At 46.4% G+C, this 1,153,433-nt stretch overlaps 1 protein-coding gene across 1 annotated transcript; it reads right to left on the bottom strand.

Annotated features, from left to right (window-relative positions):
• Positions 1–248,378: 248,378 nt before the first annotated feature.
• On the bottom strand, positions 248,379–696,722 carry LOC147708403 (presenilin-2-like). Its single transcript, XM_086927117.1, has 11 exons — positions 696,567–696,722; positions 630,870–631,021; positions 594,613–594,842; positions 543,680–543,821; positions 438,701–438,768; positions 401,433–401,653; positions 398,342–398,440; positions 355,728–355,805; positions 292,145–292,258; positions 261,890–262,008; positions 248,379–249,603 (listed from the first exon to the last, which is right to left on the bottom strand). Exons 2-11 carry the CDS (start codon positions 630,987–630,989, stop codon positions 249,448–249,450), a joined length of 1,347 nt encoding a protein of 448 aa, XP_086783243.1. The 5' UTR covers positions 630,990–631,021; positions 696,567–696,722; the 3' UTR covers positions 248,379–249,447.
• Positions 696,723–1,153,433: the final 456,711 nt, after the last annotated feature.

Raw genomic sequence — 1,153,433 nt, 5'->3', positions numbered from 1 at the left:
AAAAGAAATATTGAAGAACTAGAATCAGAGGAAATGAATAGCCAGATTTATAAAAAATTGAAAAATTCTCATCCGACTAGAAACAATGAGAAAAAGCAGAATAAAAGGTTTGAAGAGATTGAAATGGGTGAAATGTGAAAAGTTGGCATCTGTTTCATTAATTGGTGAAGAATATAAAATATCATCAAAGAGGGGATTGATGGAGCAAGGATTCGCATACGAAGCGACTTGCTCGTACTCATGAACCTCGAATAACCCTAACTATGTAATCAACATGTTTGTCTTACTAATTTACCCTTTCTTCATCTATACTGGGAAGCCGAGAAAAGCTTGCTTATGCGTTTTCTAATCCTAATAAGCTTGCATATAAAATGGCTGCTGCTACGCGTGAATTTCTACTGCGCATGCGTCTGTCATACTCACGTGACATGACGTACTCGCAGTTCTGGAGGGAACCTTGTTGCATCTGCGCACTAGTGCTAAAAAGGCTGTTCTGTGTTCTCACATGCGAGAAGTTTGCATTGCTGCTTTCGCTAAGCTGCTCGTTCTGCTTAATCATAATGCTATAGTTATTATTAAGGTAATGGGTATAGCATAGAAATTCATGGTATACAGTGAAATCATTTATGACTGTGTTCTAAATTGTTTCTTTTTACCTTTCATGTATCATACTCTTTGGGCCGGGGAGATGCTTACTACTCCATTTTGGAAGTCCCTTCTACACATGACAGCCAAGGAGGGAAAATGAACTTCGCAGCATTGGAACACAGCCAGATGGCAGCAACAGCCAAGATGCGCCTGGGAGCCCGAACTGTGACCCAGCTAGAAGAAGCTGAATGGTACTGAAAATTGTTTCAATTGTATTCAATGTTATATTCACCATTGTTAACCAAAGGCATATGTCATGAGAACCTGGAATTTAAGGTGCGTGAACGGAATCTGAATAAAGAGCCTGAGAAAGTCTAAAAAAATATGTGGTGTGATGACCTGTCCTCCTCCTTTGTCCAATCAAAATTGGGGATCCTTACACTTGCAACATTGGGGGGTGGTACACTGACCTGAAAACTGTATAAGTAGCGTAGGTTTAGCTAGAGAAATTGTCCGACTTGTCTGAATAGCTGACCTGTCACTGACCCAACTCACTCAATAGGTGACTGAAAGCAGAGAGCTTGCAGAGCACTCTGTTGGGAGGTTCGAGAACCCAATCGGGGTTTTTGGGAAGTGAAAGTGCTGGCGAAGCACTTTGCTGATAAAATTTATAACTCAATCGGGGTTTTGGCAGATTCCTTGCAGAGAGGGAGTAGCGCAGGTGTTGCAACCGAAGCTGCGGTGTTGGTCTTAACCTTTGGTGAACCAGTCCTGATCCAAATCCTGGGGTTATCCTGTCCTGATTGTCCATGAGCTGCACCTGCTCGCCTACTGGCACTGAAGTCCTTGGGGTTCCTCCTGTCTTTTCCAACTGACCCGTGGCCAGGGTTGGTCTTCACTCTATCCTAGGTAAATATAAGTCTGTGTGGGTGTTTGTAGATAAAATTTCATTCCTTTTCTCCACATCCTGAATTTGCAAAGCTTGATTGCATATATGTCCTTTTCTTTCCAGTCCCTTGGTAAATGAGATATTCATGTATTACTGACTATTAGCATGTTCCAGTTTTCAACCCACCTTTAGTCAATGTTAAATCGTTTCTATATAGTATATGTTCAATTTTTCACCCTCCCTTTTGGAGATAAGTTGAATCTATAGAATGTTCCAACGCTTCCCTTCCCTATAGTTTAATTGTGCTGAAACCGAATTCTCAACTTACATAGTTGCATTTCTCCTTTTTCAAACTGTTAGAGTATTGCGAAAGTCTTTGGGTTTAGTATGTTCCTTTTTTTTACCCTCCTTTAATCAAGTTACGAAAGATTTGTCTTCTAAAATTAGCATGTTCCTTGTTTTTCCCCTGCCCTTTACTTTAAGTCTCTAAATGCTTAGCATACTCTATCTTATTCATAGCTATACACTGTTTCTGATTTTAGTTATTGATAGTCTTATTGCCTACAACCTTTTGCTCATGACATATGATGATGATGATGATTAGATAAAGAGTTTGAACCTACCCTGACTCTGTGGTTATTTTATAATAAAAAAAGTTATGATATTTTGAGTGCCTTACCCATAACTCAACTCCCTGATCCATTGTGTGAAGGTAACTAGTTTCAAAAAATTGTAGGATACTGGTATAGGAATTAGTAATAAAAATCATAATATACTGGTAGTAGAGCATGAGTTACCCAAATAAAGGTTAAGGTATTTGATTTTGGAAATATGGGCCCAGGTGAGTATCCGTATAAATTCTAGTTGGGTGACCTGCACGCTCTATAAATGCCTAGAGCGAAGTCCAGCAAACTCCAGAGAGCCCAGACAGTTGAAGAAGTGATGTCTTGAAATGAATCTTGTCCCGCGACGAATCAAGGGACCCACCCTCAGGTAAGCCCTTAAGTACCCTAAAGAAAGGGTTGGGATGATTCAGTGTTTCCTCCCAGGGGAGGGGTCGGACAGTGGGGAGGATAATCCTATGTTCTTTGTCTAGTTTCACCCTAGAGCAGGAGCCAAAGGCTCCCTGAGCTGGGTTGAACTGGACTTTTCAAGCAGGGCCCTAAATGTGCCCCTCAAGCAGCCTGAGTGGCGCCAAACTCTGTCTGGGAGGTGGTCACACCTTCCTGTAACAGGATACCTATTGTTCTGCCTTCCTCTGCTCGAGCTTAACACAGTAGCAGGAGGGCAGAAACGTGTCTCTGGTTGGCAGCAGCCAGGATGTGCTGTCCGGGTCTGGAAGACTGGTACTGGGAGCACTGAGGGCCTTCTGGAGGAGCTTTACAGTGCATGTAATCATACCTCTCAAACAGTTTACAGTGTAGGGGTATGATTCCAACATGTTTGATACCAAACATGACATGGTTCGATACAGCTAGTTTAGAGATGGTCATCCCGTAATGATGCAGGGCCACATTATGTATCGTAATGGCTGATGCACTTACAACCCGGGAGAATGGACTCCGAAGGCTGTAGGGGTGCCCTGCTCATACAGGGGCACCTTCACACTTAGAAGTGATCCCCTGCCTCCTGGATTGAAAGGCCTGCTTTAGGGGTGACATATAGTTTTTAAGGGAAGTGGCCTTAAATATAGGGAAACCTATATCTTTCGTAAGTGGTGCTAGCACCAGCTTACAAAGGCTGCAATGGCAGGCAAGTAGTTATAGTTTGAGTGGTCTCCCATGGGTGGCATAATACATGCTTCAGCCCATGGGGGACCCCTGGTGTACTTATGCACTGGGTACCTCAGTACCTTATACTATGGACTGATAACAATACAACAGTGTCCAATCTAGGATGTATCGAAGTACTTACCATACCAATTTTGGGGAGAAAGCACAGAGACTGGAGTCCTGGTTAGCAGGATCCCAGTCAGACTAGTCAGAAACAGCATAGCACCAGGCAAAAAGTGGGGGGTAACCATAAAAGCAGATCCTACTTTCCTACACAACTCCCCCACCAAACGTAAGGAGATGAGACTAACCTTGCCCAGTTGAGTCTTCATTTTCTGAGTGGAAATACCTGGAGAGTCCATCTGCATTGGCATTGTTACTCCCAGGTCTATGTTCCGCTGTATAGTCCATCCCCTCTAGGGAAATGGACCACCTCAAAGGTTTGGGGTTTTCACCCTTCATCTGTTTTAGCCGTAGGAGGGGCTTATGGTCCGTCTGAACAATGAAGTGAGTGCCAAACAGGTATGGCCTCAGCTTCTTCAGGGCCCCGACCAACGTTTCTCCCTGGGGGTCAACCTTCTGCTGATAAAAGCTACTGGTTGGTCCGGACCCTCTGCATTAAGTTGTGACAACTCAGCCCCTACCCCCAACTCAGATGCATCTATTTGGACCAACAATTACTTGTAGTACTCAGGACTTTGCAGAATGGGAGCAGTGCACATGGCCTGATTGAGATAATCAAATGCCTTCTGACAGCTAACTGTCCACTGAACCTTCTTGGGCATTCTTTTTGATGTAATATCATTCAAGAGAGTCACTATAGACACATATCCTTTCACAAATCTTCTGTGGTATCCAGTCAGGCCTAAGAAAGCTCTGACCTGAGTCTGGGTAGTGGGAGCTAGCCAGTCCATGATGGTCTGGATTTTGCTCTGTAATGGTGGAACATGGCTTCCACCCACAAGGTGGCCCAGGTACACAACCTTGCTCTGCCCTATCTGGCACTTAGTAGCCTTGATAGTGATGCCTGCTTTCTACAGAGCCCCTAAAACATTTTTTAGGTGGGCCAGGTGATCCTCCCAGGTGGAGCTAAAGACAGATATATCATCAAGATATGCTGCACTATAGGCTTCCAGGCCCGTAAGGACTTTATTCACCTGCCTTTGGAATGTGGCAGGTGCATTCTTCAAACCAAAGAGCATTACAATAAATTGATAATGCCCACTGGGGGTTGACATTGTTGTTTTTGGTTTGGAGTCCTTTGCTAGTCTGATTTGCAATATCCAGCAGTGAGGTCAAATGTGCTCAAGAACTTGGCTGAGGCCAAATGGTCAATAAGCTCATCTGCCCTAGAAATTGGATGAGCATCAGTCCTAGTGACTGCATTGAGTCCCCTGTAGTCAACACAAACCTCGTCTCTCTTTTACCACCCGGGTGTGAGGTTTTGGTACCAAGACCACTGGACTAGTACAAGGGCTATCTGGGGGCTCAATAACTCTCAACTCTAGCATCCTTTGGACCTCAGTCCTGATGCAATCTCTGAAATGGGCAGGCTTCCTTTAAATCTTATTTATAAAAGGTAGACTCTCACCTGTGTCCACTTCATGGGTACACCAGGTGATCTGACTAGGAGTCAGAGAGAAAATGTGCCAATATTGATTGAGGACCTTCCTGCAATCAATCTTCTGTTGGTCAGTGAGACTGCCTGCCACAGCTACACGATCAACTGACCCATCATCAGGGTTCTGAGAGAGGAAATCAGGGAGAGGGTTACTCTCTTCTCCCCTCCCTTGTCAGTTGCCATGAGCAAGCCCATGTCAGCCCTGTCTATGTATGGCTTGAGACAGTTCACATGGATCACCTTGTGGGGGCTCCTGGGAATATCAAGGTCCACCAAGTAGGTAACCACTCCCTTCTGCTCAAGAATGGTATGGGGTCCACTCCACTTGTCCTGGTGAGCTGCTGGAGCCACAGGCTCCAACACCCAAACCTTCTGTCCTGGCCGATAAACAGTCAGCACAGCCTTTTGATCATGCCAATCTTTTTGCATGTCTTGACTTGCCTCAAGGTTTTTACAGGCCTTCTTCATGTACTCAGCCATCCTGGAGCGGAGACCAAGTACATAGCCCACTATATTTTGTCTAGGAGTTTTGAGAGGTAACTCCCATTCATCCTTCACCAAACAGAAGGGACCCCTAACCGGATGCCCAAACAGAAGTTCTAAAGGGATGTTGCCAACCTCCTTCTATGGGACCTCTCTGTAGGCAAAGAGAAGGCAGGACAATGGGGCATCCCATTTTTGCCTAAGCTTTTCTGGAAGGCCCATGATTATGCCCTTGAGGGTTTTGTTGAACCTTTCAACAAACCCATTACATTGTGGGTGATAGGGCAGTGATGTAACCTGCCATGACATTTGTACCAGTTAAGACCTCCTTAGGGAAACCCACTCTGGAAAAGATTCTCAAGAGGGCCCTGGCCACCACCGAAGCTGTGGTGGTTCTAAGGGGTATGGCCTCTGGATACCTAGTGGCATGGTCCACTACCACTAGTATGTAACTGTGTCCGGATGCTGAAGGAGGGTTCATGGGACCAATGATATCAATCCCAACCCTCTCAAAGGGAACCCCAACCACAGGTAGTGGTATGAGGGGGGCCTTTGTGGTACCAGCTGACTTTCTACTGGCTTGACAGGCGGTACAGGAGCAACACAATTCCTTTGTGTCCTCTGACATGTGAGGCCAGTGAAAGTGAGGGACAAGCATGTCCCAAGTCTTACTTTGGCCTAAGTGTCCTGCTAAGGAAATGTCATGTGCCAAGGTGAGTAGGAAACTTGTAAACATCAGAGGTATGACCAACCTCCTGGTGGCACCAGGCTTGGGGTCTCTACTCTCTGAGTACTGGAGTCCCTCATCTCAATAGATCCTGTGGGATTCACTGACACTCGCATCAGCCTCAACAGCAGCTTGCTGTCTGAGGGGTTCAAGAAAGGGGCAGGTTTGCTGCTCCAAACTCAGGTCTGCCCTGGAAGGGCCCCCTGTCCCCAAGAACTCAACCTGATCAGGTTCCAGTTCATCTGAGACAGTTCCTTCATAGGGACAGAGATCATCTGAGTCTGGGGGGGGAGACACAGTCTTACCCCTCCTGCTCTTTCTCTTGGAAGACCCTTGGTCCATTGTTGCAGGCTCCAGGGCCTGCAACAATGTTTGGCCTGTTACCTGGTCCCAGCAAACACATCTGCAGTGATGCCCAGCATTGCTCCATGAGTCCTTAGTTCCATCTCAGCCCAAGCTGAAGTTTCCAAATCATTGCCCAACAAACACTCCACTGGAAGGTCTTAGCTAACCACAACTTTCTTAGGGCCAGTTACCCCTCCCTTGCTGAAATTAACAAATGCCAAGGAATGGTCAGTCCTGACATGGTTACCATTGGTCACTTGGTATATTTCTCAATGTATGATGTTGTCCTGTGTCCCTGTATGCCATGGCCTCCTTATCATTGATCAAAGGCTGCTGTCTGTATTTGCCCAGGCTACTAAGACTGACAAATAAGGTGGCAAGATCCATGCCACTATCACAGACAAGCACAGCCTGAGCTGGAGTTCTGACTAGGCCAAAACCCATCTCAGAGCCCAAGGTTATTCCTACTAATCCCTTGTTCCCTGTATCACCACCTGTACTTGTGCTAGGGAGCGCAGTTGCGTTAGAGGCAATGTTGGTTGGAGGATTTTCCTTGGTTTTTGGACAGTCAGCATCTCTTGTCCAATGTGTCTTCTGTTTACAGAGATAACACCAAGGTTTATTTTTACCTTTACTTTTGTAAGATTGGGACTCCCCCCAGATGCAGGTTTTTGGGACCCTGATGAAGACTTCTGATCTTAACCCTTGTCACCACCATTGTTCTGGTTTTTCTGCTTCACCCTAGTTCTGACCCACTTATCTGCCTTCTTTCCCAATTGTTGCGGAGAAGTAATATCAGAGTCAACCAGTTACTGATGCAACAACTGATTTTGGCAATTATCAAGGATCTGCTCCTTTATAATCAAATTGTACAATCCCTTGAAATCATTCACTCTGCTGCCAAGCAACCAGCCTTCCAGAGCCTTAATGGCACTATCCACAAAGTCTACCCAATCCTGATTCTGTGTCTTCTGGGTGTCTCTGAACGTAATCTTATACTGTTCAGTGGTTGAGCCAAAACCATCAATGAGAGCACTCTTCAAGATTGAGTAGTTGTCAGCATCCTCTCCTCTATCAGTGAGGAGGTTGGTATATCTACCTTTGTCAGCAAATGAGAGCCACAAGATAGCTGCCCACTGCTCTTGACGGACCTCTGAACTTTACAGGCACTCTACAAAGCAGTTGTCCACTTATGGATGTCATCTCCAATATGGTATGGAGGGAAAATCTTGCTCAGGTTCTTATTATCAAAGGAATGTTTCTTAATTCTAGGGACACTGTTGCTGCTACCATGGGACTCTAGTCTAGCTCTCTAGACTTCTAGGGACGTTTTATCAAGGGCCAATTGCTCTTGCCTAAGCCTAAGCTTAGCTTTCTCAAGTTCATGCGATTTGTACTCCCTATCATGAGTGGTCCCTCTTGCTGGATACAGAGGTCCCTATAGACTGTGATTAGACTCAGCAGAGGAAGATCTAGATCTCCTTGGTAAACTCTGCACTATTCCAGGAGGAGTAAAGAGAAGCCCTTCCTGGCCTACTCCATCATCCTTTTGAAGATCGGAGTTATCCCGTTGAGAACTATCAGGTTCTCCCTGGTCAGGGTTAGATTCCAGGTCATAAAATGTGTCACCTCCTGACCTGTCCTCATTTCCTGTCCCACCAACTCTGTCCTGCTCATCTGACCCAGGAGTCTTCCTTAGGTCATCTAACAGTAACATCTCTATCAGATGTTGAGTGTTGCCACTTCTCCCTGTTTTCAACTTTCTAGAGGCACACGGGGCTTTCAATTCTTGGAATGAGATCTCACTGTATCTAGAAGGCAGAGAGCCACTGGCATCTTCTTTAGTAGACATACTAAGTGTGGTGAGGTGTTGTAGCTACCTACCTTAGTGGGAAATAAACTCTTTGAGGTTCGAGAAAGGGTGTGCTAACCCTTGACTTACCCAACCCTAAATTCAGTAGAACTTCCTTATTCTAACCTAGTATTATATGTACCTAGTACTTAGTGGTTTTCAGTTAATCAATACAAAGATTTATCTGGTACAGCAATGCAGGCTTGGCACCTTGCACCAGTCCAAACAACCCTTGTGGTGATTTTAGAGGTCAAAGATAACCTTAGAAAGCTATCCAAGTGGTAGCTGTGGAGCAGCATTCAGGCTTAGTCTTGAAGGAATGTTAAGCAGCTTGTTTTACCAGAATGCAACCTTGTAGAATCAGTTAAATGAAAGTAGAACCACACAGTAGATATAAAAATATGTATCTATTAATATAACACTCTCTAGTACGACACAGTATCTTCTACACAAGGATAATCACAAAGCACACAGTACTGTAGTACAGAAACAATAGTAAATATCACTAATACACAGTGGGCTCCAGGGGGAGACCAAACCATATACTAAAATAGTGGTACAAGAACCACGACTTCAGTCAAGACAGTATCTAGACAATGTAGAATCACTGGGACCCCAAAGAACAACCCAAGGTGAGTAAGTAGGGGCCCCACGGAGGACGGGTGCAGTGTGGGGACACTACTGTGTGCTCCATACCATTCTATGTAGAAGTCGCAATTGAAGTTTTAAAGTTTAAGGACCCTTCACAGTGGACTTTGAAAAACCCAGTGGAACTTAGGAGGTTGGAGAGCCACCCCACCTGTGGCTACCATAGTACCAGAGTTACTTATCCCAGGGAAGCCGGGTGCATAGGTCTGAAGTTGCGTCGGAAACCGCTGTCGAACCCAGTGGAGGACTTTGAAGAAGAGCTGCTGCTGGAAGGAAGAAAAGTGTCAGTTGGAATCCAAAGGTGGACTCTTGTTGTAGAGAACCTGAAAGCCCTGAGACATAGTCTGAGTCACTCAGGAGTGACCAGGGGCTTGGTAGACGAATGCCCACCGATGTCGGGTGCTTCAGGTGCGTTGAGGGGGTTCTGGACTCTGCAGCCACAGGGATCAGGAGACGTCTAGGATGACCAGGAGCCGGATGCGAGCTGTCCCAGGAAGGCTGTTGAGGGCTGAGGGATCGGTGTCTGGTGGTAACACCAACAAGCCTTGGCAACAGCAACCCTCGCAGAAGGTTACAGCTCAGACCAGCAAGGTGCAGGAGACTCACCAAACACAGGAGAGTCAGGGCAAGCCTGGAGCAAACAGGGGAGACCAAGAAAAGCAGTTTTGACCCTCAAGTGTACCCACAGGCCGGAGGCACAGGATTTGCGAGTGGACCTTGAGCAATTTCCCAAAGCAGCAGCCCACGGAGCATTCGCAGTAAGGAGGCCAGTGTTCTTTGTAGGAAATGGTGCCAGAGGTTGGGGCTACTTGGAGCCCAGTACACTTGTTCGGGAGATGCCAACAAGCATATGCACTTAAAAAATGAACACATTGCACAGAGGCACTGGTATTGCAGCCCCCACAAGGGATTCTGGCCTCAAACTTGGTGAGAGAGCAGAGTGGACCTTTGAGGGACTTGGAAACCCACCTCCTGTGTTGCCGGGGCCTTCGAAGTCTGTAGGAGCTCAGGGGCAGCAGACCGGTCAGTCGAGATGTGGTGCTTGCAGTTGTAGGGAAGTGACTCCTTCACTCCAAGGGAGATATCTTCGGTTGTCCTTGGTGCTCCACAGATCCTGCATGGAGCCTGTATGGTTTACAGGCACAGACGATGCTTCATACTGAGAGGGAGACTAAGTCAGGCCCAAACAAAGTCCAGCGAAGTCCAGAGTGTCCAGCCGGTCGAAGTTTGGTGGTTTCTGGTTCAGAATCTTGTCCACATCTAATCTAGGGTCCTACTGCCAGGTAATCCCTTTTTTACCCACTGAAGAGTGTTGGATCTATTCAGGAGACCCTCCCAGGGCAGGATGTGGACAGTGGGGCGGTTACTCCCATGTCCTTTGTCCAGTGTCGGTCCAGAACAGGAGCCAAAGGTTCCCAGGACTGGTTGGAACTGGACTATGCACAGGGACATCAAATGTGCCCCTCATGCAGACTTTTAGTCGCTGGCAAGCGCACCCACCCAGCCGTAATACACTAAATCCTGTCTGGGAGGTGGTAACACCTCCCTGTGACAAAATTCCTAGTGTTCCATCTTCCTCTGCTCAAGCTTGGCTCAGCAGCAGGAGGGCATAAATGTGTCTCTGGTCGACTGCATCCATTTTGTGGTGCCAGGCACTAGAAGGCTAGTACCGGGAACACCAGGGACCGGCGAAGCTCGCTTCTGAGGGGTGGAATCATACCTCCCACACCGGTTACACTGTGGGGGTATGATTCCACAATGTTTGACACCAAACATGATAGGGCTACTTTCGGTCGTTTTAGAGTCGGTCATCACGCGGTCGCATGATGCCACTCTATTTGTCGTAAAAGGCTGCTGCACTAACAACCCGGGAGAATGGACTCCGTAGGTTGCAGGGGTGTCCTGCTCATAGGTTCTAAGTGTAGTGATCCTAAACCTATATCTTAAGTAAGTGCTGCAGGCACCACCTTACACAGGCTGCAATAGCAGCCTGGAGTTACATTTTGCATGGCCTCTCATGGATGGCATAATACATGCTTCATCCCATGGGAGGTCTCCAGGGTACCTATGCCCAGGGTACATGGATACCATATACTAGGGACTGACAGGCTACCCCAGTATCCAATCTGGAGTGTACCTAAGTACATGACATAACAGTTTAGGGAGAAAACAGATAGGCTGGGGTCCTGTTTAGCAGGATCCCAATCAGAATAGTAAAAAACAGTATCACATCAAGCAAAAAGTGGGGGTAACCATAAGAAGCAGATCCTACTTTCCTACACTGGTCATTTTTCTTAAATAACTGGAAGCCAATAAAAATCTGCTGACACCAAATACAATAGGTTGTGAGCAATCCGATTTCTGAATTCGCAATGCCTCTAGATAATTGCTAATTTTAAAATTGTTACATAACGGTGTAATCCATTTTCTTCTAGGCCTTACGTATGCTGGGCAAACAAATTAAAAAATTGCAATATCTTCATTTGCGCCTAATGAACATAAAGTAAACTTGGAGTCCCTTCCCAAAACCTGACAATTGGACCACTTAGAAGTCAAAGAATTAATCTGCTGCGTCTCGTATCTGAATTTCAGGTAAAGCATCTTTCGTAGTTGGGGTTCAATCTCATTCAGGAATGGTTCAAAACCTGGGGTCATTTCAAAGGACAGAAATTGTGTGGTAAGTTTCCCAGACGCCCAACTTAAAGTGATTTTGTGCAAAATGAAATTCCAATAAGTATACTTAATCTCTCTCTTTGATTCTGGCGTCCGTAGGCTGTGATTTACCCAAAACCTACTCAAGCCCAGGCCCAGGAGCCATTTTCGGATGTGGTGTGAACCAGCGTAAAGTGAGATTTACATCAAGTTCCAATAACTCACACAGGCTTTGCCTGTATATTACCAATTTTTCAGTGATCCAAATTCTGACCCAATAGGACAGGCATCTCCATATTGCTAAGTGTTCCAATCTTTTTATACCAATATCATATGTTAGCGGGTCACTGGGGTATTTTTGGGGAGGGAAGTAAACATTTTCAAAATGTTGTTTTCCCCAGCAATTAAGGGCTGTTCACTACCCCATAGTTCTGATCAATAAAGGGTAGCAGTTTGGGCCCTAAATTTGTAGACTTACAGGTCAGGGGAGATGGCCTTGGATACAGTAGAATGTTGTTTCTTTACAATAGGAATAGAATTTTGAATTAAAATTGTCTTCGACTTGTTTAATTGTGGCTTCCATGACAATTTTGAGCCAAGCATAACCCCCAGATACACAAAATTAGAAACACACTCCAATGGCACTTCGTTCAAGACAATTTTTTTATTTAAGCTTTAATTTGGTCTGATGGCCCTATATTTGGTCTTAGCAGGGTTTATCTCAAGGCCCTTTGTCTACAATAGTGGCTAAAGCTATAAAGTAGGTTTTGTAGCCCCTTTGGTGTTTGGGACATCCGCAAATGTTAAGGCACAGGTGTGGGTCCCTCCGAGTTTTTGGTGCATCACAAGAGGATTTTTGCAGATGTTGGACCAAATCATTTACATATAATAAGAACATAAGCACCAGGACGCAGCCCTGGCGCACGCTCCTCATGATCAGGATCTCGTTTGTAAGCTCCCCTCCTATGCCCCAAGGTACCTTAGCGAAGTTACCCTTGTGGAGACTCACAATCTGTTTTATAATCTCTTCTGGCACTCCCTGCTGGGGTAAAGTTCCCCATATAATATCTCTCGGAATTGAATCAAAAGCTGCTTTCAAATCTATGAAATCAACATATAAGTATCCAAATTATACATTTGTGTACTTTCAGGCTAGGCTTAGGAGTCTAAAAATGTGGTTGTTAGTACTTGTTATTACTTTAAAGCAGGCCTGGCAGGGTGAAAGTATGTCATTCTCCACTATCCAATTGTTTAGTTTGACCAAAATTTGTTTGGCATAGACTTTTTGCAGGGTGTATATCAGGCTTTTCGGCCTGCAGTTTGCAGGGTCATCCCTTCTGCCCTTTTTGTAAATGGGGACTATCTCTGCCCCTTTCCAGGATTCTAAGATGGGCTCTCCCCTAGCTATTGCATTACTCAAAAGATTAACATATGGCACTCATACTTCTGGGGCATGTTTCAGAAGGTCCCCTGGTATTTTATCTGTACCGGGCACCTTTGCTGGCTTGATGTCGGCTACAGCTAGTGTAGTATCCTCGATGCTAAAGTGAGAAGTGCATTTTGTGTTGGCGACAGGGGCCGCTCAGTAAAGACAGTAGTGTCTTGGGCAGAGGCACCGGGTGGCATATAAAACGGAAAAATGTTTGTGCCAAGTACAAGGGTCCAGAAAATGGTCTGTAGGCGTCTTGCTTAATTTGCCACCATGTGCTATTATTCTCCAGAACATACCCTGATCCCTAGTTTTTGCAACTGTTATGAGATCACTCCAGCTAGCGTCCTCCCAATTCCTTAGTGCAGTCTTCTGCATTTTTCTGTATTCTGCTCTTTCGGGTCTAACCTCGGTTATGTTTTTAGACTTAAGGACTTAAGGGCCCATTGGAGTCGTCGTTTGGCTAAGACACATTCTTTGTCAAACCAGGGATTGGGTGACGGGATCTTGGATCTAGATTTATGTACTCCCACCTGGGGTTTGGTTAGGAACATTTTTATTTTCTCTGCCAGTCTGTGGTGGATTTACATAATCGTTAAAGGCTCTGGGCCTAAATTCGTAAAAGGGATTAGATCTTCACAAAAGGCATTATAGATATTGGTGAGGGGCTCGATTTGGTCCACTATGAAATGAATTACTATAAGTAATTAGAATGAGAATATGTTCTAAATGTTCAATATACTTTTGATTTGAGAATCTAAGACCATCATAGGGAGTACACTGGCACAAGATAGAGGATAAGTTTTTGCTTGATACATAAGTATTTTGAGGTTTTGTCTCTGTATTCTGTATAATATAACTGGAAGGAGTGAAAGAGCTGAAAGATCAATGCTCAAAAGATACTTGAGAGTGATAAATAAATACAGCCCTCCTCGCAGTAAAAGTAAGTCCCGTACCAAGACAAATATTAGAGGAATATTTTTAAACTAGACAAAGAAACAGCCTTTCTTTAGAGATTAAGCGTCCATAGACCAACAGTCAAAATTCAGATGGGGATGCAACGTTAAATAGAGGGACACATTAGTGTTCAGCATAAAGTTTAGCGTCATGGTTACAAATTCCCCTCAGAATTGAAAAGTCTCTGTGGTCCTATGCAATAACTAAAAATCCCAGCGGTCTTCTCCAAAAATATCTGCTGGCATCTAAATCATATAGGGTAGAGGATAGCTACAAGGGATTTTGTTTGTCAACTACTTCAGTTGATTTACGAATGAATATTGGAGGTTAGTTGTCAACAATCTACCTCAAATGTATCCATAGGATAACCACAATCAATGGCGAAGTACATAACAATAAATGAGAGATCAAAAGACAAAGTTATTGAAGAAGCACACGGAAGATCCTATTTGTATGAAAATATATTTGTATTATTTCAGTCAGGAAAAGTTCAAGGGGATACAGCAAACAATTCGATGTAAGCAATAATTGTCATGAACAGATGTATGGACAAATCAGCAAATCAGTTCATAACAGATCAACTCCTTAAAATTAGGAAGAATAACTGAGTTCAACAATGTACAAAAGTTACTCATGAAGAAGTAAAATGCTTTGGAGTTGATGACAAAATCGACGTTTCGGTCTTTCTTGCAATTGTCTATAAGACCATCATAAGGACAATTGTATATTGCAGAGGAAGCCCCCTATGTGGAAACAATATAATAAAATTACCAACTTATTCTGTGTGTCAAATAAATCTAGTGACATCAACCAACAAACTGATATATTTACATAGGATAACCGTGTGCACAACACCAAAATTACAATTCTAAGGTGTTCGATAATACATGTTTCAAACAATTCAGTCACTTATTGCGATATGGTCTCGATATCTCGGACTCAATATTGACATATTCATATGATACATATTTCAAAAAAATGCAGTCACTTATTGCGATATGATCTCGATGTTTCGGACTCCATATTACCATAGTCATATAACTTGTCTATTTTCAGGGAGGATCCCACCAACGTTCATTATACCATTTTTTTAAAAGGTTTGGACTTACTGGCCAATGGAGAAGGATTTTTAACGGAAATGAGCCGCTAAAGGATAGATGTAATTCGTTGCAGGGATCTGTCAAGTATAAAAGAAGGTATTCTATCATATTGTGTTTGTATGGCTGTCAACTAACTAAAACACAAGCTCGGGTGTTCTCATACCTGCAGTTTTTTTGAAAGTCGATAATTGTTAGATTTTAGTCCGCGATCCAGCATAAATGAAGGAAAGCTCTTCAGGTCGCAGATAGTCTCTGTTGCTACAAATAAATCAAAACAAAAATTGTGGCTTGCTTTAGATGAAAATTTGGTCTAAATAAAGATTCTTTTAAGTGTTAGACTAAATAATTGTTTATTAAAATAAGCTAAATTGGGCACCTTTATTTTATAGCATGAAAACTGAGTCCTATGTCACTGTCCAGGAAAAAAGATAGCAGTCAGACACCATCTTGAGGTTTCTCATTACCAAAAGAATTCACAGAGAGATCCCATATTTGAGATCAGATAAATATTTTATACTATTCTGAGCAACTTCAAAGATTCCAAAGAAAAATTGAACTAAAGGACAGTTCTGGTAAAAACTGATAATAAAAAAAAACTGATAAAACAAAAGTTAAATGTTAATATTCTAGACCGATAGGTAAGGTAGTTTAGTGGGCACCATCTTAGGTGTATTATAGGTAACGATCGATATTGGTTACTAAAATAATTTTTAGAGTGATGGGAAAGGTTGGGAAATTAAAAAAGAGACTCAACAACATTATGTAGGCTAAGCGCCATATTGACTACCTGCTTGCTTATGTTCATGTCAAGGCTGATCCATTAAGGTATTGCCCTTCAATAAGTACAAAAAGACGTAATGAAGCAAAACAGGGAACGGAAGTTTGAGAACACAGAGAAACTATGGTACAAACAGTAAATGAGGAATTAATGCATTTGATCATGCAACCAAAAGTAAAAACCATGAGGCTCTATATTTCCAAAGGCAACAAGACCAGACGCAAGCACAAGAAATCAAGCATGCAAATATCATTCCAAGCTGTAACAAGCGCAGTCAACAAATTTACACAGTTTTACCATTTTGACAAACTATAACATAGCTGTAAAGAACATATAATTGTAAAGGGAAAGGCAAAAATGCCCAAAACAGATTGTTATTTAGCAAAGTGGTATGTCCTCTTCATAGTAACCAATTATGCAGTTCTGCGTCTTTGTTAGGCCCATGACTAACAGTTTCCAGTCTCAATATCAATTTTCTTTCTCTTTTATGAAGGGTCAATTCCCAATGTTCTCCTCATGGAATCATTTTAAGTTTCTCAATCCAATAAAAAAAAAAAAACGATGGGGCCAATTCACAGAACTAATCTGAGACAAAATCCTAAACTTACTACTTTTGGTATTCACAGAAGGCATTTAGTAGTAGTAAAGTTAGGATTTTGTCTTAAGTCTTAGCCCGCCAACGTGGTCAGTGCCCGCACCTGCAGTGCTTCAGACCCCCCACCCCCCCCTCGGGCCAACAGCCGTCACCCGACCCGACCGGCGAGATAAGGGGCCTCGCTGCTTTGTCTGAGTAAGTGAAAGCGAAACTGAAGACCCCAGCGGAGGCGGCCATTTTAACAAAGGAAGTGGAGCGAGAGAGAAGAGCAAAAAAAAAATGGTGTGCAGAGCTAATTGAAGGCACCCTCCAGCACTTTCGCTTCACCCCCTCAGAGAGCAGAAAACTCAAGCGTTACGGCAAGAGATGCCTGCAGGAACCTCGAAATCGCCGTCGACAAAACAGACGAAAGCAAAACTAATACGGGAGCAGCCATCTTAACCTGAAGGGGGCGGATCAGAGAGGAAAAGAGAAAAGCAAAAAATCAACCGGGAGGAACAGGGAAAAAAGGGGAGAAGCCCCCAACAAAAAGACCAATAAAGAGCCGGTCATCCCCCACAAAACCATATCCCCGACTCCGAAACGGGCAGCCATCTTAACTGGGAAAAAAGAGGGTGGAGCAGAAAGGAAAAGCGGGAAAAAAAATCGGCAAAAGAGCAGGGGGCGTAAAGCGAAGCAGCCAACATTAAAGAACTGACACGCAACAGGCCATTTGCACAATAATACACGGTTCTCAGGGGCAGCGAAGGGGAGCAAAAAATACAGCCCCGGTTAATAACACCCGCATAAAGACCCCATCAAAAGCAAGCAGTCAACAAAGAGACAGGCGGAGAGTGCAGGCACAATAAAGATCTGACACACTGAGCAGATCACGAGCAGACCAGCCGAGCGAAGTCGCGGAGAACGAACAAGCTGTAAGCTATCACGGGGCAGCGTGCAAGGAATAACTGCCACTGACAATAACAACCCCACAGAGACACAAAGACACAAAGACACAAAGGCTAAAAAAAAAGGGAACACAAAAACCATAAGATAGATAGCGCCTAACAAGCTCACACAGAGAGAGAGAGCACAGTGTGAGAGTAAATATGCCAAGACACACCACAAAAGCCGGGCAATACGGCGGAGAGAAGGCACTTAAGAAACACAGTGCACAAGATAGCTTACAGCCCAGAGAGTACGAAAGAAAGCAAGCAGAAGAGCCCAAACCCAAAACCAGCTCTAAAACCAAACAAGGGGAGCAAAACTGGCCAACTGGAGCAGGCAACACAGCTCATATCACTGGGCAACAACTAAAGATATACGGCCCGATGTAGGAGCCCTAATACCGGTCGGAAACGGCCGAATTTGGCCGTTTCCGACCGGTATTACGGTTTTCTTATGTAGGGGGCTACATAAGTACAGATTCTGTAATTTTACCGATTCTGTACATTTACCAATTCGGTAAAATACTGAATCGGTAAATGTACAGAATCTGTAAATAGAGATGTAGGTGGCACTCTGAAGAGTGCCACAGGCCTTCAGGAGCCGATATTTTACCACCCAATCAAATTGGGTGGTAAAATACCGAATCCAGGTGTGCATGCACATCTGTGCATGCACACCTATGCCATGTGACACACAGACATGCCCTTAGGGCATGTATGTGTGCCACATGGCACACAAGCCTGTGATTGGGGTGCTAGAGGGTGTCAAAGTGACACCCCCTGCACCCTTGCAAGAATAGGTAATTACCGAATCGTATTCCACATTGATTCCTATGGGCTTCAAGGCCCATAGGAATCAATGGGGGATACCGATTCGGTATTTACAGAATCGGTAAATACCGAATCTTACTGATTCGGTATTTACCGAATCAGAATTACCTACATTTCCCCCCTCTAATTTACCACTTCTTAAATACCGAATTGGTATAATTCGGTATTTTAGAAGTGGTAAATTAGATTTACCTACATCGGGCCCTTGAACTCTTAACAGCTAAAAGAGGTCTAGAAAAAATGGCAGAAAATGAGGGAAAGCTGTCGTAACAACCTAAGAAAACCAAACCTGATGGACACCCATAATCCCCTTTCAAACAGAAGGCGGACATCAGCAGCACGCTGGATAGCATACCTAAAAAACTAGCTCAAATCCATGATCTGGCCAAATCGACGAAAAAACCTATTGACGCCATACAACTCAAACTAGCAGCAGTCAGGGCTGACATCCACACAGCCAACAATAGAATATCAACAGTGGAACAAAGAGTTAGTGACATAGAAGACAGGTCACAGCTCACTAGCAAGGCGATTGGCAACATTGCCAAGGCAACAACAGACCTCCGAAGGCAAGCATCAGATTTTGAAGACCGACAGAGAAAAGGTAACATAAGAATTCTGGGAGTACCGGAAGGAGAAGAGGATAAAGCCGGCTCCTGCGTTGCATTGGCTAAGGACCTTATGCCGAAGCTGACGAATCTCAAATTCGAAAACCCCTTCGAGCTGGACAAAGCCAACAGAGTCCCGGCCTTCAAACAAACTAACAGATCAGGGCCAAGACCAATAATATGTACACCACTACGGTCGCATCAAATGGCGCCATCTTTGAAGTAGCGAGGAAGAACCCCAATCTATACTGGAATGGAAACAAGATTATCCTCAAGCAGGACTACTCAAAGACAACTGTTGACATCAGAAAAGGGTTCCTGGCCCAAAGAGAAAGGCTAAGGAAAGAAAACATCAGCTTCCCCTTCAGCGGCCCATCAAGGTTCAGGATAAACAACAAGGGAACCATGATAACCTTCGAAGACCCAGCTGAACTATCACAATACCTATCGGGCCCACAGAACAAGAAATGGAAATGACAGCCTCGTCAAGCAAAAGGAGAGCCTCACCAGACCATCATAACGAAGCGGTCTAGATCAGAATACACTACTGTCAACGGAAGAAAGAAAAGCTTCCAACAGACCACAAGATTACACCTCACGGAAAAGAGGAAGACAAAGTAAAAGATCAACTCAGACACTAAACCAACGAACTCTACCTCAAGAGCACACAAGCTCAACCAAAGCTTACAACAGAATCTACCTCATAGAAGACCTAGAAGAACTACCTCACGATAGCACAAGACAAAAGGTCGCTACAGACACCAAACAAGAAGAGCAAAAACAAGGACTCCAAGAAAGAAAGTCTACCCAGATGATACAAAAAAAGGAGCTTTCTATATCCTTTGAAACTCTATTCAGACTATCTGTTACTGCTCGGGGAGGGGTTTTAGACTTATCCATCAACATATCGAGACAAGAGCAGCATAGCAGTACAAGACTAAAGTATTAAGAAGTCCCGGGGTTGTAGGGGAGCGGGAGGGACCTTGCTATCTCACGTCTACAGTTTGACACATCGGTAGGGGAGGGGAGGGGAGGAGAGGTGGGGTGGGAGAACGGGAGAAGTTACTCTGTACCGTCTGTCATGTGTGTCCTGTTTGTCAAGTTTGTCTAGTATGTCATGTCCACGTCTTTACCACACACTCAGCCAGAAACTACGGAACAGTGCGCAGACCATTTCCTACTAATATCACATACATAGAAAGAGCAATGGCATCCCGGAAACTCAGTAAAGTTATGATGCTAAGACAGCGATCCGCTTGCCAATACAATGAGTAGCAATAATGCATTGCTGTCCGATCTAAAGATTATCTGTCTCAACGTCAAGGGTCTGAACCACCCAATTAAGAGGAAAAAAATATTAGACTACCTGGCAAAGACTAAGGGTGACATTATTCTCCTACAAGAAACCAAGCTCTCCTTGGAAGACACGAGTAGGCTTAGAGCAAATTGGATTGGCCAGCTAGCCTGCTCACCAGCGGTTGGCAAAAAACGTGGTGTAATCACCAGAGTTAACACTAAGTCAAAGTTAACCATTGAGAGAGAACAGCATGACAGTGAAGGTAGACTTCTGATCGCCCAACTCAAAAGATGAGAAGGACCCATTCTAGTAACAAACATATATGCGCCAAACACAGATGACACTACATACTGGGAAGGGGTGACAAGGGAGCTAGAAGCAAACCAGGCAAACAAAATGAGCATTGTGGCTGGCGACTTCAACCTAGCCCTAGACCACACCCTGGACAGACAATCAGGCTCGCAAACACGTCCCCCAGCATCCTACAACACTCTGCAAAACCTGTGCAACAGATTCGACCTACAAGACCCATGGCGACTACAACACCCAGACACTAGAGACTACACATTCTACTCTAATCCACACAACTCCTACCGCAGAATAGATTACATCCTTATCACAGGCACACACACACACCTGATAGAACACACGGATATTGCAGCAAGGACGGTCTCAGACCACTCATGCATCAGCCTACAGCTAACAGGCCCACATAATGAGCACATCACTCGCAGATGGAGGTTCAACAAGATAACGTTAGCCAAACAGGAGGACAAAAACAAAATTGAGAAGGCCATCAAGGATTACATAAAAGAAAATGACACACCAGACATAGATCCTAAAAGTCTATGGGAAGCCCTCAAGGCAACCATCAGAGGATTGCTGATAGAAATAAAGGCCAGAAGAGACAGAGAAGCAAGAGAACAGCTAGGCTACCTAGAAATAGATATTAAACAACTGGAAACTAAGCACATCGGAGACACCTCAAACACAGCTATTCTGGGTGAATTCACAAAGAAGAAATACAAGTTTAACAGGATTCTCAGCAAAAGGGCAGGTCAGTGGATAAGAAAATACAAACAAATCAACCTATGCGAAGCTAAAAAAGCAGGCAGAATACTAGCATCATACCTCAAACGCAGGCAGAGACAACACTGTATCTCCACAATCACAGATTCGAACAAGACACACAGCCGTCACAAAGACATCCTACATACGTTTATGGAATTTTACAAAGACCTATACACAAAAGATGACAATAGTGACCAAGAGGGAAGCGCAGCCTACCTAGACAAGCTAAACCTACCCAAAATAACGGAAGAGGAAGCCAAGACACAAGGTCAAGACATAAAACTGAGTGAGATTGCCACAGCTATGAAGTCACTAAAAGATAATAAAGCACCCTTCTACAAAACGTTCCAAGACCATCTTCTCCTAGTCCTGACTAAAACCTTCAACCACTGTGCCAAGGAGGGGGTAGTAACGGAAACTATGTCACAGGCCAAGGTAATTGTCATACCTAAAGAAGGCAAAGATCCACAATGGCCAAAAAACTACGGCCCCATCTCACCAATAAACTTAGACTGCAAGTTATATGCCAAAGTGTTAGCCACAAGACTAAACAAAATACTACCACAACTAATTGGAAATTTACAGATAGGCTACATGAAATCACGCATGTCTCACGATAACACAAGACTCCTCTGCCATGTCATAGAGCACTCCTCAAAATCACTCGACTCCGTGGTAGCAATCACGCTTGACGCAGAAAAGGCCTTCAACAGAGTATCCTGACATCTTTTAGAGAAATGCATGCAGCCATACAACCTAGGCGACAGATACACGAAGAAAGTCATGGCACTGTACAAAAACCCTAAAGCACAGATAGCTATTAACGGTAGTTCTTCAGCCCAATTCAACCTTGAAAGTGGGACAAGACAGGGCTGCCCGTTATCCCCGCTACTTTTCCTATTAGCACTCGAACCACTGATTAGAGATACTTTCGAGAACAGCGATATAGCTGGTGTAACGATCAACAACACCACAGCCAAACTTGCGGCCTATGCGGATTACTTACTCATATTAACGGAGAAACCAGGCCTGTCCATACCAGCACTCATGCAAACAATTGAAACCTACGCCAACCACTCAGGGTACAAACTCAATAGAGACAAATCAGAATGCATGTCCCTCAACATACACACAACCAGAGAGGTAATGGGGACCTTGGGGCTGTCTTGGCAACCGGGATGTGTCAAATACCTGGGTATTCAATTTGGGAAAACCCTAAGAAGCACCTTAGAACAAAATGACTAAACAACTCTTGGAAAGATCAAGGTACTACTGGAAACCTGGTCATCCAGATTCATTACCTGGTGGGGCAGAATTGACACTGTTAAGATGATGATCACTCCCATAGCTAATTATCTGGCAGGCATGCTAACGATGGCTCTCACAGACGACTTTCACAGAAAGATAGACCAAATGCTAAACAAATTTATATGGAGGGATAAGAAACCCAGAATAAGCCTCGAAAAAATTAGACTAGAGAAGAAACTAGGTGGGCTCAACATAGCGGACCTGAGAACATTCCAACTAGTCTCCATAGCCAGACATGGGATGCACTGGGTGCTCCCGAAACAGCAATACAAGCCGACATGGCTCACCTTAGAGGAGGCCATTCTAAATAACACAAACCCACTAACACTCCTCACCTCCAACCAACAAGCACTTGAGAACAACCCGATCTTTAGGATCACAAGGTATGCGCTGCTCAAAGTAGATCAGAAACTCAAAAATAGTATAAAGAACTCGCACTGGGAAACACTCTGGGCAAACCCCAGGATCAAATACAAGGGGAAGCCACTCAACAAAGAGTGATGGACGAAAACAGGAATTTCAGTCCCAGCTCAACTTGAGGCTAAAGGAAAACCCTACACCTTCAACAGCCTGAAAACAAGACATGACATCCCCGATATAGAGCTATACAATTTCCTGGCAATCAAAACAGCCTTAACAAAGTCAAAAATAGCCAAACACAAACCTTCAATCTTTCACTACATAGAAATCATAAACAAAACAGGGCACCAAATCTCACTCATACACAAACTCCTCCGTCCTGTATCCACCAAGCTCAACGCAAAAAATACCAATTACCGGGAAACCCAAATAGGCCCCAAACTCACAGAAAAGGAGCTACAATCCCTCTGGGCCTCCCCATCCAAAAATATGATATCCCCAGTGCTGGCACAAACTAAATTCTGGTTACTCCACCAGGCACACTGGACACCAGCCCGCCTCGCTTCGATAGGCCTAAGAGACAGCGATTCCTGTTGGAACTGCGCCATGGAAAGGGGAGACCTAGCTCACCTAATCTTTCACTGCACTAAGGTCAAAACCCCTGGAACAAGGTGCTCGACATCATATACAAAACACTAGAATGCAACTTAAAACAAACATTTGCCACAACAATCACAGCACACATTACACCATACTTAGCCACAAATGACAACAGTAACCTGCTAGACTTCCTCCTCACAACAGCAGTCAAAATACTACGAACCAAATGGAAGGACACCTCCAAAGACACTTTCAATGGGTGGCTGAACTGAGTGACTTTTCTCAGAGGAGCCGAAATCACTTCACTTAGGCACACACCTTGGAGGGACCCGAACAGAGGGATGTGGTCGAAGCTGGACAAATTCCTAGACACCTACAAACCCCCATAGACTGATAGACTGCAGGCCTGATAAACTGGCCAAGGACAATGGATTATGAGTTCTGTAGCCAAATAGCCACCATTTCCTTCTATGTTTTATGTAACAATGAGACACGCGCCACATCGCAACATACTAAGTGTTTCTTTTGTTTTATGTTAGATGTGAACTAAGCCATGGGGGGCCGATAAGCAAAAGACTGATTAAACAACCACTGCGGCCCTATACGAACAACTGCGAAACCGGATATATGTTATTTGTTAATGTGTCTTGGGCATTATGTAATGTTAAATACCAATAAAAATATTATTAAAATATATATATATATATATTTTCTGATTGAGTGTTTCCTGGTTTTATATTATTGAATTTTTTTTCAAAAGTATAAACAGGTCTTAGTTGGTAATCAACTTGGTCATGTCTGAATTTGTGATTTTTTTCTCTTGATTATGTAGTGTAGTTCCTATATTCCCAATAGGCTCTGCGCATAGGAATAATATATGCTATAGATTAGACGTAGGACTGAGGTCAACTAGGTCTCTATTAAATATACTAAACTTAATAGTGAGTGCTAGCTAGCTTATAGGTCACTAGAAACTTTCTCAAATTCACAAGAAGGGATTCGTTTCTGACAACTGCATAAACATGACAACTTTGTTTCCCAAGTATAAGAATATATCTCTCAGAGTTGCAGAAACAATAGAAAAGTATTTCACTCAGTCAATCGTGCATGCTTCGTTTCAACAGAGTTGCAGAGAAATAGTCGTCTATAACTTTATCTAGGATTTCATATTTTTTCTTTGTGATATTTCCCCAATTTGCTTCCTCAATAATTTTTCTAGTTCATTTATCTACTTCTTCTCTATATCTTTCATAGTCTTCTTGAACAATATCTATGAGTTGCCTAAGCATATTATTAGCTGCAGTGTGTAAGTTGTCCTCCCATTTGTTAAGTGTTTTCGGTGATGTGGTATTAACTGGAGGAAAGATAAGAATTCTTAGACCTCTTGGAATGCTCTCTGCTTCTAAGTATTATTTTAGGGAAGCACCTTCTCATCACCTTGATGTTTCCTTTTTCAGTGCTTTTTCTAATCCCTGAAAAGTACTCTTTGCTGATGTATGTTCAGGTTGATTTTGTTTAGATGTGCCAGTGCTTGTAGTGACAAAGACTTCATCCACTCTATTACTTCTTTGTTCACTACAATTCCTAAACTCTGCCATTGAAAATATTCATTAGAACATTTAGGTGCAGGTTCAAGAGGGTGTGTGTAAAGTGCGTAGTCAATTCTTGATGCCTTACACACTCCAGAACCCACTGTGAATACCGAGGTTCTGTGTATGGGATTCAATTCAGATGGGTTGTTCGACACTCATGTAAGGGTTGAGTCAACAGCACCTCTCAAATAATAGTTAATACATTTCAGTAAGTGTATGATTTGTACAGCAAAAACATATATTTGTACTGATTGTGAAAAATAATAGAGTCTCTTCAATAGAGAATTTGGATGTATTTTTTTCTTTTTTATCCTCCTAACTTTGTTGAAAACTTAGATTATAGTCCTAAGTACGTTATTGGTTTACTTGAAACAAGCATCATATATTATTGTGTTATTAACTCCTTTAAACCCTTCGCTGCTAGGCCTTTTCCCCCGTGCTAAGCCTTTTTTTTTACTATTTCGGGTAGTTCACTCTTAGGCCCTCATAACATTTTGTCTACATAAGGGATCCTTGCCAAATTTGAGTCCTTTTTTTCCAAAATCCTGAGGATTCCAATGGCATCCAGGGTTTGTGGATTCCTCTGTAGGGGACTGAGAAATTAGCCAAAATATAAGTAAACTTTAGGTATTTGGGAAAAAATAGAAAGATAGTGTTGTAGAAGAAAGCGTCTGTTTTTTTTCCTGGACATGGTATCAATGAAGGGTTTGCGGTGCTAAATTTACCATCTTCCCAGCTTTCAAGAACAGGCAGACTTTTGTCAGAAACCCAATTTTTTTCTGTACAGTTTTGCCATTTTACTGAGACATTGCCTATTTTTCCTATTTTTGTGCCTTTAACCTCTTTCCAGTTAGTGGTAGAAATGAGTGATAAACCAACAATGGGTCCTAGAAGGCTATACATTTCTGATTAATAGGCAAAATTCTGAATTCAGCAAGGGGTCATTGTTGTAGATCCTTTAAGGTTTTCCTACAAAAAGTAACAGTTAAAATAAAAACATATTGAAATTGAGTTGAGAAAAACAGCCATATGTGCGTACATTTTCACCTATAACTTCTAACTATGGCAGATTTTTTGAAGCCATTTTTTGTTACATCTGCAGGACCCTTATGGTTACAGGAATATATAGGGCTTGGAGGTTCACCAAGAACCCGAGGAACTCAGAGCCAATAACTGAGCTGCACCTTGCAATGGTTTTTCATTGTGTCTCGGAGATACAGCAAATAATTTGGTAAAATTTAAAGAGTGAAAAAGAGGTATCATGAAAACGTATGTATTTTCTAAATGGGAAAACAGATTTGGAGTTCAGAAGCAGTGGTTATTTGCACATCTCCGAATATGTGGGTACCCATACTAGCATGTGAATTAGACGCCATTTTTCAAAATGACTTCTTTTTTACATACTGTCTTACATTTGGAAGGCAGAAATGCATAGAAAAACAATTGGTATTAACACTTGTTCTACTATTCTGTGATCCCCTGACCCTCTCAATAAAAATGGTACCTCACTTTTTTGGGTAGGCCTCGTGCCTGCAACATGAAACAGCCCAAAATGCAACGTGGACACATTAAATGTTTCCATTGAAAACGTACCCTTTTTTTGCAATGTGCATAGCTGTGGATTTTGGACCCTAGCTCAGCTGAAACCTATGGAAATCTAGCACACCTGTACATTTTTTAAAACTAGACATGCGGGGGAATCCAGGATAGGGTGACTTATTTGGCTCTCACCAGGTTCTGTTACAGAGAATCCCTTGCAAACCTCGCAAATTGTCTAAAAAAACACTTTTGCCGCACATTTCTGTGATGGAAAGCTCTAGAATCTGAGGGGAGCCACAAACTTCCTTCCATCCAACATTCCCCTAAGTCTCCTGATAAAAATGGTACCTCACTTATGTTGGTAGGCCTAGTAGCCGTGACATGAAACGGCCCAAAACGCTACCTGGACACATTACATTTTTCCACTGAAAACAGACTCTTTTTTGGTAATGTGCCTAGTTGTGGATTGTGGGCCCTAGCTTAGTCGGCACATAGGGAAACCTAGCAAACCTGTACACTCTTTAAACCAAGACACCCAGGGGAATCCAGGATGGGGTGACTTGCATCGCACTTACCATGTTCTGTTACCCTTTCAAACCTCAAACCTCAAACCTCAAAATGTGTCTAAAAAATCACACTTGCCTCACATTTCTGTGATGTGAAGTTCTGGAATCTGTGGGTAGCCACAAACGTCCATGCACCTAGCATTCCTTCAAGTCTCCCGATAAAAATGCTACCTCACTTGTGTTGGTAGGCCTAGAGCCTGAGACATTAAACGGCCCAAAACGCTACATGGACGCATTACGTTTTTCCACTGAAAACGGACACTTTTATTTTTGCAATGTGTCTAGCTGTGGATTTTGGGCCTTAGCTCAAACGGCACTTAGGGAAAACTAGCAAACCTGTACATTTTTTTGAAAACTAGACACCCAGGGAAACCCAGGATAGGGTGACTTGTGGGGCCCATCCTGGATTCCCCTGGGTGTCTAATTTTCTGAAATGTACAGGTTTGCTAGGTTTCCTAGGTGTTGGCTGAGCTAGGGCCCAAAATCTATGGCTAGACACATTGCAAAAAAGGAAGCGGGATTCAATGGAAAAATGTGATGTGTCCACGTTGAGTTTTGGGCCGTTCCCTGTTGCGGGACTAGTATTACCCACACATGTGAGATATCATTTTTATTGGGAGACTTGGGGAATGCTGGGTGGGTGGAAGTTTGTGGCTCCCTGTAGATTCCATAACTTCCCATCACATAAATGTGAAGCAAATGTGTTTTTGAAACAGACTTTGAGGTTTGCAAATCATTCTTGGATAACAGAGCCTGGTGAGAGCCACACAAGTTATCCCATCCTGGATTTCCCTGGGTGTCTAGCTTTAAAAAATGTATAGGGTTGCTAGGTTTCCCTGAGTGTCGGTTGAGCTAGGGCCCAAAATCCACAGCTAGGTACATTGCGAAAAATGGATCAATTTTAATTGGAAAAATGTGATGTGTCCATGTTGTTTTTTGGGCTGTTTCCTGCCGTGAGCACTTGGCCTACCCACACATGTGAGGTACCAATTTTATCTGGAGACTTTTGGGAATGCTGGGTGCGTGGAAGCGTGTGGCTCCCCGCAGTTTCCAGAACTTTACATCACAGAAATGTGAGGCAAATGTGTTTTTGTAAACAAATGTTGAGGTTTGCACGTGATTCTGGGTAACAGAACGTGATGAGAGCCACACAACTTCCCCCATCCTGGATTCATGTGGGTGTCTAGCTTCCAAAAATGTACAGGTTTGCTAGGTGTTCCTTGGTGCCGGCTGAGCTTGGGCCCAATATCCACAGCTAGGTACTTTGCAAAAAAAGGGTCCGTTTAAAAAACAAAAATTTTATAAACTTTATTTCGGTTAGTTTTAACCATAAAAGTACATCAAATATACATTTTCACTTTTCCACAGTTCATTTGTAAGTATAAGAATTAAAATACATCATATGCGATCGGAGGGGAGAAGACAGATTATTAAAACGTTAAAAATGTAAATATTTTTAAAATTCTTTTTAAAAAAAAGTTAACATTTGTTGATCCAAAATAGTTCTCACGTCTCAGCAAATAAAAACATAGAGTGCCATGTTATATGAGTGATTTCCTTCGAATAGACCACATAGAAAACAGAAATTTGGTTATAGGAGACACTATCTAGGGATTCGTGTCAGACTTCAAAATCCTAAAGAAGACTTGATAGTCCCTTATGCCCAAATTATTACATAATTGTATTATCCACTTTCTTCGTATGTGTGAATAGGCTGGACAGAAAAGAATAACATGCAAAGTGGTTTCATTTTCGGTTCTACAGCCGGGGCATAAATGTACTGGACCCCCCGTCCACCTGTCTATCATAGAGTAAAGGGGCAGCGTTCCAAATCTAAACTGTAAGTACAGCTTCTTTGCTAAAGTAGGTTGGATTGCATCTATTTCTTGTTCAAAGCTGTATATGGACTTATGGCTCAGGAAGGCACCAGTCAGGCTCGTTGATGATACTGAGCTAATGGTCCTCCCGAGACTAAAGTCCTTCACAGCATCGGACAATGTTTTCTTAGAAATAGTTAAGGATGTGACCTCAGGATTTAGCCACAGATTTTCGTATCCAATTTGAGCAGGAGACTGTCTTACAAAACGTAGCCATGGAATTCTACCTGCTCCTGGGGAGGCTAGGACCACCTTTAATTCCCTTTTGTAGTTTTCCAGGTATGGGGTGCTCCACAGCCTCCTCCAATAAAGAAGGGGGCGTGAGGCAATAGCTTCGGCTATAGGCCTAATATTCAGATCTAGCCTGAGTGGGACTAGAGGAGTGCTTCTGGGCAGAATTAGAATCTGCCTAATGAAGTTGTTTTCTGTAATGGTTAGGTCGGTAGAAGGAACATGTCCCCAAAGTTCCGCCCCATAAAGGGAAGAAGATCTTGCTTGAACTTTGAAGATTTCCAATGGGGCACTTATAGTTTTGTTCGCACAGTTTTTTTGAACTTTTAAGATTCTCCCAGTTGACTGTACTAATGTTAGGTTTGCCTTAGCCATTTGTGCTCCCCCCCCATTTTGTCAGTTAGAGTCAACCCTAGATAGTCAAATGTTGGGACTCTTTCTAACGGTCTACCTTCCATCATGGGGTGAGGGCAGTTGGTAGTATTGGCATTAAATACCATATACTTAGTCTTGTCGATGTTAACTACTAAATTTCTATGTTTGCAGAATTTAATAAACTGGTTTAAAACCCTCTGCATGCCCATAGGGGATTTTGAGAGAAGCAGAGTATCATCTGCAAACATTAATGCAGGAAAGCTCAGCGAGGCTAATTTTGGGGAATTGATATCTTTGATTGATAGTAGGTCTTCAATGAGCCCATTAAGACAAAGGGAGAAGAGGGTGGGGGCTAGGACACAGCCCTGCCTAACCCCTTTCTCAACCGGAAAGGGCCCTGTTAGCTGACCATACTTCCCGAAGCGCACTCTGGCATAGGTGCCATCATGTAGGTGTTTGAATTGGTGGCACAAATAGGCTGGCACCCCCATTGATGATAAAATTGCCCAGAGTTGGTTACGATCCACCATATCGAACGCTGACTTTAGGTCCACAAACGTTAGATATAAACTTCCCCGGTCCAGGAAAACGTGCTTCCAATAAAGAACTTGGAGCCGGAAGAGTTGATCAATGGTAGACGTTTTGGGCCTAAAGCCTGCCTGGAGGGGAGTCAGTATATTGTTATTGTTTACCCAGTCCTGTAGGCGTTGTAAAAGTAGTCTCGCATAGATTTTTTGATTGACACCGATAAGGCTAATGGGCCTGTAATTTGATGGTTCTAACGGGGAACCCTTCCTAAAAATGGGAATTATCTCCCCCCCTCAACCATGTGGCTGGCAGAGGTAGGCCCTGCAAAATTGCATTGAAGAGTAATAAAAGATAGGGAGCCGAGACTATTGCTTCTTCTTTGAAGAGGTCGCCTGGGATCCTATCTAACCCAGGGGCTTTGTTTGATTGCAGGGAATGCACTGCAATAAGAACCTCATCCAAGGTAAAAAGTGGTATGGGGCAATTAGGGTCCATATCCGTCAAAACAGTATGGATTAAACTATTTGATGTTGGGGGGTAGAATATAGCTCTTTAAAATGTAGGGACCAAGATTCTTCGGGTATATTTGGATCAATTGAGGTCCTACCTTCTGGTTTCCCTGTGTGAACTAGATTCCAGAAGGACCGTGTATCTTTGGCCTCAAGTGCAAATCTGATGGCGTACCATCGTTCTTCTTCCCACTCTTTTTTTGCATTAAAAATCATTAATTTATAGGCACGCCTAGCTTTAGTCCCGGCGGCCGGGGAGCCTTGTTTCAGTGCCGTAAGAAGCCCCTGCTTCATTTCTTTACAAACCCTGTTAAACCAGGGGTGTTTAGTAACAAAAGGCTTGGGTTTGATAGGGGTTGTCTTGTAAAAGGAGTTCACCAATAAGATAGTTAGTTCCTCATGCAACCCTGACAGGGACCTTTGTACACTGTTACCAAATGGATGAGTAATGATTAGGTTTGCCCTTTCTAGGAGGGGGATTATGCTCAGGTACAATTTACCCAAATCTTCAGTGGATTTCTTCATGTTAGCCCATCTGATTCTCCTCCCACCTTGAATTATTCTGAGGTTTTGTTGGCCTCAGTTATCAAGTCAAAGTTAATCGCAGTTGACAGGGGATTGTGGTCGCTTTCCGTATGACTAGAGATTTGGAAGTTGAGGATCCTAGGCCATAGGGGCATACTAACCATGAAATAATCAATTACAGAGGTATGACCCCTTCCACTGTAGGTTGGTTGCCCTGGCCTGGCCTCCTTAAAACGCCCATTACATGCTCTAATAGAAAAAGAATAGGTTATGGAGATTAGCTGAAGTACAGTGGATGACCACTGTTTAGCTGGATACATATTTGGGTAGGGGATTGACCATATTTCATCCTCATCTGTTGAGGTGTGGTGGACTCCAATAAGTGGTTCGTAATGACAATTGAAGTCACCACCAAACATCAACTCAACATCTCCCGGGAGGGAGTGCAAAAGAGAGGACAAAGAGTCTAGGGTTTTGGAGATGCCCCCCTGTCCTACTGGCCTCGAGTAGATATTAATAAGTGCCAGTTTAGTTTTTTTTTAGGTATGTAACTATATAATACAGGTTATATCAGGGCTGTTGGTGTCTATTCTTTTTACAGCAAACCCAAGATGAGCACCTATCCAAATACATAATCCCCCCGATGGTCTACCTCTAGGACCTTTCAAAGCTGGCTCCATAAACGTGACATAACCCAGTCTATGTATAGGGCTAAGAGCCCATGTTTCCTGGAATATACATATCCAGTGGAGGTCTACAAAAGCACACCAGTCAAGATTATCCTGGTTGGTGGCGAGACCTGCTATGTTCCAGGTTAGAATTTTTAGGGTTGAGTTTTGGTTATGGATTCTAAGTAGCTGAATACCACAATTAGCCAAGTTATTTGAACCATCAGGAGCATTCGTAGGCTCTTTTCATACTATGTTGGATGGAACAGGGGTAGGGACAGTAATGTGGGCTGTTGGTAAGGTTAATGGCGATCCTTTTGGTGATTAATCCCTATCCAGGGAGAGTTCATCAGTAGAGGATAGCAGGTCAGTAAGATCTTCTGCACCCGTCAGCTCCAGTCTAACATCTAGTGGTGGCTGGGCAAAATCTTGTCCAGATCCCTTTTCCACAGATCCTCCGATATTTAAAGATATACTATTCTGTACTGACGTTTGGGGCACAGAGCGTCAGTCGCAGTCCCCCAGGCCTGAAAGGGCATCAAATCCATTGAAAAGCATGATGTTCTATAAGGGGCATGTGTTCGACAAATCGTCCTGTGGGAATAGGTCTCTTGCAGTTGGGTACCGGGGTTCATAAAAGTGAGACAGTGGCAGTGTAAGAATTCCAGGCAACAGAATATTTTGGGGCCAATTACAAATAAATTCGACGCACCTCCAGTCTGAAATTAATAATAACACAGTCCCCCACTGTGGTTTTGGTGCTCTTGCCAATCCAGTTCACTCTCCTAGCAAATAGAATTTCTGCTGTAATATTTGTTGGGAGTGGTCGTTTCTGGTTGAGCCAGAAGGTGCACTTATTTTTGAGTTCTGCGTAAATCTCCCTTTTTCCCTGTGCCAGAACGGGGACCCCCGCCAAAACCACCACATAGGGCGCTGATTGTGGTGGAAGATCGATGTTGGGCAGGGGATCAGTGTTCTGGACCAAGGGGGGTTTTTGAAATCTTGGTGCAGTGCTGTCTGCAGCTGTTTGATGGGGTTTGTCCCTTGTAGCAGTATTTGCACCTGGTGGCAAACTGGGAACTAAGGCATCAACAGAGGTTAGGGCAGGGCATCTTTGGGTAGGGACAGTAGGACTTTTTGATGCTACAGCAGCGTTGAGATCGATTGGCCTTGGGCCTGGAGTTTTAGTCTGCCTAAGAGTAGAGTCATTAGCCCTCAGACCCACTTGCTTCTGGAGTGATGCGACTGAGAGTTCAAGGCAGACTAATCTATTCTCAATTGAATCCAGTCATGTGGTAATTGGGGTACAGAATTTTTTAAACGTACTTTCCAGTTTCTTCCAAAACAATGGGCCCATATCAGGTTGGACTTCTCCCCCCAGAATGTTTTTTGGTCCACTATGCTCTTCTATGGCAATCGTTGGTAGATGGGGTGGACTAGATGGAAGTCTGACAGCTGGGGCTTCGTTGGTCACGTCCATTTTACCAGTTTTGGCTTTTTGCCTCCTAGAGTGGTTTGTACGCCAGTGCGCTTCCTTTTAGCAGCCTCTCCCACATCTCGCTGAGGAAGACATGATTTTGCATTGGAGGCTGAGCGGGTTTTAATATTAGGGGAGAGTATAGCCTTGGCGGCATTATGGACAACCGTCCCAGTAGGGGAGTATGAACTAATATCATGGATAACAACCAGCTGTGATGTGTCACTTCGCTGTACAACTCCCGAGGGAGGCAGTGTATCCTGAGAGTTAGATAGATGGCAAATTGGTGATCTTGCCCTCGCCAGGCTTCCCAATGAAGATCTTTTATCAAATGGGGTTTCCAAGGAAAGTCTCTGTTTGGTGAGTTCGATATCCTTGGCCAGGGCTGACGATACCCTAACTAGAAAGTTATCCAGGGTGCCTAATAATGAACCCCGGGTTGATTTCCTAGAATTTGGGGCTTCAGATGGTACAGTTGTCATGATTTTTTTTTAAGGGCCTGTCGGTTAAACTCCTTGATAAGAAGGGCCAGTTACAGTAAAACAGAAGGAAAGAAGACTGACCTTTATTCGCAGGGGCAAATGGAAGAGGGGTGGCCCGTCCCGTCCTTGAACGGGCTTAAACTGGCCCGCCCTTGGCCCCGGCTTCGCCCGGCTCGTCCCGCGAAGCGGGTCTCCGGTGTGGTTTTAAGCCCCCGTGACTCCTGGCGGTGGCGGCATGGTCCCAAGTATAGTGGAGCAAGGTTGCAGCATCCACGGTAAGTCTATATTAGCAGGTTGCTCTGTCCCCCAGCTCCGCTGGTCTCCGGTGTGGTTTTAAGCGCCTTCTGGTGCTGTCGCACCGTCAGCTGAGTGCGCCACCGCTGAGGCTGCCGTGATTCGTGGGCCAGGGGCGGCGGCGCAGCTTCGACACCCCCGTGACTCCTGGCGGTGGCGGCGTGGTCCAAAGTATAGTGGAGCAAGGTTGCAGCATCCAAGGTAAGTCTATATTAGCAGGTTGCTCTGTCCCCCAGCTCCACCGGTCTCCGGTGTGGTTTTAAGCGCCTTCTGGCACTGTCGCGGTGTCAGCGGAGCGCGCCGCCGCTGAGGCGGCCGGGATTCGTAGTCCCGGGGCGGCGGCGCAGCTTCGACACCCCCGTGACTCCTGGCGGTGGCGGCGTGGTCCCAAGTATAGTGGAGCAAGGTTGCGGCATCCAAGGTAAGTCTATATTAGCAGGTTGCTCTGTCCCCCAGCTCCGCCGGTCTCCGGTGTGGTTTTAAGCACCATCTGGCGCTGTCGCGGCGTCAGCTGAGCGCACCGCCGCTGAGGCTGCCGGGATTCGTAGTCCCGGGACGGCGGCGCAGCTTCGACACCCCCGTGACTCCTGGCGGTGGCGGCGTGGTCCCAAGTATAGTGGAGCAAGGTTGCGGCGTCCAAGGTAAGTCTATATTAGCAGGTTGCTCTGTCCCCCAGCTCCGCCGGTCTCTGGTGTGGTTTTAAGCGCCTTCTGGCACTGTCGCGGTGTCAGCTGAGCGCCCCGCCGCTGAGGCTGCCGGGATTCGTAGTCCCGGGGCGGCGGCGCAGCTCCGACACCCCCGTGACTTTTGGCGGTGGTGGCGTGGTCCCAAGTATAGTGGAGCAAGGTTGCGGCGTCCAAGGTAAGTCTATATTAGCAGGTTGCTCTGTCCCCCTGCTCCGCCGGTCTCCGGTGTGGTTTTAAGCGCCTTCTGGCGCTGTCGCGGCGTCAGCTGAGCGCGCCGCTGCTGAGGCTGCCGGGATTCGTAGTCCCGGGGCGGCGGCGCAGCTTCGACACCCCCGTGACTCCTGACGGTGGCGGCGTGGCCCCAAATATAGTGGAGCAAGGTTGCGGCGTCCAAGGTAAGTCTATATTAGCAGGTTGCTCTGTCCCCCAGCTCCGCCGGTCTCCGGTGTGGTTTTAAGCGCCTTCTGGCGCTGTCGCGGTGTCAGCAGAGCGCGCCGCCGCTGAGGCTGCCGGGATTTGTAGTCCGGGGAGGCGGCGCAGCTTCGACACCCCCGTGACTCCTGGCGGTGGTGGCGTGGTCCCAAGTATAGTGGAGCAAGGTTGCGGCATCCAAGGTAAGTCTATATTAGCAGGTTGCTCTGTCCCCCAGCTCCGCCGGTCTCCGGTGTTGTTTTAAGCGCCTTCTGGCGCTGTCGCGTGTCAGCTGAGCGCGCCGCCACTGAGGCTGCCGGGATTCGTAGTCCCGGGGAGGCGGCGCAGCTTCGACACCCCCGTGACTCCTGGCGGTGGCGGCGTGGTCCCAAGTATAGTAGAGCAAGGTTGCGGCGTCCAAGGTAAGTCTATATTAGCAGGTTGCTCTGTCCCCCAGCTCCGCCGGTCTCCGGTGTGGTTTTAAGCACCATCTGGCGCTGTTGCGGCGTCAGCTGAGCGCGCCGCCGCTGAGGCTGCCGGGATTCGTAGTCCCGGGACGGCGGCACAGGTTCGACACCCCCGTGACTCCTGGCGGTGGCGGCGTGGTCCCAAGTATAGTGGAGCAAGGTTGCGGCGTCCAAGGTAAGTCTATATTAGCAGGTTGATCTGTCCCCCAGGTCCGCCGGTCTCTGGTGTGGTTTTAAGCGCCTTCTGGCACTGTCGTGGTGTCAGCTGAGCAACCCGCCGCTGAGGCTGCCGGGATTCGTAGTCCCGGGGCGGCGGCGCAGCTTCGACACCCCCGTGACTCCTGGCGGTGGCGGCGTGGTCCCAAGTATAGTGGAGCAAGGTTGCGGCGTCCAAGGTAAGTCTACATTAGCAGGTTGCTCTGTCCCCCAGCTCCGCCGGTCTCCGGTGTGGTTTTAAGCGCCTTCTGGCGCTGTCGCGGTGTCAGCAGAGTGCGCCGCCGCTGAGGCTGCCGGGATTCGTAGTCCGGGGAGGCGGCGCAGCTTCGACACCCCCGTGACTCCTGGCGGTGGTGGCGTGGTCCCAAGTATAGTGGAGCAAGGTTGCGGCATCCAAGGTAAGTCTATATTAGCAGGTTGCTCTGTCCCCCAGCTCCGCCGGTCTCCGGTGTTGTTTTAAGCGCCTTCTGGCGCTGTCGCGGTGTCAGCTGAGCGCGCCGCCGCTGAGGCTGCCGGGATTCGTAGTCCCGGGGAGGCGGCGCAGCTTCGACACCCCCGTGACTCCTGGCGGTGGCGGCGTGGTCCCAAGTATAGTAGAGCAAGGTTGCGGCGTCCAAGGTAAGTCTATATTAGCAGGTTGCTCTGTCCCCCAGCTCCGCCGGTCTCCGGTGTGGTTTTAAGCACCATCTGGCGCTGTTGCAGCGTCAGCTGAGCGCGCCGCCGCTGAGGCTGCCGGGATTCGTAGTCCCGGGACGGCGGCACAGGTTCAACACCCCCGTGACTCCTGGCGGTGGCGGCGTGGTCCCAAGTATAGTGGAGCAAGGTTGCGGCATCCAAGGTAAGTCTATATTAGCAGGTTGCTCTGTACCCCAGCTCCGCCGGTCTCTGGTGTGGTTTTAAGCCCCTTCTGGCACTGTCGTGGTGTCAGCTGAGCACCCCGCCGCTGAGGCTGCCGGGATTCGTAGTCCCGGGGCGGCGGCGCAGCTTCGACACCCCCGTGACTCCTGGCGGTGGCGGCGTGGTCCCAAGTATAGTGGAGCAAGGTTGCGGCGTCCAAGGTAAGTCTACATTAGCAGGTTGCTCTGTCCCCCAGCTCCGCCGGTCTCCGGTGTGGTTTTAAGCGCCTTCTGGCGCTGTCGCAGCGTCAGCTGAGTGCGCCGCTGCTGAGGCTGCCGGGATTCGTAGTCCCGGGGAGGCGGCGCAGCTTCGACACCCCGTGACTCCTGACGGTGGCGGCGTGGTCCCAAGTATAGTGGAGCAAGGTTGCAGCGTCCAAGGTAAGTCTATATTAGCAGGTTGCTCTGTCAGTTTTCAGTCTTAACCTAAACTGCAATAAATGCCCACTTGCAGCACCACTCTCAGTGAGAGGTAGGCCGAACTTTAGCAGATGTGGATTTTGTGGCTATACAATACCACACCCCTCACTCAGTGGGTTCAACTCTCTACCCTCTAATACCCCTTCCCACCCTCACACCCAGCCAACGCACTGCCGATCCATACCTAACAGCAAGTCTCTAAAAAACATACTCCTAAACGTTAGGTCAATGCCCAGGCACAAACATGAAATTGAATCTCTCATCGTGGACAACGAGGTTGATCTGGCCTTTTTAACCGAAACATGGGCAACAGACTCTTCTGGGCCGGACTGGAATACCGCAGTACCCTCAGACTATTCTGTAGCACATGTAGACAGACAAGGAAATATGGGGGGTGGTGTAGCTATCATTCACCGCTCAACCTTTAAAGTACATATTCTCCATCAGCTAGGACTGGAATCAGAGACAATATCCTTTTCGGTCAAACTTAACAACCAACTAATATTTAATGGCCTCCTGTTATACCGACCCCCAGGACCTAGAGGTCCATTTACCAACGCTCTTTTAACCTTCCTGGAGACCATGTCAGATCACCCTACCTTCACAATATTGGGAGATTTTAACTTTCACCTCGAAGACAACAACTCGAGTGACTCTACCACCCTAATAGACAACTTTAGTAGCTATGGACTAACCCAACTAACGACAGGACCCACTCACACAGCAGGGCACACTCTGGACTCTATCTTTACTAATAATCGCCATATTAAAGTCACCTCCACCACACCTCTTCCTTGGTCTGACCATGCCGCCATAAATTTCAGCCTAGTAATCACGCTGTCCAATGCAAGGAGAAAACACCTTGTACTTCCGAATAAATTCCGTCCATGGAAAAAATTAGAAGCTATTTCATTAGCAAACCTTCTTAGCAAGGACGCACCCATCAACGTCAGCTCTGACAGCAATGATGGTGCCCACAAATTTAACTCCTGGCTCCTACAAGCAATGGACAAGTTAGCCCCGGAAGAATTAAAAAAACCCAAGATCCGCTCTGCATCCGCACAATGGTACACCCCAGAGGTTAAATTGATAAAATTGAAATGCAGGAGGGCCGAGAGAATTTGGCGAAACGACTATAACCCTCAGTCCAAAAAGGAGTACAAGGCTGTCTTACATGAATACAAGCTCGCTATAGAGCAAGCCAAGACCATTTTCTTCACTAAGAAAATCCAAGAGTCCTCAAACTCCTCAAAGGAACTATTTAAAACCGTGACTCACTTAGCTAAAAGTCCAAGAGAAATCACATTCCAACCTCACCAAGAATTTGTGGAAAACATTGCCCAATTCTTTCAACTGAAAGTTCATTCAGTGTATAATGACCTTCAATCACTACCCCCGTGCGAAACGGTCTCCCATGATTCACATCCACAGACACCAACTCCGGAATTTCCCAGATTTTCCCAGCTCAGCTGTGACCATGTTGCCACGCTGCTTCTTCAAACTAAGTCCGGCTCGCCACTGGACCCATGCCCCCTTATGTCCTACATATGGTCCCTGAGACCATTAGTCAAGTTTTAACCCCCCTTCTTAATACTGCAATATACTCCGGACAATTCCCCAGCAGCTGGAGGAAGGCGTGTATCAGGCCTATACTCAAAAAGGAGTCCCTCGACCCCAAGGAACCCAAGAATTACCGCCCTATATCATGCTTGCCCCTACCTGCCAAAATTCTAGAAAATGCAATGAACCAGGAACTAACAAAACACCTTGAGGACAACCATCTATTAGACCCCACGCAGCATGGCTTCAGGGCCTGTCACTCAACTGAAACTGCCCTGATCATTGCATCCGATGACATCCGTCAATCCATGGATAGAGGAGGCAGAGCCGCTCTGATCCTACTAGATTTGACTGCGGCGTTTGACACCGTGAACCACAATGTCCTTTTGAATAGACTAATAACGCTGGGCATTTCACATACCGCCCTAAAACTGCTCCAGACCTTTCTGCAGGCACGCATCCATCAAATCCACTGGGACGGATTGCTGTCCGAGGAATTCCTCCTGCCCTGCGGAGTTCCCCAGGGGTCGGCTTTGTCACCAACCCTTTTTAATCTGTATGTCACACCCCTAGCTGCACTGATTAAATCCCATGGCCTACATTTAGTTTCGTACGCTGATGACACGCAACTGGTGATCTCAATGGCTCACTCTGTAGATGCCACTGCCACCAGTTTCAGACACTGTCTGTCAGATGTCAAGGCATGGATGAACTCCCATTTCCTCAAACTCAACACCGAAAAAACGGAGGTGATTGAGTTTGGCCAAAAACCTTCCGTTTGGAACGAGCTCTGGTGGCCCCCAGAAGCTGGCGTTTGTCCCACCCCGGCAAACAAGGTCAGAAACCTTGGTTTCATAATGGACAAGGACCTCTCTTGCACAGCCCAAATTAACCAGGTCACTTCTTCACTCTAAAGGTTCTCAGAAAAATCTTGCCTCACATCCCATTCGCCCTGAGGAAAACTGTCGTAGGTGCTCTGATTATGTCTAGGGTAGACTATTGCAATGCCCTATACATAGGTGCCGGCGAAAAACAACTTAACCGACTCCAGTCCATCCAAAACGCGGCGGCCAGAGTTCTGCTTAATCTTCCTAAACGACACCCCACCTCCAAAGCAATAAGCGAACTACACTGGCTCCCGGTTAGGAAAAGAATCCAATTCAAGGTCTTGTGTTTGGCCCACAAATCCCTATATGGACAAACCGCTAAACAGCTCTCCAACCTTCTCTCCCCATATGTTCCTGAGCGCTCACTTAGATCCAGTTCCCAAAATCTAATCTACACCTCCAGGATCAAGAGAGTCCGTTGGGGCGGCAGATCATTTTCCCATCAAGTCCCTAAGCTCTGGAACAGTCTACCTTCCTCACTCCGCTCCGAAAAGAGCTTAGCCAAGTTTAGGAAAGAGCTGAAAACCTGGCTATTTGGGCTACCCTAACTCTGCCACCTCTATCTCTCTGTCTCTCAGCGCCAAGACGCCTCGGCATAAGAGCGCTCTAAAAATAACTCAGTCAGTCAGTCAGTGGATAAATGTGATGTGTTCATGTTGAGTTTTAGGCCGTTTGATGTCGTGGGCACTATGCCTACCAACACAAGTGAGGTACCACTTTGATCTGGAGATTTGGGGGAATTCTGTGTGGAATGAAGTTTGTGGCTCCCCGTAGATGCCCGCGACAGGAAACATCTCAAAACGTATTGTGGAGACATCAAAATGAGCTATTACAAAACAACCTGGTTTTCTAACAGGCAACCTGTGTTTTTGGTCCTGGGTCAGCGGCTATCTAGGGAAACCTACCAAACCCAGACATTTCTGAAAACTACACAACCGGGGAATCCAGGGAGGCTTGGGGAATGGTGGGTGGCTGGAAGTTTGTGGCTCCCTGTAGATTCCTTAACTGTCCATCACATAAATGTGAAGCAAATGTGTTTTCGAGACAGATTTTGAGGTTTGCAAATCATTCTTGGATAACAGAGCCTGGTGAGAGCCACACAAGTCACCCCATCCTGGATTTCCCTGGGTGTCTAGCTTTAAAAAATGTAAAGGTTTGCTAGGTTTCCCTGAGTGTCGGTTCAGCTAGGGCCCAAAATCCACAGCTAGGCACATTGCGAAAATTGGATCAATTTTCATTGGAAAAATGTGGTGTCCATGTTGTTTTTTGGGCTGTTTCCTGCCGTGAGCACTAGGCCTACCCACACATGTGAGGTACCATTTTTATCTGGAGACTTTTGGGAATGCTGTGTGCGTGGAAGTATGTGGCTCCCCACAGTTTCCAGAACTTTATATCACAGAAATGTGAGGCAAATGTGTTTTTGTAAACAAATGTTGAGGTTTGCACGGGATTCTGGGTAACAGAACATGGTGAGAGCCACACAACTCCCCCCATCCTGGATTCATGTGGGTGTCTAGCTACTAAAAATGTACAGGTTTGCTAGGTGTTCCTTGGTGCTGGCTGAGCTACGGCCCAACATCCACAGCTAGGTACATTGCAAAAAAAGGGTCAGTTTTTAGAGGAAAAATGTGATGTGTTCATGTTGCGTTTTGGGCCGTTTAATGTTGTGGGCACTATGCCTACCAACACAAGTGAGGTACCATTTTTATCTGGAGATTTGGGGGAATGCTGTGTGGAATGAAGTTTGTGGCTCCCCTCAGATGACCGCGACAGGAAACATCTCAAAACGTACTGTGAAGACATAAAAATGAGCTATTATAAAACAACCTGTTTTTCCAACGGGTAACCTGTGTTTTTGGTCCTGGGTCAGCGGCTATCTAGGAAAACCTACCAAACCCAGACATTTCTGAAAACCACACAACCAGGGAATCCAGGGAGGTATGGCTTGAATGGATCCCCCAACATTTTCTTACCCAGAATGCCCTGCAAACCTCAAATTTAGCTAAACAAATCACGTTTTACTCACATTTCTATGTGGAAAAGTTGTGAGATCACTGGGCCAGCACAAATTTCCTACCACCCAGCATTCCCCAGGTCTCCTGCTAAAGATGATAACCCACATGTGTGGGTGGCAAAAGTGCCCACGACAGGTTAGGGCCCAAAACGTTTGGTGGAGGCATCAAAAGAATAGATCACAAAATGACCTGTTTTTCCAAGCGGGTCACCTGCATTTTTAGTCCTGGCTCGGCAGCCATCTAGGCAAACCTACTAAACCCAGACATTTCTGAAAACTAGACCTACGGTAAAGTCTTGGGAGGTTCAGCTTGTGTGGATCCCCCAATGTTTTCTTAACCAGAATCCCCTGCAAATCTAGTGTCTAGTTTTCACAACTGTCTAGGTTTTAATAGGTTTCCCTACATGGCTGCCAATCCCAGGACCAAAACCAAGTCATTTCGTGATCGATAATTTTGATGCCTCCAGAATACGTTTTGGGCCTCTCCAAGTTGTCGCAGGTACTTGGCCTGTCCACACAAGTAAAGTAGCATTTTCATCAGGAGACCTGGGGGAATGCTAGTGTCTAGTTTTCACAACTGTCTAGGTTTTAGTAGGTTTCCCTAGATGGCTGCCAAGCCCAGGACCAAAACCAAGTCATTTCATGATCGATAATTTTGATGCCTCCAGAATACGTTTTGGGCCTCTCGAAGTTGTCGCAGGTACTTGGCCTGGCCACACAAGTAAAGTAGCATTTTTATCAGGAGACATGTGGGAACGCTGGGTGGGAGGAAATGTTACCTGGCCCTGGGATCCCACAACTTTCCCACACAGAAATGTGAGGAAACCTTGATATTTGTAGGTAACTTTGAGTTTTGCAGGGGATTCTGGATAAGAAAACATTGGGGATCCATGCAAGCCTCACGTCCCCGAACTCTCCTGGGTATCTAGTTTTCCGAAATGTCTGGGTTTGGTAGGTTTCCCTCAATGGCCGCCGAGCCCAGGAACAAAAATGCAGATGTCCCTTTTGCAAAACCAGATCATTTTGTGATCTGTAATTTTGATACCTCCACAGTATGTTTTGGGCCCTTTCCTGTCATGGACACTTGCCCCACCCACACAAGTGAGAAGGCATTTTTAATCAGGAGACCTGAGGGAACGCTGGTGTTAGAAATGGGGGTCTCTAGTTGGCAATGGTTTGCACCTTTGTCCAAATAGGGACCCTTGCTTCTAGTCAGGGAAAGGGGGATACACTCCTAAAATAACCCCTGCTCACCTCCTTGGTACCTTGGCACAAGCAGACAGGCTTATCTCAGAGGCAATGTGTATAGAATTTGTGAACACATACAGTAATACAGTGAAAACACTACAAATGGACATCACACCAGTTTAGAAAAATAAGTAATCTTTATCTAGACTTAACACAAAACCAAACGACAAAAATCCACAATACAATATCAAGAATATGACTTTAAAATGATAGAAATAGTTTAGTTCAATTTAGATGGTAAATGTGACACTTTACTCTCAAAGTACCTTTGATGCTTAATGCAAAACAAACAAAAGGGTCGCAGGGAAGGTGATGTGTCCGTTCCTTGCTTCGGGGGAGGTGATGCGTCGGTTCCGTACTGCAGCGCAGGGGAGGTGATGAGTCGGTTCCTTACTGGAGAGGAGGTGATGCGTTGGTTTATTACTGTATTCCGGTTACGATGCGACAAGATGGTGCCTCGATGCGATGCGACGATCCGGTGCGATGTGACAAAATGGCATCTTTGATGAGATGCGACAACTTGGAATGCGATGCGTGCACACCCGATGGCCGTGCGGCGAACTCAGTGGACTCATGAGCCACGACAGGCCCTGGGACACGCTTCTCCGGCGATGCAAGATGCTTCTTCGGCGATGCGCCGGCAAACAGCTGCGACAGTGGAACGCTTCTTTGGCAATGAAACGGCAACAGCTAAGACAGTGACACACTTCTTCCTCGTTGCATTGCGCTTCCAGCTCCCAGCGACACGCAGTCTCTAGAGGTCCCAAAACAGCAGGAGGCACCTTTCTGCAGGTAGAATTCCCAGAAAGGAAATTCAGGGGAGCTAGTGGTGAAGTCTTTGTGTCCCTGAGACTTCGGAACAGGAGGCAAGCTCAACTTCAAGCCCTTGGAGATCTTCCTCAAGATGATAAAGTACACATAAAGTTCCACTTTTCCTTTCCTTGGCAAAGATTTACCACTGCAGGCCAACCCCAAACAGCACAGGGGCAGTGTCCTCCTTCAGATTTCTTGGTTTCTCTCCTTGGCAAAGGTTCGTCTTGATTCCCAGAAGTGATCTAAAGTTCTGGGGTCTGGGCCCCAATATTTATACTGCTAAATCCTTTGTTCTCTGAAGGCAGAGAGTGTCTGTACCTAGTCAAAGCCAGTTCTGTCCTCCCTGGTACAGCTTCCTGTCAGGAGGTGAAGACAGCATTGTTGAAATCATACCTGACCCAGGTAGCTGAAACGAAGTCTCCTCCCCCTACTCTCTATTCAATGTAGGCTCAGGCTAGTGAATTTAAATCTCCTCCCCCTTACTCTATATTCAACCCAGGTCCTATTCAGCCCAGCCCTGACTCATCAGACTACTGGAGCCAAAGCCCTCTCAATCCCCCTGCCACTCACAAACCAGACATGAAATACACAAACCTAACAGAGGCATACTGGATGGTTAGGCAAGAAAAGACCTACTTTCTAAAAGTGGTATTTTCAAACACAGAATGTAAAAATCACCCACACTAAAAGATGTATTTTAACATTCTGAGTTCAGGCATACTTAACTACTAAACTTGTTTTTCTACCTTAGTCCCTGGGTCAGTTAGGAGTATAAGATGTTATAATCAAGCTGTCTATTTTGGCCTATGGGAACAGATAGCCTTGCAATAGTGAAAAACGAAATTGCCTGTAATTCACATCAGGACATGCCACACACATCAGGGCATAGCCTACCTTTCACATATAATGCACCCTTCCCACAGGAGTACCTTGGGCCTACCTTGGGGGTAACTAACATGTAGAAAAGGGAAGATTTAGGGACTGGCAAGAGGGTGCACGTACCAAGTCAAAATGGCAGTCTCAGACTGCACACAGGCTCTGAAATGGCAGGCCTGAGTCATATTTTACAAGATGCTTCTGTGGGTGGCACAACCAGTGCTGCAAGCCCACCCGCAGAATTTGATTTACAGGCCCTGGGCACACATGGTGCACTGCACTAGGGTCTGACAAGAAAATCAAATAAGCCAATCATGGAGTCACTAATCCATTACAATTTACAATAGGGAGCACTTGCACTTTGGCACTGAACAGCAGTGGCAAAGTGCCCAAAGCATCTAGACCAGCAAAAACATAGCAAAAACACAGGAAGCAACAGCAAAAAATGGAAGGGAGATCCACACCAACGGTGCCAGGTCTAACGCATGTCCCCTCCAACTGAAATGTGGGGAGAACTACCCACCCTCCTGGGAGTTCTCTTCACTAAGGCGTAAAAATCTGGACAGACCATCAGCATTGGTGTGTTCTGTACCAGGGCGGTGTTCCACTGTGAAGTCCATCCGCTGTGGGAAAATGGACCCCCTCAACAGCTTTGGATTCTCACCCCTCATCTGCATCAATCATCTGAGGGGCAGGTGGTCTGTCTGAACCCGGAAGTGAATCCCAAACAGGTATGGTCTCAGCTTCTTCACTGCCCAGACCACAGCAAAAGCCTCACGCTCAATTGCACTCCACCTCTGTTCCCGTGGAAGTAACCTCCTACTAATGAAGGCTACAGGTTGGTCTAGGCCCTCCTCATTTATCTGTGAAAGTGCAGTCCCTACACCATGCTCTGAAGCGTCTGTCTGCACAATGAATTATTTCGAGAAGTTGGCCGCCTGAAGCACAGTCTCTGTGCACATTGCAGTCTTCAGGGCATCAAAAGATTTCTGACAGGTATCAGTCCAGTTCACTTTCTTGGGCTGCTTCCTGGAAGTCAGCTTTGTCAAACGTGCAACAATGCTGCCATACCCCATGACAAACCTCCTGTAGTACACTGTGAGTCCTAAAAAGGCTCTCACCTCTGTCTGGGTCTTAGGGGGTTCCCAAGCCAGGATGGTATCAATCTTGGGCTGTAGGGGCGCCACCTGGCCACTCCCAACCTGGTGTCCCAAGTACACCACGGAACCCCGCCTGATCTGGCACTTACTCGCCTTGATCGTGAGGCCTGCCCTCCACAGCGCCATCAACATTTCCCAAAGGTGGCACAAATGTTCTTCCCAACTGACTCTGAACACTGCGACGTCATCCAGGTAGGCAGCACTGAAATCTTCTAGTCCAGCCAACACCTGGTTGACCAACCTCTGAAAGGTGGCAGGGGCATTCTTCATTCCAAAGAGCATAACCTGGAATTGGTAGTGCCCATCTGGTGTGGAGAATGCTGACCTCTCTTTTGTCTCATCAGTTAAGGCGATCTGGGGGGCGTGGCTTGGAGGCCGATGGAGCTGGCTGCGTGAGCGCTGAGCTCCCAGTTGATCCCCATGAAATCCTGAATTAACGCGGCCCTTCGGACCACCCGGTGGCACCAAGAGTAGCAAGCGGGGGACGACCCTACCCTGGAGCCTGCCCGCCGACACATAAGGCATGGTGTGGGGGTTCTGGGCAGTTTTTCCGGCCCGGGTCTGGCGGCAGCGGAGAGGTACAAAATGGCGGCAGAGCTGGGGTGGACCGCCCAGGCCTCCGACTGAGGCGATACGGAGCTGCCTGATGTGAGAGCAGGAAACGGCCGGGGCTGGAGTGGAGCTGCAAGGAGGGGACCGTACCCACGTGGGACGTGAACTGTGGAGCTCTACGCTGCGGGCACTCTGTAAGGGGGCGACCTGTAGACGGCGAGAAGGCGGATTCAGAGTGAGTGCACCCTGCGGCCTGGAATTCCTGATACAGCACCCCGTGGATAGGAGGCTGTACGGCGGGGAGGAACCGCAGAACGACGAGTGGTGGAGCGCCGCTGCCTTCCTACCTGCCTCGGTGAGTGGGGTGCGGCCCTTGGCTGCAGAGGCGGTTGTGGGGCCGGGGGGCGGCTGCGGCCTGCGAACCACGGCGGGGATGGAGGGGGGCATGGGCGGAGAGCGGCGGCCCTGCTGGAGGAGGCTGCTGCAGGCCTGCTTGGCGGCTGGCGAGGAGGGATCTCAAGTTTGCATGAGGAGACCGCCTGGGTGAGACAGCCCAGCGAACCGGGACAAGGCAGTCAGAGGTGCACAGCTCACTGCGGAGGGGAGCTGGTGGCAGTGACTCGAGCCGAGGGAACGGCGGAATGAGGAGCAGAGGAGGTCGTGCATGCTACGGCTCCGCCGGGGGTGAGGGAGCCACGCTACCGGCACTTATCGCATGGCGGTGCACAGGCTTTCGAGGACTGAGTTTGGCCTAGCACCGTAGGAGGGGCATAGACTGAGCGATGTTGCACGGGGTGAAGCAGTACCGCATTGACTTCCAGGGAGGACCGGGTCATGGTTCCTCTGCCAACGCTGCAACTGCCAGGGGCAGGGGCGCACTATTGCGGATTGGGAACTTGGGAGGCCCGGGTTTGGTCAACACCGCTTGCCCTCAGAATGCGGAAGGGGGCTGATGAACTACATGCTGAGACACCGGGGCTGTTAAGGGAAGTCCTCCCTGACAATCGGGGCACCTGAACTCCTTTGAGGAAGAAGCGGGCGCTGGTGTTACTCTGGGAGCCTGGGACACAGCGGCAAGCACACTCACACCGGACCAGTGGCAGGAGACTTAAACCATGGGGAAACCGAGAGGAAAGCAGGGGGGAGCGGCCCAGCCGCCGGAAGGCGTGTTGCAATCCCAGGCTGAATCGAATGGGGTGGATGAGGCCCAGGACCCCCAGTTGCAAAAACAGTTCGACCATATACTAGCGGCGATTGCGGATTCGTGCACAGCCCTGCAACAGGACATTGTGCAAGTAGCGACGGGACTGGGACTACTGAGGGCAGACAAATCTAAGCTGGTGGATAGAGTGAAGCAGGTGGAAGTGACACTGCAGGAGGCGACACCGGCTCAAAAGGTATTGGAGAGCAAGATGGTAGATGTGTTGGATCGCATACAAGCGTTGGAGAAGCGAGCGGAGGATGCTGAAATCCGGAATAGGCGAAACAACATTCGCGTGGTGGGCCTACCTGAAAAAGTGGAAGGGTCAGATATGGTGCAATATCTGGAGCAATGGTTGAGGACAGTGGTGGCGGCGGAGGGTCTATCTTCCTTCTTCACATTTGAACGGGCACACAGGGTGCCTGCTAGGCCGCCGCAACCGGGACGTCCCCCACGCCCGGTGGTAGCTAGGCTCTTACATTATAAGGACAGGGACCTACTACTCCAGAAAGCGTGGACGGATGGGCCGTATCAGTGGAGATTCAGCGCTGTCGCACATCACTCCTGGCAGTAAAAAGAGAGCTGAGATCGGAAGGCCTTCAGTACTCGTTACTATTCCCAGAAAAATTGAAAACAATGCTGGATGGTGACACTCACTTCCATGACACCCCGGAAGATGCATGGGCATGGCTGGAAACTTACAGGTCCGGAACCGACCGGAAGGAGCGATGCTTGCGGGAGGCCTCTGAGGGGCTGCCGATGCCGGCAGACAAGGGGTGCGGAAACCGTTGCAGTCCCAAACGGAGTTGGAAAGACAGGACGCGTTAGAGGCAGTGACAGCGTTGTCTAGCAGCCAGATGTTGCAATCGCCAGGGAGCGCTGACACGGAGAAGGACAAAACACAGTCGGACACTGAGACCTTTGAGGTTGGGAGTGTTCGGATGCCGCAGGTCATCCCGGCCACAGTGGATGGACTCCTGGATGAGTGATAGGTCGAACTTCCGGAAGTTGGTGTTGGAGGGCTGCCGGGAGGGATGTACCCGGGCCATGTACTACACTGTAATTGAGTGCTGTTGGAGCGAGGTGGATTGAGAGGGTATTTTGGGAGGTTGCCCCGGGGCAGGGAAACACCTCAATGAACAGTGATTTGTTAAATTATTGACAAGTGCATGGGTGGGAGAAGTTAGCTGTGTTTTCTTGGGGGATTGCAGCGGGGTTACTATATGAGTGAAGGCGGTCACCCGTTGGCACTAGGCTCCCCCGTTGCCCTTAAGGCATGCCTGCAGTGGCTACTGCTGGGCTTAGATATGTGGTATGTGTTGGAATGGTTTGGATGGGGAATAACAGTTTTGTTTTAGGACCTGTTCTTGGTAGGGTGGAGGGAGGGGGAGTTGGGGGCCGGGTTGGGATATTGGGTTCACCGGTGTGTTAATTTTTGGACAAGGAGGGGAGAAGTGGTTGAACTGTGACGATGGGGGCAGTACCTGATTTGCGATGTATCACTTGGAATGTACGGGGACTACACACGATGACAAGGCGCCACAAGGTTCATGCATATCTGGTCAGGAGGGGGTGCATATAGCACTGCTCCATGAAACACACCTCACTAAATCGGAGGAACTAGCACTGCAGCGTAGATGGAGGGGACAGGTTTTTATTACATCTTATTCGGCGTTTGCGATGGGGGCGTTGATTTGGGTCAGGGCTGGGGTCCCCTTTCAGGCGACTAAACAAACAATAGACGTGAGGGCAGATTTGCTGCGGTTGAAGGGCGCTTGTATGGCAGGGAGGTAACTTTATGTAGTATTTATGGCCCGAATGTGGATCAGGCGCGATTTCTGGACCGGATGTCCGGCACTTTGGCACATTACTTGGCGGGCCCGATAGTATTGGGAGGAGATTTTAATTCAATAGCGGATACGGTCATGGACAGGTCTCACCCCCCTTACCAGATTCCCCAGTTCGTAGACTGTCCAAGTATAGGCTTGATTGGCAAACTAGATGGCATTTGGTAGATGTGTGGAGGTCACATCACCCGTAAGTTAGGGATTATTCTTATTTCGCAGCACTGCCCGAGCTTCATGTTCGGCTAGATGCCATACTGTGCTCCACGTTAGTGGTGCCTTCCGTAACCCACTCTGAGTATTTCACTAGGACCCTATCCGACCACAACCTGTTGCTGGTTACCATGCATTGGACAAGAGAAATTGCCGAAATCCCTACATGGCGATTGCGCCCCGAAACGTTAGATGATCAGTGTTCCATAGGGAGGTGGGAGAGGGAATAACGTACTACTTTAACGAGAACCCAGGGACTGCTTCTACTAGGGCAGTGGAATGGGATGCCTTTAAGGTGGCGGTAAGAGGACTATGCATAAGCAAGTATGCTGGAGTAAGGAAAACCCTGTTGCAAGACGTGGAAAAAGCAGAACAACGATTGAGGTTGGCGGAACAGGCGAGGCAGGGAGCACCCGGAGAACCAAAAGGAAGTAATAGAGGCTAAGGAGACGCTGTCCACGGAGGTAGAGAGGTTGTGCTGTTTTGATTACAGGAAATATCTTGAGAAGGCTCATGCGGATGGAGATAAAGCTGGAACGCTGCTGGCATGGCTGGCTAATCCTATACCGCGGGGCTCCCCGATTTCGGCACTAGGGGCGGGTAAGGGTACTACGATCTACACTCAAAGTGGGATCATGCATAGGTTCCGGGAGTATTATGAGAAGCTTTATGAGAGTACGTTAACGGAAGGTGAAACAGATATTGAGTTCTTCTTGAAGAGCGTAACACTTCCGCAGCTGGATGAAGAGCAGGCGAAACAACTGGGCCGGGACATTACGCTCGAAGAGATTAGGAGCGCCAATAAACATATGGCGCGGAATAAGACCCCGGGAGTAGATGGATTGCCTGTCGAATTTTATATGCAATATATAGACTTGTTGGCACCGAGGCTGCTAGAGGTCTATAGTGAGGCACGGGAATTGGGACAGCTCCAGATGACTATGCGAGAAGCCCTCATTGTCCCACTGCTAAAGCCGGGTCGAGATAGTACGGACACGGCCGCATACCGTCCATTGTCAATGCTGTCCACGGATTATAAGATCCTAAGTAGGATCCTGGTGTCGCGTCTGCTGCAACATATGACTAGCCTGCAACATATGACTAGCCTGATACATGAGGATCAGGCTGGGTTTATCCCAAACAGGAACACTGCCACCAATGTGAGGAGATTGGTGAGGGTTTTAGGAGACGCTTGCGTTTGCTCACCCATGGCTGCAATCCTCTCAGTGGACATAGAAAAGACCTTTGATAGCCTAGAATGGCCGTATTTGTATAAAACAATGGGGTACTTTGCGCTGGGCGAGGCATTTGTGGGGTGGACCCCAGTGCTGTATACCTCGGCAGTGGCTAGAGTAAAAATAGGGCAGATGATTTCCCCCCGCTATACGGTAGCCCGTGGGACGCAGCAGGGTTGCCCACTCTCCCCGTTATTATTCGCTCTGGCAATAGAACCTTTGGCAGCGCGGGCTCGGTTGGGACAGTGGTACAAGGGCTTAGCTTTTAGAGGGGAACAGCAATACATCCCGTTATATGTGGATGATTTGTTGATGTTTTTGGCAAATACGGACGATGCACTGGCGGGGGCAGCACAACTGTTGTCCAACTTTGGCAAAGTTTCAGGACTGAAGGTTAATTGGTCTAAAATATGTTTATTCCCAGTGCAGCCAGGGAGAGTGGCGCCTATGATGCCGAAGGCCGTGCAGTGGGAGCCGTCTTGTTTAGCGTACCTCGGGGTACATCTCTACCATGAAGCCAGTGATATACTAGAAGGCAATGTAGGGAGGTGTGTGCGAGCCCTAAAGGGGAGCATGGCATTATGGAATACCCTTCCGTTATCAGTGATGGGGAGGATAGCCTTGCTGAAGATGGTGGCACTCCCTTGGCTGCTGTACTTTTTCAGAACATTACCCATATGGGTACCATGCTCCGTGTTTACCCACTTGAAGTCCATGGTCGTGGGGTCCATTTGGCGGTCTGGGATGCGCAGAGTGGCTCTAAAAACACTGATGAGACCAAAGGTGGAGGGCGGACTGGCACTTCCTGACCTGGAACTAAATAAAATAGCGGCGCAACTCCAGGTTCTTACACAGGACGTAGCCATGGAATTCCAGGGCCCTGAATCCGCGAGAGGTGGTGGAATCCCGAGACATGTCCTGTCTTTTATAGTATTGCAACAGCGATTGGACCTTAGAGATCTCTCCTTGGAAGAGAAGACTCTGAGGTAGTGCTGGAATAGGAGTCAGCGGAGAGCAGGTGTGCAGCACCCTTATGCGCCTGAGATACCACTGGGGATGCTGACAGCATTACCCCACGGAGGAGACTGGACGTCGTTGTGGGAGTGGGAGCAAGCAGGGATCCAAGAGCTCGGGGACCTATACGAGGATGGAGAGTTGTTACCTTATCAGGTATTACAGGAGAGCTATGATCTCACTAGGGGAGGTTTTCTGGTACATGCTGCCCTGGTGCGTGCAATTCAGAAGCATTGATTTGTTGATGTTTTTGGCAAATACGGACGATGCACTGGCAGGGGCAGCACGACTGTTGTCCGACTTTGGCAAAGTTTCAGGCCTGCAGGTTAATTGGTCTAAAACATGTTTATTCCCAGTGCAGCCAGGGAGAGTGGCGCCTATGATGCCGAAGACCGTGCGATGGGAGCCGTCTTGTTTAGCGTACCTCGGGGTACATCTCTACCATGAAGCCAGTTATATACTAGAAGGCAATATAGGAAGGTGTGTGCGAGCCCTAAAGGGGAGCATACATTTTGGAATACCCTTCCATTATCAGTGATGGGGAGGATAGCCTTGCTGAAGATGGTGGCACTCCCTTGGCTGCTGTACTTTTTCAGAACATTACCCATATGGGTACCATGCTCCGTCTTTACCCACTTGAAGTCCATGGTCGTTGGGTTCATTTGGGGGTCTGGGAATCGCAGAGTGGCTCTAAAAACACTGATGAGACCAAAGGCGGAGGGCAGACTGGCACTTCCGGACCTGGAACTGTATTATATAGTGGCGCAACTCCAGGTTCTTACACAGGCGGTAGCCATGGAATTCCAGGGCCCTGAATCCGCGAAAGGTGGTGGAATCCCGAGACATGTCCTGTCTTTTATAGTATTGCAACAGCAATTGGACCTTAGAGATCTCTCATTGGAAGAGAAGACTCTGAGGTTGTGCTGGAATAGGAGTCAGCGGAGAGCGGGTGTGCAGCACCCTTATGTGCCTGAGATACCACTGGGGAGGGGATGCTGACAGCATTACCCCACGGAGGACACTGGACGTCGTTGTGGGAGTAGGAGCAGGCAGGGATCCAAGTGCTCGGGGACCTATATGAGGATGGAGAGTTGTTACCTTCTCAGGTATTACAAGAGAGGTATGATCTCCCTAGGGGAGGTTTTCTGGTACATGCTGCCCTGGTGCGTGCAATTCAGAAGCATTGGAAGGGGGGATTAATAGAGCCTAAAATAACGAAGGCGTGTCAATATGTGGTGATGGCAGCAGGTGCATTTAAAGCAGTTACATGCCTATGTTCGAGAATGCTGAATGAGGGATTGGCTCCGCTAGATGCGCTACAACTAAAATGGGAAGCGAGCACTGGGAAGTCCATACCAGAGGCCACATGGGGGCATATTCTGCGCAGGGCGTGGAAGGGCACCAGAAACGCACGATTCCAACTGGTGCATTTATTTATATTACAAAGAGCGTATTTGACAGCTGGTAAGATCATGAAATATTATAATGTTAGCAATGCAATGTGTCCTAGATGCGCTAGAGTGGGAGCAGATTTGGAGCACATGCTGTGGGGGTGCCCGAACTTGGGGAGCTATTGGGGAGAAGTGGGAGACCTATTAAATTTATTTACGGAGCGCCAATTGGACTACGATATGGCTACATGCCTATTACACTGGTTCCCTCATACTTCCAAGATGAAGGTAACAAGTAAGTTTGTATATATGGGACTGGTGCTGCCTAAAAGAGAAATAACGATGCGCTGGAAGTCGAAAGAGGGTCCCAGCAGTAAGAGATGGAGGGCTGAGCTGATTAAGTGGGCTAGTGGTGAGGGTGCTATTCGCTTTCAGCAGGGGCGACATCTGAATAATGAATAGGCACTGGACGCGGCAAGAGCGTGGGAGGAGCTGGTTCAAACACTGACAAACCAATCGTCTGGGGAAGACCGAGAATACAGTGATCGGGCACATGAAGGTCACTGTAACACTCAGTAAGGACATCCTGGCTTTCTGTCAACACAAGACCTATATATTGAACACACCGGTGGAAGGGAGGGGGGAGGGGAGCAAGGGGAGGGAGTTATCATTTGTTCATTTGATTAGAAATAGTATGTAAACGGTGTTGGTTGTCTGGCAGCAATGCCTGAGGATTGGCGGTACGGTGAAGTTTTTTTAATGTACTGCCAAGGGAATACCGGGCATGACCGTTAACTAGCAGAATAGTTGATATGTAATTGGGCCCACTGATAACTGAGTAATGGGTGGGGATACTACTTGTTAACTGCGATGATGATTACCTGATTGAGGAGATGAAAATCAAACAAAATATGTTTTAAAAATTAAAAAAATCAGTTAAGGCGATTTTCCAGTACCCAGACGTTAAATCAAACGTACTGATGTACTGTGCAGTCCCCAACCAATTGATGAGCTCATCAGCTCTGGGGATGGGGTACGTGTTAATCCTGTTGACTGAATTAAGCCCTCGGTAATCCACACAGAAACGGAGTTCTGGCGTGTGTAGGAAGGTGGATACCTGACTATGGTTACCCCAGATGTTTTGCCTTGTGTTTAGCTGGTTTTCGACTTAGTTGGCCTGGTTCCCTGCTAATCAGGGCCCCAGGCTATATGCTCTCTCCTTAAAATGGACTCCATGCACCCTAGGTGCATAACCAATTTGGTACTGGACACCTTGTCAGCCCCTATACAGTGCCCCATAGGTGCCAAGGGCATAGGTGCATCCAAGGCCTACCATGGGCTGCAGCATATCTTTTGCCACCCCTGGCTGGTTCTTAAATTGACACAACTGGCTGATCACTCAGCTGGGGCAAGTTGGTGTAATCACCCCTTGTTTAGATATTGTATACCTATATCTAAACCTATATCTGGACACATATAAACCTATAAGTCACTCCTATGGCAGGCCTTATCAATCCTGGAGACAGAGTGCTTGGTTTTACGTGAGATGGTGCTCGAGCATGAGCTGAGCCTGTCTGCAGCTGTCAGGAACAACTCCCTTAGCTGTTCCGGGATAATGCCGTACCATATACTCTTAAGTGCATTATAATCCATCGCGGTTATGTGCTAACTTTGGTTTGGCTTTATCAAAACATGTTGTGTAAGGTATCATACGATTTGGAATACTATCCCCTCGACAGTCTTGTCAACCGGGATAGCATCCCACCCTTCTAGAGGGAGAAGACATGTTACTTTACTAAAACGCGGTTAATCCTAACCAGAGCCTCAGCATCACAAAATGGATGCTGCTGCCACCGACACAAGTCTGACCTCCTGCTGGTGACCGAAACTTGGCAGAGGAGGCCTGGACAAAGGGTTTCCTGTCGCGGGGAGGTGCTACACCACCCCAGAGAGGAGATAGTGTATTGGGGCAGGGAGGGCTGAAAGAAACTAGACAGTGCCTGGGGCGCACAAGGCTTCCCCTTGCATAATCCGGTCAAACCGGTTTTGGGGCACACCAGCCCCAGTCCCAGCGCGACCCTGGACAAAGGGAAAGGGGTGTAACCACCCCCTTCCTGGGTCCCACCCATAGGAGGGACCTAACAGGTAATCCAGCCCCCTAGATTGGTATAAGAATGGGAGCAGTGCCAACGCACTCAGATTATCCTGACTGAAACTTATGAAACAAAACTCTGGACCCTTCGACATCCTACTCGACGTAGAAGACTGACGAATCTCCCTTGTGGTCAAGGAGTGACCACCCTGTGCAAACAGGCACCATCCAGCACCTCAACGTTTGCTTTGTTGCAGTTCCCGCCGGAACTCGAGCAACAGAGATCAACAAGACCCAGCGTGCCTGCCTTCTAACAGCCCAATCCACAGTCCCTGCAGAGCTGAGACCCGTGGAGGCGACCTGAAGCGTGGGGCCGGCCATCTTGGAAAGACCATGAGGCGCTGACCGTGCAGCTTCTGAGGCTCCCTCGAAGCTGTGCATTGGGGTTTGAGAAGCCCCAGCCCTGAGCCACTCTTGCACCGAAGCTCACCCCTCTACACTCACCGAGTGCTGCGTGGGGCCCTTCTGCATCTTTTGGCTCAACGCGTTGGTCCGGTTGCTTGCGCGTTGGCTAGAGGCCCCAGTACCAACGAACCTTCGAATTTGACTTGTGAGTCGGGTTGCTCCAGACTTGCCCTCGCTCCCTGAAAAGGAGCACCCGCTCTGACCCTCCTGGTCCGAGTAAGAAGCGATCTTTGAATCCTGCGTGGGTTGCGCTTGCCAAGGGTTGTTTGCTCCGATACGGAAGCCGACACCACCGACAGCGAGAGCCTTCATGGGACAGCTCGTGATCCACTCCTGGACATCATCGGTGCCCCAGAGTCCACGTGGCAGCAGAGACAAGCTTCACAACATCGACCTGATTGCGCCCGACATTGCCTGGTTTCTTCCTGGTTCCACCCTGGTCACTGCTGAGTAACCCAGACTCTGTCCCCTCTGCTTTCAGGTCATCTACATCTTCGATCCACCCTTGGATCACACCGGACACTTCTCTTCTCGACGCCTGCAGCATCTTCATCTTCAGGCACCATCGACCTGCATGACGAAACCCGACACTACTTGGCACCCGTGCACCCGCTTCCTGTGGGTGAGGTAACTCAGCAACGCCGGTGCTCCTGCACTGGTACACACCTCTAGTGTATATGTCTAAAGTTTCGTCCTTCTAGGTCAGTCGGAAGGTTCCTTTAACAGTAACTTTGTAACTTTTATGCACCATTGACTTTGCATTGGTGCATGTGTGTGCTTTAAGCGCTTCACCCGAATCCCGCGGGCTTTTCCCGCCTTCAGCATTGCTAGTCCCGACTGCTCCCAGTGATTCCCCAGGCCCTAGGCCTGACCACTGTGCGATTAGTGATACTTATACCACTTTTTTGATATATGGCCCCCTGGGCCTCATCCATAATTGTTTAACTTTTATATGTTTAACTGTGCTTTTGTTTAAACGCTTGTGCTTCTAGACTCATAAAGAGTATAGAGGATTATTCTAGTTATAAATACATATATTTTTATAATATATAACTTGTGTGGTGTCCTTTCATTTGATATTACAGGATTGTGATTGGTAAAACAGCTTGCTTAGCACAACCTCTTGAGTTAAGCCTTTAAGGCTGCTTAGTCCATGCTACCCTTAGGATAGCTTGTCTATAAGGTTGACTTACAACCTGACACCATAAGGGATTGTTTGGACTGATACAAGGTGCCCCCAGAATTGGAGACATCATATATCAGGCCAACTTCTCACAGCGTGGCACCCGGTGCGGCAGCCTTTGGGACCAATACCACTGGGCTGACCCAAGGACTGTTTGAGGACTCAATCACCCCTAACGCAAACATCTTGGAGGCCTCCTCCTTCATGGAATGCTCTCACCATGTCAGTCACTCTGTAAGTTTTGTGTTTACAGGAGGACTGTCCCCAGTGTCCACCACTCCATGACACCGGGAGTCAGGGAAAACAGATCAGGAAACTGTCCCAACACTTGGCGACAGTCATCTTGCTGCTCAGGGGTCAGGGAGAGAGACAGGTTCACACCGTCCACTGACTCATCTTGCTCTTTTGCAGACAGGAAGTCAGGAAGAGGCTCAGTCTCCTCCTCCATTCCATCATCCGTCGCTAGGAGCATGCCCCCTTTGGATCTCTCCAAGTGGGGCTTCAGGGGGTTAGCATGCAGGACCCGCAAAGGGTTCCTAGGAGATTGCAAGTCCACCAAGTAGGTGACATTACTTTTTCACTACACCACCTCAAATGGTCCGATCCACTTATCTTGGAGCGCACAAGGCTCCACGGAGGCCATGACCCACACTTTCTGTCCAGGCTAAAACTCGATCAGAGTGGTATTCTGATCATAACACCATTTCATCTCCCCCTGGCTAGATTCCAGATTTACCTGAGCAAGTTGTCCTAAATGCCTAGTTTGGTTTCTGAAGGCCAGCATGTAACTATATACATCCTGGGGAGGTTTACTGGGAGCTTCTCCCAGCCTTCCTTTACCAAACTCAGAGGTCCTCTTACAGGGTGACCATACAGCAGTTCAAAGGTACTGAATCCTAAGGACTTCTGTGGCACCTCTCTGTAAGCAAACAGAAGGCATGGCAAGAGGATGTCCCACTTATGCCTCATGGGTTCGTCAAGACCCATAATCATGCCCTTTAGGGTCCGGTTTTATCTCTCTACCAGCCCATTACCATGGGGGTGGTAAGGAATGGTGAACTTGTAGGTTACACCACACTCCTGCCACAGGGACTTCATATACTTAGATGTGAAGGGGGTATCACAGTCTGAAACCACCTCTCTGGGGAACCCCACATGGGAGAAAATCCCCATCAATGCACGTCCCACCAAGGGGGCTGTCACAGTTTGGAGAGGGATGGCTTCCGGATACCGGGTGGCATGGTCTGCCAAGACCAGGATGAACATGTTGCCCATGGCTGTCTTGGCATCCAGAGGCCCCACAATGTCAATACCCACCCTTTTAAAGTGGGTGCTTACCACAGGGTACGGTTGGAGAGGAGCCCTGTGTTTCCTCCCACTCTTACCACTTGCCTGGCAAGTCGGACAGGTCCTGCAATGAGTATCTGAACTCTTGCGCATTTGGAGCCAATAAAAATGGGTGACAAACCGTTTAAGGGTCTTGTCTTGCCCCAAATGTCCTGCTAAAGGCACAACATGAGCCAGACCCATTAGGAAGGCTCGGAAGCACTGAATACCACCAGCACACGGGTTGACCCAGGCTCAGCAAACTCAGGCTCAATATACAGGAGACCATTCTCCCAGTAGATCCAATGTAATCCAGACTAATTACCTGCTGCCTGGTTTGTGGCCTCTTGGTGCAAACCCATAAGAGAAGGGCACTTCTTCTGCTCCTCACAGAATTCTTCCCTGGAGGGTCCTCCTTCCTGCTGCCAATGGGTCAGCCCAGGCAGGTCCCCCAGTTCAGCTACTTACTCCCCTATAGATTCCAGGGCATCCCCCTCAAGGTCTTCCTTCTTCTGGACCCTGGGAACTCCGGGGGCTGGTTTCCCGCCCCCCTGCCTCTTCTCTTTAAGACAGGCACCTGGGCCACTCCGTCAGGCTCCATGTCCTCTTGAATACCCTTACTGGCTGCCATGGACCGAGTGGTCACAGACGTCCACTCAGGCAGACCCAACATCTCCAAATGAGACCTTCTCTCCAGCTTAGCCCAAGGGGAGCTTTCCAAATCATCAATGCCTAGCAGACAGTCAACAGGCATGACTGGCCTCACAGCTTCTTGAAAGGTATCTGAGACCCCCCCCTCCCAGACCTCCCACTTAAAGGAAACCTGAGCAACCTTGCAGTGGCTCTCTGAGTTGTCAGCAGCAACTACAGGGTAAAATGCATGAGGAATGACCTGCTCTTCAGACACCTGCCGACAACTGACAGCTGTCACACTGGCTCTGGTGTCTCTCAGAGCCTCCACCCTATGGCCATTGATGGTCACCCACTGTCTGTATTTTTTAGTGATATTAGGCAGCTGGGTCTTAGGGACCACCCCACAGTCTCCTGAAGAGACTAGAGACATATCTGTGGGTCTTGGGCACCCAACTCCTCCCAGAGGGCTACAATAGCCATCTGCCAGACCGGTGCATCAGTCGGTGCTGCATTCACTTTCATGGGATACTTAGGATCCCAGAAGCAGTGGCCCACCTGACCACAATTATAACATTTCCTGGGACCCTTTTGAACAGGCTTATCTGTCGGGCCCCTAGCTTCTTCTCAGCAGGAGGCTGGGAACCCTTCCCTTGGGGATTACTTTGGGCCCCTTTCTGGAACTCCATCTGTTTACCCTTGTCCCCCCCCACTCTTCTGCTGGGGACCCTGCCCACCTTTGGCGAAGTCTCCCACATGACCCTTGTAGACCCGGGTACTGACCCAGCGGTCCGCCTCCTCAGCAAGCTTCCTAGGATTAGTCATCTCAATCAGGTGCTGGCGTAGCTCTGAAAAACAATTACTGGACAAGTGCTTCCATGCAATCAAATCATGGAGCACTTCAAAATCATTCACTTTGCTACCCTTCACCCAACCATCCAATGCTCTGCAAAAAAGACACATATTCCACCCAAGTACTTGACTCAAGTTTCTTGCAATTTCTAAACCTTTGTCTATAAAGCTTTGGTGTCAACCCATAACTGGTCATTAAGGCTTCCTTCATGTGGACATAGGAATTATGGTCCCCAGAAGGCAAGTCTAACAAGGTGTCCCGCCCATCACTGAGAAACCGCCCCCACAACCCCGCTCCCCAATCTTTCTCAGGGACCCGGTAAGAGGACATTGCCATTTCATAGGCCTTAAACCATTGCCCAATATCTTCATGTTTGTGGAACCCCTTAATTACATCTTTGGGGATAATCATTTTGCTTCTACAGGCATGGATGGTGTGCTGCCACCAGAGGGAGTCATTTCTAAGCTCTTGGCTTTCAGCTCCAATTCCCTCAACATCCTCTCATGCTCTAAATGCATTCTCTTTTCTTTCAAGGCTAACTTCTTACTTTCTAATTCCATCTGACCATCCAGTTTGAGCTTGGCTAGCTCCATCTTATGCATTCTATCCCTCTCCCTGTCCTCCAGCTCTCCTGGGCACAGGCCCTTTGAAGAAACACTGCTGCCTCCCCTGGAAAGTGCTTTCTCTCCAGTCGGGCCCAATGGCCCGTCTAGCTGCCCATCTGTATTCTCTACCTCCTCCCTAGACTCTTCAGGATGCTCAACAGCCATTCTAGCTTCCAATCAGGCCCTCTGCGCATTTTGGAACTTCTCCTTCTTGGTGAGGCCTTTCACAGAGATTTTGAATTGTTTACAGATGGTTTTAAGCTGTGGCACAGTGTAGGTGTCCACCCTCTCTTCTTCAAATTGTTGATCCATAGATGCGTTGGATGCTGTTTTGCTCATGGTAACAAGGATTGGCAGTTCTTAGCAAAAATAGATGTCCCAAGGAAAAAATTCTACTGTTATGGTCTGCACTCACTAGTAGTGTACACCAATCACTGTATATGAGTTAGAAATGTAAGTCCAAATCCTCACCGCTGACTACCAGTGTTAGAAATGGGGGTCTCTAGTTGGCAATGGTTTGCACCTTTGTCCAAATAGGGACCCTTGCTTCTAGTCAGGGAAAGGGGATACACTCCTAAAATAACTCCTGCTCACACCTTGGTAGCTTGGCACGAGCAGACAGGCTTATCTCAGAGGCAGTGTGTAAAGCATTTGTGAACACATACAGTAATACAGTGAAAACACTACAAATGGACACCACACCAGTTTAGAAAAATAAGTAATCTTTATCTAGACTTAACACAAGACCAAACGACAAAAATCCCCAATACAATATCAAGAATATGACTTTAAAATTGTAGGAATAGCTTAGTTCAATGTAGATGGTAAATGCAACACTTTACTCTCAAAGTACCTTGGATGCGTAACACAAAACAAACAAAAGGGTTGTAGGGAAGGTGATGCTTTGGTTTCTTGCTTCTGGGGAGGTAATAAGTCGGTTCCTTACTGCAGCGCAGGGGAGGTGATGCATCGGTTCCTTACCCGAGAGGAGGTGATGCGTCGGTTTCTTACTGCGTTCTTGTTACAATGCGACAAGATGGTGCCTCAATGTGATGCGACGATCCAGTGCAATGCGACAAAATGGCGTTTTTGATGAGATGCAACAACTTGGATGCCATGTGTGCACGCCCGACGGCCGTGCGGCGAACTCGGTGGGCTCTTGAGCAGCGACAGGCCCTGTGACACGCTTCTCAGGTGATGCGACGGCAACCTCTGCGGCAGTGACACGTTCCTCCGGCAATGCGACACGCTTCTTCGGCGATGCGTCGCAAACAGCTGCGGTGGTGGCACGCTTCTTCGGTGATGCGACGGCAACAGCTACGGCGGCGACACGCTTCTTCCTCATTGAGTTGCGCTTTCTGCTCCCGGCGGCACCTTGTCTTTAGAGGTCCCAAAAACATTAGCAGGCGCCTCTCAGAAGGTAGAATTCACAGCAAGGAAATTCAGGGGAGCTGGTGGTGAAGTCTTTGTGTCCTGGAGATTTCATAACAGGAGCCTAGCTCAGCATCAAGCCCTTGGAAATCTTCCTCGATATGATAAAGTACACACAAAGTTCCTCTTCTCCTTTCCTTGGCAAAAAGTAACTACTGCAGGCCAACCCCAAACAACAAACAGCGCAGGGGCAGTCTCCTCCTTCAGCTTTCTTGGTTTCTCTCCTTGGCAAAGGTTCGTCTTGATTCCCAGAAGTGATCTAAAGTTCTGGGGACTGGGCCTCAATATTAATACTACTAAATTCTTTGTTCTCTGAAGGCCGAGAGTGACTGTACCTAGTCGAAACCAGCTCTGTCTTCCCTGGTGCAGCTTCCTGGCAGGAGGTGGACACAGCATTGTTGAAAGCAGACCTGGCCCAGATAGCTCAAGGAAGTCTCCTCCCCTACTCTCTATTCAATGTAGGCTCAGGCAAGTGAAAGAAAATCTCCTCCCCTACTCTCTATTCAACCCAGGTCCTATTCAGCCCAGCCCTCACTCATCAGACTGCTGGAGCCAAAGCCCTCTCCAGCCCCCTGTCACTCACAAACAAGACATGAAATACACAAACCTAGCAGAGGCATACTAGATGGTTAGGCAAGAAAATACATACTTTGTAAAAGTGGTATTTTCAAACATAGAATGTAAAAATCACCCACACTAAAAGATGTATTTTAACATTTTGAGTTCAGGCATACTAAACTCGTTTTTCTACCTTGTTCCCTGGGTCAGTTAGGATTATAAGATGTTTTAATCAAACTGCCCATTCTGGCCTATGGGAACAGGTAGCCTTGCAATAGTGAAAAAACTAAATTGGCTGTAATTTACTAGCAAGACATGCCACACACATCAGGGCATGTCCTACCTTTCACATACAATGCACTCTGCCCACAGGAGTACCTTGGGCCTACCTTAGGGATGACTAACATTTAGAAAAGGCAGGTTGACTAAAATGTAGAAAACGCAAGGTTCAGGGACTGGCAAGTGGGTGCACTTGCCAAGTCGACATGGCATTCCCAGACTGCACACAGGCTCTGCACTGGCAGGCCTGAGCCATATTTTACAAGCTGCTTCTGTTGGTGGCACAACCAGTGCTGCGAGCCCACCAGCAGCATTTGATTTACAGGCCCTGGGCACACACAGTGCACTGTACTAGGGCCTGACAAGTAAATCAAATAAGCCAATCATGGAGTCACTAATCCATTACAACAATTTACAATAGGGAGCACTTGTTCTTCGGCAGTGAACAGCAGTGGCAAAGTGCCCAAAGCATCTAAACCAGCAAAAACAGTGCAAAAACACAGGAGGAAACAGCAAAAAATGGAAGGGTGACCCACGCCAATGGTGTCAGGTCTAACAGCTGTGTGGTAGGAAATATGACCTGACCCAGTGATTCCACAACTTTCCCTCATAGAAATGTGAGGAAAACTTATATTTTTTAAGGTACATTTGAGTTTTGCAGGTGAATCTGGATAAGAACGTTGGGAGATCCACACAAGCCACACCTCCATGAACTCTCCTGGGTGTCTAGTTTTCAGAAATGTCTGAGTTTGGTAGGTTTCCCTCAATTGCTGTTGAGCCATGCTAACAAAAATGCAGATGTCCCCCTCTCAAAATAAGGTCATTTTGTGATCGATAATTTTGATGCGTCCACAGTACGTTTTGGGCCCTTCCCTGTTGTGGGCACTAGGCCCACCCACACAAATGAGGAGGAATATTTATTGGGAGAACAGGTTGAACACTGGCTAATAGGAAATTTATGTAGGGCCGGTGATCCCATAGCTATACCACTGAGGAATGTGAAGAAAATGTGCTTATTTATTTAGCTAAATTTGAGGTTTGCAGGGCATTCTGGGTAAGAAAACATTGGGGATTCACGTAGACCGCACCACTCTGTACTCCCCCGGGTATCTAGTTTTCAGAAATGTCTGGGTTTGGTAGATTTCCATAGATGGCCACCGAACTTGGGACCAAAACGCAGGAGCTCCCTTTGCAAGACCAGATTGTTTTATGATAGATATGGAGGCACCTGGGTTTTTGTTCCTGGGCTTATTTGCCATCTAGGTAAACCTACCAAACCCAGACATTTCTGGGAAAGTTTTGGGATCACAACACTGGCACACATTTCCTACCACTCAGCATTCCCTTTGCTCTACCGATAAAAATTATATTTCACTTGTGTGGGTGGGGCAGGTGCCTGTGACACAGAAGGGCCGAAAAAGTATAGAGCTTAAGGGGGAACAAAGCGCGTCCAAAAGGGCAGTTTTATATAATTTTTAGGCTGACTCTGCTTTGGGCACCGACACAAATGAGGTATAATTTTTATTGAGAGACCATGGGGAACCCTGGGTGGTAGGAAATGTGTGCCGCCGTGGTGATCCTACAACTTTCCCACACAGAAATGTGAAGAAAATGTGGCTTTTTGGCTAAATTTGATGTTTGCCGGGGATTCTGGGTAAGAAAACACTGGGGGATAGATGGAAGCCACACCACCAGTCCACGCACAACACCAGCCAAGCACCAGTCCATGCACACCGCCATTCAAGTGCCATCAACGCACATGCCAAACAAGCGCCATCCACGCACACCGCCAGCCAAACAACATCCACATACACCATCAGCCAAGCACCAGCCACGTACACTGCCAGCAAAGTGCCAGTCCACGCATACACCAGCCAAGCGCCAGTCTGCACACACCGCCACCAAGTGCTAATCCACACACACCGCCAGTCAAGCGGAAGTCCACACACACCGCCCGTAAAATGCCAGTACACAGCCAAACATCAATATACGCAGATTAGCCGAACTCCAGTTCACACACACACACAGACACAGAAACCTCCCTGGTATCTAGTGGTTTTCTGCTCCTGAGTGTGAAAATATCGCATATGGCCAAAATGTGTGCGCAAAAAACAAAATTGGAGATCAACCCTTTCCTATGGGGCCGCTCCCGGACATGCCAATAAACAAATCACTGGTGCCTAGTGGGCTTCCTGCCCCCCACTAGGAGGCAGATCAGGTGTAATACCCACCATCTGCCTTGGGGGCAGAAAGACTGTGCCCATTTTTGGGGAGGCGATGAGTGTATCAGCATTCCTGTTTTGGGCAGTCCCCACCCCTACTCTGGTGGAAAAAATGCTCCCTTGTGCCTAGTGGGCTTTCTGTCCCCTCAGGGGGTATATCATGGGCTATTGCCCCCATTTGGCCCCCAGAGGAGCAGAAAGACTGTGCTTACTATTTTTGTTGAGGGCTTAGCCAAGCCCATTCTGGGCAGCCCCCACCCCTACTCCGGCTGAAAAAATACTCCCTGGTGCCTAGTGGGCTTTTTGACCCCGGGGGCAGAAAGACTGGTCATTTTTTGGGAAGGTTGGGTGCATTGCCAACTCCAATCTGGGCAGCCCCCACCCCTAATCTGGCTAAATAAAATACTATCTGGGGCCTAGGGTGTTTTCTGCCCCCCAGGTGGGACAGAAAGATTGCACATTTTTCGGGAGGGGTCGGCCTGGGGCAGCACCCACCCCCACTCCGGCTAAAAAAAATCTCTCCGGGGCTAGATCGGGTTACTGCCCCCACTTGCTCCCCCGGGGGCAGAAAGACTGATTTGCTCAAAGAATATTGGTGGGAGCAAAAGATTTTGCCCAAGGGGTTGCTCCCCCCTCTTAGGTGTCTAGTGGTGGATCCCTGCTTGGGGATCGCCCTCCTGTGGCGATCCTCAAGCAACTATTCTCCCCTTTTTAATAATACCTCCCCAGTGTTTTTCGGTGCTCAGGGGGCTGATATAGCCCCGTGAGAGGAGAAGAGGGAAAGAATCGCCTCATTTCAGTTTTACTTTCAATGTAATGACGTCAGCACACCATACGCGCGATCGTCATCACCTTGAAAAAATACAAAATTGCATCCGCAGCTGGAGACGCTCTTCGCCAGCTCCTGAGGCTGAAAAACCAAAAGGAAACCCCTATGCTGTTCTGCTGTTAACCGCAGAGGGATTTCCTGGTTGTGTGCAGTGGTCGGAACCGTTCCATTCTAAGCACACAAACACCATGGCTGAGAACATAACTGTTCCATCATCAGCACGGAACGTGTTAAAGCTAATAAGTGTTTCGCCGCTTTAAATTGGAATGCAAGACTGGGCTTTTACTAAGGCTGAAAATACATAAAATAAAAATAAAATCAAAAGTACAATGAGCATTTAGAACATATTCTTCTCGTTCTATTTACTTATCGCAATCCATTTCCTTTTTTTCACTCTCACCTATCAAGTAACTATATACCATAAGGTTAAGGAGCACACAGTCACGTTTTATACATGGTGGTGGTGTTTTCTCACAGTGTGGCACCAATTTTCCAAATAGTTTGTTATTTTTAGGACAAATGGATGATAATGCCATGATTCGTTTTTCTTTCTGTTTATTTTATGTATTTTCAGCCTGATAAAGCCTCAGGCCTGCATGACCATTTAAAGGGGTGAAATAAGTGTTAGCTGCACAGGAGTTAATAACACAATATGATATGATAATGATAATAGTAATAATGTTAATATGATGCCTGTTTCAAGAAATCAAAATAACTTACTTAGGACTATAACGTAAGTTTTCTACAAATGTTTGGAGAATAAAAATGAAAAAAATACATCCAGATTCTATATTAAAGAGACTCCTTTCAAAATCACGGTACCAAAATAATACAATTTCAAACAGCAACTCTGACAATTTGAGAATGTGCTTGGAAAAAGCCGTACATTTACACCATTAAACCTATAATACAAACCCAAACCCCTCTACTAAGATCACCCCCTGGAATGCAACTGTGATTCCAAAATGTTGTCAATATATGTCAGGAATATTCAACACCATCAGCCCACGGAAAAAACATCTCTACTTACACCTGGCCAGTGATATGGTTCACCAAAAAGCTTGTGTCACCCAAAGGCAACAACAGCGCACACAAACACAGACGGAGGAAAACCATTGATCAGGACTGTAAAAATCGATACACCTATCAAGCAGCCATCTACAGAATAACTGAGAAAACAAAAAAATACTACTCGCTTCACTTTTGACAATGTCCACAATGATGGTTTAAGAAATATCTCAGAATTGAAGAACCCTACAGGATTATTCAATCTAAAAAGCTTTGTGTTGCTTTTACCACTCGTTCAGTACCAAAAAGTCAAAGACTCACCGTCCTCAACTCAAGGATACCAAGAAACAAAAAACACTTCCCTGAAGACACGCATACCCAAACAACTGAAAGAAGCAACGGAAAGGCCTTCTCCCCATGTCACATCAATCTTTAAGGAATCAATATCACACAGAAATTGTAGGCTACCAGCTGCTCATCCTGTCGCCCACATCTCCCCACCCCCCACTTTTATCCTCAAGTGTATCCTATCTACTGAATCTATCATTCATATCTATTCGAGAGAGGAGTTGGCCTAACGGCTAGGGCGGTCGACCTAGAATTTGGGGAACCAGGTTCGAGTCTTGGCAATGACGCTGAACATCCTGTGATTCTGGGCAAAGCACTTCATCTCCCGGTGCCTAACAAAAATGAACGTGTCCTCATGTAACGCAACTGGTGCTATGTAAAGCGCTCTGATACCCAATACCTCCGGTTCAAGTTTGCGCTATATAAAACTTCATTTAAAAAAATTTGAAAAAAATCATGGAAGCTGCGCAAATGATAACCAATATCTTGTTTATTAAGACAACGTGGCAAATAAGATCAAATGCTAATCAGCTAACCTCTTGTGAGAAGGATACCGGAATAGAAGAGGACTGTACCCGAGTAACTTCCTCTCGATACCCTGAAATTGGACTTCAGCAACCATGCTCCTTTGCTGTCTCTCCTCAGGCTCACGGACGCGATGACGGGAATGACCCGGAAGTGGTTGAGGCACAATCCGGAAGCGGTACGGCTAGACGAATGAGAGGCGGCTACAAAGAGGCGGGGGCAGAGAAAGTTGACACACATGCCGAAGACGGAAGCAGCAGTGTGCAGACGGAGAAAGAAGACGCAGGACCCGTAGAAGAGGCAGGAGCCATAGAAGACCACGTGGACCCTGTGAAGGAAGACGCGGGACCCGAGAAGTTGGAGACCGAGATGCCCACCAACCAGGACGTGGACGAAGACAGCTGGTGCGAGGACTGGTGGTGCCCGGTGGATGCTGGAGAGCGGCCGTGACTCTAGGAAGAGTTGCGGCGGGGTCGGTGAGTGACATCGGCTCGAGGGAGTTTTGGGGAAGCGGGTGGGAAAGGAAATTGGGAGGGATTGTTTAGGGTTGCTTTTTTTGGTTGTTTTATCGGTGCCGGCCGCGCGTTGACTATTGCAGGAAGAGGATTGATGCAAAATACTCGTGCCGCGCCTTTGTAGTGCTGTGTGGGCTGTGTAAGACTAAATTTACACCTAGTAAAGTGCATGGCGCGCTGTTGAAAACGCTCCTGTTTCCTTTCCATGATCCGTGAACTGTGAGCACTCTTTTTCCTCCTTCCTAGGCACAATAAAACATTGCTCCCTTTTCCCTAATTTCCAAGTCTGGATCTATCTTTACCTCGGTATTCACTAGTGTCTTGGATCTATCTTTACCTCGGTATTCACTAGTGTCTGCTTTTCCGTCACTCCCCTACTTATTATCACAAAACACCAAAGGTGTGGTGAAGGGAAGCTTAATTCTACATATTTGTTACTGCCATTCTCATGGTTCCCTCATTTATTCCCCCTTCACTTATGAGCCACCGGGGAGACCAACCAAGTCCTGAAGACAAGGTGAAGACCACCAGAGAACCTTCATCACCCTCCACCACATCCCCGGAGACATCAGAAGAAGAAGAAAATACCGAGGAACCTTTACCCCCTGTCACATCTTCATTTGTTTTCAATAAACCTTCGTCCTTTAAACCACCACTACCGCCTCCACGCCTGTTTATAAAACCCGCCCTCTTACACCTCTTCTAAGGGAATAAGATCTGGACATTCATAACTCTGCCAACTTCAGACCAATAACAAACAAATGCTCTTTGGCTCAATGAATAAAAAATGGTGGCTTACATTAGAATTGATATATCAAAAGATGAGAGGTACCCCTTAATACTGTCAAGGGAAATGAGGTTTCAAAGCCTAAACAAAATAGGTCCCCTTGAACAAGCAACACCTTTATGGCACTTAAATCTGTCAATCATAGAATGACAACTAGATTTAAAAAACATCAGTTTATTCAAATTACAGGTGAACATTTTGGGGGGGGAATATCAAGTTAAAAACACAATGCAAAGATAAAATATTGATAAACAGTACATTAAAATAAATTCAGAAAAAAATACAATTCAATTACAAGTTAATCACATATACCAAAGATTATGACCCGCATAATCACTTAAAAGGACAGAAAAAGGTAAGACATCAAAATTGTGCAATACAATAAGTACACTCAGTATCCTACTTCTCACCCCTAATACAACACACTACTAGATCTGTGCTAATATTAAGGTACTGGATTCTTTGAGTTGTACGAAAGAAGTGCGTCAACGCGTTTCGATGGAAAATACTGTTCACTCCATCTTTATCAAGACCAAAAATCTTTAGCTCTGCCCTATAGGCAGGGTCATGTACGATTATTCGCCCTCCTATTCGACGTAATAGAGCCGACGGTTCAACTCGGCACCCCACTCGTGAACACCAGACCAAGGTGGTAAAGAAACCCATTGGGATTTCATTTGGACCGGTAGATGCCAATTTACATAGAGCACTAGCCGCAGAGACCGTCATTTAAGGAAATTCGACCAATCCTTCTGACTCATGCTGGATGTTTCTCCAGACAATTGAATTTGATTACTAAAAAAAAAATCAACAACATTATAGAGAACACTGAGAACCGTCGGCTCTATTACGTCGAATAGGAGGGCGAATAATTGTACATGACCCTGCCTATAGGACAGAGCTAAAGATTTTTGGTCTTGATAAAGATGGAGTGAACAGTATTTTCCTTCGAAACGCGTCAACGCACTTCTTTCGTACAACTCAAAGAATTCAGTATCTTAATATTAGCACAGATCTAGTAGTGTGTTGTATTAGGGGTGAGAAGTAGGATACTGAGTGTACTTATTGTATTGCACAATTTTGATGTCTTACCTTTTTCTGTCCTTTTAAGTGATTATGCGGGTCATAATCTTTGGTATATGTGATTAACTTGTAATTGAATTGTATTATTTTCTGAATTTATTTTAATGTACTGTTTATCAATTTTTATCCTTGCATTGTGTTTTTTACTTTACATTAGAATTGCTCAAAACAGCAATATCACTTCAGATGCCAAGATCTACTTCTACCCCTGGAAAGGGTCAGAATCTACTGTAGTTGCTTGAGTGAACACATATTCTAACCCCGATCCCACTAGACTCTTGTACATTCGATATGTACTGCACCCAACACTATTAACTAGACTGTATGAAGTGGGCATCCAATGAAAAGCATTTGAAAGAATTTCCTCCTTCCTATAAAACAACATCACCCTACCTCCATGCACTCTGACTCTTGTTGTCTGCATCGTGCCAACCCTCAGTTATCACCCATCTCTCCTCTTCACGATCTAACTCAGCCCTCACCTAGATTGATTCAACCTTTCAGTCTGTCAGCTACAATTCCACAGATGGCACTAAGAGTCTCCTGAAGTTTATTAACCTTAACAACACCATGAAATTCAGGCTGGCACCATGCTTGAATACCTAGAGTATCCATGGGTCTACAGAGCTACTCCATACACTGCAAGAACTGCAGAGAAAACACACCACTGAGACACTCGCCGCAACTAATAAGGAAGAAATGTAAAAAAATATAAATGAAATTTATGGATTCCCATCACTCACCAAGATGGTGACATGCTTCATCATCTGGGTCTCCTCTTTATAGTCACACTGGTGACCCTAAGGGCTACAACCCTATCATAATGAAGGGGAGCCCGAGGATGTTTTCATATGAATCCTGGCAGATGAGAGTAGTGAAGTGTATGGGGACTAAGTGCAGTGCATAGGTGTAAAGTGAAAATTTAAATTGAGTTTATGAGAAACCACGGTTTTATTATTGTTTCTCACAATTCAAATTAAAAACTGTGCAGGAAAAGACAGTTTTACCAAATAGCTGTCTTAAGAATTTTTTTGTACAGTGGTCAACATGTTTCAGCACAGTCAGACAACATTCTGTCTAGTGCCTTCGTCAGGACCCACCTAAGATTGCTACTGCAAATTGTGAAACCAAAAAAGAAAAATAGTGATATTAAACCATAATGCAATTTAAATGGTTGAAAATGATACAACCAAATCACCTCTTTGTAGGTATGTACAGTTCTTCCTTTGCAATCACCAATTACATTAAACGGCGTCTATAAGAAATGAAAAATAAAGACTATAGAAATGGTGTGCATCTTTATGGGGTTAATCAGCAATTATTACAGATGTATTCAATTAATAAAAGAGTGGCATAGAACTATGCCAGCTACCATCACCCACGAATATGTAATAGACTTATTACTCTTACCTTGACATTGCATGGAAGCTGCCTCACCTCACCTGGCAACTGCTCAGGGTAAAAGGGAGAACAGCAAAACACACAAGATGATAGACGGAATGTTGCACAATGGCAAAACATTCACCCCCAGTCACAGATCTGGGTTTAGTCCATCGTTATTTAGCTCACCAAGCCACCCCAGTTCAGACATGGCCATATGCAAATCAGTCTTGACCCTGTGCTTCATAGGAACAGTCCAGACCGAAGTGCCAAGCCATGTCTTCCCTGGACCGGAATCAAGCATCCTAGGACCGGTTTCTGGCTATCAGCCGTCATTAGCCAGGATAGCTTGACTCCAGTGGCATAGTGAGCACGGGACCCACGTCTGGGCATACCCTTCCCACTTAGGGTGAACAGCAAAACACACAAGGGCCTGGACAGGGGGAGGTTACTTCATTGTCCTTTATCCAGTTTCGCACCAGAGAGGGAACCAGTGGCTCCCAGACCTGGTTTGAACTGGACTATCGAATGTCTGTGAATACTGAATGTGTTGACGAATGTTATCCTGGATAGTTCTCTTTTAGGTGCGCGCGGTTCCAAAAGTGCCTCTCTGTTGTTGTTGCGCGCATCTAAAGGAGAACTATCCAGGTTAACATTCATCAACACATTCAGTACATGGAAAATAGTTAATATCAGAGGAGAAAAATTCCTGAGCCACTCTTTTCCTTCAAAAGAGGCACTAACTTGTGTGACCAGTTGGTCCCTACCAGACCTAAGACGGGTCAAGAACACAACCAAGACACGTTATGGGGGCTCCCTAATGTTCAAGGACATTTTCCATGCGGCACTTGTGCTGTTTGTCCCCAGACCAGGAAATCCAAATCAATTTATATTGGAACAGAAAGACCATGGGCCCAAAAAAAGTTTACCAATTGTAACAGCGAATAAGTTGTGTATTTGATTACATGCCATGCCAACTCAATTATGTGGGTATGACAACCCGCAAGGTTCAATTGCGCATAATGGAACACAAAAGCACAGTAAGATGCAAAAGACAAGCCACTAGGCTAACTAGTCACTTCCTAGAAGCGAATCACCGCCCAACAGATTTCACTTGGATGGTTTTAGAGCAACCCTATATCCCTGGGCATGTGACAGACATCTCTAAGTTCCTTTTATTAAAGGAACAGAAATGGGTATTCAAGCTTAATAGTGACAAAATTGGCTTGAACGATGCTATACCATGGGTGATGATTCAGAAAGGGGGTGGTGATGAACAGAGCGTCTGAATTAAGCAGACCACTCTTACCCAGTCCAAAGATCAGGGCTTGATCCATCACCGTTTTTTAGCTCACTGCACCATCCCAGCTCAGAACCTGGCTACATGCAAATTAGTCTGTTCCTGTCCCAGTGCATGATGGGAACAGGGCAAACCAAACTACCAAGCCAATTCTTATACTGGAAAGGAAACAAGCTTCCGGGGACCGGTATCTGGCATTTCAGCCGTCGTCGGCCCGGCTTGCTTGAATCCTCATGGTGCAATGAGCAAGGGACTCACATCTGAGTATACCCTTCCACGCTTATGGTGGACAAAATGATTCAGAAAAGGGGGTGGTGATGAACAGAGTGTCTGAATTAAGCAGACCACTCTTACCCAGTCCAAAGATCAAGGCTTGATCCATCACCGTTTTTTAGCTCACTGCACCATCCCAGCTCAGAACCTGGCTACATGCAAATTAGTCTGTTCCTGTCCCAGTGCATGATGGGAACAGGGCAAACCAAACTACCAAGCCAATTCTTATACTGGGAAGGAAACAAGCTTCCGGGGTCCGGTTTCTGGCATTTCAGCCATCGTCGGCCCGGCTTGCTTGAATCCTGATGGTGCAATGAGCAAAGGACTCACATCTGAGTATACCCTTCCACGCTTATGGTGGACAAAATGATTCAGAAAAGGGGGTGGTGATGAACAGAGTGTCTGAATTAAGCAGACCACTCTTACCCAGTCCAAAGATCAGGGCTTGATCCATCACCGTTTTTTAGTTCACTGCACCATCCCAGCTCAGAACCTGGCTACATGCAAATTAGTCTGTTCCTGTCCCAGTGCATGATGGGAACAGGGCAAACCAAACTACCAAGCCAATTCTTATACTGGGAAGGAAACAAGCTTCCGGGGACCGGTTTCTGGCATTTCAGCCGTCGTCGGCCCGGCTTGCTTGAATCCTGATGGTGCAATGAGCAAGGGACTCATATCTGAGTATACCCTTCCACGCTTATGGTGGACAAAATGATTCAGAAAAGGGGGTGGTGATGAACAGAGTGTCTGAATTAAGCAGACTACTCTCACCCAGTCCAAAGATCAGGGCTTGATCCATCACCGTTTTTTAGCTCACTGCACCATCCCAGCTCAGAACCTGGCTACATGCAAATTAGTCTGTTCCTGTCCCAGTGCATAATGGGAAAAGGGCAAACCAAACTACCAAGCCAATTCTTATACTGGGAAGGAAACAAGCTTCCGGGGACCGGTTTCTGGCATTTCAGCCATCGTCGGCCCGGCTTGCTTGAATCCTGATGGTGCAATGAGCAAGGGACTCACATCTGAGTATACCCTTCCACGCTTATGGTGGACAAAATGATTCAGAAAAGGGGATGGTGATGAACAGAGTGTCTGAATTAAGCAGACCACTCTTACCCAGGCCAAAGATCAGGGCTTGATCCATCACCGTTTTTTAGCTCACTGCACCATCCCAGCTCAGAACCTGGCTACATGCAAATTAGTCTGTTCCTGTCCCAGTGCATGATGGGAACAGGGCAAACCAAACTACCAAGCCAATTCTTATACTGGGAAGGAAACAAGCTTCCGGGGACCGGTTTCTGGCATTTCAGCCGTCGTCGGCCCGGCTTGTTTGAATCCTGATGGTGCAATGAGCAAGGGACTCACATCTGAGTATACCCTTCCACGCGTATGGTGGACAAAATGATTCAGAAAAGGGGGTGGTGATGAACAAAGTGTCTGAATTAAGCAGACCACTCTTACCCAGTCCAAAGATCAGGGCTTGATCCATCACCGTTTTTTAGCTCACTGCACCATCCCAGCTCAGAACCTGGCTACATGCAAATTAGTATGTTCCTGTCCCAGTGCATGATGGGAACAGGGCAAACCAAACTACCAAGCCAATTCTTATACTGGGAGGGAAACAAGCTTCCGGGGACTGGTTTCTGGCATTTCAGCCGTCGTCGGCCCGGCTTGTTTGAATCCTGATGGTGCAATGAGCAAGGGACTCACATCTGAGTATACCCTTCCACGCTTATGGTGGACAAAATGATTCAGAAAAGAGGGTGGTGATGAAAAGAGTGTCTGAATTAAGCAGACCACTCTTACCCAGTCCAAAGATCAGGGCTTGATCCATCACCGTTTTTTAGCTCACTGCACCATCCCAGCTCAGAACCTGGGTACATGCAAATTAGTCTGTTCCTGTCCCAGTGCATGATGGGAACAGGGCAAACCAAACTACCAAGCCAATTCTTATACTGGGAAGGAAACAAGCTTCCGGGGACCGGTTTCTGGCATTTCAGCCATCGTCGGCCCGGCTTGCTTGAATCCTGATGGTGCAATGAGCAAGGGACTCACATCTGAGTATACCCTTCCACGCTTATGGTGGACAAAATGGTTCAGAAAAGGGTAGTGGTGATGAACAGAGTGTCTGAATTAAGCAGACCCATCTTACCCAGTCCAAAGATCAGGGCTTGATCCATCACCGTTTTTTAGCTCACTGCACCATCCCAGCTCAGAACCTGGCTACTTGTCAATTAGTCTTTTCCTGTCCCAGTGCATGATGGGAACAGGGCAAACCAAACTACCAAGCCAATTCTTATACTGGGAAGGAAACAAGCTTCCGGGGACTGGTTTCTGGCATTTCAGCCGTCGTCGGCCCAGCTTGCTTGAATCCTGATGGTGCAATGAGCAAGGGACGCACATCTGAGTATACCCTTCCATGCTTATGGTGGACAAAATGATTCAGAAAAGGGGGTGGTGATGAACAGAGTGTCTGAATTAAGCAGACCACTCTTACCCAGTCCAAAGATCTGGGCTTGATCCATCACCGTTTTTTAGCTCACTGCACCATCCCAGCTCAGAACCTGGCTCGTTTTGTCCAAGCAAGCCGGGCCGATGACGGCTGTAATGCCGGAAACTGGTCCCCGGAAGCTTGTTTCCTTCCCAGTGAAAGAATTGGCTTGGTAGTTTGGTTTGCCCTGTTCCCATGATGCACTGGGACAGGGACAGACTAATTTGCATGTAGCTAGGTTCTGAGCTGGGATGGTGCAGTGAGCTAAAAAACGGTGATGGATCAAGCCCTGATCTGTTGACTGGATAGGAGTATTCTGCTTAATTCAGAAACTCTGTCCATCACCACCCCCTTTTCTGAATCGTTTTGTCTACCATAAGCGTGAAAGGGTATACTCAGATGTGAGTCCCTTGCTCATTGCACCATCAGGATTCGAGCAAGCCGGGCCGATGACAGCTGTAATGCCAGAAACCGGTCCCTGGAAGCTTGTTTCCTTCCCAGTGAAAGAATTGGCTTGGTAGTTTGGTTTGCCCTGTTCCCATGATGCTCTGGGACAGGGACAGACTAATTTGCATGTAGCCAGGTTCTGAGCTGGGATGGTGCAGTGAGCTAAAAAACGGTGATGGATCAAGCCCTGATCTGTTGACTGGGTAGGAGTATTCTGCTTAATTCAGAAACTCTGTCCATCACCACCCCCTTTTCTGAATCGTTGTGTCCACCATAAGCTTTGTTTGCGCACTAGCTGCTCAGAGGCAGCTATTTAGGGCGGGCAAACATAGAACAATCTTGATTCAGGTGACGCTACAAACGCGAGTAGTGCTCTTTGCAGAAGGCACTTTACTGTTGGAGGGAAACCTCGTTTTTAAAAATACCAGTGTGTTAGATTAGCGTTTATTGCTGGAGGGAAAATCGTTTTTAAAATACTTGTGTGATATGTGCTTTGTTTAAACTGAATTTTACCCTTTTTAAAATTGAGCCTCATACTTACACACTAATTGTCACGACACCGCACTTTAGCGGGTCCCTGCAGCCCTTAGCTTTCACTCCTTGTTATTACCGGCGGCAGCCACATTGGGTGGAAAAGCGGGACGCTTGTTGGCGCCATCTTTGTTTGCGCACTAGCTGCTCAGAGGCAGCTATTTAAGACGGCCATGCAGGCGCGCAGCGTTCGCGCGCAGCGTGAGCACGCCGGAGTCACGCCAGAGTCGAGCCCATCTGTGCCCATCCGTGACCAAACGGGACCCGGGGCCACGACCCCTGGTCCGCGTCTCACTTACAATAGAGGTGAGTTATGGGAATGTAATCACAGCAAAATTGCTATTAGGCATGAGTGTGTTGCCATACTCGATCAGTTAGGACTGCTAAAAGCACCTAGGATAGAGCCGAGCCAACAACATGTGCATAAGGCTCATGGTCTGCATTATGGACTACTGAACACTCGCTCCCTTCAGAAACATAATTTGGAGGTATTTAGTTTACTGGAAGATGGGGAACTGGATGTTCTGGGAGTAACAGAGACGTGGTTAGAGGACTCCTCCATGCCAGATCTCATAGCATCTCTGCCAGCGCATTTTTCGGCGCTTCATCTAAATAGAGCGGATATGAAAAGAGGGGGTGGGGTGGCCCTTCTATATAGCTCACGCCTACAGGGTGAAAGTCTCCTAGCCGAAAATATAGGTGGCGCTGAGGTGTTGAGTGTTAGACTCAAGTTGGGGGCAGACAGTGTATAGTCTTTCTTTTGGTCTATCGCCCCCCGTGGGCATCGCCGGATTTTCCTGACTCATTCCTGAGATTAGCTCAGGATATGCGTTCAAGATACGATAAGGTGATTATCATGGGTGATTTTAACTATCACTGGGAGAAAGTACCAAAGGAAGTAAAAGGCTCGTCAGATTGATGAGGCATTGATGTCTTTGGAGTTTGTCCAACTAGTGAAGGGTCCTACACACGTCAAGGGTCACACCCTGGACTTGATTTGGACAACGCCTCCTGTACAGGATACGGTGGTGGCCAAGCCATGTGTTTGGTCTGATCACTTTCTGGTGAGAGGCGAGTTCCTGCTGGACAAACAAATAATGAAGCCTAGGGAAAGATGGAAAGCGGTTAGGAAATGGAAAAACATTAATGGAGATATAATGTTAGACCATCTCTGAGCCCATCCATCTCCCAACACGAAGACAGAAAACTCTGAGGTCCTCTGTAAAGAATTATTGGACAAACTTAGGAAGACTCTGGACCACGTGGCACCTATACGTAGGCTGAATGTAACAAGTAGAGGACACGGGGCCCCCTGGTACAACGAACTCCTTAGGGAGAGGAAACGAGGACTTCGGAAATTAGAAAGAGCCTGGCGGAAGCATTATGATTCCGACTCACGGATACAGTACATACAGGCACTCGCTCTATATAAACAGGCGATTGTAGCCAGAAAAGCAGAGTTCTTTGAGGAGAGAATAACTACTGCGAATAACCCTCAGAAAGAAGTATTTAAAGTCCTCACGGAACTCAGGAAAAACAAAGAACAAACTCTGGAGTTCATGCAAGAGGATTGCCAAAAATTTCAAGACTTCTTTGTCAATAAAATCTCCAACCTAGTAGCTGAAATTGGCACAACCCCCGAGTTTGACTGTCCCTTGTTGGATACACCCGACAGAACATCGGTGACTAGTCTGTTAACGGCCTTTTCCTTGATTACGAAGGAAAGGCTGCCAGCTCTGTTGAGCCGGGTTAAATCGGGTTCCTCGGCAGACCCGTGCCCACCAGAGGTGTTTAAACTAGCACTGCCAGGTATAGAGGACGAAATGTTGAATTTACTAAATACTTCTTTACTAACAGGCCAAGTCCCGTCCTTCTTTAAGGAAGCCCGGCTGATTCCTCTGCTGAAAAAAGCCGGGGCGGATGTGAAATGCTTAAAAAATTTCAGGCCCATATCTCAGCTGCCGTTTCTGACGAAGGTGGTTGAGCAATACGTACTCACTATCCTGTCGGAACATCTGGAAAATAACAATCTATTTGAGCCAAACCAAGCTGGGTTCCGTGCGAATCACAGCACGGAACTCGTTATGCTGTCTATTCTGGATGATTTGAGGAACAGGGCAGATAAGAAAACTCCAAGTGCCCTGGTGCTGTTAGACCTCTCCGCGGCATTTGATACTGTCTGTCATAAACAACTATTGTCGCGGATGATGGATTTCGGCATCGTGGGTACAACACATGCCTGGCTCTCCTCCTTTCTTGAAGGGAGGTCTCAGAGAGTACAGCTTGGTGACCTTCTTTCCACCACTACACCGATCACCTGCGGAGTGCCACAAGGGTCTGCCTTGTCGCCCCTATTTTTTAACATCTATTTACAACCCCTGATCAGATTGCTCAACCAGATGGACTGCCATGTATATAACTATGCGGATGACACCCAAATAGTGATCCAGCTTGACCAGGGTCCGGGTGGTCTCGTAAGACTACAGAACATCTTGAAGTACACAGCCAACTGGATGTCCAGAAATTCATTAAAAATCAATCCGGATAAGACCGAGGTACTGCCAATCACCATCGCAGGGAACCCATGGATTGAGGATTTCTGGCCAAGAGAATTAGGGTCACCATCTGGAACCAGCTGCTGTGGTCAAGAGTTTAGGCATCCAGGTGGACGGCAGGCTGTCTATGCAAAAGCAAGTGAGGACGGTGGTAGGGACCTGCACCGGCCTCCTTCGACAACTTAGGAAAGTTGCACCTTTGTTGTCCTTTTCCACCATGAGGCGGGCAGTCTCTGCCACGATCTTGGCTAGGCTAGATTATGGCAATTCGCTATATATAGGACTGCCACAGAAACTCTTGTATAAGCTGCAGGTTGTCATGAACGACGCTGCTAGGCTTATTTTTAAAAAACCAAGGAATACCCATGCATCCCCCCTTATGCAAGAACTGCACTGGCTGCCGGTTAAGCAGAGGGTGATGTTTAAAGGACTGTGCATTGTTCACAAAGCCCTGTACGGTAAGGCTCCAATGTACATAAAATCTCGTCTTGTTCCCTACAGCCCAGCACGGACACTTCGATCCGCTGACGCCTCTCTACTTATTCAGCCACGTTGTAGATTGGCCACAGTAGGTGGACGTGCCTTTTCATTTTTGCTTCCAACAGCCTGGAATAAGCTGCCAATTGAACTACGGAAGGAGACTAATTTGTTGGCCTTCCGAAAGAAACTAAAAACAGTGCTTTTCCAGCAAGCATGGGGTGTTCTGTAACTTTTTATTAACAGTTGTCCTTCACAGTACCTGATGTTTGGACCCTGACCCTGATAAAGTGCTTAGAGACCCCTGGGTTATAACGCGCTATATAAGTCGAATAAATAAATAAATAAAATAAGCGTGGAAGGGTATACTCAGATGTGAGTCCCTTGCTCATTGCACCATCAGGATTCAAGCAAGCCGGGCCGATGACGGCTGTAATGCCAGAAACCGGTCCCCGGAAGCTTGTTTCCTTCCCAGTATAAGAATTGGCTTGGTAGTTTGGTTTGCCCTGTTCCCATCATGCACTGGGACAGGAACAGACTAATTTGCATGTACCCAGGTTCTGAGCTGGGATGATGCAGTGAGCTAAAAAAGGGTGATGGATCAAGCCCTGATCTTTGGACTGGGAAAGATTGGTCTGCTTAATTCAGACACTCTGTTCATCACCACCCCCTTTTCTGAATCATTTTGTCCACCATAAGCGTGGAAGGGTATACTCAGATGTGAGTCCCTTGCTCATTGCACCATCAGGATTCAAGCAAGCCTGGCCGACGACGGCTGAAATGCCAGAAACCGGTCCCCGGAAGCTTGTTTCCTTCCCAGTATAAGAATTGGCTTGGTAGTTTGGTTTGCCCTGTTCCCATCATGCACTGGGACAGGAACAGACTAATTTGCATGTAGCCAGGTTCTGAGCTGGGATGGTGCAGTGAGCTAAAAAACGGTGATGGATCAAGCCCTGATCTTTGGACTGGGTAAGAGTGGTCTGCTTAATTCAGACACTCTGTTCATCACCACCCCCTTTTCTGAATCGTTTTGTCCACCATAAGCGTGGAAGGGTATACTCAGATGTGAGTCCCTTGCTCATTGCACCATCAGGATTCAAGCAAGCCGGGCCGATGACGGCTGTAATGCCAGAAACCGGTCCCCGGAAGCTTGTTTCCTTCCCAGTGAATGAATTGGCTTGGTAGTTTGGTTTGCCCTGTTCCCATGATGCACGGGGACAGGGACAGACTAATTTGCATGTAGTCAGGTTCTGAGCTGGGATGGTGCAGTGAGCTAAAAAACGGTGATGGATCAAGCCCTGATCTGTTGACTGGGTAGGAGTATTCTTCTTAATTCAGAAACTCTGTCCATCACCACCCCCTTTTCTGAATTGTTTTGTCCACCATAAGCGTGGAAGGGTATACTCAGATGTGAGTCCCTTGCTCATTGCACACTCAGGATTCAAGCAAGCCGGGCCGGTGACGGCTGTAATGCCAAAAACCGGTCCCCGGAAGCTTGTTTCCTTTCCAGCAAAAGAATTGGCTTGGTAGTTTGGTCTGCCCTGTTCCCATGATGCACTGGGCCAGGGTTAGACTAATTTGCATGTAGCCAGGTTCTGAACTGGGATGGTGCACTGAGCTAAAAAACGGTGATGGATCAAGCCCTGATCTGTTGACTGGGTAGGAGTGTTCTGCTTAATTCAGAAACTCTGTCCATCACCACCCCCTTTTTGAATCGTTTTGGCCACTACGAGTGTGGAAGGGTATGCTCAGACATGAGTCCCTTGCTCACTGCACCATCAGGATTCAAGCAAGCCGGGCCGAAGACGGCTGTAATGCCAGAAACCGGTCCCCGGAAGCTTGTTTCCTTTCCAGTAAAAAAATTGGCTTGGTAGTTTGGTCTGCCCTGTTCCCATGATGCACTGGGCCAGGGTTAGACTAATTTGCATGTAGCCAGGTGCTGAACTGGGATGGTGCAGTGAGCTAAAAAACGGTGATGGATCAAGCCCTGATCTGTTGACTGGGTAGGAGTGTTCTGCTTAATTCAGATACTCTGTCCATCACCACCCCCTTTTTGAATCGTTTTGGACACTACGAGTGTGGAAGGGTATGCTCAGACATGAGTCCCTTGCTCACTGCACCATCAGGATTCAAGCAAGCCGGGCCGAAGACGGCTGTAATGCCAGAAACCGGTCCCCGGAAGCTTGTTTCCTTTCCAGTAAAAGAATTGGCTTGGTAGTTTGGTCTGCCCTGTTCCCATGATGGACTGGGCCAGGGTTAGACTAATTTGCATGTAGCCAGGTTCTGAACTGGGATGGTGCAGTGAGCTAAAAAACGGTGATTGATCAAGCCCTGATCTGTTGACTGGGTAGGAGTGTTCTGCTTAATTCAGATACTCTGTCCATCACCACCCCCTTTTTGAATCGTTTTCCCACTACGAGTGTGGAAGGGTATGCTCAGACATGAGTCCCTTGCTCACTGCACCAGCAGGATTCAAGCAAGCCGGGCCGAAGACGGCTGTAATGCCAGAAACCGGTCCCCGGAAGCTTGTTTCCTTTCCAGTAAAAGAATTGGCTTGGTAGTTTGGTCTGCCCTGTTCCCATTAAGCATGGGCGAATTTTGCGAATCTGGCGTTCGCAAATTTGCGGATTTTTTTTTTTGTGTTCGCAAGGATTTCTGCCAGTTCGCAAGGATTTCTGCCAGTTCGCGAGGGTTTTGTACCAGTTCGCAATTGCGAACTTACATGTCGGCTCGCAACGGTCACGATTATGTTGTTTCTACGTCTGGTTCATCATCACAGGTTCCCAGAACCCTCTGTTTCACCCCTGCCACCCTCTGTTTCACCCATGCCATCCTCTGGTGCATCAATGCAACCCTCTGGTTCATCATCACTGTAGATTATGGGGGGGAAAAGCAAGCACACCTGCCTGCTTCAACTGACATGAATTAATTTGGGGTTGATTTATTAATGTGTCACTGTTTTAAAATTCCAGTCTGGCACCTGCTTCCTTATCTGTAATTTGCTTTCTGTTGCAGTGCAATTTTTTTTCCAGGACCTTTGTGGCCTACTTGTAGCTATTCTATGAGCCTGCTGTGAGGGTCAGAGCAGGGTCATATAATTGTTGCAACTAGCAACTGAACTCTGGAGGGGCCCTTGTCAGGAAGCACTACAGGGAATGGTTACTAATGATGAGTTTGAACTTTTGAACCTGCTGAATGCTTTTTTTGTGTTCGCAAGCATTTCTGCCAGTTCGCAAGGATTTCTGCCAGTTCGCGAGGGTTTTGTACCAGTTCGCAATTGCGAACTTACATGTCGGCTCGCAACGGTCACGATTATGTTGTTTCTATGTCTGGTTCATCATCACAGGTTCCCCGAACCCTCTGTTTCACCCCTGCCACCCTCTGTTTCACCCATACCATCCTCTGGTGCATCAATGCCACCCTCTGGTTCATCATCACTGTAGATTATGGGGGGGAAAAGCAAGCACACCTGCCTGCTTCAACTGACATGAATTAATTTGGGGTTGATTTATTAATGTGTCACTGTTTTAAAATTCCAGTCTGGCACCTGCTTCCTTATCTGTAATTTGCTTTCTGTTGCAGTGCAATTTTTTTTTCCAGGACCTTTGTGGCCTACTTGTAGCTATTCTATGAGCCTGCTGTGAGGGTCAGAGCAGGGTTATATAATTGTTGCAACTAGCAACTGAACTCTGGAGGGGCCCTTGTCAGGAAGCACTACAGGGAATGGTTACTAATGATGAGTTTGAACTTTTGAACCTGCTGAATGCTTTTTTTGTGTTCGCAAGCATTTCTGCCAGTTCGCAAGGATTTCTGCCAGTTCGCGAGGGTTTTGTACCAGTTCGCAATTGCGAACTTACACCGCACGCAGCAAAATTGTATCACCAAGAATAAAAAATCCCCTGCGTGCGAATTTGCGGATTTTGCGGGAAATTCGCGGATCTCGCGGATTGCGAATTTACCGAAAATCCGCAAAATCCGCGAGCGTAACGGATTTTCCGCCCATGCTTAGTTCCCATGATGCACTGGGCCAGGGTTAGACTAATTTGCATGTAGCCAGGTTCTGAACTGGGATGGTGCAGTGAGCTAAAAAACGGTGATGGATCAAGCCCTGATCTGTTGACTGGGTAGGAGTGTTCTGCTTAATTCAGATACTCTGTCCATCACCACCCCCTTTTTGAATCGTTTTGGCCACTACGAGTGTGGAAGGGTATGCTCAGACATGAGTCCCTTGCTCACTGCACCATCAGGATTCAAGCAAGCCGGGCCGAAGACGGCTGTAATGCCAGAAACCGGTCCCCGGAAGCTTGTTTCCTTTCCAGTAAAATAATTGGCTTGGTAGTTTGGTCTGCCCTGTTCCCATGATGCACTGGGCCAGGGTTAGACTAATTTGCATGTAGCCAGGTTCTGAACTGGGATGGTGCAGTGAGCTAAAAAACGGTGATGGATCAAGCCCTGATCTGTTGACTGGGTAGGAGTGTTCTGCTTAATTCAGATACTCTGTCCATCACCACCCCCTTTTTGAATCGTTTTGGCCACTACGAGTGTGGAAGGGTATGCTCAGACATGAGTCCCTTTCTCACTGCACCATCAGGATTCAAGCAAGCCGGGCCGAAGACGGCTGTAATGCCAGAAACCGGTCCCCGGAAGCTTGTTTCCTTTCCAGTAAAAGAATTGGCTTGGTAGTTTGGTCTGCCCTGTTCCCATGATGCACTGGGCCAGGGTTAGACTAATTTGCATGTAGCCAGGTTCTGAACTGGGATGGTGCAGTGAGCTAAAAAACGGTGATGGATCAAGCCCTGATCTGTTGACTGGGTAGGAGTGTTCTGCTTAATTCAGATACTCTGTCCATCACCACCCCCTTTTTGAATCGTTTTGGCCACTACGAGTGTGGAAGGGTATGCTCAGACATGAGTCCCTTGCTCACTGCACCATCAGGATTCAAGCAAGCCGGGCCGAAGACGGCTGTAATGCCAGAAACCGGTCCCCGGAAGCTTGTTTCCTTTCCAGTAAAAGAATTGGCTTGGTAGTTTGGTCTGCCCTGTTCCCATGATGCACTGGGCCAGGGTTAGACTAATTTGCATGTAGCCAGGTTCTGAACTGGGATGGTGCAGTGAGCTAAAAAACGGGGATGGATCAAGCCCTGATCTGTTGACTGGGTAGGAGTGTTCTGCTTAATTCAGATACTCTGTCCATCACCACCCCCTTTTTGAATCGTTTTGGCCACTACAAGTGTGGAAGGGTATGCTCAGACATGAGTCCCTTTCTCACTGCACCATCAGGATTCAAGCAAGCCGGGCCGAAGACGGCTGTAATGCCAGAAACCGGTCCCCGGAAGCTTGTTTCCTTTCCAGTAAAAGAATTGTCTTGGTAGTTTGGTCTGCCCTGTTCCCATGATGCACTGGGCCAGGGTTAGACTAATTTGCATGTAGCCAGGTTCTGAACTGGGATGGTGCAGTGAGCTAAAAAACGGTGATGGATCAAGCCCTGATCTGTTGACTGGGTAGGAGTGTTCTGCTTAATTCAGATACTCTGTCCATCACCGCCCCCTTTTTGAATCGTTTTGGCCACTACGAGTGTGGAAGGGTAAGCTCAGACATGAGTCCCTTGCTCACTGCACCATCAGGATTCAAGCAAGCCGGGCCGAAGACGGCTGTAATGCCAGAAACCGGTCCCCGGAAGCTTGTTTCCTTTCCAGTAAAAGAATTGGCTTGGTAGTTTGGTCTGCCCTGTTCCCATGATGCACTGGGCCAGGGTTAGACTAATTTGCATGTAGCCAGGTTCTGAACTGGGATGGTGCAGTGAGCTAAAAAACAGTGATGGATCAAGCCCTGATCTGTTGACTGGGTAGGAGTGTTCTGCTTAATTCAGATACTCTGTCCATCACCACCCCCTTTTTGAATCGTTTTGGCCACTACGAGTGTGGAAGGGTATGCTCAGACATGAGTCCCTTGCTCACTGCACCATCAGGATTCAAGCAAGCCGGGCCGAAGACGGCTGTAATGCCAGAAACCGGTCCCCGGAAGCTTGATTCCTTTCCAGTAAAAGAATTGGCTTGGTAGTTTGGTCTGCCCTGTTCCCATGATGCACTGGGCCAGGGTTAGACTAATTTGCATGTAGCCAGGTTCTGAACTGGGATGGTGCAGTGAGCTAAAAAACGGTGATGGATCAAGCCCTGATCTGTTGACTGGGTAGGAGTGTTCTGCTTAATTCAGATACTCTGTCCATCACCACCCCCTTTTTGAATCATACCATGAGTGATGTTATAAATCCGGGGGTCATGACATATACAGTTAATTATTCTTGACACCCCCAGGCTCCTTTCCGTAGTTCTAGGGAATGAGATTTGGCAGAATGTTAAACAGTACGAATTGCGAGTATGATGAATTACCCTTATCTTAATACAGTGTGAATCATTGTAAGTTGAGTGCCAAGCATATTGTTCACACTCTATTAGATACTCATACAAAAGACTTGAGGTAAGCTCCAGCACTAATCTTGGTTTGTGTCTCAAAGTAGATAGGTATTACTTTAGGTATAGACTGAAGGTGATAAGACATGTCCTCGAAATAGTTACCTAATTGAGTACTCATATGACAAAGCACAATGGCAGTGATCGTCATTGTTATTTATGTTAGGAGCACTGTACCAGCGCGTGTTTTGTACATCGTTGTTGAAGCGCACTGGTTTCATGAAAATAACTTGGAGCAAGGGAGAGTTCGTATTGGTCTATCGGACCACAGTTCCCATGGGCTTGCATGTTGCGCCGTGATGATGTCATCACGTTGCATTGCGACACGTAACTCAGGAAGCCGAAGGAATGGTGCTCAAAAGCGGGATGTTCACATCGCGTCGTTACCTCCCCGACGGCTCAGTTGACCGCCTTGAGGTACCGACGGAGAGGTAAGCCTGCTTTAGCATTTACGATTGTTGTTGCTCTAAACAAATATTTATTCGGTTTCTCACTGTTCTCCGGGATAGCTTTGATTTCCCTTTTGTGGTTGAAGGGGCACTGCTGTGGCAGGCCCGTCCTAGCATACACAAATGTTGCCGCTTTTGAAAAACATTTGAAAAACATTTATTTGGTTTCTCGTTGTGTGTGTGGGGTGTAGCTTGGATTTCCCTCTGTGATTGTTAGGGCACTGCTGTATAATGTGCCTGGATGTCGTGATGCAGGCGACAATCATTAGCAACATCTCTGCTGATGTTTTTTAGTGGTGGCAGATGTTAATTTAGTAGAACATACTGTAAGGAACAGCTTAGACATTTAATGTGGCACTCGCTAGAGGGAGATTAGTCCTCCAACTCTCTAAATCTTCTTGTTGTTCACTTAAGAAGGTGATGATAACATTTTAGATCTTTACTGTACCAAACGCAGATATGTAGTGAATGAGTGCAAGGGGGCTCCAATTTATGGAAGCTGTATTGTATTTGGCATTTTTGTGGACATCTGCTGCAATTTGAGCTAAGATGGTCATTACTATCTGAGATGAATTCCGGTTAATAAATAACGCGGCCCTTCAATTGTTGAAATGTTAGTAATGTCATAATTTTGTTCTTGTCCCCGTGAGAGTCTGGTGATAAGACAACAACTAATTGCAGTGAAATGTAGAGAGTGAAACAAGTATTCCTTACACCGCACTGCATGATACACTAGGGTTGATATTGCATATAACATCGGCAATATACATGATTTGACAGCCTGAGAATTTGGTATGAATGTTTAGGGCTACTTTATTAGTTTTTTCTGTGTGAGTAATTGGAGGACATATGCATAGATGAGCACAGCAGCATAAATATGGTTAGTTATGAAAGGCATTAGATCAACATAGTTGTGGTCATTTTTCTTTTTAGAGCGGGCCTCCTTTTTACCCAGAGCAGTTGCCAGGTGAGGTGAGGCAGCTTCCTTGCAATGTCAAGGTAAGAGTAATAAGTATTTTTCCTATTCGTGGGTGATGGTAGCTGGCATAGTTCTATGCCACTCTTTTATTAATTGAATACGTCTGTAATAATTGTTGATTAACCCCATAAAGAAGCACGCCATTTCTATATTCTTTATTTTTCATTTCTTACAGACGCCATTTAATGTAATTGGTGATTGCAAAGGAACAACTGTACATACCTTCAAAGAGGTGATTTGGTTGTATCATTTTCAACCATTTAAATTACATTATGGTTTAATATCACTATTTTTCTTTTTTGGTTTCACAATTTGCAGTAGCAATCTTAGGTGGGTCCTGACGAAGGCACTAGACAGAACGTTGTCTGACTGTGCTGAAACATGTTGACCACTGTACAAAAAAATTCTTAAGACAGCTTTTTGGTAAAACTGTCTTTTCCTGCACAGTTTTTAATTTGAATTGTGAGAAACAATAATAAAACCGTGGTTTCTCATAAACTCAATTTTAATTTTCACTTTACATCTATGCACTGCACTTAGTCCCCATACACTTCACTACTCTCATCTGCCAGGATTCATATGAAAACATCCTCGGGCTCCCCTTCATTATGATAGGGTTGTAGCCCTTAGGGTCACCAAGTGTGACTATAAAGAGGAGACCCAGATGATGAAGCATGTCACCATCTTGGTGAGTGATGGGAATCCGTAAATGTAATTTATATTTTTTTACATTACTTCCTTATTAGTTGCGGCGAGTGTCTCAGTGGTGTGTTTTCTCAGCAGTTCTTGCAGTGTAGGGAGTAGCTCTGTAGACCCATGGATACTCAAGGTATTTAAGTATTGTAATTTGGGGCGAGGTATCCAGGCCGGTCTTTAAATATTGCCTCAGACCCTCCATAAATATGTGTTGTTCCTTGGCAACATGCTTGGTCAATGTGAAAATCTAAAAGACTTCCAACAATCTTACACTGCACAAAAAAAACAGAAATATTTAAATGTGAAAAGAGGCCAACAGCATGAGAGATCCCACCCAGACATGTAAACTTTGAAGAAGCCTTCCATCAAACACAGAAAATAGCGTAGAAATCATCCAGATGCTGACTTTGCTCTAGAACTACAAAGACACATTTGCATGAGCAGGCAGGGAATTGCTCAACCAATATTCCGAATATACAAAAAAATATTCCTCTGCATATGCTGTCTTGAGTGGATTATACTGATGGTCTTTACCTAGGAGCCTGAAAATAAGTCTTACTCACCAAGTTGTAAAACTCCATAGTCAGGCTATCTATACATTTGAAATCTTGGATTCACATTACTACATCCCTTGTGTTCTTGCAAAGGTGTCCACTGTTTAGCCACATCACATTCAACGCGCCATGTGTCAGACTAACCAATGCATGGAATACACACTTGCCAACATTTCGAAAGAGGGAAATATGAGGAAATAAAATTGGAAGAATTTATTTTCCTAATTGACTAACATTGAAACAAAGGCAATTATAGTCAGGAAACAGCTCAAATGAAGCCGTTATTGGACTTACAAATCATGTTCCTGCCACCTTAACTGAGTCTGTTGCCATGCATGGGAGAACAAAACCTCCTTCAACAAAACATTTCAGACACACCTCTCTAAACTAAGCTCCCAAACCAGTAAACTCTTACAACTTATAGTGTCTTGCTCATTCTAATTCCAGGCTGACAAATTTGATCTACCTCCCATTCCAGTTATGGAAACTACATAAGCACCTCACTTTCCAGGACAATGCATAAGACTACACCACTAAACATTGAACTAACGGACCAGAAGAGAAAAGACAGGATGGGATACTTTCCATGTGATGACTCACCAAATTAGATAGGTTAAAAAAAATCTGCATGAAGCCCGATCTAATATTGCGTCTAACATATTACACAAACTGAACATGAATACATGCAAGAGCAAGTTTACCATAGCATGAGCAGGCCACATTACAAGAACTAACTCTCCTATCTCACCCAACTCTTTCCACATAGGTCCAACACATCCACACATCTCTCCAACTGAACATACATATCCATTTACAATAGTTCCTGAAACTTAGTGTGCACCAAGTGCCACACTAGTGACAGTTAGGCACTACCCAAATAACAGATATAAAATATCAAGAAAATTAGGAGATATTAAGTATTGAGAATAATCTTGACATTCCAAGAAAAGAATTAATAAAATATATATTCAATCCTTTCCACGAAAAGTATTAATAAACAATGTATACTAAATTAGAACATAATCTTACTGTTCATTTGTCTTATTTTGCAGCGCTGCGAGGATATTCGTAGCATACAGTGCTGAGTGAAAACTAAATTTAACATAAACTAAACAAATAAATTAGACATTGTGACAATGGGATAAAAAAGTCCATGGGACCTTCTTCCCTAACACACAGGAAATATATGTGTATCTAAGTGGGAATATACATATGCCTGACCTGCCAAGTATCACGCATCAGGGGTTACACTAAGGAATTTGAGTACGCACTAAAATGTATTAGTCAGGCATTTGAGCGCCCTGGAACCACCTAATGAGGAACGCCGTATAAAGAGCTGCATTTAAGTAGCGAGCATGCCGACAGTGAGTGTGTTGCACAGGTTAGACAGCATGCCCTGTTTCACAATTCATTGGTATCTCACTGTCTTGTTTAATTCTTTATTATTCATCATTCAATGGATCTTTATTTCAACGTTTTTTCAGTCATAAAAGATTACAGTAAAAAACAGTGTACATGACAAAAATGGATAAAATTATCATTTCATAAAAGCTGATTAACAATCAAATTATGCAATCACTGTGTAGATTCTCCCCTGGGTACCGCTGTGATAAGGGAACTTCTTTTGGACCACATTGCTAAAAGGAACTTAGAGAGTGCAAACACTATATGTGGTGATGTGTCAATCTTAAAGACTCTCATTGCAACAGAGCATTTATCAAATCCCATATTCTTGCATAGGGGTACCAGCCAATACTTTCTGGCCTTTCTATAAGCGGGACTGAAGAAGAGTCTGTGCAGTTCATCCTCCTTGGTCGCGCCACATCCAGGAGAGGATTTACACATGGAAGACGACCACTTATCCACAAATGCCCCTATTGGTAATGTACCATGCCTCCATTGGATATAAAGCTTCTTTGCTCCTACTGGATAAATGACATTCAAAAACTCCTCAAAGGCATAAGAGTGTTTGAGTGTTATAAAAGTTGTTGTCAAAGAGCCAGCTTTGGAGTCATGCAGCCATATATTCTGTTTGTAATCCATGAAGGTCTTTGCAAGCATTTTGCCAGAAAGCCCCCTCAATGCCCGTTCTGGATCATGCCAGAGGTCCGATAGTCCCATTTTCCCTAGTTCGTTTTTCACTAATACAAGCCAGGGAATTTTTGCTGCTCTACCATGACACAGCACATCGTTTAAATCAAGCCTGTACTTGGACAGATCTGGGGTTATCCATAACCTGCGACAAAACCTTAAAGGTTTCAGGGCTAGCTCATCCTGGATAAAACTCAGTCCTAAATCCAATCTCAATGGGAGGAGAGGAGTGCTTTGTGGGAGTGCAAATAACTGCCTCATAAACTTATTCTCCACATTAACAATTTCCGGTCAACAGGAGTGCCCCCAAAGTTCCCCACCGTAGAGGGCCGATGCCCTCGCCTTGACCTTGTAGATCTCCAGTGCGGGGCTCACTGGCTTGAAAGTGGATGTATTTGTCATTTTAAGAATACCACCCACTAATTGGGAGAGTTTGATTTGAGATTTCACCTGTTGGGGACCCCAGAAAAGATTTTCATTGATCGTCACCCCCAGGTATTGAAAAGTCTGTACCCTCTCCAATCTGACCGTGCCCAGGAGTGGTGTTGGGCGGGTGAGTGCCGGAGGACTAAAAATCATATATTTAGTCCTATCGGCGTTGACTTCCAGTCCGCGACAACGGCAAAAGTCGATAAATCCATCCAGCACACGCTGGATCCCCATAGGGGACTTGGAAAGCTGGAGGGTGTCATCGGCAAATATTATCGCTGGCACACTCCTGCCTGCCAATCTGGGTGCATTGTTGTCTGGAACTGCATCCAAGTGCGATATGACACCATTCACATAAAGGCAGAACAGGGTGGGTGCCAGAACGCACCCCTGCCTGACCCCCCTGGAAACTGGAAACCGGGACGACAGCACCCCGTCCCTCCCACATCTAACCTGTGCATAGTTTTGTGTATGCAGCTTCATCAGTACCACCAGTTCACTTCATCCCGCATCAACTCTCCAATAAGGTGCCGAAGGGGCGGGAATCACCTTCAGTTAGTCTGACTCTGTGAGTGGCCTTCTGTCAGCATGTTATCATGAAAAAGATTTAGAGTCAAACAGTGCCCTACACAGATCCGGGGGCAGCACCTCGACTGTTGTTGTTTTCTGGCAAAGTGCTGCCCCACTGACTATGCAGTGTGTGATTGGCTCCCAGAGGCTGACACTGAAGTGTCAGGCAGCAACTTTATTTTTCCAGAGAGGCACTTTGTCCACATACGACCATGGAGATTGTCTTGCTCCTTAGCAATGAGGTAGGACAGTTTTCCAAGTCCTGTGGTCTGGCCCACCTCAGCAGCCCAAGGAAGACATTGCTGCTGAGCATAGCTGACCTCAGTGGTGTAGCATGCGAGGGGCGTGGGGGCGGTCCGCCCCAGGCGGCACAAGTTTTGGAGGTGGCACGGCACCCCCCTCCTCCACTCTTACCTGCGCTGTCCCGGGGCGGCAGGCAGTAGGTACCATTGCCACCATCTTTCCCTCTCCCTCTCACCTGTGGCCATCGCAGGCAGCAAATGCCCCAACCGCTTAGGGTGCCAAAAGGTGTAGCTACGCCACTGGCTGGCCTATATTCAGAGAGCGCTCTGAGTGAGATCAAATTTGTCCACTTTAACATTGGCACGGATCAGGGTGGCGGGGAAGGGGGTGCAAAAAAAATAAAAAGACAAGGGAAAAAAACTTACCTTATCACTGCCGTGTCTCTCCTCCATCAGGACTGGGGAACAGGAAGCACCCAGGCTCCTCTAACCAATGACATCGCTGCAATGCAGCGTTGTGATTGGTAAGCACCCAGGCTCCCTTGACCACGCACAATGCTGCAATGGAACAGGGAGCCTGGGCATGTTCTCCACGTAGTCTGCAATGCAGCCTGTGTGGAGAACAGGGAAAGTGTGCATGACTGTTTGGCCGGCCCAAACAGTCAAGTGCACTTAGAAAGGGGCAAACCACTCCTCTTCTGGCCTGATCTTTCATCGTACCAGCCCAGCCCGCCCCAGCCGCAGGTACAAATAAAATGATAATAATGTTCAGTAATTATGTATATTTTTCCTTTGTTACACTGCTTAAAAGCTGTGGGGTGACGCTCCTCCGCCTTAGTGGAGGAGCCACGACTGGTAGAATGGAATGGAGGAAAGTGTTATAGAATGGAGTAGAGAGTCACAAAGTGGTGTGTCATGGCGTCAAGTAGAGTAGATTGGAGTGTTGTAGAGTTTAGTGTTGTAGAGTGGCCTAGAGTAAAGTGGCATAGAGTGGAGTGGAATGGAGTGTCACAGAGTAAGTATTGTAGAGTGGAGTGGCATAGAGTAGAGTGTCGTACATTGGAGTTGAGAGGCCTAGAGTGAAATGGCTTAGAGTGTCATGGAGTTGCATAAAGTGGAGTGTTGAGGAGTTGAGTGGCGTAGAATGAAGTATGGTGGAGTGTCGTAGTGTGTCACGGCAGAGAGTGTTGTACAGTGAACTGGTGTAGAGTGGAGTAGAGTGTCGTAGAGGGGAGTATGCATGGCTTTGTAGCGCACTTCCATTACAGACAACATATTTTTTATTGAAATGACAGTTACATATGCACAGACATACAGTTTTACTGATAAAACTATAAAGTGCACAAATGATAATGTGTGGCAGAATCATCACTAAGTGTATTGATTTATTTTTTGATTGTATTAAACTATTTTTTACACCATACTTCAGAATTACAAAAAAGTGCTGAAGTGTGCTCTCTTCAATAAAGTTGTACAGCAAACCACATACACCAGGAGTCTCCACAAGTGCTTAATTTGTGCTTTCTTTATTCTGATGTATTCTGGAATATTTGCACAGTTAATTTACAGACATTTAAATTTCGTTGTGTACTAGAAATCCTCTCACTTTGAAGTCAGAGAAAGAAAAGTAAACCTGTGCTCCCTCAGAAAACAGAACCTCAATTTGGACCTCTGTGTTTGCATGTACAGCAAACGTGACAAGATAAGAATCAAAATGTAAAGGCCTGTTTATAGAAAGTGAGAACTCCTGGAGGAATACAAGGAGTGATGGTGAACATGCTGTTCTTGTGAGGGATAAGGACATGTTGGACATAATAAACAAAGCCTAAAAATAGAAAAGAAGCAAATATGAGTTACAAACCACAAAGGTAATGGTAGGCAATGGGTGGATTGCATTTCCAGGGAAGCTTTCAGAATTTGCCCAAGATGTATATGCAAATCAGACAGCATAACTGTCTGGTAGGCTTCGACGTGATAAAAAGTGATTGCATTTTGAATGCAATGCACTTATGAGATAAATAGTCAAATGTGACAGAGGGTGTGATTGCGTGTAATTTACAGCTCTGGAAAAAGTCCAACATGCACTGCAATTGAACCACTACATAGGAAGCAGAAAGACCACCAAATACCCAGTAGCATGACTTATGGAGTACATAGCCTCTTAGCGGACATGGAAACACTAGGTCTGTATCAACGTATTTCTGCCCCTACCCATGACGCTGGTCACACTCTTGACGGCATTTTTACTAATATTGAGTTGCTACATATTGCAGATGTCCTCCCCCTGGCATGGACCGATCACCACGCCATTTTAAGTCATTTAGCTATCCCCGATGCCTCTAAGAGGAGGGCTGTTAACAATAGCCCCAAACAGGTGAGAGCATGGAAGGACATAAAGGCGGGGACATTGAACACATTCCTGGCTAGAACATCGCCATTGCTGTCAGATGACCCCACCGTTGCCATAAATCAGTTCAATACCTGGATCAATCAGGCCACACTTGAGCTAGCGCCCGTAAAATCTATCTCCCAGAATCGAGCCTCCCCCAGTGCTCCCTGGTTCTCGGATGATCTCAAAAAACAGAAACAATTAAATAAACAAAGAGAAAGACTTTGGCGGAAGCGCTATGACCCAGAAAGTAAATCATTATATAAAGACTCACTTGCCCGGTACAAACAGATGATCGCAGAGGCGAAAAGAGCCTATTATGCCGCACAAATTGAGACTGCCAAAAACTCGTGCAAAGAGTTATTCGACATCACTAAACGCTTGTCGGGTGGCACGCACGACCTCACACCACCTCCCTCACAACATCTTTGCGACGCCTTATCTGATTTTTTCTTCAAAAAAATTAACGACATCTATCAGGCTTTTTCTATAAACACGGACTCTACACCACTATCCTTGTCCTCCACCTCACGGGATAACACACTGACCCGATTTGTCGAGCTCACTATGGGTCAGACAAGGAGTATTATTTCTAGAATCAAATCAGGTTCTGCATTAGACCCGTGCCCGCTCAAAGTTCTTATGCCAGTTATGGACACGTTGATACCGGTTATTACTCATGTTTGCAACACTATGTTTAGCTCCGGAATTTTCCCGGCTTCTCTGAAACATACGTTGGTCAAACCCCTCTTAAAGAAAGCTAATTTGAATAAAGATGACCTGAAAAACTATCGTCCGATAGCCAGTCTTCCTTTCCTGGCTAAGGTAATAGAAAAAGCCATGAATCAGCAACTGTCGGAATTTGTGGAGCAGCACCAGTTGCTCGACAACACCCAGTTCGGATTCCGCAAATGTCATGGCACGGAAACTGCCCTTCTAAAGGCTGCGGATGACATCAGAGCCATACGAGACCAGGGGGGGACAGCACTCCTGGTACTGCTGGATCTTTCGGCGGCCTTCGACACGGTCAACCACAAGATCTTAGTCGACCGTGTCGAACGACTGGGGGTCCAGAAAACTGCTCTGGACCTGCTTGTATCGTTTCTGGCCAATAGATCACAAGCAGTATCTCTAGGACCCTACCAATCATCGAAGGTGTCTCTGCCGTGTGGGGTCCCTCAAGGCTCATCCCTGAGTCCGACACTATTTAATATCTACGTGTCGGACCTTGCAAATGTCATCAAAGCATTTGGGATGAGCCTGACCTCCTACGCCGATGACACCCAATTGGTACTGGCTATCAAAGGGGACGGGGAGGAAGTGGCCAATCGATTCACGAGAGGAATGATGGCAATAGGTGACTGGATGGCCACGAATTGTCTGAAACTCAATTCAGAAAAAACTGAAGTGGTCATCTTCGGTCACCTCTCCCCGGGCTGGTCACCTGTCTGGTGGCCACCATCTTTCGGTCCCCCGCCGAGTCCAGCTAGCAAAGTGAGAAATCTAGGCGTCATCTTCGATGCTGGCCTCAATTTTATGGCACATGCGAATAAAACTGCGGCTTCAGCTCATATGAAATTGAGAATGATTAGGAAAATACTACCTTTCCTACCGAACACGGCCGGGAAAACACTGGTCAGCTCACTAGTCCTGTCCTCCTTGGACTATTGTAACGCTCTATTCTTAAATGCCCAAGTCCGAGTGACAAATAAGATGCAGTCAATCCAAAATGCAGCCGCACGAATGCTGGCTCGGATCCCCAAGTTCGCACCAGTTACAAACATCATTAGGGATCTCCATTGGCTCCCGATACGCAGCCGTATCAAATTCAAATCGCTGTGTATTGTTTACAAGTCACTCAATAATCAAGGTCCCCACTTTCTCAAACAGAATCTTCTCCATCATGTCCCAACCCGATCTATTCGTTCCTCTATTCAGAACCTCTTGGCTGTGCCTCGCACTAGAACAGTCACCTGGGGCGACAGGCGTTTCCTGGTTGCCGCCCCTAGACTCTGGAACACCCTTCCTGCACATATCCGAGCAAGTCCCTCCCTGTTCACATTCCGCAAACAGCTAAAGACGTGGTTATTTGACCAATAGCCTTGTATATCCTCTTTACCCCAGTTGCTGATCCATCCCTTAATTAGCGCCGAGACGCCCACGGGTATTCGCCGCGCTCTACAAATGTCAATAAATAAATAAATAAATAAATAATCCTCTGAATTGATCAAAGATGTGATTGACGTCTCAAAGCAAAGGGGGCTGACAGAATGCTTTCTCTTTGTTTATTGTAAACAACAAGTCTTGCACACAGCTACGCTGGAAAGTCTGACCTAAAACATATGGCGCAGTCGGTGTTTGTTGCACATTAGGGATGGGGTTGTGTAGACTTTAATATTTAAGTTTTATAATATTGTGAGCTTCATTTCGATAAGAATGAACGTATCATTTGAAAATAGACAAACTTCAATGGTATCATGTGAAAATAGACAAACTTCAATTTCGCAATGGTTTCTATATAATTTAAAAGGTAAATATTCTGGAGAGATTATGCTGTGCTCATCAGTCTTTTCCCTTGCCCATGCCACTTTACAGGAAGTTAGGACAACACGTTTCACCTGTAAACTTTGTGTGGAATGCACTTTTTGAAGAATAAGGGAGGGGAAGATTAAATCAGTCAATCAATCAGGATTTATATAGGGTGGCTAATGAAACTCGAGGGTATCCAGGCGCTGAGGCCCTTGCTGCTACGGGTGGAATCAGTTAAATAGCCAGGTCTTTAGTACCTTTCTAAATTCTAGCAGTGAGGATGAGGTCCAGAGGTGAAGGGAAAGGTTGTTGCGGGACTTAGCAGCGAGGTAGGAGAAGGAGCGCCCCCACTGTTGCTTTGCGGTGTGTGCGTGCATGGGAGAGGGAAGTGGAGCCAGGTGTCTGGAGGGTTGGTGGAAGTACATGAGGTGGATGATATATGCAGGTCCTGGATTGTGAAGGGCTTTGTAGGTGCGGATCAGAATCATGAATTGGGAGCAGTGAAACAAGACTATTTTGAGTTTGCAAATGCACGCTATGTCGTAATTTTTTGGCTTCCAGTTCCCATTAGAGTTTAAAAGAAACATAATACATTTTGGTAAAATTAGGCCTCGTGGGTCTCTCACCCATTATTCAGTGAGGGTAGCAGGGAGGGATGGAGCAAGTCCACGAAGTAAATGTCAGGTGGTGCAAAACACTTGAGAGGGGGATTATGCTGCTAAAACCATTACACAGCAAAAAAACTGGTAATTTTCTATTATTCCTACTTTTGTTTTGCTAGTAAAAAGTGTCCCTCAAAGTGTCACACACATTCCATTCATTAAATGTCACATAGGCGTACTGAAAACCTGAAAATGCTACGCGCATACAAACTGAAAACTTGGCAGCTATGGCATACATGCCAGGAATGTGTCTCAGGTGTGTAATTTGTCAGACAAGGGGTTGAATCCCAGCTAGGATATCTCAATAGTTTATCCTTCCAGAATTCATAACAAACATGTGCATATCTCCAGTGGGAGGGGCAGTCTCGAGAACCAAAAGTTAATGGGGCTGGCATCTGAATTTTTTCCCTAAAATTGTTTCTTCGCAAAAAAATGATATACTTTCCAAGAGCCATTATGTCACGAATATTAGATTGGCTGAAGGGCGTGGAAAGCATTGCTCCGCATTTTCAATGCATTATAGACACAGCGCAGGACAATGGCGCTGCCTTGCCACGCGCAGCTACGCAGTGCGTTGCTGCTTCGGGGCTCCAGCTGGGGTGCGCGCGCTCGCCTCACTTACATTTACTGTTTGGAAGGTGCTTCTTCTTGTTGCGCGGCGCCGGACTGCAGCGGGAATAGGGGAGTCTGTAGAAGGAGGACGGGGCTGTGTAAAGGGGCGAGCGGGCTGAGGAGTGAGTGCTACAGCTCTACCCCACTCCCAGGCGCACGTCATAAAGGTGGCTCTGTGACACATAAGAGCTCGTAGAGGTCTCTGAGAGGGTTAGTGACGTCTGTGTCATAGAGTTGGTTCTGTGATACGCACCCTTCGGCAAGGAGAGTTCTGTTTTTTTTATACAGCGAGTTACTCAGTAAACGTAGAGCCATCGAATGGGCCTAGTGATCAGTACTTTCGAGAGGTTTTCGAACTGAAATATTTTGGAAAGTTCGAAACCAACACAATGATATGAAACAAATTAGTATTCTGCCTTGCAGACAAGATGTCGAACCGTGCAACCCTTTGTCTGTTTCTTAGAAAGAAATGAAGGCAGCAGACAATCCCATAACTGTGATTTGTTTATGTGGCATACTTGTGTTCAGGCCTAACCCTTACCATTTTTTGTTTAAATGTAAACAAAACATATCGCATTATTGAAAAGTTGACATTCTTGATATTGCATTTTATTAGGCACTAGCAAGTCACAGGTTTCCCGGCTACTTTGCAGAAAGATGACAAAGCAATATAGCACACATAGAAGTGGGAGCCTAAATCTTAAAAAGCCAAACCTTTTTTCATCAAGCAACAGAATTGAAGGGGAAAAGATGAGGTTACGCTTTTATGTGTCAATTGATTACACAAAATAAGATCAACATTGCAGACCGATGAAAGACACTATACTTGTTTGAAGAATAACACGCCATTTGACATTGAAGGGAAAATTAAGAAATCACATTGATTGATTTCTGTGCAATAATTACTGTACTAGGCCACTGTAGTATCCCTTTAAGTGTCTCGCTCTTACATGCTTGTATCCCTTTAACCGGTGCTCTATATTCTACAAGACACTGTTATGATTCTGTTATGTACCACTGTGTTCATTCTGTTATATGCCACTGAAGTACTTGGATGTGCTCTTTCTTATGGAATAAACCTTCAACTTAATTCTTCTACTGACCTCGTCTTTGAAAGGAAAATACTACATTAAATTGGCGACGTTTGGGATATTTTAAAAGAACCAACCTTTTGGATTTTTTTTTTACTATATTTTTTTTTCTTCGTGGATTTATGATTTCAGCCCTCAGTGGATTTCTTCGTTTACCATTCGTGATTTCTTCTTCTTCATGAACATTTTTATGGTTTGAACTACAATTGCTGCCAACACATTACTCTTCATTCATCATTTTTTTATCTGTTTTTTTTTTTGAATGTAAGAAATGTAGCCTACATTCTATTCTAATTACTTCTTATTATTCTGGAAAGGTTCAATCATCCTTCTTCTACATTCAATGGCTGCTTAAAACCGTGAGTACATCGATGGATTAAGTTTCTTATCTAAAGAAATAAACAGACTGCCTTCCATTTATATTTATTTCTTTGACATTCACTCAAAAGCATTTTTTTTAAAGACTTTGTGCATCTTAGAAAGGCTTTATGTACCTACAAAACACTTTATGTACCTTCAAAATTTCTTCGTTATTGTTGCACGCACCCTTGAGCTTCTCAACGCTTCAACACCTAGCAACATGTTTTTCACGAGCGCTCTGTGTTTCGTTGCTTAGCGACCTTGCGTATTGAAGAAGTAGCGCACGTCGGAGGTCGCGCTCCGTCACTTGCGTTTGAGCGTGATTCGTCATTCGTCTTTCGTCATTGCATCGTTTCCTGGCAACACCCATAATAATCAGCAACCTTCGGTGTCTCAACGCTTGATGCACACGCGTTATGGGAAACATATCTCATTGGATAAACAAAGGTCACGCTGCGTGACCCTACGTACCTCCATTTTGAATTCTTCATCTGATTTCAATACTCAATTGAATTTCTGAATACGAGCACATCAGTACTTCGTTCTTCTTCAAGCTTCTTTTCGTCAATTTCGTGGTTTTTACAGCATTCTTAAGAATTGGAAGCAGCATTGTAAGTTTATTCCATTTTATTTTCATTTTTTTTTTCTTCTTTCTTCATTTGATTTTTGTAATTTTTTTTTCTTCACTGGCAATATGAGCAACACTACTCCTGCGTCGGTTAGTAATTCTTCTAATAGTTCCACGTCTACATCTTCATGTATCAACATAAACATTAGCACACCTAAAGAGTTTTTAACATCTCCTGGTGAACCAGTCATAACATGGTCTGAATGGAAAGAATACTTTCTCAATTACATTGCCACTTTGGAGGATAATGTCGGATCCTTGTCTCCTGAACGCAAAATGCGTATGCTTTTACATAGCTTGGGTCCGGAATGTTTGAGAGTTTATAATCATATGCAGAAACCGGAGAGAACTGGTGACACTGATATCTTCAAAAATGCAATTTCTGATTTAACTGAGCATTATTCACCTACTGTTTGTATTGGTGTTACTAGACGTGCATTCTTTAAAAGAAAACAATTGGAAAATGAGTCTGTTGAGGAGTACGTTTCACAGTTAAAATTACTAGCCATGCATTGAAAATTTGGAGTACTACATGATGAACTTATTCGTGATCAAGTTGTTGTATGCTCTAGGAATAAGAGTATCCAGGATAGACTATGGATTGAAGGAGAATCTAGTCTTAACGATGTGATAACTTTGTTGAAAAAAGCTGAACTGTCTGATAGAAGCTCTAAGGCTTTAGCTGATCAGTCTGGAACTACTACTTCTACTTCTACAGTTAGCAGAATTTCAGAAAAAAAGGGTGATAAGAATTTTCAATCCAATAAGAATTTTCAGAAAAGATCTTTCACCAGGAAAACGTATAATAGGAATGATTCTTTTTCTTTTGCTTGTTATCGTTGTGGAGATAAGAAACACAATGCAGGTTTTGAGAAATGTCCCGCTAGATCTGTCAAATGTTCCAATTGTGGGGTTGTAGGGCATTATGCTAAAGTCTGTAATAGAAGTTCTTCACAGTCATTTAAAGTAGCCTGCATTAATGATACTGATTCTTCTGAATATGAGTCTGACATCGATACTTCTTCATCTTCTGTTCCTGAAAGGTTTCAATGCAATATGGTGATGGTTGTTGACGAAGATGTTAAAAGCTAGCCTTTGTGCATTGTTAAAAAAAAAAGGTTTCAGACGTTCTATCTGGAAGTTACACTAGGAACAAAATTAATATGTTAGGGTTTTGTTCTTTAATTTTTTAATTTTAAGGTCACATTTTGTAAATTGTATTTTGCTTTTGCGGTTCCTTCTGTTTTAGGGTGGAGGGATCAGAGATCTTTACATATCATACTTGATCCATACAGCCCTGAACAAGTTCTATTTATTAAAGTGAGTAAAGACACCAAAGATGGGTCCTAAGAAAGTTCCTAATGTGTTTTCAGGTAAGATTGGTAAATTCAAAGGATTTTTTCATCTTTTAACGTTGGAAGGTGGTGTGATTCGTAATGTTCCCAACATTTTTTTTTTTGTTCAAGTTTACACAAATTCATGAATAATTTTTCAGTTGCGAATATAATCTCTGTTAACAATGTTTTTACTTGCATTACTTTGGACCAATAGCTTAAAGCTGATTTTGAAGATAACATATTTAGTAGTGTTAAGTTTAAAGTAGTATCTGCTTGGGTTGATTTTAAATAAAAAACAAGGATGATAAATGTAAAGTTTTTAGGATAGGTTTGAGATGAATTTTTTGCATCCGATCATTTTCTTATTAGGGGTTGAACTTTCATGGGAGAGTGTAATAAGGAAAATGTTATGGGTATATTTAATAACGCCACATTCATTTGTAGGTTAAACTCAATTTCCTCTCATGAGACGTAAAATTCCGCTATCTAAAGCTAATCCTGTGTGGATGAACATAAATGTGATTTGTTTTTATGATTCGAATTAGATTAAACATAATTTATTTTTATCTCAGAAGTAAAACAAATTGTACCATGATGTGGAGGTTCCAATAAAATGCACTGGTATACTGCAGAATTGAAATGTCTTAAACGGAACTGTAAGAGGCTAGAGAGGAAGTGGAGAAAGAACTTCACCCCAGAGGATAAAGCGGAATACAGAGCTACTCTTAGGAACTATAAGACCCAACTAAAATTAACCCAAGCCTCTTTCTACCAGCTTGAGATATCTAAAGGCGCTAACTCCCCTAGGGAAATGTATAAAATCTTCAAGTCTCTGGTAACTCCGCCTAGTCCCCTGAATAAAGTGGCCGATCCTCTAAAACGGTGCGAGGAGTTAGCCAATTTTTTTAGCTCAAAGGTTGCTACCATCTACTCCTCCCTCTGTGTGAAGGAAGCTACAAATGATCTTGGACACTCCATTGAGCTCACCACTCGATTGGTCTCCTCACCTACTCTGGATGTTCTGCCCTTGATAGATCATTCCACAGTAGAAAAACTTCTGCAGACTCTGAAATCAGGCTCTCCTGCGGACATTGCCCCGCCCTCTGCCCTAAAACAAGTCCCTGAGGTGGTAGTACCAATTATAAAGGATGTAATCAACTCCTCCCTTTCCACTGGAGTGGTTCCCCCACTTTGGAAACAGGCCAGAGTCAAAGCTCTTTTAAAAAAAGCCAATCTCGACCCTGATGACTGGTCAAACTACCGCCCTATCTCCCTGTTGCCAGGGATTAGTAAAATTACAGAAAAGCATGTCAATCTTGCCTTATCCGCCTTTATTGAGAACGAGGCTGTACTTCACCCTACTCAAACTGGCTTCAGAACAAAACAGGGCACTGAGACCGCCCTGGTGGTGGTAGTGGAGGAAGCGAGGAAGATTGTAGATGCCGGAGGCTGCGCTGCGGTGGTCCTTCTGGACCTCAGCGCAGCCTTCGATACGGTCAACCACTCCTTGTTGATCAGCCGCCTCGACGAGGCTGGCGTTTCCGGTGTTGCCCTTAAATGGCTTCAATCTTTCCTAGCAGAAAGAACATTCTCTGTCTTTGAAGGGGAGTTTACCTCAAGACAGTTCCCCTTCACTACGGCGTTCCCCAGGGATCCTCATTAAGCCCCACATTATTTAATATCTATATGAGGCCCTTGGCTGAGGTGGTGCTTCCCTGGGGAATAAAATTGGTCACCTACGCCGATGACACCCAGTTGGTGGTCTCACTCACTAGGTCTGAAGACGGGACCTCTGGACCAAACAATCTGTCCCCCTGTCTCACTCAGGTCTGTGAATGGATGGAAGCCTCATTTTTGAAACTAAATGGGACTAAAACCGAGATCATGATCATGGGTTACAAGGCTCCTCTGAACCTTAACCCATGGTGGCCGAGCTGCCTGGGTCCCCCTCCGACCCCAAAGAAACAAATCAAGAGTTTGGGAGTCTGGCTTGATCCCTCTCTCGGCTTTCAAGTGCAGGCAAAGAAGGTAGCCGCAACATGCTTTGGCTTGATTAGGACATTAAGGAAGGTTCTCAACCTCCTTCCTTCTGATTCCAGACGGCTCCTGGTACAGTCCTTGATCATCTCCAGATTGGATTACTCCAATGCACTCTATCTTGGCGCCCCGCTAGGCACTATCAAAATTCTGCAGTCAGTCCAGAACTGCGCTGCTCGACTTCTGGTCAAAGTCCCTAGACACAGCTCGGTTAAGCCTGCTCTGCGCGCTCTTCACTGGCTTCCGATTCAAGAGAGGATAGGTTTTAAGGCCATGTGTATGGTCCACAAATCCATCACAAACAACGTTCCAGATATTCTTCGCCCTCTCTTCTGCCCATACCGACCCTCCAGAACCCTTAGGTCCAGTGAACTCAATCTTCTGACAGTCCCTAGGATCAAGAAATCCCGTACGGGGGGTCGGCGGTTTTCCTTGCAAGCGGCCAAATTCTGGAATAACCTTCCTGAGAGCATTCGACTCCTACCGAACCATCTCATGTTCCGGAAACAATTAAAAACCTTTCTTTTCCGATGAGTGAGGATGATGTTACCTGGGTCAAAGCGCTGGGATGCCCTAGGGTAGCCATGCGCTATACCAAGTATATTTTCATTCATTCATTCATGTGTAGCATGGGTTTAGACTTGTCAATTTGCTAGTAGATTAAGGTGTACTGTTATTCAAGTTGTATCTGTTGCTCATAAATCTTCTTTTTTGGAAATTTGTGTAGCAAGATTTATAATTAAAAGAATTTGTTATTTATAGGTAATTGCACTAGTTATACAAACTATTGGATTTTTTTTGTTATTTTAGAAAAAGGAGGATAGTGGGATTTTGTTATTTTAGAAAAAGGGAGGATATGTAGTATCCTGTAGTATCCTTTTAAGTGTCTCGCTCTTACATGCTTGTATCCCTTTAACCAGTGCTCTATATTCTACAAGACACTGTTATGATTCTGTTATGTACCACTGTGTCCATTCTGTTATATGCCACAGAAGTACTTGGATGTTCTCTTTCTTATGGAATAAACATTAAACTTAATTCTTCTACTGACCTCGTCTTTGAAAGGAAAATACTACAGCCACCCAACAAACATTGTTTATGTTCAGAAACCACACACTCGCCCCAACTTACCCTTATTTGGTAGGTGTCACCCTTGTTTCATTCATTCATCCTCTTGTGGGAGCCAAACCCCAATAATCATCTGATCCCTAATATTTTGAGTGCTCCGATTTTTACCTAATAAGTTCCACTTCAAAATCTCCAGTTGATCTAGTGGTTAGAAACTACACTCCTCATCAAAATACATAATTTAGCAGGGTAAAACAATATGGAAGTGATCCAGCGGGTCTAAAGAAATTCAGTCTCATATGCACAAACTCTACACCACAATACTCACCATTATTTATATAATTAACATTAGGCCCATTCTTGACTGAGACATGAATTATGACCTACTGAATCTTATGACCTAATTATTCAAACATAGTAAACACTTTAATTAAGTCACAAAAATAGGCAATAGATTAACTAATGGTAACTCAAGGAAATAAACAAGACCAGCTTGTCATTTCAAAATCTATTTTATTAATTTTATTTTAAAGCAAATGCATTTTTCGTGAAATCTCTTTTATTAGCAATTTTTATTTTAGCAAATTAATTCATTATAGGCACAACAGACTTAGCAAGTTCGAACCAAAATCAGCATGATTTAATGCTCAAACACTTAAATTATTCATTTCTCCATAGCCTATTTCCCTATTTCCCTAACTTAGCTAAAGGAAACCCTGTAAGGAAAAAGTAAAGTCTCTGAGTCTTACGTGAAAGGGAAATATGGCAGTGTCTCTGGAGCACAGGAACGAACGAGCGGTGCTCTTAGCAAGGGGGCAATTCTTATAGTATTTTCCTATCTAAAACTAACTAAAAGAATACAAATATTCGAGCAGGGCAAAATTCTATTGGTCAACGGATGTCTCCTGATGTGGTCATCCGACTCTCGCATAGCCAGAGTCACGTTCTTTCAAGAGCGGTATTGTCCATTATTTAATGTCACTAGCAGCTTACGAAGATAGTTACATTTGACAAATACCAAAATCATTTCCTTCGTCCGCTCAAGCTTTTCCGCCGCCGAACGACAAGTGCGGCCTTGACCATGAAGCAATCTGAACCAAATGTCCTAAGCTTCCACACAGCTTTTGTTTGCAAGCCTTCCTCCAAGAATTAATGTAGAAAAACATTTTTTTCACATTCCAACGTAGCTGTGCAAGGCCCACTTTGGTAAAGCTTTTCGGACATCCATTTAGAAGTAGGCCACAGGCCTTTTAGCGTGAGCGTGTGTCTAGTATGCAAGGAAATACAAGACAATAATTAATTCGAGAAATTATAATTATTCTGTTACCCACCCCCTTTGCTAAAATTAACCCATTAGCTATATTACCTAGTTTTGCATACAAACAAATAAGCAAACATAGACACATGAGAAGACAAAACATAATCAGAAGCACATTTAAAAGAATGCACATGCCATTATTTTAAAACAAACAACAGAAGATGCACGTGCTGCTAATGACTTGCCTGCCTTATTTTTGGTTAAACCAAAAATAAGGCAGGCAAGTCATTAGCAGCACGTGCATCTTCTGTTGTTTATTATTAGCTTGTGGCAAGCGGTGCTGTTGGGAGCCCAAACCCAGTAGTTTTTGTTTAAGGTTCTATTAGCAGACAGTTGTCTGTGTGGTCCCTGATCTCTCAAAATAGGAGACGTAAAAGTGGGATTGTTCCTTGTTGTTGTTTACCATTGAGCAGATTCTCCTGCTCATTGTTTGTGGTAGCCTATGTGGTAGAGTGACCTTGTGTGGAGTTAATTGTTAGGAGTATGAGTGAAAATGAAACTTTTGCGTACACTGAAGAACACATAAAAAACCTGCTCGCTGCCCCACCCCTATTCGCTTCTGCTTCCCTGAGCATCTCGGCCCAGAACCAGAATGAAATAGACAAATTAACACGCTTAAAGAAAAAACAAATTCGTACCGACCTGCATGGTCATTTTTTGCTCCAACATCTGAGAGGAGGGACCATTCCTGGAGGACTACAGATTAAAAACGTACCTGTAATTTTCACAGAAGATCCTATATATAAAAAGGGATATAGTTACATCGAGACGAAATGTAGTCGTGACTTAATGGTGTTAACAATTGAAACCGCCCAAAGACTTTCTAAAACACAATTGGAAGAAATTGAGGCACTAGAAACAGCAATCTCTACAAACCAACTAATCACAGATTCAAAATCGTTGTTAGATAAAGTTCAAAAAGATATTGGGGAATTTAAAGACTATACAATAAACCAAAAAACAGTACAATTTGAAAAAGATAAGAAAAATTTCAACTTGGAAAAAGTATATCCGTATCTACAATCGGACTTTTATACTAAACCTGATTCCAGAAAACACCTACAAGAATATCAGGGTAGGTCTTTCAATAAATTCATAACCTTTTCGGACACGTCGTCATCTGGAAGTGGGAGTGAAGGAGACGACCCCACTCCAAGGAGAAATAACAACAGGAGAGGAGGATTCCAACAAAATCAAGGATTCCAACAGCAGCAACAGGGTACTTTTTTAGGCAGGGGACAAACCAAACCACGTGGAAAAACTCGTTTTGCCCTCCAACCATGGAAGATGTCAACAAGACGACACAACTACAAAAATTAGTTCCGTCACCAATATTTAATCTGTCAAATAAAACCTTGACATTTGAAGAAGAAATGATCCTAACAAAAGGATTAACATTTGTTCCAACCAAACATACAGATTTCGTGAAACTCAAGACAGAGGTCATTGAATTCTGTCGAAAGATAAGACTGAAAACTTTCTTCACAGAACAGCCCTACCAACCTAGGCTCGAAATAACAGGACTACGGAATAAATCATCGTTCTGTCCACCAACAAATAAGATACCGAAGGAAGTAGTCACCTTTGAACAGACTTTACTATCAGCAGTCATGGAAATGGAGAAAAAGAAAAAAACATATCAAATTTAACTTATCAAAAGCAGAGTCACAGGTCTTAAACAATTTAAAAACAGACACCTCGGTTATTATAAAGCAGGCCGACAAAGGTGGATCCATTGTCATTTGGGACAAAGAATTGTATACGAAGGAAGGAAGTCAAAAGACAATTAAATGAAGAGACATGCTATCGGAAGGTTAATAAAGATCCGACCCTGGAATTGAAAAACGAACTACATAAAATCATTGATGATGGCTTCGAACAAGGATTCCTAGGCAAAAAAGAGTATGAGTATTTAAAAATAAAACATCCCAGGACACCCTTATTTTACGTATTGCCTAAAATACATAAAAATGAAAAAACACCCCCAGGACGCCCAATAGTGTCCGGTTGTGATTCCTTATTGGAACCTATCTCCAAGTTTGTAGATTTCTTTCTCAAACCTTTCCTATTGAAAGTCAAATCCCAAATACAAGATACTACGGACTTCATCAATAAGCTTATGACAATCAAGTTTGACAAAAATTCCCAACTAATGGTCACAATGGACATAACTTCACTTTACACTCAAATCCCGCAAGATGAAGGTATTTATGTCCTTAAAGCATTTTTGGAGGAAAGACCAAGACCTCACCCAATACCAACCGAATTCATTTTGAAACTTGCAGAATTCGCGTTGAAAAAGAATTATTTCAACTTTGACGGCGAGTTCTACTTCCAAGTCGGTGGCGTGGCAATGGGATGCCCATTTGCCCCTGAATTAGCTGTGTTATTTATGGCAAAATATGAGGAGGCATTCGTCTATAACAATAATCCCTACATACAATGGATATCCCATTGGTATCGTTATATAGACAATATTTTTTTCATCTGGTCTGGACCAAAAGAGGAACTTCAAAGATTCCATGAGTGGATCAACAATAGGGTACCAACTATTAAATTTAGCATGGAACATTCGCCGGAAAAAATGCCGTTCCTTGACGTGGAAGTGTACCCCTGTGAAGGTGAATTAATAACAACACTCCATAAAAAATCTACTGATCGTAACAGGGCACTCCACTTCCATAGCAATCATCCGCGTAGCCTAAAAGACAACCTCCCATATGGGCAATATTTACGGATAAGACGAAATTGCCAATGCAAGGAAGAATACTGGAAACATGCAAATAATCTTACAGCTAATTTACTGATACGTGGCTACCCGAAAAAACTACTAAGGAAGTCAGCAAAAAGAGCATGGTGGACTCCACGCGATTCCCTCTTAGAAAGAAGAGTAAAAAAAGACACAGACAGGTTGGTCTTTGTATCCACATTTTGTCCCAACTCAAATGCTTTGAAAAAAGTAGTGAAACAAAACTGGCATCTGTTACGCAATTTGGATCAAACCTTTAACAAAGAACCACTTTTTGCCTTCAAGAAGAATCATAGTGTCGCCAATCAATTGATCAGAGCTGCTTTGCTCAAAAAGATAAATCCAGATTTACGGACTATGTTAAACTTACCTCCAATCCAGGGACACCACAAATGTGGGACTTGCACATGTTGTGATACCACGGTAGAAGGAACAGTTTTCACATACAATCAAATTAGTTGGAAACATGAGAAGTTTTCCAACTGCAAATCGCGCTACGTGGTATATGGAATTCTATGCCCTTGTAATCTGGCATATATTGGAAAAACAAACCAAGAAGTCCGTCTCTGAATACAGCAACATAAATCAAGAATTCGGAATAATGGGGCCACAGCACCTCTAGTAAATCACTGGAATGAAAAACAACACAAAGACACTGATTTAATCTGGACAGTTATTGCTAAGGTAGAAAATGATGCCAGAGGTGGAAACCTAGACGCCAAATTAACAAAAATGGAAGCGATGTTAATTGTCAAATTTAATACAGCATTTTCCGGATTAAACGAAATGTCAGAAATGTTCAAACTTTGAGTCAACACCAGTATACTTAACAAAGGACACCACTTTGCCTTCCTCTGGTCATTTCTGAGGCCAATGCAAATAAGCTGAGCGACAACGATTATCACCTGCCCGCTGGAGACACCATTGGTCATGTGTGACACAAATTTATGTCTCATTAAGCATGCACACCGCAAATAATTGTAAAACAAATTAGCATCTGCGATCGGAATCCCGATATTACGTTATAATAAGACTGCCATCATCTGACGTCGCTTCAAACAGGGACACACTAAAACTCCCATAATCCATCATACATGAAAGCGAGCTTATTCACTTGCGCTTTGAAATTGCTCCTGACATAGTTGCAACTTATATAGTGAATCTTTTTTCAGAAAACTCCTAAGACACGTTGTGCATTTATATTTTTGATCATATGTTTGTTTTTTCGAACCAAACTTCACTCGTTCTTTAAGATATTTAAAGCGCATCACATTGCGCATCCACCACGGCTCCCAGGATCCTTTGCGGACCCTGAAGTATCGCACATTGAGGACGCCCGGCAGAGGCAACGAAATTCTGCTCCGCATTGACGCGACCCAGTTGAGGTAAGAACCGCTACTCGAGCTGATATGCAGAAACTCTATAACAGGCACACCGTTGTCAAAGTTCTGATAGGACTTTTTCGTCCCCTTTTTTCAGAAATAACATCGCTGACGGCTGTCCTGGTTACAAAGACTCATTGACTGTCTCTAAGGTGAGAGCACACCCGCCCACCTCACCCAATTTGATCACGCCCACCACCGCCGTGTAAACTTACAGGCTCCTTTGTTCCCACGGATAGACAGCACCCACCGGGCGGACTCTGCATTCAATCGTGGGACTCAGACTCGTTTGACTATGTAAGCATAATTGAGAGGTGCTTGCCTGCATGTGGTTTGAGAATTAGATATGTTTCAGTAGGTAATGGTGTTATACATTTCTTATGACAGATGGTTGATTTCCCGGACACGCCCACACTTTGTTCTGGTCTCCAATTGACTGAGAGGTAAGAGGCACTAGCTGGTAGTAGGAAAAGGCAGTGTAGCATTATAGTTGAAACAGCACACCAATAAGTTTCCCCTTTCTCTTTTACAGACCTTGGTCCTGACGAGAACTCACCAATTTGTTTGAGTTCGAAACGCGTAGACTTTATAAGCCTAAAACTGTGAAAAAATTCTCAAACGGTTTCTTGATAAAATACGAATGTTTTTTGGCTTTTTTGTAATCTAAGTGATTACATTGTTGAAATAATTTATATTGTTTCTTGTTGATGTGTTTGTATATATAGTGTAAATAGCGTGGTTTGAAAGTTGTATGACTGATCGTGTGTCACTTGTTTTGTCCAAAGTGTCCTAATTTCCTATTTGTAAAAAAATTGCTTATTTTGAATATATGCCATTTATTGTTTATGTTGTACATAAGGTCTTAAATAATGAACTTGAAAAAATCTGATTTCTTTTGAGATAAAAATAAATAAGTCCAATTTGAAATAAAATAAATAAATGACACATTGTGGTCAATAAAAACATTTGTTTCATCTCTGATGTTTAACCAAAAATAAGGCAGGCAAGTCATTAGCAGCACGTGCATCTTCTGTTGTTTACTATTAGCTTGTGGCAAGCGGTGTTGTTGGGAGCCCAAACCCAGTAGTTTTTGTTTAAGATTATTTTAAAACAGCCGCAGTTAATATATGACAAAACAAAAGACAAAGTAAATATATTATTCAAAGCAAAATGACAAACATGACAAGAGCACAAATGATTAAACCCGCGTGTTGGTGATGGTGTATACTATTCTAGGTTGAATCAGTAAACGTGCAAATCATGCAACACACATTAGTAAAAATAAAAATCATGAGAGTTTCATTTGTCACAAACTATTCAGAAATACTTCTGAAAGTCCGCTCCATCAACTCCCTCATCTGGTGATTTAAAAATCACCAAACAAAACCCAAAAATTTATACTAAATTTTATTTTTAGAAATGACATATAATGATCTCTCTCAGTATTAGTAAATCTAAACTCCTGTTTCATCAGTCTGTCTCTGTCTGGAACTATCATGTTGAGCCCTACGGAACTCATCCATTTCTATCTCCTTCTCCTCTGCTTTTCTGAGTTTATAAATCCTCTTCTTTTCCCTCACATGCTTCTTTCTTTTGTGAATCATGCAACTGATTTTTAACGAGAGCGTCACTATAACAATAACTATAACAGGGTAAAGCACTTTGTCAATGATTGAACTGCCAATGTCAGCAAACCATTCCTTGATTGCCCCAAATCTTTTTGCCAAACGTTCAGAAAAACTGTCACCTTCCATGGGTTCTATTTCAGTATGAAATTCTGTAATATTCTTAATTAATGATTCAATGTTCTGACTTTTATCTGGGATATATGTACAGCAGTGCTGAACATGCAAAATACCACAGACCCCTCCCTCTTTTGCTAAAAGGATATCTAAAGCTAGCCGGTTTTGCATAACCATGCTTCTGGTAGCAATGAGCTCTGTATTGACCAACTGGAAACCACCTGCAGTATCAGTGGACAATCTGTCAACAATTGTGGAAACCTTTCTGATCTTTATTTGCATTCAGGGTAATTCCTACCATAGGAATTATTGCGGCAAAAATATATCCCATAATTTCTGAAAAACTTTCTCTTTTCAACCTATTCAGGTGTTTGCCAATTTCAAATGATCCTTCTCCATTTCTGTCAACATGGAAAATTTTAGGAAAGACAAGACCAAGCTAACATGTGCCATACCAATGGTCAGGAAGACTGAAATATGCTTTATTTCCACAAACAAAATACATTCCTGGGAAAATTGGGTCCTTGCCACCTTTAAATCCCCAACCCCCAATAATTCGATAAGTGTCCTCACATTGGCTAGCACCAACAAAATAGTTGTCGTAAAGCGTATTATCTCTTCTAATACAAAGCTTTCCACTAACTGGTTCATCTATATGAATGGCAGCAAATCTGTTTTCACCATTAAGCTTCTCATCTTCAATCTGCCAAAACTTAGATTTAGTTTGTTTCAGCATTTCATTCCTCTTATAAATTGCTCTTCTCTCCTCAACCTGATCAAGGAAAGATCTTTCTTCATCCCTCATTTTGCAAGTTAAATTATTCTTGTATGCATACTCGTATGTTAGTTCATTTGTAACCAGGAAAAATTCCCTCATCTGCTTGGCAGGCTTAACTTTGTTAAGACTGTTCACAACTTTCAAATTAGCAAAGATCTCGTCAAAGTCAGAATAGTAGTATTCCAGACGACCAGTTTGATAGAACAAGCTTGATATAACACTGCATGTTATTCAATAAGTAAGAGGAAGCATATTATACTTAACCCCTTCAGAAACAGAAGTAGGAAGCTTAACACATACTTAACAATCCTTAACATCCATAACTCTAACATACTCCGAAAGAAGTCTGGAAAATGAATTAGTAGAGAAATCTCCAACTGATCTGTCCTGATGGACATCTGGTTTATGCTCAATGATTCTGTTAGTTTTGCCTGCAACATCATGATCAACTTGTTTTGATTCAGCTTTGCTTGTCATATTTATTTTATAATGCTCCTTATCAATTCCAAAAGGGAAAATGACTGCTAAAACTAACCAGACTAAAATAATTAAAATAACACAAATAGAAGACATTTTGCAACATCTTTTAAGAATTGCACACCTAGAATTATCAGCATTAGGCATTTTTGCTCAAACAAAACAAAAATTTTAAAATTTTACAAAATTATTATGTAACACACACACCCTCCCCTTTTAAATTTTTTTTTAGTAACCCTCTAACAGCTTTTCTTCGACCTTGCGTCCATAAAAGTATTCAGCTAACACAATTTATTCGACCTTGTGTCACCTAACACAATTTATTCAGCCTTATGCCAAAAAGGAAACCAACCCTTCTGCAACTAAACCTCAATCATTGTCACTATTTTCTTCTAAATCTTCCTGGCTACTGCTGCTCACTTCAACTATTGGTGGGATTATTAAATAGGCCCACTCTGGAGATTTATACTTTTGATTAGGCTTCAATGGTCTTTTATTTTTTCTGTTTATAACTTCAATTTTCTTTCCGACTTGTCCCTTTTTGTCTGCTTCACCTTTCTGACTAGTTATCTCATTGATCTGTTCTTTTAATTTGTTGACCAATTTGAATTTCAAATCTTCTTTAGGCCAGACATCCCCTTTTCTTAAGAGTCTCTTCTTAGGCTCAATTTCATTACTTTCAGCTTTCCAAGCTCTTTTTCTGAATTTTCTTATTTCTGACTCTTCATCACTGTCATCTGAGTCAGTTTCAGAGATTTCAATACTGTATCTAGGAACTTCTTTACTCGGCAGCTTTACTCCGTTAGGAACAACATCTCTGCTGGTACTTGGCAATTCGTCTTCTTCTTCTGGAATTACTTCTAACTTCCCAGTTTCAGATTTTCCATTCCTGCTTTCAGAGTTTTCAATCTGCTTTTCAATACTCTCCTGATCTTGAATCTCTTCTGACACAGTTTCCTTTTCAGTTATTTTTTCTAGAACATCTTCATCATTATCTGAATCAACAACAACGATGTCTAGTTCTTTTTCATCTGATGCTTGATTTGCTTTCGGTTTTACCAGATGTCGACCTCTCTGTCAATCTTCAGAATCTGGATTTTCAGGATCCTCTTCTTCCTCAGAATCTGAATCTGTTGTAGTTTTGTCACTATCTTCATCAGGGTTATCTGGTGCAGGTACACAAAGGGTATGGCGTGCATGCACCCACCTTTTCAAGCCCCTGCACTTGACAGCATTAGTTGTGACTAAAATCACTTGCCTTGCTTTCTGCCACCTGGGTACCAAACAGTTCCTTCTCCGATGAACCTTTGTTCTGACCCAGTCTCCTGGCAAAAGATCATGAGCTTGCTCGTTTTCCTTTGAAATCACATCTGTTCCCACCTGATGGAATACAGAGGTTACCACGTCAGAAAGTTGCTTACAGTAGTCTAAAATTGCACCGTCATTTATTGCTAGCAACTTTCCAACTGGAATATGAGCCTGCATCATTACTCTTCCCATAAGAATGTCATGAGGACTAAGACCTGTTTTCTTGTCTGGAGTACTTCTCAAAGACATTAAAACAAGCGGAAGAGCATCTGTCCACTTTATTCCTGTGGCTAGACACATTTTTTAAATTCTGTTTTTGATTGTCCCATTTATCTGTTCTACAACACCTGATGCTTCTGGTCTGTATGCACAGTGCAGTTTCTGTTTAATTCCAAATGCTTCACAAATTAGTTCAATTAGTCTGTGTTCAAAATGTCTTCCGCGATCACTTTCAATAGTCACTGGCAAACCATATCTAGGTATTATCTCCCTTAGAAGCAATTTTGCCACAGTGATTGAATCATTGTGACGAGTTGGGAAAGCTTCGACCCATCTTGAAAACAAACAGACAATTACAAGAACATATCTGAGCTTATTGTGTTGTGGCATATCAATGAAATCCATTTGCAACCTGGTAAAAGGACCACCCTCCCGACCTATGGTTCCCATGCTTACCACTGTTTTTCTGTTTGGATTGATTTGCTGACAGATCAAACAACGCTGGCAAAGTGACTCTGCAATAACCCTGAATTTTGGATTATACCAAGTCTCCCTGAACTGTCTAATCATTGTGTCTCTTCCTAAATGACCTGGTCCATGGTACATCCGTGCCATGTCAGCAATCATGCAATTAGGCATAACAGGTCTTCCATCTTTGTAAACCCAAATTCCATCTTCCTCTCGCTGTCTGCAATCCTCCTTGAGCCATGTATTTTTCTCCTCATCCTCAGCCTCATCTTGTAAGTCTTTTACTCCCTGCCATGTTTCTACCACAGATATTAGCATGAGAGAGTTCATTACATGTTCAATGTCCCTCTCCCGATTAAGTGAAAGATTGTTCTTTGCACAGTAACGTGCAGTCTCGTCTGCAAAAGTGTTTCCTTTAGTAATATAATCTTGACCTTTTTTATGTGCACCACATTTAACTACTGCTATTTTTTCTGGTAACTGAATGCCATCAATTAGTCTTTTAATCAATTTCACATTTCTGATTGGAGTCCCTGCAGAGGTTAAATAACCTCTTTGAGACCAGAGCTGCCCATAATCATGGACCACTCCATATCCATACTGACTGTCAGTCACTATGGTAACTTTTTTTCCTGCAGCTCTCTCACAGGCACGAATTAAAGCAACCAATTCTGCTATTTGTGCTGAACGAATCCCTTTAAGAGTTGAACCTTCAACTGTTTCAGAAACTGTGCAGATTGCATATGCTGCTCTCAAAATTCCCTCATCTGTTCTCAAACAAGAGCCATCAACAAAGTAAACAATATCTGACTCTGGTAAAGGTACATCTTTAATGTCCTTCCTGGGTTTGGTGCAGTATTCTAAAACATCCAGACACTCATGTTCCACATCATCATCGTCATCAGGAGTCACATCTGGCAAAAGTGTAGCTGGATTGAGATTCAGACATCTCGCAATAGATACATTATCTGATCCCAGAATAACTTTCTCATATTTCGTCAGTCTATTGCTAGACAGGTGTTGTGTCTTACTTCTGGTAAGAAGTGTTTCAACTGAATGAGGCACATATACCTTTACAGGAAATCCCATTATGATTCCTTCACTTTGCTCAAGACTCACACTTGTTGCAGCCACTGCTTTTAAGCAACCTGGCAAAGCCTTTGCAACAGGATCAAGGACAGCTGAAAAGTAAGCTATAGGTTTTCTCATGTTTCTATGTTTCTGAATTAAAACTGACAAAGCACATCCTTCTCTTTCACGGCAATACAGTTCAAATTCTTTATCATAATCTGGCATACCCAGCGCAGGTGCTTCACAAAGGCTTTTCTTTAGCTTTTCAAAAGCCTCTAATTCCGTTTTTGTCAAAACAATCGGGTCTTTAATGTCTGCTTTTGTTAATCTTTGTAAGGGGTTTGCTATAAATGAAAACCCACAAATCCATTGGCGACAATAACCAACCATTCCTAGAAACATTCTGATCTGTCTCTGAGTTGTTGGCGGCTGTATTGCTCGAATCATTTTTATTCTTTCAATTGTCACTTGTCTAATTCCTTTTGCAATCCTGTGACCTAGGTATTTAACCTCTTGTTTGCAAAACTGTAGTTTTGCAGGCGACACTTAATGCCCTTCATCTGCCAAACGATTCAGAAGTGTAATGGTGTCAGTCACACAATTTTCTCTTGTTTTTCCTGCAACCAGAAGGTCATCAATATACTGCACTAATGTTGACTCTCCGGGCAACTTTAGATCTTCCAGGGATTTTTTCAATAACTGATTAAAAATAGATGGACTCTCAGTATACCCTTGAGGGATACGACACCATGCTAATATGCGATCCTGGAACCGAAATGCAAAAATTTGCTGGCTATCTGGATGTAATGGAACTGTAAAGAAGGCATTACACAGGTCAATGACCGTGTACCATTCTGCATCATGTGGAATCTGATACAAAATTACCGCTGGATTTGGTACAACTGGACAGCAAGGAACAACTATCTTAATAATCCTTCTCAGATCCTGAACTATTCTGTATGTTCCGTTTGGCTTTTTAATACCCATAATCGGTGAATTACATGGACTGCTCTCAATTTCTTTCAAAACTCCTTGCTTAATGAATTTTTCAATAACAGGAATTACACCTTCAATTGTTTCAGGTTTCATTTTGTACTGAGGAGCATTTGGAAAATCTATTCCCTGCCTTACAGAAATTTTAACTGGGTCTACATGTTTCATTAAACCCATTTCATCACCTGTCAAATCCCATATTTTTGGATACATTGTTTCTTTTAATTCTTCTGGTAAATTGTTTTTATCAAAATCAGGAAACATTTTGTTATCTAATCAACCATTAACAATGTCAATTTATACAACCCATCTTCTTCTAAGGTTTGAAGCTCAATACCTTCAGGTGAACAGTAAATTTTACAGTTCATCTTACACAACAGATCCCGACCTAACAGGTTAACAGGACTGCTGTTACAGACAACAAATCTGTGTTTGTCTTTGTAATTTCCTATTTCTACATCTACAGGTTTTGTCAGATTTGTTTTAATATTCTGATTAGCTACACCAACAACCTGGATTGAATCACCCGAGAGAGGAAGATTTTCAATTTCCACTGACCTAACAGTAGAACGGGTAGCACCAGTGTCCACAAGAAAAGTGATATCTTTATCATTCACCTTACCGTTTACAAATGGACCTGACTGATCTACCTCAAGAGTGGCTCCAAGTAAACACTCTTCTTCCCCCCTCAGGCACCGTCATGAGTAATCTTCTGAATCACTGCTCTCGTTTTCCTTTAACCAAAATTGTTGAGAGACATTTGACACATTTACTCTTTGTGATCTTTTTACCTGCTCAGCTCCACAGAAACCCGTCTCCGGATTATATCTTTGTGTATTCATGCAATTTGGCAAAGGTGGCTGTGGAATTTGGTTTTGCTGAATCAATTGGTTCTGCTGATTCGCTAACTATCGCTGTAGCTGTTGCTGCTGACTTATTTTATTTAACTGTCGCTGAAGCTGTTGCTGTTGTTGCTGATTTATCTCACTCTGCATCTGTGGATTTAATGATGAATTCTTTAAATTTCTGGGCGGATTTTTACACTTGCGCTTCCAGTGTCCAATTTCCCCGCAATTAAAACAGGGCAGCTTTTGTTTTAACTCTTCAATGTTTATATTGAATTTTGGCTTATTTGTAAAATTCCCTTTAAACTTGCCTGGATTCTGGTTCTGCTGAAAATGTTTATTTTCTAAAGCTGCTATCTGTTGCTCGGCTACCTTCACTTGCGCCCACATTGCCTTTTCCTTGAGTTTCTTTTGTTTTGCATCTAGCTCATCACTGCAATATTTTGCCTTTCTCAGGATGTCATCAACTGAAAGTGCTTGCCAACCTACAATTCCAGTCCTAATCATGTCCCCTATTTCAGGTCTCAGGCCATAAACAAACCTGTAAATGAAGTGGCTCATGTCACTCTCACTTAATTTTTCATAGCCACTGTATTGTTTAAAAACCAGGAGCAATCTTTCATAATAAGAATGAACTGATTCTTTTGGTTCCTGATTAGTTCTGTCAATTTTAACCCAATCCACTTCTTTTGCAGGAATTTTGTCTTTCAGCCAGACAATTACTTTGTCATAGAAATCCATGACAGTGTCTGAAGGAGCACCTGTTACTCTATGCCGTTGTGGTTCCTCCTTCGGCCAACCCACAGAAATTTAGCATTCTGTCCAAAGATCTGACGGGACAACAATGTCAAAGAAACCATCAAGATCAATCCACAGAACTTTAGAAACTTTGATAAATCTGTCTACCTGTCGATACCATTCCACTGGCTTTTCTCTGAGTCATGGAAAATCATTTGTAAACAGTAATATATCTTGTCTTGTCCAGGGAACATGAACATAACCCCCACCAGCTATTTCTCTCATCGGAAATTCACCAAAAACTTCTCCCCTGTCTCTCTTTTCTTCTTCTCTCTTTTTTGTCCATTTAACTCTCCATTTGCTTAAATCACCTAATCTTTTTAAGAACACAATCAATTCTTTTATGTGAGTTATTCTTCCTTTAGTATTAAGATTTTCTATGTCCTTTTCAGAAAAATCCACTCTGTAATGCTTCTGTAATTGCTTCTGGCGAGTTAAATCTGTTTCCAATTCAGCAGCCACCTCTTCAAACTGTTCATGTTTATTCTTGGTTTTCCACTTAATACTCTTGCAAATAAAAAGCAGTTCATCATCCTGATATTGTTTCAAACAATCAGTACCAATTGTGCCAATAATCAATTCCTCTAAATCTGCTTTTAATTTAGCAACATCAAGCTGTTTCGATTCAGGAATTTGTGTTAACTCTGTTCTATTTACAGAGCCAGAATCTGATTCTGCAACTGATGGTGTGACATTTGACAATCCTTGATTTAAAGTTAAATTTGGCATTGTTTTATCTTTATGATTCTCTGTTAATTCAGAATAAAATTTCTCACCCACTTTTAGAATTTCTGCATTCAAAGGATTTGCTATCATTGACTGCCTGTTCTCATTTTGATCGAAAACTGGTACAACAGGACCAATTGTAACTGGAACTGTCACTGCTTCCATGCCTTTTGTCAGTTGTGGAATTAATTCTCCCTTTGCTTTAAAATAATCTGTTATATTTGGCATATCAGGTAATGTCTTTTTATCGTTTTTTGGGAAATTATTTCTAGAATTAGAATTTTCTCTTGGGGATTTTGTTTTACTTCTTGACCTCTCTCTATCAGGTAATCTCATAAACCTGGGTGAATCCTCAACTTCCCTAGGTGCAGAAGGAGAAACACCCGAAAAACTTCTTGGAGTAGAATGTGAACAACCTGGTTGATACGGCGGAGGACTGTTTAACATATCCTCTAAAACTGCATCAAATTCTTGATCTAATTCACCTTTCTCTTGAGAATTCTTTTGACCTGTTTCTACAACCATTTCTAATACTGGATATAATCCTTCCTGCATGTCACCTTTCCTCTAACGACGTACTTTATCCTGATGTGTTTCTTTATATAAACTTCTTGGTGTTCCCCAATTTTCTCGCTCAAGCTCCATCATTTCAATTTCCCATTCAACTAAAGCTTCAAATTGAGTCGGTCTGGGTCTTGGCGAAAGAGCCATCATTTTATCTCCTAAGTTTCTTAAAACCTTAACATTAAATGACCCATCCTCCGGCCAGGCTAAAACACCATCTCCCCTAGTGTATTGCATCCAATTTTCAAACCAGAGAACGGTATGATATCCGTATTCTCCTTCCATATATGCTGCGGGTGTTTTATACTTATGAAGTAATTTTCCACCACGCGCTTTAATTTTCTTGTCAGGATTAAATACATTTTTAATTTTCTGAAACCATGAAGGCTTTTTCTCTTCTTTATACCAATAACTCATGTTTAAAAAAATCAAATCGTATAATTTAGAAAAGATCGTAAATATTTTTCCGTTGTTCCGCTGCTCTGACCAATCCGTGCGCGAAACTCACCAACAAGCCAATCAAGTTAAGCTACGTCACCACCTTGCTCAACCAATGAGAAACCCGTTTTCAGAAATGACCAATCAGCTAACAGCTCGATTTGATCACATGAACCAATAAGCACGCTTGCTGTGACGTATGTCAACCAATCACAGCGCGAACCCTGTGATGTACACTGCCGCTGCAGCAAAGCTGCGCGTATCAATGTCACTCCTTAAACTCACCCCTCCTTCACAAAATATTTTCACAGCGCCATTTTAAGGAATTCTTTTCGAAGAATTTCAGTTAATAACTACATAAAAACAAACCATTTGTCCGTTTCGCTAAGAAAGTGATAGTTTTACCAAACATTCAAGAATTCACTCTCGTGAAATAGACAACGCTATTTTCACAAAAATACTTTTATAACTTTTACACGAGAAACCCTATTCATGCATACATGAAATCTACGGCAGGACTTTAACCAACCAATAGAAATCCAAAACACCAGTAAAATAGACAAAGCTATCTCACCGTTCACACAAGCTCGGAAAAATTCTACTACTCTTTTCACAGCGAGTTTTAAAACGGGCTCCAAGTCCCTATACTCAAAGTTACAATTTCATAGTCAATCCTCACTATTCATGCAAACTGCCATACCTAAATCCCTAAAACTTGTGTTGTACGACTACAACACTTAGTGATATTTCTGTACCACTAATTTGATTTGAAACGGAGCAAATGAACTGTGTGACTTCACCTGTCACACTACTCTGCCGGCACATAGGCTTTTCACACTGCTGGAAAAAACCTAACAACAACATATAACATCTAGACAAAACTTAACATATGTTAAACATGTATCCTATGTAATTACCATGTAACATGTATGTTACCATAGTAACCGAACTCTGCTACCAGGAATTTGATCCAGCAGGTCTAAAGAAATTCAGTCTCATATGCACAAACTCGACACCACAATACTCACCATTATTTATATAATTAACATTTGGCCCATTCTTGACTGAGACATGAATTATGACCTACTGAATCTTATGACCTAATTAATCAAACATAGTAAACACTTTAATTAAGTCACAAAAATAGGCAATGGATTAACTAATGGTAACTTAAGGAAATAAACAAGACCAGCTTGTAATTTCAAAATCTATTTTATTAATTTTATTTTAAAGCAAATGCATTTTTCGTGAAATCTCTTTTATTAGCAATTTTTATTTTAGCAAATTAATTCATTATAGGCACAACAGACTTAGCAAGTTCGAACCAAAATCAGCATGAGTTAATGCTCAAACACTTAAATTATTCATTTCTCCATAGCCTATTTCCCTATTTCCCTAACTTAGCTAAAGGAAACCCTGTAAGGAAAAAGTAAAGTCTCTGAGTCTTACGTGAAAGGGAAATCTGGCAGCGTCTCTGGAGCACAGGAACGAACGAGCGGTGCTCTTAGCAAGGGGGCAATTCTTATAGTATTTTCCTATCTAAAACTAACTAAAAGAATACAAATATTCGAGCAGGGCAAAATTCTATTGGTTAATGGATGTCTCCTGATGTGGTAATCCGACTCTTGCATAGCCAGAGTCACATTCTTTCAAGAGCGGTATTGTCCATTATTTAATGTCACTAGCAGCTTCCGAAGATAGTTACATTTGACAAATACCAAAATCATTTCCTTCGTCCGCTCAAGCTTTTCCGCCGCCGAACGACAAGTGCGGCCTTGACCATGAAGCAATCTGAACCAAATGTCCTAAGCTTCCACACAGCCTTTGTTTGCAAGCCTTTCTCCAAGAATTAATGTAGAAAAACATTTTTTTCACATTCCAACGTAGCTGTGCAAGGCCCACTTTGGTAAAGCTTTTCGCACATCCATTTAGAAGTAGGCCACAGGCCTTTTAGCGTGAGCGTGAGTCTAGTATGCAAGGAAACACAAGACAATAATTAATTCGAGATATGACAATTATTCTGTTACCCACCCCCTTTGCTAAAATTAACCCATTAGCTATATTACCTAGTTTTGCATACGAACAAATAAGCAAACATAGACACATGAGACGACAAAACATAAACAGAAGCACATTTAAAAGAATGCACATGCTATTATTTTAAAACAGCCGCAGTTAATATATGACAAAACAAAAGACAAAGTAAATATATTATTCAAAGCAAAATGACAAACATGACAAGAGCACAAATGATTAAACCCGCGTGTCGGTGATGGTGTATACTATTCTAGGTTGAATCAGTAAACGTGCAAATCATGCAACACACATTAGTAAAAATAAAAATCATGAGAGTTTCATTTGTCACAAACTATTCAGAAATAATTCTGAAAGTCCGCCGCTCCATCAGAAGCATTAATAACCGAGTTCTAGATCAAAAATTAATTTATTACAGAAATGTTAATAAATGTGGTGCAGAAGAATTGCATAATTGCCATGAAGGCCCAAACACAGAAGTCCGGAATCATAACACTTTGTAAAAATCCCTTATTAGGCCAGTCTAGTCCAAAACCTAAAAATCAAACTTATGAAGAGTACTGACAGCATTACAAATCTAGGAATAAAACATCTAGGAACTATTGGACCGAGTATCAAGAGGAAAATAAAATCCAATAGCCTGAGCCCACAGAAAATAAAGAAAAGAGCCCCCAGATCCCATTACTCAGAGGGTTTTATACAAAACTTATGCAAACTATTTATAGATTCGACAATTTCAGCATGGTATGATCATGATTAAGGTTGAATTGTGAAATCAGAAACAGCAACATAATGTTCTAAATCTTTAGTACTAACCTATTCCTTAAGGTAAAAAAAACCTCCACCTGCTCACTCAGCAACTACAGTCCGGAGATGTACAACACAAAATCTGGTGAGTCTTCATGCAAAGGTATTGAAAAGAATGCTTGACACAAGTTGATGACTATTTGCCATTGTGCTTCGGATGGAATCTGGAAATATAGTACTGCTAGATTTTTTACCACAGGTCAACAAGGAAACATGATTTTGTTTATTTTTTGGAGATCTTTTACAATTTTCCATTTGTCACTCAGCTTTTTAGTTTCCATCATTGGAGAATTGCAAGGATTTCCAAACGCTTTTCAAAGGATTCCCTGTTCAATCTTTTTCTAAATTTCTGGTTTCATTTCCTCTTCAACCTCATTAGTTAATCTATATTTCCTAGTTTTGAGAGATATTGTAGCTGGTTTGACCTTAATCTTTATTGGTTCTGTTGTTTTAATTAAACCAATGTCTTCCCCTGTAAAATCCTATACCTTTTCTTTGACAGTATGTCTTAAATCCAGAGGTGGTTTTTCTTTTGTCATAACTTGATACATTTCTACTCTCATGCATCCTGAACTTAATTTAAAAACGAACTACATTTCTGTAGGAAGGTGGATACCTGACTATGGTTACCCCAGATTTCTGCCTAGTGTTTAGCTGGTTTTCGACTTAGTTGGCCTGGGATCCTGCTAATCAGGGTCCCAGGCTATCTGCTCTCTCTGTAAAATGGACTCCATGTACCCTATGTACATCTCCAATTGGATATTGGGTCACTTTATCAGCCCCTGTACAGTGTACTATAGGTACCCAGGGCATAGGTGCATCCAAGGCCTAACAGGGGCTGCAGCATATCTTTTGCCACCCCTGGCTGGCCATCCAAACTGACACAACTGGCTGATCACTCATCTGGGCAAGGTGGTGTAATCACCCCTTGCTTAGATATAGTATACCTATATCTAAACCTATATCTGGACACATATGCACCTATAAGTCACTCCTATGGCAGGCCTTATCAATCCTGGAGGCAGAGTGCTTGGTTTTATGTGAGATGGTGCTCTAGCATGAGCTGAGCCTGTCTGCAGCTTTCGGGACCAACTCCCTTAGCTGTTCAGGGATATTGCCATACCATATACTCTTAAGTGCATTATAATCCTCACGGTTACTTGCTAACTTTGGTTTGGCTTTATCAAAACATGTCGTGTAAGGTGGCATACGCTTTGGAATACTACCCCCTCGCCAGTTCTGGTGACGTGGGTAGCATTCCACCCTTCCAGAGGGAGAAGACATGTTACTTTGCTTTAACATGGTTAAATCTAACCAGAGCCCCAGCATCACAAAATGGATGCTGCTGCCACAGACACAAGTCTGGCCTCCTGCTGCTGACCGAAACTCCGGCAGGGGAGGCCTGGACAAATGGAATCCTGTCACAGGGAGGTGTTACACCACCCCAGACAGGAGATAGTGGATTGTAGCAGGGAGGGTTGAATGAAACTAGACACTGCCTGGGGCGCACAAGGCGTCCCATGCATAGTCCAGTTCAAACCAGTGCTGGGGCACTCCAGCCCCAGCTCTGGCGCGAAACTGGACAAAGGGAAAGGGGTGTAAGCACCCCCTTCCTGAGTCCCACCCATAGGAGGGACCTAGCAGGTGATCCAGCTTCTTGATTTGGAATAAAGGTAGGAGCTGTGCCAATGCAATTTAGATCATCCTGACTGAAACTTTGAAATAAAACTCTGGACCCTTAGACATCCCACTCGGCGTGGAAGACTGAAGAATCTCCCTTGTGGTCAAGAAGTGGCCACCCTGTGCAAACAGGCACCATCAGCGCGACAAGACTCTCTTTGCCGTTGCTCCCGCCGGAGCTTGAACAACAGAGACTGACAAGACCCAGACTCCCAGACTTCCAACAGCCCAATCCACAGTCCTGGCAAAGCTGAGACCCGTGGAGGCGAAGTGAGACGTGGGATCGGCCATATTGAAAAGTTGATGAAGTGCTTCCTGTGCAGCTCCCGAGGCACCCTTGATGCTGTGCTTTGGGGTTAAAAAAGCCCAAACCCCGAGCAGCCTGTGCTCCAAAGATCACTCCTCCACACTCACCGAGTGCTGCGTGGGGCCCTTTTGCACTTTTCCTGCTCGACGCATTGTCCGGTCGCTTGCCCATTGGCTAGTGGCTCTGTGACGACGAAATCTTGAAACTACACTGCTGGTCTGATTGCTCCCGACTGGCCCCAGCTCCCTTGAAAAGGAGCCATCGATCTGACCTTCCCGGTCCGATCAAGAAGACATCTTTGAGTCCTGCGTGGGTTGCCTTTGCCAAGGCTTGGTGACTCCAAATCGAGTACCGACACCGCCGACAGCAAGAGCCTTTGTAGGACAGCTCGTGTTCACCAGCTGGTCATCCTCGATTCATCCTGGTCCACGGGGCAGTGGAGACAAACACCTCAACATCACCTGATTGCAACCCAACATCGCCTGGTTCCTTCCTGGTTCCTCACTGGTCACTGGCTAGTGACCTGAACTCTGTCTCCTCTGCTTTCAGGTACTCTACATCTTCGATCCACCCTTGGATCCAACCGGACTCTTCTCTCCTGGCCGCCTGCAGCATCTTTTCCTCCAGGCTCCATAGAACTTCACGACGAAACCCGACACACTTTGGCACCTATGCACCCGCTTCCTGTGGGTGAGGTAACAATATAACTCCCGTGCTCCTATAGTGGTTTACACCTCTAGTGTCCTAGTTTTAAGTGGCTAAGTTCTAGTCCAGTCGGAAGTCTCCGAAACCTATAACTTTCAGATTTTTACACACCATTGACTTGTATGGTAAACGCGGTTGCCTATAGACTCTGCACCCGTATCCTGTGGGCCTCTCCCGACCTAACCTTCGTTAGTCCAGTGTAGCCCCAGCGATTCCCAAGGCCCTAGGTCTGTTCATTGTTCGTGACGTGGTACTTATACCACTTTCTTAATATATGGTTTGAGTGGCCACCCGGCCTATCCACAATTGTGCAGCTTATTGTATGTTATACTGTGTTCTTTGTTTAACGCTTGTGCTCCTGTGCTCATAAAGAGTTAAGGAGATTATTCTAGAAATAAATACATATATTTTGTGATATATACCTTGTGTGGTGTCCTTTCATTTGGTATTTTAAAGGATTGCATATGGTAAAACAGCTGGCTTCACATGCCCTCTTGAGTTTAGCCTAAGACTACTTTTGTCCATGCTACCACTAGGATAGCTGGTCTATAAGGTTGACTTACAACCAATCACCATAAGGCTCGTTTGGACTGGTGCAAGGTGCTCACTAGAATAGGGAACACCATATACCAGGCCAACTTCTCACATTTTCACTGAACTTGAATCACATAATATAAACTGATGTTTATTTTTCATTTGACTTATTTTGACTGGAACATTTGCTGAAACTTGATTAACAATTTGTTTATTACTAATCGGTATAAATTGGACTTCTCTTCCAGAAAGGGATAGGTTTGGGACTTCCACAGAACAAACTGTAGAACAGGTAACCCCTGTATCAATCAACAATGGAACGGAATGGCCACTGCCTTCTCTGTCAACATATGGACCGATTTGTTCTACCTCCAGGACTGCTCCAAATTCGCAACCCTCTTCCTCCCCTAGGCACCGTCATTGTGACCTGCTTCCTGCCATTTCATCAATGAGAATCATAGCATTCTGTTGATAGCCTGTATTATATGGAATTTTATTTCTCAAGTTTTGCTGCATTACTAGGGCTGTTGGCATTGACATTCAAAATGTTTTCTGACTCTGCATATCCAATATCATATTATTTATCTACGCCAATTGATTTTGTTTTGAAGTTTCTTGAACCCTATCTGGATTTTGTCTACATTCTCTCTTTCAGTGCCTGACCCTCCCACAGTAATGACAAGCTGTACTCTTTTTTTAACTTTTCAACATTTCCAATCATACCATTTGCTCTACCCCTTTCACCAGTTGATTCAACCCATTTATACAGTTCCATACAAAATTATATTTGAACCCATTTGATTCTGTGATCCTTTCTCAAATTTTTTTGTTTGGGCAATCATCAGTTTTTCTTGCAATTTCTTTTTGTTCTTTTAAAGATAATTGTTAGACCTGGCATCTCTGGCATGATTTGCAGTGTCAGTGAGTGTAGTTTTAAACTGTCATTTCCACCTGACAAGTGCACCCACTTGCCAGGCCCAACTTTTCCCTTTCACTACATGTAACTCATCCCTAAGGTAAGCCAAAGGCAGCCCTATGGGCCGGGTGCAGTGTATTTAAAAGGTAGAACATGTACTGTTGTGTTTTATATGTTCAAATTGTGAAATACTGCCAATATTGTTTTTCACTATTGCTAAGTCTATCTCTTCCATCGGGTAACATGGGGATTGCCTTGAAATATCTTATAAGTGTAATTTCCCATTGAAATCCAGTGGCACAGCAAGCACTTGCTGTATTTCTTCCCACTTTGCATTCCTTGCCTTTCATCTTCCTTTTATTCACTGTCCTCTTTTTCCATTTTTCTCACTTATTTTTCAGATCATTCTAATCTTGGGTTTTCACAATCGAATCTTTAATATGGACCCTCAAAGTAATGAGACCCATTTCTTTAATTTCTTCATGTATTAAATCCATTTTGTAACTCTGTTTTACATTTTTCATTTTATTAATGTCCACTTCTAATTCATCTGCAAATTCTTCCATATTATTGTGTGCTTCATTAGTACATTTGGTGCTTCTTTGATCAAACATCTAATTTCTTAAGCACTATATGTTACTAATCTGTTCTGATCCACATTTCACTGAAGCATCTCTCCAAACTCGATTTTTAAAATTCCAATACAAACTTCTTTAAGAGGTGGTTCTACCACCACAGTCCTTTCAGGGATTACCTCTACCTGGTGCACACAGAAAAAAAGAGGGCCTAGAGGAGAGTTAAGGACCTGCATGGGCACACTCCCCATTAAACAGCATCTAAGCACAATAGAGCCCACAGGTCCAGATTAAATGGCTGAATAGAGAGTGGATTTAAGAGAACCAAGCTTTACATTGGGGTATCGATTAACAGGACGGTTCCCCTCACACACCATTGGTGTCATGCTTCATCATAGGGGTGCCTCCTCGCATCAGAACCTGGTTCTAACGCGGGCTATAACCCCCTCTATAAGGGGGAGGAGCTCAGGGATGTTTTGAGTGGGCAGCTGGGTTGTACTAAAACCCTATGTGATCTAGGTGTGTGAACAAATGATGATCAAAATTGCGGTGCTAAAATGAAGTGATAGTGAGTTTAAAACTGCCTGCAAGGCTAGCTAACAGTAAACTTTATTAAGCTGTTAAAATTGGTACTGCCATTACAAAAAAATTCTTTGAGAATGAGGGCTCAGTTGAAAGTACTGGCATGCTCTGGGAGGCTTTTAAACTAGCAATTAGGGGGAATGCATGGGAGCCCAGACTGGGGTTTTCAGAGATATTAGGAACAGATCGAGTGGCTTAGCAACTAAGATTAACCTATTAGAGCGTGAACATGAACATAACTCCTCAGCTGCAATTCTAGCGCAAATCAGGAACCTGGTATCCAAGTACAATAGTACAGCAGATCAGGAGATTCTAAATAAATCTTGGAGGTGCAAAGCGTGCTATTACGGGGAGGGAGAAAGATCTGGTCGCTCGCTGGCCCACAAGCTGGCGCTGCTTAAGAGGCAGGAATATATAGGCGAGCTGCTGGATGAGGAGTCTAATTCGCATCATTCCACCAAAGAGATTAGCAAGGTGTTAGAGAACTTCTTTACCAAACTCTATGGTGCAAAGCCGGGGGCTAGTAACGACTAAATAAATGGGTATATGGAGGATATAGCTCTAAGATGGCTTTCTCTAGGTCAGCGCGAATATCTGACTCAGCCCTTTGATGTTGAGGATGTCAAGGAAGCCATTATGGCACTCCCGACCTGCAAGGCGGCTGGGCTGGACCAACTGCCTAGTGAATTCTACAAGGCATGCTGCGATACCTTAGCTTCACAATATCTTAAGGTCTTTGCCGAAGCGTATGAAAAGGGCATTCTGCCCCCCTCTGCTAATAAGTGTGAATCTTATAGACCACTCTGCCTTATAAATATTAATACTAAAATCTTAGTGAAGCTAATTGCCACCCCACTGCAGCCCTTGATATCCCAATCTGATTTTGCCTGACCAGTCAGGATTTGTCCCAAAAAGATCAACTACGCATAATCTGCGCACTGTTTTTGTGGTGCTACACTACTTAGAACCCATGTTGCCTGCGGTTGCCGTGCTCTCGGGCGCGGGGAAAGCCTTTGATTCCCTACAATGAGGATATATGTTTGTCATGTTGCAAAGGATGGGTATGCCTCCAGGTTTCCTGAAATGGGTGCGTCTCCTGCACACTAACCCTCTGGCTCGGTTGTGTGTCAATGGTTGGTTTTCAGCTGCGTTTCCAATAAGTAGAGGTACGTGCCAGGGCTGCCCCTTTCCCCTATGTTATTTTCTTTGGCACTGGAACATTGGCCTGTAAATTGCGGCAGAAACATGCGGCGGCGGCCTTGAGGTTCCAACAACGGCCGTTAGTAGTCTCGCTGTACATGGATGATATGGTTATATGTGCGTGAGCCAGACAGGTATTTGCAACCTATATAGAGTGTAAATATGTGCAGTTTGAACGGCATTCGGGATTGGGGATAAATTGGGAAAAGTCTACAGTGTTCCCTCTGACGGACTGTACACCGGAGATGGACCTTGGTTATTCGCTTGCATGGTCAGCTGACCCTGTGAAGTATCTTGGGATATGGACACATAGTGATTTGGATACTGTTGTGAGTATGAATTATGGTTGATCTATAACTAAGATTACAGATCAAATTGCACATTGGACCTGGCTGCCATTATCCCTGGCAGATAGAGTAGCAGTGGTAAAAATGAGTATATTACCCAAATTGCTATATTTATTTGTGAATATCCCCATAAAATTGAATGCCGCCCTATTCAAAATGCTGCAGTCTTGTCTATTATCCCTGGTGTGAGCTGGGAAACAACCTAGATGTAGCTGGCACACTCTCACATTGACATTTGAGCGAGGGGAGGTTTGAAACACCGGATATATGGTTATATTAAATCTGTGCACAGGCGCAGTTTGCGCCTTATTGTTTTTTCCCCCAGAAGTTTCTGTCTCATCTGGCGGTGGAGACAGATGCTGCACACCCTGTGCCACTGACGGCTAGGATACTTCATAAAGAGGAAGGCTGCTTTAGGAAGGAGATCAACCCTGTTAACTGTACAGCCTGTGTGTGGCGTACACTTGCCCACCGCGCGGGACGGGAATGGATGTATGCACCAAGTATGCCTATTGCTGCGCACCCAGACATTTCTGCAGTGCGGGAGAGTGGGGTGCTGGGTATTATGCGAGACACTGGCATTACTACTATGGGAGATTTATATCAGAATGGGGTGGTCCTCTCTCTGTTGGAGTTTCAGGTGGGACAGCTATTTTAGGCAATGCATGGTTTCACTTACACTAGACTCCGTTTTGCAGTGCGCTCCATGTGCTCATATTTTCCAAAGGAGCCTCGTGCATTGGGGGCGCTACAGGTGATTTCAACCGTGAAGGAATGCAAGGGGCTGATTACTAGGTTGTACAGGGCCTCCCAACGTGAGAATGACTGGGTGGACTCACCCTCCTTTGATAGATGGAACAGAGTGATAGATGCACCTATGGCACGCGAAAATTGGGACTCTTGCTGCGTGCTAACTGGACGGGCAACTGCTAACTTTAACCTACGCGTTATACATTTAACATTTCTGCATGAGGTGTACTATACACCAGCACAACTGTTCAAGTTTCGATTGCGGGATGATGCAATGTGTCTTAGATGTGGGAGGGACATTGCAGATTTTATTCATTTAGCATGGGATTGTGATGGTATCTCTAAATTTTGGTAGAAGGTGGTTAATAGGCTAATAGATATTGTGCAAGCCAGGATTGAATGTAAACCAGAACTATGTTTGCTAGGGCTGCTGAAGTCGATCAAACCATGTAATAGACGACTTGTTGTGTATTTACCCACATCGCTGCTTGAGATATTCCTCTGCTGTGCTGGACAGCAATGAAAACGGGTGTGGTCATGACGAGCTCAGCTCGTCATGAGCACAGGAGCACTGTACTGCATGACGAGCTGAGCTCGTCATGAGCATTGAAGGGGTTATTCTCCATTCCAATCATTGAAACTTGAAATACTATGGGATTTTTGCCCTGCAGTATAGGGATTTCCCCTGGGGAGATTTCGACTAAATCCAAACAAAATATTCGGCTAGTTTTCCCCACAAACTCATAATGAGCTCCTAATTTCTAACATTCATTGGTCAATATTGAATATGTTTGGCTACGAAAACATCCTCACAGGAGTGTTGTCGCATGTCTGCATCTCACCACGGAATCTCTTGAATTTTTTTTTGTCAAATTGTGCTTTTTACAGCACCGTATTCTGGTAATCTGGACAAACCTAGCAAGGATTTTAGGATAACTTTACAGAGGGCAGGGAGGATGTAAAGATCCGCTTCAAGAAATGATTGGAAAAAACTGTGGGAAATGTGCATGTCTTAACAAAAACACCAATACAAACATACTAGATTCCCAAGACAATTCCAAAGAAGAATTCAGCTTCATAGATAAATAATGTCTGTAATTAGTATATCTGTGCCAACTCACCATTGTGGGATTAATGCTTTGTATTACAATCCACTGGTGAGCAGAGTCCTCCAAAGCCCTACATTATTAGTTGGAAGCATAGTGTACCAAATCATTAATAACATTCTCTCGATGGGTACAACAGCCTCAATGTAAAAAAAAAAATTCTCCACATAAAGCACAAAGGAATGTATATAAAGCCACCATATGCCAGAAGTTCCTTATACTTTTGGTACATACAAGGCACCAGCCTGATTGATAGAATATATCACAGGAATCCTGTGACAGGTAATTTCCCGGTCTACATAATGCACCCCCTGCCCATTGATAGTTGTCCCCAGAGTAAAGGCACTGACAGATTCCAGTTAGCCCACTCAAAACAGGTTTTGCCCAATAAAAAAAAATCCTAATAAAGAAACACTGATCATACAATGCACATTTTATCGATTTTACTTTCAACAAAACCTGGGTTATCACACTTTTTGGAGTTTCCGCAAATATACACGGTGATTTAAAATAATACCCCCCACTTATCTCTGACTGCCCATGCCCCACAATAACTAAATAAACATAGAGGCAGATGTAGGTAAAAAGATATTTGCGAGTTCTTAATAGCGATTTTTACCGAATCGCTATTAAAAACTCCATTCCGTATCTGTATTACTGATTCGGAATTTGCGAAATCGCAATTTAAAAAAATTGCAAATCAGCGAATCTGCCATTCAGGTGCACCCTGATGATATCACACACAGGAAGTGGCCACACCCATGCTGTTTCACTGTGCCCGAGGCTGTGGGAGAGGCAGAGAGCAGGAGCACACACCCAGGAGCTGCACTAGAGTTTCCAGGCAGACACCAAACCCCAGGATGGACTCACAAGGGAAAGGAGCCTGCAGAGAGGAACAGGAAGCATAAATGTAGCGAGAAGGAGCTGGAAGTTTTAATTGAAGAGCTGGTAAAGACCCACAACCAGTTGTTTTGGAAGAAATCTCTGCATGTTCCAGAATCCCAGAAAATAAAGATCTGGTTATAAAAACAGGGCAACATTAATGCCATTGGTGTCACCCAGCGCTCCATTGATGAGCTGAAGAAGCGCTGGTATGACCTCCACACCCGTGCGAAGGAGAGGGTGGCAGACAGGCTAAAACAGGCTAAGAAGACAGGTGGTGGACCTTCCACTGCGCCTGCAACCACACCCCTGGATGAATTGGTGGAGTCCACCCTCCAGCCTGAGACTGCCACTGGCATTGGAGACGTGGACAGCTTAGCCAGAGGCAACAACAGACAAGGTAAGATGCATGCACAGCATGGTCTGACCCCACCCCCATCCCCAAACCCCAATCTCCCATGAGCAAGTACAAATTCCACTTCAGTACATATTTTGCAAACAACCAGCAATGCATCATGGGAGATGTAGTCCCAAAACCCCAATAGCATACCAATGAGTGAACTGAACACAATTACAGGGACCCCACATCAGTCAATAAGCAAGTGGATGACTGTTAGTGTGAAAAGCAACTCATGTAATTTAATGTAACACAAATGCTGCAAGGCAAGTCAGTAAATGGGCATTCTGTATCAACAGGCAAACCTGTGCCCCAGACTGCTGAGAGGGAGACAGAATAGGGAACACCATATTCAGGATGAGGAGACCCTGTCACCCGCAGATGTAACACCACCACCACTCAGACCCAGGAGGTACACAGTGGGTAGCCTGCAGGAGATGGGTCAGAGGAGGAGAGCACAGGAGCCCCACAGACCATGCAGGAAGAGGTAGCACAGTCTCCTGTGACTCAGTCACCCATGCAGCAAAGCCACAGCAGTGGTCCCCGACGCAGCCCAAGGGCACACAGTCCAGATGCACAGGGTGATGGATCCAGTGTCTTCGCAGGTCTTGGGGGCACCATGGTGAAGGTGCAGCGGCTGCAAGGCAAGACAATGCAATCAATGCAACGTCAGTTGGTGTCCTTGAACAAGAACCTTAGGGACATCAAGGAGGGCATTGATGGTCTGAACAACACTGTTGCAGAGGGCATGAGGGACATGGCTAAGGCAGTAAGGCTGTTGTGCAGCAAAATGGACGGTGAACGTGGGACAAGGCGCAGGGAAAAACAGAGCATGGAGGGGATACACAAAGGCGGCGAACCACCTATGCAATGCCATCTCAGTCTTCAACAAATGCACAGTGGCCTTGCAGTTGGGAATGGCCCACTGCAGCCAGGATCTCGCTAGGGGATTGGTGCATGTCACCACTGTGGTAGAACTGCTCCAGACAGCCAACATCGCTGCCACAGGGTCTGGGGATGGTGGTGACAGTGAAGTGGTCACCAGCCACAGCAGCATTACACCACCCGTTGCTGAGCCCAGGAGGCGCAGTGCAAGACAAGGGACAGCAGCAGGACAGTCCTCAAGGGAGGGCAGTGTGCACACTGAGCGGGGCACTGCTGTGCATTGCCGCAGGAAATGAGTACATGCTGCTTCTGACATTCGCAGATGGGTGTGTTAACCTATGTAACCCACTGATAGGGGATGACAATGAGCATGCAGTGTATTAATGCCATGCTGGGCTACTGAAGGCACTCAGAAGCCAATATAGTGTGGCGGTGTGCATTCCTATTGCCTGATGTAAGGTCAATAAAACACTGTTACACAATTGTAATCAATAGCTTTGTCTCATTACTTACTCAGAAATAGTTGTGTGTGATCTCAGCACGTCTGTGTCTCCCATCTGCCGCTCCTACAACACCTGTGGCGCGGTGCAGTGGCCGTGGACATTCCTCAACCTCTGAGTGAGAATCAGTGATTTCAACTGGGGTTCCCTTCTGTGTGGCCAGGTTGTGTAGCACGGCACAGGTTGCAATGATTTTGCAGCATATCTCGGGGCGGTAATGCCGTGCACCTCCACTCTTGTGGAGGCAGCAGAACCTGCTCTTCAGGACTCAAAAGTCCGCTCCACCACATTCCGTGTGGACTTATGGACAGCATTGTATCTCCTCTTACTTGGGGTTGATAGGTTGAGGAATGGCGTGAGTATGAATGCCCCCACAGCATAGGCACTGTCACCTAAGTGGGAAAGGATAGAACATCAATCACAGGCAACAACAGATACAACCAGGGCATACGTCAGGGTGAATCACATGCATTTACCTAGCAGGTATCCTTCTCCAAATTCACCCCACCCAGACATGTATAGATTCCACTGTGCCTGGAGATGTAGGAGTCATGCGTGCTCCCTGGGAATTTTGCTACTATATCAGTTATGATGTGAGACGCATCACAAATGACCTGAACATTGATCGAATTATATGATTTCCTTTTCCGATATATGTACTCAGTAACAGGGGGGGCATATTGCGATATGTGTCCCATCGATGCACCCTATGACATGTGGGAACTGGGACATCTGATAAAAATCCATCATGGTCTTATGCAGTTCCATTTGCGTTGAGGGAAACCGGATGTAATGGTGCATTCTTTGAAGCATGGCATCCAGGAAGGTATTGAAGAAGCTTGACAGGCACCTCCAGCCACATCTATCACCCCCTGGTAACTACCTGATGCAAGTAGGTGGAGGGAACAAAGGACCTGCACAAGTGGTGGAATTGCGTGCGCCCTGCATGTCTGCTGCTCTGTGCAAACAAACGATGGATTTAGGCCCAGATCTTTGTACTGGGGTGAATGTAAGACATTGTTCTGCATTCTGTCCATCAACTGTGTTTTTTGCAATTTTCACCCTGAGTGGGCTGGGTATGCTCAGACGTGAGTCCCAGGCTCTCCACATCACTGGAGTCAAGCTATCCAGGCTGAAGAAGGCTGATAGCCAGAAACCGGTCCTTGGATGCTTGATTCCGGTCTAGGAAAGACATGGCTTGGTAGTTCGGGCTGGACTGTTCCCATGAGGCACAGTGTCAAGGCTGATTTGCATATAGCCAGTGTCTGACCTAGGGTGGTGTGGAGTGCAAAAAAACGATGGATTTAGGCCCAGATCTTTGTACTGGGGTGAATGTAAGACATTGTTCTGCATTCTGTCCATCAACTGTGTTTTTTGCAATTTTCACCCCAAGTGGGCTGAGTATGCTCAGACGTGAGTCCCAGGCTCTCCACATCACTGGAGTCAAGCTATCCAGGCTGAAGAAGGCTGATAGCCAGAAACCTGTCCTTGGATGCTTGATTCCGGTCTAGGAAAGACATGGCTTGGTAGTTCGGGCTGGACTGTTCCCATGAGGCACAGGGTCAAGGCTGATTTGCATATAGCCAGTGTCTGACCTAGGGTGGTGTGGAGTGCAAAAAAACGATGGATTTAGGCCCAGATCTTTGTACTGGGGTGAATGTAAGACATTGCTCTGCATTCTGTCCATCAACTGTGTTTTTTGCAAGCTCCAGGAAGGGGTGCAGGTCACGTATGAGGTCTAGGATGGTAGTGGGGTGAAGCCTGTACCTCTCATGTATTTCTTCTGTGAGTTCAAAAAGGATGATGCGCACTCTGTAAATGCGTTCCTGTCTTATCCTCACCCTCTGTGCAGCAGCTTGTATCCGCATCTGCCTTGCAATGACATAGAGGGCCGCCATTGTGTTCAGACTGATGCATTATGGGGCTGTTTATATGCAGGGCACCTGATTACCACCTACTTTGAGTTGGTGGTAATTTGCGACTCACAAATAGTGATTTTATGAGAAATCGCTATTTGTGATATTTATTACATTGGTCTGCAAATTATTTTTTGTGATTTCGCAATTTACGAGGCGCTACTTTTGAGTCGGTAGCTCAAATTAGCAAAATAGGGAACTGCTACCTGGTTTTGCTTTTTTTTAGCGATTCCTTATTTTGCGCTTGCCTTTTTCCTTCTCTACATTTCACATGGGTCTTTTGCGATCGCAAACATTGAAACTCTGTGAATTTCAGCATTTGCGATCGCAATCTGTCTTCCTACATCTGGTCCATAGATTGCTATTTTCCGCAGTTCCTCATAAATGCTCTCTAGGTATGACAATATGCCATTTATGACAGACTGTCAATTCACCACAGTAAACAAATAAGAACAAATTGCCAGTTCCCAAAATTCCCAGTAAAAACAGATTGATAGTGTGTAATATGCGTTCACTGTAAGAAGAATAGAGCAAACGTTTTCTTCTGCATATAAATTAGATCAGATTTAGAACTGCTTTAACTTCTTTTTTAGCAGATTTATTAATGGTTGCCTAAGACAATATTCAATTTACAGAGCAGTCAAGCAATATCATACTGACTAGCAAATCTCTGCATAATGCCATCTCTTCAGGAATAATAATTAGCCAATTCGACCAGATGAATGCTTCTCATATGAATAACCGGAACCACAATGGAGCTGCAGTAGTTGCTTCGGTCACACACAGAACACACAAACTGCAAGGAGAGAACAGACAACCTCTCTTTACACACAAAACAGATACAGAAGACGTACAGCGTACTCGGCTTTAGTACTGTCATTTCTTTCAAAGAAGCCACATTCAGCACAGGCAGTTCAAGCTTCCTCTAATAAAGAAACAGGCAGAACACAGGATGTAGCAGTAGAAGCTTTAGAGAGGAAAGCAGACCCCAGCAGTGCAAGCCTTCCTCACACAGAGAAAAGATACATCAATGCAGTTGCACAAGCCACCAGTAAAGCAAGTCTTTATTATAAACACAGCACAGCCCTGCAAACGTCTCTCACTCAAAGAAATTGTGCAGCACATGCTACAGCAGTGCATGCTTTCATTGGTATAGAAAGTGCAGCAGTAGCACAAGCCACCCAGACATATACAGCAAATATGGAATCCAAGTACAGAACAGGCAAACTCGACCAAGTATAAGTGTGAGAAGTTGGCCTGGTATATTCTGTCCACTAAATAAAGTGGGCACCCTGTACCAGTCCAAACAACACTTACATTGATTAAAGAGGTCAAAGATGACCTTAGAAAGCTATCCAAGTGGTATCTGTGGAGAGCAGCCTTCAGGCTTAGTCTTGAAGAAATGTTAAGCAGCTTGTTTTACCAGAATGTAACATTATGGTATTGGTTAAATGAAAGAACCACAAAGTAGTTATAAAAATATGTATTTATTGTTATAACACATTTTTTTTTATAAATCTGTTTTTATTGTTTATATTCCAAACAATGGCAAATATGACAATACAAAAAATGGCAATCATGATTATCAATATGCACATTAGTTTAAAAAAATTAGTAATAGCTCGCACATTTGCCCAGTCGGCGGTAAATAAGACCACATACATTTGATTCAACATTCCACCCCTATATTCCTCATAACTCTTCATCTGTGCTGTCATTATCATGGTCAGATATAGGCTCACATATGTTTCCACGATAAATGTTCCATGCTGCCCATATTTTGGTCCACTTTTGGGGACAGCCCCTGGCAATGTAGACCGTTCTTTCGGTCATCATGGCTGAGTCCATATCCTTACACCAGGTCGAGAGCATAGGCATAACGTTGGTTCCCCATTTTTGCGCTATATTGCGTTTTGCCACCATGAATCCCAGTGTCACCCAAGTTTGTGTCAAGCGTGTGAGGTCATTGGGCTCCCATATGTTTAGTAAGGATCTTCGGGGCTCTGGGGCCATTGAGAAACTGGTGACTTGTGATAATGTTCTCAGTATCCGCCTCCAGAAATCGGCTATACGGGGACAGTCCCACGGTGTGGGATAGAAGGACCCCTCCTCCCCACAGCCCCTGAGGCAGTATGGATGTTGTGACCTTCCCATTTTATGCAGGGTGCTTCCGGTATGGTATGTCCGGTGCAGGATTTTTAATTGAACTAGCCGCAGCCGTGCCGGTATCCCCACTTCTTTGGGAGAGGCCAATGCCTCCTGCCATTCTGTCTCGTCCATGTCCCCTATGTTGTCCACCCATTTGTCTCTCAGTGGTGTTGTGGGGTCCGGTAAGTTATTAATCAGTTTAACGGTTGGTAAATGATGTGGCGCGTTTCTATAAGAAGTCTGTTAACACCCTATCCTCCAGTGGGGAGGCTTCGGGGACCTCCGCACCCTGCGGCAGTGCCGCCAGCAGTGCATGCCTGATCTGTAGATATCGGAAGGTCTCAGAGAGGGCAAGGTCGTACTGCTGCAGAAGCTGGGCAAGCGGAATCACGTCTCCCTTGTCCCAAAGGTCGCCCACTGTGGAAATACCTTCGTCGTCCCACTGGTCGAATCCCTTACTACTGCGCAAGCGTCCCAATTTTTTGTTATCCCATAATGGGGTAAGGCGGGTCAAGGTCCCTTTCCACCCAAGTCGCGCCTGCGCTGCATGCCATAGGGTAGCCGTGTGCTTTGTTGGTCCTATTAATTTCGGGACCTGGTCCCTATTATAGAGCACCAAGAGCATAGTTCTCGTGCCTAGCTGGGCCCTGTCCGCCATATAGGCAGGGTCGTCCTGCAGGGCTTGTATCCGTTGATTCACAATTTTAGGTGAGCTGCCCAATAGTACAGCTGGACATTCGGGAGTGCTATCCCTCCGTCGTACCAGCTGCGATGCAGTTTGGCCTGTGCTATACGGGCCGGCTTGTTGCCCCACAGTAGCGTGGACACCAGTGCTGCTATCTGTTTAAAGTATTTCAAGGGCACTGGGTGCGGCGTATTTTCCAAAGCGTATAAGAAGCGGGGTAATGCCATCATTTTGAATAACGCTGCTTTTAATATAACCCTTTTTAAGTACGACACAGTACCCTCTACCCGAGGATACTCACAGAGCTCACAATACTGTAGTACAGAACCAATAGTAAATACACAGTGAGTTCCAGGGGGGAGACAAAACCATCTACTAAAATAGTGGTATAAGAACCACGACTCAAGTCTAGTCAAGACAGTGTCTAGAGGATGTATTATCGCTGGGACCCCAAGGACACCACCCAAGGTGAGCAAGTAGGGACCCCACGGAGGACGGGTTCAGTGTGGGAACACGACCGCGTGCTAGGTACTATTCTATGGGAGAGTTGCGGTTGAAGTTTTTAAGTTTAAGAACCCTTCTAGATGGACTTTGAAGAAACCCCGTGGAAGTTAGGAGTTTGGAGAGCCACCCCACCTGTGGATATTGCAGTACCAGTGTAGTGTAGTTCCTATTTTCCCAATAGGCTCTGCGCATTGGAATAACATAAACGATAGTTTAGACGTAGGACTGAGGTCGACTAGGTCTCTATTGAATATGTTTGACTTAATTTAGGTTTTCCAGCTAGCTCAGAGGTCGCTAGAAACTTTCTCGAATGAACAGGGAGGAGTGAACTTCCCTGTTTAGACAAGAAGGGATTCAGCTTCTGACAACCGCATAAACATGACAACTTTGCTCCCCCAGAATAAGGAGTATATCTCCAGAGTCGTGTGATTGTAATTCTATTAGAGATTTCAGGATCTCTTGGTGCCTCAGACCTAATCCCATGTGTGCTTCTTGTATCAAGAAGACTCTCCGGTTCGTGTTTGGAATTACTCTATCCCCCACTCCAGGGATTTGAGCAAACGGAACGGAGTTCCCATTAATTATGTATGTATTGCCGAGTGGATAGTTTAGAGGTAACGCTGCATAATTGCCTTCCATTGAGGCTTTTACAGCAAGCAGCGTTTCGCCATCTATTTGTTTTTTCGTACGCTTATTTGTAGCTACGGAAGCCGAGTGATCAGCTGCCGCTGTGGCTCTGTCAGCCAATGAATTCCCTGCAACGTGAACGCCATCACGTTGAAGACTCTGCATATGTATCACGTGAGTCTTTTGTAGTTCTTTCTGCAAAAGAACTACTTGTTCCCATAGTTTTTTATGCTTTATTGTGGCACCTGTCTCATCTTTGTAACCATTTTTTATCCAGGTCTGCATGGAATTATTGTAAGATCGGACGCAGTAATGCGAATCCCACACTATTAGTGTCGGGAATTCGCGATAAGCATTTTCAAGCGCCATCTTTAGAGATCTTATTTCAGCTCGCGGAGCTGTACAGTTTCTGAGAGATTCAGTTTTAGTGACCATCGGTCTGAATTTACCTAGGCGCCAGCGACCTTTAACAATCGTGCACGCTGCATTGTAAATCTGTTTTTCCACAACGTAATGTTGTGCAAATCTGTCCGTGTAGATTACACAGGTGTACTGTTCTAAAGGCAGAATTTCGATCGGCAGAGGACATTCATTTTCATATTCCAGATATTCTAGTTTTTTCATTTTCGGATCAAATGCGTGTGTCACGTCTTCTGTTGCAAGAGAAGTTTCCCATTTTATCCATTTTGGATCTAGAGCTTTAGCATTAGGATTGCCTGGTATTGTTACCGCCTCAAGGGCTGATACTGCTGTCAAAACAGATATCCTCTTCCCTTGGGCTAGGGCTCTTTCTTTTGCTACAGCAGTTTGAACCGCAGTTAGAATTTTTTCAGTTGAACTGAATTTCATTTCAGCTTGTGTGTACAAATGTGATTTATAAGCTATTGGTACCGTTTCTCCCTCATTAGAGGTGAGGTATGTGAATCCGCATCTTCCTTGGATGACTCGGATTACAAGGTTGCGTTCATTTGCGCGTGTTTGCAGTTTTGTTTTAGTTAACATATCTGTCTGTAATGATCTTTAAATTTCTGTGTGTTTTTGAGTCCAATTAATTGGTTTAAAATCAGGTTTTATTAGTTCGTAGAGAGGTTTAACCCTCACTGCATAATTTAGGATGTATGTTCTTCCGAAATTCAGGAAACCTAGTATTGATTGTACGTTTTTCAGCGTTTTTGGAGCTTGGAGTACTGCACACTTCTCTAAGAAGTTGTCTGCCAGGCTTTTGCCTTCACTTGATAATTCATATCCTAAAAATAGGACAGTTAGATGGGCAATTCGTGATTTTTTAAAGTTAAATTTGTACCCTTCAGCTGCGAACCCAAGTATTATGGTGTTCACTCTTTTCAAGTGAGTCTCCAGGTCATAGTCTGTAAGATAGATGTCATCGACATAGGATAATGCCTCATCATCATACATTTGTAGTAACTCTGTTACCCTTGCTGAAAATAAACCTGGGCTGTTCTTGAATCCCTGTGGGAGACGACAAAATTGTTTTTGGGTCCCTATACTGAAGAAAGCGGTCAAATATCTGCTTTCAGGTGCTATGTTTTGACAGAAGAAACCATTTGAAATATCTAATGTCTTTTTATATTTTTTGCGCACAATGTTATTCATTATTGCTGCACTGTGTGAATTTTGCACTGCAAAAGTTTTACAGCAGGAGTTTAGATGTCTGTAGTCCAAAACTAGACGATATGAATCGTCTGGCTTGGAGACAGGAAACAAAGGATTGTTCATTTGTGAGGTGCATGTTTCAATTAAGCATGAGCGAATTTTGCGGATCTCGCGTTCGCGAATTTTGCGGATTTGCGGATTCGCAATCCGCAAAATCCGCGAATTCCCGCGAATTTGCGGATTTTTTTTTTTTTTGTGTTTGCCCGTGTTTCTGGCAGTTCGCGAGGGTTTTGTACACTTTCGCAAATTGCGAACTTACCTGTCGGGTCGCAAGTTTCGCGAACTTGTTGTTTCTACGTGTCCAGCCTGTTTGGGACACTCTTCTTCATCACTGCCACTCTCTGTCACCACTGCCACTCTCTGACTACTCATGCCACCCTCTGGCCCACCCATGCCACCCTCTGTTTCATCACCACACCCTCTGGTTGTCCAGTGTACATTATTTTCGGCAAAGCAAAGCACACCTTCCCTGCCTCAAGTGACCTGAATTAATTTGGGGCTGATTCATGTGTCACAGAATATTTTTTTAGCTGGCACCTGCTTCCTTAGTGCGCCCTGATTAGTGATCTTTTGCACTTGCTAAGTGCTTTCATTGTTGCAAAATTAGTTACAACACCTGCCCTGCCCCAACTGACAATAATGAATTAGGGGCTGATTAATGGATTTTAACTTCCAGCCTGGCTCCTGCTTGTCTCCCTTAGCTGTAATTCAGGACCTTTGTGGCATATGTGTAACTATTCTGAGGTTCAGAGCAGGGTCACATACTAGTTTCAACTGGCAACTGAACTCTGGAGGGGCCCCTCAGGAAGCACTCCAGGAAATGGCTACTAATGATGAGCCTGAACTTTTGAACCTGGTAAGTAGTTACTTTCAGTTTTGCTAAGATCGTATTTCTGCAATTTTGCACTTATTCGCGGGGCGCGAACTCACGCGAACAGTGCGAGCAGTGCGAGCAAAATCCGCTGCTCGCGGATTTGCGGATTTTGCGGGAAATTCGCAAATCTCGCGGATTGCGGATTTCCCGAAAATCCGCAAAATCCGCGAGCGGAACGGATTTTCCGCCCACGCCTAGTTTCAATCACCCCCTGATATTCAAGTTGATCTAAAATTTCTTTTACTTGTTTTTTAGCTTCTTGCTTAACAGGATACTGCCTCTGTGCAGTAGGTTGATTCTTTAACTGGTGAGTAGAATCCTCCTCCCATCCTACATGATTTTTATATAATGCAGGGGCTTGGGCCACTGCCCATTTTCTAGCAAGTGTGTATTTTTTATGAATTGGAATGTGATTTGAGAAGCCAGGCATAATCATTTCTTCGCCATGTGGGCACTCCCTGACAAACTCTGGTGGCCAGTCTTTCTCTGCTAGAAGGATATCATAGCCTTTAGATAGATTCTCCCAAAAGAGACCTTTTATTTTCCTAGTTTTATCTCCCTCTATACGTAATGTTATTTCATATAGTTTATGGGGCACACTCACTCGGGTTTCTGCAGTTTCCACTTGAATGTATTCATTCGTGTCCACTGTCTCCAGAAGATTCATCAGGATCTTGCGAGCTATGCTCACTTCTGCTGCGCTGTCTAGCATTGTCTGGGCCCACTCTCAGTTTTTCAGTTGTGTCCTCAGGATTCTCGGCATGATTTATTTTAATACTCGCTACCTTCTTTCTTGGAAATCGTGATTTTTTACTTTGATGAGCAGGTTCTTTGTCTTTGGACTTGACGTGCTCTTCTTTGTGTTCTGACCGTCCTCTTCTTTCCGATTTCTTTGAGGAAGTCTAAAAAGATCGAGAGGAACGTGTATCAATATCTTGATATCTGTCAGGTTTTCTCAAATTGTCCCTATTACTAAGGTTGTATCTTTTTTCAGAGGGCTCCCTTTGGGGAGACTTGCCCCCCCGTTCTGGAGATTTATTTCTTCGTTGGGGAGACCTTCCTCTGGTCTGAAACTGTTTTTCTCTGGGAGTGGTTTGTTTGTTACCCTCCCACTTCTTCTTTTGAGAATTGAGATTATTTTTAATAATTCTTTTTCAGGGTTTTAAATTAGTTGATTTAGTCGGTAAGTTGTACCATCAATTGTTAATTGAACTAAATCCCTATATGCTCTTGTTAATTCTTTTATTTTAACTAAGAATTCTTCGCTTGACATTTCTTTAATGTCGGGATCTGGTGTGTAGCTGGCTAGAACCGGCCATGTGGCTCCTGGTCTACCTAGTCGACCGAGCCTGGTAATGTGATTTTGATGTTTTAGGGCGCCATTAAACAAGAGCAGGTGCTCCTGGTATGTTAGTGGAATTTCAACTTCCTCGAAAGGAGAGTATTCCTCTGGAGATTCCGCTATTTTGTAGTAGTGGAATTCATGTGTTATAGCATTTGCTGCTGGAAAATGTATCCAGGAATAGAATACCTCTGTCTGCCGAAATTCATGTGCCTCTACCACAAATATGACTGTACCACCTCTTGATGATACTCCATTTTCTATAAGTTTTATAGTTATGGTTTTTCTTATATTGACCGGGATGAGTATTGCATCATGGTCGTCTTCATTAAAACCTGTAAGGTCTGCACCCGGTTGATTCGCATTTACTGCGGCTGCACCCGTTTTGTTGTTGTTGCCGTGATTTGACATTGTTTAATGAAAGTTTTCTTGCAGAGCAAGTTTTTGAGGAAACAAAGATTAGGTGCACAATATTTTGGAACACTGTATACTTCAACGTTGACTATACCGTAAACTAATACATAGGATTCTCATCCTACTAAGTTTCGGCGGATATTAACCTTTCACCCACTCCAGACGTCTATTGGAGTTTTTACGGGAAAAAGGGGTCTGTCTGAAAAAGCACGACTGAGTTACTCTAGTATCTTGCGTTAGATTATCGCCTTACCAAACGTTGGGCGCCATGTAGTGTAGTTCCTATATTCCCAATAGGCTCTGCGCATTGGAATAACATAAACGATAGTTTAGACGTAGGACTGAGGTCGACTAGGTCTCTATTGAATATGTTTGACTTAATTTAGGTTTGCCAGCTAGCTCAGAGGTCGCTAGAAACTTTCTCGAGTGAACAGGGAGGAGTGAACTTCCCTGTTTAGACAAGAAGGGATTCAGCTTCTGACAACCGCATAAACATGACAACTTTTCTCCCCCAGAATAAGGAGTATATCTCCAGAGTCGTGTGAAAACAATAGATAGCTATTTCACTCAGCCAATTGTGCATACTTAGTTTCACCAGAGTGCAGAGAAATAGAGAGACAGGCGTTTTCAATAAAAGGTGTTATTTATTGAGCAGTCTTCTTCTCATGCAAGAGAAACGAATTGCCACAATTGCAATACTTGTTATAAAGTAAAGTGCGTACAGTAAAAGTAGTATTATGAAATAATACTGTAAAAGCATTGATATGGTTTCTGAGCCATATGATACTTAAAAGGTATAAAATATATACAGTTACATACAATAATAATAGTTTAACTAAACATACTCAACTGGTGCTTCTAAATACGCCTACCCCGGTGTACCTAACCTAAGCCTAGTACGTGGGAGGGAGTAAATGAGATACAGTTTAAGTTAAGTTAGTTTTAGCCAAGAATCTGACTCAATAATTCTCTAAGGGTCTAATCAGCTCTGTACCTTGGTTTTAGAATGGAGGAGGTCTTGTATCTCGCTCTCCGGACTTGATCTCCCAGCAGTGGCGGCTGGTGACATTTGAAAGTGGCAGGGCATAAAAGTTGGGGATGAAAGTTGCACAGAAGAGCGCGCAAGGCTCGAAAAAAGCCCGACCATCATAAGGAGGGTTCGAGGGTTCTGCCCCTGAAGAATTTTGAAAAAATAGTTAGCAAATAGTGCATTTTAAAGCAAATTTGATAAAGCAAGGTTTATGAAGCACAGTGATAGTGACGACTCAAACTATTTAAACATGTTGCCCTTAACAATGCCACTAGTACATATATATTAATTTACATTGGCTTTATAAGAACCCGTCTGACATTTTCTTAATGCAGTTTTGTTATGACATGTAATATGTTAATGATGGAGCTGCTCTGTAACAGCAGAGTATTTTGAATCATATATCTAAAACTAAACAGGTCTTTCCTTTTCCTAAAGACGGTAGGAAAACCTAAAGTTTAAGTGAGTAAAAATGTCATGCAACACCCTTACGGTGGCATTCAAACTACGCAATGCTGCGTCATAAATTTACCAGTGGGCTATCACTTTTTTTTTGCAAAGTCAAGCGCAACGCTGCAAACTGCACAAAAATTTGCAGGGCTTCCCAATTATATATTTAATTGCAGCGTGTTTAAACGAGCATGCCCATAAACCCGCTGCAGGCAAAAACATACCCCAATAGCTACGCTTATAGTAAATGATTGAAGACAAGGTTAATTTTAAAATTAATTTAAACATAATTCACAACTGCACTATAACCACTGCTGGCATGTCCCACAGTACCCTCGCCATGTTAAGTGTAGTGCTCTCTGTGGCTTGGCTGCGGCCCGGCCTCCCTCACCTTGTCCCCTGCTCTCTCAGGTGCAGTTGGGTTGGTGCTTGCTTGGCGTGGAATACTCCATGAAAAAAACCACACAGTGCCCCACAGATTACAGAACTGCAGGGCACACTGTGTTAATGGTACACTTGAATGTTTCCAACAAAATACATATTTGTTCCTGATCCATAAATGCATTCCATTCTCGTGGGCTTAATGGAATTTAGGAAGGAAAACATTTGCATTTGGTGACAGAGGTAAGGCATTAGTCATGTTTAGTTTAAAGGTGCCTGGGTGAAAAATAACATGTTTGAATAATTATGCATCCTTCCCGCGTTTGAATTGCCTGCGCGTTATTGTCCTGTACCTGGAACCTGCGCCCCTACTGTTTGGGGAGCCGGCGGCAGAAGGTGTGGTAGTTGGGCAAATGGATTGCTGATGACACCTTACGACCCACTGTTCTCTGGTTGTGGCGTGCACGCGAGTTGAAAGGAATCGGGACATGCGGTTTGCTTTTCAATCGCCTTTAGTGACTTAAAATCTGCTGTTCAGCTCGCGACGTACGTGACGTAACGGAAAATGTTGAGGCCCCGCTGCAGAATGTGCTGAGGGGCCCCCGAGACTCGCACAGTTTACAGAAATTCATTTAACATGAACTGAATGGGCATTGGGGGCCCCTTGAAGGATTGCTTACCTTGGCTTCCCGACTCTAGTCCCGAGACTGCTCCCGCCGTCCTGGACTTTGAATGCCGCCTCTTTCGTCACTGAAGGCTGCCTCCCTCCCCTCCATGGCAGCCGGCGCTGATTGGTTCGGCCGGCTGCCCTAACTTCGTCATTTCTCCGAGTCTGCATCCTGCAGAACGGAGAGTGGGAGGAGGCTTGGGGGAGCGGCTTGCCCACTGTTGCTAATACTGTCTGTTTGGACAGCCTCTCAGGCTGTCCAAACAGTCCGCATTCACAACAGTGGGCAAGCCACTCCCCCAAGCCACCTCCCCCCTGCCCTGAGGCTCGACTCGAGTAACCAGGAAGCAGTTCTAATCTGTTGACTGCTTTCTCGCCGTGCGAGAAGGGCAGGCAGAAACAAATGGTAGTTATAAATAAATAACTACCATTTGTTTCTGCCTTCTTCTCGCACGGCGAGAAAGCAGGGGGGGCGGCGCCCAAACGCCCCCATGTAGAAACCGCCACTGTCTCCCAGTAACCCGCAAGGGTGACTGGAAACACTGGAGCTGGATTTTCTCGGCAGGAGAAAAAGACAGTGTCTTTCTCAGTGCGTCAAATGGGAGGGACGGCTTCCTTCGGCACTCGCATCAGCTGGGCTTCGGATAAGTAGATAGCCGCTCTGTTCCACACCACCAAGTGTTGCTTAAGGCAAACGCTGGTATATTTATACCTGGAAGGTGCCGTGTTTGACGTAAGGTTGGACATAAGACGTCAATAAAAGATGTCACTAAGAACTGGCCGTTCTTTCAGTGCTCGCAGGAGATCTAGGACAAATCAAAACAAAAGCATGGGGAATTCCCATCCCAGGTTGCTGGAGGTTTGGTTTGTTGAAAGAACTCGTTGTGCTCTCTAGAAGTCTAAGGAAGTAGCCTTGCCGTATTTGGTTTGCATTGGCTATTACGATATAAGGATTTGATTCTTATCCCTTTATAAGGGTATGATTTGTTATAACCACACAAAGGCATAAATCCGGAATATTTAATTAGGGTCCTAGATAAGATCACACCAGAGTTACCTATTCCAGGGAAACCGGGTGCATAGGTCTGAAGTGACGTTTGAAACCGCTGTCGATCTCTATGAAGGATTTTGAAGAGGAGCCACTGATGGAAAGAAGGAAAGTGTCAGTCGGAATCCAAGGTGGATTCTTGGTGAAGAGTACATGAAAGCAGAGGGGACAGAGACTGGGTCACTCAAGAGTGACCAGGGGCTTGGTAGACGAATGCCCACCGATGTCGGGTGCTTCAGGTGCGTTGAGGGGGTTCTTGACTCTGCAGGCACAGGAGCAGGAGACATTGAGGATGACCAGGAGCCAGATAGGGGCTCTCTCATGAAGGGTGTCGAGTACTGAGGGGTCAGTTTCCAGCTGGAGCACCAACAAGCCTTGGTAACAGCAACCCATGCAGAAGGTCGTAGAAGGTGACAGGTTGGACCAGCAAGGTCCAGGAGACTCACCAAATACAAGGGAGTCAGGACAGGCCGGGAGGAACTAGGGGAGTCCAGGAAAAGCAGTGTTGATCCTCAAGAGGACCCACAGGCCAGAGGCACAGGATTCGCGAGGGGACCTATAGAAGTTTCACAAAGCAACAGCCCACGAAGCACTCGGTGCGAGGAGGCCGGAGTTCTTTGGTAGAAATGGTGCCAGAGGTTTGGGCTACTTAGAGCCCAGTGCACTTGTTTTGGAAACGCCAACAAGCGTATGCACTTGCAAAAGTACGCGGTGCACAAGGGTACAGGTATTGCAAGGATTGTGATCTCAAACTCGGTAAGGGGGCAGATCAGATCTTGAGGGAATAATTAACCCAACTCCTGTGTTGCTGGAGCCTTCAGAGTCCATAGGTGCTCAAGAGCAGCAGACCGGTGAGTTGAGATGTGGTGTCTGCGGGTGCAGGGGAGTGACTCCTTCACTCAAAGGGAGATATCTTCAGTTGTTCTTGATGCTGCACAGGTCCTACATGGAGCCTGTATGGGTCACGGGCACAGACAATGCTTTGGATGGAGAGGGAGACAAAGTCGGGCCCAAACGAAGTCCAGAGTATCCAGATAGTCGAAGGTCAGTGGTTTCATGATCAGAATCTTGTCCACATCGAATCTGGGGTCCTACAGCCAGGTAAGCCCTTTTGTACCCACGGTAGAGGTTTGGACAGATTCAGAGGACCCTCCCAGGGGAGGGTCTGGACAGGGGGGAGGTTACTCCCATATCCTTTGTCCAGTTTCAGGCACGAGCAGAAGCCAATGGCTTCCAGGACTGGTTTGAACTGGACTATGCCCAGGGACACCAAAAGTGCCCCTCATGCCGACTTTTGGTCGCTGGTATGCCTCACCCACCCAGGCCTAATACACTAAATCCTGCCTGGGAGGTGGTCACACCTCCTTGTGACAGGATGCCTAATGTTCTGCCTTACCCTGCTCGAGCTTGGCTCAGCAGCAGGAGGGCAGAAACATGTCTCTGGTCGGTAGCAACCCTTTTGGGCTGCCCGGGACTGGAAGGCCGGTACCGGGAACACCAGGGACCTCACAAAGCTCATTTCTGAGGGGTGGAATCATACCTCCCACACCGGTTACCGGTGTGGGGGTACGATTCCATAATATTTGACACCAAACACGATTGGGTTACTTTCAGCCGTTTTAGAGTTGGTTGTCACGCGGTCGCATAATGCCACTCTATATGTTGTAAATGGCTGAAGTACTAACAACCCGGGAGAATGGACTTTGTAGGCTGCAGGGGTATCCTGCTCATGCAGTGGCTCTCTCCCACTTAGAACCAAGCACCCTGCCTTCAGGATTGTTAAGGCCTGCTATATGGGTGACATAGGTTTTACGTGTAGTGACCCTTGGATATAGAAAACCTATATCTTAAGTAAGTGGTGCATGCACCAATGTACACAGGCTGCAATGGCAGGCCTGCAGTTCCATTTTGCAAGGCCTCTCATGGGTGGCATAATACATGCTTCAGCCCATGGGAGGCCTCTGGGGTACCTATGCCCTGGGTACATGGGTACCATATACTAGGGACTGACAAGGGTACCTCAGTATCTAATCTGGAGTGTACCTAAGTCCATACCATAACAGATGAGGGAGAAAACAGATAGACTGGGGTCCTGATTAGCAGGATCCCGGTCAGACTAGTCAAAAACAGTATAACATGACGTGTAAAGTGGGGTAACCATAAAAAGCAGATCCTAATTTCCTACATTAAGCAAGAACACTTTTGTCTCTAACTTATGCCCCAGCATTCTGGCTGATGAGTGGTAGTAACCCGAAACCGGTCCCCGTATACTTGTTTCCGGTCCAGGGAGGACCCAGCTTGGCAGTTTGGCTGGACTGTTCCCATGAGGGGAATGGTAAGAATGATTTGCATATGGCTGGGTCCAAACTAGGGTGGTGTTGTGAGCAAAAGAACAATTAGTTTAACGCAGATCTCTTGACTGGGGGTGAATGTTGAATGCATTCCATCCATCATTTGTTGCTGCAGCACTTATTGCCCCAACTGGGATGGGTATGCCCAGACGGGGGCCCCTTGCTCACTGTGCCACTGAATTCAAGCTAGCCTGGTCTTTGAGGGGTGTTATCACGGAACTGGCCACATGATGCTTGTTTACGGGATGCTTGTTTTGGTTCCAGGGAGGACCCAGCTTGGCAGTTCAGGCTGGACTCCCATGAGGAGCAGGGTCAAGACTGATTTGCATATGCTGGGTCCAAACTGGGGTGACGTAGTGTGCAAAACGAGGATGGAATCGACCCAGATCTCTTGACTGGGGGTGAATGTATGATTTATTCAGCATTTCATCCATCATTTCTTGCCACAGCACTCTATTATAACCACACCACAGCTCTGCAAACTTCTCTTACACAAAGACATTATGCAGCACATACTACAGCGGTGCATGCTTCCATTGGTATAGAAAGTGCAGCAATAGCACAAGCCACCCAGACATATAAAGTAAATATGGAATCCAAGTACAGATCTGGTAAACTCAAACCAAGTATAGGCAAAAATCCTTTTGTCTCTAATTTATGCCCCAGCATTCTAACATACTCACATAGCCTCTGTCTCTCTGAATCATCCTCAGGCTCCTCATAGTGCAACTAAAATACAGAGGTCCTAATTAATAAAGGTAAACTCACACTTTTGTGTAGGTCTACGATTGTTTACTATTCACAAGGATATTTAACTAGATGTATCTTCCCGGATGCAGAGTCTCTGCATATAAAAATATTATGTCCTTTTATGTGCGGAAACTTCATAGCCATAAAGATACTACTAGTAAAATACCTTTGTGAGAGGCAAACAATCGTAAACGTACACAAAAATGTACGTTTACCTTTGTGAATCAGGCCCTTAGATTAGGGTAGTTCAACTGGATCCAACACAGCTCGCTGTAAGCCCAACAAGTGTTCTCCATCTTTGGTTACACTGCAACCACACAGAAGTGCGAGGAGTCTTACCAGTTTTTCCGCCACTGCCAGGAGTCACAACAGGAGTCACTGGACACTGCTTGCCGCTCCGCCGCCCCGGGACTACAATACCCGGCTGCCCCTGCGGTGGCGCGCTCCACTGACGATGTAACAGCTCCAGGAGGCGCACTTAACCAGCGCAGCCCTTGGGGGAGCGGGGGAGTTTCACTGCAACCACACAGAAGTGCGAGGAGAATTACCAGTTTTTCCGCCACTGTCAGGAGTCACGTCAGGAGTCACTGGACACTGCTTGCCGCTCCGCCGCCCCGGGACTACAATACCCGGCTGCCCCTGCGGTGGCGCGCTCCACTGACGATGTAACAGCTCCAGGAGGCGCACTTAACCAGCGCAGCCCCCGGCGGAGCGGGGGAGTTTCACTGCAACCACACAGAAGTCCGAGGAGTCTTACCAGTTTTTCCGCCACTGCCAGGAGTCACGTCAGGAGTCACTGGACACTGCTTGCCGCGCTGCCGGCCCGGGACTACAATACCCAGCAGCCCCTGCGGCGGCGCGCTCCACTGATGACGTAACAGCGCCAGGAGGCGCACTTAACCAGCGCAGCCCCCCACTTTGCGGGACGCGCGTGGGCAAAGCCCGGGCCAAGGGCGGGCCCGTTTAAGCCCGTTGGAGCCCGGGGGAGACCGGACCGGGCCACCCCCCTTTCATCTCTGCATTTGGGATCTATTTTGTAAGTACTCTCTTTGTAATATTAAACTACCTGCCCTAAATATGGCCCAGAAGGAGGGCAGAAGTAAGGCGGTCAATGGAAATCTCACCGGGACTCTTGACAATTTTATCATCAGAGCTAACTCTGTAATAGATCAGGGGATCACGTTGATGGAGAGGCGGGTCTCACAAGACTTAACAATTGCCAGAAGGTCATCTATGGGGTATATCGCTAATGCACGGATACCCGAACACCATGGTCAAATTAGCGGTAATGGTGCCTCCGTGATCTCTGAATCCCTGAGTACTCAATTGGCAGCCTGTGACCTGGACCATTCTACTTTAGGGGAGCAGTCCACGGTCTCTGGTTCATTATTGTTGACACCCCACAAGTTACCCATAGTGGTTAGTCCTATTAAGGAGCCTAACACTAGGCAATTACGAGAGAGACGTCAAGGGGCGATTCCTACGTGTAAACAAGGGCAGGTTAATGATAATGGTGGTAAGAAAGGGAAGTCGTCTAATAATTTGCATAAAACTGGAGTAACATCCACTGCAAGGGAGCAGGTTGTCGCTAACACCCAGGTAACCTTAGCCGCACTCGTAGAAGATTCAACACTCACGAGAGCGCTACACCAGGTTGAGGGTAAGAGTGCAGTGGGACGGGCGATGATGGAGGACCCCATTTTGGCTAAAATGGGTGATTTAATTAGACTCCTTCTTCGCCCAGTAGAAGATAGATTAACCAAGATCGAACAGAAGCTTAACAAGATTGAGTTTGCATCATTGGAAATTGTTGACTCCTTAAAAAAGGAAATTATACCAAGGGTTATTGTACCATCAAATGGTCTCCGGGGAGGGAACGTTGTTACAGATCCTATAGCCTCATTAACTCCGACTATAGTTCTACCGGTCTAAGCTGCTCCTACAATTAAGATACCAATAGCAGCAGCAACCAAAAAACCAAGGTAGTGCAAACCATTTCAGCCGAATGAGGGAGACGGGGCTTCTATAGCTCAGGCCCCCAGGGGGGAAATTATCATCGATCTGCCCCCGGAAGCGACCCCATACTTGGTAGTTTTAACAGGGGTTCCTGTATTGAGTAAGCCCGGCCAAGAATCATTTATGGCCTTAAGGAACAAAGTTGCTGACTGGTTAAATAAATATAGACCACTACCCACGCACATTTCCAGTAAAATACTTATGGTACGGAGGGTGTCTTGGGTGGGACATTTGGCTAAGGATATTAGGGGGGACTGTGTCCTTGTTAACTTTAGGGACCCCAGGACTGTGGAGCATATTTGTAACTGGAAACACCACAGTCCAGGAGTTACCATACAATCTCTCCCATTGTCCTACTTTTATCCGCCCTACTATTCTTCAACTGTAGTAGATGAGTGGACAGCGAGGTGGGAGGGGAATCACCCATGGGGGTTGGCTTGAGCCCACATCTGTCTTGAGTCAAATTCCCATCCAAAATCGGTTCAGCGGACTGGAGGCCGTTGATTGACTACAGGCTCACGGGGGAGCACCCATGGGCATCTTTTCCCCACCAAGCACCAGTATTACTAGCCCTTGTGGAGTAGCCCAGTGTGTATGTCCCGAACCGCCAATTGCTGTCCCAGCAACTCTGGGGGGTAACAAAGAGAAAGGACGGGGTCCCGCCATATCCCCAGACGGTTTGACCTCCTGTAGTGGTCCTATTGGGACTCTTAAAATTGTCTCATGGAATATAGCGGGTCTACGTAATAAACTATCTCTACCGGACTGGAATACTTTCATTGACGATTATGATCTATGTATATTCCAGGAAACTTGGAGCTTAGAGCCATTGTATAAGTCTGGCTATTCTAGCTTCTGTATACCAGCAATCTCTTCTGGACGTGGACGTCCATCTGGGGGGCTTATGGTTTGGGTTACGATCGCCCTCAATTGTAAAATTACTCACCACTCTTGTCCAACACCAGACCTGATGAGATTAACCCTTAAGGGCACAAAGGGCGACAATACTTTAGAACATTTCAATATTTATGCCAGAGGCACACAAGGAGGGGCAAAATCATCAATTATTTCCATTTTGTCTGATGTGCTTCTTTCTTGTCCTACTGATTCTTTTATTTTGATCGCTGGTGACCTAAATTGTACATTTGAACCCTTGGCTACTGATGATTTTTTGGGAACAGATGATGAGGATGCTAGATGGGGTATACCATCCTTGTCGATATCGCCAGTTAAGAAATGGTCACCGGTGGTCATCCAATTAAATGCCCTAACACTTGAATTTGGATTAAGAGCTGTCAATGGGCGTACGCCCTCGGATGTCTTGGGAGCAAATACATATAATAGGGCATCGTGTTCCACTAGAATTGATTATACATTGGCTGACAAGAGGTTATGGAAATATGTGAGTGATATGATTATCATACCATCTACTGATAGTGATCATAACCCTCTATCCCTCTCCATGATGGAATTGTGGCTAAAAAAGCATTATCCCGGCACTGGACCCAGGATGTTAACAAAGGCAATCACACCATCTAACTGCAAAAGGTTTCTCAGGTGGCCAAAATTCCTCATGAATGAACAGAAAACAAGAGCTCTAGGGGAGATTTTAAGTGATCAGACTATTAAGCTTTCTGTAGTCTGTACGAACGAGGTTGGGTCCCGGTGGTTGAGTCAATTCATGTTGACACAATTGATCAGATGGGCTCTCTCTTTCTGGAGGCTCCTCCCTCTAATAAGCGCTCTACCATTTGTAAGCCAGTAGAGAAGTGGTATAACAAGGAATGCAGGAGGAAAAGGACCGCATTGATACTTGCCATCAAAACCCATAATACTGCTGAGGTACGTTTGGCCAGATTAGAGTATAGGGGAGTTATCATAGAGGCTAAAAGGGTATGGGAGGAATCATATTGGACTGACCTAAAGATTGCGAGGCAGTCTAAGAATGGTGAGCTTTTTTGGGGTTTGGTAAGAAGATCCAATGGTCGAGACCCCGACCAAATTCCGAATCATATCACCGATGGGGATTGGTTTGATCATTTTAAGAAACTTTATGCGGGAGATGAGGGCACGGAGAGATGCTGGTCCTCAAGTTGCTTTGTGATATCTACTCTGATTCCCCTGGTCCCCTTTGATCCCATAGCGAAAAATGAGGTGGTGGCTGCTATAAATAAGATCGTCCCAGCAAAAGCTCCGGGCCAAGATGGTCTACCGGGTGACTTGTTTCGAGCTAATGCCGAGCAATGGGCTACATATTTTGTATTTCTGATTAACACTCTGCTGGAAGGATCTCCGGTCCCAAACTCCTGGAAAGGGGCGGAAGTAATCCCCATTTATAAGAAGGGGTCCAGGGGGGATCCTGCCAACTATCGCCCAATAAGCCTTATTGATGCTGGTCAGAAGGTGGTTGGTAGGGTCCTCCTGGAGAGGATTCTTTCCTGGGCTGAGGAGAATAACATTATCTCGCAACTTCAGGCAGGGTTTAGGGGATGCACAAGCACAATAGACCAGGCCTTTAGGCTGGCACTTCTTCATTGGAAGGTGGTAACCATTGGCAAGGGCAGTCTTTATCTTGCACTCATAGACTTGAAGACTGCCTTTGACCTGGTCCCTCGAGACCGCCTATCGTTGGTTTTGCAGGAGATGGGGTTTCCCCCGCCCATCTTGAACCTCCTGGTCCGCATGCACAATGGAAATTACGGCCGCATTAGATGGGGTACGCAGGAACAAAAAACAGATAAAATTCCTGTTAATAGAGGTGTCTGCCAGGGATGCGTACTGGCTCCAACCCTTTTCTCGTTATTTGTGAATGGGGTGGTTTCCTTCTTATTGGAAATTAATGCCAATGCTCCTGTTCTGGCGGCTGACAAAGTCCCAGCCCTACTCTTTGCGGACGACACATTGTTAGTATCGAAAACTCCTGCAGGATTACAGAAACTACTTGATCGGTTCTGTCTCTTTTGCAAACTGAGGGGCTTAGTAATTAATACTTCTAAAACGAAGCTCCTTTATTTTAACCCTAGTAGGTCGGCCAAATCCACCCTCGTACTTGATGGGGCTCCCTTATAGCGTGTCAAAATATTTGACTATTTGGGGATTAGAATCTCTGACAATCTGAGATGGCAACCACATATTGACAAAATGGGTTTAAACTATAAGAGGTTTGTGGGGGTGATAGGGAGGGAACACTGTGCTTCAACCTCTAGGCCAATTGCCCCTGCCCTTGAGATCTACGCTGCAAGGGCCGTAGGCTGTGCACTATATGGAGCCGAACTCTGGGGCTTTGGCAGTGTAATTGTGCTTATTTCAGCAGAAAACAGGTTTTTTAGAGAGTTGACCTCACTTCCCAGGGGAACCCCCACTAAGCCACTCTTAATTTCAAATGTGTTTTATTGATTTTAAGAGCAGAAATAGGCATCACGATACAATGGAAAAGCATAAGGCGAGATACATATGCCAGAGCAGGGGTATGATACCAAGGAGGCAAATGATAAACAATGCAGGAGAGCAGAACTGTAAGAACAAAAACCAGAACCCCCCCTCCCGTTCCCAACCTACCTCTCCCTCCCCCACCCCAACCAGTGTGCCATGTGCCAAAAATAGTTTCAGAAGTAGTCAAGTAGTGGATAATGCAATCATGCAGGAGAACTCTGAGGTACATCCGAAGCTTCAGTAAGGCGCAGGATCCGAAGATATCTGGGGCATGTGATCTCATTGAATTCTTTGGACAAGAGGGATAGCAACGGAAGCCAAACCTTTTGAAATGCAGCAGTGGTATGCGTAAGTGTAGCCTGAATGCGTTCCATCCCCAAAGTGAACCAGAGTTTGTGTAGCCACCCCGTGTGCGTGGGCCTGGTGGTCGAGCCCCAGAGTGACAGGACATGTTGTGTAGCTGCTTGTATGGCGATCCCCATTTGGCGACCCCTTATAGATTTCAAGGGAAAAATAAAATAACACCTTTTATTGAAAACGCCTGTCTCTCTATTTCTCTGCACTCTGGTGAAATTAAGCATGCATGATTGACTGAGTGAAATAGCTGTCTATTGTTTTCACACGACTCTAGAGATACACTCTTTATTCTGAGGGAGCAAAGTTGTCATGTTTATGTGGTTGTCAGAAACTAATCCCGTCTTGTCTAAATCAGGACGGTTAACCCTTTCCTGAACATTCAAGAAAGTTTCTAGTGACCTCTGAGCTAGCTGGCAAAACTAATTAAGTCTAACATAGTCAGTAGAGACCTAGATGACCTCAGTCCTACGTCTTCACTGCTGTTTATGTTATTCCAATGCGCAGAGCCTATTGGGAATATAGGAACTACACTACATGGCGCCCAACGTTTGGTAAGGCGATAATCTAAGGCAAGACACTAGAGTAACTCAGTCGTGCTTTTCACACAGACCCCTTTCTCCCGTAAAAACTCCAATAGACGTCTGGAGTGGGTGAAAGGTTAATATCCGCAGGAAGTTAGTAGGATGAGAATCCTATGTATTAGTTTTTGGTTTAGTCAACGTTGAAGGATACAGTGTTCCAAAATATTGTGCACCTAATCTTTGTTTCCTTGAAACTTGATCTGCAACAAAAAAAAACCTTCTTTCAGTAAAATGGGGGAAAGTGAAGAAGAAAGAGATAGAGAAGCATTAGCAGCTCGACTCTTAGCGGATGACACAACCATCCAAGAAAATTACCCGGGTGCTATAATCATTCCGGTCAATATAAGAAGAATTATAACTCTTAAACTTATAGAGAATGGACTATCACCAAAAGGTGGTACGGTCATATTCGTGATAGAGGCACATGAGTATCGGCAGACAGAGGTATTCTATTCATGGATACATTTTCCAGCAGCACACGCTGTGACAAAAGATTTCCACTATTACAAAATAGAGGAACGTCCGGATGTATACACTCCTTTCGAGGATGTTGAAATCCCACTAACTTACCAAGAGCACCTGCTCTGGTTTAATGGCGCCCTAAAACATCAAAATCACATCACCAGGCACGGTCCACTAGGTAGACCAGGAGCCACGTGGACGGTTCTAGCCAGCTACACACCACACCCAGACATTGATAAAATGTCGGACTGGGAACTTTTAGCTCAGGTAAAACTTTTAATTAAAATACATAGACAATTGGTCCAATATGTCATGCGGACTTCAACAGTCCAACCAGCAATTAACATCCCACAACTGACCCCTCATCAGGGGAATACAAACAAAATTACACCACAGAACATACAATCATGTCTTGGTAAAACACCCATAAAACGGGAACAAATTCCATTCTGGTTAGCTCAAAAAATAACTCAAATAGAGGCAGTATTTCCTAATACTACACCTCATGAAAAACACAGAATTCTGACTATCTGCCTCCCAATGGGGGTCGCACCACATGTGGATGACTGTGACACTTGGGGCACAGTCTTTGCTTCCATCTACACAAAAACACATGGTGTTCCGTCTATGGCGGTCATACCAGATGTACTAAGACAAATTCAGAACGAATACGGTCCAGAACCCGCTTTAACTCTGGGTATGAAATTACTAAAAGACTTTAAGTAAGCAGGTCTCGGGTATATTATTAGCCAACATAAAAGGAGAAGCAGCATGTGTGGCAATCCGCCAGAAATTGAAGGAGACAGATATAACAGACCAACCATTTGAACTTGCCAGAATCATAGAAAAATCCTATGAAGAGCTAGGAAGAGATAGTTTGGGTGGGAAACCAATAACACCCCAATTAACTGAAAATCCTGAAAAAACATTTATTAAAAATAATCTAAATACTCCAAAAAAGAGTTGGGATGGTAATAAACAATCCACTCCCAAAGAAAAATGATTCCAGTCCAGAGGAAGGTCTCCTCAACGGAGAGAAAGATCTCCTGGCCGAGGAGGCAAGTCTCCCCAAAGGGAACCCTCTGAGAAAAGATACAGCCTTAGAGACAGTGATAAATTGAGAAAACCTGATAGATATCAAGATATTGATACACGTCTCTCTCGCTCTTTTCAGACTTCCTCACAGAAATCGGAAAGAAGAGGACGGTCAGAACACAAGGAAGAGCACGTCAAGTCCAAAGACAAAGAACCTGCTCATCAAAGTAAAAAATCACGATTTCCCAGAAAGAAGGTAGCAAGTATTAAAATTAAACATGCTGAGGATTCTGAGGACACAACTGAAAAATGGAGAGTGGGCCCAGACAATGCTAGACAGCGCAGCAGAAGTGACCATAGCTCGCAAGATCCTGATGAATCTTCTGGAGACAGTGGACACGAATGAATGCATTCAGGTGGAAACTGCGGACACACGAGTTAGCGTGCCCCATAAACTATATGAAATAACATTACGTATAGAGGGAGATAAAACTAGGAAAATAAAAGGTCTCTTTTGGGAGAATATTTCTAAAGGCTATGACATCCTGTTAGCTGAAAAAGACTGGCCACCAGAGTTTGACAGGGAGTGCCCTCATGGCTAAGAAATGATTACGCCTGCCTTCTCAAATCATATTCCAATTCATAAAAAATACACATTCGCAAGAAAATGGGCAGTGGCCCAAGCCCCTGCATTATACAAAAATCATGTAGGATGGGATGAGGATTGTCCTCACCACAAAATCCAGTTAAAAAATCAACCTACTGCACAAAGGCAGTACACAGTTAAACAAGAAGCTAAAAAAGGGTCAGGGAGATCTTAGATCAACTTGAATATCAAGGGGTGATTGAAACATGCACCTCACAAATGAACAATCCTTTGTTTTCTGTCTGCAAGCCAGACGATTCATATCGCCTAGTTTTGGACTACAGACATTTAAACTCCTGCTGCAAAACTTTTGCAGTACAAAACTCTCACAGTGCAGCACTAATGAACAACATTGTGCGCAAAAAATATAAAACGACATTAGATATCTCTAATGGATTCTTCTTTTAAAACATTGCACCTGAAAGCAGGTATTTGACTGCTTTCTCAATAATGGGGTCGCAAAAACAATTTTGCCGACTCCCACAGGGATTCAAGAATAGCCCAGGATTATTCTCAGCAAGGGTGACAGAATTACTACAAATATATGATGATGAGGCATTATCATATGTCGATGACATCTATCTTACAGACGATGACCTGGAGACTCACTTAAAAAGAGTGAACACCATAATTCTTGGGTTCGCATCAGAGGGTTACAAAATCAACTTTAAAAAGTCAAGAATTGCCCATCTAACAGTCCTATTTTTAGGATATGAATTATCAAGTGAAGGCAAAAGCCTGGCGGACAACTTCCTAGAGAAGTGTGCAGTATTTCAAGCACCGAAAACGCTGAAAAATTTACAATCAATACTAGGCTTCCTGAATTTCAGTAGAACATACATTCTAAATTATGCAGAGAGGGTTAAACCTCTCTATGAATTAATAAAACCTGATTTCAAACCAATACATTGGACTCAAAAACACACAGAAATTTTGAGATAATTACTGAGAGACATGTTAACTAAAACAAACTGCAAACACGCGCAAACGAACGCAACCTTGTAATCCGAGTCATCCCAGGAAGATGCGGATTCACATACCTGACCTCTAATGAGGGAGAAACGGTACCTAGAGCTTACAAATCACATTTGTACACTCAAGCTGAAATGAAATTCAGTTCTACAAAAAAAATTCTGACAGCGGTTCAAACTGCTATAGCAAGAGAAAGAGCCCTAGCCCAAGGCAAGAGAATAACTGTTTATACAGCAGAATCAGCTCTTGAGGTATTAACAAGTCCACGCAATCTGAATACAGTGGCATTAGATCCAAAATGGATACAATGGGAAAATTCTCTTGCTACAGAAGACGTAAAATACTATTTTGACCCGAAAATGAAAAAACTAGATGATCTAGAATACGAACAAGAATATCCTCTGCCAATCGAAATTCTGCCTCTCGAACAATATACCTGTGTAATCTATATGGACACTTTTGCACACCATTACGATGTAGAGAAAAAATCCTACAATGCAGCGTGCGCGATTGTTAAAGGTCACTGGCGCTCTGGTAAATTCAAACCGATGATTACCAAAACTGAATCACTCAGAAACTGTTCAGCTCAGCGAGCTGAAATAAGATCTTTAAAGATGGCGCTTGCAAATGCCGATCGCGAATTCCCCACACTAATAGTGTGCGATTCGCATTACTGCGTCAAGTCATACAACAGTGACATGCAGACATGGAGCAAAAACGGTTACAAAGATGACACAGGTGCCACAATAAAGCATAAAACGCTTTGGGAACAAGTCGTTCTTTTGCAGAAAGAACTACAAAAGACTCACGTGATACATACACTGAGTCATCAACGTGATGGCGTTCACGTTGCAGGGAATTTATTGGCTAACAGAGCCACAGCGGCAGCGGTTCAACCGGCTTCCGTAGAAAAAGCTTTCAAAAAAACACATAGATGGAGAAACCATGCTGGCGGTAAAAGCGTAGTTAAAAGGCGATTATGCAGCATTACCTCTCAACTATCCACTCAGTAATACATACATAATTGATGCAAACTCCGTTCCTTTTGCTCAAATCCCTGGAGTGGGGGATAGAGTAATTCCAAACATGAACCGGAGAGTTTTCTTGATTGAAGACGCACACATGGGACTGGGTCCGAGGCACCAAGATAACTTGAAATCTCTAATAGAATTATAATCAGAATACTGGTGACCGGGGATGAGCTTGCAGATTTACAAATTTGCAATGGGTTGTCCGTACTGCAACAGAGATCGCAGTTGTGAACCGGACCAGACTATTGCCAGGACACCTTTATTAAAAAGCATCAGGCGATCTATACGCAGAAATCCAGCCGGAGAAATGCGTCCCTTAATTATTAAGACTGAATTCACTTAAAAATGTGGCCCCAGCGCTCGGCTGACGCCAGAACTGTTATAAAAGATTTGCGAGTCTTTATCGGCACATACGCAATTGGCATGCTACATTCTAACCAGGGTCCTGCGTTTAGCTCTCGAGCTTACAAAGAGGCCATGACCAGCATGGGCATTGCATTGCGGTACTCTTCTCCCTTCCATCCTGAGGGAAATGCGGTAGTGGAAAGAAAAAACTGTGACATAAAGCAATCTATAACAGCGAGGGTATTAGGTTCGGGTGAAGTGTCCAACTTAGTCTTAATAACTAGCCAAGAAATTCTCTAGGAGGTATCAGTCCGTATAAACTTTTGTTTGGTACTAGAATGATTATCCAGGATCTGGATCGTCAAACTTCAGTGGTAGAAGAAAAAACTTTTGATATCAAAGATCGTTTGCCTGTTTTACATGACTTGAATGAAACAAGAAAGAGTCTAAGTAACATAAAGTTTAAGCCAACACAACTGAAGAACCACCTGTCCCAGCAAGACCTGTCTGGATTCCAAAGATTGGGGATCTGGTCAGAGAAAAGATCGCGGTGAAGAAGGAATTTGGGCCTTCTTACAGAAAAGCAGTTCCTGTCTTAGCTGTCAGCGGAACAAGATCAGTAGTACTACCGCCCCTTGCTGGTAAAAAGGAAAACAGAATTGTTTCCATTGACCTGGTGAAACCACAAACATGTGGCCGATAATAAATAGCAGGCCCAGTGGATTACCAAGAAATAGCAGAAGACCAAACTTTGCTACAATCCAAGAGGTTCAAACTGAGAGACTAATCACATTCGATAAACCTGCAGTAAATAAAAAAGGACTATGCAACAAAGCCATGGAACTTGTGCCTCTTGAAACCCAAATTGCAACAATTCCTGATGATACACCAATCTACAACTATGTAGCCTCAGACTGTACAAATGTAACAAAAGAAAATGCAAAGATCAATGGAAATCTGGAATCAATCCCACCAATTGACAGAACTGCATCTGGCTATTTTATCAACTTTGATGACTTTTCCGATGATCCAAGTGAACATGGAGACAAGCCAGCAACAAAAACTTTCAAAGGAAAAATAACCGAGCTTTTTCACCAACTAAAAGAAACATATCTGATTTCACCATGGATTGAATTTTGGACTATGTTAGGTGTACTTTTCCTCCTGCTTTGGCTCATCATGGTTTTATACTTGGGTAAATTCATTGATGAAAAATATAGTACAATGGACACAGCAAGTCAGAACATCAACTTGGTCCTAAAGTCTCACAGATCCTCTCACATCGAGAAAAGAGAACTATCATCAGTGAACATCACAGCCAATCCAATACCTGGGGGTATAACATAGGACAGAACTGACTATGAAATTTATGGCCCGATTGAGCTCTTGAAGTATCCACACCAGTTTAAGGTTTCCTTAAGTGATTTTGTGATACCAAGTTCTTTTTCTGATGATTGGGACTTTGAAAATATTAACAATATGATGTCCAATTTAGTAATGTCAGCTAAATTTACAGAACTTGATTATTTACAGGGTTCATCAAATTATGAAGAATTATACTGTTACAATCACTATGGTCATCACTATTTGCATAAATCTGCACAACCTAGAAATGTTTTTACTTATAATCAATGGGAACATTGTCCAACTCCACCAAAAGGAAGTTCGAAGACATTTTATGAGAAATTTCCATACTTCTCAGGGTTTAACAACAGTGATCCAGAAACGTTTTATTTTAAAATGTTAAATAAGACAGGAATGAAAACAATGTTGACAAATACTAAACTGATTTATTCTGAAAAATGTTATGACAAAATGTCTACATTTGGTTTTGAATTTTGGAAAAATAACATTGAAACAAAAACCATCTGGGGAACAAAAGACTGGCAGGTACAAGGTCTAGAATCATTATTTAGAGCCTGCATGATCCCAGAACAAATAATATTCCTGAATGATACCATTCAACAAACTACTTGTCTTGGTTTAGCTAAGATAAAAGACTTAAATAAACCGTCTATTCCGAAGCCCATACCTGATAGTAATAGTACTACGGATGTGGAAATAAACGTATCCCATATTTTTCCCCAAAACAGAACAAATCCTGATTGGAAAAAATGGTTGATCTGGTTGGTTTCCGGCTAACCCCAAGTTGTGCTGCACTCGGAGTGGTTTCCGGCTAACCCCAAGTTGTGCTGCACTCGGAGTGATTGAGCCGGGTGTGATCCTTGACTCCACCCCCCTGTAATGGCGCACTGGAGGTACCTGTCGGTGTGCAGCTCTCTGTAAGGGGGCTGTGAAGGGTTTCTTTACGGGGGATTTCTATGCGATTGTATGCGGAAATCGCTCCCTTTTCCGAGCCCTGCCTGCCAGTGAAGATTGAACTGCGGAATCCAGGCGACTCCCGTGGTGGACGCGAGCAAGGCGAGGCGAGGCAGCACTTTTTCGGCAGCATTCTTAGTGGAAGCAGAGCAGCGTGGCTGAACGGAGAGTGCGCCGGCATAGAGGGAGTTGACGGAGCGAAGCCAGTCTTCCGTCTCACTTGGTGGCCTCATCGTAGGCAGCGGCAACGGCAGACACGAAGGGAAGAAAAGACTGAAGAGCGAGAGGCTGCAAATCGTCCTGGAAACAGTAAAAAGTAAAAAAGAGGCAAAAGAGGAAAGTTAGCAAGGTGCCAGGAACTGAATGGGACTTGGTTGGATTTGGGCAACAATTTTTACAGTGTGTACAGAAAGGTACCTTCTGTGGAGGTAAGGAGGGACAGTGCCTCATACTTGTTTAATGATACAGCTGTGAACTCGAGGTGGGGGTTTTGGAATTAATAGCCAAAGGAAGATTCAAACTATTCCTCGATCACAGCATCCTGTACTGCTGTAATTGTGACTTGCAATCACTCGGGGGCACACCTTGCTGCTCGCGCGTACCCTTCCAGGGGGCCAATCTCCCAGTACAGCTACCCTCCAACGCCGCAAGTCAACACCAGCGGCCGCGAGGGGGGAAAAACTCCATTTCCCAGACGCCCTAGCAGCGCAACACCGGATTTCCGCCCAAGGAGGCGCAACAAAAGGACACCAGCCCCTGCGTCGCGGGGTCGCGCGCGGGTCGGTGACCGGGGCTAAGCCCGGGCAAAGGGCGGGCCCTCTGTGGCCCTCCGTGGACTGAAGGGGTCGGGACGGGCCCCCTCCCTTGACCCTACTGTGAGAGGAGGTAGAGTGATTCTAATTACTAATAGGCTATTTTTGTGGTTTGATTAATCCTATTCTAATAATGTCACGCAAGGGGGGAACAAACATTGCTTCTGGGAGGGGCCCGTGTCAAGGGCCACAAGAGCATCACATGATTTGTACCAGCACACTGCCCACTGTTCATGAGATAGACTATAACTCTCCTTGCTACTCTTTAATCAGTATGCAATCTCCCTTACAAACTTCAGTAAGAATGCAAAACCTGTCTTTGTGGGACGAATTAAACATCCTATGCAATACCAAGTACGCCGTAGTGGAATCACCTTCTCCTGTACTCCTCAAGTACTAACGGCAGTTTACGGGATCCTCCCTTTTCACCTAAGAAAGACAATATCCAAGATCTAGCCCTCCCTCGGCCTTTACCCACTAAAAGGAAGCATTACGAGGACAATCCCGAAGGGAATAATTCCAAATTACAAAAACTATCCGTAAATCCTATATTACCTGCCAACAACCTCCCTACTACCATGGAGTCTGCAGACAAATCAGACGATACAATACTCTACCCTCAGTTGACTCTACTGACCCAGATCGAGCATCTTGTCAAAGCCATCATTTCTCCACTAGTTGAAAAAATTAATTCCATAGGGGAAAGGCTCTCAGGACTAGAGAATACAATCACGACCATTGTGACACCTATCAATAATATGGTAACATCTAACCGCTCCCAGCCACTTACAACCTTGGAAACCTTAGAAACATCTAAGCCGACTGCTAAACGTATAAACGCCCAACTCACATGACAACCACTCAAAATCCCAGCCCCAATTGCACCCAAAGCCCCCTTCAAACCTGCTCCATCAAGGTTCACAGGGGTTAGAACAGAATCAAACAAACCACCTCGTATACACCTTCCTCCAGAAGCCGTGCCATATGTGTCCGTTCTTTCAGGAGTACCAGCACTTGCTCTCGGGAAAGCCGAAAGACAGCAGGACCTATTAAATAAGGTCATATTCTGGTTGGGGAAAAATAGACCCCTACCACCGGACCAAGATGGTGGAATCCTGAGCGTTAGAAGGGTGGGCTGGCTGGGCTCATTACCAAGAAACGTTCCCGGGGACTTGGTACTGGTTAAATTCAGGAACAGGAACATCGTCCCGTACCTGAGATCTTGCCCGCCTCAAGAAGGAGATGGCCCTATACGCACTTGGGATCTACTTGATTTTTATCCATGCACGCCAAACATCCCCCTGCTTAGACCAACAGTAGAGCAACACCATCCGCTGGGAAGGGGGGTTCGTGTATCCAGTGGCATTAGTTTCTCCGCTCCCAATAGATTCGAACCATTATACAACTGTCGTAACTTTTGAGTGCTCTATGTATTATCATAGTCGATAGTGATAAACTGTATGAATAACATGTCTTATTATGGAACCCTGAGGTTGGGCTTATGTCCTTTTAACTTGTAGTCATATTGTCATTGTATGTATGTATTCATTTGAAGACTGTTTTTATATGTACGCTTTTATGATTTTAAAACAAAATCGAATAAAGCATTATCGAATCGAAACGGTTGATCTGGCCCACAGACACAAATAACTGTCAAGATAGATTCCTGAACAAAAGACAGGGGTTCAACCTGACCAGGCCAGACCCAAGATATTCCCAGAGACAACATCCAGGGATAGTTACAACATACAGTGTAGAGAAATTATGCCTTGAGTGGCTACAGAAATCCACACTGGCTGAAATTAAGCAACACTTGACTTTACTTAAAGAAGGTGCTGACTTGCGAGATTTCAAACTGGGACCTCGCAAACAGCGTCAAAAACGTTTCATAGCGGACGGTATATACGCTGCATACAACAAAGCTTGGGAAATAATGCAAATTGAAACAGCAGAAAAAATACGAGAAATTGATCGTATAAATTTGGAAAAATCACTTTCTGTAGTGGACAATGGGTTAACAACTCTGTCTTCCAGAATATATTCACTGGACAGTATTGTATCATCTGCCTTTGATATAATAGAGCAAGACTTGCTAATGTTAGAACATGGTCAGTCCCAATTGCGTTCTATTGTACAGCTAGGCTAGACGTTGCAAACGTACGTTCAGGCTACGTGCCATGGCGTCTAATCAACATAACGTCATTATTTTCTATCTTTAACCTTACTGATAAACAAATCAGTTTGGCACAAAAAGGAGCAGACTATACGATTCTAAGCATTGAAAAACTTGAGAGATTACCATTGACAATGTCAGAGAGACCTGTCATTGAATGGATAATACACGGAACAATTACAATTCCGATAACAACTTTCCAGTTTAAATATTGCCAAGAATATATACCAGCAGGCCAGTATGAAAGGTTGGGTAAAGGATACATCAAATCAACCTGGGATTTACCTTACACACACAAATGTTATAGTGAAGGGAAAAAGGAGGTATTCCTTCGTGGCAATAATTGTAAAAAATCACTAAGCGGTACACTTCTGTGTTGAGGTATTAACTTGCATGGAGCCTGCGAAGGGTCTTCAAATAACCTTTCATGTCACCTGCAAGGCACTCCTGCAACACAGATAGAACCATTCTTCAGACAACTTTCCAACGGTAGCTACATTTTAATAAATGACCACAGCTGTTGTGGAATGGTGCCAGGCAGTGGCGGCTGGTGGATTTTCAAAGTGGTGGGGCGAAAAGTTCTGTACTATTCAGTGGCGGCTGGTAGATTTTCAAAGTGGTGACATGCTCCTATCACTCGAGAGTACTGCTCTGCTTCCGGAGATGTGTACCTGCCCCATAGAATAATACTGTGCGTGCCCCATGAGACGTGCACTGCCTGCCCCCCAGAGACTTCTACTGGCTCTCTCTCGGCCCCAGAGGTTTTTTTTTGCTCTGCTCCTACCCATGAGGTCACCATACCCTTTAGGGGGCTCCGCGCCAGTCACCAAAGCTCCTCACATCCAGAGAAACCCAGCTGCACGTGAAATGCTGCTTTACTCGTTGCCTGATTAATCGTAACAAATGGATATGCCCTAATACTCTTTTTGTGAATCGTACATTTCTCCCTGCTTCTTCAGTGAGAAAACTCAAGGTCAAAGAGGACAGGGGAATGAATACATGGCGATGATTCTGCCAGACGCAGTCGCGTGCAGACAGTATCCCCAGGGTTTCGTATACATTTATGGGCAATAAATTGGAGACAGCAGGGTCACAAGCTTATATTTCAAAAGGACCAAAGTGCATGGCGCATCGACTCATTACCGCGTTGCACAAATAACAGCTTGTTTGCATTCTGCTGGACAGAGATATATAATTTAGTTCCAGGACCATTACAGATGCGAACCCCAGGCTATATAGTTTACAAAGTTCGACCATTTTCTGTTACATAACACTCATTTGATCGCGACATCTGCTTTAGTTTGAGTGCGTACCTCGAGGACATATACATGTTTTTGAAGACTGTCCCATCACTTCTAAGACACCAACCACAATAGATCAGTCACGGCTCGCTCACAGGGGGGTGGGGATAAATAAAATAAAAAACTTACCTTGTCTTCACTTGACCGGGTCCGCACCATCTCTGCTCTGGGGTCCCGTTGGCGCCTAGACTGATGGCTGCCAACTTGCCGATGACGAGGGACAGTAGTAGCCAATCCTGATGCTGCTCTCTTTAGAGGAGAGCTGCTCTCTAAAGAAAGTAGCATCAGGATTGGGCTGAGCATTAAAAAAACGTCGTTCGTTTTTTGAGCAATGGGGTACGTTGCATTAGGCAGGCAAACCCCTAATCGGTGGTTTTTTTTAAAACCACATAGTTATCTAGTTAAAGAAGCCCTGCCGGGCAAACACCACATGCGCAGTGAGTGCGCACTGTGCCGGCACAGAGTCAGTCCAGCGCCACCCAGTGTCAGACAGTGCATACTGTCCAAGTCCATGACACACACCACGGCCGCAGGGCAATAATTATCGGGCAATTTATTCGAGCGGCGCGTTAATTTATAAAACTTTTACTAACGCGCCGCTCGAATAAATTGCCTGATAATTATAGGTGGGGCAACGCCCAAACGCCCTAATGGTAAAACCGCCACTGGTGCCAGGAGAATGCTATCTCGTAACCGTTATTTTCAGGGTCGTTTGCTGTATGCAAGTATTGTATCCAAACAGCAATCCAGACATGGAGGCGGCAATATGGCCTTATGTGAATATCTCTTCTATTCGAGTTGATACTTTAAGCAGAATGAAGTCTATTCTTTTACAGACTACTGTGCCGCTGACCTCGTCCAAAGAAACGTATGATCTGCAAGTTGCAAGGACAAAGTAGGAGATACATACCCTTTTATCGACAAATTTCCCCGTGCATTTTGTAGAAATGTTAAGTCAAATTTTAAACATGTCTGATACCAGTGGCATCGCACATGTATTTAAGACAATGTTTTTGGGACTGTTAACACCATTTGAAACAGTTCTGGGCATCTTCCCGAATTTTGGGACTCGTAGCAGGAATTTTATTTTTGTTCTTTCTGCTCCGATATGGCAAGCCAATCCACAGACAAGACTCCGGCAACGATGGAAGAAACGATCCTAGCAATACGATATCGAGACCGTATCACTAAGGTCCTCGTATTAGCCCGGCTAAGAGATATGAGTAAAACTTGGTTTCTTTCATTCAGACCAATCTGGCAGTATTGCATCTTACCTGTGCTACAGAAATCCACACTGGCTGAAATTAAGCAACACTTGACTTTACTTAAAGAAGGTGCTAACTTGCGAGATTTCATACTGGGACCTCGCAAACAGCGTCAAAAATGTTTCATAGCGGCCGGTATATACGCTGCATACAACAAAGCTTGGAAAGTAATGCAAATTGAAACAGCAGAAAAAATACGAGAAATTGATCGTATAAATTTGGAAAAATCACTTTCTGTAGTGGACAATGGGTTAACGACTCTGTCTTCCAGAATATATTCACTGGACAGTATTGTATCATCTGCCTTTGATATAATAGAGCAAGACTTGCTAATGTTACAACATGGTCAGTCCCAATTGCGTTCTATTGTACAGCTAGGCTGGACGTTGCAAAACCTATGTTCAGGCTACGTGCCATGGCGTCTAATCAACATAACGTCATTATTTTCTATCTTTAACCTTACTGATAAACAAATCAGTTTGGCACAAAAAGGAGCAGACTATACGATTCTGAGCATTGAAAAACTTGAGAGATTACCATTGACAATGTCAGAGAGACCTGTCATTGAATGGATAATACACGGAACAATTACAATTCCGATAACAACTTTCCAGTTTAAATATTGCCAAGAATATATACCAGCAGGCCAGATTCAAAGGTTGGGTAAAGGATACATCAAATAAACCTGGGATTTACCTTACACACACAAATGTTATAGTGAAGGGAAAAAGGAGGTATTCCTTCGTGGCCATAATTGTAAAAAATCACTAAGCGGTACACTTCTGTGTCAAGGTATTAACTTGCATGGAGCCTGCGAAGGGTCTTCAAATAACCTTTCATGTCACCTGCAAGGCACTCCTGCAACACAGATAGAACCATTCTTCAGACAACTTTCCAACGGTAGCTACGTTTTAATAAATGACCACAGCTGTTGTGGAATGGTGCCAGGAGAATGCTATCTCGTAACCGTTACTTCCAGGGTCGTTTGCTGTATGCAAGTATTGTATCCAAACAGCAATCCAGACATGGAGGCGGCAATATGGCCTTATGTGAATATCTCTTCTATTCGAGTTGATACTTTAAGCAGAATGAAGTCTATTCTTTTACAGACTACTGTGCTGCTGACCTCGTCCAAAGAAACGTATGATCTGCAAGTTGCAAGGACAACGTAGGAGATACATACCCTTTTATCGACAAATTTCCCCGTGCATTTTGTAGAAATGTTAAGTCAAATTTTAAACATGTCTGATACCAGTGGCATCGCACATGTATTTAACACAATGTTTTTGGGACTGTTAACACCATTTGAAACAGTTCTGGGCATCTTCCCGAATTTTGGGACTCGTGGCAGGAATTTTATTTTTGTTCTTTCTGCTCCGATATGGCAAGCCAATCCACAGACAAGACTCCGGCAACGATGGAAGAAACGATCCTAGCAATACGATATCGAGACCGTATCACTAAGGTCCTCGTATTAGCCCGGCTAAGAGATATGAGTAAAACTTGGTTTCTTTCATTCAGACCAATCTGGCAGTATTGCATCTTACCTGTGCTACAGAAATCCACACTGGCTGAAATTAAGCAACACTTGACTTTACTTAAAGAAGGTGCTAACTTGCGAGATTTCATACTGGGACCTCGCAAACAGCGTCAAAAACGTTTCATAGCGGCCGGTATATACGCTGCATACAACAAAGCTTGGAAAGTAATGCAAATTGAAACAGCAGAAAAAATACGAGAAATTGATCGTATAAATTTGGAAAAATCACTTTCTGTAGTGGACAATGGGTTAACGACTCTGTCTTCCAGAATATATTCACTGGACAGTATTGTATCATCTGCCTTTGATATAATAGAGCAAGACTTGCTAATGTTACAACATGGTCAGTCCCAATTGCGTTCTATTGTACAGCTAGGCTGGACGTTGCAGAACCTATGTTCAGGCTACGTGCCATGGCGTCTAATCAACATAACGTCATTATTTTCTATCTTTAACCTTACTGATAAACAAATCAGTTTGGCACAAAAAGGAGCAGACTATACGATTCTGAGCACTGAAAAACTTGAGAGATTACCATTGACAATGTCAGAGAGACCTGTCATTGAATGGATAATACACGGAACAATTACAATTCCGCTAACAACTTTCCAGTTTAAATATTGCCAAGAATATATACCAGCAGGCCAGATTCAAAGGTTGGGTAAAGGATACATCAAATAAACCTGGGATTTACCTTACACACACAAATGTTATAGTGAAGGGAAAAAGGAGGTATTCCTTCGTGGCAATAATTGTAAAAAATCACTAAGCGGTACACTTCTGTGTCAAGGTATTAACTTGCATGGAGCCTGCGAAGGGTCTTCAAATAACCTTTCATGTCACCTGCAAGGCACTCCTGCAACACAGATAGAACCATTCTTCAGACAAGTTTCCAACGGTAGCTACGTTTTAATAAATGACCACAGCTGTTGTGGAATGGTGCCAGGAGAATGCTATCTCGTAACCGTTACTTCCAGGGTTGTTTGCTGTATGCAAGTATTGTATCCAAACAGCAATCCAGACATGGAGGCGGCAATATGGCCTTATGTGAATATCTCTTCTATTCGAGTTGATACTTTAAGCAGAATGAAGTTTATTCTTTTACAGACTACTGTGCCGCTGACCTCGTCCAAAGAAACGTATGATCTGCAAGTTGCAAGGACAACGTAGGAGATACATACCCTTTTATCGACAAATTTCCCCGTGCATTTCGTAGAAATGTTAAGTCAAATTTTAAACATGTCTGATACCAGTGGCATCGCACATGTATTTAAGACAATTTTTTGGGGACTGTTAACACCATTTGAAACAGTTCTGGGCATCTTCCCGAATTTTGTCCATTTTGTCTTTGGCGGCCTACCTTTAATTTTGGGACTCGTAGCAGGAATTTTATTTTTGTTCCTTCTGCTCCGATATGGCAAGCCAGACAAGACTCCGGCAACAATGGAAGAAACGATCCTAGCAATACGATATCGAGACCGTATCACTAAGGTCCTCGGATTAGCCCGGCTAAGAGATCTGAGTACAACTTGGTTTCTTTCATTCAGACCAATCTGGCAGGATTGCATTTTACCTGTTTTTCGGTGTTTGCTATGCGGAGAAGAATGCGTGTTGGACGTCTGTCTTACACTACCATCAGCAGCACCAATGGATATCGATACTTTGCTTTGTCCGGTAAGGATTCATGCAACGTGTTGTCCCCAGCGGCTACCTATTCTGATGACGGCATTCGTTGAGACTTCACCATTACGAGTAGGTGGCGGTGAAGTACGAGAGGAAAGCAGCACCAAACAGGTACAACCTTCTGTGAGCATTGCTGATGCAAACATCGATGATAGCAATCACGCACAGAACTGCACAGTTACAGTATTTTCAAACTTGGTCGAACTTTCACCTGATGTTGTAGACCAATTTTTTGCGAGCCTGTCTAATATGATGTTCTCCCCTGAACAGCGAGAATAACTTTTAAAAACAACAAGCACACAGCGTTCCCTGAATTCTGAATTTGGCCTTCAGTTCTGTTAAACAAAGCAACTGAAAACATTTGGAACTATTTTTTCCCCTGAAAGCGAAATTATTTTTCTTTCGAATCAAAAATATTTACCATTTTTTCCGGCACATGGTACTTTGCTTAAAGTAGAACTATTCTTAGAGAACAGAGCTTCTATTTTTAGAGACATTAGAGACAATATTTTACCTCACCCTTTAGCAGATGTACATTATCGTATAAATATGTGATGAAATGGTCTCGACCTTCTCTTCTGTATACAGAGCCATTTCATGTGTAATTTTCGCAATTCATTCAGCTGATATATATGCATTTAACTGAATGATAACCTTGCTTGAAAAAAACGTACAGTACCAATACTCATTTTCGTGTATAAACCATACACCATTTCAAATGCAATTATGTATTTTGGGGTGGGTTGGAAAACACACATGCATCGTATGTTTAATATTGCTTATTTTTTAGTAATGATGGACATTAATACATGGAGTGGGTGTTGTATTTCTATCTAGGACCCTAATTCGATATTCCTGATTCATGCCCTTATGTGGTTATAAAAAATAGTATCCTTATAAAGGCATAAGAATCATATCCATATTTAGTAATAGCCCATGCAGTCCAAAACACGGCAAGGCTACTCCCATAGACTCCTAGAAAGTACATCGTGTTCTTTAAACAAACCAAGCCTCCAGCAGCCCGGGAATTCCCCCTGCTTTTGTTTTGATTTGCACAAGAACTCCTGGAGTCCAGAAAGAACTGTTAGTTCTTAGTGACGTCTTATATCCAACATTACGTCAAACCCGGCACCTTTCAGGTATAAATATACCAACGTTGCCTTAAGCAAACACACGGTGGTGGGGAGCAGAGCGACGTTCTACTTGCCTGAGAGCCCAGCTGTTGCCAGAGCCAAAGGAAAACGCCCCTCCCTTTGACGCACTGAGAGAGGCGCTGTCTTTTTCTCCAGCCGAGAAAATCCAGCTCCGGTGTTCCCAAGTCACCCTCGCGGGTTGCTGGGAGATCGAGTCCTGAGAAGCGAGATACAAGACCTCCTACATTCTATAACCAAGGTACGGAGCTGATTAAAACCTTAGAGAGAATTCTTGATTCCGATACTTGGCAAAAATCTAACTTAACTTAAAACTGCAACTTACTTACTCCTTCCCACGTATTAGGCTTAGGTCAGGTACACCGGGGTAGGCGTATCTTAGAAGCACCAGTTGAGTTTGTTAGTCAATGTTTTTATGTATGTATATATTTTATCCATTTTAAAGTATCATATGGCTAAGAAACCATATCAATGCTTTTACAGTATTATTTCGTAATACTACTTTTACTGTACGCACTTTACTTTATAATAAGTATTGAAATTGTGGCAATTCATTTCTCTTGCATGAGAAAGTAGACTGCTCAATAAAATAACACCTTTTATTGAGAACGCCCGTCTCTCTATTTCTCTGCACTTTGGTGAAATTAAGCATGCACGATTGACTGAGTGAAATAGCTGTCTATTGTTTTCACACGACTCTAGAGATACACTCTTTATTCTGAGGGAGCAAAGTTGTCATGTTTATGTGGTTGGCAGAAAATAATCCCTTCTTGTCTAAATCAGGACGGTTAACCCTGTCCTGAACATTCGAGAAAGTTTCTAGTGACCTCTGAGCTAGCTGGCAAAACTAATTAAGTCTAACATAGTCAGTAGAGACCTAGATGACCTCAGTCCTACGTCTACACTGCTGTTTGTGTTATTCCAATGCGCAGAGCCTATTGGGAATGTTATTCCAATGCGCAGAGCCTATTGGGAATATAGGAACCACCCACATTCCCACCCGTCGACCCCAACCCACCCCAACTGGCAGTCACCTCCCCCACCGGAGACCCACCTCCCGCCCCAACTGTGCCCCCCCCCAGTACCCTCTGTCCCACCCCCTCCCCCAACCCCAATATCAACTGGAACCCTAACATCATCATAGTCCTGGGCCTATCCTAAAACAATTCAGGCCCACAGAGTCTTCACGTGGAGGAGTGTGTGGCAGCGGCGACCCCGTCGGACCCCCCTGTTCCCCCCCACCTGCTGATCCTGAAGCAGATGAACCCCCGTACACAGTTTCAGCCAAGTCTGATGCTCCAGGGCACAGTACATAGCCCACGAGGCTATACTGATGCCGCTGTGTCTCTGGATACCTCTTGGACGGCTGCTGCCTGCTCCAGCGCCATCAGTTGAGGGTCCGGTTTCAGGGATCGCTTGGGTCCGTTCTGGCGTTTTACTCGTTGACAGCCATCGTCAGAGGTGCGCGGCGAAGGCCCGAGCGAGGGTCGTCCTGCGGGATCGCCCCCCTCAGATTCCTCGTCTAGAGTTATTCCCAGTAGTGCGCATGTAACCTGCAGGGATCGGAGCTGCTGCAGGGCCCCGTTCCATCTGAAGATTATCCGAAAGGGATGGCCCCACGAGTAAGGAATGCCTTTTTCCCGCAAGAAGGTGGTGGCCGGCTTAAAAGCCTTCCTCTTCTGCAGAGTGATGGCCGAAAGATCTTGGAATAATGCTACCGGGTGGCCTTGGTAGCGGAGGGGTTGCTTCTTACGGGCATCTTGCAGTATACGCTCCTTCAAGGGAAAGTCTGGAAGGAACGCCAGGTTGTCCGGGGGGGAGCAGGCGCTCGGTGCGCCAGGCCTACCCTATGCGCCCTGTCAATGCATATGTCGAAATCTTCTCCTTCCCCCAGAACGTCTCTAAATAGGCCCTGTAAGAAGAGAGTGATGTCTGTCCCCTCCGTTTTGAGTGGCACGCCCCGGATCCTTATGTTATTTCTTCTAGACCGATTTTCAAGGTCTTCCGCGTGTGCTTGTAAGTCTACCTGCTGCTCCCTGAGGCGCACCAACTCCTGCTGCAATTGTTCTATCTCCTCACCTCTGGACTGGTCGGCCTCCTCCACCGCGGCCACCCATTCCCCCAGGCCATCCACGTCTCTGCGTAACTCTCTGAATTCCCCGGCCATATCCTGCTTCAGTGTCTGGAAGTCCTCCCTCAAGGTGTTAAAAAGAGTTTCCAGGAAGGATTTGGTGATGGGGGCGCCTTCATCATCTGGTCCAGTGGCGTTCTTTGGCGTCGCCGAGGGTATAGGGCTTTTGTCTCCTTTGAAGGCGCTCTTCCCTAACATGTCCGGTATCGTGCGCCCTGTTCTGCGCTGCCACGTTGCCATGATGCCCGTGAATGCTGTCCGCGGAGGGCCTCAAGCCGCCCCGCTCCAGAGGAAGCAGAGCCTATGCGGTGTGCCTCAGTGGTAGCTGTGGTTGGGTCCCGGCCTCCGGGTCCAGACTTAAGGGTGGATGCAGACCGTTCTCCGCGCTGTGGAGAAGTGTGGCTCACTGGTTAGAGCAGGCAGACCTGGAAGCAGAGGTCAGACCCGGGACCAGGGTTCAATTCCCGACGCGGCAGGGTCTTGAGCTCAAATGTCCATGGACTCGATAATTCTCGCTTCGGTGCCTGACCTAATCATGGGTTCACACTCTGCAACTCTGGGCATTAAGCTTGCTTAATCTCCACAACGGCCCCCCCGCGGCGGGATGCCTGGCTTTCACCTTGGGGATGCCCTGTAGGGGCTATCTCACAGGGAAAAGCCAGGACGGGTTCCCAAGGCAAGCGCGGAGATACCCCTTCGGGGGTCGATTCTGGCGCTATATAAGAATATAATAATAATAATAATACTCTCCTAGGTGCCCCGGGCCAAAGCCCGCAGCGTGACGTTGAGCGGCGTCCCACGCCCCGGCTACGGGTCACCCCAGCTGGTCTCTCCCAGGGCCCCGGGCACCGCACGCCCCGCACCTCAGATGTCTCGGCTCCAGTCCCCGCCACAGCGCTGTGGGTATCTGCCGTCCTCAAATCTCGGGCCCTGGCGCAGCTCCTCCAGGCCTGTCCATGGGCGCACTCCCCGGGCTGCAGTTGTGATCTGTAGGGGGCACCGGGCCCCAGCGCTCCCACCGCTGCCGTCACAACAGCTGATCACACTCCGTCCTCGGTGCACAGTGAGGGGCGCACACCCCCCGCGGCCCCGGGCCCCAACATCAGGCCCACAAGCCGGGGGCTCGAGTGCCGCTAAGCAGGCGGCCAGGTGCGGCACTCAGCCCGGGCCAGTGCGCACTCACCGAGACGTTGGTACCAATCGCTGCCACGTCCTGCGCTGCCTCTCCAGCTGCCTCGCACACCGGGCCACCAGGGTGCTGTTGTTGTGGGGGGGGTCGCCGTTCGGGAGCATGTCCTGGCACCAGGCCCCAAAGCCGGGAGATCGATTTTTGTGCCGGTCCGGCGGCGATGCCTGTCACTCGCGGTCACTCTCCCCAGTGTCAGATGAACCCCCGGCGGCCGGGCCCTCTGATGCAGTCCGCCAGTGTCACCCAAGCAGTCGCTTCCTGGTATCCTGCTTCGCTCGCTTTCGGGAAACCACGGCTACTTCTGGCGGCAGCCGTCCACTTTGTCCGGCAAAATGACGGGTCGTGACTCCACCGGGGAGGAAAGTCTGCTCAGGGCTATTTCGGGTCCCCGTCGGCACCAGGAGAAAGCGGGGAACGACCTCCGGAGTCCCGGGTGTCAAGCGCTCTCGTTCTGGGGTTTGCTCTGGGGGGTAAAGGCTACCCTATGGATACAGTCGGGTTAGATTTGTCAGAACTAACTCTATAGACTTATGCCAGTAAATTAACCTAAATAAGTAAACAAACGAAATCCCTTGTAGCTTTTCTCTACCCTGAATTGTTCATTGCCAAAACCTACAAGGGTCAATTGGGTTACCCAGTATCTCTTTATGTTCTTCTGATTTCCAGCCTCTATGTTCTGCTTCAGCGCTGGGACACGTCTTTGCTGAGGCAGCTGCGCGCTATACAAAACATGCTAACATAACATAACATAGTAGAGACTTTAGGGGTTTCCTAGTGAGAGTGAGCATGGCTAACCACTGGGTGCCCTGTTCATAATAAGGTCCTGGCCACATTGTCCATTGCTTTGAAAAACCCTTCTGAAAACTCAAATGGAATGGTTTGTATGATGTAAAGAAATTTCGGCAGGTAGATCATCTTATAAAGCGTGGACCCTCCTAGCAGCGACAACAGGAGCTTCTGCCAATTACCCTATCCCCTCTGTAGTTGTCCAGGACCTGAGTGTTTCCCGGATAAATAGCTCCTTGTCCATGGTCACAAAGATGTTTAGGTACTTAAATCCAACTGATTCCCATCAAGGGGCATAGCACCAGTCTAGTTTCTGTCCATCTCGGGATAGCGGGTAGGCTATTGATTTGCACCAATTGAAGCAGAGTTCCGAGTAAGACCCAAAGATTACCAGAATCTGGAGGATTCGGGGCATGGAGTGGTCTGGGCCAGTTAGGTAAAGTAGTATGTCGTTGACCTAGAGGGATACAACATCTTCCCAACCAGGATCCCATCAGAGCCTTCTAAGGAATGAATCCCGGTGTATCCACATTACCAGTTGTTCAATTGCCGCAACAAAAAGTAAGGAGGATAGCGGGCACCTTTGGCGAGTCCCCCTGTTTAGTTCGAATTCCGCAGAGACCGTCTTGTTAACTTATACCCTAATGATAGGATCTTTATAGAGAACCCGCACCCAGGACAGATAGTTTGGGCCAAAGCCCATCTTTTGCAATAGTGCCCACAGATAGAGCCATTAAAGAGAGTCAAATGTCTTCTCGGCGTCTAGGGCTGATAGGATGGTTGGTTCAGCAATTCTATCCCTACGAACTAGGCGCCACGCCAGTCATCTCAGGCTGTGTCTTGTTGCTCTCTAGGGTATATATCCAGACTGGTTGGTCTCCAACAGGTAGTCTATCACTTGCATCAATTGATTTTTAAGGAGCTTTGCCAAGGTCTTAGTTTCTAGGTTGAGCAAGGAGATTGGCTGATAAGAGGCACACTTCCCAGGGGCTTCCCCGGTTTGTGAATTATAACTGTTGATGCCTTCCTCAGATCCCATGGGAGGGCCTCAGCCATTCTGGCTGGGTAAAACATATCTCACATTGAACCTGCCACATGAGATCAGACACAGTTGAAGAACTCGACAGGCAGACCACTGGGGTCTGGAGATTTCCACCCTTTAATTTGGCCTACAGCATCCGAGATTTCCATCTCTGTAATCTTGACTTCTAACCTGTCCTTCCCCAACCTAGGGGTTGGGAGGTCTGCTGCAAAGTCTTTCAGATCTTTTTCATCTCCTCCAGCCGGGGATTGGTATAGATCCTTCAAATTGGCGGCAAAAGTTGTGCCAGCACCACTGGAGTTTTCGCCATGTTGCCTGTAGGAGTCCTGACCACCGACACCCATCATTCCCCCTTCTCTCTGCGGAACAGCAAGGCCATAAGCTTCTTGGTTTGTTGCCCATGTCATATATCCTACCCTGTTGTGCCCAGAATCTTGCCCTCGCTTCTTGTTATGTGTGTGTGTCCATAGGTCTGCCCTCAGCCCCTCGATATTTTGGGCAAGTTCTGGAGAGGGGACTGACACATACTCCTTTTCCCAGGTTGTCAACGTAGCCTCCATCACTCCTGCCTTCCTGTCTATTTCCTTCCTTTTCCCTGACACATGTACAATTAATTAGCCCTTTGCTACTGCCTTAAATGCCTTCCTAAGGATCACATTAGAGTCAAACATTCCCTTGTTGTCTGAGAAGTAGTTAGTCATAGACTCAGTCACAAGTTTTCAAGTGTTCTAGTCCTTCAGTTCCCAAGGATCAAGTTTCCAAAACAAGGGCAAAACATATACTGTGCAACTTATCGTATGCTAATTAAGTTCCTTGTATTGTACTTTTATCTCTCGACAAAAAAGCCATGTAAACGAATCGTCCATGCTGGTGGTTTAGACCCGCAGGTCATCCAGCCTGGACACGGAGCGCATTGTCTTAGTAGCATAGGAGTATTGCCGTGTCTCTTTTCCTTCCTCCATAAATCAACTAGCCGCAATGCCTCTAGAATGGGACAGGTGGGGACCTGTTCATAGTCATAATCCCCTGTAGCCATCACATGATCCATTTCTGCACTGACCATTAGGTTTAGGTCTCCCCAATAACCAGGAGAGTTTCCAGGAGGCCCACTATTCAGTCACCCAATTTGCTTAGTCCTGCTAATTGCAGGCTCGGTGGCAGGTAACTGTAGGAGAGTAGGTCTGCTTCCTATGGTTACCCACACTTTTTGCTGTGAATCTCTGGTTTTTCCACTTTAGTGTGGCTGTGGACCTGCTAATCAGGCCCACAGCCCAGCTGTTCTCTCTCTAAATTGATACCATGTACTTTAGGTACATACCAGATTGGTTACTGGGTCACCCTTGTGAGCCCCTGTATAGTGTACCATAGGTACCCAGGGCATAGGTGCCCCCTAGGCCTAACAGGGGCTGCAGCATGTATTGTGCCACCCCTGGTTTGCCTTCCAAACTGACACCACAGGTGTGTTCACACAGCCCGGGTAAGGTGGTGTAATCACCCCTTACTTAGATATAGTATACCTATATCTATATAAATATATAGACATATATACACCTATAAGTCACTCCTATGGCAGGCCTTGACAATCCTGGAGGCGGAGTGCTTGGTTTTATGTGAGAGGGTACCCTAGCATGGGCTGAGCCCCTCTGCAGCTTTCGGAACCATCTCCTTCTAGCTGTTCTATGATATAGCCATACCATATACTCTTAAGTGCATTATAATCTTTGCGGTTAATGCTAACTTTTGTTTGGCTCTATTAAAACATATTGTGTAAGGTGTCAAATACTTTGGAATACTACCCCCCGCCAATCCTGGAGGCGGGGGTAGCATTCCACCCTTATAGAGGGAGAAGACATGTAGTTACTGGTTTACCCGGTTAAAGTTAAACAGAGCCTCAGCATGACAGCCCTCCTGCTGCTGGATGAAACTCTGGCAGGGGAGGCCTGGACAATAGGTTTCCTGCCCAGGGAGGTGCTGGCCCCTCCCCAGACAGGCTCTTTGTGTATTGGGGCAGGGAGGGATGCATTCAGTGAATGCTTTCCAGACACTGCCTGGGGCATACTAGGTGCTCCATGCATTTCCCAGTCCAACCCCTGAACTTAATATAAGTATAGAACCCCAGTCCCTAGGACTTTAGATTACTCTAGAGGAAACTCTGCAACATATAACTTTGAACCTTCGACATTCCATATCGACTGGAAGAAGAAATCTCCCTTGTGGTCAAGAAGTGACCACCCTGTCCAAACAGGTACCAACAGCATCTTTGCTAGTCTGCATTTTCGAGGCTCCCGCCAGACCCTGAAGAATCTGCGACACAGGACTCGGACTTCCAGACATCTCTGACCCGAGCTTTGCTCACAGCAAAGCTGAGACCCGTGGCGAAGGCGAGAGATGTGGGACCGGAACTCCTGGACATCCTGCATTTTGCTACCTGCATCGACTTCCCGAGGTATCCCGAAGTTGTGCATTGGGGTGCTTGAATCCCCAGACCTGAGCACCTTTTGCATCGAAGCTCAGAGCCCCACACTCCACGAGTGGCCCGTGGGCACCCTTTGTGCATTGGCTGTGTTTAAACACTGCACGCGTTTCCCGTGGGCCTCCTACATCCTAACCTTTGGTTGTCCTGAGTAGCCCCAGCGATTCCACAGGCCCCCGGCCTGCTTTCTATTTCTTTCGTGGTTCTTATACCACTATTTTAGTATATGGCTTGTGAGGCCCCTAGGGCAAAACATATACTGTGCAACTTATCGTATGCTAATTAAGTTCCTTGTATTGTACTTTTATCTCTGACCTCATAAAGAGTGCAGAGTGGTTGTGTTTAGAATAAATACACATATATTTGATATATACCTTGTGTGGTGTGCTTTCATTTGGTACTCAAGAGATTATAATTGGTAAAACAACTAGCTTAATTCGCTCTCTGAAGTCTTAGCCTGAAGATTGTTTGCCATTGCTACCCCTAGGATAGCTTTCTATAAGGTTTACTTTACAACCACCATCAATAAGGGTCGATTAGATTGGTGCAAGGTGCCCACTAGAACTAGTGGACATCATATGCCAGGCTAACTTCTCACAGTAACCAGATGCAATCATTAAGTCCTCCCCATTCCATTGTCCTCTGACCGTCGTCCGGCATCTCTGGTCATCTGCTTAAGTTTGGATAATCTGTAGCAGGAGGGGTCCGCATGCCAGGATTCCCACTCCTATGGACCCTCTTGAATACCCCACGTGGGTCAGTAGTTTGTATGTGCTTCAGCTCATGAACCCACAGCAGTTAGACACCAGGTGGGTTTTATTGTATGAGAATTATACCCGGGTCCTGCCTTGATAAATATTTCCAAACTAAACCTCTCTTGAGCTTGTTACCCAGTCCATTTACATTCCAGGAGATGATCTTCAGATACAATCCTTGGATCATTCATCAGGACAGGTGTCCTGTCTATGCAGTTTTATGATCCATGGTGGAATGTTTTTTCTAGTATAGTTACAATTGTATCCTGAGTCAGCATGCCTAGCGTAAACATCCCTCCCCCTGCCCACTACCTCACACCACAGGCTTTGAACTGCCTGCCTCCCCCAATGCCGAAGGAGTCTGTTGCCCCCAAAAAATAGATGTATGCTGCTTGTCAGCAAACATATACAGTCTAAAGATAAATTATTGATTTAGTACTTAAGTGTCCATAGTCGGGGGTACAGGGACCCACGGAACTAATACAGACCGCTGTTGGTCAAGCTCCTGCCCCTATGTCTTTCTGCTTAGAGCACTTTCAGCTCAACCCACATGGGCCTAGGGTTGGCCCCCAGCCCTCAGTGTCTGCAGTCATGGGGGTGACCACCCAGGGGCCTCATCTTCTAAATCTCCAGTAAAGGCCTCTGAGTCTTCTGTTGACTTCTCTGATTCTTTTGCCAGCGCAGCCGATTGTTTTCCCGGTTTCTGGCACTACTGCAGTTGAAAATCCGGCGCCACTCTAGCCCTTTTGCTCTTCGTCTGATCCTTTGAGAAGGTAGCCCACAGCCACCTTTGTGCCATCTCAGTAATGCCCTCTATCTCTCTACTCTGGGGTTGGATGCCCTTTCCTTTCCAATTTCTCACATACCTCCATTGCTGAGTTAAAGAAGTGGGATCTGTCGTAGTCAGTAATTCTCAGTTTTCGAAGGGAAGAACAGTGCGTATTTTAGAATCAGCGTTCCTAGGTGAAGTTTCACTGAAAGGAAAGTTTATTTTTCTGGTGTTGTACTGCATTAGAGTAGTCCAGGTATATGCTCACCGTGACTCCCTCCAATTCCCACAGACCTAGCACTCGGGCCACCTGAAGTATATGATCCTGGTCTCTGAAACTGAGAAGTCGTGCCACCGCCGGCCAACAGCGCACCTGGTGCTGGCAGTCGACCTGGCACTCGATGAGCCCATTACACTGTGAACAAGTTGGAAGCCCTGCCCCAGAGCACTGTTGATCTTTGCCATTCTTCCAGATACAGCTCGATGCTGGGGCCCTCTGCCCAGTCTTGGAGGCCCTCCAAACCCATGTTATTCAGTTGTGATCTGCCTTCAGTATCCACCAGTCATCCTGTAAGCTGGTCAATCATTTTTAGGTTGAGCCTATAGCGTTAGCGAGCATGCGCTGCTCACTCTGTGAGGCATGCAGTAATGGAGTACGCAGTGGAAGCTCCGCCCATGTTTTTAATTTGCTTGTGTCATTGTCTTTCATAAATGCTGCCTTCTGATTGATTATGAGGCTTGTTAGACCCTCCTTATTATGGCCATGTCGTCATTTGTATCCTTCCATCACTACTGGCCCCTTTACTTCGAGTGTTGTACGGTATGTGTTATTTAGACTGTGAGCACTATTTTCTTTAATTAGGTTCTTGTTAGACTTGGCATCTTTTGGCATGTTTCCCCTGAGTTTTTGCTTTCTGCCCTCCCGTTTTGACTCTGTTTTTGCTGGCGTGGTGTTTCTGCACATTTTTCGCACTGCTGATCAGTGATAAAGTGCAAGTGCTCCTGTGGTAAAGTATTTTATGAGTTGACTGTTTGGTTTTCTTGTCAGCCCCTAGTAAAGTGCACTGAGTGTGCCAGGGCCTGGGAACCAAATGCTACGCGTGGGCCTGCAGCACAGATTGTGCCACCCACGTTAGTAGCCCGGAAAAGGTACCTCAGACCTGCCATTGCAAAGTCTGCGCACAGTTTGTAACTGTCATGTGGACTTGGCCCGTGCACACACGGGCCAGTCCCTAACCTTCCCTTTTCTTACATGTTAGGCACCCCTAAGGTAGGCCCAAAGTACCCCAGTGGGCAGGGTGCAGTGTTTGTGAAAGGTAGGACTTGCCCTGGTGTGTGTGGCATGTCCTGATAGTGAATTACCGCTCATTTTGTTTTTCACTATTGCACAGCTACCTGTTCTCATAGGCCAGAATGGGCAGTTTGATTGTAACATCTTATAATCCTAAACTGACCCAAGGAACAAGGTAGAAATTCGAGTTTAGTATGCCTGAACTCAGAATGTTGAAATACAGCTTTTAGTGAAGGTGATTTTTACATTATGTATTTGAAAACACCACTTTTAGAAAGTAGGTCTTTTCTTGCTCAGTCATCCTGTGTGCCTCTGTTGGAATGTGGATTGCCTGTCTGGGTTTTTGGACGACAGATGGCTAGGAAGCAAGGGTGGCTCCCGATAGTCTAGGTAGGTAAGGAAAGGGCTGACTAGACCTGGGCAGCGATGGGGGAAGAAGGGGGAGATTTCCTTGCACCTCAAAGGGCCTGGTCTGTCTCTGACAATGCTGTCTCCACCCCTTGCCGGGAAATCACACCAGAGAAGACAGAACTGGTCTTGCTGGACACAGACACCCTCTGCCTAGAGGATCAAAGGATTTTGGATACAAATACTGGGGCCCAGACCCCTGAACTTTAGAACTCATCTGGATCAAGAAGACTGCCAAGAAGAAGAGCCGGAGAAGCTGTAAGGAGGAACAACAGCTTTGCTGAGTGCTTTGCTGGGCTGACCTGCAGTGGCTGCTTCTGTCTTGGGCAGTGAAAGGCCTGGACTGGAATTTATGCAACCTAATTTGTGAGTCTCTCCAAGATCTTGAAGTAAAGCTTGCCCCCTGTTCATGAAGTCTCAGGAACTGCAAAGGCTTCAAGCTCTTCTGCCTGCAGCACTGGGAACTGTGTGTTTTTTGCTGCCACAAAGAAAAAGTAATTTGACTACGTCTACGACGCCGCTGATGACTCCGTATCCTGACGGCACCACAGAGGGCACCGGGGCAATGCCTCACCGCGACCCTGGTCTCACCGATGACGCCTGCTGAGGCTGCCACCGAGCCCCTGCTCGCACCGCGGCCTGTGTGCACTGCACTCTGAACTGCTGCGCTTCACGCTGAAGCCTGGGCACCGCAGATAGCACTGCCGCCATGCCACACCTCAACACTGGTCTCACCGATGCCGCCTGCTGATACCGCCACCAAGCCGTTGCTCTCACCGCGACCTTTGGGCACCGCACTCCGCACCGCTTCAAGACGACGCCTTAGTCTCCCCGACGAAATCGACACCGCTGCTTGCACCGTGGTTGGAGGGCCCCGCTCATAAAGTTACAAAACGCACCGCCCTCATCCTGCACTTCAGCCTTGGCCTGCCGGCACCATCGACTCCCGTTTGTCAGCCGACGACAGCGCTTCAGCATCAACGCCGCAGCTGCTTGCACCGTTACCTGCCAGCACTGTGACGAGCACCGCCTTCACCTTGCACCGCGACCCAGGTCTCACCAACGACGCCATCTGACGCCACCACCGAGCAGCTGTTCACATCGCGACCTGAGGGCACTGCATGCCGCACCGCTGCACTTCCCACCTCAGCACCCAACGCCTTACGACACCAGCACTCCTGATCCTAACAGAAAGGAGCTCGACCTGCAACGCGAGTGACTTCAAGGGCCTCAGCACCCTGCATCTCTAACAGGTACTGGTTGCAGGTCTTCCTGACACCGTAGCTGGTCCACGACGCAGCAACCAGCCTGAACTGTTTGGATTTGTTTGCTCACGACGCCATGATAGCCCCGAACGGAGCTATCGACATCAAGGAATTGTTTTTAAAGCGTATTTTGATAACTGTAGATTTTTAAATACTGTATTGTGGATTCTTCTTGTTTTTATTCTTGTATATAAAAATATTGGCTATTTTTCTAAACGGGTGTGGTGTCCTTTTGTAGTGCTTACACTGTATTACTGCCAGTAAGGTGCAAATGCTTTACACACTTCCTCTAAGATAAGCCTGACTGCTTGTGCCAAGCTACCAAGGGGGTGAGCAGGGTTTATTTTAGGAGTGTTACTCCCTTATCCTGACTAGGAAGAAGGGTCCCTACTTGTACAAGAGTGCAAGCGCTTACCAACTAGAAACCCCCATTTCTAACAGTTCTCTTACTGCTCGTGTCTTCTCCCCCCTCCCGCAGTCTGTGCCTTCTCGCCCCCCCCACCGGCAGTCCCGTTGTTCGTGCCTTCTCGCCCCCCGTTCCCCACCCGCACTCCAGTTTGCAATGCAATAGGTCTTTCATAAATGCGAGTCCTATTGTATTGCAAATGCTTTTTTTTGGGGCAGCGCGGCCCGCTCTAATAACAGCAGCCGCGCACCTTTTATCTAAACATTGACATTGCACAGCTTTCTCTGGTTTGCTGGGGGATGATGTCCCAACACTGTCAGGTCCGCGCCAAGAGTTGCCCGTGCAAGTTGCATGATGCAGTGTGTTTACAGCAGGGGGGTGTATCTGCATTAGACCTCACTCTACACAGTGCTTCGTATTAAACGTTCTCTAAATGGAGCTGTCCCGGAGTCACACAGGCAATATCATCTTGTTTCAGCCAGCAACAGTGCCTCCCCAATTCTATTACAGGACTGGAGGCTTCGTATTATGCTGTCTCTTTCATGTAATGCTGCACACAGCAGCCAATGAAATTGTAACATATCAAAACTACATTTCCCATGATGCAAACAACACATCACATCCTGTTATAGCCTATAAGAGCCAGCCAATACCAGATATCCTCCTCTTTCTTTGCTGCTCACACAGCCAGTTAAGTGCATTTACTTGATATTTACGCTAATGCTAATGTGATGAGGTTTATGGCTTGAGCGTTTATTCTACGCGCTGTCGCGCTTACCATTTCTGTATTGCACTGTTGCTATTGGTGTTGCATTGTCTTAGCGGCGTTACGCTGTGGTGTTTGGCTGACCGCAACACCCCGCTGTCACTGGCAGACATTGTTCATCTGAGATCCTCTGATTAGCTGCCAGCACCAGAGGTTGCCTTTTATCTACATGACAACCTCCGTAAGAGTTTCAACAAGGAGGTGAGAAATAGGCTCAGGTCAGAGTGCCCTAGGCCAGACATTGCCGATAAGGTTGCGGAAACTCCCGACATAGACTCTAGTATGTTGACCTTTCTAAAAAAGTTCACGAAAGACCCTAAAAAGGGCATTGATCGTGCCTGGAGGGGGTGCCAGGATAAGCTCCTGGATGTTGTTGGGCCCCTGGCCAAAATCTTGGAGATGGCCTTGGCGGCACAAGAATCAGGTACAGTAATGGACCCGCATGTTCTGGCAGGTTGGACCCAGAGGGCGATATGCCTCTTGGGCAACGCTAATTGCGCAATATCCACGGGGCGCCGTAAGTCCCTCCTCATGAGGATGGATTACAACCTCACCGATCTGGCAGCGGCGGAACCTGGGCCCCTGGCAATTTATTTGGTGAGCGTTTTGTGGACATGGCTAAGTACGTGGGCACCTTCACGACTCTCAACAAAGCCCAGTCGGGAATCAAGAGAGTCTTTCAGGATGGTGTTTTTAACAGGGCTGGACGAGGCCGGGGACGCTCGTTTGGCCGTCAGTCTTTCCAAGGCCCCCAGAGAGGACTTTGGCTTGCCCCCCGCTTCTGGAATTCCCTCCCTCTCTCCATGCGTTCTATCCCCATCTTTTCACAATTCCGTAAAGCGCTCAAAACATTCTTGTTTGCCCAGGCCTACCCCGCTTAACTTCCTCGGCCCTGTTTGTTCTGTTCAGTAGAGCTCAGCGCCAGGAAGCCGTTTGGCCACCGTGCGCTCTATAAATCCTTTATTCATTCATTCATTCATTCATTCATTCATTCATTATTCAGGTATAGGCGATTGGCATTCCACCCATGGGGGGACGTTCTACCCTACCAGGCAATGTTTCAACAAGAGGCGTTTTAACAGGGGAGCCTACCGGGGTGGCTTCCAGGCCTCAGAATCTTCAGGTGAGTGCTCCAGACACTTCCCCACTCCCTTTGGGGGGGTCGTATTTGATACTTCTTTCACAATTGGGCTCAATTGTCTCAGGATGCTTGGATTTTATGGTTTAAATCTTTTATTGAATTTTCACAAAGAACAAGACAATAGGACCTCGATCTGACAAACAAGCGTAACAAGTCAAGCTCCAGTGTGAGAAAGATAAGCACATTCAGTGTCAGCCGGAGCTGGTCAGCAATGTAAGCCGTATGTACCACCTTTAAACAATACAACTTGTCCCTCCCCCCTCCCTTCCCCCTTGTCCACCAACTAAAAGAATAACTCCATTACAGCCTGGCTGTCTGTTTGCACTTGGATGCCTTTTGTTCCGGGATCGGGGTGTCTGCCAATCGGAGAAGACGTAAGTATCTGGGACAGCTCAATTCACGGAACTTCCCTGTGAGCAGCGTCAAAAAGGGCTGCCACAACTCTGGGAATTAGTCCCCCCGCCCGGCCTGTACCAGGGACAGCTTCGCCATGCCAAGCACCATCCACAACCTGTGCAGCCAACCTGTGTGGGGTGGCCTGTGATGTTCTCCAGTGTGCTAAAATGTTTTGTGTGGCTGCCCCTAATGCAATGGCGATGAGGCGGCCCCTCCGTGACTTCAGGGGATACATCAGGGCGTTGGGCAGCCCAAGCAGGATGTAGGCAGGGAACCGGGGGAGTTAGGTATCCAAAGTGGGAATCTATGTCATCTAATATCGTGTCCCAGTACCCTTATATGCGATCGCAACTCCAGAGTAGATGTTCCAGTGTGCCCAGTTCCCCGCACCCTCTCCAACAGCGGTCGCTAATGTGGGGGTCAGCTTGATGAAGGCGTTCAGGTGTGTGGTACTAATAGGTGGCCATCTTGGTCAGGGTTTCAGTCAGTCCAGCGTGATATGCGGGATGCCGTGCTCTATGATAGATACCACTCCATTCTTTGTGCGTGAGGGCCCTTCCAAGTTCCCGCCCCCATCGACATCTGCCCGCGTTATATGTGTGGATGTTCATGAGGAGGAGATGTTGGTACAGGTCAGAGATCAATTTTCTCTCAGAAGTGCGAGTGACTAGCCATTTTTAGTAGGGGGTAAGATGTTGTTGTGCTCCCGGTTTAATTTCAGGATGAAGAGCCCAGTGTCGCACCTGCAGATAGGCTAGCCTGTCCTCCTCTGAGATGCCATAATCCTCCTTCATCCGTTGAAAGGAAAGAATACTTTCCAGATTAAAAAGATGCCCCAACGCCTTGCAGGGAGCGTCGCCAGTTCGCAAATGCTTTCGGGTCGAGGCCCGGGGTGAAATCGGGGTTGGCGAATAGCGGTGTCAGGGGGGAGGGGAAAGATGTCAGTTCGTGTTTGGTTGCGACACGATCCCACACTTCCATGACCATGCCTGTGATTTGGGATGTGTAGAGGTTAGGAGGCCGGTGGTGCCTGGGGAGAAAGGGAATCCCTTGTAGCAGCATGCCTGCCACCGCCTGGTCCTGGAAGAGCCAGTTCTTGCCCGATTCCAACTGGTGCCATTCCACCAGGCACTGGAGTTGTGCCGCGTAAAAATAGAGTTGGAGATCCGGTATCTCTACACCGCCGTGGCCCGGTGGGAGGACTGGAATGGCCTGTTTAAAGCGCGGTCGAGGACCCTGCCACATGTAGCGTGCTAGTTCGGACTGCATTTGTTGGATCCAGCCTTGCGGTGGCCGGAGGGGGAGGGTCTGAAACAGATAAAGGATCTGCGGCAGGAGAGTCATTTTGGTGGCGGCTATCCTTCCCAGCCAGGAGAGGGAATGGCGTTTCCATCTCCGGAGTTCCTCGCGGAGCTGCGTGCGAAGTCTGGCATAATTTGCTTCCACCGTAGCTGGGATGGTGGGACCTAGGAGGACTCCCAAATAGGGAACTGTGGTACCATACCATTGCATATCATGCTCCTCTCGCACTTCGGCTAAATTCTCGGGCGAAAGAGAAATGTTAATGGCAATCGATTTCTCTGTGTTGATTTTGAACCCAGAGGCGAGCACAAAAATATGGAGTTCAATAAAAAGTGCACATAGCGATTGAACAGGATCGGTAAGGGAGAACAAAATGTCATCCGCTTAGAGGCTAATTTTGTGGGTATCTCCTCTAAACTGAATACCCTTGATGAGAACGTGCTGCCTGACCCTCTGCACCAGCGGTTCCATGTAAAGGGCAAACAGGATGGGGGAAAGGGGGCATCCCTGCCTGGTCCACCTGCCAATCGGGAAGCGAGAGGAGGTATGCCCGTTGACGGGCACCGTGGCGTTGGGTTGTCTGTAGCAGTTTAAAATACGGGTACAGAGAACGTCCCCTAGGCCAAATAGATGTAGGACCCGTTCTAGGTAGGGCCAGTGCACCCTATCGAATGCCTTTTCGGCATCAATAGTGAGGAGCATGCAGTCTGGTCGCGTACGCGACCCTGCTTCAATGAGGTGGAGGACCCGCCTGGTGTTGTCGCTAGTCTGTCGTTGGGGTATAAAGCTCGCCTAATCCGGCTCTACCAGCTGTTGCATGTAAGGTGCAAGCCGGCTTGCCAGAATACCCGTGTAGAGTTTGAAGTTAATATTCAAATGCGAGATCGGTCGGTACGAACCACAACGGGTCGTGTCCCGCCAGGCTTTGGTATGACCGAAATTGATGCCTACAGAAGTTCTGCGGGAATCGCGCCAGGCTGATCAAAGGAGTTAAAAAGATCTCACAGGAGGGGGGCCACCTGATGGCAGAGCGTCTTATAAAAGATCGCTGGGTAACCATCGGGGCCAGGGGATTTCCTAAGCTTCAGGCGGGAGATCGCTGACACCACCTCCTCTAAGCCTATGGGCCTATCCAGGAAGTCTGCTTGGGCCGGGTTCAAGGTCGGAAGACGTGCTCCCTGTAGGTAAGTCTGACCTGCCTGCAGGTCAAGGGTGTCCCTGGCGTAGAGGGAATGATAAAACGTCCCAAAGGTCTCCGCTATTGCTGCGTCTTCCGAGACAAGGTCGCCTCCATCTGCCTGTATGGCCTGCACCCCCTGACTCTGGCGCTGTTCACGCAGTTTGTTCGCCAGTAGCCGTCCGCAGCGGGCCCCCCCTGTGTCGTACGCCCACCGGAGACGGAGGGCCGCATATTTCGCTGTGTCTTGGTCTAGAGCGGCTAACGTTTTCCTCTCGGCGCACAGTTGACGCCAGGCCAGCGCCGCCCCGTGCGCTGGTGCATTTGCTCCAATTCCGACACCCGTTGCGTAATTTCTGCCCTCTTCTGCACTCTTTCTTTATTGTTGGCTGTGGCTATAGATATAAACTCGCTCGTAAGACCGCTTTAAGGGCAGCCCACTGAGTAGCCTGTGTGGTGTTGGTATTGTTGTTGTGGGTCAGGAATTGTGTGATAGTGATTTTAATCCGATCTACTGTTGAGGGGGTATGGAGAAGGGATTCCCTGAGGCGCCAATGTCGTTGTGGGGTCGGTGCTGCCGGTAAGAGGAATGTGGCCACCACCGGAGAATGGTCAGATAGCGAGGCCGGCAGGATATCCACTTCTTGCGCACACGTTACCAGTGGGGACGCGCAGAGGAAGTAGTCTAGACTGGTGTAAGACTTGTGGGCCCCAGAGTGGTAGGTGTAGGCGGTGCTGCGCGGGTGGAGGTGTCTCCATAGGTCGGTGTGGCCGAGATCTCGGATGTAAGCGTGTTCAGACTTGGAGAGGGCCCCCACCTGACCTGTCCTTTGGCAGGAATGGTCTGCTGTGTTGTGAAAAACTAAGTTAAGGTCACCCCCAATCAGTAAATGTCGCCTGGTGTTGGCGGTGGCTGCTGCTAATGCTGTCTGGAGAAATGTTTCCTGCCCCTCGTTGGGCGCATAGACCGAGCCCACTAGAATTGTTAGACCTGCTATTAGGAAGCGGTATACCAACAGTCGCCCCTTTAATTCCGCCTCTCGCTGAAGAACCTTGCCCGTGAATGATTAGGATACCAGTGTTGCTACCCCTGCCACCTTTTTAGGGGAAGACGAGAAAAGTTGCGTGGGAAAGGCACAGGATTTAAGTCGGTGTTGGTCTTTACGCAACAGGTTGTACCTCTTGGAGGAGGCAAATGTCGGCTGAGCAGTGCTCTAGGAGGGACAGAACCATCCAGCGCTTAATGGGATTATTGAGCCCTCTCACGTTTAGGGAAAGGACTTTAAGTCTGGAGTGTGTCATCGTTCATCAGGGTGGCTTCTGAAGCTCTGAGTGGTGTGCGAGGAATAAAACAGAAAGCAAAAGAAAAGAGGTGGACAAGGGGTACCCCCCAAACAGCCTTCCCCCCAAACGTCCCCAACCCCTCCCCCCCACAGTGCCCCAACTCCCAAACCTCCTTCCCCAACTCCCGCCCCAGCCAAAAAGTCTTGAGTACTGGATTGCATGCTACACATGTCAAGGCTCCCCCCTCCCATTCCAGTCACTAATGATGTTCCCCTGCCATGTCCTGTTTAAGGGTTTGGAAATCCTCCCTCAGGGCGTTAAACAGCGACTCCAGGAAGGCTTTGGTGATGGGGGCCTCTCCATCCACCTGCCCCGGGGTGTCCTTAGTTGGTGCTGGTGGCGTAGGGGCCTTCTCCCCCTTAGGGGTGATCTTGGTTAGCATGTCGGTAATAGTTCGGCCCCCTCAGCGGTTTGCGTTCGCCATGCTGCCTAGGTAGTGGGTACCTCCGTGGTTGCTGATCCACAGGGGTTATTCAGGTCTTGGGCAGAGTAGCCGGTGCTCCCTGCTGCCGGCCCCGGATGCTGATCAGGAGTCGCACAGGTGTCGTCTCAAGGCTTCCGTATGTGGAAGGGGTGTGTGGTATGGGGCTTCTGAGATCAGTCCCAGCCCCTGCCTTATCGTGCAAATGTCGTCGCCACACCAGGGCCCCGTGCTACAACCTCGTGGACCCCAACATGTCTCTGCTCGCACTGTCTCTCACTGCTGGCAACTGTGTGTGCTGGGAAGCCCTGCCGGCCCGACGCCTCTGCTCTCAGCCCCCCGGTCTGGGCCCCTGCCTCGTGGGATTGTATGGATGGTGGTGCTCTGGTGCCTCTAGGAGGCACGGCCTCTGGTCACTGTGCTGCCGTCTCCGCTCCTCCCCAGCACAGGGTCGCTCGTGAAGGTGGCTACGCTAGGCCTCAGGCCGGGGGCTCGAGTTGCGCCCTCCCGTTCTCCCTCACTCCGCTGCCGCCACCTCCATCCCCGCTCACTTCTCTGTGCCTCCGGGTCCGCTCAGGTCCAGATGTCCAGGCTGTCACCGCTCTCCCATCGTTCCGCCCGTGGATCCTCTGCTGGGGCACTGGATGGGTTGCTGGGGAGCCGCTCCGCCGTGCCCGGTGCTAGGCCCAAATCATGGGCCTCGAGTTTCGCGCCACCCGGCGCTCTCTGCCGGTGGCCAGTGCCCAGTGCACCGCTCGCTGCAGCCCGCGCCGGGGTCCCAGGCTTTTGCCCTCCTCCCAGATCTTAATGGTGGTACAGCACCGCGAGCCAGTAGAATGCAGCCACCCGCTGGGCCGGGTCGGCCGTGATTACTCGGCGGGCTCGGACGCCATGTTACGGCACTGCGGTCCGGGTGCGCTCCGCATGGGGTGACGGCGGCCTCAAACCGCCTTCGGACAGGCAATTGCTTACACCCGGGTCGCCGCTGCGATCCTCGCCTGAATCGATTAGGGTACCCAGGCTGCGCAATTAGGGGCGCCAAGGGGGTCCAGGACGGGGAGCCCTTCGAATAGACGTCCTCTCAGGCCACGCCCCCAGGATGCTTGGATTTTAGAAACTGTTCAGGGTTTTCATCTAGATTTCTTTCAGGTCCCCTCCCAGGACAGACTGCCCAGGCAGCTGTCTTTTTCCCAAACAGAATGTGTTTCCATAGATTCAGAAATCGAAGAATTGCTGCAGAAACATGCGATAGCACGTTGCGACGAGGACCCTCACGGTTTCTGCAGCAATATTTTTCTGGTTCAGAAGAAGGGCGGAGGTTACAGGTTGGTACTCAATTTGAAAAATTTCAATCAATATATGGTCTACAAACATTTCAAGATGGAGGGTATCCATCTCTTGGCGGATCTTCTCAAACAAGGGGACTGGGTGGTCCGTCTGGATCTGAAGGACGCCTACCTATCTGTTCTGATTTTTCCTCCACATCGGAGATTTCTGCAATTCCAGTGGAGAGACCGGTGGTACGAATATTTGGTCCTTCCTTTCGGACTTTCCTCAGCTCCATGGTGTTTCACCAGGGTGTTGAAACCAGTGGTACCCTACCTCAAAGAGCAAGGGATTTGCATGATAGTGTATTTAGACGATATACTGATCATAGCACAAACGCAGGAGATGGCGGCACAACATCTGCGCATGACCATTGCTACGCTGCAAAATCTCGGGTTTGTGGTCAACGTAACCAAATCCATACTGTATCCATCACAAAGAAAAGAATTTCTGCGTTTTGTCATAAATTCTCACGCGGCTCAGTTGAGTCTTCCCCGTTCCAAACTGCGCGACATACAGAAGGAACTATAATTTCTGTTGTCCAAACAGACAGTCTCACTGAGAGCCATCACCAGGATAGTGGGTCTCCTGGCATCATTTATTCAGGCGATTTTCCCGGGCCCCCTTCATTATCGGGCCCTTCAGAGATTGAAGATTCAACACCTTCAGAAGGGTCTCTCGTACACGGACCTGGTTCCTCTGTCATTGGGGGTCCACCAGGAGCTTCATTGGTGGCTCAGCCATGTGGAAGCATGGAACGGTCGGGCCATTTTTGGCTCCCTTCAAGAAGTTGTCATAGAGTCCGACGCCAGCTGTTGGGGCTGGTGGGGGGGGGGGCGTTGAGGAAAGATTTCCACAGGAGGACGGTGGTCCCTCTCAGAACTAGACCTCCATATCAATTGCCTAGAGCTGTTCGCCAGCTCATTCGGAATCAGCACTCTGTCACCCAAGAAAGTCTCATGTTGCATCCTTTTAAGGATGGACAACATCTCGGCAGTTCGTTACATCAACAAACTGGGAGGCACAAGATCCTCCATGTTAGTAGAGATAGAGAAGGACTTCTGGCACTATTGCCTAAGTCACCAGATATCGGTCATAGTCGAATATTTTCCGGGCCAGTCGAATGTGGTGGCAGACTGGCACTCACGCCACCTCAAGGACTACAGCGATTGGCAGCGCCAGCCGCAGGGAGTTCATTGGTTACAGGTGATCTGAGGGCCATGCCAGATCGACCTCTTTGTGCCCAGGTTGAATCGGCAGGTGTCTCAGTTCTTCTGCTGTAGACCGGATCCGTTAGCTCTGACAACAGATGCTTTCACTCTGGACTGGTCTCAGTCTCTGATTTATGCCTTTCCCCCGTTCATATTGATCCCTCAAGTATATACACAGATAATGCGACAGAGGGCGGAAGTGATCTTAGTGACTCCCCTCTGGAAGTCGCAGCCTTGGTTCCTGGGCCTTCTGGAGGTCAGTTGCAACTTACCCAGGAAGATTCCAGAGTCCCTGATGATGCTCCAGGGCCCTCATGGAGCGATGCACCCAATGATAATGTCGGGGCATCTCGCTCTGATGGCCTGGAGACTTTCCAGCAACATTGGCAAATGCCAGTGTTTTCGGAGCAAGCTTCAGCCATTATTATTCAAGCTTGGGCTCCTTCCACCAGGAAAAGATACACCTCAGCCTGGAAGGGCAGGGTTCGTTGGTGCGTGGAACAGCACGTGGATCCCGTGGGGGCGGGATTACCCTACATTGTGAACTTCCTTTCCCTGAAAGCTTCGGAGGGATTAGCATATTGTTCCATTAATAATTTCCATTCCGCGATTTCGGCAGGCCATTCTCAAATTGAAGGTAAACCTGTAGGTATGCATTCCTTTGTTTGTAAACTTCTGAAAGATATTAGAGTAGCGAATCCGCCCAAACCTAAATATACTTCCTTATGGGATGTCTCTCTAGTTCTTTCCCTGATCAATCTCTTGCCCCAAAATGACAGGTTAACAAGGAAACAACTCTCAGCCAAGTTGGCTATGCTGTTATGTCTTGCGGCATGTAGACGGTCATCGGATGTCAAGACTTTGGACGTTACAGGTAAAGTATATACTCCATAAGGAGTCTCTTTTAACATTACTGCCAGGACCAAGACAATGTCTAGAAGTGTTGATTATCATGCTTTTCCAAGGAATATTAAGCTTTGTGTAGTGCAATGCCTTAAGGCCTATGAGGAATGTACGAGGTCTATTCGACCTACAGGTGTAACTCAATTACTGATTGCTTTGCAGAAACCATTCAAACCTGTTACTGCGGCTACTATAGCCAGATGGTTGAAGTATGTTATGCAAGAGGTGGGCATTGATACCCAGGTTTTTGGGGCACACTTTGTTCGTGGCCCCATGGCCTCTAAGAGTTTTATGTTAGGATCTACTGTTCAGGAGATTATGCATTCTGCTGATCGGTCTTCAAAATCTACTTTCAAACAGTTTTATTATAAACCGGTGGGTGATATTTCCTCTGTAGTGTTTCAGCAGCGTTAAACTAGCATAATACGAAGCCGCCGGTCCTGTAATAGAATACAAAATTAGCTAGCTATCGCGCCAAGAATTTTCAATTCTATTAACGACATGGAGGCGAGGATTATCCCACCTGGTTATATTACATATATTGTAATATTTTGCCCACCCATGACTTTATAGTCTGTTTATACAGAATTTACTGGCTTTATTTCTCATTCTTCCAGGTTCTGAGAAGAAGATGGACTAAATATGCTTCCTGTTGAAAAGGAGTTCTTTCCAGTTGGCTGTTCTTCCACGTTGGAGGATGTTTTGTTGGACTTAAGTTATTTTATGGACTTACTGTTCGAAGCAAAGAAAGAGGAGGATATCCGGTGTTGGCTGGCTCTTATGGGCTATGACAGGATGTGATGTGTTGTTTGCATCATGGGAAATGTAGTTTTGATGTTAGACAAAATTTCATTGGCTGCTGTGTGTAGCATTAAATGAAAGAGAAAGCATAATCCTCACCTCCGTGTCCTTAATAGAATTGAAAATTCTTGGCGCGATAGCTAGCTAATTTTTCATTCTCCCCCTCTCCCCTCTCCCCCCAAGAAGTGGAAGGGAAGCGTCCTAATAATCTGTGCAGCTGTCCCCTGCGAACGGAAGGAATCCTCAGCCCCTCCCTCTATATCAGCCGCAGACTGAGCTGCTTGGGTGGGTGTGTTCGTGTGTACTGACTGCTCGTAGATCCCATACTCATAATGAACGCTCATTATAATTTCCTCTTCTCTGGGAAACCAGGCCTTAAGCTCGTTCAGAGGGGAAGGGAGAATCATTGTGAGGTGCCGGCTTCTCTTGTTGCCTTCTCCCCGCCCCCCTCAGATTATTATTCTCTTTCTCAGCCTGCGAAGTTGGCGGACAAAAGAGGAGCCAGGAAAGGGACAGACGGGGGCGCCCCCTCCATGACAGTAAACCTGTGCCTCTCATTATACTTTCTCTTGTAAGAGCACCACTCCGCCAAAGCCAAGTAAATTCATTAAAAACACTCCGCGGCCTTCCTGCCCCCTCCTATCTGCCCCTCTAGGCCCAGTACACTGCGGCTGCCCGAGGCCACCCGGTGGCCATCAGGAGGGCGGGCCCGTAGTTGCAGAGGGCCTTCCCCGCCCCCTACCTTAGTCATCCACTCCCCCCCGGGCAGGCGGAGTCCCGGCGGGAGGGTGGATGGCCCAGTGACGCACGTCCGGGGCGGCAGGCAGGGCAAGGGGTATATATCTTCCCCTCGCCATCTTAGGAGCCTCTTTGCCGCTCCGGACGTCGCGCGTCGCACTGCAAGGACACTCTTTCGGGACTTCGCTGTGAGTTAGGCCTTCGGGCTGTCCTCCCCCTTCCGCCTATCCTTCTCCTTGGAGGTTGAGCCGGACTAGGCGGCCCGCTTATTGACGGGCCGCTGTGGAGGTTGGGACGTAGAGTGGCTTGTGAGCCCTCCTGGTCGGCCTCGCGGTCGCGTCTGCAGTGGCGGGCCAGACTTGGCCAGCCCGGCCGTGCTCGGCCTCACCGCTTGCGGGTGGGCGCCCTGACGGGTGAGTGTGTTGCGACCCCCTGCCCGCTTCTGATGCCCCCTCCCGCACCCGTCCAGTACGATTAGCTTGCTGGGATTACACGCAGGCATAGGTCGTGTGGCCCGGGGGACGCCTCTTGTTGCCACCAGTCCGGTGCCTATGGACCGGGCGGCGTGCTGGGTTGCGAGCATGTTTTCTCGTCGTGCTCCCTACCTGCACCCGTTCACCACGAGAGCCCATAGGACTCGCCGGCTCACCGGGGTGACGGATTGTTACTGTCTCCCCCCCGGTCTGCCGTTTCAGTTCCCCTCCCGGTCTAGCCCTGCGGGAGGGCCCTAGGGTCGGCGACTGGGAGCGGTGCCCATGCCGGCGAGGGCTCAGGAGCGGCTGGGCCTCCCGCGTCGGGCCAGTCGCATGTGCGCGCCGGCCCTGACGTGCTCCCAGCGTACTGCTCGTCGGGAGAGCTGCTTCCAGGGCCCGACCTGGGCGGTGGCGCTTCCGCGAAGGCATGCGGCATAGTCATTGGGACCACAGGTTTGCTGGTGCACGATAGGATATGCCTCATGTACTTGTCGTCGGCGACATTGTCCCGGGCTGACTCACGCTCCGGCACCCAACTGTTATTTAACTGTTTCGCAGCGAAGCGGCTGCAGTATGATGTGCTCTCGAGTTGTAGAACCTTGAACCTCTCCGAGTTGGAGAGTCCGTGGCGGCCATGCTGCTCTGCTGTTAGGTGTCAGCCCCCTCCTCTCCCGTGTTGGCGGTGGGCGGCGGCCATCCTGTACCCCGCCCGCCGTGCCCTGCAGCCTTTGCCTGGCCACATGGTCAGGTCACCGGGGTCGGCCTCTCCTTGGGAGACGCTCTCCTTTTGCCGTAACTGAGGAGAGTGTAGTCCAGGGGAGGGTATTTGAAAAGAAATAATTAGGAACTAATATTTAAACAAAGGACTTAAGCGGACTAGTGACAGCACAAACTGTGATTAAACAGAATGCATGGTACAAAATTATTTTATTAGATATTCATTATGATAAAAAACATTGTTGTATGAATATACATGATTATTGTGTGCATGCCTCCATTATATATGTGACGTTATCTACATATACAAACATATATTGTTAAATCTTATACATATTTCATGATTGAAAAAGCGGAGGTTTGTTTTGGCACAAATGTACATTAAAACATGGCTAAATATGTCTTCTACGCGCGTTTCGGCTGAGGGCCTTCATCAGGGAGCCATGTAGGTATCCAAGTAGACCTATGCATTTAGAAAGATATAAACAGTAACAGTGCTTGTCAATGTCCTTAAGGTGTCCTAGATATATACATGTTAAAAAAAGCACAGAGCTTTGTGATAATACATATTATACATTGGTGCAACATAAGACAGTGGTATCATGGAAAAATATTTGAACCTCACCTAATATTTACAGTTATATACAGTTTGCTAGCTATTTCAGATCAGTACGTTTGGTGAGTTAAAATACAACCTAACTATACATGCAACTGTCACTGTGCAATATGTTGAAGAATAAAGGCAGTGGGAGGAGGCTGGAGTAGTAACCAAATTAACATTCTAAATTATGAGTGCTGATATAGGATGGGAGGGGAAGGGCCCGTAGAAGGTTAAGAGAGTCTGAGGCATGATATACAGGAGAGGTTAGGATGGAGGTAGGATAGGGACTAGAGATGAACAAGAACATATGAAAAGATGAAGTATAAAGGAAGAGTGGAGGAATAGGGTAGGAGTAGGGATATAGAACACAGTAATGAGTGGGCATATACAGGCCTAGGGTAATACCTGAACGTGTAATTGGCGATGGTTCTTACTGGTTGTAGTCAGAAATGGATAGTCTGTCTGGAGGACTTGAGAGCTGATTCATGATAAAATATAGAAAAATTTGAATAATTATCAGTGGCCCAAAGAATAAAGGCCCAGAGAATTCATAAACAGGTTATGGAACGTATAGGTACCTTTAATATGTTTTGTCTATTTGTTTCCGAGTTTCTATTTTCACATATTTTGCTATTTAAGAAAAAGCTTCCAGTATTCAGCTGTGAAATAAAAATGACTTCTTTGGAGATTAGATGTATCGTATTTGGGTCAAGGAAACTGATAGGTGACATTAATGGGGGTAATACCTGTGAGTAACCTCCTAGTTGCTGCGAGGCTGTATGTTGCTGATGCACAGTAGGTGATGTGTTGTAACCTGTATATCACAATAGATATAATGGTTAAGAATGGGAATTTGGAGTAGTAGCCAATAGCCACGATATTGAAAGCTCAATAGATACCTGTATATTAGGATTAATAGTTCTCAAGTTGTGGATCTGTTGACGGTTCTGGTCGCATTGGTAGTCTAGGTATTAAAAAAGGACATGGAAAAGATTTGAGTAATTAGACAAGGGGGGGGGGGAAAGGGTTTTTTTTTATTCTGGCACGTTAAGTTTTGCTGCTAGAGAATGAATATACATTTGTAGGTTAATACCTTAGATTCCCGTCAGCTGTATATGTAATGGGGGTCTGTGGGCTTCAGGGCGTCAATACGCAGGTGTCCTCATGTTATCGGCAGTGCGGAGACAGCTGGAGTCACTGGGGGTTTAGAGGGGAAAGAGAGCACAAGGCCAACATTGATTGTTAGGCTGTGTCCTATGAAGCGGGTGGGGACGCTGTTAAAGGCGTCATGGTCCTATGCGTGTAAGGGCTTACCTGGCGTTTTTCTCTTGCTTGCCTTCCGATCGGGGGGTCCTGTCGGCGTCTATACGGGTAGCGCCAAGGTTGGAATTGCGTGAATGGCGCCGGGTGTTTTTAAGCCGGATAGATTATTTTAGGGAGCCAATGCGCGTGGGTGCTCGGTGTGACATAGACATAGACGACGGACTATGCGTGATAGCGTCCTGAAAAAGTGCTGTATGGTCGCGGACATATTGGAAAGGTGAATAGTGTTCGAGTTAGCTCGATAGTTTGATTCATAAACATCTAAATGGATCCCGGAAGAGTGGTGCTCGGGATGTTAGAGTTGACTGGGCCATTATGGGTGGCCAAATATTAACGTGTGTGACTATTGTACAAACTAGCCATTGCTGCTTGTGGCTAAAAATTGGTAAACTTATTGGGGGCGAACGAGTGCTCAATGAGAGCTGATGAGTGAGCAGACATGTTGAAAGGGAAGTGGAAGTCTTTAATTAGAAAAGTTTATCTACGTGGAAGTGGGAAGAGGAAGAGATGCGGTAATGGAAAATGGTGTATAATTACAGAATTGGTTATAGAGGGTTGAGGAACCATGGATTGTTCACATTTATGCAGTGTGGTGACTAAATTTAGCCATGATTGTATTTCAGTACCTGGTCCCATGGTATCATACCCTTGGTATATGTATCCAAGGTAAAAATCCAATATACCTCGCGGCATTTACGTACCTGGGTGCTGAGTGCGCCAGATGTTTTGTGGATTTTTTCTAGAATGAACCAACGAATGTCATTGGGGTTGTGTTTGGCCTCCTGGTAGTGCTTAACTAGGGGGGCTAGTTGCTTACCTGTACGGATAGCTGATCTATGCTCTGATAGACGGGTGGACATCATCCTAGCGGTTTCGCCCACGTAGCCCTTGTTACACGGGCAGAGTAGGAGATACACCACATTGGTGGTTTTGCAGTTGGTTAGAGTTTGTGGGCAAATATTCTTATTGTTGAAATTCAGTTCTTTGGTTTCAATGGCAAATTGGCAGGCAGTACAGTCAAGACACTTGTAGTTGCCTGTCACTGGTGTCAAGTCAGTGAGCATTCTTTGTGATGGAGCTTTTTTGTTGGGTTCCATTCTTGATCTTACTACCAGATCTTTAAGGTTTTTATTTTTACGGTATGCAAACATTGGCTTGGCCAGGTGATTTTCTTTGGGCTTTGTTGCATTGAGGATGTGCCAATTTGAGAAGATGATATGTTGGAGCTTCGCATTCATAGTAGAATGCCTGGTCACAAAGACCATTCTTGATTGCGGTTCTTTCGCTTGTGGTGTTAGTAGGTGCTGTCTATCAAAGAATCGTGCTCTTTTGTATGAGTCACGTACTAAACGTTTGGGGTATCCGCGGGATAAGAATTTCTGCTTCATTTCGGTTGCTCTTGTGTCAAAATCTGTGACAGAGGAGCAATTCCTTCGGACCCGGAGGAATTGACTGAAGGGGATGCTAGATTTCTGGGTTTTAGGGTGGTAGCTGGTGTAGTCTAGTAATGTGTTACGGGCGGTTGGTTTGACATACAGGTCTACACTGAGGTGGTTGTTCTTACTAATAATGTTGATGTCTAAAAACTCAACCTGTTTCTGACTGGATGTGGCAGTAAAATGCATATTTATGTCACATAAATTTAGCCATGATACAAAGGTGGATAGTGGTTCTGTTTCTGAAGTCCAAATGAAAAAGATGTCATCTATATAGCGAGCCCAAGATGAGATGGACTCGCTAAAAGGGGCAATTTCATTGTATATGAATTTGGACTCAAATTCAGCCATGTAAATGTTGGCTACAGTGGGCGCGCATGAAGCCCCCATGCTGACGCCCCTTGGTTTGTTGAAAGAGCAAGCCATTGAAGTCAAATGTGTTTTCTGATAAGACTATTTTTAGACAGTCCAGGATGAAATTTTTTGGGCAGTCAATGTGGTATGTATCAATGAACCATGAAACAGCTTCAATGGCTCCTGATTGCGGGATGTTTGAATATAGTGCCTCTATATCCAATGTTGCTAACCACTGTTTTTCAGGGTCAAATTTAAGGGATTCCACGATGTTGACGATATCCCTTGTGTCTTTAACGTGAGATGTAGTTTTAGGTATATGAGGTCTCAAGATGGTGTCAATGTACTTTGATAAAGGCTCCGTGATGGATCCAATAGTGGAGACTATGGGTCTGTACGGAGGGTCTTGGCTGTTTTTGTGTATCTTGGGGACCCCATATATCGCTGCCATTTTGGGTTGGCGAACATTGAGGAATTGCCATTCCTTTTCACATATTACGTTGTCGTCAAGGGCCTTAGTTGTTAAGGACAGAATTGTTGACTGGACTCTTTTGGTAGGGTCTTTACGTACTGGAATATAGTGGTTGGTGTTATGCAGAAGTTTTTCCATATTTGATATATATTGGTTGGTGTCTATTACCACAATGCCTCCCCCTTTATCACAACATTTAATTGTGATGTTTTTATCTCTTTTTAGTTCTACAAGAGCTAGATGTTCTTCGTACGATATATTGAAGCTGGGGGGCGGTATGAATTTAGTCGCTGCTATGAGTTTATTGTACACAACATGTTCAAATGTGGCAATCTCTGGTGATACTTGCTCTAGGGTGGGTAAAAAGGTAGACGCTGGTTTAAGGCCTGATAAGTTGGTGATGGTTTCCATTTCAGTGGTGTTTGATTCAAAAAAGTTTTGGAGTCGGATCTTTCTAAAGAAGGTCATGAGATCTTTGAAAAGTTCAAATCTGTTGATATTGCAATGAGGAACAAAGGAGAGCCCTTTGGTTAGTAGCTTCTCTGTTGCTGGGGTGAGGGATTTATTGCTCAAGTTGAAAATGGGTATTTCTTCTAGTCGCGCCAATATTGTGCATGGCGAGTCACTAGGAATTGGTTGGGGTTGGAGTATATTCCTGGAGCTTCCTGGTAGTTCTGAGGAGGAGGGGGATAGGCATGCATGAGAGGGCCTGGGTATTGGTGATTCAGAGGAGGTGGATAGTGCTGGTTGTATTGTTGCGGGTTGCCTCTGTGTCGCTGCTGGTATCTGGGTTTCCAGCGTCCCTGGGGATTCCCTCGCCTGGATAAAAAAGGCCTGTTGCCTCTGTTTTGTCCTCCCCTTTGTTGTACTCCCTGGTCTGGGTCACTGGTATTACTCTCATTGTCTGACCCTGATGTATTAGAGAAGGTGGTAACTTTTTTAGGTATGGGTTGTTGATTGGAGGCATAGCTATTGTCGCCGAGTGGTTCTGGCTGGTAATAGTTGTCTGCCAGATAAGGATAGACTTTTTCGTTGCTGAAGTATTGGATGTCTTTTTTGAGTTTATCTGTTTTCCTCTTTAAGAGGTAGTCATTATATGACTGTAGATCTTTTTCAATTTCCTCTAGTTTTTTAATTGCGTCTTCCTTTGCTGTATTGTTTTTAAGTTTGAGCTCTAGTTCTGTTATTTCTTTTAAGAGGGTCTCTACTAGGTGTTTGGCAGTCTCTACTATCAGCATCATGAGATCCCTTGAGCATCTACTTGCTATAAGGGACCATCTTTCTAGAAATCTTCTTATTTGTACGAAAAGTCCTGGGATGTTTTTAACTCGTAGGCCTTGAGGAATAACTCCAGCTTTAAGATATTGAAGCATGAAGTGGCCATGCAGTTCTATTCTTTTTGTCTTTTTCTTCAGGGCTAGCAATTGTTGGTATTCAGTGTTTTGCAAATTTGAGCTTACGGGTGTATCTGTGGTGGCTAATTCACCTACCATGGATATAAAGTCATCATCAGAAAACCCAAATGTGGGTAATTTATCCATAATGGGTCGTTGATAATAGGGGGGCTGTGAACGTGTGAATTTACAGGGTAAGGAGTAGGGGGGAACAGGGGAGAGTGGGAAAACAGTGTCGGTGATGTGCAAAGAGTAAAAGGGGGAAAAAAGGAATAACAGGGAGAACAAAAAGGTGCAGGTTCAAGGAGGCGATAAAAGACAAAGGTGAGTAAAACTAATTAAACCCCCGCACAGACAGGCTGTGGAGACAATATATGTAAGGAAGAAGGGGTATCCCCGACTAGAGTTCCTAATTCGGGATGGGTAAGGTATTTGAAAAGAAATAATTAGGAACTAATATTTAAACAAAGGACTTAAGCGGACTAGTGACAGCACAAACTGTGATTAAACAGAATGCATGGTACAAAATTATTTTATTAGATATTCATTATGATAAAAAACATTGTTGTATGAATATACATGATTATTGTGTGCATGCCTCCATTATATATGTGACGTTATCTACATATACAAACATATATTGTTAAATCTTATACATATTTCATGATTGAAAAAGCGGAGGTTTGTTTTGGCACAAATGTACATTAAAACATGGCTAAATATGTCTTCTACGCGCGTTTCGGCTGAGGGCCTTCATCAGGGAGCCATGTAGGTATCCAAGTAGACCTATGCATTTAGAAAGATATAAACAGTAACAGTGCTTGTCAATGTCCTTAAGGTGTCCTAGATATATACATGTTAAAAAAAGCACAGAGCTTTGTGATAATACATATTATACATTGGTGCAACATAAGACAGTGGTATCATGGAAAAATATTTGAACCTCACCTAATATTTACAGTTATATACAGTTTGCTAGCTATTTCAGATCAGTACGTTTGGTGAGTTAAAATACAACCTAACTATACATGCAACTGTCACTGTGCAATATGTTGAAGAATAAAGGCAGTGGGAGGAGGCTGGAGTAGTAACCAAATTAACATTCTAAATTATGAGTGCTGATATAGGATGGGAGGGGAAGGGCCCGTAGAAGGTTAAGAGAGTCTGAGGCATGATATACAGGAGAGGTTAGGATGGAGGTAGGATAGGGACTAGAGATGAACAAGAACATATGAAAAGATGAAGTATAAAGGAAGAGTGGAGGAATAGGGTAGGAGTAGGGATATAGAACACAGTAATGAGTGGGCATATACAGGCCTAGGGTAATACCTGAACGTGTAATTGGCGATGGTTCTTACTGGTTGTAGTCAGAAATGGATAGTCTGTCTGGAGGACTTGAGAGCTGATTCATGATAAAATATAGAAAAATTTGAATAATTATCAGTGGCCCAAAGAATAAAGGCCCAGAGAATTCATAAACAGGTTATGGAACGTATAGGTACCTTTAATATGTTTTGTCTATTTGTTTCCGAGTTTCTATTTTCACATATTTTGCTATTTAAGAAAAAGCTTCCAGTATTAAGCTGTGAAATAAAAATGACTTCTTTGGAGATTAGATGTATCGTATTTGGGTCAAGGAAACTGATAGGTGACATTAATGGGGGTAATACCTGTGAGTAACCTCCTAGTTGCTGCGAGGCTGTATGTTGCTGATGCACAGTAGGTGATGTGTTGTAACCTGTATATCACAATAGATATAATGGTTAAGAATGGGAATTTGGAGTAGTAGCCAATAGCCACGATATTGAAAGCTCAATAGATACCTGTATATTAGGATTAATAGTTCTCAAGTTGTGGATCTGTTGACGGTTCTGGTCGCATTGGTAGTCTAGGTATTAAAAAAGGACATGGAAAAGATTTGAGTAATTAGACAAGGGGGGGGGGGGAAAGGTTTTTTTTTTATTCTGGCACGTTAAGTTTTGCTGCTAGAGAATGAATATACATTTGTAGGTTAATACCTTAGATTCCCGTCAGCTGTATATGTAATGGGGGTCTGTGGGCTTCAGGGCGTCAATACGCAGGTGTCCTCATGTTATCGACAGTGCGGAGACAGCTGGAGTCACTGGGGGTTTAGAGGGGAAAGAGAGCACAAGGCCAACATTGATTGTTAGGCTGTGTCCTATGAAGCGGGTGGGGACGCTGTTAAAGGCGTCATGGTCCTATGCGTGTAAGGGCTTACCTGGCGTTTTTCTCTTGCTTGCCTTCCGATCGGGGGGTCCTGTCGGCGTCTATACGGGTAGCGCCAAGGTTGGAATTGCGTGAATGGCGCCGGGTGTTTTTAAGCCGGATAGATTATTTTAGGGAGCCAATGCGCGTGGGTGCTCGGTGTGACATAGACATAGACGACGGACTATGCGTGATAGCGTCCTGAAAAAGTGCTGTATGGTCGCGGACATATTGGAAAGGTGAATAGTGTTCGAGTTAGCTCGATAGTTTGATTCATAAACATCTAAATGGATCCCGGAAGAGTGGTGCTCGGGATGTTAGAGTTGACTGGGCCATTATGGGTGGCCAAATATTAACGTGTGTGACTATTGTACAAACTAGCCATTGCTGCTTGTGGCTAAAAATTGGTAAACTTATTGGGGGCGAACGAGTGCTCAATGAGAGCTGATGAGTGAGCAGACATGTTGAAAGGGAAGTGGAAGTCTTTAATTAGAAAAGTTTATCTACGTGGAAGTGGGAAGAGGAAGAGATGCGGTAATGGAAAATGGTGTATAATTACAGAATTGGTTATAGAGGGTTGAGGAACCATGGATTGTTCACATTTATGCAGTGTGGTGACTAAATTTAGCCATGATTGTATTTCAGTACCTGGTCCCATGGTATCTCGTTGTTCATACCCTTGGTATATGTATCCAAGGTAAAAATCCAATATACCTCGCGGCATTTACGTACCTGGGTGCTGAGTGCGCCAGATGTTTTGTGGATTTTTTCTAGAATGAACCAACGAATGTCATTGGGGTTGTGTTTGGCCTCCTGGTAGTGCTTAACTAGGGGGGCTAGTTGCTTACCTGTACGGATAGCTGATCTATGCTCTGATAGACGGGTGGACATCATCCTAGCGGTTTCGCCCACGTAGCCCTTGTTACACGGGCAGAGTAGGAGATACACCACATTGGTGGTTTTGCAGTTGGTTAGAGTTTGTGGGCAAATATTCTTATTGTTGAAATTCAGTTCTTTGGTTTCAATGGCAAATTGGCAGGCAGTACAGTCAAGACACTTGTAGTTGCCTGTCACTGGTGTCAAGTCAGTGAGCATTCTTTGTGATGGAGCTTTTTTGTTGGGTTCCATTCTTGATCTTACTACCAGATCTTTAAGGTTTTTATTTTTACGGTATGCAAACATTGGCTTGGCCAGGTGATTTTCTTTGGGCTTTGTTGCATTGAGGATGTGCCAATTTGAGAAGATGATATGTTGGAGCTTCGCATTCATAGTAGAATGCCTGGTCACAAAGACCATTCTTGATTGCGGTTCTTTCGCTTGTGGTGTTAGTAGGTGCTGTCTATCAAAGAATCGTGCTCTTTTGTATGAGTCACGTACTAAACATTTGGGGTATCCGCGGGATAAGAATTTCTGCTTCATTTTGGTTGCTCTTGTGTCAAAATCTGTGACAGAGGAGCAATTCCTTCGGACCCGGAGGAATTGACTGAAGGGGATGCTAGATTTCTGGGTTTTAGGGTGGTAGCTGGTGTAGTCTAGTAATGTGTTACGGGCGGTTGGTTTGACATACAGGTCTACACTGAGGTGGTTGTTCTTACTAATAATGTTGATGTCTAAAAACTCAACCTGTTTCTGACTGGATGTGGCAGTAAAATGCATATTTATGTCACATAAATTTAGCCATGATACAAAGGTGGATAGTGGTTCTGTTTCTGAAGTCCAAATGAAAAAGATGTCATCTATATAGCGAGCCCAAGATGAGATGGACTCGCTAAAAGGGGCAATTTCATTGTATATGAATTTGGACTCAAATTCAGCCATGTAAATGTTGGCTACAGTGGGCGCGCATGAAGCCCCCATGCTGACGCCCTTGGTTTGTTGAAAGAGCAAGCCATTGAAGTCAAATGTGTTTTCTGATAAGACTATTTTTAGACAGTCCAGGATGAAATTTTTTGGGCAGTCAATGTGGTATGTATCAATGAACCATAAAACAGCTTCAATGGCTCCTGATTGCGGGATGTTTGAATATAGTGCCTCTATATCCAATGTTGCTAACCACTGTTTTTCAGGGTCAAATTTAAGGGATTCCACGATGTTGATGATATCCCTTGTGTCTTTAACGTGAGATGTAGTTTTAGGTATATGAGGTCTCAAGATGGTGTCAATGTACTTTGATAAAGGCTCCGTGATGGATCCAATAGTGGAGACTATGGGTCTGTATGGAGGGTCTTGGCTGTTTTTGTGTATCTTGGGGACCCCATATATCGCTGCCATTTTGGGTTGGCGAACATTGAGGAATTGCCATCCCTTTTCACATATTACGTTGTCGTCAAGGGCCTTAGTTGTTAAGGACAGAATTGTTGACTGGACTCTTTTGGTAGGGTCTTTACGTACTGGAATATAGTGGTTGGTGTTATGCAGAAGTTTTTCCATATTCGATATATATTGGTTGGTGTCTATTACCACAATGCCTCCCCCTTTATCACAACATTTAATTGTGATGTTTTTATCTCTTTTTAGTTCTACAAGAGCTAGATGTTCTTCGTACGATATATTGAAGCTGGGGGGCGGTATGAATTTAGTCGCTGCTATGAGTTTATTGTACACAACATGTTCAAATGTGGCAATCTCTGGTGATACTTGCTCTAGGGTGGGTAAAAAGGTAGACGCTGGTTTAAGGCCTGATAAGTTGGTGATGGTTTCCATTTCAGTGGTGTTTGATTCAAAAAAGTTTTGGAGTCGGATCTTTCTAAAGAAGGTCATGAGATCTTTGAAAAGTTCAAATCTGTTGATATTGCAATGAGGAACAAAGGAGAGCCCTTTGGTTAGTAGCTTCTCTGTTGCTGGGGTGAGGGATTTATTGCTCAAGTTGAAAATGGGTATTTCTTCTAGTCGCGCCAATATTGTGCATGGCGAGTCACTAGGAATTGGTTGGGGTTGGAGTCCAGGGGAGGGGCCTGACAAACCCCCAAGATCTCAGCCCTGACTCGATCAGGCCCCGTATGGTTTGTGCATCTGCCAGGTTCCTGGGTCTCGCTCCTCTTCTCCCCCGCCACCGCAGCCACGGCGGTAGCTGGCGTAGGTGGACCCTTTCGTGGTCGGTGAGAGGTTGTGCCTTGGGGCCGGAGCGGTCAATGTGCAGTGGGCGGAACCGGGTCTGAGTCTCGCAAACGATCCTAACATGTTGTGTTCTGGGCCACCCTTGTCTCCCGGAGCCCAAACTGCGCATTTGAACTGTCCTGTGTACGAGTCTGTTGATATGCTGTAGGTGGCATTGCTTATATATGTACCAGCTGGTGCATGCACCGGCTGGCTTCACGGCACATGCTCAGTATTTGGGCCCTAGTGCTGTGTAGCTTCCCGTACCTTCAGTTCCTCCAGGGCATGCAGGCCCAGTTAGAAGCTTCCTCACGTATCGATTTTCCTTTCAGGCTGACGTCGTGCCCGCATCCTTTCTCTTTACGCTTTCTGCTCGCCGCCCCCCCACGGCGGTCCCGGGTGTCCAGCTAGGTCTAGTACCTATCCCGCCCTCTGCTCCAGCGATGCCCTCTGCCGCCCGGCCCTGCCCACGCCACCTGCCGCGCATGCACCTCCTCCCAGCACGGCCACCCCGCCCCGAAGGCAATAATGACCATGGCTCCCTTGCTGTCGGGCAAATGCTCTCTTGCATGGCAGGTACCTCTGGCTGCCAAGGAGGGTATCTGGCGTAGGGAGTTCATTGACATTTTCTCCCTCCTTATGCTTGAGGCCGAAGGGGTGGACATCAGGAAAATGGGGGGGAAAGAGGAGGATAAGAAGGTTCGCTTTCAGGCATGGCCTGTAAAATCCATCAAGAACTGGAGACAGGCTTTTTCCATTCTAGCGGCAGTCATTACGGACCGTTTTCCGGAGCAGGCTCAGGGCCTTTTTCAGTATGCGAGCGTCATAACGGAGGAGGCTGAATCCACTGCTGGCATGGTGTTGGTACAGATATGATTGTGAGTTCAGGAAAAAGATCGCTGTCTGTCCAGAGTTAGATTGGGACCAAATGGAAGTAAGACTTTGGATGCAGCATATGGGCAAAGGTAGGGCAGATGTGGTGGACAAAGGTAACTCTTGTGATAGGAAGGTGGAGGCAGGTAAGGTCCAGAACCAGGAGAAAAAGGGGCAATTCAAACAGTCCTTTCGGGGGGACGTGGTTGAGGGGGCCTCCTCAGACAAGGGTACAGAAAGGGCGTTTCAGCGACTTGCAGGTTGTACAACGGAGGTAACTGCACGTGGGGTAAGGCCTGCAGATTTGCGCACTCCTGCAGCAAGTGCAGCGGTTCCCATCCCGCCTCGGCATGCGACAAGCGTGATTCTGCAGCGGGCCCTGCCAGTAGAGACAAGTAACAGCCCTTCTCCAGCTTGGCCTCCCAACCTCCTTCCCACCTTGCCTCCTCCTCTTCCCTCACTCCATCCCGTCCATGTTGCCCCCGTCCCTGCAGCGGTCCCAGCTCTTGTGGGTTCTGTCCAGTCCAAAGGCCCGTCTCCGATCATCATCCCTAGCCTCCTGCCTCTCCTGAGGAGCTATCCCAACGTGAAGGATAGGGCCATTCTGGCGGAAGGCTTTCTCGAAGGATTCAAAATCCCTTACCTGGGTCCCATGGTCAGCAGGGATTCTGAGAACTTTAAGTCAGCTAGGGACCTCCCGGAGGTGGTGTGCGAGAAGATAAGAAAGGAACTGGCTTTAGGGAGGGTGGCTGGCCCGTTCCTATCCCTGCCCCTCCCCGACTTTGTGGTATCCCCCTGGGTGTGGTCCCCAAAAAGGAGCCAGGGTCCTTTAGGCTGATCCATAATCTCTCTTTCCCCGAGGGAAACTCAGTGAACTCTTGGTTGGAAGAGGGTGCTAGCTCTGTTTCATACTGCTCATTAGACATGGCTATTGACTTGATTAGGAGGGCAGGGAAGGGGGCATGGTTGGCAAAGGCAGACATAGAGGCAGCTTTTAGACTTTTGCCTGTGCACCCTGTGAGCCAGCACCTCTTGGGTTTCAAGTGGGGAGGGGAATTCTTTTTTGACAAATGCATGCCCATGGGCTGCGCTGTTTCGTGTGCCTTTTTCAAGGCCTTCAGCTCCTTCCTGCAGTGGGCACTCTCAGTGAAATATGATGTCAAGGCTGTGTCCCACTACCTGGACGATTTCTTATTCATTGGAAGGGATGGTACTCAGGAATGCAGTGAGGGACTACGTTGCTTCATGGATCTGGCTAAACACCTGGGAGTGCCTTTGGCACCTGGCAAGACTTATGGCCCGGCACAGGTTCTCACATTTCTGGGCATCGAGTTAGACACGGTTAAGGGCGTGTCGAGACTCCCTGCCGGGAAGGTGCAGGACTTGAAGAGGGACATTCAGGACCTGCTGGGAAGGGACAAAGTGCCCCTAGGGTCATCCAGAGCCTCTTGGGCAAGCTCAATTTTGCAGCTAGAGTCATCCCTGTGGGCCGTGTGTTTGCCAGAAGATTAGCCAGGGCCACGGCCAGGGTGGTCAAGCGTCATCATTTTGTGAAGTTGTCCGCTGGTTTGAAGAAAGACTTGTTAATGTGGGCAGAGTTTTTTTCTGACTTTAATGGGACAGTGATCTGGAGGTCTCCTTGGGTGGACAGTCATGAAATCAGCTTGTTTACGGACGCATCAGGTAGGGAGGGCTTTGGCGCAATTCTGGGCGAACACTGGTGTGCGCAGGAGTGGCCCAACGCCTGGCGCAAGCGCGGCATCACTTCCAACATCACGGTGCTCGAACTTTTTCCCATTGTCACTGCCCTTCACCTCTGGCCTGGGCCTCTGTCCGACAGAAAGGTTCTTTTCTGGTCTGACAATATGGCGGTCGTCCAGGCTATCAACTGGCAAACGGCCAGCTGCCCGCTGGTCCTTTGTCTGCTGAGGGAGCTAGCTAATAGGAGCCTACGCTGCAACATTGAATTCAGGGCTAGGCACATTGCAGGGGTCAAAAACGTAGCAGCTGATGCTCTTTCTCGTTTCCAGTGGGACCGTTACCGGGCGGCCTGCCCGCGGGCGAGAGCAGAGATGACCCCCTTCCCACCGGCACTCTGGTGCATTTTGGAGTGGAGCAGGAGTTAAGAGCTTTGGGGGAGCGATCTTTGGCCCCAGGTACAAGAAGGCGCTATGGGAGTCACCTGGCGAATTTCAAAAAAGCTGTTGAGGACATGGGCCTGTCAGCATTGACCCTCGAGGACAGAGTGCAGGCGTTTGTGGTTTGGGCGAAGAAGCAGGGCAAATCTCACTCCTGGGCCTGTGGCCACCTGGCTGCTGTCAGTCATGATGCTAGATTGAGAAGGGCTCGGGACCCGGCTAAGTCTTTTGTCATCAGGGCGGCTCTGAAGGGCTGGGGTAGGGACGAACCAAGGGTTCCCGACAAACGTTCTCCTATTGATTTCCCCACCTTACAATCCATGCTAGACGCCCTTCATGCAGTGGCACACTCGCAGTTTGAGGCGTCACTGTTTGCGGCGGCCTTTTGCCTAGCCTTCTTTGGAGCTTTCCGGAGCAGCGAGATAGTGGCGCGCTCCAGGAGCGACAGCTCGGGGGACGCCCTAGGGGTGGCGGACATTAGCATAGACAAGAGCCTGACCATCACCCTCAGGAGATCTAAGACGGACCAAGTAGGTAAAGGGGCAGTTATTGTGTTGTCCCCCCTCGGAGACCGTAGATATTGTCCTGTGGCAGTTCTGTGGCAGTTCTGCAGGCCTACCTCGCCCAGCGGCCAGCTGTGCTAGGCTACCTCCTGATACATGCAGATCTTAGCCCGCCTACTAAGTGCCAAATGGACCAAATCATGTTGGCATGCCTTGGCAGGGCAGGTCTGTTGGGCCAGGAGAAGAAGTTTTCTAGCCACTCTTTCAGAATAGGGGCGGCTACTGCGGCCTTCAAAGCGGGCATGCCGTTCAAAAAGTGGGACGCTGGGAGTCCCTTTGCTACAAGCGATACATCCGCCCTTGAGCGGCCAGCGGCGACTCAATTGCTGTGTCTATTCAGTTGTAAATATTGGTGTGCAGTGTTTAGTCTGTGGTGCATGCTTTAGGCCTACAATAGCAGGATGTGTTCTGTGTTGTGCAAATGTTATGTCAATAAAAGTAAAGAAAGTGAATCGTGTCTTTTCTTTTTGACAGGGTCGCGAGTGTGGGTCTTGGGGCATTCGACCGTCTCCAGGTTGGGGCATTGGGCAGCAATCAGGAACTGGACGCAGGGTTTCTCTAACATGGAATGTGTAGGGTTGGGTTTCCCTGGCATGCGCTGGAATATTATATTTATATAGAGTGAGGGAAGCGCTATCAGCAGTAGGGGCCCCGCCTCAGCACTTGGTCGTACACCTGGGGGTAATGATCTCTCGAACCTGGGTAGGTCTACTTTATTGCAGAAGATGAAAATGGACCTGGTGGAAATCTGCAGATTAATGGGGGAATGTGAGGTCTGGTGGTCAGAAATTGTGCCACGCAGGGTGTGTCCTGTGAAGCAATGGACAGGTCTAGGAGAAGAATCAACAGAGGGGTATGGGTTTCATCAGACATGAAATGATTCAGGACAAGATTAAGGGTTACTTGGAGGTGGATGGGGTTCACCTTTCACCTGTCGGTCTGGGCTTGTTCCTTTTGGACTTACGAGAAGCTCTGCAGAGCTAAGGTTGCAGGTAATTTAGGTAGCGGAGTGGTGGGGTGCCCAGACGGCAGCGTGGGCCGCCGGCCGGGCTGTGGCGGAGTTACAGGGCGATCCGGAAGCAGAGAGGTGCAGCACTGTACTTCAGCGGGCACATAGGGGTGCCAGAGCCTAAAACCTGGAACCTCATGGGAGGTCTGGGAACCCGTGTCGGCACCCCAGTAGTCCTTCGGGCGGTTGTGTGCCTGTGGAACCGGGGGTTTGTCTAGATACGCACCGCAAGGGGCGTGAGTAGATTCATTACCATAATGGTGCAGCTTATGGGGGTTCGCCACGGTGCTGCTTGGCTCATCAGGCGGGCAGGTGGCAAGAATGCGGCCTGCCCTTGGATCGCCCGTAAGATAACCCGCCATGATTACATAACGTTGTATGTAATAAACCTGCAGCAATTTTCTCCAAACTAACACTGGTGTCTTGTGTGTTATTTTGCGGGGTGTTTGGTTATGTTGCGGGCGGGGGGTTCTGTTGACATCATGGACTATGCGGCAGCCCAAGGCCACCCGGTGGCCATCAGGAGGGCGAGCCCGTAGTCACAGAGGGCCTTCCCCGCCCCCTACCTTAGTCATCCACTCCCCCCGGGCAGGCGGAGTCCCGGCGGGAGGGTGGGTGGCCCAGTGACGCACGTCTGGGGCGGCAGGCAGGACGAGGGATATATATCTTCCCCTCGCCATCTTAGGAGCCTCTTTGCCGCTCCAGACGTCGCGCGTCGCACTGCAAGGACACTCTTTCCCTCCCTACCTCTTACCCTTAATGTCAGTCTGGGGGGGGCACCTGTTGGAACTATTAATGTGTACTTTTTCGTTGCAGGGGGAGTTACAGGGCGATCCGGAAACAGAGAGGTGCAGCACTGTACTTCAGCTGGCACATAGGGGTGCCAGAGCCTAAAACCTGGAACCTCATGGGAGGTCCGGGAACCCGTGTCGGCACCCCAGTAGTCCTTCGGGCGGTTGTGTGCCTGTGCAACCGGGGGTTTGCCTAGATACGCCCCACAAGGGGCGTGAGTAGATTCATTACCATAATGGTGCAGCATATGGGTGGTTCGCCACGGTGCTGCTTGGCTCATCAGGCGGGTAGGTGGCGAGAATGCGGCCTGCCCTTGGATCGCCCGTAAGATAACCCACCATGATTACATAACGTTGTATGTAATAAACCTGCAGCAATTTTCTCCAAACTAACACTGGTGTCTTGTGTGTTATTTTGCGGGGTGTTTGGTTATGTTGCGGGCGGGGGGTTCTGTTGACATGATGTGACTATGACCTTACCTGGTCTTCAATTTATCCTGGAGCCGCCCAGCCCTGTCAATCGGCGGTGTCTGCTTCAGAACTCTGAGTTTATTTACAACCCCCTTTTCCTTGCCGATTGTTTTTTAAGCACTCTCCTCAATGCTGTGTTTTAGCTATGCAATTATGTTTAAATCAGGGGTCTCGAACCTTTTTGTGATGAGAGCTAATTATGTTCAAAGAAATCATCCCGAGCTGTTAACATCATCCATGTTCGTACAGTGACCACATCAGCCTAGATTACATTGATGGCCACCATTTGCAAAATTACTAGCAATGATCACCCTCGTGAGTCAAGCTTGGTTGCCAACAGTAACATTAAAAAAAGATGTCAATTTGAAAAGCTGGTGTATGGGCAACACATAACGGCCATAGCTGCAATGCTCCAGGCACAAACCTTATAGTTACTTAATAGTTATAAGTCCTATAGTTGAAAGTGTGGAATATTGCAGTGTTCACTCATTTAGTGTTTCCTTTTTTTTTTTTTGGTGTAAGATTTTATTGAAGTTTGCCATTATTACAGTGTCAGTACATCGCGTCACAGGGAATCGTTTCACATTCAATCACATTTCCGTACTGTTACACAGCTATTCAGCCGACAACCTTCCGGTCCGGCAGCAAACGTTTGGTATAGTGTAAAATGCAATAAGGATACAGTGATAGAATACGTGTCATCTTACTTTTAAGTTATTTTTTGTTTTAAATTTAACAAGAACAAAAAAAATAATAGACTCCCGCATAATGTATAGTCACAGTGAATCACCACAGTTGAGTTCAGTGTTGTTTGCCGGTTCCAGGTTCCCAGGCTACTACCCCTCCCTCTCTGAGCACCAAACTAAGTGAAGCCCCCAGTAGTCGATTCCTATCCTCCTACACTCATCTACACATTTCCCCCTGTCTCATTCATCCAGCTCGTCATCATCATCTGAGCTGTCGTCCTCTTCTTCCGGCAGTGGCTCACACAAATCCCCCCTATATCTGTTCCATGCTTCCCAAATCTTGTTCCACTTGTGGGGGTTGGCCCTCATTTTATACACTGTGCGTTCGGTTAGCATAAGTCTGTCCATCGTCCTACACCACAGTGCTAGAGTAGGTGTTTCTGCCACCCCCCATCTCTGTGCAGTGTCACGTTTGGCCACCATAGTCCCAATAGTGACCCATTGTTGTTGCCGGAGTGTCAGGTCAGTCCCCTCCCACACATTCAGCAAACACATACGTGGTTCCGGTGTCAAGGAAGTGTCAAGGGCCTGGGAAATGGTGCGCATAACTTGCTGCCAGTAACTCGAGATGGCCGGACACTCCCAAAGCGTGTGCAGTAGTGTCCCTTCCTCCCCACACCCCCTGAGACAGTATGGGGTGTCCGCCCTGTGCATTTTGTGCAGAGAGGTCCTGGTGTAATATACTCTATGCAGTATTTTAAGTTGTATGAGCCTAAACCGGTCTGAAACCCCCGCCTCCCTTGGTGATGCTAGCGCGGCATTCCAATCTGTCTCGTCCATGGCACCCAACTCAGCTTCCCACTTCTCTTTCAACCGTTGTAAGGGGTCCGGGAGATTATTCAGTAACTTGCGGTATGTAAGCGAGGTAGCGCGTGTTTGCATAAAGTCTGTGAGAAGTCGGTCTTCCAAAGGTGAGGACTCTGGAACAGTGGACCCTGGCTCAATTACTGCCATTAGTGCGTGTCTAATTTGCATGTATCTATAAGTTTCAGTGGGGCCTAATGCGTATTGTTGCTGCAGGTGTGGAAAGGGGATCATCCCAGTAGAGGTCCATAGGTCCCCAACCGTCGAGATTCCAATAGTATCCCATTGGGTGAAACCTTTACTGGATCTAAGACAGCCTAGTTGTTTAGTGTCCCATAGTGGAGTAAGCTTGGTTATGACTCCCCTCCATTTAAGCCGTGTCAGCGCCCTATACCATATTGTTACTGTGCGCAAAATTCAGTGAAGACATCACAGACTTCATCACCCCACACGCGCTCCCCCCCAAAGACTACATCCTTCTGGGAGACCTCAACTTTCACCTCGAAAAGATCAACGACCGCAACTCCACCACCCTCCTGGACAACCTCGCCAACCTCGGACTTAAACAACTAGTCACTTCCCCCACCCACATCGCAGGTCACACACTCGACCCCATCTTCACCTCCAGCAATCATGTCTCCTTCAGCCACACTACGGAGCTCCTCTGGACTGACCACAGCTGCGTTCACTTCACCTACAACAAGCCCAAACCCACCAACCACCTCCAACCAACTCTGCAAAGAAACTGGAACAAGATCACCACCGACCAGATCTCCGCATCGCTCCTTCTAAACACCCCTGCCCACTCTTCTAACCCAAACCAAGCCGCCGCCAACTTCACCCTCTGGCTATCCAACACCGCCGACACCTTAGCACCACTGAAACAACGTCAAAGCAAACCTGGCAGCAAGAAGGCCTCATGGTTCAACGATGATCTTAAGAAGTCAAAGAAACTCTGCCGCTCCCTTGAAAAGGCCTGGAAAAAAGACCCAACCACTAGCACCAAGGACGCCTTCAAAAACGCCACCTGCACTCACCACCAACTAATTTGAAAGGCCAAGAAAACTGCATTCAAGGATCGACTTGACAACAACGCACACAACAGCAAGGAACTCTTCAACATCGTCAAGGAATTTTCCAATCCCTCAGCCAACTCCAACGACATCACCCCCTCTCAAGCCCTCTGCGACTCCCTAGCCTCATTCTTCCACAACAAGATTGCAGACATCCACAACAGCTTCGACAACCAACCCGGAGACCAACCCACCCAACCATTTGCTGAACATTCTCCCCCCGTGAACACCCTTAACGACTGGAACCCAATCTCCACCGAGGACACCATCCGCCTGATGAACTCCATCCACTCAGGATCCCCAACAGACCCTTGCCCTCACCACATCTTCAACAAAGCAGACTCCGTCATAGCACCGCACCTCCGAGACGTCATCAACTGTTCCTTCAACTCCGCCACCTTCCCGGAAGACTGGAAACACGCTGAACTCACCGCCCTTCTGAAAAAGCCCACAGCGGACCCCACCGAACTCAAAAACTACCGCCCCATCTCGCTCCTTCCATTCCCGGCCAAAGTCATCGAGAAAGCTGTCAACAACCAGCTCGCCGCTTTCCTCGAAGCCAACAAATCCCTCGACTCCTCACAATCTGGCTTCCGAGCAAAACACAGTACTGAGACCGCCCTCATCGCAGCAACAGACGACATTCGAACTCTACTGGACAATGGAGACACAGTCGCCCTCATCCTCCTCGACCTCTCTGCAGCATTCGACACAGTCTGCCACAGCACCCTTTTACAACGCCTCAATAACATCGGAATCCAAGGAAAAGCACTTGAATGGATCACCTCGTTCCTCACCGGAAGAACCCAGAGAGTCCGCCTTCCACCATTCAAGTCCGAGGCCACTGAAGTCATCTGTGGCGTACCACAAGGATCCTCTCTCAGTCCCACCCTCTTCAACGTATACATGAGCCCCCTCGCGGCCATCGCCCGCCAACACAACCTCAACATCATCTCTTACGCGGATGACACTCAACTGATCCTTTCTCTCACCAATGACCCCAACACCGCCAAAACTAACCTACACGAAGGAATGAAAGAAGTTGCCGAATGGATGAAACAAAGCCGTCTGAAACTGAATTCAGACAAAACAGAAGTCCTCATCTTAGGTACATCCCCCTCTGCATGGGACGACTCCTGGTGGCCGGAAGCCCTCGGAAAAGCACCCATCCCGACAGACCACGCACGGAACCTAGGCGTCATCCTGGATTCTTCACTTTCAATGAACAGACAAGTCAGCGCCGTATCCTCATCCTGCTTCAACATTCTTCGCATGCTCAGAAAAACATTCCGTTGGATCCCCACCGAAACAAGGAAAACAGTCACCCATGCTCTGGTCACGAGCCGTCTGGACTACGGAAACACCCTCTACGCAGGTACTACCGCTAAACTCCAGAAGAAACTCCAACGAATCCAAAACGCCTCAGCCAGGATCATATTAGACATCCCGCGCAACGAACACATCTCTGGTCACCTGAAAGACCTCCACTGGCTACCCGTCAATAAGAGAATCACTTTCCGACTACTAACCCACGCACACAAATCACTCTACGACATCGGTCCCAAATGCCTCAACTCACGACTGTCCTTCTACACCCCCTCCCGCCAACTACGCTCTTCCAGCCAAGCCCTCGCCACTGTACCCCGCATCAACAAGACCACCATGGGAGGCAGATCCTTCTCATACCTGGCTGCTAAAACTTGGAACTCACTCCCCGCTTACCTACGCCTCACCCAGAACCACCTAGCATTCAGAAAGCAACTTAAAAACGTGGATATTCGACAAGTAATCCTCCTCCCCTTTCTAAGCGCCTTGAGACCCTCTGGGTATGTAGTGCGCTATACAAATTATCTGACTTGACTTGACTTGACTTGTGTTTGGTTGGACCGAGCAGTCGCTTCAGTAGGCTTGGATTATACAGTGGGGCCAGTAAACTATGTGTTCCCAATTGCGCTCTATCTGCTAGAAATGCCGGGTCATCATGTGGGGCGTGGATCCATTGATGAATGACTTTGAGCTGTGACGCCCAATAGTAAAGCTGAATGTTCGGCAAAGCTATCCCTCCATCATACCACCCACGATTGAGTTTAATATGCGCTATTCTGGGCGGACGTTCTCCCCATAACAGATCGGTCATTACTGCCGTCACTTTTCGGAGATAGGAAGGCGAGATCAGATCTGGGGTATTCTCCAGCACGTATAAAAAACGCGGGAGTGCCATCATCTTAAATAATGCCGCGCGCCCAAGCAGTGTGAGGGGCAGGGCTTTCCAGTGACGTACATCCGCCTTCAGGCGAGTGAGCGGGGGTGCCAAGTTCTGATCGTAAAACACACCCGCGTCACCAGTTACGTGTATGCCCAGATATTTAAATGAAGTATCGGCTATTACCAACGGGCAATTGTCGGGGAGGAGTGGCGCAGGACCTTTCAGCACATAGAGGACTGACTTTGTCCAGTTGATCGTGTATCCGGAGGTCAGACCATGCCTATCACAGATTGCCAACAGTATCGGGATGCCCACCTCTGGGTTAGCTAAATAAATTAGCATGTCATCAGCATATAAGGATATTCTATCTTCCCAGGCATCACCCCACGTTAGTCCTTTCAACAGTGGTGTAGTCCTAATAACAGTAGCGAGCGATTCCAACACCAGTGCAAAAAGTAGAGGGGATAATGGACAACCCTGACGCGTCCCTCTGGCCAGAGGGATCGCTCGGGAGATGTGGCCATTGGCTGCTATATGTGCAACCGGGTTCGCGTATAAGAGTTTAATCCAGGAGAGAAATTTGGGGCCAAAACCCATATGGGCCAGGACTGCGAATAAATATTGCCACTCCACCATATCAAAAGCCATTCTGGCGTCTAGTGACAGAATGGCTGCCGGCTCCCGTAGCAAATGGGCTCGCGCCAGTGCCCCATGCACACGCCGGAGATTTAATGCCGTGCTTCTATGTGGCATGAAGCCTGACTGGTCCGGGTGGATCAGATGTTTTAAGTGCGGGGTCAGTCTATTCGCAATCAGTTTTGCCAGAATTTTTGCTTCTGCATTGAGCAGCGAGATTGGGCGATACGACGCACAGTCCGTGGGCGATTTACCTGGTTTTGGGATGGCCACTATAGTCGCCATTCGCTGATCTAAGGGCAGAACCCCCGTTTCTCGACACTCTGCGAACATGGTTAATAGCGGTGAGCTCAGGGTGTCCGATATTGCTTGGAACCACTCAATCGGAATCCCGTTAGGGCCCAGTGCCCTACCCGTGTGCAGCGCACCAATTGCCGTTCGGAGCTCCTCCTCCGTTAGGTCTGCCTCCAGTTCAGACACTGCCTCCGGTGATAGAGTTTCGAACTGTATATCTTGAAGCGCCGACACTGCCGCCTCAGCCGTGACCACCTCTCCTGGAGTATAGACTGCTTGGAAGTGGTCAGCTAAGATTTCTATGATCTCAGAGGGGCGTGTATGATATGTCCCTTCCGGATCCTGCAGTTGTAGAATGTGTCTGCTGCCTTCACTTTTTTTAACAAGCCAGGCCAACAGTTTGTTGGCATTGTCGCCTATATCATAGACCCTATGCGCAGTCGTCTCAATATTTTCTATTGTCCGTCGTCTGAGAAGATCGCCATGTAGCTGTTGACAGAGGTGGAGTGAGTGGCGAGTGTCCTCCGATGGGAGTGCCATATGGGCCGCATTAGCTTGTTCCAATTTTAGTTCTAGTGCTAACAGTTCTTGTTTCTGTGCACGTTTATGTCTCGTGATCGTCGCAATCGCCTGCCCTCTCAGCACTGTTTTATATGCTTCCAACAGGGTGGTTGGAGAGGACACTGAGCCCGCATTTTCATTAAAGTAGTGTTTAGTCGCTTTTTTTAAGTCTTTACGGACGTGTGGAAGTTTGAGATAACCAGGGTAGATTGGGTAGATTCTCTTACGTGCTATCGCTGTACAGGACATGGTCATGGTCATGGTCAAGGGAGAATGATTTGATATACCCCGGGGTCTTATCTGTACATCATTGATCGTGAGTCGGCCACCCCCCAGTGTAAGAAAGTAATCAATACGGGATAGGCAATCGTGTGTGGCCGAATATTAAGAGTATTGCCGATCCTCGGGGTGTAGGTGCCGCCATATGCCAACCAATCCCTGTGCCTCCATGAACTCGCTGAATCTGGTCGGGCCTGGTGAATTAGCCCGGGTTGGGAATCTATCCTGTGTGACATGAGCCATTGCGTTGAAGTCTCCTCCCACCACTAGGTCTCCGTCCGGGAGCTCCAGAAGGAACTTTCCCAGGTCCGGCAGTGCCGATGCATGTAGTGCTGGTGGGATATACACAGACACCACATTAATGGATATCCCCTCCCACTGCCCACAGACTGCAGCAAAGCGGCCATGACCATCAATCTTAGTAGTCTGTTGAATGAATCGCGATGCCTTCTTCACTAAGATGCCTGTCCCCCGGGACCCCGAAGTGAAGTCCGAATGTGTTACCATGCGGTATCCTCGCCTATCCAAAGCCTTACTAGCTGCACCCACTAAATGTGTCTCTTGGAGAAGGACCAGGTCGCAATTTAACCTTCTAATACTCTGGAGAACCAACCCTCTCTTCACCTTGTCCCCCAGACCCCTGACATTCCACGACATTATTTGTAACGGCAGCACAGGCCCCACATCGGGACCATCCATCACGTTACTGGGCTGTGGCGGTCGTGCCATCGTAAAATTGTAAACATAAACACAGACCCCATAGGACGAGGCAGCAATGTGTCCGGTAGAAACCCATCCCCATGGGCGCCCACATTCGTATGCTGTAACTGGTCTAGTGTCCTCAGATCAGTACCGGTCTGCCCGGTGTGTGAAATCCGGCATAGTGTGACTATAGCGATTGTCAGTGTAAACAGTAGAGTCAAACAATGCGAACCATCAAACCTTATTAACCCCCCCACTCCCCGAATTCCCACCCTCCCTGCTTCCCTGCCACACAGACTCAAAACTGCCCGCCACCCCAATTTAGCAGAGTGCTTGAACCCACCCAGATAGAAATACAAGGTTACTTGCTCGTTGGGGGTGAGGAGTACTCCGGAAACGGCGACCCCTCCTCTGCAGAGGCCTTCAGCCCAGTGTCCGTGGCAGTCCCGGCGGCAGTCCCATATCAAGAATGTCTTGTACCTGCCAGGCCGTTAAATATCCACCTCCTGGTCTGCATCAACGTTGTCTCTCATCTGCGAGCTTCTGTCGTTGTCTAGGTCCTCCTCTCGGACGTTGTCATGATCCTTCAGTTGTTGGCCATTTTTAGTTCGTCCCGGGCGGCGGGATTGAGAGGCAGGATGCCAGCCGTCCAGCCAGTCCCGGGCAGTCTCTGGAGTATCAAAAAACCATGTCCTGTTTTCCGCTACCACCCGCAGTTTAGCCGGAAATACCATGGAGTATTAAATCTCTCTCCTCCTGAGTTCCTTCTTTATGTCCAGAAACGTTTATCGCTTCCTGGCCACCTCCGCTGTATAGTCCGTGAAGAATGCCAACGTGGAGTTCAGAATCTTTACGGGTGGGGAAACCCGCGCTGCTTGGAGGATGGCATCCCTATCACGAAAGTTGAACAGTCTCGCCAGGATCGGTCTAGGGGATGCCCCCGGTTTAGGCTGTCCTCCCGGGACTCTGTGCGCCCTTTCGACTGAGAAGAACGCTGATAGTCCTTTGGGTTGGAGGTGCGATTTAATGAGTTCCTCCACAAAAAGATCAGTTGCTCTAGTGCCTTCTGACTCCGGAACTCCAAGAATTCGTATATTATTTCTTCTGGAGCGCCCTTCCTGGTCATCCAGCTTGTCCTTTAACATTTTATTCTCTGCGACGACTGCCTCCATTGCCGTCTGGAGTTCCGACACGTCCTCCACCAGCGATTTTGTGACCAGCTCCAGTGACCCCACTTTTTCGGCCATTTGTGGAGATCTGCCCGAATGAGAGTTATTTCGGTCGAGATGGAGCCCACCGTTGTCTGGACCTGCGTGAGTGCTCTCATCACATCATCTAGGGTCGCCTTTTTCGTCCCCACGTTGTCCACCGTTTTCGTGGAGGTGTGCCGTCCGTCTGCTGGAGGGGACGCAGTTTTATCATTTGTGTATCGTTCGATACGTGTTTGGGTCGTGCCGCCTTTAGAGCCCTTTCCCGCCATGATGTCCACTTAGCTGTAACTCAGGCCTTCGGGATAAGGGGATCGGGAGGAAGGGGAGCGGCCACGGATACAGTGCGGCCTGTAGCCCGATCAAGGAAAGCAATCCAAGATAGATGGGGGTCGCATCCAGCGCACCCCCGATGGTAACGGAGTTGCAGCTACAGTATTCTTGCCTTGTCAGGCGATCTGTCCTTTCCGGCCGCCCAATATCGTCCCGGTGTCTCAGGGTCACTGCTGCGACATCAGTCCCTCCGCCCCTCCAGCAGCGTACAGCCTTCTGTTCGGGCTAACGCCGCTTTCAAGGATGAGAATTCCAGTTCGTTGTTCGTTTTGCGGGCTTCCTCTCCTGTCCCGACCACTTCCGGTCCGTCGTCGCCGGTCAGGTCGCACTTCCGGTCGGCTTCACTCGCCACTGGTTTCCCCGGATTCAGGCCTATGTTTCGGTCACACCGACACTCGACGGTAACTCCGCTGTACGGCCTCCGATTTTCGTCCGGGTACTTGCCGCCAGTCCCGGGCGTTCGGTGCCTCCGTCTGAGGTCTGATTCAGCCACGGATTATAGTACGGATAGTCTGAGAGGCCGCTTCTCTGTCGGAGCTAGTCCTCTATGCTGCCGCCATGTTCGGCCGCTAGCCACGCCCCCCATTTAGTGTTTCTTGCCCACTTTCTCTCAGCGCTTGTCCGCCCCATCCCATAATCTTTTGTATCCTGAGTTCAAATGTTTCTCATATAACCTGCCTTCCCTTCTATTCCATTTAAATAACTTATTCCCCTCCTACAACCTCCCACCTTCCAAAGTCCAACCCACTCGTTTCCTCCTCCTCCCCTCCTCCATATCACTTTTCTTCTCCCTATCCTCTGTAGTGTGCATTGCTGCACCAGCCCCCCCACCTCTTCTCCACGGTTCGCTTCTAAAATCTACGGGCATTTATATAGGAGCTTTCTGAACTAGATTGCTTCTTGCATGATTTGTTCAGGCGCTCCAGTGACAGGTGGACAGATGGATGGGTTATGTGTCTTACCCTTTGCAATTTCCAGGGTGTTGTGCTTTATATCCAGGGTCCCTAAATCGTGCAGCAAGGAAAAACAAGTTACAATGCACATCTTTCCATTAAAATCAGCTCTATAGAACAGTGTAGTACATGTAATATAGGATATATAAGCGGCTCACTAGAATGTACTTTAGCATTGAGCATATGTGACCTCAAGAGCTTTCGGATTCTTTGAAAGTCACGGTCCTGGTTGGAATTTATACAGCTTGGGGTATACTCTTTCACGCGAATACGAATTTGTATTGGTTGGTTGTGAAATGCAATCGAGACAGACAACAAGTCTGCCTAACCTGTTTGAATCCGTTTAACACTTCATAGTTTGTGCATATTTCTGCAGACAAAAGCCCTTCCATCAGTACATTAAATGGGGATGCTCACTGTATCTGGTCAGCATATTCACCTCTTAGACTGGCTTATTAATTATAGTAATTAGAAGGTAACGGGTAACATTTTTAAAGTGACTGGTGTGGCTTTGTATTACTAACTTATGATTCACTGGAGCTAGAAACGTTTTGTTAAAATGGGATAACTATGCAGCAGATGATAGCATATGTAGGAAGTTCATGTTTAGGACCTACAGTCACATTTGTCCAGTGGCCCTGCTTGTATCAAATTTGGACTCATCCTGGGCACGCCATTGCATATAAATTGCTTTCATTGATGCTGTTGTATTTTGAGAGGTGCTGCATCTAGCCTAGTTTATCTTGAGTATTATTATTATTACCCACAAACACCCAAAAATCGACCCACATTCTAACACAAAATTTAAAGGAAAATTTGCACGATTCCAGGTGTCGTCTATTTTGTTTCTTCATCGGAGCCTTGTAGTTATGACGCTAATTGTAGGCAAAAGTATACATGCAATGTTTTGTTTTTGCAAGAATATGGACAACTCAATCAAGTCTATCATCATTTGGGCCAAATTCCAAGCGGTGTGCACACTTAATGGCAACTAGCATATTACCAAGGGCTAGTTTTATTCTTGATTACAAGTACCACCAACGATGTGCTTTTGCCTCTCCAAAGTGAATTTGCCCACGTAGAAATTCTACCTGTATAGTGAGTTTGTAATATGAGCAAATCTCCTCTCAGGGGCAGGGTTATTTGTGTTTCAGGGTGGGTCTAACTTTACGTTGGCAAACACTCAGTTTGTAGTTATTCAGAATTTGTTTAAGTTAAATTCCTTCCTAGAACAGGAGTAGGTTTGCTAACTTCTTTGGTTTGCGGGAGCAGAGGAATGTCAGCAATACAATTTATAGGGTTGAAATGGTAGGGAGTATCTAGTGGATCACTTACATTATATTGCAGTGCAAAAATGCATATCTGCATCCGAAAGGTGCAACTATAAGAGGATACCTTCCAAGGCAAACGTGTCCCCATTAAAAGGTACACTGACTTTGTTGTGAGTTCATTTCAAGTCTTTTTAAAAGGTACATGTATGAATTGCCCCATCTTGCTCTCTCAGTTATTTTTCTTCTTCCCTGCTTCCTGGTGGTACCGCCACTGGCAAACCAGCTGCAAAAAATGTGCTGCATGGCTAAATGCTTATAAGGCCCCAAAGGCAAGACCGATTGCATTGCAAATGCTTGTTTGTTTGCGCACATCTTGGTATCAGCCTCTGACTGCACTGGTCACAGTTGGGTAATTGAAAATTCTGTTTTGGCAGTCTGCGTTCCAGTTTCTGGTTGTCAGTGCACAGAAGTACCATAACCATTAAACACATTTAAACATTAATTTGCAATAGGTGATGTCAAATTAAACTCTGCCAAGGGATGGCCAAATCTTGTACCACTTCTAATTTTACATTCTTCAACCAGATGGAAAACAATTTAGAACAGAAAAATATTTGTATGTGGTCCATACAGAGTTTTAAGCCCAAGACAATCACCCCTGTCATCAAAATGAAACAATCACATTACATTTAAATTTCCGTTACACAGGGATAGCAAATCCCATTGAAAAACGTTAGATTCACATTTATAACCTACTTGAGTTTGTGTACAAAACGTACCTCTTTATGCTAAATGATTATTCATTTCATGCAGAGATCCAATCCAAAGAACCAATTGTCAAGTAAGTAATGGCAGATGGGATAATCTTCCCAAATTCCAATGGAGGTAAATCCACTCCAATGTAGACAACTGAGGGAAACAACTATAGTATTCCTTCATTTTCACATAAGACGTGCTCATTGGATGTCAAATGAGCAGAGAAATATTTCATCACCCGATAAACACAGGCTTGCACACTATCTTTGTAATCTTAGCTGCAGGCTACCTGCAATTAGAATATTTCACACAATTTGACTGGAATTAAATAAAGGAATCCAATAAAACAATATTTCAAGATACTCAGAACTGTGAATTCTTTAATGGTTGGGTGCACCATTCCATATTGTGTTTTTCTACATATCGTCTGCTGAAGCAGCAGTACCAATAAACGGCTGGTTCGGAGGATAGAGTACACCAGCTGCATACTTGCGGAACTGTGTGGGAGGTGTAGTTTGGAGTGTCCGCCATTGCTCTTTCTTTCAGCATGATGGCAAGGAGATTTTTGCCTCACACCTATCATCTTCATGGTGCCCCTGACACCATAATTTCAGACAGCGACTTTCAAGATTTTGGCACTCAATTTGTTCTTCCATCTGTATCCATCACGGTCTGTCCTCAGGATACCAATGGACAGACGTAGAGAGTTAATCAGAGTCTTGAACAGTATCTGAGGTGTTTTTGTAATTCCAGTCAAAACAACTGGCAGAATGCTTACCGTTGGCAGAATTATCTTATAACAAACTCTGTTCACTCTGCTTATTATTCATTTCATGCAGAGATCCAATCCAAAGAACCAATTGTCAAGTAAGTAATGGCAGATGGGATAATCTTCCCAAATTCCAATGGAGGTAAATCCACTCCTATGTAGACAACTGAGGGAAACAACTATAGTATTCCTTCATTTTCACATAAGACGTGCTCATTGGATGTCAAATGAGCAGAGAACTATTTCATCACCCGATAAACACAGGCTTGCACACTATCTTTGTAATCTTAGCTGCAGGCTACCTGCAATTAGAATATTTCACACAATTTGACTGGAATTAAATAAAGGAATCCAATAAAACAATATTTCAAGCCTTTGGGAAACATAAAATGTTGCACCAATAGAAAATAAGCGTACATGTATAGATTTCGTGCATTAAAATTTATTTGTGAAACATTAGGATAATCATGCAAAGATGGGGAGGTGTCAATATAACGCTCTAATTTGTACCTAGCAGTTTGCATGGAGCTCTGACAAAAGCAATATTCCTAACTTTTATTGCTATGGAGGTAGTCACAAGTGAAGCGCAAGGGGCTTGATTTAAATGCTGGAGCAGGTGCACCGGCACAGTGGCCCAAAGTGCTAGGGTCCTCTCTAAACACCAAGTATTGCTCGCTTCCACAACTAGCCCCACGGGCACCCACATACCTTTTTTTACACACACTCAGTGTGCAAAGTACAAATCACACACTGATCACACCCTAGATGAGACTGACAATAAAACCAACCAATTGTAAGCAATCTGCAGGCTGTAGGTGTATATAAAATTGCATAAACTAAAATAATTAAATAAATACCTCCACCCACCCTCTGCTCTCACCCCACACTTGTATGTTGTGTAAATTCATATCAGTTCATTTGAACAGTGCTCGTCACCATTGTTACAAATTCATAGAACACTAACAGTCTGGATCGTACTGGCTTAGGAGCGCCAAATCAGTTGCAGAATAATGTATACTTTTTAGCCACTTCGCCTACCCTCAAACACACAAAAGATGTAAATACCTGTAAATAAATTGCACTCATTCAGCAGTTAGGAAAGCAAAAATGAGGCACATCTTTTGTAACTCTGAAGTGTGACGAAAACAAGCATTTGAATAGGATCAAAATAAACCAAGGCACTTTATTTGGTGACACACAATTGATATATAATCACTGAAACCAGTTTACCACATATTAACCTCCGAGTGCAATGTAGTTGTATCAGTAAAACGGTATGCCTGTGCAAATGTATTGCCCATTTCAATAAAACATGTGCTGTCAGTAAATGACAGTGCGCTACAACAATGCCATAGTTGCATTTTCGTAAAAATCACCCGCTTCAGGTCCTTGAATCTAGATGGGTCACGTAAGCTTGTCATTCTAAAAACTTGCCTGTGGTTCTAAAATGTTTGGGAAGCACTGCTTTGGAGAGCAGAGCTTCTCAGCTGTGCAGCGAGAAATTAACTCTTGGGGCACAACACACAAAATACTTAGGTCAGGTACCCACCGAAGAAAAAAGTATCTGGTGTTCTGCACAGAATCACACAATGTGATTGCACAGGGAAGCTGGGATTAAAACGCACATCTCCACAATCGACAATTTAGGCATCCCGGCATGTTTTATTGGTATTTTCTGTGGTAATGGCTGAATTCCAGGGAGTGCTCGTGGACAGGGTAAGGATAAGACGATTTGCATCCTACTCGCAAGTAACGAGAGGCTGTTTCATCTCTGTTGCCATGGTGATCACAGCAGGCGGGGGCATCCCTAGGAACTGGAGCATAATCATTTAACCCCCACGCGCGCGCCCCCCTCCCGCGGCCACATTATTAATACAACAAAATGCCCACTGGCCTGTCCAGGAACCTCACCTGCCTGCCTCATTTGGAAACGCACGTGAGAGACACGGCGCGCGCGCCCCCCTCCCTGCCGCGGCCACAATATTAATACAACAAAATGCCCACTGGCCTGTCCAGGAACCTCACCTGCCTCAATTGTAAGCGCGCGTGAGAGACAGAATCGCCATGGCTGCTTTGTGTTCTCAGCCCAGCCCTGTACATAAACCCCTGGCAACTGCACCTGGTACTGGGGGGAACAAGAGTCGCGGCACTACAAAACATCAAACCTGCCATAGGCAGCGCTGTATTTAAAAAAACATTGTGGCTCACCTCAGTAGTTCTCCTTGTCGATGTTGTTACAGTACGGTAACGGTAGTAGTCCAGCTCCACGACCACGAGGCAGGAAGAGTTACCATCAGGAGGACAGGAGCACGCACACCACGTTTGAAGCGGGCAGCACTGTGTGTGGAAGTGGCTGCGGGTGCGGGGTGAGAGTGACTAAGGAGGAGAGTGACGTCACGTCATGCCAGACGTCATCAGGCAGGTCAGGATTGGTTAGAGCAGCCAAACTCCCCGCCCCATTAGGAGGCCGGGGGGGTTGCGGCATGAGGCAACCCCCGGTTTCCAAAGGGGGGGGCTAGTGCGCATGTTCCCGCCGGGCAGAAAAATGACCTGTCCGAAAGAGGACACGCGCACTAGCGCGTCTGCAGAGCCCCACCCCCCCTTTTCCTGATGGTTTCTGGTCCGGCCGGGTGACCGGCCGGCCAGAAACTAGTTGCTGAATAATGTTTGATTTTAGGCACACTGGCGGTCCCGGATGGCGGCAGTGCGCATTGGGAGGGCAACGCCCCAATGGACGCACCGCCGCTGTTTGCATGCAAATATGTATTTGCTACATGTGCCACAAGACCCAACATCTGCTGCATAATTTACACATTAAAAAAATTATGTTTTGCTTCTAGTTTAAACGGATCAAAGTTTATTCTAGAAATGCTGCACACAGTATGCAATGTCTCACAACCACTTTGTAAAGGCTAACTGTCACCTTCGGTTTTTGATGGCTGAAAATTATGTATTTAACGATGTGACAATGTTACCCAGCTATAGAAAATAGCCATTTGATAGCCTTGGGGTTGGTGTTTCGCCTGCATAAGGGAACAAAAATCTTGAAAGTTTAAATATAAATCAAACAAGGTTAAAAGGAATATTCCTCCCTTCTCTTTTTTTCACTATTGATACAAATTCACGGTCACATCACAAATGCGGTTCTTAAACAGCAGGTTCAACAGGGCACGGAGACCTTAGAAGAGTTCAAAACACGTTACATCTCTTTTTAGCAGCAAATTTCGAAGCTTAAGAGACAGATAAATATGACACGTACTATGCTGTTCTGCACAGCTGTGTTTTGATAGAAAAAGTTGCTTCCTGAGATTCTGTAATGTAACACAAACTAAACGGAAACACTGAACAAAAATAGGATCTGTTTAAAGAGGAACACCTTTTAATGCACGAAATCTATACATGTACGCTTATTTTCTATTGGTGCAACATTTTATGTTTCCCAAAGGCTATTTTACTCTGAGAGGTAGAAAGAGCAATGTTAACAAACTGTGTTTCCTTGGCTTTCATGCAAGACAAAACTGTGAACGCACTTTTGTTTAGTGATTAACATTTTGAAGAGTATTTGCTCAATATTGATACTTATCTTTCCTTGGAACATGTGTATTTATAGCACTGGAAGAACTTTGTATCCATGGTAGAATGTCAAAATAGCTATTCAGTAATGTCACAGAATGTGTGTTATATTTTTGTTTCGTAAATGCATTATATACCTCAAACGTTACCTTTATTTATTTTATTTGCAAAGTTTTATATAGCGCTGGCTAGAACCGGAGGTATGAGAGCACTTTACATGAGGATCAGCGAGTTACAGGTTAAACAATTACAACAATTACAGGAGCCAAGTATAGACATAGGAGAAAAACATGAGATTACACCAGAGGCGGCTCCTCTATGGGGGCGTTTGGGCGCCGCCCCCCTGCTTTCTCGCCGTGCGAGAAGGCAGAAACAAATGGTAGTTATTACCATAATAACTACCATTTGTTTCTGCCTTCACGCACGGCGAGAAAGCAGTAGTAGTTCCTGGTTGAGAGTGGGCGGTGTTACTCGAGGGCAGGGGGGAGTGGCTTTCCCACTGTTGGTAATACTGTCTGTTTGGGTAGCCCGAGGCCGCCCAAACAGACAGTATTAACAACAGTGGGAAAGCCACTCCCCCCTGCCCTCGAGTAACACCGCCCACTCTCCCTGGCGCTGGTGGGGCAGGCGGCCGCACCCATCACAGCGCTGCGCTGTGATGGAGGGAGAGGGAGGCTGCCTGCAGCCTTCCTGTTGACGACGAGCCCAGACGAATTCAAAATCCAGGACGGCGGGAGTCGGGAGTCTGCAGTCTCTGGACTTAAGAAAAGCGGGAAGCCAAGGTAAGTTTTATTATTTTATTATTTATCGCACTCCCCTCCCATCCCCTCCGCCGCGATTACCCCATTTCCACCCCTCCACACCCGCCCTTAATGCCGGCCCGGCAGCGACTAGGTTCACCTCTGATCTAGTGATGCAGCTAGTATCACCCCAGCTTTCTAAATCTGTTACAAAAATAAGTTTGCCTTGCATGTCATTGACGTTCAAAATGTTACCTGCCTACTAGATGTTTCTGACTCATTTATGGGCATTGTTTAGTCGTTCATTCGGAAGCTACATGTCAAAAAATATGTTCCTCATGATAAAGCACGCAAATGTACTGTGGGTGTTTAGTATGTGTTTTATAATGCGCTTATTAGGTTTGGAAGTTTCAGCCTAGAAACAAAAATCTGTCTGAGTTTGTTCCGTTCGATTTTGCTCTGAATAGAAAAATATAGTCGTCTCTGGACCACTAAATTATGACAACCTCTCGGCATGTCGGGGAATGTGTGTTTGAGCCTATTTCCACTATTGAACTAAATAAAAGGGATTTCAACTTGGCTTCATTTTACAGGGCATTTGTACCACAAGTTGTCTGTGAGCTGTCTTCACAAGATATAAGAACCCCTCACTCCTTCCACTACTCGTACTTTGCTGGACTCCATGTACTTTGTGGTGGAAGCGGATATCTTGCTTGCTTCATCATCATATTGACATGGATTGGGGTTGCGTATTTCCTGCCTGCCTTAAATTGCTGTTTGGAGTGCCTATTTAGTGGAGTTTGTCAAATTGGTGAGTTTGGGCCAACATGGGAGCAGCACACGACAAGGAGCAGTTGTTGCAGCAGTGCTTTTGCATGTTCCACCGGCATGCACGCATTCAGAATGCACACATGCTAGTTGGTTGTTCTATCTGTACTGAATTGTGAGTGCGTAATCACACACAACAGCATAGCCATAGCCATCTTAGATCGTCGCATTTTAATAACATGAATCACTGAAATCTAATTTGTGGTATTCCGTTGTATCAGCACCTTAATTTAAATTACATTGGAGGGTACTTTGGTTGTCCCTCTTAGCACTGCAAAGGCTCGAGTTGTACTTCAGTTTGTATTTCTTAATGTATCCTTTTACTGGGCCCTGCCTTCAGCTGCCACATCGGCACCTTCCTCTCCCTACATGACCCATGGTGTGCTCCTGCTCACACAACCTGCGAGAATAAAGTTTGATACCGTTTGTACAGACGTGCCTGATGTGTATGCAGACGTCTGAAAAAAAGCCATTCTGGATAAAAAAAGCCAGCACTGATTAACCACACCTGACTGCCTCGTTCAAAGGGTTAATGCGGCACCGACGTGCAACACTCGCACAAAAGGCAGATATGCCTGACAATTAAGCTTTCAGATGAGTAGAAAGGTAGGGGGCATCTTTGTTGTTACTGTAAAGTAGAGAACACACTTTTATACATGTGTTTGTTACTGATTGGGCAGAGTGGGGAGTGCTATGAAGTTTGGGATTAAAGCAAGCGCTTTAGCTAGCCTAAGACCTCACAGCATGGCATCACACTGTGTGTGCTTCTCTGCGTAAAACCGCATTCCTGCCACTCCAGTCTGTTTCCGGTGTCCGCATGAGTGATAATTAAGGGATTTGGGCAAAAGTCATTCTTGTAACAACATAATGAGTTTTGTGTGTGCGAGTCAGGTGGGTGTCAGTGCCCATGGATGTCGGGCAAGCGTAAAGCTGCTCCAGTGTGCATCAGACACCAGCTTATTGATAGAGAAGGGTTTCTGTGATATAAGTGTGCGCCTTCTATTTGTTTATTTTACATTGCAAGTTCAACATTTGGTGCCACTGCTTATGGATTGGCTGCTGTGCATTCTGTGCTTCAGTGGAATTTACTGAGCCCGGCATCCACATGAGACTGTCTCTGCACGCCACCGGACTGTGGTAGGGCTAGGCGTTTACTGCAAGGACTTGTTTGGTGCTCCAAATAGTTTCTTGCTTCTGTTTAACCAGCCGTTCTTGGATGTGTTCCACATTGCCTTGTACATCGTTATTCGTGATATCGAACGTGCATTAGGAAGTGGGTACATATGAGGACTCATGTCAGTTGCTTTCATGAGTTGCTTTGTCTGACACTAGTATCTAGTGAGAACGATTTAAGTGGGTGCTTGGCCTCCCATGGCTAGTATGCAGGATTAGGGGTGGCTGCTATTGACTAGGCATTACCAACCAGTACAGAGGACAATAGAGTGGTCAGTTCAAACCGTGGACACAATACAAAATTGGTGACACTCATCCTGAACTTTTACGTCTCACTACTTTCAAATCTCACCAGCCGCCACTGTATTACACAAAATATGAGTTATTGGTGCTTAGCATAGCGAAGACACATGTGTTATGGGGAATGAAAGGTAGAGGGGGAATGGTAAACAGCGGTTAGGAGTGCAGACAGGGTCAGGCAGACTGGCAAGGGGGAAAAGGACTTCAGGGGTAACAAAGCAGTCAAAGTTAAATACAGATTGCATTAACCCCTTGAATGCTCATGACGAGCTGAGCTCGTCATGAGCCACGGCGCTCCGGTGCTCATGACGAGCTCAGCTCGTCATGAGCCGTGGAACGCTCGCATGCGGGGATAATTCCCCTGCTGTGTTGAGCGTTCCACGGGAACGGGTGTGGCCGTGACGAGCTGAGTGCGTCATGAGCACTGGAGCGCCGTGCTTCATGGCGAGCTCAGCTCGTCATGAGCATGTGAGCGCTGTGCGCGCCCCCCTCCCCCCTAGCACAGCGGGGGAATATCCCCCGTAGCGAAGGGGTTAACTCAAGATGGCGGGATAAACAAAATCAAACAAAAAAACAATAAAGGTAGCTGACTCCATGGTTCCACGCAGGGCTGGAAAAGGGTAGGCAGCATCACAGAGGGTGGAGGTGGGGGAGGGAAGGAAACACAACGGGGAGACGAGGAAAACAATGTCCGATTTCCGGCTGGGTAGGTGAGGGCCAAGGGGTGAACCAGAGCCAGACTCCTCTAAAGCTGCATAGGACAGCTTCACTGGACATTGGCCAAGGTTGCTCAGGCTCCTCGGTAAAGACAGATAGTTATGGTTTCCGCCCAGGGAGCATCGTCGTAGTTCTATCGAAAGCACCAGTCTCTGTGCTACTGGGAAGCGCCGTCCGCCTCGTCCTCCAGCTCGCCTCCAGGTCAGGAGTAGTTAGAGGAGAGGTGGAAGTGAGTTTCAAGGTTTGCAGAAGCATCATGGGTGGCCGCCATTATAGATTAATTGCATTTGCATGCACCGCATATGCAGCATCTAAGTTTGCAATTTTGGATTACTACAGCTCCCAGGAGATTTGCACAGGCGCTGTATTTGCGATGGTCTCCCTTGGTGTAGTTGCGTTATGTTGGCCCTCCGTGAGTGGTCTCACTTCTACAGTGACTCAGGATTACATCAGATGGCCCAGTGTTACCTCCATTTCTCCCCGCTGTATACCAGTCGTTACTAAGCATCCGCTGCGGGCGCCATCTTTGCACCTTGGAACCTGCGGGGTCAATGGTGGGCCTCCTTCTTTTCCCCTGGCGTCGAAGGTCTCAAGCGCTCACTTGCCATTAGTCAATCGCCCTGAACATTTCTGGACACTCCTGTAGGTGAGCACTCCAGTGGGGGTAGTAGCTTCACCCTAGCTTGCTGTTTCTTTAGTATACGGGGGCAGCATGACATTGTCAGGCATGTCACGTCTGGGCGCCATGTTGGGGTCAGGCAGGACTCATCTGGTTATCTCAGCAGTCATTTTGGCCCCCTTTCCTTGCTGCGCTAATTTAGTCACCTGTGTCACATACTTCACTTCTTGACCGGCTTATAATTTGAGTAGTACTAGCTATGGCACATCACAGCTAACTAAGTGAGGTAAACTAAGTCTTCTGGAAGTGAAGTAGTAGTCTTGGATCAGCAAGAGGAGCTGCTTGATTACCTTGTCTTGCTTGCCTCTGGTTCTGAAGAGTGATGTGCCTTGGATCATATATTCAGACTGAAAAACTGATCTGGTGTTTGTTAGCTCCAAGCCTATGTATGAAGGAAAAGCTTGTTCTACTCTTTGAGGCTATTCTAAGCTTACCAGTTCCCTTCTCCATCAGGAAAAGGAACCAAAAAAAGCTTTCATAGACCTAGTATGCCCAAAGAAGTTTTTTAACATATTGTGCCCCTGCCCTCACATCTTCAACATGGCAATGAAGTAGCTGCCAACAATGTTCCTGTTGACCCAAACCTAAGCCCTCACATTTTGTTGGAGGTGCGAACTGAAAATCAGTTTAACATCCAGGTAAGGTATAACCATAGGCTCTTACCATGCTCTTAATCAACATCAGATGGTAGCTTAGGTATGGCATAAAAAAATGATAAAAACAGATAGTAAGAAACAGATCTAAGTACTTGGAGACATTTATCAATAAACATGGAGTACATACAAATGATTGTTCTTTTTTCTTAACAACGCTTCAGCTAGAACAAATGTTCCATTACAAAATGAGATGGATAGTATGCTACAGTTGACAATAGAGAGAACAATAGGTTTTCCCTAGCTACTTCTTGCTCATTAACCTTAGAGGTTTTATTGTCAGACTTTCTAACCCATAGGATTTCTGTTACCCCACGGATCCATAAAAAAGTAAGTAATTTAGCTCTGATCCTAAACATCTGCAATACTGCAGCAGCAATCTTATAAAACAATAGCTTTTGATCTTAAGAACTAATTTTGTTATTATGTAATCCAAAAATAACCATACATTTGTATACTTTGGTGTTTTCGCAAAAAAATAAAATAACACTAAGGGATCCAGCTCCTAAGTTCCACACTTGTTGGCCAGGGCTAAATGCCAACCTAGATGTAAAGAGGCTTTGCTCTCAATCCCTATTCTTGAAGCCAACCAGTTTCTCTGTTTACCAGGGCTAGGAAATTATAGGAGTTCAAAGGTAGGAGGGCTTGGAAAGATAGTAGTCTTATTTAGGTCTGTTCTGCACCTTGAGGTTTCTCCAAGCCGATGAGGTAAGAAATGATCTTCTTTATGGGGGATTGCATTTACTCTTAGAATCTGTTTGAACATATATTAATGATGTCAAAGTGCCCAACAGAACTGGAAGGGAATTTATAATTAACTGTATTTCTTCTTTACAGTTTGGGATTTATTGTTAACTAAGAAAAGTTGGTTAAGGTACCTTTGTAGCATTATGTGTTGCTGGCCTTGGTAGTGGGCTTGACTGGCTAGGTTTTCAGTCATCCCTCAGACCAACTCAAAACCACACAGGGATAAAGCTTCCTAGACAGTGGCATTGGAGAACTAAGGCAGTACGCACATGTAATTGACTTGCCCTTTTCTGAAGTCTCACAGTACTCCCCAGTACTTGCCTATATAATATGCTGTGGGCCTTTAAGGCTCTTCACCTACACGGTGGTGCCTAATAGGACCACAAAGGTCCCCTTTTTAATAAAGCAAAGGATGAGCTACTTTGTTAGCACCGCAAGGTGGACACAAATAACAAATCATCTGTGGCAGATACATTTTATTTTGTGATCAGATGCCAGAATAAAGGCTGTGATCCTTAGCAGGGCCAAAGGCCTGTGATCAGTTAAATAGAGATACATTCATCTAAAACGACAGCAGTGCCTCTGCACTTACTGTTATGCTCCTGAGAAAGGATTAGGAGCAGTTTTGAGTCAAGCTAGTAAAAGTGACAACAAAATGATCTACTTAATGTAACGAAAGGGGGTGAAGTTTGAGGATTCACTGATGAGTGTACAGTGGCAATGTGCATGTGTGCAGTAAAAACTATTTTCAGACAATCGCATGGAGCTGGCAATCTTGCTTTGAACAGAGGATGTAGCCTTACGGTTAGAGCGGTCGACCTCGAAGCTGGGGAACCGGGTCCGAGTCTCGGCAACAATGCTCAACTTACAGTGATTCTGGGCAAAACACTTAATCTCCCCGTGCCTAACTAAATAAAAATTAATGTGTCCATCTGTCACGAAACTGGTGCTCATGTAAAGCCCTCTGATACCCGATGTCTCGGGTCTTGTTTGAGCTATATAAAACTCAAAAAAAAAAAATGTTTTAAAAGATCATAAACCCATTCTTAACATTTTGATGCAAGGAGTATCAGGTAGGGTGTGTGTTGTTGCCAAGTTCGCTTTTAATCACAATATACTTTTACCGTTAAATAGACTCCAGCAGAATAATTGTAACTCATGGTTAATTCACATGAGTGCCTTATGTGGCCTTGAGAGAAAATACTAAGCGCAAATTTAAAGACCTGTTGGAGAATTAATGGAGAATTTACTATATAAACAGATATTAATCAGAGAGAAGATGTCCTTTATATTCCAGCTGTTTTAGACCAAGAATGGTAGAATCTGCTCACAAGGGGCTTGTGACCATGGCAGGTACCAACAAGCATCGGAAAACAGTGTATTGTCATGGCATGGATATCATAGAAAGGCAGCTAACAAAATCCTTCAAAATCGCATGTGTGCAGCTTAGTTTACTAGTATTGCGCGAAGAACCAAGGTAAAAAATGGGTATTGATGTAATGGCCCCCATCTATGCCAAGCCAAGTATTATGTGCTCTCATTGATTACTTTAGCATTGCCTATTACTGGCATGCAGGCAAGAGGGGGATCTCTTTACAGAGATGGAGGTACGAGCTGCCATTTCCAGACTGGCATCAGGTAAAGCGCCTGGATTAGATGGGCTCCCGGGCGATCTCTTTGAACAAGAGCCAGATGTTTGGGCCCCCTATTTGCTGATGATATTCAAAGCCGTCCTGAGGGGTATGGGGGTGCCCTGTACTTGGCTGGGCGCAGAGATCGTCCCTATATTTAAAAAGGGTTCACCTCTGCTCCCAGCTAACTACAGGCCTATCAGCCTCATAGATGTCTCACAAAAATTATTTGGCAGGCTGATATTAGATCGCCTCCAAAATTGGATGGAAGAATTTCCCATTCTGAGCCCCTACCAGGGGGGTTTCAGAAGGAAGGTCTCAACTACGGACCAGAACTTCCGTGTGAATCTTTTGTTCTGGAAAACTGCAATCATCGAGGGTGGCGGCTTGTACACTGTACACTGTTTTTGTGGACTTACGTGCCGCCTTCGATCTGGTGCCAAGATTTAGACTGTGGTCCGTGTTGGCGGAGTTGGGCATTCCCACTGATATTCTCTCCATTTTGATAAGACTGTACCAAGAAAACTTTGCACGTGTCCGGTGTGGCAAGAATGGGATGCTTTCAGGAAGATTCCCCGTTGACAGGGGGGTGAGACAGGGTTGCGTGCTTGCACCTACCCTGTTCTGCCTCTTTGTCAACAGGGTAATCGCCCATTTGACCAGGATGGGTGACATTGACGCCCCAAGGCTCAATGGCAGCAGGGTGTGTGTAAATGTGTGTGTGTGTAAATGTGTTTCGATTTATATAGCGCACTATAACCCAGGGGTCTCTAGGTGCTTGCTTAGGGAACCCGTCCTGGTATTCCCCTGTGAGATACCCCGGCCGGGTATCCACAAGGTGAAAGCCAGGCATCCCGCCGCGAGGGGCCGTAGTGGAGATTAAGCAAGCTATTGCCCAGAGTCGCAGAGTGTGATCCCGTGAGTCGAGTAGGCACCAGAGCGAGAATTGTTGAGTCCGTGGAATTTTTGAGCCCGAGACCCGCCGAGGCGGGGAATCGAACCCTGGTCCACGGCCCATCTCAGCTTCCGGGTCTGCCGCCTCTAACCACTGAGCCACACTTCTCCACAGGGTGCCGGCGATTATGTTCGCGGACAACACCCTGCTGTTGTCAAAATCTCCCATGGGAATACAACGTGTCTTGGATGGGTTCTCGACCTTCTGTGTGGAGCGGGGGCTGGAGATTAATGCCCTGAAGACCAAATACATGATTCTCAGCCCCCCACCCTCAACACGTCCCAACCCCACTATAGGCACGTTGAGATTAGAGAGGGTTCTCACTTTTGAGTACTTAGGGGTGACCATTAACCAAAACATGACCTGGGACACACACAGGACAAAGGCCAACATGAAATTGGTGAAGATAACGGGCGGCATCTGTAGGATATCAAATAGATCGACCTATAAACCCCTTGGCCCAGTGCTCCAAATTTATAAAATGCAGGGGAGGGGGGCAGTCATATATGGAGGGGAACTCTGGGGACATACATCCGCCCAAAATCTGACGACTACGGAAAAGAAATTCATTAGGCAGTTGGTAGCTTTACCCCCAAGAACCCCGCTTCTCCCGCTAATATTAGATCTGGGCCTTAGACCAATTGCAGAAGAGCTGGGCTTGAAGCCAATAACTTTCTGGCGTCGTATCTGGAGCACACCAGAGCTCGTGAGTTACAGGATGGAGTTACAAGAGATCCTATGCTTATCAAACATAAAGAACATTCCCTGGCTAAAATATATAAAAAGGACATGTGAGAGCCTTGGAAGGCCAGAATTATGGTCAGATCCTATAAACGCCTGCAGCAGGGTCTCACGAAAACGCCTATAAAAGGTTTATTATGATTCAAAATTGAACTCCTCAACAGGGAGTCCTCGGCTGGGGTCTTTAACACACTTATTCATTCAATTGAAAGACTCATATTGCTTGGAACATGTACTTGATGGTATTAGCCCTGCCCTGACTAGAAAACTATTCTTGCAGTGGAGATATGGTACTCTCCCTCTCAGATCATTTACTAGCACCTGGTCCCAGCCCTCGACAACAGAACAATGGCATGCTCACACCATTTGGAAAATGAACTGCATGTTATATTTTTTTGCAATGCCTATCAGAGACCAAGAAAGTATTGGCTTGTACCCCTTCTTAAAAATCTGGGGTTCAGGCACTGCTTTCCGGCTTACAGAATACTAAAGACGGATCCATCTCCATCGATTGTGTTCGCTGTGGCGAAATTTCTAACAGCGATGTGGCATACCCGCACCGGCTACATGAATTCTGATATATATTCGCTCCAGGTCGAATGTACTGTTGACTTGTAAATTTTAATGCAGGCAAATGCTTTTAAGACAAACTGTAATGTTTTTAGGTCTCGCGACCTATCAATGCGCGCAAGCGCATTGAGCGGAGGAGAATTCATGTCGGCAAAATCCTCGTCAAACCACGGGCTTTCAGCAGCGGTTTTCTTTAAGTTCACGTGAATCACATGATTAAACAAGCACGCGCATCGGCAGCATTTCTCCTGCACAAGGCTCGCAAAAGGCTCTCCTCCCTCCCCACATCAAAGCCATCAATCACCCTACCACAGGCTTCCCCAGCGCTGCCCCGCCCCCTGCTTCACGGCCAGGCCATCTGTTCCCTGCCAGACCTCTCACACCTCCGTCACAGCATGCCTGTTTATGTGCTTGTTTTAAATGTTTATAGGTCTCGCCTTCTCTTCTCTCTGCTCTCCCAGTCTCTCCCGCCCCCATCCGGCTTCCCTCCCACACTTCTCCCAAGACGACAATGAAAATGAGAACAGACCCCTTTGGTTTATTCTATGGATCAGCGATGTGTCTTCTTGCATGCAGTTGCGGGATAAGGCGTGCACACTCGCTCACGCCATGCACGACGATGCAGAATGAATTGGCATTTCATTTCCCCTTACTTTTGAATTTGCAAACGTTTGCTTCTTAGTAATTGGCATTTCATTTCCCCTTACTTTTGAATTTGCAAAGGTTTGCTTCTTAGTGCTGTGATGGTGATAATTTGAAAAGTTTGTTAAATCACGCATTTTTTCAATAGGCAACATATGGTTTGAATCAGAAGCTGTTGCGTGCAGCGCAGTGGATTTCCCTCGTCTTCCAAGCACTGTGGGCTGTCTTCCCACAGAGGCCCCTTTACTGCTACCGCGTTCCCATTGCATGTTCAAGGCTGTCTTTGTAAAGATACTGCAGAGCTTCAGCAGTGACTTCAGCTAGAGTGTTTTCATTCTAGCCGAGACATCCTACCAATAAGGCCAACCACTGATACTGTGTTTCAGCTTTTACATAGCGCTTCCTACTAGGGCGTGCAGCTTGGATTCCTGTCAGAAAGGATCAGGCTCTGTGCAGACAGTCCTATCAGATAGTGGTTAGCACCCCGGGGCCAGCCAGACTCCGATGGCAGCTGGGCACGTCACGTGATGCTGAGGAGACCCTGGGCGCCTCTCATCCAGCATAGCTGCTGCCACCCCGGGGTTCTTAGTGACGTCGAGGAATAGGAGGGATGTGTGCTAGATTTACCCAGGGCGTGTGTGTGTAAGGTAATGGAACGCACATCTCTGTGTGTAAATCTGTGTACCCCTTCATGCTTGAATTAGTATGCTAGTATATTAATGCATATTTGTGCCTATTTAAGATGTTTAAGAAAAACACGTTTTTGTGTTGCTGGTTATCTCTGGTACCTCTGTAGTAAAAGCAACAGCTTGCTCCGACACCACATCCCTCTGTTCTACTAGCCACTTCATTCTGGACACAGTATCAATTATAGTGTGTTTAGTAATCTGAAAATAACTATAATTTAAATATTCATACAACCCAATTGAAAAAAAGTTGTACACCATTGTTGAGCTCTCTCCTCTCAGTACGCGTGGATGAACTTGCAGATATTTTCCGTCATAAAATGTGCATAGATTTAGTGAGCGTTACACAAATTACACAAAATTGGCCTCTACATTGAACAAGAGGGCATTCCTTGCACACAGAAGCAACACAAGATGGCAGTGGGAGACATTTTCAGCTCAACTCTGTCTCATGTGCGTGAAAACAATCCAAAAATACAAAGAAATGGGAACATTACACAAATAGACATAACATGAAAAAAGAAATTACAGATAATTTTGCTCAGAACATAAAAAATGTTCTTCTACGCTCAGTAGACCACCATCTGCAATTTGCAAATGAACCATAATGGCAGATATCCACAATTATTCACATGCTCCAAATAAAAATGTAACATAACTTAACATAACTTCAATATAACATCTTAATCCGTGACATGATCCCTTTTAGACAGTGTGTGGGGTTATTTATCAAATTCAACACCAGACTTTTCGTGACGAAAATTAGAAAATAATTGTCGTGGGTCGCAGTTACAAAAAACAATTGTAATCTTTCTAACCAGCTGGAAGTCTACTCCCAGATGTCTGATGATGCAGTGTCATTTTAAGGAATATTATTTTTTAAAACATTATTTTTATTGAACGTATGCTTACTATACCAATACAGTCATCGCATAGACAGAGTTACAGTATTTTGGTGAATTGGAGGAAGGTTGTTTACCAATAGGCCATACATTACTGACTTAGGAACTTTACATAAAACCCGTTGAGCAGGTTTGAGAGCGGGATGACATACTTGCTGCGGGTGTTATAACAACAGCAACCCTCCTTTTAAAACATTTAGGGAACGTAATTGAGGAAGGTGTGTACAAAGTTCACAGCGCATACAAATGTATTTTAGTTTATATTTTTTTTATTCATCACACACCCTCACATCCTCTCACCCTCACAAACCCTCACCCTCACCCACCGTCACACCCTCACCCACCCTCACACCCCCTCACCCTCACACCCTCACTCACCCCCTCATCCTCACCCCCCCCACAACCCTCTCACCCTCTCACCCTCACACCCCCTCACTCACCCTCACACACACACACACACACCCACCCACTCACCCTCACCCTCACACCCCCTCACCCTCACACCACTCAGCGCTACAACACATATGTGTGTGTAGGTGCAAATGCAATGTTCTTGGATTTTCGTCACAATAAAATACACTGAACATAATCTTCACAAAATGTATTTACAAACGTTTAAGCTATTGCCATTATAAATTACAATAACTTTTATTTAAGTATTAATTATTTACAAAATTAAAAGCCATTGTTATTTGTAATATCAATACATCTAAGTCACGTAAATACAACACACATTGTATTACAAATGCAATAGGTGTCACATTTGCGAAAGTTAAAACTATTGACATTGTAACTGACAAAGCTATTAATTTAGCTATTTTCAAAACCAACACATAAATTAAAAAAGTGTCATTTACAATACCAATCGCTCAAACTTTCCTAATGCGAAAAGTTAAAAGTATGGGCATTGTAAATCACAACAAAAAAAAAATGTCATTTAGAAAACCAATAGCTCAAACTTTCCTACTGCGAGACCTATTGACAACGCCAGTGCTTGTTTATTTTATTTATGGATTTCCATCAATCAAAACTGTCTTTTAACTGCTTTGTACATCTTTTATGATCTTATCCATCGCAATAAAGATTGAAATGAAATGATTACTTTAGCAAATGGGGCGACATCAGTTTCCCAGTCAGCCATCACCAAAAAAAAATCACTGAATTCCTATGTTTAGAAATGCCTACATTCCTTTAAGTATGTGGCATTACCCATGTTAAAACTAGATTATGTTACCTGCAGAGCAATGATCAAGTGCAGCAAGCCAACAAACTGATGAAAGAAACAATTGAACTTGTTCAACTGGGTGGTGTTCCATTCATAGAAGCACTAAGAGCATGTTTTGTGGACGTATTACACCATACCTACACAACAATGGTAAGACTCCATTTGAGATTTTGTGGGGAAGGTCCGCTATTTCTGTATTTTATCCCCACTTGTCTAGATTGTGGGAGAAGCATGAGAAAATACCAGAAATAAAACAAAGGAATTAATACATTCTACTATGCACCAAAGACAAAGTGTAATGAGGGAACACCGCGATACTAAAAATACCTGGAGCTGAAGTGAAAGTTGCTGTGGGAAACAGTCGGAAAATTAAAGGGGATTATTTTAGGGTGGAAATATAGTGAGCAATTGTTCCTATTCAGGATTCGAGGTTCAGCCATGTGCTCTGAAAATGGGCAACGGTGGTCTGGTCTAATTGCAGTGATAATGGATTTACATCCTACGCCACCTGCACATGCCAAAGCGGAGACCTATTGATGCTAAAGGACAATTTCACCCAAATAATAATACCAATTTGTCAGAAAATGTAGTAGCAGTATATGGTCTGGAAGATAATGGTTCATCTCTACAAACACCAACATTGAAAATGGGAATAGGTGGGGTGAGCTGTGGTATGCATGAAGGTCAGAGTTCTCATAATGTGGGTGTACCTGTGAATTTTAAGGACTATTTGATAGTCTAAGTTTGCTGAAAGAGGAAGGAAATGTACTGCCATGTATTGCAATACTAGCCTATTTTCCTGTTACTGTGTTTCCTTTCCTGGTTAACCCTATTTTTCTAATTATGATGTGTGCGGGGGCTTGCTTATGCGTGCATGAGTTTAGGACTTTGGGTACAGCAAAAGAGGGACGTTTGGGGAGGGACTCAATGGGTTAATACATATATTCCCCCATTGCACTCATATCGAGGGGAAATGATTTTTCGGCGCACTCACTTTCCTTTCTCTATATGAATACTGCATTTGCATAAAGGCTGACAAATGGAGGTGCCAGAAAGGAAACGCTTTAAAGCATTTATTTTGGGGCAGATCAATTCCACCTTTTGCTACTGATTGGTCAGTAAAGAGGGAAGCCAGTAAAACACACCCCAACAACACTCATTCGGCCCCCTAAGATTTAAATGAAATCACTGTAGGTCGCTGTATCAAGATCCACAGAGAGAAAAACATTAAACGGCGTCTGTGATATGGCTTTAAAAGCATGAAATTACATTAAAATTATTTTGAGATCATCAGCTTTTGCTGAAGTTCAGGATGAGGCATACACATTTTTTCAGATGTGTCTGTACCTTTTCACAGGTTGTTGATGGTTGTGAGCATTTATCTTTATAATCAAAATATATTTTTAATGTCCAGTACTTTTATATTAGTTTATTATAGTTAAAAGCCTTGTAAACCAGAACATTAAAAAAATGCTAGCTGGGAGTATTTCTCTGAAACTTTGAAATATCGATATTTTTAGGCGTCTATAGGCACAATAAGCATAAATGCTTTCCGATACAACAGTAAGGTAAACAGTGAACAAACTGTATTTTTCTGCCTGATAAGTACTGGTTTAAGACCCTATTTACACTCTAACAGACATGAATGGTGTTCTACAGAGCAGACCATTGTCCATAGCATCTCCTGTGCTTTTCGTCTTCCTTTTTTTTCCGGTTTATATGTAGCCACAAATGGGTACTTGGAACCAGATATATGGTTGGTAAAAATGGTGGCCATACTAGCTTCTAGATATTGCTGGGTAAGGATGTGTCCACCTGGTACACTTCTCTCAATTGCCTTTAGTTTTTATGTGAATCAGCATGACTCAATCTCAGACCTCAGCCGCAGCAAGCACTGTGTTACTCAAACTGCTTCTATTGCAAAAGTGCTCTGCAAGACAAAGCAATGCTTTAATAGAGAAAGAAATCAGTATTGTAGCACAAATAGCAGGGCAAAGATTATCCACAACAATATTTAAGACCTTGGCCTGCCCAAATTTAAGTAACTGCAAAAGACTCAAAAGGTGACAACCTGTACCATACAATGTCAACACCAAGTTTTCTTGCCCTGCCTTAGTCTTCTAGAAGTTTTACTTATCCGATGAGCAATCTGGACCAAAACCGCTATTACAATAGATAAAATCCTATACAGACGCTCCCAGTTTATATCCCCAGAAATATAAAGGTTTAGTATTTCATTGTGAAGGCTTTGGTCTTCAAGCTGTCATGTAACAAAGCAAACCATAGCAAAACAATAATTCTCAACTGGAGGATCCACAGTCTAGTATGCCCTAATACTCAAACACACACAACTAGAATTTTTTTTTTTAATGATCTACCAAGAACAATACGGCTTGATTGCAATCTTCATTTACTAAATGAATGCAGCAAATGCTTAAATACTTGTGGGTGTAAGGACGACATAAATAGCATACAAATATCAACCATCCACAAAAATACTCTGGAATTGGCATATCTTGCGGGCAATACCAACTTGAGGTTACATTTTAATGATATTCGAAGGAGTTCTAAAAAGATAAACCCATATCACTTCATACAGACTTTTCAAACTCTTAAATTGTACACAATATTTGTTAGTTTAACTTTTTGCATAATATATGTGGAGTCCCAGGAGTTCTCAAGGTTAATTTGCCGCCCACTTGTGATAGACAGCTACACTTTTCTCGGAAATTACATTCAGTGTACACTGCTCAAGATCGATGCTGTTCTCATATATAGTTAATGTACCGTTCGATGTTTCAATACAAAATGGGTGACAGGATAAGGAATAATCAAGCATCTGTAGATATTTTCATTTTTCTAAACATTACTTTTTTATGTATTACGAAAGTACTTAAAGTTACATGTCAGGAACGTTATCATATTTGCTCTGTAAAAAGTGATTCACTGATCAAGACCACACAGGGCGTTTTTCATCCTCAATCTTTTTACAAAAGCGGGACAAATTCTTCATGGTGGTGTGTAAATCAGCTCAATCCAGACGAAAAATTTAAGTTAATCCCTTTGGCACTATAATCACATACACTGGTACCAGGAATTACATCCTTCCATCGATAAAAAAAATCCGAATTTATGTTCTAAAAATGTTCTCAAAGATTGCCAACAAGATTTCAACATAGTGAGAAAAAAATCGAACACATCAGCAAAGTAATGACCTATGGGTTTTGTCATGTTTCAGTCTAACAAATTATGGGTTCTTGGCTGATGCAAAAATATACTCGTAAAAGGCAAATCATTCTTCTTTTGAGAAATGGATTTCGCTTCATATTCTTCATATGTTTCATATTCTTCACTTGTTTTCAAAAATATATGCAAGGTATTGTAAAACTATACAGCGTGATACATTTTACGTGGAACTTGGCGCTCCACAGTTTTAAAATGAACTTTAAATTCTTCTTGACATTAAATATATAACTGGTGAGCTGCAAGGGTGTCCATGAACGGTTGCACAAGATAATCTGTTGAAAAGTAAAACACCAGTCCGAAAGTGATAGAAATGGGGAGAGCAGGTAATGCCTTCTTGAAAACAGCCAGCAGCAAGAGAGTCAAACATAAACCCTGCCAGAGAAAAGGAAGAGTTTGTCAAATTCAAACTAAATGCGGATATGTATTATCAGAACATAAAATGAAACAAATACGCATTTTACAAATTCCTCTCATAAACCAACGCATTTACTAGAGTGTAAACAGCTGTCTACAGTAGGATTTCTGAAACACCCTTGCAACAGTACTCCGTGTTACCTGGATACCATGGAAGTACAATACTGCGAAATATGGCTACATATGCGATATACCACAAAATGAAATAAATGCCATGCTTTGTACACCAAGTACATTTAGTGTGAAGAGGTTAATCACCACATGGGAGAAAGATGGCTGTTAGGCCTTGCTCACTCACTGACAAACGTGTTTGCCTATTGCCTCAGATAACTCCTTCACACGTGCCCTCATACATGAAATCCAGTGACTCCTATGGGCTAGGGTTCCCTTTGCTCTGCATGCATGGCAAACCTTTAAAAATATATTTTGTTCTAATATTAGTGGAGTGAGTGGAGACATGAACTTAATTTCTGTTCCTGAACAGCACACCCAAATGGCACATGGCATATATCTTGATATCAGACTGCTGACCTAGCTGGAGAAGCGGGGAAGAGCAAAGGAAGCAAAATGCAGGGACAATACCCACAATAGGGAATCACTGAGAGCGAGAGAAGCAGGCTTTAGTCCACAGCGACCAACAGGGAAAGGCCATGAGCAAGGGCACACGATTGTTCATTTCAGCTTCATAAGAATTTTTGGGGCGTAAAGAATCAGGATTTTTTATGTTTGGATACAGGCATTGGCTCACTTTCACTCACATAATACAAGTATACAATGCTATAGCAATTATGTTGCCACGTGCTACTGTTTCTGTGGCTACCATGTAGTGAACAACAAATAGGAAGAAAAAAATATCAGCACTTAATTTTACTAGCTAAGTTGTTCAAGGGTAACACAATTTTGGGTTTCTTCAACTAACTGACAGTGCTTGAGTGACAAACGCAACAAAACAAAAGTTTGCTGGCGTTTTAAGGCTTAAGATGTAAATGTTGGAGGAGCATTCGATAGGTCAAAGGTCATTCAACTTCATATGGAATGTGGACAGAGACCCTGAATCTCATATTAACGGGATCTGTACTACAAACACTGATGTTTAAGTGTCTGTTATATGGGCCTTAGACTCTTATAAGGACATGTATGGGTTTCCATTAGACTCCTTGTAGCAGAGACGAGCAGGGGACACCTACGTGCCCTATCCACGAACACAAAACAAGAGATGGTGGTCTATTATCTTTGTTACTTGATCTGAAGACTGACTTGTATTGAATTTCCAGCTTCAAAGGTATCACGGATTATAGCAAGTAGGTCACTCTGTCTACAATTGCAATTTACCTGCTTTAAAATACTCCCACCAAGTATGACAATTTCCTTTTCCCTCACTAAGAAATCATTATCCTCTCACCATCCTAAAGAAAAGATTAGGTTATTTTCACTTCCGATGTTCAGAAGGTTCCCTTGAGCACTGGTCACGCCCTCCCTTACTGCAGCATAGTAAAAATCAAGGCATGCTTTTCGATACTGACATTACTCTGGATCTTCAAATTCAAGAGATGCAAACCTCGTGCAGTCATGAAGTGTTTCTCAATGAAGAGGTGATGGAGCAGGGTTTCACAAAAATTAAACCTGCTCAGATCATTTACCCCCATAATAGGTACTAACAAATAAGTAGATGAAGATAAATCTAGCATACACCCGCATGAACACAGGGGAATTGCTTTGCGCATGTTTTAAACTAACCCGTAATCACATTGTATTGTTATAACTGTTGTGTTTTTGAAGAAACTAAGAAATTGCATGAGTAGGCCGCAAGGGTTTCAGTATTTGTATGTTGCATTCTTGCTTCTAAAGTAATGGTTACTGCTGCTTGCTGGCATATTTGCCAATGCTAGGTAACTTTAATGGGAAGCAGAGAACGGCGGGAGGTAAATAATGATGGTTTCATTATCACATAATTAATAAATGTTCATTTCTATCCATTTTAGTGTGCCGAGTGAAGACGCCATTTTATTAAACTTAGCCAAAGTGGGAGGAGGGATTGCTAGGAGCGGGTTCGTTCTGCCATGATGGAGAGCAAGGGACGCTGTGCGCAGAAGAGGACAAAGGAGTGAAGGCCAGTGCATGCATAGCCTGCCAATTACTGAATAGAAGCGTGAGACCGGATTTGCCCCAGCGAAAGAACTGTGTTTTCTTAATAAAATAATATAAATTGTTGCAAGTCCATGAACATTTTAATAAAGTTATGAACCAGACCCTGGAAAAGTTTGCGTACAAAGGAAATAGTGAATAAAATACAGACTCATAATGGTGTGACTGTACCACCTCTCCAGCCCCCTAATCAGCGTGCAAGTTAGAGCATGAATGCAACATTTTTAGGGATGGACATGTAAATTTAGACTATATATTTAGGGACTTCAGGGGCAGGGTTAGGCAGGAGGAGATATTGCTGTTGGGATGCTGCAAGAGAGAGAGAGAGAGAGAGAAAGGAGGGGAAGATTCGCCGTCATCCGTCTGTTTTCCTGAGAGACCTAGCTGTTCCCATCTTATCCTGTACGTGTCCAGATTCTCCACATCTTCCCGACGATTCCTTTGGGAATATTGGTCATCCCTTGGAACAAGGGGGTGGTTTTCCCAAATTTACCTTCAGTCTACTAGGTTCATATATAGACTAGGTGTCCTATTAACATTTTCCTTGAATTTATGCATTTGAACTGACCTTTTGTCTCTCCACCTATCCACTCCATCAACAATGAATTATTATGTATTTCTTTAGATGAATCTATTGTCTCTTCATCTAGCTTTCTGTTAGATATTAAATTAGTTTGGCATAAATCAAATTTTGCTGAACACTTATGTCTCTTACTCTATCCACTCCTTCATTGTACAATGTCGTTGAGAATTTGAGTCAAGATCTATCTATTGAACTGTCTTTCCATGAGATTTGGTGTTTATTTCTGTAATTGTGACCTAATGCATTATGAGCATTTACTTTGAAATCTTGGATAAAATTCAAGTATTAACCCTACCAAGAGTCTGTATTCTTCAACAAATGTTTAGTCATACTAGTGTTATCATTGCCATCAACTATTCAACTAATTGATCCATCAATCAAGTATTTGAAGAGTTGATAAATAGTTAGTTAAGGAATGATATAAACGACACTCGAAACAAATTAACCCCGGCGCAATCAGGGATTTTCCGGGTTGAATGAGCTTGTGCTGCCAAAACTCGAGGCCCTGGACGATTTAATTAACCAATCCAGTCCCCAGGACTTTGGTAAAACTTTAGCTCTAATTCATGAAGACCTAGTGGGAGCCCTAGGCGAGGTTCTTTACCCGGAGGTGGTGAAGTTTAAGCAAAAGACCCGAACCTCCTCCTGGTACAACTCTGAATGTAGAAAGGCTAAGTCTGACCTAATCACAGCAGTCAAAGAAGGTGCAGCGCGGATCAGGGTGGCCGATCTTAGGCGCCAGTATAAGGGCATAATGGCTCGTGCTAGTTCAGACTGGGATTGGACAGATGGCAGGATCTTTCAACTGCCCTTAGAACAAAGGACTCCAGAAGATTCTGGTTACTAGTTAATACTGGCTCAGGAGAACCCAAAGCTGCAGTGGAGCCTAATATTGCAGCTTCCATATGGGAAGACCACTTTAGCAAATTATATGAAGACAGCTCTGAGGACACCAATGATGTGGTCACAGCCCTCCTATCCCTCCCTGGTGACAGTTTGGAGTTCAGTCTGGGGGAAGTGGCCAGCGCAATAGACGGCCTAGCGTTGGGAAAAGCACCGGGCCTTGACAAATTACCAGGTGACCTATTTAGGTCCCAACAAGAGATTTGGGCGCCATATTTTCATATACTTTTTAACTCCATTGCACGAGGAATGGCGATCCCCTGTACTTGGCTGGGTGCAGAGATAGTTCCTATCTTCAAGAAGGGCTGTCCTCTCCTCCCAGCCAACTACAGGCCGATCAGCCTTATAGATGTGCCCCAAAAACTTTATTCTCGACTTATATTGGACCAACTCCTGGATTGGATGGAGGATAATATCTTAAGCCCTCTCCAGGCTGGCTTCAGGAAGAACACGTCCACCATGGACCAGTTCTTCCGCCTCGTCCTCCTCTACTGGAAATCAGTGAGGATTGAGGGTGGGAGGTTGTACATGGTGTTCGTGGACCTGAAGTCAGCATTTGACTTGGTACCACGAAAAAAACTCTGGGAGGTCTTAAAGGAGATGGGAGTTCCCACCCACCTTCTACAGGCTATAATAAGACTTCATGAGGGTAATTTTGCTCAGGTACGATGTGGGAGGGGCGGTGCTCTGTCAAAAAGGTTTCCTGTCCTAAGAGGGGTAAGGCAGGGATGCGTCTTGGCGCCTACACTGTTCTGCCTTTACGTTAATAATGTCCTAACACATTTAGTTAATGTCAGGGACAATGATGCCCCGTTTTTGGCGGGCAAGAGGGTGCCGGCAATCATGTTTGCCGATGACACCCTCCTGCTCTCCAAATCCCCCATGGGAATACAGCGGATCCTGGACGGATTTGGTCTTTTCTGCAGGCAGTACGGTCTCGAGATCAACACAGGGAAGACTAAATTTATGATCTTTAACCCCTCCCCCACAACAAGACCAAACCCTACACTGAACTCATCAGCCCTGGAGAGGGTAAAAACATTTCAGTACCTGGGCGTAACCTTGCATGAGAATTTAGCCTGGAGACCACAGATATCAAGTTCTCGAATAAGGCTCTCTCAACTGTCCGGGGCTATTCTAAAGGTTACAAACTCTTCTACCTACAAACCCATAGCTCCTGCAGTTGAAATGTACAAAACACAACCCAAGTCGGCTGCATTATATGGCAGCGAGTTGTGGGGTTACCAAGCTGGAAATGAGCTGATGTATGTGGAAAATAATTTTCTGAGACGCCTTCTGGCCCTCACGCGTGCTACACCCCTGTTTCCCTTACGTCTAGATCTGGGTCTACCCTCTATAAGGGAGGACCTTGAACTAAAAACACTAAGATACTGGCACAGGCTTTGGTCAACAAACGAGCTGAAACACTACAGGCAAGATCTTGTTCATGTTATGAACCTAAACCATAGTGATAAAATTCCCTGGCTATCTTTTGTAAAGCAAGAACTGTACCGGCTGGGCTTCGATGAGCTGTGGGAGGCCCCTGAAATAGGTTGTAAAAGGGTCCCCCGGAGAAGACTCGTAGAAGCTCATAAGGAACAAAGTCTTGCTTCTCATGTGCTTGCACCCTGCACTGGTATTTTAACCCAACGTTTTATGGACTCCAAAAATTCTTACCACTTCGAAACTTTTATGGACATTATTTCCCCGACCTTGGCAAGAAAGCTATTTATCCAATGGAGGTTTGGCACCCTACCTATTAAATCCTTCACGTGCAAATGGGCCAACGGGGGGGACAAAATATGCCCCGGCTGCAACTCCTGTGATGAGGAGGAAATCCATGTTCTGTTTTTCTGCCCTTCCTATAAGACACCTAGGAAACATTGGCTTGTGCCTCTGTGTAGGAATATGGGCATAAGGAATTTTGCAATTTCGTTCAGAATATTGAAAACTGATTCCTCCCCACACATTGTATTTGCAGTTGCAAAATTTCTTCTGGCCATGTGGCACATTAGGACTAAGTTGCTTAAAGCAAGATCATTTTAGGTATGTACTGTCAACCTTCCTTTCTGCCACTAACTTTTACCACTTACTGTCATTGTTTCCCAATATACTGTGCTTTCCTTAAATATTATGTGTACCTAATGTTAAAAAATGTTTTTATGTATGTTTTTATGCATCTTTTATGGCCTAAACGGTCGAAATAAATAATTTTTGGATTGGATTGGATTGGTTGAATGTGTATGGGCCAATGCAGTGATTTCTTGTGTACTGATCCCTGATCGATGGGTATTATTGGTGCCGGATCAGAGGTAAACCTAGAAAATCAAAGTCGGCCAATAAAACTTAAAAGATCAGGGGAAACAATCCAGTGGTGGAAAGAAAATGGAGATGTGCGAGGTACATTTCCAATTTTACAAGACGAGAACCTACAGTAAGCGATACTCTAAAATCAACTCTTGGAGGCAAGTCTCATCACAATACAGGGAATAAAGTGTTTATAGGAACAGAGAAAGGTCATTATTATTATTCTGGGGCTTCAGAATCCAGCAAAACCTTAACTGTCGTGTCCTGAGGAGTGGGTTCGGTTAATGATTGATTATCTGACAGGTCTCCAGGAAGTCAGTCTAAATAAAGAAACATAAGGTGTTGTTTGGTGGCTTAGCCAGATATATGCATTATTTACTCTCTACTGGAGGGTTTGTTAATCAGGGGAGGTTGGGGACAGAGGGATGCAGTTTGTATCGCTATGACCTAGTCTTTGTCCTTTGTCTTATTTGGTGGGGTTTTTAAGATGCAATAAGATTAGATACAGAATTTCCAATACCCCTATTTATAAGTGAATCACAACGTTCTGAGTACGTAAAACACTTTGATAATAGTTCAGGGTCGACATGCATACATTTGTGCTTTCTATTTCTTTTTTAATTCCTTAATTTAATAAAAAATAAAACAGCCTTAGTGTGTTCTACAGAACATAACTTCATAATCTCTTGAAAGGCTAATGATCTCAGAAATCATTTGAAACTCCGCTATTTAAACCGTAAAAACTGCATAAGGTCGCTATTCAACAGACGGTTTGTGCTCAAAATTCTGCTTTCAATGTTTAGTTTCTTAAAAAATCCAACTGAATGAAAGACTACAGAAAGACAATGTGAGTGATCCAAAACTAGAACAAAGCTACTGAACAAGCTTGATAAACAGTGGGGTTCCTTGGAAATCCATTACAAACATGATTATGGAATACATGTAAAGGGGATAAACAGTTAGCATAATATTGGATGCTGGGAATAAAATATTTATCAGATGCTAGCTTTGTGCACATTTCAACATAATCCTGAACATGTCAGTCAGATTGATTAGTTTATGTGACTATACCTCGAGTGTCTGACTGAAAGACTCAAAACAGGGATTAAAAGTGTAGGATATAAAATGGACTATCATGTACTTGAGTAAAGTTGAAACTTTGAAAGGTGATGGCAGAGAGTCTCTCCATTGCTCCAATTTTTTTTTCATTCTAGGTATTTTAGCTTGCATGCATCTGCTGAAGCAGGTCGTTATAGTTAAGGGACACCGTGTTTTGAGTGTTCGCCGTTAGCTGCAAACCAAGGTAGGGGGCCGAGGCCCATTGAATAGGGTAGGAGCTTTGTAGCTTGGAGAGCATGGGGGCCCTGAGTGATGGATTGAGGGCTTGGGATTTATGGATATTGACTTGGAATTCCCCCTTTTGTAAATCGGTCTTGGCGAACAGGTCAAGTTAGACCATGAAGGCCGGGAGGGAGACCAGGGGATCATCCAATGTTGTCAAAACGTCGTCCACATATAAAAACAAATCGTATGTTTGTCCCCCCCAAAACAGACCTCAGATGTAAGAGGGCTACCACGTGTCCTTTGAGCCATGGGCTCCATATACAGAGAAAGAGAAGGGGAGACAGTGGGCAGCCCTGTCTCGTACCTCTCCGGATTCGGAAGGGGGCAGAGGTATAGCGGTTCACCCGCACCGTTGCCGAGGACCGTGTATAACTGCTCAGGATCCACTGAGTGAACCGAAAAGTGCAGAAGGGTTTCTCTCAGTGAGGGCCAATGAACCCTATCAATAGCCTTTTCTGTGTCGATAGATAACAGTATGCGTTCTGTATAAAAGCGCTGTGCCTTATTGATAATATGGGGTAGTCTCTTCGTATTGTCACTACATTGGCGATTGGGAAGAAACCCCGCTTGGTCCGGGTCTATCAAGCCGGGAAGGAGAGGGGCCAGTCGTGGGGTTAAAATCCCAGTGAACAGTTTTACGGTCAACGTCCAATAAGGAAATCATTATAGAAAAGGCGCAGTGGTGTTTATCCTTGTCGGGTTTGGGTATAACGACAATTGAAGTTCCCAGCATGGTCGGCGGGAGCGTGAAGGAGACCCCAACAGCATTATAGACTCTGGTGAGTATGGGAGCCAGAATGGCGCAGAATGTCTTGTAAAAAAGCACAGAGAACCGGTCTGGGCCAGGGGATTTAAGCATCTTTTCCTGAGAGAGAGTAGACACCACTTCCTCAACTCGGATGGGGGAATCCAGAGTCACGGCCTGATCAAGCGTTAGTCTGGTGTCCGCGGCTTCCTGGAGGTAACAGGCAGGGGCATCCGGGAGAGGTCTTTGTAGTATTGGCGGAATGTTTCGGCTATATGTAGGCCCTCAGTCTGCTCTGCTGGTCCCAACGCTGCTCCTTCTTTGATTCCTGCGTTGGTTACATTTGCCAATGCTTGTTGGTGCTCCCGCCAGACACCAACCCATCAGCACTCGACACCCTTCGTGGGACAGCTCTTGCACGGCTACTGCTCCCGCCAGACACCAACCCATCAGCACTCGACACCCTTCGTGGAACAGCTCTTGCACGGCTACTGGTCCTCTTCAGAGTCGCCTGGTCCTCACAGCTGCAGAGTCAAGGTCCTCGTCACCCATCCTGCAACACCCGACATTGGAGGGCATTCGTCTTCCAAATCTCCTGGTCACTCCTGAGTGACATCGACTCTGTCCCCTCTCATCCAGAATCCACCTTTGGATTCCACCGGACATTTTCTCTTTCTGCAACGGTGGCACGTTTCTGAAGTCCTCCATTGGGTTTGATGGCGGTTTTCGACACCACTTCACATGTATGCACCCGGCTTCCCTGGTGTAGGTAATGTGGGTACTAGGGTATCCATGTGTGGGGTGGCTCTCCAACCTTCTGTCTTCCATGGGGGTTCCTCAGGGTCCACTGTAAAGAGTCCTTAATCTTTAAAAATCTAACCGTTACTTGCACATAGAATTGTACGGAGCACACAGTCGTGTTTCCACACTACACACGCTCTCCGTGGGGTCCCTATCTACTCACCGCGGGTGGTTCCTTGGGTCTCTAGCACTTATACGTCCTCTTTACCCTGTCTTGATCCGAGTTGTGGTTCTTATACCACTTTCTTAGTAAAAGGTTTGGTCCCCTCTGGGGTCCACTGTGTATTTCGTGCTATTTACTGTGTTTATTTGCTAAAGTATTGTGGGCATTGTGTTTATCTATGTGTAGGAGATATGTGTACATACTAGAGAGTATTATATAATAATTACATATTTCTATAAATACCTGGTGTGGCTCTCTTCACTTATTCTATACCTTAAGATTGCGTTCTGGCCCAAAAAAAGATGCTTTAGACTCCTTCTGGACTAAGCATGAAGGCTGCCCTCCACAGCTACCACTTAGAGAACTTTCTAAGATTGTCTAAGACCTCTTAAATCACCATAAGAGTTGTCTGGACTGGTGCAAGGTGCCCACTTACATTAGTGGACATCATATACCAGGCCAGCTTCTCACACCCGGCAAACATGTAAGGAAGTTCTGTGCATCCAGCGGAGCCCCGCCGGAGGTAGTGACAGCCGACAGGCCCCGGTTACTCACCTCATGGGGGCTTGCCACCACCAAAAGGTGGGGTCCTCCCATCATCCAAATGCAGGAGGGCCTTTCAGGTCTGCACCAGGCCAATGAGACAGGCAGAGGAGCCGCCGGGTGCCTTCAGAGGGATGCTAGATATGGCATAGATAAACAGTGATGGGGGAGGGGCCACCCGATCCCAGTGGCTCAGGCCAGCCACTTCAAGAAAATAAGTTCGCCCCGGAGACCCCGGGACAGGACAAAGTGCATTCCAAAGGGTGCAAGGTCAGAGCCACAAGTCAAGCTTCCCCTCCAGTGTTGGGGGGGGGGGGGGGGGGGGGGGCTCAGGGGGGAGCGAGCAAGACAGACCACAGCAGCGCAGCATCCCAAGAAGCAGGTTGCTCCCCCTTATGGGCTCAGGCAGGTCTGGTCTGGCCGCTGATGTGGCGTTTTCTTGTGATCCCCCTGTTACAGAAAACTCTAAGCAGGGGGCAAAGCTTTCTCACAACTCTCCCCATGGTACTGGGACTCACTACCTGTACATCTACGTAAGTGCCCAGATATCCTCAGTTTCAGGAAGCTCCAGAAAACAGAACTTTTCTGTAACTGATCTCTCAGGCCTTGCACACCTGCACCTCTGGCTCGGAGATACACCTTTGGGGGTGATTCCGGCGCTTTACCAATTCCATCATTCATTCATTTATTCATTCATTCAGGTGCATTAACAGTCAGAGCTGTACTGCTTGGATTGGAACTTTTGACTGACTCCAGGCCACATATGGGTAGTGTAGAGCTGTCTAACTGGAATTAGTACTTGTGACCTATTGAAGGAGCAGTGACCCCAAGCAGATGAAGTTACAGCCTGATCTGGATTGGAACAGTAGACATGTAGACTGCATAATTATCTGTAGTATGACCAGTGGCTACGGAGTTATTGTCTCACAATAACAGGTGCATTAACAGTCTAAGCTGTCTTGAACACATTTGAGCTGGTAACTTCCAGGCTGCATACAGATCTGCAATAGGATCAGGAACCAGCTATTTCCTAAGACTGGTACCTAAGAGAAGTAGTTTATAGACGCACATAGCCCAGTAGTCATGTTAACAGCATGATCTGCCTGGCATGGACCGGTAGCAGGGAGTAAGTCATGCCTTCCCATACCCTCCACATGATGCAGTCACACAGATTAGCTTGACAGATGAATGCACCGACTACAGCACATAAGTATGGGCGTTCTTTGTGCCTACTTCTTTTACCATCGATCAGCTATAGGGTGGGCTATGTGACAGTACTCTCAGAAAAGAAAATAATATACCTAAACTGTGGATACATTGGGAGCTCTGAACACAAAGCAGTCTGCTCCAATAATGGAGCAGCACCAGGTCAAGAGTGAAACATAACTGGAAATGGTAGAGTTGTAATATCCAGATGCTAAGAACTGATACAAGCATTGGCACAGCCAATAAACCCATATGTGACTTATTGACTTTGAAGCGTGGTTGAGGATTTTATCCAAAAAAAGCCTTTAATGTGTTTGCTCAAGCCATTTTGTAGGTGCACCCATCAAGAACGCTTGCACCTAACAATTGAAGTGGGCACTTTTTTCCATTCTTATTAGCCGATTTGAGCAGGAACTGTAGCAGAAAATAATAGTAATGCAGAAGGGTCTTTTTTGCGGGGAGGCAGGCGGGTACTGAAACAAATGTGTGGTGGGGGGGGGATGATAACATTGGGGAGGATGGAGCACAAGGATCTGAATACAGCAAAGCAGGGAGGGGAGTTATGGCGTAGCCACCAAGGTTGGGGACAGCGAAGCTGGGGTGGGATGGATGGCAAACCAACATGAAGGGAAGGAGAGACAGAGAAGCAACATTGTTGAGAAAAAGTACCACAGAAGTCAAGGGTTTGGGAGCCAACAAGGGGAGAGAAAGATAAACATGGACTGCAGGAGGAGAGAAGTACAGGACGGAGACAACAAAAACACATGCACTGTCATGGATTGCTTAACACTAAAGAAAAAAAGAAGTGCTTGAAAAGCAAGTGGTGGAAAGAAAGATGCTAGGCAATCAAAACGATGGTAAAGAGGCAATATTCGGCAGGTGAGAGGAATTGGCCTAACGGCTAGGGCAGCCAACCTCAAATTTGGGTAACTGTGTTTGAGTCTCTGCAAGGACGCGCAACATCCTGTGATTCAGGGCAAATCACTTAATCTCCCAGTGCCTTAAAAAATGAATGTGTCCTCATGTAACGCAACTGGTACTCGTGTAAAGTGCTCTGATACCTAATACCTTCGGGTCAAGTTTGTGCTATATAAAACTCCATAAAAGAATTAAAAATTAAAAATGTTCCATGGGATGGACAAACACAAACTGACTAGCTGGGACTCGAATTGGAAGCTGGCGAATGGGAGCAACAAGGAAAGCCAACCAATGATAAGCAATGGGTAAGCTCCAAGCCCTGCATGTTCCTGGTAAGCACCAATATGCCTTGCAACAGACAGTGTATGTGCTGTCTGGTAGGCTTGACCTAAAAAGGAGGGGAATGGCAAAGCCCTTTACAGAGAGTACACACACAATTTTGAAGGTTGCTTTCTTCACATATCTGTCATTTCCTTTCTATCTTGTGCATGTCTACATTCTTTTCAATGAAAGTCCAATGTAGCATTATTTGATCTTGCAAAACTCCCCCGCCCCAAAAAAGAAAATGTTATACAATTTGACTTACGATGAGGATTGCTACAAAGCAAGCCAGTGTAGTGTTCCAGTCTCCATTACCAGTTGCAGCTGCTTTTCCTACCAGCACACTGTAAAATATAAAGTCTCCAAGTCCAAGTTTTACACCACCTGTAGCAAAAAGAAACATTTCAAAATAAATGATTTACAAAGGTTTCTCAGATTTTTCTGGGTATGCAGAATCCTGGCACCACAATATTTTACGCCTACTTTAAAAGAATTTTATATATATATTTGTAGATTTTTTTGTGGGCTTTTTGTTGGAATTACATGAACTGGAGAAGCGCAAAACGCAACGGACGACCAGGTAGTACATATTCATTGTTAATATTATGCACACTTTACTATTCCTTAGCACATTTGTTTTGAAGTACCCCATTTGCGTTTTTATGCTCCGTTTAGAACACTAAAGAAAACGGCAACTTTGGTCAGAGCCCATTTCAAGATGTTGTCAAACTAGCCTTCTGGCTACAGTCTAGGGCTAAGTCTGAAACTGTCAGCACATTTTTAACCCTTTTCCTGGCATGACTCTGCATCCTTCTGTGCCAGACACCCTTTAACATGTTTGCCCTAAGCTTGTTCATACTTGGCAGGAGCGCTTCCATTAGTATTTTTGCCCATAATCAATCTATCTATCTATCTATATATATATATACACACACACACACAGAGTTTTATATAGCCCAAACTTGACCCGAATCGGGTATCAGAGCGCTTTACATCGCACTGGTTGTATTACATGAGGACACATTCATTTTTGTTACTTTGTAGAGCTTATTTGGTTCACATTTTTAAGGGGGGGCAGTGGGCGGGCGTGTGTGTGTGTATGTGTCTATATATATGTATATTCAATGAAAAAATCAAAACGTTAAAGATTAGTTATAGTTGGGAAAACTTTCAACACAAACCAAACGTAAACTCGATTCGATTCGAAAAATCTTTATTTCGATCACATGATCATAAAAGATATACATTACATCATATATATAAAAAAATTTAAAACGCATTAAACAATGGTGATCAAGGTTTGTTAAAAGAAATAAGGAAGATAGATGTGCCAATAGTTCAGATCTGTCCCGAGTCTCCAAGTCTCTTTATACAACGGGTTCGGGCATACCACATTGGAGTTAAAAATTTGGATAGTGCAAAAACTGTAGTAGGAGCTAGATCTGTCTTTAAAATTCTGTAAGCAGGTGAAAAAGTTCTGAACCCCAAATTCCTGAGCAGGGGGACTAGCCAATATTTCCTGCTCCTCTCATAAGCCCGGCAAAAGAAGACCACATGGACATCGTTCTCCTTTGGATGGGCACATGCCGGGCAAGTTTCTGAGGAGGAGCGACAAGACCATGATGCTGTGAATGATGCCAGAGGAAGTGTTCCATATCTCCATTGAAGGAATAGTTTTCTGGTTAATGCCGGAGTCATGGCATCTAGGACACTTTCTAGTTGATAGGAATCTTTAATTTTTATGAACTGGTTGGATAATGATCCATCCCTGGTGCCTTTGACAGCTCTGGAGAGCATGTGTTCGTAATAAGCTCTCGCAAGTACCTTTTTAGGGATCTTAATACTAGTGTTTGCTGGGTCCAACCATAGTTCAGGGAGACCAATTGCCTCAAAAGTTCTCTTGATGTAAATCAGCCAAGGTGTTCTTGTGGCGTTGGGTAACTGTAAAAATTCCTGCAACTCAGCTCTGTAATTTGAAAGGTCTGGACTACTCCATAGACGCCGCCAAAATGCTAAAGGTTTGAGCCCCAGCTCCTCCGTTATGGGCCGAAGGCCCATATCGAGCCTGAGAGGGAGTAATGGAGTACTCTGTGGAAGAGCAACAATCTGTCTCAGGAATTTGTTCTCAATAGTTAGTAATTTAGATGATGGAATATGGCCCCACAACTCGCCCCCGTATGTAACACCCCCCGGGCCTGTGCTTTGTAAATATGAATAATAGGGGTAAGTGGCCGGTAGGGAGATTTGTTCACTAGTCGCATAGTGCCACCCACCAACTGTGCCAGTTTGATTTTTACTTTTGACTGGTGGGCCGACCACGTTAGATTTTCATTGAGAGTAATCCCCAAATATTCAATTGTATGCACCCGTTCCAGTTGAACTGTTCCCAGCTTGGGCGGTGGGCGGTGGGCGGTTGTGGGGCTTGGGATTGAGAATCATATATTTAGTTTTCTGTGGGTTAATTTCGAGTCCCCGCTCTGAGCAGAACTGCATAAACCCGTCCAAGATACGTTGCATGCCCATTGGGGATTTAGACAGCAGCAGGGTGTCATCAGCAAACATAATTGCGGGCACCCTGCTGCCAGTCAGTTTTGGGGCATCAGTGTTGGGAATTCTGGTCAGATGGGCAATTACCCCGTTCACAAAGAGGCAAAACAGGGTCGGTGCGAGCACGCAGCCCTGTCTTACCCCTCTGCGAACGGGGAACCTTTCGGTTAGATTGCCACCTCTGCCACACCTAACGCGGGCATAGTTGTTATGATGTAATCTCATCAGGATTGCCAAGATGTCTCCCGGGACGTTCAATTCCTCCATGACTTTCCACAGTTTTAGTCTAGGTACCAAATCAAAGGCGGCACGCAGGTCTACAAAGACAGTATACAGGGTACCGCCCTCAATTAGTGCTGTCCTCCAATACAGAAGGTTCAGCCTAAAGATTTGATCTATTGTGGAGACCCCCTGTCTGAATCCCGCCTGATAGGGAGTCAGGATACCCTTCTCCTCTATCCAATTCTGTAGCCGGTCCAGGATCAGTCTTCCGAAAAGCTTTTGGGATATATCAATAAGACTGATTGGACGATAATTGGCTGGGAGCAGTGGGGAACCCTTTTTAAAAATTGGAACCACTTCTGCTCCCAGCCAAGTATCCGGCACCTCCATTCCCCCCAGGACAGCGTTAAATATCAACGTAAGGTATGGGGCCCATATCCCTGGTTCCTGCTTAAATAGGTCCCCGGGTACCCCATCATGACCAGGGGCTTTCCCTGCAGACAGCCCAGCTATAGCCACCCTCACCTCTTTTTCAGTGAAAGGATCTCCTATTGGACCTGGCCCTGTCATAATGTTTGTTACATTCGGCGGCCCCTCTTCCATTGAATACAGTGACTGAAAGTGACTCTGCCATAGGCTAGGAGCTATGTTAGGCTCTATTGCTGAGGATAGGTCCTCTGATCCATTGGCCACTATGCGCCAGAATTTACAAGAGTCTTTAGTGGCGAGTGATCTTGAGAGATTTTCCCAATATTGTTGATCCCACTCAGCCCTTGCATTCACCAAGAGCTTCCTATAAGACCTTCTCCTGGATTGAATTTCATCCCTGCTTTTGCGCCCCTTAATTGCAAGTAGTAATTCAGTTTTTGATTCCCTACAGGTGGCATTATACCAGGTACTTTTAGATGTGGGTCCTTTTTTTGCCCCTGCTTTTGAAAATAGATCCAGCTCCAGATTGCTGATTAGTTCTGCATGGGTCTGGGCCAGCTTTTCCATATTTGCCCCTTCTCCAACATTCATCCCTATCTGAAAAGCCCTCTCTAGAAGCGGGATAATTCTTGCATATAATTTAGGTAACTTATCACCGCTAAGCATAGCCAATTTCTCCCACCTAACTTTTCTCCGATTGGTTTCTAGGAGAAGACCTGACTTGTCTTTGTTTGGACCAAGCACTATATCTTCGTTCCCCGGTAAGGCATAAGAGAGTTCCAGGGCGTTGTGGTCACTATCCCTTCTCTCAATAACTTTAAAATCAACTATTTGTGGCCACATTGATAGTTTGACAAGGATATAGTCCAGTCTCGATTCACTACCAGGTTTATTATAAGTGCAGATACTTGGCGTGTCTGATTTTGAACGCCCATTACAGGCCCTTAGACCTTGATTTAAGGTAAGGGCAGTTATCTGCAGGGCAAGGGGGGACCAGGCTCTGGGAGGGGGCGCCACCGTAACCGGAACAAGCCAACATGAATCTTCCTCGAGGGAGGGGCCATCATGTAGGCCTGGTAGTGGTGCATACTGAGAGTTTAGATCACCCCCCACCAGGCAGTGGAGTTCCCATGGGATGCCATCTAGGAACGCAGAGAGTTCCTCTATAGTGTTGGATTCTCTTGACATGGGTACCGGTCTTGAATATACATTTACGACGACCAGTTTCATGGAATTGGCCACTCTAATAAGATGGCTAGAATATCTTCGGATTCTGTCTCCAGACAGCGAGCCTGGCAGCCTAGGTCTTATGCTACCCAAGTTGCCAGTCCCCCAGATGGCCTGCCCCTTCCCCCCCACTTAGCGGGTTTAGAGAATACTGCGTATCCCTGGAAATGGGAGTTCCTCTCGGGCCCAGGTCTCCTGAAAGAGTAATATATTTTTTGAATTGATAAAAAAACCCACTCAGGACAGTCAATTTTACTGGCCAACCCAGCAACATTCCATGAGATCAAAGTCATGGGATGTGATTTGATAGTAGATGGACCTTTAACGGTAGTGTTCACACCGCTAGTCTCCAAGGTGGCCATCTGAGGAGGGGGCGTGTGCCTCCGAGCCAATCTTGTATTGGTGTGAATCTCTGTTGTGTCCACTGAAATAGGCTCCAGAACTAGGGTCGGTGTTAATTCATTTTGTACCCTTGTGTGTGGTGTTTGTTCTGGGGGTATGCTATTCCCTATCCTGAGTGATGCAGAAAGTTTACTCCCCTGAATCTCAGAGCGTCAATCTACCGTTTCCAGACTGCTATATCTATTGTGGGTGGGGAAGTGGGCTGGGTAGTGCATTCTGTGGGGCCCTGGAATTCCTCTCATGATTCTTCCCCCTCCGCCCCTCCTCCTGGTAACGGTCTCCCATCCTGCCTCCTCCCCATACGGTAGGAAGTGGTCAAAAGATCTTCCCCTATGATGGAATGGAACGCTTCTCTCCCTGCGACAGCTCTCCCAGTCATCCAGCAACTCTTGATGTTGCCCCCATCTCTGATCCTCCAAATTATATAAACTTGAGGGATAAAAGAATGAGAGGGGAAGAGCTTGGATGTTACTGCCTTGGTCATCAGAAGCCCAGGCACAAATATAGGCAGCTGTGCCCGGCTCTCTGAAAGTGACCAAAACACAGTCTCCCCTAATTGATTTTCTAGAATATCCCACCCAGGGAACCCTCCTAACCATGGAAATGTCACTGGTTGTACCTCTCGGGAGTGGCCTGTATATGGATAACCAGCTAATAACCTTATTCCTAAGTGAGGAAGTTGATTCAGCTGCCATAGATTTTAATTCTGGGACCCCTGCCAGGATCATGGTATGGGGGAAGCCTCTGGCGGAAGGTTGACAGGTTTAGGTTTATGGACAGGGTTGTGTTTTTCTCCCAAAAATATTGAATCCCCCTTAGTGTCAGTCGGGATAGGAGCAGAATCCTTGGATGGGGGAATAGTAGTTTGTGCTGGAATTGGTGTCTGCTGGGTTTTTGGAGGTGCGATGTTTGTGTTGGGGTCATTCGGGAGTTGCGGTGTCTTGTTTAAGGTGGGCTGTGGATTTTGGGAGTCAGTAATTAGTAGCTTTTTCTTTTGGACTGGAGTGGCTTCACTTCCCTTTTTGGGCTTTGGGTCAGGGACCCCTTTGGCTCCTTTAGTTCCATTAAGTTTGAGTTTCATTGAATCAGCTAGTTGCACTGTAGATTTTTCAATGTTGACTAACCTAGCTTCGATCTTAATCAGGCGGGCTTCAAGAGGGCTCAGTAAGGACCTAAAGAGTGTTCCAATATCCGCCAGTGTGATATTGTCGCTAGAGTTGTCCACTAATGTGATGTTTGTAGCGGGTGATGGGTCCGTCTGACTGTGAACCAAGGGGGAAATTGTTGTACCAGGCTTCTCTGAGTTGATATCTATGGTTCTTCCTTTCGCACCATTTCCCCTCGATGGTTTGGATTTTGGTGTCTTTATCCTATTGCCTTCTTTGTTTTGTCCCCCCCTCTTCTTTTTTTGGATTGCACCTTCCCTGACCCCCCCTGTCTCTATCAGAGCTACACTCTTTGTCAATAGCTAACACTGTGTTAGATTCGAATGTCGGGGGCGGGATTCCTAGTGAATTTTGAGGTGTTTGGGTATTAGGGAGGGCCATTAAGCTCAGATCCTCGAGGTCACTATGGGTCTCGATTGTAGAGTCTGGGTCAGTTATTAGGACACTGGGCGGGTGTATTTCTCCCGAGTTACTCATTGCACTGTTTTTTGGTTCTAGCCTCCCCTACGGGGTTTTGGCTTGAGCCATTGGCCCCATTGAGGATCTCCTAACCCAGTCTATTTCCTGGGAAATCCGTCTCTCCAAAACCTCTATTTCCTCAATCAAAAGTGATCCGGCTTTGACGAAGTAATTGTCAATGGTGCCTTTAGCGGCTCCAGCCGCAGCTAGAGAAGATTTGCTCCTGGTTTCTCTTGTATACATTGCACCGTTAGTTAAGAACGAAAAATGTCAAAGGGGGAGGGCCCGGCCCAGCCTCTACCGTACTCGAACGGCCTCAAACGGCCCGCTCTTTGCCCGGTCTTCGCCCATGCTTCCGTCCGCGCGCGTCCCGCGTTCGCGTCAGGGGGCTGGGCTAAGTAGGAGGAGGGGGCGGGAAGAGGCACCAGGTGCGCGCGATGTCCTGGCGCAAGCACCTCTGGTCCTCGCAGTCCCGCTCCCGGTAGGCGTAGTCTCTCCCCGCAGCAGCACCCAGCAAGGATTGGAACCGAGCACACGGGCTCCCAGGTTACTGGACAAAGTTCAGATTAGCAGTGGCAGGAGCGAGCAGGGAAAACTCCGCAGCGTGTGAATTGCCCACGACTACGAGCGGCTCCCGCGAAGCGGGGGCCGCGAGTCGTTATAAAGCCCGCAGGGAGGAGGGGGCGGGAAGAGGCACCAGGTGCGCGCGATGTCCTGGCGCAAGCACCTCTGGTCCTCGCAGTCCCGCTCCCGGTAGGCGTAGTCTCTCCCCGCAGCAGCACCCAGCAAGGATTGTAACCGAGCACACGGGCTCCCAGGTTACTGGACAAAGTTCAGATTAGCAGTGGCAGGAGCGAGCAGGGAAAACTCCGCAGCGTGTGAATTGCCCACGACTACGAGCGAACAAACGTAAACTACATAAACATTAGAAATTCTGAAGTTGTAGTTGTACCTTTAATTTATAATTTTGCACCACCGTAAAATGACTATAACTTTATTTATTCTTTCTATACAAACCAAACTTAAAGTACATAAACATTAGAAATTCTAATGTTATATTATACCCTAAATGTATCATTTATGCACCATCTTCAAATTACCCTAATTCGTGCACCTCCACACAAATTGTTGTCAACTCGCTAGCCATAGTACATTAGTTATAACACCCACTTTCTCCATGACTGCTTATATACCCTTTCAGATGACATAACTTATAGCATGTGAAATGATAGCATTCCTAACAAGACTCATGGCGTGTCTAATGACATTATTTAAAAACCACTGTGCTTGATAGAGTGGGGAGGTATAGTTAATGTACTGTGTCAAGTGAGTTGACAACTGTGTGTACAGAGGTGTGCGAGTTTCAGTAATTTAAAGATGGTGTTTAAATTATAAATCAAAGGTATACCTATAACTTTTGAATTTCTAATGTTTGTGTAGTTTAAGTTTGGTTTGTAGAGAAAGAATAAATAAAGATTCCCTAAGTATAACTAATCTTTAACCTTGGTTTTTTTCATCGAATATCGATTTAAAATTTTTTTTTTATTAAAAAAAGGGTTTCAATCCTGGAGTGAATTGTCGTACAGTGTAGTGTCATACAGTGGAGTGTCACATAATGGAGTGGAGTGTCATAGAATGAAGTAGAGTGCAGTGGCAGAGAGTGGAATAGTGTATTGTGGAATAGCATAAAGGAACATACCGTAGAAAGGAGTGACCGAGTCATGTATAGTAGAGTGGTGTAGAGTGGGCTTGCGTAGAGTGGAGGGGCGTACAGTAGAGTGCCATACAGTGTATGGTGTAGATTCAAATAGCGTAGAATGAAATGGCGAAGAGTGGAGTGGGGTAGAGTGAGTGGCCTAGAATGGAATGGCGTATAGTGGAGTGGCGTAGAGTGGCGGGGAGTTTAGTGGCACAAATTAGAATAGTGTACATTGGAGTGGTGTAAAGTGGAGTGGCGTAGAGTGGAGAAAAGTGGCGTAGAATGGAGTGGCATAAAGTGGGGTGGTGTAGAGTATAATTGCATACAGTGCAATAGTGTAGCGTGGAGTGGCATACAGTATAGGGACATGGTGGAGTGGAATAGCGCAGAGTGGAGTTACGTAGAGTGGAGAGGCATAGAGTGGAGTGTCATAAAGCGGAGCGGCACAGAGTGGAGCGGCATGTGGCACAGTGGCATAGAATCGAGATGTGCAAAATGAAATAGCTCAGAGTAGAGTAGCAAAGAGTGGAATAGCATAGAGTGCAGTAGAGAGGAATAGCTTACAGTACAGTGGCATATAGTGGAATAGCATGGAGTGGCGTACAGTACAGTAGTGTAGGGTGGAGTGGTGTATAGCATGGAGTGGAGTGGAGTGGTGTATAGCATAGAGTGGAGTGGCATATAGCCAGAGTGTAATGGCGTAGAATGGAGTGGCCTAGAGCGGAACAGCATATTGTAGAGTGGAGTGGTGAGAGTGAAAAAATGTAGAGAGGAGGGTCATCGATTTGAATGACATAGATTAAAGTGGCGAACATTATAGTGGAGTATAGTGCAGTGGCGTATAGTGAGGTGGAGTATAGAGGAGTGGCGTATAGTGGAGTGGCGTAGAGTGGAGTGGAGTGGCATAGAGTGTAGTCGCATGGAGTGGAATAGTGTAAAGTGGAGTGGTGTGGCGTACAGTACAGTGGCGTGGAGTGGAATGGTGAAGTGGAATAGCTTAGAGTGGAGTGGCATACAGTGTTGTGGAGTGGAGTGAATTGGCGTGGAGTGAAATAGCGTAGAGTGGAGACGCATGGAGTGGAATATTGTAGAGTGGAGTGGCCTAGAGTGGGGTGGCGTAGAGTGGCATAGTACAATGGCCCAGGGTGGAGTGAAATAGAGCAGAGTGGCATACAGTATAGTGGTGTGGATTGGCGTAGAGTGGAATAGCGCAGAGTGGGGATGCATAGAGTGGAATAACGTAGAGTGGAGTGGCGCAGAGTGGCATAGAGTGGAGTGGTGCAGGGTGGAATAGCTTAGAGTAAAGTGGCAAAAGAGGAATAGCACAGAGTGGAGTTGGGTAGAGTGGAATAGCACAGAGTGACGTACAGTACAGAAGTGTGGAGTGGCGTATAGCATAGAGTGGAGTGGCAGTTAGCATAGAGGTTAGTGGTGGAGAATGGAGTGGCACAAACTGGAGTGACATATAGTAGAGTGGAACAGTGTAGAGTGGAGTGGCGTAGAATGGAACAGTGTAGAGTGGAGTGACATAGATTGGAATGGCATAGATTAGAGTGGTGTAGAGTGTAGTGGCGTGTAGTGCAGTGGCGTAGAGTGGCGTAGTGTGTAGTCGCATAGAGTACAATAGTGTAGAGTGGAGTGGCATGGAGTGCAGTACAGTGGGGTAGAGCGGAGTGGCACAGAGTGGAATAGCTTAGAGTGTATTGGCATACAGTGTAGTGGCGTGGAGTAGATTGGTGTGGAGTGGAATGGTGCTGAGTGAAATAGCTTAGAGTGGTGTGGCGTAGAGTGGAGTGGTGCTGAGTGGAATAGAGTGGAGTGGCGGAGAGTGGAGTGGTGGAGAGTGAAATGGCGTAGAGTGAAATGGCGTAGAGTGGGGTGACGTGGCATAGAGTGTAGTCGCATATAGTTGAGTGCTGTAGAGTGAAATGGCATGGAGTGGCGTACAGTAGAGCTGCATACAGTGGAGTGGCGTGGAGTTGAAAAGTGTAGAGTGGGGTGGCATGCAGTGGAGTGGCAGAGAATGGAGTGGTGTAGAGTGGTGTCGCGAACAGTGGCATTGGGGTACAGTGGAGTGGCGTAGAGTGGAATGGCATATAGTGTAGTGGCGCAGAATGGAGTGACTTATAGTGCAGTGGCGTACAATGGAGTGACTTCTAGTGCAGTGGCGTAGAGTGGAATAGCGTAGAGTGGCGTTGCATAGAATGGAATAGTGTACAGTGGCATAGTGGAGTGGTGTGGAGTGGCGTAGAGTGGAGCAGCGTAGAGTGGAGTGGCGTGGAATGATATAGAGTACAGTGGAGTTGAGTGTAGTGGTACCAAGTGGAATAGCATAGAGTGGAGTGGCATAGGGTGGAGTGGTGTAGAGTGGAGTGGCGGAGAGTGGAGTGGCGGAGAGTGGAGTGGCGGAGAGTGGAGTGGCGGAGAGTGGAGTGGCGCAGAGTGGAGTGGCGCAGAGTGGAGTGGCGCAGAGTGGAGTGGCGCAGAGTGGAGTGGTGCAGAGTGGAGTGGTGCGGAGTGGTGCAGAGTGGAGTGGCATAGAGTGGAGTGGCATAGAGTGGAGTGGCATAGAGTGGAGTGACATAGAGTGGAGTGCCATACAGTTTAGTGGCGTGGAGTGAAATAGAGTACAGTGAAGTTGCGTAGAATGGAATGGCATACATTGGAGTGGCATAGAGCTGAGTGCAGTAGAGTGGCGTACAGCCGAGTGGTATATAGTGGAATAGCATAGAGTGGAGTGGCATACAATAGAGTGGCGAAGAGTTGAACAGTGTAGAGTGGAGTGGCGTATAGTAGAGTGACTTACCTAGAAGTGGCATAGATTGGAATGAGTGGCATATAGTGGAGTGCTGTGGAGTGAAATGGCATAGAGTAGAGTGGCGTACAATAGAGATGCATACAGTGGAGTGGCGTGGAGTTGAAAAGTGTAGAGTGGGGTGGCATGCAGTGGAGTGGCAGAGAATGGAGTGGCAGAGAATGGAGTGGCGAACAGTGGCATTGGGGTACAGTGGAGTGGCGTAGAGTGGAATGGCATATAGTGTAGTGGCGCAGAATGGAGTGACTTATAGTGCAGTGGCGTACAATGGAGTGACTTCTAGTGCAGTGGCGTAGAGTGGAGTGCCATAGAGTGGAATAGGGTAGAGTGGCGTTGCATAGAATGGAATAGTGTACAGTGGCATAGTGGAGTGATGTGGAGTGGCGTAGAGTGGAGCAGCGTAGAGTGGAGTGGCGTGGAATGATATAGAGTACAGTGGAGTTGAGTGTAGTGGTGCCAAGTGGAATAGCATAGAGTGGAGTGGCATAGGGTGGAGTGGTGTAGAGTGGAGTGGCGGAGAGTGGAGTGGTGCGGAGTGGAGTGGCATAGAGTGGAGTGGCATAGAGTGGAGTGGCATAGAGTGGAGTGGCATAGAGTGGAGTGCCATACAGTGTAGTGGCGTGGAGTGAAATAGAGTACAGTGAAGTTGCGTAGAATGGAATGGCATACATTGGAGTGGCATAGAGCTGAGTGCAGTAGAGTGGCGTACAGCCGAGTGGTATATAGTGGAATAGCATAGAGTGGAGTGGCATACAATAGAGTGGCGAAGAGTTGAACAGTGTAGAGTGGAGTGGCGTATAGTAGAGTGACTTACCTAGAAGTGGCATAAATTGGAATGAGTGGCATATAGTGGAGTGCTGTGGAGTGAAATGGCATAGAGTAGAGTGGCGTACAATAGAGATGCCTACAGTGGAGTTGAAAAGTGTAGAGTGGGGTAGCATAGAGTGGAGTGGCAGAGAGTTTAGTGGTGTAGAGTGGAGTAGCGATCAGTGGAATTGGGGTACAGTGGAGTGGCGTAGAGTGGAATGGCATATAGTGTAGTGGCGTAGAATGGAGTGGCAGAGAGTGGAGTGGTGTAGAGTGGAGTAGCAATCAGTGGAATTGGGGTACAGTGGAGTGGCGTGGAGTGGAATCACATATAGTGTAGTGGCGTAGAATGGAGTGACTTATAGCGCAGTGGTGTAGAGTGGAGTACCATAGAGTGGAATAGCGTAGAGTGGAGTCGCATAGAATGGAACAGTGTACAGTGGTGTGGAGTGGAGTGGCGTAGAGTGGAGTGCCATACAGTGTACTGGTGTGGAGTGAAATAGAGTACAGTGGAGTTACGTAGAGTGGAATGGCGTAGAGTGGAGTGGTGCTGAGTGGAATAGAGTACAGTGGAGTGGCATAGGGTTGAGTAGTGTGGAGTGGCGGAGAGTGGAGTAGTGGAGAGTGGAGTGGCGCGGAGTGGTGGAGAGTGGAGTGGCGCAGAGTGGAGTGGCGCAGAGTGGAGTGGCGCAGAGTGGAGTGGCGCAGAGTGGAGTGGCGCAGAGTGGAGTGGCGCAGAGTGGAGTGGCGCAGAGTGGAGTGGCGCAGAGTGGAGTGGCGCAGAGTGGAGTGGCGCAGAGTGGAGTGGCGCAGAGTGGAGTGGCGCAGAGTGGAGTGGCAGAGAGTGGAGTGGCAGAGAGTGGAGTGGCAGAGAGTGGAGTGGCAGAGAGTGGAGTGGCAGAGAGTGGAGTGGCAGAGAGTGGAGTGGCAGAGAGAGGAGTGGCGATCAGTGAAATCGGGATACAGTGGAGTGGCGTAGAGTGGAATGGCATATAGTGTAGTGGCATAGAATGGAGTGACTTATAGTGCAGGGGCGTAGAGTGGAGTGCCGTAGAGTGTAATAGAGTGGAGTCGCATAGAATGGAATAGAGTGGAGTGGCATAGAGTGGAGTGGCATGGAGTGGCATAGAGTGGAGTGGCGTCCAGTGGAGTGCCATACAGTGTAGTGGTGTGGAGTGAAATAGCGTACAGTGGAGCTGAGTAGAGTGGAATGGCATACATTGGAGTGGCGTTCAGCTGAGTGGAATAGCATAGAGTGGAGAGGCATACAATAGAGTGGCGATGAGTTGAACAGTGTAGAGTGGAGTGGCGTAGAGTAGATTGACTTACCAAGAAGTGGCTTGGAGTGGCATAGAGTGGAATGCCAGAGTGTAGTGGCATATAGGGGAGTGCTGTGGAGTGAAATGGCGTGGAGTGGCGTACAGTAGAGCTGCATACAATAGATTGGCTTGGAGTTGAAAAGTGTAGAGTGGGGTGGCGTGCAGTGGAGTGGCATAGAGTGGAGTGGCATGGAGTGGCAGAGAGTGGAATTGGGGTACAGTGGAGTGGCGTAGAGTGGAGTGGCATAAAATGGAGTGACTTAAAGTGCAGTGGCATAGAGTTGAGTGCCATAGAGTGGAATAGCGTAGAGTGGAGTCGCATAGAATAGAATAATGTACAGTAGAGTGGAGTGGCATACAGTACAGTGGCTTAGAGTGGAGTGGTGCTGAGTGGAATAGCTGAGAGTGATGTGGCGTAGAGTGGAGTGGCATAGAGTGGAGTGGCGTTGAATGGTGCAGAGCTGAATAGCTTACAGTGGTGTGACGTAGAGTAGAGTGGCGTTGATTGGAGTAGGGTCGAGAGGCATGGAGTGGATTGGCGTGGAGTGGCCTAGAGTAGAGTGGTGCAGAGCTGAATAGCTAAGAGTGGCATGGCATAGAGTGGTGTGGCGTAGAGTGGAGTACCATACAGTGTAGTGGCATAGAGTGGAATAGAGTACAGTGGATTGGAGCAGAGTGGAATAGAGTGGAGTGGCGTACACTGGAATAGCATAGAGTGGAGTAGCACAAAGTAGAATAGAGTAGAGTGGAGTGGGGTAGAGTAGAATAATGTAGAGTCCAGTGGAAGAGTGGAGTGGCGTACAGTACATTTGTGTAGAGTGGAGTGGCATATAGTTGAATAGCACAGAGTGGCATATAGTAGGGCGGCATAGAGTGGAGAGGCATAGAGTCGAATGGTGAACAGGTGAATAGTGTAAAGTGTAGTGGGGCAGAGTCGAGTGGTGGAAAGTGGAATAGCGGGGAGTGGCATATACAATGGAAACTGTAGAGTGGGAGAGAGTTAATTAGTGTATAGTAGAATAGCGTAGAGTGAGTGGCATACAGTAGAGCAACAAAGAGTCAAAAAGTGTGGCGTAGAGTGGCACAGAGTGGAGTGGTGTACAGTAGAGTTGCGCAGATACAAGTGACATGGAGGTGAATAGAGTAAAGTGGAGTGGCGCAAATTAGATTAGAGTTTAGTGATGTAGAGTGGAAAAGCGTACAGTGGAGTCTAATGGAGTGGCATACAGTAGAATGGTTTAGAGTAGAGTGGCATAGAGTGGAATAAAGTAGCATGGAGTGGCGTACAGTGAAATAGTGCAGAGAGGAATGGCGCATAGTGGAGTGGCATAGAGTGGAGTGGCAGAGTGCATGGCTTAGAGTGGAATAGCATAAAGTGTAGTGGCGCAGAGTATAGTCGCGTAGCGTGGAGTGTAGTGTAGTGTAGGAGCATACAGTGGAGGGGAGTACAGCGTAGTGGCGTGGAGTGAAAATAGAGTAGAGTACCGAAGAGTGGAGTAACTTGAAGTAGCATACAGTGGAATAGCATAAAGTGTAGTGGCGTAGTAGTGTAGAATGGAGGGGAGTAAAGTGCAGTGGTGTGGTGTAGAGTGGGATTGAATAGAGTGGAGTAGGTAGCGTGTAGTTGCATAGAGTGGAATAGTGTAGAGTGGAGTGGCGCAGAGCGGAGTAGAGTGGATGGCATAGAGTGGAGTAGCATAGACTGGAGTGGTGTAAAGTGGGGGGGCATATAGTCCAGTGGAGTATAGTGGAATAGTGTAGAGTGGAGTGGCGCACAGTAGAGCGGCATAGAGACGAGTGGCGTAGAGTCAAATAGAGTAGAGTGGAGTAGCTTAGAGTGATATAGGGCAGAGTGGAGTGGCGCGGAGTAGCTCAGAGTGGAATAGTGTAGAGTTCTATTTCTTGGACCAGCAACTCTGTATCTGTACCAATAAACGGCTAAGTTATAGGTGTTTCCCCTCCTGTACAAAATTGTGTTCCCGAATCTTGTTAAGTACTAGCATCAGATGCACTATAGATGAGGTGCTGTATGATACACCTGGTATGGTAATGATAACAGTAGTAATAGTGGTTCTCAATGACAGATCTGGAGTGGTAAGGTGTAAGCCTTCTTCTGGGGGACCCTGATCAACAGGTGCACTCGCTCTCGCATTTGTTTCTCCTCCGGCAATTCTCATTCCAGGCTGTTGATTTACCCCCGCCGATGGACAACACTGAAAGGAGGTGGTTGGGAAGTTAATAAATCATCCAAAAACTCATCATCTGTATCACTATCACTCTCATCTTCCCTCTTTTCATCACCACCTCCCTTTCGTGATTTCTTTCCTCCTATTTATTCCTTGGATATCATAGAATATATATATGTCTATACCTTCAATCACATTCCCTCTCAACCCCTGCTGCTCTGTAGTCCACCTCGCCTCCATCAAACTACAGACCTTATTTCTCGGTTGGGTTTAATATTTCTCCATTTGTTTCGTATGAGGGGAAAGTTCCAGTGCATTTAATGCTTCAAATTGAGAAGGTCTTTTGTGGGGACTCCATTTCATATAACGCTTGCCTTAAGTTCTCAGTAATTTCTCAAATTCAATGTGCCTGTGGGGAAATGGCAATCACTCGTCATTCGGTGTGATCTTATTCCATTCTTTGATCCAAATACAAGTGTGTAAACCAACCTTGGTAGTCATATAGGGTGCAGATGTGCCCTCAGGGTGGGCCTCCTCACGGTCACAGGCAGAAATTCTCACATTATTTCTTAACATAGCTCTTATTTTTATAAACATTTCACCTGGTCTTTTATGCAACGCAAGAGAGAATTTGTAAACATCAAATTGAAATAACCATCAGTTCTCAACAAATCAAATCAAACAAATCAGAAATAGTTTGATTTTTGAGACCTGCAGTAGGAACTAATGTATTAATCTAAGGGTCATAGTGGTCTGTACCACTTTAAGCAGGCCACTAGTGGGGTGTGTGTTTGATTGCTGACAGCCTTATGAACCAAGCACATACACTTGAACGCAACTGCTAATAGGGAGCCAGTGTGTAGCGAAGTTAGAGCTCGTATAACACAATCTCTCTTAGGAAGCTCCAGGACCATTTGAACTTCAGGGTGCTGTATCAGTTGAAGCCTGTGCCACGAACCCTGAGATAACTCTAAACTGCAGAAGTCCACTCAAGAGGATATTAAAGTATTCACAACACGAATCTTGTGTAAAAAAGAAAAAAAGGGTGAAGAATCCTTTTGAAAATGAGAAAGACAGAAAAAGCATGAGAGGACAACTGCGCTTATTTGAATTGTCAAGCTCAATTCCAAATCAGTTTTTAGAACACTTTTTTTTACACAAGACACTACGTTTGGCTGCCCCTCCAGTATTTGAACCCAGAAAGGATATTGCTGAGAGTTTTGTGGGTTCAAGAGGAACAAATATTCCCATATTGTCCAGTTAAGCTTTACTTGGTTATAACTCATTCAATTCTCAACTACTTGTAAGCAGTTGTGAAGTTATTGAACAAGAATCTACAACTTTCAATGATCTCGGAACTATTTCTGTCTCACTGGCGTACATAAAGAATGTATATCCAAAAGACTGGTCACATAGCTAATGGGATACCATTCAAGTTAAAAAGTAGAAGTGACAAAATAAAGACCTGAGCGACTTTATGGGAATACTGCTGAGCTAGAGATATAAAAGAAACCATAAAATACCTGTTCCAAAAACCAGGAAACATTCAAACCAGGCATGGGCAGTATGCTGGATCCTGAGGTCACCAAATCTTTTAATAAGGATTTGATGATTCACAGCATCAAATGCAGCTGTTAAATCCAGTAATATCAGGGCTGATTTGTAATCTACACGAATGAGCGCTGCCGTTTCTCTAGGATTGCATCCATCATAGTCTCAGTAATGCAGCTCAGGCAGACTGGATGCAATATAGTATTTCTCTGAATAAAATCCAGCAACTGGATTTAGACTGAGTTCTTAAATAATGTCGATACACAGTGCAGTACGTGCCTGTAAGCTCATTTGCCTATCAACGATCCTAACACAGAAGCAGATGTAAATGAGCAAAATGCGATCAATCCCAATTCCAGACACTCCAATCACCCAAAGGCTGTTCTGAGGACTCACTCATAATGTGACTGACGCTGACAACAGAGCTGGTACCCGAGGGAGGCTTACTCAATGCCCAATTCTATGTAAACTGTCCTACAGGGTGACCCGATAATAGAACAAGACTCCAAAAAACTGTTTTACAGAAGGGGACCAAAGTCACTTTATTTATGAGTAATATTTCTACTATATGTACTATTTACATAAGGTTGGCAGATAGCTAAAGAGGTCTCATGCTGCCCTAAATAAAGCATCACTTCTAATTCCGAGGTGTGTTTAAATGGTATATTGCCATCCTAGCCTAATCTCTTTCAGGATACATGGAGATACTCTTGGTAACAAGGGAGAATAATTCACCAACTTTTATAAATTTTCGCTTTCAGTTCTATCACTATGCTATGCATAGATTTATTGCCAAGTCTCAATACCTTACTGTAATCTGAATGAACATCTACGACAAATCAAACACTAACAGAAGTTGTAGTGGTGATGTAATGTATCTTTAATGGAGTGGAATGTTATTCATGTAATACTATGTTGTGTTTTGATTGTATGGAGTGTTCTGGGTCTCGTGGTGCATTCAGTGGTGTCAGTTACTGAATGGACTCCGGACCGGCTAGACGTTCCTACTGTGGGTGAATTACTTCTTGGAATAAATCTACATAATTTCATATGTAATGTCTATTTGACTCTTTACATATTGGCGACGATCGGGATTCTTTTAATTCACTCACTGACCCACGCAAAGAATTATTATTATTTTTTTGCTGTGTGGAATTGAGGCAAAGATTTGATTTGCAACGCTTCAGAAGTCATTAATTGACCACGAAACTTCCCACGCCTACATCGACATAGCTTCAAAGGATGTGAATTGAAACGCATCGAATTGCGGTAGGATAAGGTTGAGTTTGGTCATATATTTGATTTTTGACTGTCTGGGAAGAATTGTGAAGAATCGCCTACAGAATCTATTTTAAGATGGAACTCGTACACCCTTGATCTGCATTGTTTGTGAAGTCTACTTCATTTGATTGTGGATTTGTGGATCATTGTGGTTTAACTTTCGTTGGGCATCTGTTGACTGGGAAGTTTAAAAAAATACAGGGCCCTCACCGGAATTTCCAGCGTATCACAGCTTTTCTAACGTTCAGGAACCTGGGAGCGGTGTTAGAGTGCGACGCTGCTTGGAGTCGTTCTGGACTCTTCAGTGCCGTTCAGCGTTCTACGTTTCGCTGTGACGTGCAGCTCTACGGCAGCAGCTCTACAGCGCTCAAACGTGCCGTGAACCACCCTGCAGTACGTGAACAACATGCCACCATTTTGTTTTTCGGACTATAGTTTTGTGAAATATCGGAGCATTTTCCTCGACTTCCTCACGATTTTGGGATTTAAATTGAACGCTCATCTATATTTGCCTTTCAATGTTTTGAACTAAAGACGTGAGACTATTTCTATATCATTTTAATCTGTTATCAAACTCTGTGAAGATCGGACTCTATGTCAAATTATTTTTTTTGAGGTGTTGTTTCTTCTAAAGGTATAGACTTAATAGTTTACTTATAGGCAGATTGTTTCATACTATCCCAAAATGGCTTCAGCTAAAGACATTACCCAACCACCACCATTTTTAGATAAACCTGGTAAGCCCGTCATGCCTTGGTCAGAATGGTTTGGTTTATTCAAAAATCATCTAGTAGCTATTGACGCTACTGAGTATGCACCTTCGCTTTGTTATTTGGTAGTTTGGGGTTAGCTGCTCAATGAATTTTCAATAGTTTAACACCAATTCCTCCGCCTTCTGGGCAATCAGGAGACAGACAATGGAATGTTTTTTTGGAGGGTATTGCCAGACTCAAAAAACAATTTGAAGAATCTCCTAATATTATGTTGGAAAGACATAATTTTTATAAGCGAAACAGAAGGAAGATGAAAAAGTAGAGGAATATGTTGCAGCTTTAAGGGTGTTGGTAATTTCTTGCGAGTTTGGTCCTCTTTTAGATAATTATATTAGGGATCAACTCGTGTTTAATTGCGCTTCATCAAAAAATAAAGAACAAATTCTTAGTTGCAAGAATCCTACACTATCTGAGGTGATTGATTTGGCCCTAAGTATTGAGAGGTCTGTCATTTCAACCAAAGCGATGATGGCAGATGTAACTCCGAAGATAAACTTAGTCACTGACGAGTATGATGAAGAGGGTTTATACTCTATAAGTTCTAAAGACAAGTTATCTAAGTTTTCGCAGCATAAAGGTCAACATTTTTGTTACAGGTGTGGTTCAAAGTTCCATGTGGGTAATTTTAAAGGGTGCCCAGCTTTGAATAAACGTTGTTCTGTTTGTAAAAAGATTGGTCATTTCCAAAAAGTTTGCAGGTTTCAGAAGAAAAGTATAAAAGTGAACAACGTTGAGCTGGATGATTGTTCGGAATCTATGGACAATTTGTTGTTGACTTTGGACACAGGTGAGGAGGAAATTAAAGGTCCTTTATGTTCTTCACCCATCAATGGGGTCCAATTGCAAGTTATGGCGGACTCGGGCTCGCCTATCACCATTCTGCGTGATTCCACATTTTATGAAAAGTGGGGAAAAGAAACTGTTCTTTTAGAAACGGATGTGAATCCCAAAGCATTTGGAGAGAAAGACATCGACATGCTGGGATTCTTCATTGGCAATTTAGAGTTGTTAGAAAGGTCCATATGTACTAAAAAATATGTTGCAATCAAAGGCAAAAACATTGTTGACTGGAAGGATCTAGAGAGAATGGGTTTGTATTTAGTACCGGGAGATGACAATCCTATAAAAGTCAGAGATTTGCCTATTTGTTGTATTGAAGAGACAAAATTTGATCGTGCTGAGCTTTTAAAAGAGTTTAAACATGTGTTTTGTGACAAGGTGGGTCTGGTAAAAGGTGCAGAAAATAGGATTAAATTACTACCGGAGGCCTCCCCAGTTGTACATAAGGTGCAAGCGGTACCATTAAGTGTGAGGGAGAACTAAAAAAAATGCTAGAGGATCTGTGTTCTCAAGGGATTATTCAACCAACAGAGTCTTCACAATGGGTCGCCCCCATTGTGGTAGCTCGCAAAAAAGAATAATGAGATCAGGTTGTGTGCTGACCTCAGAGGTTTGAATAAAACTATTAAGGTGGACTGTCATCCGCTCCCCAAAATTCAGGAATTGTTAGCTAATTTAGGAGGGGCAAAATGGTTTTCATGAATTGACTTGAGATCCGCCTACCACCAGGTCCCTTTGTCTAAAGACTCCCAGGAGCTGACTACTTTTGTCACCCCATTTGGGACTTTCAAATTTTTGAGGCTTCCTTTTGGGTTGGCATCGGCAGCCAGCGTCTTTCAGAGGCTTATGGACACTTTATTCAAAGATTTGATTGGTGTGCAGGCATACTTGGACGACATTTTAATCTTTGCTAAGAGTTTGGATGAACATAATATTTTACTGAGGAAGGTCTTTCTTTGCTAGGATCACGGGGAATGACGGTGAGGGAAGACAAATGTAAGTTCAGGGTAAATGAGTTAGAATATCTAAGCCACACCATATCAGCTTCTGGTATCAGACCGAAATTTTCAGGTGTCAGAGCTTTAAAAGACGCAAAGGCGCCATCAGACAAAGACTCTTTACGTTTCTTTCTCGGACTAGCAGAATATTATGCTAGGTTTGTGGTTAACTATGCGCAGATTGTCGAACCTCTTCGAGCATTACTCAAGAAAGGGCATAAGTTTTTGTGGTCCGATGAGCTGGAAACAACTTTTATTAAAGTAAAATAACTAATTGTTTCAGCTCAAGCTCTTCACGCATTCCGTGATGACTGTTTCCACCATTTCTGTGGATGCGAGTATGAATGGGTTGGGAGCAGTTCTGACTCAGGAAGTTAATGGTAGGGAGCAAACAGTTGCATTTGCTTCCAGGGCTTTGAAGCAGTTTGAAAAACAAAACACTATAGTACTATAGAACGGGAAACTTTAGCCTGTGTTTGGGCTGCACAAAAGTTTAAGATGTATATTTGGGGCCGAAAATTCATAATCTTGTCTGACCACAAGCCTCTTTCTTTTATTTTTAGTAGGGTTACTGGAAATAATAATCTTTCTCCGAGATTAACTAGATTAGTATCCAAGCTTCAGGAATATAATTTTGAGTTGAGACACATTTCTGGCGGAAAGAATTTCCGAGCAGATTGTTTGTCCAGAATGGAAATTATCAAGGATGATGAGGAAGATGTTTTGGAGGATGATGTAGAATGTGTGGTGTTGGTGGATACCATTGAAGAATGGAGGTTGCCATTTTCGGAGGAGGAGTGGAAGGAGGCTCGGGTGAAAGATCCCATTTTATCTAAAGCAATTGATTTTTCATCAGGGAAATGGCCTGAAGTCAGAAATGTGTCTGGTGAGTTAAGGAATCTAGCTCAGGTTGCAGAGGAATTATCTGTGAAAGATAACATTTTGTTACGCGGGGATACATTTATTCCTCCTGCAGAACTCAAATACTATTATAAAAATAGCTCATAAAGGCCATTTAGGAGTTACAAAGACTTGCATGAAAATTAAGCTTAATTATTGGTGGCCTAGTTTAGATGCGCAGGTTAGATCCTTGGTGGATAATTGTGAGGAATGTCAACTTTCGGATAAACATTGGAAGATGGCGAGTGCTCCTTTGCACCCAACTAATTTTCCTAATTCAGCATGTGAGAAAGTGGGTTTGGATTTTTCTGGTCCTTATAATGTTTTAGCTGTGGGAATGAGATATTTGATTCTGGCAGTGGACTATTATTCAAAGTGGCTGTATTATAGGTTTGTTGACTCACCCAATTCTGAAAATACCATTTAATTTTTGAAAAGATTGTTTTTATTGGAAGGGGCTCCTCAATTCCTAGTTACGGACAATGGAACTCACTTTGTTTCAGAGAAAATGTGTACATTTTTATCTTCTCAGGATGTTAAGCAGGTGAAAGTCTCTCTTTACTCCCCGGCCTCGAATGGTTTGGTGGAAAGAGGTAACAGGGTCATGAAGGAAGGAATTCAGACGGCTGTTGCCTCGGGTCTAGATGTAGTAAAATTTATCGAGGAAAAAGTTTGCAATTACAATACATCTCCTCATTGTACAACCGAAGTTACCCCATTTGAACTTTTGAGATGGAGAAAAGTTCATTCTTCTTTGTTCCCAGCTTGGTTAGACAGGAAAAGTTCAAATAAAGATAAGTTGTGTAATAGAGAGAGTTTGGCAGGGGTTGTTAAAAGGAAACAAGATTTAATGAAGAGAAATTTCGATGAAAGAAGAGGTCTGAAAGAGGTGGTAATTGTCGCGGGAAATTGGGTTATGATTAAAAAACCTGTTAAAGTTTCTAAGGGAAATTCGATTTTTTCTAGTCCTATTCAAGTGGTCAAGACAAGTAAGAGTGCTGCCTTTTTAGGAGAGAATGGTTGGTGGAATTTTAGACAGCTGGTGAGAATGTCTGAGGATTAAGCCAAATTAGTTGGCAGGGTTAAAGACAAGCCTGCTACTGAAAATTGTGGCTGGACTCACTGGTTGCAGACTGAAGTAGGTGAAAATGTTTCTAATCTGAGAAATGTAAATAGTGGTTCTGACAATTATTCTGCTAATTCTTTTACTCGCTGTGGCAGATTAAGAAAAGAACCTGCAAGATTTAATGAATTTATTAAATATTAATTTGATAGAAATGTTGTTTCCTGTTAGGTTCAGTGAAATTTGTTAAATAGGAAATGTTTTTTTTTTAATTAAGGGGGGAGGTGATGTAGTGGTGATGAAATGTATCTTTAATGGAGTGGAATGTTATTCATGTAATACTATGTTGTGTTTTGATTGTATGGAGTGTTCTGGGTCTCGTGGTGCATTCAGTGGTGTCAGTTACTGAATGGACTCCGGACCGGCTAGACGCTCCTACTGTGGGTGAATTACTTCTTGGAATAAATCTACATAATTTCATATGCAATGTCTATTTGACTCTTTACATAAGTGCTCCTAGTCCTTCACGAATACTCCAGTGGGTTATCTACTTGGCTTAAAATCCACTAGAGTATTTGTGGTGGAAACTGGTATAAGCACAACTTTAATTTTTTTTCTCAATTGGAAATGTCTACTTTTACACTCCAGTTACATTAGGTGTTGTACCCTTACCTTTTCACTGGCATGCCTTAGAACGGGGAACGGGAAACTATCTGAAAATGTTTCTGACACGCTACAAAATTACAAGTTCTGGATGTTCACTGTCTGGCAAGTGCACTTGCACTTTGAAAACTATCAATCTAAACTATGATGTGCAATTGCTGAGTCCCCTATGGCGGTCTTTGCACACGTGCTTCATTTAAATACTCAAAAATCCTTTGTGATAGTGGCCCTCAACAAACTTAGTCTCCATATTCACAAAGAATTGTATTCCACAGAAAATAGAAATGGCTGCAAAATCTTGAAAAAGTCAATAGATTACCATCATGATGCCAGACAAGAGATGCGGAGGACAGCCTACTCTCTATCGAAACTCGGGCTAACGTGTGGAAGACGGTATCCAATTCCCTGCAAGCATCCAATGCGCATGTACTCCTTTTCAGTAAAATTAAATAGAAACTGAAGCATAATCTCTGAGATTTAATGGGGAGTACCATCTGTCACCAAACTTGAAACGGAGTCAAACACAGAGCTTGTACAGCAGTCACCAGCCCCTCACGTGAAGGTGCAATGGGGTCACAATTCATCAGAAATATGTCTGGCAGAACTTGTCAGCATGATTTGGGTCCTATTATAGGTTGAATGGAGCATATGCCAGGGTAGGAAGTCAACCTCATTATAACTGGTCCAGACCCAGTTGCAGGTACACCCAACCCGTTATATGAGCAGGGTCGGCTTTTGTCATGGCCTTTTGTCATGGCCTTTTGTCATGGCCGTAATGGGCCCAGGCCCAGAGCGCCAATTTTCAGAGAGGAGTAAGATGCTGTATGCATTAAGTTCATGCAGAAAGCAGAGTCCCTGTCACCTGGCTCCAGGACTGCTGGTGCTGTGTTTAACGCCCCTTCAGCCTGCTTTCTTGCACTATCATCTCCTCTAACCCTCTGCTGCCACTTACTATTAACCTCCCTTCAACAAACCTGGCACCAACGTGAAAGGCGTATCTGTGCATAATTCAGGTGAGTGGGGGAGGTGCAGAGATGTGTTCCGAGGCCAGTCACTTCTCTTCATGCAATCAGCCTTGGCCTGACCTCTCTCTCTCTCCACAAAAGAGGCTCCCTGCTGCCTCCTTTAATTTACCAGCAGAGAGGGTGCCAAATTGCTTTCCACCCATGGCTCTACCCTGGCAAAGGCTGACTCTGTAGGTGCGCACAGCTGTGAAAAACGCATCAGCCGAATATATCATTTCAAAACCTGATCTGTAGGTCTGTAACATCTGGATGTGTATACACTCATGGGAAATGGTAAAATAGATGGACCAGGGCCTTACGAGCGTTTATAGAGCAAGTTATTTAACATGTTATATCACTAGCTTTGATCACAGCCACCGTTGATATGAGGACTCTTCCCAAACAGGGTAGAAACCTCTGCCCTAATTCTCCTTGATCTCGCCGCAGCCTTCAACACTCTGCCCCACTACACCCTCCTATGCAGACTCTACCAAATGGGGATCCGAGGGAAAGCTCTCAAAGGAATCGCATCCTTCCTCTCTGGAAAAACCCAAAGTGGCTGCCTCCCAACTTACACCTTGAGCCTGAAAAACATGATCTGTGGCGTCCCACAAGGATCCTCACTGAGACCAACCCTGTTCAAAACATACATGGCTCCCCTGGACACCCTGGTCAGATCTCACGGCATGAACATCATTTCATATGCAGACGATACTCAGCTCATCCTCTCCCTATCCTCAGACACAGCTAACGCCAAAGCTAAGTTCCACAGATGCATGACCAGTGTCGCAAGCTGGATGCAGAGCAGATGTCGCAAACTCAACAAGCATTTACAATGCAATAGGTCTCGCATTAGGAAAGTTTGAGCTATTGGTATTGTAAATGACACAATTTTTATTAATGTTTTGTTTTTTGAAAATAGCTAAATTAATAGCTTTGTCATTTACAATGCCAATAGTTCTAACTTTCGCAAATGTGACACCTATAGCATTTGTAATGCAATATGTGTTGTATTTACGTGACTTACTTGTATTGATATTACAAATAACAATGACTTAATTTTTTTTCAATAATTAATACTTAAATGAAAGTTATTGTAATTTATAATGGCACTAGCTTAATGTTTTGTAAATAACTTGTGTGAAGATTATGTTCAGTGTATTTTATTGTGATGAAAATCCAAGAACAGATGTGAAATATTAACATCTTTTTGTTACATTTGTAATAAAGCTTGAAACATTGAGAGAACATATGTGAACCAGGTGTTGTTGAATGGTTGCACAGGTTGATGCTGTGGTGGCACTGAGTGTTGTTGTGATGGCGAACAAGTGATGCTGTGGCCTTCAGTGATGCTGTGGTAGCGCATAGTGATGTTGTGGTGCCCCTGAGTTATGCTGTGGTGGTGCGGAGTGATGCTGTATGCTATGCTATGTTTTGTTTTGCTATGCTATGTTTTGTTTTGTTATGCTATGCTATGTTTTGCTATCCTATGTTTTAATTTGTTATGCTATGCTGTGTTTTGTTATGCTATGCTATGTTTTGTTATGCTATGCTATGTTTTGCTCTGCTATGCTTTGTTATGCTATGCTATGTTTTGTTATGCTATGCTATGTTTTGTTATGCTATGCAAAGTTTTGTTGTGTTTGGTATGCTATGTTTTGCTATGCTATTATATGTTTTGTTTTGCTATGCTATGTTTGTTGTGTTTTGTTAAGCTATGCTATGTTTTGTTGTGTTTTGCTATGTTTTGTTATGCTATGTGTTGTGTTTTGTTATGCTATGTTTTGTTATGTTATGCTATGTGTTGTGTTTTGTTATGCTATGTTTTTTATGCTATGCTATGTTTAGTTTTGCTATCCTATGCTTTGTTTTGTTATGCTATGTTATGCTATGCTATGTTTTGTTGTGTTTTGTTATGCTGTGCTATGCTTTGTTGTGTTTTCTTATGCTATGTTTTGTTTTGTTATGCTATGGTTTGTTTTCCTATCCTATGCTTTGTTTTGTTATGCTATGCTATGTTTTGCTATCCTATGCTTTTTTTTGTTATGCTATGCTATGCTGTGTTTTGTTATGCTATGCTATGTTTTGTTATGCTATGCTGGTGAGTGTGTGTGAGTGTGGTTTTGAGGGGGAGTGACGGGGAGTGACTGGGAGTGAGGGGGAGGGTGTGTGAGGGTGAGGGGGTGTGAGGGTGTAGGTGTGAGTGAGTGTGTGTGAGGGTGAGTGTGTGTGAGGGTGTGTGAGGGGGGAGGGGGTGGGGGTGTGAGGGTGAGGCTGAGGGGGTGTGAGGGTGTGTGGGGGTGTGAGGGTGAGGGTGTGTGAGGGTGAAGGAGGGTGAGGGTGAGTGACAGTGAGGGTGAGTGAGGGTGAGGGTGTGTGAGGGGATGTGTGAGGGGGTGAGGGTGTAAGGGTGTGAAAGTGTGAGGGTGAGGGGGTGTGAGGGCAGCCACGGCCGGTGGTAGGTGTAATTGCACGGCAGTGACATAGGGAGGGGGAGGGGCAGGGTGGGGGTTTGTAATGTATGGATTACTGACTTTAACAGGTAAGTAAACATATAAATTAATAAAACGAATTTCGTTGTGTGCACTGCATCACCAAATGCGATGCAGTGCGCGCAACGAAATTCGTTTTATTAATTTATATGTTTACTTACCTGTTAAAGTCCGTAATCCATACATTACAAACCCCCACCCTGCCCCTCCCCCTCCCTACGTCACCGCCCTGCAGTTACACCTACCACCGGCCGTGGCTGTGTGAAGGTGAGGGTGAGGGTGTGTGGGGGTGAGGGTGAGGAGGTGTGAGGGGGTGATGGTGAGGAGGTGTGAGGGGATAAGGGGGTGTGAGGGTGTGAGGGTTGGGGGTGAGGGGGGGTGAGGGTGTGATGGTGAGCGAGGGTGAGTGAGGGAGAGTGAGGGTGTGAGGGTATGAGGGGGTGTGAATGTAAATGTTATGGAAATTACGTATATTTTTTACGTACGAAAATTACATAGGCATTGATATTTAAGAAAATTATGTAAGAATTTTAAGACTTGATTTCCTTATGCATAAATAAACAAATGTTGTTTCTGTTAATTTTTTCTCCTGCAACTTGCTTTGTGCTATGTACTGCCTTTGAAAATACAGTGAGCCTGTGAAAGACAGTGCAGAGGAACGCAGTTATTTACAGTGTCTCCAAAGGCAGTTATTTCTGAAAAGGTCTTTCAGGAGCCGACTTCTTGTGAAAGCGAGCTCACTCATCCTGCATCTCACTGTCCTGCCATTTCCGGCAGACAGAGGGAGGAGGTGAAACCATATGTTATGAGGGGTGAACGCAGGAACACTCCAGCGTCGGAGTTATTGGCATTATCAATACCATTATCAATACCAATGATTTTACCAAGCCATGTTGCAGGGTGCTATACCCTTTGTGACCAAAAGAGGTCCCACCACATGGCTCGGTAAAACACATCGGTATTGATAACTGCAAGTCCAAAAATTGCGATACCTTTTGCATTTTTTATAATAGCTTGCATGTGACCCCGTGCCCTGCATATCACATCGTCACATTTGAATATTTAACCCGAAGCGAGCGTGGTCATGTTTTTAAAATAGATCCCTTTGTTTTAATCCTTTTGTTGCATAATCTTGTGAGGGTTAGTAAGCATTAAATGACTACAATTACAATTGCTATGTAATCAGAATTCGGAGATAAAAAGACATGGGTGCGCAAAAAGAAAGGGAAGTGTGCATCCCTGAGCAGTGCAAGAAATTATCGAAGAGCAGCACAGGAAAGTTATTGATATAAATTGCAGTACAGCAATCTAGCAATCGCACAGAAAACTTCCGGAATGTAAGCACACTGGGGACTCAGTAGGGGTCCGAGTTCAAGTAGTGTAGATAGAAGCCACCCACTGGCCACGCGCCGAAAAGAACATGTATTAGAGAAAAGCGAAATAAAGGTAATAGCAGAGGCAGGAAAGGAGAAAAGAAAACCGTCCCAGCAGGTTAGGGGGATTGGAGGGGTGGGGAAACAGTGGGCTGCTGAAACAACACAGCAATGGGGGCTCCGTGAAGGGAAAGTGTGTTGTTTGGGGCTGCCTAGTCTTGCCATCTCATGTCCCTCTGCTACGCTTTTCGGGATTCGGGGCAGACAACCCCAGAGGGCTCACAGCGGTGGGACCTGGGCAGCAGCGGAGGCACAAAAGGCAAGAGACAAAACTGGTCTTAAGACAGATAAGCTGCTCTTTTCAGAAACAAATAGTAATTTGCATTGTCTGTCCCTTTAAAGAGCAAATGCTAGCCAGTGCATTTCAGCCGGAATTAGGAGCAAGTTTCACATCTTCAACTCCAAAATACGGTTTTTACTCCAAAATGTTCTCACTGCCATGCATCTGTCGTGAGAGCGGAGATTTGTGTTTGAAAAATTACGGGCATCTTTGAGCATTGAATGCTCCATTTTTATTTAAAATGTTATTTTTACAATGCATCTTCGTAGGTGGTGTGCCACATTAAACAGCCTTGCGAGGATGTGAAAGCCTTCCCTTAGACTAAGACGAATCAGACCCAATGCTACTGAGTATCCTAAGCAGGGAAATGGACCTACTGCGTTTAAATTTAAAAACATATCAACACAACTGCTTTTGACTCTGCTTTGCACATGTGTGGATCGGAAGAATTGAAACCTCTTTCTGTAGGTTTTGCGGTCCTTCTTGTTTTGCCAGCAGTACAGTACCATCAGCCTGGAGGGGCACGTAATTTGCATACCCATAGTGCATCTGCCCTGCAATTGCTGTAATGCTTGTATTTTTCCATGTCCAAATGTTATTTTAAGAAGAAAGAGTAAGTAATGTTGAAGGGAAGCTAACACAAGCGTAATACCCACAGATATCTAATATTGGATGGCCACCCTTAGTAAGTATTTTTTTTAAAAATAGACTTTATATACCTCCTCATGTTATTATTGCAGCTGCTTCCTCCACAGAGTGCAAGAAGGCATCGCACTAGGGCACGGGAAGAAAGACAGTACTTCTTGTACATGTTTCCGTGAACCGCAGTAAACAAAACAAGCTCTCGTCATGGGGGGGGCGGGGCAGCGGAAGCCTTTGATGTGCCAAATGCTGCTGGCAGGGGGAAGGATCGTGCAAGCTCGTCCACGAATGTCTTGTGAACTGTTGGGAATCCGGCTTGAAGAGAGCCAATCAGCTGCCTGAATAGAGCCTTTGGGGAAAGAAGCAGATCAGCGACATAAGGGCTCACCCCTGGTTTCTATTTCTGCGAAATAGAAAAGGGGCGAGCCCTAAAAACAGACAAAATTGGGATACTTATTTTTGGGAGCAGTGCCTCTCCTTGGGACAACTCCTGGTGGCTAACCAAACTCGGGCCCCTCCCACCCACACCCACCGAACACGCAAGGAACCTCTGCATCATACTCAACAGCGGGCTCACGATGAGGAAGAAGGAAAAACGCTGCCCGGTCCACCTGCTTCCTCACCCTACGATTGCTTAGGAAAATCTTCAAATGGCTCCTCATCAGCACCAGATGCATCGTCACCCAGGCCCTCATCACCAGCCATCTGGAGTGCCGCAACTCCCTCTATGTGGGGATCAGCTCACAAATACAAAACATACTCTAGAAAATTCAGAATGATCAGCCAGACTCATCCTCGACCTCCCAAGATGGACCCACATCACCGCCCACCTCAAATCTCTGCGCTGGCTCCCAGTCAGCAAACAGTGCCAGTTCAAAATGCCCACCCACGCCTACAGGGACTTACACAACAGTGGACCAGCATACCTCTACCACAGGGTGAACTTCCAGCAACCCACCAGATAACTACGCTCTGCCTCCCTCTTTGTAGCCCACACATCCCGCATCCAGAGGAGTGGCAGACGCGCCTTCTCCTACCTGACCGCAAAATAATGGGACACCCTCCCACTTCAACTCCGAACAGCTCCCACCCTGCAGGAATTCAGGAAAGATCTCAGCAGCAGCACCTACCCCCCCACCCACCTGGATACCCTCACAGGTGATAAGCAGCGCTATACAAATCCGGTTTGATTCATGGTTGACTGATGAGAACATATTAGCTTGGAACAACAAGGATCTCCTTATGTAAAACATACTCGCTGTACAAACAAAGTGAACATAAAATAGACTTCTAAATAGATGTTATGCTCTTGTAGACCTTACGTTCTTCCTCTGAATCCTCGGATGTGGATGACTGAGTGGAAACTTGAATCTGAGCTTCTGGAAACACAGAGGTAGACGGTGGGGAACTAGACACATTATCTGTCGCATCTTCAGCTGGAAGACAAGGGGAAATTAGACAACTGAAATCAGACTATGGAAGACAACAGCTGCCTATTTCAACGCATCATCGAACCCGTTTATAACACCAGAGTGACCTTTACATACAGCTGTTCATTAGTGCACAGCAGAAAACATTCGCAAGAAAAATTGCTCAAAAACGACGAAATATAAATTAGTGCAGTGCAAAAAATATCTAAGCAGACAAGTGCTCAGTTCGTGCCGTGGGTTTCAGTTGGTGGGCTCAGAACTTAATTTTCTCATCAGACTTCAACACAGAGCAACAGAAAGAAACAGATCGGGAAACAGCAACAAAGGGAACAAGCATTGGCAAAGCTAGTATGTTTCACCTATGAGATAGCTATTGGCTTTATCAATGTTTTTAGAGATGTTGTACAGCAGTGAGGCATCTATGCAGCATAGGTGAAAGTAAAATATTAAAAAAGCGCAATTGCGCAATCATCACTGGCCATGCCATAACAGGTTTATTTCCAGCCATGTTGCACATTCACCTCTCTGTGGTACACATGACTAAAAAAAACTGACAAAGCCAATAGCTCTCTCGTAGGAAGGTGGGAGGCGGCAAGTGACACTACGAACAGCGAGAGAGGGGTGGGAGAGGGCAAGCAAAGCAGACAGGAGGAGGAGAGCGGGAGGGGCAAGCAACAAGACTGACATCAAGAGGGAGAAAGTCGCACAAATGACAGAGGAGGAGGTTTGGAGGGGCAAGTAACATGACACACAGTGCAAAAACATGCACTCTTATAGAGTGCTTCCACAACCAGAAAAAAAATAGCTCTGAAAGCATGAGTAGTGGAGGAACACTGGGCAAGAAGCAGTACTTGGGCCAAACACAAGAAGACGTAGTGAAGTCGCCACACGCTGACTCAGTGGCGTCACTAGGGTTGGTGTCACCCAGTGCGGTAACTCATGGTGTCACCCCCTCACGACTTACCCCATGATGGACCTCCTCGGAATCCGCCAGTGACTGGCGGACTCGGAGGAGGTCCATTATGCGGTAAGTCGCGGCCAAAGCTTGCTGACGCCCTCCTTCCATTCATTTATTGGATGTTTAAGTGTTTAATCACTAATTGTAGAAATATAATAGAAAACAGTTTATAAGCATTTGTAAGTAAGGTGGGCATGACAACAAAGGCATGGCATGTAAATGTTTTTTCGTCACTGTGTTCTTAACCACTCTGTCTCCCCTTACTCTTTGAAGTGGACTCTCAAAGAGACTCATCTTTAGATCTACCCATCTGAATACTCACTGAGAACTGGCGCTCTGAGAGGTGTGGACGGGATTGCTACCTAAGAGTATTGTAGGTGAAAATAAAAACAATTTATTAACCCCTTCCATGCGGCCGCGATTCTGCGCCTGTGCGGCAAAATTGCGAGTGGGCAGGTTTATGACGGCCCCCAGCCGTTATCAGCACACGAGCGCCGTAGTGCATGACGGCTGGGGGCCATCATCAGCATGCAAGGGGTTAAGATTGGCTAAACTCTTCTAAATTTACACTTTCATGGATGCGAAAGCATTTTAGCTTTTGCCAAAAATCTTTGGAAAAGTCCCTACCATCAATCTTCGAAGGGCCTTTCAATACTGGCCATCTTGCTCCTCTTGTAACTAGGCGTGCACAGATTAGATTGCATTACAGGCTACATAAACTCGGATAACTCACAAATTATTATGAACAGTATACATTACCAGGCCGCCGAATGAATTTGTTTGTTATAAAATATATACATTTTTAAAAGCTTCATTGAAAATGTATTGAATTGTATAACAAACTGTGTGCAATTTTTAAAATTTGTGGTCCTCAATTGAGAACCAAAACAAATAAATTTCTTTGACTTGACTTGACTTGACATTACCAGTATCTTTTCACTTGATCATATGACAATTCGGATTTATGCTTAATCTATGTAATAGTGTTCCTTCCTGTGAAAGGACAGAAGTAGAGAAACTTGCCACAGATCTTAACAAGGTTTCTCTTGACTGTGGGCACCTTTTCTGCAAGAGGAAGGACTAACGTGTCAGGTTAATGATCTGTTCTCGAAATGTTGCACACAAGGATTGAAATCTAAAATGGGCTCCACCGGCCTTTGTCTGTTTTTTTTTTTTTTTAAATGTTACCCACGGGCAATCACGCAAGGTCAACACAGGGAACATGAATATGATAGAAAGAAGTGCACACTTTTGGAGCAAAAACACACCGACTCCAATTGTGCCACTGCCAGGCAGTCGTACTTTGAATCTTACTACAGAACCAGTTAATGGTTGCATGGAGAAAACAGCAGTGCTTCAACAGACGCCTTGAGTGGTACCGACTGTTCCTGCCATAGTAATCTTTCTGAGGAATGAACTTCACGGTTGCCCTCTGCGGCTCTGTCCAGAAGTCGACATTGACAAACAGAAACACGTTACCTGTGTGCGGCGGAGACCCCTGGAGCAGTGGGGGGCCCTGGCCGGGCCTGGCCTGGCGGTCGTAGCCGTGGCCTGGTTTGATTCCAGGTGCGGTGAGGACGATCCTGTGGTGCTGACCAGCCTGTGATGTGTGAGGCGGGCGTGAGAGACTTGTAGGCCAGGCAGTGAACAGGAAGGTCAGATTGGGCCCTGTGAAGGAGGCGATGGTGTCCCCGCTGAGAAGAGCCCCCAAAGTCTAGGAAAGCTGCGCAGATGGCCTGGTCGAGGCCTAGGTGCGGACGTCCTCTAGAATGCAAATCCCCGCCGAGGCACAGAGATTGGAGAGTCCGGATATCCCAGAGGCTCACGTGGTGTCGGTGAGAAAAAGCAATCCCTTGGCTGTGCGGTGACGCTCCTGGAGACAAAAAGTAGTGGTCTGCCCATGAGGTGAGGTGTCTTGAACAGGGTAGTTGAGTGGCAATTGTGGGGGGCTGGCAGCGGTGCAGTGACGTCACGGCTGTAAGCACGGCCTTGGGGCTAACCCCGTCCTGGTTGCAGCCATGACTTCCTACGACCCAGAAAAGAGCCTGCGACCCGATGGAACGTACTGCACCAGTCCCCACGGTGCTGCTGGGGACAACGAGCAGCCCGAGGGGAGGACTTAGAAGACAGTGCACACTCTGCGCGCACCGTATCCAACATGTAAATCTCCTCTTTCAAAGCACAGGGCGATCTCTGGGAATCTTCTAACACGCTCCTTTCGACAACACCCTTCACGCTTCACGCGCATTGAAAACAGCGGGTCTGGGAGCCACGTCACGTGAGTGACGTCATATAGCTGAGCTAATTGGACAATTAATTTTGCCGGCGGCCGGGTAAGGGTTCCTCATCACATGGGGTGACACAGTGAGTGAGCCTCAGCTTTAAATCGCTACATAAATCAGGATTTATGTAGCGATGTAAAGCAGAGGGCTCACTCACGGTGTCACCCCATGTGATGGTGTCACCCGGTGCGGTCCGCACCCCCCGCACCCTCCTAGTGACGCCACTGCGCTGACTAAAGAGAAGCAAGCAAATGAGAGTGACGATATAGCCAACCAGTGGTGATAAGTGGGCAAGCTCTCAGCCCTCTCTAAGTAAAAACAATGTATCGCTAGCGACAGCGCATGCACTGTGTCAAGCGAGACCGAACAATGAGCAATGCTGCAGCAGGGAAAACAGTTCCTTCATGTAAAAGGTACAACTAACTAGCCTCTACACAGTAAATGTAGTCACAAATACAAGTATTTCATTTGGCGTCTGATATTTTAAAATAAGTCCTGGACTAGAGTCCTGGCAAACCCCTGCTCATATTAAGCAACTGCAGATGGTTAATAACATTTGTAGAACGATCGTTAGCACAATCGTATACTAATGAGAAGCTCTGCCCAGTTCCAAATAATCTGGTGGAATTGTAAGGATACATTTTAATAAGGTTTTCTTCATGTTCTATGTATATTTCAGTGACAAAATGTGGTTTTATTTTGAGAAGAACTGGATATTTTAAAAGGAAATAAATTATATTAAGAGATTAACACCTTGGCTGCTAGGGAGATTTTTCTCCTGTGCTGATATTTCATGACTCCCATTGTTCATGACGAGCTCAGCTCGTCATCAGCACAGCTCCACTGTGCCTCATGACGAGCTGAGCTCGTCATGAGCATCGAAGGGGTTAAGTGATTGTAATGGTTTAATCATCCATATACAATACACTATTTACTTTCTTACTAACTGTTTAAACTCATCTTTCCCAGCAATACACAGGAGCCTACAGATGTGTACATGACATGCCCTTGAAACGTCTGACTGAAGGAAGTAGCGTGCAATGACAGATGTTGACCAATCCTGCATCTGTAAATTCCAATTATATATTTTTTTGCCTGTGGGTCCGCTTTACTAGAAGACCAGTGCAGCAGGTCAGTGCACCACCCTGTCTTTCCAAGCTTCTCTGTATGTAATTCAAAGGTCAAAATCATCTTTATTCGGTCATTGTAGAACCATAAAAGACAGAATAAAACATTTACATCTTCAGAAATATAAATACCACTTTAAAAGCATCATAAAACAAATAGTCGTTTAAAGAGCATTGGTTCTTTTCAATTTGATAGCTGCAATGATATAGCTAAGAACAGCAGTGCAAACATTACTTGATTCTAAGCTTTGCAGATAGACCAGGCCCTCTTTATAAGAATTAAGGTGCTTATGCAAAAGAGCAGGACATAAAAAGCGCAATCTAAAAGAGTCATATTGAGTGCAAACGAACATAAAATGTAAGGTGGATAGGGCAGTAACACAGTCACAGGGGCAACATGGGAGGGAGGGAAACCAGGAACCCACTAATGGGGAAACAACAAGGAAATGAACTGTGCTTAGTCTAAATCTAGTGGAATAAAATCTATACTCTGGATTTGATATCCAATTCAGATAAGGCTCCATATCAGATGATGTGAATATCTGCATATATCTTGTAACTGTAGGCATATGGGTTTTTCTAGTTTAATTCTAATTGTAGGTTTCACAGCCCCCTTTGTCTTCCATTATAAAATCATGGTTATTATTTGTGGTGACTCAAAAACATGACTGTACCCCAGGCTAAGAAAGGTGTTTCACACATAAACCAACAATAGGATAGCAGTCATGTTATCTAATTTTAGACAATCTATTGATATCTTCCTCGAGAAGTCTGCATTCGGGGAGCGCCATAGCATTATCCAGAATAATAAATGTGCCACAGAGATCCGGCCCTCCATGAACCCTATATTTCAGATGTACAAGAAGGCTTGAAGAGGATTTAAGAATAGCCAGAAGCCTGCACAAAAACCTATTCTCAACTACTTGAAGTTTCGTGAGGGTGATGGAGCGAGGGTGAAAACAATTTTTTTTTGTATACCCCTCTCGAAGTCTCTTTCCCATAACAGTAATAGGCATTAATCATGTGGTTTTGAAATTAACCAACGTAGAATAGAATGCACACACACAAAATACACGTGAGATACTAATTTGCTTGTGTTGCGAATCTTAATCTACTAATTAAGTGAAATCGTTATACTAATCTGGTACGCAAATGTCATAATCTAACGATGTATGTTTTTTGTATGTCTTATTGTGGCAGAAATGATGGAGAATGGTAAGAAAACTACGCCTAATTGTCGCAAAACCGCTAGGTAATAAGTAACCGGGTTACCTTAGAATGGGAGGAGGTAAACAGAAGAGCTATACTTCGAAATCTAACGTTTAATTTTGTTTGTTTCTGTAATAGTTCCCATTATGGCCAATGAGGCCTGTTCCAAAATGGAATTTTGCGAGACTCCGAAATTGTGAAGATCTATGAATGCGCGACTAGGCTCGAGAGAAGTGTAAAGAGCCTGTGCCTGTACAGCGTGGGTTAAGGTCAGCGTGGTCTTGAGAGTAGACCAGTGCCAAAAATTTGTATGTCCGCATCGTGAGCATGGGAAACGAGCCTGAAGTGACAATTTAAAGGACATATGTGAAAAAACTGTTAAAGAACAGTCGAGACCTTATTTTTTTATTAGAACGATGACTTGGCGGAAATATGGACAATGAGGAGATGAGGTCATGCTCATCCACCCCTTACAAGGACCAATGAGAGTGAATGAGGACCCTAAAAGTTTCAAATCTTAGATAGATAAGTTAGGGAGAAAGGGTATAAAGGAGGACGTTTGGAAGTAAGAAAAAAGCTTGCTTTTGATTTTATTTTCGCACCAGGACATGCTGTCGGACTGACAAACTTTTTCTATGGTGCACAGACGTTGAGATTTTTCTTGACTTTAACTTTTGATGGGTGCGGAGTCCGGATGGGAGGTGAACATTAAGAAAGAATAGAGAGGTGGTTTTTGGGAACTATGCCGTCCTTACTCTGATGTCCGTTTTCCGAAATCTTGGTAATATTATCTCGACTTATTTTTCTGAACTACTCTGCTAATAAATGTAAACTGTTTGAACTTAACTTTCTTTTTCAGGTTATTAAATGTTTTCATGAATATTGAAGTAGGCTAAATAAAATAAGGTCATGCTAGGAGAACTAGTCTTTAAATAAAAATTTAATAAATGAAAAATTAAGCTGGTCTTGTTGTCCATTAGTTAACTTTTACTAGCTGATCCATTGACCAAATGGTGGGGTGTTTTAATGTTTATTAAGAATAAAACCATGGTAATATTGATAAACCGCAGATGTATATAGTGTAAAGAATTTTAGAATGAAATAAGACACTCTGCTAAAATCCAGCAGCACTCCTCTAGTCTTCACTAATCCTGGGAGCAGGGTGATTTTGTGTGTATGAATGACTCACGGTGTTACGGGCCCCACCAATGAGTAGTGTGTGATAGCTCCTAGGAAATATGGTGATGGGTTTGCAAGTTTTGTTTAGAACCGCGCTGGATCATGGGCAATACAACCCCAGACTCTGGCTCCATAAGGCACTTGCTTTTGTGAAGCTGGACCATTTTGTGGACTGGCATGTGGCCTAGCCTTTTTGCAAAATCTGAATATTGCATCTTCTGCTACACACTGTATTGTGCCCTTTGAGTAAGTATTCTGTACTACAATTTATTTCCTCGAATAAAAAGCCAAGGTAATTAAAAAAGGATGCAATTTGTGTGCTCCCCAATATAAAATGTTATTGACTTGGTTATTTTGGACCACAGGTCATAATAAAAGATTTTGACTGATTTAACTCAAGTTTTAATCTCAGTATAAAATCATTACTTTAATTTAAAAGCTTTTGGAGAGCATTTGCTGTCAGAACTAAGAGAACCGCGTCATCCGCATAGAGCAGGACGGGCACTGCCTGTATGCCAATCCTGGGGATATCATCACTGCAAGCACTTAAAGCTGTGTCTAAAGAATTGATGTACAATAAAAAAAAAGGAAAGGCACCAATATGCAACGCTGTCTCACCCCTCTAGTCACCTTTATTGGGGCTGTACGATCCCCATTCACGATGTACGATGACCATTAAAGTTACCGGATTAACTGTGATAGGCACACAGGGGTTCCCGTGCCCCCACAATTCGACTTAATTACTGTACTGTACATAATGAACATGCAGGAGATTCTGTGCACAATGTGCTTATATACTACAGTGATGTTTGGTGATTCGTGCGTTTTCTCCCAATGACCTAACTGCTATATTTCATACCCTGATGTTGTGATATATGTTGTTTGTGCCTTACGTTGTGTAGTCATCATAATGAGTATTATTTCAGGATTGACATTTATATGTGCAGTGATGGAGTTTTCATGATGTGTGCAACATACAAGTCTTTACCTTATTGCACTAACTGTAATGTTTTGACAATTGCCTAGTTGGCAAATTGATTATTGGTTTATGTGGACTATGTTAATAAGCAAGACAGAAGCTTATTTTCATATAATACTGTGTGGTCTCTTTTGTTGTGAATTTATTGTGTCACTGGTGTGTGAGTGTGTGTTGCACAAACGCTTTACACATTGCCTCTAGGATAAGTATGACCGCTCATGCCAAGTTACCAAGGGGGTGAGCAGGGGTTTGCTTGGGTGTGTAACTTGGTAACCCTGACTAGAGTGGTGGGTTCTGCCTGGCTAAGATGCCTACTCTAGCCAACCACAAACCCCATTTCTAACACATAGCAATTGTGTTTTTTTTCGCTTTAATTATTCTCTTCTTACAGAAAAACCTCGGCACAAGGACCAGTAAGTACAGCTCTCATGTCTATATCTATGACATCTTGCACTTTTAGCCCATAAGTTGTACTGAATACTAGAGTTCCCTGCATGTATTAAATCTGATCTTTACTAAGTTTGTCATGCAGGTTTCCAAACGAGACATAAGTGCCAAATGTTTTAATGCTGCAATATAGTCTTCCACAGACTTGTTTCCTGTGCTATAATGTATAGCGGTCAATAGCTACACACACCATGGGAGTAAAATAATTGTCTAAATCTTGCAAAGCATTTATAAATAAATATCTGTGACCTGGTTGTCTTATTTTCTTTTTAACTTGATTCTACGTTTTCAAACCACTCCCCCTCCCTCCGACACCTGAACATTGCAAACGCATTTTCTTTTTAGGGGTGAGGTCATCATGATCCTTGAATGCTGAAATATGATTTAGAAAACAGTCTCACCATTCTTCCTATTTCATGGAAGGTTCTCCTGATGTCAGCAAGAACGACTGAGGAGCAGAAAGGTCCCAAACATTTCCAGAAACCATTCTGTACTATATTGGTTAGTGCTTTCAGCAAATCCGACTTTTAGCAGATGAAGCATGGAAAAATATGTATATTTATTGAAAAAACAAGATTCCCTTAAAATGTTTAATCTTCACAGAGTAACAATGCAATTTTATTTCATATCTGCAGATCTTATAATCAGGGTAAATGACTCACTTTTAGCAAGCATTAAGGGTACCATGCAACCATGTATGATTATGGTATGTATTTGACCTGAAGTAGAGCACAGCTAAATTTGCACACTCTCTTAAGAGAAATTAATTGAGGTAGGGAATTCTGGTGTCCGTTAATGTCAATTGAAACACCGGTTAAATCTTTTTGAATGCATTATGATGGCGACATGTTGTGTGATCCCGGGTCACGAACTGTGGGATAGTTATACTTAAAATATGGTGGCAGGTTCGATTAGTGATACTAGTGCTCAGTCTAAGATGATGAGATTGCTATCGTAAGCTGTCAGTACGTCAGCTATGTGAAGGCAGAATTGTGCAAGCTCAAAAGAAAAGAACATTGAGGTAATTTTAAATTTCTAATGTATATTTAAAACTCAGAAAGTCATAAATATAAATCTCACAAAGTCATAGTTGAAGAGAACGTCTTATTAGTGAGGATATATACTTATTTTTATCTGGAAATGCAAACCTTAAATGCTGTTGGTGCAACAGGATCCAAATCGTAGAAAGCCGTAATGTACAAAGGTGTTACGGCAGCTTATGCTTTGTAACCAAATCTATAATGATTTTGCCACACAAATGTTCCTACATTTGTTTATTTAGCAATACCTGCAGTAAAAACACCCAGGTAAAATGCTGGAGCATCCGTACAACAGCTCCTTCCAACATCAGTATACTCCCTCACTCTACATGCAGTATTCTATATTACATCACAAGCGATACAGTGTCAACAGTGGATCAAAAAGAGTACCCAACATGACATCCTGGTCCCACACGCATATGCACCAGTGCGGTTATCAGCTGTATGCATAGCATACAGAAATTTTAATTAAAAATCAACCTCCATCTAGCCCGCATCTCATGTTTAGAGAGTACCGAGTTGTTATCTGCTGTTGATTATAATGCATCCTCCCCATTGATATTCATTGATGTTCTCTTCCCTGCTGCTCAACAAGTGAGAGAGGTCATTTGATGGTTGTAATGTTGAGCGTGTTTGTGCTTGGATGAGTGGCCAGTTAGAGTGAGCAGGGCTGAGCAAAAGGATGCTGCTGCTGGTGGGGCTTTACCTGATTTACTTGTACCCAGATTGATACCTAATAAACCTTCATCTTTAATCAATACGACTTGGCTACGCACTATCTTTCATTCATTGCAACATTGGCAATGACTGGAGGAAAAACCGACGAGTGCAAGATAAAGTATACAAGAAACTAAGTGGAAGTGTTGTGTAGTTCCTACTAATCCGTAGGATCTGCACACTATGAGATAACAAACTAAGGGCTAGGTCTAGACTGATTCAGAACACCCCTGTAGGATATGCTGGCCTATGGATCACCTATCTCACAGTGCCACCGTAAGCCCCCTCTAACCTACCAGGGAGCAAATCGTTTCTGGTAACCACTGAACATGACAACTCTGACCCCTCAGAGATCGTGGAAACAGTACAGAATATTTTGCTCAGTCACTCGTGCTTACTTATTCTCAGAGAAATTTACAGAGGCTACACAGTGGGACATTTTCAATAATATTTATTGAACCAGCATTATTTTCTCATAAAAGATGTGTGCTGCAATGATTAGTAGACGTGGTTTCAAGCACCAAAAGAGTAAATAGTAGATGTAGTTCTACCATTGTGTTAAACAATGTATATATGCAGGCATATAAACAAGGCAGTAATCTAGCGTACTCCTACTGTGCAAACCCTACTCTAAGTGCACCTAGAGTGTGTGTAGGTGTAGAGCCAAGCATTCCCCCAAGGGACGATCCAACCCAATTACCTGATGGGATAGAGTGAAGGACCCCATCTTGGTCATGAACTGGTCGACCCTCACGAAATGTCAGACTGCTGCATGGTGATTTCTCAGAATGCAAGGACCCTCGCTGTCAGCGGAAGTACCTCCTCTAGTAATCTATCAGGATGCCCATCTTTTATAATAGAAAGCAGCCTTGCAATGTGCGCATAGATTGGTGAAGTTATGGATATATGGACAGTCAGACCGCCATGTGGATGAAGGAAGATAGTGATGACATTTGTACGTTGTGCAAAATGAGACCTTGTACATGATGTTCAGGGCTTTGTGATAATGTTGTGAGAAGCTAGATGTAAAAACAAGTTTCGTTTCAGAGAAACTAATCAAACTTTGTGCACGCAAATATGTGCAAAAGGTCACAGCTGAAAATGTTATTTGTGAGGACAATGTAAGAAATAAGCTGCTTCGCTACATGGGCCTAATCCGGGAATATAAACACCCACTCCTCATAGTAAAGGTCCATAATCTAAAAAACTACCTAAAAAGCCAGCAGATAAATTAAAAAAACATTAATAAACTACACTTAAAAGTATCTAAAAAATGGGCTTCCTAATAAGAATTGTTAAAGTCATTATTTTATTTGCGAGCCAAGCACTCAGAAAGCCATGGTGCCTAGAAAAAGAAAAGCTGTTTTGGGACATTTTGTTTCAAAAAGAGGCCAAATTGTTCCCACACGGAAAAGGCCAATTGTTAATGTGTTCCAAGTGGTAGATGCAACATTGCTGTTGCACACATCCGCAGACGATCCCAGAGGTGCACCTCATAGCATGTTTATAGAGCACAGGTGATTCCAGCCAGTTACCACGCAGCCGCTGATGGGGGCGTAGTTTCCCACAAGTTTTCTGCAAAGCCATTGTTCACATCGCTAGGAGCTGAAGCAACCCTAGGTTGCTCCAAGAATGCATTCATCATCAACAGGGGACAGCGATACGCATGGGCCTTTGAGAGGTCATTCAGTACTTCAATGCCCGGTGGTGCAACCTATTTAGATCCAAGACATATTCAGGACGCATTTGTGGCTGCAAAGCAGGCAAAGGAAGACAGGATGTATGCAATCAAGCAAGACCAGCCTGAACGACAAGAACTAGTGCTCATTCAGTTCTTGAAGCCATGGTGTGCCGAAGCAATGTGTCATGCGCTCAATGCAACGCAGTACTAGCAGTGCTGGCCCCATTACATGTTGAACTGGGACGCCCATTGCAGAGCAGATAAAAAAATCAGTATTCCCGCTACAAGAAGCAGGACAAGCGGGAGCGCTCCCAAAACACTTCCCAACATGGTTTCATTCCGCAGCAACCTTGATCATTCAGCATCAAATGCCTTTCATCCAAATGTAGCCTGAATACAGGATGAATCACTGCACCTGGGGAACCCTTCAGACAAGTTCACCATTAAAGCACTGCTTGCCACGTGGAGAGAAATGTCCTTGCAAACCAAGGAGCCATTTAAGGCGTCTTTACAGTAGGAGCCACTAAGAGAAACTTCTGTGCCCTTATTACTGCATCTAAACCTAAACTGTAATTCCCAATACTCGTGCACATATCCTTCCCCTAGTGTTTCACATCTGCCTACCTGTTGATACAATATTGGAATTGAAAGGTCGTGTCCGATAGGGTGCTGTAACCATGGATTATCCAGTCAGTGGAGGGTGTCTCAGCCACAAAGGTAATCAGTCTAATTTTTAAATCTGAATCATGGTATATTTCAAGTCTTGTGCCATTGTTTTTTTTTTTATTAATCTTTTTATTAAACATCGTCGACAAAATTCACAATTGTATATCACAAGCAAAGGCATTACCGATTCCGCACAGTTAATCTGTCACACAATAAATCAAATAGCATTCCACAGTACAAAACAAATTAAAGGGGCATGAAGAGTCTCAGAGTCATGCATGGGATGCAGGGGAGCACAGAGATCACCTCTGTAGTGATTCCAGGGCCCCCACACTTTACTCCATTTTTCAGGGGACCCTCTTGCAACATAGACCGCTTTCTCCCAAAACATACACCAGTCTAGGTCTTCCTCCCACTTTCCCCGTGTAGGTGGCTGACGTCCCCCCGAGCTGTGCAATATTCCTTTTAGAAATCATTAAGGCCAATGTCGCCCACTGCTTGGTGTGAGATGTGAGATCCGAAGGTTCCCAAATGTTCAGAAGGCACCTCCCGTAGTACCTCCCGTAAAGTGTGATTTATTGCTTGGCAATAAGTCTGTACGTGCTCACAGGACCACAAGATATGGATAAATTTGCCGAGCTCCCCGCACCAACGTCTGCATTGCCCACTTTTTGCCCTTCCCATTTGTACCAGGCCCGGCCCAGTGATATAGACCCTGTGTAGGATTTTGAGTTCTATCAAGCGTAACCTTGCCTGGACTGCAACTACTCTCGAGGAGGAGACCGCCTCTCGCAAGTCTTCCTCGTCCAGTTCTAAGCCATCTCCAAATCACTTCTCCCTCAATGATAGCAGTGGATCCTCCATGTTATTAATCAATTTTCTGTAGACCAGGGAGATGGCCCTCTCCGGGGGATGTCCATCTAGTAATCTGTCCTCCAAGGGAGAGTCCTCCTGTAGTGTGGAGTTTCTGGTGACATGTGTGAGCAAAGCATGTCGTATTTGACGATACCGATAGTATTCGGTATTCTCCAAGCTTATCCTGCTGTTGGAGGGAAGTGCAGAGGAGGATAAACTCTGTACCCCAGATGTCTGATCTGTCAGATTCCGATAAGCCTTTTTCATCGCCACAGACTGCCTAGCTTCTCAGAACTCCATAATGGCGTCGCCCTGGTGAGTCTGCGATCCAACCCAGCTGCTGATTACCAACGTGCCACATGTGGATCGAGTCGTCGGTCCTGTCAGTGGATACTTGCGAGGCCTGGCGTACAGCACCCTACTGTACACCCCCCCCCCCCCCCCTGTCCCCCCCCCCCCCCCCGGCAGCAACCACCTATCCATGGCATATCCGGTCGACCATAGATTCTCTGATTAATAGCTGCCAGATGGGATGCCCAATAATATTTCCTAATGTCTGGGAGGCTGATTCCCCCGGCATACCAATTAAGGGTTAATTTGGTAAGGGTGATTCGGAGCTTGCCGTCCCAAAGGTGTTCTCTCTGAAGGGTCTCTATATCTTTGAAAAAAGACGAGGGAGCTGGGTCCATTGAGTTCTGGTGGGCGTATAGGAAGCGGGGCATCGTCATCGTCTTGAACAGGACCGCCCTACCCAACAATGAAAGGGGGCAGAGACTTACCGCGCTTAATGTCACTTTTCAGTCTCTGCAGTGGTGGTCTCAGGTTACGAAGGAGACGGAGCTCCGGGCTTAACGTGATGAAGATGTCAAGGTAACGGAAGCCCTCCGATGCTATCTGTATATGGCAGCCCCTTGGGATAGTCGGTGGTTTTCCCCGCAGGACATAGATCACTGACTTTACCAGTTGATGGTAAATCCGGAGCATCTACACGGAATCTTATCTTCCCAGCCCGGGGCCCACCACATCCCGCGGATCCCCTGATCCACGCCGCCAGTGGATCCAATGCTAACGCGAAAAGGAGCGGGGCTAGAGAGCACCCCGGACGCGTGCCACGGCTCAGTTGGAAAGTTGGAGATTTACTATTGTTCACCACAACTTGAGCCTTGGGAGTAGCATACAACAGGTGAACCCAGCTCTTAAAGTTTGGACCAAATCAACTTATCCAGCACAGCGAAGAGATATGGCCACTCAATCATGTTGAATGCCATGGTGGCGTCCAGGGATACCAATATGGCGGGTTCTAGGATAGTTGCACTAGTGAGTCAATAACTTTAATCAAGCACATGGCTAATAATTTGGCAAGCATCTTTGATTCTGCATTCAGTAACGATATTGGTCTATAGGACAAACAGCTAGTTTGGGGTTTCCCTTCCTTATGTATGACCACAATGTTTGAAACTCTTTGATCAAAGGGGAGTGTCCCCTTACCCTTGCTTTCGACAAACATTGTGTGGAGATACAGGGCAATCTTGTCCGGCCTCAATTTGTAGAGTTCAATCGGTATACCATTAGGACCAGGCGCATTTCCCAAATTCACCCCCCAAATTGCCTATGCCACCTCGTCGTTTGTGAGAGTGGACTCGAGATATTAACAATTCTCATCAGACAAGGTAGGGAGTCTGATATTTCTAAGCAACTCACTACTGTCGTCCTCAGTATAGTTACCAGACGGGCAGTACACCGTTTGATAATAGTGAGCAAACTGGTCAGCAATGTCCTGTGGGTCAGTTATGGTGACCGTATCCTCATCACGTAGCTCGGGCACAAGACCGGCTGCCCACTCCTTCCTATCCAACCACGCGATGAGCTTCCCCGCCTTATCACCATGCTCATAAATTCTACTCTGCGTGTCCCTGCCTAAAGCCATAGCTCTATCGTCTGTAATACTTTTAAAGTCGTCTTCTTTCAACTTAAGGAGATGTAAGTTTTCGGGTGTCACCTCCTCAGCTAGCTCCTCTTCTACTCTCTGTACGTCTTGTTCTGCACGCACTAAATCTATCTGTTTTTCTTTTTTCTTCCCGGCAATCAGGGACAGAGTCTCCCTGTGAATAACTGTCTTGTAGGCTTCCCATAATGTCTGAGCTGAATCAACTGTCCCCTCATTCCATTGAAAATAGCTGTCCGTGGCTTGGCCTACTTACTTCTGAATTTCGGGGTCGCGAAGGTACCAGGCATTAATAGGGGCTTTTTTCCCGGTGCTCTCTTGACCCAGGACTGCCTTAATCCAGACCGGAGAATGGTCCGAGATGCCTCTGCCCAGGTGACGAACCTCTCGATTACATAATGCCTGTGCTGCCCGGACTAGGATGTAATCTATACGAGATAAACTTTGGTGGGCTCCCGAAAGGAACGTGTGTTGGATCCTTTCTGGGTTAAGTATCCTCCATCCATCTACCAATCCCACAGTGTCAAGGAAATCCTGCAGCGACTTTTGCGCGGGTCGGAGTACTCGCTGTGGATAGCGGTCAAGTGTTCCAGAAAGCACTGCATTAAAATCTCCTCCTATCACTAGGATACCCACAGGGAGTGATAAGAGTATGGTACCCAGGCCTTTGAGTGTGTCTTTCTGGAGTCCGGGGGGATCATTCACACCTATCCGAGATCCCGTTGTACCTACCCCTTGCATCCGACTATGTGGCTTGCACTGTGAAGGGGAACGAGTTCTTAATATGTCCACCCCTCTCGACCCGGTAGTATAGCCCGCGTGCGCGCCAACCTGTACCCTCCCTTGTTAGGGGCTTGGCAAGAGTTCCCAATGAGGTGTGTTTCCTGCAGGAGGATGACATCTGGGGACTGTCGCCTGAGGTATTGGTGGACAATGCCCCTTTTAACCTTGTCCTCCAGTCCATTTACATTCCAGCTGAGAACTCTAACCCCCATGTCCCTCTGTGTACCCATCTATCTGAATGATGAGTCGTTCCTGTGCTTGGTAACCTTCATTGGCATTGTCGAAGATTGAAACTCTACATGCTTTCCACGCTATGTACAATCTACATTGTGTTGATGTCGACAGATTAAAAACGAACCACAAACAATAATACTCAAAACAGATCACCCCTTCCCAACTACTGCCCTCCCTGCACCCCTGCCCTCTGGGCTCAAAACTGCCCATGATCAAACTTTCAGAGTGCCTGTCCCCCACACACACACTACCTAAAAGTAGTAAAATGGGGTACATGGTGCACCCCTCCCCCACCCTCTCATACTAATGACATAGCTACTGTCCCAACATTCGGACCAACTATAGGCCTGTATTATGTTGAATTCTGTTCGCCGATTGAAGATGCATTACGACCCTGGACAAGTCCCCGGCTCCCACCCGCTACCCAACATTTACAGGACAAACCCTGGAGGCCATGACTTCAGCTGACGCGGATATACCCATCGCCCCCATACATTACCCCCAGTCATGTGTCACTGGTCAATCAGCGGGCCTCCAACCAGTCTGCGGCCATCTCAGGTTGTTCGAAAAACCATGCTCTACTGTCTGCTTCCACACGGAGCCTGGCCAGGAACAGCATTGCGCATTTATAGCCCTTCTCTCGTAGCGTCTTTTTGATCCCAAGGAATGAACGCCTCTGTCTCTGAACCATCTGAGTGAAGTCTGGAAAAAAGGTGATTTCTGCATGTCGTATTTAAGTGGTGGCCCCGCTCTGGATTGTTGGAAGATAACATCTCGATTTCTGAAATACAGCACCCTGGTGAGGATTGGCCGTGGAGGGGCCCCTGGCCTCGGGCGGCCCCCGGGTACTCTATGAGCTCTCTCAGTAACAAAGAACTTTCCGAGTCCCTTTGAAGTAGGTGTTTGAGAATGAGATTCTCCACAAAAAGGTCGGTAGCCTGCCCTTCCGATTTTTGGGGAACTCCTAGGATACGCATGTTGCTGCGCTGCAGTCTTCCTTCATAGTCATCCATCTTTGCTTCTGCGTGTTTCAGAAAGGTTTGCAGTTCTTTGATATCAAGTTGCACTTGCGATACATCTTCCACCAGACTCGCGGTTGAGCGTTCCAGTTGCTTGATTTTCTCACCGTGTTTGTTCTGCCCCACCCTCAGCAGGTTGACCTCCACTGAAATTGCATCAATTCTTTGTTCCAGTTATGTCTTGATACCCGCGATTGCTTCCAGCACATCTTTAAGGGCGGGTTCCAGGTCCGGCTCAGAATGTGTTCCGCCGTTCTTACCCGAGGGGGAAGGATCAGGCAGCGATGACTTAGGGAGAGTGTAACGATCAAGTCTATTCTGCTGCACTGGTTTGCTTCCCCTTGACAAAGCCATGGCATCACTTATGCCTGTTTCGCCGCCACTAACCAGTCCGGCCAGCCGTCCAATCAACCAGGGCCTCCTGGAGGCCAAAAGCACCCGGTGCTGAAGACAGTGTCACCAACCCGATATCGCCTGCCAGACTAGGCTGCGTCAGGGAAGCCAGAATGCTCTCAGGGTAGAGTAGTCTCCGTCACAGCGCGAGATGTTGAGGCCGGCTTCCGATCAAACCACCAAATTTCTTCTCTAGTTAGGACCCCAACCTTGCGGTGCCGCTTTACGAAATGCGAATCAGCAGATCCCCGGCAATGAGTGAAACACAGATGTCCCGCGCCCCCTCCGGAACGTGCGTCAGCCGTTACTCTAGGTGTTTAGTCTTACTTGTGAGGAGTCTCACTTCACACTGCCACCGCGGTCCACCGAGGGCCTCCGCTGTTGTATCCGCCTTGGCGTGACATCAGGGAGCCACCAAGGCCCTCTCAAATGAGCTGGCTTCTGTCCCCTTTACTTCAGGTCTTTGCCAGCGTGGATTTACCAAAATGCTGCTTCTCATTCCCTCACTTCCTCACCACTGAGTGTTTGTTCCCTGCTGCAGCCTCCAAATAAATCCAGGCTCCTTTGATCCCCCACAGCCAGTCAGGTCACCTCATGTATTATGGCCTGGGGCCGCGTTCACTGCCTCGAGCCCCAGGCTGCCGATGCACCCAGAGGCGTCTTCACCGCTGCCCCCTCGTTGTGCGGTCGAAATAATGGCGGCAATGCGCAGGGGCAGACAGGAAGGCAGCAGATGTGCTTTACGTCGCTAGTGCCCACCCGGGGGCCACAGGGACACTTCTTCAGGCCTCCAGATGAAGGTCTGGCCTCCAGTTCCCAACGGGCGCCACCAAGAGCCAGGGCGCCGGACTAGTCAATCCCTCTTCCGGCTGTCACCTGCACTCTAGTCCCCGGCGTAACTCTGTTGCGGGCCCAAGCCCCATCAGTCTCCTTCCACTGCTCCAATCTCCCTCGGCGCCGCAGGGGAATTCAGCGCTGCTCCCGTTTCGGTCCTGACACACAGGGGGGGGCAGCTGGTACTCGACAGCCAGCGTCAGTCTCCAATCTGCCACCAGTGTCCACTGAGAGCGAGGCTCTCGATCTGCCACTCGCTCTCCCCGCCTCTCTCTCCACTCCAGACCCCGGCTTCACTGCTCCAAGTAGGCCCAATATCGGGTTGTCGGCGTCCACGAAACGGAAAAGCTCCGGCAGGCTCCACCAACACCTAACCAGGCGCCCAGAATGTTCCTTTGCACTGGACTGTGCTTTGGCACACGGATGAGTGTCACCGATAAAAGGGGGTGGGTTGAGGAAGACACGGAGCTCTACGAGATCGTGGCCATTGCGACTTGCGGCTTGGCCACTCCCCCTCTTCGTGCCATTGTTATCTGTCTTTCTGTTAGATCATATGCTGAAAACAGATATGTTCTGTTGATGTAACACCAAGGCATGTGGCCAGAACTTAACATTTGCAACGTCCAGCTCAATATTACTATTGACCATAATTGTAACATTCCATGGTGTAATATAGGCATGTCTTGCTGTATTATGTCAATTGTGGAAGACACTATGTTGCCCAGTGAACACATTTTGGATGATAATGTGGTCATACCATTGTCGACCACAGCCAAAGCCTTTTCTGATTAGCCCTATCAATCTCGTGCAATCTCTCAACAGCTTCCTGTTTAGGAATCTTCTAACGCTCGTTGTGTATTCTATACAAAAAACAGTATTGACATGGATTACGGGGTCCTAACAAAAAATTCCTAAGATCCATGGCATCAGAAAAAAGGGCCAAGTATTGTTTCACCTGGGAGAGTGTCGAAGTTTGTAGCTAATCTAGGCATAACTTCCCAACACTATACAACATCACCACCGAGTGTTCTGTTTGTACATATCGCTGATCAGGTCTATTGATCCTAAACCCTTCGGTGTTACCCAGGAATCTAGTTTGACATCTGTTTGTGTCCACAGGCCAAACCAACAAACCCTTCCAATCGGGGTCTGATGAATTGAAAGAACCATTTTGTATCATGATATCTAGTATAACCTCACTAAAGTATGTAAAGTGCTGCCAATTCTCAAAACGTGAGAATGCGGGAATAAGTGGTGCATTCAAATCCCTTATTTTTTCTATATCCAGACACGAAGGTTGTTGCACAGTCTTGTTCAGAAAAATCCTTTGATGTGGTATGAGGCATGCTCTAAATAAGGCCTATGTGCCCTGAACCTGCCAATCTTTTGTCCCTCAGATAGACTTTGTGCCTAGCACGTCTTACCAAAAGTCGAAACCCTGTATAGACAGTTGGGAAATAAAAGAAGCAGAGTATATCAGCTTGGTGTTTGTTAGCATATTTTTCTTAGCAGGTGTGGGTGCAAGCCTATAGTAATATGAGGCTGGATCTGAAGTGTCAAAACCTGAAAAATAAGCAAACTTCTGTGCAAAGGTCTTTGTACTACCTTTCAGCTGTGTTGGGCAGTGTTCTTATTGAATGTAATTATAAACTGAGCGTGGGATACTAGCTTCATGTAAAAAATAATGACCATAATGCTAGTAACTGAACATGTCTCTAAAATTACCTGTACCATCATATAATTCATCATTAAAAAATGAAGCAGATTGTTCTAAATCTGAAAGCAAATAATGCACAGTTTCAATGTCCCAATCATCAGAGAAAGTACTAGAGGTGATGATGTAGTTTAGAGAAATTTTGAACAAATAAAGAATTTTCAAAAGTTCAGTAGGACCATATACATCATATGATACCCTGTCCCATACAATTCCCTCAAGAACTGGAACCACTGTAATGGTCACCAGGGAGAAGTCTTTTAGTTCACAGTGTGATAGTGCATGTGGTTTGAGAACCAAGTTCACAAGTTGTAATACGGAGCGTTCTGGGAGAAAGTGCTCATTCAAAAGTAGGAAAAAGACAGTTACTATACCAATCCAAAGTACCAGGAAAAGTAATCCAATTGTAACCCAGAGATGTATCCAGGGAACAACGAAGTAAGTCTTTTTCAGCCAAAGATAGAAAGCATAAACTAAAAGCTTGAAAGGGAGAGGCGGTTTAGGCAGCTCAGGTTCAGATGAGAAATCATCATAATGCACAAAGTAGCCAGATGCCGTACGGTCTATTCTTGGCAGCTCAGGAGGTTTTGTAGAACTGGTAGATTGATCGATATGTGGAATGTTGACATAAACGTCGTCAATCTTTCAAACTGAAATTTCTGTTGATTGTACAGTTGGAGTTGCTTTAACAGGAAGAAGCATCATTTCATTGTCATTCACAGCTTCTCTTTGGAAAGTGGAGTCTTCCGTCATTATTAAAGCTTCCATCTGAACTTCCTGTATGGTAGCGAGAGAGTGCATTGTGTACCCGGGAGCCCACATCGCCTAATTTTGAATTTCGGACACATAGTGTGGTTTGATCAGATCAATTGAGACAAACCTTTTGTCTCGGCGACCAGCATGGGGAAGGAGGACAGTTCTGGTTCCTTTGACAGCTAGGACAGGTAAGATGGCCAAAATTCTTTCTTGTCCTCAATTTTCTCTCTGACCAGGTCCCCAATCTACTTGGGCGTTGATGCTTACAAAGAAGCCAAGGGAAGTTTAGGTGTGGCCTTGCGGTACTCCTCTCTCTATCGTCCTGAGGAAAATTCAGTAGTCGAGAGGAAAAACTATGACATAAAGCAATCCTTAATAGCAAGTGTCTTATGCTCGGGCAGCAGTTGGGTCAATCGCTTTGCCGCTTTGGGGCCAAGTTTGCGCTCTATAAATCCACTATTCATTAATTCATTAATTCATTCCGTCTATCCGTACTGGAGCAAGTTATTGGAGCAACGGCAGCAATGCGTACTGTTGCTTTGGTGGCTTCGTCCACCATTGACTTCTCTTCTACATGAATGCAACACATAGATGACTCAATGTATGAACAACATGAGCCTGAGGCAGGCCTTCTTTCAGCTTTGCCACTTGTACCCAAAGAATTTCGTGCTTTACTGTGCAACCTTTGGAATCCCTAAATCTATTCTGGCCCCAATAATGTAAATATTAGTTACAGGACTGGGCACAGTAAATTAAATCACACACTATGAGTGTGAGGAATTAATGATCCATATTTTGTAGTGCCAGTATCAGGGCTTATAGTTCCGCCAGCTGCACTGTAGAGTCTCCTAGAGACTGTGTGTGTGTTTTTCCAGGAAGAAATGTTCCGTCCTGCATGTGCCCTTTTAAAATTGTGCATGCTGCAGAATATTGTTGTTTCATACCTACGGCCGGCTGGGCAGATCCATCGGTATAAATGATACATTCATATCGATCTAGAGCCATTATTCAATTCAGCAGAGGACATTCTTGTTCGTACTGCAATGATGCTTGTGTTTGTAATGTAGAATCAAATCTGTAATCTACATCAGTTGCAATGAGAGAGTTAGCCCATTGAATCCATTGTAGATGCAATGCTTTAGCATTCTGGATGCTTGACTGTGTAACGGCCTCTAGGGTCAGTACTGGGGTCACGAGAACTATGCATTTCCCCTGCGCTAGTGCTCTCTCACTCACAACAGCAGTCTGTACTTCTGTATTTTTTTCTGTTGGTGCAAAACGCATTTCAGCATTTGTGTACAAATGTGATTTGTATGCAACAGGTTCTGTATCGCCTTCATTGAATGTGATGTAGGTGTACTTGGTTGGTCCGGCAACCACGTGGATCACCAGGTTAGTTGACATATGTATGTAAATGTTTAGAAGCTATCATGTCAACTTGTACGGAAAGTAGGATATCAGTATGTTCCTGTGTCCAATGATGCACGGAAAAATCAGGTCTAATTAGGTCATAGAAAGGTTTCACCCTTTCTGCGTAATCCAAACTGTATGTCCTGCCAAAATTTAAAAAATCCTAAAATAGATTGTAGTCTTTTCAGACTCGTTGAAGGTTGGAACAGTGCACAGTATTCTAGAAATTGTGCCGCCAGGTTTTGCTTGCACGTTCCAATTCGTACCCTGAAAATAGGACACTTAGGTGGACAATTATTGATTTTGTTTAAATTAAATTTGTATTTCAGGTGGGCAACCCCAAGAATTATGTGGTTCACCCGAGGCAAGTGTTCCATTAATTTACTGCCCGTCAGATAGAAGTCATCTACATGGGACAATGCCTCCTCATCAAAATTTAGAAGTAACTCTGTTACCCTGGCTGAAAACAACCCGGGGCTATTCTTATAGCCCTGGGGTAATAGACAAAATTTGCATGGCGAGCCTAGCGGCGAGAATGCTGGCAAGTATCTGCTTCCAGGCGTTATATTTTGACAGAAAATCCATTTGAGATATCTAGTGTTGTTTTTTTTTCCGCATGATGTTATTCATTAGTGCGGCACTGTGCGCATTTTGTACTGCAAATGTGCATGTGGATGCATTTAAATGTCCAAAATCTAAGACAAGATGATTTTAATTATCGGGTTTTATTACTGAAAACAAGGGATTATTCATTGGTGAGGTGCAATTCTCTATCACCTCTTGGTATTCAAGTTGGTATTCAAGTTGATCTAGGATCTCCCCGACTTGCTTCTCTGCCTCATGTTTAATCGGGTATTGTCTTTGTGGTTGAAGAATTGATTTTAATGGAATTTCGTGATGAGGTGACTCATCATCCCAACCAACATGATTGCAGTAAATTGCAGGAGCCAACGCCCACTCCTGGGAGTATGAATTTTTAACTGATTCTGGTACAAGTTCGGAGAAAGCAGGTAAAATAACTTCTTTTCCCATTGGGCAATCCATTACATACTCAGGTGGCCAGTCCTTTTCAGGCAAAAGAATGTCGTAACCATAGGTTAGGTTCTCCCAAAAGAGACCCTTTACTTGCCTGCATATGTCCCTCTCCATTTAGAGTGTTATTTTGTATAAACAATGTGGGAGACTTACCCGTGAATTAGGTGTTTCCACCGTGATATGCTCATTCAGGGCTACTACCCTAGATAATCCCTCAGGTTCTGGCGAGCTAGTGTGACTTCTGCCGCACTGTCCAGCATCACTGCCCATTCCCCGTTCAGAACCAGAATCCTCAGTAGGCTGGGCATTTCTCATTTTAATCCTGGTTACCTTCTTCTTTTTAAATTGAGGTCCTGAAGTGTTTTGTTTGTCTTCCTGTTTTATGATCTAGTCCGAAGTGCGATGTGTCTTACTTTCCGGGTTGACTCACTCTTCTGATATGTATTGCAACCGTCCGGTGTGTTCCTTTTGTGGAGATCCACCCTGTGACTGTGTTTTGTTTTGTTTATTTTTTTTATTATCCCATTTCTTCTTTGAAGAATCGGGTGCTTGCTTAAAGTCATCCTTTTCAGAATTGCTCTTAACTATCGGTTTCCAGGATCTGGCTCCTAGATAATCTCTGCTGAGTGAGGCATATGTATCTTCTATTATCTTAGGCAATTCTCATTCCTGTTGTGCAGAAGTGAATTCCCTCAGGCGCTGGTGTAAAGCCACTGCTGCTGCCTCCCCTTTTATGTTACTCAACATAATGGCTGATACCTAGGCATAATTGGCCATCAGTTTAGTCCCTCAGATCTAAGACAGGCTCTGCCCCAAATTCGTTCTGTATTTGCTTCAGTATATCTGGTATGACTGCTATCTAAGGAGTACAATGTGCTCTGGTATATACGCAGAAAAGATTGTACCACATGTGAAACAATCTTCTATCGGGGGAGCCATCCCCATTGGCAAGCAAATTGTGAGTATTCTGTGTTTTTCATGCAGGCCTGTATGGGGAAAAGCTGCTTCAAGCTGTGCTGTTTTTTTGTGCTATCCAGAATGAGATTTGTTCCCGGCTGGTGGGAACCTTTACCATTACAGAATTTAGTGTTTGTGGGCTAATACCTGTAGTAGCCATATGCGGTTGTGTAGCCTGAGCAGCCCCTGAAGGTTGGACTGTAAATGTTCCCACTACATATTATGTAAAATGTCTGTACATTTTTACTAGATCTCTGTAAAGTGTGCGCATTCCGGCTGCTGTTAAGGAAGCAACGTCTGGATGTGGTGTGTATGGTACTAAGACCGGTCAAGTTGCTCCTTCCCTGCTGAGCAGACTAAGACTCACGCGTGCTGTGGTATGGGTTAGGGCTCCTGTAAACCAATTAATGTGCTCATGTAAGTTAACCATACTTTTAAGTCCACGTATGGGAAATACTCATCAGGTGGTTCATCTTCAATGTATTCATGAAATAACTTTGTGTGTGTATCTGCAGGTGGGAAATTAACCCAAGAATAGAATACTTCTGTTCTGAATGCTTCGTGTGCCTCAACCACAAAGGTAAACTCTCCACCCGTTGCAGGGAGGCTATGTTGTGATAATTACATGGTAAAAGCTTGTCTGCAATTTTCTGGAATATTTAGTCCAACTATCTGTTCTCCAACATCCTCATCTTGTTCGCCAATTGTCACAGCAGTAGTATTTAGCTGAAGTCTTATAGAGATATGGTATGCACAATGTGGGAACCTCGAATCCTCCAAGCTTGATTTAACCTGCAGCCAATACATTGGGTATACTTACTCAGCTGTGGAGGATTTGTTTCTCTTGCCTCTACGAACGTCTCCAGTTTAAGGTGTGAGCAGGGGTCTCTAAAGCACAACTTAACTACTCAGATTTGACCATTAAATAAATGCCTCATCAACACTTGGCACCATGTCGTATAGTTCCTACTAATCCATAGGATCTGTGCATTGTTCGGACAACAAACTGAAGGCTTGATTTCTAGACTGATACTGGAAACCCGCAGGATAGATTGGCCTATAGACTAGCTATCTCACAGTGCCACCGTAAGCTACCTTAACCTACCATGGAGCGAATAGTTTCTGGCATCCACTGAACATGACAACTCTGACCCCTCGGGGATCATGTAAGCAGTACAGAATCTTTTGCTCAGTCACTTGTGCTTACTTATTCTCAGGGAAATATACAGAGAATACACAGTGGGACGTTTTCAATAATATTTATTGAACCAACATTATTCTTGCATTAAAATACGTGTGCTGCAATGATTAGTAGACAGAAGCAGATAGGCGAGATTACACGCACCAAAAGTGTAAATAGTAGATATAGTTCTACTATGGTGCTAAACAATGTATATATGCAGGCATATAAACAAGGCAGTAATCTAGCGTACTCCTACTGTGCAAACCCTACTCTAGGTGTACCTATAGTGTGTGAAGGTGTGGAGCCAAGAATCCCCCCAAGGGACGATCGAACACCATTACCTGGTGGGAGGGAGTGAAGGACCCCGTCTTGCTCACAAACTGGACACCCCTCACTAGATGTCAGACTGCTGCGTGGTTATTTCTGAGCGTGCAAGGACCCTTGGTGTCAGCTGAAGTACCTCCTCTACTAAGCTATCGGGAATGCAGAAACACAGCCCTTTGGCGGACGAAGCAACTTGAAAGACAGGAGACTGCCCACTATTTATGATGCCCTCCTTTCTTGACTGCTGGTAACATTACATCCACTTTTAACAAAGGGTTTAGTCAGTGACTGATATTTTTGTAGGCTCAAAGTCGAATAAAACATCCATTTTGGCAACTAAATTGTGAATACGTTTATCTACTCTCGAAGTATACTGTCTGGGAGAAGAAGATACAGGTACTTATATATTGATGCACATGCAAATACCAATGCACTTTAGTATAAAAGGGTGGATGAGACCTGAGCAACACAGTAGCCATGGAAGCTGAGATGTCAAGGGTTATCACAAATCCTTCACTTAGTTAATGGGTAATACCAAATAAATAAAGAAATCAGCATTTTTCAGCTTACAAATATAAATGCAGATTTAAAATATGCATCATTTATTTACTGAAAGCTTTAGAATAGTGCAAAATACTGTTGCCAGACTGATGACGTTGTGCATCATCCAATGTAATATTTGGCAAGTAGCCACATCTCCAAAACGTGTCAGAAGACAGTTTATCACGGCTTAGTCAGCACTGTCCATATATATAAGTACTGTAAGAGACATATGTGGGGGATCAACTTGGGAAAATCCATGCACATTCTGTCAACTATGCCCTAGGGGCTTCTTCCTACAGCAATGATACATTAGGCCAGAAAGCTCTCCTGTTTGCCTAAGTCTAAGTTCACCTATGCTCCTTTCTCCTCCTCCGTCATTCTTAATTGTTGTGAAATCTTCTATCATGTTGAGAATGGGAAATATCCAGATGTAAGAGTGGGAAAACGTCATCATCGTGGTGACTTTGTTATTCTTGGTCCACATATTCTCGGCCCTCCCAACCAACTTGTCTGCCATTGATTAAAAAACATACTACCTCATTCCTTTTTTCAAGGAAGGGACTGGAGAGGGCCCTTGAAGAGGCATGCGAAGTATGACATTCATGGGGCAAAACACAATTGCACAAACTTTAAACAAATAGCTTTTGAAGCGCGCTCGAGTGCTGTCCTGAATTGGTAGTTTATACAGAAGGTGATCACAGGAAACTGCCCTAAGAGTAACAGAGTCACTAGGAATACAATTTTAATTGTATGAGTTTTAGGTCTTGCGTTAGACAAAATCTTTTGCTTTTACTAAAATTATATATATATATAAAATGTACTTATAGGGGCTTTCAGCCAGCACTCTTCATCCATTGGTCTGTTTCTGTATTGTAGACTGTTTTCTTCCACCCACTACCGCATATAGCCTAAAGCAGTAGGTCAGCCCACTTTAGCTATTGGCGAACATCACTGTAAATTATGGTATTCTTCTCTTTCTCAAGGAACTCATCCAAACACAAAGTAGGTAACTGCAGTACCAGCAACCACTAAGGCATTGTGTGATTTTTAGGACTCCGAAATATATATTTTTTCAGTTCATGTTTGGCTTGGTTTTAGCCAATGTTGTTTGCTTTCAATTTTCTTTTTTAATTGACAAGGGCTCAGCGACACCCCCCAACAATATAGTTTTGCAAAAAACTACAAAGACAAATTGAAACAAGCACTGACCAAGCCAAAAAGCTGTCAGCCGTCGCCAAAACTATTGGCTTTACCAATGCTAGTTGTAGATTGTTGGTTAGATTGTAGGGGAGGAGATGTGTGGTTTATTGGAGAGGGATTTATAAAGGCTCTCTGTGGTGTAATTGCATCAATAGTGATTTTGTGTATTTAAATAGGCAGACTGATGTATGAGATCTGTTTGTATATGGGGAGGTTTCGAGAAGTGATAGTTTGAGGGTGAGTGACTTCTGTAATTGCCAGTTACTTCTGAGGATGCAGACGGGATTTGTGTGTGTGATCTGAGTGATTTTTCTGTCATTTCAATGATGGAAAATTTGTCATCAGTGATAGTGTTTTAAGTCATTTCAGGATCCTTTCAGTTGTTTTCCATGATCGCAAGTTTCAGATTCCCTCCTGTCCCTATTATCATTCGGGGAGTGCAAGTGGGCTTGTTAGTTTCCTGGAAGAAGCTCAAAAACCAAAAAACAAGGACCTGATATTATCAAACTAGTTCCACTGGAATCCAGTGAACATAGCTAACACTCATGGTTCAGCACATCAGAAAGGCAATCAAGGGATGTGCAGGTCTTATAAGATTTGTTCATGCTGAACAAAATGTTTGTCATTCAAAACAATTCAATATGGTCTTCCAGGCCTGTGTGATGTCCTCCACCCCAGTATCAGACATTTTTTCCACAACCTAGTGTGAAAGACCATAAGATTTCCCTTAGTTTTTCTGACAGGCGAGGCTAACATTCAGAATAAGATCATTTCATTTGGTCCTAATGTAGCATCTTTAATCTTCACCACATATACAAATGGTTCAGAAATCCTGGAAGGGGAGGCATGTCTTTCTAAGCCTGGAAGGCTTGCTGATCAAGACCTTCGCAGTAAAGCAGGCCCGAGCAGCCTTATCTGATGCCTTGTACTTTCTGCTCCTTCGGTTTTCTCACTGAAGTAATGAAGGACATTTGTACAACACAGGGTGTCCAGTTAATCAATGTGCACTGGTGATGGCAAGCACTCTGAAAACTCCATCTGAACAAAAACCTAAAAATCACAGTGTACTACTAGATTTCGATGCTGGGTCTAAACTTCAAAAAGTATTGTATTTAATTAAATAAAGCATTGCAACAATATTGTGATGGCCCTTTGCATTTGGTCATCTCTACAAAGGGCCTTAGTGATTTAAGGACCAATTTAAATATGTTGTTGAAGTTGTTGTTGAACCACCTTTTGGCCTAAGGTCCTAATCACATTAACTCATTTATTGATGCAAAGTCTATTTTCTAGCCGTTGAAGGGCATGGGAACAATGTTTGGAGAACAATCCTTTTTTTAAGATGGAACTTTGAAAGCAATTTTAGAATGAAGAAAGGGACTGGCTAGAGAGAAAATGTTGTTTAATTGTTTTCCTAGCTCTCGACCATGGGTATGCTCTTTGAATTTGTAAAAAGTAAAACATCTTAGCTCTTGTCAGAGATCCCAGGAAACACTTAAAAAAAACACATACTGCATGTTTTTCAAATACACCAAGTAAATAGAAACCATGCCCAGAAAGGCAACATCTACTTTTTTGCAACCAATTAGTCAAAATACAAGTCAAAATAAAACATTTGGCAGAAAACACCACTCGAGAAATAGTTACTTAGGGCAAAAGAGGAAACGGTAAATGGTGCTCTGAAGCAAAGCATATACCAGTTAGGAAACAAACCCAGCTCCTCAAATGATCTTTAAAGACTCCACTATCAAATAATGTCCAGTATTGTGTCAGATAGTCACTTTGCCTCTTGGAGCAAAAGCAAGAAACATATTACAGTATCCAGTCAAAAATCTGTTTCTCTAACAAAGGGGGTTGAATTTAGAGACAATTTCTGGGGAAGAACTAGGCCTACAAATAACATTTCCTTCTTCACTATCTTTGATACTTCTAAAAGGTAGACTAAAGTAGCACACTAACCCAATCTAAAATGCGGAATCTGGTACAACGAATTGAACTCTTATGCAAATAGTTACGATGAGAAGCCTGGCCCACTAAACTTTCTATCATGTATGGACTGATTGCCAAGTGACAGCCTAACAAATGCCAGGAATTGAAATATTTCTCAGCAGAAAAGCAGTAGTTGCCTTCCCCCTTCTGAACAGGACTAGGTTTACCAGGTAATGATCCATTTGCTTGATCATAAAGGGAAACAATCCAAGAAACCATCCACCGGGTTATGATATGTTTAATGGAAGGGACGCACCTGCAAATAGCATCATGAAAGACAAAGTGCAGTTTGACCTTATGAATCCCTCTGAAAATTAGAAACAACGTATGCTAGAAAGGACATGGGCATTTTTTAATGCTGCTGTTATAATGAAAAACATGTAAGGTTGATCGGTACACAGAATTTGAAGTTCACTCACTCTCCTGGCAGATATAATAGCCACTGAAAAGCAACTTTACTTGAAAGGTGCTCTAAATCAGCTTTGTTCGTCGTTTTGTTTTAAAAGGCGGAGCCATTGATTTAGGGAGTATCACATTCAATTCCAAGGGAGCAGAAGGCCTTCTAATTGGAAACACACTGTCCAAAGATATCCCAAGAAATCCTTAATAACTGGAATAATCTAAAAAGGTATCTGAGAACCAGTCTTATGGAAAACAGCGATGACAGCAAAATGTACTATATCAAATGAGAAATGTAAATTGAACTTTGCCAAATAAAGAAAACAAGTAGTATAATTTCTTTCTGGCATGTTCTTGTGTCTGTCTGCTTCCCTATACATAGGAAGAGAATCTTTCACCTCACTGCACATGAAGACCTTGTGGAATGATGTTTGCATCTCTCGGAATTGACCATGCACTCAAAAGGAACCTTCAAGTGTCCATACTGCACGGCATCAGGTGTGAAGCTTTCGAGTTCACTGATGAACGACTGGGATGAGAGTTTATGCATAATTGCCAGTCACCTGTTTGGCAGAAGAAACATCTGAAAAAGTTCTGAGAACCACAACTGGGAAGGCTGATCCAGAGCAATGAAAACCATCTTTTTCATGCAGAGCCTGAACTTGAAGATTTTCCCTGGAGAAGTGTAAACAGAGAAAAAGTGTAAACAATTCCTCTTGATCACCTCATCGAATGTGTGTTGCCCACAGAGTGAGGTTCTGGACATCTATAGGCATAAACTTAATAAAATCCTCACTTGTCTCTCTTGGAAGAACATCCAGGATCTAACTCACTGAAGCCCTTAGAGCAATCAGAGCGAGTCAAAATGGCAGAGGATAGGCAGTTTTCACTTTATCAGATGAATTCTATTGTACTTTTTTCCCATTTTCCCATTTCTCTCTTTCTCTAGCAGATTAGAGAAAGTCAGGCCAGCCATATTATATTTCTTCTTTGCTTCTTTGCTGACCCATGACAAAGGAATTTGTAGGGGACACCTGCTTCAATAATTTTCCAACAGCGGTACAAAAGGGGGTGGTAATGGACGGAGCCTCTGAACCAATCAAACACTCACACCCAGTCAAAAGATCTGGGTTTAATCCATCACCGTTCTTTAGCCCACTCTGCCACCCCAGTTCAGACATGGCTATATGCAAATCAGTCTGACCCTGTGCCTCAATGGAACAGTCCAGCCCGAACTGCCAAGCCATGCCTTCCCTGGACCGGAAACAAGCTTCCGAGGACCGGTTTCTGGCATTCCAGCCATCTTCAGCCCGGCTTGCTTGAATCCAGTGGAAAAGTGAGCAAGGGACTGATGGAGCGAGTTTCAGGAATAATTTTATTCTGACTCGTGAAGTCATATTTCCATAATAAATAATTTTATTAATGTGTTTGTGCATGGTTTTCACTAAATCAACCTAGATTAAAAGTGAGTAAAGACACGCGGGTCTAATATTATTTGCTTTATGTTGCATCTGCAAGTTTGTTTTAAAATAATCTAATAACCTTGTCTTATGTACTTGTCAACATTAATGCGGCTGTGCTTATTTTACATGTGCTTCTGTCTATGTCGTGTCTCTTTTTATTTTTGCACAGGTTCGTGGAAAATCTTGCTGGCCTAAAAGAAGAATGGTAGATATATCCTCGCTGCATACGTGTGCTTCCTGCTAGATAACTCATACTAATGGGTTAACTTAAGCTATGGTGGGTGGGAAACAGAATGGGTCTCAATTCTTTAATTAATTACTGTCTTGTGTTTCTTTAAATAATAGTTTTCGAGTGGGCCTTTAATGAAAGATGCCTGGCTGGCAGTGCTGCTGAGGACGTGTTGTGACTTGACCAGAGTAAAGCTTTTACTCTCGAGCTAAAAGAATGTTTCCTGCCAAAACAAAACAAAAAAGAATGATGTGCAGGACATTTGACGTTGAGTCTTCACGTTTCTTCGAGTGCACCAAGGACACTGAGACTGCTTTGCTTGCCAAGTTCAGGATGTCAAAAGTCTATTACCCAGCTTAATGTTGCAAACCTGAGGAAGTTGAGATGATGGATTTTATGAACAATAGGGGCTTATGATGTGCCCCGGACTTTGGTCACGAACAAGTGACACGTTGGTGGACTGGCATGGCTCAGCCAATCGCGAGGCTGAATTTCTGGTGTTCTTTAGAAAATTAGATAGTTAGTTAGAAAAAGTATATAAACCGACCCCTTCTCAGGAGCCCCCGCCCGCACATCCTGATTCCCATGAGACGATGACATGCTGATGGACAATTCTTTCATGTAAGCATTAATAGGGCTTTGACTTTGCATTTTCCCCTTTAGGTTGTCAGTTAGGGAAATAGATATAGGGTTTGAAAAATGTTTGATTAATATTCATGCTTCCGTTTATTTTGAATTGCCATGATCAATGTGCCTTTATTAATAAACTGCTAAAAGTTGATTCTGATTAAAGATTTCTTATTAAAATGTTTTTCCTTTGAAAATATGAGATTTAAAATGTCAAGCTGGCCTTGATTTTTTTTTAGTCGTTACCATCAGTTAATCTATCGACCTGGGTGGCTTAATTAAATGTGTCCGTTATTTTACCATGGTTATTAAAATGATAAACTGCAGTTGTATATAAAGTGTATATAAATTTCATTTAGGTTTGATTAATTAGGCCACATGATTCAGTTGCCAAATTTCTGTCTCGGTTTCTTATGGGCCTTATGTGTGTTTAAAAATAATGGTGAGTATCGTGGTGTTGGGTGGTGTAGTTGAGACAGAATTTCTTTAGTGGCGCTGGATCAGGACTCACGTCTGAGCATACCCTGCCACACTTATGGCGGCCAAAAGCGGTACAAAAGGGGGTGGTAATGGACGGAGCATCTGAACCAATCAAACACTCACACCCAGTCAAAACATCTGGGTTTAATCCATCACCGTTCTTTAGCCCACTCTGCCACCCCAGTTCAGACATGGCTATATGCAAATCAGTCTGACCCTGTGCCTCATGGGAACAGTCCAGCCAGAACTGCCAAGCCATGCCTTCCCTGGACCGGAAACAAGCTTCCGAGGACCGGTTACTGGCATTCCAGCCATCTTCAGCCCGGCTTGCTTGAATCCAGTGGCAAAGTGAGCAAGGGACTCACGTCTGGGCGATTCCCTACAACATTGCTCTTACGGCAGAGCACCTCGCAGGTTCATACATGCTCTATGATGGGAATAGAGCGGATGGATCTTTTGTATGGTTCCTTGAAATCATAAAGAAAACAGTCTGTTTGAACTGTAGTAACTGGAAGACCAAATCGTTTTGAAGCCCGCTCCATGAGGTTATGGAAACCACCTATGTCAGCAGGTGGCGAATCCACTGGATCTGGTGAAGGAGGATCTGGAATTATGTAACCGACCCATTCTCTATCCGGATTAGGGACCTCCGTTACATTCTCACCATCATCCGAGGAATCATCATCATCACCTTGAACTGTATGCTCTTGACCTGATGGCTGCCGAACCTCCTCAGGTTCTTGAGTCCGTGGCTGAACCTTCGATGTAGTGGAAGGTGGTAAAGGTGAAGGAGGAATTTTAATGGTTTCAGGAGTTTGTGAAGGAAACCTTTTCCTGTAGTTCATCAGCATCATCTGCAGGTCTGTTATGAGTGAAGAAGGCATTGCAACCATACCCTGCTGAGATTGCTCTTGAGTCCTCTCTCTGGGAGGAGATTGACGCACTTCTTCATAGTATCCATCAGAATCAGTATCCTGATATTTCACCTGGAGCTGCGACGGACTGTAAGCAACTCCATATGGACCATCATCCTCCTCATCCTCTTCCTCCTATGAATTATCCTCATCCAACAGTAAAGCAGGAGGGAAGGGTGTCACCCTCCACGGGGACGTCATATCCGGCGTTATCTGGCGTCTTTTTATTGAAATTCATACTTTTTCCACCGTCGACTGGACCGTCGTCGACGAGAGCACCGTCGACGGAGAACCGACCATCGTCGACGAAGGTGTTAGCGTCGACGGCACCCTTGATGAGCTTGCCGTCAGAATGAAAGCTGTCATCGTCGTCGTCTTCGTTGTCGTTGACACCACCGTCGGTGTCATCCTCGTCGACGCCGAGGATATCAATCTCTTCGACGAGAAAGATAGTCCAATCGTCGCGTTGAAGCTGCCGTCGTCGACGGTCCCGTCGACGAGGCAGAACTGGCAGTATGATGGATTTTCGCCGTCGTCGTCGACGTACCTGCGGATGTCACCGTCGACCAGCGGGTTTTCTTCACAGATTTTGGATCCTGAGGCAGAGAAGCAGGTTTTTTAAAACCTTTTGGTTTCTCTGAAGGTGGAGAGCTAACAGAAGGCGCTTGGGAACCTTTCTGAGTAGAAATCACCTCAGCACTCAATCCCACTTTCTCCTTTACACCTCGGTGAGGAGATTTTAGGGGATCAGAACCACCAGACCTATCAGAGATCTTTTGAGTGGACTTAGAAGGAGGCTCAGCAGAGGTTGAAGGGGAATACCTACCCCTTTTTGTTGATCTCCTTGAAGAGGAAGCCGAAGAAGATTCCTCACTGTCGCTGGAAACGATCTCCTTTCTAGACTTCATCTTTTGGAGCCAGATCAGAAGTCTTCCTTCTCTGTCTCTCAATGTTTTTTTAGAGAAGGTCCGGCAGATTTTACATTCTGTAGCCTAGTGGTCTAGGTACAAGCAACAAATGCAATCTGTATGCTTGTCATCTACATACAGGCGCTTTTTAGAGCAAGTAGCACAAGCCTTGAACAAGGTCTTCTTTTCCTTATCAGACATTTGAAAGAAAAAAGGTTGTTTTTGAAGTTGTAGAAGAAAAACGGATCAAAGCCCAGTGGAGACTCCCTTAGCACAACGTGCGGTAGAAAATCTGAGGATCTCAGGCTCTCGCAGGAGGGTTCTATGGGGTGAGGCTCTTCTGAATGGTTGTTGCAGAAAGTTTGGTCTCTTTTACAAAAAGAGGTGGATACGCTACAAAATGAGATGAGGCCTAGGCCTAGTTTTCTCTTTTGTACCTATAGATATGGTATTTTTTATTTACCAAGGCTCCCATTCCGACGACGGGGAATGATACAAAGCATGGGAATCTATGAAAGTTCCAATACTGGGGCAACCAGAGTATCTAATTGTGAGATTCTAGATTGAACCGACTCTGCAGCAACTGGTGAGAGATCACACCAACCTGAAGACTACCCATCCAAGTCAAAATCCTACGACAAGACCTTTACCATCTGCCTGAGCCAATCATAATGTAGGCAAGCAAGCTATATTTGTCTTTTGAGTTCTTTTTTTTCTCTATGCCTCTTATGTGGATGTCCAGGAGGTGAGACATCGCTAGAGGCGTAATGGCGTATATTCGGGAACCTCACAGTTTCTTGAGGAGGTTGGATGACAAGTTCTTCAGTCCGTGAATGTACTTGGGTTTCTAAAGATAACTGCTGGGGAGGCTTCTGTTGAAGAACCTTCTATGGTGAGTGTGGCACAGGAGGATGCCATTGGGCATCATTTAACTATATAGCAACTGCTACATCGTCAGTGTCTGGCGGGGATGGCGAAGATGGAATGATTCTCTTCCAGTTCTTACTGGTAGAGGGTGTCCCAGGTTTCGCAAAAGAGAGAAATATTCTGAGCAATATTGACCCCTCTACATCCAAATGACCCTCACCTAAACTGGTGACTAGATGCGGACACCAAGGTTTTTGAAAAGTTGGAAAGCGATGTATAGATATGTTTTGTTCTCAAACCTCTGCCTATCAAAGTATAGGTCCTTGACTGGGATCGGGAGTGCCTGTGACAACCAGTTGCTGCCAACTCAAGTCAGAAGTAGGACATGAAGCATCATGAGAGGATGAAAGGGTGGACTTCTCCTGTCCAAGGTAGAAGTGGACATTTTAGATAATATCCTTCATCCAATTTCCCCTCTCTTTGCCCTGAGGTGATGCTCTTCCCTGTTCCTCAGCCTCTAATATAACACTTTCTGACAAATCCCACTGTCCTTGATAGAATAAGTGTCAGGAAGACAAACCACGCAGTCACTGCGGTCATTATTCCTAGACATCTTACCGCCGCAAGCTAGGAATTTAGCAACAAGCATCAGTAAAGTGGCCAAATGCAACACTTAGGTAAAACTGCCAGGGAAAGTCAGGGAAAACTAACTTTGTTCTCAAAAAAAGAGTAAAAGGAAAGATAATACCCCTAGAGACTGAATGACGACAACCCCACCCCAAGCAAAAATATGGTTAAAGTAGCCAAAAAACGATTTTGTTAAAGCAGGATTGGGTTCAGAACCTTCCCCACTAATTGGGGAAAAAAGAACCGTCTAACTGACACTTTGCTGGGCATAATAGGCTAGTGCAGTCCCTCCAAGACCCTTAAGGAGCAAGATTTAATTCCTATGGTGTGTGCTGGTGTGAACTGAAGCCCTATTTTCCCTCAAGGGACATTTTTCTAGAGAGGTGTTCATAGCCAAATGTACAGTTTTGCTTGCATTTTTGGCTAACTGGAAAAACTATAAATGTTGTCTTTTTAGGGAATGCCTTCTGTCCATTTAGTTTAATTGGAAAACATAAAACGAATAAAAGAGTGTTCTAGGATCTCGCACAAGCATTAACAAACTACCTCAGTGGTTCTTAACCAGTGGTCCGGGCCCCCTGGGGATCTGCGTAGACTATTCAAGGGGTCCGATGACTGCTTAACAAAATTACATATGATAAACAGACTTAAAACATGCTACTGACGTTGGGAAGCCTGTTTGTTATCTCGCTTTCTTGTTGTTTTGTAACTGAGCTAATCCTTGTGGGCTCCCCTCTTCTTCGCTTGACGTACGGTGCCGTCTTTCTCAGTAGGAGCAGTCAAGTCATCTGAAGGAATCAACTGATTTTCATTTTGTAACATTCATTTTCACTCTTCCAACAGGTAATTGCAAATTCCTTACCATGTGAAATTAAACTATACACTAAATGGATTGAGGCATCTACCACATAAATGTAATCTTTGTAGCTTATTTTTGTTTCCAGACAGAAATCTTTTCTGCACTGAAGCACTGACACTGAAAGATCTTGGAGCAGAGATATTTGACTATTATAATGTTGGAAAATACACCTGCACCTGGCCATGTGTGGTAATGTGATGTTAACTTGTTTTTTTTTGGGGGGGGGGGGGGGGACAACAGGAATAAGTCCTTTTGAGTTGTTCAAAAACCACAAACCGTGTACTAAAATAAACCCACCAAGGGTAATTGAGTGCAGTCATTGTGAATTCTGTGTGGGGAGCTGATGAATAAAGGAAGAGAAAGTGATGTGTTATTTAAAAAAAAAAGAAAGGTAACATATGAACAACGCAAAGCAGTCAAAGAGGTTGAGATCAAGGTGAATGATAATATAAGAATTAAACTACCTGCAATGTCAACAGAAAGACCAAAGTTTAGCAAAGGGTTCAAAGTAATCAAAGTGTTTCGCAATGCAGTGAAACTGGATAATGAGCGAATGTGGAATCTCAACAGTGTGGCTCTACAGCATTCTTCATGATATCATCTTGCAATTTCGTGGATAGATGTTTTATTTGGGGGGGGGGGGTGGTAATGTGATGTAAACTAGTGTAATCATAGCTTGTGTAATCCCCATTAAGTTAAGCACGTTTATATTTGAGAGATTAGCATTCTACTGTGCTGTTAAATATAACGGAAGTTAGAATGCGGAAAAAAGCAGGAAGCTGTGAAGGCTGGAGCTGTATTAGCTGTATGCTGCTGTGCTACGCTGGAGTTTCTTCTATTCCATTAAGTATTCTACTATTTTCACCATATCTACGTGTTCCCGTATTCTTCGTGAACAGAATTTCACACCATGTGAATGATACTATCCTTGAGAGAAACAACTCTGATGTTAGCCACAATATCTTTAGGGCAGGTGCTAGGATCTTTAGAAGTCTGAGCACTCGCTGGGCCATGGGGAAACCTATGTGAAACTGAGGAATTTCTTTTAAGGTGCCTCTAAAAATGTCAAAAAATGCATATATCTAAGAATCCTCAGTTTTTTCCTTAAAGTGCTTTATGGTTTTAAGTGGGGAAACCTATGTGAAACTGAGGAATTTCTTTTAAGGTGCCTCTAAAAATGTCAAAAAATGCATATATCTAAGAATCCTCAGTTTTTTCCTTAAAGTGCTTTATGGTTTTAAGTGGGGAAACCTATGTGAAACTGAGGAATTTCTTTTAAGGTGCCTCTAAAAATGTCAAAGAATGCATATATCTAAGAATCCTCAGTTTTTTCCTTAAAGTGCTCTATGGTTTTAAGTGTGCTACCACTGTGTGGAGGCATTGATCCAGTGCCTTATTCACTATCAGCTGCCCCAGTGAGGCTTCAAGACAATAAGTTGCGGGCTGATTATAAGATTTTAGTTCTGAAACATCTTTTCTCAAGTCTGATGACAGTGCTTAAATTGTCGGTGAGAGTTTTTTCAATGTTATGTTTTAATTTAAGAGTGACAGAACTGAAATGTTGATCATAGTATTTTCTGTTTAAAAATATTTTATCTTGGGAAAGGCATATAACCAAGGACACTCTTGATTTGCTAGTTCTTAAGATCATGGGGTGTTATCGTATGTCGCAAAATACTCGTAACATGTCAGTTTAAACAAGTAATTTGTGTATTACATTGTGTTAATGTTACCTCTTGAGACATAAGGATGTCTCAGGCGCCATTGAAGCCTGAAGAGGAACAGAGATTCTGCCACCTACACCTGTGCTGCTTCATGGTTGTCTCTCAGTGTCCCCGAGGGTGTCTGATGGCAAGTGTGTGAACAGCGTGCGCATGGGTTTGATGGTGGGTGTTTCATCGTGGTTGTATGTGTGTCATATAGTAAGGTTTGTCATGGTGGACATGATTGGCAGGACATTAAGTTGCCAGAGCCTCTGCTGCCCTCAAATTCTCGGATCTAGCATCTACACCGTGTGCCCTCTAATGTGCTCCACTGCTCAGCCCTACTAGTACTTCTGGCAACAAAAAAGAAGTCTTTTTCACCTAAGGTTATTCTAAACAACTGGACAGGTGAGTAGATATGTGATGGTGGGCATGTGGACACTGCATTGTGGGTGTATGGATGTTTGAGTATTTGATGGTGTTTTAAGTGTGTGCAGACGCTGGCATTGGGGGGGGCAAGGAGACTTCCGGTAGGTGGGATTCTTTAATGATGATTGTATGGGTATCTGAGGAAGTCCATGTTTATATATGATGCCAAGTGTGTATAAGTAACAATCAAGAATGTATCAAGGGTATTATTCACAGGTCAAGTATATGTGGCACAATTAATTGCAATGGATTAAATCCAAAGGGGGAGAACATTAGGGAAACATTTTCATGTAAATGTAAAGTAGTCATAGTCAAATCCTTTATTCGATCAAATACAAAATGATCATATAAGTACAAGACAAAACATCTATTTTCAGTATTCATTATCAATGTAAGCAATAAATAATTAATTTCATCTATAATTAAAAAATCAAAACAATCAAGGCTTTTCCATTTTATAAAACAAATTATTACACTATCAGGTCCCAAATAGTCTAAAACAATTATCAAGTTGCAAACCCATTGATTGTTGATATCTCCCTCTTTATTCTTTTTTGTAATGGAGGCCGATAGGAACGAAGCTAGCGAAAAACATATCAAGGGGTCAGATAAGATTTAAAAAAAATATAATACCACCCAGCATTGATTACACTTCATTTTCCTTAATAGCGGTTTTAGGTCGTTATTCCCTTCCTTCTCATATAGCCTGCAGAATAAAACTAAGTGCAAATCGGTTTGTTTTGACAATTTGTCACATGGGCATCAAATTAGGACAGCGTGGTTATATGTTTTATCAGGGTAACCTAACATGAGTGGGATCATGTTTAATCGAAGCCTCAACATTATAAATCTATGCTGTGCATTAGTGACATCTACCAAATAAAAAAATCCTCTCTCAGTAACTGGGGGGTTTGAGCAAAAGGTTACAACTGCATGACTCTCTCTATGGTGTTCCCTTCTCTTATAATCCACCATCTTCAGAAACATGCTTTTAATCTTTTGCTTTGAAACCTTTCTATATGAAGATGAATCCTTAAACAATTGAGAAAGGCCAATTTTATTCAAGAGTGTTTCTACATAACCCAACCATCTGGACATCCTGGAATTATCCATATTCAAACAATTCTTTATTATTGTTTGCGTCAGCGGCACTGTATCCCTCTGCCAGAATCAGTGCCACAGGAGGATGCGAACCAGTTGTATTGTATCTGAGATGTGAAAGAGGCCCAATTCTATATGTAGAATGTAGTTAGAGGCAGAAACGGGAAGGCCCACCAATGATTTTAAAAAAGTCAATAGTTTGGAGTACGCCCCTGGCTACAATGCCCCACACTCCAACCCCATACGTTACTGCTGCCTTAACTTTGGCCTGATAAATATTTCTTATCAGTAGAGAGGTCTTGCACCTAATTTTTTAGCAAATGATTTTAGAGCAGAAAGGCTTCTTTCCATTACACCTTTTCTTCCTTCCACTAGCCTTGACCACGATAAGTCCTTGTCAAAGAGAACCCCCAAATAGGGGAAGGAGTCAAGCACCTCTATCCTCTCCTTCTCCACATGTAAGTAGGGAGTTCTATCTATGTCCTTGCCCCCACTATGACTGCAAACGAGTTAGTGTGATTTACCCTCAGATCTATTGAGTACATGAAGGATACAAATGAGGATATCAGGTGTTGAAGACCGAGCCCTGTCCTGGCGATCAACACCGCATCATGTGCATATACCAGAATAGGTAGGAGTTGCAAATTAAACATGGGAACGTCCAGGGCTGGACTGGAACCAAAACCGGCCTTGGCAAAGTGCTTGGCCGGCCCCCCAGAGGGGTTAGGGGTGCGGCCAATCTGTTTGCCAGGGCTGGTTACGGCCGATTTTGTTACAGGGGCCGATATTGCAGCTATACTGCAAAAACGGCCCTGTAACAAAAACAGCCCCCAGGGGCCCAAAACCAGCCCCCACCCTGGTGACCCACCGGGGAAATGGCCGGTGCCTGCTACAGCCAGTCCGGCACTGGGAACTTCTCTTGAAATCTTGGTAAGAGCATTTTCTACTCCATATGTGTAAATGGAGAAGAGAAATTGAGCAAGGACGCATCCCTGCCTTACTCCTCTGCCGATTTTAGTTAAGAGTATGCTATCCCCGTTTTTAGTGTATCGGACCGAAGACGTGGCATTGGAGTACAGCTGCCTAATAAACTTTAATATGGCTGGGCCAACCCCCATTTCCCCCATTATAGTCCATAGCTTTTCATGGACCACACAGTCGAACGCTGCCGACAGGTCCATGAAAGCCATATACATTTTCCCCTCCTTCATCCTGGTATATTTTTCTGTTATAAGTGCCAGAATCAAGCACTGGTCTACGGTGCCCCTCCCCTGCTGGAATCCATATTGGGCCTGGTTTAAGATGTTTTTTTCCTTGGCCAATCCCTCTAACTTAGAAAGGAGGAGCCAGCCCATAGGTTTTGCTTTTGTGTCCAGCAGGGAGATTGGCCTATAGTTTTTTGGATCGGCCCTATCTCCTTTTTTATAAATAGGGACGATGACACCTGCAGACCAAGACTGCGGGGGACCTACTCGGACTATGCTATTCATGACATTCGTTAGTAGGGGTGCCCATAGCTCTGGTTTTCCTTGAAAGAAATATATTGGGACGCCATTTGGTCGTGGGGCCTTACCTGAACTGCACGACACCAAACTTTTCTTTACCTCCATGAGTGAGAAGGAAAGGGGAGCATGATGGCTTGTTTCCATATTAACAGATGGTATTTGAGGATCTGTACTTAAGGCAAAGATCTTCTCAAAATGGGCTACCTATGAATCCTCATCTACGTTGTTATCTAAGGTAGGATCTATAGGATTTTTAAGTGCGGTGCATTTACTATCCTCCAGAAGTCACAGGCATTACTCATTTTTGATGCTTTAGTGACATTATCTCAAATTTCTTATTTAATAGCCTTTTCTCTATTTTTCCTAGTGAGTTTGTATGTAGCCCGCAGTCCCCTGATTTCGTCTGGGATTCTGGGTCTGCTTTTCAAGGCCTACAGCAAGGCTCTCCTTGCTTTTGTGCAAGGAGAATCAAAACAGCCCCTATCAGGCCTCTTGTTTGTTTCTTTTGTACGTGTAGGAGCCAGTTTTACCTTCTCTAGGAGATCTCTAAAGGCCTTCACAGTTTCTCCTGCTTTAGCCTCTGAGTCTAAGCAAATTGCTATCTTGCTCAGTGTAGTCGATATGATTTCTGCAGAGTTTCGGTTGGTCAACACAGGCCCATTTTCATTGTATGCCATTCTTTCTTGCCACTATTGGGGTAACAACGTTTAGAATATGTGGGAATTCCCCTATAGATACTTTTATCCATAATGATAAAATGGCATGATCGCTAAAGGTTGTAAATTGATTTGCCGACCTGCTGGCTCTAGAGCTAATATGGGCAGTAACCAACATATAGCCAATAGTTGACTCTAGGCCATTTCTTTAAAAGTTCCTGCCATATTACCTGATGATAGTTCTACATAGCCGGTGCTCACTCATTGCCAGTTGTTGGGCTGTCCTTTGCGGAGTGTCTTTTTGCCGCAGCATCGCCGAATCCTGCCCGGGACCGGAGGAACATCTGGAGCAGAACCCGGAGACGCCGGCGGGACTTCAGCCCCCAGAATTCCTAGCACATTGACAATGCGCTAAAAGGAAGATGCCGGCCCACGGCTCCTTGCAGCAGGTGCTCACCCATTGCCAGTTGTTTTGGCTATCCTTTGCGGAGTGTCTTTTTTTTTTTTAAAAACAGATGTTATTGTTAAATACACAAGATATGCAGAGCCCTGTCATCCAAAGTCTACTGCCACAATCAATGTATCTGAATCATCGTCAACAATGTGTAAAATGAGCAATAGCACCCCCACATAGAAATAGCAGAAATAAAAGGACATGCACCCCCCCCACACACCCCCTCCCCCCCTTGCGCAGCCGCTGCCCCACTAGCTCTTTAGACCAGAATAGATCTCTAGCCATATGCGCCACACACCAAGAGTGACATTGCACAGTCCAGCACATCAGGGAGTTGGAAGGGTGGCCTCTTCAGGTGGCGGGTCCAAGTCTAGACCCCGATAGTCCGCCCACCTCTTCCATATCTTGTAATGTTTGCGAGGACAGCCCCTGGCAACAAACACGGGCTGCTCCATGCCCATTCTAAAGTCCAGGCCATTCTTCCAGGCGGCAAGTGACGGGGCCCGGGGCGTCTTCCATGCCCTCGCTATGTCACGCTTCACCAGCGTAAGACCCAGTAGCATCAGGTGTCGCTTATAGCGGTTGCCCCCCAGCCCAGCCATGATATGCAGTAGCGCCAACCTAGGGTTTCTCTGGATCTCCCAGGCCAATACCTCCGCCAAGCAACAGTGCACCCCCTCCCAAAACCTTTGCAGAGCCGGACATTCCCAGACCGTGTGCAGCAGTGTACCCTCCTCTAAGCCGCATCTAAGGCAGTCGGGCGACGCAATCATACCCACCTTCCATAAGCGCTGTCGAGTATAGTATGTGCGGTGTAAGTACCGGAATTGAATCAAGCGGAGACGAGTGGAAATCGCCGCCCCTCTAGGACTCTCCAGGGCCTCAACCCAATCCTCCTCGTTCAGATCACCGACGACCCATTCCCTGGCAGCCCTAAGACCGACCAAATCCGATGAGTAGTGGCACACCAGCGTCTGATATATGCGCGACAATTTCTTATCCGGCAGCTCTCCCATAAATATCTTGGCCTCTACAGGGCTGAACTCTGGGAGCTGTTCCAAGCCCACCAGCGAGGGCGATAGAGCATGGCGAAACTAAAGGTACCTGAAGAACTGGGCGCGGGGCATCCAAACTCCTCCCGTAACTCCGCAAATGATTTAAGAACGCACCCTGACAGTACATACCCCAGGGTGGAGAAGCCAATCGCATCCCACTCCCGGAAGCCCCTCAGCGCAGTCAACTGGGGCAACTGCCCATTGTTCCACAGGGGGGTCTCCTGGGTGAGTACATTCCATCACCCCATTGTACGCAGCGTCTGTCTCCATACATGGAAGACCACTTGCGTGGCCGCAGGGAGAGATCTTCGCCGTGGCGCTGAGTATAGCACTGTATGCAGAGAAACCGCGCCCATCAATATCCTCTCCACGGCGTAGGCCGGATCCCCCCTATCCCCATACCACCAGTCATTCAGCACCAAGAGATGCGCCGCTTGGTAGTAGGAGAGTACATCAGACGTGGCTAACCCCCCGGTGTAAGTGGACAGGAAACATGTCCTCAGGGCTACATGCGCAACACCCCCCTCCCACAGGAAGCTACTCAATGCCGAATTGAGCTGTCGAAACCAGCGAGGCAGGATCATGTGTGGGTGGTTCTGCAGCTGGTACACCAGTCGAGGCAGCGCTACCATCTTAAAGATGGAAGATCTGCCCTGGATCGACAAAGGCATCTTCGTCCATGTCTTAAGATCTTCACGCGTGTGATCCCATACCGGGACAAGGTTGCGATCACGGGACACCGCTGCGTCCTCCGTTAAGTACACACCAAGGTACTTCACCCCGTCTGAGGCCAGCTGCAGTCCCGACGCCCAGTCGCCCACGTCCCGCCCGCCACCCAGCAACCACAGTGTAGATTCATGTACAAGCCGGAGGTTTCGCCAAATATTTGCAATATGCGCAGGAGTCGCGGCCCAGAACGGGCCAGGTCAGTAAGAAAAAACAGCACATCATCTGCGTACAAAGCAATTTTGTCTGCGTGGTCCGTGGACCACCGGAATCCTTCGAGTTGGGCCTCGATGCGTACCCACGCCGCGAGAGGCTCCATGGCGAGCGCGAATAAATATGAGGAGAGGGGGTAGCCCTGTCGCGTCCCCCACAAGACCGGGAACGAGCGGGAGACCACCCCCCCCAATCCGCACCGATGCCGTGAGGCCAGTGTACAGCAATTGGACGTACGTCAAGAATCGCAGGACTAGGTTGAGGCGTCGCAGCAGGGCAAACACATACGTCCAACTCAAGGAGTCAAAGGTCCTGTCCATGTCCGCCAGGAACAACGCCGCCGGTTCCCCAAGGCTCCTCCAGGCCGACACCGCGACCTGGGCTCGTCTAATATTGTGCCGAGTAGCCCTTCGCAGCATGAATCCCGCCTGGTCAGGGTGGACCAGGTCAGTAATGTAGGGTTTGAGCCTCGTGGCCAAGGCCTTCGCAAGGATCTTCGCCTCTGTATTCAACAAAGAGATCCGGCGGTATGACTCATGGCTCTCCGGGGGCCGTCCAGGCTTTAGAAAGACCACGACCTCGGCATGCCGCCAATCTGGCGGAAGCGCACCATTCTCGCACGCCTCCTCAACCACCGGCAGGAGATGAGGGCCCAGCTGGACCACAAAGCGGCGATAAAACTCGCATGGAAACCCGTTGGGGCCCAGTGCCTTACCCGGGTTCAGTTCACCCAGAGCTGCTCCCAGCTCTTCGTGTGACAGGGGCCGGTCCAAGAGTTCCCGCACCTCATCCGAGACAACTCTCGGGGGTAGATCGTCAATGAAACGCTGAACAACCTCAGCCTCCAGGCACTTCCGAGGCGCATACAGCCCCTCGTAATACCCAGCAAAGCTCTCTGCTAGTGCCGCAGGTTCGAGGATGGGCTCCCCCTCTGGGGAAGCAATCCGGGGTAGCAGTTGAGCATGCATGATGCCCTGACACAGACGATGCAGCATCTTACTGGACGTATCGCCCCACTGGTAGATCCGACTGAGAATCATGCCATATTGCTGTTGCGCCAGAACCAATTGTCTCCTGGCGGGGCCGCCCCCATCCTCTCAACTCCTGCGCTCCAAGGCCTCCATGTCCGCCTCACGCCGCACCAGATCTTTCCGTTTCTCCCTTTGGGCCGCTGCGCACCAGGAGATATCCACGCCTCTCAGCGTCGGCTTCATGGCCTCCCAGAGGACAGTCGGGGAGTCCACTGAGCCCGTATTAGTGGTCAGGTACTGGTCAATTTCAATCGTCATGTGTGCCCTATAATCCTCCTGCGTCAGGTGCCAGGCCGACAGTCGCCACCGGAATGGCCGCCCAGCCGGGCCCACGTTGAGCGTGACCATCACAGGCGAGTGGTCCGAAAGCGCCTGCGGCAGAATCCCCGCCGATATTGCCCTATGAGCCTGTGTCCGTGGGAGGAAGATGTGGTCCAGTCTGGAGAAGGAATCGTGTACCGCGGCAAAGTACGTGTATTCCCTAAGCGCCCCATGTTTATACCTCCAAGTGTCCACCCAGTCAAGCCCTGACGCTAACACCTGCAACTTGGTAGTGAGGCCCCCCCAGTAGCGGGACCCTCCCCCCCAGGAACCTGGGTCGCTGCCGCACTATGCCATCTGTTGCAGTACTTATCCATCACATCGTTCCAATCCCCCCCCTACCACAGACAAGGTATCGGGCATGGCACCCCAAACAGAGAAAAGCCTCTCCACCAAGGACCACTGTAGCGGCGGCGGAGCGTACACACTTCCAAGAATCACTCTATCACCACCAATGTCCCCCTGCAGAAATATGTACCTACCCTGTGTATCAGTCCAGACGCGTTTGTGTACGTATGGCACTCTACGGTGAATAAGGACCGCCACTCCCCTGGAACCCCTCGTGAATCCCGCGTGAAACGCATGCGTGAAGCCAGCTCGCTGAAGACATTGTGCCTTTGTGCCTAGCAGATGGGTTTCTTGCAGGAAAAGTACATCCACACCCACTCTCTTAACAAACTGAAATACTGCCCCCCGCTTCACCTTGTCGAGCATGCCCCTCACATTCCAATTCAAGACTCGCAGCGAACCGGGGCTTATCCACCCCCCCCCCCCGACGGCGGACATTGGAGTAATAAAGCATGGACAGACCAAACGTCCTCCTGGCACATCTGGTGCAGTGCATGGCCATTAATGAGCAACAAAGCATGCGCAAGCCCCCCCCAAACTCCCAGTCCCCAACCCCCAACACCCCGCCCCAACCGCCTCCCCATACCTCCCAAACATGGAAGCACCTGTCGCGGTCAGACTATGGCCTGGTCTCCAACGGGAGGACCAGAACCACGTCCTCCAAGGGATCCCCGTGTGCCAACCCATAAGCACTAGGCTGTCACTCCCACCCTCCCATTCTAGTTGTCAGACCTCGAACCCCCCCTTCCCCCTCTGTACCCACCTCCAAGGTGCAGAACAGGTAAACTCACGAAGTCCCGAGGCAGCCGGCGGTAGAACTACATTTCCCGGCATGCCGAACTATGTGGCGCACAGGAGACGCAGAGTCAGGTGCTCACCCGGAAACAAAACAGCCTCGGAGACCAGCAGCGGCGCCGATTATTCAGCGGATCACGGAGTCTTTGGTGTGAGTGTCTTCTGGTAGCGGTAAGCTGGGTTTGGAGCTTCTCTTCCCTCATTGTTGTGGGGGAGAAGCCTGTTGTGTATTGAACACGCAAGCTACGTGTTGATAAGGAATTCCCAGAACTTTTGGTGATTTTGTCCAAGTTTAGACACGCAGGCAGCGTATGTGTAAGGAACTTCATGAGCTCTCTCGGCTGAAGGGACTCGAGGCTCGGGGGAAGAACATTGCGGAGTATAAGAGCGTGGTGAGGTTGCAAGACGGATTGCCACCTTGCTTTTGAACAGAGTTGCACGCAGGCTGCGTGTGTTTAAGGATCTTCACGAGTTCTCTCTCTCTCGGCTGAAGGAACTCAAGGCTCGAGGGGAAAACATTGCTTTGTAGAAGAGCGTGGTGAGGTTGCAAGACGGATTGCCACCTTGCTCTTGATCATAATTGCAGGCAGTTGCAACAAGTGCATAAGGGACACTGTGTCTCGGTGACTATGTACAAAGTAAACAGTGTTAAGGAGTGATTAACATTGTTTGCTGATTTTTCTGTTTGTTTCCACAACCCTGTTTTGCTTTATTTTTACATGCAGGAGAACCGAGAGAGGGATACCATAAGTAAGGGGTCCTGTGCTGTAAGGTGAGCAGTTCTGAGAAGGTATGCATGAATGTGTATGAATGAGGTTCGTAGTCTTCAATTACATTAGGGTTTCATACTGGTTCCCTTTGTCTTCTCTACAGCAAAACGGAATCCCTGGTATTGCCTCAAGTCTCCTCTCCTTGCATTTAATCCCTAACAAATTCCCCCCTTCAGGTAGGAAGGAAAGGTTACGTAACTGATTAGTATTTATAGAAGAAGGACGTTAGAGTCAGCGGGTATGGGGGGGACTTTCTTCTAATGGTTTGTTCGTTTGTCGTTTCAGATCTCCCTCCCCGCTGTTCCCTTCCTTTCCTTCCTTGGGGGAATTACCTTTATGGTCTGTGCATACTTCAGACGTTGGGGTGGTTCTTCAAGGGAAGGTAGAGGTCTTGCAGCACAGCTCTGAAGAGATAGAGGCGGAGCCTGACAGAATAATCGGCCCAAGCAGTATCTCTCTTCTCGGCTGTGTTGGAAGACGCCATGACAACGTTAGATGATGTTATGGCTGCACTGGCGTAGGTTCAAGCTGAACTTGCAGCATCCAATAGAGAAGTGGCGGCTGCCCGTGCAGAAAACGCGCAATTAAAAGCCAGAATGGACAGAACCCCATCACCTCAGGCTATGGGAGGGGGGGAGTCAAGTTCCAGCAACCACAGTTACAGTGGAAATGCCAGCTCAGATTCCCTTAGCCCCACCGGAACGCTTTTACGGGGACAACAGCAAAGTACAGGTATTCATTACACAGGCGATGTTGCACTTTATGTGCAAACCAAAGATGTTTGCCACAAATCAGGCGAGAGTCGCGTTTTTGATATCACATTTAGGGGGTGAGGCCGCCCGGTGGGCAGTCCCTATTGTACGAAGGGATGACCCGTTACTATATGCTTTCGTGAGGCTTTTGAGAAAACCTTTGACAGGAGGTCTGAGACTTTTTCGGCTAATAGGGACCTGCTCAAGCTAAAACAAGGCGGTTCGGATCTGGTGACATATCTGAACAACTTCCGCCGTTTGGTGGCCGAAACAGAGTGGCCTGAAAACAAACAATCCGCCCTTTTTTATCAAGGCCTGAATGACGACCTTAAGGATGTTTTGGCTCAAATTGACCCCCAGCCTCGAACCTGCACTGCGCTCATTGAACTTACGTTACGCCTGGATCACAGGCTGAAAGAGCGAAAGGGGGATCACAAGACTAAAGACAAAACAGTGTTACCTTACGAACATTCGGGGCACGGAGACAAAACGGCCTCGACATCAGAAGCGATGGATATAGGAGCAGTTCGTGCATCGTTAACACTTAGTGAGAAGAACTATAGTCGGAAGCAGGGTCTTTGCCTATACTGTGGGAAAAAAGGACATTTCCTGAGAGAATGTCCGGTGAAACCCAAACCTGGCAGAGGCAGAGGCAGACCAGTAGCAGCAGGTACTACTACCACGGAGCCGGAAAACTACAAAGCTTGAAGGTGAGCGGAGGGGAACCGTCAAGCAGAATAACTATCCCTTCTATCACCCCAGAAACAAACTCAGAACAAACGCATCTGTTTCTGCACATATCTATCGTGATTGCATCTAAGAAAAGAAACATCAGAGCCATGGTTGACTCAGGTGCTACTGGGTGTTTTATGGATTTCTCGGAAGCAGAGCGCCTCGGGGTGTTGTTGATTACCAAAGAACATCCAGAAACGGTTTATGCCGTAGACGGCAAAGAGCTGAAAGCGGGACCCATACGGTATCACACTCCGAACTATGTTTTGTCTTATCAAGGAAAGCACCATGAGGAAATATCCTTTAATATCATAGAGGCGCCTCAATATGGCATCATCTTGGGTCTTCCGTGGTTGAAAAAGCATGAACCACAGATCCAATGGAACTCCGGCGCGGTGTTTTTTCAATCCGCATTCTGTAAAGAACATTGTAGCCAAGAAAGGCTCAACCCCTCAGGAGCATTGGCTTTGGTGCTACATGTTGCTACCGCAGCAGAAAAAGAAGTATCTCTTCCTTCTTGTTATACGGAATATGAGGAGGTGTTCAGCAACGTGAAGGCTGAAAAACTCCCTCCTCATCGTTCATATGACTGCCGGATTGACCTCATTCCCGGTTCTGTGGTGCCCAATGGCAGGATATACGCCCTTACCCTACCAGAAAATGAGGTTCTACGAGCCTATCTGGATAAATATTTGGCCCTTGGATTCATCAGGCCTTCTAGGTCCCCCGCTGCTTCGCCACTGTTTTTTATTCCGAAAGCGAATGGCGAGAAAAGATGCTGTATTGACTACAGAGCATTGAATGCCATCACGGTCAAAAAATCAATACCCGTTACCCTTGATACCGGTCCTGTTGGAACAAGTGCGATCAGCCACTCTGTACACAAAGTTAGACTTGAGAGGGGCATATCATCTCGTCCGAATTCGACATGGGGATGAGTGGAAAACAGCATTTAAAACGAGATATGGGCTCTATGAGTACCTCGTAATGCCCTTTGGATTATGCAATGCCCCGGCGGCATTTCAATTCTTCTTAAACAAAGTGTTACGAGACTACTTGGACCGTCATGTTGTCGTATACATCGATGATATCCTGATTTATTCAGATTCCATGGAAGAACACGAAGAACATGTAAAGCAGGTATTGAGAGCCCTGCTGTCTCACCGTTTATACTGTAAAATCACGAAAAGTGAGTTCCATGTGTCCACCGTGGAATTTTTAGGGGTGATGCTCACCCCCTCGGGACAAGTGATGGCAGAGAGAAAAGTCTAGGCTATCACGGACTGGCCACGGCCCTGTACCGTTAAGGATATTCAGTGTCTGCTGGGATTCGCGAATTTCTATAGGAGATTCATCCGAAACTTTTCTAAACTGGTGACCCCTTTAACCCACCTTACAAGGAAGGATGTTCCCTTTGTTTGGGACCAGGAGGCGCAACAGTCATTCGAACAGTTAAAAAGCTCCTTCTCGTCTGCACCGATTTTGATCCATGCCAACCCTGATTTGCCATTCATAGTCGAGGCGGACGCCTCGGAATACGCAATTGGCGCAGTTCTTTCCCAACGGAAAGAAACCACTGGAGCATTGCACCCTATTGCCTTTATGTCTCGGAAATTGAGTGAGGCTGAATGTAATTATACCATCGCCGAGAAAGAACTGTTGGCCATTAGGGATGCCTTCTTGGAGTGGAGACATTGGTTGCTGGGTGCAAGGCAGATGGTTACAGTATATACAGTTCATCGGAATCTGCAGTTCATGCGGGACGCAGGACATCTTTCCCCACGTCAAATGCGTTGGATGTTGTTTTTTGAAGAATATAGGTTTATTGTTACTTTTCGACCTGGTTCAAGCAACAAGAAAGCGGACGCATTAACACGCCAAGAACAACCCAATATGCATACCTTCACCCCTGATCGGGCAATCATCCCTCCTGCTCAAGTGGTTGGGGCGATTCAAACTCAGGCCTTTCTCACAGGAGTGAGTAAAGGAGTACAGACGTGTGTATGGAGGACATGGATTCGCCACCACCCTGAATGGAGACTGAAACATGGAGTGCCCATGAGAGGAAATCAAGTATTAGTTCCCACGAAACCTCTGAGAAAACTAGCATACTCATGGTGTCATGACACCCCTTGTGCGGAACACATGGGATACGTAAAGACATTGGAGAAGGTGATGAGACAGTTTTGGTGGCCTTCAGTGCGTCCTGATGTTCGACAATGGGTGAGCGAGTGTACGACGTGTGCACAAATAAAAACCGACAGACAACAGCCGCAGGGATTACTACAGCCGTTGCCCACACCAGAACAGCCCTGGGAGCGGTTTTCAGTGGACTTCATAGTCGGCCTCCCCAAGGATCAGGGCAACACAGCCATCATCGTTGTCATGGACTACCTTACGAAGATGGGTCACTTCGTGGCATGTAAGTAGGTCCCTACAGCTGGTCAGTTGGCTCACCTTCTTTTGGTTCACATTGTAAGGCTACACGGTCTCCCTCAAGATATAGTGTCCGACAGAGGGGGCCAGTTTACGGCCCGTTTCTGGAAGACCTGGTGTGCGGAAGTGCAAATCGAGTCCTCTCTGTCCACCAGTTTTCATCCGCAAACTGATGGGCAGACAGAGAGGTTAAACCAAACACTCAAGCAGTATTTGCGTTGTTATGTACAGGCCAATTCGGATGCTTGGGTGGATTGGTTGTGGGTAGCAGAGATCGCCTACAACAACACTCTGCATTCATCCACGCAACATACACCCTTCTTTTTGCACATATGGGCATCACCCCAGATTCACTCCCTTGCTGCTACCCAGCACATGCAGTAAAATACCCGATGTGAAAGAAAGATTACTGCACGTACGCAAGGTCCTACTTGCTGCTCGCAAGAACCTGGTTCAAGCCAAGACTAAATACAAAAAGCAAGCCGATAAGCACCGTAGGCCGAGCCCTGTGTATGTATAAATGTGGTGATTTGGTATGGTTGTCCATGAAACACATCCGGTTTAGAAAGCATAGCGTGTTCAATCCTAAATTCATAGGACCCTACAGGGTTGTGAAACACGTCAATCCCGTGGCGGTGCAATTACGACTGCCAGCACATCTCCGGATTCATCCGGTATTTCATGTCTCACTGTTGAAGCCATCTCTATGCCCCCGTCGTCGGGCGCCCATGCCTATTTGGGTTCAGCAGGATAGTGAGTAGGAAGTACAGAGGGTTCTGGACTCCAGGAAGGTGAGAGGGCGCTTGCAATACTTATTACCCTGGAAGGGTTACGGTCCGGAGGAAAACTCGTGGGAGCCTGCGGAGGCGGTTCATGCCCCGCGGCTGGTGGCAAGGTTCCATGCCGCTTACCCAGACAAACCTGTGTAGGTTCGGGACCTTTTGGAAGGGGGATGTACTGTCAGACCTCGGACCCCCCCTTCCCCCTCTGTACCCACCTCCAAGGTGCAGAACAGGTAAACCCACGATGTCCCGAGGCAGCCGGCGGTAGAACTACATTTCCCGGCATGCCGAACTATGTGGCGCACAGGAGACGCAGAGTCAGGTGCTCACCCGGAAACAAAACAGCCTCGGAGACCAGCAGCGGCACCGATTATTCAGCAGATCACAGAGTCTTTGGTGTGAGCGTCTTCTGGTAGCGGTAAGCTGGGTTTGGAGCTTCTCTTCCCTCATTGTTGTGGGGGAGAAGCCTGTTGTGTATTGAACACGCAAGCTACGTGTTGATAAGGAATTCCCAGAACTTTTGGTGATTTTGTTCAAGTTTAGACACGCAGGCAGGAGCTCAAGGAACTTCATGAGCTCTCTCGGCTGAAGGGACTCGAGGCTCGGGGGAAGAACATTGCGGAGTATAAGAGCGTGGTGAGGTTGCAAGACGGATTGCCACCTTGCTTTTGAACAGAGTTGCACGCAGGCTGCGTGTGTTTAAGGATCTTCATGAGTTCTCTCTCTCTCGGCTGAAGGAACTCAAGGCTCGCGGGGAAAACATTGCTTTGTAGAAGAGCGTGGTGAGGTTGCAAGACGGATTGCCACCTTGCTCTTGATCATAATTGCAGGCAGTTGCAACAAGTGCATAAGGGACACTGTGTCTCGGTGACTATGTACAAAGTAAACAGTGTTAAGGAGTGATTAACATTGTTTGCTGATTTTTCTGTTTGTTTCCACAACCCTGTTTTGCTTTATTTTTACATGCAGGAGAACCGAGAGAGGGATACCATAAGTAAGGGGTCCTGTGCTGTAAGGTGAGCAGTTCTGAGAAGGTATGCATGAATGTGTATGAATGAGTTTCGTAGTCTTCAATTACATTGGGGTTTCATACTGGTTCCCTTTGTCTTCTGTACAGCAAAACAGAATCCCTGGTATTGCCTCAAGTCTCCTCTCCTCGCATTTAATCCCTAACAAATTCCCCCCCTCAGGTAGGAAGGAAAGGTTACGTAACTGATTAGTATTTATAGAAGAAGGACGTTAGAGTCAGCGGGTATGGGGGGACTTTCTTCTAATGGTTTGTTTGTTTGTCGTTTCAGATCTCCCTCCCCGCTGTTCCCTTCCTTTCCTTCCTTGGGGGAATTACCTTTATGGTCTGTGCATACTTCAGACGTTGGGGTGGTTCTTCAAGGGAAGGTAGAGGTCTTGCAGCACAGCTCCGAAGAGATAGAGGCGGAGCCTGACACTAGTAGGGGCAGGGTCCCACCCCAACACAATAGTGCACCTGAGCATCAATACACATCACATACAATGAGTCGTGACACATGTCCCACAGTAATCAAGGAGCATCAGTCTGCTGCCCCCGTGTGGGGTCGTCCCGCCGGGTGGCTGAGCAAGAGCGCGAGCCCCTGCTCGAGTGCGATCTTCTGCGACGCGGACTCCTGAGGCCCTCCCGGGCGATACCACTGGAGGAAGAGTCCGATTCCCCGCCCTTGGCCGTGTTGACTCGTATCTTCACTGTTTCGTCCGTCCACTGGAAGACCTCCTCCGGGGTGTCGAAGAACAGGGTGCGGGACTGGTAGATAACCCGCAGCCGCGCCGGGTAGAGCAGGGCGTACTGAAGCTTGAGGCCACGGAGTCGGGCCTTGGCCGCAAGGAACGATTGACGCTGTTGCTGTACCAACCTCGTGTAGTCTGGGAATATGAGGATGTTAGAGTTGTCATATGAGAGCGTGCCCTTAAGTCTCGCTTGCCGCAGGATGGTGTCTTGATCAGAGTAATTCAAGAACTTTGCAATGATCGGTCGAGGTCGCGCTCCCACCGGAGGTTTCTGCACCAGCGCCCGATGGGCCCTTTCACCACAAAGCAGCGAGATAGTGTGTCTGACGGGATCCAGCACTCCAGCCATTGGGCCAGGAAGCTCTCCATCCTGTCCCCTTCACAGCCCTCTGGAAAACCAACAAAGGGGAGGTTGTTTCTCCGAGCGCGCCCTTTCGCGTCTTCCACCCTCATGGCCAGACCCTTCTGTATCTTTTCCATGGCCGCGACCTTTTTCTTCAAGACAGTGACGTCGTTGTCTACCTCTAATACGGGCCTCCGCACCGGTGATGCACTCTACAGTGTTCCGCAAGTCCTGTCTGAGAAGGGCAACATCGGCTCCATCCGCGCCTATTTTGGCGTCTAGCATGTCCCTCGACTGCGTGATTGCTGCCAGTAGTGCCGCATTGTCAGGCGCTGGCGCCTGAGAACCCCCAGGGCCCACCGCCTCCGTAAACTTGTCCATCGGCCCCTGCTTGCCCTGGCCCCCTCCGGCTCCACCTCGCATCATATCTCCACTCCATTTACTACCTAGGGCCAGGCGCGCAAGACTAGGGTATAGCAGGCAATCGTCCACGGCGGGTCACCAATCTTCAGGAGCCACACTCGAATACTCTGGCGCCCTCTATCACACCCACAACGTCTCTAACTTGTTGGGCACGGGCACGCTCTTTCAGAGGGGCCAGCAATGGGCAATGATAACGCTACGTCAAGGCTCCCCCGCATGAAGTCCCCACCGGTGCCGGGCGCCGCTTATCCTCCCCACCGGGGTCCGATCCAGCCCCCGAAACACACTGCCTCTGGGCAATCTCCACTCACCACTGCCGCGATGGTTCCGCCGGTCAGTGCCGCACTCCTCTCACGATATCGGGCAGAGCCGGGTCCGTCTGCACAGCAATCTCCACCATATGGGGCCCAACTGGTGTCCCACTGCTCCCGTTGGTCAGGGCAGGCCAAGGTCTACGGAGGCGAGAGGAACGGAGGAGCTGGAGAAAGGAGAAGAGATCCCGAAGACGGAGGAGACGCCTGGAGGCCAACGGTACCACGAGCCGCCCAGCCACTCACCCAGGGGAGGTGTGTGGCTAGCCCAGGTGCGTGATAAGATCAGGGGTTGGGTGGGACGGATGGGCGGTTCCATTGTAAAATAGTGGTTTCCCCTGTGCCCCGGTTCCCTTTACCCAAGCACACCCGTCCCTGCACTTGTAAATATCTTTGGCTCACGGGTGGTTGCATCTCCTCACTCCCTTCCCTTCATAGCGGTTCCGTGTAGGACACTGATCTCACATACTGCTTTCTTTTGTTTTGTTTATGGTCCCGAGATCTAAAAGCAACGACGGACCCTGAGGACCGCAAGCCCCGACGAAGCCCGGACGGCTATCGTAGGACTGAGTCTGTCAAGCCCCGAAGTAGGAGAGACACCCGGAGTCGTTCACCACGCAGACCCATCCCGAAGCGTCAGACTTGTACTGATTTTCTGTTGAAGTCAATAAAGCCTGCCTTGACTAAGACTCGCCTGTTGCCCCTCACTCCTGTGCCTGGGTCCCAAACGTCCGCGCCCGCTACAGTGGTGGAGAATGCGGGCATAGGCATCATCTGTACCTGTAAGATGGAGACCGTTATAGAGCAATTGGCGAAGGGACAGGAGAGGCTCAAGTGGGTCGCAGAACAGCAGCTTAGCTCTGCCCAAGCCGACCGAGATTTATTAAAGGAGGCCTTAGCGGTCAGAACCCCGCATCCATGGGTAGACCCCACCTCCCGTGAGAGCAGTGTTGAATGAGTCATACCACATGGCTCCGACGCCATATCACTGCAGAAGTACCAACCAGGGGAGGACTCCGATTCCTTCCTGCTGAATTTTGAACGAGCAGCCAGAGCATGTGGATGGCCAGTAAGCAAGTGGCCATTCTTTCTAGCCCAACTCCTGGTGGGTGAAGCACAAGCGGCCTACCAGGTCGCGAATCCCACGGGGGACACTCAGTATGCTGAAGTTAAACAGATTATTTTAGACCACCTCGGACTAGACTCAGAGGCTTATAGGTTGAAATTTCGTAAAGAAAGGGGTGCCCCCGGAGAAAATCCGAAGACTCCATTCGTCCGATTAAAAATGGCCGCTGACAAATGGCTGACTCCATCAAGCAGCACCAAAGAGGAAATCATGGACCGAATTTACTTAGAACAGTACTTAGAGGCCCTTCCCTACGCCACGCAAAGATTGCTGCGTCAGCATCACAATCTAACGACCGCTCAGGCCATAGACATGGCCGCTACTTTTGCCAGGGCTCAGCCACGAAACCCTGGATGGGAAACCGAAAAGCCAAATAAGCCGGCTCCCAAATCTGAAAAAAAGACTCAACGACCTTTGGAAATCCCTCGGCCAAGACCATGGAGCCCAGAGAATTCCGGAGCAACAGGACCACAATGCTTCGATTGTGGCAACTAGGGACACATCGCACGGCACTGTCCCAAACGAAGAACCCAAGAGGAACCGATGGAGGTGGGATACCTTCCCAAATCCGTCCTCTTCTCCGCTGAGATGGGGGGCTCCTACAGAGTTAAGTGTCAGGGTGAACGGGACCTCTATACCTGCCTTGCTAGACTCAGGGTGTAGACAGTCAGTGATACAAACCAAACATGTCACCCTTTCACAATATCTGCCTAAGCAAATGGTTAACATCAGATGTGTACTTGGCGATGTACGACCTTACCCCCTTGCTAACATTCCCATCCAGCTAAAGAAGGGAGAGACCCAGACGGTAAGGGTGGGGGTATTGTCTTCCTTACCCGAAGACCTAATCATAGGAACGGATAACCCACGCTTTCTGGCCATGTTTAAGAAAAGCATAGAACAGACAGGGGGACATTCATTCATGCAGCCCCTACCCCGAGACCCATGCCCCGCTATGCTTTCTCCAGAACCCTGGGTATTAGACAGGAGCTTTCGCTTCGCCCAATCCAATGACCCTACCCTTTTCAATGCCTGGGAACAAGCCCATCAGGGACAAGGACACAACCCCGATAGATATCCCCGGTTCCTAATCCGACATGATCTCCTGTATAGACAAGGAAGCCCTGAGGAAGACGCCCAACTGCTGGTACCTGTGTCCTTTCGTAACCAAGTCTTGTTCTTTGCTCACAGCCATCTAATAGCTGGACATACAAGAGCGGAAAAGACCACCCAAAACATCCTCAGGCATTTCTACTGGCCGGGTATCTACAAGGACACATCAGTGTTTTGCAAAGAATGAAGTACCTGCCAGAAAATGAACATGACAAAACCCCCATCAGTCCCTTTACAACCACTACCTATCATAGGAAAGCCCTTCGAGAGAGTGGGGATGGACCTGACTGGCCCGCTGCCCAAAACCCGAAAAGGGTACCAACATGTACTAGTAATGGTCGAATACGCCACCCGTTTTCCGGAGGCCTTTCCTTTAACAGCGGCTACTACCAAACAAGTTGCGGAACGGATGATTGAATTATTCAGCAGGGTGGGGTTTCCAAAAGAAATCCTCACCGATCAAGGCATGCCATTCGTCTCCAAACTCATGAAGGAAGTGTGTAGAAACCTAGACATACATCAGAAACTCACTTCTGTGTACCATCCACAGACGGACAGCCTCGTGGAATGGTATAACCAAACTCTCAAATCGACACTCAGAAAAATGCTGGAGGTCAGTGAGGCTGAGTGGGACCAGATCTTGCCCCTCTCCCTATATGTTATAAGGGGACAACGCCAGAGCAGTCTGGGGGTTTCCGCGTTCGAACTTTTATATGGCAGACAACCCCGCTCTCTGATCGAAATGACCAAAGATGCCTGGGAAAACGAGATACTGGAGGAGACGGCTCATACATTGGAATATGCCCAGAGTCTGAAATCCAGGCTTGGAAAACTACGGGACCTGGCATACACCCACCTGGAAGAAAGCCAGCGAAGGCAGAAAACATCTTATGATAAAGGCAAGAGGTGGAGACAAATGAAAGTAAATGACTGGGCGCTGATACTTCTTCCTTCTTCGACACAGAAGTTTTGTGCCGAATGGGTGGGTCCACATAAAGTCATCGAGACCATAGGAAGGAAAAGTTACAAGCTCCAGATAGGACCCAACAAAACTCAGGTATATCACATCAACTTATTAAAAAAATGGTTGGGTCCCCTGCCTTCCGGAGTACATGTGGCCTCTGCCGTATATGGAACATCCACCCGAGAACAATTAGTGGTCAATGACGAATTGACTCTCCAGCAGAAAGAAGAATTACAGGAGCTACTAAAACAACACGACACCCTTTTTTCCAATATCCCGGGGAGAACCACTTTAGCGGAACACTGCATTGATACCAACCCTGGAAAAGTCATCAAGATCAAGCCTTGTAGAGTACCTGAATCCCGAAGACTAGCTATAAAGAGGGAAGTGGAGGACATGTTGGAACTGGGGGTCATTCGCCCCTCCAAAAGCAATTGGTCCAGCCCAATAGTCATGATTCCGAAACCGGACGGTTCGCGCCGTTTTTGTATGGACTTCAGGGCCCTAAACGACATATCCAAGTTCGACGTGTATCCAATACCACGAGTGGATGAATTAATTATGCGTCTGGGGGATGACCAATATATCACAACGCAGGACCTCACCAAGGGATACTGGCAGGTGCCCCTAAGGGAGGAAGACCGAGGAAAACCGCGTTTAGTACCAATGAGGGGCATTACGAGTTCACCGTCCTCCCTTTCGGCCTACACGGGCCCCTGCCACCTTCCAACGCCTTATGAACACGGTTCTGAAGGAGGTGTCCCCTTTTGCATCAGCTTACTTGGACGACATCGTCATCCATAGTCCATCGTGGTCGGCCCATATCAAACATCTCCACGAGGTGTTCAAAGCGCTGGAAAAAGCCGGATTGAAGATAAATTCAAAGAAGACAAAAGTTGCCTATCAGAAGGTGAAGTATCTAGGATACGTTCTGGGCCACGGGCTCATCTAGCCCCAGATAGAGAAAATACGGGCTATAGCAGACACTCCATTCCCAGTCAACAGACAGGAGTTGAGAGCTTTCCTTGGGCTAGTGGGATACTATCGGCGCTTCATCCCGCAATTTTCGAACATAGCAGCCCCCCTCTCGGATTCATTGAGACACCCCGGAAAGTCTAACACACCCATTGTTCCCACCGAAGCCATGCATGCGGCTTTCCAACACCTCAAACACATCATCACGTCCACTCCCATCCTTTCTTCCCCTGACTTCACAAGGCCATTTACACTGCACACAGATGCCTCTGATTATGGTATCGGGGCTGTTCTTTCGCAGGTAGGATCGGATGGACTAGACCACCCGATTTTGTATGTGAGTCGTAAGTTGTTCCCCCGTGAACTCAAGTATGCCACCATAGAAAAGGAATGTCTGGCCGTCAAATGGGCCGTTGATAAACTCGCCTACTACCTAGAGGGGTACCCGTTTACCCTGTACACTTACCACGCCCCATTACTCTGGATGGCCCGGAATAAGTCCAATAACGCTAGGGTGATGAGGTGGTTCTTCTCCCTACAACCCTATACATTCACTGTGAGGCATAGGAAGGGCTCCGAGAATGTGGGGGCAGACTTCCTTTTGAGACATCCGCTCCCCGAACGTGAGCGTCCTAGGGGGGAGGTGTGTAACGTGGTGGCTTGGCCGACTCACCTCGATAACATGGAGGACTCTGTACAGAGCTCAGGAACCCTGAGGGACCTCTCTATCACTCCCCCCTCCTCTTGTCTTCCACAGCAGACGAACTATCAAGGGATCGAATACGAGACAGACTCACGCATGGAGGGGGAGTGTGCCTGGCCCTTTAATGCTCAATCAGAGTATGAGTGGGCGGGACTACAAGATGACGCGGGCCGTCAAATACGGACGTGCCGGGAGACCAGGTGTGCTTGTACACCCGGAGAGGAGAGAACGAGGAAGGTCGGAGAGAAGAGGAGCAGAGCGGTCGGAGGACTACGGAGGCGAGAGGAACGGAGGAGCTTGAGAAAGGAGAAGAGATCCTGAAGACGGAGGAGACGCCTGGAGGCCAACGGTACCACGAGCCGCCCAGCCACTCACCCGGGGGAGGTGTGTGGCTAGCCCAGGTGCGTGATAAGATCAGGGGCTGGGTGGGACGGACGGGCGGTTCCATTGTAAAATAGTGGTTTCCCCTGCGTCCCGGTTCCCCTTACCCGAGCACACCCGTCCCTGCACTTGTAAATATCTTTGGCTCACAGGTGGTTGCATCTCCTCACTCCCTTCCCTTCATAGCGGTTTCGTGTAGGACACTGATCTCACGTACTGCTTTCTTTTGTTTTGTTTATGGTCCCGAGATCTAAAAGCAACGACGGACCCTGAGGACCGCAAGCCCTGACGAAGCCCGGACGGCTATCGTAGGACTGAGTCTGTCAAGCCCCGAAGTAGGAGAGACACCCGGAGTCGTTCACCACGCAGACCCATCTCTAAGCGTCAGACTTGTACTGATTTTCTGTTGAAGTCAATAAAGCCTGCCTTGACTAAGACTCGCCTGTTACCCCTCACTCCTGTGTCTGGGCCCCAAACGTCCGCGCCCGCTACAGAGGGTCAACCACAATCCACAAATGTAAAGTATATTTCAATTGACAAGCATGTTGGACATATTAAACTTCATCTGTACAAGCACATGGGTCAGTAGCACTGCGTTACATTAAATGACATGTAACCAACAAAACACTGTGCACAAGTGGTTGTGAAGTATAGTGATGGCGCAAGTGACACGTGACATGGTATATACAGCGAGGGCGGTGGGTGCAGCAAGAGACAAGTGAGATCTTAAAACAAAGGTTTACATATTTAGGATAAACCAAGTAATAGTACATGAATACAAATTTCCAGATGAGTAGGGTATCCGTGAAAAGGGACGCCAAGAGTTCCGCTGTGGAAGTCGACGGCGTTTCGGCCTGCAAAAGTGTTATGCATCATCAGGATCAGGTTACTTTTTTATTTTAAATTGCAGTGCTGGGGATAGAAGGATACATATATTTCCGTATATGTGCGTTCAATAAGTGGACCATGAAGGACAGATAGATCAAAGTGACAGTTTAGGGAGGAGATTGGAGCCCAAATAAGGTCAGGGGGTGAGAGGGGAACGCTGCAGAAAAATACTGCGTGAATAGGCTCATGGAAGAAGGAAGGTGGGTAAGCACACCAAAAACTATTCCGGAAGTAGACTTACTCTAGATAAACAGTAGGAGCTCTGTCCAAGAAGGTTGCTAGGATGTTACCGCAGAAACCTGTGTGTATGTTTTGTATAGTGGAGAAGTGTGGCTCAATGATTAGAGCGGCAGACCCTGATGCAGAGGTCTAGCCGGGACCAGGGTTCAATTCCCCGCCTCGGCGGGTCTTGGGCTCAAAAATTCCACGGACCAGATAATTCTCGCCTCGGTGCCTATTCCAATCATGGAGTCCCACTCTGCAACTCTGGGCAATAGCTTCCTTAATCTCCACAACGGCCCCCACAACGCTAAGGATGCCTGGCCTCCACCTTGGGGGTGCCCAGGAGTGGACGCCTCACAGGGAAAGCCAGGATGGGTTCCACAGCGGTATTCGTACAAGTGCCTTGAGACCCTTGCGGGTGAGTAGTGCACTATACAAGTATCTATTTACATTTATTGCGGCATGTGCTGCGGGCTGCAAGCACATGCCACAGTACAAAAATGAAATGAAAGTTTGCTGAACGGCTGCCATTCTTGTTGCTACTCTGCAAACTCTTGTTTAAAAAACAAAATAAAGAAACCTCATAGAGCAAGAGTTGGTTTTGTGAAACAATAAAACGAATAGCCTAGACACCCTCCGAGTTTTCTCCTGTGGTGTTGGTGGGGTAGTATTTCTTTTATTTTCCTGTACTGGAACCCATGCTTTCCCTGGTGGTCCAGAACAAAACAAAGGAACATCAGAACGTCGGCCCTAAATAGGGCGGACAGCCTGAGATGCCAGACACCTACAGATCGAAATCGCTGGTGTAACATTTCTGCCAGTGGCGCCAGCAAGGGCACCACCAGCGGAAATATGATGCGCCACCCAGGTGCGCCATCAGTTTGGTGGACAGCGTGCTCCTCCACATTAATGGTGGAGTGCTCTCTGCCCACCAAACTCTAAATGAGGCCCATAGCCTGCACAGATCATATATCCAGAACCTTCACTGAAGAACAGTACATGTAGTATCCCTTCTGAGATTGCAGTGAAGAAGCGTGGCTCAATGGTTAGAGCGGCAGACCCTGATGCAGAGGTCTGGCCAGGGACCAGGGTTCAATGCCCACCTTGGCGGCTCTTGGACTCAATCTTCCCGGACCTGATCATTCTCGCCTCGTGCCTAGTCTAATCATGGTTCCCACTTTGTGACTCTGGGCAATAGCTTGCTTAATCTCCACAATGGCCCCAGCAGCGCTTGGATGCCTGGCTTCACCTTGGGGGTGCCCAGGAGTGGACATCTCACAGGAAAGCCAGGAAGGGTTCCACAGCGGTATGAATACAGCTCTACGAGACCTCTGAGTTGAAGGTGCTATGTAAATACAAACACATTTACATTTATCAGGGAGACTACAAAAAACTCTTCGGCAAAAACATGGTCCCCAAGAGAGTTAACCACTTATGAGTGTTCACGATGTGTGGGTGTTAATGCTGCACCTCTACAGTTAAAGATAGTAGGGTTCCCATTATTTCCAGGGTAGTGTAAATAAGATGGTTCTAAGTTGAACTGAGAAATGAAGACCTCTGTGAGGAGTCTGTAATTCCGGGATCGATCTCCTCTCCACCAGTGAATTTGATATAGTCAATACTTTACCTGGTGTAAATGTCTGATTACTGGATCCGCTCTCTGTCTCATCCATTTTTGCCATGCCAACTGTCCACATCATAGCCGCTAGAACGAAAGTTAATAACGTACAGTTCAGTTTACATCAAAGAAGGTAGGATTATAGCTGTTCATAATTTAATGAGGAAGAGTAGTTGTAGAGCAAGGTTACTGACGAATAAATTAAAAATCAGGTTTTGTTTTAGACTGTAAATGTTCATATGAATTTTTGAATTTACTTTCACCATCATTCATTACTTTATTTTATATGACATTTGCTCCTGCAGACCTTAGCATACAAAATGCTTACATTTTTACTTCAAATCGACAACAGCAGCAAAAATAAAAGTGAGTGTCGGGTTACCCATATGTCCAAAAGCTTTGAATGTGGAGAACAACATAAAGAGGAGTGCCCAGTGTGAGAGAAGGGGGTGACGTTAGGTAGGAAACGTGGTGGGCATGCTTTTGGCAAATTGTTATTCTGGGTTGAGTTTTGCATCAGTGTTCAAGGGAACTTCCTGATGGTGGCTGCAGGTGGATTGATCTGTTCGTTTTTTAGCCTCCTAATGACTCCTATAAGGTATTGGCCATCTCAGTGATTTATTGCTTCCCCTTTTCGTGAAACTTTGAAAAAGGTGACAACTATCTGAGTAAATAGTCTCCTATGACACGTGATAAAGTGTTGTGGTGTTTTTTTAAGATTGAATTTGAATTAAAGTTTTTTCCAGAAGGGACTTCCGGCTCTTTGAATACCATTTGCATTCTAGAGAATGTGTGCAATGTTTTCAATTGATTTCCAATTCCAAAAGCATTCTGGGTGTTAGGGCATGTTCTCTCTGTGACTATCTTCATGCAAGTCCAACTGGTTGAATCTTGCTAGAGCAAAAATTCTGTGATAGTCCCTGTCTTGCAGGGTGGCACAATATGGTGCTGTTGTGGATGTAGCTCGCACATCTTGGTCCACGGGATGCTTTTAATCATATTCACAGTCTCTTACCATTCTTGGTAGTTCAGTCTCAATCACTTTTGAGTATGTGAGCTGCTTTATATGGTTGTATGACAGAGACATGCATGGCCAAAACACACATGCCTCTACAACACTGCCCGAACAATGAATGCGTCTTAACGTATTCCTTACCACGCATACCTTTACCACACAATTTCATGGTAAAGACATGACTGGTAAAGGGATATATGCGGTAAAGATCACACCCCAGTCCCCCCTCACCCTGAACTGTGTAAACAACCATGACTCCCAAGCATTAAACCACAACCCAGAGCCCTAAAAACAACCCCGACACCCACCTTGAGCCCTAAAAACAATTCCGACCCTCTAAGCCCTAAAAACAATCCTAAACCCCCCAAGCCCTAAAAATGACGAGCCCCAAAAACGACCCATCCCCCCCAAGCACTGAAAACAAATGCAACCCCCTCCAGAGTCCTAAAAACTACCCTGACCCCGAGCCCTAAAAACAACACAACCCCCCCACGAGCCGTTAAAACTAACCTGACCCACCAAAAGCCCTGATAACTACCCCCCACCCCTACAAACTACCCCCCAAAAACCGGTCCCAACCCTACTCAGCAGACCACGTCCCGGAGCTCCCTCTCCGGATCCTACCTTTCCCTGTGCCCGCCCATCCGCCTATCTAGACCGCGCACTGCCTTAACCACACATATGTGTGGTTAAGGCAAGTGTGGTTTACCTTGCAGGGAAACGGCACACATGGCTCAGTCCACATTGTAAAGGCTGTTTCCTGCTCTATTCTTTGCTCTGCACAGTGTCCGCTTCACTCAAAAGAGGGTGGTGGTCTAGGTTCAGAATTCTGAATCAGACAGGGATTAGTTAAGCAAAATCGTATCTACTTCAAGTAAACAGATATAGGAGATCAGTACTTAACATAGTGGGCATATAGAGACAAAGGCTGTTGACACACACAAGTGACTCACTGTGCAAATGCAACCAGTGTTTTCTATTTTAACAAGATGTTATCTCTACCCTAAAAAAGTTCTGTGATCACTTTTACCAACCCAGAAAATCCTGTGTCTGAAAAGATTTTCAACAAAGGACCTCTACAAGGAGGTTCACAAACGTTTCCTGAATAATCTGTAAGTGCAAAACGGTGCTGTGTAATAGGATCTTCTAGTACATCATCCTAAATGATGTTCTAGCACCAGCCAAGGTGATAGCTTGGCCAAGCAAGGGCATCTGTAAATCAAGAACAGAATAAGTTGAGCTAAATCCATTACAGTTCCTAGAAATAGCTATCAAGACAGATTAGGGAAGTCACCACAGCTATTCCACCAGCATTACAGGCAACAGGCACAATGGCTCCATCACACACCATCTGGTCCAGTGTTTTGGCTTGTATGGATAGGCAAGAATAGTAGAGCGATTTGAGACAGGCCTGCTCAGTCATGTTCTGACAACGCAGTAGTCTAATTTTGTGTCCCAAGCTAACAGAAAAAAGGAGGCTTGCCTGGGTGTGGTTTTAGGCTTGTCCCGTCTTGAGGATGTTTGATTGCAGATCTTCTGCCTTTAAAATCCTTCAGTAGCCTAAGAGAGGTTCCAAGTGCAACACCCTGCTGGAATCTATTCTCTCTTGGTGAAACATCCATTTTTGGACCTGCCCATTTTTGCAGGGTTATCCCCAAACATTTTGCCGCCTTCTGCCTATTTTTTCTAACCTGTTGTGTTGGTTTTAGGACTCCGGGCACTTTACTACTGCTAACCAGTGCTAAGGCGCATATGCGCTCTGTCTAAAATGTATTGGTGATTAGTTTATCCATGATTGGCGACATTTGATTTACTAATAAGTCCCTAGTAAAGTGCACCAGGCGTGCCCAGGGCATGTAAATCGAATGCTACTGGTGGGTCTGCAGCACCGATTGTGCCACCCAAACGAGTAGCCTTGCAAACCTGTCTCAGACCTGCCACTGAAGTGTCTGAGAGTGCAGTTTTAAACTGCCATTTCGACCTGGCAAGTGCACCCACTTGCCAGGCAAAAACCTTCCCTTTTAATACATCTAAGGTACCCTTACGGGAGGTCTGAGGTAGCCCTATGGGCAGGATGCAAAGTATGTAAAAGGTAGGGCATGCTCAGATGTGTATTACATGTCCTAGCAGTGAAATACAGCTAATTTCGTTTTTCACTATTGCAAGGTCCATCTCTCCCGTAGGGTAACATAGGGATTGCCTTGAAATATCTTTTAAGTGTTATTAGCCCATTGAGAGCACATAGACATTTGTAGTCTGGGGTATCTGTAGAATAGACATCTGGGTTGGCTGACAATTGGGTTCCTGTGCATTTACTCTAGGCAGTCATACAAAGGGAGCTGAGGTATGCCTTGCATATCTTGAGGGGCCATCACCAGGCTGATGGGCCTTCCTGTGCGACAGTGGTGGGAGGAGTTGTCACTGACACCTGAATAGGGCTGTGCCTGTACTCACACAAAGCTGACTCCATCGCCTATAGCATGTTTGGAGCCAGGTCAGAGAAAGGCAGGATCTTGTGCACTACAAAGACTTTCCTTTGAAGTTTGCCTATGACAGAGGCAGGAAGGGGTATAGGTACTGGACCTCTGATACTCCAAAGTCAAAACAGTTCTGGACTGAGGTTATTCTGCCATGAAGAACAGTTGGATACTGTAGGAGGGACTGCCGTTGCTTTGTTGTGCTGGCCTGCTGCTTGCTACTTCTGTCTTGAGAGTGAAAGGACTGGATTTTTCTTTCTGTATCCCGCTTCCAAAGTTCTCCACGGGCTTGAGTTGAGATTGCCTCCTGTTAAGAAGTCTCAGGGCCAACAAAGACTTCACCTGCCAGTGCCTGGGCTATTCTGCTGAGAGTCCTGACTTGCCAAGTGGTGCCAAATCCAGTTCCTGGGCCCTTGGAAGTGAAATCTGCTGATCCGAAGGATAAAACCCATGCATCGACTCCCAGGGCCTGTTCTATTTACGTACTGCTGGAAAAGATCAACTCAACGCCACTGCTTGCCTCGAAGCACGGTTCCTGCTTGACGCATCGACCACGGCTTTCACCACAGGCCCCAGCTTGCCATCACAGCGTGTCAGAAAAATCACTGCTGCGTGTGTTTCAAGCCCTATGTCACCAAAGTCTGTGGCACCAGCTTCAACTCCGACAAAGCGCCTGCTTCGTGGCTATGGAATCGACACAACACCTGTTTTGCCGTTAATGCATCGACGCAGCATGTCTGGATTTTCGACACATCATCCCTGGGTGCTGATTCTTCATTCACACTGCGTCATAGGAAGGCACAGAGGCCATTTGTCCAGAAACCGACGCATCAACTCCCCCGCCATTAAGGAACAAACGCATCATCTCCCCTGCCAGTAAGGAACCGAAGCATCACCTCCCCTGTGTAGTAAGGGGCGGACGCATTGCTTTGCCTCTCTGGCATTTCAGCTCGCCTTACGCTGACCCTGCCTCGTCTTTCATTTTTGACGCATCTCTGGCACTTTGTGCTAAAGAAATGCATCAAGTGTTTTCTATAGACTTGCTTAATCTTTTAAAAGTCACATTTTGATTGTGTAAGTTGGATATTTGTCGTTTTGATCTTGTTCTACTCTGATAAATATTGGTTATTTTTCTAAACTGGTGTGGATTCATTTTGTAGTGTTTTAACTGTATTACTCTGTGTGTGTGTGTGTGTGTGTGTGTGTGTGTGTTCAAATACTTTACGCATTCCCTCTGAGATAAGTCTGAATGCTCATACCAAGCTACCAAGGGGGTGAGCAAGGGTTATCTTAACTGTGGGACTACCTTACCCTGACTAGAGTAAGGGTCCCTACTTGGACAGGGTGCAAACCACTGCCAACTATAGACCCAATTTCTAACATTCACCTTTAGCATGTTGGATGGTTTTAGGAAGGGAAGGTCCCCTTATTATTAAACAGGTTGTTACCCCTGTCCCAATGCCCAACGGCATGTAAAACTGGTATCCTGTCTTTTATTTGGCTATGGTGTCATGCTGACCTAGAATTGTGTGCAAAGGCCTGACTATGGGTGATTCCGGACTGGTCTTGTGACTGCAGCGACGCACCAAGCATCCTATCATTGTATGCAATGCACTATTGTAATTGTCTTGTGTACCCCCTGTAAAGAAGTAGTGGCAGCACAGACTTATGTGAAATCTATAGTGTAACTAGACTTTTTTCTTTGTGCCAGTGTGAGCAGTCTACTAAGCCCTCTTGTTTAAAGATTCACAGTGAACCCAGAGCGTTGCTCTGACATCCCGTGGGTATGCAATAACCCCAAACCTGTTCTGTCAATATAGTGTTTGATTTATGGGGATCGCTAGAAGCCAAAATATTTTAGGATCATCCCTCCCACTTTTTGTATCTTTCACTACCCTTATATCTTTGCCTACGTAGCATGAGAGAGATCGGGGTGAAAGCAGGCAATGAAGAGATACAACAATTTATTAGATCCCATACGGAGTATGTAACTGAGCACCTTAACCATATTTTGGAATGTGGAATATTTCATAACACTGTTTAAATAAAGTACTTTCTTTTAAATATTAGCACTGGGCTGGGCTGACACAATACTTTATTGTGTCAGTGTATTCACTGTTGAGTTCTGAGCTCTAGCCCACCACAAGTGATTAACGGAGAAGTCTATGACTGCTTGGCCTCGCAACAATGAGAGTCAAGTTCCATGCTCATGTGGCAGAACTGTAGTAGGTTGGACCCTATGATACTAGTGACAAATAACCTCACCCAAGACAGTTAGGGACTAGTAACCCCTGCCCCTTGCTGTCCTGTGTCCCTCCATATGGGGTCTGACAGATAGGTTCTGGATAGGCCACCAACTGGTATGCTCTAAATGTATATCAATCGGAAAAATCCCTGGCGGTCGCAAGTAGGTAGTTATAGTTAGGACCTAGTTTCCATAGGATAAAAAGTTTTTTTGATTTGTCAATATCTTAGGCGCAGTTTGACGAACCCTTGTGAAATCTTCCCCAAAACAGGGTTGGACCACTCTGTTTGTGTGTTGAAAGTTTTGGGGTGATTTGTCAAGTGGGGGCCGAGAAAAATGGGGGGTCCCAAAGCGCATTTTCTCCATTTTATTTTCCATCGGAACTTTATTACAGGCTACAGCCCGACCTGCTCAACTGATTTACACCAAATTTGGCAAAAAGGTAGGTCTTGGTTTAGACTGAGCCCTTTTTGCTAAATGGTGTAAATCCGTGAGTAGTTCCTGATAAATTAAAAAAAAGAAAAATATCGATATCTGAGCACTGAGGAGGGTTTGTGGACCCTCCTGGGCACGAGGTTCACTCTGATTGGCTGCCAACACTCCAAATCAGGAAGTGTTGGCAGCCATCTTGTACAGAGTCACAAGAAAAGAGTGGAAACAAGGTTGAAAAACAAGAAAAGGAGGCAGGGTAAAAACACCCTGACCCCAAAGGCCTCTCAGGAAGTCCCACAAGGACCCCCAGGGCCTAAGAGCATTTAAAAAACAAAAAACAAAATCGTACAAATTCGCGCGGGGTCGCAAATCCGTCCCAGAGAAAAAAAAAAAAGAGCGGGCTCCAGCACTTTGTTCTATTTAAGCCCCCGGGTGGGCCTGGTCCTGGGGGCATGATTAATTAAGTGGCCCGCGGGCCCCCGCAGCCCCGGGGACCGCCACCTCCCCGGGCTTTATTAATGATGTGCAGTGGGGCACGCGCCCACCGCCCACAGTCCCAGGGACCGCCACCTCCCCGGGCATTGTGCAAAAAGTATGGGGGGCCTTGTCGGCCCCCCAAGCCCCAGGGACCGCCACCTCCCTGGAGCTCTGTTTTTTAAAAATATATAAATGTCTGGGGGGGCTCGAGCCCCCCTACACGCCCCGGGGCACAAAAAAATTACAATTTGGGGATCTGTTACGGCCCCCGGCCCCGGGGACCACCACTTACCTGGGGCTTGTCAAACATGGGGAGGGAGACGCGCACCCCCCCTCCTGGAGCCCTTGATGGCTCTCATCCCCCGGAATAATATTAAAAAAAATAAAAAGATAAGGCCGGCCCAGGGGAAGAGGGTCCCCAGGGCTGTAATTGGCCGGAGGAGGTGGGCCACGCGGCTCCCTTCCCGATTAAAACAAATAAAAGAAAAATAGAAAAAGGGGTCAGGCCCTGGGGGGTGGGGGTCAAAAGACACACAATTGATAGACGGAATGCAGAACAAATCAAAACATTCACCCACAGTCAAGAGATCTGGGTTAAATCCATCATTCTTTTGCTCACCATGCCACCCTAGTTTAGACCTGGCCATATGCAAATCAGTCTTGACCCTGTGCCTCATGGGAACAGTCCAGCCCGAACTCCCAAGCCAGGACCTCCCTGGACCGGAAACAAGCATCCCAGGACCGGTTTCGGGGTTTCACCCCTCTTCAGGCCAGGATAGCTTGATTTCAGTGGCACAGTGAGCCCAGGACCCACGTCTGGGCATACCTGGCGCACTTAGGGGGAGAAAGCAAAAGACACAGCTTCTGACGCGGCTTCCGGTGCACCTGTGGTGGGGCGATGAGGTCCTCTTCTGTCCTGAGGACCCCAGGACACAAGTGGACTTCATCCACTGAGCAGCAGTGTGCCAGAAGCCGTGTTTGGCGCTTTGTGTAAAAAGGGGCGTGACCTCGGAACACCTCTCCGCAAGCAGCTCTGTGGTGCTTACTGGAGGTACCTGGTGGGCTAGTTGGACCCCAGGGACCCTCAGGATTCAAGGGGACTTAATCCCCCAACTTACAACGCACAAGGGGGTGCATTTGCACAGTGGTGAAGTGAGGGGGAGGGGCCTGATAGAACAAGTGTACAAACACACCTCCTGGCGCGTTGTAAATTGGGGGATTAAGTCTTCTTCAATCCTGAGGGTCCCTGGGGGCCAAGTAGCCCACCAGGTACCTCCAGCAAGCGCCACAGAGCTGTGTTGCAGAGAGGTGGTCGGAGGCCACGCCCCTTTTTACACCACTCTGCAAATGCGGCTTGTGGTGCACTGCTGGTGGGGCGATGAGGTCCTCTTGTGTCCTGAGGACTTCAGGACACAAGTGGACTTCATTCTCCAAGCTAGTTGGCCCCAAGGACCCTCAGTATTCAAGGGAACTTAATTCCCCAATTTAGAACGTGCCAGGGGGCGCGTTTGCATAGTGGTGGAGAAAGGGTGCAAGGCCTTTGTCCACCTCTCAGCAATCCCACTTTGTGGGGCTTTCTAGAGGTAAGAGGTAGGCTAGTTGGCCCCTAAAGGACCCCCAGCAGAGAAGGGGACCTCAATCCCCATCCAAGAGTGCGCCAGGGAGCGCATTTGTAGAGTGGTGGGCAAAGGGGGCATGGTCTGCACTTTGAACTTAGCAATGCTGCTGGGTGGGATTTACGGGGGTAATAGGAGGGGTAGTTGCCCCCAAGGATGTCCTTGGGGGCCACCTACCCCTCTTGTTACCTCCAGTAAGTCCCGCACAGTGGGATTGCTAAAACGTCTTCGGAGGCCATGCCCCCCTTTTTCCACCATTCTGCAAACGTGCCTCCTGGCAGACTACGGGATGGGGATGAAGTCCAATTTAATCATGGGGGACTTTGGGTGTCAAGAAGCCTTCCTGTAAGCCCTACGCAACGGAATTCCTGAGCGCTGGTCGGAGGCCCAGCTCCCTTTCTCCACTACTCTGCAAAACGCGACTACTAGTTAAAGAAGTGTTTGCAATGTAATAGGTTTCGCATTTGTGAGAATTAGCGAGATTGTTGTTGTAAATGCAAAGGTTTTTTACGAAAGTTTTTTGGAGTGGATGTACGTTGTGTGTAGTGGAATTATGTGGTATGTTGGGCTGTGAAATTATATGGATAGAAAGTATATGGTATTTAGTGTATAGAAATTATGTAGAGTGGGATTATGCGTTATGGAGAGCAATTATGTGGTATGGTAGTCTGTGTTGTGGAATGGTAACCTCAGGTTTAGTCTTCCTCGTTTCCATAGAAGCTCAACTATGAACTCAGTGTGACAAAAAAGATGGAATCACTGAGGAGCACTGGTGGTCCTAGTCAGAGGTATGAGAAGGGCCACTGGAATTCTGTGACTCTTTTTTTCCTCCACCAACTTTCACACAATTATACATTTTCTGCACTAGCCACATAATTCATCATCTGCACCCTAATCTGCAGATTTGAACCAAAAAAGCCTTGATTCTAGCTGAAACTGGTCAAATGTTACCAAAAATGCAACAACAAGTGTTACAGCGTGGTGGAAGGCCCTTTGCAAACCTAGAATGGTCATGTGTTACTTATTGCTAAATGTGGGTGTTAAATTGGTACTAATGGTGTGCAAGCCACTCTTGCTTCCCTCTGCACCTCTCTTGCCTCTTTCTGCATTTCTGCTGCTTCTTTCTGCAGGTTTCTTTCTTTTTCAGCACTTCTCTTGACCTCATTCTGCAAATCTCTTGTACTTTCAGCACCTCTCTTCCCTCTTTCTGTACTTTTGTTGCCTCTTTCTGTACCTCATTTGCTTCTTTCTGCACCCCTGTTGTCTCTTTCTGCACTTGTCTTCCCTTTTTCTGTACCTTTCCTGCCTCTTTTCGCAAATCACTTGCCTCTTTCTGCACTTTTCTTGCTTCTTTCTACACCTCTGTTGCTTCTTTCAGCAATTCTCTTGCCTCTTTGTGCACTTCTCTTGCCTGTTTCTGCACCTCTCTTGCCTTTTTTTGCACCTCTGTTGGCTCTTTCTACACCTCACTTGCTTCTTTCTACACTTCTCTTGCCTCTTTCTGCACCCCTGTTGCTTCATTCTGCACTGTCCATGCTTCTTTCTGCACCAGTCTTGCTTTTTCTGCACCCCTGTTGTCTCTTTAAGTACCTCTTTTGCCTCTTTTTGCAATTTCTTGCCTTATTCTGTAGTCCTCTTCTCTCTTTCTCCACGTCTGTTGCCTCTTTCTGCACCTCATTTGCTTCTTTCAGCACCCGTTGTCTCTTTATGCACTCGTCTTCCCTCTTTCTGTACCTTTCCTGCCTGCTTTTGCATCTCACTTGCCTCTTTCTGCACTTTTCTTGCTTCTTTCTACACCTCTGTTGCTTCTTTTGCCTCTTTTTGCACCTGTTGGCTCTTTCTGCACCCCACGTGCTCCTTTCTACACTTCTCTTGCTTTTTCTGCACCCCTGTTGCTTCATTCTGCACTTTCCTTGATTCTTTCTGCACTTTCTTGCTTCTTTCTGCACCCCGTGTCTCTTTATATACCCCTTTTGCCTCTTTCTTCACTTTTCTTGCCTTTTCTGCACCTCTCTTCCCTCTTTCTGCACGTCTGTTGCCTCTTTCTACACCTCATTTGCTTCTTTCTGCACCCCTGTAGTCTCTTTCTTTACTCGTCTTCCCACTTTCTGTACATTTCCTGCATGCTTTGCATCTTACTTGCTTCTTTCTGCACTTTTCTTGCTTCTTTCTACACCTCTGTTGCTTCTTTCAGAAATTCTCTTGCCTCTTTGTGCACCTCTGATGGTTCATTCAGGACTGCTCTTGCTTCTTTCTGCACCTCTGTTGCTTCTTTCTACACCTCTGCTGCTTCTTTCAGCAATTCCCTTGCCTCTTTCTGCACTTCTCTTGCTTGTTTCTGCACCTCTTTTACAAATTTCTGTATCCCTCTTGATTCTTTCTGCGCCCTCTTCCCTATTTCTCCACCTCTTTTGCTTCTTTCTGCACTGCTCTTGCTTCTTTCTGCACCTCACTTGTCTCTTTTTGCACTTAGCTTGCTTCTTTCTACTCCTCTGTTGCTTCTTTCAGCAATTCTCTTGCCTCTTTCTGCACTTCTCTTCCTTCTTTTTGCACCTCTTTTTGCACCTCTGTTGGTTCTTTCTGCACTGCTCGTGCTTCTTTATGCAGCTCCCTTGCCTATTTCTGCACTTCTCTTGCTTTCTTTTACACCTCTATTGCTTCTTTCAGCAATTCTCGTGCCTCTTTTTGCACCCCTGTACCCTCTGTAGGAGAGTAGGGTCTGCTTACTATGGTTACCCCCACTTTTTGCTGTGATTCTCTGGTATTTCGACTTTAGCTTGGCTGTGGACCTGCTAATCAGGCCCACAGCCCAGCTGTTCTCTCTCTAAATTGATACCATGTACTCTAGGTACATACCAGATTGGTTACTGGGTCACCCTTGTGAGCCCTTATATAGTGTACCCTAGGTAACCAGAGCATAGGTGCACCCTAGGCCTACCAGGGGCTGCAGCATATATTGTGCTACCCCTGGTTTGCCTTCCAAACTGACACCACAGGTCCGTTCACACAGCCTGGGTAAGGTGTTGTAATCAACCCTTACTTAGTTATAGTTTACCTATATCTATATATACATATAGACACATATACACCTATAAGTCACTCCTATGGCAGGCCTTAACAATCCTGGAGGCAGAGTGTTTGGTTTTATGTGAGAGGGTGCCCTAGCATGAGCTGAGCCCCTCTGCAGCTTTCGGAACCATCTCCTTATAGCTGTTCTATGATATAGCCATACCATATACTCTTAAGTGCATTATAATCCTCGCAGGTAATGCTAACTTTGGTTTGGCTTTATCAAAACATGTTGTGTAAGGTGTCAAACACTTTGGAATTCCACCCTTCTAGAGGGAGAAGACATGTAGTTACTGGCCTACCCGGTTAAAGTTAAACAGGGCCTCAGAATCACAAAATGGATGCTGCGGTCATAGACACAAGTCTGCCCTCCTGCTGCTGGACAAAACTCCGTCAAGGGAGGCCCGGACAATAGGTTTCCTGGCACCTCCCCATACAGGGTTTTGTGTATTGGGGCAGGGAGGGCTGCATTCAGTGAATGCTTTCCAGACACTGCCTGGGGCACACTAGGTGCTCCATGCATTTTCCGGTTCAAACCGGTTGCTGCGGCACTCTGCCCCAGCTCTGGCGCGAAACTGGACAAAGTGAAAGGGGTGTAACCACCCCCTTCCCAGGTCCACCCATAGGAGGGACCTTAAAGGTACTCCAGCCCCTAAACTTAGTATAAGTATAGGATCTCAGTCCCTAGGACTTTAGATTACCCTGGACGAAACTCTGAAACATAAATCCTGGACCTTCGACATTCCATTTCGACTGGAAGACAGAAGACATCTCCCTTGTGGTCAAGGAGTGACCAAAATGTTCAAACAGGCACCAACAGCAACTTTTCAGGTCTGCATTTTTGAGGCTCCCGCCGGACCCCGAAGAATCTGCGACACAGGACACAGACTTCCGGACATTTCCGACCCGACCTTCGCTCACAGCAAAGCTGAGACCCGTGGCGGACACGAGACGCGTGGGACCGGAACTCCTGGACATCCTGCATTTTGCAAGCTGCACCTACTTCACGAGGTATCTCGAAGTTGTGCATTGGGGTGCTTGAAGCCCCAGACCCAAGCACTATTGGCACCGAAGCTCAGAAGCCCCCATTCCACGAGTGAAACGTGAGCCCCGCTTTTGCGTTTCAGCTTGACGCGTCTTCGCGGTTCCTGGCCCGTTGGCTAGTGAGCCCCCCGAAGACTTACTTTCGAATCTAACTTGCTTTCCTGGTTGCTCCAGGCTTGCTCCAACTTCCGTGCAAAGGAGAAGTTCCTCAGACCTTGCTGGTCTGCACCGAAGCCATTATCGACATCCTGCGTGGGGTGCGTTTGCCAAGGCTTGTTGGGTCCAATCCGGATACCGACACCTCAGTCAACAAGATCCTTCGTGTGACAGCTCGAATCCAGCTAATGGTCATCGACGACGCCTCCTGGTCCTCGTGGCTGAAAAAACAAGCTTCACCTTTTCTCCTGAAATCACCCGACATTGGCTGGCAGCTTTCCATCGCCATCCTGGTCACTGGCAAGTGACCCAGACTCTGTCCCTACTGCTTTCAGGTTCTTCAGATCTTCGATCCACCCTTGGATCCACCCAGACACTTTTCCTCTGGTGACCTGCAGCACTTCTTTGCAGATCTCCATTGAAATCGACGACCAAACCTGTCACCAAAAGAGACCTATGCAACCGGCTTCCGTGGGTGAGGTAACACGAGTACTCTGGTAGTCTCGAGGGTATTGGCCCTCCTAGTGTCTAAGTCCAAAAGGGTTCTGTCAGAGAGGACTCGATAAGGATGCCATGAATGAGGAAAACCTGCATCAGAATTCAAAAAGTTCCTGGGTTAGGAACCCACCTGAAAGGCATTCGCGTAACTCCTGGTGCGAATTGTCTCTGTTACAGGGAGATGAGGGAGGTCCCGGAGGTGTGGACCAATCTGGAGTGAGCAGATCGGAAGAAAAGGAGGAACCCGACGGAGAACGTGGTGACGTCATCAGGGAGTACGGAAGAGAGAAGAAACCGGGACTACGGAAGACGCCGCGAGGAGAATCCGAGGAGAGTGGACGCTAACCGTGGGCGTAGCACTTCGCTCCGCCCACGGAGTGGGTGTAGTGTTGCCTACTTCGCGCTTCACAAAGTAGGCGTGGTAGGCAACACTACGCCCACTCCGTGGCGGTGCGAAGTTGCCCGCCACCCGCCTCCCTCCCGCCCTCTTCTACAACTCTATTTTTCATATTACATACAGTAAAATAAAAGGAAAATAACTTACCTTGGATGTGGCGTCCCGGGGTTCCCTCATCCTGTAGACGCGCTGACTTCTTCAAACGAATGCGCATGCGTGGGCGCCAGCGCATTCGTTTGAAGAAGTTGGCGCGTCGACAGGATGAGGGAGCCCCGGGACGCCACATTCAAGGTAAGTTATTTCCCTTTATTTTACTGTATGTAATATGAAAAATAGGGTTGTAGAAGAGGGTGGGAGGGAGGCGGGCGGCGCGTAGTGGGGCTATGTGAAGTGTGTGGGTGGGCGTAGCGCCTATCCCACTTCGCGGACTACGCCCACCCAGAGTGGACACCCCAGAGAAAATACCGATGACACCGAGGAGTGGAGCGAGGAGTGGTGGATACCCTCCCCCCAGGAGGACAAAAAAGCCGCAGTAACTCCCGAGAGTTACCGCGGTGAGTGAACCAGCAGGGGAAGATCAAACCAAAATGGATGGTTTAACAGAAAATGTTCCAGAGCCCATACGCATCTTAAAAATATCCTACATATTCTACCGAAATGCAAGAAAGACATTAGCCAGGCAAGGATAGCGTATCGCCTCGCCCTAAAAAAGCGGAAAAAACAGCTAAAGCTGGAATCCTGGGAAACCTTGCATTATGAAGGATAATAGAAGCTTTTGGAAAGCTGTAAATGCCCCCTTTTATCAAGACAAACAGGTAGACATCATAGATGTGGCCATTTCGGGAGAAGGTGGGTAGAATACTTTGGGGACCTATACAAAGCAAAGAGAGCAGTGACTATTATGACTGATGTACAGCTAGAAAGCCAACAGGGAATCTTCCCCCTTGATCTGAACATTACTTTAGAGGAGTTGACACGGGCCATTAGAGAGAGCACGGCAGGCAAAGCACCAGGCCCAGACGGGATCCCAGTGGATGTATATAGATCGAATATAGACCTGTGGGCCCGTTGCTAACAATGGTACTAAATAGCACCTGCAATTTTAAACGTATTCCCACTTGGTCAGATGCGATAGTCATACCTATCTTCAAGAAGGGAAACAGGAATGACCCCAGTTGCTACCGGCCTATTTCTCTGCTTTATGCCCTTATGAAAATTGTGGGGAGAATCATTTTAAATAGACTTCAAACCTGGGCATATGAGGAGGGCTATTTAACAAAACTACAATTTGGATTCCGGTCAGGTATGGGAACCGTAGAGCAGGGATTGAACCTGGCTCTAATTATAGACAAATATACAAGGGCCAAAAGGGGGAAACTCTTTTTGACCTTTGTAGATTTGAACTCAGCGTTTGACTGCGTTGACCACAGAATACTATGGGCTACACTAGAAGATCTTAAGGTGGACCCGGTTCTATTATTGTTCATGAAGGAAATGTACAGAAACGCAGGAGCAAGGGTGCGTTTTGGAAAGAAGGGGGAGTGCTCGGCCACATTTTCTATTGAAAAGGGTGTCAGACAAGGGTGCATACCGGCCCCTTTTCTTTTTACACTTTATATAAATAGCCTGGGAGAGTACCTAAGTACAGACCAAAATGATTACCCGACCATAGGGTGCGCCCTTTTATTATATGCCAACGACACGGTAATCATGTCAAGAACGCAACATGGCCTACAAAGGGCAGTGACTAGCTTCGCCACCTATATGAAAGAGAGGGGGTTAAGAGTGAATATATCCAAGACTTTCACTATGGGTTGTGGCAACAAGAAAAGCACATCATGTAACATTTTCATAGAAAACAGAAATATAGAAAATACCGATATCTTTTGCTATCCAGGCATCACCTTTGGTAAAAGAGGCACCTGGAAATTAGCGATTAAGGCGAGGAAGCTGATATTCACCAGAGCCGTGGGTGCAGTCTTAAATTTTGCAAAAAAGGTAGGCGAAAGACCTGTGAAAGAATTGATGGAAGTCTACAAAACAAAATGTGTATCCACCGGGACATGTAGGGCAGGGCTATGGGGCATTGAAGGGCCAGACGTAATACAATCTTGTGAAAATGGTTTTATACGTTTTCTTCTGGGCGTTCCAGCCTCCTCCGCTACTTATACCTGCCATCAGGAACTAGGCATCCCTTACATATTAGATACCATCAAGGTAGCTCTGATGCTATTATGGCACAAGATATGGGTAACGGACGAAACAGGTTTTAATAGGGAGGTAATACGGGATTGCCTTAAATTAGATGCGGCCAGTGAAAAGGGCTTACGAATGCCATTGGGTATCGCGAATACTTTACTGATCAGGAGACTTGAAGATATTTCTAGGAAAGAACTGAAGGCTCGTTGCCTGAAATATCTGGACGAGCAAAGATGGGTTAAAGAGAGGGAAAAACAAACATTAATGGCACACCAACTGATTTTGAGTGGTGAGGGCACTCAGCAATATCTTCTGATGGTGCCGACCAGCTTTAGACGCATGATATTGGCCCGTTTTCGTTTTGGTTCTTTCTTTAGAATGGTTCTATTTCCTGTGATAAACGACTGGTCTCCTGACAAAGTTGCATGCCCCTGTGATGATGTATCCCCACAATCCACCTTGCACTGCACTTTATTTTGCAAATTTTTTACAGTACCCAGGAAAAAATATCTTAAACCAATACTTAGATGCTGGAACATTAGATATTGCAAGGCAGCATTGCTTAGACTACAGATGCTGGAATCAACAGTGAATATTTTGGCTGTAAGATCATATCTTAAAGCAATAATTAGGTCACAGTCAACAATGTAACAGCGAGGTTCCTGTAAATATTGTTTGTCAAGTCTTTTATCTTTTTTAGACATATTTTAATAAACTTTTAGCTAAATGTTTCTTTTTCACCAAAAGATCGGTACCATTGCAAATGAATTATGCACCATGTGATGTAATACTTATTTTAAACTGTTGATATACATCTATGTACATACCTGTTTTTTACCTTTTGTGTTTTTATGATTTCTCATGTAATGAAATGGGATAAAGCTTTATACTACAAAAAAAAATAAAAAAGAGTGAACCAGTGCCCAGGGCACCGCCGAGTGAACTCGGGAGGCGGGAGGGAACTTGAGGGAGGAGAAGGAGGGAATCTGGGTTGGAAGGAACAGGGAACCACGGGGCACTGCAAATATTCCCTGGCACAACCACCTGCACCCCATTCCTCCTCACGACCTCCCCACTTGCCAAAATCTACACTGTTACTCTGCTGATAGTCCCAAACTCCGCTGATAGTCCTAAAGTAAATGGGCATTTGCAACCGCGCATTGAGAGGACGGCGGACAGCTGGTCAGACCTTCGTACTGTTACTAGTTACACCCGGGTGTGGTGACTGCTTCCTACTGAACCTACATAACTACAATGCAAGATACTTACCGCCCTCTGGGTTTCTTTTTCCTTTGAGCTCCTGGGGCAGACGGTATATCCTACCATACTACAACTGAACACCTCAGCAGGAATACGTCAACCCGAACAGAAGAAGACACGGAGACACCATCACCTCACACACCCTTTCCTCCTGATACCAAAGCCCTTGTTTTGTGACCACCTAGCACTAATATAAAGCACTATTGATAAACCAATTAAGCTTCCTAGCTTCTACTTCCGCCCATCCCTCTCACAAGTGGTGTCAGAAGTGGGATCGGTGAAAATGGAGGCTATTATGAAGAAAATGACGGATAATCAAGAGCAATTGGGGAAAATCATGGAGAAATTCCTGGCTGTGGCCGAAGAAGACAGAGAGAAGTTGCACCAAAAGCTTACAGAAAGGAGTACAGCCCAGGAAACAGCAATAAGGAACTTAGCTGAGACGCTTGGCCAACCAAGACCCCACACCACTCTACCGTCTATAGTGAAGCAAAAATACGTAGCGGGTGAGGATCCGGACTACTATCTTTCCAATTTTGAGAGGATGGCCAGGGCAGCCGCCTGGCCCCAGGATAAATGGGGACAATATTTAGGACCCTTACTGTCAGGTGAACTACAAGCTGCCTACCAAGCAGTCAATCCATCAGGCCTCACCCCTTATGAGGATATTAAGAGAAGTATTCTGGAGCGCATGGGGATAGATCCTGAAACATACAGGATCCGCTTACGGCAGATCCGAGAAGGACCCCAGGAAACACCCAGAGCACTATATTATAGAGTTCAGGACTTAGCGGATCGCTGGTTACAACCGACCCAGGCTACAAAAGAAGAGATTATGGAAAAGGTATACCTGGAGCAATACCTCACATCCCTGCATCCTCCCATACAAAAGTGGGTCAACAACACACTCAGCTTACATTGGAAAGTGCCGTAGAAATAGCCAGCGCTTTTAGCAGGGCCCAAGAGAGTCAAAAGGGGAGAGAGGAACCCTCCTGGAAACACCTAGACAGAGTAAGTACCCACTGGAATGTTAGACCCCCACAACCCCCTAAGAAACAGGAATCTGTGACTGTCTTACCTGGTCCCTTGCCTGTGGCGGTGAGGCCACCTACTCCCCAAGGTCCCCAGTGCTTTAACTGTTGGGCATATTGACATATAGCTCGGGTATGCCCCCAAAAGGAGGAGCCAATGGAGATAGGCCTGACACGCTCATACCTATATAAAGCGGAAGGAAGAACCCATCCCTACCATCGCCAGGTTGCTATTAATGGGGAACCCAGGGAAGCCCTAGTTGACACTGGATGCCTCCAGAGCGTCATGCAACCACAAAGCCTTCCCAAGGATGTACACGAAACCCATGGACATGTTAATATTTTGTGCGTGCACGGCGACCAAAAGCAGTGTCCCATGGCCAAGGTAGACGTACAACATGATCCTGCCATTGCTCCTGTAAATATAGATGTAGGGCTTATCCCTAAGTTGCCCGAACCGTTTATTCTTGGACGAGACAATCTCTATATCGAGGACTTGCTGAAAGACACCCGGTCAAGCACAGATGAATGGAGGAAAACAGCTCCATTAGCTCTTCTCACAGATCAGGAATGGCCTCTGTCCAAACCAAAGAAGAGTAAGGGTCAGAAGAAGAAGGATAGACGTAACTGGTCACAAGTAGCTGTAACGCACAAAGTGGAAGAATATCTCTGGGAATGCGATCAATGGTTTCGCATTGCACAGAGGGAAGACCCCACACTAAGAGAGGCACGGAATTTGGCAGTGGAGAATGAAGACAGCCAAAAAGTAGGTCCCCAATTCATAAAAAAGAAACGGACTGTTATATAGAAGGGGGGGACAAGGTCAAGCATTACAATTACTGGTTCCTCAGGCATTCAGAGAAAAAGTTATATTCCTAGCGCATAGCCATCTCCTAGGGGGCCACTTTGGAGGGGATAAAACAGAAAGAATGATATTGGCTCAATTTTATTGGCCGGGGTATACCACCAAGTAAGGAAGTACTGTCAAGAGTGCCCCACTTGTCAGAAAAATAGCAAATACAAACCTCCATGTGTGCCCTTACAACCCCTTCCTGTTATCGAGGAACCCTTTTCCCCGAGTAGGGATGGACTTGATTGGCCCTCTATTGCCCTCTCGTAGTGAAACCCGTTATGTACTGGTTATTGTCAATTATTTGACACGATTTCCAGAAGCCATTGCTATGCATCAACCCACCACTACCCAAATAACCAAGGCAATGATCTCCTTCTTTCCAAGGGTAGGTTTCCCTAAAGAGATCATCACCGATCAGGGGACCCCTTTCGTCTCCTGGATCATGTAACAAGTATGCCAACAACTAAAAATGGAATAAACTGCCCTATCATCTATGCACGATCACCACCGAACAAAAATTTCGAAAACTGCTTAAGACATGGATCTACAGCCTTACAGACTCTGCATGTAAAATACTAGTCTAACCCCCCTGCCGGCTGAGTGAGGACAAGGAAGCTGTGACCATCTGTTCAGCTGCATGAGCTAATGCGCCAAGATGCTCCATGGAGTGGTAGTGCGCTATATAAATGCATATCACATCACACATCACAAAATCAAACAAATCCGTACAGCAGCGTACCATCCCCAGACGGATGGCCTCGTTGAGAGGTACAACGCCACCCTTAAGACAGCCTTGAAGAAATTGCTAAATTTAGAATATCGTAAATGGGAGGACATGCTGCCTCTCACCCTTTTTGCCATACGTTGCCACCAGCAAAAGAGTACAGGGTACTCGCCATTCGAACTCCTGTATGGGAGACAACCCCGGACCTTGCTGAACATGGCAAGAGAGTAATGGGAGGAAGAAGAGAGAGGGGCCAAACCTCTCCCAGAGTATGTGTGGAACCTAAAAAGTCATCTAGCCCAAATCAGGAACATAGTTACGGCACATTTAGAAGAAGCCCAGAAAAACCAGAAAAGGCAGTACAATAAGAAGGTAGCTGACAGATCATTAGAAGTGGGTGACATGGTCCTATTGATGATGCCAAGTTCCGATCACAAACTTATAGGACAGTGGCAGGGACCTTTTGAAATAACAGAGAAAATAATCCCGGTCACATATTGGTTAGAGCTCGACCCCCACAACAAACGAAACACCCAGATTTATCATGTCAATTTACTTAAAAAATGGCATGGCCCTGTACCTACACTACTGAGTACCACAGAAAAGACTTAACCCCTTGTTTATTCAGAGCATAGACAGTAACCTACCCCTGCAACTTAGGCAGGAACTCTGTTCTACGTTGTCCCAGGTACAGGAGGTATTTTCAAACATCCCAGGAAAAACTTCCCTAGTGCAGCACAAAATACATACCATCCCAGGGAAGAAGGTACGAATACGTCCCTATCTACTTCCTGAATCCCGTAGAGAGGCCATAGAGCAGGAGGTGCAACAGATGCTACGTATGGGGATCATCGAGCCCTCACCCAGTTAGTGGAACTCGCATATAGTGATAGTACCTAAGCCTGAGGGATCGATCAGTTTCTGCATCGATTTCCATACATTCAATAAAATATCTCGTTTCGATGCCTACCCATTACCCAGGGTTGATGAAATGGAGGAGAAGCTAGGCAAAGAAAAATATATCAGCACCTTAGACTTGTGTAAAGGCTACTGGCAGGTCCCCCTCCGAGAACAAGACAGGGAGAAAACAGCATTTTCCACGCCTGGGGGCTTGTACCACTTCATGGTATTACCCTTTGGTTTGCATGGGGCCCCACCACTTTTCAGAGGCTAATGAACCAAGTATTGAGACCCTGTAGGGATTTTGCTGCCGCATACATCGATGATATCATCATCTACAGTGATTCATGGGAGGAACACCTAACCCCTTTAACCAGAGTAATCAAAGCCTTAAAAGAGGGGGGTTAACCATCAACCCTGCTAAGAGCCATCTAGCCAGGCGATCGGTCAAGTATCTGGGGTACCTACTGGGAGAAGGATACATTAGGCCTCAGGAAGAGAAAGTAGCAGCCATCGCCCAGCTAGCCTTTTCGCCGAACCAAAAAAGATTTAAGAACCTTTCTCTGTATACTTGAATACTATAGAAGGTTCATCCCCTCATTTTCTCAAACAGCAGCCCCCCTCACTGAATTCCTTAGGAAAGAAAGAAAAACTGAAACAGAACTGAAGAACCCCTCAGACGCAGTACAACAAGCATTCCATGTCCTAAAACAAGCCCTAATAACCAAACCTGTACTCCTCAGGCCTGACTATACGAAACCCTTCATACTGCAGACCGATGCCTCGAAGTATGGATTGGGTGCCGTACTGTTACAAGAAGACACTCAGGGCTATGAGAAACCAGTCATGTATATAAGTAGGAAACTCTACCCCAGAGAGAGGAACTATGCGGTAATCGAAAAAGAGGCCTTAGCCATTGAATGGGCTTTCGACTCTCTAAGGTACTACTTGGAGGGTCGAGAATTTACACTATTCACGGATCATGCACCCCTGGAATGGCTTGCATGGAACAAAGTGCACAATGATCGGATCCTAAGGTGGTTCCTCGCATTACAACCATTCAGATTCATCACATTGCATAGAAAAGGACAAGCACAAACCAATGCTGACTTTTTATCGAGATATCCCAGGGACCTCTTTCTTGTGAACAAGAAAGTAAGGGAAGGGGGATGTCGTAGAGGACTCGATAGGGATGCCACGAATGAGGAAAAACATCATCCAAATACAGAAAGTTCCTAGGTTAGGGACCCACCTAAAAGGCATTCGCGTAACTCCTGGTGCGGATCATCTCTGTTACAGGTAGATGAGGGAGGTCCCGGAGGTGCGGACCAATCCAGAGTGAGCAGATCAGAAGAAAAGGAGGAACCCGACAGAGAACAGGGTGACGTCATCAGGGACTCGAGAAGAGAGAAGAATCCGGCACTACGGAGGACGCCGCAAGGAGAATCCGAGGAGAGTTGACGCCCAGAGAAGATACCGATGACGCCGAGGAGTGGAGCGAGGAGTGGTGGATACTCTCCCCCCAGGAGGAGGAGAAAGCTGCCGTAACTCTGGAGAGTTACGGCTACGGCGGTGAGTGAACCAGTGCCCAGGGCACCGCCGAGTGAACTCGGGAGGCGGGAGGGAACTTGAGGGAGGAGGGAGGCTGGGTTGGAAGGAACAGGGAACCACGGGGCACTGTAAATATTCCCCGGCACAACCACCTGCACCCCATTCCTCCTCACGACCTCCCCACTTGCCAAAATCAACACTGTTACTCCGCTGATAGTCCTAAACTCCGCTGATAGTTCTAAAGTAAACAGGCATTTGCAACCGCGCATTGAGAGGACAGTGGACAGCTGGTCAGACCTTCGGACTGTTACTAGTATTCCCTCCTTACACCCGAGTGTGGTGACTGCTTCCTACTGAACCTACCTAACTATAAGGAAACATACTTACCGCCCTCTGTGTTTCTTTTTCCTTTGAGCTCCTGGGACAGACGGTATATCCTACCAAACTACAACTTAACACCTCAGCAGGAATACGTCAACCCGAACAGAAGAAGACACGGAGACACCATCACCTCACACACCCTTTCCTCCTGATACCAAAGCCCTTGTTTTGTGACCACCTAGCACTAATAAAAAGCACCATTGATAAACCAATTAAGTCTCCTAGCTTCTACTTCTGCCCATCCCTCCCACAGGTTCCATCGTAGTTTATTTAGAAGTGTGCTTAAATTGTACATTTGCAACTTGTTCGTTTCCCATAGAAAGTCAATGGTAACCCGTGGCTGTGTTTAGTCACTGCACGCGTCTCCCGTGGGCCTCCTACATTCTAACCTTTGATTGTTCAGAGTAGCCCCAGAGATTCCACAGGCCCCAGGCCTGCTTTCTAATTCTCATGTGGTTCTTATACCATTATTTTAGTATATGGTTTGTGAGGCCCCTAGGGCAAAACGTATACTGTGCAACTGATCGTATGCCAATTAAGTAACTTGTTTTGTACTTTTATCTCTGACCGCATAAAGAGTGCAGAGGGGTTGTGTTTAGAATAAATACATATATATTTGATATATACCTTGTGTGGTGTGCTTTCATTTGGTACTCAAGTGATTATAATTGGTAAAACAACTCGCTTAATTCGCTCTCTGAAGTCTTAGCCTGAAGACTGCTCGTCACTGCTACCCCTAGGAGAGCTTTCTATAAGGTTGACTTTAAAACCACCATCAATAAGGGTCGATTAGACTGGTGCAAGGTGCTCACTAGAACCAGTGGAAATCATATGCCAGGCTAACTTCTCACATTGGTGTGCAGCGGATGGGATAAGAGCTTGCATTGTTTTACCAAATAATCTTGAGAATATCATTTGAAAAATCACATCAATGTACCTGTAGGTACATATGAATCAAGTCTTATAATACATAAGTTCTACTGAACATAGCAGTTGTAGGTGTTAAGGGCTTAGCACACCCTGACTACAACTTCTAGAGAGGTTCTAGTAGAAAGACGAGTAGTGTAGGTAGTGCACACACCATACCTCACTAGTCATGGCTTTAAAAGCAGGGCCTAGTGTGCCTCTGCTAGAAGACAATCCAAGGTTGCCTTCTAAATATGACTCGATCACTTTTCAAGAACTGGGAAGCTTGTGTGTCATAAGGAAATTAAAGCAAGGACAGAGTCCAACCTTTCAACACCTGGTAGATATCTTAGTGATAGATGATTTAGAAAAAGCATCACATCCAGGTACCCAAGGTAGTGGGGAGGGGGGGCATCCATCAGAGGAGGATCCTAGTGGGACTCCCCACCAGGACTCTGAAGAGGATGAGGATGTAGACCAGGAAGTGGTTGAAGAACCAGACCTGGGAGAAACAGGACTAACTGGAGATGGAGATGGCCATGAGGGTCACTCCTTCATTCCCCCAGATAGGCCTACTGGTGGTCCCAGAAGACAGAGATCTAACTCAGGTGAATCCCACCATTCTGGTTCATCAATAGGGTAAACTGCCTCATCTCACAGGAGGAGAGTGAGAACATCCCCTCAGAGAAGAGAGCATGAAGCAAGAATGACAGAAGTCAATCTTAGGATCAGAAGGCAAGAAGTTGCCCGGGCCAAAGAGACCCTAGCTCTTGAAAGAGAGAGAAAATAGTGTGGGCTAGAGCCCACTGGTGGCAGCAACAACCTTAGTGGTATGGAAAGGTCTCATGACCATAGAAGCCTGAACAAGATTGTCCCTCCCTATCAGATTGGGGATGACATCCAGAAGTGGATAACTGCTTTGGAGAGGGCCTGCAAAGTACAGCAGGTACCCCAAAGTCAGTAGGCAGCAATCTTGTGGCTCTCCTTTGCAGACAAAGGAAGAGACAAGCTCCTCACTGTTGGAGAAGAGGATGCTGACAACTACACTGTCCTGAAGAGTGCTCTGATTGATGGGTTTCGCCTAACCACTGAGCAGTACAGGTTGATGATCAGAGACACCCAGAAGGCACAGACTCAGGACTGGACAGATTTTGTAGATTGTGCTGCTAAGGTTCTGGAAGGTTGGTTACTGGGCAGTAAAGTAAGTGACTATACAAGATTGTATAACCTTATAATGAGAGAACAGATTCTTAATAACTGTCAGAACGAGCTATTGCATCAACACCTGGTTCACTTTGATTTGACCTCTCCACAAGAATTGGGTAAGAGGGCAGACAAATGGGTCAGAACCAGGGTGAAGCAGAAGGTACAGAACCGAGGTGGTGACGAGAAGAAGCAGGACCAAAAGGGTGGGGAGAAAGCAAAAGACCAGAAGTCTTCTCAAGGTCCCCAAAAAGCTTCTAATGGTGGGGGTTGCCAACAATCCAAAAAGAAAGAAGGTCCTAGAAAACCATGGTGCAACGTTTGTAAAGTAAATTCTCACTGGACCAGTGAGTGCACCAAAAAGGAGACAGCTCCAGCCACCATTGCCCCTAAGGAAACTGTTCCCCCTAGTTCAGCTCCAAGTGGTGGTTCTCAACAGAAGGGTGTAGTAGGGTTAACCCTGGGAACTGAGATGGACTCTGGCCTAGTCAGAGTACCAACTCAAGCTGTTTTGGTCTGTGATGGGGACATAACCATGTCCTCTACTATGAGTCCCAATAACTTGGGCAAATACAGACAAACTCTTTTAATCAATGATAAAGTGGCTCAGGTCTACAGGGACACATGTGCTAGTGTCACAATGGTTACACCCAGCTTTGTGAACCCTGGATAGATCATACTAGGTGAAAATTACCTAGTGACCAATGCTAGCAATGTCACTATCACACATGAGATGGCAGTTGTTAATTTCTCCTGGGGAGGGGTAACTGGCCTTAAGAATGTAGTTGTTAGCTCAGACCTCCCTGTAGAATGTTTGCTTGGCAATGACCTAGAGACTTCAGCCTGGTCTGAAGTGGAGTATAGGACACATGCAGAAATGTGAGGCATCTCAGCACATGTGCTTGCTGTGACTCGGTCACAGGTCAAAAATTGCAACACTGAACAGGCACTGGATTCTGGAATAATGGACCAGTTGCCTACCAAGAAAAGGAGCAGTAGGGTTAAGGCTGTGCCTTCCCCCCTGCCTCGGGATGAGGATCAGCCTCCTAAGGAAGCGGAATGTGAGCCTGAAGAAGGAACTGTCATAGAAGAGCTTGAGCGTGATCAGGTTGAGTTTCTTGGGACAGGGGGACCTTCCAGGGCAGATCGGAGGCAGGCGCAGATGGACTGCCCTTCTCTTGAACCCCTCGGACAGCAAGCTGCGGCTGAGGCTGCAGGGAATGATAGTGGAACCCATAAGGTTTACTGGGATGAAGGGTTCCTGCATTCAGAGGCTAGAGACCCCAAGCCTGGTGCTTCCAGGAGGTTGGTCATACCTTTGGCATTCAGGGGCTTCCTTTTGACACTAGCCCATGATATTCCCCTTGCAGGACATCTTGGCCAGAGCAAGACTTGGGATAGTCTTGTCCCTCACTTTCACTGGCCCCACGTGTCAGAAGACACCAAGGAATTTTGTCGCTCCTGTGTCACCTGCCAAGCCAGTGGCAAATCAGGTGGCACTACAAAGGCCCCCCTTATACCTCTACCTGTGGCGGGGGTTCCCTTTGAAAGAGTAGGGATTGACATTGTTGGACCAATGGATCCCCAAACAGCCTCTGGGCACAGGTTTATTCTGGTTTTAGTGGACCATGCCACCAGATACCCAGAAGCTATTCCCCTTAGGACCACTACAGCACCTGTTGTGGCAAGAGCCCTCCTGGGAGTTTTCTCAAGAGTGGGTTTCCCTAAGGAGGTTGTATCAGATAGAGATGCAAACTTCATGTCTAGTTACTTGACTGCAATGTGGAAGGAATGTGGAGTGAACTACAAGTTCACCACACCCTATCACCCACAATGCAATGGTCTAGTTTAAAGGTTCAACAAGACCTTAAAGGGCATCATTAAGGGTCTCCCTGAAAAGCTCAGGCGGAGATGGGACATCCTACTTCCCTGCCTTTTATTTACCTACAGAGAGGTCCCACAGAAGGGGGTTGGCTACAGTCCTTTTGAACTTTTGTTTGGGCATCCTGTAAGAGGACCCCTTTGTCTGGTGAAGGAAGGATGGGAGTTACCTCTCAAACTTCCCAAACAAGACATTGTGGACAATGTACTTGGTCTCCGCTCCCGGATGGCAGAGTACATGAAAAAGGCATCCAAAAACCTTGAGGCAAGTTAGGAATTGCAAAAGGCCTGGCATGACCAAAAGGCTGTACTGACTGTTTACCAGCCAGGAAAGAAAGTGTGGGTGTTGGAGCCTGTGGCCCCAGCAGCTCTACAGGACAAGTGGAGTGGACCCCCACACTATTGTTGAACAGAAGGGAGAAGTCACCTATTTGGTTGATCTTGGAACTCACAGGAGCCCCCACAGGGTGCTTCATGTCAACAGATTGAAACCATATGTTGACAGGGCAGACATGGGCTTGCTCCTGGCTACTGCTGAAGGACAGGAAGAAGAGAGTGACCCTCTCCCAGACCTGCTCTCTCAGAACCCTGATGATGGTTCAGTTGATGGTGTAGCCTTGGCAGGCAGCCTCACTGACCAACAGTAGGATGACTGCAGACAAGTTCTGCAGGCCCACAGGCATATGTTTTCACCGACTCCAAGTCAGACTACCTGGTGCACTCATGAAGTGGACACTGGGGACAGTCTGCCTGTTAAAAGTAAGATTTACAGGCAACCTGATCATGTCAGGGACTGTATCAGGACAGAAGTCCAGAAGATGTTGGGATTGGGGGTCATTGAACCCTAAGAGAGCCCTTGGGCCAGTCCAGTAGTCCTTGTGCCTATACATCACACCCAAAATGGTAAGAGAGAGATGAGGTTGTGTGTGGACTACAGAGGTCTCAATGCTGTCACTAGGACAGATGCCTATCCAATACCCAGGGCAGATGAGCTCATAGACACATTGGCATCTGCCAAGTTTCTGAGCACATTTGACCTGACAGCTGGCTACTGGCAGATCAGACTTGCTGACGATGCAAAGTCAGCATTTTCATCCCTGGTGGACTTTATCAATTTGTGGTAATGCCCTTTGGTCTGAAAAATGCACCTGCCACATTTCAAAGGTTGGTGAACCAAGTCCTCTCAGGCCTGGATGACTACTGATACCTATTTCATTGACGCTGACGAGGGAGCGTGCACCGGAGTTTTCCCTGTGATTTTCTGCCAACTCCTCACGGCCCCCGCTTCGCGGGAGCCGCTCGTGACAACACCGTAAGGGAGTACAGTTTCCATCTGGGCGCACGGAGTGGCGTTTGAACCCTGCACTTTGACTCTGCATATCTTGAGGTCGAGGCGGGACTGCGAGGACCAGCGTTCTGTGCGGCGCTGATCGGCCGCAGCTGGTCCTCTTCCCGCCCCCTCCCTGCTGGAACAAAAATCGTCGTTGGAGCTTTACCTGTGGGATACCTATTTCATTGACGCTGACGAGGGATCGTGCACCGGAGTTTTCCCTGTGATTTTCTACCAACTCCTCGCGGCCCCCGCTTCGCGGGAGCCGCTCGTGACAACACCGGAAGGGAGTACAGTCTCCATCTGGGCGCACGGAGTGGCGTTTGAACCCTTCACTTTGACTCTGCATATCTTGAGGTCGAGGCGGGACTGCGAGGACCAGCGTTCTGTGCGGCGCTGATCGGCCGCAGCTAGTCCTCTTCCCCCCTCTGTGGCCCTCAGAGGCCTGAGGAGACTGTACTGGGCAACCCCCCTTATATTACATTGTACTATTCTTGCGTATAGTGGGCTGATTGCTGTTCTGGAAGCGATTCATTAAGGTTAATGTTATTAGTTATCTGTTTTCCTCTGCACTAATATTATTATTTCGGTACTAGAGTATGGCATCTAACAGAACTAAATGTACCAAAGCTAGTAATAAGGGTGGGGGAGGGGGAATTATCGGTCCTATTGATGCTTATATTACTTTGGCTGCTTCGGCTCTAGAGAAGGAGATTGATTTAACAATTTGTCGTTTGTCCCAAAAAAGATCCAAAAATGGGAAAATCGCATTAGCGAAATCTCCTATCCCTGTTCAGACCCAGACCCAACCTATAACCCAGACCACGAGGGAGGACACGATTACCTTAGATATAAGTGGGATAGACACCAGTCTGGCCTCCTTCATGGCCTATCCGAATGTTGATAAAGGGAGCAGAAAAAGTGTTGAATTAAATAACCCGCCTCTACTGGCACAAAAATCATTAGAAAGCACGCCGGTATCTGCCGTCAAGCGTAAACGTGGCGGAACTCGACAAAAGGGGGGCCGTATAAAGAGACCTAAAGTAACTTCATTGGTTCATAAAGTTAAGTTAAATAAAGATAATATCAACAACACAACACAGGGGGAGTAATTTGCTCGTATAGAAGATAGCTCCATTCCCGAAATAGTAGATTAGGTCTATAAAGATGGTGGAGACACAGCATTATCATTAGATAAAATACAACATCTGATTAAGTCCCTAATTCGTTCACTAGTGGAGCGTCTGAAAAGGATAGGTAGCCAATTAGATGCCCTTCATGAGGTTACTAAGGTAAATAGAGCCGAGCTGAAGAAACTGGTAGACGACAAACATCCTTTTTCGGCTATAGGTATTCCGCAAGCTCCTGCGGAAAAAAATCCCAAAATTGCTCAAAAAATAAACCCAAATGAGAAAGTGCTCAAAAAGAACATCGCCCCTGCTAAGCAAGGCGAGGTTGTAAATAGGTTTATTACCCCTCAGCAAGGGAGCAAACTATCCAAAGGCAGTGTAGCTGTTAAGGATAGTACCACTAAAGGGCTTAAGAAAACTGATACCATGTTAGATCAGGTAAAAACGGCACCACTAAATGGCCGGAGGCAAAAACATAGAGTTGAACTTCCCCGTGAATCCTATCCCTTTGTTATTGTATTGGCTGGAGTCCCAGAGTGGCAAAATGAAAGGGTGGAAACATTCTATGAATTAAAAAACAAGGTGATGTTTTGGTTATCGAAAAATCGGCCCCTTAGACCAGACTTAGATGGAAAAATTATGAATGTCAGGAGAGTAAGTTGGGTAGGCCCTAATCCTAAGAATGTAGACGGAGACTGCATTATAGTGAACTTTAGAAATCCACAAGTAGTGCAGTTTATTAGCAGCTTTCCGAATCAGAACGTTGAAGGTGGGATTGTGTCTTTGGATTTAGGCCACTTTTATTCCCAGACTCCCGCTATGGTTGGAAGTGGGAGCCTATTCTATCCACACCAGGGGAGAAATTGTCCTCAAAGAGAGCATTAGGCTGGAGGGTATTCCCAAAAATATTCTCAATGTTTTCATCAAGCAGGACATTTTTTCAATGTCCCAACTTTCAATCGTTTTGAAGCAGTGTCTGATTTAGGCTGGGTTGATTGACAAGTGGGTAATGAATTAACAGGAACAGGACATGAAATCCTCACTCTTAATTCTGTAATGAATGATCAAGAAATTATGTGCCCTGGTGCAAAGACTGAGGATTCTGTTCCGGGTACCCGGGTCACAGGCTATGAGGGCTCTATTAAGACTAGCATTAATAGCCTGTTAGACAAACAGGTAACTCCACTTAGAAATTCAACCCTAAAGCTTATGTCATGGAATATTGCGGGCCTAAGAAATAAGGTAGATGACCCAATCGGGAGAGATTCTCTAGGGGCTTCTGACATTATTGGGCTACAAGAAACCTGGGATACCGGGAATACCCTTACTATCGATGGTTATTCCTCATACTTTCTCCCAGCCACATCTTCTGCTATGGGGAGGGCGAAGGGGGGCTTAGGTACTTTAATTGCGGCCTCCATCCCCGGGACTCATACACAGATAGTAACAGGCTCTCCGTACTGTCTAGCAGTTCAAATTGTCCGTAAAGGGGAATGTAACATTTTAATTGTCAACTTTTATAATTCTTATGACAGAGCTACCCCGACCGAATACCTGACAACCTTGGATCTTTTCTTGTCAAGGTATAATGAGGCTAGAAACAATTATTGTCTGGTCATTTTATTTGGAGATTTTAATATTCATGGGTGCCCAGATAAATGTTTTTATTGGACAAATTAAGTCCTCTTAATCAAGGTGAGATACATTTTGAGCATACTGCTCAAGGAGTGATCCTCGAGAATATGTTGGCAAACAATGGGTTGATGCTACCGCAGAGGGAAGATGAGGAGATTCCAACTTTCGATAATAATGTTAGCCGCTCAAATATTGATTATATCTTTATTAGTCTTGCGCTGGGGAATTGCATTAGTGGATATTCTGTGGCCCGGTCACATTTTAGTGACCATAACCCAGTGAATCTGACCATTACGAATCTGATTAAAACATCTGAGAAAAGTCAAATTAGGGTGGATAAGCATGATATTCGACCAACAGATCAGGGGCGTAGGATTAGATGGGACAGGGTTGTTCCGGGGGACTTCTTAAACAATCTTTTTAAGAGTAGAGGCACAGAGATGCAAAAATGTATGGACCCCGAAGCTGGGGATAGAGAGGTCCTTGATGCATTTCTAAAAATCTGTACCCAGATAGCAGCTGACCTTAAGCTGCCAGGCAAAGTGAAGGGGCAAGGGGGGATTGGCTGGTTCGATCATAACTGCTCACTAGCCAATCAAAAACTAAGGACTGCTCTGAAAAGCAAACCAATTGATAGGTCCCTCGTAGCTTCTTTAAGGTTATCTTACAAAAGTGTAGTGGAAGCTAGGAAACGAGAAATTAGGGAAGCTGCCTGGGATGATTTAACTTCTATTGATGTGTTAAAAAATAGTGCCAAATTCTGGGCAGTTGTTAATAAGCCTTATTTTAATGACCCTTGTAACAGCCAATTGGATTGGGGTATCCAGGAACAACAATGGCTCACTCATTTTAAAACAGTGTATGAAGGGGTAAATGCAGGAGGTGAGGTTGTGTGCACCCCTGCCCCACATACATATACTCTATCAGTCACAGAGACAGAGGTAGCTGATGCCATCTGGAAAATGACTAGTAATAAGGCCCCAGGTCCCGATGGTGTCCCCGCTGACCTCTTTAAGTCAGACGTCAAGACATGGTCTAATATTTTAACTAATGTTTTTAACAGAATTAGTAATTCTGGCATCCCTCCCACCTGGTTGGAATCAGTTATTGTCCCGATTTTTAAAAAAGGTAATAGAGGAGATCCCGTTAATTATCACCCGATCTCTCTTATTGATTCTACGGTGAAAGTTCTTGGCCGAGTGATCCTGAGCAGACTAACAGATAAACTGGAGGATACAAATACCCTCTCACCCCTTCAATTCGGGTTTAGGAAAGGGCGAGGCACTATAGACCAAAGCCTCAATCTCCAATTATTAACTGGGAAATACACAATTGCTAAAACAGGTACTCTACTCATAGCTTTCATGGACCTGTCCTTGGCCTTTGACCGAGTGAACAGGTCTAAATTATGGGATTTGCTTTTGAAGCTCGGTATAGATGACAATATTGTGTATTTTCTAGCAGACCTGCATAGGGATCTCACGGCCATAGTCAAGATACAATCGTAAAGGTAACTGTACAGGAAAGATAGGGATTACGAATGGGGTCAGGCAGGGCTGTATCCTAGCCCCCTTACTTTTTACCCTTTATATTAATGATTTGGGTGTAGTGCTGGGGGAGGCATGTAAGGGCATACCAAGGGCGGGTAAATTTACGATACCGGCTCTGCTTTATGCAGATGACGCCGCTCTTTTAGCCCGTACAACAGTAGGCCTACAACGTCTTTTAAATTCATTTTACAATTTTATGAATGCACTAGATCTTAGTGTACATTTTTCTAAATCCCATGTAATGGCAGTGGGCAGTATGGGTAAAAAACTGAAAACCCTGCATTGTGAGGGTAACGTGTTATCCCGGGTTACGAGTTTTCCATACCTAGGGGTCATTTTTGATGACAGCTCTACATGGTTGCTCCAAATGGCCATCAAACGTAATGTTTTTGCGAGATCAATCTTGGCTGTTCTTGATTTTTCTCGCAAATTAGGGGTGAAGCCACTGGAAGCTGTCCTGAAAGTTTATGACGCCAAATGTGTTTCCTTAGCCATGTATGGAGCAGACCTATGGGGCTTTAAAAATGCAAAATTGTTACAGGTCGCAGAGGACAAGTTCTTGAAAAGCCACAATCAACCCCTGGTTATATTGTTCATCAGGAACTTGGGGTTGATTATATGGAAGACGGTATAGCTGTGGCACCGCTTTTAAAGTGGATTACAGTATGGTTAAATCCAGAACTGGTTTTAAATCATGAGGTTCTGAGAGACTGTCTGGCCCTGGACCATAGCCACTCCATTCCATGGCTGAAATACGTTAAAAAATTAGCTGATACATTAGGTCGCCCGGAATTGTTTGATCAGCCCCTTAAATTAGTTAAGGGAGATGTGAAATGGGTAAAAGACACATTTAAGCTTAATAAGGGTCTGGCTAGGGAGGAAATGGAACTGAGTAAACCGACCGTGAGGGCTCACCAGCTCTTAATTAACTCTACAGACACTGAACTATACTTGAGAATAGTCAACAACGCTAACCATCGATTTTTGTTGACTAAGTTCAGGCTGAATAAATTCCATCTCCTTCTTACTGCACGCCAAGGATGGTCCAAGATGACAGATCTGGATATCTGTCCTTGTGACGGGTTTTCTATTATGGACACTGTACATTTCATGTTTTTTTGTAAATATTTTTCGGGGATACGGGAAAAGTTTATTGTACCCTTAATTAAATATAAAGGGTTTAGACAAGTTAAACCTGCCCTTATGTACCTTCAGCTGCTATCTAACACTTGGGATATTTTTAATGTGGCGAATTGTTTAACAATAGCTATGAGACTAGGGACAAAAATTAATTGGACTAGTTGCAAACAGTAGATTTTAAGGGATTTAAATGGAATGTTGCGTTTAGCTTGATTTTAAAATTGTATTTTACCTTGGCCATGACTTCTGATGTGTTTATACTTTTATGGTTTTTGCTATGAACCGAATAAAGTACTTTTGACTGACTACTGTGCAGCTTACCTAGATGATATTGCTGTCTTTAGCTCCACCTGGGAAGATCACCTGATCCACCTGAAAATTTTTTGGGAGGCCCTGCAAAAGGCAGGCCTAACTATCAAGGCTACCAAGTGCCAGATAGGGCAGAGTTAGGTTGTATACCTGGGCCACCGTGTAGGTGGAGGCCAGGTTCAACCATTGCAGAGCAAAATCCAGACCATAATGGAATGGACTGCTCCAACTACCCAGACTCAGGTCAAAGCTTTCTTGGGCCTGACTGGGTACTACAGGAAATTTGTCAAGGGGTATGGTTCCATTGTGACACCCCTTAATGACTTAACTTCCAAGAAAACGCCTAAGAAAGTTAAGTGGACAGTCAGCTGTCAAAAGGCATTTGATGACCTGAAGCAGGCCATGTGCACTGCACCATTCTGCAAAGTCCAGACTACTCCAAAGAATTCATTGTTCAAACAGATGCTTCCGAGTTGGGAGTAGGGGTTGTGCTATCACAATTGACTAAAGATGGTCAAGATCAGTCAGTAGCTTTTATTAGCAGAAGGCTGACCCCTAGAGAGAAACGTTGGTTAGCTATTGAGAGGGAGGCCTTTGTTGTAGTTTGGGCCCTGAGGAAGCTGAGGTCATACTTGTTTGGTACTCACTTCAAAGTTCAGACAGACCATAAGACCCTCTTGTGGCTAAAACAGATGTGAAACTCCCAAACTGCTCAGGTGGTCCAATTCTCTACAGGGGATGGACTTTACAGTGGAACATAGACCTGGGAGTAACCATGCCAATGCAGATGGACTCTCCAGATATTTCCACTTAGAACATGAAGACTCAACTGGTCAATGCTAGTTTAATGTCCCTGCATTTGGGGGGGGGGGGGGGGGGGGTTGTGTAGAAGAGTAGGGTCTGCTTCCTATGGTTACCCCAACTTTTTGCTGTGATTCTCTGGTTTTTCGACTTTAGTGTGGCTGTGGACCTGCTAATCAGGCCCACAGCCCAGCTGTTCTCTCTCTAAATTGATACCATGTACTCTAGGTACATACCAGATTGGTTACTGGGTCACCCTTGGGAGCCCCTGTATAGTGTACCCTAGGTACCCAGGGCATAGGTGCACCCTAGGCCTACGAGGGGCTGCAGCATGTATTGTGCCACCCCTGGTTTGCCTTCCAAACGGACACCACAGGTCTGTTCACACAGCCTGGGTAAGGTGGTGTAATCACCCCTTACTTAGATATAGTATACCTATATCTATATATACATATAGACCTATGATTCACTCCTATGGCAGGCCTTAACAATCCTGAAGGCAGAGTGCTTGGCTTTATGTGAGAGGGTGCCCTAGCATGAGCTGAGCCCCTCTGCAGCTTTTGGAACCATCTTCCTACAGCTGTTCTATGATATAGCCATAGCATATACTCTTGAAAGCATTATAATACTCGCGGTTAATGCTAACTTTGGTTTGGCTTTATCAAAACATGTCGTGTAAGGTGTCAAACACTTTGGATAGCTACCACCCCGCCAGTCCTGGCGTTGGGGGTAGCATTTCACCCTTCTAGAGGGAGAAGACATGTAGTTACTAGTTTACCTGGTTAAAGTTAAACAGAGCCTCAGCATCACAAAATGGATGCTGCTGCCACAGACACGAGTCTGCCCTCCTGCTGCTGGACAAAACTCAGGCAGGCCTGGACAATAGGTTTCCTGTCCAAGGAGGTGCTGGCACCTCCCCAGACAGGGTTTTGTGTATTGGGGCAGGGAGGGCTGCATTCAGTGAATGCTTTCCAGACACTGCCTGGGGCACACTAGGTGCTCCATGCATTTCCCAGTTCAAACCGGTTGCTGGGGCACTCTGCCCCAGCTCTGGCGCGAAACTGGACAAAGGGAAAGGATGTAACCACCCCTTTCCCTGGTCCACACATAGGAAGGACCTTCAAGGTAGTCCAGCCCCTAAACTCAGTATAAGTATAGGATCCCAGTCCCTCGGACTTTAGATTACCCTGGACAAAACTCTGAAACATAAATCCTGGACCTTCGACATTCCATTTTGACTGGAAGATGGAAGACATCTCCCTTGTGGTCAAGGAGTGACCACCCTGTTCAAACAGGCACCAACAGGAACTTTGCCAGTCTGCATTTTCGAGGCTCCTGCCAGATCCCGAAGAATCTGCGACACAGGACACGGACTTCCAAACATCTCTGACCCCGACCTTTGCTCCCAGTGTGGCGGACACGAGAGACGTGGGACCGGAACTCCTAGACATCCTGCATTTTGCAAGCTGCACCTACTTCACGAGGTATCTCGAAGTTGTGCATTGGGGTGCTTGAAGCCCCAGACCCGAGCACCATTGGCACCGAAGCTCAGAGGCCCCCACTCCACGCTTTCCTGGTTGCTCCAGGCTTGCTCCAACTTCCTGCAAAGGAGAAGTTCCTCAGACCTTGCTGGTCTGCACCGAAGCCAATCTCGACATCCTGGTGGGTTGCATTTGCCAAGGCTTGTTGGGTCCAATCCGGATACCGACACCGCAGTCAACTAGATCCTTTGTGGGACAGCTCGAATCCAGCTCCTGGTCGTCGACAATGCCTCCTGGTCGTCGTGGCTGAAGAGACAAGCTTTGGGAGATAGGGTCCCTGGGGCCAGGAGTGGCCCGGGAGGGAGGCCACGTGGCCCCCCTCCGTGTTAATTTAAAAAAAAAACATGGGCGGGTCCTGGGGGATATGGTCCATGGGTCAGAAATGGCCTAGGGGAGGGGGGGGGAACACATGGCCCCCCCTCCCATGAAATATATATAATTTTAAAAAAATGAACAAGGCCAGGCCCCGGGGCCAGTAGTGGCCCAGGTAAAGGGGGCCACAAAACCCCCCTACCAGAAAATAATAATAAAAAAAATAAACTGTCAAATCGCCGGAGGCCCCACCCCCTCCCTGCGGCGCTTTGCAAACGCGCCCCTGGCGCGTTCTAAGTTGGAGGATTAAGCACCACAGAGCTGTGTAGCAGAGAGGTGGTCTGTGGCCACGCCCCTTTTTACACCTCTCTGCAACGCAGTTCTGTGGTGCTTACTAGAGGTACCTGGTGGGCTAGTTGGTCCCCAGGGACCCTCAGGATTCAAGGGGACTTAATCCCTCAACTTATAATGAACCAGGGGACGTTTTTTGACTTGCTTATATCATAGGCGCTGGTTGACGAATCTTCACAAATGTTCCCCCACAAAGTGACCAGGTGATTCTTGTTGTGCATGGACTGTTTCGAGGCAATCTGTCAAGTTGGTGTCGAAAGTGTGGGGGGGGTAAAAAAACGTGTGTTTCCCATGTTAATTCCCATAGGAATTATAGACACGATTTGTTTTGAAAAGAGCCCTCTGGAGGGCCGGGGGCATTAAAAACAAAAACAACGAGTGGGGAGTATGGGCCCCTCTCCTAAGGCTCTTGGAGGCCCGAGGAAAACCACCGCCCCGGGACCATAAAATATATAATACTGGAAGGGGGCTGCGCTGCCTCCATCCTGGGCCATATACGGCCCCCGGGAACACCACTTGGGCCAGACTGTTCACAGAGGAGGAGGTCTGTGCGGATTCCCTCCTGGAGCCATTAGAAGCCCTGGGGACCGCCACCCCCCCAAGCCTGGCTCCTATGTCCCGGGGTGCCCACCCCAGGACATAACTGTTTGCTTTGACTTGGCGAGATATTTGGCAGCTCCTGCCAAGTCAGAGGAAACACTAACTCTGCTCCTAGCAAGCAGAAGCTGTCAAATTGCCCCCGCTTACTGGGAGTGAAGTTTTCGTCTGATTCCCTGTCTCTGTCAAGTAGTATTAACTTTGTGGATCTATAAAAAGGAGTAATGGTTGATTTGTGTTCAGTGACCTTATTGGGAATATCGGCACAATATGGCTGTTACTATATGAAATGTGAAAATATAACTCACCAGATATGGCCGCTAGAACCACTGACTTACTACGACTTACTATCAGGACTTACGTAGTACAAACATATATATGTATAATTCCACCAATTGACCTGTTGCAAGAGGAGCGCTGGTCAGATGCAATTTCGTTATACTTGTGTTTATCACTATGTGAAAAGGATGCTTGTTTTTCCTTGTATGTACGTAACACCCACCACATAAACGCATGCATGTAAAGAAAGGACAAAACAATGCAAGTCATACATTCCAACACCCAGATATAGCATTGTATGCAAACAGAAGTGGGAGCTTAACACCGCATGACCAAACAAACATTAATCACATGAGGAGAATCAGAGAACTAATGTCTCCCAATAGGTACATACATACAAGGAAAAAACAAGTCGAACAAATAAAATCACATATTCACCAGATCCATAACACTACTAAATTATGAAACTAAAATTGTGGATAAGTGGTAATAGGGCACTTAGCACCCACAATGCATCCTTTTCACATAGTGATAAACACAAATATAACGAAATTGCATCTGCTAAAACTAAATAGGCAGACAGCACACACACATAATTGATATTGCATGAACGGGATACAAAGAATGACGGTATCGTGAACACATACTCAATTTCCCCGACATGTATAATTGTTAACAAATTAGGTACAATAAAGTTGGGTGAAATGTGAACCACAACTACCACAAACCACATATCCCACAATACACTGCATGGAACAATAGTATAAAGAAAGAAAGAGATGAGGGACAAACTGTAAGAAAATGCAGTGAACAAGAACTTTGGTTCGAAACGCGTAGGCGAACACAGTTTTGAATAAAGAAACTTGAATAACTACCGAATGGAGTGCCATCACTGTTTTATTTGTGGGAAAAAAAAATATATATATATATATATATTCAAGCAAGGAAGAATAGAGAAAATTGCACAGTGCAACTTCTCAGTCCCTTTGTTTTCCTTTCAGTGAGTAAAGTACAATAGATCAGAAAGATGCAAATTACAACTGAAGTTGTCCATTCAACATTTAATTGTTCATGTTGTTTATTCATGTAGTTCACTTACTTGTTATATACTTACCAATTTGTTGTAAAGGCATATGCGTGGTAAAACATGTGTGGTAAAGGCATGCGTGGTAAAGGTATTTGTTGTATTGTGTTATAACCACTCTGCCGATCTGCATAGTTCACTGACAGAGAGTACATTACGACCTACAAGTCCTGAACTGTAAAGCAAACCTCCATTTTCAAAAGATGTACACACATGGTAGTGTTTGCCCAGTAACATCCTTTAGGTATTTCTGAAACTTTAAAAAATGTTTGAAAATCCTGTGTATTTCTCTACAGGCGGCGGATTTGAAGGTGTAATGTCTTATACAGCTTTGTTGTATATTCAGCTATCTGACCCAGGTAATATTTTACATAATGAGGGAGCTAAGTCACTACTCTGAAGCACAGGGAGGTGCAGTGTCAAGTGCTAATTTGTCCAGCAGAAGGGCTAGAGCATGGGTACTCACAAACTTTCTGTTGAGGGCCAAAATTACAGTGTGGGTTGTGGCCGAGGGCCGCACCGGTAGGGGTGGGGTCATGGGGGGGGGGGGGGGGGGGGGGGGGGGGGGGGGGAAGGGTCAGTGGGAGGGGCGGGGCTAGAGTATAAAAAAATCAAACCGGTTTCAAACATTAGACAATGCGACAATGCTGTATTTTAAAAGCAGATGTAAATACAAAAGCACATTTTGATAATACATTTTTATTAGCATACAATAGCAATCTTAAGAGGCATTGCATAGCTTCATACTCACTTTGACCCCAATTCCAACACAGTCTCTCTCTGTCTGTCAGTCTCTATCTCTCTCAGTCAGTCAGTCTCTATCTCTCTCTCTCAGTCAGTCAGTCAGTCAGTCTCTCTCTCTCAGTCAGTCAGTCTCTCTCAGTCAGTCAGTCTCTCTCAGTCAGTCAGTCTCTCTCAGTCAGTCAGTCTCTCTCAGTCAGTCAGTCTCTCTCAGTCAGTCAGTCAGTCTCTCGGAGTCAGTCAGTCTCTCTGAGTCAGTCTCTCTCAGTCAGTCAGTTTCTCTCTCTCAGTCAGTAAGTCTCTGTTAGTCTCTCTCCCTCTCTCAGTCAGTTGCTCTCAGTGAGTCAGTCTATCTCTCTCTGTCAGTGACAGTCAGTCTCTCTCTCTCTCTCGCTCTCTCTCTCTCTCTGTCTCTCAGTCTCTCTTAGTCAGTCAGTCTCTCTTTCTGTCCGTCGGTCACTCTCAGTCAGTCAGTCAGGCAGTCTCTCACTATCTCAGCCAGCCTCTCTCAGTCTGTCTCAGTCAGTCAGTCTCTCTCTGTCAGTCAGTCTCTCACTCTGTCAGTCAGTCTCTCACTCTCTCTCAGTCAGTCTCTCTCTTCCCTCAGTCAGTCAGTCTGTCTTTCTCTCAGTCAGTCTGTCTTTCTCTCAGTCAGTCTGTCTTTCTCTCAGTCAGTCAGTCAGTCTCTCTCTCAGTCAGTCAGTCTCTTTCTGTGTCTCTCTCTCAGTGACTTTCTCTCTCTCTCTCTCTCAGTCAGCCAGTCTCTCTCTCTCTGTCAGTCTCTCTCTCAGTCAGTCTCTCTCTCAGTCAGTCTCTCTCTCAGTCAGTCTCTCTCTCAGTCAGTCAGTCAGTCTCTCTCTCAGTCAGTCAGTCAGTCTCTCTCTCAGTCAGTCAGTCTCTCTCAGTCAGTCAGTCTCTCTCAGTCAGTCAGTCTCTCTCAGTCAGTCAGTCTCTCAGTCAGTCAGTCTCTCAGTCAGTCAGTCTCTCTCAGTCAGTCAGTCTTTCTCGGTCTCTCACAGTCAGTCTCTCTCAGTCAGTCAGTCTTTCTCAGTCTCTCACAGTCAGTCTCTCTCAGTCTCTCACAGTCAGTCTCTCTCAGTCAGTCTCTCTCAGTCAGTCTCTCTAAGTCAGTAAGTCTCTGTTAGTCTCTCTCTCTCCCTCTCTGTCAGTCGCTCCTCAGTCAGTCGCTCTCAGTGAGTCAGTCTCTCTCTCTCTCTGTCAGTGACAGTCAGTCTCTCTCTCTCTCTCTGTCAGTGACAGTCAGTCTCTCTTAGCTAGTCAGTCTCTCTTTCTGTCTGTCGGTCACTCTGTCAGTCAGTCTCTCTCACTATCTCAGTCAGCCTCTCTCAGTCTCTCTCTCTGTCAGACAATCTCTCTCTGTCAGTCAGTCTCTCTGTCAGTCAGTCTCTCTCTCACTTCGTCTCTCTATCACTCCGTCTCTCAGTCAGTCTCTCTCTCCCTTAGTCAGTCTGTCTGTCTCTCTCTCAGTCAGTCAGTCAGTCAGTGTCTCTCTCTCTCAGTCAGTCAGTCTCTCTCTGTCTCTCTCTTGCTCTTTCAGTCTCTCTCGCTCTCTCTCGCTCTCTCTATGTTGGTTAGTCAGTCTCTCTTTCTGTCAGTCTCTCTTTCTCTCTCTCGGTCAGTCTCTCTCTCGGTCAGTCAGTCTCTCTCTCGGTCAGTCTCTCTCTTGGTCAGTCTCTCTCTTGGTCAGTCTCTCTCTCGGTCAGTCAGTCTCTCTCTCGGTCAGTCTCTCTCTCGGGTCAGTCTCTCTCTCGGGTCAGTCTCTCTCTCTCTGAGTCAGTCTCAGCCAGTCTCTCTCTCTGTCAGTCAGTCACTCTCTGTCAGTCAGTCTCTCTGTCTCTCTCTCAGTCAGTCTCTCTCTCTCTCTCTCAGTCAGTCAGTATCTCTCTCAGTCCCTCTCCCTGTTGGTCAGTATCTCTCTCTGTCGGTCTGTGTGTGTCTCTCTCTCTCTCAGTCTCTCTCTCTCTTAGTCTCTCTCTCTCTCTCTCAGTCTCTCTCTGTCTCTCTATCATTGTCTCTCCCTTAGTCAGTTTCTCTCGGCTAGTCTCTCTTAGTCAGACAGTCTCTCTCTCTCTCTCTCTCTCTCTCTCTCTCTCTCTCTCTGTCAGTCTCTCTCTCAGCCAGTCAGTCTCCCTCTGTCAGTATCTCTCTCTCTCTCTTTGTCAATCTCTCTCTATCTCCGTCAGTCAGTCAGTCAACTCTCTCTTAGTAAGTCAGGCTCTCTCTCTCTCAGTTAGTCAGTCTCTCAGTCTCTTAGTCAGTCCCCCTCTCTCTCTCCACTCTCCCTACACTCTCTCCACTCTTTCTCCCTACACTCTCTCTCTCCCTCCACTCTCTCTCTCCACTCTCTCTCTCCACTCTTTCTCTCTCTCTCCACTCTTTCTCTCTCTCCCCACTCTCTCTCTCTCCACTCTCTCTCCCTCTCTCTCTCTCTCTCTCCCTCTCTCTCTCTCTCTCTCCACTCTCGCTCTCTCTCTCCTCTCTCGCTCTCTCTCTCCACTCTCTCTCTCTCTCTCTCTCTCTCTCCACTCTCTCTCTCTCACTGGGGGGCCATGGGTACATTACCTGAAAGGTCCGCAGGCCGCCAAGTAAGGCCTGCAGGGCCTCTGCCGGCCCGCGGGCCGTACTATGAGTACCACGGGGCTAGAGCATCTGACAGACAAAACAGTTATTCATACTTTGAAGCAGGGTCGGACTAGCCTATAGGTCAATCAACTAGTGCCTGATGGACTCGTCTAACAGGTTAGAGTGTGGGCTTTTTTTTTTTTACTGTTTCTGGGCCTTATTTATGGGCTGCTTCATCGGTTTTAACTGTTAATATCCCTGATATTAAAACAATCCTTGCCTGTAGCAAGCTCAAATACATGCAGTCCTCAATACATTGCACAACACTTATACAACATGTCTTTAGAAGTTCAAAACTGATCCAATGTGTAAACATGGGCCACATTTTTAGCTTTCTAACTCGATAATGGTGCCACATATATTTTGATGCCCAAGCTTATTTACTGTCCCAGTCAGACCCCGCTTAGAAGGATGGAAATGACTGAGGTCTCGGATGAACATGTGTCTTTTGATCCCCAATGTAGTGCCCTCCCCAGCTTAGGTACCCGCTTATGACTACGCCACACACAGAGCTTAGTATAATACATCTTTATTCTTTTCCTTGTAACTGCAAAGTCAACATTCTAAACCTGCATTCACTTCACTACGCTCTAATGCTTACAGTTCTATGGAGTCCATCAGAAGCCAAAAGTGTTCAATCATTGCTAATTCGCCCAACATCGCACTGAAGAGCATGTTTTTTTTCTACTATGTTTTCATTACTCCAGCCTGATGGTCACATAGTAACCCATACAAGAGATCATGAATATCAAATGTACATATTTAGTGATGCCTAGTTATAACAAAAAATATGACCGGTTTGAAAATAGCTGGCACCAGGCAAGGTAAACTTCAGAATGCACATGAAACTGGAAATAATACTCACAAGAATAAATTAGAGCAGGAAATATGGGCTCATTTCTCTCTTGAGCAGTTTCTACCAACATCCTCAATGGGCCTTTTGGACACAAAACAGCTATCAAATCTGTCAATAAAGAATAAACATAACTGTATCAGTTAGTGCAACCACTAAAGATTTTGAATCTTTTTACATTAGACAAGCAGTATGGGTAGTTACTGGAGTCGATTTAGTCTAAGTAACAGTAACAATAAAACATTAAACTCAGTGCATGTAGTCAAAAAGGAGTATAGAAGTAGCATATACGAGGTTTCAAAGACACCAGATAAGAGACATTTTGCAATTATTATGCTATCACATGGCTTACTTATTTTAATTTTAGTTATAAACATATAGTACAACATATGTGTGTTAATCCACCATCACGAAGCATAGATCCTCCTCAAGTTGATTTCCTTCCTTACAGTCATCAAAGTTTATGAAATCAACTATTTGGGCATTTTTGTTCTATTTTTATTTTTGTCTAGTTCCTTTTTGCTTTGCCTCCCTTACAAGGTAGCACAGAAGGGCATCTCCTCTTTGACCACTACCATCAGTCACAAATCAAACATATCATGAATAGATCAAAGTACTTCTTCACTGATGATGTCAAATGTATATGGCAGGAGCTCAATTTATTAGAGGCGAAACAGCCAGATACCACATTTCGGTAAGTACAATTTAACGTTACAATATTTTAATATTCCCTTTCAAAACACATGCATGTCCCAAGGCAAGGAAATGTGTTATTATAATATCTGCTATTTATCCCTATAGCTTGAACTATCATTCTTTTACTTTTCAGATGCTTCAGCTTGATATGCTAACAGCCTTTACGGTAAATAACCCATCAAAAGGGGACTCATTCGGTGATTCCCCTTCTGGACACCATATGCAGAGACACGAAAGGATGACTCCACACTGAAGTGGGATAGACCGAACTTTGACACTGCTCAAAGCATGTCTCAGGTCTCCTACTGGACATATAAATAAACCGCCAACTAAAAAAAAAGTAAGCATTTGAGATCATACAAATTCAAAACGGAAAACAAATGAAAAATAAGTTACCAGTAGCACTTCGTACACTCAATGCATTCTCTATGTCAGCAAGAGGTCTCTTGCATATTGATTTGTTATGATTGTGAACAATTGTTCACAAATCTGAGGTTACTAAGAAAAGCAGAACTCATTTTATGGCTTTTAGGTCCCAGCGTGGAGCTGCTGCTTCCTCTTTATTTCCCCATTTTGCTTGGGTTACCACAAACACAAGAGAATCAGGGGGAGGGCAGGTGGTGCTTCTCCCCTCTCAGATCAAATACTCTACCAGAGCTTACTGGTCTACCTCACAGAGTATTGTTAAGTACCCCAAACTAGCATAAGTAGCAAACGACCTTTCACCTACATTTGTATAACCTTGCTCTGCATAACGGTTCTAGCACGGACCTTTTACCCAGTTATGTGCTGAATAAATGTCAATTGGTTTACATAAAACTAGCCTCATTTATTATGCATGAGGATTTTTAGAAAAGTCCCCTGCAATGACTTGCAGAACAGGATTAACATTCTCTATATAAAAGTCATGGTCATTTTCATCCTAGGGCGATAGAACTACTTTGCATAACTGCAGGTATTGATTTAGTCTCATTTACATAATCACACTCACAACATATGGATTGTGGTAGGAACCCTGAGCTATCTTTTTGGTGTAAAAGTACCATACCGTCACTAGATAGACAGAGATGATGCTTTTACGCTGAAACAAGCACTGAGGTCCCGGCCTGCAAAAGCTACCACTCGCAGCGGTTTGACATCCCTTGCGGGGTGTCCAACTCGAGACCAAGATGGGGTCCTTCATTCTCTCTCATCAGGTAATGGGGTTGACTCTTTCCTAGGGGATTCTTATTTTACACCTACATACATGCTAGGTACACTTAGGTAAACTTAAGTAGGGTTTGCATCTTAGGAGTACGCTTGATTACTGTCATGTTTGTATGCCTGCATATATTCACTGTTTTAGCACTATGGTAGAATTCTACCTTCTTTTTATTCTGTGGGTATTCGTTATCTTTTACATTTGCTTCTGTCTAATGATTGTCTCAGCAAACATGTTTTATATTAGAATGACACTGGTTCAATAAAGGCTTATTGAAAACGTCTCCATCGTTTATTCTGTGTATCTCTCTGAGACTAATTGAGCACGATTGACTGAGCAAAAAGTACTGTACTGTTTCCACGATCCCTGAAGGATCAAGGGTTGTCATGTTCGATAGTTGCTAGAACCTATTCGCTCCTTGGTAAGGTTAGGGGGCTTATGGTGGCGCTGTGAGCTAGCTGGTCTAAAGGCTAACATATTCTTTGGGGGTGCCCGGAATCAGTCTAGACACCAATCACTTAGTTAATGTTGTCTAAACGTCCAGATTCTATGTATTTTTAAAAACTACACAATAGTATAGAGCACACCTATGGGAAACCATCTCTCTATGCACCCAGAAGTGGATCTGTCCTAATAAGCCACTGTGAACATGGTGCCAGAGTGGTAAAAAGCCCTATATTAGGATGGGAGATATGCATTCAGGCACTTGGTGGAAGAGCGGCGAGGAGTTAGGGAGTGGATAGCAGAATTAATAATAAATTATCTTGGAAGAATAGGCCAACCTGGAGACAGGCAGGACAGCATATATTTTTTATTTGTGTAATGTCTATGACTGACAGGAGACACAAGGAAATAGTGTGCAACGCCCACTTTAGTCTTCCCCCCCCCCCTGCACAGCTGATGCACATCAGGAGGTTAGGAGTGAGAAAGATGTTTTCTCATAGGGAAGCAAGGCAAACATATATTTGTGGATGGGGTAGTTATTAATAACAGAGAGCTTTATTTCAGAATTCCAAGAGAAGTCAAAGATAGCCTCAAAGACAGCTCAAGCTTTGTTCTTGTTGAATCTAAAAATACCTGGCCAATCATTGACAAGTCACTCCATTAACATCAAAAGGCGATGGTGTGGGTCAGATTACAAATTCTGCCATGTACAATACAAACAAAAAACCCATAGTGTAAGGTAACATGAGAACCTTAACATACCATAAACCGAGATGGCTCCCAAAATAACCCAGGCAGACCACTCGGGCAGATACTTTATAAAAACTAATGCCATTAGGGCACTAATCATGATGAGGTAGGCTTGCTGCAGTTGCAATGGTCCTTTCCAATGGATGCAGATCATGCCTACAGCTCCAAAATTCCAAATCACAATGACGAGTGTAGGATAGTCCATGGCAACATTGTAGGTCTTCAGAACCTCGCTGGATAAAAAGAAAAAGCATACAAGATTAGACCATTAAGGATCCTGATAAAAATAAGGTGTTTGTTACAATGATGTCAAGACACAAAGCAAATTAATTAGAAACAAACTCTCGATATTAATGCATCAGAGCCACTTCAGACTGTGCAGCGCTTCTGGAGGAAAAGTGGCTACTTGTTATTATAAACCCTAGTTGTCCACCAGGTGCATATTCTTTGAATTCATATACAATACATTTTTTCCTTTGTATAGGACTGTGGGATTGCAGACTTCTCAAATAAATAGAGCCAATTAAAATGAACACAAAGTACTGAAATTCCCTCTTTCATTCTTCAAAAACAAACAAAAAATAGCACTGAACATTATATAAAGGCATCACAATTTATATAAAAGAAAAATTAAACCTATTTCTTTAAGGAATACAGGTACACGTACACACCAGTGTCAGCTACGCATTTATGTTTGACAAGAAGGTCTATGTAGAATCCCATCAACTAATTATCAACTAAGATAACATTTATGTAATTGAAGATACCTTTAATGGAGAACATTGATTTAAAGGAAGTAACTTGTCCTTATCCATCATTTCATCTTCCCTGGCAGTCAGGAACAATAAAACCGAATAGCAAGTTCATCACACCAGTCAAGCTGAGGTTAAAGTAGGACTAGAAAGGTGAAAATCTGTAATGAAACTGACGGGCCTCGGGTACAAACATATTTTCTCACATAGTGTTAACTATACGGATCATGAGCATGTTTCGATCATGGTATAATATTAGAATATCCACGTTTTATGACGTCTTGCATGTAAATGAAGGGCCCATCACCTTGACAAAACAATGCTGAACTACAGAAGAGGGGCGGTTTCCTTAAAGGAACAAATGTTCACCTAGAGGCGTCTATGAAATGTCATCAATGAACAGTTTGAAGCAGGACGCCGCCAAATATCTAACAGTTTCTCCTGGTATAGTCCTGGCTTAAACTGTTTCTGTAGAGACAAAATATACAATCTCATCCACTTTACAGAGTACAACGTGCTCGTAAAATGATACTTACCGTCTGTCAAGATTTTCATGCATTTAGAAGACGGGTTTAGATGTCCTGTGTGTGGTTAATGAGACAAGAGAAGACCTAGATACCAACATTGGGTGGGTTATTTTATGGCAATGAGGGTAATCTTTGTTCTGTTTCAGTTAACCACGCTGGAGAGTTGTACATTTTGTCCCTGCCTGTTCAGATAATACATTTTCATTATATTTACTGCGAGAACATAACGCAAAATTTCAGGAGAGGCACACGACTTCACTCTAGAAGGTCTGCTCTTGCACGCTTTCATTTCATAACTGCTGACAGATCAACAATTTTCTTTGTACTGTCAGTTAAGCTCTGCATCTTGTTCTCTATCAACATAAACTATGGGGAGAGTGTTTTCTGGACACTGGTCTTCCTACATTGTTGTTACTTAGGCCCCACAAAGGAAATAACTATAGAAACTGTTAAGGTAAACTGTCTGTCTTACTAGGTTCTTGTTCTCTTGCACATATGATTGTTTTGACTCTTATTCCTGCTCATGTGGAGTCTTGCATATAGGGTGATGAAAACACACAATGCCAGGGCACAGAGGAGACAGAAAATATGCCTGTTCGGATGGCTGGTTGTCAAATGAGGTCTTCTCCAAAGATGATGGCATTTTAGGTAAAAAGAAAACATTATGTGATCAGCAGAACAAACTTTATGACCCATGTTTTCATAACAGCCTACTAGGACTGGATCACTTACATTGGAGACCCAGCTCTTGTAATGTTCAAGATACCATCTGTACATTGTGCATTGTCTTCTGAGAAGAGGGTGCTTTGGTCGATCAGTCATCCAACCATGGGTACAGTGTGTTTTTCTGATACCTCAAAACTGCTGAAGTCAATGTGATACACTTGGAGAGACATGCCTGGAAACTTTTCAAGCTAAAGGGCAAAACCGGGAGCTGGTTATCACTAGTTATCACTAGCTATCACTAGCTACATGCTTTCGAATGAAAAAGCTTCAAATGCTTTCTGATGCCTTGTTTTAGGAGATTTGTGGCTTGTAAATCTAGGGAGCTTATCTTTTGGTGTAGCAGTAGCATTAGGACTTGTTAGTATTTGATCCATTTATTCGTTCTTTTGAGATCTTACTTGGGTTAAAAGTCTTTGTTGGCACACTTATTTTTTCCCCCATGGCGTACTAGCACGAGTACATTTCTGTTTTTCATTGTTTTTTATTGGCTCATTCTCAGGTTTCCCCCCCCAGATCTCAAGATCTACCATCTGGGTTTGCTAGTGTCAGTGAACAGTTCTGTAGGCCAGAGTTGTAACAGCAGATCTGCTCTTACCCATCCCACAATTCAAAATTAAACAGTAGAAATAGCTCCTCAAGGAGCGTTTCCACCACTACAAAGAATTACCTTCACCTGCTTGATTGCTAATGAACTAGGCTGCAACGTGCCACTGACCGTTCAGCTAGGTATACACAATACAGGTACCACTACATACGTATATTGGATGAACAGCTTTAGGAAACCGGACCTTGTAACTAAGTTATACAATTAGACTATCTAGCAACAATCAGTCTTTTGCTTAACTCTACTGTGCTGCAACATACTATCTGTTTTGCTGCAAAGCTATGCTACTGATCACTGGCGTCTGAGTGGCAGCCACAATTTCCAGTTTCACAGTGTTTTCCTCGCAATAGGGAGGGTCTTTCGCTTTACTTGTTCCTAGTGGATTGTCTTTGGTGGTAAGGTTTGGCTGTTGCATTTTGCTGCTGGAGTTTCTACAAGTAGCATACGTGAGCCTACTGCTGGGAGTAGTCCTCTCCAAGTGTGCGCCAAGGAAAGGGTACAACTTTAATTTGTTGTTGATTATACAAAAGAAATGGGCATCAATTCTGGATCTCTGGTTATGGGCAGTGCTTTGATTTTAAAAGGCTACTGACGAGTAACCAATGAAAGATGTTTCTGCAATATCATTGCGATACCTACCAAATTGAAGGCTTTCCTGGTAATTGCTGCATCCACGTCTATATCCCCCCTTTCCAATTTGGCAGAAAGCTCCTCCGCCCACCCAGCATTATGTGTTTCCAACATCTGATGGATAGAGCAAATAATATAAGGAGGGCGTGGGCTGGACCATTCAATCGCCTCTGCAACCCCTCTTTTGTTTATGAAGATACAAGATACATCACACATACACAAACGTGGACCCATTATGGACTGCCACTGCTGTGGGTGGTAGTTCTGAAACAATGTTATCCTTTACATGGTCACTTGAACCAGCTAAATTTGGAGATGAGTTGGGCCGGCAGGTATACAATCCTGCAGTCCAGTGGTTGTAGCTATACGAGTGCCACGTTGCCAAAGAATCAAGGGAAGAAAGAAGCCAAAGTTTCCTTCATCCACCCTATTGCTACTGGAAATAGTCTGGGTGATAGGAATTGAGCTGAGGGAAGAAAAACCAGAACCACTAAACAAGATATTCAGACCACCATTTGTGAAATGTTCAATGGTGAAAGAACACTTCTCCTCGTCCAAACCTCAACTTCTATATTGTTTGTTTTTTGTTATTATTGGTACCCCCACTATATGGGTGGGCTTCCCTTTAGATTAAAATCGTATTTTTGGATTGGGAAGGCATTTCCTGAATACAGGCAAGGACTTCTTCTTCTTCTTCTTCTTCCTCTTCCTCCTTCCCCCTTCCTTCTTTTTTTCAAGGTGTCTTGTGAGGATGTTCACACACATTTCAAAAGAGCTCAGTGAGTTTTCAGAACACAGTATAATGATTAAACCTGATAAAAGCTAGAAACATATGGAGTATTTGTGTCAAAAAAAGGTGAGAAGAGTTAAAGATACTAAGGGAGAAGGCAAAATACCTGACATCCTAATGACCACCCAGTACCCTAGAAAGTGTTTGAAAAGAAAGAAGGAAGAGCTGAGAGCAGATATGTCATTGTTGGGACAGGACTGCTTAATGAGGCAGCGAAGGTAACCAGTTGAAAATCGAGCCTCTGAATTGGAAGATGTGGGGCAAATTCCTTAAGGCACATACCACAGAGTTATCTGTTAAAAATAAAAACCTGTAGAACATTGTTAACAATTCAGAAGGAAGACCTCCTATAAGTAAGTTATGTTCAACATTCCTGAAAGGAAGATTAGAAGGACGCCCCTGCTAAATACGAGTAAATGTAAAAAAATCTAAATCCAGTATTTGTAAAGCGCGAACAATTACACAACGGCATCAAGGTGCTGGGGGCCGCTGGGAAGACTAAGCGAGCTATTGCCAAGAGTCACATGGTGCTGGGGTGACCTTCCGCTGGCACTGGGGATCGAACCGTGAGCCCCATATTCTGGTGTCAGTTACCCTCGGCGCTGTGCCACAAGTCTTCCCTCTTCCGAGTGTGCTCACTATGTGTACCCCTTATCTCCATCAGATCCACACAGACCAGTAATATTGTACATATGTTCAGAGTAGGTAAACCACTTGCAAATTTTTGTGAATAATCAAACCTACTAGTCTGCATGTGTAAACTACCAATGGTCTACCCTCTCATTGGGGTTACCAATAAACCTCCCATGCAAAGAGATTTGCTCACAAGGAATATTCACTAGACTAGTGGCATTTGTGAGGATACAATACCACAGTTACTGATTCATGGACTTAAGAACGGGAATCTGCTTATGCCGATAAATGTATTTTTTACTTGATTTGAAGCAGGGGTGCCAATAGCAACGTATATGGGCACTTATATTGGATACAAGTCTACATTAGTAACATTCACACAGCAAATCTCAAGCATGAAAACCTCCCCTTTAGGTGTCATTAAGATGCAGTGGTCAATGTTATGGGTGGTATTTAGGAGTTTTGCAACTTTATAATGAATCAGAAACGTGACTAGCACACCACACACACCCAAATAGGACATATTAACAGATTTGTGAGGTATAATGAGATACTGCCTGCAGCACACAAAAATCAAGAGGACACATGGTAAATCTGTTTAATACCAATTCCTGAATTGATTGTACCCACTCACCATACTATTGTTTGTTTAGCGTGTCTATGCCATAACAGAAGCAAAGCAAAAATATGCAAATCATGCCTGGTGCTACTCCAACAGAAACTGTGCTCGCTACAACACCACTCTAAGAGAACACGGAGGCATTCAAACCCGGACTGGTCTCAGCAGTAAGATGTAACGAGAGTCCCTTAGCCAACACATACATACCCAAATGGAATATTTAGTAATGGATTAGACAAACTATTAGTAGTTTGGTGAGGCAGATTATTTTGTTAGTGTGCTTTCAGATTACTCCTTTTAGACACATTGCTTTGACTGGAGAGAGGATGCCCTCAAATGCCCACTGGGCAAGGGCAGATAGGGGCCCTACATGATGCAGGATTTAAAGGTGCCTACAAAGGGTAGGTGGGTGTGGGGTGGCCTTTTTTAACAAAAGGAAAAATAGTTGGCAGAAGAAGGATATTGGATTGTGTAGCACTTTTTTTAAGTGGTAAGAGATAACAGAATCAAACACATTTAAGCTGCATCTTAGGTGAATTTGGAACTAAAGTAAGGTGTGGGAAAATACATAGATGACTCCAGTGGAATGTCCGGTCAAACATACGCAGACAACAGGGATTGAGTGGCAGGGTTTTGGCATGGTTGTCCAAAACCTTACAGTCTGGATTCATTACACCATGTTACACAGGCAGCTATACAGAAAAGGAATGCTTTGCATGGAGGAATGCGTTTTGTTTAGCTGGAGTGCTACATTTTACACCTGGCTGCAGTAAGTAGAAGCTTTAAAAATATAAAAAACAGGATTAAATGTAGGGGGTTGGGTTCATGACAATGCATTCACCTTACATTCCAGAGCATGTTTCATTTTTTTATAGGAGAAAATGATGCAAGCTAAAAGCCAGTGCGCAATGCCCTGTTCAGACAGAGGTCGGCCCCATCCCGGCTCCCAAATCAGATGAAGAGTTGGTCAGATGTTCTTATATTTTTAGTTTTGCTCATGAAAATGTGATGCATCTACCACCAACTAGTGAGTGTAGTGCTCTCTCAGGCGAAGTCAAGTGATTTGGATAGAGAGATGTATAACAGGTTTGTTCAAATGGAAGCCCGAGGTACTTGGGCATGAACCTTGGATTGGTGCACAAGGTGACTTTAGGGCTGATTTAAAGTTCGGAGTAACCGTACTTCTGATGAAGAGATGTCCTCCGCCCAAGAGGACATCTGTTACATGGAAGGAACCGTCGCCATAGCCGGTCCTGTCAATACATTGAAGGTGAGCTGTGCGGCTCTGTCATTATGACGGTGCCGGACAGCACATTTTGAACATACATTTCTATGTTGAAAAACAAAAATTAGAAAGCAAGATTTTCTTTTTGACAATAAAAAAAAAGTAATGATCCCCTTGCCATGGGAGTTTTCTTCCATGGTTGGGGATCATTACCCCGTTTTGGAAAGTAAAAGTTTGGGTGAAAGTAAAAACTGCCCATTTGTCTGCCCACTCTAAATAGGGCGAGTAAACAACTGGCCTGACCTCCAACGCCTTTAATCCATCTGAGGAGTATCTCAGCAACGGAGATGAAGTAGTCTCCGTCGCTGAAGTACTTAAGTTCTACCCGTTTGGGGAGAGAGAGAGTAATTCATCAGTGTTGCCAAACTCTAAATTAGTCCCTTTGACTTTCATGAAATGGAGAAACTGTTCCTTATTGTAAAGGCTTGGAGCTTCCACACTCAGAATCAGAATCAGAAAAATGCTTTATTCGATTTTAGCAAATAAATAAAATCATAAAATCAACAGTTAAAATAGACAAATTCATACAGGGTCACAATAAAAAAATTATTCCATACAAATAGTAATGCTTTCCCCTATCAGAAGAGGTATCTAACAAGTAATAGTGTTCCGCTTCTTCAGAATACTCTTTAAAAGACCAGTCATAATTCCAGTGCAATATTCATTATCCAATAATTGCAAGAATAAAAAAGCTGGGCAGCATTGCCGCCATGCACCCTGCTTCAGATACAGCTTGATCCACCTTGCACGTTCTTTAACATAATATTTACAAAATAAAACCACGTGAATGGTAGATTGCAAAAATAGATTATCACATGGGCAAAGCGCTAGATCCCTCGACCAGTCATTTTTGGTTGGAAAAGTTACCAGGCGATGGAAGGTCTCAAACCTGAACCTGGTCAAAACCTATCTATCAAAACCCCTTGAATAATAAAGCAAATAGGGTTGGATAGTAGGCCAAGGTCATTTGGTGCTGGAACACAGTTTGTTTACTAATTTCCCCAGATAATCTAAGCAGTTCAAAGTGATTCATGCATAATTTTTTCAATTCCTTTCTGGATATGGAACAAATCAACTCAGGCTCTTCGTAGAATTCTGGTCTATTTAAATAATTTAGCAGGTTTCTAACATAATTTAGCCATGGGATATTTCTAGCATGGTCCAAGGCCATTGTAAAGTCAAGGTCATGATGAGTGCTGTCTTCCAGCAGAGATATTCAGATCCGCCGAACAGATGCACTCAAAGGGTGGAACCATCAGCTGACTAAACACTGTGTTCAGTTTCAAAGCCAATATAGGTCTTCTGACTGTGGAGGAGATTGACGGTGCAAGAGAGCTTGAGGTTCATTAGAAACCTTTCATGAACTGTTAAATAATCCTTTGAAAAAACAAGGAAGGACCATTGCTCGATTTTTTAAACCTTGATGCTACTGCCAAAAAGATTTTTACTAATATGTACTTAAGCCCTTTTCTAGCCAGGTGGAGTACATATGACAAAATCTATTACAGCTGAACGGAGATGAGATTCAGGCCTTGCACCATGTGCAAAAGTGCTTCCACACGATGCAGTAGGTTTTTGTCGTGGTGGGAGCGCAAACTGCGCATATGTCTAAAAGACCATATTTTAGGAATCTTTTCATGTTCTGAAGCAGGATGTGATTGCGTCGTTGTTATGAACTGGGGGACTTTAGAACTGCAGGAGTCAGATTTCTAACCTACGAGTGCAAGGACTTAGTTCAAGGCACTACGCTGAGAAAGAAACACCATTTAAACCGCAGTCCTGGCACTAACCTACTGGGAGGGATTTTTTTCTAGGTTACTAACAGTCCTGTTTAAGTTTCAGGGACATAGTAGTAACCCAAACAATTTTTCATTCATGAGTTACACACCCAAGGACTTTTAGAAAAGTCAAAGCCATAATTTGTGATGTAGATGTTATTTATGCAATATACAGTAAGAAAAAGTGGGGAACCCAATTAACCCTTGGAGGCTTGGGTAATGGAAGTACTGATAGGTAAATATGCATACAAGGGATTCATTTAGGCGCACTCAGTTAAACAATTTAAACATACAGCAATGTACAGAGGTTCCAGCCGATAACCTACAGTTAAATAATCAACAGTACAATTTGTTAATTTCTTCATAAGAGACCTATAGAAGATACTTATGAAACGGGTGTGAACTCTTCAGAAATCAAATTTATATAGTGTGAAATAAAAAGGGTACAAAAGATAGAAGCAACACATAAAAGACGAGGTTTATAAAAGATTTCAATATTACAGATACCTCAGGGTCATTAATGCGGACATCTAGTTCAAACAAAAATACATAAATAGAACTGTGAGTCTGATCAAAACAGAAATCACTTGCTAAAGGAAAATCAATCAATAAGGAAATAGATGAGGTTGTCAATGTTTCGGTCTTTATGGTGTATACATCCGTTAGACCATCTTCAGGATATGATAGAATGTTGTATGACCCTTATAAGCATTCCATGAGGAATTTCTAATCATGGCTAAGTCTGTATATGTTTAAAATCTTCCTGGTCCTTTGTACAGAAAAAGAAGCTATTGAAGAGTTCTGTCAAAACAAATTGAAGGGAGTCTTTTACCGCCCAACTTAGCCCAAGGGCATCAAGGCGCCATCAGATTGTCCAATCTGTAATCCGCTGATATATGCTGTTACAGGTATGCTTCAGAGAAGAGCCAGGTTTTTAATGGTTTGCGAAACAGAGCAAGCGAAGATTGCCCTGCGAGTTCGGGGGGGAGTGAGTACCATAACCTGGGTGCAACCGAGGAAAAAGCTCTGCCTCCCCATCTCGCTCTTACAAACCTAGGAACCTCAAGGAGATTTTTATTAGAGGAACGAAGAGCTCGCCTGGGGGAGTAGGAGTGAACAAGTGACCTGATCCCCTCTGGGCCGGTACCATGAAAAGCCCCATGGGCAAGACAAAGAATCTTAAAGAGATCCTGGACTGAATGGGAAGCCAATGTAGGTTTCTTCTGGCTGACGAGGCCGAGGCAAGTCTAGGGAGATTAAGGACCATCTTCGCTGCCGCATTATGGACCATTTGCAGACTTAAGAAGCAATCATCAAGGAGTTGCTGACACTCGTACTTGCAGGAGTCAAATTAAAAGACTCTTAAGAAGCAATCATCCAGGATTTGCTGAGAGTCGTTACTTGCAATAGTCAAGCTTGAAGTGGGGCGCTGCTCCTCTGACGCGCCGCTGTCAAGCACCGCCAAACCAGTGTAGGAACCACCCACCAGATCAGGAGTTTTCTCCTGGTCTGGTGGGCTATTATTTGGTGTTCCCAGGGCAGTGCCTATGAAACAAGCACCACAATGGAAACACCAAATGCAGTACCTGCACAGCATGGACTGCTGCAGTCCATTCTGTACAGGTACTGGGGTGCATACACAAGGGGGCACATGTTGTGTCCCCTTGTGTGCATCCACATAGTGTGAGGCACCAGGGGGCCCTGTAGGGCCACCTTTGTTTCCTCTCTGCCACAGTTTTCATGGCAGGTTCATCGTCATGAAAACCATGGCGGAGAGGAAACTCGTAATTAAGTATGGGCGGAAAATCCGTTACGCTCGCGGATTTTCGGTAAATTCGCAATCCGCGAGATTTGCGAATTTCCCGCAAAATCCGCAAATTCGCACGCAGCGGATTTTTATTCTCTTGGTGATACAAGTTTGCGGCGCGCGGCGTTTATCATTGTTTGCCGAGTTGTTTTTCTCGATATTTTGCGAGTGCTGCGCCATTTTGGATCTTGCTGCGTGATCCCGCGGGAATTTGGCAAGCGCGATTATGTAATCGCGGCTTGCCAACTTTTGCAGCGAGCGTTTGTCAACGCGAGTACGCCGAGATCACGTCTTGCGGTACTTCGCAATTGCGAGCTTTGAGATGCGGCGAGCAGCAACAATGTCGCACACGCGAAAATATAAAATTTGCAATTCTGCACAAGAAATCCACCAGCAAGCAGCATAAACCTTCTTGAAATGATGATTTTTATCTGAATAACTCCTTAGGTTGACATTTGCCTGCACTTTTTTTGCGAGGAGTCCATTTTGGGGAGGGGGGGAGGGGGGTGGGTGGAAGGAAGTGCCCCACAGTCTTCAACTTCCTGTTCCTGTCCAGCAGGCTCCTCCCAGTGCTTTGTCCATCTCCTGGTCACTTTTCATTTGGATCTGGAGCTGGAAGGATTACTTTTTGTGGATGCTGCTGGATATTTGGATTTGAGGCCTTTTTGACTTTCTTTGGATCACTTTTGGATTAGAAATTTTACAAGTAAGTTTGTTTGGGGCATTACAGTTGCTGCAACTACAATTTTGGAATTTTCGATTTTTGGGCTGTTTTGGGGCCTTTTGCCCAGGGGTACTCAGTGGTGGGTGGACTGAGTCTTTCTGTGGGGTGTCTTGAACTTAAACATCATGGAGGGCATGGATGGATTGGGATTGTGCTGATTTTTCAGTGATTTTCGTTTTTTGGGGCTGTACTTGTGGCCTTTTCACCAGGGGTATTTGAGTCTAGCATGGGCCTAGTCTTTCTGTGGGGTGTCTTGAACTTAAACATCATGGAGGGCATGGATGGAATGGGATTGTGCTGATTTTTCAGTTATTTTCGTTTTTTGGGGCTGTACTTGTGGCCTTTTCACCAGGGGTATTGAGTCTAGCATGGGCCTAGTCTTTTTGTGGGGTGTCTTGAACTTAAACATCATGGAGGGCATGGATGGAATGGGATTGTGCTGATTTTTCAGTGTTTTTCGATTTTTGGGGGTGTTCATGGGGAGGGACAGGCCATGTGGCTGGGGGCCATTTTGAGTGCTGCTACAGGCCCTGGCCATGTGCTGGGAGGCAAGTGGCCATTTTGAATGCAGGCATTGTTGTTAGGCCTGCAACCATTTTGCCTACTTTTCAACCTTTATGCCCAGGGGGTAATGAGTCTTGCATGGGCCTACTCTTTCTGTGGGGTGTCTTGAATTTAAACATCATGGAGGGCATGGATGGAATGGGATTGTGCTGATTTTTCAGTGATTTTCGTTTTTTGGGGCTGTACTTGTGGCCTTTTCACCAGGGGTATTGAGTCTTGCATGGGCCTAGTCTTTCTGTGGGGTGTCTTGAACTTAAACATCATGGAGGGCATGGATGGAATGGGATTGTGCTGATTTTTCTGTTTTTTTTTCTCGATTTTTTTGGGGTGTATAACTGAACTGATGTTCCTCTGTCTTCCATTGTTTTTAGGTGCACAAGACTCAAGAGAACCACCAGTGCCAGGAAGAAGTCCTGCAGCGGTGTGTGTGTGCAGCATAACGTCACGCGACGTCACGTCTGGCCTCAGACAACTCTACAATTCGTGCAACTGCGGCCTGCTGTCTGACCTGCTCTGAAGAAGATGGCCCCAAAAAAAGGTCTCCGTAGCTCCTCTAGCAAGAAAGTTGCTAGTAAGGAGCAGAAGAAGCAAGTTACCAAGGAGGCTGGTGTGCCAACCGCCACGTTTTTTGGGAGCAAAAAAAAAAGTACGCCTGCAGCAGCAGGATCTGCTGGGGACCAAGCTGGGAGCAGCACCCCCGCTCCATTGGGTTCAGTGCCTTCACCACCACGCCAACTTAAGTCAAAGCCCTTGAGTGCTTCAGAGGCAGTCAGTGTACTTCTCCAATCACCATCGACCAGTGATGTTGGCTCATCGCAAGAAAGTAGCAGCAATGTCCCTGAATCAACACAGCTTGTTGTAAGTCATCTGACAAGTGTTGAACAACCACAGCTGTAACAACAACACCATGTGCAAGTACAAGCCCAAGTACATGTGGAAGGAGAGGCAGCGCAAGGAGATGCGCAAGCAGAGGTGCATGGAGGGTCACAAGTGCCCACAATAGTTGTTCCTCCCGAAGTAGGGGCACATCAGGAAATCGACAATCAAGCCGAGGTATCATTGGAAGCCACTCCTCCTGATGATCATTCATTGTCTTCCACATCCCTAGCAAGGAAAAGATCAAGGTTGGTGTCTACATCTTCTTCAAGCCCACCTCCTTCTGATGATCCCATTCTGGATGAAGATTGGGAACCATCATCACGGCACTCTGAGAGTGAGGCACACCATGATCTGACAAAGGTACCTAAGCGTAAAAGGAAGGTCGTCGAAAAACTCATAGCTATGGAGTGTGATGAGGCTCAACAAGAAGTGACGGATACTGCTGCTGGTAAAGCCTCTCACGATGACGACGAGCCAGTCATCATAAAGGTCACTGCAGCCCCAGCAGGCATGCAGCAAAGAGACATTTTGACCCTATCCCGAGAAGCTGCTGAGCGTGATGATGATGTCGACGAGGAGGCAATGGAAATGGAAACACAACAATCATTAGATTTGGAGTTAACTAGTACACCAACACCTACCGCTTCCATATTTCTTTCTCGCAAGAAGGGACCTCCATCCACCTCAACCTCAATTCGTGGTGGTGAAAGTGCAAAACGTACTGAAGTTCGGCAATCCACATCCTCCACTTCATCTGGCATTAGCAGCAGGACCACCACCACCAGTATCGCCGCCTCCTCCGGCCCCCAAAGACATTTCAAGGCTCCAGTTTGGGACTTCTTTAGTGTTTGCCCAAAACAGGAAAACATAGCCATTTGTAGCATTTGTAAGCTTCGAGTTAGTCGTGGTAAGTTTGGTACCAACTATGGTACCGGAGGCCAGAGAGGTCATCTTAGGAGAGCGCACCCTGTCCAATGGTTTGCGCACCTAGAGGCGGTCAAGGAAGCCCGAATTGCACGTAATGAAAACGTTGATTTTTCATCTGATGATGACGAGGAGGAAGAAGACGATTCACACACTTCACTTACACCCAGTACCCCTGTCAGCAGCACACCCCATGTGAGCCACACTAAGAGTGTGGGAGAGAGTGAGACATCAATGCGAAAAAGTTCATCAGCGAGCGTAACTGGGTCGAAGATATCATCATGTTCCCGTAAATCTTTGGTCCAGGGCAACATTAAAACGATGTTGTTTACAGAAGCACAATATGAACGCAACCACCCACTGACGCGTCTGTATAACACTAAGCTGGCTAAAATGCTAGCTCTGGACCTTCTCCCTTTTTCTTTTGTAGAAGGGGTTGGTTTTCTAGAATTAGTGGCAGCGCTCTGCCCTAAATGGAAGGTTCCTAGCCGGTTCTATTTTGCCCGAGTTGCGGTTCCAGCACTACATGAAGATGCTCTGGAGGTGATTGGGGCAGCTTTGCAGAAGAGTGCTGTTCACACTATACATCTGACAACAGACATGTGGACCAGTGGCGCAGGCGCTAATTACATGTGCATCACTGCACACTGGGTCTCTTTTTCAGGGGCTAAAGCAAAGCTAAACACAGGTGTTGACCCGGACATTGTTTTTAAAGCTGCTCGGAAACATGCAACACTAGCCATGTTTGGTTTGGAGAAACGTCACACAGCAGAAAACATTTTAGATGTCTTTAACACAAAGGTCCTTAAGTGGCTGTCCCCAAAAAAACGCCAGGTTGGTTATGTTTCCACGGACGATGGCGCCAATATAGTTAAGGCCATGAGGCTGGGTGAGTATTTCAGAGTGCCGTGTTTGGCGCACTGTATAAACCTGGTTGTCCAAAAATTCTTGGGTAATAAAGACAGTGCAGCGTACAGAGTATTGGACACCTGCCGAAAAATGTGCAACCATTTCAGCCATTCTTTTAAGGCCCGGAAGCAGCTGAGAAGCCTGCTATATCAACGTCAAATTCCAGTGAAAGCACTCATCCAGGAGGTGGTAACACGTTGAAACTCAACCTTCTACATGCTTGAGCGTCTGTATGAGCAGTATACGGTACTCGATCAATATTTCTTAACAGAGGGTACAGCTCAGGAGGACCTGAGGATGGGTGCGGCGCAATGGAACATAGTTCAAAGCCTGACACGCATGCTTCGTCCTTTTGAGTTCTTCACGCGTGCAGTCAGCAAGGAGGACTGTAATTTGGGAAAAGCTATCCCATTGTTGTACATGCTGGAGCACCAACTGAAGGAGGTGTGTTCTGTGTTTGAAAAAGATGTAAAAAACCAAGACTCTTTTGTTCTGGCTGAGAAATTATTAGAGCTCCTACAAGGTGATGAACGTCTTAAAATGATCCACTCAGAACAGCATTATATTTGTGCTACTATTCTGGATCCACGCTACAAAAAGGCGCTGGCAGGCCAAGCATTCTTTCCTTTTGATGATGAACATGTTCCAAAGTACAAACGTTGGCTAGCCTTGTCAGCCAAGAGGTTTGAAAGAGAACGGCAGAAAATTGAAGGAAAAGGCAGTACATCAGCATCAGCAGGCCATCCCCAGTCAAAACAATCCACTTCTGCACCTGTGGCTGTGGCACAAGTGACCTCTCAGCCGTTAAAGACACCGGCAACCGGATCATCTGCACCAGACACAACAGAAACATTGGAGGCTGAAGAGGATTGGCTAGCTCGGCTTGGGTTTGGTTCTCAAAAGGTCAGAGGCACAGCAACAGCTAAGCAAAGTGGAGGAACCTTGGATGAGGACCTTGAGTCGATGGTGAAGGACTATCTGAATGACTCAACAGAGGTCTATGTTAATGCTGACCCATTGGCGTATTGGCATGGGAAAAAAGAATTGTGGCCACAGCTCACCAACCTGGCTTTAAACTACTTGTCTTGCCCACTCGCAAGCGTGTCTTCTGAACGTGTTTTCAGTGCTGCTGGTGGAATTGTAACTTCCAAACGGAGCCGCCTCTCGCCCAAAAATGTGGAGAGGTTAACAATGATCAAGATGAATCAGCACCTCATACCACCAGATTTCAGAGTACGAGAAAGCGCGCCGAATGAAGACGAGGTGGCCAGCAACATAGATGAGGGAATTTCTACTCTGTCAGGTGACACTGAGCTCACCCTGCCTGAATTCGCAGAGTATGATGACGAAGCCTTATTCTTATTCCTGGACCGTGATACCGAGCCCTGAAAATGAGACAACGAATCAATAACTTTCTTTTTCGTCCTTATTCACTTTTATTCCTGTGTGTCTGTCTTTCTTTGTTGTGCACAGTTAATATAATTCAAACTTTAATCAGATAATCACAAAAACAAGCCCATCAGCAGAACTGTCTTCACTTGTTTGCTAATTGATTTGAAGGTGCCGCAGTCTGCATTCCTCAGGTTCACAAGTTCAGAAGAACATGCTCCTCTATCCTCCTCCTCCAGACTCCTATTTCCATCAAAGCAGAGGGCTGGTTTACGCCCAATGAAGAAAGACTCAGCACTTGTGGGGGTGTTGTTCTACCTCTTTGCAGGTGAGTTGACGGCTCTGGGGCCATTGTTGGGAAGCTCTAATACCGGATAAAAGTGGTTTGGACCAAATCCGAGGCGCAAATTTTTTAGTGTTTTTGCTGACTTGCTTGCCTTTGAGGTGCTCTTAGGGGGGGGTTCCTGGTGTTTGTGGGTGAGTTTCGGGGTCTGTCAGCACTGCTGGGACACTCTAATCTTGATTGCATTTGCTTTTCAGGAAATCCGTGGTGGCAACCCCGACTTATGGCCTAGCTACGCAGCGCGTTTGGACCGAAGGCCGAGAAATATTGTAAGTAGGAGATGTTGCTTTTGGCCTGTTTGGGGGTGTTATGCTTTTTGGCGGGTGGGTTGGCGGGTCTTGGGCCATTCCTGGGAAGATCTAATACCGGGTGGAAGTGGTTGGGACAAAATCCAGGCCGATTTTTTTTGTTGCTATTTCTGACATTTTGCTCAATGTAGCGTTTTCGGGGGCCTGTTTGGGGGGCTTCCTGGTGTTTGTGGGTGAGTTTCGGGGTCTGGGCGCACTGCTGGCTATATATACTTTACTTTGCAAGAGGTTTGAAGCAAATCCATGGTGGCAGAGGGGAGTTAGGGCCTAGCTGCAGAGCGCGCGCGAAGTGATATGGGAAATTTGGAAAAAAATGACAAAGTCCCCATTTTTGTACTTTTGCTCTTTGGCTGTTTGGGGGTCTTCTACTCGTTTTCTCCTGGGTTGACGGCTCTGGGGCCATTGCTGGGAAGCTCTAATACCGGATAAAAGTGGTTTGGACAAAATCCACGCCGATTTTTTTTGTTGCTATTTCTGACATTTTGCTCAATGTAGCCTTTTCGGGGGCCTGTTTGGGGGGCTTCCTGGTGTTTGTGGGTGAGTTTCGGGGTCTCGGAGCACTGCTGGGACACTCTAATCTTGATTGCATTTGCTTTTCAGGAAATCCGTGGTGGCAAACCGGACCTATGGCCTAGCTACGCAGCGCGTTTGGACCGAAGGCCGAGAAATATTGCAAGTATGAGATTTTGCTTTTGGCCTGTTTGGGGGTGTTATGCTTTTTGGCGGGTGGGTTGGCGGGTCTTGGGGCATTCCTGGGAAGGTCTAATACCGGGTAGAAGTGGTTGGGACAAAATCCTCGCGGAAAAGCCTTTTGGCACTTTTTGTAACTTAGGGTTCGTTAGGGTTAGCCCTAGCAGCAGGATTGCATGTGTTTCGGGGTGTTCTAGATTTTTGCAAATGAGTTCTGGGGTCTTAGAGCACTCGTGAGAATGTGTAATTTTGGTTGCAAGTCATTTGAAGAAAATCCATGGTGGGAAAGGGGGGATTTGGCATAGTTAAAGAAAGCCTTTGCCACTATTCTTAACTTAGGGGTCGTTAGGGTTAGCAGTATTTCTATTGCATGTGTTTGGGTGGGGGGGTTTTCGAGTCTTGGAGCGATGCTGGCTATGGATACTTTTGCTTGGTTGCTTGCAAGTGGTTTGAATGCAATCCACGGTGGGTAAGGGGGTACTTGGGCCTACTTTTACTTTCAAAGTACGTTTTGTCACCAGTTTTCTGCTAGGCCTCGTTTTTTGAGATTTGATTGGGGGTCTTCTACATTTTTGCGACTGGCTTTAGTAAGGGTCTGGGTGGGAGCTCTGCTGGAAAGATCTAATTTTGTTCTAAAACACAGTTTACAGTACACCTAGCTTGAGGGGAAAGATCCGCTACATTAATTTGCCCATACTTATTTATCCTTCAAAAGGTGACTCAGACAGAGTATGCACTTTCAAAAATATTGTACTGTCTACTAGGAAAATCAAAGTGTGACTTTTTGCACTCCACAGCCTACATACCTTATATTTATTTATCAGTGGTGTTGTTATATTATATCACTTCCTGTTTTTCGTTGAATAATTACAGGCCGGGTTTCAGTCTGTGCAATGGGGAAAAAAGGATGGAGTCAGGCTTCACATTAGCGAGCCACAATTCAGCATCAGGCAGGCAGTGGACAGGGTGTCTTCTGGTCACCAACATTGATGGACGAAGCGTCAGCTGCAATGGAGGAGTGCCGCTAATGAGAGGAATTTTTTTCTGCATGCAACTTACTTACCAAATTCAACAGGACAACTACAACAACATACAGATACAGTATCCTTTGTGTTTTTCTCTGACTGTGACTGCATTTCTTGGATCTCTCTCTGCTTCTAAATTGATCCCTTAACACATCACTTAGTCCACTCCACTAGCACATCTGCACCACACATAGTCATTTGTAAGTGCTCCTACGTAATTCGCAAGTCGCAGCACGCCCCAGCCCGTAGAGGACTGGGATGGCCCCAATGATGAAGCATGTCACCAAGGGGCAACCCTGGTGAGTGAGGGGACACCTAGAAAAAGAGCAATTTCTCCTTTTCTATCTACTATACCTTCCAGACCAACCCCATTGAGTGTTGTGAATGGATTTATAGTGACCAGCAAGGCTCTCAGGTATCTGGCAACAGAGACCTTATGTTGAATATAGTTATCAATAATTCCACACACGCCCTGTACTGTCGCATTCTTTCTTCCACAGTTGTCGAAAGTACTACTTACTTTTCACAGACATGCATGCAGTAGTGCATGCACTTTCAAAGATTGATGGATAGGTTTGTACCCAAAGATTTGTTTATGTTCAATTGTTTGTCCATGCTGTGCTTTTTTTACAGGGTGTCTTCTGGTGACCAACATCGATGGACGAAGCGTCGGCTGCAATGGAGGAGTGCCGCTAATAAAAGGATTTTTTTTCTGCAAGCAACTTACTTACCACTTTCAACAGGACAACTACAACAACATACAGATACAGTATCCATTGCGTTTTTCTCTGACTGTGACTGCATTTCTTGGATCTCTCTCTATTTCTAAATTGATCCCTTAACACATCACTTAGTCCACTCCACAATCACATCTGCACCACACATAGTCATTTGTAAGTGCTCCTACGTAATTCGCAAGTCGCAGCACGCCCCAGCCCGTAGAGGACTGGGATGGCCCCAATGATGAAGCATGTCACCAAGGGGCAACCCTGGTGAGTGAGGGGACACCTAGAAAAAGAGCAATTTCTCCTTTTCTATCTACTATACCTTCCAGACCAACCCCATTGAGTGTTGTGAATGGATTTATAGTGACCAGCAAGGCTCTCAGGTATCTGGCAACAGAGACCTTATGTTGAATATAGTTATCAATAATTCCACACACGCCCTGTACTGTCGCATTCTTTCTTCCACAGTTGTCGAAAGTACTACTTACTTTTCACTGACATGCATGCAGTAGTGCATGCACTTTCAAAGATTGATGGATAGGTTTGTACCCAAAGATTTGTTTATGTTCACAATTGTTTGTCCATGCTGTGCTATTTTTTCTTGTCTCCCAAAACCTTTCCCAAAAACCCCCGTACCCATCCATTTTTCAAACCCTAACCCTCTTCCCCCGGGCTGTGTGGTTTTGATTGATGTGTGACTAAATTACAGCAATAAATCCACACACTTGCTGGGGAGGATAAGGTGATAGCAATAGGCTGGTGAAGAAATCAGAGGATATATTCTTACTCTGCTTGACAAAGACCCATGGCTAATGTCAAAGAACTTCAACCGAATTAGTTATACTTTACCATTTGTTAGGCTACAATGTGGCACTGTTCTAGTGTACTTCTGTCACCTGCTATATTCTCTATTGTACCGTTGAATTGCTCAGGAGGACAAACCAGATTTCATTTTCTTTTTTTTCATAGGCATGCAACTGCCACTGTGTCACACCACTAGTACCACCGCTATGAGGAAATTTTATCCGCCCAGGATTGCCAACCTTATTCGCTGTTTCCCGTGGAGCCAGCCCTGGGCCTAGCCCTACTTGCAAACAGAAATTACAGGTAAGATAGGCGTTTGGTTGGAGGTAGTATAATGGAGTATTAGGAGAGACGAGAGATTGGATTGACGGTAGTACTACTAAAGTCCTAGGACTATTCAGGAAAACAAACTTACTGTTAAACCCCCACCCACAAGACTCAAAAGCAGTAAAAAACAGGTATGGTCAGATAAAGGTTCAAAAAGTATATTTTTATAGCCCTAACAAAATAATCTCCCGCAAGACCCTCCCTAACCCCAACGATTGTCCTTCAAAAGTCCCCAAAAAACCCAACTCCCAATTCCCACCCCCCAAAAGTCTCTAAAAAAGGGGCAAGGGACACTATGGCAGGGTGCTGTTGGATTTAGCAGCCAGGGCATCATGCTCCTTGCGGAGGGTGGCAAGTTCGAAGTGGAGGCCCTCCACCGAGTTCTTATAGTTATGGACCTCCTGCTCCAGGTAGGACAGTCTGAGGGATAAGCGGCGCCGGTGTTTCTTGCAAATCCTGTGAGGGGCAGCTGCTTTCTTTGCTGCTCGGCGGTGGCGTTTGGCTTTGGTAGCCCGGCTCCGTACCGCTGGAGCACTGCGCTGGCTGGCAGCCCGCACGGAGGAGGATGCAGCTGTCCCAGTGGACGTTGTTGTTGTACCAGACTGCGTCTCCTCCTCCTCCAGGGCCACCAGCCGCCGATATTCAGCGACAGTGGCATCCAGCCTCCGTTGCCGGGCCATTCGAGCCAGCTCCTTCCTCCTTGATGGTGTCTTGGATTTGGAAGGAGCAACTACATGAAGAAAGAAAGACATAGTCTGTAACCAATGCTCCTTAAGATTAACACAAAATGATTGAGCAGAAAGTTGTCACAGTACAAGTAGCAAATTGAAAGCACAGTACATAACTATTGAGGACAGTATCTATGTAACCTCCGACTTCTTCATCCTTGCTCTAACATTAGTGGGAGTTTAAGGAACAAATTCTACGAGCACTATGGACTTCCATTACAGTCGACTATGACAGTACACCACTCTTATTCTTCTTCTTCTCTCTTGTTTAGGAAAATTGGTACGTTATCTTATGCAAGCCGGCATAATGCCAGCGCAGTGAACTTGCACCCGAGAAAAACAGACGCACACCATGGTGAGTGAGACAGACTTGCGTTACTGTACCGGTCCAGTACATGCAGGTGGTGAAGCTCTTACTTTTCTATTACGGGTGGCACTGAGAATACTCTGTTAAAAGGGCTACTGCTTAATTAATTTAGCTTTCACCCTACAGTGCAAATGAGTATTAGAAAAGGAAAATGAAGAAGCTAAATTATTTGATTATCTATCACTTCACATGGGATGTATTTGATGACATATGGGATGACTTTAGGTGCTTTGCTTATTATTGAGTGAACAGTGATACCACCACACATGAATGACGTACTACTACTAAACTAAAGTTATTAAGAGAGGTAGGGAGTGTCCACCGTAATAACCGGATATATGCTGTGCTTGCAGTTGCAATACAAACTACTGCTACTATTCATGGTAGTATTTGGACAACGTTACAACTTCTTTTCCTTGCCTTTCCTACACTGGAACGGACGTGCGGGTGCGGTGTTACATGCTCTTCAAAGTAACACTTAGTTCATCCAGTGACCGTCTACTCTCTATAGATACACATATGCTATCTAAGAGTCAGATAGTACCATGAATGATCCAGGCATCCATCCATTCAAAGTATATGCACACATACAGTTTCTGTCTCACCCACCCAGGCTGTTCTCCTTCCACCCATCCTTGCTTCATCATTCACCCAGCCATGCACCATACCATATTCTTTCCTTCCCAGCCACCTCGGGGACCAAGCAAACACATATCATTCTTCTTTGCCAGTCATCATTACATTTCTCGTCCTTCCACACTTACTTACACCCTTCTTTCGCTTTTCGTTCATCCCATCCATCAAGTTCACCTCAGATCTGATTGGGATTCTTCTCGCCAAAAACTTCACAGCTAAGTCGAAGTACATTTAGAGGAGGCTACTACCTGGTTTATTTATAATACACCGTGCAGAAAGCACACTCTGCAGTCTTCAATCCCAATGACTAAGGAATGTATAGCTTACCTCTGCCCGCCACCACCGTGTGAACCCTCACAGGCATGTCCTTGTCCCGCACTTGCACCGCCTCCTCCCCAGAGTTGTCCTCCTCGTCCAATGCCACCACCACCTCCGCGCTGGCCCCGTCTCCAGATGTTCCACCTACAAAGTACATTTAATAATGTTAGAATACACCACTCACTACTATATAATATTTGGTCTAGGAGGAAGAAAGAAATGTGAAAAAAACAGTATACAATTTAATAATTTATGACTGTGTACTCTAGAGTAAAAATGTCCCTTTTTCCAGGGAAGGCTGTTGTCTTGCTGCACTTTTTGGCACAACTGATGAATGTTTGCTTTTTACTTTTTAACACGCACCACTTTTTCTCCTAACAGACAGAAGCTTGACTTCTAAGAACACGAGCAGGATCAAGTTCAAACCAGGTGAGAGCTCGGCTCGACCACAAGAAATGTGTCCAATTAATCGTCAGCACTAAGCACTTTTCCATTTTCAGTTACACGTTCACTTTTATGACAAACTTGATTTTAATAAATGTGTTTACTTGTAATAAAGCTTTTAAACTTAAATAGACTCTGTGGTTTTTGGTCCTCCAGACTAGAGTGGATGAGCTAAAGGTTTTGGAATTTTTGCAAGCATGAGTCCGTGCCTCTGCCATCGGTGACTTTGGGAGCTAAATGACTCTGCCACACTATCTAGTCAGTAAGGAGATTGGGGGTTCAACTACAAAGTCTGTTATCACTGAGGTATGTGGAAAGTCTAACAGCACCTATTATAATTGATAAGCTAAGCAATGCATTATTTAGTGTCCATAGTTCTGTTTGTGCAGATTTGTCCCTGCAACAGTAGTAGAATGGATTGTCCTCCTATCCAAACCAAAAGTAAAGTAGTATCTTATTCTTTCTTGGTGGTCATTCACCTTTTTATTGTTGGCAATGGTCAAAGCATAAACATTTAGAATACTTGAAAAGACATTATGGACAATCCCAGAGGACTGCACTCAGTGCATAGAGCTATTGCTGACTAGAATGGGAGTCCAATGGAAATGCCAAATGTGCAATCTTAGTTAGCTACACAGACAGACTAATAAGAATAATCTAGTAATACCACACGGAGTCATAGTCGAGGCAGGATAAGAATTTAGATCCTGTCTACAAGAAGATCAAAGACGATTTAGAAAAAATCGAATGAGGAACGCTAGGAAAAAAGAAGTACTCTATATTAAAATTAAAACTTACTGGGGCCAGCAAAGGAGCCCTCGCCTGCCCGGTCCTGGCCTGCATCGTCAACAGCACCCTCCTCCTCCTCCTCCTGTGTCCTCCTCTTGCCCCTGGGGGAAGCTGATGTACAACATGAAAGAAAGAAAAACAGAAAACATGGATGATATTTCTCAACCAAATCAAACATTTCAAAAGAGCTAACAAAATATTTTTGCGAAATAGCAAATAGACAACGACGCCACGGGATATATTATTGACCAATCTCATGTGGTCGACTACGTTATTACTTTGGTATTGCTTGATTTGCGGACCGTCGAATTGGAAACTACCCTATGTAACTCACTAAACAAAGTACTAAAAAGGTTTGCCTAGGATTGGCAGGCAGCAGTTCGCAGCACGCAAAGTGACAGCCAAAGTCCATCGTGATTGAAGATCAGCGACTACACTAAAGTTTCCTACTACATTAACCAGTCATTAAAATACTCAAACTATTAATCCACCACCACTATTTCTTCTTATCGCCATGTGTACAAAGGAAGGACTGGACTTGAGTCTGTAGGGGCTGATTTAGAAGCCCCTTGCGGCTCTTTTGCTCCATTGTTGCGTGACTTTTGTGACGCAGCGACAGCACAAAAGAGGCGCAATGGTGCGGCGTATATTAACAACATGACGCATATGGGAGATGCATCACGTTGTAAAGCCCTGCGCCAATAGGCTGCGTTCCGGCGCAAGGGAGGGCGTTCCTGCGCAGGAACGCATCCTAAAAGTGGCTGAGGGAAATCTACAAGATTTCAATCAGTCACTTTGAGGACAATGATGCGTGACTCAAACCCTGCGCCTGCTTGAAGCAGACGTACGGCTTGACGCAGCATTGGGGAGATAGGGCACCCCAGAGCATTGATGGAGCTGCACCATCGTTGCGACGCAACTCCAGCAATGCGCCGCCTTTACGACCTCCTCCGGGGTAAAGATCTCCCTGGGTACGACCTCCTCCCCCCTTAAACGCCCGCACGGGAGCCGGACACGGGGTGCGGGACCCTTCCCCTTCTCGGGATGCTTCCTGGCTCCCTTCACCATGGTCTGGGCGGAAAGGAATAAAGAAAATAGAATAGGGAAGAGAAGAAAAGAAAAGAGTTTAAAAAAGTAGTTTAAAATTAACCAAAAGTAGCAGTAAACACAAAAATATAGGGCTAGAAAAATAGAGGGATAGATAATAAGTAAAATAGATCAAAAAAAACTTCAAACAAGCAAAGGATGGCAGAGATTGACAGAGGATACAAAGACCATGCCCAGAACCATAGCAATGAATGAGAAACAAGATGGCCGCGCCCGTTCACGACCGCGCGGGTAAGTTCGCGCGAGATTTTCCTTGCGAACACGCGCAAAACTGTACTGGCAAGCCACAGACTTTGCGAGATTACACTTCGCGCCCGGAAACGGAAATACGTCAGGCAAACAAGATGGCCGCGCCCTTGAACGACCGCGAGGGTAACTTCGCGCCTTGCGCTACGGGCGGCTCGCAAAAACGCACAAAACCTTGCCAACTAACACGCCGCAAAAAAACAAATTGCATATTCGCACGAATTTGCGGCTTCCGAATCCGATCTCGCGCGTGTTCGCGCCCCGCGAATCCCGCGAAATTGCAGAAAAACGAGTTTTTCAAAACTGAAAGCACTCGGCAGGGGCAAGAGTTCAAACTCATCATTAGTAACAATTCCCTGTAGTGCTTCCTGACTGGGGCCCCTCCAGAATTCAGTTGCTAGTTGCAACAATTGTATGACCCTGCTCTGACCCTCACAGCAGGCTCATAGAATAGCTACAAGTAGGCCACAAAGGTCCTGGGGAAAAAAAATGCACTGCAACAGAAAGCAAATTACAGATAAGGAAGCAGGTGCCAGACTGGAATTTTAAAACAGTGACACATTAATAAACTGACCCCAAATTAATTCATGTCAGTTGAAGCAGGGCTGGTGTGCTTGCTTTCCCCCCCCATAATCTACAGTGATGATGAACCAGAGGGTGGCATTGATGTAACAGAGGGTTGCAGTGGTGAAACAGAGGGTGCTGGGAACCTGTGATGATGAGCCAGACGTAGAAACAACATAATCGCGACCGTTGTGTGCCGAAATGTAAGTTCGCAATTGCAAACTGGTACGAAACCCTCGCAAACTGGCAGAAATCCTTGCGAACACAAAAAAATTAAAAATCCGCAAATTCGCTAGAATTCGCGGATTTTGCGGATTGCGAGTTCGCAAATCCGCAAAATTTGCGAACGCGAGATTCGCAAAATTCGCCCATACTTACTCGTAATATGCTTGGCGGTACTGTGGCGGTCCTGCAAAGCATATTGCAGCTTCAGGACTGCAGCACAACTGCTAGGTAATGGCGGTTCCCTGGCGGTTGACGCAGTCCCAGGGTGGCCTGACCGCCCTAGTCAGAATAGGGCAGTTGGGAAACCTCCCCCGTGAGTCTGGCGGTCCATGGACCTCCAAACTCATAATAAGGGCCTTAGCTACTGTTATATCGGTCTCATCCGTGGTTACCGGAATGAGGCCTTTACAAGACGACAAAAGGCTCCAGCTCTGATTTGTATGTTTTTCCTGAGACTGCATCACATTAGCAGATGTTTGTAGCCACTGATTGTAGTTTCTCAGTTTGCTTTGCTACAGGAAAGGCTTTGCTTTGTGCGTCGATGATTGTTCTCAGTATTTGGAGCTATTTAGTTTGAAAGGTGGAACATTTTTGCAGGTTGAATGTACGGTCCCGTTGGTGAAAAATATTGATGTATGATGCTTTCCCTAACTAATCGGCCAGATACAGGAAAACCTAGTTGCCTTGTCTCCGAAGATACAGGCTGTGATTCGGTGCATGGTAATGTGAAAGTAGGAGTTCTGTAGACCCAGAAAGGTGAGGAACTCTCCTTCCTGCAGCAACAGAAGAACTTCTTGAAGGTTGGCCTTTTGCAAGGATTGTTTTTTGAGGAACCTATTGAGTTCTCAGAGGCTCCTTATGAATCTGGAGTAGAAAGCCAGATTTCTTTGGCATTTTTTTGATCACCCCATTAGGAAGATGAAAAATGTCGTCCTGAAGGTGAAGGTGTTTTTTCTTTTAAGGAGGCTGATGAGATGACTTTTGTATGCACTGCAGAGTGAGTCATGATCTGGAGTGGAATGATAGGTGGTAATTTTGATACATTTGCAAACAAGAGATTCTTCTCCCGACAGCCTTTACAGGGAATAGTGGAGGAGGTAGTATCAGGAAGATAAGGAAGTCAGTTGTGCTTAGTTTTGTCTTGGATGGGTGACCAAGATGCTCCCTACTTCTTCCTTGCCTACCTCCAGAAGGTCCCACGTAACTGGCCTCTGCCTGCTGAATAGCTCTGGTCACAGTTTGATTGCATTTATGTGCAGAAATGACTGTCCTCCAAATTGAGTGCAAGTCCTTTGATATGTCTGATCACCTGGGCCCTCAAAAGGACATAAAAGGGGATCGCTTGTACTGGAGGGCACCATTGTACCCTTGTTTAAGGGTGCATGGTCTCGGTTTTTATTATTTTCTTTTGATGTTTCAGCTAATTTCCTTTGCCAGCTGACATTTTATTTGCCCATTTGTTTGCCTGGCGACTGCTGTGTTGATGCAAAGCCAGGGTCTTTACCTGCTGCCCCCAAGGCGCCCATTCTGTGTACCTTAAAATGCCAGCCACAACTGGCTCAATGTAATGCTGCACCTGAAACAATTAATATCTTTATGCAGCCCTCTTTTCTTTTGTTTGCAGGAAACTCAGCCTCTTCGTCCTAGGGCTGCCTGGGCCTCACAAACCCCATAAAGGCAGTTTAATTTATTTTACTTCTGCTTTTATTTCCTTATACCCATGTTTGAGGGTGCTAGCTCTGTATTTTTATTATTATTTTTGTTGGTTATTTTAGCTAATTATATTTGCTTGGTGACATTCTATTTTCTCATTTGCTCACTTAATTATACCAGCTTTAAGGCAGATTCAGGATTCTCTGGCTCCAGCCCAAGGTGCCTCCTCTGTGTGCCGTAAAATGATGGCCGCAGCGAAGAAGCTTGTTGAAGGCATGTCAATGGAAAGCCGATCAGCACCCAATCACACCATATGGCCTGCCACCATGCCAGAGTGGAGCTCCAAAGTGTTATTAATAATAGCTGCTTTGCTACCAAGTCTCCTTGCTATTGAAAAACTAAATTAAGTTTCCTTTAAATAAAGGTGCCACTAGAAGAAAAATCAAGGCTCATAGATCAAGGTATTATCTGGCGCTGCTCAACACCCTTATAAAACCACACAATACTAAAATGAGCAACAAAGAGCTGAAAATATCACTTTGTAATGTTCGCTCAGCCCTGAAGGAGCGCACCCTCATCAATGTTTTCATTACTAATGAGAAGCTGGACTTACTCTTCCTAACAGAGACCTGGTTGTTACTGGACAGAAAAACAGTATTCAAAGATTTAATTACCCCCAACTACAGTATTTTGGGATGTGGCAGGCCCAATAAAAGGGGTGGAGGAGTCTGCCTAATTTATAATGGTCGCCTTCAAATATACTCCATTTCTTGAACCCAACTTCAAAACACTGAAACCTTATTTTTTAAAATGACTACACCTCCAAATAAGTCTGCAGGCTGTATTTTAGTCTTTTTACCCACCCCGCAATAGTATGGAGTACGTATGTTGTAGCTGAGGGACTGTAATGAAGTTTCCTTCATCTCTTGTATGGTGATTAGGTAATTGACAAAAACTTGCAGAATACCTGGCGCCCGATGGGGTCTGGATTTGTAAGGACATTTGTAGTCCCATCTGCTACTTTCCAAACAATACTTCTAGCATCTTATCCTCGCAGTCATCTTGCATGCTGTTCTTCTTCATATTCAGGTATGTACTAAACATTCAATTGAGTTGGGCCAAAAGCAGTATCTGAAAACTGTTCCTGGTCGCTGATGAACAAGTTACTTACCTTTGATAATGCTCTTTCTGGTAGATACTCTAACTGCAGATTCCTTACCTTTAGAATATCCCCCAGACTGATTCTAGAAGTTTTCATAGTAGTGCACCAGCGCACAACTAGGTGGCACTGTGGTGATCCATGTTGACTTCATTCCAAGCTGTGACAGAGCAGAGCCGAATATAAAGTCACTTCTGCGCCAATGTCAGTTTCTTGCTTGACTATTTCTGCGCCCTCCAGACAGAGAACACAAAACAACTGGAGGTACAAATGGGCAAATCTCTAATTTGGGACCTTTCTAGAAGGTAAAAAGAAATCACTCCAAAGAATGGGGAGGTGGGAGGGCAGAAAGGAATCTGCGGATAGAGTCTACCAGAAATAATGTTACCACAGGTAAGTAACTCGTACTTCTGATGGATACTTCTAACCGCAGAATCATCACCATTATAACAGATACCAAAGCAGTACCACCTCGTGTTGAGCATCTGTAGAATAGGCTCAGACCAATAGTTCAGCAGGGCTGAACAGGTGAAAAGCCCTTCCTGTTGGACCTGGCTACAAGGTCTTAGTGCTTTGTGAGCATGTGCACAAACACCCATGTAGCAGCCTGACAGATGTCATGGACAGGCACACCATATGCCAGCCCATTGGTGGCAGCCTTAACCCTGGTGGACCCTCCAGTGGCTGTTTTTTGGACCCTCCAGTGGCTGCTTTTTGGACAATGCATAGTAGATCTGAAGGCAGAGGAATATCTAACTCAACAGAATATTTTTCAGCACAGCCTCTCTTGTCTTCACACCTAAGAACCCCACAAAAACCTGATTGCCTTCTTGATGGTCGTTGGTACAATTGATGTAAAGTCTTAAGGTTTTTTTGGGGTCCATCCAATAGTCTCGACTCCTCTTTTGAGGGGTGAGGCAGAGCAAAGAACACTGGGACAGTTATGGATTGCCCAATGTGAAGAAGAGTCAAGACATTTAGAAAAAAAAGCCGCCTTGGGCCTCAACACTATTTTTGATTGGACAAATAATAGTATAGGGTGGCTGCACCAAAAGAGCTTGGAGTTCACTCACTCAACAAGCTGAAGAAATTGCAGTGAGGAAAATTGTTTTGTGAGTCACAAGACACCGCGAGCAGCTATCCATCGGCTCAAAGGGGGTGCCCATGAACCAAATTGAGATCCCAATGAGGCATCACAAACAGTTTTGGAGGGAACATGTGTATCTTTAATAGTACCAACTGCAAGACATTGCTGGGACAAAGAGAAAATAAACAATAAAACATCAGACAGTTTGATTTGCAAAGGGTTTCTATGACGCAATGCCGCAAACTTGTCACAGCGCCAACATAAATGGACTACGTAGCCAGGCGTCTGGCACCAAGAATGACATCCACAATTTAGGGGAAAGAGCAAATCAAGTCAACTGCTGCTTCTGAACCTCCAGCATGGAGACGTAGATTGTGCAGGTTTGGGTGCAGAACCCTGCCTTGCTGCAGCGACAGAAGTTCCTCCTGAAGCAGTAGCATGATCAGAGGACAGATACTAATGCCCAGAAGTTCCAGGTACCAAACTCTCCTTGCCCAATGCAGAGTCAGTACGATAACTTGAGCCTGGTTGTTCTTGATCTTTTTCTGAACTTCAGGTAGGAGAGACAGCGGAGGAAAGATGTACAGGAGTTCAGTGCTTCACTTTAGCCTGATTAAGTCTACTAAAAGAACATTGTTAGGAACTCCTACATGCAGACGTTTTGTCACTGTGCATTCCAGACAGTGGTGAAAAGATCCACCCAGGATTCTCCCCACTGTCAGAAGATGACTTGCACCTCCTGGGGGTGCAACCACCATTTGTTATTCACCAGACGTTGTTGGTTAAGATTGTTTGCCCAGCATTTAAAGATCCTGCAAAGTGGTTCACGATAAAGGCAACTCGAGTGATGCAGAGCCTCCTAGCACAGTAATCAGGTCCCACTACGCCCTGCTTGTTGTAGTACCACATAGCAATGGTAAGGTCCATGAGAAACTGCAGTAGCCTTCCCTTGATGGATGGTGGGAACACCTTCAACGCTGGGCAGATGGCCTGCAGCTCCAGCAGAATTATGTGGACCTGGGTTTCCGCAGAGAGTGCAGGCATCAGCTCTGCATCTCTTCAAGATGGCTTCTGCAACCCAGAAGTGATGCATCCAACATCACTGTCAGCTATGGGTGGGAAAGCGACAAGAGTCTGCTGCTAGTTGGGTTGAGGTCTAGCAGCCACCACTGCAGATCTTTCACAGTCCACACTTTGAAACCTGGATGATGTCTGCCAGGTTTCCTTGGTACTGGGCTCACTGAGAATTCAGCTCTCAGGGCAGAGTCTGCATATGCTACCGGGTGAAGTGGACAAGCAGGATAAATGAGTACAACAGGCCATGAAACCATAGAACTTTCTTCATTGAGAACCAGGACCGAGGCTAAAACATTGGAATCATAGCCCACATGTGGAATTGCTGTGACGAAGTAAAAGTCTCTGAACTGCACTGTGCCCATAACAACTCCTATAAAAGGAAGTCGTGGAGAAGGTTTGTTGATCAAGAACCCAAATGATATCAGGAGGTTCGCTGTCATCTGCAGGTGATGCATGACTGACTGTGGTGAGCCCACTTTCAGCAGTCAGTGGTCGAGGTAGGGTGCAACTGGTATTCCCATCCTCTGAAGATGTGTGACGACCATCGCCATCACTTTCATGAACAACCGAAGGCCGCTGGTAAGGCCGAAGGTAGCATGCAAACTGAAAAAGCTCCAGGTTGACCTTGAACCACGGGTAACGTCTATAGGACTGCAAGACAGGCACATTAAAGTACACATCCAGTAGGTAGATGACCATCACCCAGATTCGGAGCAGACAAAACTTTGGTCAGTGTGTGAGCATTAACAAAAAAAATCCTTTTGCAGGGAGGCATTCAGAGGGCAAAGATCTAAAGTCGGATGAGGAACTCACTCCTGTAATTTCCTTATTCCGAAGTAGGATATACAACCCGCCTCTATCTATGAGGCTGGCCCCCTCTTGATGGGCCCTCTGGACATGAGATCTCACACCTCTTTCAATAAAATAGATAGGTACTCCTCTGAGAGCTGCTCTGACATGGGAGGATGCTGTGGTGGGTCAAAAAGAGATGGAAGAGCATAGGTCTGCTAGATAATCTGGAGAAACCATCTTTTGGATGCGAAGGATTGCCACTCTGGGAGAAAATGCTGTATGCTCCCTCCTACAGGGTGGTTGTGTGCAGATAAGGAAAAACTAATGTGGCTAGGAGGCTGATGCTGCAGGGAAGGGGGACTGGGATCATCTGTGTCCCAGGTGACCTGCACATGGTCTACAGGATCCCGGTTTACAGCCAAAAAAGTGCTCAAGTGACTGCGACAGAGACCTGGCACTGTCTATATGCCAAACCTCTGGAAGAGCACCACAAGGTCCACAACTGATAAAGGAACTCTCTGGCAGGGATAGAAAGGCCTAAAGATGGCACAGTGACCTGGCTTTCCTTGAAGTGCTCCAATTCAGAATCAACTTTTTTGCCAGGAAGGTTCAATCTATCAAAACACGTATACATGAGGGATGATTGCACATCTCCTGAAAAGCCAGTGGATCACATGCGAGTGTGCAACGAAGCACCACAATACTACAGACAGCTGGACCCAAATAGTCAGAAGAGTTCAGGCCAGCCAGAGTTATATATTTTGCTCCATCCTGATCATCCTGAATGGTTTAAGCTAAATAGACCCAGGCCTCCTCAGAGACTGCTGGCAAGATCTCGTTGGCCATGTCCCAGCGGGCATGCTTATAACGGCCTACTACACAACTGACAATGACTGACTCAAGGCTAGTCTGGCTAAAGAAAACATCAGATTCCCAAACGCATCAATCCTTTTCGACTCCCTTTCCGAGGGAGTCATGGGAATGAATTAGGATTCTTCTTGCTGTTTGAAGCTTGGACAACCAAACTCTCAGGATTAGGATACTCCTTAAGCAAGTCCAGGATCGCCAGGTGCAAGTTTATGAAGTGTGGATATCGGTTTGTTTACTGGTGGGAAAGAGAAGGTGTTTGGTGCTACGGGGGGTACTTTATGGGACATTGATGGTGAATTCTTTTGGGTAGGATTTTGTGGCTCTGGCTCTTCAGAGGGGTGAAGTGTGATAGATGTCCGGATTCATATGGATCGGCTACTTGACTTCCTGGCTGTTTTGCTGGCAGTTATTGTAAATGGCATCTGTGGTGTCCTCTGCTTTCATGGTCTGTCAGTGCCTCTGGTTGTGGGAATGGTGGGCGCTTCTGCTTTCCCATCTTCATTTCTTAGGTTGCCGTTGGTGGTGCCTGGCTGTTCGGGGAACGGTTGGATGGTTTTCTCACCTGTCCTTCCTGGATTGGTTGCACGCATGGTCAGGTAGGTCCTCTTCTGGCAATTCTTCTGAGCCCTGGGATTGCTTGGCTGCTGGGATTCCTGTGGATTTCACAAGTGTGGACGCTCAGTCCTATTCCTTCCGAGAGGGCGGCTTCTGCCCAGGTGGATTTTTAAACAATTCTCCTCCTGAGCAATTACTATAGCAATATCTTAGGATCAATTCAAAAAAGCATCCAACAAATATCAACACAAGTCAGAAGAAATCAATCCAGTGTATTTCACAAAACTTCTTCTTTATTTTTCTTCTTTTCCAGACATTCAGTACTTTTTCTTTTCTTTCCTTTGCCAACACGTGTTTCGTCCTAACTAAATATAGTTAACGGACTTCGTCAGGGCAATGAATATCTTTAATCTATGGTTTTGGCAAGACCTCAGATGATCGTAACTTGAAAATTCCTTTGTAAGACGATGTCCACTAGGTATCATCTATTCTCATAAACTGCAATTTCGAGGTAAAGTCACTTCGAATCGGATAAGTAATACATGTGCCTCGTTTCGTGGGGGTCCTGGTATAATCGGCGTCTAGCGATTCGAAGTGACTTTACCTCGAAATTGCAGTTTATGAGAATAGATGATACCTAGTGGACATCGTCTTACAAAGGAATTTTCAAGTTACGGTCTTGTCTTCGGATCTTTGAGGGGTTGGCCCTTCTTCGTCCGTTCCCTCAGGTGGTGTGTCAGTCCTAGATTTTTCATCTGGTTTTGCATGCTCTCTAGTGTACCCTGTTTGTATCTCTATCTTTGGTGAGTTTTCTCCTTCAGACTTGGAGGGGACTTTTTTTTATTGGCGGTACTGTCTGCTCGCCGGCTGGGGGAGCTCATCTTGTTGTCTCTGTTCTATCATGTGTGTAGGGTCAGGTTTTGGCTCAGCATTTCTGTCTGCTGTGTTGGAGCTGGGCTGTCTTCGCTATTTGTATGACCTTTACTGTGCTTCTTTGTTTCAGTCTGTCTAAGCAGATATTTGTACAGCTGCCCTGTTCTTTTTTTGGTTTAGTATGTTTCACTGTGTAATGACGATAAGTGATAGGTGCAAGGCGGTAATGCTTCTATTATTCACCGATAACTGCATTACTTTGAGTCCTACGCTCGCTTATCTCCATTACACAATGAGGCCCCTGTGCCTCGTAGCCCCTTCCTATCAATACAAAAAGGACCCCACCAGCACACCTTGTGTATGTTCCAAGCCTCTTAGACACAGTTCGCCTGAAAACCGGGAGGGCCGTAATGGAGATAAGCGACTCAAGAGTAATGCAATTACGGTCAGTACTAGAAGAATTTGAAAGCACTTAAAAACAGAATTGTATTTTACTGTGATTGCATGTATATAGTGCTTACTACCCCGACGAGGCGTCAAAGAGCTTTTTCGTCGAGTAGCAAGCTACTCCGGAACCCATAAAGGATTAGTGGTGAATTAGTATAGTGAAAATATGAAAGTAATTTGAGTGGTGGATATGGTAGTCAGTTATTTGGATTGAGTAGGATAGTGGAGGGATAGAAGAGGAAAAAAAGTTTGCATTTATATAGTGCTTGCTTCCCTTGATTGGGTGTTGAAGTGTTTTTTCGGCGAGTAGCACACTACTTCGGAACCCTGAAAGGATTAGTGGTGAATTAGTATAGTGAAAACATGAAAGTAATTTGAGTGGTGGATATGTTAGTCAGTTATTTGGATTGAGAAGGATAGTGGAGGATGAAATGTGTAATTGCGTTAAAAAGTTTTCAAGAAATTATAATATTGACTGTAAGAAAGTGCCCTCTTTTTGCATGGTTGTCCCCATTTTTGCCAAACTGTTGATGTACTTTGACTGAGTGTGCCCTGGGTTCCAGCCAACCAGGTACCCAGGGCCTACGTCCTTTCCTTAAACTGCATTGATAAAAAAAAACAATTGGCCATTTTTGACCTAATGTAAGTCCCTTGTAAATGGTACAATAGGTACCAAGGGCTCTGTCGTCAGGGAAGGCATTGAAAGGCTGCAGTACTTATTGTGCCACTCTTAAAGGGACTGTACCTTTACACACACTCACTGCCATTGCAGGCTGCTTGTTTTGGTGCAGAACAAAGTGAAGAGTCAACATGGCACACATCCCTGTGTGCCATGCCCACAACCCACTGCCCTGGCATAGGTAAGCCACCCCCCTAGCTGGGTGCACTAAACCAGTAGTGGGGATACAGGTGCATAAGCCCTGTACCCCTACAGTGTCTAAGCCAATTCTTAGACATTTTAAGTGCAGTAATGCCATTAAGAGTAAATGGTACTGGGGGTTTGTCATTACGAACTCCACTGCACCATAATGGCTTAACTGAAAACTGGCAAGTTTGGCATCAAACTTCTCAGCACATTAAACCCACACTGATGCCAGTGTGGGATTTAATGAAAGATGCACTCAGAGGGCATCTTAGAGATGCCCCTTGAAAAATGACCTAACTCTAGTCCTGGCTGAGTGGCTGCTCGCGAACTGCCACCAGTACACATGTTTCTGGACCCGTTGGTCCAGAGCCTGCTACTCTCGGGGGTCTGAAACAATGCACGACCTGGGACAAGGTGCCAAGCCTCCTCCCCCACGATGGGCAGGGTTCACAAAAGGGAAGCTTCAAAGGCTTGCGTTCTTTGTGAGCGGGTGCACTTTGGATGCTAACTCTGATTTCCCTTTGCCCTGAGCCTAACACCAGGAGCTTTGCTACCACAACCTTATAGCCTGCTTGTGAGCAGCTACCAACCGGAGGCCCCCTATCCCCAATTGGATAACATTGGACCTCAGCACTCTGCACCAAGCCACCGTAGTGCCGCTGAAGGTGTTCTGAGAGTGCATCGTCGACCCTGGGAGAACCCAAGTTCTAACCCCAGAATAACAACTCCCACAAATAACTACTTACCTGTAAACCGATAACTTAATTTCCTTCCAAAGGATTGCATTGACTGCTTTTCCTTGAAAAATCTTTCAAGTGTGGAGTTGGTTAGTATGAAACATTGAAAAGCTGCCAATGTATAAAGAGTGAAGTAGTTACCTTTTGTCTGGGAAATGTCTCAGTGTGATATCTAGGCATATCACACTAATTAGCAAAAGTAACTTAAAAAGTAATCTAAAAAGTAACATGCACAGTAATCTGTAAAGTAACTAAAAGTAATTTCGAACTGTTGATTTACTTGTACTTCAAACATCTGCATTTGAACCTGTATTCAACTGTAAATCACTGCATAAGATTTTGCAAAGTATTATTTCACTTACCTGCACCAGGCTTGGCTCTACAAATAAAATAAGGAAATAATATTTTTTATACAAACAAATTGGTCGGAGTTCAGTCAGTCTTTCAGTGTGTGCCATCATTTCTTGCCTGAGTGTGTACAACAAATGTTAAACACGACCCTCTGATAAAGCCTTACTGCTCGCCCACACTCGCACAAATAGAGAGTAAGGTGCTATCTACTCTTACCTCTGCTTACCCTTGGGGTTCCACGTGACTCTGTGCAAACTATACCTCATTTGGGTATAGTATATACAGAGCCAGCTTCTTACATTGACCTACTAAAGTTCGATTTGTTGCACATGCCGTAAATCACATGTTCTGAATGTGCATGCTAGTTTTACTTGTGCGAGGTAGTGTGCAAAGCTTTAAAACGTTTGGGAGGGATTGCGAGTGTCTTAACTGCACATAATTACTCTTCTTACTTGGAATTCATGAAATGACACTTTTATGCCACGTCCAGTAACTGTTCTGTGAAAAATCCTATTGTGGGAGTACATAACAATGCAAACTAACAGAACGCGAGTGGATGTTATTCACAGCACTTATGTTTTTGAGTTATGGTTTTAGCACGAAATATCGGATCTGCATTACAGAAAATAAAAAAGTAAAAAAAACGCTTAAGGAAATTACGCAAAATTCGCACACCCATAGTGCTTGAACAAAGTGTAGCAGACCAGAGACAGATAGATTGCGGCAGAGTGGGAAGTACCCAGAGCACTTCAGTGAGATGATTGGTAATGTTACTATATCCTTCCAGTGACCTTACACTAAAAACATGTCACAGCAAATGAGTTCCCTTGTTATCATACGAACGCCTGTACACATAGAATATCTGCAGAGGGATTTTCCTTCTTTTTAGTTTAATCGAAATGTAAAACATAGTTCAGTATTAATAACCATGCAACACAAATTACATTACAGTCGATTGTAACCAAACAAATGGTAACATTAGAGAATATGTGTAGTGTTTTTGTATTTCTAATCAATGTTAAGAATAACAAAGACATAAAAATAATTATCCTATCAATGAAAAATCTCACTTAATAGCAAATGCTCAATACTTTAAACTGAAAGCTGCAATCTCGGAGCCAAGTAAAACCAAGACAGTTTAAAAATGTACGGGGCTGTTCATTACATCTGTGTGAGACCTAGGGCAGCTAAAGTTATTCCACATCAGTCACATTCAAAACTCTTGTCATTGATTGTGCGTTTACTACCATATTAGAACAAGAAAAGCTTCTAAATATTGTATGTTAAAATATCAGTGCAATGCAATACATAAGAATAATGGCTGCAGAAACAATGCAGAAGGCCAAAGAAGTTATATGAAAACTATCTATAGTGTTCGATTTAACAATAAAGAACAGTAGATGAAAATGATTATCTACTGGAGGTGCTTCGTTTTCATTGTATGTACCCTTTTCTGTAGCCATCTGTGATTAAATACACAGCAAATAAAGCCACAATGACAGAATGCATCAAAACCACCAGCACCCCCTTTGAAATGTTGGAATGTGTTCACAAAACCATGAAGAAATCACGCACATAGTAGAACCTGGAGCCTACCACAACAAGAAGGTTTAGGACTGTACACTTACCCAAGATACACAAAAGTGAAAAAGAACAGCAGCATCAATGACGACATGATCAGCCAGCCATGGATAAACTGTTTATAATAAAGGAAAGAAGAATGTGTTGATCTTCATGTTCTACAAACAAAAGTATTACATAATGACTGGCAGCGAAATCAACCAAGCAGGCCAGATCCCTTTGGAATAACATTAGATTTCATTTACCTGTATCCCCTCTTCAGATCGCTAACTTCTACAGCAACGTTGGCATGACACCAGGACCCACACACTGACCAGAAGAGCATCCAAGGCCCAGACATATTTATAATCTGTAACACCGTTTGATTCCAGCCAGGCATCTACCCAAAGGGACAGGTTACACGGACGAGGCAAAGGAATGAAGGAATTAAATCAACATTTCAAAACACATTATTGATTCTTCTAATTCGAGCTTGAGTTCAAATGTCTGGTGAGGTGTTGGAAATGATTAATTGACAGATGTAGTGTTAGGAGGATCTGCTCAAATGCGATGTTAGCTCTGGAACAGAAGTTCTGGAGATCTCACAGTTTTGAGAAAAGATGTTCAGCCCTTACTACAAGAACATGAGAATTTGTCAAAGTTATTCCTGCAAAACTGCTTATAATCATTGTACTCATTTCCTTGTGCCTAGCTTCACATGACTAAATGCAAATATGCTAAAGAAAGAAAATATCAGAAACAACATATATGAGATCAATTTAATATAATATCTGAAAATGGTAAAAAATACCAAGACTATAACCTGTGAGAATTTTAATTATACATTATCTGTACCAGAACAAAAAGACTTATGAGAATTGTGAAACAGCATTAAGGGGCTGATTATGCGTACTGCTGCCCCAAGACTGCCGTACCGTAGGCGGCGGTGCAACCTCTCGGTTACGAGCATGGCGGTCTGACTTGGATCCCGTGGCAGCGGTGTTAAAGAAAGCAGTGGGCCATGGAGGCGGTGCCGATAACGGCCTGCCTTTCCACCAACCTTTTCACGACAGGGACCCTGCCATGTACAGTTCAACAGAAAGGCAGGGAAGAGGCACCAAATAGGGCCCCAGGCCGATTTAGCCCATTGGGCATTGTGGCAGAGTGGATATGTTGTGTCTCCCTATGCCTGCACTGCCGTGCACGTACTGTAAGCAATTTATGACAACAGTGCGCATACGACAGTGCAGTGCTGCATTGCAGCAGCATTGCTTTCAAGCTCTCTCTGTGAGACAAAGCATACCGCCGCCGCATGACCACCACCAGCCAGACGGTAAACTCCATATGCGGCAGTTGGGATGTCGTTGCTTGGCGGTTTTCTCCCGACTGCCGACACTGCGGCCTGGCGGTCCAACCACCAAGGTCGTAATCAGGGCCCCAAGTAAAGTGGCTTCAATAGGAACGAACAAAACAAATGAGCTAATACGCAATGCAATCTATGGTTCTCTTTGGGCCATGTGCAACTAAAAGAAACCAACCACCAGCTGGAAAGAAAATGATGGAAATCAAAATTTGACCTGGAAGAAAAAACCTGCAATAAAATCACTATCAAGAATGCAAAAAGGCCAGTAGAGTAGCCAAGCGCAGCTGCTACTCTAATCAATCTCATGCACCTAGAAACTTCACACAAGAGTTATTAAAAAATGACAATGAATTAACCGATGCAATAGCGGAGAAGCTAAACACATACAATTTCTCAAACATTTTGAAACAACCTCAGTGGATGCTTTCAGAACAAACTGCTGAATGAAATGTGAAAATCAATGCTGAGTGACCGGCTTTCAGGGCATTTGCTACTGTAGGAACAAAATCACACATAATTTCGCTATACATGTAGCGGTAGGTTGAGAATGAGATGGTGTCTCCTACTCACAATGAACGAACATTATCTAAGTTTTGAAGTAGGAAATCAAGTAATAATTCAGCACATCAATAGAGCCGAGAATTGCTATACAATGTTGCACTTCATCAAGAGTGATTAATAAAAAACAGGGGCATCATTTAAAGCAAATATGTTCCACAAGACTGAATGGAGAAAAGGACAAAAAACTTCAGCAATAATCAGTATTGTGCTGAAGGAGAGCTGGAGGGAAGACTGGGCTGGAACACACTGCAAAACCGCTGACATGTAGTCTGGGCCTCTTTGAAGTCGACCCGCACCCTTTACCTAGGCTCGAAACGGTGCCCATATTTATTTCATTTGCTCATTTTGTTTCATACTGTAGCAGTCCTTTTTTCCATTGCATATATTGTCCAGAGATTAGACTTAGAGGAGAAATTGAAATTGAAATAAAAATATTTATTAAGCGCACATACACCACGCGGTTTCTTGGCGCTAGGACACAAAACCAAGGGGGAGTGAGGAACCGGCCAACTAACGTGGAAATGCTTGAGTAAACAAAAATGTTTTTAAGGATTTGCGGAATTCTGAGTAATGGGTGGAAAGCCTAAGGGAGGGAGGAAGGGCATTCCAAAAGGTAGGCGCAAGCGTAGAGAATTTTGCGCCCCCTGACCTCTTCTTCTTGAAACGAGGGACAACCAAAAGAGATTGTGAGGAGGAACGCAACTCTCTGCTAGGACAGTATGCCTTGATCTCAGAAGAGATAAAGTGAGGGGCTGTCCCTGCCCTTGCCTGGAAGGTGATACAACCCATCTTGAACAAGGCACGCTCCCGGATAGGCAACCAGTGCAGAGCTTTGAGCAGTGGAGTAACATGATGGGACTTGGACAAATTATAGACAAGTCGGGCTGCCTGATTCTGCACTAGTTGGAGTCTCCGGAGATGGTAAGCGGGGACACCATTATACAAGGCGTTGCCATAGTCCAAGCGGGAGATCACCATCGCAGACAGAATGAGTTTGAGGGCACAGAAAGAAAAGAAACGGGACACCTTACGGATAGTGCGAAGAGTGAGAAAGCACGAAGAAACAACTGAACTGATCTGAGAGTGCAATGAGAGGTGCGAATTGAGTTTAATCCCTAAGGTTTTGACCGAAACAGAAGGGGTGGGAGGGGGACCCAGGGAAGAAGGCCAGAAGACAGAAGACCTGGGACTGGTGGAGCCTCCCGTCAAAACCAGCTCGGTTTTGTTGGGGTTAAGCTTCAGATGATTGAAGCTCATCCAGTCCTTGATGAACAACATAATAGAGTGAAAGTTGTGAATGGACTCAGAGGAGGAAGATAAATCAAAAACCAATTGGAGATCGTCAGCGTAGTTATAAATGGTGACGTCCATCTGCTGAAGTGCAAAAATAAGAGGGGAAATGTACAAATTAAACAACAAAGGAGACAAAGAAGAACCTTGCAGCACTCCACAGTGGACCAATTGAGGGGGAGCAGAAAAATTGGCCAGATGGACGGCCTGAGTGCGGTCTTTTAAAAAGGATGCAAGCCAGGCCAGGGTGGACCCCCTGATGCCAACCGCTTCGACACGGGAGAGAAGGATGGAGTGATCCACCGTGTCGAAGGCGGCGGATAAATCAAGGAGGACCAGAGCCTGGGGCCGGCCAGCATCCATGCCCTCTCTGAGGTTGTCCTACACAGAGAGGACAACGGACTCTGTAGAGTGCGCCGGTCGAAACCCAGCCTGACGAGAGGCTAGGCACCCGTTCTCCTCCACGAAGACACTGAGCGTTCTAGTGATGTGACGCTCCAAAACTTTACCAAGAAAAGGGAGGAGGGAAATGGGGCGGTAATTGGCAAGTGAGGATGGGTCGGAACCAGGCTTTTTTAAAATGGGAATGATGATCGCTGATTTGTGAGTCTGAGGAACAACACTATGAACCAGGGAGTTATTGAGAAAAGTAAGCGGAGGGGAAGGACAAGCCAGATAAATTTGCTTTAAAATGTGTGCAGGGCAAGTGTCAGATGGAGAACCTGACTTAAAAGACGAGATGAGGGACAGAAAAGCTTCTGTGGTCAGAGGGGGAAAGTGTTCAAGATACACCTGAGGGGCAAAGGGCAGTGGATCCGAGTAGGAGGGGGGGGGGGAGGGACAACATTAGACTTAATAGCTAAGATTTTGTCTGAGAAATAGCTATTAAGTGAATCGCAGAGGGTCTGGGAAGGGGAGGGTTTGAGAGTTACTCTGTCAGAGAATGCCAGATCTTGCACAATAGAGAACATTTCTCTAGGCTGGTTTTCGGCGAGCAAGATTTTAGAAGAGAAGTACTCGGTTTTGGCAAGAAGGATGGACTTCTTAAATTGGTTCAGAAGAGTTGTGTACTGAGTTTTAAGAGTGGGACAGTAAGCACGACGCCAGGCACGCTCCGCTTGCCGGAGGGCCAGTTTTTCCTCTTTCAATGCGGTTTTAAACCACCTATTGGCGTCATAATTGCGCCTGGTAGAAACTCGTCTGAGAGGGGCCACCCAATCACAGCCTCTACTGAGCCAATTGTTTAGGGAGTCCATTTGACAATGGAAGGGGAGATCTTGAAGGTTGGGGCAAGAGATAGAGAGGGAGGAGCAAAGTGATGGCACGTCCACATGAGTCCAATTCCGGGCCCATGTGTTCCTAGGAAGGGGAGATTTCCTAACAAGACTAGGGTGCAAAGAAAAGGAAACTAAAGAATGGTCAGACCAGGTGCAGGGAGAGACCACCAGGGAGGAAACAGGACAATTGAGCGACCAAACCTGGTCCAAAATATGGCCATGGATGTGAGTGGGGCAGTGAACTTGAGACACCAAATTAAAAGAAGAAAGAGAGTCAGAAAATTCTTTAGACGAAAGATCCTCAGCTGGATCAGAAGGCCAGTAATTAATATCGCCAAGCAGCAAAATGGAGGAGTTATTGACTGCTAGGGTAGCCAACAGGTCCTGGAAGGCGTGAAGAAAATGCACTGTGGTCTGAGGGGGACGATATACAAGCAGACAGGTAAGAGGTGGCGAGAAGGAAGCAGAGCGAACAACCAGGTAATCAATCATAGCAATGGGGGGAGCTGGTAGTATCTGGAAGTGAAGGTCCGTGCGAGCGATGAGAGCCACCCCACCACCAGCCTTACCGGGCGAACGATCGGCACGGATGGCATAATAGGAGGGGGGGAGGGTGGCCAGAAGGGTTGGGAGGGAGTCCGGGCAGAACCAAGTCTCTGTGAGAAACAGAAGATCAGGTTGGTGCGTGTCTAGCAGAGCAAAAAGTTCATGAAAGTGCTTGACCGCCGATCTAGTGTTCAAAAGGAGAACCGAGGTTGCCGGAGTCACAGGAATAGAAGAGGGCGGCGCAAGGAGGCCGGGGGAGGTAAAGGCAGGGGCCAGAATATTGGGGTTGGGAGAAATCGGCGTAAGGCCGAGTTTGGAGATTGTGGCAATAATAGAATCAGGCAGGGCCCACGGACCTTGCATAGTTCGAAGCTGGGCTGATGAAAAAGTTAAAAATTGGGCAGAGTGGAGTGCCCCTAGCCCCGGTCGGCCGCGGACGGGCGCAGACGGGCTTGCCTTTGGTGCGCTTTCGGTGCGCCGCCGGCTCGCCCACTGCGCACGTCCGCTGCGCGTGCGCATGGGGTGTCCCTTTTAAACCAGTAGGAGCGCGATGACTACAGCGCTCACCGTGACCCACCACTGCCCCACCAAAGACGGAGCCTGCAACCCCGTCAGCCCTCCGGAAACAAGCGGCACTCAGCCGTGCCGGACCGGGGCTAGGGGAGCGGGGAGGCGGCGACAGGCAGCGGCGGCAGGTAAGGGAAAAGGCACACACAATAGTGTTAAAAAACAATTAGTTTTAAAAAATTGCAGAAAGCAATCCCAGGAGAGAGTTGCTAGTATTACTGACCCACATCCTAGTCGATGGGTGGACACATTTGACAGCATAAACTAATGAATTGTAGTCCCCAGACCGGTTTTCTTGGCTATCTGGTACAGGTCTGAATAATTGATCCTATCAAAGGCTTTCTACACCTCTAGCAAGAGAAGGAGCATGCGGGAGTGTGTAAACGCAGTAGCATCAAACAGGTACTGATCCAAACCAATATTATCTATTAACCGTCTGTTTTTTTTATAAAGCCCAATTGATCTGGATGAACCAGCAAAACCCATGTATTTTCAAGTTGTGCAGTAAGAATTTTAATGAATATTTTAACATCATTATTTAAAGGCACAATAGGGCACTTTACCGGCATGATTGAGGTTTTTGTTGGGTTTGACTATTAGAGGTGTCATAGACCCCATCCATCATGGTGTCTGCCACCGATCCTGAAAGTAGAAATTGACTGAATCCTTAAGCACCTGATAAAAGCAGACTGAAAACGCCTGGGCCTTGTACCTTGTTTGTGGGGAGTTTCTTAATGGCCTACAGCACCTCAGCAGTACTGATGGGCGATTTCACTTGCTCGGTTTCGGTCTGGGAATATCACACCAGCGAAATTGTCCTCTTGCTTGGCCCTTCTTGTGTTCTCTGCTCGGCAGAGATGTGAGAACAAATAGGAGAATACCTTAACTACACCATCTGAAGAATTCACAATCCTCTCCGTCAGGGCTGACAAGCAGTTTAATGTATTTTTTAGGATCGGCCAGTTTGCTTTTATATGCCAAAAGTCTGTAAGCCTTTTCCCCTCTCTCATAATAAAGCTGCATGGCGTAAAGCAATTTGAGGGCTGTCTCTCTAACTGTTCAAGCAAACCTCTGACCCTGGGTCGTCGCTGTATACACTTCGTGAGCACATTGTATGTGCTGAAGGCTGAAGCCCCTGCTGCAGTGTGTGCTGCTCTAAGTCTGTTTTCCTGGTTTCATTTTGTCAGACGAATGTGGTAGCGTGGAGGATGAGCTCGCACCTGAGAACAACTTTCACTGCATCCCAGTAGATGGACCAGGAAGCCACACAAGTCACATTCTGGAAGTAATGTTCCCAGGCTTCCCATTCCGACCCTTTTCTAAAATGAGGAATCTTGCAGTTAATCCATTTTTGTCGAGAGGTATTTACCCTCAGCCTTTACAAAGCATGAGTGTCCTACCACCGATGTAGAAAACTTAATTGAACATAAAGCTGCCAAATATATAGAAGCCAATTTCCACTCTTATTTTCTTAGCTAAAGTCACAGAGTCAATTGTCACTAATCAGCTCCAGGATTACCTAAAAAGTCATTTGAAATCCCATGTATCTTGGTACAGCCACTGACTGACAAAAAGGCCACTTGAGTTAGTGAATGCTGGAGCGCCACGATAATGGCCACTCTGCAACGCTAATCATATTAGATTTTAGCACAGTATTTAACACTGTGGACCATGGGCACAATAGGCTAGACCAAGAACATAGGGCGGGAGTAAAGGCAATATAATGGATCAGGTCCCTTATACCTAGCAGGATTCAATGTGTTCAACGGGATCAATATATACTTGATCCTACAGATCTCTAGTGTGGAGGTCCTCAATGTTCAGCACTTTCCTCGTTATTATTCAGTTTCTCCTTTTGCATTGTTAACCAAAGATCCTGCTCTGGGATTCCAGATGTATGCTGATGATGCAAAGCTCTTTGTAGACCTAAGTAATGCTGTCCCAGTTGCAAAAGCTATCATAATATGACTACACACAGTCAGTGAATTGTTTTTATCTTACAGCTTGCATGATAGAAATTCTGCATTTGAGTGTTATGGATTCAACAATGGTATTCCAAGACAATAGTATTGTTCTGTGGCATCCTTGAGCATGCCACGCTAGAATACACAGACATTGCAACCCATTCAATCAATAAACCTTTATTCAGTATTTAAAAAACACCATAAAATTACATATTTATACATTTAAAAAGGGACAATAAAAAATACAATTAATAAACATCACGTGCCCACTACAGAGTTACATTTAAAATGATTAACAGGAAATTCAATCAACACAACCCTCTTGTGTTCCTCAGCCTTAAAACAACCTTGATAAAATTCATAATACATAACAACGTAAGGGGATCGTTGGCCCTTTGCAAGAATAGTAGGGCAACCTTAGCATGTCTAAACTTAGCCTGTTTTAAAATATCTACTCAAAATCTACACCTGGGTGATACATAAAATGGACATAATAGTACAAAATGAAGGGTGTCCTGCGGAGACCGATTGTCGCAGCCGCAGGCACTCTTCTGCTCAACAGTTGGAGTTAAACCTGGCGGATCGGCCAGTAGATGGTGTAAAAGGTTGAGCCTAAAATGGGTGATTAAAAATCTGTCCTGCGCATTAAACATAAGAGCGAGATAAGGTTCCATGCCCTCCCCTGTTTTGACCAAAGTGTGAGCGCAGACTGAGGGTTTTCCTCCTTCCGCTACGGCTCTACGTGAGGCTACCTGCTCCAAGAATATCCTATTAACTCGGAGTTTGTCTTGAGGGATAATTTCCGCTGGATTTGTGAAGAGATCCTCACAGCCAATTCCTTCGAGGGAGGTCTTCACGTACTTTAGCCATGGGATTCTCATTCCTGTATCCCTATCCAGGCAATCTCTGATAATTTGTCTACTCAGGTCTGCCTCCGTGTTGGTCCAAATCTTTAGCCAGGCCATAAGGGGTCTAACCTTTACCAAATCCTCAATATAGGGCCTGCCCAGTTCCTAATGGACGATCAGGGCCGAAGTACTTTTTGGGGTTTTGAGCACCTTCCTCAAATATTTATTCTCCTCCAGCTTTAATTGCTGTATATTTGCAAAACCCCAAACTTCTGACCCATAAGTCACTTTTGAACAACATATTGAGCTATACAGATTCATAATTTGCTCCGGTGACCACCTCCCCAGCCTACGCCTGTAGTTCATTATAGCACCGGTCGAGGCCACTAACGTAGTACATCACTCTTCAATTAGTGTTTTAAAATTTCAAAACCCATCAAATAACAGGCCAAGATAGGTGAAGGTTTGTAACTGTCCTATTTTGTGTGCACCTATTTTATAGTAAAACGTCTTGCAGGGTTTAGTAGCAGCCAACATGACAAAGGACTTGGTCAGGTTGGCCGATAGATCTAGGGTGTCCATGAAACTAACAAACCTGTCTATCAGACACTGAAGTCCCTTGGGAGTACGGGCTAGCAGTACCGCGTCATCCGCGTACAGCAGCACTGGGACGGGTCGAGTTTCTTACTATTGGGGAGTCCACCTTTAATTTGCCTAACGCCTGATCTAGATTGTTTACATATAGAGAGAACAGAAAGGGGGCCAGAATACATCCCTGTCTAACCCCGATATTACAGGGAAAGGATTCTGTAGTACCCCCTTCCAGATTAAAACGCACATTAGCAGAGGTGTTCCAGTGCAATGCTCTCAAAATATTTACCAGGCCCTGATCCACTCCTAGACAGGTCATCAGGGTTCACAGCTTCTCTCTGTTTACATGATCAAAGGCTGCAGTGAGATCCATAAACCCTAGATATACCGCTTCATTACTGGCTATAGTGTACTTAGCCACCAACAGATAGAGGTTCAGACACTGATCTGTCGTCTATCTCCCTGATCTAAATCCATACTGGACATCGGTAATAATTCGGTGATCCTCAGCCAAGTCTGTAAGGCGCATTAGGACCACTATACCCAGAACTTTAGCTGTCACATCTATCAGTGAAATAGGTCAGTAACACTGAGGGTTGTCCCTGCTCCCCTTTTTAAAAATTGGAACTATTGTTGCCGACGACCATGAACGCGGGAGGCCAGTTGCAACAGCCACGTTTATCACCCTTGTGAGGATAGGGGCCCATAACTCAACATTGCTTAAAAAGAGGTCAGGTGGGATGCCATCTGGACCCGGGGATTTGTTTCGTGATAGACCCTGGATGGCCACTATATTTTTCCCCAGGGAGAATTCTACAGAGGAAACCCACTGGCAACCCCCCCCCCCCCACCTTTATTATAATTATTCTTCTCTGAGTGATTGTACAGGCCTTTAAAATGGTCATACCATTGTTCAGGCAGGATTGTTGTGCCAATTTCTGGAGTGTTATTGTCCTGGAAACACAGTTTGTTTATTGTTTTCCAGAACGCAGTCATATCTCTTCTCTCTGCTGCGTCTCTTAAATCTTACCAGGCTTGTAATTGGACGGAGGTCTTTCTATATTTACTTGCCTTTTTATATGCGCTGCTACACTGCGCAATTCTAGACTTGTTGCGGGGAAGGCTTTTCAGACTGATTTTTAAATCCCTCTGTGCTCGGGAGCAATCTTTGTCAAACCATCTCGGGGCAGTGTTTGCCCTCACAGGGGTAGTAGATTTTAGTAGACCGTCTATCAGGTGGGCCACTGCCTCAAATGCCCTAACCACAAACGGCCCCTCCACAGAGAGGTCTAAACACTCCCGATCGGTTCTTTCCCAATTTCCATTAATGATTTATAAAAGGCCTCCCCATCAACTTTAGACCATCTCAAACGTCTTCCCTGGTCCGTTACCTTCTCGATACTACCTGCCATCTCCCCTCTCCTGTCTTTTCTAGGGGGCAAGTTCCTTATCTCGAGAACTAGAGGGTTGTGATCCCTAAATGCGTTCCTTTCAATCTCAACGCCTATTATCCAGTCCTTAAATAAACTAGATACCACAATGTAGTCTATGTACGAGCTACATCCTTTACCTTTAAAGGTTGGGGTAACAACACCATCCCTTCCAATAGTAACCAAATCAATGGTATGTTCTAAAGTATGGCTTTTCAATACCTTTCCTATTTCAATCCCCTCACTCGTATGCTCGAAATGCGGGCCTTCCTCCGCCGGGCAGCAAGACCACTCTTTAATGGGGGGTAATAGGTTAGGCCATAGATGGCAATTGAAGTCGCCAACTAATACTACAAACGGGGCCACCGCCCCCTTCCTCCGGGCTGTTTCAGCACTTAGCCTGTTATCTACTTCCTGTATTATGGATTCTTTCCCCTTAGTTACAGCAGCATATACAGATTAGTATCACATTCAACCCATTTCTAGAGAACCCAAGAGCATGCATATTGTTCGAGGTCCAGTTTAAATTGGTCCTCACTCCCTCCATATGCAAATCAACAAATATAGAAAGCCCTCCCATGGCTCTCCCCGACACGGATTTCTGAGCGGGCACAGAGAAACATTTATACCCCGCTAAATGAAAGGGACTACAATCTACCGCCCAAGTCTCCTGCAAGCTGATTATCTGGAACCTTGTGATGTACTGCCTTCATTCTTGATTATCAATTTTAGCTGATAAACCGGATATGTTCCATGATACTAGTTTGAGCCCCCCTTGCATATGACTTTTTGTGGGCTGAGGTGTAGCAGCGGTTTTGTCAATTGATCTTTCACAATTTAAATCAACATTGAGTCTTATAGGCCCAAGTTGAGTCATTTGTCTATGGGATGATGGAGAGGATTGATCTACTCCCAATACGTCCTCACTCCCTAGTGTCATGGGCAAAGACCTAAAGGAAAGTCCTGAAACAGTAGTGGAGTCAAGAGGGCTCCTAATAGGATGCTCAATCATTGGGGCCACTTCTACCGTTGTTGGTAAATTCCAGATGTCATTCTTGTACATCAACTGTGAGCCCCAACTCAAATCATGTTCAACACTAGTGGAATCATTCAGTGCGGGGTAGGGGAATAGGGGTGCAGTCTGGTGGGTGATGGTAAAACCTCCCTCTTCCCCTAAAACCTTCTTAAAGGGAACTCTATTGTTCATTAGTCAATCTAATTCCTCTAATGACATCAAGGGGTCAAAACTGTTCCTTAGACTCAGTGCACCCGGATTTCCTAGGAAGGCACCTGGCACAGGTGACATGGTCCCATCCCATCGTCGACACTATCCCTTCTTCCCCGATATGCAGGGCCTTGATTGTAACTCAGGGTTTCCCTCAGATAGAAGTAACCCAAAGGCAAAGGTCTTATAATGCTTGAATGGTTTACAGGTCCCCTCTTAGAATGTAATTAACTACTCTACGGTCCCTAAAATTAACCACCACACAGTTACCAGTAATGTCCTTATTCCTATTCCCTAGCCAGCTCACTCTCCGCACATGCAAGATTTCCCCCTGTTCATTCCCTGGAAGCGGCCTGTTCTTTTTTAGCCAGAACATAGTCTTATTCCTCAGTAATTCATGAGATTCTGTGTGTTCTGGCTTCAATTCTGGCACCCCCACAAGTATGACTACATATGAGGCTGCCTCAGGGGGTAAATTTATGCTGGGTGGTTGGTTAATAGTCCTCTTAAGGGGTGACCCTCTTGATTGACCCGGGAATGGGGGTTCCGGGAGGGTCCGCTTGTAAGTTGGGACTTGTGCAGAAGTGGTTAATGGGAGAGTAGGTACCTTTCCTGTACTCGGGGTACTTCTGGTGAGGGCACCGCTGGTTAGGACTTGTGCAATAGTAGTTGACGGGGTAGTCCGCTTGTAAGTTGGGACTTGTGCAGTAGTGGTTAACGGGACAGTAGGTACCTTTCCTGTACTCTGGGTGCTTCTAATAAGAGCACCGCTAGTACTTGGCTGTTGGCTAATTATGGGTAGTATTAAATCCATAGCAGTGGTAGTTTGCACAGCGGGGGGTCTACTAGGCACATTCCCTGCAATAGTCTCAGGGACATTGGGGTTAGCTACAGTGGTGGGAGGCATAATGCCACACTGACCCCCCGCCCCCTTGTTTTCACTAGGGTTAATATTTTGTCTAGTCTGCTCATGATTAATTTCATCTGTGTATTAACCAATTGCTCAAAATGGCACTGTATATCAATTATAAGTTGGAACACCCAGATGGGGGGTACTTGCAGTTGCGTCACATGCCCGACAACCTCCCCTGCCACACTTGTTACTTCATTCGGAACAGGGGTCGTTTTACACTACTTAGACTTGGGTTTTCTAAGACTAGCCCCCTTTTTTCTTACTGGTGGATGCCTTTCTCCTGGCTTTAGGTTTCACAGAATCAACTTTGTTCACCATCTGAGCACATGGGATCACTAAAGTGGCGGCGCTAATGGACTATGTGGGGAATTAACCATAATATCATTCTCAGTCTCCCGAGTCGTTGCGGTCAGGTCGATTGTGGGGTTAATGATAGGCGTCTTTCGGTTCGCTCTATTTTGCTGGATACCACCCCAATCGCCCTTTGCAACATTCGATCAATTGCAGTGGGCTGTGCAGTTGTGGGAGGGGAGTGTTCTCTTTTGTTTGATCACAGAGCTGGGGTTAGATGGAATACTATGACACTGTTTGGCTGATCTTGTTTGCACAGTACTGGCCATTATATTACCAATCTAACACTCGCCTACAAAGTTAGGTGCCAAGTTAGCAGACACAGCCGAAATGCAACTCCAAGTCCCAAAATCAATCTGTAATTTAGATAAAGTCACCCCTGGTAACCAATTTCTCAAGCCACCCAGCTCCACCCCACTATTTGCATTTGTTACAGATGTTCTGTGGTGGCAACTCCGCCTAGTCACTCACAGTCCAAGGCACCAACTCTTGTCTCATTGGTCAGGGGTCAGCACCAACGGGATCCAATGTGCCCTCAAAAATCAGTGCTTGAAAGGGGGGGGGGGGGCAGCCCAGCCTCTGACGATTACAGACGGCCCGCCCTTTGCCCAGGCTTAGCCCGGCGCCCGCCCGCGTGCGTCCCGCGACGCGGAAGCCTGCAGACAGTTAAATACCCCCGGTGATGCGAGGGGAGGGGCTGCCGGTCCACTCACGGCCACGCTGATTCCTGGGACTTCGAGTCCTGCCCCAAGCTGCTGCTCACTGGCCTCAAACCGGGACGAAGCGTCTACCGCGAAGAGGGAGGCTCAAGAGGTTGAAGTATCCCCCGGTGATGAGAGGGGAGGGGCTGCCGGTCCACTCACGGACCCGCTGATTCCTGGGGCTTCGAGTCCTGCCCCAAGCTGCTGCTCACTGGCCTCAAACCGGAACCATGTACTTCACATGATATTTGAGTTAAATAGATCTTAACATATAACACGTTTTTTAATTCTGCTGGGGTGGTTGCTCATTAAGGATTTACTTATTTCTGGTCTCGGTTTTTTCTTTTTTTTAAAGAATTTTGAGGACTGGCCCCAGTCTACATGCAAGCACTTTTACAATTTTAAAGACATGAAACAACCTTAGGATTACCTGCCAATTCAAAATAGAGAGGTTCAAATTGAAAATGCTATATATTTAGCGGCACACCGGAATATGCTACCTTTAGACTTGTGTCATGCTGTACCCTTTCACTGTTCGAAGGGAAATTGAAAGGGCATTTACTGAATAATAGCAGGTAATGAGCTGAATTGTTAACTGTGTTAATACTGACTGTTTTGTTATTTTTTATTTGCATAGTTAGTTTTATTTATGTTTGTATTTTGCATACATGCCTTGAAGCGGAACTTGTTCCAGCATTGTTGACCATTTATACATTTACTAGTCATATTACTACTCATAAAATATATTGGCAGCGGCTTCTTTCTCGCAAACCATTCAGGGAAAACGTCTTGGCATCTAAATAGGTTCATGCTAGCCCTATTCTTCAAATAAATTGTGTGGTTACAATAGGATTAAAATGGCCTGTGGGAGTTTCTTTATCATCCTTTACATTACTCAGTTTCACCAGTGCACCCGTCTTCTTAGAGTGAATTGGTTATGACTATAGGGCTCCTACTCAAGAAATCGAGGCTTTGAGGTAGAACCTTAACAGCACAGGTCTCCAAAGATGCATAATGGAGTGAAGCAATTTCAGTTTTAGGGATCTTATTGATCGCTCTGTTCAGACAGCAATCACATTCCCTTTAGTTATGCAGTAGACCGAGTTCTGCCAAGAAGGCATACACGTCTAATGAGAAACGTATATTAAACGAAAACAGTAAAAAAGATTACCAATGTCTCAAAGAACGTTGGCAAAGAGCTTCAAAAGTATGACGAGATTCACTAAGAATGGGTATTCTTTCCATGACCACAGAAAAAATGCCCTAATTTGTCAGGATGAGCATGTTAGTGGAAGATTCGCAGAAAAAAATGAATATGGAGCTAGGGATGAAATCCAAGACCCATTAGGTATTCACATTTCTTAACCTTGCGTAACAACAAATTATTGTTGATGTTTATCAGTATGCTTAATTACCTTTTTTGCGTGCAGTGTTTGTTAAATGTCTTTCTGACTTTAGCTATTGATTGTACTTCCATTTGTCTGGCAGGAGTTACATCAGCCGTGTTCTTCCAATGTGGTATAAGTATGGTCCAAGCCTACAGAAGAGTCAGTTAATTCTGCTCAAGTGAAGTCTTACTGTTCTCACTGTATTCTTGTTGGGGCTGCTGTTCTCTAGCACATGTGGTGAAGTCTTTCAACTAACAGTTAAAGAGCAAGGGTTACTGAGGAGCAGCAGCTGGCAACGGAGTCTCTCAATCACTCGAAGAAACACTCCGCCATGGTCTTCGGGTTATAGAGCACAGGACAACTTAGAACAACAAAGAAGAGAAGGATGTGTGGGCTCGGGTCTGAAATCAACTTTCACAGTAAGGTGGGGAAAACAGTGAGTGGTGGGCATCAAAGAAGTATCCATGAGCGTGACAAACTTTGCACAACACATTCATGCTACAAAGGGGAAGCCACTTACAGCAGAAATACAAGTGTCCTGGGGAAGATGCGAGGTGACAGCAATTCGCCCCTGCAGCTACTGGAGTTCTTTCTTATGGCTCGTGCTGACAAGGTGCATGAAATCTTTTCTGTCACAGGAGGACGTGATGAAAGCATTAAGAGCAGCTCTGCTGATTTTGGGTTGTCCGCTTTCTAGAAAGTGTTCCTCATGCCTGTACTTGAAGCAGTGTGACTGGAGTTCTTGATCTGATTTAAGGACAGCTCTCAGTACGTACTGCAGCTCCTTCAGATCACAACAACAGTGATGAGCGGTCCAAGTCATGTCCTTAACTGCAGTGTTTGCCCATGTGTGGTTTTTAAGTCTCGCGTCTAGCGCTGCAGTGCGCAGCATTGCTTGCGCAGCAAGAGATTTATTGGGGTAGAGGGATTTTAGGAAAAGGACTTTTGCTCCCGCCCATGCTTTGGATTGGGCAACGTCAATATTTATTTAAAACTATATGTTCTCATTGGTCTGCAGCGGTTTTTGTTACCGCCCTGTGGCTTTTTTTGACACACCCATAAGACAGCGAGACTATGGCGTGTCTTGCTCACGCTGACTGCACGCGCCAGTCGGCTCTCTGATTGATTGGCAACTACCAAATAAGCACTGTGATTGTTGGACCTTGTCAACCAATCATAGAGCCTACTGGTGCCTGCTGAAGGAGCGCACAGCAGTGATGTTCAGCCTTCAGGTCTTAGTGTTCTGCAATGTAATGTCCTTATACAAGCAGGACAACAAGCGCAGCTGGGACAGGGGCTTTAGCAATGGCGGCGCATGTTTATTTTTTGTTTCGCAACATGCTGCCATTGCCAAAGCCCTTGTCCCGGCTGGAATGCCAAATCTGAACACCTGATTCTAAGCACTAAAAACCAATGAGTAGCGGAGGGTCACCGAAAAGAGAGTGGATAATTGGTGGGGAGGGGCTCCGTGGACGGAAGGTGACGGGCCGGTGACCACCCTCTGCACAATGGATTTTGTGGTAATCATCCCACATTTAGAGAAAGCTGTTTTCCTTTAATTATTTGTCTGCAAAGTGGAAATTAATAGCAGGTAAACATATTTATTGCTTTCATTGAAGTTAATCGGGGGCTGATACTGAGGAGCCTGTAAGCAACACATGTTTCCGCTAACAAAAAACAAGCAAGCAGAAGGTGAGGAATGAAAATGGAAGCAGGCGGTGCACCTAAAGAATGGCTATCCTTTGCCTTCACCGCGCCTTTCTCTTCCACCGCGGATGCACCTTTGCTCTGCAGCGCAGAAAACAGGCCTGGCGCGCAGGGTTGGGAGGAGGCGAGTGAGGGTCTGTGCAAGACCTGCCCTGTGGATTAATGCCCCTCCAACGCAGAGCTGCACAGGCAGCAGAACATACCATTTAAGTAGCACGAGGAACTGACAGACTCAGTAACATGTCACCAAAAGCTAAGCCTGTGAGTCAGCCAGTTAGTCAAATCATTCATTCATTCATTCAACCAACCATCTATCTATTCTGAATAATGTGGTCAAAGGGAGCGGCTGGTCAAACGTCAACTGCTGACTAACAGCATAGACGGGCAGGTAGGTAGGTAGGTAGGTAGGTGGTAGCTCGCTATCCAGGACTAAAGCGGTTTCTAGACTATGCTTATTTGCTCTCTATCTGGACGCTCTGACTCTTAATCGGCGCACACCACATTTGACCCCCACTACACTTGACTACTTTGTCCAGATCGATTACCTATTTTCAAATCTTTAAAAAGCATCAGCATTTTCTGCAGCTGCCTTGACCTGCGTTGGGCAAAAGCGAACTGTGTAACGTAAGTGAGACCCTCCAGGAGCAGGTTTGATCAAACGCCCCTAAGAGGGGTGTAATAATCCAGGGAAAAGGCTTGGAGTTTGAAGATTTATTAACAGCACAGCATAAGGTCCTTGTACAGCTGGATCAAGGTTAAACTGACATAAGATACAGAATGCTACATGAGGAAAACTCTGTTCAGAACTTGGAATCTAATCAGAAACATAACATGTCTCATGCTATTAAAGGAACAGTCTTACTAGGCTAAAACAACACAGAAACTATAATAGGATGTAACACATCCCCCTCATTAAAGGAAACAACATAAAAGCAATTTATACAAAATCTTGTAAGGAGATTGGTCTTCTCCTGATTCGTATATCATCTTTGATTCTTGAAGCCACTGAATCAGGGAAAGAATTATCTTTTGTTTTAACTTTGTCTAAATCATCATGAGGCTGAGATTGCACAACATTTTGCATTGGGCATTTGGCAACTTTACTCACATTCCAAACTTTGCCATCTTGCGTAATAACAGAGTTACTGAAAACTTTTTTTATTTGCATAGGTCTGCCATACTTACTCAAACCCTTGCTGACCATGAAAGGTTTTAAAATCCTGACCCAATCACCAACCACAAGATTATGCTCTTTGGTTTTCCACCTTCTATTATACCTACTGGGTATCTCCAGGGTGAAACCAGGCATCCCCGGCGTATGTGGGGGGCCGTTGTGGAGCTGAGGCAAGCTAATGCCCAGAGTTGCAGAGTGTGATCCCTGGTTAGAGTAGGCACTGAGGCGAGAATTATCGAGTCCGCTGACCCTGGTCCACGACCCTGCCGCGTCGGGAATTGAACCCTGGTCCCGGGCCGTCCTCTGCTTCCGGGTCTGCCGCCTCTAACCAGTGAGCCACACCACTCCACTCCACTCCAGATAGCTGGTATGTTTACATGTATACAGTTAGTCAATTATGTGGACAGTATTCATAAGTATGTGTGGCAGTCCTCCCCTGCATTGAGACCATTAGGGGTCTTAGTATCTAATAAAATTATGTTTCTGGTCTCTAATCTACGCAACTGCAACTCTCGATCTCCTCCCCTCCTCTGTGGTGGTACCGTATCTATGACAAAATATCTCAATCCTGCAGGATTTTTGCCGTGTAACTCCCCAAAATGCCTGGCTACCGGGTACGCAGTGTCGCCGTTGGTAATGGCCCTTAGGTGCTGAAGGATGCGTTTGTGCACCTGTGGTCTTGTGCTACAGACGTAACAAAGACCACAGGGGCACTCCAGCACATACACTGCGTACTCGGTGCGGCATGTCAATTTATGTTTAATGACAATAGGTTTGTCACTAAATGGAGTAGAATATTCTTTTCTACTTATTCCATTTGTACACGCTTTACAGGAGAAGCACTTGAGGAAGCTCCTACTTGAGTCCAACCACAAGCCTGTGGTCCTAATCTCAGGGCTACTAGAAACCATACAATTACTCATGGTCCTAGCTCTTTTATAGGCTATGCTGGGAGTGCCCTTAACCTGACTGCCTAGGACTGGATCACTAGATATGAGAGCCCAGTTGCGTTTAACTATCTTTCTGATAGTCGAGTGCTGGTTGTTGAATGTAAAGATGAGTCTAGTTTCTTTATCCGCAACTCTCGATGTAACTTTCCTGCTTTGAATAGTTTTAGACAGTAAGATTATTCTGTCTAAAGAGTTCGCTCTATTGATCGCTTTGTCTATATTCTCACTAGAGTAACCTCTTTGCAGGAATCTATATTTGCAAGCTAACTGGGCCTCTTCACAGTCAATATCGGTGCTACAAATCCTCCTGATGCGGAGCATTTCCCCATAGGGAATGCTCCTTATCAGGTGGGCAGGATGGTGACTACCTGCGTGAAGGACACTGTTACCCGCAGTTGGTTTGCGGTAGAGTTTGGTTTGCAGTTTCCCCCCACGATGAAAAACCTCCACATCTAAGAAACAGATTGATGTATCGCTGATATGGGCAGTAAACTGTAGGTTAAGGTTATTATGGTTCAAATTGTCAATGAACTCGGCTGTCTCAGAATGTGACCCATCCCAAATTACAAAGAGATCGTCTATATAATGTAGACACTTTATGATTTTAGTATTCATGATATCGCCAAAATTTGGCATGAGGACCTGCTCCTCCCAGTATCCCAAGTGTAAATAGGCATAACTGGGAGAGAAGTAGGCCCTCATCGCCACTCCCCTAGTCTGCTGAAACAATTGTTTCCCAAATAAGAAAAAGTTCTTTTCAAGGCACAAAGTAATCATGGCTATAATCATGCGTGTATGTTCAGTCAGGCACGCAGGTCTAGAACCAAGGAAATGCTGTATTGCTCTAAGCCCATACTTATGAAAAATACTGGTGTACAATGAAGTAACATCTAGTGAAATTAACAAATAGTTCTGTTTCCACTCCACATCATTTATCTTACTCAAGAAATCTCCCGTATCGAGCACAAAAGCTGGTAAAGACCTGACAGATTCTTGCAGAAAAAAGTCAACATATTTGCTTACATTTTCAAGTATGCTATTGCAAGCCGAAATGATGGGTCGCCCAGGTGGTAGCAGACTATTTTTATGGATCTTGGGTATGAAGTAGATTACCGGTGTTACGGGGTTTTCTTTCTTCATGAACTTGAACTCATCCATGGTGATGATGCCAGTAATTCTCCAAGCCATAAGTTTGGAATAAATGTCACATTTAGCTTGCTGGGATTGATTAACATCAGACCGTCGATAACAGGCCCGATCATTCAGTTGACCCATTGCTACATCCATGTACATTTTGAGAGGCCACAACAACATTTCCTCCCTTATCGGATTGCTGAATGACTATGTTCGTATTTTTTTGCAATTTTTTAATGAGTTGATGGTACTCAAGGTCCCGATAATGATGTTTTTTTGAAAAGGTGCCATGTTTAAGAAAAAGTGCCCTTAGTTCTAGACAGACTCTATCATGAAATAAGTCAACATTGTCTTTAATCATCAAGGGGCAGAATTTTGACTTGGGTTTGAAGCTGGTTAATGTCATAGAGGTGTCCATGCCCGGGCCCGGACTGGATGGGGGCAGAGCAGGGTCATTTCCCATGTCTAAGATCTCCTGTAACAGAATGGAATCTTCTGCAATAAGGGTTGGAGACTGGGTGCGCTGTATAACTGCTGTGGTGGGCTGCACTGATTTATGCAGGCTGTGGTATTTACGCAGTTTCAACTTGCGCACGTATTTGTACAAATCAATTTTTGTTGTTGCATAATCAAAGTTAGATTTGGCACTGTAAGATAAGCCCAAGGAGAGTATGAGTATTTCTTTGGGGATTAGAGGCACATGAGTGAGGTTAACTACTGTTTGCAATTCATCAGATCCCTGACTTCTGCGGTTCCACTGTTTCCGCTGCTTTTTTGCATTGTTCGTTGATCCTCCGCTGTTTGTTGAAGCGCCTCCTTGCTGCCCGCTTTGTGTTGGCATTTTGGTTGCCTGGGCACCAGAGCGGAGGGTCTGTTTGCGGTCTCGCTGGACCAACTCTAACTCCTGTGCAGGGGTGAATTTGCGAAACCCCGCCCTCTGAGTACGTATCAGCTCATTGTCAGATTCACCATCAACGTTCGAGCTGCCATCGGAAATAGATGAGGCATCAGCCCCTGCCACCTGTGATGTCTGTTTTGCCAGCGGCATGTTAGTCGCTGGAGTTACATGTGCAGTTTTCAGGCGATCGTATTTTTTGGCAAATGTAAAAAATTTGGCCATGCTCATAATCGAGGCGGTCTCTCTGAAATGTATACGCTTTATGCCGCTTTATCACACCCTCTTCTCTCTTTAAGCGAACCAACATTTCATCCCGGTACTTTGATATAAGTGGTGAGCTTGGTAATTTGTCTATTTCCTCATTGAGTCTGTCAATTTCAACAAGTAGTTCTGCCCTATCTGTTTCCGCGTATTTTTTTTTTAACTCTTTTTATTATAAAATGAACAGAACAAACGAAAAGAACATTTAAAGTCTCAGGTGAACGCAATCAATTTACAACAATTCGGTTCATTCAGCACTGTACAGGATCAAATAATTAATAAATAAGCTTCGGGATCATGGGGATTCCTGCGTTTCGATATTCGGATCTGCTCCTGGGGCTTCACAGAGGCCTCCACGATATTGGTTCCAAGCCCCCCATACCTTCCCCCACTTCCGGGGGCAGCCCCTGGCAATATAGACAGCACTCTCTCTCATCATGCACCAATCGAGGTCCTACTCCCATTTATGGACCTGGGGCGGCTGGCGAGCGCCCCACAACTGTGCAATATTACCCTTGGCCACCATACATGCCAGTGTCACCCACTGTTTCTGGTAATCATTAAGATCTGTTGGTTCCCATACATTCAAAAGGCACCTGCGGACTTCCATACGCACTTCTAACCCCAGCACCGCTCTCATCTCCTCGTGAACTTTCTCCCAATATGTTTGTACAAAGGTGCAGTGCCAAAGAATATGCATCAATGTGCCCACCTCCCCACATTCTCTCCTGCATTCTGCGTTAGACGCTCTACCCATTCGCACAAGTCGTGGCCCGGTAATATAGACTCTGTGGAGCACTTTCAGTTGGACCAGGCGAAGCCTCATCTGAACAGCAACTACCTTGGGGGAGGATAGTGCCTCCGTCCAGTCCTCGTCATCCATCTCAAGACCATCGGCACACCATTGCGATCTAAGCCTAACCAACGGGTCTTCTGCATTATTAATTAATTTTCGATATATCAGAGAGATAGTCTTGTCTGGAATATGACCATCAAGGACCCGGTCTTCCAGAGGGGACGCCTCTGGGAGCTCCGTGCCCTCAGGAATGTGTGCTAATAGCGAGTGCCTCACCTGCAAATATCGAAAATGTTTGGTCTGGTGGAGACTGTATTGGTTTGCAAGTGAGTCAAACATATGAATCGAATTTTTCCCCCACACATCCTTAATCTGAGTGATTCCAATGAGGTCCCATTTATCAAACCCTTTGGATTTCCATAAGCTACCCAGTTTTTCGGAGTTAAGCAATGGAGTGGCCAGTGTGAGTCTACCCTACCAGCCCAGGCTCTTGGTGGCTATGTGCCATACCCGTACTGAGTGTGCTGCTGGGCCTGTGAGGGGGAACCTTCCCGGTCTAGAATACAGCGCTCTTTCTATCTTGCCACCAGGGGCCTGACCTCTATCCATAGCGTAACCTGGATCCCCGGGGATCCCGTACACAACATGGTTCAAAGCAGCCAGGTGCGACGCCCAGTAATACCTCCGTAAGTCAGGCAGTCCTATACCACCGTCAAACCAGGAGCGCGTCAGTTTGTTAAAAGCTATACGAGCCCCACCATCCCACAAGAGGCTCGGCTGAAGGGCCTCGATCTCTCTGAAATAGGCCGCTGGTACGGGGTCCATTGCATTCTGTAAAGCATACAAAAAACGTGGAAGCGCCATCCTTTTAAACAAGGTCGCTCTACCAAGCAAAGACAGTGGGAGGGTCCACCAGCGCTCCACATCTCCCCAGCATCGAGTCAGAGGAGACAAAAGGTTGTTATCGTAGCAATGTTTTGGGTCAAGCGAGACATAAATTCCCAAGTATTTAAAACCGTCCTTCTCTATACGGATGAGGCATGCATGTGGGATCTCCGGGGGATCTCCAGCCAGGACAGAGTACTGATTTATTCCAATTTATAGCGAGTCCTGAATACCTCCCGAATATGGTAAGCACATCTAAAAAATACCGTAAGGAGGTTTTAGGTTCAGTAAGATAAAGCAGAACATCGTCCGCATATAACGATATTTTGTCCTCCCAATCCGGCGTCCATCGCAAGCCGCGTATAGTAATGTCCCAGCGAACCCACGCCGCCAACGGTTCCATAGCTAGGGCAAAGAGCAGCGGTGACAGAGGGCACCCTTGCCTGGTGCCCCTTCCGAGAGAAAAAACTTGGGATTTACAATTGTTAACCACTACTCTCGCCAATGGCTTAGTATACAATAAACGCACCCAGTTAACAAATTCGTCACCAAAGCCTAGCTTGGTCAAAACTGCAAATAAGTATGGCCATTCCACTCTATCGAATGCCATAGTGGCATCTAAGGAAACCAGTACCGCCGGTTCCTCTAGTTTAGAAGCCCCTCCCATTACTAAGCAGAGTGGTGGCAGCTCTCTGTGTGGTTTACTGAGAGCTTGTGCAGATTGCGAGGGGACCCTCCTCTGCATGTTATCGAGGCCGATCTGAAACGCTTAATTGCTGAACTCAGCGTGATTTTAACAAACGTATTTTACCAGATACAACTGATATACGATTTGCATAATCTTGTTAATGTTTTTTAAAACTTAAATACCTCACCATTATTGTTCTGCCCTTTGCACCCTTAGCCCCGTTCCATCGCGGCTCTGTGCCGTTTGTGTGGAGGGCAGGGTCAGCTCCATTGTGCCTTAGCGCTGGCTCACCAATCCCAACGGAGGTAGGGTTACAGCTGGGGGCGGGGCACAGGATATAAAATGGCCACCCGGAAGCGCAGCGGTAGAGCGCAGCGGGAGCGCCGTCTCCGCGCCGAAGCCGCGCCTAAGGGGTGCCAGTCTGCGCCAGTCCGCGCTGGACCCGCGCCCAGCGCTCCTTCCCCTGGCCGTGTACCTCGCAAATCTAGTAAGTTCCAGAAATATACTTCTTCTGACCTGCTAGATATAAAAAACACTATGTTTTTGAAAGATTGCCCACATTTTAATTTAGCAGAGTGTTCTAACATGTCACATATAATCTGCCCAAACTGTAATTTTAACGTAACAGGTTCCCTCACCCAGAAACCACTGATATCAGGAGCTTCTAGTAACGAGACTACACGCATTAAATGCGCACTGGTGAATGCCAGATCTATGTGTAAACATAGAGAAGATGTGGCCGAATTAATTTCGGCACACAAATTAGATATTCTGTTTATAACAGAGACATGGGCCGATCTGGCTTCTGACCCTGACCTTGTAGCAGCCATCCCGGAGGGCTACTATATCACTAGACAAGATAGACCGACAGGAAAAAAAGGGGGCGGCCTTGCCATTATTTTACGGCTAGAACTAACACTGAAAACATGGACACTAGATAACATTCCGGCAGAAACATTAGCCTTTTCCATCACTCTATCTCCTATTCAAATGTTTAATGGAGTTCTGCTCTATCGTCCCCCAGCCGCTAGAATGCCTTTTCTCCAATCTACCAGTATCTTATTAGAGCCAGTAGCAGAAGCCTCTGACTATACTATACTAGGAGATTTTAATTTTCATTTAGAAGAAACAGCAGACAAAGACACACTCAGCCTTACTGAGGATTTTAAGGCCGTTGGCCTAAACCAGCTAGTCACTACAGCCACGCACAAAGCAGGTCATGTTCTTGATGGCCTATTTACAAATAACCAGGCCATTACTTCCCCCACTGTTGTCCCTATTGTATGGTCAGACCATGCAGTAGTGGTCTTTCACGTCCGTGTTAAAAATTATAAAAATCAACACTCGGCCAAAAAACAACTTAGAACGTGCAGGGACTGGAAAAATATAGATACAAAGACACTATCTGAGAAATTGGAAAATAACAAGCCATTTAGAACGCCAGACCCTCAACTGGCAGCAAATAACTATAACCAATGGCTTACAGATACTTTTAATCAAGTAGCGTCTCTTAAGAAATTGCGCCCCAATCGCGCAACACCGTCAGCCCCTTGGTTCTCCGAAACTCTAAGACTAGAAAGACAGAAATGCCGCAATCTAGAAAGGTGCTGGCGAATCAACTACGACAACAACGATAAAGAGAAATACAAACAAGCATTATCAATATACAGGAAGCTGTTAAGACTGGAAAAAAGTAAATATTTTACCGAACAGATAGAAAAAGCCCAGAATTCCAGTAAACAATTATATCAGGTAGTGGCAACACTAACAAATACACCAACAGCAAATACTACAGACGTTACTCAAGAGTTCTGTGATCAGATGGCTGATTTTTTCAGGACCAAGGTCACAGAAATCTATAATAAATTCAACAATAATATAACAGGGGAATCATCAGAGAGCCACAAGAACGCACAGCTCATATCCTCTTCTCTGAATGAATTTATCCCCCCATCACTTTCAGAAATAAAAGACCTTATTAAAACAACTATGTCAGGTTCTCCTTTGGATCCCTGCCCACCGGTCATCATTAAATCAACAACCGAGGTAGTAGCTCCAATTTTGGAGAATATCTGCAGTACCATTTGCGAATCAGGCATTTATCCTCACAAATGGAAAACTGCTATAATAAAGCCACTGCTAAAGAAACCCACTCTTAACACCTTGGAATTAAAAAGTTATCGCCCTATAGCAGCCCTCCCTTTTCCATCCAAAATACTTGAAAAGGTTATAAATAAACAGCTGGCCAGTTACATTGATCACAACAATCTGCTGGATAATACCCAGTTCGGGTTTAGGAGAGGCCATGGAACGGAGACGGCGCTTATAAAGGCTTCCGAAGAGATCAGACAGATCATGGACCAGGGTGGCACGGCAATCCTGATCTTGCTGGATCTCTCGGCGGCTTTTGACGCGGTCGATCACAACATCTTGATCGACCGTGTCACAGCTATGGGCATACAGGGCAAGGCTGTGGAGCTCTTGGTCTCTTTTCTATCCAACAGAGAACAGTCAGTAAAGATGGGGAATTTTTATTCACCCACATTTGTGCTGCCTTGTGGAGTCCCCCAGGGATCCTCGCTAAGTCCGACACTTTTTAACATCTATGTGTCGGACTTGGCGAGGGTCATTAAAATCCATGGAATGGGAGTGACTTCATACGCCGACGACACTCAGTTGGTGTTAGCAGTGCATAAAAACGGGAGTGAGGTAGCGGCCAACTTTCAGATAGGCATGAGAGCTATTAGTCACTGGATGGACAATAACTGTCTGAAATTGAACACCGATAAGACTGAGGTAATGGTGTTTGGGGACCTAAAACCAGCTTGGTCCCCGGTCTGGTGGCCACCAGAAATGGGTAATCCACCTACTCCAGTTTCGAAGGTGAGAAACTTAGGAGTGCTGTTTGACAGCAAACTGAGCTTCACCAATCATGCTAATGCAGTGGTCTCCTCCTCTTTTTACACGCTACGAAAAGTGAAAAAGTTATTACCTTTCCTTCCCCTGTCTGCCGGGAAAACACTTATGTCCTCCTTGGTGTTATCCAAGGTGGACTACTGCAATGGGCTTCTGTTGAATGCCCAGGAGCAGGTCTTTAAGTAATTGCAAATGGTGCAGAATGCTGCTGCACGAATCCTGACCAAAACTCCTAAGTTTGCGCCCATTTCCCACATTGTCTACCAACTTCATTGGCTTCCGGTGAGAAAAAGAACTAAGTTTAAGGCATTGTGTATTATCTACAAGGCGTTGAACAGCCAAGGACCTGACTTCTTTAGGGAATCACTGTTGGTTTATGTCCCTAAGAGAGCTTTAAGATCTGCCTCATCTGCTTCCCTTTGTATTCAACGAGTTAGAACAGTTACATGGGGAGACAGACGCTTCTTGGTAGCTGCCTCGAGGCTCTGGAATACCTTGCCCCATCAAATAAAATGCAGCCCGTCACTGATGATCTTTAGAAAGCAAGTGAAGACCTGGCTATTCAGTCAATAAATGCAAAGAAGTTTTCTCTTTATCTGCCTCTCTATCAGCCTAGCGCCGAGACACCATTAGTGGTATTTGTTTGCGCTCTAGAAGTTTAAAAAATAAATAAATAAATAAATACTCCGTGCAACCGACGCAGATTCAATGCCGTGCTGCGCCGTGGCATAAAACCGGATTGATCCGGATGGATCAATGTTGTTATAACCTTCACTTGGTGGCGAGGAGCTTGGCCAGTACCTTAAGCTCCACATTGAGGAGCGATATGGGCCTGTAAGAGGAGCAGCATGTCTTAGGTTTAGTTTGTTTATGAATAACAGCTATATTGGCCACCCTCTGATCATATGGGAGCTCTCCTTTCTCTCGAGAAACATGGCGCTTAAATATGGCGCCACTCTATCGGCGTTTAACTTATACAGTTCGATAGGTAGACCATTCGGACCCGAGGCCTTGCTGGAGTTGACTTGCCGTATAGCCTCAGCTACCTCATCATCCGTAATAGCAGAGTCAAGAAAGCTCTTATCCTCATCGGAAAGGCTTGGCAGAATAATGTCTTTGATCATGTCACTATTGTCCTGTTCCGTAAAATCACTCCCTACCTCGTAAATCCTCTGAAAATACTCTCCAAATTCATCTGCCACCGCCTGTGGGTCTTTAATCAGACCTCGTTCCAGACTATCCAGTTCAGGAACTAATCTGGACGCTCGCTCCCCCTTCTCAAGCCATGCAATCAGTTTTCCGGCCTTATCGCCATGTTCATATATACGGCTCTGTGTCGCGTTATGTTGCGCCACAGCGCTCTCTCTAGCCAGAGCTCTGTATTCTTCCTCTCGAAGTCTCAATGTGTGGAGGTTAGCCGCTGTAGGTGTTTCTGCGACCTCCCTCCCTAGACGTGTGACCTCTACCTCTTTACTGGTGATCGCCTCCTGTTCTTCCCTTTTACGCCTCGAAACAATGGACAACACTTCGCCCCTCACAACGGTCTTATAAGCTTCCCAAAGTGATCTGGCAGATTCTACCGATCCCTCATTCTCTATGAAGTACCTGTCTGCCACCTTAAGAACTTCTTTCCTGATCTTAGGGTCCTTCAGTCTCCAGGTCCCGATGGGAGCCACTCTTCCTGCCGCCGAAAGTTCGAACGTGAGACTAAGCCATAGTGGGGAGTGGTCCGATATACCTCTCCCCAAGTACCTGACCTCTACAATCGAGGGTACTGTTGCAGCTGGAATTAACACATAATCAAGGCGGGACAGGGACCAATGTGCTGCTGAAACATGGGAGTACTGTACGGATCTCGGATTACGCGCACGCCAGCTATCAATCAATCCCAAAGTACACATGAACTCCGGTAGCCATCTCTGTGATTGCGCCAGTGCCCGGGGCGACTACGGTCCAATTCACCATCAAGCACAGCGTTGAAATCGCCACCCAGTAGTAGCCCACCTAGGGGAAGCGCAAGAAATATATTACTCAAGTCCCTAAACGTCTCTGACTGAAGAGCTGGTGGCACATATATCGAGAGAAGAGTAAACGTGCAACCCCACAGCTGGCCTGTAACACCGGCATATCTACCCTGCTGGTCAATCCAAGTCTTCTGCACTGAAAAGGGAAGGGAGTTCTTAATCAGTATACCCACCCCCCCTGGAGCCGGATGTGAAACCCGCATGTACCACCATTTTGTATCCCCCTCTGTGTAAGGCCATACATTTGTTACCAATGAGGTGGGTTTCCTGCAGCAATACCACATCCCGGAGTGTCTCCTAATAAGTTGGTTAACCATCCCTCTCTTGATCTTATCTCCTAATCCATTCACGTTCCAACTCAACACATTTATCCCCGATCCTTTTTTTTCATGTGCCTTCGAACCCGTACACAAGAAAAGTCAAAACTGGATAGTCACCTGAGTCAAAAAAAATCACAGACATACTCAATTCAAAACGAAACGAAAACCCCTTCTCTCCAACAAACACGCACCCCCTCCCCTGCTTCACACCTCCCCCCTCCCTGCACCCCTGCATATGGACAAAAGCCCACCCCAACTCGCAGCGTGTCCGTCGCCCTACCCCAACAAGTTAACTAAAGATAGTACGAGGAGGAACTCAGACCCCAGCCCCTACACCACCCCACCAGATAATCCCCCCTATGCACAGTCATAATTCAGTTCCATTTGAAAACCCTTCTCCCTCCGCGACGTTTGCGAACCAATTAAATCACGTCTCACTGTTACTCTGCTGTCTCGTCCGGTCCCTCATCAGTTGGCGGCCGTGCGGTGCTGTCCAACCAGTCCGACGCCGCCTCCGGATGATCAAAAAACCATGCCCTTCCATCCACCTCCACCCGAAGCTTAGCAGGAAAAAGCATTGAATAGCGTAGTCCCTTTTCTCTCAGTCTCCTTTTAACAGGAATAAAGCTCTGTCTTTGCCGTTGTACCGCCTGGGTGAAGTCCGGAAAGAAGGACAAATTCGTGTTTTCAAAACGAAGCGGGTCTGTTGAACGCGCCGCCTGGAGAATTACATCTCTGTCCCTGTAGTTCAGCACTCTCGCTATCATAGGGCGAGGAGGCGCCCCGGGTCTCGGCTGGCCACCAGGCACTCTATGAGCTCGCTCAATGGAGAAAAAGTTACTGAGGCCCTTCGGCTGTAAGTGATTCAGCACAATGTTCTCTACAAAGAGATCCGAGGCCTGCCCTTCCGATTTCTCCGGTATTCCAAGAATTCGGATATTATTCCTCCTATTACGCCCTTCGTATTCATCAAGTTTCCGACGTGTTTCCTCTTGGCCGCTTGCAAGGCTCGGACCTCTCGCTGCACCTCCGCCATGTCGTCCACTAGACTGGACGTCTTGATGTCTAGCGATTTGACTTTTTCGCTCGTCTTGGCATGGTCAGCTCGTAATAAGTTAAACTCCAATTTCACTGCGTCCAACTTATTGTCCAATGCGTCCAGTTTTTCCACCATGGAAGTCTGTACTTTGTTGATGGCTGCCATGACATCGGCCAACGTAGGTTCCGCTGCCTCTCCCAAGGAGTCTCTCCCAAGTGACGGAGAGGTCCTTAGTTCCACTGGCGACCCTCTGGCCTGTGCATATCTGTCCATCTTGTTAGATTGTACAGCCTTCGACCCTCTTCCACCCCGCAAGGGTTTTTTTTCATTGTCTGGTTTCAACGCCATGCGCAGGATCGCGATGGCCTCCGCTTCAGAGTCTCGAGGCCGAACTTCACACCTCGGACTTTGTATGGCACCTAAATCGTGCATACAATGTGCAGCCTGTGGCCGTGGCGCAGCGTCGGTCGGCTCCGATGTCACAGCTGCAATGGGCGATTTGGAGGTCCACACTGATACCGAGCTGGAGCTTCCGGTGTCGCAGGACGCTGTTGTTGCATTAACGTCCGGCTGAGATGCACACCACGGCCTCCGAAGGTGTCAGGACCAAATCTTCCGATGTCGCTCCTGAGGGGTAGAAACGTCGGTTTTCGTCCCAATTTTCAGCTACTATTATCTTTACTACTCATCGGTCGAAGTTCACTCTCGGGTGTCAGGGTCAAGTCAGGATAGATGTAGCGGAGGAGCGGGCTCTACGGAGCTAAGGTCTCACGTGGCCATCTTAGTCCCGCGCGTAGCTCCTCCCCTGTTTCCGCGTATTTAATAAGAATTGACATAAGCTTTCTGGAGGACTCGAGATTGCATTCCGCCCAGTCAGCAAGCATACAAGGGTCGGGGTTCTCGTAAGATGGATCTAACATAATCCTTAAACCACGGGGGACCCTACCAACCTCCAAAAGTCCAGTCAATGAACAATGTTCCCAACATTTCGACTGTTCGGCTTTACTGTCTTTCTCTAAAGCCTTGAACAAATCCTTTAAGCTGCCATGCGTATCTTGAGGGGTGGCTGCCACCGCAATTGCTGTTCCATACCCAGCCGGGGAAACCGTAAACATACTTCTCGCTGCCTCAACTCGTCCCTGTAACGTGTCGGCAGACATGGTGCTTTCGTTGTGAGCGTTTCAGTATCAAAACTGGGTTATTCTGTTATTTAAACAAAGTCTGTAACGGAAAACAACCACACTCCACATGGGACTTACTATGGAGCTCCGTTGGCTGGCAGGTACTGACGATGCAGCTCGTGTCCTGGGTCAGCAAACGCCGACCTCCGACCCGGAACCACTCCAACACACTTCCCTGCTCTACGTCCGGAACTTCCACGCTCCCGGGGCAATCCGGTTACTCCTCACGGAGTGAAAGAAGATCCCAGCTGGAATCGCTGCTTCGTACCTGAGAGCCCAGTCGTGGAGGGGTTCGCCGATTCTGGGGAAGCAATCCCGGAAATATTTTAGGCAGACAAAACGTCTCCAGCAGTCACGCAGGTTTGATAGACGAGACGAACCCAGGTACTGGTGCTGATTATTTTATTTTGCTCTCCACCACACCACCATTACGCGTTTCGGCCAAGCAAGGCCTTGATCATATGACAACGTTGTAGGGGCGTATGTGCTCAATTTAAAGTGCTAGTGCCAACAAAAAAAGTATTCATTTCATAGACATGGAAAACATCCTATCTGAAAAACATTACTGCATAAATGCATGTATGCACGTAAGTAACCTTGTAAAGTGCTAGTGCTGCATATAAACTGTACAAGGATATGTACAACAGGATGATACTAATTGAGTCTATAATTATAAATTCATAAATAAATATATAAATACACATATAAATATAGCAGCAATATATACAGTGTAACACAAATGAATAGCTTGGTAAGGTTTTTAAAATTAATATTATTATTACTACACCACATTATCGTTGTTATCCTGATCCTATCTATGTACATACAATTTATTTGTTCAATTATTGCAATGAAACTATGCCATTGATCGGGTCCTGAGTCCTGATTAAGTGCCCTTGCTAAAGCCATGCGTCTGAATTAAAAAAGACACAGGCAGACCCTCAAGTGTTATGCATTGTAATTGCTAACAATTGATGGGAAATCGATTCCAGTGAATATATATATCTTCACTGGAAAAAACAAAGGTTACAGGGTTGTTATAGTTATGCATATGTATATATATATATATATATACATACATATATATATATATATATATATATATATATTACCTACTGGCGGTCGCCAGTAGGTAGTTATAGTTAAGATTTTTCGCAGCAATAGCGCTAACGGGACGCTCAACGGTACGCGCCCCGGGGCGCGCCATAGCACTGCGCTTACCGATGAGCGCATCGGTACGCGCCCCGGGAGCGCACCGGGGCAAACAAATAAAAAAAAATATATATATATTACATAATTATAAAATATAAAATTTGTTATAAAAAATATTACATTTCATACCTATAGAGATTTGAAATTTGAAATTCACTGAAAAAAAATAGGTTTGAGGCCCTATATATAGTTAGGAATTAGCATTTAAAAAACCTTTGAAATTCACTGAAAAAAACATAGGTTTCACACCAGTTATAGTTAGGAATTAGCATTTAAAAAACCTAGTAAATTCACTGAAAAAACCATAGGTTTCACACCAGTTATAGTTAGCTGGAAATTTTACTGAAATAAAACCATTGAAATTCAAACGTTATAGTTAGTTGGACTCACTATAACTTGCGCGCCTGCAATGCACTGCTGATGACGTCACAGATTACATCACTCATGACATGGTCAGTGACATCACTCATGACATCACTGATGACACCATCCTTGTGACAGAGTGACAGACCTCCTTTCACTGTAAAGTAACCCTTGAAACACATATTCAAAAATAGAAACTAACATTTTCAAAAAAGTGGAGAAACCCATACCAGTTACAACAACCAATTCAGTCATTCCACCTTCTATATACACATCCTCTCATTCAGCAACAGTTCTACATAGTCACTCATACATATACTCACTTCTCATATTTAGTCATACAAAAGTTACTCACACACATACTCAGACATGCAAAAAAACTATTGAACATCCATTTATTTGCATATATAACTATACACACACTACCACCTTACTTCTAAGGAAACTTACACATACTTACTCTCTTAAACAATCACTTATAGAAACACATACTTATTTAAAAAGGAACTCTCTCACTCTCACATATACTCACTTATATACATCAATACTCACATATACTAGATTAAAACATATGTCGTTAATGATAAAGACACTAGTGAGACAGCCATTCACTCACTAACACACCCATACAGTCCTGCACATATGCTGTCTTCAAAACACATACAAACAGTGAGGCAGTCATTGATGCATCTATGTGCTAAGTAATACCCCCACCAAACCATACAGACACTCATACTGATACTAAAAAACATCTAATAACCCATATACACACATGTAGCTACTCACCAACCCATGCAGCCACTTATACACAAAGTGAAACACTGATACAAACATTTAAATATTTAAACAATACTCGCTAATATATGTATTCACTAAGATACACTTAAGCCAGTTAACCAATCAATTTTTTTTAAAAAAAACATCCATTAAGACACTTATTTAAACATTTATTCTTCCATCGACCTTTACATATACATATATAAAACATATTTATTTTACAGAAAGACACACATTCACTGGATGGTGTCATCAGTGATGTCATGAGTGATGTCACTGACCATGTCATGAGTGATGTAATCTGTGACGTCATCAGCAGTGCATTGCAGGCGCGCAAGTTATAGTGAGTCCAACTAACTATAACGTGGGAATTTCAATGGTTTTATGTCAGTAAAATTTCCAGCTAACTATAACTGGTGTGAAACCTATGGTTTTTTCAGTGAAAATATATATATATATATATAACTGTAATATCCCTGTAACCTTTGTTATATATATATATATATATATAGATATATATGTATAAACACGTAATACTTACATATGAAACGCATATGCCTTTACAGTTCATACCTTTACAACGAAATTCGTTGTAAAAGCATGCGTGGTAAAGGCATAATCGTTGTAAAATCCTGCGTGAAAAAGTTAATGAGTGGTAACTGTAACTGCATTGTAACAGTCGTGTTGTGAAGGTATTGCGTGGTAATGGCCTTGTTGTAATGGCTGTTTACCTTTGGGCACACTTAAGAAAACTACTTGGGAGACCCATTTAATAAGTACCCAAACTAGAACGTAGGTGGTGCCATATCGTACGGTCCCTACTTTCTCAGTAACACTAGGCATTTAGGCAACATAAGCTTCAAAACTATGTGGGATTGAGTCCACTCATACCATCAAAATATGGGGACTTTATTCCCGGCTAGGTCACAGTGCGCCATCCCTAAACTGACAGTGCACCGGATGGTGTCTGCAACCTCAGAACATGACAACCCTAAATCCCCCATAGAAATCATGAAACAGATCAATCCTTTCGTTAGTAGTTCAAGCATGCCCAAACGAGACTCAAGAAGTACCCAAACGTATTTCAAACATGTATTGAAGCAATTGTACTCTTGTGTTAAATAGGTGTGCTACAACAATTAAAAGAATAGTGCTCAACAATGTTACCAGGATAACAAGAATAGCGGACAGAATGAATAATCCAACCATTGTGCATTTACATTGGATTATATGAATACATATAATTGCCCTCCTACCTAGCACTGCCTATCCAATAAAGCATAGCGTGTGTGGGTCTGCCAGAATACCTCAGAGTGGTCCAACACCCCATTTACCCGCAGGTGTGTGTCCTCTGGCAGCCAGTCTTCCTTTTCAGGATTGTGTTGGAATTCAACTGCGCTAGAATTCAGGCATGTGGTGACATTTGGCAGGCCATTGGGATGCTCCTCTGTCTAAATAGAAGCATATTGCTGTTTATATAATAAACTGGACCCATTCATTCCATGACGGAGTCTTGGTGATGCTGTCATTGTTGATACTATACACCCAGAGCTATCGCCAAACGGACAACAACATTTTGCAAAGGGTACTAAGCCCTTGTACAGAATGTTCTAAGGCCAGATAATATGCCGATGAAGAAATATAACTATAAGCAAACAATTTCGGAGTACATTATCTCATGAGGCAAAGAAAGCAAATGTGGGTTAAAAGTCACTATCTAAAAAGATGTCAATTTTCCATGGCAGCATATAAAATGGCAGTGTTTGTGCCTGGGGCCTATGTAATCTCATGTCAGCTGTACAGCTGAGAATAAAACTATGCAATGGTCTGTAGCAAGTCATCAGGTTGCAAGTGGCTTACCTACTGTTCGTCTGAATACCCATAAGGACAGTGTGGTGGCATGGTGTCTCGCCAGATGTGGGTGAGGGAGGGAAAAAATAGGGAAAAACAAACAGTCCAACATAGCCATTTCCCTCCCACTTCAACCCAAAAATGGTTGAGAGACCCTATCCAACCCTCCTCCACAAATCAGCCCCACAAACTAGCAAAACACATTGGGAATCATCACGTGAGGTATCAGAGAGCCAGAAGACTGCCCAGTCATGGACAAAATTGGTGGCTGTCAGACGGTGAGAGGACCCCCAGTGGAGGTCAGTGAGGGCACAGTAATGAATGGTTCAGGGGGTGGAGCAGATCAGGACATCTCATTGTAGGAAGGTGGATACCTGACTATGGTTACCCCAGATTTTTTGCCTTGTGTTTAGCTGGTTTTCGACTTAGTTGGCCTGGTTCCCTGCTAATCAGGGCCCCAGGCTATCTGCTCTCTCTTAAAATGGACTCCATGTACTATAGGTACATAACCAATTTGGTACTGGACACCTTGTCAGCCCCTATATAGTGCACTATAGGTGCCTAGGGCATAGGTGCATCCAAGGCCTACCAGGGGATGCAGCATATCTTTTGCCACCCCTGGCTGGTTCTTAAATTGACACAACTGGCTGATCACTCAGCTGGGGCAAGGTGTTGTAATCACCCCTTGCTTAGATATAGTATACCTATATCTAAACCTATATCTGGAAACATATATACCTATAAGTCACTCCTATGGCAGGCCTTATCAATCCTGGAGGCAGAGTGCTTGGTTTTATGTGAGATGGTGCTCTAGCATGAGCCGAGCCTGTCTGCAGCTGTCGGGACCAATTCCCTTAGCTGTTCCGGGATAATGCCATACCATATACTATTAAGTGCATTATAATCCATCGCGGTTATATGTTAACTTTGGTTTGGCTTTATCAAAACATGTCGTGTAAGGTGTCATACGATTTGGAATACTATCCCCTCGACAGTCCTGTCAACGGGGATAGCATTCCACCCCTCTAGAGGGAGAAGACATGTTACTTTACTAAAACGCGGTTGAATTTAAAAGAGCCTCAGCATCACAAAATGGACGCTTCTGCCACAGACACGAGTCTGACCTCCTGCTGCTGACTGAAACTTGGCAGAGAAGGCCTGGACAAAGGGGTTCCTGTCGCGGGGAGGTGTCACACCACCCGAGACAGGAGATAGTGGATTGTAGCAGGGAGGTTTGAAAGAAACCAGACACTGCCTGGGGAGCACAAGGCTTCCCCTTGCCTAATCCGGTCAAACCGGTTCTGGGGCACACCAGCCCCAGACCCAGCGCGACCCTGGACAAAGGGAAAGGGGTGTATCCACCCCCTTCCTGGGTCCCACCCATAGGAGGGACCTAGCAGGTAATCCAGCCCACTAGATTGGTATATATGTGGGAGCTGTGCAAACGCACATCAGATTATCCTGACTGAAGCTTATGAAACGAAACTCTGGACCCTTCGACATCCTACTCGACGTAGAAGACTGAAGAATCTCCCTTGTGGTCAAGGAGTGACCACCCTGTGCAAACAGGCACCATCCAGCACCTCAAAGTTTGCTTTGTTGCAGTTCCCGCCAGAACTCGAGCGACAGAGTTCAACAAGACCCCACGTTCCTGCCTTCTATCAGCCCGATCCACAGTTCCTGCAGAGCTGAGACCCGTGGAGGCGACCTGAAGCGTGGGGCTGGCCATCTTGGAAAGACCATGATGCGCTGACCGTGCAGCTTCCGAGGCTCCCTCGAAGCTGTGCATTGGGGTTTGAGAAGCCCCAGCTCTGATCCACTCCTGCACTGAAGCTCACCCCTCTACACTCACCGAGTGCTGCGTGGGGCCCTTCTGCACTTTTTGGCTCAACGCGTTGGTCCGGTCACTTGCCCGTTGGCCAAGGAGTGACCACCCTGTGCAAACAGGCACCATCCACCGCCTCACCGTTTGCTTTGTTGCAGTTCCCGCCGGAACTCGAGCGACAGAGATCGACAAGACCCAGCTATCCCACCGCTGCCACCAAGTAACTTTGTAACTTTTACGCACCATTGACTTTGCATTGGTGCATGCGTGTGCTTTAAGTGCTGCACCCGGTTCCCGCAGGTTTTTCCCGACTTCACTATTGCTAGTCCCGAATAGCCCCAGCGACTCCCAAAGCCTCAGGCCTTACCACTGTTCGATTAGTGATACTTATACCACTATTTAGTATATGGTTTGAGTGGCCCTCTGGGCCTCATCCATAATTGTGCAACTTTCATATGTTTTACTGTGCTTTTGTTTAAACGCTTGTGCTTCTAGACTCATAAAGAGTATAGAGGATTATTCTAGTAATAAATACAAATATTTTTATAATATATAACTTGTGTGGTATCCTTTCATTTGATATTACAGGATTGTGATTGGTAAAACAGCTGGCTTCACATGCCCTCTTGAGTTAAGCCTTTAAGGCTGCTTAGTCCATGCTACCCTTAGGATAGCTTGTCTATAAGGTTGACTTACAACCATCACCATAAGGGATTGTTTGGACTGATACAAGGTGCCCCCCGAACTGGAGACATCATATATCAGGCCAACTTCTCACACTCATGGATTGTTAGTAACAGCAAGGGCCAGTCGCGAAATCCAGAGGTGTAACAGCTTAAGACACAGTGGTGAAGAGCGGGACTCACGCTGAGCAGTCGTTTCAGTGCAGGCGGCTCCAGTGAGCTTCTTAGTCATTTATCACTGAGGCGGCCATCATCGTGTGAGGAGGATCCTCACGTGGGGACTGGCACTGGATTTTGACAGCTGTTGAGAGAATTTCATCGCTACTTTAGAGTCAGTAAAATAGTGAAGTATACCATCATGCTGAATCCTAGCTCGGCCAGGAAAAGTAAGGAGTAGGTTATCTTTGCTTTCTGGAGCAGGTGTGTGACTGGGTGGAATTTGTGGCATGCTGCCTGGACGGAGAGTATGAAATCTGGGTAAAGGAGATATCATTGCCTTGGTAATGAATGGTGCTGCACTCTTGTGCAAGCCGTGGTAAGGTCCCTATAATTGAGAAGTCTTGCGACTATGGGGCGTGCTGGTGCACCTAGTGGTGAGTAGGAGTGGGGGCAAGGGCAACGCGAGCTGTGTGCTCGTTCAAGCAAGCCGGGCCGAAGAAGGCTGAAATGCCAGAAACCGGTCCCCGGTAGCTTGTCTCCTTTCTGGTGAAGAATTGGCTTGGTAGTTTAGTCTGCCCTGTTCCCATGATGCACTGGGCCAGGGACAGACTGATTTGCATATAGCCAGGTTCTGAGCTGGGATGGGGCAGTGAGATAAATAACGGTGATGGATCAAGCCCTGATCTTTGGACTGGGTAAGAGTGGTCTGTTTAACTCAGACACTCTGTTCATCACCACCCCCTTTTCTAAATCGTTTTTGGCCACTATAGGTGTGGCAGGGTATACTCAGACATGAGTCCCTTTCTCACTGCTCCATCAGGATTCAAGCAAGCCGGGCCGAAGAAGGCTGAAATGCCAGAAACCGGTCCCCGGTAGCTTGTCTCCTTTCTGGTGAATAATTGGCTTGGTAGTTTAGTCTGCCCTGTTCCCATGATGCACTGGGCCAGGGACAGACTGATTTGCATATAGCCAGGTTCTGAGCTGGATGGGGCAGTGAGATAAATAACGGTGATGGATCAAGCCCTGGTCTTTGGACTGGGTAAGAGTGGTCTGCTTAACTCAGACACTCTGTTCATCACCACCCCCTTTTCTAAATCGTTTTTGGCCACTATAGGTGTGGCAGGGTATACTCAGACATGAGTCCCTTTCTCACTGCTCCATCAGGATTCAAGCAAGCCGGGCCGAAGAAGGCTGAAATGCCAGAAACCGGTCCCCGGTAGCTTGTCTCCTTTCTGGTGAAGAATTGGCTTGGTAGTTTAGTCTGCCCTGTTCCCATGATGCACTGGGCCAGGGACAGACTGATTTGCATATAGCCAGGTTCTGAGCTGGGATGGGGCAGTGAGATAAATAACGGTGATGGATCAAGCCCTGATCTTTGGACTGGGTAAGAGTGGTCTGTTTAACTCAGACACTCTGTTCATCACCACCCCCTTTTCTAAATCGTGGGTGGAATTTGTGGCATGCTGCCTGGACGGAGAGTATGAAATCTGGGTAAAGGAGATATCATTGCCTTGGTAATGAATGGTGCTGCACTCTTGTGCAAGCCGTGGTAAGGTCCCTATAATTGAGAAGTCTTGAGACTATGGGGCGTGCTGGTGCACCTAGTGGTGAGGAGGAGTGGGGGCAAGGGCAACGCGAGCTGTGTGCTCGTTCCACAAATAGCGACTGTACCAGTTTGTAGTGTAGTTCCTAATTTCCCCAATAGGCTCTGGCGTTGGAATAATATATCCTATAGATGTGACGTAGGACTTATGTCGACTAGGTCTCTATTGAATATATTAAACTTAATTGTGAGTGCCAGCTAGCTCAGAGGTCATTAGAAACTTTCTCGAATTCACAAGAAGGGATTAGTTTCTGACAACCGCATAAACATGACAACTTTGTTTCCCCAAGAAAAAACTGATCATCAGTGTCGTGGAAACAATAGATAGATATTTCAATCAGTCAATTGTGCATTCTTCGTTTCACCAGAGGTGCAGAGAAATAGATAGACGTGCGTTTTCAATAAAAAGCTTTTATTGAACAGTCTTCTTTCTCAAGCATAAGAAATGAACTTCCACAATCGTAAAACTGGTTGTAAAATATAATGCATACAGTATAAAGAGTAGAATAAAATAATACTGTAAGAGCATTGTATCGTTCCTAAACCATAGATAAAAACATACATTAATAACAAAGGCTAAAAGTACTCAACTGGTGCTTCTAAAGTACGCCTAACCTAAGCTGAATACGAGGGAAGAAGTGAGGTGTAGCATAAATGTAGTATTCTTTTGCCAAGAATCTGTCCAAGATTTCTCTTAGGGTCTAATCAGCTCCGTACCATAGTTTGGAATGAAAAGGTCAGGCTTAGGACTCGATTTCCCAACAACCGCAAGGATAGCTTGGAAACACTGGAGCTGGATTTCTCGGCAGGAGAAAATACAGCGTCTCTCTCAGTACGTCTGCTGGAGGGGCGGCTTCCTTCGGCACGTGCTGTAGCAGGATGAGTCGGGCACGTAGAGAGTCGAACTGCTCCAAACCAGTGTGTGTTTACTAAGGCAAGTGTGGGTATATTTATACCTTGAAGTTGCCGAGTTTGACATAAAGGTGGACATAATAACGTCATTAAAGACTCTCAGTTCTTTGAAAATCCATGAGTTCTTGGACAAGTCAGGTCTCAAGCAAGGGACAATCCCTAGCTGCTGAAGCCGAGTTTTCCAAGAAATCGTTGTAGATTTTTGGAATTAGTGGCAGTAGCCCTGCCGTATTTGGACTGCATGACCTATGACTAAATATGGTTATGAATCTTATGCCTATATAAGGACATAGTAATTTATACCTATATAAGGGCATGAATCGGGAAATTTACAATAGTGTCCTAAAATGGTTCACAACAATGTGTTCCACATAATCTTCCATTTTGTCAATGACAGTGGATTAAAGTTCTCCAATGATATGAACAATGTGCTGACTTAGAAGGATTGTTACCTATGAACACTAAGTAATAAAAGTATCTCTGTGACATAAGCAATAACTTGCTGAGCTATGTACCTAAAATATTTATCTGTGATCGACATGTCACATGCTTTTGCAGCAGAAACATTAACCCGCTATGCTACTATATAATGAGTCAAAACTGTGGCTAGACAAATGTCAGATGTCTCCCTCAAGAGCATTAGCCACTGGAGTTACTTGCCGTTGTAATTATCACCTGAAAAATGCCAGGCACACAAAGGTCACTGCAGGCTGCTCTTATCTCAGTTCATGTATATGGCGCCCCCTTGACACCGGGTGTGATGGCACTGATCGCTTTGCCCTAAAGCCAGACCTGGATAGCAGCACTGGTACGGCACATTGCAAGATGTCAGCTGCTGGGGAGACTGACCACTCTCTCTGGGCCATGCAGCCCCCTTGGACATTGTAATTTTGCCAGCTGGATTACGTTAACAACTGGCATGTATGCGGAGCGGCATCTCTTTAATCCTCCTTCTGGTCTGGGTGGCGCAGGCCTAGCGCATCAATAAAAGCACCCAGTCAGCACCTGCCCTCTCCCACAGCAACTTCACCTCAAACAAATAGAACGTAAGCTGGCCTGGCCAGCCCTAACCACACTAGTGGGTGCTCGGCTGCAGGTGATGAATAGAAGGTCTAGTGAGGCTTCTGGGAGCACAATCGGGTGAGTCCAGCACTGACTTTGATAATTAGAATATAATCTGCTTTATCTTTTCATTGACTCCTGGGAAAGCTCTGCTTCTTCTCTAAAACACGGTGCAGCTATTGCGTAGTATGGATCGATGATGCTGTCTGGCTAAGTTTGTCAGGCTAAATTGCCCCCCCAGGCCCTTTTCCTCTGCTGATCAATGCCTGATATAACCCAGCAGTTAGTTTGAATGCTTCTATTTTCATAAACACCAAAAATGAAACCTTTTTAAGAAAAGCAGTATGAAAAGAAACCACTTCTTCCTTTAAAAACACCCCACTTCAACCTTACAGTACACATTTAATGATTCTAAATGGTATGTCTTAATTACTGGTACTGCTCGGATGTTCTCCCGGTACAGATCATCTTAGAAAGGGGTAGGAGGTTAGTGATCTTCCAATTCAAGGGTTTGCAGTGGTTTCAAGATCTTTTTAGAGCTTATTATTGCTTAAAAGGGCATAATTTATGATATTTATCTCTTTCCATGGACTTAATTGATGGCATATAACCAAAACATTTATAGAAGAGAAAAACATTTAAATACAATTATGTATTTCTTGACCCACAATTATTGTGGCTAGAAATGTCTATAGCATGTAAGGTACTGCTAGTGCCCATATTATTTGGCATAATCTCTAAGCCACACAGGGTTCCTCCTGTCCCTATAGGAATTAGTGTTTCGCTCAAATGTATTCTCAACACTATTCCTAGTCTGTTCACTTGGAAGCTCAGTAGATTAGATAGGGCACCTGGACAGCCTATCCATGCTCCATGTTTTACCATCATCCAGCACCACTACATTTATCATCACCTGTGTAATGCTTTTGGGCTCAGAATATTAACTGTCCTTGGATCAACGTGAATCAGGTAGTTGTACTACTACCTTGTCTCCAACTTCCCAAGCCCTCCTCCGTGCTCTATGTTTTCCTTTATAGTATACATAGTAGTTTTCTTGATGTAGTTTTATTCCATCTCCCACCAAATCCCTTTGGATCCCAACAGGTTCCCTCCTCTCAACTAATTAGGTTTAAGTTTGGTTCAGAGCACACTCCCTTAAAGTGATGCGAACAGAGAGATAACCATGACTGTGTTAGGAGTCGTATGGTAAGACCGTAGCATGTCATGTAGTGATTTGTCTAGGGATGCACCAGAAATCTTGGCAAGTTCTAAGTTCTCTTTAATCATCCTATTGTTCTGCTCAACCAACTCATTGGCCCTAGGACAGTATAGAGCTGTGGTTAAGTGGGATATAGACAATTTCTTCAAGAAGTTCCTCATCTCTTCGCAGGTAAATTGTACACCATTATCAGATATTAATGTGTTGGGAATGCCTTCAGTACAGAAAGTGTCCATGAGCAATTCTATCATTACTTTAGTAGTTATTGAGTGCACCACCCTGGTTAATATCCAATGGGAATGATAATCAATCAACACAATCATGTGCTTCCTATACCATGGTGTGTGTTTGAGGAGCCCAATTATGTCTACAGCTAACTTGTGCAATGGTTTAAGAGATGCTTCTACGGAAGACATGGGGGTCTTCCTAACTATTTTAGATTTGTCGCTCTGGGCAAATGTTACAGCAGTTCTACACTATATTTTGCAAAAGGGTGTCCATGCCTGGGAACCAATAATGTGCCCTAGCCTTGCTTTTAGTTAAACTCTTACCTGGGTGTCATTTGTGTGCTAACTAGTCAACTCTTTCCCACTACTTCTTAGGGGCTATTAACTTATCCCCTCTTTTGATTAACCTTTCGATATTTAGTTCTTGTCTGACTCCCCAAAAACTTTTTTCTAGTAGACCATATGGTTTGACAGGCCATCGCTAAACAATTTTGTCTCTTACCGGTGACAAGATATCATCTTCATCACTCCCATTTTTCTTAACTGATGCCCGCTAGGGCTACCACCATTACCAGTCCTGCCTGACAACCTTTGGTGTTTTCGTATTTTCCTATTGTCATCCTTGAGAGGCAATCTGCTGCTAAATTTTTAGTTCCACAAATCTATTCAATCCTATAATTATACCCCTCAAGTCCTAATATCCATTCAGAAATTCACAGGGTAGTATTTTCTATACCTTTGGAGGAGAAAATGTGAGTCTGAGCTTCATGGTCAGTAAGCAGGGTGAACGGTAGGCTCCACAAGAAGTACTTGAAATGTAGGATGGCCCAATAGAAGGCCAAAGCTACTCTTTCAATTGTGGAATAATTAGTCTCTGCCCCTCTCAGTGGATGGGAAGTGAACACTACAACTTTTTTATCCACAATTTGAGTTGTGACCCCTAGCCCCTTGTACCATGTGTCCTTTGTAAGGATAGCTTTACGCATCACATCAAAATTCCCCAGGGTAGGACCAGAAGCAATTGCTTATTTTATATTATCAAAAGTATCTTGAAACTGTTCATTTCATTCAAAATGAACCCCTTTTTTACCAAATCCCTCAATGTTGCAACTCTTTCAGCAAAGTTCTTTATGAACTTTGACATGTATTCAAAAAGTTCAAGGAATGATCTGAGTTCATCTTTGTTAGGAGGTGAGGGTGCCTCTTAAACAGCTACAACCAGATCAACCTTAGGTGTTATTCCATCTTTGGAGATGGTGTTACCGAGGTAGTTGATCAAACTAAGACCAATTTGACACTTGTCAAGTTTCAGGGTTAGGCGTGCTTCCATTATAATTGTCAAGACGGATATTAAGATACTGTTATGTTCCAATTCTGAGTTGCCATAGATCAGGAAATCATCTTGGAAGACAACACAATTTTTAAGACCTTATAAAATGTGGTGCATTATTCTTTGGAAGAGCACAGCAGTGGAAGCTAGGCCAAAAGGCATCCTTCTATACCTGTAGGCACCAAAAGGGGGTATTAATAAAGAGAACGTCTATTTAGGGTGAAGCTCAACCTGGTTGCACGCCTGTAAAAGGTCAATCACACTAAATTAGCTAGCTCTTCCCATTGTGCACAACATTTCATTTATCCTAGGAAGGGTGAAACAATCCAACTAAATGCTTGAATTCAGGTCCCTAAAGTGCACACATAATCTGATCCCTTTATCCCACAGCTTTATTGCTAATTACAAAGGGTACTAGCCATTCGGAGTTTTCAATGTGCTGAATTATACCTTGTTCTTCCAATTTCTAAAGTTCCTCCTTTAAAGGTTCTTCCCTAAGATGAGGAATGACCCAAATCTTGCATACAACAGGGAGTGCTTTACTCTTTAATTTAATCTTGTGTTAGCAATGTGGTATTCAGATGTAGGATGTCCCTGGATGATTTAATTGTATCCTCATAGTGACCATACCAAGTAAAGGAATGTAATCGTTGTTATACCCACTGGGCTTTATGTCGGAATTTTTATAAACTATACCCTGTTTTAGAAAACTTTTCCTCAAACATATTTTTATCTATAAAAGTGTACGGAGAACATGAGTCCGCGAAGACTATCACTTCTTCCCCATCCAATGCTATTTTGCAAATGGGATATGCCTTCTATGTTTTTGAAAACCTTGGCTTAGTGACCCATTTTATTACACTTATTATATATGGAATGTAGTGCTGTGCAATAAGCATTGTTTGCCAGATGGTTCGTGTTCCCACATCTATAACACTTTGTTTTCCCACTGTCAAGGTTAGGTCAGGATTTACTTTTTCACACAAGTTAATTTATGTTTAACTTCTAAAACAGTATCATCCTTTTCCCCTTCATCATGTACCTTAGGCACTTCTTCATTGGAACTGGGTTGTTTCAGTACTTTTATAAACTTAGCCTTGTGATCTATACTTTTAGCGAGTTCTAAAGCTTCCCTTAGATCAAGGTTATGAGCAAGTAGTTTGTATATCTTACCAACTGGTCATGTATCAAAGAGTCACACAACACTCCAAACTTACACGTGTTAGCAAGGCCTCTAGGTACGGGAATATAGCTGATCGCTTTTTCGTTTTTTTTCTCTGCTGGAAGGATCAATAACTTAACATAAAGGGAAGCTCCACACTGGTTCCACAGCACAACCCCAAATATTTGCAAAACATTGAGCTTCTGGAAATTACAGCCAAATTGCCTGTCTACTTAGCCGGCCATAAAAATGAAAGCAACCATTCACTCTTTGTCCCTTTATCCAGCTTACGTTGCACAAAACCATAAAACCGACCTGGCAAGCAGGCTCACGTAGTTGAAGGATTTCTCATGCCATGAGTGACCTTAATAACAGGGCTAAAGGTGTGAAGTTGTCCCCTGCACAGCAAAGATCCTGTCCTCATTTGCATGTGATACATTTCAGAGATGACACTGAATTACAGTTGGAGAAGGGTTATTAGCCAACTGTCACCTCAAAGTCACTTAACAACAATGCCATATTACTGTTCGCCACATTCTAAGGCAGATGTCCAGGCATACCATATTAAATAAAGCACAGGGGAAAAAAGGAGATCAAGTATAGGGAAATACCAAAGGGGATGAAAAGATAATATATAGGCTTATCTTATTATACTAGAAAGATCCACTATATGTAAATACATTTTAGAAAGAGGTTAAATACAACAATTGTATTGAAGAAAGTTCCACTCTTAATTCTAACACATTTGGCAGTAGAATGTTACTCATAAATACACTGAAACCACCGAATGTCCCACAAATGCAATCTGAAAACTTGGCAGCTATGAGTAGAACATATTATTGACACCACAGAGTAGTGAGTATGGCACCTGATCTCATAGGTGAAATTGAAGTTCTGACTATGTCCATTCATTCCTGGGCTCTGACTGTCATAAGATGCTTTGATTTTTAAACCATAGCTGTCCGTTCTGATAAGTGTTATTGTAAGAAAAATAACAGTTGCTGCTGAGAAACACTGCTGATGAAACTGGATACAGGCAAGTGATGAACTGCGAGATTAACTGGTTTTAAATGAGAGTGACAGTACCTTTGACATTGCATTGATGCCAAAATGGCTCAGCCATATATGGAATTATATTCTCTGAAGACATGTAAGGGGCATGCTGGTACATGTAACGAAGAAGGAATTAATCAATTAAATATAAGACATTGAAGGACTGGGACTGTGTATAGAGACAATGACAAAGCATTGTGGTTGTTGTGGTCCTGAAAATATCAACAAATAAAGCAAAGTGAATCCAGTGTTGAAAAGTGATGAATGTGAAATATTACATTTCAAATGGATTATCAACTGCATTGAATTTTAAAAGTACACACTGTTTTCACGCAGAAATTGGTGCTTAAATAGCTTAACAACTGACCCACTGCCACTTTAAATACTGATGCAATGTTTGGATTCCTTGTCCTTCTTAGTCATGAAGCTGCGTTTAAAAGATCTACATGTGTACACTCTCATTAACTGCATATGATAAAGACTCATAAGAGTCGAAACGCGTAATGCTATGAGGTCTGCCAAAATAAAGAATCATTGATGATGCACGTCTGGTTGGGCCAGTTTGCACAGTACTAGAGGAGGGATACGTGTTATCTTATGGAATATGTTGGTGTTTGACGCACCCTACAGGCCCCAACCTGAAAGGCTGAGCATCCCTAGGGTTGCATGCTTTTGGAGATAGATAGATAGATAGATAGATAGATAGATAGATAGATAGATAGATAGATAGATAGATAGATAGATAGATAGATAGATAGATAGATAGATAGATAGATAGATAGATAGATAGATAGATATTTTACATACATATGTTACCTACCGGCGGTCGCCAGTAGGTAGTTATAGTTAGAACCTTGTTTCTATTCAAAAAGCATGTTTTCTTCTGAAATATCTCTGGCAACGGTTGATGAATCTTCGCAGAATATTCAAAACTAATGGCCCACTCAGGTCAGCACCTTTCCTGGATGTTTCGGGGTGATTCATCAAGCGGGGGCCGAGTAAAAAGGGGGGTCCCAAAATGTGTTTTCTCAATGTTAATTTCCAATGAAAACTTTAGAGAAGGATACAGCGTGAACTGCTGAAAGGAATTACACCAAATGTGGCAAAAAAGTAGCTTTGGTCCAGAAAGCACGCTTTTGTTTTGAATGGTGTAAATCCGTTCAGTAGTTTTTGAGATATTTAAAGATTTACAGATATCAATATTTGGGAATTGTGAGATCTGATTGGCTGAACCCTCCAGATCACGAGCTTGTTTCTGATTAGCTGCCAACAATTCAAACTAGGAAGTGTTGGCAGTTATTTTGTGCCTCAGTAGAACCGAGTCACAAGAAAAAAGGTGGAAAACATGATAAGGGGGCAGGGTATAAACACTATGACCTCCTAGGATTGGTCATGGGGTCCAACAATTACCTCCAATGCCCAAAAAAGCATTTTTTGTGAAAAAAATTTAGTCGGGATTCACGAATCCCGTCGGGAAAAAAAACGAAGCGCTGTGTAGTTTTAATAAGCCCCCGGGTGGGCCAGGTCCCAAGGGCAATTTAGACAAATATTTGCGGGGACTGCTTGGGCCCCCGCAGCCCCGGGGACCGCCACCTCCCCTGGGCTTAATTAATTATGCGTGGGGTGATGTGGCCCCCCCCCCCCACAGTTCCGGGGACTGCCACCTCCTCGTGGCTTTTATTAAAATGCGTGGGGGGGGGGCTCCTTCCCCCCCAGGCTGCCCCGGGGACCGCAACCTTCCTGGGTCATTCAGTTATTGGGGGGCCTCGCGGGCCGCCCCAGGGACCACCACCTCCCCGGGGCACGCTTTATTTAAATACCCCTGTGGTCCCCAACATGAGGCCAGGCCAGGGGGGATGGGGTCCCCAGGGCCAAAACAGCCAAAGGAAGGGGGCCACATGGCCCCAGTAGTATTAATTTAAATATTTTTTTTAAATAAGCAATGCTCTGGGGGATGGCGCCCCGGGGCCAATAATGGTATCATGATGGGGGGGTGGGTAGGGGCTTGTTGTTTATTTTGATTTCATTTTTTTAGGTGGCCATGCCCTGGGGAATGGGATCCCCGGGGCCGAAATCGGTCTTTGTAGGGGGGCAGCACAGCCCCTTTCCCATTTTTTTTATTAAGTAAAAAATATGGCTCAGACCCTGGGGGATGGGGTCCCCAGGGCCCAAAAAATACTAAGAGAGGGGGGCCACACAGCCACCCTTCTAACAATATAAAAAGAAAAGTTGGCATCTCGCCGGAGGCCCTGCCCCCTCCTTGCACCACTATGCAAACACACCTCCTGGCCCATTCTGGGTTGGGGGATTAAGTCCCCTTCAATGCTAAGGGTTGTTTGGGGCCAACTAGCCCACCAGGTACATCCAGTAAGCCCCACATAGTGGGATTGCTGAGAGGTGGACCAAGGCCCACGCTGCTCTGAGGCCCGGTGTCAGGAATCAGATTAATGTTTTATCTTTAGTTCAAGGCAGGTCGAGGTAGAGTCAGATAAGAAGAAAGATTCTAGTGAAGCCTCCAATGATTAATCACTGGAAAAACCTGCAGAATTAGATCGAATTTGTATATTACAAGATGGCTGCAGCATTTGTTGACATCTATGCAGTCATCTATGATAGAATAGTGGCCATCTAATGTCTGTAGATTATGTGGTAAGAATGAAGAAACCTTACAGCACATAGTAACTTTGTACCCAAAACTGCTTGCAGAACGAAAGAGGATTTTAAAGCCGATTTTTAAGGAAATGGGAGTAAGAACCTGCAGAACTGCAATTATTGTATGTTTAAGAGGTATTACAGCTACTTTAATTCATCAGTTTGTTAAGTATATCCTTATATCTGAAACAAAACTATGTAAGGAAGACATCCCTGTTATGAAAGTTAACTAAAATGTTGATGACATAATAATTTGAAATGTTTTTAGGGGCCGCTGGGCTATTTTAAAGCACGTTTAAGCATAATTTCCACAATTTTACCAACTCACTTTTACGTTTCCACCCTATAGTGGATTATACCTTCTTTACGGATAATATCTACTGCTAGCACTTGCCACTTTAATCCTCGGTGTTACTTGATTAATAGTCACAGTATTTGCTTTAGTACGTACAAGTCGAGGTATAACCTGCCCCGCTCGCACATGGCACTTTAATAATTTAATGTCCCGAATGCTGTTAGTACAAAATACATCAAATTTGGTTGGTGGACAGTGTATTATGCTTATTTTTAATTTAAAATGGGTTTATCAGAAATCTTTGCTGCTTATTTTAAAGCATTTGATCTTGATCTAGATTACACATTGCACTTTATTCCTTTTGCTGCTAAATTGCTTATTAGAAAACTAACTTACTCCAATTGAGCCAATTATGTATATATGTTTCTGTGGAGCTCATCTCAGATTTAATAATGTGCTGGTTTTGTATTTTTAATCGTCCTTTTTATATCAGATTGTAAATTGAATTTGTTTCCTGCTGTTTGTAATGATTTTAATTAATCAACAAATAATAAACTACTACTACTATGATAGAACATCCTCACGAGAGCGGGAGGCTCAAGACGAGTGTACGCGTGCTCACCTGCGCACTTCAATTTAGAATTCTCTAACTAGAGTTTGTTTTCTGTCCGTTCCTCCTCAGTTTTTACTGAGTGGGAGGCAGACAAATTTAGACATCAGAATTAAGTTCCCTGACTCGAGTTCACAGTATTCAGCCTCCTGTGATAGAACGGTGTCTCTTTGTGTAGTGGTCTCCATTTGCACTACTGCAGTATCTGGGGAGCAGAGTCTTTCTGGTATAGTGGCCTCTGACTTGCGCAGTCTCGGAGCTCGAGAGTATTCTTGGGAGCCACGGACTCCTGTAGGCGTTTCTCCTGCTGCAGTGAGTAGTTTGTGGTCCCATCTGTCTGAAGAAAGAAGAGTTTTTAGCAGTAAAAGGCTTAGCCAGTTGAAGGGATTACTTCAAGAATTCCTTCAGCAAGTTAAGTCAGTAGGAACTATTTCTGGATTACTTATTGAACCTTCTCTCCTTGCCTCCCTATTGGTGATCTTTCTTTCCTCTCTATTTTATTCTCCTCTGCTCCTTTCTGCGCGCATCGTAATAAAGTAGCGACTCCGTTAGAGAAATAGGGTTGTCGAACCCAGACTTAAAGAAGTCTTCCTAGTTCAAGAAAGAAGATTGACTTTCATCACCTCAGACCCTCTGGTTTTATGCATAACTGTACTGCGTTTGATTAATAATGTAAAGCTCTAATAAGAATCAATAAGAAGAGAAGCTAGAACTTCTGAAGAAATTGGTAGGAGTTCTTCTATAGCAATAGATAGACATTGAGGGATGTTAGAGTAGTATGATTCATTATTTCCTCCCTCTTCTGTGCATTAGGTGCTCTCCCCTTCCTGGGATCGATATGGGTTGCGGTAAAGAAGAAGAAATATTCAAGTGAAGATTCCAGCTAGTGAGAGGGCTATCACTAATCTGGAGTTGTCTCTTCTCTGTCCTATTCCCCTTTCCCCTTGCTTGTGGGGATTACCAGAAATACTTGGTGGCGGCACCGGCACGCGGGTGTTGGGAAATTAGCACCAATTCCGCTTCTGTGGAGATTCAGGTACTTTCTGACACCCACGCCCCTTTCTGCACCACTCTCCAAATGCGACTGCTATGTTATATTTAGAAATGAGCATTTAAAAAACCTTAGCAATTCACTGAAAAAAACATAGGTTTCAAAGAAGTTATAGTTAAAAATTTGCCATTAAAAAAACTTGGAAATTCACTGAAAAAACCACATGTTTCAGGGATGTTATAGTTAGTTGTACATTTCACTTGTACAAAACCAGAGAAATTTGACCGTTCTAGTTAGTTGAGTTAACTATAACTCGCGTCCCGCGCCACTGATATATGCACTCATAAACCCATACAGATACTCACACACCGGCACTCACACCTAGTCAGTCACCGAAAGAATCAATCACACTGCCATTACTTATTATATACAGTTACACACACTACCAATCATTAACCCATATATACACTCATGTAGCTACTCACCAAGCCTTGCTGCCACTTACACACCAACTAAAAGACTCACCCATGCATTCAGTAAGACACGTTTAATCACTCACTTATACAGTCAGTCATGCACCTACTAAATCAGCCACTCAGTCACTCATACACCCACTTATTCTTCAATACACCCTGGCGTATATATATATAAAACCTACTTACATTTTTCAGAAACACACACTCACTGAATGATGTAATCAGTGACATCATTGGAGATGTCATCGGTGATATCATCAGTGATTTAACTGGCCATATCATGAGGAGTGTAATATGTGACATCATCAGAAGTGCATCGCAATGGCGCGGGTTATAGTTAGCTCAACTAACTATAACTGCCGAACTTCTCTGGTTTTGTATGAGTGAAATGTCCAACTACCCATAATGTCCCTGAAACCTCACTTTTTTCAGTGAATATATATATATATATATATATATATATATATATATATATATATATATATATATATATATATATATATATATTACCAGTCCAAACTTCAATCAAGAAGGCGCTGACTCCGTGGGAAATTTACCAAAGAGAATTGCTTTATTCCAAAAAAGGCCTAGAAGCGTTTCGGCGGCGGACCGCCTTGCTCACTACCTTATATTAATATATATATCAAGTCAAGTAAATCAGCTTTATTTCGATAGTAAAAGTTTCATAAAAGCGTTACATAAAAACAATACAATAAAACCATGTTGCTTAAAATCCAATAACTATCAGATAAAAATTATACACTTTCCAATAAATTAGATAAGAAGGTCCGATACATGACCGCAATTAAACAATACATTTTAGCCTTTTATATCTGATTGACCAGGCCCAGCCTAGGTATTTGGCCATACCACAAACATACAGTGGCCGGGTGTCCGACCTCAAAATTCGCAATGCGACAATGTGGTGTCTGGTACCCAGCTCCCTGCATACGGGTTTGAGCCACAAAGACCTAGGAGAATTGTAGGCCGGGCATTCGAATAAAAAGTGGGCCACAGATTCCACTCTAAGGGAACAAAATATACAAAAAGGAGAAGTTTGTGCAGGAATGTTCCAGCGGGCAGTCAATTCTCTCAGAGGAAGTAAGCCCAACCTGAATTTAAAATACAATGCACGGTCGAGGGATTTGGAAATCAGGTCCATAAAGGGTTCGCAAAGGGGGACATCTTTAATCCTAAGGAACTCAATGGATGTCCTACTGAGCTTGGGGTTTGAGTCTAGTTTGCTAGCTACCCACTGCCAATACATGGATTTAAGAACTTGTTTGGGGGGAGCGCTCCTAGATACCCAAGCATCTCCAAGACCCAAGTTGTCAAGCAGTGCTTTAACATTGGTGAGCCACCCAATTTTAGACCACCCGGGCATTGACAATATTTCCATCAGCCCCTCTGCATAGCTAGCGAGTTCGGGAACTCTCCATAGTCGAGCCCACAATAAAAGTGGGCGCAATTTGGCCTGGTCACCTATTGAACGACAACCCATATCCAGCAACAATGGGAGCGTAGGGATGCTCTGGGGAAGGGACATTAGGTCCTTTAAGAATTTATTTTCAGATTTTAAAAGATGGTCAATAGTACCTAGTCCCCAAAGTTCGGCCCCATAGAGCACTACACTAACTCACCTTGCTTTATAAATGTCTAGGACTGGGGCAATAGGCCTAGAAGAGGTTGAGCGTTGCTCTTTGATCAGTGTCCCTACAACCCTTTTGTGCGCCAACAAAAATTTTTGGAGATGGGGGCCCTACTGTATTGACTCAGATAGGCGGATGCCCAGGTAATCAAATTCATTGACCCTTTCCAGGGGTATAAGATTTAAAGAAGGAGGGCGACCAAGCTTCCTGGGGGGATTCAGTACTAGATACTTGGTTTTGTCGGTATTGATCTTGAGGCCCCTGCTATTACAAAAGGATTGAAAATTGTCTAGGAGGCTCTGTAAGCCCATCTGGGTCTTCGAGATGAGCAGGGTATCGTCAGCGAATTGGAGCGTGGGTATTTTCTTTCCTGTCAGAGAGGGAGCATCAGATGGCTGATTTAAGAGATGCTCCACCACCCCGTTTACATATAATGAAAACAGGGTGGGGGCAAGGACGCACCCCTGGCGGACGCCTCTATCCACTGGAATTTTAGCTGTCTTCTGACCCTGAGGGTCCCACCTCACCTGCGCATAGTTCCCATTTTTTTTAAAAATAGTTTTTATTGCAGTCTAATATTACGTAAAACATTACTGTACATGCATGACATCTATCTCTGGCTCCCCAGTACACTATTCCCTGTCCAGTTCCGTACACAGCCTTTTGGCCCACAACTCGGAAGTCGGGCGGCGTCGAGCAGGGATGCGTCATATGCATATATATACCAGCAGCAACAATCCTTCTGCTAGGAGAATACATGACCGCTTTTTTAAGTTCTTCACGTGCCCTCCCCCCATAAAACTTGCAACTGTCCCCAACTCCCTGCCCCCCCCTCCCAAATCCCACCACCTACGCTTGAGGGTTCTTATAGTCTACATCTATGGGTGTTATCAGGAGCCTATGTTTGTCTAGGTATGTGATGTGCCTGGAATGTCTTGGGTAGTGTCTCCGACAGGGTCAGGGTCCTCCCCCTCCTCTTGCAGTGTGCTATCCCTTAAGGCCTGCACTAGCGCTTCCCACGCTGCCGCCGTGTCCATTGCTCTATCGCTTCGTTTCCGGCAAGCTGCTTGATATCGAATTGTACTTTCACTAGCCGCCCATTTCAGGAACTCGCCAACCCACCGCCTGTGCGTTGGACCCACTCTCGCCTTCCAAAGTCTTGTGATTTCCCTTTTGGCCAGCAGCAGGCCCATATCAATAAATTTACTTGTGGTCTTATTTTTGGGTGTATGCGGGAACCAGTGTAAAATACTGATCGCCATGTCATACTGCAGATTCCTTTCTGTGACCTCGTTCAGTGTGCACCAATCGCCCTCCAGTACTCCCTCAGGTCAGGGCACGACCATAGCATATTGTCCAGCTCCACTCCTCCTGCAGTATATCTGGGACAAGCCGCTTCTGCTGCTCCGAAATATTTCCTAATTTTTCCCAGTGTTAAGTAAGCCCTGTGGAGTATATAAAAGTAGATTTGCTGGAAGCACGTATTTCTCGTACTTTTCCGAGCTCGCCGCACTATCTGGGCCCAAGACGTCTCGGGGACCTCCTTCTCTAGGTCTCGTTCCCACTTGGCTTTTAGCTCCATCAGGGGCGGCAGATTCTCCCGGAGCATTCTAGAGTACAGGCATGTTACCGCCTTGTAAATTCCAGCCGCCATCATGGTGTTCTGACAGGCATGGTCGTTGTTGGTTCGAGGAGCCCCCCCCCTCCAGTGCTCCTGTATGGCCCCAGTCACCGCGGCGTGCAGCAGGTATCCTTCCCGCGGGAGGGCAAAACGATCCCGCAGATCTTGATACGGTACGAGTGCTCCATCCTCGTATAGGTCGCCAAGGACCTGCAACCCCGCGTCCTCCCAGGTCTGCAGTTGTGACCAGTCCCCCCCGTGGGGGAGCGCTGTTATCATTCCAAGAGGTATCTCTGGAGCATATGGATGTCTCACACCCGTGCGTCGCTGGGACCGGTTCCAGCATAGCCGAAACGTTTGCTCTTCAAGTGTTAGATCTCTAAGTGTAAGCCTCTGTTGTAGGGCTATATAAGGGAGGACATGTCTCGGAGTGCCTCCTTCCCTCTCGTGCTCCGGACCTCGAATACCCTTGCCACTTCCTGTGTGAAGAGCTGCAATTGAGCTGCTAGGTAATAGAGCTCAAAGTCCGGGACTGCTAGTCCTCCCTCGTCTTTCGGACGAGTGAGCATAGCTAAAGCGACCCTACATCTGCCCGATCCCCACATGAACGAGGTCATCTGCGATTTCAACCTTCTAAAGGTGGAACTGGGCACCCAGATTGGCAACGTGCGGAAATAATAAAGGAGGCGCGGTAGAGCAATCATTTTCAATAAGGATATGCGGCCGGATACCGAGAGCGGGAGGGTAGCCCAAAAGGCCATGCTTCCTTTCAGCGCCCTCAAACATCTGCCCACGTTTCCGTCTAGCATATCTGCTGCCGTGTGATACACGTATACCCCTAATTATTTCAGGCAGTTGGGCTCCCAGTTAATTGAGGGTCTGTGGGCATGCCGCGACATACCCTACCGCAGGGGGAATAAGCACGTCTTAGACCAGTTCACTTTCAAGCCTGAAAGCTCTCCAAACTGCGAGAGCAGTCTTTCCGCTCCTTCCAACGCCTCTGTCGCGTCCTCTAGAAATAGCAGTAGGTCGTTTGCGTGCAAGGAGAGAAATTGTTGTCCTCTCCTACTGTCTATGCCCCTGTAATGTTTCCCCGTACTGGCTTCAGACGCTAGGGGTTCGATCGCCAGGGCGAATAATAGTGGGGATAGGGAACATCCCTGTCGCGTACCTCGCTCCACCGAGTATTGATGCGAGATGAGGGACCCCACCCGCACTCTTGCTACCGCCGATGCGTACAGCACTTTCATCCATCTGAGATAACTGTCTCCAAGGCCAAATATTTCCATGACTTTATATAGGTACTCCTATTCCAAACTATCAAAAGCTTTCTCGATGTCTACTGAGAGGACCAGGGGTGCCTGGGTCCTTGGGTGCGTATCTTCTAACAGTCGTACAAGCCTCCTAATATTTATAGTTGTGTTGCGCGCCGGTATGAATCCGGACTGGTCTTTATGGACCAAATCCGGCATGTGCTTTAGAAGTCTGGCTGCCAGTATGGCACTTAAAATGTTATAGTCTGTGGTCAGCATGGATAGTGGCCTGTAGGGGATACCTGCGCATAGTTTCCATCATGCAACTTAACCAACAGGGACAGAATGTAAGCAGAAATCCCCAGGTCAAGAAGTATCCCACACAAGCGGTCCTGAGGCACCCGGTCAAAGGCAGTCTTTAGATCGATAAAAGCGAGGTAAAGACTGCCCTTGCCAAGTACTACCACCTTCCAATAAATGAGCATCAGTCTAAAGAGCTGTTCTATGGTCCCTATGCCAGACCTAAAACCTGCTTGAAATTCTGAGAGAATTTTGTTCTCGGTCTCCCACTGGAGAACTCTCTCCAGAACAACCTTTCTGGCTACCTTCTGTGTGGAGTCTATAAGACTAATAGGGCGATAATTCGCTGGGTCGTCCCGACAGCCCTTTTTAAAGATCGGGACGACCTCAGCCCCCTTCCACGAGACTGGAATCGCCGCACCATGCATAATGGCATTGAGTAAGGTTGCTATGAGCTTACCCCAATCTTTTGGGTGCCGGCGAAGTAGGTCTCCCGGTAGCCCATCAGGGCCTGCTGCTTTATTTGGCACTAGGGAATTAATCACAACTTCCACCTCTTTCGATGAGAAGGATAACAGGTCACTTGTCTCAGAAAAGCCCAAAACAGGGGATGATGTCGGTCCCAACCTCTCCGCAGGGTGGGTAGAGTAAAGAGATGAGAAATGATCATACCATGCTTGCTCCGTGATGTTACATGTGATAAGAGTACAATCTGGCCTGTTCCTGGTCCTTACCAGGTTCCAGAAACCTCCAGCATCCCTCCTTGCACTAGCAGCCTTTAGGTCGCACCAGAACTGGTTGTCCCAATCCCTCCTAGCTTCCCTGATGGCAAGTCTGTAGTTCTTCCTGATGGACCGAATCAACGTGGGATCTTTTAGCTTAACAGCCTTCACCAGGGCAGTTTTTAGCATCCGACACTTTTTAGTAAACCACCCCGGATTGTGTTTCAATTTCTGGGCCACCCTATCGTAAGAATCCCTACGTGGTTTAGTAAGTAGGCTTCCCAGGGCTTCAATGGTGTTACAAAAGAGGCCAGGAACCTCAGATGGGGCTAAAGTGGAGGAGTCCAGCCTGGATACTGCCTCTTCAATCAAGGCCCCTAGATTTTGCACCAGCCCATCGTCAAGGACAACCACGCGCCATTTGAGGATGGACAAACATCTGGCGTTATTCTTGCTTGTGGTTGGGGAACAACGTGTGGGGGTGACCACATAGACTTTAGGCTTAAAGATAGGCGATTATGGTCACTGTCCACGGTTAGCAGGACCTCCATATCTCTCAAGTAACTCCAGAGCTTTAGGTCAAGTAAAATGTAGTCTATCCGAGAGGAATGGTCTACCCTGTTGTATGTGTGGGCACCTGAAGGGTCTGAAGCTGTTTTCCCATTCACTGCCCTCAAGCCAAATTCTAGAGTCAAGATGTTAAACTGGATGGACCGTTGGGACCATCTCTTAATTGCTGGAATGGTAAGGGCTGGGATGCCCCTTCTACCATCCTCATCGCTGATGCCCAAAATGTCATCATCCGCCAGGGGTTCGAAAGTACAATTCAAGTCCCCTGCGACCAAGACGTTTGCGTGCTTGCTACATTTACTGAGCTCTTCTCCCAGAATGGTAATAATTGGAGATTCAGAGCCGCCATTAGTGCCTCTGGCATAGATATTAAATATCTCAATAGTAAGCCCTCTGTCCGGACCCCTCAATGACACTTTTAAAATGTCTGGAGATTTGGAAGCAAGCAGTCTGGTTTGGCAGCCCAAGGAGACATTGATCCAAATTAAGAGACCTCCTGAAGGGCGACCTCTCCTGGTTTGCGAGGAAATAGCTGGTACAAAAAATGTAGAGTAGCCAACCTTATGACAGGGTTCCATACTCCAAGTCTCCTGGAAAATACAAATTCCATAGGACTCAATCAATGGGTTCCAATCAGGAACATCTAGTTTCCTGGAGATGCCCGCTATATTCCAGCTCAGGATCTTTATGTCACTGCTCAAATTTGCCACCACTGGGATATGCAATGAACCCGCCAAACTACTCCCAACATCACTCTCCACTGAGGAGATCACCTGCTCCCCCAACCCACTGATGTTCTCTCGAGCTGGGGGGACAAAACAGAGTTCGTTGTGAGAGCTACCATCAGGGTCCGCGGGTGCCGTCCTGCACCCAGACAAACAACCGTCCTTTGTGGGGGACTCAGCAGGCTTAACAAAGGAATAGGGATTGTGTCACCAGCCATAATCCGGCCTAAAAGCAGCTCTACCGACCAGGGGCATATAATGCTGGTGAGGATCAAAGTCCGAATCAGAGTAAAGACAATTATCCCTCCAACCCCTGGAATGTAGGCTAGCAATGGATTTGGGCGCAGAGACAGTTTGAAAATGGCTAAGTTCAAATGCGCCAATCCCGGTGTTCCCCATATATATATGCGTTGTGCCTGCTCGTAAATAAATTGACCTGCACAAAATTGGACCGTGTCTGCGTCTTTCTAAGGTGTGGGAGGACGCCTCGCCTTTGTGGAAATCGAACGTGGATTTCTTGGATATATATATAGATCCAATCAAATGTTGACATGTTTAAAAGCAATGACTCATTGTTAGCTCTGTGTTGTGAGCAAGGCGGCTTTGACCGTCGAAACGCGTCAATCCTAATGCACTAAGAAAAATAAACTACTTGTTTCTGAACATGACCCCACGGAGTCAGCGCCTGATTGCTATTGTTTTCGTCAGGATTGGAGAGAATATATTATATTATATATATATATATATATATATATTTTTTTTTTTTTGCATGCCAAGTCATACCATCCGAAAAGTCTTGTAAAAAATGTACCATACGGCGAATTCTTACGCCTAAAGAGAAATTGCTCTCTTGAACAAGACTACAAACAGGCAACAATTGAAGCTCAGGGAAGATTTGAGAGTAGGGGATATAATAGTAACATCCTTAAACAAGCCAGTGTTAAAGCCTCTGGGACAAATAGGAGGGATCTCCTTGTTCCCAAACTGAAAACAGAGGCACCTGATGAGGTCCGTATGATAACTGAATTTAACACCAAATCAGGCGAAATAGTAAGTATCTTTCAGAAACACTGGCATATACTCACTGCTGACAAAGTCCTCAAGAAAAATCTGCCAAAGAGGCCTTTAATCACTCACAAAAGATGTCCATCTTTGGCAGACCATTTGGTGCATAGCCATTTTAGATCTTCGGCTCAACCCATCAAAATATCGAAATCGGTTGGTTTCTTTCCCTGTCTTAAATGTAAGGCATGCAGATTTAGTGGCAAAATATCTGAATATCCTAATCGCACAGGCGACAACAAACCCAATATAAAAATCAAGCAGTTACTCAATTGCAACTCAGAGTATACTGTATACTGTCTCACCTGTCCTTGCAAGCTGCGATACATCGGCAGCACTATTAAACCAGCGAAACTAAGAATTCTTGAACACATGCGGGCAATCACAAACAAAGATAAATCATATCCTGTTGCCCGCCACTTTGCCGAATTCCATCAGAGCAAGTGGGAAAAACTTAGTTTCTATTGCATGGACCAGGCCCCCAAATTAGAACGAGGAGGTGACATAGACAAGTCCCTACGTATCTTGGAGTCCAAATACATCATTAGTTTAAAAACCATGACTCCGTGGGGTTTGAATAATAATGAAGAACTTTGGGTTCATTTATAATCTGTAAATTGTCTCGAGTGTATGGGAAAAATAGGAGGAAGATGAATCGAAACCATATAACATCCCTATTTTTCCAACAATCTGTCATGCCTTAATAGCACTGTTTGCACTGCTTTTGAAATCGCCCATTCAGGCCTGAATAACCAACACTAGGCATATTGAGAAAACAATTGTTGTAAATATCTCAATTGCTGATTATATTATTCTTGCTGTGTTTAATGAATTTGTGAAAATATATTTTTGTATAATAACGTTAAAGGTTTTTAATGAGTCACCACTTTATAGCCTGAGATTCTAATGCAATTTGCACATTATAAGATGGCCGCCAAAATGTTAAACAGATTATGTCCTTCTTTTATGTTGATGACATGCATAGCTGGCCAATGGCTTTAAATGGCGACCTGAATTATGCACCAACGTTACACTGACGAAGCCTGCAAAGGCGAAACGCGTCTGTAAGGGGTGAAGGGGGTTTGGTGGAATAAAATTTGTGAACCGGATACCAGTTTGCCAGCCAATCTTTTTCTGATACCATCATTGGGCTACAGAAACGTGCAGCTATATATATATATATATATATATATATATATATATATATATATATATATATGTATATATATATATATATATATATATATATATATATATATATATATATATATATATATATATATATATATATATATATATATATATATATATATATATATATATATATATATATATATATATATATATATATATATATATATATATATTTTTTTTTTTTTTTTTCACTGAAAAAACCATGGGTTATAGACCATATATAGTTAGGAATTAGCATTTACAAAACCTTATTTTACTCACACAAAACCATTGCACTAACTATATATCGCGCACGCGCAATCCACTGCTGATCATGTCACATATTACATCATTCATGACATGATCAGTGACATCACTGATGACATCACTGATGACATCTCAAATGACATCACTGATGACATCATCCAGTGACTGTGTGTTTCTGTAAAGTCAAAATATGTCTTACATATTGAAGAATGAGTGGATGTATAAGTGTCTGGATGAAGGATTTAGTAGGTGCATGACTGACTGTATGAGTGAGTGATTAAATGTGTCTCACTGAGTGCATGGGTTAGTGACTAAACTGTCTTAATGTGTGCATCATTATGTCTGTTGTACTGTAAACTGCTGCATGTGTTGATCAGTAGCTTTATGATTAAGTATATGGGTTATTGATTGGTTGCCCAAGTATTTGTATGGGAGACTGAGTGTGTGTGTGGGTGGCTGGGAAGTGTATGACTCTGTGCATAGATGTGTGAGCAGTTGATTCACTAGATGTATGGGTTCAAAAGTGCATGTGGAAACAGCTGTATGGGCGGTTGACTGTGTGCATGAGTGTATTGGTGAGTGAATGGATATCTCAGTGCTACATGTCAAAGTAAGTACATATGTAAAACACAGTACATGTGAGAGTTGACATATATAAATAACTGTGCATAAGAGCCAGTGAATTTGTGAGTGGCTGTATGGATCATTGTGAACTTGTATCAGGGATTGTATAAGAGAGTAAATATGTGTTAGTATATGTTTGAATAAGTAAGGTGTGTATAACTGTATAGTTGAGGAAATGGAAGTGTGATTGATTCTTTGCATGACTGACTAGGTGTGTGAGTAACTCCATGGATGAGTGACAGTCTGTGAGTGTCTATTTACTCTGAGTGTATTTAAGATTATATTAGAGTCTGAAGAGGTTCACCGCATTATCACATTAATGATGTCATCAGTGATGTGATCAGTAATGTCAAATGAGATGTCATCAGTGATGTCATTTGAGATGTCATCAGTGATGTCACTGATCATGTCATGAATGATGTAATATGCGACATGATCAGCAGTGGATTGCGGGTGCGCAATATATAGTTAGTGCAACTAACTATATATGAAATTTCAATGGTTTTGTGTGAGTAAAATAAGGTTTTGTAAAAACTAATTCCTAACTATATATGGTCTATAACCCATGGTTTTTTCAGTGAATTTTCAAGGTTTTGTAAATGCTAATTCCTAACTATATATGGTCTATAACCTATGTTTTTTTCAGTGAATTTCAATGGTTTTTTAATAGCAAATATCAAACGCTGTAAAATGTCAGGTATGTGGTAGGTAAAAACATTTTTGTGTTTATGCACGCTGATGTGCTTTGAACGCTGCCCCCCCCCCCCCCTCTTTTCTTTTAGGAGTATTCTCTCTTTGCAGATAGTGAAGGGTAGGTAACACAGGCCTTTGCCCCCGTTGTAATCCGTCGTGCCTGCTTCCCTCTCCATTTGATTGATTGTTATCCTAGCATTTATTGTTTTAGAATTGGTTCTCTTTGGTTCATTCTCTATTTACAAACAAGCACAGAGTCGCAATACTCTGTTTAGTCTTTGCAGATAGTGAAAAATCGTTAAAAAACAAAAGGAATCAAGCAAAATCAGTAGGCCACTAATGGGATCTCTTTTTGACCTCGCTAAAATAGAAACATTATGAACAACCCCTCATGAGAAATACGAAACTAGTGAGAGGAACTGAGCTCCACACCATGATGGCTGCAAGACAGCTCGGCTCCGCCGCCCACCCCACCCAAAATAACGACAAACCTTATGCAAATATTATAAATATATACAACACACCAGCAAAGTAACAGGGTAAAACGTTTTATTAAATAACTATTTACATGGCAGCCTGCTGCAACATCGATCCAAACAAGCCTTTGTATTTGGAGCTCAAAATCAACCATCAATAGTAAGATTTTCATAGGTGAGTGTAGGTTCATGGTTTTCCATCCACAGACTAAAAGCCTGGAGTGGGAGTGAAAGAACAATAACTAGGTAAGAAGGAAGGCAGAGGTTGTGGGAAGAACTCTGGATATGGTATGTTGCTTGGTCCCTGAGATGCTTCGATGTCACTGCCTTGCACAAATGGCATACGTCCTGGATGTTGGGTGCCATAGTTGAGGGTTCCGAGCAGCGCTTGTAACACTGTCTGAAGCTTATTTGCACCTGCTGCAGCTTCACTATTCTCAAAGTAAATGGGGGCTGTTTGTGGACCTGACTGCATTGGAAAACAATGTGATGCGGTGCCTCCCTGAACCACTTGACGGAGGCCCCCGAGATAATTGCGCCTGCTCCACACCTTGTCCCACAATCCGTTTGACCTGAAGACACGTCCTGCGGTGCCCTGGTCCGACCATCACATATACCTGCACCAGGAGACGGCGTGGGGTGCAGTAGAAGGGAGAGGCGGCGCGAACGAGCCTCCCCCAACTCCCCAGGTGGAGGTTTCTCAGCTACACCCCAGCGCTTCACTCGACCAGCTGACTTGCGCCCGCTCTTGCGACACAGTGCCTCGCTCGGCCAGCTGAATTGCGCCTGCTCTTGCTATTACAACGTCTCACCCGCCATCCAACGGAATTGCACCCAATCTTGCGGTACAGTGACAGGCGGCTGCTACGGAGCTCACAAAATGGCGGTCGGCTCCACAGACTTGGGCCTGGCCTGCAAAGATGGCTCTGGGCAACCGTGGAACTCGGACGCTTGACTACTAGGGCATGGGCCCCATTCCCAAAAGAGTCCCCTCAGCCTTGAAGATTCTACAACAGTCACCGGGACCCCCGACTCCCGTAGACTTCCGGTGGGGAGCGACTGCCATGATTGCTCGCAGAATGGCCACGACGTAGCCACGAGATGGTGGTGCTCTCATGCTGACGCCAGCTTCAGTCTGAAACATCCAGAAACACTGTAGACTACCAATTCGATCAGTTCCGGTGGAGCCCCAACGTGACCCGGTAGAGAAGAACTTGCCCTCCCCTCTTTGACTGATGGTTCTTGTTGCCTGTCCCTTCTCTTGTCATTTAACAGAACTTTTTGGACTGCTGAAAGGGGTTGTGTTCCGACCGCTGGTTGGTGGAGACGATTTGACTATAATCTGGACCTGCGTTGTCGCGTAATGCGTCATATGACGCGCTGCGTTAGCGCACCCGGAAGTGCTCCGGTGCGCGAGGCGCAGCTTCCCGGAAACGATCCAGAGCGCGGCGCGCAGCGCATAACGTATGCATAACAGGTCATGTGACTTGTTAATAAAACTTTTCATTGGTTCATTTTACTTTTGTTATTCTAATGATCAAAGGCTTGGTCATATGACCTAAAAATAACACTTTTCATTGCTTTCGAACATTTTTTTTTCCCAAATGATGAAAGCCCCACCTTTTTTTTTCTCACTCTGACTTGTAAAGCAAAGGACCCAGATGCATTTACAGTTTATCACTAACAATGTTCCAGGCTAATGTATTTTCCCGGGAAATTTACAACTGTCCTGCAAGTAAAATATTCCTATTTCGAGAAAAAGGGAGTTTCTTCGTCCCATGAGAGACCCGTTGAACAAAAGAGGCAAGGCCTGCTGTCTTAGTCGCTGATAGGCATGAATATCGGATTCTTATCGATCACTTTATGTTGCAGGAGTGGAAAACACAACAGCCCTTGACCATTTATCTTTACTGCGTTCCTGCGTATTATACCTTTTAACCGTCATGTAATCGGGCTACTTTATTTCACTTGCCTTTTACTGATTCAAAAACAGTGGCTATTATTCAAAACTTTACCAATCTAGGTACTACTACCATGTTTTGTTTTAAAAACCTTTATTGTGAAAATGTCAGTATACAAATACGGGCCTATAACCACGTGGGCCGGCCACGGAGCAAACTGGAATCGTATATGATGAGGGGACATTTACACTGTAGAAGAACGTAACGGGCGACCCATTAGGTTGCAAGAACTAAGGTGTCTAACAGTTGCGGAATCGGTGGACGTACATTTTATAATTAAAGTACGACAGGGCCAGTTACAATAAAATTATCTAGATATACATTTGCGGGCAAGTACCATGGGTGACGTTAATTCGAACTTTCAATAGTACAGTAATCAATAACACATCAGAACTTAATATCAATAGGGATGTCCAAATGTTCAATCAGTACTCGTCCCCGCCCGCCATGTGCTTCAAAACTGCATACGTATCTCGTGATATCAAGGTTGGGCAACCAGTACACAACAAGGAGTTACGAGTCCCATTTATACCGGCGCCATTTTGGGCAAGGCCGGGCAGGTCCAGGATATAGTCAGAATGTCTCCACCAACCAGCGGTCGGACCAGAACCCCTTTTGGCAGTCCAAAAAGGTTCCGTTAAATGACAACAGAAGAGATAGGCAACAAGAACAATCAGTCAAAAGAGGGGACGCTTTCGTGAATGGGGCCCATGCCCTAGCAGGCAAGCGTCCGAGTTCCAAGGTGTCCCAGGGCCATTTTAGTGGACCAGGCCCAAATCCAAAGAGCCGGCCACCATTTTGAGAGTCCTGTTGCAGCCGGCTATCGCTGCACCGCAAGAGTGGGCGCAATTCAGCTGGATGGCGGGTGAGTCACTGTACCGCAAGAGGGGGCGGAACTCAGCTGGATGGCGGGCGAGACGCTGTACCGCAAGAGCAGGCGGAACTCAGCTGGAAGGCGAGTGAAACGCTAAGAGGCGCCCCACTGCAGATGAGGTGCCTCCACCTGGGGAGGCGGGAGAGGCCTGTTTGCGCCGCCTCCCCCCCCCCCCCACGGGCACCCCACGCCGTCTTTCAGCGCAGCATTGTAGGATGGCCACACCAGTGAAACTTGCTGGACACCACCTCGGTGCCATCCGGATCTCGGCGCGTTCGAGTCACTGTACCGCAAGAGCGGGCGGAACTCAGCTGGATGGCGGGCGAGACGCTGTACCGCAAGAGCGGGCGGAACTCAGCTGGATGGAGGGTGAGGCACTGTGCCGCAAGAGCGGGCGGAACTCAGCTGGAAGGCGAGTGAAACGCTAAGAGGCGCCCCACTGCAGATGAGGTGCCTCCACCTGGGGAGGCGGGAGAGGCCCGTTTGCGCCGCCTCCGTCACCCCCCCCCCCCGGGCACCCCACGCCGTCTTTCGGCGCAGCACTGTAGGATGGCCACACCAGTGAAACTTGCTTGACACCACCTCGGTGCCATCCGGATCTCGGCGCGTTGTGCTGCCTTTGGCCTACTGTAGCAGCAAGTGCGGGCGCAACTCTGCTGGACGGCGAGTGAAACGGTAAGGGGCGCCGCAATGCAGATGAGGTGCCTCCACCTGGGGAGGCGGGAGAGGCCAGTTCGTGCCGCCTCACCCCCCCCCCCCCCCCCCCCCCCCCCCCGGGCACCCCACGCCGTCTTTCGGCGCAGCATTGTAGGATGGCCACACCAGTGCGGCAACTTGCTGGACACCACCTCGGTGCCATCCGGATCTCGGCGCGTTGTGCTGCCTTCGGCCTATTCGCACATCGGTCCGCTACTGACGCCGCCTCACAGGCCAACGGATTTTGTATGCTTTTTATAGCCCAAAGCCGCATAACAGGTCATGTGACTTGTTTATAAAACTTTTCATTGGTTCATTTTACTTTTGGTTTCCTAATGATGAAATGCTTGATCATATGACCTAAAAATAACACTTTTCATTGGATTGAAACATTTTTTTTTCCCCAAACGATGAAAGCCCCACCTTTTTTTTTCTCACTCGGCAATCCAAAAAGGTTCCATTAGATGACAACAGAGGGGACAGGCAACAAGAACCATCAGTCAAAAGAGGAGAGGGCAAGTTCTTCCCTACCGGGTCACGTTGGGGCTCCACCGGAAGTCATCAAATTGATAGTCTACAGTGTTTCTGGATGTTTCAGACTGAAGCTGGCGTCAGCATGAGAGCACCACCATCTCGTAGCTCTGTCGTGGCCATTCCGCAAGCAATCATGGCAGCCGCTCCCCACCGGAAGCCTGCGGGAGTCGGGGGCCCGATGACTTTTGTAGAATCTTCAAGGCTGAGGGGACACTTTCGAGAATGGGGCCCAAGCCCTAGCAGGCAAATGTCCGAGTTCAAATGTGTCCCAGGGCCATTTTAGTGGACCAGGCCCAAATCCGAAGAGCCGGCCGCCATTTTAAGAGTCCTGTGGCAGCCGCCTATCGCTGCACCGCAAGAGCGGGCGCAATTCAACTGGATGGTGGGCGAGACGCTGTAGCCGCAAGAGCGGGCGCAACTCAACTGGATGGTGGGCGAGACGCTGTAGCCGCAAGAGCGGGCGGTAAACAGCTGAATGGCGGATGAGGCACAGTGCAGCAAAAGCGGGCGGTAAACCGCTGAATGGCAACTGAAACGGTAAAGGGGCGCCCCACTGCAGCAGAGGAGCCTCCACCTGGGGAGGCCCGTTCGCGCCGCCTCTCCCCCCCCCCCCCGGGGCGCCACACACCATTTTTCGGCGCAGCATTGTAGGATGCCAAGACCAACTTACTGGACATCACCTGGGTGCCGTCCGGATCTTCGGCCTATTCGGCCTATTCGCACAACGGACCGCTACTGACGCCACATCACAGCAGCCCATTGTTGCTTTGTTTAACTTTTTTTTTTTTTAACGTGTTTACTTTGTTGGAGCGTTGTATATATTTATAAGTTATTAAAGTGTTATAATCCTACTACTTTGTTGGAGTGCTATATATTTTTAATGGGACACATTATTGTGAAGACTTTGATGTACAAAAAGGCATCCCTGGAATCTTCCGCTTCAGGCTCGGTCCCACACACCCTCACAGTGAGAATCCCCTCCCCAATCACAATACAGGATCGTTATCAGATAGTAGGAACGTGTGTGGTGTGACGGATCTCATGGGGTGGGGGCCTTGATCAACTGTAACTCCTTTGAAGAGGGGTGATTCTTTACAGTTGGGGCAATAAACTACATCCACATGGCTAGGTGATAGCCTGGGACCGGCCTGGACAATCAGACACAGAGGAAGAGGAGTGTCAGAGGGTGAGGTAGTGAATAGGGTGAAAGGGAGGTGTCGGGCGGGCACAGGGTGTGATTCTCAGGGAAGAGCAGCGCAGATGGGGGGAGGTTTATGGCCCATGCATGAGAGAGAGAGCGGGGGTGACCAGTGCGTGGGGGAGATGCTTGCGAGGGTGGGGAGCCATGCTGAGGATCGGCGGCGTGCAGAGAGTGGGTCTGGTCAAGGCATCTAAAATGGCTGCCGTGCACGACAAAAGTGTGGCATTGGAAAAAAGGCAAGATGGCACAGACAATGTTTATCAATACGGATTAATTCATAACAATTATTTTTAACAATATATTTACTCGCAGTGTCAAAATGGCGGTCAACACTTCCTGATTTCCTTCGAATCGAACGTTAACAGACGTCACGCAGCAAAAAAAAAAAAAAAACGCTCACGCGCAGCCGCTGGAAGACATGTATCAACATATATGAGCATCCTCAGCCACCCTCAGAAAACATAGGGGGTCAGGATACGTCTTCCGTACCCCCTTATACCCATTTCTCACATTGTTTTTCCTCCATCTTGTAATTTATTTAAAACGAAACACAAAATGGCGAATTCCCGTTTCGCGACCCGGTTCGCTACCCGGTTCACGAACCGGAAAGCGCTTCTACCGCAAAAAATCAAATTCTTTAATAATCCCAACATCATTCCTAGGGGGTCAAGAAGGGTCTACCTTGCCCCTTTTCATTAAATTCCCCCTTCGTTTTTCTCCTCCTCTTGTCTCTCGATCCTACCGAGAGACAAGATGGCGGCCGTTCCGGACTGTTTAGAATGTTGACAGACACCGAGAGCCAATCAGCTTCGCTTCGCAAAGTTCCGTTACGCGAAAAGTTCGCGAACCGGAGCGCTACCCGGGACCCTGTCACAGATATATCTGTTTTTTAAAACGTTAATTTCTCAAAATCCACTGGAGCACATATATTGAGACCTAGCAAAGGCACATCGGGCTAACAGTCCCTACAATTTTGCCAAGTTTCGTGCAAATCCATTCAGCCGTTCGAGCTAAAAGTGAGGCCAAACGCCCTATGGAAAAATGAATGAGAAAAACGCGTTTTGGGACCCCCCTTTTTTCTCGGCCCCCCCAAATTTTCAGGGGCTGCTCAGAAACAAAATGTGCCATTTTCCTGAAAATTTCAGCCGATTCCGTCCACAAACGCCAAAGTTATTAGACATAGAATTTTCAAAAGTCCCATAGAGAAAATATCCTAACTATATATACCTACTGGCGACCGCCAGTAGGATATATATATATATATATATATATATATATATATATATATATATATATATATATATATATATATATATATATATATATATATATATATATATTCACTGAAAAACTAAAGGTTAAAGTAACATCATAGTTAGATGAATATGTCAGTGGGAACATGAATGTTTTGAAATTAAAAAAAACACAGAAATTCAGCAAAGCTAACTATAACTTGCTCCCCCGCTATGCATGGTTTATAACCTGAAATATTACATCCCTAGTGACATCTCAAATGATATCACTGTTGATATCTCAAATGACGTCATTGATGACATCACTGATTACATCAGCCAAGATTCTTTTGTACATGTTGCTCTATTAAAGGGTATGGCATTAAAGCTATGAAAGTAAGTGCAAAATTGCTTAGATTAATATAAAGCATCATAACTTATCATACATACATACAACCCCCATAGGTAAAGCAAACGTTTGTTATGTGCACCACTAACCCTATGCCTTACACTTCATAGGTATCTCGGAGTTCATGATGACTATGAACCACAAATGAAAGGGTTAACCTATCCTGCACATTTTGTTCAATCTATATATAACTGTTCAGGGAAACCAAGTTCTTCAACTGTTACATAAGTAACGCCCACTCCGGTAGTCTTTACCTGTATGAAATCCCTGACAGTCACTGAATCTACATTGACAAATAAAGTGGATAGGAGTATAAAAATTAATACTGCTAAGACTGTTTTCTTTGTATAGAGAGTTTACTCTGTACCACACTGTTTTCAGATAATTAACTCTCATGAGAAATGCACCACAGAGTATTAAAAAGTATCTCGTAAGAACAATGTAGACTCTAAGCAAAACTTGACCAAAGGCCGGATATTCACTTAACATAACGAAGGTCTGAAGGTGCTAAAGATCGAACTACCGGCAGCATTCATACAGTGGTGAAAACCTAAGAGATAGCCTATTTTCTGAAGCAAAGCAAGCACATGTACAAAGGTTACTTTGGGGGGCTGATAGTCTTCTATGTTATGTATAAATTGCCATACTTAGACAATTTTGTCTAATAACTCAAGGCTACTGTCAGCGGGTCGGGAGCACTCCTGAAGTTAGCCCCGTAACAGACTTTGCCTCTTCCCTATAGGACTGGGCTGGCCCCTTTAAGAACTGTCTAAGCTACGGTGAGGCCAGCTCCGCCCCTCTGACACAGCGTGACGTGCACCTATCAGGACCGTCTTTATCAGAGAGCAAGGCGGACGCAGAAGACGCCAAGGTGTTCGTGTCCTGGGACTCGTGGAAGACGTTGCAGCGGACCCGGAGGACGAGGCGACGCGGAACGGTATCCAAGACAAGGTCCCGGGGGCAGAAGCGGCATGGCCGAGTGAAGATCCGGAGGTCGGGAGGAAGCGCGACGAGACGGAGAAGGAGGAAGCAGCCGCAGAGCAAGAAGAACGGGAGCGAACGGATGACCAGGAGAAACCAGGAGAAGCCAGGAGGCCACCGGTATCGCTCTTCGCCCAGCCACGCGCATGAGGACGCGTGGCTAAGCCAGGTGCGTGAACGATTACGTGCCTTGCTGGGGTTTAAGAGGGGAGGTACCGGGTAGAAGGGAGGCGAGGACCAAGTTACCGACTGTACCGCACTGCACTTTCGGGCCGAAGTCTATATTGGTGGTGGTAACTGTGTTACACGAACGTACTCCTCACAACCCCTTTCCCATATCACGTGCTATTAAGTGCTGTGCCCTAACAGCCACGTTTGTTTCTTTTGTTTTACGGTGGGCAGGTGGAAGCAGTACCACGGAAGACCAGGAAGGAGACGCCTTGTAAAGAAGAAGCTCCCCAGAAAAGCCACTATATTTCATTATGTTAATCCTGCCCTGTGTGCAATAAACAACACTGACCCAAACGTTTAATCTTGGCTCCGCCCCTCCTTGTACCTAAAGGTTACAGCTACCTACAATACTTATTATGTTTTACATAGAATCTTAGTCCTGTTGGAAACCTTTGCTACAGAGCCAAACAACCTGGGAGAAACAAGAAAAACAAGCCGTCAACTGTCACCTGCACACAGAGTTACTCGTCAATACAAAGACTTATAACATGTTCAATAACTCTAAACTACTATTATCCGTTAGGAGCACATGCATTTTGTAAACACTTACACCCATTAGCTGGATACATGCTGTACAATATAAATTAGGTAGAAAAGTAATATGGTAGTTACCCGCCACTATGTAAACTACAAAACAAACTAACACACTCGTTAGATGATGTAACCAAATTATTATATCAGTGATGTCATAAATGATGTCACCAGTGATGTAATATGTGAGGTCTTAAGCAGTGCATGGCGGGGGCACAAGTTATAGTTAGCTGGTGAATTTATGTGCTTTTAGTTGTTGAAACTTTAATGTTGTCACTGATCTAATCACTAAACTATAATGCTACTTTGCCATTTGTTTTTTTCAGTGAATTTGTAGGTTTCGTTTTAATGTAAAGTAATACTTTACTACCATACGTAAAGCCAACCTCCGCTGCCCTGTGGCTAACCACCTGGAGGCAGCCAACCCCAATCTGAACGCAGAATGGTGCAGGTTTGGCCGCACCCGAGTCTAACTCCCTGCAGGCAGCATCTGGAGGAAGCCAACCTCAAGCCTTTGGTTGTGTGTGGAGTGGGCTTACTCTTGCAGCCAGGCCCTGTTTCCAACTACCTGCAAGCAGCCGACCATATGCTATGCACTGCCTTGAGCAGTGTGCAGAGGGGGGTAGCCACAGGTCTGTGGCCAAACCACCAGCCGGCTGCCAGACACACACTGTACACAGCTTTTGGCCCAAACATATATATTAAAGGGAGGTGAGTGCAGCCCCCTCCTCAAACCCTAATTGGCCGGGGAACCTCATACCCCAGGACTAGTTTCAATAAAAAGGTGAGGGGCATGTGCCTGCCCCCCTCACTGAGCCCCATTTATTTATTTATTTATTTATTTACGATATTTTTATTGCGCATACAAATACCCGAAGGTGTCTCGGCCCATTAGGCCTGGGGACCCCATCCCCAAAGCCAAATGAAAATAAAAGGGGAGGAGGGCATGTGGCCTCCTCCCCGAGCCTTTTTGGGTCCCCGGTACCCCATCCACAGGGCGAAATCAAATAAAAAAGGGGTTGGGCACGCATCCCCCTCCCTGATTCTTATTAGGTCCTGCGGACCCCATCCCCCAGGGCCGACTAATTAATAAAGGGAGGGGGGGCATGCAGCCCCCTCTCTGAGCCTAATTAAGTGCCGGGGACAGCATCTTCTGGGGCAAAATGTAAATAAAAGGGGAGGTGGACATGCGGTGCCCATACCAAAGCCTTTTTCGGGCCCCGGTGACCACATCCCCAGGGCCAAATATTCCTAACCTGTCTCCTTTTGTTTTTTTTTGCGGTTTGTTTGGAATTCAGGCTCAGTCCTGAGTCCCAAGATGGCAGCCAATCAGATCTCATTTTAGGATCTGTTGGGTCCACAGACCCTCCGCGTCCCTAGATATACAAATTAGTTTTCCCTTTAATAACTCCCAAACTACTCAACAGATTTACACCAAATTACGAAAGGGCTCTTTCTAGACCAAGATCTACCTTTCGGCAAAATTTGGTGTAATTCCATTTAGCGGTCGAGCTGTAGTCATGTTTGAACCTGGAAAAAATCCCCATTGACAATACATAAGGAAAAAGTGTTTGGGACCCCTACCTTTTTCTTGGACCCTCCCCTTGAAAAATCACTCGAAAACTTTCCAGCAGCTGACCCAACTGGTGTAATATTTTTGAAAATTTTATCCAGATTCGTCTGACGGCACCAAAGTTATTAGCAGGACAAAAAACGCTTCATCTATGGGAAAAGTAATTCCTAACTATAGCTACCTACACACATATATATATATATATATATATATATATATATATATATATATATATATATATATATATTCACTGAAAAAAACATAGGTTTCACAAACATTCTAGTTAGGTTTTTTAAAAGCTAATTCCTTTCAAATTCTCTGAAAAAAACATAGGTTTCACACCAGGTATAGTTAGCAGAACATTTTACTCATACAAAACCATTGAAATTCCCACGTTATAGTTAGTTGGACTCACTATAACTCGCGTGCCCGCAATCCACTGCTGATGATGTCACATATTACATCATTCATGTCATGGTCAGTGACATCACTGATGACATTACTGATGACATCTCAAATGACATCACTGATGACATCACTGATGACATCATCCAGTGTCTGTGTGTTCCTGTAAAGTTAAAATGTGTTTAACATATTGAAGAATGAGTGTATGTATGAGTGTCTGGATAATGGATTTAGTAGGTGCGTGACTGACTGTATGAGTGGGAGATTAAATGTGTCTTACTGAATGCATGGGTTAGTGACTAAAATGTCTGAATGTGTGCATCATTATGTCTGTTGTTGTGTAAGCTGCTGCATGTGTTGATCAGTAGCTATATGAGTGGCTATATGGGTTATTGATTGGTTGTGCAAGTATTTGTATGTGAGGCTGAGTGTGTGTGTGGGTGCCGGGGAGGTGTGTGACTGTGCATAGATGTGTGAGCAGTTGATTCACTTGGTATAAGGGTTCAAGAGTGCATGTGGAAAGAGCTGTATGGGCAGTTGACTGTGTGCATGGGTGTGTTGGTGAGTGAATGGATTTCTCAGTGCTACATGTCCAAGTAAGTACATATATAAAAAACAGTGCATGTGAGAGTTGGCATATATAAATGACTATACATGAAAGCCTGTGATTGCATAAGTGACTGTATGGATTAATGTGTAGTTCTATCAGTGATTGTAAAAGAGAGTAAGTATGTGTTAATCTATGTTTGAATAAGTAAGGTTTTTGCATATAACTGTATAGATGATAAAATGGGAATGTGATTGATTCTTTGCATGACTGACTAGGTGTGTGAGTAACTCCATGGATGAGTGCCAGTGTGTGAGTGTCTGTATAGGTGTATGAGTCCATATAATAGTGTTGTATTGATGACTGACTGTATGTATGAGTGATTGTATGTGTGAATGAGTGGATATGTATGTAGACTTAGGAATCAGTGAGTGCGTATGTAGTAACTGGTATTGGTGTGTCAATGGTTTATGGAATGGTAGTCTGTATTTAACACTGGATGTATCAAAGGTTAGATTAGAGTGTGAGGAGGTGCATCAAATTTTAACACGAATGATGTCATCAGTGATGTCATCAGTGATGTCATTTGAGATGTCATCAGTGATGTCACTGACCAGGTCATGAATGATGTAATATGTGACATCATCAGCAGTGGATTGCGGGTGCGCGAGTTATAGTGAGTCCAACTAACTATAACGTGGGAATTTCAATGGTTTTGTATGAGTAAAATGTTCTGCTAACTACAACCGGTGTGAAACCTATGTTTTTTTCAGTGAATTTGAAAGGTTTTTTAAAAGCTAATTCTTAACTATAACGTTTGTGAAACCTATGTTTTTTTCAGTGAATTTCATAGTTTTTTTAAAAGCTAATTCCTTTGTATATCGACTTTGTAACCTACGTCTTTTTTTTTTTAGCTGTTTTTTATAACTATTAATTTTTTTTTTATTTTAAATTATTTGTTCAATGTATATATTTTTTTAATCATATTTTCCTGGGGCGCTCAGGGTGCGCGCACCGGTGAGCTTACCCGTATCATTTTGTCTTGTAGCGCTCTGGGTGCGCGCACCGGTAAGCTCTTCCGAGAGCGTAGCGGGAGCGCTAATTCTGCGTTCGTAAAAAAAAATATGTATGAAAACTAAATAATAATGCAAGACATTCAGTACCATACTTAAAGAAGCAGTATTTGTGATTTACCAAATGAAAATGATTTTGCATTTCCGTAAAGCTAGCAAAACGTCACTCAGGCGCGCCGCGTAAGCGCCCCCGGAAGCGCCTACGTTCGCGCCGCGTAAGCGCCCCTGGAAGCGCCTACGTTCGTGCCGCGTAAGCGCCCCCGGAAGCGCTTCGGTGCGCGCAGCGTAAGCGCGTCAAGTCATGTGACCTTAAAATAACACTTTTCATTGGTTGCTAACAGTTTATTTTACAAAGAATGAAATCCCCACCCATTTCCTTCACTTCTTCTTTCACTTTTGTGACTGCAAGACCTGTCTTTTTGCTGCTAAATCTTTGTTGGATTATCATGGCTGCCAGAGCATCCAGAAGCAGTGATGACTCAGATGGATTTATAGATGAAGAGGTTCCTCAGCCTAGAGTTAAGGAGCATTGTATCTGGAAATTTTTGTTCCATACCTGCAGACCAAAAAAAAGTAAATGCTCCAAAGGTGCAGTGTCGAATTTGTCACACTGTCCTGTCACAGGGTGACCCTACCAAAAAATATTCCTTTGGAAATTCAACCATGATCCGGCACGTCGAGAGGAGGCACCCTCAGAACTATGCCCGAGAGAGTGTCAGGGCTCTGGCACAAGAGGCTCCAGGGGACGGTGCTTCTACATCAACAGGAGGAGCAACTGCATCATCAGTGAGGGGACGACCAGAACAGCTGATCCCTAATATTCAGCCTGCTTTTAATGAAGCCACAATTAAATGCAGACAATGTGATCAGCTACATTGTTATGGGGAACAAAGTGTTATGCTCATGGTTCGAGCAATAGAGAACCACCGCTGCCATCCCCAGCCCTAATTTTGATTATTTTTTTTGCTCCTGTTGAGCAGTTTCCCATTCCCCGTTTTTGTTTAAAAAAAAGGAAAAAAGAAGAAAAAAAAAGTTATTTTCAGAGCAACCTCCAATTCTCATCAAAGAGCTGTATTCTTAAAAAAATGAAAAAGAGTAACTGAAGTGGAGTGCAGTGAGAGAGGAGAGGAAAATGAGTGAGAAAGCAAAGAAAGGGACGAGAGGGGAAGGGAAGTGAAGTAGGGGGACTGAAAGAAGGTGTGTGTGGGGAAGGAGAGTAAGGAGATGGAGAGTGAACATGGGAAATGAGAATAAGTGAAGAAAATGTAGTAAAGGAACAGGGGTGTGGAAGGGTAAGAACAGAGCAGTGATGTTTAGGAAAGAGTGGACATACAGACTGGATAAAGACAAGTGAGTGTGAGACAAGGTGAGTAAGGCAGTGAAGAGACAGAGAAAGTGAAAGACTGAAGACCTCATTTATGAGGCCATGCGTCACTTTTACGCCGCCGGTGTGTCACTTTTTGTGACGCACCAGTGCTGTAAAAAATGCACCTTGTTGAGTCCTATTTACAAAGTGACGCATCTAGGTAAATGCGTCACTTTGTAAACCCTGCACCACATTATACCTGCGCCAGGTGTAATGAATGCAAAGGGGGGCGTATTGACGCAAGGAAAGGTTGTAGAAGTGACGCAGTGAAATCTATGAGATTTCACTGCGTCACTTTTAGGTCACCGTTGCGGCAAAATCTTGCGCCTGCCTCACAGCAGGTGTAAAACTGATGCAGGCCCTTTCACATGGGGCTGGCTCCATGTGAAAGGATGCATTGCTGGAGTTGCGTCACTTTCGTGACACACTCCAGTAATGCATCACTTTTGCGCTTACAGATACGTCAGAAATACTGACGTATCTGTAACTCCTTGCGACATAATGCGTCATACATTAAATATGACACATGAGTAGAAGACTGAAGGCCTCATTTATGAGGCCATGCATCACTTTTACGCCACCGGTGCGTCACTTTTTGTGACGCACCTGTGCTGTAAGAAATGCACCTTGTTGAGTCATATTTACAAAGTGACGCATCTAGGTAGATGCGTCACTTTGTAAACCCCTGCGCCACATTATACCTGCGCCAGGTGTAATGTATGCAAATCTGACTAGAGGCATATCTACCTCCAACATGCAAAAAGTCTGGTTTGTGGGTCATAGCTATGTCCACTGGTGTCAAAAATACGCAGCTAACAGAGGTTTTTACAACCTTGATTTTCCAAATCTGGACATTGTATGGATTGGACAGAGAGGATTGAGGAGTCACCAATTGATACCATTGGTAAAATCCTTTATGCATTTACCACACCCTGACCGTATAATTGTGCACTGTAAATGACATAGGCACTTTGACTGGGGTAGGTCTGGAAATGCTTTTAAAGGACATCTTTGGGCAATTTATGTCACTTTTTCCACAAACTGCCTTGGTATTTTCTAATATATGTCAAAGGCAAAAATGGAACTGGTCCAACCAATTTTGTCCACAGATTGAAAAAGCAAGGAAACATGTAAATAAATCTGTTTCTGCTTTCCTCAGAGACTATGCTATGGTTTCCATTTACCACAACAACTTGCGTTACAACATGCAAGACATCTACAGGAGAGATGGTGTGCATTTTACAGATGAGGGGAATAGAGTTTTCCTCTTGAATATAAGACTCTGCATTGGTACCTACTTGTAGGTACAAAAAACACCAACATAACACAACAGCTCTTTTCAGAGCTAACTTACCTCTAAACACTCTACATTATTTTTTTACTCTATTTTTTTACACTGTTTTTCCCCGTGGTGCGCTCAGGGTGCGTGTACCGGAGAGCGTACCCGGGAACCCACCCAGCGCTTACCCCGCGAACATTTAGAAAAAAAAAACGTTTTTTTTGCCCTTCAGGGTCCTTCTAGGCTCCCCTCAGAAAACCTAGGTGGTCAGGGGGTGTCTACTCTGCCCCCTTTTAATTATTTCCCCCTTTCTTTTTCACCTCTAGTGTCTCGATTCTACCAAGACACAAGATGGCGGACTCTCCAGACTGTTTAGAATGTTGACAGACACCCGACAGCCAATCAGCTTTCCGCTCGCGCACTCCCGTGGCGCGCCGGGGGCGCTCCCCGGTAGGCGGACCGGTGAGCGCCCGGAGCGTGCCTATAGATATATATGTGTTTTTTAAGTTAATTTTCAAAAAAAACACTGAAGCAATTTCCACCAAATATAGGAAAGGCACATCTGCGTACCAGTCCCTACAATTTTGCCAAGTTTGGCGTAATTCCATTCAGCGGTTCGGGCTCTAGACTTGTCAGACCGTCCTATGGAAATTAACATGGGGAAAACACGTTTTGGGACCCCCTTTTTTCTCAGCCCCCACTTAACGAATCCCCCCGAAACTTCCAGGGAAGGAGCGGAGCGGAGCTTGCCAACATTTTGGAAAATTACACACAAATTCCTCAACCGGCGCCAGAGTTATTCCCAGTAGAATGTTGCCGATTTCCTATGGTAGCCAATCCTAACTATAACTACCTACTGTGGTAGCCAATCCTAACTATAACTACCTACTGGCGACCGCCAGTAGGTAATATATATATATATATATATATATATATATATATATATATATATATTCACTGAAAAAACCATAGGTTATAGACCATATATAGTTAGGAATTCGCATTTACAAAACCTTATTTTACTCACACAAAACCATTGAAATTCCATATATAGTTAGTTGCACTAACTATATATCGCGCACCCGCAATCCACTGCTGATGATGTCACATATTACATCATTCATGACATGGTCAGTGACATCACTGATGACATCACTGATGACATCTCAAATGACATCACTGATGACATCTCAAATGACATCACTGATGACATCACTGATGACATCACTGATGACATCTCACTTGACATTACTGATCACATCACTGATGATATCATTCATGTTATAATACGATGAACCTCTTCAGACTCTAATATAACCTTAGATACAATCAGTGTAAACAGACACTCACAGACTGTCTCTCATCCATGGAGTTACTCACACACCTAGTCAGTCATGCAAAGAATCAATCACACCTCCATTTCCTCAACTATACAGTTATACAAACTTTACTTATTCAAACATATACTAACACATATTTACTCTCTTATACAATCCCTGATACAAGTTCACAATGATCCATACAGCCACTCACACATTCACTGGCTCTTATGCACAGTTATTTATATATGTCAACTCTCACATGTACTGTGTTTTACATATGTACTTACTTTGACATGTAGCACTGAGATATCCATTCACTCACCAATACACTCATGCAGACAGTCAACCGCCCATACAGCTGTTTCCACATGCACTTTTGAAACCATACACCTAGTGAATCAACTGCTCACACATCTATGCACAGAGTCATACACCTCCCAGCCACCCACACACACACTCAGTCTCCCATACAAATACTTGGGCAACCAATCAATAACCCATATAGTTACTCATATAGCTACTTATCAACACATGCAACAGTTTACAGAACAACAGACATAATGATGCACAAATTAAGACAGTTTAGTCACTAACCCATGCACTCAGTGAGACACATTTAATCACTCACTCATACAGTCAGTCATGCACCTACTAAATCCTTCATCCAGACACTTATACATCCACTCATTCTTCAATATGTAAGACATATTTTAACTTTACAGAAACATACAGTCACTGGATGTTGTCATCAGTGATGTCATCAGTGATGTCATTTGAGATGTCATCAGTGATGTCATCAGTGATGTCACTGACCATGTCATGAATGATGTAATATGTGACATCATCAGCAGTGGATTGCGGGTGCGCGATATATAGTTAGTGCAACTAACTATATATGGAATTTCAATGGTTTTGTGTGAGTAAAATAAGGTTTTGTAAATGCGAATTCCTAACTATATATGGTCTATAACCTATGGTTTTTTCAGTGAATATATATATATATATATATATATATATATATATATATATATATATATATATATATATATATATATATATATATTACCTACTGGCGGTCGCCAGTAGGTAGTTATAGTTAGGATTGGCTACCACAGTAGGTAGTTATAGTTAGGATTGGCTACCATAGGAAATCCAAAAACAAGAAAAGAGAGGTCAGATCAAACACTTGATCAGTTTAAGCGTAAACTACATAGACCACAATTCAGGGAGTCAACACAAGATTAGATTCTCACACCCGATTTGGGTGATAAAGAAAGCCCTCACACACTGACCTAGTCAGTGTCATGCTTCATCATCGGGCCCCACCGACAGAGGCCGAATGCCTCTGTGGTGTGCTTCGACGCCAGAAAGACTGCGGAGCAGGTTTTTTGTGTGTGGAGGGCGTGCTCTTGTTTACAGTGAAGTATTAAAAGTGCCTAAAACAAGGGTATCAGAAAAATATATTTAATAAATGATCCCTGAGGCACAAAAATAAGGAGTATTATGTGTCTGTATTTATATGCCAAGGTTCAAGGTTGGTAAAATACAGAATATACTCAGTTCATTCCAGTCAACATGTTTCAGCCATAAGGGTGGTATATTACCGTGGCATTCATCAGGACTATACCCCGGCGGTATGGGCTCTCTAATCACCCACCCTAACCTGGGGACGTGAAAGTGAAAAGTAAAAAGTGAAAAAAGTGCAAAAAAGTTGTGGAAGAGTAAAAATACTCAATTCCAAAAATACTCCGTAATTTTGGAGTGTAACTGCACCTGAAAATAAGAAAAACACATAGACAGACAGAAGACAAACATAAGCAATGTTAATATGAGCCTTCCTGGCTAGTCACAGTGCTCCATGAAGTGTGACTCAAGTGGTAAATCCCAAGGTAAACATAGATTTTATGCACCATCCAGATAGCCCCTAAGGATATTAGCAGATATCTCTGGGAAGTGATGTGCTAGAAAAGTGCTATTTACAAGAAAAACGATTAAAATGGGGGATTTTAAAAAACGCGATTGCGTGTACTCCTTATGAAGGGATCAATGGACCTAAGAGGTCTGTGCCCCTTCAAGTAGGTATTAAATGGTTCGTGTCTCACTTTCAAAAGGGGCGCTACTCGCACCATGGGTCTCGGGAGGGGGTCGGAGCGACCTGGCACATCCTAAGGACAGACAAAAAATATATATACATATGGTACAATGGCGTCGCTCAAACAAGTACTTAGCTCTGGTCACAGAAGGCGTAGCAGTATGTGTGTCATCGTAACTCACGGCCTCAGCGCTTCCGACCCGCTGATCAACCTAGTAGTGACCTCCAAACCGGACCCCGAAGATAGACAACCGGGGCCGGTAGAATTGTTTTTAAGCACAGCGGTCGCGTGTGCGCCCTATTTCCGGGAGGGCGTGTCAGGCCGAAAGAGAGGCTTGAAACGCACACGCCCACCTACGTCTCGCTCAACGCGAGGCTTGGAATTCGGATGACAGTTAGAGGCTTGGGAGTCGGCTAGGTCCTGAAGGACCGGACGCGTAGTAGCGCTAATGTTAATTATTATGCCTAACAGCACGTAGTGCATTATATGCGGACCTTTACTACAATGTACATAACTGTAAAAAATGTACTTAAATTACCTGAAAAGGCAGTGAAAGTGCACCAGAGCCTTAGTGTATGAAAAACCATTTACACCCGTAATGCATACACTGCCTAACAATGAATACAACTATGTTGGAGGCAATGCATTGTATATAGAGAAAATCCTATAGGTAGGGACTAATCTGTGTATGCACAGATAGTCCATGGAATGAATCATCATGGCTTATTGCAAATATGCAAATAAAACCGGTTGGTTGAGGTAGATGTGTAGGGAATATTCTTATCAAGACAGTACTGAGCTCCACGGAATGTCATCGTTGAGCCCATTGATATGGGTGCCCAGACGGTACACCCAACGTTGCTCCTTTTCAAAAAGTCTACTAGTGATGTTCGTTGAGCCCTTCACTTCCTCGATTACCGTCCACCTCATGTCATTGGTAGTGTGGTTGCTGTCCAAAAAATGGCGGCTCAGCTTGGTAGTTAGTTTTTTACATCGGACGTTGCTCCGATGTTCGCAGATGCGTTGTCTTATTCTGCGCGTTGTCATGCCAACATACCGTAGCTGGCACGGGCACGTGATCAGGTATACCACATTCGTGGTGTTGCAATTGGTATGTTCCCTTTGGGTCCATACCTTGCCCGCTTCCAATGAAAGGGTTTTGGTTGCCTCTGTCAGATGACAGACACTACAATTAGAGCACGGGAAATGCCCTACAACTTTGGGCATCCCCCATGAGCTGGTGACTGTAGGTGTAGGTTCTGAGACTTTTTCTTTGGGACGGGTGTGCACAAGAGAGTCCTTAAGGCTACGGCCCCTTTTGAAAGAAAATAGCGGTTTCTCCCAATTCTCTCTAAAAGAGGTCAGAATACTCCAATGTTTGTTGATGGTTTTCTTCATCAGGTTAGACAAACTGTTATATGTTGTGACACACGTGAGGGGTACTGTATTCTGGTTGATGACTTTCTCCTCTAAGAGTGCCTCCCTTGGTTGGTTCCTCGCTCTCTTGAAACCTTTGTTCAGGATTTGTGTTGGATACCCTCGGTCTTTTAATTTCTCAGTGAGGCTCAAGGACTGTTCTTTGAAGTCCGAGATGGAGGTGCAGTTACGCCTCAATCTAAGAAATTGCCCATAGGGGAGGTTTTCCTTCAGGGGGCGTGGGTGGAAGCTATTGAACTCGAGGAGGTTGTTTTTTGCGGTAGGCTTGTGATGTGTCTTGGTCACAAGGCCTGTTCCTTGCACAGAAATCTCAACATCCAGGAAGACAATCTCCGACCTACTCTTGGTGTTTGTGAACCGTAGATTCCGGTCTAGAGTGTTGATCCAGTTGAGAAATAGATCGAGATCAGTATCATTACCAGTCCATAGTAACAGAATGTCATCTATGTAGCGCTTCCACAGAAGCATTGAAGATGAGAAGGGTTGGGAGGTGGGTAGGATGTGTCTAGCTTCAAAATCAGCTACATACAAACCCGCCACACTTGGAGCAAAAATGCTGCCCATGCTGGTACCCGAGCATTGAAGGTAAAGTTTGTCTTTAAAAGAGAAATAATTTTCTTTCAGGGCAATTGTTGCACATTCAATGATGAAGGTTTTTGGAGTTTGGAAATCCCATTCTGTGGAGTCAAGTGATTCACCCAGGACTCTGATCGTATCGTCCTGGGGGATACTAGTATACAGGCTTTCGACGTCCAGTGTCACGAGAGTGACTGAGTTTTCAGGGAAAGTGACATCAGATAGTAGACGTAGGAGACTCTTTGTATCCTTCAGATAAGTTGGGGTCGACTGCACTAAGGGTTTTAGGAAGTGATCACAGAATCCGGATAAGGGTTCGAGAAGGGAACCGATACCAGAGACAATGGGGCGCCCAGGTGGTGGGAGCCTGTTTTTGTGCATTTTTGGAAGCGTGTAGAAATAAGGAATTACATGTTTAGAATTCGTCAAAAAAGCCGCCTCGTTTTTTGACACATGACCCTGCTCCTCTGCATGTTGAACAAGATTTTTGATCTTGCTTGCAAGGGGTGCGGTGGGGTCTGTTGTTAATGGGGTGTAGTTCCGGATGTCCCCCAGCAGTTCGTAACATGTTTTCTCGTAGTCAGCTGTGTTTTGGATCACTATACCCCCACCTTTGTCAGCCGGCTTGATGGTGATCGTACTGTCATTCTGTAGTTGTTGTAACGCTTGGTATTCAGCAGTGCTGAAGTTCCCAAAAATCACGGGATTTTCACAGGCCTCTAGGTCTTTAAACACAGCCTGTTCAAAAGTGGTGATTGCTGCGGGTGTAGTATGAGGAGGAGGGGTGAAGGTTGAACTTGGTCTCAAACCTGTATCCCCTTTTCTCATTGCTTCGTTCGGGTCATCCTTTCCTTCGAAAAAAGCTTTGAGTTTCAGTTTCCTGAAGAAACTAGCGAGTTCGCAGTGAAGCTTAAATTTATCAGGTCTGGCTTTCGGGACAAAACCTAAGCCTCTCTCAAGCACCTGCACTTCAGTGGATGTCAATACTCTGGTGGAGAGGTTGGTCACTAAGCTTACATCCCGCTTGTTCCTGGTTGTTGGTTGCTGCGGGTGTGACTCGCTACCGGGTCCTCTTCCTCCCAGGTTACTCGGTTGTTGCCTCTCCGCTTCCCTCTCCCTCTCCGGCCGCTCTCTAAAAAAGGCTGCCTCTGTTGGTTCTGGAAGTTAGGTGGGGGCATAAAACCTGGATTCCAGCCCATGAAAGGGAACTGTGGTTGGGGGAAAGCAAAAGGGTTATGGCCCATCATCATTTGGGGTGGTTGCCATTGATGATGTTGGCCCTGGTATCCTTGTTTTCCCCTTGCATTTCTGTTCCCACGATTCCCTCTCCCTCTCGTTTGCTTGAAGGAGCTATTACTAGATCCACTGCTGTTAGAGGATTCATCGTCCGATTGGTCAGTTTTGTTACTGTTACGAGTAGGAGGAGTGAAAGTTGGGGCTGAATAAGGATACACCTTTTCAAAATCAAATTTCTTTTGGTCTTTCTGTAGTTTGGTTGCTTTCGACTGCATCAAATTATCTTTGTACTCGTTCATTTCCTTATTAAGTTCATCCAGCCGTTTTTTAAAACCCGTGATTGTAGTTTTAAAATTTCTTTCAGTTTCTGTAATTTCCACCATCAGTGCTTCAGAAAGTCTCAGCGCTGTCTTTATGATTAAGACTAGCCAGTCGCGAGTGCAGTGCCAAGCGATCATGGCCCAGTCTTTGCGGAAGGTGGCATCATTAAGGAAGATACGAGGGGCATTCGTCACTAGCAACCCTTTGGGTGCAGAGTTTGATATTAGATATCGTTTCAGAATGGTCCCATGGAGAATAGTGCGGATATGTTCTCTCTTTTTCTCCGTGAGATTTTCCCATTCAGTGGTGCTAGCTATTGCCTGTGATATTTGGGGATCCGCAAATATCGATGCGTCTGACATCAGTTCCTCTATCTCGGATTCGGAATATGTCAGGCCCATGTTTGCCATGGTGGGAGTGATGAAAGTGAGGCAAAGGAGTAAGTCTTTAAAAACCAGCAACGGAAGGGGATGTCACATGTAAACTACATAGACCACAATTCAGGGAGTCAACACAAGATTAGATTCTCACACCCGATTTGGGTGATAAAGAAAGCCCTCACACACTGACAATATATTTTTCTGATACCCTTGTTTTAGGCACTTTTAATACTTCACTGAAAATCTCACGGAGAAAAAGAGAGAACATATCCGCACTATTCTCCATGGGACCATTCTGAAACGATATCTAATATCAAACTCTGCACCCAAAGGGTTGCTAGTGACGAATGCCCCTCGTATCTTCCTTAATGATGCCACCTTCCGCAAAGACTGGGCCATGATCGCTTGGCACTGCACTCGCGACTGGCTAGTCTTAATCATAAAGACAGCGCTGAGACTTTCTGAAGCACTGATGGTGGAAATTACAGAAACTGAAAGAAATTTTAAAACTACAATCACGGGTTTTAAAAAACGGCTGGATGAACTTAATAAGGAAATGAACGAGTACAAAGATAATTTGATGCAGTCGAAAGCAACCAAACTACAGAAAGACCAAAAGAAATTTGATTTTGAAAAGGTGTATCCTTATTCAGCCCCAACTTTCACTCCTACTCGTAACAGTAACAAAACTGACCAATCGGACGATGAATCCTCTAACAGCAGTGGATCTAGTAATAGCTCCTTCAAGCAAACGAGAGGGAGAGGGAATCGTGGGAACAGAAATGCAAGGGGAAAACAAGGATACCAGGGCCAACATCATCAATGGCAACCACCCCAAATGATGATGGGCCATAACCCTTTTGCTTTCCCCCAACCACAGTTCCCTTTCATGGGCTGGAATCCAGGTTTTATGCCCCCACCTAACTTCCAGAACCAACAGAGGCAGCCTTTTTTAGAGAGCGGCCGGAGAGGGAGAGGGAAGCGGAGAGGCAACAACCGAGTAACCTGGGAGGAAGAGGACCCGGTAGCGAGTCACACCCGCAGCAACCAACAACCAGGAACAAGCGGGATGTAAGCTTAGTGACCAACCTCTCCACCAGAGTATTGACATCCACTGAAGTGCAGGTGCTTGAGAGAGGCTTAGGTTTTGTCCCGAAAGCCAGACCTGATAAATTTAAGCTTCACTGCGAACTCGCTAGTTTCTTCAGGAAACTGAAACTCAAAGCTTTTTTCGAAGGAAAGGATGACCCGAACGAAGCAATGAGAAAAGGGGATACAGGTTTGAGACCAAGTTCAACCTTCACCCCTCCTCCTCATACTACACCCGCAGCAATCACCACTTTTGAACAGGCTGTGTTTAAAGACCTAGAGGCCTGTGAAAATCCCGTGATTTTTGGGAACTTCAGCACTGCTGAATACCAAGCGTTACAACAACTACAGAATGACAGTACGATCACCATCAAGCCGGCTGACAAAGGTGGGGGTATAGTGATCCAAAACACAGCTGACTACGAGAAAACATGTTACGAACTGCTGGGGGACATCCGGAACTACACCCCATTAACAACAGACCCCACCGCACCCCTTGCAAGCAAGATCAAAAATCTTGTTCAACATGCAGAGGAGCAGGGTCATGTGTCAAAAAACGAGGCGGCTTTTTTGACGAATTCTAAACATGTAATTCCTTATTTCTACACGCTTCCAAAAATGCACAAAAACAGGCTCCCACCACCTGGGCGCCCCATTGTCTCTGGTATCGGTTCCCTTCTCGAACCCTTATCCGGATTCTGTGATCACTTCCTAAAACCCTTAGTGCAGTCGACCCCAACTTATCTGAAGGATACAAAGAGTCTCCTACGTCTACTATCTGATGTCACTTTCCCTGAAAACTCAGTCACTCTCGTGACACTGGACGTCGAAAGCCTGTATACTAGTATCCCCCAGGACGATACGATCAGAGTCCTGGGTGAATCACTTGACTCCACAGAATGGGATTTCCAAACTCCAAAAACCTTCATCATTGAATGTGCAACAATTGCCCTGAAAGAAAATTATTTCTCTTTTAAAGACAAACTTTACCTTCAATGCTCGGGTACCAGCATGGGCAGCATTTTTGCTCCAAGTGTGGCGGGTTTGTATGTAGCTGATTTTGAAGCTAGACACATCCTACCCACCTCCCAACCCTTCTCATCTTCAATGCTTCTGTGGAAGCGCTACATAGATGACATTCTGTTACTATGGACTGGTAATGATACTGATCTCGATCTATTTCTCAACTGGATCAACACTCTAGACCGGAATCTACGGTTCACAAACACCAAGAGTAGGTCGGAGATTGTCTTCCTGGATGTTGAGATTTCTGTGCAAGGAACAGGCCTTGTGACCAAGACACATCACAAGCCTACCGCAAAAAACAACCTCCTCGAGTTCAATAGCTTCCACCCACGCCCCCTGAAGGAAAACCTCCCCTATGGGCAATTTCTTAGATTGAGGCGTAACTGCACCTCCATCTCGGACTTCAAAGAACAGTCCTTGAGCCTCACTGAGAAATTAAAAGACCGAGGGTATCCAACACAAATCCTGAACAAAGGTTTCAAGAGAGCGAGGAACCAACCAAGGGAGGCACTCTTAGAGGAGAAAGTCATCAACCAGAATACAGTACCCCTCACGTGTGTCACAACATATAACAGTTTGTCTAACCTGATGAAGAAAACCATCAACAAACATTGGAGTATTCTGACCTCTTTTAGAGAGAATTGGGAGAAACCGCTATTTTCTTTCAAAAGGGGCCGTAGCCTTAAGGACTCTCTTGTGCACACCCGTCCCAAAGAAAAAGTCTCAGAACCTACACCTACAGTCACCAGCTCATGGGGGATGCCCAAAGTTGTAGGGCATTTCCCGTGCTCTAATTGTAGTGTCTGTCATCTGACAGAGGCAACCAAAACCCTTTCATTGGAAGCGGGCAAGGTATGGACCCAAAGGGAACATACCAATTGCAACACCACGAATGTGGTATACCTGATCACGTGCCCGTGCCAGCTACGGTATGTTGGCATGACAACGCGCAGAATAAGACAACGCATCTGCGAACATCGGAGCAACGTCCGATGTAAAAAACTAACTACCAAGCTGAGCCGCCATTTTTTGGACAGCAACCACACTACCAATGACATGAGGTGGACGGTAATCGAGGAAGTGAAGGGCTCAACGAACATCACTAGTAGACTTTTTGAAAAGGAGCAACGTTGGGTGTACCGTCTGGGCACCCATATCAATGGGCTCAACGATGACATTCCGTGGAGCTCAGTACTGTCTTGATAAGAATATTCCCTACACATCTACCTCAACCAACCGGTTTTATTTGCATATTTGCAATAAGCCATGATGATTCATTCCATGGACTATCTGTGCATACACAGATTAGTCCCTACCTATAGGATTTTCTCTATATACAATGCATTGCCTCCAACATAGTTGTATTCATTGTTAGGCAGTGTATGCATTACGGGTGTAAATGGTTTTTCATACACTAAGGCTCTGGTGCACTTTCACTGCCTTTTCAGGTAATTTAAGTACATTTTTTACAGTTATGTACATTGTAGTAAAGGTCCGCATATAATGCACTACGTGCTGTTAGGCATAATAATTAACATTAGCGCTACTACGCGTCCGGTCCTTCAGGACCTAGCCGACTCCCAAGCCTCTAACTGTCATCCGAATTCCAAGCCTCGCGTTGAGCGAGACGTAGGTGGGCGTGTGCGTTTCAAGCCTCTCTTTCGGCCTGACACGCCCTCCCGGAAATAGGGCGCACACGCGACCGCTGTGCTTAAAAACAATTCTACCGGCCCCGGTTGTCTATCTTCGGGGTCCGGTTTGGAGGTCACTACTAGGTTGATCAGCGGGTCGGAAGCGCTGAGGCCGTGAGTTACGATGACACACATACTGCTACGCCTTCTGTGACCAGAGCTAAGTACTTGTTTGAGCGACGCCATTGTACCATATGTATATATATTTTTTGTCTGTCCTTAGGATGTGCCAGGTCGCTCCGACCCCCTCCCGAGACCCATGGTGCGAGTAGCGCCCCTTTTGAAAGTGAGACACGAACCATTTAATACCTACTTGAAGGGGCACAGACCTCTTAGGTCCATTGATCCCTTCATAAGGAGTACACGCAATCGCGTTTTTTAAAATCCCCCATTTTAATCGTTTTTCTTGTAAATAGCACTTTTCTAGCACATCACTTCCCAGAGATATCTGCTAATATCCTTAGGGGCTATCTGGATGGTGCATAAAATCTATGTTTACCTTGGGATTTACCACTTGAGTCACACTTCATGGAGCACTGTGACTAGCCAGGAAGGCTCATATTAACATTGCTTATGTTTGTCTTCTGTCTGTCTATGTGTTTTTCTTATTTTCAGGTGCAGTTACACTCCAAAATTACGGAGTATTTTTGGAATTGAGTATTTTTACTCTTCCACAACTTTTTTGCACTTTTTTCACTTTTTACTTTTCACTTTCACGTCCCCAGGTTAGGGTGGGTGATTAGAGAGCCCATACCGCCGGGGTATAGTCCTGATGAATGCCACGGTAATATACCACCCTTATGGCTGAAACATGTTGACTGGAATGAACTGAGTATATTCTGTATTTTACCAACCTTGAACCTTGGCATATAAATACAGACACATAATACTCCTTATTTTTGTGCCTCAGGGATCATTTATTAAATATATTTTTCTGATACCCTTGTTTTAGGCACTTTTAATACTTCACTGTAAACAAGAGCACGCCCTCCACACACAAAAAACCTGCTCCGCAGTCTTTCTGGCGTCGAAGCACACCACAGAGGCATTCGGCCTCTGTCGGTGGGGCCCGATGATGAAGCATGACACTGACTAGGTCAGTGTGTGAGGGCTTTCTTTATCACCCAAATCGGGTGTGAGAATCTAATCTTGTGTTGACTCCCTGAATTGTGGTCTATGTAGTTTACGCTTAAACTGATCAAGTGTTTGATCTGACCTCTCTTTTCTTGTTTTTGTATGACTAACCGGGGACTAAGAGAGTGCCTCATTCTCCCTACCTCTCCTATTGTTATTGAATACTACAGCAGCGCACAGCTGTGAGAGCTTCTTTTACTACCGGCAGGACATCCCCTTCCGTTGCTGGTTTTTAAAGACTTACTCCTTTGCCTCACTTTCATCACTCCCACCATGGCAAACATGGGCCTGACATATTCCGAATCCGAGATAGAGGAACTGATGTCAGACGCATCGATATTTGCGGATCCCCAAATATCACAGGCAATAGCTAGCACCACTGAATGGGAAAATCTCACGGAGAAAAAGAGAGAACATATCCGCACTATTCTCCATGGGACCATTCTGAAACGATATCTAATATCAAACTCTGCACCCAAAGGGTTGCTAGTGACGAATGCCCCTCGTATCTTCCTTAATGATGCCACCTTCCGCAAAGACTGGGCCATGATCGCTTGGCACTGCACTCGCGACTGGCTAGTCTTAATCATAAAGACAGCGCTGAGACTTTCTGAAGCACTGATGGTGGAAATTACAGAAACTGAAAGAAATTTTAAAACTACAATCACGGGTTTTAAAAAACGGCTGGATGAACTTAATAAGGAAATGAACGAGTACAAAGATAATTTGATGCAGTCGAAAGCAACCAAACTACAGAAAGACCAAAAGAAATTTGATTTTGAAAAGGTGTATCCTTATTCAGCCCCAACTTTCACTCCTCCTACTCGTAACAGTAACAAAACTGACCAATCGGACGATGAATCCTCTAACAGCAGTGGATCTAGTAATAGCTCCTTCAAGCAAACGAGAGGGAGAGGGAATCGTGGGAACAGAAATGCAAGGGGAAAACAAGGATACCAGGGCCAACATCATCAATGGCAACCACCCCAAATGATGATGGGCCATAACCCTTTTGCTTTCCCCCAACCACAGTTCCCTTTCATGGGCTGGAATCCAGGTTTTATGCCCCCACCTAACTTCCAGAACCAACAGAGGCAGCCTTTTTTAGAGAGCGGCCGGAGAGGGAGAGGGAAGCGGAGAGGCAACAACCGAGTAACCTGGGAGGAAGAGGACCCGGTAGCGAGTCACACCCGCAGCAACCAACAACCAGGAACAAGCGGGATGTAAGCTTAGTGACCAACCTCTCCACCAGAGTATTGACATCCACTGAAGTGCAGGTGCTTGAGAGAGGCTTAGGTTTTGTCCCGAAAGCCAGACCTGATAAATTTAAGCTTCACTGCGAACTCGCTAGTTTCTTCAGGAAACTGAAACTCAAAGCTTTTTTCGAAGGAAAGGATGACCCGAACGAAGCAATGAGAAAAGGGGATACAGGTTTGAGACCAAGTTCAACCTTCACCCCTCCTCCTCATACTACACCCGCAGCAATCACCACTTTTGAACAGGCTGTGTTTAAAGACCTAGAGGCCTGTGAAAATCCCGTGATTTTTGGGAACTTCAGCACTGCTGAATACCAAGCGTTACAACAACTACAGAATGACAGTACGATCACCATCAAGCCGGCTGACAAAGGTGGGGGTATAGTGATCCAAAACACAGCTGACTACGAGAAAACATGTTACGAACTGCTGGGGGACATCCGGAACTACACCCCATTAACAACAGACCCCACCGCACCCCTTGCAAGCAAGATCAAAAATCTTGTTCAACATGCAGAGGAGCAGGGTCATGTGTCAAAAAACGAGGCGGCTTTTTTGACGAATTCTAAACATGTAATTCCTTATTTCTACACGCTTCCAAAAATGCACAAAAACAGGCTCCCACCACCTGGGCGCCCCATTGTCTCTGGTATCGGTTCCCTTCTCGAACCCTTATCCGGATTCTGTGATCACTTCCTAAAACCCTTAGTGCAGTCGACCCCAACTTATCTGAAGGATACAAAGAGTCTCCTACGTCTACTATCTGATGTCACTTTCCCTGAAAACTCAGTCACTCTCGTGACACTGGACGTCGAAAGCCTGTATACTAGTATCCCCCAGGACGATACGATCAGAGTCCTGGGTGAATCACTTGACTCCACAGAATGGGATTTCCAAACTCCAAAAACCTTCATCATTGAATGTGCAACAATTGCCCTGAAAGAAAATTATTTCTCTTTTAAAGACAAACTTTACCTTCAATGCTCGGGTACCAGCATGGGCAGCATTTTTGCTCCAAGTGTGGCGGGTTTGTATGTAGCTGATTTTGAAGCTAGACACATCCTACCCACCTCCCAACCCTTCTCATCTTCAATGCTTCTGTGGAAGCGCTACATAGATGACATTCTGTTACTATGGACTGGTAATGATACTGATCTCGATCTATTTCTCAACTGGATCAACACTCTAGACCGGAATCTACGGTTCACAAACACCAAGAGTAGGTCGGAGATTGTCTTCCTGGATGTTGAGATTTCTGTGCAAGGAACAGGCCTTGTGACCAAGACACATCACAAGCCTACCGCAAAAAACAACCTCCTCGAGTTCAATAGCTTCCACCCACGCCCCCTGAAGGAAAACCTCCCCTATGGGCAATTTCTTAGATTGAGGCGTAACTGCACCTCCATCTCGGACTTCAAAGAACAGTCCTTGAGCCTCACTGAGAAATTAAAAGACCGAGGGTATCCAACACAAATCCTGAACAAAGGTTTCAAGAGAGCGAGGAACCAACCAAGGGAGGCACTCTTAGAGGAGAAAGTCATCAACCAGAATACAGTACCCCTCACGTGTGTCACAACATATAACAGTTTGTCTAACCTGATGAAGAAAACCATCAACAAACATTGGAGTATTCTGACCTCTTTTAGAGAGAATTGGGAGAAACCGCTATTTTCTTTCAAAAGGGGCCGTAGCCTTAAGGACTCTCTTGTGCACACCCGTCCCAAAGAAAAAGTCTCAGAACCTACACCTACAGTCACCAGCTCATGGGGGATGCCCAAAGTTGTAGGGCATTTCCCGTGCTCTAATTGTAGTGTCTGTCATCTGACAGAGGCAACCAAAACCCTTTCATTGGAAGCGGGCAAGGTATGGACCCAAAGGGAACATACCAATTGCAACACCACGAATGTGGTATACCTGATCACGTGCCCGTGCCAGCTACGGTATGTTGGCATGACAACGCGCAGAATAAGACAACGCATCTGCGAACATCGGAGCAACGTCCGATGTAAAAAACTAACTACCAAGCTGAGCCGCCATTTTTTGGACAGCAACCACACTACCAATGACATGAGGTGGACGGTAATCGAGGAAGTGAAGGGCTCAACGAACATCACTAGTAGACTTTTTGAAAAGGAGCAACGTTGGGTGTACCGTCTGGGCACCCATATCAATGGGCTCAACGATGACATTCCGTGGAGCTCAGTACTGTCTTGATAAGAATATTCCCTACACATCTACCTCAACCAACCGGTTTTATTTGCATATTTGCAATAAGCCATGATGATTCATTCCATGGACTATCTGTGCATACACAGATTAGTCCCTACCTATAGGATTTTCTCTATATACAATGCATTGCCTCCAACATAGTTGTATTCATTGTTAGGCAGTGTATGCATTACGGGTGTAAATGGTTTTTCATACACTAAGGCTCTGGTGCACTTTCACTGCCTTTTCAGGTAATTTAAGTACATTTTTTACAGTTATGTACATTGTAGTAAAGGTCCGCATATAATGCACTACGTGCTGTTAGGCATAATAATTAACATTAGCGCTACTACGCGTCCGGTCCTTCAGGACCTAGCCGACTCCCAAGCCTCTAACTGTCTTCCGAATTCCAAGCCTCGCGTTGAGCGAGACGTAGGTGGGCGTGTGCGTTTCAAGCCTCTCTTTCGGCCTGACACGCCCTCCCGGAAATAGGGCGCACACGCGACCGCTGTGCTTAAAAACAATTCTACCGGCCCCGGTTGTCTATCTTCGGGGTCCGGTTTGGAGGTCACTACTAGGTTGATCAGCGGGTCGGAAGCGCTGAGGCCGTGAGTTACGATGACACACATACTGCTACGCCTTCTGTGACCAGAGCTAAGTACTTGTTTGGGCGACGCCATTGTACCATATGTATATATATTTTTTGTCTGTCCTTAGGATGTGCCAGGTCGCTCCGACCCCCTCCCGAGACCCATGGTGCGAGTAGCGCCCCTTTTGAAAGTGAGACACGAACCATTTAATACCTACTTGAAGGGGCACAGACCTCTTAGGTCCATTGATCCCTTCATAAGGAGTACACGCAATCGCGTTTTTTAAAATCCCCCATTTTAATCGTTTTTCTTGTAAATAGCACTTTTCTAGCACATCACTTCCCAGAGATATCTGCTAATATCCTTAGGGGCTATCTGGATGGTGCATAAAATCTATGTTTACCTTGGGATTTACCACTTGAGTCACACTTCATGGAGCACTGTGACTAGCCAGGAAGGCTCATATTAACATTGCTTATGTTTGTCTTCTGTCTGTCTATGTGTTTTTCTTATTTTCAGGTGCAGTTACACTCCAAAATTACGGAGTATTTTTGGAATTGAGTATTTTTACTCTTCCACAACTTTTTTGCACTTTTTTCACTTTTTACTTTTCACTTTCACGTCCCCAGGTTAGGGTGGGTGATTAGAGAGCCCATACCGCCGGGGTATAGTCCTGATGAATGCCACGGTAATATACCACCCTTATGGCTGAAACATGTTGACTGGAATGAACTGAGTATATTCTGTATTTTACCAACCTTGAACCTTGGCATATAAATACAGACACATAATACTCCTTATTTTTGTGCCTCAGGGATCATTTATTAAATATATTTTTCTGATACCCTTGTTTTAGGCACTTTTAATACTTCACTGTAAACAAGAGCACGCCCTCCACACACAAAAAACCTGCTCCGCAGTCTTTCTGGCGTCGAAGCACACCACAGAGGCATTCGGCCTCTGTCGGTGGGGCCCGATGATGAAGCATGACACTGACTAGGTCAGTGTGTGAGGGCTTTCTTTATCACCCAAATCGGGTGTGAGAATCTAATCTTGTGTTGACTCCCTGAATTGTGGTCTATGTAGTTTACGCTTAAACTGATCAAGTGTTTGATCTGACCTCTCTTTTCTTGTTTTTGTATGACTAACCGGGGACTAAGAGAGTGCCTCATTCTCCCTACCTCTCCTATTGTTATTGAATACCATAGGAAATCAGCAACATTCTATTGGGAATTCCTAACTATAACCTATGGTTTTTTCAGTGAATTTTCAAGGTTTTGTAAATGCTAATTCCTAACTATATATGGTCTATAACCTATGGTTTTTTCAGTGAATTTTCAAGGTTTTGTAAATGCTAATTCCTAACTATATATGGTCTATAGCCTATGGTTTTTTCAGTGAATATATATATATACATACATATATAAACATATATCATCTGTATATCTATATAAATACAAACATAAATGCATGCATACATATACTTATATGCATACAGATGCATGTTATTTACATGAAAGTTGAAAAAACACTAATAAAAGCAAAGCTAAAAAGCCACCTCATTACAAACAGAATGGCTTTAACTTAAACGAGGGCGAGATCTATTGCATTTTCAATGCTTGTTTACTTTGGTTCCATCAAGAAGGCATTCAGACGTGTCACACATTTGCCATAAATTCTGAATGTTAGCACTCTAGTTGCATATTAGATCACTGTAGTAAAGCTACTGCTCACCAGGGACGTCTGCTGCTGGTATTCAAAGTGCATGTTTCAGTCTGCATGTCAGAATTTTTTTTGTGAAATAGAAGAGGATTTGAGAAGTCACTCAAAATGATCCCTAATTTTTCTTTCTGAAGCACTAATCATACTTTCTATGGCAAAATTAACCCCCTCATGTTGTTCCTTTTTAAATTGAGTGTTTTCAGACTTACCACTTCATTCCAATCAAGATGGCTTCTGGTGTGCCATACTTTTGTCATAAGTAAGACTGTTAGCGCTCTAGTTGTTCTTTAGAACACTCTGGGACATTCTGTCATTGGGCTATACTTGGGGTACATCTGGGTGATATTTGGGCTACATTTAGGCTCTTTTGTCTCTGGTGGCCATCTTGGGAGACTGTATGTCAGAATTTTTTAATGAAATTGAAGAGGGTTTGAGAAGTCACTCAAAATGTGCCCTAATTTTTCTTTCTGCAGCACTAATCATAATTCATATGGCAAAATATACCCCCTCATTTTGTTCCTTTTTAAATTAAATGTTTTAAGAGTTACCACTTTATTCCAATCAAGATGGCTTCAGGTGTGCCATACCTTTGTAATAAGTAGGACTGTTAGAGCTCTAGTTGTTCTTTAGAACACTCTGGGACATTCTGTCATTGGGCTATACTTGGGCTACATCTGGGTGATAATTGGGCTACATTTGGGCTCTTTTGTCTCTGGTGGCCATTTTGGCAGACTGCATGTCAGAATTTTTTAGTGAAATAGAAGAGGATTTGAAAAGTCACTCAAAATGTGCCCTAATTTTTCTTTCTGCAGCACTAATAATACCTTCTATTGCATAATATACCCCCTCATTTTGTTCCTTTTTAAATTAAATGTTTTAAGAGTTACCACTTTATTCCCATCACGATGGCTCCAGGTGTGCTATACCTTTGTAATAAGTAGGACTGTTAGCGCTCTAGTTGTTCTTTAGAACACTCTGGGACATTCTGTCATTGGGCTATACTTGGGCTACATCTGGGTGATATTTGGGCTACATTTGGGCTCTTTTGTCTCTGGTGGCCATTTTGGGAGACTGCATGTCAGAATGTTTTAATGAAATAGAAAAGGATTTAAGAAGTCACTCAAAATGTGCCCTAATTTTTCATTCTGCAGCACTAATCATACTTTCTATGGCAAAATATACCCCCTCATGTTGTTTCTTTTTAAATTAAATGTTTTAAGAGTTACCACTTTATTCCAATCGAGATGGCTTCAGGTGTGCCATACCTTTGTAATAAGTAGGACTGTTAGCGCTCTAGTTGTTCTTTAGAACACTCTAGGAGGCTGCAGTAGAACACAAAGGAATCAACTGACAGTCTCTGTCCTTGTTGGATGTACATGTTTTACTGAGAATGTCAGACTTCATTTTCACATGACTGAGAAAGATAATGTGAATTTACAGAAAATATGCTTTCAGTTTAGCTTATAGATCCCCTTCCAAACCACTGTGGGAAAATCATGAGATATTAGTTTTCTTTCAAACAATATTCATGATATCACAGCAGAAGGTTTTTTCACATGGTAAAATCACCTTAGAACCCACCACAATTCCTAAAACGAGTATGGTACAATCAACAAATGATTTATAATGTAACTAAAGTCCTAAAACCCTCTATTAACTACAATGCTTTTTAATGAGGTGCTATCATGTATATTGGTCCCAAGATGGCTGCCAACACTTCTTGGATGAAGTGCTGACAGCCAATCAGATCAGATGTGTGGTTAGGCTCCGCCCAGATATATATCTTTTTTTGAACCTAAATTACTCAAAATCCACTGGAGCACATATATTGAGACCTAGCAAAGGCACATCGGGCTAACAGTCCCTACAATTTTGCCAAGTTTCGTGCAAATCCATTCAGCCGTTCGAGCTAAAAGTGAGGCCAACCGCCCTATGGAAATTAACATGGGAAAAACGCGTTTTGGGACCCCCCTTTTTTCTCGGCCCCCCCTTGATGAAACCCTCCCAAATTGTCAGGGGGCTGCTCAGAAACAAAATGTTCCATTTTCCTGAAAATTTCAGCCAATTCCGTCCACAAACGCCAAAGTTATTAGACATAGAATTTTCAAAAATCCCATAGAGAAAAAATCCTAACTATATATACCTACTGGCGACCGCCAGTAGGTAATATATATATATACACACACACACACACCACACATTTATATCTTTTTAATATATATAATTAAACATTTCTTGATGGCCATTGTGTCAAACGCAAAGTAACTTCTTGTAAGCACCTGCATTACGAAGTGCTGGGGAAGAATATTAAAGTGGAGGTCAAGAAGAATATTCAGTAGGGCACAAAAGAGAGACATCCTTCTAAACCAGAACAGCAGAGCTTCTCTTTCGCTGGACCATTAAAAAACCATAATGTGAAATACTACAAGGAAGAAAGAGCACCTCCAAATTGTGTCCCAGACACATGTTCAAACTTCGCTAGGTCGTCAAGAAGAAGCTCCAAGAGTTGTTGGTGTCTAAAGTCGCTTCATTGGATCGTAAGCACACTCAGTTTGCCAGGGCTGTGCACCATCATGTTAAGAATGCCCACACCATATAAAGAATTACTACCATAATGCCACTGTAAACAGCCCAAAAGTGCCCATTGTCATGCCAAGATTGCCAACAATAGGTCCAGAATTAACAGCATTATATTAACCTTAAGCACGTAATGACTTACCAGTCCCTTTATTAATCTTGAATGCATGATTAGATTTGCACTAATATATTTTGAGTGCTGGGCCAGATTTCAACTATCACTTAGAAGTCTTGGCTGAATGAAGGCATTTGGATTATCGTTCGACTCTCCTGGGTACATATTCATATTTGCAACACTATGGAGTAATCCTTGTATGTGTTCAGATGTGCGCCATCACTTAAAAATCATTAGTGCATGGTGCATATTAGCACCATGCCTAAATAATCATCAGCATATGACCAGATTTGCAGCATCATCAATAGTCAGTACATGCTTCTTTTGCGTAAGTATGGTGGGGTCGCACAGAAGGGAGGATGGAGAGGGGGACGTGAAGACCACAAGGTGAAGACCAGGAGATCATCTCTCAAGGATACCTTATCAACTGCCTGTTAGTGAAGCCACCACTAGTCACTTTGCACTCATCCTCCTGTGATGCCCTCACCTTCTGTCAGGACCAGAAGATCTTAAAAAAAAACACAGACGCCATGTTAATTCATGTAATTCTAGCAGCACATACTGTACCAGAGCAGCGACCAGAAACCGCCCAGGCACTTGTGTAGTCCTTGGCCATTTTCCCACATGCTGACCCTAGGGTCAAGCAGTCTGCATGCTCACTTCACAAAAACCACAGTCTGAAAAGACAGAGTGCTAGCTCACTTGTACCCGCAATGGGCATCCAGGTGAGCAGTGGTGCCTCTTCTGATGGAGCAGGAGAACATGAAATGATACAGTTGGGAAACACTACAGGGTTCTTGGGGAAATCTGTTCTAAGACAGTTGCCACATCAATGTACTTCTCCAGTAGCCTGTGTCCAGGAACAAGCTGGATAAGCATAGCAAAGCACATACTACGCTAGCAGTACCCAGAGCCTCTAAGCATGGCTCCCACACATCACAATGTCGGGACAACACTCAACAATTACAGGCAGGAAGCAAGATGCCTCTGTATGACTCCACTGGAGTACCAGTCTGGGAGTCTCTCTTATATGTTGGAATGCCAGCTGCCAGAGACAAACTCTTTTGCTCAATCAACAGTGCTAAATGCAGATATCGACAAAACGCTTTAGAGAGATCTAAAATGTCAATCAATCAATCAATCAAAGAACCTGTAAATCGCGCTACTCACCCGTGAGGGTCTCAAGGCGCTGAGGGGAGGGGGGTGCCGCTACTGCTCGAAGAACCAGGTCTTCAGGAGTCTTCTGAAGGTGAGTAGGTCTTGGGTCTGCCGTAGGTGGGTCGGGAGGGTGTTCCAGGTCTTGGTGGCGAGGTAGGAGAAAGATCTGCCGCCGGAGGTCTTTCGTTGGATGCGGGGGAAAACGGCGAGGCTGGTGGAGTGGAGCTGGCGGGTGGGGGTGGAGAAGCTGAGTCTGCTGTTGAGATAGGCTGGTCAGGCGTTGTGGAGTACTTTGTGTGCGTGGGTGAGGAGCTTGAAGCTGATTCTCTTGTCAACAGGGAGCCAGTGCAGGTCTCTCAGTAGGGGGGTGGTGTGGCTGCGGCGGGCGTATTGAAGATCAGTCAGGCGAAGGCGTTTTGGATGCGTTGCAGTCGACGCAGGTGTCTGTCTGGGATTCCTGCATAGAGTGCGTTGCCGTAGTCTAGCCTGCTGCTTACGTGGGCCTGTGAGCATGCGGAGGGTGTTGTAGCAGGAGGAGGAGATGGCGTTAAACTGCTTCGACATGGAGAGGGAGGAGTCGAGGACAAATCCTAGGTTGCGTGCGTGGTCGGTCGGTGTCGGTGCTGTTCCTAGCGTGGTCGGCCACCACGAGTCGTCCCAGGCAGAGGGGGTGGGTCCGAGGATGAGGACCTCCGTATTGTCCGAATTCAGTTTCAGACAGCTGCTCCTCATCTAGTCGGCGACGGCCTTCATTCCCTCGTGGAGGTTGGTTTTGGCGGTGTGCGGGTCCTTGGTGAGGGAGAGGATGAGCTGGGTGTCGTCAGCATAGGAGATGATGTTGAGGTCGTGCTGGCGGGCCACTTGTGCGAGGGGGGCCATTTAGATGTTGAATAGCGTCGGGATGAGCCCTGGGGGACGCCGCAGATGATGTTTGTGGCTTCGGGACGGAAGGATGGGAGGCGGAATCTCTGGGTTCTGCCGGAGAGTAAGGACGTGGTCCAGTCGAGGACCTTCTCTTGGATTCCGGCTTCTTGGAGGCGTACTTTTAGAGTGCGGTGGCAGACAGTGTCGAAGGCGGCTGACAAGTCAAGCAGGATGAGGGCTGATGTTTCGCCGTTGTCTAGTTGGCGCCTGATGTCGTCTGTGGCGGAGAAGAGGGATGTCTCGGTGAGGGTTTTGTCTGAATCCGAACTGGGACGGGTCCAGGATCTTGTTGTCTTCGAGGTGGCGGGCCAGTTGCGTGTTGACGATTTTCTCGATGACCTTTGCCGGGAACGGGAGCAGGGAGATTGGTCAGAAGTTCTTGAGGTCCTTGGGGTCCGCCTTGGGCTTCTTGAGGAGGGCGTTGATTTTGGCATGCTTCCAGCTTTCCGGGAATGTCACTGTTTAGAAGGAGGTGTTGATGACCTTCTGTAGTTGGGGTGCAATGGTTGTGCCGGCTTTGTTGAATACGTGGTGTGGGCATGGGTCCGACGGTGATCCTGAATGGATGGAGTTCATGACCTTGCGTGTCTCGTCGACGTTAACATCGGTCCAGGAGGACAGGTGGTTGGTCCGGGTGGAGTTCGCAGGGGTGGTGTCTGGCGTGCTCGGGGTGGTCGGGGTGTTGAACCTGTTGTGGATGTCGGTCATCTTCCAGTGTAAGAAGGTGGCCGGTGAGTCGCACAGTTCTTGTGAGGGCGGGAAGTCGTTGGCGCTGGGGTTGGAGAGTTCCTTCATGATGCTGAAGAGCTCTTTGATGACGTGCGCGTTATTGTCCAGGCTGTCTTTGAAGGAGGATCTCTTGGCTAGTCTGATGAGGTGGTGATGTCTGCGGGTGGCGTCATTGTGGGCTGCGTGGCTGTCTGGTGTGCGTTCGTGGAGCCATTTCTTGTCCAGTTTCCGGCAGGCGTGCTTGGAGGTCTGGAGCTCGTCAGTAAACCAGGTGGTTTTTCTGCTGGTGTTATTTGTGGAGGGTTTTTTGAGAGGAGCAAGGGTGTTGGCGCAGTCGTCAATCCACTGTCTGAGGTTGAGGGCTGCGATGCTTGGGTCGGTGGAGTCGGTTGGTGGGTGGGTTCAGGGCGAGGGTGATGGTCAGCTGATCTTCGGTGACTTTGCTCCCACGGCAACAGGGCAGCAGTTGGGTGCGGTGGTGCGTGGTTGGTTTCTTGAAGGTGAAATGGATGCAGCGGTGGTCGGTCCAGTGGAGCTCGGTGATGTTGTTGAAGGTGATGTGGGTGCTTGTGGAGAAGATGGGGTCCAGCATGTGGCCAGCGGCGTGGGTGGGTGCAGTGACGAGCTGTCTGGGGCCGAGGTTGGCAAGGTTGTCGATCAGGGTGGCGGAGTTGGCGTCATCGTTGTTCTCTAGGTGGAAGTTCAGGTCCCCGAGGAGGATATAGTCCGTGGAGGCGAGTGCGTGGGTGCTGGCGAGGTCGGCAATGGAGTCGCTGAACGGTGCCCGAGGTCCGGGGGGGGGCTGTAGATGAGTGTTCCTCTGAGGGTGGTGTTGGGGTCAGTGTGGATTTGGAAATGCAGGTGTTTGGCGGTCATGAGGGTGTCTTCTGCGTGGGTGGATACCTTGAGGGTGGACTTGTGGACGATTGCTATTCCTCCTCCGACTCCGTTGGTGCGGTCCCTGCGGGTGATCTTGTAGCCGTTTGGGATGGCTATGGCGATGTCGGGCGCCGAGGAGTCGTTCCACCAGATCTCGGTCAGGAAGGCAACATCTGGGGCGGCGATGTCTAGCAGGTCCCAGAGCTCGACGGCGTGTTTGCGTGCAGAGCGGGTGTGGAGGCGTATGCAGCGGAGGTGGTTGGGTCCGGTCCTTGGAGGTTTGGTAGTTCTGTCGCAGGTGAAGCTGCAAGTGCGGCAAGAGAAGGGTCCGTGGGTGCGTTTCGGGGCGGCCTGGAAGCAGGAGTTGTCTCGGCCGGCGTTAAGCGCGTGGAGGGTGCTGGCGTTGTATCAGAGTCTGGTGTCGTGGCGTTCATGGGGACCAGGGGTTCTGGCGCTGGTCAAGTCAAGTCATAAAATTTGTATAGCGCACTACATACCCAGAGGGTTTCAAGGCGCTTAGGAAGGGGAGGAGGATTATTTGTCAAATATCCACGGTCCTGGCGCGGACGGGCGCAGACGGGCTTGCCTCTGGCGTGCCGGAGCCGCCATTTAAGGCGGGGAGGGAGGGAGGAGCAGCTAGGAGGCGGGAACGGGGAGGCGAGTGGATGGCGAGGGGGCAGGGCCACAGGGGAGCAGCGGCGGGAGAGGGTACAGAAGAGAATAAGGGGGTGGGGGGCGAGTGGACGCAAGGGCGGGAAAGTGAGCAAGAGAACGAAATAGGCACAGTAGGCGCACAAGCAGATAACAGTGGCAGAAGTGAACACGGCACAAATTACAACTGGTACAACTGGGCAGGGTACAGAAGAGAAGGAGGGGCGGGGGCGAGCGGACGCAAGGGCGGGAGGGCAGGAAGTGAGTGAAGAAGAAATTGACACAGTAAAGCGCACAAGCGGAAAATATAGGCAGAAACTAACACGGCACAATTAACTAACTGGCACAACTGGGCACAAATACTATACACAATTAACAAGGCTGCAGGGAACAGCTGATGAACGGTACGAACAGGGGAGCACAGCAGGGTCGAACTCCTGATGCGAGCAGCAGCGAGGGGGAAGGCAGAGCTCACAGGTGATGCTGTGCGGCAGGAGGGGGCCGACCTGGCCTGTAGGCAGGGTCGAGGGTCGTGCCATTGTTTTCAAACAATGGCTGAAGGTAGCTGGCCCAAATAAGCTATTGGCAGAATGGGGTGAACCCAAAGATCGTCTTTCAGTATTTTGTGTATTCCACACAGCTAAAGCAATCTGTAGGCAGATCATCTTCACTTTGCAGCCCTACATTTGAAACAAACCAACTGGCTACTTTTCTAAAAACGGCACTTTCTCCGTTATATGGTGTCAATAAATGTGGTTCCAAATTATAGGTTACTCCAGGATAAATTTACCCAGGCATTTTTAAGTTGGTGAAGTAGTTCTACTTCAAATACTCAAATGAATTTATAGATGGGCCCCATAACCTTTAAACTAATCAAGGAGAGGGATAAATAGTATGTCTATAGTGCCGTACGCTCTCTAAATGATAGTTACCCTACTATCATTACACAAGTAATATAAAACACCTAAGAAAATCGAGAATACAATTCCATATTCTCGAAATTAATTTTATTAATTACAATATATCAAACTCATTAATAGCTAATAATGTTTGTGAAATCATCAACATGTAATAAATATCTGATTCATGTTTATGATTATTCTTCGAGTACCGTTACATGTATTAATTTGATTAAGAAAGAAATAATATTGTACATAAATCATGAAATTAACAAAAACAAAAAGCTGTGCAATGACTTTGGAGAATATGGAATTGCCTTCTTGATTTTCTTAGGTGCCTTTTGTAGGGTTTTTATAATTACTCCTAAATTAATGTTTAGATTTTGATGTTTTTTTGCAATGATCACTCTTTTGACACACATGAAAAAACATTTTTCAAACTCATCTATATTGCAAACTATTGGGCCTATTCACAAAGGCATTTATTAGTATGTGTTGTAGTACCACAGAAGAAGTGTTTCACATACTCGTAAATGCCTTTGTGAATGTACCCCTTAATTTGTAATTATGACAATTTTTTGCAGTGTCTACAATTGTATGCATCACTCTTGCATTCAAACGTGATACAGTCATTCTTTGCTCCGAAACCTACTTTGTTTTTGAGTGAGAGTTTTAAGTCAAGCTTGTTCTGAATATTTTAAATCCTGACTTGTTTTATCTTTCCCCAGCATTACGCTCTCTATTTTTAAATTATCTTGCATGTTTCCCTTTCTGTGTGGTATGAATGGGGGGGGGGGGGAGTATTTAGTGTGTTTTACATAGAGCAGACATTTCAACTTGGTCCACTTCACAGTTATAATTAAAGACAGGTAAGCATATGTGGCTAAATTCCTGGTTAGAAGGATGTCATTTCATAATTTGTTGCAATCCTGGTGGAGGTCCTCATGTAAGGATCTCCAGGACATGGGCCATCACCCCGATTTATAAAAGAGTATTTCAAAGACGGGAGACTAGTTCCAGAATTACCTACATTTCTGAATTCTACACCCCTCAGATATATGCCAGATGTTGGGAGCAGTTAATGTCTGGACCACATTTTGTTTTAAATTTGCAGGAACACCAAACATTCTAATACCAATATGAACGGCAGAAATACAAGGATGATAGACAAGAAGGAAGGAATGAGAGGATGGCATAAGAATTATTTTATTGACGGCTTTGTAATACATTTTTGGAAATTAGCAATGCTTTCTCTTTTAGCCTAAGAGATACAGTGAAACCAATTTCGGGCAAAGAATATTTCTGTTTGAGAGTATATGTTACTTTGTATACTTTTTTACAACCTGTTCTTGAGTTTGCTCACTATTATGCAAATGTATTCCACCTCATGATCAAATTTACCTTTGAAAGAGACAGAGAACATGAAGAAGCAACTCACATGAACATTTAGATATGACTAGTAAACAGTTGCCCCAAAACATAATTTAAAGGCATCTTTTATCAAGACATCTTAAATTACAAACATGAAACAGTGAAGACAGAAAAGAACATCTTACCTTATAGCATCGATACTTGTACAGTAGAACAAGGAAGATAGTCATCACCACAATAACGCTGATCATTATCATTGTATTGAGAACAGAATTTAGGAGGCGCTGACCGACAGAGTTGGTATCTTCAGAAAATGGTGTGTAAATTCTGAAAGTAGAAAGGCCTTGCTACAGTTAATGTACAAGTGCACCACAACTAGAATTATATAATTTCAGTTTACTCAATCATGCAAGAAACGTTATAAAACATTTCAACCTAAACAAGTTTTCACGTCTAACCCGAGAGACAGCACCATTATTGTGCTGTAACTGTCTCCACTGGTAGTAGTCGGATCCTGAAATATTTTTTTTCTGGGTGTGGCAACTACACACTTATTGTTTTCATTTTAGCACAATCATTGTTTTCATGTTTGAAAGGATTTATTTGCTCCTTTTGATGAATTAATTAAGCTATTAAGAGTTCAACCCAGACGTGCAATTTAAGATATTGTTGGCATACTGGGAGAATGAGAACTCAACAGTAGGATAGACGATACAAGCAGATGAGGAAGCCTGATATGCTATTTATTGCCATTGTGGAGTGAGGAGAGGGATCATGACTAAAGAGAGGTGAAGAACAAAACAACGCGAGAGAAAGGGTCAATAGGTTACTCTTGTACCCCTTTAAAGTAGTATATCAGCAACAACAAAAGAGTACCAATAATAATTACAATATGGAACTATGACTATGAGGAGTTGATAACCACAACCATCAGGTGAAAGAAATGTAATGCACCCAAAGTAAGTGAAGTAAAAACAACCAGACATTAATGAAAGAAAAGAACCCTCAGGCACCAACTACATGTATTGGTTGCCATTGTCTTCATTGGGTCCTTGTTGTGAGTACGTGAGGAAACTACGTAGTCAAAGGAGAAGAAGAAAGTGCTCAATTAAAAAAAAAGAGTATGGACTACTCCCCAGACTAGAATTTTATTAAAGGGGTAGCTCTAACTCAGTTAAAAGCAATAGTGCAGAATCGAACATATATAGGTTGAGTTAGTTAGAACCAGATGTCCTATGAGGTCGACATGTTTCTTGCTAAGAGCTTAACCTCAGCTCAGCATTCATCAGGACCAAGTGAACCCTGGCCTTGTGTTACGCGCTCGCTATGGCAGCATAATCAAACAAGGCGGGGTATCAAACTTTATTTTAAAACAATTTATATTTAAGATTAGAAACTTATCTGTAAGTTCCTACACACAGACTTTTGGTGCAGGATCCCTGTCGCAATGGAGGGATGATCGATTTATTATTGGTATAGAAATTACCCCTTAGGTCCGTGGCAGGGGAAACCTTCACGTTTAGAAAATTTGCATCCAAACGACTCCCCGCGTGAACACCTAATCCGTTCACGTCCACGGCCTGTAGACAGGTGAAGCCTCGAGTGAGTCATGATGTTCCTTTCCTGCCTCAGCAATCATAACCGCATTTTATACTCTGCACATCTAAATATATGGTTCATGCTGTGGTATTTTTTCTCCAGTACTTTTCAGGTCTCGCCTACCAAACAGTACAACTGTTGTCTGTGGACGAAAAGACTTACTGTCAGCTTGTAATAGGCTCAGAGCACACCCATTGTTTACCATTGGTTGGATTTATAGTCATTCTCATCTGGTTACTTTTCACCCGATTGCTTGAGTGGGCTTTTATTCCTCTTATGGTGTTTGTCCCTACCTCAGAGCATAGGCACATTACATGTGTCGGTCTGCTGCTTGCTTTTCAAGCACTATTTTCATTTTATCCTTATTGTGCATGTGTTTTCTAGCTGTCTCCCTTGTGTACTTCTCTCCCTTTGTTGCCTATGTGCTTCTCTGTTGCCTGCTCCATCTCCACATTTTGTGTGAGCTCTTGTGTCTTCTCTCTCCCAAACTGCATTCTCGCCTGTGTGCTTCTCCCCCACCTGCTCTATTTGGCTCTCTCTTACAGCGGCCTTGCGTGCTACTTCCTCCTCTCACCCTATGTCTTGGCTTCTCCCACACATGCCCTTTGTGTTGTTTCCACAACCCGTGCCATTTGAAATGCTCCACCCCACATCGTTTGTGATGCTTCCCCCAACCGCATCCATTGGGATGCTTTCTCGAACCCACCTCCTATGTGATGCTGCCCAATCAGCATCCCCCGAATTCTTCCTCCAACCGCATCCTTCTTATTGCTTCCTTACTCACGCTTCAAAATAAAGACTTTCTGCTACTTATCTTTTCCTTTATTTAACAATTTAACGTGGTAATCAAAAAAGGCACTTGCAAAACTTTGGAGGTGCATGCATGCATTGTAAACACACCTACACAAAGACACAGCCACAGTATGATAGCACCTATTTTTCGTATTTGTTTACTTTAGACGTGAGCAGCTTTGTGGATGCTGTACGGTATGGCTAAAAACGACCAGCAATTACAAAAGGTCCTAAATGCGAGACCAATTGGCTTTGACAATGCTTGTTTTAACTGAAGCTATTCATTCAAAACCAGGATGCAGGGGTTACATTTATGTAGTACTGTAAAATCACAATGAGGCCTCGTGATTATTAAAAGAGTTGTTTCATATTTAAAGTAATTGTTACAGACAATAGATGAGGCTGTAAAGAGTGTTTTTTCATGTTTATTTTTCTGAACTTTGATAAACTTGAATTTGTCGTCTGCACTGTAGTAATAAATGTGTGAATATGTGTTTATTAGTACAGTTGCTTTAGATAAGGTGTTGTTGGGCCATTTTTATGTTCACCATCATGGCATAAATATATATGGAGGATATATTATACATAATGGTGTACCTTTCATTAAACATTTGCTTCATTTGGTATGAAAGGGCGTTTATTACATCAACAAACCTAGGTACTATCGAACACTTCATTGAGCTCGCCTATATTTATAGCGCAAAGGGATGCAGCAGACTATCATAGGCCCGCAAACAGCACCAGTGACATCTGGCAATCTTGGAGAACAGTTGAGCAGCAAATTTGCTTGCCAAACTGCACACGGCAAGTGAAGAGAGTCTATTTCAAGCAAGAGGAGGGATCAAGTCGAATTCTTCCTCTTTTGAAGATTTTGAGGAGGGAGCGAAATAGTGCACACGAATGGCTGTTTCCAAAGAAACTGTATACAAAGCAAATGGAACTACAATCAGTTCTGAAGGGGAAGACTACTATAAACTACTAATATTTAATTTTCTTAGTGTACAGCATGAGCCACATCTTAAACAATCATAAGAAATGCCAATCAGCAAGGGTTATGAATTATGTCTCATTGATACATTTAGGCACTCAATAAATCATCATAAATGCACTATGTCACTCATCTTTGCACTCATGCATCCATTGATCAGTCCACTTACTCATCTGTGCATTCACCCTCTGACACAACCACAACAAAACACACACAAACTCAACAACATATGCAAAATACATATAAATAATCCAAGTAGATACAAATAAAAACATGCTGCCCAAAGCAGCAGACATATGCTTGCAATAACAAACTTAAACATTGCAGCAGTCAGTCTTGCAGTGGTATTGTGCATAGTCTATACTCAATTTAAAGTTCCAGCACATCCACCATGTTTAGAACCAACATGTTAGCCATCTTAGAATCATAAACAATTATACACAATGGACAACAGAATTCCCTAATGGTTGCCTGGTTTAAAAAATATAGCTACATGGGATGCAGTGCACTGCATAGTAAATGAGCACCAAGCAGGAGCCCACAAAGCACTGCCTGGGGAGCTGTAGTATCCTTCAAAGAAAACTTTAAATTAAAAGAGGAGAAGCAAGAAAAGAACGGGGGAACTATAAAAAGAGACATCTGTAAACTAAAGGACTAACCAACCAACCCTGACAGTGAAGCACACTCATTTCAGGGTGGATGTGCACATGTGATCAAAACATTTGACCTGTCAAAATAACCCCTTTTTGATAGGTCTAAACCTTCCTCATAAATAATTATACATCACTGCTGAGTAGGCCTTATTGCCTATACGGCAAGGTGCATGGTATTCAAAAGTGATACATGCAAACCTTTAATATTAAATGTCTTTAAAGTAAAAAAGCTTGTAAAGCTATTTTCACTGTAGCTGGTTTGACTGTTCAGTAAGAAAGCACTGGAATACGATATTAAGTTTGATAAATGTTATCTTCGGCTAGGAAACAGCTACAAATCTCATTTTTGGAAATCATGAAATATATATTATCAGACTAATTTTCTGGTGAAGTTGGATTTGTAATAAATATTTTGGAAAGGGGACTTTTTATAAAGTTACCTTTGCCCTGCCTTAAGTCCCTGGAAGTCAAATCTGCATTTAGCTGCCCCATTTCTGCCAGCCAGTAGTATTTGAATATGCGTGAATGACATTTGATCTTGCTCCATAAAAGCAAACAGGGTTACCTGCATAGACAAAGATGACCAATCTCAACTGGACAGAATCTACAGGGTTAGGCTGTATGAATCCTTTTTGACAGTAAAGTGGCAAATCCTGCTTGAATGTAAAATTCTGCTTGAATCATCTGACGCGGTTTTTCATATAACACTTGGGGTGCACTTCAAGGAGGCATCCCTGTCGCAAGCAAATGTTAACTGACACTTGGGCAGGACTTCTTTTCTTTTTGCCCCCCCCCGCCAGGTAGGCCCCAATCACAGTCTATCTCTTTTTTGAATTAGAGTTTTAAATTCTGGTTGTATGCCACATCCTGCATGCGAGCTCTGCTCTTTAGTGTACGAGCAACACTATCTAAGTTGCATGGACCCCTGCTGGTCTTAAAAACAAGTTTATAATTTTGTGTTTTTTTTATGGACAGCCTAGAGCTGGAAATGAACTTTACCAAAACACATTATGTAGCAGTGGGAAAGTGACCATCAAGGAGTACACCTATTTTTAATTAGGAGCAGACTGTTGGAAAGGATCTCTAGCTTCCCTTATTTGGGTATTACATTTGACTTTCGATGTGATTGAGGGCCTTGCCTGACAAACAGGGTCTATATATTCTCACAAGCAATAGAGGCTCTCTTCCGATTTGCTAAGAGCCTGGACTAAGCATAGGCGATGTTGGAAATATATAAACACAAATGTTTGCCTGTTTTGACTCATGGATAAATAAATAGCCTATAGGTTGAAGAAAATAGGTTCTGTAGACAAATATTGTGGTTACTGCCTTGTAGTACTCATTTTATCATACATGAAGAGTTAGGGCTTAACAATGTCATGGATGACATTAGGCTAGCCCCATTAAAACTTTGGCTATCGGCCAGGACCAATGATAAACCTAGCATCAAAAGGAATGTCATTAAAGACTGTTTTAGCTGTGCTCACAACCACAAAATACAAATACCCTGGTTAAATTATGGTAAAAACGGATTCATGAGTAAGGAACGCCAGATTTGTTCCCTACACCAGGGAAGATCAAAAAACAGGGATAAAATTTAGATGCCGGAAAACTACTGAGGAAAGAAGACGAGTGATAGAGAGCGTACCGAATTACTGAAACCTTTGGTTCGGGTTTCTGTCACTATTTGCTCTCCTCCTTATATGGAGGTACTACACTGGGTTAACAATGACTGGGAGAGAACTTTATTGATGAGATTCTAGACCGGTCATATTAAGTCACTTTTATCCTTCCCATGATTCAATATGATTGCCTCTAGTTTAGCTTAACACACAAGATGATGGACGGAATGTAGCACAATGGCAAAACATTCACCCCCAGTCACAGATCTGGGTTTAATCCATCGTTATTTTGCTCACCAAGCCACCCCAGTTCAGACATGGCCATATGCAAATCAGTCTCGACCCTGTGCCTCATGGGAACAGTCCAGTCCGAACTGCCAAGCCAGATCTTCCCTGGACCGGAATCAAGCATCCTAGGACCGGTTTCTGGCTATCAGCCGTCTTCAGCCAGGATAGCTTGACTCCAGTGGTGTTCCCACCATTCCCACATGATATGTGTCCAAGTGCCTTTCTCTGCACAGCGAAAACATTTATCCTCTATTTGCGGGTATATATTATGGAGAAAAGAGGGTGTTCTATATATCAGCCATTTCGAGTAATATTGCATACGTTTAAAGTTTGCTCCTCGAAAAATAACTGCATTGAATTTGTTTAATGTATTTCAGGTAGGTTTACTAATCTGTATGCTCTTTTTCTCCATCTATCCCTGACCTTTTCATATAACACAAGAGACTTGTTTTCGTCAAAAGTTTTGATCCAGCTACTGACCTTCCGTTGTATGGGGTCATTAAGGGCTTCGCTGATACTGGGTTTGCAACGCAGTTTTTGCATATCTAACTTTTCCAGTGTAGTATTTAATCTAATAAAGGACCATTTTAAAATTATATTAGAATGTTGGAGCCCTGCCTCGATCTCTTCCCATCTTTTCCAGCAATTGCCCTTAATAAAATCCTGGATCTTATCATACCCATTTTCTTTCCATAATCTCTCTGTGTTTCTATCCAAAATACCTGTTTCTCCTGTATATATGTTTGTAAATCTGGTTGGATTATTAATTCTTAATATATCATAATATGCCGGAAGCTGGGTTTTTTGTTTAAATAGCCATTGTAAGGTCTTATAACGTACTTTATTCGGGTACTTGGTCGCTCTTGAGGGGTCAATGATGTATGCATTAAGATCAGGAGCGTTGAGAAAGTATGAGAAGTACTGGAGTAGGTTTGAATCTTAGATCCCCAGGTAACCCTTGTTGTATTTTATTTAAAACAAGCTCTTGATCATAATTCTCGGAAGTTAAGGATTTTTTTTAAATAATGTATATACCCGATTCAGCACTTTGCACTCTATTGAAAATGATCCTCCTGTTGATAATAGGAACCGTGATTATATGTTTGAATCCTAGGTCCTTTGATATCTCTTTGCACTTTATTTAAAATAAGATCTTGCCCATATCTTTCGAAAGGTCTAGGATTCTGTTGTGAATGTAAGTACCTGATTAAGCAGTTGGCACTCTAATGAAAAAGATCTTCCTTTTGACTATAGGAACCATGATTGGACTATTGTCAGGTCCTTTATTGAAACAAGTTCTTGATTATAGCCTATGGAAGGTCTAGGATTTTCTTCAAAATTATATGTATCTGGTTTAGCACTTTATACTTTAAGAAAACGATTTTTGGGCGTTAGGAACTGTGATTGCGCTATTGAGCACTTTTAAAGATGTATTTAAATAGTGTTTTGATAAACTTGTTGCACTTTACACGTTATACCACTGGTTAGGAATGTATATATCCGATTTAGCACTTGGCACTTTAAAGAAAGGGATCACCATTGAATACTTTTAAAGATGTAGTTAAATAATGTTTTGATAAACTTGCTGCACTTTACATGTTATGTTAATTGCTGAATCCCCAACCCTGCTGGAATTTTATATGAGTTTCCTATGCGTTTTACATCTATGTCTATGAACTCTCAATAAAAAGATAATTTAAAAAAAAAGATAGAAAGGCAATGCACGTTTAGGGCTCAGACGGTGGAGTCTCTCCTCCTCCTTGGAAGGGTGTGGAGGTGGGAAAAAGGTGGGCAAAGTGATTGTTTGTCCTATGTAAAATGGTGTAACCACTTTAGAAAGAAACAAATGCCTTTCCCTAAGCACCACTTTGTCCGGATGCACAGAGAAGAAAGAGGGCTTAAAAGACAGAGCTTGAAGCTCACCCTGCAAGCAGAGGTGATAGCAACAAGGAAGGCAGTTTTTAGAGTGAGGAGCCTGAGAGGACAGTTGTGAACAGGCTCGAAGGGAGTAAACAAAAGATATGTTAGAACAATATTCAAGTCCCACTGGGGCATTATGAAAGGAGATGGAGGAAAGAGATGAGTAATGCCCTTAAAGAGTCTATTTACAATAGGAGACTTGAATAAAGATGGCTGATTTGGTAGACAACGAAAAGCAGAGATAGCAACAATATTGACTTTAAGAGTGCCCAGAGCAGAGCCCTGCTGGGCCAAAGAAGGCATATACAAGAGAACCTCTGAAAGAGGGGCAGAAAGGGGATCCACAGGCTTTGCTGTGCACCATGCCACAAACTTGTTCCATCTACAGGCGTATACTGTTATAGTGGAGGGACGCCTGGCTGTCAAGAGGACATTACAGACTTTGGGTAGAAGGTCAAAAGCTGTCAACATTCGCCGCTCAATCTCCACGTAAGGAAGTGGAGGAGGGACAGGTTTGGGTGAAGAACCGTCCACTGCTGCTGCAACAGAAGATCCTCCCGAAGGTGCAGTCGGATCGAAGAATCGATTGCCATGTTCGGGGGCACCAGAAACTTTGTCCCCAGTCCGGCCCACAAAAATTACTTGGGCTGGGACATGCTTGATCTTCTTCGGCACTCAGGGCAGAAGTGGTTCAGGCAAAAAGGCATACAGGAGGGCGCAACTCCACGCACAATGAAAAGCGCTGCAGAGCAAGCGACGCCTCGGAAACTCCAACACGCAGAAGTGCTGACATTACGCGTTCTCTTCTGTGATGAACATATCTAACCAAGCCTCTCCCCACTGCTGAAAGAGACCTTGCACCACCTACAAGTGGAGATGCCATTCGGGATCTACCAGGCACCGACGGCTGAGTTTGTCCGCCCTCGCGCTCAGAGAACCTGCCAGGTATTGAACCACCAGGGTCATACCCTGATGTTCCAGCCAAGTCCAGAGGCGAAGAGCCTCTTGACATAGGGTCCATGACCCCACCCCACCCTGTTTGTTGCGGTTCCACATGGCGGTGGAGTTGTCGGTGAACACTTGAAACACTTTCCCTTTGAGAGAGGGAAAGAAAGCTTTTGGTGCCAGGCGGATCGCCCGAAGTACCAACAGGTTGATATGGAACCCGGACTCCGCCGGAGGCCAGACGCCTCTGATCTCCGCCTCTCCCAAATGGCCGCCCCATCCCAGAAGTGACGTATCTGTCACCACTGTGAAATCTGGTTGGGAAGGGAGAGGGATCTGCCACAGACCCAAGCTTAGTTTGTTATCCACCACTGTAATTGTTGTGCAGTTCCCTCCGAGATATGGATGTAGTCAGATAGATTACCCTGGTTCTGCGCCTACTGGAACTTCAGGTCCCACTGCAGAGCCCGCATAGGCCATCTGGCATGATCTACCAGCAGGATGCAGGAGACAATGAGGCACAGCTGCCTCAGGGTCATTCTCACAGAAATCCGGGATAGAGGCGGAAACATTGGTATCATAGCCCGAATATCCCGTACTCGCTTCTCGGGAGGATAGGTCGAAAACTGCACTGTGTCCAGAACAGCTCTGATTAAAGGGTGCATCTGAGAGGGAGTCAGGTGTTACTTCGGCACATCGATAATGAACCCCATCGAATGCAGGAGATTCGCTGTATTCTGGACGTGGGAGACGACAGACTGGGGCGAGCCCTCTTTCAACAGACAGACAATCGTCGAGATAGGGGAAGAATGGAAACCCTGGCCTGCGCAGATGAGCTGCGACCAGAGGCATCACTTTTGTGAACACCAGAGCGGCACTGGTAGGGCCGAAGGGGAGCACGGTGAACTGAAAATGCTCGTGTCCTACTCTGAACCGTAGGTAGCGTCTGTGGGCTGGCAGAGCAGGAATATGGAAATAGTCATCCAGCAAGTCCAGCGCCACCATCCAGGGTCGAGGGCAGACAGGACCTGAGTCAACGGGAGCATTTTGAACTTCTCCTTCCGGAGGCAGCGGTTTAGGGCCCGGAGGTCTAGAAAAGGACGCAGGCCTTTGTCCTTTTTGGGCACCAGAAAGTAGGAGTAATAGCAACCACGGCCTACTTCTGGCGTTGGGACTCTCTGAATAGCTCCCTTGGCCAAGAGAGCTGGGACTTCCAGGTGGAGAAGCGCCAAATGATCCTCCGACATACGATCGAAAGACAGTGGCATGGAGGGAGGTGTAGGCTCAAAGGGGAGGGAGTAGCCCCTGCGGTCTGTTTGCAAAACCCACCTGTCTGATGTGATGGATTCCCAGTGGGGGAGGTGATGGTGAATCCTGCTGCCAACTGGTCGTTGATGGACCTGAAATGTCAGACTAGGAGGGTTTAGAGGCTGCGAAGGGGGTGGTGGGGTAGTGTGGACTGGCCTGCCCACTGGCTCCTAGATCCGCCATGTCACTGGGTCCCACGTCCGTGGCCACGCAGAGGCTTGGCAGCTTGCATGAACTGGTGGCTGGACTGGGCTGGACGTGACTGGGTGCTCCTTCCATAGCCACAAAAGGGGCAAAAGACAGACTGGAGTGGTCGGGAAGGCGCAGTGAGGCCCAAAGATGTCAGTCAAGTCAAGTCAGAGAATTTATATAGCGCACTACCTACCCAGAGGGTCTCAAGGCGCTTAGAAAGGGGAGGAGGATTACTTGTCAAATATCCATGTTTTAAGTTGCTTTCTGAATGCTAGGTGGTTCTGGGTGAGGCGAAGGTACGCGGGGAGTGAGTTCCATGTTTTAGCAGCCAGGTAAGAGAAGGATCTGCCACCCATGGTGGTCTTGTTGATGCGAGGTACAGTGGCGAGGGCTTGGCTGGAAGAACGTAGTTGGCGGCAGGGGGTGTAGAAGGACAGTCGTGAGTTGAGGCATTCTGGTCCGATGTCGTAGAGTGATTTGTGTGCGTGGGTTAGCAGTCGGAAAGTGATTCTCTTATTGACGGGTAGCCAGTGGAGGTCTTTCAGGTGACCAGAGATGTGTTCGTTGCGCGGGATGTCTAATATGATCCTGGCTGAGGCGTTTTGGATTCGTTGGAGTTTCTTCTGGAGTTTAGCGGTAGTACCTGCGTAGAGGGTGTTTCCGTAGTCCAGTCGGCTCGTGACTAGAGCATGGGTGACTGTTTTCCTTGTTTCGGTGGGGATCCAGCGAAATGTTTTCCTGAGCATGCGAAGAATGTTGAAGCAGGATGAGTATACGGCGCTGACTTGTCTGTTCATTGAAAGTGAAGAATCCAGGATCACGCCTAGGTTCCGTGCGTGGTCTGTCGGGATGGGTGCTTTTCCAAGGGCTTCCGGCCACCAAGAGTCGTCCCATGCAGAGGGGGATGTACCTAATATGAGGACTTCTGTTTTGTCCGAGTTCAGTTTCAAACGGCTTTGTTTCATCCATTCGGCAACTTCTTTCATTCCTTTGTGTAGGTTAGTTTTGGCTGTGCTGGGGTCATTGGTGAGAGAAAGGATTAGTTGAGTGTCATCCGCGTAAGAGATGATGTTGAGGTTGTGTTGGCGGGCGATGGTCGCGAGGGGGCTCATGTATACGTTGAAGAGGGGAGTGAGGATCCTTGTGGTACGCCACAGATGACTTCAGTGGCCTCGGACTTGAATGGTGGGAGGCGGACTCTCTGGGTTCTTCCGGCGAGGAGCGAGGTGATCCATTCAAGTGCTTTTCCTTGTATTCCGATGTTATTGAGGCGTTGTAACAGGGTGCTGTGGCAGACTGTGTCGAATGCTGCAGAGAGGTCGAGGAGGATGAGGGCGACTGTGTCTCCATTGTCCAGTAGAGTTCGAATGTCGTCTGTTGCTGCAATGAGGGCGGTCTCAGTGCTGTGTTTTGCTCGGAAGCCAGATTGTGAGGAGTCGAGGGATTTGTTGGCTTCGAGGAAAGCGGCGAGCTGGTTGTTGACGGCTTTCTCGATGACTTTGGCCGGGAATGGAAGGAGCGAAATGGGGCGGTAATTTTTGAGTTCAGTGGGGTCCGCTGTGGGTTTTTTCAGAAGGGCGGTGAGTTCAGCGTGTTTCCAGTCTTCCGGGAAGGTGGCGGAGTTGAAGGAGCAGTTGATGACGTCTCGGAGGTGCGGTGCTATGACGGAGTCTGCTTTGTTGAAGATGTGGTGAGGACATGGATCTGTGGGGGATCCTGAGTGGATGGAGTTCATCAGGCGGATGGTGTCCTCAGTGGAGATTGGGTTCCAGTTGTTAAGGGTGTTCACGGGGGGAGAGTGTTCAGCAGATGGTTGGGTGGGTTGGTCTCCGGGTTGGTTGTCGAAGCTGTTGTGGATGTCTGCAATCTTGTTGTGGAAAAATGAGGCTAGGGAGTCGCAGAGGGCTTGGGAGGGGGTGATGTCGTTGGAGTTGGCCGAGGGGTTGGAAAATTCCTTGACGATGTTGAAAAGTTCCTTGCTGTTGTGGGCGTTGTTGTCAAGTCGATCCTTGAATGCTGTTTTCTTGGCCTTTCGGATTAGTTGGTGGTGAGTGCGGGTGGCGTTTTTGAAGGCGTCCTTGGTGCTAGAGGTTGGGTCTTTTTTCCAGGCCTTTTCAAGGGAGCGGCAGAGTTTCTTGGACTTCTTAAGATCATCGTTGAACCATGAGGCCTTCTTGTTGCCAGGTTTGCTTTGACGTTTTTTCAGTGGTGCTAAGGTGTCGGCGGTGTTGGATAACCATAGGGTGAGGTTAGCGGCGGCTTGGTTTGGGTTAGAAGAGTGGGCTGGGGTGTTTAGAAGGAGCGATGCGGAGATCTGGTCGGTGGTGATTTTGTTCCAGTTTCTTTGCAGAGTTGGTTGGAGGTGGTTGGTGGGTTTTGGCTTGTTGTAGGTGAAGTGAACGCAGCTGTGGTCAGTCCAGAGGAGGTCCGTAGTGTGGCTGAAGGAGACATGATTGCTGGAGGTGAAGATGGGGTCAAGTGTGTGACCTGCGATGTGGGTGGGGGAAGTGACTAGTTGTTTAAGTCCGAGGTTGGCGAGGTTGTCCAAGAGGGTGGAGGTGTTGCGGTCGTTGATCTTTTCAAGGTGAAAGTTGAGGTCTCCCAGAAGGATGTAGTCTTTGGAGGGGAGCGCGTGTGGAGTGACGAAGTCCGTGATGTCTTCACTGAATTTTGCGCGGGGTCCTGGTGGTCTGTAGAGGAGGGTGCCTCTGAGTGTGGTCTTGGGGTCGATGTGTATTTGGAAGTGAAGGTGTTCGGAGTTGGCGAGGTTGGCGTCAGAGCTGGTTGAGATGCGGATAGATTTCTTATGTACGATAGCGATTCCTCCTCCTGTGTGGCCGGTACGGTCCTTGCGTGTGATCTTATAGTCTTCAGGGATGGCAATGGTGATGTCTGGGGCGGAGGAAGCGTTCATCCATGTTTCTGTTAGGAAGGCGACGTCTGGAGAGATGGTGTCTAGAAGATTCCATAGGTCAATGGCGTGTCTGTGGACCGAGCGGGTGTTGAGAAGGATGCATTGTAGGTGGTTGGGGTCGTGAATCTGTGGTGTGGTCGTATCGGAGATGCAGTTGGTGCTGCTGAATTTGCAGGAGTAGCAGGAGAAAGGTCCATGGGTGTGTCCAGGTGCGGCTTGGACGCAGTTGGGGGCGCGACCGGGGTTAAGGGCTAGGAGGGTGGCGGCATCGTAGGTAAAGCGGGAGGGCTGGGCAGTGCGAGGGGCAGGGGGTCTGGCGCTGGGCGCGGTCCAGGCGCGGACGGGCTTAGACGGGCTTACCTTTGGCGCACCTTCGGCGCGGATTGGGCGCGAACGCTGCGCGTTAACGCTGCGCGTGGGAACTCCTGTCATATATGGATGGTGGGGGGGAGGGGCGAGGGCGTCTCAGCTGGGAGGCGGGGCGGGCTAAAGATCAGCACAACAACAACACAGGCAAAATGGAGGCGGAGGGGGGAGCCCAGCGGAAATGCGCAAATGCTGAAAAAGCGGCGCTTTTAAAATACACAAATGCAAAATGTTCAGAGCGGCAACCAGGCACACAGCAGGCAGCAATAATGAGGCAAATAAGCAGATAAGCAGCCAAGCAACGATACCGACTGATGCAGGAAGACACTGGGGAGCGACCACTCAGCCCAAGGGACAGGAGCGAGTCACGGCGCTTTCCGGTGGTGGAGCACTGTTCTGGTCAGTGGGAGGGCGTCTCAGCTGGGAGGCGGGGCGGGCTAAAGATCAGCACAACAACAACACAGGCAAAATGGAGGCGGAGGGGGGAGCCCAGCGGAAATGCGCAAATGCTGAAAAAGCGGCGCTTTTAAAATACACAAATGCAAAATGTTCAGAGCGGCAACCAGGCACACAGCAGGCAGCAATAATGAGGCAAATAAGCAGATAAGCAGCCAAGCAACGATACCGACTGATGCAGGAAGACACTGGGGAGCGACCACTCAGCCCAAGGGACAGGAGCGAGTCACGGCGCTTTCCGGTGGTGGAGCACTGTTCTGGTCAGTGGGAGGGCGTCTCAGCTGGGAGGCGGGGCGGGCTAAAGATCAGCACAACAACAACACAGGCAAAATGGAGGCGGAGGGGGGAGCCCAGCGGAAATGCGCAAATGCTGAAAAAGCGGCGCTTTTAAAATACACAAATGCAAAATGTTCAGAGCGGCAACCAGGCACACAGCAGGCAGCAATAATGAGGCAAATAAGCAGATAAGCAGCCAAGCAACGATACCGACTGATGCAGGAAGACACTGGGGAGCGACCACTCAGCCCAAGGGACAGGAGCGAGTCACGGCGCTTTCCGGTGGTGGAGCGCTGTTCTGGTCAGTGGGAGGGCGTCTCAGCTGGGAGGCGGGGCGGGCTAAAGATCAGCACAACAACAACACAGGCAAAATGGAGGCGGAGGGGGGAGCCCAGCGGAAATGCGCAAATGCTGAAAAAGCGGTGCTTTTGAAATACACAAATGCAAAATGTTCAGAGCGGCAACCAGGCACACAGCAGGCAGCAATAATGAGGCAAATAAGCAGATAAGCAGCCAAGCAACGATACCGACTGATGCAGGAAGACACTGGGGAGCGACCACTCAGCCCAAGGGACAGGAGCGAGTCACGGCGCTTAAGCAGCCAAGCAACGATACCGATCTGGCCGTAGCGCGAGAATCTTTGAAGCACTCAAATGCAGAGTCTGCTTTGTTGCCAAAAAGATGATGGCCATCAAAGGGCATGTCCAGCAAGGTTGACTGGACATCCCCCAAAAATCCAGATGTCCTCAACCAGGTGTAGCGCCTAAGGGCTACAGACGTTGCAATCGTTCTGCCCAGTGAGTCGGTGGTATCCAGCCCACATCTTATTGTGAATTTGGCCGCGCCTCTCTCATCCACCACTGCCTAGGAGAGAATAGCCCGGGCCTCCTCCGGGCACTGAGGCAGCACTTGGGCAACCGTATCCCTTATGGTGTGGGAATATCGGCCCAAGAGGCATGCGACATTCACAGCTGCAACGCCAAGCTGGAGGAAGAGAACATATGCTTCCTTAAGTGATCCAGCTTCTTGTATTCCCTATCTGGAGGAGCAGAAGTGAATGAACCCTTTGAAGTAGAGGCATGGACCACCAAGCTCTCGGGGGAAGGGTGTTGGGTGTTGGGTGAGGCAAACTGGATTGCCGGGAGCGGGCGATGGCGGTGGGCAATCGTCCTTTCCCCGTACTGGGCTTGGACCAGGTGCTCAGGAGGACGTCAGTAAGGTCTTTGTTGAAGGGCAGATGGGGTTCAGAGGAGGATGCCGCAGGCTGAAGCAACTCTGTCTGGAAGTTTGTCCTGACTGCCACTGAAGGGAACTCAAGGCCCAAGGCCTTGGACGCCCTTTGCATCACCACAGCGTAGGACACTCCCTCCTCCGTAGCCATGGTTGGGGGAGAAAGAAGTGTCCAGACCACTGGCGTCAACCAGGTCCTCTCTCCAGTCCAGTTCTTCCAGCTGGTCTGCTAAATGGTCCAGCGACTCCTCCCAGCCCTCATCACCATCTTCTGGGTGGTAGGGACCATCAGGGATGAATAGGGGAACAAAAGTACCCTTCTGCATATGTACTGACGTCAGTCCGGCTCTGGGTCCATCTCGGGGATGAGGATGGGGACAGCACTGTCCGGGGGAACGGGCGTCGTCACCGGGATTGACGCCAGGCGGGGTTGAGTAAGATCGTCCTTCGATCTAGATCCAGGCCTAGATCCGTGGGGGCCCTCCGGCGCCCGGAGCGGGACGGATGGCGTGCCAGTGGAGTGGGGCTGCCCGAAGACAAGGTGAAGGGCATCATAGAACTTGCGAAGTTGGGCAGGGGATGCTCCGGCTCCCAAAAACGGGGGATGGTGAGGTGTCGTTTCTAGAGTAGGCACCGGAGACGGAGCCTAAGAGCGATGATGCTTAGAGTCCCGCATCGTGTCAACCGACCGACGGGGAGAAGGCGAAGAGCGCCGGTGCTTCTTCGCCTTCTTCTTCTTGGACTTATTCGAAAACCTTGAAGACTTGGAGTGTGACTAGGTGTGGGGGCTCCGCAAGCGGTCTCAAGATCTTCCCCTCGAACGAGACCGGGTACGTTGCAGTGCCGACCGCCTGGTCTCCAATAACTTTTGCAAAGACTATGGATTCATGGCCCAGAGTCGGAGCAGGACTTTGGGATGGGGTAGCGCTCCAGACACCATAGACACAGGAGGTGCTGATCCATCTCAGATATAAGCTTGTGACAGAAGTCACAAGGCTTGAACAAAAAGTGACTGAGGGGTAGCTCTCTCTGGATCTGTGCTAGCCTGGCCTGGAAAAACAAAGAGCCGATGTCAGCGTGCAGGGGCAGCATCTATGTAGGCACCGCAACATCATCTCGGTGGCCACGACAGACACGGAGCCGACCGACGCCACCTACCGATGCGCAGGGGTAATGCTAAGAAAAAATTCTCCAGATCCAGTCTGACGCCTGGGGGTAATTCTAGGGGAAGGAATATATAACTAAAAGTCTTTTTCAGACAGCAGCCGTATGATACCAAAAAAATATGATGTTTAGATATCATTCTCACTGGTTGGTATTTCTTTTTACATGAGTAACTACACTCAGGATTGTATTGTTATTTGCAAATATTGTTATATGTAGTGTTGTATTGTATCTTTACCTGCATGGAATGCTTATTATTTTTTTTTTATTGTTTGTACTACTTTTTGTACTTTTATGGCAATTTGTGTTAGCCGAATAAAGCTTGACTTGACATTAAAGTGTCAAATCCTGCTTGAATGTCACATCCTGTTTCACCGGTCTGATGGGGTTTTTCATAGGACACTTGGGGTTCACTTCAAAGAGGCCGCCCTCGTCACAGGAAAATGTTAGCTGACACTTGACCAGAGCTCTTTTTTTGTTCATACCACCCCACACCAAGCCAGGTAGGCCCCAATCACAGTGAATCTCTTCATGACATTAGAGTTTCAAATTACTCTTGCATGCCAAATTCTGTATGGGAGGTCTGCTGAGATATTTATAGAACACTTGGGGGGGTACGTCAAATGGAGAAGGAAGGATTGCAAAAAAATTGTGTATACGGTCTGGTCGCTGAAATCAATGTTCTACCAGACTTCTGTCTCTGATGTTGCTGAGCGTACAGGGCGTCGCCCAAACTGGATTTCAGTGTTAGATGTGGGAGGACACTAGGGGTAAAGTAATACACTCACACACATACACCCAGTCGGAACAGCCCATGTTTAGAGGGGCACAAGACGTCAGCCTCCTTGTAAATGCCCAAAAGTAGATTGGGGAATCTTGACCCTATATGTTAGGGCATTCCCATTGGTCATTGTCACCCTCTAGCTTATGCAAGGCATTAATGTGCATTTCTTGCAGCCACTTCGGAATAGTTTCAGGACCTATGGAAGTACCGAAGAGGACTGAACCTGCTGTCTGTGAGGAGAGAAGAGCCCTGAAGACTGGGCCTGCTCTCCTACTTGTATCCAGGACACATACATGGACTCCAAGGGCCATAAGGCGGACCTCCTATTAAAGCTACAGGGACACCACAAGCTAAAAAAGGCCTTTTCTTTTAACTGCCCAGTGGGCTCACATCACACTGTGCGCCTTTAAGTGGTTCCACTGAGGCAGTGAGGGGCTTAAGAAGTGCACTAATCCGGTGGTTTGGGACTTGAAGGACTAAAGTCAGAAGGTAAATTCTTAGAGTAATGCTAACTGCTTGGTGCATCCGATATTCAGAGAAAAAATAATCCACCCTTAAATTCCTACAGACGTTCATATATGATTTTCACAATCAATATGTCAGACCTATTGCCTTTGTATTGACTTTTCTGAACAAATATTCAGCCCTATAACCTTTACCATTGGCTTAGAGTTATAACCAACTCAGTCCTAATGTGCTTGGCATGAAATTTCCCACAAGGCAACCATCAGGTACACCTTAATAAAATTACAAATATTTACAAAATTACATCTATCAAAACAATACAAACCTCCTCTTAAAAAAACCTAGTAAGGGTTGACATTCTTATTATTCTATCCCCTTGGTTTGTTCAGGTGGGTCACCAACACCAAAGACCCTGCCACCTATGATAAGCAGTGAAATTTAGTGTAACAAAATACCTGCCTACAGGCTTTAGCACAGTGTAATAATAATCATTGAATGCCTAAAGCCTTTAACACATGATTTACACAATAAGTCAGGACTGTTTGTTTTGTCATAATTTTTCATTATATACAGATCACACCCAAGAAATCTGACATAACTTTTCCCAGTGAACCCATAAGGCCTTTAGCCTTTATCATTAAGCTTGGTGATATAACATACACATGCCTAATGGAGTATGCGTAAACTGGCAACCATCATGAGTACAGTTCTAATATTACACATATGTACAAAATGACAGTTCGCAAAATAATATACAACCCTAATTATTAGGGCATAACAAGAATCATCATAGTAACAGTCGGACTGGGGGAAACACAAGCACAGAATCGCATGAAGTGGCAAGCCCACTGACATCCTAAAGCTCATCATACCAGTTATCCTGATCATACTGAGGAACAAAATCGCCCCGTCATCAATACTGTTTTCAGAATCCATGCAAAAGAGACTGTGTAATGTCTGGGTACTACCATGTGTTGAAGGCAAGGTATCAGAATCAGAGGGGTTGCCCACAGGTGGCGTGCCAGTCGCAACTTTGGCCGAAGTCATGGTACATTCAGTTTGGAGTCGACTAGCACTATATGTTGTATATCTTCATCTGGCATCTGCCTCGACACAAGCAGAACCAGTGCAGAATATGGTGCTGAGGCCAAAGGAGGCACCGGAGTTGGCGCTTTACCAACATGGGTCCAGGGGGCCTAGATGGCGTCAAGGACAAACCTGCCAGTGGAAGACTGACTCGAGGCCCCTGCAGATCCTTAAGACCCAAAGCACACCAGAGGGAGCAAGTACAATGTAGAAAATATGCAGCATGGCCTCCCTGAAGGTCTCTTCTTGCTGCAACGTCACAGACAGGCCTGGAAATTGAAAGTGTGTCATAACCAGACTCATAATCTGCTCCACTGAAGCTCAGTAGTGAGACAGGGAGGCATGATGGTGCCTTGTTCCCTTTTTGGAGTTATAGAGTGGCAGAAAGGCGCAATTTCCCACTTGGATTATTTTAAGTTTTTCCTTCCACTTACACAACTACTTTAACTGTGATGATGACCTGCCGCAGGAACAAATTCGGAAGTGAGAAAAGGACCTTCCTTTGACTGGTCACGGCACTGAGACTTCTTGAGTTTAGAGTTTGGCTTTGGGTGTCGTACATAGCCTATGGATTCATCTGAGTGCAGTCAATGTAGGCCTTGGAGTCGTGGTCCGACCGCAGGCACCACAAACAAACTCTCTGAATGTCTGTTACAGACATCTGTTTGTGACAGCCCTTACATGGTTTGAATCCTCAGGTTTCAAGGGTTGGAGAGGGGAGATTTCCCTTGGATACTGAATAAAATGTTGTCGAAAAATTGGACAAGTACCAGAAAGAAGCTGCAACTAAAAGCACAGAAAGAAAGGAACTAATGTCAGTGTGGAAGTGTGGAGCTATTCACTTTCGAAGCAGAACGACATAGGCATGGAGGCGCACAAAACAACCTTGCGACAGCCAGGACAACTGCACTGAATGTTTCCAAACCTAGTCTGACACCGGGGGAATATTCACAAGGTGAAGAATCTGCGGTTAGAAGTAACCATTAGAATTAATCTCTTCCGAGTTGGCCTCTAGCAAAATCTAGCCACTCTTGCTTATTAAATGATTAGATTGGGTGTTAGTCATCACCCTCTTTTGCTCAGTAACCCTCACAGTTCTCCCAAATCTTATGATGCCCTGGCTTCATAAATTGGAACCTCAAGAACACCGCATTTGCCCATATCCAATTTCCACTTAACAATGCTGGGTGTTTTGATTTCCTACAATTCTGACCAATATCTTTTTCCCCAGCACTACTCCTAACTTAAGGAGTGACTTCTCAGGTCTTGCAAAGCCCTCATCTTCAGGTACATTTAGTAGAGCAATTTTTGGATTCAGTTCAATTGAATGCCCCATGACTCTTGAAACGTATGGGGTAGCCCCACCCAAAAGGGCCTAATACATTCATATGATCAGATTTAATGAAAAGATTCCTACGTCCATCCGACATCAAATTCATTCTGAACCTGGGTCAAGCCAAAAACACCACAATCTCTCTGGAATCAAATATATTCTACAGGTATTTGAACCACATTAATTGAAGTCAGCTTGAGATTACTGCATCGCATTGGACCATCAGTGCTAAAGTCCCCTCCTAATCCTTTCAGGGGCCAATGCCTTTCTTCCAGACTTTTTTAAGCCAATTGAAAGATTCTGGGGACTTTGGATCTAATGATCAGAGTTCTGTAAAACAGGTTATTATTCACTATGAGGGAAGTTGGGACATACACAGTTTAGCTTCCAATGTGCTGATGTCAGGGAGGTCATACAAAACACTTAAGTATAGCATGATAGAGTGTCAAAAATTGAGTTAGCAATAAAATTAAGTATGAAGGAGCCCAAATTCCAGTTTGATATCAGGGAGAAATGTCAATGCACCCCCAGCCACTACATCTTTCAGCAGTGAGATCCCAACTCATAAAGTCATCTGATGATGCAACATCTGGTAGTGTTGTTCCCACCTATCGGCTGATTTGACCACATTTTCCAGCCCATGTTTGATCGAGGTCTCACATGTTTCCAGCACCATTTTCATTGGGGACGCTGACTTCACCTTACCCTGTTGCCGTTCACCGAGGAAGGACCACGCCACAACTCGCGGAACCCGCTTCGTGGGTCCAGCAGCGCCGCTGCTGACACAGGAGCTACAGGTACTTGCTGGGCGAGTGAGCGCGAGACAGGGCTGCGAGCGTAGGAACCGGGACTCGCTTTCCCAGGAGTCCCGGCAATCCTCAGGCCGAGTCACCTGGCCCGCTCTCCCTGACCGCCCCGCCCAGCTCAATCACCTTAAGAGACCCTGCCTCCCATTGCCTGTGGGGACGCTGACTTCACCTTACCCTGTTGCCGTTCACCGAGGAAGGACCACGCCCTCGCGGAACCCGCTTCGCGGGTCCCGCAGCGCCGCTGCTGACACAGGAGCTACAGGTACTTGCTGGGCGAGTGAGCGCGAGACAGGGCTGCGAGCGTAGGAACCGGGACTCGCTTTCCCAGGAGTCCCGGCAATCCTCAGGCCGAGTCACCTGGCCCGCTCTCCCTGACCGCCCCGCCCAGCTCAATCTCCTTAAGAGACCCTGCCTCCCATTGCCTGTGGGGACGCTGACTTCACCTTACCCTGTTGCCGTTCACCGAGGAAGGACCACGCCACAACTCGCGGAACCCGCTTCGCGGGTCCCGCAGCGCCGCTGCTGACACAGGAGCTACAGGTACTTGCTGGGCGAGTGAGCGCGAGACAGGGCTGCGAGCGTAGGAACCGGGACTCGCTTTCCCAGGAGTCCCGCTAATCCTCAGGCCGAGTCACCTGGCCCGCTCTCCCTGACCGCCCCGCCCAGCTAAAACCTGACCAACGCCATAAGAAGCAGTGATCTACGCTGCGCGGGAGCGCGCGGGAGCGCCCGGGGCTAAGCCCGGGCAAAGGGCGGGCCCTCTGTGGCCCTCAGAGGCCCGAGGAGACTGGACTGGGCCAGAAATCTTGGTCGGGCACATATAGCACCCAATCCGTCTCTCATTCATCCTGAATACACGGGTTATGTCCTGCCGTGAAACGAGAAGTATGGCCGCTGCAGGAGCTAAAAAGCTTACAGGGACCCTGGACGACTTCATCACCCATACACACGCACTTATTGACGAAGGGATAATACTTATGGATAGGAGAGTCTCTCAAGACCTGGCCATTGCCAAGCGGTCTTCCCTTGGCCTCATTGCCCAGGCTCAGACACCAAAAACTGATTCCCGACCAGAAGTACAGGTTTTAGTACATCATCCCGGACCTAACGGGGACTTGGATGCCTCAAATATTGTCCAGGACCTGGAGGCTTCACCTAACCTCAACATCTTGACTGAGAGTGGAACGCAATGTAGTGAGACAAACATTAGTATCTCTACAGCCAACATAAAAGAAAGGGCCCGGATAGAAGGGGCAATCCCTAAGCAAAAATGTAAAACCAATACCTCAACTGTTGCGAAAGGGAAGAAGGCCATTACTGTACCCAACCTTCTTAACATTGAAAAACCCTCAGTCAGTTTATCTATCCCCATAGAGGGCTCACTTCCCAACAACCCAGGTTTACTGCTGAGTCTCCCAGACGATACCATAATTGACCAAAGTCTGGAAGAAATTTTGCAACTTAGTGGACCTACAGGTAACCCAATAATAACACCACCACAGGAGGAGACCGGCTCAAGCACAAATAACACAGTAATCCTTAATATGCTAAAAGCATTATTAGAACCAATAGAGGTAAGATTACGCTGCTTGGAAACGGTCCTAAAAAATATACATAAGGACATAAGTGCCCCTAGTTTCACTTTAAATAATAAACCCACCCAGGTTACTAATCTACCTAAACCCGTAAAGACCCCAGTGGTTGCCAATAAAGTGTTGGAGACTAATAAAACGACGGTTAAGAAACCCAGTAACACTTTAAACCAGGCAGGCTCAAAACCTAAACCCCCTGTTGTAGAGCAAATTAAGAAAACAGATACCACACTGATCTCTTCTAAAAACAATATAACTTCCCAGCTCACACCCAGTGATGGTCTATCTCAGGCCCCCAAACTTGACACACAGGATAAGGCTAAGGATATGGCGCGTAGAAATATTCGCCTCCCCCCGGATGCCGCGCCCTATGTGGTTATCCTTACTGGAGTCACTGAAATTCGTTCGCCAGAAGAAGAATCATATCAGGCTCTTAAAAACAAAGTCTGCCACTGGCTAGCGAATAATTATCCCCTTCCACCAAACATATCCACCAACATTCTAATGATAGAGAGGGCTCCCTGGGTAGGAGGCAACAGAAAAAATTTGCAAGGGGACTGCGTGGTGGTTACTTTCGAGAATCCGGAGGTAGTAGATTTTATCTGTAATAGCAGGGCCCCAAGATACCAGGCGAGTACGGTGACCACCAGACCTCTTTCGTATTTCTATCTTCCCCACAATCAAGCGGATAGCCGCTGGAGCTGGCTTAAAGGTTCACACGATCGCATTTCTAGACAGAGGCTTAACTTCCCCTGGGACATACAACCCCCTGCCAGGGAGGAGGGCTGGGATGGGGGATGGAATTTGGTGGGGACTAGAGGAGGTAGACCACGTCAAGGTGGCCCCTTTCATGGTTCCCATCTCATCCATCCCTTTTACTACCAGCAGCCGCTAAATGGCCCATCTAATCCCTTGCATTTCCCTATAGCAAATCGCTTTGATTGTCTGTCAACTACAGATTGGGTGGACTGACATACTCAGGGCTCGCCAGGGGAACGGAGCGTCTGTGCTAATCCAACCCGTCCTTGCAAGGATGTCGCCATGGCAGACCTGATCATAGTTAATTCATCCCCCACACCCGGAACTAGCCTGATGATCAGAGAGATTCGGGGCGTGGGTACATCGATTGCCCCTAACGCAGACTTAGCACTCTGTAAAGTCCTTACCTGGAATGTGGCAGGATTAAATGCAAAGGCTTTAGACCCAACATGGCAAAGATTTATTAAACAACATCACATTCTAGGACTTCAAGAAACGTGGGATACCACACCCAGTTTCTCCCTGGACGGTTTCTGTAGCTTTTCCATTCCGGCAGTACCAGGTGTAAGAGGGAGAGCAAAGGGTGGTTTACTCACATTGTGTTCTCTGGATCTAGCAGGGGTTTTCAAAAAATTAGATACCGCATTAACAAATACGCTTGCGGTGGAGTGGACCCTCCCTAACTCTAAGACTTTTCTGTTGATTAATTTTTATAATTCAAAGGAGTCCGCCACTGTAAACGAACACTTGATTTCTTTGTTAAATTTTTTGTCAGCCTATAGGCTTGATTGCACTACCCTCCCAGAACTGGTCATTCTAGGGGATTTTAACATTCACCCCTGTGAGGGAGGTTGTTTTAACGATAGATATGGGGGTATACCATCTGAAGCCATTCCTCATTTCGAGCATACAACCGAAGGCGAGTACCTAGAGTCCCTTTTAGCTAATCTAAACCTCTACGAATTTGACCAAGGCATTAGCGAGCCTAGAGCCCCAACCTTTGTTGGGAGAGATGCCAACACTGTTATAGACTATATTTTTGTTTCAAATGGGGCCCTGGCAAAGGCACGTGAGTACAGTGTGGTCGATCTTATCTCAAGTGATCATTATCCTGTCCTCCTGACCTTGGACCTAGACTGCTTCCGTACCGGCAGTCCGCTAAGCGTGGCAGCTCCAAAGGATCTGAAGTCTAAAGATCAGGGAAGGCGCCTAAAATGGGAGATGATTGTCCCAGACGAATTCTTTCATTCACTCGCCCAAGAGTCTGAGGCCAATATGGCAGTGTGTTTGGACCCAACTGCCGAGGGCCCCAAGGTTTTGGTCGCATATGAGGAGATTTGTTCAAGGATCAGCAAGAACTTGGAAAGAAGGTCAGTGGGGCAAGGGAAAACAAAGACTCATAAATGGTTCAACAAGGAATGCTCGAGGATACATAGTGCCCTGCTGAAAGCCATTAAACAAAAACCCAGAGACAGGTCAATAGTGGCCAAGCTAAGGAAGGAATATAAAACCGTAGTCCATAAGCGCAAAACCCAAATCAAGGAGGAAGCTTGGAATAGCCTTTTATCTGTGGATGTGCTGAGAGACAGTAAAAAGTTTTGGGCCATTGTAAATCAGCCCTTTTTTTCTGATAACGGGACATCGGATTTAGACTGTGTCATAGAGGACAATAGATGGCTAGCCCATTTTGGCAAAATCTATGAATCTACAGTCCCTGCCTCACCTGCCAATACCCATGACCACTCCAACTTGGTTATGGATTTTAACACCATGGAAGTCGAAAGGGCGATTAGAGATACCAGTAAACACAAGGCCCCAGGACCCGACGGGGTACCCGCAGATCTCTACATACAGTACCCACAGTTTTGGTCGAAGATTTTAACCAACGTTTTTAATGCGATTCCTACAGCTGGCTTCCCACTTTCTTGGTCCACCTCTATAATTGTGCCTATATTTAAGAAAGGGAATAGGGCGGACCCGGCCTGCTATAGACCAATCTCCCTGTTGGACTCTGCCGTCAAGATCTTAGGCAGAGTCATCTTGCACAGAATGGGGGATTAGCTGGAGGAGAGCGGGATCCTCTCAGATTTGCAGTACGGCTTCAGGGCACACAGAGGGACAGTCGACCAATGCTTGAACCTTCATCTAATCATTAGCAAATATACTGTGGTGAAGGGGGGGCTTCTTTATTTGGGGTTTATGGATTTATCTTCCGCTTTTGATTTGGTCAATCGTTCAAAACTATGGTCTATCGTACGAAATTTGGGTTTGGACACTACCTTGGTTAGCTTTTTGCATGACCTTCATTTAAATTTGTTTGCGTCTGTTAGGGCAACGAGGGATGGAAGGTGTACAGCAAAGTTTAGATCAGGGAGAGGGGTCAGACAAGGGTACATCCTGGCCCCTCTCCTCTTTACACTGTACATCAATGCTTTGGGGAAATTTTTGAAACCAGCCACCCTGGACATCCCACGTATGGGGGGGCTACCTATACCGGTCCTCCTATACGCGGATGACGCTGTTCTTATAGCGCGGACTGGTATAGGTCTGCAAAGACTTTTGGACCATTTCGGCCTCTTCATGGAAGCCCTCGACCTAAAAATTAACACTGCTAAATCCCATGTTATGGTCGTAGGCTCTCGAAAGAAAAATATGAAGATTAGATCCTTCAGCTCTAACAACTCACCAATTTCGAGGGTGCCCTCCTTCTGCTATCTGGGCGTCACTTTTGATGAGAGAGGAACTTGGAAGCCACAAATGAAACTTAAGGAAAACGGAGTTATTAGATCCACAACAGCACTTCTGAGCTTCTCCAAAAGATTGGGCTCGAAACCTATGGAAGCCATGACCAGGATCTATAGAGCCAAATGCGTGGCAATCGCATCCTATGGGGCAGACATTTGGGGCTATGTCCCAACTCCAGGCATACAAATCGCTGAAAACAATTTTATACGGGCCCTGCTGACACTCCCGAAATCTTCTCCCATACATTCAATCCACAATGAAATAGGCATGGGATATGTATTTGATCTTCTAAAAATGTCCCCAGTACTTTGCTGGATTAAAACCTGAACAAATGAGGAAATCAGCTTGAATCATTGCATCCTTAAAGATTGTATATCTCTGGACAAAGCTCACACTATACCATGGCTGGCATATGTTAGAGCGGCATGTGCGAGGCTAGGGCGCCCGGAAATGTACTCCCTACCGCAAAATCTCAAAAAAGAGGATGTAAAGTGGGTGAAGCAGCACTTTCGGACTTTGTTGGAATGCGAAAGAGAATCGGTTGAACTCAGTAAACCTACGGTGAGATTGCTTTTTCAACTTTCCACAACTACAGCTATGGAACCCTATTTAAAATATGTCACAAAGCCTTACCATCGCTTCCTGCTCATAAGGTTCAGATTCAATTTGATCCACCTTATCCTTGGCTCGTACACAGAATGGGGTACCCCAGAAAATTTTCCCCCTTGTACATGTGACGGTTTTTCAAAACAGGACACTCTGCACCTGGTCATGTTCTGTGAGCACTACCTGGTGCCGCGGAAAAAATTTCTTGTTCCCATCTTGAAACCTTTGAATTTCGTGCAGGTACGGCCAGCATTATTATACCTCCAGATGTTGAACTCGGTGCCGGTTGCATATGGTGTAGCCTGTTTTTTAGTAGCAGCCGCCAGACAGAATAAACTAAGAGCTGCCGCACCACTTAATCATCAAATCTGACTTTCTGTATAAACCTTGGTGAGAATGTTTCTAACATGCTGATATAGGTGTTCCCCACATCTATCAATCCCTTTTTTAATGAATGTGCTTATTGTGTTCTTAGAAGGAGTAGCAATCAATTCTTTACACCTGTTTAATTGTATTTTTTAATCTGATTCTATGTATCATGCACTGCTTTTATGGTTTTAATTAACCGAATAAAGTTTTTTGACTGACTGACTGACATTGCAAGATTAATCCTGAAGGGGGTTTGCTCCGTATACATAAAGCATTAGAGATCCCTCATCCAAGGCCCATAGCTCTACAGTGTATTCTTAATCTGGCATGGATCGGACATGGGAGGAGTACGTTTATTCATTTCCAACAAGCAAGTGTGCTGTTTTATAGTATGACATTAGATCGATCATGCCTACCCTCCTATCATACGGTAATTTACAACATTAAGAAAGAGACCCAAGTGTGACCATTGCACCACAAGAATGTCCTCAAAAAAGATTTTACGTTGTTCAAATGATTCTGTGTGAGAGCAAAACTATAATTATGTAATGTGTACATCATTTTATGGAGGGTAATAATTTTCAATTTTCCAATTCTTTTTCACTCAAAATTGGTTTATTAAATTTAAACACCGGACATACATAACGGTTGATTGAGGCATAGAATAGATCACAAAATGGCAAAATTGCAATGTATCACATGTAGAATAAATCAATAGCCAAGGCATGGATATAGGAAACCAACAATTACGATGTGACAGACAATTGGGTGAATCAGCCACAATTCTGCAAAAACATCTATTCTTTGTGTATTCTATCAACTCATTAAAATCGCCTCATACTATTGTTGATCCAATTCCAATTGGACCTTCCAAGAGGATAGATCCAATAGTAGAGAGGAACTTCTTCGGTAAAGGAGGAAGTGCTCAGACCAAACAGAATGTAATCTACTTGCCATATGGTGCGCCTGTTAACATGACATAACACCTCACCCAACATCCTTCCATGTGCGTGTCATTACCAATGAGAGGTGTCTGTTAATTAATATAGCAACACCTCTCAAGCCTTGCTCAAACTCAGCCTGCAAGATTGTAAGAAAGCCATGTCTATTAAGGCATCTGCATAAATCACCTTTTAAATGTGTCTCCAGTAACATCGGTATATCAGCACCATAGTGTTTAGTCTTCTCCTTATCAGCTCACCTCGCCTTCTGGATACCACTCTTTTGGTCAAAGTGTTGTCTCCTCCACTTGGACCACCACTCCGAAGGCAGTGTGGGTGCCCCAACATTTGGTTGCTCCTCTACCTATTCCCAGGCACCTTGAGGAGAGTCAAAGAAAAAATGTGGTTTCTGAAAAATAGGCTTGGCTGGATAGATCAATATATAGACTGTCCATTGCCTTGAATTTCATCTGGACCTCCTCAAACTAATTCCACGTTTCTTGAGCAGTCAGGAACATCAGAATTCATTGAGAGTCATATTTCACTGATCTTTTTCTCTGGAGACAATCAGAATTTCATTCATCTTTGTAGTTGAGAACCTGCACAATTACTGACTGGGGTGGAAGACCTAATGACAAAGCATTGAGATAGCTTCCCCTCAGGAGTCCACTCCCTGATCCACTGCTCCAAAAGTACTCAAACCAGGACTCTCCGGTCTATACTTTCTAGGAATCCAAAGAAATGGAGGTTGTACTGACGCCATCGACCATCTGCATTTTCTGTTCTCAGTTCAAATAATTTGGACACATTTCTTTGAAGAAGTCCTCCGCTTCGGTCAGCCTGGACTCTGTTGTGGTGATCCGTTCTATTGCTTGTCTTAAGCCGGAGTAGAGAAACTATAATCCTCACCTCTTCGATCTTTCTTTCCAATGATTCTTAAGAGGATTGAAAGGCTTGTGGTATATCAGTAGCATGAGGAGAATTGGATGCATCTCCCACTCAAGCAGGCCCCCTTTCTGTGCTGCTGCCCAAGTACAGGGCTCAGATGAGCTCACATTAGCAGATTTATCGCAGGTACTGTTAGACAAGTCAGCCTTAAGGGGGTGTTCCCATAATCTTTTTGTCTTTCTTCTCCTTTTTTCTGATTTCATTTTTGTTAGCCTTAGGACTCTGTTTACTTTATCACTACTAACCAGTGCTAAAGTGCGTGCGCTCTCTTCTTTAAACATCCTGAAATTGCCTTAGACCAAATTGGCACATTTAATTTACTTGCAAGTCCCTCACAAAGTGGTACTACATGTACCCAGGGCCTATAAATTAAATACTATGAATGGGTCTGCAGCACTGATTGTGCCACCCACTTAAGGAGCCTTTTAAACATGTCTCAGGCTTGCCATTGCAGCATGGTTGTGCATTTTAAACTGCAATTTCGACCTGGCAAAAGAAACAGCTTGTCAGGCCTAAACTTTCATTTTAATGCATACAAGTCACCCATTGAGTATGCTCTAACCAGCCCTAAGGGCAGGTTGTGTGTGTATTTAAAAAAGATGGACATGTATTTTTTAGTTTTACATGTCCTAGTATTGAAAAACTCTTCAATTTGTTTTTCACTACTGCAAGGGCTAACTCTCCTATACTTACTGCACTTACACATCACAATAGTACAGTCTAAGCACACTCACAAAGGGTTTGACCCTAGTCCATTGTGTCCCCAGACAAGTTGGAGCCAGGGCATGGAGGCAGGAAATTCTAAACACCGCTGGGAGTGGAAACCTCCAGAACGTTCTTCTAGTTCAAAATGGGCACCAGCTATAAATATTGAAGCCTTAGCCCAAACTCTACAGTACACTTCTGGACCTGTAGAAGACTAAAAAGGACTGCTGTGCTGCTATGCCAGAAGGACTGCTATTCTGTAGCCTTTCTGCCCGAGTAAAAGGACTGGACCTGCATATTGAATCCAGGACCACCAGAGTGACTCAAAGGGTTAGTTGGCTGGCCTCCTGATCAGAGGCTCAGGGAAAGACAAAGACACCAACCACCTTGAACCCAGCACCTGGATTCGGTCTGCTGTGAGTCCTACAAGTGGTGCCAACCCAGTCCTGGACCCTTGGACGTAGGCCTGAAGGTGCTTTGTCCCCCACGGTGTGTTTCTGTGTGGAGAACTAACAGAGCCTGACTCTTCTCTACGCACTCCACTTCGGAACCGCTGCTGCGTGATGCATCCCCGATGCAGGACCTCGCATCGCAGCCAGTAACTCTCCTCGGAACGCTAGAATGTGATACATCCTCGACGCAGGCTTTCACATTGCAAGCCACTTGTTGAGGGCCTAGTCGACGACGACGATGCAGGATTCCACATTGCAGCCCCACAGCTTCTTTGGAACCGCCAGTGCGTGGTGACACATCCTCGACGCAGGATCTCACAATGCTCCGCAACAAGGATTTAAGGGTATTCAGAGAGCCTATCTGGAACCCTGTATTCAGCCCACGCTCTATCATGGTCAACCTGAACTTCTGACTTCACCCTGATCCGGAGTGACCAGATAACCACAGTGGACGCTTAGTGTGTCTAGGCACTATTTTTAACTAAAACATTAAAGTTTCATATCTCCGGTACTACTGATAGTTTTTTTTGTCATTTTGGCGTCAAATAATGCATTAGATGTTACGCTATTTTTTTACATAGTTGTGGGATTTTTTGTGTTGTGTTTTCACTTTGTAACTGTTTGAAGGGCTGAATAAATACTTTACACATTCGCACTAAGTTAAGCCTGACTGCTTTTGGGCCAAGTTACCAAAGGGTTAAGCACATGTTAATTCAGGGTTTGCTTGTGACTTCACCCTTAACAGAAATGTGGTTGCTGCTTGAGATAGAGTTTCACCCCCCTAAACCAGTAACCCAATTTCCAACATGTACCCTCTCGGGAGGACTGAGCGTGCTCATCTCAGACAATGTTTATTTCAGGCACAAATGTCCCATCAGGGGAAGGGGAAGGACCGGCCAGCATAATCAGAAAAGTGAGGGTGAGAAACAGCACGATTCAGACTCCAGAGAGTTTAGTACTTGGAGACTCCAGACCCGCCAACCCCAGGCACCAATACTCCACCAGCAGCCTGAGGCAGCACAAGCAGTTTCCCCCCACCAACCGAAAGGGCACACAAGACTCCAGGGACTGCCCCACCAAAGGCTGCAAGAAAGCCAGCTAGCAAGCTAACACCAACCTCCACTTTAATTTATGTGTATCCTACACTGCAGCATGGTCCAGCATAAAGTCTTCCTATGGAAAATGTAGTGCTCAGATGGCATACTCTTACAGGGAAGCAGTATATCAATGTGGTCCAGGGAGAAGGCAGGCCTCATCCCCCCTCTGTCAGATCTCTAGCCAGTCTAGGGCTTCACTATCCAGACGGCTCCGCATCAGGAAAAAGGCAGTGGCTGGGTGGGGTGGCAGTGTAATCACCACTTACTGGTAGGCAGGCCAGCCCAGGACTTCATCATGCAACCTCCTACAAAGTGCCTTCCATAAACCAGAGGGTCAACCGAAGGATTCCACCTTCACACCGCTAACCGGACTACGGTCAGGGCGAGCAACAGCTACCGCAAGGGAGCCGGCCTGCAAGTTTCCAGAGGACACACCGTCACAGGCATCGCCCGGGGAACTCACCTGCGAACCCATGCTCAGAGCATACCGTAGCAACAGTCAGGCCTCCGCTGCCTCTCTCCATCTCAGGGGGCCCATCCGACTGGCGCAGAGGAACGTCCACTGGAGCCCAGAGGTGGGTGAAATGGCAGCCGGTATAGGTCGCCACGGACGTTGCTTAGTTAATCCTATCCGACCTCTAAGGGTCAGACTAATTTACATGGCATCTTCATCCCTGCGTTATCTGCATTTTATCAGGAATAGGCCAAAATGTAGAGGCTTTTTACAGTATTGTGAATGATGTTTTGGGCACCTCACAGAGCTCTAAAAAGAGCATCCACCATCTGACACCTTGGCTCTTCAACCCTTGCCCCCCACGCCTACTGCTTTGAGTGAAAGCTTTCTCACAAGGCAACTATCAATGGCTGGAGGCAGTGGCGCTACAAGGCTATAAGTTTAAGAGGTGGGACTTCAAAACAAAGAGAGAGAGACCCTTCAATACACAAAGGGAACTGGGTTAAGACAAGTAACAATAAACTGTTCAAGCAATCAATCAATCAGGGAATTGTAAGCACGCTACTCACCTGTGAGGGTCTCAAGGCACGGAGAGGGGTCCACAGATCTGTTTAGCCAAAGAGCCAGGTTTTGAGGGTCTTCCTGAAGGTGTTCAGGGAGGGGGCCTGTTAGACCAGGCAACTTTGGCGTGGTTTCGCCTGTCTTTTTGCCTCTACCTCCTGTATTTTTGATGCTGTGCTGGATTTCGTTTTTGCTGGTTTAGATGCTTTGGGCACTTTGCCACTGCTGATCAGTGTCAAAGTGCAAGTGCTCCCAGAGTAAATTGCTATTGTAATTGGTTATCCATGATTGGTATATTTGCAGTACCAAGAAGTCCCTAGTAAAGTGCACTGAGTGTGTCAGGGCTGATGATGCAAATACTACTAGTGGGCCTGCAGCACTGATTGTGCCACCCACATGATTAGCCCTAAAATGGTGTCTCAGGCCTGCCACCGCAGTGCCTGTGTGCAGTCTGTGGACTGCCATGTCAACCTGGCCAGTGTCCCCACTGACCAGGCCTAACCCTTCCCTTTCTGTACACGTTAGACACCCCTATGGAAGGCCCAAAGTTCCCCCCTGGGCAGGGTGTAGTGTATGTGAAAGGTAGAGCATGTACTAGTGCAGGTGACATGCTCTGGTAGTAAATTAAAGCCATTTTCGTTTTTCACTATGGTAAGGTTGTCTTGCCCATAGGCTGTCATGGGGAATGCTGTGTACAGTGGTTACCTGCATATCTTCCCATAGGAGCAAGATAGGACATACAAGTCTGGTATCCCTGAACTCAGAATTTAATAACACATCTTTTAGGAAAGGTGGTTTTTAAATCCTGTGTTTGAGAACAGCACTTTTAGAAAGTGGCTGTTCTCTTGTCTGACTTTTCTGTGTGCCTTGGCCTGTTTGTGAATTGACTGTCTGGTTTGTGAGTGTCAGGGGCTGAGTGGCTCCCAGAGGCTGAGTGGGCCATCCCTGGGCTGAATAGCTCCTTCTGCATCTAGAGTGGTTGGAGGGGGTAGCACCTGGGCCTGAATAGGGCTGTGCCTGCCTTCCACAATGCTGGCTCCACCTCCTGCTGGGCGGCTGACGACCCTGCCCCTCTCTCTGAAAGGAAAGGAGAGGCCAGGAAAGCAAAGTGCACAAGGAACACCTAGAACTGGTTCAGACCGAGCTCAGAGCCCTCCTGCACAAAGGGAACAAAGACTTTTAGGGGTATAAGTATAGGACCCCAGACTACAGAGAATTAGATCATCCTGGAATCAAGAAGGAACCTCTGCCAAATAGAAATCTGGAAGACTGAAGAGGAAGGACTGTCCTGCTGTGTGTTTGTGGGCTGACCTGCAGTTGCTTTGCTGCCAAGGAGAGGGGAAGGACTTTGCTTTGTGCTGTGTCCCCTTGCTTGAAGAGATCTCCAAGGGCATGAGTTGAGCTGGCTCCCTGTTAAGAAGTCCCAGGAACAAAAGGACTTCACCCCCAGCTTCTCCCCTGAACTCTGCTGAGAGAGTTATGTCCTTCCTAGACTGCTTGGGCCAGTTGTGGTGCCTCTGGATGTTGTATCTGTTCTTTGGGTAGCTGGACAAGAAGAAACGGAGTATTTCTACAAAGTTTCACACACCGCTCGCTCGCGCATCCCCGTCAGTGTGAGGAAATTCCTGCCGCCGTGAAGATCGAGATCGTCGTAGCGCATGTTGCTGCTGCAAGAACCGCCGCATCCTTCGTTTGTGGAACACATCTCTCTGGTGCGGAAGAGCATCATCGCTGCAAGTATGGTCGCAGAGCCTGTCGTCACTAGGTGAGACTGTCGCACCGCCTGCTTGCGGAAAGCATCACGTTGCTGCAAGAGTCGTCACAGAGCCATCGCATCGAGGGGCCGCGAAAGGAGAAGATCGACGCTGCGCATCGCTGCGGCACCTGAGATCGTTGACCGTCCCGAAGATCGTCGCAACGTACCTTTGTGAGACACTTCCTACGAAACCTGCGCACCGGAATCCATACAAGGTATCGCATCCCTCCCCATACAGACCGGAGTCACCACAACACGCCCGCTGCGTCCAGCGGGGTTGTCGCATCGCCTCCCCAGGGTCTCAGGAGTGACGCATCGCTTGTTTTTCAACGCTGCAGCTTTCACTTGGAACTTTTTGTTGAATCTAAAGGTACTTTTGGCTAAAACGTGACGCAACTGTGGATTATTTTAACGCAACATTAAGAACTCTTTTGAAACCATATGCTTGAACTGTGTATGTTGGATTTTTGTTGTTTTGGTCTTGTTTAGTTTAGATTAAATACTTCTATTTTTCTAAACTGGTGTGGAGTCCATTTGTGGTGTTTTCACTGTGTTACTGTGAGTGTTGGTATAAATACTTTACACATTGCCTTTGATAAGCCTGTCTGCTCGTGCAAGCTACCAAGGGGGTGAGCAGGGGTTATCTAAAGAGTGTATCCCCCTTACCCTGAGTAGAGGCCAGGGTCCCTAGTTGTCACAAGTACCTACCTGTGCCAACAAGAGACTCCGAATTCTAACAGGGCCCATCTGATGTCTGCCGGTAGTTCGTTCCAGGTCTTAGCTGCAATGTGAGAGAAGGATCTTCTGCCTGCTCTGGCTCTGTGGACAAGCGGGGTTTCGGCCAGTGCAAGATTAGAAGATCGGAGGTTTCTTTTGGGGATGTGGAAGTTGATTCTGTTGTTGAGGTATTTGGGTCCGTTGTTGTGTAGGCATTTGTAGGCGTGGGTGAGGATTTTGAAAGTGACTCTTTTCTCCACGGGGAGCCAGTGGAGACTTCGTAGGTGTTGGCGGATGTGTTTGTTTCTGAGGATGCCGAGGACCAATCTGGCGCAGGTGTTCTGTATTGTCTGGAGTTTGCGGAGTAGGGACTTGTGGATGCCGGCGTAGAGTGGATTTCCATAGTCCACACTGCTGGTGATGAGTGCGTGGGTGACTATCTTCCTTGACTCTGGGGTGGGGGAGGGTCCACTTGAAGGTCTTGTGGAGGATGCGTTGGGTGTTGAAGCGGTTGGAGGTGACGAGGTTGACCTGTCGGTTCATGCTGAGTGAGGAGTAGAGTATGATGCTGAGGTTCTTGGTGTGGTCTGAGGGGGTAGGAGGGCTTCCGAGGGTGGTCGGCCACCAGGTGCTGTCCAATGCAGAAGGGTTGGTACCGAGGACGAGGACTTCTGTCTTCTCGGGGTTAAGCTTCAGGCAGCTGTTGGTCATCCAGACTGTACCGTCTTGCATTCCTTTCTGGAAGTTGAGTTTGGCAGTAGTGGAGTCTATGGTGAGGAAGAGGATGAGCTGGGTGTCGTCGGCGTAGGATACGATGTTGAGGCCGTGTTGTCTGACGATGGCTGCGATGGGAGCCATGTAAATGTTGAAGAGGGTGGGGCTCAGTGTTGAACCCTGTGGGACTCCGCAGATGATTTTCGTGGGGTCAGAGAGGAAGGGTGGGAGTCTGATCCTTTGGCTTCTTCTGGTGAGGAAGGATCGGATGCAGTCCAGCGCTGTTCCTTGTATGCCTGCGTCGTGTAGTCTGGCGACTAGTGTGCGGTCGGACACCGTGTCAAAAGCCGCTGATAGGTCGAGTAGGATGAGGGCTGTGGAGTGGCCTTGATCCAGGAGGGTGCGGATGTCGTCTGTGTCGGAGAGTAGGGCGGTCTCTGTGCTGTGGTTGCTTCGGAATCTGGATTGTGAATGGTCGAGGACGGCGTTCTCTTCAATGAATCGTGCCAATTTCCTGTTGACTGTTTTCTCTGCAACTTTGGCTGCAAAGGGGAGGAGCGAGATGGGCCAATAGTTCTTGAGGTCAGTGGGGTCAGCTGTGGGCTTCTTGAGCAGGGGTCTGACTTCTGCGCGCTTCCATTCATCTGGGAAGGTGCCTGTTTTGAAGGTGGTGTTGATGGTGGATTGTAGTTTGGGTGCGATGGTGGCCACGGCTCTGTGGTAGATGTGAGGGGGGCAGGGGTCGGTGGGGGCCCCCCCGAGTGGATGCTTTTCATGGTCGAGGTGGTGTGATATTCTTATCAATTCGGGCTATCCTCATCCATACACACTCATTCTAACGTGACCCAATATGTCAAAAAACTGCCTTCCTAGTAATATATAAAATTATCTCCTTTTATTATTGAAAGATGTTAAAACAAAATTGTTTTGTTTTGCACAACAGAAATAAAAATACAATACAATTGCAAAGTTCATATATAACACGTTACTTCATGAATTAAAAGATCGAGCTTTAAATTCTTAGTCCCTTTCACCTATGTGAGGCTACAGTTTGAATACAGTAGGTTGCACTGAGCAGGTCTCCTTCCTGAACCTACATGCCCCCGTTGCGGAGACGAACAAGCTGATTTTTTCCACATGGTGTGGTTGTGCTTCAGGATTTAGGAGTTCTGGACTGTGGTGGCAGGCGACATGACTGAGGTCCTGGGCTGGGAAGTTGCACTCTCACTTTTGGTGATGTTGCCTGGGGCACTGGAGGGTACCAGGGGCTCGAGAGCGGATTGCACATTCTCAGGTACTGTCCTCATGGTGGCCAAGCAAGACGCTGCGACATGCTGGAAGAATCCAAGCCCCCCCCCCCCCACCCCCACTATTTCACGCAATGGTAATAGGGGTGGATTGGTGCGTGCAGCAGGAGCACGGTGTCTATGAAGCTCGGGTTGAACCTGGAAGTATGGTGATATGTTGGGGAAATGATTGGGCAGATTATTTAGGGCCCTTATTGTTGCTGACTGTGTTCAATGCTGCCTTTGCTCATTGTAGGTGTAACATTCCTATGGACTTTACTGTGGTGGATAGCTGCATCGCCTTCTACTGTGACAATTATGTACCTCTGTGAAAAAAAAAATCTATTTAGCAAAAAAAAAAAAAAAACACAAGGTACCTATCAAGAATGTACTCATAAAATTACAAAGGTATACAAAATAAGCAAATACTGCTCCCCGTGAGGGCCTAAGAAGGATTCTCACAATCTTTTATAACCACAGTTTTTCAAGGGAGTAACCAACAGCAAAGTACTTGCCCACTAAGGTAATTTGTAAGATTCCTTATAACAAAATCATGCTCTGCGCTCTTTCATACAGTTTCAGCAATCGATCCTTAAATGGATTGATATTAACAGGCTTTTCACAATAAATAGGTCTGGCCTTTATTGAAACATTCCATAAAAAGAAAATCAGGCCTACAGCCATGATTACTGACTTGTCACCACAATCAACTTAGTGTTGGTGTTTATAAGTTTTCCCACACACAAAAAGTGCAATACAAGCACTCTTTTCAGTGTAAGCACACAACTTCGGCAGAATCAAATCTTTTACCCATGAAAACCAACATGTGGGTGGGGCCTAATCTCTGTGGTACTTCAGAAAGCTCTTTTTTGTAAATCACATAGGAACGGAGCTCACCTAAAAGCTGGCTTTTCGCCTTGGAAATTACATGCCAAGATTAGATGTACCGACGTCAGTGAGTACTGATGTGGACATGTAATTTGGCACAGTCTGATAATATTTCTCAAAATGGTTAATGCACAATCTACTTCTTTCCATTGTCTCATCCCCCGTTCCGAAAATATGACTTCCATGATATCCTCCATCCACTCCGGAGTCCCCACTGTGTCTTCAACCTCGGACACAAAGAAATCGGACGCCCACTAACCAGCATCATCAGCACAGTGCTCAGCACCGCCACTTTACCAGAATCCTGGTAGCACACCAAAGTAAAACCCTGCTAAAAAGCAAACAGTGGACCCTTCGACCACAAAAACTGCGGTCCCATCTCGCACCTCCCCTTTCCGGCCAAGGTACTGGAGAAAGCTGTCACCTACCAACTCACAGACTACCTGGAGTCAAACCACCTGCTCAACCACTCCAAATAGGGCATCTGCCCGAACCAGAGCACAGAAACCGCCCGCATAGCTGCCACAGATGACATCACCATTCCCGATCCTCCCCGACCTGTCAACGGCCTTCGACATTGTCTCCGAGCATCAATTCATCCAAAGTCTCCACCACATCGGCATCCAAGGCAACACCCTCAAGCTGCTACCCTCCTTTCACACCGAACACGCCCAAAGAACCCACCTACCGCCATGCACCTCCGACCCCGAAGGCATCATCTGCAGCGTACCCCAGGGCTCCTCACTCAGACCAAAACTGTTAAACGTCTACATGACTCCACTGGCCCTCATCATCCATAACCAAGGTCTCCGCACAGTCTCCTACGGCAACGACACCCAGCTCATACTCTACCTCACTGAAGACACTGACTCCACCAGATCGAGATTCCAGAACACCATGATTGACTTCACTGACTGAGTGAGAGCCTACTGCCTCCAACTTAACACAGACAAAACAGAAGTTCTCCTCTTTGGAAGACCCTCCTCACCTCACCGTTGGGTGACTCCTGGCGGCCCTCTGCCTTTGGACCCTCACCCACCCCCACGGAATGCAACCTTGTGATCATCATTGAAAGTGAACTCTCCATAAGACGCCAGGTCAACTCAACTGCCTCCACCTTTTCAACACCCTCAGAATGCTCCGGAAAGTCTTCAGATGGATCCCCACTGACACCCAGAGAACCGTCTATGGGAACACCATCTGTGCCGAAACCACCACCCACCTCCTCAATCGTCTCCAAACCAGCCCGAACGCAGCTGTGAGAATCATCCTGGACCTGTCCAAATGGCCCCACATCACTCCACCACCACCTATGTAGCCTGCACTGGCTCCCCATAAAGAAAAGATAACACTTCAAGCTGCTCACAAAGGTCAACAGAGCTCTCCACAACACTGAGCCAGAATACCATAAAAACCACCTGACCTTTCACAGGCCCACCAGACACCTGAGGTCCGCCACCCTAGCCCTCACAACCGTCCCAAGCATCCCTCACATCCGAAACGGAGGTCGCTCATTCTCCCACCTTGCAGCCAAAGCCTGAAGCGACGTCCCCATCCAACTCTGAATATAAACACCCCTCACCGAGTTCAGGAGCGGACTCAAAACCTGGCTGTTGGAATAGACTCACATCATGCTGGCGACTGGATACCCCTCCGGGTGATTAGCACGCTATACGAAACTCTGATTGATTGATGCTTGTACCAGGTGCAACATGAATCTTCCCATCAGATTTAATGAACAAGGAGCAAAATTGCTTTATATTCCTTATCTTGGTTTCAGCAAATAATTAGCATAATTCCGAATTGAGATACAATCACTTTGCATTATTAAAGCTATTTTTGTAGTTAATGCAATACTGTGCCATGTGGCTTTTTATTTACTGCTCTAAGATAGCTAAGCAGAAGTCTGCGTTTCAATCTACAAACATCATTGAACTTTTAGGAATTCAAGTTGAGAATAATGCCATGGGACCTACGCGGATCAAGGCACTTTATTTCAAACTTATGGATAGCAAAACTAACCAAAGACTACCAATTTGAGACAGCATCCTCATTGGTAGTATGTGTTGAAGGGTCATTATTCTCACTGCAACTTCTCATTTTCTCCAGATTACTTGTTGAATATACTACTATCCCTTTTTAAAAGAACTCTAAATTTCCTAACCTTACAGTCACTCTTACAGCCTTAATTTAAGTGTGAAGATAAATTGCTTGTAGGAAGTGGTCACTACAAAATGAATGTTGGAATAATCCAGAACTTGTTTACCCAATAATAAAAAGAAATAAGTATTAAGAATGATCTAAAATGGAGTTTTGGTCCACAGCACACAAATCAGTTATGCTCCGCTTTCTGGTCCTTTATTAATATATTGTTTAAAGTTCTAAAATCCATATCACTTTTGCTTACCTAGTACTGTCCAAGAATGGAGTGCTCCAAGGTACATCACAAGCATAAAGTTCATCTTGATGACGACAGCGCAAACAAGTTGTGTTAGACCCGGCATCCTTGGCATGGGTTCCCCTGTATCTTTGCCTTTGTCTCCTGTGATTTTGCTGTGTGTTGGACTTCGATTTGCTGGTCTAAGTGCTTTGGGCACTTTGCCACTGCTGTTCAGTGCCAAAGTGCAAGTGTTTCCTTTGTACATTGTTGTTATAGATTAGTGTTCCCATGATTGGCTTATTTGATTTACTAGTAAGTCCCTAGTACAGTGCACTGTGTGTGCCCAGGCCCTGTACATCAAATGCTGCTAGTGGGCCTGCAGCACTGGTTGTGTCACCCACATAGCAGCCTGTAAATGTAAATGTAACTCAGATCTGCCACTGCAGTATCTGTGTGCAGTCTAGTACTGTCATGTCGACTTGGCATGTGCACCCACTTGCCAGGCCCCAACCTTCTCTTTTCTTGCATATGAGTCACCCCTAAGGTAGGCCCAAGGTACCCCTGTGGGCAGGGTGCAGTGTCTGTGAAAGGCAGGACATGCCCTGGGGTGTGTGTAGTATGCCCGGATATTAAAATACTGCCAATTTAATTTTTCACTATTGTGAGGCAGTCTGTTCCCATAGGATAGAATGGGAGTTTGTTTACAGCATCTTATAAACATACCTGCCCATGGGAACCAGATAGGAAAATAAAGTTTATTATGCCTGAACTCAGAATGTTAAAATGCCTCTTTTAGTGAGGGTGATTTTTACATTCTGTGTTTGAAAATACCACTTTTAGAAAGTAGTTTTTTCTTGCTTAGCCATCCAGTGTGCCTCGGCTAGGATGTGTATTGACTGTCTGGCTTTGGAGTGGCAGGGGCTGGGGAGGTGCAGTGGCTCCAGAGTCTGGATGAAACAGGGTTGGGCTGAATAGACCCCGGCTGCATTTGGAGTAGGGGGAGATTTCCTTTCACCTGAATAGGTCTGGTCTGCCTTCCACAATGAGATCTCCACCTCCTGCCAGGAAGCTGCACCAGCTAGGACAGAACTGGTTTTGACTGGGCACAGGACTACTCTTTCAGCAGAGAACAAAGGATTTTGCTGTATAAGTATTGGGGCCCAGACCCCCGAAGTTTAGATCAGTTTTGGGGCTTCAAGAGGAACCACTGCCAAGGAGAAGAGGTGGAGAAACTGGAGGAGGAGTACTGCCCCTTTGTTGTGTTCTTTCTGGGGTTGGCTTGCAGTGGCCATTTCTGCCTAGGAGAGGAACTGTGTGTGCATCCTACTTGAGAAAATATCTCCAAGGGCTTGGAGTGGAGCTTGCCCCCTGTTCAAGACGTCTCAGGAACAGCAAAGACCTCACCATCCTTCTGGGCATTGTCTCTGCTGGTTCCAAGCGCCGCAGAAGAAAAGAGCAGATGACTTCGTCACCAAGTTCTTCGCAGACTCAGTGTCCTGAAGGCACCGTAGAGAGCAGTGCCTCATTGCGCAACGCAACCCTGGTCTCACTGACTCCATCAACGAGCCACGTCCTTTGGACACCGCCCTCCGCACCGCTTTGTTACATGCTGCACAGACTCTGTCGCTACCCGACTCGAACATCAACCGGTCTAGTCGCCGCACCGTGACCTGCCAGCACAGCATCAATCACTGTCTCACCCTGCAATGCAAGCCTTCGTCTCACTGACTCCGTCAACGAGCCGCTGCCTGCACAGAGCTGTGGGAACACCGCATGCTGCAACGCTCCCATCTCACATCGCAACCGCGACGGCTGCACCAACCGACTCATCGGCGTGTTGGGCGCAACAAGAAAGGTACTGTCTCAGAGTTTGTCTACGCTTTAGCTGACCCGTATTGATACAGTTGACTGGAATTGTTAGACTCTGTCGCGTTCAGTATCACGGTAGCCCCAGAAGGAGCTACAGAGTCGGAGGAACTGTGTTTCAATGTTATTCCTGCAATTTAAATGTTATTTTGCACAGTAACTATTTTTAAGAGTATTGTATGTTGATTTTTTGTCATTTCTGGTCTTGTTGGTTTAGATAAAGTTTTGCCTATTTTTCTAAACTGGTGTGGTGTCCATTTGTAGTGGTTTCACTATGTTACTGCATGCATGCACAAATGCTATACTCACTGCCTCGGAGATAAGCCTGTCTGCTCGTGCCAAGCTACCAAGAGGGTGAGCACAGGTTATTTTAGAAGTGTATCCCCCTTAGCCTGGCTAGGAAGAAGGATCCCTACTTGAACAGAGGTACCTACGTCTGCCAACTAGAGACCCCCATTTCTATCAAGTTGCAATTGAAATGTCAAGTTAGAAGAATCTGATTATTAACATACTAATGCAATATTAATTGGATGTTTTGAATCACATTTTTAACTGGATTATCCAGATTGTACTTACATTTGCAGAAGATGAAAATGACTTTTTTTGACGGAGTATTATTTGGTGCGAACTGCAAGGCTAAGATAGTGTCAGGTTATTCTCCAACATGTTTAGCAGTCAGACTAGTAGTTATTTTAAACTAAGTCAACAAATCACCCTTAGCTCTCCTGTGAGTCGTATTCTTTGGTAAGAATTTGAAGATATAGCCTCCAATAATAGTATCTCTTGTGCATGCCACAATTCTTGAAGGGAGATCATGTCATATTACATTAAGCAGTACATCACTGCTGCTCTCCTACCCTTTTTCTAACCTCTTTAAGACAATGCTCCAGGAGGCTACTGAAAAGGAATAAGAATATTTGTTGTGACCGCTTCATAACTGTACATCAGTTTCTCTATAGAATGGTCTTTGCATAGCCATGCCCCTATTTCAAAACCCACCAATCAAGGAAAATTGATCTTTAGAAGGTTCCTCTGGCAACACACGTTCTAGTTGAACAAATGCCATGTAATCATTACTATTAAACCAAACCCTTACGTAAGTTTTCAGTCTAAAGGTTTCTCCTACATTGAGTAGAACCCTTTCCTTATAGACCTCAGACAGGCTATTCCGCTTTCCAAATGACCTTTCTTCCACAAAAGTGGCAGCAGGACATAACAAAATATTGAGGGGAGAAGGCCTGACACTTAACATTGATCCCCTTTTAAGAAATGTCTTGGTTCCTTCACAATTCTCAGCCAGTAATTCCTACATATGGATGGCCTCCCCAGTCCATGAGTGAGAGATCTGTCACCACAGACAGCTCTGGATGAGGAAAGGAGAAAGGTCTGCCACTGACCTGATCACAGTTCTTCAGCCACTACTGGCAGTCTTTTGCAGTTCCCTCTGAGATCTGGACCAGGTCTGAGAGATTCTGCTGATGCTGCACCCACTGGGACTTCAGTCCCACTGCAGAGACCGCATATGTCAACAAGCATGCGTCACCAGCAAGATGCAGGCCATGGGAGTCAACAGCTTCAGAGTCAGTCCCAACGAAATCCAGGGTAGAGCCTCAACTATTGGAATCACAGTTCGAATATCCTGGCTTGGTGTCCCGAAGAATAGGCCAGAAATTGCATGGTGTCCAGAACAGTTCCGATGAAGGAGGGCATTTGCGAGGGAGTCGGGTGTGACTTTGGGTCATTGATATTGAACCCCAACAAATGTAAGAGGTCTGCCGTAGTCTGGAGGTGGGAGACGACGGCCTGGGGAGAGCCTGTCTTAAACAGCCAATTGTCAAGGTATGGTAAGACTGGAACCCATGACTTCCGCAGGTGTGCTGCGACCACAGTCATTCCCTTTGGAACACCCAGGTGGTGCTGGCAAGGCCAAAAGGGGAAACAGCAACCTGATCATGCTTGTGGCCTACTGTGATCAGCTGTTAACACTGGAGGCAGGCAGGGCAGAGATATCAAAGTAGGTGTCCTGAAAGTCCAGCGTTACAGTCTAGTCCCAAAGCATCTTAAATGTCCTCTTTTTCAGGATGAAATTGAGACTTTGAAGCCCTAGAAGGGGGAGGATGCCTCTGTCCTTTCTGGGCACCAGAAAGTAGCGAGAATATTAACCATGCCCTCTCAGTAGCTCCTTTAGCTCCTTTGGGCCCAGGTGCATGTTCTATGGAGGAAACAAGTGGGGCCTTGATTTGTGTCGTCACTCCTATGCATCGTCTGAAGACTTGGACAGGCGTGGAGAAGTTGAAAAGCACTTCGACATTCTTGACAAAGCCTCTACTTAGAACACGAACGTCGAGTGCAGCTACGGTCCGAGGATTTGAAGACCATATCTAGACTGTAGTGGGCTCATACGATGTCAGGCAGCGAGGGGCTTCAAAGAGCACTCACACAACGCCTTTGGGTGCACAGCACCGCAGCCCTTGTAGGTCTTGGAGCTGTGGTCCTGCTCCAAGCACCATAGACAAACCAGGTGTGGGTCTGTCAAAAACATTTGGCTGTGACAGGCACCACATGGTTTAAAACTCAATGGCTTTTTTTAGGGGACATCCCTATTAGACCAGGAGAAAAAGTTAAAAAAAAAGTTTTGACAAAACTTCGAAAATAACTAGAGGTAGCTCTCTTGTGTTCTGTGCTCACTGGAGCTGAAAGAAAAGGAATGATGTCAGCACACTAGGGTGACCCTTAAACAGGCGTCACTTTCGGCGCAGATGCTGCAAATTTAAAGCCGAACAAAGCCACCTATCGGCGTGTAGAGGTACTGCTTGAAAAATTTCCGGATCTGGTCTAATTCCTGGGGATTATTCTAAGGTAAGGAATGTGCGATTAGAAGTCTCTATCAGGTTGGGCCAGTAGCAGGTTGATTTTCTTTGTTAGTGCAAAGTGCTAGAATATGAGCTATTTGGACTTCTACGATGTTCTGGCAGAGGATTTTCTAGCAGCCTCAGAACCTCCAAGTTCTTGGAAAAACAAATATATAGAAACATTAATTCCCTAGGAACTAAGCACTCAATCTGAGCACTGGTATGAAGGGGTGTGATACTTTTCACCAGCCCATAGACAGGGCTTTCTGCTGGGGAGACATATGTGGCTTTTATATCTCATCCATGTACTTCCCAATCAACATGCCGCTTATTAGTCTCTGGGTTCTCCCTAATCTTCTGGAGAATCTTTGGGAGAGGAGTAACTGGAGGGAAGTAGTGCAGGAATGACCCTGCCTAACTAGATCAGATTGCCCCTTTTTCCAAAATCTAAGCAATTAACTGATCACACCTGGCAAAGGCATGAAATGTAGATGGCTCCAGGCCTAAAGAAATAGGTAAAGACTTCCTGGTGAATCTCTGCCTTGTGATAAGTGGAAATAACTTTGCAGGCAGTCTGCTCTCATGTTGCACGACTCACCATACCCAAGTTACTGCTAACTCGCAGAGCTGCAGAGAACGAGGATCTCCTTTCTTCCCCTCACTAAAAAGGGTTATTGTATTGTTGGGGTAATTTATCACTTGTCTGGATCACACCAAAGTCTTGCACACTTTTGACGTTAGCAAGCCTACCTTCGAATCCAATTTGTGTGCAGACATTAATCTGACATACCCTACAAGGCCCTGATGGTGAGGTCTCAAGGCGCTGGAGTTGCTTAGCTGTTTAACGGAGCAGTGAAAAACGAGGCAAAAGCAGGACAAAACACTCAGGGAACCGGAGGAGAAGGAGGAAAGAGCAGTCAAAACTAGGCTAAAGCAGAAGAAAATACTCACATAAAAACTGGAAGAAAAGAAGGAGACATCAGTGAAAAATGAGGAAAAGCTGGAGAAAGAATTCAGAAAAATGAGGGCGAGGAAGCAGAAAGCAGTAAAAAATGAGACAAGTGCAGGACAAAGCACTAGAAAAATGGGGGAGAGTAAGGAGAAAGCAGTAAAAAAAATTGGCGAAAGCAATCATAAAAAGAGGAAGAGAAAGGAGAAAGCAGTGAAAAATGAGGCAAACCTAGGATAAAGCACTCAGAGAAAGGGGAGAAGGAAGTAGAAAGCAGTAAAAACGAGGGAAGAGTAAGAGAAATCACTCAGAAAAATGGGGAGGAAGCCAGGCAGTGCAGCAGCATGGGAGAGCTAGGCTACACATGCCATCATCCTACGCTGGGGGATGAACGGCTCTTCCCATGCTCAAGTACAGAACTGCAAATGCAAACTGAATGTTTTTGGACAGTTCAATAGAAGATTTCGAGGATCCACGATTATGTTATGTTATGTTATTTTAATTTATACAGCGCGCAGCTACTCGGAAGTGTCCCGTCACTTGCAGAAAAAAAGGCAGAAGATGCACGATTACCAATTAAAACAGTAGGGTTTTTAGAGCTTTCCTAAACAGAAGAGGATCCTGAGTGGCTCTCAAAGCCAAGGGCAGAGCATTCCAGGCCAGACAGGCTTTACGAACAAAGGAGTTCCCCCCTAGTCGCTGGCGCTGAAACTTCGGAGTCTGCATCAGCAGCTGAGAAGACGAACGCAGCTGTCTCACTGGTGTATAAAACGTGAGTCTCTTCTGCAAATAACTCGGGCCGAGACCGTAAAGGGCCCGCTGCACAATTGAGAGCATTTTAAATTTCAGGCGAGTTCCGACAGGGAGCCAATATAATGACAGTAGGAGAGCACGGGCACTCTGCCTGGAAGACAGCCCCCCCCAGAAGTCTAGCAGCCGAGTTTTGGACCACTTGTAGTTTCCTCACAAGGAAACCTGGGCTGTCGACTAGGAGGGCGTTGGCATAATCCAAACGAGAAAGAATCAGTGCCCGAACAACCGTCTCTCTGGCCGAACTCGACAAGAAGGGCAGAAACTTTCTCAAACTTTTCAACACACCAAAGCAGGTGCCAGCCAGTTTTTTTTACAATGCGTCACAAAATTCAGATTCTCATCGAACCAGACGCTAAGATTTTTGGCGGCTCCCTTATTCTCAGGTGGGCAAGGAAACCCAGGAGGCCAGAATCTCCCTCTGAAATCCGAAGCAAAAGAGCCGAACAGAAGTACGTCAGACTTTCCCTCATTACATTTAAGCTGCGCATTGGCCAGCCAATGAAAGACCGAAGACAGGCACTGATGGGGTCTCTTAACCGAGTCCTCCTCCTTGCTCCAGGTAAACAACAGCTGGGTATCGTCAGCATAGGCCATCACCTTAGCCCCCAGTGACTCCGCCAAACAGATCAGCAGAGTCACGTAGATGTTAAATAACAGCGGACTAAGCGATGACCCCTGCGGAACCCCAGTTGAAACCCTCATGGGCACAGAGGCACACGGCGGGAGCCAGACCTGCTGCGACCTTTCCTCCAAAAAAGAGTTGATCCATTGCAAAGCCGACGCAGAGATTCCTATTTCAGATAAGCGATCGAGGAGCATGGCATGAGGCACCAGACTCACAAGAGTCAGGGCATGGATTAGCTCACTTGATATTATCGTCTGAAAAAATCATCCTTCTATGGATAGCATTGGACACACTGCTGCCCTAAAAAAGACTGCCACCAAGGCCATCTGAGTGGAGGCACTGAAAGAGAATGACAGGGTCCTCCATTGGTTGCGCCGATGTAATAAGGGTATCAAAAAGGGGTGGATATGTGGAGCTAGCACCCTGAATTTCCATAGAGCACAGGAACTTTTGAATGCTGCCAGCAGCTGAACCAAAGTTAGCCTCTTGAACATTTATGGGGAAAGCAGTGGTTTAGATTACAGAAGCATAAGATAGGTGGGTACATCCTTACTTCTTTCTTTGAAGAAAATAGAGGGAATAACATGCCTGTTTTTTTCTCTGGCCGAACAGGCTGAATTGTTCCTAAAAGTCAGAGCCTCTCTGCTCTAGTCAGTACCCCAAGAACCTTTTTCCAGGTAGTGGAGATCGTCTCTTTAGAAATTGTTAATTTACTTGTAGAGCACAGATGTTTCTCACTGCTGAGATGGCCCAGGCATGAGTAGATATTGATATCTTTATAAAGTAGTGGCGATGGAGCGAAAGCCTCCTAGCAACTCGCTGTCCTCTCTGTGTGTATTGGGTTTACTGTGATGGTACTGAGAAGAAGCAATGATGCCCCAGGAAGTAATTAGGAATTCTTAGCATCCGAGGAGACTGGAGGTAAAACACAATTCTGAAACATTCCCTCTGTTCAACTGTTAATTTACGGAGGAAGAGGGGCATGAGACAAATTTTGGAGTAAAATGGCACTGCATCCTTAAAAGATTGAAGGTGCTTCCCAGCTGAAATTACGAGTTGGTCCCAATAGTACCACTTGTATGGTACTCAATAATTTTGCTATGTTTGCTGTTGGACCACACCCATTGATGGATCAAACAAAATCTTCCCACTGAAGAGAGGTCAATTATTTTATTCTCTCCCTCAGGCTTCAAACTTGTCTCAAGTATATAAAACACAATATCCAGGGCATGGACAGAACAATGCTGATGGTCCTGGTGCCAGTATTAATGAGGTCTTCGAGCATCAGCATTGTGTGCTCTACTGCAACCGTGCCCAAGTTTTGCAGGAACTTATACACCTAAATTTGTATTCCACAACTGGCTATATTGTGATCGACATTGGTACACCTCATGGAGCGATAACCAGATATTTGCATATTCTTGTCAAATGCATCTAGACACTTGACATCTTGAACCATGTGGAGGACTTCAAGGAAGCTACCATCATCATCACCACAATGTGAATGGTATCTGGAGATAAAGACTGCATATACTGGAGGCACCTAGTACTTGTTGTCCAGGAACTTACAATTGTAAATTCTGAAAAAGGCTTCCTTCAGATCTCTTCAGACTGCTTGAGAACTTGTAACTCAATTAACAGGGCAGCATTGGGGGCAACAGTTGTTGCTACCGTACATGCCCTAGTTCGCTGTCGGGCTCTGGAGACTCAATAGAAAATACTTCCAAAGACTCAGCTCTGACAGCATTTTAGCATCTAGTCAAATGCGTGCCATGATGATCACCGATAATGGTCTACAGGTCAGGGTCCGGCTACCTGAAGGTAGGGCTCTTGATAAGAGAAAACCTTTGGGATGGATTAACAGGGGATTGACATATCACTTACAGTAATTTGGATAGGGACTAGCAACTGATGAGTGACCCGCATTTGGGATGGGATCTGGTACCTTTGACTGGTGCTTGGGTCTCAGAGGTTGCACCGGAAAAGGAAGGAGATGTACTGAGGATTGCAGGAGTAGCATGGGAGTGGAATGGAGCTGCACAGCACTCAAGGCTCAGGGATCCTGTAAAGTTCCTAGACTTTTGTTTTACACTCAAAACCAGGTAGAAGTTCAACTGACGAAGAGGTCTGCATGAAAACTCTGATCCAAGGGGAAAAGGTAGAGGATTGGAACCCCGGCTTGCCCCCACCCAGTTCAAAAGATCATATTCATTTAATCTATTTGCCACCCAGTCCAATAACCCTAAGGAGGAACACACAGCGGAGAGTCAAAAACTGGACACAGTCTTGAGATCACAGATGCCCATTACATGAAGACACTGCCAGCAGTCCTTCAACTGCTCCGGAGAACCAGCATAAGCCACTGCCCTCAAATAATTCTAATAGTATGCAAGGTGGTTAGGTTACATACGGCAAGTCTCTGATGTTGGGCTGATCTGCAAACAAGAGCTGCAGTTGGGGGCCTTGAGGAACTAGCTTTGTGAGATCTGTACCACCAGGGCCCTCAATTTTCTTATATACACCATGTGTTTCAAGGGGAACTGCTGGTGTCATGGAAGAATTGGGAGGGACACCTGGACTTTTTCAGCTTTAAGTCTCCTAGTCGCTGGCACTCTTCTTCTAAAGTATTGCTTGTATAGCACTGGTGCTGGGCTAATCACTACGGCTCAGAAAATGGGCCTACCAGCCTGGTCACTCTGGAACACAAGCAATCCATAGAACAAGCTGGGGTTGACTGTCCCATCATAAGCCTCAAGTCACAGGAGTAAATCAAACTAACTGCACCCAGGGAGAGAGACATTCAGATTCTTGATGCAACAGGCCTGCAGCATCACTCCAAGAAGTGACCAGTTGAGCTCTTCAGTGCAACAATGTTGTGGAACATCAGTATCTAAATGTGGAAATCAGCTGGGTTAACTATGCAGCTGTCTCCAAAGTGGAATAGGGACCGGCTGCCAATTCCTGAACTCCGATGACAAATTATCTTCTACAGTAGAAAAGTGGACTTGGTACTTTTACCATCCCCATTGTTATTCGCCTCACTCGTTGTGGGATGGGCAGGGTGACCTTCATGTGGAAAAGGAAGTTTTCCTAGAGTTAAAGCCTCAGTACCTCACTGGTGAAAGGTATGTTTCTCCATATCTAGTGGACAAGTCCATGTAAATTACTTTCACTATTGCTGAAGGATTCGTCCTGATGGTAGCACAAAGAAAGTAGGCATGCACTGGAGAACGCTGCTGCAAATGGCTAGTGACACAACAAGCTAGGTATAATGTTGCAACAAACAGAATAAGGATAGAAGGATACATAACCAGCAAAAAAAGCCAAAAGTATCAAGGGGAATTAGGAATTCTACAAGTGTAAGGAAAACAGGTTAAGGTCCACATCTTCTGGCAGAAAAAAAGGGAATTGGTGAAGGTAAACAAGCTTGTGGGTGTGCTGTAAATAAGCATCATGCAGAAATAGAAGAACAATTGCATTGGGTAATCAATTTGAAAGCTATAAATAACCAAGGGTTAAGCGAGGAGTGGGAAGAAAAGGACATCCTCTTTTAAGCACTGAAAACGGTGCTTTTAAACTGCTCTTTATGCTACTGGCTTCCACCAACTAGTTTTCAACCACAAAAAGAAACATTTTTGAATGAGAGAGGATTGGGAATTCACAGTAAATCAATACACATCATCCAAAATCTAGTCCGACTTTCCAGAGGACTCGAGAAGTTTAAGCTGCTTACAAAAGGCAACATTATTCCACAACTATACATATATTTACTTTTTGCCCAACGGCACACGTCCAATACCACTGTTACATTACTACTTCGTAGTTATATAAAACACATGATGAGAATACTTACAATTGTCCACCTTTCTCTGTGTAGAAACTGACAGACTTTATGGTAGCGACTACAACGACCATACACAGGGTGACCGGCACAAACAACATAATGACATGTTTTGCCCCATATTTAAGGATTAACTCTTCCTCCTCATTCTCTGATACAAGATCTCTTGGTATGGTTCTTGGGGCTGATAATTCACTGTTCGCTGCATCGCTACCTTCATCACTCCATCCAATATCGTGCTTCTGTCGGACAAAAAAATGTGGAAAATAAGTCCTTAGCTATTCAGAACTGAGCACAAAAATCAAACAAGTGTTATCTTAAAGAAGACCTAATTTGAGTGGAGAGGGCATGAATAACCATTACATTCAGCGCACAGCCTTGATTTATCGGCGTATGCGATCTCACGATTCATGAAGCAGTGTTGCTACTATATTCACCGAAATGAACATTTTCTTATGTTGGTCTTGTGAAAGAGAGGGTATCTCATATCCTCACGCAGCATTATTGTTGTTCTCAAGAGACACTACGTACTGTAGTAGGTGGGAGGTGGGAGCAACAAGGAGCGGGAAGGAGGGGGGAAGCAAAGAGGAGTGGATGGGAGGGGGGAAGCAATGAGAAGTAGGTTGGAGGGGAAAGCAATGAGAAGTGGATGGGAGGGGGAAAGCAATGAGAAGTGGGTGGGAGGGGGAAAAGCAACGTGGAGTAGGCGTGAGGGGAAAAGACATGAGGTGTGGCGGAGGGAGGGGGGAAGCAATGAGGAGTGGGAGGGAGGGGGAAGCAATGAGGAGTGGGAGGGAGGGGGGAAGCAATGAGAAGTGGGTGGGAGGGGGAAAAGAAATGAGAAGTGGGTGGGAGGGGGGAAGCAATGAGTGGGAGGGAGGGGGGAAGCAATGAGTGGGAGGGAGGGGGGAAGCAATGAGTGGGAGGGAGGGGGGAAGCAATGAGGAGTGGGAGGGAGGGGGGAAGCAATGAAGAGTGGGAGGCAGGGGGGAAGCAATGAGGAGTGGGAGGGAGGGGGAGAGCAATGAGGAGTGGGTGGGAGGGGGAAAAGCAACGTGGAGTAGGCGTGAGGGGAAAAGACATGAGGTGTGGCGGAGGGAGGGGGAAGCAATGAGGAGAGGGAGGGGGGAAGCAATGAGGAGTGGGAGGGAGGGGGAAAGCAATGAGGAGTGGGAGGGAGGGGGGAAGCAATGAGGAGTGGGAGGGAGGGGGAAGCAATGAGTGGGAGGGAGGGGGGAAGCAATGAGGAGTGGGAGGGAGGGGGAAGCAATGAGGAGTGGGAGGGAGGGGGGAAGCAATGAGAAGTGGGTGGGAGGGGGAAAAGAAATGAGAAGTGGGTGGGAGGGGGGAAGCAATGAGTGGGAGGGAGGGGGGAAGCAATGAGTGGGAGGGAGGGGGAAGCAATGAGGAGTGGGAGGGAGGGGGGAAGCAATGAGAAGTGGGAGGGAGGGGGAAAAGAAATGAGAAGTGGGTGGGAGGGGGAAGCAATGAGTGGGAGGGAGGGGGGAAGCAATGAGTGGGAGGGAGGGGGGAAGCAATGAGTGGGAGGGAGGGGGGAAGCAATGAGGAGTGGGAGGGAGGGGGGAAGCAATGAAGAGTGGGAGGCAGGGGGGAAGCAATGAGGAGTGGGAGGGAGGGGGAGAGCAATGAGGAGTGGGTGGGAGGGGGAAAAGCAACGTGGAGTAGGCGTGAGGGGAAAAGACATGAGGTGTGGCGGAGGGAGGGGGAAGCAATGAGGAGAGGGAGGGGGGAAGCAATGAGGAGTGGGAGGGAGGGGGAAAGCAATGAGGAGTGGGAGGGAGGGGGGAAGCAATGAGGAGTGGGAGGGAGGGGGAAGCAATGAGTGGGAGGGAGGGGGGAAGCAATGAGGAGTGGGAGGGAGGGGGGAAGCAATGAGGAGTGGGAGGGAGGGGGGAAGCACTGAGGAGTGGGAGGGAGGGGGGAAGCAATGAGGAGTGGCGGAGGGAGGGGGGAAGCACTGAGGAGTGGGAGGGAGGGGGGAAGCAATGAGGAGTGGCGGAGGAGGGGGAAGCAATGAGGAGTGGGAGGGAGGGGGAAGCAATGAGGAGTGGGAGGGAGGGGGGAAGCAATGAAGAGTGGGAGGGAGGGGGAAAAGCAACGTGGAGTAGGCGTGAGGGGAAAAGACATGAGGTGTGGCGGAGGGAGGGGGGAAGCAATGGGGGGGGAGGGGGGAAGCAATGAGTGGGAGGGAGGGGGGAAGCAATGAGAAGTGGGTGGGAGGAGGAAAAGCAACGTGGAGTAGGCGTGAGGGGAAAAGACATGAGGTGTGGCAGAGGGAGGGGGAAGCAATGGGGAGTGGGAGGGAGGGGGGAAGCAATGAGGAGTGGCGGAGTGAGGGGGGAAGCAATGAGGAGTGGGAGGGAGGGGGGAAGCAATGAGGAGTGGCGGAGTGAGGGGGGAAGCAATGAGGAGTGGGAGGGAGGGGGGAAGCAATGGAGTGGGAGGGAGGGGGGAAGCAATGAGGAGTGGGAGGGAGGGGGGAAGCAATGAGGAGTGGGAGGGAGGGGGAAGCAATGAGGAGTGGGAGGGAGGGGGAAAGTAATGAGGAGTGAGAGGGAGGGGGGAAGCAATGAGGAGTGGGAGGGGGAAGCAATGAGGAGTGGGAGGGAGGGGGGAAGCAATGAGGAGTGGGAGGGAGGGGGAAGCATTGAGGAGTGGGAGGGAGGGGGGAAGCAATGAGGAGTGGGAGAGAGGGGGAAGCAATTAGGAGTGGGAGAGAGGGGGAAGCAATTAGGAGTGGGAGGGAGGGGGGAAGCAATGAGGAGTGGCGGAGGAGGGGGAAGCAATGAGGAGTGGCGGAGGGAGGGGGGAAGCAATAAGGAGTGGGAGGGAGGGGGGAAGCAATGAGGAGTGGGAGGGAGGGGGAAGCAATGAGGAGTGGGAGGGAGGGGGGAAGCAATGAGGAGTGGGAGGGAGGGGGGAAGCAATGAGGAGTGGCGGAGGAGGGGGAAGCAATGAGGAGTGGCGGAGGGAGGGGGGAAGCAATAAGGAGTGGGAGGGAGGGGGGAAGCAATGAGGAGTGGGAGGGAGGGGGAAGCAATGAGGAGTGGGAGGAAGGGGGAAGAAATGAGGAGTGGGAGGGAGGGGGGAAGCAATGAGGAGTGGAAGGGAGGGGGGAAGCAATGAGGAGTGGGAGGGAGGGGGAAGAAATGAGGAGTGGGAGGGAGGGGGAAGCAATGAGGAGTGGGAGGGAGGGGGGAAGCAATGAGGAGTGGCGGAGAGAGGGGGAAGCAATGAAGAGTGGGAGGGAGGGGGAAGCAATTAGGAGTGGGAGGGAGGGGGGAAGCATTGAGGAGTGGGAGGGAGGGGGGAAGCAATGAGGATTGGGAGGGAGGGGGGAAGCAATGAGGAGTGGCGGAGGGAGGGGGAAGCAATGAGGAGTGGGAGGGAGGGGGGAAGCAATTAGGAGTGGGAGGGAGGGGGAAGCATTGAGGAGTGGGAGGGAGGGGGGAAGCAATGAGGAGTGGGAGAGAGGGGGAAGAAATGAGGAGTGGGAGGGAGGGGGAAGCAATGAGGAGTGGGAGGGAGGGGGGAAGCAATGAGGAGTGGGAGGGAGGAGGAAGAAATGAGGAGTGGGAGGGAGGGGGAAGAAATGAGGAGTGGGAGGGAGGGGGGAAGCAATGAGGAGTGGAAGGGAGGGGGAAGCAATGAGGAGTGGGAGGGAGGGGGGAAGCAATGAGGAGTGGGAGGGAGGGGGGAAGCAATGAGGAGTGGCGGAGGGAGGGGGAAGCAATGAGGAGTGGGAGGGAGGGGGGAAGCAATGAGGAGTGGGAGGGAGGGGGAAGCAATGAGGAGTGGGAGGGAGGGGGGAAGCATTGAGGAGTGGCAGAGGAAGGGGGAAGCAATGAGGAGTGGGAGGGAGGGGGGAAGCAATGAGGAGTGGGAGGGAGGGGGGAAGCAATGAGGAGTGGGAGGGAGGGGGGAAGCAATGAGGAGTGGGAGGGAGGGGGAAGCAATGAGGAGTGGCGGAGGGAGGGGGAAGCAATGAGGAGTGGGAGGGAGGGGGGAAGCAATGAGGAGTGGGAGGGAGGGGGGAAGCATTGAGGAGTGGCAGAGGAAGGGGGAAGCAATGAGGAGTGGGAGGGAGGGGGGAAGCAATGAGGAGTGGGAGGGAGGGGGGAAGCAATGAGGAGTGGGAGGGAGGGGGAAGCAATGAGGAGTGGCGGAGGGAGGGGGAAGCAATGAGGAGTGGGAGGGAGGGGGGAAGCAATGAGGAGTGGGAGGGAGAGGAGAAGCAATGAGGGGTGGGAGGGAGGGGGGAAGCAATGAGGAGTGGGAAGGAGGGGGAAGAAATGAGGAGTGGGAGGGAGGGGGAAGCAATGAGGAGTGGGAGGGAGGGGGGAAGCAATGAGGAGTGGGAGGGAGGGGGAAAAGAAAAGAGAAGTGGGTGGGAGGGGGAAAAGCAACGTGGAGTAGGCGTGAGGGGAAAAGACATGAGGTGTGGCGGAGGGAGGGGGAAGCAATGAGGAGTGGGAGGGAGGGGGAAAGCAATGAGGAGTGGGAGGGAGGGGGAAGCAATGAGGAGTGGGTGTGGGGAAGTAACAAGGAGTGGGCGAGAGGGGGGGGAAGCAGAGGCCTTGGCTCATTTTGTCTGACCTGCCCCTATTTGTTGCATAGCGAGCAAGCTAGGCGGACCTCTACAAGGAGAGCTTGGGAGGGAGGGGGTTCTCTCCTCCCCCCCCCCCCCCCAAGAAAATCTGGGGAAAATGGCAAAAATTACAACACATTTTTTATTACATATTAAAAATGTTATTAACTTTTAAAGCATAGTAATTGATGGGCTTGCAGTGCACCAGGATACAACAATCTTTGTTGGGGCTCTTCAATGACTCCTTCTGTATCACCCTCCAAGAGTGCCCCTCATCTCCCCATAGTTCCTCTCTCATATGTATTTGATTTGTTTTATAGCGCCTCTCCTACCAGATTATTGTGTTGGAGCACTTTACATCAAACATACATAGAGAAAATGAACAATATGGGTGTAAGTCAGTGTACAGAATAAGTTACATAAGACAAAGGGCACTTCAAAGTGAAGGCATTTTTTAAGACTGCTTAGACTGGAGAAACACAAACTCAGGATTAGAAATGTAAGAGAGTGGTCAGGGTTACATTTACTAATAAGAATCGAAATTTGCCTAGCTTAGTAACGGTAAGTTTCAATTCTATTAAGTAAAGAACGGGTGGTGGTGTGCACACCGTGTTTGTTCTGAGTAATTCATTTTAATCTTCATCTGCGCGTTGCGTGCGTTAAACTGGGCATGTACCTTGCCCTGTTGGTACACAAGTTGAAACATGAACAGTGGGGAGCATAAAGATGCTCCACTCCCAGTCGCACTGCTGAAAAGGATATTACATCCTACCCCAAATTCCAAAATATATATCGAAATCGATTTAATCCATTTTAACCATTTTTAACCATTTTTATCCAGTCAATTTCAGTGCTTTTCACTTGTATATTCCACAAACATATTAAATCATGCGTATTGGATGCTTCATATATTCACAGCGTGCCACAGGCCTCATCAGGAATACGACCAAAACTCAAGATTTCGTCGAGCCAGCATTTCTTTATTAATACCCAATGCATTTCAGGCTTTTCATAGCCCTGAACTGCAATTAAATCATCACACAAAGATTCATTAATTTTAATCTGGTCCTGAATCAAACATATACAGTCCTTAGTCCTTCAATACCGCGCAACATTATAAGCAATAAAACCACATATACCCCCAAGTGACAAACCCCATGTAATCACAATCAGTGTTTCATCTACATTTTCAGTGCCCCCATTATAAGCAAAAAAAAAACATATACCCCCAAGTGACAAACCCCATGTAATCACAATCAGGATTTCATCTACATTTTCAGTGCCCTCATGTACTTTTATCACAACATATGCTAATCCACGTTCTATGTTTACCCCTAACATCATTCCACGAGCATCGCAGTTAAACACTCCCATGCATTTTACAACATGTTTTAATAAGTACCCTTCATCTGCCCTTCTACATTTATTCCTGTCTGAACTTCCCCATTACCTCTGTCTCGCCCTTTTTATGTTATTTTCCCTTTTCAATCTTCATTTCTACACGGCGCAGTACCTCACATTCATCTAATCAATGAAAAAAACGTTTCCCTGGTTTTGTATTACTCCTTAACCTACTCTGATTACATCAGTTTCATAGCTCTACAACATTCTTCTCCTCCTCTCTTCCCACTCGTTTTCACTCGCATTCAAACCTTTATTTCAGACAGGAATAAATGTTGAAGGGCAGATGAAGGGTACTTATTAAAACATGTTGTAAAATGCATGGGAGTGTTTAACTGCGAAGCTCGTGGAATGATGTTAGGGGTAAACATAGAACGTGGATTAGCATATGTTGTGATAAAAGTACATGAGGGCACTGAAAATGTGGATGAAATCCTGATTGTGATTACATGGGGTTTGTCACTTGGGGGTATATGTTTTTTTTGTGCTTATATTGGGGGCAGATTAAAATTAATGAATCTTTGTGTGATGATTTAATTGCAGTTCCCCTGACGAAGGGCTATGAAAAGCCCGAAATGCATTGGGTATTAATAAAGAAATGCTGGCTCGAAGAAATCTTGAGTTTTGGTCGTATTCCTGATGAGGCCTGTGGCACGCTGTGAATATATGAAGCATCCAATACGCATGATTTAATATGTTTGTGGAATATACAAGTGAAAAGCACTGAAATTGACTGGATAAAAATGGTTAAAAATGGTTAAAACGGATTAAATCGATTTCGATATATATTTTGGAAATTGGGGTAGGATGTAATATCCTTTTCAGCAGTGCGACTGGGAGTGGAGCATCTTTATGCTCCCCACTGTTCATGTTTCAATTCTATTAAGGACACGGAGACGAGGATTATGGTTCTCCTTTCTTCGCTCTTTATTTAGTACAAAACTCACAGCAGCCTAGAAAAGCTCAACAAATGCTTATATGTCCCAGAACAAATGGAAAAAGCATTAAACCAGGGAAAAAAATATGCAGTTTTCAAATACTCCAACTACAAATCCCATTAATCCATATGGGTAGGGTGCAACATTAGTCCTTTGACAGTGCCCATGACAGCTAGATAGGACGTCAATCCTTGTGCAATCTTCCTCTTTCTTCGCGTGAGTCACGGCAACATCCTACTGGTCCTGTTTCAAACCTTCATTCCCTAACGGAAGAAATACAACAGCGTAAGCGTCGTAAAATAAGCTACATGTTTAAATAACCCAATGTTGAACATCACAACATCTTGAGCAATGCACAATCTACAGGTAAATCAAAGTCTGACTACTTACAGCAGTATGGACGGGTTCTCATCCGAAGGTAACCTCGGAGGGATAATCCTCGCCTCCGTGTCCTCAACAGAATTGAAACTTACTGTTACTAAGCTAGGCAAATTTAAATTCTATGTCAGGACCGGAGGCTTCGGATTATGCTAGTTCAAAGCTTACTTACCACAAAATGTGCAATATCCACAACTGGTTTAAAATAAAACCTCTTAAACGTGGAATCCGAGGACCAACCCACAGCACGCATCAAGTCCTCCAAACGAGCTCCCAAAAAAAAAGCCTTAGAAGCCATGGCTCCTATAGCTGAGTGAGCTCTGAAAAGTTTAGTGTTGATACATGCCTCTTGCATGACCCATCGCACCCACCTGGCAATGGTGGGGGAAGAGACCGCCTTGTGTGGCTTTCGTAAGGCAATAAGTAATTGTTGTTCGCCCAGAAGACGAATCTCTAACGTCATGTCTTCTTATACTTTTAGACATTGAACAACGCACAGCTTAGGGGTATCTACAAATGCTGGGTACGAAATTGTCCTCGATGCAGACTTCGTGGGACGCCCCACTGTAAAGGTAACCCCCTCCGGGGAAAAAACCCTCGCTGAGACGTCCAAAGCTTGTACATCAGAGACCCTATGGCAAGACACCAAACACAAAAGCATGGCCAACTTAGCTGACAACTCTTTCAAAGAAAGGTATTTGTTAGGTTGCCATGATAGAAAAAGATTCAGAACGACATTGACATCCCAAAGGACTGAGTAACGTGGTTCTGGGGGTAATGAAAGGTGGATACCTCTTAGGAGTCTACATACAAAAGAATGTTCACCAACCGGAGCTCCCTCAACCAGGTAGTGAGCAGCCAAAATCGCAGAATGCACTGCGTTAATGGTGCGATACGCCAGGCCGTCTGATGCCAATTCTGCCAAAAAATTCAGAATGGGAACGACGCCCTCGACCAGGGGATCCAGGTCCCGTCTAAGACACCAACGCATCCACCTAGTCCAGGCGGAACGGTAACGCTTCGCGGTACTGACTGCCCAGGCTTTGGACATAAGGTCCTCAGCTGATCTCGAAAGGCCCGTGAGCGACCAAAGCCGCCATGCCATGAGGTGGAGCGAACCCTGTGTTATGAGATGATGCGGCTCCCTGTCCGGATTGAGAAGAAGACGAGGAAACCGGGGGAGTAGGATTAGAAAATCCCAAGAAAGTTCCAGAAGAACTGGAAACCAAACTTGGTACCTCCATAAGGGTGTGATCACCACCATCTCCACCTTCTGGCGGCGAAGTTGGGCCACCGTCCGCACCACCATTGAAAAAGGAGGGTACACATAGGCTGTCTCCTGACTCCAATCCTGAAGGAAAGCATCCGTGGCCTCTGCGAGAGGATCCGGCCTCCAGCTGAAGAACCGTGGGAGCTGATGGTCTAAGTGAGACGCAAACAGGTCCACTAAGAAAGGACCCCATAGATCGTTCAACCATTGGAATACCTGTACGTCCATCTTCCACTGGCTGGAATTCCGCAGATGCCTGGAGTGCCAATCCGCCAGCTGATTGGCTTGACCCGGTATGTACTCCGCCGTCACGGAGATATGGTGGGCCAGACAGTAATCCCAAAACTATTTTGCCAAATTCGCTAGAGCCCGAGATAGTGGACCGCTCAGATGGTTGACGTATCGAACCGCAGAGACATTGTCCATCCTTAGAATAACACATGATTGCACTGAATCTCTGGTCCAGCAGCATACTGCGAAGGACCCTGCCTGAAGCTCCAAGCAGTTTATGTGCAACTCATGATCCTCTGACGACCAGGCGCCGCCTGAGAAATCCCCGCAGCGGGCACCCTAACCCGACCTGCTGCCGTTGGACTCTATTACTAGATCCGGAACGGACCCGAAGATCGCCCGGCCGTTCCAGGCCTCCATGTGAGTGAGCCACCAGGACATCTCGCCCTTCACCTCTGCGGAGAGGGGAACCAACTGATAGTAAGTCATGCCCTTCCTAAGGTGGTGCGCCTTGAGACGTTGGAGGGCTCAATAATGGAGGGGCCCCGGGAAGATTGCCTGGATGGAAGAGGAGAGGAGTCCCACCACCCTGGCAATCTGTCGGAGGGAGGTGTAAGACTTGGAAATTGTTTGACGCAACACATGCCGAATCTCGGCCATCTTCTGAGACAGGAGACTCAAGGAGGATAGGAGGGAGTCTACGACAAACCCAAGAAATATCACACTCTGGGATAGAGAAAGAACGGACTTGTCTTTGTGGATGACAAACCCTTGCCCTTGAAGCAGGGAAATAGTCTGTTGAAGTTGGAAGCCCAGCTTCTCGGGACATTGGGCCATCAAGAGGATTTTGTCCAAAAAGACAATTATCCGAATACCCGGACTTCGCAGAAATTCCACCGCCGGGTGGATCAGCTTGGGGAAAAACCAAGGGGCTGAGGAAAGCCCGAACAGAAGGGCAGTGAATTTGAATACCTGATCCTTCCAGATGGATTGTAGAAACCGACGGTGCGGGGATGAATAGGTACCACCAAGTACGCGTCCTTGAGGTCCAAGCATACTTTCCAATCTTTTGGAGGAAGAACGTCCCGGAGAAGATGGATTCCTTCTATCTTGAAATGCCGATAGACCAACCACCCATTGAATTCCTTGAGGTTGATAACCAGCTGTTTGCCTCCATCTGCTTTTTTGTCCACCATGAAAATGTTGCTGAGGAAACCTGTTCTGCAGGGATAACACTTACCGCTGGCATTGGTGTTGCCGGAGTTATTCCTGAAGCCACCTCGACTTCTGAAGCGCTGTCCTCTGGTGGGATAAAAATGTGTTTAGTTGGCAGAGGTGTTGTATTGACACAAACTGGAGCCTTGACCCTTGTTGGTAAAATTTTGATTGCCACGGCCGGTTGTGTTGCCCCTTCTGCGACCGGCCCCTCGAGAGAAATGTTGCTGAAACACCCTTTACTGGACTGGCCTTGTCCAGGGAGGTAAAGGTTGAAACAAATTTACCTAATTCCTTAATGAAGGGGTCTCCAAAGAGACTCCCTTGGGCCACCGCCCCTGCCTCCGAGGAGGCCAGGTCACCCAACTTCGGGTCTAACTTGATCAGGAGTGATCATCGACGTTCGGTCGAGAGGGCACAATTGGCGTTCCCCAAGAAGATGACCACCCTTTGCGCCCAATTTGACAGGACGTCTGGAAAAATAGCGGAACCTGTCACCTTCGCTTCCTCTGCCATGTCAAGGATTTTAGTAATGGGCCCTATTGCATCCAGTAACTTATCCTGACAGGAGCGCTAGGAACGGTCAATGCCTTTGTGGGGATCTTTCACAAATTTCGCAAGGAAGGTGGCCATTTTCGAATCTAACTCTGGTGTCATAGCTACCTTTCGTTCCAACGTGGGCCTTGGGCACTCCCCTCGCAGACAACTCCTCGCCTCATTCTCCAAGGGTTTGGGAGGCGTCCCGCACAAACTTCGCCACCTTGTCCCCAGGGGTCCAAGCTGCAGACAGCGGATGGATTATTTCATCCGCGGTCCAACATGCCCGAACTGTCCTGTGGTAACTCGGTGGTGGAGCCGGAAGAGTGCCAAGAACGCACCGACCCCTCGTCGTCGTCCGTGTCTGCCGGTGACACCCCTCCAGGGGACAAGGGAGTCGTACCCAAAGACACCGAGGGCTCAGGCCCGGTGGTGGCGCAGGGGTGGAAGTGGTCGCCTTGGCCAAAAAAGAATCGCACAAACGCTGAAAGGCGTCCCTGTCCACACCATGCGGCCCCGCGGAGACCCCCTCCCTGCAGAGGCAGGGGGCTCCTCTCCTACGGGAGCTGGGGTATTAACCGGCGTGCCTAAATGGGCTTGCGCCAACTTTGCTCACTCTTCTACAATACGGGTGGACAGGCACTCCTCCATGGGGCCTACTATCTCTGTGACACAGCGGTAGATAGAGCTGTCCACCGCATTGTAGAATTCATCATCGAGATACTGCTGAAATTCCTCCTCCTCGTAGTAGCCCTCCTGTTCCATGCCTGCCAGTGGGAACTGCAGTCACAGGCAACAGCCAAATATGTAAATGGGGCTGAGGAAAAGCTGTTGAGACCAGCACTGGTTGTGGGCAGGCCACAGGCAAACTAACTTTAAGAGACGGTTGAAATCCGGAAATCAAGGCTGCACTGTCCTTAAAGCGCGCAGACCCTCTCCAAGAGACCGGGTCACAGACGCCTCCCAGCGCGCTGCCACACACTCTAAAAGACCTTCAATTTACCTGCAGGCCTAACGCGGTAAAAACCGCTTTAATAGTGCTGAAAATCCGCCCACAGGCGTTAGTTGCAGTAGAACCGCTGTATTGACCCCGCGTGGGGCGTAAAGTAATGAGGGGCAAATACAGACCCAGATCTTCTGGGAGTTCAGGTGAGGCAGCAGGGGCAAGGCTCCGGCGCGTCCCGCTTCCCAGCGCGGTTCCTCTGTGTGAGGAGAAACCGCGCTGAGGAGCAACGAGACGCCGCAGCTCCCCCTAGTGGTCAACACGCACAGCAATGAAACAGGTTGATCGCCTAAGGAACGAAGAACGTTCCCGCGATCTAACGGGCTCTGTGAAGGCAAAACATCTGCAATAACACTGTACAACTAAGCCCCACAGAGCCCCCCCACAGCGCAATAACAGCAAATTAACAACCAATAACATAAATCCATGACTCAATAATAGAGATAAGAAACAAACAACTTAACTGGCTACAAAGCAGCGAAGAAAGAGGAAGATGGCACAAGATGGACGTCCTATCTAGCTGTCATGGACACTGTCAAAGGACTAATGTTAGACAACTACCATATGGATTTAATTCTATTAAGGACACGGAGGCAAGGATTATCCCTCCCAGGTTACCTTCGAATGAGAACCCGCCCGTACTGCTGTAAGTAGTCAGACTTTGATTTACCTGTAGATTGTGCTTTGCTCAAGATGTTGTGATGTTCAACATTGGGTTATTTGAACATGTAGTTTATTTTAGGACGCTTACGCTGTTGTATTTCTTCCGTTAGGGAATGAAGGTTCGAAACAGGACCAATAGGATGTTGGCGTGACTCGCACGAAGCAAGAGGAAGATGGCACAAGGATTGACGTGCTATCTAGCTGTCATGGGCACTGTCAAAGGACTAATGTTGGACACTACCCATATGTATTCATGGGATTTGTAGTTGGAGTACTTGAAAACTGCTTTTTTTCCCTGGTTTAATGCTTTTTCCCTTTGTTCTGGGTCATATAAGCATTTGTTGAGCTTTTCTAGGCTGCTGTGAGTTTTGTACTAAATAAAGAGCGAAGAAAGGAAAAGCATAATCCGAAGCGTCCGGTCCCGACATAGAATTTATTTCTACCCAAGCAATCCTTATTTAGCAAAATTCGAATAACGAAATACTGGAAAGCAGATTACTTCCTAACCTGTACCATGCAGTTTGCATATAGTTCTTTGGGGAAGGTTCATCGATTACTGTGATATATTGCTATTGTAACTTATGAACTGTACAGTAGCAATAGGATCTCTGTGACAAAAACAGTAACTCACAGAGCTATGCAAAACAATAAACCTATGTGATCTGCGTGGTACACATTCTTTGCAGCAGGCATATTAACCCTCTGCGCTAACTTAGATGAGTAAAAAACTGCCATTAGACAAAACTCAAGCTCACTCCAGCAGGAAGATTAATTACCAGAGATATCTTAACATTTTATTGTCGCTGAAAAGTGCTCGATACACCAAGAACTCTGCAAAGGGTGCTTTTAAAACTACACTATATTTCATAACACAGGGAGGCTGAAAAAGTAAGAGAGTGCTGTGTGGATTATGCTCGCCTGCGGATTTTGTTACTGGGGGACGACATTGCAGCACTGCTGCAGAACCGGCACCCCATCCTTCCAACCTCCTGGGGAAATGCCTGATGCCAAGTAACGCCTGTGAGCCTTGGCGGGGGGAGTAAAAAGGGGTGGGTGGGGAAGAAGCAACAGGGGTAGACAGGAGGGTGAAACATCAAGAATGGGTGGGAGGGGGAAGTAATCAGGATGGGCTGGAACCAGGGAAGTAATGTGGTGCGCGTGGGGACGGAGCAACTGGAAGTGGGCAGGGGGAAACAACGGGGAGTGGGCACGAGGGTGGGTATAGCAACGGAAAGGTGTGTTAAGCAACATGGAGTGGGTAGCTCTGTCCATCATCTCCTTGTGTTTGCTTTTTTCAATGTGAGAAGTTGGCCTGGTATATGATGATCACTATTCTAGTGAGCACCTTGCACCAGTCCAAACGACCCTTATGGTGATTGGTTGTAAGTCAACCTTATAGACCAGCTATCCTAATGGTAGCATGGACAAAAGCAGTCTTAGGTTAAACTCAAGAGGGCATGTGAAGCCAGCTGTTTTACCATATGCAATCCTTTTAACATCAAATGAAAGGACACCACACAAGTTATATATTATAAAACATATGTATTTATTTCTAGAATAATCCCCTATACTCTTTATGAGCACAGAAGCACAAGCGTTAAACAAAGAACTTAATATAACATACAATAAGCTGCACAATTATGGATAGGCCGGGTGGCCACTCAAACCATATATTAAAAAAGTGGTACAAGTACCAGGTCACGAACAATGGTAAGGCCTAGGGCCTTGGGAATCGCTGGGCCTACACTGGACTAACGAAGGTTATGACATAGGAGGCCCACAGGATGCGGGTGCAGTGTCTATAGGCAACCGCGTTTACCATACAAGTCAATGGTGCGTAAAAATCTGAAAGTTATAGGTTTGGGAGTCTTCAGACTGGACTAGAACTTAGCCACTTGAAACTAGGACACTAGGGATGTAAATAACTACAGGGGCACCGGAGTACCCTCTTTACCTCACCCACAGGAAGCGGGTGCATGGGTGCCAAAGTGCGTCGGGTTTCTTCGTGGAGTTCTATGGAGCCTGAAGGAAAAGATGCTGCAGGCGACCAGGAGAGAAGAGTCCAGTTGGATCCAAGGGTGGATCGAAGATGTAGAGTACCTGAAAGCAGAGGGGACAGAGTCTAGGTCACTAGCTAGTGACCAGGATGGAACCAGGACGGAACCAGGCAATGTCGGGTTGCAATCAGGTGCTGTCGAGTAGTTTGTCTCCGCTGCCACGTGGACCAGGAAGTATCGAAGACGACCAGGAGTTGAACACGGGCTGTCCCACGAAGGCTCTCGCTGTCGGCGGTGTCGGTTCTCGAATCGGAGTCAACAGGCCTTGGCAAATGCAACCCACGCAGGACTCGAAAATGGCTTCTGGATCGGACAAGCAAGGTCAGATCGGTGGCTCCTTTTCAGGGGAGCTAGGGCCAGTCTGAGGCAACCAGACCAGCAGTTCAAAGTCGAAGGTTCGTCGTCTCAGAGGCCACTAGTCAACGGGCAAGTGACCGGACAACGCGCCGAGCAGGAAAAGTGCAAAAGGGCCCCACGCAGCACTCGGTGAGTGTGGAGAGGTGATCTTCGGTGCACAGGCTGCTCGAGGCTGGGGCTTCTCAATCCCCAAAGTACAGCTTCGCGGGGGCCTCGGGGGCTGCACAGGAAGCACTTCGCTGGCTTTCCAAGATGGCCGGTCCCACGTCGCCTCAACGGGTCTCAGCTTTGCTAGGACTGTGGATCGGGCTGTTGGAAGTCTGGGAGTCCAGGTCTTGTCGGTCTCCGTCGTTCGAGCTCCGGCGGGAGCAACGGCAAAGAAAACCTTTGAGCGCTGATGGTGCATGCTTGCACAGGGTGGCCACTCCTTGACCACAAGGGAGATTCTTCAGTCTTCTATGTCGAGTAGGATGTCGAAGGGTCAAGAGTTTCGTATCAAAGTTTCAGTCAGGATGATCTGATGTGCCATGGCACAGCTCCTACCTTTATTCCAAATCAAGGGGCTGGATCACCTGCTAGGTCCCTCCTATGAGTGGGACCCAGGAAGGGGGTGGTTACACCCCTTTCCCTTTGTCCAGTTTCGTGCCAGAGCTGGGGCTGGAGTGCCCCATCACCGGTTTGAACTGGACTTTCCATGGGACACCTTGTGTGCCCCAGGCAGTGTCTAGTTTCATTCAGCCCTCCCTGCCCCAATCCACTATCTCCTGTCTGGGGTGGTGTAACACCTCCCTGTGACAGGAAACCTATTGTCCAGGCCTCCCCTGCCGGAGTTTCGGTCAGCAGCAGGAGGCCAGACTCGTGTCTGTGGCAGCAGCATCCATTTTGTGATGCTGAGGCTCTGGTTAGATTTAACCGCGTTTCAGGAAAGTAACATGTCTTCTCCCTCAAGAAGGGTGGAATGCTACCCCCGTCGCCAGGAGTGGCGAGGGGGTAGTATTCCAAAGTGTATGACACCTTACACGACATGTTTTGATAAAGCCAAACCATAGTTAGCATTTAACCGCGAGATTCATAATGCACTTAAGAGTATATGGTATGGCAATATCCCAGAACAGCTATAAGGACATGGTTCCAAAAGCTGCAGACAGGCTCAGCTCATGCTAGAGCACCATCTCACATAAAACCAAGCACTCTGCCTCCAGGATTGTTAAGGCTTGCCATAGGAGTGACTTATAGGTGTATATGTGTCCAGATATAGGTTTAGACATAGGGATACTATATCTAAGCAAGGGGCGATTACACCACCTTGCCCCAGCTGAGTGATCAGCCAGTTGTGTCAGTTTGGATGGCCAGCCAGGGGTGGCACAAGATATGCTGCAGCCCCTGGTAGGGCTTGGATGCACCTATGCCCCGGGTACCTAGTACACTGTACAGGGGCTGATAAGGTGAGCCAATACCCAATTGGTAATGTACCTAAAATACATGGTTGTGAATTTAGAGAGAGAACAGCAGGGCTGTGGGTCTGATTAGCAGCCCACAGCCACATTAAGTCGAAAACCAGTGAAGCAAAAAGCAAAAAATGGGGTGACCATAGGAAAGCAGACCCTACTCTCCTACATAACTCCCCTCCCCCCCCCCCAACGCAGGGACATTAAACTTAACCTTGACCAGATAAGTCTTCATGTTCTAAGTGGAAATACCTGGAGAGACCATCTGCATTGCCATGGTCAGTCCCGGGTCTGTTTCCACTGTAAAATCCATCCCCTGTAGGGAAATGGACCACCTGAGCAATTTGGGATTTTCACCCTTCATCTGATTTAGCCACAAGAGGGGCTTATGGTCTGTCTGAATTCTGAAGTGAGTGCCAAACAAGTATGGTCTCAACTTCTTCAGGGCCCAAACCACAGCAAAGGCCTCCCTCTCAATGGCTGACCAACGTGTCTCTCTAGGGGTCAGCCTTCTGCTAATAAAAGCAATGGGCTGATCTTGACCATCTACATTAAGTTGGGAAAGCACAGCTCCCACCCCCAACTCAGAAGCATCTGTTTGGACAATGAACTCTTTGGAGTAGTCCGGACTCTTTAAGATAGGTGCAGAGCACATAGCCTTCTTCAGGTCATCAAATGCCTTTTGACAGCTAACTGTCCACTGAACCTTTTTTGGCATCTTCTTGGATGTGAGATAATTTAGTGGTGTCACAATGGACCCATAATTGTTTACACATTTTCTGTAGTACCCAGTCAGGCCCAAGAAAGCTCTGACCTGTGTCTGGGTGGTTGGAGGAGCCCAGTCCTGTATGGTTTGGATCTTACTCTCCAGTGGTTGAACCTGACCCCCACCTACAAGGTGGCCCAGGTACACAAACGTACTCTGCCCTATCTGGCACTTTGTTGCCTTGATAGTTAGGCCTGCCTTTTGCAGGGCCTCCAAAATCTTCTTCAGGTGGATCAGGTGATCCTCCCAGGTGGAGCTGAAGACAGCAATATCATCCAGATAAGCTGCGCAAAAGTCATCCAACCCAGAAAGGACTTGGTTCACCAAACTTTGGAAAGTGGCAGGTGCATTCTTCAAACCAAAGGGCATCACCACAAATTGATAATGACCTCCAGGGGTTGAGAAAGCTGTTTTGGCCTTGGACTCCTCAGCTAACCTGATTTGCCAATAACCAGCTGTCAAATCAAATGTGCTCAGAAACTTGGCAGAAGCCAATCCATCAATGAGCTCATCTGCTCTTGGAATGGGGTGAGCATCTGTCCTAGTGACAGCATTGAGACCTCTATAGTCCACACGGAACCTCATCTCTCACCATCTTGGGTGTGAGGTTTTGGTACAAGGACTACTGGGCTGGCCCAGGGGCTCTCTGATGGCTCAATTACTCCAAGCTCAAGCATTTTCTGCACCTCAGTATTTATACAATCCCTGACATGGTCAGGTTGCCTGTAGATTTTACTATTCACAGGCAGACTGTCCCCAGTGTCCACCTCATGGGTGCACCAGTTAGTCTGACTAGGTGTCAATGAAAACATATGTCTGAAAGACTGTAGAACCTGTCTGCAGTCCTGTTGCTGTTGGTCAGTGAGGCTGCCAGATAAGGCCACACCATCAACTGAACCATCCTCAGGGTTATGGGATAACAGGTCGGAGAGAGGGTCACTCTCTTCCTCCTGCTCCCCATCTGTAGCCATGAGCAAGCCCATGTCTGCCCTGTCCACATATGCCTTCAGTCTGTTTACATGGAGCACCTTGTGGGGGCTCCTAGGGGTGCCAAGGTCCACCAAGTAGGTGACTTCTCTCCTTTTCTCAATTATGGTGTGGGGTCCAGACCATTTGTCTTGGAGGGCTGCTGGGGCCACTGGCTCCAACACCCACACCTTCTGCCCTGGCTGGTACTCAGTCAGCACAGCCTTTTGGTCATGCCAAGCTTTCAGGAGTTCTTGGCTGGCCTCAAGGTTTTTGGAAGCTTTCTCTATGTACTCAGTCATCCTGGAGCGGAGACCAAGTACATAGTCCACTATGTCAAGTTTAGGCTTTTTGAGAGGTAACTCCCATCCTTCCTTCACAAGACACAAGGGACCCCTTACAGGATGTCCGAACAAAAGCTCAAAAGGGCTGTAGCCAACCTCCTTTTGTGGGACCTCTCTGTAAGCAAAGAGGAGGCAGGGTAAAAGGATGTCCCATCTTCGCCTAAGCTTTTCAGGTAACCCTTTCATCATCCTTTTTAGGGTCTTGTTAAATCTTTCAACAAGCCCATTGCACTGTGGATGGTAGGGTGTAGTGAACTTATAGTTAACACCACACTCTTTCCACATTGCTTTTAGATATCCAGACATGAAGTGGGTACCTCTGTCTGAAAGTACCTACTTTGGAAAGCCCACTCAGGAGAAAACTCCAAGTAGGGCCCTTGCCACAATAGGAGCTGTTGTTCACCTCAGGGGAATTGCCTCTGGATACCTGGTGGCATGATCCACTACCACCAGTATACATATGTGCCCAGATGCTGTTGGGGGGGTCCATTGGTCCAACAATGTCTATCCGCACTCTCTCAAAGGGTACCCCCACCACAGGTAGTGGTATGAAGGGGGCCTTTGTGGTGCCACCTGATTTGCCACTGACTTGGCAAGTCGCACAGGAGCGACAAAACTCCTTTGTATCTTCTGACATTTGAGGCCAGTGAAAGTGAGGGACAAGCCTGCCCCAAGTCTTGTTCTGGCCTAAGTGTTCTGCTGGAGGAATATCATGGGCCAAGGTTAGAAGGAAGCCCCTAAATTGCAGAGGTATGACCAACCTCCTGAAAGCACCAGGCTTGGGGTCTCTAGACTCTGAATAAAGGAGCCCATCATCCCAATACACTTTATGGGTACCTTGAGCATTCCCAGCAGCCTCAGCAGCAGCCTCAGCAGCAGCCTGCTGTCTGAGGAGTTCAATAGAAGGACAAGTTAACTGAGCCTGCCCCAGGTCTGCCCTTGAGGGTCCCTCTGTCCCCAGAAACTCAACCTGATCAGGTTCAAGCTCTTCCAGGACAGTCTTCTCTTGTATCACAGAATCAGCCTCCTGTGAGGGCTGATCCTCAACCTGGGGCAAGTGGGAAGGCACTGCCTTAACCCTCTTGCTCTTTCTCTTGGGTTGTGCTTGGTCTATAGTTTCAAGATCCAACACAGGTTCAGGTAAGCACTTTTTGGCCTGTGACCTGGTCACAGCAAGGACATGTGCTGAAATACCTAGCATTTCTGCATGAGTCCTGTACTCCACCTCTGACCATATTAAGGGGGCCCTTACCTGGCAGCAGCAGACGCCGCCTGAGCTGAGAGGCAGCGAGAGAGAGGGCTACTTCGCCGACACCGCCAGGAGTCACCGGGTGCATTCCTTTCGCGTCGCCGCCCCGGGACTACATTTCCCGGTAGGCCAAGCGGCGGCGCGCACCACATATGCGAGTTCAGCGCCAGGAGGCGCATTTAACCAGCGCGCCCCTCGGCAGGAGCGGGGGCCCTTACCTGGCAACAGCAGACGCCGCCTGAGCTGAGAGGCAGCGAGAGAGAGGGCTACTTCTCTGACACCGCCAGCAGTCTCCGGGTGCATTCCTTTCATGTCGCCGCTCCGGGACTACATTTCCCGGCAGGCCAAGCGGCGGCGCGCACCACAGGCGCGAGTTCAGCGCCAGGAGGCGCATTTAACCAGCGCGCCCCCCGGCAGGAGCGGGGGCCCTTACCTGACAACAGCAGACGCGGCCTGAGCTGAGAGGCAGCGAGAGAGAGGGCTACTTCGCCAACACCGCCAGGAGTCACCGGGTGCATTCCTCTCGCGTCGCCGCCCCGGGACTGGATTTTTCGGCAGGCCAAGCGGCGGCGCGCACCACAGACGCGAGTTCAGCGCCAGGAGGCTCATTTAACCAGCGCGCCCCCCGCATCGCGGGACGCCGGGCGGAGCCCGGGCAAAGGGCGGGCAGTCTGTGGCAGTCCGTGGCTGAACGAGGCTGGGCCACATATTATGATCCTGCTGCTGAAGTCTAACCCCCGGAAGTGAGACTCTTTCTTTATATATCTATTGACTTTGGACATTGTTTTTATCTTTAGGAATTCAAAATACTATGTTAATAGGAGAGTAACCTAAGTATCATACTCAAGTATCTGCCAATTCATGATAGTCTTTATTTTTTAACGTTTAAATATTGTGGTTTTAACTATAAGTATCAACCATGTCTAAACATAAAGCTGATAAAACTCCTACTGCTCTAGCCACATTAGACAACTATTTGGTGAAAGTGGTTAACAAAATTAATAGTGAGAGGAGAGCATCATTAGGGCGGGGGAGTTCTCCTGTCACTATCCCAACTTCACCTACACCAGTGGACGCACCGATAATATTGGATAGTTGTGGCCCGGAGAACCAGGCAGTGGTATCCGTGGATGTTCTGGTCCATGCAGAAAATGTTCAGGACACCTCAGTCACATCCAAAAATGAAATTCATGACACCTCAAACAATGATATTCAGGAGCAGTGTTCACCCCCCCCCCCCAGAGCTTCCAGGGCTGTAAGGGGTGTAGGAAGACACAAGTCAAACGAGGGGGAAATCGTAGTAAAAAGAGATTGGAGACTCCACCGAAACACCCATTGGGGGATCCTGAGCCGGTGGGAAGTAAAGGCTCAATTAATATTAATGTTGATCAAATGGAACTTCTAGCCAGTATTATTGACGCAAAATTAGAGGGGCTCATTAAACCTCTAGTGTCCAAACTTGATTCCATCTCTGCTGAAGTCAAAAGACTAGGTGGTCTTATGGAGACATATCTGGCCCGGACTGAAAGACCTAAATGTGGCGCCAAGGGTACAGTTGAAATAAATCAGGGCACTTCCAAAGTCGTACCTAAGCCACTTAGTAACCGAACAACGTAAATTGAACCTGCTATGCCTGACTCGAGACCATTGATGTGTCCGAACACGCAGAGCACTGTAGTTCGAGAGAACACTCCACCTGTAAGAGAAATAAGGAATAATCGCCCCACCAATCTGCCACCTGATTGTGCCCCATATGTGATTGTCTTGACAAACGTCCCCCCCTAGATAGTCATTCAACCCAGCCCCATCAGAAAACCCACAGTTCACTTAAAAACTAGACAGTTTCGTGGATGAATAAGCAATGTGGCTTCCCGATAAAATTTTTGGACCAAATTTTATCCACGAGAAGGAAGAATTGGATAGGTCAGTCTAGAAAGACCTGTAGGGGTGATTGCGTTATAGTAAATTTTAAACATCCTCAACATGTAGCTACCGTCTTGTTAAGGGCAGCTTCACTAGTTTATGCTGAGAATAGTGTTTGTGTACGCCCACTAGGCTACTTTTATAGTCAATTTATCAACGCAACCCCCAATAAGGATGGGAGCAGATACTATAGACCCAATTTACCTTTACAACATCCTGACTTTGAAATCCCTACGCACAACAGATTCCAAGCCTTAAGCTCATTGGATTCTAACAATTGACATACCGAAGGCTGCGGGTGGTCTAAAACGGCAAGCTCTATAAGCCCGGAGACTGAATTAAATAATAAAAATTTAGATCTGGAGCTAATCCAACAGGGTGAACGATCTGAGACTAACAGATGTGGGGGTATAGCAAAGGGGAATGTAATGGTGGGGGATAGTGCTATGGTAATAGCCGCCCCAGTTGCTCCTAGTACAATGCATAATACAACGCATACCAATGGTATTAAAATTGTCAGTTGGAATCTTGCTGGACTTAAGTCCAAGGGGAATGTTTTGGGTTGGAATGATTTTATCAATAGCTATGATATACTTTGTTTTCAGGAAACTTGGTGCAGGAAGGAAGTAAATTATGATGGTTTTGTCTCATACAATCTGTCGGCACAAGATTCTACCTCGGGGAGAGCCAAGGGAGGTCTCCTGATCTTGGTCTCTATCAGGGGACAGATTATAGTGAAAAGGTATTGGTGTGTGGGAGCACATGTACAGATCCTTTGGCTAATTGCAGACCAGGGCCGTAATGTACTACTGGTTAACTACTATAATAATCTGTTTGATAACTCTAGGACGACAGTAGTCCATAACTTGGCCAGTGCTATTGAGAATTTCATTACAGAACTTAATGTCGTTTTTAAGTTTATCTGGGTGGGTGATTTCAACCTATCTTTGTGAATTGTCTACCCAAAAAGTCTGTGGGGTTCTTAATAATGATGGTGTGGATGATTTACATTTTAGACATAACAGTTATGGCGAAATACTGAACAAGTTTATGGGATGTCATAACCTGGAAATCTTGGATTTTGTTAAAGATGAATTTGGTCAGACTATCCCTACCTTTAAAAACAGGCAGAGTAGTTCAGTTATAGACCATGTGATTGTCTCATCTAATATCATCCCTCACTGTGCCTCTCCCAGGATAGAGGTCAGCCCCCTAAGTGACCATAATTATATAGTCCTAGATTGTACTTTATGGGGGAGTAGCACTGTTAAAGTAGGTAACATACTTACCAATGTAGAGCCCCATAGAACAAATGGTGTAAGGATTAGATGGATAGGGGAGAAAGCCAGTGAACTGCTAAACTCCGTTGTCAGTGAGAGTCTGACAGATATTACCCTCATATTGGATCACGGCACTGACAACGAGCGGGTTTTAGCTGCTTTTAAATACATTAACAAATCTATTAATGCCAAGTTCACTACACCTAAAAATGCCCATTGTGGAAAAGGCCGGTGTTGGTTTGACCACGCATGCACTAGCCTGTTAAATAAGTTAAAACAGGTTCTTGCAAAAAAGCCTAGGGATAATATCATGGGCCAAGGTTAGAAGGAAGCTCCTAAATTGCAGAGGTATGACCAACCTCCTGGAAGCACCATGTTTGGGGTCTCTAGCCTCTGAATAAAGGAGCCCATCATCCCAATACACTTTATGGGTACCTTGAGCATTCCCAGCAGCAGCCTGCTGTCTGAGGGGTTCAAGAGACGGACAAGTTAACTGAGTCTGCCCCAGGTCTGCCCTTGAGGGTCCCCCTGTCCCCAGAAACTCAACCTGATCAGGTTGAAGCTCTTTCAGGACAGTCTCCTCCTGGATCACAGAATCAGCCTCCTGTGAGGGCTGATCCCCAACCTGGGGCAAGTGGGAAGGCACAGCCTTAACCCTCTTGCTCTTTCTCTTGGGTTGTGCTTGGTCTATAGTTTCAAGATCCAACACAGGTTCAGGTAAGCACTTTTTGGCCTGTGACCTGGTCACAGCAAGGACATGTGCTGAAATACCTAGCATTTCTGCATGAGTCCTGTACTCCACTTCTGACCATATTGAGTCCTCTAGATCATTGCCCAAAAGACATTCCACTGGGAGGTCTGCACTTACCACAACTCTTTTGAGACCAGTTACCCCTCCCCAGGAGAAATAACTGCCATACTATGGTGAGTAGTGACATTGCTAGCATTGGTCACTAGGTAATTATCACCCAGTATAATTTTTCCAGGGTCCACAAAGCTAGGTGTCACCATAGTGACACTGGCACCTGTGTCCCTGTAGGCCTGAGCCACTTTACCATTAATCAAAGGTGTCTGCCTGTACTTGCCCAAAGTATTGGGACTCATAGTAGTGGACATATCCTTGTCCACATCACAGATCAAGACTGCCTGAGTAGGAATCCTGACTAAGCCAGACTCCATCTCAGTACCCATGGTTAATCCCACTAACCCTTTAGGCTGGGGGCTGCCACTGCTGACTGTACTAGTGGGTGCAGGTGCCTTAGGGGCTTTAGTGGCAGGGGCTGTACATTTCTTAGTGCACTCACTAAACCAGTGAGAAACTGACTTACAGTTATTACACCAAGGTTTCTTTGGGCCATCATTCTTCTTTTTCTTTCCAGTTTGGGACCCCCCTCATTAGTAGTATTTTGGGGGCCTGAAGAAGACTTCTGGTATTTTTGTTTCTGATCTCCACCCTTCTGGTCTGCCTTTTTCTGATCACCGCCATGGTTCTGGGGTTTCTGCTTAACCCTGGTTCTGACCCATTTGTCTGCCTTCTTTCCCAATTCTTGGGGAGAGGTCAGATCTGAGTCAATCAGGTGTTGGCGCAACAACTGGTTCTGACAGTTATTAAGGATTTGTTATCTCATGATGAAATTATACAATCCTGTATAGTCCTTAACTTTACTACCAAGCAACCAACCTTCCAGAGCCTTAGTGGCACAATCAACAAAATCAGTCCAGTCCTGAGTCTGAGCTTTTTAGGTATCTCTGAACAACAACCTGTATTGCTCAGTGGTTAGGCCAAACCCCTCAATAAGAGCACTCTTCAGGACAGTGTAGTTTTTAGCATCCTCAGGTCTAACAGCGAGGAGCTTGTCTCTCACTTTTTCTGAAAAGGAGACCCATCAGATTGCTGCCCACTGATCTTGAGGAACCTGCTGTACCATGCAGGCTCTCTCAAGAGCAGTTATCCATTTGTGGATGTCATCCCCATCTCTGTAGGGGGGCACAATCTAACTCAGGTTTCTATGATCATAGGACCTGTCTTTATCCTTAGGGATATTGCTGCCACCAGTGAAATCTAATCCACTTAATCTTTGCTCCCTTGCTAAAGCAAGTTTAGCTTGGGCCAGGGCTACCTCTTCCTTCTCAATCTGAAGTTGGACAGCTCTCATCCTAGCCTCATGTTCTCTTCTCTGGGGGGGGAAGTCATTCCCCTTTGAGATCCCCTTGAGGCATTAGACTGGTTAGACTGCCTGGAAGGAGATCTATCCCTTCTATTGCCAGGGAGAATTCTACTATTAGGTCTGGGAAGGGATACCAGCTCTCCATCCCCATGTAGGCTTACATTGGCCCTGCTAAGTCTTCTGACCTGAACTTGGCCTTCCCCCTGATCATCTGACTCATCCCCAACTCCCTCCTCATCTTCTGGAGTGATTGTGTCATCTTCTCTGGGGTCCCCTTCTCCTGTATTAACTGGGAGGACTTCCTCAGCCTTCCCAATATCAGCTGTCTCCAGGATATGTATCAGGATGGGGATTGTGGGGTTATGACCCCTTCTCAGTCCTCTTGAGAGCGCAAGGCACTCAATTCTCTGAAGCTGAGTTTTTCATAGCTGGATGGTGCCTTGGGAGGGTCACTCACAGGTAGAGAACTGGATTGTTCACCTGCGCCAGCCATGACTAGTGAGGTGAAGGTGGTGCACCTACCTACACTATGTGTTTACCTACTTGAACCTCTCTAGAGGTTGTAGTCAGGGTGTGCTAAGCCCTTTGGTCTACAACCACTAAGTTCAGTAGAACTTAAGTATGTAAAGCTTTGTTTATATGTACCTAAGGTACTTGATGTGATCTTTCAAATGATATTGTCAAAGATTACAATTGGTAAAACAAACAGCAAGCTCAAATCCCACCCGCTGCACACCAATGTGAGAAGTTGGCCTGGTATATGATGATCACTATTCTAGTGAGCACCTTGCACCAGTCCAAACAACCCTTATGGTGATTGGTTGCAAGTCAATCTTATAGACCAGCTATCCTAATGGTAGCATGGACAAAATCAGTCTTAGGCTAAACTCAAGAGGGCATGTGAAGCCAGCTGTTTTACCATATGCAATCCTTTTAACATCAAATGAAAGGACACCACACAAGTTATATATGATAAAATATATGTATTTATTTCTAGAATAATCCCCTATACTCTTTATGAGCACAGAAGCACAAGCGTTAAACAAATAACTTAATATAACATACAATAAGCTGCACAATTATGGATAGGCCGGGTGGACACTCAAACCATATATTAAAAAAGTGGTATAAGTACCACCTCACGAACAATGGTAAGGCCTAGGGCCTTGGGAATCACTGGGCCTACACTGGACTAACAAAGGTTAGGACATAGGAGGCCCACAGGATGTGGGTGCAGTGTCTATAGGCAACCGCGTTTACCTTACAAGTCAATGGTGCGTAAAAATCAGAAAGTTATAGGTTTGGGAGTCTTCAGACTGCACTAGAACTTAGCCACTTGAAACTAGGATACTAGGGATGTAAATCACTACAGGGGCACCGGAGTACCCTCGTTACCTCACCCACGGGAAGCGAGTGCATAGGTGCCAAAGTGCATCGGATTTCTTTGTGCAGTTCTATGGAGCCTGGAGGAAAAGATGCTGCAGGCGACCAGGAAAGAAGAGTCCGGTTGGATCCAAGGGTGAATCGAAGATGTAGAGTACCTGAAAGCAGAGGGGACAGAGTCTAGGTCACTAGCCAGTGACCAGGATGGAACCAGGACGGAACCAGGCAATGTCGGGTTCCGATCAGGTGCTGTCGAGTAGTTTGTCTCCGCTGCCACGTGGACCAGGAAGTATCGAGGACGACCAGGAGTTGAACACGGGCTGTCCCACGAAGGTTCTCGCAGTCAGCTGTGTTGGTTCTCGAATCAGAGTCAACAGGCCTTGGCAAATGCAACCCACGCAGGACTCGAAGATGGCTTCTGACCTTGCTGGTCCGATCCAGATCGGTGGCTCCTTTTCAGGGGAGCTGGGGCCAGTCTGGAGCAACCAGACCAGCAGTTCAAAGTCGAATGTTCGTCGTCTCAGAGGCCACTAGCCAACGGGCAAGTGACTGGACAACGCGTCAAGCAGGAAAAGTGCAAAAGGGCCCCACGCAGCATTCGGTGAGTGTGGAGAGGTGATCTTCGGTGCACAGGCTGCTCGGGGCTGGGGCTTCTCAATCCCCAAAGTACAGCTTCGAGGGGGCCTAGGAGCTGCACAGGAAGCACTTTGCTGGCTTTCCAAGATGGCCGGTCCCAAGTCTCACGTCGCCTCCACGGGTCTCAGCTTTGCTAGGACTGTGGATCGGGCTGTTGGAAGTCTGGGAGTCCAGGTCTTGTCGGTCTCTGTCATTCGAGCTCCGGCGGGAGCAACAGCAAAGAAAACCTTTGAGCGCTGATGGTGCCTGCTTGCACAGGGTGGCCACTCCTTGACCACAACGGAGATTCTTCAGTCTTCTACGTCGAGTAGGATGTCGAAGGGTCCAGAGTTTCGTATCAAAGTTTCAGTCAGGATGATCTGATGTGCCATGGCACAGCTCCTACCTTTATTCCAAATCAAGGGGCTGGATCACCTGCTAGGTCCCTCCTATGGGTGGGACCCAGGAAGGGGGTGGTTACACCCCTTTCCCTTTGTCCAGTTTCGCGCCAGAGCTGGGGCTGGAGTGCCCCAGCACCGGTTTGAACTGGACTTTGCATGGGACACCTTGTGTGCCCCAGGCAGTGTCTAGTTTCATTCAGCCCTCCCTGCCCCAATCCACTATCTCCTGTCTGGGGTGGTGTAACACCTCCCTGTGACAGGAAACCTATTGTCCAGGCCTCCCCTGCCAGAGTTTCGGTCAGCAGCAGGAGGCCAGACTCGTGTCTGTGGCAGCAGCATCCATTTTGTGATGCGGAGGCTCTGGTTAGATTTAACCACGTTTAAGGAAAGTAGCATGTCTTCTCCCTCTAGCAGGGTGGAATGCTACCCCCGTCGCTAGGACTGTTGAGGAGGTAGTATTCCAAAGCGTATGACACCTTACACAACATGTTTTGATAAAGCCAAACCATAGTTAGCATTTAACAGCGAGGTTCATAATGCACTTAAGAGTATATGGTATGGCAATATCCCAGAACAGCTATAAGGATATGGTTCCGAAAGCTGCAGACAGGCTCAGCTCATGCTAGAGCACCATCTCACATAAAACCAAGCACTCTGCCTCCAGGATTGTTAAGGCTTGCCATAGGAGTGACTTATAGGTGTATATGTGTCCAGATATAGGTTTAGACATAGGGATACTATATCTAAGCAAGGGGCGATTACACCACCTTGCCCAAGCTGAGTGATCAGCCAGTTGTGTCAGTTTGGATGGCCAGCCAGGGGTGGCACAAGATATGCTGCAGCCCCTGGTAGGGCTTGGATACACCTATGCCCCGGGTACCTAGTACACTGTACAGGGGCTGATAAGGTGAGCCAATACCCAATTGGTAATGTACCTAAAGTACATGGTTGTGAATTTAGAGAGAGAACAGCAGGGCTGTGGGTCTGATTAGCAGGCCCACAGCCACATTAAGTCGAAAACAAGTGAAGCAAAAAGCAAAAAAATGGGGTGACCATAGGAAAGCAGACCCTACTCTCCTACATTCACCCTTAGTTGGCAGGGTATGCCCAGACATGTTACCCTGAAACCGGTCCCAGGATGATTGTCTGGTCCAGGGAAGGCCTGGCTTGGCAGTTCGTGCCAGACTGTTCCCATGAGGAACTGTGTCAAGACTGATTTGAATTTGGCTGGTTCTGAACTAGGGTGCCGAAGTGAGCTAAAGAACAATGATGGATTCAACCTAGCTCTGTGAATCGGGGTGAGTGTCTGAAACGTTTCAGTGCTCCGTCCATCATCTCCTTGTTTTTGCAATGCTGGTATCCTTCCACCTCGAACACTAAAATCCAGATTAAGGCAGGCACTGCACACACAATACACCCAGAAAAAGAAAAGTCTGGTAGGAAAAAATAAGTGTACATCAGCCAGCATTAACCAGACAAGAGAGCCAAAAGAATTGCTGTGGCGTGGGTGCCGGAGTCTCAGACGCTGTAAATGGAATACACCACTTAGTAACCACTGATCAAATTAGTTTGGTGCTCTAGAAAGAAGGAGAAAACACCCAGCTTCCCCCAAATTAATCAATCCAAAGATTGAAGCAACAATTTTACCAGATTCAAGGCACACGACAAAACAATTGAACTATAATTAGTAGTTATTTTTAAGGAATGAAAGATGCTGGGATTCTTGTTCCTCTTTGTGTTCTTTATTCTCTTTTAGCCATTTGCCAATGTGTTTCGTCGCATTGGGATTGTTCCCCTTAAGACTTCCTCAGGGTTGTTAAACTTCAAATCAGTTCACTATAGATCCTCCTAAAACTGTGTATGTATTTGGAGGAATCTGATCCGTTGATTCATGTAAATAAGTATTTAAAAGTGTAAGGTCAGGGCATCCATATGAATTACCCAATGGTATAGTCACAAAGGGTATCTCCGTAAGTTCAATCTCGCAGCGTACGCGAGTTCAATGCAGAAAATTGCTACTTTTCTCAGGTCCTGATCGATAGCTCTAGTACAGCGTTTCCTCATGTACAACCGCCTCCGGCCCGAATACAGGTTTCCTCCAAAATCATACACGGTTTTAGGAGGATCTATTGGGAACTGACTTGAAGTTTAACAGCCTAGAGGAAGTCGTAAGGGGAACACAAAGAGGAACAAGAATCCCAGCATCTTTTATTTCTTAAAAATAACTAACAATTATAATTCAATTGTTTTGTCGTGTGCCTTGAATCTGGTAAAAGAACTGTGGTGGCATCCTGTTCTCCCCTTTGAAGTGTGCTCCAAGTGTTACATGTAGCTCAAAAAACCTGTCAAAAAGGATTTGACAGTGTAGTGTTGCGGGATGCTCAAAGCCCCCACTCCGAATATTCTGTTGAGTCCAGAGGAGTCATCTCTGCCCATTCAGGACAGCCAATCGTTTGCTCCTGGGAGGCATTTCACACCTATTCAAAGCTGAGCACACACTGAGAGGTGGCAGAGGCTTAAGCAGATAAAGGGTAACTTTTTCAAAGTTAATTTCCTTAATTTCTATTAAAATTCCAACTTCACCATTGAATTGGATTTTTATTAACAATTAAAAATAGTGGTTTAATTATTTTTTGCTGGTTCCATCTCAGAGACACATGATTAATATTTTAATTTGTCCTCTGGTTTTCTACATATGACAGCTAGATCTGCCACAATGAAAATAGCTGTTAGGCCTGGTTACTGTAGGGCAGTGGTAATATTAATTTTATACATGTCCCACTTTAAAATACCAGGCACTTTAGCTTGTGGACTACAAGGCTTACAGAGGGGTGACTTACTAATATAATGTATCATTTTAACAGATCGTACTGAAGATTTAGGCTGTGGCAGTCAGGTTTCAATGGTAGGTCTAAAGCCACGTTTCCCTTTTCACACTAATGATGGCACAATAAGTCCATCATTTCCTTTGGTTTTTCTTTGTTCGCCATAAGTTGGCAGGGTATGCTCAGACGTGAGTCCCTTGCTCACTTTGCCACTGGATTCAAGCAAGCCGGGCTGAAGAAGGCTGAAATGCCAGAAACCGGTCCTTGGTAGCTTGTTTCCGGTCCAGGGAAGGCATGGCTTGGTAGTTCGGGCTGGACTGTTCCCATGAGGCACAGGGTCAGACTGATTTGCATATGGCTATGTCTGAACTGGGGTGGCAGAGTGGGCTAAAGAACGGTGATGGATTAAACCCAGATCAGTTGACTGGGGGTGAGTGCTTGTATTGTCAACGCTCCGTCCATCATTTCATTTGGTTTTTCTTTGATCGCCATAAGTTGGCAGGGTATGCTCAGACGTGAGTCCCTTGCTCACTTTACCACTGGATTCAAGCAAGCCGGGCTGAAGAATGCTGAAATGCCAGAAACCGGTCCTCTGTAGCTTGTTTCCGGTCCAGGGAAGGCATGGCTTGGCAGTTCGGGCTGGACTGTTCCCATGAGGCACAGGGTCAGACTGATTTGCATATGGCCATGTCTGAACTGGGGTGGCAGACTGGGCTAAAGAACGGTGATGGATTAAACCCAGATCAGTTGACTGGGGGTGAGTGCTTGTATTGTCAATGCTCCGTCCATCATTTCCTTTGGTTTTTTTTTGTTCGCCATAAGTTGGCAGGGTATGCTCAGACCTGAGTCCCTTTCTCACTTTGCCACTGGATTCAAGCAAGCCGGGTTGAAGAAGGCTGAAATGCCAGAAACCGGTCCTCTGTAGCTTGTTTCCGGTCCAGGGAAGGCATGGCTTGGCAGTTCGGGCTGGACTGTTCCCATGAGGCACAGGGTCAGACTGATTTGCATATGGCCATGTCTGAACTGGGGTGGCAGAGTGGGCTAAAGAACGGTGATGGATTAAACCCAGATCAGTTGACTGGGGGTGAGTGCTTGTATTGTCAACGCTCCGTCCATCATTTCCTTTGGTTTTTCTTTGTTCGCCATAAGTTGGCAGGGTATGCTCAGACGGGAGTCCCTTGCTCACTTAGCCACTGGATTCAAGCAAGCCGGGCTGAAGAAGGCTGAAATGCCAGAAACCGGTCCTCAGTAGCTTTTTTCCGGTCCAGGGAAGGCATGGCTATGCAGTTCGGGCTGGACTGTTCCCATGAGGCACAGGGTCAGACTGATTTGCATATGGCCATGTCTGAACTGGGGTGGCAGAGTAGGCTAAAGAACAGTGATGGATTAAACCCAGATCAGTTGACTGGGGGTGAGTGCTTGTATTGTCAACGCTCCGTCCATCATTTCCTTGGTTTTTTCTTTGTTCGCCATAAGTTGGCAGGGTATGCTCAGACGTGAGTCCCTTGCTCACTTAGCCACTGGATTCAAGCAAGCCGGGCTGAAGAAGGCTGAAATGCCAGAAACCGGTCCTCTGTAGCTTATTTCCGGTCCAGGGAAGGCATGGCTTGGCAGTTCGGGCTGGACTGTTCCCATGAGGCACAGGGTCAGACTGATTTGCATATGGCCATGTCTGAACTGGGGTGGCAGAGTGGGCTAAAGAACGGTGATGGATTAAACCCAGATCAGTTGACTGGGGGTGAGTGCTTGTATTGTCAACGCTCCGTCCATCATTTCCTTTGGTTTTTCTTTGTTCGCCATAAGTTGGCAGGGTATGCTCAGACGTGAGTCCCTTGCTCACTTAGCCACTGGATTCAAGCAAGCCGGGCTGAAGAAGGCTGAAATGCCAGAAACCGGTCCTCGGTAGCTTGTTTCCGGTCCATGGAAGGCATGGCTTGGCAGTTCGGGCTGTACTGTTCCCATGAGGCACAGGGTCAGACTGATTTGCATATGGCCATGTCTGAACTGGGGTGGCAGACTGGGCTAAAGAACGGTGATGCATTAAACCCAGATCAGTAGACTGGGGGTGAGTGCTTGTATTGTCAACGCTCCGTCCATCATTTCCTTTGGTTTTTCTTTGGCACGATAAGTGCTACAGTCTACAGGTGACCTTTAACTTGCAGGTCTGGGTGCACTTTTCACACCATATACTAAGGACCAACAGGCAAGGTAATAGGCCAATTCAACCTTGTTTAAAAGTTGAGCACCACCACTTTACTACTGGTTAGTAGGGGTAAAATGCACAGAATTCTAAAACCAGCAAACAAAAATAGACTCCAGCAAAGGAAAATAATTTGTGGCCATGTATAAACAAAAGGCAATTTCCTACATGCAGCTTCCTTGCACACCACAGAATCATTAAATAGAGAAAAAGTTTCCATTCAAATATAATTTTAAAGAGCTTCGTCTTTAAGAATACTGAGTGAGCATACCGACAGTGTGACTCGGAGGTAAGAGAGGAATGGGAAGAGATAGGGGAAAGGAAGTGAATCGATAGTAAGAAATAACCTTATTAAGTCTCAAAAAGGGGACCCAACATCACACAGCTTCATACAATAAGATCACAAAGCCTCAACTATGACTAGGCCCAGGTCTTGATAAACATCATTTTTTTTGCTATTCAGAAGGTTCCAAGCAGACAGGTGCTGGGCGAGAAAGTATGTTTTTACCAATCCTATTCAAAGAACGATTGGGAGAGAATCAGTGGAAGGCACCAAACCAGTTTACCAGTAGCTCACAGTTAAAACCAGGAAAAATAAACACTTTGGAGTCTCTTAATTTGAATGTTCTCTTCATCATAGCAGTCCTTGTGCTCACCTTTCTCTCTGAAGAGTAAACTAGATCAGAACCACAATCCTAGCACCCATGGGTCCTGGTCATCTTGTAGACGTCCTAGACATTGTATGCACCTACAAGGAACTCTCAGAATGAGCATACAAAATATTCTCTCGCAGAAAGAAAAATGTAGTGGCCTTAAGGTAAGCACCCTTAGTTAAAAGCTGAAACCTCTAAAATTTGAATCCTTGCCACCTCTGGAATGTTGTCTAAACATTTCACTTCCTGCTCCAATCTAAGAATACAGGTTATTATGCAAGTTTTGACGCCCTTCTGTCCATACACTAGCTCCCACTACGATCTGATCTGCTTTTCTATGACTGACAGATTCGTATCAGATGAAGAATTTGTTTCTACTTTTGGCCGACCATCCCCTTAAACTGTTCCAATTGGCTACCATCACCTGTACCTTAAAGTCAATACCTTTACTGATGGGATCTAACATCATACAGGCAGCCATGAATTATAAATTCATCACAGATCAGTAAGGCCAGGAGGGGGTCAGGAACCCCTCCAAGATCTGTGGAGTGCTTGCGTGTAGATGATGGGTGGGGTGAAAAAGTTGGGACTTAGCCCCCACTTGTGTTTGTCAGCCATGGGAATCATGATGGAACCTAGATATAATCACTACTAATTTATTGATCGAGAAGACCCTGGCACTCAATGTGGGGAGTCAAAGAATCATTTACTCTGTCTGCAGGTGTGGGTATCAAGCAGGACAGCTAAAGATTGCTCTGAGCCCGACATGAACATAACAGATGAACCCCCTGCTATGGCAGATAAGCAGCAGCAAAACACACTAGGGTCTTGACTCATTACTCAGCAAGGCTGAGCCAAACTAAACTACAAAGCAACACAAACGCCACTGCTGGAGTTATTGACCACAAAAGCTTATCACAAATGGATGTTTAGAATAAAGCATAAACAACCTGCATATTTAGCAACTGGGAATTTTTTATTCCTCTTTCGAAATTTTTTTCTTTTGTTTGTAACATAGTATTTTCAGTGCATGGAAGAAACAAACATTTATTATATGCAATCAACAATAATGCCATATAGAAAAATATTTACACACTCACAACATACATGGCCTTCCAGTCATACAAAAACATTCATACACAATGAACAGTGAAATAATCACAATACAACAAACAGAAATTTACAAAGAAAACCACGTATCGGTCATAAATCAGTGGGGGGCATCCCTTGAGGTTTTGGAATTTTCTAAAGTCTTTTTTGACTTGATCTCTGAACAAGAGTCCACTTCTCTTACAGATGGAAAGCAGGCTTGTTTTAGCGCAAGAATTATAGACCAGATACGGGGATGGTCGACGCGTTTCGAACCCTTGTGGTTAATATGGTTCTCCTCAGGACCTAGGCTGGTTCTGTGGGGATAATCAAAACAATGGGGTACTTAGTATGGCAAAGTCTCAGAAAAAGAAAGACGCTCACTCCGAGCTCAACCAAAGCCTACCTTCAGCCAAAGAATCAGAAGGGTAAGTGCTTCAAGAATGGAAATGCCAAGACAGAAGGTTTCACCGTGAGGTGTGTTCACGGGCTGTGAGTGAAAGAAAGTTAGGAAAAATGAATAGACGCGCTTTGAACAAATAGAAGAAGTGACAGGCCTAAAGAGGAAATCCACGTTTTGCCCCAAAGGACCCAAAATCCCTAAGGAAACTTGACCTTCGAACGCACCGTACTATCTGGAATATCGGCTTTAGAAAAAAAGAAAACCTTTGTAAAACACAACCTGACAAAAGCTGAGAAAGATGCCCTCTTGACCATTAAGAACGATGACACTATTGTGGTCAAGCAGGCCGATAAAGGCGGGGCTATCGTGATTTGGGGCATCAATAAATACAAACATGAAGTCTACCGTCAACTCAATGACCAAAACTGTTACAGGCGTATCGGTAAGGACCCTACCCTAGACATCAAAAACCAAATGTTTGAAATTATTCAAAGAGGCTTTGATCAAGGATTTGTCGGGCCAAAGGAATTGATATTTTTGCAAAATAAAAGTGCACTGAAAATACTATGTTACAAACAAAAGAAAAACATTTCGAAAGAGGAATAAAAAATTCCCAGTTGCTAAATATGCAGGTTGTTTATGCTTTATTCTAAACATCCATTTGTGATAAGCTTTTGTGGTCAATAACTCCAGCAGTGGCGTTTGTGTTGCTTTGTAGATAAGCAGCAGCAGCATTTCTTTTATTGCACCATTTTCACCTAATGGAGCTCTAGAAACATTCAGCATGTGCGCAGCCCGAAGATTTCTGCTACTCCGCATTAGAAGATGTCAGGAGTTCCAACTGCAGTGTCTGGTGGCTCAAGGCTCTGCTGTCAGTTTGGCTTGCACTGCAGCGATCACCGTTGATCAATCACTATAAGGAAGGATGGGTCGTCATTGATTCTCTCAAATGGAGGGGCTGCATATGCTGGGACCTTCCCTTGTTGACCTCTTTACCCGCACTGGTGGTCCCCTGTATTTACAGCTCTGATCATGGAGAACCCATTTAGCTCCCGTAGAGGAGAGCACAGCAACAGAAAGGAAGCTACATCAGACGTCCATAAAGAACCATCCGCGCAGCAGAGCCTGATATGCTCTGCCACATCAAACACTATCCATTGAATAGATTTACATGCCTCCCATGATTTGTCAGATCATGGACAGCTATAAAACTGCACATGCATACTTTATGTCACCTACGAGCAGATTTCCTGATAACAGGCACAGCCCTAGAAAGGAAAATTAGAAGTAAAAGCAGATGTCAGTGAATAGACCATGGTTAAAAAACAGAAAAGGGTATGGGTTTCACAGAAAACAGGCTTGCGACGTTATTATAGCCAGGGAGTTTCCAGAAATTCTATTATCTATCCCTAACGTTTTAATCCCTTTTCAGCTCGGCTCCTTTTCGCAGTTTACCATTATCCTCCTCTACCTTTTCACCAGAGGATTTGCTAACAACTTTGTTGAGTGGTATTCAGAAGCGGATTCTCGCCATTTAGTTCTAAATAGTACCAATACCATTGCTAGCTGCTAATTTATACTGGATCCTGGAGAATGTTATTTAGGGCAATCAATTGAAGATACTGGAGAAAAACAAAGCAACATGCAATTAGGGACCTCTCTCACTATGTAGAAATGATCTGCACTGCTAGGGGAAGGGTTTGGCTTGAACTCTGTAGTGGTAATGGAGATTTAAAGGATTATATTCAAGAACAGCACAATGCAACGTAATCATATATTCAGGAAAGTGAGATTAGCTTTTCATACATAGACGTGGGCACTGGGATACTTAAATAACTCAAATACAAATTAGCTGAAAATTTGGCACATCCACTTGCTCTAGTCTAGAGAAACCTACCCTATGTGTTGATTCTGTCGTCTGTGTCCCATCTTGATAGAAGGGAAGTGTGGGACTCTCCGCTGTGAGAAGAGATGTTCTTTCATTACATACATCTTCGTCACTCTCTGAACCATCCATGACTGTCTTCAATTAACGTGCTTATGGAAAATCTAAATAAAACAAAAGAACATTTCTTATTTCACTTTAAAAAGAATACATTATCTAGTCACAAAGTCAACAGTGAAAGAAAAAGGACTTCAACTATATATGGGATAAGGTTGCACCTATCACTAGAATGAGGTGAAAGCCGAAGCTCCTTTCGAAGGTCAAAGAACTTCGCAATGACTTTCAATATATATATATATATATATATATATATATATATATATATATATATATAATATATATATTCACTGAAAAAAACCATAGGTTTCACACCAGTTATAGTTAGGAATTAGCATTTAAAAAACCTATTAAATTCACTGAAAAAACCATAGGTTTCACACCAGTTATAGTTAGCTGGAAATTTTACTGATATAAAACCATTGAAATTCCCACGTTATAGTTAGTCGGACTCACTATAACTTGCGCGTGCAATGCACTGCTGATGACATCACATATTACATCACTCATGACATGGTCAGTGACATCACTCATGACATCACTGATGACACCATCCTTGTGACACAGTCACAGACCTCCTCTCAGTGTAAAGTAACCCTTGAGACACATATTCAAAAATAGAAACTGAAATTTTTAAAAAATGGACATACCTATATCAGTTACAACAAGCAATTCTGTACTTCCACTATCTATATACACATCCACTCATTCACCAACAGTTCTATATAGTCACTCATACATATACTCACTCATCATATGAAGAGATACACCTATACATCCTGTTACACACCGACATTCATCCAAAAGTTACTCACACACATATTCACACGTGCAAATAAACTATTGAACAACCATTTATTTGAATATAGAGTTATACACACACTTCCACCTTACTTCTACTGAAAATTACACATATTTATTCTCTTAAACAATCACTTATAGAAACACATACTTATTTAAACAGGAAATCTTACAATCTCTTACTCTCACATATACTCACTTATATACATCAATATTCATATATACTAGATTAAAACATATGTAGTTACTGATAAAGACACTAGTGAGACAGTCATTCACTCACTAACAAACACATATAGACACTCATCCACCCATACAGTCCTGTACATATGCTGTCTTCAAAACACATACAAACAAAGAGTCAGTCACTCATGCATCTATGTGCTAAGTAATACCTCCACCAAACCATATAGACACTCATACTGATACTACTAAAAATATCAAATAACCCATATACATACGCATGTAGCTACTTATCAACACATGTAGCCACTTATACACAAAGTGAAACACTAATATATGTATTTAAATATTTAAACATAACTCACTAATATTTATTTTTCAGAAAGACACATATTCACTGGATGGTGTCATCAGTGATGTCATGAGTGATGTCACTGACCATGTCATGAGTGATGTAATATGTGATGTCATCAGCAGTGCATTGCACGCGCAAGTTATAGTGAGTCCGACTAACTATAACGTGGGAATTTCAATGGTTTTATATCAGTAAAATTTCCAGCTAACTATAACTGGTGTGAAACCTATGGTTTTTTCAGTGAATTTAATAGGTTTTTTAAATGCTAATTCCTAACTATAACTGGTGTGAAACCTATGGTTTTTTTCAGTGAATTTCAAAGGTTTTTTTAATGCTAATTCCTAACTATAAGTTTCACTTTATAAATAAGACTGTTAGCACTCTAGTTGTTCTTTTTAACACTCTGGTACATTCTGTCATTGGGCTACAGTTGGGCTACATCTAGTTGAATTTTGGGCTACATTTACAATTTTTGATCTCTGGTGGCCATCTTTGGGCTACATTGGGCTACTTTGGGCTACATTTTGGCTACATTTTGGCTCTAACATATATTAAGCCCAATGTAGCACAATACATATTTTTATAAAGTTAATTTTTTTACAAACCACTTCAGAATAGGGCTACCTGTCTCTACAATTATCCCATTTTTTTTTTTTTAATTTTTGGGGGGAGCGCTCCCAGAGCGCGCCCCGGAGTGCGCCCCGAAAAGCGTATTTCTGAAAAGCGCCCCCGGGCGCGCTCCGGGGAGCGTCTCGTGAGCGCCAATATCGCAAACGAAAACATGATCGTGACGTATCGCGTAGCCGCGACCGCGTGATACGCACGGCGTAAGCGCACCCGGAAGTACTCGAGCGAATACGATCGCACAACGTAAACTTCCGACGCGCTTACGCTGCGCGCCCCCGTGCGCGTAGCGTAAGCGCGTCGGGTCATGTGAGCAGAAAATAACACTTTTCATTGGTTCATAACAGTTTTAGTTTCATAATGATGAAGCCCCTGGTCTTGTGACCTGAAAATAACACTTCTCATTGGTTCAGGACAGTTTTTTTTTCTAAATGATGAAAGACCCCACCTTTTTTCCTTATTCTGACTTTGTCCTTTGACTGAGGAAGACCTGTTTGTTGCTCTCTCTACTTTTTTGCTCCAAATAATGGCTTCAGTAGTAGCATCAGCTGGTGCATCTGCCCCACCACCACCACCACCACCACCAAGAGGACCAGCTCCAAATTATATTGGTGGTCAAGAACAGGAGGAGGAGGAAGAGGAAGAGGAGGAGGGGAGAAGAAGATGGCTGCCAGAAGAAAATACACCTTACAAACCCAAACCACACATTGTTTGGCAGTTTTTTTCAATTCCAGAGGGGAAAAAAAAGGTGAATGCTCCCAAGGTGACTTGCCTCATCTGCAATGATGAACTTTCACGGGGCAACCCAAACAAGAAATATTCTTTTGGTAACTATACCATGATTCGGCACATGACAAGAAAGCATCCAAACAACTACTCTCGTGCAGAGTTCCGGGAACTGGCCAGTAACCTCCCCCAGTCATCAAGGACCCCCTCCCAAAGAAACCAACCCACTTCCTCGCAACCAGAAACATCTGAGGTGATGCCTTGCATTCAGCCGAGATTTGCTGATTTTAAAATCACTTGTTCTGCATGTGGCAAGCTTATCGCCTATGGCGAAAAAAGTGTTAAGCTCATCGTCCTTGCAGGTGATAATCACAAGTGCCCCAAAAAGAAATAATTTTTGGGGTTTTTTGTTTTTTTGCTCCAGTTGAGCCAGTTTCAATTCCCTTTTTTTGTTTCTCCCCCTAAAAAATACAAAAAAAAATATAAAACTGTTTTGAAAAGCCAAAAAAAGTTCAAAAAGTTCCAAAAACACAAAAAAATATAAAACAACAAAAAGAAGAAAAAAAAAAGTTCTTTTTAGAACTGCCTCCAATTTCTAAATCAAAACTTCATTTTTTGAAAACTCTGTCACCTTTTTTCATCATAGTGCGCTCCCCGGGCCGCTCCCCGGTGCGCGCACCGTGCGCTTCCCCCGCGCAAAACGAAAAAAAAAAAATATTTTAAATGCCCCGCGGGGCCCTTTTATAGCCCCCACATCAAACCTAGGGGGTCAAAGGGGTCTATCCCTGACGCCTTATGGTCAGTTCCCACTTTGTTTTAGCCACCTCTTATGTCTCGATTTTACCGAGACACAAGATGGCGACCGCTCTGGACTGTTTGGAATGTTTACAGACACCCGAGAGCCAATCAGCTTTCCATGCGCACCTCGCGTCACGCGCCCGGAGCGCTCCCTGGTGCGCGCACCGGTGCGCTGCTATAGATATATATATTTTTTTGAACCTAAATTACTCAAAATCCACTGGAGCACATATCTTGAGACATAGCAAAGGCACATCGGGCTACCAGTCCCTACAATTTTGCCAAGTTTGGTGTAAATCCATTCAGCCGTTCGGGCTAAAAGTGAAATCGACCGCCCTATGGAAATTAACATGGGGAAAACGCGTTTTGGGATCCCCCTTTTATCTCGGCCCCCGCTTATTGTATCCCCCCCCAAACTTTCAGGGAAGGACCGGAGCTCGACGAGGCCATTTTCATGAAATTTTCAGGCAGATTCGTCAACCGGTGCCAAAGTTATTCCAAATAGAATTTTGAGATTTAACATTGAAAAAAATCCTAACTATAACTACCTACTGGCGACAGCCAGTAGGTAATGTATATATATATATATATATATTTGTTCTTCTGGTGGATCCCCACCGAGACCAGGAAGACCGTCACCCAGGCCCTCGTCACCAGCCGACTGGACTACGGCAACGCCCTCTACGCCGGTACCACCGCCAAGCTCCAGAAGAGACTCCAGCGGATCCAGAACGCCTCAGCCAGACTCATCCTCGACATCCCACGAACCAGCCACATCTCCGGACATCTGAGAGACCTGCACTGGCTCCCCGTCAACAAAAGAATCACCTTCCGCCTCCTCACCCACGCACACAAAGCCCTACACGACCAAGGCCCGAGCTACCTCAACAACCGAATCAACTTCTACGCTCCCAAGCGTCACCTCCGATCAGCCAACCACGCCCTCGCCGCCGTCCCCCACATCCGAAGAGCGACAACAGGAGGAAGGTCCTTCTCCTACCTGGCCGCCAAGACCTGGAACTCCCTCCCTCCCGACCTGCGCCTGACCCAAGACCACCTCTCCTTCAGGAAGAAGCTGAAGACCTAGCTGTTCGAGCAGTAGCGCCCCCCCCCCCCCCCAGCGCCTTGAGACCCTACGGGTAAGTAGTGCGCTCTATAAATGTCTGTGATTGATTGATTGATTGTTTTTATTCTAGTTGTATTACATAGAGCTTATTAGCCCTGTTGAGTCATTCAAGCGGTTTGTGGTGAATAGCACACTACTCCAGAACCCAATGTTAGAGGTAAGTAGGTAGATTAGTGATATATATTTGCTGTTGAACCGTTTGAGCTAGAAACACATTTTTTTGGGTTAAATTCTGCAGATTATGCGGCAGATAATGAATTATGTTGCGAATGCCGCAAATCTAGAAATATGTGAAAAACGCAGCAGATGGGAAATAAAATAATTCCAGTGGTTATATATTTTCTCCCAATGAAAAAACAAAGGCTTAAGATTAGTTATACTTAGGAAGAAATTATTTATTATTTATACATAAAATCCACTTAAAATACACAAACCTTAAAAATTCACAGCTCAAGACACAGTGTTGTCAACTCGCTAGGCACACTACACATTAACTATAACTCAGCCCAATACCATACACAGGGTTCTCATAAATTATGTAATTTCAGATGTCATGAGTCTAGTTATAAATTCTATATTTTAACATGCTATAACTGATGGGATACCAAAGGGTATAAGCAGTGCATGGAATAGCAGTGTAGGGTTGGCCACAGGGCACTGCATGCAACAGGCCTCGTGCCTGACTCCTGTAGGCAGCCAAGCCCCCGCCGAGCATGGCTGTTGGCTGTGTGGAGTTGGCAGCAGGCCCAGGCCTGTGGCCAGGCCTTGCGCCCAACCCCCGACGGCAACCAACCCCAGCCAAGCACAGCCTTCGGCAAAGCACAGCATGGAATTGGCTGCAGAGACTGGCCAGTGGCCAGGCCGTGTACCCTAACCCCCTGACTAGTAACCAACCTTCCTGTCACCATCTTGCACACACCAGTGTTCAGACTGCTCTCCTGTCTCCTCAATGGGTGCTGCAGCTGTCGCACACCATAATCACTGCACCATCGCAGGCTCCTTAACACCCACAAATGCACACAAGTGCCGAAGCAATGGCCCAGCACTCGGAGTCTCAAAGTTGAGCACCTGTATTGCCCACCTTCAGGCTCTATCATCAACACAGTCCAATGCCTGGATCCTGGCTCTGGATGAAAGACTTCTTGACTTACATGATGCATAATACAGGAAAAGTTACATCATGATGATGCCAGTATTCATGACCTTTGCACCCTCTCTGTCCCTACGAGTTGAAGCAAGCTGGAAAAATGTTTCACAAAAGATGGTGGACAAAAGTGCTCTGGATCTCTGAATTTAAATACCATATACTGTAGAAGTTCTTCCTTGATGGCGATATGGGCATATGCATCTTGGTTCCCAATGGTAGTCATCCAGCTCCCTTGCATAAACCCAAAATTCTGAGCCAAAGGGACGATGTGAAAGGGCTCTAAAAGGAGAAATTGATTTAGATCTCAAAGTATTCTCATTGTCCTAGTCTGTTTGGGATACTTAAGTAGCTAGAGTAAAACAACCGCCTCTATGATTCACCGCCACACGCCCTGTTGAACCCAGGAGATGGCAGCTTAAACAAGCATTTGCAATGCAATAGGTCTCGCATTAGGAAAGTGTGAGCTATTGGGATTGTAAATGACAATTTTTTTTTATATGTGTTGGCTTTGAAAATATATAAATTAGTAGCATTGTTATTCACAAAGCCAATAGCTTACGCTTTCCTAATGCGAGTCCTATTGGCTATGGCAATGCTTGTTGGTAGCAAGCAAGGACAGTGCTGTTGTGGTGCTGAGTGATGCTGTTGTGGTGTTGAGTGATGTGGTGGTGTCCCAGAGTGATGTGGTGGTGTCCCCGAGTGATGTGGTGGTGTCCCTGAGTGATGTGGTGGTGTCACTGAGTGACGTGGTGGTGTCCCAGAGTGATGTGGTGGTGTCCCAGAGTGAAGTGGTGGTGTCCCAGAGTGATGTGGTGGTGTCCCAGAGTGAAGTGGTGGTGTCCCAGAGTGAAGTGGTGGTGTCCCAGAGTGAAGTGGTGGTGTCCCAGAGTGATGTGGTGGTGTCCCAGAGTGATGTGGTGGTGTCCCAGAGTGATGTGGTGGTGTCCCAGAGCGATGTGGCGGTGTCTCAGAGCGATGTGGTGGTGTCCCAGAGTGATGTGGTGGTGTCCCAAAGTGATGTGGTGGTGTCCTAGAGTGATATGGGGGAGTGAAATGGTGGTGTGATATGGTGGTGTCTTTGAGTGATGTGGTGGTGTTGTGTGGCGTTCAACAGTGTGTGGCGTGCAGCAGTGTGTGGCGCGCAGCAGTGTGAGTAATGTAGCAGTGTGAGGCGTGCAGCAGTGTGGCGTGCAGCAGTGTGTGGCGTGCAGCAGTGTGGCGTGCAGCAGTGTGTGGCGTGCAGCAGTGTGTGGCGTGCAGCAGTGTGAGGCATGCAGCAGTGCGAGGCGTGCAGCAGTGCGAGGCGTGCAGCAGTGCGAGGCGTGCAGCAGTGTGAGGCATGCAGCAATGTGTGGCGTGCAGCAGTGTGTGGCGTGCGGCATGCAGCAGTGTGAGTAATGCAGCAGTGAGTAATGCAGCAGTGTGCAGGAGTGTGAGGCGTTCAGCAGTGTGAGGCGTGCAGCAGTGTGTGGCGTGCAGCAGTGTGTGGCTTGCAGCAGTGTGTGGCGTGCAGCAGTGTGTGGCGTGCAGCAGTGTGTGGCGTGCAGCAGTGTGTGGCGTGCAGCAGTGTGAGTAAAGCAGCAGTGTGAGTAAAGCAGCAGTGTGCAGCATGCAATAGTGTGAGTAAAGCAGCAGTGTGCGGCGTGCAGCAGTGTGAGGCGTGCAGCAGTGTGAGGCGTGCAGCAGTGTGAGGCATGCAGGATTGTGAGGCGTGCAGGATTGTGAGGCGTGCAGCAGTGTGAGGCGTGCAGCAGTGTGAGGTGTGCAGCAGTGTGTGGCGTGCAGCAGTGTGAGTAATGCAGCAGTGAGCAGCAGTGTGAGGCGTGCTGCAGTGTGAGGCGAGCGGCAGTGTGCAGCATGCAGCAGTGTGGGTAATGCAGCAGTGTGCAGCAGTGTGTGGCATGCAGCAGTGTGAGTAATGCAGCAGTGTGCAGCAGTGTGAGGCGTGCAGTAGTGTGAGGAGTGCAGCAGTGTGGCATGCAGCAGTGTGGCGTGCAGCAGTGTGAGGCGTGCAGCAGTGTGAGGCGTGCAGCAGTGTGTGGCGTGCAGCAGTGTGTGGCGTGCAGCAGTGTGAGGCGTGCAGCAGTGTGTGGCGTGCAGCAGTGTGTGGCGTGCAGCAGTGTGAGGCGTGCAGCAGTGTGAGGCGTGCAGCAGTGTGAGGCGTGCAGCAGTGTGAGGCGTGCAGCAGTGTGAGGCATGCAGCAGTGTGAGGCGTGCAGCAGTGCGAGGCGTGCAGCAGTGTGAGGCGTGCAGCAGTGTGAGGCGTGCAGCAGTGTGTGGCGTGCAGCAGTGTGCAGCGTGCAGGTATAGATAGATTATCCTTACTATTCCTGCTGTGAACTAGATGTGTATTTCAAGTTAACAGTAATGTATTTTAGTGTGCAATAAGTATTAATCAATGCCCTAACCTTTTTGTCGGGTTGAGTGTTTCCCAAAAAAAGAATCTGTAAAGCAATTTGTAAAAATGCATTATTGATATGTAACATTGTAATTAATACATAATATTTAAAAAACTTACTTATTAGGGAGAGTGAGGAGAGGGGAGAGAGGGGAGAGTGAGGAGAGTGGGGAGAGTGGGAGAAGGGAGGAGAGGAGAGTGAGGAGAGAGAGAAGAAAGAGGCGAGGGGAGAAGGGACAGAGAAGAGAGTGGTGAGAGGGGAGAGTGGTGAGAGGGGGGAGTGGTGAGAGTGTGGAGAGTGTGGAAAGGGGAGAGTGGGGAGAGTGAGGAGAGGGGGAGAGGGGGGAGTGGGGAGAGGGGGGAGTGGGGAGAGGAGGAGAGGAGAGGAGAGTGAGGAGAGAGAGGAGAGGGGAGAGAGGACAGAAGAGAGGTGAGAGGGGAGAGTGGTGAGGGGAGACTGGTGAGTGGGGGGACTGGTGAGAGGGGGGAGTGGTGAGAGTGTGGAGAGGGAGAGTATGGAGAGGGGAGAGTGTGGAGAGGGGAGAGTGTGGAGAGGGGAGAGTGAAGAATGAGGAGGGGGAGGGGAGAGGGGAGGTGAGAGTGAGGAGAGAGGGGAGAGGTGAGGAATGAGGGAAGAGTGTGAGGGTAGAGGGAGAGGGGAGAGAGAGAGGAATGGGGATAAAGGGGAGAGTGTGTGGGGAGAGTGAGAAGAGAGGGAGGAGGGGAGGTTAAGGAGAGAGGAAAGATGGGATGGAGAGAGTGATTTATTTTTTTCAAAGACCCTTAAAAAAAAACACTCTCAACCTTTTTTATTTGCACCTTTCTAAAAACCAGGACAGGCGTAAGTATTTCCTTTGTTTTGGTTCCCTGGGCAGAAGTAGAAAATGCTGCAGCAGCCGGTCGAAATCTGTAGGCCTGGTCACCTTACCATCTTATCGACTTCAGCAGCATGAAATACCATGAAGGCACATGTTTGGGATTAGAGTCCAAATCATAATTAAAAAAAAAATTACACACTACAGGACGCATTAGTACATTGTAAAGAAGCGCACCAAATAAGCTTTTGTGATAGTGTGACTTTTTTTTCAATTAATTGTTGAAAAGGGCTGGTAGGAGCGGACTGTCGAATCTGCCTTAGTTTTAAAGCACTTGTTGCTGGCTGTAGGTGTTGAGAAGGAGCAGATTGAATGATGCGATTGCAAGTTAGACCAGTGAATGTTTTTGGACCTGAGGCATGTGAGCCGTTTCTAACTTTTTTATGCTGCAGGTCCGTGAGCGGAGGGGCATGAAGATGTTGTTTGTGTTATTGACTGAGCATGGTTACTATAAGCTTTGCGTCCAAGCAGTATATAAACAAGCATTGGAAATGCAATCGGGCTCGGATTTATTTGAGTTTGAGCTAATGGCATTGTAAATGGCAATGTCTTATCACCATGTGTTATGGAGTGTGTGAATGTGGTGTGTAGTGGAATTATGTGGGTTAGATTGGAATTGTAGCAATGGTGGCATGCTGTGCTTTACATGAATATGTTCAAAAGTAAAGTGTACAATACTGAGATTGCTACAATAGTTAATTGTGGATGCGTTAACAATTGATGCGTGCACTGATGGCTGGTGGTGTGTGTGACTGCCTGTAGAAATTGTGCACTGATTGCTGGTGGTGTGTGTGCTTGGTAAAAGAGTGCACTGCTGGCTGGAGGTGTGTGTGCCTGGTGGAAGGGTGCACTGACGGCTGGTGGGTGTGTGGTTGGTAAAAGCGTGCACAGATGGCTGATGGTGTGTGTGTTTGGTGAAAGCGTGCACTGACGGTTGCTGGTGAGTGCGCCTTGTAAAAGAATGCACTGACGGCTGGTGTTGTACGCCTGGTGGTGTTTGTGGTTTGTGAAAGCTTGCATTGATGGCTGGTGGTGTTTGGCCCTGGTGAAAGCGTGCACTGACGGCTGGTGGTTTGTTGTTGGGTGTGTGGTTGTGTGTGTAGTGGTGAGTGTGTGGTGGTGAGTCTGTGGGGGTGAGTCTGTGGGGGTGAATGTGTTACACCAATGTGGCGCACTGGTGCCACTGCACCTGCTGCAGCAATGGTAGCTACGCCACACTGGTGCCACTGTACCTGCTGCAACAATGATAGCTACACCACACTGGTGCCACTGCACCTGCTGCAGCAATGGTACCTACGCCACACTGGTGCCACTGTACCTACTGCAGCAATGGTACCTACACCACACTGGTGCCACTGCACCTGCTGAACAATGGTACCTACACCGCACTGTTGCCCCTGCACCTGCACCTGCTACGCCACACTGGTGCCACTGCACCTGCTGCACTAATGATAGCTATACCACACTAGTGCCACTGCACCTGCTGCACAATGGTACCTACGCTACACTGGTGCCACTGCACCTGCTCCAGTAATGATAGCTATACCACACTGGTGCCAGTGCTGGTACCAGTCCACCTGCTCCACCAAAGATACTTACACCACACTGGTGCCACTGCACCTGCTGCACAATGGTAGCTATGCCACAGTGCTGCCACTGCACCTCCTGCACAAGGGTAGCTATGCCACACTGGTGCAACTGCACCTGCTGCACAAGTGTAGCTATGCCACACTGGTGCCACTGCACCTACAGCACAATGGTAGCTATGCCACACTGGTGGTACTACACCTGCTGCGCAATCATAGCTAAGTAACACTGATAACACCTCACCTGCTCCACCAATGGTGCCTGTGATCTCTTTGTGAGTGTGAGAAGCTTGCACCACTGCTGCCTGTGATCTCCTTGTGACTGTGAGAAGCTTGCCCCGCTGCTGCCTGTGATCTCCTTGTGAGTGTGAGAAGCTTGCACCACTGCTGCCTGTAATCTCCTTGTGAGTGTAAGAAGCTTGCACCACTGGTGCTTGTGATCTCCTTGTGAGTATGAGAAGTTTTCCCAGCTGCTGCCTGTGATCTCTTTGTGAGTGTGAGAAGCTTGCACCACTGCTGCCTGTGATCTCCTTGTGACTGTGAGAAGCTTGCCCCGCTGCTGCCTGTGATCTCCTTGTGAGTGTGAGAAGCTTGCACCACTAGTGCTTGTGATCTCCTTGTGAGTGTGAGAAGCTTGCACCACTGCTGCCTGTGATGTCCTTTTGACTATGAGAAGCTTGCACCGCTGCTGCCTGTGATCTCCTTGTGAGTGTGAGAAGCTTGCACCACTGCTGCCTGTGATCTCCTTGTGACTGTGAGAAGCTTGCCCCGCTGCTGCCTGTGATCTCCTTGTGAGTGTGAGAAGCTTGCACCACTAGTGCTTGTGATCTCCTTGTGAGTGTGAGAAGCTTGCACCACTGCTGCCTGTGATGTCCTTTTGACTATGAGAAGCTTGCACCGCTGCTGCCTGTGATCTCCTTGTGAGTGTGAGAAGCTTGCACCACTGCTGCCTGTGATCTCCTTGTGAGTGTAAGAAGCTTGCACCACTGGTGCTTGTGATCTCCTTGTGAGTATGAGAAGTTTGCCCAGCTGCTGCCTGTGATCTCTTTGTGAGTGTGAGAAGCTTGCACCACTGCGGCCTGTGATCTCCTTGTGAGTATGAGAAGTTTGCCCAGCTGCTGCCTGTGATCTCCTTGTGAGTGTGAAAAGCTTGCACCACTGCTGCCTGTGATCTCCTTGTGACTGTGAGAAGCTTGCACCGCTGCTGCCTGTGATCTCCTTGTGAGTGTGAGAAGCTTGCACCACTGCTGCCTGCGATCTCCTTGTGAGTGTAAGAAGCTTGCACCACTGCGGCCTGTGATCTCCTTGTGAGTATGAGAAGTTTGCCCAGCTGCTGCCTGTGATCTCTTTGTGAGTGTGAGAAGCTTGCACCACTGCTGCCTGTGATCTCCTTGTGACTGAGAAGCTTGCACTGCTGCTGCCTGTGATCTCTTTGTGAGTGTGAGAGGCTTGTACCACTGCTGCCTGCACACACTCACAGCAGGTACTGTGCCAAGGCAGCAGCAGCAGCAACAGAGCATATCGATGTATATCAAAGCAGGCTTTTTATATGAATTCCAGTGGTGGGGGCTGAAAGGACGAGCAGGCTGGGAGAGGCAATGTGATCTCCTTGTGAGTGTGAGAAGCTTGCACCACTGCTGCCTGTGATCTGCTTGTGACTGTGCGAAGCTTGCACCGCTGCTGCCTGTGATCACCTTGTGAGTGTGAGAAGCTTGCACCACTGCTGCCTGTGATCTCCTTGTGAGTGTAAGAAGCTTGCACCACTGGTATTTGTGATCTCCTTGTGAGTATGAGAAGTTTGCCCAGCTGCTGCCTGTGATCGCTTTGTGAGTGTGAGAAGCTTGCACCACTGCTGCCTGTGATCGCTTTGTGAGTGTGAGAAGCTTGCCCCGCTGCTGCCTGTAATCTCCTTGTGAGTGTAAGAAGCTTGCACCACTGGTGCCTGTAATCTCCTTGTGAGTGTAAGAAGCTTGCACCACTGGTGCCTGTAATCTCCTTGTGAGTGTAAGAAGCTTGCACCACTAGTGCTTGTGATCTCCTTGTGAGTGTGAAAAGCTTGCACCACTGCTGCCTGTGATCTCCTTGTGACTGTGAGAAGCTTGCACCGCTGCTGCCTGTGATCTCCTTGTGAGTGTGAGAAGCTTGCACCACTGCTGCCTGTGATCTCATTGTGAGTGTAAGAAGCTTGCATCACTGGTGCTTGTGATCTCCTTGTGAGTATGAGAAGTGTGCCCAGCTGCTGCCTGTGATCTCTTTGTGAGTGTGAGAAGCTTGCACCACTGCTGCCTGTGATCTCCTTGTGAGTGCGAGAGGCTTGTACCACTGCTGCCTGCACACACTCACAGCAGGTACTGTGCCAAGGCAGCAGCAGCAGCAACAGAGCATATCAATGTATATCAAAGCAGGCTTTTTATATGAATTCCAGTGGTGGGGGCTGAAAGGACGAGCAGGCTGGGAGAGGCAATGTTAAAATATTTGCATTTGGCCAGTAAATGGTTTGAGGGGACAAGAATAAATCAGGTGAGGCACAGTCGCTATACGACAAGTCACAGGAGTAACCAAGAAATCCCTCCCAGGAAGGCAGTGATGAACGCAAAGTATACTGTAAGTATACACCCCCTCCAGTATACGTTAAAGGCTTTCACAGCTAGTAACAATAAGCGCGACCCCATAGGAAGGAGAAATTATACATCCAATCATGGATTCTATTATGAAAAGTACATTCTGTAGTGGTAAGAACAAACCCACTGCAACGGGCATTCAATTCAATTCAATTCAATTAATTTATGTAGCACGCTACATACCCAGAGGGTCTCAAGGCGCTTGGAGAAGGGTGGGGAATTACTTGTCGAATATCCAGGTTTTAAGTTGCTTTCTGAATGCTAGGTGGTTCTGAGTGAGGCGAAGGTGTGTGGGAAGTGAGTTCCAGGTTTTGGCTGCCAGGTAGGAGAAGGATCTTCCTCCCATGGTGGTTTTGTTGATGCGAGGTACAGCAGCAAGGGCTTGGTGGGAGGAGCGTAGCTGGCGGGAGGGGGTGTAGAAGGAAAGTCGTGTGTTGAGGCATTCGGGTCCAAGTTCGTAAAGTGCTTTGTGTGCGTGGGTTAGGAGGCGGAATGTTATCCTCTTATTGACGGGGAGCCAGTGGAGGTTTTTCAGGTGATCAGAAATGTGGTCTTTACGCGGAATGTCTAGTATGAGTCTGGCTGATGCGTTCTGGATGCGTTGGAGTTTTTTCTGAAGTTTTGCGGTGGTGCCGGCGTATAGGGTGTTTCCGTAGTCCAAGCAGCTTGTAACCAGTGCGTGGGTGACCGTTTTTCTGGTTTCGGTGGGGATCCAGCGAAATGTTTTTTTGAGCATGCGAAGGATGTTGAAGCAAGATGATGAAACGGCGTTGACCTGTTTGGTCATCGAGAGTGAGGAGTCCAGAATGACGCCCAGGTTCCGTGCGTGGTCCGTCGGGATGGGTGCTTTTCCAAGGGACTCTGGCCACCACGAGTCGTCCCAGGCGGAGGGGGAGGTACCTAGGATAAGGACTTCAGTTTTGTCGGAATTCAGTTTCAGACGGCTGTGCTTCATCCACTCGGCTACTTCTTTCATTCCTTTATGTAAGTTTGTTTTGGCGGTGTTAGGGTCTTTGGTGAGTGAGAGGATCAGTTGAGTGTCATCATCGTAGGAGATGATGTTGAGGTTGTGTTGGCGTGCGATGGCCGCGAGGGGGCTCATGTATACGTTGAAGAGGGTGGAGCTGAGTGACGATCCTTGTGGCACGCCGCAGATGACTTCAGTGGCCTCTGACTTGAATGGTGGGAGGCGGACTCTCTGGGTTCTTCCGGCGAGGAACGAGGTGATCCATTCCAGTGCTTTTCCTTGGATTCCTATGTTTCTGAGGCGTTGTAACAGGGTGCTGTGACAGACTGTGTCGAAGGCTGCGGAGAGGTCGAGGAGGATGAGGGCGACTGTGTCTCCATTGTCCAGTAGAGTTCGAATGTCGTCTGTTGCTGCGATGAGTGCGGTCTCAGTACTGTGTTTGGCTCGGAAGCCAGATTGTGAGGAGTCTAGGGATTTGTTAGTTTCGAGGAAGGCGGCGAGCTGGTTGTTGACAGCTTTCTCGATGACTTTGGCCGGGAATGGAAGGAGCGAGATGGGGCAGTAGTTTTTGAGTTTGGTGGGGTCAGCTGTGGGTTTTTTCAGAAGGGCGCTGAGTTCTCGGCATCTCGGAGGTGGGGTGCGATGATGGAGTCAGCTTTATTGAAGATGTGGTGGGGGCATGGGTATGTGGGGGATCCTGAGTGGATGGAGTTCATCAGGCGGATGGTGTCCTCGGTGGAGATTGGGTTCCAGTCATTAAGGATGTTCAAGAGGGGTGAGGGTACGGCAGAAGGTAGGGTGGGTTGATCTCCGGGTTGGTTGTCGAAGCTGTTGTGGATGTCTGCGATTTTGTCGTGGAAGAACGAAGCTAGGGAGTCGCAAAGGGCTTGAGAGGGAGTGATGTCGTTGGAGTTGGCAGTGGGGTTGGTAAACTCTTTGACGATGTTGAATAATTCCTTGCTGTTGTGGGCGTTGTTGTCAAGTCGGTCTTTGAAAGCGGCTTTCTAGGCAGTCCGGATCAGTTGGTGGTGTATGCGGGTGGCGTTTTTGAAGGCGTCCCTGGTGCTGGAGTTAGGGTCTTTTTTCCAGGCCTTCTCAAGGGAGCGACAGAGTTTCTTGGATTTCTTAAGATCATCGTTGAACCAGGGGGCGTTTTTTCTGCCTAGTTTGATTTGACGTTTTTTCAGGGGTGCTAGGTTGTCGGCGCTGTTGGTTAGCCATTGAGTGAGGTTAATGGCTGCTTGGTTGGGGTTCGAAGATTGGGCAGGGGGTTTTGAAGAAGCGATGAGGAGATCTGGTCGATGGTGATTTTGTTCCAGTTTCTTCGCAGAGTAGGTTGAGGATGGTTGTGGGTTGTGGTCTTATTGTAGATAAAGTGAACGCAGCTGTGGTCCGTCCAATGGAGAACTGTGGTGTGACTGAAGGAGATATGTTTGCTGGAGGTGAAGATAGGGTCGAGTGTGTGACCTGCGTAGTGAGTGGGGGTATTAACAAGTTGTTTGAGTCCGAGGTTGGCGAGATTGTCCAGGAGGGTGTTGGTGTTGTTGTCGTTGCTTTTTTCCAGGTGAAAATTGAGGTCTCCCAGTAGAATGTAGTACTCGGAGGGGAGGGCGTGTGGGGTGATAAAGTCAGTGATTTCTTCACTGAATTGTGCACGGGATCCTGGTGGCCTGTAGAGGAGGGTGCCTCTGAGTGTGGTCTTGGGGTCGGTGTGGATCTGGAAGTGAAGGTGTTCGGCGCTAGCGAGGTTGACGTCTGAGCTGGTTGAGATGCGGATGGAATTCTTATGGACGATAGCGATGCCTCCTCCTGTTTGCTTGGTGCGGTCTTTTCGGATGATCTTGTAGCCTTCCGGGATGGCAATGGTGATGTCTGGGGCAGAGGAGGCGTTCATCCATGTTTCTGTTAGGAAGGCGACGTCCGGAGAGATGGTGTCTAGTAGATTCCAGAGGTCGATGGCGTGTTTGTGGACCGAGCGGGTGTTGAGTAGGATGCATTTAAGGTGGTTGGTGTTAGGTCTCTGTTTGGTGTTAGTGGATGAGGAGTTGGTCTTGGTGCCGTCAAACTTGCAGGAGTTGCATGTGAAGGGTCCATGGGTGTGTCCGGGGGCGGCTTGGGCGCAGTTAGGGAGTCGGCCTGGGTTAAGGGCTAGGAGGGTGGAGGCGGCGTATGTAATGCGGGTGGGGCGGGTGGTACGGGGGCCAGGGGGTCTGGCGCTGGGCGCGGGCTTGGCGCGGACGGGCGTAGACGGGCTTACCTTTGGCGCACCTTCGGCGCAACTGGGGAGCGACCGCTGCGCTTGACCGCTGCGCGAGAATGCATCTGTCATAAATGGATGGAGGAGGGGGAGGGGCGAGGGAGGGTCAGCAGGGAGGCGGGCGGGCTGTGGGGGCCGGTCTCTGGGGCACCAACAAAAACAAGCATAAGATGGCGGCAGCTATGTAGAAAATGCTACTTGCGTTATGCTGAAGGCTCAGGTAACTGACTACGCTTGCAGCTGAAGCGTCCTGTTTAAATTAGTGTTCAAAGAGAAAGCGCCGATAGTACAATGCCCCCAAGCATTCCTATTTCTATTAATAGGTCAATGAGCGCCGAGTCAGCACTCCCCAGAAGTTATTTAAAAGTCCCAATTACGTGTGGCAGCACTCGCGCTGCAGCGCTATGCAGGCAAATGAAGTAATAATGCAGGCAGATGATTAAGCAATGCACTTCCAAATAACGATACCACACAGGAGCAGGCAGCAGGGCAGAGGGAGCGACCGCTTCTGAACTCGTCAGGACGGTCACAGCGCGAACGGGTTCAAAGCAGGCAATATAGTTCGTGGGAGGGAGGGTCAGCAGGGAGGCGGGGCGGGCTGTGGGGGCCGGTCTCAGGGGCACCAACAACAACAAGCGTAAGATGGCGGCAGCTATGTAGAAAACGCTACTTGCGTTATGCTGAAGGCTCAGGTAACTGACTACGCTTGCAGCTGAAGCGTCCTGTTTAAATTAGTGTTCAAAGAGAAAGCGCCGATAGTACAATGCCCCCAAGCGTTCCTATTTCTATTAATAGGTCAATGAGCGCCGAGTCAGCACTCCCCAGAAGTTATTTAAAAGTCCCAATTACGTGTGGCAGCACTCGCGCTGCAGCGCTATGCAGGCAAATGAAGTAATAATGCAGGCAGATGATTAAGCAATGCACTAGGATCATTCAACAGGATTCAATCCAGAGCAGCAGGAGGGATCAACCCATAAGAAAGGGCTTCGTAAAACCAGCACACAAGGATGGGCACTAGAGAAGGAGCTATAGCGTATGATCAGAACATAACCTCGAAAGGAAACAGCACTGGGTGGCAGCTGAGCAGCAATCATGCAATATAGTTCGAATACGCCTCAGAATTCCACTCCTAGGAGTCACTGGGAGCAGAAGTTCTGCTGGGAATCCTAAACCAGCAACAACTGTGAAACCTATTCAGGACATGGAGTCAATGCATTATCCTTTGCGTGGTAGGCGCTCTTTTGGAGTACATTCAAGACCAAGAAAGGAGAAGTCCCTGCTGCCCTACAGAATCCACCCGAGCAGCCGAGGGGCTACCGCTTTACATCCCTCCCAGCCCTGGGGTAGTTGGGTCTGCTCACAGTGGTATCACCTTAGATAGCGCCACGGCTTTACATGAGCTACTTATAACCCAGGCTGCATCTCTTGTAACGTGTCCTCGGCCCTCCACGCTCATCCTGCTGCCTCATTAGACACCCCACTGTAAACTCCTGGCGCATACAGCACTCTTTTGGGTAGCACTTTAGACATCCCATAAATAGACTTATTGAATATATTGTTGCTAAATATGGCGAGAATGTCTTAAGAGAGCAGCACTATCTCACGACTTAAGTACAGTAAGTTTCTTCGAGTTGTGACACCAGCATGCACCTTTCCACTCTTTCGTACACAATATGAAAGATACTCAGAATTCACACAAAAACAAATATATTAACATACATTTTTACGCATGCACAGAATCTCAATTGGCAAAGCACTGAAAAACTGAGCCGGCGGAACCGCATCCCTAGCCCCTAAGGTCTCCAATGAAACCATTCCCCGTTTCCTCAGCCTCGCGCAGTCCACTATACCTGTGCACCTCATAATTCCTGCCCACTGACTGTCTGGCTACACTAACATGTTACCACATTCACTGGATGATCAGCTCTCAGGGTTAGGGCGCGTTTACCTCGAACACTCCTCCGCTGTGCCCTGGGGAGGCAGCCTCTTCTGCTGATAGAGTTTGCTTTAAGTGGTGATAAAACGTTGCTTTGTGTCATCGACTGAACTCAAGCATCCCCTGCGTGCCTGCAGGATACCCCTGGGTGTGCACGATTCGTAGGTCCCAGCAGAGCCTGAAGCCGCAGAGGTGCTAACACCTGGGTGACTCACTCCGCGGATCTCCTGCGGCTCCAAACTCAGGCACGAAATGCAGGAAGAAAACTGAACTGCACATTCAAAACGCCGCCACTGGAGCAACACGCCCAGGCCAGCAACTACACCAATGAAAAGGAAGCGAAAAACTAAAGCGCTTTCAAGAAACATAATTTAAGGCTAACAAAGAAGCCTGTCGTTTCCAGTGGTGGGGGCTGCAGTGAGGAGCAGGCGGGGAGAGGCAATATCAGAGGCCTGTGCGAGCCGGCATCTGGCGAAAGGCCAACACTTAAACATGAAAGGAGGCAGAGGGACGCGCGCCCGCAAAACTCAAGGCACACTGGTGAACGCGCCCTGGCCATCTGGATTGTATTAACGCAGCACCCTGACAGATCTAATTGCTAATTTATTGCACTGCCGTGCGCATAACCACACAGGATATGGCGGAAGTGCTGAAGCGAAAATACATATGGCCTATTGTGTGCAGGCTACTAGAAAGACGGCACCGCAAGGACCAACTACCATGCAGATGGTAAAACAAACTACTAAAAAATCTTGCGCACTGAGGAATTTTTCCTGCACGATTCAGAATCCCCTTAACAATACGGCTCGGAGCTCCGCCCCACTTCTGACGAAGTGGTGACGAGGCCGAGCCCTAAAAACAAATATTTTAAGTGTGTAACGAAAAGAAAGGATGTAGCGATGAAAAAGGGTAATTCTGGGATTGGTTGACATTCTAAAAAAAAGATGTACATCTTGAAAATGGTAGAGCGTGAGACACTGAGACAAAGAAGGCAATATCGAGCAATTCCATGTTTGTGCTAGCGATTCCGATGAAGGGGTGATAGTAAATTGATTGCCCCCAAACACTTATAAAGAAAGTTATGCAAGTACTACAGGGCTCGAAAAATTCACTCGACCGCTCGCATTTGCGAGTTAGATTAATTCAGGACGAGCTATTTTTAGGTCCTACTCGCCAGGCAAACTGACACTTGACCTCTGCCTCTGAAAGCAGAGGAAATGTGACAAGATAACACAATTTAAAGGCAACTGTATTGCTCACAAAGTAAATGAGCAATAAAAATGCTTTTAAATCTTGTAACTTGTCACATTTGCTCAGCTTTCAGAGTCAGAGGTCAAGTGCATTTCAATTAGGTCGAGGAGATTTTGTATGTTACTAGACCTGCAGGTCTAGTGCATTTTTCAAGATTTTTCGAGCCCTGTACTCCCAGAATTAGATAGGGAAAACAGAGAAGGAGAGAGACAATCAGCTAGTGTAGTGTGTAATGTTTGAAACACGTAACCAAAGTAGTATAAAAAAAATATTTCTAAACATTACCGTTGTGTGTGAGTAACAATTAATGTTGTTTTTAAAATATAAAAGAACTATGAGATCAGCTTTAAATAGTAAGCAAATGCAAATTGTTAAAAATGCGGGAATGTCTTTCAAATATTGAGCCCGCAAACAATGTTTAAGATCTTTTGTTAACAAAAGTACGGTCTTTTCCTAAGGTTCTCTTTTATTGGAGTTACGCATAAAAGTGATTCCGCTTAGAGGGGAAACAACAACTTAGGAGGATGTCTCCATGTGGCTTGTGCTCGGCTGGCGCCTCCGGCATGTTTACTGGTAACACGTGAAATTCCAAAACCATTAAATCACAAGACTCAAGAAGAATGTGAAAATGCCAGCGATGGGAGGAGACTGCATAAAGTGAGTGTCTGCTCTGTCTGAAAGAACTAATGTCTACAGCAGAGCATTAAAGGGCTGGGCGAAAAGGGAGGGGGAATGCGAGGAGCCAAAGACCCAGAAGGGGGAGGATGGAAATGCGAGCATACTTCAAAGGGATGGGGGGAATGGAAGGAGCACAGGAGCCTTAATGAGCATGAGGAATGCCATATGCCACCTCTAGGCTGAGTACTGAGTTAATAATGGGGACACCACACAGGGGTTGACAGGGTGTGAGGCAGCACACAGCACTGCCGGGATGCGCACTTTATGGCACGGCAGCCTCGGGCTGCTGGATGCATGGAAGTTAATATGTCCTGCACTTACTGATCGCTGTGGATGGCAGTAATAGGCTAGCTTCAGACCCTATGTACTGGGCACAGAGCAGAAGCAGGTAGAGCCCCAGGCCGCAGCTTCTTTGCACAGGATGCTGGTGGTGGGGACATTACCATCTGAATCTTAACAATGTATTAACGGCAGCAATTAAGGAGTGGATCGAAGTCCGCAACCACAGCCCCTCTGAAGTGAGAGCTGCAGGGGAAGCAACCAACAGCAGGGGCGGAGTTGCATGGCGCTGTGGAGAAATAGAGCTGAGAGTTTTGAAGAGCAGCTCTCAGCTGTAGCCCTCAAATGTAAAATAAAAGCAGTGTTGTTGATAAATAAATAAATAACGGTGCATGTTCATGCTGTGTCGTGAGGTGGAAGAGGTGTTCTTTTGAGGAAATCCCACAAGCAACACACCAAGCAGATGAGCACAAAGTAAAAGCGGCGCTATTATTTAATAAATAAAGGCCTAAGGGCATGTTGTGTCAGAGGTGGGAGGGGTCTGGAAGCGGCCATGTTACTAAATAAATCAAGGAGTACAGGCATGCTGTGACGGAGGTGTGAGATGTCTGCTTTTGAGTAAAGGCAAGAAATAATTATGAAGCATGTGGGTGCAGTTAAAAATAAATAAAGGCACGCGCCCATGCTGTGTCGGAGGCGGGAGGGTCTGAATGCGGAGCGGTTATTAAATAAAACAAGCTTTAGGCCACATGCACGCAAGCTTTAGGCCACAGTAGCACTCCCAAAAGTCCCTTACTAAATGTCGAGCAACAGCGCATGCGCTGCTGTAGGCTCGCCCTAAAAACTGCATTGAGATATGTTTGGGAAAAAAAACACAACAGATGAGGACTTCAGATTGTCCCAAACTGTTCAGAGGCAGAACACTGACTTGTGGAAAATACTGAGATTTGTGTGTGTCAGCAAAACAGAGATTTGTTTGCTAGATTTATGTATGCAGAGACCGGTGAGGAAAACAGTTAGGACGCGCGCTTCTACGACACACAAAAGTCGCGGGAAATGCATTCCTTTTGTTTACTCTTTCAAAGACCCCTTTTATGCCTGCATTTTACTTATTAGACAGACCTACTGAATCAAAACGTGGACATCCTGCGGCAGGGGTGACACAATAGAATACTTGCGTGTGTGTGTCAGGGGTAGGATGGGAGAGTGTACTCCGAGCAAAGGCGTCGCTTCACAGACTAATTATCATGCGATCGTCTGATAAAATATAGGGCTACACAGCTGCAGTAACCCAACCCACGGGGAAATTAATGAATATTACGAGCAAACTGTCATGATGCTGGCCAAGCCAGGGTAAAGCCTCCTCACACTCCATCTTCCTTACCACAGCAAACTCGTGCTGAATATGCATCAATGTGGCTTCCCAGGGACCTGGGTAATTTCTTACAAAGGAGAGTTCCACACTTGAATTAAATTAGTTAAGAAAAGGTAAGTAGGCGGATGGACAGAAATCACATTGTACTGAAATATAGGCACAAGAAAACGTGTTGACAAATTAAGAAAGTGAAACGCCAAATAATTGTGATGTAGAACTGACAATTGTTTACAGGCTCAGAGCAGCAATAGTAGGCTACATCAGGATATGCACTCCTAATGTTGAGACAGCACTTATCTAATAACTGCAAAGGAGAGACTTTTTACTGCCTTTGTTGTCACACTTACATATGACTTCAAGAAAATATATTTGGCTTTCTAAGGGGCCTCGAGTGTCTGACCTGACAGATGCTCTTACTTGGAAGTAAATGCCCGAAGGCCGTAGATGCTCAGACACTCTAGCTCAGGGGTCTTCAAACTGTGGGGCGCAACCCGCAGGGGGGTCGTGGAGAGATGTGAAGGGGGTCGCCAATTCACAGTCACACTTCTGCCCTGGCCTCCAGGGCTTCAGCTTCCCTCCTCCCCGTCCTGTGTCTCAGCCCGGGCTGCTGCTGTGCAGCTCGCACTGCTAGGTGCTCGGCTGGTCAGTGTCTGGAGTCTTATCTCCAGCACGCCTGAGTTTTTTCACAGGTCTTTAAAGACCATTAGCATATTCACATGCCTTTGTTGGTTACCAAGGCTTCGTTTTTTTATGGTTCCAGTACCCCCTGGGCCCCCACTCTGCCTATTCCTTACATTTGTATTTTTACACTTACTGCTGTAGTGTGAGAATGCATTTAATGAAAAGGAATATAAAGTTGGATTGCCAAAAGAAACATGCCTGCTGTTGTTGTTTAAAGAGCATGCAGAGACCTGCTCTTGACACTAAATAGAGTTATAAATAAAAAAGTATGTACTAATTAGTTATGTGACTTTTCTGTCTTTGTTCTCTTTAATTATCAAATTATCATTGAGGCATCCCTAGAACACAATTAAAAGTGCTTTCTATTTATATTTGCTGTTCTAAGTATTCACAGATAAGTGCTACCAATACAGCTTTAGATGACTGCTTATTTCTGGGCCATCAAAATAATGAGCTGGTAACCCTAATCATATGACTGGAAGTTTGTTGCAGGATCAGCACATTATATATTTCCTCCACCCTCGATCCCTGATTAATGCCATTATAGCAATAGTTTAACTTATATCTGAAACCCTACGCTTCAAGTTTCTGGGAATGCACCCTGCTTTCAGACAACTCACTTCTCATTCTCGCCTTCACTTTCGCGCTCGCCCTGCACTCCCAGCGATCACAATGCACTCACACTGATCGCCATGCACTCACAGTGATCGCCATGCACTCACAGCGATCGCCATGCACTCACAGCGATCGCCATGCACTCACAGCGATCGCCATGCACTCACAGCGATCGCCATGCACTCACAGCAATCACAATGCACTCACAGCAATCACAATGCACTCACAGCAATCACAATGCACTCACAGCAATCACAATGCACTCACAGCAATCACAATGCACTCACAGCAAGCACAATGCACTCACAGCAATCACCATGCACTCACACGGATCACCATGCACTCACACGGATCACCATGCACTCACACGGATCACCATGCACTCACACTGATCACCATGCACTCACACGGATCACCATGCACTCACAACATTCACCCACTCCCCCTGCACTCACAGTGATCACAATCACTCACACTGATCACAATGCACTCACATCATTCACCCTCTCACCCTGCACTCACACAGATCACAATGCACTCACACTGATCACAATGCACTCACATCATTCACCCGCTCACACTGCACTCACACTGATCACCATGCACTCACACTGATCACCATGCACTCACAGCTCAATCAGTAGCTCACTCAAACAAGGCCATCACTAACCATGCACTAATTTGTCCCACTCTGCACTTATAGCCGAACCCAAATTCATATGGTCACCTCACTCACCCTGTAGTCACTCCTTTTACCCTACCCTCACACTGTTGCATTGCTCACCGTGCAGTCACATGGGTACTCTTGTCACCCACACAGTGCAGAAGGTTAAAGTGCCTGGTACAAAGAAGATGTACCATGCACATCACAGAACTGAGTGTGAGTAAACTATGAGTAGCGCTATAAAAAAATGAAATGTTTGTCAGACAGGTGCTATAGAGAGATGAGGTGTATTGTTGGTGAGTGGTAGTGCGGGAATTGATGGAGAAGGTGGAAAGACTGTTGCACCGTGTGCGACCAGTGCTAGGGCTAGCCCTGGCTGGGAGTGTTAACCCACCCTCCCCGCAGTTCGGGTCTAGTGGATCCCCTGCTTCTGCCTATTATTATTTACATTTGTAGTGCGCTACTGTTACCAAAGGGTGTCCTGGGGCTAATAACCATCTGCCTGCAATGTGAGAGAGGGATCCGGTGTTGGGTGAGGAGAGAAGAGAGGGATGGAAGGAAGGGGGTGAGAGGAAAGGTGCATGGGTAAACTGCTTAACTCTGCACAAGACCGCCAGGGTTTGAAGGGACACTTTCTGCTCCCGGCCATGGCCAGGTGAGCTTCTAATGTGGCAGCGCGTATTCCTGTGGAGTGGGAGGCCCATTCACAAAGGTTGACTAGACATCTTTCTGATGTTAATTGCTGTATTTTGGTTATAAACTGGTACTGATGGGGTGAAATCTTTCCTAAGTTACTGTGTTTAAAAAATTTCAAAATAATAAAGCAATGCTATCCCAAAATGTGCAGCATCACAGAACATTATTTACATTTTCTACTCACACAATTTAGTCAAGCCTGTCGCATAATTTCGTCCTCACCTGCCTCATAATTCCAGTAGCCCTGCCTAGAGGTTTAGAAATTTTTGTCAGGAGGGGGTCTTATGCCCGAAAATGTTGACAGGGGGGTCCCGCCATCCAAAAGTTTGAAGACCTCTGCTCTAGCTCAAAGGAGAGAGTAGAGACAAAGGAGATCTGCAGGGAGTGGCTAATTATTTAGAAAAAGAGGCAAAGGACAAACAAGCAGCCCCTGCACGGCTCATGCAGGGTAGGAGTTTGGAGGTGTACAAGCAAAACTAGGAAATCCTCTAATTTTGAAGTCAGAGAATGAAAATAAAGACAAACTTGAAAACAGCGCCTGATGTGAAGATAAAGACAAGTAGAAAGTAGTAGCCCAGATTGTTCTTGGAACAGCTTAGCAAGCAGGCCTTGTTTTCAAATTCACAAAGGGTTCATAGAGTGGGCTGTTACTCCGTGTACTCGCTTGTCTGATTCCACCTCCCCCCGAAACCGTACTGCGTCAATCTGCCCAGGGGGCAGAATGGCAACTACATGGTGGGTGTGCAGCATGCTGGTAGGGTGCCAATTAAGCCCAAAAAACACAAACACTTGAGGGAAGTGCTCTGTTAAAAGGAAGCCTGGTGGCTGTGAGCCGGGTGTCAGGCTGAGAGGGGAAAAATCGGCCAGAATATTTAAAAAAGACGAGTGACACGCTGAGTGGGACATGCCCATTTATAATTGCAACCAAAAAAGCATTTAACATAAAACAAAAGAGAACCTTGCGAGGCATGGCGTTGGTGAAGCCGGTATCACGCTAAACAAGCCCAAAAAGCACTAACACTTTAGGGAAGTGCTTGGTTAAAATGAAGCCTGGTAGCCGTGATCCGGGTGCTGCACTCAGTGGGAACTGCACGTCCACAATGTAAAAAAAAAGGTTCCTGATCCAGTGAATAGGATAGACCATGCGTGCCGCACTGCTTAAAAAAAAGCTCTCTGCATTGCTGTGGCGGGGGTGTGAGGCGGAAAGTGGGGATTAAAAAAAACAAAAACATTAGTGTAAGTGGCGGAGGGCGGGGGAGCAGGGGAGCGGCGTTCCTTTGAGGTCGGAAGGGTGGGAGGGAACGAGCGTATGGGGTGTGAGCGAGAAGTGAGGCCGAGCGCGCTCTGGAGGAGCTTCGCACTTGAATGCCTCACATGCACTGGGCGTAATCCGCACCCCAAAACCTCTTGGTAGGATTTGTTGGTGGCCCTCTATATGTCTCGCCAGCAATGCGCAAGCGCATTGGCAGGTCGAGACCTAAAAAACCCTAAACAACTCTGGGGATGCACTCAGAAATCTTGGAGGATAAGCCAAAGTTTGCTACTGGTGTCGCAGCAAACTACATGTGTACATTACTCTACCATAATTTGATCATCAGCCTCCTACTATTACCACAGAAGCTATACACATTTTCTTATATATGGCTGTGGATCCCACGTCCCGAGAAAAACTCACATATACTGTAGTCTAAAATCCCTTTAAAGTGCCATTATTCTTTCGAGAAGCATCCCTGCTTATATCACAGACGGGTCCTAACCACTTCTTAAGTAGGGAAAGGCCAGTGACATTGTATCTGTACTGCAAGTATTAACACACCAAGATGCAGTTTGTAAATTGATGCAACACAAATTAAAAGTGATGTATTGCATGCCACAGATATATTAAACTTTGCATTTCAGTAAGAGTGGAACATAACGATAGATGCAGTGAATCTCAGTGTAGCATTAAGTATTCATTACTTAACAAATATTAGTGCCAGACTTTTATACACGGATCACAGGCTTTTTCAAAAATTTTAATAATATGCTTATAGGAGACAAACACGAGGACAAAGAAAATTTTCTTTCAGGTTTATGGAGTGGAAAGGAGCTTCTGTGACTGTTCTGTCCTTCCCAACAAAATGCTGACCCACATTCAAGAAAAGGAGATAATGTTGCTTTTGTGCTGTGTTGGGGGTTGGGGGAGGGGGGGGGGCGTTTTGGCAGTGTGCCACAATTTCCAACAGCTTGCATAGTTGCAGGCCAGTTTGTTGCTACGTAAGAGAGGTTATGTAACTGCTGCCACTGTGAAAATGAAATATAGGAGTAACTTTTTGAGACGTGTCAAAGCATCAAAGCAGTGAAAAACGTGCTCCGCTAAACCAAGGTTTCACTATAATAACCACTTCAGCTGTAATGTAATGCAAGGTGGATTTGTAGAGCGCTGCTTGTCACCCGTGAGGGTATCCAGGCGCTGATTTGAGTAATCATTTCAGAATTATTCAAAAGTACTCATGGTGCCAGCCACCAGAGGTAGAAGGACAATGCCTTTTAGGTATGTGGGTCTGGGGGGGGGAAGACGAGTACACATGAAAACAGTACAAACAATTTTAATGTAGTCCTAGACTGGCGTTAATGGCGGGATTTAGATATATTTCTTGATTTTTTTTAAGTTGTTTAAATTGACTTTCAAAGACAAACAATATTTTAAAACAACAGAGTAATAAATACACCTCGAAGGGCAGCATCATTATTTGTAGAATAGCTTGACTTAAGCATAATTCTCAACATATCATTATAAGCAATCTAAGCAGTACGTAAATTTGGGCATAATTTCATGTTAGATTCAGGTATCTATTTCGAACATAGTCTAAATCTCGTTTTACCTACGTTTCGATGTCTTCAGCCTATGACAGCATTAAACATCCTAATCCACCTGTACAAATCACCTTTTTACCCGTGAGGCTAACTTTTCCTGGCTTTCAGTGGTTCCTTTAATTTATTTATCGTAATCTTTATAATTTTTAACAAAACTCCACAGGTGTACAACATTGATCTGTGTAGGCTGGTGCACTATAAAGCAGAGTAGTATGATTCAAACAGGACAATTCAAGTTATGGTATAGCAAAATATCAAGAAGCAATGAGCTGGTAATTATTCTCAATCCATCTCCCCACTACCTTACTCTCACTCATAACCTAACCGACACATTCTGATCACTCACATTCGAGTCAGAGTTAAGGAACATGTTACAAAGCTCCCTCCGCGTCTGGAGAACCACTTCCAGTTTTTCATCTCTTCAACTGGCTTTCATATGGGCTTCTTCCGCCAATGTCCATTCGTGCACATCCCATAAACACGCATCCACCTCTAGGATGTGCTTCCCCATCCAAGTTATTGCAACTCTGCGCCTTCCTAACACTATAAGCAGTTGCAAGAGTTTTTAAAGCTATCTTGCTTTTTTGGGATTTCCGAATGTGTTCCAGTAAGCAGTGTAGAGGTGACATCTCCACCTGAAGTCCCGTGCCCCTCTGAATCTTCTCTAACACCCGCTCCCAGAACAGACTTACCCTTGGACGCCCCCACGCTAAGTGCATAAAATCTGCCCCTGTTTTTCTGCACCTGGGACATATTTCTTGGCGATCCGGCACAATGCGGTGCAACTTCACTGGCATCATATACATGCGGTGTAGATGTTGTGTATCAGTTTGAAATGTGCATTACAGGATACTGTGTGTAAGTCACCTAGGGATGCTGTCATGTCAGCATCCCATGTCACCCGTGCCCTGGGTGGGGGGCCTGTTGAGTCAAGCCTCAAAGCATTATAGAGATAAATGAGTCTGCACCCAGCGCCATATGTAAGCATTATATCCAGTGTCTGCGTCATCTGCGGGATGGTGGCCTATGTGCACTATGCCGCTTTAAACAATTCTGAGAGTCACGCATAATGTAGGTAGTGGCCCGTCCCAGTCCAAAGTTCTCACAGGCCTGTTCACAGGAGATGAATGTTTGCCTGCTTATGGATCAGCTAATGTTTCGAACCCACCCTCCCTCCACGCCTGGAAGGACATATTGTCCATCATTTTCCAAACCGGAGCAAGAAACCATACTGAGAGTTCCTGATTGCGAGTCTCAGAATTCATTCCACAAAACGTTGCCAGATGCTCGCAGTCTGTCTAACTACATAGGGCTTGCGATCCAGGACTCCAGCACCCTCCGTAAGCGCCGTCGGGAGCCTGTCCGGTGGGACCCGCCCCTTCAGTAGCCTCTTCTCCCAGTTAACCCCCTCATCAGCGGTTCCTTTTATTACGAAGATATTTTCATGTGGAACTCCATATACATCGAGGTCTGACAGTCCCTGTTAATGTGATAAATGGCTCAGAGTCATCATTCCAAACAGCTACTTCTTGCAGCAAGTTTTTCAGAGCTGGGTCCAATATCCATGCCACAACACCCACCTCTTGGCTAATAGTAAAAGCAATGCTTTGTGCCTTCTAACATGCAGAATATATCTACCTCATATCCCAACAACACTACTTTGCATGACACAGGTAATGCATATTTGATGACACATGTAGACCTTGATTCTATATGCATGATATTAAAGCTGAGATCGGGTGCCCAGTGTGTGCCTACATCAGGGCACTTTGAATGTAATGGAATGCATTCCAATTGTAATCCACTTGAACAATGTTTTATAGAAAGCACCAAGGCAAAATCTTGGCGTGCGGATTGGCATGTGCTCTTTCTGGACAGCACAACAGGTAATCCAAACGTAGTAGGTGCGCCATCGTGCACCAATCCCAAAGTGCACTGTCATGTAAGCAAGAAACAAGAAACCAATGTAATCCATCGTAACCAACTCTATTCCAATTTCTTCTATAGTTCCGGAATCTAAACAGAGAAACGTGTTTCCAATCTTTCAAAGTAGAAGAAATGTCCATCTAGGCTTTTTTCAAAAACATAGCTGAATTCTCTTTGCCTCCTGATAAATCATAATGGTGTTTACCCAATGCATTTCGGGCTAAGGAACACTTCGTCAGATATAACTATGATATATGGAAAGGCCCATTAGTACCTACTATTTCAAGGCACTGCCAGCAGGGCTGGACCGGGAACTCAAAGCAGCCCAGCAGTTTTGTCGACCCAGCCCCCTTTTGCTGCTTTTGTCACTGGGGGCAATATTGCTGCACCACAACGAAACTGGACCCCAGTAGCAAAACCAGCCCCCACTGCTGCAAAACTGGCCCCCAGCCTTCTAGCCTCCCGGAGAATTAAACACCCGATGCACGCTACGGCCAGTTCAGCCCTCACTGCCAGGCTAAGAATAAGAATTCCGCAGGCCAATGGGCACACTGTAACTATTCAGGGCTATATGGGGGGGTCTAGTTGATGCTGGCATTTAGGCGTGTAATATACCAAGTGTACAGAATTGAAGTGAATCAATTAGATCTGCTGTGCTTTGAAACACTTTCCGTCTGGGCGCCGCTGTAACACCAACAATCATCCGCCATGGTCTCAAATATCTCGCTCTCCTATGGTCACCTTTCCTTTAGTCCCTGATTTGTCCACGGGTCAATGGATGTGGCATATAGACAGGAAACCCAGCATCATGTCGCCAGGTTCAAGATCAGTTTGGTGAGGGTGGGGGGACTCTTTTGGCTCAGCCATAAAGCATGAACACGATTGTTTGAAAGTATGATTCAGTGGTGCAACCAAACGTACACAAAAAGGTCTGGGGGGGCGTGGCCAAGATGGCGTCGGAGTAGGACGCACTTTCTACCCTCTCCGGCGCCGCTCCTACAAAGCAGCGTATAGCGGGGTCCCAAGAGTGCTGCCCGGCTCCCTACGAAGTGTAGCGACTGGCGGAGTGCTCCGGTGCCACCGGAGAGGAGTTCTGAGGCCAGCGACGCCTCTGGGGGCCGATCCAAGTTGCGGCCTGTGAAGCCGCGTCCTCGCGTGCTAGAGGGCCCGGCCTCGACTCGAGCGGCGTCTCGCCCCTGACGGGCCCGGCTGCTACTGGTGACCCCCCGGCGTGGATCGGGGGCAGCGAGGAGGAGCGCATCGGCGGTCCCAGCGAGGCGGGCTCATTGACGGCAGCCCTACCCCCGACGGAGGTGGACCGGCCAGGGCGCCTTTACTTCCCTCGCCGCCAGAGCACGGCGGGGGACACATCGGAGCGGCGGAGGTGCGCAAGGTACTGGCGCAGACGCGCAGAGCATTGCGGCTGAAGGGGACCTGAGCCGGGGGCGGATCGAGAGCGGCGCCTCGGCCCTAGGGGAGCGAGGACTTGACCGACAGCACCGGGGGAGTCCTTTCGGCTTACCGGCGCTCTGAGCTCCTCTCCGTCATTGCAACTGCCTGCTAGAGCGCCGCGTTATTGTGGAGCCCTCGACCTGGGGAAGGTCTGTGCAAACCTTGGGGGCTGCCTTCGAAGACGCTCCTCGTCCCATAGGTGCTGCCACGTGTGAGCTTGGAGGGACATTCCATTAGCTGCCCTGAGAGCCCCTCGCATATCACAGCCTCTGCGAGGCGAAGGTACTTCCTCTGCGTTGCTTGGTCCTGCCCAAAGGAGCACTCTACCCTCATCAGCGGTTGGGACGATTAACTGCCTGAGGTGGGCGATTCACAGTGCGGACCGGCGCCGCCATCTTGGTGTGCCCCTGTTTGGTGCTCGTCCTCACTGTGCTGCTGGCTGGAGGCGCCCACCGCGTTTTCCCCACACCTGCAACCAGCTGACCGCTAGCGCTGCGAAGCTGACTCGTGCACCCTGAAGTAGAGGGGGGGACGCGGCTGGAGGACACGGAGGCCTGTTGGAGGCGAGCTGCATTCACTGACCACCGGAGGGGGTCTCTCTTCCCGCGACGGCCCGCGTGGTCCTGCAGGCGCTGAAGGTGGGTGTCTAACCCGGGCATCGGCGTGCAGTCAGCGCCCCGAGAGGAGGAAGCCGCCTTGCCGACTGGGCACGCCTGTTTGAACACGGGATAAAGGGTACTGCGCCGCCGACGGGAGGCCCGACGCTGTGGGTCCCCTGCTGCTGACTGGTCCTCCCAACTACGTCTGCCTAGAATTTGGTGGTGGGCACGAGACGAAGATCGCGGCCATGTCCAATTCACAGCGCAGAGGAGGGAATAAGGGGAAGGAGGGGGCCTCCAAACCATCGCAGCAACCTGCGTCGCCGGGAGCCAGCGGTTCCTCTAAACAGTCGGATGATGAGGCACCGGCAACCAAGGCCTTTATGAAGGAACTCTTCGCTACCATCAAGGAGGACATTACCGAACTTCGCACACAGCTGGCCTCGGACCTCAGGGAGGTACGGAGGGATGTCGATGGGATCGGCGAGAGGGTGGCAACGCTGGAGGACCATGACCTTAGCATGGCTAATGATGTGCACCTACTCCAGCAGGACATCCTACGTCTCACAGAGCAGAATCTGAGTTTGCAGACCCACACAGAGGACCTGGAAAACCGCTCCAGAAGGAACAACATCCGTATTAAGGCGGTCCCGTGGGATGGCGAAGCGGGGGACCTGCGTGGGTACGTCCAAGCCTTGTTCCTTCAGATCCTAGAGGATGAAGATGTGCGAGAGGTCCTGATGGACAGAGTGCACAGGGTGGGGCTGCCCAGGAGAGGGGGGGGCCCACCGCCGGACATCCTTGTCTGTGTGCATGACTTTCAGTTGAAGGAGAGGATATTGAGAAAGGCTAGAACCATTTCTTCATTACAATTCAGGGGCCATCACCCCCAGCTTTATCAGGACCTGGCGGCGACGACCTTGCAGAAGCGGAGGGACTTCCGGCCTGTGACCGCCTTCCTCCGGGAGCGCGGGGTGTCCTACTCCTGGGGTCACCCCTTCCGGATCGTCTTTCGGTGGGAGAATAGACTGAGACAGATCAACTCCCTGCAGGTGGCGAAGGAGCTGCTGGGCATCGAAGAGTCGACACCATCACAGGAGGCGCGTGGCTCGCCCTTCCGTGGGCGACGGCGCTCTTCCTCGTGGCACAGGGTGGGCCCATCTCCGGAGCGGCGACGACCAGATTCGGCGGCTAGCGCACAAGAGAGGGATGCAGCGGTGGCGTCGGTGGCCTCCGCCACTGTGGCGGACTCCCAGCTGGGCTCTGGTGCAGCTTGACCCCACTTCAGCGAGGTGGCGTCGGGGAGGGCTCTTGGCCTGAGGTCCTCGGGGTTCTGAAGTACTTTTGGAGAAGACACCCCGGATTTCGGACCTGGGGGTCCCAAGGAGGACTCCCCTGCCCCTACTACAGTCCAGTGGGGGACTCTTGAACCGTGACCTGCTGGAACTGAAGACTGCGAGGTTCAGGTTCAGTGCCCTGGGTGGCATTTTGTTGTTCTTGGTTCTTGGAGGGGTGCTGGGGGGGTTTGTTTGCGCTCTGATTATGGGTGTCATAGCGGGGGGTTTTGGGTTGGGGTTGGGAGTTCGAGGGGTGGCGGCGACACTGTGTGGTGAATGTGTGACGTTTGTGTGTTGTTTTGGGATGTGCCTTTTACTGGCCCCTGTGTGCCTTCGGACTGTGCATGCCGGGCGCGGGCTGCGGTACGACCATGTGGGTCTCTTGGAGTGGATGTGGCTGGGACTCTTCCCCCGAATCCTTCTGTGGGCTTGGGCCCTGATGCCTTTGCGGGACCGGTGCGGGCTCCGAGGCTGTCTGATTGTGAGCATGGCGTGGATTCTGTGTTGCCTCTTATGCCTGTCTGCATAGGAACGTGGAATGTGAAGGGCCTTAACTCTCCGCAGAAGCGGCAGAAACTCTGGAAGTACATCATGGATCATCATTTAGATGTGGTAGCCCTCCAGGAAACACATCTGGCTAGGAGAGATGAATTGAGGCTTCGACATAGGCAGTTCCCCCTTATTTACAGGGCATCTGCGACCACGAAGCATAGAGGGGTGGCCCTACTCTTCAGGGCTTCCCTGCATTTTCAACCTATGGGGGTTAGTGGAGATAAGGAAGGCCGTTGGCTGCTAGTGAAAGGTTTGTTGCGTGGACGCCTATGTACTTTTGCTGTGTTGTATGCCCCTAATGCGGGACAGAATGGCTTTCTGCAGGAGCTGCTGGACAGGATGGGGGACTTTGTGGAGGGTCACTTACTCTTCTTAGGAGATTTCAATATGGTGTGGGACAGGGGTCTGGATAGCTCTGGGGGCCGCAGGGCAGACTCTGGGGTCTTTTCGGATGAAACTAAGCGCCAGATAGGGGACATGGGACTGATTGATAGTTGGCGCTCTCTCCACTCGCAGACCAGGGATTACACTTTTTTCTCCAATGTACATCACTCATACTCCCGCATTGATTATGTCTTGGTTAGTCAGGCCCTCCGGGGGGACATCCAATTAGCTGATATTCTTCCGCTTTCGCTATCGGACCATAGCCTCGTGGTTCTGGGACTGCACTGGGCCACTGGGGGAGATGGCTGGCGCAAGTGGTATTTCCCGGCGGCTCTAGTGCGTGATGAGGATTCGTGTAAGGCTCTGCGCAAGGCTATTGGTGACTTCTTCCTCCTCAATCCACCTGCGGACACGTCGGTGTATACCACGTGGGACGCATGCAAGGCCTCTCTGCGGGGCACATGCCTCGCCCTCAATGCAAATTTGAACAGGCTGAGGCGCAGGGAACGGGAGGCTCTGGAACTGGAACTGGCTTCCTTAGAGCAGGCCCACAAGGCGAATCCCTCGAGGGTGACTCTACGCCCCCTGACGGCGGTGCGAGGGAAATTGAGGGCCCATTACAATAACAGGGCGGAGTATACTCTCCTGCGTCTTCGGCGCACCTCCTACTCCCAGGGCAACAAGATTGGGCGCCATCTTGCCCGACAACTCCGGGACAAGCGTGAGAAAGATTACATAGGGGGTATTCGCGACCACATGGGCTCTGTCCAGCACAGAGATGCCGACAAAGCGACTGTATTCGGGCGCTTTTATGAGGCGCTCTACTTGAGTGACACCCTTGATTCAGACGCGCAGTCCAAATTCCTGGAGGATCTGCCCCTCCCGAAAGTCTCAGCAGAATGGAATGATTCACTGTCTTCCCCTATCACCCGGGAAGAGGTCTTAGACGCCATTAAAGGCCTGAAGCTGCACAAGGCCCCGGGGCCTGACGGCTACACGGCCATCTTTTACAAAACGTTTGCCTCTGAAGTGTGTGACTACCTGGTCTCCCTCTTCAACGCAATGGCGGTTGATGGCAGAACCACGGACTCTATGGCCGAAGCTCTGATCACTGTCATTCCCAAGCCGGGGAAGGATCCTACTCTCTGTACATCCTACCGGCCGATCGCGCTTCTCAACTTAGACGCTAAGCTATATTCCTCTATTCTGGCGGGTAGACTGCAAGATCTGATGCCTGTTCTAATTCATCCTGATCAATCGGGGTTCATTAAAGGCAGGCAGACCCATGATAACCTGCGCCGCGTCATACACCTCATCGAAAAGGCGGAACGATTTCGCGTGCCTGCAGTGCTAGTGGGGCTCGACGCGGAGAAGGCCTTCGACCGCGTCGACTGGGGTTTTTTGCACAAGACGCTGGTGGCCTTTGGTTTTTCGCCCTCCTTCGTGCGGATGATTGAGGCCAACTACAGCGGTCCTATGTCCCGAGTGTTGATCAACGGTCATAGGTCCCCGAGTTTCCGTCATTCACGAGGGACGCGCCAGGGATGTCCTCTCTCGCCCCTTCTCTTTGCTCTTAGTATTGAGCCTTTGGCTGTGGCGGTGCGGGACAATGAGAGGATTTTGGGCCTTCCCTTCACGGGAGAGCAGCACAAGATCTCGCTATTTGCGGATGACGTTCTGTTGTCTATCAGGGAGCCTGCGCTGTCGCTCCCGCATGTCCACTCGGTGCTCTCCGTCTACGAGGAGGTGGCGGGCTTCAAGGTCAATTTCGATAAATCCTACATCCTGAATCTGACCCTGTCAGCAGGGGAGGTACGGCTGACCCGGCCGCTCACCACACTCGCCTGGGCGTCGGAGTCCTTGCTTTACCTGGGCGTGCGATTGACCCCCTCCGTGCCTGCCCTATTCCAGGCCAACTTCCCTCCGATGTTCTCTACTATTAGGGCGGAGCTGGAAAGGTGGAAGCCTAAATACATCTCGTGGCTGGGCAGGATACACGCTCTTAAAATGGTGCTTCTTCCCAAATTGTTGTACCTCTTTCAGGCGTTGCCTATTCCAATAGGGTTGGATTACTTCCGCAGATTGAAGACTATGATGCTGCAATATGTCTGGCAGGGTGGCCGTGCAAGGCTCCCGTTTTCGGTCCTGCGGCGACCACGCTTGGAGGGTGGGGTTGGCTTTCCGGACATGCATTTATACTACAAGGCCGCCCAACTGAGGGTCATGGTAGAGTGGTCCCAGCAGCTATCGGAGAAGCATTGGCTCCACATGGATCGGAGTGTTGCGGGTCGCTCCATATGGGACCTGGCCTGGAAGCCTAAAGCAGACCGGCCAAAAAATGCCTACATTAGCACTCCCACGAGCACGGTATTGAAGGTTTGGGACACGGTGAGCGGTGATGATCGCTGGACCACGTTCCCGTCCCGTTCACCCCGATTCATTTCAACCCGGCTTTTACCCCGGCCCTGGAGGAGGGCCCCTTTGATGCTTGGAGGGAGGGTGGCTGTCGATCCCTCACCCATTTATTCCATGGCGTCGAGCCCCTCACTTTCCACAACTGCATGAGGGACTACGGCGTCCTCCCGACAGAACGCTACAGACATCTCCAACTCCTGCATTGGGCAACGTCGCCTGCCGTAGTAGACGCGGCTACCAGACCCTTGTCGAAATTTGAATCCTTCATTCTTCACACCTCCACCATGAAGGGAACGATTTCTTTCCTGTACAACCTACTGTTAGACTCTACCGTGACACCGCGCCCGCGTTATCAGGACCACTGGGAGGCCACGCTGGGGAGGGACATCTCTACTGCTGAATGGCGGGCCTTATGGAGAGATGTGACAACACATAATCACTCTAATGACCTCAGAGAAGCACATATGAAACTCGTCTTTGACTGGTATCTGTATCCCTCTAAATTACACCGTATATTTCCTACTGCTTCGGATAGGTGTTGGCGGGGCTGTGGGATGTTAGGGGACTTTAGCCATATATGGTGGGATTGTCCCGCCATCAAGCCATTCTGGGCTGAGATTCTCTCCCACATAAAGGATCTCCTGGGTTACCCGATCCCGGCTACCATGGCTTTTGTTCTACTAGGGCTTAGGGATCCGCTGCTTGAACATCAGACTAGAGCGGATAAGCGTGTTATGTGGCTATGTTTGGGTGCGGCCAAGTTGACTCTGGCAGCAGCGTGGAAGTCCCCGTCTGCCCCAGCTCTTTCCTTGTGGCATGCCCGTTTGTGGCGTCTGTTGAGCATGGAACGCCTCTCTGACATCTTCCTGGGGAGATTTAAAAATTTCATGTACAACTGGGGCTCGCTTGTGAGATTTCTGTCCCGAGGCTTGCCTTCGGCTGTGTGTCCGCCGACACTGCGATCTCTTCATCTTTTCCAACTCTGAATACGTGAATGTAGGCATGGCACTGTGTGTTTGTTGGTCGCCGCCACCGGGGGGAGGGTGATGTTGGGGAGGGTTGCGGGTGGAGGGATAGTTGGGGTAATCATCTTGTGTTCTTCCTTTCTTTTTCCACTCTCTCGCTATGATTGGCTATGACTAGGGGGGGCTGCTGGACACTGGACGAACTTGGGCTGGACTGGATGCTACACTGGGTGGATACTCCCCCGTTGCTTATCGGACTGTTGTCAGCTACCAGTGAACTGTTCCTTTTTTGCATGCACCCTCCCTATTTCTGCGCCCCCTGTGTGGGGCTGAGTGGCGACATGTCGCCGGTCTTTCTCTCTTTTTCTGATTCCCCTCTTACTGTCCCCACCCCCCTTTCAGTTTCAACTGATATTCTGCAAAATAAAAAATAAATTTTAAAAAAAAAAAAAAGGTCTGGGGAGCCAGGACCTCATTAGAGAACAATCCATGCCATAAACCTATGCTTGCCAATAGAACCTACTCCTGACAAATGGGCATTGGCATTTCGTGCTCTCTAGAGTGTAAGTCATTACAACATAAATCATTAAGTAGTAGTAGATTACAGCATGGTTTTTACAAAGCATGCCTTTAAAAAGTGTTGTGACGTACCTCTATATAATGTACTAATACAAGGCGAGTCTTTAGAACATGTTTTTTTTTAAACGTGAATATAAATATATATAGTTTAGAACCGTAAATACAAATTCATCATTAGTATTCTGTTTGTATTATATATATATATATATATATATATATATATAGTATTTAAACTTCATAATATATATATATATATATATATATATATATATATATATATATATATATATATACACACACCCTCAACAAATATGTTGGCAACGTATTACCATAAATGAAGGTCAAAAGGAACAATTTCAGAGACAATGACAACAAAATACGTTTCAGTTACACATAGACACGACTGAAAATTGGAATTCTGATACACATTTGATATTTATAAACAATTTTACCAACTAAAAGGTAGATAAATAAATGTCCAACATTTTGTCACTCCGCAGACAACCTCTGAGGGGACAACATGAGAACCTTGACAGGACAGAAGAAACGGAGCCATCTACCAACAACTTTCGGTAAGTACAAGTTAAACTATTAACAACCTCATTACCAAACTACATATACATTTCTGCACGAAAGAAAAATAAAGTAGGCTGTATTCATTTTTTGTTCATATACTAGTTTCTGCCACTCATATAGGATCATTTTTCCATACACCTTTTAACCTAAGGGATTAAGTAACAGTGGATTTTACAAAGAAATCTACTTAACATTTTGAAATTCTAAAAATAAAAAGACTGCTTTCATTTGCATGCCGGTCTGCTTAATCTCGGATTTTCCTTCTACAAATCACCTACATCTCATTTCTTAGATCACAAATTCTCATTCTTTGGAATCACATCCCTACAATTCAACAATATATATTCTCATTTAGCCTTTATATTTATCATGCCAAATCTTTGTGTTCTGACAACGCCCCAATACCCCCCCCCCCCCTCCCCGCCCCCATCACCAATTATCACTCCGATAAATGTATTCCACCACAAAGAAACTGTTGTTAATATATAGCATATTTTCCTTGGGAGCACAAGACTAATTACAACCAAGCATAAAAAAAACGCTGGATTAACCACTAGTCTAGGATTTGGAGTAGTAGACCACTCACCATAATAGACTTAAAGGCCTCAACAGGAAGAGTAAACAGTACATAAATGCAATTTCAAAACAATACAATGCAACTGCCAGTTTAACTACTCCCTGGCAGTCAGGTGCCTTCTGGATGCCTCCTGAGTGATGCTGCCAGTGTGAGTAAGGCAATTAAATAATCTGTTTCTGCTGCAATCCACCAAGGGGGTGGACTACAGGCTACGGCCTACATATGTACAAGGTTCTTTTCCTTTGAGGTGGGCAACAACAGGTGCCAGGTCATAAGGGCTTGTGGGGCTTGCTCCACCAATAATTTATTATAAGTGCGTAAGTGTTTTGTCAAGCACCTTCTTTAGGAAAAAGAAAAAGTGAAAGAGTGATCAGCATTTCTAAAAAGAAACTGAGGTAGGGTGTCAAAGACGGATACGGCAGCAATTCAGAGACATTTTTCATTCCTATGGCACTCAAGCATTATAGCAATCAAGGCAGAAGATTTACTAGTTGAAAAACTGTCCCTTTTAAATACACCAAACAAGTGTAACTCTTCTTTTAAAGTGTATGTTTTTATCCCATTCATTTTATTGTACGTTTTAAACCCAGTCCCTGAAATTTGTTTTATTGTAAAACGATGAATGTTCTTATTTTTGTGCACTTTGATGGTTTAAACAACCGAATAAAGTTATTTCAAGTGTCATTTTAATATTTTAATTTATTCACAAGGCAAACTCCTCAATGTGTTAAAAACATGCATGCCAGTCAGTCAGTCAATAACTTTATTTCGGCCGTTGCGGCCATAAGAGTGTCACATGCATATAGTATAATACAGGCATAGTAAAAGATTCAAATTTAAAATAGTAATCTGGAATGACATGAAGAATTTCCCTTAGAGAGTCCAGACTTCCTCATACTCTGAGGGATGAAAGAAGGCCACGAAAGTGCATGGAGTATAAAACATTAATAACAATCATGCAAAGCAGGTACCAAGGTTTTATGAAATCAGCCTTATCCCCAGTGATCTAATCAACGCCTTAAAAGTGCCAGTGCATAAAGTGCAAAGAGACCGGCACGCTACTCCGGGACCCAAGAATGAATTTCCCTGAGACAGAGGCCAGTGGATGACCACAAGGTGGCGAGCGTGTGCGCGGCCCTATCGACAGACGCTGAGCGAACAGACGCTGTGCGAGCAGGAGCTTGGCGGCACCTGTTATCTCGGGGGTTATCTGACCACAGCCCCAGGCCCAAGCCACCCTGCACCCGCACCCTGACTGCTTTGATTTTCGGCTCTCCGGCTCTCCTTCAGCTGCACAGACGGGAGGCCGAGAAGCCAAGACTTGGACCTTGCTCCCGCCCCTGCTAACCGTCTGGACGCTCCGGCCAGCCCAGAGCCACCGAGGAGGAAGAAGGAAGAAGGAAGCAGCCGGTCGGCGAGTCAAGGGGTGTGAGAAGTTGGCCTGATATATGATGTTTCCAATTCTGGAACCACCTTGTATCAGTCCAAACAATCCCTTATGGTGTCTGGTTGTAAGTCAACCTTATTAGACAAGCTATCCTATTGGTAGCATGGACTAAGCAGCCTTAAAGGCTAAACTCAAGAGGTAGTGTTAAGCGAGCTGTTTTACCAATCACAATCCTGTAATACCAAATGAAAGGACACCACCCAAGTATATATTATAAAAATATATGTGTTTATTACTAAAATAATCCCCAGTACTCTTATGAGCAAAGGGGCACAAGCGTTAAATCAAAAGCACAGGATAACATATGAAAGTTGCACAATTATGGATGAGGGCGGGTGGCCACTCAAACCATATATTAAGAAAGTGGTATAAGAGATACCAATCGAACAGTGGTTAGGCCTAGGGAATCGCTGGGAGAAGTCGGGACAAGCAATGCTGAAGTCGGGAAAAGCCCGCGGGATTCGGGTGCAGCGCTTAAAGCACACGCATGCACCAATGCAAAGTCAATGGTGCGTAAAAGTTAGACAAATAGAGTTTAAGGATACTTCCGCTGAACCTAGTTGGACGAAACTTTAGACACAGACCCTAGAGGTGTGTACCAGTGTGGGAACATCGGCGTTGCTGAGTTACCTCACCCACAGGAAGCGGGTGCATAGGGTCGAAGTGGCGTCGGGTTCTGTCATTCACTTTTAATGTGCAAGAGTCTATTACAGACATTTTGCAGACAAAATGTTTATGCATCATGCAACATACATGTAAAAAGTTTATTTTAGATCAATACATGACCTCACATATGAGAAATGGAAGGGTGTGACAGATTATTTGCAGTAATATTATTGAACTGCTGTTGTGTTACATACTGAAAACATACATCACTATCCCTGAATATCCAATGTACACACATTTAGTATTTGACCAAAGAAGGCATGAAAGAGATGAGACTGGATCATAAAATCAAAGCTGGTCCGAACAGGGACCCCGAAAATACATTTGGCCAACAGGCCCCAAAATCCTTAAAACGTCACTGAAAGTTTCTTTTAAAATTGCACAGGCTGGCGCGCAAAATGCAAGCCAGCCATGTGTTATTTAAACAGCCTGCACATTGCTAAATATGGTTATGAATAACAAGTATGTATTCATTTGTAATGTGACTTTTCTGACTTTGTTCCCTTTTATTATCAGTCATGGATCATTTATGCAGCTCTAGAAGACAATTAAAAGTTCTTTCTATTTATATTTGCTGTTCAAAGTCTGCACAGACAAGTGCTGAAATATAATGAGCTGGCAACCATAATCATAAGACTGGAAGTTTGTTGAGGGATCAGCACATTATTTATTTCCTCCACCCGGATCCCTGGTTACTGCCATATTAGCAATGGTTTAACACATTTGAAACCCTATGCTGCTGTCAATAACATGCATAGTTACTTCAAGTGTCTGGGAATGCACCCTGCATTCAGACCACTCACTCCTCATTATCACCCTTCACTTTCAACCTCACCCAGCACTCACACTGATCCCGATGCACTCACATCATTCACCCACTTGCCCTCCACTCACAGTGATCAATCTGCACTCACAGCGATCACAGTGCGCTCACACTGATCACCATGCACTCACACCATTCACCCGCTCACCCCACCCTCACACTGAACACCATGCACTCACATCATTCACCCACTTACCCTCAACTCACAGTGATCATTCTGCACTCACAATGCACTTGCGCTGTTCGCCCTGTACATCACCCCTCAGTCACAAGAGCACACTACTCACCACTGCACTCGTGACACTTCACTCACCTGTCCCCCTCACTGCTCCATCTGCAATCTCACTCCAATACGCCCACCACTAACCATACATTCATTCGTCCCACTCTGCACTAACATGCACGCCCAAATTCATATGGCCACCTCACTCACCCCTGTACGGAATGTGCGAGTGACGGTCAATTCCAGAAATTTCTGTCAGGTGGTGGGGGGGCTCAACCTACAAAAGTTTGAAGACCTCTGGCTTAGGGAGTTGTTCCCGACAGCTGCAGACAGGCTCAGCTCATGCTAGAGCACCATCTCACATTAAACTACGCACTCTGCCTCCAGGATTGATAAGGCCTTCCATAGGAGTGGCTCACAGGTTTATATGTGTCCAGATATAGGTTTAGATATAGGTATACTATATCTAAGCAAGGGGTGATTACACCCACTTGCCCCAGCTGAGTGATCAGCCAGTTGTGTCAATTTAAGAACCAGCCAGGGGTGGCAAAAGCTATGCTTCAGCCCCTGGTAGGCCATGGTGGCACCTATGCCCTGAGCACCTATAGTGCATGGTACAGGGGCTGACAAGGAGTCCATTTCCAATTGGGTTATGTACCTATAGTTCATGTATGTGAATTTAGAGAGAGAACAGCAGGCTGGGGGTCTGATTAGCAGGCCCACAGCCTCAGTAAGTCAAAAACCAGTGAAGCAAAAAGCAAAAATTGGGGTGACCATAGGATAGCAGACCCTACTCTCCTACAAGGGGCGAATAACCTGACTGGTGATGGTGCCCGGCGGTTCCCAGGAGGCAGCCCAGTAAGTTGCTCCCTGCGCTGTGCCTTGCAAGCTCATCGCTTGCTGTAGTTGGCTGCTTTGCTGTGTTCCAGGGCCAGGGCCAGTATCAGCAACGCCCCGGCCCCCTCCATCAGGGAAACCTTCCCCCTTCTGGACCCTCCTGGACTTTTCTTTTTTTTTTTTTTTAATTTTTTGAAAACCTTTATTGTGCATAAGTAAGACAAATACGGGCCCACAACCGTCAGGCCGGCCGCAATACATTTGAAGCACAAGTGCATGCAATACAGTTCCCCAGCGTCATCAGGTGATTTAGCTACTATCAATGAACATGGCACAGAATGGAAGTATGTCGCCGAGGAAAAGGAGCAGTGAAGGTTAATTTTATAAAGTTTTTTGTCGATCAAAGTATAAGCAGTGAAGAATAGGAACGCAGGAGAATTGAGTCCGTACAGTAGTTTCACAACATGAGCAGGCAGCATCATCAATGGAACAACAATGAAATTTAACACCCCGGGCAATGTGGCGACGTAAAGGAACAACAAGAACGTCAGTCAGTATTTACGCCCCACCCACAGCGCCACCCCCTCCCTGCTAACCTCTACCGCGGACCCAAAACAGAAACAAGGTAAGAAAAGCGCAGAAAATTAGAAAAAATAAGGCCCATAGAAATGAAATGAGGAAACCTAAAAATAACCCCCCACCCTACACCAATGTGGAGGCTACGGCCTACCCCCCCCCCGGCAGTGTGTCTGTCGCCCATTAAAGAACCCGAAATATAGACCAAGAAAGGAAGGGAAGAGAAGGAAGGTGAAAAGAAAAGGAAAAAGGAAGTTCACACTTGAAATACAGGGAGGAAGAAAGAATAAACCCTTCTACCACTCCCTAAGAGAAAGGGAAGGCGGGGAGGAGCCCACCCAAAATCGAATCACCCGGACCCCCCAGCCCCATGCAACCCCTACGCCGTGCAGAGCAATGAACTCGGTAGGCATACAATCAATAAAAAGGGGGGGGGAGCAGGAGTAAGTACAGCCAAGTTACCGGGTCAGCACATGAACGACCACCCCTTCAGTGAAGCATACAACAGGTCGTGCCCACCTCCACCCCACGTTAGGAAGTGCCACAATCAACAACAAAATATCCGGTGAGGGCCAAGTACTGAGTCTCCGGTGATCCCCGCCCACTGAATACCCCCCACCCTTCACAGAACGATGAAAACAGGATCTTCATAAACTATAGAAAATAAGGAGAGAAAATCCACAGCGCAGCAGCATGCGTTGAGGAAGCGTCCCAACCCGGGTCCCCACTCCGCCCTCAGTCACAGTACACCGGAGAGGACCTCCCTAACCCTGGCCGGATCTCAATCGTCCCCCTGAGCATGGCCTCGAAAATAGTCCCGCCCCCGCATGGACAAAGGGGTAAGATGGCCGCCCTCGACAAGACAAAGTTCCCCAAGCACAAAATGGACCCCACCTATCCCATACATTGACGGCAAAACAGAAACAAACAGTTCCAATGTCAACATGGGGTAGCAAAAAATAACACAGTGAGGGTGCACCGTGCGTGACAATCACAGTCAACGAAAACAGTTGCATAGCCAGCGGAGCCTTGCACAAACACAGCGACACAGTATCCGACTGCGTTAACTGTGGCAGGATGGGAAACAATGTAGCCTCCACAGGAGAAGCTGACGACGGTCCGTTGGAGGAAGCACTGTGTGAAAGTTGCTCCAGTGTACAGTTCCGCGGAAAGAATGTATCGCCGTCGATGCAGGGGGGGGGCTGATCGGTGTAACAAGAAGAGCCGACATCCAGAACACTCCCCGATGCAATAGCGACTTCATCCAATTTTGCCCCAAGCGCTTGGGAACACTTGCGCCAGTCCGCCCTCAAGTCGGAAATCGCGGCAAGAACGGAGGCATAGGTTAAAGCAGGCTGGTGTTCTATTGTCTCTACAATCCTGGGTGCACCACAATGTTCCACATGTCCCTCGAGACTGTGCGGGGCAGTCCAGTCGGGAGCCAAGATGCCGTCCGCCAGTTCTGTAGAGGGAGCAGCCGCCATGTTAGGTATCCTGATGAGTTCACCGGTCCCCCTGGCAAATCCACACGGACAGTATAAATGCGTCCTCAGCGGAACGCGGGCCAGCCACCGGCAGGGGACGACACACAAGAGCCCCCCTCGCGCGGGCTCCAACAGGGAGAAGCGCAACGGCAAACCAAAGCGGCCAGGTCCGTGCCGGCCAGGAAAGGAGAAGCGCGACTCACCTCGGCGCCGCACCGAGGAGGGACGTCAATCCAGACCCACACTCGGTCGAAGCACACTGTCCAGAGGAGGGGGGCCAATGCAGGCGCCGTCACAGTCACCAGGCCGGCGGGGAAGGGATAACAAAGCTGCTCCGCCGTCGACCCTCAGGGGATCCAGCCGTCCCCGGCAGAACAAAGCAACACTGGGTCCAGTCTCAGGGCTCGGTAATGGCGATCGCGTCAGCACCGCGATTTCGTCAGCTAGCGGGCAGGTAGGGACACCGGGGAAACACCCCCGATAACAGCGCGTTTCTCTCGTCCTCCCACAGTAGCGCCGTGGCAGGATTAAGGTCAGGATAGTGGCGCAGGAATCACAGGCTCGGGGAGCCGGGCGACTACACGTCTGTCTCCGCCGCCATCTTGGCTCCTCCGATGAAATGTCTCCTGGACTTTTCTTGGTCCTTTCCTTTGACCTTTCCTCGAACCTTTCTTGGCCTGCCATCGAGAGACTAAGAGGCAAGTGAGTGGGAGTGGAGGGCAGGGACAAAGCACGAGCGCGGCTGTCGTTAGAGGTTGCCGCTAAGTAAGTGCCCGGGGTGGCAACCGATGCCAAACTGACTAGGTCAGTTTTGGCTCAAGGTACCCCCTGAGCGCACCGCTCGAACGAACATCCCTCCCAGTGCCCCATCTCGGCCCATCCTTGCCCCAAACCAGCAGGCCACCCAGCTTGGATGTGATTTCAGCGAGTGGACTCACCTGGAGGTGGCTGGTGCTAGAATCCCTTGTGCAGACGGACTTGCCTTGCGCCAAGACTCACAGCACCCGCTTTGCGGCGCTCTGAGTGTGTGGAGGGGCCGCTGAGGAACCTGTGTGACCCGTGGGCGTGGCCAACACCTGTAGGGGAGGAGCGCAGCAGGGACTTGATCAGGAGTCCCTGCACGCCGTTCTACTGCTTGCCGGCGCCCCCTGCTAGCCCCGCCCACGGCCCGCCACACGACCTACAAATTTGACCTTCCCCTCGCCGAGCGGGACGCCGGGCGAAGCCCGGGCCAAGGGCGGGCCCGTTCAAGCCCGTTCGAGACCGGTGGAGGCCGGGCTGGGCCAGCCCTCTAACGTTTACTCCCCGCCTGGGTTGGTGAGTTGCAGTATGCAGACATTGTAATCATACGTACATTTCCATACATGTTCATACTGCTACGTCTGGTGATCTCTACCCCTGAGAATGTCTACCCGAGGGAGCAGAAGCAAAACTGCTGCAGGAAGGCCCCTATCTACAGGCACCTTGGACAACTTTATCATAAGGGCCAATACCTTTATAGACCAAGGGATCACGCTAATGGAGCGTAGGGTGTCCCAGGACCTAGCCATGGCAAAGAAAAGATCTTCTATGGGCCCATTTGCAGCGGCCAATTCCCCTGACCCTATGGAGGCGGTGGGCCTTCTAGATGTTCAGGCAGAGGTACATGCTGAGAGATGTAGTTTGCCTAACATGGTAGATCTATCTGCGTCTCATCTATCATGTGCCTCGCTACTGAGTACAGATCTGGAAAACACTCCGGATTTAGCTATCAGCCCTACACATGGAGACACTAGCGCTACCACACTGAGGGGCAGGAGGGAGGGCGCCATCCCCAAAAAACAGAAACCGAAAAACGGGAGGGGAAGGGGACGAAATCTGAAAAAGAATACCAAGGTTGTTACCCCTAAACCAAACATAAACCCGGACCCCCAGGTTAGTGTTGTTAGAACAGGGACTGCAGGGAATCTAGAAGCTCCAACTAGCCCGGTTGGGAGAACTGCTAGTAGGGAAGCGATAGACACCCAAATTCTGCTGCAATTAGAAGAGCTCTTTAAATGCTATCTCGCACCTATAGAGAATAGGTTATCCCATATGGAAAAGCAACTATCTGATCTCTGTTCCAAGCCTATCTATCAAAAAATCCCAGGGGCCCAGAAAGATGGGAGCAACACAACAAGCAGTAAAAAAGCTAGCGCACAAGCCCCCAAAAAACCGCCTTTAGAAGTGGCTAACCCCAAACCTAACCCAACCCCAGTTGTTGAAAAGAGAGGGGAAAAGGAAGGTATACCCAACCCAGGCTTCAATATTCCCGGTGAAGGGGCCATTCCACCCAGGGTACACAACACGCCGCCAATGGGGAACAAAAATGGTGGAGTAGCGGCCAGAGGAAGAGTGGTGAACCTCCCTCCGGAAGCTACACCGTTCGTGGTCGTTATGACGGGGGTCCCAGAACTGGAGGCCCCCCATGAGGAAACCAATTGGTCACTTCATAATAAGGTCCGACACTGGCTTAACCAAAACCGGCCCTTACCCCCACATCGCAGAAGCAAGATCTTGACAGTGAGGAGGGTGGCATGGCTGGGGCACCAGAAGAAATCTGTCAAGGGAGAATGTGTGATAATCCATTTCGCGGACCCACACACTGCTGCTCAAGTTTGTGCATGGGATACACAAGAAAGATTTGAGGGTATAGCCACCAGACGACTGTCCTTCTACCCCCCAATGAGTGGGCCCACTCGGGACCCTAGAGTTAACAGCAATTGGCACAGAGTAGGGCATCATGACTGGGGTTGGAATCATGGGCCTTGGGGGGACTACCCTCCGACAGAGCCAGATTATAGGGACAACTGGGGGGGCTTCCCGATCATGAATAGGTTTAGTTGCCTAGACATGGTGGATTGACATGAACTATCACCATGTCTCTCAAACAGGGGGAACACGATCCCTATAGCTGCGACCAACTGTGCGACTGGGAGCGTGGACCCTATAGCTCCCCATTTCTGTGATATCTCCGGGGCTGCTGCCACCCCACAAACAAAGATCTTGAGGGGCATTGGTGATATCAACTTACCCCTGGAACCAGTTAGTCCATTACAAGATACTAGTGAGCATAAGTCCTGTGAGCAGGGAGGGAATAATGGAATCACCTCAGACTTGTCTGTTGCAGACTACAGGGTAATCCATTTGCTATCCTGGAACGTGGCTGGGTTGCAAAAAAAGTTGCTTTTGCCCGAATGGAATGTGTTCATCGAGAAGTTTGATGTATGCATGTTCCAAGAAACCTGGAGCTTGCTCCCAGTGCACAAATCCGGCTATGCAACCTTCTTCGTGCCCGCATTAAGTTGTGGCAAAGGTAGACCGGCGGGTGGACTCCACATCTGGGTAAAAATTGGTTTGAACTGGGACATTACCATCCACGAAACAGGGACCAGGGATATCTTACATATCTCTTTCCCAGGTCACAGCAAGGGGAAGAGGATAGACCTTCTTAACATCTACTCTAGAGGGACTCCGGGGGTTACAACCTCAGATACACTCACGATCCTAGAACAGATATTAGCCAAATGTCCCACAGCCTCTAAAATCTTAGTGGGAGGCGATTTCAACTGTACATTCGAACCCCTATCTAGAGACGACCCCCTGGGTATAGAGGACGAGGACTCTAGATGGTCTATCCCAGCTCTCTCATTAGCTCCACTTAGAAAATGGTCAGCCAGGGCAATTCAGATCAAAGACCCGACCATGGAATTTAATCTAAGAGCAGTAAATGGTAGGACAATCTCTGACTGTGATGGAGCAATGACCTTTCATAGGCTTAACGGCCCATCCAGAATCGACTACATCCTACTGGATGTTACACTGTGGTGCGACCTAGTAGATATGGAGGTCATACCCTCGCAGGATAGTGACCATAACCCCCTATGTATGAAGATAAGGTGGGGCAAATTAAAGGGAAGTGGGAACAAAGCCCCCTTGAAGACAACTAGCGAGGTTGTCCCTTGCAATGGCAACCGTAGGTTAAAATGGGACAAAGTCCAACTTCAGGAAGGGAATCTTGAGAGGATTAGAGCACATGACATGTAGTAGCACTGACAGCAGAGCTGGGGGACCTCGGCCAGAGAAATGGTTGTGACCAAGGGCCGCCTTTCTCCTTAGCTTACAAGAATACGATAGAGGAGGTAGGACAGCACTTCCTAGCCCAGGGCAAAACGAGTAGAGGGAACACTAAATCTGCCACCACCAGTAACCCATGGTATTCAGCCCAGTGCAAGGCGAAACGGAAGGAGTTAACTGTCGCCTTGCAGAAAAAGAATCCCTCACTAGTTAGAGCGGCTAGGAAGGATTATGCAAGGGCGATAGCGCAGGCTAAACGTGAGTGGGAGGAACAACGTTGGCAGGATCTTAAATCCGCTGCCAACATGAAGAATGCCAAGCTGTTCTGGGATTTGATTAACAAGGCTAGGAAGAAAGTGTACCATCTATCACAAACCATATAAAGGAACAACAATGGCATTCCCACTTCTCTGCGATGTATGATGGGAGGGAAGTATTAGACTCACCTCTCGCAGACTCAGATCTCAGGATCCAAACCCTGACAGAGCTCGAAGAACCATTTCTGCCCTCCGAAGCAAGAGTGGCCATTAGACACCTGACCCCGAGGAAGGCAGCTGGCCCGGACGGGATACCAGGGGACCTTCTTCTGAATGACCCTGATGCCTGTGGCAAATTAATCGCCCTAATAATGAATTTGATCTCTAAGGGATATCCGGTGCCAGAATCATGGAAGGGAGCAGAGGTGGTAACTGTGTACAAAAAGGGCGCAAGAGACGACCCTGCCAATTACAGACCGATCAGTCTGATTGACGTGATCCAGAAGGTGGTTGGCAGGGTCATCATTTCCAGGGTGGGTGTCTGGATGAAGAGGAACCCGTTCTATCTCACTTCCAAGCTGGGTTTCGCCAGAAGTGGGCACGATGGACCAGGTCTTCCGTTTCTTTGTGATCTATTGGAAAGCTGTGACCATTAACAAGGGTAGTCTCTATCTGGCATTCATAGATCTTAAGACAGCGTTCAACCTGGTCCCTCGTGCAAGGTTGTGGGATATCTTGGGGAAGATGGGCCTCCCAGGGCCATTTTTGGGACTTATTGTGAAGCTACATGAGGGGAATTATGCGAGGATCAGATGGGGCACCCAGGGTCAACTGACAGAAAGGGTGCCCGTGAAGAGTGGAGTCCGCCAGGGATGTGTTTTGGCACCGACCCTATTCTCCCTCTTTGTGAATGGAGTGGTGGATCATCTGAGGGAGGAAGCAGCGGACGCGCCATCCCTGGCGGGGGAAAAAACACCCACTCTACTCTTCGCGGATGACACCATCTTGATCTCAAAAACACCCACAGGTCTTCAAAAACTCCTGGAACGCTTTAGTGTGTTTTGCATTGATAGGGGCCTCACTATAAATACCTCTAAAACAAAGCTTATGGCCATCTCACCTTCCAAGAGATTCAGGAATAATGTCTCGCTCAACGGCGTTCCCTTGGAGCTGGTCGATTCCTTTGACTATCTGGGTGTAAGGGTAAACAGCCGGATGAAATGGAAAGACATTTGGCCAAAATGGTATTAAACCACAAAAGAGTCTTGGGGGTGGTCTTAAGGGAACAGCGGGAGTCGATTAGTAAACCTGTGGCACCGACTCTTGCAATCTATGATGGTCAAGTATTGCCGGCAGCATTATATGGTTCTGAGCTGTGGGAGTTTGAGAATATAACAGAGCTAGCCACGTCTGAAAATAAGTTCATGAGAAATCTGGTGGCCCTCCCAGTCTCCACCCCATTAATTCCATTACGGTTAGACCTAGGCAGGCGCCTCATTAAAGATATAGTGCGTCTGTGCCCACTTCTCTTTTGGGTGCATCTGAGAAGGACACAGGAGCTCCATAACTATGCTGCAGTTCCAGCCAAACTTATTCTCCTCAACACAGGCAATAAGATTAAGTGGTTGTGTAACCTTAGACAGCTGGTTGTGCAACTGGGCCTAAGTGAAGCATGTTTGAGCCAAACACCGCCGCCCAAGGTAGTGATCAAGAAGATCTATTGGGAGTGGGTACAGGAGATGGCCATACACAGAAGTGAAGGGGGCCCTCTCTCCCAGCGTTTTCTGGAGATCAAATGGACAAGAAAACTCGAACCCTTCCTTGATTACATAGAGAAACCACTGGACAGATCACTTTACCTAAAACTGAGGCTTGGGACCCTACCGGTGAATGACTTTTCTTCTGGGTGGAAAGATCCGGGTGTTCTACAAAAAGCTTGCCCCGGTTGTGCAGCCCCCAACGAGTCTGTGGCTCATTTTTTCTTTGCCTGCCCGTCATATAGGGTTGCCAGGAAGATATGATCAAAACCACTTTGTAAGGGGCTGGGTCTTAGATGTCACAAAATGGCCCTTCGGGTCCTCTGCACTGATACGTCCTCCATTGCTATGGTGTGTGGGGTAGCTAAATATCTGGGTAGTGCGTGGCAGACACGTATAAGGCAGTCCATGCTCACCCCTCACCCCACCCAACCACCAGCTGGCCCCATGGCAGGATATGTCTTTTAATGGCTCTCTTGACAACGATTCATTGTACAATTTAGCAATTGTATAAATCGAGTTGTATGCGATGTTGTATGTTTACATAGGATTGGCGGTCCTTGCATTTTTTAGCTTTTTAATTGTGCTGGACATTTACATCTTAGCAATTTTAAACAAAATTGAGTAGTAAGGGATGATGTATGTTTATATAAGATTTGGTGGGCCCCTGCTCTTTTACTCTTTTATTTTTAATGTACTGTATAAATTGTACACTTTTATGATGAAATTTTCATCGAATAAAGTAACAAACGCCAAGAGACCGCAATTTTATTTTTATTACAAATTTCCGAAAGCTAGTTCAGCTCAGACCATCCAAAGCCAATAATAAAACAGAGTTTTAAAAAGTAATAAAACAGCTAAGAGTATATCTAAGAACTGTATCAGCAAAAGTCTATACCGTAAGATTTAAAGGCATGACCCGTCATGCGTGTACAGTTCTAAGATTAGTTCAAAGTCAATCAGATAAATATATAAAATCATTTAAGAATAATAAAAAGCATAAAAGTTACATCAATTGCGTGGTCAATGCATACCTCTTACTGATCCACATTTTGTCTACAAATTTAGCAACAGCATAGACAATTAATATGCTATAATCAGATTTTAGGATACACAACTCATCACTGTAACTGCGTGTACCTAGCTGTCTACAAGCAGGAGCTATCCACCTACAGCTCAAATAGTAATACATAGGACATGCAGAAAAAAGGTGACTGATGAACTCCGCTGCAAGAGAGCAGCCTGGACAGAGCTGGGATCTGGAGAAGGCTGGCACCAGGAGGCAACGAAAGTGTTAACAGGAAGGGAACCAAATCTAAACTGCATGTAGAGTTTCCAATCCTGGCGATTTGTGATAACCTCCCAATATTGTTCGAATGAGCCTTCCATCTTGAACTCCATGAAATCAAGGGTCAAGTGACTCCCGGATGGATGGAAAATAAGGGATTGTGCCACCCAGTCCCAGTAATATTTCTTGACCTGGCCTTTTTTTGGAAGAGATTCTGGAGTATTGGTATCCCATGATCCTCCCATTCCTAGAATGGACATCAACATTTTCACCCTGGTTAGCCAGCCAGTTTTCTTATAGCGATCCAATGCATAGACCTCGTTCAAAGCAGCATCATATGGGTGCAGCTCAGGAGTGTTTTTTAAACACAGTCAAAAGAGCAGAGGGTGTAGCTGTGCTTTTTGTACAATCGAAAATCTGCCCATGTCTAATCTCATTGGTTGCAGGGGGGTACTCTGTGGGAGAGAGCAAAGTGATCTCAAGAATGTATTTTTGGTCACTAATTTATTTATTTATTTATTTATTAAGCAATTTGTAATGCGCAGACTAAACCCGAAGGTATCAAGGCGCCTATCCAAATCAAAAAACAGAAAATATACAGAAAATGGAGTGCCACTAATGCAGAATGCCACTAGGGGTAAGCAAGTATGAAAAGATGGGTCTTGAGCGCAGACCTAAACGCTTGCAGAGAGGGGCTAGATTTTACTTCTAGAGGGAGGGCATTCCACCACTTGGGTGCCAAAAAGGAAAAGGCCCTACCTCCCCATCTTACTTTTCTGACACGAGGTACAGAAAGGAGGAGTTTGTGACCGGAGCGAAGATTTCTACTAGGGTTGTGCCGAGAGAGAATGGATCCCAAACTTGTGGGGTTGGGTTTAGCAAGAGCTTTGTACACCAGGCACAGGGATTTGAAACGGATCCGGTATTCAACGGGGAGCCAGTGCAGTTGTTTTCGGGCTTCAGTGGCAGAGGCACGCTTGGGTAGGTCAAGGGCAAATCTCGCTGCTGCGTTCTGGACCACCTGCAAGCGCTGTAGATGACTCTTGTTCAACCCTGCATACAGCGCATTGCAGTAGTCCAGACGCGAGCCCAAGAAGGCAACAGCAAGTTGCTTTCTTGCCTGGGGTGACAGGAAGTGCCTGATTTTCCTCAGTGTGTGAATAATCCCCCAGCAGGTCGAAACAGTCCTGTTGACCTGTTGGCACATACTGAGGTTGGGGTCGATCATAACTCCCAGGTTTTTGGCTGACTGGGTGGGCTTGGGACATGCACCCAGCGAGTCCGGCCACCACTCCGCCGACCAGGTCGATTCCTTTCCACCAAAAACCATCACCTCTGTCTTCTCCCCATTCAGCTTGAGTGAATTGTGGATCATCCACTGGCCAACTGCCTCCATGCAAGATCTAAAGTTTGCGGCAGTTGACGTAGCTGGCTGGGAGAGAGAGACTAGGATCTGGGTGTCGTCCGCATAGGACACTACCTCCATCCCAAAAGATCTAATAAGTCTGGCAAGGGGGGTCACGTAGATATTAAAAAGGGTAGGGCTAAGCGCTGACCCTTGAGGGACCCCACATTGCACAGACAGGGATGGAGATAGGAATGAGCCCAGCATTGTCCTTTGTTCTCTGTGTTCGAGAAAGGAGGAAAGAAGTCCCAAAGCAGACCCGCAGACACCAATTTCCCTAAGGCGAGATGTTAATACCGCAGGAGAAAGGGTGTCGAAGGCCGCAGTAAGGTCTAACAGGATCAGGAGGGAGGTCTGACCCTCATCAACTCTGGTGCAGATGGTATCCAGCACTATGGTGAGGGCAGACTCGGTGCTATGTTCCCTCCTGAACCCATGCTGGGAAAGATCCAAACAGCCCGAACTCTCCACAAATGCCGCCAGATGTTTATTTAAATAGGCTTCAAGCATCTTTGCGGGAGCCGGGAGCAGTGAAATGGGGCGAAAGTTCTTTAGCACCCCGGGGTCCAGAGAAGGCTTTTTAAGCAAAGGTTTTACAACAGCATTTTTCCACTGTTGGGGAAAAATGCCTTCCTTCATCGCTCTGTTCATGATGTCAACCAGAGGAGGAAGGAGAGATTCTCTGCACTGCTTGAGGATCTTTAGCGGGCAGGCATCCAGCGGAGAGCCAGATTTAGTTTTATCGAGCAGGATTTCAAGATCCTGACTGGAAAGAGGAGGAAAGGAGGTCAATTCCTGAGGCGGAGAGGATACCGCAACGCTGGGTTCAGAGAGGACAGGCAGCAGAGGGACGGTGGTAAGGGATTTTTGGACCTCCAGAGCAGTGTAAATGTCAGCGATTTTAGACTGGAAAAAGGCCGCTATCTTATTGCACAGGTCCTGGGAGGCAACCACAGGATCCGGTGTCTGGAGTGTCGTGAGGGAATCGACAATCCTGAATAGATCTCTAGGAGATGACACTGAGGAGGTGAGTGCCGTGAAGTATTCCTGCTTGGTTTTAATGACTTCGAGTTTATAATTTTTAAGCAAGATCCTATGGGCTTCTCTATCTTTAGACTAAGAGTGAATCAAGCTTTTCAAACCACCAGAATTCCGCCCCTAGAAAGCTGCTCCCCCTGCTTTGAGATCATAAATGCATAGTGGGGCAGCTATTGGCTTGTTCGATGAAATCTTATGCTCTTTGATCAGAGCCCCTGAGATACGTCTTCGCTCGAGATTCTGCCTCTTAACATGATGTCTCCAGGAAAGGTTGTCAGAGAGAGTGACACCCAGATAGTCAAAGGTATTCACTCTCTCTAGAGGTTTCCCCTCTAGAAACAACTTCCCCTTAAAGGATCAGTGAGGGTTCATCATTAAGAGCTTGATCTTTGCAGTGTTTATCTCAAGACCTCTTAGCGCGCAAAAGGACTCGAACCGTTTCAGAAGGGATTGCAGGCCACTCTGGGTATTAGAAACTATCAGAGTGTCTGCAAAAAGTAAGGTTGTCACCCAGCTGTTCTCTCTCTAAATTGATACCATGTACTTTAGGTACATACCAGATTGGTTACTGGGTCACCCTTGTGAGCCCCTGTATGGTGTACCATAGGTACCCAGGGCATAGGTGAACCCTAGGCCTACCAGGGGCTGCAGCATGTATTATGCCATCCCTGGTTTGCCTTCCAAACTGACACCACAGGTCTGTTCTTACAGCCTGGGTAAGGTGGTGTAATCACCCCTTACTTAGATATGAAAACCTATATCTATATACATATATAGACACATATACACCTATAAGCCACTCCTATGGCAGGCCTTGACAATCCTGGAGGCGGAGTGCTTGGTTTTATGTGAGAGGGTACCCTAGCATGGGCTGAGCCCCTCTGCAGCTTTCGGAACCATCTCCTTCTAGCTGTTCTATGATATAGCCATACCATATACTCTTAAGTGCATTATAATCCTCGCGGTTAATGCTAACTTTGGTTTGGCTTCATCAAAACATGTTGTGTAAGGTGTCAAACACTTTGGAATACTACCCCGCGCCAGTCCTGGCGGTGGGGGTAGCATTCCACCCTTCTAGAGGGAGAAGACATGTAGTTACTGGTTTACCCGGTTAAAGTTAAACAGAGCCTCAGCATCACAAAATGGATGCTGCTGCCACAGACACGAGTCTGCCCTCCTGCTGATGGACGAAACACTGGCAGGTGAAGCCTGGACAATGGGTTTCCTATCCAGGGAGGTGCTGGCACCTCCCCAGACAGGCTCTTAGTGTATTGGGGCAGGGAGGGCTGCATTCAGTAAATGCTTTCCAGACACTACCTGGGGCACAAAAGGTGCTCCATGCATTTACCAGTTCAACCCGGTTGCTGGGGCACTCAGCCCCAGCTCTGGCATGTAACTGGACAAAGGGGAAGGGGTGTAACCACCCCCACCCCAGGTCCACCCATAGGAGGGACCTTAGAGTTAGACGAACCCCTAAACTTGCTTTAAGTACAGAACCCCAGTCCCTAGGACTTTAGATTACCCTGGACGAAACTCTGTAACATATATCCTGGACCTACGACATTCCATATCGGCCGGAAGGCGGAAGAAATCTCCCTTGTGGTCAAGGAGTGACCACCCTGTTCAAACAGGCACCAACTGCATCTTTGCCGGTCTGCATTTTCGAGGCTCCCACCGGATCCCAAAGAATCTGCGACACAGGACACGGACTTCCAGACATCTCTGACCCCAACCTTCACTCACAGCAAAGCGGAGACCCGTGGCGGACACGAGAGACGTGGGACCGGAACTCCTGGACATCCTGCATTTTGTTACCTGCACTGACTTCCCGAGGTATCCCAAAGTTGTGCATTGGGGTGCTTGAAGCCCCAGCCCCAAGCACCTTTTGCACCGAAGCTCAGAGGCCCACACTCCACGAGTGTCCCATGGGCCCGCTTTGTGAATTTCAGCTCGACGCGTCTTCGCGGTTCGTAGTCCGTTGGATATTGAGCCCCCAAGAAGACTAACCTTTGTTCCAACTTGCTTTTCTGGTTGCTCCAGGCTTGCTCCAACTTCCCTGCAAAGGAGAAGTTCCACAGACCTTGCTGGTCTGCCCCGAAGCCAATCTCGACATCCTGTGTGGGTTGCGTTTGCCAAGGCATTTTGGGTCCAATCCGGATACCGAAACTGCAGTCAACTAGATCCTTCGTTGGACAGCTCGAATCCAGCTCCTGGTCGTCGTCAACGCCTCTTGGACCTTGTGGCTGAAGAGACAAACTTTACCTTTTCACCTGAAATCCCCGACATCTGGTGCCATCTTTCTATCGCCGTCCTGGTCACTGGCTAGTGGCCCAGACTCTGTCTCCTCTGCTTTCAGGTTCTTCACATCTCCAATCCACCCTTGGATCCACCCGGACACTTTTCCTCTGGTCGCCTGCAGCACTTCTTCGCAGCTCTCCACTGGAATCGACGACGAAACTCGACACGAAAAGACACCTATGCACCGGGTTTCCCTGGGTGAGGTCACACGAGTACTCCGGTGCTCCTGTGGGTATTGACTCTCCGAGTGTCCTAGTCTAAAAGCGTTCCATCGCAGTTCACCTCCTTGTACCCTTTTTCTTTATAATTCTAACTTGTTTGATCCCCATAGAAAGTCAATGATACCCCGCAGCTGTGTTTAGACACTGCACGCGTCTTCTGTGGCCCTCCTACATCCTAACCTTTGGTTGTCCTGAGTAGCTCCAGCAATTCCACAGGCCCTAGGCCTGCTTTCTATTCCTCACGTGGTTCTTATACAACTATTTTAGTATATGGTTTGTGAGGCCCCTAGGGCAAAACGTATACTGTGCAACTTATAGTATTCTAATTAGGTTCCTTGTATTGTACTTTTACCTCTGACCTCATAAAGAGTCCACAGGGGTTGTGTTTAGAATAACTACATATATATTTGATATATACCTTGTGTGGTGTGCTTTCATTTGGTATTCAAGAGATTATAAATGGTAAAACAACGTGCCTATCTCATCTCCAAGTCTTAGCCCGAAGGCTGCTCTCCACAGCTACCACTAAGGACAGCATTCTATAAGGTTGACTTTATAACCTACCATCAATAAAGGTCGATTAGACTGGTGCAAGGTGCCCACTAGAACTAGTGGACATCATATACCAGGCTAACTTCTCAGAAGAAGTGCTCGGGCAAAGACCTTTTGGGCACTGTCGATCAGGCTATTGGGTCTGTAATTAGAAGGCAGTGAGCGATCACCCTTCCTAAACACTGGGATTAACTTAGCCCCTTTCCATGAGGATGGAATTGCAGAGCCAACAGCTATTCCGTTGACCAGGATCAGAATATACAATGACCAATTCTAAACGTTGCTGAGAAATAAGTCACCAGGGATGGCGTCCGGTACGGGGACTTTAGATCTAATAATTGCATTAATACTGGATCTTAGTTCGGTTAGGGTGAAAAACCCATAAATCTCAGGACAATCATAAACGACTGTTGGGTCTTCGTTAGCACTGACAGGCTCCCCAGTATATAGAGACGTGAAATGATGATGTCATTCCTCAACAGCAATATTATTGTCTGGTGTCTGGGACCTATTTTCCTCTCCCCCAGTTACTAGAAGCCAGAAATGTTGTGTATCTTTTTTTCGCACAAGCATCACTTATCAGTGACCAACGCTCCATTTCCCAATCCTTTTTGGCCTTCTAAATCGCTTATTTGTAGGATCGCCTGGTTTCCCTCACTTGGATCACATTATTGAACGAATTGCAGTGGCCAGTTGGCTTCTAATGTCCCGCACTCATGCGTGTACCAAGCAAACTGAGATTTGGGGCTTTTTTCACCCCTTGTGAGCGCCTTTGTATTATAAAATGAGTAGCCAGCAAGTTATAAAAGTTAGTGTGACAGTCAGCAATCTTGGCGGGATCACCCGGAGGTTCAAGCAGACTGAGCATCAGTCTAGTGCTAGCCTTCAAGTTGGTGTTAATTAGGTCTAACTTCTCTGGGTCCATTGCTACACGTGCCCATTAAAGGCACCTATTATCGTTGGTGGAATGAACCCCCCTGATGACCTGAGTACTCACAAAGGAATGTAGGCGTCTAGCCCAAGGAAAGATTAGAGTTAGCTCGAGGGGATTATGCTCACTGCCCATAGTGGACCCTACAACCATGTCAATAACTTTGGGCCATAGTCTCAAATCTAACCGAAAATAATCAATTTGGCTTATATTGGTGGTCTGATTAAAAGTATTTGCTCCTGACTTATCAGAGTTGGTTCACCCATTGGAAGCCCTCAAACCAAATTTGAGGGTTATTGCTTCGAGCTGCTGTCTTTTGGGACCATTTCTTAATAGGAGTAGGGTCCAAAAGGGAATAAGCCATAACTCCTCCTCCTCCTCCCTACACAGGCCCACCTGCCCAAGTGGTTTGAAGGTGACATTAAAGTCTCCTGCAACTATTAATGGTATTTGGGTATTTCTTGCGTCTAAAATCTTCTTCAACTCCTGGAGGGTGGATGAAGTGCTTCCCGCTTTTGTCCCTCTGGCGTACAGTTTGAAAAGATCCACCATCAAACCATCCTCCGCCTTATATGGACAGCTAGTATATCTGGGCTGTTAGTCTTGAGTACTTTGACAGAACAGTGAAGATTGATTTTGATTAGAATCAGTAAACACCCAGCTGGGCGCCCAGATTTGATTTTGATTAGAATCAGTAAACCCCCAGCTGGGAGCCCAGATTTGTTAGTGATCGCAGGGCGATGGTGTGTGATGTACCCAGGGATAAAAATGGGCGAAAGGGACCTTGTTTCTTGTAGAATGCAGATGTCATGATTTTCTATGCATTGGATTCAATGGGCAAGTGTGAGTTTTGTTCCTCACCCAAGCAACATTCCATGACAGTAGGGTGAGTGTGGTGGTGTGATCCCTATTACCTAAAACTATGGGGTTAACAGCCACTTCCATAACTCCTCCCTGAGATCCAATCCGGAGTCCCGCGGGGTTGCCCTCCTCACTGTGGCCACTGGATGCGGTCAAGCACCCTTCGTCGGTCGCAGTGACTATGGGTAAAATTGAAGCATTAGGGTAGGTGGTCTCAAGAGGATGAGAGAATAGATTGGAAGGAAGTAACATAGAGCCTGATGACGAAGTTTGGTATGCAAGTCAATCATTTGCATCGCAAATCGATCCAGGGCTCTGCTGATGTGCCAGACCGTGAATAGGTGGCAACAGTGGGCACGTTAGTGGACGATATTTTATCCCTGTGTGAGCAGAAGGATTGAACCTAGCTTCGAATGCGATTAAATCGTGGGCAAGGTTTGCATAACCAAAAAGCAGCTCTATAGAGTGTGATAAGGAATTAACTCCATTAATCCTTTGTCCTCATAGATGTCCTCTATGATTATTGAGCGACACCACCTCACACTTCGTATACACTGTATACTTTTATTAATAAGGGAATCTTCATTTTCATAACACATGGATGTTGATAATCGTGGAACATTAGTCCGAAAAATACCCTGTGGGGGGGGTACCCTTATGGTGCAACTTGCCTGCCATGAATGGCTTGACGGAACCGAGCATCAAAGGGGGGACGGGGGGGGGGGGGGGGGGACTTTACTGGGAGACCACTGGTTTGCAACAGGCCTGGTGTGTGTCTGCAGGCAATACTAACATCGGACGTAATATCCCTAGGCATAGAGTCAGAGGGGTTCTTGTGGGTGGAGGTTGCAACCAGTCCGGGAATTGGAGCCATCAAGTTATCAGTAGTAGTAGTGCAGGTTAAAGATTTTGCAGGAGGTTGCTTAAAAGGTTGGGCTTCAGTGGCACCTTTATTTATTAGCAACTTAATTTGATCCGTTAACTCTTGGACGGCATTTTTCAGAAAGTCCACCTCGGACCTCAGATCAACTATGATCTAAAGAGAATCTTGACCCCTCAAGACCTGATCAGTGGTGGCAATCTTGCATATGGAGCGTACTAGAGTATCTCGGGCCCAATATCAACTCTTGTTTCCGGACTCCTATTATCTATACTGTGGGACTCACCTAGGTCCATTCCCACTATCACGGAGACTCATGCATGTGCGGGAGTGGGAGAAACCGATTTGAAAGTATAAGATCAGTAGCTAAACTAGTATCAACTGAAGGATTGTCAGAAACCCAAGGAGGAGGTTCGGAACTTATCACTTCCTCAGCCTCTTTTACAACATCGTTTGAATGTGTGAGACACTAATAAATGGTAAGGAGACCAGTTTTTGGTGCTACGTGTTTTAGGCTTTCTAAACATAGGTGGTATATGTTTAGGCTGGCAAGACTTAGCATTAATAGCGTTATTGGGTGAGCAGGGAGGGCAAGCGTGACAAGGGGTCAGGGGTAAATCTGCTTATGGGGTTGAAATATCTTCGCATTCAACAAGAAAATCATATATGCGATCAAGAACGCAATTAAGATCAGGGTCAGGGTAGATTGAACTCACAGTTAGTCGGCCCTCAAATCATAAGGTGGCCCTGCCTCTTCCTGGCAATGACGGACAAGGACGGGCCTGCCCTTGGGCCAGGCTTCGCCCTGGCACGGCCCACGCAGCAAGAAGACGTTGGCGCTTTTTAGCGCGTCGGGCAGCCCCTCCTCCAACTATGAGCAAGGCTTCCTGGGCTTGAAGTCCCCCACTGCTCCCGTGGGGCTGCCGGTGTTAGTGCCTGGGCAGCAGGAAGACATTGGTATTTTTAGCACGTAGGGCAGCCCCTCCTCAAACCAGAGAGCAAGGCTTCCTGGGGCTTGAAGTCCCCCACTGCTCCTGCTGTGCTGCCGGTATTTCTGCTGGTGGCCAAGGTTCATTGACCATAAACCTGTACAGACATTTCCAGACTCTCTCTTCCTCCTGGGGGGGGGGGGGGGGGGGGGGGGGAGGGCAAGTGCACATTTGGAGCCTCACTGTGAGTATCCGAAATAGAAGAAAACTGCACACACAGAGGCCTTCCTCCTCTACACAGACAGACGCTCCTTCCTCCTCCTATGGACAGATAGAAAAGGGCCCTTCTTCCTCTGCTGCAGACTGATGAGCATGCAACTTACATTAGTAAAATAACTTTAATGTTCTTTCCACTTTTCAATTTGGGATAATACATAGTTTCTTTTTTTATAGTGTTCAAACAATCAGGAAGCCTCTTCAGAGCACCAAAAAAAACAAATAATGATCATAAATCTTATAGACCCCTGCACGTGGTTTATATAGGAAACTACCAGGGCTTTAAGTGGGCTGGGTCTCGCTGGTGCTGAGCACTGGCAGTTTTTTAAAGGGGGCCTCAAGACAGGTCTCTATCGGGCTTTGTTTTGTTCCCTGGCACAGGCATTCTGTTTTTTTCCGGAGTGCAGTGACAGCACGCACATCTATGTGCGCGTGCTCACACTGCTCATTTCTCACTAGTGAAGAAGTTAAGGTATGACGTCATACCAGTTAATGGTTGAAGGGGAAGGGAAATCCTTTAAAGAGAGTCATTTTCCCTCTGGATTTCCCTTCTCTTTTTGAAACTCAAGAGCAGCACATTGTTGTGTTGTCACCAGGGCTTTAAGTGGAAGCTTTTTTAACATTCTATATAAGCCATAGTTGCTGCTTATTTATCTTATGCAACTAACAACCATTGACAAAGCCAATAGCCTGGACTTGTTGTAAGTATGATGCTACTTGTTGTACCATATATCTGGAAGGAATGACAGAAACAGCAAAATACGGGCGGCACACTATGCTAAGCACAGATTTTTACCTTACGTGTGTTCAAGCCACGCCCCTAATTACATTGCCCACACCCTTTTGAGAGCCCCCCAGTTTTTTCATCCCACTTAAAGCCCTGGAGACTACACACAGTAAATTATATGCTTACATGATACACATTTTGTTTTTTACTGATACACATTGCTAAGGTTTTACCTCACCCAAGAACGCCACCCGCAAACACCACCAGCTGATCCGCACCACCAAGAAGACAGCATTCAAAGAACGACTGGACAACAACACCCACAACAGCAAGGAACTCTTCAGCATCGTCAAAGAGCTCTCCAACCCCAGCGCCTGCAACAACGACATCCCACCCTCGCAAGACCTCTGCGACTCTCTCGCCTCGTTCTTCCACCGCAAGATCACCGACATACACAACAGCTTTGGCACTCCAACCGCAATGACCACGAACCCTACCACCGAACCGACACCCACCACCACCCTCTACACCTGGACCTCTGTCAGCACAGACGACACCACAGGCCTGATGAACACCATCCACTCCGGTTCACCCACCGACCCCTGCCCTCACTACGTCTACAACAAAGCCGCCTCCATCATCGCACCCCAACTCCGACTCGTCATCAACAGCTCCTTCGAATCCGCCACCTTCCCGGAGAGCTGGAAACAGGCCGAACTGAGCGCCCTCCTGAAGAAACCCACCGCGGACCCCACGGACCTCAAGAACTTCCGCCCCATCTCGCTCAACCCCTTTCCAGCCAAAGTCATAGAGAAGACCGTCAACAGACAACTCTCCGCCTTCCTCGAGACCAACGGATCCCTCGACCTCTCACAGTCCGGTTTCCGAGCAAACCACAGCACCGAAACCGCCCTCATCGCTGCCACCGACGACATCAGGTCCCTGCTCGACAACGGGGAAACTGCGGCCCTCATCCTCCTGGACCTCTCAGCTGCCTTCGACACCGTATGCCACCGCACCCTGATACAGCGCCTCAGCAACACCGGAATCCAAGGAGCGGCCCTGAAATGGATCATCTCGTTCCTCACCGGAAGAACCCAGAGAGTCCGCCTCCCCTCGTTCCGCTCCATGGCCTCCGAAGTCATCTGCGGCGTACCGCAAGGTTCCTCGCTCAGCCCCACCCTCTTCAACGTCTACATGAGCCCTCTCGCAGCCATCGCTCGCCAGCACAACCTCAACATCATCTCCTACGCAGACGACACCCAGCTGATCCTCTCCCTCACCAACGACCCCGCCACCGCCAAAGCCAACCTCCAGGAAGGAATGAAAGACGTCGCAGAATGGATGAGACCAGCCGCCTGAAACTGAACTCAGACAAAACGGAAGTCCTCATCCTAGGACCAGCTCCCTCCGCCTGGGATGACTCCTGGTGGCCCCCTGCCCTGGGCACCGCACCCAAACCAACAGACCATGCACGCAACCTGGGCTTCATCCTGGACTCCTCCCTCACGATGACCAAGCAAGTTAACGCCGTCTCGTCTTCCTGCTTCAATACCCTACGCATGCTTCGAAAGATCTTCCGTTGGATCCCCACCGAAACCAGGAAAACAGTCACACAGGCCCTCTTCACCAGCCGTCAGGACTACGGAAACACCCTCTACGCGGGAACCACAGCCAAGATCCAGAAGAGACTGCAGTGCATCCAGAATGCCTCAGCACGACTCATCCTGAACATCACCCGCCGCAGCCACATCTCTACCCACCTGAGAGACCTGCACTGGCTCCCAGTCAACAAGAGGATCACGTTCCGACTCCTCACCCACGCACAGAAGGCTCTCCACGACACGGGCCCGAAATACCTCAACAGCCGCCTCACCTTCTACACACCCACCCGCCAGCTCTGTTCCGCCAGCCTCGCCCTCGCATCCGTCCCTCGAATTCGGAAGTCCACCACCGGAGGAAGATCCTTCTCCTACCTGGCGGCCAAGACATGGAACTCCCTGCCCACTCACCTATGGAAGACCCTGGACCATCATCTGGCTGTTCGAGCAGTAGCGTCCCCCCCCCCCCCCCTCCCCTCAGCGCCTTGAGACCCTCACGGGTGAGTAGCGCGCTATACAAATGCTATGATTGATTGATCGACCCATGACTATAATGGAGGCCCCAATATGGTTGTGACACACCTTATGATGAAGTGACATTGAAGCACACTGTCTATGCTAAATTGTCCCTCTCCTGTTTTTATTATGTCTTCGTTCCTGCTTTTGGGCTTCAATGGGTGGCAAGCTTTGTCACCGAACATTGGATGGCTAGCACCACGCAGAATTAATGAGTTCGGGCGAGTTATTTAATTCCAAGGTTTTATCATGGAAGATCATATTTGTGAGTAAAAGACAATCTGCGGAACACGCTCGTCACTAGTCTCCCCATTGGACTGTTCATATGAAATGGTATCCACCGATAATTTGGTAAATTTCACTCTTATGCAGGCAACTCACCATGTTGCTGGAGCTGTGCCATCTCCCACGTGTGGTAATGGGCAGAAAGTAAGGGCGAGTATGCCTTCTAGATTTGTTTGCCGTCTGATATTCGTGGTGCTACATTTATCATATTAAAGGCACGACTACAATTACCCGGAAGCAAACAAAAAAACGTATAGATCATTCACATTTAACAACGTACAACTTAGGAAATCTGGATGTGTCGTGGCCCGTAGTATTTCATAGGTGAGGTTTATGGGTAGTTAGTATGTGTACCTTTAACATTTCTCACTGAAATGTACGTACTGGAGGGGGTTTTCCCTCTCCGACTGCCTTCTGTGGAGAATCAAGTATCGCATCTTCCCTTCCAGAAACAATCCTACCCAAGGGCTCTCTCTGCTGGTTAGGTTGCTGATCGGTCTTATGTGTACAGTGTGCTGGAGCCTGATGCGACAAAACTCTCATATTGTACCTCACTCTAATTTGGAAGGCATCACCCTCCTTTAAATCGTATTAAACCACCTAAAGCATATGTATCTACTGACCTCAAATTAATCATCCTCGCAAGAAAAACGTCGTTTGCACGACCCCTCACAGTCAACAGGTAGTGAGACGTACGTGCTTAGCAGACCCCCCTCGCAGGCCAGAGACTTCCCCGTATGACTCCTAATCTGCACCACTTACCTCACGCGCGGCTTGATTTTTGACAGGAACCGGACCGGCCACTGTCACAGTATTGAACACAAAAGTAGTATTCTTTTCTGACAGAGAAGCATATGATCAGGAAGTTGCAAGCTGTCCTTGCGTGTCACGCCTCCTTTCCAACCTGCGTTGCTTAGCTGCAGGGTGAAGCTCGGAAATAGATTGGTAGAGTAAGGAGGGCTTTCAACTCAGAGAGAGGCTTGGATTCGAAGTGAAACGGAAAGATTGAAAAAAAGAAGCCCAATTTCCAAACAAGAAAAGGCCCAACAAACCTACGCCTACACAACGATGGTGATAAGCTAAACATGAAAAATAAACTAAGGGCCATATGTACTATATATAGGCTTTTCCCATAGACACAGAATGGGTAAGAGTAAAATATTTGCTAGCATTCGCGCCAAGAATTTTCAATTCTAATAAGGACACGGAGGCGAGGATTATGCTTCTCAATCTTTACTGCAAAAACACAGCAGCCAATGAAAATGCATATTTTCATTTATAACAGTATAAACAAACTACATTGCCCATGATGCACACATAAATAGGCACGCCCCCACAGTCCATAAGAACCCTCTGCGTGCTCTCATTATCCTCTTTCTTTGTAGTGAACACAAGTCCAAACGGTAACTTGAATAACTGTACAATCTCCTCCAACGTGGAAGAATAATTGGTCTTCAGGGGTAGGCTCTTGCCAGCCATCTTCGTTTATTCAGACTTCTTGTCTGATCCTGAAAAAAGGAAATGAAACAACCGTAACCACTGAATAAAGTCAAACATCATCAGAATATACGGGTGGGCAAGCTTGTTACTCCTAATCCTCGCCTCCGTGTCCTTAATAGAATTGAAAATTCTTGGTGCGAATGCTAGCAAATTTTTGATTCTATTACAGGATTATGCTAGTTTAACGCTCATTAAAAACCACAGAAGTAATATCACCCACCGGCTTATATTAAAATGTCTTAAATGTTGACTCAGAGGACCAATCTTCACAACGCATAATGTCCTGAATGTTAGAACCCAACATGTATGTTTTTGACGCCATAGCGCCTCTTACTGAATGAGCACCAAATATTTGAATGTCAATACCAGCTTCTTGCATTATAAAACGAATCCATCTGGCAATGGTGTCGGCCGCTACTGGTTTAAATGGTTTCTGCAGTGCAATCAACAACTGAGAACAACCTTGAGGGCTCAATGCCTTCGTACAGTCTTCATACTTCTTTAAACATTGTACCACACATAGTTTCTCATTTTCAGGAAAAGCATTATAATCAATATGACGTGACAATGTTTTAGTACGACCAGTAATATTGAATGAAACCCCTTCAGGGGTAAATACTCTACCTGTAACGTCGAGTGCTCTCACATCCGATGAACGTCTGCACGACGACATGCAAAGCAGCATAGCCAGTTTGGCTGATAACTGTTTCCTAGATAAGAGTGCATTAACAGGCCACTTGTTAAATAAGGAAATGACTAAAGAAACGTCGCACAGACCCGTATATTTGGGTTTAGGTGGGTTGGCAACCCAAATTCCCTTAAGGAGCTTGCATACTACCGGGTGCATACCCACCGGTTTCCCGTCTACCTGGGCATGCCCCGCAGAAATGGCTGATCGAAAATTGTTTACCGATCGATAAGCCAGACCGTCCGCTGCCTTATCTGACAAAAAATTCAACACGTGGGATAATTCCGCCCCCACGGGATCCAAATGTTGTTCCACGCACCAATCTACCCAGTTCTTCCAGGCTGAGGAATACTGTTTTCTGGTAGAAGGTGCCCAGGTCTGTCTGATAAATTCAGAAGTCCTGTTCGAAACTCCTGGCAAGTGCCACTGTTCCCTGAAAGCCTCCATGCCATCAGCGTTAGTCTGCCCTCTAGAATCATAGGGTGTCGCTCCTGAAGAGGGCCCAGCAACAGCGTTTCCGATTCCGGGATCAACCTGGGAAGATCGCAACTCCACTGTAACAACTTGGGGAACCACGGCTGGGACGTCCACCACAGCGTCACCAGGACTATCTCCGCCCATTGCCTGATCACCTGCATCATCACTCTGGGAATCAGCAAGAACGGGGGAAATGCATACTGAATCGCATTCGACCAATTCTGTAGGAAGGCATCTGTCGCTTTTGCCATTGGGTCCGGCCTCCAGCTGAAAAACTGAGGAATCTGGCATGTGAGTCTGGAGGCAAATAGGTCCGTCTGGAATGGACCCCAAATCGTCTGAAGCCACTGGAAGACTTCGGGAAGCAACTTCCAGTCGCTGTAATCCCTGAGATGCCTGGAATTCCAATCCGCCACCTGATTGGACTGGCCCGGGATGTATTCTGCCATCACTGAGATCTGATTTGTGAGGCAGTAATGCCAAAAATCCTTGGCTATCTGTACAAGAAGAGACGATCTCGTGCCGCCCAACTTGTTGATATATCTCACTGCAGACACATTGTCCATGCGGAGCAGGATGCAATAAGAGGTCTGCCTCAGGGATAGCGTCCAAATTGCGAATGACCCTGCGAGCAGTTCTAAGCAGTTTATGTGCAAGGATAGCTCTTGCGGAGACCATCTGCCGCCGCTGGAGATGTCCCCGCAGCGCGCGCCCCAGCCCCATCGGCTGGCGTCGGACTTGATTATCACCTCTGGTTGTGAGCCGAATATTGCCCTGCCGTTTCAGGCGTCTACGTGACCTAGCCACCACTGTAGTTCGGTTCTGACTTCCTGTGACAGTGGGATGGTGTCCGAATAGGACAGTCCCTTCTGAAGATGCCTGATTTTTAGGCGTTGAAGGGCCCTGTAATGAAGAGGGCCCGGGAATATCGCTTGAATTGATGAGGCCAAAACCCCTACTACTCTGGAAATCGCCCTGAGTGTGACCGTCTGACTGTTCAATAACTTCAGGATTTCCTTCTTGAGATCCCTCAGTTTCGTCTTTGGAAGATAGAGCTGGGCTGACTGTGAATCTATTGTAAACCCGAGGAAATCTATCACCTGAGTCGGAACAATCACCGACTTCTTTGGATTGATAACAAATCCTAAGCTCTGAAGCAGCGTTGTCGTAAGGATGAGGTGCTGCCTGAGTGTGGTTTGACTCTGTGCCATGATCAAGATGTCGTCAAGGTATATTATGAGCCGTATTCCTCTCTCTCTGAGATGGGCGACCACTGGTTTCATCACCTTGGTGAAGCACCAAGGAGCTGAGGAGAGCCCGAAAGGAAGAGCCAAATATTCGTACCACTGGCCGTTCAATCTGAACTGTAGGAACCTGCGGTGGGGAGGGAAAATTGGGATGGAGAGATAGGCGTCTTTGAGGTCCAACCGAACCAGCCAATCTCCCTCCTGTAACAAATCCGCTAGAAGATGGATGCCCTCCATCTTGAAATGATTGTAGGTAAGGAACTGATTGAATTCTTTGAGGTTCAGCACAAGCCTGTTGCCACCTCCTTTCTTCTGTACAACAAAGATGTTGCTGTAGAAACCATGAGACCCTTCTTGACACTGAGCAATCGGGCGCTTCTGCAGCAAGTCTGCAATCTCCTCTTCAATGAAATTCTGATCTTGTTGGGAAAAATGGAGACATGTTGGAAGAGCTGACTGCCACGGAGGAGAGTAAAACTCCAACTGAAACCCTTGCATGGTTTGCAACACCCAAGCGTCCTGAGTCAGGGCCTGTCACTGTTTGAGACAATGTCGAGTACGACCCCCCAAAGGAATGAGATACTGATCTACTACACTCACCTGCGGAATGCTGGGCCTTGAAGTTCGCTCTGTTGTTTCCAGCCTGGAAACGACCTCAGTTAAATCATCTGCGTGAAGGGTAAAAGGTACCTCCACGGGTGGAGTCCCAATCTCCTCTTCCGCGACTGAAGTCTCCACGCTGGGAACCTTGATGAAATCCTCGGCCTGACGAGCGGCCCCAGCCTTGCCCGGCCCGATTAAAAACACTTTGGTTAAAGACCCTTTTGATACCACTTTGCGCCTTATCAAGGGAGGTAAAGGTTCCTACGTACTTTGAAACATCCTTTACAACGCGCTCTCCGAATAATTGACCGCCAGCTAAGGGTCCTGGCTCAGCATCCGCTAACTCAGTAAGGTTGCTGTCCATCCTGATTAATAAGGACTTGCGTCTCTCTGACAAGATTGCACAATTTGCATTTCCGATGAGGCAAATAGCCCGCTGGGTCCAACCCGCCAGGATGTCCGGATCAATGGGAGCTGCACTCTCTTTGTCCGCCAGCGCCATTTCTAATATCTTAGCCAAAGGTCCCACAACGTCTAACATCTTGTCCTGACATCCGCGCCACACGCGGTCGAGTCCACGTTTGGGATCCTTTGAGAATTTCTTTAGAAACGTGAGTAGGCTAGCATCAATTTCGGGCATCTCCGCCACCTTGTCCGGCAGTTCCGGCCGAGGACACTCCAATTTGAGGCGATTGCGTACCTCTCTAGAAAACCCCTTCCTCAGATTCTCATGAAGATAATCTGAAACCGCGGGAGGCGGTATCCAGTCCAAAGACCGGGGGTGGATAATCTCGGAAGGGTCAAAGGTAAAAGGTGTGTTAGCAGGCTCCGCCATAGACTGGAGCACAATCTTCACCTTTTTTGGGGGAAGAGGCTCTCCGATGTGTCAGTATCGGTATCGGTGTTAGTGGTAGTGGTATCGGTTTCATCCTGTACTTTGGACCTAGCCTTTGATTTATCTCCTGCATAGGAGTGTTCCGCTGTCCCACTGGGAGGCAGTGTTGATAGGGCCAGGGCATGCAGCCATTGTTTCGGGGTACCTGAGCCTGTGCCGGAGGTAGAAGCTTCAGACTTCCTTTTCTGTTGCTTCTTGTCATAGCCATGACGTTTTGCAAAACCCTCTAGTTGCTTTCTAATTGGACGCAGGGCTACAGCTAGGTCTTGCTGTACGGTCTAAGGAACCGTAGTCTCCATTGCTTTATTTACTGAAGATTGGACGGAAGCGTCCAAGGCTTCAACGAGGTTATCCTCCAAGACAGCCTCCTGCTGTCCTTCACGACCTCCTCCTCATCATAATACTCATCTGGGTACGGAGCCCACTCATCCATAATCAGGGTGGAGTGAATCAAGAAATAAATATCAAAAAGTAGCTGAGCAGCTCTTATATCCACCACCAAGAGGGTAATGGGAGGGTCAGCCCACAAGCACACAAGTCCAGTAACAAAGTTCACCTAAACCCCCTCAGCAAAGCTGTAATCCAATAGGTCAGTGACCTGAGCCAAGTAAAATTACCAAGAGCGTGTGCTCACTCTTTGGCCAGTATTTTACAACCTTTTTTGGAAGGCGATCTGCACAGAGAGGCAACCGGTGTGTAAAACGCTCAAAAATGCGTTTAAGTAAGCCAGGGATTCGCGCCGAGGTGCGCAGCCCAAATGCGACCAAAAACCAGCCCAAAAGTAGCCCAATTTGGTCTGCTTGGGCGCGCGCCTCGGCTGAGAGCCACCCGGCCCGTACGGCGTGGGAGGGCTATGAGGGAGGCCCAACGCCAGCGCTAAGGGCTTTGCCGGTAAATGAGGCTCCGGTGCGAGATGCGGCCGCCGCTCTGCCAGTCAAAGACCGTTGTTGAGTAACGCGACGACGTCGCGAGCCCTGAAAAGTGGAAGCAGCCGCTCCGCTGTCAATGCCACAAGCGAAGGAGGCTTAGTGAATAAAGAAACCGGAGTGACGCTGCGAAGCCGTCCCACACAGCACAATTACAGGTACAAGCACGTTTAAGCACCATGAAAAGAATACCATCAAGCATTTAGAAAGTGTCATAGACAAAAAGCAAGCATTAAATAACAAATCAATCCCCATGCAAAGCAGAGTGAGGGAACATGAAATCAGGTGCACTTAACTCTTGCTGTGAGCAGCAAAGAAAGAGGATGATGGGAGCACGCAGAGGGTTCTTATGGACTGTGGGGGCGTGCCTATATATGTGTGCGTCATGGGCAATGTAGTTTGTTTATACTGTTATAAATGAAAATATGCATTTTCATTGGCTGCTGTGTTTTTGCAGTAAAGATTGAGAAGCATAATCTGAAGCCTCCGGTCCTGTAATAGAATTAGACCCTTTGATACATCTGGCTCTAAATTCCGTCATTCAAACTAGCTGTAGAAGCCTTCAATTTCCGAAGCAAATAGCAAGGCTTCATTTAAAAGTGAAAACATCAATTGTGCAAGTGTTGATCCACTATAATTTTTTATCTAATTATCCGCTTATTGTGTAATTATTAATTGAGCTTTTTGGTTGCACTTGATCCAGCGCCAATACCAATAATTGATCAGGGATCGATACTCCACAAATCACTACAATGGCCCATACATATTCACCCAGTATCCCTGATGCGCTGGGGTCAATTTGTTCGTTCATTGCTTATTTGTTTGTAAACCTCCTAAAACATCTAGATAAAGATCTATTATTGATACCAACTCTTCCTCTATTTGTTCGATGGACCAATTAGTTGAATAGTAGATGGTAACGATAAGACACTAATTTACCAAACATTTATCAAATTGACCACAGACTCTCGGTAAGGTTCATAAGTGAGTTTTATCTTAAAATTCAAGGTAAATGCTCATCTGCATCAGGTCACAATTACAAACATCGAACCTCACAACCAGAGAAATAATCCAATTTACACAGACTCTTTCTGTGATGACATTTTGCAATGAAGGGGAGGATAGAATAAGAGACAAAAAGGGTTCAGCAGAATGATTATGCCATACAGTATAATACCTAACGGAGTGATAGATGAAGAGATAACAGGTACATCTAATAATAATGCATCTCAATTTATTGTTGACGGAGTGGATAGGTGGAGAGACAAAAGATTTCGAGATAAATACAATAATGCTAAGAAAAGACATAGGCTAGATACAAACCTATCGGTCTGTGGGATAAACCACCCCATGGACCCAGGAGATGTTGGAGGTTCCCCAAAGGGTATCAGGAAACACAATAAATCTCAGTCAGAAAAAGGACAGGATTTAAACAGCTAGGCCTCTCTGCAAACCGACGGACAGCAACGCATCTCCCCTCTTCTCTCCTGCCAGCCAAAGTTCCAAACCACACCCCTAAAGGCAACCCAGATATACCCTCAAAGTGATATGACCAACCCATTAATGTTGCATTCTACATCCAGCTTGCACAGGGGTTGGTGGGCTGGGGGAGGTGGCGTTGTCACACCACTATGACTTTGTATTTATTCAACAGCTTTATTGTGTAAGAAGTTCCCCAGGTTCAAATTTCGGTTTATTCATGTGTTCGCCATATATCGATACATTTTATTACATTTTTCATTCATCAGTCAATATTTCCGCAGAGCACGTCCCCGGTCTCATGCTCAGGTACAACAATTGGCAGTCATCTGATGCTCAGGCCTTTACTCATTCATGTCATCTGCGATACTCAGCACATCTTGGTGGTCTCATGTCAAAGCAGACTCGCTCTGAGGAAACTTCTCACTCCCAGTTGGGTCAATCTTTAATAAAGGATACTTTATTCATCATGCTAAAGTAAATAAAAATGAACATTTATTAATTATATGACAATGAAACCTTCACTGTTCCCCACCCACCTTGCACTATTTCCCCATTAATGTTACCTAGCATAAGCTTAGTGCAAAAGCGGCATTAATAATTAATCTTTTAAAGCAGAATGCAACGTGTAAAGTACTGATATACATGTGGCCTACTCATGCAACATCTTTGTTTACTTTCAAAACACCAGGTTATTACAGTATTCATTTACTTGTCATTTCAGGCATGTGCAAAGCAATTCCTCTGTTTATGTGGGTGTACGTTAGTTTTTGTCACATCTACTTACTGTTAGTACGTATTATGGAGGTATTTGATTCGAGCAGTTTTCATTTTTACGAAACCCTGCTCCATCAATTCCCCCCTCTGATGGCTTATAGAAGCCATAATAAATACCTACTATACCAAATACCATCTTTATTTCATTTTAGAATTCTCTATTCTTTTCCCTTTTTATGGTACCCTCATTTAAATCTTTCATTAAATCATAGTATTCTCCTTTCATTTCTTCTAACTCTTTCTCTTCTCTTTTTCTCTTTCTTGCTCTTCTTTTATTCTTTAACTCTGTTATTTATTTTATTTCTCTTCTCCACTTACAACATGTATATGCTGCAATTATTACTAAAGCTATTATTACTATTGCGACTATTGGCATTATTATTTTTCCTAATAGACTTTTTCCAAAAGTAGAAAACCAATTACTTATTGAGGAGAAACTCTTACCAAGCTTCTCCCAAACACTGTCAACCTCCAGTTGGGTCATCTCTGTATGTAATTTAGTAATATTCTTTATATATCCCTCAATTCCTTTACTTTTATCTGGGGTATAAGTGCATAAATATTGGACTTTCAACATTCCACAGACTCCACCCTCTTTTGCCAATAAAATATCAAGAACAAGTCGATTTTGCAAAATCATCGTTCTGATTGCAACCATTTCCGTTTCAATCATCAAAACCCCACCAGCAGTATCAGCAGACAATCGATCAACCACTATGGACAACTTTTGAATTTTGTGAGAATTCAGTATGACTCCAACTGAGGGTATCAGTGCACCAAAAATATCACCTACTATCGCTGAAAAACTTGCTCTTCTGTTCCGTGTTAATCCTTGCTCTATTTCATTCAGTTTGTGTTTGCTTTGGTCCATGTGATACACCTTTGGAAAGACAATAGCAAAATAACAACTTCCATACCAATGTGCAGGAAACCTATAATATGCTTTCTTGCCACACACATTAAACTCCAGGGAAGACAGGATCTGTTCCACACTTCAATCCCCAACCTCCAGTGATTTGTAAGGTATGCTCACATTCACTTGAACCAATAAAGTAGTTATTATAATTAGTCTTATTTCTAAACAGACAAATCTTCCCTTTCTGTGACCAGTCCAGAGACATTGCAGTGTATGTGTTGCCCCTTTCATAATTTCCTTCCCTAAAGTTCCATTATGGTATTCAGGACTTTTGTTCAGCAGCTTTCTTTTCGAAGTTTTCTCTTCCATTTTCTAAAATGTCTACTAATAGTTTTTCTTCAACCCTTAAACTGCATGTTAAATTATTCTTATAGGCATATTCTATGTCTAAAGTTTTAGTAATATGAAAAAAATCGCCCATGTAGCATGCATTATTAGCACTAAGCTCCTTGTTCAATTATTTAATAATAGGAACTTCAGAAAATACTAAGTCTATATTTGAGTAATGGTATTCCAGTTTCCCAGTTACTTAGAATAGGCTGATAAGTATACTACAAGACACACCATAGGATAATGGAAGGTGGTGATGGGTCACTCCTTCAGAAACAGACAACGGCAGTTGCATGCACACATAACAGTCACTCACATTCATAGTTTCTACATATTCATAGAGTAACTTGGTAAAGTCATTTAACAAGAAATTACTAATTGATTTATCATGATGGGTCAATCAATCAATCAATAACATTTGTAGAGCACACTACTCACCCGTAGGGGTCTCAAGGTGCTGAGAGGGGGGAGGTGGACTGCTACTGCTCGAAGAGCCAGGTCTTGAGGTGTTTCCGAAAGTGATGTGGTCCTGGGTCAGTCGTAGGTGGCCCGGGAGGGAGTTCCATGTCTTGGCCGCCATGTAGGAGAATGATCTTCCTCCGGCGGTGGTTCTGCGGATCCGTGGGACGGTGGCAAGGGCGAGGCTGGCGGAGCGGAGTTTGCGTGTTGGAGTGTAGAACATGAGGCGGTTGCTGAGGTATTCAGGACCAATGTCGTGGAGCGCTTTCTGTGCGTGGGTGAGGAGCGTGAACGTGATCCATTTGTTGACTGGGAGCCAGTGCAGGTCTCTCAGTTGGGCTGATATTTGGCTGTGGCGGGAGCTGTCGATGATGAGTCGTGCGGATGCGTTCTGTATGCGTTGGTGTCTTTTCTGAAGTTTGACTGTGGTTCCTGCGTATAGGGCGTTTCCGTAGTCTAGTCGGCTGGTGACGAGGGTCTGGGTGACTATCTTTCTAGTTCCGGTAGGGATCCACCGGAAGATCTTACGGAGCATGCGCAGGGTATTGAAGCATGAGGATGAGATAGCGTTGACTTGCTTGGTCATCGTGAGAGAGGAGTCCAGAATAAATCCCAAGTTGCGTGCGTGGTCAGTGGGTGTCGGTGCAGTGCCCAGTGCTGTGGGCCACCAGGAGTCGTCCCAAGCGGATGGGGATGGTCTGAGGATGAGGACCTCCGTCTTGTCTGAGTTCAGTTTCAGACGGCTGAGTTTCATCCATTCAGCGACGTTTTTCATTCCTTCCTGGAGGATGAATTTTGCGGTGGCTGGGTTTTTGGTGAGGGAGAGTATCAGCTGCGTGTTGTCGGCATATGAGATGATCTTGAGGTTGTGTTTGCGTGCGATGGTGACGAGGGGGCTCATGTAGATATTGAAGAGGGTTGGGCTGAGCGATGAGCCTTGGGGTACGCCACAGATGATCTCGGTGGCCACGGAGTGGGAGGGAGGGAGGCGGACTCTCTGGGTTCTGTCGGAGAGGAACGAGGTGATCCAGTCCAGGGCTTTATCTTGGATCCCGGCGTTGTGGAGGCGGGATATTAGGGTGTGATTTGTGGAGAAGTGTGGCTCAATGGTTAGAGCGGCAGACCCTGATGCAGAGGTCTGGCCGGGGACCAGGGTTCAATTCCCACCTTGGCGGGTCTTGGGCTCAATTTCCTCGTACCTGATAATTCTCGCCTCAATGCCTATTCTAATCATGGGCCCCACTCTGGAACTCTGGGCAATAGCTTGCTTAATCTCCACAATGGCCCCAACAGCCCTAGGATGCCTGGCTGCACCTTGGGGGTGCTCAGGAGTGGGCGCCTCACAGGAAAAAAGCCAGGAAGGGTTCCACAGCGGTATACGTACAAGCGCTGGAGACACCCCATGTGGGGTGATTCGGGCGCTATACAAGTAATACAACATTTACATTTACATTTACGATGGCAGACTGTATCAAAGGCGGCTGAGAGGTCCAGGAGGATGAGGGTGGTTGTTTCCCCGTTGTCAAGTAGGGTCCTGATGTCGTCGGTGGCTGCGATGAGGGCGGTCTCGGTGCTGTGGTTGGCTTAAAATCCAGACTGGGATGGGTCGAGGGATCCATTGGCCTCGAGGAATGCGGTCAGCTGTTTATTGACGATCTTCTCGATAACTTATTCAGGGAAGGGAAGAAGGGAGATGGGGAGAAAGTTCTTGAGGTCTCTGGGGTCCGCTGTGGGTTTCTTCAGTAGGGCATTGATCTTTGCGTGCTTCCAGCTCTCCGGGAAGGTTGCCGACGCGAGGGAGTTGTTTTTGACGTTCCGTAGGTGGGGAGCGATGATGGTGTCAGCTTTGTTGAAGATGTGGTGAGGGCATGGGTCGGAGGGAGAGCCGGAGTGGATACTGTTCATAGCGTGGGCGGTGTCTTCGGTGCTGATGGGAGTCCAAGCGCTGAGGGTGGTTGTAGGGGCCGTTGGTTCAGGGGCTGAGTCTGGGCGCCGAAGCTGTCATGAATATCGGCGATCTTGCGGTGAAAGAACGTGGCGAGGGAGTTGCAGAGGTCTTGTGATGGTGTGATGTCGTTGCTGCTGGCGCTGGGATTGGAGAGCTCTTTTACGATGCTGAAGAGTTCTTTGCTGTTGTGTGTGTTGTTGTCCAGCCTTTCTTTGAACAATGTATTTTTGGTGGTGCGGATCAGCTGGTGATGTTTGTGGGTGGCGTTCTTGAGGGCTGTCATGTTTTCTGTCGTCTGCTCGCAGTGCCAGGTTTTCTCGAGGGTTCGGCAGGATTTCTTTTTTATTCTTTGAGGTCGTCAGTGAACTATGTTGTTTTCCTGTTGCCGGGCTTGCTTGGAGGGTTCTTCAGTGGTGCAAGGGCATCGGCGCTGTTGATGATCCACTGTGTGAGGTTGCGGGCTGTGTCGTTGGTGTCAGTAGTGTTGATTGGTGGGTTCTGGCTCAGAGATGTGGTTAGCTGGTCTGCGGTGACTTTGCTCCAGCATCTGCAGGGGATCTGTTGCCGGTGGTGGTGGGATGTGGTCTTCTTAAAGGTGAAGTGGATGCAGTTGTGGTCGGTCCAGTGTAGTCCGGTGGAGTGGCTGAAGGCAACGTGGCTGCTGGTGGAGAAGATGGGGTCGAGCGTGTGGCCGGGGTAGTGGGAGGGGGTGTTCACCAGTTGCTTGAGTCCGAGGTTGGCGAGGTTGTCGAGCAGGGTGGTGGTGTTGTTGTCATTGTTGTTCTCCAGGTGGAGGTTCAGGTCCCCTAGGAGGATGTAGTCTGATGAGGCGAGGGCATGTGGGCTGATGAAGTCGGCGATGGCTTCACTGAATTGTGTGCGTGGGCCCGGGGGTCTGTAGATGAGGGTTCCTCTGAGGGTGGTCTTGGGGTTGGTGCGGATCTGGAAGTGTAGGTGTTCGGCGGTGGTGAGGACATCTTCGGAGTTGGTCGTGACGCTGATGGTGTTCCTGTGGATGATGGCGATTCCACCTCCGGTTTGGTTGACGCAGTCCTTTCGGGTGATCTTGTAGCCGTCCGGGATGGCTATGGCGATGTCGGGGGCTGAGGAGGCATTCATCCAGGTTTCTGTGAGGAAGGCGACGTCTGGTGCTGTTGTGTCAAGGAGGTCCCAGAGTTCGACGGCGTGCTTGTGGACGGAGCGGGTGTTGAGCAGGATGCACTTGAGGTGGTTGTTGGTGTTGCCTGGTCCGGGTTGTGTGGTGCAGGTTCGGACGCAGGTGAATTTGCAGGTTTGGCAGGAGAAAGGTCAGTGGGTGCGCTTCGGAGTGGCTTGGTAGCAGGCAGAAGGTTGGCCGGTGTTGAGTGCATGGAGGGTGGTGGGGTCGTACTTCCGTCGGGTTTCTTGGTTTCGGCGGGGCCAGGGGTTCTGGTGCTGGGCGCGGTCCAGGCGCGGACGGGCTTGCCTTTGGCGCGCTTTTGGTGCGCCAGCGGTGGGGTGCTGCGTGGCCTCCATATGAGGGGCTGAGGGAGGGAGGAGCAGCTGGGAGGCAGGAGCGGAGATCGAATGGGGCACCAGGGGGGCGGGCCGCAGGGGAGACAGCGGCAGGAAGCGTGAGGGAGGGGAGGGGGGTGGCACAAAAAAGAAAAGCAGGGGGCCGGGGAGGAGAGGGCACAAAGGACAGGAGGGGTGTCAAACAAGAGCAGCAACAGTAACAACGGCAACAGTAACAAAAGGTGACAGCAGCAGTAGCAGAAAAGAGACAAAAGTAAATTAACTCAAAAAAAAACGAGCAGAGCAGCACAGGATGGACTCAGGCAGCGATCCTCATCACAGCGGGTGGCGGCAGCGGGGCAGCGGCACAGGAGGTCCATGTGGCGGCTGAGGTGGGCGACCTACCTGGTGGCAGGGTCAAGGAGAATGCTTTCATCGAAGGGTACTCGTATAGTATTTGGAGTTTTGTTGGTGACATCATTCATTCTTTCTCTTATTACTTTCTCTTATAACATCATTAGTATTATTTCTTTTGTCAGTTACCATTAGTATAGGTATAAGGACAGTTAATAGTATCCACATAAATGTTATTAACAAGACACTACATAAGCAAGCTTTAATACACCTACGTTTTAAACTAGATTTTGGAAGTTCAGTCACTTCTGCTTCAGCATTTTCGTTCTATAATTTTTTTAAAAAACATTCTATCTATGCCTCTAAATTTCTAAACAATAAAGGAAAACATAGTAGTGTAAATCCTTCACTTCAAGGCGTTCTTCTTTAACCCCTTTCGTTCTTAATCGTTTTCTTTAGTCTGTTTGGAATTTTTATTTCATTTGAATCACCAAGGTTGCACCTTATTTTGTCACAGTTCTTTAAGGAGGTCTTAGTTTGCCTTCATCAAATTGCTCAGTATTGTAATTTTCTTTTTCTTCTCTTGGATCTGGACTTTCAAGTTCTTCCAGAATCACATATGTCCATACAGGTGCTCTCTATTTTCTACTTGGAATTCTCACTCTTCATGTTTTTCATACTGACTATTTTCCTGACTCTTCCTGATCTTTTTGACTGGATATTTCATTACTTTGCTCTGGTCTTTTTCTTAACCTTCTTTTCACAAGAGTGTACTTCGGTCTTTACACTGCCTTTGGCCAATTTTCACCTTCACCTTCTACATCTGGTTCACAGGTTCATTTCTTTGACTTTCTACTGGCTGATTCTTTTCTGGATTTTCAGTTTCTTCCTGTTCTCTGGTTCTATAATAACTTCCCTTTCAACTGTGAACTCACTGTCTTCTGGTTCAAATGCAGTTTCACCTATTTCTGGTTCAGCTTGAAATTAATTTTCTTCTGAATCATCAGTAAACATACTTTTGTCTTGTTCAACGACAGTTTCACCTGTGCCAGATTTGGCTTGAAGTTCACTTTCTTCTGGATCATCAATGAACGTACTTTCTTCTGGTTCAACGACAGTCTTTGGAACCCTAGAATCTCTTGTCCACTTTACTTGACTTGCGCTTGGCTGTTCACCATCCATAGGTTCCTCAGAATCTGACACTTTAGATTCATCAGATTCACACACTTCAGCCACTGACCTTTGTTTCTGATTTACCGGTTGTTGCTCTTTTGGTCTTTCAGGTGGATCTAGGGTTCACTTGGTGTCGCTCGCATGTATCCAGTTTGGCAAGCCAGCACACTTCACTGCCATTGTCGTCACCTGGATGATTTGATGAGGTCCGTGCCACCTGGGGTCGAAACACAATTTTCGTACGTTTTACTTGATGTAGACCCACTCACCAGGACTCAGATCATGAGCTTGATTCCAATATATTTTTGTGGCATCCTCTCCAACCTGGTGGGACACAGAAGGTACCAGTTCAGCCAATCCTCTGGAATAGTCAAGCACCAGATCATCAGATATACTCATCAATTTGTTCTCTAGTACATATGCCTGTCTCATTGCTCTTCCCATGAGGATTTCATGGGGACTCAATCCAGTCTTTTTGTCAGGGATGCTTCTCGGACTCATCAGCACAAGGGTTAAAGCATCACGCCATTTCAGCTTAGTGGATGCACACACTTTTCCTACCCTGGATTTTATAGTGTCATTAATTTGCTTGACCACTCCAGAGGCCTCTGGTCGATAGGCACAATGCAGCTTCTGTTCAATTTTAAATGCTGCACAAATCAGCTGAATTACCTCATTATTAAAATGAGTTCCTCTATCTGTCTCCAAAGTGACAGGAATTCCAAACGTAGGGATCAATACTCTCAACAGTAGTTTGGCTACAGTGAGGCTGTCATTTCTTCTTGTGGGTCAGGCTTCCACCCAACGAGAGAACAAGCATACAATGACTAAGACATATTTCAGCCCATTGCAAGGGGGAAGCTCGATAAAATGAAGCTAGAGTCCGATAAATGGACCTCCTGCTTTCCCAAATTGTCCCCAACTTACAATTGTCTTTCTCCCTGGATTTCACTGCTGACATATGATGCACCTCTGGCAAAGGCTCTCTGCAATGACCCTGAACTTCGGATTATACCATGTCTGCTTGAAGAGTCTGATCATTGCATCTCTTCCAATATGTGCATGTCCATGGTACACCCTAGCCATATGAGAAAGCAAACTGTCTGGCAAAACTGGTCTCTCATCCTGATAAACCCACAGCTTGTCATCTGCTCTCTTTCTACAGCCTGTAAGTTTCCAAATGTACTTTTCCTCATCACTTGCGTCTTCCTGCATTTGCCTCACCTCATCCCAAGTTTCTAAGGTTGTTGAAGTTATAAACATAAGATGGCATTCGGTATTTTCTCTTTCAATTGATCTTTTTAAGGCTATTGTATTTTGGGCGCAATAACGTGCAATTTGGTCTGCGTATCTATTGCTTTTTGTCACATAATCGTCTCCTGATTGATGTGCGGCACATTTGACTTCTGCAATTCCTTTGGGCAATTGTAAAGAATTCAATAATTCTTTCACAATTTTACCATTTCGAATGGGGGATGTTGGATTTGGCCCTTTTCGCAGGGTCCTCCTGAACTTTTTGCCTTCCTCCAGTATTTTTTCTGACCTGTTTTTGGCTGTTTTATGACTCTGGGCACTTTACCATTGCTAATCAGTGCTAAAGTGCATATGCTCTCTCTATTATAAATTGATGTATGGATTAGTGACTCCATGATTGGCTTGTTTGGTTTACTTGTCAGACCCTAGTACAGTTCACAGCGTGTGCCCAGGGCTTGTAAATCAAATGCTGCTGGTGGGCTTGCAGCATTGATTGTGCCACCCACCAAAGCAGCTTGTAAAGTGAGTCTCAGGTCTGCCATCGCAGAGCCTTTGTGCAGTCTGGTACTGCCATGATGACTGGGAAAGTGCACCCACTTGCCAGTCCCTAAACCTTGCCTTTTCTGCATATTAGTCACCCCTATGGTAGGCCCAAGGGCAGGGTGCATTGTAAGTAAAAGGTAGGACATGCCCTGATATGTGTGGCATGTCCTGATAGTGAATTACAGCCATTTTCGTTTTTCACTATTGCAAGGGTACCTGTTCCCCGTAGGCCAGAATGGGCCTTTTTATTATAACATCTTAAAATCCTAACTGACTCAGGGAACTAGGTAGGCATTCGAGTTTAGTATGCCTGAACTCAGAATGATAAGATATATATTTTAGTGAAGTTGATTTTAACATTCTGTGTTTGAAAATACCACTTTTAGACAGTATATATTTTCTTGCCTAACTATTCAAGAATGCCTCTGCAGGTTTGTGTATTCCTTGTCTGGAGTATGAGTGAAAGGGGCTGGGGGATTCCAGGAGACAGGGTGAGTCAGCACAGGGCTCAATAGACCCATCTGCATGTAGAGTGGTGGGAGGGGAGCACCTGGGAACTGAATAGGGCTGTGCCTGCCTACCACAAGGCTGGGTCCACCTCCTGTGGTGCGTCTGATGTCCCTGGCCCACACTGTCAAAGGAAAGAAGGAGGCTTGTAAACAAAGTGGTCCAGGACTGAGCAGAACTGGTTTGGACTAGGTACAGACACTCTCTGCCTTCCGAGAACAAAGAGAATAGTAGTATAAATATTGGGGCCCAGACCCCAGAACTTTAGATCACTTCTGGGAATCAAGACTAACCTTTGCTGAGGAGAAGAACTGGGAAACTGAAGGAGGAGAATAACCCTATGCTGCGTGTTGTTGTGGTTGGCCTGCAGTGGTTGCTTCATTGCCAAAGAAAGGAGAAAAAGGACTGAGTGTGCTTTCATCATCTTGAGAAAGATCTCCAAGGGTTTGAACTTGAGCTTGCCTCCTGCCTGAAGTCTCAGGGATACAAGACTTCACCCCTTCTGCTTGCCTGCATCTAGAACTGCGGTTTTAGCTGCTACAGAAGGAACTTGCAACACAGACGCCGGTGAGAGACGCCGTCACTTACACTGAAACTGTGAGCACTGCTCCGACTTGCACCGTAGACCCGACGCTAGCCGCCATGCCACATCGATGCCAGCAAGCGACGCCGTAACCTGCCCGAAGCCATGATCACTGCTCCTACTTGTGCCGTGGTCCCGACACCTGCTGCTGGGCAGCATCGACTCCAAAGCTGACATCAACATCGACATCACAGATCCGATCCTCGACGTGGGTGACCGAGAATCCATCGACAGCACGACATCGTAAGGAACCGTGGGTTCGGCACCATCATGACGTCACCTCCCTGATGCAGTAAGGAACCGTCATCTCACCTCTCCTGCCCTGCAGTAAGGAACCAAGTCTACACCTCCCGTGGGGTCTTAAAGAACAGACGCCACACAGCGCCAACAAAGCTGTACCTCCCCGATGCCGTGAGCTGTCTTTGTTATTCATCGCTTTTCCAAGGTACTGTTCTTTGGGGGTCTGTATGACTCCTGGCCCTACACTGCGCACCTTGCGGTCGGTGCCGTACTTTGGGATTTCTCCTGTCACAACATTGTGATAACTCACGTTGGAGTTATCCATTGCTAGAGACTGATTTTAAGTGAACAACCTATTATTAAGCATATCTTGAGGACAATATTGTGGATTTTTGTTGTTTGATCTTGTGTTAAGTCTATATAAAAATACGTACTTTTATAATACAACCTGTGTGGTGTCCATGTGTAGTGTTGTCACTGTATTACTGTATGTGTTCACACATGCTTTACAAACTGCCTCTTAGATAAGCCTGCCTGCTCATGCCAAGCTACCAAGGGGGTGAGCAGGGGTTATTTTAGGAGTGTACCCCTTTACCCTAACTATACGCAAGGGTCCCTATTTGGTCAAAGGTACCTACCTTTGCCAACTAGAGACCCCCAAATCTAACATTGGTGGTCAGCGATGAGGATTTGGACTTGCATTTGTGATTCATATGCAGTGATTGGTGTACACTACTAGTGAGTGCAGACCATAACGCGACCACATACGTTTTTTCCTTGGAACCTCTTTTCTATTTTTGATTCTTGATAACTGCCAGTCTTTTATCTACCATGAGCAAGTCAGCATCCATAGCATCTGTAGGCATCGTACTGGAAGAAGAGAGAATTGATACTTACACTGTGCCTCATCTGAAAGCTTTGTGCAAAAAAAAAAACATCTCTGTGAAAGGCCTGAGGGCCTGGGTAGAATCTAGGAATGCCAGTCAGCATCCCAAGGAGCCAGTGATGGAGGCAGATAATTTAGATGAGCAGCTTGAGGGGCCAGTGGATCCAACTGGGGAGAAAGTACCTTCCAGGGCGGGCAGCAGTGTTTCTTCCAAGGATCTGTCCCCAGGAGTGCTGGAGGATAGAGAGAGGGAATGAATGCACAAGTTGGAGCTAGCCAGGCTCAAAATAGATGGTCAAAAAGACATAGAGAGCAAGAAAATAGCGCTTGGGATGGAATTAGAAATGAAGAAGTTAGCCTTAGAGGAAAAGAGAATGCATTTTGTGCATGAGAGAATGATGAGGGAGTTGGAGTTGAAAGACAGGAACTTAGGGATTCCTCTCTCCGGTGGCAGCAAACTTGCATTATTGCGTGCTGAGGGTGTAGTGCACACACCCAGAGATGGGGCGCCTGACTTGGAGGGGGTTGATTTGCGCCAGGAGGTTCAAGGACGTGAGGTAGCTCCGGTGGTGCATGGTGTCCCTGAGATAGATTGGGGAACTGGCCCAGGGGTAAATTTTTCATTCATCAGTCAATATTTCTGCAGAGCACATCCCCGGTCTCACGCTCGGGTACAACAATTGGCAGTCATCTGATGCTCTGGCCTTCACTCCTTCATGTCATCTGCGATGCTCAGCACATCTTGCTGGTCTCATGTCAAAGCAGACTTACTCTGAGGAAACTTCTCCCTCCCAGTTGGGTCAATCTTTAGAAATGGAGACTTTATTCAGCATGCTAAAGTAAACAAGCATTGGCATTGCCAATAGGTCTCGTATTTGGGACCTTATAAGTGTTTAGCCATGCAACAGTGGGTGTTGTTGCACCAAGGATATTCTGCTGCATAACTAAATACTTATAGGGTCCAAAAAGCGAGACCTATTGGCTATGCCAATGCTTTTTTGTTTTTTGTTGCTGTTTTGTGTAAGTTGCCAGACCCACAATAGCTGGACATGGTTTTTGTTAACAGTTCTTTGCATCAAATGAACTTGTTTTCATTGCTCTGAATGTTGCTTCCATTCTGGTTATAGGAAGCAGTCATTCCCGGGGGTGTGGGGCTGCCTAGCTGTGCGCTGCACTCTGCAAATGAGAAAAAGCCTGGTGCAGGCGCAATTTATAAGTGTTGAGTGAGTGAGCCCAAGGCAGCATGACTCACTCACACAAGAGTTCATGCACTGCACCTGCATACTCAGCATGGTTTAAGGAAACTCGGCCCACTCCCTCCCAGGCATCGAACACATATTTACCAAGAAACTCTGAGAAGAGCCTGCCTGCTGCACTGACGGCTGGTGGTGTGTGTGCCTGGTGAAAGCGTGCACTGATGGCTGGTGGTGTGTGTGCCTGGTGGAAGCGTGCACTGACGGCTGGTGGTGTGTGTGCCTGGTGGAAGCGTGCACTGACAGCTGGTGGTGTGTGTGCGCCTGGTGGAAGTGTGCACTGACAGCTGGTGGTGTGTGTGCCCGGTGAAAGCATGCACTGACGGCTGGTGGTGTGTGTGTCCGGTGAAAATGCGCACTGACGGCTGGTGGTGTGTGTGCCTGGTGGAAGCGTGCACTGACGGCTGGTGGTGTGTGTACCTGGTGGAAGCGTGCACTGACGGCTTTTGGTGTGTGCCTGGTGGAAGCGTGCACTGACGGCTGGTGGTGTGTGTGCCTGGTGGAAGCGTGCACTGACAGCTGGTGGTGCGTGTGCCTGGTGTAATTGTGCACTGATGGCTGGTGGTGTGTGTACCCGGTGCAAGCGTGCACTGACAGCTGGTGGTGTGTGTGCCTGGTGGAAGCGTGCACTGACGACTGGTGGTGTGCTTGCCTGGTGGAAGCGTGCACTGATGGCTGGTGGTGTGTGTGCCTGGTGAAAGCGTGCACTGACGGCTGTTGGTCCGTGTGCCTCGTGAAAGCATGCACCGATGGCTGGTGGTGTGTTTGTGCCTGGTGAAAGCGTGCACTGACGGCTGGTGGTGTGTGCCTGGTGGAAACGTGCACTGACGGCTGGTAGTGTGTGACGGCTGGTAGTGTGTGTGCCTTATGGATGTGTGCACTGACGGCTGGTGGTGTGTGTGCCTGGTGGAAGAGTGCACTGGCGGCTGGTGGTGTGTGTGCCTGGTGGAATTGTGCATTGCCTGATGGAAGTGTGTACCGACAGCTGGTGGTGTGTGTGCCTGGTGGAAGCGTGCACTGATGGCTGGTGGTGTGTGTGCCTGGTGGAATTGTGCACTGGCGGCTGTTGTGTGTGTGCCTGGTGGCAGGGTACACTGGCGGTTGGTCATTTGTGTGCCTGGTGGAATCGTGCATTGACGGCTTGTGGTGTGTGCCTGGTGGAATCCTGCACTGACGGCTAGTGGTATGTATGCCTGGTGGAAGCGTGCACTGATGGCTGGTGGTATGTGTGCCTGGTGGAAGCGTGCACTGACGGCTGGTGGTGTGTGTGCCTGGTAGAAGCCTGCACTGACGGCTGGTGGTGTGTGTGCCTGGTGAAAGTGTGCACTGACGACTGATGGTGTGTGTGCCTGGTGGAAGCAGGAGCATTCACAGTGATAGAAGACACAAATGAAACTGACGAAGAGGGAGGGGTAGAAGGGAGGGGGAGTGCGAGCAGAGGAGCATGAGACAGCTAGAAGACACAAATGAAGCTGACCAGGAGGGAGGGGGAAAAGGGAGGGGGTAGTGCAAGCAGAGGAACCTGATTACAGCAATAAAAACACAGATGGCAGCTGTGCTCGTGCACAAGCTCGTGAACGGCCAGCAAAAGCCTCTGGTGGCACTTTTAAAAGCCACTTACTAAATGTCTCGAAGAGACAGCGCATGCGCTGTCTCAGGCGAGACCTAATAAAAACGAACATTTATTAATTATATGACAACAAAACCTTCACTGTTCCCCACCCACCTTGCACTACTTCCCCATTAATATTACCTATCATAAGCTTAGTGCAAAAGAGGAATTAATAATTAATCTTTTAAAGCAGGATGCAACATGTAAAACACTGATATACATGCGGCCTACTCGTGTGACTTCTTTGTTTACTTTCAAAACACCCGGTTATACCAATATTATTCATTTACGTGTTATTTCAGACATGCACAAAGCAATTCCCCTTTGTTTGCGGGTGTACGTTAGTTTTTGTCACATCTACTAACTGTTAGTATGCATTATGGAGGTACCTGATTCGATCAGGTTTCATATTTGCGAAACCCTGCTCCATCACACTAGTAGAAGAAAATACCTTCCTTATAAGACAGTATTGGAACAAGCCTGCTGCTCCTTTGAGTTTTAGTGCAACTAAGTTGAGCAGCTCTAAAGGCACTTTAGAAATATTTATTCCACTGTAATAAATGCATACTTGCACACAGTGTGAATCAAATGGGCAATTTTAAGAAAATAAATGCAGGGAAAAAGGGAATTTCCACATAACAAAAAGCATTGAGGAAGAGGATTTTCTTGATGGGAGAAAGCTAAAGGAAAGCCATTTTTTTAAAACGCATTTTATTTGTCAAGTTGCACATGTATTGCAGAGCTCTGCACCCCAGAGACATCTGCCCAATCAAACCATATAGCTATGATGACTTTGACTTTTTTCAATGATGTCCGAGCATACATATGCAACCGGTAAACTGAAACCCCCAACTCCCCCCACTCCCCCACCCCTTCCTCTGATCGCACAAGGTCTGCTCAGTCCTGCCCACCACTTACATGCATAACAAGGCGAATGAATCTCACCGAGTCCTCCCTCCTCTGCACCCCCACATCCCATGACGTACCTGTAGCTTATCTCAAGGAATGAGCCTCCTCTGCCGGTGGCGGGTCTAACATCAGACCCCAATAGTCCGCCCAGCATCTCCAGATTTTGTAGTGCTTGCGTGGGCACCCCCTAGCTACAAAGATATGTTGTTCAAGCCCCATGCAGAAGTCCAGCCCATTCTTCCATGCGGCCAATGATGGGAGCCTTGCCGCTTTCCATGCCCTGGCAATGTCCATCTTCGCCAGTGTAAAACCCAACAGCATGAGGTGTCTCTTATAAATGTTACCGCCTATTCCATCCATAACATGAAGCAGGGCCAACTGCGGTGTGCGTGGGAGCCCCCAACCCAGGACCTCCGATAGATAGTCAAATACCCCCTCCAAAAATTATCCAGGGACAGACAGTTCCAGACCGTGTGAATGAATGTGTCCTCCTTACGCCTGCAGCGAAGACACACAGGAGAGGCAATCAGCCCTGCTCTCCACAGGCGTGCCCTTGTATAGTAGACCCTGTGGAGGTACTTGAACTGGACAGGCGGAGTCGCACAGCCACAGCCGCTCCCCGCAGGGCTGCCAGAGCTTCAGTCCAGTCCTCCTCCTCGAATGTGCCCACATCCACCTCCCAGTCCCCCGAAGCTCCTGCAGTGTAGGAGAGCAATGTGTAACCAGGGATTGATATATGCGGGAAATTTTCAGGTCGGTTAAATCTCCCATAAAATCTTAGCTTCCAATGGGCTAAATTCCGGCAATGACTATAAGCCCTCTAGGCTAGGGGACAGGGCATGCCAAAATTGAAGGTAGCGAAAGAACTGGGACCCTGACATATGGAACTCACCCAGAAGGTCTTGAAAAGATTTGAGCTTCAGGCCCCTCATGACATCCCGTAGAGCTGAGATGCCTATATTGTTCCACCCCCGAAACCCCTGCAGAGCCGCAAATTGAGGTAGTCGCCCATTGTTCCAGAGGGGGTTTCCCAAGTCAAAGTGTTCCACCTTCCCATATGTTGTTATGCCTGCCTCCAAATCAGGAATACCACCCTAGTAGACTCCCGCAGGGAGCCTCGCAAAGGCGTGGAATAGAGAATTGTATGTAGTGAATAGTGTCCCATGAGCCGCCACTCAACAGCATACGCTGGATCTCCTCTATCCCCATACCACCACTCGTTGAGGACCAACAGATGCGAGGCTTGATAGTACGAAAGAACATCAGAAGACGCCAGCCCCCCTCAGTAGGTGGACAAAGAAGCATGTGGGCAAAGCCACGCGCACCTTCCCCCCTCCCAAAGGAACTGCACAAGCGCTGCATTCACCTGTGGGAACCATCGGGGCGAGATCTGATATGGGTGGCTTTGCAGCTGATAGAGGAGCCGGGGAAGCACCACTATTTTGAAAATTGCTGATCTGCCATATAGTGACAGGGGCATAGGGGACCAGGACTTAAGCGGGAGCCAGGTTACGCTCCCAGGAGATTGCGGGGACGTCCGACAAGAACACCCCTAGATATTTCAGTCACCCCACCGCCCGCTGAACTGAGGAGATCCAAGTACCCATGCCTGTCTGCTCTCCCAGAAGCCATATTGTCGATTTACGGGGATTCATATAGAGTCCTGAGGTCTCCCCTAAAATCTGCATAATGCGCAGTAATCGCGGCCCGGTCCTATCTATAGCCGTAAGGAAGAAGAGGACATCATCCGCATACAATGCGATCCTGTCGGACAGACCTAGAGCCCACTCAAACCCCCGAACCTGCGCATCTATACATACCCATGCAGCCAGAGGCTCCATGGCTAGCGCGAATAAATATGGGAACAGGGGGCAGCCCTGACGCGTGCCATGCCCGATGGAAAAGGTAGATGATGTAGCCCCAGCCACCCGCACCGTCGCCGTTAGATCTGTGTACAGGAGCATGAGGTAGGAGAGAAAGCACGGTCCAAAGTTGAATGGTCGCAACAGAGCAAAGAGATAAACCCAGCTTAGGGATCGAATGCCTTCTCCATATCGGCCAATAATAGTGCCGTTGGTTCCCCCAACTGCCTGATAGTCGCTATCGCCACATGCGCTTGCCTAATATTGTGCCTGGTCGCCCTCTGAGGCATAAATCCAGCCTGGTCCGGGGGTACCAGAGTGGAAATGTAAGCAAAAAGGCGGTTTGCCAAGGCCTTGGCCAAGACCTTTGACTCCACATTTAAGAGAGAAATAGGACTGTACAAAGCATGCTGCTCCGGTGGCCTGCCCGGTTTGTGAAACACCACCAACTCCACATGTCTCCAATCAGAAGGGAGCGAGCCTCGCTCTCGAGCCTCCTCTATCACAGGCCAGAAATGAGGGGCCAACTGCACAAGGTAGTGCCAAAAGAATTCACTGGGGAACCCGTTGGATCCCGGCGCCTTCCCGGGGTTAAGATCCCCCAGTGCCGTACCTAGCTCTTCGTCTGTCAGTGGCAGCTCCAGCTGATCCCTCACCTCATCTGACAATGTTTTGGGCGGTAGGTCAGAGATAAGTTTGTCGATGACGGCAGGTGATAGGCATTCTTTGGGCACGTATAGGGCCTTGTATTAAGCGGCAAAGCTTTCCGCAATGGCTTGGGGGTTCGTGATTGGTTCTCCCTCCTGGCCCAAGACGTAGGGCCTGGGAATAGAAGGTTCCCTGGCAGAGTCGATGCACCATCTTGCTGGACTTATCTTCTCACTGGTACACCCTTCTGTGCGTTACCAGCCAGGCCTGATGGGCTTCGTCCATCAGTAAGGCCGAATAGGTCTGTTGAGCCACCAATAGTTGCCTCCGAAGGTGGTCCCCTCCTGCTTCACGGCTCCTGCGTTCAAGAGCTTCCATCTCTGATTCCGCCCCCTGTAGCCCCTCTCTACGTTTCCTACATGCTGCCGCACACCAAGAGATATCCACCTCCCTCAGAGTGGGTTTCAAAGCCTCCCACAAGGTCTCGGCACTGGAGACGGACCCCGTGTTAGCTGTTAAGTAGTGGTCAATAGTGTCGCTCATATGCTCTTTGTACACATCATTCTGCAGATGCCACACCGAAAGGCGCCACCTGAATGTTTGTTGTCCCCGCCCAATCTGGAGCGTGAGGGCTACCGGAGAGTGATCGGAGAGACCCCAGGGCAGAATCTCCACTGACGCCACCCTACCAACTGCCGCCCTGGGAACAAAGAGATAGTCATTTCTGGAATACGAGTCATGGACTGCAGATAGATAGGTGAATTACCGTCGATCACCATTAAGGCGCCGCCATACATCAATCCAGTCAAGTCCCGTCACTAAGGAGTGTAAACTCGTGGTGCGCCTACTCTCCAGTCCGCCCCCGGCCCGTCATCTATCCCTGGTCAGCTCCATGACGTCATGCTAGTCTCCCCCAACTACCGATAGTGTATCCGGCATGTCTGCCCATAGAGTCATCAACCGCTCCACTAAATTCCACTGCAGGGGGGAGGCGTAGAGACACTGCCCAGGACCAGGGGGTCTGCCCCTATCTTGCCCCGAAGGAATATGTAGTGCCCCTGTGTGTCTGACCACTGTTTATTATGGATATAGGGGACCCTGCGGTGTATCAGAATCTCCACCCCCCATAAGCCCCTTGTAAAGCCGGAGTGGAAGACCTGCTGAAAGCCAAATCGCTGAAGGCAGAGCGCCTTCGTACCCATGAGGTGCGTTTCCTGTAGCATAAGTATATCAGCCCCTGCCCGCTTGGTGTAGCGGAGCAGGGCCACGTGTTTAATTTTATCCAGGGCACCGCAGACATTCCAGCTAACAATACGGAGGGTACCTGGGGTCAACTTCTCCCTTCTGGGTGCACTAGCCATCTGGGCGGACATCTACTACACTAGCAATTGTGGGGACATTTCGATTCAGAGGGGAAAAGCGGCGGACCTGCACTGACCCCCCACCCTATACCTCAAGAACATTGAAGCATCTGTCGCGGTGGGGCTAGACCCGGATCCCTAATGGGGCGCGGAGTCTGCTCCGTCCAGTGGATCCCCAACAATCTGCCCCTAACCCCTTGGCCCACACCGGCAATGCCCCGGCAGAAAGGCCGGCCCATGTCACAGTCTCCTACGACTGGCGCTCAACAGTTCAGCAGTTTAGGACTCCGCAGCTCCTCGTGGACCCACGCATCAGTCTGCCGATACCTGACGCCCAGGCACTGGACCTCCTCTAGAGGAAGCACCATAGGACTGGGAGCGATGCCGTGACCATGACCGTCTATTACGCTTCAGCTGTCCCCGGGGACCTCTCCGGGCCATCTCGCTTGATGAGGAATCAGATTCTCTCCCAGGAAGCGTGTGAACCCTCACCCGCACAGTCTCATCTGTCCATTTGAAAACCTCCTCAGGAGTGTCGGAAAAGTGCATGCGGAAGCAGTATACCACCCGAAGGCGGGGAGGAAACAGGAGAGCACAGGGAAGCTTGAGGTCTCTCAGGTGGGCCTTCCCTGCCATGAATGATTGTCACTGTTTTTGCACTAGACACGTGTAGTCAGGAAAGATGAGGGTACGAGTATTGTCGTAGAGTAGGGACTCTTTGACCTGGGCCTGTTTCAAAATGGTGTCACGGTCGTGATAGTTCAGGAGTTTTGCAATAAAAGGCCGCGGGCGAGCTCCCGGCGGAGGCTTCTGTATGAGTGCCCTGAGAGCCTGCTCAACAACGAAGCAGCGGGATAGGGCCTCTGGTGGAAGCTAACTCTCCAACCACTTCGTAAGGAAGCGTTCCATATTGCCCCCCTCGCAGCCCTCCGGAAACCAACGAATCTGAGGTTATTGCGGCGGGCCCGCCCCTCCGCATCCTCCTCCCGCAAGGTAAGCCCTTTCTGCATGTTTTCCACGGCTGCAACTTTGATCTTTAGTGAGGCAACATCATCTTCCATCGTCTTCCACTCCAAAAATGCGAGTCCCAGCTTCGGTGATGCGTGACACTGCGTTGGGAAAATCTTGTCTCAGCAGCATGACATCAAAGCCAACCGCTCCTATTTTGACATCAAGCTTGTCTCTGGATTGAGTGATGGCCGCCATGAGTGCCGCGTTGTTGGGTATCATCCCTGACTGTCCTCCGGTCGACCCCGCTGCCCCCCGCCTTGTTTAGTTGAGCCGCCACTACCCTTGTCCAGTGTCATGGCTGCCCCCGGGACTCCTCATATGGGCCAAAGGAGATCAGAAGGGGGAGCAGGAACAATAGCCATCCAACGGTGGGCACCCGCGGCCCGACCGACCGCTGACTGGGAGCTGATGATGCGCCAACCCAAGACCAGGGCCAACAAGTGATCGAGTAGTCTGCGCCACTTCAGGCCCAACCAGTGTCCCCAGCAGCCCCAGTGTGGCCCGATCGACCGCCAACTCTACTGCACCATAGGAACACAACCGGAACCCCCCATGCACCCGCGGCACCTCAAATCCGCCGTCTGTCCAATTTACGCATCTCTCGGCTGCACTCCTCCCCGGCGTGCTCTGGATATTGCCGATCTGACTGTCCCGGGTGGCACCCCCGGGGCCCGATTGACCGCCGATGGTCGTGCTCCTTGTGGTCCGGGGGTGAGAGGTAGGACCAAACCTTTGGGGCCCCAGATGGACCTCTGGACTCTCAATTAAGTGCTGAGACAATGCCGCTGATCCCCCACCGCAATGTAGGCCCAGTGGAGGGAAGGGCTCAAGGAAGTAGGCCCCACGCCAGGCCCGCAGGCCTCTCACACCCCCAGGCCCCAACCACCGCTGCTGAAGTCTCCAATGATGTTCCCACGCGCCGCGGGCACTCCAGGGGGCACTCACAGCGGCTCCCGCTCCCAAGTGCCGCACCTCACCTCACCTCCCTTCTGTGGCTTGATCCAGTTGCCGAGCCACTCAGTCTGTACACGCCTCAGGCAACGCCGCAGAACAGGGGTCGGCCCCCCGCCCGCTCCCCCAGCTCGGCCGTCGATCTCCGGAGCGTTCTACTCCGCTCCCGCTAGGGGAGCCGGCGCCGACACTGCTGCACCCTCCTCTACAATGGACGGCTGCTAATTTCAGCGCAGCCGCCCGTTCATCCAGGTCTCGTTCTCACGCGGCCCCGTCCCAACGTAGAGTCCCCGGCCAACGTAGAGATATATCACTGTGGGTCCCGGAGGAAGCTCAGAACTGCACAGGACAATACCGTTCCGGCCACGGGACTGCTGAGTTGTGGTTTGCAATCAATAAGTCGTCAGAGGACAAGGATAAATTAAGGATTTATGGCGGGCTGGACGGAGCTCACTCAGGCCACGTCCCCCATGCTGGCTTGCCAAGCCACGCCCCCAGGAAAGCCATTTTAAGGTCTCGCCTCAGACAGTGCATGGGTTGTCCCTTATGAGACATTTTGTTAACTAAAAGGGGCCATTGCTTACCATTTGTTGGCTTCATTGTCACTCATCTTTGCTGGCTCCTGATTGTTCAGCGCGTGCCCATTTAACTCTTTGTTTCTTCCTTCAGAGGTGCATGGACGAAGCACTGATTGCTTCTTTTTAATTAAAGTCCTTCCACTGCTCATGCTGGGATTGAGGTACTTTTATTTTCTTCCTGTCATCATTATTGTTGCTAGTTCTCCCAGTGCTCCTTGTAGTGACTAACCTGGCCCCTAAGTAGAAACCCCTGACCCCAAGGACGGCACCTGCAATGCTCAGAGCAGGGCACAGAACAAGGTGATAAAAATAGGGTGCGAGGCCACTCTGGGTCTTCGGCTATCAGCAGACATGCCTGTTTGTGAGTTGGTCCTCCTCCTGTGCTAGGCTAATTTACGACCCTTCGGCGCAGCACCATACTGGTGATGAGGGTGTTACCTACAGTGCATATACCGCCTTGCACTTCCAGCTGACATTCTGCCTTCCTCAGGCGACACACACTCCTGACACCACCGCCTCTGCGTCCTTCAGCAACAGCCTCCCTCCTTCAATATTCACGTCCCACCAGTGAGTGGCTGGGACTTGAGAACCCCACACTTTGGATTTGCTGTGCTTTGGCCAGGGGCGCTACCATTATCTCATCTGGGCACCCTACCAGCAATATCCACTCTCCGCGCCGGACCCGCGGAGCCATGGCTTCCAGTCGTTTTGCACCAATACCTCGCCTAGTTCGGTACACTGAGCAGCACCCTTCTTGAACTGGTCTCACTCCTGCATCCGCAATGTACAACAAAGTGTATCTCAGGTGAGAGAGGGCCCCTCTCAGTGCTCCCCGCCTGCAGCACTCCAGAATCAATCACCCATTTCTCCAAGAATCTCAGCCATGCCAAGTCAAACCTTGGCCAGTGAGCACGGCTCATCTCCAGCTCCACGTTTGAGTGTCACTCTGTCCAGGCACCATGGCTGATGATGCCAATCCCATGCAGAAGGTTGCACCAGCCCTGTTGGTGCTGCAAGCACCAGGAGCCCACCCACAGGCTACAGTTGCTGCTATGCAGCCCTTTAGTAAGCTCGCTGATCTTGCCAACACCACTCCCTGATGGAAGTCCAGGGTTGGCTGCCTGATTAACTACTTCAGGGCCACTTGTGAGTCAGAAAGTGCAGTGAAGAAATCCCTGCTGCTCCACTACCCAGGGGAGGTGATTTATAAGCACTTTCCAGTGAATGGTGCTGTTGATGACTAGGAGGCAGTGGTCATGGACATTAATGCCCACTTCAACCCCCAGCTCAATCCTGACTTCGAGCACCTCAAACAGCAACAAGCACGTCAACGCAAAGTGGAATCTAGTGACAACTTTTATGTGTGCCTCCGTGAATTGGCTAGTGTGAGAAGTTGGCCTGGTATATGCTGTCCGCTAATTGAAGCAGGCACCTTCCACCAGTCCAAACAACCCTTATGATGATTTAAGTCTTCAAAGATAATCTTAGAAAGCTATCCAAGTGGTAGCTGTGGAGCGCAGTCTTCAGGCTTAGTCTTGAAGGAATGTTAAGCAGCTTGTTTTACCAGAATGCAATCTTATAGTATTGGTTAAATGAAAGGAGAACCAAGGGGAGGGTTAGTTGGGATCCGAAACTGACAGAAGAGAGACTTTAGCCAACGGTAGACTCAGGCAAGGGTATATGACCGGAATACTCAGGGAACAGGTTCCCAACGGTGAAATTAGGTCGATAGGAGGCAGATTATCAAGAGAGCCCGGTGAGGGACACTCCCCGAGGATGACTGAGTGTGGATGAGTCGAGTTCGAATTTCTGGTCATTGTCATATGGGGGACTCTGTCATCGGATAATTGTTGAGTGGGGGGGTATGGGAGTTATAGAAAAGCAGATACCAATTGCACTGTTGGCCAGGTGCCTGTACGCGATGGTTTCTTTGATATCTCTGTATGATTGGTAGCTAATGCCGCCCGGCCTCCGGGATGTGGGCTAAATGGCTGTGTAAAGTATCATCGCTGATCGGCGAATTATGAGGTTCAGAGATGTGGAGGTGACAATAATTCATTGTTTGTTTTTTATATCTGCAATAAAAACAAATGAAAAAAAAAATAATGAAAGGAGAACCCCAAAGCACTTATAAAAATATGTATTTATTAATATAACACTATCTAGTATGACACAATATCTCTTACACAGAGATAATCACAAAGCACACAATACTTGAGCAAAGAAATGACAGTAATAGCACCAATACACAGTGGCCCCAGAAGGGGACCAAACGATATACTAAATAAGTGGTATAAGAACCACAACTCGAGTCAAGACAGTTTCGAGAGGCAGTAAATTTGCTGGGACCCCAAGGAACCACCCAATGTGAGTTGATTGGGGGCCCCACGAAGAGCGTGTGCAGTGTGAGAACATGATTGTGTGCTCTGTACAAGTCTATGGAGAAGTTGGGGGGTTGAAGATTTAGAGTTTAAGGACCCTTCCCAGTGGACTTCGAAGAAACCCAGTGGAGGACAGAAGGTTGGAGAGCCACCCCACCCGTGGATACCGAGGTACCCAAGTTACCTAGCCCATCGTAGACGGGTGCATAGGTCTGAAGTGGCGTCGGAAACCGCAGTCAAACCTAATGAAGGACTTCGAAGAAGAGCTGCTACTGCATGGGAGAAAAGTGTCAGCTGGAATCCAAAGTGGATTATTGTCGAGAAGTATCTGCAAGCAGAGGGGGGCAGCGTCTGGGTCACTTGGGAAAGACCGGGGGCTCTATAGACGAATGCCTACCAATGTCGGGTTTTTCAGGTTGGTTGATGGAGTCCTTGACACTTTTGGACTCTAAGGAGTCATAAACATAAGAGACGACCTCCTCATATGCTCCAGGACCATAGAAGAGCACCATTGCCAGCTCTGAACAACACTGAAGCACCTCAGCAAATAGGAAAAAATTGCTAGTTCTTCGAAACGAAAATAGAATTTTTGGCTTTATGAAGGATGACATCCAAGGTGACCAGCACAAGTCACAGGCGATACGACTAGCTCCTGCCCCAATAAACACAGCAGAAGTGCGCAGCTTCCTTGGAATGGTGACTTACTGTAGCTGCTTCATTCCAAACCTAGCGATGATTGCCAAACTCTTCCAAACGATGACAAAGGCAGACATGAAATGGACTTGGGGCCCCAAAGCAGCAGATTGCTTCAAAAAGCTACAGATCACACTATTAGACAAAACTACAATGGTTTACTTAGTCCCAGAGAAACCAACCGAACTAGTTGTAGATGACAGCCCCCTTGGGCTAGGGACAGTATTAACCCAGTAAATCAATCGCAGGAGGTAAGCACCCTTCGCGTTTGCCAGCCAAGCCCTAGCACCAACTGAGGCAAGATACACTCAAATCAAGAGGGAAGCCCACCATCAAATTGGCTGTGGGCATTTCAACCTTTACCTGTGTGGATGACCGTTTCGTGTCATCAGGGACCACCAATCCCTGTCCAACGGAACTGCACTGCACCCCCCACTTCACATCAATCATTGGGATACAACTACAACATTATGTAAATGTTGTATACTTGTAAAGCGCACAGCTGCCCACACCGCAGGTGTCCCGGTGCTGTATACCGCTGGGGAACCCGTCCTGGCTATCCCTGTGAGATGGTCCCTGCTGGGCACCTCCAAGGTGAGACCAGGCATCCCCTGCGTTGAAGGGGCCCTTGTGAAGATTAAGCAAGCTATTGCCCAGAGTTGCAGAGTGGAACCCAAGGTTAGAGTAGGCACCGAGGCGAGAATTATCAAGCCCACGGACATTTTGACCCAAGCCCCTGCCGCGTTGGGAATCGAACCCTGCTCCCGGGCCGATCTCAGCTTCCGGGTCTGCCGCCTCTAACCATTAAGCCACACTTCTCCACGTTACAGATTTAATGTAATTTACAGACCAGGATCAAGAAATCCTGTCGATTTCTCATTATGACCTGTGCTTTAAATGGGCCGGTACTCATCGGTATGCAGTACCAGCATTTCTCAATGTTCTCTCCTGGAGGACTGGAGCTTCTCCTTAGACAGGGAGTATACCGGTGCTCACAGGGTTCCGGCAGCAGTGCAGGTGCTAGCTCCTCTTGGGCTTTGATTACACAGTAGGTCACCTGATTGACAAACAGAGAGCAAGCTCTGCTGCGCGATCACATGCTGTAGCATACCAATCCCAAAACGGCCCCCAGGGGTCCCAAACCAGCCCTCACCCGTGCGGCGCACCGGGGATTGCCCGGTGCCCGCTACGGCCAGTCCGGCCCTATTGTGTGCGGCCAGCGAGTTCCATGTTAAATGGCAAACTAGATTGGGAAATGTATGACTTGACATACCGCTCAAAAGAGGGAGAGAAGACATTGCAAAAGTATTGAAATGGAACAGAAACACGATTTTGTTCACTGTAAAAACAGAAACAAATAGCTACGAAATTCTGAGGCGCCAATCGCGCATGGATAAGAGGAAGGAAGGTAGAGTGATGCAGATGCAGGAGGCAGTGAGAGGTAAAGATGGGGAAACGAGTTGAAAGAACCTCTATAAAGTCAGGAGGAAGAGAATAAAGAAAAGCAACTGAGCGAAGGTAGAGAAAAAAAGAGGAGAGGAAGAGACAGGATAGGGGAGAGTAAGACAGACTTGGCAAAGGAGAGAAAGGGAATAAAAAAATGAAGAGATAAAAACAGGTGTAAGTTTTGAGGGACAGAAAGGAGGAGTTGACATGGAAAAGGTTTAGACATGGGATATGGATAAAAGGCAAGCAGTGACATTAAATGCAATGAAAAAGGTTTAATGCCTAGAAGTAGGAAAGACAGCAGGACAGTGGCGAGAGGACAGGGTGAAAGAAAGCCAAGGAAAATGTGCGTGTAAACCATGCAGCAACGCATCACAAAAGGAGTCTCTAGGAAAGGATGTTTTTTGCTTAGTCTTCTTGCTACTATAACACAACATTTAAGTGGGTCATTGTTTGTATACGAGTCTTTGAAACATTTTGTAGTGGTGCAATAAATGTATTGTAATATAGGCACCTCTCTGCAGCGTCCATTTAAATGTGACTCTGTAAACACGTATACAGGCTGTGGATGCAAGTATACATTCAATTGTAAAAGATACTTTCTTCAAATAGTTATATTGTCGTCAATAGCTATGCCACAGCTTCAACTTCAACCTTGAAAGCAGCTGGTCCCGTGCTATGCCATGGCCCTGCCCCTTCATCACACACACGCCTAAACTGAAGGGATAGGTCTCTGTTCCCATGCCAATGTCTGTGTGCATAACTGTGCCAGTGAGTAGAGCTTTAGCTTGAGGCCGGAGACAAATCTGAAACTAAGGAAAGTAAAAGCTATTGGACATTCTAAATTGTTCAGAACTCCTGGGTCCCACAGGGCCTGCGTTGCCTGCCCCACTAAGGCAGAATTACGTGACCTCATTCAGAACGACATTAAAGAGTGAACTCATCAACAACATTTTCCAAGCTCCCACCCAATTTGTGATGCCTCTTGTCCACCTCTGAATTATCAGTCAATAACTAACTTGCATTGAGGCAACTTATCAAGTGCATGTAAGATCTGCCAATCTCCTAACTAGAAAGGGATTATACCTTATCATTATGCAAGTTTATTTCACAAATTGCCCACAATATCAATGATTGTGTATAATGTGAATATACAGATATCTTTCACGAGAATTTGAATAGATACTTTAAAAATTACCCTTCTGTGTATGCATTGACAAAAAAGAATACAGATAGCAGAACCGTTGCTGTTTTATTGTGCACAGTCGCACACCAAGAAGACCTTAAATGAAAGGCTTGTCTACTAACCACACCCTTAGCTTTGCCAATGCCCCACCTCCACTACATTTGGTGAGTGCCTGCACTTATTTTTTTCACATTGAAAACACTGATCATGACACCCCATTCCGACAGGAAATTCGCCTACCAAAGACGACATGCAGACAGAGGACTACCTAAGGCTAGGGAACCAGGGAGCGTGCCCATGATCACTGTGCCTGCAAGAGATAAGCAGCAGGCAAAGTCCTTCAGAAGGTTGTCAACACCTTGAACGATGGCACATAAAGGTAATTCCTGAAAGATGCCAATCAGTTAGTCAGTCCTGATAGAGACAGGCTAACACAACTGTGGAGAGTCCGGCACAAGTTGAGCACCAAATATGTAGGGTCGGTGCTAAAAGGACACTGGCTAGTAATGCCAGCTGCCCTGACACAATGGATCACTGAGCTGACCCACAACGGGCGTTAGGGCACAGCCAAGACATAATTCTGCATAAGGGAAAAGGTGTGGTTTTCCGGACTAAAAGGAGCCGTAGATAGACTGGTCAAAGAATGCATGATGTTGCTCGCATATGAATTTACCTTGAAAAAATGAAAAGACAACATGCGTTTAAGTTGGTTTAAATAAACGCAGAGGCCGGGAGAGCATCAGCAGAGTCACATCTGAAGACAGTCTCAATCTACAAAAGATTTGACTGATCATATATACAGTTTGTGAGGTACAATAAAACGATTTCTTATTCTTAGAGAGCATGAAGGTCCAGGCCTAGTAAAAAATGATAAGTTCAACCATCTGATAACAGGGCAACAGGTGGCTCTCAACCTCGGGGAGAGCTAGTGTGGGCCAGTGTGTATGGGCTAGTGTGTATGAGTCCAGATGTCCAGCATGGCAAAAGCGTGATCACTACGTGTGGTGTGCATGCTGTGTCCTGATTAGCTAAGTGTTCCTAAATACATGTGGCATATAACTGTGACATATTTTGGGAATGTTAGCCTTTGGCCAAACATGTTTTATTGGTGCCAATTTCTTCAGGCCTGTTTGTGGTGTAGCTCCCTGTCTGTGGGCTCAATCAAGGTTTTCCCTGGTTGCGCGTATGTCTTTGGGCTGAGTGTAATCCCACCTGTGACCTATCAATCGGCAGGCCTGGATTTTAGTTACAGGTCCTGTCTGACCACACATCTCTGACTCAGGGTTGATGAGAAGGTCATCTTGGGTGAATTCGACAGCAAAAATATGAGTTTGTTATTTTGTGTACATAGAATATGGCATCGTTTACATCATATTTACCAGCATTCTCATTGTTGTGGGTACAGTTTTCATAGGGTACATTGACATTGCTTTTACTTTCAACATTGCTATGCGTGCACTTTATGGCATACATTGACATTGCATGCATTTGTATTGCCGTTGTTGTGCATGCATATATTATGGTGTACATTGACATCTCATTCACCAATATTAACATTCCCCCCTCCAGTTGACTTTTCAACTATGTTATTTTCCTTGTATGTCCTCCAAGTCTCATTATTCGAAACGGTAAGAGTTGCTGTAGTGTTGCCTATTCTTTCCCTAGCTATTTGCATACTACCTAACTTGAGGACTGCGTTTTTACAGCAGGAAACTCCAATTGGCAGGAAACTATACAACAGTAGTACAAAAATGAAAACTGGGAGTAATGATGTGAATAGTTTAGACACCAATAGGCGGATCCAAGAAAAAATGCTCTGAAACCAGTCCTGCTCGAGGGGCTCCTTTCTCCTTCGTCATGTCAGCTTGTAGACAATGCAGTCCTTGGATGGCAAGTGCTGGAGTTCAGTTTTCAAGATCATTTCCAGGAATACAAGTACAAAAGGAAGCATCAATACTGAACACACCCCACCCTCCATCGCAGTCATCAAGTTCAACACGTACCGATGTTGCATCACTATAAGGTGGATGGCTCTCAGTTCTTCATTGATAGCGTTTAGTAGATGCTCAGTGTCATTGCTCATCTTCAACAGTTCCCAACTGGTTATTTGTAACCAGAGCTCGTTCACCATTGTTTGCAAGGTGAAGAAGGTTATCGACCCGCCTGTATTTACTTGAGTTTCATAAAATAGTCTTAATTCTTCTGGAATGTCCTTCTACTGAGCCCAGACAAAATAATCAGCAATTCTTCTACGAAACTGATGCAACAGAGTTGTTTTCTTCTGTAGTGGATTTTGGGACGACTCAAACAGAACTTCACCAGGGATGATCAGTGTTGGGGTGTGTATGGTCACAAGGGTGCAGAGGCCCAGCCATCCAAGGACAAGCTGGGTGTAGGCTAGCTCACCGCTTTGCCAATACATAGCCATCAAGGTGGAGGTGCCCCATTGCAGGCCCAGTATATGCAGTAATACTTCACAGTTCCCATTGGAACCAAATGGTATGGTTCCTTTGCCACTGAAACACAAAGAATACAGTAAATTTCCGTACAATAAGGGGTTGACCTTCCCCTTGAACCATGTGCACCTATCAATTTCTCTATCCCAGATTTCCTGGCGTTTGACCCCCTCCCATAGAACTCATTTCCCCTAGTGTGGTCGAGGTGAGCGGCCCTGCACTGAAATTCCAAATCCGGGGTCCACTTTTCATTGAAAAAAGGCAGCCCCAAATATGTTTAGGGCCACTCTGGGACTGCAGACAGTGGCGGAAGTGGATGTATTTGTGCGCTGGTGCAGTGGTCTTGCTACCTCCAGTAATCTCTTTTCTACAAAGTGCCGGGGCCAAACAGTGTCTCTGATAGTAACCCACCTGTGCATTCTGTCTAGTTTTGTTTGAATGTAGCTAGGTTTTGTAAAAATGTGCCGTGCCATGGGATTGGTCTTATAACAGGTGATGTTTACTATTGCTCTGTGGGGTTCTACATTATCTCTATTGAATCTTGGCCCGTACCTACATAGCTACAGGTGGATGAGACATTTTAATTTCTCGGGGGCTATCTCTAAAGCCTGTCTGCGTCTATGGTGTGGGGTATGAGTGAACATATGTGGCATGACCTGTTCTTGGTTTGAGTGCCCACGGTAGTCATGTGCTGATACCAGACGTTGTGTAAGAGTGCACTGTGTAGTGCAGGAGGAATGCTGGTGTTTAGTTCAGTTTTAGACCTGGCATCATTGCCCTGCCTCTGCTGGGTTGTGTATTCCTTGTCTGGGTTGTGTGTGACAGGGCTGGGGAATTCTAGGAGACAGGCTGGGGCAGCCCGGTGGTGAATAGAGAGATCTGCACCTAGATGGGAGGGAGGAGTTGCACCTGGCACCTGAATAGGCTCCACCCCCTGTGGCTTGTCTGAAGTCTCTGCCCTGCACTGTGAAAGGAGAGGAGGAATCATGTCAACAGAGTGCTCCAGAGCTGTATCTTCCCTCCCCTGTGCTGGCTCCACCTCCTGTGGGGCGGCTGATATCTCTGCCCTGCACAGTGAAAGGAAGAAGAGAGTCATGTAAACAAAGTGCTCAGGAACTGGTTTGGACTAGCCGGAGGCCTCTCTGCCTTCAGAGAACAAATGATTTTGGGGTATAAATATTGGGACCCTGATCCCAAGAAATTAGATCACTTCTGGAACAAGAAACCTTTCTGCCAAGGAGAAGAACCAAGGAAGCTGCAGGAGTTTGGACTGCCCCTCTGCCAGTGTGCTGTTTGCTGGGTTGGCCTGCAGTGGTTGCTTCATTGCCAAGGGAAAGGAGAAGGAACTTTGTAAGGACTTTCATCTACAGAATATTCTCCATCGGCTTGAACTGTGCTTGCCTCCTGCTGAAGTCTCAGGGACAAAAGACTTCACCTCCAGCTCCCTCCTGAATTTCCTTGCTCAGAATTCTGACTCCAGTCCCTTGCGTACCGCGGGGAGCTGGAAGCGCGACGCATCGAGAAGAAGCGTGTCGCTGCCGCAGCTGAAATCATCGCAACGATGAGGGAGAAGCGAGCCTTTGTCGCATCCCTGGAAGCGTGTGTTCATCGAAGCTGCCTGCTGTCGCATCACCGGAGAAGCGTGACTCCATCGAGAGAGTCACCATCGCATCACCAGAGAAGCGTGTCGCAGGGCCTGTCGCGGCTCCAAAGTACAGAGTCATCGCAAGGCTGCCAGGGCGTCATCGCATCGTCATTGCATCGCCGCATTAAGGGTGCCATCTTCTCGCATCACAACCGGATCGTCACATCGCATCAAGGCACCATCTTGCGCACCGCAACCGGCCCGCAGGCCGAGAATCTATGCATCACCTCCGCAACGGTAAGGCTCACGACAAGTCCCCTACTGTGCGCAAGCATTGAGGAAGGACGCAACCGTTCCCCCGGGTCACAGAACCGACGCACCTCCCCTTTTGCAAGCCTTTTGCTCACTTTGCGTTACGCATCCAGGTACTTTGTTGAGAACTTTGTCGCATCTACCAACAACTTGAACTAAGAGACTTTATTCATCTTTTAAGTAATCTTAAGTGTAGTATTGTGGATTTTTGTCATTTGTGGTCTTGTGTTAAGTCTATATAAAGAATACTTATTTTTATAAAACCTGTGTTGTGTCCATCTGTAGTGTTATTACTGTATTACTGTGTATATTCATAAATGCTTAACACACTGCTTCTGAGATAAGCCTGTCTGCTCGTGCCAAGCTACCAAGGGGGTGAGCAGGGGTTATTAAGGAGTGTAATCCCCTTATCCTAACTTAGAAGTAAGGGTCCCTAGTTGGACAAAAGTGATAACCATTGCCAACTAGAGACTCCCAGATCTAACATTGGTGGTCAGCGGTGAGGATTTGGACTTTGCATTTGTGTTTCATATACAGTGATTGTTGCACACTACTAGTGAATGCAGACCAAATGCGACCACATACTTTTTTGGGGATACTTTTTCCTTGGACTGTTAGTTTTTTCCTGAAAACTCCCAATTCTTACTACCATCTCAAGTATCTCTGCAGGAAATTGAAACTTGCTACACCAGGCATTTCTAAAAAGGAAGACTACCAAAAGGCGCTTAGGGCCTGGGTAGAAGCCAGAAATGTCCATGATCTTGTGGTGGAGCCTGTTGGGGATGCCAATGGGCAAATTGATGGGCCAGAGTTTCTAGCCAGGGGAGGGGTGCCATCCCCACCTGGCAGCAGCATCTCTTCAAAAGACCTGTCCCCCAGACAGCTGGAAGACAGGGAGAGAAATAGGGCACTCAAGCTGGAGTTGGCTAAGCTTAAGATGGAGGGTCAGAGAGAAACAGAGAATAACAGGTTGTCTTTGGAAAGAGAGAGAATGAGAATGGAGCATGAGAATATGTTGAGGGAGTTAGAGATCAAGGCCAAGTGCTTAGAAATCAATCCCTCTGGTGGCAGCGCACCATATGTGCCTTCAGAAAGCAGGGTACATATTCCCAAGGATGTCATCAAAGATTTTCACAAAGGTGAATATATTGGTCAGTGGTTTGCAGCCTATGAGATAGCAATGTTGGCCCACCGGGTCCCTGAGAAGGATTGGGGAGCGGGGTTGTGGGGCTGCTTTCTGACTGAGGGGAGGGATACTTTGTTAGACCTACTCAGTGAGCATAGGATGTCTTATCACCACATGATGACAAGGTATAGGTTAACTCCAGAACTCTATAGACAGAGGTTCAGGAATTGTAAGAAGTTGGAGGGAACCACTTGCGTTGAATATGTGTCTTTCTTTTGCAGAGCTATGGATGGTTGGGTGAGGGGTAGCAATATTGATAATTTTCAAGCGCTCGATGATTTGGTTGCTAGGGAGCACTTGTCTGCTAATTGTTTTCCAGAGCTATGCCAGCACCTTATTGATAACTACAACCACAAAACGTGACTATACCACCCTTCTTTATATTCAATGTTATTTATGAAGGTCAAACCAACCATTTTTAAATTTGACCAGGTATTTTTTATTTTATTATACAAAAAAGAGAGGGGGGGACCAAGGAGCTATTACAAGGTCCAGTGTCCATGCTCCTTATTTTAAACTGATTTCCAAAAAAGGGACACTGTTCCTAATGCAGGGTGCAAAAAGTCACCAATGCATGATGGTGCTAAAGTCACCCATATGTGAAAAATGTCAGACTCCACGCTGCCGAATCCGGTTGATGCACATATGACTCCACCTCCCTATCTCACCAACACGCCAGTAATAACAACACAGCGTGTTCGAGCGATAAGGCGAGGGAAAAAACAGGAAACAAACAAGGAGGGGACGGAAGGGGGTTGCAGGGAAGGGACAGCTGGAAGACAAGAAAACAATTATACAGGTTATTCGTGTTCACCTTGAAACCCTACACTCTCTCTGTCTTACTAAGTAAGTGTAATTGTTCACCTTTATGAAAAGAAGATATCTCCTCCTCCTCCCTGTATTCCTTAATGTTGATGTTCGCCACACTAGTCCCTAGAGAACACAAACACGGTTATTGTCTAGTCTCTTCCAGAATCAACATATAATGCTATTCATTAATGATAAACCTACCCTGCCTTGTGTTGAAGAGTGTCCAAATTATAATTATGTGAATATCCCCAAAACCCTATGTGAAATCCGCAACAATCCTTTGCATCAAATAAGTTTGTTCACATATGTCCAATACTCTCCATATGATTCATGAAGGACACGGTAAGACGTAGCCTCAATACTACAGTCTTCCGCTCTCTATTTCACACCCAGCTTTCCTTGTTATTTCCGCTCCAAATACGGAAAGGTGTAGGTTCTCCCCCCACTACCCTCCGCTTTGGCACTTGCTGAAAATAAGCACTAGTGTCTTTCTTCGTAACGGAAGTACGCAGAAAGACCAAACCGCAGTACTCCGTTCTCTCTGAGGCAAACACAATCCTTCAAATCATTTCAAACGTTCAGGCGCCTATTTCTTAGGCTTGAGAGCCAGTCCGCCTGTGTTAACTACCCAACAGCGTTTGACAAAATAACGCGTTAACTTCACGCGTCTTTCACATAACTCACAGTACAGTAGCTGCTGGTCAAGCCTCGTCACTCCTACGAGGTATCCAGAGATCCAGGAAGCGCCGACCTCGCGCTGCGGGGAAATTGACAAAAAGCGCTGACCTCGCGCTTCGGGGAAATTGACAGAAAGCGCCGACCTCGCGCTGCGGGGCGTCAATTCCAAACGCGCTTAACTTTTCTCCTAGCGCCAACCGCCAACAGTTAAATCCAAAACCAATTCCTCTTCCAAAGGATTACCAGGCTGCACTCTACTCCAGTCTCTCCCAAACACGGGAGATGCACAAAATCACGAACAACGTGATGAGGGGCCGCCCTGCTTTTATGGTGCCCCGCCCCCACACTTAGAGTTCTGGGAGATGTAGTTCAGGTTTTAGGTGGCGCAGCTTGGCCAAGCCTGACAAAAAAGGGTGTGTGAGGGCAACAGAGGACACAAAATGGTTTCCCTGTTTCCTGTGGGTCCCCTTACCTAGGGATTCTGTTTCTTCTTTCCTTTTTATTTCCTTTTTCACATATGGGTGACTTTAGCACCCACATGCATTGGTGACTTTTTGCACCCTGCATTAGGAACAGTGTCCCTTTTTTAGAAATCATTTTTTATTTTATACCATTCATTTTCTAATGTCCAACAAAATATAAGCCAAAAACAGTGAGCTGCTATCAGTTCTTTGAAAGAGGACTCTTCTATAGTTATTAAACAAGCCGATAAAGGCGGAGCTGTGGTAATTTGGCCCCGCGATATGTACATAGCAGAAGGGGCTAAACAAGTTAGAAACACAACTTGGTATCGTTCACTATCTGACAATCCTGTCAAGCAAATTCAGGGACAAATTGCGGAAATATTACAACTAGGTAAAGACGGAGGGTTTCTAGGTGAAAAAGAATATGATTATCTTCTTAAAAATGTCCCAGGACCCCCGTCCTATATCTTTTACCTAAGATCCACAAAAATTTGAGTGAACCACCTGGGCGCCCGATAGTTTCGGGATGTGACTCTTGCCTTGAGCCCATCTCGAAATATGCGGATTTCTTTTTAAAGCCCTTCTTGAAAGAAGTAAAATCTTACCTTAGAGATACCACAGATTTTCTATTAAAGGTAGAGGGAACTCATTTTGATTCCCAATCACAGCTAATGGTTACTATGGACGTGACATCCTTCTATACGCAGATCCCACAGGAAGAGGCCCTTGAGGTAATGGAGCTGTATTTAGAGAAAAGAGAGAGACCACACAGAGTGCCAACTTTGTTTATCTTAAACTTGGCGGAGGTCGCATTGAAAAAGAACTATTTCTCCTTTAATGGTGAATTCTTCATGCAGGTGAAGGGGACTTCCATGGGGTGTCCTTATGCCCCAGAAATGGCAGTCCTCTTCATGGCACAGTACGAAGAAAAATTTGTGGAGACCAACAATCCATATAAAAACCAAATCTCTCAGTGGTATTGCTATATAGATGACGTCTGGCTCCTGTGGCAGGGGAGCCAGAACGAGCTATTGGCTTTCCACGAATGGCTGAACGCCAGACATGGTGATATAAAATTTTCGATCGAGCATAGTATTACCAGAATGACATTCTTGGATGTAGAACTGACATGTGCCGAAGGGCAATTAAAAACATCTTTATATAAAAAAGCCACCGACAGAAACACCATCTTGCACCACAGAAGTGCTCATCCAAGAAATGTAAAAGCGAATCTCCTGTACGGGCAACTCCTACAAATAAGGAGGAATTGCACGGACGTGAGGGATTATGAAGATCATGCCCATAATTTCTGTAAAGAGATGAAGCAGAGAGGGTACCCCAAAAAACTCTTGGAACATTCATTTAAAAGAGCACGTTTTACGCCCCGTGATTGCCTCCTTCAAGTAAAGAAAAAAGCAGAATTAGAGAGGCTAGTATGTGTAACAACCTTTGGCCCTGACACACATAAAATGAGACAAGCTGTCCTCAAAAATTGGCATTTATTGGAAGGCTTAGAATGCCCCTTTCCAAGACCTATCTTTGCCTATAGAAAAAATCAGAGTATAGGGCAACAGATCATCAGGGCGGACGTTGCTCTACCAAGACCAAACAGTGATTTACTATCACAATGGAATTTGATACCCATTGAGGGTCATCATAAGTGTGGGAACTGCGTGGCCTGCCCTAGTACCATCGAGGGGAAAGAATTTTTCCATTTGGGTACTAAATGGAATCATTCTGAATTTTCGAATTGTAGGACTAAGAATGTAGTCTATGTGATACTGTGCCCTTGCATGAAGATATACATTGGCATAAAAAAGCAAACTAGTTAATTTACGAATCATCCAACACAGATCACGAATAAAAAAGCGAGTGATGACAGCCCCAATGGTAGAACATTTTGTTGAAAAGGGGCATGATGAAAATTATTTTAAATGGACTATTTTGTTCACAATCAACCAAATGAATCGTCGCCCAGATGTAGATAAAATGCTACTACAAAAAGAGGCTTATTTAATCTTGAAATTCAACAGCACTCAGACAGGGCTGAATAACTTGTCCGAATTAGCAAGATTATAGACCTGAAAGAATTAGTATAATAGAGCAGGTCCTGATGTTCATAGTGCCTTTAGATCGCATTAATAAATATGTCCCTGTACATGATGCCACCTTTTTGCACAAGGTGCCAATTGGCTTTTTCTGCTTTTTTGTGAGTTGACTTGGCAGTCAAGACAGGCGAACTTAGATGGTAGCCCAAAAGGACTCTTCCACAATTTAGATCCATGGCACAAATGAAATAAGATTACATGTTTCTGAGTACTTCATGAATTCCCACGGCAAGTTGTGCCCGATGAGTTCCACACGTGGTCGGGCCATCAAAATAATGTGCTAAAAAGCCGGTTGTTAAAAATCAGCACAATTTCAGATAAGTTTTTCGTATATCAGGAAATGGGCGACTACATGTCCCATAATCCTTTGAAACAGCACTACCATACAAATTGAGCACATACGAGCAGGCCGCCATCTTGAATCTATCGGGATCCAGGTAGCGGAGGCGTTCGAAAGCTCGAGCTGGAGCAGAAGGTAATGCTGCGTGCTTTCCCCGAGATCTGTTTTTCGGCATTTAGAGCGTTAAGGCATATATATTTATCTAAATACTCATGTTGTCTTATTAGGTCCTGCGCTCATCAAGAAACTTACAAAGATTGCAGCTACTGGCAAATCGATACAGGTACGCCAGCGCGCTGTTTGGAGGCGGCTATTACGATTAATTGGCAAGGGATGTCTGAATAGTTACAAATGTTTCTCTGTATATTTTATTGAAACAGTGCTGAACTACAACAAGCCGGTTGAAGTGGTGATTCGGCAAGCGTAAATAAAAAAAAGATTCACATCCATTGTAACACAACAAAAAAAAGGTATGTGTAAACACAGATTGGTTTCTTTGAAACTAAGCAACTGTACCATAGTGAAATGACTAATTTCTGTCATTTTCTTTGGTAGAGTGGTGTGTGGACTATAAATGTGGCAGCAAGAGTAAGACCTGAAAACCACGAGTGTGGAGCTCATTCCAACTTAAGTACGAACCATCTAGTGGCAATAAAGAAATTATTTTCTACAGCCCCCCGCTTCGAGCTAGAGTCAGATAGATTCAAAACTGAATAAGTGCAACTGTAAGAGAGAAGAGCACAAAAGATTGTAAATAAAACTTTATTGTTTTTTACATCTCATGTAGAAAAAAACAAAAAAAGTCCTGATGAGATTCCAGGAACTGGTTCCCTGGTTTTGAAACGCGTTGACATACTTGGAGGCATACTTGGAGGAGTGAATGAACTACAGTATATACTAGCAGCAGCTAGTTTATAAGATTATTGATTGGTTTCATTTATTGAATGCACTCCCCGCGTTTTTTACTTTGTCCCTCACTTCCTGAAATTGATTACAGAAGAATTTATAATGTTTTGTTTTTTCTAAAATTCTTTTTGGGATGGATGATGTTATGAATTTATTTTTTGTGTATATATGTATTGTTTCATCTATGTTTGTAAATGGTATTGTATATTAGTGTAATATATATGAATGTACAGTTGTTTTGTTCTCTGACATTAAGGTGCTGATAAAGAGTTTTTATAAAGAAAAAAAGAAAATGAATGGTATAAAATAAAAAATACCTGGTCAAATTAAAAAATGGTTGGTTTGACCTTGATAAATAACATTGAATATAAAGAAGGGTGGTGGAGGCACGTTTTGTGGTTGTAGTTTGAAAAAGGTTCCAGCCTACCCCATGCCCCAATGGGCCTAACTCCTTAGGGTTACAAAAAAAAAGCACCTTATTGATAGCAAGTTGACTAACCCTAGAAAGCTTGCTGAAGAGGCGGACCGCTGGGTCAGTACCAGGGTCCACAAGGGTCTTGTGGGAGACCCCGCGAAAGGTGGGCAGGGTCCCCAGCAGACGAATGGGGGGAACAAGGGTAAACAGAGGGAGTTCTAAAAAGGTTCCCAAAGTAATTCCCAAGGGAACCAAGGTAAGAGTTCCCAACCTCCTCCTGAAAAGAAGTCAGGACCCCCGACAGGTAAACCTGTTCATAGGGGGCCTGTTACCTGCTTTCAGTGCAAGCAGGTGGGACACTATTGGTATGATCCCCAGTGTCCTCAGAAAGGACAGTATGTGCCACCCAGAGCACCACCCCGTCAGATGGCCAGTGTAGCCCTGGGTGGGGAGGAGATGGGTGCCCGCGGTGGGTAGGGTCCCGCAGAAATGTCCCTTGTCTCATTAGGAGACTTTGAGATGGTCCCTAAAACTCAGCTGCCTGAGAACACTAAAAATACAGGCAGTGGGGGACCATCAATGGCCATAGAGTGGAGGCTCTCAGATATATAGGAGCAAGTGTGACAGCTGTCAAGTGTCACTTGGTCTCTGAAGAGCAGGTAGTCCCTCATGCATTCTTCCCAGTTGTTGCCACTGACAACACAGAGCCATTGCAAGGTGGCGCAAGTTCCGTTTGAGTGGGGGGGTGTCTCTGGTACTCTTCAAGTAGCTGTGAGGCCATCCATGCCTATTGATTGTGTGTTAGGCAATGATTTAGAAAGCTCAACTTGGGTTAAGGTGGAGCGGAAGGTGCATTTAGAGATGTTGGGTCTGCCTGAGTGGGCATGTGTGACCACTCGGTCTATGGCAGCTAAGGGTGTTCAAGAGACCCTGGAGCCTGAAAGTATGGCCCAGGGACCTGCCTTAAAGAGAAGAGGTAGGGGGCGTGGGAAACCAGCCCCCATTGTTCCCACGGTCCAGGAGGAGGCAGGCTTTGAGGGGGATGCCCTGGAACCCACTGGTGACCAAGTGTCTGAACTGGGGAACCTACCTGAGCTGACCCATTGGCAGCAATACGGGGGTCCCTCCAGGGAGGAAATTTGTGAAGAGCAGCAGAAATGCCCTTCTCTTGTGGGTTTGAGGCAACAGGCCACAAACCAGGCAGCAGGTGATCAGTTGGATCACATTGGATCTACTGGGAGAATGGTCTCCTGTATAGCGAGCCTAAGGTTGCTGAGCCTGGGTCAGCCCGTATGCTGGTGGTACCCCAGCGCTTCAGAGCCTTCCTACTGGGTTTGGCTCATGGTGTTCCTTTAGCTGGTGATCTGGGGCAGAACAAGACCTTTGAAAGGCTTGTCTCCCACTTTTATTGGCCCCAGATGCGGAAGAGTTCAGATACTCATTGTAGGACCTGTCAAACTTGCCCGGCAAGTGGGAAAAGTGGAAGAAGGCACAAGGCCCCTCTCCAACCTTTCCCTGTAGTCAGTACCCCCTTTGAACGGGTAGGCATTGACATTGTGGGGCCACTGGACCCCAAGACAGCCATGGGCAACAGGTTTATCCTGGTCTTGGTGGACCATGCTACCCGGTACCCGGAAGCCATTTCTCTCGGTCCGTGGTGGGACGTGCACGGATGGGGATCTTCTCCTGTGTGGGGTTCCCCAGAGAGGTTGTGTCTGACCAAGGTCAAACTTCATTTCCAATCAAATGAAGTCTCTGTGGAAGGAGTGTGGTGTTACTTACAAGTTCACCACTCCTTACCACCCACAAGGTAGTGGGCTGGTTGAAAGATTCAACCGGACCCTTAAAGGCATGATCATGGGTCTTGAAGAACCAATGAGGCATACGTGTGACGTCCTCTTGCCATGCCTTCTGTTTGCCTACTGTGAGGTGCCACAAAAGTCTCTAGGGTTCAGCCCCTTTGAGCTTTTATATGGTCACCCGGTTAGAGGACCTTTGAGTTTGGTCAAGGAAGGCTGGGAGCAATCTCCCAGGAAACCTCCCCAGGATGTATAAAGCTACATGCTGGTCTTCAGGAACCAGACTCGGCGTTTCAGAGATCTCGCTCAGGCGAATCTGGAAGCCAGCCAGGAAGAGATGAAGCGGTGGTACAATCAGAATGCCACTCTGATTGAGCTTCAGCCTGGACAGAAAGTTTGGGTCATGGCCCCTGTGGAGCCTTGTGAGCTCCAGGACAGGTGGACCGGTCCATATGAGGTGGTGGAGTGCAAGAGTGATGTCACCTATCTGGTGAACTTGCGGACTCCCAGGAACCCCTTACGGGTCCTGCATGTGTACCGCCTGAAGCCCCACTTAGAAAAATCCGAAGTGGGCATGCTCCTAGCGACAGATGATGAAATGACCTCCTGTCTGCAACAGAGCAAGATGGGTCAGTGGATGATGTCAGCCTCTCTACCACACTGACCCTTGATCAGCAGCAAGATTGTAGCCAGTTGTTGGGGTAATTCTCTGATCTGTTTTCCTTGGTTCCCGATGTCACAGAGTGGTGCATCCATGATGTGGACACTGGTGACAGTCCTCCTGTGAAGCACAAGGCTTACAGAGTGACTGACAAGGTTAGGGCTTACATTAAGGAGGAAATGTCCAATATGTTTGCTTTAGGGGTCATTGAGTCCTCAAACAGTCCTTGGGCCAACCCAGTGGTCTTGGTCCCAAAGGCTGCCTCGCCGGGTGCCACACCCGAACACCGGTACTGTGTGGACTACAGCGGGCTCAATTCAGTCACCAGGACTGATGCACACCCCATCCCCAGAGCTGATGAGCTCATAGATCGGTTAGGGGCTGCACGGTACCTCGGCACGTTTGATTTGACATCTGGGTACTGGCATATCGCCTTGACTGATGGGGCTAAGGAGAGGTCAGCATTCTCCACACCAGATGGGCACTACCAATTCCGGGTTATGCCCTTTGGGATGAAGAATGCCCCTGCCACCTTTCAGAGGTTGGTCAACCAGGTGTTGGCTGGGCTGGAGGATTTCAGTGCCGCCTACCTGGATGACATTGCAGTGTTCAGCGCCAGTTGGGAAGAACACCTGCAGCACCTCTGGGAAGTGTTGATGGCACTGCGCAAGGCAGGCCTCACAATCAAGGCAAGTAAGTGTCAGATCGGGCAGGGCTCCGTTGTGTACTTGGGTCACCAGGTAGGAAGCGGCCAGGTGGCACCCCTACAACCCAAGATTGATACCATCCTGGCATGGGAACCCCCAAAGACTCAGACACAGGTGAGAGCCTTTTTAGGACTCACGGGGTACTACAGGAGGTTTGTCAAGGGGTATGGCAACATTGTTGCACCCTTGACTGAGCTGACTTCCAGGAAGCAGCCCAAGAAAGTGAACTGGACTGACACCTGTCAGAAGGCTTTTGACGCCCTGAAGACTGCCATGTGCACAGCACCCGTGCTTCAGGCGCCCAACTTCTCAAAAGAATTCATTGTACAAACAGACGCTTCAGAGCATGGTGTGGGGGCTGTTCTATCACAGATTAATGAAGAGGGCCTAGACCAACCTGTAGCCTTCATCCGTAGGAGGTTACTTCCACGGGAACAGAGGTGGAGTGCAATTGAGCATGGGGCATTTGCTATGGCCTGGGCACTGATGAAGTTGAGACCATACTTGTTTGGGACTCACTTCCTTGTTCAGACCGACCACAGGCCTATCAGATGGCTGATGCAGATGAGGGGTGAGAGCCCAAAGTTGTTGAGGTGATCCATTTACCTACAGGGTATGGACTTTACGGTGGAACACCGCCCTGGTACAGAACACGCCAATGCTGATGGTCTGTCCAGATTTTTCCGCCTTAGTGAAGAGAATTCCCAAGGGGAAGGGTAGTTCTCCCCACATTTAAGCTGGAGGGGACACGTGTTAGACCTGGCATCATTGGCGTGAGTCTCCCTTCCATTTTTGACAGATTGCCTCCTCTGTTTTGATATGTTTCTGCTGGTTTTATGCTTTGGGCACTGTGCCACTGCTAATCAGGGCCACAGTGCAAGTGCTCCCTATGTTAAATTAATATACTACTTGGATTCCATGATTGGGTTATTTGATTTATCTGTTAGCCCCTAGTACAGTGCACCATGTGTGCCCAGGGCTTGTAAATCAAATGCTGCTGGTGGGTTTGCAGCACTGGTTGTGCCACCCAAAGAAGCAGCTTGTAAAGTGTGTCTCAGGCCTGCCATTGCAATGCCTGTGTGCAGTCTAGCACTGCCATGTTGACTTGACCAAGTGCACCCACTTGCCAGTCCCTAAACCTTCCCTTTGCTTCATATTAGACACCCCTATGGTAGGCCCAAGGGCAGGGTGCATTGTAAGTATAAGGTAGGACATGGCCTGATGGACGTAGCATGTGTTAATAGTGAATTACAGCCATTTTCGTTTTTCACTATTGAAGGCTACCTGTTCTCATAGGTTAGAATGGGCAGTTAGATTATTACTTTCTTATAATCCTAACTGACTCAGGGAACATGGTAGAAATTCGAGTTTAGTATGCCTGAACTCAGAATAATAAGATACATCTTTTAGTAAAGTTTATTTTAATATTCTGTGTTTGCAAATACCACTTTTAGAAAGTAGGTATTTTCTTGCCTAACTATCCAGGCCTGCCTCTGCTGGGTTGTGTATTCCTTTTTTAAATGTTTTAATTTTATTTTATTTTAAAAGTTTTTATATTTACCAACATTAATCTGCAAATGTTACAGCACATTTGTTTACAGCTGACATACATATCATATTACAACTGAAAATCCGACATCACAGCATATAAGTAAATAAAAGAAGTAAAGAATAAAGAGAAAAAGAATGAATTAATAAAGAGAAAAGAGATCTATCCCTAATACGTCCCTATCTTAAGTTTACTGCCCTCCCCATTCTGGTTTTCCATAATTCTATAGGTTGCCAGATCTTCACGCCTAATATTCTTGCTCTCCGCCCCTTCCTACCATATATTGCACATTCCAAATTATGGGGGTCATTAGGATGGAGGATTTTCCGCATCCTCCGGGCCGGCGGAAGCCACCGCCGGCCCGGAGGATGCGGAAAATCCTCTGCGGACCCACCAGGACCCACCGCCACATTAGGATGGCTGGTGGGTCATGGTTTAGGTCCGCAGCTTTTCCGCCGCGGCTGGCTTACAACCGCGGCGGAAAAGCACTAAAATGGTGAAGGTGTCTCTTAGACACCGTCAACCAGATTAGGATGTGCCTGGGAACATGCTTTTCCGCGGCGGCTTTTCCGCCGTGGAAAAGCATGTGTAACTGCACTGCAGGGGCCCGTTGCGGGCCCCCTAGGTGTAGTGGGAGGTGGTGGGTGCACATGGGGGGTACCTATGGTACGCCCCCTGCATTTGCGTGCAAAATGCAGCAGGCACCGCGCGGTGCCTGCTGCTTTGTGCACGCAAATGCTGTGCATGCATTTTTAACATTGCTGCGGGTGCAGCTTGAAGCTCCACCCGCAGCAATGTTAAAAATAGAGGATGTGACCGCCAGGGTGGCGGTCACATCCTAATCTGCACAGAGGGAACGCCGCAGCCCATGCGGACGTTCCCTCATGCTCTGGGGTCGCGGACGGACTCAAGTCCGTCCGCGATCCTAATGACCCCCTATATGTGGAGAGTAACCTAGCTAGCCAGCTTTGAAAGGTTGGCAGAGCTTTATCCAACCAGGCTTTAGCTATGCAGATTCGTAATACTGCCATGGCGACAAACATAAACTCTATGTAATTTCCCTCTCCCTCCATCGTCAGCCCAAGCAGTATCAGTTTTGGAGACATTGCTACTGGAATCCCTAATGTGCCTCCTACAAATGACTTTATTACAGCTATTAATGAGTAGAGTTGTGGGCATTCAGCAAACATATGGACTATGTCCGCATTAGCTGAGTCGCATCGCGGGCAGGTTATTCCCGAGGTGCCCCCCCCATTGTGCTATTCTAGGAGTGGTATAATAAAGTGAAAACAGCGTTTTGTAGTGTTGTGCCTGAAGCGTGGCTGAACATAACACCGTGCAGCCTAAGTCTATTGAATCCTGGAAGTTCTCTTGCGATGAGCCTATTTTCTCCCCCCATTTTGTTGCGTACTTTCCCCTGTCATCTTCTTTCAATATATACAGTTCTGCATACAGCTGCCGGATCGTGCAGTTCTGGCCACGCTGTACATACTCCATTATTTTGCACTGCCCAAACCCCAACCCCTTGTTCATGAAGTAGCTTCTCAGCTGCAGTTACTTAAAGAGACTCCTTCCGTCTAATTTATACTTTGTTTGTAACTCCTGAAACAGAAGAATGCCTCCCTGATCGCAGAGATCCCCTATTTTCCTAATGCCCTTTTCCTCCCATTCTCTCCTAACTAGATCCCTGAATATGTCCCCCGGTAGTGAGAGATTTGTATACAGTCGGGTGTACCTGTTGTATCTCCCCAATCCTAGTGTTTTGGACACTGCTGTCCACACCTTGTAGGCTGCTTTCAAAGTCTTGAACCTCGTATGCTTAAAATAACTGAAATCAACTGTGTTTAAAAAGGCATTCTTCGCATCCCCCCCCATCAGTGCAGTGTATACATTCGTGAAATTAATTGCAGTGCCCCCTTGATCTTGACCCCCTCCCCCTATCATCCCCTGGAAGTACTGCAGGGCTGCTGCCCAGTAATACAGTCTAAAATCTGGAGCGCCCCAGCCCCCTTTCTCTCTCGGTAGTGTGATGTGTCGATACGCTCTCCTCGTTTTCCCATGCGCCCAAATAAGTCTGTTGAGGATTAATTCCAATTTGGTAAACCAAGTGAGTTAAAAAAAAAGCGGGATGGCCCTAAAAATATAGAGACATTTGGGGAAGGTAATCATCTTTATAGGATTTATTCTACTCATTGAAGTCAAGTGCAAATTATGCATTCTTTCGGTATTTTTCTTCACTTTTGTTATTAAGGGATCCATGTTCAATTCAACCAACATATCCAAATCCGTAGTAATTTTAATCCTAAATAAGTTGCCTCTGATACTATCCTATTGTCCTGATATACTGTGTTATTATTCTGTACAATCTGTGTCTTCCCCTTATTTATTGAATACCCCGAAATCCTACCAAATATCATTGACTCCTGCTCAATTTGCATGATGGCCCTCCCTGGATCTGGTGTAATGATTGCCACGTCGTCTGCATAAGCAAACACTTTGAATTCCCTAGTGTGCAGCTTAACCGGGACGATATTGTTATTGCCTGCAAACCTCGGTAAAATAGGGTCTAAATATAAAGCAAATATTAGGGGCGAAGCGGGGCAGCCCTGTCGGGTTCCTCGCCCTATCCTTACCATTTCGGTATATCCTTTTTTTATCCTGATCCTTGCCATGGGTCCCGTATACAGGGCCTGAATTGCTTTAATAAACCCGTGGCCAATCCCAGCCCAGGCCATCACCCTCCACAGATAGTTCCAGGAAACCCTGTTGAAGGCCTTCTCTGCGTAGAGAAAAATAGCCACAACAGGGTCTCCCGCAACTCCCGCAGCGTCAATTATAGTGATCATTTGGCGTGTATGTTGAGTAGTTCCCTTCCCTGGGATAAACCCATGCTGTGTATCACTCACCAAACTCTCAATTATCCTGCTCAGCCTTTGTGCCAGTGATTTGGAAAAGATTTTAGCGTCCGCGTTCATAAGCGCGATTGGTAAATAAGACCCCGGTTCTAGTGGAGGCTTATCTTTTTTGAGTATAACTATAATATCTGCCCCCGCCCAGGAGGGAGGGACTGATAACCCCTGCTGTGCCTGCCCAAGGGTCCTATGCATATCTTCCCCCAGCACCTTCCAGAAAGTCTTATAGAATTCTGCTGGGATTTGGTCCGGACCAGTGGCTTTACCCGAGGGGAGTTTCTGTATAGCTTCCTGAATTTCTAGTAATGTTAATGGTTGGTCTAGCTCCTCCTTCCCCTCCTCTGTTAATTCTACATGTGGTGTCTCAGACAGGTATTCTATAATCTCAGCATCCGAGTTTGGGGGGCCCTGAATGTATAAAGCCTCATAAAAATTCCTAAAGGTCTCTCTGATCTCTTCCACCTTATTTGTGACCACACCTGTCCCATTCTTGATTTCTTTTATCTCGCCCATAGCCGAGCTTTGCCTTGCTCTGATTGCAAGCAAATTCCCAATCCTCTCACTGTACTCATAGCATTTTTCTTTATTGGCAAGATACCGACAGGCGGCCTTCCTTGCAATGTTTTGGGTGGCTTCTGTCTTAGCTACTTCCATCTTTAATAAGATTTTCTTTAACGAATCTTGCTTAACTATAGCCTCAATAAGGAGTTCTTCTAGATCTGCCAGTACTTTAATCTATTCCTCTACCTTACTCCTTTCCTGCCTATCTCTATACAATGTATAGCTCAGGGTTTCCCCCCTCACGGCAGCATTAAACGCATCCCAAGTTATGCCCGATGAAGCTGTTCCCCTATTTATCTTCCAAAATACAGCGATCCACCTTTGCATATGCTCGAGATAGCCTTCCTCTCTAAGAATCACCCTCTCAAAGGTCCATGTGGTCTCCTTCCTGCTTTTGTTCTTGTGAGCTAGTGATAAAATGAGTGGGTTGTGGTCTGATACTATTCTTGGAGTCCTTTCCAGCTGGCTGTCGCTTACTAATGAACTAGAAACAAAGAAATAATCTAACCTGGCCACCATCCTATGGGGTGCAGAGTAGTATGTGCTCCCTGTACCAGGTAGGTTCTTCTGAGCCCATAGGTCTACTAATGCATTATTCCTTACTAAGTTAACAATAGCCTGGGAAGTCTTCTTTTTCCTCCCCCTGTATGGGCTCCCGCCCGTTAGATCTATTCCCTCCATGCCGTTTATATTAAAGTCCCCACAACAAATTATAGGTTCGGGCCAAATCGCCAGCTCTGTATCTAGAAATTGGAAGATATCTGGTTCATCATCCGTGGAGCCGTACACCGAGACTAGTGTGCATCTCCCCGCCTCTGTTTCCCCCTCCACCATCACCCAACGTCCCCATTGATCCTCTTTTTTCCTCAGAACCCTAACCCCCCTTTTTTTTGCTAATATGACCACCCCTCTTGTTTTGGTGCCTTGTTTTGTGTATGCAAGTACCTCAAATCCTAGCTGGTTCAGTATTTGGCTTTTATTCCCTTCCACGTGAGTCTCCTGAAGGCAAATTATGTCTAATCTAAGCATTCTCAACATGGCAGCCACTTTCATCCTTTTGCCTCCCTCATTCAAGCCACAGATATTTATCAAGGCTATTCTTACTGTCATGCAAGTTTCCTTGTGGTTTCCAGCTTTACTCCTATCTTCCTGTGTGTCTTAATTACCCCCCAAAAAATGTGTCTCAGTCTCTTATTGTCTTTGTGCTGTAGTGTACCTTCCGCCATCCCCCATCCCCCCACACCCCCGCAACCCCTCCTCCCCCTGTGGAACCCCCCCCCCTTTTACAGGCAAGTAGGTCAAGCATGACCTACGTGTGGCTGTAGTGGATTGTAGTGTCGCTACCCTCTCCTGCCTTGACCAAATTCATGTTTGCTGTGTTACCCCTAAGGTGCCTGAGGTGGTCTTTTACCTCTACTACCTTGTCCCCTTCCAATGTCTGTGAGTTCCTCTAAAAACTGGTTAGCCTTTATTTCCGAGAAAAACATCCTGGCCTGCCCCCTCGTTATGACCTTAAGTCTTGCTGGGAACAGCAGATAGGCTTCTGAGCCCAGACCCTGGAAGGGGGCAATTAATTGCCTAAGCTTCCACCTCCTCTCCACCGTAATGTGGCAGAAATCTGGTCTTTAGAAGAAGGTGACCCTCTCTGCTGTTATCTTGGAGTGAGGTCTAGCTTTATCCATTATCTCTTGCCTTGCCAAAAAATTTCCTAGGAACACCAACATGGCCCTTGGTAGGTTATCCTGACTGCCATCCCTTCTTTTCTTAAGTGCAAGCGGGAAGCAGTGGGCCCTTTGGACGTCCGTCTCCCAGTGCCAGTGTGACTCAGGGAAGGCGGCCTTTAGCAATTTGATAACATAGCCCCTCGGATCTTGCCCTTCAACCCCTTCCGCCAAACCAAGAAGTCTAATGTTGTTCCGCCTCTGGCGGTTTTCAAAATCCTCCATCTTCCACTGGAGATCTTCCACCACCTTCACTTGATCCGCTTTAAAGGTCTGCCAATCTGCTGCGTCATCTTCTAGTCTGCCCGTTCTTTCTTCCACCTGGGTCACTCTTTCATCCATTTCATCAAACTTCCTATTCATCTTCCTTAGGGAGCCTTGGATTTTTTTCGTTGCATGCCTAGCCCTCCGGCTCTCTGCTCTGGCTTCCCCCTGCATCTGTTTTAGTGTGTTAAACATTAAGTCAAGTGTGGCATGTTGCGGGGGGGACCTCGTGCTGCTCCCCGCGGCTGCTGTCCCGTCCCCGAAGTTAGCTTCTTGATACACACTAGTAGTGGCTGAGTAGTCCCACAATAATTTTTTATTCATACTATCAGGGGAGGCACCTCCTGCCTGCTGTCGCACCGGCTTCCTTCTTTTCCTTTGCGTGCTTTTTCCCCCAGAGTCGGTAGAGCTTAAGTTCGAGTCCGAGGTACCCCCCAAGGCGCTTCCTTTCCCATCTGAGGAAAGAGAGTCTGATTCATCATTAACCAAGTAGAACTTGTCTAGTTCTGGTGAGCCACTACCTCTGGCCCCTTTATTCTCCTCCTTTTCTCTTTGTGAGTCTAGGCTTGCCAAGCTGCCCCACTTATTTGCTCCTTCCACCCTCCTGCTGTTGAGTCCTGCCTCGACCTGCAACAACGTGTCCAGCATGTCAGTGTTAGTGTTGGTGATAGTGAGATTCACTACGGGGTGCGCTATCCCCTGTATCACATTATCACAGTCTCTCCACCCTTCTGCAGCTCCTCCGCTCACCTCCTGTTTACTGTCCGTGTGAGCTTCTGCCGGAGTGCTTTCGGCGCGAGGCGCATTTTCCATGCCTGACTCCGTCTGTTGCGGTTGCCTGGTAACCATGACGCTTAATTCCTCGAGGACGGCTTTCCTCGGATCAGCGCCCACCGGCAGCAATGACTGTCTCCGATCGGGCCCGGCCGCCGATGGTTTCACAGAGAATGCTTCCGTTAAGATAGGCTGCCTTAATGCCGTTTCGCTGCTGTCACCGGCATTCAGCATTGTCTTCCGTTCCGAGCCCCTTCCTTTGTCTAGCTTTTTGAGCTGTGCCTTTGCTGCCGTACTAGTGGTTGCTGCCGATCGCGTTGTGCTGTTGGGCTTCCTCAGGTTGCTCGCTGGTCCCGGGGTGTCGCGCTGCCCCATCGGCTTCGCCATGTTAAGTTGAGCAGGTAGCAGCGTTTCTTTCTTGGGTCTCGAGCGTTGTGCCATTTCTCCCACTGCAGTAAAATGAGTAGCACCACAGTAGACTTTTTTCCATCAGGCTCTCACTAATCAAAGCAACGAGCAGAACCCCTAGTTTAATCGCTGATCTAGGCGTTCGGCTGCCTTCACCTTTGTCTGGGGCTCAGAGCTCCCCAGCATGCCCATGTTTCTCGACCGTCAGCATCCCGCACAAGAGAGGGTATAGATGCGACTGCCTTCTACAATCCTCTAGCGGCCATCTTGCCGGCTTGTGTATTCCTTGTCTGGTTTGTGTGTGGCAGGGCTGGGGAATTCCAGGAGACAGGTTGGGGCAGCCCGGCGGTGAATAGAGAGATCTGCATCTAGATGGGAGGGAGGAGTTGCACCTGGGACCTGAATAGGGCTGGGCCTTCCCTCTACAAGGCTGGCTCCACCTCCTGTGGCTTGTCTGATGTATCTGCCCTGCACTGTGAAAGAAGAGGAGGAATCATGTCAACAGAGTGCTCCAGAGCTGATCTTCCCTCCCCTGTGCTGGCTCCACCTCCTGTGGGGTGGCAGATGTCTCTGCCCTGCACAGTGAAAGGAAGAAGAGAGTCATGTAAACAAAGTGCTCAGGAACTGGTTTGGACTAGGCAGAGGCCTCCCTGCCTTCAGAGAACACAGGATTTTGGGGTATAAATATTGGGACCCCGATCCCAAAAAATTAGATCACTTCTGGAACAAGGAAATCTTTCTGCCAAGGAGAAGAACCAAGGAATCTGCAGGAGTTTGGACTGCCCCTCTGCCAGTGTGCTGTTTGCTGGGTTGGCCTGCAGTGGTTGCTTCATTGTCAAGGGAAAGGAGAAGGAACTTTGTAAGGACTTTCATCTACAAATTATTCTCCAAGGGCTTGAACTGTGCTTGCCTCCTGTTGAAGTCTCAGGGACAAAAGACTTCACCTCCAGCTCCCTCCTGAATTTACTTGCTGGGACTTCTGACTCCAGTCACTTGTGTGCCGCTGGGAGCTGGATGCAAAAACATGTCTGAACTGGGGTGCCGGAGTGAACTAAAGAACGGCGATGGATTAAACCCAGATCAGTTTACTGGGGTTGAGTGTTTGTATTGTTAACGCTCAGTCCATCATCACCTTTGGTTTTTCTATGTTCGCCCTAAGTTGGCAGGGTATGCTCAGACGTGAGTCCCTTGCTCACTTTGCCACTGGATTCAAGCAAGCCCGGCTGAAGACGGCTGTAATGCCAGAAACCGGTCCTGGGAAGCTTGATTCCGGTCCAGGGAAGACATGGCTTGGCAGTTCGGGCTGGACTGTTCCCATGAGGAACAGGGTCAGACTGATTTGCATATGGCCATTTCTGAACTGGGGAGGCGGAGTGAGCTAAAGAACGGTGATGGATTAATCCCAGATCAGTTGACTGGGGGTGAGTGTTTGTATTGTCAACGCTGCGTCCATCATCACCTTTGGTTTTTCTTTGCTGGGAGCTGGAAGCGCGACGCATCGAGAAGAAGTGTGTCACCGCCGCAGCTGAAATCATCGCAACGCCGGAGAAGCGAGCCTTCGTCGCATCTCCCTGGAAGCATGTGTTCATCGAAGCTGCCTGCGGTCGCATCACCGGAGAAGCATGACGCCATCGAGAGAGTCGCCATCGCCTCACCGGATAAGCGTGTCGCAGGGCCTGTCGCGGGCCCAAAGTACATTGTCGTCGCAAAGCTGCCAGGGCGTCATTGCATCATCTTTGCATCGCCGCATCAAGGGCGCCATCTTCTCGCATCGCAACCGGATCAACGCATCGCATCAAGGCGCCATCTTGTGCACCGCAACGGGCCCGCAGGCTGAGAATCTACGCATCACCTCCGCACCGGTAAGGCTCACGACGAGTCCCCTACTCTGCGCAAGCAATGAGGAAGGACGCAATCGTTCCCCAAGGTCACGGAACCAACACATCTCCACTTTTGCGAGCCTTTTGTTCACTTTGCGTTACTCATCCAGGTACTTTGTTGAGAACTTTGTCGCATCTACCAACAATTTGAACTAAGAGACTTTAATCATCTTTTAAGTAATCTTAAGTGTAGTATTGAGGATTTTTGTCGTTTGTGGTCTTGTGTTAAGTCTATATAAAGAATACTTATTTTTATAAAACCTGTATTGTGTCCATCTGTAGTGTTAACCTCATCACTGCTTGAGATATTCCCCTCCTGTGCTGAGGGCCAATGATAATGTGTGTGGTCATGACGGAACGGTTCCGTCATGAGCACAGCTCCACTGTGCCTCATGACGGAACCGTTCCGTCATGAGCATCGAAGGGGTTAACACTGTATCACTGTGTATATTCATAAATGCTTAACACACTGCCTCTGAGATAAGCCTGTCTGCTCGTGCCAAGCTACCAAGGGGGTGAGCAAGGGTTATTAAGGAGTGTAGTCCCCTTATCCTGACTTAGAAGTAAGGGTCCCTATTTAGACAAAGGTGATAACCATTGCCAACTAGAGACCCCAGATCTAACATTCAGCATAGGTGGAATTGAGATGGGAGAGGTCTCTGTGCATGTATTGCAAGAATGACGAAGTAGATCTCATGAAACTAGGCATATTTTTGTCTGCAGAGGAGCGCTAGAGCACCCATGCTAAACAGAGAGTGTATGAGAATACAAAAATACATAACTTGGAAAACCTTAATAGGTTTTGGGGGGGTCTTCAGGGTGTTTTATGTCATCTGGGCACTCAGGGGTGTCTTGTCTTGGTGTGGTGAAAAAAAAGTCTCTTTTCTTTTCCAAATAAGTGTTTGCAAAGTCAATATGCAGTCTATGTTCTTGAGCAGTTAACCTTGTTGATGTCCTTTCGAGAGTTTCGATTAAAGGGGAGCGGTGGGGCGCTGTGATGACTGTTCATGTGTGGCTTTCATGCAGACCTGTGGGAAAAGAGCTGTGCCCTGTAGGTTTTCTTGGGAAAAAACACATTTTTTGTCAGTTTTTGGAGAGTTCCTGTGTTTTCTTTTTAGAGATACACTCTATATATTTCACTGTGTGCAAAAATTATAATCCGATACTCGAAAGAGGTGGTGGCGCTTTTGGGAAATAGTCAGTTTAAGTTGGGGAGCTTTGGTCCCCTCTCTCCTTGCTGCGGCGGGAAGAGTAGTTTCTTCTGTGAGCTGCTTCCGTTAAACATGTGTGTGTGTGTGTGTGTTGTTTTACCGGTGTGGGGGTGTCCTTTTGACCGTCAGGGGCTGTGTGCGATGTGAGGGGAAGGTGTCACATGCATGTCCCTCTGGTCTCTGCAGGTGGCATGTAATAATGTTGTACCTAATGACGTTGGGTGTTTTGACTAGGCCCTTTTTCTGGAAGCTTCAATTTTGGGCTACTTTTGGGCTTTTTCCGGCAGGTAAATGGGCACCTTTGTAGGTGCTTGTGTAAGGCTGGTTGGTTGAGAAGCTGCTCTATGGCCCCCTTGATTTAGATGTGGCAATGACTGGGATCAAGCATATTGCTTCCCTGGATGATGTATTGAGGCCCTGTGTATCTTATTCGACCAGCTCGGTGTGGTGGCGAGCATCCCCATACCCCTTGTGCGGGGGCTGCGATGTTCATCTATGGAAGCCCTCTCCCTCCCGTCGCCCCACTCTCACTCGGATTTAGGATTCTTTGGGTCTGCCGCCCTCAGCGGGATACAGGAACTTCCTACCCAGTAAAAATGCTACTCCTGCAGCTTTGGAGGGGGCACGATTCGATAAGCAGACTTTGGAGGTTTTTTGGAAGCATTAAGGGAGAGGAGGCGGCAGAATGTCCTGCTTATGATGGGAGTTAGGTGCACGGCTGAGACTTGTCGTGCTAGGAGTAACAAGGTAAAATGGCTGATTGCCTCAGTGAATTTCACTATTAAATAGGTGCTACAGAGTTCTGTTGGTCATCTTAATACCGCACACGTGTTACCACTTTGGGTCTATTTGGTCCCGGTTTTCATGCACCTACCTTCTATCTCTCTTTATGTCCTCGCCTTTCCTTCTGGATTGGTTGCTGCACACCATGTGGTTAGGGTGGTCACTATTTAAGGTCCACCCTGCCTTGACGCCAGTGCTTGGCTTAAATTGAACCCCCCTTTGATTGCGGGCGAAGAGAGCACGCGGGAGTGTGTACCTCTATACCATTTTGTGTTTGACATCGGATACGCAGGAGGAGCCGCGAGGTAAATCCTTGTTTTCCGCTGACTGCCAGCACAGTCCTTGACCTTTGACCCCACCCTGGTGCTCGGCAGGAGCCATAGACACAGTTTTGTCCCCCTGACCGACGTATACATCACATCTTTGTTGTCTTTTTTGCCCATGTCAGGTGTCGGGTGCACAGCTTTGTCCCGCTGACCGCGAACGCGGTGTAATTCAAATCTTTGTTGTCCTTGGTGCACACGGCTGGAGCCATGTGCACAACCTGTGACCGCAAAGGTGGTACAATCTGTTAAGAACTCCCAACGTGTGTATGAATAAAGAGAGTTCTTTATTTGTAAACGCCAACACTGGGCTCCTGCACAGATCAGAGCCAAAGTACATCCAGTCAGTTCGGTGATCAGCTGTCAACTGTCATTAGTGACAGTTCACAGCTGGTGACCTCACAAATGCCGTCACTCAATAGTGCCGAATTACAATACACTTCACGCACGGACAGGAGAGCAGCGTATCTGTCTTGACTCTTTCCTATGTGTCCACTTTTCCTTACCTTGACGACATCTCCCACCTTGAGATGACCAGTGTACTCTTTCAGCTGCCGTGACCCAGCCCACATTGTCCTTTGAAAGAGGAGATCAGCCTCGCATAAGTTCAAACGGACTGTGCCCTGTAGTCTTGCATGGTGTGATTCTGTACGCCCATACAGTTTTGAGTATTTCTTGTTCACGGTTGAGGTTGTTGCTCTTTGCGAGCTGTAATATGCCCTTCAAGACTCGACTTGAATCTCTTTACAGCTCCGATTCCTGCTGGATGATACACAAATGTTGTCTTATGTCCGATACCGTGCCTGAGTGTGTAATCCTTGGAAATTTCTGAAGTGAATTGCGCTCCGTTGTCGCTCACTATGTGTTTGGGGAGACCTTCATGTGCAAAGGTTTCGTCCATGAACTTAACCACGTTCAGTGTGTCAGGTGTGTTGACAATTTTTTCTTCTGGCCACTTTGTGTAGTGGTCAATAATAACTATCACATACCATTGTTCAAGATCATCAGATATGGGTCCCATGATGTCAATACCAATTCTCTCCCATGGGCAGGGAATGGGGTGCAAGGGTGGTCGAAATGTCACCTGAGTTTTGTCAGAGTCCATGCACAATTTGCAATCCCTTACCGTACTCTCTACCTCATGGCTAACACCAGGCCACCAATACATGTTTTTGACTCTGCTCTTCTTCTTTGCGATGCCTAAGTGTCCTTCGTGGCATATTTTGAGTATTTTTGTTCTCATGTCTTTGGGTGATACAAATCTCCCACTTCTCAATAGGAACCCATTTTCTAGTGATAATTCATCCTTAACCTCCCGGAAGTGTCTTAGGGGTTCTGTCAGTTTACCTTTGTTTGTCCAACCTTCCGTCATCTTTTGTATAACTGTACATAGGATATTGTCCTTACTTTGCTCCAACAGCCACTTTTCTTTCGTGATTCTGCTGGATTTTTCAAGGACATTAGCTATACAAGACTCATCCTCTTCGTTGACATTGATGCTGCTGGTAGATTCGACAGGCATTCTGCTTAAAAAGTCTGCAACAACATTTTTCACGCCTGGAACATCGTGGACATTGTACATGTAATCAAACAGACGCACTGATATTCTGGCTAATCTGGGTGAAGCTGTGTACAAACTTTTTGTTGTGAGTACTTTTGTTAAGGGTTTGTGGTCGGTGCACAAGTTTACCATCCTACCCCAAATATACTGTCTGAAGTGCTCCAGAGCCCACACACATGCTAGAGCTTCACGTTCTATTACGGAAAAATGTTCCTCTGCTGGCGTAAGTGAGCGTGAGGCAAAGGCTATGGTGTACTCCACTCCCCTAGTGTCCTTTTGTGTGAGTACCGCGCCTAACCCCTTGTTACTGGCGTCAGTGGTAATGAAGTTTTGTAAGGACGGGTCAAATCCTTGTAGTGGTAAGGATGTACACTAGTCTGTTTTTAGATTTTGAAAGGTTTTCTCACACTCTTCAGTCCACTCAAATTTGTTCATTAATTTTAGTTGCCGTCTTAATGCGTGTGGTTTAAGTGAAAAGTTCCTGATGAATTTAGAGTAAAATTCCACTAACCCTAAGAAGGATCTCAGTTCATCTTTGTTAGCAGGTACTGGAGAGTCTTTTATTGCTTGTATGAGTTCTTTTTTTGGGCTGATTTACTAGCAAACTTGCATTTTGCGTATTCTGAGGTCAAACCTTTTCTGTTAAAAATTTCTAAGACCTGTTCTACCTTGTTGTCATGTTCCTCTTTAGATTTAGTAGCAGGGGAGAGTGGGGGCTTCCCACCCTAAATCCTGTGGTGCTCCAAATGAGGTGACTACCTCAAAATTGTTCAGCAGTAATAAAGTTCAATCAATGTAGAAAGTTCATCAAGGTAAATCTTTAATCCATGGAAGTCATATATTGGTCAACATATAGACTTAGGTATCAACATTACGATGATTCAGTTTAGTTCAGCAAATATATTTCAGGGAAACCACTATCCCTATGCATTTCGGGATTTACATCCCTTCATCAGGGGAATGAGGATCCCAAACGCTCGTCGGCAGCGTTATAATGTGCTGTGACTCTCGGTGAAATTTCTTTCACCGAGAGTCACAGCACATTATAACGCTGCCGACGAGCGTTTGGGATCCTCATTCCCCTGATGAAGGGATGTAAATCCCGAAATGCATAGGGATAGTGGTTTCCCTGAAATATATTTGCTGAACTAAACTGAATCATCGTAATGTTGATACCTAAGTCTATATGTTGACCAATATATGACTTCCATGGATTAAAGATTTACCTTGATGAACTTTCTACATTGATTGAACTTTATTACTGCTGAACAATTTTGAGGTAGTCACCTCATTTGGAGCACCACAGGATTTAGGGTGGGAAGCCCCCACTCTCCCCTGCTACTTGTTTACTATTCTTCGCGTCTCTACTCAGCCAGAAGAGACGACCCCTGCGGCGCCCAGAAACCATTGAACCTGTTTCTAACGAATACTTTTGCTACAATATCCTCTCAAAACCAGGGTGTGCCACACCACCTTTCATTCCTCTTTAGATTTACCCATGACCAGGATGTCATCTTGGAAGAGTAGTATTCCAGAAACTCCTTCAACAATGTTATTCATGAGTCTTTGGAACATTGCAGCCGCTGAGGCCAACCCGCAAGGTACACGCGTAAATCTAAAAAACCCAAAAGGGGTTATGAACGTTGTTAGTGTCTTACTGTCACGGTGTAAGGGTACCTGGTGATAGGCAGATTTCAAGTCGATTGTTGAAAACCACTTGATGCCCTTAGTGGTAGCTAGCATCTCATTTATTTTTGGTAGTGGATATTGTTCAACTATGATGTTTTGATTCAGGTCGCGCAAGTCTACTCAGAGCCTCAACTTGCCATTGGGTCGTTTCGCGATAACAAGAGGTGCGACCCATTCTGCTGCTTCCACTTTTTCGATTATTCCTTCCTTCACTAGCTTGTCTAATTGAGACTTGACTGCATCCCTTATGGCAAATGGGATGTTTCTGGCCTTGTGTACCATGGGGGTTGTGATTGCCTTTAGTTTAATCCTGTGTTGATATCCCTTCAATGCTCCCACAGTCCCGCTAAATACCTTGGGGTATTTTTTGAGCAAGGATGTAGCATAGTCATTGTTGTCAGCCAAACTTAACACAGGTTTATTTTTGCTTGAATCTAGGATGATATCCTGGTTCCCTTGGTCCATCCATCCAAGTACGGATGGTCCCACTTTTGAGACATACAGTTTACCTGCAAACTCACGTCCTTTGTATATGAAGTTCAATTTTCTGTAGCCACATACATCGATGGGCTCTCCGGTGAATGATCTGATATTTATATCAGGTTTTTCGAGTTTTTCTCCGATGTTTGGTTTGAATTTTTCCAACCATACACCCTCGTTGACTATAGTGTATTGTGATCCAGAGTCTGCCACAATGTCGATCTCCACACCACCAATTGTCTTGCAACATATGGGTTTTCTCATCTTAGTGTTTGTCTTAGTTTCACTAACTTTGTTTACCTCGCTGTTCTGTTCTTCATCAATGTTCAATATAAACATGTTAATGTCTTCATCATCAGAACCGTTCTGATAATTATCTTCTGCGCACTCCACTACTCTTACATGTTGTGGCTTCCTTTTATTGCAGACTTTGATGAAGTGCCCCTTTACGCCACAATGTGTGTATCTCGCTTCACGCGCAGGACATTTTGGGTCATTAGCCATGTATGATGTGCTTAAGCATCTGCAACAGTGCCCCCAGTTCTTTGTTTCGTTTCTTTTGTATGCCGGTTTGAAGTTTCTTTTGTTCCAACTCTACTTGTGGTAAGACTTTTGGTCAGACACCCTGCTTACGGAGTCTCCTTCTTTTTTTCCTTTGTTCTCAGATAAGACAGCTTTAGCACAACGGCCTGTGAGCTCGGCTTTTCTTGCAATGTCTATTATATTTTGTAGTGGGTATTCGCATTGGCCCACAAATTGGCTTGGATGTAGGGGTGGGCGGAAAATCCGTTCCGCTCGCGGATTTTGCGGATTTTCGGGAAATCCGCAATCCGCGAGATTTGCGAATCTCCTGCAAAATCCGCAAATCCGCGAGCAGCGGATTTTGCTCGCACTGCTCGCACTGTTCGCGTGAGTTCGCGCCCCGCGAATAAGTGCAAAATTGCAGAAATACGATCTTAGCAAAACTGAAAGTAACTACTTACCAGGTTCAAAAGTTCAGGCTCATCATTAGTAGCCATTTCCTGTAGTGCTTCCTGAGGGGCCCCTCCAGAGTTCAGTTGCCAGTTGAAACTATTATGTGACCCTGCTCTGAACCTCAGAATAGTTACACATATGCCACAAAGGTCCTGAATTACAGCTAAGGGAGACAAGCAGGAGCCAGGCTGGAAGTTAAAATCCATTAATCAGCCCCTAATTCATTATTGTCAGTTGGGGCAGGGCAGGTGTTGTAACTAATTTTGCAACAATGAAAGCACTTAGCAAGTGCAAAAGATCACTAATCAGGGCGCACTAAGGAAGCAGGTGCCAGCTAAAAAAATATTCTGTGACACATTAATCAGCCCCAAATTAATTCAGGTCACTTGAGGCAGGGAAGGTGTGCTTTGCTTTGCCGAAAATAATGTACACTGGACAACCAGAGGGTGTGGTGATGAAACAGAGGGTGGCATGGGTGGGCCAGAGGGTGGCATGAGTAGTCAGAGAGTGGCAGTGGTGACAGAGAGTGGCAGTGATGAAGAAGAGTGTCCCAAACAGGCTGGACACGTAGAAACAACAAGTTCGCGAAACTTGCGACCCGACAGGTAAGTTCGCAATTTGCGAAAGTGTACAAAACCCTCGCGAACTGGCAGAAACACGGGCGAACACAAAAAAAAAAAAATCCGCAAATTAGCGGGAATTCGCGGATTTTGCGGATTGCGAATCCGCAAATCCGCAAAATTCGCGAACGCGAGATCCGCAAAATTCGCTCATGCCTACTTGGATGTTTGAGTTTGAGCCCTGCATCACTTTCTGATCCCTTATAAACTCATCGTGGAGCGCACCAAAGCAACAATTTATTGCAAGATTTTTGAGTGCTGACACATAATCATCAATTGATTCTTCTTCTCCTTGCTTCCTATTGTAGAATTTATAACGATCTACACTGACGCATACTGTCGGTTTATAATATGTATTGAGATCATCTATGGCGTTAGTAAATACATCCCCTTCATTTTCTGCTCTGATCTTCTTATTAATTGCATTATAAACCCTTATTCCACCTGCTCCTAAGCAATGCATGAACATTTTGTACTTCTTTTCTGCCTTAACTTCCTCATCCTCCTATAACATAGAGATGTAGTTGAGGAAATACTCCCTCCATTCTTCCCACTTAAGTGCTGGTTCACTCCCAGCACGTTGGAATGTCTCCGGTGGTGAAAGGTTCCACACACAACCTGAAGTCATTTTAATAATAACTTTTGTTTGTGTGTTTGTTATACGTACAACTATAATTTTACATTATTGGTAGATCTCATTAGACTGAAGGTGTAAGCAAATTTTGTATCAATGTTTATGTTTGACAGCTATTCCAGTACTTGCTTTTTTAAGTGTGCTACAGTTCAATTGCTTTGGGCTCAATGATAGCGCTCTTGTAGTTCATGACATTCACATCCACCCCAATGTTGATAAACCGGTGCCCTCAGTATTTTAAGTATGAATTCATTAATGCCAAAAGCTCTTTTTCACATGTTCTTCAAAAGATGTAGTCCTTACTGTTTAATTCTTCAATTGTTCATACGAGCAGTAGTCAATTGAGGAGCTTCGCGCTAAGGATACTGAAGGTGTTCTTCACGATAGTGCCGGGATCGCCGTATGTTTACCTTTGTTTTTTTTTTTACACAAAATGGCGCCAACGTCGCACTTACGTCGACTAGACCTGAATGGGTGTATACTTCCTTTTTGGTAATTCAAAATGGCCGCTACGTCATTGACTCGCTCACGTGATGACGTTGGGAACAGCTGACGTCCTCGCAGATGTTTCAGTTGGAGGTGACAGTTGGTGAGCGACTGTTTTAAAACGTTGAGTTCGTATTTTCTTTATCGAAGGTCGGGGTTGGTGCCTTTAACCCCTTCGATGCGGATGACAAAGCCAGCTCGTCATGGGCGTTACCTGCGCTGCGCGCATGACGAGCTGGCTTTGTCACGTAACCCGCGATTTTTAAATTTCAGCGCGCAGCGGGAAAACCTGCTAGCGCGCATGCGGTTAAATTGCAATATGCCAGTTATGTTATGTTATGACATATTTATAGAGCGCGCAGCTACTCAAAAAGAGTGTCCCGGCGCTAGCAGACCACGTACAAATAAAACCAGGTAGGGCAACTCTAGACATACGAGAGGATTATTGCAAGAATAGCCATGTTTTGAGTTGTTTCCTAAAGAGCCAGATGTCAGACAATTCCCTTAAAGTCGTCGGAAGTTTGTTCCATAATTGGGCAACTTGAAATTGAAAGGTCCGACCACCTTTTCGAGAGCGTGCAAATTTGGGTACACTCATCAAGTGAAGATTGGATGATCCAAGGACTCTCCCAGGTGTGTAGAAGCTCACTCTTCTCTTGATATAATGAGCACCAGAGCCATGTAGAGCTTTAAAAGACAGTGTCAGGGCCTTAAACTGGTTTTCCACGTAGCACAAAGTTTTTCTCAGTTTGTTCTTAGGCGAATAAGGAGCACTTAGTAGGAATCTTTTGTAAGCACTGCGCTTCTCATTTGCTTAGTCTATTTTCCCTTTTAGCTTTTGCCCAGCAATGTCCCACATTATTCTTCACTTAATTTATTCCTCATGTGTTGTATTGCGCACACCCTTCGTCTTTGATTTTTCTTGGTTATATGTACACAAGTTAATTTTCTGTCCGTTTTTAATAAAGGTTGCTGACCTTTTCTTTAATATTCTTTGGTGAAGAATGCTCCTCTGCAGCTAGGTCACTCCATTCACTTTATAGTAGTTCTTAAAATGTTCTGATTATTCACGACCGACTGCTTACATGTAGGGATATTTCTTCCAAATCCGTGGGTTCTGTGTTGGCGATCGTCACCAGTTTGTTAAGAACTCCCAACGCATGTATGAATAAAGAGAGTTCTTTATTTGTAAACGCCAACACTGTGCTCCTGCACAGATCGGAGCCTAAGTACATCCAGTCAGTTCGGTGATCAGCTGTCAACTGTCATTAGTGACAGTTCACAGCTGGTGACCTCACAGATGGTATGGTGTCCGTGCAGGGACTCTGTAAAGTGTAGTGTCCTTGAGCGGTCTAGTCTATCCACGCACACGCACCCCTACATCCGCAGGCCAGGCGTGGCCTGCAGCGTACAATAAAAGAAGTGCGTGCGCTCGAGCACGTCACTTCCGACTGTGACACTGTGTCGGTGTGTCCTTGCTGCCACTGCGCTGCCAGCCCCTGCGCAAGAGCGTAAGCCACCCAGGCCTCTGGTGGTCCCACAAAGGTCAGGACAGAACACTGGCGACGAGTGGAGGGGGCCCAACCCTCGCTCGCACACCCGTGCCACCTCGGAGCGGGTTCGTCCCGCGGTGCCTACCGCGCATCTGCTGCCCTTTGCACTCGGCCGAACTGGGGCCTGTGCACCTGTCTGGGCCTTTGCCTTGGGCCACTACACCCCCCTGGAGCACGGTGAGGAGGCCGCCTGGGTCGGAGGACCACCCCTGCATCGGGGTGCATCAAGCGGCTTTAACGGGCACGGAGCCGGCCCGCCTTCTGCGACTGCCTGCCTAAGTACATCCAGTCAGTTCGGTGATCAGCTGTCAACTGTCATTAGTGACAGTTCACAGCTGGTGACCTCACAGATGGTATGGTGTCCGTGCAGGGACTCTGTAAAGTGTAGTGTCCTTGAGCGGTCTAGTCTATCCACGCACACGCACCCCTACATCCGCAGGCCAGGCGTGGCCTGCGGCGTACAATAAAAGAAGTGCGTGCGCTCGAGCACGTCACTTCCGACTGTGACACTGTGTCGGTGTGTCCTTGCTGCCACTGCGCTGCCAGCCCCTGCGCAAGAGCGTAAGCCACCCAGGCCTCTGGTGGTCCCACAAAGGTCAGGACAGAACACTGGCGACGAGTGGAGGGGGCCCAACCCTCGCTCGCACACCCGTGCCACCTCGGAGCGGGTTCGTCCCGCGGTGCCTACCGCGCATCTGCTGCCCTTTGCACTCGGCCGAACTGGGGCCTGTGCACCTGTCTGGGCCTTTGCCTTGGGCCACTACACCCCCCTGGAGCACGGTGAGGAGGCCGCCTGGGTCGGAGGACCACCCCTGCATCGGGGTGCATCAAGCGGCTTTAACGGGCACGGAGCCGGCCCGCCTTCTGCGACTGCCTGCCATTCCTCACGCATTGCGCGTGTGTCGCGGATCGGCACAGCACCCTGTTTTTACCCACGCATTGCGCGTGAGAGGCCAAAATCGCCCAGAGAGACTTCCACAGTGCCTGGGGACAGAGGACTTCGGTGGAGAACGTGCCCACCACGCCCCAGAGTGCCTCCCACTGCGACCGGCGGCGGTGCAGCTTTGGAACCAGCACGCCACACCCGTGTGCTCCTTGAGCCTATCTTCACCCGAGAAGGAACGCACCCTGCAGCGTGCTCATCACCAGGCATCCCCGAGGTCTACAAGCACAGCGACGGCGCTAAGGTGAGCTACGCAGCGGCCACGTGGCATCGCAGAGCCAGCGCAGGGAGGGAAAACAGTCAGGAGGGACCAACTGACAACACCCTGTGGTACCGCCACCATGACGGAGGAAGACGCACCGGTGCCAGTCATCAACATCCCATTCCAGCATGCGGCGACAGGGGTGCTACCACCATTCAGCGAGGCAGCAGACCCGTCTACGGCTTCCCCTAGATGGAAAATATGGCTAGAAAGGTTGGAGAATTACTTCGTCGTCACGAGGGAAACTGATAAAGCTGTGAAGCGGTCGCTTCTACTACACTACGCGGGCGATGAAATATTCAGACTGTTTAAACACCTGCCCAATACAGGAGATGACTATGGCGCAGTGGTTGCCGCGTTGAACGGCCATTTTGACCCCCAACTGAACGTAGACTTTGAGGTCTTCAAACTGGGTCAAGCGCGCCAAAGGGAAGGCGAGACGATGGACCAATTCCATGCCCGTGTCAGGGAGCTGGCCAGCTCCACCGATGAAGACCAACCAAAGGCCATAAGACGGCAGATCATCCAGGGATGCCGGGATAAAACACTGAGAGGGGCGATCCTACGCAAGGCAGGTATAACTCTAGAAGACATCTTAATCCTTGCTAGGTCTCAAGAACTCTCGAGCGTCAGAGCCACCGCCATGGAACAGGCACTACACCAACCACATGTCAAAACAGAGACTACCAAAGTGGAGCGGGCAGATGCAGTACGACCCCAACCACGGGGACCACCGCAAAAGGAATATCGGAGAGATCCACCACGAACGCGATGTGGATATTGTGGACATGAACCCCACGGAGCCAAGGACTGCCTGGCTCAAGGAAAGACCTGCGCAAACTGCAGAATACCAAATCATTTTGCCTCAGTGTGCCGCAAAAGAAACACGTTGAAGCCGTTCCGGAGGTCACGGGCGCCCACAAAAGCCGTCCGCCAACTATCATTGAACGAAACAACACCAGCCAGGGCAGAGAAACACCTACCCACAGTGTACGACGACTCAGAGTCGGAGGATGAGGAGGCATACATCGTTTCATTCGCACGAGAGCTCAAACAGCGACGACGGCCACAGCCCAAGTGCATTGTACAAATGGCGGGAAATGAGGTTAAGGCCATAATTGACACCGGCGCCACCGTGAATGTGATGGGTTTGGAACAGTTCAACAAACTACGCCCACGGCTCGAAATAATGCCATCCAAGACCAAGATTTTTGCTTATGGAGCAGACACTCCCCTACCCTTAAAGGGCAAAATAACAATACCAATTCAGGCCGATGAGTCACAGGTAATGGCAACGATCCACATCATCAACCGGGAGGCCGATACTTTGATCAGCAGTCACACAGCAGAGGACTTGAAGCTCATCGCTTTTGCCAACCGGATAAGAGCACACCAGGTGGATGAACTATTGGCGCAATTCCCTGAACTGTTCAAGGGCCTGGGCTGCATCAAGTGCGAGCCTGTCAAGCTGCACATCGATAAATCAGTCACCCCCACCGCCTTGCGACACCGTCTAATACCCTTCCACCTACGCCCACTGGTGGAGAAGGAGCTGGAGAAACTAGAAACGATGGGGGTCATCGAAAAGGTCACGGGGCCCACCCCATGGGTATCACCCATGGTGATTGTAGAAAAACCCAAGCAACCAGGCGCTATCCGTCTATGCATCGACATGCGGCTACCAAACGCCGCCATCCGGAGAGAGAGACATTTAACTCCAACCATGGATGACATCGTCGCTGGCGTAAATGGGTCGAAGTGGTTCTCGAAGATAGATCTAAACGCTGGATACCATCAACTACCCCTAGCGGAGGAGAGTCGCTTCATTACCACCTTTAGCACCCACCTGGGGCTCCGGCGTTATAAACGGCTGAACTTCGGCATTTCGTCAGCGGCGGAGGTGTTCCAAAATACCATCCGTGAACTCCTCTCAGGATTACCGGGGGTCATCAACGTCAGCGATGACATCCTGATACACTCTGCCACTGCATCGGAACACCACAAGCACCTGAGGGATGTCCTAAAGAGACTCAGCATCCACGGAGCAACACTCCACAAAGAGAAATGCCAATTCTTTCAGCCCTCGATAGAATTCTTTGGCTATGTGTTCAGTCAGGAGGGCATTCAGATTGATCCAAAAAAATCCAAGGCCATCAAAGATGCCCTCGCGCCAAAATCCCCAACGGAGGTGAGAAGTTTCCTTGGTATGGCCACTTACTGTGGCCGATTCATACCGGGTTTGGCCACCAAGAGTGAACCGCTGCGAACGCTAACTAAGACAGATGTCCCGTGGCAGTGGGGCCCGAGAGAAGAAGAGGCATTCCGGGGGATCAAAGACGCGCTTCTGGAGAAGGCCACGCTATCCTACTTCGACCCCAAGAAGCGCACAGAGGTGATTGTGGACGCCAGCCCGGTGGGGCTCGGCGCAGTCCTGACCCAAGAACATGAGCCCGGCCAGTGGACGGCGCTAGCGTTTGCCAGCAAGGCCCTAACCCCGGCGGAGACCAGGTATGCCCAAATCGAGAGGGAGGCTCTCGCTATCAAGTGGGCCTGCGGCCATTTCCACCTATACTTACAAGGCCACCCGTTTGTAATGGTTACAGACCACCAACCACTAGTGTCTCTCTTCAAAGGAACCGCTCCACACCCCCCACCTCGCATTGAACGATGGGTAATACAGCTACAATCCTACGAGATGGAAGTCACCTACCGCCCGGGAGCCAAAAATCCCGCGGACTATCTGTCACGCCACCCCTCTCCACAAGAACATGAATCAACGGAGGAGGACTGTGAGGAGTATGCTCAGTGGGTAGCCCTCACGTCATGCCCGAACAGCATGACCATAGACGAAATAAAGGGAGCCGCGGCCGCCGATAATGTATACCGGAGAACGATTCAGGCAGTACAGGACGGATCGTGGGCAAAATACCTACGCCCGCCCACTTCTTGGGTCGCGGAAGACAAAGAATCACTCACAAAATTCTGGCGGATACGACACGAGTTGAGTGCCAAGGACGACGGAGTACTACTGAGGGGTTCACGAATGGTCATACCCCATAGCCTGAGACACCGGGCGATACAATTGGCCCACGGAAGACATCAAGGCTCGACGAAGATGAAGGCGCGCATGAGAGAAAAGGTTTGGTTTCCAGATCTGGAGACCAGGGTGGAAGAATATGTAAGAGGTTGCATGGCCTGTCAGCTGACGAGTGACCCGGAGAGACCCGTGCCAATCATCACAGAAGATGCCTGTACCTCCCCCTGGACCAAGGTCAGCATAGATTTTGGAAGCTTTCCGGGAGAAGGACATACCCTGGTAGCAATTGACTCATACTCTAAGTATCCAGTGGTGGAAAGAGTCATCTCCACGGCATTTGCTCATGTAGGACCGGCACTGGAAAAGATTTTCTCTATGTTCGGCTACCCGTTGGAGATCCGGAGCGACAATGGACCGCCCTTCCAAGGAGCAGAATTCGCCACATTCCTTACGACCAGGGGGATTCGACACCGCCGCATTACACCTCAGTGGCCACAGGCAAACGGAGACGTGGAGAGGTTTATGCGGACCCTCAATAAAGTGTTCCGAATCGCTCTAGTGGAACAAGCTGATCCGGAGCAAAGACTACATGAGTTCCTAAGGGAATACAGAGGCACACCCCACTGCGCAACACAAAGGAGCCCATGGACCCTTATGTTCCAAGGACCACGGAGAGATCTCCTTCCAACCGCGCCAGGGTGGACGCCACCCCCGGCCGACACCGAAGAGGCCCAGTCACGGAGACGACAAGAGAATCAACGTGCCAGTATGTACAGGAGGGCCCAGCCGAGGAGCCTCAGCCCGGGGACCCGTGTGATTATTCGTAACAGACGTCCCGGAGGGAAGTTCCAAACCCGATACGAACCAGGCCCGTGGACAGTCACATCCACCAAAGGCACCATGGTCACGGCCAAAAGAGGAGAAGAGGAGGTATCGCGAAACACTTTGTGGTTCAAGACGCTCCCGCAGGAGTCCAGTCAGCGGCAGGAGACTGCAGGAGAGGAGGTCCGACCCAACGGACTAGCGACAACTAGCGAAGAAAACGTCAATGTCCCAGACTGTCAAGTGGAAGAACGTGACCCCGCGGCAGCGCCCCAAACACCGGCGGCTGCAACCAGAGACACTTACCAGACTAGTGAAGGTGGTAGGGGCAACGCCCGAAAATACAATCTGAGGCCCAACCCCCCACCGAGCCAGAAGCTGAAAGACTATGCCTGCCGGCTGAGACCCTGAGTCCGACACCAAGGGACACGCAAGTACCCAGGCACTTTCGTCTAACATGTTGTAAGACTGAATCTGTTTTTCTCTTTATCTGTTTGAAAAAAAACAACAATTGCAAGTTGGAGAGGGATGTAGTGTCCTTGAGCGGTCTAGTCTATCCACGCACACGCACCCCTACATCCGCAGGCCAGGCGTGGCCTGCTGCGTACAATAAAAGAAGTGCGCGCGCTCGAGCACGTCACTTCCGACTGTGACACTGTGTCGGTGTGTCCTTGCTGCCACTGCGCTGCCAGCCCCTGCGCAAGAGCGTAAGCCACCCAGGCCTCTGGTGGTCCCACAAAGGTCAGGACAGAACATAAAGCATGCACTAAGACGGTGTCCTGGAAGGGACACGTACACTTAATCATAACACAATCAATACCTTTTTTTCTTTAACGTAGAGGCATAGGGCAGGAGCCGTTTACTTTGTTCTTCCTTGAAACCACGGGTGTGGTTCGAACCTGCGTGCCTTCTTTGGTGTACGGCAGGAGCCGTTCGCATCAACATTTCTTCAAAACCACGGACGCTTTTCTGCTCTCATTTTCCCCACAGGTGCATGGCAGGAGCCAGCGGCATCGCCTCCACCGTCTTCCCATCATTATATTCAAGGAACCGTGTTCCGTTGCTTCCTTAACACCGGGAGCGCACGGCTGGAGCCGTCAGCGCTGGGTACTTTGATAACCGCAGCCAGGCGTGGTTATCTATTTGAATTCCCCCTGGTTTGTGCTTCATGAGAGTCGTGTATAACTCCCTCACAAACGCTAAAAGGTATTAGCAGTTCCTCTGGTTTTCCTCTTGTTTCCACCACACGGCAGGAGCCAACAACACCCCTTCATATCGAGGTTATAAAAAGAACAGAGCTTTTGGTTGCTTGACACACTCTTCTACTCCATATCCTCTAGGAATGCAATTACCCCTGGAAAAGATAACCAGTACTCTCCAACACTATTAAAACAGGGTCAGTGTGTTTATCTATATCTTCGAATTCTATTGAGGAAGGAACCTTAACTAGTGTGCTCCCCGTTTCTTTTCCCTCCTCGAAAGTTCCTCTATTATTCCTGTCTTGCAGATCTTGAGCTGTTCCTTACTCCTGCACTGTAACAATACTGACGCTGTATGTGGTTCCGTTCATACCTACTCCATCACCTTTGAACATCACACCTATCATCTATATCCAAGATTCCCAGAGCACTTGGTGTGGTGTATTTCAGGTCCCTTTCCCCTTGGGATCAATCGCCAATACTGTGCTAGTCAGTGTGCAGGATTGGTCTGGAGGTGGGAGGGGGGCTCACTTCGTTTCTGCGGTTCCTGGTTTTCAGGTGAGTGGGATCGTGACAACATGCAGGGAAAGCCTGGCTTTTGGCATTGGAGTGTTGCCTTGTTTTTTAACTAAAAAGGGGGCCTCCATTTGCTAGAATCCTAAAAATGTTAGTGAACGTGGTCCTTTCGATCTAGGGCATGCCCTAGTGACTTAGGCAAAGGGACCTGGGTACCTGCTTTTATGTACTGGTCGGGGCCGCCCTGCCCCTTGTCAGAGTGACCTCCCCCATGCGTGGCCAACCAACCCCACCTGGGGGACTAGCATCAGAGTGGGGCCTAGGCACCTGCAGGTACCCAAAATGGCAGATTAATGTGGATTCCTTATACGGCATCCCTGAGTTTTCCCTGAATGCAAGAAAAGGCTTGAGTTTTTTCCCTAATGCTGTGTCACTAGTCTTTATTGTTCTAGTGAGTTTTCTGAAGTGGGTATGAAGTGGATATGTCATACTGGGGATTTGGATGCACTGTGTATACAGACTGGGCGATTGTGTAAGGTCATTACCCCCTCATGGGTCCTCCCCGTCCCAGTCCTAACAACGTGAGGCAGTCCTGCCTCCACCCAGCCAATCACAACGCTAGTATTTCAATATTACATAAGCCCCGCCCACCTACCGCCATGCCTGTTTTTTTTCTGCTCCGACGGCTGTCGGAACGCTGGTGCTCCCGGTTCCGGTCCCTGGATCCAGTTTCCTTTGGTGGCGGTTCCGTGAGTTTTTTTTTCTTGTGTGTTTTATTTCATACTGTTGTATTTCTTGTAATGCACGGCTCGGCCGATCCGGTTTCCGGTCGGCCGTGCTCCTGTTCTGGGGTCAGGTGTGCTCCCCGCTCATGTGCTGGGCTGGGGCGGGGAGTTTTAATGGTATCCTGGCCTCGGGTCGTTCCGGCGCTGCTGCACTATCGCAGCGTCTGGCCCCCGCGGCCATTCTCTTTTTGACCTGTGGCTGTGGGTGGAGACGTCAGGGCTGCCCTCTTTTTATTTCATACTCCTGCACACCTTTGCGTGATTGGTTGATTGGGGGCAGTATTTATTGGAGGTTGCTGGGCACTTCCTGTGTTGTGGTGATTTCCTGTTTGGTAACTTCTGGGTTTTGTCACCATGAGTGAGGGGCCTTCTTCTCCTGTGCCGGCTAAGGCTGTTTCCAAGCAGCATAATATTCAGGATCTGCTGGAGGACGACGTCTTGCAGATTTCTAGGGCTGATTTAAGGGACTTGATTGACTCTGCGGTCCAGTCTGCGCTGCTGGAGCCTGCGGCTAAGCGGGCTAAGGATGATGAGGAAGAACTGGACAATTCCCCTAAGGGAAAGTACATCCAGGGCAAGGTTTTTTCGGACATGCTGGTGCATATTCGAGAGGTGCTTGGGTTTGACCCTAAATCCCTGTCTGAAGATGGATTTTACGCTCAGTATAGTTCCTCTGTGGTGGATGACCTCCCCTTCCATGATGTCCTGAAGGATATCCTCACAAAGGAGTGGCTGGAGGTGGATAAGCAGGGTATTCCACGATTCCTGGGGAAGCGATATCGCCTGGAGGACTTTGATTCCCAGTTTCCTGCGATTCCGAAGGTTAATTCTCTTTTGTCTTCTATGGCTTCCTCCTCTTCCTCTTTGTCTTCGGAGGAGGCTTCCCTGTCTGATCCGGTGGAGCGTAAGGTGGAATCTGCTCTCAAGCGCTCTTATGCCGCTTCTCACTTTGGGGTGCGTGCTAGCACTTATGCAGCCTATGCGTCACAGGTCCTGCTCAAGGATTTCGAGAGGCTGTTTGACTGTCTTCAGGACCATGGGGACCCTACTCCTGTGTTGGCTCAAATGGAGGTTTTGGCGCAATTCCTGTCAGATGTCACTTTTGATTCCTTGTGGGCTTTCTCCTCGGCTGCTGGGGCGGCGGTGGCTGGGAGGAGGTCTCTGTGGACAAAGCCATGGCGTCTTGATGCTGCTCAGAAGTCTTTGGTCCATAAACTGCCTTTTGAGGGTCCTCGTCTCTTTGGGGATGCCTTGAATTCGATGGTGCAGCGCTCTGCGGAGGAGAAGAAGTTGTTGAAGCCTTTTCAGCCTGCTCCTAAGAAAAGGTCTTTTTTCCAGAAGCAGGGGTTTCAGCGGGTTTTGTCCTCTCAGCCCTTTCGTGGTCGGGCCCGTGGTCGGGGGGCCGCGTTCCAGTATAAATCCCGGCCTCAGCAGCAACAGCAGCAGCAGCTGCCACAGCCTCCCTCTGGTGCTGGACAAAAGTGACTATGCCTCTGTGGGGGCTCGTCTCCATTTGTTTCTGGACCGTTGGTCAGCTCTGATCTCCGATCAATGGGTCTTGGATATCATCAGGTGGGGTTACCGGATTCCCTTCCGAGGCCCTCCCCCTCTGGATTGTCTTCTGGTTACCCCGTTGTCAAGAGACCCCGTGCGGCGGTCTGCCATGTTATCCGGCGTCGCCATGCTGTTCCGGAAAGGGGCGGTGGTGCCGGTTCCGGTGGAGGAAGTGGGCCTGGGGTTCTAATCCCATCTGTTTCTGGTTCCAAAACCCGATGGTTCCTTCCGCCCCATATTGAATCTCCGTTCCCTGAACAAGTTGGTGCGGTTGGATCATTTTCGGATGGTCACGTTGCAGTCCGTCATTCCCCTCATCCAAGAGGGAGATTTTTTGGCTTCCCTGGACTTGGAGGACGCCTATTTTCACGTTCCGGTCCATCCTGCCAGTCAGCGGTTCCTGAGGTTTGTGGTCCAGGGGATGCATTTCCAGTTCCGGGTTCTGCCATGCGGCCTCTCCACTGCTCCCAGGACTTTTACCAAGGTATTGGCTCCTGCTGTGGGGGTTTTGCAACATCGGGGTTTCTCCGTGTTTCCCTATATTGATGATTGTTTGGTCTCTGCTTCCTCCTTCCCTCAGGCTCTTCTGGCGGTGGAGGCTACATTGTCCCTGTTCCAGGAGCTGGGGTTCAAGGTGAATTTGGCCAAGTCTCATCTGGTTCCTGTTCAGAGACTTCAGTTCATCGGGGGTCTGTTCGACACCTCTCTGGGGGCGGTGTTTCTCCCTCCTGTTCGGATCCTTTCCTTACAGACTCTGCTGCGGGATCTGTTGAGTCGTCCCTCTGCCCCGGCTCGTGTTTGGTTGCGGGTCCAGGGGTTGATGGCTGCGATCACTGCTGTGGTTCCTTGGGCTCGCCTCCATCTCAAGCCCTTGGTGACTCATCTGTTGGCTCGGTGGGACCCCTCCCGGGCGGATTACGAGACTCTGATTCCTCTCTCTCCTGCTCTGATTCAGGACTTGGACTGGTGGCTTTGCACTCCCAACCTGGAGAAGGGGGCGCGGTTTTGTCTTCCTCCTCCCCTTTTGTTGACGATGGATGCCAGTCTCTGGGGTTGGGGGGCCACTTTGGGGTCCTTGGAAGCCAAGGGTCGGTGGTCTCAGGGTGCCTGCACCCGTTCCTCGAACTGGCGGGAGTTGGCGGCAGTCTGGGAGGCGGTGCAGTTTTTTCAGGTTCATCTCCTGGGGGCGAATCTGTTGGTTCGTACCGACAACCAGGTGGCTCGTTGTTACTTGAACCGTCAGGGGGGGACCAGGTGCGCGTCTCTGAACATGTTGGCCTCTATGATTTGTGCTTGGGCGGAATCTCATCTGTTGGCCTTGAGGGCGGTGTACATTTCGGGTCGGTTGAATTTTCATGCGGACGCTTTGAGCCGCAACCTTCCATCTTCTGTTCTGTACCATCTCTCTCTTCCTCTGTTCCTGTCCCTTTGCCTTCGGTTCGGGACTCCTTGGATCGATCTTTTTGCGTCCCCTCACAACTCTCTCCTGCCCCGGTTTTGTTCGGAGGTGCTGTGTCCTCAGGCTTGGGCGGTGGATGCTCTTTCAATTCCCTGGCCTTCGGGCCTTCTGTATGCTTTCCCTCCCATTCCCCTCCTCCCGAGGGTGCTGCAGAAGATTCGGAGGGAGAAGGTTTCGGTCCTGTTGATTGCTCCTTTCTGGCCTCGCCGCATTTGGTTTCCTCTCCTGCTGAAGCTGGCGGAGGGTCGGTTTGTCCGGCTTCCTTTGTGTCCATCTCCTCTTCAGTTTCCGCTCCTGTCTCTGCCTTGTCTTCGTCGTTTGCAGCTGACGGCTTGGCTCTTGAGTGGTTGACTTTGGAGTCTTTGGGTTGTTCGTCGGTGGTGGCTCGTGACATCCAGTTGTCTCGGCGCCCTTCGACCCTTAAGTGCTATGGCCGCCATTGGGGTTCTTTTGTTTCTTGGTGTTCTTCTCATGGGGTGGATCCTGTACTGGGGGTTCCTACTTCTGTGCTGGAGTTTCTCCGGGATGGTTTTTTGAAAGGCCTTTCCCCTTCCACGTTGTCTGCTCAATGGGCGGCGGTTCGTGCTTGTCGGGGTCCTGGGGCCTCCTTGGAGGGTGTTGCTCCTTTGGTTAGTCGGCTTCTTCGGAGCTTTCGGCTTCGTCGGCCGGTTTCTCCTGTTCTCATTCCTTCTTGGGATTTGCCTACTGTATTGCGTGGTCTGCAGTTGCCCCCTTTTGAGCCTTTGATGGAGGCGGATTTGTTGTGGCTGTCCGCTAAGGTGGCTTTCCTGTTGGCCATTACCTCTGCTCGCAGGTTGGGTGAGTTGGGTGCCTTGCTTGTTTCGTTTCCCTATTTGCAGTTCCTCCCGGATCGGGTCGTTTTGCGGCTTGATCCGGCTTTTCTGCCTAAGGTTTCTTCGAGTTTTCATTTGCAGCAGGAGGTGATTCTTCCTGTTTTGCCTGCTGATGGGGATTCCCTTGTTCCCCCTTCTTTGGATGTTCGCAGGGCTCTCCAGATTTACGTCCAACGTTCCCTGGGGTTCCGGAGTTCTCCTGCCCTGTTTGTCTCCTGTGGGGGTGTGGCTAAAGGGAAGAAGGTTTCCACTTCCACGATCAGTCGGTGGGTCCGTTTGGCGGTCTGTCAATCTTACAAGTCTTTGGATTTGCCTCCTCCGTCTCATGTACAGGGTCGGTCGACGCGTTCTGTGTCTGCTTCCTGGGCTGAGGCGGCGGGGGTCTCTATCCAGGAGATTTGTAGGGCGGCCACCTGGCAGTCTCATCACACGTTTGTGCGACATTATCGGCTTGATGTTTTACATGCCTCTGCTGACAGTTTTTCTGTTGGCGTCTTGAACGCTGTTGTTCATTAATCTTTTATTGATTAAAGTTTTGTACTCTGCATGGATCCCTGGTGTCCTGCGTGTTTTCTTTATTGGTTCTCTGCTTGTGAGTTCCTCACGTTGTTAGGACTGGGACGGGGAGGACCCATGAGGGGGTAATGTCTTATTACTTACCGGTAATCTTCATTACCCCGATTAGGGTCCTCCCCGTCCCAGTCCTCTTCCCTCCCACCCTCCCGCTGTGTTTGTGTCGGAGTCTTGTTGATAACAGGCATGGCGGTAGGTGGGCGGGGCTTATGTAATAGTGAAATACTAGCGTTGTGATTGGCTGGGTGGAGGCAGGACTGCCTCATGTTGTTAGGACTGGGACAGGGAGGACCCTAATCGGGGTAATGAAGATTACCGGTAAGTAATAAGACATTACCCCCCCCAGACAGTTACACCTCCCTGCCGTGGCTGTTGACCTGTTGCTGGCTATTATGGGTTCCCTGCCTGCTGCAGTTGCCATGTAATCGGCAAACGACCCTGCCCCTGTTGCGGCAGGGAAGCTGTAGCCTGATTTCCTTGAGGCAGATTGTTCAATGCATTTGTGTTGCTCTGGGTTTGGCTTTGGGGATGGATATTCTGGAAGGACTGTCCTGGTACTATTCCTTTCTGCTTGTGATATGTTTTTAGATGGCATTGAATGGCCAGATGACAGATTCTATGAAAATAGTGGCACTCTATGAGGCTGGGCTGTGGCCAGCTTCCCTTACTTCGGCTGCTAGGTTTGGGTAGATACTAGCCCCCGGGATCCTGAGGCGGAGCTCCCTAAAGAATGGTGCCATTTGTATGGTTGCAGCCACCGTGGCCCCCTCGAGGGTGGTCTTTTTCATCTTCCATTGGACCAATTTGCTGGTGTCTCTCTGGGCCTGCTCTTGCTTTTCTCTGTCCTACTCCTGTCTTTTTCGATAATAATGTAAAATGTGGGCCTGTATTTCCTGCCAAGGTTTGGTGTTTAGCCCAACCACACCTTCTAGTCTGGTCTATATCTCAGTGAGCAGATCCTTTTTGTGGATGTTGTAGAAGACTGCAACCTGGGGGACCGTGTCGGTCCAGACAGGCCAGTCTCTTGTCCCCATCTTTCCCTCATTCTATCTAGGAAGTCCATCGTGGTCTCCCCAGGCTTTATGTTTTCTGCCACCAATCCTCCAACATCTGGGCGGTCAGGAAATATCTCCTTCAGGGCAATCCATATCTGGTGTCTAAATAAGTTGAATGCGGCCCGTCATGCTCAATGTTGATGAGCCTGACTGCGGCAGTGTCGGCTCGGGAAAACACTGTCAGTCTGCTCTTGGATGAGGCTGCTGAGCTGACTTTTGATGTCACCTATAGTTAAGTTTATTCCCGCAGTGTTTTTCTCAAAACATGAGATCCACTTTTCTGCCCTATCCATCAATGGGGGAAGTTTGTTCCTGAGGCCTTCTTTGTTCGTCGTTCCATAAAACATATATGGTCTCTGACACACCGTTCTGTTGGAGCAGAAATATTTTGCTGTGGAACAGCTCTGTTGGTTTCTCTTCAACGTAACTCTCCCATCTTTTCAGGCATTCCTGCATGCAGGGGTAGTTCCATTGTGAATCTCTCCCTCCTTGCCGGAGGGAGTCTTTCACGACAGCCATGTCCTCTGGTTTGAAGGATCCCTCCTCAGCCAAGGTTTTTCATACTGGCCCTTCCTTTCGGTTCAGTAGGCCAGTAGATGGCAAAATGTTTGCGTGAAGGCCATGCCTTCTTCTCTGAACACTATCTCTCTAGGGGTCAGTTTGCCTGGTCGACATGTTCAGGGAGAGCGCCGGACGTCCTCGTCATTGCTTTCCTCATACACGTGTAAGGGTGCCATTCTGACCCTCCTATGTCAAAATTATGTTTCTATTAGACTCTCTTGATTTCTTATCTCTTGGTCAACCCCTCAGTTATGCCAATAGCCGGATGGAGTGTGGTTTCTGCTAGGAGCTTCTTTTCTGACTCTTCCACTGGCGTATTCTCAAGAGGAGCCCAGGGTCTAGCTCTGGTTTCCACTGTGGGAGGTTGTGTTGTTCGGCCTTCCCGTTAGGTTTTCCAGATGAGAGCGCTTTCTCATTCTAGCCTTTCCTCACACCTGAGCTGCCTTCTTCACTCAGTGCTGCATGCTGTTCTTCTGGGTAACGTTTTAACCATAAGGTCACTGACTGATGCCTGCCCTGCAGCTTCGGATCTACTCTGAGCATTGGACCTTGGAGTACTGGGACCCGTATCTTCCCTTCCAATGATAGTATCCTCTTTAAGAACTGCTATGAACCTCCCTCTGACTATATAGCATTCGGAGGGGCGGTTAGAAGCATGTGCTCCTTGTCCCACTGGGGCATGATGGGCTGTGATTGATGAGAGGGGGGTTGAACTTCAAGGAGCCTGACACTGGACTGGGAGGGGCTGACTTTGCCTGAACTGATTGGTCTGGTGGTCTTCCTACCTTGGGTCTGTTGGCTAGCTGCCTGAGGGGGCCTACCCGAACCCTCGATCGGTGGATTGGTGTAATCAAGCGCAGGGACAGCTGGAATGACAGGCATCAAAGTGAGCACTTTCCTCCTGGTGTATCTTGGGGGAGGTACAGATGCCTCAGGTGCATGCTGGAGAAGAGTCTTGCAGGACGGGGCCACCTCGAAGATGGACCATAGTTCTAGCAAGGCCTCTAGTTTAGCCCGCTTCTGAACTGCATACCTAGTCTGTATGTGTGTCCTTATGTGTTTTATGATGCTGGTATCAAATGTTTCCCCCTCATGCCAGGGAAATGCAGGTGCCTTGGTATGGGTGTGGCACTCACAGCAGTGTTTCTCTAGTTTGTGAGCCAGTGTGAGGAACCTAACATGCATGTAGTCTAGTCGTGTCTCCATGATGAATTTCTGAAATTTGTTAGGGAGTTTATAAACTTTTGACTATTTCAGGGCATTAAATAATTACAAATTCTACTCTGATCGTGGGGAAACGGTGTACATGGGGCAACAGTCTATTGGTTAGGAGCTATATAAAAATGATGCATCACAAAAGCGCTTGACAATTGACAAAGACAAATGCACTGAAATAGTACAAACCGTAACAAAGTGCAATAGTTAGTTGAACAGTACAAGTTGATTTTTTAGCAGCAAAATAGGAAATGTAGAATTCTGATTTGTGGGAATTTTTTTAATTATCTCATAAAGGCATAAACTTACTAACATGGGTAATATTCAAACATGAAGAACAATCGTAAAAATTGTAAAAGCACCACAAATTCAACAATGCATAAATGGAAAACCTAAAAGAAATTAGAAGAGAAAAGATCAACAGAAACCTGCAGCATGAGAAGAGGGAATACTAAGAGAACCCGATAGTCTGTTGGTATCGGCTCGGGGACAAAAACAGCAATGATTTTTGCAGAGAACAACTTGACAACTACCAAGCACAAGCAATACCTTATTCACTAAGGACAGAATTTTCCCTAACATCCAATCTATACCCTATAACACACCCGGGGGTCTTGCATACCTTCTGATGTACCGCCCAGTGGTCCAAACAAAAAAATCCATCTCTTCAATTTCCGACACAGTCAGTATTATTAAACCAACTGTCCGAAAGAAACTCTTTAAAAAAAATAAGATCAAGGAGGTGGCGCTACATAACACACCAAGGGGCCAGGTGTACCAGTTGTGTAACACTCAAAGGTTCTATTGAAAAATTGCAAACTACCTTCACCTTTTCTAGCATGCGGACTAGGGAAAAAGTGATCTACGTGCTTGTCGTAGTTTGCCACACGCCACATTCTGGGACTAAGGATCAGGTGTAGTCCCTTACCCTTGTGACAGTAACCTCCGGATGGACCTCCACCACACGGATTTCAGCAGAAATTTTAAGCAATTATGTTGTCTGCTCACTGGTCTATTTGCCTAGATGTGAATCTGTTTGAGCAAGGGACCTTGTCCTTCGGCAGCAGTCAGACTTGATAAACCAATCTCTCATGACTGGCTCACCAAAATGTTGCCCAGATATGAATTTACCTTGAAAACATGAAAAGACAAGAGGCGTTTGGCAAAACAGGAACCAGTTGGTTTAATTAAACCAGCACCCGGGAGAGCATTAACACAGTTGCGTCTGAAGATGTTCTCAATGTACAGGTGTTTTGGCCGATCATATATATAGTACGTGAAGTACAATGAAATTATTTCACTTTCTTAAGAGAGCATGTGGGTCCGGGCCTAGTCATATATTATAAGTACAAACATCTGAAAACTGAGACATAGGTGGCTCTTGAACTAGGGGAGAGCTAGTATAGGCCAGTGTGTATGCATCTAGATGTCTGGCAAGTGGAATGCGTGATGGTGTGTATGCTTTGTCCTGATTGGCTGACTGTTCCTAACTATATATGACATCTAACTTAGTGGTATTGTTGGAACGGGATCTTTTGGCCAAACATGTTTGATTGGGGCCAATTTTGTGGACCTGTTTATGGTGTAGCTACCTCTCTGTGGGATCGATCGGGGTTTTCTCTGGTTGTGCACTTGTCTTCGGGCTGATTGTAACCCCACCTTTGACCTATCAATGCGTGGGCCTGGGTTTGGGTCACCGGGCCTGTCTGACCATATATCTCTGAATCAGAGTTGATTGGGAGGTCATCTTTGGTGAATAAGACAGCAACAATACAAGTTTGTTATTGCGTGTATATAGAATATGGTGGTCATTGATATAATATTTACTGATGTTCTCATTATTGTGCATACAGTTGTCAAGGCGTACATAACATTGCTTTTACTTGTATTGACATTGCTATGCGTGCATAGTGTATGGCAAATCGAAATTGCATTTATTGGTATTGCCGCGGTTGTGCATGCATATATCATGGTGTACACCGATATTATCGATGGCATTCTAAATGATAGGATAGCTAGAAAACCCTGCCCCAGTAATTACAGAGCAACACGCCTTAGTCAAAAGTCAGTTTGGACCTCGGCTGCTTCCCAGATGGTCAAACCACACTAATAATGATGGACAGCCACTCAAAATACACCAACTTATCGTAGAGCTGGTCAAGTCAACAGCGTTCCCTAAAGTTGCTCCATGGCTAGAGAGGGTGTTTGCACTGTTTGGAATCCCAGAAGAAATAAGGACCAATAATGGCCCCCCCATTTCAAGGATCTTAGTTTGAACAATTCCTACACAGCCTGGGCAGGCAAGACTGACAAATAACCTCTCAATGGCCACAGGCCACCTGGGATGTAGAAATCTTCATGCGCACCCCAAACAAGGTGTTTTGAATAGCAGTATAAGAAGTCAGAAGTAAACATCAGCCTTGCTAGAGTATACTGCAGCATCTGTCACTGCATGACAAAGTGTTCATCCTGGGCACTAATATTAAAAGGACCCCAGCGAGACTTGATTCCTACTTACCCGGGGTGGACTCTCTCAGAGCCTGATCCCGAAAGCACCCAAAGACAATGAAAGCAATACAACGAAGGGGCAAGACACAGACCGAGGCCCCATGACCACCACAGACAACCAGAGGATCAAGTACTTGTAGGCGATCATGGCCAGGATGGTAAATCTGCACACCCTACAAACCTGGGGCCTTAGTAGTGACGGAAGTCGACGGGACCATGATAACAGCCTGTTGAGGAAAAGAGACTGTGACTAAAAACATTTCCTGGTTCAAACGGTGACCACCAATATCGATGTGGACTACAGTGCAGAGAAGAATGAACTGGAATCCGAGCTACTTACGATAAGTAAAACCAGACACCCACCAAAACTTCCTGCCACAGGAGGGCAACCACTCGAATGGCAGCTGCCCACAGACAGACCCATGCAGACAATTGCCATGTAAGCCAATGAAAGCGGAGCCCGCATCAGAAGCCAGCAATACACCCAGCCTGAGACTCAAAGCCTTCATATGTACTGCTGTGACTGGCAAACACAGTGACTGAATTGGTAAAGTAGGCAAACACTGGGGGGATATGGGGAGCCGCCCAGCCGCTATGTAGGAACCCATGATCCCAAGGTTCACGGAACCAACCCTCAGAGTCGAGATGGCCCAAGTGGATAAATAAAAGTCCGGGAGAACGCTCCCGGTCTCTGTCTCGCAGCATAAGTGCCTGTGAATAAGTTTGTCCTCCTCCCATACTAGGCCAACTATGTCCCTCCGACCCTGCACCATACCCCCCACGATGTTGCTTGCCTGTAGTTGTTGCTCCCCCTCCACTTTTTAGGTCTCGTAGAGAGACCTATTACGGTGAACCCAAAAACTTTAACTAAAGCGGATTTCCACGAGTGCATGAGTTCTCGTGACCGTGCTTTTATCCGAGCCGCCTGCCTCCGAGAGCTTCAAATTAAAGCTATCTGTTGCTTCCCCAGCGCACTCGGCCTCACTTCTCCTCCCCCTAATTAACACACACTTCTTTCACGGCGGCCGTGCTTCAAAGGGATCCGCTCCGCCCCCTGCTGCATTCACTTTCCCTCCACGTTCCCTCTTCTTCCTTCCTCTCCCCGTCTCCCTCGTGACACCTCTTTGCCCACTTCTTGTTTCTCTCTCGTTCTCTTGTTTATTGTTACTCATTTGTTATGATAGACTTTCCATCCGCACATTTTTATTTCTGGCGTGCTCCTTTTTAAAACACCATGTACGAGCTTTAACTCTGTTTCGCCGCATCTTGTTGCAGGATGCACCAAGAGCTTTTAACAATGGCGCACGGGTTCCTATGTTTCCTACACTTATCTGTGAGACTCCCCTCGTGCGCGCTCGCCGCGCTCCGCCTCTGCTGCCACTTCAGCTCACCAGGCTGCACACCCCCTTGCTCACCAATGTCCCTCCCCCTAATTAACACACACTTCTTTCACGGCGGCCGTGCTTCAAAGGGATCCGCTCCGCCCCTGCTGCATTCACTTTCCCTCCACGTTCCCTCTTCTTCCTTCCTCTCCCCGTCTCCCTCGTGACATCTCTTTGCCCACTTCTTGTTTCTCTCTCGTTCTCTTGTTTATTGTCACTCATTTGTTATGATAGACTTTCCATCCACACATTTTTATTTCTGGCGTGCTCCTTTTTAAAACACCATGTACGAGCTTTAACTCTGTTTCGCCGCATCTTGTTGCAGGATGCACCAAGAGCTTTTAACAATGGCGCACGGGTTCCTATGTTTTCCTACACTTATCTGTGAGACTTCCCTCGTGCGCGCGCGCCACGCTGCGCCTCTGCTGCCACTTCAGCTCACAAGGCTGCACACCCCCTCGCTCACCAATGTCCCTCCCACCCTTCCTTTGATGTCTGAGTTCTTACAGGCTCCTCTCCGCCCCCTTCCTTTAATGGCCCTCCCCCAGCACAGAGCGTGCATTGCTTGTTCCCAAAGCGCTTTCAAACCTCCCGTATAGCACTGAAATCCCTCCTCAGGGTTACAACTCACTCTACTCTTCCCTCTCCTTCCCCCGTGCTCTGTCCCCCAACACTCTCAGTTCATGTCCGTTCCCTCCTCTTCCATGTTAATGCCTTGTTTCCCCGCCATCCCTTTTAATTTTATTTGCATTTCCATTGTATCGCACCCCCCTACACGCAGCAGCCATCTCCGTTGGAAACAGCTCATTTCAGTGGTACAAACACAGAGTTAGTATGCTCCCACTTCACTTAATCTCCCCGTGCGGAAGCGTCCTCACACCACTACCTCCCACCCGTTCTTTTGCTTTTGCTTGCTTGGTCAAATAGCTCTCATTCACGACCGGATCGCCAAGACTGAGTTCGAATTGACGAGCATGCTCCACTTGCGCCTGGACATCTTTCTAGTCTTTGCATCACTTACCGTTATGAAAAGGCTTTGAACAAATATGAGGTGGACAAGCAGGGCTACAAGTGTTGGTTAAAACACCATGTACGAGCTTTAACGCGGTTTCGCCGCATCTTGTGCAGGATGCACCAAGAGTTTTTAACAATGGCGCGTGGGTTCCTATGTTTTCCTACACTTATCTGTGAGACACCCCTTTCTTTGATGTCTGCCGCAAGTTCTTACAGGCTCCCCTCCGCCCCCTTCCTTTAATGTCCCTCCCCCTCCCCCAGCACAGAGCGTGCATCGCTTGTTCCCAAAGCACTTATACCCCTCCTCTGGGTTACATCTCACTCTACTCTTCCCTCTCCTTCCCCCGTGCTCCGCACCCCCAACACTCTCAGTTCACGCCCGTTTCCTTCTCTTCCATGTTAATGCCTTGTTTTTTTAGTTGTTTCAGCAGCACGTTCATTTCTGTGGTACAAAGATGGAGTTAGTTTGAATCCGTTCCTAGAAGAGTTGTCCGCATCTTGTTTTTTATTGGATTTACTGTGTGCTTTCACTGGATTGATCTTGTCATGTGTTTTTTTAATGACCCTATTTCCCCCATCCCTTTTAATTTTATTTGAATTTTCATTGTATCGCCCCCCTACACTCAGCAGCCATCTCCGTTGGAAACAGCTCATTTCTGTGGTACAAACACAGAGTTAGTATGCTCCCACTTCACTTAATGTCCCCGTGCAAAAGCATCCCCACACCACTACCTCCCAGTTCTTTTGCTTTTGTTTGCTTGTTCAAATAGCTCTCATTCACGACCGGATCGCCAAGACTGAGTTCGAATTGTCGAGCATGCTCATCTTGCGCCTGGACATCTATCTAGTCTTTGCATCACTTACCGTTATGAAAAGGCTTTGAACAAATATGAGGAGGACAAGCAGGGCTACAAGTGTTGGTTAAAACACCATGTACGAGCTTTAACGCGGTTTCGACGCATCTTGTTGCAGGATGCACCAAGAGCTTTTAACAATGGCACGCGGGTTCCTAGGTTTTCCTACACTTATCTGTGAGACTCCCCCTTGCACTCTCAAAGTGCACACTTTTCGCTGTTCCCGGAGAGTAGAACGGTGTTGCGCGTTTCATGTCCTCCAGGTCGCACCGTCCTTGTGACTCCTAGTGTGTGAACTCCCTTGTTTTGCACCCTATCTGCTGAAATCTTTCCCCATTTCCACCCTCTCTGTGAGTAGCATTCTCTGCATATAGTACTGTCGCTTTTTGTAAATTGCTCTTTACTTTTTAAATACACACAAAGCTGCCCCCTCCCAAATGTCCTGCTTTAAACTTCGTCACTCTGCACCCTCACACACTCTGCACCCTCACACACTCTGCACCCTCACACACTCTGCACCCTCACACACTCTGCACCCTCACACACTCTGCACCCTCACACACTCTTCACCCTCACACACACTGCACCCTCACACACACTGCACCCTCACATACTCTGCACCCTCACACACTGCACCCTCTCACACTCTGCACCTCTCACACTCTGCACCCTCACACACTCTGCACCCTCACACACTCTACACCCTCACACACTGTGCACCCTCACACACTCTGCACCCTCTCACACACTGCACCCTCACACACACTACACCCTCACACATTGCACCCTCACACACTGCACCCCTGTTTGTTTACCACACTCATTATTACTTCACTCATATCCCTCGTTTTTTTTACAATAACAAATTACACACAATTAAAAACACCTGTCTGCAGTTTTCACTGTTATTTATCACAAAAATGTCCAGTATTTTTCACGGACATAAAATAGAACTATTACACAATACAGTCCCCAAACAAAGAAACAAACTGCTACATTCCTAAAGACCATTCAGGCATAAACATGCGTTTGACTGTGCTACAACACACACACTGAGCCAGCCACACACACTGCGCCCTCACACTACTTTAGGCTACACACACTGCGCCCTCACACTACGTTAGGCCACACACGCTGCGCCCTCACACTACTTTAGGCCGCACACACTGCACCCTCACACTACTTTTGGCCATACACACTGTGCCCACACACTCTGCACCCTCACACACTCTGCACCCTCACACACTCTGCACCCTCACACACTCTGCACCCTCACACACTCTGCACCCTCACACACTCTGCACCCTCACACACTCTGCACCCTCACACACTCAGTGCCACATGATTATATGCTACATAATTACACTGCAATCAATGCAACATACACTCCAAACAATACCACTCAGTGCCACATAATTACACGTCACACAATTACACTCTACTGAATACAACATACACTCCACACAATACCACTCAGTGCCACCTAATTATATACTACAGAATTACACTGCGCTCAACGCAACATACACTCCAAATACCACTGTACCACATAATTACACGCCACATAATTACACTGCACTCAATGCAACATACACTCCAAATACCACACAGTGCCACATTACACGCCACATAATTACACTGCACTCAATGCAACATACACTCCAAATACTACTCAGTGCCACATAATTATATGCTATTCAAAAAAGGGGGTGGTGATGGACAGAGTATCTGAATTAAGCAGAACACTCGTACCCTGTCAACAGATCAGGGTTTGAGCCATCACCGTTTTTTAGCTCACTGCACCATCCCAGCTCAGAACCTGGCTACATGCAAATTAGTCTGTCCCTGGCCCAGTGCATCATGGGAACAGGGCAGACCAAACTACCAAGCCAATTCTTCACCAGAAAGGAGACAAGCTACCGGGGAGCTAAATAACGGTAATGGATCAAGCCCTGATCTTTGGACTGGGTAAGAGTGGTCTGCTTAATTCAGACACTCTGTTCATCACCACCCCCTTTTCTGAATCGTTTCTAAGAAAGACAGCACGCAATTGGCCAAAGGCAGGTGCATGTCGTACCTTCTCTCTCCCCTGGCCCAGGGAGCTCAGGAGCGAGCCGCAGCCCCACACTGTGCATGCTGCATTCCTGAAATTCTTTTCAGTGCGGGTGCTTGCGCACCACTCGCACCACTCCCGGGCTTGTTTCATGTGCAGTAATTTCAGTGTGAAACAACTGATTGTAACAGAGAAATACCATGTTTATTTTCTCTGATGCGGAGGCTTTATCGCGTTAAAGAGCTGGTTGCAGCCAGGCTTGGATTTGCAGCTTGGTGGGCTCATTGCGGTCTTTGTTTTCCTTTTCCCGGGCAGCCTTCGTTCACGTGTAATGTTTAGATGTTTTTTGCCGAGCACAGTGAGTGCCCCCTGATGACATCACATCCCTGGTCTGATTGCACAACAGTGAGGAGGGTGTGGGCACTGAAGGTAATGAGGACAGAGGCAGCCGCAGGAACCGGATGGCGCTCTCTGGTTGGGAAATGCTGCATGCGGTCTGTGCGCGTGCCAGATGAGAACAAGCATTTACAATGCAATGGTCTCGGCAATATTATAGGTAGAGCTATTGGCATTGCTTATTATTATTATTTTTTTTTTATCCCTAAGTAAATGTTATTGTCATTTCTATTGTCAATAGTATAAGTGTTTGCATATGTGTTACATATTGCATTAGACATATTGCATTAGCAGAGAGAGAGTGAGGTAGTGAGATAGAGAGGTATTGAAATAGAGAGTGAGTGATGTAGTGAGAGAGTGAGGTAGATAGAGAGTGAGGTAGTGATGGAGAGTGATGTTGTGAGGTAGTGAGATAGAGAAAGATTGATGTATTGAAAGAAAGAGTGAAGTAGTGAGTGTTAGTGATGTTGTGAGGTATTAAGATAGAAACAGAGTGATGTGGTGAGATAGTGAGGTAGTGAAAGAGAGAGTGTAAGTGACTTAGTGTGTTTGAGAATGAGGTAGTGAGATAGAGTGAATTAGTAATTTAGAAAGAGAGACTGAAGTTGTGAGGTAGTGAGAGAGTGATGTAGTTATTTTATGAGAGTGTGCGGTGATATAGTGAGGTAGTGAGAGTGAGACAGAAATAGATAGAGTGATGTAGTGCTAGAGAGGTAGTGAGAGAGAGAGAGAGTGAATTTTGAGTAGTGTGTTAGAGTGAGATAGTTACTGTTGTAGTGATATTGTGTTGCTGTGAGAAAGAGAGAGTTGAGTTGTGAGTTAGAGAGTTAGTGAGAGAGTGTAGTATAGTGAGAGATAGTGAGGTAGTGAGAGATAGTGAGGTAGTGAGAGTGTTAGTGAGAGAGTTAGGGAGAGAGAGAGTGACGTAGTGAGAGGTGTGGGGGAAGAGAGTGGCGTGGGGGAAGAGAGTGGTGTGAGGGAAGAGAGTGGTGTGGAATTGGGCGTCTCTGGTTGGCGCAAGTATGCACTTGTGACAAACAGGGACCCTCTCCTCTAGTCAGGGCAAGGGAACTACCCTTTAAGAATAACCTCTGCTCACCCTCTAGGTTGCGTGGCGCAAGCAGTCAAGGCTAATCTCTAGGGCGCATTTAGTTAAGCATTTATAATTACACACAGTAAATCACACTGATCCCCCCACAAATGGACACCAGGCCGTAGGTATATAAAAATACGTAGACTTTATGTAAAAGATGGCAGTTTTGTAGACTTATCACAAGACCTTAAATAACATTAAATCAGGATGCACACAATACTTTTGTTGGGGTTTGGAATGGATACTTTTCCTGGCTGTTTCAATGCTTCAACTCCAGCATTACTTTTAAATACAGTTCCCTTAGCAAAGCGTCTTGAAATCAGTAAAGGAGACAATGGGGTTTCAGATCTCCTTAAAACAATGCTCTGTCAGCAAAGCGTCTTTCATAAAAAAAGAGGGGACAGGTTTAAATGCCCTCAAAAGCGATTGCGACAGAATTCTTGATTAAAAGTTGCTTTGGGTCAGATTCTTAACTCAAAGAGGCTTGGCTTCAAGGCGCTGCTCTGTGCGCTTCGTGAACTGGGGCACCAGCAGCTTATCCGGCCCTGCAAGGGGTTAACAGTCAGCAAGGGAGTCCCCGAGGTGCGGACCTTCGAGTCCCCGACTTGCGCCCTCAAACACACACGTTACAGTACCTTGCACAAAGGGGGGGGGTTGCCGCGGACAAATGCGGGGAACAGCTGTGGACCGGGACAGGCTCAGCAGGGTGCCTTGAGGGGGGCTTGGCTCGTGGCGGCGTTACGAGGTGCGGCGCTGGAGCGGGGCCTCCGAGGGGCTCTGCGAGCGGTCAGGGGCGCTGTCTGTGTCCTGGTGTCTTCGATGCGCAGCTTCTGGGAAATCCTTCGGCAGGGAAGGGCACTTTAGAGCGGCCCGTACTCCATGTACAGGGCAGCTCCTCCGACTGTGGTGCAGCCTCGGGGATTCCCTCTGGTGCAGGGCGGGTCAACGCACTTTACCGGCGTTGGGACACGGGCCGGATACCGGAGGGAGCAGGCAAGGAGGGGAGGCGGCACGGCGGCACCCAGCAGCGGGTACAACTCGTACCAGCCGGTCAGCTGGTGTGGCGCGGCCTCCGCAGCAAGGTACGGTGCGGAGCAAACGCTCAAGGGCACTCACCGTACGATTGACTTACTCGGGTCCCGGGAGCTCGTGGGGGCTGATAGGCGGGTTGTGCACTTCGTCCTCAGAGATGGGTGGAGGCAGGGTGCGGGACGGCCCCTGGGGACACGGTATGCTTCCACCCACCTGGAGAAGGCGCAAACTACAACAAGCACATATTTCAGATTGTTGCACCTCTCCATGTGGATGAAATCGAGCTGCAAAACCTCGAACGGGTACGTTGGAGGCACAAAATGACCAGCTGGAGTTGGGGTTCCCCTACCGGGATTGTACTGAAAACACACCATACAATTCCTGACCAAATTCTCTGCGCATTTCGGGATACCACTATTCTGCCATACTGGGGCCAACAGTTTACAGATTCCTTTTACACTGATGTGCGCCATTCCATGGGCCATTGTCACCACTGCGAGTACATATGCGTCGGGTAACAGCCATCGTTGGTGCTCTGACAATTCGACCCAACAACCATTCGCATCCAATCTTCCCTTGTTTTCTCTCCATTCATTCACCTCTTTTTCAGTGGCATCAGCTTGTATGGACTTCACACTTTCAATAGTGTCCTCACACATACCCACATCAGGGATCCATCTAGCAGGACCTACAACATACATCCGACTCATTGTGTTCCTTGCAGTCTCTTTCGCAACCTCGTCGGCAAATGCATTCCCACGACCAACATCATCTTGAATCTTTCTATGTGCGCTGCACTTTATAATCGCAACTTGTAGCGGTAAGGTCAGTGACTCAAGGAGCTCGTTAACTAGCTGGCCATGTTGGATTCTCGCACCATGTGACGTCAGGAACCCACTTTCTCGCCACAATCGTCCAAAACTATGGGCTACGCCAAAGGCGTATTGGCTATCAGTATACACATTCACTCGCTTTCCTTCTGCCAACACACATGCTCTTGTAAGTGCTATTAGCTCTGCTGCTTGTGCGGAATTCTGGGGGATGCGTGCGGTCTCAAGAATGGTGTGCAATGTTGTTACGGCATATGCTGCAGTCGTATCACCATTTGGCAACTTGAAGCATGAACCATCAACCCATAAAGTGTCATTACATTCAGGAAGGGGAGTGTCCTGCAAGTCTACTCTCCCTTTTGTCTCTTCTTCTGTCCTAAAACAGCAATCATGCATTTCGACTTTATCTATCTCAGTTGGAATGGGCAATAGCATGGCGGGGTTGAGTGTATCGCACCTTTTTATGTGAACATGACTCGCTAATAGTGTCAGTTCATAGCTTGACAGTCGAGCACTAGTTAAATGCTGCGTCTTCGTTCTGTTCAGTAAAATGTCTACTGCATGTGGGACCATAACGATCAGTGTATTATTCATGACTAACCCAGCAGACTGTCGGATACAGACAGCTGCTGTAGCAGTGGCCCTCAAGCAACTTGGTAATGCCTTAGCTACAGGATCTAGGGTTGCTGAGAAGTATGCGCATGGGCGCTGTTTGCTCCCAAAGTATTGTGTTAGGACTGATAATGCGCAACCTTCCTTCTCATGGACGTATAACGTAAAAGGATTACTGTAGTTGGGGTTGCCCAACACAGGAGCCGAACACAATGCATCACGCAACTCGTGGAAACTTGTCTGACAATCCTCAGACCAAGGCATAGGATCGGGTGTGTCTTTATGGATTAGTGCCAGCAAAGGTTTAGCCAATAGGGAGAAGTTCAGTATCCATTGCCTACAGTACGATGTAATGCCCAAGAAGGCACGCACTTCTCTTTGTGTCCTCGGGGCACTCAATCTTGCAATTGCCTGTATTCTTTCTGGGGTCAGTCTCCTTCCCTCCTTCGATAAGATGTGACCTAGGTAGGTCACTTCTTGTCGGCAAAATTGCAGTTTTGAAAGAGAGACTTTGTGTTTCATGTCGCATAAATGACGCAACAACGACAATGTGGCTCGCTTGCAAATCTCTTCAGTATCTGCAGTGATCAGTAAATCGTCTACATACTGAATCAGAGTCGCGCCACCAGGTAGAACAATCGTATCGAGTTGTGTTTTCAGAGCCTGACTGAATATTGATGGACTCTCACAGTAGCCCTGAGGAACGCGTTTGAAGCGGAAGCTTCGCCCTCCTAAATTGAAGCCAAAAATGTCTCTGCTCTCCTCAGCAATCGGGATGCTGAAGAAGGCGTTCTTCAGGTCAATCACCGAAAACCAAGTGGCTGAAGCTGGAACCATTGTCAATAAGGCAGTAATGTCGGGGACGACTGGAAACTGCGGTACAACGATCTTATTGACTTCTCTGAGATCAATCACGAACCTGTACACAGGGGGCTGTGAAGGATCAGTACGCTTTAAGACAGGCAAAATAGGACTGTTACAAATGTTGCCTGTTGTTTCCTCAATGACCTCTTTCTCAATCAGATCGTAAATAATCGTCAACAATGCTTTCTCACATTCGCTAGAGACCTTGTATTGTGGAATACGTGGCAACCTAACATTGGCTTTCAATGTTATGACATACGGTGCTATCTCCAAAATACCTACATCATTAGAACCACTAGCCCAAAGTATATCTGGAAGAGATGACAATTCAATTGGAACATTCTCCCTTGCCAAATATATTGGAGAAATCACTTTCTTACCAAGTGTAAGTTGTACTCCAGAAGGAGAACAGTACAAGGTAGCATGTAATCTCTTTAACAGATCCAAACCTAACAAGTTTTCGCCACAACCTGTTGTAAGAATAAGGGGTGCTTCTAATTCGCATGGGCCAACAGAAAGGGGCATAGGACTAGAGATCGGGTTTCTAACCGGGGCGCCAGAAAAACCTACTGAAACATTTCGCCGGACAAAGGTGCGCCAGGAAGTTTTGAGTGCATAATCGAACTTTTTGTAGCACCAGTATCCAGCAGAAATGGTTCCGACACTCCTGATGTAATCACCTCGACATAGGGTCCATTCTGATCTACTGGAACTGAAACAACTCCCTCTCTTTGTCCATGGCTGTCCTAGCAATTATTGCTCTCATTCTCGTTCTCTGGGTAGTAGTCATCAGCATAGTACTGAGCTGACCTAGAAGACGCATTATTCTGTTGATCAAAGCTATTCATAGAATTCTGAGGCGGGAAAGAAGTGGTATTCTGGGGGAAATTTCCACGACCCCTACCTCTAGTAGCCTGTTGAACACCTCTACTTCCTGCACCGGAAACACCATTTAGACATCGCGCTAGAGCTGGACAATCATTTTTGAAATGACCCTCTTCTTTGCAATAGGCACACTGATTCGGGCCATACGGAAAACGCTGATGGGAAAACTCGTTTCCTTGCGCGTTCCTCGAATACTGCTGTGGTTGTTGATAATTGGGCTGACTAGGCGTGCGAGGCGGATAGTCTTGCTGGAGAAGAACTTTAGTTTTTAAATCTTTGGTCTTTTTGTCTGCCTTATCTAGCTCGTCTTTGCGTCTATTTTCGTAGTACTGGGCTGTGGCTAAAATCTGCGCGGACGTTGAAACAGCCCAAGCACTCTCTGAATCTTTTAATTTATTGCACAGTTCAGGGAGCAAATTATGTACGAATTTGTCTACAAACAATCTTTGGCCACCCTCGGTAGCCATATCCTGACCACTGTGATCGACGAAAGTCTCTTCAAATCTCGTGAAAAAGTCAGACACATTCTCGTCTTTCTTTTGCTTGCATGCAGACAACTTATCCCAATTAACACGCAGTTCAGGCATTAACGTCTTCATGTACGTGATAATTCTACCAGGGAGTTCAGCTATTAAAGGCTCTGGTTTGGAACCACCAACTTGTCTAGCATCTGCAGCAGTAATGTTAGCCCACGTGTCACCTAGTTCCCGATCATGATCTGCATGACAAATTTTACTCCATAAAGGCTGTGGAACAACATTCCCAAACAACATGTCTATATCCGCTAAATTCATTATACATGAGCTGGCAGTCTGTGATAATTCCTTATAATACCCTGCAGGATTTTTACGGGGATCAGGTAAAGTCTGTTTGAGTGCTAAAACTTCAGATCTTTTCCAGGGGACATGAACCCACACACGCTGGAAATGCGGCAGAATTGGTGGATTTACATTCGCATCACCTTCCCTCCATACTGGAGGAACCTCTCCCATAGGGTACTGTCGCGCCTTTTTCCTATCTGACACGTCATCTTCATACAATGATCTAGAGACATTTCCCTTACTCCTATAGGATAATAACAGATCTATTGCTTTTTCTACATCGGCACCTACAATCATGCCTTCATAGAACCTAAATCGCATACGAAATAATTCCTGCATTTTGCGTTTGGGATCATTTGTCTCCAAATCTTCGCAAAGATATACACACATCTCTTCAAATACGTATCTCTGAGTGGGTGCATCCCATTGACGGAAAACTTCCATAACAGACTGAACATCATATCTAACAGTGTCAGTGATCCATTTGCGTGCTAACTCATTCAGCACTCCTCGTTCCTCGTAATCAGGCAGTTGACTACGCAACTGCCTACGTCCTATTTTAAGGGTCGTTTTAGGCGACCCAAAGAAAGGTGAGAACAGACCAGTGACAGTACTTGCCGCTTTCTGTCGAACAGAAGGAGAAGCTTGCGGAGAGGCAGATGCGCCAGAAAAGACAGGCTGATGTAAAGAGGAAGTCGAAGCAACAGCAGAAGAAGTCGAAGCAGTAGGAGAAGTAGTATCAGGATAAACAGGTGGAGCGGTAGGCAAAGTTGTAGGAGAAGTAGACGGAGTATGTAGCAAAGGCGGCGGCCCTTGAGAAGGCTGCGCCGGAGAAGTAGGAACTAGCTGAAGAGGAGCTGGTGCTTGTGCAAGAACTGTATTTCGTGCGCCGGGGCGCGGTATAATGATACGCTTCGGGGGTCCAACAATACTCGATGTGTATGGGGGTGGTGAATTTAACAAATGGGACATTAATGGATCTTTATCGGGTGTCCCCTTCGAATCTTGTCCCTCATGTGGTAACATCGGGCAGCATTTATCTACTGCTAGTTTCTTGCTTCTGAGCATTTGTTCACTTTCCTGGTCTTCCTCATTATCCCTGTATGCGATGGCAGCTTGTACTATTGACATACCTTTTTTTGTTTTTCTTTGCTAATTTTATTTCTTTCTGTTTGGCTTCTTTGCGCCATAAGCGAAAGGAGTCAAACATCGCCGGCCGGGCTTTCTTCTTAAACAGTTTGACCTCGAGGTTGTCTAAGAATTCTGAGTCAAAACTACCATATTGGGGCCATTTTAAAACACCATCTTTGCGGGTGTATTTTATCCATACCTCATTATATGTGATAGGGCCTACTCCGTGCTTGATATATAACTCATATGTTGGAGTTCCAATCGGAGGAACCGGACACGAATCCTCTAATCGGGAGTCCTTACTACAACCAAGACAAAACAAGTTTCCAAGTCTGCTAAGACCAGGCATCTTCGCTCACTAGTCTAGCTTCAAACTTCAAGGGATTATCTAACTATGATATTTTCGTGAATACACGAATCCCTCGGTTTTGGCGCTTGCAAGTACCAAACAAACCGTATCTCAAGGATACTAAAACTAAGAACCAAACTAAGGACTGGGAGACGCTCCACTTATACTTAACTGAAGTACTGAAGATCGATGACGTCACTAGAAGACTCGTCTATCGTTTCGCTCTACCAAGGATGACTGGGTCCAAAACAGGGCGATAGTCAGGGCAGCAGTCCTTCATAGCCGTCGGGACGCGGGGAACCTCGCAGCAAAGACCTTCGGAACCACGTCGACATACAGGGGTCGCTGAAGTGGCTGGCCGTCCTCTGGAATTTTCACACGAAGCTCCTCACAAACATATGGCTTGGACCGTCACCGCTTGATACCGCCCCGAGTTGGGCGCCAACTGAGGTGCCGGGTTTTTAGGAACCCGGTGGTGCCAGGGGTAACACCCGGGGACCTCTGAGTTCTCCCTGTTCCGGACCACAGAAACACAGAGTCTTCTAGGTGAAGTCAGAGATCGAGTTTTATTGGCTGCAACCAAGTAACAAGCGTCCTAGAATTACAACAGCACGGGCTGTAAGTTCTCAGGAGACTGTTCGTTTTTACAGAACCAGCCTTCTCCTTTTATACAAAATATTGCACTTCAGGCAAGAATTCTTGAGTTTACGATATGGTCATAGACATATTTACACAATAAAGCAAAGAGCGAAGTCACGACGGCCAACCTATATTTTAGATGTCCAGTTTGTGATAGATGACCCAGCCCAGCCCGGAATTACAATCAGATATCGATGAAACCTCAATAAAACAGGGCACCTCCTTGTCATAAAACTGGCCATAAAAAAGAAACATGGACAGGTGTATGTGTGTAGAAAACATGGTCTGTAGGTGGTGAATGGTTTATGGCATGTTATGTATTGATGCTATCTTATTCGGCCACTGGGCGAGGGGCTGCCCGAACAGGTTTGGCTGGAGGCAGTGGAGTCAGTTTGGCCAGGTCAGGGGGAAGTCGGCTAAGGTGGACGTGTCCTTTCAGATCGAGCTCGGTCTTAATCAATTGACTATATGAGGGCAAGTCATAAGATGGATGCCGTTCACAAAATGGAGTCCGAGGGTTCGGAACGGAAACCATGATTTAAGGGTGTTAGCATTGCTCAATCATGACGCAAATGCACAGGGATAGTGTCCTAATCATTACCGGTCTGCCGATACCAAATTCGTCATGGTACGACGATATTTTGTGACACGAGTGTTGGACCTTGATACCGGTATTACAGCAGGGTCCAGAATTTCAGAACCACACCACACCACTGGTCAGTTCTAGCACAATGCGTCTTTGTACTCCCATAATCCTCTCCTGAGCTCGTGGGAGAGTGGGCGCCTTCATGGGGCCCTGGAGCCGAGCCCGGCTTTGAAGTGCCTTTGGAAGAACAACGTCACCTGGAGAGGCCAAAAGGTGAAGTCCAGCTGTTTGGCAGGGGGGGGCGGCGTCCACCCGGTAAAATAAGTGGGGGGACGCCGTCCACCCGCGTGTTACCCCGACTCGAGCCCTGGCTGGCAGCCGTGCAAACCCCAGTTGAGTGTCAGCTCCTCGTCCACTGTCCCTGCAGCTTGCGTGGTCGTGCTGCATGGTGTCAGCATTGCAGAGTTTCAATGAGCCAGCGGATATCCAGATGTTTCCAGAGGCGTATCTGCCACAGGTGCATCAGGTGCAGTGGCACCGGGGCCCACAGGCTTGAGGTCCCCACTGAACTCTGGATTTTGCTGTCATTTAAAATTCAAACATCAGCAATCATCAGTTCCTTCATGTGGACAGTGCGGTGCTTGGACTGCGCGCTCGCAGCATGGTTGCTGCTGCACCGGGCACTCCACCAAAACACCGGCCACCTCCACGTGCCAAAAGCGGTACAAAAGGGGGTGGTGATGGACGCCAAGCCTGGGAGGACGACACAATGGTGTTACTTCATCTCTCGCTTGACGCCATTAGGGGTTCATCAAATTTACATGGGGGAATCGATCATTAGGGAGGATGTTGCTTAACAGTTGGAGTGGCCGACTTTGAATTTGGGGAACCGGGTTCGAGTCTGACGGGAGGCTCAACCATTTTGTGATTCTGTACAAATCACTCTGTGCCTAATTTAAAAAAAATAAAATGAATGTGTCCATCTGTAATGCAACTGGTGCTCATGTAAAGCGCTCTGATACCTTCGGGTCGAGTTCGCACTATATAAAACTGCACACACAAAAAAATAATCTTGCCGTTAGGTTGGTGAAATTTCTTGTTCACTAGTTACAAGAGGTCTGTGCAGCCACAGCTGAGAGTCCAGTTGCATCTTGGCTCTTATTGGTGTGCAATCCTGTATAACGCGAGCCATTTCATTTTAGTATATTAGATTACATAATTGCACTGAGTTGAAGCTATTACATTTTATAAAGGTTGGCACAAAAAACCTTTCTGGAAAATAATGCAAAGTTAAGGAAAGTTTCGGTAAGTTATTTTAATGAAGATATCACCAGCTTCCCCTGACTTAACAAAGAGAACGATTTTAAGTCAATTGCATCTATTTAAAAACACATACTTGGGTGTTGCAAGAAAGTCACATATGCTCACATCAGCTTCATTATCAGTCAATGGAAAAAAGCCATTCCCACGATTTGTTTTCAAAGCCACCCACTTTTTTGTTCGAAACTGTCGGAATTGGATCTTAAAAAAAACTCAGTCGAAACAACCTGTCCCCGCATTTACAGAGGAGTGCAGACATGACAACCGTATGTCTGTGTCACAAGTGATCGTTTTCTTCAAACCGTCATCTGGCGAAAAGCCAACATGACACAGCGAAAACAGTTTCTCAACAATATTGTTTTTAACTTGTAAATCTTCATAAATTTTGCGACCGTGCTCTGCATATTCTTGCAGTTTCACAATCAATGTGTAAGTAATGTGCCCTTTTCTCCCTCTCAACAAATAACAAGCATTGGCATAGCCAGTAGGTCTTGCCTTTGGGGCCTTATAAGTGTTTAGCCATGCAACAGTTGAAGATGTTGCACCAAGGATATTGTGCTAGATAACTAAACACTGATAAGGTCCCAAAGGCGAGATCTATTGGCTATGCCAATGCTTGTTATTTTTTACTTTCAGCCATGCTACACAGCAGCCACACTGCTGGACAACAAGGCTAAAAAAAATTGACAACGCCAATAGATCTTGCATAGGCACAACGTATTGGCCTTGCCAATGCTTGTTTGGTTTTGGATTTAAAGTTTCAAGCTTTTTGTAACTTAATTAAATGTGTGAGTTTAGCCATTCATCATCGCATAATAGTGCTGTGACGTAGTCAACGCTGGCTATGTCATCGAGCTTTTATTTTCCTTTCAACCATGCTGCAAAGAAACAGGTAAGTAAGCTAAAGGCACCTGCAGTCCAGAAGTTATAAAACGTGGGTGATAAAGTGTTGTGTTAATGAATTTCAGCTCCGAAACTGTCAGGACACTTCTCCAGGGCCTCCTAAACTCAGGCAGCATTGTTGCTGCTGTTGGTAATATAAAATTCTGATATTATAGCGAGTGCATCGGAAATGTCTAAGGCTTTATTTTTAGGGGTTGACCATGATGTTGTTTGAACATAGAACTTCTATTCCAGGCAGCACAAGTATCACTCACAAGAAATAGATTGTCCAAAAATGCTATATATTTTTTTATAAAAGGAACATTTTTTGTATTAAAATAAATAAACGAGTGCAATAAATTTAAGAAGATCTATGCCATCAGGTTACTTGGAGACTGTGCAGGGAATACAGTCTGACCACCTTCGAGGCTGCGAAGTTAGTGGATATATATGAGTGACTCAGGATCACAGTTATAAGAATTTATCCTGGGATTAACCGAGAGCTCTAGCTACTTTCTACTGCTACACTAATGTGGTGGTGTATCTTTTTGTTCGGGGTCTCTTCAGCAAGCTCCGTTTCCTCCGGAAGATTGAATGTCGCTGCAGTATTTGGTTCCCTGGTGGGTCAAGAAGGGTGGGGGACCCGTTGGCAACACATAGTCTTTCAGTGGTGGACACCAGGCTGGAGTGGTGTCAGTTGGCCTTCAGGGTCTGAGAGCAGAAGGGACGGTCAAAGTCCTCATATACTGTGATTCTAATAAATAAATTGCCTTTATGCCGTTTCCAACCATCCTATATTTCGGGTGCATTGTATCCTCCAAAAAAGGCAAATACTAATTGTAACGGAGAATTGCCACTTCCTACTCGGTCTCCATTTTTAAAGCTGTAATCGGATTCATATTGACCATTCAGTTATATGAAATGCAATATGCTCACCTTATAGTTAATAATAATACGACGCCGGCAACAATTCCAGGTTTGAATTATAGGGCACCTGGTCCCTGTATTTAATCCTTGGTGTCAATCATTGAGAAGGCAATGGCGAGATCACGCTGTATGGCTCTGTGTGTGTGTGTGGGTGGCTCTGTGTGTGTGTGGCTCTGTGTTTGTGTGGCTCTGTGTGTGTGTGCCTCTGTGTAGCTCTGTGTGTGTGGCTCTCTGTTTGTGTGTGTGGCTCTGTGTGTGTACGTGTGGCTCTGTGTGTGTGTGTGTGGCTCTCTGTGTGTGTGTGTGGGGGTGCAAATGAAATAGGTCTCGCATTTGCGAAAGATTACGCTATTGGCATTGTAAATGACAATACCATTTATTTATCTGTTTTCAAAACCAACACATACATAAACATTTTTGTCATTTACAATGCCAATAGCTCTAACTTTTACAAAGGCGAGACCGTTGCATTGTAAATGCTGGTTCTGGGAATCTGTCACATCACTAGTTTTGTTATCAATTAGTGAAGTACGTTGTTACCCTTCAACATTGGGAATTTATATGCATCTGGCTATTTCGTTCATGCTCCATATTTTACCATCCTCTAGCATTACTACATTACGTTTCACTTATTGAATTATTACAAGTTGAGAAAACTTGTTCTATTTGTTTTGACTTGTGGGAGAAAGTTTTACCACAACCCATTGTCCTACACTCCATTTCCATTCTTACACACGCCACTTTTTATCATACCAATTTTTTTTAAAACTTGTTTTTATTGGTATTTAAAGCAATCACACCTGAGCAGATCCAGGTAGTGCTATCAGCCGTTCTCCCACAACATTGCATTACATCGCCACAGCCATAGGGCGGGGATCATTATACAATAGTCAGGGCCATCATCTATGTTGTTCAGCCAGGATAGTGTTAAAAGCATTACATACAGCAAGGAGTGATGATCATAAACAAGGACACGATAGCAAAGATAGGCCAATTAAAGTCTCATTCGCAGAAGCTTGGACAGCCAGAGGTGTCAGCTTAATTACTGCGTCTGAAGCCCAAGCTCTAACAGAGCGGCTGTTGTCTGGTGATATACCTTTCAGATCTGCACACTGGGATCGTCTCTCTAACTAGGAACAATATATCCAACATAAGGAATGGAGAACTAGAGAGAAAAAGAGAGGAAAGAGGGCGTGAAAGAAGGAAAAGAGAGAGAGAGAGACATAGAGGAGACAGGGTGGGGAGTGATCCATGGTCCCTTAGTGCTAGGAGCGGGTGCTAGCGAAGCGTGAGTGTCATAGAAGCCGAGGTCAATGGTTATCATGGGTGGCATACAAATGAAGGTCAGGACTGTCTATTCTAGGGAGGTGGGTGGGGCGTCCGGGGCCTACGGGGAAAGCACAGCCAGAGAGGGGGTTCGGGTGACATCATCGGTGTCTCTCCAGAGGCGGTCAGCAACAGTGGGGTATATGGCATCCTCAAAGAGGCGTAAAGCCTGCAGCTTCGGAGGCTGGAGACGAGCATGTTCCAGCATGCAGAGGTAATCCACAAGCGGTTGCCATATTTTGGTGAAGTTATTGGCTCGAAGCTGTAGACGCGCCATGAGCAACTCCATTGCCATTGTGTGCCACAGGCGGGTAAACCAAACATTGATCAGAGGCGTTACAGCTTTTTTCCAATAGCGAGCAATGATTTGCTTGGCGGCACCAACCATTTGGAGGCTTAAATGCCAATCTCGTCGGGTCATGGCATGTAGGTTCACCAGCCGGAGGCCCAGGACAGTCGTGATCGGGTCGTCGGGCAGCGGGTAGCCAATTCCCAGTTGGATATGGCTAAGGACCTCTTTCCAATAGATGGTCAGGAGCGGGCACGACCACCAAATATGCAGAAAGTCACCTGGGGCACCTGTGCAGTGCCAGCATAGAGGTGAGGAGGTAGGAAACATTTTATGCAGCCTGTCAGGGGTGTAGTACCATTGTGTCATGACCTTGTACGCGGTTTCCTGCTGAGGTATTCTATGGAAGGCTTTTGGAATATCTTGCCACAAGTGTTCCCAGTGTGTGGGTGTAATGTCGATGTCTGAGGCCGACTGCCACCGTGACTGGTGAGCCTGTGGGGCGGTCCGCTGAGAATGTTGGAGGACTTGATATGTACGAGAGATTAAGCCCCAGGAATTATCAAAGGAGCGCACCAGTCGCTCAAAAGGAATAAAAGGGCGAGTGGCCGCCTGCGTCAGAGATTATGCCTGAACCCAATGTCTAAGTTGGATGTATTGAAACCTGGCCCCTTCTGAAAGCTGGAAGTCCCGTTTACATTGGTCAAAAGTTTTGAAGGAGTCCCCCAGGAAGAGATCCCAAATCGTCCGACAACCCCCATCATTCCAGTCTGAGAAGTAGGGCGGGTGGTAGGCAGGCGGGAAGTGTAATTTGCGAGTGATGGGAGTATTGGGGGATGGAAAGGATGTGAGGCCTCTGCGCAATGCTAACGTATCACAGATATTGAGTACCATCTTTGTAGGGACCGCAATGTAGGCTCTACGAGAGCGGGCCTCCCGCGAGAGCCAGGCAAGGTCCCAAATGGGTCGACAAGTCACCGCCCTGTCCATGTGAAACCACACTTTTTCACTCTCCCACGCCATCCACTCTGAAATAAAGTGGAGATGCGATGCCCAATAATATTCTAACAAGTTAGGACAAGCCAGTCTACTCCCTCCCCAAATGAACGTTGTGAGTTCAGGCTGGAGGCCCTGAATCTGGTGCTGTGGGATGGGCGTCTGAAAAAGATAAAGTATCTTTGGGAGTATCGACATTTTGACAGTGTTCAAGCACCCTAAACAGGAGAGCGGATGGAATTTCCACGCTCTCAGATCTGCTAGGACCTCCTTTTTACACTCCTGCCAATTCGCCTGCGACCACGTGGCGAGGTCAGGTGTCAAGTTGAGCCCCAGGTACCGGATGGAGTGAGATGCCCATTGATAAGGGACGAGAGACTGATGTACAGGGATCTCCTCTGGAGGAATCATGAGGCTCAGAGCCCAGGATTTTGTGTGATTAATTTTGAGACCCGAGATCAATTCAAATGATTGGAGCAGTCGATGTAGGGCCGGGAAAGAGTATCACGGTGGGGATAATGGAAGGAGAAGGTAAACCGCGAACAAAGCGATTTTATGGTCCAACCCCCCAAGTTTAATGTCATGCATATCAGGGGACTTGGGTATCATGCTAGCAAGGGGTTCCACTACGAGGACAAATAAGTGGGGCATAAAGGACACCCCTGCCGGGTGCCCCTGTGAATGGAGATTGGTCTCGTAAGTTACCATTAACCCGCACCTGGGCCAGAGGGGAGATATAATTCAAGCGATCATCTGGGGGCCCAACCCTATTTTTTGTAGGAGCACTCAGGGGAATACCCAATCCACTCGATCAAATGCTTTCTCAGCATCGAGTGATAACAAGCAAGAGGGTACCCTGCGATGGTGCGCCTTCCCGACTAGATGTGCGATACGTCGTATGTTATCTGCGCCTTGCTGTTGGCGAATAAAGCCCACCTGATCCGGTTCAATGAGCCCAGGGAGGTGCGGATCAAGGCACTTAGCAAGTATTTTAGTGTAGAGCTTAAGGTCCGTATTAAGGAGCGGGATGGGTCGAAAGTAGGAGCAGAGCATGGGATCTTTTCCTGGTTTGGGGATTAAGGCAATTTCGGCCATAGCCATAGATGTGGAAGGCCTCATTGTGTCTGAAAAAGAATTAAAAAGGCGGAGCATGTAAGGCTGAAGTTGCAGCAGAAAGGTGTGATAGAACGAGACCGGCAGACCGGCAGACCGTCCGGTCCCGGGGATTTACCAAGGGGAAGATCCTTCAAAGCGCCAACTAGTTCTTCTGGGGTGATAGGTTCCTCCAGAAGCTGTGCATGAGAGTGGCCAATCGGGGACCATTCACAGGGCCTCAAGGGTGGCCTGCACCTGGTCTGGGCTAGCTGATTCCCCAGCATAAACGGGCGAATAGTATTCCTGAAAGGCTGGTAGTTTAGCTACTTCAGTAGTGGCCCAGGTGCCGTCCCCTAGTTTAAGTTTAGCGATGTGGGCCTTGGCGACCTGCGTCCGAAGACGATGCACCAGGACAGTGCCCACTTTGTCTTCCCCTTCATAGTACCTTTGCTTCAAGGCTAAAAGAGCATGTTCTGCCTTGTTAGTTCTGTGTGCTCCTAGCTGGCCTCAAAGCATAGCAAGACGTCTCTTGTGCAACACCAGGGGGTGTTCCAGGGGGTGTTCCAGGTCCAATCGTTCAAGTGCCTTTATGGCGTGGGAGAGTTTGTCTTCAAAAAGATGGGCTTCCCGAGCCCGAGCTTTGGCAATGGACTTTATGCAGCCACGGATCGTGGCCTTGAACGTGTCCCAGATCACAGGGAGAGGGGTCTCTGGAAGGTCGTTGGACTCGAAGTAGGTTGTGATAGCGTCCCAAAGTTCCGCTGCGTCCACAGGATCCCTGAGGACATGGGGGGGGGGGAGTGCCACCTGGGAGAGCGGTTGGGGCGAGAAGAGTGATTTTGAATGAGAAACTCCACATGAGCGTGGTCAGAGACAGCGATATCGGACATGGACGCCGAGAGGATGTCCTTGGTAAGAGAGTGTGAGACGAACATGTTATCGATGCACGAGTAGGATCGATTGATATGGGAGTAATAAGAATAATCGTGGGTTTCTGGGAAATGGTAGTGCCAAATATCTATTAGGCCATGGTCAGTTAAGCACTTCTTTGGGGTGGAAGACATAGCCCCCATCCCGTGGAACGAGCCATCGCTGCGGTTGAGTCCCGCCCCTCATACTAGATTGAAGTTGCCCCCCAAGATGAGGTGAGAGTCATCGTGTGTTATCTGCTCCTGCAATAAACCCCTGAGGAATGTGTCCTGAGCCTGGTTCGGAGCGTAAGTATTGCATAAAGTGAGGGTGCATTGCCCGACCCTGACCATCGCTTTGAGAAATCTACCATCCCTGCTGCGGAATTTTCCTGGTGAATGCCTGCCCGACAAAGAATTGCCACCCAGCCAATTTAGTGGATGCAGATGCCCAGAGTTGAAGGGGGTAAACACGGTTTCGAGGATGAGCCATGCGAGAGACATCTTCCCTCAGGAGGTGATTTTCCTGCAGAAATATGATGTCCGGGTTTTGCTGTAGAAGGTATCACCATATCTGGTGGTCCTTATTGGGGGAGTTGAGACCCTTCACTTTAAGGGAGAGAGTTTCAGACAGGGGATGGAGGTCAGGATGAAAGTGTGTCGCGCACTAATGCCATCTCAAGCAGGGGAATGGAAGGAGGACGCAGCGCAGCCCCACCCCTCCCAGGGCAGTTCCAAAGAGGGCGAGAAGAATGGAGGTTCTCTGCAGGACCTAGGGCAGAGCTGGAGGAAGAGGAAGCAACCTGCACAGAGGGGAAAGGAGGGGAAGAAGAAAGAGGGAAAGAAGAGGGAGAAGAGACTCTGAATATCCCAAAAAAACAATGGCCAAGATGGCCAACAAGGCCTATTCCAGTCCGGGAGCAAGCCAGGCTCAGCGGCACAGGCCGTCCCAGAGATGTCACTCTCCGAGGAATAGGCGGGGGAAGCGGGTCTCAGAAGATCAACATCGCTGTCCATGGGTAAGATCCGGAACCGCTGCCGGGATGCAGTCAAAGCAGAAGGCGATCATGCCAAGAGAGCAAGTGTGTTACCAGTCCCGCTCTTGTGAGGGGTCGGCGCGGGCAGTGAAGGTCTAGATAGTGTGGAGGCGCGCCTGGTCGTTACTCCCTGTGACCATTAGAATTTATGTTCTTTTTTTTGACTCAAGATGGTACTGCTCATTGGGCCAAAATTTACCACAGAAGGATGGAGTTGAGGAGATGATTGTTTGCACCCATATGCACCGAATAATACACTCCTGGTACAGCTTTATAGCCATAATGTTTAACATTTTGCCCTCTCACACATTATTGACCCTCATCTTCAGCTTGAATTAAAAGCAGAGAAGGCAATTAATAGCAAGTATTGCCCACAGAGACCAAGCCAAAATTCTTACGGTACTCCCTTTCCTATGAGGGTTTTGCGTGGGAATGTTGTCAGAATTATCATCTGACATACATATAGGGGGAGATTTACAAAAAAGGTACGCAGCACAACCACCCGTGAGGCTACGCTTCATTGCGTGAAAGGAAGGGAGCAGGAGCGCTCTACAGAGATATGGCAATCTCCTCCCCTCTCCGTGGAACTGGTGCTGATTTCAGCTGATTTGCTCCTTGCACACACCTTAGCGCTAGGATGTGTGCATTAGTCTAACATAGGTTTCGTACAGGAAGGGTACCTTTCCTGTACAAAATATGATGCCTAGACACAATACAAAGTTTTCCCCACTTTGTGTGTGTGCTGCACAGTGCAGCACGCATGCAAAACCGTAAAAAAGAGAAATGAAAGCATTTTTCCTTTCTTGCACCTACTTGAAAAGGGCACATTTTTCTCATACTAAACCCTGTCAACTTTACGTAGTAAATTTTGGTTTAGTGTGAGAAACCTTGGAATGGTTGTATGGGAACGCTCATGCACCACCCTTGGTATGACCTCTGGCGCAAAGTAATGCAAAGCAGCGCTATGCGGTGCTTCGCATTACTTTTCCATTATTTCCAGCACTAAACAAGTTTTGGGCTGAAAAGTAAATAGAGAAAAAAAGATTTTGCGCTGATTTGCGTCACTTTTGTGAGACAAACATTGCGCAAAATATTAGTAAATCTCCCCCAAAGGGTTCTAAATATTGCTTATAAAAATATAATTCCACTGGGTATAGAGGATTTTCCTCCAATGGGGTAACCTGCTTATAGATGATACTCAGGGCACTCTATGTATAGCAGATGACAAAATCTTGGCAATTATATTCCGTTGCCGTTGTAGTAGTACACGGTTAGGCTACTATGAAACTACATATGATGGCCTAGTTAAGGATACCCCACTTGTCTCGTGTTTCATGTACAAAGAGTTAGAGGTTGTCAGATTTTGGGCACCATTTAAGTCTTAGCATCCGAGTTCAGTTGAAACAAAATTGAGAGACTTTTGACAGCACTCCTGTGGGCTAGTATTTATAACAAAGAGGGCGTAAGTTATGAACCCTCAGTATATCCGACTCTACTCATTATAGAGTGAAAGAGAAACACATGACAAGGTAGCATTCAATAAGAATTGTCCAAAAAAGGTTCAAGATATAGTCCACTTATTTTAGTTTTCTTCAATCTTTATTCTTTTCATTCCAAAAAACAGATATTCCCAGCAAATATTAGCAATCACCAACACGTGTTTCGTCCTACACAAGGACTTTTTCAAGGCTGGAAAAAAATTTCAAACAATACAATATAATTGCAGATCTAGAAAATACATGTATACAATAAATGACAGATTTAAAAACATATATACAATATGCAATTCAAAAGGTGTAAACCACATTAACAATATAAAACAAAAGAATTCCCAGTACCAAAAACGGGATATCTTTTGCAATGAAAGGAATCCCTGTGGGTCTGAGCACACAACCTATGATCCATACACACATTTAAAATATATATAGATGCACCCACCATAAACAGAACGAACTGAGATGTATGTTGGGCATCATATATAAGCAGAATAGGCCGAAATTGTAGGAAAGAAGCTTAGTATCTGAGGAGATAAAGCACAACGGGAAATCCAAGTTAGAAAACTCAACTCACTGTTGCATGTGTCCAAAAAAAAAAAAAACAACAAGTATCCTAAATAACCCATTTCGCAATGAGGCTGTAGTCAAAAAGTGTACATTAGGTGTAGCATGATAACTAGATAAGAGCAATGTCTACAATGTCAAAGTCAAAAAAACAAAAAAACACGTCATCATTCCGTGCCTAGATGAATATGTCTGAGCTGAATCAGACTAGCATACATCCTGTATAGCCTATATCGCGGCGAGGCTGTAACCAACAAGTAGGAGTAGCATGATAACTAGATTGAAACTATATCTGCAAGGTCATGGATAGATAGAGAACACACCATCACATCGTGCCTGAGTAACTATGGCTGAACTGTATGCGGCTAGCATAAAGACCGTTGAGGGAGATGAGTGGAGACACCATCACGTGTATTGCTATCACTGGGCATATTGGAAAGATGTGCTGCACCTAAATATCGATTGATAAAGTTATCAAATAACTCACCCAATGTAATGGTAACACGGTGAGAAATAAAAGTAGGGTTGTACACATAAGAAAATCTTCCGGTCCAGGGCAACAATCTCAATGGTCAAGTACGACCCCGCACGTGCGCTATTAACGGAAGGGAGCAGAAAAAGTGGAAATGTCACACAATATACTGGAGTCATAAAGTGCGCCTGTATACTGGTACATCGTATAAACGGGTGCTGAGCCCGGTAGTTAATAAGCTTAATATAATAGAAAACAGACCTAAGTTACTAAAGGGCATATTGGTAAGTCCCTCTTAAAAACAAAGCGAATTGAATATTTAACATTTAAGCATGAAATACTAGCATAGAGTAAACAGCAAGGAAAATGAATAAAGAATTAGTTATTCAAAAATGTCTAGATTAATAACGTGAATAAAGACATAAAAGTCCTGATGTGTTTCACACACAGAGATCGCGGTGTGTCAACCTATGTATAATGGGAATAACCATAATTTACGTAAAATGAAAGACTCACCTAACTACACAATTATATCATCAGTAGAAGCAAGTAGGTTAATGTCAGGTTCTAGTCAACGAACACTCGAGGGCAGACCGGTGTACCAACGGCACCTCTAGGTGGTAGGTGCCCTGAGTTTCTATAGCACCCTACTGATTATTATTTTCTTGGAAGAAATAAGACTATTTTTTGATGTGTACTGAATTTAGAAATAACAAATTTACTTTGCAAAGTGTGTGCGGACGTTTCCCTTTGGGAACACTACCACCCATCTCTTTTTGAATCCGAGTTCAGTTGGACGTCTGTGTCGAGCGGCCCATTATCAAAGGGATACTTATTTAAGTCATGCTAAGCCTCGTTATAAATGATGTCACATTCCCGCTGACAGTCTGGATAGGAGTAATGTTTGAAGGCTGTGGCATAAAGAGGTACGGGGATGTTTAACGTTGTCTTAAACCTGCAAGTAAATACATTTGTTGAACTTCTTCCGAGAGGAAGATTTTCACGAATGTGCCTTTGTAAGCAGAGTCAACAGTTTACTCGTTGCAAAAAAGACAAAGCAACCACAGGAAAGAAAAGGGTTATTTGTGCGCTTAATTTCACTAGAGTGATGAGATCACATTTGTAAGTGCTCTATGGGTGAAATATGTTAATCACACCTTGGGATTACTGCTCCAAAGACTGATGGCTGCTTGGTGCCAGGCACTCGCAGCGTTCTTCCTACAAAGGCTCGGGGAATTCCTTGAAGTATTCAAAATATGCAGAACACGTAAACCCATCACCCCAAGGGACTTATTTACTATATTTGCCATAGGTCAGCGCTGCAAGCCTTCCTGCGTGCGGCGCTGCCTTATGGCAACAGAAAAAGGCCGGAATGCACTGTATCTATCAGATACAGCGCATTCATGCCCTTCCCCCCTGCACTGGCACACAAATGGATGCCAGGCACCAAAGCAGGCACCCTTGTGCCATGGTGCAAAGGTGTCTGCATTTTAGGGGTGTGATTGCAGGAAGGAAAAAACAATTCATGGAGGTGATTTCCTCTTTCTATGTGTTGTGCTGAATGCAGTGCACATAGAAAGAGGAAAAAACGAGGAGAAATAAAGACATTTCTCCTCGTTGCGTCCCTCCTACGCCACCCCTGGGGAGGTGAAGGCTTTTAACGCATTCCCAGGTTTACGAAATGTCATAAATCTGTCGTAAATCTGGGATGTGTCAAATGCCATGGGTGTTACATGGGAACACACACCATAACGCCCATGGCATACGTCTCTATCGCAGGCTGCGGCAAAGCAGGGTTTTGCGCTGCGTTGCCTCAGTCCATATCTACAAGGCCATGAAAAGCCATGCATGGTGGCTTTAAGTTGCTTTGTTGATATGGTACTGAAGTGTTTGCTGCCGGACAGTCACTAAAAGTGATGTTCGGTTGGTGCAGGGGCCTTGTAAATGACCCCACTAATTTCTAAGTACAATGTGATGCGTTGAAAGTTGGTACAGAAGCTACTTGGTATCCTTCCATTCGAAGAATATAACAGTATACCTGCAGCAATTCATTTTATTCGTCCATTCACATACCTCGTCTGCATTGAAATACTTTCATTTCTCTGACTTGATGTTAGCGCTTGCTGCCCATAAAGCCGAAGGCCACAATGGGTAAAACAAGTCCTGCCTTATCTGACAATGAACTATAACATACATCTGTCTTAAGCTTTACCTTTTAGGCCTCCTCATCTCTTATCCAGATCCCTGATCTGACTGCAGCACCCGGCAAAATAACATTTGCTTCCAACTGAGGGAATATTTACATGAAAATGGCGCAGCATGGTGCCGCAAGCAATTTAGCTGCACCGAGCTGCGTCATTTTCAAAAATCAGAGATGCACCATATTGACAAGAATACGGCGCATCCTTGTGCTCACCCCTGTGCTGGTGCTAAAAAATCTGCATAACGCCAACTCAGGCCCCCTTGCACCATGGTGTAAGGGGGCTTGCGTTGCAGGGATGATTGTGTTTGTGCAGGAAGGGACATCTTCCTGCACAAAAACAATTATTAATGGTGTTTTTCTCTTTCTATGTATGCTGCATAATGCGGTACACATAGAAAGAGCTAAAAATGCGGAGAAATAAAAGTATTTCTCCTCGTTGCGCCACATTAATGCCTCCTTTTGAAAGGCATCAGTTTTTGGCGCTGCCTCGGATTTACAGATCCTTGTAAATCTGCAGTAGTATCAAAAAGGCATGGGTGTTGCTAGGAACTCCCACAGCAACACTCATTGCAAGCCCCTTTGCCATAGAAAACGGAGTTGCTGAGGGCCATATTTACAAGGCTGTGTTAAGACACGCAAAGTGGCGTAGCGTGGCCGTGTAAATATAGGTCAGCATGGAGCCCCATCGGAGTGTCAAAAAAAGTGACGACCTGGTGGCACTAGGGACTTGTAAATATGCCCCTGAGTCCTCTAGTTAACATCCCCACTGTCACACAAGCCTACAAACACTGAAACCACTCCTAACAACCATGTGCAGCCGACTCTAACATCATCAGCATTACACTTAACACTTCACAAAGCAAATTCAGTGAGCACCCGCTGCACTTCATGCTGATCCTCTCCCGCCATCACATAGCAGAGATTCTAGACCGCCTCACCACACTCAGCCTACATGCCATTGACATCAAAGAGGCCAGCCTCTCACCTAACTCTGCTCACATCGTTGGTATACTTGATCCACCGCATCAATCTGCCTAAGAGAATGAAGAAAGCGTTGCAGTAATTTGCCAGCCTGTATGCCCTGCATGCCTCAGCAGGAGTCGCCTTCAGCTCCTTCGACTGTCTCATCTGCCACTTTGCTGGTGACGAGGTGAAAGTAGGGTAACATCCAGTCTATCAAACTATCACCAGTTTTCAACTAATGTCTCGGATGTTACACCATTCGCAAGAGAAAAGCTCATGTAAATGTCAGGACCTTTTTGCAGGGCTACGTGGTCCGAGTAGTTCAAGGTTCCGGAGTCGGGCTGGAGGGGGCATTCGGGTGGTGGATACAGGAGAGTGAAAACAGGCTCAAACCTCAAAATACTCTCGGCAGTCTCAATAAATTATTATTGAGTCAAATGCTCACTTTTATGAAAAAAATAATTATTTTATTTCTACTACTACTATACTAACACAAAGGAACAATACAACATTAACAAACAATTTCACATTCCCCATGAGGTCAGGGCACTAATGTTTCTTTAGGCAGTCCCTTGGGTCCCACTCCTTCCTCGCTCGTAGTGAGTGATTATTTACCATTAATTATAGGCAACATCCAGGGGAAGCCTTACTAGTAGTCGGAGTCTCAAGAGTCCACTTTGGTGGTGGCACATGCAGGCTTCACCTCTAGTTCCAGGGGAGTGGATATTATGCAGAAAAAATCATTTCCTTTCTCGCTCATCTCTACATACGTAGATGACCGAGGCAGATATGTGGGAGTCACAGGCTCTTGGGAGGGCAGGCTCATTACCCTCATGTCAATATACACCCCCCCGGGATGCAGGGCATGACCTTCACTGATTTGAGTGCAATACTCCTAACGTTGCCTGAAGGACACCTAGTGCTTGGAGGCGATTTTAATTCTATCATCTCGGGTGCTTTAGACAGACCCTCCTCCTCAAGCAACTCCTCAGGCCGCCTGTGCGTTTTCCAGCTTTCTAGAAGCAATGGGACTAATGAATGGCTGGAGGACCCATAATCCCAATAAGGTACAACATACCTTCCACTCAGGAGCACACAATAGCTTATCCCGCCTGGATTATATACTGGTTCCGGCTTCACAGATTACAGACATACACGAAATCCGACATCTGGCAAGGGGTATCCCAGATCATTCCCCATTATGGGTCCACATAGTGCTGAATCGCACACTAGTGGGGAGAGTTCCCCCAATAAACCTGTGGTATTTTAAGAACCCTAAAATACGGAAAGGGCTGACCAAATCTATCGAAGAATACTTTTTAGATATCGAACACTCAGTAGACTCACCACAGACGCTCTGGGAAGCTTTTAAAACAGTGGTCCGAGGACAAGCCCTGTCTTTGATAGCTGGCTCCAAAAAAGACAAGGTGAGAGAGATCTCAGACATAGAGCAGGACTTATACCATCTAGAACAAGATGTCACCTCAGACCCCACGCCCAAAAACTTCCATTCCCTACTCTTGAGACAGGAGGAATACCAGGCATTGGTCACCAATCCTGCCAAACTACTGGGGCAGGAAAGGCTGGGGCAAATATATGACTGGGGCGACAAGGCTGGCAAATTGCTCGCATGGTTAGAAAAGCGCGATCAGGCCAGCAGACTTGTACCAGAAATCAAGAGCACTGATGGCTCCTCAGTGACGGATCCCCAAGATATAGCCACCCACTTTGCTGCTCATTTTCAAACCGTGTATAGTTCGGAAGCGCCATACCCGAAACAGACTTTACTGATTTTATAAGGATATCACTCTTCCTAGATTATCGGACTCTGACTTCATGTTCATGGATAGTGTACTCACTACTGACGAAATAGCCATTGCAATAAGAGCACTAAACTCTGGAAAGCTTTGGGCCCAAATGGCATTCTGATAGAGCTCTACAAGCTCCAACCGGATAAATTAGCCTATTACCTGAAGTCTATGTTTGAAGATAGCCTAAGGGAGGGAATCTTACTGAGAGACCAGAGGATTGTGAATATAGTCACAATCCACAAAGAAGGAAAGCCTAGGACAGAATGCACCTCCTATCGGCCCATATCGCTGCTGAATGCAGAACCCAAAATTCTGGCTAAGGTACTGGCCAATAGACTTATCAAGGTGATAGGCGACCTAGTCCATCCAGACCAATCAGGGTTTATGCCTAAGAGGAACACAGCCCTCAATCTGCGCTGACTACACGGAGTCCTGGGCAGGGTACCAACGTTATGAGAAGACACCATCGTGGTCTCTATAGATGCCACCTTGGCTTTCGACACCTTGGAATGGCCCTACCTCTTTGCAGTACTCGCCAAGTTGAGCTTTGAGAGAAGGTTCCAGTCCGGGTTTTGCAGTCGGAGCGACAGATTGCCCGAACACCAGAGCCGAAGCCAGAGCCTAAACTGCTCCTCCAGCCCCCCTTCGGTTCCTGCCCCTGTTGGTCTCGGCTCCTAGACGGGCTCAGCGGCATCGGGATTGGGGGACTAAAGTGCTTGTGAAAGGCTGCGGTCCGTTGTTCGCGGTCCGCGGCTTTCCAGGCAACAGCGGGAGTCCTGAGCTACCTGAGACTTAGCAGCCTGAAAAACTTTTAGCCCACGGCTGAACCCCTGACGGCGCCCGCATCATCTGGCTCCGCTGTCTCCACCCAGAGCACGGCATCCTGCTGAACGGGGCTGGCGGGCTTGGTGGAACAGGTGAGGCATGACTGTATGTCTGCGAGCGGAAATACAGTGATAATACAGCCAAGCGGAAAGCGGCACTTCCAGCGGAGGAGCGAGGCAGAGGTTTGGGTAGGCTCGGCCAGGCATGGAGCGGTGAGCCACTGGAGACCGATAGTAGATTCGGAGGGGCCAGTAATAGGCCTATAGTGCTATACAGCACTACACAGCACCATACAGCACTATATAGCGGGTTTAGCCTGGAGACAGGCAGAGAGGGGCCACTACCCTCCAAGCTCCTACTCCTGCTCCCTGCTAATCAGTGGTCGCTTGCCGCTTTCTTTGGGTTTCTTCCCTACTTCCTTGACTCTAGACCAGTCTCAGTTTCTTTTACCCCGTCTCACTTTCAAGCATTTGCACCGCCCCCCCCGCACTAGCCCCCCACAGCCTGTGACACCAGGAATACCAGGGATACTCCGTATTATTACCTTCTGCAGGAAGCACAGAGCAAAGAGCACAGAGCGGGCAATAGTTCTAAACCCTCACCGCGGGGCCCTTTTAGTGACCCCATTACCTTAATTTTTGCCACCTTGATTGAGGTCAATCAGGCACAACAATAGTGGCAGCAACACCACTTCACCGCCACTTTAATAGAAAGCAAGTACCTGCACCAAATAGAAGAAAGTGAACTGGAAATTTTAACCTGCAAAATAATAGCTAAAGAGAGCTAAGGCTATAAAGACAACAAAGACCGCAAAACAACAAAAAAAATACCAAAGATACCAAAGATATCAAAGACTGGTCAAGTCCAACCCAGTCCTGATTTAACAGGAGACCTGAAAGACTGGTGTGACCCCGCAAGCTGGTAAGCAGCAAGTAGTAGCACAGGAGATAATTTGCCAAAGCAGCCAGAGATTCGCGACCTGCTGCATATAGTCAAAAATGCAGTCCGGCAGAACAAGAGAAGCTCTGCCACCCAAATCAAAGGGCAAAAAAAGGTAAGAAAAAAAATCACAGGGATGTGCAAAGTGCAGAACCATCACTAGTTTTGCTGGATCATCAACCGCGTGAGACTGCAATACGGCCAGAACACAGCAGGGCTATAAATTCCAGTCAACCCAAGATCTACACAAAATTCAATTTTCTTAGGGATCCAGGGTCAGCCTTCTTCTCAAATATCGCAACCCTAAAAGGTCTGCAATCGCCACTGCTACCCTTGCAGCCCCAATCCTCCACTCAAAGCCCAGCTCTTAAAGAACAAAGCAAAGCAGAAGGGGCCCTAGACCAACCAATACACCAAATTCGAATCAGTCATCAGCCACAACGGTCACAAGAGCCTGAAATTGCCCCTCTGGCAGGCGCGCCCGGAGATTTAAGATCTTCCCCAACAAAAATTAGCCATCAGACCAGCCCTCAAGAGATCCCCACTGTGGAACAAAAGCTTTATGCGACCCCAACATGTCTACAAAAACTAGATGCTAGGGAAGAGTTCTAACAAAAAAAAGGCTGAGAGTTACACCAAAGGAGCAACGAGGGGAGTGGATTCTGAGCAAGTCAAAGTAACCAACGATACTCCCAGAAATAATATCGTGTCCAGCAATCACAGCACTCCTATCAAAACAATGGACTCCTCAATCATAAAACTAAAATCAATCTCAACTACGCCACCCCTTGATCAAGGATGCTTACCTGAACAATTTGGAGGAACAGAAGTGGGAGCATGGCCACAGGATCTAAACCAGACAGTAGATGGGAGGGCGTCAATGTCCTATCTGACCACGCAAGAATGGGAAGATCTGCTCGCAACCTACTCACCGAAGCATGGAAAAGATAAGGACTAGGAACAGGAACAAAGTGTGGTCACCACCACAGAACCCTCCGAGAATAAACCCCCCACAGACCAACTTAAAATGGGCGCAGGAAAGCCTGGGCAAACTAACAATCAAAACGCCGGTGTTTGGGCGTCACTGCTAAATACAATACAACTGGCTGTTAACACACTACAATTTCAATCTGAGAAAATGGAAATCCAATTAACCTTATTGAATACACTGGCAGTTTTTACCGCCGGCATCAATGAAAAATTGGAAAACTTGAATGGATTAATAACAAGAGCACAATCCAATTCCCAACTCAGATGCAATTGCGATCAGGTCATTGATAAATTATCAACTTTACCCTCAATTCTAAGCAGCCTGGTCAAGGATATCAAAAGTGTAACAGCAGGGAAAGCAACAAAATGCCAGGGCGACCCCTGCACCCCAGAGGGACCATCCAATGTCCATTCAACTAGCAAGACGCACAGCGGAAATGCCAAGGTGGGCACTGAGGGAAAGGGTAGCCCCAGCCATGGTGGCTCTCCAAAACCAAATGCAAAGCAACGCCGCCAACTGAGAAGGAAGGGGCGCAACCAAAAACCGCCCGAGGTGCAACAGCTTATTTCCCCATATTCTCAGCCAAAGCAGAGAAACGTGGGAGTAATACAGCTGATGTAAGCATAGTAGAATAATCCCAACTGGATATAAATACCCCCAATCACAGCAGAAACCCAGAAAAAGCCGCACTCCAGGCATGTATACCTGGGGCACATGGAGAAATGGGAGAAGCCAACGGCCAAAGTTCCACACATAGGGCTCGCAAGGAACACACAGAAGAGGGAAAACAAGTTCTCACTATCACTCCTCATCCAACAACTATGGTCAGTGGCCACAACAAACAGCAATTACAATCCCAAGACTCGAGGGGAGAAGCAAGGGCTCAACACGCACACTTAGTGCCCTCCTTTGAACCCAGAGAAGAAGTGTGCACTGCAAAACCCCAAAAGATTTTCAACACAAACCACAAAAACATCAAGACCAACTTGACCTCAAACAACGGGCTTACTCGAGATACCTGGGGGTTGCCAGTCAGGCCAGTAGGGTCTAACCTGGAGCCACATCTAGAAGAAGCCAAAGGGCCTATTATACAGCGCAATGGAAAACCCAGCTGGAGGCTTCAGGTCAGAGAGGCACAGCAGGAAGGACAAGCCACTAACCAATCCACCCCCTTGCCAAGCAAAGAGAAGCATACCCCTAGAATCCCCTGGGCCGAACCACCAAGCATAAAATTGGAAACACAGTCTAAAGAAACCACTGCCAGCACACTTGAATAAGAACCGCCACGCATATCAAATTTATTGGCGCCAGCAAATTCAAGAAAACACCAGGCAGCTGAGGTTTTGTTATTTTACCCTCTTTTTACCTCCAAGGGACCTCAGGACATACTGAACCGAGGCAACATCCTTAGATTAACAGGGTCAATACCAAATATTACTGGCATAAGGTCAACAGATCTACTCCCTATAGAATTTATACACTCCACTAACCCTCTGTGTCTAGAGGCTACAAAAACAACGTGGACTAAAAGCGAAACAGCAGAGGCAATCTTAGCCGAACAGGGCGTATTTCAGAGCTGGGGCATAGAAATCGTTCCCTTCCTACAACCAGCCTACCCATCACCACTACTAAGCAGCGGAAGCCCAGCATCAAATACTCACCAAGTACACTTAAACTGTGTACTCAGAGGAGCACGGGGCAGATCCCGCCCTCTGAGCACCAATATGGACGGGGACCAACAAAAAACGGCACAACGGGCAGCTTTTCTGACAACCCAAGGTTTGTTTAAGGAATCAATAACGCAAACCATCACTCTACGCTCAGAGGAGCACTGACACGATGAGCTTGATCAAAACCAACGTAGAATAAAGGACCCCCTTCTTAGATTATGCTCATGGAATATAAACGGTGACCCAGACTTCCGGCAATATATCACAAATTTTGATATAATCTTCCTACAGGAAACTTGGCTTTCGGTTCCCCAGCATATTCAGGGCTACATTTGCTTTGCGAGTCCAGCAAAAAGGATGGGCAGATTCAGCCACTGCTCAGGTGGGTTGGCAATCTATGTCTTATCAACAAGTATACCCTCATCCACTCTCATCAGGTCATCGTCAAACGTTATATTGGCAGTCACAATTTCAATCCTTACAGAGGTCGAAAAATTGGAAGTGTGCCTGATCAACTCATACGTTCACCCCAAACGGAAAGTGAAAGACTCTATTGAACTCACAAATCAAGTAGCAAAGCTCGCTACTGTGATGGAAAATTTGCACTTCATTTTGACATGGGACCTTAACCAGTACCTTATAGGTTCATCACAAGGTGAGGAACTATCTATACAAAATGGAATCCATAACATGACCGCACAAAGTTATCCACTGAAGTGAAAGAAGAAGCACTGCAACAGTTGCCTACTTGCAGAACTAGAAAATCTAAATCTGCAAGCTTTAAATGGAAGATTTGTGGATGACACACCACCAGTGGACTCTTACCACTCTCTCACAACAAGCTCTATACTGGATTATACCTTTGTAAGCCTTGCTCTCTTCCCATATATACTTGGGTACAGAATGGGGGATAAGGGAGATAGCGACCACCGCCCACAAGAACAGCGACCGCAGCAAGTCCTATCAGCACAGATGTAATTCTGGGGCGCATCTCCATGTCCAACCTAAGAAGGATAAAATGTACAACAAATAACACAAACTCTCAGGCCGAAGCAGCAATTCAACTCTTTAATTCGCCAATATTAAGCCAAGAAGATAAAAAATCGACCACTGGTAACAGTTCACGGACAAGCCTCTAAATCAACACACAGAAACAATAAACAACTCCCAGAAAGCATGAGAGAAGAATAAAATCTCGAATGTCCAGAGACAGCAACTGAAACACACCAAAAAATCAATAAACGCAACACTATGCAGGCTGAGAAGATCTCCAGAGAACGCCACTGCACGAGCATCCTTGAATAAGCAAAGGGCAAAATTAAAAAGTGTGAAATGGAACATTAACAGCAACTTTGAGAACGTCTTTTGGGCTTGATGAAGCGAGCTTCAGAAAATATTTTATTCTGACTTGTGAATTCAATTTCCTATAACATGAACTAATTTATTAATGAGCTGTTGCATGATTTGTTGTATTAATCAACTTAGATTAAGTTTACACCACACATGAACACGCGGGAACTAATAACATGTGCTCTTGTTGCATTTGCGAGTCTGTTTTGTAACACGTGATTAATATTGTTTTGTTTGTCATGTTTGTCCTTTTGTCTTTGTCATTATTAATATGCGGCAGATTATTCATGGCATGTGCTTTTTATATGTGCTTACATGTTTGTCTTATGTTGTGTTTGTCTGTCTGTGTATCATTTAATCATCTTTTTACTCTTTCAGAAACTTAAAGCAGGACTATATGAAGAATGGTAGCTATTTTGTGTGCTGCTTTATTTGTTTGCTTTTGCTAGATGTCTTTTATTAATGGGTTAATTAATAATTAGCATTGGTCGGGTGGGTAACAGAAGGGTTTGTTTTACCTGAATTAATCACTCTTTTGTGTTTGTTTAAATACTAGCCCGAGAGTGGTTTGAGGCCTAGTTCTGGCTCTGAAGAAAAAGTTGGTCGGCCTGTACGTGAGCAGAGTTGGAGCCAAATGCAGTCATCTTGGAAACTTTCCATGGAGAATTATGTTTTTATGCTTCACCTTTGAAAAGACTGTGGCTCTGACAATGAAGACTTATTCATGAACTGCTCTGGATTTTCTTTTTACAAGGCCGAGGAAGTGACAGGGATGATTTTGCCGAGCTTTGGTGGAAGTCAGAGAAGCAACTTTTAAAAATGTTGCAAAGACGCTCGGAAGTTGATGTCACTCTATGTCAATGAACAATAGTATGGTGACGCTCATACCCTGGAAGAGGTGGTTTTGGTGGTCTGACAGTCTTCAACCAATCAGGGTGCTGAACTCTCTCAAAGAATTACATTTAGTAAGATTAGCAAGCAAAAAGGGTATAAAAATTGGGCCTCTTGATGGGAACGGGGCTGACTGTTTCCTGAGGGCGAAGTGCTGTCCGATTTCCTTTGGATCGTAAGCATTCAACTGTTTATTCATTTATTTTCCTTTTCAGGTCAGAAAGCTAACTTAGGGAATAGGGTTAATATTTTCTTTAATTCATTATTTTGTGCAATGTTGAACTGCCAGATTTTGAGCCAATGATTAATGTATTAAACTGAATAAAATAAAAGTAAATGTTTGATATTAATAAAGAGCTAATACATTTATGCAATTTTGGGAATTATGAAATAAACTATTAAAATGACAAGCTGGTCTTGTTTATTGTAGAAAGTTTAAAAACAACATATTAGATTCATTCGCCTCATGATTCAGCTGCTCTATTGTTCTTATGGGCCTGGTGTTGATTGGTAAGTCTGGTAGTAGATGGTGACATCATTTATGCAGAATTTTAGTAGGAGCGCTGGATCAGTTTTTGGTAGCATTCATACGGTTATATGTTGTTTTTGCCATGCATGTTACATATATGTTGGTATGGTCATAGGATCAATGTTTAACAAATGTTAAGTTTCTGATTTTGTCAGATTGTTATATGTAGTCGTAAGGATTTTTTCCAGCAGTGTGAAAAATTCCTGGTTAATTGCCGGCAAGGTAGTGTGACTAGAAGAGTTACACAGTGCATTTGTCTGTTTCAAAATTGTGGTATATAATATATCACGTGTTGTGGACGTACAACACAAGCTTAGGGACATTAGATTGTATGGCTAAATGTATAGTGAGGATTGCCTATGAAATCGTAGCATTAAGCATAGGGACTTGTTACCCGTTTTAAAACTTTTTGTGAAAAGAATAATAGGATTTATCCGAGCTTGAGAGAAGGGTGAGATAGCGTCGTCTATTCTTATCAACATTTGACGTTTTCTGTGGTTGGTTCAAGTCCTGCCAAGATTTCGTGTGTGAATGATCAGGGTTTTAGTATGTATGTGTGAACAAATGATCGTATAGAAATAGCGTCGTCTATTTTATGCGAAGAGTAAATTCTGTATGACAGTAAAACTATCACTTTGTTAGCGAAACAGACAGGTGGTTTGTTTATTTGTAGTTACTAATTAAAATTCATTGGAAAGTTTTGCTTAAAATGGCGCCGTAAAAAAGTTTTGTGAAGGAGGGGTGAGTTTACGGAGCAACACACAGAGAAGCTGCAGCGGTAGCATACGTCATTTCGGTTCGCGCTGTGATTGGCTAACATACGTCACAGAAAGCGCACTGATTGGCTCACGTGACTGTGACAAGCTGACACCAGATTGGTCAGTTCCGAATATTGTATTTCTATCGGAAGAGCAAGGTAGTGACGTGGCTTAACCTGATTGGCTTGTTGGTGTCTTTCGCGCACGGATTGGTTAGAATAGCGGAACACCAGAAAACATTTTCGAAGCTTACGGAACAGCAATTTTGACTTAAAATCATGAGTTATTGGAATGATAATGAGAAAAAGAAGCCTTCATGGTTTCAGAAAGTGAAAAATTATTTTAAACCTGACAAGAAAATTTAAACGCGTGGTGGTAAATTACTTCATAAGTACAAAACACCCGCAGCCTATATGGAAGGCGAATATGGCTATCATACTGTAATTTGGTTTGATAACTGGATGCATTATACCAGAAATTATGGCTTATTAGCCATGCCAGAAGATGGGTCATTTAATATGAAGGTTTTGAGAAATTTGAGAGAAAAAATGATGGATCTTGTGCCGATGCCAAGACCTACACAATTTGAGGCATTAGTTGAATGGAAGGTTGAGATGATGGAACTTGAGCGTGAAAGCAAATGCCTAGCACCTACAAATTCAAAATACATTTTAAACAGAGAAACACATGAGGATAAAGTGAGACGTTGGAGAAAGGCAGACATGTATGATGGTCTGTATCCAGTGAGAATAATGATTACTGAAGACTTGGAACAAAAGACAGCTGGAAGGAGAATTGATGAGGAATTAGATGATGCGGTTTTAGAAGATATTTATGCTAATAAAAGGTAAACCGCCACCTTATCAAGCAGGTTCTCAACCTACTCCAAGAGTTTCTACAGAAACTTCTCCAAGTGCACCTCCTAGAGAAGCTGAAGAAGGTTCTCCCAGATTTTTAAAATTGCCTGAAAGGGTAGGGTCAGTAAATAATTGTAGCACACCCAGAGAAAATAGATTCCAGCAACAGGAAAGGAGAATACCTGCTGACATTCCAGAAATTTCTAGCTACAATAAAGCGAAAGAAGATTTAATTCAACAATAGACAAAAGGCATGGAAGCAGTGACAGTACCAGTAACTATTGGTCCTGTTGTACCGGTTTTTGATCAAGGAGACAATAGACAAACAGCTTTAACAGTTCCATTAAATGCAGAAATTCAAAAGGTTGCTGAGAGATTTTATTCAGAACTTTCAGAGATTCATAGAGAAAAATCTATGATGCCAAATGTAACATTAAACGGAAGTTTGTCAAGTTCGCAAACACCAACTGTGGCAGATTCAGATTCAGGGTTGTCAGAGAAAAGCTTAAACAGAACAGAATTATCCCAAAATGGATTGTCCCCTGAAGCTCCTGATTATAAAAAGCTTGATGTCGCTAAATTAAAAGCTGATTTGGAAGAATTAATCATTGGCACAATTGGTTCTGACAATTTGAAATTGTATCAGGATGATGAATTACTGTTTATTTGCAAAAGTATTCAGTGGAAAACTAAAAACAGGTACGAACAACTGGAAGAAATGTCTGCTGAGTTAGAAATTGACTTGAGCAAACAGAAACATTTACAGAAACATTACAGGGTGGATTTCTCTGAGAGAGACATTGACAATCTGAATGCTGCTGGAAGAATGACTCACATAAGAGAATTAATAAGTTTTCTCAGAAAATTAGGCGAATTAGGTAAATGGAGAATAAAATGGTCAAAGAAAGAACAGGATAAAAGATTAAGAAACGAAGTAGTTTCAGAATTTCCAATGAGGGAAATAGCTGGAGGAGGTATGTATATGTCCCTTGGTCTAGACAGGATATTCTCCTGTTTACTAATGACTTTCCACGTTTGCGAGAGAAGCCAGTCGAATGGTACCGACAAGTAGACAGATTCATAAAAGTGTCAAAAGTTCTGTGGATTTATCTAGACGGATTCTTTGACATTGTTGTCCCGTCAGATCTTTGAACAGAATGCAAAATTTCTGTGGATTGGCCAAAAGAAGAACCTCCCCGAGACCCGGTTACAGGTGCTCCAGCAAAAGATGTTATGGACATTTATAATAAAGTAATTTACTGGTTGAAAGCAAAAATTCCCCCGAAAGAAGTGGACTGGGTTAAAATAGACAGAACAAACCAGGAACCAAAAGAATCAGTTCATTCATTTTATGAAAGGTTACTGTTAGTTTTTAAACAGTACAGTGGCTACGAAAAATTAAGCGAGAAAGACATGAGCCACTTTATATACAGATTTGTATATGGCCTGAGACCTGAAATTGGTGACATGATTAGAAATGGAATTGTCTGTTGGCAAGCACTTTCAGTTGATGACATCCTGAGAAAAGCAAAATATTGCAGTGACGAGATAGACACAAAGCAAAAGAATCTCAAGGAGAAAGCGATGTGGGCACAAGTGAAAGTAGCAGAGCAGCAACAACAACAACAGTTAGCCTCTATGCAGCAGCAGAATCAGGGCCAAATAAGCCAAAATTTAATGTAAATGTTGAAGAGCTGAAACAAAAGCTCCCATGTTTTAATTGCGGCGAAATTGGACACTGGAAACGTGAGTGTAAAAACCCGTCCAGAAATTTTAAAAATAATTCGTTGAATCCACAGGTGCAGTGTGAGTTAAATCCGCAGCAAAACAACAGCTGCAGCAACAATTAAATGAATTAAGTCAGCAGCGACGACAGATAGCGAATCAGCAGAGCCAGATACAGCAAAGCCAGTTTCAGCAGAACCAGGTACAGCAGAGTCAAATTCAGCAGAGTCAGGTACCTCAAGCACCATTCCCTGGTAGTGCTAACACACAGAGATTTTCTCCTGATACAGGTTTCTGTGGAGGTAATTTGGTGAATAATGTGTCAAAAGTTAACATGTCAAATGCTTCTCAATTTTGGTTGAAAGACAAAGAAGAGAGTGATTCATCAGAGGATTACTCATGACGGTGCCTGAGAGAGGAAGAAGAGTGTGTGCTTGGACCCACTCTTGAGGTAGATCAGTCTGGTCCATTTGTGAATGGAAAAGTAAATGATGTAGATGTTCCTTTCCTTGTGGATACAGGTGCTACCCGTTCTACTGTTAGATCAGAAGAAATAGAAAATCTTCCTCTCTCTGGGGAGTCCATCCAAGTTGTAGGTGTAGCTAATCAGCAAATTAAAACAAGTCTAACAGAGCCAGAAAAAGTGGAAATTGGTAACTACAAAGATAAGCACAGATTTTTAGTTTGTGACAGCAGTCCTGTTAATCTGTTGGGACGTGATATATTGTGCAAAATGAATTGCAAGATATATTGCTCACCAGATGGAATTGAAATGCAAACTGCAGAAGAAGATGGGCTTTATAAATTGACAATGCTAATGGTTGATGAGGTGAAAACATTACTGTTTCCTGTGTTTGATAAAAATGACTTGCCAGAAGAGCTCAAAAAGCCAGTTAATCCAGCAATGTGGGACCTAACAGATAATGATATGGGTCTCATGAAAAATATTGATCCAGTAAAAATCATTGTTAAGCAGGGAATAGATTTTCCAAATGTTCCTCAATACAAAATGAATGCTGGGACACTTGAGGGTGTCATTCCAGTAATTGAAAAGTTCATAAGTCAAGGTGTGTTAAAAGAAATTGAAAGCAGCCCATGCAATTCACCGATTATGGGTATTAAAAAGCCGAACGGAACATACAGAATTGTTCAGGATTTGAGAAAAATTAACCAGATTGTTGTTCCATGTTGTCCCATTGTTCCAAATCCTGCAGTAATTCTTTACCAGATTCCACATGATGCAGAATGGTACACGGTCATAGACCTGTGTAATGCCTTCTTTACTGTTCCATTACATCCAGAAAGCCAGCAGATTTTCGCTTTCAGGTTCCAAAATAGGATCCTAGCATGGTGTCGTATACCTCAAGGGTATACTGAAAGTCCATCCATCTTTAATCAATTGTTAAAGAAATCCCTGGAAGATCTAGTATTGCCTGGTAATTCCACATTGGTGCAGTACATTGACGATTTGCTTGTGGCAGCCAAAACACGAGAGAATTGTGTTACTGATACCATTACCCTCTTGAATCGTTTGGCAGATGAGGGACATAAAGTGTCACCAGCAAAATTGCAGTTTTGTAAACAAGAAGTGAAATATCTTGGTCACAGAATTGCAAAAGGAACGAGAAAAGTGCCAGTTGAGAGAATCAAAATGATTCGAGCAATACAACCACCCACAACACAAAGACAGGTGAGAATGTTTATGGGAATGGTTGGTTACTGTCGACAATGGATTAGTGGATTTTCAGTAATTGCAAAACCACTTCAGAGATTAACAAAAGCAGACATAAAAGATCCAATTAGTCTGTCAAAAATTGAACTGTAAGCTTTTGAGCAGTTAAAAAAGAGCTTATGTGAAGCTCCTGCTCTGGGTATGCCAGATTATGAAAAAGAATTTGAACTCTACTGCAGTGAAAGAGAAGGTTGTGCATTGTCTGTTCTAATTCAGAGGCATGGTAAGTTGAGAAAACCTATTGCATATTTCTCAGCTGTTTTGGATCCTGTTGCAAAAGCTTTGCCAGGCTGCTTAAAAGCAGTGGCCACAACAAGTGTAAGTCTTGAGCAGAGTGAGGGTATCATTATGAGATTTCCTGTAAAAGTATATATACCTCATTCAGTTGAGATTCTTCTTACCAGAAGCAGGACTCAACACCTGACAAGTAGCAGACTGACAAAACACGAAAAAACAATTCTGGGATCAGACACTGTGTCAATTGTGAGGTGTGTGAATTTGAACCCTTCCACATTACTACCAGATGGAGTTGTTACTGAGGTAAGTAATGAAAATGACATTGATCATGAATGCCTGGATGTTGTAGATTACTGCACAAAACCAAGACAGGACATAAAAGATGTTCCTTTACCTGAATCAGACATAGTCTATTTTGTAGACGGATTTTGTTTGAGAAATGATGAAGGGATTCTGAGAGCAGCATACTCAGTGTGCACAGTTTCGGATGTTGTTGAAGGTTCACCTCTGGATGGAATTCGTTCTGCTCAAATTGCAGAGCTGATTGATTTAATTCGAGCATGTGAAAGAGCAGCTGGCAAAAGAGTAACCATAGTGACTGATAGTCAATATGGTTATGGTGTTGTTCATGATTATGGACAACTGTGGTCCCAAAGAGGTTATTTAACCTCTGCAGGAACACCAATCAGAAATGCAAAATTGATCAAGAGATTGATTGATGGCATTCAATTACCAGAACAAAGTGCTGTAGTCAAATGTGCAGCTCATAAAAAAGGTGATGATTACATCACTAAAGGAAACGCATATGCAGATGAGATTGCGAAATACTGCGCCAAAAACAATTACTCAATCAATCGGGAAAAAGACGAAAGTCACACAATGAATTATCTCATGCTAATTTCTGTAGTTGAAACATGGCAAGAAGTAAAAGATTTACGAGATGAGGCAAGTGAGGAAGAGAAAAACACATGGTTAAAAAATGAATGCAGGCAAAGAGAGGAAGATGGAATTTGGGTTTACAAGGATGGAAGGCCTGTAATGCCAGACTGCATGATTGCTGATATGGCACGGATGTACCATGGTCCAGGACATTTAGGGAGAGATTCCATGATTAGATTGTTCAGAGAAACATGGTTTAATACGAAATTTAGAATAATTGCAGAGTCACTTTGCCAAAGATGTTTGACCTGCCAACAGATGAATCCCAACAGAAAAACTGTTGTAAGCCTGGGAACCATAGGACGGGAGGGTGGTCCTTTTACCAGATTACAAATGGATTTCATTGAGATGCTGATGCACAACAGACTAAGATATGTATTGGTATTTGTTTGTCTGTTTTCAAGATGGGTGGAAGCTTTCCCAACACGTCACAATGACTCAGTTACTGTGGCAAAATTGCTTCTTAGGGAGATCATACCTAGGTACGGATTTCCAGTCACCATTGAAAGTGATTGCGGAACTCATTTTGAAAACAGATTGATGAAACTGATTTGTGAAGCTTTGAATATTCAACAGAAGCTGCATTGTGCTTACAGACCAGAAGCATCAGGTGTTGTTGAACAAGTAAATGGAACTATTAAAAATAGAATTTCAAAAATGTGTAATGCCACAGGAGTGAAGTGGACAGATGCACTTCCACTTGTTCTAATGTCAATGAGAAGCACTCCAGAGAAAAAGACAGGTCTTAGCCCTCATGATATAGTGATGGGTAGAGTGATGAGGCAAGCATTTGTTCCAGTTGGCAAATTAATGAGTATTAATGATAGTGCAATCATTGAATATTGCCAGAACCGGTCTGATGTAGTCAATTCTATATTTCATCAGGTGGGAACAGATGTAATCTCAAAGGAGAAAGTGCAAGCTCATGATTTGTTACCCGGAGACTGGGTAGGGACCAAAGTTCATCGAAGAAGAAACTGTTTAGTCCCAAGGTGGCAGAAGGCAAGACAGATAATTTTAGTTACAACAAATGCAGTAAAGTGCAAAGGGCTAAAAAGGTGGATTCATGCAAGTCATACAATTCGTGTGCTACCTCCTGAAAATCCTGATGAAGACAGCGACACAACAGCTGATTCAGATTCAGAAGGAGACCCAGAAGATCCTGAGTCTGATGATCAACAAGAAAATCAACATCAAGAGAATCTAGATGAGAGTCAGAACTTGAATGAAGAAGATCTGAATATCGAAACTGGAGATCGAGGTGTTGATGATGATGATCTGCTTGAAAAAGAGTCTCTGAAAGAAAAGGGGGATTGAGAAGAAGCAGAGGATTCTGAACGAGACGAAAATCTGAGCCAGAGTATTGAAAGGCGAAAAAGTAGCTCTGTGATCAAAAGCAAAAAGCCTGAGACCGGGAAGCTGAAGGTGATTCCTGAAGAAGAAGAAGAAGAATTACCAAGTACCAGTAAAGGTATTGTTTCAAATGGAGTGAAGCTGCCGAGTAAAGAAGTTCCTAGGTACAGATTTGAAGTCTCTGATACAGATACTGATGAAAGTGATGAAGATTCTGAAATAAGAAAATTCAGAAAAAGAGCTTGGAAAGCTGAATGTAACGAATGTGTGCCAAAGAAAAAGGTCTTGAGAAAAGGAGACATTTGGCCTGAAGACAATTTGAAATTCAAATTGGTGAAGAAATCAAAAGATCAAATCAACAAAGTATCTAGTCAGGGAGGTGAACTTGAAAAGAAAAACGAAAACAAGAAAATAGAAGTAATTACTCGAAAGACAAAGAGAGTAGTAAAGCCAAATCAGAGATATATGTCCCCAGAGTGGACCTATATAATCATTCCACCAATTGTTGAGGTGGAAAGCAGCAGTCAGGAGGACTTAGAACTCAGTGATAAGGATTGAAATTGTTAGAAATTTAGATAAGGGTTTTGTTTCCTGGCATAAGGCTGAAGAAAGTTTGTTAGGTGACTTTGAGTCGAAATTCCTGGCATAAGGCTGAAGAAAATTTGTTAGGTGACTTTAGGTCGAAGAAATTGTGTTTAGTTGGAGAGCACATATTTATGTGACACAAGGTTGAAGAAAAGCTGTTTAGGGTTTTATTCTAAAAAAAAAAATGTAAAAGGTGGGATATAGTTTGTAGTTATTCACATTTAAAATTTTTGTTTTTTACATTTTTGTTTTTGAATTTTAGAATGCCTAGATCAGATACTTCTAGGTGTTCAATTTTTAAGAGATGCTGTAAAATGACTTCTATTTGTGTGATAATATTAATCTTACTTTGGTTAATTTTAGCTGTGGTCTATCCTTTTGATGTTAATAAGCAAAAAGCTAAGACTAATATAACTAGTAAGGTAGAGCCTAAACATGAGAAACATGCTGGCAAGTCCAGCAGAGTTATTAATCATGATCCAGAGTCTCATCAAGATAGATCTATTGGAGATTTCTCAAGTAATTCATTTTCAAGGCTTCTGTCAGAATATGTTAAAGTAATGAATGTCAAAGATTGCTATGTTTGTGTGAAATTGCCTGCTTCTGTTTCAGAGGGAGTTACATATAACATGTTACCTCTCACTTATGGCATTACTTGCAGTGTAATTGCTAGTCTGTTTTATCAAACTGGTCGTCTGGAATATTATTATTCAGACTTTGATGAGGTTTTTGCAAATCTCAAAGTTGTAAATAGCTTGAACAAAGTGAAACCTGCAAAGCAGATGAGGGAATTCTTTTTAGTTACTAACGAACTCAATTATGAATATGCCTATAGAAATAATTTAACATGCAAAATGAGAGCTGAAGAGAAAACTTTCCTGAACATGGTTGAGGAGAGAAGGGCTGTTTACAAAAGAAATGAAATGCTTAAACATGCTAAATCTAAGTACTGGCAGATGGAGGATGCAAAACTAAATGGTGTTAATACTAATGCTGCAATTCATATTGATGAACCAGTTAGTGGTAAATTTTGTATCAGAAGAGATAATACATTATATGATAATTATTTTGTGGGTGCTAGTCAATGTGAAGATACATATCGTATCATAGGTGGATGGGGATTTAAAGGTGGAAAGGATCCAATTTTTCCTGGGATTTATTTTATCTGTGGTAATAAAGCATATTTTAGCCTTCCAGACCACTGGTACGGGACATGTTATCTCGGCCTGGTCTTTCCAAAATTTTTTCATGTTGACAGAAATGAAAAAGGTACTTTTGAATTTGGTGAATATTTGAATCTGAATAGGTACAAAAGAGAAAGCTTTTCAGAAATCCTGGGAGACATCTTTGGTGCTGTTATTCCTATGGTGGGAATTACAATGAATTCAATCAAAATCAGAAAAGTTTCTACAATTGTAGATAGATTGTCAACAGATACTGCAAGTGGTTTTCAATTGGTTAGCACAGAACTTGTTGCTACCAGAAGTATGGTTATGCAGAATCGTCTTGCATTAGACATCCTGCTTGCAAAAGAGGGAGGAGTCTGTGGGGTCTTACATGTCCAGCATTGCTTTACTTATATACCTGACAAAAGTCGGGATATAGAGTTGCTTGTTAAGAACATTACGCAGTTTCATGAGGAAATAGAACCCATGGAAGAAGAAAGCTTTACCGAAAGAATTGGCAAAAGATTGGAGGCTATCAAAGAATGGTTTTCTGAAGTTGGTAGCTCCATTATTGGCAAAGTGCTCTATCCAGTAATTGTCATTATTATAGTGATAATGCTGCTAAAGATTAGTTGCTTGATTCACAAGAGGAGGAAGCATCAGAAAGAAAAGAGAAGGATTTATAAACTCAGAAAGGAACAAGAGAAGGAATATGAGTTAGAGGAAATGCGAAGGGTTCAGTTTGAAAGAGATGATCAGACAGCTGAAACAGGGGTTTAGGGAGACTAATATCGAGAGAATCCAGTGTGTGTTGTCTCCAAAAATGGGTGAAAAAAAAATTTCTTGAACATTTTTGGGTGTTGTTTGGTGATTTTAAAATCACCAGATGAGGGAGTTGATGAAGCGAGCTTCAGAAAATATTTTACTCTGACTCGTGAATTCAATTTCCTATAACATGAACTAATTTATTAATGAGCTGTTGCATGATTTGTTGTATTAATCAACTTAGATTAAGTTTGCACCACACATGAACACGCGGGAACTAATAACATGTGCTCTTGTTGCATTTGCGAGTCTGTTTTGTAACACGTGATTAATATTGTTTTGTTTGTCATGTTTGTCCTTTTGTCTTTGTCATTATTAATATGCGGCAGATTATTCATGGCATGTGCTTTTTATATGTGCTTACATGTTTGTCTTATGTTGTGTTTGTCTGTCTGTGTATCATTTAATCATCTTTTTACTCTTTCAGAAACTTAAAGCTGGACTATATGAAGAATGGTAGCTATTTTGCGTGCTGCTTTATTTGTTTGCTTTTGCTGGATGTCTTTTATTAATGGGTTAATTAATAATTAGCATTGGTCGGGTGGGTAACAGAAGGGTTTGTTTTACCTGAATTAATCACTCTTTTGTGCTTGTTTAAATACTAGCCCGAGAGTGGTTTGAGGCCTAGTTCTGGCTCTGAAGAAAAAGTTGGTCGGCCTGTACGTGAGCAGAGTTGGAGCCAAATGCAGTCATCTTGGAAACTTTCCATGGAGAATTATGTTTTTATGCTTCACCTTTGAAAAGACTGTGGCTCTGACAATGAAGACTTATTCATGAACTGCTCTGGATGTTCTTTTTACAAGGCAGAGGAAGTGACAGGGATGATTTTGCCGAGCTTTGGTGGAAGTCAGAGAAGCAACTTTTAAAAATGTTGCAAAGACGCTCGGAAGTTGATGTCACTCTATGTCAATGAACAATAGTATGGTGACGCTCATACCCTGGAAGAGGTGGTTTTGGTGGTCTGACAGTCTTCAACCAATCAGGGTGCTGAACTCTCTCAAAGAATTACATTTAGTTAGATTAGCAAGCAAAAAGGGTATAAAAATTGGGCCTCTTGATGGGAACGGGGCTGACTGTTTCCTGAGGGCGAAGTGCTGTCCGATTTCCTTTGGATCGTAAGCATTCAACTGTTTTTTCATTTATTTTCCTTTTCAGGTCAGAAAGCTAACTTAGGGAATAGGGTTAATATTTTCTTTAATTCATTATTTTGTGCAGTGTTGAACTGCCAGATTTTGAGCCAATGATTAATGTATTAAATTGAATAAAATAAAAGTAAATGTTTGATATTAATAAAGAGCTAATAAATTTATGCAATTTTGAGAATTATGAAATAAACTTTTAAAATGACAAGCTGGTCTTGTTTATTGTAGAAAGTTTAAAAACAACATATTAGATTCATTCGCCTCATGATTCAGCTGCTCTATTGTTCTTATGGACCTGGTGTGGATTGGTAAGTCTGGTAGTAGATGGTGACATCATTTATGCAGAATTTTAGTAGGAGCGCTGGATCAGGCTACACTGTTATAGGACACAAATAGTAATAATAGTGCTCGCTTCTGGAAGACGGTGAATAGGATCACTCACCCACAACATACGGGCATTGGATCACACATTTCGGAAGCAAACTGGGTAAATCTTCTCACCATTCACTTCAATAATCAGACCGATAGAGCTGGAACTGTAATGGCGGAGAGTAGGACAGCTGGAGACCAAGATGGAGCAAGTACAGCAGGGATGAGGGACTAGGAGCCGTCGCTCAAAGTAAACAGCTCTCTCATCTTGGACAACTGCTCTCAGCCCCTGGCCATCAAGAAGCTGATAGCCAAAGGGAGGAAGGAAGGGGCCCCGGGTCCGAACGGAATTCCACCAGCCCTGTTTAAAGCTAAGAGCGAGGATTGGGCGGATATCCTGTATCCTTTATTCTTGGAAGTTAGGAGGTTAATTAGAATCCAGAATCATGGAACGGTGCAACCGTAGTCCCAATCCACAAAAAAGGTGACAAAGCTGAGGCCAATAACTTTTGCCTAATAGCTCTAATAGACAACAAATCCAAATACTTCTCGGGCACTGTCTTAGAGGAGCTGACAAACTGGGCGGACACGAATTCAAAAATTCCGATGAACCAGACCGGCTTCCGTAAAATGGCAAGTACATCCATAAATATCCTCACAATCTCGCTAATAATTGATGCAGCCAAAACCTTAAAAATACCTCTACATTTATGTTATATTGACTTTAGCGCTGCCTTTGATAACGTTGATAGGGGCAGATTGTGGGGAAAATTGGCACAATGGGGTATACCTCAGCACACTTTAAACATGCTAAAACTTCTGCACACGGACACCTGGGTTCAGGTGAAATTAGGTGGTGGCACACACATCTCTGCAAAGGTTCCCACAACAAAGGGTCTGAAACAGGGCTGCATGCTTGCCCCAACCTTGTTTAACCTGTTTATGGCTGACCTTCCAAAAGCGCTCAATGCCTGCAATTCCCACTCTCCAAGGATCGGAGGGCAAACACTCACAAATCTCATGCATGCCGACAACGTAGTTTTGCTCAGTCACACGTACGTTGGTCTTCAGCGTCTACTGATGGTGATGCAGAACTACGCCTCAGTAAAGAACATAAACATAAACTTGAGCAAGACACGGACAATGTCAATAAACCATAGAAAGAACCTCCAAAAAAGCTGGTTCCTCAGCAGCACAAAACTTACTTCAGTTCATGATTATAAGTATCTTGGAGTGACATTTGACAAAGATGGGACATTCAGGCGTCAGAAAGAGGAATATGAAGGAAAGGTCTGCTGATTGCCTTAACAATGAAAAATCTGGCAAGAAAACTGATGGGGCCTACCCTGACGCCACTTTTGAAAGTTGTCCGGGCAAAATTACTCCCCTCAATTACCTACGGTAGCGAGGCAATGTGGGGAATAGATGTAAAAGAATTGGAAAGCACACAGGTCAAGGCCTACAGAATCTTGTCCAGGCTTCCATCCTACACATCACCTGCTCAAATAAGGTGGGAGTTTGGTCTCTTACGGCAAGATCTAGCCAGGCATGGTGCATACATTATCTGCATGCACAGGATTAGAAGTGCCACTACAAATACGTTAAATTACCTGCTCTTGCAGGACATACAACACAGAGAGCTTTCCCAAGCCAGAATCTACCTACAGCTAGCCCTAGAATCCACCCAACTCATAGAACTTTGAAACACACAAATCGGCTATTCTAATTTTAAGAAACTGGTCTGGAAATCTCTAAAACAAATTTCATTGATGGAAGACAAAGCAACCTTCTCAAACAAATCGCACGCCTGCATGACCCTTAATTGCTATAAAACTCTGGCTCCACAATTGTATTTCAACCAGGGTTAGTCTAAGTCTACAAAAATGAACTTTTTGAGGCACAGGATGGGAATACTCCCATGCGGTCAGCACCTTCCACCATGGCAAAAGTCACTAGCACATGAGTCGTGCAGGTTGTGCAACACCGAACGAGGGGACATACTACACCTAATCTGCTTATGCAAGGACCTATGCCAACCCTTCAGACAGGAAGGCATCAGGACCAGGAGACAAGTGGTGTTAGCATGTTTTAATCCAGGAAATACACAACTAAATTGCAGATTGGTCAAATTCGTTATGCTGGCCGAAAAAAAGATTGCCCAAGCTAGCGGACACTGAATAAGGCTCGGGTCGTATAATGCTAAAAAGGATACGCCGCTAATCAGACAAAAATATGAACACATTACCTGAAGCTAAGGGTCAACCCTCACAACAAGCGAAGATAACTGGCCCAAAGCAATTATGAGGATCTGCAAAGAATTCCATGGCGGGACTAAAATACTCACCTGTATTCATAGCAGGAGACACTCAAAGTTCCACATAACACCTACAATTAATTTGGACTTTATCCCCTAGATTCATCAAAGTCCGGTTTTGCGAGTCAGTAATAGCGATTATTAAGGAATCGCTATTACAGACTCGCAAAACGGGATTCATGTACAAATCGCAATTTATTTTGCGATTCCTACTGCTTCCTTAATTGCGATTAGCTAATTGCTAATCGCAAATAAGGAATAACTCCCCATTCATTCCTATGGGCCTAAAGGCCCATAGGAATGAATGGGAAGACATATCAATGTGCGAATCGCTATTACCGAATCGCATTTTGAGTTTGTGATTTCAAGGGTGCAGAGGTGTCCAAAGGACACCCTGTTGCACCCCTGAAATGATATTGGACGCTGGAGTTACGCACACACATGTCCCAAGGACATGTGTGTGTAACATACAACTTAGAAAAATGCACTTAAGTGCATTTTTCTAAGTTTCCGCTATTTACCACGAGGTTTGACTTCGCGGTAAATAGCGGCCCAAAATTGCAAATTCGCAATTTTTAAATGTTTCATGAATTGCATTTAAGGAATCTCAAATAGAGATTCCTTAAATGCAATTCCTCGCAAAATTGTGAATTCTATAATAGCGATTTTTGCATTTGAGATGATGAATCCCAAATGCGAAAATTGCGCTTGCAAAGGGCCAGATTCTCAGAATCTGGCCCTTTGCGAGCCGATTTTACATTGATGAATCTGGCCGTATATCGGTAAAGAAGTTACCAACAAGGGTTTTTAAAATTCTGTTTTAACTGGACACAAACATTGATGGATTTGTTAACTTATTTTAGGATTTTATGTGATGTTGTGCAATGGTTTTAAGTAACTATGCAGGAAATAAAGAATCTGAAGTTGGGCTTTGGGCCGAATTTCTGCCGCTGGATACGGTTGTTGTACAGAGCACCAAAGGCCCAGGTAGTGGTAAATAAGAGAAAGTCTGAACTCTTTGAATTTAGCAGAGGTATGATAAACAAAAAGGAACAAAGGGGGGTCTACAAAACCACCTCGTGCGGTTGGCTACCCTAAACTGCAGTCAAGATCAGGAGTAGGTACCCTAGTCACCCTGGACAGCCTGTTTAATAGAATACATTAAAATGGAGGGTGTGCGTGCATAGAAATAAGTACATACAGTGCCAGTTTACTTAATCCCAATAGCTCAGAAGTGGATTACCATCAAATGAACTTTGTGATCAGTCTTATCATTTGGTTCACCCGTATCACGTGGTTGGTCCTTTGATCATCGAAACCATTTAACCACGAGCTCGATCTTAGAGCAGGATCAAGTCCACAGGCACTTATGACAGCTGATTATTAATGGTTGTAGGGATAGTCAATTCGCAGTGCAACTAAGGAATATAGTGGTGAGTTAAAAAAGGGTGGGATTCAAAAAGGTTAGACCAGGGCCTGATCCCTACTCTTTTTGACTCTTTTATCAGGCCCCTTACTTGTGACCTGTCACTGAATCAAAGAGCACCCTTTGAAGCGTATAGGGTAAACCTGGCTCTTCCCTCTCCAGTGAGTGTCCCCCTATCTCACAGGAACGCAGAAATACAAAATATATCGGTGGGGTTTTCGCTACCTCCTCTGCATGTTTCACCATGCATGCCTGGGTCTTCCACATGGAACCCAGGCCCCACCAGGTATTGTATCATTCATAGGCACACATACACCTAGAGGATGTATACAGCATCCACCCATTGTACGGCACTGTATCCTTCCTGCACCGTATCACTTATAAGCACATATACACCCCGAACATACACTTGCATGCACTACAGAGCACTGTATTCTTCATGTACTGTACCACTTATAGGCACACATACTTCCAGCACATGCATTCAGCATGCACACACTGCACACTACTGCATTGTCCCACATACCAAACCAATGTGGGCCAAGGGTGAGTTAAGCACAGAGCAGCAGAACTGTAACTGAGTGAGCCTATAGGCCTCTCTCCAGAGATGCCGGTTAAAAAGGACCTTTTCGCTGCTACAGATTACTACATGGTATGCTGCCAGCACCACACTCGTACTGCTTAACTACTGACTAAGGCAGTAGCCTCCCATTACTATGAGAGTTGTGCTTTAAGCGCCCCTACAGGTCTAACAAGACCGTAATTCATGAGACATGTGCACACGTATGATACATGTTCAGCTACAACAGCAAAAATCAGCATTGGGGATCCACACATCAGTTCAGTTAGGGCACTTTGGGTAGGAGTGAACATCCATTACCATGCAGAGGACTTTTCCGTCCCAACTGTAGACTTTACTTTGAGCTCTATGGTCAACCTCTCTTTCTTCACTCGTAGTCCCCTCTCCTTGCTAGAATCTGCTCCTTACACATATTTACATGCTAATGTTTCTAATTGGGAAATTAACTTTTTATTTAGGGTTCTCTATAGCGACCATGATAATAATTGTTCAAATTGTATTACTACAATAGTGTTCATTCTCGGGCTACCTGGCTTGGGGGTTTCAGCTTGCATTCGCAAGGCCCTCTTTAATGAGCCATGCAGATCTGTGCAAGGTCCAAGCGCATCACTGCAGCTTTCTGTGTGGAACATCTCCTTCCAGGTTGCTGCTATGCCAGGTGGATTAAAGAAGAAATAAAAGGTTACCAGCAGCATGTTAGTTTAAATGTAATTGCCTGATAAAGTAGAATATAATATAAATGCAGAATCTTCATAAGCATTTTTGGAAGTCCAGAAAACCTTTTGAAAGTTCTAAGAGGATTAGGTCTGAGAATACAGGTGCTTTCAGGTGAAGCAGCAGCAAAATCCACCATATCCCAGGCACACTTCCTCCTCAGTGAGCTCTGACCTTAAGTTGAGGGCTGAATTCAAATATGAGACAGGTAATCATTTTCCCTAAAAACCAACCAGACGATTTACAATAACTGGCGCATCCCCAGAGATGCGCCAGTTATTGTGTGCCGCAGCTCCGCCACCCATGGTGCGCCGCATTAACAATGCAGCGCACCATGGGGCAAAAACGGCACAGATGCGTGACGTATCTGTGCCGTAAAGGTGGTGCATTGCTGGAGTTGCTTCGCAAGTGCATCGCAGCTCCAGCAAGGCTCGGGGGTGCCCTATATGTCCAATGCTGCGTCAAGCCTTACGCCTGCTTCAAGCAGGCGCAGGGTTTTGACGCAGTATTGGCCTAAAAGTGACTGAATGAAATCTTGCAGATTTCACTCAGCCACTTTTGCGAGGCGCACCTGCCCCGGAACGCCCACCCTGCGCCGGAACGCCCACATGTGGCGCAGGGCTTTACAACGTGACGCATCTGCCTAGATGCGTCACTTTGTAAATGGGTTGCAGGGATGCGCCACGTTTACGCCGCCGTTGCGTGACGCAACGGCGGCGCAAGTCCGACATAAATCTGCCCCCATGAGTGCGGGTCAAATGTGCTGCTTGCTGCACCTACTGAAATCTGAACCCTCTCATGCTCAGTGTCGCCTCTCCCTCTTTTTTCCATTTTGTTAGCTGCTTCATCTAATATAGCAGCTAGTCTACAAACTATTAACCCCCAAAATATAATTTCGATACAGGTCAATTCTGTTACAACGTTCTGCCAACCCCCCTTTAAAATAAGTTGGATTTCCTTTATCTGCTTGTCAATGTGCAAACGTCTGAGCCCACAGCATGGTATTCAAATTAGCAATGGTAACAGTAACAGTATTGGACAAAACACACCTGGCTATGGATATAGGCTTCGTATCGCAACTCCAGCAGCGGCCCATCCCCTGGTGGGATGGGCCGGATGAAGAAGGTGGGGGAGGGGGCGGTCGTGCCAAAAAAATAAAATAAAATAATTTACCTGAACACCACGGCCGCCCTCCGAATTGCACTCTTCTAGTCTTCTTCTGCGGCCAGGCTCCCAGACTGCACTGCAGACAATCCTGAAGCTGCATGAAAGCAGTGTTAGGATTGGCATGAGCACTGTCAACTTGTGTTCCCAGGATGACTAGGGGCCCGTGCCTGCTCTCTCCAGCCCCAGCAACGCAGCTGGAATTGAGAGAGCTTCAGTGTGCTTGACGGTTTGGCCAGCCTGAGACGGCCAGCCAAACTGTCATGCGCACTGTAACAGTGCCCACCACTCGCCCGCCAGTAGTGTCATCATCCCCCTGGACCCTTCTCCAAGACCTGTCAGAGTCCTGGTTGCAGGTCCAGGGGGATTAAAATAAAAAATGTTTTAAACCTGTTTTATTATTGTTTTATTTTAAAGGGTGGCGGCGCTCCTCTGCCCTAGTGGAGGGGCTGCCACTGCTCAACTCTGTAACTTTTCCTACAGTGGACTATCCCACTTTATTCAAATGTTGGTGTAACTAGAGAGAGAATCAGATGTATACCTAACATGGTTCTTTTCTTCTTGATCAGATCATATTGGACAGTTTCTCAACGACTCAGTCCTATATCCCAGATGAGTCATATTGAAATAACTATTGTTTTTGGAGCTTTCATCAATTCCTTGTTTGACTACTGTGGTGAAACACCTTGTACAATGACCTTCCACATAAGATTTTGTAACAGGGTTGAAAGGCCATGGAGAAAAAACACTTCTCTGTTATGTACACCCTTTTTGAGGCAGTTTTAGGGAATTAGGTTATGCTTTTTTGCTTGAGCTGAGGGCAGTCTTACTGCCACTCCACTCCATGGCACTCTCCTCTACGACACTCCAATACAGTCTATTGTACTTTACTACACACTACTTTATAATACTCAACTCTATTTCACTGTACCAGACTACCTCACTCTACGCTACTATAAAAACAATCCACTGTACGCTGATCCACTGTTTCACACACTACTGTACTCTATGCAACTCCACTCTACAACACTTGACTACACTGTTTACTACTCTCTGGAACTTTACTCCTCTTATACCCCTTCACTCCTCTGTACAACACTGTACTATACTATATGCCACTGTACAACCCTGCTCTACTCCAGTTTATTCTACGATACTCTAGTCCACTATACAACACGTGTACCACTGTTCCCCACTTTACTCCATTCCATTCTGACACAGTACTCCACTCTGCTCCACTACTCCACTGCATGCCACTCCACTCTAAGCCACTCATTGCCATTATACTCCATAGCATTGTATACCAATTCATTGTACCACACTCTACAATACTGTACTCTAATGTAGTCTACGCCACTTTCCAATACTGTGGGACCCCCACTACATTCTACTGTACATTATGGTACGCCAATTTATGACACTTTACTCAACTGTATGCTATACCACTCCACTTTACTGCACTCCGTGCCACTATAGTCTACGACACACCACTCCAATCTATGACACTTTACTCCACTATACACTACCCCACTCCAGTGTACTCCACTCAGCTATATTACACTTTATGCCAATCTACACCACTGAACTATACTCCGCTCAATGCCGCTTAACTGTCTGACACTCTACTCCACTTTTTGCAACTCCTTTCTATAACACTGTACCACACTCTATGCCACTCTACTTCACTCTATGCCCATCCACTCTCTGCCAATGTACTATACTGTATGATACTCAACGACAATCCACTCAACTTCTTTCTACTATACGCCACTCCACTATATGACACAGCACTACACTATACAACACTCTCCTTCACTATACTCTGACGCTCCACTTGACCATACTCCACGCAATGACATTCTCTTCACCCTACTCCACTCTACTTCACTCTATGACAGTCTACTACACCCTCCTCTACTGTTCGACATGCGATTCCACTGTACAACTCACTGCTCCAGTCTGTGATACTTTGACTCCACTCTGAGACATCATGCCGCTACACTTCATAACACTTTACAACACTGTACAATATGCTACTACACCCTACTCTACTCCACTCGATTCCAATCTACAATACTCCAGTCTTTCACAATAGACTTTACAACACTCTCCTCCACTGTACTGTACCACACTCCACAGAACAACTCCACATTTGTGACTCTGGACTTACGAGTTGAAAGACATTTTTATTCAACATTTTTAAAAAACTTTGAAATTCAATGAAAACATCAAAGGTAAAAGCTTAGTTATAGTTAGGGAAATATATTTTCCCTATACAAACTAAGTTTAAACTACACAAACTTTAAAAATTCAAAAGTTATCGTTATACATTTCATTCACAATTTATCCACCTCCTACAAATTATTATAAATAGTGTGCCTCATCACACACTCTTTTTAGCTCACTAACCAGACAAAACTAACTATAACTCGCCACTCTACCATGCACTGGGTTCTCACAAATTATGATACTCTACTTTACAACATTACACTGTACGATGCTCTCCACCACTCCACTGCATGACATTACACTCAACAACACTGAACTATATGGCACTCCACTCCACTGAACTCCACTCTATACCACTACACCTTACAACACCCTGCTACACTCTATGTCACTCGATGATACTTTACTCAATGACACTCCATTCCATCACACTCCATTTCATGACACTCCTGTTTACAACACTTCACTGTACAACAGTGAGCTTTACTGTTCAACACGCCACTACACTGTAAAACACGCCGCTCCACTCTGATACTCCACTCCATGATACAAAACACCACACCTCTCCACTGTTTACCACATTACTTTATTGTACGCTAAATCACTCCATTCTACTCGACTCCACTCTATTCCACTCTGCGACAATCTGGTTCACTGCACGATACTACACTGCACTTTACAACACTCCAATCAATGACTTGCCATACTGCGATTTGAAACACATTTTCATTAAAAAACAAAACCATTAACATGCAATCAAAAAAACAAAGATTAAGGTGTTGCGCCTGCCGTGATCCAGACACCGGATGTGGTAGAAGCGGAGTGCTTCTGAAATAAAACTGGCCTCACCCGGCAGGAAGCTGCTTGGCATTCTAGTGTTCACGCCTGCAGCCTTCCTGCCTTTGGTTCACTTTCTTTTCGCTTGCGGGTCACTACACACCTTTTTTGGTGTTCTTCATTGTTCCTCTTTCTTGCCTCACAGTATCCTCTGTGTCCTGCGTGACCACTCCTGTTGAGATCCAGTATCTTTCGCAGCAAAGAAAGGAGAAACTCTGAAGTTTAAGGAAATTAATTTCTTCAAAGTTACCAGGTGGTAACACGCTTTGCATTTATATACTTGCCTATTACTGCGTAAGACTGTTGTTATCTAAATATTGGATACAGTAACTGGAGTCCGCTTTCCTGTTACATTGTGTTAAGTCTAAGGACAGTGTTACCGAAGGAGCGAGGGACCAGCAGGAAGGTACCTCAGGGGCACGGGAGAGACGGGCTCTAGCAGTTTATGGCATGTCACGAAGAGTTACGATAACTCGTTGTGCCATTTGAGTAATTTTAGAATAACTAAGAAGGGATAGAGGATAGAATAAAACCTCATACTAATCAAGAATACCTTGGCTCTGCCTTTTTCTTGTCCTGTCACAGTGGTGTCAGAGGTGGGATTTTAGGTGACCCAACCCCTAACTATGAACGACATGGTCAAACAGTTGGCCGAGGGCCAGAAACATCTTCAACTAGTCATTGAGGGACTAGCAACCGCAGCTCAAAAGGACTGTGACTCTCCAAGAAGGACTTCTGGCCCAAGCTGGAATGATAACCAACAATCAGGTGGTATAAGATACCACCATTCAAAGGCTGACAGACACTATCACCAACAACAGAGTTCATCCCAATGTCCCAAGTTCCGTACTGCAAAAGTTCCAACCGGGAGAAGACCCAGATTTAATCTTTACTAACTTTAAGCGGGTGGCCACTACTGCCTCCGGGCCTCCTGAAAGATGCTTTGTTTGCCAGGGAGTTACACGCAGCATATGAGGCAGTGAACCCAGCCGGGATAACTCCCTATCCCGAGATCAAAAGGACTATCCTGGGAAGACTCGGATATGATGATGAATATTACTGTTCAAAATTTCGTAAGGAAAAATTGAATTCTCACAACAATCCATGGGGTCTCTTCTATCGGATGCAGGATCTATGCAACCACTGGCTACAACCTTCTACAACCAGCCTGGAGGAAGTGTTAGATAAGATATTCCTAGAACAATATCTGGACGCCCTCCCTAATCCCACAAAAACCTTTGTTAAGCAACATCCAAATGTCACCGTCACTACTGCCATCAAATTTGCCTGTGCATATCATAGGGCGACTGACCCACGTCCTACTCAACCCCGACCCATTGAAACAAGACCATCAATCAACACCTAGGATGCCTACTCCAGTGGCACCTAAGTGGAGATTCTCCTCACCTTCGGGCAACCCCAGAAGTCCCCTAGATAACAGACCAAGCCCAAGATACACCTTTCGAGAGACGGGAACGGGCACCCAATGTTTTCAATGTGGGGACATATTGCTAGAAACTGCCCTCAAAAGGCAACAACTTTAGAACCCATGGACGTAGGTTATCTACAAGGGCAGGCGTTGTGGGCAGGCCATGGGGAAGCAAAGTACCATAAATAGATGACGGTCAACCAAACACTCACAAAAGTTCTACTGGACTCCTGAAGTTGCCATTCAGTAATAAACGTGGATAAGGTGTACCCAGGACAGTGGTTGACCGGGAAAGAAGTGTGGATCACTTGTGTAAATGGGGACTGCAAACCTTACCCCCTGGCTGACATACAGTTGGACTGGGACGTCACCAGGTGGTAGGTATCCCAGAAATGGTAGAGGAGATGATCTTGGGTACGGATTATGTGGGTTTCCTTCAGATGCTAACAAAGGTCATTAAAGAGAAACAAGAAGCCTTATGGTGGGAGGAGGTGCCTTTTTACCTAACTACCCCATCAAGAAATATGGCTACATGACCAACGATATGTCCTTTCTGGTGGTTCTGATTACCCTTCTACTTCTTCTTCCTCTCCCGCAGAAGAGGCGTCAGTACTGACCTGCAGCTTTAGAGCAGCACAGAAAGAAGACCCCCAACTTGGAACATGCTTGGGGCTAAGCCGTTGATGAAGAAGACAGGCTGGCTGGCTATTTTCATGTCTCCAGGGGTTTATTGTATCGGAGAGTAAGACACCCTGATAAACTGGTCTCATAGCTATTGGTACCACTCCCCTTTAGGGAACAAGTCCTACACTTGGCCCATGATCAGACAGTTTAGGCCATTATGGGAGAGATAAGACAGAGAAATATCCGTTAAGAAGATTTTTTGGGCTGGGTGTTTTTTCGGATATCCGACGGTTCTGTGGAGTATGTGACAGATGCCAGAGACTGAATCCTGCCCAGATTCTGAAAGCTCCGTTACAGCCCTTACCTATTATCGACATACCGTTTTCCTGTGTAGGTATGGACCTGATGAGTCCCCTATTTGCATCAACGAGAGCATCAGTACATATTGGTACTAGTGAGTTATGCTACAAGATATCCTGAGGCCATTCCATTAACCAGTATGACCACCACCGCTGTGGACCGGGCTACGATTGGGTTCTTCTGTAGAGTTGGCTTCCCCATCAAACACTTGATGGATCAAGGAACCCCGTTCATGTCCAAATTAATGTCCCAGGTATGTAAAATACTGGGAATAAAACAGATTCGAATAGCGGTTTATCACCCACAAACCAATGGGTTGGTGGAGTGCTATATCCGTACCATCAAAACCATGCTAAAAAAGTGGTTACAGAAACAGGTAAGGATTGGGACAGACAACTACAGTTGGTGCTCTTTGCAATGCACACACATGTCCAATCCTCTACCGGATATTGCCCCTTTGATCTGAGGTTCCGTGGATTCTGAACCCGTTTCATAAAGGTCGTCGTATCGTGACGATTTTGGTATCAGCGGACCGCAAATGACGAGTGCGGCATGTACAAGTGTTTTCGTCATAATCGATCAATGGAAACACTGTGTATTCATGGATTTAATTCTGAACCCTTGGGTTCCATTTTGTATGCAGCACCAATTTGTGGTTGCCCTCACATAGGCTGATGACTATGGCCGAACGAGTCCTTGGGACACGTACACCTCTAGCTGACTTCTGTGTTACCTGAGCAAGCTGACTCCATTGCCTGAGGCTAACTTATTAGGCCAGTTCCTTGTTCGGCAGCTGGTCAAGATAGAGATCAAAGAGCAGGACATTGCTGAGTTTATGGTACACGCACACACCCTTCTAGCATGCTTCTCATCTGTTTCTGTTGCTTCTTTTATGGTCCTTTTATTATGGGTTTCGTCCGGCCTGTCCGAGCAGGAATGTTGGATTTTGCCTTGTCATTTCTGGTGGGCTGGACAACTGAAAGTGGGCTTGCCGTCATGCGATATGTTTGAAATGTCATTATGTGATTGGTCAGTTTGTATGTAATTGATGCTAGCCAGGAATGTGATTTTTAGCATAAAAGACAATGTCTCGCTCTATGAATTTGTGCAGTCTCTAGCGAACCACCCGTGTTGTGCTTCGTAGATCTCCATTCCCGGTTGCAGCCAATAAATTTGATCTGTGACGTCACCAAGAAGTATCCCATGTCTCTGTTTGCCAAGACAGGTGAATCCGAAGACATCGGGCGTTTCCCCTGGCGCCGCTGGGTTCTAAAAACCCGGTTCTTCAGTTGGCGCCCCACGTGGGGCGACTTCAGCGGTACCGGTCCAAGCCTGAAGATCGTGAGGAGCTTCGTGTGAAAATTCTGGAGGAAGACCTTACCACTTCATCGACCCCTATATTTCGTCGTGGTCCGAAACTTTTTGCTGCGAGGTTCCCCGCTTTCCGACGGCTACGAAGGACTGCTGCCCTGACTGTCGCCCTGTCTTGGAGCCTTTTGATGATTTGTAGAGCGAGACTATAGACGGGTCTTCTGGCGACGTCATCGATACTTCAGTTAAATATGAGTGGAGCGTCTCCCAGTCCTTAGTTTTGTTTTGGGTATCCCTTTGGGATCTTTGATTTGGTACTTGCAAGCTCCAAAGCCGAGGGACTCGTGTATTCACGAGGCTATCGTGTTTGATAATCCCTTGAAGTTTGAAGCTAGACTAGTGAGCGAATATGCCTGGTCTTGGCAGACTTGGAAAGATATTTGTTGTGGTTGTACTAGGGATTCCCGATTGGAGGACTCGTGTCCGGTGCCTCCGATTGGAACTCCAACCTATGAGCTCTATTTAAAACATGGCGTGGGCCCTATCACGTATAATGAAGTATGGATTAGGTATACTAGGAAGGATGGTGTCCTGAAATGGCCCCAATATGATAGTTATGACACGGAGATTTTAGATAATTTAGAAGTTAAACTTTTCAAGAAGAAAGCCCGGCCGGCAATGTTTGACTCTTTCCGCCTATGGCGAAAGGAAGCCAAACAGAAAGAAATTAAATTAGCAAAGAGAAATAAAAGAGAGAAGGGTATTTCGATAATGCAAGCTGCTATACAGTTTAAAAATAATGAAGAAGAACAAGCAAGTGAGCAGTTGCAAAGGCAACGTAAAATGGCGATTGATAAATGTTATCCAGCTTTGCCTCCTCAGCAGGATGCAGCGAAGGAACTTGAGAAAGATCCTTTGATGTCACATCTATTGAGTTCGCCACCCCCTTATGTGCAGAGTGCTACAGCACCTCCGCATTCTCTGGTTGCTTTGCCTCCTGTTATTGCACAACCGCCAGCTCCTCTTCAGTTGGCTCCTATTCCTTCTCAGCCTTCTCAAGGGTCGCCAACTTTGCTATCAGCTCCGCCTCCAGCCCCTACGACTTTGTCTCCTGTATCGTCTACTCCTGCTGATACTACTTCTACGTATACTTTGTCTCATCCTGTTTTTCCCCCTGTCTTTGTGTCAACTTCTCCTTCTGTTCGACAGAGAATGACCGATACTGTTACTAGTCTCTTGTTTCCTTTCTTTGGGTCATCGAGTATGACCCCTGTTTCAGAGCATAAGCAATTGCGTAGTCAATTGCCTGGTACCGATGAGCGGACAGTACTGGATCATTTCGCTCGTAAATGGGTTACTGATTCCTCGAGGTATGATTTAGAGTCTGTTATGGATGACTTCCGTCAATGGAAAGAACCGAAGCAGAGTTATGTTTTTGATAAGATGTGTACTTTCTTTCGTGAAGAATGGGAAGATGATGATTTGGGGCAGACTCCGCCTGACCTGTTCCATGTACAGTCTGAGTTTGCGAAGGGAACTATAGTGGGTGTCGACGTTGAGAGAGCAGTTGCAACATTGTTGTCGTTTAGGAGTGAGTCTCCTTCTCAGTCATTGTTCGAGCCTGATCCTTCAGTCAGGAGAAAAGTGAGACAGTACCCAATGAGAGAAGTTCCCCCAGTTTGGAGAGCAGGAGACGTAAACGCTAATCCGATTATTTTGCCTCATTTTCAGCGTGTTTGGGTACATGTTCCGTGGAAGCAATCTGAAGTTTTGGCCCTTAAGCAGACTTTGCCTGACCCCCGTAAAAATCCTGCAGGGTACTATAAGGAGTTATCACAGACTGCAGACTCATGTGTTATGAATTTAGCTGATATAGATATGTTGTTCGGAAATGTAGTTCTGTTGGGTAGGTATCCTATACCTTTGAACTCTTTCCTTTATTCTATACCCTCTGGTACCTGTTGTTATTATTAGACTCTTTGGGGATTGTACTCAGAGCTAGGTCTATAAATTTCCCCTAGGTCCTCTCCCACCGTAGTGTTATTTGTTGTTTTAGTGCAGTCTCTTGACTGCGGACCTCTTCTTTTCTCTGCGAATTAGCTACATCGCATGAGTGGCTCACCACGAAATAGTGGTTGAACCTTTTTAACCCTTTTTTCATAGTGTGTACATTTGACATACACTTCCTCTAATTATGGCTGAAAACCCTGGCCTTTCATTTACTGATGAAGACCTTCTGGCAGCACTTGCCGAACACCCAGATTTGACAGAATCTACTGCTACTGTCATTTCCATGAATGAGGATGAGTGGGGTAAATTGTTAGGGCTAAAAAAAATCAAAGACCAGGACAGCACTACATGGCACCATTATGGCCCAATATCTGCGCAATGATTGTGCCCCAACAGGACTCATAGTGACAAATTCCCCTAGGTTGTTTCTCAATGATAAGGAGTTTTTGAAAAATTGGGCACTTATAGCCTGGAGATGTACTAGGGATTGGCTTATTCTAATTATCCAAACCTCCAAACGCATAGCCGATGCCATATTAATAGAGATCCAGGTTTTAGAATCCAAAATTAAAACCACTCTATCTCCAAAAGCCTTTCAAAAGAATTTAGATGACACTAACAAAAACAATAGGGAGTATAAGGAACACACACTAACAGTTAAAATGGATAAATTCAAGAGAGATCTTGATAAATTCAAATTTGAAAAAGTGTATCCTTATTCCAGTGATACCTATACTCCCCCAGACTTCAACACCACTGGTCGCAGAACAGGTTCAACATAGGGCACATCGAGCTCCGATGATAACACCTCAGGCAGTGACACCAGTAGTGAGAACTTTAACACACAAGGCCGAGGACGAGGCAAGAAAAATATGAGGTACAACTGGAGGGGACATCAACCACAACAGTGGTGGTCACCTAATCCTTGGCAATTTGGGGGAATGCCTCCCTTTTTTCCACCACAACAGTCCGGTCCCTTTCAACAACCGATGGGACCCAATATGCCTAATTTCCCAGGAAACTTTCCAACGAATTTTCAAAGCAACTTTAATGGGCAGCCTTTTTTAGGGTTTGGCCGGGGCAGATCCAGCGGGAGAAGAAGAGGAAAAACGCAACCTCAAGTTCATTACAGTCCCCCCTCCACTTCAACGGGGACGAGGAACTTGAGGAGCAATTCGTCCAAGAACAAGGAAGCCGGACAGAGCAGTGCAGCTCCGGAATAGTAATGAATTTGAGCAAACACACCTTGACTCCCATTGAGGAAGAGGCCCTCAACAAGGGGCTCGGTTTCGTACCAACGCACCGAAATGACGAGTTTGAGACCCGCTTGGAGCTAGCGAGGTCCTAAGGAAAATCAGACTACATTTCTACTTTGCAGAGAAGGAAGTCCCCTTGCAGGATGAGGACACCACTAATACAGGGCTGAAATGTAGGTCTATCTTTACACCACCCACTCATTCAATGCCTCCACAGGTCTTGGCCTATGAACAGGCCCTTGAAAGAGAGATGGACAACCTATTCTCTGAGAACAACAGGGTTTTCTACAACCTGCCTAAAGCACAGCATTTAGCGCTTAAATCCTTAATTGAGAATAAGGAACTCACTATCAAACCGGCTGACAAAGGCGGATCAATTGTCTTACTCGATACCGACACCTATCGCAATGAATGCCTAAGACAACTTGGCATGAGGAATGCTTACCTCCCCTTGGATCACAATCCCACTGATGAACTAAAACGTAGCATCAAAACGATGGTGGAAGAAGCATCCTCGGAAGGATGGGTGACACCAGCCGAGGCCGCCTACCTATGCACGGAACATCCGAAAATGCCATATTTCTATACCTTGCCCAAGGTCCATAAAGTACAACGACCACCCCCAGGACGCCCAATAATATCGGGCATAGGATCGGCCCTGGAACCTTTGTCCACATTCGTAGATCATTTTCTAAGACCAATGGTGCAAGAAATGCCCACGTATCTTAAGGATACGACGGATCTACTAAGACTAATACCGGACATTGAGTTTAATATGGACACCGACCTCTTGGTCTCTTTTGACGTTGAGGCACTTTACACCTCCATCCCTCAGGACGAAACTTTAGACGTCGTTCACCAACTGCTAGACTCCCGGGATTTAAACAGCATCACACCAGTCCAGTTTATAATGGCCTGCGCCACTCTGGCAATGAAACAAAACTTCTTTCAATTTGAAGAGCAGGTCTATTTACAAATATCTGGAACTAGTATGGGGAGCGTTTATGCACCCAGTCTAGCAAATTTATACGTTCACTCATTCGAACAAGAACATATCTTGAATGATCGGAATCCCTATATCGATAACCTGAGGACCTGGAAAAGGTATATCGATTACATTTTTGTTACATGGAGAGGCACTAAAGAGAAATGTCTTGAATTCCTGAGTTGGCTCAACACCAGAAACACTTACTTGAAGTTCACCATAGAGATAGGTCAACATGAACTCACCTTCCTTGACCTATTGATCATTGCAAAACCGGAGGGCCTGCAAACAGAGCTCTATAGAAAACCCACCTCTAGAAACTCACTTCTACAATTTGACAGTCACCACCCGAAATCTCTGAAGGAGAACCTTCCTTTTGGTCAGTTTTTACGGGTCCAAAGAAACTGCTCTACAACCACAGCAAAAAAAAACACTCCAGTATTTTGAGTACTCAATTGGTTGCCCGCAAATACCCCCCTAGATTAGTCCAACAATCCATGAAACAAGCTATGAACAATAACCGGCTAGCTCTGTTGGAACCTAGACCACCAAAGGCCCCATTGGAGCAACTGACTTTTGTTAACACTTTTGGCAATCTATCCAACAGGATCCAGAGTATGGTCCAGAAACACTGGCCAATTTTGAATTCAGGACGTCTGACTCTTTCACGTCCCTTATTCTCCTTCAAAAGGGGTCCTAATCTAAAAGACAGACTGGTACATACCAGACCACTTGAAGATCAACCAAGAGCTGTCGGGTCACTATGGAACCTTCCTCCGGTCCTTGGACATCATCCTTGCGGCAATTGTCAGGTTTGTGCTCAGACAACTAAATCTGTTGAGATTGACATTGGCACATCGAGACCCTGGAAGCAGATGAAGTTTACAAACTGTAACAGTGATCGTTTGATCTACCTGATAACCTGCCCCTGTGGATACAGATATGTGGGCATGACCACACGGAAAGTCCGCATAAGGATATCGGAGCACAAAAGTACCATTCGATGTGCTAGACAGGCCACAAAATTAACCACCCATTTTTTGGAAGCCAAACATCTAGCTACGGAGTTCCAATGGACCGTTCTTGAACAACCCTTTATTCCTTCACACACAGCGGATGTGGCTAAGTACCTATTGATTAAAGAACAAAAATGGGTACTGAAACTTCACACATCGTGAAGGTCTAAATGATGACATCCCATGGTCCACCTTGTAGTTCGCCCACTATATTGATTATTCAATTCTGTGATGTTACTAACTAAATGAACCTGTCTGTATCAATCTGAATAGCTCTGCTAATGTGTCTAATTTATGTATCTAAATGTCCACATGATCTGTTATCCCGGTTTATATATACCCCCCAGGCTGGTCCATAGGTCCACCTACCTGGATATTGACTTTATCCCTCCAGAGCGGGATGCTTCCAGTCCAATTAACCCTTACATCCTCACTTTATGTACTTAGGACAGTGTAGGATACGAGTACTATCTTTCGATCGTGTTTGTGACACATCCAATTACCTCGTTGTGCTTAACGTGACGCGGTGATATCAAATTCAGCACCAGTTACCTAGACAACCCTGACATACAATCAAACCTTTTTTAGGCTGGCCGCGTCTCCTAAACATTCACAGCGTTAGGTCGCTTGGCCGCCTATCGGAACGTTTGTTTGTTAGTAAAGCTCCAATTGGAAAGGCTGTTGGTCATTCAGCGCGTGAGGAGCCAATGAGATCGCGCAACTGCAGACACCACGTGACTCCGCGACCTATTGGAGCACGGTTGATAAACAGCACTGATCTTGCTGTTCGGTACCTCCCCAGTCGGCTAGGACGCCGGCCACGGAGCACCGACGGACAGGTGAGAGGAGCCTCACGTTTCGAATCCTCAACCTTGATTTTACCAAGCTCGCTGCTATGCTCCGTTTCTAAGGGACCTTAAGACTAAAGGGAGCCTTTTTAGATTCAGTCACGTTACGCTAGAAACCGGAGCACTACTTGTCAGTTTAAGATTTGCTATCTTTCGGCCAGTGAGAGGAGGGAGGTGTATGTATTTTGTTTTGCACACTATGTTAACATGTGTTTCACATGTTTTTTAGAGCGGTGCTTCACTTTCCCCTGAGCCACTGCCAGGTGGGGTGAGGCTGTCCTACCTTACAGATTAAGGTAAGAACTGTACAACGTTTGGAACATAATGTATCTCCAAATATAATGCAACTGACCCTCTAACAATGAAAGAGCATATGTCAACATCACTTTGATGTGACTTTCTTGTTGATCCATATATGATGGACTTATTTTTGAGTTCGAAGGGTGTAGATAGCCTTACCTGACACTCACTTCCTTTCTTTTTACTCCACAGTGAACAACACTAACTGTAATGGCATTTGGATCATACAGGTGACTCCTTGCACTTGTTTCACATCTCCTGTTGTCACTTTATATTTTCTTCCTATATATTTTTTCACTTTTGTGCAGTAGCACTAGCCTTATTTTCCTGGTCCTATGAAAGCAAGGACGCAATAGTCCAAATTTGCTGAAACATGTCGACCTCACCTCAGACGGTCTACCTAACTTGACTGCCTCAGGATATATTTTTTTATCTTGGTATTGAGAGCATCCTCTGAATAAAGGTTGTTCCGTGCTCTCTAAACCAATTTTAATACACCTCCCCTGTTTTGGTTTCTCTTCTTCACTCACAGTTATTTGCACTGCACACCCCAGTCCCATAATTTCTCTCCACTCATTAAGATCGAGTGGTAGACCACACTGTAATTGGAACAACAAAGGGGACCTCCTAACCACCAGGTCTTCCTTTGATTGTAATACAAACTTTCTCAGACGGGTGGTCCGGATAAATCCCAAATGATGAAGGGCGGATCCGAGTGGTGACTGATGGGTATTTTCCTCATCCCGTGAGAGTCTTTGTGTTCATCATGTTGACCTCCAGTTAAGGAAGGGGCTGTGGTCTGTTGGGTAGGTATCCTATACCTTTGAACTCTTTCCTTTATTCTAGACCCTCTGGTACCTGTTGTTATTATCGGAAATGTAGTTCCACAGCCTTTATGGGGACTGATTCGTCATACGGATCATGCACAAGAGTTAGGTGATACATGGGTTAATCTTGGTGCTGCAGATGGTAGACAAGTTGGTGGTGCCAAACCTGAGCCTGTAATTGCAGAACTCCCTGGTAGGATTATTAATTATATGAAGACTTTAATGCCTGCCATGCGTGTTAACTGGGACAAATTGTCTGCATGTAAGCAGAAGAAAGATGAAAGTGTGTCTGACTTTTTCACTAGGTTTGAAGAGACGTTTATCGACCATAGTGGTCAGGACATGAGTACGGAAGGTGGTCAACGGTTGTTCGTTGATAAGTTTGTGCATAATCTGCTTCCAGAGTTGTGCACTAAGTTGAAGGATTCTGAGAGTTCTTGGGCTGTTTCTTCGTCAGCGCAGATATTAGCTACTGCCCAGTACTACGAGAATAGAGATAAGGATGAGAAAGATAGAGCCGACAAGAAGACTAAAGAATTAAAGATGAAAGTTCTTCTACAGCAAGCGTATCCGCCCCGCAATAATCAGCGTGATTATCAGCAGCCTCAGCAATATCAGAGAAACTCGCAAAGGTTCGAGTCTTCTCAACAGCGTTTTCCTGTAGGCCCTAATCAGTGTGCTTATTGCAAAGAAGAGGGTCATTTTAAGAATGGTTGTCCGGTTCTGTTACAGCGCACGAATGGTGCTTCTGGTGTGAGAGGTCGAGGTGTTCAACAAGCTCCTAGAGGTAGGGGACGTGGTGTGTTCCCCCAGAATGCGCGTTTCTTTCCTCCACAGAATTCGATGAATTGTTTTGATCAGCAGAATGGTGCGTCTGGTAGGACGACTCAGTACTATGTGGATGACTACTATGTCGAAGGTGAGAATGTCGACGGGAATGATTGCTAGGACAGCCATAGACAAAGAGAGGGAGTTGTTTCAGTTCCAGTAGATCAGAGTGGACCTTATGTCGAAATTAGTGCATCAGGTGTGTCAGAGCCTTTTCTGTTGGATACTGGTGCTGCAAAGAGTTCTATCATGCACTCTAAACTCCCTGGCGCACCTTTGTCTGGCTTAACGAATGTTTCAGTAAGTTTTTCTGGCGCCTTGGTTAGTAATCCGATTTCTAGTCCCTTGTCTATTTCTGTTGGACCTTGTGATTTTGAAGCACCCCTCATTCTGATGACAGGTTGTGGTGAGAACTTGTTGGGATTGGATTTGTTGAAAAGATTGTATGCGACGTTATATTGTTCTCCTTCAGGAGTACAACTTACATTAGGTAAGAGAGTGATCTCTCCGATGTATTTGTCTAAAGATCGACTTCCAGCTGAATTGTCTTCTCTCCCTGATTCTCTTTGGGCTACTGGTCCTAATGATGTGGGTCTTTTGGAGATTCCGCCATATGTTGTGACGCTGAAAGCGAATGTTAGAATGCCACGTATTCCCCAGTATCACATTTCCAGTGATGGTGAAAGAGCACTTCTGGCGATCATCTATGATCTAATTGAGAAAGGTGTGATTGAGAAAACCAGAGGTAATGTGTGCAATAGTCCGGTTTTGCCTGTTTTGAAACGAACTGATTCTTCACAACCGCCTGTATATAGGTTTGTGATCGATCTTCGAGAGGTGAATAAGATTGTAGTTCTGCAATTTCCAGTTGTGCCAGATATTACTGCTTTATTGACTTTGATTCCAGCTTCTGCTACCTGGTTTTCGGTGATTGACTTGAAGAATGCTTTCTTCAGCATCCCGATTGCCGAGGAGAGTAGGGATATTTTTGCCTTCTCTTTAGGAGGCCGAAATTTTCGGTTCAAGCAACTTGATACGATTGTTTTACCTGACGGTGCTGCCCTTATTCAGTATGTCGACGATTTGTTAGTTGCTGCTGACATCGAAGAGATTTGTAAAGAGGCTACTTTGTCGTTGTTGCGTCATTTGTCTGATTTCCATCATAAGGGGTCTCTTTCGAAGTTGCAATATTGTCGACAAGAAGTAACCTACTTAGGTCACCTCTTATCGAAGGAGGGAAGAAGGTTGACCCCAGAAAGAATTCAAGCCATTGCGAACATGAGTGTGCCAACTACACAGAGAGAAGTGTGTGCTTTCCTAGGTATTACGTCGTATTGTAGACAGTGGATTCCGAATTTTTCACTTCTTGCGAAACCTTTGATAGCTCTTACTGTTAAGGATGCTCCAAATCCTATCCCTTGGACTGACGAGTGTCAGAAAAGCTTTTCTGAATTGCGTGATGCGTTGTGTTCGGCTCATGTGTTGGGTACTCCCGACTACAGTAAGCCTTTTACACTCTATGTCCATGAGAGAGAGGGATGTGCATTGTCAGTTTTGACTCAACAGTTTGGCGATAAGCAACGTCCATGTGCGTATTTTTCGCCGACTTTGGATCCGGTAGCTAGAGCGTTGCTGAGTTGTTTGAGAGCTACAGCAGCAGCGGCTGTCTCTATCCGACAGTCTGCTGGTTTGGTGATGGACAATACGTTGATTGTGATGGTTCCACATGCAGTGGATACCTTATTGAATCAAACCAAGACACAGCACTTAACTAGTGCTCGGTTGTCAGGTTACGAATTGACACTTTTAGCGAGTCATGTCCATATAAAGAGATGCAACACGTTGAATCCAGCTACGTTGTTGCCGATTTCAGTTGAGACAGATGTTTGTGAACAGCATGATTGCTTCCTTAGGACAGAGGAAGAAACGAAGGGGAGGATAGACCTTAGGGACACTCCGCTTGCAGAATGTTATGGTACTTTATGGGTTGATGGTTCGTGCTTTAAGCTTCCGAATGGTGATACGACTGCGGCATATGCTGTTACGACTTTGCATACGATTGTTGAAGCTGCACGTATCCCACACAATTCAGCGCAAGCAGCAGAGTTGATTGCCTTGACAAGAGCGTGTGTGTTGTCAAAAGGAAAACGAATGACTGCGTATACCGATAGTCAGTATGCGTTTGGTGTGGCTCATAGTTTTGGACGATTGTGGAAAGAGCGTGGGTTCCTGACTTCGCATGGGACTAAGATTCAGCATGGTCAGTTGGTGAATGAACTCCTTGAGTCACTTACTTTGCCGTTGCAAGTTGCGATTGTGAAATGCAGTGTGCATAAGAAAGTTACTGATGATGTTGGTCGTGGTAATGCGTTTGCAGATGAAGTTGCGAAAGAAACTGCGGGAGATGTGATGAGTCGAATGTATGTTGCGGGTCCGGCGAAATGGGTTCTGGATAGAAGTATGTCTGAAGATACGATAGAGAGTGTGAAGTCTATTCAAGCTGAAGCTACGGAGAAAGAGTTGAATGAACGGAGAGAAAGTAAGGGTAAATTGGATTCGAATGGTTGTTGGGTTGAGTTGTCAGAGCATCAGCGATGGTTGTTACCCGATGCGTATGTGCTTCCAGTGGTTACGATGGCGCATGGAATGACTCATATCAGTGTGAAAGGGATTTGTAAGTTGTTGGCTCCAGTATGGCAAAATGCTGGAATTCCCAAGTGTGCAGAGAATTTGGTCAAAAACTGTATGGTGTGTCTGATGTACAATCCTGGTAAGGGAACTCCAACTCCAGCTGGTCATTTTGCGCCTCCGACGTATCCGTTTGAGGCTTTGCAGCTAGATTTCATCCACATGGAGAGGTGCAACAACCTGAAGTATGTGTTAGTGGTTGTTTGTGCCTTTTCACGATGGGTAGAAGCATACCCCCTAAAAGATAACACTGCCTTATCTACAGCTAAAGCCCTTGTCAAGGAATGTTTCCCTAGGTATGGTTTGCCGAGAATGGTCTGGAGTGACAATGGGAGTGAATTTGTGGGTCAAGTGATGAAGAGAGTGTGTGATGGTTTAGGAATAAGGCAGAAATTCCACGCTGCAAATCACCCCCAATCAGCTGGTTTAGTCGAGTGCTTTAATGGCACTCTTAAACTAAAATTGGCCAAGATACAAGCGAGCTCTGGTCTTCAATGGCCGGATGCTTTGCCATTAGCACTTCTGTCCACAAGAATGACTGTGCATTCGCGAATGGGACTTAGTCCGTATGAGGTCGTGTTTGGTCGCCCGGCGAATATTTGGGGAGTGCCGCGGCCGACAAAATTTCGCGAGATAGAACATCCTGTGTTGCTTGATTACCTTTATGATTTGACGGCTAAATTGCGTGTTTTACACCAACAGGTTCATGATTCACTGCCACAAGCATCTGAAGATCCAGGACATGCTATCGAACCTGGATCGTGGGTCTTTGTGAAAAATTTCCAGCGGACCAAGAACGATCAGCTCCGCTGGAACGGACTCTACTTGGTGCTTTTGTCCACACGTTCAGCAGTGCGAGTGCGCGGTAAAAAGAACTGGATCCACGGCGTACATTGTAAGAGGGCCCCTTTGCCTCTGTCGTACGACCGGTGGGTCCAAAACGGACTTCCTAATTCTGAGACTGAAACTGTGCCCCGTTTTCTGCCTTTTAGCGATGCACGTGTGATTGGAACGAACTCTGACCGAGAAAGCGACGATCTTCTGCAAGAAGCTGTGCCTCCGTCGAATCGTTTGGATACTTCTGAACCTGATCTCTTGTTCAGAGAACAGACATTGCCTGGCAAAGAGCGTTATAATTTGCGACCAAGAGTCGTGGGACAAATAAAAATATAAATTCTTTCTTTGCTATTTTTAAGGTTTAGCTCTCCTCCGAGGAACTATTTAGATTTTTGTTTTTCGAACCACCATCCGGGTTCAGCTGTAGGGTCGCGGTGCAAAGACTTTGGAGTGCAAGCCGAAGACGTTAGGTCGACGGTTCTGGTTGGTCTAAGGGCGTTCCCTGGACTAACAGACGTATTCCTTAGCACAGGAACACCCTACCGCCGCGAGCAGCACGATTAGAGGATGGAGTTTTTCGAGATGGAGAGACCTGTTGAAAGAATGAGCTTCAAGAGTAAAATGTGTAAAGTAATGAGCAGAAAGTGTTTTTTAATATTATGTCTTTTTATGTTACTTAGCTTAATGATGTTTCTGATGGGATATATTATATTCTCTTTCAAAGTGACATTTGCACCCACTGCACAACCTATACCTTCTCCTACTGTTTCTTTACATTCTTTTCACCCTCTGCCTGAACATGAGTCCATTAGGAGATTGGAATTCGTTAATAACTCCTTTGTTCAGCTTCTGCACCAACATCAACTAGTAGTGAACACAACTAATTGTTGGGTGTGTGGCCTTATGCCCCACACTACCGATAAAGGCAATCCTTACCTGGTTCTGCCTTTCAGCTACAATGGTTCTGTGTGGGCATACAGAACGATGTTCATCTATGCTCGTGAAGCCTACCTCCTATGTTCCGTGAAGGATAGTCCGAAGAATAGTGCTCTGGTCAAGGGTATAGTCGACATGATTAGAGGAATTAGTTCTTATGAGACTATCCCGAGAGATGAGACACTAGCATATATTGGATGGAACGTTACTGGATATGGAGTTAGTCTGAGTGAGAACCAGCGAGCGAAAAGATCCTCTCCGATTTGGATTGTACCCCATCAGGGTCATTATTGTCTGCAAGGTAATGGCAAGAATCCGAGAGCTCAGTTAGGGAAGAGTGTTTGCACGGAGACGTATGTTTTTGCGTCTCAGACTTCCCCATCGTTTCTAGCAGCTAAGGGTACCTATTTTGTCTGTTATGATAGAGCGTATACATGGTTGCCCCCTGACTTCTCGGGCACATGTTTTGTCTCGTTCCTGTTGTCTCCTACGTATACAGCTGCGGCAGATTACCACAAGACAAGAGTTGTTAGAGGTGTCTTCAGTAAGGAAGATACTGCCGAACAAGAATTGGGAGATTTTCTGAAGGGTTTTCTGCAGTTTTGGGGACCTATGGCTAACAGCAGGAACATACGGCAATTGACGAGAGTGGTTGAGTCCACCATAGTTGAAACTGCCGGTGCCCTTAGTAACTTGACTGCTGAGCTCCAGTCGGATCGCCTTATGACTCTTCAGAACAGAGTTGTGTTAGATGTCATACTTGCAGACAGAGGAGGGGTATGTAAATTGATTCAATCGAGCTGCTGTGTTTTCATTCCAGACAATGCTCCGACAGTGTACCAAGCCATTTCCAAGCTACATAAGATCTCCGAGTCTGTACATATGGACGAAGGAGATTGGTCGTTGATGGGATGGTTTTGGGGATTGTTATCCACTTGGGGATGGAAGATTCTGATGGTCATTGGGATGGTTTTAGTGATCCTTTTTCTGTTCTGTCTTTGCGTACAGTGTGCTCCTGCTATATGTGGCCTTTGTGCTACCTCGTGTTCGAGGAGACCTGTCCAGAGAGAGTTACTAAGTACTAGGATGATGCTACAGCAACACCTTGATGATCTGATGAATATAGACCTGGATTCAGACTGACGTGAGTTTAGGTTATTGCCTATGTAAGGGCAAAAAAAGGGTCTGAGGTTCCGTGGATTCTGAACCCGTTTCATAAAGGTCGTCGTATCGTGACGATTTTGGTATCAGCGGACCGCAAATGACGAGTGCGGCATGTACGAGTGTTTTCGTCATAATCGATCAATGGAAACACTGTGTATTCATGGATTTCGTTCTGAACCCTTGGGTTCCATTTTGTATGCGGCAGCCATTTTGTGGTTGCCCTCACATAGGCTGATGACTATGGCCGAACGAGTCCGTGGGACACGTACACCTCTAGCTGACTTCTGTGTGACCTAAGCAAGCTGACTCCATTGCCTGAGGCTAACTTGTTAGGCCAGTTCCTTGTTCGGCAGCTGGTCAAGATAGAGATCAAAGAGCAGGACATTGCTGAGTTTATGGTACACGTACACACCCTTCTATCTTGCTTTTCATCTGTTTCTGTTCCTTCTTTTATGGTCCTTTTATTATGGGTTTCGTCCGGCCTGTCCGAGCAGGAATGTTGGATTTTGCCTTGTCATTTCTGGTGGGCTGGACAACTGAAAGTGGGCTTGCCGTCATGCGATATGTTTGAAATGTCATTATGTGATTGGTCAGTTTGTATGTAATTGATGCTAGCCAGGAATGTGATTTTTAGCATAAAAGACGATGTCTCGCTCTATGAATTTGTGCAGTCTCTAGCGAACCACCCGTGTTGTGCTTCGTAGATTTCTGTTCCTGGTTGCAGCCTATAAATTTGATCTGTGACGTCACCAAGAAGTATCCTGTGTCTCTGTTTGCCAAGACAGGTGAATCCGAAGACATCGGGCGTTTCCCCTGGCGCCACTGGGTTCTAAAAACCTGGTTCTTCAGAACTAGTCTTTGGTAGGAAGCCCCATACTCTCCTGGATATGGCAGCCGAGCGATGGGAGGATCAGGAAGATGAAGGGCTAGACCTCCTTGATTACGTCTACAAACTAAGACAGAAAGTAGAGACTCTATGGGAAGAAGTCCAACAAAACCTGGAAAAGGCACAGCTGAGACAGAAAAGGATATATGATGTCAATACCCATCTGAGGGAGCTAGCAGTTGGGGACATGTTCCTGATTCTCCTCTTGTTGTGTGTCTATTTAGATACCTTATATAGGTTTCCCGATTTATGCCCTTATACTGCCACAATTCGCATTGCCCATATTTAGATATAGAAATCCTACCCTTATTTAGGCATTATCCATGCTAACCAAATACAGGCATGGCCACCATCATCCGTCCATCAACGTCACAACGAGTTCTTGGAAAACCAGACTCTTAAGCGTTTAGAACTTCCCCTTGCTTGGATTAATGATTTCTCCAAGAACTCATTTATAATGCATGTAAATGTAAATGTAAATGTAGGTGTATTTATATAGCGCAACCTGTCACCCAAAGGGCATCCTGGCGCTTGCTTAGGGAACCCGTCCTGGTATTCCCCTGTGAGAGGCCCCGACAGGGTGTCCACAGGGTGAAAGCCAGGCATCCCGCCGCGAGGGGCCGTCGTGGAGATTAAGCAAGCTATTGCCCAGAGTTGCAGAGTGAGACCCCGTGAGTCGAGTAGGCACCGGAGCGAGAATTGTCGAGGCCGTGGAATTTTTGAGCCCGAGACCCGCTGAGGCGGGGAATCGAACCCTGGTTCGCGGTCGATCCCAGCTTCCGGGTCTGCCGCCTCTAACCACTGAGCCACACTTCTCCACGAACATCTATTCCTTAGGGGTTAATTCATGATGTTCTTCTGCCCAACTTTTATGTCAATACTAGCATTCCTAAACACCTTCAAGGTATAAATATACCTTCACTTGCCATGGCAAACCAAGGTTCGGAAGCATACTTGCACGACATGGCTTGCCATGGCAAGTTCGGAAGGAAGTCAAGTTCCCTCCTGACGCACTGACAAGACGCTATCATACTCCTCGCAGAGAATCCAGCTGCAGTGTTTCTGACTCCCCTTGCGGGGTGTTAGAGATCGAGACCCGGAAAAAGATTCCAACCTCTCATTCTACGGTATGGAGCAGACTAGAGGGACTATTGGCAACTCTGGCAAAACTAAACTATAGCTAGCTATACTTTAGAAAAACAGAAGCCACTTCTTACCTAATACTACACTTAGGTTAGGTACACTGGGGTAGAACTAGCTAGAAGCATCAGATGAGTATTCACATTTTAGCCTGTGTTATTTATGTATGTTTTTTATGAATATATGTCATAGCTACAAACCATGCTATTGCAGTATTATCTAATCTTACTGCTAACGCTGTACATATTATACTTCGCATTCTGTCTTATGATAGTAGCAGTTCATATCTCTGGCACGAGAAATAAGACAGTTCAATAAACCCTTTTTATTGAAACGCCCGTCTACATATTTATGTGTAAACTCTGTAGAAACGAAGCATGCACGATTGACTGAGTGAAACTGTTATCTATTGTTTCCACGATTCTGAGACTGTTCCAATTCTAAGGGAAAAAAAGTTGTCAGTATCACCCCAGTAGGAATCTTCGCTCCAGCCAGGCGTTTATGGCTGTAGTCCCAAGAATAAAAAAGGCAAGAATGGGCGGCAGGATGTTCGCACATAATGCCGCCAAGCTCTGGAATTCACTCCCCTTTTAACTCAGGTCCAACCCTAATTTGTCCTCCTTTCGGAAACAACTGAAAACCTTCCTTTTTAATGCTCCTCTTTAATTCCTTATTGACTCTTTCTTTTTAAGCAATTATATTCTTTGTTAGCGCTTGGACGCCTCAGGGCAGCAATCGCGCTGTACACATATATATTTCATTTCATTTCATGTTTATGCGGTTGTCAGTAACTAATCCCTTCTTGTTTATTAAAGAAGTTTCTTGTGACCTCTGAGTTAGCTGGCACAAACAAGTAATTACATTTAATGTACTCGATAGAGACATACTGACCCCAGTCCTATGTCAAATCTGTAGTGTATATTATTCCAATGCGCAGAGCCTATCAGGGATATAGGAACTACACTAAACTCTGTTACTCAAACAACAAACTATTAGCAAAGCAGCAGGGACCCTATACAGTTCTAGATAAAATCACATCTATGACATATAGAATAGGCACACTACAAAAAGGGGATCAAGTACAAATGTACCATATAAATCTCTTATAGAAATGGGTAGAAAAAGAAAACTCAACACTGTATGTGACAGACTTTAGCCCACTACACATTACATTCCCCAGACAGAACACTGATCAAACGGTGGGAGAGTTACCCGTGGGTTCCACCCTTTCTGGCATACAACAACTGTCCTCCTTGATTTAGTGAGCAGGTATAGCGACGTGTTTTCTTTCTCAGCCAGGGAAAACACACCTAATACGACATGACATTAGGACTGACGGCATGAGATCCATCTGTATCCATCCATACTGGATACCCGAAGCAAGGAGTCAGGCTGTGAGACAGGAGGTGGAGGACATGCTGAAGGAGGGCATTATCAAACCATCATGCAGCCCCAGTTTGTTTCCGGTGGTATTGGTTCCCAATGGGTCCATACGCTTTTGTATTGATTTCCGCCAATTGAATTACGTTTCTCACTTTGATACATATCCCATGCCCAGAATCGATGAGATAACCTAGAGTCTGCATGCTGTATGACCACCTTAGACCTCACAAAGGGTTACTAGCAGATTCCTCTTACACCCACTGCAAGAGAGAAAACAGCATTTTCCAACCCTACAGGCCTGTACCAGTTCTGCATGTTACTGTTTGGTCTACATGGTACCCCCGCCACCTTCCAATGCCTGATGGATCTGGTACTACGGGATCATCGGGCATATGATGGAGCATACTTGAACAACATAGTGATTTTTAGTTGGTCCTGGGAACTGCATCTACAGCACTTAGAAGCAGTATTACTTACCCTTAGACAGGCTGGCCTCACGGAAAATCTTGAGAAATGTCTATTGGCCACCAACTCTATCCTGTTTTTGGGGTATCACATCCAGGAGGGCCAGCTTCATCCCCAGGTTGACAAGGTGAAGGCGATTAAAGACTTACCCCCTCCCACAACCAAGAAAGAGGTCCAATTCTTTATGGGTCTTATTGGCTATTATAGGCGTTTCATTTCCCTTTTTTCTGAAATGGCTGCTCCTTTGACTACCCTATTTTCCAAGAAATATCTGTTAACAAAGGGAAGAGAGAGAGGAGGGAACAATGGTGCTCGTTTGTCACCCCTAATCTAAGAATCAACAAATAAATAGAACGAGCATGAAGTTAAGCTTTTGACAGCCTAATGAACGGGCTATCAACAACACAACTTTCCTTGCAGGAAACCCATTAGGTTTAAAGAAGAACCCTCACCCATCCACCAACCTAGTTGGCGGCATGCTTCATCATCGGGTTCCTACCCAGGAAGCCGAGTGCCTCCTAGGTGTACTTCGACACATGGTTACAGCAGAGCTGTTTTTTTGTTGTTGTGAGTATTGAATACCGTGAAGTGAGAAGTTAGAAATACCTCCAGGGTACCAAAAAACGTTATTATGTGGTCCCTGGGGTAAGATTAAAAATGTAGATATTTTGACGTGAATAAGAAAGAATTATCTCACACGTCGCTTCAAAGATGTGAAAAATTGGTGATCCAAGTGAGTGGGTTACATGTTTCAGCTAATGAACTTCCAATTGATTTGCTGTCTTCAGGAGCTGTGGCTCAGGGTGAGCCCTGAACTCACATGAACTATGCACACACGCTAAGGTATACATAGATGTGTGAGGTACATAACTTACGAGTTTTGCAAATACTGCAAGAGAAAACAAGAGACATCACATGATTATGAACACACAAACGGACTCAGTGGTAGAGATCCCAAGAAATATCCAATCCGATTACAAGAGTGGCTCCCTTCCCATTAGCAGAGCTACGACCACCTGAAGGAGTTAATATGTGGCGAGCCAGTGTTGGCTTGTCCAGATTTTTCTAAACAATTTGTACAGACGCCTCGGACAGTGATCTAGGGGCTGTTCTCTCTCAACCTGGTGACAAAGGGTTGCTGCCCCCTATTGTCTATTGTCTATCTCAGTAGGAAGCTGTTGCCTAGAGAGTCCCCATTATTGAGAAGGAATGCCTGGCGATCAAGTGGGCTATGGAGGCCTGCAGGTACTATCTGTTGTGACACATCTTTGTGTTACATAAACAAAAGGAATCCTACTGACAGTGTTAGGAAAGCGTTTCACACAATGGTGTGGGAGCACTTAGTGTTTTTTAAAATACCCCTCACACACCAAAAGGCCCCTTGGTGTCATGCTTCATCATAGGGGTCTTCGCACCCCTCTAGCGGGATGCGGCGTGCTACAACCTACGACTACGCAGGAGCACTTGTAGTAATGACTATGTGTGGTGTATGTGATGCAAGTGATAGGGATATTTTATGTGAGTGGTGAGATTTAGTGAAGGATTAAAAAGATACCTGGCTCGTGGGTTTTATGGAAAAAACTTTATTCACAACCCCGGGCTGGTACTACTAAAAGAAGTGAAGTGCGAGGTTGGACCTGTCGTGTTAATGGACAGTACCTCGTGTGTGCGTCGACATGTTTCGGAACTTACGCTCCTTCTTCAGGACGGGGACACAACTTCCCCACCTTACTCACGTTTCACTAGTTTTGTAACAAAAATTTGTATTAATAACAAAAAATTGAAAAATTAAATATGTGTATAAAAATACAGGCTATAATGTGCCTACAGCGGTTTAGCTCAAGTTCAATGCAAACTGCATGACCTGAGAGAGGAAAAGGAAAAAGAAAAAGATGGTCACCCTGGTCGTGGGTAGCTCATACAGGTGCAGTCACCTGGAACAAACCATTCGCTCAATTGGCCCTGTAAAAGGAAACTGACAAGACATACAACATAGAAAAACATACACTCAAAGGATGTAAAGGAAGTTGTGGTCATATTCATTAGATATTGCTTGCTTGCTTCATGAGCATTCAAGAACGTCTGGGAGGTGATTGCTATTGTGCAATCTAGGTGGAAAACAATGTAGGTTTTAATATGGTTCATTACTTACTTTGTTAGTCTTAGGAATGCTTGTATTGCACACTCTATACTCACAAACTCGGGATGAGTTGTCCTCCGTCTTACCCCACACGCTGCTCCGCTGGACTGAGTTGGAAAGTCCGGGGCGTGTGGTATTTATATCTGTTTTTCAATTAGTGGTTCGACCTCATTAGCCTTAGACCGGATGTAATTGTGTGCCCATATAAGAGTGATCCACCATTAGTTGGTAAATTATCAGTTAATTGTAGGTCCTTTTTAGGCAGATCCGGCCAGAACGATCAATTGTCAGCCCCGCGGTTCCGTCTAGGAGGTGTGCGCATGCGTGAGTAGCACCCACTAGGTTGCGCATGCTCAGATCAGGGTTACAGTATTGCGCATGCATGAGGGATGGCAGAGTTTCCCTGCGCATGCGTGCAGTATGTTCAGCGCTTTGTTGTTCCCTCGGAAGGTGCTCTTGTTCGATAATTGTCCATCTTAGGTCGTTTACACAGTGTTGGGCATTAAGGTAGTGTGTTGCCATCTTAGTTGTGCTCTTTGTGCAACGCACATTACTCTTGTGCTTGTTTATGCGTGTTTTCACAGCTCTCGTGGTCATCCCCACGTATTCCAACCCGCATGGGCATGTAATTAAATAGACCACATTCTTGGTATTACAATTCGTCATTTTTCGCTGTTCCCACATGGTGCCATTTCTGAATGTTAGTACAGTGCTTTTTTGGGTCAAATGGAAGCTGCTGCAGTTCCCACATGGGAAATGACCTTGTATTCCTATGGTGGTTTGTCTTGTCTCATGAGTAGGTTTGGGTCGTGTATGTACCAAAATGTCTTTAAGGTTTTTACCTCTGCGGTGTGCGTACATCGGTTTTTCCAGGTTAAGGGTGCCACATGTGAGGATACCCCAATGTTTATTAATGATCTTGGAGACCTCATTGGACATGGTATTGTAGGTGGTGACACATATTGGTCGTCTGGTTTCTTGTGTCTCCTGTGGTCTATCCTCTAGTAGAGCTTCTCTGTGGTTGTTTTTCACACGTTTCATAGCTTTGTCAATAACTTTTACAGGGTACTGCCTCAGTATTAATTTCTCCCTCAGGTCACAGGCCTGTGTCCTGAATTGTGATATCTCAGTGAAGTTACGTCTGAGGCGCAAAAATTAGCTGTATGGTAAGTTCTCTCTGAGGTGTCTTGGGTGGAAACTGTCATATCTTAATAGACAGTTCCTCGCTGTGGGTTTGAAGTGGGTCGTCGTTTTGAGCCTCCCCCCTTCCGTATAAATGTTTAAGTCCAAGAAAACCAATGATTGGTTAGAGACTGAGCTAGTGAACTTCAGAAACGCATTCTGGTTATTTAGCCAGATCAGGAAGTCGTCTGCAGACTGTTGGTCTCCGTCCCAGATGACCAGAACGTCGTCGATGTACCTTTTCCAGGTATTGATGTTCCACTGGTACAGTCCACTGACACCTACTTAAAGGACACAAAATCGGTCCTTCAACTACTACAGGACAAGTCCTTTGACCACACGAACCAACTCTTAATGAGTTTTGGACGTGGAAAGCTTGTATACGAGCTTACCACATGATGAGACACTCCTAATTATTGAGGAGGTTCTTTTCACGACACCATGGAAATACCAGACACCCTGGGGTCTGGTCCTTGATTGTATTTCATTGGCACTACAGAAGAACTTCTTCCAATATAAGTCAACCATCTACCTACAGAGCCATGGTGCCAGCATGGGTAGTACTTTTGCTCCACGTTTGGCTGGGTTATATGTGCACCACTTAGAAGCAACTAGAATTCTTCACGCACACAACCCCTACAGACGGAACATCAATACCTGGAAAAGGTACATCGACGACGTCCTGGTCATCTGGGACGGAGACCAACAGTCTGCAGACGACTTCCTGATCTGACTAAATAACCAGAATGCATTTCTGAAGTTCACTAGCTCAGTCTCTAACCAATCATTGGTTTTCTTGGACTTAAACATTTATGCGGAAGGGGGGAGGCTCAAAACGACGACCCACTTCAAACCCACAGTGAGGAACTGTCTATTAAGATATGACAGTTTCCACCCAAGACACCTCAGAGAGAACTTACCATACGGCCAATTTTTGCGCCTCAGACGTAACTGCACTGAGATATCACAATTCAGGACACAGAGCTGTGACCTGAGGGAGAAATTAATACTGAGGCAGTACCCTGTAAAAATATTGACAAACCTATGAAACGTGCGAAAAACAACCACAGAGAAGCTCTACTAGAGGATAGACCACAGGAGACACAAGAAACCAGACAACCAATATGTGTCACCACCTACAATACCATGTCCAATGAGGTCTCCAAGATCATTGATAAACATTGGGGTATCCTCACATGTGGCACCCTTAACCTGGAAAAACCGATGTACGCACACCGCAGAGGTAGAATTCTTAAAGACATTTTGGTACATACACGACCCAAACCTACTCATGAGACAAGACAAACAACCATAGGAATACAAGGTCATTTCCCATGTGGGAACTGCAGCAGCTGCCATTTGACCCAAAAAAGCACTGTACTAACATTCAGAAATGGCACCACGTGGGAACAGCAAAAAATGACGAAGTGTAATACCAAGAACTATTCAATTACATGCCCATGCGGGTTGGAATACGTGGGGATGACCACGAGAGCTGTGAAAACACGCATAAACGAGCACAAGAGTAATGTGCGTTGCACAAAGAGCACAACTAAGATGGCAAAACATTACCTTAACGCCCAACACTGTGTAAACGACCTAAGATGGACAATTATCGAATAACTGCCATCAGAAGTGGGTCTATTTCAGAAAGAGCAAAGGTGGGTGTTCCGTCTGGGCACCCACATCATGGGACTGAATGATGAGGTCCCCTGGGGACAGCTGTCTAATTAGCCAACATCATTACCATCCTCAGGATGGAGGATCTTACCAAGATGAACTGATTGACATTATGTACACAGGTATAATAATGATCTTTTACTTCCATCATAATTGTTTGGTTCTACGAAATGCTAGGCAAAGGTTGACATAATCTTGAGTGAAAGAAGCAGTGAATATACAATCACATTTACCCTTTGTCAAGTATTGAATAAATTGCAAGGTATAATAGACATTCCTCGGGTCAAGAGCACCTTCCGAGGGAACAACAAAGCGCTGAACATACTGCACGCATGCACAGGGAAACTCTGCCATCCCTCACGCATGCGCAATACTGTAACCCTGATCTGAGTATGCGCAACCTAGTGGGTGCTACTCACGCATGTGCACACCTCCTTGATGGAACCGCGGGGCTGACAATTGATCGTTCTCGTCGGATCTGCCTAAAAAGGACCTACAATTAACTGATATTTCACCAACTAATGGCGGATCACCCTTATATGGGCACACAATTACATCCGGTCTAAGGCTAACGAGGTCGAACCACTAATTGAAAACCAGGTATAAATACCACACGCCCCGGACTTTCCAACTCAGTCCGGCGGAGCAGCGTGTGTGGTAAGACGGAGGACAACTCATCCTGAGTTTGTGAGTTTAGAGTGTGCAATACAAGCATTCCTAAGACTAACGAAGTAAGTAATGAACCATATTAAAACCTACATTGTTTTCTACCTAGATTGCACAATATTTATTTATTTATTTTTTGCAATTTTTAAAGCGCTGCAATTACCCGTGGGTGTCTCGGCGCTAACGGCTAAAGGCTAACTGGCCAGATATTAAACATTGAAACAGAGAATAAAGTGATCTACAAGGAATGTCATTGAGAAAACAGCCAAGTCTTTAACTGCTTTCTGAAGACAATCAAAGATGGACTAATCTTTATGTTAAGGGGAAGGGAGTTCCACAATTTCGCCGCTGCTATGGTGAAACATCTGTCTCCCCAGGTCACTTTTCTTGTTCTGGGAATCTGAAGCATGTGAGCCGTGTTAGAGCGCAGCGTTCTAGGGGTTGCCAAAGGTTTAAAGGAACTTCTCAGAAATTTAGGGCCCGTGTTGTTTATTGCCTTATAGACAATGCAGAGGGTCTTGAACTTCGTGCGATTTCTGACTGGAAGCCAGTGCAGTTGGTCTAGATGTCCAGAAACAGAGCTGTATTTGGGGATGCCCAGTAGAATTCTGGCGGAGGCATTTTGTATTAGTTGCAGTTTGGAAATAACCTTTTTTTGAGCATTGAGGAAGAGGGCGTTGCAGTAATCAATGCGAGAAAACACCAGTGTGGATATGAGTGTTTTTCCTAAAGCTATGGGAAGGTACGGTAAAAGTTTCTTTATTTTCCTTAAGATGTTAAAGGAAGATGACACTACCGAGTTCGCATGATGATGGAAAAGGAGCTTGTTGTCAAATATCACTCCCAGATTTTTAACTTTACTGACAGGTTGTGGAGGAGTTCCCAGTTCCTCAGGCCACCAAGAAGGGGACCACAAAGGTTGGATATTTCCAAACAGCATAACTTCAGTCTTAGCTGAGTTAAGTTTTAAGCAGTTGGAAGCCATCCAACTGCTAATGGCCCTCATACCGTTCTTGAAATTTGCTGCAACCGTGGGTCCATCTTTGTGTATAGACAACACCAGCTGAGTATCATCAGCGTATGTTGTCAAATTGATGTTATGCTCTTTTATTACCCTCGCTAAGTCCGAAACATAGATATTAAAAAGGGTCGGACTTAGCGAGGAACCCTGAGGGACTCCACAGGGAAGGCTGAAAGTAGGAGAAGTAAAAGTGCCCAACTTGACAGCTTGTCTACGATCAGCCAAGAATGATGTAATGAGGTCCCTGGCTCTATGTTTGATACCGATGGCCTCGACACGGCCGATCAGAGTTGCATGATCGACCGCGTCGAAAGCCGCCGACAGGTCCAGCAAAATCAGGACAGCCTGTCCACCCTTATCCATTGTAGCCCTGATTTCATCTGCCGCCTTGATCAGGGCGGTCTCTGTTCCGTGACCTTGCCGGAAACCGAACTGGGTTTCGTCTAACAGGTCGTTAGTATGAATATAGTCAGATAGTTGTTTATTCATGACTGATTCAAAGATCTTGGCTGGAAACGGCAGAGAGGCAATGGGACGATAACTGGAGGATAATGTGGGATCCAGGGAAGGTTTTTTGAGAAGCGGCCTGATAATGGTGTTTTTCCAGATGGTAGGGTAGGAACCTGTAACAAACATATTATTGCAGATATGTGTAAGTGGCATGGAAATAATGTCTGGAATATTGTTGAGTATGGATGGATGACAAGGATCCAGAGGGGAGCCAGATTTGATTGATTGAATTAATTTGTGAATATCTTGTGGATTCGTGCTGGTAAATTCAGTAAAAGCTGTCGGAGTTTCGTGTAACTCAGAGTCGAAAGTGTCGGAGGTTTTCACTTTTGGGCTGAAATCCTTGAATATAGATGTGACCTTTTCGGAGAAAAAGTCGGCCAGTACGTTACAAAAATTTTGAGACGTTTCCATCGAGGGATTAGAAGGTTCGGCAAGGTGGTTGACAATAGCAATCACCCCCAGACGTTCTTGAATGCTCATGAAGCAAGCAAGCAATACCTAATAAGTATGACCACAACTTCCTTTACATCCTTTGAGTGTATGTTTTTCTATGTTGTATGTCTTGTCAGTTTCCTTTTACAGGGCCAATTGAGCGAATGGTTTGTTCAAGGTGACTGCACCTGTATGAGCTACCCACGACCAGGGTGACCATCTTTTTCTTTTTCCCTTTCCTCTCTCAGGTCATGCAATTTGCATTGAACTTGAGCTAAACCGCTGTAGGCACATTATAGCCTGTATTTTTATACACATATTTAATTTTTCACTTTTTTGTTATTAATACAATTTTTTTTTACAAAACTAGTGAAAGGTGAGTAAGGTGGGGAAGTTGTGCCCCAGTCCTGAAGAAGGAGCGTAAGCTCCGAAACATGTCGACTCACACACGAGGTACTGTCCATTAACACAACAGGTCCAACCTCGCACTTCACTTCTTTTAGTAGTACCAGCCCGGGGTTGTGAATAAAGTTTTTTCCATAAAACCCACGAGCCAGGTATCTTTTTAATCCTTCACTAAATCCCAACACTCACATAAAATATCCCTATCACTTGCATCACATACACCACACATAGTCATTACTACAAGTGCTCCTGCGTATTCGTAGGTTGTAGCACGCCGCATCCCACTAGGGGGGTGGGAAAACCCCTATGATGAAGCATGACACCAAGGGGCCTTTTGGTGTGTGAGGGGTATTTTAAAAAACACTAAGTGCTCCAACACCATTGTGGGAAACGCTTTCCTAACACTGTCAGTAGGATTCCTTTTGTTTATGTAACTAAGTCTGTGGAGTAAGAATCCTACTTCGTGACTCTACCTCCCTTCTTTTGTTTATGTGTACATCTTTGTGTTATACACTGATCATGTCCCCTTGGTGTGGTTGGCCCATCAGAAGGAGACTAATACGCGCATATTGCATTTGTTTTTGGCCTTACAACCTTTCTCCTTCCAGGTTCATTATATCCCAGGTCGTTTGCAAGGTCCTGCTGACTTTCTGTCCCATTGGCTGGTCTCATCATGGCCTGATCCTCCATGCCTGGTTGGGAAGTGCTTTGACAGGAGGAGGGAGGGACCAGCATGAAGGCATCCCGGGGGCACGGGAGAAACGCGCTCTAGTGGTCCATGGCATCACAACCCGGAAGCGGATGTATAGGGAGCAGAGGACGATGATGAAAATACAAGCGGCGAGGAGGAAAGTGAGAAGGAAAGTCGGGTGGAAGTCAAAAAGGAGAGCAAAAGAGGATCGAGAGGAGCGGAAGAGTGTAGCATGGATTTTGAGAATGCCGCGACAGATGGAGCAGCTGTGGGAGGAAAAAACTTTCGGAATGGGAGGAGAGGACTAGAATATGGGCCTTGGTGAAAGAACCAGAGGAAAGGCGTAACGGACGTGGCTGCCGTGATTCTGGCCGAGAGTCACAGCCCAAGGCAAGTTCTGTCTAAGAGTAAGCTGTTAAGATGTGTGGGTCTCATCTTATGGGTTTTGGGGTCTGTTCATGAGGAAACCCTGTTGGGAGGTGAAGCAGAGAGGAAACAGGGTCAAACCCCAACACTTTCTTTCTCTTCTCACCCAAACACCAACAGTGTACTACCCTTAGGAGACTATAAAGTAGTATGGAACACAGATTTGGTGTATTGCTCAGTGCACGAGTGGTGACTAGTGGAGGGACTATCATTGTGGAGGATAGATTGCTAATTGCTACATACCCATTTATGTTTCCCATGGGCATCAAGGAGATGAAGGACGGGAGAACAGAAGACGAGACGAAGAGAAGAGTGACAATAACTCTTTGTGTCATTTGAGGAATTTAAGAATAACTAAGAAGGGAAAGAGGATAGAATAAAGCTTCATACTAATCAAGAATACCTTGACTCAGCCTTTTTCTTGTCCTTTCACAGACGGTAAAAAAAAAGTTTCTGCATGATAAAGAAATAAGTACTAAGCATTCACCTAAGGCTCTATATAATTTCAGTATTTTTTTTTTTTAGATTCAATCGTTTTTATTGTGCAGAAATCAGGATATATGAACACAGCTTCCTGCCTACATCTCAAGGCCAGCAGAGCAAGACATGAGCATAAGTACACAGCTTTCAGGTCCACAACACGGAGTCCGGCCGCGTAATAAGCGAACGTGTAAGGCATCTGTGTTGACTTCCAATTTAAAGACATCGGGAATATAACAAAAATAAAACACATGGAAAACAACCAAGACAAACCTCTCCCCCAACACCCTAACTCACCCCCACCTCTCTCCGCACCAGCTCCACCATACGTCGTAGACACTTATTCCAGGGCATCACTCGCCACAGGGTTTATGCTCAACCTGCCAACTTTTGAATGTGACCAAGAAGCTCTAGAGGCAGCAACTTGAGAATCTGTAGGTATTTAGGGCATGTCACTTCTCTCAGGTCTTTCGTGAGTAGTTGCAAAAAGAGGGACCATAATTTTGCAAAGTCTTTACCCTTCCCCAAGCCAGTACCTCAGGCGTTGTTGTTGTCCCCCACAGAGCTAGGATGACTTGCCGGGCCACCAGCAGCGCCATTGCAATCTGTCTACCTCTGAGAGATCTCAACGGGAAGGCTTTGGGGTGGGAGAGGCCTAATAGTGTGTATTCTGGGGAGTGGGGCAGTGTAATCTGAAACGCAGCATCAATATCATCAAGGACCATTGTCCAATAGCATTCCAGTTTCGGACAGTGTCATTAAAGGTGTGCTAAGGTTCCAGTTAATCCACAACCCCTCAAACAGAGATCAGTTTTGTTCTTGTACCAGCAGTGCACGCTGGCAGGTGTGTAGTACCAATACGTGGCTACTTTAAAAGCGGTTTCAGCCTCAGCGGTGTTATGTGCAGTTTGGCGTGCCATGTATAGAACGTGCTTCCATTCCTTAGGTGTTAAGGGCCTACCCAATTCAGTTTCCCACCGCACCTGCGCCCTTGTACGATGACCAGAGGGGTGTGTCATAAGCATTGAGTACAGTTCGGAGATAAACCGGTGATCATCTGCCTTGCGCACCAACCATTTTTCGAACGAAGTAAGGGGTCTGGACATGCGAGCATAATTGGTGGGCCTAGTTATCCATTGACAGACCTGACTATAGGGAAATGCGTCCGTTGCAAACAGATCATAATCTTTTCGAAGTTCAAAGGGTATCAGCCCCTCCGTGTCAAAAAAGGACCCAACCTGCTTGCAGCCTTCCTCTCGCCATCTCTGAAACACTGCTGATGCCTGTCCTGGCAGAAAATCAGAGTTGTCTACAATGGGGATATAGGTGATGGGAACGACGTCCACCCTTTCGTCAAGGCTATTCTATCCTAGACCTTGAGGGTAGGCGAAGTGACAGGAGAGGAATATAGCCCCCATGCTCTATGTTTGCGGGGTAGCCATAGTTCCCTCCAAATGTTCACCCCGCGACTGACTGATCCATAAAATTCCAGTGTTTACTGGACAGAGGCCTATTCCATACTACTGGGTATCGTAGACATGCTGATTGGTAGTATCCCCCTATGAGGGGAAGACCCAGTCCACCCTGCGCCTTCGTGCATGTCATTTGGGCGAGAGAGAGAGAGACGTGGCTTTTTCCCCTCCCATAGAAACCTATTAATAAGGGACTGTAGTTTCTTGAGCGGTCCAGGCGGCGGGGTCATCAGGAACATCTGGAAAATATACAGGATATGCGGGAGAACCTTCATTTTCAACGCCGCTATCCTCCTGAACCATTCCAACCGAAGACACGACCAGGCGTTCAGCGCCTTGGTCGTGTGTTCCAGCAACAGGGCATAATTTAGCGAGACCATCGTCTCGATGGTCGGCGCCAGCTTGAAACCCAGATATGTTATGTCCATGTGCGTCCAGTGCAATGTGAAATCTCTTTGCAGGGCCTCCACTACATCAGGGGGAATTGAGAGGTTCAGGATCAGTGATTTCCCTAAGTTTACTTTAAAACCCGAAACTTCCCCAAAGGCAACGAGTTTGTCAAGCAAAGCAAGTAGGGTCGTCTGAGGCTGTGTAAGAGAGAGAATCACATCATTGGTGTCAGACTGATTTTATGGACGTATGCCCCAAACTTAAGACCAATGACACTATGGTTAGCTCGGATCCGCTGAGCAAACGGCTCCATATAGAGCGCAAATAAAAGCAGGGACAGGGGGCAACCCTGTCTTGTCCCCGGGCGATGGAAAAGAATGCCGACCTGCACCCATTAACCCGTACAAATGCCTTGGGTGTACAATATATGCACCTGATCCATTCCAGGAAGTTATCACCAAGCCCATAGCAGAGCAACACTGCAAATAAATAGCCCCAACCCTCACAATCGAAGGCCTTTTCGGCGTCTATTGATAAGAGAAATGCCTGTTTTCGCGACCGCTGTATGCTATCGATGAGGTGTAACAATCTTTTGACATTGTCTCCCCCTTGCCTGGAAGGGTTAAAACCCGACTGATCTGGGTCTATAATATCGGCCATAAGGGGATTGAGTCGCGCCGCTAAAATTCCCGGAAAGAGCTTCGCATCAATGTTAAGAAGCTAAATAGGTCTGTAGGACCCGCATACCCATGAGTCCTTACCAGGTATCAAAATGACAGAGATCGCTGCTTCAGACATAGAGGGTGTCACTACCCCTGTTTGAAGAGAGGAATTAAACAGTTGAGTTAAAACCGCACAAAACGTTTTATAAAAGGAGGCCGGGAATCCATACGCACCCGGTGATTTGGCCAATTTCAACCTAGAGATGGCTGAAATCACTTCCTCAATGCGGATGTCAGAGTCAAGTTCCTCTGTCACGGTTTTGGGATGAGGTGTTATCCCCATCTGCTTAGATATGCATTCGGGTCTTGATGTGACGGGTCTTGCGCTGTATATAGAAGTTGATCAAAACCGCGAAAGGCGTCAACAATCTGCTCGTCGGTGGACTGCTCTACACCAGAGTGATCCCGCACCTCCTGAATTAAGGACGTCTGCATCTTAGCCATAACCTATTGGCCAACGTCTTCCCGCACTTATCACTGCTAAGGTAAAATTTGTGTCGCTGCCACAGGGAGTATGTTCCGCTCTGTCCAGGTCTAAGTGCTTCACCATACGCCTGCGGTTCTCTAGCTCCCACCACACTACTGGCTCCCCTGTGCGCTTATGTATCGCCTCTAGCTCTCCCACTTCCCTCTCTAACTCAGCACGTTTTTATATGAGTATGGTGTTGTAAGTTGCCGCAATAGTGATGAACTCCCCTCGCGCCACCAGCTTCAGTGCCTCCCATACCGCTGACAGTGAAGTGGACCCTACATCGTTAACCTGAAAATAATGTACTATAGTATCTCGCATGTGCTTAACCACATCCTCAGAGTGCAACAGATTCTCTCTTTGCTGTCATCCACGAGGGAATGCTCAGGTACGCTGCGCAGACAAAAGGACGAAATTTAGGGCATGATCAGAAAGAGAGCGGGGAGTAGTTGCAGCTGAATGAAGGCTAGACATGAGTGAAGTAGAGGCCAGACAGTGGTCGAGGCGCGCATACGTTTTATGTGCGGTGGAGTTATATGTATAGTCTCGCTCAGTGGGGTGCTGAACCCGCCACACATAATGCAATCCACTATCTTTCAGCCATCCCCTCCCATCAATGAGAGAGCCCCAGCTTGGTGCGACCGCTGCCCCGACCTGTCCAGCCCTGCGTCCATCATGATATTCAAATCTCCCCCAACTAGAATAACAGCATCCGGGGAAGTGAGAACCTCCACCAAGGCTGAGAGAAGGAATGGTTCCTGTTTCTCATTTGGGGCGTATAGTGACCCAATAGTAAGGTGTGTCTCCCCCCATTGCAATCTTAGGGCCAACAGCTGCCCCTTTATTACTGCCACAGTCGAGATTACCTTGTATAGGCAATGGGATTCCAATAAGATAGCCACCCTATTTTTCTTGGATGGTCCAGCAGACTAAATCTGCTGCGGAAACCGCCTATCACGCATTCGCATAATATCTTTGGAGAGCAGATGCGTCTCCTGGAGTAGGCAAATGCCACTATCAGCATTTTCAAGGGGGGAAAGCACTGCAGCGCGTTTTACAGGGTTATTTAGCCCATGCACATTTAGGCTCACTACCTTAAGATCCCTACCCATGTATTAACCAAAAGATATGCAATGAAAGGGTTAGCCCCTTATCCAACCATCATGTGGTCCCTAACATAGACCCTGACTCGCCCCTCAACCGGCCGCCCTGGCGCGAGAACTGGTGCGGAGACCCCCACTGCAAACCTAACGAACCCAATCCCCAAAAAAAGGAAACAGTAAAACACCTAAAACAAAAGAATTCAACAAGAAGATCATGACCAAAGTTCGTCACAGTAGATAAGGTCCAGGGGATCGTGGCTGAGACTATCGTCCAGCCTGTGGAGGGTTCAACAAGTGTCCACCTCAACGCGGAAGAACCATCAGTAAGATGAACTGGACTCTTCCGTCCATACCCTGACCCCCCTCTGTGAGCCTACCCCAGGGCTATCAGCTGCATACTTCAAGGGGTGGCAGGGCGCTCCAAAGCCTGCAATAGGGAGGAAAGCACCGCCTCTCTCTCTCTATATCTCATGGCCTGGTCAGGTTTCTTGACTGGTGACGGCCTGCCCACTCACTGCCAATACGATGTGCGACGTGCGCGCTGAGAGTTGGGCCGCTCAGCGCCTTCTGTGGAAGTGGTATTTTCGAGACCAAAGATCTCTAGTGCTTCCTCCAGTGATCTGATTTGCAATAACTTCCCTGATGTTTGAATATTAGGCTGAAAGGGTGACCCCACGAGTAAGGAACACTGTTCTCGCGCAGGTGAGTGGTCACAGTCTTGAACGCCTGTCTCTTAATGAGTGTGGAGGCCGCCAAATCCTGGAATATAGCTGGTTGGTGTCCATGAAAGTGTGTGGATTGGGCCTCATGTGCTTTTCGAATAATGCTTTCTTTCAATTGAAAATCGTGCACACACACTAGTATATCAGGAGGAGGTGCTTTGTTACCTTGTGGGAAGCCCACACGATGGACCCGGTCCATTTGAAAGTCGATACTTCATCCTTCCATGGAACGGCCCTGATTCTCACATTGTTCCATTTGAAACGGTTCTCCAGGTCTTCTGCGTGGGCCTGGAGATCAATGCTCTGCTCTCTGAGGCGTATCATGTCTTGCTGTAAGTGGTGGAGCTCTTCATCCCTGCTAACATCGTGCTCATCTACATCGCAACGCAACTCTTTTAAATTTGAAGCCAGTTGGGACCTAAGTTCTTGAATATCATCCTTTATGGCCGCGAAGAGATCCACCATATAGGCTTTGGTCACTGGGGATTCGTCGCCCTCCATTGTACTGGCCCCCTTCTCACCTTGGGTCGCAGAGGGCCCGGGCTGCTTCAAGAGGAGCTCCTTTAGGGCCAGATGTAGGAGCCCAAATACCGGTCGGTAACGGCCAAATTCGGCCGTTACCGACTGGTATTTGGTGATTGGGATGTAGGGGCATCCTTTTACAGATTCAGTAAATTTACCGAATCGGTAAATTTACCGATTCTGTAAAATACCGAATCGGTAACTTTAACGATTCGGTAAAACCCAGATGTAGGTGGGACTCTTCTGAGTCCCAAAGGCCTTTCAGATTCGGTATTTTACCACCCAATCCAATTGGATGGTAAAATACCGAATCCTGGTGTGCATGCACATGTGTGCATGCACACCTGTGCAATGTGACACACAGACATGCCCTTAGGGCATGTCTGTGTGCCACATGGCACACAAGTCCGCAATTGGGGTGCTAGAGGGTGTCAAAGTGACACCCCCTGCACCCTTGCAGGATTCGGTATTTACCGATTCGGTAAATACCGAATCCTACCGATTCGGTAATTCTCAATTTGGGAATTACCTACATCTCCCGCCTTCATATTTACCGACTCTTAAATACCGAATCGGTAAAATTCAGTATTTAAGAGTCGGTAAATATGAATTACCTACATCTGGCCCCTAGTGACTTCTCCTTCCGAGCTCGTGCTGCTGCCATGTCTTGCACCTCCTGTCGTGAGCACAAGGGGTTCCAGCTGCCACACTAGGTACTAATGCTGGTGCAGACTGCGCTGACTATGTGCGCCTTTCTGATGGTGGAGACCCTTGTGCCCTGCTGTACAATACCTCTCCAAAACAGACCGCCTGCCGAATTGCGGATCATTGAGGCCTCACACCAGGACCATCCCTTCAGCCTCTCACTCGGCAGCCACTCTCCGCCGGTTCGGGCCACTACTCAGGTCGCGCCCACACCTCTCTCCTCGCAAGCCTTTTTGCCAGCGCAGTCAACTCAGGCCAACCAAGGACACGGTTGGTAGCACTGTTCCCCTGGCGCTATGTTTTTCAGTCACGCCGGGTCCCCGGAGTCTGTTGACTGTCAGGGCCACACCCGAGTTAGACTCCATCCGCCGATCTGCAGACCGCATAGCCCCAGTCTATGCCCGCTGCCTTCGCCGCACCCCAAGCACTGTACGCCGATCCAAGGGCAGATAAGGCCTCACCTCAGGCCCACACTCTCTGCTGCCGGGTGATGGGAGCACCTGCGGCTGCATTGCCAGCTCACAGCCCGCTCAGCCCTCTGCCCAGGGGTCACCCGCACTTCTCTCCCACTGGCGCCGTTACCGCAGGCCCTCAGGGGCCGGATCGATCGCGCTGTGCTCGTGACGCCGTACCCCCGACATGCTGGAGCTTAATCACATACCGGGCAGAGCTCCGGAGGTCGACGACGGTCAAGGCTGTGTTCCAGGTGTGCGTCATCAGCCGATCTGCGGACCGATTAGGCCCAATCCAGGCCCAGCCTCTCTCTTGTGCTCCCCATCCTCCACTTCACTCCGCTAGGGCCGCCCGCTAGGGGGCACAAGCCACCGGGCCACCGCTCAGATTTCTCACCACCGGAACACTCCCGGCCCCCACAAAGGGCAAGCAGACAAGCGAGTCGAGGCAGCCCCGGGCCAAGTTCAGCCCAGCCACGCCTCCAGGCAACGGCTCTCGTCGGTGCTACAAACACGGGCCTCACTTGGCGCTGAGTGTCTCGTCACCACCAGGCACTCCCATTGAGGTCGGGCAGCCGTACATCAGCGACTGCTCCTGGTATGCCACAAGGTCCTCCTCTCGCAGAGCGGGGCACTCACTCCGCTTGTGCACTCTCTCCCGGCGAGGATTGCACCACCTCCCAGGCCGCGGGTGGATTTGTGTAGGCCTCACGCACACGGAGGCTCGAAAGCGACGACATTGCATGATTTTGGCCGTGCTCGTCTCCACACAGGATCTCTAAGCCCCTCTGCTGACTTGCCTTGTAAAATCGTGGGTGGATGGCCCCGTGAAGAGGTGATAGATCAAGACTAATGAGCGGCAGCGCCGGAGGGACACAAATCTACGTCGTACTGCGCCGCCATCTTGGCCACGCCCCACTATTTTTTTTTTTATACCAAATTTTATTGAGTTTAATGGTACCTATTGGTCGGAGCCCGAAGCATACATTACAGATACAATTTGGCTGAGATGGTACCAGTTATATTTAAACAACAAGTTAGCCTGCAAACTTACAGGCCCAAAAGCTAAAACTAGGCACAGGTTACCACATGATTCCTTGAACGTGATGTGTATGTGTAATGATGGCAGAATGGCTCATCTTGGATATATATGGGTCAGTGAGATGTAATTGCAGAGTTTATAGAGGGTCTGATGGTGGTAGAGGGGGCAGGTCTATGCCCCGATACGTCGCCCAACGAGACCATATTTTCCTATGTTTCTGCCGGCAACTTCGAGCCTTAAATTCAGCAATTTCTGCCCCCATGCATCTGCCCATAGCTGCCCTCCACTCACCCATTGTTGGTGGGGAAGGTCCCGTTCCACGATTGTGCAAGGACTCGTTTAGCGAGCGTAAGGCCCAACAATAATAAGTGCTGTTTATAGCGGTTCCCGCCTATCCCCTCTGTACTATGGAGCAGCTTAGGGTCAAACGGGAGGCTCCAGGACAGGACCCGGCCCAGGCATGATGACATTTTCTACCTAAATGGCTGCAATGCACCAAAGCTCCAAACTGTGTGGAAACAGGTTTCCTCTGCATCCCAACATCTGAGGCACGTAGGGGACTGGATGACTCCCATCTTCCAGAGGCGTGAGAGGGTGAAGTATGTTCGGTGGAGATATTTAAACTGGATTGGGGCATATCATGTGTTAATAGTTGCTCCACAGGGACTAGCGAGAGCCTCTGTCCAGTCATTGTCCTTCATGTCAGGCAAGTCCGCCTTCCATGCCTCTTGGGTTTTCTGTAGTGTGGTTTGGGTATGGGTGGTCAAAGTCTGGTAAATCTGCCGGATCTTATGCGCCCTAGATCACCCATTAGTAAGCGACCCTCAAGGGGTTAAAATTCAGGTTGGTCACTCAGGAGAAAATCAGGGGAGTCAGAACATGTCTCAGCTGCAAGTATTTATGAAACCGAGTCCGGTGTAACTGAAATTATTTTTGCAGTTGCTGAAACGAATTGAGGGTGTGGTCCCTGCATAATGTCCCCTAGGGTAGAGATTCTGAGAAGAACCCATGTATGGAATCCTGGAAGTTTAGCAACGGGATATAGGTACATACCCTGCCACAGAGGGTTCATCTGTGTCAGGTGTCCATCCATGATAGAGGGCACTCACCTGCTCTCCAGTTGTTCAACCTTGGCGACGATTATTCCAGTGTGACAGTACTGAATGAACATACTCTGTCCATCTGTGAGTCTCCAGGGGGAAATGGGTTTGGGGTGACAAGAGAGAGAAAGAGAGAAATGAACCACCAGAAGTCTTTGCTAGGACAGGAACTCTGCTGGGGATGTGTGATTCAGCGTTTAGTTTTTCAACCGTCTGGTGTGAGCTTTAGTTTTTGTAGTTCTTGCGTTCTACCGTATTGGTACACTAATAAGAAAAAACTATGTAGTGTGAACTCTCTAGTGAGTAAACTGAGTAAACAACATCACATGTAACGAGCACCTATCAATGGGAATCTTGATGCTTTATACCTAATACACATAGTGGTGAAACATGCATGATCTGTAGTTATTCACTTTGGACTTCTGTATTTCTCTGCTTGTTTCAATTTGGCTATCTAAATAAACAATACGACACACATGTGGTTATGACCACTATTATGAAGTTCTTTGTAAAGTAAACATGTATAATACACTTTTGTTAAGTCTTTTTTTGATAATCAAGTTTTAATGGTTTTGAAGACATAGAACAAATCAACAAGTACCCAGAAGTCAATAAGAGAAAAACATTCCCATGATCAATGCAACCCCCAATCACGACCCCAAAAAGTCCTACACAGGCAAAATATAAAGGCTGGTTACTCGAAACCCTCAACATTACCCAACCACTTCCCCCACTCTCTACGGTACTTCTTGCTGCACCCCTTGGCCATGTATAGGGCTTTCTCCTGGGCAGCGCACCAATCCACCCCTCTGCGCCACCTCCCTAGATCAGGTGGCTTCGGACTTATCCAAGCCACCGCTATGTCTCGCTTGGCCACGATCAAGGCTGTATTAAAAAATAACTTTTCATTCCTGGACCCATCCAGCCCGTCCGCGATTCCCAGCAGTGAGTGACGTGGGTCATGCTGAACCTCCCAACCCAACACCTCTGCAAGTTACGACTCAATAGACCTACAGAAGTGCTCCAACTGGGGGCATGACCAAACCATATAGAAAAAGTCCGCCGGGTGTGGGCACATCTCGCGCAGGATGCATCCGGGCGCAAGCCCACTCGGTAAAGGCGCAGGGAAGTGAGATACGCAGCATGCAGGTAGTAGAGCTGAATCAATTTGAGTTTGGCAGAGACAGTGACTATCCTGGGGGCCATGAGAGCATCGCTCCAATCCACTTCATTGAGGGGGTCCACTCATTCCACTTATTGTTCCCTCAACTTTTCTAAGGAGGCAGGTGTGTTGTTAACTAAAGTGCGGTAAATACGGGAGATCCCCCCCTTACCTAAGTCCCCCATCATTGTCTGGGCCTCAGTAGGGCTTCATTCGGGGAACCTTGTGTCATACGGGATGTGTGCATGGAGGGCGTGTCTCATCTGCAAATATTTATAAAATTGGGACGATTGTAGGGAGTAGCGAGTTTGGAACTCCTGGAAGTAGATGGCCTTTAGCCCATACATCCCCAAGTTGTGAGATGCCAATAAGCTCCTAAGTTTTAAAACCGTGTAGTCCGCTAACCTCCCGGAGCCAGGTCCCATGCCAAAGGGGTGTACATTGGGTCAGTTTCTGCGTCCATCCGGTTTGACGCAACGAGGCTCACCAGGCCAATAACACAGATCGCTTAGCCTCGGGCAATCGCGAAGAGATGGGCCCCCGTACATCATGGCCTGGATGTTAGGTTATTTGCATATGGCCATGTCTGAACTGGGGTGGTGTGGAGTGCAAAAAAACGATGATTTAGGCCTAGATCTCTGTACTGGGGTGAATGTATGACATTGTTCTGCATTCTGTCCATCAACTGTGGTTTTTGCATTTGTCACCCCGAGTGGGATGGGTATACTCAGACGTGAGTCCCATGCACTCCACACCACTGGATTCAAGCAAGCCGGGCTGAAGACGGCTGGAATGCCAGAAACCGGTCCTCGGAAGCTTGTTTCCGGTCCAGGGAAGGCATGGCTTGGCAGTTCGGGCTGGACTGTTCCCATGAGGCACAGGGTCAGATTGATTTGCATATGGCCATGTCTGAACTGGGGTGGTGTGGAGTGCACAAAAACGTTGGATTTAGGCCCAGATCTCTGTACTGGGGTGAATGTATGACATTGTTCTGCATTCTGTCCATCAACTATGGTTTTTGCATTTGTCACCCCGAGTGGGATGGGTATACTCAGAGGTGAGTCCCATGCACTCCACACCACTGGATTCAAGCAAGCCGGGCTGAAGACGGCTGGAATGCCAGGAACCGTTCCTCGGAAGCTTGTTTCCAGTCCAGGGAAGGCATGGCTTGGCAGTTCGGGCTGGACTGTTCCCATGAGGCACAGGGTCAGACTGATTTGCATATGGCCATGTCTGAACTGGGGTGGTGTGGAGTGCATAAAAATGATGGATTTAGGCCCAGATCTCTGTACTGGGGTGAATGTATGACATTGTTCTGCATTCTGTCCATCAACTGTGGTTTTTGCATTGGTCACCCCGAGTGAGATGGGTATACTTAGACGTGAGTCCCATGCACTCCACACCACTGGATTCAAGCAAGCCGGGCTGAAGACGGCTGGAATGCCAGAAACCGGTCCTCCGAAGCTTGTTTCCGGTCCAGGGAAGGCATGGCATGGCAGTTCGGGCTGGACTGTTCCCATGAGGCACAGGGTCAGACTGATTTGCATATGGCCATGTCTGAACTGGGATGGTGTGGAGTGCAAAAAAACGATGGATTTAGGCCCAGATCTCTGTACTGGGGTGAATGTATGACATTGTTCTGCATTCTGTCCATCAACTGTGGTTTTTGCACTGGATGTTAGGTAAACCTAGTTCACTCAACTCCAGCCTATAGGCCGGATCAGCCCAACCCCCATTGAACCAATCGTGGACCACCAGGAGCCTTACGCCAGGAAATAGAGGTATAAGTGCGTCATTCCCATACCCATCAAAGAAGGAATCCGGCACGTAGACAGAGCCAGGGCACCCTCCCACCGCTCCATCGAAACCGGGTAGTTAAACTGTACAGTTCCCGAAACCAAGTCCTGGGAAAAGAGCAGGGGGTATTTTGGAGGACATAAAGAAATCTGGGGAGGATCATCATTTTAAACAGGGCCACCCTCCCCAGGGGGTACAGTGGTAGCGCTTTCCATTTAAGGAGATCTTCCTTGGCCTTATTAACCAATGGGGTTACTTTAAGAGCCCAGCCCAACTAGGGAAGGAGGGTAATCCATATCCCCAAATATTTAAAGGATTGTCGCTGGAGTGGTATGGTGGATTGCCACTCAAAGCATTCCCTCGAGAGATGCAGAGGGACCAAAACTGATTTCCCATGGTTTAATCGCAGGCCAGATGCCTGCTCAAAAGAATGCAGGGTCCCGGAGGAGGCTGGGTCAGCCATGAAGATCAGGACATCATCCGCTTATAATGCGATCTTGTCTGTTTCTGTATTAGGCCACTTCCAGACGCGAATGCGTTCCTCAGCACGCACCAGGGAAGCCAAGGGCTCCATCACTAAGGCGAATAATAACGGGGAGAGGGAGCACCCTGCCTCCTGCCCCTGGCAATGGGAAAGGCCGCCGATAGCACCCCGTTGACCAGCACTCATGCCCTCTGGTGGGCGTACAGAACACGAACCAGTGATCTAAAGTGAGGCCTGAACCCCTTTTCAGCCAACACATCCTTCAAATACGTCCAGTCCACCGTATCAAAGGCTTTTTCGAAATCCACGGACAAGAGTGCTAAGTATGGAGTAAGCACATGCCGGTGGGCCAAAGCCAGCTGCAGCCTCCGGTGGCAGTGGCGGGTTCCCCGCTGAGGCATGAACCCACATTGGTCTGGATGGACCAGCAGGGTTAAGTAGGGCTTCAATCGTTGAGCCAGAATGGTGGAAAACAACTTAATTTCAGTGTTGAGGAGGGAGATGGGACGATAGTCCGCGCATCTATGAGAGGGGGGCAGGGATTTCTGGAGAACCACAATGATGGCAGTGTCCTTTTCCTGCGGGAAGGAACCTTTCTCCTCGGCTTCAAGGAATAGGCTGGTCAAGTGGGGCACTAGTGTGTTGTATATGCCGCGTAATACTCCTGGGGGAGGCTATCGGGGCCCGGGGTCTTACCCAAGGAAGTGAGGGTGATTGCTTCATCAATTTCTTTGCGTGAAATGGGGCGATCCAAGTCTTTCTGAGCTGCCATTTTTATTTTAGGGAGGCGCACCCCACCCCGCTCAAGGAGGGCCGAGAGTGACAGCTCGGGCCTGCTTTGTGTATAGTATCTGGTAGTAAGCCTCGAAGGTATTAGCCATCGCCAGAGGGGTACGATGGACCGCTCCATCCTCGTCAGCCACCTCTGGGATAATACGATTCGCCCTGGGGTATGTGGCCAACCTGTGCAGGATTGAGCCATTTTTGTTCCCCCACCCGTAGATTCTCACCACTGAAGACCTCCAAAGGAGCTTCACTGTGTCTATGGAGAGCTGTCTAATGTCATCCCGAAGGTGGGCAAGTTGCCGGGATTGGGTGGCATCCACTGATGTGGATAGTAGCTGTTCCAAGCGGAGCGCATGCGCTTCCTTGGATAATATATCCTGTAATTGCGCCTGCCTCTGGATCTTTAGCTGCCCTTTAGAGACGCCCCATATGGGCACCTTCCCTGCCTCCCAAAGGGTGCCCGGGGAGGCTACATTACCCACAATAGTAGCAAAGTATTGTTGAAGCTCCCTCCCCACCACTTTTTTTTTTTATTGCACATAGAGGTAGGTTCAGGTTTCACAGCTTCTGGCCTACAACCCCCCCGGGCCGGCCGCGTCACAGGTATTACTTACAACTCAACTCCATACAGTACACAGCCTGGTGGCCGACAACCCGGGGGTCCGGCGGCGCAGTGTAGATTTCGTGTTCACATAATCAAGTAAGGATCAGAAGCGCCGGCGGCCTCCAATATTCATGTGCGTTTTCAACTTTTTCTCCCCCTAAATCAACCCAATAACTCCCTTATTGCCCTACCCCCCCTACCCCCGCTCATTGCCTCCCAATAGTTCCCCGCTCCGTGCCCCATTGCCCGTGTCCTCCCATATCCGTCCAGCCCCTAGACTCTGAGTTTGCTGGAATCTGTGTGGTCATTTGTAGAAGGACCCCAACCAAGATCCCAGTCCTCTTCTAACTGTTAGTGTGACATCCAGAGGCTTCTCCTTATGGTGTGTGGTCCCCTTAGTGCACCCCCCGCAGGTATACTACGCACCCCTGCTGGTTCACCCTGACTCGCCTGTCGCCACCCCGTGTGGACTGCTGTCCGTCGAACATGCGTCCTCAGCCTGCTGCCCCTGCAGGTAGGTTTTGTAGAGGGCCCAGAAGTTTTTCGGGTGGCTTTTCGGAGGTAACAGTTCACTGTATGTCTCCATCTGTGTGCTACAGTACAGCATGTCCCGGGCCCATCTGGCCTTAGTCGGTAGAGGGCCTCGCATCCAGCACTGTGCCACTACTCTCCTAGCCATTAGCATCCCCATGTCTGCGAGTCGGCGTATCGCCCCCGGTAGCCCCTTTGAGTTACCTATGAGTGCTAACCCCGGGTCTATGTCCAAGTCCACCTCCAGTATTTTGCTCATCTCGGTGAATATATCTTGCCAGAACCTCTGTATGCCCGGGCATTCCCACGCGAGGTGGAGGAAGTCTGCATCAGCCGCCCGGCAGCGCTCGCAGTGAGCCTCCGGTCGCAGCCCGTACCTGAGAAGTCGTGCAGGGGGGTGTGTAATACACCCGTTGGAGGAATTTAAAGTGTATGAGCCGATGTTTCCCATTTAGGGAAATACGTTTCGTGTTGTCACAGCAGTAACGCCACGTCGCGTCGTCCAGTGTCGTTCCTAAATCTCTCTGCCAGGCCAACCAGGCTTTGGAGGGTCTGTGCTCCCCATGCGATCTAGCTATGCTGTAGAGGTTGGTCAACAGCTTCTTGGGATCTTTGTGCGTGATTACGTACGTTAGTTCTGGGACTTCCGGAGGCTCCGCCATATCTGGGCCTAAAAATTCAGAGAGGGCGCTCCGAGTTCTATGGAAGTGGAATCTTTGGAGCAGCGGTGGCTCAACTCCATCCCTCCTCGTTTGGTCCCAGGTTTTGGCTGTGCCGTCCTGGAACAGGTCGCCTGCCTTGCGCAGCCCCAAGTTTGTTAGCCCCTGCGTGACCACTTTGTCCACCATGGGCGGGAGCCAGCGCATCCAGTCGATCGGCATCTCCGGTGAATAAATCACTGCCCCCCCCCCCCCCCTGCCTGAGCAGTAGTGAGTGCCAGGCGTGGTTAGTACAGGAGATAGAGTCCAGCGTCCCTGTCCGACGGTCCTGTGGTTGGCAGATCGTCGCCGGGAGCTGTATTGGATGGGCGAATAGCCGTTCCATCCTAACATGTGGGATTTGCCTGTCGCCGTGTACCCAAGTGTGCAAGTGCGACGCCTGGGCTACCCTGTAGTACAACTCGAGGTCCAGCGCCACCAGGCCCCCCATGTTGTACGGGAGGGTGAGCGTTGTCCACTTGACTCTCGGTTGCTTCCCTGCCCATGCTAGTTTTATCATCAGACTGTTCAATCGATGAAAGAAGGCCTTAGATAGCACAATCGGCAGTGCGCTAAAGAGGAACAGAAATCTCGGCAGCACTATCATCTTCATTATGGCAATGCGGCCAAGCAATGTAAGGGGGAGTCTGCACCATATCTCTATGTCGTCCTCTAGCTTACTGACCGCCTTCCCATAGTTCTGTCCTAGCAGTAGGTCTGGGTCCGTGTGTATCTGGATCCCCAAGTATCTGATCGGGTCTTCCGTCCACTGGACAGGGTACTCCGTCTCCACTCGCGTGGTCGCCGGAGTGAGTGGCAGCACTACCGATTTCGCCCAGTTAACCTTGAGCCCGATAGTGCACCAAACCGAACCACCTCCCTCAGGAGGGGGGGAAGCGTAGCAGCGGGGTCGTGGGCATACAGCAACGTGTCATCCGCATACATAGATATGACAACTTTGTACGTGGGGAACCGAATCCCCTCGTGGCTGTGGCACTCTCTGAGTGCACAAGCGAGAGGCTCGGCGGCGAGTGCGTACAGTAAAGGGGATAATGGGCATCCCTGACGGGTGCCCCGCCCTATGAATAGGGGGCGGGAGACTGTATTGCCCACTCGGACCCTAGCCGAGGGGCCGTCGTACAGAGCCCCTATCATTTGGATGAAGGGTTCGCCAAGTCCCATACGGCGGAGCACTTGAAGAAGGAATGGCCATTCGACGGAATCAAATGCCTTCTCCATGTCTAAGAAAAGCGCTACAGCTGGTGTATCCTGTTTCACGTGTTGTATGGTACCCAGCACCGTTCGTATATTGTAAGTCAGGTTTCTGGATGGGATAAATCCCGCCTGTTCTGGGGCCACTTAGTCAGAGGCCAGCAGCGCAAGCAGTACCTTGGCATAGAGCTTGGTGTCGACGTTGAGGAGCGATAATGGGCGATATGAGCTACAGTCGTCATGTGGTTTACCCGGCTTCAGAATGGTGACTAACATCGCCTCTCTCCTGGAGCTGGGCATGGAGCCTTGCACGCATATGTCCTCAAGGAGGGTATGGATGTGCGGCAACAGTTGTTCCTGGAACGCTTTATAGAATTCGACAGACAGCCCATCGATGCCTGGCGCACTGCCCGATCTCATGGAGGCTAGCGCTTCTCTGATTTCGTCAATCTGAATAGGGCACATCAGAAACTCCCTGTCGGAATTTGGGAGGAACGGGAGTTGTATGTGGTCTAGATAGTCCAGAATTTCGTTCGACATGTCGCCGCTCCTGGATGAATACAGCTCTGCATAGTAATCTCTGAAAGTCGCTGCAATTTTCGCCTCCTCTGTCACCCTTTCTCCATCCGAATTTAGAATGTCTGAGATTAGCGCCTTTCTCTGTTGGCCTTTAACAACACTGGCCAGGACCGAGCCCGGTCTCTCTCCCTCGCCATAGGTGCGGGCCGTGGCGTATTTGCCTAGGTGTTGTACTTCCCTGTCCGCGGCTTCGTGATATTCTGCCAGGAGACGCTTTATGTCATCCTCGGTGGCGTCATCAGGGCTAGAGCAAGTTTGTGGTTCAAGCTCTTGCAATCGCCGCTCAAGGTCTGCAAGGGTGGCCCTGATAGTCTTTAGGACACTGGAGTACTTGGCTATCGCTATGCCTCTAATATAAACTTTGAACACCTCCCAAACTGTTTGAAAGTCCTCCACAGACCCCACATTTTTCTCAAAGAACACATCAATCGCCTCCGCCAGCTCGCCGTGGAAGAGCGGGTCCAACAGGAAGCGCCATGTAAACGGTGCGAATCCCTTCACTGGGGTGGCTAAAGTTAACAAGACGGGGGAATGGTCAGAAAGGGTGCGCGGGAGCACCTTACAATGTCGAATGACTCTATTGATTCCCGTTGTGATGAACCAATAATCTATTCTGGTGTGTATGTCGTGGAATGCGGAGTAGTGTGTAAAACCGCCCCTCCCCTCATTCCTGTACCTCCATGTATCAGTCATGTCCAGCATCACTAGCTTTGGCGCGAGCGATTGCGCAGCTGCTGAGGGCCGACGGGGGGGGGGGGGGGGGGGGGGGGTCCCGATGACCTGTCTATGTCTGGGTTTAGTGTCAGATTAAAGGCCCAACCCCAGAGTATATGTGAGTTCTCGTGTCTGGCTATCTCACAGGCTAGGGCATCAAAGAAATCAGGGGAGTCATAGTTAGGGCCATATGTATTAACCACCAGCAAGTCCATCCCCCTCCCCTTACAGGACGCTATGACGTACCGTCCCTCCGAGTTGACCCCCAATGTCTGTATCGAGATGCCCGATTGTGGGTTTACGCAGGTGAGGACCCCTCGAGCGTGTGAGGTGAACCCAGCCACCGCTATATGCCCCGCCAATCCCCTAGTGTGCAGCATAGTACTTGTTAATGGGAGGTGCGTTTCCTGCAAGAGGGCAATATCGATATTGTGGCGCCTGAGGTAACACAAGACTTTCCTGAGCTTCCTGTGGTGATTAAGTCCCCTTACATTCCATGTGAGGGCGTGTATCAGTGCAGGCCGCCCCTCAGCCCGCTCACCACTTATATCAGCCATAAGGACATTGCGCTATTTGCAGTGACGCAACGGAATATGTAGGGACAGGCCACATTGCAGGCAATCAAGAGTTCGAAGCAGGCACTTCGCATATCGTGAGGCAAGACATAGTGGAACAAAACAGAACAACCAAAACTTCACAGCCCCCCCCCTCCCACAGCAGACCATCCCCAACTAGGCCCAAACTGCATGTCCCCACCCCGACCAAGCCCCCCAAGATGCCCCCATAGGCCCCAGCTGGAGCCTGTTGTGCTATCAGCGCTAGGGCGGAGGTTGCCAAAATTAGAACAGGTAACATTCGTTTCAAGACAGTGTCTGCCTTCCGGCTCACCGCCTCTTCACCCATTTCGTAACCTTCAACGGCTCCGCATGTGCGGATGTCTGTGTAGGATGCTGGCCAGTCTCTGCCGGTGCAAAACGCCCCCGCCACCCAACCCCCAGCAGCCCTCTAGTCAAATAGAACCATATTAAGGAGCAACAGCCCAGAGTCCACAAGTCGGCAGATGCAACAGGCCAAAAAGACAAATATAGAAAGTATGGAACATTAATTTGGAACATTCTCACCATGTCACAGGGTCCGTGGTTGTGCGGGAAGAACTCTCAGATCGCTCCATCAAGACAGTTGGCAGCCTCCGGTCGCCGTACGATCTGCTCACCCTGCTTGGCGTTTCTCCGCGACGTCCCGCAGGCCACCCAAGCCCAGGTCAGAACAGTAGAAACGGTGCGGTCATTCTTGTTCCTCTAGCCCGCTGGAGGGGTCCTGTTCATTCGCATGTTCCCTAGGACTGTTCCGTTGTTCTTTGGTCCAGGACTTCAGCGCCTTTTGAAGATCTCTAGGATTCGTAAAGATGTGAGAGTGACCGCGTCGGTTTATCCTCAGTTTTGCTGGATACAGCATCGCATAGTCCAGCCCTAGATCACGCAGCTGCTGTTTATACCGTGCAAAATGTTGCCGCTCCTCCTGCAAATTGGCGGTGAAATCCGGGTACAGGGAGATGTTTGAGCCCTCATACTGTAGTTGTCCTTTCTCCCTGGCGACTCGCAGCGCTGCATCCCTATCCCGGTAGTTCAGAAGCTTCGCTATTATGGGCCTCGGGGAGGCTCCCGGAGGCGGCTTCGGACTCAGCGAGCAGTGTGCTCTTTCGACTATGAACATGTTGGAGAATGTGTCCCCCCCTAGCAAGGTGGTGAGTAGCTTCTCGACAAAGAGCTCCATCTTACCCGTCTGGGTCGTCTCTGGGACCCCCGTGATGCGCACGTTGGATCTCCGGGAGCGAGCTTCCAAATACTCCGACTTGTCTTGGATCACTTGCAGGAGCTTTGCCATGTGCTTGCGATCTTTGTAAAGTTCCATTTGCGCCTCTTCCACTTCTGTGATCCGCCTCTCAGACATGTCGAGGCGCTCCACATGTTTGTCCACCCTTTCCGACATCCTGTCCATGCGGTATGTGAGTGCGTCGATCTTCGTGCCTATCGACGCCATGCTGTCTTGGAGGCCCTTTTCCATATTAACCAATAATTCCTTTATTCCGGAGTAGACTGAACTGTCCTGCATCGACGCGGGATGTCCATTGTCCTGGTCCCCAGCATCCGGGGCCTTGTTGCGCCGTTGCTCGAAGGGCAGTTTGGATTGAGTTTTGTCGCCTTTCCCCATCTTGCGGCGTTGCTGACCCTCAACGACTTCTTGCGCGGAACAGTTCCGGTGGAGAGGTGGTCTCAGTGGCCTTCGCGACACAGCTCCCGTGCGGGCCCCTAGTAACTCCTAGTCTACCCTCGACGTAGTAGCTGCTCTCATCAAGCGGGAGTGGCCGTCGCGGCCGAGCTGCCGCGGCTACTGAGCCGCCAGGCTGTTCCGGGTAGCTCTTCAGCAGAACCGCTGCAGTAGGCGCTGTGCAACTTGTTTGGTCACTCTACCCGACTCACCATGCAGGGCACACACAGCGGAGCAGTCTGTTTCCTCGACTAAGCGGGGAGGGCAGAAGCAGGGATGATCCAAAATGGCGCGCCGTCCGTCTTGGCAGCAGGCCTCCGGTATACCTTAAGCTCACTGCAGTCGTCACTTTGCAGCTCCCACAGTATTAATCCCATAGGTTGTGCCAACTGCTGGGAGAGGTAGGCTGCCACGTCATGGAGGGGAGGGCGAGCAGCTCATATGGGATGCCAATGCCCATTTGGTGTATGTGTAGTTCCCAGCAAATTCCACTCCCTGGCCACACAGTGGGGGTGCTCCGAGCAGTCAAGGGCCTCTCTCCAGCTCCCAGAGGCACGATTAGCCCAGTACCGGCACTAGGAGATCCCCGCGGACCCCCGATCGCTTAGCAGCAAGTCTGGCCTCTGTGTCTCAGCTCAGCCACGTGTCCGACCACCCTCCAGTTGCGCTTAGGCCAGCTTCCACTTTTGGGCCTCAATGACCATTCCGAGCGTCTGTCCGTGCCGGGTACCACCCCCCGTGGCTTCCGGCACTCACCGCTGTGGTCGCCTGTTGTCCTGCTCCCGGTGGCGGGGGTGAAATTTTGCCGCCTCCGGCGCCGCCGGGCCAGTGGGACGGCCCGCGCCGCACTTCGCGTCACGCTCTCCAGGGGCAGATCCACTCTAGGCCGCGGCTCCGAGGCCCTCAGTCCCGGTCCGTCGCATCGCCGTTTTACTCCCCCACAAGGGTCGTGAGTCTCTCTCACCAGGTCCCGGGAGTGCCGACGGAGGTCAGGGGCAGCGAGTTGTGTTATCCGGCCAGTTTGCGCCGTGAAGGTAGGATTGCTGAAGGATGTTTAAGGTGAATCGGCGGAGCTCGGTTTTCAGGCGTCCGCCATCGGTGCCGGCAAGCTCCGCCCCCTCCCCCACCACTTTTTTAAAGTCTTTATCTTGGAGGAACCAGGCGTTCCTCCACCATGTTTGGCGAGCCGAAGGAGGGGGTGCCCCTGTTCTGAGTAGTATTGGGAGTGGTCAGAAATGCCTCTAGGCAGAATGCGGACATGTAGAATCGCAGAACAATCAAGCGCGGGGACAAAGAACGCATCTATGCGCGCTTGTGTGTGGTAGGCCACCGAGGTGTGAGTGAATTGAGTGGTGCGGGGGTGGAATGTGCGCCATGCATCGCAAAGTCCCAGGGACTCTGACCAGCTGTGTAGCTGTTTCGTGCGTGCTGTTCGGATAGCGGATGGAGGACCCGTCGTGTCAAGGGCCGGGCCTAAACTGCATTAAAATCACCCGCCACAACCATGTTGCACATGGGCATATTGTTCAGCAGGGCCGCCGTGTGCACCAGTGTGGATGCGAGCATCGAGGGGGGCATATACTGACATGAGAGTGAGAGGGGAGCCAGCCAGTGACCCACAAACTGTCACAGACGACCCTTGAGGATCGTGAAACACTTGGGAAAGAAAAAAAGGCGGGGTGCGTCTCAGGAGGATAGCCACCCCTCGCGAGCCCCTGGAGAAGCCGGAGTGCCACACTCTGTCGTAGCCATAGCGGGACAAGAAGGGGCAGCAGATACCCAAGAGGTGCGTTTCCTGAAGCATAAGAATATTTATGTAGAGACGCTGCACGTATCTGAGGACCGCTGTGCACTTATATAGATCCAGCAGGCCAATGACGTTCCACCACAATATGTGGAGAGACGCCCTGGGCACTGCATCAGCGATCATGGTAGGTGCTGCCTGGTTCATGACATGTAGCATAATAGGGGTGTGTAGTTGCACGTGGGAGCTCGCACTGACAGGAGCATGTGCGAGCTATAAGAGCGTATTCTGTCCATCTAATAAGAGCCTGTGCCGTTCCCTGATTGCTGAAACTAAAAACAGGGTGCCAGTTTGTATGCTGTGTAAACGTTGATGTAACAAAAATAAAAATAATAAAAACAAGGCTAAACACTACAACCTCAGGGGACAATGGTTCCCCCTCCCCCTCCCTAACTTACCCCACCCCTACCTCCCACCCTACACTTCGGGAACGGAAGGATCTGTCGCCCTAACAATGAACTAGTGGAACAGGACCAAACTAAAACGCTTGTAAGTAGGGAAGCGTGGAGGACCCCTCCTCATGACAGGATGTACATATGTACATAGATGAGATCATCATAGGAAGAAACATAAGTCAACACTTGACACAGTTCCTGGCTGCGGAGCCAGGCCCGGCAGGCAGGGACGAGATCAGGCAGGATCCCTCAAGAGCATCGGGCTACGCGAAAGGTCAGTATCTGGAAGTTCAAGAAGAGAGGTCTGGGGTGAGGCACCCCCGCACTCCAGCCGTCCATATCAGCCATAGCGCGTCCCGGCAGAAGATTCCCTGGAGAGCATTGCTGGCTGCCTGGAGCAGCCCGGGGGGAGTCTGACCAGGCCCGCCTCTGTCCACGGCGCCTGCGGTGGCGGTTGCGGCTGCGGCTGCGGCTGGGGGGCGAAAGGCACGAGTTGGACAGTTCCGCCTCTCGCCCCCCCATGGGTGAAGTCTGGCCGCCAGTCCGCAGAGGGCGCTCTTCAGTTGCCCATGTCCAAGTGTAGGAGAGTAGGGTCTGCTATCCTATGGTCACCCCAATTTTTGCTTTTTGCTTCACTGGTTTTCGACTTAATGAGGCTGTGGGCCTGCTAATCAGACCCCCAGCCTGCTGTTCTCTCTCTAAATTCACATACATGTACTATAGGTACATAACCCAATTGGAACTGGACTCCTTGCCAGCCCCTGTACCATGCACTATAGGTGCTCAGGGCATAGGTGCCACCAAGGCCTACCAGGGGCTGCAGCATAGCTTTTGCCACCTCTGGCTGGTTCTTAAATTGACACAACTGGCTGATCACTCAGCTGGGGCAAGTTGGTGTAATCACCTCTTGCTTAGATATAGTATACCTATATCTAAACCTATATCTGGACACATATAAACTTGTGAGTCACTCCTATGGAAGGCCTTATCAATCCTGGAGGCAGAGTGCGTGGTTTAATGTGAGATGGAGCTCGAGCATGAGCTGAGCCTGTCTGCAGCTGTTGGGAACAACTCCCTAAGCTGTCCTGGGATAATGCCATACCATATACTATTAAGTGCATTATAATCCTCGCGGTTATATGTTAACTTTGGCTTGGCTTTATCAAAACATGTCATGTAAGGTGTCATACGATTTGAAATACTATCCCCTCGACAGACCTGTCGACGGGAATAGCATTCCACCCTTCTAGAGGGAGAAGACATGTTACTTTACTGAAACGCAGTTGATTTTAAAAGAGCCTCAGCATCACAAAATGGACGCTTCTGCAACAGACACAAGTCTGACCTCCTGCTGCTGACCAAAACTCAGCCGAGGAGGCCTGGACAAAGGCTTTCCTGTCGTGGGGAGGTGTCACACCACCCCAGACAGGAGATAGTGGATTGTAGCAGGGAGGTTTGAAAGAAACCAGACACTGCCTGGGGAGCACAAGGCTTCCCCTTGCATAATCTGGTCAAACCGGTTCTGGGGCACACCAGCCCCAGTCCCAGCGCGACCTGGACAAAGGGAAAGGGGTGTAACCACCCCCTTCCTGGGTCCCACCCATAGGAGGGGACCTAGCAGGTAATCCAGCCCCCTAGATTGGTATAAGAATGGGAGCCGAGCCAATGCACTCAGATTATCCTGACTGAAACTTATGAAACGAAACTCTGGACCCTTCGACATCCTACTCGACGTAGAAGACTGAAGAATCTCCCTTGTGGTCAAGGAGTGACCACCCTGTGCAAACAGGCACCATCCAGCACCTCGACGTTTGCTTTGTTGCAGTTCCCGCCGGAACTCGAGCGACAGAGTTCGACAAGACCAAGCGAGCCTGCCTTCTAATAGCCAGATCCACAGTCCCTGCAGAGCTGAGACCTGTGGAGGCGACCTGAAGCGTGGGACCCGCCATCTTGGTAAGACCACAAGACGCTGACCGTGCAGCCCACGAGTGATCCTCGAAGCTGTGCATTGGGGTCTGAGAAGCCCCAGCCCTGAGCCTCTCTTGCACTGAAGCTCACCCCTCTACACTCACCGAGTGCTGCGTGGGGCCCTTCTGCATCTTTTGGCTCAACGCGTTGGCCCAGTCACTTGCCCGTTGGCTTGTGGCCCCTGTGCCGATGAACCTTGAAAACCAACTTGTGAATCTGATTGCTCCAGACTTGCACTCGCTCCCCTGAAAAGGAGCTCTGACCCTCCTGGTCCGAGTGTAACGCCATCTTCGAATCCTGCGTGGGTTGCCCTTGCCAAGTGTTGATGACTCCGATTCGGAAGCTGACACCGCGGACAGCGAGAGCCTGCGTGGGACAGCTCGTGATCCACTCCTGGACATCCTCGGTGCCCCAGAGTCCACGTGGCAACGGAGAGAAATGACCCATCAGCGACCTGAAAGCGCCCGACAACGCCTGGTTCCATCTGGTTCCGGCCTGGTCACTGCTGAGTGACCCAGACTCTGTCCCTTCTGCTTTCAGATCATCTTTAACTTCGATCCACCCTTGGATCACACCGGACACTTCTCGACTCGACCCCTGCAGCATCTTCAGCTCCAAGCACCATCAACCAGCGTGACAAAACCCGACACTACCTCGCACCTATGCACGCGCTTCCTGTGGGTGAGGTAACTCATCAAAGCCGGTGTTCCCACACTGGTACACACCTCTAGTGTATGTGTCTAAAGTTTCATCTTGCTAGGTTAAGCGGAAGTCTCCTTAAACTATAACTTTATAACTTTTACGCACCTTTGACTTTACATTGGTGCATGCCTGTGCTTTAAGCGCTGCACCCGAATCCCGCTGGCTTTTCCCGACTTCAGCATTGCTAGTCCCGACTGCTCCCAGCGACTCCCTAGGCCCTAGGCCTAACCACTGTTCGATTGGTATCTCTTATACCACTTTTTTTAATATATGGTTTGCGTGGCCCCCCGGCCTCATCCATAATTGTGCAACTTTCATATGTTTAACTGTGCTTTTGTTTTAACGCTTGTGCCTCTGCACTCATAAAGAGTACAGAGGATTATTTTAGAAATAAATACATATATTTTTATATATAACCTGTGTGTTGTCCTTTCATTTGGTAATACAGGATTGTGATTGGTAAAACAGCTCGCTTAATACGACCTCTTGAGTTTAGCCTTTAAGGCTGCTTAGTCCATGCTACCACTAGGATATCTTGTCTATAAGGTTGACTTACAACCAGACACCATAAGGGATTGTTTGGACTTATACAAGGTGGTTCCAGAATTGGAAACATCACATATCAGGCCAACTTCTCACATTGGTGTGCAGCGGTGCGGATTTGAGCTTGCTGTTGTTTTACCATTGCAATCTTTTATCAAATTGAACGATCACATCAAGTACCTTAGGTACATATAAACAAAAGCTTAGCATATTTAAGTTCTACTGAACTTAGTAGTTGTAGATCAAAGGGATTAGCGCACCCTGCCTACAACTCACTAGCAAGGTACAGTAGGAAAACACTTAGTGTAGGTAAGTGCACCACTTGCACCTCACTAGCAGTCATGTCTGGCACAGGAGGAGCTTCAGGCTCTGCACCTGTGACAGTTGACCTTACCAAGGCAACTTCCAGCTATGACAAACTTAGCCATAAAGACTTGAGTGCCTTATGCATTGCAAGAGGGCTAAAAAGGGGTCACAACCCCACCATTCCTTCCCTGATAGCCATCCTAGAAAAGGATGACTTAGATAAGGCGAGTACAGTTCCCTTAGATGCAGGAGATGGAGTGAACCCCCCTGAGAATGAGGACACCCCAGTGGTGGACGAAGTAGAAGAGGAAGAAGAGGAGGAGGAGGACTCAGAAGTAGATGAGTCAGTTCAGAGGGGTAACCAGGTCGTAGTTGGCAGGCTTAACCAGACCAACCTAGACCTACATGGGAATGGAGAGGTCCAGCACCTCCCCAGATCCTATAACATCATTCCCTTGGGTAATAGGAGAGTGAGATCACCTTCCAGGGACTCTCACATTTCTAGTGCCTCCAAGGAATCTCAAAGGGGAATGACTTCCCCCCAGTGGAAAGAGCATAGGGCCAGGATGAGGGCTGTCCAACTCCAGATAGAGAGGGAAGAGATAGCCTTGGCTCACGCTAAACTTGCTTTAGCAAGAGAACGAAAGTTGTGTGGATGAGATTCCACTGGTGGCAGCAATATTCCTAGAGAGAAAGACAGGGCCTATGATAATAGAAACCTGACAAAAATTGTGCCCCCCTACAAGGAAGGGGATGACATCCACAAATGGATGACTGCTCTGGAGAGAGCCTGCATGGTACAGCAGGTTCCTCAGGATCAGTGGGCTGCAATTTTATGGTACTCCTTTTCTGAGAAACGGAGGGATAGGCTCCTCACAGTTAGACCCGAGGATGCCAAAAACTACTCTGTCCTGAAGAGTGCTCTTATTTAAGGGTTTGGCCTAACCACTGAGCAATACAGGTTGTTGTTCAGAGACACCCAAAAAGCACAGACTCAGGACTGGACTGATTTTGTTGATTGTGCCACTAAGGCTCTGGAGGGTTGGCTGCAGGGAAGTAAAGTCTCAGACTATACAGGATTGTACAATCTTATAATGAGAGAGCAGATCCTTAATAACTGTCAGAACCAGCTGTTGCATCAATACCTTATTGACTCTGATCTGACCTCTCCCCAAGAATTTGGAAAGAAGGCGGACAAATGGGTCAGAACAAGGATTAAGCAGAAACCCCAGAACCATGGTGGTGACCAGAAGAAAACAGACCAGAAGGGTGGGGATAAGAAAGATAAAGAAAAAGATCAGAAGTCTTCTTCAGGCCCACAAAATTCTAATAAGGAGGGTGGTTCCCAAAATGGTAACAAAAAGAAGAAGAATGATGGCCCAAAGAAACCTTGGTGCAATACCTGTAAGTCCATTTCCCATTGGGGGAGTGAATGCACCAAGAAAAATCCAGTTCCTACCACTGCAGCTCCTAAAGCACCTGCACCCCCTAGTACAGTCAGCAGTGGTAGTGCACAACCTAAGGGCATAGTAGGGTTAACCCTGGGTACTGAGATGGAGTCTGGCCTAGTCAGAATCCCTACTCAGGAAGTTCTGCTCTATGATGTGGACATATCCATGCCCACTACTGTGAGTCCCAGTAACTTGGGCAAGTATAGGCAGACGCCTTTGATTAATGAGAAACTGGCTCAGGCCTACAGGGACACGTGTGCCAGTGTCACTATGGTGACACCTGACTTTGTGGACCCTGGACAGATTGTACTAGGTGAGAATTACCTAGTGACCAATGCAAGCAACACCACTACTACACATAGTGTGGCTGTTGTGAACTTCTCCTGGGGAGGTGTAAATGGCCTAAAGAAAGTTGTTGTGAGTGTAGACCTCCCAGTAGACTGTCTGTTAGGCATGATCTGGAAAGCTCAGTTTGGTCAGAAGTGGAGTACAGGACTCATGCAGAAATGCTAGGGATTTCAGCACATGTCCTTGCAGTGACAAGGACTCAGGCTAAGAAGTGCCTTCCTGAACCTGTGGTGGATCTTGGAACAATAGACCAACCACAACCCAAGAGAAAGAGCAAGAGGGTTAAGGCTGTGCCTTCCCACTTGCCTCAGGTTGAGGATCAGACTTCACAGGGAGCTGATTCTGCAGTCCAAGAGGAGAATGTCTCTGAGGAGCTTGAACCTTATCAGGTTGAGTTTCTGGGGACAGGGGGACCCTCAAGGGCAGACCCGGGGCAGGCCCAATTAGATTGCCCTTCTCTTGAACCCCTCAGACAGCAAGCTGCTGCTGAGGCTGCAGGGAATGCTCAAGGTACCCATAAAGTGTATTGGGATGATGGGCTCCTTTATTCAGTGGCTAGAGACCCCAAGCCTGGTGCCACCAGGTCATACCTTTGAAGTTTATGGGCTTCCTTCTTACCTTGGCCCATGATATTCCCCTTGCAGGACACTTAGGCCAGAACAAGACTTGGGACAGGCTTGTCCCTCACTTTCACTGGCCTCATATGTCAGAAAATGTCAAGGAGTTTTGTCGCTCCTGTGTCACTTGCCAAGCCAGTGGTAAGACAGGTGGCACAACAAAGGCCCCCCTGATACCACTACCTGTGGTGGGGGTACCCTTTGAAAGAGTTGGAATAGACATTGTGGGTCCCATGGATCCTCAAACAGCATATGGGCACAGATTTATACTGGTGGTAGTGGATCATGTCACCAGGTATCCAGAGGAAATTCCCCTGAGGACCACAACAGCACCTGTTGTGGCAAAGGCCCTTCTTGCAGTTTTCTCAAGAGTGGGTTTTCCAAAGGAGGTTCTTTCAGACAGAGGTACCAACTTCATGTCTGGATACTTAAAGGCAATGTGGAAGGAGTGTGGAGTAAACTACAAGTTTACCACACCCTATCACCCACAGTGCAATGGGCTTGTTGAAAGGTTCAACAAGACCCTCAAGGCAATGATAAAAGGATTACCAGAGAAGCTTAGGCGGGAATGGGACACCCTTTTACCCTGCTTGCTCTTTGCTTACAGAGAGGTCCCACAGAAGGGGGTTGGCTACAGCCCTTTTGAACTTTTGTTTGGCCACCCTGTGAGGGGTCCACTATGTTTGGTGAAGGAAGGATGGGAGTTACCTCTCAAAAAGCCTAAGCTAGATGTTGTGGACTATGTACTTGGTCGCCGCTCCCGGATGGCTGAATACATGGAGAGAGCATCCAAAAACCTGGAGGCCAGTCAAGAATTACAGAAAGCTTGGCATGACCAAAAGGCTGTTCTGGTTGAGTACCAGCCAGGGCAGAAGGTGTGGGTGTTGGATCCAGTGGCCCCAGCAGCACTCCAGGACAAATGGACTGGACCCTACCCTATTGTTGAGAAAAAGGGAGAAGTCACCTATGTGGTTGACTTTGGAACCCCTAGGAGCCCCCACAGGGTGCTTCATGTAAATCGTTTGAAAGCATTTGTTGACAGGGAGGACATGAGCCTGCTCATGGCCACAGATGGGGAACAGGAGGAAGAGAGTGACCCTCTCCCAGACCTGCTTTCCCAGAACCCTGATGATGGTTCAGTTGATGGAGTAACCTTGGCAGGCAGCCTCACTGAGCAGCCACAGGTGGACTGCAGACAGGTGTTGCAGGCCCACAGACATATGTTTTCACTCACACCCAGTCAAACTAACTGGTGCACCCATGAGGTGGACACTGGTGACAGTCTGCCTGTGAAGAATAAAATCTACAGGCAACCTGACCACGTCAGGGATTGTATAAAGGCTGAGGTGTAAAAGATGCTTGAGCTTGGAGTGATTGAGCCATCTGAGAGCCCATGGGCCAGCCCTGTAGTCCTTGTGCCAAAACCCCATACCAAAGATGGAAAGAGAGAAATTAGGTTTTGTGTGGACTACAGAGGTCTCAATGCTGTCACTAGGACAGATGCACATCCCATTCCAAGAGCAGATGAGCTCATTGATAAATTGGCTTCTGCCAAGTTTCTGAGCACATTTGATTTGACAGCTGGCTACTGGCAGATCAGGTTAGCTGAAGAGTCAAAAGCCAAAACAGCATTCTCTACCCCTAGTGGACATTATCAGTTTGTGGTAATGCCCTCTGGTTTGAAGAATGCACCTGCCACCTTCCAAAGGTTGGTGAATCAAGTCCTTGCTGGGTTGGATGACTTTTGCGCAGCATATCTAGATGATATTGCTGTCTTTAGCTCCACCTGGGAGGATCACCTGATCCACCTGAAGAAGGTTCTGGAGGCCCTGCGTAAGGCAGGCCTGACTATCAAGGCTACTAAGTGCCAGATAGGGCAGAGCAAGGTTGTGTACCTGGGCCACCTAGTAGGTGGGGGTCCGGTTCAACCACTGGAGAGCAAGATCCAGACTATACAGGACTGGGCTCCTCCAACTACCCAGACACAAGTCAGAGCCTTCTTGGGCCTGACTGGGTATTACAGAAAGTTTGTGAAGAACTATGGGTCCATTGTGACACCATTAAATGACTTGACATCCAAGAAGATGCCAAAAAAGGTTCAGTGGACAGTTAGCTGTCAAAAGGCATTTGATGACCTGAAGAAGGCCATGTGCTCTGCACCTATCCTGAAGAGTCCTGACTACTCCAAACAGTTCATTGTACAGACAGATGCTTCTGAGTTGGGGGTGGGAGCTGTGCTTTCACAACTTAATGTAGATGGTCATGACCAGCCCATTGCTTTTATTAGCAGAAGGCTGACCCCCAGGGAGAAACGTTGGTCAGCTATTGAGAGGGAGGCCTTTGCTGTGGTTTGGGCCCTGAAGAAGTTGAGGCCATACTTGTTTGGAACTCACTTCCTAATTCAGACAGACCATAAGCCCCTCTTGTGGCTAAATCAGATGAAGGGTGAAAACCCCAAACTACTCAGGTATTTAATGCATTAAAAAAAATGATTTCTTTTTATTGTTTCAGTTAATTAAAACCACAACAATACATTTAAAGGAATCAACTAATGTTTTCAAAGTTTCTTAATATATAAGTGCAATCTCTGTTAGTAAGTTCTAAAACATTCTCAGTCTAGTACAGTGTTTAAAATAGAATGAAGTGAAATTAAAATACAGTCTGTCTAACTTAGTTCAAAGGTTCTTGTTTTTTTTCCTCTGTTACGTTCCGAAGAGCCCTCTCCCGAGCTACCACTGTCCTGTTATCCTTTTGTGGACAGGGTGCCAAGTTGTGTTTTAGCGCTTGGGAGTGGGCTGCAAGGAACTTTAGTAGTAGACAGTTCAATCGCGTGTCTGTTGGGTTTAAGGTTGCCATGATTGCAGATCTGCACGTTCTTATGCCCCGCTCGTTCATAGACTTTTTTAAAAGAGAGATTCGAGCTTGAGCTAGGTTCGGGCAGATACAGACAAGATGAATAAAGTCCTCATTGCTCTTCCCACATAGTCTACATATTTTGGGTCCGTCGTGCACCCAGATTGGTTGGTCCATAATCGATGGAAGTTTCCCCAAACGGAGTCCCATTAATTTTTGTTTTCTATGAGCTGGGAATGTGATTGTTAGGTATGGGGCTGCCACGAGTGTTTTGTAGTTTGATATGACCATCCATGCGTGTTTTCTGGTACTGAATGTCGCTTTATCAACTAAGAGGGAGTGGAGTTTTGTCAACTTGTTTATAGCGTGTTTAAACGCCGGGGTAAGGCAGATTGAGTTCCCAAAGTTTTCTTGTTCCAGTCTCAGTTATGGCCTTTTCAAGATACTGATTATATGGGGACTTAGCATCTGATCTTATTTCTTCCCATAGAGCTTGGTGCAGTTCCTAGGCAGACGTATTCTGTTTTAGTGTATACCAGTACTTGATATTTGCGTATTTTCTTCCCAGTGTTTCATTTATTATTCCAAATTCTAACCTCGTCTGAGCTGGTGAGGCTCCCTGTTGTATTTGGAAGGTGGATTTGAAGATAGCTGTCTGTATTTTGTTAAGCAGGTCCGCATCCTTCCCATGCAATCCTGCGCTGCCATATGACAGGGTTGGAAGAACTTTTGCTTTTATTGTTGCCAGTAGAGGTTTATATGATGGCCCTGTGAGCTTTTTGGCCAAAGATCTAAAAGTGAATGAGAGAGAGTTTGATCTCTGAGCAATGTACGACATTTGCTGCTGATGGCTTTGTCGATTATCAAAGTAGAAGCCCAAGTACTTGAAGTTGGACACAGCCTCTAGCTTTGTTCCATCCAGGTAGATGTATGGGCTGGCTGTCCGTCGCCTGGTAATAAGCATTGTTTTTGTTTTTGTTGTGTTTATCTCCAGGTTATTGTTTGTTATAAATTCTGCCAGCCCTACTAATAACCTTTGGATGCCAATCTTTGTTAGGTTCAACAGTACCACGTCATCCACATAGGATAGATGAGTTAGCGGAAAGGAGCCAAGTTTAGGTGGATGGGATGGAATCTTATCTAGATTTGATGTTAGATCTGCCATAAAAAGGTTAAAAAGATGGGGGGCTAGGACACAGCCCTGCTTGAGACCTATGCTGGTATTGATTTTTCTTGAGAGCTGTGTTCCGTTCCCCTATTTAACTTCCATCCAAGTCTTGGAATAAAGGAGTAAGATCCCTCTCGGGATTTTATCCGGGATGTTCCAACTACGCAATTTCCTCCATAAGATGTTACGATCTACGCTATCGAATGCTGCCTTTAAATCAATGAAGCATAGGTGAAGGGGCTGTTTTCTTCTGAGATATTTATCGGCTAGCATTGAGAGAGACATAATATTTGTCCGTGTCCCGGTCCCTTTCCTGAAGCCTGTTTGGTTCAATGGTATTCTCTTAGTGTCGTCGGACCAGTTTATTAGATCTTTCAGGACTAGGGATGCAAAGTACTTCGCCTCCACATCTAGGAGGGCGATCAGTCTGTAGTTAACTGGGGATGTTCTATCTCCTCCTTTGAAGATGGGTGAGATTATGGAGCCCTGCCAACTTGATGGTATTTGGTTTTCGCTTGTTATCTCTTCAAATAACTTTTTTAATTTTCTGCACCAGAAGTCTGGATCAGTTTTGTAGACTATTGGAGGGATCCCATTTGGCCCTGGAGCTCCGTTGCCACGTGACTTCATTATGATTCTTCTTATGTCCTCTTCGCTATACCGTGCTAGTTCTACCTTGTTTGCTGCGTCCTTCTTCTCCCGTGGGCTAACTACGTCACGGTGAAGCCTGGTTACCAAAAAAACCCCGTCTGGAGATGGATTACCTCTGCGTCCATCCTTTGGGTTTGGTGTTTGCATGCAAGAGGTTCTGACTCCCCCACTGGGAGTGATGCTCCCTTTTCTTTTTTTGGCCACTTCGTTGGTAGTTTGTTGGGTTGCTCCTGGGTTGGACTGGACTGATGTTACCTCCGCGAACCTCTCTGTTAATTACGCGACCCAGTCCGCTTCTTGAACATTGGATGATGTTGGGGTTGATGGGTGATTTAAGCTGTTAATGATCCTCCAAAATGTGTTTGAGTTGGTGTTCTTGGCAGTGCAGAGTAGTTTTACCCAGAAGTCATCCTTCAGGGATCTTTTGTGTTCCCACATTTTCTTTTTATATTCTTTTTTGAGGGTATGTCTTTGGGCCCAGTCTTTGGATGACGTAGTTGTCTTTTTTAATGCTCTGGCATTTCTCCTTATCTCTATTTTGAGTTTTGCTAGGTTCTTAGGCAGAGAAATTTTGGTAGTTGGAGGCTGTGGTTTATTTGGAACAGACGTACTTGCTGTTAATTTTCCCGTAAAGTTCTCCTATTTTTGTATTTGGGTACCTATTGTTACCTCACTCTCTATTTTTAGACTCGGCACGTTTGCCTGCAACTCATCAATGTTGGCCGTTGTCCAGTTAAGTCGTTTCAGGTGTTTGGTAGGGAGGTTGTCTCCCACTGTATTGCAGCTGTGGTATTTGGGCAGTTTTACATTGAAATAAACATGCTGATATGAATGATCACTTTTTGAGGTTTGTTCTATTAAAAAGTGCTGGACGAATGGCAATAATGGAAGAGAGACTGCTGTGTAATCAAGCCTTGAGGCCGTCAAGGTTCCTAGATGAGTATACTGCGGCAGGTTGTCACCTTTGGTTCTTCCGTTAAGGAACCGCAGCCCGAGGAATTCCAGGCTTGTTACCAGTTTTCGACCAATTGGATCGAAGCGCTCTGTTTGCAGCTGAGTTTGAGGTTTGACATTCCAAAAATAATTGTCAGCTGCTATAATCTCATCATCTTCTGGTGTGTAAATTAGGTTTGAGTTAAAATCGCCTGTTACGATGATTTCCCATTGTGGATTATTGTTTCGAATATCCCTGATTGTGGATTCTACCAATGCGACTTGTTTCTCTTTCACCTTTGGAGGTGCGTAGAAATTAACCAGTAGTGTCGGAGTTGGTCTGCCCGGCATTGATAATTTTATTAATTGCATGTTTGGCCCATGTGGGGCTATTTGTTCTGAGTTAATCTTGATGTCCAACGCGATATAAACTGATAAACCCCCTTTTGGTCGACTATAGTGGAAGTTTTTCCTTGCTGGTATATTAAAGTGAGTGTACCCAACAAGAGGTAGCTCCTCCAATGCCCATGTTTCTTGGAGGGCAATGATGTCACATGCTGCCCAATTGTGGGGTGGCGAACCTTCTTCCATCCATTTCCTGGATCCGGCTATGTTCCAGGACAATAGGTGGAAGATTTCCTGGGTACTATCCTTTTGGGTTTTTTGGAGAGGTCAATTATTTTTCTGTTTGTTTAATGTATCTGTTAGCCAGCGCCAGTAGGCAGCGTCATCCTTGGAGTTTATTTGGTTACCTGTTGTATTTGGGGGATGGATTGTCGATAAGGGGCTGTTCCCTCTAGCGTTCCGTAATACTGAAATTACCTGATCCTTTTTTTCTGTCAGGTTTTCTTTTTTCCCCTTTGTCGCCGGACGATATTCAAGAGGGCCTGGGCAGCGTGGTTTTACCAGCCTAAAAAGTCTTATGCCCCATGAATCAAACCTCTCTCTAAAGCAGAGGTCTTCAAACTTTTTGATGCCGAGACCCCCCTGTCAAAAAATTTTAGGCATGAGGACCCCCTCCTGACCAAAATGTCTAGAACTTCGTACTCACCATCATCGACAACCAAAAGCGCCCCCAATTCAGTTGGGAAATTAAATTAAACAGTGTTTAGCAAAACCAAATGTTTGTGGATGACTATGGTTCGTGGTCTTTTGGGTTTTGTTATTTGTTTTGGTTTTTGGTAAGCATCTTGGCCAAGTGAACAATAAATTCTGAAGGCCACGAGAAAATGCTAAGAGACTGGCTGCCTGGGTGTCCAGTCACCTAGACTATAATTATGTTCACGTGGTACAAGTTCGGCCAATGGGTATGCCCTTGTAATTTGTGTGCTTGGGCTATACTCAAAGGTCATCTTGAAGCAGACTACCTATGCTCATGGTGCGTCTCTTGTCCCTATGACCTCTTTCAAATCAGTGCCCCTGGAAGTGCCCTTCTTTGCAGGCCATACGTTCAGTACAGTGGGAGGCTTAGTATCTGGAAGGAGAATGACATCCATTGTGAACATGTGTTCCCATGCACTTGGTGCAGGTGCCGGACAACATGTTGCACGGTCAGACTGGCTAAACTGAGCCTTCGTCTTGGGAAGGCCTTTGCAGGGTGAGGGTCAGAAGAGAGGCTGTGAAAGATAGCAAAATACACTTGTCTAGAGATGGAAGTAAATAGACACCCGTTTGATTTTTGTGGGTGACGTTCATTGTACCCAGAGGCAGCTACCAACCACAGGTAATCTAACAGAGAGGTAGACTAGATTATTGAAGAACACACAGGCTGTCGGCGAGGAGCTGGGTAGCCTCCAAATCAGCACACACAGTGATTGTGTGAGAGGCTGGCCTTGACATGAGACAGAAAGCTGTTTACCACACACCATTGTCTCCCCCTTCTCCCCTCCGCGGTACCTGGTTGATTAAAGTTAGCATGTGTTCTATATGAGCTGACGACTCACAAAGCATTTACTGCTGCAGTGTCAACAATATCTTGTTGAAAACTATCTTACAGCCACACAGAATGGAAGGTGTAAACAGTCTTCACCCTTTATTCTTTCCAGCACGACTGCTCATCCCGGTCTGGTAAAGCTGATATGAACTGGTTCACAATTCCAGGCATTAATTCACCACAAGGCATCATATTAAACTCCTGCTACAAGAATGAAAACGGAAAGCACACTGAAAATGAAACATTTGAAAGTCATAAAAATGAACTGGAGCCTTTGCCCCAACCCTGGAGTTTATACTGAAGTACATTTCAGCTTCCAGGCCACATGTGAGACCTAGATGTCTGATCTGCACAAATCAATGAAAAAAAAGTTATAAATGTGAGTGCTTGTTAAAATTTGCGATCTGGCTGCTGCTAATCACCAGACAAGCGGAGTCAGCGGACGGCTGACATGAAAATGCAGCTACTCTCTGACCGACGCTGCAAAAAGTAAGTGTGTGCAAGGCAAGCCTAGGTCGCATTTAACAATACGTTCGAAATAGCCAATTCATTTATAGTTCCAAATATTATGCTTGCCATAATTTTGAGCCTCTGCCTGCCAGCAGTGTTATTATGTAGGCGCATGAATTATTGACGATTAAGCATTAGGAGCCCTGGTGTGAGGGAGCAGTGAGTAACAAACAAAACTAGCGTATTCACGGAATCTGCAAAGCCACATGCAGCTTTTATTACACAAAATAATATTTTAATAGCGCACAATCATGACAACCCGTCCCACCTCTCTTTCTATTTATTTTGTTTTGAGGTAACTATACATGTAGCATGCTTCAACCTCCCTGTCTTGAGACATGCCCAGTGCCAGTCTGCGGGGACTATGGCGACTTGAGTCAGCTGAGTCTTGTGGATTTATTCATTTATTATGCAGCTGACGAGATGGGGCCTCTCACACCTTAGGAATCTCGGCCCGGGTGCATGTGGGACACATAAGCCCTGGAGTAGACTGATGCTACTTTTTTGGTTGCCAGGGAGGAGGAAGAAAGCCCAGACATTTACACTTTGTGCCTTATTACTTACCTAGGATAGCCAGACGCACACACTGCGACCTTTACTTCACTATTCATGCCCTGTGCTGAGTGCGGACACATGCACACAACCTCATACACAGCATACTTTGCTGAGTGCAGGCGTGAGCCAAAGGCTCTTTTCATGTTGTGCACAGTAGAAGCTAACGCACAGGGAGAGAATATTGTATGGAAATGATCTCCACACCCGATTGTATACAGTTAACATTGCTTATTTATAGCATTTATTCAGTCATGGTAAACTGATATTCATTGCTTGATTTTGCTCGAGAGTGTCAATCATAGTTGTTAAAATGTAACTCATAATTGCAATGAATTTATGAAAATGTCACACATAGCAATCTGAAACCTTGGCAGCTATGGGACGCGCCGTGTGTAAATAGAAACATTCAATCTTCCATTGTGTTTCTCTGGAGCAATCAATGAAATTGAGCACAGAGTTAAGGCAGCATAAATAAATAGACACATGCAGGAAAGAATAAAAACGGACAGAACACAGAAAATAAAGATCAACCGGAGCCTTTGCCCAAATCCCCTCATGGCTCAATCGGGAAACAAATAAGAATCTATGAGTGTGCGCAAGTCAGTTTCAGAGTATGTCTGCAGCGGGGAAGAGGCAGGTTACCTAATTAAACTGGGAAGCTTTGGGTTGCCTTGGAAATCAGCCGGAAGTAACGCGGAGATCCTAATGAAGAGGCAGCAACGAGCCACAAAGCAGCACACGAGGTGAAAGCAGGGATGGCCAAGGAAGGCATCAGTGACGGCGTGGATATTGCAGAACTCCCTCGAAGTACAGGCTGCATTGCAAAGGTTCTGGTCCATCTTTATGGACAAAGTTTGCGGGCATTTCCTGGTATGCCTGCTGCAGTCTCTCTGATTGGAGGACATGTTTTGATGACGTAGCCACATTATGATTGGCTTATTTTACCTAGTCCTCCAATCAGAGAGCCTCCTGAGATGCAAGTATTTCTAATCCAAAACGAAGAGGAAACGTTTTGGATATGAGGCAGACATGAGGCTGGTGAATGCGCGACCCCCTTCAGATGACTCCACGCCCCCCCTGGGGGTCGCGCCCCATAGATTGAAGACCTCTGCTCTAAAGGATAGTATTAACTGGGCGATTTCTGCTGTTCGCCATGTTGTTAATGTTTGTTCCAATGAACTAGTTGTGTCTTGCTTGCAAAATTTGACTGAGAGTAGGTCAATGTTAGTTAGGTGTTGAAGCCCTTCAATGTTGGCGTAAAGTTTGAACAAATTTCCCCTATTGAGGATGTCATGCTGCCCCTGAGTTTCGTATTCTGGGGTAAAAAAGAGTTGTTTGAGATGTAAGTTGTCATTACTCGACCGGTTCTCATTGCCTTCCCCTAGTTCTGGTATAGAGTCTTGGCTGATTTTGCAGTGGGGCCCGGTCCCAGCGGATGTTTGTGTTCCGTGCGTATTGATTGCCTCTGTGCGCTGGGGTATCGTGGTTATAGTCTGGTTACTCTCTTTCATTAAGCCTCCGGTCGTGGCTGTGGTAGTCTGGGGAGCTCTAATGTTCTCAGACTCTGTACCCCTCTCTGGGGTGGCGTCCTCATTGCAGTTCAAGTTTATGTGACGGACTCCGTGCCTTAGTAGTATTTTTATTCCCGCAGTGGGGGGTAGACCTTTTCCACCCCAGAACCGGCTTTTCCAGTTTACGCTCCTTTCAATTGCTACTCAGGTGGTCCATTTCCCTACAGGGGATGGACTTTACAGTAGAGCACCGCCCAGGGACTGACCATGGTAATGCAGATGGTCCCTCCAGGTACTTCCACTTAGAACATGAAGACTTATCTGGTCAAGGTTAAGTTTAATGTCCCTGCATTTGGGGGGGGGGGGGTTGTGTAGGAGAGTAGGGTCTGCTATCCTATGGTCACCCCAATTTTTTTTTTTTTTTCACTGGTTTTTGACTTAATGAGGCTGTGGGCCTGCTTATCAGACCCCCAGCCTGCTGTTCTCTCTCTAAATTCACATACATGTACTATAGGTACATACCCCAATTGGAACTGGACTCCTTGTCAGCCCCTGTACCATGCACTAAAGGTGCTCAGGGCATAGGTGCCACCAAGGCCTACCAGGGGCTGCAGCATAGCTTTTGCCACCCCTGGCTGGTTCTTAAATTGACACAACTGGCTGATCACTCAGCTGGGGCAAGTTGGTGTAATCACCTCTTGCTTAGATATAGTATACCTATATCTAAACCTATATCTGGACACATATAAACCTGTGAGTCACTCCTATGGAAGGCCTTATCAATCCTGGACACAGAGTGCGTGGTTTAATGTGAGATGGAGCTCGAGCATGAGGTGAGCCTGTCTGCAGCTGTCTGGAACAACTCCCTAAGCTGTTCCAGGATAATGCCATACCATATACTATTAAGTGCATTATAATCCTCGCGGTTATATGTTAACTTTGGTTTGGCTTTATCAAAACATGTCGTGTAAGGTGTCATACGATTTGGAATACTATCCCCTCGACAGTCCTGTCGACGGGGATAGCATTCCACCCTTCTAGAGGGAGAAGACATGTTACTTTACTGAAACGCGGTTGATTTTAAAAGAGCCTCAGCATCACAAAATGGACGCTTCTGCCACAGACACAAGTCTGACCTCCTGCTGCTGACGAACTCAGCCGAGGAGGCCTGGACAAAGGCTTTCCTGTCGCGGGAGATGTCACACCACCCCAGACAGGAGATAGTGGATTGTAGCAGGGAGGTTTGAAAGAAACCAGACACTGCCTGGGGAGCACAAGGCTTCCCCTTGCATAATCCGGTCAAACCGGTTCTGGGCACACCAGCCCCAGTCCCAGCGCAACCTGGACAAAGGGAAAGGGGTGTAACCACCCCCTTCCTGGGTCCCACCCATAGGAGGGGACCTAGCAGGTAATCCAGCCCCCTAGATTGGTATAAGAATGGGTGCAGTGCCAAGGCACTCAGATTATCCTGACTGAAACTTATGAAATGAAACTCTGGACCCTTCGACATCCTACTCAACGTAGAAGACTGAAGAATCTCCCTTGTGGTCAAGGAGTGACCACCCTGTGCAAGCAGGCACCATCCAGCACCTCGGCATTTGCTTTGTTGCAGTTCCCGCCAGAACTCGAGCAACAGAGTTCAACAAGACCAAGCGAGCCTGCCTTCTAACAACCCGATCCACAGTCCCTGCAGAGCTGAGACCCGTGGAGGTGACCTGAAGCGTGGGACCCGCCATCTTGGAAAGACCATGAGACGCTGACCGTGCAGCCCACAAGTGATCCTCGAAGCTGTGCATTGGGGTCTGAGAAGCCTCAGCCCTGAGCCTCTCTTGCATCGAAGCTCACCACTCTACACTCACCGAGTGCTGCGTGGGGCCCTTCTGCTTCTTTTAGCTCAACACGTTGGCCCGGTCACTTGCCCGTTGGCTTGTGGCCCCTGTGCCAATGAACCTTGAAAACCAACTTGTGAATCTGGTTGCTCCAGACTTGCACTCGCTCCCCTGAAAAGGAGCGCTCGCTCTGACCCTCCTGGTCAGAGTGTAACGCCATCTTTGAATCCTGCGTGGGTTGCCCTTGCCAAGTGTTGTTGACTCTGATCCGGAAGCCGACCCCGCCGACAGCGAGAACCTACGTGGGACAGCTAGTGATCCACTCCTGGACATCCTCGGTGCCCCAGAGTCCACGTGGCAATGGAGAAAAGCAACCCGTCAGCGACCTGAAAGCGCCCAACATCGCCTGGTTCCATCTGGTTCCGGCCTGGTCACTGCTGAGTGACCCAGACTCTGTCCCCTCTGCTTTCAGATCATCTTTAACTTTGATCCAGCCTTGGATCACACCGGACACTTCTCGACTCGACGCCCGCAGCATCTTCAGCTCCAAACACCATCAACCAGCGTGACAAAAACCCGACACTACTTCGCACCTGTGCACCCGCTTCCTGTGGGTGAGGTAACTCATCAGCGCCGGTGTTCCCACACTGGTACACACCTCTAGTGTATGTGTCTAAAGTTTCATCTTGCTAGGTTAAGCGGAAGTCTCCTTAAACTATAACTTTATAACTTTTACGCACCATTGACTTTACATTGGTGCATGCCTGTGCTTTAAGAGCTGCACCCGAATCCTGCGGGCTTTTCCCGACTTCAGCATTGCTAGTCCCGACTGCTCCCAGCGATTCCCTAGGCCCTAGGCCTAACCACTGTTTGATTGGTATCTCTTATACCACTTTTTTAATATATGGTTTGCGTGGCCCCCCGGCCTCATCCATAATTGTGCAACGTTCATATGTTTAACTGTGCTTTTGTTTTAACGGTTGTGCCTCTGCACTCATAAAGAGTACAGAGGATTATTTTAGAAATAAATACATATATTTTTATATATAACTTTTGTGGTGTCCTTTCATTTGGTAATACAGGATTGTGATTGGTAAAACAGCTCGCTTAACACGACCTCTTGAGTTTAGCCTTTAAGGTTGCTTAGTCCATGCTACCACTAGGATAGCTTGTCTATAAGGTTGACTTACAACCAGACACCATAAGGGATTGTTTGGACTGATACAAGGTGGTTCCAGAATTGGAAACATCACATATCAGGCCAACTTCTCACACCAAGCCTCAGTAGGAGAGTCGAAAAACAAGGTTTTGTTGGTGAACACCACTCTCAGGCGAGCCGGGAAAAGAAGGTGATGTTTGTATTTGTATTTGTATTTGTATTGTGTATTTGTAAAGCGCAACTATTGCTCCGAAAGGAGCATCCTGGCGCTGACGAAACAGTGTGCAAACAATTACAAGTACAAAACTAGATAGCAGCCATTACATAGTCATCTGGAAGGTTGAAGATCCAGGTTTTGAGTTGCTTCCTAAACTGGCTTTCCTGAATCAGGAATCTGAGGTTCTTGGGCATTGCATTCAAGGCTTTGGAGGACAGGCAGGCTAAGGTCTTACCCCCCTTGGTTTTATAGTTAAATTTGGCCAGCTTTATCAGGTTGTCACCTGAAGATCGTAACGTCCTGGAAGGGTTATAGTGGGGGTATCGCCTGATGAGATACTTCGGGCCTATGCTGTTAAATGCACGAAAGGCGATAATCAGGATTTTAAACAGTATCCTCTTATGCAGAGGTAGCCAGTGAAGGGTCTTCAAAGCGGCCGACGCTGAAGATTTCCTCTGTAATTTTAATACGAGTCTGGCTGCTGCATGTTGCACGCTTTGGAGTTTTTTCAGCGTAGTCTTTTTAACACCTGCCATCAGGCCATTACAATAATCAAGGCGGGTGAGGATTAAAGCCACTGTCACCGCCTTTCTTGAGTCTGTGGGCAGGAAGTCAAAAAACTTCTTTAGGGATTTAATAATGCTAAAACAACTTCCTGCCACATTCCTGGCATGCTGATTAAATTATAGCTCGGTGTCAAATAAGACACCCAGATTTCTAGCTGACACCACACCCTGTGGGGGAGCAGGGGAATCCTCCGGCCACCATTTGCTAGGACAGAATTTAGGATTTTTTCCCATAGGAAGAATCTCTGTATTATTGGCATTGCATTTAAGATGGTTATTTTCCATCCAAAGGAAGACATCCTTAAGGCAGTTCTTAAGGTTTTGTTCGGGATGTTAAGCGCCGTCAGCTTCTGTTTAACCTCACCAAAGGATCAACGTTGACCTTGGACCTCACGAGTATAATCCGGAAAAATCATCATTGTGTGATTCGCATAGAGGAGCCGCTGCTGCTTACGGGCTTCCGCCAGGCTAGTGACACGATCTTTGAAGTTGAGAACTCGCATTATGACTGGTCGAGGAGGAGCACCCGATGGCGGTCTAGAGGCAAGAGACCTATGGGCCTGCTCAATCGCGAACTATGGGGAGAGAGAGTCCTCGGGACTCACGACTGCAGCCATTTGTCCAGGAAATCCGTCGGTCCGCCCTGCTCTATTCCCTCCGGAAACCCCACGAGGCGGAGGTTGTTGCGCCGGGACATGTTTTCCGCATCCTCCGCGCGGTTGTGTAACTACTGATTATGAGACTGGAGACGGGCCATCTGCCCCTTCAGTTGCTCGACGTCGTCTTCTACAGTGGAGATCCGGGTTTTAGTCTCCTTGATCCGGTCAGTGGCATTCTGAAGACCCTTCCGGTTGAGGATCATGTCCACCCGCACCTCCGCGATCTTGTCGTCCACTGACGTTTGCGAAGCGTGGATTGCCTGCAATATGGTGGACAGATCAGCAGATGGTGGAGACTCTTGTTCAGAGGGGCCCCCAGTCGCACGGACATCCGATGTGGTAAAGCGGTCCATCTTGGTTTGCGCGGCGGGGCCCTTCGCCGACCTGTCGGTTCACGGGAGCCGCCAATTCCCAGCCTCCTCGCCAGGAGGTGGTAGACCCTTCCAAATAAGACATAGTCAAGAAGCAGAAGTGGCTAGAGCGAAGTAGAGGCCCCAGCCAATTCCGCAGCCGCACAATTAAACACCCAATGATCAGGATAGGGCAGGAGCAGAGGTGCCAACATTCAGGTACAGATACTTCAGGGCTACGGGCCCAAGTAATGGCGGAACAACGGCAGAGCAGGGGGCGGGACCAGGTAAGCCGCCCCACACACCAAGTCAATCAATCATAACACTTGTATAGCGCACTACTCACCCGGGAGGGTCTCAAGGCGCTTAGGGGAAGGGGTCCGCTACTGCTCGAACAGCCAGGTCTTGAGTTGTCTCCTGAAGGCGAGATGGTCCTGGGTCAGCCGAAGGTGGATGGGGAGGGAGTTCCATGTCTTGGCCGCCAGGTAGGAGAAGGATCTTCCTCCGGCGGTGGCTCTTCGGATGCGTGGTACGGCGGCGAGGGCGAGGCTGGTGGACCGTAGCTGGCGGGTGGGCGTGTAGGTCAGGCGGTCGTTGAGGTATTTGGGGCCCAGGTTGTGGAGAGATTTGTGTGCATGGGTGAGGAGCCGGAACGTGATCCTCTGGTTGACGGGGAGCCAGTGCAGGTCTCTCAGGTGGCCGGAGATGTGGCTGCGTCGGGGGATGTCCAGGATGAGTTGGGCGGAGGCGTTCTGGATGCGTTGGAGTTTCTTCTGTAGCTTGGCTGTGGTTCCGGCGTAGAGGGTGTTTCCGTAGTCCAGTCGGCTGGTGACAAGTGCCTGGGTGACCGTCTTCCTGGTTTCGGTCGGGATCCATCGGAAGATCTTGCGGAGCATGCGCAGAGTGAGAAAGCACGATGAGGAGACGGCGTTGACTTGTCTGGTCATTGATAGTGAGGAGTCCAGGATGAAGCCCAGGTTGCGTGCGTGGTCTGTTGGCTTGGGTGCGGTGCCCAGGGCGGGGGGGCCACCAGGAGTCGTCCCAGGCGGAGGGCGATGGTCCCAGGATGAGGACTTCCGTCTTGTCTGAGTTCAGTTTCAGGCGGCTGTTCTTCATCCACTCTGCAACATCTTTCATCCCTTCATGTAGGCAGGTTCTGGCGGTGTCGGGGTCTCTGGTGAGGGAGAAGATGAGCTGGGTGTCGTCGGCGTAGGAGATGATGTTGAGGTTGTGTTGGCGTGCGATGGCTGCAAGAGGTCTCATGTAGACGTTGAAGAGGGTGGGGCTGAGTGAAGATCCTTGAGGTACGCCGCAGATGACTTCGGTGACCTAGATCGAAATGGGGGAGGCGGACTCTCTGTGTTCTTCCGGCGAGGAACGAGGTGATCCACTCCAGTGCCTTTTCTTGGATGCCGATGATGCTGAGGCGTCGAACTAGGGTGTGGTGGCAGACAGTGTCAAATGCTGCAGAGAGGTCCAGGAGGATGAGTGCCGCTGTTTCCCCGTTGTCGAGCAGGGCTCGGATGTCGTCGGTGGCTTCGATGAGGGCGGTCTCGGTGCTGTGGTTGGCTCTGAAACCGGACTGCGAGGGGTTGAGGGATTCGTTCGTCTCGAGGAAGGCGGCACGCTGTCTGTTGACGATCTTCTTGATGACTTTATCAGGAAAGGGGAGGAGCGAGATGGGGCGGAAGTTTTTGAGGTTGGTGGGGTCCGCTGTTGGTTTCTTCAGTAGGGCGCTGAGCTCGGCGTGCTTCCAGCTCTCCGGGAAGGTGGCGGTGTTGAAGGAGGTGTTGATGATGCTCCGGAGTTGGGGTGCGATGGTGGAGTCGGCCTTGTTGAAGACGTGGTGTGGGCAGGGGTCGGTCGGTGATCCGGAGTGGATGGTGTTCATCGTGCGGGCTGTGTCCTCGGTGGTCACCGTGGTCCAAGTGCGGAGGGCGGTGGTGGGGTGCGTTGGTTCGACGGTGGGGTGCGTGGATGGTGCGCTGAAGCTGTTGTGGATGTCGGCGATCTTGCGGTGGAAGAACGAGGCGAGGGAGTTGCAGAGGTCTTGTGACGGAGTGCTGTCGTTGTTGCCGGCGCTGGGGTTGGAGAACTCCTTGACGATGCTGAAGAGTTCCTTGCTGTCGTGGGCGTTGTTGTCCAGTCGTTCCTTTAGAGATTTCTTCTTGGTGGTGCGGATAAGCTGGTGGTGCTTGCGGGTGGCGTGTTTGAGGGCGGTCATGTTGTCGGTGGTCTGGTCGAGGAGCAAGGCTTTCTCGAGGGTGCGGCAGGTCTTCTTGGAGTCTTTGAGTTCGTCGGTGAACCAGGATGCCTTCTTGCTTCTGGGTCTGCTGGGAGGGTTCTTCAATGGTACGAGGTCATCGGCGCAGGCGGTACGGTGTCCAGAACCGGAGGGCAAGCCGGTGACCCAGCAAACGAAGGACGGGTCCAGTCCCGGACACCCCGCCGCTCAATCTATGTGGCCGAGACGTCCCCGGAACCACATCCAGTCCAGGATCACTGCGCGCCATGTACCCCCCCACAGGAGGACTGCAGAATCTGGGGGGACCAAGTTCACTCTTGCCTGGTCCTGAGGAAGCTGGAAGAAGGACCTAGGCCGCACCAAAGACAGATGAGGCCACTCAAGCCAGCCCCCATCCGGTCCACTTCTTGGCCGAACCGCAGTATGGACGGGATGCCCTTGGCATATGTCCCAGGACCCCACTGATGCCTGGCTCTCCCACCAACAAGTACTCTACAAACCTGGGGCCCCCAAATACCTCTCAATTGCCGCTCCGCAGTTCCCGCTGTCCAGCGTTGTCCAGCGCAACCTCCTTTCACACAGCCAGACCATCTAACGAGATCGGGTGGAGGCCAAGTCAAGGATTAATCCCCATGAAGGACCAGGAGGGGGTGAGGTGGGAGCGGACGCCGCTGCAGACCAACAGCACCCTTCCGGGCCAACGAACAGGCATGGGGACCTCCTCCACCGCCCAGACGTGTCTCCTGTAGGCCCCTTGATGAGTATAGCCAGTGGGTAGCGGGGGCAACAGGCACCGTCTCCCCGCCGAGGGCTTATCTCCACTGCTAAGAGAGAAGGCGGCGGCAACGTGGGTCGCGGCTCCCCGGTACGCCGGGACGCATCTCCCGAGCCACCAGAAAGGGAGGCACTCGGGAGACAGCAGGAAGAGTCACTGCCTCAGAGCCCTCGAGCACCCTCCACCAGCCTCCCTGTTGTCCGACACGACAGCCGATGTAACGGCAGCGCCGCCGGGGAGGCTGGAACTCATACGAAAAGCTCCGTCCTCACTGCAGGCCACCAGGACTCCGTGCCGCCAATCCGCCACCTCCCACCCCGGCCGGAGCGGCCAACAAATCCGAAGAAACGCGGGTGCCCCCACAAGTATAGCAGGTTCCTCAGGCCCGTAGCAATTGGCAGCAAACCGGGCAGAACACACGGAGAGCAGCCCGGGGCACAGTTAGGATGCAGGAGCCGCCATCTTGGCCACGAGGCAGGGCCGGCCAGAGCCCCGCGGCAGAAGGATGAGTCTCGGGGCACTGCACTCCCAAATCGCAGCCGTATGTGCCGTGGAGGGTTAGCAGCAGTTTGCCACTTCTGATGACTCGCTCACAGTAGGGATTGCGGGCGGATGACGGAGTGTTCCAGGAGCATTCTCACAGTGCGTCCGCCATCTTGGATCTGCAAGCCACGCCCCTACTTTTGTTAAGTCTTATACCTGTTTTCTCACTTGTGAGGCAAGAAATGTACTTCTGTATTCACCTATTTTAGCAAATTACTGTTCCAAATTATATTCAAAACAGAAGATAAATAAAGAAAAACATAAACATTTATAACATATTCAATCTCTGTAATGCTACAAGAGTTCGGGAATACTTTCTCATATAGATTGAATTCGACGTGTCTCTCTTTGCTCAATATTATGATTGGAAATAAACTGACATATGCTGCGTAATTGTCTTTAAAGTATGCCAAAGTACATTAAAATGCTGAGTCCAAACACTTTATCCCAAATGCTTCTAAAGTTCACTCACCGGGGTTGACCGAAATGCTTCAGGTTACCTGAATATACCGACTTTCTTGTTTGTCTATTACAGGAAATGTGGTACCGGGAAACGGGAAGAAGAAGGACTCCGGCTCCGCGCTGTCGAAGAGGCTGTTCCCGGAAGACTGGAAGCCTGGAGACGACTCCACGGGATCAAGAATATTGAGCTGGGCGACGGAGGATACTGGAGACAGGTGAGTATATGACACAAACGAGGCCAAGCTCCGAGTGCTAACGGGAGCGCTTTAAATACCTTCATCCACCTCAATCATTTGAATACACGTTGTCTTGCTTTCCGGTTAACACGTGTTTGCACATTAGCAGTGTACTAGTGGTTGACACACGAGTATGGTGATGCTCACGTGAATAGCTCCTGGTCAGGGAGCTTTTTGGGAGGTATGTCTATTAAGAATTTCTCTACCAAAGCACTAATTTTTAGCGTTTTCTGCTCATATAGGGTGGCATAGTAGGCCATGAACATTTGTGCCACATGATCTGGGGTAGTTCAGAGGACTCCATCTGCATTACAAAGCCCTGGAACAGGAGTGGGAGACATCGCAGCCTGGTATAACCGCTGGAGCATTTTACTTGACTTGTCTTCCCATTAATAGATCCTTTGTTGGGTCACTAGCCAGATCTCATGCGCCTCATTAGTGAGATGTTGGAGGATTTGTTGTTGTATTTGAAGGAGATTAGTATGCAGTATTGGATCGGTGAACATGGCCATTTTGTTTTCAAAGGACCTCTGATGGTTTTCTAATTCTACTATTTGGGTAAGGTGTTTACACTTTTCGCCTGCACAAAAGCTAATATCAACGCTGTGGACTGTGGGTTGGAGAGCTTCCCAGAGGATGATCCTGGAGGGGGCAGAGGTGACGTTGGACGAAAGATAGTCTGAAATGGCCTGAGGAAGGACGTCCTGGTATTTCGAATCATGGAGATACCAGGGTGACATATGCCACCTGAAGGGGCTTTTGTGGGAGAATGTGCAGCTTGAGTAAGTCCAGGAAGTGGTCCGACAGTCCCCTGGGCAAAATAGAGACATGAGAAACCCTTTGTAGACATAAATAATCTATTCTTGATAGAGAGCAATGCACGGCTGAGAGGATTGTAAATCCCATCTCGGAGGGGTGATAAGCCCGCCACGCATTCGACCACCCTAGTGTGGTGGCCAGTTGGTAAAGTTTGGAACCCCCCAGCTGGGGCCAGCACCCCGGCTTTCACTGGCGATCCAAGGGTGACATGACGTCGTTCCAGTTCCCGCCCAGTAGTGTCAGACGGTCTGTGAGTTCTCCTAAAAGTTGTGTGAGTCTGTCAATGAATGCATGTCCCAACTGGGGGGGGGGCGTAGATTCTTCCTATGGTTACACATTCGCCATGTAGAATGCCCGTCACTGTGATGTACTGACCCCCATAGTCCGACCAAAGTTTGGATAGAGTAAAGGGAACCCAGCGGTGCACTAGGATAGCCCTGTGTGAACCCCGAGTAGTATACTGTGTCGGATCCGAATCAGGTGAGACATGGGGTTTTATTGCCTAAGAGATGGGTCTCTTGCAGGAGAAGAATATCAGCCTCGCAGCTTTTGGCTTGCCGAAGAACGGCGCCTCTTTTAATTTTATTAAGCATCCCTCTGACATTCCATGATACAATGTTCAGGCCCCCAAGTTAAGAATTATGTGAGTGAGGACATCTGTCATCTATGGAGGGTGCCAATGCAAGTGCGTTTGCGAGACTGTGGTAAGGTCACTGTGCAGGAACTGCAAACATTCTAACCCAACAGATCGGAACTACCCCACCCCCCATCACACCACCCCAATACCTCCACCAACAAGGAGTATCTGTTGCGGAGGAGGAAAGCACGGGACCCCAACAGGGAGTCCCAGTGAACCTTCCCAATTGTACCCAAACTTCCCACCAAACTTAAACATAATTGTTTAGGGGTGTTGTTGTTCCTGGAATCGGCCCCCAAGCCATGTTAGCTTTCTAAGTGGTCCTGCATCTTTGAAGAGATTTCTCACACCTGCTGAGGCCAAGGACCAGAGAGAAGAGGGTAGTCAATATGCATTCACGCCTCATCACCCTGAGCCTGGGAGCTCCAGTAGGACCTGGACTTGTGCCTCTTCTTTGAATTAAGCCCTCCTGTGTTGATTCCTCTGTGATCCCAGTGATGAGTTGGATTCCAGCGGCGGCAGAGTATGTGGTTTTAAATGAACTGTCTCATCGGCCAAGGTGAACACAGCTTCCGGCATGTCAAAAAAGTTTCATTTAGAATTATTTGTGACTCTTATTCGGGCTGGATACAGCAACATATACTTTACGTTAAGTTCTCTGGTGCTGTTGCTGCACCAGGCGGGTGTAGTCCGGGAAAATCCTTATGAGCTGTGAATCGAAAAGAAGTTTATCACTATGGTTTCTTGTGTACTGTAGGATGATATCGCGGTCTGCATAATTCAGTAGTTTGGCGATCACCGGTCTCGGGCGATCCCCTGGGGGGGCTTCTTGGTCAATGTCCTGTGGGCTCTCTTCACTAGGAAACAGGAGGATAAGGAGTCCTCTGGCAGTAGGGCTCACAACCTTCGCGTAAGGAAGCAGTCCATGGAGGAGCCCTTGCAACCTTCTGGGAAGTTAATGAAGTGCAGATTATTGCGTCGAGAGCGGCCTTCAGCATCCTCAAACACGGGATGCCAACTCTTGGACACCGACTGTGAGCTTGTTCACCTTTTTTGCAGAAATGCTACTGTATCTTCCACAGTCTAGACATGGGTATCTGCTTCTGTTATGTGGTCCACAACCTTACAGAGATCCTGACATGGAAAGGAGACTTTTGAACCCACAGCACCTATCTTTGAGTCAAGGGTATCACAGGCATGAGTGATCCCAGCCAGCAATGCTGCATTTTTGGGGACTGAGTTCCCAGTCTCCCCACCGCTTGCGTCGCCAGGGACTGTGGTGAACTGATCTAAAGTACTTTGCTTGGGGCCGGAACCTGCCAGTTTATCTTCGGCCATGCTGAGGAAAAAGGAGGGTGAGATGATGAAGAGCCCCCCTCTCACAAGTGGCGTCCTCCTTGTGCCTGGGCGGAGTTTTGTACTTGATGCACCCAGCCGGTGTCTCTGCCCGACGCCCACCTCCTAAGCACCTGTTACAAGAACACTCAGCAACAGCCCTGGAGGGCGAGCCTCACAGAACCCAGCCCGTCTGGCCACAAGCCACACCAAGACTAGCTTGCCACTTCCGTAGCCCGAGGTGACCTGCCCAGTACTTGCCGGACCCCCAGCCCGCAGGTCGTCTTGAGCCAACCCAGTCTCATGAGCCCTGGAGCCACCTCCCCTTCAGGATGCAATGACATGGTTAGGATAGGGCTTACTGCCTACAGGTATGGGCGAGCCACTCCAATCACCCAGACAGGGCGTATCCAATGTCACCCCGAGGGAGAGGGCCCAAAGTGTCTGGGAGGAAACCCCAATTTAGCGGAGGAGGATGACACCAGCAACCACAGTCCGGGAACCTCTCAGCCTGGGCCCTCTTCACAACAGTAAGATTCACTCTGCAGCATGCTTACAGTGTAATGAGCCCTTCTCAACAGCCCCACAGCCCAGTCGCCGCCCGCTCCGACTTTGCAGAGGCCCCTCAGCAGTAAAATAAGCACCATCCGGGACCCACACCCTCTGGCTAACACGTCCACAAGTGGGCCCTCTCTTCAGGCCCACAGGCTTCGCAAGCTACACAGTTAGGGTGAAGCAGGCAGTCCCGGAGTGACCAGTGCCACCGCACACCCCACGCGTCAGAGTAACTGAGCCCTCTCGGGCGGTACCTGACCCAGCACAGCACGTCCTCAGCATCAGGCTCTGGCCACAGCCACACCTCCGCAGAACTGTATTGAGGCCACTCTAAGTGCCTAGCTTGTTGCCTCATCGTCCAGGCCCTCTACGGCAGGTGGGTATAGTTAGTTGGACACTCGTACAAAACCATAGAAATTCCCCCGTTATAGTTAGTTCAGCTAACTATAACTCGCGCCCCCTCAGTGCACTGCTGATGATGTCACATATTACATCACTCATGACATGGTCAGTGACATCACTGATGACATCTCAAATGAAATCACTGATGACATCTGTGACTGTGTGTTTATGTAACGTTTAAATATGTTTAATATATATAGGGAAAGGTGTATTGAAGAATGAGTGGGTGTATAAGTGTCTGAAAGGATGATTTAGTGGGTGCGTGACTGACTCTATAAGTGAGTGGTTAAACATATCTTACTGAATGCATGGGTTAGTGACTAAACTGTGTGAATGTCTGTATCTGTCTGTCTGCTGGTGTGTAAGCGGCTGTATGGGTTTGCGAACAGCTACATGAGTGTCCATATGGGTTATTGATTGGTTGTCTGAGTATCTTTATGGGTGCCTGAGTGTTTGTGTGGGTGGGGTGTGTGTGACTCTGTGAATGGATGTGTGAGTGGGTGATTCATTGGGTACATGGTTTCAAGAGTGTATCTGTGATGGACTGTATGGGCGGGTGAGTGTGTGTATAGGTGTGTTGTGAGTGAATGTATATCTCAGTGGTACATGTGTGAGTAACTACATATGTGAAAGGCAGAATTTATGTGTGTTGGAGTATATAAATGGTTGAGAGTGAGAGTGTGCAATTGTGAGAGTGGCTGTATGGATGAGTGTGTGCTTGTATCAGTGATTGTATAAGAGTGTAAGAAAGTGCTAGTATTTGTATGAGTAATTGAGCTGGTGTGGGTATAACTGTATAGGTGAGTAAATGGCAGTTTGATTAATTATTTGCATGATTGACTAGGTGTGTAAGTACCTCTATGGATGAGTGGCGGTGTGTGAGTGTCTATATAGGTATATGAGTGCATATGATAGTCCTGTACTGAATGACCATAAGTATGAGTGACTGTGCGGGTGAGTGAGTGGATGTGTATGTAAACCTAAGAATCAGTGAGTGGGTATGTAGTTATTAGTGTTGGAGTGTCTATGGTTTTGAGAATGGCAGTCTGTAATTTAGAGTGGGGGTATCAAAGGTTATATTAGGGTGTGAGAAGATTCATCTAGTTATCACATGGATGATGTAATCAGTGATGTCATCAGTGATGTCATTTGAGATGTCATCAGTGCTATGTCACTGACCATGTCATGATGTAATATGTGACGTTATCAGCAGTGCATTGCGGCGGTGCGAGATATAGTTAGATTAAGTAACTATAACAGGGAAATTTCTATGGTTTTGTACAAGTGAAATGTCCAACTAACTATAACTTTCCCTAAAACCTATGTTTTTTTGTGTGAATTTCTTAGGTTTTTTAAATGCTAATTTCTAACTATAACCTGCCTGAAACCTATGGTTTTTAAGTGAATTTCAAATGTTTTTAAATGCAAGTTTCTAACTATGCCTACAGAGGTAGGAAATGTGAAGAAAGAAGAAAAAATGCACAGAAAGAAGCAAAAGAAAAGCAGAAATAAGCAACAGAAGTCGACAAAGACGAAGAACAGTGCAGGAAGAAGCAAAACATGTGCAGAAAGAACTAACAGAGGAGTAGAAAGAGGCTTTGTTGCAAAATCATCCTGTGCCCACAACTTTTTCAGACTGGTACTGGTGGTAACTGACTCTGACTAACCAGGCCTGTTGCCAGTGCTATGCTAAAAGACACTTAGAATACAGTGAAAACACCTACATACACTAGGGAACACTATGTGTGATTAGCATGACCTCCTCTGTAAGGCCCTAGTACATAATAGGGCAGGGGGATTAAAACTACCTCTAAGTCAGAGGTGCAGAAATATGCTACTTTAATTAGTAGTGGCGTTTGCAGAGTGGTGGGGAAAGGGTGCTGGGCGTCCAACCAACGCTCAGGAATTCCACTGTATAGGACTTACAGGAGGCACCAGGAAGGATTCTTGGCCCCCAAACTCCCTCAGGACAAAATTGGACTTCATCCTACATCCCGTAGTCTGCCACGAGGCACATTTGCAGAGTGGTAGAGAAAGGGGGCCATGGCCTCCGAAGACGTCTTAGCAATCCCACTGTGTGGGACTTACTGGAGGTAAGAAGAGGGGGTAGTTGTCCCCCGAGGGCATCCTTGGGGGCCAACTTCCCAAACTGTTACCTGCAGTCAGTCCCACAAAGCAGCATTGGTAAGTACTCGTACCAGGCCAGGCCCACTTTGCCCACCACTCTACAAGCGCACTCCCTGGCACGCTCTTGGATGGGGATTGAAGTCCCCTTCACTGATGGGGGTCCTTTAGGAGCCAAATAGCCTACCTTTTACCTCTAGTAAGCCCCATGCAGTGGAATTGGTGAGCGGTAAACAAAGGCCATGCCCCCTATCTCCACCACTCTGCAAACGCGCCCCCTGGCGCGTTTTAATTTGGGGGAATAAGTCCCCTTGAATCCTGAGGGTCCCTGGGGTCCAACGCAGCTCCATTTACCCTATTCCACTGTATGCCACCCCACTCTGCGGTATGCCACTACAGTCAACGCTATTTAACTCTATGCTACTTCACTCTATCATGCTGCCACTGTATGCCGCTCCACTCTACGCCACTAAACTCTATGCTGCTCCACTCTATGCCACTCTACTGTACGCCACCTTACCCTACACTATTACACTGTATGCCATTACACTCTATACCCCACTGCAGAGTACCTCACTCCACTCTACTCTACTGCACCATACGTCACTATACTGTATCTTATTCCAAGGTACTCCACTCAACTCTACCCCATTCCACTTACTCCGCTTCACATCCCGCCATTAGACTCTACACTAATCTGCTCTACCCCACTCCAATATATGATTCTCGAGTCTATTCCCCTCCACTATATGACACTATAATATGATGAGCATCTGTATAAAGTTTATGATGTGAGTTTGCCTGTAACAAATATTGGTGTGCTGCCCATCAGCTCTTTTGTAAGCAATGGCACTGATGGTGCTGAGGATGGAGAGATGATTGTGGAAATCCATCAGTTAAAACAAGAGGAGGTTGACCTAAATAGCTATATAGTATTGTATTGTAGGAGTACACTGTAGTTGTAATCCATTGTAACTATTTCTTTTGAAGGTTCATGAAAAAAGACCTTGGACTAGATTTACTAACAGTTGCATAGGTACCCATGTGGTGCTGAGTGATTCTGAACTGTGGCCAAACACCTTTTTAATGGCAATAACTTGATGTAATGCTGTGGTTGCTTTGAACAACACAAATACCCACACAAAATATTAGTAAACCATCCTTAAGTAGTGTTTTTGTGGGCTGATTTTGTTTGTTTGTCCACCAGTATGTGGCAGATAACTCCTTATTTGAAATTCACTGATTCTAATAGTTGTAGTAGTCAGTTCCAGAACTTATTACCTCCATCTAAATTGATAATCTCCACAGACTATGCAGCCAAAAGACATTATATAGAAAGATCCTGGCTAATTCTGGAGCTGTAGACGTTTTTCAAGGGAATTCCATCTATAAATCTCTGTTTAAGTCTGAAGCCCCACATCTGCCTCTATGGTTTGATGTACTTTAGCTGCTTCTTACAAAAATGTCTGTATTTCCCCTACAGGAGCATTCTGGACCATCTGTACCATCAAAATAGAGAGTGCAGATTCAGACTTTTCATTGTTGGCCCCTATTTGAAAATATATCTGCGTTTCCACACCAGTGCTGCTGCTCAATATGTTATATGGTAATTGAATCAGAGACACAACTGTCAGAGCATGTCAGGAGATTTCACATCTCAAAGACGTTAGGAAAAACAGGATCTTCTGTTTACTTCATGCATTGAAGTCATGTATGGCTCCCTTCAGGTAGTGTTTCCAATGGGGAAATACCTTTTTAGCAGCAGGACGATCACAATAATTGCTCGAGTAGTTTCCTTTTGTAGCATAAAGAGTTAAAGGGGTATAGGCTACTATATGCAGTGCATAGGTTTATGGATGTCATTGTGATAATATTGCGATAGATGTGGCATATGTTTTGCCAATATATGGTCTTGGTATATCAGGATGATGTAGTATCACTATGGAGGTAAATGCATTCATCAGTAGTTAGAAAGCTAGTTCTTTTTCAGTGGCCCAGGTATAAGAATGATAAGTAAGGAATAAGTGTAAATACACCCAGCCTTTTATATCAATTTCAAGACTTGGTCTGCCCTTTTACAAAACATCTTTCTAGTCCTGGACTTCAGCATAAGTTCTCTCCCCGTTTTGTAAGACTTTCTAATATACCTAACTTGCTGGCAACATCTTGCTGGCAACATCTGCCATTAAACACAACTTGCCTGCTCACTGAAAAATCCATCCAATATTTGAAGTTTACAGAATAAAACTAGCACCTTCCTCTTTTGTCGGTCCTCCTCCTGTCATCCTGGTAGGTGGGACAACAGAGTATGAGTTGGGGGGTCACCAATGATTTGAAACTCCATTGCCGACAATTGCAAGACTTGGTCGCTTTGAAGGATTATGATGTAATGGAAGGTGTGTAGAATGATATAACATAAAGTGTGGGGAATGTTCATGCTTCCTGTTGGTTGCTTCTGTTCATCATCTCCTTTCCAAAAAGCCTGCTCCCGGATGTGGGAACAAAAATGGAGATCATCAGGGATAGGACTATCAGGATTCTAAGAGACTTTGGGCCATATGTATCAAGGTACCAATTTGCGATTCTGTAATAGCGATTTTTAAGAAATCGCTATTTCAGAATCGCAAATTGGTATGTATCAAGAAAATTGCATTTTTTTAGCGATTTCCTAATATTCCTTAATTGCGAAATAGCAGTTAAGGAATACTTTTCCATTCATTTCTGTGGCCCAGGAGGCCCACAGAAATCAGGTTCCCCTAGGGACCCGGCCCCACCTAGGGTGCTGGGAGAGAGCCTCATGGTACTAGAGCCGTATTTTAGGCATGTGCTACAGGTTTCCTTTGCTTCCGCTAAACTCACGGAAGATTGGAAAAAAGCTATTGTTCTCCCCATCAAAAAGAAACCCAATGTCAGCCACGAAACTCTTGAAAATCTAAGACCAATCTCCTTGCTATCTTATTTAGCCAAGGTGGCGGAGAAAGTGGCTAACAGCCAGTTAATGTCTCATCTGGAAAAAAACAACCTCCTACATCTTCTCAGTCTGGCTTTCGGCCGGGCTACTCTACGGAAACTGCCCTCCTGAGAGCGACTGAGACCCTGCAACAAGGGGCAGATGCCGGACACACTATGGCTCTGATCATGCTGGACCTTAGCGCAGCGTTTGACACTGTAGCACACTCCATCCTGCTACAGTGTCTAAACAAAGCAAGTGTCACTGAATCTGCGCTGGGCTGGCTGAAAGCGTTTCTCACAGATCGTAGCTTTCAGGTCCAGCGGGGCTCTTGTTCATCGGACAGGATAGCCTTAGAACAAGGGGTGCCTCAGGGCTCTGCCCTGAGCCCCACTTTGTTCAACCTATACATGGCCCCACTATCGGATGTGGTGCAATCGTACGGTGTAGAATTAGTCTCATACGCCGACGACACCCAACTGCTGATCTCCCTGTCCCAAGCCCCAACCCTCGCAGCAGCTAACTTCAAGGCCTGCATGCAGGACCTAGCAGGATGGATGAACTCACACTGCCTGAAGCTTAACAGCTCCAAGACGGATGTATTGGTAATTGGAGGGAATGACTCGAGCTGGACGGTGGATTGGTGGCCAACTTGCCTAGGCCCGATGCCCACCCCCTGTAAAGAGGCAAAAAATCTGGGTATCTGGGTCGATCCCAAATTATCCTATGATGGCCATATTCACAGACTAGTGGGAAAATGCTTTGGGGTGCTAAAAACTCTCAATCCCACCCTGGATCTACTTCCCTTGGAGGCCAGACGAACCATGACCCAAGCGCTGGTAACCTCCCGTATAGATTATGGCAATGTGCTATTCCTAGGTACCACCGAAAAAAACTTGGGGCGTCTGCAGGTACTCCAAAACACAGCAGCACGCTTGGTCCTAAAACTCCCCAAAAGAGCAGCATCTAAACCCTCCCTTGCTGCTCTCCATTGGCTCCCGATTAGGAAAAGAATCCTGTTTAAAGCACTCTTAATGTGCCACAGGATTATATGGCACAAGGCTCCACAGTATCTACAGGACCTTGTCCATACTTATGAGCCTAGCAGAGCACTCCGCTCAAAGGGAACAGGCCTACTAAGTATCCCCCGTGTAAAGAAAGCTAAACTGGGAGGCCGCTCATTCAGAGTGCTAGCAGCCAATAAGTGGAACCAACTCCCTGTTAGCCTTAGGCTAGTAGAACCAGAAGCTAAGTTCAGAAAACTTTTAAAAACTTACCTATATAATCTATAGATCTGAGTCTACCTGCTACGGAACTTCTCTCTTCTCCACAGCGCGGGGACACGCCGAGATGGCGTCACCATGCGCTTTATAAACCTCCTATTATTATTATTATTAATAATTTGTGATTCGCAATTTGCTAATCGCAAATTGAGAAGAATTTCAAGGGTGCAGGGGTGTCTCAAAAACAAAAATACAACAGAGTATTGGGGGGTCCTAGGGGAGTTAGTTTATAGACAATGTAAGTACCTTATCCCCCAACTACTACTACAAAAAACAAGAGAGGTACTAAGAGTCTATGAAGTGAAGAACTGACAGGACCAGATTGTGTCCAGTATGAGTGTTCAGATCAAACCGTTGATCTTGAGCACATGACACTATTATGTCATAGAGGTGAGGAAAGGAAGATACAGGGTTTAGAAAGTTAGAACATAGTACCCATCCGCCCACTCATCAGTGGAATTTCGTCATCTGGGTTGGTGAAAAGAAAGGTGTCCTATGGGCTTCTCCTCAGGGAGAGTCTGAGGTAGCCAAATGTTGGACCCTTAAGAACCACATCCAACCAACAGAGGATAGTGTGTGAGTGGAAGGGGCAAATAAATTTGCAGTGCTCAGAAAAGAAAAGAAAAGGAAACTAATCCTAGTGATTAAAAATACCTACTTTGATGACATAAGAAAACTTTTATTCGGTGTGACCATCAAAGTGGTATCGTTAAAAACAGTATGCTGATAGCATGTAAGGAATTGCTATCTATCATGTATGTTAATCGGTCGACATGTTTCAGCCTATACCGGCTTTCTTCAGGACCTATGATAAGCTACTGCAACATATACTTATCGTGAGTTGGAACTTGAACATGAACAATCTCCAACAAATGAAGGTGTATCTCCTCCTGTGCATAAAAATGTGGGAAACAAAAAACACAGTGTTAAATATATACAAACTATGTGGTGTTTACCTCAACCTCTTGAAATGCAAAGAAAACATAGTCTTCACTCACCCCAATTGTAGGGAGAAAAAACCTCACCTCGCCTGGCAACAGCTCAGGTTGGAAGGAGGCCACGCACTGAAAAGATAAGTGCGAGAATAAGAATTAATAATGCAGTAACTAAATAAGTCCTGCATTTTGTTTTAGACTTTTACAAACAGTGACACCAAAAGGCATAAGGAGGCGGCTGGATTGAGAAGCTGATGTGAAATTCATCTCTAAAAATTGTATCAAACCCCTTAATATTCCAAGGTTGTGCTACCAGTGGAGTTATTCAAAGAGGGCCAAAAACCGCCATGCTATGTTGTTAGCGTTAAGTTAAATCAAAGGGAGTTGGAGTCTTCCTATTCAGAGCCCTCTCAGAAAGAAGCGCTACATGGAGCGCTAAAGAACTCACCTCTCCGTCGTTACCTCGGGTAGAATCCTGAGCCGAGGGGGAGGTGACTGGCTCACTGAGAATGGCTGTTAATAACAGCCGGTGGCGGACCTGAGAGAGAACTCTCAGTATTTGCGTTGTTATTGGTTGTCAGAAATCGACCAATAGTGGCGATGCAAGCTAAGCCTGCAAGAGCACGAACCTCTTGGCGCGTTCTCATTGGTTAAGACTTAAACCAATGCCAGCGGATGGAGGCTTTTTGTGCCGAACTGTGTAAAATACGTACCGCTAGTTTTCTATCAGTCATTCATGGTGATCATACATCTATATAAGAGAACGACCTCATCTGAGGACTGCATGTAGAGCATTCGAATGGAAAACGTACGCCGCCCAATGACTGAGTATGTCAGGGAATCGTCTAAATGGGCTTTGGCACAAGGTGCGTGATTGGTGAGCTTGCAACCAATCACGCACTGTTTTGTAAAAAGGGGGTTGTTTTGTTTACTTTTCATAATGCCAATATAATATGTTGAAGAACAAGTCCGCTTTCAATAAAAGCTCCGCGGTTTGCAGAGAAGTGATAGAAAGCAAATTAATGTTCATCTACACTCCATGTATACATCAGATGGTGTGTGAAAAAAAGAAGTTGTCATGTCTAACAGGTCGTATCCGAATGTAAACAAATGAATAGACAGATCGACCGGCAAGTTGCAACCAAGTTGTGTATACCAAAGGGAAGGCAGTATGTCGGAGGCTTGTCCACTACTATGTGCGATCCCTAGGTTGCGGTCTGCGTATACCAGTAATGTTGGGCGAGGCTAAATTTGCATGGTGCCACTATCAAATGGGAAGTCAATTCTATGGACCAGAGAGAGCGGGCCTAGACACTGACAACCTCCCATGTGGGACCAATGAGGTGGAGATGGTGTGCATCCATGTTTGAAATGTTAGCCCCAGGTGACCATAAGCCAAGGTGAACTGTAAATATAATGATGTTAAAGATGGATGCTCACGGTTGCATCCAGGGTATATCATCGTTTAGCCCTTGTGTGTCGCTTCGCAGTTTGTAGACCCACCTTTGCTCTTTTCTCAGAAGGAACAATGAAATGTCTGTGATGTGACTGGGTATGTGTGGTTGTTCCAGGATTAACCACCTCAGTTCATCAGGATGATGTTTTTTCTCCAGAAAATATGAGGTAAGGCGGGTAGCCTGTTTTGTGCGTCTGATTGTACTTTTGTGCTCTTGGATGCGCAGTTTGATTTTTCTTGCTGTCATCCCTATGTACCTTAAGCCACAAGGACAGGTGATCTGATAGATGACTTTGTCACTATTACAGTTTGTGTGACGTTTTAATTTCCAGGGTATAGTGGTGCCAATATCGACTTCCAGGGTTTTACTGGTTTGGGCACACACTGAGCAGTTGCCACAAGGATAATGGCCCTGCACTGGAGGAAGATTCCATAGGTTAGGAGTGGATTCTGCAATGTCATCACGAGGTCTTGTGTGTACAAGAGCATCTCTAAGATTGGCCCCTCTCTTAAAAGAGAACAGTGGTAGAGAGATGTGTTCACCAGAGCTATTTAAAATGCGCCATTTCTGTCTAATTATTTTCTGTATTTTAGACGAAGAGGTGTTGTATGTGGTGACACACACTATTCTGTCGAGGGGTGGTTTTGCAACTGGTGGTTCAAGTAGGGCCTCACGATGATTATTGGCAGCACGTTTGAAAGACTTGTGAACCAGAGATTTAGGATATCGCCGCATTCTCAGTTTGCTAGTGAGATCCTTTGCTTTTGCACGGAAGTCTACAGTGTCAGAGCAGTTCCTCCGGACCCTGAGGAACTGGCCAAAAGGAAGATTTTCCCTCAGGGAGCGGGGATGATGGCTGTCGAATCTGAGCAATGAGTTCCGTGCCATAGGTTTTCGATATAGAGAACTGGCCAAATGCCCTTCTTGTGGAAAGATTGTCAAATCAAGAAAGGGGAGTTCAGATGCCAATAATCATCGTGAGGCCCTACTTGAACCACCAGTTGCAAAACCACCCCTCGACAGAATAGTGTGTGTCACCACATACAACACCTCTTCGTCTAAAATACAGAAAATAATTAGACAGAAATGGCGCATTTTAAATAGCTCTGGTGAACACATCTCTCTACCACTGTTCTCTTTTAAGAGAGGGGCCAATCTTAGAGATGCTCTTGTACACACAAGACCTCGTGATGACATTGCAGAATCCACTCCTAACCTATGGAATCTTCCTCCAGTGCAGGGCCATTATCCTTGTGGCAACTGCTCAGTGTGTGCCCAAACCAGTAAAACCCTGGAAGTCGATATTGGCACCACTATACCCTGGAAATTAAAACGTCACACAAACTGTAATAGTGACAAAGTCATCTATCAGATCACCTGTCCTTGTGGCTTAAGGTACATAGGGATGACAGCAAGAAAAATCAAACTGCGCATCCAAGAGCACAAAAGTACAATCAGACGCACAAAACAGGCTACCCGCCTTACCTCACATTTTCTGGAGAAAAAACATCATCCTGATGAACTGAGGTGGTTAATCCTGGAACAACCACACATACCCAGTCACATCACAGACATTTCATTGTTCCTTCTGAGAAAAGAGCAAAGGTGGGTCTACAAACTGCGAAGCGACACACAAGGGCTAAACGATGATATACCCTGGATGCAACTGTGAGCATCCATCTTTAACATCATTATATTTACAGTTCACCTTGGCTTATGGTCACCTGGGGCTAACATTTCAAACATGGATGCACACCATCTCCACCTCATTGGTCCCACATGGGAGGTTGTCAGTGTCTAGGCCCGCTCTCTCTGGTCCATAGAATTGACTTCCCATTTGATAGTGGCACCATGCAAATTTAGCCTCGCCCAACATTACTGGTATACGCAGACCGCAACCTAGGGATCGCACATAGTAGTGGACAAGCCTCCGACATACTGCCTTCCCTTTGGTATACACAACTTGGTTGCAACTTGCCGGTCGATCTGTCTATTCATTTGTTTACATTCGGATACGACCTGTTAGACATGACAACTTCTTTTTTTCACACACCATCTGATGTATACATGGAGTGTAGATGAACATTAATTTGCTTTCTATCACTTCTCTGCAAACCGCGGAGCTTTTATTGAAAGCGGACTTGTTCTTCAACATATTATATTGGCATTATGAAAAGTAAACAAAACAACCCCCTTTTTACAAAACAGTGCGTGATTGGTTGCAAGCTCACCAATCACGCACCTTGTGCCAAAGCCCATTTAGACGATTCCCTGACATACTCAGTCATTGGGCGGCGTACGTTTTCCATGCAAATGCTCTACATGCAGTCCTCAGATGAGGTCGTTCTCTTATATAGATGTATGATCACCATGAATGACTGATAGAAAACTAGCGGTACGTATTTTACACAGTTCCGCACAAAAAGCCTCCATCCGCTGGCATTGGTTTAAGTCTTAACCAATGAGAACGCGCCAAGAGGTTCGTGCTCTTGCAGGCTTAGCTTGCATCGCCACTATTGGTCGATTTCTGACAACCAATAACAACGCAAATACTGAGAGTTCTCTCTCAGGTCCGCCACCGGCTGTTATTAACAGCCATTCTCAGTGAGCCAGTCACCTCCCCCTCGGCTCAGGATTCTACCCGAGGTAACGACGGAGAGGTGAGTTCTTTAGCGCTCCATGTTGCGCTTCTTTCTGAGAGGGCTCTGAATAGGAAGACTCCAACTCCCTTTGATTTAACTTAACGCTAACAACATAGCATGGCGGTTTTTGGCCCTCTTTGAATAACTCCACTGGTAGCACAACCTTGGAATATTAAGGGGTTTGATACAATTTTTAGAGATGAATTTCACATCAGCTTCTCAATCCAGCCGCCTCCTTATGCCTTTTGGTGTCACTGTTTGTAAAAGTCTAAAACAAAATGCAGAACTTATTTAGTTACTGCATTATTAATTCTTATTCTTGCACTTATCTTTTCAGTGCGTGGCCTCCTTCCAACCTGAGCTGTTGCCAGGCGAGGTGAGGTTTTTTCTCCCTACAATTGGGGTGAGTGAAGACTATGTTTTCTTTGCATTTCAAGAGGTTGAGGTAAACACCACATAGTTTGTATATATTTAACACTGTGTTTTTTGTTTCCCACATTTTTATGCACAGGAGGAGATACACCTTCATTTGTTGGAGATTGTTCATGTTCAAGTTCCAACTCACGATAAGTATATGTTGCAGTAGCTTATCATAGGTCCTGAAGAAAGCCGGTATAGGCTGAAACATGTCGACCGATTAACATACATGATAGATAGCAATTCCTTACATGCTATCAGCATACTGTTTTTAACGATACCACTTTGATGGTCACACCGAATAAAAGTTTTCTTATGTCATCAAAGTAGGTATTTTTAATCACTAGGATTAGTTTCCTTTTCTTTTCTTTTCTGAGCACTGCAAATTTATTTGCCCCTTCCACTCACACACTATCCTCTGTTGGTTGGATGTGGTTCTTAAGGGTCCAACATTTGGCTACCTCAGACTCTCCCTGAGGAGAAGCCCATAGGACACCTTTCTTTTCACCAACCCAGATGACGAAATTCCACTGATGAGTGGGCGGATGGGTACTATGTTCTAACTTTCTAAACCCTGTATCTTCCTTTCCTCACCTCTATGACATAATAGTGTCATGTGCTCAAGATCAACGGTTTGATCTGAACACTCATACTGGACACAATCTGGTCCTGTCAGTTCTTCACTTCATAGACTCTTAGTACCTCTCGTGTCTCAAAAACACCCTGCTGAACCCCTGAAAATGACATGTGTGCGCATATGGCGCACATACATGCCCTAAGGGTATGTATGAGCGTCACATGGCACCATTGGATTTTCAAAAAAATGCTTTTTTAAAAGAATTCGCAACTTACCACCAACTAGAAGTTGGTGGTAATTTGCGATTCCTTAAGGGCATTGTGGAATTTTTTTTTCCTAGATACATTGCATTTAGGGAATCGCAAAATTTGCAATTCCTTAAATGCAATCGAAAAAAATAAGGAATGGCAAATTTTGCGATTCCTTATTTTGCACCCAAATTGTTTGATACATACCATTTTGCGAAAATGGGTTCGCAAACACCGAAATTCTGTGAATTTCGGCGTTTGCGTACCCATTTGCCCTTGATACATATGGCCCTAAGAGAAACAGATTTACAAGTAGAAAACAAATCAGAGAGTAGACCTTTTGAAGGTTGTGAGATTAGCAACTGTGCTGAGAGAGCTGGGGCCCATTTAAACATCCCTACTCAACCAGATGATCTTTTTAGCAGCTTGAGAGGAAAGAGGAAGAAACATTTACAATTAAAATTCAATAATCCACTCAATTCAATTATAAATTTAGAAACAGATCAATATAAATCAACCTCCGCGTTATCATATAGAAATACAGAACAAACAAAATGAGTCCAAATCTCCTAAAGAGGTATACCATAGATAACAAAAAGCAGTCAACTATTTCTATAATGACAATGCAAGTAATTAGGATAAATAATTAAATTGCGTCAAATGATTCTCAAAGGTAAGCACGAGCAAGCTATCTCTCCCTAAACTAAGAAGTACTGAATAAGGATGAAAATATAAAGGTGTCGGCTGTCAGAGTCTTCAGTAGAAGAAACTCCAACAAAGGGGCATGTAGCATGTAGCATGAAACTACCCAAAGTGGAAACAGAAGCAGAGGTTTGTACCTCATGAAGTGCTAAGATGGCTCTCTGTCCCTCACTACGTTGCAACCTAATACATTAGTTGCACTAGAGATAAGTCAAGTGCTCCTCCAGTAACTTTCCATGATTCCAGCACAAATTGGTTAAGGGCAACACCTTTCCCAATCAATAAGTTGCTATTTAATTCATCCTTGGTCATTCTTCTCCTCCTCCATAAGAACTTGCCTCCTTGCTCATTTTCGTGTTTCTCCTTACCAAAATCCATCTTCTCATACCTTACTATCTAAAAAAAACAAAATCCCTTCTAACAAGGCTTTGTCTGCACCTGCAGTGAAAACAAAAATGTAAGCAAATACATTCTACATTGAAGGTTAAATACGAATTGCATGTTAAACTCTAAATATGAGTTTGTACTGAAACGGTTCTGGAGGCCCAAACTTATGTCAGTTTAATAATGCACAGGGTTACAAATATGTGCACATTTCTACACATAGTCCTTCTATTTCACTGGATACATAAGTATTATGTCTTTGCTTTTATCTTTATGCATCCTCATGTCCTGTGATGTTATGCAATCTTTTCTTTTCCTTTGTGTATGTAAAGTGCTCTGATACCCACGGGTCCAGCAAGCGCTCTAAAAAACGTTATAAATAAATAAATATAGCAAATGGAACATCTTAATGCATGAATAAATTGCAAAGAATTATGAAAATGTAATTTCAAATACACCAACATGAACATAATTTCTTGTTACACATGTAAATGTTTAAACCTTAGTCTTCACATGCACATTCACTTTAATTAGTTTCACAATGAGACACATTCAAACGTTAACTGCACCAAAAATATTAATAGATAAATGTTACAAAGATCTTTATTAGTCACGTTTCTATGCACACAGTTATAACTCTCATTAATTATCATGTGGAGTACTTTAAATATGCAATACCACATCTTTTCTTAGTAACGTTAATCACACAGAATATATTTGAATGCTGACTACACATGATTATGATGTACTCCGCCAGTATCTTAAGATGGGAATAACATTACTCTGCTCCAGTGCAAAGCATAGATTTCAAATATTTCCACAGCAACTGGAGACTCAAGAGATATCCCTTCTAGGTTTCTGGGACTGCTTCCAGTGGAAGTTAGGTAGTAGGGTAAAAGGCAATGTGTCCATTCTGGAACAGTTTCATGGTATCATAAGTGTTCAATATCCAATAATCAATCCTCTTTGATCATTGTTGCTGTATCAGACCTGATAACGGCTGGGTTGGACCATAACTCGCCTCTACAAATCTTTGGAAGTATGATTCTAACATGCATTGACCAGGCATTCTGAAATGTTCTGTCAAGGGCTATCACTTTTCCCATAAATTATATGTGAATACTGGTGTGACGATTCCTACTCAGCTTTACACAATATAATATCAGGCCAATGCTATTGCATCTGAAATGTTGCTTATCCCTAGTTTAAGGAACAGGGCTGTGAGAAGTTGACCTGGTATATGCTATCCCCTAATTAAAGTGGGACCTTGCACCAGTCCAAACGACCCTTATGATGTATGAGGTCAAAGATAACCCTTAGAAAGCTATCCTAGTGGTAGCTGTGGAGAGCAGCCTTCCGGCTTAATCTTGAAGTAATGTAAGCAGCTTGTTTTACCAGAATATCACCTTTAGTGTATGAGCTAAATGAAAGCAGAACCACACAGTAGTTATAGAAATATGTATTTATTTATATAACACTCTCTAGTATCCTTTACGGAAGCATACAACACAAAGCAAACAATACTTTAGCAAAGAAACAGTTGTAAGTAGCACAATACACAGTGATCTCCAGGGGGAGACCAAACCATATACTAAAATAGTGGTATAAGAACCACGACTGGAGTTGAGACAGTGTCTAGATCACGTAGAATTGCTGGAACCCCAAGGAACCACCCAAGGTGAGTAGAAAGGTACCCCACGGACTACGCAGGCTCCGTACAATTCTATGGGGAAGTCACAGTTACAATTTTAAAGTTTAAGGACCCTTCTCGTGGACTTTGAGGAAACCCTTTTGGAACTTAGGAGGTTGGAGAGCCACCCCACCCATGGATACCGTAGTACCCGAGTTACATATCCCAGAGGAGCGGGGTGCATAGTCTTGGAGTGATGTCAGAAATCGCAGTCATTCTCAATGGAAGGCTGCGAAGAAGAGCTGCTGCCGGGAAGGAAGAAAGTGTCTGTAGGAATCCAGGGGTGAATTAATGATGGAAGGAACCTGAAAGCAGATGGGGCAAGAGTCTGGGTCACTTCAGGGTGACCAGGGGCTCGGTAGACGAATGCTCACCGATGTTGGGTGCTTCAGGTGCATAGAAGGGATGCTTGACTCTGCAGCCACGAGGTCCAGTAAACGTCAAGGATGACCAGGAGACAGATGCGAGCTGTCCCACATAGGATGTTGAGTGCTGAGGAGTAAGTGTCCAGCTGGAGCACCAACAAGGGGGAGTCAGGGAACGTCTGGAGCAACCAGGAAAGCCCAATAGAAATCAAGATAACCCTCAAGAGAACCCGGAGGTTGAATAACCAGGAGTCGCAAGGGGACCTCAAGGAAGATCACAAAGTACCAGTCCACGGAGCGCTCGGTGCGAGGAGGCCAGAGTTCTTTGGTGGAAATACTGCTCAGGGTTAGGACTACACGGAGTCCAATGCACAAGCTCAAGGATCCCCAACAAGCATATGCACTTGCAAAAGTACACTGTGCACAGGGTTTCGGGTTATGCGGTCCCCACGAGGGATACTGGCCTCAAACTCGATGAGAGGGCAGATCAACCTCAAGGAACTTTTGCAACTCACCTTCTTTGTTTCTGGAGCCTTTGGAGTCCACAGGAGCTCAGGATCAGCAGACCGGTCAGTTGCGTTACATTGCCTGCGAATGCAGGGGAGTGACTCCTTCACCCCAAGGGAGATTGGTCAGTTGTCCTTAGCGCTCCACATGTCCTGCACAGAACCTGTATGGCGCAAGGGCACAGACGATGCTGTGGCCGGAGACGGAGACGAAGTCGGGCCCAGTCGAAGTCCAGCGAAGTCCAAAGTGTCCAGACGGTTGAAGGTCAGTGGTTTCTTGTTGCAGAATCTTGTCCACGTAAAATATAAAGTCTTACAGCCAGGTAGGCCCTTATATACCCACAGGAGAGGGGTGGACAGATTTGGTGGACTCTCCTAGGGGAGGATCAGGACAGAGGGGAGGTTACTCCCATGTACTTTGTCCAGTTTCGTGCCAGAGCAGGAGCCAATGGCTCCCAGAATTGGTTCAAGCTGGACTATGCACGGGGACACCAAATGTGCCCCAGGCACAGACTTTCAGGCACTCTGGAAGTGCATCCACCCAGCCCCAATACACTAAATCCTGCCTGGGGGATGGTCACACCTCCCTGTGACAGGATGCCTATTGTGCTGCCTTCCTCTGCTCGAGCTTGGCTCAGCAGCAGGAGGGCAGAAATGTGTCTCTGGTCGGCAGCATCCATTTTGTGCTGACCGGGTCAAGAAGGCTGGCACCGGAAAGACCAGTGACCCCAAAAAGCTTGCTTGAGAAGGGTGGAATCATACCTCCCACACCGGATACCGGTGTGGCGGTATGATTCCAAGGTGTTTGATACCAAACACAACATGTTTTATTTTAGCTGTTTTTGAGATAGCATTTTCCTCGAGATTATAATGCACCTCTACCTATATGTCTGGCTGATTCACAGATAACCTGGGAGAATGGTCTGCGAAGGCTGCAGAGGGGCTCTGCTCATGCAAGGGCACCCCCTCAAGTAAAATCCAGCACCCTGCCTTCAGGATTGTTAGGGCCTACTATAGGGTTGACGTATAAGTTTTAAGTGTAGTGACCTATAGATATAGTAAACCTATATCTACAGTAAGTGGCGCAAGTACCAACTTACACAGGTTTCAATGGCAGACCTGTAGTTCCATTTTGCTTGGCCTCTCATGGGTGGCATAATACATGTTTCAGCCCATGGGAGGCCTCTGGGGTACCTATGCCGTGGGTACAGGTGTACCATATACTAGGGACTTATAAGGGTACCCCAGTATCCAATCTGGAGTGTACCAAAGTACATAGCATAATGTTTCAAGGAGAAAGCAGATAGACTGGGGTCATGATTAGCAGGATCCCAGTCAGACTAGTCAAAACAGTGTAACACCAGGCAAAAAGTTGGGGTAACCATGAGAAACAGATCTTTCTTTCCTACAAGAGCTATTAAGGGTGTTCTCATATCTAACCTTGACAATAACTTAGAAAAATATTTTCCACAGTCTGGATCTTTTTTTGCATTTGCATAAAGCCAAAGTCCCACTTCATAAATAGCAGTTGCTATCGCTTTCTGCCTATATATTTGTAAAATCAAAACAATTGTTTGACTTCCCAGTCTATGCTTGCAGCACAATACTGTGTTGAGGTCTGTCTCAATATACTAGGTGCTTTGTTAATATGTATACAAAACAGTGATGGATGGAATATTTGAATTCATCTCAGCCACTGGTAATCAATCGGGCCGCATCTCAATCCATTGTTATTTTGCACACCATGCCACCTCAATTTGGAACCAGCTATATGCACATCAGTCTTGACCCTGTCAATAGTAACAGTCCAGCCTGAACTGTCAAGCCAGGTCCTCCCTGAACGGAAACAAAAGCAACAGAGGACTGGTTTAGTCCCAGTTATGTGCTCATCAGCTGGTTACAGCTTGGTTCCAGTCACACAGTGTGCAGCATATTACATCTCTCTTGTGTCAAATATGCAGCTTCAGCAAGCCACGCCATCTCCAGGCACACCTATGCAGTGCACTTTGATATTGGTGCCTCCCAGCCAGTGGCCAACAAACTATGATTTTATTTTCTATGCACCCCATATAAGACACTGTGGGACATATGTACAAGCTCTTATTGGTACCGGAGCGTCACTTTTTTTGACACTCTGGTGGCGTAGCGCTATTTCCCATATTTACAAGTTGGCGCTAAGCCACTTAACGGGACGTGCAATGGGTGTTGCTGTGGGCATTCCACCCACTGCTTTTTGATGCTGCCCCAGATTTAAAAGGCTGAGGCAGCACCAAAACCTAATGCCATGGATTACCAGGTGTTAAAATGGTGATACGAGGAGAAATGATTAATTTCTCCTCGTTGTTTGCTCTTTCCATGTGTGCAGCACACATAGAAAGAGAAAATCGCCATTATCGATTGTTTATGTGCAGGAAAGTGTCCCTTCCTGCACTTAAACAATTGCCCCTGCAGCGCAGGCACCCTTGCAAAATGGCAGCAGGGGGCCTGCGCTGGCTCTAGGCAGCTTTTTTTGTGCCAGTGCTAGGGGAAACACAATGGGGTGCACCGTATTCTTGTGAATACGGCGCATCCCAGCGTTTTTAAAATGTTGGAGCGCGGTGCTACTGAATTTGGAGCTGTTCCGGAATCCGACATTTTTTTGTAAATATGCCCCTGTATTTTTGGCAGGGATGACTCCTCGCCTTGCTCCAAAACTGATCTTTCCAGTAGATCTAGCCAAATACTGACACCAAACATGCAGTGGCCACGGATTTCATGACTCCAGTTTATACTCACCCCACAGACTATTTTGTTCATATATTATCTTATCTTAGTAGGAATTTATAGAGCGCACGGTCACCCAGAGGTTTCATGGCGCTAATATTTCATTTTCCAAACCTGCAGCCTGCACAAACCCTACACAAGCCTTACAAACCCACATTTTCATTGACAACGACAGATACATACCTTATCACACTTGCATGAATGTGTGCACACACAAGCACAGACACATACTCCGTAAATGTGTGTGTATTTCCTATTCTAACGACAAGCCCGCCTTGAAGTTGGGGTAAATTATAAAGTGGAACAAAACAAATATTACTACGCTTTAAAGTTTTGGATGCACTTGCTCAAAAGTATTCAAAGAAGTCACAAATACCGATCCCGGTAGTGCGATGGTCCTCCCACAAAGATGACGTTTGTCTGAATTGGGCTGGGGTACATGAGGTTTACTAACACTATGAGGCGCACTTACAAAAATGACTACGTTCACATTTTTTTCTTGTAATCGTGCACTGATAATGGCATAATCATTAGTGCAAATATCACATTGAAAAGATAAACAGGCCTATGTGAACTTCTCACATCTGAAATGGCGAAATTTAATTCCTGCATTTCACTAAAACTGATAAATAACTTTTAACCAGACCACGCCAAGTGCATAATACCTCTTAATGTACTTCTGGGACGATTGGTTGTAGTATTGTTTTTATTTCATCAAATTTCAGCATTGGTATTTGTTCATGTTTGCTGTATTCTTAACCTTGTACTGGTTCTTATTGGTTGGCAGTGTTTCATATTCTAAATTGTGGAACAGTTGGCCCTCTGGATTGTCAGAGCGGCAGTTGCTGAGAGCTTTAGGGTTAGCTGACTGCAGTTCAGTCATGGACCATATTTCTAGGAAATAACCTGCTTCAGTTCCATGATCATGCTCCAAACAATGATTCAACATATTGGTGTCTGTACGGGATTAGATCTGTGCTGCAGAGGTTGGATGTCGGCGCATGGCAAAGTTTGCAACCTAGAGAAGAAGCGTTGCAGGGGGAGTATTCCGGAGGACCTCAACGTGAGTTGCTATATCTGGCTTTTTCAGCCTTGTAGGGTTTTTATTTTTTGGGGGAATCTGGGAGAGCACCAGCAGACTGACTTGAGCTTGTGCAGCATGAGCCCCAGCAGACTGGTTTGAGTGTGTGCATGGGAGACGGCAGACCGGCTTGAGTTGCACGAGGCCCGCCTTCAAGTTTCAGCTCATGGATGTGTGTTCTTTTGTCCTGTATGCACAGAATGGGGCACACACGCTCACCCCATAACTTCCTGCACCAGTTGGATTTGCCCTATCCTCCATAACTTCCTGCACCAGTTTGATACATGACACAATAGTGGCCATTTTGCAGGAGTTGTTTCTTAGGGAAGAAGGGGGCAGCACGGTCCACTGACACCAGCATGTATGAAAAAGGCCGCTTTATTGAAACAGGTGCACCTTACAACACAACCTAAAAACTCGAACCCATGGGAACCCGAGGGTGGGGAAATCCAAAACTCTCCTACGTGCCAGCCACTGTGTTGCCACTAAAATGGTGGCTGGCACCACAAAATATCCGATTTTATACACCAGGACAGCCTTTGAAGCCCAAAGGCAGCCCAAATCCCCGTTAGGCTACGTCCGTAGCCCAAACCAGCCCAAACCCTCGAGCAGTCATCCAACTGCTCCTCCTCCCCAAACACCCCTGGGGGCAGACTTCCCTGCGGTCCGCTGCCCCCCAAGTCCCCCTTGGGGAAGAAGGGGGCAGCACAGACCACTGACACCAGGATTTGTGTGAAAAAGGCTGCTTTATTGAAACAGGTTCACCTTACAACACAACCTAGGCCTTTCCCTCACAAAACTAAAACCTCACTATACAGTTGAATCAACTATCATATGAACTTGATACAGTAACATTGTACAGTAACAATGTAAATGGTCCAAAACTGTTTAATTGTAACTTTTTACCTTTTAAACTCCCCCGCCCTTTCCTAACCTTGAACTTCCTGTGACCTCCAGGTGTGAACTAAACTAACTGTTTCCTTTGAGTTTAAATTGGCGCTGTTAACAAGAATAAACTTCCTTAAACTAAGGCAACTTCTCTGGCAACTTCTCAGCCAACCGCCACCAGAAAAAGGAAGGTAGAGTATGAAAGGTGAGGAGCATCTCCCCCCCTTTTTCTGCCCCCCCCTCCCCCACCATAATGCCTTCTAGTGTATGCCCAAACACCGGGCCAACTCAAACTTCAGCTGAACTAAATACAATTCCATGCCCATAAAGGACAAATGGACTCTGTCGTCCCTGAAAAACTCCTTGTCCTCAAAACGAACATCTGAATGTACCATCCTGCTGATGCCAGCTTGTCTACAAAAACACGCATCTCCTTATTGATCTATAGCTGAGGAGTGATGGGCCCCCCTCCAGATCCTCTGGGGAATGAACTCGGTCCACACAATGTGGCACTCCACCCAGCGCCTACGCACTTCATTCAAATCGTCCTTCATAGCTTTCAATATAGCCAAGCCTTTCTTCACTACTAGGTCGTTTTCTCCTAAATGGAGCACCAAAATGTCAGGACACTTACCACCCACCATAAGTCTGTTCAAACAAGGCAACAACTCTCCCCAGCGCATTCCACCTTTTCCATGCCAAGAAACAGAATACCGGCTCACATTAAACCCCAAGTTAGCCCCGTGACCACCTGACTTGGCCTGCTACGCGGCTCATTTAATGAAAGAATGACCCACAATCCAAATATGTATGCCAGCCTCCCTAGGAACCGGAACCGAACCTGCAAAAGAAAAACACAAAATGACAAGCCACTCCGCGCTAGTCAACATTCCTCCGCTGAGCGCACATAACGCTGAAAGCAATTGGAGGACCAACGCCCCAAAGCCATAATCCTAGCCATGCTCCACCCTTGCCTGCTCGCTTCAGTGGCCTCACCAATCCGAAAGGAATGAGTACCAAAAACCCTGGCGTCCCGACCCACCCGAGTTAATGCTTTGCGCAAGGTCGCCAGCAGCTGAAAAGGGGAAACTGGACCCCCGTTTACATGTTGGAACACCCGCCTGCTATTCTGCAAGGAAAGTTGCTTCCAGGACCTGCCCCACCGTACCGGGCAGAACACCTCCCCCGGGTAAGCCGGCAAAAGGACACTACGCCCACTGCCACGCTGGTCTGTCTTAGACTTGTATAACCACACCCGCAGCCCCCATCTGCTACTACCACCTCCCCCATAGCAGACCCCAACCCCCCTTACCCCCAACAGCTCCGAGTCCCGAAACACTACACAGAACTTCCACGACATCAGCGTGGGCAACAGCACCACTTCCTCCTGAGTTGCATATGCTCGGCAGCTCCCCCAATAGTTTGCCCAGGACTCCCGGGTCAGCGGTTGCCGCTTGTCCCGTGACCAGCCCTGCTCCCTCGACCAACCCTCCAAGAGTCTCCTACCCAGCACTCCTGCTGATTGGGGCATATCCCCAAAACAGTTTGCCCATAAGGGCAATAACTGCCAATTTACCTGAAATCATCACCCTCGACTGTCCTTTCTCCGTCAGACCCAGAATGAATTGTACTACATCTTCTGTTCTGGCCCCTCCCCTGCTCTCCAACGCGCCCCTCCCCCCCCTCCCACACCAGGAATTCGGCCCACGCTTGCGAATTCTGTTTCCTGGTGGATTCGGCCAGAGACCCTACTACTAGTTGAAGCATCCTGGCTCTCCGACCGACCATAGGTCTTGCGGCATTCTGGTTCTGACGCTGTCCGCGCCCATGGCCAGTCCATGGAACCTCTCCTGTGAACGAGACAAAGAATCCCCTATGTCATTGTCCACACCTGGTATGTGTTGAGCTCTAAAAATCACAACCAGCTGCTAGCATTGCAACACAAACGCTCTCAACAACTTTAACACCTGTGTATCCCGTGCTGACTGCCTGTTGATGACCTGTACAATGGACATGTTGTCTACCTGAAACAACACTCTCTTATGCTGGAACTGTACACCCCAGAGCGCCAGAGCCACCAGCAGAGGAACTAACTCCAAAAACGCGATGCTGTGTCCTCCATGTTTCCAAGCTGGAGGCCACTCCTCTGCTCACCAATGTCCCTGCCAATAAATACCAAAACCAACGCGTCCGAAAAGATTTGTGCATCCCAGTCAAAGTCCGTTAAGGCCTCCAGAGGAATACCATTGAAAGCCTCCAAGAAAAATCCCCACATCCACAAATCCTCCTTCACCTCCTCCGTCAAGCAGACATGGTGGTGGGCCAGTGACAGCCCTGACAAGGCCAAACCCAGCCTCCTACAAAAAGTCCGACCTCCCCTGACCACCCTGCAGGCAAAATTCAAGTGCCCTAAAAGGACCGGCACCTCTTTAACTGTCACCTTTTCCCGAGCATGGTGTTCAGCAACATTTGCATGGCCAGTTTCTTATCCTCGGGCAGTCTAGCCTCTTTGACCACAGAGTCAATTTTGATCCCCAGGAATGAGATCACTGTTGTAGGCCCACCTTTTTCTCGGGTCCAAGGGCATACCTAGGTCCCCCATCAGTTCCTGGAACCTTGTCTGGGCCTCCTGATAGGCTGCGCTTGCGGGGTTCCCGACGAAGAAGTCGTCCAGGTAGTGCATCACATTGACATTACCCATGGCTTTTGTGAACATCCATTGAAGGAACGTGCTAAAACATTCAAATAAAGCGCAGGATATAGAGCAGCCCATGGGCAGAGCTTTATCTACATACCACTGTCCACCAAATTGAATTCCCAGTAATTGAAAGTCGGTGGGGTGTACTGGCAACAGACGAAATGCCGACTTGATGTCGCTTTTCGCCATTAGTGCCCCCGTTCCACCTTCTCCACCAGGGCCAAGGCCACGTCCATAGAGGAATGCGTGACAGCCACCTGCTCCTCTGGAATAAAATCATTCACAGACTGGCCCTCTGGCCATGACAGATGTTGAATCAAACGCAACTGCGCAGGCTCCTTTTTGGGTACCACCCCACTGGGTGACACGATCAGATCCGCCATAGGCCAGTCATCAAAGGGGCACACCATCCTACCCTCCAGGATCTCCTTCTCCAACTTGTCCTTCACCGCCTGCTTATGTATCTGTGCTGATTTGAGATTGTCCGCCCACTGACGCACATGTGGTCTCCTGTAGCCCAGCCTGAAACCCAGCGTAAAGCCCTGCAGCAACAATCGCGCATCCGTCCGCCTGTCATAGGACGATAGCCAGAAGGCAAGCCTGCCCAGTTTAATTGGTGTATGAACCTTTTCCCGCAGGTCCCTGCCCCCCTCTGCCTTACCCCAAACCCCCTGCCTGTCCCTAGTGCCCCCCTCCATAAACCTTTCATCCGGGCTCTAAATTCCTCGTTGTACTGTACCCAGGTGTACCCACCGTAATTCAGATGTGCTTTCCTGATCACATCCATGTATTTAAACATAGGGACCGACCTCTCCAGGAACATCTTGCAATAAACACTCACATATATAAGAAAAGCGGCAGTCCAGTTTTCTATCGTTACCGGAACCCTGGGACGCTTGTCTAACTCCACCTACTCCTCCTTAGAGCCCTCCTTAGAACGTAACTCCCTGTGCAGCGGCTTCATCGTTTCTATAAATTCACCTTTCCAGATTTTCTCCTTGGTGGACACCATAAGATGCGCCCTCAGCGGTTTTGAGGTTCCCATGTATGGGAGCCTCTTGAATTTCACCTCTTTACTTTCCAGTTTCCCTGACTTCTCCCCCTCTTCTGTCTTGCTCGCCTGTAAGGTCCCCACACCTGCAACCCCGCCGCTTACCTCTTCCACAACCCCCGCCGCCACTTTGCCTGTAACTGATCCTTACTTGTTTTCCCCCACATGGTCTTGCGTACCTACACTTGCGTCTGCTACTTAGCGACCCCTGCTCAAACGGGCTCCATGCACACCCTGCTCCGCTTTAGCCTCCACTCCCACTGACACCATCACTGGGTAAACTACGGCTCTGGCTGTCTTACCTGATGCCAAAGCCAGGCCAGCTGCTTGGACGACTTCCATCTCGACTGTGTCCCTTCCCAGCAGACGAGGGTGTGCCCAATACCGGTAGCCTGTGAAAAACTAGGACCAGAGAAATTAGAAACACCCCCTACACTCCTATTGTAGCTGATCCCTGCCCTCATTCAATTTTGTGTCAACCTCATCCCGCACTTCCCCTTCCTCCAAACTTTCTTCATCCAAACTTTCTTCATCAAAATCCAACACTGTGATGTCCGGTGCCTCTGACGAACTCCGCTGAGGGGCCGAGTACTGCCCTCCCAGCCCACCTGTGGAACAAGACCTACACCTTTGCACCATATCCGTTACCCTGGGAGCGCTTCCCACACCCGTGTGCCATTCCGTAGCGACCTCAGCAGACCTCGTTAGTGCTGCCTGTCTTTGGTCCCACGACGTCCTCCAGCTAGCTGCACGGGGCAAGCCTTCACTTCCCCTCGGGGCCCCGGGCTTCCGAGTCTGGCCCGCCCTTTCCCGGTGCTACCTGAAAATGACAAGGAAGGCCCGGTGTGCTGGCATGCTCCCAAGGTTGAGACCCCCCCATCGCCACCTAGCACGAATCCCACACCGATCGCACTCCTCCCGTGTGGACCCCACTCATTCCTCCACCTCCCCCGGCCCCCCCTTTGCTGCTCTGCCGTATACCTTCAATGATGGTCTAGTCCCCAGCCCCTTGTCGGCACTACTGGCCCGAGCACCCAGAGCTCTTCCACAGCCCCTCTTGAATCGCCCCCCTCGTCCTCACTCCAACTCTGCTCCGCTGATGCCAGCGCCGAGCAGGCTATCCCTTGGGTGCTCGTCCCGGGCCCCCTCCCCGAAACTTGCACTGCCCCAATGCCCCCATGCGTGCCTTGCAACTCCACTACCCACCCTTCTTCGTCCTTCCCTCGCCACAAGGACTGAATACTGACCGGGGCTCTATCCAGCCAGGAACCCAACTCCTAGTCTAGCACGTCCCATCTCAAACTGGGAGCCCCACCCTCCTGCGCCTCTTGCTCCCACAGCCAATCCGGTTAGACCTGCCTGAAATCCACCTGCCCTACATCCCCATCAGCCCCAATTATCCCCATGTACCCCAGGATCTCCACCTGCCCCTGTGCACCCACCGCTGCCTGCACTGCATCCCCCCCACCCAGCAGGCAGGTTCCAATAAACGTGCCCGCTTGCGCGCTGCAATTTGGGTCCCCAGCCCTACCCTTAGTCTCAGCGCTCCTTACTCTACCTCTTTGGGCAGCCCCACCCCCTTGCTCTCCCCCTCCGAGTTCCCCACGGATGGGGAGAGTCCCCATATATCCGGATCGCCTCAGAGCCCACCGCTCCTCCATTGCCATTACCCCCGCGTGCCAGCATCATTGTGTAACCCCCGGGGCCCGCCTGCAGATGCGGTAACCGGCACACAATTATTTCTCGGGCCGTTCGCTTTACGCCAACGGCCTGCCCACTTTTTTTGAGTGTGGGGTCTCTGACTGCAAAGCGGAGGCCCCCTGGAGAAAGACCCCTGTGCCCCTCACCTCCAACACTGGGGCCGCCATTCGCTGGCGCTGGCAGCCCCGCTGGCTCACCTGGCTGCCCCCACGTTCCGCGGCCTGGAGGAGTGACGAGCACGCCAATACCACCGCCGCCACCCCCTCTTCCGTCCCCCACGCACCAGCGCTCCCTCAGCGAGCAGGTCCAGCCGGCCCGCCGCTGACAGCAAAGCCATTGGCTGCAACACCATCTCGTCTGACGACATGGCCATGATCGTCCCAACCGAAAACTAGCCGCACCAACTACTTGAATCTCTCCTACATGAAATCCAAAACTCTCCTATGTGCCAGCCACCGTGTTGCCACTAAAATGGTGGCTGGCACCACAAAATGTCCGATTTTATACACCCGGACAGCCTTTGAAGCCCAAAGGCAACCCGAATCCCCATTGGGCTGCGTCCATTGCCCATACCAGCTCAAACCCTCGAGCAGTTGTCTGACTGCTCCTCTTCCCCAAACACCCACTGGGGGCAGACTTCCCTGTGGTCCGCTGCCCCCCAAGTCCCCCTTTGAGGAGTGACAGCGAGCAGTTCATGAGACATTTCAAGCTCTGCTGTATTCAAGTGTAGTGGAAATGTAGTCTCTTCAGATTTTCAGGTGACATTTGCAAATGGGCATTTTTATACACATTTTATATTTTCAAGTACACCTATTGAGTAATTCAATTAAGCTTTCGAGCTATTTGTTTTGACTATGCCTTTCTTTTCACCGTGGCTGCCTCTCAGCACGTTACACAGCCTGGCAAGCCTTAGATAAAAGGAAGACAATGGCCAAGGCTTCTTGAAAATTATTCAGTAGTAACAGTGGCGGCTCCTCGAGGGAGTGCTTCGGGCGGTGTGGCAGGCAGGGGAGGGGCAGTAAACTCTTGCATATGTCCGAACGGTAGTAGTAGTAGTAGTAGTAGTAGTAGTAATTCTTTATTTAGCTATAAAAAACATATCTTTAAAAGATTGCACAAATCACATTGTGTACAGTTTTATGAATAAAAGATGATAAAAGAATAAAATGTGACCGTAAGCATATTAATTAAAACCTTTCGATTTGTAAATTAACTCTTCACGTTATTGCAAGGTCTATTAAAGTGCAGGTTCCGTCTTATCAATCAGCTATATGGCCTCAGCAATGTCCATTTTATCTAGGTTGCGATAAGCGTGCTGAATGAATTTGGACAGATGTATGTTTAAAACAATGTTATCTGGAGACAGAGCAGCGATAATGGCATGCCTGCAGGTCCGAAAACCAAGCCTGTTCCATTCTGGCTTGAGCAGGCATCGCCGCTGGAAATTGAATGAGGGACAGATGCAGAGCACGTGCAAGATTGTTTCTGTTGCTGACCCGCATCCTCTGCATGTTGTGTCTTCCTACTTACGACGCCAGGTGGGAAGATTTTGGAGAAAGCGCCAATCTCCCAATATTAGGGCAATCAGACAGCGCTTTAGATAAAGTGCAAATGACGTGGAGAGGTAGGCAGCAGGGGTCAATCGTTTGTAGGAGTTAACTACCTCCCAGGAGTGACTGCGTTTCGTGACAAGAGCTTTGTCCGAAGCCAGAGATTTCAGTCTTACACATTTTTTAATTATGGTTTTCTGACTGGGGTTAAGAGCCCAAAGATCGGCAGCTGACATTTGATGGATGTAATCATTCAGAAGGCGCCCAAATATTCCCCCTGGATTAGTCTCGTTGATTTCTATCCATATTAGGGATTCTAGTGTGCCTGGTTCGGCCTGTCTTAATTTATGACATAGCTTAAGATAAGTACCAACGTTAGAGGCTTCATAGTTGGTTAATCCCAGCTCTAGTCTGATCTGAGCCGGGGAAGCAAAGCTCGGTAAATGAAGTACCTTCCTGTAGATTTTAGTTGTATGTTTGTTAAAGGCAGTGTTCATTTTGCCTTTGAAGATCTCTATGCCATAAGAGTGTTGGCCCAATTTTTGCTCTAAGGACTTCTAATAAAGGGGCAAAGGTTGGGCCTGAGAGTTTCTTCGATAGCTTGGCTAAGGATACCACTAAGTCCGTAGTTTTAGCTGCAATCACACTGCTTTGCTTTGAGAAGCTGCCCCTTGCGTCCAGATGGACGCCTAAATATTTGTATGATTGGCCGATCGAAAGGCTTGTGTTGTTAATTGACCAACCATCGCCGCTTGGTGTTTCTTGCCAAATGGGACTATCAGGGTTTTCTCCATGTTAATTTCTAGCTGGTTGTCGGACGTGTATTGTGATAGTTCAGCAAGGAGCCTTTGTAACCCTACTCTAGTGAGGCTGAACAAGGCCAAATCGTCGGCGTATAAAAGGTTACATAATGCCGCACCTCCTATTTTGGGTGGATGGCTATTTACCTTGTCTAGAGTGCTTGACAGGTCGGCTATGAATAGGTTAAAGAGAAGAGGGGCCAGCAAGCATCCCTGCTTGACACCTCGTGAGGTCATGATTTTTCGCGAGAGATGCGAGCCGGACCCTAGCTTCACTCGGACCCATGTGTCAGAGTAGAGTTGAATAATTGGGTTCAATATTTCATTTGGAATGCCCCACTGAGTCAATTTTTTCCAAAGGGCCGCCCTGGGCACTCTATCAAACGCTGCTTTAAAATCGCCAAAGCAGCAGAAGACCATCATGTTTGTTGATAAGGCTTTGTCGATTATCGTGGAAACTGCCAGTAGATTTATCATAGTTCCTGAATTGGCAACGAACCCTGTCTGGTTCAGAGGAATCAGATCGTGGTCATTTGCCCATTGCCTTAGATCCTCCAGAATGAGTCCTGCAAAATGTTTTGCCTCTATGTCCAGTAGGGCGATTAGTCTGTAGTTGTTGGGTTAAGCTCGTGAACCAGATTTGTAGATGGTATGAATTATTGCGCCCCGCCATGAGTCCGGGATTGTCAGTGTTCGCAGGGTGTAATTAAAAAGATTCAATAACACCATGGACCAAAAAGGAATGTCCGATTTAAATAGCCTTTGTGGCAGGCCATTAGGGCCTGGTGCTCCATCTTGCCTCCCTTGTGTCACTGCTTTGGCAACTCGATCCTGGGTTAATGCGTATACAGGGGTAAGTCCCTGATTTCTATCCAAGGAGGTGTTCAGTGATACGTCATCTGCAGTCCCGCGTCCCATGGGTGGTCTGGAACTATCGTGGTTATCTTGTGCCTGGAAGTGAACTGTTAGATATGTTACCCATTCTGCTTCCTGGATATTTGCAGAGCCAGAGTTTGTCAGGTTTAGGTGGGTGCGGTTAACAAGGGACCAGAATTTCCTTATGTTTTTTTGCTTGCTTTCCCACACCAATTTTACCCAGTATTGGTTTTCCTGAGCCTGTTTCTCTTGGGAGACTGCCCTCCTGAATGCTTTTTGGGCATGATGATATGTGGCAAGGAAGGCGCTGTTCCGCGGGAATTTTAAAATCAACCTCAGTGCGATGTTCCTTGCTCTCTTTAGTGGTTTAATGGCAGCTGAGGTTGCGGCCCCTACTGGAGACAAACAGTTTGAGCTCTCAGCAGGCGCAGGATATAAATTGATCAGGTGGAGGCACAACTGCGACCATTTCCATATCGGGTTGGCTTCTTTATCAAGACTGCCTGTTATGTAGTCCTTGCTTGCTTTTAGAACACTCTGACTGTTGGTTTCATTCCATTTAAGGCGCTTGAGGTTTTCCGTGTGAATTCCCTTGTAGGTTGTGGGGGCCACTTTATGGAGTTCCGGGTTTGCGGTGAGAGTAATGACCTGGGGCCTATGGTCGCTTTCAGATCGTGGGTGGATTCAAAAACAGTTCAGTTTAAACAGTAGTTCAGAATTGCAGATAGTGAAATTGCAAGGGCGAGATTTTAGATCTCTATCTTATCACTCTAGATCTTAACCCCGTTCTGGTCGACTGAACCTTTATTGCCTGTCATTAAGGAAAGAAAGTGCATCCAATACCAGGTTACTTTGCTAATGATGGACTCGACTCAGAAAAACCACAAACTACTTCTAGCTTTTAAAGATTTATTACAGAGTCAAGGATAACTGCAAGTACAGACATCTCAAAATGAGATTCAAAAGATATATGGGCACCACTACAAACATGTGCTCTCGAAAGGCCCTCAGGCGAGCAAAGAACACAACTAGGACTAGTTCCAAAATTAAAAGGGCTGCAAGCATAGACACAAATTGTGATCTCTCCGTCATTTACAAGAGGAGGGAAGGTTTCAGGTTAGGCTGTCCCTACCCTGCTCTAGATGGTATCCCTACTTAACAGAGTCCCAACCTACCAAAAGGTGTCAGCTGTGAATGACTTCCTAAGAAGATCACCCACTCTTAGTCTCTAAGTGAAAACCTATGATCTCCAGTCATGACCCCTCTCTGCCTACCCATCCGCTCTCTAAAGGGTCCTCAGGCATCTGCTCTAACTCCACCCCGGGGTGCTGACCCTAATACAAAACACAATAACATTTGAGACGCCCCTCGTGAGACGCCCCTCACGTGGTGTCGATTCTGGCTTTTTCCATGATGATCTTCCTTTGGGCCTCGTGCGTTAGCGTTGACCTTGCTTCTCAGACTCTTCTCCGGCCCGCCGATACCCCCTAAAACATTCCTGAACCCTCCTCCATGTCTGCACCAGTCTCTTGAACAGAACTCTATTCATCCAATTATTAATTGGATCCCCCTCACATATGCAGACAGACATCCGTAGCTGAATCTCCATTCCCATAGACTTCTAACAGAAGTTTGCAATTTATTTCCTGACACAGCTCGGCCTGTACCAGTACGTGCAAATCAGAAACCCTTTTATCACTTCAGGCCTACAACAATTCTCGCAAAGGTCAAACTAAAATAACATGTTAGCATCTTATTGTTAATTAATAAAAAACACATTATGGAATATAAATCCAACGAATAAACAAAATCATTGTAACATTTGTGCAGTCCATGTCAATGCAAAGGTGTATACGTTTCTAAACCCTTCTGGCCTAGCCATAAGGCCCGTTCCCTTCTATGCCTTGCAGCATGACATTCTTCTATTAGCAGCTACATAACATGGATCATGATTAATCACGTCTAATAAGGTTATACATTTCACACATTTCTACATTAGTTCCACTTCTATATGAAATCTCTAGATTAACTACACATTTCGAAGTATAGGTGAATATATTTTCAGCACTCATAGCATTTCTCTTATTATTTGTGCGTACTACTTGTAACTTTGGTGTACGCATACATTTTGATCAGTTTGCGCTCTCTCAGTTCCCCCCTTTGATGACCTCTAGGGTTCATTACCAACATTTAAACTGAACTAATTGCTAGTGCCCCTCGTTTCTGCGTTTCTAGAGCCCTCAGACTCCGGTACTGATTGTCTTGCATTGCAGCCAATCTCTGTAGCTGCTCTCTCCTGGATCTCTCCAACCTATTCGATCTGTACCATTGATACGACCTCACCAATCCCCACAACATGATCACACAAATCACTATTATGATGATAGGTTTCAGTACATACCATACAAAACTCTTCCCTAGGTTGGCGAACCAACCTCCAACTTCCCCCATTCCATGACCTACTTTTTCCCAAACATTTACTTTAGTCAGGTCTTCGATCTCTTTGTGAATATTAGTTATATTCATAATGACCTTCTCAAGAGGTTTTGAATTGTCTGGAATGTAAGTGCAACATTCCTGGACCTTCAAAGCCTTACAGACTCCGCCTTCTTTGGCTAGTAGAACGTCTAATGCAAGACGGTTCTGAAGCACCATGGCCCTTATCGATTGCATCTCTCCTTCCACCAGCATTAAGGATCTAGCAGTGCTGGCAGACAACCTGTCTACGACTGTTGCCAGTCGCCTAATTTTGACATCATTGAGGATCAGTCCTAAGAGAGGAAATGCAGCTCCAAATACATCTCCAAACTAATTCTGCATCTCCTAGATCTCTTCTCCCTCTTGTCGAGGCCTTGCCCTCGATGATCTCTAAGTCTTGGGCATGGTATATTTTGGGAAAGACAATTGCCAAGTAACATGATCCATACCAATTGTCAGGTAGTCTCACGTAAGCATTTCTTCCACATACAAAATATACATTTGGAATCACTTGCATTCCTTTCAAGAAATCCTTTGTGTAATATTCTAATCTGAAAGCATGTTCACAACTGACTTCCCCTACGAATACATTTTCGTAGTACGTTTTGCTTCTGTGAAGACATAACTTCCCTCTCTGCGTTTTATCCAACGCTATTGGACCACTACTACCCTTTCTCTTGTGTGCCTTCTCTTCCTCGGTCCAATCTGTTTTCCATTGTCCTGATTTTTTCAAAATCTTTTGCCTTCTATATCGATCATCCACCTGCCCTATAAACTTCTTTTCGACTTCTGACACTTTGCATGTCAGGTTATTTCTGCGGGCATGTGAAGTATCTAAGGTATCCCAAGGAATGAAGAACTTGGCCAATCTGTCTTCACTCTTCCAGTAGTCCCATTTGTTCATTTGCTTGTAATTTGGGACTTCTGGTAACACGGAATCATAGTTAGAGAAATAATACTCAAAACTATCTCTTCCGTAAAATATGCTAAGCAATAAGCTACATGTAATGCCATATGTCAACGGGAGGTGATGATATCTAATGCCTTCATCTACAGACGCCGGCAGTTGCATGCAGACGTAGCAATCCTTGACCTCCATGGCATCCACGTATTCATACAAAAGCTTGGCATAAGCATTTGACCTATAGTCGCCTTGGGACTCATCCATGTGTAACCTACGGGCTTCTGCTGCTAATAGCGCTTTCTCCTGTATGTTTTCCCCTTTCTTACCAGCAACAGTGGGTTTTGGTGTCACTACAGACTTCTCGTCTGATAGCCTTGCCTCACTCTCATGTCCCATTACATATGATACAGTAACTACTAAAGCTATTAGAAGTATCACTCCTACTATTAGTGTGCCTATTATACATTTGGCTCTACGATTCGGGCTACCGGCCTCCATTTCTTCAGACAGTATGGTTCTTTCCTTCTATTTCAACTTCAAAATTCTTTTCTTCTTTGTTCCTTTACAGTCTCTCTTGATCTTTCAGTCTTTAAAACCACACAATTGGAAGCTGGCAATCTCCTTTTGCAAAGTCCTTTAAAAGTTTTAACACAGACAACCCTAGCCCTTCTCCGTCAACTTATAGGAAGGTCCCTAAGATTCTCTGCTTCCTAGGCGCTAGGTAATCTTCTTTTTCTTGCTTATTTACAAAGTCTTTAAGCATCTACAATGAGGCTTGGGCCTGCAGCTTGGATAGCATAGTTCAATATTTCCAGACGAAGAATGTGCTCTTCATGGCTTGTTATCTTTGTTCCAAAGTCGGGGAATTGCAATTCGGTGAAAAACATGTGCTTTAACTTGCTTAGGCGGGGAGGGTTGGGGAGTGTGAACGTTAGTGACCCTTCTGCTTCGACACCGGGCACTAACAGCTGTACTTCCACTGTGAGGATGGGTTCAGAGCTGGTCACCAGCACCGCTTGTATCCTCCCTGTCACTCGTTCCCAAGACATCTGTCACCAGATATGACCACTCAGGAGTGGCGTATCTTCTGTTAGGCACACGTACTCTCCTTGACCTTCTTAGATCTGGTGCTTCAGAGCCCTGAGCACCTTCATCCGGGTCTGAGTCTTCAGATATGGGAGCAAGGGTTCTCTCTGGAGTTGACCTCAGGCTAGAACTCCTTCTTTGCGGCCAACTGGCTTCTCCACGCCTTACCCTTCTGCTCCTTGTCCTTCTGTTTTGCTCGCGCTCCCTTTCAGACTGGTCGGTGTCTGATTCGTACTCCCAGCTGCTTCCTCCTTCTGTAGCGTCGTCCGTTTCGCTGTTGTACTGACCGTCCTCAGCTTGGTCAGACACGTTCCCAGATTCTTCTTGCACCTCTACAGCTTGGCTGGCCCCCTCTATGGCTTCTCGGTCCGCAGCTGGACTTCCATCCGAGAGAGGAGCTGTTTCTTCCAGAGGTGCTGGAACTCTCCGCGTATGAGACGCGTGGATCCAGTTGGGCAGGCCCCCCACCTTCACAGCAGTGTTCGTGATCAGGATGATCTGGTAGGGCCCACGCCAACGAACATCTAGGCAGCTTCTTCTTACGTGCTTTTTCACAAGCACCCAGTCTCCAGGGCACAGGTCATGGCACAGGTCCTGGCACGACGGAACCTCGGCAGCCTGCACCTGAAGGGACACAGAATGAATGGCGTCAGACAGCCCCTTACAATAGTCCAGGATCATATCATCTGTGATGTTTAACAGTGCAGCAGTTGGTACTGATGGCAATCTCATTGCCCTCCCCATTAACACCTTGTGCGGTGATAGTCCCGTTCTTCTGTCTGGGGTACTACGGATGCTCATAAGGACCAATGGCAGAGCATCGGGCCAACTCAGGGACGTTGATGAACACATTTTGGCAATTCGGGACTTGATGGTGCTGTTTATCTGCTCCGCAATTCCTGATGCTTCTGGTCGATAACTACAATGCAATTTCTGGTCTATGTTCAGGGCCGCACAAATCATCTTCACAAGCTCGCTGTTGAAATGTGTTCCCCTATCTGATTCCAAAGAGGCCGGTACCCCAAATCGCAGAATGAGTTCCCTAAGCAATAACTTGGCTACTGTGAGGGTGTCACACCTGCGTGTAGGGTATGCCTCGACCCATCTGGAAAATATGCAAACAACCACCAGGACATAACGAAGGCGGTTGCACCTTGGCATTTCAATAAAGTCGATTTGCATCCTATTGAACGGACCTCCAGACCTCCCTATGTGACTCAATGCAACTGGTGTTCTTTTTCCTATGTTCAACTGCTGACAGGTCACACAACGCTGGCACACTGCTTCTGCTGCTACTCTGAACTTAGGGTTGTACCAGGTTTGTCTAAATACTCTCAGCATAGCATCTCTCCCTAGATGTACTGGACCGTGTATCTGTCTGGCCATTGGGCTCACCATCTCATTGGGCAACACTGCTCTTCCATCTGCTGAAACCCAGAAATGCGCCTCACCTATCACACATCCTGCAGTTTCCCAAGTTTGCTTTTCAAAATCGGGTGCATTTTCTTGCATACATTTTAACTCATCCCAAGTATCTACAGTTTCCAATATCATGGCTAATTCAGTTCTTACATTTATTCCGCCCACTTCCACCTCCGTGAAAGAGTACCCTTGTTCTGCACAATATCTCGCGACTTCGTCGGCATATCTATTGCCTTTTGACACGAAGTCCATGTTCCTAGTGTGGGCGGTACATTTTACAACTGCAATACCTGCTGGACATTGCAAAGCTTCTAACAGCAAACGTATGAACTCTCCATTATGAATGGGTGAACCTGAAGAAGTCATGTAACCTCTTTGAGACCATAATTGCCCGTAATCATGAACTACCCCGTAACCATATTGGCTGTCGGTGTATATGGTGACTCGAATTTGGTTGCTTGCCAGGCAGGCACGCGTCAATGCAATAATTTCAGCTACCTGAGCGGAGTGTACTCCTTCCAGGCATCCGGCTTCCACAACTCCAGTAATTGTACAAACAGCATAAGCTGCTCTCAACTGCCCAACTTCGTCTCTTACACATGAGCCATCGACAAAGAAAACTTCGTCGGGGTCAGTCAGTGGCTCATCCACGATGTCGGGTCTCGGTTTGGTGCATAGTTCAGTCACATCAAGGCAATCATGGTCTGTACATACATCATCATCAATGTCACCTGGGAGTGGCATCAAGGTGGCAGGGTTCAAAACAGAGCATCTCTTGAGGGTCACATTCTCTGCAGCAAGAATGATTTGCTCATAGCGCGTGAGCCTGCTATTGGTCAGATGCTGTGTTTTGGTCCTGGTCATTAACAGTTCAACAGAATGCGGCACATACACCTCTAACTGGTGTCCCATGACGATGTTTTCGCAACGTTCGATACTGACACCTGTTGCAGCAACGGATTTGAGACATCCGGGCAACGCTGCGGCTACTGGGTCTAAGGTAGCCGAGAAGTAGGCAACTGGTCTACGGGCATTCCCATGGATTTGGACCAGGACAGACAAAGCACAACCCTCTCTTTCACAACAGTAAAGCAAGAATATTTTATCGTAATCAAGCATTCCCAGAGCAGGAGCACGACACAGGTCCTCTCTCAGCTGCAGGAACGCCATCAAACAGTCCTTGTCCCATGGTACCGGATCACTCACCTCCTTGTGCGTCAGCTTTTGCAAGGGTTTTGCTTTCAGTGAGAAGTTCGCTATCCACTGTCGGCAATACCCCACCATCCCTAAGAACATCCTGACCTCTCTCTGTGTTTTAGGCGCATTCATCTTCATGATTGCCTCTATTCTGTCTGGGGACACCTTCCGTTTCCCCTTCTCTATTCTGTGCCCCAAGTACTGCACTTCTGTCAGGCAGTACTGCAATTTTCCCGGGGACACCGTGTGCCCATTTGCAGCTAAGTGATTTAGCAAAGCAATGGAGTCCTCCCTGCAAGCCTCTTCAGTTTCTGACGCCACCAGAAGGTCGTCTATGTACTGGACCAGAACTGACTTCTGGGGCAGCACTAGGCTTTCAAGATTTTTCTTCAACAGCTGGTTAAAGATCGATGGGCTCTCTGTATACCCCTGGGGGATACGACACCATGTTAGTACGCGACCTTCCAGCTTAAATGCGAAAAGAAAATGGCTCTCCTCGTCCAGAGGGATCGAAAAGAAAGCCTGGCAAAGATCTATCACAGTGAACCATTCGGCTTGGAACGGTATCTGAAACAATATCACTGATGGATTCGGTACCACTGGACAACATGAGACAACTATGTTATTAATCTTTCAAAGATCCTGCACTATCCTGAATTTCCCATTTGGTTTCTGCAAACCCATAATCGGGGAGTTACACGGACTACCCACGATTTCTTTCAGTATTCCCTGCTTAATCATGGACTCGATCACGGGCTTTATACCTGCAATCGTTTCTGGAGTCAATTTATATTGGGGTGTTCTCGGAAACTCAGCATGCGGTTTTACTATGATTTTCACTGGGTCCACTCCTTTGACCAGCCTAATCTCTTCCCCAGTGAAATCCCACACTTCTGGTGCCACGGTCTCCCTTAGATCCCATGGGAGCTCATCCACTGTCAAAGTGGGATACAGTTCCACACATATTCTTGAGTTTGCGACTTTGAAGTCAGCGTCATCATCATTAGTTAATACCTCCACTCCCTGCGGGGTGCAGTATATTGTACAATTTAATTTACACAAAAGGTCTCTTCCCAATAAACATACAGGGCTAGAATCGCAAACCACAAACTGATGCTCATCGCTGTATTTCCCTATTTTCACCTGTACTGGTTCTGTCAATGGGCTTGTTATTCTCCTGTTCGCGACCCCCACCACTTGGATTGTCTCTCCAGACATAGGCAGGCCTGGAACTGCGGCTGATCTTATCGTGGATCGGGTGGCTCCTGTGTCTACTAAGAATGTCGTGGGGCACCCTGCTACTTCGGCCTCAACGTAGGGTCCCCTTTGGTCCACATCTAAGGCTGCCCCGAGGGTACAGTCTTCTCTCTCTACTCTCTGTCCTGTTAAGGGATCAACGTAATAGCACTCCTCTCCTCCTACGAAAAGAGGCATCTGTCTATAGGTCTTTCCCGTTGTCCCTATTCTGGGTGGTTGCGGGAACTGGGCTCGCGGAGCTGGGGTCCCCCATTTGACCACCTTTCCTTGGTACGGCGTTACCCCTCTTCCTGGAGTGCTTTGAACCTCTTCCTCCTCTACTTCTTGTTCTCCAATTTCAACGTTGTAGGGACACTCGCGTTTCCAATGCCCCACCTCGTTACACTGGTGGCACCGGGTCGTCTTTTTCAATGCCGCAATGTCTACCCTAGGTCTAAAGGTGGAGTTCTCCTCATTGCCCTTGTTCTGACTATACTGTTTCTTACCCCCAGTCCCTGTTCCCTGTTGCTGTTGCCCACCCTTACCAGCTGACTGCATCTGCACCACCATCAGTTTTTCTTTTAGCTTCTTTGCCTTTGAGTCTATCGCATCACAGCAGTACCTAGCATATCTCAGAATTTCATCCAAAGGCTTATTTTGCCAACAAATCAAGTGTTGCTGAATCATTAAACTAATATCCGGTCTCAAACCCAAGACAAACTTAGACACAAACTGCCCTATGTCTTTCGGGTCCATCACATCCAACCCGCTATATTGTTTAAACGCCTTCAGCAGTCTCTCATAATATTCATGAACTGTCTCTTTGGGTTCCTGCCTAGTTCGATCTATTTTGACCCAATCTATGTCCTGCATTGGCACTTTTTCTTTCAGCCAAGTCATCACTCTCTCGTATTTTACCATTACTGTCTCGGACGGTCCATTGGTCCGTGCATCTCTCTCTGGTTCTGCTGTGGGCCACTCAGCACTAACCTTACATGCTGTCCACAAGTCTCCTGGTACCACGATGTCAAACAGTGTGTTCAGATCTATCCATAGTACTTTGGAGATCTTTACGAACCTCTACACCTGTTTGTACCATTCAACTGGATTCTCCCTCAATTTAGGGAAGGAGTTGGTAAAGGCTGCTAAGTCCCCCCTACTCCATGGCACATGCACATAGTTCCCGTTTGCAACCTCACGCAAAGGGTATGCCTCTACTCTCTGCAGTCCTCCCTCTGGGGTCATCCCAAGCATGCTTCTCCTAACGGTCCCTTTCTTGGACCACCTTTCTTCCCATTTACCCAGCGCTCTCCATGTCCTTATTCCCGTGATCAGTTCCCTTATGTGTGTTTTTAATCCTATTGTTCTTCTCTCATCTAGGTCCTGATCTGAATAATGTAGCCTATGGTTACCCTGTAATGCTTTGGTCCTCGACAGGTCTACCATATATTTTCCTGCCAGTTCGACTAATTTCTCATGTGCCGCTCTCGCTTTCCGAGTGATGTCCTTTGCCATGAACAGTATCTCATCCTGCTCATACATGTCCATTCTCTCTAAGGGCAAGGTACCATCCACCATGTCATCTAGGTCTGATTTTAAGCTGGCGACATCAAGTCTCTTGGCTTTTATCTCGGCTCTCAATATGTCTTTCTTAGGGTGCTCATCGGTCTCCCTTCCGTCCCAGCTCCGAGTCCTACGCTTAGGCTCGGGGGAGTTAAGGAGAGTCCTCCCTTGTTCCCATCTTTCTAAGTCCCATGCTCGGCCATCCTGCCTTGGAAGGTGGTGAAACACGGACCTGTTTCCCCCAATTCCAGTCTGTCCATTCTCTCTGGCCTCCCTTGCTCCATGGCCGGATTCTCTGCCGTTCTCCACCCTGTCGCTTTTCTCTCGTTGCCTAGTATCACTCAGTATCTGGTAAGACCCTTCTCGGCTCCCCATCTCCCCAGGACTGCGTTCATGTCCGTAGTCACAGGGGTTATGGCGAGGCCTCTCGCAACTCTCGTTCTGTCCACTATTGCCAGACGCATAGTGGGCGCACTTAAAACTGTTCCTGTACTCCTGCGTTCTCCTATCCCCTTCGTTGTGAATTGGGCGGGACACCCCCCCACACTCAGGGTTCCTGTTTTCCAGGTCTGGTCTACCTCCACTCCTGGTATGACGAGTGTCTCCGCTACCGTCCTGACCCTTCCCGTCCCACTCCGGACTGCTTTCGTCAGCCCCACAGTGAGTCCGGGTCCTGCTGTCCTGGCTTTCCCTTCCAGCTTCCGCTGCTATGATGCTCTTGTGAATCTCTACTGCCTCATACCATTTCTTCATATACTCACTTAGCTCCTGAAAGGATTTCGGCTCTGATCCCCTCAGATCCTTCGGCCATCTAGGGCCCCCCGGATCTCCTGGTGGATCCACTTCTGTATGTACTGGGGTGCTCCAATCTCTCGGTCTTGTCAACTGACTTGGGGAATTGATTGTATCATTCCTCCTTGTCATTTCTGCTCTCTCCCTGTCCAGTCGTACCTGTTCCTCCCCTCTGGCTCTCTCTGGGTCATAAATCGATACTATAGGACCTATAGTAACAGGTACTTGCAGGGCATCTGGCAGTGCGTAGGAAGTGGCACACTCCGTTTCCGGCACCCTTTGTACCACAAACCTTCCGACTACCTTCTGCACCGGACTAGGTTGAGACAACTCTTTACTTGCCGTGGGATCCCAATCTGTAGTGGGAAGCGGTCCATACTCCCCTATGCCAGGCCCCCCTTCTCTGCATGGCTCGGCATTTCCTGTCTCTTTATGTACGGGGGTGGCCTATCTGTTAGTAACCTATTTATCAGGCTGTCTTCTGTCTCGCTCTCATCATCCTCCTCGAATGGGCTCTTATTTCCTGCCACCTCTAATACTGGGTACAGTTTGTTTACTTCAAGGTTATGCACTCTCCATCTTTTGGCATCCGCATCCCATTTGGCATCCTGCACTGCTCTTACCGATCGTTTCACCCTTTCTTGTCGTCTATTCAGATTCCTCTCGTGCGCTGCCCTAATCCATGCATTGAGAGCTTCAAACTGGGTCGGTCTGGGCATAGGTCTCATTGAGGTCATGACTGCTTTTAATCGGTGTAGCACCTCTAATCTGAACGTCCCGTACTTTGGAAACGTCAGTTCCTCATTTCCTTCCGTAATCTTACTCCACTCTGAAATCCACAATATAGTGTGTAACCCAACATTTGTCGCCATATAATAAGCCGGCGTACCCTCCGGCGGGGCTTCTTCCCCATCATAAGATCTCCGCCTCTCTCTTTTAAACGCTGCTCTTAGCCATTTAAAACATTTCATGATTAAATGTACAATTTCCAGCCTCGCTATTCTATTTACTTCCTGATGACAATCCACCAATCCTAGCGCGGCTTTGCTAGCTGGCCTATCACAGCGCGGTCTTGCTCCGGCCGGCCAATCCCAGCGCGGCACTTTCTGACGTCACTCGTCTCCGCTTCGCAGCAGCACCCCTCCTTTCTCAGCTCGTCTCCCGGTCACACATGCGTCCCATTCATACACCGAAAAATGACTACTTCCGACCAAGCCGTCACTTCTCTTGACTGTACGTCCACAGTCTATCTGTAATTGTCACCACAACTGACGAAATGTCTTTCGTCTCTCTGATAGGTTGCTTACACACAGTAACTTCCGACCAGCGTCCGTTACTCACGCACTCACTCTTACGTTCCCCCTATCTCGGTCCTGCGGGTGATCAATGGTACCTCATGACCCCCTTCACACTGGTTGACAATTACTCTGGATGTCCGATACACCCGAACCACTTAAGCTCTCCTTGAACTTAAGATTTGCACCGGTTGCGCGCGCTCACAACCTGTTCCGCAGTCACTCTACAGGCATTCAACTCCGCCAGACATTACAACATAGATACAACACAAAAACACCGCAATCTAACACGCATGACCCTTTATACTCACTCTCGACCGATACTGCTGCTTTTCTGTCTCACGTCATCCGGACCTTCTTCGGCGGGCGGTTCTTCCGGTCATCGATCTCTAGGGGCCTTGGGGTAATCTAACCTGGCCTAGATCACCTTCCTCAAGAAGGCAACCATCCTCTATAGCTACCAACTGCAAGGGCGAGATTTTAGATCTCTATCTTATCACTCTAGATCTAAACCCCGTTCTGGTCGACTGAACCTTTATTGCCTGTCATTAAGGAAAGAAAGTGCATCCAATACCAGGTTACTTTGCTAATGATGGACTCGACTCAGAAAAACCACAAACTACTTCTAGCTTTTAAAGATTTATTGCAGAGTCAAGGATAACTGCAAGTACAGACATCTCAAAATGAGATTCAAAAGATATATGGGCACCACTACAAACATGTGCTCTCGAAAGGCCCTCAGGCGAGCAAAGAACACAACTAGGACTAGTTCCAAAATTAAAAGGGCTGCAAGCATAGACACAAATTGTGATCTCTCCGTCATTTACAAGAGGAGGGAAGGTTTCAGGTTAGGCTGTCCCTACCCTGCTCTAGATGGTATCCCTACTTAACAGAGTCCCAACCTACCAAAAGGTGTCAGCTGTGAATGACTTCCTAAGAAGATCACCCACTCTTAGTCTCTAAGTGAAAACCTATGATCTCCAGTCATGACCCCTCTCTGCCTACCCATCCGCTCTCTGAAGGGTCCTCAGGCATCTGCTCTAACTCCACCACGGGGTGCTGACCCTAATACAAAACACAATAACATTTGAGACGCCCCTCGTGAGACGCCCCTCACGTGGTGTCGATTCTGGCTTTTTCCATGATGATCTTCCTTTGGGCCTCGTGCGTTAGCGTTGACCTTGCTTCTCAGACTCTTCTCCGGCCCGCCGATACCCCCTAAAACATTCCTGAACCCTCCTCCATGTCTGCACCAATCTCTTGAACAGAACTCTATTCATCCAATTATTAATTGGATCCCCTCACATATGCAGACAGGCATCCGTAGCTGAATCTCCATTCCCATAGACTTCTAACAGAAGTTTGCAACTTATTTCCTGACACAGCTCGGCCTGTACCAGTACGTGCAAATCAGAAACCCTTTTATCACTTCAGGCCTACAACAATTCTCGCAAAGGTCAAACTAAAATAACATGTTAGCATCTTATTGTTAATTAATAAAAAACACATCTATGGAATATAAATCCAACGAATAAACAAAATCATTGTAACATTAGTGCAGTCCATGTCAATGCAAAGGTGTATACGTTTCTAAACCCTTCTGGCCTAGCCATAAGGCCCATTCCCTTCTATGCCTTGCAGCATGACATTCTTCTATTAGCAGCTACATAACATGGATCATGATTAATCACGTCTAATAAGGTTATACATTTCACACATTTCTACATTAGTTCCACTTCTATATGAAATCTCTAGATTAACTACACATTTCGAAGTATAGGTGAATATATTTTCAGCACTCATAGCATTTCTCTTATGATTTGTGCGTACTACTTGTAACTTTGGTGTACGCATACATTTTGTTCAGTTTGCGCTCTCTCAAAATCTAAGTAAGATTTTTTTCTTCCGTTCGACCAGGTCCAGTTTGGGGGTGAATCGCTTGTTGTCCTTCCGTTCACTACTAGGTAGCCTGCGTTATAGAATCTCATCACGGAGAGCTCACCTAGTATGTTTGGGGCTTGCTTCGGGGGTTTGGATTGAGTCAAAGCCTCAATAATATTAACCATGTCCGGCCCTTCCGTGTCTGTGCAATCCCCTGGAATAGATTTGTGTTGAAATCTCCCGTAAAGATGCGGTCCGAGTTGGGATATTCAGTAGCGATCTCGTTCATGATTTCGCACAATCGGACCAGTGGGCTTTTTTTGTACGGGTGCTGGGATTAATATACACATTGACAAGGAGAATTGGACGCTGCTTCCCACAGGGGTTGATTTTAACCCCAAGCAACCAGTCTTCTTTGAGGGGGATTTGGTTGAGAGCGCCTTTTAGGTTATTTGTGATGTATGTGGACAAACCGCCTTTGGGGTGGCCAAATCGGTTGTCCCTGAGAGCTGGTTTCCAGAACTCGATGTATCCTTCTATGGGACAGCCCTCTGTTGCCCAAGTTTCCTGTAGGGCGATTGCTGTATGTTTGCACAGAAAGGCCATAGTGTCTTCGTTTGAAGTTTTTTGGTGGAGTCCACTGATATTCCATGAGCACAGTGAGAATGGAGACTGTCCCTGCTTGATGTGTCTTTTGTGCCATGTATCTGCCGCTAAAAGGGGTTTTCTAGCGGGATTGTGTATTTCTGCAAGTATTTCCCCCGCTGGCGGTCAGTTTGAATGTTTTGATGACAGGATTGCTGGCAGCCACCCCCAGCTGTAATTGGATTCTTCATTGACCCCAACTTTTTCGGGCCCTTTTGGTTTGACGTCGGCCCCTGAAGCATTTTTTAAGACCAAGTAGGGTCTTGCGCCTCCTGTTGTTTTAGATGTTGACAGGTAGCTGGGTGAAGTCGGCCTTGTTAACAGGGAGGTGGAGTACCCGGGGGTGGAATAAGGATACACTCTAATTCCCCAGTTCCGCAGCGTCGGCTTCTGTTCAAGAAAAGCTCCTGCCCAGCTGGGCGATGAGAAAGTCACCACAGTGACCTCAGAGGGTTGATTTCCTCGGGGGGAGAGGAATTCGATGGATTCAATATTGTTTGTGGCCAGTCCAGCTAGACCCGGGATTCCTTCTGCTAGTTTTAGCAGATTAGATCTGTTGAGAATGTCGTGCCGACCTTTTGATTTATATTCGGGGGCCAGTAGAATCTGATGGCAAGGTGGATCATTATTGGTTGACTCCGGAACACCTGTAGGCTTAATCTTAGAATTTTCGACTGTACTGTCTAGTTTAGTTTCATATAACTGTTGTGACAGTCATTGTGGGGCCCTCGTCAAATGTAAATTTTGACTGATCGCAACTTTAGGGTCGTTGCAGATGGTTTTGGAGTAATTGGTTCTTGGCTTTACGTTTTCTTTTCCCGGGGAAGTGAGAGCCATCGATGGACTGTGGTTTTCTGGTGTCATCTTAGGCCCTATTACACATGCCGTATCTGAGCTCACCCTTGAGAATTCTGTGTGATCCCTGCCCACGGCTGTTTCTGGAGCCGTTGTTTGTTTGCTTCTGACCTTTGGGCTATTTGCAGATTCTTGGGTGGGTTTTTCCGGGGTGACTCCCTTGAGGGTGGATGTTTGCTCTGCGGCACTGTTTATGACGGGGGATATTTTGTTTTCAACTTTTTTAAAGATAGGGAAGAGTTCCTGGTGGGCGATGTTGGAGTTTTTCCTTAGTTTATTTCTGGCTTTGCGCTGGCGTTTACGCTCTCTTTTGCTCATGGTAAAGCTGGCCCCGGATGGGCCGCCGCTGTTAAGTCACTTTGAGAAATGGGGCTGTATGTTTGCACAGGCTCGAGATGATCTCGCCTGGTAGTGGGTCCAGTTGGTGGCGATGGCGGGCCGTTTTGTGCCGTTGAGTTTGGTTTGAGTGGGCGCTTCGAGTGTGACCGTTCAGCTTCAATTGGCCAGTGGTTGTTCCTATGTTTGGAGCCTCACCTTCTTTTAGGTTTATGTTCTGCTTAGCAGGAGGTTCAATAGGTTTAAAGTGATCTTGCTGTGAGGGGGATGGCGGTTTGGTAAGAACGTTTCATCCTCTCAGCAACTTTACTTCCCTTATGACTGTGGTTAGGCATTCTGGGAGTAGAGAAAGAGAATCTATAATTGGGGAACAACAGCAGGTTGATTCGGCGAGGTTCGTGGAGACTTGCGCCCGTAAAATTAGGGCATTGAGTTTATCTAATTTACTGTCGATCCCAGACGTGAATAGGGCCAGGGTGTTTAATAGGTCGACCTGCACCTCAAGTTTTATTGAATGGTAATTGAGTGCGTTAACTGTTTGCTGCAGGGTTTGTAAAAGTTGTGGCCAAGCACTGGTCCCGGTGTTTACTTCAGTGTTTTGTTTTTCGTTTGGGACCGGGCTGGACCTGGGTGAATTCTCAGACGTCTTGAAAAAAAGAGACAGGTCCGTCATGAACTGATCGTTCTGGACGGGCAATGCTGTCTGGCTTTGCTGTATATCCTTTGTGTGTCCAGGTGGCGAGAAAATCATGTACTGTGGGCTCAAAGCTAGTGGTGCTATTGTGAAGATTGTTGTTTGTGAGGTTGGGGATTGTTGACTGCTATTGGAGGACTCTGGGTTGGCTTGCCTGGGAATTTGTGCCGTCGTTGGTTGATGAAGGGAGGCCACAAGAGGCGTAGTCATGGCCGCTGCATTAGTTGCCGTCGGTTGAGGCGGCATTTCTTGGGCCTCAGTTGGGCACATGAGTAGTGCGCTATACAAGTATCAATTTACATTTACATAGTGTTCGCCAGCTGGGTTTGTGGCGCTTGAGAGGGCAAACGGTCCTCTACTGGAGACACTGAAAGCTTGTCCAATGGGAGGTGGAAAAAAGTCCCTTGCTCACTTTGCCACTGGATTCAAGCAAGCCGGGCTGAAAACGGCTGGAATGCCAGAAACCAGTCCTCGGAAGCTTGTTTCCGGTCCAGGGAAGACATGGCTTGGCAGTTCGGGCTGGACTGCTCCCATGAGGCACAGGGTCAGACTGATTTGCATATAGCCATGTCTGAACTGGGGTGGCAGAGTGGGCTAAAGAACGGTGATGGATTAAACCCAGATCTTTTGACTGGGTGTGAGTGTTTGATTGATTCAGATGCTCCGTCCATCACCAACCCCTTTTGTACCGCTTTTGGCCACCATAAGTGTGGCAGGGTATGCTCAGACGTGAGTCCCTTGCTCACTTTGTCACTGGATTCAAGCAAGCCGGGCTGAAAACGGCTGGAATGCCAGAAACCGGTCCTCGGAAGCTTGTTTCTGGTCCGGGGAAGACATGGCTTGGCAGTTCGGGCTGGACTGTTCCCATGAGGCACAGGGTCAGACTGATTTGCATATAGCCATGTCTGAACTGGGGTGGCAGAGTGGGCTAAAGAACGGTGATGGATTAAACCCAGATCTTTTGACTGGGTGTGAGTGTTTGATTGATTCAGATGCTCCGTCCATCACCACCCCCTTTTGTACCGCTTTTGGCCGCCATAAGTGTGGCAGGGTATGCTCAGACATGAGTCCCTTGCTCACTTTGCCACTGGATTTAAGCAAGCCGGGCTGAAGACAGCTGGAATGCCAGAAACCGGTCCTCGGAAGCTTGTTTCCGGTCCAGGGAAGACATGGCTTGGCAGTTCGGGCTGGACTGTTCCCATGAGGCACAGGGTCAGACTGATTTGCATATAGCCATGTCTGAACTGGGGTGGCAGAGTGGGCTAAAGAACGGTGATGGATTAAACCCAGTTCTTTTGACTGGGTGTGAGTGTTTGATTGATTCAGATGCTCCGTCCATCACCACCCCCTTTTGCACTGCTGCTAGCCACAAGCAGCGCCACTTGGTGAATCAGTGCGCTCCCCGCGACACCCCCCGCGGCTCTCACCAGTTCTCTGCCGCAGCGGAAGCAGGTCTCGCGCTCATCACTCGCCTTCACCTTCGATGTTGGGTCGCAGCCCGCTGCTCTCGGCTTCACCGTAGACTGCTGTGGGTATTGTGCTCATCACTTGGGGCTCGTCACATGGGAGCCGCCGCTATGGCTGTCTCTTTTAGCCCCGCTCACGCTCACGGCGTCCGCGGAGGGGGAGGCAGCTGCCCGGCGGTTTAACTGTGGATCTCGGGCCGCTCTCAGACCGCTCTCGCTCCACACCGCTGTGGCTCCGTTCCGCACTGCTGCTGTCTGCTCGCTGCTCACGTTGCTCTCTAGCTCTCTCACCTAGTGATTGTCGGGTAGTCCGAACGGATTTAAGTAAATAAATAAATAAATAAAATGAATTACATTGCGGCGCTGCATCGCCATTTGGCTTTGCAGCGCGCACAATGTATTTGTTTTATTTATTTACTTAACACCGGCCGTATGCCGGTGTTTACTACCCCCCACCCTGCCCCTCCCCCGCCTCACCACCCCGCTGCACTCCCTCGAGGATCCGCCACTGAGTAGTGATAGACACTACAAAGTATGATCCCGCAACCAAGACAGCTTTATTTGTGCTAATGTGGGCCAGGCAGCACAACAGGTGCTTGACATTCTTCCTATTGAAGATCCCCCTGAGGGACAGTTTTATGTGTGGGATCAATACAAGAAGCAGTAGCTTGTCTGCAAAAACAATCAGAGCATCCTACCATGATGCTATAAAGGCACCGCCAGGTATAGTTACTCCGGTTGAAGAGTTTAGTTCCACACTGAAAAGACAGCAAGTGTTATGCCATAGCATCAGCACAGTAGGTACACGCTAAGCTCACAGTAGGCATCGTCCCAAGTAGTCATGTCTTGAACCGGTCTGCACTCTCATTACGACAAAGCTGTTTATATAACGAAAGTATATTTAGCCACAGATGTAACAGTTTACCGAGTGTTATTATGTAAACCTGCATGATATGTACCCTACAATTAAACAAAATGGATGTACTGTGATAATGTAAGAAATGCCAATAAAAAGATTTGACAAAAAAACGATGCTATAAAGGCACAATTTCTTGAAGAGGAAGCAAAATATTGGTGAGAGTTTTGAGGAATATGCAGCAGCATTAAGAGTGTTAGTGGCAACATGTGAATTTCAGAATAACATTGAAGTTTATTTACGTGACCAATTTGACTACACTTGCCACTTGAAAAAGATACAGGAACAATTATTAAGTTGTAGTGATCCTTCACTTATTGAAGTTATTGATTTGGCTAAAGGAATAGAACACTCCACAATCTTGTCTACAACATTAAGCAATATACAGTTGCTGTTAACTCCTTGTCTTCAGCAGTTTCTGAGCTAGGTGATGAAACTTTTGTGTGGACAAATCAGGAATATAGTTAATTAAAAAAAATATTAGCCAGATGTGGACCAAGGAATTACAAAAGTAACAGTCCAAAGTGTCCTGCATTAGCTAACCATTGCAATTTGTGCAAAAGAATAGGTCATTTTCAAGCAGTATGTAAGAGTAAGAAAAATCCAGTGAGAATTAGTAGAGTGGATGTTTTGGAAAATGATTGCTGTCAAGCAATTAATAATGTGGTTTTGACAGTAGAAAGTAACTGTACACCAGATATTAAATAAGGTAAAGGACCTTTGTGTGATGAATGTATAGATAATGGGATTTTACAAATAATGGTGGACTCTGGGCCCCTAACTACTATTTTGTCTGATTTTTTATGAGAAATGGACAGGTGTTATTATTTCTGAAAGTGATGTTAGTCCAAAGGCTTTTGGAGATAAAATACATTGACGTGTTAGGCTACTTTGTTGGTGTTGTGTGTTGTCTGGGTATGAGCACAACCACAAAGGTTTATGTTGCCATGAAGGGTAAACATATTATTGAGTGGGAAGATTTGCAAGAATGGGGTTGTATTTCAAGTTTTGATAACTCTGGTTGTGGGTGACATGCCAGTTTGTTGTTTAATTGATTCTAATCGTAGCTGTGGTGTTGAAGAAATCTTATAGAAATGTCAGGATGTTTTTCTGGATCATGTAGGATCAGTGAAAGGTTTTGTATCAACATATAGGGGTGTGCCTGAATGACCCTATTATACCTGGGCATGAAATAGGCTAAACATAAATATGGTATATTGTGGGAAATTATCATAGTTAGGTTAATACCACAATGAGTACTTGAATTATTCACTAGCAGATACGTATGATTTTAAAGTATACAAATTATTTACTTAATGATGGTGTAATAATACACACTCTCAGCAGTACCTGGAGTGTGTATTTAAACTGAACACAGAAAGGAACAGAAAAAGAAAGTATTCAACAAAGTTTAAACACAAAAATTGTGACAATTACAATACAAGCAATTTTGCTTCAGCCTTCTTGTTGTATTAAGCAATGATGTGACAGCACTCCTTATTTACTGTGCATTCCACATAGGAGGCCGTTTTTTTAATGGCTTAACGTGGAGGGCAATCCTGTCCTCAATCTTTTGAGTACGTGTCCATAAAGTTAATTAGTGTATTTGAGATTGGATGACTCCTCCGAAGGAAAATGTCAATGCGTTTCAGCCTCTTGTTAGTATGGGCCTTCGCAGGACTTTGAAAGAAGAAAGTACCTATTGCACCTGATAGCTAATTATATTATTACTGCTGTGCTAAATCAGTAATTAGGGCACTCTTGCAGTTTCGTGCGTTGCTCAATAGGGTCTTATCCTGGGTGGAGCATATGGTAGTGGCGAAGGGCTTTGCCCCCTTATTCGTCACCCTCCAGTTCCGGGAGGTAGTGAGTGCTGAATACTTTTACTCGAGGGAAACTCTGTCAGTTTCGGCTGGTTCCTCTGTAGATGGCTTGGTCAAAGGATGAGTATGATTTTAAGCATCAAATCAGGTTCAAACTTCAAACTGAGCCTATTGTGCTTAAAGTTAGATCAGTTTCTCCAAGTGTGAGGGAGGAGCTTAAGAACTTACTTGGTAAATTATGTTCTGATGGAATTACACTGTCATCCTCTCCCTAAAATACATGAACTTTTGGCCAATCTGTGATGGTCCAAGTTTTTTTCTGTTATTGATCTAAGGTCTGCATATCACCAGGTTGCATTGACAGCTGATTTCCTATACCCTATCACCTATGTGACACTTTTTGAAGCTTTTATATACATGTATTTACTGTTTGGACGGTGGGGAGCAAGTTCCGAAAGCTAATGGATAATTCTTTGGGGTATTTAGATGTTGTACAGACCTTTCAGGATTACATTTTTTGTTTTTCTGATAGCATTGAAAAACATAACCAGATTTTGGAACGCCTACCATACTATCTCAGAGGGAGATGTCTGCAAGATGTAGTAAATGAAAATTTCTAATACAAGGGCTAGAATATTTGGGTTATACAATCATCTCTACAAGTATTAAGATTACATTTTGTTTAATTTAGGCTAATAAATATGCCACTCCACCTAAAGATAAAGATGCCCTTCCAACCTTTTTTGGGTTTGAGTAAGTGCTATGCTCGATTTGTACAGGGATATGCCCAGATTGTTCAACCATTGAAGACACAGCTTAAAAAATGAGCTAAATGTGTGTGGTCTTTAGAAATGAATGTGGCTTTTAGCAAGGTTAAACTGTTGGTTGAGGAAACTCCAGCACTGAAACATTTTAGTTCAAGAGAAAATGTATGATCACGGTAGATGCTAATTTAGTTGATCTCGGAGCTGTTTTAAATCAGTGGGTATCTAGCATGGAACAGACAGTAGTTTTTGCATCCAGAACGTGGAAGTTACCTGAAACACACTGTAGTGCTATCGATTGTGAAGCTCTAGCCTGTACCTGGGCAGTGGAGAAATTCAAAATTTACATTTGGGGTAACAGTTTGTAATTATAAACTGATCACAAATCGTGTGTGCATATTTTGAATGGTGAAGAAGCTATTAGTAAGACATTTAAGATTGCTTTTGACATTTAAAGAATATAGTTTCAGGCGAAATATCTTTTAGGTAGGAAAAATTACAGAGCGGACTGCTTGTTGTACTTGCCACTAGACAAGGTGGAAGATGTTGAGGCCTTGGAGGACTCAAAATGTGTAGTTGCTGCCATGGATGCTGTGAGTAGGTGTGGCAGTAAACATTCTGAGGACGATTGTTGTGAGCTTATACAGAGGATGAAAAGTTATGTCAAGTTAAGGATAACATTAAGAATGGCAGGCGAAAAAGAAAGTGTTTGGCTTGTAATATGAAGAGTTATTCACTCAAAATATCTGAGCAACGTTCCATTGTCAATTATACGTTCATCAGACAGGTTATTTTTATTTCGCCAGAGGTTCTAAGGAAAAACTAACCTCTTTAGGACATGTGGGGTGCTTAGCCATTACAAAAACATGTAAAAAATTAAAATAATGTTATTGGTGGCCCTCCCTAGATGCTTAAGTCGTAAATGTAAATCGGTGGTTGTTTCCCGAAAAACATTGGATAACATATGAGATGCCCCTGCACCCTGTCCCACTTCCTGAAGTGGCCTTAGATTTCGCTGACCAATATAATATTTTGATGGTTGAGATGAAATGTTTGCTTCTATTCCAAGTGGATGTATCATGTATTTGTTGATTCTCCCAACACTAAATCTACCATTGCATTTCTGGTCAGTGTGTTAAACATTTTGGGGAGGATTGCACCAAAAGAGGTTGGAACACACTTTGTTTCACAATGTATGGATACATTTTTTAAATTGAATGATGTAAAGCATTTAAAATTATCCTTATATAGTCCAACGTTGAACGGTTTAGTGGAAAGTGCTAACAGATTTATTAAAGAGAGTATTCATACAGCTTTAGACAAGATTCGGTTTAGTAAGCTTTTACAGTAAAAAGTATGAAACTATTCTATTTCATCCCACAGTGCTATAGGAATTTCGCCTTTCAGGTTATTAAGAGTGCGAGAACCTCGTACTAAGTTCTTTCCTGAATGGTTAAAGAGTAACAATTCTGCACATGCATATGAGAAAAATCATGTGAGACAGGATGTTTGTCAGTGTGTGATTGCCAAGCAGGCTTTGTCTAAGAGTTATTTCGAAGAAAACATCAAATGCAAGCATAATAGCATCAATGTTGGGAATTGGGTTTTGATCAAAAAACGTTATGAAACAATGAAAGGTGAGTCAAAGTTCTCTTTACCAATTGTTGTGGAGAAGGTTAGTAAAGGTGCTGTTGTAATTAATGGCACAGGGGGTAGGAGCAGGAGAAATCTTGCTTGTTTAAGTGAGAATCAGATCAGAGTTAATCTAGATGGACAGAAGGATGTTCTGTTTTATGCGATGGGTCAACGTGTTCGAAGTCGACTACAGACAATAATGTTAATGGTCAATCAACCGGGTGCCGCTCGCAGCCGTGGACTTTTGCTGGGGTGTTTTGCTGACTACCACGGATACGGACACCAAGGTCCAGGAGCCCTTTAAGCCTGCTCACCTGTGCCTCCTTGCCACGTGCCACATAACGGCTCGCGGCCCCCGCTTCGCGGGAGCCGCTCGCAGCCGTGGACTTTTGCTGGGGTGTTTTGCTGACTACCACGGATACGGACTACAAGGTCCAGGAGCCCCTTAAGCCTGCTCACCTGTGCCTCCTTGCCCAGCCTACACGCGCCACATAACGGCTCGGGGCCCCACTTCGTGGGACGCGTGCGGGCGTGCGCCTGGCAAAGCCCGGGCCAAGGGCGGGTCCGTTTGAGCCCGTTAGAGCCAGGTAGAGGCTGGAATGGGGCCCCTCTCTAAGGACCCCGACTTAAGTAAGGACACCTGAAGTGGTAACATTTACGCCAGTTATAATCTGTGTATTACAGTCATTTGTATTTGATACGCTATGTCAGTGCGCGATGGAAGAGGAAGAGGAAGGAAAGGAGCGGGAACCTGGTATGTCGCAGAGACCCTCGATCAATTTATCACGAGGGCTACCTCAGTTTTGGCAGATGAGATTGCACTTACAGAACGCTGCCTTTCGATGGACACAGCATTCTCAAAAAGATCATCCTTGGGGGCCATCGTGAACGCGTCCACACCAGAAAAACGAGGCCAGATCGCCACAGTTATTGTACCGCAGGAAGAGATTATAAGTACACAGGACACCCCAGCTCTCCCAATACCTCGGAGCATAGGGCTTAACTCACCAACAAACGTAGTATCAGGCGTGGTAGTAGTTCACGAGGAGCCCCGTTCACCAGCTGAGTATTCGAAGTGGGCAACTGTGAAAAGAAAGCGAGGAGCAACTCGAGCTGGTACACAACAGAAAGGGAAGAAGCCTAAGACTTCTAGCCAAAGCACCCAGAAGGAGACCCCTAATCATGAACTCTTGACTGCTAAAGCCCCTCAAGGAGCCCAGTCAGGGGGTTCTGTCCTAAATAGTGTCGACCCAGTGACCACAATGGGCCCAATGCAGAATGAGGAAATATACTGGAGGAAAATAGGGGCCCTCCTAACAGCTCATTTGGAGCCCCTCGTGGACAGACTTTATGCAATTGAACAGAGACTTGGGAAGGCAGAGGGATTGATAATGCACACCTTGGGCAGTATTGACGATAAGATAGAGAGGAGTAACCATCTGAAGAAAACAGGAAGGGGGGCGAAAGGGAGGATGCAGTTGGCTCAAATCTCACCGTCATAACGACGACAGATAGTGCTGTGCAACCATTGGTTAGGGATAAATCAGGGGGGGAACTGAAGGCAGGGGAACTGCTGACTGTGTTAGGCCACAGGGGTGCTGCGTAATGAGGATATGGAAAGAAATGAGGTAAAGAAATGGCATCCCCATTTAGATCTACCCCCAGATTGTTCGCCATATGTTGCTGTCCTGACCGGGGTCCCTGAATTAAAATTGGAAGCCGAGGAATCCTATGACCAATTGAAAAATAAAACAATACATTGGTTAAATCATAATAGACCTCTGCCCCGAGACACTCATTGTAAGATTCTCTTCATGAGGAGAGTGAGTTGGGTGGGAAACAGGCAAAAAACTAAACCAGGGGATTGTATTGTTGTGAATTTTAAAGATCCTAAAGCAGCACATCACATTACCCAAGTTCCCTAGTTAAGCACAGAATCAAATATACAGGCGCAAGATTTAAGTTACTTCTACAAGCCAGAAAATACCGGGCTCAACGGTGGGCTCTGGGAAGTCCATAGGGGGAGGATGGCGCAGTTAGACAGAGGGCGAGGAAGGGTTAATAGAGAGAGGAGTGAGTTACTGGACACTGCCGCTCTGGGAGCATATACATATGAGAGCCTGGTAGCCCAACCGAGGGAAGGGGTCAATCTCCTGTTGGTTAATAAATATGCGCCACTGGGCTGGGAAAGACACCTCAGCGAAGTAGACTGACTACCTGAGGAAAAGACAGTTAAAGAAAGGGAGTCACATCTAATAGCACAAGTAAGGGAGCCTTCAGATGGAGTACCTCTAAATGCGAACCAGTTGGCATCATGTAATTTACATCAAGTGAGATCTAGAGATGCCCAAACAAACAATGAGCCCATTATGACCACCTGTCCCCCCACCAGTGGTCATTGGAGCGCCCTTGAATTAGTGTCCTGGAATGTGGCGGGTTTATCTGCCAAATTTCAAAACACTGAGGGCCATATGTAGGTAAAAGGCATTTACCGAATCGTAAATACCGAATTTTACCGATTCGGTATTTACAATTCGGTAAATGCCATGTAGGTAATTATTCTGTAAATATTACCGAATCGGTAATATGCGGTAATTACCGAATCGGTATTTACCGATTCGGTAATTGCCATTGATTCCTATGGGCCTTGAGGCCCATAGGAATCAATGGCAATTACCGAATCGGTAAATACCGATTCGGTAATTTTACCGATTTGTCAAGGGGGACAGGGTGTCACTTTGACACCCTGTTGCACCCCTGATTTTGGCTTGTGTGCAATGTGACACACATACATGCCCTTAGGGCATGTATGTGTGCCACATGGCACAGGTGTACATGCACAGATGTGCATGTACCCCGAAATTCGTTATTTACCATGCCATTGTATTTCATGGTAAATAACGAATTTCTAAGGGCCTGTGGCACTGTTTCCAGTGCCACCTACATCCCAAATTACCGATTCTGTACATTTACCGAATCGGTACTTTACCGATTCGGTAAAATTACCGATTCGGTAAATATACAGAATCGGTAATTTTCAGGCCCCCTACATCTGGAATTACGAATACCAGTCGGTAACGGCCGAAATCGGCCGTTACCGACCGGTATTTGGCCACCTACATATGGCCCTGAGTGGCTTAAGTACATCAACAGATTCAATATAAACTGTGTGCAGGAAACCTGGGAAGTAGATCCCACTAACTTCCATCTAGTTGGGTTTAAATCCTTTGGTGTCCCAGTGGGTAGGTCTACAGCAGGCAGAGCAAGGGGTGGTCTCCTAATATGGGTCCATTTGGGCTTGGAAGGGGTCTGGACGGATCTAAACTGGAAGTCGGAATGTATGATAGCCGTACAGTTTAAAAATAAGGACCTTAATTTAATTTTGGTCAATTTTTACAATGCGGGAGGATGTAGAGTAGGAGAGTTGGACGAAAGACTGGGTCACAGAGAGAGCAGGACCAGGGTATAATGGCACCATTGATTTTAGTATTAAATGTTTTTATTGATGAACATAAAAGGACAAAATACAGCAGGACTTTAGGGGTGCGCGGGTCAGTCCAACGGCCGACCCAATGCTCATCATACAGGAAAGGTACAAGACTCTAGCCATCTCACAGGGAGACAATGTTATACACAGCAAGCCGCCCACAACCCAGAATGGGCCGGCCGCGTTATCAAGACAGTGTGATTTGAAAACATCGCCCATGTACGTCATCATGTGTGCCAGCTGGGGAGTACCTTAACCATCAGCTGAATTACACAGTCTGGGTTCAGCCATCCTCCCCCCTCGTACCTTCCCGTCACCATGGCGCCCCCGAGGTTCTCTCAGGGTACCGCGCACCCTAGGCACCTGAATTAGTCCAAAATTGAAAAATCCCTCCCAAACAGTCCCCCCATACCCAAATCCCAATACTCCCTGTACCCCCTGTAACGCCCCTCCTCCCCACCACCCCCACCCGTATCTCCTATTGTCCATGGTTCTTATCTACTCTCTCCATTGGTCTCCTCCCTTCTTCATAACTAGATTAGTTCCTCCCTCCTCCGGCTCGGACTCCGTTAACCTCAGTCGGAGGTATCTCGGACAAGTCACTTCCGTAAACTCAGAAGCCAGTAAAGATAGAAATGGCTGCCATAGCTCGGCATAGCGTGCCCCCTCTCCTGCCCTGGACAGTGATAACATTTCCATGCCCAAAACCATCCAAAGGCGGTGAAGCCAGCCATGGCGTGTGGGTATTTGGCTCGTCCGCCAGAGCGCCGTAATGTTCTGTACCGCTGACCCCAATGCAATGGCTATCAGGCGACACCTCCTGGATTTTAAGGGATAGGTCAATGCATTAGGTAGTCCTAGGAGGATGTGGGCGGGAAAGCGAGGGATATCCATGTCAAAATGTTCGTTTACGTCCGTCAGTATCTGGTCCCAGTATCCCTGCAGCAAAAAACACTCCCAGAGCACATGAACCAGCGTGCCTACTTGCCCACAGCCATGCCAACAAAGGGGATCCCTGCTGCTGTCCATTTCATACAGACGTTCGGGAGTGTAATACCAGTAGGTCGCAACCTTCGTTAGCGTGTCCGTAAGTCCCATATGATAGGCCGAGTGACGTGCCCTATAGTACACCCCCTCCCACTCTTTGTGTGTAAGGGATCTCCCTAGCTCTCGTTCCCATCGTGCCCTACCTGAGTGGTATGTGTATCTGTGTTTGTGCATGAGCATTCTATAGAGGTCTGAGATCAGTTGCTTATCCGTGGGGCTGCTGATCAGCCACCGCTCGAAGGCCGTCAAGCGCCTATCTGCCAAGGAGCGCACTTCTGTGTTAAGCGCCCATTGCCGGACTTGCAAGTAACGAAGCCTCTCGGATTCCGGGAGACCAAATTCCTGACGGAACTGAGGGAAGGGGATCGCGCCTTCTGGGCCATAAATATGATGGAGGGCGCGACATCCGGCAGGTTTCCAGCTCGCAAAAGCTTTCCCATCCAGTCCCGGTTGAAAGTCTGGGTTCCCGATGATGAGGGTGAGGGGCGATGGGCTGGTAGTGAGTTCTTGACTAACCCCAACACGGTCCCAGATGTCTAGCGGTACACTTGTGATAGCGGACGTGTAGAGGTTAGGGGGTCTATGTTCCCGACGCATAAAGGGGATCTCCTGAAGGGTCCGTCCGGCGACCGCCTGGTCTTGAAAAAGCCAGTGTCTCCCGGATTCCCACCGAACCCATTCCGCCAGGAAGCGCAGCTGAGTTGCCTGAAAGTAAGTCGCAAGGTCCGGGATCCCTATCCCGCCTTGTTCCGGTGCTAGCATAGCTATCCGTAGCTTCCGGCGAGGCTTCCTCCCATTCCATATAAACCTCGTCAATTCCGATTGGATCAGTTTTATCCATCCTCGCGGGGGACAAAGGCAAGGGGAATTGTGCGGAAGAGATATAGTATTTGGGGGAGAATCGTCATCTTATCCGCTGCGACTCGGCCCAGCCAAGATATAGGGTAGTGCTTCCACTGCCCCAGCTCACGCCTACTTTTCCGCCGCAATTGTGCATAGTTAATCTCTACGGAGGTCTGTAAGGAAGGCACCAGTTGTATCCCCAGGTAGGGGACCGACTCCGATGCCCACTGTATGGGAAACGCCGCTTGCAGGTGGGTGCGAGTGTCTGCCTCTAGTCACAGGTCGAGGGCCACCGACTTAGTCATATTGACCTTGAAGCCTGAGATCCAGCCAAACTGTGTGAGGTCAGCAATACATGCTGGAAGGGAGCTACAAGGTTTGGACAGTGATATTAACACGTCATCGGCATACATGCTTATGGTGTGGGTGTCGCCCCCGAACTTGATCCCCTGTACATCCGGGTCTGACCGGAGTAGTTGCGCAAGAGGCTCCATATAAAGGGCAAACAACAGGGGTGACAGCGGGCAACCCTGTCTGGTTCCTCGCTCGATCTTGAACCTGGGCGATGTGCCGCCATTTACCCGAACCGTAGCAGAGGGGAACTTATAATAGTTCAACACCCTGGTTCGGAATTTGGGTCCCATGCCTGCCTTCAGTAACACCTTTTCTATGTAGGGCCAGTGTACCCTATCAAATGCCTTCTCAGCATCTATGGCCAACATCATATACCCCCCTCCGTGCGGGCAGCCTTTTCGAGCAGGTGGAAGGCCCTTTTGGTGTTGTCAGAGGTCTGCCGGTCTGGGATAAATCCCGACTGGTCAGGGTCAATCAGGCCTCCCATGTATGGACCCAATCGGGAGGCGAGAATCCCGGTGTAAAGCTTGAGATCTACGTCTAGGAGGGAGATGGGTCTGTACGCTCCACATTCCGCGGGGTCTTTGCCTGGTTTGGGTATCACAGCGATGGAGGCCTCCAATAGGTCTCTCGGGATCGCACCTTCCTCCCCAAAAGAGGTGAAGAGTCGGGCAAGTATTGGGGCTATCTGGACACAGAATGTTTTATAGAAGCTCGCCGGGAAGCCGGCCGGGCCAGGAGCCTTACCCAATTTGAGTCGCGAAATGGCCGCAATCACTTCCTTCGGGCGGATGCCCCTCTCCAAGCACTCAATCTGGTCTTGCGTCTTTGCAGGTAGGGGGATGGCTGCTAGAAAATCTGCCTCCGCTTCCGGGTCTGGTGGGTCAGCCGAGTATAGGTCCTCATAATAGGCGCTGAAGACCCCCGCTATAGCGCTATCTCCTGTCACTGTTATGCCATCCAACCCTCTCAATTCCCTTAACTCCCGCTTCCGCGTGACCTCGCGTAACTTATGCGCCAGAAGGCGCCCGCATCGGTCCCCACCCGTATAGTACGCGTGAAGCAATCGCAAGGCAGCGTATTCGGCCCTGTCCAGGTCTAAGGCTGCAAGCTGCTGGCGGGCCGCTCTCAGTTGCCGCCATATTCTCGGGGCCCCTGTCCTTCTGTGTATTTATTCAAGTTACCTGGCCCGTCGCGTAAGCTCGTCTCTTTTGACTTGTCGTTCCGCGTTCTCTGCTGTCGAGACAGAAATAAACTCCCCCCTGAGGACAGCCTTCAATGCGGTCCACTGTGTGGCCAAGGTGGTGTCAGTGTTACTGTTGTGAGTAAGGTAGTCTGTTATTACGCTTTGGATTTTGGCTGTCGCCCCTTTCCTCTGCAGTAGTGATTCTCGGAGGCGCCACACTCTACGATAGAGTTGCTCCACAGGCACGGAGAGGCTGACTGTGACCGGCGCGTGATCGGAGATGGAAGCTGTACCAATGTCAACGATAGAGACAAGTGCTTGGGTGGCTGTGGAGGCAAGCAAATAGTCTAGTCACGCGTGAGTTTTATGGGCAGCCGAAAAATATGTGTAATCCCGCTCCCCAGGGTGAAACGAGCGCCAAAGGTCCACCAAGCCCAAATCCCTCACTCGGGTCAGGCCCACGTCCGAGAGCGCTCCCACCTGTGTGGTGCGTTGACAGGACCTGTCCAGAGTGTTGTCAAAAACTAAATTCAGGTCCCCACCCAACAAGAGGTGACGGTCTGTAGTGTCAGTGATGTCGGTAAGTGCTCTGTGAAATTTTTTTTCTTGCCCTTCATTGGGCCCGTAAATCGTGCCAATCGTATAAGTCGCATTCTTCACTGCAAACCTATAAACTAATAGGCGGCCTTGAATTTCCACGGTCTTACCTAGCACCTTCCCTCTAAACTTTTGTGCCACCAGGATCGCCACCCCCGCCTTTTTGTCAGGGCTTGAAGAGAAATATTGAAGGGGGAATCTGCTGGATTTAAGCCGATGACATTCCCTGCCCAAAAGGTGTGTCTCCTGTAAGAGGCAAATGTCTGCTTGGGACTGTTCTAACTGCAGAAGGGTCGCTTTGCGCTTGACGGGGTTGTTCAATCCTCTCACGTTTAAAGTGAGAATAGTTATTTCACCCGGCGGCAACTAGCCATACTTGTTCGTGACCCCGCTGTGGTAACCACCCTGTAAGTTCTTCTTCAAGCATTTAAGACCCCATTCCCCCGGCTGTGCCTCGAGTACCGGAGGAAGGACCAACCCTCCCAACCAATGAGCCATGGACCAAACCTTCAACCCCAACCCCTCCCCGCCCCTCCCCCCACCCCCTCAAACTGATGTAGTCCTTCATCCTGAGATGAAAAGGGAAAAAAAGCACCCAGCATGGGGTAGTCTTACTTATTTGTCCGGGAGCACTCTCCCGCCAACAGCCGCTCGGATTGAACGGGTAGATCTGTCAATAGTTCTTCGTGAGCCCTCATCCTGTGGGCTTCGCACCACCATCAACTGCCACTGCCTCCACCACCGCCCGTTGACCGGCTGCAATTTCCATCGCTGGAGGTTTCTTCGCTCTCTTCCGCCGCCGCTGCTGGCGCCATTGGGGCCCCTGCTCATCCGTCTCCGATGTGGCTCTCCGGGTCTCATCCTCCTCTTCCGGTTGTTCAATGCCCAACAGACAGCAGGCCTCAGAGAGCAATCGAAGTTGGTACTGTTTGTTCTCTAGCCGAAAGACCAGACGGAAGGGGTGTCCCCAGCTGTATGGGATGTTCTTCATCCATAGGTGGGTAGTGACTGGTTTGAAGAGACGGCGCTTGTGTAGTGTGAGGGCCGCCAAATCCTGGAGCAGCAGCGGTGACGTGCCCTGGAATGAGATCGGGTGCTTCTGTCATGCCTTTTGTAGTATCTCCTCTTTCGTGTGGAAATCCTAAACACAGACCAAAATGTCCGGAGGGGCCACCGCCGACGCCCAAGGAGGTCCCGTTCTGTGCGCTCTGTCAAGATGGAGCGTCGAGTCCAATGGCCTCTCCAGCACATGATTGAAGAGCTCTCTGGCAAAGCGGAACTTGTCCTGAGTGGCATCGGACATGGCAACATTCCGAATACGTATGTTGTGGCGCCTTGAACGATTCTCCAGGTCCTCCATGTGAAGTTGAAGATCTACCTGTTGGTCATGCAGACAAATGATTTCCTGTTGCAGGGCCGCCAGCTCGGTATCTTTATTGTCACTCTTGGTCTCGAGATCTGCCACCCGTTCCCCTATGCCATCCATCTCCCGCCGGACTTCTTTGATTTCATTGGCAAATTCTGTCTTGAAGGTTTGAATGTCATCCCGTAGGATGTGAAAAGGGATTCCAGAAATGCCTTTGTGATGGGCTCCTCTCCGCTGCCTGTGCCCTGCTCCATTTTCTTAGGTGCTGAAGCCGCAGTGTCTTTCTGTGGGGGGGTTTGCGTTTTCGCGAAAAGTTCTTTGACCGTTTTGCCGCGGGAGCCCCTGACAGCCGACATTCCGTGACCCCGATAGTTGATCTGCTCGGTGGCTCAGTGCCCCCGCTCTGCAGTCTTGGAAATGCTCCCCTCCGCACCCGCAGGGCGACTCTGGTTCTCCGCTGCGTCTGCGCCCCTCTTTCACCAATTCTGGTGCGTTCGCCTCTCTCCTTCTTAGCTGCCCTCACTTGTTATAGTCTCACGCCGTCCCGCGCAGGCACCGGACCAGTCGGACTCTTGCACGCAACCCCGGGGGGGGGCACACACTCTTCCCGGCTCTCCCAACGCCGCCGCAAACTGCCCCTGTGGCGTCCTCCTCACCTTCCCCGGCTCTCGGGCCGGTGGACTTCCGAATCCAGCATCCCTGAAGCTGTGGCCGCAGATGTCAGGCAAAGTTATGCAATGGCGCTTCGCCGTGCCGGGGAACTCCTCACGGCCTCGCCACCTTCGCCTGTAGATATGACCAAGGCCTCATGCACCCCCGGTCTGCCTCAGCTCTCCTGAGCAGGCCCGCCTGTGAAGGGCGCTCACTTCGCCGTTTGTGCACTTCTCTGCCCCTAGCTCAGGCCGCCTCTCACCGGCCGTGTCTCAGGCCGCCTCCGCCGCACCCCCCGGCCGTTACTCCGGCTCATGGACTTTCCTCGCAGCACCGTGACTCTGCCGCCTCTCCGGGCCTCCGGCGCCCCGGGCCTCACGACGCTCTCCTCCCGCTGCGCCCGCAGCGCTTGTACTGCAGACAACCGGACTCACCCGGGGAAACAGGCAGCAGCCCTGCAAACTCCGCACCCGGGGCCTCGGGATCCACAGCGCGGCCCCCTCACTTGCCCGGGGTCGGGCCTCGCTTCTGGCTCAGGGGGGGATAGGCGCCTCGCGGCACGCGAGCGCCAGGCAGCTGGGCGAGTGTGGTCCCCCTCTTACGGCGCGCTTTCTGGCCCCGTTCCGCTCTGTCCACAGTCCCGGCAGCTGACGGGTCCAGCACAGAGGACTCTGGAGCGCCAGAACCGGTGCTGAGAAACGGCCGTCGGCGGGAGCAGTGAAATTACACGTCTGCTCTCGCCGCCATCTTGGCCACGCCCCCGGCACCTTTGATTTTAATAGCAGGGGATTTTAATTGTCATTTGTGCCCGAAATTGATACTGTTTACAGAAGATTGGTCCTCATGTAACCTAGAAGAGGGAGCCCACTTTGAGCATACGGCGGAAGGAAGGGAACTGAGTAGGGTACTGAAAAATTATACAATGGAACTTTCAATGGATCTATTACCCATTGAACCCAATAAGCAGGTTAATCCCACCTTTAAAGGAAGAGGATGCAGCTCATATATTGATTTTATACGTGTGTCCCACCTGTTAAAACAACGAATCTTGGGTTTTTCCATTGACTGTAGTGGTTTTAGTGACCATAACCCACTAACACTGACGGTGGCAGTGTCAAATGTTAGTAAGGCCATAAGGAGGAGGGTGAAGAGCATTAGGGAGACGGTCACGGACCAAGGTAGGCGCCTAAAATGGTCCAGACTTAATGGAGAAAGTTTCTATAAATCACTATTGGAAGAGGGGAAACAGTACCTGGAGGTGTGTCTAGATTTAGCGGTGAATGGCCCCCCGTTTGTGGAGGCATTCGAAGACATATAGCGGCTACTAGATGGCCTAACGCACACAACAGGGCAGGGCACGAGAAAGATTGAGCCCAAGTGGTTTGACAGAGGGTGCTCTCTAGCCCCAAGGAATCTAAGAGCTGCTCTCAAAAATAAGCCAAGGGATAAACAAAGGGTCATTCACTGCAGATTAATCTATAAGCAGGCAGTAAGGCGCCGGAAGAACGTGCTTCAAACCCAAACATGGGAGGATCTGAGGGGAGCGGCTGAACGGAGAGATCTTTCCACTTTTTGGATGATAGTTAACAGCCCTTGCTTTCAAGATGCAAATAGCCCACAGATAGCTTCTAATGTGCTCCCTGAACAGTGGGTGGAGCACTTCAGAGGATTATACAATAGGGGGACTACCGAGATTCAGGAGTATGACACGAGGGGGGGGGGGGGGTTTGGTGGTGTTAGAATTTACTCTAGAGGAGATCATGGCTGGCATTAAGGGCCTGACTCGAAACTAGGCCCCAGGACCGCGGATGGGATCCCACCGGACCTCTTCTTAAGTAAAGTGGACCTGTGGGGCCCAGTTCTAACAAGAGTGATGAATGCAGCCATAGTTTCTGGGCTCCCCCGCTCATGGTCGACGGCAACAATAGTACCAATTTTCAAAAAGGGGAGCAGGGCTAGCCCCCAGTGTTACCGCCCCATCTCACTGATAGACGAAACAGCTAAAGTGTTGGGCAGAGTAGTATTGAATCGCCTGATGAGTTGGGAAGAGGAACATCCTATCCTTAGTGCTGTGCAGTACGGATTTAGGGGGAACAGATCAACGACCGACCAATGCTTAAACCTATATTTATTGGTGACAAAATATACAGCTGCCAATAATGAAAAGGTTTATCTAGCTTTTATGGATCTGGCAGCAGCCTTTGATTGTGGGAACAGGGAGAAGTTGTGGGCCATAATGTCCAATTTAGGGGCGGACAACAACCTCATTAGGATCTTGAGAGCCCTACATCGAAATACATCGGCTAAAGTGAGGTACAATTTGGAGGAAGGTAATACTGAGTCCTTTATCTGTTCCAGTGGGGTCAAAGAGGGGTGTATTCTGGCCCTGTTGTTGTTCTCTCTATATATCAATGGCTTAGAAGAATCCCTAAGTAGACTAAAAGTGGACTCACCCAGAGTAGGTAGCAGAGCGATCCCCGTCTTGCTCTATGCAGACAATGCGGTCTTGATGGCACGTACCCCACTTGGACTGCAGCGTCTGATAGACGGGTTTGTAGATTTCATGACTAGTTTAGATCTATCTCCCAACCTGACTAAATCGTATGTTATGGAGGTGGGGCCCAAGGGCCTGGGAAAAAATGTTAACTATAAAATAGGCACATCCAGCTTAGCGAAGGTACAGTCCTTTTCATACCTGGGAATTTTATTTGACAGGTGCTTACATTTTAAACCACTGATTGAGGAACAATGTAACAAGTTAGTATAAAGCTCAGGGGCAATAATGAATTCCGGTCGCAGATTGGGGTGATGGTCACTTAAGCAGATGATGATTTTATATAATTCTATCTGTTACTCAAAAGTGGCATATTGGGCAGAATTGTGGGGGATGGTTGATATAGCAAAACTGCAGATAGAGGAGAATAAATAGCTGAGAAGGCTCCTCAAAGTCCCACAGTGTGTATCCTCCCATATTATACATGAAGAATTGGGCTTTGAGTTTTTAGAGGACAGGGTAGGGAGCAGACCTTTCCTTGCATGGCTAAAGATTTGGGTCAACCCAGAAGCCAGTCTGACAAAACAGATAATCATAGACTGTCTGGGAAGGGATAGGGGAACAAACGTCCCATGACTCAAGTACGTTAAGGGTGGTTTGGAAAGCATCGGTTGTGAGGATCTCTTTCTGATGCCAACCTGTATAACACAAGCACTGGCGTTGCCAATAGGTCTCGCAGTAGGAAAGTTGGAGCTATTGGTTTTGTAAATGACATTTTATATTTATATATCGTTATTGGCATTATCAATAACAATATATAAATATAAAATGTCATTTACAAAAAAACACGGCAAAAAATGTTAATCAGTCATTAACCAGTGAAGCACAGCAAAAAGTGGGTGTAACCATAGGAAGAAGACCCTACTCTCCTACAGTGAGGTCTTATCCTTCCTATTGCTCCCTTTCTGTAAACAGGCCTGTAAATCTTGTTCTTATCTAGTCACATTTTACTGTACATTCAGACTTCAAATTGAAAGCGTTTATAGGTAAGAGGAATGTATATTGGCTTTTTTTTTTGCAGTGTTGTAATGCGCTAGAATGTTTGCTATTTAAGACCATCATAACACTCAAATCGGGCTCCCCAATTAGCTGCCTCTCATGTGTATACTCCGTGTGCCCATTCTGGGTGCAGATTTAGAACTCATGTGGCACAGTACATAAAACAAACAGAACAGGTTCGCTCACACAATCTCCTGATCCATATGTGCATAAGATAAGGGCTGAAGTCAGAAACGCTGCTATAGGATTAAATCTGGATATGTAATACCAAAGTGCAGCACTGCTAGCAGACCAGGTCCTTTTTGTCCGAGATATGCGCTCCCCTGTGCAGCTGCAAGGATACTGGCACAGGCAATCGTCCAGACTCTGTTTTGGTCTAGTAGTCCTAACGGAGCCGATTTATTTTTCACCAGAGTACTTCTAGTAAGAACACTACTGTGCAGAGCGTTGAGATAGTTATCAATGGCATGTGTCACGTGTGCCTGGCAATGAGGTCCCACACTGCACTAGGCACTGCATAGCACCCTAGGAAACCATAGCACATCTCACTGTGAGCATAAAGCCTCTATATCACATGCTGCAGCTCATAGTGCAGTACAGTCAGACTAGAAATCATCACGGAATGTACACTACCAGCACTTTATACAAACATGAGATGTGTTTTTGAAGCCCGGAGGGCTCATCTAGTGTTTGGTGTCAAGCGATAGTGTGCTGTGCACAATCCAGTCGGTTTAAAGTACATAGTGTGCATAACGCAGACTGTCAGCGCTTCCAAGAATATAGGCTGGACTCGATAGACCCGTATACACGTATGTTCACGTGCACTGTGCAGTGCATCCGAGCATGCACAAAGTGCTTGTAAAACACTGTAACAATAGCAATTATAGCACTCGCTAAAGCAGCGAATTTAAGTTCCATGTGTAAAAAACACACATGCATATTTTTGCCACGTGTTGTTTTGTTTTAATCTTGTTTTGCTATTTTAATTTTGCTACACAACAGGGGTACAAATATTTTGCTTAGCCAAACACGGGTTTGCCAGTTAGGCTGTTAAGAGGAGCCAGCAGGGGGTTAGCGGAGGAGCATTTTGCCGAGGAAACATTGGGAGGTCAGGAGTAAATAACATTAGGTGTGAGAATTCGGCCAACAAATTATTAAAAAGTATTGAAATCACTAATAATTAAAAAAGTGCTATGACAAGGTCAACGTTGGTTGTCACACAGTTGTTTTTTTAAAGATTTTTTTTACTTTCAGCCATGTTACAACATGGCTAAGAAACATTGGCTAAGCCAATAGAAGTCATCAATGCTCGTTACGCTACTGCCCATGGCATCTCTCCTTTACTCAAATAGCCCCTCTTTACAACCATGAAGGAAAGTTTTTCCCCCAGTCTGCCAATGACTGCGACTAGGAAGACAAGACGTGGTGGACATACCCAGATAATATATCTTCTGGTAGTCTTCATTACTACGAGTTGAGATCTTACATATCACTGTCCAGTCCTCTACTATAACCCGGACTTGGAGCTTTTAGGGTGCCGAGTCACTGAAGAGCAAGCGGTGTCCTGTGATTTTGGGCAAATCATTTGAAATACAAGCAGCAATCTCAGAGGGGTAGTGGGGAGGGGTGAATGGCAAGGGAGAGACGGCACAGGGTGACCAGGCTACCATGAGCTGGAAACAAGACGCAATGCTGAAAATGAAAGCAGTGTCTTGTGATTTCGGGCACTCAAGCAGCGATCTCAGAGGAGTGAAGGGGTAGGCAGAGAACGCACTGCGCGAGCAGAAAATAAGATACGATGGTGAAAATGAAGGCGGTGAAGGGGTGGGAAGAGGCGGAACGCAATGTGACTGGAACAGCATTTGAGCTTCTACAGGACTCCCTCTGGCAACATTTAAAGCAATGAAACAGCACCAAACATGCTATTTACTCAAATAGCCCCTCTTTACAACCATGAAGGAAAGTTTTTCCCCCAGTCTGCCAATGACTGCGACTAGGAAGACAAGACGTGGTGGACATACCCAGATAATATATCTTCTGGTAGTCTTCATTACTACGAGTTGAGATCTTACATATCACTGTCCAGTCCTCTACTATAACCCGGACTTGGAGCTTTTAGGGTGCCGAGTCACTGAAGAGCAAGTGGTGTCCTGTGATTTTGGGCAAATCATTTGAAATACAAGCAGCAATCTCAGAGGGGTAGTGGGGAGGGGTGAATGGCAAGGGAGAGACGGCACAGGGTGACCAGGCTACCATGAGCTGGAAACAAGACGCAATGCTGAAAATGAAAGCAGTGTCTTGTGATTTCGGGCACTCAAGCAGCGATCTCAGAGGAGTGAAGGGGTAGGCAGAGAACGCACTGCGCGAGCAGAAAATAAGATACGATGGTGAAAATGAAGGCGGTGAAGGGGTGGGAAGAGGCGGAACGCAATGTGACTGGAACAGCATTTGAGCTTCTACAGGACTCCCTCTGGCAACATTTAAAGCAATGAAACGGCACCAAACATGCTGTGAAGGGCGTGCGATAAGAGCTGCGGATGTGGGTGTTTGAGTCTCGGCATCGGCTTAACATCCTGTAATTTTGGGAAAATTCCTTAACATACAAGCGGTGATCTCGGAGGGGTAGTCGGGCGGGGTGAAGGGAGAGACAGCAGAGGGCGAGCAGGCTGCCACAATCAGGAAACAAGATGCAATGGTGAAAAGGAAAGTGGTTACATCGTTAAAAGGTGCACAGCCTCCAAAGAAAAACAATAAATAAATCTGCAATGCAAATGCCGACTGAAACATGAACGTCCTAGATGTGATGGTAAAAAGTAAAGTGGGCACATCGTTAAAAGGCGCACAGCTTCCAAAGTAAAACAATAAATAAATCCACAATGCAAATGCCGACCGAAACATGAAGCACAGCGTCCGAGAAGCAGGCGCTGTGCTGATTCACCAGAGGAGAAAAACAAGAAAAATAAACAAGGAGTGTTGCAAATGGCCGGAGGGAAGCCGGATGGGGGCGGGAGAGCCTACGAGAGAAGCACACAAGGGAGACATGGGGGAAGCTGGTAATTAGGGGAGGAGAAGCCGCACAGCACACGTAGGCGAAGCCCTTTGCTGTGCTGTGCGGCCGTGAATGCGCGTGCTTGTTTGGTCACGTGATTCACGTGAACTTAATGAAAACCGCAGTGCAAGAAGCCCTTGGTTTGACGAGGATTTCGAGCACTTGAATTCTCGCTCCCTCAATGCGCTTGCGCGCATTGTAGGTCACGAGACCTAAAAAACGGGATCAGGTCAGAGCAAAGGAAATGCTTCTCAAACATGAAGCCTCAGCACGAGAAGTTAAGGATAGAAATAAACAATCAGTTAAGGCACATGCTCTAGTGAGGTCCTGTGGAGGAATGGAGCCTTATCTCGCCCTTATACATAATGCCCAGGATAGATTTTTATTAACACGTTTTAGGCTCAACCTTTTACACCACCTATTAGCCGAGCCGGCAGGTTTTACAAATTCCGTTGAGTCAAAGGGTCTCTGCGGCTGCGATCAACGATCACCACAGGACACCCTTCATTTTGTATTATTATGCCCATTTTATCTAATGCCCAGGCGTCGCATCCTAGTAAGTATGTTGAAGAAAGCCAATTTTAGACACACAAAAGAAGCTCTTCTAAATTTACAAATGGTCCAAGATCCCCTGACCTTATTTTCTGTGACAAACTTTTTAAGATCATCAGTCAAATTGAGAGATACCAGAGGAATTTGTTGAGCAAATATCACTACGATCTGGACTGAAAGGTGGAGGGGGGAATATTTGTCTCACATATGAATTGTGTAACTAATAGTTACTGTATCTCCATTGATGCCTTTTTAAATTGTATATGTTCTCATTTTTATATTGTACTTTTATGGTGTTAAACATAAAATGCTGAATTAAGAATTTGACTGACTAACTGACAGTAAAAGGTATGAAACTATTCTATTTAATCCCACAGTGCTATAGGAATGTTGCCTTTCAGGTTATTAAGAGTGAGAGAACCTCGTACTAAGCTCTTTCCTGAATGGTTAAAGAGTAAAAATTCTGCACATGCATATGAGAAAGTCATGTGACATGGATGTTTGTCAGTGTGTGATTGCCAAGCAGGCTTTGTCTAAGAGTTATTTTGAAGAAAACAACAGATGCAAGGATAATAGCATCAATGTTGGGAATTGGGTTTTGATCAAAAAACGTTATGAAACAATGAAAGGTGAGTCAAAGTTCTCTTTACCAATTGTTGTGGAGAAGGTTAGTAAAGGTGCTGTTGTAATTAATGGCACAGGGGGGTGGAGCAGGAAATCTTACTTGTTTAAGTGAGAATCAGATCAGAGTTAATCTTGATGGAAAGAAGGATGTTCTGTTGGATGTGATGGGTCAACGTGTTCGAAGTCGACTACAGACAATAATGTTAATGGTCAGTCAACCGGGAATGATTCCACACATGCACTGATTGCTTAGCAAACAATTTTTTGTCTGAAGAATATCATAGAAAAGACACTAATTCTTCTTTACGAAAACAGGATAATTCGCAGCTTTCTTTAAGTTCCATATTATATTTGAATCTTTCAGTTGCACTTTCCCCAAGTTATTTTTCTGCTGGTATGTCTAACAATCCAGGTTTAGATACCAATACATATAGAAGGGCTTGTGCTAGAGTCTCCAAGAAACTAAAGAAATATTGTTATTTTAATTATTATTTGTGTTAATAAGTTATGATTTTATTTTTAACAAAAATAGGGCGATAATGTGGTATTATGTTTATTTTAGTAAATAGTAGGATTGGTGTTGGGTTATATTTCCTGTATGTTTTACCTTGTACTGTTTCTCGTTGGTCAATCAATCAATCAATCATAGACATTTATAGAGCGCTCTACTTACCCGGAGGGTCTCAAGGCGCTAGGGGGGGGTGCTGCTACTGCCCGAACAGCCAGGTCTTGAGCTTCTTCCTGAAGGCGAGGTGGTCTTGGGTGTCAGGCGCAGGTCGGGAGGGAGGGAGTTCCAGGTCTTGGCGGCCAGGTAGGAGAAGGACCTTCCTCCTGTTGTCGTTCTTCGGATGCGGGGGACGGCGGCGAGGGCGTGACTGGCTGATCGGAGGTGTCGTTTGGGAGCGTAGAAGTTGATGCGGTTGTTGAGGTAGCTCGGGCCTTGATCGTGTAGGGCTTTGTGTGCGTGGGTGAGGAGACGGAAGGTGATTCTCTTGTTGACCGGGAGCCAGTGCAGGTCTCTTAGGTGTCCGGAGATGTGGCTGTGTCGTGGGATGTCGAGGATGAGTCTGGCTGAGGCGTTCTGGATCCGTTGTAGTCTCTTCTGGAGCTTGGTGGTGGTTCCGGCGTAGAGGGCGTTGCCGTAGTCCAGTCGGCTGGTGACGAGGGCCTGGGTGACAGTCTTCCTGGTCTCGGTGGGGATCCACCGGAAGATTTTCCGTAGCATGCGCAGGATGTTGAAGCATGACGAGGAGACTGCCTTGACTTGCTTGGTCATGGAGAGGGAGGAGTCCAGGATGAAGCCCAGGTTGCGTGCGTGGTCTGTCGGTTTGGGTGCAGTTCCCAGGGCGGGGGGCCACCAGGAGTCGTCCCAGGCGGAGGGCGAGGATCCCAGGATGAGGACTTCCGTCTTGTCCGAGTTCAGCTTCAGGCGGCTGGTCGACATCCACTCGGTTACTTCTTTCATTCCTTCGTGAAGGTTGGCTCTGGCGGCGGCGGGGTCGTTGGTAAGGGAGAGGATCAGCTGGGTATCGTCGGCGTAGGAGATGATGTTCAGGTTGTGTTGGCGTGCGATGGCCGCGAGGGGGCTCATGTAGACGTTGAAGAGGGTTGGGCTCAGCGAGGATCCTTGGGGTACGCCGCAGATGACTTCGGTGGCCTTTGATTTGTACGGTGGTAGGCGGACTCTCTGGGTTCTTCCGTCGAGGAAGGAGATGATCCATTCCAGTGCCTTCTCCTGGATTCCGACGTTGTAGAGGCGCTGCACTAGGGTGCGGTGGCAGACGGTGTCGAAGGCCGCGGAGGGGTCTAGGAGGATGAGGGCCGCTGTTTCTCCGTTATCCATCAGGGTTCGGATGTCATCGGTGGCAGCGATGAGGGCGGTCTCGGTGCTGTGGTTGGCTCGGAAGCCAGACTGTGAGGGGTCGAGGGATCCGTTCGTCTCGAGGAAGGCGGCCAGTTGCTTGTTGACGGTCTTCTCGATGACTTTGGCTGGAAACGGGAGGAGCGAGATGGGGCGGTAATTCTTGAGTTCGGTGGGGTCCGCTGTTGGTTTCTTGAGTAGAGCGCTGAGTTCGGCGTGCTTCCAGCTCTCAGGGAAGGTGGCGGTGTCGAATGCGGTGTTGATGATGTCCCGCAGGTGGGGTGCGATGACAGCGTCGGCCTTGTTGAAGACGTGGTGAGGGCAGGGGTCGGTCGAAGATCCGGAGTGGATGGAGTTCATCATGCGGACGGTGTCTTCGGTGCTGATAGGAGTCCAGGCGCGGAGGGCGGTGGTGGGGGGCGGTGGTTCGGTTGAGTCGGACGTGGCGTTCGTCGGTTGGGTGTTGAAGCTGTTGTGTATGTCCGCGATCTTGTTGTGGAAGTAGGAGGCGAGGGAGTTGCAGAGTTCTTGCGATGGGGTGATGTCGTTGTTTCCGGCGTTGGGGTTGGAGAGCTCTTTCACGATGTTGAAGAGTTCCTTGCAGTTGTGTGCGTTGTTGTCCAGTCGGTCCTTGAATGCAGTTTTCTTGGTGTCGCGGATCAGCTGGTGGTGCTTCCGGGTGGCAAGCTTGAGGGTGGTCATGTTGTCCGGTGTTGGCTCCCTTCTCCAGGCTTTCTCGAGGGCTCGGCAGTTCTTCTTGGAGCTCTTGAGTTTGTCGGTGAACCATGGGGCCTTCTTGCTGCCGGGTCTGCTGGGCGGGTCTTCAGTGGGGCGAGTTCGTCCGCGCAGTTGCTTGGTGGTGTTCCATGTTCGGATTGTGGAATGGTTCGCACTGGGGTTTCTCAGAGCGGCAGTTGCCGAGACCTTCAGGGCTAGCTGGCCATATTGTTAAATTGTAGGGATGTGATTCCAAAGAATGAGAATTTGTGATCTAAGACATGAGATGTAGGTGATTTATGAGCAAAGGGGCACAAGCGTTAAATCAAAAGCACAGGATAACATATGAAAGTTGCACAATTATGGATGAGGGCGGGTGGCCACTCAAACCATATATTAAGAAAGTGGTATAAGAGATACCAATCGAACAGTGGTTAGGCCTAGGGAATCGCTGGGAGAAGTCGGGACAAGCAATGCTGAAGTCGGGAAAAGCCCGCGGGATTCGGGTGCAGCGCTTAAAGCACACGCATGCACCAATGCAAAGTCAAAGTCAATCTCATACATGTATCCTGCGCCTAGAGAAATGTCAATGTGAGAGATAGAAACCGGGTGCAATCATAGTTACCGTACATTTGCAATTAACTGGACGGCTTGCAATGAGGGCCATAGAGATATTTATTGCACCTCATAAAATCTAACTCTGCTGAATTGGAATTTATTGGGTATGATAAATATGACCGAATTAACAGTTTTTGGGGAATAAAATGCAGTTGCTGGTGCTTACGTCACCAAACATCTACATATTGTGTTAAATACTTGGCCTTTTCCCCAACAAATATCGACAGGCTTGACCTAGTGATATTGCTTGCGAAACTTAGAATTGCGATTTGTGTAATATCTCATTAAAAGAAATAATAAATAAAAACAGCAATTACCTCACAAAGCACAATTAACCAAGATTCTTGTAATGATGGCCTAAAGTTGCCACTCGGAGCAATATACATAGTTTTTGCATTGGAAGAACGTGTGGATTTACTGTGGCAACCTGAACAGGAGCCTATTCTTGTATATGAAAATCTCTACAACTACAACAACTGTGAACATTTTACGTAAAGCTTAACTGTGAAGATTCAAGTCCCTTCTGTCGTGTCGTGACTTAAAGAACGACATACACATGTATTTATATTTATAGGAGCTTTATTGCTTGCCTCCATTCACGTCCCTGTCCCTACACTAACTGCCCACTAGCCGGTCCCGGCTCCTCCTGTTCCTGTTTCTAGCTCCGCCCCCCCAAGCACTAGACTGCATGAACGATATTACATCTCCCCCTTTCTTGACAAAATGAAATTAACTTCTACCAAGTTCGTAATTGTCCACTTAGCCCCAAGAGTCGGCAGACAGTCTGTTTGGGCCACAGGAAGGTGTCTCCATGCATGAGCTCAGAGTCAGTCCGGTCTTCAAGCATCAGTAAAGTCGAATCAGTGATAGGCCTGTCTTTGGTTGATCTTTCTGTTGTCTCAACACAACCATCTTTGCCCACGGGAGCGCATTCTTGAAAATGTGAGACATCGTGCGTGAACTGCTTGTTCTCAGATTCCACAGTTGTCACGGTTTCTTTTTGCTGTGTGACTACTGATATCTCAGCGTGGCAGTGGCGGTCTGTTCTCCATTGGGGCACTTGTTTTCCTAAGCATCTGCTTGGGATTTCACTTCTTTTACCCATTCGGTCATGGGCATCAATGTTCTCGTGTTCACAACCCTGCATATTGGACAATAGAGCACTGAGTGTCCTGGTTCGGTTTTGGGCCTCATATGCGAGCTCTATTGGTCCTATCTGCTCCCACTCGCGTTTGTGAATGTTGAATTCTTTGAGCATTGGGGCATGAGCACGTTCCGTTCTCGTCCCCTCTTGTCTTTGTGATGCGGATCCATCTTTGTCAACACACCTAGTCTTCTTGACAAGGTGATGAGACAGTCTTTTCCCACGCCAGTGCATAGTCTCCAATATGGTTGTCTTTCTTCTGAAAACCCTTGGAGTCAACCTCGCAAACCCTGTCAGGGGTGACGGTACCCTCCTCAGGTCGGGATATGACTGCAACGGACAGGACAAGTTGCTGGACGGGGTGATCGAGTGTTCCGAGACAGCGGCGTGAGATATGTTGTTTTGGACGGGTAGAGCATTTTCTGAGCTCAACGTTCGTTCAGATGATCGGTACCATGGGTGTTGTCGCGAACTTGATTCTGTTGACCCCAGTGATCGTACCAACATGTCTTCTGAATCAGAGAAGTCTCTTGCTGCTTTTCTTTGGGACCCCTCTTTCAAATGGGTTTTGATTGATACTCTTTTTGAACTGGTAGGCTGTGACAAACTGCTCTTAGAGTCAGAGCTGTCTTTGGGACACTTCTTGGGGTATGTCTCTCGACATGCCTTCCGCGCTGTTTCAGTGGAATGATTGTCTGACAATCAAGCGTCTATTTCTTTTGTTCGATCCCAAGGCCTTTTGTTGCTGCCCCTCTCGTATGATGTTACTTGTCTCCTTTCAGTTCTCTCCTTTTCACGGATGTCCTGAGTGTGCTTGTCTATCACTTTCGGGTGTCGAAGCGAATCGCCCAGTTTTGTGAGGTCTCTTTCGTCTTTTCGCTTGTTGAAGGCCCTGGTGTCTGTGTCCTGGTAGTGGTGCTTTCTTCGGCTGCATGTTTCTTCTGACTTGTCTGTGAACATTGGTGACCCGCGGATTGTTCGGGTGTGTTTGTGTATCGGCTCCCAAAGTTGACATGACTGGTCCGGTGTTCTGTAGCTTGTCTTTCCTTCATACTTGTGGAGCAGGTTGACATCGGTTCCATCCATGTGATCTATCCCGCTTGACTCTTCTTCAGAATGGTTTGTACCATTTGTTGAGTGACTCCTTGGAGTTGAATAACTCCCTGAGGTTATGTCTGTGAGGCTGTTGTAATCCTGGATCATCCCAGTCTTGTGTCTTCGCGTTGTTGACTCAGAGTCTTTCGGGTCACTTTGCCTCTCCCGCTGTCTTGTCTCTAGTCTACCTTCGCCCTCCCTCTTTCTGGTTTCAGTTGCCTCTTGGATTTTATGTTCTGACGTGAGGGATGTCTCCTTTCGTTTATCTTCTCTTCTTGCATTGATATGCAATTCCCTTGACAACTCTCTTGTTTTGGCTCGCTCTCCAGCTTTGGCCCTACTGATGATTTCCTTTAACGAGAATTGCCTTTGAAGTATCTTGCGCTGTGCGTCTGGTTTTGAACAGCTCTCAATCGCCCGAAGGCGGATTGCTTCCTCATTTGTGAATGTATTGAACTGACAGTATCGTACCAACTTTTGTAACCTCATTACGAAATTTGATAATGATTCCCCTGGTTCCCGCCGTGCTGCATTGAAAATGATGCGTTCATGATCGACATCTTCCTTTGTGGTGAAATGAGCACATAACGTCTTTTTGAGTTTTCTATATGTCCCTGTGTCCTTTGCTGAAAAGTTTCTGATTAGGCGTCGGCCTTCGTGACCCACCAATTGAAGTAGTAGTAGTAGACGTTTGCCATCTCTTTGCTCTCCGGTAGCGTCAAGAAATGCATCCAGTGATTCCAACCACCGTTTCCATTCTGGACATAGACTCTGGTTGCCGATCTGTGTCACTGGGGGTGGCACTCCAATGCAGGGGCTAGATGTATGTGTTTCTTCTCTCACCGACATGATGGTGGAATGTGCTGGCATGACAATGTCACAGGACTGTTCCCTTCTTCCTGTCTTCTTTTGCGGACCCTCCTCGGCCGCTAGTCTTTGTTTGGTCGTTTCCTTTGAATTTTGGTAAGATTTGCCGCTCCCAGGTGACTATTGTATGTTGTCTGCCCCTGGCGCGACTGTCTCGGTACGCTTCAGTGAGTTCAGCTTGGATCTCCTGACGTCAAATGGCCACCATTCAGCTGCACCATGTGTGACTCGTGGCTCTGCGAATTCCCACTTTCTTTGGTGTTGCGTGCTAACTGCAGGGAGTCGGTGGGGCTATTGCAACGATGCGTGGCAGCGTTTACTTCTTCTTCTTGCGTTTCGTTCTAGACTAGTGCAGGTTGTCCAGCGCATTTTCAGTACATGGTTTCAGTGCATCCTTTGCACTTGGTAGTGTTTGTTGTTTATATTGGCCCTCTGCTCTTTTCACTTCATGTTGCTTGCACTCGTGCTTATCTATATTCAGATTTACATTCAGTGCGATCTTCGTTTGTTTCTGGTACTGTCTTCTGCCATTCTGCCCTCTTCAGAGTCTGTGCTCACCGTTGCCTTTATTGGTCTTTTGCATTTGCTTATGCTTGTTTTATCACACTTCTTATATTGGCCAGTGCTTGTTTTCTTGCACCACTTGCATTTGTTGGTGCTTGTTTACTTGTTTGATTCACTTCTCTCATTTGCTTAGGCTTGTTCGTTTGCCTCTTGTTTTGTTTGCCAATGCTTGTTTGGTCTTTGCCAACACTTGCTTTGTATTTACCAATGCTTGCTTGCTTGCGGCTTGCTTGTGTTTCACTCTCGCCTTTGCTTGTGCTTGTTTGTCGCCATACTCTTGCATAGGTTCGTGCTTGTTTCATGTGCCACTTTTGCTTTGGCTCGTGCTTGTTTACTATTCTATTTTTGCCTTGACTCAGGTTTGATTGTCAATTCACACTTGCACTGACTTGTGCTTGTTTGTCCTTATTCACTCTTGTTTTGCCAATGCTTGTTTGCATGTACCAGTGTTTGTTTCTTAATGTCTTACACTGCCTGACCTCAAAATGACCGCTTGTAATTTCCACAGGGAACTGTCCTTATGGCTGCCTGACTTCAAGATGGCCGCTGTCACTGAAGCCTCAGTTCACACGAGACTTCCTCACTGCTCATTCTCACCAGGGCCAATTCAGATAGGACTCACCAGCAGCCAGTCTCAAACGCAGCACTTTCCAGGTCTCCACACCTTTCCCACAGCTGCCACGTTCAGGTAAGGTTGGGGTGGGCTCCCACCTTGCTTCTCTGGGTCCCGCGCTCACTCGGCGACAACTTGCCGAATCCCATGCATCGGGGGTGAGATCCCGATGCCGTGCACCGCTCCACCTCAGTCTTTCTGGCGCTCGATAGCGCTGATCAGTGGGGCTTTCCTGGGGGCACCAGGCAACATCAGGGGGCACTCCTTCGCGGATTGTAGAGGTAGGCAGAGTCGGGGTGGGCTCCCGACCTCTGCTCGTTCAGCACATGCCAACTTGCACGCTCCCGTTTTGGCGCGATCAGACGCACCTCTTCTAAGCGCCCCAGCGCTTATTATTCTCCGCTCCTTCTGGGCTCGACACAGTTGCCTAACTGTGGAGCAGGGGGCATATGCTGCTGGCCTCTCGATCTAGGCGGCAGCCTCGTTTCCCACAATAGCGTTTCTTCTTTTCCTTACGCTGCTCGGGACAGGATACTCCTTCTGGGTTCTGTGGGTGGCAGATGCACCATTCCCACCCTCGTCGCCAGTTGTCGTGTCATGACTTAAAGAACGACATACACATGTATATATATTTATAGGAGTTTTATTGCTTGCCTCCATTCACGTCCCTGTCCCTGTCCCTACACTAACTGCCCACTAGCCGGTCCCGGCTCCTCCTGTTCCTGTTTCTAGCTCCGCCCCCCCAAGCACTAGACTGCATGAACGATATTACACCTTCCAAGGGTCTTCCCCGGCCCCAGACTCCGTGCTCATAAGTACTGCAGTAAGAAGTCTGACTCCGCAGCTGACGAAATCCTCAGTTTTCTATTTGCGTTAGGGAAAGCTGACAGGGGCGCTCCCGCTAGTTCTTTTCAATTTAACACATTCCCAGCTCGCGCACAGCTAAAGGCCGGAGACAAGCAGTCTAACAACTGTGCCGAGGTGGACAAAGAGGGCCAGTTGTCCGTATTTTTATTTATTTATTATTTATTTATGCATTTTTATATAGCGCAGACTTTACCCGAAGGCGTCAGAGCGCTTCACAATAGGAACAAAAATATTACATGATGAGAGTATTACACGAGAACAGATTACAAAAGCAGACGTTAAGTTACATAAGTTAAAAGTGACAATTGTGAGCAAACAACAATACATGAGGTACTAAAAATTGTAAGAGATGATACAAGATGAGAACATTACACGAAAACAGATTACAAAATCAGACGTTAAGTTCCATAAGGTAAAAGTGACACTTGTGAGCAAACAAAAATCATGAGGTAGTAAAAAATTGTGAGCAACCAAAAATACATGAGGTAGTAAAACGTGCACAAGAGGAAAAAAGAAAAAGTGACAAGTGTGCAGGTTACAAGAGAAACAAAGTATAATTTGAGGTATAATACTGCAAAATGTGCTAGACACTCAGGCACAAGAGTAAACGTTACGTAGGCAAAGGTGGCACTTGTGCAAGTATCAAAAGTAAAAACATTTCACTCACCTCTCCCTCGTGGCCGTCCTTTTCCCTGTCCTCCCTCCCGCCGCTGCAGCATACCATCTTGTGGCCGCCGAGTGGAGGGAGGAGGTGAGGACTTCAAGAACCGGCATCCTTTGCGGCCGCTGCCGCTGACTCCGCGCCTGGGGGCGCATATAAACTGACCAGAGCCCCGGCAGAGCGGGCGTTTTGCAGTTCCTGTTTGCTTTTGGCCCTTGATTCCTGCCATTTCACTCACCTCTCCCTGGTGGCCGTCCTATTCCCTGTCCTCCCTCCCGCCGCTGCAGCATACCATCTTGTGGCCGCCGAGTGGAGGGAGGAGGTGAGGACTTCAAGAACCGGCATCCTTTGCGGTCGCTGCCGCTGACTCCGCGCCTGGAGGCGCATATAAACTGACCAGAGCCCCCGCGACGCGGGATCGCGCGCGGGACGATTCGGGCGAAGCCCGGGCCAAGGGCGGGCCCGTTTAAGCCCGTTGTAGACCGCGAGAGACCGGACCGGGCCCCCCCTCTTTATTCCTCTGTATTTTACATCTGCCTACAGACAATTCGTATGTATGTTTTGCCTATAAACTAATTTGCATCTAGTTCATAACAGCTAAGATTTGTGAACGTATACGTAAAGTTGTGCACATTCGAGATAGGATATCTGCAGAGACAGAAGAGAGATGAAACCAACATCTTCTCAAACGTGTACACGGTGACAGGCAGCCTTGGTATGCATCCTTGACAGAAAAATGAGATAATATACCTACAAACAATTAAATATGTTTATTCACACCGTCAACGCATAACCTGCAATTGCGTAGCAAGGTGTCGTGGGACCTGGTGCAGGTAGGAAAATAGGCCTCTCTGCCCATTGCTTGGTTAGTAAACTGGGTAGCACTCCTCGGTCCCGGGGCCACTACAGCTGTTGCACTATTGATAGCTCCTCTTCAGCTAACTTGTTTTCCTTCTCAGCGCTGCAGGCAGGATGCAGGGACTGCAGCAATGTATTTTTGGCGGTTAAGACGAGCCAGACTTCTGATTGTTTGTTTTAAAAATATATAAATTATTACCTTTCTTCTTTAGTGACCTGCCACAGAAACAGGTAGGCCTCTTATCAGCGTCTTTGGGGCTGTGAGGATTTTACATCGTTTGAGGTATGGAGAGGCTGATCCCTGGGTTCAAGGGGTCTGAACTCAGGCTGTTTGCTCGGGTGCAACGGCTGCAGTATTAACAGTCACCTATCAGCCTCTCTAACATTACCAAAGAAACTCGAGGGCAAACCGAGTTAAACAACTGATATGAGATGGACTGGTGATGTGTGTTCTTTAGTCCAGCACTCTGACAGGTTCACATTTTGCTGCGTCTCCTTATCTAGCCTTATGCTAACACTTCAAACATGCACTGAATGCACAGAGTGGCCAAGCTGCAGATACCACTCCATACATCAGTTGGAGCCAATGCCACCCACTCCGAGGTTATCGCAAAGCCTTTTGTCAGCAATGTCTCGCATACCCAAAATCCTTTTGATTGTATGAGACCCTGGGTGGTTGTCAGGCTCCCCTAGGGAGGCCCAGGGCCTAACTGAGCGCACCTTCAAAAACGCATGATGAAAACCTTCATTTTTTTATGGATGTCGTGTCGTTACATGAAGTTATCAATAACCTCCTCTGAACTAACATGTGAAATAGAGCTGGGGAGAATACATGCGCCTGTAGACTGAAGTTTCAGGGCCAGGGGCGGCTCTAGGCTCATGGCGGCCCTGGGCAGGGAGCGTCGGTAGTGGGCCCCGGAAGAGGGGGTCCGGGCGGGGCAGAGCGCGGAGGCCAGTGAAGAGGGGGGGGGGGGGGTTCAGGGTGTTTGGAAGTGGAACAGAGCTGGAGGCTGCCAAATCCCTGCAGGGGCCGCCACGCAAATATGTATCCATCCCTCAGAGGATTATTATATTAAGGATATATATTGGCATGGTGGCCCCAGGGGATTGGTGGCCCTGTGCAGGTGCACAGCTTGCACATGCCTAAGGCCGCCCCATGTCAGTGTGAAGGATGGGGCAAGGCAACAGACATAGTGTCCAAGATAACAATGGCAGTTGCGCAGAGTCATATCTTTAATAAATAAAGCTCTGGGTGAAGGTCCGGTTTTTTGAGATGCCAGGGCCAAAGGAAGAACCTATGAGACGGAGGCGGAATATAAGAAGGTATGGAGCAGGGCTAGTCTGTGACCCCATTAATGGTATGTGACGAGTCTTGGGGTGTGCGAGTTAGGTTTGGAATGCTGATCGATGAACGCACTCTGCATAAGAGAGATTCTACTCAGAAGCAAACAGCTGGAGAGAGTTTGAATACATTACCTCAGAACAAAGTAGTGCTGGAGAGAGAAAATTCAGATCAAAGCAAGATCCTTGCTTGGGCTTTCTCTTGAGTCTGGCTTCCAACGGCGGTTTATTTATTTTTTATGATTTATGTGCCCACAAATATCTGTCTTTTAGCCACTTCACAAAATGAAACACATTAGATTTAGCGGTTCTGTAAAGTGGAGAATCACCATTCTTTTTATATTTGTTCATGATATACAAACATGATTATTATGAACGTCTTCCAACATCAAATGTCATCTAACTATATGTTTTCGAACATTTAAACTTTAATTTATAAATGTTATTAAAAAAAACATGCACCAGATTACATTCTCAATAAACAAAACACATGTTTTCTTTTAGTATGATCAATCAAACGGGGGTGTAAATATGACCAAAGATGCAAGTAAGTAGTAAAGTCTTTATTGTAGAATGGTCCTAACACCAAGGTACGTCTCACTGCAGTCACCACTCTCAAGTAACTCTAACTGTCAACTGTCAACCTGCCGGTGGTCAGGTAGAACACCCTGACGTCACAAAGCACCGGCAGGTCGCGCGTGCAGAGAACATAGCTCGAGTGCAATACATTAGGAGCCAGCACAGGTTTAATAAACATTACACATCTCCCTTCCTAAAACAACAAGTGAGACCACGGGTGCCCGGCTGAAGCTTGAGGATGAGGAGGAGAAACCGCAGCTAATCACAAACGTAATCTTGTAACTTAGCTGGTGGTCTGACAAGTCTTCCAAATCTGCTCACAGTAGGCTCATCTTGACAACTGTCGTCCTGAGACGTAACATCTTCATAAGCAGAGTCATCTGAATCAGAATCTGTGTCGCTGTTGGTCTGAGACCTGTACTCTTCCGATGTCTCCTTGCTCTGCCTACTACTACTGTCTTCCACCCGTGAGGCATCTGAATTGTTCTCACTCTCAGAAGATACTTCATTTGTACCTAAAGATACAATGTTGGTACCATCTGGTCGAGATCCCTCAATGTCCTCCCGGTCTAGAATCCAATCGTAGTCTTGAGAACAGGAAACCTCATTATTTTCAGGAGTGGATTGAAAATCAATCATTCCTTTCCCCTCCTTGCATAATGATAAAGCAGAAAAATGGCAAGATTTTCCATCGCTCAAAAGAGCGGAATTACAAAACACTTTCTTTACCTCCATTGGTTGAGAGTACTGAGTATTTCCTTTGCTTGCACTTCTGGTATTTCTCACTCTCACATAGTCACCTGCTTTGATGTCACCCTTTTTACATGAATGCTTATTGTCATAGTATTTTTTCCCTATAGTTTGTGATCTTCGTACATTCCCTTGTATCTCCTCAGGTTGCCACATCTCTCTTCTAGTGGTAGCCCAACCCACATTATCCTTAGTAAAGGGGGACCTCCCTCTCAAAAGTACAAAGCGACTGGTACCTGTAGATACACATGGCGTAACCCGAAATGACCAAAGGTTTTTGATTAGTTGTTTTCTCCATGACATGTCATTCTGATTTGCCAATTGAATTATGCCTTTAATCACCCGATTAAACCTTTCAACTGCCCCATTGCCTGCAGGATGATAAACAGAAGTGGTTTTGTGTTCTATACCATGATTTTTCAGAAACTCTTTGAATATTTTTGACGTGAACTGTGGACCATTGTCCGATACCATGCAATTAGGTAGGCCCTCTCTTAGGAATAGCTTTCGTAAAAAACTTACAACACTTTTTGCATCAGCATCTTGCACCACTTCAACCTCTGGCCATTTTGAGAAATGGTCTACCAGTACAATTAGATACAACATATCTCCTTGTTCTCGAATGGGCCCACAAATGTCAATTCCCAATCTGACCCAAGGCATGTTGGGACAAGACAGGGGTTGAAGGGGTGGTCTAAATGTATGTTTAGTCTTGTCAGAGCTTTCACAGGGCTGTACAATCCCTGACACTTCTTTCAATTTCTAGGTCACAACCCGGCCACCAGTATGAATTTCTGACTCTACTTTTAGTTTTGCCTATTCCAAGGTGCCCCTCGTGGCAAATATTTAGGATTTTAGTACGTAAACCCTTGGGTGGAACAACCTTTCCGTTTCTCAAAATCAAATCACCTTCAATGGATAACTCGTCGCTTAGTTCCCAAAATGGACGTTAATATTGAAGGTAATTTTTTTTTTTCTGGCCAGCCTGCTCTTATTCTTTCCTTTCCTTGAAGTAGAACCTTATCCTCTTCCATATGTTCTGACCACTCTGCCCTAGAGATACATGGCATTTCTGCTGTGACATTAGCTACGCAGAAATTGTCGATGTCTGGAACCTGGTCTTCGTTGTTTGGTAGAGGTAAACGGGTTAGACAGTCCGCCACCTTGTTTTTAACACCCGGAAGGTATTCAACTTCATAGTTATATTCTAACAATTTTATTGAAATACGTGACAAACAGGGGGAAGCGACTTGAAGACCCTTTGTGGAAAGTACTTTTACTAAGGGTTTGTGATCACTTCTAAGGGTGATTTTGTATCCCCAAATGTATTGTCTGAAATGGTTCAAAGCCCATGCACACGCTAGCGCCTCCCTCTCAATCACAGAATACCTTCCTTCTGTGGTTGTGATAGAACGTGAGGCAAAAGCAACGGTAACCTCTCTTCCTTCTTCATTAATCTGTGAGAGTACTGCTCCCAACCCCTTGTTGCTAGCATCAGTAGTCACTATGCTCTTTAAGGAGGGGTTAAACCCTTGAAGATGTGGGGCATCACAAATGTTCTCTTTTATTCTGTTAAAAGCTTTTTCATAAGCAGCATTCCACTCAAATTTATTTTTCTGTTTTATGAGTTCCCTTAAATGTAAGGTTTTCGAAGAGAAATTCTTTACAAATTTGGCATAAAATTCTGATAGGCCTAGGAATGCTCTGACCTCTTCCTTATTTTTGGGTGAGGGGGCTTCTCTAATAGCTGATAGCAGCTCTTATTTTGGTTTTATGCCATTTCCATCAATTTCATGTCCCAAATAGTTGACTTTATTTGCAGCAAATTTGCATTCGCGCAGATCAGCTGTAAGTCCATGATGTTCTAGCAACCCTAGGACTCTGTTAAGTTTTGCATCATGTTCACCTCTACTCTTGCCAGTTACCATGATGTCGTCTTGGAAGATTAAAAGATTTTTTTCCCCTTTGAATATGTCACTCATTAACCTATGAAACATGGCCGCAGCAGAGGCCAGTCCAAATGGTACTCTCTTAAACCTGAAACACCCCATCGGGTTAACAAATTTGGTTAGGCTTCTGCTTTTGGGATATAAAGCCACCTGGTGGTAAGCAGAGCTAAGATCAATTGTTGAGAACCATTTTGCTCCATTAGTAAGGGACAGCATCTCATTAATTTTTGGTAAAGGGAATTGATCCACCTGAATGTTTTTATTTAGATCGCGTAGATCAATGCATAGGCGGAGCTTGCCGTTGGGTTTCTTCGCGATAACCAAAGGTGAAACCCACTCAGCAGATTCCACAGGCTCAATGATGCCCTCCTTTTGTAATTTTTTAAGTTCATCTTCCACCTCACTAATGATTGAAAATGGTATGTTTCTTGACTTGTGTATACAAGGCACAGTATCTCTTTTAAGTTTAATTTCATGGACAAAACCTTTTAGTTTCCCAATGTTCTCTGAAAACACCCTTGGATACCTTTTTTTAAAGAAGTTATTACATTCTTCCTCCGTTTGTAAGATGAGAACGGGATCCGGACTGTTAGGATCAAGAATTATACCTAGTTCCCCCTGGTCAATCCACCCCAACACCGATGGACCCACTTTAGAGACATACAGTTTGCCAACTGTTTGGCAGGATTTAAATTTGAACTCTAGTTCCCTGTAACCTAACATTTCAATAGGTTCATAATTAAATGTCTTAGGGAATATATCAGGGTTCTTCAATTTTTTTCCAATGACTGGAACAAATTTCTCTAACCATACTTCTTCATTAACTATAGTATATGGCGAGCCTGAATCCGCCACAATTGACATGTCTACCCCGCCAATGTTCATGTCACAAATAGGTTTCTTCTTTTTGTTTACACCATCTTCCACATTTAACACAAATAAATTCATATCATCTTCATCTGAAGATGTACAATTTCCCTCTTCTTCATAAATTACTGCTTTTACATTTCTGCTCCCATTTTGTTTCTTGGGACACATGGCACTGAAATGTCCTATCATACTGCAATTAGAACATTTATGTCTCACCGCTGGACACGATCTGTCATTTGCCAAATGGTATCTACTTCCGCACCTATAACATCTCCTGTCATCTGATAGCTTAGCTTTTTGGCTTGAATCTCTTTTCTGTACCCACCCAGAATTTGGCTTGCTATTAGATTTCTTAGAACTAATGACTTTTGCCAACATGGATTTGTCCTCTGCAGAGGATTTTTCTTCTTGTAAAACAGCTTTAGCACACCTTCCAGTTAACTCTGTACATTTAACTATTTCTACTACCTCTTCCAACGGTAACTCACCCTTAGCCCACAGTTTCTCCTGGACATGTTTATTTGAGGATCTCATAACAACCTGGTCCCGAACCAGCTCGTCATGTAATGCCCCAAATCTACACGTGAGTGCCAAATTTTCCAACGCAGCAACATAATCTTCTACAGACTCTTCTGGTGCTTGCTTCCGTTGAAAGAATTTGAATCTGTTGACAGAAGTGGAAATGGTAGGCTTAAAATACATTGTCAAATCCTCTAGTGCAATAGTATAAACATCTCCTGGTCTAGCTTTTTTGTTGATGCGATTGTAGATTTTCATCACCTTTGCGCCCAAACAATGAAGAAGAATCTTTTTTTTCTTTTCTGGAGTCAATTCTTCCTCCCCCTCAAAAGTTGATAAATAGTTTTCAAAGTACTCCCTCCATTCTTCCCATTTAAGGGCATCATCCCCTGTAGATGGTATGAAAGGTAAGGGTGGAGATAGATTCCAAACATTGCCTGAAGCCATTGCCAATACCTAAAAGTAACAACTTTTTTGTTTCCAGATAGGAGAAAGTGATTCCTTTCCTTGTAAATACTGTTTTAGTCCCATACACTTTTTTTACTTTCTTTTTATTATTTATCCTTTAAACTGTAGACATCACTTCACATATCCTATTGTTCCTTTCTCAGTGGAGCCGTAGGTGTTTATGAATAATATAGTTTAAATTCTCATTAAGATACTTTAATGGTGTTCGTGTCACCGCTTTGAGCAACACGCGATTCCCAAAACCTAGAGCAACCAGTGTTTATTTACTACTTGTAAACACTTGTTCACGCTGTTATCATCGATTTATTTATTTTGTTTCCTGGTGTGCGTATCGCCGTGAAATTGATAAGCACAATGATGTAGCTACGACTTTTATTTTCCTCCAAAATGGCCGCCCGACGTCGTTGAACGCTGCGTTCCACTGACGTAACGACCCAAACCTGACAGGAAACTTCTCTTCAGGACGTGTCGTGTAGCTTCACAGGGAGGCGGCACACGCTCTGACACTCAAATTCGATGTCGTCTCTCCACCAAATCAGCACTTCACACGTCCGCTCCCCTCCGATCTCCACAGGCATACTCGGCCCCTCAACGCGCAGACGGAAGATTCTCCTCACAACTTGGGTGTTCACATCCGCAGGACAGCAAAACGGCCAGGGGATGAGGGGGGGAAGCAAGGAAGAACTCCACTTGCGGTGGATCGAAAGTAAAGAGACTTTAGGTGGTGATACCCCAAAGCTCCGGAGCTCTGACACACATCCCCCTCAGTTCCCCACCGGTACCGGAGGGGTGAAACTTAGAAATCCCTGTCAGCGCGCAGGGCTAATACCAACAGCTGGGAACATCTGACTCAACCGTAGATAACGGTGTTCAGAGTAGCATCCAGTTTTCTGCCTCCAGGAGTGTTCCTGTGATGAACACGACACAGCAATGCCGCTGGAAGATCCGCGACACAATGCCACACGCAATACCAGCGTGTGGGGCAGCTGTTCTCCTGGAGATTCCGCGAATCTTCAACTTCTTGTAGGCGGAATTCAGTTGAGATGGCAAATCGTTGCAGTCTCCGACGTACCCAAAAATTGATTAGATGGCCACTGGTGGGTTCTCCGTGGTGTCAGGATCCACGTCTCGTTGCGACTTGTAAAGATGACCAAAGATGCAAGTAAGTAGTAAAGTCTTTATTGTAGAATGGTCCTAACACCAAGGTACGTCTCACTGCAGTCACCACTCTCAAGTAACTCTAACTGTCAACTGTCAACCTGCCGGTGGTCAGGTAGAACACCCTGACGTCACAAAGCACCGGCAGGTGCGCGTGCAGAGAACATAGCGCGCGTGCAATACATTAGGAGCCAGCACAGGTTTAATAAACATAACAGGGGGCTTGACCTGTCCCGGAGCTCGTCCAGCTTAACTGAAGATAAAAAAATGTCCTGGTTTACTGTCTCTGCCTGCATGCTAATGGAACATTTCTTTTATTCAACGGGTAATAAATGCCCATTGTAATTAGACCTGGTTGAAGTTTACACACCAGTGCAATCTTGTGTCATTTTGTAAATTGTGCATTATTCTTGTGAGAAATTGACAAAATGAAGTAATCTCAACACATGGAGAAATTAATCACTATTTTACCACGGGATTATGGGAATTATGGGAATTATGTGAACGACCAGAACAGGCTATTGTTCCTGGCACTTGTGGGGTTTTTTCATGATTTTTTTGTAACGCAAAATGTGTCTTTGTGAAGAATTTCAGGTAACTACACAAAAGCAAACTTTGGGAATTGTGCACCGGCTAATTGTGTAACAATATGATCAATTAAGACGTCTGAGCAAGTTTAACGCTAACAGCGAAATTATCCAACACCAGACTACATCAGTGACTAAATGCACAGACATTTTCTTAAAAAGGGTCAGTCAAGGTAAGACAGAGAAAGAATAAATGATAGAATGATCACTTGTGGTGTTTGATTTTTCGTTTTGATCCGAATAGAAGTAAAACAATATTACTTTTTTTTACTTTACGTTTACTCATCCATTAATAAGTCCATAGTACCATTGAGTAAAGAAAAAATAGAAGATGCAGGATGTTAACACTATGCCTCAAAAAGACAACACACGGCCATGCAAACAGAACATGAAATTAAGAATAATTTTTCATGGTAAAACTCCTTTTCTGCTTTCAGCATGAATTTTTAAATTTTTTTATTTATCCGTTTTTATATAGCGCGGACTTTACCCGAAGGCGTTAGAGCGCTTCACAATAGGAACAGAAAATTACAAGTAAACAAATTACAAAAGCAGACGATAAGTTACATGAGGTAAAAGTGACAATTATGAGCAAATAAAATACATGAGTTAGCAAACAGTGCATTACAGGAGGAAAGAGTGACACGTGTGCAGGTTACAAGAGAAAACAAAGTACAATTAGAGGTAATATACTGCAATATATGCTAGACACTCAGGCACAAGAACAAACGTTACGTAGGCAATGGTGGCACTAGTGCAAGTATCAAAAGCAAACAAAATGTGAGAGTTAGCAAACAGTGTGTTACAAGAGAAAAGTTGAGTTTTGTGCATAAATGTGAAAGGTAGAGTTACAATTGCTGTGGGATATTAATGTAGTGCTCAGGGGTTGTGGTATAGTGCAGGGTAATGGGGAAACATTATCTGATACAAGCAATTAGTGTGGCTTTGGGTGGTGAAAACATAGGGGCCCGTTAGGATGGCGGGCAGATTGCCCCCACCAGGCTGGCAGCAGCCACCGCCGGCCTGGCGGGGGCAATCCGCCCGCCATCCACACCTAAATGACCCCCCGCCATATTAGGATGGCGGGTGGACCGCGGCGGACGGAAAGATCGTCCGCCGCTTTTCCGCCCGGTCGCCTTGCGACCGGGGCGGAAAATGTCCAATATGGTGGCGGTGTCTAATAGACACCACCAGCCATATTAACATGGGCTGTTGCAGATGCCTTTCCGTGGTGGCATCGAAAGGCATGCAGTCTTCACTTTGGGGGCCCCCTGTGTGCCCTGAGAGTGAAGGAGAGGTGGGGGTGCACACGGGGGGTACCTGTGGTACCCCCCCTGCATTTGCATAAACAAAGGGGCAGGCACCGCGCGGTGCCTGCCGCTTTGTTTATGCAAATACATACGTGCATTTTTTGCATTGTGGCGGGCGGTGCTGAGAGCACCGCTCGCCACAATGCTAAATATGCAGGATGCGCCCGCCACAGTGGCGGGAGCATCTTAATACCCCCCACGGGACCCCGCCCTTATGGCGGGCGGTCCCAATCACTGATAGGATGGCGGGCGGCTAATGACCCCCATAGTGTTAATTAGTGGGTGGTAGTCCAGCAACAGCAGGTAGCAAAATGGCAGTGGATAGTAATATTATGGAATATGAGGGGAGGGGAGGTGGTGGGTGCTTCTGCAATGGTATGTGGGAGGTGATATTAGTAGGGGCAGAATGGTGGTTGGGTTTTGGCATAGCAGTAGAGTAGTGATGGGTGCAATAATGCATTGTGGGTCGTGTGGTGGTGAGAGGTACTGTTCTATATCAGTGTAATGTGGAGGTAAGGGAAGATATTTTCTGGTGACAAATGTGGTTGTATGAAGCTGGTACTGTCCTTAGTACAAGTAATGTAACTCTGAGCAATTGACATATGTTGCTAAGGAGGAGGCACTACTGAGGTGAGGGATTCAATGCAGTGGTCAAATGGAGCTGTCCATTAGTGATGATGTGGTGGTCGTGGGAGCAAATATGTGGCACTGAGATGTGGTTGTTTGCTGCTGAGGTGTCTGTGTGCTGCTGGTGATTGGTATACCTGCGGCGGAGCAGTGGTAATGTAAGGTTGACGACAGGTTGGTCTGTCAAGTAATATCATGTATGCAAGACTCCATTTTTTACTTCAGGATGTGCTGCAATATCCTGGAGAAGTTTTTCTATGCAACTGCAAAGCTGGCATATCCTTGTAGTAGCCATGGGGGAAATGTCCCACCTTACCTATGCCCCAGAGAAACCCTGTCTGCGAAGAAAACTGACCCACAGATACAAAGCTCACACATTGCTTTGCTAATGACAAAAGTGCTATGGAGAGTTCAAGATTCAGTTATCTGGTAACACATCTCCTGATCAATGATTTTGGTCTTCTCTCCTTTTTTAAGATATTATTGACCTTTTGTCTGTGGTATCTATCATCTGGCTTCGCTCGTGCTCCCAGATCCTGGTATGTGATCACCTTTAGTTCCACACGCTCTATTATCCACCTGCAACAAATCTATTGCTGCAGCCACAGTTCCGAATGCCTGGAAAGAGATACTTGTAATTTCGGCCATTCCATTGCACCACAACAGCTCTGGTCTCAGTGCTTGACGATTTAAAAATGCTAATGGACTGGGACACCACTTCAGGGCTAGTCCTGTTGGATCTATCCGTTGCATTCACTACAGTCTTCCATATCGAACTGATAGTTTGCCTGTATGAAGCCGGAATTCAGGCCTTAGCCTGGAATAAAGATTATCTTTCCAACAGGTCTCAAGCTGTCCATTTTCTCCCGTTCGCTCTCAATATAAATATCTCTCTTCAGGGGTTCATTCCTGTAGTCCCACTTTTATAAATCTGTATGTTTAGCTTCTTGTCCAATTGAGAAGTTCCTATGATTTGAAGTATAGATGATACTCAAACTCTTCCTTCTATGTACAGAAAAAACAACTCTAATTTTCAAAATTGCAATAGTTATGTGGCAGATTGAATAAAGCAGAACTAAAAAAATATAGATAACACTGGAATGCTTTTTGATGGACCTGTTCTTTCTGCAGGGTCACCCCAGATTTCTGCTCACCTCTGCCTTCCTCTGCTGAACACGTGTTTGTTGTTTTTTAGGATTGTGCACTTTTTCCATGCTAATCAGTGATAAAGTGTTTGTACTCTTATTCTGAACATGGTAAACATGGTAAAAGTGGCCTACACCTGATTGGTACATGTAATTTACCTGTAATTCTGCAGTATATGGTACTACATGTACCTAGGTCTTGTAAATCTAAATCAAATGCTACTAGTGGACTGCAACACTGAGGGCTCGATTCCGATCCGGGAAAAGGCGGTGCGATTAGCGGATCGGAGCGTGTTTCCCCGTACGAATTGTACCTGAAGGTGTATCCGTTCGAACCTGCAAGTACGATCAAACTCAAATGCGTCACTCCGTACGCCACGTAAAAAACGCCGTACAAATCGAAAGTCCATGCGATTTGCGGCCGGCTGACGCTTCACGCTACGTCCGACCGTAAATAGACCGCGTCTCCCGAACCAGGAAGTACGATCCGTGTTCTACACACTCCGTACGGCTCTTTTTCTACGACAGCTAAAACCTCCCGTAAAACTACACTCCGGAACGACCCGCACCCCGGTACGCGACAAGCAAGCCATGGACGCGATTGTCCGTCTCATCCCTATCCTGTACGCCCACCACCTCGTACTTAGAAACCGAAGACGGCGCCGAAGGTGAGTGCAACGAAGTCCGACATACCTGTACGTGTTGCAACACGTGCACATCTCCATTGCACGATTGTAATGTCTGGCCATGTTGCGCCACACACTCCCGCACAGCACCAGTGTAATACGGAGACCGGCCGCACCTACGTCCACGCCCACCGGGGTACGCTAGGTCACCGCACTACACCAGTGCAATACGGACACAGGCCTCACCTACGTCATCGACCACGGGGTACGCTAGGTCACCGCACTACACCAGTGCAATACGGACACAGGCCGCACCTACGTCATCGACCACGGGGTACGCTAGGTCACCGCACCTACGTCATCGATCACGGGGTACGCTAGGCCACCGCACTACACCAGTGCAATACGGACACAGGCTGCACCTACGTCATCGACCACGGGGTACGCTAGGTCACCGCACCTACATCATCGACCACGGGGTACGCTAGGTCGCCGCACTACACCAGTGCAATACGGACACAGGCCTCACCTACGTCATCGATCACGGGGTACGCTAGGTCACCGCACTACACCAGTGCAATACAGACACAGGCCGCACCTACGTCATCGACCACGGGGTACGCTAGGTCACCGCACCTACGTCATCGACCACGGGGTACTCTAGGTCACCGCACTACACCAGTGCAATATGGACACAGGCCGCACCTACGTCATCGACCACGGGGTACGCTAGGTCACCGCACCAACGTCATCGACCACGGGGTACGCTAGGTCACCGCACTACACCAGTGCAATACGGACACAGGCTGCACCTACGTCATCGACCACGGGGTAGGCTAGGTCACCGCACCAACGTCATCGACCACGGGGTACGCTAGGTCACCGCACTACACCATCGACCACGGGGTATGCTACGTCACCGCACCAACGTCATCGACCACAGTGTACGCTAGGTCACCGCACTACACCCTCGACCACGGGGTACGCTAAGTCACCGCACCAACGTCATCGACCACGGGGTACGCTACGTCACCGCACTACACCAGTGCAATACGAGACAGGCCCAGCATCAGAGTGTGTGTGTGGCTAACACCCCCACCTACGTCATCGACCACGGGGTACGCTAGGTCACCGCACTACACCATCGAGCACGGGGTATGCTACGTCACCGCACTACACCATCGACCACGGGGTACGCTAGGTCACCGCACTACACCACTGCAATACGAGACAGGCCGCACCTACGTCATCGACCACGGGGTACGCTAGGTCACCGCACTACACCATCGAGCACGGGGTACGCTAGGTCACCGCACTACACCACAGCAATAGACGTATGGTACATACGTCTGCTATGTGATTGTAAGTGTGAGTGGTGTGTAGAGCACCCACCCACCAGTGCCCACCAGTGCCCAGCATCAGAGTGTGTGTGTGGCTAACACCCCCACCAGTGCCCACCAGTGCCCACCAGTGCCCAGCATCAGACTGTGTGTGTGGCTAACACCCCCACCAGTGCCCACCAGTGCCCACCAGTGCCCAGCATCAGAGTGTGTGTGTGGCTAACACCCCCATCAGTGCCCACCAGTGCCCAGCATCAGAGTGTGTGTGTGGCTAACACCCCCACCAGTGCCCACCAGTGCCCAGCATCAGAGTGTGTGTGTGGCTAACACCCCCACCAGTGCCCAGCATCAGAGTGTGTGTGTGGCTAACACCCCCACCTGTGCCCACAAGTGCCCACCAGTGCCCAGCATCAGAGTGTGTGTGTGTGTGGCTAACACCCCCACCAGTGCCCGCCAGTGCCCAGCATCAGAGTGTGTGTGTGGCTAACACCCCCACCAGTGCCCACCAGTGCCCACCAGTGCCCAGCATCAGAGTGTGTGTGTGGCTAACACCCCCACCAGTGCCCAGCATCAGAGTGTATGTGTGGCTAACACCCCCACCAGTGCCCACCAGTGCCCACCAGTGCCCAGCATCAGAGTGTGTGTGTGGCTAACACCCCCACCAGTGCCCACCAGTGCCCAGCATCAGAGTGTGTGTGTGGCTAACACCCCCACCAGTGCCCACCAGTGCCCAGCATCAGAGTGTGTGTGTGGCTAACACCCCCACCAGTGCCCACCAGTGCCCACCAGTGCCCAGCATCAGAGTGTGTGTGTGGCTAACATCAGTGCCCACCAGTGCCCAGCATCAGAGTGTGTGTGTGGCTAACACCCCCACCAGTGCCCACCAGTGCCCAGCATCAGAGTGTGTGTGTGGCTAACACCCCCACCAGTGCCCACCAGTGCCCAGCATCAGAGTGTGTGTGTGGCTAACACCCCCACCAGTGCCCACCAGTGCCCACCAGTGCCCAGCATCAAAGTGTGTGTGTGGCTAACACCCCCACCAGTGCCCACCAGTGCCCAGCATCAGAGTGTGTGTGTGGCTAACACCCCCACCAGTGCCCACCAGTGCCCAGCATCAGAGTGTGTGTGTGGCTAACAACCCCACCAGTGCCCAGCATCAGAGTGTGTGTGTGGCTAACACCCCCACCAGTGCCCACCAGTGCCCAGCATCAGAGTGTGTGTGTGGCTAACACCCCCACCAGTGCCCACCAGTGCCCAGCATCAGACTGTGTGTGTGGCTAACACCCCCACCAGTGCCCACCAGTGCCCAGCATCACAGTGTGTGTATGTGGCTAACACCCCATCAGTGCCCACCAGTGCCCAGCATCAGAGTGTGTGTGTGGCTAACACCCCCACCAGTGCCCAGCACCAGAGTGTGTGTGTGGCTAACACCCCCACCAGTGCCCACCAGTGCCCAGCATCAGAGTGTGTGTGTGGCTAACACCCCCACCAGTGCCCACCAGTGCCCAGCACCAGAGTGTGTGTGTGGCTAACACCCCCATCAGTGCCCACCAGTGCCCAGCATCAGAGTGTGTGTGTGGCTAACACCCCCACCAGTGCCCACCAGTGCCCAGCATCAGAGTGTGTGTGTGGCTAACACCCCCACCAGTGCCCAGCATCAGAGTGTGTGTGTGGCTAACACCCCCACCTGTGCCCACCAGTGCCCACCAGTGCCCAGCATCAGAGTGTGTGTGTGTGTGGCTAACACCCCCACCAGTGCCCGCCAGTGCCCAGCATCAGAGTGTGTGTGTGGCTAACACCCCCACCAGTGCCCACCAGTGCCCACCAGTGCCCAGCATCAGAGTGTGTGTGTGGCTAACACCCCCACCAGTGCCCAGCATCAGAGTGTATGTGTGGCTAACACCCCCACCAGTGCCCACCAGTGCCCACCAGTGCCCAGCATCAGAGTGTGTGTGTGGCTAACACCCCCACCAGTGCCCACCAGTGCCCAGCATCAGAGTGTGTGTGTGGCTAACAACCCCACCAGTGCCCACCAGTGCCCACCAGTGCCCAGCATCAGAGTGTGTGTGTGGCTAACACCCCCACCAGTGCCCACCAGTGCCCAGCATCAGAGTGTGTGTGTGGCTAACATCAGTGCCCACCAGTGCCCAGCATCAGAGTGTGTGTGTGGCTAACACCCCCACCAGTGCCCACCAGTGCCCAGCATCAGAGTGTGTGTGTGGCTAACACCCCCACCAGTGCCCACCAGTGCCCAGCATCAGAGTGTGTGTGTGTGGCTAACACCCCCACCAGTGCCCACCAGTGCCCACCAGTGCCCAGCATCAAAGTGTGTGTGTGGCTAACACCCCCACCAGTGCCCACCAGTGCCCAGCATCAGAGTGTGTGTGTGGCTAACACCCCCACCAGTGCCCACCAGTGCCCAGCATCAGAGTGTGTGTGTGGCTAACAACCCCACCAGTGCCCAGCATCAGAGTGTGTGTGTGGCTAACACCCCCACCAGTGCCCACCAGTGCCCACCAGTGCCATGCATCAGACTGTGTGTGTGGCTAACACCCCCACCAGTGCCCACCAGTGCCCAGCATCACAGTGTGTGTGTGTGGCAAACACCCCATCAGTGCCCACCAGTGCCCAGCATCAGAGTGTGTGTGTGGCTAACACCCCCACCAGTGCCCACCAGTGCCCAGCATCAGAGTGTGTGTGTGGCTAACACCCCCACCAGTGCCCACCAGTGCCCAGCATCAGAGTGTGTGTGTGGCTAACACCCCCACCAGTGCCCACCAGTGCCCAGAATCAGACTGTGTGTGTGGCTAACACCCCCACCAGTGCCCACCAGTGCCCAGCATCAGACTGTGTGTGTGGCTAACACCCCCACCAGTGCCCACCAGTGCCCAGCATCAGAGTGTGTGTGTGGCTAACACCCCCACCAGTGCCCACCAGTGCCCACCAGTGCCCAGCATCAGAGTGTGTGTGTGGCTAACACCCCCACCAGTGCCCACCAGTGCCCACCAGTGCCCAGCATCAGAGTGTGTGTGTGGCTAACACCCCCACCAGTGCCCCCCAGTGCCCAGCATCAGAGTGTGTGTGTGGCTAACACCCCCACCAGTGCCCACCAGTGCCCAGCATCAGACTGTGTGTGTGGCTAACACCCCCACCAGTGCCCACCAGTGCCCAGCTGTTACATTACAACATACCATTGTGAACCTCATTACCATCAGGAGTTTGACACAATTTAACATACCTAAATTTGAACATCACATCAGCTCCCAGGCACACAGCAGTCACAGATATTATCACACAAACTCTACTTCAGAAAATCAAAATAAATGCTTCATTCAGCTGCTCCAAAAAAGAAAAGCAAATAAGAGTCCTTGCTCATTAAAGGCCAATGGCCAGTCCAAAAAAGTCCGAGCAACAGTATGTGCCTCCATGGGTGTGATCACACACAAACTTGCCTGCACATGGCGTTTAATCCGCAGTGGAAACTATGGGGGCACCATCTGTGGAATCCTCCGGCACCGCATGGGCAGGAGAGGGAAGGACAGGCGGAGTGGGTGCAGGTGTAGTGGATACAACCACACTGGCTGGTGCAGCGCCGAAAGTAGCTTCGAAAACCTGGCTGCACATCTCAGCCAGTGTGGAAAAACTACCACCTGAACCCGGGGACACATTGGGGTGGAGGTAGAGGGCTGTGAATCTGTACTCCTGGGTGTGTGGATGCGTGTGTGTGTTGTGTCCCCTCTCCCTCTGGGTGTGCCTACATCCCCTTGAGATTGGGTGCGTGGAGCTTTGAACTTCTTCTGCCGTGTGGGTGTGCTGGGTGTGTCTGACCTGTGGCGTCTGCGTGTATGTTGTGTAGGTATGGGAGAGGCAGAGGTGGATGGGTCTGAAGGATGGGGGGGGAGACTGATGCTGCTGTGTGTACATTGCTGCCGTCAGTGTTGACTCTATGGCAGCCACACTCCGACGTAGATCAGACATTGCCGATGATATGCCCTCCATGAACGACACCAACTGTGTAATCAGTTGTGTATGTCCATGGAGGACAGTCAGCATGGATGTCTGACCTACTGCAATCTGCCGGAGTAGGTCCACAGTCTCAGCACTGAGGGCAGCAGGGGACACAGGGGCAGGGGCAGCGGTGCCGGGAACAAAGGAGACACGGGGGCTAGCACGGACCCTAGGGACACTAACGACTGGGAGGGTGGAGATGGTATTGGAGGAGGGGAGGCCAGCCAAAGATGACGAATTGACCATTGCTGCATATTCCCCCTCCTCCGGAGAGTCTGACTCGGAGTCGTCGGCATGGTAAGATGTGTCAGTCACATGTCGTCCGGCCTGCAGACTCTCATCACCCTCCGTACCACTGCCTCCCTCTGACTCCTCAAAGCAGGGTTTATTGGGAAACAGCATGCCCACACCATTCACGCAATTGAAACCACTCTAAGATGGCCGCCACTGGGAAACCCCCCCCCCCTCGCCACTCCCACTCCGACCTCTCGTCACTCCCACTCTTGCCTCGATGCCCGACAATGTTTATTACACGCGTCGCTGCGTTGACGCTTACTTCCACAATTTCGGGAAGCCGGCGGATTGCCATTGAGCACACCGCCCGTTCTTCGCTCGGATCGCGAGTGAAGGAGCACTGTCTCGACGTGAAGGTAAGGGTTCCCGTCATCGCGTTCGCTCCTCCTGCCACGAACCCGCGGTGCCTTCCCTCTCAACCTTAATTATCCACTGTTTATTTCCAGAAATAATTTCAAAACGCAGAACCACAAGCGGTCTAACTTAAATATACCGGCCCATTCCAGCGGAACTCCCACAGCTGGCTAAGGAATCAATGGCCACCATGTTATATGTATTATAACAGGACATCGAGGTAACATTCTGCTCTCACTCGCCACAAATTCACGGGCGCACTCACTCAAGCCCTGAGACTTATTTCATTCTCTCTCTTCTAGGCACCAGCCTCTACCCCACAATCTCTCCCAGCATCATAGGAGACTCGTGAGGATCGCTTGCAGAGGTGTGCAACTCACCTTTCAATATTTTTAATTTCATGAGGCATAGAAAAACCTTCGCCACGCCCGCCCACACTATGCATGATTCCGACACTTATAGATTGTCTTATAATACCTTGACCACAGCCCTAAATGTCCGGACTCGTTTTATTAGGCACTCCTACCGGCATGTCCTGAATTGCTATAATTTCACATGAGTCTTCACCACGGCACAACTGGTCAAAAGCGACACCAGCAGTCACAATCACATTAGCGCCTAAATACTCACGGTGCCATAAACCGAACCGGTGCAGGCCAAACTGCTCTCACCATTCCGTACAGCATGAGATTGGCACATTGGAAGATAGATTGTTCGAAATCAACGTCACAATGGCATGAGATAAATGTATAGTTTGTGCAATTTACCTGTAAAGAACAACTTTAATTAGTGCCATATTTAAACACATTCCTTTTTCCTCTTCTTTCCCATTCTTGTTCAATGTTACTTTTATCAGGAAAAGCACATACAGGCAAAACATTGTTTATGTCCTGATGATGATCCCAGTTCACTATGAGCCGGGGATCGAAACGTCGTCGACACTTTGCCAAATTCTGTAACCTTACCATCGTGCTGAAACTGTTACATGAATTTGTTGTCTGAACTTGCCATGCAAATATGCTATTGATGCAAGGGACAATTGGCTCCCATGTTCTTTTTGCCTGATATTCTTTACCCTCTTTTCCTTGCTTTCTTGCCTATTTTTTTCAACCCTTTTGGAGTGTACTTTTGGATAGGTACAGGCTTGTACCCTATCAACATTTGCATTAGACCTCTCTGATGGTCTTTTAAACTTGTTTATATTTTGAAATAAAATTTCAGGCCCGGCTGGGTACTGAAAACAAGAATCAATATAGTACTGATTGGAGTCTATATGTGCATCTGTCTTTTTGATAACCTAATCCTACGGACCTCTGTTTTTCGTAATAAATGATTGCCCAAGGTCCTTAGGTACTTATTTGGGTCCCCCTTGTTTGTGAAAATATACTTGAGCGCAAACGCTGGTTTGCAAGGGCTCTCGATTGTCCAAACCCTTAGTGGCTTTGGGTCCCCTAGTACCCCATCCTTCCTTATACCTTGCCATCCCTCACCCTGTCATTCTCTTATCCTCTCCCTTCTTTTCACTCTGCTGCACTATGTCAGTTCATGCACCACTATATACAGATGAATACCTAAAACAACTCTGCTCTGGCCCATCCCTCCTGTCAGACAACTCAGAAATCCCCAGCCAAGAGAACACCACAATCCCGGAGCAATTAGAAAAACTCCGCAAAAAGCAGGTCCGTTTGCAACTAATGATATTGATGCTAACGGACTACCTGAAGGCAGAGGTAATTCCTGTAGGATTACAAGTCCGCAACGTGCCAGGGATCTTCACAGATGATCCCAAGTATATATAACTAGCTTTAGCTACATAGGAACTACTTGTTCACGTCATTGGCTTGCACTAGGAATTGATACTGCTGTTGAGACACTAAAATCACTTGAAACTGAGATCTCGGATATTCTAAAACAGATCCAAGACTCTGATCCTACTGAGGATAGTAAGAAACTCCTAGAACAAGTTGATAAAACCATCGCAGAGTATCAGAGAATAGAACAAAATAAAAAGTCAAACAAAATCAAAAAAGATATAAAATCATACAATATAGAAGTGACATATCCTTATCTACAAAAGGACTTTTATACCAACCGAACATATTCTAACCCTCAACAGTACAGACCCTGGGGCAGGTACAATAGACGGAGAAATTTGGTAAATTTCTCAGAAACCTCAGCCGAATCCTCCGACAATTCGGACGCAGGCGAAGGCAGTAGTACAGCTCGAAGGGGCGGGTCACACCAGTCCGGTGGCACAAATCCTTTTTTACAGAGAGGCCAACAAGGCACACCTCAAAGAGGAAAAGTCAAGAAAACCCAGAGATGGGTCAACCCACCGGGGGAACGCCGGACGAGGAACAATTTCTATCAATGGTAGAGTCTCCGTCCGCAGCCATAGAAGCAATCCCAATTTTTAACATTTCCAATTACTCCTTAGGAGAAGACGAACTTTCCCTTCTCAAAAAAGGACTCACTTTTGTGCCCACTACCCCTCCCAACTATTTAGAACTACAAACCGAACTAATGAGGTTCTTTAGATGGATCCGGTTAAAGGCATTCTTTCAACTACATCCTGGCCAAGAGAGTAATGCCTTAACCCCTTTCCGTCCACCATCTACTTTCTCTCCCACTTCAGGGATGATTCCCCCTGAAATAATCACCTTCGAGAAGTTGATATTGAAAGATCTTTCAATACTACAAAACACTCATGCCTTCATTCCATACAATATTACGCTTAAAGAAAAACAGGCCATTACCACACTCAAAATGAACAACTCTTTGATCATAAAGAGTGCAGATAAAGGTGGGGGAATTGTTCTCCAAGATCTAGACTCCTACACTTCAGAAATACTAAGACAGTTGGATAATAAGGAACACTATCAAAGGCTAGCGTCCAATCCTACAAAGGAAATTCAAGAATTAATAAAGAAAATCACTACGGACGCACTGACTGAAGGGTTTCTATCCAAAAAAGAGTATAACTACTTGAACATAAAAAGCCCCAGAACACCGTTGATATATACTCTTCCGAAAATCCATAAGAGTCTCACTGCACCACCTGGACGTCCCATTGTTTCAGCTTGTGGTTCCATTTTAGAGCCATTGGGAGCCTTCATAGACTTCTTCATAAAGGAGTTTGTCCCCTCCACTCCTTGTTATGTTAGAGACTCCATGTCCATGATTTCACTGGTAGAGAATTTACCTTTTGACCCAGCAACAGACACTCTCTGCACCATGGACGTGGAGTCCCTTTATACAAATATTCCCCAGATAGCGGCCCTGAAGGTGATTCAAAAAACCCTAGACACACGCCCACGCCCTCATGCAATACCAACATCATTCATTTTACAGTTACTCGAAATCTGTTTGACGAGAAACTTCTTTACCTTTAATGGCCTCTTCTACCAACAGATTAAGGGGACAAGTATGGGAGCAATTTTTGCTCCTAACTTGGCTATACTCTTTATGAATGAAATTGAAACTGAGGTTATACTCTCGCCCTCTAACCCCTTCCACTCGGGAATTGGACTATGGCGCAGATACATTGACGACATCTTCATGATTTGGAGATGTGAAGTCAGTGATCTGCGCCATTTCCAACACTGGATGAACAATAATTGTTGTGGCCTCCACTTTACCCTCACATCAAATAAAACCTCCATTGACTTTCTGGATCTCTCCATTTTCCACCAGGATGGAGTTCTGTTGACGCGCCTGTTTAGAAAAACCACAGAGCGGAATACACTATTAGATTATTCCAGCAGCCACCCCAGAGCCTTACGGGACTCACTACCATTCTCACAGTTCCTGCGAATTAGGAGAAACTGCTCATGTAGGCAGGACTACTTTAAAGAAAGTGCCATCTTAGTAGCCAAACTTAAAAACAGGGGCTACCCTAGACGCATTGTCAAGAATGCCCTTAAAAGAGCATGGTACAGACCGAGAGAAACGTTGCTGACTCCAACTCAAAAAACCCCACAGGAAAGAATAGCTTGTGTTACTACGTTCTCCCCAGTGTCAAACAAACTGAGAAAAATGATACTCCGCCACTGGCCTGTCATTAATGCGGGCGCACTAGAGATTGAGCGTCCCTTATTCGCTTTCAAAAAAAGCAAAAATTTGAAGGACCATTTAGTCCGGGCCGCATTACCTAGTACCAGTCAACCATCTACACTTGAGACTGTATGGGGTCTGTCCCCCATTGTAGGACATGTGAAATGTGGCAATTGCAGTGTATGTGACATAACCATTGAAGGAAAAACCAGGGTATTTAATAACATCACTTTTACCAGTTCCTCACTGTCAAACTGTAACACTTGCAATGTGATATATTTGGTTCAATGTCCATGTTTGAAATTGTATGTAGGCCAAACCTCACAGAAGGTGAAAACAAGGATCTGCCAGCAAAGAGCCGCATTCGCTGCCAAATCCAGAATGCCCCGCTTGTGGAACATTTCATCAGTGCAAAGCACACAGAAAATGATTTAAAGTGGACTGTGCTGAATGCTTTAAAGTTACCACCTAGAGGAGGATGCATGGCTCAGCTTCTCAACAAGGAGGAACTAAAATGCATTATATTGCTGGATACAATACAGAATGGTCTTAATCGGACTGAGGACTGGGCAGGATTTCTGTAAATTGTTAATGACTGTTCTAAAAAGCACAATGGGGTCCAAAGTTAATTCTGCTCGTTGATCAGATGTAATAGGTTATATTAACATCTTATCTGCCACTGCTCGTCTTTTTCTATATGAACAGAAAAACTGAACCTGGTTGAAAAACCATGTGAATATGTGCCAAATTCCTTTGTCCTCTCGTGGCATTATGTACTAAGGAATTGCTTGGGAAACAAGGTGATCAGCAAGCTTATTTAAACGACACCATTCTAAGATGGCCGCTGCTTGGACACCCTTGTTGCACCTCGCAATCCCTCCTCTATGCTTATTTCACTCGTTAATAATGCCATGTAACTGTGTGCCAAATGGTACTTATTTCACGCGTTGTTAATGCCATATAACTGTGTGCCAAATGGTAATGTCCGCACAAGCAAATCGGGGTTTATTGGGAAACAGCATGCCCACACCATTCACGCAATTGAAACCACTCTAAGATGGCCGCCACTGGGAAACCCCCCCCCTCGCCACTCCCACTCCGACCTCTCGCCACTCCCACTCTTGCCTCGATGCCCGACAATGTTTATTACACGCGTCGCTGCGTTGACGCTTACTTCCACAATTTCGGGAAGCCGGCGGATTGCCATTGAGCACACCGCCCGTTCTTCGCTCGGATCGCGAGTGAAGGAGCACTGTCTCGACGTGAAGGTAAGGGTTCCCGTCATCGCGTTCGCTCCTCCTGCCACGAACCCGCGGTGCCTTCCCTCTCAACCTTAATTATCCACTGTTTATTTCCAGAAATAATTTCAAAACGCAGAACCACAAGCGGTCTAACTTAAATATACCGGCCCATTCCAGCGGAACTCCCACAGCTGGCTAAGGAATCAATGGCCACCATGTTATATGTATTATAACAGGACATCGAGGTAACATTCTGCTCTCACTCGCCACAAATTCACGGGCGCACTCACTCAAGCCCTGAGACTTATTTCATTCTCTCTCTTCTAGGCACCAGCCTCTACCCCACAATCTCTCCCAGCATCATAGGAGACTCGTGAGGATCGCTTGCAGAGGTGTGCAACTCACCTTTCATTATTTTTAATTTCATGAGGCATAGAAAAACCTTTGCCACGCCCGCCCACACAATGCATGATTCCGACACTTATAGATTGTCTTATAATACCTTGACCACAGCCCTAAATGTCCGGACTCGTTTTATTAGGCACTCCTACCGGCATGTCCTGAATTGCTATAATTTCACATGAGTCTTCACCACGGCACAACTGGTCAAAAGCGACACCAGCAGTCACAATCACATTAGCGCCTAAATACTCACGGTGCCATAAACCGAACCGGTGCAGGCCAAACTGCTCCCACCATTCCGTACAGCATGAGATTGGCACATTGGAAGATAGATTGTTCGAAATCAACGTCACAATGGCATGAGATAAATGTATAGTTTGTGCAATTTACCTGTAAAGAACAACTTTAATTAGTGCCATATTTAAACATATTCCTTTTTCCTCTTCTTTCCCATTCTTGTTCAATGTTACTTTTATCAGGAAAAGCACATACAGGCAAAACATTGTTTATGTCCTGATTTATTTATTTATTTTTAGCATTTGTTAAGCGCGAACAATTGCCCGCAGGCGTCTCGGCGCTGTACTAATGTATGCTCTCCTATAGGTGTCATGGATAAGTGGGAATTTTTAAAGATTGAATAACCAGGTTTTCAGTTTTTTCCTAAATGATATCAAATTTGGGCTAGATCGTATGGATTGCGGGACAGTGTTTCATAGTTTAGGGCCTACCACTAAGAAACGTCTGTCTCCCCAATTGACCAGCCTGGTCCGTGGCACAACCAGGTCATTTTGTTTTGCTGAACGCAGTGTCCGGGAGGGGGTATATGGGACAAGATGGTCTTTCAAAAATTGCGGCGCTTGGTGGTGAAGTGACTTATAGACAATGCACAGTGTCTTAAATTTAATTCTGTTCCTCACTGGGAGCCAGTGAAGACTTCTCAGGGTCTCAGCTACGGGCTTGAATTTAGGGGTGTTTGAGAGTAGTCTGGCTGCCGCATTTTGGATTCCCTGCAGTTTCTTGATGACCCTTGCTTGGGCACTGGCAAACAAGCCATTACAATAATCCAGTGCTGACAAAACAAGGGCGCTGACAAGTGTCTTGCCAACATTTTTAGGTAGAAAAGGGAGAATCTTCCTGACTAGGCGTAGTTTGTAGAATGCCGTGGCGGCCGTCTGATTGGCATGTGCCATAAAGTTTAGGTTGTCATCGAAGATGACGCCCAAATTCCGTACTTTTGTGGCAGGTTCAGGCATGGCTCCAAAAGATGACGGCCACCATACTGGGGACCAGCTGGGACTGAGACGGCCAAAAGTGACCACCTCAGTTTTATCGGAGTTAAGTTTCAGGCAGTTTGCGGCCATCCACTGTCCTATGGCCAGCATACCTGCTTTGAAACTCTCCGCTACTGTTTCTCCATCATTTCTGATACCCAGAATTAGCTGAGTATCATCTGCGTAGGAGGTAAGGTTCATCCCGTGCGCTTTGATGGTCTTTGCGAGGTCCGACACATAGATATTAAAAAGTGTCGGACTAAGGGATGAACCTTGAGGTACCCCACATGGCAGAGATAATTCAGCCGATGATGATCCCAGTTCACTAGGAGCCGGGGATCGAAACGTCGTCGACACTTTGCCAAATTCTGTAACCTTACCATCGTGCTGAAACTGTTACATGAATTTGTTGTCTGAACTTGCCATGCAAATATGCTATTGATGCAAGGGACAATTGGCTCCCATGTTCTTTTTGCCTGATATTCTTTACCCTCTTTTCCTTGCTTTCTTGCCTATTTTTTTCAACCCTTTTGGAGTGTACTTTTGGATAGGTACAGGCTTGTACCCTATCAACATTTGCAATAGACCTCTCTGATGGTCTTTTAAACTTGTTTATATTTTGAAATAAAATTTCAGGCCCGGCTGGGTACTGAAAACAAGAATCAATATAGTACTGATTGGAGTCTATATGTGCATCTGTCTTTTTGATAACCTAATCCTACGGACCTCTGTTTTTCGTAATAAATGATTGCCCAAGGTCCTTAGGTACTTATTTGGGTCCCCCTTGTTTGTGAAAATATCCTCAAAGCAGGTGGCACTGTCGGTGTGTCCCTCTTCCTGGTCCGCGCCTGTGTCTCCTCCATATTCAGATGATGATGCTGTGGGCAAGGAGAAGAATAAAAACATATCAGTCACCTGTACACATCAGACATATCAGCTACAAATCATTTGGCTTCATTCCTCAACATGGCATGCATCATTAGGCACATGACACAGAACACTGCACAATGAGAATTCTAGTTGTGGCCAATTGTGAGAGACACTACGCATCATGTATAGTAGGATACAAGCAACAGTCAAGGGAAAAATCATGTATGAGCCACACAATGATGATTGACTGCCTGACAACAGGATAGCTGTTGATGCATCATAGCACATTTACACACCCTGCCACCCAAACCCAGACCGGGACATGTTTAATTTGCTTAGACCTTGTGCCACATGGGAAAAGTCCTTCCTGAGCTGACATGTGATGCCACCCTGTGACCTGAACCAAGTGTAACATCACCTCACACTGGCATCACAGCTGTTGACACCCCAAGCCTCATTGTGTGACTGACCATCAATAGTATCTACAAACAACATTGTACTTATTTAGCAAATATGCACACACGCACTGCCCAGTGTCAGTATGCATAAGGCCAACATATTGCACATGTACATTGTGCACCTGTAGCCAACACATGACAATTTGAAAGAGTACCATGGACAAAGGCCACTGAGGCTGACTCGTGCAGAAGACACATGTGTAGACTCCAGATCAGTGCCTAAATAGGAAGAACGGCAGACACAGTGCACATGTGGTGCCACATGTAAGGTTCCAACAGGTGTCACAGACCCCCCTCCAACATGATGATGTGCAAAGGAAGATGCATACAGAGACATTGCACCATAGGAGTACATGTGAAAAACAAACATCATACAAAGCGCAGGTCAAATGTGGAGTAGGGCAAGGCATGTAAAGAAGCAGCTGCAGAAACTGGGACATTCTGATGCCAATGCATGGAGTGCCTGTCTGACCACACCAGTCAAACTATGGGAGTGTAACCATGCCTCGGAGCACTGCAGGGAGCATGTGACACACATCACAACAAACAGACATGAACCTACCCCCTACTTGCTGCTGTCCCTCCTGCAACTGCCTATGGAGGTCTGGGAACACCACTTCCAGGACCCGGAGCATGTTGGGGGTGAGGTGGCGGGTGCCGCCATGCCGCCGTGGAGCTTCCAGCTTGAGCTGTACTCTGGCAATGCGGCGGGTCCAGCACCGGATGTCCTGCCACCTCTTCTTGATGTTCCTGAGGCTCCTGCGAGGCCCCCCACACTCCTGACAGCCCTGGCGATGTCCAGCCAGATTTCACCCTTCTCATAGGCAGATACCTGTCACAAATGTAAAGTAAAAGAGCATCAGTACACCTGGTCCATGTCCCAAAAAAACACATATGTGCACCTGATAGTTGATGAGAACAGGGCATCGTAAGCTGCACACATTAGCATCATTGGCCAGGAGCATGTGGCCTGTGAGCAAACACTACTGCAGTACATGCCATTGAAAGGCCACAGATGACATTACGGGTGCTAAACACTCTTTAAACATGGCACTCACAGAACAATGTATGCTACATCTGGGTGCACTGCAGCACGTGACACGCTGTCACACACCCCACTGCAACATAGAACCCTCTAGAAACAACACTGTACACCCTGGCACTCACTCCCAACAACATTGCATCTAGACACTATACAGACACAGTGGCTATGATGTCACACACACAACAGGTGCACACTCCAAGGTATTGCACACATCACTCACCTGATCCTCTGGTCTCCCATACAGCTTGCTGTAGTTAGGCAGGAGGGCATCCAGCAGGGCCTTGTTCTCACCATCAGTGAATGCAGGTGCCCTCTCCATGCTAAGCCAATCAGGGTCCAGAGGATTCAGAGACAGCAGCTGTGGTTACCACACCAATGTTGTGCAGGCAAGTGCCCTCCCACAGCCACATGCAGCCTTATATCTGTGCTGCAGAGGGGCTGTGAGTCCAAGGAGTAGTGTGTGATAGGCCACCATAGTTAGCATCCTATGTTCCATCCAATCACATCACACATAAGGCGATGACACACATATGCATGGTTTGAAAACTGAGCCAGAGCCGAACAACAACTTTTGCAACATTGTATACTTTATCCCAACTGAATTTGCTAGAACACCTGTAGGAGGCTCAAAACTCTCTGTATCCATGACAACGTGGTTGCATTTTGATCATCCCACTGTTCCCCTACATGTTCCCTATGTATAGATTCAAATACCCACACAAGTACGGTGACATTGCCGTTGCTAATGCAACCCATGCAATGGTGTAACGAGGCGTACAGACGCACGTACCATTGGGGTACGCTTTGCTCGCGTATGGCTGAAATGCAATCGGGAAACGAGGCCTACGCACGCACGTACCATTGGGGTACGCTTTGCTCGCGTATGGCTGAAATGCAATTGGGAAACGAGGCGTACGCACGCACGTACCATTGGGGTACGCTTTGCTCGCGTATGGCTGAAATGCAATCGCGAAACGAGGCCTACGCACGCACGTACCATTGGGGTACGCTTTGCTCGCGTATGGCTGAAATGCAATCAGGAAACGAGGCGTACGCACGCACGTACCATTGGGGTACGCTTTGCTCGCGTATGGCTGAAATGCAATCGGGAAACGAGGCGTACGCACGCACGTACCATTGGGGTATGCATTGCTCGCGTATGGCTGAAATGCAATCGGGAAACGAGGCATACGCACGCACGTACCATTGGGGTATATGTGAAATAACAATCCCAGGCATACAGAAAAGGTAATGGCACACTAGACTAAGGCAAACACATAACTAATTCAATATGAGAAAATACATTTTTAATATGATAAAGATATACAATAAAAATCAATACATTGATCCAAGTTGATAAAATAACATTGTACTAATACATATGTTTCACAATAAAAAGGTTATTCTTTAAAAAGGTAGATGGTTTCCTGTCGACGCGTTTCGACATACACACTATTATTATTATTATTATTATTAAGCTGTTTTATAGCGCGCACAATTACATCAGGACTTTTACCATCATATTTCTGTAAAAAGAAATTTATAAAGATTTTTTACTATTTATTTTCTTAATATTATAACAATATAATTGAACCAGTTTACGTTTGCCAAAAACATTCTATTGCCAATTTTTTATCCAAATCATGGTGTACCGCTCAGTAGTCAAAAGCTTGTATTCATATCAGATACCTATGCATTATATATTTTCTGAAAGCATTATGAGTAAAACACAAAAATCTTCAACTTATTATCACACTTGTTATAATACAAACAATGATTAAGTTTTTATCTTCTTCTTACTGATACGTAAAGTTAACATTTCCTACTCGCTCATATTAGCCGGTTGCATTCTTTGCTACATGGGTCATTAACATTTCATAATCCGATCTTGAGATTTTGATAATAATTCATGAGTAAAGGATATTTTGCTAAAGTTAGACACTAATCATAGAGTAGAGAATTTTAGCAGGAAAAGTAGAAAAAGATTAAGAAAAAATTAAGTAAGGAGAAAGAGATAGTAAGTGACAAGAAAGCTAAAGTACCCTTTTCCTATGCTCTGTAAGTTTCTTTTTATTTGAATGGAGGATCCTATCAAGCTTTCAATATACATCTATATTCCGGTGTCTATCTAACTAAGTTCAAAACAATTTACTTATTCGGTTTCCTGCTAATTTTGTATTTGTTTCAGGCTAGATGGTTACACGCTTGAATTCGGGCATAGACCACGGTCAAAGGTCTAGTCCACAAAAATATACTTATTCGCATTTTATATCCAATTCAGATTCTTACCTTTATGAAAATATATCAGGACAGTTTAACCTCCTATAAAAATGGATATCCTGATTTCAAATTTTCAAAGACAATTATTTTTCAGTTATCTGCAAATAGAAAAATGTTATAATTTTTCAAGACCTGGCCTTTAATTTATTAATTTTACAATATGGTGATTACTGCCACTTTTTTTTATAAGGGATAGTTCCAACCCTATTTTAATATCCATATTTTATTTACATGTTTAGTTTTTCTTTTTAAAACCGTAAATTCCAATGCAGTTTATTACACAACGGTAGCCATAGAGACAAAAAGCATTGTTTTGTTGGTGACTCTTCTAAAGAAATGAATTCAATTCTAAAGAATTCAATTTAATGTGCCATTTCAACAAGAACATAACCTCTCTTACCCTAAGGTTTTAGGACGATAATTTTCATATAATTATAACTCCATGGAAGAACGAAGCAGCGGAATCTTCGAGTTTTAATTTTGTAGGGATACAGTCTATAGGCATAAAATAGTAGGTAATCCATAGCAGGGGGTCCTTGTTTTTTTCAAAGTCGTACCATTGGGGTACGCATTGCTTGCGTATGGCTGAAATGCAATCGGGAAAGGAGGCGTACGCACGCACGTACCATTGGGGTACGCTTTGCTCGCATATTGCTGAAATGCTATAGGGAAAGGAGGCCTACGCACGCACGTACCATTGGGTCAGAGTCAGAGGTGCAACTAGGGCCCAATTTGGGGGGGGGGGGGCAAGAAAATACGGGGGGGGTGCCTGAACTATTAACCAGTAGGCAGAGTGGAGCTGCAGGGGCTCTCATAAGGGGTGAAAAAACTGCAAGGCCTAATTAACATTCAAATGGTCTTTTAGGATTAAATATTTTCATTGAGCATGTCAAGACAGGATGGATACAAAAAAGCCATATCGATCCCTCATTGCGCTGAGGAGCGACGTGCAAAGCAAAGCATTGAATGGAGGGTACAGCACCTAACTCAGTTACCTGGGACAATTATACACAGCAAGCCGCCTACAACCCAGATTGGGCCGGCCGCGTAGAAAAACAGGGGGATTTGCATACTCGTCCGGCCCGTGCCACCCGCTCCCCCAAGTGGAAAAACAAGGGTAAGAACCTGCGATTCAAAGCACACCAGGCCCCAAACTAAGTTGCCACTCCCCACTTCTAAAGTTTACCAAGTCCACCAGGTGTCTGTGCATCCATGTCTGTGACATACAATTAAACCTGCCACCCCTCCCAACCCCAACAGTCACTCCTACGTGAAAACCCAACCTACCCCCCCACCGCACCCCGAGACAACCCCAACAAATCCCCTACCTCCCCCTCCCTCCCACCCCTCCCGTAGGTGGTCCATGGTCTGCTCATCCACCTTCCTCCTGCACCTCTGCTACTTTCGGCTGGGTCATCCTTGTCCCCCTGCCTGGTCTGTATCCTATAACCGCAACAGTCTCAAATACCTCGGGCATGTGACTTCCACAAATTCGGACGACAAGAGAGACAAGAATGGTTTCCAAAGCTCCATGTACCTAGCTCCTTCACCCGCTTTAACTAAGGAGAGCCTCTCCATGCCCAGCACAATCCAGAGGCGGTGGAGCCAACCCAAGCGCGTAGGGATCTGCGCCGACCGCCAATGTGCCAAGATATTCTGCATTGCCCACCCCAATGCGATGGCTATCAAGCGGCCCCTCCTAGACTTCAGTGGATAAGTCAAGGCGTTAGGCAGCCCTAGAATGACATACGCCGGGAAGCGGGGAATGTCTGTCTCAAAATGAGCTTCCACATAGCTCAGGACCTGACGCCAGTATTCCTGCAACAACTTGCATTCCCAAAGAATGTGCGTTAGTGTCCCCAGCTGACCACAGCCCCGCCAACATATCGGATCCTTACTACTATCCATCTCATATAGGCGCTCCGGAGTGTAATACCAGTAGGTCGCCACTTTCGTGAGCGTGTCCGTGAGCCCCATATGGTAGGCCGAGTGTCGCGCCCTGTGATATATCCCATCCCATTCCTTGTGTGAGAGAGTTCTCCCCAGTTCTCGCTCCCAACGCTCCCTACTTGTGCTGTACGTGTACTTGTGTTGGAGCATGAGTGTATTATATAGGTCTGAAATCAGTTGCTTGTCAGACTCCTGGGAAATCAGCCTGCGCTCAAAGTCCGTCATCTTTCTGTCTGCCGCGGATCTGATTGTGGGGTTCTGGGCCCAGTGTCTGACCTGGAAGTATCCGAGCCTTTCAGACTCTGGGAGTCCATACTCCTGACGCAGCTGTGGGAAGGGGACTATCCCCTCTGGACCGTACATATGGCAGAGCGCCCTGCAGCCCGCCGGCTTCCAGCGCTCGAAGGCCTTCTTATCCATCCCCGGCTGGAAGTCAGGGTTGTCGAGGATAGGAGTGAGCGGTGAGGGCAAAGTGGTAAGACCAAGCGCCGTTCCCACCCGGTCTCATATCTGAAGCGGGACGCGTGTGATGAATGATGCGTACAGATTGGGGGGCCTATGAATACGGTGCATGAACGGGATCTCCTGCAGGGTCCTCCCGGCCACTGCCTGGTCCTGAAACAACCAGTGCTTCCCAGATTCCCAGCGGACCCACTTCGCAAGAAAGCGTAGCTGTGATGCCTGGAAGTATGTCACCAGGTCAGGGATGCCTATCCCGCCTTTTTCCGGGGCAAGTATCGCTATCTGAGCCTTCATACGGGGTTTCCTCCCGTTCCAAATAAATTGTGAAACCTCTGACTGTGTTTGCCTCATCCACCCCCTGTGAGGGGTGAGAGGTATTGTGCAGAAAGTGTACAGAATTTGTGGGAGCACTGTCATCTTGATCGCCGCCACTCGGCCGAGCCACGACAGCGGGTAGTGTTTCCACTGCCTGAGCTCCTGTCTAATTTACAGCCTCAAGAGGGAGTAGTTTATGTCCACCGTGGTCTGAAGAAACTGAGCCAAATGAATCCCGAGGTACGGGACCGCCTCCTCCGCCCAATGTAAGGGAAACCTGTCTTGTAATTCTGCGCGAGTGCCCGGATCCAAGGAAATGTCCAGCGCCTCCGACTTCGTCATGTTGACTTTGAAGCCCGATACTTGACCAAACTCGCGCAGGTCTTCGAGACAAGCCGGCAGGGAGGCATGAGGTCCCGCAAGGGATAGGAGGACATCATCAGCATACAGACTAATCTTGTGCAAATCTCCTCTGAATTTGATCCCTTTAACCTCCGGGTCCAGGCGGATCATCTGCGCCAATGGCTCCATATAGAGCGCAAATAGCAGGGGGGATAATGGGCACCCCTGGCGAGTACCCCGTTCAATCTTAAAACGCGGCGAGGAGCATCCGTTCACTCGTACCGTGGCTGAGGGATGTTTATAACAGTTCAGTACCCTGGTCCTACATTTTGGGCCAATACCTGCCCCAGCCAGGACCTTCTCTAAATAGGGCCAATGCACTGGGTCTAAAGCCTTCTCGCCGTCTATGGCCAGCATCATGTGTTCCCCCTGCGTTCTAGACGCCTTTTCCAGTAGATGGAGAGCCCTCTTGGTATTATCAGAGGTCTGACGCTCCGGTATAAATCCGGACTGATCCGGATCGATCAGCCCCCCATGTACAGGGCCAACCTGGCAGCAAGGATCCCTGTGTAGAGCTTGAGATCCGCATTTGAACGTGAAATGGGTCGGTATGCTCCACAATCCCCGTGATCTTTACCTGGTTTCGGTAGAACCACGATGGAGGCTTCAAGTAGGTCTCCAGAGATCGTCCCCTCCTCTGCAAAGGAGGTAAAGAGCCTAGCAAGCAGTGGGGCAAGCTGTGCGCAGAAGGTATTATAGAAACTCGCCGGAAAAGCATCCAGCCCAGGCGCCTTGCCAAGTTTGAGCCAGGATATAGCCGAGATAACCTCCTCCTGTCAGATGTCTGTCTCCAGATTATCAAATTGGTCCTGAGTCAGCACAGGCAGAGGGATCGACGTCAGAAAGTCCAATTCCGCATCTGCATCAGTTGGGCCGGCTCCATAGAGCTCCGTGTAGTAGTCAGTAAAGGCCCTGCCTATCTCCCGATCGTCCGTGACCAGTGCTCCATCCCTTCACCGCAACTCCCTGACCTCCCGATTCTGCGTGACCATGCGCAGCTTGTGTGCCAGAAGGCTCCCACACCTGTCGCCACCGGTGTAGTAGAGGTGTTTGAGTCTCAGCGCCGCATACTCTGCCCTGTCAAGATCTAAGGCCGTCAGTTGTTGACGGGCAGCCTTCAACTGGCGCCATATCCGTGGCGCCCCTGTCCGTCTGTGGATCTGTTCTAACTCCTTGGTTTTCCGGGTGAGCTTGTCCCTTTTAAGTTGGCGTTCTTTATTCTCTGCTGCTGAGAGGGAAATAAATTCCCCTCTCAACACCGCCTTCAATGCCGCCCACTGGGTAGCCAAAGTTGTGTCCCCAGTGCTATTGTGTGAGAGGTAGTCCTGAATCGCCTTTTGGATTGTGGCAACCGTGTCCGCCCTGTGAAGCAACGCGTCTCGGAGCCTCCACACCCTATCAACCCGCTGCGTCGGCGGTCCAGTAAGAGTGATGGTGACTGGTGCATGGTCAGAGAGAGACGCTGTGCCAATGTCAACATCCGTGACAAGAGACTGTGTGGACAGTGAGACAAGCAAGTAATCCAGGCGGGCGTATGTTTTGTGTGCTGCCGAAAAGTGTGTGTAGTCCTGTGCCCCTGGGTGAAGCGTGCACCAGGAATCCACTAGCCCTAGCTCCTTTATACGGAGCAGCCCTGCCTGCGAAAGCACCCCAACCTGACCAGTGCGCTGGCAAGATCTATCTAACTGGTTATCAAAGACTAGATTGAGATCACCCCCTAGCAAGAAGTGACGATCCGTTGAATCAGTGGCTTCGGCCAAGGCCTTATGTAGGAATTTATCTTGTCCCTCGTTGGGACCATAAATGGAGCCAATCGTGTAGTGCGTGCGGCCAAGTGCAAATCTGTAGACTAACAATCTGCCTTTGATTTCTGCGATCTTACCCAAAACCTTGCCCTTGAACTTGCGCGCAACCAGAATAGCCACACCTGCTCTCTTATCCGTGCAAGAGGAGTCAAACTGGTGAGGTCATTTATAAGATTGAAGGCGGTGCCAATCTCTTGCCAGCAAATGTGTTTCCTGGAGGAGGCATATGTCCGCCCGAGATAGTTCAAGGCAGAGTAGGACTGCTTTACGCTTCACCGGTTTGTTCAACCCCCTCACGTTTAACGTGAGTACCGTAAAATCACCCAAGCCCATCTACTGGACAGGGAACCCCCTGTTTGCCATAGTATCGGACCCAGCACGCCCACTCATAGAACTCAGCAGCAAAACCTCCACCTGTGCAGCAAGCCCACCGAAACCACATACCTTTCCAACTCTGACTACCATGGACTAACACCAGACCCCTCAGTTCCCCCGGCCCTCCCCTCCCCTCCGTCTCCCCCAACCCCAACTCTCCCCCCCTGCCTCTCCCCCAACCACAGAACTTAGAAACTGTACTTGTCCATAGTCACTCAAAGAAGCCTCTGCCAGTAGACGCCCTTCGGACCATTGTCGTTTGCCAGCCCCAACTCCACCCCCCCCCCCTTCCCCAACAACTGCAAAAAGTCATTGTCTCTCATCCAAGAAGGAAAAGTAGAAGAAATGTCGGAAAATGTAAGGTAGTCTTACTAGTCTGTTCGGGAAAGCCTTCCTGCCAAAGGCCACGTGACCAGAACGAACCCTCAAGGCATGAGCCGGCAGCCCGTCTTTCATCCCGTGGGGCCGGCACTGCTGTCCGTGGCCACTGCTTCTACAGCAGCGCCCTGACCTGCTTCGATTTCCGTCGTCGGGGGCTTCTTGACTCATCTCCGCCGTCTCTGGTGGCTCCACTGCGACTTTCTTCCGTCTGCACCCGGTGCTGATCCCTGGGGTTTGGCCCCATCTTCCGGCCTCTCTATTCCCAGCAGTGTGCAGGCCTCCATAACCGAACGCAGTTGATATTGTTTATTCTCTAGTTTCCGGTCCTGTGAGCTCTGTCCAGCCGCAGAGGAGACTCCAGCGGACGCCCCAGCACGTGGTTCAACAGCTCCCTTGCGTAGCGAAACACATCGCTAGTGGCGTCGGACGTGGCTACGTTGCGAACGCTAATATTAGGGCGCCTACAACGGTTTTCAGGTCTTCCAGGTGGAGTTGTAAGTCCACTTGCTGATCGTGTAGCCTGATAATCTCCTGCTGCTGGGCCGCCAGCTCCGTGTCCCTGTCGTTGCTCTTTGTTTCTAGGTCTGCCATCCGCTCCCCTATGCCGTCCATCTTGCGTCTCACCTCCCGGATTTCACTGGTGAATTCTGTTTTGAGGGTTTGTATGTCGTCCCGTAGGGACGCAAAGACAGACTCCAGAAAGGCCTTAATGATGGGTTCTGTCCCACTGTCGGCGGTTTGGTCCACCTTCTTCTGCACCGGAGACCCTATGTCCCTCTGCGGGGGGGTCAGTGTTTTCACAAATAAGTCTTTCACAGTTTTACCCCTGGGCTGCCTGCTTGCCGACATCCCGCTGTTCCGGATCGGATCCGCCAATGTGAGGGTCCCCTCCGTATCCCCTTGCGTGCGGGTCTGCTCTGCGACGGCAAATGGTCGCTGGCCCGTCTCTGGCCTGCGCGGTCCCGCCCGTGTCTCCCTCAGGGGTACCCTAGGAGCGAGTGAGCCTGTATGGGCCCGTCCCAGGCTCGCCCGCCAGGGGAGACACAGTCAGCCAGGCCTATCTCAGAAGTGGTCCGGGGAGCACACCGCTACATGGCCGACCTGCCTGTCGACGGGGTCCTCTGCTCCAGGCCTCTACTCACCCCCCTACTCAGGACTCACCGCCTGTTCGTCTGTCGCTCTCGGGGCCAGGGCCCCCCGCCGCGCCCCTCACAATGACCAGGCTGCGGGAGTCGGAGCCTTCGGGGAACGGCAATGTCTGTGTCTGTGGTGCCCACCTCACTTTGCACTGCACGGCTCAAATTACTGCCTATGAACAGCCAAGCTCCGGGCGGGTGTGCCTCCGGGTGGGTATATGTGCCACGTGGGGGGGTACTGCGTAGCTCGGTCGGGCTCCGCAGCTCCAGCGACGGCCTTCGTCAGCTGTCGACGACCGGAGGAGGCACGACGGCCTCTGATGTGGTCACCTCTATGTCCGGGTGGGCCCCCACCCTCGTCCCCCAGCAGCCGCCACCCACTATGCAGGGATGGAGGCAGGCCTGGGCCTCCCCGGTGCAGCGGACACTCAAGCCACCAGCCAGCAGGTGTCCCCAACGTCAGTCTCAGCAAGGGGGGAATCACCTCCCCCTGGGTCTCGGGCGAGGGCCAGGCAACTCCAGGAGCGGCAGGCATGCAGGCCACAGACTGACACCGGGCTGATGCGCCCACCGGTAGGTCAGTCTCCGCAATCCCCCAAATGCCGCCCAGGGCCAGTCACAGTGCCGCCCGCGGAGCCCAGGATCTGCTCTCACCTCTGTGCTCTCGTTGGTGTCTAGCTCCGTTGGCGTCTGGGCCTCGTGGTGTTCCCAATTGCACCTCCGCCTGTCAGGTCGACAATTGGCCCCCGCCTGACTCAATGCGCCCACCGCTGGTGTTGTGGGTCTCAGGGCAGCCTCCAGACGCTCGCGGGTGGGTCCCGCCTCAGGCCCCACAGGGACGCCGCTTCAGAGTTGCGCAGCCCGGCCGCGACCTCCGCACAACGCCGGCCTCGCTCTCAGGCCGGAGGGGGGAGGTGCACCTTGCGCCTCCGGGACGCGGTAGTCCGCAGTTGCCTTTTGCGGTGCTGTCCGCCGCCTCCACCGGGTCCGCTCTGTTGCTTGGACGGTTCCGACAGCGCTGGGGACCAACTGCGGTTGGAAAAGGCGTCGGGACCGTTGCTAGAAGCAGGTCGTTGGAAGGAGCTGTTGCGAGACACGTCTGCTCACTCTGCCATCTTGGCCACGCCTTAACAAATGGTCTAATAAAGACCTGTAAAACGTTCGGGTGCGGCTCTGTGTGTGCCCGGGATCTGTCTCATCCCGAGCTGCCACACACAAGGTTGGGGGGGGCTGAAGCCCGGTGAGTTCAATGTGTGTTGCGCGCCTGGGTAGAGTGCATCAGACATGCTCAAGTGAACGATTGTGTAGGCTGCGTTCCTGACCTCCGTCATGTCACCATTGGGAGAGTGACTCCAGGAAATCACATAGCAGGGAAGTAGTGTACCCTCATGTTGACGATGTGGATGCATACATCAGCATGGCATACTTACATCAGCATGCCCCAGGTGTGGCAGACATTGAAGAAGCACAGGGACTGTGACCTTGTGCCTCAGTTGATGTGTGAGGAGCTGGCAAGACATGTCATTAATCCTGAAGCACATGTGCATCACATGCATACAACACTTTGCACCGGCATAACGTCTACAACATATTGTGATGCACATCAACACTGGACTGGCACACCATTCAGTACAGGGAACTGGCACATGATGACAGCAACATGCCCACTGTGACAGAGGTGTAAAAGATGCACAGCATGACCCTGTGTCACCAGGTCATGTGTGTGCCATATGTGACATTGTGCCTGCTGTTTGCATATGAAATATTCAGGGCAGTATCAAATTGGTCACCTTTGAATTTCCCCACGTGTCAACCTGGATGTGGGAATTTCCGCTCACCAGTACACTTGTGTGTCGGTAGGCATGTCCTGTGGCTCACTGTGTGTAGTTGGCGTTGTGTGTGTCGTGATGACGTTGTCGGAGTACTCATACGTCTCCTCTGCATGCTCACGTCAGGTCCTCTTTTTTGACAACACCTGCGCTGGTCCCGTATGAGTGTAACCTAACTCATTTATGCTACATAATCATAGTACGATCACTTATGACCTTTTAACTTGGATTGTCTGACTCTGGACGGGACGGTGCCAATAGGGATGTCCGTTTCAGAGCCTGTGAGGATTGCAACCGTCTCATGTTGGTGACTGACCCTCACCGTCGGTGTCTCCACAGTTTTCACATCAAGCAAGACAACTAGAGCGGCTCCGACTGCCGGGACCAGACATAGGAATCCAGGTGTGAATGGTCCCACAAGCCGCTCAGACCCCAGCAGTTGGCCCTGCACCACAATAACTCATGGTCTGGACGTAGGACGAGTGCCTGGGCATGGGTGTTGAAACATCAGAGTCCCTGGATTTGACATCAGTCCTCCAGGGCCAAGTCGTCAGGTAATCCACACAAGTGCAAGAGATGTCATCACACATCCAAATCACCACAATGCACGTGCAATGCTGCATGGGAATCGGGTGACACCGCCCACGCGGCTCCGTCAGAGTAGCAGCCGTCGTAGCCAGCACCATGACCTCCGGTCCCTGCTCTGCATGCGACGCAGGAGGACTAAGTGCGCTTCCTCATGTCCATGATGTTCCTCACACCACCAATGGCCTAGGCGGCGGCTTCTGGCCCAGCGGACCCATCTGGGGGCACTAGCGCGTCTGGTGATTTGACCCTGACGCCATCACTCGCTTTGTCCCTGACGCAGGCGGTGCATTTGTGCCGGACCCGCTGGCACAGACCGGATCTGAATGTTGATCCCGGTCCTCGCTGGTTCACCTCACAACCTCACTGGCAACTATCCCCCAGGTGTCAGCCTTTGCGCCGTTCTCGGGTGGTGCTGTCCCCGATACCACACACAGTACGGCACCGGCGTGTGAACTGTGCCGCAGAACACCACCATTAATGCTGCATGGTGGGTCAAACATCTACGAGCCGGGAACAGCTCATGACAACTCTGATTATCAGGGAATGTGTGTCAATGAGTATTGGGAGGGACATGAAGACCCACTGACACATGAGTGTCAGTCCCAAGACGAGAGGACTGGTGGACTGGGGGATGCAAGTGGTGTGGACACCTAGCCAGACACTGGTGATGTCTCTACTCCAAACGTGTTTATGGATGAGGGGCCAACGTACAGTGTAATGTTAATGTTGGCGGCCAGAGCCTTGCCCCTTCATCTCCCCATTGCCGCCGTGAGGACCAACCTCCATGCCGCCGTGAGAACCAACCTCCACACTGAGGTCCTTAAACTCCAGTCACGATCCGCTGAGCATCTGCAGGCCTATCCTGAGGAATGTACTGGATCAATATTGGCCAGCATGTACAGGCACGCTGCATGTTTGGCTGTAGATAGGCAGGTTGTCAGACGCCCACACCCCTCCCCGGACTGACCATGTTCCCTGTCCTCCCACCCCACCCCAGAGAGCATGGGCATCCAGCCCTCCAAATCACAGACCACATTCCAGGTAGCTCCGCTGTTCAGGGTATCCAAGAGGTCTGAGCAGTACGGAAAGATGTCATCATCCTCCCTGAGTCTGGGACTGTGTTCTTCCAACATCACATTCCTCTTTGTCTGCTTCCCACACTCTCTGTGGGACATGGTTGTGTAACTGCTGGCAGAGTGTGCGTTGTAGGTAAGGGCAATACTTGGCCAAGCACTTGTAGGATGCCAGTCAGCGACACCGTATTTCATCCATTGAGGGCTGGATATCCCCCACCTCACTGGGCACATCGATGGCATCCAGGGAGGCAAATGTGTCAGAAGATTTGTATGTCTTCAAAGTCCGGAATATGCTACTGACCACTGTTCCTTAATGATATTTTGTTACAAAAGGTAAGTAACTAGTTCATACATTTCAGTACATCTGCTGTAGGAGCATCTACTTTGTGTCCTTGCTGTGATTGCAGGGTTACTAATGTACGCACACCATGCCACTTGTGTCAATGAACGGCTCAGATGTGTGAAGGCTTCACAGACCATTTGTGACAAAAATACATTTATGCAGTATGAAGATGTACATGTAATAGTCAGGGAAATCTCACACCGCAACATGACTATGTCAGAACTGTGCAAATGATGGCCCATGTGGTGTGTGTGTGTATTGGTGTCAGCTGTCTGGATGTGCAGACAACCTCCTACCGACATTCACACGACGTGTCTCACTGACAGGATACATTGTCATGCTCACTAACTCCTTTCCATCAGATCATTTGTCTGCATGTCATATCCATTCCACAGACTACAGGTTTACTGTTCACGGAGGAGGGGCTGGGAGCTGGAACATGTTACATCAGTGGGTCTCCCACGCCACACTCAAAGTTGTCAAGATTTGTTGAAGCAGTGTTGCTTGTGCCATGTACATTGTTATTGTCTTAGTCAGACAGTTGAACACTTTTTCAATTAATTGTGTATTGCAGGGCACCCCCTCTGGAAAGGCCGTTACCTGACTTGGAAGCCATGAGGGAACGCAATTGCATCCGTCGTTATCGCTTCACCAGACAGCTGATCAAGGACCTGACGGACAGACTGGAGGCTCACCTGCAACCACGACACAGGTATCCAACTGCGCTGACACCCAAGGTAAAGGTGATGGCAGCCCTCCATTTCTTTGCCACAGGTACGTTCCAATTGACCATAGCTGATGTGGGAGGGATGTCTCAGACCATGTTCAGCCGTGTATTGACTGATGTTTTGGCTGTGATGTTGCTCCACCTTGATGAATTCATCACATTCCCTACTCCCGAACAGTTGACAGCTGTCAAGGGGGAATTCTATGCCCTGGGACGCATGCCACATGTAATTGGTGCAATTGATGGTACACATGTTAGTTTGGTGCCACCACAGGCTCAGGAGCAGGCGTATCGCAACAGGAAACACTACCACTCGATAAATGCCCTGGTGGTGTGTCTTGCCAACATGATTATCTCACATGTATCTGCACGTTTTCCAGGATCGTGCCACGATGCTTTCATCATGAGGCGTAGCAGGGTACCACAGATGATGCTGCAGCTGCACAACCACCGGGCATGTCTTGTTGGTGAGTATACTCTGTCAGCTATGTATGTCAGTATGTCACAACTTCGACATCTGAATCATATTACACACTCATTTCCATGATGTCTATTTGCAGGCGACGCTGGATATCCAAACATGCCGTGGCTAATGACTCCTCTGCGCAACCCCAGGACAGCTGCAGACCAGCGGTACAACAATGCTCATGGGAAGACCAGGCGGGTGATTGAGCGGACATTTGGACTCCTGAAGAGCCGGTTCAGGTGCCTGGACAAGACAGGCGGAGCCCTCCAATACAGCCCACGCAAGGTGTGTGACATCTTCACTGTGTGCTGCATGCTTCACAACATGGCAGTGGAGAAGGCCGTGCCACTCTACCTTGATCCTGATGAGCTGGAACATCCGCCCGTTGAGGATGAAGGCCTTGCCCAGGATGCCAGTGATGAGGAGGATGTAGATGATATCCGGAGTCACCTCATCCGCAACTTCTTTTCATAATGGTGAGTCATAGCAGCTTTCATGGAATACATTTACTACAGAGTTGCATGGGTAGCATGATGTGTATGCAGCAGACTGTATGCAATGTAACTTGGATGTCTGTTATGCTGTGTCACACAGGTGCAGATGTAATGCAACACACATGCGTGCTATGTGTGTACTTGGAATGTACAAGTGTACTACAACATCTAGATATTCAACAGGATATTGTCAAAATGACATTGTACAGAACTTGACCCCTTGTGTGCCACTCTCATCCACAGCTCACCCTGCCTGTTGTCCGTTGGGGTCATCGTGGTCACCCTGCTATTGCTCATTATGATTGCAACGTCAGCCTAATCAACGGAGCATGCATGGACATGTGGAGAAGTAAATTTGGGTAAGGACTCATATGAGGCTGTTTATCGTTGGTATGTATAGAAATGTGTGGCACATGTTCATGTGCATGTAGTGCGACCATGAATACATGCAACAACATCAGTTCACTTTTTACATGTATGCCCACTCCCATGACAGGATAGTCACCCCATCTGACAGTCATCTGTTGTAGTTGTACATTTTGTTGAATGCATCAATGTGTGTGGACATTGACACTGCAACATTGCATATACCATGGTTTGACATTGTGTCAGAGGTCTCAAACACGGACTCTGTGGGGGATTGCAGCCTCACTGTGTGCATATGATTGTGACGGGATCCTCACCTGCACCTTGTGGGACAGTCCAGTTTGGTAGCCATAATACCATGTCGTGTAGGTGTGTCCGACTGTATGTTCCACATGTTAAGACAACTGTCCTGTGATTCTGTGTACATGGATGAATTGCCCCTTGTTGCAGTATATCATGTCACTGTCATGTCGTTACCTCAGTGCAGGTTGCAAAGACTGCTCCTCCAGCCTTCACAGTGAGTAGGATTCCTTTTGCCAAGACAGCGGACTGCGGACCTTCTGCTCCAGCGACCGAGGAGGGAGCTGAGGGCGGTCGCTGCTGCCTGTGTTTGTTGCTTGCCTGCTCCTGCTCCCGCCGCTGCCCCTCGCCGGACCCGCTTCGCGGGTCCCGCTTCGCGGCCAGGAGCTGTTGTGGGGCTTTTCAGGTGTGCTGCTGCTTCTTTGACCGGCAGGGCTGCGAGCCAGACGCGGGGGACTCCAAGTTCCAGGAGCCCCCGCGTGCCCGTGGTCACCTGGGCTGCTCTCCCTGCCGGCTCCGCCCCCACCTGGACGTCTAAAGAGTCGTCCTTTTCTCCACCCGGCGGATTCCTTTTGCCAAGACAGCGGACTGCGGACCTTCTGCTCCAGCGACCGAGGAGGGAGCTGAGGGCGGTCGCTGCTGCCTGTGTTTGTTGCTTGCCTGCTCCTGCTCCCGCCGCTGCCCCTTCGCCGGACCCGCTTCGCGGGTCCCGCTTCGCGGCCAGGAGCTGTTGTGGGGCTTTTCAGGTGTGCTGCTGCTTCTTTGACCGGCAGGGCTGCGAGCCAGACGCGGGGGACTCCAAGTTCCAGGAGCCCCCGCGTGCCCGTGGTCACCTGGGCTGCTCTCCCTGCCGGCTCCGCCCCCACCTGGACGTCTAAAGAGTCGTCCTTTTCTCCACCCGGCGGATTCCTTTTGCCAAGACAGCGGACTGCGGACCTTCTGCTCCAGCGACCGAGGAGGGAGCTGAGGGCGGTCGCTGCTGCCTGTGTTTGTTGCTTGCCTGCTCCTGCTCCCGCCGCTGCCCCTCGCCGGACCCGCTTCGCGGGTCCCGCTTCGCGGCCAGGAGCTGTTGTGGGGCTTTTCAGGTGTGCTGCTGCTTCTTTGACCGGCAGGGCTGCGAGCCAGACGCGGGGGACTCCAAGTTCCAGGAGCCCCCGCGTGCCCGTGGTCACCTGGGCTGCTCTCCCTGCCGGCTCCGCCCCCACCTGGACGTCTAAAGAGTCGTCCTTTTCTCCACCCGGCGGATTCCTTTTGCCAAGACAGCGGACTGCGGACCTTCTGCTCCAGCGACCGAGGAGGGAGCTGAGGGCGGTCGCTGCTGCCTGTGTTTGTTGCTTGCCTGCTCCTGCTCCCGCCGCTGCCCCTCGCCGGACCCGCTTCGCGGGTCCCGCTTCGCGGCCAGGAGCTGTTGTGGGGCTTTTCAGGTGTGCTGCTGCTTCTTTGACCGGCAGGGCTGCGAGCCAGACGCGGGGGACTCCAAGTTCCAGGAGCCCCCGCGTGCCCGTGGTCACCTGGGCTGCTCTCCCTGCCGGCTCCGCCCCCACCTGGACGTCTAAAGAGTCGTCCTTTTCTCCACCCGGCGGATTCCTTTTGCCAAGACAGCGGACTGCGGACCTTCTGCTCCAGCGACCGAGGAGGGAGCTGAGGGCGGTCGCTGCTGCCTGTGTTTGTTGCTTGCCTGCTCCTGCTCCCGCCGCTGCCCCTCGCCGCACCCGCTTCGCGGGTCCCGCTTCGCGGCCAGGAGCTGTTGTGGGGCTTTTCAGGTGTGCTGCTGCTTCTTTGACCGGCAGGGCTGCGAGCCAGACGCGGGGGACTCCAAGTTCCAGGAGCCCCCGCGTGCCCGTGGTCACCTGGGCTGCTCTCCCTGCCGGCTCCGCCCCCACCTGGACGTCTAAAGAGTCGTCCTTTTCTCCACCCGGCGGATTCCTTTTGCCAAGACAGCGGACTGCGGACCTTCTGCTCCAGCGACCGAGGAGGGAGCTGAGGGCGGTCGCTGCTGCCTGTGTTTGTTGCTTGCCTGCTCCTGCTCCCGCCGCTGCCCCTCGCCGGACCCGCTTCGCGGGTCCCGCTTCGCGGCCAGGAGCTGTTGTGGGGCTTTTCAGGTGTGCTGCTGCTTCTTTGACCGGCAGGGCTGCGAGCCAGACGCGGGGGACTCCAAGTTCCAGGAGCCCCCGCGTGCCCGTGGTCACCTGGGCTGCTCTCCCTGCCGGCTCCGCCCCCACCTGGACGTCTAAAGAGTCGTCCTTTTCTCCACCCGGCGGATTCCTTTTGCCAAGACAGCGGACTGCGGACCTTCTGCTCCAGCGACCGAGGAGGGAGCTGAGGGCGGTCGCTGCTGCCTGTGTTTGTTGCTTGCCTGCTCCTGCTCCCGCCGCTGCCCCTCGCCGGACCCGCTTCGCGGGTCCCGCTTCGCGGCCAGGAGCTGTTGTGGGGCTTTTCAGGTGTGCTGCTGCTTCTTTGACCGGCAGGGCTGCGAGCCAGACGCGGGGGACTCCAAGTTCCAGGAGCCCCCGCGTGCCCGTGGTCACCTGGGCTGCTCTCCCTGCCGGCTCCGCCCCCACCTGGACGTCTAAAGAGTCGTCCTTTTCTCCACCCGGCGGATTCCTTTTGCCAAGACAGCGGACTGCGGACCTTCTGCTCCAGCGACCGAGGAGGGAGCTGAGGGCGGTCGCTGCTGCCTGTGTTTGTTGCTTGCCTGCTCCTGCTCCCGCCGCTGCCCCTCGCCGGACCCGCTTCGCGGGTCCCGCTTCGCGGCCAGGAGCTGTTGTGGGGCTTTTCAGGTGTGCTGCTGCTTCTTTGACCGGCAGGGCTGCGAGCCAGACGCGGGGGACTCCAAGTTCCAGGAGCCCCCGCGTGCCCGTGGTCACCTGGGCTGCTCTCCCTGCCGGCTCCGCCCCCACCTGGACGTCTAAAGAGTCGTCCTTTTCTCCACCCGGCGGATTCCTTTTGCCAAGACAGCGGACTGCGGACCTTCTGCTCCAGCGACCGAGGAGGGAGCTGAGGGCGGTCGCTGCTGCCTGTGTTTGTTGCTTGCCTGCTCCTGCTCCCGCCGCTGCCCCTCGCCGGACCCGCTTCGCGGGTCCCGCTTCGCGGCCAGGAGCTGTTGTGGGGCTTTTCAGGTGTGCTGCTGCTTCTTTGACCGGCAGGGCTGCGAGCCAGACGCGGGGGACTCCAAGTTCCAGGAGCCCCCGCGTGCCCGTGGTCACCTGGGCTGCTCTCCCTGCCGGCTCCGCCCCCACCTGGACGTCTAAAGAGTCGTCCTTTTCTCCACCCGGCGGATTCCTTTTGCCAAGACAGCGGACTGCGGACCTTCTGCTCCAGCGACCGAGGAGGGAGCTGAGGGCGGTCGCTGCTGCCTGTGTTTGTTGCTTGCCTGCTCCTGCTCCCGCCGCTGCCCCTCGCCGGACCCGCTTCGCGGGTCCCGCTTCGCGGCCAGGAGCTGTTGTGGGGCTTTTCAGGTGTGCTGCTGCTTCTTTGACCGGCAGGGCTGCGAGCCAGACGCGGGGGACTCCAAGTTCCAGGAGCCCCCGCGTGCCCGTGGTCACCTGGGCTGCTCTCCCTGCCGGCTCCGCCCCCACCTGGACGTCTAAAGAGTCGTCCTTTTCTCCACCCGGCGGATTCCTTTTGCCAAGACAGCGGACTGCGGACCTTCTGCTCCAGCGACCGAGGAGGGAGCTGAGGGCGGTCGCTGCTGCCTGTGTTTGTTGCTTGCCTGCTCCTGCTCCCGCCGCTGCCCCTCGCCGGACCCGCTTCGCGGGTCCCGCTTCGCGGCCAGGAGCTGTTGTGGGGCTTTTCAGGTGTGCTGCTGCTTCTTTGACCGGCAGGGCTGCGAGCCAGACGCGGGGGACTCCAAGTTCCAGGAGCCCCCGCGTGCCCGTGGTCACCTGGGCTGCTCTCCCTGCCGGCTCCGCCCCCACCTGGACGTCTAAAGAGTCGTCCTTTTCTCCACCCGGCGGATTCCTTTTGCCAAGACAGCGGACTGCGGATCTTCTGCTCCAGCGACCGAGGAGGGAGCTGAGGGCGGTCGCTGCTGCCTGTGTTTGTTGCTTGCCTGCTCCTGCTCCCGCCGCTGCCCCTCGCCGGACCCGCTTCGCGGGTCCCGCTTCGCGGCCAGGAGCTGTTGTGGGGCTTTTCAGGTGTGCTGCTGCTTCTTTGACCGGCAGGGCTGCGAGCCAGACGCGGGGGACTCCAAGTTCCAGGAGCCCCCGCGTGCCCGTGGTCACCTGGGCTGCTCTCCCTGCCGGCTCCACCCCTTGAGTGCAACCAACCATCTACAAAGGAGTAGTGTCATCCCCGCTGCGCGGGAGCGCGCGGGAGGGCGCCGGGAGAAGCCCGGGACAAGGGCGGGACCGTCTGTGGCCGTCCGGGGTCGGACGAGGTTGGGTTGGGCCCATACTCCAGGCCCCACCCTACATTTAGAAACTCTGTTGAACTGTACATTGAGCCTCTAAATACCTGAACTCAAATATGGCCTTGAGATCTGGTAAACAACGATTAGTGCATATTCAAACTTCAAAGGGTGTTGTCTCAGGCCCCCTAGACGCATTTATTACCAGAGCCACTGGAATCTTAGAAAAAGAAATTGAACTGGTAGAGCACAGATTGTCCCTGGACTTAGTTACCGGGAAACGCTCTTCTATAGGTGCCCTGGCTCGAGTAAAAAGCCCACTAACCAATGCAGCGTTTAACTGTATTTCCACTTCAGTTGCGGACATAATAGTCCACGAGGATGCGGTTGAGGCTACAACACCTAGACCACAAGAAAATATGGACTATAACTCAGAAAATAATGTTTCTAGTGCAGTTGGGGACAGCTTATTTATAGAGAACGATGACAAGCGTAGTTCGCTAGGAACTCCGCAATCAGAAGTCCCTATTTTACCCAGTTCCCCCGCCCGCCACTAGCAACTACTAAAAAGGTATCAAGAAAAAGAAAACATGCTTCAAGCCCACAGGGAGATCTGACACAGAAACTACCCAAATTAGATCAAGAGAATAGCTCTTCCTACCCCCAGTCCACTCAAGCCCCCCGATTAGCGTTCTGTCCATCATTGGCTCATCTTGAGTCTTCAAACCCCTGTCCAACTTGTTTGAGTAGTGATGACGTCCTGTTGGCTAAGATGGAAGCAATGGTCAAAACCTTATTGCTTCCGGTCTTAGAGAGTGCCAGGATAATGTCTGCTAAATTAGACGTTTTAGAAGCAGCCATTAACATCAACATGGACCTCTTACAAAACCTAACAGCCACTAGCTTAAAGCTGAGGGGCCCAAATCCAACAGGGGGTACTACCTCTAATTTGGGGATAACTCTAACTAATCCCGTTGTGACTTCATCTACTAACTTAAATAAGAAACTACAAACGGGGATAACAACACCATCTGCTAACAGAGCCCCAACTAAAGAATCAATTAAGGCTAAAAACCCTTTAGCTGCTAACATCTCGCAGGGGAAAAAGCACCAAGTGAATGGTGTATCAAATCAACAAAAAAAATACCCTGGTACACACATCAGCTTCGGGAAGGGATAATAAAACTCCACATACTGATAGGAACAAAAAGACTAATAATAGAACCATAAGAAATCCACCGAGGGTTAACCTCCCCCCAGAAGCGTGTCAATTCACAATTGTATTAACAGGCGTGGCCCCCCTTAGAGAGGGCACTAAAGAATCCCAAGTGGACTTGCGGAACAAGGTTACTTTTTGGCTGAATAAACACCGCCCACTTCCCCCGTCATCCCCTACCGAAATCCTCTACGTAAGGAGAGTAGAATGGGTAGGAAAGGGTGAAAAAGATTTAGAAGGGGATTGTATCCTAGTTTCATTTAGAGACCCCTGGGTAGTGGATAGAATCCAGAGGAAAGCCAGATTCGCCCGTTTGGGCGATGTCCAGACCTTACATCTTGGCTACTTCTACCCCCAAACACACCAAACTAACCCCATGAACTATAATCCATGGAAAATTAAAGGGGGAAGACCTCGAGAGCCTGTAACACACTACCCCCAATATTATCCTCCCCTCTATAATCATTTTGAAGCATTGTCAGACCTCGAATGGGTTGACTGACTATGGGCTCCGATCCAGTCACCTAATCTAGTTCCAGTGGAAACCGAAGGAGTGCATACCCCACACACTCTCTCCTTAAAATTAGCAATGCAGCAACTGCCCATGCCACATATAACCAGGAAGCAGAGGGGGCTAGAGGGGACTAATGTTATCATCCCTAACATAGAGGAAACTGGTCCAACTAACAACTGCTTCTCGAGTCCTCATCCTACACTCTTACCCAGTAACAACCATGTAGAGACTGTTGTGCCAACCTCACACATGGTGTCCTGGAATGTTGCTGGAGCCAAGTCACGTCTGGTATCTGAGGACTGGCAGGGTTTCATAGATAATTATGAGGTTGTATTATTGCAGGAAACGTGGGCTACAGCTCCGTTTTATAAAGCTGGATATTTAAACTTTTTCAAACCTGCAACAAAAAGTATAAAGGGGAGAGCGTCTGGGGGACTAACCACATGGGTAAAACAGGCCTGTTGTTTCTCAGCAGCCGAGTTGTATATAGATAATCCGGATATCTTGGCCATAAGTGTGAGTAAAGCTGGGGGGCAGGACTTGCTTATCATCAACATATATGCTAGAGGCCTCCTTGGTGGTCGATGCCCCAAGTTAATAGCTGCCCTAGATACTTTATTATTGGGCTGGAATAAATCCTCATTTATCATTTTGGCTGGGGATATCAACTGTACGATTGAGCCACTGTATCTGCCAGAGGACAACTGGGGGTTTGAAGAAGATGCTACGTGGAAAATCCCCGAACTCTCTAATAAAGTCCCTGTCAAAGCGACGGAGGCCGCTCTGAACTGGACAGCTTTTTGCCTTACATGGGGCTTAAGGGCTGTGAACGGTCGCACCAAATCAGACATTGAAGCTAAACCCACTTTTGATAATGGTGCGAGGAAAAGTCGGATCGATTACATCTTCATAAAAATGGAACATTGGAGTGTAATTGATGATATGGAAATCATAACACGCCCAGAAAGTGATCATAATCCCCTGTCCCTGACTTTTAAAGTGCTTGATCAGATAAGGTTAGGGGATCCCGATCCCAGGGGGCAAGGGGCTGTAACCATATCAAATGATCGGAGGAGAGTGAAGTGATCTCTAATCTCAAATGATGTAACGATTTTGGCCAATATTGAAAAAGTGGTGTTAAATGCTTTAAACCATATGAGGACAGTTGTTGTTGAGCAGGGCCAGGGCGAATTACATAAGACGATGGACATACATGACACTTGTTTTTCAGAACTTAAAACTATTCTCTCCAAGCCATGTAAGTCAAACACTGGGCACCAGAAACCACCGAGAGCAAAATGGTATAACAGAGAATGCAGAGAGGCCCATAGCTACCTCATAGAGCAAGTTAAATCCAGAGATTCTGTTGCAGTCAAAGAGGCCAGGAAAAAATACAGAAAAGTGCTATGGGTGGCTAAAAAGGAATGGGAAGACGATTTTTGGGCGGACCTTTTGGACGCCAGTAAAACAAACGACCAGACCAAATTCTGGGACATTGTTAAATGTGGGAAGGATGGTGAGTTTCGTACCCCATCTAACCATGTATGCCCGGAAGATTGGATTAAACATTACTCTTCCCAATTTTGTACAGTATCCTTTGACTCCCGGCCCAGACCGTCCATGTTAACGGTAACAATTCCCAGCACTTCGACCCTGTCTTTCTCTGAAGCAGATGTAGAGTATGCATTAGGGTTAACAAAGAGGGGTAAGGCACCTGGGATGGATCAAATCCCGGCAGACCTTTTTAAAGGAAATACAGGCCTATGGGTACCCTACTTAACTAGTATATCTAACATCATAGTGAGAGGTGCCCCTATCCCCCAGACATGGAAAGGGGCAGAGATTCTCCCCATATACAAGAAGGGAGACAGATCTAATCCAGGGAACTACCGCCCAATTAGCCTTATTGACTGCTTTCAGAAAGTGTTTGCTCGTATGATTTTGGTGAGGGTTCATGGGTGGATGGAGCTCGAAGGAATACTGTCCCCACTACAGGCGGGTTTTAGATCTGGTACAAGTACCATCGACCAGGTCCTGAGGTTCTGCATGATTTTCTGGAAGTTTGTCACACTTGGTGGGGGTTCAATTTTCGCTGCTTTCATTGATTTAAAATCAGCTTTTGATATGGTGCCGAGGGAAAAACTATGGGGGGTATTACAGGACCTAGGAATGCCGGGGGAATTAGTGGAAATTATAGTCAGACTACATGAAGATAATTTCGCCAGGGTCAGATGGGGGGCACAAGGACAAACTACGGACACATTCCCAGTGTCTCGAGGAGTCCGCCAGGGGTGCGTCCTTGCACCCACCCTATTTTTACTTTTTATAGATCAGGTCGTTAAATTCTTCGGGACTATTAACACGGATGCACCGTCCTTGGCGGGGACTAAATTCCCAATGTTGATCTTCGCGGACGATACCCTCCTCTTATCTAAGACGAGGGGGGGTCTGCAGAGGGCACTAAATCACTTTGAGGAATACTGCAACCAAAACGACCTCCAGATAAATGTGGGGAAAACCAAATTCATGGTTTTCTCCAGAAAAAAATCTGTACGTAGTAGTGTACAACTTAACGGGGTAAACCTGGAACAAGTTGACACGATGACGTATCTGGGGGTCAATCTGGATTGCCGCCTGTCCTGGTTACCCCAAATAGAGACCCAGCAATTAAAACTAGCCCAACTGACTGGTTGCCTTTTGCGAGAGCAAAAGAAATCTATCACCAAAAGAGTAGCCCCCGCATTACAAATCTATGATGTTAAAATTAATGCTGCAACGCTTTATGGGGCAGAGTTATGGGGCTTTATGGACCTCTCAAGCCTGTACAAAATCCAGTGTAGGTTCCTTCGCAACTTGGTGGGACTTCCCCAATCAACTCCTTTAATTCCTCTTTGCCACGACATGGGTTGCCTCCCAATAACAGACATGGCAAGGTATAGAGTAGTGTCTACTTGGAGGCGGTTGTGGACCACGGAAGAGTTGACTCTCTATGCCAAAGAGTTAAACGAGGTGAAGGCAATTGGGGGTTCTGAGCGAATCCCCTGGCTCCAGTCGGTGAAAAAGAGCCTGTGCGACATGGGTCTTAGTCACCTGTGGGTTTCGCCAAACCTAAATAACTTCCCCTCAAAAAAGGAATTTAAGAGTTTATTCTGGGCCTCAACCCGCTCCTCTATGGCACATGCATCCAGCTCTGAAAACCTGACGGGGCGTTTCCTAAGATTCAAACTGGACCCAGCACGTGAGGCATATTGGGATTCCATTTCTAGGCCACTGGACAGGAAACTGTTCCATCAATTTCGAGTGGGTACATTACCCCTTAATTCCTTTACCTCATCCTGGAGCAACAACAATACCAATCTTTGTAGCAGTTGCTCCGGATGTAAGGAAACAGAGGGGCACTTTCTGTTCGCCTGTCCCCAATATAGTGTACCCCGTTCAAAATGGCTAAAACCCATTTTTAAACGAATAAAATGTAAAAAATCCTCCGAAGCTATATGGGCCTTAAAAACAAACACAACTGAGTTTATTGTGATATGCTTGGCTAAATACCTGGGCTGGGCATGGGCAATCAGGGTAAGAAGGAATCCAACCATCACATGATTAAACAAAGTGTGTAAAGTGTGTAAAGTGCATAGTATCTTTTAGCAACTGCTACAAATATTTTTAGGTCTTGTTAAAAGTAATGTCTTGTTTCTTGCTACTTAATGGTTTAATAACTTTTTAACTTTGGATTCCATATTGTGTTTAGTCTGTTGTTTATATATAGCCATATCTATTTTATAAGACTATATTTATTATGTAGAGAAATGTAATTGTGTTTTAAATGTTTGTCAAAACTGTCTTTTATGATTTTATTATCGAAATAAAGACATTAAAACCTGAGTAGCACTTCTGTTTCGATTCACATGCTGCCACGTATGTTTTGCTTGTGACATGACAATGTTGGGATGATGCATGTGTTAATTATTGTGTGTCACCAGTGGAGTGCGGTCATTCACATGATTCTCGAGTCCGGTGCAGCATTTATGTGCAATGTTAGGGTTTAATTTTGTGGTTTGGTTCAACATCACTTGCACTTGATATTTCTTCTACCTGCATCTCATGTGTAGCATTGTTATGCTATGTTGATAGTTCATTAGACTGGCTACAGAGTGCCTTCATTGCATGTAGGTCATTAGCTTCCTCATCATATGTGATTCTTACTGCTGTTGTGGGTGAAGTCAATTTTGCCTACATGGCCCTTATGGGTACACATGAGCAAATACAGATTTTACAGTTTGCGTAAGTAGCATTGGCATATGTTTTCATTTGTTGGTACGGTCCACCTCATCTGAGCCAGTGAATGGTTTTTAACAACATAGATCTCATCGCATGGTAGCTCACTTGTTAGTGTTACACAATACTCTACTGGATAACAGACTGTCCTAGGTTTTGTGTGTCCGTGTCATAGCATCGGATGTCATGTGATAGCATGATGACTAATCTAATGTTGTCTCCAGGCATTTCACTTTACAGGTGTGAACTCCCTCCCGACCCACCTCCGCCTGACCCAGGACCACCTCGCCTTCAGGAAGCAGCTCAAGACCTGGCTGTTCGAGCAGTAGCGGACCCCCCCTCCACTAGCGCCTTGAGACCCTCCGGGTGAGTAGTGCGCTATACAAATGCTTTGATTGATTGATTGATTGATTGAGGTGTGAGTGGTAGAGTGTGTCAAATTAGGTTTTTGTAGTGTCAGGGACATGAGAATGTACTCCTAATGGTTAGTTGCCTCTGTTTCAGGTCTCCCTCCCAGCAGTTCCCATCCTCTCCTTCCCTCGCCTGATCACCCTATTGTGTCTGTCGTTTGTACTCAGACCAAGGGGCTATTTGGAGATGGAACCCTTTGAGCATCACACCACTCTGATGAAGAAAGGTACGGCCAGTCCTTAACAGGCTTGTTGATAACAGAACTGCTGCATTACAGGTGACATCATTCATATTGTTATTTTGAGTCCTTGCCAATGCACATGTATGTTTGATAGGGCTCCATGGGCTCACATTGTCAATAATCATGTTGTGCATGACGTGTGATTTATTTTAAATATTGTGCCGCCTTCATGTCAACTGACAGGTCCTTCTCATGTGCATGTTTACTATTTTGCATGTAGTAAGCTTATGCTTGTAATGTGTTTACGTGTACAGTGGGCACATGCATGGTGTTGGGGAAGGCTAGAATACTATATTTTGTGTAAGGTCGATGGCTTAGTAGCTGCTGTTTAGCTTTCAACACACTAGCTGTAGTATGCACCTGCTGACGCTGTGTGTCCTGTGCCCCACTTGTCAGTAAGGGCCCTGATACAGGGACTGTGATCTTTGGTGATTACTGTGCCATTTTATTTGCAGTGACCCTGAGTGAGTCAGACACTCCTGCATTCACATACAGATGTCACTTTGTGGCTAGCAAATGCCCTTGTGGTATGTGGTTGTTTGGCAAGTTGCCACACACATCCTGCCGTCATGTCTTCACTCATTGCTGCTGCTGCATACACAGCCACGATGCAGCGCACACTATCCAGGTACACCGACACCTACAGGATGACCCTCCTTCCATCCATTTGTACAGCATGCTCCTGCCACCCTACACACAGACAACACCAGACAATCACCCTCCTGGTATCACTATGCTTCTGACTCTGCCATTGCAGCTAATATGCCTGTGTGTGCAGCACATACTGGCACGACTATGCAGATTCACATGACATTGGGTCTACGTACCACCAGGTCATGTGCCATGTACAGCACACACACACCTTCTATAGGCACAATATTGTACACTGTTACCTTGTCAACACCACAGCTGGAAAAATCATCTTGCTAACAGTCACGTGGCAGTACACAAACTGGTCACACCAATTCAACATAGCTGTCACAGTCAGTCAAGTAGCCACAGGGGACACACACCATGACCACATCTCTTGGGTGTGGTGTGATTTCCTCAGTCTGGTGTAGGTATTTGTCAGACGTGGGTAGTTGTTCTGTATGCGTTGCTCCCATGACAGGAGTCTAGTACTTGTAGCTACATAGGTGTAGGTCACCTAGTCTGGTGTGCTTCTGTAGGGTGCAACAGCCCATTTCCCACAGTCTGTCCTGCCACCCTTGTCCTGTGTGCCATTCATCACATCCACAGTACTGCATCATGTTGATGATAGTTCACATACCTGAGGACACAATTGTAGGTACTCCCTACGTGGACAACTAGTTTTGTCACAATGATCTGTACACCTCAATGTGACTCTCCTGGGCCTGGCTGTGATAGCAGTTTGGCATCCAAACCCCCCTCCAGCATTTACTATCCCACACAGGTGTGTCTTGCCATCCATGTATGTAGTTGTTAATGATTTCTGACCGATGTGTGTCCTCACACAGAATCTGATACAAGTGTGTGGATTGCTGCTGTTTGTTGGATACCCTTGAATTGTATACATTTGCACTAAGCATGGGCGGAAAATCCGTTCCGCTCGCGGATTTTGCGGATTTTCGGGAAATCCGCAATCCGCGAGATTTGCGAATTTCCCGCAAAATCCGCAAATCCGCGAGCAGCGGATTTTGCTCGCACTGCTCGCACTGTTCGCGTGAGTTCGCGCCCCGCGAATAAGTGCAAAATTGCAGAAATACGATCTTAGCAAAACTGAAAGTAACTACTTACCAGGTTCAAAAGTTCAGGCTCATCATTAGTAGCCATTTCCTGTAGTGCTTCCTGAGGGGCCCCTCCAGAGTTCAGTTGCCAGTTGAAACTATTATGTGACCCTGCTCTGAACCTCAGAATAGTTACACATATGCCACAAAGGTCCTGAATTACAGCTAAGGGAGACAAGCAGGAGCCAGGCTGGAAGTTAAAATCCATTAATCAGCCCCTAATTCATTATTGTCAGTTGGGGCAGGGCAGGTGTTGTAACTAATTTTGCAACAATGAAAGCACTTAGCAAGTGCAAAAGATCACTAATCAGGGCGCACTAAGGAAGCAGGTGCCAGCTAAAAAAATATTCTGTGACACATTAATCAGCCCCAAATTAATCCAGGTCACTTGAGGCAGGGAAGGTGTGCTTTGCTTTGCCGAAAATAATGTACACTGGACAACCAGAGGGTGTGGTGATGAAACAGAGGGTGGCATGGGTGGGCCAGAGGGTGGCATGAGTAGTCAGAGAGTGGCAGTGGTGACAGAGAGTGGCAGTGATGAAGAAGAGTGTCCCAAACAGGCTGGACACGTAGAAACAACAAGTTCGCGAAACTTGCGACCCGACAGGTAAGTTCGCAATTTGCGAAAGTGTACAAAACCCTCGCGAACTGGCAGAAACACGGGCGAACACAAAAAAAAAAAAAATCCGCAAATTCGCGGGAATTCGCGGATTTTGCGGATTGCGAATCCGCAAATCCGCAAAATTCGCGAACGCGAGATCCGCAAAATTCGCTCATGCTTAATTTGCACACACATATCAATTTATGCTGTGGTTCAAAGATAAATCGAGAAATGCGTATGATGTTCAGTGTATTTATTTGGTGATCTTGTGCAGGAAACGTGAGTAGGTGCTGTACAGAAAGGGGTTGAATCCAAAGTTCACTGGTGGAGATGAGATGCCTTACAGTTTCTGTCAACAGAGTCCAGGCCACAGTGCTTGGCATCATTGGGTAGACTGTGACCAGCAAGTCCATGTGGGAGAGTCGCATAGGGGATACTGTTGCACCCAGGGGCAATATGCCAGGTCCTGTGTCCTGGGAGTTGTGCATGGCCCACTGCCCCTCAACGTCTTAGCCGTGGACGACCCACCTTCCTTGGGGGACCCTCAGGTGCAGGCCTGGACGATGCATGGGACGCTACGTCAGAGAGTTCCTCCTCCTCCTCCTCCTCCCTCCCTGCGGCTGGTGTCACACTTTGCTGTGATGTTGCTGGCCTTGTGACACAGGGAGGGTGCTGCATGTTGGCAGCTATCTGACGTAGCGATTGGCTCATTTCCCAATGCACCGTCAAGAGCTGAGCCAGACTTTCCTCCACCTGTCCATAATGTTGTTGTTGCCTGGCTATTTGCTCTGCCTGCTGTTCTTTCACCTGGTTGAGGACCTCCGCAAGCTGGCCTACCTCCCTGGTGTCCCGCTGGTATGCCTCCAGGATGTTAGTGAGTTTAGGCATACCGGGCCCTGCAGCTGACTGGCCAGACTCTCGCCTCCGCCTTCCACCTCTCCCACCACCCTGACCCACATGAGCACGGCCTGCGCTTGTGGGCACATCCGATCGACGGGCCCCCAAGTGCTCCCAGGGTGGAGGTTGTCTGCCACCTCCGGGGCGCCCAACAAAGGCTCTCCCTCATTTTCAGACAGGCTCTCTGATGGGTCATGTGCAGGGCTCTGACCGGTCTGCTGGGATGTGGTGGGAATGGTTCTGGTGGTTGGCAGAGATGTAGGTGGTACAGTTGCTGCAGGTCTTTGGGATCCAGAGGAGCCAGGTTGGTTGGGGTCATCCACAGTGCGTTGAGTGGCATCGCTGTCGGTGGGGTCTGGGTCCTGCTGAGTCTGGGACTGGGATCCTTCTCCCCCCTGGTTGGGGGGGGGGGCTCCACACGTTGCCCTGTGTGTGGGAGAGTGAGACACTGTTAAGGCACTATCAAGTGACATCTTGTTTATTTATCCATTATCTGCATCACAGTTCCACAAGCTTTACATTGTTGTCATTGTTCAGTTGTGTATGTAGTGGTAGTAAATTGACATGTACTCTGGGGTATTTTCATTCTTCCATTCTCTTGACAATGACTGACACAGCCATTGCTGTGGCTTGTCTTGCCGGCACAACACATGTAAAGCATTGGTCAGGTTCACGCAACATCCAGGATACGGTGTAAATCCTTATGTCTGCGTGAAGCATGCACAGAGTTTACATGCAGCATGTCGATGTAAGAGACAGAGCATCATTAATTAGCATGACATCTACAACTTTGGATGTCTTTTCCTGTTCCGTGATGGCCACACAATGCCAACACCCCTGGACCTGTACACACACTTATATATCATGGCTTTTGAACGTGGCGCTTCTCAAATACGCATCACCTTGTCAATACCCATGTCCATGTTGGTACTTAAGTGCATCCACAACAGTAATGAGATGGGGCACGTGCATTGTTTGAGAGGCACAATGGAAGGGAGCTTCTGAAATGTGCATGTATTAGTTGTATGCGTATTCATATTAGTGAGTGTTTAGATGTGGTACATGACAATTGGGACAGTGTTGCACTACAATGCCTGTCCCCAGGGGATGAGTTTCTGTAAGGGGGGTGTATGACAGGCCATGCTAGTAGTTTGCGTGTGATTTGCAAGCGTCCATCGTTCATTATTTGGCTGCCCCCTGATGTAGCATGCTGCCATTATCGTGGTTTTGAGTTCATGCACAGGATGTGTGACCTTGTCCTGGTGTTTGTGTTTGCAGTGATCACATGAGGGACTTGTGGTGCCTACACCTGTGCCCGTTGTGTACTACTGAGATTTACAAAATGTGTGTCCTGACACAGTACATTGACAACTGCAACTGGTGGGTGTGTTGCAGCCAAATAGTAGATGAGTGCTGGTAATTAGGAGCCATCCCTGGACATTCAGCTCTATGGTGTTTTTCAGGCCTGTGCAGTGCTTGGGTGCAACTGTGTGTGTGCCCAGGGAGCTGAGGTGTGGTGAGTGAGGGTGGAACACTGAGGGATGGATACAGAGGGAGGCAGGGAGACAGAGGGATGGAGGGAGACAGATGGGAGAGGGCGACAGAGGGAGAGGGCGACAGAGGGAGAGGGCGACAGAGGGAGAAGGCGACAGAGTGAGAGGGCGACAGAGGGAGTTCGAGGGAGAGGGAGACAGGGATGGTGACAGGTTGTTTGTGCTTGCTCGCTTGATACACTGCCTTACTGTGTCACAAAATATTGCTTTGCTGGAAGGTGTGTCCACCACATGAAATGGTTTTGCAACTGTGGTCTACTATCTTGTGTGTTATTTCCCTATCCCTGTGCATTGGGCATGGTGCTTGGGTGTGTACCTGGGACATATGGGATGAGAGCAGCCTCCTACTCTCCACCTTCCACCCTTTGTGCCTCCCCCTTGCATCAAACTCCATTTTGTTTTGTCATGCTGGGACTCATGTCCACCCACCCCATGCTGCTGGGCACTGTTGTAAGTACACCCCTGTAACATGTTTTCATTGTACACTCACCAGACTCAATGGCTCCTTCTATTCCGTGTACTCCCACCGGTGCCAGCAGGGCCATGACTTTCGTCTCCCAGGGATGGTATACAGGAGGTCTGCGGGGAGGTCCACCTCCAGTGTGGTGTGCATTGGCGTAGTCCTGGTCCATCTTCTTCCTGACCATCCTCCGCAGGTCATACCACCTGGACTGGCATTCCCCCCTGGTGCGCCTGATGGGCGCAACAGCATTGACCCGGTCTGCAATCCTCTCCCACAGGCGTGTTTTTTCAGCCATGCTGGTCTGTCTGACCAATGCGCCAAACAGCTGTGGCTCGACTCTGATGATTTCATCTGTAAGTATCTCATTCTCCTGGTCGGTGAACTTTGGATTCTTGGGTGTGGTAATGGTGTGGGGTGTATGTGGTTGAGGGTGTGATGGTGTATATTTATGAGGGTGTGTGGTTCTGATTGTGAAGGGGGTGGTGTGGGTGTAGATGTGATCGGGTGTATGTGTGAAGGTATGTTGCTGCAATTGTTGGTGTGCTGTCTGTTTCTTGGCATTAATGTGTATGTTGCAAAGGATGATGGGTTGTATGTGTGGACCCTTTTATTGGTGAAATGGTGGGTGTGGCTTATTTTGAATTGGTTGTGTGTGTCATATATGGGGTGGGTGTTAGTGTTGAACTCTGTTTGCCAGTTTGGCTGTGATCAGGACATTCTTATTCAATGGTGTGTACACAGGAGACATGTTCGATGTTGTTGTGCGACTTGTTTGCTTGCTCCGGTGCTTGTGCGTGCGATCGACATGTTTGGGGGGGTACGTGCGGTACTTGTGTGTGCGATCGACTTGTACGGGCCGTTGGCGGGTGGGGGGGCTCGCGTACGCTTGTTGGGGGGGTACGTGCGGTGCTTGTGTGTGCGATCAACTTGTACGGGCTGTTGGTGGGTGGGGGGGCTCGCGTACGCTTGTTGGGGGGGTACGTGCGGTGCTTGTGTGTGCAATCGACTTGTACGGGCCGTTGGCGGGTGGGGGTGCTCGCGTACGCTTGTTGGGGGGGTACGTGCGGTGCTTGTGTGTGCGATCGACTTGGTTGGGGGGTACGTGCGGTACTTGTGCGTGCGATCGACTTGTACGGGCCGTTGGCGGGTGGGGGGCTCACGTACGCTTGTTGGGGGGGTACGTGCAGTGCTTGTGCATGCGATCGACTTGGTTGGGGGGGTACGAGCGGTACTTGTGCGTGCGGTCCACTTGGTTGGGGGGGTACGTGCGGTACTTGTGCGTGCGATCGACTTGTACGGGCCGTTGGCGGATGGGGGTGCTCGCGTACGCTTGTTGGGGGGTACGTGCGGTGCTTGTGTGTGCGATCGACTTGTACGGTCCGTTGGCGGGTGGGGGGGCTCGCGTACACTTGTTGGGGGGGTACGTGCGGTACTTGTGCGTGCGATCGACTTGGTTGGGGGGTACCTGCGATACTTGTGCATGCGATCGACTTGTACGGGCCGTTGGCGGGTGGGGGGCTCGCGTACACTTGTTGGGGGGGTATGTGCGGTACTTGTGCGTGCGATCGACTTGGTTGGGGGGTACGTGCGGTGCTTGTGTGTGCGATCGACTTGTATGGGCCGTTGGCGGGTGGGGGGGCTCGCGTACGCTTGTTGGGGGGGCGTGCGTGTGGTACTTGGGTGTGCGATCGACTTGTACGGGCTAATAAAACAACCGCAAAGGTGCACCACAAAGGACAAGACAATAAGTGCAAATGGTATTAAGCGCAATGAAGAATTACTTCTCAAAGAGATGTTCATAGTCTTTTGATAATCTTTATTTTCAGTTTGCAGTAAAACATACAGCCGACGCGTTTCGTCCCAAGCTGGGACTTCTTCAGGGCTGTCGGTAAAAACATATACATTCAATCAATTTTTTATGTACAAAAATCAACACCCATTCAAACAGCATATACAATAACAAACAATTTAAAAACACTACAAAGATAGACTTGGAGCTTGTGCATACATAGATCTAAGATTATCAGCCCACAAGGAATCTATAAGCAGGGGGTTATATGTATACGCAGGGATATGTACAAATATATAAACATTATTTACAATTACAAGGAGTGATTCCTTGGGCTATTTACATTTGGAGCAAGCGATTCCATTGAGCAATTGGCGAGCATGTGCATAAGGCATAAGGTATTTGCTAAGCCTATGTTTGTACAAAAGATTTACATGACAAACCGAGGACCGGGAAAAAGAAGAACAGAGAAGAGTGGAGAAAGCACATCAAGAGAAAGATCCGGATAGAGAGTGGGCTAATTATATATTAGAGGCTTATTATTGTTTATGGCCACTGATACAGACTTGGCCATTTGTTGAGAGAAGGAGGGTGGGGCACTTAGGATCCAACTGAGCCCCTGGGTGAGGAGGCCACTAACTTAGGAAACCATTGTTGCACGAAACCCAACATTGAGTTACCTTTTAAAGTTGTGATACGTCGCTTTTGAAGTGAATGTAAAAGGAACGGGGGTCCAAGGGGCGCCTTCCCAGACACTGTGGTCCTAATGTGCGAGCCGGAATATATATTATTTCATTCCAATGTCGAACAGTCAGGGTTGGACCTTCACGAAAACAGGAAAGTGAGAAATAACAGTCTTAAGTTTTAACGTTATTTTGTTTGGCGGCAAGGTTAGCAGTGCTTTATTTTGACCTTACGATGGAATAATACAGTTAGCGGGGGGGGCTGGGTACCCTAGAATTAAGTCTAAATATACTTTGCATCAATCTACTTACTGTAAAAATGTTAATGAACGGTGAAGACAGTGCTTTGCAGGATTCCTGAACAGTGAGAACGTTCTTGCAAACTTAATTTGTGTCTGACTCAAATCGTGTTCTGTAAAACATATAGAAGGAAAGCAGGATCATCCCCTATGTGAGGGCATTGTATTTGGAGGGTGGAGTGTTTTTAAACATTTTAAACTAAGGGAGAGAAAAGAGATAAAGTATTCAACATGGTGTTTACCTGAGTAATTTGTAGGAATTGAAGTGGACAGGTGGTCCTATCTGTCCCAGGGAGGAGGGTGTGGGCACTGTGTTCCAGTAGGCCTGCCAAATGGAAAGCAAATGGGTAAGGTGCTGTCTATTAGTGTGGCACAACTTATAAGGAACATGGAACGGCATTTCTACGTTCATTTTCCAAAAGTTTATGTAACCTAGGTTTACATCTTTAGAAACAATAGCTCAGGGAGGGTCCCACTATCTATCATTAGGAATGTGGAGCAATGAAAATATAATCTGCCCCATAGCGTTTGTACATATGTGTAAACACTATTAAAAAACAATGGTGATGAGGTTTATTTAATGTAAAAATTGAAGTGGTTGGCAATTTAAAAGGTTCCAACTGTAGGAAAAATTCTTGTAAAGCAGGAATTCCCTTGGTGGAAACTAAATATTTAGTAGGAGTTCCCTTAGTCTAGGAGAGAAAAATAGCCTAATATCAGACTAGTACAGAAAAGGCAATTGGTTAGGGACCACTATTGCAGGAAATCCTAACAGAGTTAAGGGGAAAGAACATGTTTCAGAATATGTAGCCCAACTTACCGTTCGTAATAAAGCAGCCGGCGCCCATCCACAGCCCTCGTCCCGCCGAAACACCCACAGCGACGATGTGTTCGAACATTGTGAACACATCTTGTCCGTTTTATACTACGGTCAATTAAGCTTGAAAGCCTACACCTGACAGTAACGCGCCAAAAAGCGAAGACGCTGAGTGTTGGAAATGCGCGATTGAAACATGAGTAGAGGTGGCGGCCATATTGTAGTGTCTAAAAAGACACAGGCTTGCATGCACACCCTCTTCCACTTGTGCCCGTATTGGGGGATGTCCGCCCTTCGTGGCGCCCGAAATTACTATATGATCCCAGTATAAATGCCATATGAAATGTAAAGGGCATTGTGAGGAAAAACGGCTTAAATTTTTTTTTTATTTTTTTTAAAAACACTGGTGGGATGCGAACGAGATCTTGGGATTCGTAATACTAGTTTGTTGAATTAAACTGGGTGGAAGAGCGGGGAAACGTTGTTTTTGGTGGAAAGGGAGGGAGGCATATTGCAATGAGGTGAGGTTTACAATTATGTGGTCAACGAAAAACCAAAGAAAGTGCGGCGGCCATCTTTGCCTATGTTCCTGTTCGTGATGTTAAGGAGGAATTTGATATGGGAATGTGACTCGAAGATGGTATAGTGCCCTATGGGGAAGAAAGAATGTATACAGTCAAGCCCCGTTAACCTTTAATCGAGGTGCTAAGACTATGAAAATATCAAAGAGTCGTGAAGCGCGCGTTACAATGGGTCCAATATGTGGACACCTGCCCAAATCCATGTCTGCAGCCTATTTTCATAAGGCTGCATAATGTTTATATATTTGTACATATCCCTGCGTATACATATAACCCCCTGCTTATAGATTCCTTGTGGGCTGATAATCTTAGATCTATGTATGCACAAGCTCCAAGTCTATCTTTGTAGTGTTTTTAAATTGTTTGTTATTGTATATGCTGTTTGAATGGGTGTTGATTTTTGTACATAAAAAATTGATTGAATGTATATGTTTTTACCGACAGCCCTGAAGAAGTCCCAGCTTGGGACGAAACGCGTCGGCTGTATGTTTTACTGCAAACTGAAAATAAAGATTATCAGAAGACTATCAACATCTCTCTGAGATTCCCTAGGGAATAGGCATAGTAATGATGGGTGCCATCCAGTGTGCACACAATTCCCTTCATTAACTTAAGGGCCATAGAATATTACGGGGAGAAAGGTAGTCAGGTGCTGACATTAGGAAGGGTCCATCATTGTATTTTTGTTTCTTACTTCAGTTCACCCTCATTAGCACTGACACACCCCATATCCAGATCATATACTCATATCTTTGTTCCAGTGAGACCTCTGTAAAAAAGGTTGTCTCAAGCATGACCAGCTTTAAAGATAGACGCCAGGAGCTTGCCCAGGACTTATTCACACCTGGGGCCAAAACAATTGGCACAACAATTCCGAAGGAAGATGGCCTTAAAGCCAAATTCAAAAAATTGGAAAAATTAAAGATGAACGAGATGTCCCGCTGGTGGGATGGCACCACCTTGGGAAAATACTTAGAGAATGAGAAAATCCCACGTGGGTTGAGGATACTTATCTTCCCCACGTTTGAAGACTTAGATACTGACCAACTGGAAGACTGGGAAAATAACTTACGGAACGCCTCTTTCACAATGATGCGTATCCTAATTAAAAATGCTGAAAAGAAGGGAGCAAAAGCTCAGCAAGAAATAGAAGAACTGGAAAAGGAGATAGCACAATCTGAACTAAAAGATGTGATAAAGAAAAATTATGCCATACTAGACGGGGTGCTAGAAAAACATCAGATCTATTTAAGAGATAAAAAACTGAGGAAAATCAAGAGGGACGACAAGGACTATAGTGATGGGAGGGTATATACTTTTTCTAAAAAGTACGACAAGGTGAAAGTCCCGGGAGAGGGCAAAAGACAGAGAGTTGAGACTCCCGAACTGAGTTCCGCAAGCAACATCACATCACTCTCCTCAGCCGCAAGTTCGGTCTCCATAACTGAACCCATAAGTTCTAATGCAACTGACATAAGGCCCAATAATTTTTTATTGGAGATGGAGAGGTGGAGGCTCGGGGCACGACCTGTACACAAAGAACCTCCAAGACAAGAAGGGGAGGGAGGCCCTGGCAGAAACGCAAACAGAAACTCGAAAAAACCAAATCTAGAACCAATGGAGAGAATAACAAGATCCAAAAAGAAGGGGAATCCGCAACAATAGCCAGAACAGACAATGATACCATAGTAAGATCCATTGTTGTAAATCTATCAAAGAGAGAACTAAAGCAAGATGAAATTTCTGTCCTCAATAAGGGTCTAGGATTTTGCCCCAACCAAACGGGTGGTGATGTGGATTTGTTTGTTGATTTAATGAAATTTGTTCGAATGGTTAAATTGAAAGATCACTTTGCACGTAATCCAACTAATCATGTTAACTTGAACAATGTCAATTATGTCACGGATTATACTGTCAATGAAATAAATACCATTCAAGCAATGATATCTGTGGAACTCGATACATCTATTGACATTGAAAATGTGAGAGATGAATTGAATATTGTTGAAGATGTACATATTGAAAGTGGATTAAAACCAAGATCCAAATTCATCCCTACAGGCACTCATCCAAACATTGAAATTTTTCGCGAAAAAGTCAGTCAATCATTCAACCAAATGCTTGAAAATCCCAAACGTGCTCCTCCTTCCAAATACAATCTCACACGCATTGAGTCTGAAGCCCTAAAAAGACTCCAGTCAGATGATAATATCGTTATTCGAGAGGCGGATAAAGGTGGCAACGTGATTATCATGAACAAAGAAGATTATATGAATGAAATTGCCCGTCAACTCTCTGATTCCACCTGTTACACCAGACTTAGTTATAACCCCATAGAGGCTCTCACATCCCATATAAATATGAGACTTGTTGAATGGCGAGAGATAGGCTTGCTTAGTGTTGAGGAGTGTCAATACCTCACAGTAACGACCCCATCTTTTCCTTGTATTTATATACTCCCCAAAATTCACAAGGGAGGCCCCTTCCCACCAGGCCGCCCCATTATTTCCGGGGTAAATTCGCCCACGGAAAGACTGTCAGAGTATGTGGACACCTTCATCCAGCCCATGGTACAAAATCTCCCGGCCTACTTGAGGGACACCAAAGACATACTGGGTAAACTGGAGGGTTTCATTTGGACAGATACCCTTCACTTCGTCACCCTCGATGTAGTTGGGCTTTACACCTGTATAAAGAAGGAATTTGGGATAAGGGCCCTGGAAACCTTTTTGGAAAAAAGATCAGCAGACCACATGTTACATAATGGTGTCCTTCTTGAAATGACAGAAATCATACTGTCAAAAAACTTCTTCTTGCATGACTCGACATGGTACCATCAAACGCAAGGGACTGCGATGGGTTCCAAATTTGCTCCCGCTTACGCCGGCCTTTTCATGGGCTGGTTTGAGCGGGAGCATGCATGGGGTCGCCACGCAGCCAAATGGATGAACAATATAATTTTCTGGGGTAGGTACATCGATGATGTGATAGTGATCTGGGATGGACCTACCCCGGATCTATTGGATTATTTTGGCTACCTCAATGATAATCCGTTCAATGTCTGCTTCACGATGACACACAATCAGAGTGCAATCGACTTTCTCGATGTCAAACTCTTTATAGAGGATAACAAGATCCAAAGCTGCACTCATCGCAAGGCGACTGCCTGCAATAGTATTTTACACTATGAGAGCGCACATCCCCGACATGTAATCGAGAACATCCCCTATGGGGAAATGATCCGGATGCGCCGCAATTGCAGCACGGAGGATACTTTCCTACACAATATTCAAGAAACGGAAAAACGGTTCCTGGAGAGGGGCTATCCCAGGAAGACCCTTGAAAAGGCCAACAAAAAAGTCCAAAACATACCAAGACAAAGTACTCTAGCACCCAAAACTAGACCAACAGATACCAGCAGACCCCTTTCATTTAATACACAGTATTCTGATCAAAGTAGCAAAGTCTTTAACATCTTAAGAAAACATTGGCATTATATTGCAGACATACCGAGCCTACAGGATTCGATCACCAGGACACCTAAAATATGCTACAGGAGAGGAAAAAACCTCCGTAACATACTCTGCCCAAGCTATATAGAATCCAAAAGGCGGACCAACTGGCTCACATCCCCCGCTAAAGGTTTTTTCACATGTAGTGACTGCAACATGTGTGCACTAGGCAAAAACAGAACCAAGGAATTCTGCTTCAATACCAACAAAACCTACAAATAGATCTTTTGATCAATTGCAACACCAAATATGTTATCTATATCTTGGGGTGTGGTTGCAATAAGATCTATGTTGGCAGCACCAAGAGAGCCTTAAAGATCCGCATCCAGGAACACGTCCGTGCAAGACGCAATGGTGACATGAGGTACCCTATGACCTTCCACATGCAGGAATGCCATAAAGACACAGACAACATGTGGTTTATGGGCATTGACCATCAACCCATCCACCCAAGAGGAGGAGATAGGGAACTTGCACTAAGACAACGGGAGGCGGGTTGGATATGTAGACTACGATGCATAGAACTCGGTCATAATACCGAGGATGAGCTACATTATTTCCTTGATTAGCCCGCTGAATCTGATCCCCCTTGCCTTTCCCGCTCATGTTCACCATACAGTTCAAGTCTCTACCTATGTATCAAAAATTTAAAAAAAATTTAAGGATTACTCCCTCCTATACTTATAAAGATGATCATAATAATGGACTGCACACCTGTAAAAAGAAAACTTGTAAATAGCCCTTCCCCTTTTGGAACAATGTTGCACTCTGCTCCCTCTCACGCTCATCATGGTTGTTACTCCAAATGTTGTAAATAAAAAATTCTTTAACCTCTCTTTGTTTACAGTTTAGCACATTACAAGGTCATTTCTGTTTCTCTGCACCTTGCTGTCCTCCACTGCTTTCCCTCTTTACGCGTTAGAGGCTCCTAAATACCTTGGTTGAATGGCTACAAAATAGGCAGGTTATGATTTACGTCCATTTTACGCGGATGAAGTTTGATATAATCTCATCCGTTTTTCCTACCTTCAGCCTTATGAAAATAGGCTGCAGACATGGATTTGGGCAGGTGTCCACATATTGGACCCATTGTAACGCGCGCTTCACGACTCTTTGATATTTTCATTAACCCTGGGCGTAGTTCGCGGAGTCGGACTCCGCGGAGCTACGCGAAGATGTAGTTGCACTCCGCGAACTACGCGTAGCTCCGCAAGCATGCGGAGTTGCTTGCTGGGCCCGTTCGCGTGCCGTTTTTTGTCTTCGGGAGCGCGGTGCGCGTGTTCGGGGCGTTGCCTGCATGCTCGGGATGGCTAGCGCGCTAAATTACCACAGAGGTTTGTCCCGCCTGCTTGCGTTCCCTTATTTCCTGTTCCGGGTCACAATTAACGTGGTCGCGTTGTGCAAGACATGTTCGGGAACTCATCTTCTCGTTCGCACTACAAAAGTGCGTGATCGCGCTAAATATCGCGCGAACCTACCCATGCGGTCGCGATGGGCGCAGCCATCTTGTGGATCACACACTCTGGCTATGGTTTTGGGCCTACTTTTGCATCCTGTTAAAATCTCTTTAATCCTTGTCTTTTTACCCACTTTTTCTAACTTTCTTTAGTTATTACCTATTTCTCTCTGTGCCTAGGTTTATATTTTTCATTTTATTTCTACTTTTACAACTTTTCTATTGCTTTTTACTTCCTTCTTGTTCTTTTACCTTGCTTCTTCATTCCCCTACCTTTTTGTCTTGAACTTTTAGTTTTCTTCTACCCTCCACCCAGAACCATGGTCAAGGGCGCCAGCAGCAGCGGCGGCTCAAAGGGCAAGGCGCCAGTGCCCCAAAAAACTAGGCTGCCTTGCGGCAGAATGCGCCCCCAAGGGGTGAGGCCCCGCCAACTTTTTGGGGAGGAGGAGGTGGCTGCCCTGGTTTTTTTTATCCAGCGCTACCTCCCCTTGATGTTGGCAGCAGGTGGCAGGCCCGGCTCCGGCTACCAGCATATTGAGGAGCGTCTCCGGCGGTGGGTGAAGGTGCGCCGGGCAGTCTTCCGCTGCTCCGGTATCCGGCGTACCCACCACCAGCTGACCCACCGTTGGGCAGACATTTTGGACCGGGAGCAGGACCTGTTGGACCTGCTTGGCGTCGAGGTCGTGGGTCTTGGTGAGTGGCTACCCAAAAAAAAAAGTGTGTGTATAATATATCTCTATAGTAGTATAAGTATTGTTGTTGTATCTTTGTAAATCTTGGCTGAATAAGTAACGCAATGACTGGTGCTCCTAGTTACATTTCCGATGTATTCCGTTATTATATCTACTGTAATTGTATGACACTGGTCTATGCTGCGCTTCTTCATCTTCACTGACTCTTGCGTGTTCAATTTGGCGCTAGCTTTTGCTGTTTATTGGTGTGAGATTTTCTTTATTGTAGAGAACTGAAGTTAGTTAATGCTATTAATAGAGTCTTGTCCTTCCTTTGTCCGTCAGTGAAATAGCCGTTGATGGATAATTGTACGTGTTTGCAATGCATATTGTATCTTTTTTTCACGGCCTTCTCTTCTGCATGAATAATACTCCTCTGGCAATGAATGCAAAAGTTACTTTGTTCTTCTTACCTCAGCCAGGGCCGGATTTAGGCATGTTCAAGCTGTGCAACTGCACAGGGCCACCAAACGCCAGGGGCCACCCCACCAATATATATCCTTAATTTAATAATCCTCAGAGGATGGATACATATTTGCGTGGCGGCCCCTGGCAGGGATTTGGTGCCTCCGGCTCTGTTCCACTTCCAAACACCCTGACTCCCCCCTCTTCACTGGCCTCCGTGCTCCGCCCCGACCTCCTCTTCCGGGTCCCCCACCTACGCTCCCTGGCCAGGAGTCCAGGACCACCATGAGCCTATAGCCGCCCCTGCCTCAGCCCTCCATAGAACTGATGTAGTTTGTTTATTGAGTGGGTAGGGCAGCAGTAGCATTCAGTCAGTAGCAAAACAAAATATGATGCCATGAACGTACAATTTCGTGTTAGTTAGTATGCACAAAGTTAAGCTTGTCTCCTCCTTGCGATCTATGTATTTTGCTGGCAAAAAATGAAAAAGAAATGGCTACTTACATTCTTGAATCTGTGGTGTTGTTCAGGTCTTACTGCCTCTGTGTTACTTAGTAATCTGCAATCAGAATGTTTATGGAACATTTGATTTGTTTTCACCAAGTACACTAGTCAGTGAATCATGCAAGGCAGTAGTCATTTGGTAGACCAATGTTTGTTTCTTTTAATGTTGTAGCAGTGGTTTTTGAAATGCTTGCTGTCTATGTTTCACAGCACTCAATGTTTTCTCTTTCTTTATTATTTCTTACATGAACCACAGAACCCAGGGGCAAGCAGAAGGCTGGGACCGAGTCGGCGGGTGAACGTGATTGTGAACCACAGGCACAGAGCTCCTCTACTGAGGATCCTGCTGCTGTCCCTAGTAAGTCCAACAGTGTTTTCTTTTGGAACAATGATATTTCCCTAACTTTCTAACGGAGCTTTTTTTCCAACCGATTAATGACATTTCACCTAACTGTTTAGTTAAGGTATCAATCTTTTCAAAAAATCTGTGATCGAATAGCGGAAGGCACAGGGTCCACTCCTGTCTTATGCTTTTTCCTCTGTAATGTCTCTTCTTTGGCAATTGACACCAACCAAGTATGCATGCAGATGTTGGTCTACTATTTTGTAAGCGTTAGTAATGAATACCACTACTACTCTTGCGGGTATTCTTCTATGCAGTGACATACATAACTATGTATGCACCCCAAAATTGGATGTTGTTGTTGATAGGCAGGTTGGACCTTACTTACTTACAGTCTTACACCTCAGTCACAGAACTCAGAGGAACCCACAATTCAATGAACGACAACCTATATGGGCTCAGTCATTGGTCAATTATTCAATTACCCCTTTCCTGAACCCCAATATGAAGATGCCAAATGCTTTTTTTATTACACAATCCATAACCTAAGTAACCCCCTTTTTCTCACTCTCTCGTGTAAGTCTACAAGACAACAGACACTGAAAATATACTTCCGAGTCAATGTGGTACTTCAAAACCTTTATTTTGTTAGAAGTAACTAAGTAAGTAACATCAATGTTTTTAAGTTGTTCTGTCAAATACGTCAAGGGCAGGGCCACCAGAAGAAATCCAGAGTTAAAAAAGGCTCAATAAAAAGTATTCTACATTTGTACAGCTACCAGTGCACGATAGGGAAATGTGGGAAATGTCAGAGACCCCTCACCATTGAACGTATACTGGTTGCATATGCCTCTTGTTGGTAAGCTCTGCAAATCTTTGCTTCGTAGAAGTAAATCTTCTCATCTGCCGAAAGATAATGACAAAAGTGGTGCACGTTAGACAGTATGAAAACATTACATACATTTATTCAACTTTTTAGCTGTCATGCAAAAAAAAAGGTGTAACCTGAGGCTGTAAGGAAACTGGACTCCACAATCCACATTCAAAAAGTAAATACGGGCCTCTATTTTCCAAACTCTTCAGGTGTATGCTTTGAACTATCATGTGGCCTCAAAGGCGTCTCCTCGTACTGCGCAACAAGCTGTGAGGTAGCATGCGCAAAACTGTAGACATGTCATTGATGTACAAAGTAAACTGGTTAGGTTACATGGTTCAGTCTAACTTTCCAAGGACTAGAGTACCAGTATAGATGAGATGAGCTTGGGTACCATACCATACCAAATAAATGCTGATATGTGTAGTGTGTTACTTACTCTGCTGTACTAGGCAATGTGGACTACTAGTGATTACGTTGTACTTAACTGTTTTGCAGAACTCCGTTCTTGGTGAACAAGTACAATGGGGGCTGTGCATCCATCTAAAAAGGTGTACTTAATTACTTATTTTTATTTTTGCAGAACCGGTACCATCCACCAGTGCCGACGGGGGCAGCGGCGCTGCAACGCCGTCAGCAGAGGCGATCCCGGAGGGGAATGGAGGACCACCAGAGGCACCTACAGCAGCACCGGCAGCAGCGGGGGAGGAGACAACAACGGTGGGCGATGGTAAGTTACATTCAATAGTGATCCGCATTACTTGGTGGGTGGGGAAAACTTCCTCACTGTACTCTGATATTTATAGTGAACTTGAAGTTCTACTGGACAATATATGACGCCACTGTTCTCATTACCAAGCTTAGCAAAAGCATTACCACCGGCCAGAATTGATAAAATTAGTTATACATGCCTCTTCTATGTGACTACAACTCAGCTGTGAAAGGTTGGTGGCAGACTAAAAAAGTCTTATCCACAACATTACATGACCGCGATGGATTAACATGAGATTGATTTTAAGTATGATGAAAGGTGCAAGGAAAAAGCTCTAATCATATAATATAGAAGGATACTTTGGAATCAGCAATGCAGGTGTTTGAGAGCAGTTGGATGCGTGGGTTGTTGTGGAAGCACAGAAAGTGGAAAACACAGCTGCCTGCGTGGGTGGGAGACACATCCAATATTGGTGGTTAGTGGATAGTGGATACTAGTGTTGGCAGCGGTGTTTTGGTTAAACACAAAGGCAAGGGAAGGAGGGGACGACTGGATGCATTCCGGGTCGTTGCTGGCGAAACACAAACCACCTAACGTTTGTTGGCGATATAAAGAATGATAGTCTCTAGAGTAGACATTTATTAGTACTAGCTGGCCACTGTTAATTTAATGTTAGTTTGAGACTGTCACTTTTCCCGGAAGCACAGAGTATATGATATAAAAAAACGAGATATGAAAAAGACAGGTGTTCGTATGTGACCGTTGAAGTACACCCATACTATGTTACTAGGGCAGGCATAATGCCGTGCCAAAAAGGCAGACAAATGAAGTATATAAGGCGTAGAATGTTCAAGATAGATAAAACAACATTTTAGGTACTCAACTTGCTTGCTATTGCTACTGTACTGTGCCGCCCACTATGTGTTGGATCCATTTTGCGTTCTTTATTTGCTGGGATTTTTGATTACAACAATTCTGTCTCTTTCTTTATAGTTACTCCTTCTAAACCAACGAGGAAGGAGCTGGCAGTCCGGGCCCGTCAGCGGAAACTGCAGGCCATCGTTGAGGCCTACCGCCGGCTGGTGGCTCAGGCCGAGGAGGAGGAGGAGGAGGCGGCGGCAGCAGCTGCTGCCTCTTCCAATGCCCCGGCCCCCAAGCCTGCAGGAGTACGTCGGCGTGCTCAGGCAGCCGCCCGCCGCCAGATTTTCCCCGCATCGTCCACCCCCCCACAACAACATGGCTGCCAATGTAGGTGCCGCCAGTTCCAGCGAAAAATTCTCCTCCGGGTAGCCAGGCTGGAGGCTCAAAGCAGTCAGACTAAAAAACAGATAGAGGAGCGTGTAAAGATCCTGGTGGATCAACACTTAAAAGCCCGCCGGCTATGAGATGGACCCTGTTTGCCCCTTTTTCAATACTTTTGTTGGTGGGTGGGAATTGGGTGTTGGGTTTTTACTTTTTTTTTACATGACATTGAGCGTGGGAATTTGGTTGGGGTTAGGGGAGGCGGGTAGGGGGACAGCTTGGTGTAGGATTTATATATATTTTATTTTTGTATCATCTTTAGTTATATATTACATTATGTTAAAATAAACGAGACACAAAGTTATGTTAAAAAGAAAACATTTGAAGTTCATTTGCGTTTCTTGTGGGGTTGGAGGGGGGAGTGTTTCACCAAATAATGTACGTTGTGCAACCTCGCAAGCTTTAATTTGGCCATGCAGGTCGGCGGACAGTGCTTTTTAATAATTAAATATATTGCCCACATCTTTCTTTAACATGCAAACAGATAGATGCAGTAAACCCTCACCGAGTTATATTTGTAGTATTAGAAGAACGACCAGTCTGTCTTGCGTTATACCTCACTGCAAACTTATCTTACCTGTGATTGCTGATGAGATGATGATGATTTATCATGAAGTGTGGCACTGCAAGGGCTGCATTTGATTTCCAAGACAATGGCGAAGAATCTGTGGTTCAGAATCAGAACTTCTGTGATAGTAGTAGACAGACCCTGCCAGTAGCGACAAAAAGAAAGAGACAGTCATTTGCGTGACAGACAATGTGGGGGTAGTATAAGTAAGTACAGTACATTGCATGGGTGACCCAATATTGCAACTGCTAAACTGAAACAAAACAATGGTTTTGGGGACTGGAAACAAAGTGCAAGAGAAGATAAGAAGTTCAACTTTACTTGTAGTACTCACGGCAACGTCAAACTTTTCTAAATCATAATGCTTTACACTTTAAACCCAAAAAATTACGCCAATTCATTAGATGCATTCGTTGTTTGATGTTAATGGTAAATTATTTGGCGTTATACACAGAGCTTGAGTTGGGAAGCCGCAGAAGATCCTGGCCATGCCTTGTTGACATTTCACTATTGTTGCTTTGACCACATCTGCCCCAGCAAGCGCGTGATCAAATTGTTGGTGTATATTTAATGTAAGAAACATCACACCTCAATGTAACCACGCAGCCCGGGGGAAGAGGGTTAGGGATTGTTTAATGGATGGGTACGGGGGTTTTGGGAAAGGTTTGAGAAAGAAAAACAGTACGCATGGAGATTGGAGACAACAAAAGCAAAACAATGAAGACGATGATTTATGATGTTGATCAGCTAGCTAATGATTGTAAGCAATGGACGTAAGAAAAGGACACGCTGAATATGATTCTTGGTTTCCCGCAATCCAATTGCTTGATGATGAGGATCTGTGGTAAGGATGAGAGTTGATGCTCATACTATAAAGCAGTGGGTGAACCGTGAAAGATGTCCAGCCTGAAAAAGAAAAGGCAAATACAAAAGAATGTGAATGACCTAAACAAATTGTAATACAGTGAAGATAAAAAAAACAATACAAAACAAGAGGAGTAGTCGTATGAGAGGACTTTCAGACTGAGGCGGCTTGGATACAATTTGTATAAGTCTACTAGTTGCATATCATTTTTAATGTAGAAGTACAAAAAAAGACAGGAGCAAGCACACAACAACAGGCCCACGACGACACAGGTTTGGCCGTTATACAAACTGCATTTCCCTAAAAATTTCAGAGCCACAGAAAGGTGAATGAAATTGAAAAAGCAACCTAGCATTTACAAAATTAATCAACAAAATCAATGCGTCATTCTCAGTCATCAATCATACCACTATTGTACTCTACCACAGCACTGTGCACAAACATGTAGTAGCCTGGGTCTACTGTGCTGTGACTCTTATTTGTATTTATTTATTACCTTGTATTCCACTCCAAGAAACATCGTGCATCAATCAGCTCAGATCCAACCGCCGGACAGCAAAGATAAATTAAGTCCTGACTGCATCTGTAGTAGTAGGAACACAAGTGCGTAAATAATTTCTATTATTAGTAAATAACATGGAAGAATTGGCTATCACATGAGTCTGAACTGAAGTTACTAGTATACTTCAACTCCATGCACATTAGCTCAGAGTCAGCCAAAAAATACATCCAATGCAATGCATGGCATCATTCATTTTTATACCTGTTTTGCTCTTCTTCTCTTTCACTGTCAGAAGATTGATCACAGATGCTGCCGAGCCTTTGTAATGCAAGTCATCACAACAAGTTGACTTCAGTTGTGGATGCCTGCTCAAGTTTCTTTTGACACAGAAGAGTCGTCTCTGAATGCCTGCAGACAGAGGTGGTAGCCTTAACAGTAAGACTCAGCAAGGCAGTTATTATGAGTTGCAGATTTCAAATGAAATAGAGGATGGCTGTAGTCATGTACGGTTCACTTATTATGGAGGGACTGTTAGAGGCTACATTATTGTTATTGTACTATACTCCATCTACAACATCAAATGTATGGCTGCCAAGATGGAATTGTATTGACTTGAGTGGGAGTCAAGAAGATGCAGCAAGACTCTGAGGAGTGCAGTCAACATGGAACATAAATGCACAGGCGTGCAACTCCAGGAGGTAACTAAAAAAGATACAGCGAAAATAAAATGCACAGGTGTGCAACTCCAGTAGGTACATTAAAAGAATGAGTGGTGGGGATGGATTTGGTTGAGCTTTTTATTTTAAGATTAGCAGTTTTGCACCAGAAAGTCATTTTTAATAAGAAAATAAATAACACAAATAAAAAAAGGGAAAAAGTCACAATTTAACAGCCTATTGGTCAGGGAAGAGGTGCTCGTCCTCAAACTCTGCGGGTCCGGACAGCAGTAGGTCATGTAACCCAGCAGTGATGAATTCTTCGGGCTCGCTTTCTTCATCCTGCTCTGATTCACGTACAGTATAGTCTGGTGGTATGAAGTGTTGATTCATTTTTATCATTGTCAGCCTCTCGACGCTTTTGGGGGAGAGACTGGTCCTTTTCGATGTCACAATGGCACCAGCAGCACTGAAAACCCGCTCAGAGGCGACACTGGCTACAGGACAAGCCAAATACTTTATCGCCAGCCTGCTCAGCACTGGCCACTGTCTCCTTCTTTCATACCAATAGACCAATGGGCTTTGCTCCATGAACACCTCTGTTGTGTCATCCAGATAGGCCTGAACCATCCGCTCAGTGTTCATTGGTGCTCGGCTTTGCTGCTCCTCTTTCCCCTTTGCAACACCAACGGACTTACCCATTCCCTTCTGTAGAAAAAAAGCAGTTATGCTTTTGGTTGTGTCTGCTGAATCAGATCGTGTAGGTGCTGCTTTTGGTACTGTTGGTGCCTGCTGGGAAGCGGACGCACCGCTCTCATGCTGTGATGAACTTGCCAGAGTTGCCTCAGGAGGATGGCCTGGAGTACTTTGACTGTCCTGGGCTGGCACTGTCAGGCCTTTAAGTAACAGCCGTTCAGTTTTGAAATCATTAGCTTCCACAGCTATGGAACTTTTGTAATTGGCAACATCCCCATCTGAAAAAGGAATGACTGCGCTACTGCTGACAAACAATTTGTACCGTGGATCCAAGATTGTTGCAGTTATGTAATTTGGATCTGACACAATCATTTTAAGCCTTGCATTTACAGATAAGCGGTTGCGTAAGGCCTTGGCCAAGGTACATGCATCAACTTTTTCTTCGTCACCTTCGTATGTTTCACAGACCTCCTTCAGCTGTTGCTCGAGCATGTACAACAATGGGATGGCTTGGCCCATAGTACAGTCCTCCCTGCTAACTGCACGTGTGAACACCTCAAAAGGTTGTAGCATCTCTGTCAAGCATTTAATGATGTCCCACTGCCACATCTCAACGGTCAGGCTTTTAAGATTAACAGTAGGATCCACTAATCTTCTTGACATTACATAAGCATTCAGTGGTATGTACTGCTCAAAGAGACGCTCAAGCATGAAATAAGTCGAGTTCCAACGTGTTGGGACCTCCTGGATCAGTGCTTTGACTGGCAAATTATGCTCCCGCTGAATGACGCGTAGCAGCTTCCGCGCTTTGAAAGAATGGTTAAAATGCGTGCATATTCTTCTGCAGATGGTCAGTATGGTGCTGACTTTGAGTTCATTTTTCAGAAAGTCTTGCACGACTAAGTTAATGCAGTGTGCCAAACAGGGTACCCTGAAATACTGTCCATCTTTCATTGCCCTCACTACATTACTGCCATTGTCGGTGGCAACAAAACCAATCTTAAGGCCTCTTGGTTTCAGCCATTCAAAGACCTTGCTGTTAAAGTCAGACAAAATGTTGTCAGCAGTATGATTTTTCTCCATACCAAACATGGCTACAGTTGCATGTTTGCGAGTGTCATTGAAAATCCCAGCAACATCAAGAAGGCCTGATGTTAACTTGTCTTTCACACCTGCAAAAGAGATCCAGTGTGCGGTGATGCACATGTAATCTGCTGTGGCTTCGCGACTGCTCCACATGTCGGTTGTCAGGTGGATACAATGGACAACACTCTGTTGTAAGGCTTTCCCAATCAATCCCAGCACGTCGTGGTGTAGTGCTGGAATAGCAACTCTTGCAAAATAGTAGCGTCTGGGAACGTCCCATTTTGGGGCGAGTGTTGCCACTAATTGCCGAAATCCCACTGCCTCAACAAATGAAAATGGGAGAAGGTCCAGTGCCAACATTTTTGCAAGTTTCGCATTGTACAAACGTGCTATTTGGTGGTTACGCTCGTACTTTCCCTCCTGCCTAAACATGCCAGTAATGGTAAGCTGCTTGGTAATTCTGTCTGTTCTGCTAGACGGACCACCTTTCAACGCAGACTTTTCACTCCTTGCCCTTGGTGTCTCCGGCTGACTCTGGTGCCACTGAGAAGTTGCTGATGCTGAGGATTTGGACTGCACCACTCCAGTGCTGGCGACAGGGCTCATTGGTGTACCACTCCCAGATAGAAGGTCATCGTCTCCCTCTTCTTCCATGAGTGGACCTTGTAGTACTGTATCCTCCCCACCAACACCAGTGCTTACATCTTTTTGTAAGCTTGCAAGGTGGTTCTCCCATACAATTGTGTGTGTTTTTTTCATATGGGTCGTTGGGCCTCCAGTACCATAGTTTGTACCAATCTTACCACGACTAACATTGGTGTGACAAATGGAGCATATAGCAATGTTCTCCTGATGTGGGTGAACCGTAAAAAAATCCCAGACTGGGGAGCTAAACTTTTGTCTCCTGCCATAGGAAGAGGAGGACCCACTTCCAATCCCGGATGAACTGGAGCCTTTTTGTTGCATTTCCCTATGTGACAGTTCAGTACTAGTACTGCCACTACCTCCTTCTGTTGAGGTGGCGCTTGCGCTGGATGTCGCACGCTGCCGGGCCTTCGCTGATGCAAAAATGGGAGCTGGTGTTACTTTGGGCGCTGAGTGTGTAGGAGTTACACGTGCTACCTGCTCATCACTAATCGCAGCCCTTCTGGATAGGGTGAAAATGCTGGTCTCTACATCCTCTGCACCAGGAATAACGCTTGTGATGATGACATTGTCAGTGTCAGACCCGTCTTTATCACCATCAGTATCCTGTTCACCTACATCGAACTCCGGAAGTTCAAGCCTTGACGGATCCTTCCTTTTTCCCAGCCTGGTCTTTTGATGCCTCTCCTTTGAATGCTCAGTTCTTCGTTGTGGATGCCATTCCTTATCAAGGTCATCTGAAGGGATGCTATGCGAAGAACTCGATGCACTGCCACTAACCCTCCTTTCCTTTCGTAAATTTAAAGACAGTAGATCACCTCCAGAAGTGGCTTCCTCTTCTTCTTGCTCGGAATGAGGCTCTACTTCCTGAACTGCCCCGACATCGGGAGGAACAACTTCCACTATTGCGTGCGGAGACGGTGGTTGTTGTTCTTGAGGAAGTACTATAGCGTGCTGTGGTTCTTCAACAACTACTACTGTGGGATTTGGTTGTTGTTGTTGAACAACTATTGCGGGCGGTGGTTGTGGTTTTTCAACAACTATTGCGGGAAGTGGTTGTGGTTGTTGAACATCTACTGCTGGCGGCGGTTGTTCAGCACTTTCATCTTGCGTGGATTGTGTGCTACTTTGAGACAGCGATAAGTTAAGTTCAGGCTCAGTATCACTGCTTTGTAACACTAGGTCGGCTACCTCTTCGACCCTCATGTGCTTGGCCCTGGGTTGGTGGCTTGCCCCCGCTAATGCGGATGTGCTGGCTCCAGCTTGCACCACGGACACCGCTGCTGCAGGCGTACGTTTTGGGGGCCCAAAAAAGGTTTGGGGGTCCATACCAGCCTTAAGTGACACTTCCTTTTTCTGTACCTTCTTCTCAGCAACTTTCTTGGTGGTGGAGGACCTGGTAACTGCTCTCTTAGGACCCATCTTCTTCTGATGTCAGCAGCACACAGCAGCACTCAGTAGCACAAATTGCAGAGATGTGTGGTCAGATGAGTCACACACCACACGTGGCGTACAATTGAAGGACGTCCGTCTGGCAGTTGAACGGGCGATGGATGAAAACAGCCAGCACCTCCTCAGTCTTTTTCTGTGCACCTACAAGCAAAGAAGACAGAAAACGTCAGTCAAACAAGCAGTAAGCCAACAACACATGAACAATTGAAAGACACACAGGGCAATGTATAAAACACAAAAAAGAAGACTAATAGTACGAGCACCACAGCTCCCAGCCAGAAATAACCAATAATAAAGTCAAGCAGGCCTATCATATACCAATATGGACAGAAAAAGGAGGTTGCCTGCTACACATGAGTCATGACAGGTTAATGCAAGGAAAATCAAAATACCCCATGGCTAAGAGTTTGTAAAACTTCACTGCAAAAACACATACAAGTCATAAAATTATTACACACACAAAAAAGTTACCTACCCCCCTGCCCAGACAACCAACTTGGAAATGCAATGGCATACACACATGCCGTAATGATGGTAATTAAATAGACCAAATAGAAACAGCTACATAAAGCAGCCCCGCTAACTAGTAACTAACTACCACCTCTGGGACTCTGTCCTACTATCAGATCAGACCAAAAGCAGGGAGGCCAATGATAAATGCACAAAGGAAGTACCTACAAAATGGCCGCCACCACATGGCCTGTCCAGGAAGACAAAACTACAACCAAATAACACAAAAATGAGGACTTTTTGGTAGCACAGGGGACACATTAAACATTTTCGAGGAACTTTTATGCAACTCGGGACATATTGTTCGCGAGAATGCAAAATCGGCGTGTTCGGCAACGCGAATCGAGTAAAAAGTCGTTATCGCGTTCCCGAGCCAGTACATTGAGCGCGCGAACAAGACAAAAAAGGTAAGGTCGCGTTCTCACACGGCGCGACGTTACCAAAACTACCCGAGCTGTATTCCTAGGGTTACCTAATGGCAGGGAGTGCCATAATAGCTACACACAAGCAACCAAAAAACTAAAAGTACCACCATTACAAAAAAATGTGAAGCAATCCAAAGCCATACACGGTGTAATTAAAGTTACACCACAAAAATAGTTGATTAACTTGAATGCACCTATGGCTTTGAGTGGTAGTACCTACAAAAGCCTTGGATGGCTATGGCAAAAGAAGAGAACCAGGGAAGGACACAGAAAATGGCCGCCTCCATAGGGCCAGGAGGACAGGGACACCCAAAAACAACATGGAAAGGGGATGCACCCAAAATGGCCTCCACCACATGGCAAAATCAGTCACAAAGGAAGCATACACAAAATGGCCGCCACCACATGGCCTGCCCACCAACAACAACATAGCAGAATCATCACAAAGGAAGTAAGTACACACAAAATGGCCCTCACCACTACATGAAAAGAAAGAGAGGACAGACAATAAATGCCTATGCCAAAGGGACAATGCTTTGCTTCACAAAATGAACACACCAGACACCACCCCCCAAATTGGTCACCCCAACCATAAACAAGAAATCATTACATAGAGGACAGAAAGGAACTGGGAGTGGCCCATGCTCCAGGAAGACAAAACTACAACCAAATAAGTAAATAACACAAAAATGAGGACTTTTTGGTAGCACAGGGGACACATTAAACATTTTCGAGGAACTTTTATGCAACTCGGGACATATTGTTCGCGAGAATGCAAAATCGGCGTGTTCGGCAACGCGAATCGAGTAAAAAGTCGTTATCGCGTTCCCGAGCCAGTACATTGAGCGCGCGAACAAGACAAAAAAGGTAAGGTCGCGTTCTCACACGGCGCGACGTTACCAAAACTACCCGAGCTGTATTCCTAGGGTTACCTAATGGCAGGGAGTGCCATAATAGCTACACACAAGCAGCCAAAAAACTAAAAGTACCACCATTACAAAAAAATGTGAAGCAATCCAAAGCCATACACGGTGTAATTAAAGTTACACCACAAAAATAGTTGATTAACTTGAATGCACCTATGGCTTTGAGTGGTAGTACCTACAAAAGCCTTGGATGGCTATGGCAAAAGAAGAGAACCAGGGAAGGACACAGAAAATGGCCGCCTCCATAGGGCCAGGAGGACAGGGACACCCAAAAACAACATGGAAAGGGGATGCACCCAAAATGGCCTCCACCACATGGCAAAATCAGTCACAAAGGAAGCATACACAAAATGGCCGCCACCACATGGCCTGCCCACCAACAACAACATAGCAGAATCATCACAAAGGAAGTAAGTACACACAAAATGGCCCTCACCACTACATGAAAAGAAAGAGAGGACAGACAATAAATGCCTATGCCAAAGGGACAATGCTTTGCTTCACAAAATGAACACACCAGACACCACCCCCCAAATTGGTCACCCCAACCATAAACAAGAAATCATTACATAGAGGACAGAAAGGAACTGGGAGTGGCCCATGCTACAGGAAGACAAAACTACAACCAAATAAGTAAATAACACAAAAATGAGGACTTTTTGGTAGCACAGGGGACACATTAAACATTTTCGAGGAACTTTTATGCAACTCGGGACATATTGTTCGCGAGAATGCAAAATCGGCGTGTTCGGCAACGCGAATCGAGTAAAAAGTCGTTATCGCGTTCCCGAGCCAGTACATTGAGCGCGCGAACAAGACAAAAAAGGTAAGGTCGCGTTCTCACACGGCGCGACGTTACCAAAACTACCCGAGCTGTATTCCTAGGGTTACCTAATGGCAGGGAGTGCCATAATAGCTACACACAAGCAACCAAAAAACTAAAAGTACCACCATTACAAAAAAATGTGAAGCAATCCAAAGCCATACACGGTGTAATTAAAGTTACACCACAAAAATAGTTGATTAACTTGAATGCACCTATGGCTTTGAGTGGTAGTACCTACAAAAGCCTTGGATGGCTATGGCAAAAGAAGAGAACCAGGGAAGGACACAGAAAATGGCCGCCTCCATAGGGCCAGGAGGACAGGGACACCCAAAAACAACATGGAAAGGGGATGCACCCAAAATGGCCTCCACCACATGGCAAAATCAGTCACAAAGGAAGCATACACAAAATGGCCGCCACCACATGGCCTGCCCACCAACAACAACATAGCAGAATCATCACAAAGGAAGTAAGTACACACAAAATGGCCCTCACCACTACATGAAAAGAAAGAGAGGACAGACAATAAATGCCTATGCCAAAGGGACAATGCTTTGCTTCACAAAATGAACACACCAGACACCACCCCCCAAATTGGTCACCCCAACCATAAACAAGAAATCATTACATAGAGGACAGAAAGGAACTGGGAGTGGCCAATGCTCCAGGAAGACAAAACTACAACCAAATAAGTAAATAACACAAAAATGAGGACTTTTTGGTAGCACAGGGGACACATTAAACATTTTCGAGGAACTTTTATGCAACTCGGGACATATTGTTCGCGAGAATGCAAAATCGGCGTGTTCGGCAACGCGAATCGAGTAAAAAGTCGTTATCGCGTTCCCGAGCCAGTACATTGAGCGCGCGAACAAGACAAAAAAGGTAAGGTCGCGTTCTCACACGGCGCGACGTTACCAAAACTACCCGAGCTGTATTCCTAGGGTTACCTAATGGCAGGGAGTGCCATAATAGCTACACACAAGCAACCAAAAAACTAAAAGTACCACCATTACAAAAAAATGTGAAGCAATCCAAAGCCATACACGGTGTAATTAAAGTTACACCACAAAAATAGTTGATTAACTTGAATGCACCTATGGCTTTGAGTGGTAGTACCTACAAAAGCCTTGGATGGCTATGGCAAAAGAAGAGAACCAGGGAAGGACACAGAAAATGACCGCCTCCATAGGGCCAGGAGGACAGGGACACCCAAAAACAACATGGAAAGGGGATGCACCCAAAATGGCCTCCACCACATGGCAAAATCAGTCACAAAGGAAGCATACACAAAATGGCCGCCACCACATGGCCTGCCCACCAACAACAACATAGCAGAATCATCACAAAGGAAGTAAGTACACACAAAATGGCCCTCACCACTACATGAAAAGAAAGAGAGGACAGACAATAAATGCCTATGCCAAAGGGACAATGCTTTGCTTCACAAAATGAACACACCAGACACCACCCCCCAAATTGGTCACCCCAACCATAAACAAGAAATCATTACATAGAGGACAGAAAGGAACTGGGAGTGGCCCATGCTCCAGGAAGACAAAACTACAACCAAATAAGTAAATAACACAAAAATGAGGACTTTTTGGTAGCACAGGGGACACATTAAACATTTTCGAGGAACTTTTATGCAACTCGGGACATATTGTTCGCGAGAATGCAAAATCGGCGTGTTCGGCAACGCGAATCGAGTAAAAAGTCGTTATCGCGTTCCCGAGCCAGTACATTGAGCGCGCGAACAAGACAAAAAAGGTAAGGTCGCGTTCTCACACGGCGCGACGTTACCAAAACTACCCGAGCTGTATTCCTAGGGTTACCTAATGGCAGAAATTGACAGACACCCGAAACCTGACATACCCCACACATAAACATAAGATTTTCTAAATCAATCCAGTCCATCCATGATTTCCTAATTAGAGGTACACCAGAAAAACAGTTGATTACCTTTCATGACCCTATGACTAGTACCTCTGGCCTACTGGAAGAGTAGGCCACAAGTTTGGAGGCCTATGGCAAGACCAAAGTGGCTGGGAAACATAAAATGGCCGCCAACAACACATGGCCAGGCCAACCACAGAAAGTTATTACAATGAACTCAAACATGCCTACACACTAACTACATGGAGTACTAGGGTCAGCTATTGGCTTAAAAAAATAAAAAAACTTTTTCATTACACAAACAGAAATTCCACAGCAGACATTGCTATTGCATAATGATGACCATAATCCAATGCCAGCCATGATGTTTGTTTACAAACTTGAATACAAATTTAAACACAGAATTATGATTTTACCCATGGGTACCTCTCTATGTAGCCTGGATGAAATTTAAAAAGAAATACAAGTTGGGACCTCATAAAAGTAGGCACCCATCAATAATTTAAATCAAGGAATGAATACTGTAGTTAAAACATTTTAAATCAAACAAACACAAGTCTACAACATCATACTCACTCATACATTACTGAACTTACTTGAAAAAGAGAATTCAAAATCCAAAAGTCCTCAGTAAGATTCAAAAAAAGCAGTAATGCAGCCAACACACACAGAAAGTGATCCTGCCAGCTCAAAATCCAAATGAAAGTGACCACCTCATGGACAAAGCACTGGGAGGAGCCTGGTGGACAGGAACAGGAAGTTGTAAACTCCAGAGCCCTTCCTCCTTAATATTCAAAAATACAGTAGAAACAGAAAGAGGACTCCTTCCCCCCAAAAAATACATCCAAAGGTACAACTTTGAGGGGTTTCTCACTTGTTTGCTAACCAAAATGGTAATTTATTATTATGGTTTAACTTTTAACATGCTCGCGAGTTATTCTGTGCAAGATTGCAGGTTCTGCGTGTTCGGCAACTCGATCTTACCAACAAACATACTCGCGCGTCCTTATGGCTTTATCGCGCTTCCAATGACGTTATCGCGTTCGCACAGCTGCACGGAAGGGTTTACAAACATGGTGGCCGACGCGACCGGGAAAAAGCGAACGCAGAACCAAGGTAAGCCATTGCCGCGCACGCGATAATGTTATTTAGCGCGCGACAATGTTATTTAGCGCGCGACAACTACGCTCCGCACCGGATAGCGGAGTTATCGGCAGCTACGCGAACTCCGCGGAACGCGGAGTTGCCAAAACTCCGCAAACTCCGCAAACGGAGCGTAGTTCTTCGCCCAGGGTTAATTTTCATAGTCTTAGCACCTCGATTAAAGGTTAACGGGGCTTGACTGTATACATTCTTTCTTCCCCATAGGGCACTATACCATCTTCGAGTCACATTCCCATATCAAATTCCTCCTTAACATCACGAACAGGAACATAGGCAAAGATGGCCGCCGCACTTTCTTTGGTTTTTCGTTGACCACATAATTGTAAACCTCACCTCATTGCAACATGCCTCCCTCCCTTTCCACCAAAAACAACGTTTCCCCGCTCTTCCACCCAGTTTAATTCAACAAACTAGTATTACGAATCCCAAGTTCTCGTTCGCATCCCACCAGTGTTTTTAAAAAAAAAAAAAAAAATGTAAGCCGTTTTTCCTCACAATGCCCTTTACATTTCATATGGCATTTCTACTGGGATCATATAGTAATTTCGGGCGCCACGAAGGGCGGACATCCCCCAATACGAGCACAAGTGGAAGAGGGTGTGCATGCAAGCCTGTGTCTTTTTAGACACTACAATATGGCCGCCACCTCTACTCATGTTTCAATCGCGCATTTCCAACACTCAGCGTCTTCGCTTTTTGGCGCGTTACTGTCAGGTGTAGGCTTTCAAGCTTAATTGACCGTAGTATAAAACGGACAAGATGTGTTCACAATGTTCGAACACATCGTCGCTGTGGGTGTTTCGGCGGGACGAGGGCTGTGGATGGGCGCCGGCTGCTTTATTACGAACGGTAAGGTGGGCTACATATTCTGAAACATGTTCTTTCCCCTTAACTCTGTTAGGATTTCCTGCAATAGTGGTCCCTAACCAATTGCCTTTTCTGTACTAGTCTGATATTAGGCTATTTTTCTCTCCTAGACTAAGGGAACTCCTACTAAATATTTAGTTTCCACCAAGGGAATTCCTGCTTTACAAGAATTTTTCCTACAGTTGGAACCTTTTAAATTGCCAACCACTTCAATTTTTACATTAAATAAACCTCATCACCATTGTTTTTTAATAGTGTTTACACATATGTACAAACGCTATGGGGCAGATTATATTTTCATTGCTCCACATTCCTAATAATAGATAGTGGGACCCTCCCTGAGCTATTGTTTCTAAAGATGTACACCTAGGTTACATAAACTTTTGGAAAATGAACGTAGAAATGCCGTTCCATGTTCCTTATAAGTTGTGCCACACTAATAGACAGCACCTTACCCATTTGCTTTCCATTTGGCAGGCCTACTGGAACACAGTGCCCACACCCTCCTCCCTTGGACAGATAGGACCACCTGTCCACTTCAATTCCTACAAATTACTCAGGTAAACACCATGTTGAATACTTTATCTCTTTTCTCTCCCTTAGTTTAAAATGTTTAAAAACACTCCACCCTCCAAATACAATGCCCTCACATAGGGGATGATCCTGCTTTCCTTCTATATGTTTTACAGAACACGATTTGAGTCAGACACAAATTAAGTTTGCAAGAACGTTCTCACTGTTCAGGAATCCTGCAAAGCACTGTCTTCACCGTTCATTAACATTTTTACAGTAAGTAGATTGATGCAAAGTATATTTAGACTTAATTCTAGGGTACCCAGCCCCACCCGCTAACTGTATTATTCCATCGTAAGGTCAAAATAAAGCACTGCTAACCTTGCCGCCAAACAAAATAACGTTAAAACTTAAGACTGTTATTTCTCACTTTCCTGTTTTCGTGAAGGTCCAACCCTGACTGTTCGACATTGGAATGAAATAATATATATTCCGGCTCGCACATTAGGACCACAGTGTCTGGGAAGGCGCCCCTTGGACCCCCGTTCCTTTTACATTCACTTCAAAAGCGACGTATCACAACTTTAAAAGGTAACTCAATGTTGGGTTTCGTGCAACAATGGTTTCCTAAGTTAGTGGCCTCCTCACCCAGGGGCTCAGTTGGATCCTAAGTGCCCCACCCTCCTTCTCTCAACAAATGGCCAAGTCTGTATCAGTGGCCATAAACAATAATAAGCCTCTAATATATAATTAGCCCACTCTCTATCCGGATCTTTCTCTTGATGTGCTTTCTCCACTCTTCTCTGTTCTTCTTTTTCCCGGTCCTCGGTTTGTCATGTAAATCTTTTGTACAAACATAGGCTTAGCAAATACCTTATGCCTTATGCACATGCTCGCCAATTGCTCAATGGAATCGCTTGCTCCAAATGTAAATAGCCCAAGGAATCACTCCTTGTAATTGTAAATAATGTTTATATATTTGTACATATCCCTGCGTATACATATAACCCCCTGCTTATAGATTCCTTGTGGGCTGATAATCTTAGATCTATGTATGCACAAGCTCCAAGTCTATCTTTGTAGTGTTTTTAAATTGTTTGTTATTGTATATGCTGTTTGAATGGGTGTTGATTTTTGTACATAAAAAATTGATTGAATGTATATGTTTTTACCGACAGCCCTGAAGAAGTCCCAGCTGGGGACGAAACGCGTCGGCTGTATGTTTTACTGCAAACTGAAAATAAAGATTATCAGAAGACTATCAACATCTCTTTGAGAAATAATTCTTCATTGCGCTTAATACCATTTGCACTTATTGTCTTGTCCTTTGTGGTGCACCTTTGCAGTTGTTTTATTTGCACTGAGATTCCCTAGGGAATAGGCATAGTAATGATGGGTGCCATCCAGTGTGCACACAATTCCCTTCATTAACTTAAGGGCCATAGAATATTACGGGGAGAAAGGTAGTCAGGTGCTGACCTTAGGAAGGGTCCATCATTGTATTTTTGTTTCCGACTTGTACGGGCTGTTGGCGGGTGGGGGGGCTCACGTACGCTTGTTGGGGGGGTACTGTGGTAAATAATTTTAACTATGCATTTTTCCGTATAATTATCAATACAAGACAGCTCATTCAAATGAGAGGCAGAGTCCATGATATCTGAGTCATACGGGCTTTAATGGACAATGATCCTCGAGGATGGGATATCATGTTCCATCACCTCTAAGGTTCAGGAAGGGACGTTCAACGTTTTATTAGCATTACACATTATATATAGTAAAATGACACAATTGAATTCAATACAGTAGGCGTAGCAGGTGAAAAGAGAGAGATAAGGACACATGTGCGTAATAGGAGGCGTGAAAAAGGGCGTACACATGGGCGTGCACTGTACATGTCAGAGAAACGTCACAAGAATCGTCACATGTGGGTGTATGCATAGGGAAAGTTGCAGAATCAGCAGAAACCCTTGACCTGCATGTGCGCGCAACTAGCATGACGTGTAACTGGGGGCTTTGCCTTTAGCACTAGTAGAGGAGACTGGTGTCTGGAGTGTCAGGGCAACCTGTACCTATAACATATCTAGTATCTTATGTTTGGAGGATGTAGTGTCTGAAGTGAAAGGTCTCTCGGGCAGGGGCCATCCAATACTGAATGCTGGTGCGTGCATACGTGTCTTGGTGCAACGTGCGGAGCCATGGGCCTACCATGGTAACGGATTCAGTAAATCACTTGCAAGGAGGACAGAAAAGGCCGGGCCCTTTGCTCTGCAGCCGAGAATATGTTTACCTATTTCACTAGACTGGAATGTGTTTTCGAGGAGGCTGAGCAGATAACTGTAGGCAAAACATGAATTTGGCAGGTAGTCCAGGCCGAGCCGGGCACCGCTGCGCTGGCAGGAAGTAAGGCAGGGGTCAGGGATGCGTACAGCTTCGGAGACAGGAGAGAAGAGGCAGAGAGGCCTCGTTTAAGGGCCTAGCTCGACTGGGCCAGGAAACATGGAGAAAACGTGTGCGAATTTCAGAAGTGCACCAAGTAAAGACGTTGGCACCGTATGCCTAGAAGCCTAATTAACGGGACTTCTTTGCATGACTGGATAGCTAACATGTTAAGGATGGACGCAAATGTATTTGCGTCTTTCTAGCATGTACAGAACAGAAGTTACACAACATACATGAAACATGGGTGCATGGATAGGGTGCGAGTGGGGGACACATTAGCTACCTGAAAATTTCTATTACCTCATTCCCTCCTTGGACCCTACTACACCCTTTAGGATATATCTATATTCATGAGACCATCTATCTGTTCATAAAGCATCATTTGTTCTTCTTTCTTTATTCGGGAACGGGAACGTGTTCTTGGACGGGGAATACAAGCTGTGGTGCACAAGCCGCAAATCGCTGGCCCACATTGCAGACAGAGACAACAACTGAATACTATGACCAATATTATTCCTAGGAATGACAACAACTTCCATCCCCAGGCGGATATTACGCTCCAGAACCAACCGGACCAAGTCCAGGAGCCTGGATTCTGGTGCATCTGGTGAGCTATTTCATGAAGCCGAGTTATGGCCTTATATACGGATGGCGCGTTATTTGGAATAAACACACAACAACTGGATCCGATGACTCTACAAGCCCCGCCCCTATCGGCCAGGATGACGTCAAGGACAAGGCGATTTTGAAGAACAACAAGTCTCATAGCAGACTGCTCCTCGGTCAGGTTGCCTAAAGCAGAAGTAGTTTCGTTCACTACTGCTTCCAAGGTTCTAGTTAACTTGCGTATTAGTTTACTATTTGAGACTGTGCCTATGAATGGAAAGAATCCTTTATTGAAATCAATGTATTGTTCTAATGTAGTTTCAGTCTGATCGACAAGTGGGATCTTGATCTCCCTTCTATGTCTGACATGAACGAGATGTGGATTTCTGTGATAATCAGGCGGGGCTAGAAAAACAGGTGGCAATAGGAACGCAATATAGCACGTCCCATCCCAATCCAGTGGCAGACGTACATAGGCTGTCTGACCACATATGAAATAAGAATGGCGAGAAGCTCTGAAAGTAGACTTTCCTTTATCACTGAATTCGACAACAGTATTACAATCACTGTGTCCTAGATGTACTGAACCATTCTTTCTGACGCATAATTCACCTTTCACTGGTAAAACTGTAATAAACGGCAAGTCCGAATTAGTCTCAGACTGCACGTTCAGGATCATGAGGTTAAGTGTAAAATTACCTAATCCATACACTTCATTTTCTAGATCGGTCCCTGTCCTCTGGGGAAGACCTTCTTGGTCTGGGAAACATATTTTATTCATGACTGTATTCAGGTTCCCCCATATCCAATTGCCTTGGGAAACCTTGGACTTACTATCTAGGGAGGACATTAAAGTAAACCATGCACCACACGAACCATTATGTGTGAACGGATAAGGAAAGAGGGGCAGAGCTCCCTTGTATTTCTGATAGGGAGGGAGTCGGCCACATACCCAGCAATTAGTGGCATTGCTGGTCTGGTGTGAATGATGTAACATACGGATGAATGTATTGTTGCGCATGGCTAAACGATAGGACAGTTCATGTGGGGGCAGATCACTAAAAGTGTGCTCCACAGTGTCATTAGAGGAAGCATGTACATGTGAATAAAGAGGAAAGAAAACGTGTAGCATTAGACTAATGCATATAATCGTAAGACTCAGAAGAAACATCGAGATCAAGGCAATTATGCATCTCCTGTGCAAAACTTTACAGTACATTCTTCTTTTTTCGATACGCCTATCTCTCTGACTACTTGGGTCTATTCTATACATGTCAGAAACCTGTCTAACCGCTTCACCCGAGGGGGACTTAAACAATTAAACGCTGTCTGACTTACTAGACCTTAGCTTAGCACGGTACTCCTCTTGGGGAGTTTTCTCTAGCAGGGGGAGTTTAGAATCAGTCTCTGAAAGTGGGCAGTCCTTAATCGGAGAGTCTGGATACAGTCCGTGAACTTTTTTCACATGGCTCGAATGCAGCCATCCCTTCCTTCCTTCGACTTTGACTGCAGTCCTTGTTGATAATAAAACCAATTTCGGCTGTTTCCATCTGGGTTACAGCGGACTCTTCCGGTCGAAGTTCCTCACGTGGACCAGATCACCAGGGCGGACTTCATGCGGTTTTACTTGGGTGTTGTCCGGAAAGGCAGCCGCGACCTGTGAACGACAAGATCGTAGTGCAGACATCAAGGAGGCAAGGTAATCTGTCAGCATACAACTGTCAACATCAGTAATTCTACGGGGCATAGGCGTCCCCCACATATTCGGAGGCCTACCGAAGACCACCTCATACGGGGATAGCCCTGTCCTAGAATGAGCTACCATTCGCATGTAAAAGAGTGCAACTGGCAAGGCAACTATCCAATCTACACCTTTCTCGGCACATATCTTGGCTAGACGTGTTTTCAGGGTCTGATTATGTCTCTCTACGAGACCTCTCTGGATATGCTTCAGGGTGTCGGACACAATGGAACTTCCACTGGTAACCTAACAGGAGTGATACCTGCTTCATAAGCTCGGACGAGAATGGCTGTCCATTATCAGAGTACACGACATGGGGAAAACCGTACCGCGGGAAAAACTCACGTACCAGCTGTTTGGCAGTGGTTACAGCAGTGTAATCGGGGACTGGATATGCTTCTGTCCATCGGGAAAGAGCACACACAACTACGAGGACATATTTGAATCCTCGACATCGGTCCATCTGGATATAATCCATCTGGAGGACTTCAAAGGGATGGTCAGGAGGATGAAATCCACCCTGTTCCACGGGAACACCTTTTCCTGGATTAAACTGACAACAGATCATGCAAGTACGCACTTTCTGTTTTGCGGCTGCTCGTAAATGTTTGTTGTACCAGAGATTCTGTAAACTGTCTAACATGGCTTTCTCTCCTAAGTGTGCTGGACTATGTGCTGTGTTAATTATAACTTGAACCATAGAGTCGGGGAGAAACCATGTGGCCCTTTGTTTCGTCATCCATCCCTGATCTGTTTGGATCCCTCCTTGTTCAGTCCATTCCTTGATTTCGTCTGGTGTGGCATGTGTCTGTATGTCGAGTACATCTAGAGTGGGATCCTTAACTGTCAGGCAATTTGTCAGTGTAGTCGGATCAGTCTTTGTCATGTCAGTCGGAATGTCTGTCTGAGCTGTGAGTTTGGCTGTACGATCTGCCAGGTCGTTACCCTGGGAAACAGTGTCGGTGACTTTGGTATGTGCTTTGCATTTCATAATGGCTATGGCTGTCGGCAAGTGTATTGCTTCTAACAGGGCTTGAATAAGGGGACCATGCTGGATCTTGGTACCGTGAGAAGTTAAAAAACCTCTCTCTTCCCAAAGGACTCCGAAGTCGTGAACGACTCCGAATGCATACTGTGAATCTGTGTATATGTTAACTTTTTTGTTCTTCGCTAATATACAGGCTTGAGTCAGAGCAATGAGCTCTGCAGCTTGAGCAGATAGGGTGTCAATACGGTGTGTTTCTATGACTTCAGTTTCAGTGGTCACTGCATATGCGGCCACTAATTCTCCTGTACTTGTTCTCATACATGAACCATCCACGTAAAGTGTCAGGTCTGGATAGGTCAGTGCAATATCTGTCAAGTCTTGTCGGGGCTTCGTCACTGTATTAATGACTTCCACACAGTCATGTGGTGCTGGATCGGTTGTACTCGAGGGTAACAATGTGGCAGGATTAAGTATGTTGCAGCGTCTGATTTCTATGTGTGGCTGGAACAGTGTCAATTCATAACCTGTCAGTCGTGCTATGGTCAAGTGCTGAGTCTGGGTACGGTTCAGAAGTACTTCCACAGAATGTGGAACCTGTACTGCCAAGGGATGTCCTAACACTATTGAATCGCTTTGTCTGATAGCTAGAGCTGTAGCTGCAACTGATTTCAAGCACGCAGGCAGAGCCTGGGCAACTGGATCCAATGTACTAGAAAAATAAGCACAAGGCTTATGGTGTCCTGCTTGATCTTGTGTGAGAACAGATAATGCTGTGCCATCACGTTCTGTGACGAAAAGTGTAAAAGGTTTACTGTAACATGGTGTCGCTAAAACTGGTGCTTGACATAATGCTTTCTTCAAGTCATTAAAAGCTTGTGTATGTTCCTGAGTCCAAGGGAGGACAGTCGAAGTCGCTGCCTCCTGTGTTGTCAACTGTATGAGTGGCTTGGCTAGAAATGCATACTGGGGAATCCATTGTCTGCAGTACGAAGTGAGGCCAATAAAAGCCTGTACTTCCTTTTGTGTCTTGGGTTGTGGCAGATGTGCAATTAACTGGATACGATCTGGTGTCAACTGCCTACCCCTCTTGGACAGCAAGTGCCCAAGGTATACCACTTGCTGGGCACAGAATTGGAGCTTCGAAGGGGATACTTTGTGCCCCTTTTCGGCCAGAAAATACAAGACTGTCAGTGACGCGCGCTCGCAGTCACGTTCGGTCTGTGCCGTGATCAGTAGATCATCAACATACTGTAGTAGAGCAGTGTCAGTAGGCATGTGAATACTGTCTAGTTGTCTTTTCAATGCTTGGCTGTAAATACTCGGACTTTCCGTGAACCCTTGAGGTGCACGTGCAAATTTAAAGCTTCGGCCATTTAAACAGAATCCGAAAAGGTATTGGCTATCAGGATGAATGGGGACACTAAAGAAGGCGTTCTTCAGATCAATTACAGTAAAGAACGCAGCTTCGGAATCAATGGCAGTCAATAGTGATGAAATATCTGGGACTACTGGATACTGTGGTACTATACATTTATTGAGTTCTCGAAGATCGATCACCAGTCGATAGACCGGAGGTGCATTCGGGTCAGTTCGTTTAAGAATCGGAATGATAGGAGAATTACATACATTGGAGTCGGTTTCTACAACTACTCCTTGGGCAATGAGTTCGTCAATAATTTTCAGTAAGGCTGCCACAGCCTCGGGGGGTAATTTGTATTGTCGGATTCGGGGCAGTACAACACCTTGCTTGAGTGTGACACGATAAGGAGTAATGTGCATACAACCTACATCAGTTGGACCTTGCGCCCATAAATGCTGTGGAACATTTTTCAATCTCACATCAAAATCTCTTAACACATAATGACCCTTAAAATCACGAAGGAATAATCTCACTCCTTCCGGGGAACAACAAATAACAGCTCCTAGAGCTTTCAGTGTTTTAATACCAAGCAGGTTTTCAGGACATGATTTCGTAAGTAATAAATCTGTAGTACGGGACAATGGACCAACTGCAAGGGGAACTGGCTGTGATACTTCGTTAACAATAGGCTTTCCTGAAAATCCAAGGGAAACATTCTGTGAGCCTGAGAGGGGTGCCCCTGGGACCTCGTCATGACTAATGGTAGTTCTGCTCGCCCCCGTGTCAATCAAAAACTTTCTGTCTTTCCCTAATACCTGACTATGTACATAGGGACCATCTTGATCTACAGGAACCTCGATAAGGGGCAAGCCAACCTCCCTCTCTAGGCTGTTTCATGTGTACTGCTGATAATCTGGGTAATCGGATTGTGCATACTGGTACATTTGCTGTGTGACGTGTTGTGTTGCAGCAATGGGTTGGGGTTGGGGTACAGCTACTGTCTGTTGCTGTGCATTCTGTGGAGGTTGCGGATTCTGTGGAATATTCTGTTGAACGTGTTCTGGTCTAGGCGGACGTGGTCTTTCTTTCGTTTTGCCTGTAGCAATATTGTGTCTGAGAACGGCACATTCATTTATAAAGTGACCTGGCTGTTTGCAGTAATTGCAATTCCCTTTAACAGGAGCTGTAGAATGACTAGTCTGTGCGTTCTGCGTGTTACCCCTCTTCTGACCATCTGCTGGAACAGACTGGGCAACTAGTACTTTCATTTTCGTGTCTTTCATACGTCTCTGCTCATGATCGTGTTCCTCTCTAATTCTGTTCTGGTGGTACTGTAACATTTGTAACATTTGGGAAGGCGTATTAGCTTGCCATGTACTTTCGACTTTCAATACTCTGTTCTTAACTTGTGGTAAGGAATTCTCTACTAATTTGGTCACAAAAAGATGTGGGAATGACTCGCTACTTGTTTTCAGACCACTATTAATAATGAAACATTTCTCGAATCTTGAATAAAAATCACTAGTGTCTTCGTCTTGTTTCTGTTTACAGGCTGAGATTGCATCCCAGTCTTCCTTTTTAACTGTCAATAATCTAGGCAAAACCTGTACTAATAATCCTGGCAATGCTTTAGTTTTTTCCCCAAGACCTAAACCTGGGGTACGTGTCTTTTCCTCGTCTTCTAATTCCGTCCAAATAATCTTTTTATCTTCCACCTCCCATTCCTTTTCTTTCAGTTTTTCGTAAATCCCTGCTGGCAACAATACTTTGAGCATTTTAAGAATGTCGGAATACGTGTAATCTCCCATAAGTAACATGTCTTTTAGTTCACGGTGGAAACCTGCAGGATCTTTATCGTGACAAGGTACAATTTTCTTCATTTCCAATAATTCCATTTTAGTCAAAGGAGTGTATACGAATACGCGTTCAAGCGTATCCTCTGGCTTCCGGATTGGATGTACTTCTCGTAAGGGATTCTGTCTATTTAGGTGATATGGCTGTCTTACTGGGGGTGGAACGGAAACAAGATGTGGAGTTAGGAAAGTTCTGTATTTGTGACGTTGTTCTAGAATGATATCAATTAAATCGGTACCTAGGCCTCTCCATCTTCTCAGGAGTAAGTCTTGCAATAGATTATACAATGGACCTGGATCAGATTGCTGATTTTCATATAATGTAATGAGATGTTGGGTCATGTATATACCAGCTAGTCACTGTTCTTCTGGAGTAAGGCTCAAAAATGTTTGCACTACTAAACCATCTTTATATATACTGTCATCCCCGGCCCATTGGACTGCTGACCGGGCTAGTTCCTGATCACGTAAGGTATTAAGTTCATGATAACCTATTCTTTCTTTCAGTATCTTATCAGTGACTTGGAATATATGTTCAAGAGAACATTGCTCTGGTATCGGGGAAAGGAAACGTTTCTTGTTTTCTAGACGAATGGGTCTGTCAAAAGGCCTATCAAAAGAATACTGTTTAGGGAGTTTCACTCTACCTACGTACGCTATTTTATCCTCAACCTCTACTGGAGTTTCTGTTTCTTCCTCCTCCTCCGAGGAGTCATTCTTGTCTGACTCGGCTTCTTTTTCAGCCTTCCGTCTGTTATGTATTGCTACTATTTCTTTACGGATCTTTCTGGACATGGCATCTATGCAATTCTCTTTGTCATGTTTACAATCTGCAATATTTTGACCCCATTTTATCAGGACACCCATCTCTTCTTGAACAACATCTGGCTGATCTTGTTCCCTTATCAAACAATTAATCAAGAATCGTAATAGTAAACCTTGTGTCTCCACTTTCTGATATGCCATGGCTTCACGAATACATTCAGGTTTCTCTCCAGTTCTAATAAAATGATATATCTTGTCTAGATAGTCTTGCATTTCTGGTAACAACACCAAATAATCTGTAACACGTCGTAGACGTAACGAGGCTAACATCATGTCTCCTCTCTTGCCAGGTACTGGATCATATCTACAATCCGTAAGATACTGTCTAAGCTTTTCATATGTCATCGCTTTCGGAGTACGCTGTGTTGCTAATTCTCTCATTGTCACTCGTTGTAACTGTGGCGGGGTGTGAAGGTGACCTCCTGCGGCACCTCCTGAGGCAGAACCGTGGGCATGACCTGACGTCATGGCGGGTAGGAGAGGTACATGCAACGGGGACTGACTCTGGGTTGTATCTGTCGCAAAAGGATTGTGAGGACCAATAATAGGGGGACCAGTAGCAGCAGCAGTAGAAGGGGAAGTGACAGCAGGTGCGGGAAGCGAGTCTTGGCGTGGAGGGGTCGTGGCTTGATCAGCCGGAACATGCTGCTGTACATTATTAACGGGTGGTACGGGTACATTGGTATATGCTGGAGCTACATCATCTAAATAGGAAGAAAGGAAAATGTCTGCTGCGGTCTGTTTGTGACGGAGTTTAGTCGGAACCAATGGTGGTGGCAAGTTACGGGGTACTTCCGGGGTCGCCTTGGGCAGGCCCTCGGCAAGAACTGGATACATGCCTGTAATGAGTGCATTTCTTTGGCGGTCTAGTTGTTCTAGTCTGACCTGTTCTCCTTCTTCTAGTAACTCTTTTTCTCCGGCTTTTTCGGATTCTTCTCTACTTTTCTCTGTTTTTCTGATTGCTTTTTCTGTTCTTCTATGTGATACTTTACGCCATAATTCTATGGCATCTTTCTGAGATTGTCGGGCTTTCTTTTTCCATAACGCTTCTTCTACTCTCATGATGCATTCGGCATCCCATGTCCCTGAGACAGGCCATCTAAACTTCTCTTCCAGATGCTTGGTGTAATCCACCCATAAGTCTAAATACAACACAGCATCTAAGCCATGTTTGTGGTACATAAAATATCCTGGAGTGTCCCTAGGTGGGACAGGAACTGCTTCTTCAAGTATCCCTTTCCTGGTACCTATCTGACGTAATTTTGAAAACAGCGGCATGACTAGAGTGATTCGGACGTGAACACAATAAACACAGTAATAAACAGTAAACAATCATTCACCCCACAACATTGAAACACATTAAAACATGTCGGACTGAAATAACCTGGAACACAGAAAACACATATTCTGAAAAACTCTTGGGATAAAACTGAATAACTAGATGCACTGCTAAAACAGTACAGACCGGTCTCATAAAGAGACACGTCGGACCGTATCCACCTAAGTGAACACGTCAGGACCAGAATTGTGTACCCAAATCTGTCTTTACCGGGCACAAATTAATGAACCCGTCTAGATGCGTTCCCAACAACGGTACTCACCGGGAAGCAAGAAACTGAAGGCCTCGGAAACTGGACTGGACTGGACTGCTACGACATCTGACTGGCACGCATCACGCTACCACGCATGCGCTTCGGAACAGGTGGGCCTCCGGACACCTCGGACCTTGCTCTCTCGACTAGGGCTCTGGTCGGGATCCTCCGCATTCCTCACCGCCTCATCTGGACGCCGGACCGCAGTCTCCGTCTCCCTCGTGGGCCCGAGGGAAGATAGCAGGAAAACCCGCAAACATGCACGGTTTCCGTCGGGGCTGTAGAAGGTGCCAAAGGCCGCGTGACTTCACCGGCGAGTGGGGAGTGGGGGGTCCCTGTTCGGGCGCCAAATTATGTGGTAAATAATTTTACCTATGCATTTTTCCGTATAATTATCAATACAAGACAGCTCATTCAAATGAGAGGCAGAGTCCGTGGTATCTGAGTCATACGGGCTTTAATGGACAATGATCCTCGAGGATGGGATATCATGTTCCATCACCTCTAAGGTTCAGGAAGGGACATTCAACGTTTTATTAGCATTACACATTATATATAGTAAAATGACACAATTGAATTCAATACAGTAGGCGTAGCAGGTGAAAAGAGAGAGATAAGGACACATGTGCGTAATAGGAGGCGTGAAAAAGGGCGTACACATGGGCGTGCACTGTACATGTCAGAGAAACGTCACAAGAATCGTCACATGTGGGTGGATGCATAGGGAAAGTTGCAGAATCAGCAGAAACCCTTGACCTGCATGCGCGCGCAACTAGCATGACGTGTAACTGGGGGCTTTGCCTTTAGCACTAGTAGAGGAGACTGGTGTCTGGAGTGTCAGGGCAACCTGTACCTATAACATATCTAGTATCTTATGTTTGGAGGATGTAGTGTCTGAAGTGAAAGGTCTCTCGGGCAGGGGCCATCCAATACTGAATGCTGGTGCGAGCATACGTGTCTTGGTGCAACGTGCGGAGCCATGGGCCTACCATGGTAACGGATTCAGTAAATCACTTGCAAGGAGGACAGAAAAGGCCGGGCCCTTTGCTCTGCAGCTGAGAATATGTTTACCTATTTCACTAGACTGGAATGTGTTTTCGAGGAGGCTGAGCAGATAACTGTAGGCAAAACATGAATTTGGCAGGTAGTCCAGGCCGAGCCGGGCACCGCTGCGCTGGCAGGAAGTAAGGCAGGGGTCAGGGATGCGTACAGCTTCGGAGACAGGAGAGAAGAGGCAGAGAGGCCTCGTTTAAGGGCCTAGCTCGACTGGGCCAGGAAACATGGAGAAAACGTGTGCGAATTTCAGAAGTGCACCAAGTAAAGACGTTGGCACCGTATGCCTAGAAGCCTAATTAACGGGACCTCTTTGCATGACTGGATAGCTAACATGTTAAGGATGGACGCAAATGTATTTGCGTCTTTCTAGCATGTACAGAACAGAAGTTACACGACATACATGGAACATGGGTGCATGGATAGGGTGCGAGTGGGGGACACATTAGCTACCTGAAAATTTCTATTACCTCAGTACGTGCGGTACTTGTGCGTGCGATCGACTTGGTTGGGGGGGTACGTGCGGTACTTGTGCGTGCGATCGACTTGTACGGGCCGTTGGCGGGTGGGGGGGCTCACGTACGCTAGTTGGGGGGGTACGTGCAGTACTTGTGCATGCGATCAACTTGGTTGGGGGTAGGTGCGGTGCTTGTGTGTGCGATCGACTTGTACGGGCCGTTGGCGGGTGGGGGGGCTCACGTACACTTGTTGGGGGGGCGTGCGTGTGGTACTTGTGTGTGCGATCGACTTGTACGGGCCGTTGGCGGGTGGGGGGGGGCTTGCGTACGCTTGTTGGGGGGGTACGTGCGGTACTTGTGCATGCGATCGACTTGGTTGGGGGGGTAGGTGCGGTGCTTTTGTGTGCAATCGACTTGTACGGGCCGTTGGCGGGTGGGGGGGCTTGCGTACGCTTGTTGGGGGGGCGTGCGTGTGGTACTTGTGTGTGCGATCGACTTGTACGGGCCGTTGGCGGGTGGGGGGGGCTCGCGTACGCTTGTTGGGGGGGTACGTGCGGTACTTGTGCTTGCGATCGACTTGGTTGGGGGGTACGTGCGGTACTTGTGCGTGCGATCGACTTGTACGGGCCGTTGGCAGGTGGGGGGGGCTCGCGTACGCTTGTTGGGGGGGTACGTGCGGTACTTGTGCGTGTGGTCGACTTGGTTGGGGGGGTACGTGCGGTACTTGTGCGTGCGATCGACTTGTACGGGCCGTTGGTGGGTGGGGGTGCTCGCGTACGCTTGTTGGGGGGTACGTGCGGTGCTTGTGTGTGCGATCGACTTGTACGGGCCGTTGGCGGGCTTGCGTACGCTTGTTGGGGGGGTACGTGCGGTGCTTGTGTGTGCGATCGACTTGTACGGGCCGTTGGCGGGTGGGGGTGCTCGCGTACGCTTGTTGGGGGGGTACGTGCGGTTCTTGTGTGTGCGATCGACTTTTACGGGCCGTTGGGGGGGGGCTCGCGTGGGCTTGCACGAGGGGTACACGTGTGGTATGTATAGATGCCGCTTGCTGTGAGGCAAAGGATCCCGTACGAAACCATCTGCATGGTCGACTACTTTGGGCCGTACAAATCGCGTACTGGGTTCCCAAACTGGATTGTACTTGTGTGGTTGTACGGCAGGTTTACAAATCGTACGGGTTGATTAACGACGCTAATTCGTACGGGGCTTCGACTGTGGTTCGTACGGATCGCTGATATTCGTACGGGAATAGGCGACAATGGATCGTACTACGCAGTTCGGACGGCTTTTTTCCATTCGTACGGAATCGGCTACGAATACGAATTGTACGGCGTTTTTTTTTTCTGGATCGGAATCGGCCCCTTATTGTTCCACCCATTAAAGTAGACTTTTAAAACACGTCTCAAGCCTGCTACTGCAGCTCATAGTGCAATTTTATACTACCCTTTCGACTGGGCAAAGTAATCTTTTCGCTAGGCTAAACCTTCATTTTTAATATGGCTAGGTTATTCCCAATCTAGGCCCTAGCCACACATAGAACACGCAGTATGGCATTTACAAAGTAGGGTGAGTGTTTAAGTTTTACATGTCACAGCAGTGAAAAACTCCTAACGTTTTTTCACAGTTGTGAGGCCCATCCCTCTCCTAGACTAGCACTAGGTTAAATTATTACAGTCAGTCAGTCAAATTGCCTTTATTTCGATATGCAAAATATCTTAAAAAGCAGTGCATACATATTACAATAATGATAAAAAGTAAAAAGCATAGCCATACAATACATTTATGCAAAATGCAAATAGAATACAATGTAAAATGGCGGCAATAAAATATCTAAAAATGATCAAACATGATGATCTAAATTAAACAATGTACAAAAGCTTTTTTGACCTAATTAACCATGCCCAGCCTAAGAACTTCGCTATACCAAAAACAATCAGGGGCCGCATGTCAGACTTTAAAATTCGCATAGCCACACTGTAGTTTCTGGTACCCAACTCTTTACATAATGGTTTTAACCATCTGTTTCGAGGCGTTTTATAAGCAGGGCATTCGAACAAAAAATGGGGCACTGACTCAATCCTGGAAGGGCAGAAGCGACAAAAAGGGACAGTTTGGGCCGGAATCTTCCAGCGTGCCGTCAGTTCACCCACAGGAAGCACACCTACTCTAAATTTAAAATATAAGGCCCTATCTCTTGATTTTAAAATAATATCGTGATAGGGTTCCCGATGGGCTACGTCCTTTACCATTAAAAAGTCACTAGAGGATTTACATAGATTAGGGTAATTATTTCTCTTATTCATTACCCAATTCCATTACACTCTTTTCAAAACCACCTTAGGAGGAGCGGACCTAGAGTGCCAGGCCTCTCCGAGGCCCAGCACTTCTAACAAGTTTTTTACGTCCACTAACCACCTTATTTTTGACCAACCGGACATGGATAATATTTCCTTCAGCCCCTCTGCATAACTACCAAGTTCGGGTACCCTCCATATGCGAGCCCAAAGGAGGAGGGGTCTTAGTCGGGCCAAATCTTTGATGGGGCGACAACCCATATCCAAGAAAAATCGGAGGGTGGGAGTGCAATTGGGAAGGGACATCAAGTCATTCAGAAATTTATTTTCAGAGCAGGATAGGTGATCTACATTCTGGGCTCCCCAAAGCTCCGCCCCGTATAGCGCCGCACTAACGCCTCTTGCCATATAAATGTCTAGCACCGGGGCAATAGGTTTAAGGGTAGATAACTTCTGTTGGGCCCCCACCACCCTTTTGTGACTTAGTAATATTTTATGGAGGTGGCTATTCCACCTCATAGTATCGCAAAAGCGGATACCAAGGTAGTCAAACTCCTTGACTCTATCCAAGGGTACCATATTTAATGCAGGTGGCCGACCAAGTTTTTTAGGAGGATTCAAGACCAAATATTTTGTTTTATCTGTGTTGATCTTTAGCCCCATAGTCTCACAGACGGATTGAAAATTGTCAAGAAGGATCTGAAGACCAACCGGGGATTTTGAAATTAGAAGGCTATCGTCAGCAAATAATAAAGTGGGAATTCTCCTCCCAGCGAGAGATGGTGCGTCAGCAGAATTTTTTAACAGATGCTCGACCACTCCCTTCACATATAATAAGAACAGAGTGGGGGCAAGGACGCACCCCTGTCGAACTCCTCTATTTACTATTATCCGGGCAGTCTTTTGGCCCTGATTGCCCCACCGCACCTGAGCAAAATTCTCAGTGTGGAACTTCCTTATTAATGATAATAGATACGGAGGCATTCCCAAATCGAACAATACCCTCCATAGGCGGTCCCGGGGCACTAGGTCAAAGCAGCGACGGCTCGTGGAGGGAGTTACGGTGGGGCAGGAGGGTGGGGAGGGGGAGGGGCAGGGTGGAGGTTGCTAAAAACCGGCATATGGATAATTGCAGGTAAGTAAACAATTTAATTAATAAAACGAATTTCGTAGTGCGCCTTGCATCGCAAAATGCAATGCAGTGCGAGCTACGAAATTCGTTTTATTAAGTAAATTGTTTACTTACCTGCAATTATCCATATGCCGGTTTTTAGCAACCTCCACCCTGCCCCTCCCCCTCCCCACCCTCCTGCCCACCGTAACTCCCTCCACGAGCCGTCGCTGGGTCAAAGGCAGTTCGCAGATCAATAAATACAAGATACAAACTGCCTTTGCCCAGTACCACCACCTTCCAATATAACATCAGCAGTCGGAACGACTGCTTGATAGTCCCCATGCCGGACCTCAATCCTGCTTGAAAGTCGGACAGAATCTTATTTTCTTCCGCCCACTGGAGCACCTCCCAAGGACCACCTTCCCTGCAACTTTCTGGGATGAATCAATTAAACTTATGGGGCGATAGTTAGCTGGGTCGTCCCGCTTCCCTTTTTAAAAATTGGGACGACCTCAGCGCCCATCCAGGATTCAGGGAGAGTGGCACCGAGGTAGGTTGCATTAAGCAGGGCGGCGATGAGAATCCCCCATTCCGACAAGTTGAGGCGAAGCAGATCCCCCGGTAAACCATCCGGCCATGCAGCTTTATTAGGTACAAGCATTTTAATGGCATTCTCCACCTCCTTAGCAGTGAATGCCATACCCTCCCTCAATCCAGGGGGACCCGACATTGAGAGTTCAAAGGGTTCAAGAGGGGCTAGCCCATCTTCCACAGTAGTAGTGTAAAGGCGAGCAAAATGCTCAAACCATGACCCCTCGGTGATATTATAAGTTATGAGTGAGTCAGTGGGCCTATTCTTAGATCTCACTAAGTCCCAAAAACCCCTAGAATCTCTACCTGCACTTGCTGCTTTCAGGTCACACCAGAACTGATTTTCCCACCCCTTCCTAGCGTCACTAATTGCGGCCCTATACCTCTTCCTAGCGATAACAATCAACCCAATCTCCTGGGTTTTAACTGCGTTAATTAGATCCTTTTTTTGCCTTGCTGCAAGGGGTAGAATACCATCCTGGGTTGCCCTTAGGACGCCCCTGCTTGCCTACTCTGCCACCTCGACTATCTATAATAAAAAGATCCCATAAGGTTTTAGAGGTAAGGCAAAAAAGAGATGATATCTCCTGGGAATTCATACTAGTGAGCTGCAGCCTATTTGCGGTCTCAAGCATAGTTCACCCTATTTCTAAGACCTTCTCCTCGTCAATGGCAACCTTGGCCCATTTCAGGCGTCTCCCACAATTCGCGGGGCAGACAAAATTTGTCGACCTCGAGAAGTGAGGTGCCTGACTGGCTTTATTTGCCCTCCATAAGGTGGTTAAGGATAGAATAAGTGGATTATGGTCACTGTCCACAGATGGTTGAACTACCATATCCAGCAGGTAGGTCCAAAACTTAAAGTCCAGCAAGATGTAATCAATTTTGGACGAGTGGCCAATCCTGTTGAACGTGTGAGCGCCATCAGGGTCAGAGACTGTTCTCCCGTTAGTCGCCCTTAGCCCAAATTCCAATGTGAGGGCGTTTAATTGCACCACCCGATTGGACCACCGCTTGATTGGTGCTACAGTTAGAGGTGGGATTCCTCTCCTGGTGTCCTCGTCTAAGGTACCCAAAATATCATCTGCTGCCAGGGGCTCATAAGACCAGTTAAAATCACCGGCAAGCAAAAGATAACCGTTAGGGCTACAAGTTCTAAGTTCGTCCTCGAGGGCCACTATGGTCGGGGATGCCAAGCCCCCACTGGGGCCTCTTACATATATGTTAAAGATTTCTAGGGTACTTCGGCTATGGGGCCCTCTCACAGCAATTCTCTGTAAATCAGGAGACCTGGTATCTATATGCCTAATCTGACAACCCAGTGAGATACTGACCCAAACAAGTAGGCCACCAGAGGGGCGACCCCTTCCTGGGGAAGAAACAGTAGCGGGCACAAAATAGGTTGTGTACCCGACCTTATGACGTGGCTCCAAGCACCAAGTCTCCTGGAAGATACATATCCCAAAGGACTCGATGAAGGTATTCCACTCTGATGACTCTAGGTTATGGGAAAAACCCGCTATGTTAGAGCTGACAACCTTTAGCTCATTGTCCCTTGCCACATGCTCATCTAGGTGTCGGGGCATAATCAAGTTAGATTCAGGGCCAGGTTCCTTTGTTACGGCCTCCGCCGCTACAACTACACTAGAATTAGTCAAGCTTAGGCCACCAAGAGCAGACGTGTGTGAAAGGCCAGGGGAAAGAAGAGTAGAGGACTCGTGTGGGCCAAAGGAGACCATGTCTACAAGACTGGTCCTACCGCTACTCGTAGCTGATTTAGTGTAAGCAGGTGAGGTTCTAATCAAATTATGGCCAGCGGGTCAGCAACCCCACCATGGCCAGTGGGAACTAGGGCCTGTATTCTGACGCATCAAGCTAAAGGGAGCAGGGTCGTGAAGGGGGTACCCACCTCTCCTTCCCTCCCCGTAAAACCAGTCACTTGGCCAAAGGGTTATTGGACATGGATTAAAGTAGCTGAGGTCATGAGTTCTAATACCAGAGGGACCACCACTAGATTCCTGATTACAAATGAATCTAACTACCCTAGGGTCTTTGAAATTAACCAAAATACAGTCTCCTCTTAGATCTTTAGGCCTGGTGCCTACCCAGCTAACCCTTCTCACATGCATAACCCGACCATCCAGAAAGTTAGGTAAGGGTCTATTTTCCTTGAGCCAAAAAAGTGTTTTATTTTTCAGTTCGTTATAAGACTCCTGCTTGCCTGATGCAAGCGGAGGTACCCCCATTAGGACAACAACAAATGGATGGCAGTCGGGTGGTAAGTTGGCGTGTTGGACTGAAATTACAGCCTTCTCGCCTTCCTGCTGGCCTTTTGGGGCTGCAGTCGAATTACCAGACCCAGTCATTTTGTTTCTTTTACTATGAGCGGAGGTCCTATTCTTGGCTGGGCACCCAACAATAGAGTGGGCGGGCTCTTTGGCCTTATTGACCACTTTACTGGTTTTCCTAGGGGCTTCGGAATGCACTGGAGCATCCACGGCCTCCATCCCTTCACCTGGCGGGGACCCCGAGGAGACAGCCAAGTGTGCCGTTGATGTATTTGTGTTTACCTCGATCGGTCCTTGGACTGTCCCTACTGGGTTAAGATGGCAGGTGGCATCCGGAGCTGTTGCCCTAGAGGCTGAGTTCCCTGCCATCCCATCCTCCCTTATTTTGGTATGTAATTTAATTAGAGATTTCAGGGAGAAATAATTATCCAGGGAAGCTTGTTCGAATCTGTCCAGTCGTTCATTCAAACCTTTCAATCTCTCTAGCACGGGGAGGATTAAGGATCTCATTAATTGCTCGATCTGAGCCAACAGTGTGGTTTCTGCTAGGGCACCTACAGTGGGGGCGGTTTGCAAATAATCATCCAGTTGTTCACGCGGGGTGCAGGGAGTCCCACCTTCCGAAAAATTACGAGGTTGTTTGCCTCCAGCCCCCATACCCTTCGTGACTCCACCCCCCTGATACAATTCTTCCTTAGTTTTTTATAGGGTTTAGAACAGCTACCCTTGCGGGGGCTAACAATGCGTTTCCTTTTGGTAGGAACCACTCCATCTCCTACCGGCAGTGCTAGCACAGACTGGGAAGTAGTAACCTCGTGACTAAGGGGTGAGGACAGATCGACTAAGGGGCGAGAAGACTCGGCAAGCCCTGGGGCTGATAAGGAGTTTCTAACCCCACCCTGAGCTATAGAATATAATCTGTCCAAACTGGCCCTAACGGTACTAACCAGTTGGTCATCTGGGCCGGGGCAGTCATCGAGCAAAGGGATAGCAACATGTTGAGGGGAAGAGATCAATGCCAGGGGCCCCAGGGAGGAACGTTTCTGAGCAAGCGACTCACGGGAAAGGCAGCGCTCCGTTAAAGCAATCTCATTCTCTACCAGCCTAACTGCGCGAGTGATGAACCTGTCCTTGGTTCCACTCACACAACCACCTCCCCCCCTCAGGCTCTTCCCAGATCGTGTCGACATGATATAAGGTAAAAAGGCCTACAAGTAGAAGAAAGAAAGTATGTATAGTAACGCAACTACTGGAACTAGGCACAGTTAATAGAGCTGGCAGTCCGCATACCGAAAGCCACCGGAGTAAAGTTCTTAGGGGGGTGGCCCGTCCCGTCCCTCGCCATCCCCTGACGGCCACAGACGGACCGCTCTCTGCCCGGACTTAGCCCGGCGCACTCCTGTGCGCTCCCGCGACGCGAGCGTTGGAGTCAATAATATAGAGCGTCAGGTGACCATGGGCGGGGCTATCCGCCGAACGCGTGACCAGCTGACCAGGTCGGGCAGGGACTCCTGGTACTCGGAGTCCCTGCTGGCGTTCGGCGAGTTCTTGTCACAGCCCACACGCCCAAAACACTTGCAGAAAGGTCCCCTGCTTTAAAGGCGGCTCCCTCCAATGTCCACAGCGCGAAGCGGCACCCGCGAAGCGGCACCCGCGAAGCGGGTGCTGTGAGGTGTTGGATCGTGGCAGCAGTCTCCTCCCAAGGGCTGTTTGCGGCAGGTAATGGCTCCACAAAATTCAAACGGCAATCCCACCTTCACAGGGAACTCGAGGGAATTAGTAGCGAGCAGGCAGGTGTGGGCGGGGCTATCCGCCGAACGCATGACCAGCTGTGCAGGTCGGGCAGGGACTCCTGGTACTCGGAGTCCCTGCTGGCGTTCGGCGAGTTCTTGTCACAGCCCACACTCCCAAAACACTTGCAGAAAAGGTCCCCTGCTTTAAAGGCGGCTCCCTCCAATGTCCACAGCGCGAAGCGGGTGCTGCGAGGTGTTGGTTCGTGGCAGCAGTCTCCTCCCAAGGGCTGTTTGCGGCAGGTAATGGCTCCACAAAATTCAAACGGCAATTTAATAAGTGCTAACGTCAGCAGATAGAGATAAGCTGTTTACACTCACAATAATTGTCATTTAAAGTCCTCTGTATTGTTAAAGTTAGATTTTAAGTTACTATTATGAAAATGCTATTTTTAGAAAGTTGGCATTTTTCTGCCCAAACCAACTGTGCCTTTCTGCCGGTGCCCTGGGTCACACGGCACTGGAGTGCAGTGATAGTGGTGTGAAATGTTTGTGGTTCTGGAAGCAATGCTTGAGAAGATGCTGGAGAGCTCTACTTTGGTTGCACTGTTAGGATATGTCAACGACACACCTTTGAAGAACTGCAGGTTTGCGGTGCTCCTGTTTTTACTGATTAAGTGGCATACAGCAATGTGATAGGGCCGCATATTGCAGACTGGCTTGAGGATGCAGCGTATTGCCAAGAACACTTAAATGCCTACTGGGAGCTAATGCCGCCATGAGCTCGCCCCAGAGATGTATGGGGCTCGATGTTTGCGGCCCCTTAGAGATGTATCTTTCTGCTCTCACAGTGTTGCGCAACTCGTGGACAGTGGAGATAGTGGTGGCTCCCTCTGAGCCCGAAAGCCTCAGAGGATTCGGCTATGTGAGGAGACACGCTGACACTGTGCGTGACATGTCTGACTGCCATATGATTTCTCATGTCTCGCATACTTAATATACCAACAAAATATTTGATTACTGTCAGAGTAGCCCTTCCTCCCTCCCCACCTTCTCCTTGTTCTATTCTGTTTCTTCTTTATGTGCGGATCAGAACAGCACATCTTCTTTGCATGAAGATAACTTCAGACTTGTACTTGTGCTGAATTGCACTGAATACTGAATGTGTGCTGTATATATTTATATTGTTTGAAAACCAATACAAAGATTAAAAAAGAAAAAAGAAAAAAGAAAGCTACAGAGTCAGAAAGGAATATGAAGGGATCTGTTGGTGATTCAGAAGAAGGAACAATTCTAGAGTTTCCATTCAGAGATGTACATGGAGAGAATTTAGTTTGTATGCCTTGGATGAGAGTTGATCTTTATGCCTTTACTGCAAACTTTTCAAAGTGGCGAGAGGACTCTGAAAGGTGGTACGATGAGGTTCATATATTGATTATGATTTTGCAGATGCTGTGAACTGATTTGAATTCATTGTTTGAAATTGTAGTTACCAGTGACTTGTGGTCTGAATGTAAGGTTGCTGTTGCTTGGCTAACTGAAGAACCAGCCAGGGTTGCAGCTAAAAAGGCTATTTTTGAGTAGGTGGCTGATAAATATAGACAGGTGATTACACATTTGAAAAAGAAAGTGGCTGACAAGGATATTAATTGGTCAAAGATTCTGAGAACGTCTTAGGAGCTGAAAGAGCCATTGCATGGATTATTATGAGCGGTTCATGCAGGTTTTTGAGGAGGATAATAGAATTGATGATCCAGAGAAACATGGTGTCAGTGGTTTCACTTCTGGAAGTGGGAATGTAGACAAAATTCAGCTATGGTTCAAATGAAGCTTGTTCACCAGGTACAGAAAGATACATTGTCAATAGCCCTGACCCACCATGATTGGAAACCGTTTTACATAATGATGGCTCCAGTATTAGTTTTACAGCAAACTATTATAAACAAATGCCATACACTCCAGGGTACCAACAGAGTCCACTGATTCTGAGTAATGATTCTTCTCAGTTTTTTTCAGGGAATAATTCACAATGACGGTGCTCAAGAGGGGAAGAGGATAGCCTAATTGAAGCAGTCCTAGAAGTAGTTCAAAGTGGCCCATACATTTATGGTGAAGTCAAAGGCCACCCAGTTTCCTTTGTAATAGATACAGGAGCTATACATTCGACAGTTCGTTCCGTGGAAGTCCCAAATATACCCTTCTTGGGAAGAGAAGTCCAAGTCGTAGGGATCAGTAATAAGGAAACTGATAACCAGGTTACCAGTGATGTCCCAGTTAAAATAGGATAAATAGAAAATATCACTCATTTTGTATGATTCAAGCCCTGTAAATTTGTTAGGCAAAGACCTACTAGGCAAAATGAATTGTGTGATTCACTGCACAACGGATGGCGTTGCATACAAAACACAAGATGAAGATTCAGTTCTCAAAGTTAAATCACAGGATTCAAGAGTTCAATTATTCCCAGTTTTAACTAAAAATAACCTACCTCTGTATGTAAGACATATTGTCAAAGAAAAGGTCTGGGATTTCTCTGGTAAAGAGATAGGAATAATGAAAGTGCCCACCCTGTGAAGATTAGACTGAAACCTATCGTTATTCTCCCTAGACCTAAAGAGTATAGATTTTCAAAAGAGGTAGAAGAAGGAACAATACATGTCATTGAGAAAATGATTGAGCATAGAATTATTCAGGAGTGCTAGATAGCCCTTGCAACTCTCTCCTGATTGATATAAAGAAACTGAATGAAAAATAGAAATTGTGCAGGATTTATGCAAAAAAAACAATAAAATTGTCATCCGTTGTTGTCCATTTGTTCTGAATCCAGCAATAATTATGTTCCAAGTTCCATCGGATGCAGAATAGTATACAGTTATTGACGTATGCCATGTGTTTTTCTCCATATCTCTCCATGAAGAGAGGGCAGTACCTTTCTGAGTTTCAATTCCAAACTAAAGTTTTCGATTAATGTAGAATTCCACAAGAGGATGCTGAAAGTCCTTCAATTGTTAGTCACATACTAAAAGAATATCTGGAAAATGTAAGGTTACTCCGTAACTAAGTCTTTGTACAGTATATTGATGACCTACTAGTTGCATCGAAGACAAAGAAAGACTGTAAATGCAAAGCAGTTGCACTGTTGAATCATTTAGCTGACAGGGTTCAGTGACTAAATATCGAGGGACCGAATATCGACTTACCAAAATATCGACTCCAAAATATCGAGGGACAGAATATAGAATGCCTATCTACAAACAGATAAGTACTAAAATATTGATTCCAAAATATAGAAAGTTAAAATATAGTTAACAAAAATATCGAATTTTTTAAATGTATTAAAAATACTATCAAATTAATTAAACAATAAACACAATTAAATAAAACATAGTTAAAATAAAATAAAATAGCTTAAAATGTAAAAATAATAAATGTAATGTAAACATTTTTTAAATATATATTTACCTAATAATATAAAATAATTATTAATCTTAATTATAAAATATGTAGAACATTATTATAATTATATTGACATATATATAAATAAACATATTATTTAAATATACAAATAAATAATATATATTAACTAAAATAATTAAAGTAATAATTTTTATGTTAATTAATAATGAGTGCAACTGTAGTGAAAGCATTGGATAGTGTAGCAGTAAAAATTACTATTCCCACTCCAGAGAGTGCAACAGTAGGGAAAGCGTTGGATAGCGAAGGGGTAAAAATTACTATTCCGACTCCAATGAGTGTAACTGTAGGGAAAGCGTTGGATAACGTAGGGGTAAAAATTACTATTCCCACTCCAATGAGTGCAACAGTAGGGAAAGCGTTGGATAGCATAGGGGTAAAAATTACTATTCCCACTCCAGAGAGTGAAACAATAGGGAACGCATTGGATAGCAGGAGGGTAAAAATTACTATTCCCACTCCAGAGAGTGCAACAGTAGGGAAAGCGTTGTATAGCGAGAGAGTAAAAATTACTATTCCCAATCCAGAGAGTGCAACAGTAGAGAAAGCTTTGGATAGCAGGAGGGTACAAATTACTATTCCCACTCCAGAGAGTGCAACAGTAGGGAAAGCGTTGGATAGCGGGAGGGTAAAAATTACTATTCCCACTCCAGAGAGTGCAACAGTAGGGAAAGCGTTGGATAGCGGGATGGTAAAAATGACTATTCCCACTCCAAAGAGTGCAACAGTAGCTAAAGCGTTGGAAAGCGGGAGGGCAAAAATTACTATTCCCACACCAGAGAGTGCAACAGTTGGGAAAGCGTTGGATAGTGGGAGGGTAAACATTACTATTCCCACTCCAAAGAGTGCAACAGTAGGAAAAGGGTTGGATAGCGGGAGGGTAAAAATTACTATTCCCACTCCAGAGTGTGCAACAGTAGGTAAAGCGTTGGATAGCGAAAGGGTAAAAATTACTATTCCCACTCCAGAGAGTGCAACAATAGGGAAAGCGTTGGATAGCGGGAGGGTAAAAATGACTATTCCCACTCCAGAGAGTGCAACAGTAGGGAAAGTAATGCTTTAATATTTAAATAAGAATAAATTAATTATCAATACCAATTAAAAATAAATTAAAATGAATTAACAATTACAAAATATTAATAATTAATTATTTATAAATACCAATCAATGTTATTTATTAAAAATGAATTGCCTATTAATAATTAATTAACAACCAATTAATTTTCAATACCCAAAATGAAATAAAATGTAAAAAAATACCAATTAATAAAAATTACCATTTAATAATTACTTAACAATAAATTACTAATACATTTAAATATAATACATATTTACTTAATTACAATTAAATTACTTCCCACCCTATTCCCCAATAACCCACTCCAAATAATAAATTAAAACAATTAACATAATTATCAATTAATCAATTAACTAAAACTTAATTACCAATTAAAACAAAATAATTACCAATTAATAATAATATTTAATTAATTATGAATAAATACAAATAAAAATACATATTTACTTAATTACAAATTACTTCCCACCCTATTCCTATATAAACCCACAACCCGCTACAGAACTAAAACGCAAAATTAAATTAAAAATAATTATTAATTCATAAAAACGAATATTTAAGTTACTATAATTAAATTACTTCCCAACCTATTCCACCATAAACCCAAAACCTGCTACGGAATTAAATTACGCAAAAATTAAATAACATAACATTCATTATTTAAAAAAAAATTAAACATACATAACAAATATAATTTACATTTTAACACATATACTAGCATACATAACACTAAAAAAATTCGATATTATGGTAAAACGATATTTTAAATTCCACATTGTAGGAATCGATATTTCTTACCATAATTTCGATATTCTAACCAACTATATTTTGGTCATTCGATATTCTATCCATTTTATATTTTTTATTCGATATTCTGGACAGTCGATATTTCTGAATCGATATTTAGGGTGTTCTCCAGCTGACAGTGGTCATAAAGGTTCCTCAACAAAAATGCAATATTTTAAAAAGGTAGACGTCTATCTTGGTCATCGCATTAAAAAGAAAAGCAAGGGAAGTCTGAAAAGAATGTGTTTCTGCAATTCTGAAAGTGAATCCTGTCACCCAGAAGGAGGTGGCGATGTTCTTGTGAATTGTTGAATGCAGTTATCAGTGACTTGTGAACTTTTCTTTGTTTGCAAGACCTCTAATAAGGTTGACCCCCAGCAGTGCTTAATTTGTGCCAGTGGTTTCCGGTGCTCAGCACCAGCACTTATTTTACAGGGCTGGCACTACAGCTATCTTTCATGTGGGCAGCTGTGGTCCAGATCATTTTTCAAAGATGACTGCACGCAGCAGAGCAGCTGTTTTTTCCCAAATCATCTTCCGAGCTGCTTTCACTTTCACCCATTTTTCACAAGGCCTGTACTCTGACTGAGCCTCCCATTAGATAATTATATCTAGGGGCTGGATCATGACTCAACTAGGGAGAGGCAATCTTGGAAACAGCAGATGCAGGATGATGAAGGAACAGTGAAGGAATATGACAAGCAAACAAAAATGTGTACATTGTGCTCACCTGTGTGCTTGGTGCGTAGTAATAATATATTGCACAGAGGTCCACCACTGTGTCTCCCCAACTAAGCCAGCACTTGAGCGGGGTTCACAGTTCTTCTCACCCCTTAGAAACTGCCTGTGTCATGAGTAGGGGTGGGCGGAGTTCGCGGAGTCCCACTATGTGGAATTCGGCGAAGTTGCAAACAATATCAGCTGTGCTACGTAGAGTTCCGCTTTCAGTCATGCCAACACGCCTGTTCGAGTTGCGTTGGGAACGTGGACTGCATCTATGCGCTTTAGAATTGCAATTTACCTTTGTTACGTGGTTCTGAAGAGTGCACAACGTGGTCCGCATGGGCATGGCCATCTTGTTTTTCTGCTCTCTGTTATGGTTCTGGGCCAAATTTTGAATCTCTAGTTATTCTTAGTCATCCTCCTCCTTTATCACTTTTTGTGACGGGGCAGGTCGAACGACCGAGGGACAAACCCCGGACTCGAACTGGTGGACAGTCGCCCCTCTTTTACCTACTTCTGTCCCTTCTCTGCAGCAGCCTGATCCCTGTCTCCAAGAGGACTGGCCGGAAGAAGATGACAGTAATCGTTGGAACCCAGAGGAGCATGAACAGGATACCTTTAAGGGGGAGGACACCTATGGCGAGAACCCGCCCCTAACCCGCGTCACATCCGACCCACGTCAAAAAGAGGAGGAACACAGGAAGCGACGGACGGCGTTTCCCAGGAGGAGAGAGAGCTACCTTGTAAAGGAAGGAGTTGGAGAAGGTCGAGCGCGGAAGCGGAGAAGTTCGAGGAAGATCCGGAGAAGCCAGGAGGCCACCGACTTCACGAGTCGCCCTGCCATGCTCCCACGGGAGGGGCGTGGCTCCAACAGGTACGGGGCAAAGTAGCGGGCTGGGTGGGACGGCGTGTCCAACCTTTGGAGTAACTTGTACATAGTGTAAAGTCCCGTGTGTATAGTCCTGTTATCGCCCCTCCCTCCTCACGAGCACCTGTGAATCACAGCGACCAAGGGTTACTTGCACTTACGCACGTGGTTTTCCTCACACCCGGCCCTGAACTCTTCCTAGCCAAAACCTTCCCTAACCCGCTCCTATTTATTGCCTTCTTTCGCGGTTGCCGTGACTGATGGAGGATTTTCCACCCATCCAAAGACCTCCTGGATCCACTACGGAAGCCAGTAACAGACCCGGCAGCGTTTGCTCGAGAGCGCATAACCAGCAGGAAACAAGATCTTATATAAAAATAAAGCCCTCGTTAAAATCTCTATTGAAGGTCTCTGACTCCATCTCTTCGGCCCCGGTCACCCCTGTACACTTTTCTACCCCTAATTTTTCTTTTTACGATAGTGTGCGTCTTTGTATACTTTACGTTTTTGCTTACATTTTTGTGACTTTTTGATAAAGTTTATTATTTCCGACTACTTCTTTCCTTATTTCTTCCTTCTTTATTTTCCCTTCCTTTCCCATATTAGTTCATTTAATTTCCCTACTCTCCGCCATGGCAGAGGTGTGTGCTGGGCGTTCCTTGGAGAGGAGGAGGTGGCAGCACTAGTTTTTTTGTTCAGTGCAACCTCCCCTCTATGCTGGTAGCAGGTGGCAGGCCCGGTAGCGGTTACTCCCTGCTGAGCTTCGGCGGCACTGGAGGATAGTGCGCTGGTGTGTGCAGCTCCATAGTGAGGTTCGGCACACAGCCGTGCGGATGAGGCACCGCTGGGCTGACATTCTCGACAGGGAGCAGGACCTGCTCGACCTGCTTAAAACCCGAATAGCATGCTGCTCACACTCAGAGGTAAGTTATGTATTTAGTACCTTTGAAAAACTCGGCAGCACCAGCCCACCCCTTAGCGAACTTTGGCTCCTGACACCGCCTGGGCACCCGAGAGCGCTCCGCTTTTCATCCAGGCTCAGGCTCCTGCGGCACGCCCGGTCACTCAACGGCACCTCTGACCTTCCCTTGCGGGCTCCTGTCATCACCCCAGGTCCCCCTCCGCCGCCAGCGACGCCATTACATCCAGCGTCGCGGCCGCCGAGAGGGGGGGCCTACAACCCCCAAGAGGCTTTGCGGCCGACGCCGCATACCTGCAGTCGGCGCCCAGAGGCGCATTAAAACAACGCCCTCTTTCTGCAACGCGGGACGCGCGAGGGCGGTCGCCGGGCTGAGCCCGGGCAGAGGGTGGGCCGTCTGTGGCCATCCTAGGCAGACCGAGGCAGGGCAGGGCCCCCCTCCTTTCAAGTGACTTGGACATACATCAGGACATATTAAGGTACTGTTAACACCTCATAGGTGTATACCCCATTACTGGTCCTTCCGCGTGAGTGCACCATTAGTCTCCTCTGTATTTGAAACATCGTCATAGCAGCATGGGGAAGAGAAAATCTATGGAGGGGGTGGTAGTTGTAGTTACTGCTGTAAAAAAGGAAGAAGTCTAAGAAAGTATCACATGCTGCTGTCAACTGTGTAATGTCAAATATAGAAAATATTGTTGCAGACTGTGAGAACATATTAGTGACCGCTACGGCCTCAAGTAATGTGGATAAAGCTGACCCTGTGGTGGAAAGTTTATTGGTTAGAAAGAGTAAAGTTATCCCATCTATTTTCACTAAAAATGCAAAATCTAAGCCCATACTTGATAATACTCAAACTGACTCCCCTAACCCCATAGAGGTAAATGTCATCGAGGCAGATAAAGGGGTAAGTGTTAATGCTATTATAGAAATGCCAAATGTGAATGCAGACAGGCCCCTGTGCTGCATAGAAAAGGAACTGGATATTACTTGTACCAATCGATTTGCGGTGCTGGAAGGGGAGTCAAGGGAAATAGGTGAGGTCTTAATGCAAAGGTTGGGGGAGGATATGAAGGATAGGAATAGCCCAGATGGCTGCCCTAGATGCTCGAACTTTAATCATAGGCTAATGGGAAAAGTAAAAGGCCTGGAAAGGAATATAGCCCAAATTAAGGAAATGATGATGGACCTAATAAAATGTAAGGCTCTACAAAAAGATGTCTTTCCACTGAAGGACTGGGCTATTCTAAGGCCCAGCGGTGCCAGGGGACAACACCTGAAACCTTCGTGGGTTACCTGTTCCGGCGTACAAATTACAGAGACACGGTACATTTCCTTCGGCGTCAAAGATCGAGGTTTATTTACTGCAGGGAACACAGAAGTCACAAGAAGTACAACGCATGTAGGTTCTAGGAGACTGCTTCAAATTGCAACAGTGGATCGCTCCTTTTATACATATTTCTGTCATAGCACAACATGGCGAACAAAAGGTTACAACTCAGTTCCCACAGTAAACTTCAAAAGGGTCGCTTTCATGTATTCAGGGTCCCGGAACATAATTACAGTAGCATCGCCGGTTCCCAACTGTAAAAGTATGTATCTCATCATTAAGTACATTCAATTCCGTCTGTAAACGAGTTAAGGGAAGAGTCAGAAACAGGTGCAAGGGAAGACAAAGATAGGCAACAGATTGAAAAGAGTGCAGGGGGGTGATATCGGAAACACGATTGCAGGATCAAAGGAGACGTGCCTAATGAATGCACGGCTGAAACAATAGACCAGCCTGGCAAAATGAGCCTCAAGCGGGGCCATCTGCCTTTGCAGTGTCATCCCCCTCATCATAAAGACACCCTCAAAGGAACACGTGTCTTCCGCAAGGGCTTGGGAATCCCAGGGTCGCGAAGTGGACAGTGTCCGTTCGCTGGCTACCTGAGGGCAAGAAACAAAATGGATGCTGTATCTAAAATGGAACCCGTGGGTTCAGATGAAGAAACCCACGAATAAGACGAACGGTTCAGACCAGCGTAGAGAAAACGCGTACACCCACTAAACTCGTCATTTGCGGTTCATAGATACCAAACTCGTCCATATTCGAATGAGTCGAAAACACCACTATAATTGTCACGGAACCTCAGACGCTCCTTTTGCCCTCATGTAGGCAAGCACTTGTCGATATCAGAATCAATCTCGATATTCATCAGATCATTCAGATGTTGCTGCAACATCATTCTATCCATCAATGCTTCCTTGGTAACAGATGGCCGTCTTATACACGTCGTAGCACAGAGGCCACATAAGGCAGGACCACACTGCACACAAAGACAACACGTGAACAGAAATGCTACAACAACCCCAATGTTCTTCAGAATCTTCCAATCCCACATCGACATCAGGCCCCAAAACCATCCTAGTAGCGTCCAATCACCTACGTCCACGTGTATGGACTCGGAGATCTTATGCAACTTCGAGATGGCTTGATAGACAGTTGGAGCGTTATCAGGGATGAAAATGCAGCAACTCGAATGGATCACCTTACATACACCACCTCTATCTGCAAGTACAATGTCTAAAACCATACGGTTTTGCAACGTCATAAGCCTATCCGCCTGAAGCTCTGCTGTCAGATTACCAAGAGCACTTGCAGTTATATTAGCAGTCGATTCCACCACTCGAGTCAACTGTCTCAGGTTCCTATTATTGATCATAGGTCCCCAAAACGGCAAGAAACCCTTAAAGAAGTCTCCTGCTTCTTGACCGGCAGTGTCTTCTTCGCTAATAGCGCCTCTCACAACTCTAGTCTTGTGATAGTCCGAGGCAACTGTAAAAGTCGGTGGCAACAGATTCGCAATATAACAGGTGCCCGAGAAATCACGAGGCAACCATGTATATGCGCGGTCGTAACATACAAAGTATGTACCCTTGGTAGTCAAAAGAACAGGGGAAGAGGACGTTGGTAAAACATACGTTTCAGTACAAGCACTCCTCCCAAGCTGAGCTCGCGGGCTTCGGCCAAGACCTTTCAAGCAGAAATTACTGAGATGGGGTACGATCCAGATCGGAGACGAGCTCTTAAGCTGTCTATCACCCACTGACATGCTATACTCATCCTCACTCAGATCCTTGTATGCTCGCACCTCTTCCTCTGGGATGAGCGATGCGTCAAAAATATCTCTATCTAAGTCAGCAATCGCTCTTGCCAAAGGCTTGTGGTACGGGCCGGGACCATGATCTGCAGTGCGTGGCTCTCGATGGGGGTAGGAATCTAGTGCGCTACGAAACATAGTTTGGAATGCTCGAGCTGACCCCTGGGAACTATAAGGAAGAACCAAATACGGAATTCCCCTATCCATGGTATGTGGCATTAACCCACACAACCAACAGTTGGTAGTATTCATCACCAACTGATGTTGATGAAGAAGCTGTACAAAGGAGTTATTCATGAATTCCGCACGTCTAACCTGTTCGTGTTGGGGCAGAGGATGAAAGGAATGTGGAGAAACAGTGGGAGTAGATTTTGGTTCAGAAGAAGAAGTAGGTAAGGCAGAAGGCAATAACGACTGTAATCCGAAATACACTCCGCCCTCCAATAACATGGAAACAGTCAAAAACAGCAGGAACACCTGAAACAGAAAGCATTTTGTTCGTACAACCCTGTGTAGTATCGATCTTTGAGCTAATGTTTTCTCCACTTCCGACAACTTTGAGAATTCCATCCTCTAAAAACCGTCCGCAACGTTCTTGACGCACTTCATTCTGAGTAGCGATTATCAATTCCCAGGAGTTTCCAGGAATCGACAAAAGTACCGACCTAGTGTCAGGAACCTGCTAAACAGAAGGAAGTACCCGCACGGCCCTACGGTCAACCCGGATGTAAGGTTCTTTAATCAAGCATTCAAGTTAAATACAAAATCTCCTAGCTGTGGAAAAAAACATACGTGGAAAAGAACTCAAAAATTAAGAGAGGATGCAATTGTTCATAATGTTCAAAATGACAATAAGGGGTAATATGACTTTCAAAAAGGGAAAAAAGGCAAAAAGTGTTTTATTAGTTTTTGTTGTGAGAATGAAGAAAATATCTGTTTCTTCCAGGACGAGTCTGCTCTTCGAATAATTGTTCAGGTTGCGGAACAGAGTCCTGTTGATCAGATGAAAGTTCAAGTTTTGAGTTCTCCAATGATAAAGGTTCAACAAATGTATCTGACTGCAATGAAGTGTCTCCTACAAGTTGAGCATCACTAAACGGCACAAATTTCGTTGGGGTCTCTGATTCCGTTGCGGCGATTCCAGACCTCACCCAAGAATCTGCTGGTAAAGGAATAGGCACCTTCTTAGTATGGGTGGCATGCACCCAATTTTTCCGGCCTTCCAGACGAACTGCAGTCCTTGTGGCTAAGAGGACCTGGAACGGGCCCACGAATCTCGGCTCCAAATTGCGTTTTCTGCCGAAGTTGCGGGTGACCACCCAGTCACCCGGTTGGAGCCGATGTCCAGGACCCTCTGTCTGTGCCGGTAGTGCTTCAAAGACCTGTTGATGAATTAACCTCAGTTTAGCAGTCAGATCATGAAGATAATCAATTAACATTGGGTACTCAAGACTATCAAAAGCCTTCGGCCTAGGGACTCCCCAAACATTCGCAGGACGGCCGAACACAATCTCATATGGGCTAAGCCCTACTCGAGAGTGTACAGTCGCCCTGGTCGACAAGAGAGCCAAAGGCAAGGCATCAGGCCATGACAAACCAGTCGTAGCTTGGATCTTAGCAAGTTTCAGTTTCAGAGTACCATTGTACCCTTCAACTAAACCTGCTGACTGGGGATGATTGACGCTATGGAATTTTTGTCGAATTCCAAGGCCCTTACACACACTCTGCATCACACTCCCCACAAACTCACTTCCGTTATCTGACCATACAATCCGTGGCATTCCATACCGAGGAAAGTATTCCTTCAGTAGGACTTTCGCTGCGGACAGGGCAGTATTATCTTTGAGAGGATAGGCCTCTATCCATCTAGAGAACGCACAAACCACAACTAAAACGTACTTCAGGTTATTACATCTCTCCATATGGATGAAGTCCAGTTGGATAACCTCAAAGGGATATGTAGGAGGAGCAAAATGGCCAGGTGGAGTGGGGGTGCCCTTGCCAGGATTGTACATCATGCATACCATACAGTTCTTAACCACTCTCTCAGCACACTTAGCGATACCATCATTCTTCCATACAGGGGACAGCAACTTGCATATACCTTTCACGCTAATATGTGACAAACCGTGTGCCATAGTCACAACGGCTAGCACATATGCATCCGGCAACATCCACTTCTGACTTTCCGACAAATCAATCCAACATCCGTGCACATCTAACTTTCCTGTGCTCTCTTTCCACTTAGTCTTTTCAGTTTCGGTGGCCTCATTCTGAATCGCTTTCACGCTCACAACAGTGTCCTCGCACATACCAGTCTCTGCAGGCCACCTTACTGAACTCGTAACGTACATTCGGGTTGCAAGGTTTCTTGCTGTCTCTTTGGCAATCTCATCCGCAAACGCGTTACCACGACCAACATCATCCGTAACTTTTCGGTGCGCGCTGCATTTAATAATTGCCACCTGCTTAGGCAATGTAAGTGCGTCTAAAAGATCGTTCACGAGCTGTCCGTGTTGGATCTTTGTGCCATGCGATGTCATAAATCCTCTTTCTCTCTACAATCGACCAAATCTATGTGCAACGCCAAACGCGTACTGGCTGTCCGTAAACACATTCACTCGCTTTCCCTTCGACAAAACACACGCTCTCGTCAACGCAATCAACTCTGCCGCCTGCGCGGAATTCTGACTCAATCTCGCAGTTTCCACAACCGTACTCAACGTCACCACAGCATACGCAGTCGTCACATCACCATTCGGCAACTTAAAACACGAACCATAAACATACAAGGTACCATCGGGATCTGCCAATGGAGTGTTTTTTAGGTCAACACGACCCTTCGTTTCTTCCTCAGTTCGCAAATAGCAATCATGTGGTGGTACATCATCTGATTCCATATTAGTCGGCAACAACGTCGCCGGGTTTAAGACATTACAGCGCTTTATTTGTATGTGACTTGCCAAAGGCGTCAACTCATAACCAGACAACCTTGCCCTCGTCAAATGTTGAGTTTTTGTACGATTTAAGAGAGTGTCAACTGCATGCGGAACCATTACCGTAAGCATATTATCCATGACCAATCCTGCAGATTGTCGAATGGACACCGCAGCCGCCGCTGTCGCTCTTAAACAACTCGGCAATGCTCTAGCTACTGGGTCCAAGGTCGAGGAAAAATATGCACATGGACGCTGCTTACCACCAAATAATTGCGTCAAGACACTTAACGCACAACCCTCTCTCTCGTGAACGTATAGTGTAAACGGCTTACTGTAGTCAGGGGTACCTAACACAGGAGCCGAACACAACGCATCACGCAATTCAGAAAAACTTTTCTGACACTCTCAGTCCATGGCAAAGGAATTGGAACATCCTTGCACGTGAGGGCTACTAATGGCTTCGCTAGCAATGAAAAATTTGGAATTCATTGCCTGCAGTATGACGTGATACCTAGAAAGGCACGCACATCTCTCTGAGTTGTTGGCACAGTCATTCGAGCGATCGCTGCAATTCTCTCTGGGGTCAACCTTCTTCCCTCCTTTGACAATAAGTGACCTAGATAGGTTACTTCTTGACAACAATATTGCAGTTTAGAAGGTGACACCTTGTGATGTAAGTCACAGAGATGCTGTAACAGCGATACCGTAGCAGTTTTGCAGATCTCTTTAGTGTCAGCAGCCACAAGCAAGTCATCAACGTATTGGATCAAGGCCGCACCAGCCGGTAACACAAACGCATCGAGTTGACTCTTCAGGGCTTGGCTGTAGATCGATGGACTTTCACAGTAGCCCTGAGGAGCGCGTTTAAACCTAAAGCTGCGACCACCTAATGAGAAACCGAATAGATCTCTGCTTTCCTCAGCAATCGGAATGCTAAAGAAAGCATTCTTCAGATCGATCACTGAGAACCAAGAAGCAGAAGCTGGAATCAAAGTCAGTAAAGCCGTAATGTCAGGCACCACAGGAAATTGTGGAATCACAATTTTATTCATCTCCCGTAAATCGATAACAAAACGGTAAACAGGAGGCTTGGATGGATCAGTGCGTTTCAAGATAGGTAACACAGGACTATTACACACGTTTCCCCGAGTTTCTTCGATAACGACTTTCTCGATCAGGTCATAGATGATCGCTAACAGCGCTCGTTCACCATCAAGAGAGATACGATACTGGGGAATACGTGGTAATTGCACATTCGATTTCAATTGGACAACATAAGGTGGGATGTCAAGCAGGCCTACGTCATTAGGACCTGTTGCCCACAAAAACTTAGGAAGAGAACTCAATTCCGGTGGGAGCTTATCAGTTGACAAGTACATAGGAGAGATCACTGTCTGACCCAAAGTAAGTTCCACTCCCGCAGGAGAACAGTACAAGGTCGCATATAACCGTTTCAGCAAATCCAGGCCCAAAAGATTCTCACCACAACCAGTAGTCAAAATCAAAGGAGCTTCTAGCTCACGAGGCCCAATTGTGAGGGGCAAAGGGCTAGAAACCGGATTGCTAACGGGGGGCACCAGAGAATCCAACGGAAACATTCGTCAAGCCAGACAAAGGTGCGCCAGGGAGTTTCGAATGCATGATGGAACTTTTCGCTGCACCAGTGTCCAACAGAAAAGGCTCAACTACGCCCGATGTGGCAACTGCGACGTAAGGCCCTCTCTGATCAACCGGAACTGATACTACTCCCTCTCTTTGTCTATGGCTGTCCTAGTAATTACCGTCATCAATATCATGCTCGACGTAACAGTCATCCACATGATACTGTGCAGATCTACCAGTCGATGAACCACGCTGATCAAAGCAATTGTTAGAATCTGATGAATTATTAGAACGCTCATTCTGATTCTGAGTAACACCACGACCTCTACCACGCGAAGCCTGTTGAGGACCACTACGACCTCCTCGAGCCGAACCACCACTATTTCGGTCGCGCAAAACCGGACAATCAAACTTTAAATGGCCCTCGCCTCTACAGTATGCACATTGATTATATCTGAGCATAGATCTCGGCGTGGAGGAGTCATTACGCGACTATGACCTAGATGATTGTGATTGCGATCTATTTTGCTGCTGAGAGTCATTTTGATTCGAGCGCGGAGGATACGCTTGCTGCAACAAAACTTTTGTTTTAAGATCCTTTGTTTTCTTATCCGCACGATCACTTTCCTCCTTTTCCCTATTTTCGTAATATTGAGCCGTGGCTAATATCTGAGCAGAGGTAGAAACAGCCCACGAACTTTCGGAATTTTTCAATTTGTTGCTAAGGTCAGGCAACAAATTCGATACAAATTTATCTACGAACAACCGCTGACCTCCCTCAGTGCTCATATCCTGACCACTGTGATCGATGAATGCCTCCTCAAATCTCGTAAAGAAGTCAGAGACACTCTCGTCCTTCTTTTGCTTGCACGCAGACAGTTTATCCCAATTAACTCTCATTGCTGGCATAAGTGTCTTCATTAGAGTAATAATCCTCTGGGGCAGATTCTCAATAAGCTGTTCAGGCTTAGCCCCACCAACTTGTCGACCATCGGCCGCCGCAAGAGCAGCCCAATCACCGCCCAACTCGGCTATGTGATTCTCTTGACGGATTTTTGCCCAAATTGGTTGAGATACTGCATTACCGAACAACATGTCGATGTCGGCAAGATTCATGATAGTAGCATCCACTAATTGGGACAACTCTTTGTAATAACCTGCAGGATTTTTACGGGGGTCAGGCAAAGTTTGCTTCACCTGCAAGACTTCCGATCGCTTCCATGGGAGGTGTATCCAAACTCTCTGGAAGTGTGGCAGAATAGCAGGATACACAGTCACATCACCTGGCATCCACACTGGGGGAACTTCTCGCATGGGATACTGACCAGGTGTTGCCATCCACTCCTCAGTTTCATCTTTAAACAATGCTCGAGGTATTACAGTAGGCCGAAAAGATAGAAGATGTTCTACAGCACGTCGAACATTACTACCCACAATCATACCACTCGAAAACTGATGCTGAAGTTCAGTCACTTCGGGCGGCACATTGTCTACCTCAGCATTATCCATCACTCCTCAAACACAAATCTCTGTGTGGGCTCATTAAATTGAGAGAACGTCTCAAAAATTATGCGCGGGGTGTTTTTAATGGGATACCTAATCCAATTTCGCGCCATTTTAATTAACGTATCACTCTCCCTACCAGCAGGAATCTGACTTCATCATTGAGGGACATCGGAAACATCGGACCCAAGGATCGGTCCCAAAGGAGAGTAAAGGTTAGCAACGGCATTAGGTATGCGACTACGAACAGACGGAGAAGAGGAGAGAAGTACAGGGGCAACAATATGAGGGCTAAACACAGGAGCAGTAGGAAGAAGGGTAGGCAAAGGAACAGGGACGACTTGAGGAACAAGGGGATTCGGAAGAACGGGACCAGCGACAGGCTGACCAGCAGCTGCCGGAACAACAGGTTGAGGAACAGGAGGAACCACAGGAGCTGTAGTATCCTGTGCGTATGGAGGTGGTGATTTCAGTAGATAGGACAACAAATGGTCCTCTACCGCTTTCTCTCCCTTCTTATCAGTACTCGATGGTAAAACGGGATAACACTTATCCACCACCATACGTTGTAATCTATCAAAAACTTCCTTTTCCTTCTCTTCTTTGTCTCGCTGAAATTGCTCTGCATTTCTCATCGTTGTAACGATACCTTCCCTCTTATTCCGTTTAAGCTGTTTGATTTCTTTTTGTTTGGCCTCCTTACGCCATAACCGAAAGGAATCAAACATGGCCGGCCTAGATTTCTTTTTAAACAATTTTGCTTCAAGATTATCTAAAATTGCTGTTTCGAAACTACCATGAGGTGGCCAACTAAGGACACCGTCATCTTTAGTATAGCGGATCCAATAATCATTATATGCAATAGGACCCACTCCATGGCGACTATATAGCTCATAGACCGGAGTTCCAACTGGAGGTATCGGACATGAGTCCTCCAATCGGGAATCCGCACCGCAACATTTAAAGCAACTAAACAAAGTACTACGGTCAGGCATCGTGCACACTAACCGAGTTTCACAAACTTCAAGGGTTATCGATTTACGATATCCTCGCAAAAATGCAAGACCCTCGGTTTTTGGCAATTGCAATCGTCAAATAAAACCCAACAACTAAGAACCACAAATGCAATGGAACCATGCAAACAACCAAGTTTCAACAACAACCAAGGACTCTGGGAGCGACCCACAAATACTTAACTGAAAGAGCAATGGCGTCACCAGGAAGGCCCGTCAATCATCTCGCAGTACAAAGGACTACGCCAGGCGCCAAAACAGGTCGACAGTCAGGGCATCAGTCCGTCGCAGCCGTCAGGAGGCGGGGATCTTTGCGGGAAAAGTCTTCGGACCACTTATTTCGACAACAGGATCGATGAAGCGGGGTGCACCTTCCCTCGGAGATTTCACACGAAGTTCCTCACGATCATCGGGCTTTGGACCGGTACCGCTGATGTCGCCCCACGTGGGCGCCAACTGAAGGACTGGGCTATTCTAAGGCCCAGCGGTGCCAGGGGACAACACCTGAAACCTTCGTGGGTTACCTGTTCCGGCGTACAAATTACAGAGACACAGGACACTTCCTTCGGCGTCAAAGATCGAGGTTTATTTACTGCAGGGAACACAGAAGTCACAAGAAGTACAACGCATGTAGGTTCTAGGAGACTGCTTCAAATTGCAACAGTGGATCGCTCCTTTTATACATATTTCTGTCATAGCACAACATGGCGAACAAAAGGTTACAACTCAGTTCCCACAGTAAACTTCAAAAGGGTCGCTTTCATGTATTCAGGGTACCGGAACATAATTACAGTAGCATCGCCGGTTCCCAACTGTAAAAGTACGTATCTCATCATTAGGTACATTCCATTCCGGCTGTAAACGAGTTAAGGGAAGAGTCAGAAACAGGTGCAAGGGAAGACAAAGATAGGCAACAGATTGAAAAGAGTGCAGGGGGGTGATATCGGAAACATGATTGCAGGATCAAAGGAGACGTGCCTAATGAATGCACGGCTGAAACAATAGACCAGCCCGGCAAGATGAGCCTCGAGCGGGGCCATCTGCTTTTGCAGTGTCATCCCCCTCATCATAAAGACACCCTCAAAGGAACACGTGTCTTCCGCAAGGGCTTGGGAATCCCAGGGTCGCGAAGCGGACAGTGTCCGTTCGCTGGCTACCCGAGGGCAAGAAACAAAATGGATGCTGTATCTAAAATGGAACCCGTGGGTTCAGATGAAGAAACCCACGAATAAGACGAACGGTTCAGACCAGCGTAGCGAAAACGCGTACACCCACTAAACTCGTCATTTGCGGTTCATAGATACCAAACTCGTCCATATTCGAACGAGTCGAAAACACCACTATAATGTCACGGAACCTCACCACACCCAGTGCTAGCCCCTAACCCTATTAAAGCTCCCATTCCACGATCAACTCCATTACCCAAGATTGTAGAGGTGACATCATCTAATCGCATACCACGAACTGCGCCATTGTCAGTTGGTAAAATTGTAAGGGATTTACGTACTATGCATACAGCACAATCATCCCTTGCTAAGCCCATAGACAGGAACAACACCACAGGCGGAAACATCATAGTACCTAAACAGAAAGATCCAACACTACAATGCAGGGAGCTGCAGGGGCACGCTACTCTCTATGGAGATAGGGATAGACTATCCTCTGGGAGCAGAGTGACAAAATCTCCCAGGGACACTGTCTACATGACTGGGGTTGCTAAGCTGGAAGTTACCAGTAATTATGAGAATACTGATTCTCTATGTAATAAGGCCATTCATTGGCTCCGCCACGTTAGAGGGTGCAGGTCAGTCATTAGGGAGGACATGATCAATATTAAGAGACTCTCCATGCCTGGATCTATAACAGACTGTATTGAGATTGTGTTTGGTAACCAAAGAATTGCTGAGAATCTAGTAGCTTTGGAGTTTAGGACCTACCCCCCGGGAATTCCAATATTCAAATTAGATCAACGCCATCATGGTATAATTGTGGGCATAGAGATGAATCAGGCCTTGATCTTACAGATTGACCATCAATGACCAATTGTTTGAATAATATAACACAAAAACATGATATACAAATCCCTGAGCACCAGACTAACTGCTCTACAAATATTGTAGACAAGGAGGGCAGGGCAACTGATGCTGAAGCTATTCCACATGGGGATGAAAGCCCCAATGAAGTGCCCCCTGTCGGTGGGCATTTAATTACAGCCACAGGTGGAATAGCCTCAGTTATAAACATCACCAACTCTAGTCCAAACATGAAAATAATTAAATTGATTTCTTGGAATATAGCGGGCCTCCAGAAAAATATGTTAAATCCTGAATGGAGTGAATTCATAGATACGTTTGATATCTGTATGTTTCAAGAAACGTGGAGTATATCCCCCCAATATAAATGTGGATATTCTACCCACTTTATTCCGGCTGTTAGTATAGGGAGAGGTCGCCCTTCGGAGGGTTTACATGTCTGGATTAAAGTAGCGCTTAACCTGGTGGTTATTGCTCATTCCTTGCCATCCCAGGATATATTGTATATCTCTGTTAAGGGCAACCATTCCATAAACTCCTTCGAGCTGTTTAATGTGTATGCTCGAGGGTCTCCAGGAGGTCAAATTTCATCCACTATAGCCTTACTTGAGGGAGCGTTGACGGATATCCCTTCACAGTCCAGTGGCATCATAGGGGGTGAATTTAATTGTACCTTCGAACCCCTAAGTGTTGATGATATTGTGGACATGAATGAAGATGATTGTAAAAAATCTATCCCGCTTCTGACCCTGGCTCCAATCAAGAAGTGGACTCAAAGAGCGATCCAACTAAACGCCTTGACAACAGAATATAATTTACGTGCCCTCAATGGTAGGACAAATTCGGATTGTGAAGGTGCTAACACTTATAATAAAATTAGCTGCCCTTCCAGAATTGATTATATTCTGCTTCACATTGGATCTTGGAGTAGACTAATTGATATGGAAATTATACAGTCGCAGGATAGCGATCACAACCCGCTTTGTATGGAAATACAATGGGGGCTGGAGAGGGAATCCGCGGATGACCCATTAATGATAACAAAAGATTTAGTTCCATCCATCTGCAATCGCAGGCTTAAATGGAATAGGGTGTCCTGTCAGGAAGACAGTCTACTCTGTATTAAAGACCTGGTGGAACAAGAAACCAGGGAACTTGTATCCAAAATCTGTGCTCAACAAGTCAACCCAAACTTCTGCCTTAGAGATTCTTATAATACCCTAATGAAGAAAATTGGCTCCATTTTATAATAAAAAATAAAGGGGGATTAAAAAATAAAAATCCAACAAAAGCTACTACCTTATGGTACACGGTACAATGTAGGGAAAAGAGAAGGGCCATAGCAAATGCTATTAGGAAAAAGGATACCATGGCTGTCCGGTTGGCTAGAAGGGAATATAATTTGTGTATCAAGAGGGCCAAGAGAGAATGGGAGGAGGAATATTGGCAGGAACTTAGGGTGCTAGCCAGCTCAAAAAACACAACTTTGTTTTGAAACTTGATAAACAAATTAGACAGAGTAGGCACGGAGCCCCTCGCCAACCATATAACTGAACAGCAATGGCACTCACATTTCACAAATTTGTATTATGGTGAAGATGAGGCAGACCCATTTGGTAGGGCACATGTTAACTACAGTAATGAGGGGTCTGCACCAGTAGAAGCATTCACAACCCGGGAAGTTCAGGATGCAATTAAGAATATAATCCCTGCAAAAGCGGCAGGCCCGGATGGGCTACCGGGCAATTTATTTATACATGATCCCAAGTTATGGTCGGATTTTATTGCCCCCCTTATGAATCTAATCCTTAACGGTCATTCTGTGCCCGACTCCTGGAAGGGTGTGGAAGTGGTCACCATACACAAGAAAGGTGACAGGGAGGACCCTGCCAACTACAGACCGATTAGCTTAATTGATGCTATGCAGAAAGTAGTTGGCAGGGTCATTGTAAATTGAATGGATAGTTGGATAGAGGAGGGGAATATTCTATCCCACTTCCAGGCGGGGTTCCGTAAAAATGTCGGTACAATGGACCAGGTTTTTAGGTTCTGGGCAATATACTGGAAAACAGTAACTATTATGAAGGGTAATCTCTATTTGGCCTTTATAGACCTTCAAAGTGCATTCGACTTGGTCCCTCGTGACAAACTTTGGAGGGTGTTGCAGGACATGGGGTTCCCTGGTTACCTCCTGGAGATGATAGTCAAACTCCATGAGGGTAGTTATGCCAGGATTAGATGGGGGAGGCAGGGGCAGCTAACAGGGAGGGTGTCTGTAAACAGGGGGTACGCCAGGGCTGTGTTTTGGCCCCGACATTGTTCTCCCTCTTCATTAATGGGGTGGCAGACCATTTGAGGGAGTGCAGTGCCGATGCCCCAGTCCTGGCAGGGGAGAAAACACAAATTCTCCTCTTTGTGGATGACACCCTCCTGCTGGCCAAAACCCCATCTGGACTACAAAAACTATTGGTTAGATTCAGTTTGTTCTGCCATGAACGTGGGTTAACTATTAATACGACCAAAACCAAGCTGATGGTTCTGCCTCGCTCCAAAAAATTGAAGAAAATTAATATCACTCTTGATGGTTCATCTCTTGAGGTGGTTGAGGATTTTGACTACCTGGGGATCAGAATTAATAGTAGAATGAAGTGGGATTCCCATGTGGCTAAGATGCTGTTAAACCTCAAGAGAGTCTCAGGTGCTATTCTTAGGAGCCAGCGGAAGTCAGTGAGTAGACCAATTGCCCCGGCTCTTGCTGTCTATGAGGGGAGGGCGCTGCCCTCTGCGACCTATGGGGCGGAACTATGGGGATGTGAAAATGTCCCAGATTTGGTAAGAGCTGAAAATACATTTTTAAGGGACTTAGTTTCCCTCCCTACCTCAACTCCGCTTAAACCCCTTTTCCATGACATGGGCAAACGTTCTATCCATGATATAGTTAACCTCCGACCCCTGCTGTTTTGGTTGCGCCTGAGGAGGACCCCAGAACTAGCAAACTATGCTCTGGTTATGGATGAACTTATTGCTTTGAATAGTGCGAATAAAATACAGTGGGTAAATAAACTGAGAAAATTGGTTATAAAATTGGGACTGGCTGAATTTAGGATCTCTCAGAAGCCCCCGCCTAAACAAGTAATTAAGAAAATCTACTGGGATTGGGTAGACGCGATGGAGCAGAAGAACCAGAAATGGGGATCACTGACCACCCAGTTCTTAGATCATAAGCCCACTAGGAAGTTGGTACCATTTTTGGATTTCATTAGAATACCACGAGATAGATTGATCTTCCTAAAAATGAGGTACGGGACATTACCCCTCAACAAATTTACAGAAAGATGGAAAGGATCAAGGGCCACAAATAGCACTTGCCCTTGTTGCCCGTGCAAATCAGAATCGTTACCCCATTTCTTGTTTGGCTGTATGGCCTATAAGAGGGCTAGGCTGAGATGGCTGAAACCAGTGTGTATAGAATTGGGGGTCAGAGATTTCCGGGTTGCCCTACGTATCTTTACAACTGATACAACATCCCTTCTTACTGTATGTGGAGTGGCAAAATTGTTATCATGTGCCTGGCGTATCCGTACTAGGATGTTAAATACCAACAAAGCATAGATTTTACTATATATTGTTATTCATTCATATCTATTTTTATACTGTTGTACTTTAGTATTGTCATCAAACTCTTGTTATAACTGTAAATAATATTTTATTGTCTTTTAATGTATGAATTACACACTCCTATTAATATGCTTTTATGATATGACAATATCGAATAAAGTATAACAACAACAACGTATTTATTTTTCACTACTTCCTCCCATTCTTTCTTTAACAAGTGAGTTTCTTGCAGGATAATGATCTCACTATCACATGATTTTAGGTATTCAAAGATCTTCCTTCGCCTACTCTTGGTGCGTAGCCCATTCACATTCCAGGTAGTTATCTTTATTTGTCTCATATTCTGTTTCATTTTTTTTTCTTGTCCTGCCTGCCCCAGAATTTCTCCTTCCTTCTATATCTATTGAGTTGTAGAGGACATTTTGTTTTATTTTTTTCCCTATCTTGCTCCCTTCCCCTGTGCATTTTCACCGCTTTTTTTTTTCTTTCTTTCCTTTTTTTTGAGTTTATAGGTTAAAACTAAAGTGAAAATAGTGAAAAGAAACAAAACCAAAGTGAGAAGATACACCCACCCTCCATGGGGGAACCTCCCTGATTCTGCTTTGGGCTCTATTCTTGGCCCACTTTGAGCTCCTTGCCTCTGTTTAATTCTACTTTTAGGTCGCTGACACCTTTTTCCTTTTCAAACAGTTAAGTTTGTATGTTTATACTTGGGTCAGTGATTGAATTTTTATCTGATCTCGTATTTGTTCAATTAAGGATTCAACTTATTTTGGATCTCTAATATTGTGCATTTTGTTTTTCCACATTATTCTGAGGGAGGCTGGGAATTTCATTTGGACAGTGGCGCCTAATGTTTTTAATTCTGGCATCAACTGACCCAGTTCCCATTGCCTATCCTGAGTCACTTTTGCGATGTCAGATCTGATTCTAAAGGTCCAATTATCCTTGCTGATATCTCCTACTTTTAGTGCCTCACTCAGTATTTTCTCTTTGCCTGTGTAGGTCTTAAAATTTATTAAGATTTTCCTAGGGTTTTTTCTTTCCTTTGATTTACCAAATGGATCCCTATGTACCCTTTGTATATCTTCTGTAAGACCGTAAGTTTTACTCCAAGCGAAACACTCCTCCGGTAAGGATACCACGAAGTTTTTTATGTCTGAACCCTCTTTTCCTTCAGGAACATTGAGCAGTCTGAGGTTACACCTTCGAGATTGATTTTCCAGCGCTTCCAGTTTTTCTTCAATACTTTTATCTTTGACTTTCAGAGCTCTTATCTTCTTCTGAGTTACTTCAGCATTTTTATTTAACTCTTCCACCACCTCTTCCACTACTTTGACTCTCTCTCCCAGTGCATTCATCTTAACATCCAGCAGCTCGAATCTTTCTTGTATCTTATTTTGGTTGTTTTCCGAGATCTCAAACCTTGATCTAATTTCTTCCATCATCTTTTCCAGCAGGGTATCCGTACTGCTTTGGAGTCTATCTGGTTGGATTCATATATATGTACTGACCAAGAATGTGTTATCAAGGGGAGAGCTATATTATTTAAGAAATCTCTTAGGGCAAGGATAGAGTCTTCAGAAATAGATCATAAAGGAAGGTGGGTAATAGCTTACATTAGACTACTTAACCAAACCCTCTCTGTGGTTGGCTATTACGGCCAAAATGTGGACGACCCTTCTCCCCTTCAATCACTATATTCCAATCTGATCACAATATCAGGCCCCATCATTATAGGTGGAGATTTTAATATTATACCAGACCCCAAAGTTGACAGATACCCAGAGGGGAAACAAACTAACCTCCCGAAAATGAGAGAATAGCTGAAAATTTATAAAAGGGATTTGAACTTAATAGATATTTGGAAAAAGAAGGGTGAGGGTCAAGAGAAGTTCTCATTTAAGAACAAGAAGTTAGGGATACAGTCTAGGATCGACTTCTTCTTAATAGATCAGGGCCTACTGGAAAAAAACGTAAAAGTAGCCCATCTCCCTGCTCACCTTTCAGATCACTCAGCAGTACAAATGATAGTCGCATTAGAGGATATAGTGAAACCTTTAAGGTGGACGATGGATCGCTCAATTCTTTTAAATTCTGAGATTGTCAACCAACTCAGGGAAGAGACAAAACATGTTTTTGAGATCAATAATGAAGGGACACCAACACACATAGTTTGGGATACATATAAAGCGGTGATTAGGGGCACCCTGTTAAACCTAGCCTCCCATAAATCAAGAGAGCTTAAAAAAAATACAAAATATAGAAGAAAACATCTTATCATCAGACCACCAAATATTTACAGATCCAAAAGAACCACTCTTGGTAGCAGAGAGACTTAATCTAAAAAATAGGCTCTCAGAAATTTTAGAAGAGAAATTGAAAGAAAGATGGGAATGTAGCAAGCTGGCACACTACGAATATGGGGAGGGCTGCGGAAAATTACTGGCTTGGAAACTAAGAACAGAGAGGTTTAGAAACTAAATTCTATTTATAGACCCAAGTAACCCAACACACAATGGAGCAGAAGAAGATATTATAAAGCAAGAATTCTTAGCCTTTTTTGGTGATCTTTATTCTGATGACTGTAACCCATCTAAGGAAGAGATTGACATATTCCTTGAGGCACAAAATATCCCAAAACTAACTCAAGAAGAGAAAGATAAATTAAATTCAGAAATTACAAATCTAGAAGTTGAGCAAGTTATTAGAAACTTAAAAAGAGGTAAGGCTGCTGGTCCGGACGCCCTTCCAAATGAGCTTTATATTAATTTAAAAGATACTCTTGTCATCCCCCTTACTACTCTCTTTAACAAAGTTTTTCTTGAAAACCAAAATCCTCCTGACTCTTGGAATGACGCAACGATTTCTATCCTCCTAAAACCGGGTAAAGACTCTAAGAAATGCGAATCCTATCGTCCTATATCTATCTTAAATTGCGACTACAACATTTTTACCCAAATAATGGCAAAAAGACTTGGTTGTGTGATCGGTTCCCTAATTGACTCTAATCAAAAAGGCTTTGTGACAGGTAGAAATTTGCACGATTTAACTCACAAGCTCATTGGAGCTATAGACATTGCTATCTGCGAGAAGCTGCCCCTCTCTATAATTACTATCGATGCAGCAAAAGCATTTGATAGTCAATTGGCTATACCTGAGTGAAGTATTAAAAAAATTTGACCTAGGAACTAACATCTTGAATATGGTTAAAAACATCTACAATAGTCCGAAGGCCAGAATATTAATTAATGGGGAGCTAACGGATCAATTTTTAATACAAAGAGGTACTCGCCAGGGATGCCCCCTATCCCTGCTGTTATTCAACTTATATATGGAACTAGCAGCAGAGTGTCTTAGAAACCATCTAGGAAAGGTGGGTGGGTGCACAGCGAAGTGAATTAACGTGTTTAGGAAACAGTTCCAAGTATAAGGGTGCTCTCGAAGGGTGGTGTTGTCCGTCTAAACACCAACAAATATCACTTGAGTTGTGTATGCAGAGAACTGCAGATACATCCCCTTGTGAGGCACACCAGGGTTGATCACAAATATGATTCAATACTCCATTAGAGGTATGGTATGTTTATTTTTCATACGTGTTCTTCATATGATTTTAGCAATTTTTGACTGATATTAGCAACATATCAGAAAACAGCGTACATCCATGCAGGTTAACTTATGAACTAATTCTCCAATGCATTTCGGGCAAAAATGCCCTTGGTCACGGAGTGCTGTGGAGGAAGGCAGAAAAAACGAGTGTGAGGGGGCGGTTGTTTGAAAAATACGTGGGGAATTACTTGTGCTAAAAGTGAGGGAAGTTAGTGGCATAAGACTATACTGTGCTCGGTACTAATGTGAGGGTGTGGGACGTGTGAAAGGAATATTACCGCGAGTGCTTCGGGATACAGCGAACGCATTAATAGTAGCTTAATGCTAGCACAGGGATTTACTTCATAGTCACGCGTAGCGCAAAAACGCTATCCGTCGGGGCTCTCAGCTCGCTGTCTCGTGTGATCATGGGTGGGGTTGGTTAATACGGCGTTAGTAGAAAGGGTCGATGGACTCATGCATAGAAAACTCATGCATGAAAATGACGATTCAAGCGGAAAAATCCGCGGCCATCTTGGAATGGAGTGTGTTAGCGGGAAGCTAGTGTGACATGCAGGGGGTGTGTAGGTGCAGGGAGGAGGGAGGAAAAGGAGTACAGTAAAACAGTTAGGTAGAACATCATACACACTTTAAAGGTAACAACTGTATTCGATGCGGTCATTGAGCCCGTGAGGCTTCAGTGTCTGTAGTAGGTAGATCCATTCAAGTTCTCTTTTTAGCAACAGTTTATTATTGTCAATTCCCTCATTATTGGAAATGGTTTCCAATACAATGAATTTCAATTGAGCGATGGTGTGGCGTGCATCAACAAAGTGCATAGCAACGTTGGATTTTTCCATTTTCAGCCGTATGTTGGACTTATGTTCGTTGAGGCGTGTTTTTATTTTACGCTCAGTTTTGCCAACATATAACTTGCCACAGGGGCATTTCAGTGCATAAATCAAGTTCATGGAATCACAGGTAGCGTCCACTTGGAGTTTGATATTATGTCCTTTCATGGGGTGTTGTATGCTGTTGCCTTTGATGACATTATTGCAATGGTTACAGTTTAGGCAAGGTTGGGTTCCACGATGATGTTTAGGTTTATCAGTAGGCCTGGACAGAATCTCTTTCCAAAAAAATCATATGGAAACATTGGCCCATACTACAGAATGAACCTGACTTTCGGGGCATTTTTGAAAAACCACCAATTTTCGCTCATACCAGGAGCAGGAATATCAAAGAGATTCTGTCCAGGCCTACTGATACACCTAAACATCATTGTGGAACCCAACCTTGCCTAAACTGTAACCATTGCAATAATGTCATCAAAGGCAACAGCATACAACACCCCATGAAAGGACATAATATCAAACTCCAAGTGGACGCTACCTGTGATTCCATGAACTTGATTTATGCACTGAAATGCCCCTGTGGCAAGTTATATGTTGGCAAAACTGAGCGTAAAATAAAAACACGCCTCAACGAACATAAGTCCAACATACGGCTGAAAATGGAAAAATCCAACGTTGCTATGCACTTTGTTGATGCACGCCACACCATCGCTCAATTGAAATTCATTGTATTGGAAACCATTTCCAAGAATGAGGGAATTGACAATAATAAACTGTTGCTAAAAAGAGAACTTGAATGGATCTACCTACTACAGACACTGAAGCCTCAGAGGCTCAATGACCGCATCGAATACAGTTGTTACCTTTAAAGTGTGTATGATGTTCTACCTAACTGTTTTACTGTACTCCTTTTCCTCCCTCCTCCCTGCACCTACACACCCCCTGCATGCCACACTAGCTTCCCGCTAACACACTCCATTCCAAGATGGCCGCGGATTTTTCCGCTTGAATCGTCATTTTCATGCATGAGTTTTCTATGCATGAGTCCATCGACCCTTTCTACTAACGCCGTATTAACCAACCCCACCCATGATCACACGAGACAGCGAGCTGAGAGCCCCGACGGATAGCGTTTTTGCGCTACGCGTGACTATGAAGTAAGTCCCTGTGCTAGCATTAAGCTACTATTAATGCGTTCGCTGTATCCCGAAGCACTCGCGGTAATATTCCTTTCACACGTCCCACACCCTCACATTAGTACCGAGCACAGTATAGTCTTATGCCACTAACTTCCCTCACTTTTAGCACAAGTAATTCCCCACGTATTTTTCAAACAACCGCCCCCTCACACTCGTTTTTTCTGCCTTCCTCCACAGCACTCCGTGACCAAGGGCATTTTTGCCCGAAATGCATTGGAGAATTAGTTCATAAGTTAACCTGCATGGATGTACGCTGTTTTCTGATATGTTGCTAATATCAGTCAAAAATTGCTAAAATCATATGAAGAACACGTATGAAAAATAAACATACCATACCTCTAATGGAGTATTGAATCATATTTGTGATCAACCCTGGTGTGCCTCACAAGGGGATGTATCTGCAGTTCTCTGCATACACAACTCAAGTTAGAAACCATCTAGCCATTGCCCCCTTTTCACATCAAGGTTGGCATAAAAAAATAGCACTATATGCAGATGACCTAATGATATTTACATCTCATCTTCAAGAAGCTCTTGAAGCAACAGAAGAGACTCTAATTAACTTTGGGAAAATCTCGGGTTATCAAATCAACAAATCTAAAACAGAGACTATGACTTAGAACAAGGTCTTCGTGAGCCCATATAACAAAGAAAAAATTAGATACCTGGCTATAGACGTAGTTAAAGATATAGATAAAGTTCCACAGATTAATCTCCATAGAGTCCAGGTTGAAGTTAAAAGATTGCTGAAAGTATGGAGTAGTCTGCCGTTGTCTATATTGGGTAAATCAAACATCCTTAAAATGTCAGCCTTACCGAAGTTTACATTCATCTTCGGAGCTATCCCATTTGAGTTCAACAGAGAGTCTATTAGGAAAATCCAGGAAGAGTTATCAAGTTTCATTTGGTCATCGAAAAAACCCAGAATAGCTTGGACTAAAATAAGGAGAAGAAAAAACCAGGGTGGATTAGCAACCCCAGACATTTTAGAATATTGTAGAGCTTTTCAATTTAAAAATAACAGAATCTTGTTAGGTCCATATGAAAATTATCCATTATATATGCAAATAATGACAAATAACACCAGTCACTTCCTCTTTAAATTCTGTCACCCGAAATGTTTCAAAAAAGTTAAGCTGAAGACTCTAAGAGCAGCTGCAAAATTATGGTACTGCATCAGGTCGACTGTGAATATCCCTCTTCATAGCGATAAAGCCCCTATTTGGGACTCACCTAGTACTCCGGAATGTCTTAAAGATTCTTTATCGCTCCCCCTAAAATCAGCAGGAGTAGTAGTATGGGGGCAAATTCTATACCAGAATAACATCTTAGACTGGGAAACATTAAATGAAATCACAAACTTTTCTCTAGCTAAGTTTAAATATTATCAACTCTCAAGTTGGGCAAAATCAGTTAAGGAAACCAGAACAGGCAATACAACCTTAGAAAGCAAAATGTTGGAGACGCCCTTCAAGAAAGAGATATCATTCTGGTACTGGGCCCTCATAACATCAGGGGAGGAAGAATTTCGGATTCCGGAGAGAATTTGGGGGAAAGATCTGCCAACGCTGGATACAAACCTCTTATGGCAAGTATCTATGAGCAAATGCTGGTCAATAGTAACTTCTGCTGCTTTAAAAAGAAACCACTTATATACAACCCACAGGGCTTATTGGGCGCCAGAAAAACTATCAAAATTCAGCGGATCTACGGTGAAGTCCTGTCCAAAATGCAGCTTACCGAAGGCCAATGACCTGCATATGTTCTGGCAGTGCTCCCATCTCGAGGACTTCTGGAAGGCGGTGGGTAAGACCATAGAAGAGGTTTTGGGAAAACAGCTAACAGTGAGTATGGAGGTGGTCTTTTTTGTGGTTTCCGGGTCTACATCAGCAAACAGATTAACAAAACGGGAAGAGAGTCTGGTGTTTCTTTTAATCTTATTAGCCAGAAGAGAGATATGTGTAAAATGGATCATGCCAATAGCTCCGCTTCATGAGGAGTGGCTATCTTCAGTGCTAAGAACCTATAATTTAGATTAAAAAAAGAAACCATTTTCAAAAAAATTTGCTTTCTGGGAACTGTGGGAAAATCACTTTCGGGGTATATAAGTTAAAAATGTCTGATGGTTTTATTCTGTTCTTTCTCCTGGTCTTGTCTTCCTTATAGGTACGTCCTATGATTAAGTGCAAGCAACACATAATAGGATTGAAGGCCTATTAGAGTAGCCATGATGGCTAGCTCAACCCACCCAGAATTAAAACCTTCTACAATAGTAATGGGAAGTAAGGGGCCCCCAAATTTTTTCCCATATGGTCCACATACGGTGATAGGTACAGGTTACGTTTCGAAGGGAAGAAAGGAGCAACCCCGATAAACCCTTACTATAAGTGATGCACAATGAGGACTAAAAAAAACAAAACAAAACAAAAAAAACAACAATATATTTAGTAAAGATTACACAGGTATATTATTATTGTGTGATTCAGTTTCTAATTTCTGCTAGGCAGGTGCTGCTACCTAATCACATTCATCAGGTGCTCGCTTTGACTGATTATTAAACAAGCCATTGCAGACTGTTTCTTCTGTCACAATAGTGAATCATTGTGTACCACATTCTCTCTGTGACTCTGTGTATGTAACTCATACAGTTCCAGGTAATTTATTTAATTGATTTCACAGTGATGATGTGAAGTATGCATCTATGCATTGCAAACAAAGGCCAGTGAGCTGGCTCATCATGGGTGTTGAGGAATGGGAATAGAATAAAATCAAAGACCATGAACTGCAATGTGTAGTTTTTCTTAAGGAGATTTTGCAGTAAGGATGCAACAACAGTCGAGAGACTTAAGTCCAATGAAACTGGCAGTACTATAGGTGATCTGTTTTAGCGACTGCATTCTGTTTATATAAAACATTTTGTGGAGATTATTATCAGAATCACTAATCTATTGTCATTTCTCTTCTTTCTTTCATCAGCACCCAAGGGGAAAAAGAGGGATGATTCGGAGGGTCCAGGGCAAGCTGGTCAGCCGGCGCCGACCACCAGCGCCGCTGCTGAGGGCTCTGCAGATAGCAGTAAGTCCTTTTATGATTGTTGAGGACTTCTTAGAGTAGAACTGACCGTAGAATCTTGGGATACATTTTGTCTATTGGGATTTGGTACTATCTATTGTCATTCGTGAAGATCCAGATAGCAGGCCCAAGTAAACTAGTGTTTTAGATAAACAAAATCCCCATGTATGTTTGTTCAGAAGGCTTTCCTTTTTCTGCATATGCTTTGCTCTAACAGTGCAGATTATGAGACAGTGGCCATGGTCATCATGGACCACACCTCTCCCCCTCAGTTTAGTGTGCTGCAGACCTATTCATTTAAAGTTACAGAACACCACCAATTTCTAATGACAGTGCAGAAAGGCTGGAAAAAAAGTATGAGGTCCCGCTTACATTACATTTGCTACCCAACCCCATAGGTTTTTCATTGAGCGTTATTCCATGCCTGGCTTGTCTAACTTTGTGAAGTTAGACAAGTGATATTTGGAAGATATGTTCTAACTGAGCTGTACTGCTGAAGTGCTGCATTGCTGTATTATTTGGGGTTGCATATCTGGGATCTAAATTATATGCAATATTTTATATTCTAGCCACACAGAACATCGGTAATGCCGACTCCAGTGCTGCTGCAGGAGAAGATGGCGGCGGCTCATTTCTTGGAGGGGGAGAACCGGCAGCAGGGGCGGGCACTGGTAAGTCACATATTTGTTGCAATTACTATGCTCACTAGCTATTGCCATGGCGTCCCTCTTTGTCGTCATCAAAAATGACTGTGAGGTGTAAGCATGGGCGGAAAATCCGTTACGCTCGCGGATTTTGCGGATTTTCGGGAAATTCGCAATCCGCGAGATTTGCGAATTTCCCGCAAAATCCGCAAATTCGCACGCAGCGGATTTTTTTTGCGGCGCGCGGCGTTGGTGATACAATTTTTGCGGCGCACGGCGTTTATCATCGTTTGCCGAGTTGTTTTTCTCGCTATTTTGCGAGTGCTGCGCCATTTTGGATCTTGCTGTGTGATCCCACGGGAATTTGGCGAGCGCGATTACGTCATCGCGGCTTGCCAACTTGCACAGCGAGAGTTTGTCAACGCGAGTACGGCGAGATCACGTCTCGCGGTACTTCGCAATTGCGAGATTTGAGATGCGGCGAGCAGCAACAATCTCGCACAAGCGAAAATATAAAATTTGCAATTCTGCACAAGAAATCCACCAGCAAGCAGCATAAACCTTCTTGAAATGATGATTTTTATCTGAATAACTCCTAAGGTTGACATTTGCCTGCACTTTTTTAGCGAGGAGTCCATTTTGGGGAGGGGGGGAGGGGGGTGGGAGGAAGGAAGTGCCCCACAGTCTTCAACTTCCTGTTCCTGTCCAGCAGGCTCCTCCCAGTGCTTTGTCCATCTCCTGGTCACTTCTCATTTGGATCTGGAGCTGGAAGGATTACTTTTTGTGGATGCTGCTGGATATTTGGATTTGAGGCCTTTTTGACTTTCTTTGGATCACTGTTGGATTAGAAATTTTACAAGTAAGTTTGTTTGGGGCATTACAGTTGCTGCAACTAAAATTTTGGAATTTTCGATTTTTGGGCTGTTTTGGGGCCTTTTGCCCAGGGGTACTCAGTGGTGGGTGGACTGAGTCTTTCTGTGGGTTGTCTTGAACTTAAACATCATGGAGGGCATACATGGATTGGGATTGTGCTGATTTTTCAGTGATTTTCGTTTTTTGGGGCTGTACTTGTGGCTTTTTCACCAGGGGTATTTGAGTCTAGCATGGGCCTAGTCTTTCTGTGGGCTGTCTTGAACTTAAACATCATGGAGGGCATGGATGGAATGGGATTGTGCTGATTTTTCAGTGATTTTCGTTTTTTGGGGCTGTACTTGTGGCCTTTTCACCAGGGGTATTTGAGTCTAGCATGGGCCTAGTCTTTCTGTGGGGTGTCTTGAACTTAAACATCATGGAGGGCATGGATGGAATGGGATTGTGCTGATTTTTCAGTGATTTTCGTTTTTTGGGGCTGTACTTGTGGCCTTTTCACCAGGGGTATTTGAGTCTAGCATGGGCCTAGTCTTTCTGTGGGGTGTCTTGAACTTAAACATCATGGAGGGCATGGATGGAATGGGATTGTGCTGATTTTGCAGTGTTTTTCGATTTTGGGGGTGTTCATGGGGAGGGACAGGCCATGTGGCTGGGGGCCATTTTGAGTGCTGCTACAGGCCCTGGCCATGTGCTGGGAGGCAAGTGGCCATTTTGAATGCAGGCTTTGTTGTTAGGCCTGCAACCATTTTGCCTACTTTTCAACCTTTATGCCCAGGGGTAGTGAGTCTTGCATGGGCCTAGTCTTTCTGTGGGTTGTCTTGAATTTAAACATCATGGAGGGCATGGATGGATTGGGATTGTGCTGATTTTTCAGTGATTTTCGTTTTTTGGGGCTGTACTTGTGGCCTTTTCACCAGGGTTATTTGAGTCTAGCATGGGCCTAGTCTTTCTGTGGGGTGTCTTGAACTTAAACATCATGGAGGGCATGGATGGAATGGGATTGTGCTGATTTTTCAGTGATTTTCGTTTTTTGGGGCTGTACTTGTGGCCTTTTCATCAGGGGTATTTGAGTCTAGCATGGGCCTAGTCTTTCTGTGGGCTGTCTTGAACTTAAACATCACGGAGGGCATGGATGGAATGGGATTGTGCTGATTTTGCAGTGTTTTTCGATTTTTGGGGGTGTTCATGGGGAGGGACAGGCCATGTGGCTGTGGGCCATTTTCAGTGCTGCTACAGGCCCTGGCCATGTGCTGGGAGGCAAGTGGCCATTTTGAATGCAGGCTTTGTTGTTAGGCCTGCAACCATTTTGCCTACTTTTCAACCTTTATGCCCAGGGGTAGTGAGTCTTGCATGGGCCTAGTATTTCTGTGGGTTGTCTTGAATTTAAACATCATGGAGGGCATGGATGGATTGGGATTGTGCTGATTTTTCAGTGATTTTCGTTTGTTGGGGCTGTACTTGTGGCCTTTTCACCAGGGGTATTTGAGTCTAGCATGGGCCTAGTCTTTCTGTGGGGTGTCTTGAACTTAAACATCATGGAGGGCATGGATGGAATGGGATTGTGCTGATTTTTCAGTGATTTTCGTTTTTTGGGGCTGTACTTGTGGCCTTTTCACCAGGGGTATTTGAGTCTAGCATGGGCCTAGTCTTTCTGTGGGCTATCTTGAACTTAAACATCATGGAGGGCATGGATGGAATGGGATTGTGCTGATTTTGCAGTGTTTTTCGATTTTTGGGGGTGTTCATGGGGAGGGACAGGCCATGTGTCTGGAGGCCATTTTGAGTGCTGCTACAGGCCCTGGCCATGTGCTGGGAGGCAAGTGGCCATTTTGAATGCAGGCTTTGTTGTTAGGCCTGCAACCATTTTGCCTACTTTTCAACCTTTATGCCCAGGGGTAGTGAGTCTTGCATGGGCCTAGTCTTTCTGTGGGTTGTCTTGAATTTAAACATCATGGAGGGCATGGATGGATTGGGATTGTGCTGATTTTTCAGTGATTTTCGTTTTTTGGGGATGTACTTGTGGCCTTTTCACCAGGGGTATTTGAGTCTAGCATGGGCCTAGTCTTTCTGTGGGGTGTCTTGAACTTAAACATCATGGAGGGCATGGATGGAATGGGATTGTGCTGATTTTTCAGTGATTTTCGTTTTTTGGGGCTGTACTTGTGGCCTTTTCACCAGGGGTATTTGAGTCTAGCATGGGCCTAGTCTTTCTGTGGGCTATCTTGAACTTAAACATCATGGAGGGCATGGATGGAATGGGATTGTGCTGATTTTTCAGTGATTTTCGTTTTTGGGGGCTGTACTTGTGGCCTTTTCACCAGGGGTATTTGAGTCTAGCATGGGCCTAGTCTTTCTGTGGGGTGTCTTGAACTTAAACATCATGGAGGGCATGGATGGAATGGGATTGTGCTGATTTTGCAGTGTTTTTCGATTTTTGGGGGTGTGCGTGGGGAGGGACAGGCCATGTGGCTGGGGGCCGTTTTGAGTGCTGCTACAGGCCCTGGCCATGTGCTGGGAGGCAAGTGGCCATTTTGAATGCAGGCATTGTTGTTAGGCCTGCAACCATTTTGCCTACTTTTCAACCTTTATGCCCAGGGGTAGTGAGTCTTGCATGGGCCTAGTCTTTCTGTGGGTTGTCTTGAATTTAAACATCATGGAGGGCATGGATGGATTGGGATTGTGCTGATTTTTCAGTGATTTTCGTTTTTTGGGGCTGTACTTGTGGCCTTTTCACCAGGGGTATTTGAGTCTAGCATGGGCCTAGTCTTTCTGTGGGCTGTCTTGAACTTAAACATCATGGAGGGCATGGATGGAATGGGATTGTGCTGATTTTTCAGTGATTTTCGTTTTTTGGGGCTGTACTTGTGGCCTTTTCACCAGGGGTATTTGAGTCTAGCATGGGCCTAGTCTTTCTGTGGGGTGTCTTGAACTTAAACATCATGGAGGGCATGGATGGAATGGGATTGTGCTGATTTTTTAGTGATTTTCGTTTTTTGGGGCTGTACTTGTGGCCTTTTCACCAGGGGTATTTGAGTCTAGCATGGGCCTAGTCTTTCTGTGGGGTGTCTTGAACTTAAACATCATGGAGGGCATGGATGGAATGGGATTGTGCAGATTTTTCTGGGTTTTTTTTCGATTTTTTTTTGGGTGTATAACTGAACTGATGTTCCTCTGTCTTCCATTGTTTTTAGGTGCACAAGACTCAAGAGAACCACCAGTGCCAGGAAGAAGTCCTGCAGCGGTGTGTGTGTGCAGCATAACGTCACGCGACGTCACGTCTGGCCTCAGACAACTCTACAATTCGTGCAACTGCGGCCTGCTGTCTGACCTGCTCTGAAGAAGATGGCCCCAAAAAAAGGTCTCCGTAGCTCCTCTAGCAAGAAAGTTGCTAGTAAGGAGCAGAAGAAGCAAGTTACCAAGGAGGCTGGTGTGCCAACCGCCACGTTTTTTGGGAGCAAAAAAAAAAGTACGCCTGTAGCAGCAGGATCTGCTGGGGACCAAGCTGGGAGCAGCACCCCCGCTCCATTGGGTTCAGTGCCTCCACCACCACGCCAACTTAAGTCAAAGCCCTTGAGTGCTTCAGAGGCAGTCAGTGTACTTCTCCAATCACCATCGACCAGTGATGTTGGCTCATCGCAAGAAAGTAGCAGCAATGTCCCTGAATCAACACAGGTTGTTGTAACTCATCTGACAAGTCTTGAACAACCACAGCCGCAACAACAACATGTGCAAGTACTACAAGCCCAAGTACATGTGGAAGGAGAGGCAGCGCAAGGAGATGCGCAAGTAGAGGTGCATGGAGGGTCACAACAAGTTCCCACAATAGTTGTCCCTCCCGAAGTAGGGGCACATCAGGAAGTCGACAATCAAGCCGAGGTATCATTGGAAGCCACTCCTCCTGATGATTATTCATTGTCTTCCACATCCCTAGCAAGGAAAAGATCAAGGGGGGTGTCTACATCTTCTTCAAGCCCACCTCCTTCTGATGATCTGGATGAAACTTGGAAACCACCACGGCCGTCTGAGAGTGAGGCACACCATGATCTGACAAAGATACCTAAGCGTAAAAGGAAGGTCGTCGAAAAACTCATACCTATGGAGTGTGATGAGGCTCAACAAGAAGTGACGCATACTGCTGCTGATGAAGCCCTTCACGACGACGATCCAGTCATCATAAATGTCACTGCAGCCCCAGCGGGCATGCAGCAAAGAGACATTTTGACCCTATCCCGAGAAGCTGCTGAGCGTGATGATGATGTCGACGAGGAGGAAATGGAAATGGAAACACAACAATCATTAGATTTGGAGTTAACTAGTACACCAACACCTACCGCTTCCATATTTCTTCCTCGCAAGAAGGGACCTCCATCCACCTCGACCTCAATTCGTGGTGGTGAAAGTGCAAAACGTACTGAAGTTCGGCAATCCACATCCTCCACTTCATCTGGCATTAGCAGCAGGACCACCACCACCCGTATCGCCGCCTCCTCCGGCCCCCAAAGACATTTCAAGTCTGCAGTTTGGGACTTCTTTAGTGTTTGCCCAAAAAATGAAACCGTAGCCATTTGTAGCATGTGTAAGCTTCGAGTTAGTCGTGGTAAGTTTGGTTCCAACTATGGTACCGGAGGCCAGAGAGGTCATCTTGAAAGAAAGCACGCTGTCAAATGGTTTGCGCACCTACAGGCGATCAAGGAAGCCCGAATTGCACGTAATGCTGTTTCATCTGATGATGACGAGGAGGAAGAAGACGATTCAAACACTTCACTTACACCCAGTACCCCTGTCAGCACAGCAGCACACCCCATGTGAGGCACACTAAGAGTGTGGGAGAGAGTGAGACATCAATGCGGAAAAGTTAATCAGCGAGCGTAACTGAGTCGAAGATATCATCATCATCCCGTAAATCCTTGGTCCAGGGCAACATTAAAAAGATGTTGTTTACAGAAGCGCAATATGAACGCAACCACCCACTGACGCGTCTGTATAACACTAAGCTGGCTAAAATGCTAGCTCTGGACCTTCTCCCTTTTTCTTTTGTAGAAGGGGTTGGTTTTCTAGAATTAGTGGCAGAGCTCTGCCCTAAATGGAAGGTTCCTAGCCGGTTCTATTTTGCCCGAGTTGCGGTTCCAGCACTACGTGAAGATGTTCTGAAGGTGATTGGGGCAGCTTTGCAGAAGAGTGCTGTTCACACTATACATCTGACAACAGACATGTGGACCAGTGGCGCAGGCGCTGATTACATGTGCATCACTGCACACTGGGTCTCTTTTTCAGGGGCTAAAGCAAAGCTAAACACAGGTGTTGACACGGACATTGTTTTTAAAGCTGCTCGGAAACATGCAACACTAGCCATGTTTGGTTTGGAGAAACGTCCCACAGCAGAAAACATTTTGGATGTCTTTAACACAAAGGTCCTTAACTGGCTGTCCCCACTAAAACGCCAGGTTGGTTATGTTTCCACGGACAATGGCGCCAATATAGTTAAGGCCATGAGGAAGGGTGACTATTTCAGAGTGCCGTGTTTGGCGCACTGTATAAACCTGGTTGTCCAAAAATTCTTGGGTAATAAAGGCAGTGCAGCGTACAGAGTATTGGACACTTGCCGAAAAATGTGCAACCATTTCAGCCATTCTTTTAAGGCCCGGAAGCAGCTGAGGAGCCTGCTATATCAACGTCAAATGCCAGTGAAAGCACTCATCCAGGAGGTGGTAAAACGTTGGAACTCAACCTTCTACATGCTTGAGCGTCTGTATGAGCAGTATACGGTATTCGATCAATATTTCTTGACAGAGGGTACAGAGGACCTGAGGATGGGTGCGGCGCAATGGAACATAGTTCAAAGCCTGACACTCATGCTTCGTCCTTTTGAGTTCTTCACGCGTGCAGTCAGCAAGGAGGACTGTAATTTGGGAAAAGCTATCCCATTGTTGTACATGCTGGAGGACCAACTGAAGGAGGTGTGTTCTGTGTTTGAAAAAGATGTAAAAAACCAAGACTCTTTTGTTCTGGCTGAGAAATTATTAGAGCTCCTACAAGGTGATGAACGTCTTAAAACGATCCACTCAGAAGAGCATTACATTTGTGCTACTATTCTGGATCCACGCTACAAAAAGGCGCTGGCAGGCCAAGCATTCTTTCCTTTTGATGATGAACATGTTCCAAAGTACAAACATTGGCTAGCCTTGTCAGCCAAGAGGTTTGAAAGAGAACGGCTGAAAATTGAAGGAAATGGCAGTACATCAGCAGGCCATCCCCAGTCAAAACAATCCACTTCTGCACCTGTGGCTGTGGCACAAGTGACCTCTCAGCCGTTAAAGACACCGGCAACCGGATCATCTGCACCAGACACAACAGAAACATTGGAGGCTGAAGAGGATTGGCTAGCTCTGCGTGGGTTTGGTTCTCAAAAGGTCAGAGGCACAGCAAGAGCTAAGCAAAGTGGAGGAACCTTGGATGAGGACCTTGAGTCGATGGTGAAGGACTATCTGAATGACTCAACAGAGGTCTATGTTAATTCTGACCCATTGGCGTATTGGCATGGGAAAAAAGAATTGTGGCCACAGCTCACCAACCTGGCTTTAAACTACTTGTCTTGCCCACTCGCAAGCGTGTCTTCTGAACGTGTTTTCAGTGCTGCTGGTGGCATTGTAACTCCCAAACGGAGCCGCCTCTCGCCCAAAAATGTGGAGAGGTTAACAATGATCAAGATGAATCAGCACCTCATACCACCAGATTTCAGAGTACGAGAAATCGCGCCGGGTGAAGACGAGGTGGCCAGCAACATAGATGAGGGAATTTCTACTCTGTCAGGTGACACTGAGCTCACCCTGCCTGAATTCGCAGAGTATGATGACGAAGCCTTATTCTCATTCCTGGACCGTGATACTGAGCCCTGAAAATGAGACAACGAATCAATAACTTTCTTTTTCGTCCTTATTCACTTTTATTCCTGTGTGTCTGTCTTTCTTTGTTGTGCACAGTTAATATATTTCAAACTTTAATCAGATAATCACAAAAACAAGCCCATCAGCAGAACTGTCTTCACTGGCTTGCTAATTGATTTGAAGTTGCCGCAGTCTGCATTCCTCAGGTTCACAAGTTCAGAAGAACATGCTCCTCTATCCTCCTCCTTCAGACTCCTATTTCCATCAAACCAGAGGGCTGGTTTACGCCCAATGAAGAAAGACTCAGCACTTGTAGGGGTGTTGTTCTACCTCTTTGCAGGTGAGTTGACGGCTCTGGGACCATTGTTGGGAAGCTCTAATACCGGATAAAAGTGTTTTGGACCAAATCCGAGGCGCACATTTTTTAGTGTTTTTGCTGACTTGCTTGCCTTTGAGGTGCTCTTAGGGGGGTTCCGTCTGTTTGTGGGTGTGTTTCGGGGTCTGGGAGCACTGCTGGGACACTCTAATCTTGATTGCATTTGCTTTTCAGGAAATCCGTGGTGGCAACCCCGACTTATGGCCTAGCTACGCAGCGCGTTTGGACCGAAGGCCGAGAAATATTGCAAGTATGAGATTTTGCTTTTAGCCTGTTTGGGGGTGTTATGCTTCTTGGCGGGTCTTGGGGCATTCCTGGGAAGGTCTAATACCGGGTAGAAGTGGTTGGGACAAAATCCAGGCCAAATTTTTTTTTGCTATTTCTGACATTTTGCTCAATGTAGCGTTTTCGGGGGCCTGTTTGGGGGGCTTCCTGGTGTTTGTGGGTGAGTTTCGGGGTCTGGGAGCACTGCTGGGACACTCTAATCTTGATTGCATTTGCTTTTCAGGAAATCCGTGGTGGCAACCCCGACTTATGGCCTAGCTACGCAGCGCGTTTGGACCGAAGGCCGAGAAATATTGCAAGTATGAGATTTTGCTTTTGGCCTGTTTGGGGGTGTTATGCTTCTTGGCGGGTGGGTTGGCGGGTCTTGGGGCATTCCTGGGAAGGTCTAATACCAGGTAGAAGTGGTTGGGACAAAATCCAGGCCGATTTTTTTGTTGCTATTTCTGACATTTTGCTCAATGTAGCGTTTTCGGGGACCTGTTTGGGGGGCTTCCTGGTGTTTGTGGGTGAGTTTCGGGGTCTGGGCGCACTGCTGGCTATATATACTTTACTTTGCAAGAGATTTGAAGCAAATCCATGGTGGCAGAGGGGAGTTAGGGCCTAGCTGCAGAGCGCGCGCGGAGTGATTTGGGAAATTTGGAAAAAAATGATTAAGTCCCCATTTTTGTACTTTTGCTCTTTGGCTGTTTGGGGGTCTTCTACTCGTTTTCTCCTGGGTTGACGGCTCTGAGGCCATTGCTGGGAAGCTCCAATACCGGATAAAAGTGGTTGGGACAAAATCCAGGCCGATTTTTTTTTTGCTGTTTCTGACATTTTGCTCAATGTAGCGTTTTCGGGGGCCTGTTTGTGGGGCTTCCTGGTGTTTTTGGGTGAGTTTCGGGGTCTGGGAGCACTGCTGGGACACTCTAATCTTGATTGCATTTGCTTTTCAGGAAATCCGTGGTGGCAACCCCGACTTATGGCCTAGCTACGCAGCGCGTTTGGACCGAAGGCCGAGAAATATTGCAAGTATGAGATTTTGCTTTTAGCCTGTTTGGGGGTGTTATGCTTCTTGGCGGGTCTTGGGGCATTCCTGGGAAGGTCTAATACCGGGTAGAAGTGGTTGGGACAAAATCCAGGCCGAATTTTTTTTTGCTATTTCTG

The sequence above is a fragment of the Lissotriton vulgaris genome, chromosome 6 (genome assembly GCF_964263255.1).
Source record: "Lissotriton vulgaris chromosome 6, aLisVul1.2, whole genome shotgun sequence".
NCBI lineage: Eukaryota > Metazoa > Chordata > Amphibia > Caudata > Salamandridae > Lissotriton > Lissotriton vulgaris.
The sequence above is the reverse complement of the archived record's forward strand: the minus strand, read 5'-3'. Positions and strand labels throughout refer to the sequence as shown.

Excerpts from the sequence above, each read along its gene's own strand:
- LOC147708403 (XM_086927117.1), bottom strand. The coding sequence starts at position 630,989 with ATGGATGGTTCAGAGAGTGACGAAGATGTATGTAATGAAAGAACATCT. Across the intron at positions 543,822-594,612 it reads ACAGAGAAAGGTGGACAATT|AATTTACACACCATTTTCTG; the intron begins GTAAGTATTCTC and ends TTCTACTTTCAG. Across the intron at positions 438,769-543,679 it reads ACAAGTATCGATGCTATAAG|TTTATCCATGGCTGGCTGAT; the intron begins GTAAGATGTTCT and ends TATTATAAACAG.